This window comes from Hyla sarda, chromosome 4, assembly GCF_029499605.1.
Source record: "Hyla sarda isolate aHylSar1 chromosome 4, aHylSar1.hap1, whole genome shotgun sequence".
NCBI classification, from domain to species: Eukaryota; Metazoa; Chordata; class Amphibia; order Anura; family Hylidae; genus Hyla; species Hyla sarda.
In genome coordinates this window covers 260,315,311-261,468,743 of record NC_079192.1, presented here as the reverse complement: position 1 = coordinate 261,468,743, position 1,153,433 = coordinate 260,315,311, and the positions used below count along the sequence as shown (strand labels likewise).

Genomic DNA, 1,153,433 nt, shown 5'->3' with positions numbered 1-1,153,433 from the left:
GGTGACGTCTTCTCTATAGTCTTTCCTTATCTAATTCAGATGGAACATACCACCGGGTCCAGCTAAATGTTCTCTCTGCAGAATGTGACGCCCAGATGTCTCCTCACTATGTCAGCGCATTCTGATCCTCTATATGAAAATAATAATTATTATTATAAACCTGCCAAACACTGTATCCTCTAAATATAATAAACTAGTATACACTAGGGCTGCACGATATATCGCAAAAACAATCGAATCGCAATTTTTGCCATATATCGATATGGCCCCCGAGAAATTTGCGATTATCTGCTCGGGCAGATCCCGTGTGCGGCTGCAGTGCGGGCCGGCCAGGGCAGATAAAAACAAATTTAAATATTAAAAGTCTGTGTTTCCCAACCGGGGTGCCTCCAGCTGTTATGAAACTACAACTCCCAGCATGCCCGGACAGCCAAAAGCTGTCCGGGCATGCTGGGAGTTGTATTTTCACAACAGCTGGAGGCACCCTGATAGAGAAACACTGATCTAAGTAAAGGGCGCAGGGATAAAAAATTATTAAAACATTATGCTCACCTCTTCCCGGTCCCTGCATCTGTACACCTCCGTGCGGTCCCGGTGTCTCTATACAAGCTGTAGGACCTTTACCTTCAGCCAATCACTGGCCGCAGCGGTGTCACATGTCAAGCCAGTGATTGGCTAAAAGGTAAAAGTCCTCAAAGGTCTGCAAACACACACAAACCTAGGGGAATATGTGACAAGGGGTGGAGGGGGCAGAATGTGACAAGAGGGGGAATATGTGACAAGGGGGGGGGATATGTAACAAGGGGGGGGGATATGTAACAAGGGGGGGGGATATGTAACAAGGGGGGGCAGAATGTGACAAGGGGGGGGAATATGTAACAAGGGGGGGAATATGTAATAAGGGGGGGAGGAATATGTAACAAGGGGGGGCAGGGGGAATATGTGACAAGGGGGAGGGGGAATATGTGACAAGGGGGAGGGGGAATATGTGAAAAGGGGGGGAGGGGGAATATGTGACAAGGAGGGGAGGGGGAATATGTAACAAGGGGGAGCAGAATGTGACAAGAGGGGGAATATGACAAGAGGGGGAGGGGCAGAATGTGACAAGAGGGGGGGAGATGTGAGATGTAAAATGGGCGGTGGGCATAAAATGGGTGAATAGTTGTAAAATTGAGGAGATTGGACATGAAATAAGGGGATTTCACTATTTATTTATTACATTGCATCACATATCGAAATCACAATATTTAGGCCCAAAATCGCAATCGCACATTTTTCTCATATCGTGCAGCCCTAGTATACACCACACTCTATGAATATAAACCTCACACACCGTGCCCCCAGCAGTAGCACCCCCATCATCCACCAGCTGATGCTATTACCACAGAACAGGGGGGTAGGGGGAATGGGCGGGCGGGGGGTGCCCTGGCAACACCCCCCAGCAGTAGCACCCCATCATCCACCAACACCCCCCCATTCCCCCTTATGGTAATAGAATCAGCTTCTGGATTATGGGGGTGCTACTGCTGGGGGAGGGTGCTGGTGGATGATGGGGGTGTTACTGCTGGGGGGTGCTACTGCTGGGGGGGGGGGTGTTGGTTGATGATAGGAGTGCTACTGCTGGGGGAGGGGGCGGGTGCTGGTGCATGATGGTGGTGCTACTAATGGGGGGGGGGGTGCTGGTGGATGATGGGGTCTAGCCTCATCATCCACCAGCAACACCTCCCCCCAGAAATAGCACCCCCATCATCCACCATGACCAGCAACACCTCCCCCCAGAAATAGCACCCCCATCATCCACCAGCACCCCCCCCCCTGCTGGATGATGGTGGCGCTACTGCTGGGGGGTGCTGGTGTATGATGGGGTGCAGCCTCATCATCCACCAGCAACACCTCCCCCCCAGAAATAGCACCCCCATCATAAACCAGCACCCCCCACCCAGCTGGATGATGGTGATGCTACTGCTGGGGGGTGCTGGTGGATGATGGGGTGCAGCCTCCTCATCCACCAGCAACACCTCCCCCCCCCAGCAGTAGCACCACCATCATCCAGAAGGGGGGGTGCTGGTGGATGATGGGGGTGCTACTGCTGGGGGGGGTGCTGGTGTATGATGGGGTGCATCCTCATTATCCACCAGCAACACCTCCCCCCCCAGAAATAGCACCCCCATCATAAACCAGCACCCCCCACCCAGCTGGATGATGGAGATGCTACTGCTGGGGGGTCCTGGTGGATGATGGGGTGCAACCTCATCATCCACCAGCAATAGCACCCCCATCATCCACCAGCACCCCCCGTTCTGGATGATGGTGGTGCTACTGCTGGGGGGGGTGCTGGTGTATGATGGGGTGCAGCCTCATCATCCACCAGCAACACCTCCCCCCCCAGAAATAGCACCCCCATCATCCACCAGCAACCCCCCCCCCCCTGCTGGATGATGGTGGTGCTACTGCTACTGCTGGGGGGTGCTGGTGGATGATGGGGGTGCTATTTCTGGGAGGGGGGAGGTGTTACTTGTGGATGAGGAGGCTGCACCCCATCATCCACCAGCACACCCCAGCAGTAGCACCACCATCATCCAGCAGGGGGGTGCTGGTGGATGATGGGGTGCAGCCTCCTCATTTACCAGCAACACCTCCCCCCAGAAATAGCACCCCCATCATCCCCCAGCACCCCCCAGCAGTAGCACCCCCATCATCCACCAGCACCCCCCCCTGCTGGATGATGGTGGTGCTACTGCTGGGGGGTGCTGGTGGATGATGGGGTGCAGCCTCCTCATCCACCAGCAACACCTCCCCCCCCCTAGAAATAGCACCCCCATTATCCACCAGCACCCCCACCCAGCTGGATGATGGGGTGCAGACTCATAATCCACTAGCAACAACCCCCCCTCCCCAGAACTCCCACAGCACCCCTTTTTTCTCTGTACCTGGCTGGCTCGGCTGCTCCAACTGTCCCCGGGCTCAATAGTGTGGGCCTGATCAGTGCGGACGGCGCGTGATGTTAGCGCCGTCCATCTAGCTCCGCCCGCTGACGTCCCGTCACAAGCCGGGACGTGTGCCGGAGCTGCGGTGGGGGGGGGGGTGTCTCAGCGCTGAGGACCGGGGGGGGGGGGTGGTGGTTTGGGGTGCTGTCAGCGCTGCGGACCGGGTGAGGGGGTGGGTGCTAGCTGTCAGCGCCAACTGAGGACCAGGGGGGGAGGGTTGGGGGGTGCTGTCAGCGCTAACTGAGGACGGGGGGGGGCTGTCAGCAGGACCGGGGGGGGGGGGTGCTGGCAGAGTGGTGTCACCCCATCAGCCTGGTGTCACCCGGTCCTCATCCCCCGCACCCCGGTCACAACGCCACTGAAAAGGGGTTATTTACCTGCTTACATGTGCTTGCAACATGAATTATGTGGGCGAGACATTTAGGTCCCTGAAAAAAAGAGTGCAGAAACATCTGGGAGATCCATTCAAGAGATACCCCTGTGGGGATACATTTTGCCAGTTTCATGATTGTAACCCAGTGAATCTGAGGGTACATGTGATTGAAGTGGTGCCTCCCCCGAAACGGGGGGTAATTGGGATAGGATTTTGCTTCAGAGACAAGTTGAGTGGACATTTAAACCTGATACGGTTAGACCTAAGGGGTTGAATGACTTCATATCATATGCCTGCTTCATATAATATACTGAAGTCTCCATGTGGTAAATTTTTCACTTTTTTATAAATTTTTCTCTAACAAGATAGCAACAAAACAGTAGTATTATCAGATTGGTAAATCTAGCTAGAGACCACTATCTGAATAGTAGCATTCCTGCTTTTAATTGTATACCTACGTGAGGGTCTGGATTCTAGAGAAATATACATTTTAGATCAGCATACATAATATCCAGGATTACTAAATCACACTCCTACTAATAGTCTTCATGTTGGTACACTTAGCTATGGGGCATCTCTTTAACAGCTGTACCTTGTTATTATATTTACTAATCAAGATAAGGGTTTGCATCTTCCCCGGTTGTCAGAACGAGGCGTGATATGCTTTCTGATGTGTATATCTATTACCCACCCACATACACCTGGCTCAGGTATCCCGATCCCATGCTAAGCGCTAAGATGGGGTCGGAGGTGAACAGGTGTGTCATGTGGGGAGGGGTTAGTCCTTTAAAAAGAGCACAGGCTCTGAGTTTAGTGTACGGCCGCCACCAGAGATGCACGGGTGCATAGTGGTACTACAGATACAGGAGTAAGATGCCACAACAAATTGTCCCTGATGACTGATGGCAAAGGAACGTGTAGGATCTCCAGAGTATTCTAAAGATGCGTTACTATTTTTATTTTATTCAGTATGACTAAGAATATGGTTTACAACGCACTGTGATAAGGCTGTACTGAATGAATTGAGGATTATCAGTACAAAATGTGATTATGCAATAAGGGAGCTTGCAATGGAAAAAAAGGAAAACAAAAACAAATGAAACATCATATATATATTCCTCGCCTCTGTTCAGATATGTACAGACGTGGCTTTGTTACATCGATGACACGTTTGTTGTCTGGACGGGGACTGAGGCACAATTGAACGATTTTTTTTGAGGGCTTGAATAACATTTAGCCAGAATTGAGATTTACTATGGTGAGTTCAACTGAGTCCCTACAGTTTTTAGATACAACAGTTTGGTTGCGTAATAATAAGTTAACAACAGATCTTTTTGTGAAAGAGACGGATACGAATAATTTGTTGTCCTTTGATAGTTTCCATCCCAGATCAATGATTAGCTCCCTACCTTGGAGCCAAATGCTGATGGGGAAATGAATTGTTTCACCCTCAGAAGATTTTGAAGGTAGATTGGATAAAATGTGTCATAAATTTTGGCAGAGGGGTTACCCACATAGATTGTTGCAACAAGCTAATAAAACTAGGGACAAGTTGTTACACACTAGACAGAGAGAGAAAATGGACAGAATCCCCTAAGTTTCCACTTACACCACTCTTATAGATAAGATCGCTAATATCATCAGACAAAATTGGAGCATCATACAACTTACAACTGATTTGACATGCCCCCTGGTTATGGCTTAACGGAGGGGACGTAATTTCAAGGATATGTTGGTTAAATCCGACATAGGGAGTTTAAAACACAATAAGGATGAAAATGACATGTGGCTGAGCTCCAGGAAAGGGAATTTTCCATGCCTTGGGTGCAGCCACTGTAATAGTATAATGAAGGATAATTCGTTTTTTCATCCTCAACCGGGCCAGAAGTTTATTATTGAGGGAAGATATACCTGTGGGTCGTCATTTGTCATTTATTTGTAACAATGCCCTTGTGGGCTATATTATGTAGGGGAAACTACAAATGAATGTCAAATCTGTTTAAATGGTCACAAATCTTCTATTCGGAAAGGGAAGGTGGATCTTCCCATTCCAAGACATTTTAGAGATGAGCCATAATATTAGTCAGTTACGGTTTTTAGTGATTGATCATGTCCTCCCGCTTAGATGTGGAGATGATAGGAATTAAAATGGATACATTTATTTTCTTTTAATTTGTTTCCTGTTAAATTTATTTATCTTTTTTCATTTTTTATTTTTTTATTTATCATAATTTTTTTTATCATTCATTACATTTTTTTATTTACTATCTATTTTTATTTATTATTTTTTGATTTTTGTAGTAGGAATATGTATATGTCAATTTCATGTAAAACAACAAAAAGAAGTGAGGTGTTGATTAATTTTTTTTTTTATCTTATAGGCACTGTTCGCATTATACATATGCTATAACCAGATGGAGAAGAAAACACATGGGGGATTCCACAGTCTAGAACATCAACATATATTTGTTTATACTTACTATACTTTACTGTTATTGTGTATATTTTACATTTTATACCCCTCCCATAGGAGCTCCGTTCCGAACTTTGGTGAAATACATTACATGGACCTACTGCTATATGGTCATATGATCTGGCAGTTGGATGCATGTACTGACTACAGGACGGTTGCGCTTGTTGCGCTATGAGTGAGCGCGAACGCATGTGAGTATAGTGATATGGGAGGGGACGGAACTGCCGGTGAGTTGCGATCACGTGAATGATTCTTGCGCAGCCGCAGTCTCAATGTTTACAAATGGAAGATGGAGCGTGGATCGATTACAGAAACGAGATCCCTCGTGAGTTACAAGACATCAGAAAGTTATATCAGTATTGTGGAGTCTCCCTCATGCGATACTCCATATGGTTTTTATTATATGTACTATATTGTACATTTTATGGTGTTTTACTGTCTGACAGTTCTTAGATCACATGACTACTTGTAAACCTATGAAATTCAGGAGGTTGTCTGGATAAATAAGGACACATTATTGGCACTTGTGTTTCCACCAATCAAGTGTATATGTCACCTATATAAGAGTAGTTTATTGATGTTTTTTTTATCATGCTTGAAAAAGGCTTGTTGTCCGAAACATCGCATTTGTGTATGCTCTAATGCAATAAAAAGTCTGCAACTTAATCAGACCTGGTGAATGGTGCTGTTTCCTGGAAGGGGAGTATGGATTGAACCCGGTATTTGTCATGTGGGGGGATTACTTTCACCTCACTGGTGATCATCCTATGCTGGTTCCTATACATTGGACTGCCAAAGAAATACGTTTCGGTCCGGGACAGTGACACTATACTGGTCACGGATCAGGACTTTGGAGTGTGCAATACTGTAAGCACTAGATAAATGCTCTCACCACTGTGAATTCACTCCGTAATTGTGTTTATCATGAACTGACAATTACATTAACGCAGGACTTGCACATGGGCTTGGGTGACCAGTGAATAGTAGGTACACTTGCATTGTTTCTTGTGTGAGGTTATGGCAATGGTGGCAGTTCATAAAACTGAGTTTGCTGTTGTGTGGAATTGATATTTTTTTTAAAGAGCCTCTATTAATAATGAAGTTTTAATATTTATTGCAAAAAGGTTCCCTGGTGTTACATAGTTACATAGTTACATAGTTAGTACGGTCGAAAAAAGACATATGTCCATCAAGTTCAACCAGGGAATTAAGGGGTAGGGGTGTGGCGCGATATTGGGAAGGGATGAGATTTTATATTTCTTCATAAGCATTAATGTTATTTTGTTCCAGGAATGTATCTAATCCTGTTTTAAAGCTGTAAATTGTTCCAGCTGTGACCAGTTCCTGAGGTAGACCGTTCCATAAATCCACAGTCCTCACGGTAAAGAAGGCGTGTCGCCCCTTGAGACTAAACTTTTTCTTCTCCAGACGGAGGGAGTGCCCCCTCGTCCTTTGGGGGGGTTTAACCTGGAAAAGTTTTTCTCCATATTTTTTGTATGGGCCATTAATATACTTATATACGTTTATCTTATCCCCCCTTAAACGTCTCTTCTCAAGACTAAACAATTGTAACTCCTTTAATCGCTCCTCATAGCTAAGATGTTCCATGCCCCATATTAATTTAGTTGCGTGTCTCTGCACCCTTTCCAACTCTGCAGTGTCCCTTTTATGGACAGGTGCCCAAAACTGAACAGCATATTCCAGGTGAGGCCGTACCAATGATTTATAAAGGGGGAGTATTATGTCCCTGTCCCTTGAGTCCATGCCTCTTTTGATACATGACAATATCCTGCCGGCTTTGGAAGCAGCAGCCTGACATTGCATGCTATTCTGTAGTCTGTGATCTACAAGTACACCCAGATCCTTCTCTACCAGTGACTCTGACAGTTTAATCCCCCCTAAGACATATGATGCATGCAGGTTATTAGTACCCAGATGCATAACTTTACATTTATCCACATTGAACCTCATTTGCCAAGTGGATGCCCAGACACTTAGTCTATCCAAGTCATCTTGTAACTTATGCACATCCTCTATAGACTGTACTGTGCTACAAAGCTTGGTGTCATCTGCAAAGATAGAAACAGAGCTGTTAATACCATCCTCTATATCATTGATAAATAAATTAAACAACAGCGGTCCCAGTACTGAACCTTGGGGTACACCACTAATAACCGGGGACCAATCAGAGTACGAATCATTGACCACCACTCTCTGGGTACGATCCATGAGCCAGTGTTCAATCCAGTTACAAACTAAAATTTCCAAACCCAAAGACCTTAACTTACCTGTCAGACGTCTATGAGGGACAGTATCAAACGCTTTAGCAAAATCCAGAAACACTATATCCACAGCCATTCCTCTGTCAAGGCTTCTACTCACCTCTTCATAAAAGCAAATTAGATTGGTTTGACAACTTCTATCCTTAGTAAACCCATGCTGGCTATCACTTATAATACAATTATCCCCTATGTATTCCTGTATGTAATCCCTTATAAGTCCTTCAAACAATTTACCCACAATGCACGTTAAACTTACCGGTCTATAGTTTCCTGGGGAAGACCTAGAGCCCTTTTTGAAGATTGGCACCACATTCGCCTTGCGCCAGTCCCTTGGCACAATACCAGACACCAGAGAATCTCTAAATATCATGAACAGGGGTACAGATATTACTGAACTTACCTCTCTAAGAACTCTTGGGTGTAGTCCATCCGGTCCTGGGGATTTGCTTACATTTATAACACTTAACTTACCTTGTACCATCTCTACATTAAGCCAGTTCAGTACATTACATGATGTGTTACCAGCACTGACCTGGCCAATGTCAGTCCTTCTTCCATAGTGTATACAGAACTAAAGAACCCATTCAGTAGCTCCGCCTTCTCTTGATCGCCTGTGACAACCTCCCCATTATCATTATTAAGGGGTCCTACATGCTCTGTCCTAGGTTTTTTTGCATTTATATATCTAAAAAAATATTTAGGATTAGTTTTGCTTTCTTTGGCCACCTGTCTCTCATTTTGAATTTTTGCTGTTTTTATTACATTTTTACAGATTTTATTAAGCTCCTTGTACTGTTTAAATGTTATAGCTGACCCATCAGATTTGTATTTTTTGAAGGCTATTTTTTTGTTGTTTATTGCTCTTTTAACATCATGTGTCAGCCATGTAGGATTTAGTTTTAATCGTTTATATTTGTTCCCCTTTGGTATATATTTAGCTGTATAGTTATTTAGAGTTGATTTAAAGATGTCCCATTTACCTTCTATATCAGTATTTGACAACACCTCCCCCCAGTCTATGTCCTGTAGTGCAGCCCTCAGCCCAGGGAAATTTGCCTTTTTAAAGTTATATGTTTTTGCCTTCCCCGCCTGTCTTTGTTTTCTACATTTTAAGTCAAAAGTAACTATATTGTGGTCGCTATTACCAAGGTTTTCCCGCACAGTTACATTACCAACCAGCTCTGCGTTGTTGGAAATGATCAGATCCAACAAGGCATCACTTCTTGTTGGGTCCTCCACAAACTGGCCCATAAAATTATCCTGCAATAAATTTAGGAATTGTCGCCCCTTTGTAGTTTTAGCCAACCCCGGACCCCAATCTATATCTGGATAGTTAAAATCTCCCATTATTACCACTGTACCTGCCCGGGCGGCCCTCTCTATTTGTTTATGAAGCCGAACTTCTATCTCTTCAGTGATATTAGGGGGTCTGTAGATTACACCAAATACTATTTTTTCAGTATTTCCCTCCTTTTGTAATTCTACCCACAATGATTCCACATCCTCAGAATCATCAAACACTATGGCATCGTTCACACTGACTTTCATACCACTTCTTACATACAGACAGACTCCACCACCTTTTCTGTTCATTCTATCCTTGCGAAACAATGTAAACCCCTGCAGATTGACAGCCCAGTCACATCTAAATATGAGTATGTTTGAAATTTTATTGACCCACAGCATAAAGATAGTGGCCCTCATTTACTAAGCAGGTTTTGTCGTTTTTTGTTGGGTGCACACTGTTTATGACATGTCTTTAGGGCTGCCCCATTGTGCATCAGCATGCAACATAATGCACAGGAAAAATCCACGAAACTCACTGTGTCCTTAAGGGGTTAAATAATTATCACATTGTGTGTTTGGTTGCCATGGCTCCCATAGAGACATCCTCAGTGTTATTGTGGCTGGACCCTTGGTGGAGTTCCACCTTAGGTTCAAGCTCTGAACGTGTGAGGGGCAGCATTTGGACACATGGTGCGAAGAATGAGGAACACCAAGTGGGAAGCAATAGACAAGGTCACACAAGCAGATGGCACAGCCTATGAGCAAGAAAGGTACTCATCAAGACCTAGGGAGACCACAGAACGCCTGTTTTAAGTGAGGAGGCATTATGGGGGACATTTATTAATGTTGGCTTTACAATGCATTTTTTTCTGACAGAATTTGTTGAGCCTATTTTGGCTGTTGTGTGTCAAATTTACTATAAAGGTGCACAGCCTTAATAAATATTGCAGCTTTTGGTTTTAACCTTCTGATTTTGTTGCCTCAACATAGAATGAATTTGTGGCTTGTTTAAGGACAATGGGGGAGATTTATCAAAATCTGTCTAAGGCTAAGTTTCCACTTGTTTTTTTTCTGGCAGTTTTTGGAAAACTGCCACTGCAGTTATTGAGCCAAAGCCAGAAGTGTATTCAAAAGGAATGGGAAATATAATGGAAGGACTCACACTTCTCCTCCCTTATGGATCCACTTCTGACTTTGGCTCAAAAACTGCAGTGGCAGTTTTCCAAAAACTGCCAGAAGAAAAACCCAAGTGGAAACTTAGCCCAAAGGAAAAGTTGCTAAGTTGCCCATAGAGTGCTTCTTTCATTTTTGAGGTATCTGAAAAATGAAAGAAGCAATCTGATTGGTTGCTATGGGCAACTCACCAACTTTTCCTCTGGACAGGTTTTGATAAATCTCCCCAATGCTCCTTTTTATGCACCCTTTTGCCAAAAGGCGCAAATAATAAATAGCGTCCACCGCTTCGGAAAGTGCACACAGCTAGATTTCACAGTCAGTTTTAAAAAAAGGGCATATATCAAAAAGGTGCAACAAAAAGGCACATTAACACACCCAAGGATGTGCCTTTTTGCTGCCATAAAAGCGGCATAAACACAATAGTAAATGTCCTCCATAAGTCTACATGATGGGGGAGATTTATCAAAACCTTTGCAGAGGAAAAGTTGACCAGTTGCCCATAGCAACAAATCAGATTGTTTCTTTCATTTTTTTGAAAAGACCTATTCAAAATGAAAGAAGCAATCTGATTGGTTGCTATGGGTAACTATGGGGTTGAGCACCTCCAGCCATTTGAGACCACGTTTTTTGTTGTTGTTTATAAATTTATATTTGGAGGTGTGTAAACTCCATATGTTAATGCGCCTTGAACACTTTCCAGGCAGCATTAGGGTTGCAATATAACCTACACTCTTCCTCTGAAATGTTAAACCAATAGAAATGGCAACAAAAACCACCTATGGTACTACTCCTACAATTGTCACCATGAATTAAACACCAATAATACAAAATTCATGAAAAAATAGTATAAACGTTATTAGATAAATAATTACAAACTAAAGGACAGACAAACCCACCCCTAAAAAACATATACCCCAGAAAAGCACTAGTGACCTGGTCCTGATTATCAAGATGGTAAATGTAAGGAACAGTGCATAAGTTGTATTATTGGTTCACTCTGATTATCAGTACGGTAGTGTGTACCTCAATACAAAATCACCGCTAATGCAAAAATCCCTATGTGTCACGTATGGGCGGAAACTGTCATGGTCACATGACGGTGGATACCCTGTGACGCGGCGGGTTCCGGATTCCGCTTCCGGACGCGATCCGTGCGCCGGCAATGGAGGCATATATAAGGAGCAGAGGGGTGAGATGACAGCACCTCCTGACGAAGTGGGGAGACCCACAAAACGACGTCCGTTGAGGGTGCACTGTGTCCCTGGATAGCCTGTGGGAACATGCCTATTACAGGTAGTGTTTTATGGATAATTATCATTTTTGCATTAGCGGTGATTTTGTATTGAGGTACACACTACCGTACTGATAATCAGAGTGAACCAATAATACAACTTATGCACTGTTCCTTATATTTACCATCTTGATAATCAGTACCAGGTCACTAGTGCTTTTCTGGGGTATATGTTTTTTAGGGGTGGGTTTGTCTGTCCTTTAGTTTGTAATTATTTATCTAATAAAGTTTATACAATTTTTTCATGAATTTTGTATTATTGGTGTTTAATTCATGGTGACAATTGTAGGAGTAGTAGCATTAGGGTTGCACCTGTGAGGCCATGCACCTATATCAGCCAACTTGGGTGGGGCTTGTAGCCTCTCTCCCCCTTTCCATTGTATGTGTGCTCAGTCACGCTGGAGGGCAACTGGGAGCGGGTTGGCTCTGGTGTGTCCTTAATATAAGGATACACTGGCGAATGTCTCAATTTTAACATCAGTGTTGAGGGATTAGCCAATGTCATTGTATACATCTACCACAGTAGTGCACCTAAATTTCTGTATTGTATTATTCTAATTGTTACACATCCACACCGTCTATCTGGTGTAGGATTCTATTGTGGCACTTGTAGTCCACTGCAGGCATCCTCCATTGTATGCATTTTTATGCTGGGGATCGCCCTTAGCAACGGACTTCAAGGGCAGGATCTGCTCCCCCAGTATATATGCACAACTGCATTTGGGGTTGAGCACCTCCAGCCATTTGAGACCACGTTTTTTGTTGTTGTTTATAAATTTATATTTGGAGGTGTGTAAACTCCATATGTTAATGCGCCTTGAACACTTTCCAGGCAGCATTAGGGTTGCACCTGTGAGGCCATGCACCTATATCAGCCAACTTGGGTGGGGCTTGTAGCCTCTCTCCCCCTTCCATTGTATGTGTGCTCAGTCACGCTGGAGGGCAACTGGGAGCGGGTTGCATGTCGACCTAGTGCTGCTGTAATTGCCCACTGGCCCCTGGTTTTTGCTTATTATGCACAGGTAGGTTAGCGTTAGGTCCCGTGCCATCTGAGAAACCTTGGCGTTGGTGTGCGGGCTCTGGTGTGTCCTTAATATAAGGATACACTGGTGAATGTCTCAATTTTAACATCATTGTTGAGGGATTAGCCAATGTCATTGTATACATCTACCACAGTAGTGCACCTAAATTTCTGTATTGTATTATGCTATGGGTAACTAGTCAACTTTTCCTCTGCACAGGTTTTGATCAATCTCCCCCTATAGGTCTAGAGTTTTTGCCTGCAAGCAAGAGGCTAAGTTTCCCTTTTTTTCTGGCAGTTTTGGAAAACTGCCATTGCTGTTTTTGAGCCAAAGTCAGAAGTGGATCCACAAGGGAAGAGAAGTGCAAGCCCTTCCTTTATATGTCCTATTCCTTATGAATACATTTCTGGCTTTGGCTCAAATACTGCAGTGGCAGTATTCCAAAAACTGCCAGAAAAAAAAAAACAAGTGGAAACTTAGCCAGAGAAAGAGCTTTGACAGACTGTCATCCGCCTTTGTATGACTAGAACTGTGTAAAACAACAACAATGATCAAGTTATTTAACATCTACTTGCCATGTTACACACACAACAAATTAATTGTTTAAAAACCAATTATCACATTTTAATGGTTTATCATACTTTAATTCAATACTAAAACCCATTTTGTGATGTCATTTCAGTTTTTTCACATTTTATTATGTCGTGGCCTTGTGCTAAAATAAAAAAAAAAGTTTCCATTCATCTTCCTCTGTACTCATTACTAGGCACCAGGTTTGTGAGTCCCAAGATGGCGCCCAGCGCCCGCAAAGTTGCAGCAGCCACTTCTCAAGTCTTCCAAGAGCTAGCGGCCCTGCTGCAGAAGATATTGATCCGGACCGAAGAAGCCTGTCTGAAAGTCCTGCTGCCGGAAGAAGATGATGGAGAGTGGACAGTGTCTCCGGAGTCATCCAGAGGAGCGTCGCCGGTGAGACTGTCTCCACACCGAACCTCGGGGTCCTGGGTCGAGATACCAACCGAGGAGTCAGATGTGAGTACTCTTGCGGTAGCCATGTTTTCTACCCCTTCCAGCCAGGCCAGCCCAGAGTCCACCCCCCCAGGCCCAGAAATCCGCAGCACGCCCCAGATCACCCCCACTTCAAGAATGAGTGTTCGGTGATGAGCCACAAGTAGTCTATTAATTTGTATGAGTACCTGTCAAAGTTACCTGAGTACTGTCATAGCTACTTAAGATGGCTGTCCCTGCTCCCAAGTACACCCCAAGTCGAGGAGCAGCAGTCTCCAGTACAGATGTGCCCAGGCCTACTCTTGGCGTTGAGGAGGTTTGTCAATCAACGGGCACCAACTTAAGTGCCTCGGCCTACTCCTGTTGAGGAGGAGGTTTGGCCGGCCCACCATGCACCAACACTTTGTCCCCCAGTGGCACAAGCTGCTGCGGTACAGATGGTAGTCAAGGTGAGCCCTACCATCACTTATTCCAAGCTGTCTCAGGTATCTGGAGGGGGCACAGTTCAGTGGTCCCCCTACATGTCCCAGCCTAGGAAGCACGGTGACAGGCGAGGCTGGGATAGCAAATTTCAAGTATAAAGCTCACATGTGTAATTATGTTTCTTTTATGTTTCTCTTGTCGTGAGACGGACAATTGTTTTGTAGAAATACCACTGTTGTTTTACAGGTTCAATGCAAAGTTTAAGAAATGCACCTGGTGGACTAACCAAGAACTATTTGTAACCATTCTGCGTAAGTTTATGTGCCCAGTTTAAAGCCATGATCTTTTACTACAAACTGTAGAGCGGCACTATTATTCTTGCAAAGAGTAATGTTTTGTTTTCTGTTTCATCACAAGTATATGCAATACTCAGTATTTTTGTGAAGTTAATTTATTGGTGTCCTAAGGGAGACCTAGGCCTAACCACGCAGCCACGCTTCAATCAACAAGTGCCCCTTCAGGTGAACGTCAAAGCCTGGTAAGCAACCACAGGGGTGAAGTCAAGTCCATCAAGTCTGCTAATGTCAGCGTGGGTCTGCATAATTCAGTCCAAGTCCACTACAAGTCCCAGAAAGCCCGCATGAGCCCACTACAAGTCCCAGAGAGCCTGGACATGTCCTTGGGCCTAACTGAGCTGAAAAAGATGTCGATTTTATCAGTGCTCTTGTAGCTATCTTACTCCCGGCCAAATCCACATACAGAATCTATATACCGAAGTATATAGAAGTAAATCAAACGGAGCCATTGTCAGTTTCAAATGCTTCTGTGTTCTGTGTGCTCGTAACACTGAGCTTTATTTCAAATCCTTCAAGCTTATATCACCTTTGTCATTAACATGAATTCCCACCCACACTAGTGGGACGTTCTAGCATATAGGGAGTGAGCAAATAGCATGGGGGAGTAGCATTGTCCTCATGGCCGGCAGCTTCCTCTACACGATGGTGGGGGCGAGATAGGAGAGAGCAGATGGGGAGGGGTTGCTCCTAAATGAACATTTTACATGAAAAAACATAGATACATCTATTACAAGCCCCTCTAAAATGATAATTTTACCTTTCCCTAATTTCCATCATCCTAACTCATCTGCCCCAATGTATTTTCTTGAACGCTTCACTGTACTTGTCCATGGACCCCCTTAGCCTCAGACTTTACACATATGGAGTCAGATGCTGTCACTATAGGTCACTGGTGTTATAGATGGCATTTAAGCTCTGTAATGGGGCATAGGCTTCATCTGTAATCTCAAAGTCCACATTTTTCATCGCTGGGGTGGCATTCTCGACGGTCGTCTCACACTTCTTTAGGCAAGGCAAAACACAACACACAAGAAAGCAAGATTATTAGAATTATACATATGGTTATTTTACTGGTCCTGTATAGGCTGAGATATAGATATGCAACAGGTCTCCCCAAACATTTCACATACCCCCCTTTTTTCTCTTATACCATCCATCATATCTGATGCCGTACCATTTTGGAATGTTATAGCGGATATGGCTCTTAATTGTTCGGCTTGACCTTTAAGAGCATTCACAAAGAAATGTATTAATCTCTGTTGGTTATGATAGATATAATTAATTTTGCTCATGGAAATCTGGGATATTATTGACTCAACTCCGGCTTTTTACTTGACCTATAGCTCTAAACTCATCTGGGGCCCCCCTTGGGACTCCTATAACATCAATATATACACAAAGGGATCAAAACTCCCAGCAGGGGCTGCACATTTACTTCTAAAGTGTGGTTTGGATTCCTTTTCTTTATAACATTATCACTCACTGAAATACTATTTCACCTCGCTATTTGTACATGTTCACCTACTGATTCTCCTTATACATTGTTGCTACCTAACAATCCATTGTGATAATATTTCCCTTTGGAACAACCATGGTTATGTACGGACATAGATTTAACAGTTAGCTGAAAATATATCTTAGATACATCTATACGGGACCATCATATGTAAGCATCTCTTTCCCACTTATTTCCTGACACACCCTCATAGGGTTTAAGGAAATAGGTGACAAATACAGAATCTGAACTAGGCACAACTTTACAAAAGGTTCTTTATTGCATTCTTTACTGTATCTATGGTTAAGGATCAGTACAATCAGACAAGCACATACTGATATTGGCCCACCCCAGGCAGTTAGATGAAGTCTACTCATATTCTCTGAAACAGGTAAGATATTTATGTAGCGTGTTGGTCAGGTTCCATTATTGTTTTACCTAGGTCATATGTCAGATGTAAATGATGACGTCTGTACAAACCTTCTTTCTGCATTGTTGAATCCTAAGGCCACCCAATGTATGGACATTACTACACACATAGCTCCCCTCTGCTTAGTGTATGGGGTCATATATGTTACCATGGGATACAGGACTACTGGCACATACATTTTCTTACCAACTCTCCAGATGCCGTCTTTGCCCTGTACCACCTCTTCCATTGGTCTCTCTCAGCATGCATAGCTGGTTCCTGCAAGAGACCTAACCAGAAAATTCCACATTGCCCATCCACCTGTACACTTTGTACCATAACTGCAGCCTTGGCAGCCTCCTTCACCATTTAGTCCCCTTGGCTTCTGGGGCTGTTTCCTTCATGTGGCTCTGATCTTTACAATGTCCACTTTCTCTGGCCACTCTCGGACTTTTGAATTACAAACTACAGATTAGTTCGCTCAAGGATTCAAGAACACTTTTACTTCAATAGGCCCATACTTGTGGGCGGTGATTAAAGTGTACCCGTACTCATTGTGCCATACCTTTAGATATTTTACACATCTCTGTGAATACCTTCAACTCTACTTCTCTGAACCACCATCTCAGATCGAGTGGTTTATTGTAGTAGAACTTCCTTCTGCATGTGGTCACCATATATCCTGTCTTATGTATTACATCTTTACATTACTTGGAACAAACTTACATTTATAACTAAGCATCAAGCATGGATTCTCTGATATCCTATCATGGCTCTTTAATTTTTTACCTTATAAGTTTAAGACAATCAGCATCTTCGTGTTACACTAAATATCATTATAGTTATCCACTCAAAATTGATGTTATTCAAATAAATGCAATGTAGAATGTATAGGTATATCACATTGTGTATGCAGATACTATAAACACATTCAAATTTAAACAGTAGAAATATAGTTACCTCAATTTAATGTGACTATGTTTCAGTAGACCAGGGCTATTCTGTCAATCTTCCTATAAGCCCCGCCTTTCTCCTCCCACTCCTCTATGTCACTGGTCACCACCCCTTTAAGTCTGGCTTTTTGTCCTCCCTTCGGTTTAGTCATTCCTCAACAACTTTTGAGTGTCCAGTGTCTCACTGGATTTCTGCGCTACTTTACAACAAGAGACATACAAGACACATGTAACATTACAGAAATACAACACACAGGGCCCACATTCTCACCAAAAACTAAATGTAAAAGAATAAAAATATGCAGAGCTCTTGCAAAAATTGGGGGAAAAAATCACCTTCAATGCGCATTATTTATAATCAATAAACCATTAGCTGATTTTAAATGCTTAAGGTAATATTCATTAATTAAATAGTGATCACTTTTTAATTTATTTTATTTTATTCTCCTTGGCCACACTTCTCTCGTTACTCCTGTAATATAATCAAACCATTAATCGCATTTCCTTGTAAATTTATTTTCCTTTTTTTTATCCATCTTGCACTCCTGCGAAAACAAACTTATTAAGAAATTAATAAAATATCATCAAATAGGTTCATTATGACATAAACATGTACATACACAGCTTCACCAGAAACCATTCACTAGTCATACTAGTCATACTCCATGTATTCCTAATCCATTTAATCTTCATTTTATATACTTCATTATACTAGATGTGCTAAAATGGCTGCAGGGAGTAGAGGTGGGAACTAATTGTGTGATCTAAAATGGTTGTTGAGGGAGGAACTTCACTTCTGGGGGTGGTAACATGGCTGCTCCCAACCATACGGAGTAAGCACTTGGCAGAGACTAGCAGCCTCACGGCTATCTCCAGAAAGAGAGTGAGAGAGTGAGAGAGAGAGAGAGAGAGAGAGAGAGAGAGGCAGAGCATGGGATGAATAAGGGTAAAATCTTAATATTATGTGGGGTTGTGATTTTAGGGTGTCACTCCATAAGGGATTCTTAGCTTCCATAATGATAGCATTATGCAGATAGTTTTATTTTCACACTCTCTTCCCCCCTTCACATTCCTTTGTTTCCCTCACTCTAATACAAACACTCTCTTCATTGAATAAATGATAATTCTCACTATCCTATCACTAGTTTGTAAAAAAAAATGTATGTCTGTACATTGGTGTTAATTTCATTACCTAAATATTTTCATCATACTTTCAGCCAACAACTTCTGCCTATCTATATCCATTCAGATCATTACAATATAACTAAGTTAAATCACAATTGTTCTCAAGAATCACACTTTTGTATATAACGTATATTACACTGCTATATATATATATATATATATATATATATATATATATATAAACCTTCTTATCCTATCAACCATCAAATATATTTCAAACTTCAACTGCCTTAATATCTATAATTCACCCATTCCATTCTGAACTCACCACATGTTTTCCATCAAAACTTCACTTTTTTTCTTTACTCTAGGAAAAATCTCAGAATTTCCCTTCCGCCACTTCCTGTCAGTAACTATCAGTGAGGTCAGGTTACATCTGCAAACTCCATAGCCCCCTCTGTCTCATCCAGAGCCCACAAAGCTCCCCTTCCCTGGTGGGCCTCCAGCTGTTGCCAACTAAAACTCTCTCAAAACCCTCCTGTACTTTTAGGAGATATCTTTAAAACACTAATACATTAGATCTTGTATTAGAAGGGAAGTTCCCCCCCCCCCCCTCTTCGTCTGACTTAGCTAATTTAACAATAATCCATGGAGACATTAAAACAAAACTTAACACATATACCACATATTTAATGAGTTATAATGGGACAAGGGTCCCGAGGATATGTTATTTTTGGGGAGTCCCTGGAAATATGTTATTTTAAGACACACTGTCCTAGATGACAGTCTACCCCAAAATTCAATTCCCCCAAGGGACATAGGCCCGTTTAATCGGTGTCCTGCGCCAAAACTCCACTGATACCCTCTCTTCGGATCATCAGCTCCCCCCAAACAACTCAATCCTCCAAGGCGACCAAGGAAAGAGTCCCTAGAATCTGTAATTTTTGGGAAGTCCCTGGAAATCCCCCAAGAGACATCATACCCCAAACAATGCAATTCCCCCAGGCAACTCGGTCAACTCCTCCCCAACAGGATCCTGCTTATTCACTCACTCACATTTCATACACACTCGGGCAGTAGATAGCTACTTTTATGACAGGTACATGGGTAATTGGCTCTGGTCGAGATTACCTGTCTCTGCTTCCTCACAAATCAGTCAATTTAAGGCATCAAGATAAACCAAAGGAGGGGCAGGGCAGGGGCATTGTGGCTAGGTACAAGAAGGTGTCCTTAACGTGTTTCCGGAGATGATCCACTGCCTTCCTCTGTGCCCTCTCCTTTGGTTCAAAATTATTCCCCAATCAGCGTGACTGGATTATGATCGGAAAAGACCACGCCCCACGTTGGGCGCCACCTGATGTCGAATTTATCAGTGATCTTGTAGCTATCTTACTCCCAGCCAAATCCGTATACAGAATCTATATACCGAAGAATATAGAAGTAAATCAAACGGAGCCATTGTCAGTTTCAAATGCTTCTGTGTTCTGTGTGCTTGTAACACTGAGCTTTATTTCAAATGCTTCAAGCTTATATCACCTTTGTCATGAACATAAGTTCCCACCCTCACTAGTGGGATGTTCTAGCATATAGGGAGTAAGCAAATAGCATGGGGGAGTAGTATTGTCCTTGTGGCCGACAGCTTCCTCTACACGATGGTGGGGGCGAGATAGGAGAGCGCAGATGGGGAGGGGTTGCTCCTAAATGAACATTTTACATGAAAAAACATAGATACATCTATTACAACATGACTTACTGTCTGATTACCAAACTGCAACATAACCCAAACTGACTCTATGTTTGCCTCACTAACTTGTTTTAGGTTAGATTTTATGCTATCTTTCACATATAGGACCACTCCTCCTCCTTTCTTGCCTTCTCTGTCTCTTCTGTTTAAAGAATATCCTTGTATGGATATGTCCCAGTCATTACTTTCATTAGACCATATCTCAGTAAATCTACAATCTCAGATGCCATTTTTGACCCAAGTTCATTGATTTTATTACCTAAACTGCGGGCATTTGTAGACAGGACTCTGAGCTTGTCAGAAATAATTGATAATGTGACATGTAAGGACAGAGAAAAACTGCAACATTATACTTACTATATAAATAGTGTACCTTATTATCTTATTACCTCTGCTAAAATAAACACTGAATGAACAGAAAAAAAGCAAAAAGTCACTAAAGGATTAGTTATGGTTTGAACGCTGCAATATTCCTGTGACAATAAAGATAGTAGTGGCATGTACATATAAATACATCCATAAAATATAACATAGTTTCACAGAAGAAAGCATGCAGAAATGTTAAGTAGTAGTACTAATAGACTATGCAATACTAAATATACATACATGAAGTGGTTGCAATGAAGAACCTTTAAGGTACATTCACACGAGTGGATCCCCAGCGCATATTACGCTGCGGATCCGCCACTGAAGGACCACTGTATGCGGCCTTTACAGGTGCCTGCTCGGAGTGGCAATCCGCCACTACAAGCAGACACACTGTGATGTACGAGTTGCCGTGCGCATGAGCAGTACTCGCACATTGCGGCAGCTCTCGGCCTACCTCATAGAGCAAGGGGAGCGGCCACAATGTATGCGAGTACACCATGCATTGCTGCAGTGTGTCTGCTTGTAGCGGTGTATTTCCGCTCCGAGCAGGCACCTGTAAAGTCAACATACAGAGGTCATTCAGCGATGGATCCCCAGTGTAATACGCGCTGGGTATCCACTCTTGTGAACGTACCCTAAGACCATATAGTCATGGCTTGGAAATTTTTCAAGAAAATGAAGCATTTTTCACAGAAAAGGATTGCAGTAACACATGTTTATTCCCTTTGTGTGTATTGTAACTAAACCAAAAAAAGGGAGGAAAAAAGCAAATTGGACATAATGTCACACCAAACTCCAAAAATGCTCTGGACAAAATTATTGGCACCTTTTCAAAATTGTGGAAAAATAAGATTGTTTCAAGCATGTGAAGCTCCTTTAAACTTACCTGGGGCAAGTTACAGGTGTGGTCACTATAAAAATCACACCTAAGAGCAGATAAAATTAAGAGAAGTTTCCTTACTCTTTGCATTGTGTGTCTGTTAGTGTTGAGTGGCATAGGCCATATTCGAATTCGCGATATTTCGTGAATATATGGACGACTATTCGTCATATATTCGCTAAATTTGCATATTCATAATATTCGCTTTTATTTTCGCACATGCGAAAATTAGCATATGCAAATTTTCGCATTTGCGGAAATTCGCATGCCAGTCTCATACAGTAGTATTAGAGCCTTCTTTATACCACACAAGCTGGAAGCAGAGAGGGGTGATCACTGTGATGTGTACTGTGGAAAAAAAAAAAAAAAAAAAGACGAATATTTGTAATTGCAAATATATAGTGCTATATTCGCATTGCGAATATTCGCGAGCAACACTAGTGTCTGTGTGTGCCACACTAAGCATGGACATCAGAAAGAGGAGAAAAGAACTCTCTGAGGACTTGAGAACCAACATTGTGGAAAAATATCAACAATCTCAAGGTTACAAGTCCATCTCCAAGAATCTAGATCTGCCTTTGTCCACAGTGCGCAACATTATTAAGAAATTTGCAACCCATGGCACTGTAGCTAATCTCCCAGGGTGTGGACGAAAGAGAAAAATTGCTGTGTCAATGCAGGATATTCCATATGGTGGATAAGCAGCCACAAACAAGTTCTGTAGATATTCAAGCTGTCCTGCAGGCTCAGGGAGCATCAGTGTCAGAGCAAACTATTCATCGACATTTAAATTAAATGAAACGCTATGGCAGTTGACCCAGGAGGACCCCCCTGCTGAAACAGAAACATAAAAAAGCAAGACTACATTTTGTCAAAAGGAACTTGAGTAAGCCAAAATCCTTCTGGGAAAACGTCTTGTGTACAGATGAGACCAAGATAGAGCTTTTTGGTAAAGCATATCATTCTACTGTTTACCAAAAACAGAATGAGGACTACAAAGAAAAGAACACAGTACTTACAGTGAAATATGGTGGAGGTTCAATTATGTTTTGGGGTTGTTTTGCTGCCCCTCGCACTGGGTGCCTTGAATGTGTACAAGGCATCATGAAATCTGAGGATTTTGGGTCGCACTGTACAGCCCAGTGTCAGAAATCTGGGTTTGCGTCCGAGATCTTGGGTTTTCCAGAAGGACAATGACCCCAAACGTACATCAAAAAGCACCCAGAAATGGATGGCAACAAAGAGCTGGAGAGTTCTGAAGTGGCCAGCAATGAGTCCAGATCTAAATCCCATTGAACACCTGTGGAGAGATTTTTAAATTGCTGTTGGGAAAAGGTGCCCTTCCAATAAGGGAGACCTGGAGCAGTTTGCAAAGGAAGAGATGTCCAACATTCCGGCTGAGAGGTGTAAGATGCTTATTGATGGTTATGGGAAGCGACTGATTTCAGTTATTTTTTCCAAAGGGTGTACAACCAAATATTAAGCTAAGGGTGCCAATAATTTTGTCCAGCCCATTTTTGGAGTTTGGTGTGACATTATGTCCAATTAGCTTTTTTTCCTCCCTTTTTTGTTTAGTTCCAATACACACAAAGGGAATAAACATGTGTACAGCAAAATATGTGTTACTGCAATCCTTTTCTGTGAGAAATACTTCATTTTCTAGAAAAAATTCAGGGGTGCCAACATTTACGCCATTTCTGTAAGTATTCCTCTTTGGCTCACAATTCAATACCCTTTTCAAGCATTGATAAGACCACCTGCTGTTGATTTTCTGGCACTACCAGGAGTAAATTAAAGTATTACCCTGCGTTATATAACAGGACTGGGCGCAAGCATACAGGAATGCCTGCATCCTTAAGTGATTAAGCTTTGATGGATATTCAGACTAACCCAAAACATGGACCTCTTTATTCCTATTCTGTGGTCCCTAGAATTTAATTTCAAGACCATCTGGTGAAAAGTAGGACAAAAAAACAGAGAGTGAATAAATAGGGAAGGTGCCTGGTCATATGGACCATCAGCATGTCTCATCTGCATCCCTGGGTCAGCCCACTGCTCTTATAGAGCATTCATCTTCCCTAGGATTGATTCCCCCTCCAGATCCAATAACAGACTGTACTGTAATTCTCTTCCTCCAGATCCCCCATTGGCTTGGCATCCAAAGATGACCAATTAACCTGTAGGAGGCATGTAAAAGCTTCATAGTTGTCATGGAGACATAAGTAGTGTCCCAGGCTAGCTGTAAGTTGAATATATAAGGTGTTTTAAAGGGGTTATTCAACAAAAGGTGACTTTAGTAATTAATTGTAATACATTAATATACATGCCTACCAAGGATATGTGCTGGTGTTGGTGGTAAATGGCTGTGTCCTGAGTTCCCTATTATGCTGCTGGCTTGTTTTTGGGAACTGACTACTTTTTGTGGCCTCCTGTAGACAACAATCCCCAGGATCCTTTGTTTCAAGGTGGGAAGTGACTTATTTCCCTTCCACACATTGGTCGCCCTATCCATTGCAGCACAGCAAAACCTGACACACAAGCTGTGGATCTGTGTGATGATGAATCTACGCACATGTGCGCTGGTCATGTCATCAGGAGGCTGGCTTCACACACAACAGACAAAGCAGCCAAGCCCCCTTTTAGCACCTAACTTGTGATGTACTGTCTCGGGCTGCACAGCATGCTGGGAAAGGTCCAAGACAACACTCATTTTGTAAACTGAAGAAAAATGAACTTCCAGGGAAAAGGAAAACAAGGAAATTAAATGCTGGCCCCCAAACACAGGTAAGTGAAGTATGTTAGTAACTAGACTAACTTTGCTGCCCCTATGTTACATTCAAAGACTCAAAAAAACTGGAATACCCCTTTAACTATGTTTCAGAGCTAAGTTAAGACATTTTCTGTTTATGATAAATTATCTATAGGTACATTTGAATTCCCACCCAGTGAAAATGTCAGTGACAGAGATTTGAATACATGTGGTCTTTACGACCCTCAAGGAGGGTATAGCATTCTTTGTTTTCTGATATTAAGAATGGTTGGTATATTTCTATGCAATGCCAAATGACTACTGCAATGTATTTTTTTATGTTGCCATGGACACAAAGTACTGAGTGTCCATCATTCTCAGAGAAAAGCTACAGTTCACAGTGTTTTGTTCGGAAAATGATTCAAAGAATGAACACTAAATAAAGAATGAACACAAAAGTAATGCCACTCACATTACATGTTAGATACGTAGTGATCATTTTATGTTTCTATATGTACAGTGTGGCAAAAAAGTATTTAGTCAGCCACCAATTGTGCAAGTTTTCCCAATTCAAAAGATGAAAGGTATACCTCAACTATGAAAGACATAATGAGAAAAAAAATTACATTGTCTGATTTTTAAAGAATTTATTTGCAAATTATGGTGGAAAATACGTATTTGGTCACCTAAAAACAACTTCTTCTTTAAGAGTCTCCTTTGTCCTCCACTTGTTACCTGTATTAATGTCACCTGTTTGAACTTGTTATCAGTATAAAAGACACCTGTCCACAGCCTCAAACAGTCAAATTCCAAACTCCACTTTGGCAAAGACCAAAGAGCTGTCGAAGGACCCCAGAAACAAAATTGTAGACTGGCACCAGGCTGGAAAGACTGAATCTGCAATAGGCAAGCAGCTTGATGTGAATAAATCAACTGTGGGAGCAATTATTAGAAAAGAACACTGATAATCACCCTGAATCTGGGTCTCCACGCAAAATCTCACCCCGTGGTGTAAAATGATCACAAGAACGGTGATTAAAAATCCCAGAACCACATAGAGGGACCTAGTGAATGACCTGCAGAGAACTGGGCCCAAAGTAACAAAGGCTACTACCAGTAACACACTAGGCTGCCAGGGACTCAAATCATTCAGTGCCAGACGTGTCCCCCTGCTTAAGCCGGTACATGTCTGGGCCTGTCTGAAGTTTGCTAGAGAGCATTTGGATGATTCAGAAGAGGATTGGGAGAATGTCATATGGTCAGATGAAACCAAAGTAAAACTTTTTGGTAAAAACTGAATTCGTTGTGTTTGGAGGAGAAAGAATGCTGAGTTGCATTCAAAGAACACCATACCTACTGTGAAGCATTGGGGTGGAAACATCATGCTTTGGGGCGGTTTTTCAGCAAAGGGACCAGGACGACTGATCTGTGTAAAGGAAAGAATGAATGGGGAAAGAACACCATGTATCGTGAGATTTTGAGTGAAAACCTCCTTCCATCAGCAAGGGCATTGAAGATGAAACGTGGCTGGGTCTTTCAGCATGACAATGATCCCAAACACACTGCCCGGGCAATGAAGGAGTGGCTTCGTAAGAAGCATTTCAAGGTCCTGGAGTGGCCTAGCCAGTCTCCAGATCTCAACCCTATAGAAAACCTTTGGAGGGAGTTGAAAGTCCATGTTGCCCAGCGACAGCCCCAAAACATCACTGCTCTAGAGGAGATCTGCATGGAGGAATGGGCGGAAATACCAGCAACAGTGTGTGAAAACCTTGTGAAGACTTACAGAAAACGTTTGACCTCTGTCATTGCCAACAAAGGGTATATAACAACGTATTGAGATTAATTTTTGTTATTGACCAAATACTTATTTTCCATCATAATTTGCAAATAAATTCTTTAAGAATCAGACAACGTCATTTTACAGATTTTTTTTTCTCTTTATGTCTCTCTTAGTTGAGGTATACCTATGATGAAAATTATAGGCCTCTCTCATCTTTTTAAGTGGGAGAATTTGCACAATTGGTGGCTGACTAAATACTTTTTACCCCAGTGTATTTGAATCAAGCTTGACTTGTTCTCGCCTTGTTGACATAGTAAAGAAATCTTTGTACAGGGAAACAAATAGCAAGAGCAACTTAGATAGGAATAATGAAATTTTTAGGATCTAAGAAATCATGGGCATATGTTTCGTACCTCCAATAATATATGTTAAAGGGGTACTCCGCCCCTGGCATCTTATCCCCTATCCAAAGGGTAGGGGATAAGATGTCAGATTGCCAGGGTCCTGCGGCACCCCGCTATCATTACTGTGCAGAGCGAGATCGCTCTGCACGTAATGACGGGCAATACAGGGGCCGGAGCATCGTTACATCACGGCTCCGCCCCTCGTGACGTCACGGCCCGCCCCCGTCAATACAAGTCTATGGGAGGGGGCGTGGCGGTTGTCACGCCATGATGTCATGAGGGGCGGAGCCATGATGTCACGCTGCTCCGGCCCCTGCATCGCCCGTCATTACGCACAGAGCAAACTCGCTCTGTACAGTAATGACAGCGGGGTGGCACAGCGGGGATCCCCGGGGTCCCCAGCAGCGGGACCACGGCGATCTAACATCTTATCCCCTATCCTTTGGATAGGGGATAAGATGCCAGGGGCGGAGTACCCTATCCCCTATCCTTTGGATAGGGGATAAGATGCCAGGGGCGGAGTACCCCTTTAAAGAAAACAAAACTATAAAACAGCTTTTAGAACATGATAGGCCAAGATATGCCTCACCAGTTTACCGACCCTAGATATTACTCTTTTTAATTAAAATCAACACTTTCAGCACCAAGCCTTGATAAAATCCTGCATATGAGCTTTGGTTTCAGATTGTGATGTGCACGTGGTGAGACTAAGACCAAGCCTGGTAAACTCCTTAAAGGAGTACTCTGCCCCTAAACATCTGATCCCCTATCTAAGTGACTGAACTCCCACGATCTCCAGCCTAGCACCCCAGTAATCGGCATTACAAGTTACCACAGCCGTCAGGCCCTCTCACATAGACATTTATAGAGGGGGGGGGGGTGACGACCCCGTCCTTCCCAAGTCTAGCACAGCACAAAGTCTAGCACAGCCGGCACAACAAAGGGTTCCATGCTACAGATTGCGGGAGGGTCCCAGCGGCCGGACTTCCCGTGAACAGATATCTTATCCCCTAAGGATAGGAGATAAAATGTCTAGGAGTGGATTCCCACCCACAACGCTGTCTGCATATCACACAGGGAGAGAGTGAGGAACTAGACCAGAAGGACATTGCAGTTTGAGTGCACTTTAGACTTCGGCTATGACTCTATCACACTTCAATGTTGCATAAAATAGTGTTTTTTTTTTTTTAGTTTTTTTTTTCTTTCCAGGATTAAAGCAATATATAGCAAAAGGGCGGGTATTTTTGATATCCGTTACTGAAGGCCTCTGTGACACTGCCGGCACATCAGTAATGAAATTCCAGATGACAGATGAACATTGAATACAGTTTGAATGGTTTGCTGTGGATTCCACCATATGCACTGCAAAGAGTATAAGCAGATGTGAAAATCTGCAGAAACAGTTTACATGCTAAGGTTTTAATGTAACATTTGGACAAGATTCATTAAAATCTCATCCACTTCATCACATTCCAGCTTCTTAACAGCTTCCTAAGGTACCGGAGAGACAAAGAGACACCATTTATAAATGAAGGAGGTAAATACAACAAAAACTTTAGAAAAGATTAGATTAGTTTATTAATTGAAAACTTAAAAGATACCTTGATATCTGGAACAGTTGGATATGATTTCAAGGGAGTGACTCATTGTTATTACTTATTTGAGGTCTATAGCTGCTGTCCACATTCAGTAACACAAAGTAGTCTCATAATAAGTTTGCGTTGGTTCTTATATTGCACTGTAAAATATATTCACTTTCTGGTGTTGTTTGTAATCTTATTTTCATAAAATTAGAATTAGTAAAAACATGTATCTGTTTTGCTGTTTTTTTTAATTTTTTATCTATAAATACAGTTAGAAAATTAGCAGCATAACTACTTGTGAGCCTAATAGTGCCTGCCCCCTTAGTTCCCCACACAATAATAGTGTACCACCCAGAGATAGTGGTTTCTTTGTGTCCCATAATAGTACTGTCCCTATTTGTGGCTCACAAATGAATATTGTTCTCACACAGTAATGGTTACCTGCTCAACCCCCTTTAGTAATAATGCCACCACCCAAACAGTAAAAGTATACCCCCCCCCCCCCCATGTTGGTACCAACTTAGTGCCTTCTACAGTATCTAGGCCCCTATTCAGTAAAAATGCTCCCTTGGACACGGTGGCAACAACTGAAGTTCCCTTCAAGTTGGGAGAAATCATGCTATGTCAAGGTACCAGGTAGTCTACTTGTAGAAGGTGCTTCATCTATGTGCATCTTTTAGGTTATACACCCCTATGTCTGGGCCATGTGCAGATGTGGTTTTAAGTGGCCATACTCAGAGACCAATTATGAAAATGTTACTTCAAACAATGATCTAAAATTATTTGCCCCTTTTTGATTTTTTTTTTAAACAAGACAAAGACAACTTAAAGGAAAACTGTCAGATATTTTCTCCCGCACTATCCACAGGGACTGATGGATAGTGCGGGAGACGCTGATTAAAACGAGCCTTACCTTGCCCGGTCGTTCACCCGCAATTGTAGTTTTATTCTATGTGGAAATCTTGCTGTAACTGGCACAGGCGGGGCTTCTGCAGGTTAACTGGCACTGACGTCAGCGCCACTTGTGAATATTCATCCCTCCAGCTCTCCCACTCTTCGCCGCTCCTAACTGGAGGGAGCACTAAGATAACACATCCTAGATCTGAATAAATGTAGTAATCGTATGAAATGCTTTAGTCTTTATATAATTGATAGTGTTGCTCGCGAATATCGCATATTCGCAAATTCGCAAATATTTGCGAATATAGCACTATATATTCGCAATTACAAATATTTGTTTTATTTTATTTATTTTTTTCACAGTACACATCACAGTGATCATCCCTCTCTGCTTCGAGCTTGTGTGGTGTAAAGAAGGCTCTAATACTACTGTGTGAGACTGTCGTGCGAATTTTCGCATATGCGAATATGCAAATTTTAGTATATGCTAATGTTAGCATATGCAAATTTTCACATAAGTGAATTTTCGCACATGCGAAAATAAAACGCAAATAGTACGAATATACGAATTTTGCAAATATATGACGAATATTCGTCCATATATTCGCGAAATATCGCAAATTCGAATATGGCCTATGCCGCTCAACACTAATAGTTGAATGTGCTGACAACAAAATCACACAAAAATTATCAATGGAAATCAAATCTATCAACCCATGGAGGTGGAAAACCACACTATAGGCTGATCCAACTTTGATGTAATGTCCTTAAAACAAGTCAAAATGAGGCTCAGTAGTGTGTGTGGCCTCCACGTGCCTGTATGACCTCCCTACAAGGCCTGGACATGCTCCTGATGAGGTGGCGGATGGTCTCGTGAGGGATGTCCTCCCAGACCAGGACTAAAACATCTGCCAACTCCTGGACAGTCTGTGGTGCAACGTGGCATTGGTGTATGGAGCAAGACATGATGTCCTAGGGGATTCAGGTCTGGGGAATGGGCAGACCAGTCCATTGCATCAATGTCTTCCTCTTGCAGGAGATGCTGACACACTCCAGCCACATGAGGTCTAGCATTATCTTGCATTAGGAGGAACCCAGGACCAACCGCACAAGCATATGCTCTCAAAAGGGCTCTGAGGATCTCATCTCTGTACCTAATGGCAGTCAGGCTACCTGCAGCCCCCAAAGAAATGCCACCTCACATCTTTACTGACCCACCGCCAAACCGGTCATGTTGGAGGATGTTGCAGGCAGCAGAACATTCTCCACAACATCTCCAGACTCTTTCACGTCTGTCACATGTGCTCAGTGTGAATCAGTGGCGAATTTGTCAATCTTGGTGTTCTCTGTCAAATATCAAATGTCCTGCACAGTGTTGGGCTGTAAGCACAACCCCCCACTTGTGGATGTCGGGCCCTCATACCACCCTCATGAAATCTGTTTTAGACCGTTTGAGTGGACACATGCGCGTTTGTGGCCTGCTGGAGGTGATTTTGCAGGGCTCTGGAAGTGCTCTTCCTTGCACAAACACGGAGGTAGCGGTCCACCTTCTGAGTTGTTGCCCTTCTACGGCCTCCTCCACATCTCAGGATGTACTGCCTGTCTCCTGCTAGCGCCTCCATGCTCTTGACACTATGCTGACAAACACAGCAAGCCTTCTTGCTACAGCTCGCATTGATGTGCCATCCTGGATGAGCTGCACTACCTGAGCCACTTGTGTGGGTTGTAGACTCTGTCTCATGCTACCACTAGAGTGAAAGCACTGCCAGCATTCAAAAGTGACCAAAACATCAGCCAGGAAGCATAGGAACTGAGAAGTGGTCTGTGGTCACCACATGCAGAACCACTCCTTTATTGGGGGTGTCTTGCTAATTGCCTATAATTTCCACCTGTTGTCTGTTCCATTTGCACAACAGCATGTGAAATTGATTGTCAATCAGTGTTGCTTCCTGAGTGAACAGTGTCATTTCACAGAAGTGTGATTGATTTGGAGTTACATTGTGTTGTTTAAGTGTTCCCTTTATTTTTTTGAGCAGTGTATTAGTATGAATTTTCTCATTAGTTAACAATTTACCTATGATAAACAACACTTTAGCTTCCTTTTTAAGGAAATATTTAATACGTTTCACCTGCATTAACCTGTCAGTACAGACAGGCAATTCAGGTGACATTGATGACAACCATACTTTCCTGAGCCGGTACCGTGATTCTCCCACAATCTTCTGACATATCTAATGTTCCGGGGCTGACTTGGAGCATGGGCAAAGCTTAGTGATGTCACCACTGCCGTTTGCTAGCTGGGCCCCGCTGCTAGCAAACAGCAGCGGGGCACCTTTTACCAAGCTATGACATAGCTGTGCAATTAGACAGATGTCTGAGTAAATGCAGGCAAGAGTGTTCTACAACTTCTATCTCTCCCTTTCTGCTTGACACTTTTCTATTTCTTATGCATACATCTATCCCTGAAGAGGAACCCATGCAACTTGGCATCATCTTGACCCCAGAAGAAGGCAAGAGTAGGGGCAAGCGGCCTGTAAGTTTTACTGCATACGTTTCTGTACAAGCATTTGCGTACAAGTGGTCATAAGGGCGACAACATGGGTGCACAGGTATTTCCTGCATCCTCTAAGAATATTAAACTTGATCATCTTTCTCCGGAGAGTGTTAGTGTGCCTGCTGTGACCCTTGATCTGGTCTCTCCCATTACCCTGAAGAAGGAAGGGGTTTCAAATTTTGTGAGTAAACTGGGACCTTTGCCCTCTTGAGATATTGAAGAACCGGCAGCACCACCTAAAAGGCTATGGGTGGTTTTATGTAATGAATTTATCCATCCTGGGCAGTGTCTCAGGTAGCCATGGCAACAGCCCTGGGAGACATGAGGTTGATCATCATGCTCTGACATGGCCACTCAACAGTAAGTTTTGCTAGCTGGGTCAATCAGTGAAGGGATATTTTAATCCCTGCAGTGTGTTCTCTAGTGTTGAGCACGACTATACGAATAGCACATTTTTTTCAGGAATATCGGTGCTTCACAATTTGGCAAATATTTAGAATATCGCAAATTATATTTGTTATTGTTATGTTTTCTCGTTTCTTTCACAGTACACATCACAATGATGTGTACTGTGTAAATAAAAAGTGATCATCCCTCCCTGCTTACAGCTTGTGGGCCAAAGAAGGAGAATATGCAAATGGGATTTTTATACAAAAAATATTAATCCAAATATTTGCAAAATATCCTGAATTTGAATATGGCCTATGCCACTCATCACTAGTGTTCTTCTGTATCACTATTGTTTGTACTCATTACCTTTGCTACTTTGTCTGCATTCTAACCTGTTGGCCTGCTTCCTGACTGCTGCTTATTCCTTGTTGTCCCACTGGTCGGACCTTCTGCCTTTATGTTGACCATGCTTTTGTCTTGCTGTTTTTTTTACTCACTGTGTAGGTTTGACCCATTGCTTGTTTTCTGATATTGCCTTTGTCTTTGTACCTCTGCTTCATCCTGGTTTTGATTCTAGTCTTGACTTTGCTCTAGCTTTCTGTTTATCAGTTTGCTGTATACCTGTTTTGTGTTCCCTGGTCTGTTTCTTGGTTAACCTCTTGTGTCCCGACCTGTTCCCTGATTTTTACTTTGTTGGGCCCTGCACCTTAGTAGCATAATGGCTAACTACAATCATTGTGTTTGTATGGTCCTAACTCTATCTGTGTAGTTCGCTGGCTGCTTACTGTCCCACACCTGCTATTTCTAAAATGGCTACATCTATAGACATTTTAAGTGGTTTTGACATCACCTATTTACTGCCTGCTGATTGGCTGGGAGAGCTAAGAATGCATATACTACCCTGAGGGGTGGCTGCAACAAACCACCTAATGTTCAAGTTTGTGCACAACAACTTTTAACAAGATTTGGAATGAAGCCAGGCTCAACTTGCTCATTAATATTAACGCCATTTTTCATTTTTTGCCATTAATCCCTGAGTCCATATGTCAGCTGCAAGTCTATAGTAAAATAAAAAAAAAAATGCATTAAATAAAATGGGGGAGATTTATCAAGACCTGTGCTGAGGAAAAGTTGACCAGTTGCCCATAGCAACCTATTAGATGCTATGGGCCTTTTCAAAATTGATCTGATTGGTTGTTATGGGCAACTGGTCAACTTTTTCTCTGCACAGGTTTTGATGAATCTTCCCCAATGTTTTTATGTTTGTTGTGGTAAATAGGGATGAGTGAATCGAATCTGACATTCGTTATGAATTTCAGAAAACATTTAATTTGCAACGAATGCGAATATCACCGTGATCGATTCATTAAACTCCATTTAGTGCGGTCCAGGATCCAGGGCATCTAAAATGGCGGATCCAAATGTGAGGACATGGGGCATGGAATCCTGGTAAGGCGGGAACAAGGGAAGGTGGATGACGCTGAATCCCATGCAGCATGCAGCCTATCAGCAACCAGCCACCCCTGTGATGTCACAGCCCTATATAACCAGCAGCCATCTTGCGGCCAGTCACTTCAGCCTTTTATTGCAGAGAGATAGAGAGGGACAGACAGCAGTGTGTCTTGCACAGAAAAGCATTTTTATAGCAGTGATTGATCTCCCAGTCACTACAGCAATCTATTACAGAGAGGGACAGAGAGCAATGTGTTGCACAGTGTGTTGCACAGAACAGCAGCGATTCACCTCAAGCCCAAATCCTGCCTAGAAGCACTGATAGGGAAGGGAGGGAGATTAAGACAGAAAGTGCAATTTTGGGTGTAGTACACAGCGACCTTGTGCTGCAGCACTGGCGTGTACTGCTGGTGTTGTAGACAAATACTGTTTTAAGCGTAATGGAGCGCATTGTCCTCCCCTCGTAAGTGCATACCACATACGTACATCTAAGGGGTGTACTATTTTGTTCCTGTTAAAGTCTTAAGGACCTTGATACTGTGAAAGGCAGGGCAAAAGTACACATCTGCTTGTGTTGTACACAAATTCTGTTTTAAGCATAGTGGAGCATATTGTACTCCATATATATATATATATATATATATATATATATATATATGTGCCAGGACGTGCACAGAGGAGTGGCATAGGCAGAGGTCGTAGCAGACTAGGGGGTAGTGGCAGCAGGATTCGTAGTGAGAGACCTGAGCTCCCAGTATCAGCTAGAGGATGTGTCTCGACCAGCAACCCTTCTGCAGTCATCGATTGGTTAACACGGTCATCCACTTCATCACAAGTGACATCTGATACCCCCAGTCAAAAGTCGATGGGATCCTCAGACACAACCCTCAGTTGTCATGGCCCGGGAGTAGTCCCTGTCCTCCCATTGCCTCTGTCCTATGCTGTTCCCTTCCCCACAGAAGAATCTTATGCTGTGGGTTCAGCTCCACTATTTAGTGAGGACCCTATACTAGAGGAAAGTCAGCAGCTACTGCCCAGCCAAGAAGTGGAGGAAACATCCACCGCGTCCTCCGCTAGGTGGGTGAAGTAGTGATGAGGAGAGTGGCATGGGAGGTGGTGTTGCGAGCGTTCAGGCTCCTGAAGCAGACACTGTTGAGGAACCTGAGGAGGACATCAGTGACGTGCAGACACAACTCGATGGTGATGAAGCCGATCGTACTTGGGAGCCTGGTGCAGAAGGTTCTTCATCATCATCAGGAGAAGAGGGTTTGCAGTTTGCCCGTGAGGCAGCAGCTGAGCCAGCAAGGTGGTAGCATGGTTGGTAGTCAGCATGGTGGCAGAAGTGGAAAGTCTGGAGCCAAACGTGCCCGGGGTAGACCACCTGCTTCGCGGCAGCCTACCTTTCGGGAGGTAGTGAAACAGAGGTTCCTGGAGTCGGCGGCAGTAGCAGTCAATCAGTGTAGACTGTTGGTCGGAAAATCAGCTACTCAGCAGTGTGGAAGTTTTTCCTCAAATATCCGGAGGAGGTTAACATGGCCACATGCAAGATGTGTCGGTAGAAGGTAAAGCGGGGCCAGGGTCCCAATGTTGGCACCACGACCCTGTGTCAACATATGCAGCATCACCGTAAAGCGGCCTGGGAGAACCGTGGCTCCGATGTGGTGGTCCAGCCTGCTGCATCACCCAGTGGTATGCCGCTCCCTGTTTCAGCCAGCCAAGGCTCCCCAACCTCAGCCGAAGGGAGCTGTGTGTCATAACCATCTTCTGACGCTCCAGTTGCTCCTGCTCCCCCTACTTCGAGTCAGTCATTCGGCCAGCAATCTATTGGCAAAGCCATGTCCAAGAGACTACAGTATGTGACCACTCATCCAACAGCGCAGAAGCTGAATGTGCTCTTGTTAAAGTTGCTGGTGCTGCAGTCCCTCCCTTTTCAAGTGGTTCGCTTTCAGAGAACTGATGGCTTGTGTCAAGCTGAGGTGGAGAGTGCCAAGCCGTCATTTCTTTGTGAAGAAGGTAGTACCAGCCCTGTACAATTTTGTGGAACAGAAGGTGGGCCAGTCCTTGAGCCTATCAGTGTGTACCAAAGTGCACGGTAGGTCAGGGACAATATATGCCCTTTACGGTCCACTGGTTGAATGTGGTTCCTGCTCAGCCACAACAACAAATTGGACAGCTTCCACCTGCACGCTCACAGGCCGTTGGTCCTGTGACAGTGTGCGACTACATCTCCACCGTGTCCTCAGCCTCCACTGCACGGACAAGTCTCATTGCCCTTCCAGCATACCATGTGTGCAGGGCACGGAAATGTCATGCTGTTCTTCACAGGGTTTGCCTTGGCAAATGGAGTCACACAGGGGAGTAACTGATAAAAGTCATTCATGAAGAAATCGAATCATGGCTTACTTCACAAAAGCTGGAAATGGGAACCATGGTGACCGACAACGGGAAGAACATCTAGTCTGCACTGCGGCAAGGAAGCCTGAGCCATGTGCCCTGCATGGCACACGTGTTCAATCCGGTTGTCAAGCGGGTTCTGAAGTGTCCCCTCCCCCATCTGCAAGACATTCTAACAATGGGAAGGAAACTTTTCATGCACCTCAGCCACTCACACACCGCAAAGCACACCCTCCTTGAGCTGCAGCGTCAGAACGGCATCCCCCAACATAGTCTGATTTGCAACGTTTTCACACATTGGAATTCCACCCTCCATATGTTGGACAGACTATAGAAACAGAGAAAAACCATCACTGATTTCTTGATGATCCAAACAGAAAGGGGGACTCCCCTGTGTAACTTCATTGTCAACCGGTGGCAGCTCACACGTGACACCTGCCGTTTGCTCAGGCCCTTTGAGGAAGCCACCTCCACGCTGGGTCATTCAACCACTATTTGGTCTCCTCATGCTGCCGCCAACTCCAGGCTGTCATTCAGCCACTATATGTTCTCCTCATGCTGCCACCACCACGCTGTGTCATTCAGCACTATATGGTCTCCTCATGCTGCCGCCACCTCCACAATGTGTCATTCAGCCACTATATGTTCTCCTCATGCTGCCGCAAACTCCAGGCTGTGTCATTCAGCCACTAAATGTTCTCCTCATGCTGTCGCCAAGTCCAGGCTGTGTCATTTAGCCACTACATGGTCTCCTCATGCTGCCCCCACCTCCATGCTGTGTAATTTAGCCTCTATGTGGTCTCATCATGCTTCTGCCACCTCCAGGCTGTGTCTTTCAGCCACTATATGTTTTCCCCAAGCTGCCGTTAACTTCAGGCTGTGTTATTAAGCCACTATGTCATCTCCTCATACTGCCGCCAACTCCAGGGTGTGTCATTCAGCCACTATATGGTCTCCACATGCAGCGGCCAACTCCATGCTGTGTCATGCAGCCACTTTATGTTTTCCTGATACTGCCGCCACCACCACGCTGTGTCATTCAGCCACTATATGGTCTCCTCATGATGCCGCCACCTCTCCGCTGTGTCATTCAGCCTTTACATGTTCTCCTCATGCTTCCGCCACCTTGAGGCTTTGTCATTTAGCCAATATATGTTTTCCTTATGCTGCCGCAAACTCCAGGCTGTGTCAATCAGCCACTATTTGCTGCAGCCAACTCTAGGCCATGTCATTCAGCCACTAGGTGGTCTCTTCATGCTGCCGCCAACTCCAGGCTGTGTCATTCAGCCCCTATACGGTCTCCTCATACTGATGCCACCTTCAGGCTCTGTCATTGTGCGGCTCTGCGACATTGATTCTAATAGTGACACATCTGATCTGCATGTCATACTGAATAACAGTATTATTTTACTAACCCAGCACACACCCTATGCGTGTTACAGCAAGGCAAAAAATAACTAAAGCCATTTTTTTTACAAAACCTTTAACAAAAAAATTTTATTTGAGGCATTTATTTGAGGTATGCTTCCTTTTCATGAATCAGCACTTGGAGGGAAGTTTCATTACAATTCTTATGTCCCTTTATAATGTGCACACCTGGTATGATTTTTTTCCCCATAAAGGTTACATAATAAAAATGTTTCAAGAGTGTTCACATATGTTCTCCAGCATGCTCCTGTATAAGCACTGACCTCAGAGTGTCTATACAGGGTGCTGGTGAGCTGCAGCAACTTCATACACTTTACCACTGGATGCTGTAGTTTGATGACTAGTACAATGGTAGCATGGTTATTAGCAGTAAACTGCATGTGATTCCTGCACAGTGTGTGTACAATCATTAAAGGGGTACTCTGGTGAAAAAAAAATCAACTGGTGCCAGAAAGTTAAACACATTTGTATATTACTTCTTTTTAAAAATCCTAATCCTTCCAGTACTTATCAGCTACTGTATGCTCCACAGGAAGTTCTTTTCTTTTTAAATTTAATTTCTGTCTGAACACAGTGCTCTCTGCTGACACCTCTGTCAATGTCAGGAACTGTCCAGAGCAGGACAGGTTTCCTATGGGGATTTTCTTCTACTGGACTGTTCCTGACAAGGACAGAGGTGTCAACAGAGAGCACTGTGGTCAAAAAGAAAAGAACTATACAACTTCCTCTGGAGTACACAGCGGCTGATATGTACTGGAAGGATTAAGATTTTTAAATGGAAGCAATTTACACATCTCTTTAGCTTTCTGTCACCAGTTGACTTGAAAAAAAAAAAAGCTTTCCACCATAGTATCCCTAGACACAGATTTATAAGAAGGAGAAGGGAAAATGTTTGATATCCTTTGACTCTTTTTTTACTCAAAATCTTTTTTGATTACTTTTATGAGACTAAATAGAATCAAAGAAGGGAAGATTATTAGGAGAGGAGTTTGCAAGTTTTTTTTTAAACAAGACAAAGATAAAATAACCAAACCAGAACAGACGGGTAGAAACGAATAGGTAGGTATGATGTGCAATCTTCTAAGTGAGTACAATAGGGGAAAAGGTAGAGAGAGAGACCAGACATCGTAGAGACAATTGTGAGACCAGATGTGTGACATATGCAATTTCTTTAAGGTTCTCCAGAAACAAAATAATAGTTAAAATACTAAACATAGAACAAAATGAGTAACAAATAGTAATGTAAAAGAAGCAAGTAATTCTCCAGTAAAGATAGCAGTCAACTATGGTAATCAAGGTTGTTGGTTAGTAGTAATGAAATAGGACAAGGGGAAAAAAAAACAAGTTGGAATAATAAGGAGATATTCTCATGTGATTCAGATATTATCCATGTCAACGTGTGCAATACTTGTTAATGTTGCAGAAAATAAGCTTTCATAGCTGGACTTGCATGCTACTTAGTCTGTAGGGGCTTCTTGGTTTTCACCTTTTAACTCCTGTACAGGGATCTGCTGGGGCCCCCAATAGTACCTGACAGGTGAAATGAGCTGGAAAGATAAGCAACCAAGACTAGGTCAAAACAAAGATTCAGCAAATAATAAGTCAGCGCCAATCAAATTCCGGTATTAGAGTCATGTAAAATTGTTTCAAATCACAAGTGTATCGCTAGGCAGAGGAGCAGGCAATACAGAGTCAAACAATCTCCTGGAGCTCTGATTGGTCCACTGACTCTGATTGGTCTGTCAACTGGAGCTCAAGACTGGAGACTGGCCGGGGGCCACCTTAAGAGGCCAGAATGTCAGGGAGAGACAGGTGACAAGAGAGCATGAAAAAGTTAAATGTTACATCTAAACTCCAAGTCACTTGCATTATACTTTTCTTAATTTGTGGAAGAACTGAAAATCTGCAACAAAGCATTCATGTGTGAATCTGGTCTGAATATATATATATATATATATATATATATATATATATATATATATTTACTATAGATCTAGTAGTTCTCGTTAGAATGGCTTTATGATAAATAGCTATTTCATAGCTCGAATGCTTCCACATCTTACATTGTTGCATAGGATAATTTGTAGCTATTTACCTAAATAACACTGGGACACTAAAATTGCACTTGGAGATCACAATACTGATTTTATTTGCACATATTCTCCATAAAATCCTTTCAATTGTCAGTGCATTTTCTGTGTTCAGAAGCTTAATTGGTTTGGTTATGAACTAAACATAAGCGCTTATTTTCTCTGAGTGTAAGACAGGTGGTTAATCTTTGTTTTTGCTTTTCCGCTGTATTGTCTCGTTGTACACTTAGACTTTATTTTGCTTCTGACTCATCCCCAGCATTGTCTAACACCTGGCAGTTTGCTATTCCAGCTTTTAAAATCAGCTATTTATTACAGGTAATTATTTTTATATTTATTGATATTGCATTTTTTGTTTCAGTTATTTTCTTCTATTTTTCTACACCTGTGTTTTAACAATATTATCCCTGCTGGGTTTACAGATGTACCATTCTTTAACATGACTGGCTAAACATGCTAACTCTTTATGATAAAGAAATATGTAGTGCCTCACGGTCGGGCTTTTTTTTCTGACTGTAAAAGTTTCTAAACTGTGGTTTCACTCACGAGCCAACAAAAGCCAAATGGATCTGTTGCGATTCAGCTATTGTCAGTGATTACATCTATTGCCAGCAATAAATTACTTATCGTCCCTGGCAATTCATGGCTAAACGTGCAAAAACATCTAGCCTGAAAGCGTCATCAATTGCCAGGGATTAGAAACATCTCTTATCCAAGGAAAGATGAGTATGCTTCATGGCCATAGAAATCACTGTGGTAATCACCTTGAGAAATCTTTAAATAAATAATTGAAAGAATTAATTAGGCAGTAGCAATTTGACATAACCATGGTGGGGAAAGCCACAGTTTTTGGGCCTTCCCATCCTAACAATACCAACCTGATGCCACCCAATACATGCCCATCAACAGATAGTTGGCAGTGGGTATCAGGGTAATAATGGGGGCATAGTGTTATCATACATTTTTTAGTTGCCTCACCTTAGTTATGAATGCTTTCAAGCAGCCATTATTAAAGTAACAGTAATAAAGTAAAGAATAAACACTTTGGTAAACAATGCATACTGTACTTACCTGTCCTGTTCAATGCTGCCTACTCTCAGGGTGAAAATAAGCCAGCAAGGTTTATTGGCTTATTTATATGATGCAATAAATAACATGGTAAATAAACATGCAAAAGCTTAAAGCCTGTCATGTATTGCCGTGGACTGCAGTTCATTTATTGCAAGCAATCTATGTCATAACCAACAATAGATGACTCACAGTCACCAACAATATTGCCAGGAGTGTGAGCACCCATCTGTTCTGGGATTGGAAAAGAGAAGTTTTCAATCCCAGAAAAGATTGGTACTTGCACTCCCTGGCAATATTTGACTTGACAGGCTGACTGACAGGCTTTTTTTTTAACCCCTTAATGACCCAGGATGTACCGGTACGTCCTGAGTCCTCTCCCTTTCTATAACGCGGGGCCACGGTGAGGCCCCGCGTCTTAGCAGGTCGGGCCCGGCCTCTAACAACTTAGAAGCCAGGATTTGTGGCTAATAGCGCAAAGTTGATCGCCGCGTCTAAAGTGAAAGTAAACTACCCCCGGCTAGCTCAGTGGGCTGTTCGGGACCGCCGCAGCTCGAACAGCTGGAGGACACATGGAGGGTCCCCTACCTTCCTCCTGCTTGTCCAATCGCTGAATGACTGCTCTGTGCCTGAAATCCAGGCATGAGCAGTCAAGTGGCAGAATCATTGATCAATGTTATCCTATGGGATAACGATCAATGTAAAAGATCAGTGTGTGCAGTGTCATAGCCCCCTATGGGAGCTATAACATTGCAAACAAAAGTGAAAAAAATGTATATAGATCATTTAACCCCTTCCCTTATAAAGTAAGAATTCCCCCCACCCCTTTTCCCATAAAAAAACTGTGTAAATAAAAATAAACATATGTGGTATCACTGCGTGAATTTTTTTTTATAAAAAGCGAGCAAAAAGTCCAATCAATACAAAAATAGTACTACTAAAAACTTCAGATTACGGTGCAACAAAGAACCCTCATACGCAGAAAAATAAAAAAGTTATAGGGGTCAGAAGATGAGAATTTTAAACGTTTACATTTTCCTGCATGTAGTTATGATTTTTTACAGAAGTACGACAATATCAAACCTATATAAGTAGGGTATCAGTTTAATCGTATGGACCTACCAAATAAAGAAAATATGTCATTTTTACCAAAAAATTTAATGCTTAGAAATGGAAGCCCCCAAAAGTTACAAAATACTGTTTTTTCTTAAATTTTGTCGCAAAATGATTTTTTTTCCCGTTTTGCCATAGATTTTGGTGTAAAATGATTGATGTCTTTCCAAAGAAGAATTGGTGGCACAAAAAATAAGCCATCAAATGGATTTTTAGGTGCAAAATTGAAAGAGTTTTGATTTTTCCTCCTTACCTTTAAAAAATCATAAGTGCAAAAACGGAAAAACCCTGGGTCCGTAAGGGGTTAAACTTTCTGCTGCTGTCATCTACTGGTAAAAACTCAAACTGCAGGTTCTTTAACATAATGTTATGTAGTAAATGCCAGGGACTGGCTGGCACATTTAAGCCTAGGTGGAGCAAGTACGCAGAACTGGACCATGTAGAGGCCCAATGTAAGGTGATTCGCAGAACTAAAGGTCCTGTCAGTTATAGCTCCAACTTATACAAAAATTGATCTATGGATAAAGGGTTATTTTACACAATAAACACTTATGATCACTAAGTGTTCGCAGAATCCTCTTTTTCCCATCCACTTATTGTAAAATGTTAAGTACACAATAGTTCTATCCAGATGTGTGCCAGTTGTTATATTAAAATATTCAGTCATATGGCTTAACATTTAGAAAAAATCCTATTGATTTGAACAAGAAGCTCCACAACAATACTTGTACCAAAGAATAAAGAACTCATACAATGCTTCACATAAAAAACAAGAGTTATTATAAATTTATTGAAAACATGATTACCATTTCAATTGATATTGTGCATGAATAGATTTTACAACCAAATACTGAAAGTGCATAAAAAGGGAAAAGAGTGCCGATCGCTATAATACTGCTAGTATTTAATACAGTGATACAGTATGGCCATGAGTAAGTGACTTGAGTAACCTATTACCTTTTATATCAATGCCAAAGTATAAACTGAGATTAGTTCTGCCACCCCACCGTGGAGTCCCAGGTTCATATGGCAAATGTTAATAGTATTTGAATAGGCAGGTACTATCCTCCGTGACCCATGCCAACCAGGATATTATTCTTACCCATGATAAAAGCTCAGCTCAGGCACCTCCCCGACCTTGACACATGTTTTGTAACCTTTTTTAAGAGGTTACGAAACGTGTAAATTGTAAAACACTTTTTTTCACACACACATTTGCCCTTGTAATTTATGTCCTGACGTGTCCCTGTAATTTGCTGTATGTAGATGAGTCCACAATTGATTTCAGGACTTATTTAATCAACACCGATACACCATCTGCAAACAACGGATGGATTTAACGGTGTCCAAACACTTTAATGAGGCTCGTCACATAGAAAGGGACCTTAGATTTAACTTGTTATCCCTTATATCATGCCCTAAAGGAGGGGGTGACAGGGTCAGTAGATGGAAGAGATAGAAACTGAAAAATCCATCAACTACGATCCTTGTGTCCTAACAGGTTGAACACCAATTTTTTTCGGTTACACCTGGCATTTATGATATTGCTGGCCTTTTGCTCTGGTTATTTTGTTGATACAGTTTTATGTCACTGATATAATTTATGTCAACAACATTTATTCATTTATCCATGCTTTATTATCATTTATTAATTTATAAAAAAAAATGTATATCAACTGGCTCCAGAAAGTTAAACAGATTTGTACATTACTTCTATTAAAAAGTATTAATCCTTCCAGTAGTTATCAGTGTCACGATGCCGGCTGGCAGAAGGTGGATCCTCTGTGCCAGAGAGGGATTGGCGTGGACCGTGCTAGTGGACCGGTTCTAAGTCACTACTGGTGTTCACCAGAGCCCGCCGCAAAGCGGGATGGTCTTGCTGCGGCGGTAGTGACCAGGTCGTATCCACTAGCAACGGCTCAACCTCTCTGACTGCTGAAGATAGGCGCGGTACAAGGGAGTAGACAGAAGCAAGGTCGGACGTAGCAGAAGGTCGGGGCAGGCAGCAAGGATCGTAGTCAGGGGCAACGGCAGGAGGTCTGGAACACAGGCTAGGAACACACAAGGAAACGCTTTCACTGGCACAATGGCAACAAGATCCGGCGAGGGAGTGCAGGGGAAGTGAGGTATATATATGGAGTGCACAGGTGAACACACTAATTAGAACCACTGCGCCAATCAGCGGCGCAGTGGCCCTTTAAATCGCAGAGACCCGGCGCGCGCGCGCCCTAGGGAGCGGGGCCGCGCGCGCCGGGACAGGACCGACGGAGAGCGAGTCAGGTACGGGAGCCGGGGTGCGCATCGCGAGCGGGCGCCAGCCGCATCGCGAATCGCATCCCGGCTGGAGGCGGTATCGCAGCGCACCCGGTCAGTGGATCTGACCGGGGCGCTGCAGCAGCAAGAGTGTAGCGAGCGCTCCGGGGAGGAGCGGGGACCCGGAGCGCTCGGCGTAACAGTACCCCCCCCTTGGGTCTCCCCCTCTTCTTTGAGCCTGAGAACCTGAGGACCAGACTTTTATCTATGATATTGTCCTCAGGTTCCCAGGATCTCTCTTCAGGACCACAGCCCTCCCAGTCAACCAGAAAAAAGGTTTTCCCTCTGACCTTTTTGGAGGCCAGTATCTCCTTTACAGGAAAGATGTCCGAAGAACCGGAGACAGGAGTGGGAGAAATAAGTTTAGGAGAGAAACGGTTGAGGATGAGTGGTTTAAGAAGAGAGACATGAAAGGCATTAGGAATACGAAGAGAAGGAGGAAGAAGAAGTTTGTAAGAGACAGGATTAATCTGGCACAAAACTTTGAAAGGACCAAGATAGCGTGGTCCCAATTTGTAGCTGGGAACACGGAAGCGGACATATTTAGCGGAGAGCCATACCTTGTCTCCGGGAGAAAAAATGGGGGGAGCTCTTCTTTTCTTATCAGCAAACTTCTTCATGCGTGATGAAGCCTGTAAGAGAGAATTTTGGGTCTCTTTCCATATGGTGGAAAGATCACGAGTCACTTCATCCACAGCGGGCAAACCAGAGGGCAAGGGAGTAGGGAGGGGGGGAAGAGGGTGACGGCCGTACACCACGAAAAATGGGGATTTGGAAGAAGATTCAGAGACTCTGAAGTTATACGAGAATTTGGCCCATGGTAGAAGATCTGCCCAGTCATCCTGGCGGGAGGAAACAAAATGCCGTAAATAATTACCCAGGACCTGGTTAATTCTTTCTACTTGCCCATTGGATTGAGGATGATAAGCAGAAGAAAAGTTTAATTCAATCTTGAGTTGTTTACAGAGAGCCCTCCAGAATTTTGACACGAATTGGACGCCTCTATCCGAGACGATCTGCGTGGGCAACCCGTGAAGACGAAAAATGTGTACAAAAAATTGTTTTGCCAACTGAGGCGCTGAAGGAAGACCAGGAAGAGGAATAAAATGTGCCATCTTGGAAAATCGATCAACGACCACCCAAACAACAGTGTTGCCACGGGATGGGGGTAAGTCTGTAATAAAGTCCATACCAATCAGAGACCAAGGCTGTTCGGGGACAGGCAGAGGGTGAAGGAGACCAGCAGGCTTCAGGCGAGGAGTCTTGTCCCGGGCACAGACAGTGCAGGCCCGCACAAAATCAACAACATCCGTCTCCAGAGTCGGCCACCAATAGAAACGAGAGATGAGTTGCACGGATTTCTTGATGCCCGCATGGCCTGCGAGATGGGAGGAGTGACCCCATTTGAGGATTCCGAGGCGTTGGCGTGGAGAGACGAAGGTCTTCCCTGGAGGAGTTTGCCTGATGGAGGCTGGAGAAGTGGAGATCAGGCAGTCAGGAGGAATGATGTGTTGCGGAGAGAGCTCTACTTCCGAGGCATCCGAGGAACGAGAGAGAGCATCGGCCCTGATGTTCTTATCGGCAGGCCGAAAGTGAATTTCAAAATTAAACCGGGCAAAGAACAGAGACCACCTGGCCTGGCGAGGATTCAGCCGTTGGGCAGACTGGAGATAGGAGAGATTCTTGTGATCGGTGTAAATAATAACTGGAAATTTTGATCCCTCCAGCAGATGCCTCCATTCCTCAAGTGCTAATTTAATGGCCAGTAGCTCTCGATCCCCGATGGAGTAGTTCCTCTCCGCCGGAGAGAAGGTCCTAGAAAAAAACCCACAGGTAACAGCATGCCCGGAAGAATTTTTTTGTAGAAGAACCGCTCCAGCTCCTACTGAGGAGGCATCAACCTCCAATAGGAAGGGTTTAGATGGGTCAGGTCTGGAGAGCACGGGAGCAGAAGAAAAGGCAGACTTAAGCCGTTTAAAGGCGTCTTCCGCTTGAGGAGGCCATGACTTAGGATTGGCATTCTTTTTGGTTAAAGCCACGATAGGAGCCACAATGGTGGAAAAATGTGGAATAAATTGTCTGTAATAATTGGCGAACCCCAAAAAACGTTGGATAGCACGGAGTCCGGAGGGGCGTGGCCAATCTAAGACGGCAGAGAGTTTGTCTGGATCCATTTGTAGTCCCTGGCCAGAGACCAAGTATCCTAGGAAAGGAAGAGATTGACATTCAAACAGACATTTCTCCATTTTGGCATAAAGTTGGTTGTCACGAAGTCTCTGAAGAACCATGCGGACATGCTGGCGGTGTTCTTCTAGGTTGGCAGAAAAAATCAGAATATCGTCCAGATACACAACAACACAGGAATATAAGAGATCACGAAAAATTTCATTAACAAAGTCTTGGAAGACGGCAGGGGCGTTGCACAGGCCAAAGGGCATGACCAAATACTCAAAGTGTCCATCTCTAGTGTTAAATGCCGTTTTCCATTCATCCCCCTCCCTGATGCGGATGAGATTATAAGCACCTCTTAAGTCCAGTTTGGTAAAGATGTGGGCACCTTGGAGGCGATCAAAGAGTTCAGAGATAAGAGGTAGAGGGTAGCGGTTCTTTACCGTGATTTTATTAAGACCGCGGTAGTCAATGCAAGGACGTAGGGAGCCATCTTTTTTGGACATAAAGAAAAATCCAGCTCCGGCAGGAGAGGAGGATTTGCGGATAAAGCCCTTTTTTAAATTTTCCTGGATGTACTCAGACATAGCAAGAGTCTCTGGGGCGGACAGAGGATAAATTCTGCCCCGGGGTGGAGTAGTGCCCGGGAGGAGGTCAATAGGACAGTCATAAGGCCTGTGAGGAGGTAGAGTCTCAGCTTGTTTTTTGCAAAACACATCAGCAAAGTCCATATAGGCCTTAGGAAGACCGGTTACAGGGGGAACCACAGGGTCACGGCAGGGAGTACTGGGAACCGATTTAAGGCAGTCCTTGAAACAAGAGGTACCCCAGCTCTTGATCTCCCCTGTGGACCAATCCAGGGTTGGGGAATGGTGTTGAAGCCAGGGTAGTCCAAGGAGAATTTCGGAAGTGCAATTGGGGAGGACCAAAAACTCAATTTTTTCGTGATGAGGTCCGATGCACATTAGGAGGGGCTCCGTGCGGAAACGTATGGTACAGTCCAATCTTTCATTATTAACACAATTGATGTAGAGGGGTCTGGCGAGACTGGTCACCGGGATGTTGAACCTGTTGATGAGAGAGGCCAAAATAAAATTTCCTGCAGATCCGGAATCCAAGAAGGCCATGGTAGAGAAGGAAAAGGTGGAGGCAGAAATCCGCACAGGCACAGTAAGACGTGGAGAAGCAGAGTTGACATCAAGGACTGTCTCACCTTTGTGCGGAGTCAGCGTACGTCTTTCCAGGCGGGGAGGACGGATAGGACAATCCTTCAGGAAGTGTTCGGTACCGGCACAGTACAGGCAGAGATTCTCCATGCGGCGTCGTATCCTCTCTTGAGGTGTCAGACGAGACCGGTCAACCTGCATAGCCTCCACGGCGGGAGGCACAGGAACGGATTGCAGGGGACCAGAGGAGAGAGGAGCCGGGGAGAAAAAACGCCTCGTGCGAACAAAGTCCATATCCTGGCGGAGCTCCTGACGCCTTTCGGAAAAACGCATGTCAATGCGAGTGGCTAGATGAATGAGTTCATGTAGGTTAGCAGGGATTTCTCGTGCGGCCAGAACATCTTTAATGTTGCTGGATAGGCCTTTTTTAAAGGTCGCGCAGAGGGCCTCATTATTCCAGGATAGTTCTGAAGCAAGAGTACGGAATTGTACGGCGTACTCGCCAACGGAAGAATTACCCTGGACCAGGTTCAGCAGGGCAGTCTCAGCAGAAGAGGCTCGGGCAGGTTCCTCAAAGACACTTCGAATTTCCGAGAAGAAGGAGTGTACAGAGGCAGTGACGGGGTCATTGCGGTCCCAGAGCGGTGTGGCCCATGACAGGGCTTTTCCAGACAGAAGGCTGACTACGAAAGCCACCTTAGACCTTTCAGTAGGAAACTGGTCCGACATCATCTCCAAGTGCAGGGAACATTGTGAAAGAAAGCCACGGCAAAATTTAGAGTCCCCATCAAATTTATCCGGCAAGGATAGTCGTAGGCCTGAAGCGGCCACTCGCTGCGGAGGAGGTGCAGGAGCTGGCGGAGGAGATGATTGCTGAAGCTGAGGTAGTAGCTGCTGTAGCATCACGGTCAGTTGAGACAGCTGGTGGCCTTGTTGCGCTATCTGTTGTGACTGCTGGGCGACCACCGTGGTGAGGTCGGCGACAACTGGCAGAGGAACTTCAGCGGGATCCATGGCCGGATCTATTGTCACGATGCCGGCTGGCAGAAGGTGGATCCTCTGTGCCAGAGAGGGATTGGCGTGGACCGTGCTAGTGGACCGGTTCTAAGTCACTACTGGTGTTCACCAGAGCCCGCCGCAAAGCGGGATGGTCTTGCTGCGGCGGTAGTGACCAGGTCGTATCCACTAGCAACGGCTCAACCTCTCTGACTGCTGAAGATAGGCGCGGTACAAGGGAGTAGACAGAAGCAAGGTCGGACGTAGCAGAAGGTCGGGGCAGGCAGCAAGGATCGTAGTCAGGGGCAACGACAGGAGGTGTGGAACACAGGCTAGGAACACACAAGGAAACGCTTTCACTGGCACAATGGCAACAAGATCCGGCGAGGGAGTGCAGGGGAAGTGAGGTATATATATGGAGTGCACAGGTGAACACACTAATTAGAACCACTGCGCCAATCAGCGGCGCAGTGGCCCTTTAAATCGCAGAGACCCGGCGCGCGCGCGCCCTAGGGAGCGGGGCCGCGCGCGCCGGGACAGGACCGATGGAGAGCGAGTCAGGTACGGGAGCCGGGGTGCGCATCGCGAGCGGGCGCCAGCCGCATCGCGAATCGCATCCCGGCTGGAGGCGGTATCGCAGCGCACCCGGTCAGTGGATCTGACCGGGGCGCTGCAGCAGCGAGAGTGTAGCGAGCGCTCCGGGGAGGAGCGGGGACCCGGAGCGCTCGGCGTAACAATCAGCTGCTGAAGTTGAGTTGTTCTTTTCTGTCTGACAACAGTGCTCTCTGCCAGTTGATATAAAAAAAAAGATTTTTCCTGGAAGACCCCTTTAACCTCTTCAGGACGCAGGGTGTATGCATACGCCCTGCATCCCGATTCCTTATGGACGTAGGGCGTATGGATATGCCCGTGGGAATTCCGGTCCCTGCCGCTCACCAGGCGGGGACCGGACCGCGATGCCTGCTGATATCATTCAGCAGGCATCCCGGCATATCACCCAGGGGGGTCCTGAGACCCCCCCCCCCATGTCGGCGATCGCAGCAAATCGCAGATCAATTCAGATCTGCGATTTGTCGCAATTCGGGGCTGATCGGGTCTCTGGTGACCCGAAAGCCCGGAAAATAGGGATGATCGGAGCTGTCAGTGTCAGCCCCGATCATCCTAAGGGATGGGAGCAAGGTTGCAGTGGTGCCACCCTCTCCTATCCCCTGCCATTAGTCAACAATGAGTACTGACCAATGACAGTTGAAGACTGGGGGTTACCATGGAAACCCCCCACTCTGCCCACCCCTGGATATCGGGCAGAACGGGGGGGGAGAAGATGGCGGCCGGTACCTGTGGAGAAGATGCGGTGGGGAATGGCGATCATGGGTGGCATCAGCGGAGATCAGCGGCGCAGGTAGGGAGGCGACGGCGCGGAACATCAAGGTAGGTGGCAGTAAAGCGATCTTTACTGCTGCCTTCCTAGTGGTTGCCAAACTGCAACTCCCAGCATGCCCAGACAGCCAAAGGGTGTCTGGGCATGCTGGGTGTTGTAGTTTTGCAACATCTGGAGGGTCACAGTTTGGAGACCACTGTTACATTGGTGCCCAAATGGTAGCCCTCCAGATGTTGCAAAACTACAACTCTCAGCATGCCTAGACTGCCAAGGCAAGCTGGGAGTTGTAGCTCTGTAACACCTGTCCCTTCAGATTTTCCAATTTTCATGAATATTTTGAAAATTGCTGCTAAACTTTGAAGCCCTCTAATGTTTTCAAAAAGTAAAAATAGGTCAATTTTTATGATGCCATCATAAAGTAGACATATTGTATTTGTGAATCGATATAAAATGTATTTGGAATATCCAATTTCCTTACAAGCAGAGAGCTTCAGAGAAATTTTGGGATTTTTCACCCAGAAAGGATGCAAATAACAATGACAATTTACCACTAAAATAAAGTAGAATATGTCACGAAAAAACAATCTCAGAATCAGAATAATCTGTAAAAGCATCTTAGAGTTATTAATGCATAAAGTGACAGTGGTAAGAATTGCAAAAAATGGCTCTGTCCTTAAAGGGGTATTCCAGGAAAAAAACTTTTGTTTATATATATATCAACTGGCTCCAGAAAGTTAAACAGATTTGTAAATTACTTATATTAATAAATCTTAATCCTTTCAGTACTTATGAGCTGCTGAAGCTAAGGTTGTTCTTTTCTGTCTAAGTGCTCTCTGATGACACATGTCTCGGGAACCGCCCAGTTTAGAAGAGGTTTGCTATGGGAATTTGCATCTAAACTGGGCGGTCAGGCAGAGATCGCAGCAGACTAGGGGCGAGTGGCAACAGGAGTCGCAGCGAGAGGCCTGAGCTCCCGGTATCAGCTAGCGGTCGTGTCTCGACCAGCAACCCATCTACCATCATGGATTGGTTAACACGGTCATCCACTTCATCACAAGTGACATCTGAACCCCCCCAGTCAACAGTCGATGGGTTCCTCAAACACAACCTTCAATTGGCATGGCCCGGGAGCAGTCCCTGTCCTCCCATTGCCTCTGTCCTATGCTATTCCCTCCCCCACAGAAATGTCTTATGCTGTGGGTTCAGCTCCACTATTTAGTGAGGACAATCTACTAGAGGGCAGTCACCAGCTACTGCTCAGCCAAGAAGTGGAGGAAACATCCGCCACTTCCTCTGCTAGGCAGGCAAGTAGTGATGAGGAGAGTGGCGTGGGAGGTGGTGTTGCAAGCGTTCAGACTCCTGAAGCAGACACTGTTGAGGAACCTGAGGAGGACATCAGTGACTTGCAGACACAACTCGATGATGATGAAGCAGATCATACTTAGGAGCTGGGTGCAGAAGGGGCTTTATCATCATCAAGATGGTTGCAGGTTGCCCGTGAGGCAGCAGCTGAGCCAGCAAGGTGGTAGCATGGTTGGCAGTCAGCATGACGGCAGTAGTGGAAAGTCTGGAGCCAAATGTGCCTGGGGTAGACCACCTGCTTCGTGACAGCCTACCTTCCCAGGAGATAGTGGAACAGGGGTTTCTGGAGGCGGCGGCAGTAGCAGTCAATCAGTGCGGACTGTTGGTGGGAAAATCAGCTACTTATCGGTGTGGCAGTTTTTCATCAAGCATCCAGAGGAGGTTAACATGACAATAACATGTGTCGGCAGAAGGTAAATGTTGGTACCACGGCCCTGCATCATTATATGCAACGTCACCATATAGCGGCCTGGGAGAACTGTGGCTCCGATGTGGTTATCCAGCCTGTTGCATCACCCAGTGGCACGCTGCTCCCTGTTTCAGCCAGCCAAGGCTCCACCACCTCAGCCGAAGGGAGCTGTGTGTTATACCCATCTTCTGTCACTCCAGATGCTCCTGCTCCTCCTACTTCGAGTCAGTCATTCCGCCAGCAAAAGCATTGGAGAAACCATGTCCAAGAGACAAAAGTATGCACCCACTCATGAGCTCCTGTCCAAGTTGCTGGTGCTGCAGTCCATCCCTTTTCAATTGGTGGACTCTGCACCTTTCAGAGAACTGATTGCTTGTGCCGAGCCGAGGTGGAGTTTCCCAAGCCGTCATTTCTTTGTGAAGAAGGCAGTACCAGCCATGCACAATTTTGTGGAACAGAAGGTGGGCCAGTCCTTGAGCTTGTTGGTGTGTACCAAAGTGCCCTGCAGCGCCGACGTATGGAGCTGTAACTATGGTCACTGACAATACATGTCCGTTACTGCCCACTGGGTGAATGTGGTTCCTGCACAGCCTCAACAGCAACTTGGAAAGGTCATGCCACTTCCGCCTCCCCACTTTCAGGCCGTTGGTCCTGTGACAGTGTGCGACTCCCCCTCCTCATCCTACACAGGGTCCTCAGCCTCCACTGCACAGACCAGTCTCAGTGCCCCTCCAGCATACCATGTGTGCAGGGCACGGCGGTGTCCTTCATATGGTTTGTCTTGGCGAATGGAGTCACATGGGAGGAACTGCTAAAAGTAATTCATTAAGAAATCGAATCATGGCTTACTCCATGAAAACTGGAAATGGGAACCATGGTGACTGACGGGAAGAACATGCGACAATATTGAACACGTGTGCCGGTATGGCACACGTGTTCAATATGGTTGTCAAGCGGTTTCTGAAGTGTTCCCCCCATCTGCAAGACATCCTAACAATGGGAAGGAAACTTTGCATGCACTTCAGCCACTCGTACACTGCAAAGCACACCCTCCTTGAGTTGCAGCATCAGAACGGTATCCCCCAACATAGTCAGATTTGCGAATTTGGAATTCCACCCTCTTTATGTTGGACCAACTATACGAACAGAGAAAAGCCATCACTGATTTCCTGATGATCCAAGAGGATAGGGGGACTCTCCTGTGTAACTTTAATGTAAACCAGTGGAAGTTCATATGTGACACCTGCCGTTTGCTCAGGCCCTTTGAGGAAGCCACCTTATTAGTCAGTTGCCAGGATTGCGGGATAAATAACGTCATTCCACTGCTTCATTTACTACAACACATGTTGGAAACGATGGCTGATCAGGGCACTGGAGATTTGGCGCCTACATCTCACAGCCACATGAGCCCTGTGGAGGCTGAACTGGCGGAGGAGGGGGAGGGGCACAGTGGAGCACAGTTTAGGTTTTCAGAGATGGGCAGTCTTTCTAGTCATCTGACAGGAGAAGAGGAGCAGGAACATCTAGAGGAGCTAGAGGGTTATGAGAAAGGTGAGACAGAGAACCCAGACACACCGTGGCAGCATGCAGTGGAGATGGAGGCAGTCCCTCCGAGTCACTTCCACAAATTGCACGATGCATGCTCACTTGCTTGCGTAGTGACTGCCGAATTGTCACCTTTCGGCAGTGGGATGACTTCTGGGTCTCCACCTTATTGGACCCTCGCTACCAGCACAAAATGGGGGCCTTTTTTCTACCCAATGACAGGGTGGACAAACTGACCTACTACAGAGACATCCTACGTAGTCAGTTGGCTGATGCCTATCTGCGCCATCGTCTATTCTTTCGCAGGTCTGACTCGGGGGGCCTTCTGTGCTCACATTCCACTGTCATGGCTGCTGAGGAGCGTTGGGGTGGCAAGAGCAGTACCAGCACCATCAGCAGCAGCCTGAGTCTACAGTTGCTGATGAGTATCTTTCTTCACCTGCATAGTGAAGCAACTCATCAGCAGCAGGTAGACCTGGAGCAGGACCTGAAACAGCAGGTGGTGGCATACCTTGACATGACCATGCCAACACATCTTGAAGATCCGCTGGACTTCTGGTCAGCCAAACTTGATTTGTGGCCGCAACTAGCAGAGTTTGCCCTGGCAAAGCTGTCCTGCCCGACCAGTAGTGTGCCATCAGAGCGGGTATTTAGTGTGGCGGGGACCATTGTAACCCCAAGGAGAACTTGTCTGTAGACACTGACCTTTGTGAAGATGAATCAGGCATGGATCAGCCAGAAATGCCTGATGCATCAGAGTAGATTGACCATGGTGCCACACCAAAACTTCACAAATAGGGATAGTGGGAAACATATTTCAGGTGCTGCTCCCCATTTACAAACATTCCTCCGCATCAGACCACAAGTAAGTATTGAGGATATGCATAAGCTAAAACGTAACTTTTCTTTGGATAAAATATTTGTACCCATTTTTTTTTTTTTTTTATCAAACAAAAGGAAAGGTGTGCAAAAAAACACCATGTGCCACCTACACCACCAAGTATTGATGTGATGCAAAGACCTCTAAAAGGTGGAAAGGAAAAACGTATGGTCCATTGTAACTGGTGGGGGTAAAAACTTTTTCTGACATAATTGGAGTCCCAGGTAAACCTTTAAGTATAAATGCTTTTCAGACAAGAACGTCGATAGACAACTGCATTCCTGTGAGTTCTAGAAGCTAGGATTCTAAAGTGAACAATTTTATTGTGATAATGTACTGTAACACTCTCCTGGCATTTATTTTTAAACATTAAGCATTTAATACCCTATAGGTGTTCTCTAGGTGGAGAACCCATATCCTTGGCTGGCTTCCTTTCTCATCTGACAGGTCTTCCATTAGATCTTCCAGCTCTGATCAGAGAGTTTGGTCACAATCAAAATCAAAATTTCATGTATTTATGTATTGACTTACTGATATGCCACAAGTATAGCCAAGAACACTAGTTTCCAAGCAGATGATATCCTCTTAGCTCTGATATCTATTAAAGGCCCTGGGCCCTCTAAAATGTGTGTGTCTCGCCTTTTGGGCACCCTCCTAGACTTTTGACAAGGTTACTTTAACAAACTTAGCTATCTTGTGTTGTGTTGTCACAGATCAATGTTAGCTGCTTTTAGTGACTGAGACTGAAACTTTCAGAAGCATAAACTGCAATTGCAGTTTATTTAAACCTAGGCTGTAGCCATAGCTCTCATACAGCACACATCGGAGAGAGGCACTGTAGAGGCAGGATTCCACTGTTTTTGTGCCCCCTCTGTATGTTAAAGTGGTATTCCAGGATTTTTTAATTTATTTGACTGTGCTACAGGGGCTGTAAAGTTAGTGTAGTTCATAATATAGTGTCTGTACCTGTGTGTGATGGTTATCTCACAATTCTTATATGATTTTAATCCCAATATTTATTTTTACCAGCATACAAAATGACTGTGGTCTCAGATTTTTCCCAGGTTGCAATGTGGCCAAGACCTGATTCACTAGTTAGCTGATGACAGGGAGCCTGTCTGCTTTAATGGGTGGTGCGATTGCTTGGTGGGAGAGAGATCAATCTGCAACTAATGCAACAGCTGTAAGCACCCTGATTGAAAACCACAGGTCTTTTTAATGGATGCAGCTCATTTATGTTTCAATGGGTGGGGTGGCTGATGTGTGGGAGGGAGGAAAATTGAATTATGGGATTTGTAGGCAAAGAAAAGAAAACTCAAACAGGAAATACCAGTTCATAAAAAGCTAGCCACAATGTAATGGTAATCTCACAACATAGCCATTTAGCCCAAGACAAGTGCAGATCCTTCCTAAGCATGCCCATTACTGTCTGGCAGGTAAGTACTAAAATCATCTTATGGTGGATAACCCCTTTAATACCTGCCATTCCTCCTCCCCTTTCCCACTCTGTTGCAGAAGAGACATCTTATAGCTGTTTGGACCATCATTCTAGCTAAGAGGAATGAGCAATTTAACTGTTCTAAAAAGATCAGTGTGCATAATCTTTTCTCCATGCCCCATTTACATATATAGGAGAAATAATTCTACAGGGGTTGACAAAAAGTTCATATTACCCCCTTTAGCAAACACCCTAATGAAGAAAGACCTCCAACCAGACCTCCTAAACACACAAAACACCTATCAAATAAAGATACTGACACCAGTTACAGCCCAGTACAGTTGCAGGAGAAGTGGCAAGTATGGAATACTTTAACCCTTTTACTCAACAGACTGTTTTGACCTTAATGACCAAGGCAAATTTTCTAAATCTGATATACTTGCACTTATTTGGTAATAACTTTGGAACCCTTTCACTTACGAAAGCGATTCTTAGATTGTTTTTTGTGACATATTTGTTGTGACAATTTGCATTTTTCTAGATTTTACATTTTCTGCTCGTACGATAAATAGCCATGCCACACCAAATTAATGATTAATTAATCTACAATATGTCTACTTTATGTTCCCATCATTTGGTAAGCATTCTTTTACTTTTTTAGAACGTTATAAGGTTTATAAGTTTAGCAGCAATTTTCCAGATTTTAAGAAAATTGCTAAATCTGATTTTTCAGGGACCAGTTTCGTTCTTAAGTGGAATTGAGGGGCCTGTATGTTAGATACACCCATAAATCACCCCATTTTATAAACTGCACCTCTTAATGTAGTCAGAATGACATTAAGAAGTTTATTAGCCCTCCTCCGATCGGGCCCCCCTCACCACTGATCACTTCACACAGTGAAGCGACGGAGGGAAGGGGGAGGGTGGAAACCCCCACACTATCACTGCTATTGGTCCATCTGTACTGAAGGACCAATAGTAGCTATCGCCGGTTGGTCCCGGGCCAGCTTCAGGGGGTGCTCAGCTGTGCAGCTCAGCTGAGCATACTAAACTGTCACAGTACCCAGCAGCACTGTGACAGTTTAAAGTTATCAGGTACATGTATTAGTGGTCATGCGGGAAGTTATCCCTAATCACAACGTACATGTACCTGATTTTGCGTAAAGGAGTTAATGTTATTCATTCACTTATTTCAAAATACATTCAATTGCTTCTATGTGTATTCTAAAATTAGTATACATTTCAAACATATAGAATCAGTAAATAAATATATTTAACTACCGTATAAATAGTGATCTGTGGTCATGTTGCAGCATAGAACAGTTGCAGATTCAATTTTGCACCTCCTTTTGCTTATGAAACCCCTAACAAATATCTGGGGCAGCCAATTGCCTTCACAAGTCCCATTGTAAGACAAATAACTAGTAAATAGGGTCCACTTGTCCATCTAATCTGTAAAGGCCTTTGAGTTTGCTAGAGAGCATTTCTGAACAAAGAGCAGAATGAAGATAAATGAGCTCACCAAACAGGTCAGGGATAAAATTGTGAAGAAGTACAAAGCATAGTTTGGTTATACATTATAATATACAGTTTTTTTTTTTTCAGTTTTGAACCTCTTATGGAGCACCATAAAACCCATCATTAAAAAATCGGAAGAATATGGCACAACTGCAAACCCTACAAGACAAGGCTGTCCTCCCAAACTGACAAGCTGGGAAAGAAGAAAAATAATCAAGCAACCAAGAAGCCCCAACTCTGGAGGTGCTGAAACCATCAGATAGCGGAAACTGTCCATAAGCCAATTTTTTGTCATGTACTCCACATATCTGGTCTTAATGGATGAGCAAAAAGAAAGCTGCTTTGAAAGGGAGCCACAATTAATCACTTTTGAAGTTTGCCAAAAGCTGTTTGGGAGACACAGCATAAATCTGGGAGAAGGTGCTTTGGTCAAATTGTCATCTGAGACCAAAATTGGGTCTTTCGCCTCAGCGCAAAACACTATGTGTGACATAAACCTAATACTGCCAATCCCCCTGAGCACACCATCCCCACAGTGGGGGAATGCTTCTTTTTAGCAGGAACGAGGAAACTGTCCAGAATTGATAGAAAAATGGATGAAGACAAATCCTTGAAAAACTGATGGTCTCCAGCCAATCTCACTGAGCTTCAGCTTTTTTGCCAAGAACAATGGACAAACATTTCCACCTCTACATGTGCAAATCTGATAGAAACACATCCCAAATGATTTGCAGCTGCAATTGCAGAAAAAAAGTGGTTCTACCCAATACTGACTTTGGGGTGCTGGAATGCATCCAACAAATGACATCTTTTTGTTTTTACTATTGTTTGTATCACAATAAATAGTATTGTTCATTTTCATTGACAAGAACACACAATTTTCTCTGTAGTACACAGCAGCTGATAAGTAATGGAAGGTTTAAAGGAGATATGTCATCCAAAAAAAACGTATCCCCTAGCTGCAGGATTGTTTTAAATCACAGGTGGTCCGAGCGCTGGACCCCCCCCCCCCCCCCCGCAATATCCTCCATGAAGCATTGGCACTCCCTAGGAGCAGTGCGTCACATCCCCAGCCCAAAGTGGGGGCTGCCACATCTCCTCCATATATCTCAATGGAAGAGGCATTTGGCTATCTTCGGCTCTCCCATTAAGATACATGGAGGGGACGTGGTGGACCTCGCTCCGGACGGGGTCATATAAAAAAAAATATATATATATATCAAAAAAAAAAAAAAAACAAGAAGCGCTCCATAGTGCATTAAAAGGGTAATATAGCTAAGCCGATGTTATCGGAAGCGCTTACCCAGTTGGTTGTGCTAGGTCACTCAGGCACAACACTGATGAAAGGTATTTCACAATGCAGTCAGTCCGACGGTGTAGCAAATGCAGCAAAACCTCCAAACTCCACAGGGACTTTAATCGGCGCAGAATGGATGAGGAACAATATAGATAACTAGGCGATTTAATAGGAACAACGCGTTTTGATGCCAGAACAGGCGTCTTTTTCAAGTTCACAAAATATAATGGTCACATAGACATATTTATACAAACTTAAGACACAAAACAATTAACTTACAACACACGATTCCTCCAGACACATAGGGCCGGAAGTGGTCATCAGGGTCACGGCGTGTCAGAGGAATTACAAGAAGAGCGGACCGGAATACATCAAAACAGTAAATATAAAAGTGTATGCATTAAAAATCAAACATACAATACATAAAAAACCATATAGCAGACAATAAAACCTAGATGTATTTGTTATGTTACATTTTCAATCGTCTCATTTAAACCATCAGCTCTCTCATTAACCCCTTAAGGACCCAAGCTTTTTCCGTTTTTTCATTTTCAATTTTTCCTCCTTGACTTTAAAAAATCATAACTCTTTAAGATTTTCACTAAAAATTCTATATGATGGCTTATTTTTTGCGTCACTAATTCTACTTTGTAATGACATTAGTCATTTTACCCAAAAATCTATGGTGAAACGGGGAAAAAATCAATGTGCAACAAAATTTATGAAAAAACACTATTTTGTAAGTTTTGGAGGCTTCTGTTTTTACGCAGTACATTTTTTGGCAAAAATGACACCTTATCTTTATTCTGTAGGTCCATACAATTAAAATGATACCCTACTTGTATAGGTTTGATTTTGTATCACTTCAGAAAAAAATCATGAATACATGCAGGAAAATGTATACGTTTAAAATGGTCATCTTCTGACCCCTATAACTTTTTTTTTCTGTGTTCAGAGAGCTATGAGGGCTCATTTTTTGCGCCGTGATCTGAAGTTTTTAGCGGTACCATTTTTGTTCTGATCAGACTTTTTGATCAAAAATGCGCTATTTTGGACTTTGGAATTTTTTTGTGCGTACGCCATTGAACGTGCGGTTTAAAAAGCAGTATATTTTTACAATTCGGACATTTCTGCACACGGCGATACCACATATGTTTATTTTTATTTACACTGTGTTTTTTTTATTCTTGGAAATGCCGGGTGATTCAAACTTTTATTAGGGGAAGGGATAATTGAAAGGGTTAATGATTTTTTTTACACTTTTCTTATGCAATATTATAGCCCCCATAACATTGCATTAAGTTATCTTTAACACTGATTGATGCATCTCCATAGGAATGGATCAATCAGTGTTCGGCGATCCCGAACAGCTCCCTGAGCTAGCCGGGCACTTTTACTTTCTCTTTTAGTGGCACGGCTCAGCTTTGAGCACACAGCTAAAGGGTTAATAGCGCGCGGCATCGCGATCAGTGCCGAGCGCTATTAGCGGCGGCTCCCGGCCTCACTATGATGCCGGGCCTGCCGCGATATGATGCAGGGTCACTGTGTGACCCCGCGTTATATGGCAGGACCGGGACCCAGGACATACCCATACGCCCTGGGTCCTTAAGAGGTTAAGATACATGGAGGGGACGTGGTGGCCCTCGCTCAGGATGGGGGTCATAACGCACCACTCCCCGGGAGAGCAGGGGCTCCGTACAAGAGTTCACGGGGGGCCCTAGCACAGGGACCCCCCACGATCTAAAACTTATTGTAACGCTTCCCCTCTGGAGCGCTCGCGGCGTTACTCTCCTGCTTGCAGCGCCCCGGTCAGCGAGTCTGACCGGGAGCGCTGCTCTGTGCCCGAGGGTTGCATCCTGTGTCACTCACCGGCCCTGTCCTTCTGCTCAGTCCCGGCACGCGCGGCCCCGCTCTCAAGGGCACGCTCGCCGGGTCTCTCAGATTTAAAGGGCCAGTGCACCATTAATTGGTGCCTGGCCCAGTTAGTTCCAAGCACTCCCCACATCATAAAAACCCACTTCCCCTTCCTGTCCCTGACGGATCTTGTTGCCTTGGGCCCTGAGAAAGCGTTTCTGTGTGTTCCATTGCCTGTGTATCCAGACCCTTGCCGTTGCCCCTGACTACGAACAGTTGCTGCCTGCCCAGACCTTCTGCTACGTTCGACCTTGCTCTTGCCTTGTCCTTGTGTACCGAGCCTGTCTCAGCTGTCAGTGAGGTTGAGTCACTATCGGGTGGAACGACCTGGGGGTTACCTGCTGCTGCAAGTCCATCCCGCTTTGCGGCGGGCTCAGGTGAAAACCAGTAACCCCTTAGATTTCATTCCCCTGGTACAGCCCACGTCATCACCTCACTGACACAGAGGATCCACCACCTGTGTCCTCCTACCTTACCAGCCCGGATCCTGACACTCATCCCTTTTTCTGTGGATTCAACCAAATCAAAAACAATCAATAATTACTCAAAACCATGGGCACAAAGCTCAGGGTCACAAAAACCCGGATTATGAATGCCCCACTCTCTAAAACATAGCTCATATTTATCCTTTACTAATCTAAATTATAGTAGTGATAGATACAGTAGAATTACACGTTAAAATCACAAACACTGTGTGGTCTAGTCCATATAAACAATATGACGCCAGGTACTCTACCTAGTTATACACAAGATCCTTCAATTCAGTGGCCTGCAGTTCCATCAACCAGTAACCATACAGAGCTGCTAGATTAAAACCACTGTATTTATGCCCCTCTACAAGTTTTGTTGCTACTGCAACGTCCTCAGGAGGGTCATGGACACACATTTACTGTGCCAGACAGCTGCCTTATTTATAGACTCCTCCTGCGACTGGGTATACTTTTTTATTTATTTATTTTTTTTTGTATGAGAATTTTTCTTTAAGATTTTTAAATAGAAGTACTTAAAAAATCTGGTAAACTTTCTGGAACCAGTTGATGTGAAATTTTTTTTTTCCCCTTTAAGTTTGTAACTGTAGGGAAGTGGGCAAAAAGTCCCACTTAATTTATATATATATAGTCCCGAGATAAACTCTTCTGTTAACTTGGTAGTTCTTTTTTTCCTGGAGTCCCATTCAGGAGAGTTGTTAAATATGTGGACATGCCCTAAGGTTGTATTCACACAATACATTTTTTCTGTGGTTTTGATGCATTTTCCCACAATATTGCTATGATTCTGACAAAATCAAAAATGGCATATTTTATCAAGCTAAAATATCACCAATGCTAAAACAAGACTTTCTTACCATTAAAGCTTAGAAAAAGAGAAAGTTAGAGACTAGCAAAAATATTTTCATCAATCAGACCCATTTTACCAGGAGTGTTCTCACTGTTTCTATTCAGACAAGCACGTATCCTTGTGACACTCAGTTACTTACCACTGTGCTACTCTCAATTTCTTCAGTCAATATAAAGATTCTGTGATAGCTATAGAAGTCTTTCAGTTGTTTATCTTCAGATCAGATAATGCAAAAATGGTTTCTAAAAAAGATTGCAGTGGTGTCATTTCTATCTGTCATATGTAAAAGAACAACCACTCTTATTGATCCACTGCATGCAAGTAACTTTCTTTCTTCCACTGATGACATTTACTATTATCTCTTTGTAAGTATGACAATCCAAAGGGCACCGAAAACTACTTGAATATTGATTAAACAAACTGGTCATTAAAATTTCCATTGACATTCTCTAAACGCTCAAGTACATTCTTTCGCCTCACAATAACAAAGTATCCATGCAGAGCTTTTAAGATTTGTGCTTAATAATCTACATGCCCTCAAAGTGTCCTTCCACTTAAACCAGGAACAATTTGTACAGTATGATTGCTGTGCATATAATATATACCTGCGTTTTCAAAGGATTTACATGAAGTGATTAATAATTTCTCCTGAGTTATGTATTCTATGATTCTCAACAAGTATTAGGTTAAAAACAGACACAGCGTTTTTGTAAAATGCACCCCACCCTTCCAAATGCCCTACTCACTATAAGGCACATTTTATGGAATAAAAAAGCTGTGGCCAGATCTTAAGTAAAAGTCAGGAGGGAAAAATGAAATACCATACTTACATGACATTTTTTTATCTTAGTTGCTTTTTTTTAACCTTTTGTGGAGTTTTTAGGCTCTGTGGCAGATGGCTATATGTTGATGGTACTGCCATGTTTCACTTTTTCAGGAAACCTTGGCATTTATGTAAAACATATAAAGGATTGGTAGCTAACCATTAGCATAACTTGGATGCTTAAATGATCAACAGGCCCCAACATAACACTTGTTGTGAGAAGCAACAGCTTATAGAAAGGGTTACAATGAACGTAATAGTCCCTGTTGTGTCACGTGTTTCTGACCCAAAGTCCCTTTGTGTCCCCGTACATATCTTTCCAAATGAAGCTGTTCCGTTACACAATGCCCAGGGAGAAGATGATGCTCAAGACCGGTTGTTCGGATAGCAAAGTTAAATTTAAATGGACACTGTCAGATACAAAATCTTTTTATGTGTTGAATATCTTGGCAAAACATTAACCTTTCTAATACACTTCATAAGAATTTTTTTTTCTTTTTTTTATAGAAATCATGGCTTATAAAATCATGGCTAGGTCCAAGCTGAAGCACAGGCATGGACAAACTCCAGTAAGTGAGGGTGGGCTAGCACTCCTCTGTGTTCTCTCCTGATAGGACTCTCTCCTGTCTGATAGTACTCCTCTGTGCTCTCTCCTGTCTGATAGCACTCCTCTGTACTCTCTCCTGTCTGATAATACTCCTCTGTGTTCTCTCCTGTCTGATAGCACTCCTCTGTGCTCTCTCCTGTCTGATAGTAGTCCTCTGTGCTTTCCTGTCTGATAGTACTCCTCGGTGTTCTCTCTCCTGTCTGATAGGACTCCTCTGTACTCTCTCCTGTCTGATAGCACTCCTCTGTGCTTTCTCCTGTCTGATAGTACTCCTCTGTGTTCTCTCCTGTCTGATAGCACTCCTCTGTGCTCTCTCCTGTCTGATAGCACTCCTCTGTGCTTTCTCCTGTCTGATAGCACACCTCTGTGCTCTCTCCTGTCTGATATTAGTCCTCTGTGCTCTCCTGTCTGATAGCACTCCTCTGTGTTCTCTCCTGACTGATAGTACTCCTCTGTGCTCTCTCCTGTCTGATAGTACTCTTCTGTGCTCTCTCCTGTCTGATAGGACTCCTCTGTGCTCTCTTCTGTCTGATAGTACCCCTCTGTGCTCTCTCCTGTCTGATAGTAATCCTCTGTGCTCTATCCTGTCCAATAGTACTCCTCTGTGCTCTCTCCTGTCTGATAGCACTCCTTTGTGCTCTCTCCTGTCTGATAGCACTCCTCTGTGCTCTCTCCTGTCTGACAGGACTCCTCTGTGCTCTCTCCTGTCTGATAGTACTCCTCTGTGCTCTTTCCTGTCTAATAGTACTCCTCTGTGCTCTCTCCTGTCTGATAGTACTCCTCTGTGCTCTCTCCTGTCTGATATGACTGCTCTGTGCTCTATCCTGTCTGATAGTACTCCTCTGTGCTCTGTTCTGTGTGATAGTACTCCTTTGTGCTCTCTCCTGTCTGATAGTACTCCTCTGTCTTCCCTCCTGCCTGATGGAACTCCTCTGTGCTCTCTCCTGTCTGATAGTACTCCTCTGTGCTCTCTCCTGTCTAGTACTCCTCTGTGTTCTCTCCTGTCTGATAGTACTCCTCTATGCTCTCTCCTGTCTAGTACTCCTCTGTCTTCCCTCCTGTCTGATTGAACTCCTCTGTATTTTTCCTGTCTGATAGCACTCCTCTGTGTTTTCTCTTATCTGATAGCACTCCTCTGTGTTCTCTACTGTCTGATAGTATTCCTCTGTGCTCTTTCCTGTCCAATCAGACAAAGCACAGAAGAATGCTTGCCCACCCTCACTTACTGGACTTTGCCCATGCCTGTTTGGACAAAGCAATTATTTTATAAGCCATGATTTCCATAAAAAGGAAATAAAATGCTCCTCATGTGGCATTCCAGGAGTAGCAGGGCAACACATGCTTTTCTGGATCTGGTCAGGACCGGTAATTCGAGAAAATCCGGAACCATCACTTCCCATTCTAGGGAAGGTAGAGTTGGGAGAGGGAGATACATCCCCTGCATCTATTAGCTAGAGGCTGGTACATGTGACTAAACTCTGCTCTGCAACTTGTGCAAGGCAGTCCATCAAGTCAGTACTTCAGTTTCCTGCTCCTTCAGAATCCAAAATTATTCTTGCAAAGCTTGAAATTATGTCCTAAATGAATGCCCTTCTGTATATTGAAATTTGTGCCAATCAAATGTTGTTCACAGGGAATGGCATTACGTAAAACTTAGAAATTTTCCTTTCAGGTTCATTATTCCTTTCACTTTGTATAAATTTTCCACTTTAGCAGCAGTAATTCAGCCCATACATTACGTTTCCTACCCCATGCTTGACAGAAAGCATCAATCACCACCCCAGAATCCTTTCATTTGCTTTACATCTCATATATATTGTCTCTGTTAATCCAAATAAGGCATCTCTTTCTCAAATTGCAGACTCTGATATATTTATCTTCTTGTGCGGTTCTGCATGTGTGACCTGTATTTCTTTTATATCCTGGTTATATTCAGTTTGCCTTTCTTTCTCAAGACAATGATGAAGATTTTTGCATGAAATCTTCAATTTATTAGTAATCTGATACATAGAATAGCTGGAACAAAACAATGGGCTTCTGTGTTTTCTGAGAAAGCTGTTTCTTTTTAGCTAAATTTTAACCCAAAATGGAAATACCAGCAGATTCCATGCGTTTTATTCTCATTATTAGACTGGGTTTACTCATACTATTTTGGTCAGTAGTAGAGATGTGAAGATCAGCTCACCCAATCAAGGTCCCGTCCACAGCGCGGCAGGTGTGCGGCAACACCAACAGGTATGAAAAGGAGAGAAAGGCCAGTGTGGAAAGTGCAGAAAATCCCTTTATTGCATAAAATCCAAAACACAGGACAAGGTAACCATAATGACACGTTTCAGGCGTGTACCGCCCTTAGTCATATACTAGAAAACTGGAAGTAACATCCTATATATAGGGCAAGTAATCCGGAAGAGGTACAACACCTGTAACGGATCACTTAACCCCTTACAAACAACATACAAGTGAATGCAAAAACAAAATATATGTAAATAAGCAAAATATATAAAAAAACACAAGTAAAAATAAGATGTACTAAAAACAAAGCATATATGCACCACAACATAGCGTACATCACATGTATAAGAAAAATAAAAATACAAAAAAATATATAATTCATATATAATTCATAAATTCATAAATACATGAAAAGAATGACAGGAACCTGCATGTAATGTTGAATTAACAGCAGTGTTTTTCTGTAAGTAGTGGTAACTATCCTATTGCTGTCAACATCGCCTCTCAAGGTTAGATCTAAAAAGAAGGTGGTGGTAATAATGCTGAACCGTGAAACACAAATTGTCGGAATTAGAATTCAAAAAGGTAGAGAACAATTCAACCTGCTGTTTTCCTGCAGACCAGACTGGTCATTCAGTATACGGTCATTCAGTATGCGTTTGCTGCTCCAAAATTCAGTTGGGAAACAGTGTAATCTCCTATACTACTGGGATTACCTATGCCACAAAACAATATATAAATTGTAATACGACATATATTATATATCTTATCTCATGTATAGATTGTAGGTTACAATATGTAGGTTGCACTGTTACACCACTTAAAGTCACATTGCAGAAACATCTTTCTTTTTTCTTTTTCTTCTTCTTCCTCTAGGGGGGTATAGGGGGTGGGCTGATGGGTGGGAGGAGGGTATTAAAATTTGTATAACATATTGTATTATTCTTTTTTTTATATTTGGTGGTAATAAAAAAAAAGTAAAAGAAAGAAACATCTTTCTGATGTCCCCCACTTTAATTCTCGTCATATCCCTGCAGTCTCAGCACACTGTGCCCTAAAACACTCTGGTGATACTTCTTCGTTATGTATTCAAGGTTAGTGTTGCTCGCAAATATTCGCAATGCAAATTTTATTCGTGAATATTTGCAAATGTTCACGAATATAGCACTATATATTGGCAATTACGAATATTTTTTTTTTTTTGTTGTTTTTTTTTCACAGTACACATCACAGTGATCATCCCTCTCTGCTTCCAGCTTGTGTGGTGTAAAGAAGGCTCTAATACTACTGTGTGAGACTGGCGTTCCAATGTTCGCATATGCGAAAATTTGCATATGCTAGTTTTCGCATATGCAAATTTCCGCATATGCGAAAATAAAACGCAAATATTACGAATATGCTAATTTTGCGAATATATGACGAATATTTGTCCATATATTCATGAAATATCGCGAATTCGAATATGGCCAATGCCGTTCAACACTATTCAAGATGTCGAACGGGTTTCTTTTCCTTCTAGAGGTGGAGACCATAGACAAAAGTTATTGTCCCGTGAAGTTTTTTGGATTATAACCTTGGCCACCCGCACTCCGGGAGGCTTAAAGGACAACTGCAGCGCAATATACACTTATACCCTATCTACAAGATAGGGGATAAGTGTTTGATCGTGGGGGGTCCGACCGCTGGGACCCCCCACGATCTCCTGTACGGGGCCGCGGCTGTGCCGTGGCTCTCCCGTGCAGGGGGCGTGCCTGCCGCAGCATGATGTTGCGGCCGGCACGGCTCCACCATGCTTCTCTATGGGGGAGGCAGTATTCGTGCCTCCCGGCTCCCCCATAGAACTGTATGGGGGCGGGGAGGAGACGGGGCATCACCGTCGACCTCTAGGTCGACGCTACACGTCTTAGCACTCACTATGAGCGCTAATGGCGGCGCCCCATTAGGAGATCTCGGGGGGTCCCAGCGGTCGGACCCCCTGCGATCAAACACTTATCCCCTATCTTCTAGATAGAGGATAAGTGTATATTGTGCTGCAGTTGTCCTTTAAATAGGAGACAAGATGTATTGTTGCATTACTGATATTTATTGTTAATATTATTTTTCTAATTGTGTAATATTTATTTTTATATATTTATGTGTTAAATTCATCTTGTTCTCCTATTTATTACCCACTATTTCCGATTTAGGTTACCATCAAGTTCCAATTCGTACACCTATATTGCACTGCTTGCGATTCATGAATTGATAATCACACGTACATATGTATATTTCTTTATATGAATTATATATTTTTTTGTATTTATATTTTTCTTATACATGTGATGTACGCTATGTTGGGGTGCATATATGCTTTGTTTTAGTACATCTTATTTTTACTTGTATTTGTTTATATATTTTGTTTATTTACATATATTTTGTTTTTGCATTCACTTGTATGTTGTATGTAAGGGGTTAAGTGATCAGTGACAGGTGTTGTACCTCTTCCGGATTACTTGCCCTATATATAGGATGTTACTTCCAGTTTTCTAGTATATGACTAAGGGCAGTACACGCCTGAAACGTGTCATTATGGTTACCTTGTCCTGTGTTTTGGATTTTCTGCAATAAAGGGATTTTCTGCACTTTCCACGCTGGCCTTTCTCTCCTTTACATATTTTGGGCAGTATTTTGGTATTTTAAAACCAGGAGTGGAACTAACACAAAGAAAAATATAATGGAAATATTTGCATGTTTTCTGTGTTTGGAACTTAAAATTCTGACCAAAATACTATGCATGCACCCAGTCTTAAAGTGGTACTCTGATATCAGGTTAACAAAAAACGCAGCAGAAGCATATAACATTGTTTACTTGCTATCCCTGCCTTCTTAGTCCTGTAAATTCTAGTTATACTACTGGGTAAGCAGTTGTTCAGTACCACAGTTCCCAGAATGCATTGATTTCCTTAAATTCTTTATCGCTGTCCTCCCACACTGCCTTTGTCCTTCAATTGCACCCCTGTCAGTTACCCACTGGCTGTTGCGGATCATCTAATTTCACAGCAGACTATCACACAGTGAGGTTGCAGCACCTGCTGCACACATTCCCTGTCTGCTTCTGTGCTGCCTTGTTCAGCACAAGACAGCAGACTGGTTCACTGCAGCTTGGTAGTAATGGGCATGCGTCAGTAAGCAGAGGTCTGAGGCAGTGATGCAGGACTTTTCCTGCTCTTTATTTTAAATACAAAATATACAGCCATAATCCATCGGCACAAAAGCAAAACCTGCTCGGCCAGCACTAAACTCTTTTGTTTGCCCTGACTATACAAGTACAGGAACAATACGTTTGAAAAAGGGTCCTTGGTTGAGTGCTTTTCCCATTCAAGAAATATTTATTAAAACAATAAATACATTTAGTAAAAGTGGCCTACTAGCAGCCATCTGTCATTCACACTACAGAATTTCCACTGCATGAATTTAACATCGTTATGTATGAGTAAATTCCACTGTGGAAATTGCGAATTCTAGACCAACTGAAATAATGAACTTGTTCCTCATTGACAGCAATGCAGTCCATGCAGCCCTAGCGCTGATATCGGCGTCGGACTGTACAGACAGAATATCTGCTCAAAATTTCTTCAGGAAGATATTCTAAAGTGTGAATGCCCCTTAAGTATGTTACCTTACACACACACAATTGTCAAAGGAGGAGAGGCTAGCAGACTTCAGGATCATTTTCTTACTCAGCATTTCTCTGCATATTAACTTTTCTTAGCTTTTTATGCCCTAAAGCCCAGTAAGAAACTGTGATTAAGCACCTGTGCAAATTTTTGGTTAGACCGAAACCTAGAGTGCCCCAGGAAGCATAATTAAAGACCCTCACTACCAATCTGCCTTTAATTAAAAAAAACTGTGCCCAAAGATAGGACTTGCCTAAAGTTCCCAGCAGCTATGGTCTGCTAAAGATTTAACTCTTTACTGAATTTACTTTACTTGTATCTTACTCAGAGGTGCTCTCTCTCTCTCTCCTGTGCAGAGGAAGAGTGGTACAGTTGCATATAGTAACCAATCAGATTGCTTCTTTTTTATTTTTAAAGAGGCCTGTGAAAAAGTGAAGGAAGCAATCTAAATGGTTGCTGAGAGCAACTGCATCACTCTTTCTCTACACAGGTTTTGATAACTCTCCCCCATAGTCTTCTTAAAATACAGTTTTCTGAAACCAGAATATCCCTTTAGGGTAGTGTCACACGTGCGCATTCACAGTGCATTTGATGCTACGGATGCACTACTAAGTGCCCCTAGAGTGTACCTCTTGCTGTGCCTGTGTGTCCTGCTATATCTGCTTGTAGCAGCAATCCACCGATATGAGTAAACACACAAGGATCTCTGAGTCACGCTCGCATGCACAGTGTACCCGTAGACATTGCAGTGTACTCAGTGACAATGATGCTTTTGACTCGCAGATCCCTGTGTGTCTGCTCATAGCAGCGAACAAAGCAGGACGAACGGGCACAGAAAGAGGCACACTATAGGTACGGTCAGTAGTGCACTCGCAGCGTCAAATACGCTGCGAATGCGGTATGTGTGACCATACCCTAAACTTTAGAATATAATTATTTTTTTGTGGCTGTATTATAGACAGCCAGACTTTCACATTTCATCAGATCCAGACTTAGGCTAAAAACAGACACAGCATTTTTGTAAAATGATGCCCAAAATTGCCATACTCCGCACATAGCATTATTTGAGCCAAAAATGCTGCAGTCAGATGTTAGCTAGGAGTCAATAGGGAAATATGAAAAGTCATACACACAAGGTTTGCAGATTTATCAGAGGTGTGACACCTTTGGCAGATACAGAATACCAGAACATACCACAGTTGTCATTCCAATATTGTAATTTCTGTCACGATGCCGGCTGGCAGGTAGTGGATCCTCTGTGTCAGAGAGGGATTGGCGAGGACCGCGCTAGTGGACCGGTTCTAAGTCACTACTGGTTTTCACCAGAGCCCGCCGCAAAGCGGGATGGTCTTGCTGCGGCGGTAGTGACCAGGTCGTATCCACTAGCAACGGCTCACCTCTCTGACTGCTGATGACAGGCGCGGTACAAGGGAGTAGACAGAAGCAAGGTCGGACGTAGCAGAAGGTCGGGGGCAGGCGGCAAGGTTCGTAGTCAGGGTGGATAGCAGAAGTACTGGTACACAGGCTTTAGACACACAAAACGCTTTCACTAGGCACAAGGGCAACAAGATCCGGCAAGGGAGTGCAAGGGAGGAGACCAGATATAGCCAGGGAGCAGGTGGGAGCCAATTAAGCTAATTGGGCCAGGCACCAATCATTGGTGCACTGGCCCTTTAAGTCTCAGGGAGCTGGCGCGCGCGCGCCCTAGAGAGCGGAGCCGCGAGCGCCAGCACATGACAGCAGGGGACGGGAACGGGTAAGTGACCTGGGATGCGATTCGCGAGCGGGCGCGTCCCGCTGTGCGAATCGCATCCCCAACGGCCATGACAGAGCAGCGCTCCCGGTCAGCGGGACTGACCGGGGAGCTGCAGGGAGAAAGACGCCGTGAGCGCTCCGGGGAGGAGCGGGGGCCCGGAGCGCTAGGCGTAACAGTACCCCCCCCCTTAGGTCTCCCCTTCTCTTTGTCCGGTAACTGCCTCCCCTGGGATGAGGACACCGGGAAAGGATGGAGGGATTCCTCAACGGCAGGCAGAACAGCAGGAGTAGGAATGGGGAGAGAGAGCAGAGGGCGAGACCTGGCACGGGGCAGTGTGACACCAGGACGAGGGCCATGAGGGGACACAGAGGCTTGCCTGATGGGACTGGGAGGGGGGGAGAGGCATTTCCTGTGGCAGGCAGAGTCCTTAATGACCTTAGGGGGACCGGATACAGGAGGAACCACAGGGTCACGGCAGGGAGTACTGGGAACCGGTTTAAGGCAGTCCTTGGAACAAGAGGGACCCCAACTCTTGATCTCCCCAGTGGACCAGTCCAGGGTTGGGGAATGGTGTTGAAGCCAGGGTAATCCAAGGAGAATTTCGGAAGTGCAATTGGGAAGGACCAAAAATACAATTTTCTCGTGATGAGGTCCGATGCACATTAGGAGGGGCTCCGTGCGGTAACGCACGGTGCAATCCAACCTGGCTCCGTTGACCGCGGAAATATGGAGTGGCTTGACAAGACGGGTCACCGGAATGCGGAACTTATTCACCAAGGACTCCCGAACAAAATTCCCAGAGGCACCAGAGTCCAGGCAGGCCACGGCTGAGAGGGAAGAGCTGGCTGAAGTAGAAATCCGGACAGGCACCGTGAGACGTGGAGAAGCCGACTTAGCATCAAGAGACGCCACACCCACGAGAGCTGGGTGCGAGCGTGCGTTTCCCAGACGTGGAGGACGGACAGGGCAATCCACCAAAAAGTGTTCGGTACTGGCACAGTACAGACAAAGATTCTCTTCCTTACGGCGATTCCTCTCTTCCAGGGTCAGGCGAGACCGATCCACTTGCATGGCTTCCTCGGCGGGAGGCCTAGGCGCAGATTGCAATGGAGACTGTGGGAGAGGTGTCCAGAGATCGAAGTCTTTTTCCTGGCGGAGCTCTTGATGCCTCTCAGAAAAACGCATGTCAATGCGAGTGGCTAGATGAATGAGTTCATGCAGGTTAGCAAGAGTTTCTCGTGCGGCCAGAACATCTTTAATGTTGCTGGATAGGCCTTTTTTAAAGGTCGCGCAGAGGGCCTCATTATTCCAGGATAGTTCAGAAGCAAGGGTACGGAATTGTATGGCGTACTCGCCAACGGAAGAATTACCCTGGACGAGGTTCAGCAGGGCAGTCTCAGCAGAAGAGGCTCGGGCAGGTTCCTCAAAGACACTTCGAATTTCCGAGAAGAAGGAGTGTACAGAGGCGGTGACGGGGTCATTGCGGTCCCAGAGCGGTGTGGCCCATGACAGGGCTTTTCCAGAGAGAAGGCTGACTACGAAAGCCACCTTAGACCTTTCAGTGGGAAACTGGTCCGACATCATCTCCAAGTGCAGGGAACATTGCGAAAGAAAGCCACGGCAAAACTTAGAGTCCCCATTAAATTTGTCCGGCAAGGACAGGCGGAGGCTAGGAGTGGCCACTCGCTGCGGAGGAGGTGCAGGAGCTGGCGGAGGAGATGATTGCTGATGAAGTTGCGACTGAAGTTGGTGCACAATGGTGGACACTTCCGACAGCTGGTGGGTTAGATGGGCGATCTGTCGGGCTTGCTGGGCGACCACCGTGGTGATATCAGAGGCAACTGGCAGGGGAACCTCAGCGGGATCCATGGCCGGATCTACTGTCACGATGCCGGCTGGCAGGTAGTGGATCCTTTGTGTCAGAGAGGGATTGGCGAGGACCGCGCTAGTGGACCGGTTCTAAGTCACTACTGGTTTTCACCAGAGCCCGCCGCAAAGCGGGATGGTCTTGCTGCGGCGGTAGTGACCAGGTCGTATCCACTAGCAACGGCTCACCTCTCTGACTGCTGATGACAGGCGCGGTACAAGGGAGTAGACAGAAGCAAGGTCGGACGTAGCAGAAGGTCGGGGGCAGGCGGCAAGGTTCGTAGTCAGGGTGGATAGCAGAAGTACTGGTACACAGGCTTTAGACACACAAAACGCTTTCACTAGGCACAAGGGCAACAAGATCCTGCAAGGGAGTGCAAGGGAGGAGACCAGATATAGCCAGGGAGCAGGTGGGAGCCAATTAAGCTAATTGGGCCAGGCACCAATCATTGGTGCACTGGCCCTTCAAGTCTCAGGGAGCTGGCGCGCGCGCGCCCTAGAGAGCGGAGCCGCGCGCGCCAGCACATGACAGCAGGGGACGGGAACGGGTAAGTGACCTGGGATGCGATTCGCGAGCGGGCGCGTCCCGCTGTGCGAATCGCATCCCCAACGGCCATGACAGAGCAGCGCTCCCGGTCAGCGGGACTGACCGGGGAGTTGCAGGGAGAAAGACGCCGTGAGCGCTCCGGGGAGGAGCGGGGGCCCGGAGCGCTAGGCGTAACAATTTCTTTGCTATCTCCATTGGTTATCTATAAAATGGTGAACTTCTCTCAAAACTGTCCAGTTAGCCTAACAACATTAACTGAAAAGTTTTTATTTTCTGGGAGAAAACCATGTTATAATAGAGTGTTGTTATTTTCAATCTTTGGTAGGAAAATGAAAAAACTAACTGTAGCAAAATAATTTTTACAATATTAATCTGAAAATAATTGAGAACCCGTAAAAACAATGGTTTACTATAAATAAGTTGAATTATTGTACTGTTGTTTTCCCTCTGTTTGATCTATTTTTTCCTTGCATTGACGTTTCGTAAATCTGCAAATGGACCTGAGACTGTTTTAACCTTGTTCTATTAGAAATTGGCAATACAATCTCCGAAAAAAGGGAAACCTGAGCTTTTAAATGTATAATTTAATGGTAATCACAAAGTACACAAAGTACAGTCTGTATACAAATAACATGAGAAATGCTGATTTCTTTTTTTCACTTCACTACAAATACATTTAGTTTTTCTTCAATTATTTTCTAGGGTACTCCCATAGAGGCAGACCATGTCATACTTAAAGCTCCTCTGCAAAGAAGAGGCCTATTGCTGGGTTATTTAAGTTCCCTGTGCTATCAGTTATCAAAAACCTAAATAGATTACTAGACAGAGGTGTGACAAAATGGCTTTGTATGGGTTATGGAAAGGGTATGCATGGGGTAAAAAAGGCCTGACTCTTTTTTCTGGGGTGGGAAACCTGGCACAATAATTAAAGGTCCACTTTGATCTTTGCTATGGGCCCCTTTTCTTCTGTGTGTGAGATTGTTTGGGGGCCAAACTGCCCAGCCCTTTAAAGCCAAAAAGTATTGCATTGTATTAACCCAAATAACAACCATGGATGTCTATGCTTGTCCAATGGCCGTTAACGGGGTTTGACCTGGGCTCCCGACTCGGGCCCGCGTCATACCGGCTGGCCGCCAGCTGATTCCTGTAGCTGGGGGCCGGCGTTAATAGCTGACATGCAGCGATCGACGTGGCCGGCTATTAACCCTTTAGATTGCCGCTGTCAAAGTTGACAGCAGATTCTAAAGGTGCCTGTATCCAGTCCCTGATGTTCCAGTGGGGTGGATCGCCCCCCCCCCCCCGCCGTGCTGATCCACTACTGAGGTAGCCTGAGGGCTTACCTCTCCTGCTGTTGCGGCTCCAGTGCTCAGAATGATAGAGCCTGGCAGGTCCAGGCTTTATCAATCGAGCGCAGAGCACACAGATCAATGGGATTGTATGTAATCCCATTGATCTGTATGAGGAATCAAATGATTCCTCCAAAAAGTCCCCTAAGGGGACTAAAAGTGAAAAAAAAAGTTTAAAAAAGTTTAAAAACACACACATAACCCCTTCCTTATTAAAAGTTTAAATCACCCCCTTTTCCCAAATTCCATATAAAAATATATAAACATAATAAAAATAAACATATATGATATTGCCGCATGCGTAAATGTCTGAACAAATTCCAAAGCCAAAATAGCGTATTTTTGGTTACTTTTCACACCATATAAAAAGGAATAAAAAGCGATCAAAAAGTCTGATCAAAACAAAAATGGTACCGATTAAAACTTCAGATCACAGCACAAAAAATTAGCCCTCATACCACCCCGTATGCGGAAAAATTAAAAAATTATAAGGGTCAGAATAGGACAATTTTAAATGTATTAATTTTCGTGCATGTAGTTATGATTTTTTTCCAAAAGTACGACAAAATCAAACCTATATAGATAGGGTATCATTTTAATCATATGGACCTACAAATAAAGATAAACTGTCATTTTTACAGAAAAATGTACGGTGTAGAAACTGAAGCCCCCAAAATTTACAAAATGGTGTTTTTTCTTCAATTTTGTCACACAATGATTTTTATTTCCATTTTGCCGTAGATTTTGGGGTAAAATGACTGATGTTATTACAAAGTAGAATTGTGGTGCAAAAAATAAGCCCTGATAAGGATTTTTAAGTGCAAAATTTAAAGGGTTATGATTTTTAAAAGGTAAGGAGGAAAAAACGAAAGTGCAATAACAGAAAAACGCTTCATCCTTAAGGGGTTAATTATCTATTATTGACTTTGTGTAAAATATACTTTTCTGGCATTGAATAACTGTACTGTAGATAATGTTACACATTCCATTCCATTAGCAAATGTAAATCCAACTTCATTGCCTCATTTCTGTGCATTCATTAAAATCTAACACATGTAATAATAAATACAGATAGTGACACTAAAATGGGTAAGTCTCCCTTGTGCCTCTAAAACAATCATCGAGAATGGCACTGTCACAGAGTATTCCTTCCTTCATAAGACAATTAAGAAACAGAGCCAGCCCTACAACTGATCGAGTTTATTTATAATCACAATGACTTTCATTTTTGGGAAAGACATAGGCACAGTGTATGGGAAGTGCAATGGGGGACAACATGTCACCACAATATGTCAATGTTTTCATGTATTCATGGCCAAACTGGAGGTTTGTTTTTTGCTTTTTAACTTATATAATTAAACCTCCAGCATATTTCAATTACACTCATTATTTTCTAATAATCTAGACTTGACATGAACTGGACAAAGAGCTGTTTAACATATTTTTTTTGCAAGCACCATTAATCCAAGACATAAATAAGTTTATTACCTACAGTTATGTTCTACGATGCTTAGGGATTTGTTTAGACAATAACAATATATCTGATAAGAAGTACATTCTCATCACAAAAATTCCATGCATTGGTGAACAGTCACTTGGATTTTAAACAGTAGGGTGTCACTACTGGTCACCCCCTTCTCCCACACAAACACACACACAACCTGAATATCTTGAGGAAAATTGCAGCAGATTTTAACCCATATTTAACAAAGAAAACAGACTGAAAGAAACATTCCCAGAATTATCTCTCCTATGAAACACACAACCACCTAACTTAAAAGAGTACTCCAGTGTAGTAAAACTTATCTGAATGCTGTATTTCCAGTACATGAGGGGGGGGTGGCGTATTGACCGATTTGTGCGGGTATTGTCACAACCACTTCCTGGGGACTGCCGGTGTGCCGTGCAGGTGATAGCCAGTGTAGTTCACATGCTCAACACACTACAGGATTACAAAATCTTCCAATATGATGTATAAGATATGATGTAGAAGGTGTCCTAAAGGAATCTACATTTGCATATCAAAAATAAACCACAATCCTGAAGGAATATACACAAACAGTAAAAAAAAAAAATAGATTCAACAATGAATAAATATTTCTGTGGACCAGGATGTAGTGTGACAAATTTTAAAGTGTTAAAGGAGTTGTCAAGTGAAAGAAACAACCTGTGTATAATGTAAAACAGAGTAATAAAGCAACCTACGGATATAATCAAATTAAAAAAGCATGAACAGCTCACCCCTTCCAATATGATTTTCCCGTGCACGGACCCAGCTGGACTTACCTCTGGTCCTCAGCAGACACAATAGAAAGGAATAGCCCAGTGTAGTAATCGTCTTTAGATGTCTTTGCTTTTATTCAGGAACCATATTTCCAACAGGTAACATTCACATGAAGATAAAACCACTAACGCGTTTCACATGAAATGCGTTTAATCACAGGGTATCTGCGTGAAACACGTTAGAGATTTTATCTTCATGAGATTGTTACCTGTTGGAAATATGGTTCCTGAATAAAAGCAAAGGCATCTAAAGACGATTACCACACTGAACTATTTCTTTTTACTTCTACTTATATAATGTTATTATCCATAGTGCACAGATATCTATATCAGCTGTACTCTTTCCCTTGTCAGCTGAAATGTCAAAGGCTCTAAAATCAGGCTCTAAAAGCAATCTGCTCTGCCCCTCCTTTTCCCTCCTCTTTTGTCAGCATGGGATAAGAACACTGGTGTGAAGGGGAGAGCTGATAATACTGCTCATTAGATTCAAGACTCATTAGTAAAGGCAAAAAAAGATAAAGGTAAAAAAAAAATCTACTGTGACTGATAATGGCTCCCTGCTACCTTTTCTCATGAGTCATTAATCTATTGAACAAAAAAACAGTCTACCTCCTGTGCTGATGGGGGGGGGGGGGGAACCAGGGCCGGGGCTCAAATGTCACATTGCTGATCAGCTAATCACTGGCCTAGGTGGGACATTGCAGCAGCCAGCGATTCGCTGAACTGCATTGTGATGTCTTCGGCCCCAGAAAAAGGAAGAGGAGTGCACCTGAGCAGATACCGGAGCTACTGGGGGAATTTTTTTTTCAAACAGGCAGCCTGGGCATAAAATAAAAAAAGATATATTTTTTCATCGGAGTACCCCTTTAAGTTATATATTTTAAAAAAGCTTTCAAGAAGATGAGAAGGTACATTAAGTGAGTGCTATGAAAGTTGGTACAGAAATATGACTGATAGATGAGTAATTTTCTTGTAGAAAATCTCCTAGAAAATTAAAGCCATTTACAAAGACAAAATATGCATGTAAACAGTAAGAATTCATGTGGGGAAAATTAAGTTTATTTTTATGCAAACTTCACAGAACTTATCCAAGTAAGAATACTTATTTTTCTAGTTCATTTGTCTGTGTAAACTATTCTGCTTTAGAAGTGTTTGCAATTATTGTGTGCTGCTTTGGGAATTTTATTATCATTTTTTAATGAGTACATTTTAGTGTATGAACATAGGGTAACTTGGACTTTAACAATGTGCAGCATACATTTCACAGGCTTGTCAAAACTCAGTCCATTTGTACCAGTGTATATGTTTGATAACTTTGTTTGCTCTCTATTTGGCATGCAGTAAATGACCCTGTTATTTTTAGATTGTTATGACTGTGTATATACTGTCAGCTCTCCCCGATGTAGACTTTCCACAATGAATATAATTAAAAGCTGATTTAATCCAGGTAGTCACATTCTATATTGTGTTTTTAAAGTTATTTGGGGATAAATCTTGTCTTAAATGGAATTGTTACCCAGGAACATGGTAAAGCTTATTTATTAATGATATGCTTATGCGATCAAGGGAACTATATAAATAAATAATAATAATATTAATAGAAAATGTCATAGCAACTAACTGAAATTCACTCTTTTTTCCCAATACTTGAACATAAGAAATGGCAATAAACTAGCAGGCTGTACAACAAGAAGACAAATCCATGGTGAATTATCTGCACTAAATTCTTTATTTTCATCATAGTATGTACTTCAACATAACTGACCACTATCTGTTGATCTGCCAAAATCTATGTTAGTTGCTCTGTTTCCAAATGTAGAGATTATTCTCATCTGGACATGGGAAATGGGACCCTCACCTACAGAACATTTATGGCATATTCTGTGGATATGCAATATTCATTCAGATAGGGATATCCCTTTAATTAGATATATGCAGAAAATTTATTTCCTACCTGAAATTTTCTTTTCCTGAAGTCCGTAGGCGGCACGAATGGGTTAAGTTTAATTGCTAACCCGTAAGAAGAGCTTACAACTAGCAATAGAATTAGAGACAAGTTAATCAAATTAAAGACACCTGTATAGCATGCATAAAGGTACCAAGGAAACACCAAACACATGTATCGTATGCAGCAATGTATTTTAATGGGGGGTATAATTGTGCCGCCTACGGACTTCAGGAAAAGAAAATTTCAGGTAGGAAATAAATTTTCTGCTTCCTGTACGTCCTTAAGGCGGCACGAATGGGACATGCAAGCAGTGCAAAAAGTAATTTGAAAAGGGAGGGATTACTCTTGGTTTAAAGCCCCTTGAATCACGCTAGAGCCAAAGGCTGATCCAACGGCCGATGCAACATTAAGCCTATAGTGCTTCACAAAGGTGTTAGGAGACTTCCATGTTGCTGCTTTGCAGATTTGATCCAATGGCATGTGGTATTTCTCTGCCCAGGAAGTAGCTGTGGATTTGGTTGAGTGTGCCCTCAGGAGAAGTGGAGACTCTTTTCCATCCAACACGTAACATTGTTTGATAGTATCACGAATCCATCTGGCCAAAGAAGATTTACTAGCCTTTTTCCCTCTGTTTGGGCCTTGAAATTGCAGGAACAAAGCCTCAGACTGCCTGAAGGATGCTGTTCTATTCAGGTAAGTGACAATAGCTCTTTTGACATCCAGAAGAGGAAGATTGTTATTGGACTCATCCTTGAAGACAGGTAAGATAATTTCCTGGTTGATATTAGATGTAGAAGGCACTTTGGGAAGGAACCCTGGCATGGTTCTGAGGACAACTGAATCAGGCAGTATTCTGAGATAGGGTTCCCTAGACGATAAGGCTTGAAGCTCAGATAACCTTCTGGCTGATGTGATAGCGACTAAGAAAAGGCATTTGAAAGAAAGCCACTTCCAAGCAGAATCTTCCAGTGGCTCAAATGGGTGTTCACATAATTTTCTGAGAACCAAAAGCAAATCCCATGCGGGAATAGGGTTATGAAAAGATGGGCGGAGCTTGTTAACAGCCTTGAGGAATCTTGAAATTAGAGTATTTCTGGAGAACAAACCATTCAAGTTGGAGTTAATAGCTGTAAACTGGACCTTCAAGGTGTTAGGCTTGAGGCCTTTTTCAAAGCCATCGTGTAGAAACTGGAGAATAGATGTAATAACATCCAGAACACAGTTGTTCTTGAGGCACCAGGCATTATATAATGACCAAACTCTGTTGTATATTTTCAAAGTAGCTGGTTTTCTAGACGCCATCAGAGTAGAGATTACCCTCTGAGAGAACCCTTGATCCGTCAGACGTCGGCGTTCATGAACCAAGCCGTAAGTTGAAGCCTCTGAAGATCTGGGTGATACATTCCCAACTGGAGGAGTAGATCTTTTTGAATTGGTAGCCTCCAAAACATTTCCTTCGAAAGAGATAATGCGAGCGGAAACCAAGCCCTTTTGGGCCAAAAGGGCAGGATCACAACTGCCTTCACTCTCTCGTCACGGATTTTCTGCAGGACTCGAGGAATTAGCGGAATCGGGGGAAAGATGTAAACAAAAATCCCTGTCCACCTGATCGTTAGACCATCCACTGCTACTGGACCTCCTATTCTCGAGAGAGAGAAAAATTTCAGGAGCTTCTTGTTCAGATGATTGGCCATCGCATCCAAAGTTGGAAGGCCCCACTTCAAGGTCAACATTTTGAAGATAGTTGGATTCAGTTCCCACTCGCCTGGACTCACATGGTTCCGACTCAACCAATCTGCTCTGGTATTCTCTGAACCTCTGATGTGGACTGCTGAGATTGAAAGAAGGTTTGATTCTGCCCAGGCCATTATCCGAGCACATTCTTTTTGCATAGAATGACATCTTGTCCCCCCCTGCTTGTTCAGATAGAACACATAGGGGAGATTGTCTGATTGAATCTGGACAGCTTTCTGAAAAATCCAGGGTTTGAAGTGGAAGAGGGCTCTCCGGACAGCAGTCAATTCCTTCAGGTTGGACGACATCTTCAGTTCCATTTGGGACCAAGGCTTCTGGACCCACCGGTCCCCGACATGGGCACCCCAAGCTAAACCTGAGGCATCCGTCGTGAGGACCACCGGAATCTGATTCCGAAGAGATCTGCCCTGAGAGAATCGATTTGGATGCAGCCACCACCTCAGATCTTTCTTCAAGGAAACGGGAATTTTGATGAGGTGATCCAGAGAATGCAAGGACCGGTTCCACCTGCTGAGAATGTGATCTTGTAGCATTCTGAAATGGGCTCGAGCCCAAGGCACAGCTTCTAGGGAGGAGGTTAGCATCCCTAATATCTTCATTGCTTCCCTCACTGAACAAGAGTCTGATGCAAGAAGATTTCTGACCCCCAACTGGAGATTGACCGCTCTCTGGTGAGATAGGAAGAGCTTCATCTGGAGTGTGTCTATGGAGAACCCTAGGTAAGATATTATAGTGGAGGGGGTTAGGCAGGATTTCTTGATGTTTACTAAAAACCCGTGGGCTTTGAGAAACTGAAGAGTAGTGTTCAAATGAAGAAACAACAAGTCTTGACTTGGGGCCCTTATTAGCCAATCGTCCAAGTAGGGTGTGACTGAGATTCCTTGGAGACGAAGGGCTGCAGTGAGAACTACTACAATCTTGGTAAATACTCGGGGAGCCGATGTGATGCCGAAAGGTAGACATGTGAATTGGTAATGCAGAATCTTGTGATGAACTAGAATGGCCACTCATAAATACTTTCTGTGAGACTGAAGGATTGGGACGTGAAGATAAGTGTCTTGAAGGTCTATGGTAGCTAAGTAGTCTCCTACTTCTAGATTCATCACTGCTGAGCAAATAGATTCCATCCTGAATTTGTGTTTGAGGAAAAAACTGTTCAGAAAGGATAAGTCCACCACCAGTCTCCAGTCCCCCGAGGACTTGGCAACTGCGAAAATGGGAGAGTACAGTCCCTTGAATCTCTCTTGATGTGGAACTTCTTCTAGTGCATGTTTCTGGATGAACTGCTCCACAAGAACTTTTACCACAGGTGTGGATTTGTTGAGAATACATTTTTCTGGCGGGAAGGATTTTAACTCCAGAGAGTAACCTCTTTTGATGACATCTGAGACCCACAGATCTGATGAGGTCTTTTGCCATATCTGTGAAAAAAACCTTAACCTGCCCCCTACTGGAATGGGACTGCTGGCGTCAGGAATCTTTATTCTTGGCAAAGGGTTTTTTATTAGTGGTGGCTGATTCTGACTTTTTCTTGGAATCAAATCTCCGGCCTTGACGAAAGGAATAATTTCCTCTAGATGATCCTCCGGATCTGCCATAAAATGCTCTGGAAGATTTCTTCTTCTCAACTTGAAAGGCAATATCTTTCTCCTCATTATAGGATTTTAGAATTTCCTTAAGATTCAGCCCAAAAAGAGAGGAGGGCTGGAAGGGAAAGCTTACAAAGCAGAATTTTGAGGATATATCTCCCTTCCACTGCTTTATCCATAAAGCCCTTCTGGTGGCGTTAGAGAGAGCCAAGGATCTAGAGGAAAACTTCATAACGTCAATCGGAACATCACATAAAAACTCTGCCGCCAGCTTCATCATTTCTACACCCTTGAGAAGACGGTCTCTAGGGACGACGTCATCAATATCTTGGGACAGCTGACTGAGCCAAATTCTAAGCGCTCTGGCAACTGGAACGGAAGAGCCTGCAATTTTAGAAGTGAAGGCTGCCGCTAAGTAATTCTTCTTAGCTAAGCTGTCTGCTTTTCTATCAAGTGGATCAGAAAGCTTAGTAGACTCTTCAGAAGGGAATAGAGATTTCTTTGCCATTCTAGCAGCAGCTAAATCCAGCTTAGGTGGCTCCTCCCACCTAAAGTTGGTGTTTTTTAGGTTTATGCCCCACATCTTTTTCGGACTCAACCGTGTCTTTAACTGCTACTAAGCGTTTTGGATATTTCTCTTTAGGCAGGAGATAAAGGTCATTATCCATATCCTCAAATATAACCTCCGAATCCGAGGAATCAGATCCAGATATAGAAGAAGTATGTGAAGAAACTGGAGAGGTGCGGTTTTTTTCACTTTTTTTCTTTTTAGGAACAAGAGACTCCTTTAACTCTTTAAATGTGCTGGACATTTCCCCTTTAAACCATTCTAGGAATTCACTGGGTTGCAGACTAGAAGGGACTTGACAGGCATTACAAGTATCATTTTCCCAGACTTCCGGGAGTGGCTGCTGACACTGCACACAGATATTGTGGCGAGACTTCCTTCTGGCTTTAGGCATCTGCAAAATAAAGAAGCAGCGGTGTAAGACCAGCAAACCGCCTTAACAGTAGAGGATATGCCCCAGGACATAAACTACCTTAACACCGGCCGGGATCAGCTGCCTAGGCTGAGCGCAGCCCAAGCACACCCGGCCGGCGTTTAAATAACAGCATACTGCCGAACTTCCGGTCCGTACCGTAAATGAGCTCCGGCGCATGCGCACTCACCCCAGCATCCGAAGCCGGCGCCATCTTGGAGTCCCTCGCTCTATTGCGGACACAGGGGTGCAGGCCGGAAGTGGGGCAAGAACAGGTGTCAGGCTAGAACAGGACCCGGCAATCTTGAATGGGGATGCCGCCGCCGTCACAGCACATGATTTTTCTGCCGCATCTTCGGTCCGTGCGGCGGAAGGAACGGCTGAGGGACGAGAATAGGACCCAGTATACGGCCGACCTTACAGAGATCTCAGGGACCCAGAAGCCCTAGGTATGAGACTCACTTGTCTCTTCATGTGTTCCTCCGTGAGAGAAAAAAGAATACATGTGTTTGGTGTTTCCTTGGTACCTTTATGCATGCTATACAGGTGTCTTTAATTTGATTAACTTGTCTCTAATTCTATTGCTAGCTGTAAGCTCTTCTTCCGGGTTAGCAATTAAACTTAACCCATTCGTGTCGCCTTAAGAACGTACAGGAAATATATATATATATATATATATATATATATATACATATATATATATCTATATATATATATATAGATATATATATATAGATATCCATGTATATATAGATATATATATATCTATATATATATATATATATATATATATATATATATATATATACGGGGTCAGTACTTTCCTCAGGGAGAGGACACCTCTTCAGGTGTAACGGAGATTCAAGTCAGGCCATATAGCACTCCGCAGGCTCCTGGGTAAAAAAAACATGCAAATTAGCTCACCACACCACCTACACAGGTGGTGTGTCCAGCAAAACAGCTCAGGCTCCGATTAAGAAGTCTCAGAACTGATTGGGAGTTATGCCAAGCCAGAACTCTCTCCAGAAGGAAAGAGAACCCATCTGCAGAAAGCTGTTTCGGGGTGTTTGCCCCTCGTCAGTACAGAGCAGGGTGATCTGGCTTGGCTGGGGTGAGAGGCCTCTCACGCCACCCAAGCCAGATCACCCTGCTCTGTACTGACGAGGGGCAAACACCCCGAAACAGCTGTCTGCAGATGGGTTCTCTTTCCTTCTGGAGAGAGTTCTGGCTTGGCATAACTCCCAATCAGTTCTGAGACTTCTTAATCGGAGCCTGAGCTGTTTTGCTGGACACACCACCTGTGTAGGTGGTGTGGTGAGCTAATTTGCATATATATATATATATATATATATATATATATAAATATATATTATTTTTACAAGGGGTAAAAGGAGAAAAAGCCCCACAAAATTTGTAACCCAATTTCTCTTGAGTAAGGAAATACATCAAAAGTGGATGAAAAGTGCTCTTTGAATGCACTACATGGCTCAGAAGGGAAGGAGCGAAAATGGGATTTTGGAGAGTGATACTATTTTGGAAACTACACCTCTCTAAGCACGTAAAAAGGGGTACAGTGAGCCTTAACACCCCACAGGTGTTTGACAATTTTTATTTAAAGTCAGATGTGTAAATGAAATTTTTTTACATTTACAATAGGTAATAGGAGAAAATGTCCCCCCAAAATTTGTAACCCCATTTCTTTTGAGTGTGGAATTACCCCATGTAGGGACATCAAGTGCTCTGCAGGCGAACTACAATGCCACACATAATAAGACCACACATAGAATACTGTGTACAGTACTGGGCACCAGTGTACAAGAAAGATATAGTGGAGCTGTAGAGGGCTCAAAGACGGGCAACCAGAGTAATACAGGGAATGGGAGGACTACAGTACCCAGGAAGATTATCAGAATTAGGGTTATTTAGTTTAGAAAAAAGAAGGCTTAGGGGAGACCTAATAACTATGTATAAATATATCAGGGGACCTTACAGAGATCTCTCCCATGATCTATTTATACCCAGGATTGTATCCATAACAAGGGGTCATCATCTACATTTAGAAGAAAGAAGTTTTCTACACCAGCACAGACCGGGGTTCTTTACTGTAAGAGCAGTGAGACTGTAGAACTCTCTGCCTGAGGAGGTGGTCATGGGGAACTCTGTAAAAGAGTTCAAAAGGGGTCTGGATGCATTTTGGAGAGTAATAACATTACAGGTTATGGATACTAGATATATAGGGACAGAATGTTGATCCAGGGAATTATTCTGACTGCCATATTTGGAGTCGGGAAGGAATTTTTACCTCTAGTATGAGGATTTTTTGCCTTCCTCTGGTTCAACTCAGTAGGGACTTATTAGGGATATAGGTTGAACTTGATGGACTCTGGTCTTTTTTCAACCTTATGAACTATGAACTATGAATATCAACAAATATCAGAAAGTGCCTAAAACCTAACTTTTATTAAATGTCATGAACCAATTGGTAAACATATGTGCAACAAATAGCAAGGGACCAAATGACTAGTTACCTGGGACAGCGCTATTACCTCACTCTGCAGGTGGCCAGCTATAGCACCTCCCTCCAGCAATAGGGGTCCAGTCTCCTGAAGCGGTGCTACTTTCACATCAGTCCTCTCTTCTGAGATGGAGCATTATACATCAACTACACTCTTATCCTGAGTCTCTTATGTACCTCAATGGGAAGACATCTCAACTCCCTTCTCAGGTCTGGCAGTATACAAAATAATATGAGCACCACAGGGGGGCATCTCCTGTCTCCAGACCCTTTGTTCCAGTCATAAGATGTCCCAGTTGTAGGTCCTTAGTAAAAGTTGCCACCCCCTTGCTTAGATTGCCAATGCTTATACAGAATTAATCAACCTTCTCTTCTTGTGTCAGGTGGTCATCAGGAGTGATTGGTGTCCCCTTTGATCCAAACAAATTGCCCTATCTTGTCTTGTTTCTTATCTCATGTGCAGATAGGCTAACCAGCCATGATAACCGATCATCTATTATAGTTACTGTATGGGGGGATTTTGGTCTGTGTGCAGTGGTTTTTATTAAGTATCAGTATGGTAGTATTATCCAGTCACTTTGTGGTAATGGTAGTGGCAGTCTTATTGCTGAGCCACACAGTGCTAACTACAACCATAGTTCACGAAAGACATAAGTGTAGGAAGAGGAACCCTTGTTCATCTTTCCTCTCTTCTGACAACACAATACTCCTTTTTAATGTTGGAAACTTCACAGCACCTTCACAGCGTGGACGACTGCCTGGGCAACATCTTCCAAACACTGTACGATGTTGTGATCACTGCACATGTGGCCCGGATGTGCCTCAAATAATGAGGCTTGTAAGTGTAGCAGGCCTTAACTTGAACAGGTTACAGATTAGGATTGGCCTAAAGTTAACTTAACCTAGGGGATAAAACTCTGGCAATAGTCAGACCAAGATTGCCTTGTTTTGGTCCAGTCCTCTCTAGGAGAGAGGGTTGGACTAGGGGCCTTTACCACAGCTGTTCTAGAAGGCATCATTCATCTGCAACACAGCAGTATACAAAAATGTAATCTTTACACTACTGGAATATCTCAGTGGATGGTTTTAAGACAATTTAATGTACACAACAGTTTTACAAGTTAACTCACAGTATCTCACACACAGATTTATGCAGGTAACAGACTGTTTCTCTCAGTCACATGGCAACTTCTAATATATGGTAGCTTAAACACAACAATTGTTACACTATGTTTTATTAACCAGGTTCCTTTATGTCCTGAAAGCACCCAGTATTCTTTAAGTATCACACATGCCGCATTCACATCACATACTTTCCTTATTGATCTTTTTAGAGCTGTAATTAACATTATCAGAGAATACTGATTATATTGTGATGCTTGTCCTGAAAAATTAACCCTCTTTAATTTCCTATTGATGAAAATGGAAACGTGTCCATGTTTATAATTACTAGAATGAATGAAACAAATATTTTTTACATTTTGTTATGTAGTGGCCTTGTGCTAAAACAAAAATATCCGTCATCATTCTGCACTCAATACCTCATAATGTTTCAACATCATTAAACAGCGGAAACAAAATGTTAGAAAACTCTGCTAATTTGTTAAAAAGAAATGTGCTAAAATATTGCATTGACATAATTAGTCAGGCCTTTACTCAGCTAAAGCATCTCTGAAACCTCCAAACTTCTTGGGTGAGATGCTGAAAGGTTTGCACATCTTGATTTGGGAAGTTTCTGTCATTCTTTCCTGCAAATCCCCTCAAGCTCTGTCAGGTTGGATGAGGAGTATCCGTGAGCAGCCATTTTCTTGTCTCTCCAGAGACGGCTGTGGCTGGGCCAGTCAAGGACATTCCTAGAGTTGTCCCTAAGCCGCTCCAATGTTGTTTTGGCTGTCGGCTTGGGGTCACTGTATTGTTGGAAGGTGAACCTTTGGCTCAGCATGAGGTCCAGAGCATTATAGGTCAGGTTTTCATTAAGAATATATCTGTACTTTGCTCCATTCAGCTTCCCTTCAACTCTGACCGGTCTCCCACTGCTGAAAAACACCCACACAGAACGATGCTGCCACCACCAAGCTTCACTGTAGGGATCTTATTGGGTAGGTAATAAATGGTTGATTTTCCATAGACATGATGCTTAAGTTGGTTTCATCAGACTTTTGAATGTTGTTGTTTTTGTCAAAGAATTTTGTTTATCACAGTCGGAAAGTCCTTATGGTGCTTTTTTGCAAACTATAGATGGACTTTCATGTGTCTTTTAATGAGGAATAGCTTCATTATTTCCATAAAGGTCAAATTAGTGGAGTTCTGCAGTGATGGTTGATCTTCTGGAAGTTTTTCCCATCTGCACACAGAATCTTTGGCGCAAAACCAGAGTGACAATGGGTTCTTGGTCACCTCTCTTACCAAGGCCCTTCTCCCTCGATTAGTCCTGCTTGTTCCAAACTTCTTCCAGCTGAATATTTTTTGTACCCTTTGGGTACATTGACATGTGCAGGATCTGCTGCATATTGTGTGCTGCTTATTTTGATACCCATTGAAGTTAATGGGTACCAAAATCTGCTGCACAAGATATGGAGCCAAAATATGTACATGTGAATGTACTCCAAAGATGATCAAAAGAAATAAAAGGTCCTCAGAGCTTATAAAGATATTATGAGAGGATGATGTAGGGGTTCTTGTGTATGTCTTGCGCTTTCCTGTTTTAGTGAACACAATTTTAGCCATATTAATTGCACATAGAATCACCAAAATTAATTCCTAATGCTGTCTACATTTCCCTAGAACATTCAGAAGAGGATGTGAAGTCTACTGATTGCCTGGTGATCTAATTGCCTGGCTAGATTTAAGCAGCCAGCAGCTGAGACTATTAAGTTGGTTTAAGTCAGTTCACACTCTATGCAATTTTGATACTTTTTTATTCACAGGGCATTTTTTAGAAAAAATATTGCCATTAGGTGAAGTGATTTGACATATATTGACAACTGAGGTATTTTATGAAAACCTGTAGCCTTCGGGCTATGTTCACATGTTGCGTCTTTTACAGCTTTTTTTTAACTTTTTTTCATCATGCTTTGACTATTTTTTTCTGTGATTCTCCAAACAATTGAAGTGACATAGCACCTTTTTCATGCAATTTAGGAAGAAAAGGAATCAAAAACGTAAACAATAAATGTTTGAACACAGCCTCAGGGGAGGTGTATAACTACTATATACTCTGATCCCATAGAGATACCTGCAGAAGTACTATACACATAGAGCTGAGTGTGGAGGGGATGGGTCTGTGAGCCACTTGGAAGTGTCTGGGAGGTGATGATGTCATACTGTAGTTCACAGGAAGTCATCTGACCCAGGAATAACTACTTCCTCTGACACTTTAAAGGTGAACTATGGCAAAAATGAACTTCTATCATATACACAGGATTGGAGATAAGTAGCTGATCTCGGGGGGTCCGGCCATTGGGGCCCATGCCATCTCTAGGACATATCTATGGGAGCACCGAAAAGATCTGAGTACAGCATTCAGGCATCATCAGCGCTCCCATATAAATGAATGGAGTTCATGCCGTCTACCATCATAATTTTTTAAAATATTTTCTTCGTTTGTCCAATAATATGCTGCTATATGACTCATGGCCTATTTTCATGTAATATATTGTTCTACGCTACATCAGAACTGCATCTCCCGAATTCCATGATGTTATTATGTTGAATCTGCACTGAACAGAACCCATTAGAATGACATGTAGGAATACTGCATTCTGTTGTATATGCTCTGTCAAAAACTAAATCCTTTATGGATGTGTTTTTCTATCATTAGGTCAGTGGATGACAGATTTGACAACTTGCACAGAAAGACTTCAGTTCTTAGCTATCTACATTTTTTTTTCTTAAGGCATATCTATCATTATAAAACCTATTGCAGTCCCTCCTTAGGCAGCTGTGGATGTACAGAAGATTTAGAGCAGCCATAAAGAATTTATGTAACCTGCATTATTTTCAACCTTTTTCTTCATTTTCAGGATTTTTTGTAAATTCTTATTTTTGTCTTGTTAAATGACCAAGTGGCTGAACATTACCTATGCTGTGCCTAAGGCCTGTTAGAAAGCTTCCTTGTGGTCATGTGCATGAGGACAGGCACCTCACCTGGATGTCCTCAGCCTGAATGGCATGTCTGGCCTTAAATCCCCAAGTACAGCTTCACTGAGGCAGGTATATGACCTCAATACTAGAGATGAGCGAATCAAAGCTGATGAACCCGAATTTGTTACAAATTTCATGAAATATTCGATTTGCAATGAATGCAAATATCGCGCAAAACACTTCTTTAAACTCCATTTACTGCGTGCCAGGCCCCAGGGCATCTGAAATGGCGGACCCACATGTCAGTACATGGGGCAAGGAACGCTGGGAAGGTGGGAAAGCAAGGCGGGAAGGGAAGTAGGTGGGATGACCCTGAATCACATGCAGGATGCAGCCTATCAGCAGCTAATCACCCTTGTGATGTCACAGCCCTATATATTCGGCATCCATTTTGCTGCTCATCATATCATTCATTACACTGCATAGAGATAGGACGGACATCTCTGTTTGTGTGTTACACAGAAAAGCTCATTCCAGCAGCGTTTCACATCCCAGTCACATCAGCGTTCTGGTGTACAGAGAGCAATACTTTTTTCACTGAAAATGATATTTACTGCAGCCATTAAAGGGGTATTCCAGGAAAAAACTTTTTTTTTTATATATATCAACTGGCTCGAGAAAGTTAAACAGATTTGTAAATTAGTTCTATTAAAAAAATCTTAATCCTTTCAGTACTTATGAGCTTCTGAAGTTAAGGTTGTTCTTTTCTGTCTAAGTGCTCTCTGATGACACGTGTCTCGGGAACCGCCCAGTTTAGAAGAGGTTTGCTATGGGGATTTGTTTCTGAGACACGTGTCATCAGGGAGCACTTAGACAGAAAAAAACAACCTTAACTTCAGAAGCTCATAAGTACTGAAAGGATTAAGATTTTTTGATAGAGGTAATTTACAAATCTGTTTAATTTTCTTCATACATTTCAACAAGCGGCCTCAACTTCATAAACCTTAGCAGAGGAGGCAGGAATAATTTTTCAGCGCAATTCTGTGTCTTTGTTCCACAACAAATCATCTGCTGGTTATACTAGTCTGTAGACGGTATAATACCCAGCAGTCCATTCCTAATAGTCTGTGACAGATTGCAATTTTTTGTTTAGTACACAGCTTTTTTGTGCTGCAGCACTGTTGTGTACTGCTGGTGTTGTGCAAAAATAAAATTAAAGTATACTGTACCGCATTTTTTTTTTTACCACATACGTACATCTAAGTAGTGTACTACTTTGTAGCTGTTAATCTGTCAAGGGCCTAGATACTGTGAAAGGACAGTCAAAATTACACACCTGCTCCTGTTCTGGACAAATACTGTTTTAAGCGTAGTGATGCGTATTGTACTCCCCTCATACAGTATATCAGGCAGAGAAGTGCCAGGACGTGCACAGAGTAGTGGCAGAGGCGTAAATTCATCAGGCAGAGGTTGCAGCAGACTAGGGGCGAGTGGTAGTAGAAATCGCAGTGAGAGGCCTGAGCTCCCGGTCTTGACCAGCAACCCATCTGCCGTCATCGATTGGTTAAAACAGTCATCTACTTCATCACAAGTGACATCTGATACCCCCATTCAACAGTCAGTGGTTTCTTCAGACATATCCATCAGTTGGCATTGCCCAGGAGCAGTCTCTATCCTTCCATTGCCTCTGTCCTATGCTGTTCCCTCCCCTAAAAAGAATCTTATGCAGTGGATTCAGCTCCAATAATCAGTGAGGACGATCTAATTGAGGACAGTCAGCAGCTTCTGCCCAGCCAAGAAGTGAAGGAGACATCTGACGCTTCCCTCGCTAGGCGGGCAAGTAGTGATGAGGAGAGTGTCGTGGGAGGCGGTGTTGCCAGGGTTCAGACACTGTTGAGGAACCTGAGGAGGACATCAGTGACATGCAGACACTTGTTGATGATGATGATGATGATGATGAAGCCGATCGCAATTGGGAGCTGGGTGCCGAAGGGGCTTCATTATGATCAAGAGAAGAGAGATGTAGGTTGCCTGTGAGACAGCAGCTGAGCCATTAAGGAAGCAGCATGGTTGGCAGTCAGCATGGTGGCCGAAGTGGAAATTCTTGAGCCAAACGTGCCCAAGGGAGACCACCTGCTTCACGGCAGCCTACCTTCCCGGGAGGTAGTGGAACAGGGGTTCCTGAAGACAGCAGCAGTAGCAGTCAATTAGTGCGGACTGTTGGTGGGAAAATAAGCTACTCGGCGGTGTGGCAATTTTTCATCCAGCATCCGGAGGAGGTTCACATAGCCACATGCAAGATATGTCTGCAGAAGGTGAAGCGTGAACAGGGTCCCAATGTTGGCATCACGGGCCAGTGTCAACAGATGCTTTGCCACCATAAAGCAGCCTGGGAGAACCATTGCTTTGATGTAGTGGTCCAGCCTACTGCATCACCCAGTGGTACACCGCTCCCTCTTTCAACCAGCCAAGGCTCCACCACCTCAGCCAAAGGGAGCTGTGTGTCATACCCTCCTTCTGTCGCTCCAGATGCTCCTGCTCCTCCTACTTTTAGTAAGCCATTTCGCCAACAATCCATCGGTGAAGCCATGTCCAAGATACAACAGTATGAGCCTACTCATCCAATGGCAAAGAAGCTGAATGTGCTCCTGTTAAAGTTGCTGGTGCTGCAGTCCCTTCCCTTTTCAAGTGGTGGACTCTGCAAATTTCAGAGAATTGATGGCTTGTGCAGAGCCGAGGTGGAGAGTGCCAAGCCGTCATTTCTTTGCAAAGAAGGCAGTACCAGCCCTGCACAATTTTGTGAAAGAGAAGGTGGGCCAGTCCGTGAGCCTGTCGGTGTGTACCAAAAGTGAATGGCAGCGCCGACGTGTGGAGCTGTAACTATGGTAAAGGACAATACATGTCCTTTACGGCTCACTGGCTGAATGTTTTTCCTGCACAGCCACAACACCAACTTGGACAGGTCACGCCGCTTCTTCCTCCACGCTCTCAGGCCTCTGGTCCTGTGACAGTGTGAGACTCCACCTCCTCATCCTCCACCGTGTCCTCAGCCTCCACTGCCCAGACAAGTCTCAGTGGCCCTTCAGCATACCATGTGTGCAGGGCACGGCGGTCTCACGCTGTTCTTCTCATGGTTTGCCTTGGCAAACAGAGTCACACAGGGGAGGAACTGCTAAAAGTAATTCATAAAGAAATTGGAGCATGGCTTACTCCATGAAAACTGGAAATGGGAACCATGGTGACTGACAACGGGAAAAATATCATGCATGCACTGCGACTGGGAAGGCTGAGCCATTGCACACGTGTTCAATCTGGTTGTGAAGCAGTTCCTGAAGCGTTCCCCTCAAATGTAAGACATCCTAACAACGGGAAGGAAACTTTGCATGCACTTCAGACCATCGTACACCGCAAAGCACATCCTCCAGCCAATAGTACACCACAAAGCACGTACACTGCAGTGTCAGAACGGTATCCCTAACATAGTCTGATTTTTGACATTGCCACACATTGGAATTCCCCCCTCCATATGTTATACCGACTGTAGGAACAGAGAAAAGCCATCACCGATTTCTTGATGATCCAAGTGGATAGGGGTACTCCCCTGTGTAACTTCAATGTGATCCAGTGGCAGCTCATACGTGACTAGTGTTGAGCGGCATAGGCCATATTCGAATTCGCGAATATTCGCGAATATATGGACGCATATTCGTAATATTCCCGTTTTATTTTCGCAAATGCGAAAATTAGCGCATGCGAAAATTAACATATGCGAAAATTTGCATAAGCGAAGATTCGCATATGCGAAAATTTGCATATGCAAATTTTCACATGCACGAAAATTCGCACACCAGTCTCACACAGTAGTATTAGAGCCTTCTTTACACCACACAAGCTGGAAGCAAAGAGGGATGATCACTGTGATGTGTACTGTGAAAAAAAAAAAAACGATATTCGCAAATAAAATTCGCATTGCGAATATTCGCGAGCAACACTATGTAACGTGACACCTGCCGTTTGCTCAGGCCATTTGAGGAAGCCACATTATTAGTCAGTTGCCAGGATTACTGGATGAACAACATTATTCCACTGCTTCATTTCTTACAACACGTGTTGGAAACAATGGCTGGTCAGGGCACTGGAGACGTGGCACCTGCATCTCACAGCCACATGAGCCTTGTGGGGGCTGAACAGAGGAGGAGGAGGAGGGGGGAGGGGCACAGTGGAGCACAGTTTAGGTTTCACCAAATGGGCAGTTTTTCTAGTAATCTGACATGAGAGGAGGAGCAAGAGCAGCCAGAGGAGCTAGAGGGTTATGAGGAAGGCGAGACTGAGGACCCAGACACACCGTGGCAGTATGCAGTGGAGATGGAGGCAGCGAGTCCCTCTGAGTCACTTGCACAAATGGCATGATTCAAGCTCACTTGCTTGCGTAGTCACAGCCGAATTGTCACCATTTGGCAGCGGGATTAATTCTGGATCTCCACCTTATTAGACCCTCGCTACCGTCACAAAATAGGTGCCTTCGCAGATCTGAATCGGGGGGCCCCCTATGCTCACCTTCCACTGACATGGCTGCAGGGGAGGGGTGGGATGGCAGGAGCAGTACCAGCTCTATCAGCAGCAGCCTCAGTCTACAGTTGCTGATGAGTAGATTTCTTCACCCACATAGTGAAGCAACTCATCAGCAGCAGGTAGACCTGGAGCAGGACCTGAACCAGCAGGTGGTGGCATACCTTGACATGCCCATGCCAACACACCTTGAAGATCCACTGGACTTCTGGGCAGCCAAACTTGATTTGTGGCCGCAACTAGCAGAGTTTGCCCTGGAAAAGCTGTCCTGCTCGGCCAATAGTGTGCCATCAGAGCGGGTGTTTAGTTCGGTGGGGGCCATAATAACCCCAAGTAGAACTCGCCTGTCCAGGAAAAATGTGGAGAGACTGATCTTTGTGAAGATGAATCAGGCATGGATCAGCCAGGATTTCCAACCAATGCCTTATTCATCAGAGTGGATTGACCATGGTGCCACACCAACACTTCCCAAATATGAACAGTGCCAAACAGATTTAATGCGCTAGTCCCCAGTTACAAACATTCCTCCGCATCCGACCATTTTTCATCCACCTTCGTCACCGGGTACTGGTATTGCCACCCACCACACCACTTTGTCACAGGGTCACTTTCAGGACTCCTGATGCTGCTGCTGCCACCTCCACCACCAGCCACTATATGGTCTCTTGTCATGCTTCAGTCACCTCCAGTCTATGCCATGCAGCCACTTCATGTTCTCTTTATGCTGCCACAAACTCCAGGCTGTGCCATTCAGCCACTTTGTGGTCTCCTCATGCTTCAGCCAACTCCAGGCTGTGCCATTCAGACACTATATGGTCTCCCCATGCTGCCACAAACTCCAGGCCATCATTCAGCCACTACATGGTCTCCTTATACTGATGCCACCTCAGGCTGTGTCATTGTCCTGCCATATGACATGTGACTCCTTGTTATATTTGGTCTTTGAACCCACACGCAGTTTCCCGGGACACTAAAACTTGGGAGTTAAAATTTAAATTTCAAAATCCTCAATTTCAATTTCAAAATCTTAAATTTCGATTTAAAAATCATAAATTTCAATGGTTGCTTCAGCCAACTCCAGGCTGTGCCATTCAGACACTAGATGGTCTCCTCGTGCTTCAGCCACATCCAAGCTGTGTCATTAAGCCACTATATGGTCTCCTCATGCTGCCAACACCTCCACGCTGTGTCATTCAGCCACTATATGGTCTCCTCATGCTTCAGCCAAATCCAGGCTGTGTCATTCAGCCACTATACGGTCTCCTAATGCTTCAGCCACCTCCAGGCTGTGTCATTCAGCCAATACATGGTTTACTGATGCTGCTAGGCCTAAAAACTTTTTATGGTAGCACTAGCTACCATAAATCTTCAATTTAATTTTCAAAATTCATCTTTTAATCTTAGGGATTATGAAGCCCTAGTGTCTACTCATGCTGCTGCCAGCTCCAGGCTGTGTCATTCAGCCACTATACGGCCTCCTTATGCTTCAGCCACATCCAAGCTGTGTGATTAAGCCTTATATGGTCTCCTCATGTGGCCAACACCTCCAGGCTGTGTCATTCAGCCACTATATGGTTTAATGATGCTGCTGTTCCAAAAAATTTTTTATGGTAGCACTAGCTACCATAAATCTTCAATTTAAATTTCAAAATTCATCTTTTATTCTTCGGGATTGTGAAGCCCTAGTGTCTACTCCTGCTGCTGCCAGCTCCAGGCTGTCATTCAGCCACTATATGGTCTCCTCATGCTTCAGCCACATCCAAGTTGTCTCATTCAGCCACTATATGGTCTCCTCATGCTGCCAACACCTCCACACTGTGTCATTCAGCCACTATATGGTCTCCTCATACTGATGCCACCTCCAGGCTCTGTCATTGTGCTGCTCTGCGGCAGTGATTCTAAAAGCGATGACTGTAATCTGCATGACATACTGAATAACAGTATTGTTTCACTACCCCAGCACACCCCACATGCATGTTAGAAGAAAGCAAAGTGTTCTATAACCCTATTGAGGCTCTCTATAGGCAAGAAATAGCCGTTTTTAATATAGATTCGCCACAAATAAATTCGGATTGAAACACATTTTTGGGATATTTTCAAGAGGTGAGAGTCCATTTAAAATTAAACATTTCCCAACAGCTTTTTGCTAGTGTAGAAATCACAGAAATTGTTGTCATTTTTTTTTTCACTAGCTTTTTTTGAGGGGTGGGGATGTGTTATTTAATGGGGTATTCCAGGAAAAAAAAAATTTTTACATCAACTGGCTCCAGAAAGTTAAAGAGATTTGTAAATGACTTTGTAAAAAATTTTAATCCTTCCAATAATTATCAACTGCTGAAGTTGAGTTGTTCTTTTTTGTCTGACAACAGTGCTCTCTGCTGACATCTCTGCTTGTCTCGGGAACTGCACAGAGTAGAAGAGGTTTGCTTCTACTCTGGACAGTTCCCATGACAGGTGTCATCAGAGAGCACTTAGACAGAAAAGAGCAACTCAACCTCAGCAGCTAATAAGTACTGACAGGATTAAGATTTTTTAATAAAAGTAATTTACAAATCTGTTTAACTTTCTGGAGCCAGTATATATATATATATATATATATATATATATATATATATATATATATATATATATAAGTTTTTTCCTGGATAACCCCTTTAACGCCTTAAGGACCAAGCCCATTATGACCTTAATGACCAGAGCATTTTTTGCACATCTGACCACTGTCACTTTAACCCCTTAACCCCTTCAGGACCAAGCCCATTTTGGCCTTAAGGACCAGAGCGTTTTTTGCAATTCTGACCACTGTCACTTTAAACATTAATAACTCTGGAATGCTTTTAGTTATCATTCTGATTCCGAGATTGTTTTTTCGTGACATATTCTACTTTAACATGGTGGTAAATTTTTGTGGTAACTTGCATCCTTTCCTTGTGAAAAATCCTAAAATTTGATGAAAAATTTGAAAATTTTGCATTTTTCTAACTTTGAAGCTCTCTGCTTGTAAGGAAAATATATATTACAAATAAAAATTTTTTTTATTCACATATACAATATGTCTACTTTATGTCTGCATCATAAAAGTGACGAGTTTTTACTTTTGGAAGACACCAGAGGGCTTCAAAGTTCAGCAGCAATTTTCCAATTTTTCACAAAATTTTCAAACTCACTATTTTTCAGGGACCAGTTCAGGTTTGAAGTGGATTTGAAGGGTCTTCTTATTAGAAATACCCCACAAAATACCCCATTATAAAAACTGCACCCCCCAAAGTATTCAAAATGACATTCAGTCATCATTTTAACCCTTTAGGTGTTTCACAGGAATAGAAGCAAAGTGAAGGAGAAAATTCACAATCTTCATTTTTTACACTCGCATGTTCTTGTAGACCCAATTTTAAAATTTTTACAAGGGGTAAAAGGAGAAAATGTATACTTATATTTGTAGCCCAATTTCTCTCGAGTAAGCACATACCTCATATGTCTATGTAAAGTGTTCGGCGGGCGCAGTAGAGGGCTCAGAAGGGAAAGAGCGATAAGGGGATTTTGGAGAGTATGTTTTTCTGAAATGGTTTTTGGGGGCATGTTGCATTTAGGAAGCCCTTATGGTGCCAGAACAGCAAATAACCCTCACATGGCATACCATTTTGGAAACTAGACCCCTTGAGGTACGTAACAAGGAATAAAGTGAGCCTTAATACCCCACAGGTGTTTCACGACTTTTGCATATGTAAAAAAAAATTATTTTTTTTCACTAAAATGTGTGTTTCCCCCCAAATTTCACATTTTTCCAAGGGTTAATAGCAGGAAATACCCCCCAATATTTGTAACCCCTTCTCTTCTGAGTATGGAGGTACCCCATAAGTTGACCTGAAGTGCACTATGGGCGAACTACAATGCTCAGAAGAGAAGGAGTCATATTTGGCTTTTTGAGAGCAAATTTTGCTCGGGGGGCATGTCGCATTTAGGAAGCCCCTATGGTGCCAGAACAGCAAAAAATACCCACATGGCATACCATTTTGGAAACTAGACCCCTTGAGGAATGTAATAAGGAATAAAGTGAGCCTTATTACCCCACAGGTGTTTCATGACTTTTGCATATGTAAAAAAAAAAAAAAAAAAAAATTTCCACTAAAATGTGTGTTTCCCCCCTAATTTCACCTTTTTGCAAGGGTTAATAGCAGAAAATACCCCCCAAAATTTGTAACCCCATCTCTTCTGAGTATGGAGGTACCCCATAAGTTGACCTGAAGTGCACTATGGGCGAACTACAATGCTCAGAAGAGAAGGAGTCATATTTGGCTTTTTGAGAGCAAATTTTGCTCGGGGAGCATGTCGCATTTAGGAAGCCCCTATGGTGCCAGAACAGCAAAAAAAAAAACACATGGCATACCATTTTGGAAACGAGACCCCTTGAGGAACGTAACAAGGGGTACAGTGAGCATTTGCCCCCCACTGGTGTCTGACAGATCTTTGGAACAGTGGGCTGTACAAGTTTTCATTTTCATGGACCACTGTTCCAAAGATCCGTCAGACACCTGTGGGGGGTAAATTCTCACTGCACCCCTCATTACATTCCGTGAAGGGTTTCGTTTCCGAAATGGGGTCACATGTGGGGTTTTGTTTTTTTTGCGTTTGTCAAAACCGCTGTAACAATCAGCCACCCCTGTGCAAATCATCTCAAATGTACATGGTGCGCTCTCCCTTCTGGGCCTTGTTGTGCGCCCCCAGAGCACTTTGCGCCCACATATGGGGTATCTCTGTAGTCGGGAGAAATTGCGTTACAAATTTTGGGGGGCTTTTTTCCCTTTTACCTCTTGTGAAAATGTAAAGTATAGGGCAACATCAGCATGTTAGTGTAAAAAATAAAAAAAATTTACACTAACATTCTGGTGTAGACCCCAACATTTCCTTTTCATGAAGGGTTAAAGAAGAAAAAGCCCCCCAAACCTTGTAACGCAATTTCTCCCGAGTACGGCGATACCCCATATGTCGCCCTAAACTGTTGCCCTGAAATACGACAGGGCTCCAAAATGAGAGCGCCATGTGCATTTGAGGCCTAAATTAGGGATTTGCATAGGGGTGGACATAGGGGTATTCTACGCCAGTGATTCCCAAACAGGGTGCCTCCAGCTGTTGCAAAACTCCCAGCATGCCTGGACAGTCAACGGCTGTCCGACAATACTGGGAGTTGTTGTTTTTCAACAGCTGGAGGCTCTGCTTTGGAAACAGTGGTGTACCGGACGTTCTTATTGGGGGAGGGGGTCTGTGTAAGGGTATGTGTATATGTAGTGTTTTTAACTTTTTATTTTATTTTGTGTTAGTGTAGTGTTTTTAGGGTACAGTCACATGGGCGGGGGATTACAGCGAGTTTCCCAGCGCAAAATTTGCTGCATCTCAAGATGCGAGAAACCCACTGTAAAAGCCTCGCCCATGTGAATGTACCCTGTACATTCACGGGGGTGGCGGGGCGGGGGGGGGGGGGGGGCTTGCATCAGCTGTTGCAAAACCACAACTCCCAGCATGCATGGTCTGTTAGTGCATGCTGGGAGTCATAGTTTTGCAACAGCTGGAGGCACACAGGTTAGGGAACACTGAGTTAGAAACAGACAATGTTTCCCAACCAGTGTGTCTCCAGTTGTTGCAAAACTACAACTCCCAGCATGCCCAGACAGCTGAAGGGCATGCTGGGAGTTGTAGTTCGGCAACATCTGAAGGGCCAGATGTTGCTGAACTAAAACTCCCAGCATGCCTGGACAGTCAGTGCATACTGGGAGTTGTAGTTTTGCAACAGCTGGAAGAGCACAGATTGGAGACCATTATACAATGGTCTCCAAACTGGGGCCCTCCAGATGTTGCAAAACTACAACTCCCAGCATGCATGGTCTTTTAGTGCATGCTGGGAGTTATAGTTTTGCAACAGCTGGAGGCACACAGGTTAGGAAACACTGAGTTAGAAACAATGTTTCCCAACCAGTGTGTCTCCAGCTGTTGCAAAACTACAACTCCCAGCATGCCCAGACAGCTGAAGGGCATGCTGGGAGTTGTAGTTCGGCAACATCTGAAGGGCCAGATGTTGCTTAACTAAAACTCCCAGCATGCCTGGACAGTCAGTGCATGCTGGGAGTTGTAGTTTTGCAACAGCTGGAAGAGCACAGATTGGAGACCATTATACAATGGTCTCCAAACTGGGGCCCTCCAGATGTTGCAAAACTACAACTCCCAGCATGCCCAGACAGCCAAAGGCTGTCTAGGCATGCTGGGAGTTGTAGTTTTCAGACTCCTAGAAGCAGCAGTGAAGATCTTCACTGCTGCCTCTGAGGACTACATACTTACCTGCTGGTCCCGTCGCTGCTCGTCCTCGTGGCCGGTCCTGTCGCTGATCCTCGGTCCTGCCGCTGCTCCAGGTAAGTCCGCCGGTCCCCACGTGTTCCCCCCCTATGCTGCAGGTCCCCGCGAGCCCCCGCAGCCTTCGTCCCCCGTTCTGCCCGACTTCCAGGGACGGGCAGTGCGGGGGATCTGAACTTTCACCCCAGATCACTGTGATTGGTCCACAGGGACCAATCACAGTGATCGCTGACCAGGACCATCAATTGATGGTCCTGGGGGTGAAGCAGAAGTTGTCCCCTGCTGGAAACAGCGGGACTTCTGCCAGTTAACCCGTGCGATGCTGCGCATCGCCGGGTTAACTGCATGTCATTTATAAACGCCGGGATGCGCGAACGCACTGCACAACCCGGCGTTTATATATGACATTCTGCGGGAAGGGGTTAAGGACTCAGGGTTTTTCCGTTTTTGCACTTTCGTTTTTTCCTCCTTACCTTTAAAAAATCATAACCCTTTCAATTTTCCACCTAAAAATCCATATTATGGCTTATTTTTTGCGTCGCCAATTCTACTTTGCAGTGACATTAGTCATTTTATCCAAAAATGCACGGAGAAACGGAAAAAAAAATCATTGTGCGACAAAATCGAAAAAAAAACGCCATTTTGTAACTTTTGGGGGCTTCCGTTTCTACGCAGTGCATATTTCGGTAAAAATTACACCTTATCATTATTCTGTAGGTCAATACGGTTAAAATGATACCCTACTTATATAGGTTTGATTTTGTCGCACTTCTGGAAAAAATCATAACTACATGCAGGAAAATTTATACTTTTAAAAATGTCATCTTCTGACCCCTATAACTTTTTTATTTTTCCACGTACGGGGCGGTATGAGGACTCATTTTTTGCGCCGTGATCTGAAGTTTTTATTGGTATGATTTTTGTTTTGATCTGACTTTTTGATCACTTTTTATTCATTTTTTAATGTTATAAAAAGTTACCAAAATACACTTTTTTGGACTTTGGAATTTTTTTGCGCGTACGCCAATGACCGTATGGCTTAATTAATGATATATTTTTATAGTTCGGACATTTACGCACGCGGCGATACCACATATGTTTATTTTTATTTTTTTTACACTGTTTTATTTTTCTTATGGGAAAAGGGGGGTGATTCAAACTTTTATTAGGGAAGGGGTTAAATGACCTTTATTAACACTTTTCTTTTACTTTTTTTTTGCAGTGTTATAGGTCCCATAGGGACCTATAACACTGCACACACTGATCTTTCATCCTGATCACAGGCGTGTATTAACACGCCTGTGATCAGCATTATCGACGCTTGACTGCTCCTGCCTGGATCTCAGGCACGGAGCAGTCATTCGTCGATCGGACACCGAGGAGGCAGGTAAGGACCCTCCCGGTGTCCGATCAGCTGTTCGGGACGCCGCGATTTCACCGCGGCGGTCCCGAACAGCCCGACTGAGCAGCCGGAATACTTTCAGTTTCACTTTAGAAGCGGCGGTCAGCTTTGACCGCCGCTTCTAAAGGGTTAATACACCACATCGCCGCGATCGGCGATGTGTGGTATTAGCCGCGGGTCCCGGCCGTTGATTAGCGCCGGGACCCACGCGATATGATGCGGGATCGCGGCGCGATCCCGCTTCATATCGCGGGAGCCGGCGCAGGACGTAAATATACGTCCTGCGTCGTTAAGGGGTTAAGAATTAAAGGGGTACTCTGGTGGGAAACTTTTTTTTTTAAATGAACTGGTGCCAGAAAGTTAAACAGATTTGTAAATTACTTCTATAAAAAAATCTTAATCCTTTCAGTACTTTTTAGCAGCTGTTTGCTACAGAGGAAATTCTTTTTTATTTTATTTCTTTTTGTGTTGTCCACAGTGCTCTCTGCTGACACCTGATGCCAATATCAGGAACTGTCCAGAGCAGGAGAAAATCCCCTTAGCAAACCTATGCTGCTCTGGACAGTTCCTGACACGGACAAATGTGTCAGCAGAGAGAACTGTGGACCAGACAAAAAAGAAATTCTAAAAGTAAAGAATTTCCTCTGTAGCATACAGCTGCTAAAAAGAACTAAAAGGAATACGATTTTTTATAGAAGTAATTTAAAAATCTGTTTAACTTTCTGGCACCAGTTCATTTAAAAAAAAAATTTCCACCGGTGAAAAATTCCCAAATTTAATGAAAAATTTGAAAATGCTGCATTTTTTTAAATTTGAAGCTCTCTGCTTGTAAGGAAAATAGACATGCCAAATCAATTATATATTGATTCACATATACAATGGGGGAGATTTATCAAAAATTTTGAAGAGGAAAAGTTGCCCAGTTGCCCATCGCAACCAATCAGATTGCTTCTTTCATTTTGCAGAGGCCTTGTTAAAAATAAAAGAAGAGAGCTAATTGGTTGCTATGGGCAACTGGGCAACTTTTCCTCTGGACAGGTTTTGATAAATCTCCCCCAATATGTTTACTTTATCTTGGCATCATAAAGTTGACATGTTTTTACTTTTTGAAGACATCAGAAAAAGGGTAAAAGGAGAAAAATGCCCTAAAAATTTGTAGCCTACTTTCTCTCGAGTAAGAAAATACCTCACATGTGGAAGTGCTCTGTGGGTGCACTAGAGGGCTCAGAAGGGAAGGTGCGACAATGGGATTCTGGAGAGTGAATTTTGCTTAAATAGTTTTTTGGGGAGCAAGCCCCCATGGTGCCAGAACAGCAAAAAGAGAAAAAAAAACACCTGGCACACAAGGAAACTAACAAGGGATACAGTGAGCCTTAACACCCCACAGGTGTTTGCCGAATTCAAAGTGAAAATAAAAAATTAGTTTTTTTTTTTTACTAAAATGCTGGTGTTACCACAAATTTTTCATTTTCACAAAGAGTATTAGGAGAAAAAGCCACCCAAAATTTGTAATACCATTTCTTCTGAGTATGGAAATACCCCATATGTGGCTGTAAAGTGCTCTGTGGGCGCACTACAGGGCTCAGAAGAGAACAAGCGCCATTGGGCTTTGAGAGAGAGAGAATTTGGTTGGAATCGAAGTTGAGGGCCATGTGTGTTTTCGGAAACTATACCTGTCACAGAATGTAATAAGGGGTGCAGTGAGCATTTACAGCCCACTGGCGTTTGACAGATTTTTGGAAGAGTGGGCTGTGCAAATTAAAAAATAAATTTTTCATTTTCATGCACCACTGTTTAAAAAATCTATCAAACACATGTGGGGTGTAAATGCTCACTGTGCCCCTTATTACATTCCGTGAGGGGTATAGTTTCCGAAATGGGGTCACACTTGGGGGGTCCACTGTTCTGGCAGCACGGGGGCTTTGTAAATGCACATGGCCCTCACCTTCCATTCCAACCAAATTCTCTCTCCAAAAGTCTAATGACGCTTCTTTCTCCACCCTGTAGTGCAACCGCAAAGCACTTTACATCCACATATGGGGTATTTCCATAATAAGAACAAATGGTTGTACACGGAAAAAATGTAGAGCTTACACTTAAATAGGTGAATTAATATCCAATTTTTACTTTCACATAATTAAAATATAACAGCTCTTCAGACAGGATCTACCAATATAAGCAAATGGAGCTTAGGGTTTAATAATGTTGTATCACTAAGCACTATATATATGCAATGTCAATATATCCCAAAGGATTATAATGTCTAACACAGCACAACTATTTATGCTGTATTTATCTGTTGGTGCCCCTGATATTTCAGAACACACTCCTGCAAAATACAGTCAGGTACCTCATCCTGCCACAGTCCTACATATCATTAAGGTGCATGTATACATAAGGTGCTGAGATTATCCTCACCCATTGTCTCTAGGACCACACTGCTCCACTACTCCAACAGCTGCTGTTTCGTCGCCTTCCTCAGGGAACTACAATGTATCGGTCATTCTATACCGTACTGTTCTGGCCACAATTTCCGGACGCTATGGTTACTTCCGTGCACTCGCCTGTGACATGACTCGGCGCACACTCGCGGGTTGCTGGAGAATCTCACGATCCCACGGCGCTTTTGACTACATATCCCGTACTCATATATTGTTGTCCTATCCCAACCCCGTATCCCGTCCTCCTATCCCGTCCTCCTATCCCGTCCTCCTATCCCAACCTCTTTTCCCAACCTCCTATGCCAACCTCCTATCCTGTCCTCCTATCCCAACCTCCAATCCCATCCTCCTATCCTGACCTCCTATCCCGACCTCCTATCCCAACCTCCTATCCCGTCCTCCTATCCTGACCTCCTATCTCGACCTCCTATCCCGACCATCCCATCCTCCTATCTCGATCTCCTATCCCGACCTCCCATCTCGTCCTCATATCCCAACCTGTAATATGTGTACCAGGTATTGAACAGCCAGGTATCTCCAGCCGTACGGAAGTTATGTGAGAACATACTTTTCCCATTGATTTGCATGGGACGTTAAACAAAAACCCCGACCCTCACAAATGGGGGTAGTTAAGGGTTAAATTAACTATCCTATATTTTAAGTGGACATATAAGTAACATGAGACCAAGTATTATGGAAATATCTCCAGCCGTTTGGAAGTTATGCAGTAACATATATTTCCCATAGATTTGTATGGGACTTTAAACAAAAACCCCACCCCTGGCAAATGGGGGTGGGTAAGGGTTAAATCATCTATCCTATGTTTGTTGTTGACATATAAGTAACATATGTGCCAAGTTTCATGTTAATATCTTTAGCCGTTTGGAAGTTTTTGTGGAACATACATACATTCATACATACACACACACACACACGTTGAGTTTTATATATATATAGATGTGATATTGGGAGATGTGGTAGAGAGGACTGGTAACCATTTTTTGATTGGGAAGCTCCTATTCCATGCAAAATTATTCATTTTAAGAGTGCGGATATCTGAAAAGATACCTGCTATGGAAGAATGGGAAAGTTTAATTAGGAGAGTCAATATGTATGAGAAATATCTGTCCATGATGAGTTTGAATGGCATGAAAAAAAATATAAAATGGTCTGGAAGAAGTGGAATGACATAGAAAAATGTGCCGGTAGAGGGATTATTCAATTATATGAAATTGTGGGTTTTCCCTTTTTTATTTTTATTTTTTTGTGAGGGGGGGGGGAGGGGGGGGTCTTTAAACATTAAAGGATTACATTTTGTAAGTTTGATGTGACTGATTGTTGGTATGGAGATTTTGGCGCATATTTTCATATTATATTGTATGGTCCTTCTTTTCTTTTTTAAAGCAAATAAATAAATAAAAAATATAGCAAAGTGTCTTATAATTGCATAATGCATGAAGAAACATTTAGGGGAAAAAAGTTTTTCCAAGCGCTCAGAGAAGTGATAAATGATCTTACACAATATATTATGGATAGAACTTACTCCACAGTGGGGGGAAATGTAATTAAATGTATCCCCTCTCCTAGTAGGCACATCAAGCAGATACAGGACCAATGGCAGTCACAGGTTTCCACCCAGGTTACTGACCGATTGTGAGCAGACCAATAAGTCGGCAGGTAGTAGATTCTAAAAGTTTATTTAACACATGCGACGCGTTTCTGAGGTATTTTTATGGCTTGCGCCACCTCCTTCATCAGGCATATAATATACATAGTACAAACAGTTTAAATACCTTCACTCCAGGTCTTCGCATGTAGCGTCTTCCGGGCGGTCCCGCTTGACATGTGACGGACTTCCAAGGAACGTCATTTCCTATGGGTGGTGGAACGCAACCAGAAGCAAAACATTATAGAAGACCTAAAGATCGGGTAAAAATAAAAATAAAATTTACACTTTTAAAATATCATGCTACCATCATCAAAAATAAGAAGCTGTATACAAACATACAAATATACCAAAGTACATAAAAATCTTATTTAGAAAAATAAAATAACATAATAATATGAATACAAAAATATATTAAAATATGTATTATTTATAAAAAATATATAATATATTAGTAAACCTGTTCTAGACTCTCATTGAGACCACGGGGAAAAAGAGTGTTAAGACGGAAAATCCAATACATCTCCTTATTGCAGTGTTTTATAATCTCGAGGTTTAATTTTCTCTACGGGGGAAACTTTCATGACTCCAGCATTTTTATTGTGATGGGTAAGGAAATGTCTCGATACGCTATGTACAGCATATCCATTTTTAATGTTGGACCTATGTTTATTGATTCTAACTCTAAGACTATTAATAGTCCTCCCTATATATCTTAGGCCACAGGGGCACTCTATCATATATATATAATAAAATCACTACTACAATTTAAGAATTGTTTAATGAAATATGGTTCAGATTCCCCTTCAATAATTATTTCTGTCCTCTTATTACAAATATGTGTACAACATTGGCACCTATTTATACCACACTTAAATATTCCCCTGGTCTCCTGCAAAATTCCTTCTTTATATAATGTTAATTTAAATTGTTGTTTACGGGGTACAGATGGAGCAAGGATGTTTTTTAAGGTTTTGCTTCTCCTAAAAATACAATTAGATTTTTTTGGGGATATGTTCATCAAGTATAGGGTCACTGGTAATCAAATGCCAATTTTTTTGAAATATTTTCTTTATCTCCGCATGTGAGTTATTATATCTAGTAATAAATGCTATATTGTAGTTGGAATTAAGGTCACTTGATGTTGGTTCTTCATCCCTTTTTTTATTTTTACTGGATAGACATTCTACTTGAGAAAGTGTTTTTATTTTCTGCTCTGCCCCCTCGATCAGAGGTGGTGGATAACCCTTTGACTTAAAACGATGGCTAAAATCTACTTCAGCTGAGCAATTACGTCTGATTCTTTTCATTTGCCCGTAGGGTATGTTGTTCTTCCAACTTTTTTTATGACAGCTGCTGTAATCTAGGTAGCTGTTTGCATCCACCTCCTTAAAATGGGTGGTGGTATGCAAGCAGCCATCCCTCACCTCAATCTCCAAATCCAAAAACGTAGCTTTAGAGGCACTAATGTTGGACGTAAAAATTAGGCCCCAATCATTTGTATTGAGCTTTCCTATAAAATCAATTAAGGACTCTTCACTGCCATTCCATATCATGATGATGTCGTCAATAAACCTTCTATAGAACACAATTCGTCTGTCACAGATGCACGCCTCAAATGCCCCCACAGACAGGTTTGCGTAGCATGGGGCAAATTTTGTCCCCATTGCTGTGCCACAAACCTGCACGTAGTGGTCACCATTATATGCAAAATAATTGTGAATTAATGTATACTGAATGGCATCTAGTATAAACTTTTTCTGCTTTATAGGCATAAGGGGGTCCTCCTGTAAAAAGAGACCAACTGCCTCAACTTCCTTTTTGTGAGGTATATTTGTATACAGGGCGGCTACATCTAGGGTGACCAAGATGTAGCCCTCCTCCCATTTAACATCCCTAAGGAGGGACAGCAAGTGTCCCGTATCTTTTAGGTAAGCTGGAAGGCTAGTGGCGAACCTCTGTAATTGATGGTCTATATATTCTGATAATCCACTGGTGACAGAATTCATACTTGCCACTATTGGTCTACCCGGGGGTTTCTTTTTATCTTTGTGTTATCTTTAGAGGTTGCATCATCTTTGTGTACTTTTGGTAGAAAATAAAAATATAGGGGTTATACATAAAGTTCCGTTCACGTTTTAAGATGCATCTATCTGCTAGGTCTTGATCTAATAAGATTTTTAAATCTTTATTATATGTATCTGTAGGATTTTGTCCAGTTTGTGATAATATTTTTCATTTGACAGAATTTTGATGGCCTCTTCATGGTATTCTGCCTGATTCAAAATAACAATCTCCCCCCCCCCCCCTTATCGGCTGGCTTAATCACTATATCTTTATTCTTCATAAGTGTTTGGAGTGCTATTTGTTGTTCTTTATTGAGATTTCTTGGAAATTTGATTCTTTCTCTCTTTTTGAACATATCTCTAAAATTTTCTAGGACCTTATTATAGAAGGTTTCCAAAAAAGGACCCTTGCTGTTCAAAGGGTAAAAAGTGGAACAAGGTTTTAAAGTGGTGGAAATAGGTTCTTCCAATAAACCATCGATTAAGCTCTCAATATCCCTATCGGGATGTTCGTCACTATTTGGCATAGTTGGAGTTCTATTAGATGTTTCATTCAATGTTTTCATAGTAGAGTGACGTTTCAGTTGGGGCCACTAGTCGGACTAAAGGATAAGCCTTTTTCCAATAGTTTTATTTCTCCAATTGATAAATTATGTTGGGATAAATTAAATATCCCTATTTTTTGGAGATCTATGTTTCCAGATGGACTCACAATAATGCTACCTTTCTCTTCTTTTTCTGTGTTCCTTTTTCGGTTTCTCCTTCCCCCTCTATGTCCTCTTCTCCCTCTTCCATGTTTCTTTTCCTGGATGGTGTCTTTAGGCTAAAAAACAAAGTTATCTTTAGAGGTTGCATCATTACCACATTGCTTTTGGTCTCCACAATGGAGGCAGGTTGAATCGCCTCCTTGCAGTGATTCCTCGGTGACAAATTGTATTCTAAGGCTGCCTGGGTCTCCCAAGTCAGGGGCCCCATAGCACCCCCCGGCGTGGTCGGTACCGTGGCCATGCTGCTCATCCCTAAAAAAGGAAAACCCTCAGCAGCCCTATCACAATGTATTTCAGCTTGTACTATTTCTATATTTTTACCCTGAACCTCAGGGTTAATAGCTTCATCTGGGGGAGGAATGTAGGTATCTAGTTTCTCTATATGTATATCTTTGGAGATAAATTGGAAGAACAACATACCCTACGGGCAAATGAAAAGAATCAGACGTAATTGCTCAGCTGAAGTAGATTTTAGCCAACAGCTGTGTACATTGCGCCATTAAGTCAAAGGGTTATCCACCACCTCTGATCAAGGGGGCAGAGCAGAAAATAAAAACACTTTCTCAAGTAGAATGTCTATCCAGTAAAAATAAAAAAGGGATGAAGAACCAACATCAAGTGACCTTAATTCCAACTACAATATAGCATTTATTACTAAATATAATAACTCACATGCGGAGATAAAGAAAATATTGCAAAAAAATTGGCATTTGATTACCAGTGACCCTATACTTGGTGAACATATCCCCAAAAAATCTAATTGTATTTTTAGGAGAAGCAAAACCTTAAAAAACATCCTTGCTCCATCTGTACCCCGTAAACAACAATTTAAATTAACATTATATAAAGAAGGAATTTTGCAGGAGACCAGGGGAATATTTAAGTGTGGTATAAATAGGTGCCAATGTTGTACACATATTTGTAATAAGAGGACAGAAATAATTATTGAAGGGGAATCTGAACCATATTTCATTAAACAATTCTTAAATTGTAGTAGTGATTTTATTATATATATGATAGAGTGCCCCTGTGGCCTAAGATATATAGGGAGGACTATTAATAGTCTTATAGTTAGAATCAATAAACATAGGTCCAACATAAAAAATGGATATGCTTTACATAGCGTATCAAGACATTTCCTTACCCATCACAATAAAAATGCTGGAGTCATGAAAGTTTCCCCCGTAGAGAAAATCAAACCTCGAGATTATAAAACACTCTGCAATAAGGAGATGTATTGGATTTTCCGTCTTAACACTCTTTTTCCCCATGGTCTCAATGAGAGTCTAGAACAGGTTTACTAATATATTATATATTTTTTTATAAATAATACATATTTTAATATATTTTTCTATTCATATTATTATGTTATTTTATTTTTCTAAATAAGATTTTTATGTACTTTGGTATATTTGTATGTTTGTATACAGCTTCTTATTTTTGATGATGGTAGCATGATATTTTAAAAGTGTAAATTTTATTTTTATTTTTACCCGATCTTTAGGTCTTCTATAATGTTTTGCTTCCGGTTGCGTTCCACCACCCATAGGAAATGACGTTCCTTGGAATGCATAGCCGAGTCATGTGACCGGACGCCGACCTGAAGTCCGTCACATGTCAAGCGGGACCGCCCGGAAGACGCTACATGCGAAGACCTGGAGTGAAGGTATTTAAACTGTTTGTACTATGTATATTATATGCCTGATGAAGGAGGTGACGCAAGCCATAAAAATACCTCAGAAACGCGTCGCATGTGTTAAATAAACTTTTAGAATCTACTACCTGCCGACTTATTGGTCTGCTCACCTCGGTCCGGAATCGGTCAGTAACCTGGGTGGAAACCTGTGACTGCCATTGGTCCTGTATCTGCTTGATGTGCCTACTAGGAGGGGGGATACGTTTAATTACATTTTCCCCCACTGTGGAGTAAGTTCCTATCCATAATATATTGTGTAAGATCATTTATCACTTCTCTGAGCGCTTGGAAAAACTTTTTTCCCCTAAATTTTTCTTCATGCATAATCTCTACGGATCTACCTGAGGTATATCTGGATATCCCTGCGATCTCCTATATGGATACCGTTTCGGTGGAGGAGTGATATATTATTATACAACGTGAACGTGGCTCTGGAGGTGTTAGTGGTGGTCTTTTAATACAGGGATCACCACCTACACCAGGTGAGTCACATTCTATTCCCCAATTCTGATTACAATATTCAATTTGGTTTTTTGAAAGGAGCGCTCCCTGGTTGTTTTTGTTTATTTTTTCATTTTTATAATTGCATAAGGAACACTATACTGAAAGTTTAGTTTGGTGACAGGTATTCTTTAAACGTATGCTGGTGCTCCATGATAAAATTAGGTTTGCAGTAAAGTTTTAGCAAAAACACAAGAACAACCTCTAATGCAATCATTTAGAATAATTTTGACCTAGGTATTCATCCCACTATTTTATATTCCTATCAGTGTTTTGAAACAAATATTTTGTTAATATCCTTAAATTTTCATTTAATTACATTTTTGCTTCTAAGAGTTTTACTGTTCACGCATCTGCAATGAGTTGACAAAGTGTTCCACTTCCTGCAACTTTCAAATGTTCTATATAAATGTTCTGATTACAATCTAAATTAATGTTACAAAGCAGTCTATAAAAGGTCTATGTGATCGTGAAATTATTTCTGAAATTGCCTTTTATCCTTCAGTGAATTGGTTTGCATTTACTTAGTTTATCTATTCATCGAACATTTCACATCTAACGCTAGAATAACTCACCAGAAAATTGGACAAACATCATTATTCAGAAGAAATGGAAACATATAGAAAAAAATGCAAATCTGTATTTTTGACACATTCTGAAAAACAAAATAGCACAAGAATTCTAAATGTTACATTCTGAACTAATCTGATACAATGCTTTGTTTGCAAAGAGGCAAAGGAATGGTGAAGGCTTCTATGTTGTTGGCAGCGAGACTGGAATGGAGTGACAGACACAGAGCAAACACAGCAGAAAAGGTGCAAAAGATTTATTTGACCAAGATGCAATGCATTTCGCTGTGCATGCGCAGCTTCCTCAGGCATGAGTGTGTAAATAAAAAATTTTTTTTATAATATGGCCTCTTTGCAAACAATCTAGGAGAGAAAGGAGGAGTGCTCCATTGCGTAAAACAATTGCGGACGCAGGGTAAGAAGTAAGAGCTAGTAGCTGCTTACTCAGTTGGTTGTGTAATTCATACACAACAATGAAATAGGTGGATAAATCAAGGTAGGTAGGTGCCTGAGGAAGCTGTGCATGCGCAGCGAAACGCGTTGTATCTTGGTCAAATATATCTTTTTCACCATTCCTGCTGAGTCTGCTCTGGGTCCGCCAGCGCCATTCCAATCTCGCTGCCAACAACATAAAAGCCTCCACCGTTCCTTTGCCACATCATACAAGCTTGTGGGCTGTAGACGGATCCCTATCGTGAATATCGCAAATTTGCGAATATATTCGATATATATTCGAAATTACGAATATTCACTTTTTTTTGCATATTTGCATATTCCTTCTTTTAACTTGTGGGCCAATTAGAATGATGCAAATACACTTGTCAGAGGTTATGAACAACATCCCTAGCAACCAATAGTAAAGTTGCCCACCCCCTCACTGTTTTCTTCCTCGAACACGCGAATATGCGAATATAAAGAATATGAAAAATTTGCGAATGTAGGACGAATATTTATCTATATATTTGCGAAATATCTCAAAATCAAATCTGGCCAATGCCGCTCATCACTACATATTACTAACTGGGGTTATGTTTTTTAACCAATGTTGTTTTTTGCCCTGGACATGCCTTTCATGTTTAGTTGTTAAAACATTGCCAATGGTTCTACAGCATCTGAAATTGATTTTAACTCCTTATAAATCTTGTTCCTGTTGTACAATGTACCAATTCTTTTGCAGTACTCCATTGATAATGTGATTTATCGGGGTGTTTGGCAAACGAGAATACAACCTTGCTTTCTTTATTAGTCTGACTATCCATTATCTTGCTGTTTTTTCTGTTTCTAGACAGTAGGGTAGACCTATCAATCTGGTTAATCTGGTTAGCCTTCTCAAAAGCCTGATCAATAATTTTACTGGGGTACTCTCTTTCAGCTAATCTATCCATCAGGTTCTTAGCCTGCTCCAGGAAAATATTAAGATCGTTGTTGATCCTTTTAAGGAGAATAAATTGGCCATACTGTGCACTACGTTTGACAAAAGAGGGGTGTGAACTGTCAAAACGTAACAGAGAATTTTTGGCCATGGGTTTCCTGAATCCAGATGTCATCAGTCTCCCATTCTCTACATGGATTTTAACATCCAGGAATTCCAATGACTGATCACCAAAATGATAGGTGAAGGTCATGTAGACTGTGTTGTTGGAAGGTGGGGAGGTGTTTACCTACTTCCTGAGTTATGGAAATATATGATTTCCAAAGCTTCATTATCATCACAACTCTTATTAACCTCTATGGAAGTTATGTTCAGCTACTGTCGGCTGCTACCACTTTCAGATGCTGCAAGAAGGCCAGATGGGGCTAAAGAGCCCTCATTTGCTAGATAGATTTGAGTCCCAGATATGAGCCCCTATACTTATCAGATAATTATGGCTTATGCCAGAATCTCAAAGTGTAAATTAATACTAAACCACTATAGATTGCAAAGAATAGTATGTGAATATTATCATAAACCAAAAAAATTAAGTATTTAAAAAATCCAACTTTGTGTATGTTGATCTATGCGGCACTAATACAAAGATATTTATAACATTTTATTGATTAGAAAAGGTTAGGCTGAGGATTAATTATTCATGCGGAAGAATTTAATACTAATCTCTGGTGCCACAGGCCAGAGCTGGACACCCTCCAAACAGCGAGTAAGAACAGTCAGTTAGTGAACTGGAATGGAGATAGAATCCACAGTGAAAAGTTGCTTCATAATAAAGGGTTTATCCAGGACTAGAAAGACAGAGCTGACTTCTTCAAAAAACAGGCCTGTATGGAAGCACGCCTGTCCTTAGGCTGTGTGTGGTATAGCATGTCAGTTTCTCAGTTCCATTAAAGTGAATGAAGTCAAGTTGTAATACCACACACAACCTGAGAACAATGATACCCAATAGATATCTCCAATGAATATAAAGTTTACTGAATGTCAAAAATACATACAAAACAACAAGAAGACATGGTTTCCCCATAAAAAACACTAACCCCCCCCAAAAATGTAAGTATCCCTAAATAAACAATCATTGTAATGGAAGTTTCAAAGCAGCATGTCTCACGTCTCACAACAGGATAAGATATCATAAAGACCTCATTATTTATCAAAATCAGATCTTATATACATCCTATTTATTTAGCGTAAGTATGAAATGTGCATGAAATCATGAGCTGTCTGGAGAAGACATATTTCTAAACACCATACCGGGACCGCCACTGTACCCTCGATGCATGTATTGTGGCTATACTACGCTAAGCCCCAGCTTTATATTTAAAAAATAAGGTTCATCATCATAGTCTCTAAATCAGATGCAGATAAGAGATATCTGAAAGACAAAAAATAGGACACAAAAAATTTTGCCCAACACTGCAACTTTTCTCTTTCTTAGATGACTTAAAGGACATTTGTACTGCATGAATGTTACATATTCCTGTGTCCAGGCTGCAAAAATAAACAAACTAAACTTTAGCTCATCTTCCTACACTCCCCCGTTGCTCTGGTATCGGCCTCACGGTCCTCCGCTGCAATCCTCTTGCTGCTTCCTGGAAAATCACAGAGCCGTCAGCATATCACCAGCCGCAGCAATGTCCCACCACAGCCAGTGATAGGCTGGGTGCACTGTCATGTAAGGAGCCAGCCAGAGCTCCTTACATTTACATGACAGTGTGCTCAGCCTATCACCTGCCGAGGTGGGACATTGCTGCGGCTGGTGATACGCTGACGGCTCTGTGACGTTCCCGTCCCCAGGAAGAAGCAAGAGGATCGCAGCAGAGGACCGCGAGGCCGATACTGGACCAACAGGGGAACCTAGCAAGGTGATTTAAAGTTTATTTTATTTTTGCAGCCAGGGCACAGGAATATGTAAAATTCATGCAGTACAGATGTGCTTTAAACGGCAATGATCATGACATCTAAAGGGTTATTGGCAAGCATCAGCATACCGGTTCCTTCCAGACTAAGAAAAGGGAGCAACATCAGTGGTCTCTTTATAGATAATAAACCTGCCTCAACGCACATGTATTTAACTTTATGCTAAATACCAGGGTATGTTTATGGTGCATAAACTCTAGGGGAATAAAATACAAAGAATAAAAATTAAACCAAACGCAAGAAAAGTTAATACACATAACATTTCAAATAACTGAACAACAGAGGCAGAGAAGAAGGAAACATGTATATGACTGAGATGGCACACAGATACAGTATGATTTCTACCACTCTTCATAAAATAAAAGTTTGCCTGCTCTATAAGTGAAACTTAGTCATCAATTATTATTGCAAAGATCAGTAAGACTCCAAAAGCAAAGGGAAGCAAATGACTCGACAGAAAAGCTTTTTATATGTAATGAAATTAAATAGGAGCTTCAAAATGATTTATCAAAAAAATCAGATAGATTTTACATTTGATCCTCCAGATGCTTGTAATAGGGTTGTAAAAAGGATATGTGTATTTGATCTTCAAGATGCTTATATTGGAGTGCTGACAAGGCAGATCTACATTTCATGGTATCATGTTTGCAGTGATTTGTATAGCAGGAAAATATTCGGCCATCATCATCTATCACCCAATTAAAAGGGTTTATCCGGCAAAATACATTTTATCCCCTATCCAAAGGATAGATGTCTGATCGCGGGGGCACGCCGCAGGGACCCCCCGTGATCTCTGTGCAGCACCTACATTCTATGCCGGGCTGTGTCTCTAGTCTAGGAAAGCTCTTTGTTTCTGGGACTGGGGACGTGATGTAATGCCTTGCCCCCTTGTGACGTCACGGCACGCCCCTCCATTTATGTCTATGGGAGGGGGCGTGACGGCTGTCACGCCCCCTCCCACAGACATAAATGGAGAGGGCATGGCATCGCAAGGGGACGTGACATTACTTCATGTGCCCAGTCCCAGAAACAAAGCTTTCCGAGACTGGAGATGCCGCCCCGCATAGAATTATATGTGCAGTATATATTTTTTTCTATAGATCAAATATGGAGACTGTAGATAAACCAGTTCACAGCACATTATCAGACACAGATTTTTCAGTAAGCTATTATTTCAGAGCAATATTTTAGTAATCCTTATTTAAGCATACTTCTAAGCAAAAATATTACCTTACAATGCTTGTGAATTTGATAACTGTATATAGGTTTTTTTCTTAGAAATTTTGCAGATTTTTCTTCAGCCATCTTCTGATCCTAGTTAACCCTTATACCTTATCTGAAATCGACAGCCAGAAAACCATCATTCCCATGGCCAACTGCAGAAATCCAAATCTGACAACACTGCAACTGTCCCGCAATTCAGTTGACCTGTCAAATTAGAGATGACATCTATACAGTGCAACACAACAACACATATACAGTGTATGCATTGCAAAAACAAAGAAACTTCAGAGCACTCTCTCTCTATTAATCTCCGAGTCTATTTCAATGAAATTCCATTGTTATCACTTCTGTTCAGAAAGCTACCCAGGGGGTTGTGCCCACATGTCATACACTGAAGTTACACCTTATAAACTTTTCACTACCCTAGTATGTTGTACTGGTGTGCATAGAGAATTTTCCAAGATAAGTTTGTTTCTGTTTCCAAGTTACCTGTGTCTGGATCTAATTATTGAAACCTACCATCACAGGGAAACCAGCACCCATATTCTTACACCATAATGTGTCCCAGGGTCAAGGATTTCATTAACCACAGAAGTGCAGACCACAGAAGAATATCTAGGATTCATCCAGACTCTCATAGATCCTGCCATACGATATACTTTTTCTAGGTGTACTAGTACCCTCCGGTGTCCCTGCACAACTACTACTACTCCTGGTTTGCAGAAAAATTGGCCCATCCAGACAGGAAATATTCTAGTAGCTACTATACATTAGATGGAAGTACTGACATGCTCGGAACACCCCATTCTCCCTCATTCAAAAGGTTCAGAATAAGGATCAGATTAACATATGGGGACTTTTGAAGTAATTTATTGCTTATTTATGTTTGTGGTCCAAAATATGTATAGTAAGTCATTTAATTTAAAGCAATATATTTATACCAATCGTACTGTTGAGGGAACAGAATCAGAATAACAGAGGTAATGATCAGTGTAAGGGTACGTTCACACTGAGTAATGTGAACGGTATCTCCACGAGCGGAGATTCCATTAGGCGGCCATGGACAGCAATTGACAGCAATGCAGGGCTCACAGACTTGTTTGAAGGATGAACGTTTGTTCCGTGCACAGATCCCTCAGTGTGAATGGGTCCTGTAGAAGATCTATTCACACTGCTGTTAATGTTCACTGCACATAATTCCGTGGGAATTACACAGTGTGAACATACCCTAAATAATCCCATTATTCATATCAATACCTGTGTTGTGACTTGATGCAACATGTCTATATTTGTTGTTAGGATCAGCAAAAACACTATGCATAGTATTGCTGGCATCATTCTATTACTGCCAGCATATTTTATTTCTCTCTTGAATATCTGATTAGAAATATTTATGGTATTCTGCATGCAAATATTTGGCAGAGTTAGTGGCACAATATTGTTATTACACACATCCCAGCTAATTTGCCATTGAATTGTAATAGATGCCAATTTATTTCAATTGTCTAATAATTGAAGACAGTGTAAATGTAGACCAGGCATTCTAAAAATTCACCAAATACATCACAATGGTTCAAGCTGTTTTATAAATTTGACACATCTTTACACATTGTTGTCTAACTTTACATCACCTATTATTTGGTTTACATTATGCCAAATTTGTTAGGCCAAATTTTGGTACCATTATTATATAATATCATTTATAACATACAATGTTGCACTTCCAGTCATCTCACATTCCCTTGTAAAGCAGGGTGCAAAAAGTATCTAAAAAATAATGTGGTGCAAAGCAAATATGTCAGTTTTAGGCTCCAATTGGACAATTCTGGCACATTAACAACAATAAATTTGCCTTAAAGGGGTTGTGCGCTGCCCTGAGTTTCAGAGCTCCGCTCACAGCGTCCGGAAGTTCATTACTCCGAACGCTGTGTGCGGGCTTCCATGTTCGCGGCTGCTGGGCATGACGTCACGCCCGGCCCCTCGTGACGTCTCGCCCGCCCCCTCGTGAACTTACGGACGCTGTGAGCAGAGCTCCGAAAGTCAGGGCAGCGCACAACCCCTTTAAAGTTTCTTTTACATGATTTTGATTCAGAGAGTGTTTACACAACAAAATATACAGGTACTATATTGCAGCCTAATGTATTCAGGGGAGGGGATGCCACACAGCCACTGGTGGGCAGTGCACTGACCCTAAGCAGACCCCCTCTTGTTATTGGTGCTTGTCTGTGATTACAGTGATGGCAAGGATGTCACTCACTGATTATTTTTACATGTTGTGGTTTTGCCATGTTTTATGCAATATTGAGACACCAATGAGACAATTTTGCTATAACTTTAGCATAACCACATATTTTGCCTTTTTATATCATTATATAAATCACATTAAAACTTTGGCGTTTTTGCCACAATTTTGCAACTAGAAGTACTGCCACAGGATCTTTAGTAACATCATAGTCACATGAACAGGATATACTGTACATTGCATATGACTTATATTGCTGTTCACTGGGTTTCTGGTATCCGGTTTTGTTTTGTTTTTGTGTGAAATTTTTTACTTAAGCTCCTACAAATGGTGAAAAAAATTGCTTAAAATGTTATTGGTGGAGTACCAATGTTACAACTTATCATCCTTACTCCCATTAGGAAGCAGGAAGATTCAGAAACCAGTAAAGATAAGATAACAGGAGAATTATTACCTAGAAACTCTATGTTTGGCTTACCCTGAAAAGAAAAAGGAAACACAAGGTTAGCCATTTTAAGAACTCAGGTGGCAACACCAAGTTTACACTCAAAGGTGAGATAACCTGCAACAATGCATGATGCAGCTACATATTACAGTGCCCATAGGACAAATTATACAATGGGCCCGCCAAAGCAACTCTCAGAAAATTATTAAACATTTATTTTGGGGATTTGAGGGCCATCCCCTGTCAAGACACTAAGACATAAGGAATAGATCATGTCCATGTGGATTGGTGCAAAGGATTTTTACACTTTCAGGATCTGGATGTTGTGGAACATATAATATGTATTTTAAAAGTAATTGTTGTATTTTATCATACTGTCCTTTTGTGAAATATTGAACCAGCAAGAACTACAAGGTATTATGTTTAAAGAAGTACTCTAGTGCAGACTATTCCAACTCCATTGTGCCTGGGCTGAAAAAAAACCCAGAAACAACCTTTTACATCCCCGGAGCGGTGCTACAGCTGATTGGTCCTCCGGTCTCGTCTTCTGCGGTCTTCCTGTGCACGGATCGTCATACGGCCCTCAGCCTATCACGGGCAACAGTGATGTCCCGCCTCGGCTGGGGATACGCTGAGCACCGCGTGGCGATCCGTGCACAAGAATAAGGCAGAAGAACGGACCGGAGGACTGATCAGCTGTAGCGGTGCTCAATGGAAATGCAAGAAGGTGAGTGAACGTTTTTTTCATTTTTTTTTTCAGCCCGGGCACAACGAAGGAAGAATGTCAGCACTAAAGTACTCCTTTAAGTTGGCCATAGATCTTTTATAAAAAAATGGCATACTGCCGTTATTTAATCCAGCTCAGTAGGTACTTAGGGGAAATGCAAGTGGGAACAAAGACAGGATAGGCCATTAATAGCTGTTTGGTGGGGTTCTGACACACGGCATGACCATCAATCAGCTGGTCAGTACAGCAACAGCACCAGAAATAATCAATGTAAGAACGATGGAGGCCTCAGCTCTGTATACTGTTTGTAGTGATGGGGCTGGTGCAGAGCAGCTTCCACTGAAGTGAATGGAAGTTAAGCTGCAGTAGCTCAGCACCTCTGCTACGGACAATGTACTGAACCAAGGCTTACTATTATTTAGTCTGTGGATTGAATTATTACTAATATCCATGTAAAGCTTCTGTTTACTTTATTACCAGAAGATCTTTATTATACAAGAGATTGTCACATGGTAATGTTGGGTTTTCTTAAGAGTAAATCACAGATTCATTCTTATGTGACCTCAGTTCTTCAGGGTAGCCTAGCATATTGTTTGAAATAGAAATGCAAATTTATCAATCCTTTCCTTGTAAATGTACCATGAATTATATTATGTATTGTGCTGCTGAACAATGCCAAGCATGAACATGAATAAGTCACATGTAGCCACACATTGTGGAGTTCATTATTGCATTGAAGAAGACTCTTTCTTGAACCCTCTCATCAGATAGTAGTCTCACCATTAACACCTCTATTCCTGGGTGCTCATAATGACCCCCATGTTTTACTGGTTAAGATCTCATTGATTATGACATTTCAATCAACACCATCTAAGAGTACACGCTGAGCGCATCTTACACCATGGGATGGTACAAATAAATTATTATCTTTTCTTGCGTCTCCATGGCAGGACTGAGTCCCATGAGAGATAATATTTTCAATAAAAGTACTATCATTATTTGGGACTTGCTTACAGAGGCGTTTCAGGAACCAAGAAAACTTAAGTAAGACTAGGTTTATACCCCGATTTTTTCCCCATTCAATGATTAGTTAACTATTGACTTAAATTACAAAAAAAAAAGGTCATAACAAACATTTTTTTTCACACAATGGGGGTTATTCACTAAAGTGATCTTTAGTGATCTTTTTTCTCGGGTTTTGCTTCCAAATTATGTCGCACATTTGTGTGTGGGTGTGGTCCCAGAAAAAGGAACATGGTTCTGACAGTTTTGAAAAATCCCAACATATTTACTAATGTTCCCACATAAAATGTGGATTTGAGCTCTGGAAAACCTGACAGCTCTGAGCAGTTGTAAAACAGGAAAATGTAGGGAAACATTAGGACATACTGTAGTATATAGTAGACTCAATACATGAAGATACTGAATTCAAGAATGTATCCTGCTAGACATGTGCAATTCGGTTCGGCACGAATGTCTAATTTACCGAATTTTACCGTTTTCGGGCATTCGGACCGATTCGAATGCACGAAAACATATTTTGAACATTCCCGAATTGCCACGATAATACGAATAGCAAAATAATGAATGCATTCGTTATTTACCGATTGCATGCAGTAAATAATGAATGCATTGGTTATCCGTAAACGAACGTAAAGAATTCATTCTAATAACATGAATAATAAAAAGGATACAGATAAGCTTAGATTTTTTCGGATACATTCGGTATTCGGGTACATTCGGTAAATCTTTTTATTTTTTTCTGGACTTTAGCGATCCTAAATAATTATTGAGATACCTTTTTTATTAAAATTTCGTAGGGAACCATAAAAAAAAATAATAAAAAAGATACAGTAGTGATGGAAAAAATTGTATCTAACGAAATGTATCTTTTTTATTATGAAATGTTTATTAATTTTTAAACAGGGATCAATTTATGTGAGCGGGTAAAGCACTAAAAATGTAGCTGACAATAATAAAAATTTATTGTGTGCATGCTTTTCACTTTTTCTTTTACATTTTTTAGGTAGTACTACTACTTTCTAGCATGGAACACACTCTTCCATGATGGGAGTAGTAGTTACCTGTACTAATTGAAAGATCTCCGGGGTCCCTTGCGATCCTCTTGTATAGATGCGGCGGCAGCTCTTCTATGGTCTCCTGCACTCACGTATATATACACATATTCATATTTCCCGCAGAGCTGTGATTGGCCAGATGGTTCCAGCCAATCACAGCTCTCTGTGAGAAATAGGAATATGTGTATATATACGGCTGTGCAGGGGAACATAGGAGAGCAGCCGCCGCATCCATACATTATTCAGGAGCATCACCACGGGTGTCAGGAGTGATACCCGCAGTGATCTTTCCTTTACTACAAGTACTAATACTCCCAACATGGAGTACACTCTGCTCCATGCTGAGAGCTGTAGTCCCTGCATTAATAGACAGATCGCAGCGGGTGTCAGAAGCTACACTTGCTGTGATCTGTCTATTCATGCAGGTACTACAGCTCCCAGCATGGAGCAGAGTGTGCAGAGTGTGCTCCATGTTGGGAGTATTAGTACCTGCAGTAAGGGACAGATCCCAGCGGATGTCACTCCTCCTGACACCCGCTGCGATCCTCCTGATGTGAATGTCGGGATCAGCTGTTCTCAAGGCTACAGAGCCGGGAGAACAGCTGACGCTGAGCCGTAGGTATACATCGTATATCTACTGCCCAGCAAGAACTTACAGTGAGCCTGCAATGTGTAATACAGTATACACATTGCTGGCTCACTTAACCCCTTGCTGAGCTGTGCGCTATGCGCAAGCCCAGCAAGGAAATAGTTAACTTACACTGCTGGACAGTGTAGGTTAACCCTTTGGGCGGTATACACTATATACAACTATCTATAGATAGCTGTATATAGTGTATACAGAAGACGAAGTCCGCTTACTTCCCTCGAGTACCGGGCAGGTCTGTGTAGCTCCGCCTCCTAGTGATGACATCATTAGGGGGCGGGGCTACAGAAGGGAACACGGCTAGTTAATCTGAAGCTCTGTTCACATTGTCCGTTTTGTATAATGTGAACAGACCCTTCTGGCAGTGTCTACCCAGACAGGTAAGACTCCAGCTGTTGCTAAACTACAACTCCCAGTATGCCCAGACAGCCATTGGCTGTCTGGGCATGCTGGGAGTTTTAGTTTTGCACCAATTGGTGACTCCCTATTTGGGTAGACATTGCATCATGGGTGCTCTCCCCAGGGGACAGCGCCAAAAATGTCATAACCAATTTTTTGTGCTTTTTTTCTTCTCGTTTCAGATCCGTGTATGCAGAGGATTACTGCGGATTCGATGGATTACGGCAGATTATGTTTTTTTTCTTTTCATAAAATGGTTAAAGAGGGCTGTGGGGGAGTATTTTTTTAAAATAAAATCATTTTTACAATGTGTTGTGTTTTTTTTAAATTTAATTTTCAGGCTTAGTAGTGGAAGCTGGTCTTATTGACTGAATCCATTACTAAGTCAGGGCTTAGTGCTAGCCCCAAAAACAGCTAGCGCTAACCCCCAATTATTACCCCGGTACCCACCGCCACAGGGGTGTCGGGAAGAGCAGGTACCAACAGGCCCGGGGCGTCAAAAATGGCGCTCCTGGGCCTAGGCGGTAACAGGCTGGCGTTATTTAGGCTGGGGAGGGCCAGTAACAATGGTCCTCGCCCACCCTGGTAACGTCAGTCTGTTGAGAATGAAAATACGGGGAACCCTATGCATTTTTTATTTATTTATTTAAATAAAAAAAATAAAAATGTATAGGGTTCCCCGTCATCACTAGGAGGCGGAGCTACACGGACCTGCCCATAACTCGAGGGAAGTAAGCGGACTTCGTCTTCTGTATACACTATATACAGCTATCTATAGATAGCTGTATATAGTGTATACCACCCAAAGGGTTAACCTACACTGTCCAGCAGTGTAAGTTAACTCTTTCCTTGCTGGGCTTGCGCATAGCGCACAGCTCAGCAAGGGGTTAGGTGAGCCAGCAATGTGTATACTGTATTACACATTGCAGGCTCACTGTAAGTTCTTGCTGGGCAGTAGATATACGATGTATACCTACGGCTCAGCGTCAGCTGTTCTCCCGGCTCTGTAGCCTTGAGAACAGCTGATCCCGACATTGACATCAGAAGGATTGCAGCGGGTGTCAGGAGGAGTGACATCCGCTGGGATCTGTCGCTTACTGCAGGTACTAATACTCCCAACATGGAGCACACTCTGCACACTCTGCTCCATGCTGGGAGCTGTAGTACCTGCATTAATAGACAGATCACAGCGAGTGTAACTTCTGACACCCGCTGCGATCTGTCTATTAATGCAGGTACTACAGCTCCCAGCATGGAGCAGAGTGTACTCCATGTTGGGAGTAGTAGTACTTGTAGTAAAGGAAACATCACTGCGGTTATCACTCCTGACACCTGCGGTGATGCTCCTGTATAATGTATGGATGCGACAGCCGCTCTCCTATGGTCCCCTGCACAGCCGTGTATATACACATATTAGTATTTCTCACAGAGAGCTGTGATTGGCTGGAACCATCTGGCCAATCACAGCTCTGCGGGAAATATGAATATGTGTATATATACGTGAGTGCAGGAGACCATAGAAGAGCTGCCGCCACATCTATACAAGAGGATCGCAAGGGACAACGGAGATCTGTCAATTAGTACAGGTAACTACTACTCCCATCATGGAAGAGTGTGTTCCATGCTGGGAGTAGTAGCACTACCTGAAAATGTTATAAAAAAAAGTGAAAAACACGCACACAATACATTTTTATTATTGTCAGCTACATTTTTAGCGCTTTACCTGCTCACAGAAATTGATCCCTGTTTAAGAATTAATAAACATTTCATAATAAAATATATACATTTCGTTAGATACATTTTTTTCCATCACTACTGTATCTTTTTTATTATTATTTTTTATGGTACCCTATGAAATTTTAATAAAAAAGGTATCTCCATAATTTTTTACGATCGCTAAAGTCCAAAAAAGAATAAAAAGATTTACCGAATGTACCCGAATACCGAATGTATCGAAAATCAAACCGAACACACGAATACTGAATGTATCCGAAAAATCTAAACCGAAAATATTACTGAAATGAAAACATTTTCTAAAACAAAAAAAAAGAAACTAAACAAAAAATTTTCTAGTGCACAAGTCTATATTCTGCCCTTACCACTCTTAGACTGTGACTCAACGTTCCGTGAAAAAACCCGAGTACAGGGCTGTCAAAACTGCATGGCGCTTAGAGGCGACTGCTTGCCGTTTTGCACATGTGTTGTTCCTCCGGTCTTGAAGCCAGAGAAATGGCTCATGCACAAAACTGCCATCAGTAGCCTCTGACTGCCCCATGCAGTTCTGACAGCCCTGTCCTCCGTTTTTTCCATGGTTAGAATGTTGAACGTATATGTTATTTTTGTTAATATTATTATCATAAATAGTATATATATATATATATATATATATATATATATATATATATATATGTGTGTGTGTGTGTGTGTATAGTTGTGTTACATAAGCATAATACTGTTTTGGCACATGAAGGTATACACTGATGAACCATACCATTAAAACAACTTTGGCCACTATGCCATACCACAAAAACAGTTTGAAACTGTTTTGAGAAACATGACAAAAAACAAATAAGATAATGATTTGTCCTCCAAATCCTCCATATCTTAATTCGATCGAGTACCTGTGGGATGTGCTTGAAGAACAAGTCCAATTATTAGAAGAACAACTGAATAACTTATGAACTTAAAGGCTCTGCTTCTAACATCTTGTTGTCAGACACCACAGGACACCTTCAGAAGTCTTATGAAGTCCATGCTTCTGCCCAATATTAGGAATGTGGTTTCAGTGATTTGGCTTAACAGTGTACATTAGATATACAGTGGGGCAAAAAAGTATTTAGTCAGCGACCAATTGTGTAAGTTCTCCCACTTAAAAAGATGAGAGAGGCCTGTCATTTTCATCATAGGTATAGCTCAACTATAAGAGACATAATGAGAAAAAAAATGATAAAATCACATTGTCTGATTTTTAAAGAATTTATTTGTAAATCATGGTGGAAAATAAGTATTTGGTCACCTACAAACAAGCAAGATTTCTGGCTCTCACAGACCTGTAACTTCTTCTTTAAGAGTCTCCTCAATAGGCAATTAAGATTCAATCTGCAATAGGCAATTGGTGTGAATAAATCAACTGTGGGAACAATTATAAAATGGAACACATACAAGACCACTGATAATCTCCCTCGATCTGGGGCTACATGCAAGATCTCAGCCTGTGGTGTCAAAATGATCACAAGAACGGTTAGCATAAATCCCAGAACTACACTGGGGGACCTAGTGAATTACCTGCAGAGAGCTGGGACCAAAGTAACAAAGGCTACCATCAGTAACACACTCAAATCATGCAGTGCCGGACGTGTCCCCCTGCTTAAGCCAGTACATGTCTGGGCCCCTCTGAAGCTTGCTAGAGAGCAATTGGATTATCCAGAAAAGTATTGGGAGAAGAAGGAAAGAATAAATGGGGCCATGTATCATGAGATTTTGAGTGAAAACCTCCTTCCATCAGCAAGGGCATTGAAGATGAAACGTCTTTCATCTTGAGTCTTTCCCCATGACAATGATCCCAAACACACCACCCAGGCAATGAAGGAGTGGCTTCGTAAGAAGCATTTCAAGGTCCTGGAGTGGCCTAGCCAGTCTCCAGATCTCAACCCCATAGAAAACCTTTGGAGGGAGTTGAAAGTCTGTGTTGCCCAGCGACAGCACCAAAACATCACTGCTCTAGAGAAGATCTGCATGGAGGAATGGGCCAAAATACCATCAACAGTGTGTGAAAACTTTGTGAAGACTTACAGAAAATGTTTGACCTCTGTCATTGGCAACAAAGGGTATATAACAACGTATTGAGATGAACTTTTGTTATTGACCAAATACTTATTTTCCACCATAATTTGCAAATAAATTCTTTAAAAATCAATGTGATTTAATGGATTTTTTTTCTCATTATGTCTCTCATAGTTGAGGTATACCTATGATGAAAATTACAGGCATCTCATCTTTTTAAGTGGGAAAACTTGCACAATTGGTGGCTGACTAAATACTTTTTTGCCCCACTACAGTATATAATATATCAACCAGTAATGTTAAGGCTGACTTGGAAATGTTGGGTCTTTTGTCTTCTCTCTATGACAGTCATTGTTTTACTTCATGATTGCAAGTTGGGCTAGGTTCAGATTGAGGAATCTCGGATCGGAAATATTCCTGCCGGAAATTCCAAGGATGAATCAGTCGGCGCTAAGATCAAATGGACATCGATGTCCCTATAGAGGGCAATGCATTCCATGCAGATTCCGTCTTAAGAATGAGATCATTCTACCAGCAGCGGAACTTCAGTGGCGGAAGCTCCGCTGCTGAAATTCCATAGTGTGCACTGTGCAGCTGAATCCCATTAACAGCAATATGATTCTGCTGCACCAGAATTTCTGAGCATAATTTCTAAGCAGATTTAGCCCTTTTACGTGCTACATATGAATTCTGTGGGCTCTGAGCCAATCACATTTCTCCTCCAACTACACCCACTCTTACTTCTCATGCCTGCTTTCCAATAAATGATTCTATAAAAAAAATGATTAACTGCATTAAACTGTTGCAGATCATGTGCTCTATTAAATTCAAGATGTGGCATTGCCCTACATTTTCTCCCTGGCAATGTCACTTAGTAACTACAGTTCCTGGTAGTTATAGATGCTGGGGTGTAAAATGAGAAGGAACCTTTTGGTGGAATGGCAGGTCTCTTTATTAATGCATCTAAAAACTCCCAATTTCCTACTGGCGGCATACTGAATACATTGTAATGAAATGTAACTTTCAGTAAAGTTATTTGATAATAGCAGTAAAACAGACTGAGAAGTTAAAACATTCCATTCGTGGAGAATCTAAATTTAGGATTATAACAATTTGACTCAATGTAGTTCACATCCACAAATGCTTTTCTGATATTGCTGCAGTATTTGTTTCACGTCTGCAAGTGGTTTCAGAAGCTGTTTTCTCACCAATTTGAACCATTGTAGGATAAAAGATTGAAAGACAGCAAACATCCTCTGCTTAGTACATTTCTATGTCCTCTTTTAATGGCTTTTCCTGTCTGAGTCAATGTAATTGGAATTGGAGTCATTACTCATTGGGAAGATAGTGATTTTTTCAGAACATTGTCAGAATTGTACACAAGTTTCCTACACTGTTTAGCTGCCAGAAGAGCAGTATGAAGCAGGTTTCCACAAAAATGTCAGCTATGTCGCTGAGATTTTTATACAATTTAGGCATGTTTTACATGATATTTTTATGATTTGTTTCCTGTATATTGTTAATTATTATTATGTTGCATATTGTAAAAATATCTCAACTGATCTTTTAAGGAAAAGAAAACATGTTTTTATATTTCATATTTATTACAAAAACTATATTCTGTAATTCAATGCATACAGTCTTAAAGGGGTACTCGGCCCCTAGACATCTTATCCCCTATCCCCAGCGGCGGGACCCCCGCCATCTCCCTGCTGCACCCAGCATTCGTTTAGAGCATCGGGACCCCCGCGATCTTGGCTGACATTCGGTGCACGGAGCAAACTTTGCTCCATGCTGGATTACAGGAGATGCGGGGCAGAGGCTTGTGATGTCACAGCCATGACCCCCTCAATGCAAGTCTATGGGAGGGGCATGACAGGTGTCATGCCCCCTCCCATTAACTTGCATTGAGGGGGCGTGGTCGTGATGTCACAAGCCTCTGCCCTGCATCGCCAGTCATCCGTCATGGAGCAAAGTTTGCTCCGCGCACTGAATGTCTGGGGTGCCGCAGCCAAGATCGCGGGGGTCCCGATGCTCTAAACGAATGCTGGGTGCAGCAGGGAGATTGCGGGGGTCCTGCCGCTGGGGATAGGGGATAATATGTCTAGGGGCCGAGTACCCCTTTAAGACTGTATGCATTGAATTACAAAATATAGTTTTTTTTTGTTTTTTGCTCTTTATGTGTGGCATGTGTGGCATCGCCAGTCATCCGTCATGGAGCAAAGTTTGCTCCGTGCACCGAATGTCTGGGGTGCCACAGCCAAGATCACAGGGGTCCCCAGCAGCGGAACTCCCACGATCAGACATCTTATCCCCTATCCATAGGATAGGGGATAAGATGTCAAGGGGTGGAGTACCCCTTTAAGCATATAATGATATATTTCAACATTGTTAGCTAGAGTTTTCACTCCACTGACATCATATGGCATACAACCGATACAATTTTTGTCTTATATAATGACTCATACTTTTACATCTCATGCTTTGATGTATACCAGCTGCTATGGCTGGATTCACATCTGCATTGGAGTCTCTGTTTGGGCCTGCATAAAAGTTTCTGTTGAAAGAAAGGGACAAACAAAACTCTGCATGTAGAATTTTTTTTTTGTTCTGTTAAAATCCAACAAAATGACAGACACCCGCCAGAAATCTGATTAAATTTAATAGGGTCTGTCATGATTCGTGGTGTCAATCATGCAGTGGACTGGCTGGCTCCGCTTACTGCTCATAAATGGATTTTGCAATTGGAGCCTATGATGCAGATGTGACCCTAGATTTAATAATAGCAGCTACAAAATAAATATAAAAATAAGAGGGCACTTTATGTGCAGGATTCTGATATAGGTGTTTATTAAACGAAGAATTTACACCCACCCGGTTGTGTCATGCTTAACCCCTTAAAGCGTATCCATCAGATCCAACAAAAACATTTTTTTTAAAATATATCACTCAGTACCTAATCCTGACCATTATAGATGAGCAAATCAAAGTTGACGAACCCGCATTCGTTATGAATTTCATGAAAAATTTGATTTGCAACGAATGCGAATATCGCCGTGATTTGATCGTGCAAATCGCTTCATTAAACTCCATTTTACAGTGTTCCAGGCTATTGGAGACCTAAGATGGCAGATCCACATGTGAGTACATGGGGCAGGGGATTATGGGAGGGCGGGAAACAGCAGCGGGAATGAAGGTAGGTGGGCTGACCCTGAATCACATGTGAGATGCAGCCTATCAGTGTTCACTGACCCCTGTGATGTCACAGCCCCTATATAATCGGCGGCCATCTTGCCTCTCTTCATTTCATCTATGCACTCAGATGGAGAGGACGGGACTGCGTGTGTGTAAATAGCTCATACCACAGCGTTACACTGCAACTGCTAGTCATATCAGCATTAGGGAAAGACAGGAGTGCAGAGTGCTTTGCTGTTAACACTGAGAAGGAACATTGATAGCTAAACCTCCTATTCATGTTATTGAGCATTGCAGCAGAGAGGGGCAGATAGCTGTCAGCTGCCTCATACAGATCTCCAAGCTGCCTGAACTTTCTGAAGCATCTTATCTCCTCATTTTACAGCCCAATTGAGTTTATTTTTTTTGCTCCACAAATCTTCTGCTGCTCAGAATTGTGTGACAGAGTGCAATTTAGGGTTTAATCCCTGGATTTTTTTTGTGGTGCTGCACTGTTGGGTCCTCCTGCTGTTCAGAAATACGTGATTGTTCAGTGGACTGTACTGCATTTGTACTATTTTGTACCTGTTAATCTGTCAAGGGGCTATATACTGTGCAAGGCCAAACAATACTATTCACCGGCTGTTATTTTTTTAAAATAGTTTTTTCTGCGTATAGTTACGCATATTACTGCCCTCATCAGTGCATACCGCATAGGTACATCCAAGTATTGTACCATTTAGTACCTGTTAAGCTGTCAAGGTGCTCCATACCGTCAAAGTCCAAACAATAGTATCCACCGGCTGGTGTTTTATAAAAATACAGATTTTTTTCTGCTAATAGTTAGGCATATTACTGCCCTCATCAGTGCATATCACATAGGTACATCCAAGTATTGTACCATTTAGTACCTGTTAAGCTGTCAAGGTGCTCCATACCGTCGAGGTCCAAACAATAGTATTCACCGGCTGGTGTATTACAAAAATACAGAGTTTTTTCTGCGTATAGTTATGCATATTACTGCCCTCATCAGTGCATACCGCATAGGTACATCCAAGTATTGTACCATTTAGTACCTGTTAAGCTGTCAAGGTGCTCCATACCGTCAAAGTCCAAACAATAGTATCCACCGGCTGGTGTTTTATAAAAATACAGATTTTTTTCTGCTAATAGTTAGGCATATTACTGCCCTCATCAGTGCATACCACATAGGTACATCCAAGTATTGTACCATTTAGTATCTGTTAAGCTGTCAAGGTGCTCCATACCGTCGAGGTCCAAACAATAGTATTCACCGGCTGGTGTATTACAAAAATACAGAGTTTTTTCTGCGTATAGTTACGCATATTACTGCCCTCATCAGTACATACAGCATAGGTGCATCCAAGTATTGTACCATTTAGTACCTGTTAAGCTGTCAAGGTGCTCCATACCGTCAAAGTCCAAACAATAGTATCCACCGGCTGGTGTTTTACAAAAATACCGATTTTTTTCTGCTAATAGTTAGGCATATTACTGCCCTCATCAGTGCATATCACATAGGTGCATCCAAGTATTGTACCATTTAGTACCTGTTAAGCTGTCAAGGTGCTCCATACCGTCAAAGTCCAAACAATAGTATCCACCGGCTGGTGTTTTACAAAAATACCGATTTTTTTCTGCTAATAGTTAGGCATATTACTGCCCTCATCAGTGCATACCACATAGGTACATCCAAGTATTGTACCATTTAGTACCTGTTAAGCTGTCAAGGTGCTCCAAACCGTCAAAGTCCAAACAATAGTATTCACCGGCTGGTGTTTTACAAAAATGCAGAGTTTTTTCTGCGTATAGTTACACATATTACTGCCCTCATCAGTGCATACCGCATAGGTACATCCAAGTATTGTATCATTTACTACCTGTTAATATTTCAAGGTGCTCCAAACCATCAAAGTCCAAGCAATAGTATTCACCGGCTGGTGTTTTTTCTGCGTATAGTTACTAGTGTTGCTCGCGAATATTTGCAATGCGAATTTTATTCACGAATATCGCATATTCACGAATTCGCAAATATTCGCGAATATAGCACTATATATTCGTAATTACGAATATTCGTTTTTTTTTTTTTCACAGTACACATCACAGTGATCATCCCTCTCTGCTTCCAGCTTGTGTGGTGTAAAGAAGACTCTAACACTACTGTGTGAGACTGGTGTGCGCATTTACGCATTTACGTGGGTTCAGCTCCACTATTTACTGAGGACGATCTAAGAGAGGACAGTCAGCAGCTACTGGACAGCATAGAAGGGGTGGAGACATGCGCCGCTTGATCCACTAGGCGGCCAAGAAGTGATGCGGAGAGTGACGTGGATGGCGGTGTTGCAAGGGTTCAGAGTCCTGAAACAGACACTGTTGGGGAACCTGAGGAGGACATCAGTGACGTGCACACACCTGTGGATGATGATGAAGCCGATCGCAATTGGGAGCCGGGTGCAGAAGGGGCTTCATCATCATCAGGAGAAGAGAGTTGCAGGTTGCCCTTGAGGCAGCAAGGCGGTAGCATGGTTGGCATTCAGCGTGGTAGCAGTAGTGGAAATTCAGAAGCCAAACGTGCCCGGGTTAGACCACCTGCTTCGCGGCAGCCTATCTTTCCAGGAGGTAGTGGAACAGGGGTTCCTGGAGACGGCACCAGTAGCAGTCAATTAGTGCGGACTGCGGGTGGGAAAATCAGCTACTCGGCGGTGTGGAAGTTTTTCATAAGGCATCCGGAGGAAGTTCACGTAGCCACATGCGAGATCTGTTGGCAGAAGGTGAAGCGTGGCCAGGGTCCCAATGTCGGCACCACGGCCCTGTGTCAACACATGCTTCGCCACCATAAAGCGGCCTGGGAGAACCGTGGCTCCGATGTAGTGGTCCAGCCTGCTGCATCACCCAGTGGCCATCCGCTTCCTCCTTCATCCAGCCAAGGCTCCACCACCTCAGCCGAAGGGAGCTGTGTGTCAAACCCTCCTTCTGTCGCTCCTGCTTCTCCCGCTTTTAGTCAGCCATTCCGCCAACAATCCATCGGCGAAGTCATGTCCAAGAGACAACAGTATGCGCCCACTCATCCAACGGCACAGAAGTTGAATGTGCTCCTGTCCTAGTTGCTGGTGTCGCAGTCCCTCCCTTTTCAAGTGGTGGACTCTGCACCATTAAGAGAATTGATGGCTTGTGCCGAGCCGAGGTGGAGAGTACCAAGCCGTAATTTCTTTGCGAAGAAGGCAGTACCAGCCCTGCATAAGTTTGTACAAGAGAAGGTGGGCCAGTCCTTGAGCCTGTCGGTGTGTTCAAAAGTGCACCGCAGTGCCGATGTGTGGAGCTGTAACTACGGGCAGAGACAATACTTGTCTATTACGGCCCACTGGGCAAATGTGGTTCCTGCACATCCACAACAGCAACTTGGACAGGTCACACCGCTTCCTCCTCCACGCTCTCGCTCCCAGGCAGTTGGTCCTGTTACAGTGTGCGACGCCGCCTCCTCATCCTCCACCATGTCCTCGGCCTCCACTGCACGTCCAAATCTCGGTGGCCCTTCATCGTACCATGTGTGTAGGGCACGGCGGTGTCCAGCTGTTCTTCACATGGTTTGCCTTGGCAAACGGAGTTACATAGGGGAGGAACTGCTAAAGTTCATTCGTAAAGAAATCCGAGTATGGCTTACTCCACGAAATCTGGAAATGGGAACCATGGTGACCGACAACGGGAAGAACATCGTGTCCGTGCTGCGACAAGTAAATATGAAACATGCAACCTGCATGGCACACGTGTTGAATCTGGTTGTCAAGCACTTCCTCAAGTCTTCACCCCATTTGCAAAACATCCTGAAAATGGCAAGGAAACTGTGCATGCACTTCAGCCACTTGTACACCCCCAAGCACACCTTGAGCTGCAGCGTCAGAACGGTATCCCACAACATAGTCTTATTTGTGACATTGCCACACTTTGGAATTCCACCCTCCACATGTTGGACAGACTATACGAACAAAGAAAAGCCATCACCCATTTCTTGATGATCCAAGCAGATAGGCGTACTCCCCTGTGTAACTTCAATGTGAACCAGTGGCAGCTCATAAGTGACACCTGTCGTTTGCTGAGGCCCTTTGAAGAAGCCACATTATTTGTGAGTCGACTGGATTACGTCATGAACAACGTAATTCCACTCCTACATTTCCTACAGCAAATGATTGAAACCATGGCTGGTCATGGCAATGGAGACGTTGCGCCTACATCTTAAGGCTACATGAGCCCTGTGGGGGCTGAACTGGAGGAGGAGGATGATGAGGGGCAGAGCGGAGAACAGTTTAGGTTGGATGAGATGGCCGGTGTTTCTAGTCATCGGACAGGAGAGGAGGAGCAGCCAGAGGAGCTGGAGGGTTATGAGGAAGTTGAGACAGAGGACCCAGACACACCGTGGCAGTATGCAGTGGAGATGGAGGCAGGTAGTCCCTGCGAGTCACTGGCGCAAATGGCACGATGCATGCTCAGTTGCTTGCGTAGTGACCCAAAAATTGTAAAAATTCGTCAGCGGGATGACTTCTGGATCTCCACCTTATTAGACCCTCGCTACTGTCCCAAAATGGGGGCCTTTTTTACACCCACTGAGAGGGAGGACAAACTGACCTACTACAGAGAGATTCTACGTAGTCAGTTGGCTACATGGTCCATTCACTCTCAGGTTTGACTCGGGGGGCCCTCTGCGCTCACCTTCCACTGCCATGGCTGCTGGGGAGGGGAGGGGTGGCAGGAGCAGTACCAGCTCAATCAGCAGCAACCTAAGTCTACAGTCGCTGATGAGTAGCTTTCTTCACCCGCATAGTGAAGCAACTCATCAGCAACAGGTAGACATGGAGCAGGACCTGAACCAGCAGGTGGTGGCATACCTTGACATGGCCATGCCAACAACCATTGAAGATCCGCTGGACTTCTGGGCAGTCAAACTTGATTTTTGGCCACAACTAGCAGAGTTTGCCCTGGAAAAGCTGTCCTGCCCGGACAGTAGTGTGCCATCAGAGCTGGTGTTTAGTACAGCCGGGGCCATACTCACCCCAAGGCAAACTCATCTGCCAACTAAAAATGTGGAGAGACTGACGTTTGTCAAGAGGAATCAGGGATGGATCAGCCAGGATTTCCAGCCACCAATGCCAGATGCCTCAGAGTAGATTGACCATGCTGCTACACCAACATTTCCCAATTATGGTTGGTTATGAAACCCTCTTGGATTATCAATTAGGGTTATGAAACCCTCTTTGGTACTGCAATTGCCTGCTCCTGGCTCATCCTGTGTCTTTCAGGAACTACTTGCCTCACTGATGTTTCTGGCCTTGGGCCTTTAATTTTTGGGTGTTTAGCAGTAGCTAAATATATGCTTAATGCAAATGTCAACATTGATCTTTAAATGTAAGGGGTTATGAAACCCTCTTGGGTACTGCGAATGACTGCTCCTCACTCATTCTGTGTCTTTCAGGAAGTACTTGCCTCCCTGATGCCTCAGGGCTTGGGCCTTCAATTTTTGGATGTTTAGCAGTAGCTAAATACATGCTTAATGCAAATTTCAACATTAATCTTTAAATGTAAGGGGTTGGTTATGAAACCCTCTTGGGTACTGCGAATAACTGCTCCTGACTCATTCTGTGTCTTTCAGGAAATAATTGCCTCCCTGATGCCTCAGCCTTGGGCCTTCAATTTTTGGAGGTTTAGCAGTAGCTAATACATGCTTAATGCAAATCTCAACAATGATCTTTAAATTCTCGGCGCTCTGCTAGGGTCTTCTCCTACCCCGCCGGGGCCGATCCGAGGACCTCACTAAACCATCCAATCGGTAGTAGAGACATGCGGTGTGTACAAAGGGCAGGGACTTAATGAACCCGAGCTTATGACCCACGCTTAGTTGTGATTCTTCATTCCTGGCAAATAATTGCAATCCCTGATCCCTATCGTGAACGGGGTTCAGTGGGTTACCTGCAACTGTCGGTGAAAGATAGACACACGCTGGTCCGTTCAGTGTAGTGTGCGTGCAGCCCCGGACATCTGATGGCATAACACACCTGTTATTGCTTGATCTCGCGAGTGATCGTGCAATGTAAGGGGTTATTAAAGCCTCTTGGATACTGCTGATGCCTACTCCTGACTGCTCCTGTGTCTTTCAGGAACTACTTGATTTCATGATGCTTCTGGGCTTGGGCCTTTAATTTTAGGATTTTTGAAATACATACATACATGCTTAATCTAAATTTCAACATTTATGGTGCAATGTATGGGGTTATTAAACACTCTTGAGTAGTGGTTTTTTTTTTTCAAATTTTCTGATAATTATCACAGTAATAAACTTGAATTTTCCACAATGATAACCATTACACCATTGAACGATTGTTGCGTGTGATTTTTTAAGTAACATTTTCAAAAAAAATATGCAGAGGGATGAACTCTGCTTCTTTATTTCATAAAAAAATCATTTTATAGAAGAATGTCTTTTGGTGGTCCACCGTCCTGCATTATAGAGTCTTCTGGACTCTTGGATATGCGCTTGTTCTTAAACAAAGGTACAAAAACCAAAAATGGCCGGTCAGGGCGATGGAGACGTTGCGCCTACATCTTACGGACACATGAGCCATGTGGGTGCTTGTGAGATTAGGTCCTTTGTACCCACACGGCAGGGTCTGGGACACAAATTTTGATTTAAATTTCAAATAAAAAAATCACACATTTCAATGGTCTCCTCATGCTGCAGCCAATTCCAGGCTGCGACATTCTGGTAATAAATAGAGAGCACTTGCTGTCCTAAATTTTCATTAAAATTTTTCATAAAAAATGTATGTATTTTTTATTAGGGATTGTGAAGCTTTAGTGCGTACTCATGCATCAGCCAACTCCAGCCTGTGTCATTCAGGAAATATATGGTTTATTGATGGCACTGATGGGCCTGGGTCTGGGAATTTCACATTTTCTCATAGGTAGCACCCGCTATCCAAAGTCTTTAAAAAAATTGTTGTGTTTTTTTGGGGGGGGATTATGAAGCCCTGGTGCATACTCATGCATCAGCCAACTCCAGGCTGTGCCATTCAGGCAATATATGGTTTATTGATGGCGCTGCTGGGCCTGGGTCTGGGAATTTCAAATTTTCTCATGGGTAGCACCCGCTATTCAAAATCTTTTTCAAAAATGTCTAAAATTGTGGTGTTTATTGGGGGGGGATTGTGTAGGCCTGGTGTGTACTCGTGCATCAGCCGACTCCAGGCTGTGTCATTTAGGCACTATATGGGTTACTGATGCCGCTGTGGGGCCTGGGTCTGGGAATTTCACATTTTCTCATAGGTAACACCCGCTATACAAAATCTTTTTCAAAAATTTCTAAAATTGTGGTGTTTTTTTTGTGGGGGGGGGGGGGGGGATTGTGAATCCCTGGTGTGTACTAGTGCATCAGCCAACTCCAGGCTGTGTCATTAAGGCAATATATGGGTTACTGATGCCGCCGTTGGGCCTGGGTCTGGGAATTTAAAATGTTCTCATAGGTAGCACCCGCTTTCCAAAATCTTCAGTTTAAATTTCTTAATTCATCTTTTAATCTTAGGGATTGTGAAGGCCTAGTGCCTACTCATGCTGCTGGCAACTCCGGGCTGTGCCATTCAGCCACTATATGGTCTCCTCATGCTGCCAACACCTCCATGCTATGTCATACAGCCACTATATGGTGTCCTCATGCTTCAGCCACATCCAAGCTGTGTCATTCAGCCACTATATGGTGTCCTCATGCTGCCAACACCTCCACACTGTGCCATTCAGCCACTATATGGTGTCCTCATGCTGCCAACACCTCCACGCTGTGCCATTCAGCCACTATATTGTCTCCTCATGCTGCCAACACCTCCACGCTGTGTCATTCAGCCACTATATGGTGTCCTCATGCTTCAGCCTCATCCAAGCTGTGTCATTCAGCCACTATATGGTGTCCTCATGCTGCCAACACCTCCACTCTGTGTCATTCAGCCACTATATGGTGTCCTCATGCTTCAACCTCATCCAAGCTGTGTCATTCAGCCACTATATGGAGTCCTCATGCTGCCAACACCTCCTCAGCCACTATATGATGTCCTCATGCTGCCAACACCTCCACGCTGTGTCATTCCGCCACTATATGGTGTCCTCATACTTCAGCCTCATCCAAGCTGTGTCATGCTGCCAACACCTCCACGCTGTGCCATTCAGCCACTATATGGTCTCCTCATGGTGCAAACACCTCCACGCTGTGTCATTCAGTCACTATATGGTCTCCTGACACTGATGCCACCACCAGGCTCTGTCATTGTGCTGCTGCGTGGCAGTGATTCTAAAAGCGATGCCGGTAATCTGCATGTTATTCTGAATAACAGTATTATTTCACTAACCCAGCACACTCCATATGCGTTTTAGAACACAGCAAAGTGTTCTATACCACTATAGAGGCTGTATGTAGGCTAGAAATAGCCTTTTTTAATATAGATTCGCCGCAAAAAAATTCGGATCGAAACAAACTTTATCAGAAAATTCGGTGAATCGGCCGAATCAAATTTTTGAAAAGTTCGCTCATCTTTACTGACCATCTACATCAAATTTTTATGTGTCTAGCACCTTTATTTATTTTTTTATTACACTTTTAATTTAGCTCACTAGTCTGAATTCCTCTCAAAGGTAGGGGCGTGGCCTCACTGCAGGTCCGTGGACCGTACCGGTGGACCGGTTCTAAGTTGCTACTGGTATTCACCAGAGCCCGCCGCAAAGCGGGATGGTCTTGCTGCAGCGGTAGCAACCAGGTCGTATCCACCGGTAATGGCTCAACCTCTCTGACTGCTGAGACAGGCGCGGTACAAAAGGACAAGGCAAGAGCAAGGTCGGACGTAGCAGAAGGTCAGGGCAGGCAGCAAGGGTCGTAGTCAGGGGCAACAGCAAAAGGTCTGGAACACAGGCTTGGGACATACACTTAACGCTTTCTCTGGCACAAGGCAACAAGATCCGGCAAAGCAGTGAAGGGGAAGTGAGATTATATGAGCAGGGAGCAGGTGGAGGCTAATTAGACTGATTGGGCCAGGCACCAATCATTGGTGCACTGGCCCTTTAAATCTTAGAGAGCTGGCGAGCGCGCGCCCTAGAGAGCGGAGCCGCGCGCGCCAGAACGTGACAGCCGGGGACCAGGACAGGTAAGTGGCTTGGGATGCAATTCGCGAGCGGGCGCGTCCCGCTATGCGAATCGCATCCCCGTCGTGATTGTCAGTGCAGAGCTCCCGGTCAGCGGGTCTGACCGGGGCGCTGCAGAGAGGAGAACGCCGCGAGCGCTCTGGGGAGGAGCAGGGACCCGGAGCGCTCGGCGTAACAGTTTCATTACAAAGTACAATTGGTCACGCAAAAAACAAAAAATCATGATGCCAAAAAAGCAAAAAAAAAACACATGGCATACTATTTTGGAAACTTCACCCCTCAAGGAACGTAACAAGCCTCACAGGTGTTTAATAAATGTTCATTAAAGTGGGATGTGAAAAGAAATTTTTTTATTTTTTACACTAAAATGCTGGGGTTACCCCATTTTTTTATTTTCACAAGTGGTAACAGGAAAAAATGCCATCGTAAATTTGTAAATACATTTCTTTGGAGTAAGGACATACCTCATATCTGGACATAAACAGCTCTGCAGGTGCACACCACGTCTCAGAAGAGCAGAAGCCCGGTCAGGGGCCTTGAGCATTTACATAGCTGCCTATGGAGCCAGAACAGCGGGACCCCCCTCAAGGAGCGTTACATGGGGTACACTAAGTTACAAAAGTCAGGTACAGTGGGGCTTAAAATGATAAAACAGGTTATGTTCCTAAAATGATTACTCAGAGCATAGCCAAAACTAAAAAATATGCCCACCCCAAACCCTATGCTCTGAATCATCATTCTGGGAATGGGATGTATGTGGCCGTCCCTAACCTGTTGCCTCAAATGCACACCCCGCTCAGGTGGAGAGAGAGCGCTTCGCATTTGAGGCAACATAAAAAAGACCTCGATGCTAGTGACTCAGTGACCGTGACCCATTTTTGGAAAAAATACCCCCAGAGGTCTTAACAGTTTTTTTTGTTGTTTTTTTTTTGGGGGGGGGGGGGAAATTTAGTGGTTTATGGGGTTAAAACTTGGAATGTACTCTGGATTTGGTACATTGGGGTCAAATGATGGGAAATTAAAATGAAAAGGGAATATTTAGTACACCATGGAAGTGTGATACTCCCTGAAGCAATACTTAATGCAGAGGCAGTGTCGCATTGAGTGGTGGTGTCTTTCTGTATCCCCCTCTTGTGACACACTCTGTATTTTTTCTTGGATCATCCCTTCTTTCCAGTGTGGAGGACTTCACCTTAAAAGTGCTGGCTTGGGACTATCCTGGCACCTATAAATCCAGTTCCTTGGGAAGTCCAGCCTGCTCTTTCCCGGTCGCCAAAGATCAGGGCCTTTAGGACTTCTTCTTGGAACTGGAGGTATGTCCATGTGTTGCCAGTGTACTGGGACAGTACAAAAGAGTTGTACATGGCAACCTGTACCATGTAGACTGCAACTTTTTTGTACCATACCCGTGTTTTGCGCATGGCATTATATGGCTTGAGGATTTGATCAGAGAGATCAACCACCCCATATAACGATTGTAGTCCAGAATACAATCAGGCTTGAGGACCGTTGTTGTGGTACCCTGCACAGGGACAGGTGAGCTTCCATTACCATGAATTGTGGTCAGCATAAGGACATTCCTCTTATCCTTATACCTGACCAGCATCAGGTTTTCATGGGTAAGGGCATGGGACTCACCCTTGGACCTATGTGGCTTAACAAAATTTGGAGGGAGGCCTCTCTGGTTCTTCTGAACGGTCCCACAAGCGGACGTGGATCTGGCGGCAAGGGATGTGAACAGAGAGATGCTGATATAAAAGTTATCCACATAAAGGTGGTAACCCTTATCCAGCAATGGGTGCACAAGATCCCAAACAATTTTCCCACTCATCATCAGTGCTAGATGATGAGGAGGATGAGGAAGAACACACAAAAGTAGGATCTTCCTCGTCCTCACAGGCAGATTTTATCTACGTGGCGGGGGGGAGTAGGTGTGTGTGTGGGCAGGCCCGTCGCTACCGGACCGGCAAACCAAGCAATTGCTTGGGGCCCCGAGCTGGCTGGGGACCCCGAGCAGTGCCGGTGCACATCCATTAGCGACGGGTCACTTCGGGGAGCCCGCACATTTCAATTAAATTACCTATGTAGGGCGTGGGCCCCTTAAGAAACAAAGCGCAGGGCCGGGACCGGACAGGTCAGGGGCTCATGGGAGTAGAGACGTCACGTGCCCCACGTAGGCACGCACGTCCATTCCGATCACCTGACCTGTCCTTGCTTACATCCCTACGCGAACCTCCAGCATCCTCCTCATGCAGTGACAGGAGCAGCAGAAGACTCACGCCGCTGCAACGATCCACGGCAGGGTAAGTAAACTGGCCCGGGGGGAGGGGGGGGATTGTATGGTGGTTAGGGGACTACATTGGTGATGAGAGGTGTGTGTGTGTGTGTGTGGGGGGTGTTATGGGGGTGATGAGAGGTGCAGGGGGGGTGTTATGAAGGTGATAAGAGGTGCAGGGGGGTGTTATGGGGGGTGATAAGAGGTGCAGTAGGGGTGTTATGGGGTAATAAGAGGTGCAGTAGCGGTATTATGGGGGTAATAAGAGGTGCAGGGGGGTGTTATGGGGGTAATAAGAGGTGCAGTGGGGGTGTTATGGGGGTGATAAGAGGTGCAGGGGGGGTGTTATGGGGGTGATAAGAGGTGCAGTAGGGGTGTTATGGGGGTGATAAGAGGTGCAGGGGGGTGCTATGGGGATGATAAGAGGTGCAGTAGGGGTGTTATGGGAGTGATAAGAGGTGCAGGGGGGTGTTATGGGGGTGATAAGAGGTGCAGGGGTGATGGGGTGATAAGAGGTGCAGGGGTGTTGGGGGTGATAAGAGGTGCAGGGGTGTTGGGGGTGATAAGAGGTGCAGGGGGGGTGTTATGGGGGTGATAAGAGGTGCAGGGGGGTGTTATGGGGGTGATAAGAGGTGCAGGGGTGTTATGGGGGGTGTTATGGGGGTGAAGAGAGTTGCAGGGGGGAGTGTTATGGGGGTCATGAGAGGTGCAGGGGTGTTATGGGGGTCATGAGAGGTGCAGGGGGTGTTATGGGGTGATAAGAGATGCAGGGAGCGGTGTTATGGCGGTGATGAGAGGTGCCCCCCCTGCACCTCTCCTCATCCCCCCCCCCATAACCCCCCCTGGTTATAGTAGTATTTTATTCAGGGTACAGTGTATGGCAGTATTATATTCAGGGTACAGTGTGGGGCAGTATTTTATTTAGGGTACAGTGTGGGGCAGTATTTTATTTAGTGGGTACAGTGAATAGCAGTATTATATTCAGGGTACAGTGTATGGCAGTATTATATTCAGGGTACAGTGTGGGGCAGTATTATATTTAGTGGGTACAGTGTATAGCAGTATCATATTCAGGGTACAGTGTATGGCAGTATTATATTCAGGGTACAGTGTATGGCAGTATTATATTCAGGGTACAGTGTGTGGCAGTATTATATTCAGGGTACAGTGTGGGGCAGGATTATATTTAGTGGGTACAGTGTGTAGCAGTATTATATTCACAGTACAGTGTATAGCAGTTTTATATTCAGGGTACAGTGTGTGGCAGTTTTATATTCAGGGTACAGTGTGTGGCAGTATTATATTCAGGGTACAGTGTGGGGCAGTATTATATTCAGGGTACAGTGTGTGGCAGTATTATATTCAGGGTACAGTGTGGGGCAGTATTATATTCAGGGTACAGTGTGGGGCAGTATTATATTCAGGGTACAGTGTGTGGCAGTATTATATTTAGTTGGTACAGTGTGTGGCAGTATTATATTCAGGGTACAGTGTGTGGCAGTATTAATTTTAGTTGGTACAGTGTGTGGCAGTATTATATTCAGGGTACAGTGTATAGCAGTATTATGTTCAGGGTACAGTGTGTGGCAGGATTATATTTAGTGGGTACAGTGTATGGCAGTATTGTATTCAGGGGTACAGTGTGTGGCAGTATTATATTCAGGGTACAGTGTATAGCAGTATTATGTTCAGGGTACATTGTGTGGCAGGATTATATTTAGTGGGTACAGTGTTTAGCAGTATTATATTCAGGGTACAGTGTGGGGCAGGATTATATTTAGGGTTCACTTTCTGGCAAGGTTATAATGATTACTGTCTTCATGCAGAGGATGAGGATCTGCTGACAGTGAGGAGCCAATGATGTCTGGATGTCAGACTCTGCAGAGCAGATGGAGCTGGAAGAAGACCTGGTCTCTGGACCCGATGAAGAAGAAAAGATAACAGAGAAGATGTCACTCAAGTCAGAAGACATCACTCAGGTCACTGACATCATTGTGTGTTCTCCTGACTGTCCCATCAGAGCTGTAGTCACTTGTAAGTTCTGCAGTGATGATGGGTAAAACTGTGTCCAATCTGTGTCTCTCCAGCTGTTACAAAACTTCAACTCCCATTGCCAGAGGCTCTCCAGACATGATGGGAGTTTTAGCTTTCCAACAGCTGGTTAATGTGGGGGGAACACTGCCTGCCTACTAAGGGGGAACACTGCATGCCTAATGTGGGGAGAACTATGTTTCACCTAATGTGGGGGGAACTCTGCTGCACCTAATGTGCATCGTATCGACGTTCGCTCACATTGCGCTCCCAGAATTTAAGGGCCGGCGTTACTATGTCCTGACGCTGGCCCTAGAGCGTGCATGAACATCAAAGGGGGGGGGGGCTCCATGTCCTTTTTGCTTGGGGCCCCCAAATTCCTTCAAATGGCCCTGTGTGTGTGGGGGGGGGGGGAAGTGTGTAGTGTTTGTGTGTTTGGTATGAACTTTATATAGAGGTGTGTAATTAGAAATCACACACCGTTGTAAAAAAAATTGCTGCGGCCCAAAAAAAAGGGGGGGGGGGCAAATGCAGCGCCCGGAACTCCTCATAGAGCCCTGGTCTTCCTGAAAAAACTGCAGCGGACCCTTAAGGACTTATTAGGGGGTTGGGGAACATTTTTTTTTTTACCTTTTTTTTTTCTTAACCTCCTACCTGTCCCTGCATACAAACTCACCCTGCACTACAGACACTTCTTCAGCCCTGAGGGGCACAGATCTTCACAGAGGGGGATCTCTGGCTCTTTCTCTCTGGCTCTGCCCACTGACTGAATTCGGTGGGCAAGCAGAACTGAAAAAAGGGGACAATAACCCCTGCGCTTCTGGCTGCTATTGGTCAGTTGATCGTCCGACCAATAGCAGCACTCCTGGGGAGTTGACGGGATCGCCACCTCCCCCTAGCTACAGGAGGTGATTGGCGGTGTATACTACACCGCCGATCACATCTAACTTCGGGTCATCAGGTTACACATGACCCGTATGACCGGAATCACCGCAAATCACCAGTGTGAATTCTCAGGACCCCCCTGGGCATTGTCACTAGATGCCTGCTGTATGATTTCAGCAGGCATCCCAGTCCGGTCTCCACCCGGTGTGCGCCGGGGACCGAAATTCCCACCCCTGGGTCATTAAGTACCAGGGCATCGGGGCATACCTGTACACCCTGGGTCCCTAAGTGGTTAAGGCGCAAAACCCTATATTGTCTTTATAGTCTTCAGAAGTTTTAGGAGTGTAAGAAGATAGTCATAGCATCATTACTCACCTCCGCTGGCCGTATACCGTATAGTATACATAGGTGCATAGTGCACCCATATATACTGGGAAATCTTGTCAATATACTGATGAGATTCCCTGCTCATAATGAGACTGAGCTGATGCTGAGCAAGAGATATACATTGTATATCATTTGCCCAGCATAAATTCACAGTAAAAGCATGGTTCACTGCAACCCTGTGCTGGGCAGAGCACTATGCGCTGGCCCAGCAAGAAAAGCGTTTACCAGCACTTGAGAGCGGGTTAACCCTTTGGGGGCTATACAATATATCCAGCCATCTATAGATACTGGGAGTTGTAGTTTTGTTACAACTGGAGGCTTCCTGTTTGGGAAGACATTTTATTATGCAAAAAATGTACTTACCCACTTCTCGTTTCAGATCCATGTATGCAGAGGAGTACATCGTATTCTGTGGACTACATCAATAACCAGCTTTTTATTATGCTATTGCGAAGGGAAAAAAGATAAAAGTGAAAAAAATGTAGGAGAAAATCCTAAAAAAATGAAATCTCATTCCCTCTTTCTTTATCTTTCTCTGTCTCTCTCTTCTCTCTCTCTCTCTCTCTCTCTCTCTCTCTCCCCCCTCTCTCTCTCTCTCTATCTGTCCATCCACATGTATCTATTCATATCTATCTATCTGTCCATATCTATCTATCAATTTTTTTCTTCGGTCCCCGCCCAGGGAGATTAGCTACAGTGCCATGGGTTGTGAACTGCTTAATAATGTTGCGCACTGTAAACAAAGGCAAATCTAGATCTCTAGAGATGGACTTGTAACCTTAAGATTGTTGATATTTTTCAACAATTTTGGTTCTCAAGTCCTCAGACAGTTCTCTTCTCCTCTTTATGTTGTCCATGCTTAGTGTGGCACATACAGACACAATGCAAAGACTAAGTGAACTTCTCTCCTTTTTATCTGCTTTCAGGTGTGATTTTTATATTGCCCACACCTGTTACTTGCCCCAGGGGAGTTTAAAGGAGCATCACATGCTTGAAACAATCTTATTTTCCCACAATTTTGAAAGGGTGCCAATAATTTTGTCCAGCCAATTTTTGGAGTTTGGTTTGACATTATGTCCAATTAGCTTTTTTCCCTCCCTTTTTTGGTTTAGTTCCAATACACACAAAGTGAATAAACATGTGTATAGCAAAACATGTGTTACTGCAATCCTTTTCTGTGAGAAATACTTCATTTTCTAGAAAAATTTCAGGGGTGCCTACATTTACAGCCATGTATCCGTTTATCTATCTATCTATCTATCTATTTATCTCTCTCTCCAGTTAAATTATATATGGGTATGTACATGTATTGGTATGTACTCTGAGAAGCAGGACACTCTGTAAACAGTATCTTTATTAAACAATTCTGGTTCAAGAAAGTTTAAGAAAAAAATGGTGCAGAGCATTTAGGAATTCATGTCATGCTTTTTACAAACACAAAGAAGATGTAATTTGTGTCAAGAAAAGTGGAGAGGGACCTTTATACATATGGCCTCATGCTGTGCACATTCTTTTTAGTGCAATTACATCAACTTCCATTATTCCGCTGATACGTCTGCAATATATTTATACAACATTTTGCAGTCTTTCAAAATATACTGTACAAAGGTGCTAGAAATGTACAGCAAATGTAACAGGGAATTCATGTTCATTTTAAAGGGGTGCTTTCATCTCATAAAATCATGTTATATGGATATTAATTCAAACTTTCACCTATCCTGAAAATAAAGGGGCTGCAGCCCATCTTCATTTAAGTGAATGGGGCTGGCTGGGGTACCTCTTCGAGACCAAAAACAGTAACATAATACATTTTTGAAAAAAATGTTCACTTCTTCATATCTGTATTTAAACCATTTTGTTGTATCATTCCTGTTGTGTCAATGTATGAAAAAATTGGTACTCCTGTGGAAAACTTTTTTTTTTAAATCAACTGATGCCAGTAAGTTAAACAGATTTGTAAATTACTTCTATTAAAAAATCTTAATCTTTCCAGTACTTTTTAGGGTCTGTATATTACAGAGGAAATTGTTTTCTTTTTGGAACACAGAGCTCTCTGCTGACATCATGAGCACAGTGCTCTCTGCTGGCATCTCGGTCCATTTTAGGAACTGTCCAGAGCAGCATATGTTTGCTATGGGGATTTTCTCCTACTCTGGACAGTTATTAAAATGGACAGAGATGTCAGCAGAGAGCCCTGTGCTCGTGATTCAGCAGAGAGCTCTGTGTTCCAAAAAGAAAACCATTTCCTCTGCAGTATTCAGTAGCTAATAAGTACTGGAAGGGTTAAGATTTTTTAATAGAAGTAATTTACAAATCTGTTTAACTTTCTGGCACCAGTTGTTTAAAAAAAATAATAATAATAAAGTTTTCCGTGGGAGTACCCCTTTAACCCCTTAAGGACCAAGCCCATTTTGACCTTAAAGGGGTGCTCCGGTGCTTAGACATCTTATCCCCTATCCAAAGGATAGGGGATAAGATGCCTGACCGCGGGAGTCCCACCGCTGGGGACCCCTGCGATCTTGATTTACTAAAACTTTCTAATTTTGGGGGAGTGTAGAACTTAGATGGACTGTCATTATATGTGTCAATAACATGCTGTTTAATAGATCTGTCACATAAGTTTTTTTAGTGAAAGGATTGCACAATGAAAAAAGAATAACATAAAAAAAAAGTATATATTGTAGTGGCACTGTCACGAACCGGCAGGACTGGTAGTGGATCCTCTGGACCAGAGAGGTGATGGCGCGGGCTGTACTGGAGGACCGGTTCTAAGCAGTTACTGGTCTTCACCAGAGCCCGCCGCAAAGCGGGATGGATTTGCTGCAGCGGTAATTACCAGGTCGTGTCCCCCAGTAACAACTCAACCTCTCTGGCTGCTGATATGGCGTGGTACACAGGGAGAAGGCAAGAGCGTAGTCGGACGTAGCAGAGGTCAGGGCAGGCGGCAAGGGTTCACAGGCGAGGAGACGGTAGCAACGGGTCCGGCAACTGGCAAGGCAAACAGCACAGTAGGGAATGCTTTCTCAGAGGCACAAGGCACAAAGATCCGGCAAGGCAGGAAGGCAGCTTATGTAAAAAGGACACAGTGGGAGGTGAGGAACCAGCGCATCAATTACTGGTGTGCTGGCCCTTTAAATTTACTGAAGCTGGTGCACACGCGCCCTAGAGAGCGGGGCCGCGCGCGCCGGGATGCAGGAGTGCCGGGAGCCGCGCGCCGAGGAACGGGTGAGTCATGCAGGGACGCGGCGCGTGAGCGGGACCCAGCCGCCACGCCAGCCACGTACCTGGAGCTGTGGAACCCGCACTCCCGGTCAGTGCATCTGACCGAGAGACGCCGGGATCCCGGGACTGAGGGCTGAGGCAGCGGGCGCTCCAGTCCGGAGGTAGTGACCGCAGCGCTCGCTGTGACAGGCACTTTGTTCTTTACTTTCTTTTTTTTAGTACCACAAAAAACTTTTCACATTTTTACATGATATACATCCAAAACTAACAGTTACATAAAAATTGATATTTTCTACAGAAAAAAGATACAAATATAATATGAAAAACTGATATACAAAAAAAGTAATAGCTTTTATACCTACACATACTAAAACAACATATGCCTGGTTATAAATTGGTGAAATTTGCTCAGTCTAGAACTGATTAACAACTTAGTTACTGAATTCAGAGGGCAGATGAGAAGGAGGGAAAAGGAATGATATGATATAGCAGTCAATCAGTTTCAGCCAGTGTCTAGGACTCACATCGTGAGAATGATTGAAGGGAGATGGGGATGTCTGTTATTTGGTAGGCCCACACAGCCCAAAGTAAGGACCAAAATAAGTTAGAACATTTTGGTCTACACTTCATTTAATACACATTTATAGTTGGGTTTTTGGGGAGGAGAAATGGGAATAAATTTATTTTGTTAAAAGAAGTAAGATAATACAAAAACTATGTAAATATGGGTAATGTAGGAATGGCATTATTCAAAGGAAGAAATATAAGCAAATTTCCCAAAAGTTGCAAAATTGTGTAGTTTTTTTCTATTTTTTATATATATATATATATATATATATATATATATATATATATATATATATATATTATTTTTTTTTTATTTTTTTTTGCAATACATTTTAGGGTAAAATTAAAGGTGTTATTACAAAGCACAATTGGTTCCGCAAAAAAACAAGCCCTTATATGGCTTTATGAACAGAAAATAAGAGTTATGTCTCTTAAAAGGCAAGGAGGAAAAAACGAAATGCAAAAATAAAAACTGTCTGTGTCCTAAAGGTCTAAATAGACTGTGTCCTTAACATGTTAAACTGAAAAACATATAAGAATATACTTTATGAATGTTTGAGATATTGTTTCTGTATGCAACAATAAAATATAATATAAAATGGAGAAATAAATATTTCTAAAAAATGAATCATTTTTAATAAGTCACTTGAAGTATAATATTTTATATGCTTATGTCTCCAACTTGATTATTTGATTAGTGTTTGCCATTTAATTTTACATTTTTGGTATGCAATAAGCACATTTCCAATTCAGTAACTACTTGTAATATCGTGACCTTTGTAATGTTCTTTGATTTGATTGTGGAATGATTGCACTTTTAAGGCTGAATTTTTGATAACAGCAATCAGAAAAAGAGAAGGAATGCTGAAGAGTGTTGAGAGTTACATTTTTTACATAATATTTTTCATTCATTAGAGTTATAAATGTGATAAAGAGAATCATTAACATAAAACTTATCTTATCTGGTTATATAAGACATGCAGTAGTTAGGGTGTATTTACACTAACAGGTTATTATGTGACAAAAAGCTATATGATTACTGTACCATGAGCCTCTATCCTATAGAGAACGTCTATCCTATACAGACATTCACTAGAATGCTGCATTTGTGACTTGGCTGTTGAAGTTAATCTATATAAGCCAGACGCATGTAAGATCACCAACTATTATCAAAACAGGATGAGAAAGCTCTACATAGAGACAGGCAAGCAAATGACAAGAGACAGTGGGGAATAGAGACGCCATTGAATATCGCAGATTAGAACACCAAGCTATTAGTCAAACTGGATCATGGCATAAAAGGGGGGCTCTGCCCATATACATCTTATCCCCTATCCAGAGCCACCACGCCCCCTCCCATAGACATGAATTCTAGGGGGTATGACGTCACAACCACAGCCCTCCGAAATGGGCGTTTTGACCATAGATGATAAGAACGCCGATTTGTCGGCTACAGTTCACAAATAAAAATGAGTTTGCTTATGAGTTTGTTATGAGAAAACTTAAATTGTCACTGGCCAGCACAAAGCTCTGTTAAAGTTACAGGTTATATTAAGAGAGGTATAGAACATAGTTTTGCCTCTGTATAAATCATTAGTCAGACCACACATGGAGTATTGTGTCCAGTTTTGACATGGCAGAACTGGAGAGGGTGCAGAGGAGGGCAACAAAGGTTATTAATGGTATGGGAGGATTACAGTACCAAGAAAGGTTATCAAGTTTGGTGTTATTTAGTCTGGAGAAAAGAAGTCTCAGGGGTGACTTGATCACAATGTACAAATATGTGAATGGACAGTACAGAGATCTTTCTGGGGATCTTTCTAGAGATCTTTCTAATATGAATGAACTGATTTCAATGGAACCCGGTTGGCATTTCCTGGTGTACTCAGAGAAATATATAGAGAAATATATTTGGAAACATAGAAAGAATTTGGCTGAAGATAATTTATATGACATTATTTTACATCAGAATGTATACTGATGGTGTTGCAACTTTTCTTAGATATCTATAAACAAATGTGCTTTCTCTGTGCTAATACATAGTTGTTTAAAGGACCAGAAATCATATAGAAGGAGATTTATCATTCTTTTCAAATGTATGGCTTTTATATGACAATTATTTTAACTTACTTTTGCTTATGTGCGACCTATTTATCAAATAGTCACATGACCTTGATAAATAAATAGCGCATAAACAAAAACCGGGAAACCCGCTAACAAAAGCATTTTTTAAAGCAGAAAAGTTTTACCTTATGTTAATGGCCGAAGTTCTTTATCAACCCTTTATTACCAGTAACGTTGCTAGAGAGTGACGGGGAGGGTAGGGCGTAACGCACCAGGTGACACTCTGACTGGCCGGCCTGGCACTAAATAGCTGCACTACAACTATCCCGCAACAACCCATCCATCCACTCTCCTCAGAAATTAAAAAATATTAAAAACAAGCTATGCCACACCATGAATATCCGTATGCTTTTTTGTTTAATTTTGAGGCCCCATTTTGTGACGTAGGTGGGCAGAGGCTTGCGTTGCTATGCTGAGGCCGGAGTTTACATCAGGAAGCAAGACAGGAAGACAGTGCAGCACCAGCAGGCACATAAATAATAGTGAAGCCCCCGCCCACCCCAAAAAAAAACAGCCAGGGGTGTTACCTACCCCGAGATGCTTGCTGGGGGTAACAGGGGTCTTCTCAGCAAGTAGGGGGGTCGGTGTGACTTATGTAAGCCAACAGTTTTGTGGTTTTTGGATCCGGTTCATGAGTAGGTTCCACTTTCATTAGGAATAGTAATGTAGGGGAGAGGATGGGCCGGCATAATGCACAGTAATGGAGGGGACAGTGGCAGATCAAGGGGGGGGGAAGGGCAATTGCCCCCCTCCCTGAGATTGCTGCTCCCACCTCCGTACTCTAGCATAGTGGAGTGGGAGCTGTCAGCTTCCGCTCCACCATTAACCCATCTTTCTCACGCTGCTTGCTCTTTGCAGAATTTGAGCTGCTGGGACGCGATCCACAGCAGAGTGCCGCGATGACATCACAATCATTGCACCAGCGCAGGGATATCAAGTCACCGCAGCTTGCACAGTGCCCAAACAGTAAGCTGTTTGCTGCGCTAGCTAATTTTTGTTTTTGTAAGATCCAGCAGTAGAGTGTGAGTGAGTAAGTGTTTGCGTGAATGCATGTGTCTGTATGTGTGTGTGTGTGAGTGTGTGTGTGTGTGTGTGTGTGTGTACATTAACAGAAAAAGAATTGCATTAAACACCCATGCACAGTGCAAGTAAGACAGCTGTAGAAAACACCATGGGGCACTGAATGGCACACAGTGCCTTATAAAAACTTAGTGGCACATAAAAGGGGAGATTTATTGTGAGGGAAATATGGCAGGGGGCATTACAAGTGGGAGGCACATGACAGGGGGGCATTATATTTGAGGGGCACATGACAGACTCATGTGCCTCTCTCATATAATGCCCCATGTGCTGTGCCCTTCACATATATTGCTCCCGTCATGTGACTCCTTGTTATGTGCCCCTCAATATAATGCCCCATGTATGCCAGCATGTAGGTGTCCTAAAATTTAAAAGATGTGTAGTGCGTATTTTCAACCTTAAAATTAGTTATATAATGAATTTAAATGTAGTTGCTTTGTTTCATGATGCAGAACAAGAACAGTTGTTAAAAGTGGGTGTTGATTTCCTTTTCTGCGGATGCACTTTCTGTAAGCCAGGTTTGACCTGGAATACATATGTGAATTTTAAACGGAGATGCTACTTTTTTTCTTCATAAATAGCGACTATCGCATTTGATAAATACATGACTACTGAAAAGGAAAAAAAAATTACCTACGTGAGCAGATTTCAGAAATGTGCGTTGGAATAAGCAAAAATCTAAAAGTTGCAGCTTGTATAGAAAAGTCGCACATGCGTAAATACATGCAACTTTTCTAAAAAAGCAAAAAAAATAAAAATAAATCTACTATGGAGCTTGATAAATCTCCTTCATAATTATCTCAGGGCTATCAATCCAAGTAAATGACTTTTGCTTTTCTACCTTCTCCAGTGCATGGTTTGGGTTTTGCAGTGTTTGATGAAAAGTTTTGTCACATTGAATGTTTGTACTAGAGAAATAATGACAGTCATTAATCTCAGGATGATTAGTTTGTCCTCAGGATTTTTACTGTAGACATGAAATGGCATTGAAAGTACCTATGCCTTTCACAGGGATTCTAAAAGTGGTTTCATTTATTTATTCATGGTTTCCTGTTGATAAACACAATGACATTCAGTCTTTGAGCACTTTACAGAAGCAGACACTTAACATTACCAACAAACCATTACCAACATTATCCCGTGTTCAAAGTAAATTAACACATAAAAACGATATGAAAAATCTGAAAATCTAAAAGACAAACCAGTATTCTGCACCTCTATCTCCTGAAATCAATAAAAGAGGATGTGGTAATTCCATTTCTGAAGAGGTACAGAAGGGAAATATTTTACAATTTTAAACTTTACTTATTTAGAACTAAGAACTCTTATATGAAGGGTCTTATATAAAAGGTTATAAAGATGGAACATTTTACATATCTAAAAGTAAACAGCTTAAGTAAAATTTTTAGGGTGCATTAAGTTAAATATTTTTGCAGATACATTAATTTAGCAAATTTGCCTCCTTCTCCTGATATTCCTGTTTCCCATGTTCACTAGTGTTGAGCGACATAGGCCATATTCGAATTCGCGAATATTCGCGAATATATGGACGAATATTCGTCATATATTCGCGAATATTCGCATATTCGTTATATTCTCGTTTTGCGAAATGCGAAAATTAGCATATGTGAATATTAGCAAATACAAAATAAGCATACGCGCAAATTCGCATATGCGAAAATTAGCATATGCGAATTTCTCTCATATGCGAATTTCTCTCATATGCGAATTTCTCTCATATGCGAATTTCCGCCCGACAGTCTCACACAGTAGTATTAGAGCCTTCTTTACACCACACGAGCTGGAAGCAGAGAGGGATGATCACTGTGATGTGTACTGTGAAGAAAAAAATAAAAGAAAAAAAAAAAAAAAACGAATATTCGTAATTACGAATATATAGCGCTATATTCGCGAAATTCGCGAATTCGCGAATATGCGATATTCGCGAATAATATTCGAATTGCGAATATTCGCGAGCAACACTAATGTTCACAGCTCATTGCCTAGGTTACAGACCACCATTTCACTCTAGAAGCATTGGTGGGGCTGATATGTATGAGCAAGTTCAATCATGCCAGCTTTTCAAGTAGCTTTCTTTTAACATCAATATTTCATTTCAACAATGGAGTTTAAAAAAATGGACTGGCAATTTATGCCAAGCCAGACATCTTTCAAGAAGGACCGCACAGAGCAGGGTGTGCTGGCTCTGGATTGACACACCAGCCCGACCACCACTTCTAGATAAACATCTAGGTAAACATCCTATGTATAGGCCAATCCAGATGTTCTGGCTTCAGATCATATATTCGGTCAGGATATAAGCATCCGGGTCACTGCCATTCTGTTCTGTGGTGAAGTGTAGTTATAAGCCCCATGGAATCACAAGGATAATTCATTTCTAAGGTTGATAATGTGTGGAGCAGATTAGGAGTTTTTACCAGTAACCAAAATTGATGTATCTACAACATTAAAGGGGTACTCCGCCCCTAGACATCTTATCCCCTATCCAAAGGATAGGGGATAAGATGTCAGATCGCGGTGGTCCTGCCACTGGGGACCCCCGGGATCTACCATGTAGCCCCCACCTTTAGCAGCTTCCAGAACCGCTGGAGGTCCTCAGGCTGAGTCCATCTTGACCACGAGGACGGAGCATAATGATGTCACGGCTCCGACCTGTGTGATGTCACGCTCCTCCCCCTCAATGCAAGTGTATTGGGGGGGGCGTGACATGCTCCGTCCCCATGATTGCCAGTAATCAGACCCGGAGCGAACAAGCTCCGGGGACTGATTCTAATGGGGTGCGGCGTGGAAGATCACGGGGGTCCCCAGCGGCGGGACCCCCGCAATCAGGCATCTTATCCCCTATCCATTGGATAGGGGATAAGATGTCTTAGCGCCAGAGTACCCCTTTAAGTGCCTTTTTTTCATTACTTTCTTTATTTTGTGGTGAAGCACTATGTGGAAAGCCTTGTGGGGGTGTAGGGTAGTTGGGGTGTTGCTGTTCAATATAATAAAGGGCGCTGTTAACCCTTGTCACTCGTGATGCCAGGGTGAGGGTTAAAACTCTGTAGTGATGCTGGGCCTATCGCCACCCTTCCCAAGAGCGATAGGTGAGTGTAAGATAAATGGATTGTCCACAGCAGTGCTGAACGTAAAACTTGCAGGAACTTTACTGAAGATTTTCATATCAGCTGTCACTCACCGTTACAATGGATTGTGGGTGATCACCTGACTAGAACCACCAAAGGTCCTTTAGCAAAACCATAGAGTTCTGTAACCCGGTCACATGACCCGCAGGTCCTGTGACGCAAACAAGGTAGGAATATTAAATATACATCTTTACATTTTTATTTACATAAATTCTAGCTAACTGAGGGGCGACGAGGGGTTAACTAAGGAAGAGGACCCCCACTGTTCCTAGGGACTCTGACTTTGGGGACCTCACCACAAGGTAACGTATGTAATTCGGTACCGGGACACCACAATAGCTTTATGTTTAGGTTTATCAGTCACGGTTTTGGTAACACCATTTCAAAAAGAATGCAGACAAAAAGTAGCTTAAAAGGTATGTAATGCTCATACATCATATTATATACTTTCTTAGGGTAGGGTCACACGTAACACATCCGCATCAAGTTTTCCGACTGTGGTAAATCCACAAGCTGAACCCATTGATTTTAAGTAGCAACATAATCTGCAAGCGGAATTTCAGCTGTGGGAGACCTGATGCGGATGTGCTATATGTAACACTACCCCTAGGCTGTACTTGAGAGGCAGATCAATTTTTCTGTTTGTCCAACTGCAAGATATAAAGAAAAAAGAGCACAAAACTATTTTGTATGGTTTTTCGATAATTTTGAACACTCTTTACCTCTATAGACCTGCTCCTTTACTCATTTAAAAAATATAGTTTTACATATAAACTTGGAAGTGCCACCAGAACTGGCTGTTCACTAGAAATACATAATTTATCGCATTTACATATTTTCTGTACAATGGTTTTAGAATTGCTTGTTAATCTTAACTACTTAATTAGTCATGTTTTTTTTTCCTATTTTGTAGAGTAATGCTTGTTCTTCAGGCCAAAAAAAGCTTACTCATGTGTGATGAAGGTCTGTGCTCTTGTTAAACCTCCCTCTATCTTGGCAAGGACTGCACAATAAGAATCATAGCGCACACCTACTCCATCTGTACATTAAACACACATACTGTCTTTCTGTGATATAATTAACAGAAAATAAATATTCTTTTCTAAACTAAATATTTGTTACATTTAGAAATTAAAATTTTTTAGTTTATGTAAGATCAGATAACATTAACAATTAAGATCCTTGGTTCTCAACTTGTTATACTCTCCTGGGACATACCATGTCTCTAGATATACTCAAACTTACCTCATACTGTGTTTTTTTAACTCTTTCAGGACAAAACTATAAAGATTTTTTCCCTTTTTCTGTTTTATTACATCAGCACATTCCTCGAGCCATGACTTTTTATTTTTTATTATCCTTGAATTTAAAAAGCAAAAACCTTTTATTTATTTATTTTTTCACTAAACAGATTTTGGAGAACTTGTTTTTGTGTGACAGTAATTTTTTTTATATTTATACTTATTTTTAAATAAGTAATGAATTGGATTTTATTTATTTTTAGGGTGAATAAGAAATGTAACCATTGTTTTCAGTTTTTTTCTTTACAGAATTCAGATGAGATTCTCATTGTAAAACATGAGTTAATGTAGTTTTTTTTTGTTACTTTTAAACCTTTTTTTTTTGGTTAAATAAAATGTATCCAAACATTTTTTAAAGGGGTTATACAGGAATAGAAAAACAGCTCATTTCTTTCAAAGACCACTCCCCGTCTTTCTCCAATGTAACACTCTGGATGTGGATCCGCTGGACCTGTGTGGTAGATGACTCAGACCGGACCAGGGAGCAGAGTCTAAGGTGCCACTGGTTTTCACCAGAGCCTGCCGTAAAGCGGGATGGACTTGCTGCAGCAGGTGGCACCCCGGTCACTATCCCTGGCACGGCTCAACCACACAGGCCGCTGAGGAGATGCGAGGCACAGGAGGGATAAGGCAGCTCATAGTCAGGATAGCAGAAGGTCAAGGCAGGTGGCACAGTAGCCTAGTCAGGAAGTAGCAGGAGGTCAGTAGGCATGCGGAAGAGGAGCAAGGTCAAGTCACAGAGCCAAGGATCAAATACACGGCAAGGCAACTCTCAAGAATGCTTTCTCTCAGGCACAAGGCAATAAAGATCTGGCAGGGAAATGAGGAGGGTCGAGGAATTTATCAATGAGCCACAGGTGAATTACACTAATGAGTGCACTGGACCTTAAAATTTTAAAGCTCAGGCACGTGCGCCCTAGGGAACGGGGACACGCGCAGGAGCAGAGAGGCAGAGGCGGGACAGGAGAAGCAACAGGTGAGTGACTGACTGGGGCTCACATGTGGGTGTGTCCCATGATGTGAGTCCCAGCCCCGCTGGCAGAAGCAGGTAACAGGATCATGCGCTCACGGCCAGCGTGTGCGGCCGGAGCGCATAACGTAACATCCAGGTTAGGTGTGGTTCTGCAACTCAGTTCCATTGAAGTGAAGGAGGCAAGTTGTAATACTACACTCAACCTGGAGACAGACATGAACCAGTTTTTTAAAGAAATTATCTGTTTTTCTATTCCTGGATAACCCTTTAATTTGTTGGGGACAGAGGGCGTATGGATACGCCCTTGCGTCTTACCACTTAAGGACAGAGGGCTTACCTGTACGCCCTCCACATTTCCAATCACAGCCGCTCGCCAGGCGGTGATCAGACCGGGATGACTGCTGGTGAGCCCATCGCCAGGAAAATAACAGTGATCGGAGCTGTCACAGACAGCTCCGACGATGCTAAAGGATGCCATTGGTCCATCAGGCTGACGACAAATGGCAGTTGGGGGCGGGAGGGTGAAAGTTCACTTCCCCCGCTCTGCCCACCGATCGAAGGTAGGGCAGAGCGGGGGAGAAACAAGGGGGGGACCGGACTTACTGGAGCGGCAGCGGCGGTGGGAGAGACCATCGGGCGGCGGCAGCAGAGACATCAGGAGTGTGGCCAGAAAGTGCAGCGGAGGAGGCTGCAGTGAAGATCGCTGGTAAGTGATCTTCATTGTGGCCTTCTAAAAGTTGCAGAACTAGAACTCCCAGCATGCCCAGACAGCCAAGAAGTTAAAGGGGTTATCCAGGAATAGAATAACAGCTAACCAGAGTTGCTGGGAGTTGTAATTTTGCAACATCTGGAGGGCTACAGTCTGGAGACCACTGTATAGTGGTCTCCAAACTGTGGTCCTCCAGATGTTGCACAACTACAACTTTCAGCATGCACTGACTATCTGGGCCTGCTGGGAGTTGTAGTTTTGCAACATCTAAAGTGGCACAGTTTGGAGACCACTATATAGTGGTCTCTAAACTGTAGCCCCTCAGATGTTGCAAAACTACAATTGCCAGCATGCCCAGACAGGCAGGGATACTGGGAAGTGTAGTTCTGCAATATCTGGCCCTTCATATGTTGCAGAACTACAACTTGCAGCATGCCTGGACAGTCTGGGCATGCTTGGAGTTGTAGTTTTGCAACGTCTGGAGGGCTACAGTTTGGAGACCACTACTTAGCGGTCCCCAAACTGTTCTTCCCCAGTTGTTTCATAACTACAACTCCTAGCATGCCCAGACTGTCCAGGCATGCTGGGAGTTGTAGTTCTGCAATTTCTAAAGGGCCAGATATTGCAGAACTACATCGCCCAGCATCCCTAACTGTCTGGCCTTGCTGGGAATTGTAGTTTTGCAACAGCTGTAGGCACGCTGGTTGGGAAACACTGAGCTAGAGTCTATTTCCTAACTCAGTGATTCCAACCCATGTGCCTCAAGCTTTTGCAAAACTACAACTCCCAGAATGTACTGACAGACCGTAAATGCTGGGAGTTGTAGTTTTGCAACAGCTAGAGGCACATGGGTTTGAATCACTGAGCTAGAGTCTGTTTCCTAATTCAGTGGTTCCCCACCAGTGTGCCTACAGCTGTTGCAAAACTAATACTCCCTGCTTGTATGGTCTGTCAATGCATTCTGGGAGTTGCAGTTTTGCAACAGCTGAAGGTTTGAGGCGCCCCCCCCCCCCCCATGTGAATGTACAGGGTACATTCACATGGGCAGGTTTACAGTGGGTTTCCTTCTTCAAGTTTGAGCTGCGGCATTGACTGTCCTGGCAGGCTTAGAGTTTTGCAACAGCTGGAGGCACCCTGTTTGGGAAACATTGCCATAGGGTTTTGGTGGAGACAAGCCCCATCCTTGTATCCGTGTCCGCCCCTATTGTAAAGTCCTAATTTAGGCCTTTGCCTAAACTTCAGAGCGCTGTCATATTTCAAGGCCATAGTCCACATATGGGGTATTTCCGTACTCAGGAGAAATTGTGTTACAAATTTTGGTGGAATTTTTCATCTTTTACCCCTTATGAAAAGGAAAAGTTAGGGGCTACACCAGCATGTTAGTGTAAAAAATAAAAAAATTTACACTAACATGCTGGTGTCAATAAATACCCCATATGTGGACGCAAAGTGCTCTGCGGACGCACAACAAGGCTCAGGAGTGAGAGAGCGCCATGTACATTTGAGGTCTAAATTGGTGATTTGCACAGGGGTGGCTACTGGTTACAGCGGTTCTGACATAAACACAAAAGAAAAAATACCCACATGTGACACCATTTTGGAAACTACAGCCCTCACAGAATGTAACAAGGGGTATAGTGATCCTTAACACCCCACAGGTGTTTGACGAATTTTCGTTAAAATTGGATGTGAAAGTTAATTTTTTTCCCCTGAAATGCTGGTGTCACCCCAAACTTTTCATTTTCACAAGGGGTAATAGGAAAAAAGCCTCCCAAAATTTGTAACCCCATTTCTTCTGAGTATGGAAATACCTCATATGTGGATGTAAAGTGCTCTGCTGGTGAATTACAAGGCTCACTGGGCTTTTGGAGAGAGAATTAGGCTGGAATTGAAGGCCATGTGCGTTTACAAAGCCCCCATGCTGCCAGAACAGTGGACCCCCCCACATGTGACCCAATTTTGGAAACTACACCCCTCATGTAATGTAATAAGGGGTGCAGTGAGCATTTACACCCCACTGGTGTCTGACAGATTTTTGGAACAGTGGTCCGTGAAAATTAAAAATAAAATGTATGATTTGCACAGCCCACTGTTCCAAAGATCTGTCGCCCCCGACTTCCATTCCAACCAAATTCTCTCTTCAAAAGCCCAATGGTGCTCTTTCTCTTCTGAGCATTGTAGTGTGCCTACAGAGAATTTTACATCTACATATGGGGTATTTCCATACTCATGAGAAATGGGGTTACACATTTTTGAGGCTTTTTCTCCTATTACCCCTTTCTTTTTTTTTTTTACGTCCCGTTTTAACGAAAGTACGTCAATCACCTGTGGGGTGTTAAGGCTAACTTTACCCCTTGTTACCTTCCTTGAGGGGTTTAGTTTCCAAAATGGTATGCCATGTGTTTTTTTCACTGTTCTGACAATATGGGGGCTTCCTAAATGCGACATGCCCCCCAAAAACCATATCAGCAAAATTCGCTCTCCAAAATCCCATTGTCGCTCCTTCCCTTCCGAGCTCTCTAGTGCTCCCACAGAGCATTCTACATCGACCTATGAGGTATTTCCTTACTGGAGAGAAAATGAATTACAAGTTTTGGGGGGCCTTTTTACCTTTTACCCCTTGTAAAACAAATGAAAACTATGGGGCTACAATAACATGTTAGTATAAAAAATTTAGATTTTGATTTTTCTCCTCCATTTTGCTGCTATTCCTGTGAAACACCTAAAGGGTTAAAAACTTTTTGAATGCCATTTTGAATACTTTCAGGGGTGCAGTTTTCATAATGGGGTCCATCATAGGGGATTTGCAACATAAACTTAAAGGGGTACTCCGGGCCGCTGGGGACCCCCATGATCTTCCATGCCGCACCCTGTTTGAATCAGCCCCCGGAGCGTGCTCGCTCCGGGTCTGATTACTGGCGATCACGGGGATGGAGCATAGTGACGTCACGGCTCCACCCCCGTGTGATGTCATGCTCTGCCCCCTCAATGCAAGCCTATGGAGGGGGCATGACAGCTGTCATTAAAAATGGTTTTATTAATAATTAATATTAGTTTTTAAGATACACATTAATTAAACAATGCATTATCGGTAATACCACAATACTCATAACCATGAGGATAAAGCTAAATCATTTATTAAGGTCACACAATGTTTTGCATTAAAAAAAAAAAGTTTGCTGCTTTGTTCCCTCCTTTCCCTCCTCCCAAATAATTTTAAAAATAAATGATACAGGATAGGTACAGCTATGCTAGGCACCGCTGGTATGGAAAAAAAAACTGCTCAAAAAAATAAAGGGAACACTCAAACAACATAATGTAACTCCAAGTCAATCACACTTCTGTGAAATCACACTGTCCACTCAGGAAGCAACACTGATTGACAATCAATTTCACATGCTGTTGTGCAAATCGAACAGACAACAGGTGGAAATTATAGGCAATTATCAAGACACCCCCAATAAAGGAGTGGTTCTACAGGTGGTGATCACAGACCACTTCTCAGTTCCTATGCTTCCTGGCTGATGTTTTGGTCACTTTTGAATGCTGGTGGTGCTTTCACTCCAGTGGTAGCATGAGATGGAGTCTACAACCCACACAAGCTCATGTAGTGCAGCTCATCCTTTATGGCACATCAATGCGAGCTGTTGCAAGAAGGTTTGCTGTGTCTGTCAGCGTAGTGTCCAGAGCATGGAGGCACTACCAGGAGACAGGCCAGTACAGCAGGAGACGTGGAGGAGGCCGTAAGAGGGCAACAACCCAGCACCGCTACCTCCGCCTTTGTGCCAAGAGGAGCACTGCCAGAGCCCTGCAAAATGACCTCCAGCAGGCCACAAATGTGCCTGTAATGTGTCAGTAATGGTGTGACATTTCTTTGGGGGGCCGCACAGCCCTCCATGTGCTTGCCAGAGGTAGCCTGACTGCCATTAGGTACCGAGATGAGATCCTCAGACCCCTTGTGAGACCATATGCTGGTGCGGTTGGTCCTTGGTTCCTCCTAATACAAGACAATGCTAGACCTCATGTGGCAGGAGTGTGTCAGCAGTTCCTGCAAGAAGAAGGCATTGGTGCTATGGACTGGCCCGCCCGTTCCCCAGACCTGAATCCGATTGAGCACATCTGGGACATCATTTCTTGCTCCATCCACCAACGCCACATTGCACCACAGACTGTCCAGGAGTTGGCAGATGCTTTAGTCCAGGTCTGGGAGGACATCCCTCAAGAAACCATCCGCCACCTCATCAGAAGCATGCCCAGGCATTGTAGGGAGGTCATACGGGCATGTGGAGGCCACACACACTACTGCCTCATTTTGACTTGTTTTACGGACATTACATCAAAGTTGGATCAGCCTATAGTGTGGTTTTCCACTTTGATTTTGAGTGTGACTCCATATCCAGACCTTAATGGGTTGATAAATTTGATTTCCATTGATAATTTTTGTGTGATTTTGTTGTCAACACATTCAATTATGTAAAGATGAAAGCATTTCATACGATTAGTTCATTCATTCAGATCTAGGATGTGTTCTCTTAGTGTTCCCTTTATATTTTTGAGCAGCGTACCATGGCCCCCTCTTGCGCCGTGCTATGACCGGACCTCATGCGCGATTCCTGACTCTACTTGCAGTAGTGCCATCCATAGTAAACATGTCCATAAAGAAGAGATGCACTCACCACGTCTCGTAGATTTGTTTATTGCAGTGCAAAAGACAAGACCATTGCAGTTAGGGATGGGAGTTAGTGCAGGACGCTAAGGATGTCTAAAGGTGTGAAAGCTGTTTCACCCGCGCATGTGGGCTTCGTCAGACCACACCTGCCAATGACACCAGTATCGGTAAATACCCGAAGGTGTAGATGTCACTGGTTAGGTGTTCACAGGTAATCACGTGATCTAAAAATATATTGAAGCTAAAACCAATACACAGGCAATATATATAAATGAACAAATTGTTAAACACGTATTCATAAGAAAATTATTAGGTCTATCTTGTCATTAAGTCCTAGATTCCCTTATGCTGCAGTTTTCAGAACCCATAAAGCTTCTATATGTAGGAGGGTCTATTTCCTATGATCCCTCTCTTATGGGAATTCTCTCTATGCCATGAAACCTCGGTGCACATGGATTATTATTATGGAGACCCCTTACCAGACTTCAGTGAGTATAAATGCTCACAAAAACAAATAGGCAGCACATGAAATCTTTCACCTTAATATCTGTGCCTCCTAGTTTGTAGTGTTTTCCAGTACATAGTTGCGGGCACCACTTGCAATTTCCGCATCTGTGGTTGCCTTTTGGTGCTGCATTCTGCAGCCAATCCTTTTTCTTCCTATTGGAGTATTTACTTTTGTAAGGGAATCACCTAGGTTGGACACTCTTTTAAAGGCTATGATGGTTTTGTTAGTATTGTACTTAGCTAGGATGGGATCTTTTTGTATTAAGTACGAATTCTTATAGATGACTTGTCATATAGTATTCGCTAGTGAGCTATATTTAAATGTGAAACAAAATCTGGTATTGCTATTAATTTCTGTCTTTTTGTTCTTTTTTCTTTCACTCTGCATACTTAGTAATTCACTTCTATCCTGATTTCTTGCATTTACTAAGGCTATATCTAGGGTGTTACGTGGATAGCCCCTGATCAATAGGTGTCTCGTGAGATTACTGGCTTGCTCCTCGAAAGATTTCCTCAGTGGTATTTCTTACCTAAAGTGCGCAAAACATTAGAGACCCCACCCGGACGACCTATTGTTTCCGGAGTGGAGTCTCTAAAGGAGACTCTGTCCCATTACATAGATTGGCTGCTGCACCCACTCCTCCAAAATATATCAGCACTAGTGAAAGACACAAATGAGTTCTTGAACAAATTCAATAATATAACATGGAACTAGCCATAAAATATATCCGAGAACTACTTACCACTACAGAAAGAAGTGAGGAATATATTAATTTTATAATTGAGGCCCTGACTCTGACCCTCTCCAGTAATGTCTTCGAGTTTAATGAGATGTGGTACAGCCAGAAAAGCGGGGTGGCCATGGGCACCCCCGTGGCATGCACCTGAGACAATTTCTACGTACGTAATCTCTGAACTAAATCCATTTATTTCTAGAATAGTTAATTATGTTCATTTTGTTGATGATGTCCTAATTGTCTGGGCAGGATCAGAGTCAGAATTCAGAACCTTCGTAGAACACCTTAATGCAAGAAATAATATGAATCTTAAATTTACCCTTAAAACAAGTGACAAGGAATTAGAGTTCCTGGACATTATGGTTAAAATTGAAGATGGAGAGATACATACTACAGGATATAGAAAAACTAAAGTTGGTAATTCTATTTTACATGAGGCAAGTTACCATCCTCAACACACCAAAATGGCTGTCCCTTATGGGCAATATCTCAGATTGTGCAGGATAAATAGTACCTTAGCATCCTCCGATGAGCAAGCCAGTGATCTCACAAGATGCCTATTGATCAGGGGCTATCCACGTAACACCCTAGATATAGCCTTAGTAAATGCAAGAAATCAGGATAGAAGTGAATTACTAAGTAGACAGAGTGAAAGAAATAAGCAATACCAGATTTTGTTTCACATTTAAATATAGTTCACTAGCGAATACAATATAACAATAGAACTGGTACTTAATACAAAAGATCCCATCCTAGCTAAGTACAATACTGACAAACCCATCATAGCCTTTAAAAGAGTGTCCAACCTAGGTGATTCCCTTACAAAAAGTAAATACTCCAATAGGAAGAAAAAGGATTGGCTGCAGGATGCAGCAACAAAAGGCAACCACAGATGTGAAAATTGCAAGTGGTGCCTGCAATTATGTGCTGGAACACACTACAAACTAGGAGGCACAGATATTAAGGTGAAAGATTTCATGTGCTGTAAAACTAATTTTGTAGTTTATGCACTTACCTGCGACTGTGGAGGTTTTTACATAGGTAGCACTACAAGCCCTATGCATATTCATTTTTGTGAGCATTTATACTCACTCAAATTTAGTAAAGGGTCTACACGAGTGATGCAGCACATGAAAGACGAATATAATACTAATCCATGTGCACTGAGGTTTCATGGCAGAGAGAGAATTCCCATAAGAGAGGGATCAGATAGGAAAAAGACCCTCCTACATAGTGTTGAGCGGCATAGGCCATATTCGAATTCGCGAATATTCGCGAATATATGGACGAATATTCGTCATATATTCGCGAATATTCGCATATTCGTTATATTCCCGTTTTATTTTCGCATATGCGAACATTCGCGTATGCGAAAATTAACATATGTGAAAATTAGCATACGCAAAATTAACATACACGAACATTCGCATATGCGAAAATTAGCATATGCAACTTTTCGCATATGCGAATATTTGCACGCCAGTCTCACACAGTAGTATTACAGCCTTCTTTACACCACACAAGCTGGAAGCAGAGAGGGATGATCACTGTGATGTGTACTGTGAAGAAAAAAAAACAAAAAAAAAACGAATATTCGTAATTACGAATATATAGCGCTATATTCGCGAAATTCGCGAATTCGCGAATATGCGGTATTCGCGAATAATATTCGAATTGCGAATATTCGCGAGCAACACTACTCCTACATATTGAAGCTTTATATAGAAGCTTTACATAGATAGACATAGGAATTTTCTCATGAATACGTATTTAACAACTTGTTCATTTATATATATTGCCTGTGTATTGGTTTTAACTTTAATATATTTTTAGATCATGTGATTACCTGTAAACTCCTGACCAGTGACGTCTACACCTTCGGGTATTTACCGGTACTGGCGTAACTGGTCTGACGAAGCCCGCATGCGCGGATAAAACAGCTGTCACATCTTTAGATGTCTGCAGCGTCCTGCACTAACTCCCATCACTGGCTGCAACTGTCTTGTGTTTTGCACTGCAATAAACTAAGATTCTCTACAAGATGTGGTGAGTGCATCTCTTCTTTGTGGACATAAAAATAAATGAATTGAAGTAGCAAAAAAAAACAAAAAACTAAATTTTCATCATAGGTATACCTCAACTATGAGAGACATAATGAGAAAAAAAAATACATAAAATCACATTGTCTGATTTTTAAACAATTTATTTGCAAATTATGGTGGAAAATAAGTATTTGGTCATCTACAAACAAGCAAGATTTCTGGCTCTCTCAGACCTGTAACTTCTTCTTAAAGAGTCTCCTCTGTCCTACACATGTTACCTTTATTAATGGCACCTGTTTGAACGTGTTATCAGTATAAAAGACACCTGTCCACAACCTCAAACAGTCACATTCTAAACTCCACTATGGCCAAGACCAAAGATCTGTCGACGGACACCAGAGACAAAATTGTAGACCTGCACCAGGCTGGGAAGACTGAATCTGCAGTAGGCAAGCAGCTTGGTGTGAAGACATCAACTGTGGGAGCAAATATTAGAAAATGGAAGACATACAAGAACACTGATAATCTCCCTCGATCTGGGGCTCAACACAAGATCTTACCCTGTGGTGTCAATATAATCACAAGAACGGTGAGCAAAAATCCCAGAGCCACACGGGGGGGGGGGGGGGGGGGACCTAGGGAATGACCTGCAGAGAGCTGGGACCAAAGTAACTAAGGCTACCATCAGTAACACACTACACCGCCAGGGAGTGAAATCATGCAGTGCCAGAAGTGTCCCCCTGCTTAAGCCAGTACATGTTCGGGCCCCTCTGAAGTTTGCTTTTGGATAGCATTTGGATGATCCAGAAGAGTATTGAAAGAATGTCATATGGTAAGATGAAACCAAAGCAGAACTTTTTGTTAAAAACTCAACTCTTCGTGCTACGAGGAGAAAGAATGCTGAGTTGCATCTAAAGAACACCATACCTACTGTGAAGCATGGTGCTTTGGGGCTGTTTTTTCTGCTAAGGGACCAGGCTGACTGATCCGTGTAAAGGAAAGAATGAATGGGGCCATGTATCGTCCATCAGCAAGAGCACTGAAGATGAAATGTGGCTGGGTCTTTCAACATGACAATGATACCCAAACACACTGCCCGGGCAACAAAGGAGTGGCTTCATAAGAAGAATTTCAAGGTCCTAGCCAGTCTCCAGATCTCAACCCCATAGAAAACCTTTGCATGGAGTTAAAAGTCCGTGTTGCCCAGCGACATCCCCATAACATCATTGCTCCAGAGGAGATCTGCATGGAGGAATGGGCCAAAATACCAGCAATAGTGTGTGAAAACCTTGTGAAGACTTTCAGAAAACGTTTGACCTCTGTCATTGCCAACAAAGGGTATATAACAAAGTATTGAGATGAACTTTTGTTATTGACCAAATGCTCATTTTCCACCATAATTTGCAAATAAATTCTTTGAAAATCAGGTGATTTTATGGATTTTTTTTCTCCACATGTCTCCCATAGCTGAGGTATAACTATGATGAAAATTACAAGCCTCTCTTATCTTTTTAAGTGGGAGAACTTGCATAATTGGTGGCTGAATAAATACTTTTTTGCCCCACTGTAACTATACATAACTTCAGCATAACTGATATTAGCAAGCTAGATTTACTGCACAAAAACTAACCCTTTCATAGCTACACTAAATATAAAATCAGAAGAAAGTTATGGCTCATTGCAGGAATGAAAAAAATTACTTGGTCCTCAAAGAGGACCTCTGGTCACTCACATATGTCCGGAATCCTAGATGTTGACACAACTGATGCCATAACTGATCACACTGATCCATTGTTTCTGAATGCTGGACAGGGGAATGCAGCAAGTTGGGTTACCCCGTCCAGTGCCGTCTGGCATGTACAACCATCTGGGTCAAAAGTGAGATGCTGGATGATTGTAAACGGACCCAATTGAATGGGATCAGTTCTAGCATCAGTTTCCCTTCAATGCACGCCGAAAGAAACTATGCCTGATGCCTGATATATGTGCACCCGGATGAAAACTATGCCTGATGCCTGATATATGTGAACCCGGAAGAAAACTATGCCTGATGCCTGATATATGTGAACCCGGATGAAAACTATGCCTGATGCCTGATATATGTGAACCCGGAAGAAAACTATGCCTGATGCCTGATATATATGTGAACCCGGAAGAAAACGATGCCTGATATATGTGAATCCAGCCTTAGTAACCTGTAGACAGCTGTGTGTGTGAAACATAAAAAATGGTCTTCAAAAACATTACAATTACTAAAGTGATAATATTTACAACACCTGCAGAAAGAACATAAAAGTAAATATGTTCTTTATCTAAACTTTTGTTAAATACACAACCATGGTCAATAAAAATAATAAGAAAAATATTTGTCACAATTTGTGACAGTGTGATCCAGTCATGCTTTTACAATACATGCCATATTTTTCCTTATATGACAGAACCCCTGAGATGAGCAAAACATTAAAAAGCTGAGAGCATTATGGCTTTATAAGAGAGAAAGGAAAGTAAAGCACGTAAGCTATTCTGTTCTAGTATATTTGTATTCCCTGGCATGCGTATAATCTCAAAGTACCAAGAACACTATGCTTCAGGAAATTTTTATTAAGGTTCATCCTTTTAGTCATTTTTCAAAGCGAGCCAAGGGACTGAAGATGTACTGCTGCTTGAGAAATAGTAGCACTTTTCATTATCACTATTCCGGAGTAAATTGTGAGCACCAGGAGACTGCATTGTTCATCAGACTTTTAGAATTTTAGTTGCTTTTTAAACTCCAAGAAGCATGTTATACCTTTGATTTACTGAGCTCAAAAACTAGAACAAAGACATTACATACACAAGTCATTGCGGAGTGACTCTTTAAAACTTGTCTCAGAAGTTGACATTATGACTTGTTGAAGAAAGAATTAGTAATACCATATACCATAAGTATGGTGTACTTTCATTTCTATCTACATATAGAAAACTCAACGTGTGTGTGTGTGCATGTGTGTATGTATGTATGTATGTATGTATGTGTGTATGTATGTATGTGTGTATGTTCCAGCATCACTTCCAAACCGCTAAAGATATTAACATGAAACTTGGCACACATGTTACTTAGGATTGGTTATTTAACCCTTACCCACCCCCATTTGCCAGGGGCGGGGTTTTTATTTAAAGCCCCGTACAAGTCTATGGGAAATATGTGTTACTGCATAACTTCCAAACGTCTGGAGATATTTCGATAATACTTGGTCACATGTTACTTATATGTCCACTAAAAATATATAATAGTTAAATTAACCACTAACCTGCCCCCATATGTGAAGGATGGGTTTTTTGTTTCAAGTCCCATGCAAGTATATAGGACCTTACTCCGCAAGCTCCGCTCTGCTTCTCCTGGTGAATGCGTCAGTACGGCTGGGCGAGTCTATGTGAGATGGGACATGGCATGTAGGGAGATGCCATGTCCCTTCCCACAAAGACATGCCCACCTTTTCAGTCACACCACTTTTATTTTCAGCTTACAATATCTTTACCACAATGCAGCCCCACCTGAGGATGGGATATGAGGATTAGAAATGAGGATTAGCTATGGGGAAGGGATAGGAGGATGGCATATGAGGACGGGATATGAGGTCAGGATATGAGGACGGGATATGCGGACAGGATATGAGGTCAGGATATGAGGTCGGGATATGAGGACAGGATATGGGGATGGGATATAAGGACGGGATATGGGGTCGAGATATGAGGACAGGATATGAGGTCAGAATATTAATTGGGGATTTGGAGTCGGGATATGAGGAGGGGATATAGGTTCTGGATTAAGTGATGGGATATGAGGACAAAAGCTTCCTCCTTTGTTACTTTTCCTCCCCCACAAGGATAAGGTAGGAAATTCAGATAGATTCACAAAACCTAAAACCTTCTGAAACCTTTTGACACAGGCTTGACTGAGCAACAAAAGTAAAAAAAAAAATGCCCTGATCTTCGCCTTAAAGGGGTACTCCGGCGCTTAGACATCTTATCCCCTATCCAAAGGATAGGGGATAAGATGCCTGATCGCAGGGGTCCCGCTGCTGGGGACCCCCGTGATCTTGCACGCAGCACCCCCGTTAAAATCAGTCCCCGGAGCATGTTCGCTCCGGGTCTGATGACCGGCGACCATGGGGTCGGCGGCGTGTGACATCACGCCTCCGCCCCCGTGTGACATCACGCTCTGCCCCTCAATGCAAGCGTGGCAGTGGGAGCGTGGGAGCGTGATGTCACACAGGGGCGGAGGCGTGACGTCACACGCCGCCGTCCCCGTGGTCGCTGGTAATCAGACCTGGAGCGAACATGCTTCGGGAATGATTTTAACTGGGGATAGGGGATAAGATGTCTAAGCGTCGGAGTACCCCTTTAAGAAGGATTTTTTTTCCCAACAGTTTGGAGAATAGTCATGTTTTGCTGGTGGTAGCACTGTTGGAGAAGTGGCATGCAACCAAAGATCAATACTAGAAGATCAGTCAGAATGTGAAAAGCATGCAGAAAACCAGTAGTCAAGAGAGAGCCAGAAAGTGGAACTAGGAGCATCACAAGAGGCACAAACCTATTTAGATATTAAGATCGTTGTGCCTGTAGTTAAAGGGGTACTCCACTGGAAAACATTTTCTTTTAAATCAACTGGTGCCAGAAAGTTAAACAGATTTGTAAATTATTTCTATTAAAAAAATCCCAATCCTTCCAGTACTTTTCAGCTGCTGTATACTACAAAGGAAGTTCTTTTCTTTTTTAATTTCCTTTCTGTCTGACCACCGAGCTCTCTTCCGACATCTCTGTCCATGTCAGGAACTGTCCAGAGTAGGAGCAAATCGCCATAGCAAACCTCTCTTGCTCTCAACAGTTCCTGACATGGACAGAGGTGTCAGCAGAGAGCACTTGTGGTCAGGCAGAAAGGAAATTCAAAAACAAAAAAAAAGTTCCTGTGTATTATACAGCAGCTGAAAAGTACTGGAAGGATTGGGATTTTTTAATAGAAATCATTTAGAAATCTGTTTAACTTTCTGGCACCAGTTGATTTAAAAGGAAGTGTTTTCCAGTGGAGTCCCCCTTTAAAGGGGTTTCTGTGCAAATAATAATAATAAAAACAACAAACTATAAAAATAGAGTCTTATGAACTCTTAATTTGTCAATTTGTGTCTGCTAGTCATCACTTGCTTTTGCAGCTATAATACTATCTGCCTATTTTCATGTATTGATTGATCTTACACTCTTCTCAGCAATTCTTAAGAAACTTGTGAATTTAGCATCACTATGGATTTCTTTAAGTATAGTCATCATCACAAGATCATCTCTAAGACAAGTGGCTGCAAAATTCTGAACACATAGGGCTAGCTAGAACATGCAGGTGAAGGATAACAGGCTAAAATTGGTACTACGGTGGAAAACTTTTTTTTTTTCTTTTCAAATCAACTGGCTCCAGAAAGTTAAACAGATTCGAAAATTACTTAAACACTATTAACCCTTCCAGTACTTATTGGCTGCTGTATGCTACAGAGGAAGCTGAGTAGTTCTATTCAGTCTGACCACAGTGCTCTCTGCTGACACCTTGCTGATATTTGCTATGGGGATTCGCTCCTGCTCTTAACAGTTCCTGACACGGACAGAGGGTTCAGTAGAGAGCAATATGGTTAAACTGAAAATAACTTCACAACGTCCTCTGGAACTTAAAGCAGCCAATAAGTACTGGAAGGATTAAGATTTTTTAATAGAAATAATATACAAATCTGTTTAACTTTCTGGAGTCAGTTGATATGAAAAAAATGTTTTCTACCAGAGTACCCTTTTAAGCATATATGTAAGTAGTTGCAAAGAATGGTCCAATTTCATTAGAATTCAAACTTCATTTTTTTTTTCTTTTGGTGTTAAGCAATTCACGGCTCCATTTGATATAAAGAAGTAGCCTTATCTGCTGGTCACCCAGGGCCAGACTGGGGATAAAAACCAGCCCTGGAAATCATTGCACACCAGCCCCACAACACATTGTGCCAGACATAGGCCACCGTGTGCGCAGGTGTATTACTTTACATGGATATATATATATATACATATATATATATATATATATATATATATGTCACAGTATAGTTCAGTATAGTATAGTATAGTTCCCCACATTAGGTGCAGTGCAGTTCCCCCACATTAGGTGCAGTACAGTTCCCCCACATAAGGTGCAGTACAGTTCCCCCACATTAGGTGCAGTATATTTCCCCCACATTAGGTGCAGTATATTTCCCCCACATTAGGTGCAGTATAGTTCCCCACATTAGGTGCAGTATATAGTCCCCCACATTAGGTGCAGTATATAGTCCCCCACATTAGGTGCAGAATATAGTCCCCCATATTAGGTGCATTATATAGTCCCCCACATTAGGTGCAGTATAGTTCCCCATATTAGGTGCAGAATAGTTCCCCACATTAGGTGCAGTATAGTTCTCCACATTAGGTGCAGTATATAGTCCCCCACATTAGGTGCAGTATATAGTCCCCCACATTAGGTGCAGTATAGTTCCCCGCATTAGGTGCAGTATAGTTCTCCACATTAGGTGCAGTATATTGTCCCCCACATTACGTGCAGTATATAGTCCCCCACATTAGGTGCAGTATATAGTCCCCCACATTAGGTGCAGTATATAGTCCCCCACATTAGGTGGAGTATATAGTCCCCCACATTAGGTGCAGAATATAGTCCCCCACATTAGGTGCAGTATATAGTCCCCCACATTAGGCGCAGTATAGATTCCCCACATTAGGCACAGTATAGCTCCCCACATTGGGTGCAGTACAAGTCCCCACATTAGGTGCAGTATAGTTCCCTACATTAGGTGCAGTATAGTTCCCCCACATTAGGTGCAGTATAGTTCTTCACATTAGGTGCAGTATAGATCCGCCCACATTAAGCGCAGTATAGATCCCCCACATTAGGCGCAGTATAGATCCTCCCCACATTGGGTGCAGTATAGTCCCCCCATTAGGTGCAGTATAGTTCCCCACATTAGGTGCAGTATATAGTCCCCCACATTAGGTGCAGTATATAGTCCCCCACATTAGGTGCAGTATAATTCCCCCCATTAGGTGCAGTACGTGGCCCTACATTAGGTGCAGTACGGTGCAGTACGGGGAACTATACTGCCCCTAATGTGGGGGAACTATACTGCACCTATTGTGGGGGAACTGTACTGCACAGTCTTGTGCAGGGGGGCAGGGTCTTGTGCAGGAGGCATGGGGTCTTGTACAAAGGGGGGCATGGGGTCTTGTGCAAAGGGGGCATGGAGTGTTGTACAAAAGGGGCATGGGGTCTTGTGAAGGGGTCATGAGGTGTTGTGCAGGGGGGCATGGGGTCTTGTGTAGGGTGGGCATGGGGTCTTGTGCAAAGGGGGCATGGGATCTTGTGAAGGGGTCATAGGGTCTTGTGCAGGGGGAATGAGATGTTGTGCAGGGGGAATGGGGTCTTGTGCAGGGTGGGGCATGGGGTCTTGTGCAGGGTGGGGCATGGGGTCTTGTACAGGGGGGCATGAGATGTTGTTCTGGGGGCATGGGTTGTTGTGCAAAGGGGACATGTGGTGTTGTGCAGGGGATTTTTTTTTTTTTTTTATGCGGCCCACATAAATTTAAACCTTGTTTTTTTGGCCCATGTTAGCCTTTGAGTTTGACATGCTTGCTTTACACCCACATATGAGGTACTTTCGTACTTAGGAGAAATTGCGTTACAAATTTTGGGGGTCGTTTTTCCTTTTACCTCTTGTGAAAATGAAAGTATGGGACAACACCAGCATGTTAATGTAAACATTTAATTTTTTTACTATAACATACTGGTGTAGACCCCAACTTTTTCGTTACATAAGGGGTAAAAGGAGAAAAAGTCCCCCATAATTTGTAAATCAATTTCTCCTGAGTACGGAAATAACCCATATGTCTGCGCATGCGCATTTGAGGCCTAAATTAGGGATTTGCACAGAGGCGGAACTGGATGCAAGCTTTACAATTGCCTCCGCCGCCACAAATACCCTACTGCAGTGTTTCCCAAATAGGATACCTCCAGCTGTTGCAAAACTCTCAGCATGCCTGGACAGTTATTGGCTGTCTGGCAATTATGGGAGTTACATAGTTACATAGTTAGTACGGTCGAAAAAAGACATATGTCCATCAAGTTCAACCAGGGAATTAAGGGGTAGGGGTGTGGCGCGATATTGGGGAAGGGATGAGATTTTATATTTCTTCATAAGCATTAATCTTATTTTGTTCCAGGAATGTATCTAATCCTGTTTTAAAGCTGTTAATTGTTCCTGCTGTGACCAGTTCCTGAGGTAGACCGTTCCATAAATTCACAGTCCTCACGGTAAAGAAGGCGTGTCGCCCCTTGAGACTAAACTTTTTTTTCTCCAGACGGAGGGAGTGCCCCCTCGTCCTTTGGGGGGGTTTAACCTGGAACAGTTTTTCTCCATATTTTTTGTATGGGCCATTAATATACTTATATACGTTTATCATATCCCCCCTTAAACGTCTCTTCTCAAGACTAAACAATTGTAACTCCTTTAATCGCTCCTCATAGCTAAGATGTTCCAAGCCCCATATTAGTTTAGTCGCGCGTCTCTGCACCCTTTCCAACTCCGCAGTGTCCCTTTTATGGACAGGTGACCAAAACTGAACAGCATATTCCAGGTGAGGCCGTACCAATGCTTTATAAAGGGGGAGTATTATGTCCCTGTCCCTTGAGTCCATGCCTCTTTTGATACATGACAATATCCTGCCGGCTTTGGAAGCAGCAGCCTGACATTGCATGCTATTCTGTAGTCTTTGATCTACAAGTACACCCAGATCCTTCTCTACCAGTGACTCTGCCAGTTTAATCCCCCCTAAGACATACGATGCATGCAGGTTATTAGTACCCAGATGCATAACTTTACATTTATCCACATTGAACCTCATTTGCCAAGTGGATGCCCAGACACTTAGTCTATCCAAGTCATCTTGTAACTTATGCACATCCTCTATAGACTGTACCGTGCTACAAAGCTTGGTGTCATCTGCAAAGATAGAAACAGAGCTGTTAATACCATCCTCTATATCATTGATAAATAAATTAAACAACAGCGGTCCCAGTACTGAACCTTGGGGTACACCACTAATAACCGGGGACCAATCAGAGTACGAATCATTGACCACCACTCTCTGGGTACGATCCATGAGCCAGTGTTCAATCCAGTTACAAACTAAAATTTCCAAACCCAAAGACCTTAACTTACCTGTCAGACGTCTATGAGGGACAGTATCAAATGCTTTAGCAAAAGTCTATGAGGGACAGTATCAAATGCTTTAGTTGTTGTTTTGCAACAGCTGGAGGCTCCTTTTTGAAAACACAGCTGTACGTGACTTTTTTAATTTTTACAGGGGGGGGGGAGGGACTGTGTAGGGATATGTGTATATGTAGTGTTTTACTCTTTATCTTGTGTAGTGTAGTGTTTTTAGGATACAGTCACACTGGCGAGGGTTCATAGCGAGTTTCCCACTGGGAGTTTGAGCTGTGGTGGAAAATTTGCCACAGCTCAAACTTGCAGCAGAAAAACGTGTACATTCACATGGGGCGGGGGGGGGGGGGTTAGCGGGTGCACAATCCTCTCCAGCTGTTGCAAAATCACAACTCTCAGCATGGACTGACAGACCGTGCATGCTGGGAGTTGTAGTTTTGCCACACCTGGAGGCACACTGGTGAGGAAACACCGACTTAGATAACAGACAGATTCCCCACCAGTGTGCTTCCAGCTGTTACAAAACTACAACTTCCAGCATGCACAGTCTGGCAGTATATGCTGGTAGTTGTAGTTTTGCAACAGCTGGAGGCACACTGGTGGGGAAACACTGAGTTAGGTTCTGTTACATAACTTTGTGTTTCCTCACCAGTGTGCCTCCAACTGTGGCAAAACTATAACTCCCAGCATGCATTGACAGACTGTGCATGCTGGGAGTTGAAGTTATGCAACAGATGGAGGCACACAACTACAACTCCCAGCATGCTGAGACAGCAGTTTGCTGTTTGTGCATGCTGGGAGTTGTAGTTATGCAACATCTGGAGGGCCACAGTTTAAAGACCACTGCACAGTTATCTCCAAACTGTGGCCCTTCAGATGTTGCAAAACTACAAATCCCTAGAGTGGAGACAGAAGGAGAAAATATCTCCGAGGTAAGTAACTGAAGCGGACAGGCAAATAAATAAAATGAAGTGCACTTTATTACATTAAAAATAACGGACTACGCACAAGTTGCGCTCCATCTGTCTCTCCCCCTCCTATTTTTTCTTTTACATATGCAAAACTACAAATCCCAGCATACACAGACAGAAAATGGCTGTGTGGGCATGCTGGGAGTTGTAGTTTTGCAAGATCTGAAGGGCCACAGTTTAGAGACCACTGCACAGTGATCTCCAAACTGTGGCCCTCCAGATGTTGCAAAACTACAAATCCCAGCAGGGCCACACAGCCCACACAGCATGCTGGGTTTTGTACTTTTGCAAGATCTGAAGAGCCACAGCTTATAGATTCTATACTGTGGTCCAGCAGACCTCCAGGCCACTTACCCAGAAAAACGTGTACATTCACATGGGGCGGGGGGGGGGGGGGTTAGCGGGTGCACAATCCTCTCCAGCTGTTGCAAAATCACAACTCTCAGCATGGACTGACAGACCGTGCATGCTGGGAGTTGTAGTTTTGCCACACCTGGAGGCACACTGGTGAGGAAACACCGACTTAGATAACAGACAGATTCCCCACCAGTGTGCTTCCAGCTGTTACAAAACTACAACTTCCAGCATGCACAGTCTGGCAGTATATGCTGGTAGTTGTAGTTTTGCAACAGCTGGAGGCACACTGGTGGGGAAACACTGAGTTAGGTTCTGTTACATAACTTTGTGTTTCCTCACCAGTGTGCCTCCAACTGTGGCAAAACTATAACTCCCAGCATGCATTGACAGACTGTGCATGCTGGGAGTTGAAGTTATGCAACAGATGGAGGCACACAACTACAACTCCCAGCATGCTGAGACAGCAGTTTGCTGTTTGTGCATGCTGGGAGTTGTAGTTATGCAACATCTGGAGGGCCACAGTTTAAAGACCACTGCACAGTTATCTCCAAACTGTGGCCCTTCAGATGTTGCAAAACTACAAATCCCTAGAGTGGAGACAGAAGGAGAAAATATCTCCGAGGTAAGTAACTGAAGCGGACAGGCAAATAAATAAAATGAAGTGCACTTTATTACATTAAAAATAACGGACTACGCACAAGTTGCGCTCCATCTGTCTCTCCCCCTCCTATTTTTTCTTTTACATATGCAAAACTACAAATCCCAGCATACACAGACAGAAAATGGCTGTGTGGGCATGCTGGGAGTTGTAGTTTTGCAAGATCTGAAGGGCCACAGTTTAGAGACCACTGCACAGTGATCTCCAAACTGTGGCCCTCCAGATGTTGCAAAACTACAAATCCCAGCAGGGCCACACAGCCCACACAGCATGCTGGGTTTTGTACTTTTGCAAGATCTGAAGAGCCACAGCTTATAGATTCTATACTGTGGTCCAGCAGACCTCCAGGCCACTTACCCAGATCGCTGTCGCCATGACATCAGGATCATCGCCGTCGGATGAAGTCATCGCAACCCCCACCGCTGGGACCTGGATCGGTGAGCTCCACCTTTCCCTCGCTCTGCCCGGACACCCATGGGTGTGCAGAGCGGGGGAACTGAACTTTAACCCCCCCCGTCTCCTTCTGTGATTGGTCAGTCGCTTCTGACTGATCAATCACAGGGATGGGAGGGGTGGCACCCCTGCCACCTCACTCCTATCCTTTCAGGGGGACGGAGCTGTGTTGGACAGCCCAGAACCCCCTTATTTTTCAGGTCACCGGAGACCCGTATGTGATGGATATTGGGGGGTGGGGGATATACGATGTGCCGGGATGCCTGCTGAATGATATCAGCAGACATCCCTGTCCGGTCCCCGACTGGCTAGCGGTGGGGACCGAAATTCCCATGGACATACCTGTACATCCTTCGTCCTTAAGGACTCAGGATGCAGGGTGTATGCATACGCCCTGCGTCCTGAAGAGGTTAAAAAAAAATAAGTTATCTCTTGCACAAACTTTAAACTCCTGCTGGCCTGGCAGAAGTCCAAAATCAGTAAATGCAGTTTGTAGAGCTTAAGGGGGGGGGGGGGGGAGAGCTCAAGGGGGGGAGGGGTTATGTCCAGCCTTAGCCAATCATAGCTTATCTCACACTGAACTGCTCTGGGATATGTTTAGCAGAGTGAGGGAGGAAGTTCTGCCCTGTATGTCTTCAGATGATGTCACACATGCTGGGGAATGCCACTTCCCAGTCTGTGAATCTGACTGAGCAGAAAATACAGAGCAATATGAAGGTAGAAAACTAAAAAATTATAAAAATAAAGGTAGTGGGTAGTTTATCATGATGAGGGCAGTGAACTGGGAGGATTACAACATTTAACAGGATCATGAGAGGTACTCTTTAATTATTAGGTGACATAGAATTTGTTTGATACATATAGAATTTGTTTGATGTTTGTGTGTAAAAGGCATACTTATGTTTGTAGATAACATGCATGATGCATGGACCAATCCCAGGTATGCTTATCACATATATACAAGTAATTCTGTTTGTAGTAATTTCCTATATGTTATTCTTTATTGATAAGGATATAATATTGGCCAAAGTTATCAACTAACCTTAATTTTTTTCGACAGTCTGTAAAATTCTGTTTGTAAAAAAAATTTCATGTGTCTGTGATGTTGTTTTGAAGTTGGTTGTTCTTGTACAGATAGTTTTGTAATAATTATTATTTAGAATTCTCTAACTCAGTGTTTTTCAAACAGTGTGTCTCCAGCTGTTGCAAAACTACAACTCCCAATATGCCCGGACAGCCAAAGACTGTCCGGGCATTCTGGAAATTGTAGTTTTGCAAGAGCCGAAGACATACTGTATGGAAAACACTGCTATTAATTTGGTCATATCAGTACCTGAGCTATAGACATAAATCACTTATATTCTTTATGATTTATTACAGTTTTCTAATGTGTCCAAATGTTGGTTGTGCTTGATTTTTGTAAAAAAAAAAAAAAAATGACAAACTACCACTGACTACAGAAAACAAACCCCAAGTGAGGAGAAATGCCACAAAAAGGCATTATAGGTAGAAGGTTTCACATTTCCATATTGACCCCCAGCTAAGTTTGGTTGCAGCAGATTTCTTAAAACAAAACAAATGAGAATAAAACATCTGAAACTACTTTATAATCTATTAATTTATCATATTTTGTGTTATAGCTGTTTGAATGCTGTCTCCTATTTTGCTTAATTCTATAAACAATTTTTTCATTATGCATATTTTTGTTTCTGGTATAGTTGTTCATACAGCCTGAGTAGTATATATTTTAGGGCATCTTTCACATTGCTGTTGACCTCTGCTATATGGAGCTCTGTCAGCAATTCCATCAAAATGCTGCGTGCACTATTTTTTTTCTCCGGTAAACAACCAGAAAAAAAAAAAGAGTTGAACAAACCCAGAACGAGACAAAATAATGCTATATTTGTTCAATTTCCAAATATTGAACAATACAACTAAAGATACGCAAACTTTTTAAAAAATTGATTTTCCGAAAAAAAAAAATTTCGGGTCAAATTTATTTGCGGCACATCTATTTTAAAAATGGCTATTTCTGGCCTACAGAGAGCCTCAATAGGGGGTAAAGAACATTTTGCATTGTTCTAACACGCATATGGAGTGTGCTGGGGCAGTGAAATAATACTGTTATTCAGTATGACATGCAGATTACAGGCAGCGCTATTAGAATCACTGCTGCAGAGCGGCACAATGACAGAGCCTGGAGGTGGCATCAGTGTGAGGAGACCATATAGTGGCTGGATTACACAGAGTGGAGGTATTGGCAGGGTGAGGAGACCATATAGTGGCTGAATGGCATAGCCTGGAGGTGTTGGCAGCATGAGGAGACCATATAGTGGCTGAATGACACAGCCTAGAACTGACGGCAGCATGAGTAGACACTAGGGCTTCACAATCCCTAAGATTAATAGATGAATTTTGAAAATTTAATTGAATATTAATGGTTAGCTAGTGCTACCATAAAAATGATTAGGCCCAGGCCCAGCAGCATCAGTAAACCATATATTGGCTGAATGTCACAGCCTAGAGGTGGCTGAAGCATGAGGATACCATGTAGTGGATGAATGGCACAGCCTGGAGGAGGCTGAAGCATGAGAAGTCCATATAGTGGCAGAATGGCACAGCCTGAGGTGGCTGAAGCATGAGGAGACCATATAGTGACTGAATGACACAGCCTGGAGGTGGCTGAAGCATGAAGAGACCATATAGTGCAGCCTGGCGTTTGTGGCAGCATGAGGAGACCTTATAGTGTCTGAATGGCACAGCCTGGAATTGGCTGAAGCATGAGGAGACCATATAGTGTCTGAATGGCACAGCCTGGAGTTGACTGAAGCATGAGGAGACCATTGAAATTTAAGATTTTGAAATTGAAATTTAGATTTTTAAATTGAGGATTTTGAAATGGAAATTTTAACTCCCAAGTTTTAGTGTCCCGGACCCCGGTGTGTGGGTACAAAGGACCAAATTTAACAAGGAGTAACATGTCACATGGCAGCACAATGGCAAAGCCTGGAGGTGGCATCAGTATGAGGAGACAACATAGTGGCTGAATGACTGCCTGGAATTTGTGGCAGCATGGGGAGACCATGTAGTGTCGGAATGGCACAGCCTGGAGTTGGCTGAAGCATGAGAAGCGACATATAGTGTCTGAATGGCACAGCCTGGAGTTGGCTGAAGCATGGGGATATCATATAGTGGATGATTGACACAGCCTGGAATTGGCAGAAGCATTAGGAGACCATTGAAATTTAAGATTTTGAAAATGAAATTTAAGATTTTGAAATAGAATTTTTAGCTAACGCTCCCAAGTTTTACTGTCCCGGGCCCCGGCGTGTAGGTACAAAGGACCAAATCTAACAAGGAGTTACATGGCGGCACAATGACAGAGCCTGGAGGTGGTAGCATTAGCATGAGGAGACCATAGAACAGCATAATGACAGAGCCTTGAGGTGGCCGCAGCAGCATGAGGGCCATGCCAATTGAGGGTTGAGTCTTAAGAACCCACCGACTGTTTACTAAGGGTGTCGGATGTCACTTGGGATGAAGTGGATGACCGAGTGACCCGATTTATCATGGCTGCTGGGTTGCTGGTCGAGACATGACTGCTAGCTGACACTGGAAGCTCAGACCTCTCGCTGCGACTCCGGCTGCCACACACCCCCACTCTGCTGCGACCTCTGCCTGCGCCTGATGAATTTAGGCCTCTGCCACTCCACTGTGCACTTCCTGGCACTCCTCTGCCTGACATACTTATTGCGTACATGAGGGGGGTACAATACGCTTCACTACGCTTAAAACAGTATTGTCACGATGCCGGCTGGCAGGTAGTGGATCCTCTGTGCCAGAGAGGGATTGGCGTGGACCGTGCTAGAGGATCGGTTCTAAGTCACTACTGGTTTTCACCAGAGCCCGCCGCAAAGCGGGATGGTCTTGCTGCGGCGGTAGTGACCAGGTCGTATCCCCTAGCAACGGCTCAACCTCTCTGGCTGCTGAAGATAGGCGCGGTACAAGGGAGTAGACAGAAGCAAGGTCGGACGTAGCAGAAGGTCGGGGCAGGCAGCAAGGATCGTAGTCAGGGGCAACGGCAGGAGGTCTGGAACACAGGCTAGGAACACACAAGGAAACGCTTTCACTGGCACTAAGGCAACAAGATCCGGCGAGGGAGTGAAGGGGAAGTGAGGTGATATAGGGAAGTGCACAGGTGTAAACACTAATTGGAACCACTGCGCCAATCAGCGGCGCAGTGGCCCTTTAAATCGCAAAGACCCGGCGCGCGCGCGCCCTAGGGAGCGGGGCCGCGCGCGCCGGGACAGGACTGACGGAGAGCGAGTCAGGTACGGGAGCCGGGGTGCGCATCGCGAGCGGGCGCTACCCGCATCGCGAATCGCATCCCGGCCAGAGGCGGTATCGCAGCGCCCCGGGTCCGTGGAACCGACCGGAGCGCTGCAGTGAGAGGAGTGTAGCGAGCGCTCCGGGGAGGAGCGGGGACCCGGAGCGCTCGGCGTAACAGTACCCCCCCCCTTGGGTCTCCCCCTCTTCTTGGAGCCTGAGAACCTGAGGACCAGACTTTTGTCCAGGATATTGTCCTCAGGTTCCCAGGACCTCTCTTCTGGACCACAACCCTCCCAATCCACTAAAAAGAAGGTTTTCCCTCTGACCTTTTTTGATGCTAAAATTTCTTTAACGGAGAAGATGTCCGAGGAGCCGGAAACAGGAGTGGGAGGAACAGATTTGGGAGAGAAACGGTTAATGATAAGTGGTTTAAGAAGAGAAACATGAAAGGCATTAGGAATACGAAGAGAAGGAGGAAGAAGAAGTTTGTAAGAGACAGGATTAATCTGGCGCAAAACCTTAAAAGGACCAAGATAGCGTGGTCCCAACTTATAGCTAGGGACACGGAAGCGGACATATTTGGCGGAGAGCCATACCTTGTCTCCAGGGGAAAAAATGGGAGGAGCTCTTCTTTTCTTATCCGCGAATCTCTTCATGCGTGAAGAAGCCTGTAAGAGAGAATTTTGGGTCTCTCTCCATATGATGGAGAGATCACGAGAAATTTCATCCACAGCGGGCAGACCAGAGGGCAAGGGGGTAGGGAGGGGGGGAAGAGGGTGACGGCCGTACACCACGAAAAACGGGGATTTGGAGGAAGATTCAGAGATTCTGAAATTATACGAGAATTCGGCCCAAGGTAGAAGATCTGCCCAGTCATCCTGGCGGGAGGAAACAAAATGTCGTAAATAGTCACCCAAGATCTGGTTAATTCTTTCTACTTGTCCATTGGATTGAGGATGGTATGCAGAAGAAAAATTTAATTTAATCTTGAGTTGTTTACAGAGAGCCCTCCAGAATTTAGACACAAATTGGACGCCTCTATCCGAGACGATCTGCGTAGGCAACCCGTGAAGACGAAAAATGTGTACAAAAAATTGTTTAGCCAACTGAGGCGCTGAAGGAAGACCAGGAAGAGGGATGAAATGCGCCATTTTGGAGAATCGATCAACGACCACCCAAATAACAGTGTTGCCATGGGATGGGGGTAAGTCAGTAATAAAATCCATACCAATCAGAGACCAAGGTTGTTCGGGGACAGGCAGAGGAAGAAGAAAACCAGCGGGCTTCTGGCGAGGAGTCTTATCCCGGGCACAGATAGTGCAGGCTCGCACAAAGTCCACCACATCAGTCTCTAGAGTCGGCCACCAATAGAAGCGAGAGATGAGTTGCACAGATTTCTTGATGCCCGCATGACCTGCGAGATGGGAGGAGTGACCCCATTTGAGGATTCCGAGACGTTGGCGTGGAGAAACAAAGGTCTTTCCTGGAGGAGTTTGCCTGATGGAGGCTAGAGAAGTGGAAATCAGGCAGTCAGGAGGAATGATGTGTTGCGGAGAGAGTTCAATTTCAGAAGCATCCGAGGAACGAGAGAGAGCATCGGCCCTAATGTTCTTATCAGCAGGCCGAAAGTGAATTTCAAAATTAAATCGGGCAAAGAACAGAGACCACCTGGCCTGACGAGGATTCAGCCGTTGGGCAGACTGGAGGTAGGAGAGGTTCTTGTGATCGGTGTAAATAATAACTGGGAATCTTGATCCCTCCAGCAGATGTCTCCATTCCTCAAGTGCTAATTTAATGGCTAGAAGCTCTTGATCCCCGATGGAGTAGTTCCTCTCCGCCGGAGAGAAGGTCCTAGAAAAAAAACCACAAGTAACAGCATGCCCGGAAGAGTTTTTTTGTAGAAGGACAGCTCCAGCTCCCACTGAGGAGGCATCAACCTCCAATAGGAAGGGTTTAGATGGGTCAGGTCTGGAGAGCACGGGAGCCGAAGAGAAGGCAGACTTGAGTCGTTTAAAGGCGTCTTCCGCTTGAGGAGGCCAAGACTTGGGATCGGCATTTTTTTTGGTTAAAGCCACAATAGGAGCCACAATGGTAGAAAAATGTGGAATAAATTGCCTGTAATAATTGGCGAACCCCAAAAAACGTTGGATGGCACGGAGTCCGGAGGGGCGTGGCCAATCTAAGACGGCAGAAAGTTTATCTGGGTCCATTTGTAGTCCCTGGCCAGAGACCAAGTATCCTAGAAAAGGAAGAGATTGGCATTCAAACAGACATTTCTCAATTTTAGCATAGAGTTGATTGTCACGAAGTCTCTGAAGAACCATACGGACATGCTGGCGGTGTTCTTCTAGATTGGCCGAAAAAATTAGGATATCATCAAGATATACAACAACACAGGAGTATAACAGATCACGAAAAATTTCATTAACAAAGTCTTGGAAGACAGCAGGGGCGTTGCACAGGCCAAAGGGCATGACCAGATACTCAAAGTGTCCATCTCTGGTGTTAAATGCTGTTTTCCACTCATCCCCCTCTCTGATGCGGATGAGGTTATAGGCGCCTCTTAAGTCCAATTTAGTAAAGATGTGGGCACCTTGGAGGCGATCAAAGAGTTCAGAGATGAGGGGTAAGGGGTAGCGGTTCTTAACCGTGATTTTATTAAGTCCGCGGTAGTCAATGCAAGGACGTAGAGAGCCATCTTTTTTGGACACAAAGAAAAATCCGGCTCCGGCAGGAGAGGAGGATTTACGGATAAAGCCCTTTTTTAGATTCTCCTGGACGTATTCAGACATGGCAAGAGTCTCTGGGGCAGAGAGAGGATAAATTCTGCCCCGGGGTGGAGTAGTGCCCGGGAGGAGGTCGATAGGACAATCATAAGGCCTGTGAGGAGGTAGAGTCTCCGCTTGTTTTTTGCAGAAAACATCCGCGAAGTCCATATAGGCCTTAGGGAGACCGGTTACTGGAGGAAGCACAGAGTCACGGCAAGGGTTACTGGGAACCGGTTTTAGACAGTCCTTGGAACAAGAGGGCCCCCAACTCTTGATCTCCCCAGTGGACCAATCCAGGGTTGGGGAATGAAGTTGAAGCCAGGGAAGTCCAAGGAGAATTTCCGAGGAGCAATTGGGGAGGACCAAAAGTTCAATCCTCTCTTGATGAGATCCGATGCTCATTAGAAGGGGCTCCGTGCGGAAACGTATGGAACAGTCCAACCTTTCATTGTTTATACAATTGATGTAAAGGGGTCTGGTGAGACTGGTCACTGGGATGTTGAACCTGTTGACGAGAGAGGCCAAAATAAAGTTTCCTGCAGATCCAGAGTCCAATAAGGCCACAGAAGAGAAGGAGAAGGCAGAGGCAGACATCCGCACAGGCACAGTAAGACGTGGAGAAGCAGAGTAGACATCGAGGATTGTTTCACCTTTGTGCGGAGTCAGCGTACGTTTTTCCAGGCGGGGAGGGCGGATAGGACAATCCCTCAGGAAGTGTTCGGTACTAGCACAGTACAGGCAGAGGTTCTCCATGCGGCGTCGTGTCCTCTCTTGAGATGTCAGGCGAGACCGGTCGACCTGCATAGCCTCCACGGCGGGAGGCACAGGAACAGATTGCAGGGAACCAGAGGAGAGAGGAGCCGAGGAGAAGAAACACCTCGTGCGAACAGAGTCCATATCTTGGCGGAGCTCCTGACGCCTTTCGGAAAAACGCATGTCAATGCGAGTGGCTAGGTGAATAAGTTCATGAAGATTAGCAGGCATTTCTCGTGCGGCCAGAACATCTTTAATGTTGCTGGATAGGCCTTTTTTAAAGGTCGCGCAGAGGGCCTCATTGTTCCAGGATAATTCAGAAGCAAGTGTACGGAATTGTACGGCATACTCGCCAACGGAAGAATTACCCTGGACCAGGTTCAACAGGGCAGTCTCAGCAGAAGAGGCTCGGGCAGGTTCCTCAAAGACACTTCGAATTTCCGAGAAGAAGGAGTGTACAGAGGCAGTGACGGGGTCATTGCGGTCCCAGAGCGGCGTGGCCCAGGCTAGGGCTTTTCCAGACAGCAGGCTGACTACGAAAGCCACCTTAGACCTTTCAGTGGGGAACTGGTCCGACATCATCTCCAAGTGTAATGAACATTGGGAAAGGAAGCCACGGCAAAACTTAGAGTCCCCATCAAATTTATCCGGCAAGGATAGTCGTAGTCCAGAAGCGGCCACTCGCTGCGGAGGAGGTACAGGAGCTGGCGGAGGAGATGATTGCTGGAGCTGTGGTAGAAACTGTTGTAGCATAACAGTCAGTTGAGACAGCTGTTGGCCTTGTTGCGCTATCTGTTGTGACTGCTGGGCGACCACCGTGGTGAGGTCAGCGACAACTGGCAGAGGAACTTCAGCGGGATCCATGGCCGGATCTACTGTCACGATGCCGGCTGGCAGGTAGTGGATCCTCTGTGCCAGAGAGGGATTGGCGTGGACCGTGCTAGAGGATCGGTTCTAAGTCACTACTGGTTTTCACCAGAGCCCGCCGCAAAGCGGGATGGTCTTGCTGCGGCGGTAGTGACCAGGTCGTATCCCCTAGCAACGGCTCAACCTCTCTGGCTGCTGAAGATAGGCGCGGTACAAGGGAGTAGACAGAAGCAAGGTCGGACGTAGCAGAAGGTCGGGGCAGGCAGCAAGGATCGTAGTCAGGGGCAACGGCAGGAGGTCTGGAACACAGGCTAGGAACACACAAGGAAACGCTTTCACTGGCACTAAGGCAACAAGATCCGGCGAGGGAGTGAAGGGGAAGTGAGGTGATATAGGGAAGTGCACAGGTGTAAACACTAATTGGAACCACTGCGCCAATCAGCGGCGCAGTGGCCCTTTAAATCGCAAAGACCCGGCGCGCGCGCGCCCTAGGGAGCGGGGCCGCGCGCGCCGGGACAGGACTGACGGAGAGCGAGTCAGGTACGGGAGCCGGGGTGCGCATCGCGAGCGGGCGCTACCCGCATCGCGAATCGCATCCCGGCCAGAGGCGGTATCGCAGCGCCCCGGGTCCGTGGAACCGACCGGAGCGCTGCAGTGAGAGGAGTGTAGCGAGCGCTCCGGGGAGGAGCGGGGACCCGGAGCGCTCGGCGTAACAAGTATTTTTCTAGAACAGCAGAAGGTGTGTATTATTGGCTGTCCTTTCACAGTATATAGGCCCTTGACAGATTACCAGGTACAATATAGTACACTACTTAGATGTAGGTATGTGGTATGCACTTATGAGGGCAGAAAAATGTGCTACAGTACACTTAAAAAAGTATCTGAGGACAACACCAGCCGGTGAGTACTTTTGCCTTGACTTTCACACTATGAAGGCCCTTGAGAGATTCACAGGTACAAAATTGTACACTACTTAGATGTACGTATGTGGTATGCAATTATGAGGGCAGAAAAATGCGCTACAGTATGCTTAAAAACATGTATTTTTGTAAAACACCAGCCGGTGATTACTTTTCCTTGGCCTTTCACAGTATCTAGGTGAGAGTTTAACATGTACAAAATAGTACACTACTTAGATGTAGGTATGTGGTATGCACTTATGAGGGCAGAAAAATGTGCTACAGTACGTTTAAAAATACTAATTTTTACCTGTGTCCCAGATTCCAAAATTCCTTTATAATCAGAAAATGTCAGACTACCACCTGACATTCAAAATAATAAAATGATAGATACGTTCTCTGAAGAAAAGGATCCTTCATTAGATGACAATATGAGTATTGTGTGTTTCAGTGACATCGCTCATCGGAGAAAAAGGAAAACATGAAGAACCACAACAAAGAATGAACGCCTTAAAGCCTACTGGAACTGAGGAACTTCAAAATGGTAAATCTACCACCTGGAATAGTAGGTTATTTCCAACAGCCGGTGCTCAGTATCCACAGTTCCCTGTTTCTGCTAGTCCTTGGCAATATTCCTTTTATTACTGATATAAAAATGGCAATAATGCTGGGAGAGTAACTCAAGGAAACCCAAATGTTTCCTACAATACACAGTCAACTAATCCTTATAATTAGTGATGTCACGAACATAAAATTTTCCGTTCGCGAACGGCAAACGCGAATTTCCACAAATATTCGCGAACGTGCGAACCGGGCGCACTGCCATAGACTTCAATAGGCAGGTGAATTTTAAAACCCACAGGGACTCTTTCTGGCCACAATAGTGATGGAAAAGTTGTTTCAAGGGGACTAACACCTGGACTGTGGCGTGCCGGAGGGGGATCCATGGCAAAACTCCCATGGAAAATTACATAGTTGATGCAGAGTCTGGTTTTAATCCATAAAGGGCATAAATCACCTAAAATTCCTAAATTGTTTGGAATAACGTGCTTTAAAACATCAGGTATTATGTTGTATCAATCAGGTAGTGTAGGTCTCCAGGGAAACCCCCAGCTCCTCCAGCTGCTGGGACGGTGTGGCTCTCATGCTGAGGAAATGTCCTGGCTGCAGGACTTGCTGGAGCCTGAGTGGTGCTGACAGTTGATCCTGCTGCTGCTCCCTTAACCCCCTCTCTGCTGGCCTGTGCTGAGACTTCAGATCAACATCTTCGCAGCGGAGGAGAGTGTCTCCCCTGGTTACGTGGTCAGCCTGGATATCTATAAGGCTTTTGATTCCGTTGAGTGGCACTATATTTGGTGCCTGATGCGTGTCCTCCGCTTCGGATCTGTTTTTGGAAATGCCCCTTGCCACCTTTTGCATCACCCGGACCGTGTTTCACTTCATCTGAGGCAAAATGGAGTTAAACAGACTGTTATGCACAAGGAGCCCAGCAAGGGTGGGAAGGGGGTCCCCGATATCCCCACTCTGCTGCGGACTTCTTTTGCAGGTGTCAGCGTGCAGAGGACTTTGGTCGGAAACGCACACGTGTGAAGGAAACTGACTGCTATTATATTACAGTCAATTTTTTTTTTTTAATGCAAGCTATTGTGACACCAGATAGGAGTGGTGTGTTAAGTAGTTCTATTCTTATCAGTTTAATCCCTGTTATGTGCCTTTTTTGGGTTTTTGAAGCCACAGTGCAGCACCAGAGGCCAGAAAAATTAGGCATGTACACATGTGTGAAAAATTTGGTATTGTTGCAGCCGCTGCTGTAGCAGCGGCCAGAAAAATTTCTGTTTGTTTCTCAGGCAGAAAGTGCCCTAAAACATTGTGGCTTGAACCCTAGTTGGTGGCGGATAAGTCACGCAAGTTATCCGGCATTCAGAGGTAAAGTACAGCAGTGTGTGGACCATTTTTAGCCCAAGGCAGCTCATCTGATCAGGCCTTGTTTAGTTAAATGTATCGCCCACTGTCAGTCCCTTCGGGATCCATCCCTCATTCATCTTAATAAATGTGAGGTAATCTAGACTTTTTTGACCTAGGCGGCTTCTCTTTTCAGTGACAATACCTCCTGCTGTACTGAAGGTCGTTTCTGACAGGACACTTGAAGCGGGACAGGCCAGAAGTTTCAAGTTTCAACTCCCAAGTGTGAAGTGAACTGACTGATTTTATTTCACAGCCAAAAAAGTTTTTTATTTTCAAATTTACACTACTGTTACTCCAAATATCACTTGCACTAGTGTGACACAGAGCCCTGCAGGCCCAAAAAACTCCCAAGTGTTTTGTAAACTGACTGATTTTATTTCACAGCCAAAAACGTTTTTTTTTTTCAAATTTACACTACTGTTATACCAAATATGACTTGCACTAGTGTGACACAGAGCCCTGCAGGCCCAAAAACTCCCAAATGTTTTGTAAACTAACTGATTTTATTTCACAGCCAAAAAAGTTTTTTTTTGTTTTCAAATTTACACAACTGTTACACCAAATATGACTTGCACTAGTGTGACACAGAGCACTGCAGGCCCAAAAACTCCCAAGTGTGAAGTGAACTGACTGATTTTATTTCACAGCCAAAAAAGGTATTTTTTTTAATTTACACTACTGTTACAGCAAATATTATTTGCACTAGTGTGACAATGAGCCCTGCAGGCCCAAAATCTCACAAGTGTTTTGTAAACTGACTGATTTTATTTCACAGCCAATAAAGTTTTTTTTTCAAATTTACACTACTATTACATCAAATATGACTTGCACTAGTGTGACACAGAGCCCTGCAGGCCCAAAAACTCCCAAATGTGAAGTGAACTGACTGATTTAATTTCACAGCCAAAAAAGTTTTTTTGTTTTTTTTTTCAAATTTACACTACTGTGACACAGAGCCCTGCAGGCCCAAAAACTCGCAAGTGTGAAGTGAACTGACTGAATTTATTTCACAGCCAAAAAGTTTTTCTTTTGTCAAATTTACACTACTGTTACACCAAATATGATTTGCACTAGTGTGACAATGAGCCCTGCAGGCCCAAAAACTCCCAAGTGTAAAGTGAATTGACTGATTTTATTTCACAGCCCAAAAGTTTTTCTTTTGTCAAATTGACACTACTGTTACACCAAATATGACTTGCACTAGTGTGACAATGAGCCCTGCAGGCCCAAAAAACTCCCAATTGTTTTGTAAACTGATTGATTTTATTTCACAGCCAAAAACATATTTTTTTCAAATTTTCACTACTGTTACCCCAAATATGACTTGCACTAGTGTGACAATGAGCCCTGCAGGCCCAAAAACTCCCAAGTGTTTTGTAAAGTGACTGACTGATCTGGCTGTAGCAGCGGCCAGAAAAATTTATGTTTGTTTCCAAGGCAGAAAGTGCCCTAAAACATTGCGGCTTGAACCTTAGTTAGTGGCGGATAAGTCACACAAGTCATCCGGCATTCAGAGGTAAAGTACAGCAGTGTGTCGACCATTTTTAGCCCAAGGCAGCTCATCTGATCAGGCCTTGTTTAGTCAAATGTATCGCCCACTGTCAGTCCCTTCGGGATCCATCCCTCATTCATCTTAATAAATGTGAGGTAATCTAGACTTTTTTGACCTATGCGACTTCTCTATTCAGTGACAATACCTCCTGCTGCACTGAAGGTCCTTTCTGACAGGATACTTGAAGCGGGACAGGCCAGAAGTTCTAGCGCAAATTGGGATAGCTCAGGCCACAGGTCAAGCCGGCACACCCAGTAGTCAAGGGGTTCATCGCTCCTCAGAGTGTCGCTATCTGCGGTTAAGTCCATGGAAGTCTGCTAACTGTTGGTCAAGTCGTTCTCTGAGGGTGGACCCCGATGGGCTGTGGCGATGCATAGGACTTAAAAAGCTCTGCATGTCCTCCATCAACAGCATGTCTGTAAAGCATCCTGTCCTTGCCGGCGTGTTCGTGGGAGGAGGAGGATTACTTTTACCTCTTCCCCTGTTAGATTCCCGTTGTGCTGTGACATGACCCTTATACGCTGTGTAAAGCATACTTTTTCATTTATTTTGGACCTGCTGTATCCTTTCCGCCTTGCAGTAATGTGGTAACATGTCAGGCACTTTATGTTTATACCGGGGGTCTAGTAGCATGGACACCCAGTACAGGTCGTTCTCCTTCAGCCTTTTTATACGAGGGTCGCTCAACAGGCACGACAGCATGAAAGACCCCATTTGCACAAGGACGGATGCCGAGCTACTCATGTCCCGTTTCTCGTCCTCAGTGATGTCATGGAGGGTATAATCTTCTTCCCCCCAGCCACGTACAACACCACGGGAACCAGATAGGTGACAACGAGCACCCTGGGATGCCTGTTGTGGTTGGTCTTCCTCCTCCTCCTCAAAGCCACATTCCTCCTCTGACTCCTCTTCCTCACAATCCTCTTCCAGCGTTGCCGCAGGTCCAGCAAGCGATGCTGATAAGGCTGTTTCTGGTGGTGGTGGTGGTGACCACAACTCTTCCTCTTTAAGGCTCATCTACTGCCTGATCAAGCACTCTTCGCAGGGCATGCTCCAGGAAGAAAACAAATGGTATGATGTCGCTGATGGTACCTTCGGTGCGACTGACTAGGTTTGTCACCTCCTCAAAAAGATGCATGAGCATCCAGTAATGTGGCAAAAAAAAAATCCCAGCTCCGCAGAGGATGTCCTAGCACCCCGGTCATACAAATATTTGTTAACGGCTTTTTCTTGTTGGAGGAGGCGGTCGAACATTAGGAGTGTTGAATTCCAACATGTCGGGCTGTCGCAAATCAAGCGCCTCACTGGCATGTTGTTTTGCCGCTGGATATCTGAAAAGTGCGCCATGGCCGTGTAGGAACATCTGAAATGGCCACACACCTTCCTGGACTGCTTCAGGACATCCTGTAAGTCTGGGTACTTATGCACAAAGCGTTGTACGATCAGATTACACACATGTGACATGCACGGCACATGTGTCAACTTGCCCAAATACAATGCCGCCAACAAATTTGTTCCGTTGTTAGAAACCCCTTTGCCGATCTCCAGTTGGTGCGGAGTCAGCCACTGATCCACCTGTGCGTTCAGGGCGGACAGGAGTGCTGGTGCGGTGTGACTCTCTGCTTTCAGGCAAGTCAACCCTAAGATGCCGTGACACTGCCGTATCTGGGATGTGGAATAGCACCTGGGGAGCTGGGGGGGGGTGCCGGTGATGTGGAGCAAGACGCAGCAGTGGACGAGGACTCGGCCGAGGATGTAAAGGAAGAGGATGGAGTAGGAGGAGTAGAGGAGGTGGCAGCAGGACTGCCTGCAAGTCATGGCGGTGTCACCAACTCCACTGCATAGCCACGCATTCCATGCTTGGAAGCCGTCACCAGGTTTACCCAATGCGCAGTGTAGGTGATATACCTGCCCAGACCATGCTTTGCAGACCAGGTATCAGTGGTCAGATGGACCCTTGCCCCAACACTGTGTGCCAGACATGCCATTACTTCCTTTTGCACAATCGAGTACAGGTTGGGGATTGCCTTTTGTGCAAAGAAATTTCGGCCGGGTACCTTCCACTGCGGTGTCCCAATAGCTACAAATTTTTGGAACGCCTCAGACTACACCAGCTTGTATGGTAAAAGTTGGCGGGCTAAGAGTTCAGACAAGCCAGCTGTCAGACGCCGGGCTAGGAGGTGACTTTGTGACATTGGCTTCTTACGCTCAAACATGTCCTTGACAGACACCTGACTGTGGGCAGATGAGCAGGAACTGCTCAAGGCGAGAGACGGAGAGGCGGATGGTTGAGAGGGGGCGAGGAGGACAGTGGTGGTTAACGTGGCTGAAGATGATGGACCAGGAGGAGGATGGCGGCTTTGAGTTTGTGTGCTGCTTGTACTCATGTGTTGATCCTCTAGGCGTTTGTGATGTGAGATCATATGCCTTTTCAAAGCAGTTGTACTTAGGTAGGTGTTGGACTTCCCACGACTCAGTTTCTTTTGGCACAGGTTGCAAATGACATCGCTGTTGTCAGAGGCAGACACACAAAAAAAAATACCACATTGCTAAGCTCTGCAATGACGGCATTCTGGTGGTGGCAACAGCATACACTGATTGGCGTGCTGTCTGGCTGCCAATGCATGCTGTCTGACTGTGCCACTAGCTCCTTGCGACAACCTCCCCCTGCTTCCAACTCGTCTCCTCCTCTCTGTCTCCCCATCTGAACGTTCCCCCTGTTCTTCTTCTCTTCTAGCGGGCACCCACGTGGCATCCACAGACGCATCGTCATCATCAACCGCTTCACTTGTATCTGACAACTCAAGAAAGGAAGAAGCAGCGGGTACAACATCATCATCATCACACCGTGCGTCCATGTGTGTAATGCTGCCTGACTGAGACATATCCATGTTATCTACATCCTCTGGCAACAATGTTTGCGCATCACTCATTTCTTCAAACTGATGTGTAAAAAACTGCTCTGACGGATCAAGTAAAGCTGCTGTGGTGCTAGTGTTGGTGGTGGCGGCAGGCGGGCGAGTGGTAACTTGAGAGGTGCCCGAAGCTAAGCTAGAGGAGAAGGATGGTGCGTCAAGGTTCTGAGCGGAAGCTGTAGAAGATTGGGTGTCCTGTGTCAGCCAGTCAACTATGTCCTCAGAACTTTGCGAGTTAAGGGTACGTGGCCTCTGAACACTGGCCATTATTCTAGGGCCAAAGGGAATCACAGCATCACGACCACGACGGCACCTGCGGGGTGGCCTGCTTCGGCCTGTCATTTTTTTTTCAATTAGTGGTACTATGCGTGCAAGCTACTGAGACAACAGATATGAATGGCACTGTGAACTGGCAGAAGTTGGCAGAGTAGACGCTGTAGGCCTGACAGACACGCTTGCAGACAACTAACTGCTATTCAATCTATTACAGTTAAAATTGTATTTTTTTTTGTTAAATTTACACTACTGTTACACCAAATATGACATGCACTAGTGTGACACAGAGCCCTGCAGGCCCCAAAAATCCCATGTGTTTTGTAAACTGACTGATTTTATTTCACAGCCCAAAAAGTTTTTTTTTTTTTCAAGTTTACACTACTGTTACACCAAATATGACTTGCACTAGTGTGACATAGAGCCTTGCAGGCCCAAAAAACTCCCAAGTGTTTTGTAAACTGCAAAAAGAAATATAATAAGAGATAATTATATAACCAGTCCTCAAGAAGTAGTGAAAATAAGTAGTGAAAAAAGGGGAAAGAATAAAAAAGGGAAAAATTAGTGGTTTCGAATAAAAAATGTACAGTGATATGTGAAATAAAAATAAAAATAAAAATAAAGACAACAGTAAAAAAAAAAAAAATGAAAAAGAGAAAGGGGAGAAGAAAATGATAAATAAATAAATGAGGAAAAAAAAAATAATGAATAAGCCTGCAGAAAATGATAATACTTAAACAATCATATGCATTTATTAAAAATAAAACTGATTGATGCCTGGGCAGGGCCCTTGCTCAGGCATGCAATAAAAATATTCCAATAAAATAATAAAAATGCCAACTATCTCAAATTACAAAAATAGTCCTTTGTAGCCGAAAAAATGATGTGAATAGCAACAATATTAAATGAAAAATCCGGTGATCGGAGAGACTGTGTGCTCCAATGATACTCCTATATAAAATACAGTCACCTTGAGCTGTGATAAATGTTTCAATGTTTCATTGTAATTGCTCGCTGTTATCTACTTGTGTCCCACAACAAATGTTTGTAGAAATAACAATATTGATAGCAAGATACAGTTGCTTATGTGAGATCAGGCACAGTACCTTATGCTTATGTTCACCGTGATGATCGGCGGCTGTATATCTCCAAAGTTGCAGTCTCCGGGGACTGTGGGAGCCCAGTGCCCGCACGGACCGGATCGATCACTGCCCTGGTATGGGTAAAGAGGTACTTATCGTGCCGTGGTTGGGACGATGTGATGATCCCGATTACGATAATGTAAGCCGCTGGGTAATAGATCGTAGCCAGGTGGGAGTATCGTGCTTCGCACAGCTTAGTGGCTGGTCTATGGAGAAAACGGCAGCCGCTGCCCGGCGTCCTCGTGGCGTGTGAATGGCGCGTTAATTCACAGTGGTCCACTAGTCCGGGTCCTACAGCGCTGTCCAGGTAGTATCGGCTGATGCAGGTGTCAAGCCAAATTTGAGATAGGGATGGCAAATGGATGTAAGACAAGGCTAAACGCGTTTCACGACTTAATGTCGCATTCCTCAGTAGCCTGATTAGGTTAAGCTAATCAGGCTACTGAGGAATGCGACATTAAGTCGTGAAACGCGTTTAGCCTTGTCTTACATCCATTTGCCATCCCTATCTCAAATTTGGCTTGACACCTGCATCAGCCGATACTACCTGGACAGCGCTGTAGGACCCGGACTAGTGGACCACTGTGAATTAACGCGCCATTCACACGCCACGAGGACGCCGGGCAGCGGCTGCCGTTTTCTCCATAGACCAGCCACTAAGCTGTGCGAAGCACGATACTCCCACCTGGCTACGATCTATTACCCAGCGGCTTACATTATCGTAATCGGGATCATCACATCGTCCCAACCACGGCACGATAAGTACCTCTTTACCCATACCAGGGCAGGGATCGATCCGGTCCGTGCGGGCACTGGGCTCCCACAGTCCCCGGAGACTGCAACTTTGGAGATATACAGCCGCCGATCATCACGGTGAACATAAGCATAAGGTACTGTGCCTGATCTCACATAAGCAACTGTATCTTGCTATCAATATTGTTATTTCTACAAACATTTGTTGTGGGACACAAGTAGATAACAGCGAGCAATTACAATGAAACATTGAAACATTTATCACAGCTCAAGGTGACTGTATTTTATATAGGAGTATCATTGGAGCACACAGTCTCTCCGATCACCGGATTTTTCATTTAATATTGTTGCTATTCACATCATTTTTTCGGCTACAAAGGACTATTTTTGTAATTTGAGATAGTTGGCATTTTTATTATTTTATTGGAATATTTTTATTGCATGCCTGAGCAAGGGCCCTGCCCAGGCATCAATCAGTTTTATTTTTAATAAATGCATATGATTGTTTAAGTATTATCATTTTCTGCAGGCTTATTCATTATTTTTTTTTTCCTCATTTATTTATTTATCATTTTCTTCTCCCCTTTCTCTTTTTCATTTTTTTTTTTTTTTTTTTTTTACTGTTGTCCTTATTTTTATTTTTATTTTTATTTCACATATCACTGTACATTTTTTATTCGAAACCACTAATTTTTCCCTTTTTTATTCTTTCCCCTTTTTTCACTACTTATTTTCACTACTTCTTGAGGACTGGTTATATAATTATCTCTTATTATATTTCTTTTTGTTGATTACTGGGTCTTTTGGGGTTTTTAGACCTACCAGTTAACCTCGGAGTAGATGGTAGATTGAGCTGCACTGCCTCTTTGTCTTCTATTGCTGTTTTGTAAACTGACTGATTTTATTTCACAGCCCAAATTTCTTTTCTTTTTTTTTTTTTAATTTACACTACTGTTACACCAAATATGACTTGCACTAATGTGACACAGAGCCCTGCAGGCCCAAAAACTCCCAAGTGTGAAGTGAACTGACTGATTTTATTTCACAGCCAAAAAAGTTTTTTATTTTCAAATTTACACTACTGTTACACCAAATATGACTTGAACTAGTGTGACACAGAGCCCTGCAGGCCCAAAAAACTACCAAGTGTGAAGTGAACTGACTGATTTTATTTCACAGCCAAAAAAGTATTTTTTTTTTCAAATTTACTTTACTGTTACACCATATATGACTTGCACTTGTGTGACACAGAGCCCTGCAGGACCAATAACTCCCAAGTGTGAAGCGAACTGACTGATTTTATTTCACAGCCAAAAAAGTTTTTTATTTTCAAATTTACACTACTGTTGCACCAAATATGACTTGAACTAGTGTGACACAGAGCCCTGCAGGCCCCAAAACTCCCATGTGTTTTGTAAACTGACTGATTTTATTTCACAGCCAAAAAAGTTTTTGTTTTTTTTCAAGTTTACACTACTGTTACACCAAATATGACTTGCACTAGTGTGACATAGAGCCTTGCAGGCCCAAAAACTCCCAAGTGTTTTGTAAACTGACTGATTTTATTTCACAGCCCAAATTTCTTTTCTTTTTTTTTTTTAATTTACACTACTGTTACACCAAATATGACTTGCACTAATGTGACACAGAGCCCTGCAGGCCCAAAAACTCCCAAGTGTGAAGTGAACTGACTGATTTTATTTCACAGCCAAAAAAGTTTTTTTTTTTTTTTTCAAATTGAAACTACTCTTACCCCAAATATGACTTGCACTACTGTGACACAGAGCCCTGCAGGCCCAAAAACTCCCAAGTGTGAAGTGAACTGACTGATTTTATTTCACAGCCAAAAAAGTTTTTTATTTTCAAATTTACACTACTGTTACACCAAATATGACTTGAACTAGTGTGACACAGAGCCTTACAGGCCCAAAAAACTCCCAAGTGTTTTGTAAACTGACTGATTTTATTTCACAGCCAAAAAAGTTTTTTATTTTCAAATTTACACTACTGTTACACCAAATATGACTTGAACTAGTGTGACACAGAGCCTTACAGGCCCAAAAAACTCCCAAGTGTTTTGTAAACTGACTGATTTTATTTCACAGCCCAAATTTCTTTTCTTTTTTTTTTTTAATTTACACTACTGTTACACCAAATATGACTTGCACTAATGTGACACAGAGCCCTGCAGGCCCAAAAACTCCCAAGTGTGAAGTGAACTGACTGATTTTATTTCACAGCCAAAAAAGTTTTTTATTTTCAAATTTACACTACTGTTACACCAAATATGACTTGAACTAGTGTGACACAGAGCCTTACAGCCCCAAAAAACTCCCAAGTGTTTTGTAAACTGACTGATTTTATTTCACAGCCAAAAAAGTTTTTTATTTTCAAATTTACACTACTGTTACACCAAATATGACTTGAACTAGTGTGACACAGAGCCTTACAGGCCCAAAAAACTCCCAAGTGTTTTGTAAACTGACTGATTTTATTTCACAGCCAAAAAAGTTTTTTATTTTCAAATTTACACTACTGTTACACCAAATATGACTTGAACTAGTGTGACACAGAGCCTTACAGGCCCAAAAAACTCCCAAGTGTTTTGTAAACTGACTGATTTTATTTCACAGCCAAAAAAGTTTTTTATTTTCAAATTTACACTACTGTTACACCAAATATGACTTGAACTAGTGTGACACAGAGCCTTACAGGCCCAAAAAAATCCCAAGTGTTTTGTAAACTGACTGATTTTATTTCACAGCCAAAAAAGTTTTTTATTTTCAAATTTACACTACTGTTACACCAAATATGACTTGAACTAGTGTGACACAGAGCCTTACAGGCCCAAAAACTCCCAAGTGTTTTGTAAACTGACTGATTTTATTTCACAGCCCAAATTTCTTTTCTTTTTTTTTTTTTAATTTACACTACTGTTACACCAAATATGACTTGCACTAATGTGACACAGAGCCCTGCAGGCCCAAAAACTCCCAAGTGTGAAGTGAACTTACTGATTTTATTTCACAGCCAAAAAAGTTTTTTATTTTCAAATTTACACTACTGTTACACCAAATATGACTTGAACTAGTGTGACACAGAGCCTTACAGGCCCAAAAAACTCCCAAGTGTTTTGTAAACTGACTGATTTTATTTCACAGCCAAAAAAGTTTTTTATTTTCAAATTTACACTACTGTTACACCAAATATGACTTGAACTAGTGTGACACAGAGCCTTACAGGCCCAAAAAACTCCCAAGTGTTTTGTAAACTGACTGATTTTATTTCACAGCCAAAAAAGTTTTTTATTTTCAAATTTACACTGCTGTTACACCAAATATGACTTGAACTAGTGTGACACAGAGCCCTGCAGGCCCAAAAAACTCCCAAGTGTGAAGTGAACTGACTGATTTTATTTCACAGCCAAAAAAGTATTTTTTTTTCAAATTTACTTTACTGTTACACCATATATGACTTGCACTAGTGTGACACAGAGCCCTGCAGGACCAAAAACTCCCAAGTGTGAAGCGAACTGACTGATTTTATTTCACAGCCAAAAAAGTTTTTTATTTTCAAATTTACACTACTGTTGCACCAAATATGACTTGAACTAGTGTGACACAGAGCCCTGCAGGCCCCAAAACTCCCACGTGTTTTGTAAACTGACTGATTTTATTTCACAGCCAAAAAAGTTTTTGTTTTTTTTCAAGTTTACACTACTGTTACACCAAATATGACTTGCACTAGTGTGACATAGAGCCTTGCAGGCCCAAAAACTCCCAAGTGTTTTGTAAACTGACTGATTTTATTTCACAGCCCAAATTTCTTTTCTTTTTTTTTTTTTAATTTACACTACTGTTACACCAAATATGACTTGCACTAATGTGACACAGAGCCCTGCAGGCCCAAAAACTCCCAAGTGTGAAGTGAACTGACTGATTTTATTTCACAGCCAAAAAAGTTTTTTTATTTTCAAATTTACACTACTGTTACACCAAATATGACTTGAACTAGTGTGACACAGAGCCTTACAGGCCAAAAAAACTCCCAAGTGTTTTGTAAACTGACTGATTTTATTTCACAGCCAAAAAAGCTTTTTATTTTCAAATTTACACTACTGTTACACCAAATATGACTTGAACTAGTGTGACACAAAGCCCTGCAGGCCCAAAAACTCCCAAGTGTGAAGTGAACTGACTGATTTTATTTCACAGCCAAAAAAGTATTTTTTTTTAAATTTACACTACTGTTACACCATATATGACTTGCACTAGTGTGACACAGAGCCCTGCAGGACCAAAAACTCCCAAGTGTGAAGCGAACTGACTGATTTTATTTCACAGCCAAAAAAGTTTTTTATTTTCAAATTTACACTACTGTTACACCAAATATGACTTGAACTAGTGTGACACAGAGCCCTGCAGGCCCAAAAACTCCCAAGTGTGAACTGAACTGACTGAATTTATTTCACAGACAAAAAAGTTTTGTTTTTTTAAATTTACACTACTGTTACATCAAATATGACTTGCACTAGTGTGACATAGAGCCCTTTAGGCCCAAAAACTCCCAAGTGTTTTGTAAACTGACTGATTTTATTTCACAGCCCAAAATTTTTTTTTCAAATTTACACTTCTGTTACACCAAATATGACTTGCACTAGTGTGACACAGAGCCCTGCAGGACCAAAAACTCCCAAGTGTGAAGTGAACTGACTGATTTTATTTCACAGCCAAAAATTTTTTTTTTTTTCAAATTTACACGACTGTTACACCAAATATGACTTGCACTAGTGTGACACAGAGCCCTGCAGGCCCAAAAAGTCCCAAGTGTGAAGTAAACTGACCGATTTTATTTCACAGCCAAAAAAGTTTTTTTTTTTCAAATTTAGACGACTGTTGCACCTAATATGACTTGCACTAGTGTGACAATGAGCCCTGCAGGCCCAAAAACTCCCAAGTGTTTTGTAAACTGACTGATTTTATTTCACAGCCAAAAAAGTATTTTTTTTTCAAATTTACACTACTGTTACACCAAATATGACTTGCACTAGTGTGACAATGAGCCATGCATGCCCAAAAACTCCCAAGTGTGAAGTGAACTGACTGATTTTATTTCACAGCCCAAAAAGTTTTTTTTTTCAAATTTACACGACTGTTACCCCAAATATGACTTGCACTAGTGTGACACAGAGCCCTGCAGGCCAAAAAACTCCCAAGTGTGAAGTGAATTGACTGATTTTATTTCACAGCCAAAAATGTTTTTTATTTTCAAATTTACACTACTGTTACACCAAATATGACTTGCACTAGTGTGACAATGAGCCCTGCAGGCCCAACAATTCCCAAGTGTTTTGTAAACTGACTGATTTTATTTCACAGCCCAAAAAGTTTTTTTTTTCCAAATTTACACTACTGTTACCCCAAATATGACTTGCACTAGGGTGACAATGAGCCATGCAGGCCCAAAAACTCCCAAGTGTTTTGTAAACTGACTGATTTTATTTCACAGCCAAAAAACATTTTTTTTTCAAATTTACACTACTGTTACACCAAATATGACTTGCACTAGTTTGACACAGAGCCCTGCAGGCCCAAAGATTCCCAAGTGTGAAGTGAACTGACTGATTTTATTTCACAGGCAAAAAAGTTTTTTTTGTGTCAAATTTACACTACTGTTACACCAAATATGACTTGCACTAGTGTGACACAGAGCCCTGCAGGCCCCAAAACTCCCAAGTGTTTTGTAAACCGACTGATTTTATTTCACAGCCAAAAAAGTTTTGTTTTTTTTTTCAAATTGAAACTACTCTTACCCCAAATATGACTTGCACTAGTGTGACACAGAGCCCTGCAGGCCCAAAAACTCCCAAGTGTGAAGTGAACTGACTGATTTTATTTCACATCCCCAAAATTTTTTTTTTTTTAATTTACACTACTGTTACACCAAATATGACTTGCACTAGTGTGACACAGAGCCCTGGAGGCCCCAAAACTCCCAAGTGTTTTGTAAACTGACTGATTTTATTTCACGGCCAAAAATGTTTTTTTTTTTTCATTTTTTTTTTTTTCTAATTTACACTACTGCTACACCATACATGAGTAGCACTGGTGTAACACTGTACCCTTGCAGGCCCTGAAACACACTTGTGTGATGGAAACTGACTGTTATTATTTCACAGTCAAAAAAGTGTTTTTGGTGAAAAAAATGCAGACTGATGTTTAAGCCCTAAAAAGGGCTTTTTTGGGTGCTGTCCTTGCAGCAGAGATCAGATGAGTCCTTCAGGACTTTTGTGAACACTGAATACTGTAGTTGCTTGAAAGAAAAAAAAATTCTACCAGAGTACCCCTTTTAACAAGTTGTTCCCAACCAGGGTGCCTCCAGCTGTTGCAAAGCACGTGTGTGAAAGAAACTGACTGCTATACTACTGCTATATTGCAAGCTATTGTGACAGCAGATATGAGTGGTGCCACTGGGCAAGTGGGCACAATATACCCTGTGAGCCTGCCAATCACGCTGCCAGGCAGGCAAATTCTATTAGAGTACACAGGGGGAAAACAAAAAAATGCAGACTGATGATTGAGCACTAAAAAGAGCTTTTTTGGGTGCTTTCCTTACAGCAGAGATTAGATTAGTGCTTCAGGAGTGTAGTGGACCCTGATTAAACCACTTAGCTATCGCTTTTCCTATTAAATCAGGAGCAGGTTCACTATCCCTCCACTCTCTGACCATGCAGCTTCAGAATGAAGCTAAAATGGAGTCCATGCAGGAGGTGGGAGGGTCTGGAAGGGAGGGTCTGCTGCTGATTGGCTGTAATGTGTCTGCTGACTGTGACACACAGGGTCAAAGTTTACTGCAATGATGACGAATAGGGGGCGGATCGAATATCGCATATGTTCGCACGGCGCGGCGATCGCAAGCAAGCTATGTTCGCAGGGAACCGTTCGCCGGCGAACAATTCGCGACATCTCTACTTATAATCAGTCATTTGCAGTGCCAAATTCCTATAATATAAACCAGCCTTACTCGGATTTCAACGGACAGATTCAAGCACAGATGCATTCAGTTTCTGGCCCTTTTGGTGCCAATTTGCATACAATTTTACAGATCCATTCTCTTTTTCAAATCAGAATCCAGTGCCAAATCAATACTCTTATAGTTCTACTGGAAATACAGGCTGGCCATGGAGTTTTTGGCAATACTGAAGAAAACACTATGAAAATGAAACACGATGAAAAGATGAAACAAGACAAAGATCTCTGGATCTGAATTTTAATTGCAAAAACTTTGCAGTTGACTACTTGCAGTAGTACTATTTATGCCAATGACATTTGTAGACTTTTCACATTTCTTAACTGTGCTAACGTTTTTGTATGTTTTTGCATTATATTATCTAAAGTTAAGATTTCTCGCCAGTATTTCATTTTTATAAGCAAAATACTTATTTTAATGTATTTTTCCATTTTTTATACACGAGTTTTCCTCAGGGCACTTGCTTAAAGTGTTTAAAACTTGTAACGGGACACGGCAGGTGGTGGGTCCTCTGGGCCTGTGTGAATGATGACGTAAGCTGTGTCAGGGAATTGAGCCTAAGGTGCCGCTGGTTTTCACCAGAGCCTGCCGCAAAGAGGGATGGTCTTGCTGCGGCAGGTGGCACCCAGGTCGCTACCCCTGGCATGATTCGTCCACACAGTTAGCTGGGAGGTGGCGTGGCAAAGAAGGAGACTAGCAGGACTTGGCAAGAAGGCAGTAGGTCAGGGCAGACAACACAGGTGCAGGGTAGGTATGGTAGCAAGGAAAAGGTACACGGTAACAGAGACACAGAACTTTCACTATGGCACTAGGCAACCAAAGATCCGGCTGGGAAACAAGGGAGGAACTGATATTTGAGGACAGGGGACAGGTGTAGACACTTGATTAATAGAGCACAGCCCTTTACGTGAAAGAGCTCTGGCACGTGCCCCCTAGGAGACGGGGGCATGCGTGTCGGGGCTGCGAGGACACGGAGAGGCGGAAGATGAGGGAGGTGAGTGACGGGCTGGGATTCACATGCGGGCACGTCCCCCGATGGCGAATCCCAGCCCCACCGGCAGCGGGGACATTAGCAGAGAGCGCTCACGGCCAGCATGTCTGGCTGGAGCACAGGTGTTACATAACTATTTTTTATATTTGTTTGTTAGGAGCCACAATATATGATTGTGTTGTTTTGCAATTGTTATTTATATTTGAAATATTTTGTGATTTAAATAATTGTTATGTGATTGCTGTCTTGTTTTAGAAAACTGAATTGACACTTTTCAGCTCTTAAGTGAAAAATGAAGTCAGCACCCTTATCAACTGTTGAGCAGCGATTAAACTAGTAGTTTAAGAAAATATTAGTTTAAGAAAACATGCCATTTGAAAACGTTTGGGGGGTTTGGTGTGATATGTATTTTTGAACAACACCATCAGTACACAACAGTGCTGCATCATACAGTCGCTCTGTAATAAACCCAAAATTGCATTCTGCTGGGTATGTATTATACCGTCTACAGACTAGTATAACCAGAAGACCATTTGTTGTGGATCAAAGAGGGCAGAAAAATGCGCTACAGTACGCTTAAAAAATGTATTTTTAGTAAAACACCAGCCTGTGATTACTTTTGCCTGGGCTTTCACAGTATCTAGGCCCTTGACAGATTAACAGGTACAAAATAGTACACTACTTAGATGTACATATGTGGTATGCACTTATGAGGGCAGAAAAATGCACTACTGTACGCTTCAAAAATTATTTGAGTAAAACACCAGCCGGTGAATACTTTTGGCAATCCTTTCACAGTATGTAGGCCCTTGACAGATTAACAGGTACAAAATAGTATACCACTTAGACGTAGGTATGTGGTATGCACTTTTGAGTGAAGAAAAATGCGATACAGTATGCTAAAAAAAAAAAAAAAAAAAATTGCCCACAACACCAGCAGTACACAACAGTGCTGCAGACACAGTCACTGTGTACTAAACCCAAAATTGAAAAAAGACTCTCCCTCAAAAACTGTTAGGAATGGACTGCTGGGTATGGAATATACCGTCTACAGATTAGTATAACCAGCAGACCAGTTGTTGTGGAACAAAGACACAGATTTGCCCTAAAAAACTATTTCTCCCTCCTCTGAAAACCTTCCTGCAGCTGAGGCAACACACAGCTCTCTGCCCCTCTCTGTAATACAATGCTGTTCACAGTGACTGAGGGGTTAATTGCTGCAGTAACACACAGCTCTTTGCCCCTCTCTGTAATACAATGCTGCTCACTGTGACTGAGGGGTTAGTTGCTGCAGTAAGAATTAATTTCTGTGCAAAAATGCTGTGCTCTGTGTCCAACAGAAGGCTGATGTGACTAAGAGGTGAAATGCTGCTGCAACAAGCTTTTCTGTGTAACACACACACAGCGCTGTCCGTCCTATCTCTATGCAGTGTAATTAATGAAATAACGAGCAGCAAAATGGCTGCCGAATATATAGGGCTGTGACATCCCAGGGGTGACTGGCTGCTGATAGGCTGCATCCTAATGTGATTCAGGGTCATCCCCCCTACCTGCCTTCTCGCCTTGCCTTCCCACCTTCCCAGCGTTCCTTGCCCCATGTACTGACATGTGAATCCTCCATTTTAGATGCCCTGGAGTCTTTACCACAGTAAATGGAGTTTAATGTAGCGATTCGTGCAATAGAATTGTGGCGATATTCGCATTTGTTGCAAATAGAATTTTTCCTGAAACTCGTAACGTATTCAGGTTTGTCAGCTTTGATTCACTCATCTCTAAATACAACTGTAGTGCATATCACTGTGTTATCTTAATAATAAAATTGTAACTGTAACTGCATCACTTGAAGAAGAGTAAAGAAATCGGCAACTCACCATCTCAGCTGATATGATCTTCTTTATTGAAGCATACTCACGTTACAATATAACAGAGGAAGAGGGTAGTGGGGGGACAGTGATGAGCGACCGAGCTCCTGTTTCGCACGCTATACGTGCTTCCTCCGGCCATATCTATTCCTGTCTGTGTCTAGTATATATACACAGGTAAGTGCAAAATTCATCCAATCACGTAGGATTTCTACTTTGTTCCCGTGCTCTTCTCTTATATGGGCTTGAAGACGTGATGCGCCTGGTCTTCCTGTACGTATCGCATATATATGCTCCCAGATACGTATCAGGGAGCATATATATGCGAGACGCACAGGAAGACCAGGCACATCACGTCTTCAAGCCCATATAAGAGAAGCGCACGGGAATAACATAGAAGTCCTGAGGGTTTTAGGTCTAGACCGAATAGAACAAAACAAATTTGAGCGCACTGACCAAAAACTTTTGCGTGCGGAAACCTTGTGGATATTAAAGACGCACACAACAGGCATCATAGGGTTAAACGATAGGACAGCACTATCAGCTTGTTTCTAGTTTTAAAACACACCTTTTTGCTCTCACGTCAGCTGGACACATGACTGGAGTCCGGAGACGTGATTGGATGAATTTTGCACTTACCTGTGTATATATACTAGACACAGACAGGAATAGATATGGCCGGAGGAAGCACATATAGTGTGCGAAACAGGAGCTCGGTCGCTCATCACTGTCCCCCCACTACCCTCTTCCTCTGTTATATTGTAACGTGAGTATGCTTCAATAAAGAAGATCATATCAGCTGAGATGGTGAGTTGCCGATTTCTTGACTCTTCTTCAAGTGCTATATGAACATTCTTTTGTATCAGAGCACCACCAGCAGCATATACCCAACACGCAAGTTTCCTTTCTAAACGTAGTGCCGTGCTAACTCTCATATGAACTGTAACTGCATGACACTGAGCACTTTTTCTACTTTCTGTTGACTGTGGTATTGAAAACAGGAAGCATGTGTTTACCGAGAACAAAAGGCTGTAGAAACTGATCACGGAGAGCATGGCAAGGCATTAAGTTCTCAAAGAATGCTAAAAGAAGTCAAGTGTCAGGCACTGTTATTGTCAAAGTCAACATAAATAACATAACTAGTAAATACAAACTGGTACCTATTGGTCAGGCAGATAGTGATGTTATTAAGCAAGTGCCATATTGCATCCTGTGCGGCCGTTTCTGCTTTCATAATGAAAAGAGTGGCAGCCACAGCCAGCTCGGAGGTATATTATTTCTCAGTAATCATAAACCAATTCCCAGATCTACTTTGCATTGGTAGACTTTGGGATTGTTTGGATAATCTTGAAAATTTTGGATAAATAACAAAAATTTTTTGCTTTGCAAGTATATTAAATATCATTTTGCCCTTTTTGAATTTTGAATTTTTTGCCCTTAATAATGTATTGTACACGATATTATCCCCACTTAGCTCGCTGTTTGTGTCTAATGACCCATACAAATTGGAATTTCATTTGCAAAGTAGATTTAACAGACTAGCAAGAAAATTGTTATTCATTTGTTGTGTAGATTGCGTAAGTGGATGGAATCGGCGGAATGTAATGAGGACAAATGATGTGACTGCCCCATTCAAACTGCAGTGTTGTTCCATTTATTAATTTCTAATCACATCTTATCCTGTAACTTTTACATATCGCTTGGACACTTCTTCTGGATCCCACAATCAAATATTTAAAAAAATAGGATTAAAGAGGTTTTCCGGGCATAAGAAATATTTTAAACTGTAGTGGGGACACTTTGAAGGCATCCTCACTTGCCCTGAACACCTCCCCCCCCCCTCAATGTATATAACTGCTGTCTATGCTAAGTACCGCAATTATTATGTGTAGTAGACACTTTTCCAGCCACATCAAACAAAGGGGTATGACTTTGACAATAGGGGACATGGCTTTTAACCCCTTAAGGACTCAGGGTTTTTTCGTTTTTGCACTTTCGTTTTTTCCTCCTTACCTCATCATAATCATAAACCTTTCAATTTTCCACCTAAAAATCCATATTATGGCTTATTTTTTGCGTCACCAATTCTACTTTGCAGTGACATTAGTCATTTTACCCAAAAATGCACGGCGAAACGGAAAAAAAAATCATTGTGCGACAAAATTGAAAAAAAAACGCCATTTTGTAACTTTTGGGGGCTTCCATTTCTACGCAGTGCATATTTCGGTAAAAATTATACCTTATCATTATTCTGTAGGTTCATATGGTTAAAATGATACCTTACTTATATAGGTTTGATTTTGTCGCACTTCTGGAAAAAATCATAACTACATGCAGGAAAATTTATACGTTTAAAAATGTCATCTTCTGACCCTTATAACTTTTTTTATTTTTCCAAGTACGGGGCGGTATGAGGGCTAATATTTTTGCGCCGTGATCTGAAGTTTTTACCGGTATGATTTTTGTTTTGATCTGACTTTTTGATCACTTTTTATTCATTTTTTAATGGTATAAAAAGTGACCAAAATACGCTTTTTTGGACTTTGGAATTTTTTTACGCGTACGCCATTGACCGTTCGGCTTAATTAATGATATATTTTTATATTTTGGACATTTACGCACGCGGCGATACCACATATGTTTATTTTTTATTTTTTTTACACTGTTTTATTTTTTTCATGGGAAAAGGGGGGTGATTCAAACTTTTATTAGGGAAGGGGTTAAATGACCTTAATTAACACTTTTTTTTTACTTTTTTTTTGCAGTGTTATAGGTCCCATAGGGACCTATAACACTGCACACACTGATCTCTTACACAGATCATAGGCGTGTATTAACACGCCTGTGATCAGTGTTATCGGCGCTTGACTGCTCCTGCCTGGATCTCAGGCACGGAGCAGTCATTCGCCGATCAGACACAGGGGAGGCAGGTAAGGGCCCTCCCGGTGTCCGGTAAGCTGTTCGGGACGCCGCGATTTCACCGCGGCGGTCCCGAACAGCCCGACTGAGCAGCCGGGTCACTTTCAGTTTCACTTTAGAAGCGGCGGTCAGCTTTGACCACCGCTTCTAAAGGGTTAATACCGCACATCGCCGCGATCGGCGATGTGTGGTATTAGCCACGGGTCCCTGCCGTTGATTAGCGCTGGGACCGACACGATATGATGCGGGATCGCTGCGCGATCCTGCTTCATATCGCGGGAGCCGGCGCAGGACGTAAATATACGTCCTGCGTCGTTAAGGGGTTAATGCAACACAATGAATTCTGGAGCAGTTTAAGCCAACAAAAACAGTAGTAGGTCTAAATTTTGACTAAGTTTGAAGATGCACATAATTTATCAAAAATTCTGAAACACTTTGATAAATCAGTTTACACTGTCTTAGGATAAAGTAAATCTGCCGCAATGTTCCTATTTGGGATTACAGTTGACGCTGGCATTGTACTTTACAAAACCTTTTCAACATGCTTTTTAAAAAGAATACAACTACACTGTAGATTTCAATAGGTTTACTCATTTATAGTGGTAAAATGTAATGACTTAAAGGGGTACTCTGCCCCTAGACATCTTATCCCCTATCCAAAGGATAGGGGATAAGATGTCGGATTGCTGGGGTCCCACTGCTGGGGACCCCCTGGATCTACCACGCAGCACCCACCTGTAGCGGCTTCCGGAACTGCTGGAGGTCCTTAGGCTGAGACTGTGATGTCACGACTCCGCCCCTGTGTGACATCACATGGCCCATCAATGTAAATCTATGGGAGGGGGCGTGACAGCTGTATAGGGCTATTGCACACACTGATTTCCTACACTGATCACTGCCAGGCAATAGCCTGGCATTGATCAGTGTTATCGCCGCTCGTCTGCTCCTGCCTGGATCTCAGGCACGGAGCAGTCATTCGTCCTGCAAGCTGTTCAGGACGCCACGGTTCCAACAGCACCACTGAGCTAACCGGCAATGTTTACTTTCACTTTAGATGCGGAGATCAACTTTGATCACCGCGTCTGAAGGGGTAATACCGGGCATCACCGTGATCGGTGATGTCCGGTTTTAGCCGCGGGTCCTGGCCAATGATGGCCACTGGGACCGACGCAATATGATGCGGGGTCAGCGTGTGACCCCCGCGTTATATCGTGGGAGCCCGCACAGTATGTATGCATACATCCTGTTGCGGGAAGGGATTAAAGTAGTACTCCAGTGGAAAACTTTTTTTGTTTTTTTTAAATCAACTGGTGCCAGAAAGTTAAATAGATTTGTAAATTACAACTACAAATGAAAAGTAGCTCGGCACCACTGTATAATGTCCACTGGATGGAAGACCCGTGAGGTTCTGGTAAATCGCTTTACAACTGCTGGAGGTACTGGGTGGTGCTAACACGCTAAACGAGACAGCATCTCATATATCCACAAGAGAAAAAAAAAGCAGAGCACTCACCAGCGTCCTCTCTTGCAAGCAGCTTTTATTCCGGTATGTAGATTACATCAACCGAATACAAATCAGGGAGACAAAGACAGGGGAGTGCATCTGTGAGACGCGGGGGTATCCTCTCGGTGACGGGCCGATGCGCTTCTCCAGACTCACACTAAGAACAGCATACCCACTAGACAGCTTATCAGACTCAAAAAAATGAATAATGATATTCATAAATACAAGGAACAGGCTGACGAGCTTGAACAGAGATTATTAAACGAGGTTATCTCGTTATATTATATAAGATATAATATTAAAGATATTATATAAGATATTAAAAGCAGCGAGATCCAAAGTAGATCAAATTCCTAGAAACACTCTCCTTTCGACACGAAAACGAACTGAGAAAGAAAACATGAGATTCACCTTCACTTTCAAAAATACTTCCATGAATGAAACAATAAAAAGATCGATTCGTAAGAACTGGTACATGTTGCAACAGGATGCTGACCTGTCACAACTCACACAACATCTCCCAATATTAACACACCGAAAAAATTTAACTATACAAGACTACTATAACAAGAAGTGGAAACAAAAGACACACAAACAAAACTGGCTGACAGATAGCCGCCCCATAGACATATTTGTGTGGGTCCTGCAAACAATGTAAATTTAATGGTAAATATAAAACTTTTCAATTAGGGGGATATCAGATTGAAGTCAAACAGATGATAACATGTAAGACTACTAATGTAGTGTACTGCTTAATCTGCACCTGTGGATTCTTTTATGTTGGAAAGACCATCCGTCCCCTGTACCATAGGATTAGGGAGCATCTTAGGTCCGTGGTCACTGGTACGGGGGCCCCACGGCTGATCTCCCACATGAAAGATTATCATAATAATAACCCACAAGCTTTACGCTTTGCAGGAAGAGAGCATGTAACCACCTCAGCCAAAGGGTTAAATAAGCACCAGCAACTCCTAAAAAATGAGGCGAAATGGATAATCCGGACCGATGCCATCGGGCCTCTTGGTTTAAATGAAAAACAGGAGTATAGTGCATTGATTTAAGTCTATACTTAATATATATTATTCTCACATGGTAAGATGTTGCTTTTAAATCACTTTTGTATGTTTATATTATTTTATTGCACACCCGGTTAGCCTGTCCAATAACGCTGCACTTGCCTGCAGTGTCAGAGCTACCTGGTTCACATAAAGCACACCTTTTCCTGTGACCTCATCATCCTTGGTCTGGAAAAGCGCATCGGCGCGCAACGGCCCGTCACCGAGAGGATACCCCCGCGTCTCAGGGATGCACTCCCCTGTCTTTGTCTCCCTGATTTGTATTCGGTTGATGTAATCTACATACCGGAATAAAAGCTGCTTGCAAGAGAGGACACTGGTGAGTGCTCTGATTTCTTGTTCTCTTGTGGATGTCTGAGATTTGTAAATTACTTCTGTTAAAAATCTTAATCCTTGCAGTACTTATTAGCGTCTGTATACTACAGAGGACATTCTTTTCTTTTTGGATTTATTTTTTGTCAAGACCACAGTGCTCTCTGCTGACACATCTGTCCATTTAAGGAACTGTCCAGAACAGCATATGTTTGCTATGGGTATTTTCTCCCGCTCTGGACAGTTCCTGACATGGACAGAGGTGTCAGCAGAGAGCACTGTGATTGTGACATAAAAGAAATCCAAAAAGAAAATAATTTCCTCTGTAGTATACAGACTCTAATAAGTATTAAGATTTTTTTTCTGGAATTAATTTATAGATCTGTTTAACTTTCTGGTATCAGTTGATAAAAAAAATTAAAAATAAAAAAAAGTTTTTCACCAGAGTACCCTTTAAAAGTGGTTTAATGGTTTAATCCAACATGTGGAGTACAATTTCAGCAGAATGGGTAATGACATTGATAAGAGTGTTTTTATTTTGGAGAAGCAAGCTGAATGAAACCTTTAGATACTCATTGCCTCTTCTACTAAATGACTATACTTCTTTTCATTTTTTGGCTATAAGAAACTTCCACTTTCTCGTCTTGCCCGGGTGTAAGTGTAAAACCCTACATAGGATTGAAAGCTGAGCCATTCATTACCTCTTCTTAGTTTCAGATTACATTATATAACATAATTATTCTTTTTATTAAGTCCTTAAGGGGTTAAAGAGAAGGAAAAGCTTTATATTACTCACTGTTTACTAATATAGAGCTTCCTCTTAAAGGGGTACTCCGCCCCTAGACATCTTATCCGCAATCCAAAGGATAGGGGATAAGATGTCAGATCGCCGGGGTCCCGCTGCTGGGGACCCCGGGGATCGCTGCTGAAGCACTCCGCTATCATTACTGCGTAGAGCGAGATCGCTCTGCACGTAATGACGGGCAATACAGGGGCCGGAGCATCGTTACGTCACGGCTCCACCCTTCGTGATGTCGCGGCCCGCTCCCTTCAATACTCGCTCTGTGCAGTAATGATGGCAGGGTACCGCAGCGGCGATCCCCGGGGTCCCCAGCAGCGGGACCGCGGCGATCTAACATCTTATCCCCTATCCTTTGGATAGGGGATAAGATGCCAGGGGCGGAGTACCCCTTTAAGGGTGAAGCACTGGTTAAGAAAATGATCAGGGGAGCAAAGGGGGTTTACAGTATTTGCATTATACATATTATTACATATATGTCAACATAAACAGGGTTTTATGCTCTTCAATACAAAAAAAGGGAAATGCAACTAGTGAATGTTATTGATTTACTCTATAAAATATTTAAAAAAAAGAATGGACTAACACTTGCCTAATGCAAAATAAACATAATGCAAATACAAAGCAATAAACAAAGGAACTAATAATACAAAATTATACAGTCAGTTTGTTTTGAAATGTCACAAAAATGTGAACAAATGTGATAAATAATTGGAATTAATCTAGCAAGAATCCCAATACTTTCATTTTGACCTCAGTAATGTCTGTTGCTATTAAAATAATGACCGAGACTGCAGAATGACATCTATATGAATAGCAGGAACATAAGCAATTCCTAAATGTTAATTTATTTCCCATCATTATTTGTAGTAGCTTTATTTTTAATTTTCAGTTCTACTGAATTCAGAATTAATGAATACATTGTGATATTTCCTTTCAACTTTCCTAATAGCCTATCTGCTGAAGATTTGAATTCTTCCATTTTTCGATATAGACAAGATTTCAACCCTCTCTGCCCTACACATATTATCACAGTGAACTCAACGATCAGGGGATTGATACAGCTATTTAGGTTTATAGGCAGAAAATCCACTTATAAGTCAACAACAATACGGAAATTGAGAAAAATTATTGAAACAGACAGTGATGGATTAAAGAATGGATAAGGTGTTTTACAGAGATAGAGGAATAATCAATAGGTCATTCACAAGATATAGCCACTTCATGTAAAATACAGTATACTTCTATTTGATAGTTTGAATAAGCAAGCTGTCATGTCTCACGGTACATTTTATTATGGGGTTTTCTAACAGGAACATTTTACCAATATACAGTAACAGTTCCATCTAAGTTTTCTTCCACAAAACATATGTTGTTTATGGGAGAAATATATAGGTTGCTAATTATGGCATAAATTGATATATATATATATATATATATATATATATATATATATATATATATATATGTATATATATATATATATATATATATATATATATATACACACACACACACACATATATATATATACAGTATATGTATATGTAAAACTCAATGGCCCTCATTTACTAAGAGTGCAGTGAAGGTTTCTTTGCGGGTTTAATTCCCTACAATTTTTTCCCCATGGTATTTACTAAGGTTTCCCTACATTTTTCACTTTCCCTACACTTTGCTTTTTTTACACATGCTCTGATCTGTCTGGTTTTCCTCAGCTCAAATCCACCACATTTTATGTGGAAACCTTAGTAAATATGTTGATTTTTTAAGAAAATGTCGGGAACACACCGCTTTTCGGAGACCACACCTGCTTTCTCCCAGCTGCAACGCCCCTTTTTGGGGGTTTTCTTAGCAAAATGGAGAGTTAGTCTGGGTTTTTTTTCAATTCTGGTGCAAATTCTGGCGCAAAATCTGGCTCAGACAGAATTTCTGGTGCAATGCGACAGAATCTGGTGCACAACCCGACAAAACATGTCAGGTTTGCAATAGTAAATGAGGGCCAATATGTGTATGTGTGTATGTTCCAGCATCATGTCCAAATGGCTAACAATTAACATGAAACTTGGCACACATGTTACTTATATATCAAATACAAACATAGGATAGGTGATTTAACCCTTACTCATGCCCATTTGCCAGGACAGGGTTTTTTGTTTAAGTTCCCCTACAAGTCTGTGGGAAATATATTTTACTGCATAACTTCCAAACGGCTGGAGATATTTCTATAATACTTGGTCACATGTTACTTATATGTCCACATAAAATATAGGATAGTTAATTTAACCCTTAACTACGCCCCATTTGTGAGGGTCAGGGTGTTTGTTTAAAGTCCCATGCAAATTAATAGGAAATGTATGTTCCCACATAACTTCAGTACGGCTGGAGATATTTCAATAATACCTGGTTCACATATTACTTTTATGTCAAATAAAAAGATATGATAGTTAAATTAACCCTTACATACACCCTTATAAAAAAAATATGGGTTTTTGTTTCAAGTCCCATGCAAGTATATGGGACCTCCAGTACCTTACACCACAAGCTTCACTCTGTATCTCCTGGTGAATGTGCAATCCAGCTTGCAAGCCACACCCCATCTCACAAAGACACACCCACTGTTTAATCCCTACCCCTTTTATCATCTACCCTTTGTGTGCATCGGTCTGGCTTGCAAATCACGCTCAGTCCCACAAAGCCACATCCCCTTCTATTTTCAGATTACAATATCTTCATCACAAATCAGTCCCACCTGAGGACAGGATATGAGGATGGGACATAAGGACGGGATATGAGGACAGGATATAAGGACGGGATATGAGGTCGGGATGAAGAACGGAAGTGAGGACGGGATGTGAGGACGGCATGTGAAGACAGGATGTGATGACGGGATTATGAGGTCGAGATATGAGGACGGGATAGGAAGTCAGGATATGTGGTCGAGATATGAGGATGGGATAGGAGGTCAGGATATGAGGTCAGGATATGAGGACGGAATATGAGGATGGGATGGGAAGTCGGGATAGGAGGTCAAGATATAAGGTCGGGATATGAGGACAGGATATGAGGTTGAGATAGGAGGACAGGATAGGAGGTCGGAATATGAGGATGGGATATGAGGTCGAGATAGAAGGTCAAGATATGAGGATGGTATAGAAGGACAGGATATGAGATCCATATATGAGGACGGGATAGGAGGTCAGGATAGGAGGTCGAGATATGATGACGGGATATTGGATATGAGGTTGGGATATGAGGTTGAGATACAAGGACGGGATATGGGGTTGGGATATGACAACAATTTATGAGGATGGGTTATGAAGTCAAAAGCTTCCTCCTTTGTTGATTTTCCTCCCCAACAAGGATTAGGAAGGAAAAACCGGGCAACGCCGGGTACTCAGCTAGTATGTACATAATATATATATATATATATATATATATATATATATATATATATATATATCACAAATATATATATATACTAGTATTTTATTGTCTTCCCTTATGAAAAAGAAAAGTTTGACTCTGAAAACTATGGAGTGAACTATAGACAATAAAAACTACCTGATTAACAGTAAATATATTGTCTCTCAAATACATGGCAAATCTTGCCATGGGACTTACCATTGCCATGGGATATGCCCTTACCCACCGACCTATGACTCAACATAGGGAATGAATAGAGCTCTGGCGTGCATGTGTGCAGACACTTTATTCATTAGGAGGATGCTTGATGCCTGTTCTCAGGATCTTTGGGGGTCCATGCAATTGGACCCCTAACAATCTGGATAGGGGACAACTTTTTATGTTTGAATGAATCCCTTAATTCCCTAAAGGATGTAGTGCATACATGTACGCTCTGCTTCCGCTCCACTTCTATGTCAGGAGCTGAGCGTGTGTCATAGCGGGATGGTCCTAGTGGGTATTAGCCGCTGGGATCAATAGCTTATGCCGGGCATCACCAGTCAGTTAACTCTTTAGATGCTGCAATCAAAGTTGACTACGGCATCTAAAATGTAAAGAAACTAATCTCGGCTGCCCAGTCGTGCTGATCAGGACCGCTGTGGTCCGATTCCTGTGTTCCAATCAGCTGAGAGGATGGCGGGAGGGCCCTTACCTGCCTCCTTGCCGTTTGATTGATGATCCAATGCTCCAATAAGCCATGGCAGGCTGGAGAGATGGAGCGCCAATAAAACTGATCAATGCTGTACTGTGGAACAGCATTGAACAGTGTTTGCAATCTAAAGATTGCATGTTATAGTAAAAAAAAAAGGGAAAAAAATTGGTAGAAAAAAATGGTAGTAAATGGTTAATAAATGTGAATGAAGCCCTTCCATAATAAAAGTTTGAATCAACCTCCTTTTCTCTTTAAAAAAAAAGTGATGTAAATCAGAAGAGAATGATTTCAAATATTCTAATTTTCATACAAAACGAAAATGCAAAAATAAAATTGGCCTGGTCCTTAAGGGGTTAAGCATAAGTATAGAAAGAAGGGAGGCACTCAATATTCAGTTGATTCGTTCTGTGGAGTAATTTCTTTATTTTCGATGCACACAAAAATAGGATAGCGGGAACACTTAACAAATGGAAACAGGTGCGGTTACAGCCATTTCATGCTCCTCCGGGTGCTTCTTCTGCACAGTGTCCATTCACCCGAGTTTGCTGTTTTCTTTATTCCCTAAGTGTAGACATGGCTAATAGGGCAAGTCACTAGACATCCCTTTTAAATAAAATAAAGAATAAAAAAACATTGTCATCTCTAGTGCTGAGATAGATCCCTTTTTATTAGTATGCAATTGATGCTTAAAAGCCCAGAAGGTGTTTCTCAGATTGGCAAGAGCCCAGGTTATTCCAATCAACGTCCTCTTTATTAAGTGGCTGTCAAATGTGGTGAACAGGTCAGTGGGCAATAATAAAGAGGACATTGGCTCGACTCACCTTGGCTCTTGCCATACTGGGGAATGCCGCCTGAGCTTTGGAGCCTCATTTATATACTAACAAAAAGCTTATTTGTCGGCACTTTAAAGGACTATGAAGATAAAAAGGTGTGCCTTGAATCCTGATAACTATCCCTATCTAACCATGAGCTTATTAACAAACATGTTTTTCTGCTGACAGGTCTAACAATCCATAATCTCCGAAACCCTTAAATGTTTAAAAGAGTACTCCACTGGAAAACATTTTTTTTTTTAACCAACTGGTGCCAGAAATGTAAACAGATTTGTAAATTTCCAGCAGAGTTCCCCTTTAAGCATTTTCTGTAATGTAGGGTATAGGGATGTGCAGCCCTAATCTCCACCCGCACTCCTGTCCCTACCTACTAGGAGTATCCACCTTATGCAATGGCCCCTCATGGGGCAGTGGGCCCTTTCTAATTAAGTGCACAAGAAAGGGAAGAATAACCAGCTAGCTAAAACCTAATGGGCACATCAGTAACAGAATTATAACTGAAACCATATTCTGTAGCCAAAGGCAAGAGGTGTCAGATAAAGGCAAAACAATACCAGTGAGAACCAGGGTGTAACGTCAGGACCAGAACCGAAATGCAGGCATATCAGCCAGGGGTCAGAACACTGCAGATCCAATCGGCAGTACAAACATATGTAAAGCATGGAAGTAACAATTATAGGTAAATGTGGTCCGCAGCCCTCCGTTTAAATGTGGCAACACTGGTGTTGTGAATGAATTACCCTGCGTCCTTGTTTCCTGATTGTCTAAATAACTAACAGCCATGGATTCAGAGCGATACCATGAGAGGGAGACCAGGACCCTGGACTATGGCCTGATAAGTACAATACATTTGCTCATACCTTTTGCTGACTTCAGCTTTGGTTTTGATGAGATCTTAAATGTACAGGGTGGGCCATTTATATGGATACACCTTAATAAAATGGTAATGGTTGGTGATATTAACTTCCTGTTTGTGGCACATTAGTATATGTGAGGGGGGGAACTTTTCAAGATGGGTGGTGACCATGGTGGCCATTTTGAAGTCGGACATTTTGAATCCAACTTTTGTTTTTTCAATAGGAAGAGGGTCATGTGACATATCAAACTTATTGTGAATTTCACAAGAAAAACAATGATGTGCTTGGTTTAAACGTAACTTTATTCTTTCATGAGTTATTTCCAAGTTTCTCTTTGTTTACAGTTATTGACATGTCTTCAAGGTTAACACATGAGGAGCGGATAGAAATTGCGTTGATGTCTGGTGAACGCAGTAACTGGGTCATTGCAGCAGATTTCAATGCAAGATACCCTACGAGACCACCCATCTCGCATGCTACAGTTAGCAAACTGCTTGCTAAGTTTTGTGAAACTGGTTCAGTGTTGGATTTGCCAAAATGTGGATGCATGAAACCTGTCACTAATGAAGAAACATCAGTGGCTGTCCTAGCTTCATTCAGCAAGAACCCACAGCGTAGCACTCGCCGCATGTCACTGGAGAGTGGCATTAGTCGAACATCCCTTCTGCGAATATTAGCTACTCACAAATGGCACCCTTACAAACTCCAGCTACTGCAGCATCTCAACGAGGATGACCCAGATCGGCGCACTGAATTTGCAGAGTGGGCAAAACAAAAATTGGAACAGGACCCTCAGTTTACGCAGAAGATATCAGCAAAGAGCACTGTGGTCATGATGTCAGCAGAGAGCTCTGTGTTCCAAAAAGAAAAGAATTTCTTCTGTAGTATTCAGCAGCTAATAAGTACTGGAGGGAGTAATATTTTTTTATAGAAGTAATTTACAACTTTCTGGCACCAGTTGATTAAAAAAAAAAAAAAGTTTTCCACCGGAGTACCCCTTTAAAGTGGTTTAATGGTTTAATCCAACACGTGGAGTACCATTTCAACAGAGTGGGTAATGACATTGATAAGAGTGTTTTTATTTAAGAGAAGCAAGCTGAATGAAACCTTTAGATACTCATTGCCTCTTCTACTAAATGACTATACTTCTTTTCATTTTTGGCTATAAGAAACTTCAACTTTCTCATCTTGCCCGGGTGTAGGTGTAAAACCCTACATAGGATTGAAAGCTGAGCCATTCATTACCTCTTCTTAGTTTCACATTACATTATATAACATAATTATTCTTTTTGTAATTTATTATTATATCTACTTAATTTTTTCAGAATAAAAAAATTATTTGGTTTAATTTGATAAATGAAATGATGGGATAAAAAATAAAAGACACAATGTGCTTATGCATAGCATGTTCTGTATGCCTTGGTTATGGATTCATCTGCAATAATTCAGAAGAAAATAGCTATATGAATGTAGAAAGCTGCAGAAAGTAACTTCAGTACAACACAAACTGCTGAGTAATTAGTTGCTAGGCAACTGCAGAATAGGTAAAAGTTTGTACACCCTGTCTAGCTTGGATAACTGAGTGTAGTATTAAAAGAAGAAAAATATAAGATGACGCTCATAAATAGAAGATCAACATACAGTACATTTGGAACAGCCATCTAGAAGTGGTGTCTAATTTCTTAATGGACACCATCTCTTTTGCCTCCAAGGGGCTACATGGGGCAATACCCCATAGCTTGCAATGAATGGACTTACATGCCCCAGGTACCATTTCAATCAACTTTACTGCACATTTGTCATGGACAGTTCTTGGCAATCCCAACATTTTTATTAAGGTTTCCACAGAAAATGTGATGGATTTGAGCTGGGAAATACCTGACAGATCAAAACAGTTGTAAAAAAAAGGAAAACGTAGGGTTAAGTGCAAAATGTAGGGAAACATTAGTAAATAACATGGAAAAATACCTGTCGTAATTAAAACCACAAAGAAAACTACACTCTATTCGTAGTAAATAAACCAAAATATTTACATTTAAAATGCAAGTTCCTGGTACAATTAAAGTGCAAAAATTCGCAACCTGATTCCCCTGCTAAGTAACAAGTGTACATCCTGCATGCCAGGTGCGATTAACTTGCAATAACACTGTGCTAAAACACAATCTAATTCCCACAGGAATAGTATTACCATATTGCCTCCATACTACCTTGCAAATGGACACTGATAGGTGATGGACTGTTAAATATTCCAGATTATGAGGTATTTATAGATACAACTATAAACATAGAGAATCTTCGGAAAAGTAGCACAAACATTGAATGCAAATTGGAATGTGCTACCAGTATATGTTTTATTTCATCATAGGAATTTCATAATAGGTTTTCTCTGCTTGATTGTGTGTTTTTTGCACCTCCAGAAGATTTTGCTTTTAGAATTTCTGGACTGTCAGGTGGATGATGACTGAATTATTCCTGCAACAAGATCATAAACCAGCCTTTTTAATATACAAGCTAATGTAATTTATTGTGGTGAATATGTGGTTGGTTTTAATGGCAAGCCATTCACGTTGCATTTATTTTAACATATAATGCATTTCTTCCTATCATAAAATCCCCCCACCGCCCCCACACACACATTAATAGAGATCCCTTATTCATTCTCATAGAATGTATTTCACATGTATACTTTCTAGTTTACTTTGAACTTTAAATGATGCATTGGAGCCAGGAAGAAAATCTGTGGGTTACCAAGAGGGCAGTAGGGATGTAGCTCTTGAGTGGTGTTAAACCAGTGTCCCTTTCTGGGTGTCACACAGCTTTTTTTAGTTAAAGTTGTTCCCAACTCCAGGACAATACAGACACTTTCATGTAGCTTGGAAAAGTACAACATGAAGTAGTACAATTTAGGATTTAGGAGAATGATTTAATCACAGTTTTTTTTACTCAGTACTGCTTTCTGGATCATTTTGGAGTAATACATCTTTAGTGCCTTTGCACATTAGATGAGGATCTTACAGGAGATGACCTTTGTGGTGTAAGGTAAACAAAGTATTTGTTTCTCACTGTATAGCTGAACGGGGATTAAGTCACTTAAAACTTCTAGTTAAAAGATGCACAATCAAGTCCGCCCTGTGCTCCCTAATCCTGAACTGACCAAAGGCCAATGGAAAGTTGAGGCCAACTGGACCAGCCAAAGGCCAATAAAAGCTTCAGTGAAACACAGTAAAGCCCTTGCTCAGCTCTATTCTTGCTAATCTCTCTTAAAGGGGTACTCCAGTGGAAAACAATTATTTTCATCCAGTATTTATCAGCTGCTGTATACTACAGAGGAAGTTCTTTTCTTTTTTTATTTCTTTTTCAGTCTGACCACAGTGCTCTCTGTCTGACCACAATGCTCTCTGCTGACACCTCTGTCCGTGTCAGGAACTGTCCAGAGATGGAGCAAATCCCCATAGCAAACCTCTCCGGCTCTGCACAGTTCCTAAAATGGACAGAGGTGTCAGTAGAGAGCACAGTGGTCAGACATTGAGACAATATTATATAGATAATCTGATCAAAAGTTTGAATAAATAATGATTACATTTTTTTATTCTGGAACAAAAAGTTAGACTTTAGCCAAATTTATTTGTAAGACTTATGCTTACTTAGAAGTAAAGATTTTGCAGCACTTCTCCATTTCTCCATTTCTCCTGTTGCCTTGGAAAAAGTTTTAGCATTACAGCAGTTTTGTATGACAAATTAGGTATGGTGTTGACAAGGTAATTTACTTTTCCCAGTAGGCGTAATAAATAATTCTGTAAGTGGCTATTCTGTTGTTGCTGTCATTTCGTGCATGTGCTTTTTTTCCACGCATTGTTCTTAGTACTTCTGATTATTCCTATCAAGATGAGTGGATACAAAAGAAGGATTAAAATTCTTTAACCACTTAGAAAAAAGAAGTGTACATTCCTAATTAAAGTGTATCTGCCAACTAACTGCTTTTTTTTTTTTTCTAAGTCAATTTTTATTAACAAAATACAATGAGGTACAATTAAATCAAAAAGTAAGGCACTAAGGTTCGGGGGAAAGGGGGTCAATTATGTACCCATATGTGGACAAAAAGTGTCATAATAGAGGCATTCTGTACTGAAGAAATATAATAGTCATATTATGAAACTATGCAACAGGTAACAATAGCCAGAAGACTATCTGGTATCAACAGATATAAAGGGGTACAAGGACGTACTGAAAGGTAAGGGAGAGAGGAAAAAGAAATATAGAAATAGAGGGACAAGGGTGTAGGAAAAAGGAGGAAAAAGAGCAGAATCGGTGGAGATCAAACCTCCTGGACACCCAGGTGCAGCCAGACATTGACAAAGGGCAGATATTAAATATTCTGTTAGGGGGCCAAAGAGAATGTAAAAGGGATGGACCAAATGGGAAGAAGATACGTGAGGAGCAGGCTCATGGTGAGGAATGAATAGTCTCATATTCCTTGAAGGACACAAAGGAACTCCATGGGAGCCAAGTACCTGTATATTTTGCCAAACGGGGTGAGGAGTCTGCCATTAGTTCCTCCATTCTATGTATATGTATAACTTCTTAAAACCAGGACGAAAGAGAAGGAGGTGTGGAAGACTTTCATAATCTGGGGATTACAGTCCTGGCTGCAAGGAGTAGAAAGGAAATCAAGCGAAAAATGTTGCTTGGTAGGTTCAAGGGAAGAATGGAGAGAAGTATAATCTCGGGCGTGGATGGAAGATGGATGGAGGTAATATGGGCAATAGTGTCCAAGATCTTGGACCAAAAATCATCCAGTGAGGGAGAGGTCAGCCAAATATATAGCATTGTACCTTTGGAAGCATTACAGTGCCTGCAGGTATCAGACGGGTAAAAGGAGGCTAGAAGAGCAGGGACTCTATACCAACGTGTCAGGATTAATCTCATGCACTTTACAGGAGATGGAGGACCTATGGCAAGTAGAGAAAGCTCTGACAATGGTTTCAGGTATGTTGAAGTAAAAAAAGAGTTAAGTGTAACCCCACGATTTCTGGTAAAAGTAAGGAAGGATCGGTGAGATCCAGTTGTAAGAAAGGTCTGGTTATCACACAGGGGTGTCAAGGGACCGTCTTGTGGGAAAACATGTCGAGTCGAACATGACATGTAAAAACAATGTGCCTGGAGAACAGAGTGTAGGACCAGAGGAAGTGCCAACCTTGGCATCACAGAAGCAGCTGTGCGGTGGTGCCAAAGTAAAGCTGTAGGGTCACACCCCACTATATGTCCTTCCAGACCAACCCACTGTTTGCCGGCACAATGGTGGAAGCAGTTTACTGCAGCTAAATAGTTAAGACTTCTAGTCCAGGAGGGCTAGGCAGCCATCTAGCTTCCATCTGAAAAGATATGTCTCACTAGTCTGGAGTGTTTGTGAGACCAGACAAAGCCAGACTGGAGCACCGAGAGTTCCCTGAAAAAGGCTTGGGGGAAATGTAGAGGTACACAGGAAAAAAGGTAGAGGAGGCGCAGCAAGACATTCATTTTCAAGATGTTAACCCTGCCCAACCACGAAAAATCTCTATGCTTACACCAGGCCAGATCTGCCCTCAAAGTGTGTAGGAGGGGGGGGGTAAGTTTAATTTGTATGTGTCAGAGAGATTTGCAGGTACTTGAACACCCAAATATTTAAATGACTGTGTTTGCCATTTAAATGGATAGGAGAAATGAAGAGAGCTGAGTAACGACACAGGAATAATAAAATTGAGGGCCTCACATTTGGTCGGGTTTAGCTTGTAATTGCTATAGGCGGAGAATTGGTAAATGGTGGACATGAGAGAGGGGAGGGAGATGAGAGGCGGGGAAAGATACAGTAGTAGGTCATCCATGAACGCCGAATATTTGTAATGGCACGGAGTCACGGACAAACCCTTAATATCGTGGTTCGAACGGATTGCCACCAGAAGATGTTCCATACATAAAACATAGAGCAGTGGAGATAAGGGGCATACCCTGCCTCGTGCCATTACAAATGTTGAATGAAGTCGATAGCTGACCATTCACTCCAATTTGTGCTTGAGGTTGGGAATACAGGGCCATAATATGGGAGAGCCTTTTTTGACCAAGACCAATTTGGGATAGTGTGGCCAAAAGAAAGTCCCAGTTCACCCGGTCAAAGGCCTTTTCTGCGTCTAGGGACAAAAGAAGCAATGGGGCATTGTGTTTCCGAGCATAGTGTATTGCAGAGAAAGTGCGGACCATATTGTCCCTAGCTTCACGTCCGATCACAAAGCCCATCTGATCCAGGTGAACTAGAAATGGCATGTGTGCAGCCAGTCTGTTGGTGATTAATTTGGCAAACAATTTGGCGTCAGAATTTATTAGGGAGATAGGGCGGGAGCTGGGGCAAAACATGGAGTCTTTGCCTTCTTTAGGGAGGACAGTTATATAAGCTCTCAGGAAAGACTGTGATGGGGGAGAGGAGGTAGAAATGTCATTAAACACGTCAAGTAGAGGAGAGGACAACTCCGATTTGTAAAAGGCGGCTGTGTAGTCATCAGGGCCTGGGCTCTTGCCAGGAGGCATGGAGGAGATGGCCAGTTCCAGATCCTCATCTGTAAATGGTCTCTCCAATTCTTGAGTCGTAGATGTCGATAATTGAGGTAGTGCTGTAGTAGAGATGTATTGGGACAGTGAGGGTGTAATAGGGTCAAGGGCGTTTAAATTAGTCGGTTTAGGAAGGTTATGCAAGTCAGAATAATATTGTCAAAAAGCAACCAGGACATCAGATGTAAGAGAGCATGGGGGTTTGATGGAGGGAATAAATAGGGAAGATCTCTTTTCTTTGAGAGCTCTTGCAAGAAGTCTAAGTGCAAGGAGTTCACTATGAACCCATACTATTTCGCGAACACACTATCCTGTTGTGATTGTTTATGTTTGTCTCCAGGTCAGATAGGCGGAGGTGGAGAGAATTCAGCTTGGCTGTCCTTTCCCTCTTCAATCTCGTACCATGCTTTATCTGAATACCTCTAAGTACACATTTCAACACTTCCCATTTAATAAGGGGAATAGAGGTGTCAGAGGCATGGTCCAGTTTATAAAGTGCAATAGAGTCTTTAAGGTCTTTGAGGCAAAGAGGATCATGAAGGAGGGAGTCATTTAATCTCCATGTGGAATGTGGCTTGGAGAGGGAGAGAGTGAAGGGACAGCAAGCAGAAGACGGGAGCATGGTCTGACAGAGTTCTAGTACCTATGCTTGTATGAGTTATAGAGGGCAATAGATGATGTTGACACAAAATGTAGTCTATTCTACTGTAGACTTGTCTGGGAAAAGAATAAAATGTGTAATCCCTATCTTGTGGGCAAAGGGACCTCCAGACATCGCTAAGTTGTAGGAAGTGAAGTTTCAATTCATTTCATTTCAATCTGAATTTATTTGAGGCAAAACTATATTAAAACTATATTAAAAACTGCTATTTCTGGCATACCGAGAGCCTCAATAGGGGTATAGAACACTTTGCTGTGTTCTAACATGCATATGGAGTGTGCTGGGGTAGTGAAATAATACTGTTATTCAGAATAACATGCAGATTACCGGCATCACTTTTAGAATCACTACTGCAGAGCGGCACAATGACAGAGCCTGGAGGTGGCATCAGTGGAGGTGTTTACAGCATGAGAAGACCATATAGTGGCTGAATGACACAGCGTGGAGGTGTTGGCAGCATGAGGAAACCATATAGTGGCTGAAAGACACAGCTTGGATGAGGCTGATGCAAGAGGAGACCATGTAGCGGCTGAATGACACAGTGTGGAAGTGTTGGCCGCATGAGGAGATCATATAGTGGCTGAATGACACAGCATGGAGGTGTTGGCAGCATGAGGAGACCACATAGTGGCTAAATGACACAGCTTGGATGAGGCTGAAGCATGAGGAGACCATATAGTGGCTGAATGACACAGCCTGGAAGCAGCATGAGTAGACACTAGGCCTTCACAATCCCTAAGATTAAAAGATGAATTCAGAAATTTAAACCGAATATTTTGGATAGCTAGTGCTACCTACCATAACAACATTTTCATTCCCAGACCAAGGCCCAGCAGCAGTATCAGTAAACCATATATTGCCTGAATGACACAGCCTGGAGTTGGCTGAAGTATGAAGAGACCCCAGGGCTTCACAATCCCCAAGAAAAAAAACAAGAATTTTTGAAATTTAAAATGAAGATTTTGGATAGCTGGTGCTACCTACCATAACAAAACTGTAATTCCCAGACCCAGGCCTAGCAGCGGTATCAGTAAACCATGTATTGCCTGAATGACACAGCCTGGAGTTGGCTGAAGCATGAGGAGACCCCAGGGCTTCACAATCCCCAAGAAAAAACACAAGAATTTTTGACATTTTAAAAGAAGATTTTGGATAGCTAGTACCACCTACCATAACATAAATGTTTATTCCCAGACCCAGGCCCAGCAGCAGTATCAGTAAACCATACATTGCCTGAATGACACAGCCTGGAGATGGCTGGAGCATGAGGAGACCCCAGGGCTTCACAATCCCCCCAAAAAACTAACAATTTTTTAAATTTAAAATGAAGATTTTGGACAGCGAGTGCTACCATAACAAAATTTTCAGTCCCAGACCCAGGCCCAACAGCAGTATCAGTAAACCATATATTGCCTGAATGACACAGCCTGGAGTTGGCTGAAGCATGAGGAAACCATTGAAATGTATGATTTTTGAAATTTAAATTTAAAATTTTGAAATTTAAATTAATGATTTTGAAATTGAACTTTTAACTCCCAAGTTTTAGTGTCCCGGACCCGGTACAAAGGGCCAAATCTAACAAGCCCCCACAGGGCTCATGTGGCCATGAGATGTAAGCACAATGTCTCCATTGCCCTGACCAGCCATTGTTTCCAACACTTTTCACCAAGGCAAACCATGTGAAGAACAGTGTGACAACGCCATGCCCTGTACACATGGTATGCTGAAGGGCCACTGAGACTTGTCGGGGCAGTGGAGGATGAGGAGGTGGAGTCGAACACTGTCACAGGACCAACGGGCTGACAGAGTGGAGCAGGAAGCAGCATGAGTACACAAGAGGGGTTCACAACCCCTAAAAGTATAAGGTGAATGTTGAAATCTCTATTGAAGATGCATGTTAGGTAGTGCTACCATCCAAAGATTTAAGGCCCAAGCCCAGAAGCATCAGTAAGCCAAGTAGTTCCTGAAAGACACAGTCAGGAAAAGGCATTAGCAGAACACAAGAGGATTTAATAACCCCTAAGATTGAAAGATCAATGATGAAATCTCATGTAAGAATGTATGTAAGCTAGTGCAAAACATCCATAAATTTAAGGCCCCAGCCCTGAAGCATCAGTAAGCCAAGTAGTTCCTGAAAGGCACAGGAGCAGTCAGGAGCAGGCATCAGAAGTACCTAAGAGGGTTTCATAACCCCTTACATTGAAAGATCAATGTTGAAATTTCTATTAAGCATGTATTTAGCTTGTGCTAAGCATCCAAAAATTTAAGGCCCAAGCACAGAAGTATCAATAAGCCAAGTAGTTCCTGAAACACACAGTCAGGAGCAGGCATCAGCAGTACCCAAGAGGCTTTCATAACCCCTTACATTGCACGATCAATTTTGAAATTTCAATTAAGTATGTATGTAGCTAGTGCAAACATCCAAAAATTAAAGGCCCAAGGCCAGAAGTATCAGTGAGGCAAGCAGTTCCTGAAAGACACAGGATCAGTCAGGAGCAGGCATTCGCAGTACCCAAGAGGGTTTCATAACCCCTTACATTTAAAGATCAATGTTGAAATTTGCATTAAGCATGTATTTAGCTACTGCTAAACATCCAAAAATTAAAGGCCAGAAGCATCAGTGAGGCAATTGGTTCCTGAAAGACACAGGATCAGTCAGGAGCAGGCATTCGCAGTACCCAAGAGGGTTTCAGAATCCTAAATGATAACCCAAGAGGATTACATAACCATAATTGTGAAGTGTTGATGTAGAAGCATGGTCAATCTACTCTGAGGCATCTGACATTGGTTGGTGGAAATCCTGGCTGATCCAGACCTGATTCATGTTCACAAAGGTCAGTCTCTCCACATTTTTCGTGGACAGACGATTTCGCCTTGGTATACCACCACCTGCTGGTTCAGGTCCTGCTCCACGTCTACCTGCTGCTGATGAGTTGCTTCACTATGCGGGTGAAGAAAGCTACTCATCAGCAACTGTAGACTTAGGCTGTTGATAATGGAGCTGGTACTGCTCCTGCCACCCCTCCCCTCCCCAGCAGCCATGGCAGTGGAAGGTGAGCGCAGAGGGCCCCCCGAGTCAGACCTGCGAGTGGATGGACCATGTCGTCGATAGGCATCGGCCAGCTGACTACGTATCTCTCTGTAATAGGTCAGTTTGTCCTCCCTCTCAGTGGGTGTAAAAAAGGCCCCCATTCTGTGATGGTAGCGAGGGTCCAATCAGGTGGAGAGCCAGAAGTCATCCCGCTGATGAATTATGACAATTTGGGGGTCACTACGCAAGCAACTGAGCATGCATCGTGCCATTTGCACCAGTGACTTGGAGGGACTCCCTCCCTTCATCTCCACTGCATACTGTCACGGTGTGTCTGGGTCCTCTGTCTCGCCTTCCTCATAATGACCCTCTAGCTCCTCTAGCGGATCAAGCTCCTCCTCTCCTGTCTGATGACTAGAAACACCACCCATCTCATCAAACCTAAACTGTGCTCCACTCTGCCCCTCATCCTCCTCCTCCAGTTCAGCCCCCACAGGGCTCATGTAGCCGTGAAATGTAGGCGCAATGTCTCCATTACCGTGACCAGCCATCGTTTCAATCATTTGTTGCAGGCATTGTAGGCGATTTACAAATAATGTGCGATTTACAAATAATGGGCCTCAGCAAACGGCAAGTGTCACGTATGAGCTGCCACTGCTTCACATTGAAGTTACACAGGGGAGTACCCCGATCTGCTTGGATCATCAAGAAATTGGTGATGGCTTTTCTTTGTTCGTATAGTCTGTCCGACATATGGAGGGTAGAATTCCTCCGTGTGGTAACTGTTCTGACGCTGCCGTTCAAAAAGGGTGTGCTTTGCAGTGTACGAGTGGCTGAAGTGCATGCACAGTTTCCTTGCCCTTGTTTGGATGTCTTGCAAATGGTGCTTGACAACCAGATTCAACATGTGTGCCATGCAGGGCGCATGTTTCACACTTCCTTGTTGCAGCGTGGACATGATGTTCTTCCCGTTGTCAGTCACCATGGTTCCCATTTCTAGTTTTCGTGGAGTAAGCCATACTCTGATTTCTTGATGAATGAATTTTAGCAGTTCCTCCCCTGTGTGACTACGTTTGCCATGGCAAACCATGTGAAGAACAGCTTGACACCGCCGTGCCCTACAAACTTGGTACGATGAAGGGCCACTGAGATTTGTACGTGCGGTGGAGGCCGAGGACACGGTGGGAGATGAGGAGGCGGAGTCGCACACTGTCACAGGACCAACTGCCTGAGAGTGAGAGCATGGAAGAGGAAGCGGTGTGACCTGTCCAAGTTGCTGATGTGGCTGTGCAGGAACAACATTTACCCAGTGGGCCGTAAAAGAAATGTATTGTCCCTGCTCGTAGTTAAAGCTCCACACGTCGGCGCTGCCGTGCACTTTTGAACACGTCGACAGGCTCAAGGACTGGCACACCTTTTCTTGTACAAAATTATGCAGGGCAAGTACTGCCTTCTTTGCAAAGAAATGACGGTTTGGGACACTCCACCTCGGCTCGGCACAAGCCATCAATTCTCTGATAGGTGCAGTGTCCACCACTTGAAATGGGAGGGACTGCAGCACCAGCAACTTGGAAAGGAGGACATTCAGCTTAAGCGCCATTGGATGAGTGGGCGCATACTGTTTTCTCTTGGACATGGCTTCGCCTATGGATTGTTGGCGGAATGGCTGACTACAAGTAGGAGGAGCAGAAGCATCTGGAGCGTCAGAAGGAGGGTATGACACACAGCTCCCTTTGCCTGAGGTGGTGCACCCTTGGCTGGCTGAAAGAGGGAGTGGCGTGCCACTGGGTGATGCGGCAGGCTGGACCACCACATTTGAGCCACGGTTGTCCCAGGCCGCTTTATGGTGGCGCATCAAATGTTGACGGAGGGCCATGGTGCCAACATTGCTACCCTGTCCACGCTTCACCTTCTGCTGACATATCTTGCATGTGGCTGTGTTAACTTCCTCCAGACGCTTGATGAAAAACTGCCAGACCGCCGAGTATCTGATTTTACCACCAACAGTGTGCAATACTTGACTGCTACTGCCGCTGTCTCCAGGACGCTATGTTCCACTACCTCCCGGGATGGTAGGCTGCCACGAAGCAGGTGGCCTACCCCGGGCACGTTTGGCTCCAGAATTTCCACTTCTGCCACTATGCTGACTGCCAACCATGCTACCACCTTGCTGGCTCATCTGCTGCCTCACGGGCAACCTGCAACCCTCTTCTGCTGATGATGATGAAGGCCCCTCTGCACCTGGCTCCCAAGTGCGATCGGCTTCATCATTATCGAGTTCTGTCTGCAGGTCACTGTTGTCCTCCTCAGGTTCCTCAACAGTGTATGATTCAGGACCCTGAATGCTGGAAACACCCCCTCCCACATCACCCTCCTCATCAATAATTGCCCGCCTAGCGTAGGAAGCTGCAGATTTCTCCTCCACTTCTTGGCTGGGCAGTAGCTGCTGACTGTCGTCTAATACATCTTCCTCACTGAATAGTTGAGCTGAACCCACTGCGTAAGATAATTCTTTAGGTATGGGAACAGCATAGGACAGAGGCAATGGAAGGACAGGGACTGCTCCCAGGCCATGCCAACTGAGGGTTGTGTCTGAGGAACCCACCGACTGTTGACTGGAGGTATCAGATGTTACTTGTGATGAAGTGGATGACCGTGTCAACCAATCGTCGACGACAGATGGTTTGTCGGTAGAGACATGACCGGTAGCTGATGCCAGGAGCTCAGGCCTCTCGCTGCGACTCCTGCTGCCACTCGCCCCTAGTCTGCTGCGACCTCTGCCTGATAAATTTAGGCCTCTGCCACTCCTCTGAGCATTTCCTGGCACTTCTCTGCCTGACATACTTAGTGCATATACAAGGGGAGTAAAATAAGCTTCACTACACGCCATTCACTGTATGTGGGCTTGTTGCAGATTAACAGGTTCAAAAAAGTACACTACTTAGATGTAGATATGTGGTATGTACATATGACAGAAAAAAAGGCTCTATAGTACATTTGGAAAACATATTTTCGTAAAACACCAACCGGTGATTACTTTTGCCTGGACTTTCCCAGTATCTAGACTTGTTACAGATTTAAATATACAAAATAGTAGACTGCTTTGATGTAGGTATGTGGTATGCACTTATGAGGGCAGCGAAATGCGCTACAATGAGCCTAAAAACTCTGTAAGTTTTGTAAAACACCAGCCGGTGATTACTTTTGGCTATCCTTTCACAGTATGTAGGTCCTTGACAGATGAACAGGTACTAAATGGTACACTACTTAGATGTACGTATGCGGTAAGCACTAATGAGGGCAGAAACATGCGTTACAATACGCCTAAAAACTCTGTATTTTTTTAAAACACCAGCCGGTGAATAATTTTGCTTGGACTTTCTCAGTATGTAGGCCCTTGACAGATTAACATGTACTAAATGGTACACTACTTAGATGTACGTATGTGGTATACACTGATGAGGGCAGAAAAATGTGCTACAATGAGCCTAAAAACTCTGTCTTTTTGTAAAATACCAGCCGGTGAGTAATTTTGCTTGGACTTTCACAGTATGTAGGCCCTTGACAGATTAACAGGAACAAAATGGTATATTACTTAGATATAGGTATGTGGTAGCCACTGATGAGGGCAGAAAAATGAGCTAGAGTACGCCTAAAAACTCTGTATTTTTGTAAAACACTGGGCGGTGAGTACTGTTGCTTGGACTTTTACAGTATGTAGGCCTTTCACAGATTAACAGGTACAAAATGGTACACTAATTATATGTACGTATGTGGTATGCACTGATGAGGGCAGAAAAATGTGCAACAATACGCCCAAAAAGTCAGTATTTTTTTAAAACACCAGCCGGTGCATACTATTGTTTGGCCTTTGACAGTATGTAGGCCCTTGACAGATTAACATGTACAAAATGGTACACTACTTAGATGTACGTATGTGGTATGCACTGATGAGGGCAGAAAAATTTGCAACAATACGCAAAAAAAGTCAGTATTTTTTTTTTTAAACACCAGCTGGTGAGTAATTTAGCTTGGACTTTCTCAGTACGTAGGTCCTTGACAGATTGACAGGTACTAAATGGTACACTACTTAGATGTACGCATGCGGTATACACTGATGAGGGCAGAAAAATGCGCTACAATAAGCCTAAGAACTCTGTCTTTTTGTAAAACACCAGCCGGTGAGTAATTTAGCTTGAACTTTCACAGTATGTAGGCCCTTGACAGATTAACAGGTAAAAAAAATAGTACCCTACTTAGATGTAGGTATGTGGTATGCACTTATGAGGGCAGAAAAATGCGCTACAGTACGCCTGAAAACTCTGTATTTTTGTAAAACACCAGTCGGTGAGTACTCTTGCTTAGACTTTCACAGTATGTAGGCCTTTCACAGATTAACAGGTACAAAATGGTACACTACTTAGATGTAGGTATGTGGTATGCACTTATGAGGGCAAAAATATGCGCTACAATACGCCCAAAAACTCGATATTTTTGTAAAACACCGGCCGATGATTACTTTTGCCAGGACTTTCCCAGTTTCTAGACTTGTTACAGATTTACAGATACAAAATAGTAGACTGCTTTGATGTAGGTATGTGGTATGCACATATGAGGGCAGACAAATGCACTACAGTCCGCTGAAAAAACATATTTTTGCACAGCAGAAGGACACAACAGTGCAGCACCACAAAAAACAAAAAAACGGGGATTAAACCCTAAATTGCACTCTTTCACAGAGTGTTAAGAATGGTTTGAACTGGTTTTTATACCATCTACAGACTAGTATATGCAGCAGATGATTTCTTGTGGAAAAAATACACTGAATTGCGCTGAAAAATCTTTCCTGCCTCCTGTGATAAGGTTCATGAAGTTAAGGCAGCTTGTTGATATGTATGAGGCAACAAAAAGCTATCTGCCTCTCTGATAAAATGCTGAATGAAGTGATTGGGAGTTTAATGGCTGGCATCAAAATCCCTCTCAGTGACAACAAGCACTGCACTTCTCTCTGTCCACAATGCTGATGTAACTAGCAGTTGGCAGTGGAACGCTGTGGTACAATCAATTCAGGGTCTCTGAACGCAATCCATCCTATCTCTGCAGTGTATATGGCATGAAATGAGCAGCCGCAAGATGGCTGCCAATTATGTAAGGCTGTGACATCACAGGGGTCAATGAATGCTGATAGGCTGCATCCCGCATGTGATTCCGGGTCATCCCGCCTCCCTCCCTTCCCGCCTTGCCTTCCCGCCTTCCCAGCATCCCCTGCCCCATGTAATGACAAATATAATAACTAAGCCTAACCTTAAGTGTGGATAGGGGGGGGGGGGGGGGGGGGGGGAGATATGGAAACCACCTGTGTGAAATTGTGGAAACCTAAGTACAACCTAAGTACTTAGGTTTCCACAATTTTCACACAGGTGGTTTCCATATCTCCCCCCCCCCCCCTATCCACACTTAGGGTTAGGCTTAGTTATTAGATTTGGTTAGGTAGTTCAGTTATCGCTAGGGTACTCACCTGTTACCTTATCCCCCATCCCCACCTTCTGTGGACCATTCACTTTATTGTGTATATTGTATGTGTAATTTCATTTATATATCTTGCTATTTTTTGTACTGTAAAAGAAATCTGAATTTTATTTATACCAGTAAAAGTTATATTTTAATATATCTATCAGTACTTGTGTGGATAAATTCTTGGATCGATATCAGTACTACCTCTTAACAGATACTGAAGTATCCATCACACCAGACATATTTTTACTTTCCTCGTCTCCGAACTCCAGGCCAGTCCCTTCTTCAGAGGACATAACTTCCCCAGAAGAAAAGGACTCGGCACCGCCTGTCACCTTCAGAACCTCGGCGGTGCCCCTTGTCACCTTTAGAACCTCAGCATCCCCTTCCGAAGAAAAGGAAGAGATGTGCTTGAGGGGTTGGAAACAATTGGAAAAGCCAATCAGAGGGTAGTCAGTTTTGCCTTCCTTTGGCACCTGGACCAGGGTGGGAGAAGATCTCAAATCTCACCTTTTTCTACTTGTACCCTGCTTTCGTGTCTCCTTCTGCCATCCCGCATCATCCTCCTCCACGCTATCTGAGGAGATGGCACCTTTCTCTTTCTGGATCCTCCTGACCTCCTCATCCAAATCATCATTCCTTGGGGTCTCAGCAGCAAGGTTGGCCTCTTGGACAGGATGAGAGGTTGGTCCCGTAACCCGGGCTTTTCCCATCACCCTATCCCTTTGATTTTTATCAAGACGTCTTAGTTGGGCTGGTGTCTTTTTCTTGCTGTTCCTCATTGACCATTCAGTTCCCTCACCTCTGCTAGTCCCCTCCCCAGCAGATCCCGACTTGTGATCTTCATCCACTGGGATAAACACCACATTAGCAAAGGAACGAGGACAATGACTGAATGGGTGACCTAAGTCACCACACAGGTGACACCTAATCACTGCACAAGATGCGGCAAGATGGCCTACACCCCCACACAAGGCACATTTCTGTACCGTACAGTTTGCGCTGAAGTGTGTGGCGTCACCACACCTGTGACAGAGCTTCGGTTGACAACGGTAGAAAATCTGGATACGATCCCTACCGAGAAAGGCAGTGGATGGAATATGAGTAACTGTATTTTCTGAACCCTTAAGTTTTACCAAAAAATGTCCAGGCTCCTGACCAGATGCCAAACTCATCCCTGTTCTTCTGGGGAACCCCCATCACCTCACCATACCATCCTAACCAGGTGATGAAGTCTACACAAGAGAGTGATTCATTATGGTTCAAAGCGGTTACTCTCTTGATTTTGTTTTGACGAGACAATGCCGGCACAGCAAAGTCTCGCTAGCCGTGTTTATTCTTTACCAATTCATAGTTTGACCAGAAAAGCTCAAGCCCCTCCGGCCAAACAAAACTGATATCGAATTCAGGAGAACCATAGGGATGTATCAAGGCATAGATATCAACCGCCTTGAAGTCCATCCTCAGCAAGAGCTTAACCACTATGTCCTTGAAGGACACATATCTTTGCCCTGCCACTGAAGAAGAACCGCATTCCTATGGTTACTACCTTGCCTGGCTGTTGGGAGGGACCACACAGTATCTCCCCCTCTTTCCTCTCAGAATGCAGAGAGACCGGAAGGACAGATCAACTGCTCTACCCTCTACATTCATCGACCTTTCTCCCTTTTTCAGAGCTTACAGGAGATGTTGTTGCAATACACCATCCCTAGAGTCAGGAGATGAGAAAAGTATCCTACTTCCCCCAGCAGTGACATTTGCATAACTCCTAGGGTTTGTCACCACTGGGGGAGCAACCGGACCATACCCTACACCTACACCACCATTTTTAACAATATCCTTATACCCAGTCACATCACCACCACCACCAATACCATCATCTCTAAGCACATCACCACCCCCAATGACAACATCCCCATCACCCCCAATGACAACATCAGCACCAACCCCAATAACATGGGTAGAGATGAGCAAAGTTACAGTGATTCGATTCGTTATGAACCTCGCGGCTCTGTTTTTGCTGACTTTAGCCTGCATAAATTAGTTCAGCTTTCAGGTGCCCCGGTGGGCTGGAAAAGGTGTATACAATCCTAGAAGACTCTCTCCTAGGACTGTATCCACCTTTTCCAGCCCACTGGAAAACATGAAAGCTGAACTAATTTATGCAGGCTTAAGTCAGACACTGCCGAGCCGAGAAGTTCATGACAAATCAAATTACTGTAACTTTGCTCATCTCTAAACATGGTCCCCAACAAAATATTTTCTAGTCCCATCACCACCACCCCAAACAAGAGTAACACCACCACCTCCCCCAAAAACACTTTCCCTGGTAACATCAACTTCCATCCTCTCCCCAGTCATACATTCCACACCCCTATTTACCTTCTCACTCACACTGACTGGACCAGCAACAGATAAACCGGCAGCAGATGATGATGAAATTGTTAGTCCGTTTTGTCTCGACATCACAGGGCACTAGGGCTGGGACAACCTCCGCTGGCCCTTTACCACTTAAGGACCAAGGGCGTACAGGTACGCCTTTGCTCCCTGGTACTTAAGAACCATGGATGTACCTGTACGCCCATGGGAATTTCGGTCTATGGTGACCCGGCGACTCGGAAAATAAGAGGCATAAGGGTTGTACAAGACACCCACGATCCCCCTGAAGGGATAGGAGTGAGGTGGCTGGGGTGCCACCCCTCCTATCCCTGCTATTGGTCGTCTAGAAGCAACAACCAATAGCAGATCGGGGCTAGGGGGGGATTAACTTTCGGTTTCCCCGTTCTGCCCCCCCCCCCCCCCCACAATAGGCTGGGCAGAACGGGGAAACCGACAGAGGACCGGCGCCGAAGATCCACTTACACATCCGGCAACAGCGGGCGATGATCGGCGGGCTGCGATGTCATGCGGCTGGATCCTACGGAAGCCTGTGAATTGCCTAGCAACATCTGGAGAGCTACAGTCTGAGACCACTATACAGTGGTCTCTAAACTGTAGCCCTCCAGATGTTGCAAAAATAAAACTCCCAGCATGCCCAGACAGCTGTTTGCTGTGTAAGCATGATGGAATTTGTAGTTTTGCAACAGCTGGAGGGCTACAGTATCGAGATCACTGTGCAGTGGTCTCTAACTGTGGCCCTCTAGATCTTCCAAAACTACAACTCCTAGCATGCCCACACAGCAGTTTGCTGTCTGGGCATGCTGGGATTTGTAGTTTTGCAACATCTGGAGGGCCACAGTTTGGAGATCACTGTGCAGTGGTCTCTAAACTGTAGCCCTCCAGATGTTGCAAAACTGCAAATCCCAGCATGCTGAAACAACAAACAGCTATCTCAGCATGCTGGGAGTTGTAGTTGCGTACCTCCAGCTGTTGCATAACTACATCTCCCAGCATGCCCTTCGGCGATCAGTACATGCTGGGAGTTGTAGTTTTGCAACAGCTGGAGGCACACTGGTTGGAAAATACTGAGTTAGGTAACAGAACCTAACTGAAGGTTTTCCAACCAGTGTGCCTCCAGTTGTTGCAAAAGTACAACTCCACGCATGCACGGTCTGTCAGTACATGCTGGGAGTTGTAGTTTTGAAACAGCTGGAGGTTTGCACCCCCCCCCCCCACCATGTCAATGTACAGGGTACATTCATAGGGGCGGGTTTACAGTAAATTTCCTGCTTCAAGTATGAGTTGCGGCAAATTTTTCGCCGCAGCGCAAACTCCTAGTGGGAAACTTACTGTAAACCTCCGCCCGTGCAAATGTAGACTAAAATCACTACACTACACTAACACATAATAAAACACTACATATACACCCCATTACACTGTTCCCCCCCCCCCCCCAAAAAAATGAAAAACATATTGTACGGCAGTGTTTGCAAAACAGAGACTCCGGCTGTTGCAAAACAACAACTCCAAGCATTTCCGGACAGCCACTGACTGTCCAGGCATGCTGGGAGTTTAGCAACAGCTTGAGGCACCCTGTTTGGGAATCACTGGCGTAGAATACCCCCATGTACACCCCTATGCAATCCCTAATTTAGTCCTCAAATGCGCATGGCGCTCTCTCATTTCAAAGCCCTGTCGTATTTCAAGGAAACAGTTTAGTGCCACATATGGGGTATTTCCATACGCTGGAGAAATTGCACTACTAATTTTGGGGGGCTTTTTCTCCTTTTAACCCTTATGAAACGGAAAAGTTTGGGTCTACAGACTGTTAGTGTAAAAAAAAAAAATATTTACACTAACATGCTGGTGCCCCATACTTTTTATATTCACAAGAGGTGAAAGGAAAAAAACGACCCCAAAAATTTGTAACACAATTTCTCCTGAGTACGGAAATACTCCATATGTGGGCGTAAAATGCTCTGCGGGCGCACAACAAGGCTCAGGAGTGAGAGTGCACTATGTGCATTTGAAGCCTAAATTGGTGATTTGCACAGGGGTTGCTGATTGACAGCGGTTCTGACATAAACACAAAAAAATAAATACCCACATGTGACCCCATTTTGGAAACGACAACCCTCACGGAACGTAACAAGGGGTATAGTGAGCCTTAAAACTCCACCGGTGTTTGACAAATTTTTGTTAAAGTTGGATGGGAAAATGAAAAAAAAAAAGAATTTTCTTTTGCTGGTGTTACCCTAAAGGGAAAATAGAAAAAAAGCCCTCCAAAATTTCTAAGCCAATTTCTTCTGAGTAAGAACATATTTCCCATGTGGATGTAAAGTGCTCTGCGGGCGAACTACAATGCTCAGAAGAGAAGGAGTGCCATTGGGCTTTTGAAGAGAAAATGTGTCTGGAATTGAAGACCACGTGTGTTTACAAAGCTCCCATAGTGCCATAACAATGGACCCCCCCACATGTGACCCCATTTTGGAAACTACACCCCTCATGTAATGTATTAAGGGGTACAGTGGGCATTTATGCCCCACAGGTGTTTGACAGATTTTTGGAACAGTGGTCTGTGAAAATGTAAAATGTAATTTAATTTGCTCAGCCCACTGTTCCAAAGATCTGTCAAAGGCCAGTGGGGTGTAAATACTCACTGCACCCCTTATTAAATTCTGTGAGGGGTGTAATTTCCAAAATGAGGTCACATGTGGGGGGGGTCCACTGTTCAGGCACCACAGGGGCTTTGTAAACGCACATGGCCCCCGACTTCCATTCCAAACAAATTCTCTTTCCAAAAGCACAATAGGGCTCCTCCTCTTCTGAGCATTGTAGTTCGCCAACAGGGCACTTGATGTCCACACATGGGGTATTTCCATACTAAGAAGAAATGGGGTTACATATTTTGGGGATAATTTTCTCCTATTACCCCTTGTAAAAATGTAAAATTTGGGGGAAAAACAGCATTTTTGCGAAAAAAAAATTTTCTTTCATTTACACATCCAATTTTAACAAAAAGTTGTAAAATACCTGTGAGGTATTAAGGCTCACTGTACCCCTTGTTACATTCCTTGAGGGGTGTAGTTTCCAAAATAGTATGCCATGTGTTTTTTTTTTTTGCTGTTCTGGCACCATAGGGGCTTCCTAAATGCGACATTCCCCACAAAAACCATTTCAGTAAAATTTGCTTTCCAAAAGCCAAATGTGACTCCTTCTCTTTTGAGCATTGTAGTTCGCCCGCAGAGCATTTTACGTCCTAAGCATTTTACGTTTTGATTTCCATACTCAGAAGAGATGGGGTTGCAAATTTTGGGGGGCATTTTCTCCCATTATCCTTTATAAAAATGGTAAATGTGGGAATTTTTTTTCACATCCGACTTTAACGAAAAATTGTCAAACACCTGTGGGGTGTTAAGGCTCACTGGACCCCTTGTTACGTGCCTCGTGGGGTGTAGTTTCCAAAGTGGTATGCCATGTGGGGGGTTTTCTGCTGTTCTGGAACCATAGGGGCTTCTTAAATGTGACATGCCCCCCAAAAACCATTTCAGAAAAAGACTCTCCAAAATCCCATTGTCGCTCCTTCCTTTCTGAGCCCTCTACTGCACCCGACGAACACTTGACATACACATATGAGGTATTTCTTTACTCGAGAGAAATTGGGTTACAAATTTTGAGAGGATTTTTCTCCTTTTACGCCTTGTAAAAATTAAAAAACTGGGTCTACAAGAATATGCGAGTGTAAAAATGAAGATTTTGAATTTTCTCCTTCACTTTGCTGCTATTCCTGTGAAATACCTAAAGGGTTAACACACTTACTGAATGTTATTTTGAATACTTTGAGGGGTGAAGTTCTTATAATGGGGTCATTTGTTGGGTATTTCTAATAAGAAACCACTTCAAATCCACTTCAAACCTGAACTGGTCCATGAAAAATTCATATTTAGAAAATTTTGTGAAAAATTGGAAAATTGCTGCTGAACTTTGAAGCCCTCTGATGTCTTCCAAAAGTAAAAACATGTCAACTTTATGATGCAAACATAAAGTAGACATATTGTATTTGTGAATTAAAATATAATTTATTTGGAATGTCTATTTTCCTTACAAACAGAGAGCTTCAAAGTTAGAAAAATGCAACATTTTCTATTTTTTCATCAAATTTTGAAATTTTTCACCAAGAAATGATGCAAGTATCAACAAAATTTTACCACTAACATAAAGTAGAATATGTCACAAAAAAATTATCTTGGAATCAGAATGAAAGGTAAAAGCATCCCAGAGTTATTAATGCTTAAAGTGAAAGTGGTCAGATGTGCAAAAAAACGCTCTGGTCCTACAGTGAAAATTGGCCTGGTCCTTAAGGGTTTAAGGGACCAGGCAGTATGCTTACCCAGTCTAGAGGAGGCCCCAGCCCTGTTCTTATTAGTGCCCGCATCCTCATTAGCATTATGTCCAGTCTGTCAAGGTGCCAGTGACGGCGCCAATGCAAAAGATGCCGGCGGCAATGCAAAACAAGATTTTCTCTTCATTTATGGGAGCGTTCGTAACAACGTCCATAGCCACCACGACTACCTCCGGCACTGAGTTACCCCCCCCCCCCACAGGGGAGTGAACTACAGCTCCAGAGTCTCCCACTCTGACCACCGCTGGGCCGCCCTCACTGTCCGGTCTTTCGACCGATGCCTTCTCTTCTCCATCCCTACTACTGCATACAGGCTCTGCGCCCTTTTAGTACCTGTGCTCTCACCGCACCTTTGCACCACGTCCACCACAGAACACGGTCTGGGCTGGCTAACGGGGCTCACAAAATTAGCTGACCCTACGGCCAACTCAGGATTTACAGGGAGGGAGTGTAGATGTAGCTCACCACTTCTTGCTGCTTTGACTTGGTCTTTTTCTTACCCCCAGGAGCCTCGTCTGGAAGTTCATCTTCGAATACCAGGTTCTGAGGGCACACTGGAGATTCCAGCATTTTGATCTGGGCTATTAGCGCCCCTCCCTGGCTGCTGCTGTTGCTGTCCTCCAATGAGTTGGCCGGTGACACTGCTGGCTGCTGTGCAGGGGGCCCACTGTACGGGGCCTGCTGGTCTTGCTGCAGGTTACCAGGTGGATCTGGCTGTTGGTCTCCATCCATCTAATCCGCATCATTCACCTGGCTCTTTGTGGTCAGCCATTTCCCTGAAGCGGTCATTGTTTTCCATTTTCTCTTTAAATGGCCCACTTATCTCCCTTAACACTGCTTTCCTAACCTCCAAGGCATCGATTTCAGCCATAAGTCTTTTTATTTGTGCCTGAATTTCTGGCTTCCTTTTCTTTGGAGTAACATCAACCCTGGTACGGGCACACCTTAGTCCATCCTGAAGCCTGCTGGAAGCTTTGCTGGCATCTTCATGTTCACGGAGGTGACTTATTATCTGGGTGCCATAGGTGGAAATTCACTCCCAGGTCCTCTGCACTCCCCAGCCTTCCTTGCTGAGGTCGTCTTCACCTCCATGAGTACTCTGCCTTCCTCCAGATGAACTTGGCTTTCTGCTGGCAGCACCCAGCTTTCCTGAGTTGGGATCTTCATTTCCAGAAACCTTTCGGCTTCTTTCCTCTGTGGGGGGAGTTGGAGCCCCATTGCTGCGACTTCGAGTGGAACGCCTCACCCCCACATCCTCCAATGTACAGGCCCCTTACTGGCCTCTCCTGCTCCCCTGTGGCCTACCCTGGGGAGCAGAAGCTTGGACCTCGCCTCCCTCACTCATCCCTGGAAACCCACTCCCTACCTGGGGAGGAGGAAGCAGGCTCCAGGTGGAACAGATGGAAATCCCCTGGAGCTCAGGAGGCACAGCAGACACAGCACAGCTGAAGCAAAACCCACACCCACAACTAATTGGTCTACACTCCAGAGCTGTAGGCACTAATCTGCTGGTGAGGGCACTGTGTACATACATCACATTACTTGTTGGGAGTTGATGTCAGTGAGCACTTAGTGGTGAGATTAGGAGACGGCATTGAATGACGCAAATGAAAAAAAAAAATACCAAAGTCTAGAATTGCTGCTTTTTGGTCACATCATATACCATAAAAACATTAATAAAAAGTGATCAAAAATTCCAATCTAAACAAAATTTGGTATCGTTGTAATCATATGTGTTACGCCGAGCGCTCCGGGTCCCCGCTCCTCCCCGGAGCGCTCGCTAAACTCTCCAGATCCACTGACCCGGGGCGCTGCGATACCGCCTCCAGCCGGGATGCGATTCGCGATGCGGGTAGCGCCCGCTCGCGATGCGCACCCCGGCTCCCGTACCTGACTCGCTCTCCGTCAGTCCTGTCCCGGCGCGCGCGGCCCCGCTCCCTAGGGCGCGCGCGCGCCGGGTCTTTGCGATTTAAAGGGCCACTGCGCCGCTGATTGGCGCAGTGGTTCCAATTAGTGTTATCACCTGTGCACTTCCCTATATCACCTCACTTCCCCTGCACTTCCTTGCCGGATCTTGTTGCCATCGTGCCAGTGAAAGCGTTTCCTTGTGTGTTCCTAGCCTGTGTTCCAGACCTCCTGCCGTTGCCCCTGACTACGATCCTTGCTGCCTGCCCCGACCTTCTGCTACGTCCGACCTTGCTTCTGTCTACTCCCTTGTACCGCGCCTATCTTCAGCAGCCAGAGAGGTTGAGCCGTTGCTAGTGGATACGACCTGGTCACTACCGCCGCAGCAAGACCATCCCGCTTTGCGGCGGGCTCTGGTGAAAACCAGTAGTGACTTAGAACCGATCCACTAGCACGGTCCACGCCAATCCCTCTCTGGCACAGAGGATCCACTACCTGCCAGCCGGCATCGTGACAGTAGATCCGGCCATGGATCCCGCTGAAGTTCCTCTGCCAGTTGTCGTTGACCTCACCACGGTGGTCGCCCAGCAGTCACAACAGATAGCGCAACAAGGCCAACAGCTGTCTCAACTGACCGTTATGCTACAGCAGTTACTACCACAGCTTCAGCAATCATCTCCTCCGCCAGCTCCTGCACCTCCTCCGCAGCGAGTGGCCGCTTCTGGTCTACGACTATCCTTGCCGGATAAATTTGATGGGGACTCTAAGTTTTGCCGTGGCTTTCTTTCCCAATGTTCCCTGCACTTGGAGATGATGTCGGACCAGTTTCCCACTGAAAGGTCTAAGGTGGCTTTCGTAGTCAGCCTTCTGTCTGGAAAAGCCCTGTCTTGGGCCACACCGCTCTGGGACCGCAATGACCCCGTCACTGCCTCTGTACACTCCTTCTTCTCGGAAATTCGAAGTGTCTTTGAGGAACCTGCCCGAGCCTCTTCTGCTGAGACTGCCCTGTTGAACCTGGTCCAGGGTAATTCTTCCGTTGGCGAGTATGCCGTACAATTCCGTACTCTTGCTTCAGAATTATCCTGGAATAATGAGGCCCTCTGCGCGACCTTTAAAAAAGGCCTATCCAGCAACATTAAAGATGTTCTGGCCGCACGAGAAATCCTTGCTAATCTACATGAACTCATTCACCTAGCCACTCGCATTGACATGCGTTTTTCCGAAAGGCGTCAGGAGCTCCGCCAGGATATGGACTCTGTTCGCACGAGGCGTTTCTTCTCCCCGGCTCCTCTCTCCTCTGGTCCCCTGCAATCTGTTCCTGTGCCTCCCGCCGTGGAGGCTATGCAGGTCGACCGGTCTCGCCTGACACCTCAAGAGAGGACACGACGCCGCATGGAGAATCTCTGCCTGTACTGTGCTAGTACCGAACACTTCCTGAAGGATTGTCCTATCCGTCCTCCCCGCCTGGAAAGACGTACGCTGACTCCGCACAAAGGTGAGACAGTCCTTGATGTCTACTCTGCTTCTCCACGTCTTACTGTGCCTGTGCGGATGTCTGCCTCTGCCTTCTCCTTCTCTGCTGTGGCCTTCTTGGACTCCGGATCTGCAGGAAATTTTATTTTGGCCTCTCTCGTCAACAGGTTCAACATCCCGGTGACCAGTCTCGCCAGACCCCTCTACATCAATTGTGTAAACAATGAAAGATTGGACTGTACCATACGTTTCCGCACGGAGCCCCTTCTAATGTGCATCGGACCTCATCACGAGAGGATTGAACTTTTGGTCCTCCCCAATTGCACTTCTGAAATTCTCCTTGGACTTCCCTGGCTTCAACTTCATTCCCCAACCCTGGATTGGTCCACTGGGGAGATCAAGAGTTGGGGGCCCTCTTGTTCCAAGGACTGCCTAAAACCGGTTCCCAGTAACCCTTGCCGTGACTCTGTGATTCCTCCTGTAACCGGTCTCCCTAAGGCCTATATGGACTTTGCGGATGTTTTTTGCAAAAAACAAGCTGAGACTCTACCTCCTCACAGGCCTTATGATTGTCCTATCGACCTCCTCCCGGGCACTACTCCACCCCGGGGCAGAATTTATCCTCTGTCCGCCCCAGAGACTCTTGCCATGTCTGAATACGTCCAGGAAAATTTAAAAAAGGGCTTTATCCGTAAATCCTCCTCTCCTGCCGGAGCCGGATTTTTCTTTGTGTCCCAAAAAGATGGCTCTCTACGTCCTTGCATTGACTACCGCGGTCTTAATAAAATCACGGTTAAGAACCGCTACCCCCTACCCCTCATCTCTGAACTCTTTGATCGCCTCCAAGGTGCCCACATCTTTACCAAACTGGACTTAAGAGGTGCTTATAATCTCATCCGCATCAGAGAGGGGGATGAATGGAAAACGGCATTTAACACCAGAGATGGACACTTTGAGTATCTGGTCATGCCCTTTGGCCTGTGCAACGCCCCTGCCGTCTTCCAAGACTTTGTTAATGAAATTTTTCGTGATCTCTTATACTCCTGTGTTGTTGTATATCTGGACGATATCCTGATTTTTTCTGCCAATCTAGAAGAACACCGCCAGCATGTCCGTATGGTTCTTCAGAGACTTCGTGACAATCAACTCTATGCCAAAATAGAGAAATGTCTGTTTGAATGCCAATCTCTTCCTTTCCTAGGATACTTGGTCTCTGGCCAGGGACTACAAATGGATCCAGACAAACTCTCTGCCGTCTTAGATTGGCCACGCCCCTCCGGACTCCGTGCTATCCAACGTTTTTTGGGGTTCGCCAATTATTACAGGCAATTTATTCCACATTTTTCTACCGTTGTGGCTCCTATTGTGGCTTTAACCAAAAAAAATGCCGATCCCAAGTCTTGGCCTCCTCAAGCGGAAGACGCCTTTAAACGGCTCAAGTCTGCCTTTTCTTCGGCTCCCGTGCTCTCCAGACCTGACCCATCTAAACCCTTCCTATTGGAGGTTGATGCCTCCTCTGTGGGAGCTGGAGCTGTCCTTCTACAAAAAAATTCTTCCGGCATGCTGTTACTTGTGGTTTTTTTTCTAGGACCTTCTCTCCGGCGGAGAGGAACTACTCCATCGGGGATCGAGAGCTTCTAGCCATTAAATTAGCACTTGAGGAATGGAGGCATCTGCTGGAGGGATCAAGATTTCCAGTTATTATTTACACCGATCACAAGAACCTCTCCTACCTCCAGTCTGCCCAACGGCTGAATCCTCGCCAGGCCAGGTGGTCTCTGTTCTTTGCCCGATTTAATTTTGAAATTCACTTTCAGCCTGCCGATAAGAACATTAGGGCCGATGCTCTCTCTCGTTCCTCGGATGCTTCTGAAGTTGAACTCTCTCCGCAACACATCATTCCTCCTGACTGCCTGATTTCCACTTCTCCAGCCTCCATCAGGCAAACTCCTCCAGGAAAGACCTTTGTTTCTCCACGCCAACGCCTCGGAATCCTCAAATGGGGTCACTCCTCCCATCTCGCAGGTCATGCGGGCATCAAGAAATCTGTGCAACTCATCTCTCGCTTCTATTGGTGGCCGACTCTGGAGACGGATGTTGTGGACTTTGTGCGAGCCTGCACTATCTGTGCCCGGGATAAGACTCCTCGTTAGAAGCCCGCTGGTTTTCTTCATCCTCTGCCTGTCCCCGAACAGCCTTGGTCTCTGATTGGTATGGATTTTATTACTGACTTACCCCCTTCCCGTGGCAACACTGTTATTTGGGTGGTCGTTGATCGATTCTCCAAAATGGCACATTTCATCCCTCTTCCTGGTCTTCCTTCAGCGCCTCAGTTGGCTAAACAATTTTTTGTACACATTTTTCGTCTTCACGGGTTGCCCACGCAGATCGTCTCGGATAGAGGCGTCCAATTCGTGTCTAAATTCTGGAGGGCTCTCTGTAAACAACTCAAGATTAAATTAAATTTTTCTTCTGCATATCATCCTCAAACCAATGGACAAGTAGAAAGAATTAACCAGGTCTTGGGTGATTATTTACGACATTTTGTTTCCTCCCGCCAGGATGACTGGGCAGATCTTCTACCATGGGCGGAATTCTCGTATAACTTCAGAGTCTCTGAATCTTCCTCCAAATCCCCATTTTTCGTGGTGTACGGCCGTCACCCTCTTCCCCCCCTCCCTACCCCCTTGCCCTCTGGTCTGCCCGCTGTGGATGAAATTTCTCGTGATCTTTCCACCATATGGAAAGAGACCCAAAATTCTCTCTTACAGGCTTCATCACGCATGAAGAAGTTCGCGGATAAGAAAAGAAGAGCTCCCCCCATTTTTTCCCCTGGAGACAAGGTATGGCTCTCCGCTAAATATGTCCGCTTCCGTGTCCCTAGCTATAAGTTGGGACCACGCTATCTTGGTCCTTTCAAAATTTTGTGCCAGATTAATCCTGTCTCTTACAAACTTCTTCTTCCTCCTTCTCTTCGTATTCCTAATGCCTTTCACGTTTCTCTTCTTAAACCACTTATCATTAACCGTTTCTCTCCCAAATCTGTTCCTCCCACTCCTGTTTCCGGCTCCTCGGACATCTTCTCCGTCAAAGAGATTCTGGCATCCAAAAAGGTCAGAGGGAAAACCTTTTTTTTAGTGGATTGGGAGGGTTGTGGTCCAGAAGAGAGATCCTGGGAACCTGAGGACAATATCCTAGACAAAAGTCTGCTCCTCAGGTTCTCAGGCTCTAAGAAGAGGGGGAGACCCAAGGGGGGGGTACTGTTACGCCGAGCGCTCCGGGTCCCCGCTCCTCCCCGGAGCGCTCGCTACACTCTCCTCACTGCAGCGCTCCGGTCAGATCCACTGACCCGGGGCGCTGCGATACCGCCTCCAGCCGGGATGCGATTCGCGATGCGGGTAGCGCCCGCTCGCGATGCGCACCCCGGCTCCCGTACCTGACTCGCTCTCCGTCAGACCTGTCCCGGCGCGCGCGGCCCCGCTCCCTAGGGCGCGCGCGCGCCGGGTCTTTGCGATTTAAAGGGCCACTGCGCCGCTGATTGGCGCAGTGGTTCCAATTAGTGTTATCACCTGTGCACTTCCCTATATCACCTCACTTCCCCTGCACTTCCTTGCCGGATCTTGTTGCCATCGTGCCAGTGAAAGCGTTTCCTTGTGTGTTCCTAGCCTGTGTTCCAGACCTCCTGCCGTTGCCCCTGACTACGATCCTTGCTGCCTGCCCTGACCTTCTGCTACGTCCGACCTTGCTTCTGTCTACTCCCTTGTACCGCGCCTATCTTCAGCAGCCAGAGAGGTTGAGCCGTTGCTAGTGGATACGACCTGGTCACTACCGCCGCAGCAAGACCATCCCGCTTTGCGGCGGGCTCTGGTGAAAACCAGTAGTGACTTAGAACCGATCCACTAGCACGGTCCACGCCAATCCCTCTCTGGCACAGAGGATCCACTACCTGCCAGCCGGCATCGTGACAATATGTACCTAAGAATGAAGATAATGTGTAATTTTGACCGTAAAATATATTGCGTAGAAACGAACCTACACCCCCAAAAATTTTGCAAAATTGCATTATTTTGCTATATTTTCTTTATGAATAGAAATATTTATATATTGTATATGGGCAGGTCATCTATATGGGTGCGGGTGCATGGGGGGGGCCATGAGTTGTCAGTCCTCCCCTGCTAGGCGGCAAAAAGTCTCAGTGAAAGGGGAACAAGTTTCAGTGGAAGGGGAGTGGGGGACTATTTTGGGGAGATTGTTTGGGGGGCCCCATCATACTGAAGTGCTCCGTCTTCCAGGCAGCCTTAATCTGGCCCTGGGCAAAACATATATTAGAATAATTATATGCTATGGGTGCATATAGCATCCTACGTGTGGTCACATTGCTGTCAACAACTGAAACAGAATGCTGCTATTTTTTTAGTATGCAGCAAATATTTGTATATACATATGTATTCATGCATTTTCACTGCATTCAGTCTATGACAAGCAGTGGAATTTGCTGGGAAGGCTAAATAGAATTCCTGTAAAATCTTTTCTGTAGTAGAAAGTAGTGTTTCAGACAAATTTTATATTATTATTGTGGACTATAGTACATGATGTCATACTTATTTTGTCATTTAATTGTACCATGTTTTTTTAACTGGCAATGACCAAGGACGTGTATACACATCCTCGTGCCACTAAAGGGGCATGGCGCAGGCTCCCGACTCGAGCCTGCATCATACCGGCCATCCCCCAGCTGATTCTTGTAGCGGAGGGCTGGCATTAATAGCCGACATGCGGTGATCGCCTAGGCTGGCTATTAACCCTTTAGGTACCTTTAACTGCTCCCTGATGGTCCGGTGGGGTGGATCATCCCCCGCAGCACGATCGGGGGTGGGGGGACGATCCACTTCTGAGGTAGCCGGAGGGCTTACCTCTCCTCCTGTATCAGCTGCTGCTCTGTAAATGCTAAAGCCTGGTAGGGCCAGGCTTTATCAATCGAGTGCAGAGCACACAGATCAATGTGGTTCTATGGGACCACATTGATCTGTATGAGGAATCAAATGATTCCTTCTAAAAGTCCCCTAAGGAGACTAAAAGTGTAAAATAATTTTTTTTTTTAAAGTTTAAAAACACAAACATTAACCCCTTCCTTATTAAAGTTTAAATCACCCCCTTTTCCAAAATTCCATATAAAAATATATAAACATAATAAAAATAAACATATGTAATATGTAAATAACATATGTATAAGTATAAAAATATATGGTTAATTAAACCGCACGGTCAATGGCGTAAACATAAAAAACTTTGTATAACCTAAAAATTTTTATAAAAAGTGATCAAAAAGCCAGATCAAAACAATCATGGTACCGATAAAAACTTCAGATCATGGCGCAAAAAATTGGCCCTCACACCACTCCATATACCTAAAAATCGAAAAGTTATAGGGGTCAGAAGAGGACAATTTTAAACATACTAATTTTGATACATGTAGTTATAATAATTTTTTAAGTAGTAAAATAAAGAAAATCTATATAAATTGGGTATCATTGTAACCGTATAGACCTACAGAATAAATATATCGTGTCATTTTTACTGAAAAGTGCACTGCGTAGAACCGGAAGCCCCCAAAAGTTACAAAATGGCGTTTTTTTTTGTGGTGAAATGATTGATGCCATTACAAAGTAAAATTAGTGGCACAAAAAATAAGCCCTCATATGAGTCTGTAGGTGCAAAATTGAAAGCATTATGAAATTTAGAAGGTGATGAGGAAATAATTAAAGGGGAAAAACCCTTGGTCCTTAAGGGGTTAAAGACATTTTTATTTTTTTTACATTTTATGAAGATGTTGTAGCATTCAACTAGATTCCTATACAGCGGGGTAAAACATTTATCCAAGGAGAGAAAAAGGACTTAATTCTATACTGTATCAAGTATATCTTTCTGAGATTACTCCATCACAAATCAGACAGCTACAAAGACTGTGCTGCAAGAGAATGATAGATGAAAGGCTCCTATTAGGGCTCACCTGCCTGTTATTAATGACTACACTTCTACGTTTTACAGCTTCATTTCTATATTGTAGGTTTGACTTTACTAGAAGTTTTGAGACTAATGTCCAGTATCATGTACAGTATAAGTTGTCATTTAGCTTGTTTATTTATTTATTTATTTTTTTAGCACAAGGCTTTTATGTTCACTTACATAGAACATATAGTAAACATTTTATTCCCTACCTTTACATTTAAAAAAAATGACAGGTCTAGACAATGATGGGGACTTTTATACATGAACAGAGCCACAACTGCTAATGCTGTGTGTGGGATTGCAGCTTGACACTATTCAATAAAAGTGAGCAGCCGCACAGCCCGGGAGCAGGTGTGGCAAGGTGGAAAAAAGAGCAGCTGTTTGGATTTTCTATACAAATCCCACAAACATATTTTTTTTTATAAAAAAATATCTGCTAGGCAAAAAACTAAAAATGTAAATAGGAGTAGTGACTGCAGCTGTATGGAAGAGAGGTCAAGGATACACTGCATAGTTCTGTCAAGTGGCTTTCATTGTCCTTGAAATAATATTGGAGAGAAAAAAAGTGAATAATATGATAGGGGGAGGATTTGGGGCCGATTTGTTTGTATTACTCATCTGTACTGTATACAGTATTCATAGCTTGGTATAGGGGGGTTCTGTTTCTCTGCATGCCTCTGATTTTGCAGGTCTGTAGGTTACTTCTCACATATTTTATACGAATATCTGAAAAGACCTGTGAAAAATGAAAGAAGCGATCTGATTGGTTGCTATGGGCAACTCAGCAACTTTTCCTCTGCACAGGTTTTGATAGATCTCCCCCATAATTTTTATTTTACATTAATAAATAAAAACACAATAAAACCACAAAAGGTATAGAAAAAAAAGCTGGGTGGGAGGAAGGGTACCCCAGGGCAAAACTACAACTCCAAGCATGCCCAGACTGCCCAGGCATGCTGGGAGTTTCCGTACTACAACTCCCCGCATGCCTGGGCAGTCTGGGCATGCTTGGAGTTGTAGTTTTGCAACATCTGGAGGGTTACAGTTTGGACACCACTACACTGTTCTCCTCCAGTTGTTGCATAACTACAACTCCCAACATACCATTCGGCTGTTGGGCATGCTGGGCGCTGTAGTTTTGCAACAACTGGTTGGGAAGCATTGTCTAATTCCTAACTCAGTGTTTCCCAGTCCGTGTGCCTCCAGCTGTTGCAAAACTATAACCCCCAGCATGCACGGACAACCAAAGGGCATGCTGGAAGTTGTAGTAGTATGCCTCCAGCTATTTCATAACTTCGAGTTTCAGCATGCCCTTCAGCGGCCACTGCATGCTGAGAGTTGTAGTTTTTCAACAGCTTAAGGCACATTGGTTACGAAACATAGAGTTTGTTACCTAACTCAGTGTTTTGCAACCATTGTGCCTCCAGCTGTTGCAAACTATAACTCCCAGCATGCCCTTTGGCTGTCCGTACATGCTGGGAGTTGTACTTTTGCAACAGCTGGAGGCACACAGGTTGGAAAACACTGAGATAAGTAACAAACTCTCAGTGTTTTGCAACCAGCGTGCCTCCAACTGTTACATAACTACAACCCTCAGCATGCACGGACAACCAAAGGGCATGCTGGAAGTTGTAGTAGTATGCCTCCAGCTGTTTCATAACTTCAAGTTCCAGCATGCCCTTCAGCGGCCACTGCATGCTGAGAGTTGCAGTTTTTCAACAGCTTAAGGCACATTGGTTACGAAACATAGAGTTTGTTACCTAACTCAGTGTTTTGCAACCATTGTGCCTCCAGCTGTTGCAAACTATAACTCCCAGCATGCCTTTGGCTGTCCATACATGCTGGGAGTTGTACTTTTGCAACAGCTGGAGGCACACTGGTTGCGAAACTTTGAGTTAAGTAACAAACTCTCAGTGTTTTGCAACCAGTGTGCCTCCAGCTATTGCATAACTACAACCCAAAGCATGCACGGACAACCAAAGGGGTGGAATTTTCTCCTATTTCCCCTTGTAAAAATATAAAATTCTGAGAAACAGCAGCATTGTAGTGAAAAATAATAATTTATTTACACATCCAACTTTACCGAAAATTCATCAAACACCTGTGGGGTGTTGAGGCTCACTGTACCCCTTGTTATGTTCCTTGAGGGGTGTAGTTTCCAAAATAGAGTTTTTTTTTGGCTGTTCTGGAACCATAGGGCCTTCCTAAATGTGACAGGCGCCCCAAAAACCATTTTAGAAAAACTCACTCTTCAACATCCCATTGTCGCTCCTTCCCTTCTGAGCCCACTTGTGCACCCACAGACCACTTAATATCAACATATTAGGTATTTACTTATTCCTGAGAAATATGGTTACAAATTTTGGGATGATTTCTCTGCTTTTACCCCTTGCAAAAATAAAAAAAATGGCTCTACAAGAACATGCAAGTGTGAAAAATGGAGATTGTAAATTTTCTCCTTCACTTTGCTGCTATTCCTGTGAAACACCTAAAGGGTTAACACACTTACTGAATGTCATTTTGAATACTTTGAGGGGTGCAGTTTCTATAATGGGGTCATTTATGGGGTATTTCTAATATGAAGGCCCTTCAAATCCACTTCAAAACTGAACTGGTCCCTGAAAAATTCCAATTTAGAAAATTTTGGGAAAAAGTGGATGTCTTCCAAAAGTAAAAACATGTCAACTTTATGATGCAAGCATAATGTAGACAAATTATATATGTGAATCAATATATAATTTATTTGGGATGTCCATTTTCTTTATAAGCAGAGAGTTTCAGAGTAAAAAAAAATTATAATAATTACATTTTTCATCAAATTTGGGAATTTTTTGACCAACAAATGATTCAAGTATTGACAAAAAATTTACCACTAACATAAAGTAGAATATGTAATGAAAAAACAGAATCAGAATGAAGAATAAAAGCATCCTAGAGTTATTAATGCTTAAAGTGACAGTGGTCAGATGTGCAAAAAATTTTCGGGTCCTTAAAGGGATACTCTGGTGCTTAAACATCTTATCCCCTATCCAAAGGATAGGGGATAAGATGCCTGATCGCGGGAGTCCCACAGCTGGGGACCCCCGGGATCATGCACGCGGCACCCCCTTTGTAATCAGTGCCCGGAGCGTGTGACCTCAGGGCGGGCGGCATGTGACATCACGCCTCCGCCCCTGTGTGACATCACGCTCCGCCTCTCAATGCAAGCCTACGGGAGGGGGCGTGATAGATATCACGTCCCCTCCCGTCGGCTTGCATTGAGGGGCGCAGCGTGACGTCACACGGGGGCGAAGGCGTGACGTCACACGCCGCCGGCCCTGCGGTCACCGGTAATCAGTTCCGGAGCGGACACGCTCCGGGCACTGATTACAAAGGGGGTGCCGCGTGCATGATCCCGGGGGTCCCCAGCTGCGGGACTCCCGCGATCAGGCATCTTATCCCCTATCCTTTGGAGAAGTAAATTTCCTAATGCCCCCACACAACTGCCTACACTATGGTTAGAAAGGTGTACTGCTTCACAAGCAGTATTGCACTGCTTTAAACAAGAGACTCTTCGCAAAAGCATGTAAAGAATTTATATTGTGACAACTAATAACTTTGTGTCATTGTGAACACTGCAGGAACCTCATTTACCATCTACCATAAAGGCAGGGAAATTTTACTACTGGTGCACCCCCCTTTATTACTTGTGTAACCAAGCAATTAAAAATGTATCCCCCATCTCCAGAATGGGCCTGACTCTTGCTGCTGCAATGGTGTCCTGCCTCAGCCATTGATTGGCCGAACAAGCCATCACCATCGAGAAGAGTTTGTTTCAGAAGGTGGGCGCCGGATGGTTCACTGGGAAACATAGGTCCTTTCCTGTGGAAATGGGATACGTTTTTAATAGCTGCATAACCTCTTCATATGGCATGAAACAACAATCTAATCCTCATTGTTTTGTTAATGATTCCCCAGTCCATTTACAAAGGGAAACAAAATGATTGTTGTAGTTTTGCTGTTGACTTGTATCCAAAACTAACTCAAATATTATGTTAATAATATTTAAGAAATCTAATTTTCTGGTACCAAAATTCCAGCTATATTTCATGGCCAAGTATGATGATATGAATAGCTTGCTATTTTTTCATAATTATAATCAGTTACCAGTTAGAAGATTAAACCTCAAAGACATCAAGCACAGTTCGAAAACCCCATCTCTATATGTGCTCAGCTGTGATATTTGATGTTTTTATCCAAATTAGTCTATGCTGGAGCTTATCATTTTGTGAAACAAACAGTGCGTATGAACAGATGACATTAAAACATTCTAAAATGAATTCATGTGTTTTACCTGTTTTTGTATCATTCACTATAACCTGTTATTGTAGTGCGCTTTCGATGATGCCAATTTCCTGCCGTTCTCCTAGAATCTTCTACTTGGCACTTTCCGCTATACGCTGCCTGTGCTGAGTGAAATAGCAAATTACTATGGCAGGATTCTACTTCTGTGATTAATCTTTCTAAGCCTTGGCCACAGACCAGTTTACTGCAATATTTCTCATCCTCTGCTTTGGGGTTATTGCAATTATGTGATAAGCAGACATCTTGACTCGTAGAGAAAGAAGTCAGTGATAAGAAAATAAACACAATTCAAGAATTCCTATGTGGAAATGAAGGAATGAAAGGAAATGTTCTTACTAGAAAATATTAGTTCACAAATTGTATGAATAATGATGAAAAAAGTGATGGAAAAAAGCTGCAAGGAAATCTTACAAGCTTAAAAGGTCTTATGGGAGTAGGGTCAACTTCAATAGTGACCCATCCTCCTGAGGGGCTCATGTTAACCTGAATTGAGCTATTATAGTCTGCAGCAGTTCTTTTAAGTGATACCTATAAAAATAAAGCTGGAACTGGTGCAGTGTTTTGATGTAGAGCTGCACATAACACTAAAGTTAAGGCCTCTATAACTACATATGTGTGAATTTCAGACCTGAGGGTATTGGACTTTGTTGGGGAATAGGGGTGTATATCACTTGATGGTGACATGGTACCTACGAGCTTCTTCAAGTAAGCGAAGCATTGGCAATTTTAATTCACTTGGAGACTCTGCTCTGCAACTTTATGTTGTCTTCCACGTTGTGGATGAGTTCCAAAATGTTTTCTCTTTTCAGCAATACCATTCATAAAAAAAATCATGGGATATCTAGGAGGGAAGAAGGTTCATGAGCTTACAGTGGGGTCCTATTACAGTACCATGCTAAGATTCATTGGACTCTTCAGAATGACTCATTCTTTCACAAATGTATGTAAAGAGCAGTGCCTCTTTAAATGTCCTGTTTGTTTTCTTTGTTAGGTAGCTGTGGTTATACCCTGACCTATAGTGGTTCTGCCTCACCCACCTATCAGATACCTGCTGTGACCACGTCTCTTTCGAAGGCAATTTAAAGGGGTATTCCAGGAAAAAACTTTTTTTTTTTATATATCAACTGGCTCCAGAAAGTTAAACAGATATGTAAATTACTTCTATTAAAAAATCTTAATCCTTTCAATAATTATCAGCTGCTGAAGTTGAATTGTTTTTCTGTCTGGCAACAGTGCACTCTGCTGACATCTCTGCTTGTCTCGGGAACTGCACAGAGTAGAAGAGGTTTGCTATGGGGATTTGCTTCTGGGATTTGCTTCTAAACTGGGTGGTTCCCGAGACATGTGTCATCAGAGAGCACTTAGACAGAAAAAAACAACTCAACTTCAGAAGCTCATAAGTACTGAAAGGATGAAGATTTTTTAATAGACGTAATTTACAAATCTGTTTAACTTTCTAGAGCCAGTTGATATTTAAAATTTTTTTTTCCTGGATAACCCCTTTAAGCCTTCACTGGCTAAGCACCTTTGCCAGTGAAAGAAGAGTTTTTCTGTAGCTAGCATTCTGTATGGTATTGCTCTGTTTTCCTGGATTAAACACTTGCTTTCTGATTCGGCATCTCTATGGGTCTCTCGGTTCTGAATCCGGCTAGCTGACATTGAATTATCTGTTGGTTTGTTGGTAATATAAAATGCAAGGTGAAATATTCTGCACTGTACAATTATATATAGTGGTAGAAGTTTTAGTGATGGATATAGCTTTACTTCAATACAGTAAACTGTTAAAAGAAATCTAAAAATTCAGTTTTGCTTTTTTCATAATGCTTGCTACTGTTTCATGTTGGAAAGCAGTACTTCCATGAAAAAGAGTAATTGAAGGGAATTTAAATAGTGATGTTGGAAATTTTATATAAAAAAAATTGTTCTTTTGAGCTCACAAAAGTGTCAAGCAAATGAACAAATGGTTTTGATCTTCATTGAATTATGACTACAATTACGCCCACAAATGAAAGCATATATTTCGCTATATAGGGACAGATTTATTAATAATGGCATCTCATATGATAGTCTACAAAGAAAAGTTCATTGGAAGGAAATTCATTAATTTATTTAAAGGCACATTTTGTCTTAACTTATCGCTAAATTTAATATATTTAGATGAAAGGAGAAGAAATTTAGCAAAGTCCAGACTATGGCACTACAAGACTATACAATCCTTAACTCCTTAAGGACAAACCATTTTACACCTTAGGACCAGAGCGTTTTTTGCACATCTGACCACTGTCACTTTAAACATTAATAACTCTGGAATGCTTTTAGTTATCAATCTGATTCCGAGACTGTTTTTTCGTGACATATTCTACTTTAACATAGTGGTAAAATTTTGTGGTAACTTGCATCCTTTCTTGGTGAAAAATCCCAAAATTTGATGAAAAATTTGAAAATTTTGCATTTTTCTAACTTTGAAGCTTTCTGCTTGTAAGGAAAATGGATATTCAAAATATTATTTTTTTTAATTCACATTTCTAATATGTCTACTTTATGTTTGCATCATAAAATTGACGTGTTTTTACTTTTGGAAGACACCAGAGGGCTTCAAAGTTCAGCAGCACTTTTCCAATTTTTCACAAAATTTTGAACCTCGCTTTTTTTCAGAGACCAGTTCAGGTTTGAAGTGGATTTGAAGGGTCTTCATATTAGAAATACCCCACAAATGACCCCATTATAAAAACTACACCCCCAAAGTATTCATAATGACAATCAGTAAGTGTTTTAACCCTTTAGGTGTTTCATAGGAATAGCAGCAAAGTGAAGGAGAAAATTCACAATCTTTATTTTTTTACACTCGCATGTTCTTGTAAACCCGATTTTTGAATTTTTACAAGGGGTAAAAGGAGAAAATGTATAATTATATTTGTAGCCCAATTTCTCTCGAGTAAGCAAATACCTCATATGTCTATGTAAAGTGTTCGGCGGGCGCAGTAGAGGGCTCAGAAGCGAAGGAGCGACAAGGGGATTTTGGAGAATACGTTTTTCAGAAATGGTTTTTGGGGGCATGTTGCATTTAGGAAGCCCCTATGGTGCCAGAACAGCAAAAATAACCCACATGGCATACCATTTTGGAAACTAGACCCCTTGGGGAACGTAACAAGGAATAAAGTGAGCCTTAATACCCCACAGATGTTTCACGACTTTTGCATATGTAAAAAACATATTATTTTTTTCACTAAAATGTGTGTTTCCCCCCAAATTTCACATTTTTGCAAGGGTTAATAGCAGAAAATACCCCCCAAAATTTGTAACCCCATCTCTTCTGAGTATGGAGGCACCCCATAAGTTGGCATGAAGTGCATTACGGGCGAACTACAATGCTCAGAAGAGAAGGAGTGATATTTGACTTTTTGAGAGCAAATTTTGCTCGGGGGGCATGTCGCATTTAGGAAGCCCCTATGGTGCCAGAACAGCAAAAGAAAAACACATGGCATACCATTTTGGAAACTAGACCCCTTGAGGAACGTAACAAGGAATAAGATGAGCCTTAATACCCCACTCGGGTTTCACGACTTTTGCATATGTAAAAAAAAAATATTTTTTTTTCCACTAAAATGTGTGTTTCCCCCCAAATTTCACATTTTTGCAAGGGTTAATAGCAGAAAATGCCCCCCAAAATTTGTAACCCCATCTCTTCTGAGTATGGAGGTACTCCATAAGTGGACCTGAAGTGCACTATGGGCGAACTACAATGCTCAGAAGAGGAGGAGCACCATTGAGCTTTTGGAAAGAGAATTCGTTTGGAATGGTAGTCAGGGGCCATGTGCATTTACAAAGCCTCCCGTGGTGCCAGAACAGTGGACCCCCCCCACATGTGACCCCATTTTGGAAACTACACCCCTCACAGAATTTAATAAGTGGTGCAGTGAGCATTTACACCCCACTGGCGTTTGACAGATCTTTGGAACAGTGGGCTGTGCAAATGGAAAATTACATTTTTCATTTTCACGGATCACTGTTCCAAAAATCTGTCCGACACCTGTGGGGCATAAATGCTCACTGCGCCCCTTATTACATTACATGAGGGGTGTAGTTTCCAAAATGGGGTCACATATGGGGGGGGTCCATTGTTCTGGTACCATGGGGGCTTTGTAAACACAAGTGGCCTTCAATTCCGAACAAATTTTCTCTTCAAAATCCCAATGGCGCTCCTTCTCTTCTGAGCATTGTAGTGTACCCATAGAGCACTTTACATCCACATATGGGGTATGCTCTTACTCAGAAGAAATTGGGTTACAAATTTTGGGGGGCTTTTTTCCTATTTTCCCTTGTGAAAATGAAAAATTTAGGGTGACACCAGCATTTTAGTGAAAAATTTATTTTTTCTTCATTTTCCCATCCAACTTAATGAAAATTTGTCAAACAACTGTGGGGTGTTCAGGCTCACTATACCCCTTGTTACGTTCCGTGAGGGGTGTCGTTTCCAAAATGGGGTCACATGTGGGTATTTATTGTTTTGTGTTTATGTCAGAACCACTGTAAAATCAGCCACCCCTGTGCAAATCACCAATTTAGGCCTCAAATGTACATGGTGTGCTCTCACTCCTGAGCCTTGTTGTGCGCCCGCAGAGCATTTTACGCCCACATATGGGGTATCTCCGTACTCAGGAGAAATTGCGTTACAAATTTTGGGGGTCTTTTTTTTCCTTTTACCTCCCGTGAAAATAAAAAGTAAAGGACAACACCAGCATGTTAGTGTAAAAAAAAATTTTTTTACACTAACAGGCTGATGTAGACCCCAACTTTTCTTTTTCATGAGGGGTAAAAGGAAAAAAAGCCCCCAAAATTAGTAATGCAATTTCTCCCGAGTACGGAGATACTCCATATGTGGCACTAAACTGTTTCCTTGAAATACGACAGGGCTCCGAAGTGAGAGAGCACCATGCGCATTTGAGGACTAAATTAGGGATTGCACAGGGGTGGACATAGGGGTATTCTACGCCAGTGATTCCCAAACAGGGTGCCTCCAGCTGTTGCTAAACTCCCAGCATGCCTGGACAGTCAGTGGCTGTCCGGAAATGCTGGGAGTTGTTGTTTTGCAACAGCTGGAGGCTCTGTTTTGGAAACACTGCCGTACAATCCGTTTTTTATTTTTTATTAGGGGGACAGTGTAAGGGGGTGTATATGTAGTGTTTTACTCTTTATTATTTGTAAGTGTAGTGTAGTGTTTTTAGGGTACATTCACACTGGCGGGTTTACAGTGAATTTACCGCTAGGAGTTTGCGCTGCGGTGAAAAATTTGCCACAGCCCAAACTTGAAGCAGAAAACTTACTGTAAACCCACCAGTGTGAATGTACCCTGTACGTTCACATGGGGGGGCAAACCTCTGACAGACCGTGCATGCTGGGAGTTGTACTTTTGCAACAGCTGGAGGCACACTGGTTGGAAAACCTTCAGTTAGGTTCTGTTACCTAACTCAGTATTTTCCAACCAGTGTGCCTCCAGCTGTTGCAAAACTTCAACTTCCAGCATGTACTGATTGCCGAAAGGCATGCTGGGAGATGTAGTTATGCAACAGCTGGAGGGATCGAAACTACAACTCCCAGCATGCAGAGACAGCTGTTTGCTGTTTAGGCTTGCTGGAAGTTGCAGTTTTGCAACATCTGGAGAGCTATAGTTTAGAGACCACTGCACAGTGGTCTCCAAACTGTGGACCTCCAGATGTTGCAAAACTAAAACTCCCAGCATGCCCAGACAGCAAACTGCTGTCTGGGCATGCTGGGAGTTGTAGTTTTGCAAGATCTGGAGGTGCACAGTATAGAGATCAATTTGCAGTGGTCTCAAACTGTAGACCTCCAGCTGTTGCAAAACTGCAACTCCCAGCAAGCCTAAACAGCTCTCTGGGCATGCTGGGAGTTGTAGTTTTGCAACATCTGGAGGGTTACAGTTTAGAGACCACTATAGTGGTCTCAGACTGTAGCCCTCCAGATGTTGCTAAGTAACTCACCGACTTCCGTTGGATCCAGGGAGCTGCGTCGCGGTCCTCTTCTTCCGCCGATCGTCGCCCGCTGCCGCCGCTGATCGTCGCCCGCTGCCGTCGCCGATGGGTAAGTGGATCTTCGGCGCTGGTCCCTGTCGGTTTCCCCGTCCTGCCCCGCCTATTGTGGGAGGGCAGGACGGGGAAACCGAAAGTAAACCCCTCCGCCCCCGATCTGCTATTGGTGGTCGCGTCTAGACCACCAATAGCAGAGATAGGAGGGGTGGCAACCCTGCCACCTCACTCCTATCGCTACAGGGGGATCGTGGGTGTCTAGGACACCCGCGATCCCCCTTCTATTCCGGGTCACCATAGACCCGTATGACCCGGAATCGGCGCAAATCGCAAGTGTGAATTCACTTGCGATTTGCGCCGATCGCCGACATGGGGGGGTCTAATGTCCCCCCTGGGCATTTGCGCGGGGTGCCTGCTGATAGATACCAGCAGTCACCCCGGCGCGGTCCCCGCCCGGCGCGCGGCGGGGACCGAAATTCCCACGGGCGTACAGATACGCCCTTGGTCCTTAAGTACCAGGGACCAAAGGCGCACCTGTACGCCCTTGGTCCTTAAGGGGTTAAAGGGGTACTCCGGTGGAAACCTTTTTTTTTCTTTTTTAAATAAACTGGTGCCAGAAAGTTTAATAGATTTGAAAATTACTTCTATTAAAAATCTTTACCCTTCCAGTACTTTTAGCAGCTGTATGGTACAAAGGAAATTCTTTTCTTTTTTAATTTATTTTTTGCCTTGTCCATAGCGCTCTTTGCTGACCCCCCTGTCCGTGTCAGGAACTGTCCAGAGCAGCATAGGTTTGATATTGGGATTGTATCCCCTTTAAATAGGCTTCTCACTTAGCTAGCTGAAAACCAATGTGGTGCTCTAATGTTCCAGAACTACATAAAAGCAACAATGTAAGTACAGAAAGAGTAACAAAGCACTCACCATGGTTTGATATTATGTCGTCTTCATTGATTTATTGCAATATACTTTTTACATAAAACAGTACAATATCGGCTAAGATGCTGGAAGGGCAGGTGGATACGTGCAGGGGGAAGACAACAGGCTGTTTTGCGCTAGTTTGTGCTTCTTCAGGCCTCAATATATATCCAGAGATGTATAGTGTAGGATTGCCAGCTCCTCACTGCACATAAAACTCAGATATATATCCTGTGCATGTCTATGTGTGGAAACCTAGTGATTCTTATGTAAAGAACTCTCTTTAGCATATTGTGATAAGGTGATTAAATCCTTTTTTATAGGAAATTGGAGTTCTTAACCAAATCAAGGGTGGACATATTTGTAAGTGTATAGGACCTCCTGACTCTTGCTGTACAGATGACGTTGGGAGAAAGAAGAATCAGGTATATTTAACTTCAATGCCTGATTCCTTCATTCTCCAGATAATCTCTGCAAGGACCCTCTTCCCACTGAAAACACATGCACAATTGATTAAAGGGGTACTCCGGTGAAAACCTTTTTTCTTTTAAATCAACTGGTGGCAGAAAGTTAAACATATTTGTAAATTACTTCTATTAAAAAATCTTAATCCTTCCAGTACTTATTAGCTGCTGAATGCTACAGAGGAAATTCCTTTCTTTTTGGAACACTGATGACATCACAAGCACAGTGCTCTCTGCTGACATCTATGTCCATTTTAGCAACCATGCATACCAGATGTATGCTAAGGGCAGCATGGTGGCTCAGTGGTTAGCACAGGTGCCTTGCAGTGCTGGGGACTTGGGTTTAAATCCCACTAAGGACAACAATAAATAAAGTGTTATTATTATGATAATAACGTCAGCAAAGAGCACTGTGCTCGTGATGTCATCAGAGAACATTCCAAAAAGAAAAGAATTTCCTCTGTAGTATTCAGCAGCTAATAAGTACAGGAAGGATTAAGATTTTTTAATAGAATTAATTTACAAATATGTTTAACTTTCTGCCACCAGTTGATTTAAAAGAAAAAAGGTTTTCACCGGAGTACCCCTTTAAGCTTGGAGCAGAGATGGAAGGAATAGCATTTGGCTGAACAAGTGTCTGGCCAACAGCTACTGAAAGTATATGGGCATGGCATAACATATTATCCTTAAAACTAAAATGGCATAGTTGGTAGAAAACTGTTTGGAAATTCATTTTATCTGAATTGAATTGAATAGTACACTGGTTTAGGAACTCTCAATGGGAACGTAGTAGTTCAGTTGAGTACTGGTCCTTTTACAGACAAATGATGTGGAACAGCAATAGATAGAGAAGTGGTAGTACCCGTTGCTGTAGATAGGTAGCCAAATGCATTAAAGGAGTACTCCTCTGGAAAACTTTATTTTTTAAATCAACTGGTGCCAGAAAGTTAAATAGATTTGTAAATTATGAAGAAAGCAGGTAGATGCCAGCGATTAAGAAACTTCACCTTTATTGGAACCACGTAAAATCATCGACATGGAGAGACTTCAATAAGACAATCATTTAAAATTCCAGGAATCAGCGCCAAGCATGACACGTTTCAGGTCATGTGACCTTTCATCAGATGCATGGTGGGAAGCAGAAGGGTGGGGGAATAAATCCCAGCCTCCTAATGGAACAGGTGAGTAAGATTTCTATCTTACGAACCAGGGATTAACCCTGTCCATTCCAAAAATAGAGGCACCCATCTGCTAACTTTTTTTTTTAAATCAACTGGTGCCAGAAAGTTAAACAGATTTGTAAATTACTTCTATTAAAATATCTTAATCCATCCAGTACTTATTAGCTGCTGAATACTACAAAGAAAATCCTTTTCTTTTTGGAACACAGTGCTCTCTGCTGAAACACGAGCCCATTGCTCTCTGCTGACATCTCTGTCCATATTAGGAACTGACCAGAGCAGCAAATGTTTGCTATGGGGATTTTCTCCTACTCTGGACAGTTCTTAAAATGGTGCAAGAACAGCAACAAAAAACTACACATGGCACACTATTTGGGAAACTTTACCCCTCAAGGAACGTAATAAGGTGTGCAGTTAGCCTTTAAACCCCACAGGTGTTTGACGAATTTTCACAAAATTTGGACATGAAAATTAATAATTTATGCTGGTGTTACCCCAAATTTCTATTTTCACAAGGAATAATTGGAGAAAAAGCCCCCCCCCCCCCCAACAGTATGGAGTACAGAAATACCCCATATGTGGATGTAAAGTGCTCTGCTGGGGCCCTACAGGGTTCAGATGACAAGGAGAGCCATCGGGCTTTTGGAGAGAGAATTTGATTGAAATAGAAGTCAGTGGCAATGTGCGTTTACAAAGCCCCCATGCTGCCAGAACAGAGGACCCCCCACATGTGACCCCATTTCTGAAAGTACACCCCACATGGAATGTAATAAAGGGTGCAGTGAACATTTACACCCCACTGGCATTTGACAGATCTTTGGAACAGTGGGCTGTGCAAATGAAACAATTCATTTTTCCTTTTCACTGACCACTGTCCAAAAATCTGTCAGACACCAGTGGGGTGTAAATGCTCACTGTACCCCTTATTACATTCCATGAGGGGTGTAGTTTCCAAAATGGGGTCATAAGTGGGGGGTGCACACTGTTCTGGCAGCATGGGGGCTTTGTAAACACACATGGCCTTCAATTCCAGACAAATTCTCTCTCCAAATGACCAATGGCGCTCCTTCTCTTCTGAGCATTCTCTTCAGAGCACTTTACATCCACATATTGGGTATTTTCTTACTCAATAGAAATGGGGTTACAACTTTATTTATTTCCTATTACCCCTTGTGAAAATCAAAAATTTTGGGTAGCACCAGCATTTTAGTGAACAAATATTATTTTCACGTCTAACTTCAACAAAAATTTCTTAAACACCTGTGGGGTGTTAAGGCTCACTATACCCCTTGTTACGTTCCATGAGGGGTATAATTTTCAAAATGGGGTCATCAGCCACTCTGTGCAAATCACCAATTTAGGCCTCAAATGTACTTGGCGCGCCCTCACTCCTGAGTCCTGTTGTGCACCCGCAGAGCATTTTGCATCCGCATATGGGGTATTTCCGTACTCAGGAGAAATTTTGTTACAAATTTTGAGGGTCTTTTTTTTCCCTTTTACTTCTTGTGAAAATGAAAAGTATGGGGCAACACCAGCATGCATAGGAGGGACCTAGATGCAAGCATAGCGTTTGCCTCTGCTACCCTACGGCAGTGTTTCAGAAACAGGGTGTTGCTGAGTTGCTGAGGCTCAGTTCTTAAAACACTGCCATACAAGACATTTTTTATATTTATGTTTGTGGGGGGGGGGGGGTTATTGTGTAAGGATGTGTATATGTAATGTTTTACCCTTCATTTTGTATAGTGGGGTGTAGTGTTTTTAGGGTACATTCACATTGTGGGGTTCACAGCGAATTTCCCACTGGGAGTTTGAGCTGGGAGTTTGGGGGAGGGGGTATAAACCTCCAGCTGTTGCAAAACTACAACTTTCAGCATTCACTGACAGAACGTGCATGCTGAGAGTTGTACTTTTGCAACAGCTGGAGGCACACTGGTTGGAAAACAGTGAGTTAGGTTCAGTTAGGTTTTCCTACCAGTCTGCCTCCAACTGTTGCAAAACTACAACTTCCAGCATGTACTGATAGCAGAAGGGCATGCTAGGAGTTGTAGTTATGCAACAGCTGGAGGCACGCAACTGCAACTGCCAGCATGCTCAGACAGCCATTTGCTGTCTGTGCATGCTGGGAGTTGTAGTTATGCAAGATTTGGAGGACCACGGATTAGAAACACTACACAGTGATCTCCAAACTGCGACCCTCCAGATGTTGCATAACTACAAATCCCAGCATGTCCAGACAGCAAGCAGCTGTGTGGGCATGCTGGGAGTTGTATTTTTGCGAGATCTGGAGGGCTAGAGTTTAGAGACCACTGCATAGTGGTCTCTAAACTGTGGCCTTCCAGATGTTGCTGGGCAACCACTCACCAAGGATCCTGCTGGATCAACAGCAGGATCGCTGCCCATTGCACCTGCTTGAGGATCACCGCCGATCGCCGCCCGGATCGGTAAGCAACCGCCGCCGCCGCTCATGTCACAGTTCCCCCGCTCTGCCCGGACTACCGGGGGTGAGCAGAGTGGGGGAACTGAACTTTAACCCCCCCCCCTGCCCTCAATCTGCAATTGGTCGGTCATTTCTGACCGACTAACCGCAGGGATAGGAGCCACCTCACTCCTATCCCTTCAGGGTGATCAGTGCTGTCTCGGACAGCTCCAATCACGCAAATTTTCCGGTACACCCGGGCCCCGTATGACCCAAAATCGCCAGTCTGTAAGTCTCCTGACCTCCCAGGGATTTGCACGGGGTGCCTGCTGAATGAACCAGGTGGTACAGGTATGCCCTGGGTCCTTAAGTCCCAGGATGCCAGGACGTACCTGTATGCCCTGTGTCCTGGACGGGTTAAGGATGCTAAGAACAAAAAATATCTAAATAATTTTTTGGGTCTATAGGTTTTTCTCTTTTTTTAAGTTACTTACAGTACTGCACTTTCAAAAATGACTACTGGCTGAATTGGCACATTCTGTTATAATTCATATTGGCAACAAGCGGATTAAATTTTGTAAGAAAACTTCAAATTATCTGAAAATTTCTAATAAAAACACATTCCAAAATGACCCCATTACTTAATGTGTACCTGTCACAAACTTGATGGAAAAATACCCTCATATGTTACTCACCATTTGTTCCTGATGCTAGCCCGGTTTTTTCCGTGAGTTTCACTTGCTTCTAGGACTCCAAATGTCCTATTTTAGCATACTCATGCTCTCTTCTATCCAGTATGAAGGAAGGGGTGTTCCCTAGGCTTACCCTCACATATTAAGGGCAAACTTTGCAAACTAATCAGTCAATGATGCTCAGAGCTGCACTATGCACTCTCACTCTCTGCAGCCTATTAGACAGGGCAGAAGCATTCACAGAGGACCGTGAGTCCTGCCCGTAGTTCCCAGACCTCGTCCCAGCGTATGCTTCTGCTTGGGCAAAGATGATGCGACTGCTGGATAGGATTGCATTCTGGCTGATATGGGGACCCCTAGTGGTCTTTTTAATATGCAACATTTTCTACATAAAGGAGTGAAAGGTTATTATTGTCCAAGTTGTGTAACATAAACTTTCTGCATCTGACAGTGCCCATTTAAACCCAGTGCCCTTTTTGCATCTGACAGTGCCCATTTAAACCCAGTGCCCTTTTTGCATCTGACAGTGCTCATTTAAACCCAGTTCCCTTTTTGCATCTGACAGTGCCCATTTAAACCCAGTGCCCTTTTTGCATCTGACAGTGCCCATTTAAACCCAGTGCCCTTTTTGCATCTGACAGTGCTCATTTAAACCCAGTTCCCTTTTTGCATCTGACAGTGCCCATTTAAACCCAGTGCCCTTTTTGCATCTGACAGTGCTCATTTAAACCCAGTTCCCTTTTTGCATCTGACAGTGCCCATTTAAACTGTACTTTCCATTAAAAAAAGAAGAAAATCACTGCAGGCTTACTGATGGCGGGCAGTGTAAATATAATGTGAATAGCAGAAGATGGAGGAAGGACAGATCTATGAAAGAGAAAAAAGGTCAATGCAATTGAAGGTGTTAATAATTTTCCCTGAATAAAACATACCTTTTTGAAAAGGATTCATAAAAACCTGAAGAAATACATGGTAAACAATGGTACCTAGGATTTAAATGATGTGTGACCTTCATAAGCAGCAGTGATAGAACTATATTATTACATTTTCTTTTGTAGTATCATGTTTTATATATAAAAAGAATACACATTCTTTTTATTGGTGGACACTCACTCCCATAGTAAGGCTCACTCTTAGAGTATGATGTTCAGAACAGTGGGACACACATTGTGAAAGATTTATCAACTGACATGTGCCTGCTAAATTGTGTTATGTGTTTTTATTTTGTGCATTGACTTGTGCTAAAGTTGTCATCTTATTGTGTGCTTTTTTTCATGTTGTCTGCACTGACTTCACATCATTTTACTTGCTGTGCGCTTGTAGGGGCATAGTTTGCAGATGTGCTGGTTAGTGCGCTGAAAGCTTGTGTAAATTATAATTTGCACAAATATGTGTAACATGTGTGTAGCTTGCGCTACATGAGGAATTTTTAACAGCAACTGTTGGAACACACTGTGCTCATGATAAATCCCCATAATTATGTATAGTACAGGGTGGGCCATTTATATGGATACACCTTAATAAAATGGGAATGGTTGGTAATATTAACTTCCTGTGAGGAGGGAAACTTTTCAAGATTGGTGGTGACCATGGCGGCCATTTTGAAGTTGCCCATTTTTAATCCAACTTTTGTTTTTTCAATTGGAAGAGGGTCATGTGACACATCAAACTTATTGGGAATTTCACAAGAAAAACAATGATGTGCTTGGTTTTAATGTAACTTTATTCTTTCATGAGTTATTTACAAGTTTCTGACCACTTATAAAATGTGTTCCATGTGCTGCCCATTGTGTTGGATTGTCAATGCAACCCTCTTCTCCCACTCTTCACACACTGATAGCAACACCGCAGGAGAAATGCTAGCACAGGCTTCCAGTATCCATAGTTTCAGGTACTGCACATCTCGTATCTTCACAGCATAGACAATTGCCTTCAGATGACCCCAAAGATAAAAGTCTAAGGGGGTTAGATCGGGAGACCTTGGGGGCCATTCAACTGGCCCACGACGACCAATCCACTTTCCAGAAAACTGTTCATCTAGGAATGCTCGGACCTGACACCCATAATGTGGTGTGCACCATCTTGCTGGAAAAACTCAGGGAACGTGCCAGCTTCAGTACATAAAGAGGGAAACACACCATCATGTAGCAATTTCGCATATCCAGTGGCCTTGAGGTTTCCATTGATGAAGAATGGCCCCACTATCCTTGTACCCCATATACCACACTATACCATCAATTTTTGTGTTCCAACAGTCTTGGAGGGATCTATCCAATGTGGGTTAGTACAACGAAACAGCCTTCAACCACTCAGGGATTTTAGATGGCGCAACAGGTGAGTAGCAGCAATGGCCACAAGGAAAATCAGGCAGGGCGAGATAAAGTATAAAAGTTTATTCCGAACAGTTGTTCGGAATAAACTTTTATACTTTATCTCGCCCTGCCTGATTATTCTTGTGGCCATTGCTGCTACTCACCTGTTGCGCCATCTAAAATCCCTGAGTGGTTGGAGGCTGTTTCGTTGTAGTTTCACACCATACTTCTGGTGTTGGGATTGGCTGCATGGTGGAAATTACTTACATGCCTACATCAATGTTGTGCCTGACTGCTAGCACAACCTACGGGGTGAGCATTTTTCAATCTACTGCTCGAGATTTTCTCACCCGTATTTATTGCACTATGGAGCGCTCTGTGGTTTCTTGTTCAATGTGGGTTAGTGTCAGACCAATAGCGGGGGTTTTGTTTGTTAACTTCACCATTCACATAAAAGTTTGCCTCATCACTGAATAAAATCTTCTGCCTAAACTGAGGGTCCTGTTCCAATTTTTGTTTTGCCCATTCTGCAGCACATGAAACTATGGATAGGGGAAGTCTGTGCTAGCATTTCTCCTGTGGTGTTGCTATCAGTGTATGAAGAGTGGGAGAAGAGGGTTGCATTGACAATCCAACACAATGGGCAGCACAATGAACACATTTTATAAGTGGTCAGAAACTTGTAAATAATTCATGAAAGAATGAAGTTATGTTAAAACCAAACACATCAATGTTTTTCTTGTGAAATTCCCAGTAAGTCTGATGTGCCACATGACCCTCTTCCTATTGAAAAAAACAAAAGTTGGATTCAAAATGGCCGACTTCAAAATGGCCACCATGGTTACCACCCATCTTGAAAAGTTTCCCCCCTCACATATACTAATGTGCCACAAACAGAAAGTTAATATCACCAACCATTCCCATTTTATTAATGTGTATCCATATAAATGGCCCACCCTGTAGTTTAAAGGGGTACTCCACTGGAAAACATTTTTTTTTTAATCAACTGGTGCCAGAAAGTTAAACTGATTTGTAAATTACTTCTATTTAAAAATCTTTATCCTTCCAGTACTTATTAGCTGCTGAATACTACAGAGGAAATTATTTTCTCTTTGGAACACAGTGCTCTCTGCTGACATCACGAGCACAGTGCTCTCTGCTGACATCTCTGTCCATTTTAGGAACTGTTCTGAGCAGCATATGTATGCTATGGGAATTTTCTCCTACTTTGGATAGTTCTTAAAATGGACAGATATGTCAGAAGAGAGCACTGTGCTCGTGATGTCAGCAGAGAGCTCTGTGTTCCAAAAAGAAAATAATTTCCTCTGTAGTATTGAACAGCTCATAAGTACTGGAAGGATTAAGATTTTTTAATAGAAGTAATTTACAAATCTGTTTAACTTTCTGGCACCAGTTGATTTAAAGAAAAAAAAAAGTTTTCCACCGCAGTACCCCTTTAATTAAAATTCACAAATATCATACTAAGGAATCTCTGGCACTATAATTCTTTATGCAACAGAATTTTAGTGGCGGAAGCTCCGCTGCTAAAATTCTGAAGTGTATGTGCAGCAGAATCCCATTGACAGCAATGGGATTCTGCTGCACTGAAATTTCAGAGCATAGGCCCACATTTATCATTGTCTTTAGACAGTTTTTTGTGTCTAAAAAAGGGGCAAAAAAGGCGCAAGCAGGGTTTTTTGCGCCTTTTTTTGACGCTTTTTGTTTACACATTTCTGCTGATTTTGAGTTGCAATCCACTGATTTTGGCAATAGACATGATATGGAAGGGATTTATCACTGCCCCTTTTTGTAAAAATGAGCAAAGAAAGGCGCAAAGCCACTGAAAAGTCTCTAAAACTACACCAGCCCAGACATGTGTAGACAGAAATTTCAGAAAATGTGACCTGCACAAAATTTATCAAAGCTCTTTTGCCTTTTAATACATTTGGTTCTCCTACACATTACCAGCATACAAAAAAAAGGTGCAAAAAAATGTTTCATTTGCACTGCAATGATAAATGTGGGCCATAATCTATAAGTGAAATTATGCTCTTAAATTCCTCACTCTGAAGCTAGCCAAAGTATTCTAACAGACTCTGTCTGATATTGCAGGTAATATATGTATGAACTAAAACCAGATACCGGTTCCCAATCAGTTTTTATTGTCAAAGGCTTCATCCTGTGTTATTTGTCTCCACTTTTATAATAAAGGTAGTCCTGACTGTGGTGACCATGAGATGGCAAGATGTGTGTGTAATAATAAAAACTTGCACTCGGTAACACCAACGTTAGCAATGCCACTGGATTAAAATAATCTTTCTAGTGGATCGTTCCTGGTGACCACAAGGATCTGTTGATACTGAGCATCATCTTAGGCTGGGTTCACACATGTCTGGCGTCCGACACAGGTGAACTCAGCCTAGATCTGAACACAACTGATGCCACCATTGATGACAAGTTGTCATCAGTTGTATAGCATCCGGCATCCATTTTTTTCTGCATGTGTCCAACCAGCCGACGTCAAAATTAAGAGGCTGGATGATTGTGAACTATCCCATTCAAATGAATGGGTTCAGTTCTAGCATCAGTTTCCCTCCGGTGAACGCAAGAGGGAAACTATGTCTGATGCCTGATATATGTAGACCCAGCCTAAGAGAACCTGGTCTCCCCTCTGATAAAGAAAAGTTGCTCTGCATTATAAACTACAGTCAATGTATTGGTTGGAGGCAAAGGGATGTCAAAATGTATTGGATCAAGCATTACAGGCAAAACTGGTAAAAAGAGGATCCTGTGCCTAGTATAAAATGTCATCCACCTGATACAGGTGACAAACACAATACTTTAGTGTTACATATAAAAATCAAATGGGCAAAATTCTTTCTTTTCAGATCATAGAGAACATTATGGAACTCTTTTACTTCAATCTCATGACACCAGTCACATCCAAGCAAGCAGAAGATTTTTACTGACGTGTAAAATGTCATTTTGAACACTATGGGCCTGCTGCTAGCTGCTGAAAGAATAGCAACATCTACAAGGCCTTTTAAAGGTTTTCTTTTTCTCATAAGGCAAAGTTGTTAGCAATTTTGGTAAAATCAGTTGTGTTCCATATAGATATATGTAAAAGAGTACAAATGTGCTCTTTTTTAGGGAAAAGCCCAACAAATGATTCAAAAGTTCAATAGCAACTATTTTATGTCATGCACATATTGAATAAATAAAACATAACTGTTACATATTATATGAATAAGGGCTGTGGGAAAAAAGTGGTTTAACCCTTTTTGTGTTTTAATTTTTCTTCTTCTCACCAAGACAACATAACTCTTTTATTTTTCAATCCACAAAGCTATATGAGGGCTTGTTTTTGCGTAATTCTACTTTGTAATAACACCTTCCATTTTACCCTAAAATGTACAGTCGCAACCCAAAAAATCTTATTTGTGGTAGAAAATTGAAAAGAAAACAACAGCAACTTTTGGGGGTTTCTCTTTGTTTTTTTGGGCCAATACAAATAAAATAATACCCATGGTTACATGCTTTTATATTGTTGTACTGCTTTTAAAAAAGTCAAATTTTTGTTACATAAAAATCAGTTTGAATTCTTACCCCTATAACTTTCTAATTTTTCAGCTTGTGCAGCTGTATGATGGTTCATTGTTTGTTACATAATCTGTAGTTTTTATTGGTACCACTCTTTTCCATAAGGGCTATTTATAGCAATCTATTGATTGTAATTAGGCCTCATTTACATATCAGAATTTCCAAGTAAAATACCATTGTTTCCGTGAGATTCTGCTGCACCATGCTCCTATGCAATTGGTAAAGGGAATATTACTTCCTGAAATGTGTCTTGCCTTTTATATGTACTCTTTTATTGATTTATAATCGTGTATTAATAAAGAACACTGATACTTTTACTGTTGGTCTCCTGATCCATTGCGGTAGCACCACTTGCAGTGTAACACAACTTTTCCTGATATATGGTTTACTGCACCATGCACACGGCAACATTTCTACAGCATAAATTCTGATTCTGGCCTGCGCAGTAGAGACATGTCAGTTCTTGACACATCCTACCGGTACCCAATGTCTGCAGAATGTCCTTCATATATTTTTTGGGGGGAAATTGCACAAAAGATTTGCCATGTACACTGGCACACGGACAGAAAATATTTCTGGATAAATAGAAAAGACTCTGAAACCATTGGTGAAGCAAACACCTAGCTTCCTCCAGGACACCACAAATCTCCTAAATAAACTAACTGAGCTAGGCACACTCCCAGAGAACACTCTCCTTGCTACCATGGATATTGAGGCCCTATACACTTACATTACACATAGGGATGGCCTAGCAGAATGCCAGGAATACTTAACACAAAATAACATGGACACTAAACCAACAGCACAGTTCAATTTATTCTCACCCATAATTATTTCACATTTTGACAGGACCTCTACCTGTAGAAGATGGGGACAGTTTTGAGCAGTCAAATGGCTCCACAGTATGCAAACCTCTTCATGGCTAAATTGAATCCATCCACCTGACAAACAAAACCTCTAAGGTACTTTGGCTATATAGATGATATTCTAACCATCTGGACTGCCAGAAAAGAAGAACTTTCACTTTCCATGAGAATTTCAATGTATTTCACCCCAGCATCAACCTCACCATCAGCTACTCCATCACAGAAATTAACTTCCTGGACACAACTACCATCATTATGAACTACTCCATCCACAAATCCCTGTATCACAAACCTACTGACAGACCAACCTACCTCAAAAACAATTGCTTCCACCCGGAACACATGAAGAACTCCATCATATACAGCCAGGCTATAATGTACAGCAGCATCTGTTCTAATATGACAGACCATGGCATACACTTCCAGAAGCTAAGAAAAGACTTCATAAGCTAGGGCTACAGTTCCAGGATCATTGACAACCAGATCCAAAAAGCCACCAACATTCCGAGAAAAGAAATGCTGAGGTACAAGGAATATCACACAGGAAACCGTGTACCACTGATGGAGATACCTACCACCCCCATGTTCAGGTATTGTGCAAAATATCAAAGGATCTGCCAAATGAAAGAAATATTCACACAGCCCCTTATATTGGCCTTCAGACAGCCTCAAAACCTAAAGCAAATCATAGTATGGAATGCCCTAAACAAAAATGCAGAAAATGGCACCTCATCCTGCCTCCAAAAAAGGTGTAAAACATCCACACACATCCACAATGCAGAGATTGTGCCCATTCCAAACTCTGACTCCCATCTGAGCATCATTGGCATCTTCTCCTGCAAATCATCTAATGTGGTCTATCTCATCATGAGTGCAAAATGCCCAACTACTCTCTATGTGAGGGAAACAGGACCACCGCTACACAAAAGGTTTCATTCACACAGATATAACAATAAAAGGACAGAGACACAGGTGGGAGATCATTTCTGCCAGATTGGACTGAGCATCAGGGATATCAGACTCACTGTATTAATGGGACAGTTTCCAACTGTCCAATGAAATTTATGTCACATTACCACTTGGTGGACCAGCAAAGTGTGACCACCTCTGACACCTCCAGGGGCTGGCTGCAGTATACATCCCGTTATACCACCACTCACGGATCAAAGAACTGGGTTGATCTTATCGGCTTCTTATTTGTAAAAATGTATTTAGTAAATGTGCTCAAAAGAGATGCAATGTACAATATATATAGCACCTCTGACTGATCGAAGAACTGTCCTACACTGGGTTGATCATATATGTTTCTCATGTCTAACCATGCCAGTTCAAATTGTATTTAAGAGATATGTTATTTACATTTATTTTGTAACATGTCTGATAAAGCGATCTTGAAAGCTTGCAACACATATGATCTCATTTGACAAATAAAGGTACCTCTGCTACTCCACTTATCTCCTATATTTCTAAGGCTAGTACGGTACAAACGTTTTTCCACTCTGAGAACAGAATACAAGCAACAGCCAAGACTCCCATTCTTCCCGGACTCACTTCTCTCTTGGTGGACATAACTTTAAAGACTTTTTGGTGCTTTAAATAATGCTAATACAATCCATTTCCCTGTTTTCACATATTGCCTTTATTTTTTGCATACAGAGGCCTGCCAATTTAACCCAGTAATATGCAGAGACCTCAGACATAGCGTCCTCGCCCATAGAGCTTATAATTAATTGTGCTGCACTTCACACATAAAAAGATAAAGAAACTTATTAAGGTCACAGCTCTAGAATTCAGTCTGAGGCCTCTAAAAGATTCCTTGGTATTATTGCTATACTGTCAGATAACCTTTGTGCCAACACTTCCTAAAGGCCCCTTAAGACTTACTGAAAATAATCACATTTGACTCAAGGGGTTTGAGATTTCTCCTCATTATACTGTTGAAAATGTGGAAAAAGTCACTGTTTCCTTATTTTATTTTACAATATGCCCTTTATTCGACTTGGAACTAGGCATTTATCCTTCTAATGTGGAAGTCTTTACTTCTGTGCCCAACAGTAATTATTTTCTGAATAGAGCGGACAAGTAATATTTCTAAGTTGGCATAAAATGCTTCAATATTTGTAATAGCTGCATGCAGTTTCTATTAATATGCAACAAAACTGCATTGGTGTAAGTAACACAGTGCTATAATCTTAGATAATCTTAGATTAATACTGAATGAGATAAAATGTGACACCTTTACACTTAAAGTGAATGTCTATCCTTTTAAATATGATAAATATAATGTCCTTCTAATTATGAACCTATATATTCAAATATGTCTGTGCTTAAACATTTCTTAATATATTTAGAGGTATGAGCTCTATGTTCAAACACAAAGCACCAAACATGTCTGCGACTGTAAGTGTCTGCTGCTGATTGTAGCAATGATTCACATTCCATAAAGCGTGCGCAGCTCCTGCACTTGCTTCATAGACAGTAAACATTCAAGGGCGTACACTTACTCCCTGGTGCATTAAGTAACAGGCAGCCAAGGCATACATATATACCCTGTGTTGTTTAGGGGTTAAAGGAACAAATAATAAACAAGCTACCGGTATTCTCAGCAAGCTCAGTCCCCTGCAACTGCTGTTTCACTACTCCTGTTCCTCCACTGGTGACAGCTTATTCCTGCTTCCCATGATGTGCCAACCTAAAGTAATCACCCCAGTTCAGTTACCCACCTATCAGTGTTTGGCTTAGTGGGGCAGTGTCAAGTGTTTTTATACTGTGTCTTTCCTTCTCTGTCTCGGGCTTGCTTAGCTGAGAATTAAAGGGGAGCTCTGGGAAAGTTAAGACAAAAATAAAATAAAAATGTCCCAAAGCCACTTCAATACCCGTTCTGTGTCCCCTGTAGTTATACATGTGATTTTGCCAGCTCCTGTTGCCGCTGTTTTCTCCTAAATATTCCTTTCCCTGCATGTAAGTGACAGCTTAAAGAGGAAAACTGCTCTATATAGGTAATGAATGATATTTAGACAAATAAATAGGTCAGTGAGAGGGAAAGGATGGGCTATGGGTTTAGTTTCCCAAAGTACCCCTTTAACAAATTGCCTGTTCCCATTTGTTTGATGTCAGTCAGCCATCTCTGGCTATTTAAATCAGCTTATCCCACAACCTTTTTGCCCTTGTGTTGTGTTTAGACTACCAAGTGCATACGTCTATTCCTGAGCTCCTTTGTATGATCTAACTTTGTCACACTACCTCCTGGATCTTGGGTCCTGGCATTAGTACCCTGACATTGCCGATCTCCATACTCCTGACACCAGCTTGTTTGACTACCTGCCTTTAGTTCCTTACTCTGGCTTGTTTACTGGTTTACGTTATGAGATCACAATCCTGCATTGTTATTATTATTTTTTTAATAAATTATGTTCATACTTTATATTTCTGTCTTGTTTCTGGTGCCTTACAGGTAGATCCTGTAGAGTTGGCACATCACTGGAACCAGAAAGAAGCTGTGACAAGTGGAGAACCAGGAGTATTACTGTAGCACCTGTGGGGGACCAGGGAAGGAGAGTATAGCCTGTTTAATATTTTTAGACCCCCCCCCCCCCTCCCATGAAGAATTGTATTTTATCCTCAAACAACTTAACCAGAAAGAACAGAAACCGGTCTTACAGATGATCCCTTTTATCAAGAAAGCACACAAATTCACTTCTAAGAAACAGTTATAAAAATCTAGAGTATACATATTACATTCTAATAAATGAACCTTGACATCTGGAGGAGCTGCTCTTAGGTAAGCATCTTCATTCTGTTATCTGTTCCTAAATTTGCCCCTTACAATGTCCATGATTATGTTTCATCATACGGTAAATGTAGGCTCATTATGGGATGGCCATTATGGCATGGCATTTTATGTGGCCCTTATGGCCTGACTATCCTGTCTCACGGACACCTCTGCTTCTGAAAATTCTCATGTATGCAAAGGAATCTTATGTATGCAAAATTCTTATGTATGCAACTTCTTCTATGAAAGCTTAGAATTAGAAGGACCAGTGAAGGGTGAGGGGAACGGATGAATATGTTGGCAGAGCATTGTATCTCTACTAGATACTGCACCTGCACAGTTAATCTAGGGGAAAAGTTTTGTAACCTCAGCAAGATCTAGAACAAATCTCATCCAAACAAGTTTGCTAAATACATTTCTATATGACAAGTGACAATTCAAAAAATCTATGTCAAGTTAGGCTTTAAAGCTACACTTTGCATATTTCTTATGATCATCAAATATTACAATTTTACTAAATAAAATAAAATGGTATAGGCAAGCATTACTAATACCTTTAGCTGCAACAAAAGTGCCAGCAGCTTGTTTTTAATATGGTTATCTGTGAATAATACATTATGAATAGAGATGAGCAAACTTTTTAAAAGTTTGGTTGTGTTGTTTCGCTGAACTTTAGCAAAAAGTCATGGCTCTAACCAAACTAGTTCTTTCTGAAACTGTACTTCACCAAGAGCACAAAATTGAGTATATAATGCTGCAGCCATTAAAGGGGTTCTTCACCATAAGGTGATTTTAGTATGTACCTGGCAGACAGTGACTGACATCGTTAGGAAAGATCTGCACTTGTCTTGGGGCTAAATGACTATGTTGTGAGATTACCATAATACTGTGGCTAGCTTTTTGTGAACTGGTATTCCCTTTTAAATATTTTTTTTTTTTTTACTACAAATCCCATAATTCCATTTTCCTCCCTACCACACATCAGCCACCCCATCCATTGAAACATAAATGAGCTGCATCCATTCAAAAGACCTGTGGTTTTCAATCAGGGAGGCTACAACTGTTGCATTAGTTGCAGATCTCGCTACCACCAAGCGATCGCTCCACCCATTGAAGTAGACAGACTCCCTGTCATCAGCTGACTAGTTAGTCAGGTCTTGGCCGCATTGCAATGTGGGAAAAATCTGAGACAGCAGTCATTTTGTATGCTGTTAAAAATAAATATTGGGGTGAAAATCACAGAAGAATTGTTAGAAAACCGTCACACAAAGGTACAGACACTATATTATGAACTACACTAACTTTACAGCCCCTTGTACATTCATACTGTGAAAGTCCAGGCAAAAGTAATCACTGGCTGGTGTTTTACTCCAATACATTTTTTTTAAAGCATACTGTAGCATATTTTTTTCTGCCCTCATAAGTGCATACCACATACCTACATCTAAGAAGTGTACAAATTTGTACCTGTTAATCGGTCAAGGGCCTACATACTGTGAAAGTCCGGGCAAAAGTAATCACTGCCTGGTGTTTTACTCCAAAACGTGTTTTTTTTTGTTTTTTTAAAGCATACTGTAGCTAATTTTTCTGCCCTCATAAGTGCATACCACATACGTACATCTAAGTAGTGTGCAATTTTGTACCTGTTAATCTGTCAAGGGCCTACATACTGTGAAAGTCCAGGCAAAAGTAATCACCATCTGTTGTTTTACTCCAGTACATTTTTTATAAAGCGTACTGTAGCACATTTTTCTGCCTTCATAAGTTCATACAACACACTTACATCTAAGTAGTGTACAATTTTGTACCTGTTAATCTGTCAAGGGCCTACATACTGTGAAAATCAATGCAAAAGTAATGACCAGCTGGTGTTTTACTCCAATACTTTTTTTAAAGCGTACTGTAGCGCATTTTTCTGCCCTCATAAGTGCATACCACATAACTACATCTATGTAGTGTACTATTTTGTACATGTTAATCTGTCAAGGGCAAACATACTGTGAAAGTCCAGGCAAAAGTACTCACCTGCTGCTGTTCTAGACAAATACTGCTTTAAGCATAGTGAAGCTAATTGTACTCCCCTTATATATGCACTAAGTATGTCAGGCATAGAAGTTCCAGGACATGCTCAGAGGAGTGGCAGAGGCCTAAGTTCATCCGGAGCAGGCAGAGGTCGTAGCAGTTTAGGAGCGAGTGGCAGCAGGGGTCGCAGCGAGAGGCCTGAGCTCCCCGTCTCGGCCAGCAACTCATCTGCCATCATCGATTGGTTAACACTGTCATAAACTTCATCACAAGTGACATCTGATACCCCCAGTCAACAGTTGGTGGGTTCCTCAGACACAACCCTCAGTTGGCATTGCCCGGGAGCAGTCCCTGTCCTCCCATTGCCTCTGTCCTATGCTGTTCCTTCCCCTAAAGAGGTATCTTATGCTGTGGGTTCAGCTCCACTATTCAGTGAGGACGAACTAAGAGAGGACAGTCAGCAACTACTGCCCAGCCAAGAAGGGGAGGAGACACCTGCCGCTTCCTCCACTAGGCGGGCATGTAGTGATGAGGAGAGCGACGTGGGAGGCGGTGTTGCCAGCGTTCAGGGTCCTGAAGCAGACACTGTTGAGGAACCTGAGGAGGATATCAGTGACGTGCAGACACTTGATGACGATGAAGCTGATCGCAATTGCTACCCGGGTGCAGAAGGGGTTTCATCATCATCAGGAGAAGAGGGTTGCAGGTTGCCCGTGAGGCTGAGCCATGCACCCTGCATGGCACACGTATTCAATCTGGTTGTCAAGCGGTTCCTGAAGTGATCCCCCCATTTGCAAGACATCCTAACAATGGGAAGGAAACTTTGCATGCACTTCAGCCACTCGTACACTGCAAAGCACACCCTCCTTGACCTGCAGCATCAGAATGGTATCCCCCAACATAGTCTGATTTGTGACGTTGCCACACATTGAAATTCCACCCTCCATATGTTGGACCAACTAAAATAACAGAGAAAAGCCATCACTGATTTCTTGATGATCCAAGCGGATAGGGGTACTCCCCTGTATAACTCCAATGTCAACCAGTGGCAGCTCATATGTGACACCTGCCGTTTGCTCATGTCCTTTGAGAAAGCAACATTATTAGTAAATTTCCAGGATAATGGGATGAATGACATCAATCCACGCTTAATTTCCTACAACACGTGTTGGAAACGATGGCTCGAATGGGCAATGGAGACTTGGTACTTACATCTCAGGGCCACATGAGCCCTGTGGGGGCTGAACTGGAGGAGGAGGAGGAGTGGAAGGGGCACAGTGGAGCAATGTTTAGGTTGCGCCAAATGGGCAGTTTTACTAGTCATCTGACAGAAATGAGGAGCAGGAGCAGCCAGAGAAGCAAGATTGTTATGAGGAAGGTGAGACAGAGGACCCAAACACACCGTGGCAGTATGCAGTGGACATGGAGATAGGGAGTCCCTCCGAGTCACTTGCACAAATGGCACGATGCATGCACACGTGCTTGCATAGTGACCACCGAACTGTCACCATTCGGCAGCGGGATGACTTCTGGCTCTCCATCTTTTTAGACCCTCGCTACCGACACAAAATGGGGGCCTTTTTTACTGAGAGGGAGGACAAACTGACCTACTACAGAGACATCCTGTGTAGTCAGTTGGCCGATGCCTATCCGTGCCATCGTCCATCCTCTCGCAGGTCTGACCTTCCACTGCCATGGCTGCTGGGGAGGGTTGGGATGGCAGGAGCCGTACCAGCTCCATCAACAGCAGCCTGAGTCTACAGTCGCTGATGAGTACCTTTCTTCACCCGCATAGTGAAGCATCTCATCAGCAGTAGGTAGACCTGAAGCAGGACCTGAATGAGCAGGTGGTGGCATACCTTGACATGACCATGCCAACACACCTTGAAGATCCGCTGGACTTCTGGGCAGCCAAACTTTACTTGTGGCCATAACTAGCAGAGTTTGCCCTGGAAAAGCTGTCCTGCCCGTCCAGTACTGTGCCATCAGAGCGGGTGTTTAGTGCATCGGGGGCCATAGTCTCCCCATGGAGAACTCGTCTGTCCACAAAAACGATTTCAGCAGGCATCCCGGTCTGGTCCCCGCCCTGCGAGCAGCGGGGACCGGAACACCCACAGGCATACAGGTACGCCCTGGGTCCTTAAGTTCCAGGGAGTCATGGCGTACCTGTATGCCCTGGGTCTTTAAGTGGTTAAACTTGGGAATCTAATGTAAATCTTAAATTTAAAGAAATCGATGTAATCTTTTCAAGACTGAGGCCCTATGGTCGTCAACGTCATATTAGCTGTGGAATAATCACAAGAATCTAATGAAACAGCTTGGAGTGATAACAATGAACCATAACTGATTAAATGAAACATTCACACTTTCATTGTCGGGGGGGCGCTGAGAGGCAAGGGCTGGAACAGGTGGTATCTCGCCTGGCAGAGGACCGCCAGCCTGATGCTCACCAGTATGGGTACTCAGAAAACTAAAATAAATTCAAATTAAATTAAATAAGAATTACATAAACAATCTCTTTCTTCTCTTCGACGCTCTGCAGCAGTGATTCTAATAGCAATGCCTGCAATCTGCATGTCATACCGAATAGCACTATTATTTCACCAACACGTCACACTCTCTATGTGTGTTAGGACAAGGGAAAGTGCTCTACACCCCTATTGAGGCTCTCTGTAGGCCAGAAATATGCGTTTTTCATAGCAGTTCGCAGCAAAAATACTGGACCAGATCCAAATTTTTTCAAAAAATTTGGCGAATCGGCCGAATTTAATTTTTCAAGAGTTCGCTCATCTCTACACAAGTAGATTTTTTAATGCTTTTGAAAAATTAATGTCCAAAAATTGTCCCATTTTGGAGGCAGATGCCGGCTGTTGTTTATATACAAACAGATGAATCGGAAAAAAACAATGGCTTTTTCCAAGTGGTCCAAAAAATATGATAAAAACAAGCTGTTTACAAAATTTGGAACATAATTTTCATTTTGAGGCGTGGCAATAGAATTGGCTTCCTAGAAAGTACAGAAAAGTAACCCAAAACCCTCTTTGCATTGCTTTTTATAAAATAGTGTCAAATAAAAATAAAAAAAAACTGGCACACTTAAATTCTAATTACAACAGATTTTGCAGATGCAGAACATTCTCTGCTGTACTGCTTTACTACAATTTTTTATCTATGTGTGGTCCTACTCCTATTTGTGTTGTTCACTGCTTAGTGTCCCTCACAGAGATCTTCACCTAACACAAGTTATCTCTAAAATGGCTGCTGAAGGTATGTGCATAAGCTTTTGTAGTGACTTTGAGGGGAATTTATCCTTGTATATAGAGCTGTTTTTGGTGTATTTTTTTACACAAAAATTTGCACAAGAGGTTTTTTGCGCATTTTTTCCCCCCGCAAAATCTGATAGAATTTTTCATGGCCATGTCTACAGTTAAGTTTACCATAGAGCACTTTCTGCTGTAGAATCGAATTTATTAACTGCAAGGTTTTTTACGCAAAAAAAGATGCGCAAAGCCACTTTCTTGCGCAAATATACACCACCTCGGAGGACACATACCAAAGTGTCTATTTTGGGACAGTAAGGACTGCTACTCCTTTCATGGACAGACTCTGCCCATGATGGGAGTTATAGTCCAGGTGCTGAGGTGCAGATTGCACCGGGTCATTATCCAGAGACCCGCTGCTATCCACATTTATTAACTGTAAAAGCCAGCGGCACATGCGGCTTCATCGTGCTGCCGCCGGCTCCTGTATACACTGTCATAATTCATAATCTCCAACGACGGGAGACAGGAGCTCTGATTGGTCAATAACTGTTCACCAATCAGAGCTCCTGTGTTACAGCGGCGGCGATTATGACAGTGTATATATAGAAGCCGGCGGGCAGTGCAGTGTAGACGCATGTACCGCTGTCTTGTATAGTTAATAAATGCGGATTGCAGCGGATCTCCGGAGAATGATCTGCTGCGATTTTCCCCTCTGCCCTTGGACTACTACTCCTATCATGGGATAGAGTCTGTCCCATTATGGGAGTAGTTGTAGTACCATAGGGCTGCTGAGGGATGGCACTTGCACATCCCTGGCTGTGGAACTTAATAGGACTACTACTCCCATTATGGACAGAATCTGCCCATGATGGGAGTTGTAGTCCAGGGGCTGAGGTGCAGATCGCACCGGGTCATTCTGCAGTTACCCACTGCAATCCGCATTTAAGTTAACAAGCAGGCGGTACATGCGGCTACATCACGCTGCCGCCGGCTTCTATATACACTGTGCTAATTCATAATCCCTGCCGCCAGGAGAAGGGAGCTCTGATTGGTCAATAGCTGTTCACCAATCAGAGCTCCTGTGTTCCGCTGGCGAGGATTATGAATTATGACAGTGTATATAGAAGCCATCGGGCAGCGCAGTGTAGACGCATGTACCATCGGTTTGTATAGTTAATAAATGCGGAAAGCAGTGGATCTCCAGAGAATGATCCGCTACGATCCACATTTAAGTTAACAAGCCGGCAGTACATGCGGCTACACTGCGCTGCCCGCTGGCTTCTATATGCACTGTAATAATTCATAATCCCCGCCGCCAGAACACAGGAGCTCTGATTGGTGAATGGCTATTGACCAATCAGAGCTCCGGTCTCCCGGTGGCGGGGATTATGAATTATGACAGTGTGCACAGGAGCCGGCGGCAGCGCAATGTAGCCACATGTACCACCGGCTTATTAACTTAAATGCGGATCGCAGTGGGTCTCTGCAGAATGACCCGGTGCGATCTGCACCTCAGCCCCTGGACTACAACTCCCATCATGGGCAGAGTCTGTCCATGATAGGAGTAGTAGTCCTAAAAGTACCACAGCTGGGGGATATGCAAGTGCCATCCCTCAGCAGCGCTGAGGTACTACAACTACTCCCATCATGAGACAGACTCTGTCCCATGATAGTAGTAGTCACAGGGTAGAGGGGCAGATCTCTGTTCACATTATGCATTTTGCATAATGGGAACAGAACAGTGTGTTCCCAAACAGGGAGACTCCAGCTGTTGCTTAACTACAGCCCTCCATGATGGGAGTTGTAGTTTAGCAACAATTGGAGGCTCTCTGTTTAGGAACATGCTGCATTATGTGTGCTCTTCCCAGGGGAGAGCGCAAAAAATGTACTGACCCATATTTCTCATTTTTCTTTTCTTCTCATTTCAGATACGTGCATGTGGAGCACTACGTCAGATTCAGTGGACTGCGACGATGACCAGCGTTTTTTTTATTTCAATAAAATGGTTAACGAGGGCTGTGGAGGAGTGTGTTTTTTTTAAATAACATTTTTTTTTGCTACGTGTCATGTATTTTATAATTGAATTTTCAGGGTTAGTACTGGAAGCTGTCTTATAGACGGTATTCATTACTAAGCCGGGGCTTAGCGTTAGCCCAAAAATCAGCTAGCGCTAACCTCCAATTGTTGCCCCGGTAAGAGCCAGAGCCAACAGGCCCAGAGCTTCAAAAATTGCGCTCCTGGGCCTAGGCGGTAACAGGCTGGCATTATTTAGGCTGGGGAGGGCGAGTAACAATGGTTCTCGCTCACCCTGGTAATGTCAGGCTGTTGCTTCTTGGATGGTATCTGGTTGATACTGAAAATAGGGAGAACCCTATGCGTTTTTTTTTAAATAAATAAATTTTTAAAAAAGTGTGTGGTTCCCTCATTTTTTCAGTATCAGCCAGATACCAACCAAGCAGCAGCAGCCTTATGTTACCAGAGTGGGCAAGGACCATTGTTTCTGGCCCTCCCCAGCCTAAATAACGCCAGCCTGTTATCGCCTAGGCCCAGGAGCGTCATTTTTGATGCTTTGGGCCTGATGGTACCGGCTCTTCCCGGAAGCCCTGTGGCGGTGGGTACCGGGGTAATAATTGGGGGTTAGTGCTATCTGCTTTGGGGCTAACGCTAAGCCCCAGCTAGTAATGGACTCCGTCAATCAGAACGGCTTCCATTACTAAGCCTGAAAATGTAATCATAAAAAAACACTCCCCCACATCCCCCGTTAACCCTTCTATTGACATTTAAAAAAAAAGATGTTCATCGTCGCAGTCCACCATATCTGACATAGTCCTCCGCATTCACGTATCTAAATTTTGAAGAAAAAAAAACAACAAACAGTTTAGTAATTTTTTTTGTTTCCACACACCAGCAAATACGCAAGAAAAAAGCACAAGAAAAATTGACAAAATGCAGGAAAAAGCTGGGACAGTTTTTCTGGTGTTTTTGCTGATGGACAAAAAACCTCAATGGAATCCTGGCCGCAAAGCAATAGAACAAAATCCCTACATCCACTTTTCCTGTGAGGTAGAGAAGGAGCGTATGGTAGAGCAGGGGGGGGGGGCGTTTCTATATTTGCACTAGATTTATCAAAGGAGTGCACAGCCTTAGTAAATTCTGAGCAAGAGTGTAAATTAGACAAGCAGTGTAAAGGGGTAGATCTGTGTTTACAATAGACACCTAATGATAAATATCCCCCTTTAACATTACTTCTATACTGCCTCCTAATTGACTGGGAGGGCTGTTTAAAAGGCATTGTGGTAATTAATGAAGTCATGCAGTCCTTCTTGCTTCACATTTGTGCCATGTACTTGAAGTTATTTTACCAGTTCCTGCTGAACAGAACTGCCCAAAGTTCGAGTTCTAGCCAAACCAAACTTTTAGCAAAGGTCTAACCGAACTGAGGTTTTATTTGTTCAGTTCCCCCATTTCTAATTACATTGGTCAAAAAAGTATTTAGTCACCCACCAATTGTGCAAGATGAGAGAGGCCTGTAATTTTCATTATAGGTATAGCTCAACTATGAGAGACATAATAAGACAAAAAAAAATCCATAAACTCATATTGTCTGATTTTTAAAGAATGTATTTGCAAATTATGGTGGAAAATAAGTATTTGGTCACCTATAAGCAAGCAAGATTTCTGGCTCTCACAGACCTGTAACTTCTTCTTTATGAGTCTCCTCTGTCCTCCACTCATTACCTGTATTAATGGCACCTGTTTGAACTTGTTATCATTATTAAATACACCTGTCCACAGGTTGCCTGATGAACCTGCGCATGCGCAGCGAAACGCGTTGCATCTAATAAATCCATTGATTTTACTTGACTGTCTGATGGTTCCTCTCTGCGCCAGACAAACTCCTGACTCCCTGGTCATTCGCCTTTGATTCTACACCTGTCCACAGGTGGAAGGACATTAGAAACAAAATTGTAGACCTGCACCAGGCTGGGAAAGCTGAATCTGCAATCAGCAAGCAGCTTTGTGTGAAGAAATCAACTGTGGGAGCAATTAATGGAAAATTTAAGACATACAAGACCACTGATAATCTCCTTCGATTTTGGGCTCCACGCAAGATCTCCCCCCATGGTATCAAAATGATCACAAGAACAGTGAGCAAAAATCCCAGAACCACACGGGGGGAGTGAATGACCTGCAGAGAGCTGGGACCAAAGTAACAAAGGCTACCATCAGTAACACACTACACCACCAGGGACTCAAATCATGCACTGCCAGATGTGTCCCCCTGCTTAAGCCAGTACATTTCCGGGCCTGTCTGAAGATTGCTAGAGAGCATTTGGATGGTCCAGAAGAGTATTTGGAGAATGTCATATGATCAGATGAAACCAAAGTAGAACCTTTTGGTAAAAACTCAACTCGTCGTGTTTGAAGGAGAAAGAATGCTGAGTTGCATCCAAATAACACCATACCTACTGTGAAGCATGTGGGTGGAAATATCATGCTTTGGGGCTGTTTTTCCAGCAAAAGGACCAGGACAACTGATCCGTGTAAAGGAAAGAATGAATGGGGACATGTATAATGAGATTTTGAGTGAAAACATCTTTCCATCAGCAAGGGCATTGAAGATGGAACGTGGCTGGGTCTTTCAGCATAACAATGATCCCAAACGCGTGCAACAAAGGAATGGCTTTGTAAGAAGCATTTCAAAGTCCGGGAGTGGCCTAGCCAGTCTCCAGATCTCAACCCCATGGAAAACCTTTGGAAGGAGTTGAAAGTCCATGTTGCCCAGTGACAGCCGCAAAAATCACTGCTGTAGAGGAGATCCACATGGAGGAATGGGCCAAAATACCAGCAACAGTGTTTGCAAACCTTGAGAAGACTTACAGAAAACATTTGACCTCTGTCATTGCCAACAATGGGTGTATAACATAGTATTGAGATGAACTTTTGTTATTGACCAAATACTTATTTTCCACCATAATTTGCCAATAAATTCTTTAAAAATCAGACAATGTGATTTTATGGATTTTTTTCTCAATATGTCTCTCATAGTTGAGGTATACCTATGATGAAAATTACAGGCCTCTCTCATGTTTTTAAGTGGGAGAACTTGCACAATTAGTGGCTGACTAAATACTTTTTTGCCCCACTGTATAAAAATTTGCTCTATATCACATCCCAAAATTCTCATTGCCCAAATTCTTTTGAGAGGTTATCACCTACTTAGCTTTGTGTGAGGCTACATTTACACTATGAAATTTCTAAAAGGAATTCTGCTTGGAAATTTTGCTGCATTGATCTAACATTAGTGTGAATGGATTTTCCGTTCACACTGACGAATTTCCACGGTGGACTCCGGAAGACGTGACCCACCGAAAGCATTAACATGTCCATTCTTTTGGTGGAAGTCTTTGTGGTCTGCATTGCCATCAATAGTGATGGGCAGGTCTGTGCGGTCCTAGTACTGATGGATTTTAGCGGCAGCAGTTACACTAAGAATATACATAATGTGAAAGTAGCCTTAGTGTTGCAAAAGGCTCAGAATACTGCTCAGGAAGGGAGTAAATACTGTATTTAGTTTCAGGGTCTAGTACAAATCACATATACCATGGGCTTTAATACAATAATCATTCAAGATTATACAGCTTGGAGTTGTAAAATATACAAAAAAAATTATTTTATGGTCAAAATACTTGCCTATTAATTCAGCACACAATGTACAGATTCCATTTACCTTACTCCCTCCATAACCCATCAAACAAATCAAAATACAAAGGAAAAGTTAAGAAAAAAATAAATAAATGTGTGTGATTGCTGCTGTATACTGCTGAGTAGCGGCATAAGGAATACACACCAGACAGAATGTTGGTATAATATCTTCTTCTCAGCATACTGGCTAAGGAGCTGCCCCAAGGAGTTCTGTTTATTACACGGAAGCACATTGGTTTTTTCATTTGACAAAAAGGGGAGGTTAGTTATCATGTCAAAATCATCATGTTGGATTTTGATTGGTTATTTGAGTATTGCGCATGTATATATTAGCATATTAAACATTCATTTATTTCTTGGCCGTAGTTCACCATCCCCCTATTCTACCAGAAAATTCCAGATATCTCTGCCCTTCTACAGTCTATATCTCTTCAAATATTTTGTCTTCCAACTTTTAGCCTTTTATCTTGCTTCTTCTGGCCTCCTTCCAAGGTCTTCATCTTCTAGGTCGGGAAGTTAGTAAGCTGAAATGTCTCATAAGGAAAATAATGTTTTTCTGCAGCATATTAGCATATATCTATTTATAATATAAATATATATATATATATATATATATATATATATATATATATATATATATATCCAAGGTAGTAATCCGCAGCACTCCAAGAGTAGGTGCAAAAAATAAAGTGTTTTATTCCATACTAATACAGAGCAACGTTTCAGCTGCCATGCAGCCTTTCTCAAGCATCATAGTAGTAACAAACAGGAAGTATATAAAGGTGTACAAGTGATTAAAACATTATGAGCATGCAATCAAATCATTAAGGCATACATAAATGTAAGTGTACAACATCATAAGATACAAGGTAATAATACCATTGTAATTTAAGAGAGGCAGTGAATAGTGTATTAAAAATAAAAATGCAGGTCAAAGGCTGCAAAGTATTATAAAAATCGCCAAAGTACATTAACAATCGTAATTAATAAACATGTGCAAAGTTTGAAATAACAATCATGTAGGCGGAGTATGTCGGCTGCACGCACCCCTATATCCATATAAGGAAAACGCCATGATGGCTAATTCATATCTCGGGACGTGTGGCGTGTAGGTAGATGGAAACACCCGGTCACATGACCTGTTACATCACCACACGTCACGTCCGGTGTTAGAGTAAACAATTCTGGTTGTCATGCAGGGAGTCGGGCAGGTCGATGGTTCCGAGAGCGAGGTCAATCATGTGATAATCACATGACTCAGTCTCGCTTCTTCCGCATCTTCCCGTCCTAGATTCCCTTCTCTGCGCAGTCGCGCTGATCAGGGGAATATCTCTGTTAATAGGTGCAGCAAACGTTGTGTGGCCATCACCCTTAGCAAGACCTGGTAATAAGTAGAGGGAGTAAAATATAGAAAAGATGTAGTAAAGATAGAGAAATGATAGATGAAGGTAGATGGAGTAGATAGATTGAAATGAAAAAAAATAAAAAAAATAAAAATAAAAATGTATATAAAAAAAAATAATTAAAAATAAATATACATAAAAAGCAAATAAAATAATAAAAAAATAAAAAATATTTTTTTTATTATTTTATTTGCTTTTTTTTGTCTATTTATTTTTAATTATTAATTTTTTTATTTTTTATACATTTTTTTTTTCATTTCAATCTATCTACTCCATCTACCTTCATCTATCATTTCTCTATCTTTGCTACATCTTTTCTATATTTTACTCCCTCTACTTATTACCAGGTGTTGCTAAGGGTGACGGCCACACAACGTTTGCTGCACCTATTAACAGAGATATTCCCCTGATCAGCGCGACTGTGCAGAGAAGGGAATCTAGGACGGGAAGATGCGGACGAAGCGAGACTGAGTCATGTGATTATCACATGATCGACCTCGCTCTCGGAACCATCGACCTGCCCGACTCCCTGCATGACAACCAGAATTGTTTACTCTAACACCGGACGTGACGTGTGGTGATGTAACAGGTCATGTGACCGGGTGTTTCCATCTACCTACACGCCACACGTCCCGAGATATGAATTAGCCATAATGGCGTTTTCCTTATATGGATATAGGGGTGAGTGCAGCCGACATACTCCGCCTACCTGATTGTTATTTTAAACTTTGCACATGTTTATTAATTACGATTGTTAATGTACTTTGGCGATTTTTATAATACTTTGCAGACTTTGACCTGCATTTTTATTTTTAATACACTATTCGCTGCTTCTCTTAAATTACAATGGTATTATTACCTTGTATCTTATGATGTTGTACACTTATATTTATGTATGCCTTAATGATTTGATTGCATGCTCATAATGTTTTAATCACTTGTACACCTTTATATACTTCCTGTTTGTCACTACTATGATGCTTGAGAAAGGCTGCATGGCAGCTGAAACGTTGCTCTGTATTAGTATGGAATAAAGCACTTTATTTTTTGCACCTACTCTTGGAGTGCTGCGGATTACTACCTTGGATGTGTGACTGCCTTGACCGGGCATTACCGCCGCTGGCACCGCTCTTATTTATCTACCTTTTTGGATGTGCTGCTCTGTTGGTATTTTGGGAATATATATATATATATATATATATATATATATATATATATATATAGACCAGTAATCAAAATCATAATGGTTATCCTTGTCATAAATTGTGCTAATTTATTGTAAAAATGTCTGGCTCCATAATGCTTAGGGACAATTACCTGCAAAACTATGAGCGCAGTGTATGCTTATTTTGCACATTGACTTGCGTCAAAGTTATCATCTAATTTTGTCATATTTTTGTGTTGTCTGGATTTGTTTTTTTGCTGTACACTTCCATGGTTAATAAATGCAATGGTTTGGTGCAAACAATAGTTTTTACACTTCAGTGACCAGCTGGTTTGGGAATGTAAATTAAATGTAGAAACAGTCCTCGAGGTATATAAATCCTATAAATGCACAAGAAATGACCAGTTGAACATATAAAGAATATTTATTTATAGATATAATAGCAATTAAAAACTTGTTCTGAAAGGGCCCATGCCAGAAACACACATAATAAAATATAACCAGAGATGAGCGAATTGAATCTGACGAACCCGAATTCGTTACGAATTTTAGGAACAATTCTATTCTGATCGAATACGAACTTCGCCGCAATTCGATCGCACAAATCGCTTTATTAAACTCCATTTTCCTGCGTTCTAGGCTGTTTTAGACCTATGATGGCGGCTCTACATGTCAGTACATGGGGCAAGGCACCATGGAGGGCGGGAAGCTGGCGCGGGAATCATGGTAGGCGGGCTGACCCTGAATCACATGTCAGATGCAGCCTATCAGTGTTCACTGACCCCTGTGATGTCACAGCCCTATATAATCGGCGGCCATCTTCCCTCTGGTCATTTCTTCTATGCACGAGATAGGGAAAGGAAGTGACTGCACGTCTGTGTGCTGATCGCATACAATGGCGTTCTACAGCATCCGACCGCTACGAGTAGCGGTGAAATAAGCATTAGGGGAAGACACAGGGCACAGTGTTTCTGCTGTTCTGACCGAGAATGATTCTAGCAAAACCTCGTATTCTTGTTACTCAATATAGCAGGCAGAGAGGTGCTGCATAGCAGTCAGCTGCGTCATAGATCTCACAGCTGTTTTACCTGTATGGAGCATCTAATCTCCTCTTTTTTCAGCCCAATTGAGTTTTTTCTGTTGCTCCACAAATCTGATTCTCACAATTGTGTGACAGAGTTCAATTTAGGGTTTAATCCCTGTAAAAGAATTCTGTGGTGCTGCCCAGTTGGGTCCTGCTGCTGTTCAGAAATAAGTCATATTAGTGTGGACTTTAGTGCCTTTTTACCATTTTTCACCTGTTAATCTGTCTCTCTTATACACCTGTTAATCTACACGTTATACACCTGCCGGTGTATGAAAGAAAAAAAAAAGTTTTTCCTGCGTAGAAATACGCTTAACAGTGCCCTTATCATTGCAAAGGGCCTACATACAAGCAAGTAGCGTGCCATATACTACCTTTTCTTCTGTCTCTGTGCTAAATTCTGTGTTATACCACACATTATACACCTGTTGGTGTATGAAAGAAAAAAAAAGTTTTTTTCTGCATATAAATACGCTTAACAGTGCCCTCATCATTGCAAAGGGTGTACATACAACCAAATAGTGTACTTTATACTACCTTTTTTTCTGTCTCTGTGCTAAATTCTGTGCTATACCACACAGTATACACCTGCTGAAAAAAAAAAATTTGCAAAGGGCATACATACAACAAAGTAGTGTACTATTTACTACCTGTTTTTTTGTCTCTGTGCTAAATTCAGTCCTATTCCACACAGTATACACCTGCTGGTGTATGAAACAAAAACAAAAAAGTTTTTTCTGCGCATAAATACGCTTAACGGTGCACTCATCATTGCAAAGGGCATACATACAACCAAGTAGTGTACTATTTAGTACCTGTATTTCTGTCTCTGTGCTAAATTCAGTGCCATTCCACACATTAGTATACACCGGCTGGTGTATACAACAAAAAAAAGAGTTTTTTCTGCGTATAAATACGCTTAACAGTGCGCTCATCATTGCAAAGGGCATACATCGAACCAAGTAGTGTACTATTTACTACCTGTTATTCTGTCTCTGAGCTAAATTCAGTGCTATTCCACATATTAGTATACACCTGCTGGTGTATTAAACAAAAAAAAGCGTTTTTTCTGCGTAGAAATATGCATACCAGTGCGCTCATCATTGCAAAGGGCATACATACAACAAAGGAGTGTACTATTTAGTTACTCTGTCTAGGGCCTACATACTGTGAAAGGACAGCCGTAAGTAATCGCCTGCTGCTGTTCTAGACAAATACCGTTTAAAGAGTAGTGTGGTGTATTGTAATACCCTCATAAACGCACTAAGTATGTCAGGCAGGGAAGTGCCAGGACGTGCACAGAGAAGGGGCAGAGGCCTACATACGTCAGGCAGAGTTGGCAGCAGACTTGGGGCGAGTGGCAGCAGGAGTCGCAGGAATAGGCCTGAGCTCACGTTAACACCCAGCGGTCGTGTCGTCGACCCATCTCTCCTCGTCAATTGGTTTGCACACTCATCCCCATCATCACAAGCGACATCTGACGACCCCAGTCAAAAGTCGGTGGGTTCCTCAGACACAACCCTCAGTTGGCATTGGAGCAGTCCCTGTAATTCCAGTGCCTTTGTCCTATGCTGTTCCCTCTCCCAAAGAAGTATCTCATGCTTTGGGTTCAGCTCCACTTTTTAGCGAGGACGAAGTAATAGAGGACAGTCAGCATCTAATGGGCAGCCAAGAATGTGAGGAGACATGCGTCCCTTGCTCCGCAAGGCGGCCAAGTAGTGATGCGGAGAGTGACGTGGGAGGCGGTGTTTCAATTGCTCAGGGTCCTGAGGCAGACACTGTTGTGGAACACGAGGAGGACATCAGTGACGTGCACACATCTTTTGATGATGATGAAGCCGATCGCAATTGGGAGCCGGGTGCAGAAGCCGGGGCTTCATCATCATCAGGAGAAGAGATTTGCTCTTTGTCTATGAGGCAGCAAGACAGTAGCACGGTTGGCAATCAGCGTGGTGGTGGCAGTAGTGGAAATTCAGGAGCCAAATGTGCCAGGGGGAGACCACCTGCTTCGCGGCAAGCTACCATTCAGGGAGGTAGTGGAACAGGGGTTCCTGGAGACGGCGCCAATAGCAGTGAAATAGTGCGAACTACGGGTGGGAAAATCAGCTACTCTGCGGTGTGGTTGTTCTTCATAAAAAATCTGGAGGACCTTAGCGTAGTCACATGCAAAATCTGTGGGCAGAAAGTGAAGCATGGCCAGGGTCCCAATCTCGGCACCACGGCCCTGCGTCAACACATGATTCGCCACCATAAAGCGGCCTGGGATAACCGTGGCTCCGAGGTAGTGGTCCAGACTGCCGCATCAACTAGTGGCCATCCGCTCCCTCCGTCATCCAGCCAAGGCTCCACCACCTCAGCCGAAGGGAGCATTGTGTCAAACCCTCCTTCTGGTGCTCCTGCTTCTTCCGCTTTTAGCCAGCCATTCCGCACACAATCGATAAGCGAAGCCATGTCCATTCATTAGGGAAGAAATCCGAGTATGGCTTACTCCACGAAATCTGGAAATGGGAACAATGGTGACTGACAATGGGAAGAACATTGTGGCCGCGCTGCGACAAGGAAGTGTGAACCATTCACCCTGCATGGCACAAGTGTTGAATCTGGTTGTCAAGAAGTTCATCAAGTCTTCACCCCATTTGCAAGACGTTCTGACAATGGCAAGGAAACTGTGCATGCACTTCAGCCACTCGTACACAGCCAAGCACTTTGCTTGAGCTGCAGCGTCAGAACAGTATCCCACAACATAGTCTCATTTGTGACGTTGCCACACGTTGGAATTCTACCCTCCATATGTTGGACAGACTATACGAACAAAGAAAAGCCATCACAGATTTTTTGATGATACAAGCAGATAGAAGTACTCCCCTGTGTAACTTCAATGTGAACGAGTGGCAGCTCATACGTGACACCTGCCGTTTGCTGAGGCCCTTTGAGGAAGCCACATTTTTTGTTAGTCGCTTGAATTACACCATGAACGACGTAATTCCACTCCTACATTTACTCCAAAAAATGATTGAAAACATGGCTGGTCACGGCAATGGAGATGTTGCGCCTACATCAGAAGGCTACATGAGTCCTGTGGGGGATGAACTGGAGGAGGATGATGAGGGGCATAGCGGAGCACAGTTTACGGTGGATGAGATGGCCGTTGTTTCTGGTCATTGGACAGGAGGGGAGGAGCAGGAGCAGCCAGAGGAGCTGGAGGGTTATTACGAGGGAGGCGAGACAGAGGACCCAGACACACCGTAGCAGTATGCAGTGGAGATGGAGGCAGGTAGTCCCAGTGAGTCACTGTCACAAATGGCACGATGCATGCTTAGTTGCTTGCGTAGTGACCCCGAATTGTCAAAATTCGTCAGCGCGATTACTTCTGGATCTCCACCTTATTAGACCCTCGCTACCGGCCCAGAATGGGGGCCTTTTTTACACCCACTGAGAGGGAGGACAAACTGACCTACTTCAGGGAGCTTCTACATAGTCGGTTGGCCAATGCCTATTGGCCCCATGGTCCATCCACTCGCTGGTCTGACTCGGGGGGCCCTCTGCGCTCACCTTCCACTGCCACGGCTGCTGGGGAGGGGAGGGGTGACAGGAGCAGTACCAGCTCAATCAGCAGCAGCCTGAGTCTACAGTCGCTGATGATTAGCTTCCTTCAGCCACATAGTGAAGCTACTCATCAGCAGCAGGTGGACAGGGAGCAGGACCTGAACCAGCAGGTGATGGCTTACCTAGACATGACCCTGCCAACAACCGTTGAAGATCCGCTGGACTTCTGGGCAGCCAAACTCGATTTATCGCTGCCACTAGCGGAGTTTGCCCTGGAAAAGCTGTCCTGCCCGGCCAGTAGTGTGCCATCAGAGCGGGTGTTTAGTGCGGCCGGGGCCATAGTCACCCCAAGGCGAACTCGTCTGTCGACTAAAAATGTGGAGAGACTGACGTTTGTCAAGATGAATCAGGGATGGATCAGCCAGGATTTCCAGCCACCAATGACAGATGGGTCTGAGTAGATTGACCATGCTCCTACAACAACATTTTCTCTATTGTGGTTGGTTAGGAAACCCTCTGGGGCAGACCTGGGCATTGTACGGCCCGCTTGACACATACGGCCCTTTGATTGGCTCTGACCGGCCCGCGCTGATTGGTGGACAACTATGCTGCCTTATCTGGGGGACATCTATGCTGCCTAATCTGAGGGACAAGTATGCTCCTAATCTGGGTGACATCTATGCTGCCTAATCTGGGGGACTACTACGGTCCTAATCTGGGGGACATCTATGCTGCCTAATCTGGGGGACAACTATGCTCCTATTATGGGGGAAACTGAAGCTTCTGGCTTTGTGCCTATAATTTTTTTAAGTTTAGCAGTAGCTAAATACATGCTTAATGCAAATATCAACATTCATCTTTAAATGTAAGGGGTTATGGAACCCTCTTGGGTACTGTGAATGACTGCTCCAGACTCATTCTGTGTCTTTCACAAACTACTTGCCTCCCTGGTGCCTCAGGCCTTGGGCCTATAATTTTTTTAAGTTTAGCAGTAGCTAAATACATGATTAATGCAAATGTAAACATTGATCTTTAAATGTAAGGGGTTATGAAAGCCTCTTGGGTACTGCAAATGCATGCTCCAGACTCATTCTGTGTCTTTCAGGAACTACTTGCTGTCACGATGCCGGCTGGCAGGTAGTGGATCCTCTGTGCCAGAGAGGGATTGGCGTGGACCGTGCTAGAGGATCGGTTCTAAGTCACTACTGGTTTTCACCAGAGCCCGCCGCAAAGCGGGGTGGTCTTGCTGCGGCGGTAGTGACCAGGTCGTATCCCCTAGCAACGGCTCAACCTCTCTGGCTGCTGAAGATAGGCGCGGTACAAGGGAGAAGACAGAAGCAAGGTCGGACGTAGCAGAAGGTCGGGGCAGGCAGCAAGGATCGTAGTCAGGGGCAACGGCAGGAGGTCTGGAACACAGGCTAGGAACACACAAGGAAACGCTTTCACTGGCACTAAGGCAACAAGATCCGGCGAGGGAGTGAAGGGGAAGTGAGGTGATATAGGGAAGTGCACAGGTGTAAACACTAATTGGAACCACTGCGCCAATCAGCGGCGCAGTGGCCCTTTAAATCGCAAAGACCCGGCGCGCGCGCGCCCTAGGGAGCGGGGCCGCGCGCGCCGGGACAGAACTGACGGAGAGCGAGTCAGGTACGGGAGCCGGGGTGCGCATCGCGAGCGGGCGCTACCCGCATCGCGAATCGCATCCCGGCCAGAGGCGGTATCGCAGCGCCCCGGGTCCGTGGAACCGACCGGAGCGCTGCAGTGAGGGGAGTGTAGCGAGCGCTCCGGGGAGGAGCGGGGACCCGGAGCGCTCGGCGTAACAGTACCCCCCCCCTTGGGTCTCCCCCTCTTCTTGGAGCCTGAGAACCTGAGGACCAGACTTTTGTCCAGGATATTGTCCTCAGGTTCCCAGGACCTCTCTTCTGGACCACAACCCTCCCAATCCACTAAAAAGAAGGTTTTCCCTCTGACCTTTTTAGAGGCTAAAATTTCTTTGACGGAGAAGATGTCCGAGGAGCCAGAGACAGGAGTGGGGGGAACAGATTTGGGAGAGAAACGGTTAATGATAAGTGGTTTAAGAAGAGAAACATGAAAGGCATTAGGAATACGAAGAGAAGGAGGAAGAAGAAGTTTGTAAGAGACAGGATTAATCTGGCGCAAAATCTTGAAAGGACCAAGATAGCGTGGTCCCAACTTATAGCTAGGGACACGGAAGCGGACATATTTGGCGGAGAGCCATACCTTGTCTCCAGGGGAAAAAATGGGAGGAGCTCTTCTCTTCTTATCCGCGAATCTCTTCATGCGTGAAGAAGCCTGTAAGAGAGAATTTTGGGTCTCTCTCCATATGATGGAGAGATCACGAGAAATTTCATCCACAGCGGGCAGACCAGAGGGCAAGGGGGTAGGGAGGGGGGGAAGAGGGTGACGGCCGTACACCACGAAAAACGGGGATTTGGAGGAAGATTCAGAGATTCTGAAATTATACGAGAATTCGGCCCAAGGTAGAAGATCTGCCCAGTCATCCTGGCGGGAGGAAACAAAATGTCGTAAATAGTCACCCAAGATCTGGTTAATTCTTTCTACTTGTCCATTGGATTGAGGATGGTATGCAGAAGAAAAATTTAATTTAATCTTGAGTTGTTTACAGAGAGCCCTCCAGAATTTAGACACAAATTGGACGCCTCTATCCGAGACGATCTGCGTAGGCAACCCGTGAAGACGAAAAATGTGTACAAAAAATTGTTTAGCCAACTGAGGCGCTGAAGGAAGACCAGGAAGAGGGATGAAATGTGCCATTTTGGAGAATCGATCAACGACCACCCAAATAACAGTGTTGCCATGGGATGGGGGTAAGTCAGTAATAAAATCCATACCAATCAGAGACCAAGGTTGTTCGGGAACAGGCAGAGGAAGAAGAAAACCAGCGGGCTTCTGGCGAGGAGTCTTATCCCGGGCACAGATAGTGCAGGCTCGCACAAAGTCCACCACATCAGTCTCTAGAGTCGGCCACCAATAGAAGCGAGAGATGAGTTGCACAGATTTCTTGATGCCCGCATGACCTGCGAGATGGGAGGAGTGACCCCATTTGAGGATTCCGAGGCGTTGGCGTGGAGAAACAAAGGTCTTTCCTGGAGGAGTTTGCCTGATGGAGGCTGGAGAAGTGGAAATCAGGCAGTCAGGAGGAATGATGTGTTGAGGAGAGAGTTCAATTTCAGAAGCATCTGAGGAACGAGAGAGAGCATCGGCCCTAATGTTCTTATCAGCAGGCCGAAAGTGAATTTCAAAATTAAATCGGGCAAAGAACAGAGACCACCTGGCCTGACGAGGATTCAGCCGTTGGGCAGACTCGAGGTATGAGAGGTTCTTGTGATCGGTGTAAATAATAACTGGAAATCTTGATCCCTCCAGCAGATGCCTCCATTCCTCAAGTGCTAATTTAATGGCTAGAAGCTCTCGATCCCCGATGGAGTAGTTCCTCTCCGCCGGAGAGAAGGTCCTAGAAAAAAACCCACAAGTAACAGCATGCCCGGAAGAGTTTTTTTGTAGAAGGACAGCTCCAGCTCCCACTGAGGAGGCATCAACCTCCAATAGGAAGGGTTTAGATGGGTCAGGTCTGGAGAGCACGGGAGCCGAAGAGAAGGCGGACTTGAGTCGTTTAAAGGCGTCTTCCGCTTGAGGAGGCCAAGACTTGGGATCGGCATTTTTTTTGGTTAAAGCCACAATAGGAGCCACAATGGTAGAAAAATGTGGAATAAATTGCCTGTAATAATTGGCGAACCCCAAAAAACGTTGGATGGCACGGAGTCCGGAGGGGCGTGGCCAATCTAAGACGGCAGAGAGTTTATCTGGATCCATTTGTAGTCCCTGGCCAGAGACCAAGTATCCTAGAAAAGGAAGAGATTGGCATTCAAACAGACATTTCTCAATTTTAGCATAGAGTTGATTATCACGAAGTCTCTGAAGAACCATACGGACATGCTGGCGGTGTTCTTCTAGATTGGCCGAAAAAATTAGGATATCATCAAGATATACAACAACACAGGAGTATAACAGATCACGAAAAATTTCATTAACAAAGTCTTGGAAGACAGCAGGGGCGTTGCACAGGCCAAAGGGCATGACCAGATACTCAAAGTGTCCATCTCTGGTGTTAAATGCTGTTTTCCACTCATCCCCCTCTCTGATGCGGATGAGGTTATAGGCGCCTCTTAAGTCCAATTTAGTAAAGATGTGGGCACCTTGGAGGCGATCAAAGAGTTCAGAGATGAGGGGTAAGGGGTAGCGGTTCTTAACCGTGATTTTATTAAGTCCGCGGTAGTCAATGCAAGGACGTAGAGAGCCATCTTTTTTGGACACAAAGAAAAATCCGGCTCCGGCAGGAGAGGAGGATTTACGGATAAAGCCCTTTTTTAGATTCTCCTGGACGTATTCAGACATGGCAAGAGTCTCTGGGGCAGAGAGAGGATAAATTCTGCCCCGGGGTGGAGTAGTGCCCGGGAGGAGGTCGATAGGACAATCATAAGGCCTGTGAGGAGGTAGAGTCTCCGCTTGTTTTTTGCAGAAAACATCCGCGAAGTCCATATAGGCCTTAGGGAGACCGGTTACTGGAGGAAGCACAGAGTTACGGCAAGGGTTACTGGGAACCGGTTTTAGACAGTCCTTGGAACAAGAGGGCCCCCAACTCTTGATCTCCCCAGTGGACCAATCCAGGGTTGGGGAATGAAGTTGAAGCCAGGGAAGTCCAAGGAGAATTTCCGAGGTGCAATTGGGGAGGACCAAAAGTTCAATCCTCTCGTGATGAGATCCGATGCTCATTAGAAGGGGCTCCGTGCGGAAACGTATGGAACAGTCCAATCTTTCATTGTTTATACAATTGATGTAAAGGGGTCTGGTGAGACTGGTCACTGGGATGTTGAACCTGTTGACGAGAGAGGCCAAAATAAAATTTCCTGCAGATCCAGAGTCCAAGAAGGCCACAGAAGAGAAGGAGAAGGCAGAGGCAGACATCCGCACAGGCACAGTAAGACGTGGAGAAGCAGAGTGGACATCAAGGATTGTCTCACCTTTGTGCGGAGTCAGGGTACGTCTTTCCAGGCGGGGAGGGCGGATAGGACAATCCCTCAGGAAGTGTTCGGTACTAGCACAGTACAGGCAGAGGTTCTCCATGCGGCGTCGTGTCCTCTCTTGAGATGTCAGGCGAGACCGGTCGACCTGCATAGCCTCCACGGCGGGAGGCACAGGAACAGATTGCAGGGAACCAGAGGAGAGAGGAGCCGAGGAGAAGAAACGCCTCGTGCGAACAGAGTCCATATCTTGGCGGAGCTCCTGACGCCTTTCGGAAAAACGCATGTCAATGCGAGTGGCTAGGTGAATAAGTTCATGAAGATTAGCAGGCATTTCTCGTGCGGCCAGAACATCTTTAATGTTGCTGGATAGGCCTTTTTTAAAGGTCGCGCAGAGGGCCTCATTGTTCCAGGATAATTCAGAAGCAAGAGTACGGAATTGTACGGCATACTCGCCAACGGAAGAATTACCCTGGACCAGGTTCAACAGGGCAGTCTCAGCAGAAGAGGCTCGGGCAGGTTCCTCAAAGACACTTCGAATTTCCGAGAAGAAGGAGTGTACAGAGGCAGTGACGGGGTCATTGCGGTCCCAGAGCGGTGTGGCCCAAGCCAGGGCTTTTCCAGACAGCAGGCTGACTACGAAAGCCACCTTAGACCTTTCAGTGGGGAACTGGTCCGACATCATCTCCAAGTGTAATGAACATTGGGAAAGGAAGCCACGGCAAAGCTTAGAGTCCCCATCAAATTTATCCGGCAAGGATAGTCGTAGTCCAGAAGCGGCCACTCGCTGCGGAGGAGGTACAGGAGCTGGCGGAGGAGATGGTTGCTGGAGCTGTGGTAGTAACTGTTGTAGCATAACAGTCAGTTGAGACAGCTGATGGCCTTGTTGCGCAATCTGTTGTGACTGCTGGGCGACCACCGTGGTGAGGTCAGCGACAACTGGCAGAGGAACTTCAGCGGGATCCATGGCCGGATCTACTGTCACGATGCCGGCTGGCAGGTAGTGGATCCTCTGTGCCAGAGAGGGATTGGCGTGGACCGTGCTAGAGGATCGGTTCTAAGTCACTACTGGTTTTCACCAGAGCCCGCCGCAAAGCGGGGTGGTCTTGCTGCGGCGGTAGTGACCAGGTCGTATCCCCTAGCAACGGCTCAACCTCTCTGGCTGCTGAAGATAGGCGCGGTACAAGGGAGAAGACAGAAGCAAGGTCGGACGTAGCAGAAGGTCGGGGCAGGCAGCAAGGATCGTAGTCAGGGGCAACGGCAGGAGGTCTGGAACACAGGCTAGGAACACACAAGGAAACGCTTTCACTGGCACTAAGGCAACAAGATCCGGCGAGGGAGTGAAGGGGAAGTGAGGTGATATAGGGAAGTGCACAGGTGTAAACACTAATTGGAACCACTGCGCCAATCAGCGGCGCAGTGGCCCTTTAAATCGCAAAGACCCGGCGCGCGCGCGCCCTAGGGAGCGGGGCCGCGCGCGCCGGGACAGAACTGACGGAGAGCGAGTCAGGTACGGGAGCCGGGGTGCGCATCGCGAGCGGGCGCTACCCGCATCGCGAATCGCATCCCGGCCAGAGGCGGTATCGCAGCGCCCCGGGTCCGTGGAACCGACCGGAGCGCTGCAGTGAGGGGAGTGTAGCGAGCGCTCCGGGGAGGAGCGGGGACCCGGAGCGCTCGGCGTAACACTTGCCTCCCTGGTGCCTCTGGTATGGGCCTTAAATTTTTGGATGTTTAGCAGTAGCTAAATACATGCTTAATGCAAATTTCAACAATGATCGTTAAATTCTCAGCGCTCTGCCAGGGCCTTCTCCTACCCCGCCTGGGCCGATCCGAGGACCTCACTAACCAACTCACTAACTAATCCAATCACTTATAGCGACGGGTGGTGTGTACAAAGGGCAGGGACATAATAAACGCCAGCTTATGACTCTCACTTACTGGTAATTCCTCGTTTTAAGATTAAATAATTGCAATCACAGATCCCTATCACGAACTGGTTTCAGCGTGCAACACGCACCTGTCCTTGAAAGATAGAGAGACGCTAATCCATTCAGTGGAGCGCTAGTGCGGCCCAGGACATCTGAGGCCATAACACACCTGTTATTGCTCGATCTCGCAATTGATCAGGCAAGGTAAGGGGTTATTAAAGCCTCTTGGGCACTGCTGAGGCCTACTCCTGACTGCTCCTGGTGCAATGTATGGGGTAATTAAACAATCTTGGGTAGTGTTATTGTTAAATTTACTGGTAATTTTATCAGTAATAAAATTGAATTTTGCAGAATGCTAACCGTTACACAACGGAACACTTTTGTTGCACCTATTTGACTGCTATTGGCGCCGTCTCCAGGAACCCCTGTTCCACTACCTCCCATAATGGTAGCTTGCCGCGAAGCAGGTGGTCTCCCCCTGGCACATTTGGGTCCTGAATTTCCACTTCTGGATCTCCACCTTATTAGACCCTCGCTACCGGCCCAGAATGGGGGCCTATTTTACACCCACTGAGAGGGAGGACAAACTGACCTACTACAGAAAGCTTCTACGTAGTCGGTTGGCTGATGCCTATCGCCCACATGGTCCATCCACTTGCAGGTCTGACTCGGGGGGCCCTCTGCGCTCACCTTTCACTGCCACCGCTGCTGGGGAGGGGTGGCAGGAGCAGTAACGGCTCAATCAGCAGCAGCCTGAGTCTACAGTCGCTGATGAGTAGCTTCCTTCAGCCGCATAGTGAAGCTACTCATCAGCAGCAGGTGGACATGGAGCAGGACCTGAACCAGCAGGTGGTGGCATACCTCGACATGACCGTGCCAACAACCGTTGAAGATCCGCTGGACTTCTGGACAGCCAAACTCGATTTATGGCCGCAACTAGTGGAGTTTGCCCTGGAAAAGCTGTCCTGCCTGGCCAGTAGTGTGCCATCAGAGCGGGTGTTTAGTGCGGCCAGTGCCATAGTCACCCCAAGGCGAACTCGTCTGTCCACTAAAAATGTGGAGAGACTGATGTTTGTCAAGATGAATCAGGGATGGATCAGCCAGGATTTCCAGCCACCAATGACAGATGGGTCTGAGTAGATTGACCATGCTCCTACAACAAAATTTTCTCCATTATGGTTGGTTATGAAACCCTTTGGGGCAGACCTGGGCATTGTACGGCCCGCTTGCCACATACTGGCTCTGACCGGCCCGTGCTGACTGGGGGACAACTATGCTGCCTAATCTGGGGGACAACTATGCTCCTAATCTGGGGGACAACTATGCTCCTAATCTGGGGGACATCTATGCTGCCTAATCTGTGGGACAAGTATGCTCCTAATCTGGGGGACATCTATGCTGCTTAATCTGGGGGACAACTATGCTCCTAATCTGGGGGACAACTATCCTCCTAATCTGGGGGACATCTATGCTGCCTAATCTGGGGGACAAGTATGCTCCTAATCTGGGGGACATCTATGCTGACTAATCTGGGGGACAACTATGCTCCTAATCTGGGGGACAACTATGCTCCTAATCTGGGGGACATCTATGCTGCCTAATCTGGGGGACATCTATGCTGCCTAATCTGGGGAACAACTATGCTGCCTAATCTGGGGGACATCTATGCTGCCTAATCTGGGGGACATCTCTGCTGCCTAATCTGGGGGACATCTATGCTGCCTAATCTGGGGGACATCTATGCTGCCTAATCTGGGGGACAATTATGCTCCTAATCTGGGGGACATCTATGCTGCCTAATCTGGGGGACATCTATGCTGCCTAATCTGGGGGACAACTATGCTCCTAATCTGGGGGACATTTATGCTGCCTAATCTGGGAGACATCTATGCTGCCTAATCTGGGGGACATCTATGCTGCCTAATCTGGGGGACAACTATGCTCCTAATCTGGGGGACATCTATGCTGCCTAATCTGGGGGACAATTATGCTCCTAATCTGGTGGACATTTATGCTACCTAATCTGGGGGACATCTATGCTGACTAATCTGGGGGACATCTATGCTGCCTAATCTGGGGGACAACTATGCTCCTAATCTGGGGGACATCTATGCTGTCTAATCTGGGGGACATCTATGCTGCCTAATCTGGGGGACATCTATGATGCCTAATCTGGGGGACATCTATGCTGCCTAATCTGGGGGACATCTATGCTGCCTAATCTGGGGGACAATTATGCTCCTAATCTGGGGGACATCTATGCTGCCTTGGTCTTTGAATTTCAATTTTTTTTTAATTTCATAAATTGTGTGGTTTATCATTTTTGAGAAGAATGTCTTTGGGTGGTCCACCGTCCTGCATTATAGAGTCTTCTGAACTGTTGTATATGCGCTTGTTTTTACACAAAGGTATTTCGTCAGACAATTTCAAAAAATGTTGCTGTTTTTTGGGGTGGATTGTGAAGCCCGGGTGTGTACGCATGCATCAGCCAACTCCAGGCTGTGTCTTTCAGGCAATCTATGGGTTACTGATGCAGCAGAGGTGGGGTCTGGGTCTAGGAATTTAAATTAAAAAAAAAAAAATTGTGTGGTTCATTATTTTTGAGAAGAAAGTCTTTGGGTGGTCCACCGTCCTGCCTTATGGAGTCTTCTGAAATGTTGGATATGCGCTTGTTCTTACACAAAGGTATACATATTTTTTTTTATTATTATACAATTTTGTTGATTATGGGGCGGATTGTGAAGCCCTGTGTGTACTGGTGCATCAGCCAACTTCAGGCTATGTCCTTCAGGCAATAAATGGGTTCCTGATGCCGCAGAGGTAGGGCCTGGGTCTGGGAATTTAAAATTTTGGGATAGCGGGTGCTACCTATGAGAAATCTTTGTCAAACATTTCTCATATTGTGTTGTTTTTTGGGGGGGATTGTGAAGCCAACTCCACGCTGTGCCATTCAGCCACTTTATGGTGTTCTCATGCTGCCAACACCTCCACGCTGTGCCATTCAGCCACTATATGGTGTCCTCATGCTGCCAACACCTCCACGCTGTGCCATTCAGCCACTATATGATGTCCTCATGCTGCCAACACCTCTACGCTGTGCCATTCAGCCACTATATGGTGTCCTCATGCTGCCAACACCTCCACGCTGTGCCATTCAGCCACTATATGGTGTCCTCATGCTGCCAACACCTCCATGCTGTGCCATTCACCCACTATATGGTGTCCTCATGCTGCCAACACCTCCACACTGTGCCATTCAGCCACTATATGGTGTCCTCATGCTGCAAACACCTCCACGCTGTGCCATTCACCCACTATATGGTGTCCTCATGCTGCCAACACCTCCACGCTGTGCCATTCAGCCACTATATGGTGTCCTCATGCTGCAAACACCTCCATGCTGTGTCATTCTGCCACTATATGGTGTCCTCATGCTGCCAACACATCCACGCTGTGCCATTCAGCCACTATATGGTTTTACTCATGCTGCCAACACCTCCACGCTGTGCCATTCAGCCACTATATGGTGTCCTCATGCTGCCAACACCTCCACGCTGTGCCATTCACCCACTATATGGTGTCTTCATGCTGCCAACACCTCCACGCTGTGCCATTCAGCCACTATATGGTGTCCTCATGCTGCAAACACCTCCACGCTGTGTCATTCTGCCACTATATGGTGTCCTCATGCTGCCAACACCTCCACACTGTGCCATTCAGCCACTATATGGTGTCCTCATGGTGCAAACACCTCCACGCTGTGCCATTCACCCACTATATGGTGTCCTCATGCTGCCAACACCTCCACGCTGTGCCATTCAGCCACTATATGGTGTCCTCATGCTGCAAACACCTCCATGCTGTGTCATTCTGCCACTATATGGTGTCCTCATGCTGCCAACACCTCCACGCTGTGCCATTCAGCCACTATATGGTTTTACTCATGCTGCCAACACCTCCACGCTGTGCCATTCAGCCACTATATGGTGTCCTCATGCTCCCAACACCTCCACGCTGTGCCATTCAGCCATTATATGGTGTCCTCACGCTGCCAACACCTCCACGCTGTGCCATTCAGCCACTATATGGTGTCCTCATGCTGCAAACACCTCCACACTGTGTCATTCTGCCACTATATGGTGTCCTCATGCTGCCAACACCTCCACGCTATGTCATTCAGTCACTATATGGTCTCCTGACACTGATGCCACCACCAGGCTCTGTCATTGTGCTGCTGTGCGGCAGTGATTCTAAGAGCGATGCCGGTAATTTGCATTCTATTCTGAATAACAATATTATTTCACTACCCCAGCACACTCCATATGTGTTTTAGGACACAGCAAAGTGTTCTATACCCCTATAGAGGCTGTATGTAGGCTAGAAATAGCCTTTTTTAATATTGATTCGCCGCAAACAAATTCGGATCAAAACTAACTTTTTCGGAAAATCGGCGGAATCAAATTTTTGAAAAGTTTGCTCATCTCTAAATATAACTGATTATAATAATAATGACATAATAATCAAAAATTAAAATTATACTGTCTCAGGGATCTTCAATGGGGTATGAAACTGAAAGCTTACTTTTCCTCAGGCAACTCACAGATCTGGACCAGTTAAAAAAAACATCTTAGATGGAAAATAGCTATCAACCATCAATGTCTGATCAGCAGTGTGCTAAAACCTGACACCTCCTGATGATCACCTGGTAGCCAAGTCCAAAGAAACAGCCAGAAGAAGCTGACTGCACTCATTGTGGGGACATTTATCAATGTTGGTGTGAGGTAGAATAGATTTTACTACATGTATTGTTTGCACAGTTGCTAAAAATTTGCTAAAAAGGTGCACAGGACTTGATAAATTTTGCTCAACTATAGAAACAAGCGAGGTGCAGAGCGAGATTGGTTTAAGCTTTGTGCTCTAGCATCTGAACTTTTGTACGTGTCCTATTAGGTGCTGTAGGTTTGCGCAAAAAAGTAGGCTTTGTGCAAAACATTTTTTTTAAAGTCTTCTTAATTTAATTTGCGCAAATAATAAATACAGCTTCACTGCATAAAGTGGGGTACGGTGCACCAAACAGTAGACAACTTTGAAAGATGTTCTACCGAAAATTGCGCAAAAAAGCTAATGATAAATGTCCCCCATTATGTAGTGGTGGCACCAGGTTACAACTCACCACTAAAGTGTTGTTACCCCACCAATCCCTGTAAATAGATCATCCATGTAAAATCCCCCAAAAAACCCGAGTTACCCCTTTCAACTTTAGTTCCATCCCTGGTCTTAGTACAATATTATACAGTAAAATGATGGGTATTTTTCTTTTTGATTGTAAATAAATTTAGCTTTATAAGTTTATGTACAATCTGAGCTATGTAAAATCATAAACATACTTTTGATTACAGAAAAATATGATAATATTACTATGCTTGATATTATGAGAAGTAATTTATAGGTGATGTCTCTGGCTGCAGTTTAGTGGAGCAACAGGATGCTGTGAGAATAAGAGCAGAACATATTTCCCAATGGCTATGTGCACAAGTGTGCAAATGACTGATCTGTGCTGGCATCATGATCAATGAACGTATAGATTTCTGCTTAGGGCTCCATTTTGACTAAAATTAACTTAATTTCATGTGAGCTTAGCATAATTATTCCTGCCATACAATCTAAATAACCAATTAGTTAAACTTGGCACAATGACTTATGAAATATTCTTAAAGGGACAATCTCTATAGAGAATGATCTATTGCCTAAATCATGCTTTCATGTCAAAAATATTATTTTTGTTACCATCTAAATTACAAAAATCCTGGAGTCGTGTAGTTTTCACACCTGCCACTGACAATCACTATAAAATGGCATTTCCTGTTCTGCAGAGATCACATTTCAGTAGTTGTTTCATTATCACCAAAGGCAGGATTAAAATGAAAGGTGACACCTTTTTATAACAAAGGATTAACCATTCATAATAGGTGAAGATCACAGCTGACCTCCTCTTCTTGGAATCAGGGCACTCGAGGCTTCATAGGACACTAGTCCTATGAAGAATCTTTTTTAGTAACTTACTTGCTGAGTACCCGGCGTTGCCCAGTTTTTCCTTCCTAATCCTTGTTTGGGAGGAAAGTCAACAAAGGAGGAAACTTTTGACTTCATATTTTGCCCTCATATATTGTTGTCATATCCCAACCACCTGTCTCGTCCTCATATCTCAACCTCATATCCTGTCCTCATATCCCGACCTCATATCCCGTCCTCATATCCCGTTATCATATCTCTACCTCATATCCTGACCTCCTATCCTGTCCTCATATCTCAACCTAATATCCCGTCCTCCTATCCCGTCCTCATATCCCGACTTCCTATCTCAACCTCATATCCCGTCCTCATATCCCGACCTCATATCCCATCCCCATATCCTAACCTCCTATCCCATCCTCCTATCTCGACCTCCTATCCTGTCCTCATATCCTGTCCTCATATCCCGTCCACATATCTCAACCTCCTATCCCGTCCTCATATCCTGACCTCCTATCCCGTCCTCCTTTTTCGACCTCATATCCCGACCTTATATCCCATCCTCATATCTCGACCTCCTGTCCTGACCTCCTAGTCCGTCCTCATATTCCATCCTCATATCTCAACCTCATATCCTATCCTCATATCCTGACCTCCTATTGACCTCATGTCTCGTCCTCCTATCCCGACCTCATATCCCGACCTCTTATCCCGTCCTCATATCCTGTCTTCACATCCCGTCCTCATATCCCGTCCTAACATCCCTTCTTCATATCCCAACTTCATATACCGTCCTCATATCCCGACCTCATATCTCAACCTCATATCACATCCTTATGTCCCATCCTCATATCCTGCCCTCAGGTGGGACTGATTTGTGATGAAGATATTGTAAGCTGAAACTAGAAGGGGACATGGCTTTGTGGGACTGGGCGTGATTTGCAAGCCAAACCGATGCACAAAAAGGGTAGATAATAAAAGGGATGGGGCTTAAAATGTGGGCATGTCTTTGAGAGATGAGGTGTGGCTTGCACGCCGGATTGACACCTTCACCAGGAGATGCATAGCGGAGCTTGTGGCGTAAGGTACTGGAAATCCCATATACTTGCATGGGACTTGAAACAAAAACCTTTTATATAAGGGTGTAGGTAAGGGTTAATTTAACTATCATATCTCTTTATCTGACATATCAGTAATATGTAACCAGGTATCATTGAAATATCTCCAGCCGTACGGAAGTTATGTGGGAACATACTTTTCCCATTGATTTGCATGGGACTTTAAACAAAAACCCCGACCCTCACAAATGGGGGTAGTTAATGGTTAAATTGACTATCCTATATTTTAAGTGGACATATAAGTAACATATATTTCTGATAGACTTGTATGGGACTTTAAACAAAAACCCCAACCCTGGCAAATGGGGGTAGGTAAGGGTTAAATCACCTTTCCTATGTTTGTTGTTGACATATAAGTAACGTGTGCCAAGTTTCATGTTAATATCTTTAGCCGTTTGGACATGATGCTGGAACATACACACATACATACATACATACATACACACATTGGGGGACATGTATCAAAGATTTTATTCCTGTTTTGTTTAAATTATTGCGCAAAATTTTGCGCTAGCTGTTTTCATGCGTCTTTTTTGCATACATTCTGGTGGAGCATTTCCTCATGTTGGAAGTTTTGCAACAGCTGGAGGCACCCTGTTTGGGGAAAACTGACGTACAATATTTTTGGTGGAGGAGGCAAGTGTAACGCTTGCATCCAGGTACACCCCTTTGAAAATCCCTAATTTAGGCCTCAAATGCGCATGGCGCTCTCTCACTTTACAGCCCTGTCATATATTTCAAGGCAACAGTTTAGGGCCACACATGGGGTACCTCCATACACTCTGTAACACAAATTCTCCTGAGTACGGAAATACCCCATATGTGGACATTAAATGCTCTGCGGGCGCACAACAAGGCTCAGGAGTTAGAGCACACTATGTACATTTGAGGCCTAAACTGGTGATTTGCACAGGAGTGGCTGCTGGTTACAGCGGTTCTGACATAAACGCTAAAAATTAATACCCTCATGTGATCCCATTTTGGAAACTAACCCCCCCCCCCCGGAACTTAACAAGGGGTACAGTGAGCCTTAACACCCCACAGGTGTCTGACAGATTTTTGGAACAGTGTTCTGTGAAAATGAAAAATGTAATTTTACATTTGCACAGCCCACTGTTACAAAGATCTGTCAAACGCCAGTGGGGTGTAAATGCTCACTATAGCCCTTGTTACGTTCCTTGAGGGGTGTAGTTTCCAAAATAGTGTGCCATGTGGGGTGTTTTTCGCTGTTCTGGCACCACGGAGGCTTCCTAAATTAGACATGCCCCCCCAAATAATTTCAGCTAAATTCGCTTTCCAAAAGCCCAAAGTCGTTCCTTCCCTTTTGAGTCCTCTAGTGCATCCGCAGAGCACTTTACATCCACATATGAGATATTTCCTTACTCGAGAGAAATGGGGTTTCACATTTTGGGGCACATTTTCCCCTATTACCCCTTGTGAAAATGAAAAAATTGTGGTAACATCAGCATCTTAGTAAAAAAAATGATAATAATTTCATTTTCATGTCCAACTTCAACACAAAGTCACCAAACACCTGTGAGGTGTTAAGGCTCACTGTACCCCTTGATACGTTCCTTTAGGGGTGTTGTTTCCCAAATGGTATACCATGTGGGGTGTTTTTCCCTCTTCTGGCTCCATAGGGGCTTCCTAAATGTGACTTGCCCCATTAAAACCATTTCATCAAAATTTGCTTTCCAAAAGACCATTGTGGCTCCTTCTCTTCTGAGCATTGCAGTGCGCCCACAAAGCACTTTACATCCACATATGAGGTATTTCCTTACTCGAGAGAAATTGCGTTACAAATTTTGTGGGGCTTTTTCTCCTTTTACCCCTTTTAAAAATAAAAAATATGGGTCTACAAGAACATGTTAGTGTAAAAAACTCAAGATTTTGAATTTTCACCTCCATTTTGCTGCAATTTTTTTTTATTTTTGTGAAACACCTAAATGGTTAACAAACTTTCTGAATGTCAGTTTGAATACATTGAGGGGTGCAGTTTTCATAATGGGGTCCATTATGGGTTATTTCTAACAAAAAGACCCTCAAATTCACTTCAAAACTGAGCTGGCCCCTAAAAAAATTCTGATTTTGAAATTTACTTGAAAAAATGCTACTGAACTTTGAAGCCCTCTGATGTCTTCAAAAAGTAAAAAGCATGTCAACTTTATGATGCAAACAGAAAGTAGACATATTGTATATGTGAATCAATATACTGTATAATTTATTTGGTATGTCTATTTTCCTTACAAAAAACAGGAGAGAAGGCGCTCCATAGGGTAATACCACCGGAGATGGGGGGAGGGGAGAGTAAAAGCTAATTTTAAACTGCTCACCCTGGGTGGTTGTGTAACCTCATACACAACAATGGAAATCGCTTGGATACAAAGGTCCGTCTGTGGCCCTCCTGGTGTGGATTCCACAACGTATAGGTACAAGAAAAGGCTTCAGTATAGGGTGCAGGAGTACATCAACGCTGAACGGACCCAGGACACAGCAGGTAAGAAGGTAAAATCCAAATTGGATTTTACCTTCTTACCTACTGTGTCCTGGGTCCGTTCAGCGCCGATGTACTCCTGCACCCTATACTGAAGCCTTTTCTTGTACCTATTTTCCTTACAAGCAGAGAGCTTCAAAGTTATAAAAATGCTAAATTTTGGAATTTTTCATAAAATTTTGATGGAAGTATCAATGGAAATTTACTACTAACATAAAGTAGAATATGTCACGAAAAAACAATCTTGGAATCAGAATGAAAATTCAAAGCATCCCAGAGTTATTAATGCATAAAATGACAGTGGTCAGATGTGCAAAAAATGCTCTGGTCCTTAGGGTCAAAATGGGCTCGGTCCCCAAGAGTGCATGAAACCGTTTGCCGCCCCTTCGTTCCGCCCCCGCCTCACCATTGCTCCCTATGTGTTTGTCCGCCTCGCTACATGTATCCAAGTATTGGAATAAATCTACATTCTGCTGTCGCAATTTTTGGTTGCCATGAGTGCTTTATCTTCATTCTCTGCTACATATTATGAATGTGCTGCATCTCTGAACTTTCTTTGATAAGAACACCACCCTTACCCACAACAACCACTGTCCGGACAGATACGTTTATTAGCTGTATTTTACTTACTATGTCTATGCTCTCACATACTCATTTCAATTAGTGGTGCCAGACTTCTACTGCTCTTGTGTGAAGATTTGTAAATGACTTCTATTCAAAAAATCTAAATCCTTCCAGTACTTATCAACTGCTGTATGCTCCACAGGAAGTTCTTTTTGAATTTCCTTTCTGTCTGAACAAAGTGCTCTCTGCTGACACCTCTGTACATTTTAGGAATTGTCCGAAGCAGGATAGGTTTGCTATGGGGATTTGCTCCTACTCTGGACAGTTCCTAAAATGGACAGAGGTGTCAGCAGAGAGGCCTGTAGTCAGACTTTAAAAAAAGTCCAGAAAAAAACAAAACTTCCTGTGGAGCATACAGCTGCTGATAAGTAATGGAAGGATTAAGATTTGTAAATAGAAGTAATTTACAAATCTGTTTAACTTGATTTTAAAAAATTTGGCTTCCACTGGAGTACCCCTTTAAGGACCAGGCCATTTTTTTTTTTGCAAATCTGACCTCTGTCACATTATACATTAGTAACTCTGAGATGCTATAACTTATGAGTTTGATTCTGAGATTGTTTTTTTTTTTTGTGATATATTCTACTTTAAGATAGCGGTAAATTTTCATCGATACTTACATAATTTCTTGGTGAAAAATTATAAAATGTAGCATTTTTCTTACTTTAATACTCTCTGCTTGTAGGGAAAATGGACATGCCAAATAAATAATATATTAATTCACATATAAAATATGTCAACTTTAAAGACATGTTTTTACTATTTGAAGTCATGAGAGGGCTTCAAAGTATAGCAGCAATTTTCCAAATTTTCATGTGAATTCAAAATCTGAATTTTTCAGGGACCAGTTCAGTTTGAGGTGGATTTGAGGGGCCTTTCTGTAAGAAATCCCCCATAAATGACCCATTATAGAAACTGCACCCATCAAAGTATTCAAAATGACATTCAGAAAGTTTGTTAAACCCTTCAGGTGTTACACAGGAATAGCAACAATGTGGAAGAGAAAACTCTAAATCTCCATTTTTTTACACTAACATATCCTTGTAGCCCCATTTTTTGCCTTTTTTACAAGGGTGAAAGGAGAAAAAGTCACAAAAATTTGTAACTCAATTTCTCTCGAGTGAGAAAATACCTTATATGTGGATGTAAAGTGATCTATGGGTGCACTAGAGGGCTCAGAAGGGAAGAAGTGACATTGGGCTTTTGGAGAGTGAATTTTGTTGAAATGGTGTTTAGGGGGCATGTCGCATTCAGGTAGCCCCTATGGTGCCAGAACAGCAAAAAAAAAAAAAAACACATGGTATACTATTTGGGAAACTACACCATTTAAGGAATGTAACAAGGGGTACAGTGAGCATTAACTTCCTACAGGTGTTTAGTTAAAGTGGAAAATGCTGGTGTTACCCAAAAGTTTTCATTTTCACAAGGAGTAATAGGAATAAAAGCATTTCAAAATGTGTAACACCATTTCTTCTGAGTATGGAAATACCTCATATGTGAACGTAAAGGGCCCTGCAGGCTCCCTACAATGCCTTTTAGAATGCAAATTTTGCTGAAATGGTTTTTGGGGGGCATGTTGCATTTATGAAGCCCCCATCATGCCAGAACAGCAAAAATAAATAAATAAAAAAACACATGCCACAGTATTTGGGCTGTGCATGTGAAAAATAAAAAATGTAATTTTCTCGGACCACTGTTCCAAAAATATGTCAGACACCTGTCGGTTGTAAATGCTCACTGCACCCCTTGTTACAATCACCAATATAGGCCTTAAATGTACATGGTGCACTCTCACTTCTGAGCGCTGTTGTGCACCCATAGAGCATTTTACATCCACATATGGGGTATTTTTGTACCCAAGAGAAATTGTGTTACAAATTTTAGGGGTCTTTTCTCCTTTTACCTCTTATAAAAATGAAAAATATGGGGCAACACCAGCATGTTAGTGTAATTATTATTTTTTTTTTTTTTGTTACACTAACGTGCTGGTGTTGCCCTCATTTTCTTTGGTGTTGCCCCATATTTTTCATTTTTATAAGGGATAAAAGGAGAAACACCCACCCCCCCCCCCCCCCAAAATGTTTTAACACAATTACTCCTGAGTATGCTAATACCCCATATGTGGCCCTAAACTGTTGCCTTGAAATACAACAGGGTTCTGGAGTGAGAAAGGTCCATGCGCATTTGCGGCCTAAATTAGTGATTTGCATAGGGGAGGACCTGAATGCAAGCATGGCGTTTGCCTCCTCAACCAAATCTACCCAACAGCAGTGTTTCCCAAACTGGGTGCCTCCAGCTGCTGCAAAACTGCTAGCATGCCTGGACAGTCAATGGCTGTCTGGCAATACTTGGAGTTGTTGCTTAGCAACAGCTGGATGCTCCGTTTAGGTAACAGAACCATACGATACGTTTTTAATTTTTGTGTGGGGGGGGGGGTAACTGTGTGAGGGTGTAGTGTATATGTAGTGTTTTACTTTTTATTTTGTGTAATTTAATACAGTGTAGTGTTTTTAGGGTACATTAATTGGCAGAGGTTTCCAGTGAGTTTCCCTCTGGGAGTTTGAGCTGTTGCGGAAAATTTCCCGCAGCTTCAACTGACAGCGGGAAACTCACAATAAACTCCCGCCTGTGTGAATGTGTCCTGTACTTTATTTGTTTATCTTTTTTTGGGGGGTGGGGGTTGATGTTGGGTGGAGGTGCAAACCTCCAGCTGTTGAGAACTACTCCCAGAGGAAGATGCAATGGCTATTTCTAAGTGTTACAAAAGTAGCAACATTTTTTGAGTCACAATGGATTTTTTCAAGTGTTCTAAAAATTTACCTTTTGTAATTAATTAATTAATTAATCACCAGGATTGGTGACACAAAATAGTAAAAAAAAAAAAAAAAAAATTGCTTTTAAATAAAAAGCAAAAAAAATATATTAATTTTTTAGGAATAATGGGTTCTGTATGTGTAGGCCCAGCTGATAGTAGCAATAGCAGCGGGAGTGTTAGTGGATTGGTGGTATTAATAGTAGCCTGCATACAGCAAGAGATGTGGACTGGTGGGAATTGTAATAGCCAACGTATTGCAAGAGACTGGCAGGGGTTATAGTAACCAGTGTACAGCAGGAGATGGAGGACTTGCAAGAGTTAGCCTTAGCCTGCATACAGCAGGGGATGGCAGACAGATGGGAGATGTAGTAGGCAGAAGACAGCAGAGGTGGTAGCAGTTCTGTTTAACCAGTGGCATCTGGCTCAGGAGGTTTAAATTCCTCACTGATCCATGCCTGATTCATTTTAACAAACATGAGTTTTTCACATTGCTGGCAGACAATCTTGTGACGACGCTGCATGCAGCATTGAACACTCTCTTTGATGTTACACTGGAGGGTGAATAAAGTATCCCTGTTTGTTGCCAGATGCCTAACGGTCTTAAAATGCACACAAAGATATTAGAAGATGCAATGGCCTTTTCCAAGCATTTCAAAAATTATCCCTTTTTATGAGTTGCAACAGAACTGGCGAGGGTGTCTTAAATTAGTGAAGAACCTGATGACAGTGAAGAAATAGCTTGAGTAAGTTTTAAAAGTAAAAAAAAAATAAGCATAATTCTCCTTTCGGGAGTTGCAACAGAACATTGAAAATTTAGAACCTGTATAAAGTAAAGAAGTGTTTATTTATTTATTTAATTTTACTAAAATGATCTATAATTCTACTTTTAAGGGAGTTGCAATAGCACCTTGAAAAAACAGTTGACAGTAAAGAAGTTGCTTTTGTACATTTTAAACATTTAAAGAATTTGACAAAATTCTAAAGTTTTTGGAGTAGCAACAGGTCTGTTCACAGGAAAAATCACTACTGATACTTCTAGCCGAGCCTTGTGATACTTCTCCAAGTGCTTACCTAGAGCCCTTATTCCTTGAACCATCAACTGTGTCTGGTTTCCTATAGTGGTATTGCCATCACCTGCTACTAAGCTTCTTAGAACAACAGTCCTGCTGACTACCAAACGGAAGTAAAAGTCGTAACAAGGTTACGACTTCATCATCCCCACCACTGCTCTCAGTATGAACTTCTGATGTCTGATTGTGGGCTTCCTATTAATGCTGTGTTCATCTTGCAGTAAATTTGTAGAATTGTATAGATTAGAATTTGTGTTTAGCTTTCTGCAGTACATGGGGATTTATCTGTGTCTAAAACCCTACCCCCTGTACTGTGTCCTATTGGTCTGGAAGCTGATTGACACATAAATCATTCTATAACCTGGGGTCATCATGTGATAGTTGCAAGGTATGCTGGGCTACCCTGATGTCATCTCACTGCTCCAGTATTTCCTAATTTCCTGGGGGCACCAAAACACCATTGCTCAGATTTATCAAACTGTGTGAGAGAAAAAATAGAGGGCTTTTCCCACAGCAGCCAATCACAGTTCAGGATTCACTTTATCAGAGCTCGTTAGTTGAGCTGTGATTGGCTTCTGTGGGAAAATCCCTCTGTTTTTTCTCTCACACAGTTTGATAAATCTTGGCCCATGTGTTCCTCATCCCTAGTTCAAGCCAAACCTGGAAATGTTGGAAAGTTCTTGAATCCCGGTTTGCAGGATCAGCTTGCTAGTAATAAACTAAAAACCTGAATGATACAATGAACCTGTATTTATGCAGTTCGGAAGCCACTATAGCTTTATTTAATCTTTCATTTAGTGCTTATACAACAAAAATGTGACCCAACGCATGCTGTTCATCTACCAATAAAGAGGTTAATTAAGAAATCTGCTTTAAAATTCTGGCACATCTGCTGTGCAATCTAGTTATGAACACAGAAAGAATATAATTTACTGTTCCTTTAGAAGACAAAGGTGCCATAAAACATGTGCTCAGTCTTCCCTGCATGCTCCATACATCTATCACACTGCTAATCTGCTTCACATGTAAGGACTTTACAGAAAACCAAATTAATTTAATCATTGCCTTCTGGGTTTTGATGTAAATTTAGCTTTCTGTTACATTAAGTATGTTTATTACCAGTGTACCTTCACCATGTGATGTTCTGTACAGCTGTGGCTGCTTCCCGTTCCCCAATTACTTTGAAATTCTGTATGACATTTTATGCAGAAAAATAAATCAATAAATAAAACATACAAGTAAGAACTTCTTTATGTGATGCATTTAAAAGCATTGTACACACAAACAGGAAAAAGAAGTACCTGATAAAAGCCTAATAATTGCTGCCTGTTTACACTGGCCCTTGTGATGTGTTTGTCCAGTTTTTAATGGTTTAAACAGTGGTAATGGGATATGAACATTACATGTTGATTTTGATATTCATAGCAGTGCTACTTATAACTCAGTTCTTTAAAAATAATTTTACATGTGGTCATATTAACACTATGTTTTGTATAGAGCAATACTAGGACACTTATTGAGGTACAAATGTGTTACTCCTTAGCTTGCCTTGAGGGTCATTATATCCTAACTAGAGATGAGTGGACCAAACCAATAGAACCCAAGTCCGATCAGAGCTGTGCTGAAAGTCACTATGCCCCAAAATGAGAATAATTTTTCACAGCCATTGCTTTTTCACTTTCCAAGCAAAAGAAAATGTTGCTACTCCCAAAAAGGGATAATTTTTGGAAAAAGCCATTGCTTCTTTCGATACCTCTGTCTTTATTCAACCTGTTAGTTACCACTGGGTAACATCCATTTACAAATAGATACCATACGTTAGCATAACTTTAAAATAAAATTTGCCTTAAAAACACCTTAACAGTACATAGATGTACTCCTTGGCTCCTTGGTGAACTAAAAGTGTTATAGGGGGCTTTTAGGACTTTTAGACCCTAATGGCGTTGCCCAAGCTAACCTCCTGTAATTCATCTAGAGACGTCCAGGATTACAGAAAGGTGTTTTATGAAAGCACGCAAAGTACAGCAATCGCACAATTCAGGGGCACATACCCCTTCCTAAGAGACCAATCTAAAGAAGCGGCTATGCTACTAAAATGCATAATTGCTGTATTGTGTAATGTCTGTACTGCAATACTGCTAAAACGTTGCACACTTTCGTGGACAATGTTTTAAGACATTCTGTCTAATCTGTGTCATATACTGTTTTGTGACCATGATTGATACATGGTTTGTGGTTCTGGTTTGGCAGTGCAGCTGGTCGCCTGTAGGGTCGTTATTTTCCAATGTGGACTCTCTGATTATATTTTGCTAGAATGCTGAAAGAGTACCTCTCTTTATCTTGTTTAATTTTCTAATCCTTCCAGTTCACTGCCCCCATCATGATAACCCCCCCCCCCCCCCCCCGCCTTTATTTTTTATATTTTTTTAGTTTTCTACCTTGATATTGCTCTGTATTTTCTGCTCAGTCAGTTTCACAGACTGGGAAGGGGCGTTCCCCAGCAGGCGTGACATCATCTGAAGCCATACAAGGAAGAACTTGCTCCCTCACTCTGCTGCATACAGCCCAGAGCAATTCAGTGTGTGAGATGAGCTATTATTGTCTAAGGTTGCACACACCCCCCTCAGCACTCCAGACTGCATTTCATAATTTTGGACTTCTGCTAGGCCAGCAGGAGTCCAAAGACTGTGCAAGAGATGGGTGGAAATGTGCTCTGGACAAGTAGGGAGACACCTAGCAGCAGCTATTTTTAAACACAAATAAAACATAGAAAACTTCATTTTTTTTTAAACAAAGTACATTAGAAAGATTTTTTTATTTACCATAAAAAAAAGAAATGTAATGAGATTGCCCATTTAATGAGATTGCCCATTTAATTGGGATTAGAGGAAAATAGTTGAATAAAAAACATATACTTATTTATTAACAGAAGAATCAGAATAGATAATGTTGGAGGATAAATATGATATAGTGATAATAAGGATGACATTTTAGTATTAGTAGGTGGTTAATCTGAATCCAGTCAGAAATTGTAAAAAAAAAAAAAAAATTAAAACTGGAGGGATTTCTTAAAATCTTGTTTAAAGCCCATCGTGTGTGTATGATGACATCTGAGAGTAACATAAGTAACTTGAGTCGCTATGGGTGGAAATAAGGGAAGGAAAAATAAAATATTGATAAAGGTTTGCTATAAGTTGCAAGTATAATGCAGAAAACCTAATAATAATATATGAGGCATTAAAGCAGAACAAAAGAAATGTTATTAAGGACTGCAATTATGCTGATATGCATTCGGAAGAAATCTGCACTTCCATTGAAGGAAATAGGTTTTCAGTATAATAATAGACAATTACCTTTCACAACTAGTGCAGAACCTAAAAAGAGGGGGCACTTCTAGACCAAATTGTAACTTACTGGATGAAATACTGTAGAGAAAAGAACAGATTGGGGTGGGGGTTTATTTAGGGTCACTTGCGCTAGTGGCAGATCACATATTTAGGAAATAAGGGTGTATATGGCAGGCATGGGAACCCACTGTAGTCCTTGAGGAATGTCTCAAAGTGTCACCAATGCAGTAAAGAGGCTCAAGACATGTTGTCCTACCGTCTTTTATTGCCTTATACAGAAGAATAAACGTTAGCATTTTTACCATGAACTCTATTTACTGAAACATTCTTCAGGCACCTTCCTATATGCATTTCCTAAAGACGTGGGGCAACTACACAACATTTCCTCTACTCTAGGTCTTGCAAAATCTTACCAATAATCTTTCACTACCACAAGTGACCATAAACAGATGGTAAGTGTGACTCTATGCATGTCACTTCTTCACCTTCTATTATATAGAACGATCTGCACATTAAAGGGGTACTCTGGTGGAAAACTTTTTTTTTTTAATCAACTGGTGCCAAAAAGTTAAACAGATTTGTAAATTACTTCTATTAAAAATTCTTAATCCTTCCAGTACTTATTAGCGGCTGTATACTACAGAGGAAGTTCTTTTTTTTTCTTCTTTTCTGTCACGACCACAGTGCTTTCTGCTGACACCTCTGTCCATAAAATGAACTGTCCAGAGCAGCATATGTTTGGTATGGGGATTTTCTCCTGCTCTGGACAGTTCCTGACATGGACAGAGGTGTCAGCAGAGAGCACTGTGTTCATGACAAAAAAGGAAAAAAAAAAGAATTTTCTTTGTAGTATACAGCCACTAATAAGTACTGGAAGGATTAAGATTTACACATTTACAAATCTGTTTAACTATCTGGCACCAGTTGATTTAAAAAAAAACAAAAAACTTTTAAGTGAGAAGGTGAAAGGTATGGTGGTCGATGGATGCTATATTTCACCAAGGCTCCCGGCTTTGGGGAAGTAAGAGCCGGTATTTTTCAGTGTCTGTACTGTGAGGCAGTCTGACACTAAGTTGTAGTGTGACTGGAAGGCCAATCTGGGATGTCTCTTACTGAGAATGACCAAGTGCAAGGTGGGGATCATTCCCCACAATCCTGGCTGGCTTTTGCTAGCCTTAGGCTAGGTTCAGACTACGGAATTTCATACAGAAATTCAGTCGTAAAATTTCCGTCCGAAATTCCGCTTGCTAAAATGTCTAGTGTAGTGAATGGGTTTCCGTTCACAAATTCACACTTCGGAATTTGTGAAGCGGAAAATCCGCTTAGAAATTTCCACCTGAAGAAAGGCGGTGCTCTATCTTCAGGCGGAAATCCGCGCGGAACACATTGCAGTCTATTGGAGACTGCAGTGTCCGCGCGGTCCTAGCGCCGACTGATTCAGCCGGCGCTGGCCGCACTCGGAATCTCCGCGTGGAAATTTTCTGCCTGGAGATTTCGTAGTCTGAACCTAGCCTTAAAGTGAGGCTGTTTCACCAGCTGCGGAGAATTGACAATTTTGCAGCTCACAGTGCATGTGGAAGCTGTGTCTGGAGTTCTTCCCTCTGGATGCTCTAAGAGTGGAAGCTGCTAAACAGCCTAGCAGGAGGCTAGGAAAAGTCTTGCTGAGTGCCACACGGCACGAACTTTGGTGTGAACAAACGCCACGGAAATACAGGTCCTTTTGTTCTGAGTTTGAAGATTGTTTTCTGTATGCTCAAGTGTGAATAAAACACTGGACTTTGCTTTAAGAACGCTGTCTCCTTACCTCAATATTGCAACCGCACCTATTTGCAAGAGTGAGTCATCACAGTATGTACATTTTTTTCTTTGCATATCTTTTTCTTGAGAGCTTCTAGGGAACTGTTTTACATTGTTTGACATCGAGAAAGCCCATAGAGCCCCTTTAACCCCTTCCCTCTTTGGCGATTTTTCATTTTTGCACTTTAGTTTTTTTCCTCATCATCTTGTAAAAATCATAACACTTTCAAATTTCCATCTAAAAATCTATATGAGGGCTTGTTCTTTGTGCAAACAATTTTACTTTGTAATATCATTAATAATTTCACTACAAAATCTACGGAGAAACCAGAAGAAAATTATTTGTGGGGCAAAATTGAAAAATTAAAAAAGCCATTTTGCAATTTTTAGCGGCTTCTGTTTCTTTGCAGTGCAGTTTTCAGTAAAAATTGCACCTTATATTTATTATGTAGGTCCATACAGTTACAAGGATACCCAATTTATATAGGTTTGATTTTATTTTACTACGAAAAAAAAAAAAATAACTACATGCACCAAAATTAATACATTGAAAAATGTCCTTTTTCTGACCTTGGCTCCTTTTTTTGCGCCGTGATCTGAAGCTATTATCGGTACCATTTTTGTTTTGATCGGACATTTTGATCACTTTTTACTAATTTTTTTTATGGTATAAAAAGGCGTAAAAAATATGATCTTTTTAGTAATTTTTTTTACGTGTACGCCATTGACCGTGGAGTTTAATTCATGATATATTTTCATAGTTCGGACATTTACGCACGCAGCGATACCACATATGTTTATTTTAATTTATATTTGCACATTTTTTTTTAATGGAAAAAGGGGGGTGATTCAAACTTTTATTAGGGAAGGGGTTAAATCACATTTATTAACACTTTATTTTCACTTTTATTTTTTGCAATGTTATAGCACCATAGGTATGGCATTGGCATAGCATGGCATTGATCAGTGCTATCGCCGCTCAACTGCTCCTGCCTGGATCTCAGGCACGGAGCAGTCATTCGGCAATTGAAAACAACGAGGAGGCCGGTAGGGATCCTCCTCGCATCCTGCAAGCTGTACAGGATGCCGCACTTTCACATTTACATATATTTTCTGTATTTAATCACCCCCCTAAGTATCCCTACCTTGTTGTAACATCATTTCTGTCTTTGTGCCATCATCCACTACTGCTAAGAAGATGAATATCATTAGCTACAAGGAAGAGTTGTGTCACAGTAAGCCTTTGAAATGTGTGTTGAAGAAGTGGCGTAGGTGGAACAGTGGAACAGCACTAGTGGGAATGGTGGTGGTAGGCATGGTGGGGATAGGCCCCAGGGCGTACAGGTAAGGACGCAGGGCGTACCTGCACGGCTGTGGGAATTCTGGTCCCTGCCGTGTGGCGGGCGGGGACCGGACCAGGATTCCAGCTGAAATAATTCAGGAGGCACCCCGTGCTCACTGTACCCTTTGTTACGTTCCTTGAGGGGTATTATTTCCCAAATAGTGTGCCATGTGGGGCTTTTTTTTTCATAGGGGCTTCCTAAAGATGACATGCCCCCCAAAAACAATTTCAGAAAAACTCACTCTCTAAAATCCCATTGTCGCTTCTTCCCTTCTGAGCCTTGTAGTGCTCACCCAGAGTACTTGACATACACATATGAGGTATTTCCTTACTCGAGAGAAATTAGGTTAAAAATTTTAGGGTGATTTCTCTTATTTTACCCCTTGTAAAAATTCAAAAACTTGGTCTACAAGAACATGCGAGTGTAAAAAATGAAGATTTTGAATTGTCTCCTTCACTTTGCTGCTATTCCCGTGAAATATCTAAAGGTTAACACACTTACTGAATGTCATTTAAATACTTTGAAAGTTGCAGTTTTTGGGGTATTTCTAATATGAAGGCCCTTCAAATCCACTTCAAAACTGAACTGGTCCCCGAAAAAGCCAGATTTTGAAAATGTTGAGAGAAATTGGAAAATTGCTGCTGAACTTTGAAGCCCTCTGATGTCTTTGAAAAGGCAAAAACATGTCAACTTTATGATGCAAACATAAAGTAGAGATATTTTATATGTGAATCAATATATCATTTATTTGGGTTAAAAAAAATGAAACATTTTTAAGTTTTTCATAAAATTTTGGAATTTTTTTTTACCAAGAAATGATGCAAGTATCAACAAAAATTTACCACTAACATAAAGTAGAATATGTCACAAAAAAACTCTCTGAATCAGAATGAAAAGTAAAAGCATCCCAGAGTTATTAATGCTTAAAGTGACGGTGCTCCGATGTGCAAAACATGCTCATGTCTTTAAGGTGAAAATGGTCTGGGTCCTTAAGGGCTTAAAAAAGGAAATAAGAAGGAAAAATGTATCATGAAATGGGTTATGGTTTGTAGCTAAAAAGATCAGGGTTAACTGTTTGTTTTGCTGTTGCTTTTTATGTTGCTTTGTTATTGTATATTTCAAAACAAATTAATCAATCATTTATTTGCAATCTGGAATTATTTGGTGGAATCAGAGGGGGTTGGGCAACTAGAACAAGAGATGAACCATGTTCCAAATATGTAAGGGATACCTTCCGTCTATTGTCTGCATACTAAAACACAGCACATATAAACAGTTAAATAAAGTTTTATAGGAAAAACTTAATTCCACAAACACTGCTTCCTCTTGTGAGATTAGTGTCTTTAATTATCACAAACTGAACTGTGAAATTAGGACAAATGAAATAGACAATTCTTTAGTTTTTTTCATAGCAGATTGGATGGCCAAAAGTGGGAGTTGGATTTATCTAAGTCACTTCTTTTAGAATCAAAATTTTGCTCTCAGTAAATTGTTGCTTAATAAAACTAAGCTTTATAGTTTAGTTGATAGAGATATAGAGAGAATAAGAAAGCTTGTAAGATTGTAAGAAAATACATTGTTAAAAAAGGAACAAGAGTGGCTTGAAAATATGGACGAAAACTTAATGTCTTACAGTAAGACATGTATTTTCTAAGATTGATTAGATATTGAGTGACAGGGAAGGGATGGTTTTGACTTTAGAAATTATATTTGGTGCTAGATCATATTACGGGATGTCTGTGGTGAAATTATTTGAAACTTAATGTGACTGTATTACCTAGATTTAGTTTTACTGATTCCAGACAGATACTGAAACATGTTCTTTCCTTGTTAATATCTTAAATTTTTTTTTACATATGTTTAAAATAAAAATTGTGAATTGAAACAACCAATATAGGGGCATATAATGAAGACTAAGACCAACCATTCAAAGATCAAGCTTTGGCCGTTTCCAAACCAAGGGTTATCCAAAAAAAAGATAATCTCCAGCTCCTACAAAAAGTAAAAATGCTAAACCAACACAAATCCCCAATCACAGTAAATAGAGATGAGCGAATCGAATCTGACGAAGTTGAATTAGTTTCGTAATTCATGAAAAATTTGATTCGGACTGAATCTGAACTTCGAATCGATTCTAAATAATTTTCTTCATTAGCGAAACCCCTGGGATTGACCTGTATAGTGTATAGATGCGAGCAGCTTTCTCCTGCGCTCGCATCTCTGCAATAGATAGGACGATCGCAGTGGGTGTCAGGAGTAACACCTGCTGTGCCTGTGACCTGTCCTTAACTGCAGGTACTACTGCTCCCAACATCAGGGCCAGATTAAGGCTGCCTGGAAGACGGAGCACTTCATTATGATGCCCCCCCCCCCCTGACAGTCCCCCTTCCCTTCCACTGAGACTTGTTGCGAACAGACTGAGATCAAAATTGGCCTGGGCATATTAGACTATGTCGTCTTTTTTTTATTTATTTTTTGGTGGGTGTCACAGGAGTCAGGCCCCCCTTAAAATAAAAAGGGGTGCATGGTCTAAAATCACTTAAGTTCAAGTCACACTATCCAGCTGTTGCAAAGCTACAACACCCTTTATGCCTGGAGAGCTTCAAGCATTATAGGAGTTGTAGATTTGTAACAGCTAGAGCCTCACATTGGGGTGCAGTTTCATCCATTATTACTGCAAAACTTAGAAGTGACGAGAGATCTAATGCGCCAGGAGAATACACAAACATAAAATGAATCACAGGAGAGGTCTTCTCTGTTGTCTTTCCTTTTCTTCTTCATATGGTCCAGACGCCATGTCTTTTTCCAGCTCCATCTTCCTCAGTAAAGTTCGACGCCTGGACATCATTGGTTCCTCACTTTGCCAGCCGTTCCTCATCCTCTGTATAAAGACAACAATCATTATAACCCTTCAAGAGACTGTGCTTTATAAATATAATACTGCCAAACCCTGTGTACCCTGTATATTATACTGCCAAACATCATGCCCTACTACCACACACTGACCCTAATTTACTATTGCAAACCCGACATGTTTTGTCGGGTTGTGCACCAGTTTCGGGCGCATTGCGCCTGAAATTCTGTCTGCGCAAGAATATGCACCTGAAATTCTGTCTGCGCCTGAATTTGCGCCTGAAATTGTGCCTGAATTGAAAAAACCCCAACTAGCTCTCCATTTTGCTAAGAAAACCTGAAAAAGGGGCGTGACCTTCGGGGGAAGGGGTGTGGTCACATAAAAGGGGCGTGTTCCCAACATTTTCACAAAATCCCAACATATTTACTAAAGTTTCCACAGAAAATGTGGTGGATTTCAGCTGAGGAAAACCCTACAGGTCAGAATATGTGTAAAAAAAAAAAAGAAGCAAAGTGTAGGGAAAGTGGAAACTGTAGGGAAAGCTTAGTAAATACCGTGGAAAATAAATTGTAGGGAATTAAAACCCGCAAAGAAACCTACACTCTACTCTTAGTAAATAAGGGCCACTGTGTCTTCCATCATCCCATTGAAAACAAGCAAAATGCTGCTGGCGGAAGTTCGTAGTGTGGACGAGCCCTAATTCCCCTCTGCCCCCCTAGACCCCTAAGTCCTCCTCCAGACTCCTGCTCCCAGAGACCCCTAAGGCTAGGTTTCCCCCTTTTTTTTACCTGCAAAAACACAAAAAATTGCTACTGCTTTTTCCTGTGTTATGGTAATTTTTTGGCATTTTTTTCTTGTGCTTTTGCCTTCTCTGGAAACTTAGTCTTAGTCCTTCCCTGGTCCTTAAGTCCCACCCTTCAACACTCCTGGTCCTTCTCCACTATTCCACTTTTCTGCACATTCCCTGCAGCACCAGCTCCTTAAGTTCAGCAGTCCAGCCGCAGCTGCAGCAAATGATGAGTGATGTCCCTGACGCCGCACAGAGGAGCCACAGGAGACGTCACTCGTCACAGCCCACAAGACCCGATGCATTACCTGAGCCTGCCGAGGGCGGCCAGGTAAGGAAATATGAAAAATAGAAAAAGCGGCCACTGTTTTAAAGTGTCCGCGGCCGGGTTATTGATCTTTAACAAGCAGCCGGCGCTGCGGCCACTTTAAAACAGTCCAGGAGCGCCAATGATGATCCAGCCCTGCACAACAAGGAGCACACCGATGCGATCATCCTGTATAATGTTTAGATGCGGGCGGGCGCTCTTCTCAGCTCCCACTGTAGTATGAGTATATGCCGTATATATACCTATTATTCATATTTCTCGCAGAGAGCTGTGAATGGCTGGAACCATCTGGCCAATCACAGCTCTGTGCAGGAAATATGAATAGGTGTATATATGCTGCAGTGCAGGGGACCATAGACCACATCTGTACATTATACAGGAGGATCGCAACGGGTGTCAGAAGTGACACGGGCAATCTGTCAATTAGTACAGATACTACTACTCCCATCATGGAACAGTGTATTCCATGCTGAGGGTAGTAGTACTACCCATAAAATGTAAAACAAAAAAAAAAAAAAAAAAAGTGAAAAACACACACACTACATTTTTATTATTGTTGGCTAAATTTTTAGTGCCCTGCATGCCCACATAAATTGATCCCTGTTTAAAAATGTATTAAAATTGCGTTATAATAAAGATACATTTCATTAAATACTATTTTTTCCATCACTACTGTATCTTTTAAAAAAAAATATTTAATAGTACCCTAAAAAATATTATTAAAAAAGGTATCTCCATCACTTTTTTGGATCGCTAAAGTTCATATTTTCTCTGTTATTGCCTCCTAAACGGACCATTCTAATAACGGATGCAAACTGATGCAAAGGGATGCCATTTAGTGGCATCCATTTGCATCAGTCTTTCATCCGTCAGTATCAGCCGTCGGCAGACTCCCGCAGCCGGGACTACTACTACTCTCATCATGGAACAGACTTCTTTCCATGATGGGAGTAGTAGTTTCCTGGCTGCGGGCGTCTGCCGGCGGCTGGGGAGGCTACATTAGTGTTTGTACTACTACCACCCCCACCATGGGACAGAGTCTGTTCCATGTTGGGCGTAGTAGTACAGGGGATAGGGATTGATCGCACCAGGTCTCACTTTTGATACCCAATGTGATCAGAAGTTATTAAACAGGGGAGCGGGCGGCATGCTCCACTCCCCTGCGATGTATTTTTACTTTCATTTTTAAATTCCCCGCCGGGAGCCCTGAATGGCCAGTACAGAGGAGTTTTTAAAATTACAGTGTGCCTAATTACTGTATAATCACATTCCCCCTGACTTAAGTATATTCATTTTATTCCCCTATGTGTATATGCATGATTCCCCCTCCTGCCTGCTGCTTAATCATCTTCTAGCACTGTCACAGCACACAGCAGGGACATGCCATTCCATTCCCTGCTGCTCATCTCCGTACTTGACAGAGATGAGCAGCCAGGAATGGAGGGACTTGTCTCCCCTGTGTGCTGTTATATTGCTCCATTCCCCGCCGCCGCTGGTACTTGACCTGTCCCCCCTGTGTGCTGCTATAACAGAGCACAGAGGAGACAGGTCCCTCCCTCCATACCGGCCATTCAGGGCTTCCGCAGGGAATATAAAAATGAAAGTTAAAATACACCTTACATCGCAGGGGAGCAGAGCATGCCACCCACTCTCCTGTTTAATAACTTCTGATCGCATGGTGTCTCAGAAGTGAGACCTGGTGTGATCAATCCCTCAGTCCATGTTGGGGGTAGTAGTACAAACACTAATGTAGCCTCCCCAGTCACTGGCAGACTCCCACAGCTGGGGAACTCCTACTCCCATCATTGAAACAAGTATGTTCCATGATGGGAGTAGTTGTAGTCCCTCAGCACTGCTGGAGTCTGCTGGAGTCTGCTGGAGTTTGCTGATGTCAACTCTTCTGAGCATAAACAGAAGGAATAATGGATATTATAAACCAGGTGCAAATGGATTACATTAAAGACTCATCTGTTTGCCATAGACTTCAATGTTAAATTTTAACGACCGTTATTCCACCGTTATTTTTGACGGAAGAAAAATTAGCGCATGTGCTGTTTTTTTCCCGTCACAAATAACATCCGTTATTCATGATGGCTATAACGGGTCATAATGGATAATCAAAAAATTCCCTAGACTTTAATTGGATTTTGCAACAGCGATTTAACACCTGTTTTTGAGGCTTTTCTAATGGAAGTTTATAACAGGTCTTTTAACGGAGCAACTTTATAGCGTGAAAGGGGCCTAACGGATGAAAAACTGATACAAATGGATGTCACTAAATGGCACCCCTTTGCATCAATTTGCATCCGTTATTAGAATGGTCCATTTAGGAGGCAATAACGGAGAAATATGAACTTTAGTGATCCAACACAGTAATTGAGATACCTTTTTTAATTACATTTTATAGGGTACCATTAAAAAGAAATATTAAAAAAGATACAGCAGTGATTGAAAAATTAGTATTTAATGAAATTGATCTTTATTATAACAAAATTTGTATTAATTTTTAACAGGGATCAATTTATGTGTGCGGGCAGGGCACTAAAAATGTAGCCGACAATTATAAAAATGTAGTGTGTGTATGTGTGTGTCACTTTTTTAAAAACATTTTTTAGGTAGTACTACTACTCCAACCATAGAACACACTGTTCCATGATGGGAGTAGTAGTACCTGTACTAATTGACAGATCGCCCGTGTCACTTTTGACACCCATTGCGATCCTCCTGTATAATGTTTAGATGCGGCCGGACTCTCTTCTATGGTCCCCTGCACTGCCGTATATATACACCTATTCATATTTCCCGCACAGAGAAATGTGATTGGCCAGATGGTTCCAGCCAATTACAACTGTGGGCGGAAATATGAATGAGGAAGGTGAATTTCTATTCACATCACTGGCCGGCCCGGAGGACAGTGCAAAGTTAATGTTAATTTTTAAACAGGGATCAATTTACGTGGGCGGACAAGGACCTAAAAATGTAGCCGACAATAATAAAAAATGTAGAAAGGGGGTATTTAAATGTAAAAATAATATATTTTTTATAATAATTTTTATTAGTAATGTTTTTTAATATAGTGTTTAATTAAGTGTGTGTGTGTATGTGTGTTTCACTTTTTTTCTCTATTTTTTAAATTTTTTAGGTAGTACTACTACTCCCAGCATGCAACAGACTGTTCCATGATGGGAGCTGTAGTACCTGTACTAATAGACTGATCACCGCAGTTATCATTACTGACACCGGATGCGATTGTCCTTTCTATTGCAGAGATGGAGCAGCTTTCTCCTGCACTCGCATGTCTGCACTATACTCTGCACTATATGTTCACATCACTTATTCATATTTCCCGCAGAGAGGTGGGATTGGCCAGATGGTTCCAGCCTCTCACAGCTCTCTGCAGGAAGTATGAATAATAGATATATATATATATGCAGAATATACTCATACTACAGTGGGAGCAGAGAAAAGCGGCCTGCCGACCGCATCTATACATTATACAGGACGATCCCATTTTGTGTCAGAAGTGACACTCGCTGTGATCTGTCTATTAATGCAGGTACTACAGCTCCATGTTGGGAGCAGTAGTACCTGAAGTTTAGGACAGATCACAGCAGGTATCACTCCTGACACCCGATGCGATCATCCAATCTAGATGCGAGAAAGCCGCCCGCATCGTGACATTATTTTTGAATCGGCCGAATCAAATTTTTCTAAAATTCGCTCATCTCTAGCAGTAAAGAAGACTTAGAAAAAAAACTCCAACCAGCAGTGTAACTTTATTACCACATGCAATAGTCCAGTTAGAAAGATGAAACAGGTTCTTTGGGATAGTTGACATATCCTCCTACAGAATCCCTTTCTTAAGAACATTATTCCACTTGCTTCCAGAGTCATTTATAGAATGGCTCCTACCCTTAAGAACTTTTTGACACTAAGCTAGCTTACATAGCATGAAACCTAGCGTCACTGGGAGGCTCTTTGGGTAGCTATACATGCCAGAAGATTCTCTGCCTATGCTGCTCAGAAATATGTCATAAAGTCTCTTCCTTTTCATCTAACAGCTCAGGAGAAACATTTGACATAAAACACTAGTAACTTGTGAAACATCCTATCTGATGTTTCATCCAATATTGTTGCTGCCTTAAGTATATAGGATGCACTATACAGCCTTTGTGCTGCAGAGCAAACAAGCTCAATTTTTTTTAAGTAGGTTTTTGGGTACATTCACACCTACAGGATCTGCTGTATATATTTTCTGCATCTGATATTGCCACCCATTGAAGTCAATGGGTATCAAATTCAGCTGCACAAAATATGCAACAAAAATATGCAGCAGATCCTGTACGTGTAAATATACCCTTATGCTACACAGATTCTCAAGGAATTGTACTATCACACATCTGGATAAGAAAAAAACATTTTCAGTTGTTCCCATTGAACATATTGCTTCCTCCATTTGTATTGGATTTGAAGCCTTGAAGAAAAGGGAGGCATATTGGATTTAAAGTTAACAATCCCTGACCCTCAAGGGTCTAAACTAATTTTAGAGACAATTATGACATTATGCAAATTGGGCACCATGATTCAGAAGCATGGCTTGTTTGTCAGTCATACATTGGATTACTAAACTATCAAATACTTCATGATAACCTAGATGTGCACATCAAACTCTCATATTGGTCAAAATACCCAATTTAGTTATATCAAACAGTGATTCACCTAGCTGGACTAAACAAAAAAAATGGTTGCCTTCATTCTGTACAATTCAATATTCTCACTTCTATACTTGCTTTGACCGTGTGCTGGGACTCGAAAACTTTATTTTGTTGAATGTTGCTATGTGTATAACATTTTTTCATATTTACTTCAATTGTGCCTATACTGTGTCCCCCTGTATATGTAATTGCATATGCTGATCAGTTCAAAGGGGTTATCCAGGAATAGAAAAACACAGCTAATTTCTTTCAAAAACAGCTCCATGTCTGTCTCCAGGTTGGGTGTGGTTTTACAACTTGGCTCCATTCACTTCAATGAAAGAGAGCTGCAGAACTACACCAAACCCGGAGACAGACGGGGAGTGGTTTTTAAAAGAAAGTAGCTCTTTTTTTCTATTCCTGGATAACCCCTTTAAGGTGTGGTACATGGTTTTTCATGGCACTTATGGGCAAGTGACTACCTCTGACCTCGTACCAATTCACATGAAGCTATCTACATCTACAGTCATGGCCATAAATGTTGGCACCCCTGAAATTTTTCTAGAAAATTAAGTATTTCTTACAAAAAAAGGATTGCACTAAGATATGTTTTGCTATACACATGTTTATTCACTGTGTGTGTATTGGAACTAAACCAAAAAAGGGAGGAAAAAAAGCAAAGTCATAATGTCATACCAAACTCCAGAAATGGGCTGGACAAAATTATTGGCACCCTTAACTTAATATTTGTTTGCACACCCTTTGGAAAAAATAACTGAAATTAGTCGCTTCCTATAACCATCAATAAGCTTCTTACGTGCCTTTTCCCAACAGAAATGTTATGATCTCTCCACAGGTGTTCAATGGGATTGTCTCATACCTGGATGCGGATGTCACAGAGCTGGTAGTGGATCCTCTACCTGTGTGGCTGATGACTCGGACCGTATCGGGGAGCGGAGTCTAAGGTGCCGCTGGTCTTCACCAGAGCCCGCCGCAAAGCAGGATGGATTTGCTGCGGCATGCGACACCCATGTCGCTACCCCGACACGGCTAGACCACACAGGTACTGGGCAAGGTGAGGTACAGGAGGATGAGACAAAGGCATAGTCAACATAGCAGAAGGTCAAGGCAGGCGGCAAAGGTTCGGAGTCAATAAACGTAGCAGGAGGGTCTGGAAACACGTGTAGGCAAAACAGGCTATGGGAACACTTTCTCTTAGGCAATGAGCAATGAAGATCCGGCAGGGGGTATGGGAGGTGCAAAAACTTTATTATGTGCTGTTCAGGTGCATTACTAATTATGGGCATACTGGCCCTTTAAATCTCAGAGCACCAGCGCACGCACCCTAGGAGACGGGGACACACGCGTTGGAGCTGAGACACAGTGGAGGAGGCAGCAGAGAAACGGGGTAAGTGACAGGCCGGGACTCGCATGCGGGCGGGTCCCGCAATGCGAATCCCGGCACCGCCTTGAACAGGGACAGTGCGCTCTCGGCCGACATGTACGGCCGGAGCTCAGGTTGTACCGTTACCCCCCCTTTTGGTTTCCCCCTCCTTTTGCGGTTAAGGAATTTCTTAGGCTGGGTTCACACTACGTTTTCTCCCATACGGGAGCGCATACGGCAGGGGGGAGCTAAAAGCTCGCGCTCCCGTATGTCACCGTATGCGCTCCCGTATGTCATTCATTTCAATGAGCCGACCGGAGTGAAACGTTCGGTCCGGTCGGCTCATTTTTACCACGGTTTTAGGTCCGATTGTAAAAGCGCATACGGCGCAAAAATGAGCCGACCGGACCGAACGTTTCACTCCGGTCGGCTCATTGAAATGAATGACATACGGGAGCGCATACGGTGACATACGGGAGCGCGAGCTTTTAGCTCCCCCCTGCCGTATGCGCTCCCGTATGGGAGAAAACGTAGTGTGAACCCAGCCTTAAGCAGGTCTTTGTCCAGAATATTGTCCTGCAGCTCCCAAGACCTCTGAGCCGGACAGAAACCTTTCCAATCAACCAGAAAAAAGCATTTTCCTCTGACGAACTTAGAGTCCGAGATTTCCTTTACAACATACTCATCTGAGGTACCAGAGATGGGAGCAGGAGAGATGTCCCTTGGAGAAAACCGATTGAAGATGGCTGGTTTCAGGAGAGAAACATGGAAGGAGTTTGAGATCCGGAGAGGAGGGAAGATGAAGGGAATAAGCCACAGGATTGAGCTGTTTCTTGACTTTATAGGGACCCAAATAACGAGGACCAAGTTTATAACTCGGTATCTTGAAACGGATATATTTAGTGGATAGCCAGACTTTGTCACTAGGAGAATATTCAGGAGGAGGATGTCTCTTCTTGTCTGCCTGAACTTTCATGCGAGAAGTGGCCTATAGAAGTGAAAGACGTGTCTTTTGCCAGATGGAAGAAAAATTCTGTACTTGTTCGTCAACGGCAGGAACTCTAGAGGAAGATGACAAAGGATGAGGAGGACGAGGGTGAAGTCCATAGACCACAAAGAAGGGAGAAGCACCTGAGGAATCAGAATCTTTGTGGTTGTAGGAAAATTCAGCCCATGGTAGCAGATCGATCCAAACCAACTTGATTTGTAGACGTAAACACAGGGCCCGCCAGAATTTAGAGACAAACTGAACCCCTCGGTCGGAGACAATATGGGAAGGAAGTCCATGCAAACGAAAGATATAATGGAGAAAAAGCTTGGCAAGTTGTGGTGCTGATGGGAGACCAGGTAGCGGCACAAAATGAGCCATTTTAGAAAAATGATCTACTACCACCCATATGACAGTATTACCTTGGGAAGAAGGAAGATCTGTAATGAAATCCATGGCAATGTCAGACCAAGGTAGATCAGGAACAGGCAAGGGTTGAAGCAGACCTGCTGGCTTGGAACCGGGCACAGACTGGGCAGGACTGAACAAAATCAACAACATCCTTTTTCAAAGTTGGCCACCAGTAATGTCTTGAGATGAGCTGTAGGGTCTTAGTAATACCAGGATGGCCAGCCAGAAGAGAAGAATGTCCCCATTTCAAGACTCGGAGTTCCATACATTTCATATGTAAGTTTTTCCAGTAGGCAGGTGTTGGAGACTTGCTGGTGCTGTAGAAATGAAACACTCCGGCAGGATAATATGCTGTGGAAGAGATTCACCGTCGTGCACATCTGAAGACCTGGAGAGAGCGTCAGCATGGACATTCTTTTCTGCAGGGCGGAAGTGGATGAAGAAGTGGAATCTGGAGAAGAATAAAGACCATCGGGTCTGTCGTGGGTTGAGACGATGGGCTGATTGAAGATAAAGCAGATTCTTGTGGTCTGAATAAATTGGGACAGGAAGTACCGAACCTTCCAAGAGGTGATGCCACTCTTCTAAGGTCAGTTTGATGGCTAGGAGCTCGCAATCTCCGATAGTATAGTTTCTCTCTGCAGGGGTGAAGATTTTAGAGAAAAAGCCACAGGTTAAAGTTCTCCCTTTAGCAAACTTTTGTGTTAAAACTGCCCCTGATCCTACTGAGGAAGCATCCACTTCCAAGAAGGATGGCTTGTTAGGATCTGAATAAAACAGAAGCAAAGGTGGACTTCAACTGTTTGAAAGCTTCTTCAGCTTCTGGTGTCCACACCCTGGGATTAGCCATCTTCTTGGTAAGGGAGATGATAGAAGCTACCAGAGTAGAGTAATGTGGTATAAATTGTCGATAGCCGTTGGCAAATCCAAGGAAGCGCTGGGTCGCTTTCAAACCAGAAGGTTGAGGGCAGTCTAGAACAGCAGACAACTTGTTGGGATCCATCTGGAGACCTTCAATTGTAACAATATAGCCCAGGAACGGAAGACTGTTTTTTTTCAAAAGTGCATTTCTCCAGTTTGGCATAGAGACGATTTTCCCGGAGACGCTGTAAGACTTGGCGGAGAAGAAAGTGATCAGATTGAGGATTGAACGAATAGAGGAGTATATCGTCCAAATAGACTACGACAAAGGTGTATAGAAGATCTCGAAAAATATCATTAACGAGCTCCTGAAAGATTACTGGAGCATTACAGAGTCCAAATAGCATGACAAGATACTCGAAATGTCCATCACGGGTATTAAAACGCAGTCTTCCATTCGTCCCCTTTGCGGATGCGATTCAAATTATATGCCCCATGCAGATCAAGTTTAGAGAAGATTTTGGCACCTCTCAGGCGATCAAATAATTCAGAGATTAGAGGTAGTGGATAGCGGTTCTTTAAAGTAATTTTATTTAACCCACGGTAGTCAATACAAGGTCGCAAAGAACCGTCTTTTTTCTTAATGAAGAAGAACCCTGCCCCGGCAGGAGAAGAGGACTTCCTGATAAACCCCTTCTGAAGGATTTCTTGGATGCAGTTTGCCATGGCCTGGGTTTCTGGAACAGACAAGGGTTAAATTCTGCCTCTGGGAGGAGTGGTGCCGGGCAGTAAATCTATAGGGCAATCGTAAGGACTATGTGGAGGCAATACTTCAGCTTGCTTTTCGCTGAAAACATCCGCAAAGTCCTGGAGGAAAGCAGGCAGACAGACAGATGTCCAGTAGTTGTTTTCAATTTAGTAACACGTACATGGTTACAGTGACTGTTACAATGTGGACCCCAGCGTAGGACTTCTCCAGTTTTCCAATCAGGCTGTGGGGCATGGAGCTGTAGCCAAGGTAGACCAAGCAGGAGAGGAGAAGTACAGTGTGGGAGTACATAGAAGGACAAGTTCTCCTTATGAGAGACTCCGACCTGCATTGTCAGGAGTTCTGTGCGGTATAGCACGGTACAGTCCAGTCTTTCTCCATTGACCATAGAGATGTACAGGGGTTTCAGAAGGCGGAACACAGCCAGAAGATACTTAGGCACAAGGGAGGCATCAATAAAGTTTCCCGCAGAGCCTAAGTCCAGGAAGGCGAGAATGGGGATGATCTCTTTGGAGGGAAGAAAGAGCTGGACTGTCAAATTTAAACGTGAAGAGGAGGAATTCACACCTAGGGAGGCCTCTTCTACAAACCCAAAGTGCGAGCGTTTCCCTGTGGCTGAGGGCGCAGAGGACAATCCTTAAGTAAGTGGTCTGCACTGGTGCATTAGAGACAAAGATTTTCGGTCCGTCGGCGAGTCCTTTCCTGCTGGGTGAAGTGAGACCGATCCACCTGCATGGCCTCCACTGCGGGAGGTAACGTAGAAAGCTTCGGTGGTTGCTGGAAGACTGGTGCCAGACGAGGAAAGCACCGAGGTTGGGCAGATTCTCTTTCTTGATGTTGTTCCTCAACTCTCTCAGAGAAACGGATATCAATCCGGGATGCCAAATGTATCAGTTCGTTCAAAGTAGACGGCAATTCCCGTGCTGCGAGGACATCCTTAATTTGGCTAGATAATCCTCTCTTGAAAGTTGTGCAGAGAGCTTCATTATTCCAGGACAATTCCGATGCCAGGGTTTGGAACTGGATGGCATACTCGCCAACAGTGGAGTTGCTCTGAGAAAGATTTAGCAGAGCTGTCTCAGCAGAGGAAGCACGAGCAGGTTCCTTGAAGTCAGAGCGAAATTCTGTCAGGAATGCCTGGAGATTAGTAGTGACGACATCACTGTGATCCAACAGTGGGGTTGCCCAGGCCAAAGCCCTTCCAGACAGGAGACTAATGACGAAGGCTACCTTTGCACATTCAGAGGAGAACTGGTCCGCCATGAGCTCAACATAGGCGTGCGCACAGGGTGTGCCGGCTGTTGCAGGACTTTTTTTTTTTTCTCAACACTAAACCCCACCCCCACCAGACATCACACGCCCGACATCACCAACGCCAACCAACCCCCCCCCTCCCCGCTGGGGGCCCGCACTGTACACTGCATGCTGACTGATTGACTGACTACATACAGTCAGCCAATTAGTCAGAATGCAGCAGCCACACATACCTCCGGGGCTGGCGGCCACTGCCTCTTTAAATCTGCAGTGGCCGGCGGGATGTCCCCCTCCCCATCGCCCGCAAAATAAAAAAAATATGAACTTTTCACACTGCTGCTGTCCAACTTCCGCTCTGAGCTGTATACAGTTCAGAGCAGGCCATGACCACTGCCCCGACACAGGCGACGATGACATCAATCATCGGCGCCTGCCCTATGGAGAAGATAGGACGCGACCTGGCTGTTGAAGATCGCTGCATGGGACATGGTGTGTATCTTCTTTTTTTTTTTTTTTTTGTACGCGGGGGGGGGGGGGGGGGATGTATGGGAACCACACACATCATGTTACACCAGTGTGCCTCCAGCTGTTGCAAAACGACACTCTCTGCATGCCCAAAGGCTGTCAGGGCATGATGGGAGTTGTAGTTTTGCAAAAGCTGGAGGCACACTGGTTGGGAAATACTGTCCTAGCCTATTCAGCATACACATCATGTTACACCAGCGTTTCCCAACCAGTGTGCCTCCAGCTGTTGCAAAACTACAAATCCCAGCATGCCCTGACAGCTTTTGGGCATGCTGGGAGTGTAGTTTTTCAACAGCTGGAGGCACACTGGTTGGGAAACACTGTGCTAGCATATTCAGAATACACATTATGTTAAACCAGTGTTTCCCAACCAGTGTGCCTCCAGCTGTTGCAAAATTACAAGACCTAGCATGCCCAAAGGCTGTCAGGGCATGCTGGGAGTTGTAGTTTTGCAACAGCTGGAGACGCACTGATTGGGAAACACTGTTCTAGCCAATTCAGTATTTCACAAACAAAGAGCAGTGTTTCCCAACCAGGGTGTCTCCAGCTGTATCAAAACTACAACTCCCAGCATGCCCGGACAGCGTTTGGCTGTCCGGGCATACTGGGAGTTGTAGTTTTGCAACAGCTGGAGACACCCTGGTTGAGAAACACTGTATTACCCATGCTACTTTTTGAGAGATTTATTCCACCACCTGCTGCCTACCTGAGTGTATTCCCACCTACGTATCTACCTGTCTTACTGTCTTCCTACCTAGCTACCTACCTACCTGGCAACCTAGGACACTAACTGGCTACCTACCTACCTACCTGGCAACCTAGCTAACTACCTACCTACATGTCTTCATACCTACCTGGCAATCTATCTACCTACCTGGCTATACCTACCTGTTTTTTATACCTGACTACCTACCTTGCTATCTTTCTACCAAACTACCTGCCAACCTAGCAACCTACCTATTTGGGTACCTGGCTATTGCTCTACCTAACTACCTGGCAACCTAACTGCATACCTACCTGGCTGTCTTCCTTCCTACCTAACTGGTTAGCTACCTACCACACTATCCAGGGAAATGTTTTGCATCGAAGCCCTGTGGTTTCAAGCTACCCCCCTGGGGAGCAATATGAGGGGGGATTTATAGAAAGAGGAGCAATATCAAGGGGTAATATAGAAAGGTGGAGCATTATGAGCAGCATAATATACAATGGGAACAAAATGAGAGCGGATAATATACAATGGGGGCAATATGAGAGGGATAATGAACATTGGGGGCAATATGAGGGGGATAATATACAATGGGGGCAAAATGAGGGGCATAATGTACAGTGAAGGGCAATGTGAGGGGCATAAAATACTATGGGGGCAATATGAGGGGCATAATACCCTATGGGGGCAATGTTTGGGCCTGCTAATCTATAGGGACAATGTTGGGGCCTAATACTATACAGCTGCACAGAGGGATCTAATACTATATGGGGCAGTGTAATACATATAGGGGGTTTGTATAGAGTTGAGGATTTTGCTGTAGCGAGGAGCCTAAAATGTTTGTCTGGCAGATTCGGTGAAGATGAGTTGTGATCGGGAGAAATCTTCACGATGACCCAGGACAGATGGAGAAGAGAGAGAAAAGTGAACGACACTGATCAGAGAAGACGTCCCTGTGAGTATGTAACTATAATGACTTATATGGTCTGCAGCCCCCGTGATTATGTAACTATAATGACTTATATGGTCTGCAGCCCCTGTGTACAGCTGGTATCTATTTCTGTATGGTCACTGTATGGCAGATATTGGTATTTGTATAGTGGTTTTTATTCAATAACAATATAGCAGTATTAGTCAGTAGTAATGGTAGTTATTATGGTGTGGCGGAATTATATGTCCCTTGTATTGTGGTGTTATTAGTGATACTGGCCTGCGTATAGTGGCTTTTATTTCCTTACAGTATTCACTACAAAATCAATACAGAGTGGTGATATTATTTTATGTTTCTAAGCCGCAGGGGAGGGGGGGGGGGGTCAGACTACAAGCTGCCAGCCCTGTATGTAGGCTACATATAATAGGCAGTCACAATCATACATAGTCCTGTGCTGTGAGCCTGGGCATGTGTGCTGTGGTCAGGGCATACTGGGAGTTGCAGTTACTACTGTAACTCCCAGCAATTAGTTTTGGGTCTGCGGCAAAACCAAAGGCTGCATCAGCCTGATACAGTCTATGGTTTTGCAGCTGACCCAAAACTACAACTCCCATTATGTTGCACTATACTCCTGAGTCCTGGGGAAGCAATGCATTAATTTTGGGAAAGCTGCAGAGCAGACCAAGATTGTATCAGGGCATGCTGGGAGTTGCAGTTACTATCTGTAATGCCCAGCATGCCCTGATACAGCTTATGGTTTTGCAGCTGACCTAAAACTACAACTCCCGTTCTGATTTTTATAAAGTAAATCCTTAACATGTTAATACAGTATATACTGTATGTGCATGGGCCCTTAAATGTAAGTCAAAAATGATATGCATGTTGAATGTTGCTATGGGTACATGTGTGAATTCTGGAGAAATCCTTATTGCAAATTCATGTTAAGGTATGTATTAGAGCTCACTTCAGTGTAGTGCAATGCCATACACCTCTCGTTCCTAGCCCAGTGAATTGAAGTAAGCAATTAAGCATCTCACCTGCCAGGGCTGCAGAGCACTGGTACGCTGTGTTAACAAGATGTAGTGCTACTGTGCATTGAGGCCCTGCATAAGGATCTGCTTGCATTTATTCTCTTTAGCTTGTCCGCCTACATTTATAGTTCTAGTATAGAACAAGCAATGAACTGTCCATTGTGCTGAAAGGAACACAAGTGGAAGCTTAAATGGGTACTCCAGTGGAAAACATTTTTTATTTTATTTTTTTTCAAATCAACTGGTGCCAGAAATGTAAACAGATATGTAAATTACTCCTATATAAACATCTTAACCCTTCCAGTTCTTATCAGCTGCTGTATGCTCAGCAGGAAGTTGTGTTTCTTTCTGGAGTTCTTTTCAGTCTGACCACAGTGCTCTCTGCTGACACCTCTGCCCATAACAGGAAATGACCAGAGCAGGATAGGTTTGCTATGGGGATTTGCTTGTACTCTGGAGAGTTCCTGACATGGACAGAGGTGTCAGCAGAGAGCACTGTGGTCAGACTGAAAAGAACAATACAACTTCATATGTAGTATACAGCAGCTGAAAAGTACTGGAAGGATTAAGATTTTAATATAGAAGGGATTTACAAATCTGATTAACTTTATGCCATCGGTTGATTTGAAAAAAAAAAAATTTCAACTGGAGTACCCCTTTTAAAGGGAACCTGTTAGCTGGTAAGAGCTGCAGACAATGTTGAATATCTGTTTGGGAGTAAAAGAAAACGGATAGTGGTTGTAACATTTATAAAATTGCCTTTTTATTTATTGGCCAAGTGTAAAGGAGGCAGAGTTAAGCTACTCAAATGTTACAGCCTGGCATGCCTCCTTCTTGCTCACTCTCACCTCCCAGCTCACACACAGTCAGGGGCGTACCTAGAGCATTTGGCACCCAGGGCAGACCCTTTATTTGGCACCCCCCCTTAATTACACTCCCTCCCTTAATTACACCCCCCCCTTAATTAAACCCCCTCCTTCCCCCCTTAATTACACCCCCTCCCTCCCTAATTACACTGACCGCTGTGATGGATCCTTATGCTCATTAAAAAGATCTGTGAAGGCGGCGTCAGCGTCGTGACGTCATGTTGCGTGCCGCCGCAACACTCCTCCCCTGCTGCTCTGACTTCACAGATGCAGGCGCCGGGCGGAAAAGTGTTGCGGTTACAGTGCAGCAGTGGATGGGGAGGGTGACTCAGTCATGTCACCCCCCTTGTGAGTGGCACCCGGGGCCAGCTGCCCCCCGACCCCCTCCCTTGGTACGCCACTGGGGTGATGTATACCTGGGGGTGCAGTTATGGGGTAATGTATACCTGGGGGTGCAGTTATGGGGTGATGTATACCTGAAGGTGCAGTTATGGGGTGATGTATACCTGGGGGGGCAGTTATGACGTGATGTATACCTGGGGGTGCAGTTATAGGGTGATGTATACCTGGGGGTGCAGTTATGGGGTGATGTATACCTGGGGGTGCAGTTATGGGGTGATGTATACTGGGGGTGTAGTCATGGGGTGATGTATACCTGGGGGTGAAGTTATGGGGTGATGTATATTGGGGGGGAGGTTCAGTTATTGGGTGATGTATACCGGGGTGCAGTTATGAAGTGGATGTATGGTGGGGGTGCATTTATGGGGTGATGTATACTGGGGGTGCAATTATGGGGTGATGTGTACTGGGGGTGCAGTTATGGGGTGATGTATACAGGAGGTGCAGTTATGGGGTGCCCTATGTCTCAGTATGGAGGTACCCAACCCCCTGGGCCATATATGGAGGTATCCCACCTCTGGGACCATATATGTGGGTACCCCACCTCTGGGTCCATGTATGGGGTGCCCTATGTCTCAGTATTGTGGTACCCCGTCTGGTTCATATATGGGGGTGCCATATGTCTCAGTATGGGGGCACCCCACCTCTGGGCCCATATGTGGGGGCACACTGATCTGCTCGAGGCTCCGGTGCGGCACTGGCAAGGATGCTGGGCTGGGCTCCTCTCTGTGTGCTTCTCACAGCAGCCTGACTCAATCCTGAGAACTCCATGTCCCAGCGTGCCCTGCGGTGGGCGGATACCAGGGGTGGGGAGATCGCAGTTGTGTTCTCTGGAGAAGGATTGCCTGCTCGTTACCATGGAGGCCGGAGTACCTGACAATGAGCGTGGCCTCTCATCCTTAGTCATAGGGATTCCCCTCCCCGATAGTGGTGTGAGGTGCAGAACTGTGCCCTATGCATTTCTCCCCTCAGATTATCGAAGATACAGCGAGGGGAGGCAGAGCACCCCTTGGTACGCCACTGCATACAGTGTATTTAACCCCTTAAGGACCAAGGACGTACCGGTACGTCCTTGGTCCTGCTCTTCTGATATAACGCGGGGTTACACAGTAACCCCGCGTCATATCATGGCGGGCCCGGCGTCATAGTGAAGCCGGGACCCGCCTCTAATAGCGCGCAGCGCCGATCGCGGCGCCGCGCGCTATTAACCCTTTAGCCGCGCGCTCAAAGCTGAGCCGCGCGGCTAAAAGTGAAAGTGAAAGTTCCCGGCTAGCTCAGTCGGGCTGTTCGGGATAGCCGCGGCTAATCGCGGCATCCCGAACAGCTGACAGGACAGCGGGAGGGCCCCTTCCTGCCTCCTCGCTGTCCGATCGCCGAATGACTGCTCAGTGCCTGAGATCCAGGCATGAGCAGTCATCCGGCAGAATCGTTGATCACTGGTTTCTTATGAGAAACCAGTGATCAACATAGAAGATCAGTGTGTGCAGTGTTATAGGTCCCTATGGGACCTATAACACTGCAAAAAAAAAGTGAAAGAAAAAGTGAATAAAGATCATTTAACTCCTCCCCTATTAAAAGTTTGAATCACCCCCCTTTTCCAATAAAAAAAAAAAACACAGTGTAAATAAAAATAAAAATAAACATATGTGGTATCACCGCGTGCGGAAATGTCCGAATTATAAAAATATATAATTAATTAAACCGCTCGGTCAATGGCGTGCGCGCAAAAAAATTCCTCAATAAGTCAAAATTGATCAATAAGTCCTATCAATGCAAAAATGGTACCGTTAAAAACTTGAGATCACGGCGCAAAAAATGAGCGCTCATACCGCCCCATACACGGAAAAATAAAAAAGTTATAGGGGTCAGAAGATGACAATTTTAAACGTATTAATTTTCCTGCATGTAGTTATGATTTTTTCCAGAAGTCCGACAAAATCAAACCTATATAAGTAGGGTATCATTTTAATCGTATGGACCTACAGAATACATATCAGGTGTCATTTTTACCGAAAAATGTACTACGTAGAAACGGAAGCCCCCAAAAGTTACAAAACAGCGTTTTTTTTTCAATTTTGTCGCACAATGATTTTTTTTCCCGCTTTACCATAGATTTTTGGGCAAAATGACTGACGTCATTACAAAGTAGAATTGGTGGCGCAAAAAATAAGCCATCATATGGATTTTTAGGTGTAAATTTGAAAGAGTTATGATTTTTTAAAGGCAAGGAGCAAAAAACGAAAATGCAAAAACGGAAAAACCTCCGGTCCTTAAGGGGTTAAAAGAAACCACAATTTGCACAATTTGTCTCAGAGTGCCATTTTCCCCACCACCCCCCTTAACAATCAGGCAGTTATCTAAGCCTATATTTAAAATATTTGCTGTACTTTGTATGTTGTTGTATTCTTAAATACAGGTGCAATTGTAACAATTTAGGGGGTTTATCAAAGCTGCAGCAAAAAACATGCACGATGTTATCTATATTCCTCTGCATCCAATTGGGTGGAGCTGGAGGCTGGAGACTACTGCATTGACAACTTTATCTGTAAATATACCTTAGCCTGCCAAAATAATTATATTAAAGAAGATCATTTGTAATAGAGGTTAACATAGAAATATTGAATGTTTCATCTTACAGGAATTGTTGGCCCATCTAGTCTGCCCAATATTCTGAATACTATCAATAGGCCCTGGCCCTATAGTAAGAATAGCCTTATACTTATCCCATTTCCTTTCTTTCTGACCACAGTGCTCTCTGCTGACACCTGTCCAGAGTAGGATAGGTTTGCAATGTGAATTTGCTCCTGCTCTGGACAGTTCCTGACATGGACAGAGGTGTCAGCAGAGAGCACTGTGGTCAGACAGAAAATAAATTCAAAAAGAAAATAACTTCCTGGATCATACAGCAGCTGATAAGTACTGTAAGGATTAAGATTTTTAAATAGAAGTAATTTACAAATCTGTTTAACTTTCTGGCATCAGTTGATTTAAAAAAAAAAAAATTGCCACCGGAATACCCCTTTAAGTCTTCTGAAATAATAACCCCTAAAAACCTTTCCCCAGAGTTCTGACCATTCCTCTAGTTTACCTAAATCCTTTTCCATTTGTGTATCCCTCCAGGAACAACAACGCTGTTGCAAATCTTTGTGTCATCAGCAAAAAGACCAATTTCTTACCATCAAGACCTTCTGCAATATCACTGATAAATATATTAAACAAAGTGGATCCCAGTACAGATACCTGAGGTTCTCCAATGATAAGAAGACCTTGCTCTGAATGTCCTCCATTGACTATAACCCTCTGTTGTCTTTTATTTAGCCACTGCCCAATCCATTTTCCTTAAGTTGGGTTATGCCTAAATCAAGGAAAATGTAAATATATATATATATATATATATATATATATATATATATATATATATATACAGTACAGACCAGAAGTTTGGACACACCTTCTCATTCAAAGAGTTTTCTTTATTTTCATGACTATGAAAATTGCAGACTCACACTGGAATCATCAAAACTATGAATTAACACATGTGGAATTATAGACATAACAAAAAAGTGTGAAACAACTGAACATATGTCATATTCTAGGTGGAAAGTGTCCCCAAGTGCAGTGACAAAAACCATCAAGAGCTACAAAGAAACTGTCTCACATGCGGACCGCCCCAGGAAAGGAAGACCAAGAGTCACCTCTGCTGCGGAGGATACCAGCCTCAGAAATTGCAGTTCTAGCAGCAGACACATCTCTAGAACAACTGTTAAGAGGAGACTGTGTGAATCAGGCCTTCATGGTAGAATATCTGCTAGGAAACCACTGCTAAGGACAGGTAATAAGCAGAAGAGACTTGTTTGGGCTAAAGAACACAAGGAATGGACATTTGACCAGTGGAAATCTGTGCTTTGGTCTGATGAGTCCAAATTTGAGATCTTTGGTTGCAACCACCGTGTCTTTGTGCGATGCAGAAAAGGTGAACGGATAGACTCTACATGCCTGGTTCCCACCGTGAAGCATGGAGGAGGAGGTGTGATGGTGTGGGGGTGCTTTGCTGGTGACACTGTGGGGGATTTATTAAAAATTGAAGGCATACTGAACCAGCATGGCTACCACAGCATCTTGCAGCGGCATGCTATTCCATCCGGTTTGCGTTTAGTTGGACCATCATTTATTTTTCAACAGGACAATGACCCCAAACACACCTCCAGGCTGTGTAAGGGCTATTTGACCAAGAAGGAGAGTGATGGGGTGCTGCGCCAGATAACCTGGCCTCCACAGTCACCAGACCTGAGCCCAATGAAGGCAAAAGTGCCAACAAGTGCTAAGCATCTCTGGGAACTCCTTCAAGACTGTTGGAAGACCATTTCAGGTGACTACTTCTTGAAGCTCATCAAGAGAATGCCAAGAGTATGCAAAGCAGTAATCAGAGCAAAAGGTGGCTACTTTGAAGAACCTAGAATATGACAAATTTTCAGTTGTTTCACTCATTTTTGTTATGTCTATAATTCCACATTGTCCATAATGTCTATAATGTTATGTCTATAATTATATAATGTGTTAATTCATAGTTTTGATGCCTTCAGTGTGAATCTACAATTTTCATGAAAATAAAGAAAACTCTTTGAATGAGAAGGTGTGTCCAAACTTTTGGTCTGTACTGTATAAATATGTCAATAACTGAAATCACTTGGTTCCTATAACCATCAATAAGCTTCTTACACCTCTCAGCTGGAATGTTGGACCACTGTTCCTTTGCAAACTGCTCCAGGTCTCTCTTATTGGAAGGGTGCCTTTTCCCAACAGCAATTTTAAGATCTCTCCATGGGTGTTCAGTGGGATTTAGATCTGGACTCATTGCTGGCCACTTCAGAACTCTCCAGTGCTTTGTTGCCATCCATTTCTAGTTGCTTTTTGACATATGTTTGGGGTCATTGGGGGAGACTTATCAAAACCTGTGCAAAGGAAAAGTTCAATTTTAACCTCATCGGTCCACAGAACTTGTTTCCAGAATGCATCAGGCTTGTCTATATGTTCACTTGCAAAGTTCAAATGCTGATTTTTGTGATGAGGACGTAGAAGAGGTTTTCTTCTGATGACTCTTCCATGAAGACCATATTTGTACAAGTATCTCTTTATAGTGGAATAGTGTACCACAACTCCAGTGTCTGCCAGATCTTTCTGGAGGGATTGTTCAGTCAAACGGGGGTTTTGAATAGTTTTTCTCACAATCCTGCAAGCTGTTCTGTCTGATATTTTTCTTGGTCTTCCAGATCTTGCTTTAACTTCCACTGTTCCTGATGACTGCCATTTCTCAATTACATTCCGAACAGAGGATATTGACACCTGAAAATGTTTTGCTATCTTCTCATAGCCTTCTCCAGCTTTGTGGGTATCAACTATTTTCAGTTTCAAATTTCTAGACAACTGCTTAGAAGAACCCATGGTGCTGATTGTTGGGGCAAGGTCAGATGAGTCTGGGCATTTCAAACCTTTGAGATTGACATCACCTGGTCTTCCCAGATGATAATTGAGAACAATCCATGACACTGGCAGGTCTCAGCTTTGCAAAGGGGGCAGTGCATGCTATAAATTAGGGTAGGGTGCCCAAACTTTTGTAGACACCATTTTTTTTTTCTGTTATTGTAATTGTTTTCTGTAATTGTTTTCTGTAATACTACAGTGGAAATTCTTTTCCGTTTGAAACACAGAACTGTCTGCTGACATCACGAGCACAGTGCTCTCTGCTGACATCTCTGTGCATTTTTAGGAACTGTCCAGGGTAAAAGGAAATCCCCATAGCAAACATATGCTGTTCTGGACAGTTCATAAAATGGACAGAGATGTCAACAGAGAGCACTGTGCACGTGATGTCAGCAGACAGTTCTGTGTTTCAAAAAGAAAAGAATTTCCGCTGTAGTATTCAGCAGCTAATAAGTACAGGAAGGATTAAGATTTTTTAATAGAAGTAATTTACAAATATGTTTAACTTTCTGGCACCAGTTGATTAAAAAAAAAAAGTTTTTCACCGGAGTACCCCTTTAACCCCTTAACGACGCAGGACGTATATTTACGTCCTGCAGCCGCTCCCGGGACCCGCGGCTAATACCACACATCGCCGATCGCGGTGATGTGCGGTATTAACCCTTTAGAAGCGGCGGTCAAAGCTGACCGCCGCTTCTAAAGCGAAAGTGAAAGTGACCCGGCTGCTCAGTCGGGCTGTTCGGGACTGCCGCGATGAAATAGCGGCGTCCCAAACAGCTGACAGGACACTGGGAGGGCCCTTACCTGCCTCCTCGGTGTCCGATCGGCGAATGACTGCTCCGTGCCTGAGATCCAGGCAGGAGCAGTCAAGCGCCGATAACACTGATCACAGGCGTGTTAATAATCAGTGTGTGCAGTGTTATAGGTCCCTATGGGACCTAAAAAAGTGTTAATAAAGGTCATTTAACCTCTTCCCTAATAAAAGTTTTAATCACCCCCCTTTTCCCATAAAAAAAATAAAACAGTGTAAAAAAAATTAATAAACATATGTGGTATCGCCGCGTGCGTAAATGTCCGAACTATAAAAATATATCATTAATTAAACCGCACGGTCATTGGCGTAAGCACAAAAAAATTCCAAAGTCCAAAAAAGCGTTTTTTGGTCACTTTTTATACCATTAAAAATGAATAAAAAGTGATCAAAAAGTCAGATCAAAACAAAATTCATACCGATAAAAACTTCAGATTGCGGCGCAAATATGAGCTTTCATACCGCCCTGTACGTGGAAAAATAAAAAAGTTATAGGGGTCAGAAGATGACATTTTTAAACGTATACATTTTCCTGCATGTAGTTATGATGCGACAAAATCAAACCTATATAAGTAGGGTATCATTTTAACCGTTTGGACCTACGGAATAATGATAAGGTGTCATTTTTACCGAAATATGCACTGCGTAGAAACGGAAGCCCCCCAAAATTACAAAATGGCATTTTTTCTTCGATTTTGTCACACAATGACTTTTTTTTCCGTTTCGCCGTGCTTTTTTGGGTAAAATGACTAATGTCACTGCAAAGTAGAATTGGCGATGCAAAAAATAAGCCATAGTATGGATTTTTAGGTGGAAAATTGAAAGGGTTATGATTGTTATGAAAGGTAAGGAGGAAAAAACGAAAGTGCAAAAACGGAAAAACCCTGAGTCCTTAAGGGGTTAAGTACCAGGATGTCAGGGTGTACCCATACGCCCGTGATCCTCAAGGGGTTAAGAGGTTGTCCAGAGGCAAAAAAGTTCCTTCCTGTTCTGCTCCCCAGTGCTTCAGCTCCTCCTGGTTGTCTTGAATATATTCTGTTGCCAGACGATAGGAGGCAGGTGCCAGTCATGTTCATGTGCGGCACCTTCATTTATGGTTTGAAATATAGTGTGTGGGCATTCAAGTAAATAGGGTTGCAATGCAAGGGCCTTAATGGCTATTGGTCTGGAGCATTAACAGAAAAAACTTTGAAGAGGCAGAAGCATCAATGAGAGTTCCTATGCAACCAATATACCATCAATTCTGTAATCAGGAAGCTCCTTTAAACATGCCAGTAAATAATAATGCAAAATCCCAGTACTTATTCCAGTACTTATACCCAGACAAGAGGGTTAAATATGCTTAAAAAACTTCCACTCAAGTGAATTTTTTTTAAATTAACCTCTTCAGGACATAGGGCGTATGGATACGCCCTGCATTCCGAGTCCTTAAGGACGCAGGGTGTATCCATACGCCCGTGGGAATTCCGGTCCCCGCCGCTAGCCGGTTGGGGACCGGAGCCGGATGCCTGCTGAAATCGTTCAGCAGGCATCCCGGCATATCGCACAGGGGGGTCATTATGCCACCCCATGTCGGCGATCGCCGCAGATCGCTGGACAGTTCAGTCCAGCGATCTGCGGCGATTCCGGGTCAATCGGGTCTCCAGTGACCCGGTGACCCAGAATTACCGGCCCCAAACAGCCAGAGCCTGCAGGGGTGAGGTGGCACTGGTGCCACCTCACGATCGCACTGATTCGTCGGCCGGATTACCGGCCGACCAATCAGGGCGCCTGCTGCGGGTTTCACTCCCGCTCCGCCCCTCTTCCGGAAGACGTGAGCGGGTGCGGGAAGACGACCCCGGGTGCTGGGGACCCCAGGAGCAGCGGCGGCGACGGCGACGACGAGGGACTGACCTCATGCGGCTGGATCGTTGGAGGTGAGTGACAGCCTCCTGCTGTTGCTTAGCAACAGCTCCCAGCATGCAAAAAGGGCATGCTGGGAGCTGTAGTTATGCAACAGCAGGAGGCAGACCACCACAACTCCCAGCATTCCCTTATGGGCATGCTGGGACTTATGGTTTTGCAACAGCTGGAGGCACATTTTTTCTATGGAAAAGTGCACCTTCAGCTGTTGTATAACTACAACTCCCAACTTGCACAAACAGCTAAAGTGCATGCTGGGAGTTGTAGTGGTGCATCTGCTGGTTGCATAACTACAACTCCCAGCATGCCCGTTGGCTGTCGGTGACTGCTGAGAGTTGTAGTTTTGCAACAGCTGAAGGCACACTGGTTGTGAAACTTAGAGTTTTTTTTTTTTTTACCTAACTCAGTGTTTCACGATCGGTGTGCCTCCAGCTGTTGCAAACTACAACTCTCAGCAGTCACCGTACACCATGCACCGTACATGCTGGAAGTTGTAGTTTTGCAACAGCTGGAGGCACACTGGTTGTGAAACACTGAGTTAGGGCACAAACTCAGTGATACACAACCAGTGTGCCTACAGCTGTTGCAAAACTAAAACTCTCAGCATGTACAGTCTGTCAGCGCATGCTGGGAGTTGTAGTTTTGCAACAGCTGGATGTCCCCCCCCCCCCAATGTGAACGTACAGGGTACACTCACATGGGTGGAGGATTACAGTAAGTATCTGGCTGCAAGTTTGAGCTGCCGCAAATTTTCTGCCGCAGCTCAAACTGCCAACTGTGAACCCGCCGCCCATGCGACTGTACCCTAAAAACACTACACTACCAAAAAATAAAATAAAAAGTAAAAAACACTACATATACACATACCCCTACACAGCCCCCCTCCACTCCTAAATAAAAATGAAAGCGTCTGGTACGCCACTGTTTCCAAAACGGAGCCTCCAGCTGTTGCAAAACAACATCTCCCAGTATTGTCGGACAGCCATTGACTGTCCAGGCATGCTGGGAGTTTTGCAACAGCTGGAGGCACCCTGTTTGGGAATCTCTGGAAGAATTCCCCTATGTCCACCCCTATGCAAGTCCCTAATTTAGGCCTCAAATGCGCATGGCGCTCTCACTTTGGAGCCCTGTCGTATTTCAAGGCAACAGTTAAGGGTCACATATGGGGTATCGCCATAGTCGGGAGAAATTGTGTTACAAATTTTGGGGGGTATTTTCTGCTTTTACCCTTTTTAAAAATGTAAAATTTTTGGGAAAACAAGCATTTTTTTTTTTTTTTTTTTACATATGCAAAAGTCGTGAAACACCTGTGGGGTATTAAGGTTCACTTAACCCCTTGTTACGTTCCTGGAGGGGTCGAGTTTCCAAAATGGTATGCCATGTGGTTTTTTTTTTGCTGTCCTGGCACCATAGGGGCTTCCTAAATGCGGCATGCCCCCAGAGCAAAATTTGCTTTCAAAAAGCCAAATGTGACTCCTTCTCTTCTGAGACCTGTAGTGCGCCAGCAGAGCACTTTTCACCCCCATATGGGGTGTTTTCTGAATCGGGAGAAATTGGGATTCAAATTTTTAGGGGTATTTTCTTGTATTTCCCTTTTTAACAATTAAAAATTTTTGGGAAAACAAGCATTTTAGGTAAAAATTATTTTTTTTTTTTTACATTTGCAAAAGTCGTGAAACACCTGTGGGGTATAAAGGCTCACTTTATCCCATGTTACATTCCCCGAGGGGTCTAGTTTCCAAAATGGTATGCCATGTGTTTTTTTTTTTTGCTGTTCTGGCACCATAAGGGCCCCCCAAAAACCATTTCAGAAAAACGTACTCTCCAAAATCCCCTTGTCGCTCCTTCCATTCTGAGCCCTCTACTGCGCCCGCCGAACACTTTACAAAGACATTTGAGGTATGTGCTTACTCGAGAGAAATTGGGCTACAAATACAAGTAAAAATTTTGTCCTTTTACCCCTTGTAAAAATTCAAAAATTGGGTCTACAAGAACATGCGAGTGTAAAAATGAAGATTGTGAATTTTCTCTTTCACTTTGCTGCTATTGGTGTGAAACACCTAAAGGATTAAAATGCTGACTGAATGTCATTTTGAATACTTTGGGGGGTGTAGTTTTTATAATGGGGTCATTTATGGGGTATTTCTAATATGAAGACCCTTCAAATCCACTTCAAACCTGAACTGGTCCCTGAAAAATACAGAGTTTTAAACTTTTGTGAAAAATCGGAAAATTGCTGCTGACCGTTGAAGCCCTCTGGTGTCTTCCAAAAGTAAAAACAAGTCAATTTTATGATGCAAACATAAAGTAGACATATTGTTTATGTGAACCAAAAATGTATTCGTAATATCCATTTTCCTTAAAAGCAGAAAGCTTCAAAGTTAGAAAAATGCAAAATTTTCAAATTTTTCATCAAATTTACGGATTTTTCACCAAGAAAGGATGCAAGTATCGACAAAAATTTACCACTATGTTAAAGTAGAATATGTCACGAAAAAACAATCTCGGAATCAGAATGATAACTAAAAGCATTCCAGAGTTATTAATGTTTAAAGTGACAGTGGTCAGATGTGCAAAAAAACGCTCCGGTCCTTAAGGCCAAAATGGGCTCCGTCCTGAAGGGGTTAAAGAGTACCTGTCACCAAACTATACTTTTAATATACTGTTCCTAATGTAATTATAAGACTATGCCATTCACTTGCTGTAAAAATTCTCAACCTTTATATGTTTTAATGTGATTGAAAAACGGCCGCTAGGTGTCTCTGTTCTGTTCCCTGCACAAATCAAACAGTCCGTTTGGTCTCCTCCCAACCTGGCTTGAGAACAAACTCAGGAAGTGCGTGCTGAGCATGGCGAGGCACAGCTCTCGCAGGCTTCAGCGACGCTGTACTTACTGGAGAACACCCACTTTCTCCTACCGGGAGCTCACACAATGTAAGCAAGGGGAAAGGTATGATACAGAGCTTTTCAAAGCTAAGGGCAGAAGGGGTGTTAGGAGTAGTTAGGGAATATAATCTGAGTTAGTTTAGAAAATATGGCTTGATGACAGGTACTCTTTAAATACTGTCAGGATCCGGACTGGTATGCAGAGAGGACACGGGTGGGGGATCCACTGTGTCAGTGAGGTGATTGTGTGGGCCGTACCAGGGGAACGGAATCCAAGGGGTTACTGGTTTTCACCAGAGCCCGCCGCAAAGTGGGATGGACTTGCAGCGGCAGGTAACCCACAGGTCGTTCCATCCGATAGCGACTCAACCTCACTGACAGCTGAGACAGGCACGGTACACAAGGGTAAGGCAAGAGCAAGGTTGGACGTAGCAGAAGGTCTGGGCAGGCAGCAATGGTTCGTAGTCAGGGGCAACGGCAAGGGTCTGGATACACAGGCAATGGAACACACAGAAACGCATTCTCAGGGCACAAGGCAACAAGATCCGGCAGGGACAGGAAGGGGAAGCGGGCTTAAATAGTGTAGGGAGTGTTAGGAACTAATTGGGCCAGGCACCAATTAATGGTGCACTGGCCCTTTAAATCTGAGAGACCCGGCGCGCGCGCCCTAGAGAGCGGGGCTGCGCACGCCGGGACTGAGCAGAAGGACAGGGCCGGTGAGTGACACGGGATGCGACCCGCGGACGGGCACGTCCCACCACGGGGATCGCATCCCCGCCGAGGGACACAGAGCAGTGCTCCCGGTCAGACTCGCTGACCAGGGCACTGCAAGCAGGGAAGTGACGCCGCGAGCACTCCAGAGGGGAAGCGGGACCCGGAGCGCACGGCGTTACAAATGCATTACATGAAATTGTCAGAATATAGAATACAAGGTACTGTCAGGATTGTAGGGCTTATGTTTGTATATAGGTAAATTGCATTTGACACTTTGACCTAGATGTTTTATTGATTTTATGTTTTCCTCTTTGGTTCCCTGGCAGTAGGATGTTATCAGGAAGCTGAAGAGATGTTGTGAGCTGCTGCATTGGCTTTGAAGATCTAAGCAATGTTGGAGCAGTGACTGATACAGCTTTTGCCAGTTTCTGTTATTTCTTGAGTACTATAAAGGACTATGAATATGTAACCTGAGGTCATCCTTTATGGCCCATGTGGGGCATGCCGGCCTGGATATATCAGATGTGGGTTTTGGAACAAGATATATACTCCACAGTAAGGCTTTGTGACCCCTGCCTCGGGATCGCGATGGTGTCTTGAATGGTCCCCCTGAAAAGTAGAAAGCCCCCTATGCAGTAATTGGTGGTATCTGATACTGAGTGTATCACATTTAGACCCACAAGTGTGTATATTGTGTGTATATGGTGTACTGGAAGACTCTTTATATGGTTGGCCCTTATTGTTTATATTTTTTGACATAAATTAATGTCCATGGCCTCCATTTTCTCAGTTCGGGTATGTTCACACGGCAAAATTTCCCTGTGGAATTCTGCAGAAGACTCTGCAGTCCCATTAACACAGCAGAATTTTTGCGGTTGGCATTCCACAAAAATATAAGACCAGTGTTATATTTTGCGAAATTCCACTGCGGAACCCCATTGAATTCAATAGGGCTTGAATTTGAGCAGAATTCTTTGTTTGGAGAACACAGAAATTCTGTCGCAATTTTGCCACAATTCTGGCAGAATTCCGCAATTCCATTCAGCAAGCTTTGCTGAACAGAATTTTTGCAGAAGTGTGGAAATTCTTCCGTGTGAATATACCCTCACACAACTTTGTATGTACATAACTTTAGCAGTAAAGACCAACACTAGTTCATTGACTTCAGGTAAACACTGCTCCAGCATGCATGTTTTTATTAGCCCGAATCGTTCTGGTCTCCCTGATAGCGATTATATGAAGTGGTGATTACATAGAAAGCGCACATTTAATGAGCATCCCTGCATGCTGACACATGTGCAGTGTGCTCAACATCTGAGACAGTACTTTGGGATCTATAATCATTCTGTAAGTCTTATATTATATATAAATATGTCTTATTGGGAATGGATTATAGTATGGGCGACATGGTGATTGTACACTTCATGCACTTTAATAAAAAAAGGAAATATGTACAGTGAAAGCATAACTTTAATTATGCTCCAGCAGAAAGATATGTTTAGATGTCCCTCAACTTTATAGCCCGAGACTATTGTAATCAGGATACAAATTAGTCTCAAGTCCATGCCAGCCTATGGGTCTTCAAGAAAATCTGTATTCTGATTGCTGTAGTCTCGGGTAAAGTCTAGGGCTACAAAGTTGAGGGAGATTAAAAGAGATATCCTGCTGCGTACTTGCAGTTATGCTTTTAAGGGGTACTCCCATGGAAAACTTTATTTTTTATTTTTTAAATCAACTGGTGCCAGAAAGTTAAACAGATTTGTAAATCACTTCTATTAAAAAATCTTAATTCTTCCAGCACTTTTTAGGGGCTGTATACTAAAGAGAAATCCAAAAAAGAAATGCATTTCATCTGATGTCATGACCACAGTGCTCTCTGCTGACCTCTGCTGTCCATTTTAAGAACTGTCCAGAGCAGCATATGTTTGCTATGGGGATGTTCTCCAGCTCTGGATAGTTCCTAAAATGGACAGCAGAGGTCAGCAGAGAGCACTGTGGTCATGATATCAGAGGAAATGCATTTCTTTTTTGGATTTCTCTTTAGTATACAGCCCCTAAAAAGTACTGGAAGGATTAAGATTTTTTTTAATAGAAGTGATTTACAAATCTGTTTAACTTTCTGGCACCAGTTGATTTACTGGTTTCCACGGGAGTACCCCTGTAATATATTATATCATTTATGATGTCCCCAATCAGGTATTGGATAGGACTGGTGGTGTCTGTACGATGTCTTTAATTGGTAGTGGGGATTTGTACATAGAATATATATATATATATATATATATATATATATATATATATATATTTATATATATATAAGTTGTGATGTGCTTAACAACCATACATACCTTGATTTAAACATTGCATAGTGTGCCTAGATGGGATAAAGAATGTCATTTTATGTTAACATTATCCCACCTGCTGAGTGCTGTATCAACATTTCTCTTGGTAGGAAGCAAAGAGGCCACAACCCTTGCACAAGTGCTGTGACACCCTCAACCGGTACCCTCCCTATTATAATGATGCTTGCCCATCCCCTACACTGAGTGGCCATTTTGAGGGAGATTTATTAAAACCTGTGTAGAGGAAGACTAGTGTAATTACCCATAGCAACCAATTAGAGTGCTCCTTTCATTTTAAAATAGGCCTCTGAAAAATTGAAAGAAGTCTGATTGGTTGCTATGGGCAACTGCACCCCTCTTTCTCTACACAGGTTTTGATAAATCTCCCCCATAGGGAGATTTATCAAATCCTGTGTAGAGAAAGAGGGGTGCAGTTGCCCACAGCATCCAATCAGATTTATTCTTTTCATTTTTCAGAGGCCTTTAAAAAAAAAAAAAAAAAAAAGCACTCTGGTTGCTATGGGCAACTGCACTTGTCAGTGAGTGAGGCCTAGGTACAGGTACTGTTCTGCAGGCATGGTATCACCTACTGGCATGTTTGTTTACTATTACACCATGTCACCCGCAAGTTGCTGTACAATTGAATGGTTGCCATAAACCATCCTCAGTGTTCAACTATTGGAAAAAGAAATTAAAACTGAAAGGCGACATTGTGTCACTATGTAGCCAAAGGCTGTCTGAGCATGCTGGGAGTTGTAGTTTTGTAACAGCTAGTGGCATCCTGGTTGGGAAACACTGGTCAACATTATCCTAGAGAAATCCAAAAGCTTCTTTAAGTTAACGGGGGTACTACGGTGGAAAACTTTTTTTTTTTTTTTTTTTTAATAAACTGATGCTAGAAAGTTAACCCCTTAAGGATGCAGGGTTTTTTGTTTTTTGCACTTTCGTTTTTTCCTCCTCACCTTTTAAAAATCATAACCCTTTCAATTTTGCACCTAAAAATCCATATTATGGCTTATTGTTTGCACCACCAATTCTACTTTGCAGTGACATCAGTCATTTTACCCAAAAATCTACAGCAAAATGAAAAAACAAATCCTTGTGCGACGAAATTGAAGAAAAACGCCACTTTGTAACTTTTGGGGGCTTCCGTTTCTACGCAGTACATTTTTTCAGTAAAAATTACACCTGATCTTTATTCTGTAGGTCCATATGATTAACATTATACCCTTCTTATATAGGTTTGATTTTTGTCGTACTTCTGGAAAAAATCATAACTACATGCACGGAAATTTATACGTTTAAAATTGTCATCTTCTGACCCCTATAACTTTTTTGTTTTTCTGGGTATGGGGCGGTATGAGGGATCATTTTTGTGCAGTGATCTGAAGTTTTTAGCGGTACAATTTTTGTAATGATCGGACTTTTTGATCGCTTTTTATTCATTTTTTCATGATATAAAAGGCGACCAAAAATACGCTACTTTGGACTTTGGAATTTTTTTGCGCGTACGCCATTGACCCTGCGGGTTAATTAATGATATATTTTTATAGTTCGGACATTTACGCATGCGGCGATACCACATATGGTTATATTTATTTTTATTTACATGGTGTTTTTTTTATGGGAAATGGGGGGTGATTTTAACTTTTGTTAAGGAATGAGTTAAATCACATTTGCTAACTTTTTTTTTACACTTTTTTTTTGCAGTGTTATAGCTCCCATAGGGGGCTATAACACTGCACACACTGATTGCCAGCACTGTTCACTGCAAAGCCATAGCTTTGCATTGATCAGTGTTATCGGCGGTCGATTGCTCAAGCCTGCATCTCAGGCTTGGAGCAATCAATCGCCGAAGGGACACGCCGGAGGAAGGTAAGAGGACCTCCGCCCACGTTCCAGCTGATCGGGGCACCGCATTTTCACTGCAGTGGTCCCAATCAGCCCCATTGAGAAGCCCGGAAGGTTTTACTTTTGTTTTAGACACGGCGTTCAACTTTGAACACCGCGTCTAAAGGGTTAATAGCGAGCGGCACCGTGATCAGATACATGCCAGGACCGACCCGATACCGCGTGACCCCACGTTATATCGCGGGAGCCAGCCAAGGACTCAGATTTGTAAATGACTTCTATTAAAAAATCTTTACCCGTCCAGTACTTTTTAGCATCTGTATGCTACAGAGAAAATTATTTTCTTTTGGAATTTCTTTTCTTTTTGAATTTCTTTTTTGTCTTGTCCACAGTGCTCTCTGCTGACACCTCTGTCTGTGTCAGGAACTGTCCAGAGAAGTATAGGTTTGCTATGGGGATTTTCTCCTGCTCTGGACAGTTCCTGATACAGGCATCAGGTGGCAGCTGAGAGCACTGTGGACAAGACAAAAAAAAAGACATTCAAAAAGAATAGAATTTCCTCTGTAGCATACAGCTGCTAATAAGTACTGGAAGGATTAAGATTTTTTTTTTTATAGAAGTCATTTACAAATCTGTTTAACTTTCTGGCACCAGTTGATTTAAAAAAAAAAAGTTTTCCCCCTGGAGGTTCCCTTTAAGTTAAAGGGGTTTGCCGTCATGACCGCTTTAGGAACAAAGCCCTGACACACGTAACATCAATACACAAACAAACACAAAACAATGAGCATCTGGCGACTTATTTCTGTCTTGTCACGTGACCGAGGCTCTCTGTAGTTATTAGCGGTTCAATAAGCGCCGTTCTATAAAACATTCATTCACGGATTCTACTGTATAGCCTTTGAAAGCCATTTAGCCACCAGCAGGATGTTATTTCTAGAAATGTTTATTGTGGCCTTAGCACTGTTTACATTAACTCTATAAAAGCTCATTAAATAATAATCCGCATCCATGTGCTCTTATAAGATAACAGGATGAGCAGGGTCAGCCAGACCTTCCCATTCACTGACATTTTAGGTAACAAAAGAAGGGTTTCAGTGAGGAGGAACATATGCAGCCATCTGTCTATCCCCAGCAGCACCATTGGCACTGGCAGAGTTAAATGCTTCTGTTCCTTTCCCCCAACAGCCCCTCCTCCACTCCCACATCAGCTTGTGTGTCAGCTGCAGCACCAGGGAGATAGAGTGCTGACTGCAATGTATCAGCTTTAAACACAGCTGCACTCCACTGCTTGGGGGCTTCTCTTTTGATTCTGCACAGAAAATGGGGCATCCCAAGATGACTTGTAGGGCAGTTCCTTTTTTGGAGAATCTGTATTGTGCTGAAGAGGCATTCTACGTATAGTGTGTGTGTATATATATATATATATATATATATATATATATATATATATATATATGTGTGTGTGTGTGTGTTTCCCAACCAGGGTGCCTCCAGCTGTTGCAAAACTACAACTCCCAGCATGTATTGTGTTGTGCTGAAGAGGCATTCTACATATAGTGTGTGTGTGTGTATATGTATATATATATATATATATATATATATATATATCAGTGTTTCCCAACCAGGGTGCCTCCAGCTGTTGCAAAACTACAACTCCCAGCATGCCCGGACAGCCTTCGGCTGTCCGGGCATGCTGGGATTTGTAGTTTTGCAACAGCTGTAGGCACCCTGGTTGGGAAGCACTGCTATATACTGTGTAGCTGTAAGCCAGCAGAGTTGATAAAATAAAAATAAATAAATAAATAAATCTATGAATAAGCCAGAAGCAATTCCACAGTGGGTCCCAGCAGCACATAACTACAATGTATGATGGTACCCTGGCAGCCTGCCCCATCCCCCAGCACTCCATGCTTTGTTGTGGTTGATAAATCACAAGCAGGCAGTCCCAGGAGGCAGGGGTGCTCTGGGACCCAGACAGGTCACAGCCAGATGTGCTGCCTTCCCTGCTGGATACACATGTTGCAGAGGAAGCCAGGGTCACTTTGCTGGTCCAGAGGACTCACACGGTGTCCTTGATTGTCATTCGCAGGGATCTCCTTCCTCCCTTGCCCCTGCCCATCTGGGGGATAGTAATACATGGGATGGGCGATGCAAGATGTATTTGTGCTGCTAGATTGGATATTCAGGGCAGCATCCTAAGCAGGGAGCCAATGGGCTACAAGAGCTGAGCTGTGTCCTGCCTTCCCACAGGAGGGATGCCGGGGAGGCTGCAGTGTGCTGCTGAAGATGCTTCACTCCTAGCAGCATAGTGTCAGCTCAGCTCAGTCTACTCTATTACCCCCAGCACAAACTTAGGGAGGGGGGGTTATTTATTGCTGATCCTCACTCTGTGCCTACAATGCTAAGGCTGCTTGTAATAAAGATCAGCTGTCACCAATAGGCAGATCCCCCTTTTCTCCCCATACCTATTGTGTGCCTGTTCCAGCAGTCTAGGAGCAGCAGGGAAGAGAGTGATTCCTTGTAGACAGTGTTCCTGACAAGGCAGAGCTGAAGGACACCCATCACCTGCAGGTAAGTCATCCTCTACTGCTTGTCATTTCTTCTGAATGAGTATGGCAATACTAGATAATGGAGCACATGCTAACAAGATTAATCAATATAGATTGGTCCAGTATATACATACTGAGATGTTGCAGGGAGACATGGCAGGGTCAGATCACATGAGTGCAATGCTTAGTCTGTGTCTCTTTCCATATTATTATGAGGTCTTCATGAAATATTCATTGCTGCAATGTCCAAGGAAGCAAATCACCTAAGCTGCTCTGGTTGGGCAGAGCCACACAATCCTCCAGCAACTTGGCTTCCTTCTCACTCTTCCTGGGAGTTTCTTTTTTATGCTTTTTTTGCTTCTTTTTCCCCCCCCCCCAGAACTTGCCATGCTTAGCTACAAAGCCCGGTGATTACTTAATTGCTGCTGATTGCAAGTGTCACCCATCTGACATCTGCTGCTCTTCAGCTCCATAAGCTGAGTTGGTAACACCCTGGGATAATACCATGGTGCTCATCAATGATTCTTTTTTTGTTGTTGTTGTTTTGTTTTCTTTTACGGAACCGGATCTGTTTAGTATGAAAAGTCAGATAGCCTGAAAAGGAAAACAAAATGATTAGTAAAGACCCTTGTCATGTATCACCTAGTCACAGTGTGAAGTCAGCACAACACAATACTTAGGGCATTGTTTCCCAACCAGGTTTCCCAGCATGCTGAGAGTTGTCGTTTTGCAACACCTGAAGGCACCTGGTTGGTAAACACTGAGTTGGGGCTAGTCCAGGACCAGCCTGGGACACTGTAGCCTCAGTACAAAGGAGCATATTAGAACTTGCATAGAACAGAGCTGTGCAATCTACTTATGGTAGAGCTGGAAGCAGAATGGAAATGGGGAAAGGAGGTCATCCTCATGGTTATATGTACTTTGCATTGAATATGTGTGTGTGGGGGGTGCTAAAAAGGTGGTGTTGGTGGGGGGGGGGTTGTCCATTGGTTGTGGATGGGTGGAGATAAAAGATAAAATCTGAATGGGGTCAATGACTAGGAAAATGAAGATTGGAACTTCATGCACTCCCTTTTATAAATGAAATGTCCTTCTAGGACAGGACATTGGTCATTCAGCGAACTGTAAATCAATCACTACTGATAGGAGCTGCCTTCCACCATTATTCATCAGACCCAGCTGGATGATTCCTGTCAGATGGGAAGTGCTAGTGCAAAATCTCTAGGTAAATGTATCTGGAAGGCTTTCCAAGTATAGTCTTAAATGAGCACACACAGTTGGCTGCGGTCTGCAGGCAGATGTTCGCACACTAATAAATCTTTTCTTTTTATTGTCACTGGGATGTCATGTCTTACTTTCTTATTTAAAAATTAATTTGCAAACAAATGAAGTGTCTTCATTTAAAAGATTACGCTTTAAGATCGCACAGCGGTGGGAAGAATGTAAGAGCATTTAGAGAAAGAAATACTGCTACTGTAAGAATGGACCAGTACTGTTTGACTATGCATTCTTATTTAGGTTTTCATGTAATACATTACAGTATCCACATAAGCACATTTCCACTTCTGCATACTGCATTCTGTCTTATGAACTAAAATATGATTTCCAGACATTCAAAAGTACTCTATGTTCTGTAAATCTTCTCTGGCTATAACCTTCTTCCTACAAGGACAAAAGATCTGGGATCCAATTGGCTTCCGTTCATTAGTGTCATGTATGTATACTGTACATTACAATTAGAAGCCATTTGTCATGTTGTAATGGGGACAGAGGAGACCCTGTCGCTGACTGTTTACAGCAATTATTGCCTTCTAGGTTTTTAATGTCTGAACAACAGATTCATATTAATATTTTCATACTCTATTGTAAAGTAGAAAGGAACATTTACATATAAAAACTCTATCTAGGGCAAATGTCATCTATGAAAAAAAACATCCTGGTTAGGGTAGAGAGATCAGTTTACATGGGACTACAGTATATATTATGCAGACCTGTACAAATATTAAATACTGACTGTGTAAACTATCACACAATAGTATTCAATGTTGTTGATATAACAAGACTCTAATAGGTTTCCTTATCTTTAAATTCTGTACAAAGACTATACGCATATGCTGTATACCCCAGAATACCATGGACTGCGAGGAGCTTCTTAAAACACTAGACAGTGCTGAATACCGAACTAAAATGGGAAATTTAATCTGTAGCATAATATTTATTACTTAGAAATGTAAAATATTTACTGAAATGAGAAGTAAATATATCATCATTTGTTTTGTTTATTTCTAGTTTTATTATACTATAAAAATTCCTAATTTACAAAACAGAATGAATAGCTGTGGACGAAGTTGAAGTGAAGCTGAGATATTATACCAGTCCATATATTCCGGTACTGAAGTCGAGCTCTATTGTGTCACTTAATACAGAACACATAGCGTTTTTAGCTATGTGTCCTTGTCATTGCTATGAGTATGAATTTTTAGTCCTTTGAAGATTATAGAACCCCATCAGAAAACTATATGATCCTTTATTAGTCAATGAGATGTATCAGGATTGGTTGGGATCCATTTGAAAACACATCTGACATACAGAAGTGTCCACATTTGCCTTATCTCTGGTTTGCTTGAAGATTCCAAATCAATCTGATCAAACCGATTTAACACAATATCAGGATATGCCATCCGAACACATTAAAATAATTTATATAACATTTATATAACAATCACTGGGTGTCTATACAGCATATACATCTATGACTGTGTCACTAAATCGTGTTGTTGTGAAAAGCTGGTAATCTGACACCATATTTCTCAGGATATGTTAAATGATAAGCTAAATTTAATAATAAATTAAGAAAGCACACATCTGTTCCGAATCCATAACAGTAGTGTGAACATGGATTATAAAATATATTTACTGTTTGCAACATATTTGTATTCTAGAGGTAACAATCCTTGCCTATAGTTTCTGAGTTTATGTTCGTATTGATGTACAAATCCACCACATGCTTATTAAATGTGGAAATGTTATGGATTTTTAAAATGGATTTTACTCTTCCACGTGGGGTACAAGCCTTAGTTAAATCTTCATGTAGCATATGCTTATCTTTCTGTGGAATCATTGTGGATTCACCACGGTTTCGTAGGTTTAGTAGCATGTTGACCAGATCTTAGACCAGAGCATGCACAATACACAAATATGTTGGATTATCATACTGTATGCGTATAGCTATTAGGGTAGATCCACATGCAGTGTAATATTGTGCCACAGGTTTTGCAGCATATTTGCAGCAGAATCTGTGTATTTTTTATGTAAAGTTCCTGCAGGGTGTGCTGTGGATTTACTGTGGATTTGACTCCAGTACTTCAAATGGGTGAAATCCACAGTGAAAATCTTTAACAGAAATAGATTTGCTACATATTGCAAAATGTGAACCTCAGAAATTGTCTGTATCATTCAGATACAATATCAAATCCTTTCTGCTTGACAGCTACTGTACACAAATATGTAGGTAAAATCGGCAGCATTTCCCCTACATGGGTGCTTACCCTCATTTTTAAATAAGGAGGTTCACCCTTATTTTCACATAAGAAGATTATCATCATTATTCAGTGTATACTTTCACTATTCTATTTTGTTCCTTTTATACATTTAGACTATGTATAGTTATAGTGGTTTCAGTGCTTGGAATGCATTGTTTATAACCATCAAAGATGAGTCCCTGAGTTTTGATGCCTTGATAAAAGATGACATTTATTCTGACAACGTATTCAATGTTATTTTGCTAGTATTCCACTATATTTAAGACGTATATGAAAAAATACCATAGTGCAGCCCTGAACACAATCATAAATTTTAAATTACGTGGTTTATTAATTCAGTACCTGATCAGAGTGGCCATTGCCCCTGCTCCCATCCACATGTAAGTACTTGATAGGTAGTGGCGCTTAATATCAAGTAGCCATAAGCACTGCGAATCCCAGCACCATTACATTCTATGGCTATCAATTAATCATAACCATGCTAGTCCCAGCACCATTACATTCTATGGCTGTCAAGTAATCATAACGATGCGAGTCCCAGCACCATTGCATTCTACCTACAGCTATCAGGTAGTCAGAACCATTTAATTCTACAGCTTTGGGTCTTGCACTGTGGATACCTAGGAGACTTACTCCCAACTAACATCTGGTCGTAGCATACAAAAATTCCTAAAAAACAGCTGCATGGCATTTTTTGGGACAAAGATGCCGTGGCCAGGTGTTCGCTGAGGGTCAGCAGAGAAATGTGCCAGACCAACATGGCATTTATTTTTCACACTTTAGTGCCTTTATTCAGCTCATTGCCATGCTCTGGATATGGTACTTTTTAAAGAAATCAGTTTTTCTCCCATAGATTTCTATAGGTAGAAAAAATGCCATAAAATGCATGTATGTTGGTGCTTTTACTTGCATCTTTTCCTCCAATTCTTCAAGAGAAATAACTGAGTCATGTGATGTTCATAGCCTTAAAGTGGTTATCCTTTAAAGTGTACCTGTCATGTAAAAATAACTATTAATATGTCCAAGGGAAGTGGTCAGGGTGTGAACGCTCTTAGCTAGCACTTACCTTTGCTCATTCCGAAGATTAGAGGAGGTCTAAACATCCAGACTCTGGCCAATCAAAACTTTTAACATGTCCCTAGGAGTTGTCAGAAGTATTTTAAATGACAGTGCCTTTTTAAAAAGTGAAGGCCTATCCCTAGGATCGACCATTCATTTTGGAATGGTGAGGTCAGACTCCCAGCTCCCTTGCTGATCAGCTGTTTTATGGGGCTGTAAAGCTCATGGGACTACTACAGCTTGTATATGCACTCATTGTACTTTTTTAAGCGATAGTGCAAAGTAAAAACATGAATGCGGCAGCAGTGCTCAAAAGTGACCCACAGTCCCTTCAACAGCTGATCAGCAGAGATACTTCTAGTCAGATCCTTGCTGATCTAATACTAATGGCCTGTTTAGAAAATAAAAGGCATGCCAGGAGTGCATACTAATAATTCAAATTAAATTTATATTTATATTGATCTAAAAAATTAACAAGGAAAAAAAAAACTCCTCACAAACCAATAGTTAGCACTATCATTATGTATTAATATATGCGGGTATTGTTCTGCATTTATAATTGCCTGACTATCATCAGAATGTTAGTGTCACTATAGATATTGTGGTTTTTACTATGAAGTGCATCGGTGTTGCGATACTTTGTCTATGATAATAATTTGGTTCATTACCACCAGATTGGTTGAGCCCAATTTCACTGTCTCTATCTGAGGTTCATTGATTGACTGTTTGATATGCTTTCTATCTACATTATTGGTCTAAAGGTTCCCTGATGAACACATGTGTGATTGGATGGGGGAAACGCGTTGGAATATAATATTGGAACATGATATCTGGGTGTTTGACCATACCATGAGTGTGACCTTCACAGTAATTAGTAATTTTAACATGACTTCATGTGGTTCATAAGATGTTTAATATTGTGTTATTTATTTGTGCACAGTTTAACGAGAGCACAAAGTTCTAATTTCTGCCTTGCTCTACATTGTTTTATCCCTCACTTTATATTAGGCGAGGGAACGTCATCGTGGTGGAGACCACCCTGTTAAGGAAGTGGGTCTGTCAAAAGGCAGGGGTTGGAGAGGGTAGTTTAGAGCTAGAGAGCACTGTTCCCCTTTTTTCTTTCTAATAGGCCATCAGTATCTGAAATTACGCTCTTAAGGGGACTCTACCATTAACATCCATCTAACTATACCTCCTGACTCTCTTCCATCCCCCCCCCCTGAACACCAACCTGTTGCTATATTTTGCTATCTTAGACCTCATCTTGGACCTCTGCCTTGGTGCTTTTGTGATATGTACTCAGATTAGGGGTGTGGTCATGTGCAAAAAAAAATTTTTTAGGTGTTTGTTTTTTTTAGCTCACTTAGTGTGAGCTCTAGTTTAAATACTACAAATTATTAAAAGTTAAGTTTTAGCCCTTTATTGTTAAGACCAGAGGTCTAGTTTTGTCAGTGATTCCCAGTATCCACGGTAGTTCATGGAACATGGCAGCATACACGATAGTTTATTCTATCCATACAGACCACTTAGTAATAGGCAAGCATAAAGGTAGACCATGGCTAATAGGCAGGTGGAATGTGCTGTTTACTAACAGCATGGGCTATTTTCCAGGATAAAGGGGGGGGGGGATTTATCAAAACCTGTGAAGAGGAAGAGTGGTTAAGTTGCCCATAGCAACCAGTCAGATCGCTTCTTTCATTTTTAAAAAGGAAAAAGAAAAGAAGCAATCTGATTGCTTGCTATAGGCAACTGTACCGTTGTGCAGGTTTTGATAAATCTCCCTCAAAGACTCTTATGCTGAGCACAGTCTGAGCCAGTCTAAGATAGAGGAACATGGCAGCAAGGTTAACTAATGCAACACATCCAATAGTAATTATAAACACTTTTCACTCTAATTATGGAGGTTCTTAGTTTCCACACATAGCATTATTATGGATGAATTGGAAGCAATCTATGAATGTACCTGTCAGCTGTAGAAACAATATTCATATTACACTTAATAAACCAGGCTCATGGACAGATATATGCAGACAAAGAAATCTCCACAATAGAAAACTCATTTTAGAAATGATTTCAGTATTAATTATCTAACTGTATAGAATCTATTAAGATACATGATTTATATTTTGGATTACAAAAAAAAAAGCTAAATACTATATTTCTTTTTGTTTTGTACTTCCTTAAAGGGGTACTCCACCACTAAACATCTTATCCCCTATCTAAAGAATAGGGGATAAGACGTCTGATCACGGGGATCCTGCCGCTGGGAACCCCCAGGATCTTGGCTGCAGCACCCCTCTGTCATTACTGCACAGAGCAAACTTGCTCCGTGCGTAATGACGGGCAATACAAGGGCCGGAGCATCGTGATGTCACAACTCCGCCCCCTTGTGAGGTCACGGTCCGCCCCCTCAAAACAAGTCTATGGGAGGCCATCACGTCCCCTACATTAGACTTGCATTAAGGGGGCGGACCGTGACATCACGGGGGTGGAGCTGTGACGTCACGATGCTCCGGCCCCTGTACCTCCCATCATTACGCACGGAGCGAGTTTGCTCTGTGCAGTAATGACATAGGGGTGCTGCAGCCAAGATCCCTGGGGTCCTCAGTGGCAGGAGATATGGGATAAGATGTATAGGGGTGGAGTACCCCTTTAAATAGTTGAACAAAAGTTCTTTGCTTCCATACGGTCTTCTCCATGCTAAGCATTAATACTTCTACTTTCAGTCTACAACGTTCATGTTTTACAGATTATATTACTAATCACTTGGCTATAGGTCTCCAAGGCACCTGCTTGTTTTAAATGTGACTCTGTATCTAAGAGAAGCTATTCCTAAATATACACATGAGGATTTGTTCTACGGTTGCCGGTTTGTTTGCCACCAACAACTTCAAGAGATAGAACTTGTTAAAAGAAATGTAATCGTCAAAGTAAATCAACAAAGCTGTATTGTAATGTAAATAGTGTTGTGAGCCAAGAGCAGGAAGTCATATTGGCTGTGCAGTCTCTTGTCACTTGCAAGTTACATCATTATAATGCAAGATTCGGCTGAATCCATAACACAAACAAAATATGAGCAGAACAAACACTCATGTTATTTCGATAAACCCCAGTATTTGAGTTCAGAAACAAGAACACTTGTAGTAACACAGATGGATGTTTGCTATTTTAAAGTGAGAGGGAGAAAAATGATGCAGAGATCCATGTGCTTACAACTTTATCTGTAGTCATAGTTCTTCCACTCGAATTAGCATATAAAAGGCACGCCAGTTCCTATACTTTGAGATTTTCACAGCTTGCATAGTAAAAATTGTAGAAAATGTAATGGCTGATCAGAACTAGAAATTACAGAGATTGACAGATATAAAAAAAAGAAATAACAAGTGATCAAAAAGTTGTAGGTAGCCCGAAATGGTACCAATAAAAACTATAGCACATCATGAAAAAAATAAGCCAAAACATAGTTCTGTTGAACAGTAAAAAAGTTTTGAAAAAATGGGGACTTAAAAACATTATTAGAAATATAATATATATTGTGCAACCATGGTACAGCATGACAAATTGTGTATACATTTAGTTGCACCTTAATTGCAATAATCTGTATAGTAAATTGAGGTGTATTCTGGCTTTCAAAAGTTATTGCTGTATTGCCAAGGCTGATGAAAAAAAGATAACAAAATGATGCCTACCCCTGGCCCTGTGCATTTCCTGCTGCTGCTCCTTCGGGTCCCTAGATACATAGTTACATAGTTCATAAGGTTGAAAAAAGAGGAGTCTTTGAAGCTCTCGTTGCTCCTTTCTTTTACCTGCTTACAAGATGAGAGCTCTGAGTAAGACCTGCCCACTCGGTATCCCATCACAGTATATACACAATGAATGGGGCTGAAAGCAGGTGGCCGCATTCATTGTGTAGTGGCCGTGCTGGTTACAGCAGCTCAGCTCCCATTGAAGTGAATGAAATCTGCGCCGTAACCAGGCACCATCACTACAGAGTGAATAGAGCTTACTGCCTCTGGCTCATTTATTGTGTATATGCTGGAGAGACTGAACTGCCAATCAACAGGGGGAGACCCAGATTTCGGCACCCTGACAATCAGACATTAAAAACCTATCCAAAGTTAAAGGGGTACTCCGCCCCTAGACATCTTGTCCCCGGGGTCCCGCTGCTGGGGACCCCCGCAATACAGCAAGAAGCACCCACCTATAACTGCTTCCAGAAGCGCTGGAGGTTCTCTGGCTAATTCCTCCCGACCACGGGGACGGAAGATCGTGACATCACAACTCCGCCCCTGTATGACATCACGCCCCGCCCCCTTATTGCAAGACTATGGGAGGGGCCATCACGCGATCATACACTTATCCCCTATCCTGTGGATAGGGGATACGTTTAATAATGCTGCACTTGTCCTTTAAGCGTGGAAACCTTTGATTTTTTTAAAAATATTATTTTGGATCTTAACACAAGTCTGCAACATAACAAAATGTGAAAAAAAGCTGAAGGGTCTGAAAATGTTATGAATGCACTATATACTGTATATCTATTTCCTATTTCTATATATAGTATAGTATATAGTATAGTATATTTCAGTATATAGTGCATTCATAACATTTTCAGACCCTTCAGCTTTTTTTCACATTTTGTTATGTTGCAGACTTGTGTTAAGATCCAAAATAATATTTTAGCCCAAACTGCTTTGAAAATTTCTTCAAACCATTACTCATCTTTGCAGAATCTACCAGACAGACATCTTAGAGTTGCATTTCTAGTTCCATCCTATTTGTGTTCTCACTCATTAGAATGGTTATACAAGTTATACAACTATAGCAAATGTTTACAAGAATGATGAGGAACGGGAACATTGGCTTGTTGGTCAGGTTGATAGATATTATTCCAGTTAGCTGTATGATAAAGCATGCATGATAAATGAAAGGCATAAGTATATACAAAGAGAAATATCTCAATGACATGATGTAGCCATGATGAATTCATATTGGACTTACATGGCACTCCACTGAGTAAATAAAATAAAAAAACAAGCACAGAATCCCAAATACTTTAAATAGGCTTTTTTGTTTGATTTTAAAAAGTGGTTTTCTCACAGCAATGTTCTATTACACATGGAATTATTGTTTATAAGAAATAGATCAGTTGGAGTCCAACAGTTTATACTCAATCCAATCTGAAAAACATTACACTTTTAGTCCCGTTCACAATGGGTGAGTTTTTTCCCCATCAAAGTAAATAGGAATCTTTAGATTGACAGTTTCTGCAACATACACATTGTCAGAAAAATCATGTCAGCTTATTTTTGGCATTTTGTACTTTTATTTTTATCAACGCTTTCTTAATAATATTTCTATTTTAGCTTATAAATTATATTCAAGATTATGTTTAGAGGTTATCATTTTAGGATAACTCCTTCTATATCCCCTATAAGGGCTCAGAACAATGAGCCACTGCACACAGAGTCTTGCTCTGGAGGACTCAGCATGATAATGTAATGACTGCAGATTTATTTCTTAGCATTGCGTGGCCACACACAGCCTGATTTCAGCTGGTTCCCTTTAATTTATTTTTTTTTTTTTTTGAGATGTTGGCTGGACGCAGACACTGACTGAACAAATATATAACTGTTAACACAGTAAAATTGGAACTTTTTTATGGCTGTAAACAAAATGTAACACAACAACATTTATTTCTTATTTTCTTTTTTGACTCTGAAGAACATCTGAAAGGTTTTCCTGCTCCCAATAGTATAAACGTATCTACTTGTTGTAAAGTGCAACTAAAAGGCTGGGTTCACTCTGGGTAAAATTTGGCACATATATACATATTTATTTATTTATTTATTTTACAAGCTGATTTACCACAAAAAAAAACTGTAATCTCTAAACATATGTTTGCATTTTTGGAGGAAATCAGGGTGTAAAATACAATGTGCGGAAAATTTTATGTTATCCTTATGTTTTTCTTGTCTGATTGCTGCATTTTTTAACCTCTTAAGGACCCAGGACGTATGTGTACGTCCTGGGTCCCGGTCCTGCGATATAACGCGGGGTCACACGGTGACCCCGCATCATATCGCGGCGGGCCCGGCGTCATAGTGAAGCCGGGACCCGCCTCTAATAGCGCGTGGTACTGATCGCTGTGCCACGCGCTATTAACCCTTTAGCCGCGCGCTCAAAGCTGAGCCGCGCCGCTAAAAACGAAAGTGAAAGTTACCGGTTAGCTCAGGGAGCTGTTCGGGATCGCCACGGTATAATCGCGGCATCCCGAACAGCTGTAGCACAGGAGGAGGTCTTCTTACCTTCTCCTGTGCTGTCCGATCGCCGAATGAATGCTTCAAGCCTGAGATCCAGGCTTGAGCATTCAATCGCCAAAAACACTGATTGATCCATTCCTATGGAGATGGATCAATCAGTGTAAAAGATCAGTTAATGCAATATTATAGCCCCCTATAGGAGCTATAATATTGCATAAGAAAAGTGTAAAAAAATTATTAACCCTTTGAATTATCCCTTCCCCTAATAAAAGTTTGAATCACCCGGCATTTCCAAGAATAAAAAAAACACAGTGTAAATAATAATAAAAATAAACATCTGTGGTATCTCCGCGTGCGGAAATGACTTAATTATAAAAATATACCACTTTTTAAACCGCTCGTTCAATGGCGTACGCGCAAACAAATTCAAAAGCCCAAAATAGTGCATTTTTGATCACTTTTTATACCACAAAAAAGTGAATAAAAAGTGTTCAAAAAGTCTGATCAGAACAAAAATGGTACTGCTAAAAACTTCAGATGACAGCGCAAACAATTAGCCCTCATAGCGCCCTGAACACAGAAAATTAAAAAAGTTATAGGGGTCAGAAGATGACCATTTTAAACGTATAAATTTTCCTGCATGTATTCATGTATTTTTTTCTGAAGTGATACAACATCAAACCTATACACGTAGGGTATCATTTTAACCGCATGGACCTACAGAATAAAGATAAGGTATCATATTTGCCGAAAAATGTACTACGTAGAAACTGAAGCCCCCAAAACTTAGAAAATAGTGTTTTTTCATCAATTTTGTCGCACATTGATTTTTTTCCCGTTTCACCGTAGATTTTTGGGTAAAATGACTAATGTCATTACAAAGTAGAATTAGTGACGCAAAAAATAAGCCATCATATAGAATTTTAGGTGAAAATTTTTAAGAGTTATGATTTTTTAAAGTTAAGGAGGGAAAATTGAAAATGAAAAAACGGAAAAAGCCCGGGTCCTTAAGGGGTTAATATACGTATTTTACCTGAATTACAGGCTAGCTCCCAATCTTACACAACATAGTTCCAGTGTGCCAATATACAGGTAAACTCAACTGCTTCTGCTGCCCCGCTATACCCGGAAGGCAGCAGCACCTACGAACGCACTCCCCCCAACAGACTGAAATAATTTGCATATTCATAAAAGGGTGGGGCAAACAGTGAATATTGAGGAGGCACAAGGAGCTCGTTGAGGATTAGCCTGCCATAACTCGCGAACTAAACATATTTATGTAAGTGACAACTTTTTTCAAGTTGATCCCCCGCATCATAACCCAGTATATTGGGTTTAGTGAACAGCATTTCAGTTTCTCTTCAAGTATATGTTTGTGTCCAGTTCAGGCTCTCCTTGAGGTATATGCCCCATTACCAGCTAAAAGGTATCATTGTGCCGAGCCTTTGGCATCAAACTTAATTTTACATTATTGTGAAAGGTTTGTATGAGGCACTAGTATGTGTATTAAGGTCACCTTAACCTGTTACGGTACGTCCTGAGTCATTTCCCTTTCTATAATGCGGGGCCATGACGTGGCCCCGCGTCATAGCGGGTTGGGCCTGGCCTTTAACGATGGCTGGGACCCGTGGCTAATAGCTATTAACCCTTTAGACGCGGCGTTCAAAGTTTAACGCCGCGTCTAAAGTGAAAGTGAAACCATGCCAGTTAACTCAGGTTGCTGTTTGGGATCGCCGCTGCAAAATCGCGGCATCCCGAACCGCTGTAGGACACGAGGAGGGTCTCCTACCTTGCCTCCTGGTGTCTGATCGCCAAATGACTGCTCAGTGACTGAGATCCAGGCATGAGCAGTCAACCAGCAGAATCATCGATCCCTGGTTTCCTATGAGAAACCAGTGATCAATGATAAAGATCAGTGTGTGCAGTGTTATAGGTCCCTATGGGAGCTATAACACTGCAAAAAAAAAAAAAAAGGTAAACAAAAAAGTGAATAAAAGTTTGAATCACCCCCCTTTTCCCATTTAAAAAAAAAAAACTGTGTAAATAAAAATAAACATATGTGGTATCGCCACGTGCGGAAATGTCCGAATTATAAAAATATATTGTTAATTAAATCGTGCGGTCAATGGCGTACGCGCAAAAAAATTCCAAAGTCCAAAATAGTGTATTTTTTGGTCACTTCTTTTTATGAAAAAATGAATAAAAAGTGATCAACAAGTTCTATCAATACAAAAAGGGTACCGCTAAAAACTTCAGATCACGGCCCAAAAATTAGCCCCAATACCACCCCATACGCTGTATAATAAAAAAAAGTTATAGGGGTCAGAAGATGACAATTTTAAACGTGTACATTTTCCTGCATGTAGTTATGATTTTTTTCAGAAGTACGACAAAATCAAACCTATATAAGTAGGGTATAATTTTAATTGTATGGACCTACAGAATAAAGGAAATGTGTCATTTTTACCGAAAAATTTACTGCGTAGAAACAGAAGCCCCCAAAAATTACAAAATGGCGTTTCTTTTTCAATTTTGTCTCACAATGATTTTTTTTTCCGTTTCGCCGTAGATTTTTGGGTAAAATGACTGATGTCATTACAAAGTAGAATTGGTGGCGCAAAAAATAAGCCATCATATGGATTTTTTTGGTGCAAAATTGAAATGGTTATGATTTTTTAAAGACAAGGAGGAAAAAACGAAAGTGCAAAAACGGAAACCCCCCTGGTCCTTAAGGGGTTAAGCTATTTAATGATATTTAAATCTCATTTTTGGGGGGCTGGCCCCAGGATATCTTTAATTTCCTCTGTAGAAGACAGCCAATCATTATCTAATGTGCAGAGATACAGGTACAACACTGACATAACACTAATTATATACTGGGGCTATTTGATTGTACTGGATCCATATAACAAACTTTAGTTTCATACTGCAGTATTTGGATCAGTTTTTGAATTAGTATCTGCAAGCCAAAGCCAGTAGTGGATCTAAAACACATAAAGGTACAAATCTTTCCATTTGTTTTTGGCTTACAAATACTAGTGTTGAGCACAAATATTCGGAATGCAAATTTTTATCGTGAATATAGGTACTTCACAGTTTCACAAATATTTAGAATATAGTGCTATATATTCTTAATGACGAATATTTTATGTTTTTATTTTTTCACATGCAAATTTTCACATGGAAAAAAAATGAATGAGCATAGCAAATATGCAAATTTCGTGAACAGAGGACGAATAATCGTCAATATGTTTGCTAAATATTGCCATTTCGAATATGGCCCCTGCTGCTCATCACTAACAAATACTACTAAATGAATCCAGCCTTCACACTACAAAGATTCTATAGCAGAACTGCCAAAGCAGAATTGGAGTTGAACATATTTCACTGGAATCTTAAAGAAAAGTTAATTTTTTAACGGGACGGTGTTTCAAGGAGTAGCATAGTGAAAATGTTCTTCATCCTATTGTGCCCGGGCTGCAAAAAACTAAACAAAATAAACATTATCTCACCTTCCTCCTTTCCCCCGTTGCACCGCTATAACTCTTAGGTCTGGTAGTCCTCATGTTTCCGTGTGCATGGATCATCACAATGCAGTCAGCGCATCGCCGGCCGCAGCATTGTCCTGCCGAGGCAGAACATCGCTGCGGCCGGCGATACGCTGACTGCAGTGTGACGATCCATGCATATGAAAGAAGGAAGAAGACTGGAGTCAGCCCAGGTACAATAGGATGAAACAAATCTTCACTATACTAATTTAAGTCTGCAGCAAACTCCCTTGGACATAAGCACCTATTTCGGAGCAATGTAAACCACTAAGGAAGTCTTTAATGAATTTTCACATTTTTATTATTACAATGTTTGTTAGGTGATTTGAAGACAACAGCTACTTCTCTAATAAGGTTTGGACAGACTGGCATGAGTCCAGGTTCTTCCAGTTAGGTGATGTAGTATTACATAATATATAAATGGACCTGCTCTGCTCTTACTTAATGGCTTTCTGCTGTAGCTCATAGAGGTCCTGAGAGAGACACTTCCTACTGTGACATCCATGTTGCATGTACAGACATTTTGACATAAATCGGGCTAGTACCTTTTTCCTATCTTTATTGTGTCCAGTCATATTTTCTCATAAATAACCTAAAGACTTCTGCCAAATAAAATATATTTTCTTGATGCGTATTTTGCCTTAGTTTAAGTACAATTCCATGCATGAAATCCAAGCAACTCAGTAATCCTAATTGGAGCGGTCTGTGATTCTGGAGCTTCAGGCTGTGAGAGCACACGTTCCAAAACCAGACCGTGCATTTGGTTTCTGTGTATAAAAATAAAAGGTGTTATGCTGTGAATATGCAAGCACTCAAACTCCTGTTTTACAAATCATTGCTTAAAAATATAGTACTACTGGATTAATATAAATGGATGTCTACATGGAAGTTGGAAAGGATGTAGAGTGGAACCAATGCCAGGTGGTGGAATAAATGGTCCTTTAATGCAGTTTAATCAATACTCTATTCAACATTTGCTAATGGAGGTGAAACTTGTCATATCAAAATAAATTGGTATTGAGGTTTAGAATTCTGGGTAATTTGGCTTTGTGTCATTTTCTATTGTCACATTTTTGAAGTCATTGTGTTTGATAGGAATTTCCATTGTGGTCACAGATTGTATTGTTTATGTTTGAGGCTAGAGGCACATTTTTTAAAACGCGAATAATAAATATATGCAGTATGTTGCGCATATTATTCATATTTTATTCAGAAACCATTTATTTCAGCTGTTGGATTTAGTAGACAAATATGAACAGAGCAATCCAAACAGTAGAAGAAGTATATGTTCTAATACTGCACTGAATTCAAAATTGGTGCAAATCTGGAACATTCTGACATGTAAAGTGTAATAGGATTAAGTCACCTTTGTGACTTTTTTTTTGAGTAGGATGAACTTTTCAGCTGGCAAGGGCTTATGCTCATGCTGGGCTTAGAATACCTCACCCCTGGTTTGTCTCCCGTATCCAGAAGAGCTAAGTGGTTAGTTAACAAGTGGATGGGTAATTGTCCAAAAAGTCATGGAAGATGTTTGGAAGGGACAGTAAAAATACGGCCCTTGTGCCTGAGGTAGCAAAACCTGGCAACAAAATGGAGAACAATTTTGATCTTCACAATGTAGCCCACTCTTTTTTATGAATACCACTATCTAGAAGTAAATACTGTTTGAAGAGTCATATTGTTGTTAAAACATTTGTCATGACCTTATTAAGGACAATCTGCAGCATATTTGATTAAATGTGTCTAGTGCCACCCTGTAATAATAAGGTGATCATTACGTGCAGTAGTAAGTGCTATAAATATCATGCAGAGGTCAAGTCATTACCACATTATTTTGTTTTAATTTAAATATACGCCAATCAGCAATAACATTAAAATCATTGACTGGTAAAGTTGACACAATGGCATCTGTCAAGGAGTGAGATAAGTCCATTGTAAAGTTGGTGTGTGGGAAACAAGTATACAGATCTAAGCTACTTTGACAAGGGTGACAATTTGTTTAGGGGGGTACTCCGCCCCTAAACATATTATCCCCTATGCAAAGTATAGGGGATAAAATGTCTTACTGCGGGGGTCCGGTCGCTGGGACCCTCGTGATCTCCGGAGCAGCACCCCAGTTATCCAGTGCACCGAGCGAATTTCGCTCCATGCCGGATGACAGCTGTAATGCACCCTCCATTCCTGTCTATGGGAGAAGGCATAACGGCTACATACTAGCCATCACACTTTCTCCCATTGACATTAATGGAGGGGGGAAAGCGTGACATCACAAACACGGAAGCTCCAAGCTTCCATGTTTAGAACGCCATGGTGCCGGCCCTGAGATCAGGCATCTAAATCTCTACCCTTTGGATAGGGGATAATATGTCTAAGCGCTACATACTCCTTTAAGAATAGAGTGCCGCTTTTTAATAATAAAGGATACATCCAGATACATCCATAGTCCATTGATAGACAATGATAGACATTATAGTGCCCCCAAATAATAGTACTAATTAGATAATGCCAAATTGTGCCCCAAACATTAGTTGTGCCCTAGACATTTACAATGTCCACAAATAGTAAAAGTGCCCCCTCTATACCCCACACAGCAATAGTGGCAACACATACAATAACAGTAATCCTCTCAGTGCAAACAAACAGTAATACTCCCCCCCTATTAGGTTCCACACAGTCATAATGCCCACTCCTGGTGATAGTGATCTTTTCAGACCACAAATAGTAATAATGCCACCTTTCTGCTCAAACACAGAAATAAGGCCCAAAGTGGTGCCCCTAAAAAGCAAAGTAGTAAATGCAGTTACCGGTATTAAAGCCCCTTATAGTCCATGACACACTAAAAATGCCCATCTTTTTGCCCCTAGAAAGTAATAATTCTCTGTTTGTGCTCCCTAGAATAATAAAGGTGGGCCTTTGATCAATTAAGGGCAAAAAGAGGGTTGTTCTTAGAGTTGGAAGTATTATTATTATTACTATTTTTATTAATAAGAACCAAGCCACACAAGTTTTATCCATTGCCACTTGACATTCTTAACACATATCCCTAATCTTTAAAAGTGTCCCTATCATTTAGAAAAAAAAATGCTTAGATATCACAGAGACAAGTCAAAAGTTTTGATTGCTCTGAATTCGGGTTCATTCCAGACCACAACACTTCAGGGCCTTCACAATGCTTCTTTTCTGGCAGTTTTCTATGTTGGGAATCACAGACAGATTTATGTATAATGCATCTCCTTGCCCTAAACACTATCTAAGAGTGTCAGCAGTTTGGAAAGTGAATTGCATCTGTCAGATTCCCATCTGTCAGATATCTACTCATTTTCTACTTCCCTTGAATCGTATTTTTTCCCAGCCTGTTAGTGTAAAGTCATTGAGTTCTTCATGAAGTTTAGAGATGTTTTTGGAATTCTGAGTGAGTAGTCACAGTGTCCTTGGGAATTTTAGGCAGGCCTGCTTTTAGAGATAATGGCTGTCTGTAGCTTTAGCAATCTTTCACAGTATATCACATTAAGTCTTATTTTAATCTCTTCCAGAATTTCCTTTGATGGTGGCATACTGTTCTAGTAAGAACTTGTGAAGACCACTTCATTCTCACAGTAAGTTGCATGGCTGGCTCCTTTTAAACTTATTTATTTTTTTATCTATGACATTTGTTTGGTTGTCCGGCTTCGTTGAGAAATTTAGCAGGTGTACCTTTTCCCACAGCCGATGTGGATGTTTATTAATTTTGTCCATTAGATTTTCACAGAAATAATGTAGTAACTATGTAATGTACTAACTGAAGCTGCCTTGAACTAATATTTGGTAGACATGTTTTGTGGGAATAGGAATCATTTCAACGTGAAGAACACAATGCTACAGTATATCCCATGATTCTCCACTGTAGCGATTACTCATTTCACTATGTTCATCTGTCTTATCAGTTTTGCACAGACTTACTAAATCTTGGTATTGCCATTCTCTTGACTAAAAAAATGTGCCCGGCTATATAATGCTTAGTTAGGATAAGAGTTTAAAGACTAGTGAAATTGTTTTCTCTATAAATATCTGTATTACAAACTTTATGAATAGATGCTTTAACATAGTTATCAACAGCCATACAAGACTAGAGTTCTATACGTAAGACACGGTGTCTATACAAAGCCATAGAAGAAGGTTTACCTATTATTTATAACAGTTATGCCTATCAATTTATTGCAGGCAATTTCTTAGCACTATGTCAGGTCTCATGACTCATTACTTTACATGCTACTATTATGATATTAGCTTTTCATAAATTAGACCTTACGTAGAATAATGTGGTTTCACGTAGACCAATTATAGTATTCACCTGCTGGATCAAAACTAATAGGAAAAAGTGAGGTGCCGTAAAACATAACCTTCAATGATAATATATATAATGATAAGTGTATGGGATCAAAATAAACTGTCACTACATCATATATAATATTGGTAAAATTGTATGCATACTGCCATCTTAGAAGGTATCAGAATGACAATGATGATCAATACGCGTGTAAGCATAAGGTATTGGATCATTCATATAATCCCATAAACTTATAATTTTTTGGTGATTTTTTTAGGAATTATCATTAAAGGTTACATTTTACGACACCTCATTTTTTCATAATTCTTTCTATAAATTAGTTGGCTGCAAACAGATAGAGGCCACCAAATGGATAGCTTTACACTAGCACACAGACTGCAGAGAAGGATATTTTCATGTTAATTGTTCAATTTGCACACAGAATAGGTTCAATTATTCATTATTTGCTTCTTCATTTATATATTGATTTTATATTCTCTTAGATAATGTATTAACCTCTTAATGTCATACAGTATGTGTATATGTGTATATATATATATATATATATATATATATATATATATATTGCACAGCCAACCTGCTGCTCTGTTCTGTCAAGAAACTTAGGCCCCCATTCTCAAAATTTCATGGGGTACCATCAGTCAGATGCCCAGATAGTTATCACCTATTCTGCAGTAAGTTGTAAGGGACAGCTCCTTTAACCCCTTAAGGACTCAGGGTTTTTCCGTTTTTGCACTTTCGTTTTTTCCTCCTTACCTTTTAAAAATCATAACCCTTTCAATTTTCCACCTAAAAATCCATATTATGGCTTATTTTTTGCGTCGCCAATTCTACTTTGCAGTGACATTAGTCATTTTACCCAAAAATGCACAGCGAAACGGAAAAAAAAATCATTGTGCGACAAAATCGAAAAAAAAACGCCATTTTGTAACTTTTGGGGGCTTTCGTTTCTACGCAGTGCATATTTCGGTAAAAATTACACCTTATCATTATTCTGTAGGTCCATATGGTTAAAATGATACCCTACTTATATAGGTTTGATTTTGTCGCACTTCTGGAAAAAATCATAACTACATGCAGGAAAATTTATATGTTTAAAAATGTCATCTTCTGACCCCTATAACTTTTTTATTTTTCCACGTATGGGGTGGTATGAGGACTCATTTTTTGCGCCGTGATCTGAAGTTTTTATCGGTATGATTTTTGTTTTGATCGGACTTTTTGATCACTTTTTATTCATTTTTTAATGATATAAAAAGTGACCAAAATACGCTTTTTTGGACTTTGGAATTTTTTTGCGCGTACGCTATTGACCGTACGGCTTAATTAATGATATATTTTTATAGTTCGGACATTTACGCACGCGGCGATACCACATATGTTTATTTTTTATTTTTTTTACACTGTTTTATTTTTTTTATGGGAAAAGGGGGGTGATTCAAACTTTTATTAGGGAAGGGGTTAAATGACCTTTATTAACACTTTTTTTTTACATTTTTTTTGCAGTGTTATAGGTCCCATAGGGACCTATAACACTGCACACACTGATCTCTAATGCTGATCACTGGCGTGCATTAACACGCCTGTGATCAGCATTATCGGCGCTTGACTGCTCCTGCCTGGATCTCAGGCACGGAGCAGTCATTCGTCGATCGGACACCGGGGAGGCAGGTAAGAGCCCTCCCGGTGTCCGATCAGCTGTTCGGGACGCCGCGATTTCACCGCGGCGGTCCCGAACAGCCCGACTGAGCAGCCGGGTCACTTTCACTTTAGAAGCGGCGGTCAGCTTTGACCGCCGCTTCTAAAGGGTTAATACCGCACATCGCCGCGATCGGCGATGTGTGGTATTAGCCGCGGGTCCCGGCCGTTGATTAGCGCCGGGACCGACGCGATATGATGCGGGATCGCGGCGCGATCCCGCTTCATATCGCGGGAGCCAGCGCAGGACGTAAATATACGTCCTGCGTCGTTAAGGGGTTAAGGCCCCCATACACAATAGTGAAACATCAGCCTATGTTTTTAAAGGTCTTCTGACTCCTACCCGACAGATGATGTCGATATTTCCATGTCAGGAACTGTCCAGAGCAGGAGCAAATCTCCATAGCAAACCTATCCTGCTCTGGACAGCTCCTGACATGGACAGAGGTGTCAACAGAGAGCACAGTGGTCAGACTGAAAAGAAATTAAAAAAGAAAAGAACTTCCTCTGGAACATACAGAAGCTGATAAGTACTGGAAGTAATTTACATATCTGTTTAACTTTCTGTCACCAGTTGATTTAAAAAAAATTCCCCCGAAGTACCCCTTTAAGGGGTTAAATGTCTTAAAAGGGTACTCCAGTATATCAACTGGCTCCAGAAAGGTATACAGATTTATAAATTACTTATATTAAAAAATCTTAATCCTCCTGTACTTATCAGCTGCTGTATGCTCCAGAGGAAGTTGTGTAGTTCTTTTCTGCCTGACCACAGTGCTCTCTGCTGACATCTCTATCTGCGTCTGGAACTGTCCAAAGTAGATGTAAATCCCCATAGCAAACCTCTCCTGCTCAGGGCAGTTCCTGACATGGACAGAAGTGTCAGCAGAGAGCACTGTGGTAGGTTATAGGTAGTGGAAGGGCGGATGTTTTAAGTGTTAATTTGTGATATTTCGCAAATATATAGACGAATATTCGTCCTATATTTGCGGATTTCGCATATTCATTATATTCGCATATTCGTGTATTCCAGGAAGAAAACAGTGAGGGAGCAACTTTACTATTGGTTGCTAGGGATGTTGTTGATAACCTCTGACAAGTGTATTTGCATCATTCTAATTGGCCCACAAGTTAAAAGAAGGAATATGCAAATATGGGCATATGCAAAAAAAAGGTGAAAATTCGTAATTTCGAACATATAGCGAATATATTAGCAAATTCGCAAATTTGCGATATTCACAATAAAAATTTGAAATGCAAATATTCGCGCCCAACACTAAATGTCATTCCAATTAAAGGGGTACTCCGGTGGTACCAGAAAGTTAAACAGATTTTTAAATTACTTCTATTAAAAAATCTTAATCCTTCCAGTACATATTAGCTGCTGAATACTACAGAGGAAATTATTTTCTTTTTGGAACTCACTGCTCTCTGCTGACATCACGAGCACAGTGCTCTCTGCTGACATCTTTAAAGTTGGGTTATACTTTGTAAAATTGGAAATATTGAATGAAAGAAGGAACATGTTGATAGAAGATACCAAGTATATTATAAGCAGAAAAAATGTTTAAAAAATATCCTATAGTCTGGGATACTTAATGAAACACATGAGCACACTCTTCTCAACTGGTATATTTTATTCTGAATGATATAATAAAAATTTAAAAAAAATAGTTTATTCATAAAAATTCTAATTGCAAAGCTCCATAGAACATCACACAATGGTGTATGTATTTAAAGCTGAATTGATTTTAGTTTGCATGAAACCATTTCTATATGAACATTGAATTGGCTTTCACTATAGAAATTGATGAACACAATAGGTAATAGTAAGCTTTATTTAGACTACAAATCAAAATGTTCTGTTAAGTAAAACCTGAATCAGCTACATCCAAAATTGGACATAATGAAGCCTTTTTGCTTAATGCAAATCATAACCCCTTCCCACAAATGGACGTATATGTATGTCCACTGAGAGCTCCCGCTGTATTACGCGCCCTCAACAGATTGCTATCAGCAACCAGGACCCACGGCTAATGCCGGACATCGCCGATCGGGCTGATGTCCGGCATTAACCCTTTAGACACCACAATCAAAGTTGATCAAGGTGTCTAATAGCGGTTAATCCTGTTCCCGGCTAGCTCAGTGTGCTGATCGGGACTGCTGCGGCAAAACTGCAGCATCCCGATCAGCTGAGAGGACGGGGGGAGGTGTCTTACCTTCTTCCCGGCCGTCTGATCGGTGCTCCAGGCTTTCATACAGTTTTGTAAGGCTGAAGCAATGGAGTACTGATAACACTGATCAATGCTCTCCTGTGGAGAAGCATTGATAAGTGTATGCAATCTAAAGATTGCATGTTATAGTCCCCTATGGGGACAAAAAAAAGTGTAAAAAAATAAAGTGTGGTGTTGCCACATGCATAAATGTCTAAACTATTAAAATATAATGTTTATTAAACCGCACGGTCAAAGGCGCAAGCGTAAAAAAATTCCAAAATCCATGGTATTACAAAGTAACATTGGTGGCACAAAAAACAAGCCCTCATATGGGTCTGTAAGTCTGGGTCTGTAAGTCTGTATTGTCACGATGCCGGCTGGCAGGTAGTGGACCCACTGTGCCAGAGAGGGATTGGCGTGGACCGTGCTAGTGGACCGGTTCTAAGCCACTACTGGTTTTCACCAGAGCCCGCCGCAAAGCGGGATGGTCTTGCTGCGGCGGTAGTGACCAGGTCGTATCCACTAGCAACGGCTCACCTCTCTGGCTGCTGAAGATAGGCGCGGTACAAGGGAGTAGGCAGAAGCAAGGTCGGACGTAGCAGAAGGTCGGGGCAGGCAGCAAGGTTCGTAGTCAGGGGAGATAGCAGTAGTTCTGGTACACAGGGTATAAACACACAAAGAACGCTTTCACTGGCACTAAGGCAACAAGATCCGGCAAGGGAGTGCAAGGGAGGAGACTAGATATAAGCAGGGAACAGGTGGGAACCAATTAAGCTAATTGGGCCAGGCACCAATCATTGGTGCACTGGCCCTTTAAGTCTCAGGGAGCTGGCGCGCGCGCGCCCTAGAGAGCGGAGCCGCGCGCGCCAGCACATGACCGCAGGAGACGGGAACGGGTAAGTGACCTGGGATGCGACTCGCAAGCGGGCGCGTCCCGCTGTGCGAATCGCATCCCCAACGGCCATGGCAGAGCAGCGCTCCCGGTCAGCGCTGACCGGGGAGCTGCAGGGAGAAGGACGCCGTGAGCGCTCCGGGGAGGAGCGGGGACCCGGAGCGCTAGACGTAACAGTACCCCCCCCTTTAGGTCTCCCCTTCTCTTTATCGGGTAACTGCCTCCCCTGGGATGAGGACACCGGGAAAGGATGGAGGGATTCCTCAACGGCAGGCAGAACCGCAGGAGTAGGAATGGGGAGAGAGGGCAGAGGGCGGGACCTGGCACGGGGCAGTGTGACACCAGGACGAGGGCCATGAGGGGACACAGAAGCTTGCCTGATGGAACTGGGAGGGGGGGAGGGGCATTTCCTGTGGCAGGCAGAGTCCTTAATGACCTTAGGGGGACCAGATACAGGAGGAACCACAGAGATACGGCAAGGGTTACTGGGAACCGGTTTTAGACAGTTCTTGGAACAAGAGGACCCCCAACTCTTGATCTCCCCAGTGGACCAATCCAGGGTTGGGGAATGAAGTTGAAGCCAGGGAAGTCCAAGGAGAATTTCCGAGGTGCAATTGGGGAGGACCAAAAGTTCAATCCTCTCGTGGTGAGATCCGATGCTCATAAGAAGGGGCTCCGTGCGGAAACGTATGGTACAGTCCACCCTGGCTCCGTTGACCGCGGAAATGTGGAGTGGCTTGACAAGACGGGTCACCGGAATCCGGAATTTATTCACAAAGGAGTCCCGAATAAAATTCCCAGAAGCTCCAGAGTCCAGGCAGGCCACGGCTGAGAGGGGAGAGCTGGCTGAAGTGGAAATCCGAACAGGTACCGTGAGACGTGGAGAAGCCGACTTGGCATCAAGAGACGCCACACCCACGAGAGCTGAGTGCGAGCGTGCGTTTCCCAGACGTGGAGGACGGATTGGGCAATCCACCAGAAAATGTTCAGTACTGGCACAGTACAAACAAAGATTCTCTTCCTTACGGCGATTCCTCTCTTCCAGGGTCAGGCGAGACCGATCCACTTGCATGGCCTCCTCGGCGGGAGGCCTAGGCGCAGATTGCAGTGGAGACTGTGGGAGAGGTGTCCAGAGATCTAAGTCCTTTTCCTGGCGGAGCTCTTGATGCCTCTCAGAAAAACGCATGTCAATGCGAGTGGCTAGATGAATGAGTTCATGCAGGTTAGCAGGAGTCTCTCGTGCGGCCAGAACATCCTTAATGTTGCTGGATAGGCCTTTTTTAAAGGTCGCGCAGAGAGCCTCATTATTCCAGGATAGTTCAGAAGCAAGAGTACGGAATTGTATGGCGTACTCGCCAACGGAGGAATTACCCTGGACCAGGTTCAGCAGGGCAGTCTCAGCAGAAGAGGCTCGGGCAGGTTCCTCAAAGACGCTTCGAATTTCCGAGAAGAAGGAGTGTACAGAGGCAGTGACGGGGTCATCGCGGTCCCAGAGCGGTGTGGCCCATGACAGGGCCTTTCCAGACAGAAGGCTGACCACGAAAGCCACCCTAGACCTTTCAGTAGGAAACTGATCCGACATCATCTCCAAGTGCAAGGAACATTGCGAAAGAAAGCCACGGCAAAACTTAGAGTCCCCATTAAATTTGTCCGGCAAGGACAGGCGGAGGCTAGGAGCGGCCACTCGCTGCGGAAGGGGTGCAGGAGGTGGCGGAGGAGATGATTGCTGCTGCAGTTGCGACTGAAGTTGGTGCACAATGGTGGACATTTCCGACAGTCGGTGGGTTAGATGGGCGACCTGTCGGGATAGCTGGGCGACCACCGTGGTGAGATCAGAGATGGAATGCTGGGGAACCTCAGCGGGATCCATGGCCGGATCTACTGTCACGATGCCGGCTGGCAGGTAGTGGACCCACTGTGCCAGAGAGGGATTGGCGTGGACCGTGCTAGTGGACCGGTTCTAAGCCACTACTGGTTTTCACCAGAGCCCGCCGCAAAGCGGGATGGTCTTGCTGCGGCGGTAGTGACCAGGTCGTATCCACTAGCAACGGCTCACCTCTCTGGCTGCTGAAGATAGGCGCGGTACAAGGGAGTAGGCAGAAGCAAGGTCGGACGTAGCAGAAGGTCGGGGCAGGCAGCAAGGTTCGTAGTCAGGGGAGATAGCAGTAGTTCTGGTACACAGGGTATAAACACACAAAGAACGCTTTCACTGGCACTAAGGCAACAAGATCCGGCAAGGGAGTGCAAGGGAGGAGACTAGATATAAGCAGGGAACAGGTGGGAACCAATTAAGCTAATTGGGCCAGGCACCAATCATTGGTGCACTGGCCCTTTAAGTCTCAGGGAGCTGGCGCGCGCGCGCCCTAGAGAGCGGAGCCGCGCGCGCCAGCACATGACCGCAGGAGACGGGAACGGGTAAGTGACCTGGGATGCGACTCGCAAGCGGGCGCGTCCCGCTGTGCGAATCGCATCCCCAACGGCCATGGCAGAGCAGCGCTCCCGGTCAGCGCTGACCGGGGAGCTGCAGGGAGAAGGACGCCGTGAGCGCTCCGGGGAGGAGCGGGGACCCGGAGCGCTAGACGTAACATGTATGGGTCTGTAAGTGGAAAACTGAAAGTGTTATGATTTTTAGAAGTTGAGGAGAAAAAAACTAAAGTGCAAAAATGAAAAATGGCCCGAGAGGGAAGGGGATAACTTTAGGTTGAAGGCTTGTTCTCTTTCCATAGTTTCATGTAATTTCCCAAAAGGCTCAGCCTATTGTTGAGTGAGTTGGAGATACTGATAAAAAGCCTATGCAATTTCAAAATTAAAGAGAATCTGCCAAGAAGTGGAAATTTTCATTTGTTATAATCAACCATGTGGATACAGCCTGCAAAACAATGTAGCAGTTCATGTTTTCAGATCAGAGTTAGTTATAGTATTAGTGGGGTTCAGTGAGTTTGAATAGTCAGAAATCTGTTGTCTTTTTTTGTGTCACTAGTATGTCCGTACATGATTTTATTTGACTCCTTTAAAATACTATACTTGTGTACTTTGATTCTGCCTGTGTAAGCAGTCCTTGGTGGCTTTGATAGGTTAAAAGGTCTGAAGCAAGGGACTTTTGTTAAAAACAGAAGGAATTGTCAGCAGAATCAAAGAGTTATAGCTTTTTCCCTTGTTGTAATCTAAAAATCATGGTAGAAACTATAGAGCTCAAATATTCTCAAGTGCATACTATATAAGACCCATTATTGAGTACTGGTCCGACTAATTTGTAAACAACAATAAAATGCCAACATATTAATGCCAATATATTATGGGATACATTGGGGGGGGGGGGCTGCATCATGCTGGGGATGGACACACCCCCTTCCAGCAGAATGCCGGGGCCCCCTACAGGAGATCAAGGGGATTAGTTATTTTACACTACAGATGTCCTTTAACTATTTGGTGCCATTGTTAAAATATTATGCTACTTATGTTTTCCTTTTCTCACTATGCACTCACTATGGGGGACATTTATCAAAGCATTTAGTAGGTTTTTCTTGCTTAAAATTGTCGCAAAAAAGTCTCACGCGCGACTACGCTCTTTTTTCTGCGGCTTTTTGCTTGTTCAGTGTCCTAAGCAAAAAAAAAAAATCTTGCTTACCAAAGCAAAAAGGGATTTTTGACTTGCAGTGTTCACAGATTTATCACGTGCGAAAGTCGCAAAAAAGTCGCATCGCATGAAAAAACCTACTAAATTTACTCCAGCTCAGACATGGAGCAGAAAAAGCCACTACCAAAGCAAAAAAAGAAAAAGTGCTTAAGTGAATGGAATTTATCAACAGGCTGAATGAAAGCAGTTGATAAATAAGTCACACATAAGCAAAAAAAAATTGTAACAAAAAAATTACTAAAAAAAGGAATACATAAGCAAACATTGATAAATGTCCCCCTATCTGCATACCATATCTACACTTATTGGCCAAGTTTTATCAATCTGAGTGAGAGAAAGGCACATCCCCCTCCCCCCCCCCCCCCCCTCCTCAGCACTCCAGGTTGCATTTCCTAATTTTGGATTCCTGCTAGGCCAGCAGGAGTCCAAAGCTTGTGCAAGAGACAGGGGGGGGGGGGTGCTTTAGACAAATAGGGAGAGACGTAGTGGTAGCTTTTTTAAAGACAAATGAAACATACAAAACCTCATTTTTTAGAAATATTTTTTATTTACCATAAGGAGTGCTATAGAAAAATTAGTTTTAATGATAGTGCCCATTTAAGTAAATGTTTTTGGGGGAAAAAGTTGATGCAGTTCATTCAGTACATATATGGTATATTGTTTTAATAGTACTGGGTGACTCTGGAAGGGTATTACTTCAAAGTGCTTGCTCTTTTTCACAATGAATGTCGGAAATGACATCTTGTTAAGGTACCAAGAAATATGAAATGAAGTTTTCCCCATAAGGTTAAATAAAAAATAGACTGACTTTCTCTGTCCTTCCATCACTTATTAACTATTCTTCATTTGCTTCCTCTGAAAGCTTTATATTTAGCAAGGCTGCTGAAGAAAATATCAATCTTATCATTCTACAAATTACTTTTTCCATTTCTAGTACATGGCAAACTTGGTGAGCGCTTTGTAGTGAATATAGTCATTAAATGGCTATTTTGCTATGGAATATCATTATAGTGAAAATATCCATGCTTAATCTATTAATAATAATTTTATAATAATATGAAGTGTTCATATTGAAGTCATCTTGTATAGACTGCCATTATATTGTAGAAGTATATTACTGCCCTATATTTTTCTTGCCCAGCAGACATAATTGCTTCTTAAAGGATCCTAGTAATAAGTTGATCCTTAGGTGGTTCAAGCACTGAAACTACCACTGTCAGCTCTTAGTGTCTGGAGCCTAAATATAATTTTTTTTTTTAGAGAAGGGTTACACGTAGCATATATGCTGCATGTTATATTAAACACCCAGAGATTTTGCTAGCAGCATCAAATATGCATGCATAAAATATGCAGCGTATACGCTACGTATGACCCTACCCTAACAGGGTTCCCATTCAAATTAATAGGCTACTATATAACACATAGTCATGGAAAGTGTAATGGTGTATTCACACATACAGTATCCTGCACTTAATTGATGTTCAGGATTTCAGTGTTTAGTAAATAGTTGAATACAGCATCAAATCTGTAGCTTCAAATAATGCACATCAAATATGTGCAGTATACTGTACATGTGAATAGGTTCTATGCAGTGGTGCACCCTGCTCTGGTTAATGAAAGGGTGATATGGATGGGGTTTGTGATCAGAGGACAACTCCTTTACAGCATTACTATTTCAAAAGATGTTCAAAACCTGCCTGGTTTGGTTACATAAATCCTTCAGTGTGGTGACAAAGTGATTTGAGTGCCTTCACTGGCTGAGAGTCAATGGTACACAGATATTTCTCATTCTCTCTATTTCAGGGCCTGGGACCAGAGCTCAGCTGTTTCTGTAGTACACACACAGTTGCTGCCTCTCCTTACTTTTCTGGCCAATCACAGCACAGCACATATGCCCCTCTACTATGCCATAACGTAATGCTGGTGAAAAAGCAGTGGACTTAGTTAGAATTGTGCTATAAGGTGATTTACATAGTACACTAACACAGATGGCATGTTGAGGGGAAAATGGTTGCTGATGTACTGGCTTTGCAAAGTACTATGGGGCGGATTTATCATTGCTTTTAGAGCATTTTTTTTGTCTATGTTTTGGCGCAGTTCAGGTGCAAGCAGCATATTTAGCAACTTTTATGTGCCTTTTGATGTAGACAGTTTCACTCTTTTTGCCTACCCCTAGAACTTTTTGACCATGCAGTGGTCATGTATTTATCATTTGCGACTTTTGTCAAAAGTCGCTATTTTGTGCGCAAAGGTACTTTTTTAGGCGCAAAGCTACACCACCTACCAGTAGGCATGAGAATCACTTCTACCTTCCACAATTCAACCTTTAACCTCTTGTGGACGGCAGCGTCTCACTCCCCTTCTATGACACGCACTCAGGAGCTGAGCGCAGGTCATAGCTGGGTGGTCCTGGTGGTTATCTGCCACTAGACCCATCTCTAATGCCAGACATCACCGATCACAGTGATGTCCAGATTTAACCCCTTAGACACCGCAATGAAATTTGATTGTAGCGTCTAAAATACAAGTAAAAATGTCCCGGCAGCTCTGTGAAAGTAAATAAAAACATCTAACCTGCCAAATTCAGGACCCAGGAAAGTGTTTACTTCCCTCCCTCACAAGCGTCTAGAAAAAGTGTATGTGGTAGAGCTTTTCCCACCACAGCAGAGCTGCGCAAAATTCATCATCCTGCTGCACCTTCTTGATAAATAAGATGCACGCTAGTGAAACCCACCACCCAAATAAACGTGGGAAAATAGCTCTACCATAGACATTCTTTGATAAATCTGGGCCTATGTGAACCAAAAGAAAAAAAAAAAAAAAACAGCAGCATATCAAGGAGGGGTTTACATTAAACATTGAACTGTCACTGAGAAACCAAAGAAAAGGGTAAGATTACAGTGCAGGGTGTGAACATAGAACAGTAGGTACACTGGTATTTACACAAGAGACAGCTTCCCTGAGCCTAATGAGTGATGAGATTAGAGGAAAGCTTTGATTTACCTTTCAGGGACAGTGTAGATCATCTTTAGCAGGCAGACTGGCTCAACTTCCAGGTATAAAGTCCAGACTTTCTCAGGCTCTCATTACCTCTTTACTGATCAAAGCACATGCAACCCCCGCCCAAATAACATTTGAAGAAAATGAAATTTTACGAAACATAGAATGGGTCCACACTATATTATTAGTATTGTGTACTGTCTGTTTGAAATAAACCCCATGATAACTGCTGTGTGTATATTAAGCTGCAGAGATTGTTCTTACTTGATGTTGATACTATCCAGTAATAGTTTTCTACCTGTAGGGGCAGATTTATTATAACGAATGTGTAACATTTTAAAGGGATTGCCCGTGCAGGGGATATTTTTAAAATGAGGCTGGACTGCATTTAAAATAACAAAGTGGTTTACTTACCATACCAGGTATTTGTTTGCAACATCAAAGTATACTAGTAGAATAGTGTACTCTCACTATATCTAGCACCCAGCTCTGTATTTCCCTTTGTCCCTCCATAGGTATCTTCTTATTTAGAAAACCTCATGATTGCAGAATTAATGTTACGCCGAGCGCTCCGGGTCCCCGCTCCTCCCCGGAGCGCTCGCTTCTCTCTCTCTGCTGCAGCGCTCCGGTCACGTCCTCTGACCCGGGGCGCTGCGATCCCGCTGCCAGCCGGGATGCGATTCGCGATGCGGGTAGCGCCCGCTCGCGATGCGCACCCCGGCTCCCCTACCTGACTCGCTCCCCGTCTGTTCTGTCCCGGCGCGCGCGGCCCCGCTCCCTAGGGCGCGCGCGCGCCGGGTCTCTGCGATTTAAAGGGCCACTGCGCCGCTGATTGGCGCAGTGGTTCCAATTAGGGTAATCACCTGTGCACTTCCCTATATTACCTCACTTCCCTTGCACTCCCTTGCCGGATCTTGTTGCCTTAGTGCCTAGTGAAAGCGTTCCCTAGTCTGTTCCTAGTCCGTGTTCCTGACCTCCTGCCGTTGCCCCTGACTACGATCCTTGCCGCCTGCCCCCGACCTTCTGCTACGTCCGACCTTGCTTCTGCCTACTCCATTGTACCGCGCCTATCTTCAGCATCTTCAGCAGCCAGAGAGGTAAGCCGTTGCTAGTGGATACGACCTGGTCACTACCGCCGCAGCAAGACCATCCCGCTTTGCGGCGGGCTCTGGTGAAAACCTGTAGTGGCTTAGAACCGGTCCACTAGCGCGGTCCTCGCCATCCCTCTCTGGCACAGGGGATCCACTACCTGCCAGCCGGCATCGTGACAGTAGATCCGGCCATGGATCCCGCTGAGGTTCCCCTGCCAGTTGTCTCTGATATCGCCCGACAGGTCGCCCTTCTAACCCACCAGCTGTCGGAAGTGTCCACCATTGTGCGCCAACTTCAGTCGCAACTTCTCCAGCAATCTTCTCCTCCGCCAGCTCCTGCACCTCCTCCGCAGCGAGTGGCCACTCCTAGCCTCCGCCTGTCCTTGCCGGACAAATTTAATGGGGACTCTAAGTATTGCCGTGGCTTTCTTTCGCAATGTTCCCAGCACTTGGAGATGATGTCGGACCAGTTTCCTACTGAAAGGTCTAAGGTGGCTTTCGTGTTCTGCCTTCTGTCTGGAAAAGCCCTGTCATGGGCCGCACCGCTCTGGGACCGCAATGACCCCGTCACTGCCTCTGTACACTCCTTCTTCTCGGAAATTCGAAGTGTCTTTGAGGAACCTGCCCGAGCTTCTTCAGCCGAGATTGCCCTGCTGAACCTGGCCCAGGGTGTTTCTTCCGTTGGCGAGTACGCCATTCAGTTCCGTGCTCTTGCTTACAAGTTGTCCTGGAATAGTGAGATTCTCTGCGCGACCTTTAAAAAAGGCCTATCCAGCAACATTAAAGATGTTCTGGCCGCACGATAGACTCCTGCTGACCTACATGAACTCATTCATCTAGCCACTCGCATTGACATGCGTTCTTCCGGATGGCGTCTGGAGCTCCGCCTGGATATGGACTTTGTTCGCACGAAGCGTTTTTTCTCTCCGGCTCCTCTCTCCTCTGGTCCTCTGCAATCTGTTCCTGTGCTTCCCGCCGCGGAGGCTATGCAAGTTGACCGGTCTTGCTTGACACCTCAAGAGAGGACACGACGCCGCATGGAGAATCTTTGCCTGTACTATGCCGGTACCGAACACTTCCTGAAGGATTGTCCTATCCGTCCTCCCCGCCTGGAAAGACGTACGCTGACTCCGCACAAAGGTGACACAGTTCTTGATGTCAACTCTGCTTCTCCACGCCTTACTGTGCCTGTGCGGATATCTGCCTCTACCTTCTCCTTCTCTACTATGCTCTTCTTGGATTCCGGATCTGCAGGAAAATTTTTTTTGGCCTCTCTCATCAACAGGTTCTACGTTCCTGTGACCAGTCTCGCCAGACCCCTCTACATCTATTGTTGTTACAATAAAAGATTGGACTGTCTCGTACGTTTCCACACAGAACCCCTCCTAATTTGCATCGGACCTCATCACGGAAAAATTGAGTTTTTTTTCCTCAGGTTCTTTGGCCCCAAGAAGAGGGGGAGACCCAAGGGGGGGGGTACTGTTACGCCGAGCGCTCCGGGTCCCCGCTCCTCCCCGGAGCGCTCGCTTCTCTCTCTCTGCTGCAGCGCTCCGGTCACGTCCTCTGACCCGGGGCGCTGCGATCCCGCTGCCAGCCGGGATGCGATTCGCGATGCGGGTAGCGCCCGCTCGCGATGCGCACCCCGGCTCCCCTACCTGACTCGCTCCCCGTCTGTTCTGTCCCGGCGCGCGCGGCCCCGCTCCCTAGGGCGCGCGCGCGCCGGGTCTCTGCGATTTAAAGGGCCACTGCGCCGCTGATTGGCGCAGTGGTTCCAATTAGGGTAATCACCTGTGCACTTCCCTATATTACCTCACTTCCCTTGCACTCCCTTGCCGGATCTTGTTGCCTTAGTGCCTAGTGAAAGCGTTCCCTAGTCTGTTCCTAGTCCGTGTTCCTGACCTCCTGCCGTTGCCCCTGACTACGATCCTTGCCGCCTGCCCCCGACCTTCTGCTACGTCCGACCTTGCTTCTGCCTACTCCATTGTACCGCGCCTATCTTCAGCATCTTCAGCAGCCAGAGAGGTAAGCCGTTGCTAGTGGATACGACCTGGTCACTACCGCCGCAGCAAGACCATCCCGCTTTGCGGCGGGCTCTGGTGAAAACCTGTAGTGGCTTAGAACCGGTCCACTAGCGCGGTCCTCGCCATCCCTCTCTGGCACAGGGGATCCACTACCTGCCAGCCGGCATCGTGACAATTAACATAAAATAGCCACAATTTACAATGTTCAATGTAATCCTTCATATTAGCAGATACCCTGACCCCAGGGTCATTCACACCACATTACAACATCTCTGCATGAAGACATTTTGTGACAATCACTTTGCAAGTTGAAACACAAAACCACATGACATAAATCAGACAATTACTTATCCTCTCACATCAGGCGGCAGTGCGATGCATTTAGATGTTTTTATCTGTAGCTCTATGCATGGCATGCTTTGATCATTTTGATTCCAGCTGTCGTTTATAACATTATGTCATTATAAAATATATACAAAGTTCCAGCTCACCCCCTTACTGGTGCAGACTCCACCATGTAGTATAAGCAAGCAAAGGAAAATGTCCAGCGCCAACTCCTTGCCAAACATTGCCCTTTATTAATTGAAACTTCGGTACACAGTCAGTTTGGACACAGGTGACGTGTTTTGGCCCTCACCACCTTATGTCATTATATTTTTATTCTCTGTCACTAGAAATCTTCTTAAACATAACTATTATTCAGACATTGGTCTCATGTACATTCGTATAAACTGATCCTGTACAAAGGCACACAAGGCCTCCGTGGTTCAGCATTCCTGTGCCATATGGATTCTGTGTTCCTCTGTACTGTACCATAATATGATAATATTATCTGCCAGAAGCAATGCATTTAGGGTAAAATGTCTCTGGAGTACAGCATCTGATGGGTTACTGCACAGTTTAATCTCTGAATGATTCATATGGAATCTTCCCAAAAAGACCATGCATGCCTCTTTATGAGAATTATTATTGTTGTTTACAGTAAGGCCCCAAAGACTTCCGTGAGTGCCATATTATATCTCTTTATGACTTTGAAGTCATAATATGGTCATGTTCATGAACATATTTACTACAATGTAAGTTTACTGTATATAACTGCTAAATATTAAATTTGTATTTAGCATTTCTCAAAACTACTGATATAGGCACCACCACACCATTGTCTTCTAAAAAAAACCTTTCAATTAGTATGTTATACTTCCTCTGGTTCCATATTTGCATGAGATTTCTGACAAACAAAGCCATTCTCGTATATGATAAACTTTTACTACATCATAAATTTGGGACAGCACCCACAAAGTACAGTATACTTTTCACCTTATCTTTTAAAGGGTACTCAAGTGGAAAACTTTTTTTTAAATCAAATGGTGGCAGAAAGTTAAACAGATTTGTAAATTACTTCTGTTAAAAAATCCAGTACCTATAAGCTGCTGAATACTACAGAGGAAATTATTTTCTTTTTGGAACACAGAGCTCTCTGCTGAATCACGAGCACAGTGCTCTCTGCTGACATCTCTGTCCATTTTAGGAACTGTCCAGAGTAGGAGAAAATCCCCATAGCAAACATATACTTCTCTGGACAGTTCCTGAAATGGATAGAGATGTCAGCAGAGAGCACTGTGTTCCAAAAAGAAAATAATTTCCTCTGTAGTATTCAGCAGCTAATATGTACTGAAAGGATTAAGATTTTTTAATAGAAGTAATGTCACGATGCCGGCTGGCAGGTAGTGGACCCTCTGTGCCAGAGAGGGATTGGCGTGGACCGTGCTAGTGGACCGGTTCTAAGCCACTACTGGTTTTCACCAGAGCCCGCCGCAAAGCGGGATGGTCTTGCTGCGGCGGTAGTGACCAGGTCGTATCCACTAGCAACGGCTCACCTCTCTGGCTGCTGAAGATAGGCGCGGTACAAGGGAGTAGGCAGAAGCAAGGTCGGACGTAGCAGAAGGTCGGGGCAGGCAGCAAGGATCGTAGTCAGGGGCAACGGCAGAAGGTCTGGAAACACTGGCAAGGAACACACAAGGAACGCTTTCACTGGCACTAAGGCAACAAGATCCGGCAAGGGAGTGCAAGGGAAGTGAGGTAATATAGGGAAGTGCACAGGTGAAAACCCTAATTGGAACCACTGCGCCAATCAGCGGCGCAGTGGCCCTTTAAATCGCAGAGACCCGGCGCGCGCGCGCCCTAGGGAGCGGGGCCGCGCGCGCCGGGACAGAACAGACGGGGAGCGAGTCAGGTAGGGGAGCCGGGGTGCGCATCGCGAGCGGGCGCTACCCGCATCGCGAATCGCATCCCGGCTGGCAGCAGGATCGCAGCGCCCCGGGTCAGAGGACGTGACCGGAGCGCTGCAGCGGAGGGAGTGAAGCGAGCGCTCCGGGGAGGAGCGGGGACCCGGAGCGCTCGGCGTAACAAGTAATTTACAAATCTGTTCAACTTTCTGGCACCAGTTGATTTAAAGGAAAAAAGTTTTCAACCGGAGTGCACCTTTAATGTACACTCAATAACAGTAAATTGAACCACATACAATTTTCAATCTTTATATCAATATCAAAAAAAGGGAACTGCTTTTCCCATTATTTTGGGAGATGCCTCTCTAAAGAAACAAGATCAGTATTGATCGGGCAGGAACAATTTGCACTTCAGCAACAATTTCCCCTCAAGTGTGTTTTGATGCACTCCAGCATCACGCAGAGGAGAGGAGATAAACCAGTGACACAGACAAATAGTACAAGCTGCTTGTGTTCTGGGCAAAGTGACAGTGTGATAGAGAACAGGACTGCAAGTAGGCTGTATAAGTACAAAACATTGATCTAAGAGTCATTCATCATGACGCATGGTTTACTAGGCTTGCTCGGGGTACTGTAATTGATACTGTAGGCTACTCTGAAATGTAAAATATATCTTACATGTAGTACATATTAAAGACATGGAGAAAATACCCCCAACACGCAACCAGGAACGACTAGTAAATTTGAGGCGATACTGATGACATTTTAAGGATGAAATAAACTGTTCTGCCTTTTAGCCTCAGTCAGTAGAAGAGTTATTAGACCAAAACATAAAAAAAATCAGACTTTTCTTCATTAAGTGCATCTAGCAAACAATACATGCTCATTACACAGAATAAAACAAAGCAGATTTATTTATCATTTGGACACACAAAGAAATGTTGTCTTCCCATTGCCCACAGAATGGATTATGCATGCATTAGGACTCATCTGCCTTGACCACAGTAATTGATTTTACATTCAATGTCTTACACCTTAGAAAACAGGGCAGTAAATCCTCCGATATTTCAAAGTGTTTGCTTTTAATCACAAAAAAAAGAATTAGGAATCGCTCTCGCTCAAACTGTCCTCCAAATGGAATTGGTCTTTTGACTGAAGATTACAGTTAATAGATTAACTGCAGGTTTCACCCGTGATGTGCGTCTAAAGGAAAACAAGACCGAAATATTAATCGAATCACTTTAGAATGTAAAAGTTGAACGTTTTGGAACGTTTTAATAAAAGCATTATGATGTATTAAAGGTGTACTCCGGAGTATAAAATAGTTTTCAATTCAACTGGCACCAGAAAGTTAAACAGATTTGTAACTGGTTTCTATAAAAATATATTAAACCTTCTAGTACTTTTCAGCTGCTGTATGCTCCACAGGAAGTTGTGTTGTTCTTTCCAGTCTGACCACAGTGCTCTCTGCTGACGCCTCTGTCTGTGTCAGGAGCTGTCCATAGCAGGAGCAAATCCATGGCAAACATTTCTTGCACTGGACAGTTCCTGACACAGACAGAGGTGGCAGTAGAGAGCATTGTGGTCAGAATGGAAAGAACTACACAACTTAAAATGTTTAAATAGAAGTCATTTACAAATCTGTATAACTTTCTGGCACCAGTTGATTTTTTTTTCCTCCGAAGTTCCCTTTTTGGCTTTATAGGTAATGGATGTGGCTTTGTGGTAGAACTGTTGGGGTCCTACTTTCTATTAAGATCAAAGGCAACATTTGTGCATAGAGCTAGTGTTTTAGTTTGATTCCACACTCCAAAAATATACTTATAATTAAAGGAGTTATCAAGTATCAAAAAGCGTATCCCCTATCTGCAGGATAGAGGATAAGTGTCAGATCACAATGGGTCCGACCGCTGGGACACCCCGCAATCTTCCACCCGACATGCCATCTCTCTGCATGAATGGAGCGTGTGGACCACAGCGTGAAGCTGTGGCCAACATGCTGCCAACATGCATCTCCGTGGGAGAGCCGGAGATGCACGGATTTTGTATTTCTGGCATTCCATAGATATGCATAGGGAGGGGGCATGCTGTGGTCGCCCTACTGCGATTGCAGGGGGGGGGATACCAGATCAGGTCAGATCCCCATGATCTGGTACTAATCTCCCATCCACAAAAAAAAATACTTTAAATTGTCCCATATAGGTACTGGAGATTGAAAAATTAGATTGTGTACCCTGATGGGGATTGATGTAATACTGTATCATAGTAATATTAAAAATATGTGTATGCTGTAAAAACAATAGATAAACATTTATATCAACTAATAAAGTTAATATGCTAGTTGTGCATAAGTTATAAGTACACATTTTATAAACAACGTGTGTACCTTCTGCATAACAAAATCCCACAGTTTTCAAGATCTATGCCTATAGTCATTGAACTGGAACTCTTATTATTCTGGCGGCAAAAAAATTCTATCCTGTTTATCTCATAATCACTGGGGTGCTTGGCTTGTTACACAACTTATATAACTGTAATTGTTAAAGGTAATGTACCTATGTGATCATCACATGACCAGGACAGATATTCTTGTGTAAAAAAAAATAAGAAATAAAAAATGGTAACCATTCTGGGACTACAAGCAATGATATGTAAAATCACAAAATGTTTAGTTGTTTAGTTTGGTTTGATATCTTGATTTGCTTTAAGGCGTAAAACCCTTTTAGATATACTCAAAATTGTTTATTAAATGTGCCTACATAAACCCAATTGGTAGAAGTGACATTTATATAGGAGCCCCATCAATAAAATAAACTTTGAGAACCTGTGATGCCTTCAGAAATCCTTCAAATGATATGAAATAATTCTAACAGTGGTTTATAATAGAAAAAAAAAAAAAGTAAAATACAGTATAAGGTTGTGAAATATGTAGCCAAACAGGAAATTAATCTCTCAAAAATCTGCTCTGGATCTTTAAGATTTGACAGTGATAGGTTGATGTCAATCCATCAGTTTTCTTCTAAATTTCATTGCCCATGGAAATCTTCCAATAATCTTATATCATTTTAGTGTACAAGATTTAAGGTGGCTAATCTTGCTATAAAACAATACGTTCATTCAAGTTCTCTAGTATACTACATTGTCTCTTCAAATATTTGTTGTACTTCATAGACTTGCATTGAGGGGGCAGGGCGTGACATCATGAGGGGGCAGGGCAATGACATCACGAGCTCCCATCACTGGCTCCAGCATTCGGAACAGTTTGTTCCAAACGCTGAGCAGCGGAGTACTCCATTAAGTGGTATGAACATGATGAAAGAATTGATGGCTATGGCTGCCCATTTTACTTATAGGTTCCCATGGTAATTTGCAGTTATAAAAATGGCATTTAAAGAAAGAGAAGCAACTCTTTCCACAAGACATTTATATAAATCTTATGAGCCATTACAAAGAGCCTATCGAAGCAAACTGGTGACCTCATCATGAATATCAATCATCGTTACTATCAATATCACAATCACTTTGTAATGTCATGGTGTTATGCAGGGTTTTTACCTCTCTGTCAGGGGTTTTGTTATTTTTGACAGCAAGAATAATATAGTCTGCTTTCAACAGTACCTCGATGGAAACCTGACATGCCCCAGTATAAGTTAATGCAATCCATCAGGAATCTTTGGAACCAACTCAAAAATTGATCTGAAATAACTGTCATGCTACTGTTATGAATGGAAACAATGACAGTCATGTGTACTACGAGGGTTAAACACACAAAACAGAAGATACAAACATAAACCTTGATGTAAATAATAGCAATTATACAGAGGATTTCAGCTCTGGCCCTGTCTATCAAGAATTCTTGCCTATCATGACAATGCCTTTTAAACCTTCTTCCGTGTACTCTCTGTGTGAATGTCGGAGACAATATTGGGATGTTTTTCAGCAATTACTTACATCATTTTGGATGTAGGAGATGTCATCAGATTAATAGCTCATCAGTTAAGTGAGCTTCAGTTCTGCTTCATTTAGGTTCCTAATTATTGCCACACATTTGTCAGGCAGTAAAAAATATAATTGAACTAATCCATAGAGTCATTAATAACAAAATAAACTGAATCAGTAGCAAGCCATCTATTCCTTTTTACTTTTCATAAATAAAGACAGTCAATGTCATCGTCTTTACATTAATAGGGCAACCCATACATAATTTTAATGATAAATGTCACCGCTTCAGAATGCTGGTCTCCTCTGTCAGCAGAGTAGAACCTGACAAACTACAAATTGAGTGTGTAAGAAAATGCTTGCCACAGAGATTTCTGTTGTGCTAGAAATGTCTGTCTTATCCTGTTAAGAAATAAAACTGATGTTCAAGCCAGAGAATTCGAACAGCACATTTTAAAAAGAAGTTCTGCAGATAAATCTCTGCTTTATGTAAGAAAATTGTGAATATTGCATTTCCCTAATCCCTTTAACCCTTCCACATTATGCCAGAAACCAGAACACTTATCTACCCTGTACCATGCATAGAAGAAGAAGAAAGGAACAATATAGCAAAAAATTATATGAAAACTTCATTTGTTGCTGGACAGTACAATATGGACAGAAGAGCCTAGTTTTTGCTTAAAGGGGTACACGGGTGGAAAACATTTTATTTTTAAATCAACTAGTGCCAGAATGTTAAACAGATGTGTTAATTACTTCTATTAAAAATCTTAACCCTTCCAGTACTTATCAGTTGCTGTATATTACAGAGGAAGTTGAGTAATTTTTTTCTTTCTGACCACAGTGCTCTCTGCTGACACCTCTGTCCATGTCAGGAACTGCCCAGAGCAGGAGAGGTTTGCTATGGGGATTTGCTTCTACTCTGGATATTCCTGACATGGACAGAGGTGTCAGCAGAGAGCACTGTGGTCAGACAGAAAGCAACTTAACTTCCTCTGTAGTATACAGCAGCTGATAAGATTAAGATTTTTTAATAGAAGTAATTTATAAATTTGGACACAAAAAACTAAATGTGTGCAGATCACAACCAAAGTATCCGAGGTTAAACGCGGCCAAAAGATCGATCCCCACCGATCCAAATTTACAAAAATATACTCAAAAAATTGACCACTCCTCAAGGGTACTGCCCTAGTGGGCACACAATGAAGAAAAAATTGGAAACAGTTCGTTTGAACAAAATGTAGGTAAATTTATTAAAATAAAATTGAAATGAGAACACATAAGCATAAAACAAGTGTTAGAGCAATACTGGCAATGAATTGTAGTTAGTCTGCCATAGGGCCCTAATGGCAATATAGTAAAGATGTATGTGGCACTGCCAAATTTAAGATAATTTGCAATATTAGTTGTTAAGAAATGCAGATAATCCGGAAAGCAGCTGTTACTCCGGCATTTACTTGTTATGCACAATGGTAGTCTCTGCACTATTTAAATGAGACTGTCCAAAGTCTCTGCATAGATGTAGGTTGGTTCTCACCGTGTCTCAGGCCGCTGGTCCCATACTGCGAGGGGCCGATGGTATCAGGTCTTGCGGTCATTGCAGGGTTACCGGTAGATGTTTCATATGCTGATCCTCACGAGCCTGTTAGTTGCGGAGCTCTGGCATGAGACTCCTCTGTGCGGGGTCCGTGTTGTTAGTGTGCCCGTACCAGCGTGACAGGACCCTTGCTTGGATCTTTAAGGCAGGATACTTGTGGTACATGCAGCAGGCTGCAGGTGCACCTGGTGAGTAAGACTGTTGGTTTAGAAGACCAGGTGCAGTAATTGGCCTACTTCTTTTCTTTTATAACGGCTTCAGGATAGTTGGCAGTGTGTTCCTGTATTGCTCTATTCAGATTGAGTTTAGCGCCTAGACGTGTTTCAGGGGGCTAAAAATGACCCCTTCCTCAGTAGGCAAGTAATCACCATTTATTCAGGTATAATCAATCCAAAATCACCTTGTGCAGAACAAAAGGGAAAAAGGAATGTTTAAAATCTACATTACAGTTCATGATCCATTAGTTCCGACACGTTTCTCCCCTCAATGACTGGGTTTATCAAGGAGTATTTGTAGGAATAGTCCATTAGATAAGGATTGGTGTCAGGAGTATTAGCTAGCTCACAGCTGTGCGGACCTACAGTCGACTGGGGGCGCATACCAGGCGCTGCTATCGATATCCCATAAAACCTGTAGGAGTGAGGCAGACTGATGCTCATTGTGAGCTAGCTAATACTCCTGACACCAATCCTTATCTAATGGACTATTCCTACAAATGTTGCTTGATAAACCCCGTCATTGAGGGGAGAAACACGTCAGAACTAATAGATCATGAACTGCAATGTAGATTTTAAACATTCCTTTTTCACTTTTGTTCTGCACATGAGGTGATTTTGGATTGATTATACCTGAATAAATGGTGAGCTTAACCCTGTGTTGCCAAGAATTATACAGAGTTGTCTGCACATTAGGGCGTTGTGTTGTTAATAACTGTATCACGCTACCTATGTATTGGCAACTGAGGAATTGAAGTGTGATATTCCCTCTGTCCATGTAGCCTGGGGGACGGTGGTATACCATGTTTTCACCACATACATTACTATTGTTGATATTAACTTTATCTGCTGTTTGATAAAGCAGGTATTATTGATTGGTGGTCCATTACCTCAAAATTATTATTTGATTTATTTGGGTGAACACGAGTGCATATCTCAATTTGTTTAAATTTTAATGCATATCAATGAATATTAGTTTTAAATATAATTTATTTACAAGGGTCTTAACAGGGCTGTGACAAAATATTCTAAGTGACTCCTCGGTCTATTTATACAAAGTGCTGTACTCTTCTAAGTTATTGGCAGACATACCTTCTGTCAAATTCTTAGCTCTTACTCTTTTCCAGTTCTCTTACCAAAAAAGCCATTGGTATAATAGTTTATTACATAATATTGCTGTTTGTGATATTTTACTCACAGAAGGTGTTTCAGCCACCGAGTTGCAGCTGATGGAAACTCTTAATTCTGAAGACCTGTCTATGAGGGTGAATAGCCCAATATGTGTGTGTGTGTGTGTGTGTGTGTGTGTGAGAGTACTATAGTGACCAGAGCTTCTTTCTATCTGCTGTATAAATAATAATTGTATTATTACTTATAATAATGGCAATAGAATCAAGAACAGTGTTCCTAAAACTATCCATAATGGTATACGTACTTCTACAGCAAGAGAGCTGTAGCTAAGCACTTGTAAGGAGGGCAGTTGATACTGAACACTAAGTCACTGTTGCATATGGCTGTGTTAAAGGAAATCTGTCATCAGTGTCACCTGTACTAACCTGTTAATACAGACAGGTGGTGCAGGTGACCCTGATGCCAAAGATGCCTACCTGGTCCCATACTGTGCTGTGGTTCTTTGGCTATCCTCTTTGGTATCTTCAGCTCCAGACCGACTTGGAGCATGGGCGGAGCTTAGTGACATCACCACTGCTGTTCTTTGCTGGGTGTTGCTGCTAGCAAATAGCAGCAGTGACATCACTAAGCTCCGCCAATGCTTCAAGTCAGGTCCGGAGCTGAAGATACCAAAGAAGATTGCCAAAAAAAAACACAACATGGACCAGGTAAGAATCATTGTCATCAATGTCACCTGCACTACCTGTCCGTACTGACAGGTTAGTGCAGGTGACACTGGTGACAGATTTCCTTTAAAGCTCTGTTTTGTGTCGATGCCTCTGTATGCCTCCCATTACATATGAAGACAAATAGAGGATTGTTTTTGTTAAATTCTGTTCTGTTCGACTCCAGATATATAGAGGTGTTCTCCTCTACAAGCAAATCTTCTAGGTAAAGATGTATTCACACCATGTTTTGAGGATTCCATAGCCTGACCCAGCAGGATAATTAACAAAATGGCCATTGCCCTATCTTGCCGGACCCCCCTGCACCCCATTCATTTAAATGAGCCAGATGGAGTCAGATAGTTACTCCAGTCGGCTCATTTTTGAACCGTATTAGTTTTGTTGCCGGAATAAAAAACACGGCAGACCACAGTTTTCTGTCTGACGAAAAAACTTGATACAGTCCAAAAATCAGCTGACCGGAGTCACTATCTTACTCCATCTGGCCCATTCAAATAAATGGAGTGCGGCGTGGGTCCGGCAGGGATACAGCAGCAGCTGTTTTCTTTTAATTATCTTGTTGCATCATATTCTTAAGATTCAATTCAAGATGCAATACTTTATACAATATATATTTGCTTTTAACCTGGGATATTTAAAACAAGATGTTATACCACTTTTGCTTTAAACTAAATTTTTGGGTTTAACCAATTGTAAAAAGTAACTGGTCTAACTTTCTCCTATACTTTGTGCTTAAAAATCTCCATGCAAAATTCAACATAAAACACTAAACAATCTGCTTTTATATTTATAAATATGATTGTGTACAAGGAAAAAGTTCAATAGAATCATGCAGTGAGACAATTGCTGTGTTTCCAAATGTATCCATTGCCTGCGGCACATTATCTAGATGGAGATGCACTAATAATCCTTATGCATCTCATGAGTGGCTCCACCTGGAACAGCCATAAGATGAGTCACAGCAGCGGCAGCAGAAATAATTAATCTTCTCATTACTTTGGATCTTGTTGTTCGGAGTTCAGTGTACATTGTGCTACAAAGATGTTACTTAAGCCATCATTGCAAAAATCACAATATTATCATTTTAGGTACCTGTGTGGCCTCTAAACAATGATATTCCAGTATCATTACCAGAAGCATTGTGTCTTTTTATGGTAACAATATCATCCTAAATGTAACATTTCTGCAATTATTGTTTATACACAGATCAGCCATATCATAAAAACATGTAACTTAAGCCTAATAACTGTGTGGGTCCCCCAAGACATCTGAAAGTGCTGTGTAGTATCTGCAGATTTGCAGCCACGGTTGCTTATTATTTTGTAGATTTATGATTGATTTCACCACTTTCTGTGTATAAGGATGAGATCCAGGTTAAAATCTACAGCAAAATCTGCATATAACGCATTTGTTATTTTGCTGCATATTTGTGATAGCTCTGCATATTCAGTCCAAGCGCCTGAGACAGCACAAGCTTTATAGACTTGCCAGTGCTGGTTTCATTCTCCAACAGGGCAGTCTGGTGTCCCAGGTAAGCAATGCGTGCACACACATACACACAAACAGCTGCCAGCATCATGTAAAGGCAACAGTCATTTATAAAACTAGGTCATCATTCTTCATGGCGCAGCTATGATACTCATAGGCCTATTATAGACATGTTTTTTGTGGACATTTGTACATTTTAATGATATCCAGCATTACATTTGACAGCAATGTGTGCCATAGTAGCTCTTCTATGGAATTGAACCAGACAAGCTAGTCTTTACTCTCCAAACACAGGCACCACATAATCTCCTTCTACCTCCCCCCTACCATCATTGGGTTTTAGCATCAGGCTTTTTCTGGGCCTATACTGGCATTAGCATCTCCTTCTTCTTCAAACTAGCAGCCAGGGGAACTACCATCTTTTCTTTTCTTCCCAGTGACTCTGACAAGGGTTGTGCATCACAACCTGCCAAAAGTTTTCACCAAAAACATAGTGGGGCAGATAACTGTAAACTGTCCAATCTGATGAGTGTAACCAAGAATATACTGTCTAAAAATGTGCCAGATCCATTACAGTGGCTTGAGTAGTTTAAAAATATGGTGCATTTTTACACTGTCTAGTCTGTTTATAAAATCTATTAACTAGCTTGCTTTACGCAAATTGTGGGGCAAAATTGTGCCTTACATTCAAGTCCCATCTCCATTCAGCGAAGCTACACTTCTTTCCTAGTAAGATATGTCCCTTGTTTAATAAGCCATAGTGTAAAAAGCATCTGAAATAAATTCAAGTGTGGAGCAAATCATGTAAGCCAGTTTTTTGTGCACATTGCACCAGATTATTGACACACTCAGTATATTTATTGTATTTATCTCCCCCTTTATATAAAACCTATTGCATTAGAGCATATACACTTTTACATAACATATTTACATTCATTTGTACTAGGAGAAACAGTTCTCTTAGGAACATATCAGCAGTATTTTAATGGTAAAAGAGAAAAAAGTGGAAATGTTTTCCCTTAAAGAGAGTGCCATAAAGATGTGTGGAGACTCTTCGTGCCCTTGGTAGCATCTACTCTATGACCTTTTCTGGTCAGTGCTCTTCTACGCTTTTGTTTTACAGTGCATTTATTTCTATGTCTACCATTTTAGAATGAAGCACCCAGATTGTCTCAATCCATTTTTGTCTGCCTCGGCCGCTGAACCGCTATATTAATCCATGTATAATAGCCCATACGTGTTAGTGCTATCCTCCCCTCTCATACTTTTACATAACATGCTTGTCCTAGGAGAAACAGTTCTCCTAGGAACATAACAGTCTTTTGATGGTGAAGTGGAAAAAAGTGTGAATGTTTCCCCTCGAGGAGAGTGCCATAAAGATGTGTCGAAACTTGGGCGGGAGTGCTGGACATTGTGGAACGACTCACCTCAGTGGCTCTCCGGCACACACCGGAGACTCTGCTACTCTCAATACTTCCCCCAACGATTCCTAAACACACATCCCAACTGATCTCATATCTACTGCTGGCAGCCAGGACGGTGGTGCCAAGGCTCTGGAAGTCCCAAACCTCACCGACTATCTCAGCCTGGTGGAAGGAAATATCCCATTTGCATAGAATGGAAGAACTTATTGCAGATACTAATAAGCAACTGACTAAATATTATCTAATCTGGTCACTTTGGGTGATGTTTACCTCCTCTTCCGACTACGATTCCCTCTACTTTGCAACTTAACCACACGCCGGGGAGCTACTGTCCTGGGTGCCTCAGACGCCACTTAACTGACTCACAAACCCCACGACTGACTTCCACACCTGATATCACATGCCACAATCGCCCTGGATGTCGCGACTGTCCCTAAACGGTTGATCCCACGTGGTAAGTTACCAAACTCCAAATACATAGGTCCTGTATTTGTCCTCCAATTCCTCCAGCGGCTGTACACCAGCTACAGACCCATGACCCTCCCCCCCCCCCTTCTCCTTTTCTCCTTCCTAATCCTTCACCTCTCTTCTATCATATCTCACCTGTTTATTTTTTTATTTGCCTTTCTCTGACTCACTGGCACGACTGCTCACCAATGCTATTGAGGGACTATCAAGCATCGGTTAGGACTCTTGGTCTAGCGCTTATTGTCCAATTATGTACCTGTCTTTCTCCCATAGGTTACATGCCCTCCAGGACTCATTTGTTCTTAGTACATATTCTCCAATGTTATGACTATTGTATATATTTTTTTTCTCCTATTTTGTAACGGCTCCCTTGCTCTGCCAGTGATGATATGTTGCTTTTTAACACACTCCTTACTGTTTGTTCCTTTTGAAAAACTCAATAAATCTTTATTTGGAAAAAAAAGATGTGTGGAAACTTAAAGGGGTTATCCAGGGAAAAACTTTTTTTATACATATCAACTGGCTCCAGAAAGTTAAACAGATTTTTAAATTACTTCTATTAAAAAATCTTAATCCTTTCAGTACTTATGAGCTTCTGAAGTTGAGTTGTTCTTTTCTGTCTAAGTGCTCTCTGATGACACGTGTCTCGGGAACCACACAGTTTAGAAGCAAATCCCCATAGCAAACCTCTTCTAAACTGGGCGGTTCCTGAGACAAATCTGTTTAACTTTCTATAGCCAGTTGATATATATATATAAAAAAAGTTTTTTTTTTTCCTGGATAACCCCATTAAAGGCCGTTCATGCTCCACTGGGAATTCTGGGAAAATGGATATGGAAAGCAGTTCCCTGATGCCATGTTTTGTGGGCAGCTTTCCTCTCAAGTCAATATTTGACGTCTTTAAAAAATATGATGCACAGATTATTCCATTACAAACTGCAAAACATTTTTTTTAATTGATGGCTTCAGAGAGAAAAACAAAGTCACAGGGAAATTTTAAAATTGGAGATAATTTGTATTCAAATGTGTATGATGGCTACTATTAATATTCAAATGTTTTATTGACTGTTATTGTACCGGTCTGGAGATTTCTATATTCTTATCGATGGGTCTGAAAGAAAGTTGTCAAATTTTTTTTTTCTAGATAATATTCCAATCAATCCTTTTATGTTTTGTAGCTCAGTCAGTCAATGGAGATAGAAGATTAACATAATAGAATGGGCCAATCAATCATTGCTCTTTTTCTAATGTAGAAAAAACAACAATTCAAAAACCCAGAGAGATTTTATTTAAAAAAATTAAGTCAGAAATCAGCTTGATGCCGCATTTATAAATAGAAAGGAGATAAATAGAATTGTTACTGCCATGAAATGCTGCCTTCTGATTTGGTTGATTTTTATTTTTTACCGTGAAGGCTTAGTAGAATAAATATCATGCTTTTTTTTTTTTTTTTTACTTTAACAGGAAACCGCTTCTATGAAAGATTTTCTTCCATGTTATTGTTCTCTTAGGCATCCAAAACTATCTTTCAGCACAGATCAGCCTCAGTCATGATGGTATGTCATCATTATTCAACTATGCAGTCATGAAATCATAATTCAAGTCCTTGAAACATTTTTATGTGACCTTATACATGGATAAACGTGTTAAATATTGGCATTGGCTATATTTCTTATTTGTCATTTAAAAAAATATATAATTTAGAAATATAGTAATTTAAAATAATCAGTTTATTGTTTCTTTTAATTTTTATTTTTTTACATTTTCAATCATGGTAGATAACAAATTATAGTAATTACAGTAATAATAATGATAATACTTCCAAATAAAAATGTTCTCTGGGGCAGTTTTGCTTTTAATGACTATAATAAAGAGAAGATATCATTCATGGCTTTGATCATAAGTATCCTGAGTATCTAGGAAAAAGTAAAAATTATAGTAGTAGCATGTCTTGAAAACTCTCCCATAGAAGTCAATAAGGCAGCTCCAGTCAATTGTTTCTTATGCTTATATGACTGTTATAAAGCATATCTCTTAACGATTTTTTCATTATCATCATATATCACTTATCCATGGGATAGGAGATAAGTGTCGGTTAGCTGGGGACACCCCTGCTGGAATTTCAGCTGTTCACAAGACAGAGTCGTATGGTACCCCATTCCCTTTACCACATGACTGCAGTGAGTGTCTACATGGATTACTGATAGTATACAAACTGCCGCTCCATTAAAAGTCTAGGGGGTTGGTGAAGATGGCCAAGATAAGGTGATAAGTGTTCATTTTGGGAAACCTCCTTCAAAGGGAATCTGTCTACCAGGCTTTATTTGATAGCTGTTAGGTATAAAAACAAAGGGGGAGATTTATCAAAACCTGTCCAGAGGAAAAGCTGCTGAGTTGGCCATAGCAACCAATCAGAATGCTTCTTTCATTTTTGAATAGGCCTCTGAAAAGTGAAAGAAGCGATCTGATTGGTTGCTACAGGCAACTCAGCAACTTTTCCTCTTGAAAGGTTTTGATAAATATCCCCCATACTGAACATTTACAGGAACTAATCATGTTTTTATTTCTGGAGTTGATCATGTTTTTAGCTTTTAAGTGTCAAGGAGGTTGAACTGCTCAAATGCCACAGCCTGGGAGATTCCTTAAAAAAAAACTGCTAGAAGGGGTTAAATATAACTGTTTAAGGTTTTTTTTTTTTCTCATAAAACTGTAAAAAAGCCATAAGCATAATGCTATTGCATACCATAGAAGATTACAATAATAATTTTACAATTAAATCTATATTTTTCTACCTTCAGCTTGTCCCTAGTGGTCCCTTGTATGCATGCTGTAAATCTGTTTTGTGTGGGTGGGCATCCAGCTCTAGGTCATGTAACCACATTCATTCTCAAAAGACTACTGCCCCCAGACTATCTCTGTTCAGTGTTCATGCTCCCAAGAGTAATGTCAAGTGAGCAATGCACAACAGAGGCAGAAGAAAATTGTACCTTGGATTTCATAATAAATATTAGCTCAAAATAAAGTCCTCACTTAATGTATGATTCCTTAAACCTAACCGAACTTCTTCACCTTGGGCTGTGTAATTCCTTCACCATCCAGTGTTATTAGTATCTATTTGTACCTTTTCAGGACTAGGGGGTCACAGAGCACACATGAAGTGCATGCCATGATTTACATTTGCTTTACAATGTATTCTATGAAAGTTCATTCAGAATTACAGGCTACTGTCAGAGGTCAGTGAGCATGGACTCTTAATCCATGAAGAACCAGATCACTGAAGTCTATTCTTAGTGTCTTGTAATTCTGACCTCGCTCCTTATACGTGACACTGAGCAGCACGTGTAAATCATGATAGAGACTTAGTGTGTGCCCAACCCCCTCCACCTTCTGCCAAGGTCAAATCAAGTGAGATTGACAAGCAGCTCCTTCCCCCTTTTTAGCTGCTGTTAGATATCTCTCATGATCCTGGAAAATCTCATACTCCCTCAACCATGCATGTTCAGTGTTTTCTATAAAACTGTGCAGGCATGAAAATAACATGTTTCCTAGAAGATAGTCTGGTCACAATTGGAAATCATTGGTCACCATTTAGACATACATGACCGCAGAGAATACATTTATTCATGGTTGTGTCCATAAGCAAATAAGCACAATAAAGGGCATTCACATCAACGAAAGTAAAAAAAAAAATAATATCTATCTATCTATTTATTTATTTATCTATAACAAGTAAAAGCATCCCACAGCACTCCAATTCAAGATGAAAGAAATAAAGCAAAACATTGCTTGCCACATATGAGGAAATAAACTTCATAGTTTTTTCACCTTGAATTGGAGTGCTGTGGGATGCTTTTACTTGGTATTGACTACTACTGCCAGTGACCTGGGCTGCGATTGGACACGTTTGCACCCTCATCACCTCAGACGCTGCTTGGTTGTGCTGCTCTGCTTGCATTTATTTATCTATCTATCTATCTAAAAAATCCAAATAGAAGCAGCACATCAAGCAATAGTAAATGTAGATAGATTCGGGGTGCTCGCATAGTTGGAGCCTGGGTCCACCGGTTCCTTAATCCAATTACAAAAAATAGGATGCAGCACACCACAAGTTGCAATCAGGAGTGTTGGTTATTCCATAACGTGCAGAGGACAACGTTTCACCAGCCTCACGCTGGCTTTCTCAAGTGAGAAAGCCAGCGTGAGGCTGGTGAAACGTTGTCCTCTGCACGTTATGGAATAAACCAACACTCCTGATTGCAACTTGTGGTGTGCTGCATCCTATTTTTTGTATCTATCTATCTATCTATCTAAAAGCAGGATAATACAGCAGCACACTGCTAGCACAAATATATAGATGAAATATGAAATGCTATATTGCTATAATGAACAATGAAAAATTGAGGTGCTTCGCTTACCATTTGGCCAAATAGTGCGTACCAGCCAAGCAGCGTGCACCTGTATGCCGAGTCCATGCAATAGTTGCGTATCAGTTTGTGATGGCCAACTTATCCTTTTTTGTATCTATCTATCGTCAATAGGCTGTAAATTTAGAATGTGATCATGTTTGTGAGAATATCCTTTTTGTAATATAGAAAATAAGCTAGCCCTTGCATGAAATAATATATATCTAGTCATGTTAAAGTCATGGCTCATAGAACTTTTGTTATTCTTCAACCAACATTTTGGATCCATTTATGTAATAGTACACTATTGTGCATGGTAAATCAGTTACAATAGGCCACTTATATATGCTATTTTAAAATTGGCAAGATTGGCAATCTTTCTCTTGGGCAAACAGTATACATAAAAACAGAAAATCACTGACCTACACCAAGTTTTAAAACCATATTTTCTCATTAGAAATTTGCCACCTTTTAAACATTTAAAAAAAAAATTCTAATACATGACAGATGCAATGTGAGCACAGTTTAAGTTTGAGACAAAATTGCCTTACCAAATTTTAAGGGTTTTCTCCATTTCCCATATTTTTCAATGTGCAGTGTGATAGGAGTTTCACTGTATAATAACATGGTTTTATGAGATCAGCATAGAGTTTGAGTAGACACTGGATTTATAGAAAAACATTATTTTATGCTGACTGTTGTGTTGTGATGTGATAAAGCCTCTTTATTTGGCTATATTTATCAGAAAGTACAGATGGTAGTAAAAGAGTTAACAGTAGTCCATAGTATAAAGAGATGGATAGAATTCAGCATCTGTTACTTGTTTCCCAAACTGTTTATGCCAAAAAACCCTTGCCAAGCCTGATTTGCAGATCTCCGACTAATGAACTGGAACAAGCTTAACAAGCGTCTAACATTTGGTGAAAAAAAAATTATATATATATATATATATATATATATATATATATATATATATATATATATATATATAACAAACTAATATGAAAAACTGTAAAGGTTTGCTATTTGTGAAAATTATTTTGCTTTTTGAAAATAAAGAAAAGGCTAGGTGAACCATTTTACTCTTTATTGCCAAATGTATTGCTTTTATTAAGAACTGCACCTATTTCTTTATCTTCTTTGCTAGGGTTTACTAGAAAATAATAACATAAAAACTACAATAAATGTTGAATGTTAAAGCAGCAAATAATGAACCATGTTAGTTTTACCATAAAGTGCACTGCATAAAAACCTAACCCCCCCAAAAGTTGCTAGTTGGGTGGGGGACGACCTGTCAACAGTGTAATACTGTTATAACCCATTAACAATGATAATAGAAAAACCCAGTTAACAACTAATTAATGGATTTCCAGGAGGAATAACAGAGAAATTGTACAACACAGAGTTTTAAAGATGCTACAGAATTATTATTTTCTGTCCAATTCATTGCACTTGAAGTTGGTTCAGGATTACACCAACCCAAGACTTTCCTTTTTTTCGCTTTTAGCCAGTAAGGTGTGGACAACTGACCTGACAATCTCCTTACACATTTCCTAGTACAGTGGAGAATTCATGATTTTTTCAAAGATGGTTGTTACGCCGAGCGCTCCGGGTCCCCGCTCCTCCCCGGAGCGCTCGCTTCACTCTCCCCGCTGCAGCGCTCCGGTCACATCCTCTGACCCGGGGCGCTGCGATTCCGCTGCCAGCCGGGATGCGATTCGCGATGCGGGTAGCGCCCGCTCGCGATGCGCACCCCGGCTCCCGTACCTGACTCGCTCCCCGTCTGTCCTGTCCCGGCGCGCGCGGCCCCGCTCCCTAGGGCGCGCGCGCGCCGGGTCTCTGCGATTTAAAGGGCCACTGCGCCGCTGATTGGCGCAGTGGTTCCAATTAGTGTGTTCACCTGTGCACTTCCCTATATCACCTCACTTCCCCTGCACTCCCTTGCCGGATCTTGTTGCCATTGTGCCAGTGAAAGCGTTCCTTGTGTGTTCCTAGCCTGTGTTCCAGACCTTCTGCCGTTGCCCCTGACTACGATCCTTGCTGCCTGCCCCGACCTTCTGCTACGTCCGACCTTGCTTCTGCCTACTCCCTTGTACCGCGCCTATCTTCAGCAGCCAGAGAGGTGAGCCGTTGCTAGTGGATACGACCTGGTCACTACCGCCGCAGCAAGACCATCCCGCTTTGCGGCGGGCTCTGGTGAAAACCAGTAGTGGCTTAGAACCGGTCCACTAGCACGGTCCACGCCAATCCCTCTCTGGCACAGAGGATCCACTACCTGCCAGCCGGCATCGTGACAGTAGATCCGGCCATGGATCCCGCTGAAGTTCCTCTGCCAGTTGTCGCTGACCTCACCACGGTGGTCGCCCAGCAGTCACAACAGATAGCGCAACAAGGCCAACAGCTGTCTCAACTGACCGTTATGCTTCAACAGTTACTACCACAGCTTCAGCAGTCATCTCCTCCGCCAGCTCCTGCACCTCCTCCGCAGCGAGTGGCCGCTCCTGGGCTACGCCTATCCTTGCCGGATAAATTTGATGGGGACTCTAAGTTTTGCCGTGGCTTTCTTTCCCAATGTTCCCTGCATCTGGAGATGATGTCGGACCTGTTTCCCACTGAAAGGTCTAAGGTGGCTTTCGTAGTCAGCCTTCTGTCCGGAAAAGCCCTGTCATGGGCCACACCGCTCTGGGACCGCAATGACCCCGTCACTGCCTCTGTACACTCCTTCTTCTCGGAAATCCGAAGTGTCTTTGAGGAACCTGCCCGAGCCTCTTCTGCTGAGACTGCCCTGTTGAACCTGGTCCAGGGTAATTCTTCCGTTGGCGAGTATGCCGTACAATTCCGTACTCTTGCTTCAGAATTGTCCTGGAATAATGAGGCCCTCTGCGCGACCTTCAAAAAAGGCCTATCCAGCAACATTAAAGATGTTCTGGCCGCACGAGAAATTCCTGCTAATCTACATGAACTTATTCACCTAGCCACTCGCATTGACATGCGTTTTTCCGAAAGGCGTCAGGAACTCCGCCAAGATATGGACTCTGTTCGCACGAGGCGTTTCTTCTCCTCGGCTCCTCTCTCCTCTGGTCCCCTGCAATCTGTTCCTGTGCCTCCCGCCGTGGAGGCTATGCAGGTCGACCGGTCTCGCCTGACACCTCAAGAGAGGACACGACGCCGTATGGAGAACCTCTGCCTGTACTGTGCTAGTACCGAACACTTCCTGAGGGATTGTCCTATCCGTCCTCCCCGCCTGGAAAGACGTACGCTGACTCCGCACAAAGGTGAGACAGTCCTTGATGTCTACTCTGCTTCTCCACGTCTTACTGTGCCTGTGCGGATGTCTGCCTCTGCCTTCTCCTTCTCTACGGTGGCCTTCTTGGACTCTGGATCTGCAGGAAATTTTATTTTGGCCTCTCTCGTCAACAGGTTCAACATCCCAGTGACCAGTCTCGCCAGACCCCTCTACATCAATTGTGTAAATAATGAAAGATTGGACTGTACCATACGTTTCCGCACGGAGCCCCTTCTTATGAGCATCGGATCTCATCACGAGAGGATTGAACTTTTGGTCCTTCCCAATTGCACCTCGGAAATTCTCCTTGGACTTCCCTGGCTTCAACTTCATTCCCCAACCCTGGATTGGTCCACTGGGGAGATCAAGAGTTGGGGGTCCTCTTGTTCCAAGAACTGTCTAAAACCGGTTCCCAGTAACCCTTGCCGTAACTCTGTGGTTCCTCCAGTAACCGGTCTCCCTAAGGCCTATATGGACTTCGCGGATGTTTTCTGCAAAAAACAAGCTGAGACTCTACCTCCTCACAGGCCTTATGATTGTCCTATCGACCTCCTCCCGGGTACTACTCCACCCCGGGGCAGAATTTATCCTCTCTCTGCCCCAGAGACTCTTGCCATGTCTGAATACGTCCAGGAGAATCTAAAAAAGGGCTTTATCCGTAAATCCTCCTCTCCTGCCGGAGCCGGATTTTTCTTTGTGTCCAAAAAAGATGGCTCCCTACGTCCCTGCATTGACTACCGCGGTCTTAATAAAATCACGGTTAAGAACCGCTATCCCTTACCCCTCATCTCTGAACTCTTTGATCGCCTCCAAGGTGCCCACATCTTTACTAAATTGGACTTAAGAGGCGCCTATAACCTCATCCGCATCAGAGAGGGGGATGAGTGGAAAACGGCATTTAACACCAGAGATGGACACTTTGAGTATCTGGTCATGCCCTTTGGCCTGTGCAACGCCCCTGCCGTCTTCCAAGACTTTGTCAATGAAATTTTTCGTGATCTGTTATACTCCTGTGTTGTTGTATATCTGGACGATATCCTAATTTTTTCTGCCAATCTAGAAGAACACCGCCAGCATGTCCGTATGGTTCTTCAGAGACTTCGTGACAATCAACTCTATGCCAAAATTGAGAAATGTCTGTTTGAATGCCAATCTCTTCCTTTTCTAGGATATTTGGTCTCTGGCCAGGGACTACGGATGGATCCAGACAAACTCTCTGCCGTCTTAGATTGGCCACGCCCCTCCGGACTCCGTGCTATCCAACGCTTTTTGGGGTTCGCCAATTATTACAGGCAATTTATTCCACATTTTTCTACCATTGTGGCTCCTATCGTGGCTTTAACCAAAAAAAATGCTGATCCCAAGTCCTGGCCTCCTCAAGCAGAAGACGCCTTTAAACGACTCAAGTCTGCCTTTTCTTCGGCTCCCGTCCTCTCCAGACCTGACCCTTCCAAACCCTTCCTATTGGAGGTTGATGCCTCCTCAGTGGGAGCTGGAGCTGTTCTTCTACAAAAAAATTCTTCCGGGCATGCTGTCACTTGTGGTTTTTTCTCTAGGACCTTCTCTCCAGCGGAGAGGAACTACTCCATCGGGGATCGAGAGCTTCTAGCCATTAAATTAGCACTTGAGGAATGGAGGCATCTGCTGGAGGGATCAAGTTTTCCTGTTATTATCTACACCGACCACAAGAACCTCTCCTACCTCCAGTCTGCCCAACGGCTGAATCCTCGCCAGGCCCGGTGGTCTCTGTTCTTTGCCCGATTTAATTTTGAGATTCACTTTCGTCCTGCCGATAAGAACATTAGGGCCGATGCCCTCTCTCGTTCCTCGGATGCCTCAGAAGTTGAACTCTCTCCGCAACACATCATTCCACCTGACTGCCTGATCTCCACTTCTCCTGCCTCCATCAGGCAGACTCCTCCAGGAAAGACCTTTGTTTCTCCACGCCAACGCCTCGGAATCCTCAAATGGGGTCACTCCTCCCATCTCGCAGGTCATGCGGGCATCAAGAAATCTGTGCAACTCATCTCCCGCTTCTATTGGTGGCCGACTCTGGAGACGGATGTTGTGGACTTTGTGCGAGCCTGCACTATCTGTGCCCGGGATAAGACTCCTCGCCAGAAGCCCGCTGGTTTTCTTCATCCTCTGCCTGTCCCCGAACAGCCTTGGTCTCTGATTGGTATGGATTTTATTACTGATTTACCCCCTTCCCGTGGCAACACTGTTATTTGGGTGGTCGTTGATCGATTCTCCAAAATGGCACATTTCATCCCTCTTCCTGGTCTTCCTTCTGCGCCTCAGTTGGCTAAACAATTTTTTGTACACATTTTTCGTCTTCACGGGTTGCCTACGCAGATTGTCTCGGATAGAGGCGTCCAATTCGTGTCTAAATTCTGGAGGGCTCTCTGTAAACAACTCAAGATTAAATTAAATTTTTCTTCTGCATATCATCCCCAGTCCAATGGACAAGTAGAAAGAATTAACCAGATCTTGGGTGATTATTTGCGACATTTTGTTTCCTCCCGCCAGGATGACTGGGCAGATCTCCTCCCATGGGCCGAATTCTCGTATAACTTCAGGGTCTCTGAATCTTCCTCCAAATCCCCATTTTTCGTGGTGTACGGCCGTCACCCTCTTCCCCCCCTCCCTACCCCCTTGCCCTCTGGTCTGCCCGCTGTGGATGAAATTTCTCGTGACCTTTCCATTATATGGAGAGAGACCCAAAATTCTCTCTTACAGGCTTCTTCACGCATGAAGAGGTTCGCGGATAAGAAAAGAAGAGCTCCTCCCGTTTTTTCCCCTGGAGACAAGGTATGGCTCTCCGCTAAATATGTCCGCTTCCGTGTCCCTAGCTACAAGTTGGGACCACGCTATCTTGGTCCTTTCAAAATTTTGTGTCAAATCAATCCTGTCTCTTATAAACTTCTTCTTCCTCCTTCTCTTCGTATCCCTAATGCCTTTCACGTCTCTCTTCTCAAACCACTCATCCTCAACCGTTTTTCTCCCAAATCTGTTCCTCCCACTCCTGTTTCCGGCTCCTCGGACATCTTCGCTGTCAAAGAAATCTTAGCTTCCAAAAAGGTCAGAGGGAAAACTTTTTTTTTAGTGGACTGGGAGGGTTGTGGTCCTGAAGAGAGATCCTGGGAACCTGAGGACAACATCCTAGACAAAAGTCTGCTCCTCAGGTTCTCAGGCTCTAAGAAGAGGGGGAGACCCAAGGGGGGGGGTACTGTTACGCCGAGCGCTCCGGGTCCCCGCTCCTCCCCGGAGCGCTCGCTTCACTCTCCCCGCTGCAGCGCTCCGGTCACATCCTCTGACCCGGGGCGCTGCGATTCCGCTGCCAGCCGGGATGCGATTCGCGATGCGGGTAGCGCCCGCTCGCGATGCGCACCCCGGCTCCCGTACCTGACTCGCTCCCCGTCTGTCCTGTCCCGGCGCGCGCGGCCCCGCTCCCTAGGGCGCGCGCGCGCCGGGTCTCTGCGATTTAAAGGGCCACTGCGCCGCTGATTGGCGCAGTGGTTCCAATTAGTGTGTTCACCTGTGCACTTCCCTATATCACCTCACTTCCCCTGCACTCCCTTGCCGGATCTTGTTGCCATTGTGCCAGTGAAAGCGTTCCTTGTGTGTTCCTAGCCTGTGTTCCAGACCTTCTGCCGTTGCCCCTGACTACGATCCTTGCTGCCTGCCCCGACCTTCTGCTACGTCCGACCTTGCTTCTGCCTACTCCCTTGTACCGCGCCTATCTTCAGCAGCCAGAGAGGTGAGCCGTTGCTAGTGGATACGACCTGGTCACTACCGCCGCAGCAAGACCATCCCGCTTTGCGGCGGGCTCTGGTGAAAACCAGTAGTGGCTTAGAACCGGTCCACTAGCACGGTCCACGCCAATCCCTCTCTGGCACAGAGGATCCACTACCTGCCAGCCGGCATCGTGACAATGGTTATTTGTCCAAGATCAAAAGCAGCAAATCACCTCTACTCAACACACTTGAATACCTACTTTAGTATTTTTATGATATTTCTGATATAAAATACCGCATTTACCTCATCTAAGACATGAGACCTGTGTTATCTAAATGATTCTTCTTTTTTCATAGATCATTTTCTAAAATTGCTTCAAGGTCATGCTAGTGCTTTTACAAATCGAGATCTAAGGCCATGTAGCTATAGCTATATATATATATATATATATATATATATATATATATATATATATATATAGATATATATATATATATATATCTTATATGAAGTCAATGACTTTAGCTGACTCTTGCAAGAGTTATCTCAGTACCATTTGAAATACTGGCATTTCAAAACCTTAAAAATGAAGCCTTTACAACCTCTTTCAAACTCATAAATTGCATCTATTCTCATCTTTTCCAAAACGTCTACTGATCGCAGTGTAGTGTTCTTGTAGCAAACCTCTGGTGGCTGCTTTCCAAAAAATGTAGGTTCAGTGGATTTCAAGGTGTAGATTGAACAGAGCTGGCTGCCATCCAACCTTGCTGCTCTCAAACAACAGAACTGAATATAAAATGTGGCTGATGCTTTACCCTACATACTCAGTATGCTCTATATATTGGATACCCTTTTCCATAAAATATGTAGAATGAATAATGAAGACAGAATTTGCAGTTTATGCATGAAAATCCATTAAAGGGTCACTCCGCTCCCCAGCGTCGGGAATTCAATGTTCAGTACGCTGGGTGCGAGCTTCCGTGTTCACGCCTGCCCTCTTGTGATGTCACACCCCACCCCATAGACTTTCCTTGAGGGGGCGGGGTATGATGCCATGGGGCAGGGCATGACATCACGAGGGGACAGCGTGAACATGGAAGACCGCACCAAGCATTCAGAACATTGAGGTCCGGAAGCAGGGGAGCGGAGTAACCCTTTAACATGAGTTTAAGTAGTCCTGGAAAGGAGAAGAAATAAAAATTCTTAAGCATTTATGTTAAAATGATTGGTTGGACAGATCACTGCCAAACAAGGTCCATCCCATTATTACTGAAGGAACCATAAATTGTGTATTGGACCCTAAAATTACTGTGTTAAAGAAAAACATAGTTTAGGTTTTAGATTAGTCTAGTGAATGTTGTGACTTGAACCCAGTATAAACGCTGTTATAAATGATGAACAATACATACATCCATCAGAACCTACTCATCTGTCTAAAAGCAGTTTTAGGCTGTGTCAACATAAAAGACGAGCGGACATTCAGTCGGCAGAAAATATTGGCGCTAGGGCCACTTGTAAATGCGCCTTCTTCATAAACTCCACTGATTCCACCTAAAGAATTCTGTGGGTGAAGGTCAGAATCAGGATTTGTGTCCGCCATGGATTTTTTTCTGCCAGATTCCACTCTGAAATTCTGTCAGTGAAATATGGCCTTAGGCTGGTTTCACACATCGTAAAATTACAGAAAAAATATGGCCATAAAATAGCAATAAAAAATGTCTGTGTTTTTAATGTAATGATGTGCACTATGAAAGTACTGTATATGGAAAAGCTAAAATAAAAACTCCATGATTCCACATTGGATGCCACAATTATTGGCAAAATGCATCAGAGTGTATGGTTTGGCATCCTGGGGGAACTTTTTTATGGTCCAAGAGGGCCATAAGGACCCATTTTTTAGATATACAGTGGATTGCAAAAATTTTAGCAACTACCTTGTATAACTATACCCTGAAAAGTAACCATTTACATGAAATTAAGTTTGTTGCAGTTTTACTAACTGGTTCATGTATAATACAGTTGTATACTTTTACCTCCCTACTCTCTATGGATAATGCCTTCATAATATAAGCACTGCAATGAATAATGGATAAACTCGCTAAGTGTTTCATTAGATAATCTGAATGGTATTCCAAAGCATAAAGTTGCATTAAAATAGCTACATTTTATTTTTAATTGTATTGGAATGTTTGTTGGATATATGTATGGTTTGAATTTACATCATCTATTAAAAGTCTGTTGTTGTTTTTCTTACTATAATGATTATACTTATCTGTATCATATCATTGAACAACAGTTATAATAAATGCATTTTTACATTTTAGCATATATATGTTTTATTATGTAATAGATACAAGCAGAGAGACAGAAAATAACAGAAAAAACCTAGTTGAATATTTGGAAGATAAGTGGCTCAGAAATAACATACAAAGTCGATAGTGAAAGAACACTCTTTTCTTGCTAATGTTTATGCCCTTGTGTTTGACCTTGTAAATATTGTATTTTTTTGCAACAACTCGATTAAGTTAGAAGAGCTCCATGAACTCTAAAAATATTAGATATACATTATCAGGATTTTGCAGACTGCATTACATTGGCATGGCTCATTCTTATCTGGTGGAAAGATGTAACTATGTTATCTTTCTATTTTCTTTTTTCTCTCTTTAGTTCACAGTTTCTTTTTGAAGGTTTTCTTTGTAAAACAACTAAGTATGTACAGAGAAGGAAGATGAACTCTAGAAAGGAATATAATAGAATGTTGAACCAGGCTGCTGAAAAATAATTGTATATCAGATAAAGGATTGTAGAAATATAATATCTGTGATGAAATAAAGGTTAACTGTTCTCTGCATTCAAGCTACATAGCATCAAGCGTTATGAAGTATTTTTCAGGCTAATACACATTATAACTAGAGTTTGTTAAATACAATTTTTTCTTTTAACTGGTATTATATTTCTACAATCCGTTAACTGGGTATGGCTCGGGCTCCCGACTCGAGTCCGCGTCATACCGGCCGGGATTCAGTTGATTCTTGTAGCTGAGGGCCGGCGTCAATAGCCGACATGCGGCCATGGCCGGCTATTAACCCTTTAGATCGCTGCTGTCAAAGCTAACAGCAGCGTCTAAAGGTACCTTCAACTTCTCCCGGAGGGCCAGTGGGGTGGATCGCCCCCCCCCGCGCAGTGCGATCATGGGGGCAATCCACATCTGAGGTAGCCGGAGGGCTTACCTCTCCTCCTGTGTTGCCTGCTACGCTGTGAATGATAAAGCCTTGTAGGGCCAGGCTTTATCAATCGAGTGCAGAGCCACATTGATCTGTGTGAGGAATCAAGGGTACTAAACTGTAAAAAAAAAAACTTAAAAAAACTTTAAAAGCACACATATTAACCCCATCCTTAGTAAAAGTTTAAATCACCCCCCTTTTCCCAAATTCCTTATGAAAAATATATAAACATAATGAAAATAAACATATGTGGTATCACAGCGTGTGTAAATGTCCTAACTATGGAAATATAAGGTTAATTAAACCACACGCTCAATGGTGTACACGTAAAAAAAATTCCAAATTCCAAAATTGTGTATTTTTAGTCACTTTGTATACCCCAAAGGAAATGTATAAAAAGTGATCAAAAAGTACCGTATATACTCGAGTATAAGCCGAGTTTTTCAGCACGATTTTTCGTGCTGAAAACACCCCCCTCGGCTTATACTCGAGTGAACTCCCCCACCCGCAGTGGTCTTCAACCTGCGGACCTCCAGAGGTTTCAAAACTACAACTCCCAGCAAGCCCGGGCAGCCATCGGCTGTCTGGGCTTGCTGGGAGTTGTAGTTTTGAAACCTCCGGAGGTCCGCAGGTTGAAGACCACTGCGGCCTTCGACATCATCCAGCCCCCTCTCACCCCCTTTAGTTCTGTACAGTACTCACCTCCGCTCGGCGCTGGTCCGGTCCTGCAGGGCTGTCCGGAGAGGAGGTGGTCCGGTGGGATAGTGGTTCCGGGCTGCTATCTTCACCGGGGAGGCCTCTTCTAAGCGCTTCGGGCCCGGCCTCAGAATAGTCACGTTGCCTTGACAACGACGCAGAGGTGCGTTCATTGCCAACGTACTTCTGCGTCATTGTCAAGGCAACGCCTCTATTCTGGGCCGGAAGCGCGGAGAAGAGGCGCCCCCAGTGAAGATAGCAGCCCGGAACCACTATCCCACCGGACCACCTCCTCTCCGGACAGCCCTGCAGTACCGGACCAGCGCCGAGCGGAGGTGAGTACTCAGAACTAAAGGGGGTGAGAGGGGGCTGGATGATGTCGAAGGCCGCAGTGGTCTTCAACCTGTGGACCTCCGGAGGTTTCAAAACTACAACTCCCAGCAAGCCCGGACAGCCGATGGCTGCCCGGGCTTGCTGGGAGCTGTAGTTTTGAAACCTCTGGAGATCCGCAGGTTGAAGACCACTGAGGGCGAATGATGAGAAGAGGATGATGAAGGGGGGGGGGGTGTGGGATGATGACAAGAGGATGATGAAGGGGGGGGTGTGTGGGATGATGAAGGGGGGTGTGTGGGATGATGAAGGGGGGTGTGTGGGATGATGAAGGGGGGTGTGTGGGATGATTACAAGGGGATGATGAAGGGGGCATGTGTGGGATGATGACAAGGGGATGATGAAGGGGGGATGTGTGGGATGATAACAAGGGGATGATGATGAGGATGTTAATGACGGGTCTGGATGATGACAGGGGGGGATGATGTATTTCCCACCCTAGGCTTATACTCGAGTCAATAACTTTTCCTGGGATTTTGGGTTGAAATTAGGGGTCTCGGCTTATACTCGGGTCGGCTTATACTCGAGTATATACGGTAAGATTAAAACAATCATGATTACAGATAAAAACTTCTGATCATGGCGCACAAAATTAGCCCTCATACCACCCTGTATACAGAAAAATGAAAAAGTTATAGGGGTCAGAAGTGGACAATTTTAATCATACACAATTTGGAGCATGTAGTTATAATTTTTTTTAAAGTAGTAAAATAAAGAAAGCCTACATAAATTGGGTACCATTGTAACCGTATGGACTTACAGAATAAACATATGGTGTCATTTTTACCGAAAAGTGCACTGCGTAGAATCGGAAGCCCCAAAAGTTACATAATGGATTTTATTTTTTTCAATTTTACCAAAAATATATTTTTTCAGTTTTTGCCGTAAATTTTGTGGGGAAATCATTAATGTTCATTACAAAGTACAATTGGTGGTGCAAAAAAAAAGCCCTCATATGAGTCTGTAGGTGCAAAATTGAAAGCATTATGATTTTTTGAAGGTGATGAGGAAGAAATTAAAGTGCAAAAAAAGAAAAATCCATGGTCCTTAAGAGGTCAAAGGGGGAACTGCTTTCCACATACTCTACGGGGGCATTTTGACAAAATAGATGTTGTCTTACCTTTTAGGGACCTTCCTTCTTATATTAGCTCTAGCTTTTAAATCCATTAAGCACTTGCCCCACATCATTTAAATATGATGTAATATGTAATATGGCAATCCATTAGCAGATATCAATGGTAGAACACATATAACCAGTCCGGTTCAGGAAATACCACATAAGAATGGACAGGCTAGGGAGTGGGGGGAAAAACCATACAAACAAACAGGAAGAATCTTAGAAGAAAAGAGAAGAGAAAGAGGAGAAGAATAAGTGGGAGAGAGATGAAGGGAAAACCTGGGGGGTGGGGGTCAAATACAGGGAGAGGGAAAGGAGAGGAAGAGGGGAGAAAAGGGCAGGCTGAAGGTAAGGGAGGAGAGGAAAGACACAGGATCACAGTTCGAGAAGGAGAAAGAATAAAAGGGGAAGAGTAGCTTACCTCATTGGATGACTGCAACTCCAAGCATCTCCAAAACCGTGAGTCAAGACAAGTAAAAGAGGTGTTGTGGGAAAATATAGGGAATGGACCAGAGGGATAGGAGAAATGCTACTGGATAGTTGTGGAGAGGCAAGGATCTAGAAAGTCAAGTGAGTCTATCAAAGCTAACCAAGGGGACCAGATAGCTGTATATTTATGAATCCTATGATGTAGTCAGCAAGTAGTTCCTCCATTCTATGGAGGTGGGCCACCTCCTGAAGCCAGGATGAAAGGGTAGATGGAGAGGATGATTTTCAGAGGTGGGGTATAACCGTTCTCGCTGCCAAGAGGAGGAAGCGGAGAAGAGACTTGACTCTCCTGGGGACTGAAGGTGGGAATATGGACAGAAGTAAGGGGACTGGTTTGAGGGGCAAGAGCATCCCTGTCATGTGGTATATGTTGTCTAGTAGATTGGACCAGAAAGAGGAGAGAGCAGGACATGTGACCCAGTTATGTTGGATTGTTCCACAAGGTTGACCGCAACGCCAACAGGTGTCAGGTAGGGATAGGTAAAAGAGCATAAGGAGAGCTGATACCCTGTACCACCTAGTCAACAGCCTTACAGGAGATAGAAGTCTTGTGGCATGCTTCTACTGCTGACATCCATTCCTCATCAGTGAACATGCAACCAATGGCCTTTTTCCAGCTAAGTCTAAAAGGAAGTGGGGATTCTTGGAGGGAGTTTAAGAAGAGATTGTAGATAGTACTAATTGGGCGTTACACCGCTGAGGAGGAGGAGCACAGTCTTTCAAAAGGAGCCAATGAGCGAGGGAGTTGTAGTGATTTCTTGGAGGCCACATAAAAGTGTTTCAGCTGAGTTTATTGAAAGGAGGAGATAAGGGACAGGACCCATTCTCTGGTCAAATTGCTAAGTGATTTCAGGGTGGAGCCCTCTAGGAAGTCTCCAATTACAGTACCCGATTCTCAGGTTCTACCTAGAAAGGAAGGGGTCTTCAGAGCTGGTGGAAAATCCAGGTTACCAAATTGTGGGGTCATCGGGCAATTTGAAAGTACTATGTGTGAGTGTTTAAGGCAGGAGGTACGTGAGGAAGCGATAGAGGCCATAAAAGGGCGGAGAGAAGAGACTACTGATTTAGGTAGCGCTCTTCGTGGAAGCCAGAGCAGAGCTCTCGGGTCCAAGTGGGTACCCAGGGATTTCAGGGTAATCCATTGCTTTAACCATCTGTTATGGAAGCTATCCAGGACTCGGGTAAGGACAGCAGAGATATAGTACGACGGGCTAGTCCCCCATCTCTCTATCTGAGGAACAAAATGTCTCTAGCAATCCATGGGTGTTTATTGGCCCAGACAAAACCAGACATGAGTTTCGCAAGGCATAGAAAGAAGGGATGAGGGATTTGAGTCGGGACACCAGAAAATAGATATAGGAGTCGGGGGAGTATGTTCATCTTTACCATATGGATTCTACCCAGCCACAAAAAGTTCTTGCGATCCCACTTGGTTAAGTCTTAGCCAAGAGACTGGAGAATGGGGGGGGGGGTGAATTCAGTTTGAAGGTGTCAGAAAGATTCGAGGGGACCTGACTTCCCAAATATTTCAGTGAGTGCGGGATTCAGACAAAAGGGAAGGAGCACCTAAGGAGTTGGACCGTCTGTTGTGGGAGGGAAATGTTAAGAGCTTCACATTTAGCCTTATTTAGTTTATAATTGCTAAAAGAGGAGTAGCGAGCAAGAGATGCCATTAGGGAAGGGAGGGAGGTCTGGGGAGAGGAGACAAATAGAAGGAGGTCATCAGTGAAAGAAGAACATTTGCAATGGCACAAGGAGGTGTCCAGACCTTTAATATCTGGATTCTGGCGGGTGTCATTCATTAGATGTTCCATACATAGTACAAAAAGTAGAGGGGAAAGTGGGCAACCCTGCCTCGTGCCATTACCAATGACAAATGGAGGGGACAGCAGACCATTTACACGGCCATTATTCTGGCCTTCATCAGAGATCCCACATCAATTTGCGACAGAGTTGCGCCCAGGAAACCCCAGTCCACCCGATCTAAAGCCTTCTCGGCATCCAAAGAGAGCAAGAAGAGTGGGATTTTGGTGCGGTGAGCATGATGTATCACAGATAATGCCCTTAAGGTATTATCTCGAGCTTCGCGGTTACGAATGAAGCCCACTTGATCTGGGTGGATCAGAGTCTCCAGGGGGCCAGACAGCCGATTGGCAATAAGTTTAGCATAAAGCTTTGCATCCGTATTGATCAAGGAGATCGGACGATAGCTGGGATGGAGAGACGGATCCTTCCCTCCTTTAGGGATGACAGTGTCGAAGGCCCAAAGAAAGGACTGAGGTAATGGGGTTGAGGCATCAATTACATTGAAAGCTGACAAAAGGGGACCCGAGAGTTCAGAGTGCAGGGTTTTATAGAACTTTGCAGTATAGCTATCTGAGCCTGGGCTTTTACCGGCTTGTAATGACTTGATGGCCAGCTCTAGTTCCTCTGTGGTGAAAGGAGCCTCAAGGGCCTTCACTGTCTCTGTTGGGAGGGGGGGGGTAGAGCTGTGGACATGATATAATCTATTAGGGAAGGAGGAGGGAGCACCACAATCGGGTTGAGAGTAGGGTTTAGGTAGGTAAAGGGAAGAATCATAAGATCTAAAGGCTTCGGCAATTTCATGTGTTAAGTGCGTTAGGGAGCCAGAGGGAGTGCAGATGGAGGGGATAAACAGCGATGATTTATTCGCCCTCAGGGCCCTAGCCAGAAGTAGCCCCACTTTATTTCCCCATTCATAGAACTTCCGGCCCGTGACTTGTCTATAGTAGCTATATTGTTTATTCATATGGGCCAGCAGGTTGTGAAAAACTTGTATGAGTTCCCTCAATACCGGCTCAGATCTATTTTGTTTATTAAGGGATTCAAGTGTATGGAGTCGAGTGTGAAAGGTTCTATATTGAGCAGCTGCCTCTCTTTTCAAGCGCACCCCATGTCGCATCAGGACTCCACTTAGGACACACTTCAGAGCTTCCCATTGAATTGTAGGAGATGTATCATCATTACTATGGTCTAGAGCAAAGTTAGACAGTGAGTCTTTGAGTTCCTGGAGGCAAAGAGCAACCAGTAACAGGGACTTGTTGAGTCTCCAAGTCGCATGGGGCTTCGTAAAGGAGGGCAGTGAGAAGGAGAATGTCACTGGGGCATGATCAGAAAGTGACATTTCATCGATCTCTGATGAAGAGACATTCGGAAGTAGGTGTTGAGGGCAGAATATGTAGACTATTCTTGTATATGTCTGTCGGGGGTGGAAAAAAAATGTCACGAGTGTCAGGATGAAAAGCCCGCCATACATCAAGGCATGGAGTCCATGGTAGGACAGGTATGAGTGACCTGATGAGGTGTCAAGTAAGGGGAAGAGGGACAGGTTTAGGTCCCCACAAAAAATAATGGGTCCTGTGGCAAAAGAGGCGGGGAGGTCCAGTGCCTTGAGGAGAAATGATATTTGGTTATGAATAGGGGATTACAATGTCGCGATGGTCAGTTGCTAGTTCGCAGTTGGCGTAAACATATTGGGCAGGGGGATCAATCTGTTAATCAGTAATCGTGATAGGGAGTGATTTATGGAACCCTAGGGAGACTCCTTTCGTTCTGGCGTCAGGATTGGTGCTATGTAACCAATGTGGGTAGTATCGGTTTGAAATGGTAGGGGAGTAACCAGTTTTAAAATGCGTCTCCTGGAAGGTATTGAAACCCTTAACATTAAGGGTGGACAATTTTATAACAGCCATTGGGAGTGGAAGGAGATGGAAACAACTTACCACGACTCATAGTGCTCGGAGTCAGGGGCGGATCCAGAGTCGAGTCTCGGGAGGGGCACTATTAGAGTATTTTGTGTTGGCGGACAGAAAACAAGGTGTTGCTTACGGAACTTACAATATTATTAAATGTATCATACAGTCCTAACCTTGTTTAAGACTCTTAGGCCATGTTCACATGTCAGAATAATTATCAAATATACCAATTGCCACAGAATGGGAAAGTGCTAAAGAAGTTTTTACCATTTAAAACTACAGCTCCCAGTATGACCTAAGCAGTGGTGATGGGATGCTGGGAGTTGTTGTTTCACCCATCATTACTGCAGAACTTCTTCAGTGACTCCAGCTCTGATGGGACACACACAGGAGGATACAGAATGATATGAGTGACTACAGGTGACGTCTTCTCTATAGTCTTTCCTTATCTAATTCAGATGTACATACCACCGGGTCCAGCTAAATCTTCTCTCTGCAGAACTTGATGCCCAGATAGCTCCTCACTATGTCAGCGGATTCTGATCCTCTATATGAAAACAATAATTATTATAATACTGCCAGACACTGTATTCTTCGAATATAATACTGGCACATACCTTCTGAATATAATTCTGACACACTGTACCCCCTGAATAAACAACACACTGTACCCTCTGAATATAATACCGCCACACACCGTACCCTCTGAATATAATACTATCACACACTGCGCCATCTAAATATAATACTACCACACACTGTGCCCTCTGAATATAACACTACCAAACACTGTGCCCTCTAAATTTAATACTAGCAAACACTGCACTCTCTGAATATAATACTACCACACACTGCACTCTCTGAATATAATACTACCACACACTGTGCCATCTAAATATAATACTACCACACTGTGCCCTCTAAATGTAATACTACCAAACACTGCACTCTCTGAATATAATACTACCACACACTGCACTCTCTGAATATAATACTACCACACACTATGCCCTCTAAATTTAATACTACCACACACTGCACTCTCTGAATATAATACTACCACACACTGCACTCTCTGAATATAATACTACCACACACTGTACCCTCTGTATATAATACTACCACACACTGCACTCTCTGAATATAATACTACCACACACTGTACCCTCTAAATTTAATACTACCACACACTGCACTCTCTGAATATAACTTGCTGTGCAGTGCACCCTCTGAATAAAATACCCAAATGTATTGTGGCCCATAAAAAAACGTACCACCCCAGAAATTCCTCATAATCTACAATATACTTCTGAAATGCAGAACACTCTGTACCTTCACATATAGTAATAATGCCCCATCTTGTGCCCCTACATATAATAATTATGATCCGTCCTGTTCGCCCCACATAATAATGCCCTGTGCCCTTCACATATAATTCCCCGTTCTTTGCCCCTAACATATAATGCCCCCATCATGCGTCCTTCACATATAATGCCCCCTGTGCTGTGCCCCTCACATATAATGCCCCCCGTGCTGTGCCCCTCACATATAATGTCCCCTGTGCTGTTCCTCTCACATATAATGCCCCCTGTGCTGTGCCCCTCACATATAATGCCCCCCATGCTGTGCCCCTCACATATAATGCTCCTGTCATATGCCCCACACATATAATGCCCCCTGTGCTGTGCCCTTCACATATAATGCCCCTGTTCTTTGCCCCTCACATATAATGCCCCCGTTCTTTGCCCCTCACATATAATGCCCTCATCATGCGCCCCTCACATATAATGCCCCGTGCTGTGCCCTTCACATATAATGCCCCCATTCTTTGCCCCTCACATATAATGCCCCCATCATGTGCCCCTCACATATAATTCCCCCTGTCCTTTCCAGTCAGGGGGCATTATATGAGAGGGGCACAGCACAGGGGGCATTATATGTTTGGGGCACATGACAGGAGCATTATATGTGAGGGGCACAGGACAGGGGGCATTATATGTGAGGGGTGCATGATGGCGCATTATATATGAGGGGCACAGGATGGGGGCATTATATATGAGGGGCACATTATTTGTGAGGGGCACAGCACAGGGGGCATTATATGTGTGGGGCACAGCACAGGGGGCATTATATGTGATGGGCACAGAATAAGTAGCATTATATGTGTGGGGCACAGCATGGGCATTATATGTGAGGGGAACAGCACAGGGGAAATTATGTGTGGGGCACAGCACAGGGGGCATTATATGTGTGGGGCACAGCACAGGGGGCATTATATGTGTGGGGCACAGCACAGGGGGCATTATATGTGTGGGGCACAGCACAGGGGGAATTATGTGTGGGGCACAGCACAGGGGGCATTATATGATATAATACCCCCTGTGCTGTGCCCCTCACATATAATGCCCCCTGTGCCCCTCACATATAATGCCCCCTGTGCTGTGCCCCTCACATATAATGCCCCCTGTGCCATGCCCACACATATAAATTATATGTGTGGGGGGCACAGCACAGGGGGTATTATATGTGTGGGGCACAGCACAGGGGGTATTATGTGTGTGGGGCACAGCACAGGGGGCATTATATCATATAATGCCCCCTGTGCTGTGCCCCACACATATAATACCCCCTGTGCTGTGCCCCACACATATAATGCCCCCTGTGCCCCTCACATATAATGCCCCCTGTGCTGTGCCCCTCACATATAATGCCCCCTGTGCCCCTCACATATAATGCCCCCTGTGCTGTGCCCCTCACATATAATGCCCCCTGTGCCGTGGAGGGGCACAGCACAGGGGGTATTATATGTGTGGGGCACAGCACAGGGGGCATTATATGTGAGGGGCACAGCACAGGGGGCATTATATGTGAGGGGCACAGGGGGCATTATATGTGAGGGGGCACAGCACAGGGGGCATTATATGTGAGGGGCACAGCACAGGGGGCCCCCCTGTCATGTGCTCTTCACATATAGTGCCCCCAGTGTTTGCCAGGCAGCCCCTCACATTAAAAATTCCCTTCTCTCTCTCTCCCCCCCCTGTACAATATAGTGCCCTTAACAGTGGCAGATATTCTGTCCCCGAAATCCCCTGGGCCCTGAGCATACTCTAAGTACTTAAAGTATGCTGGCCGCGGGGACGTGATTTCCGGGCGCCGGCGCGATGATGTGACGTCATCGCGACGACCTGCAGTGGATCGCGTCCCCGCAGCTCACACACTGTGTACTCACAGCGTGTGACTGCCAAGGTTAGTGAATGGTGGAGCGGAAGCTTACAGCTTCGGCTCCACCATTCTAGGGGACGGGGGGCAGCAATCTCGGGGGGGAGGGGGGCAATTGCCCCGTTGCCCCCCCCCCCCTGGATCCGCCACTGCTCGGAGTGCAGTCAGACCAGGAGGCAGTGGAAGAACAAGTCCAGGCAAACTGTGAAGGTAAAAAAGAGGCATGATAGGAGGGAGAGGGAGATAGAGAGAAGACATAAGTAGTGTTGCTCGCGAATATTCGCAATGCGAATTTTATTCGCGAATATCGCATATTCGCGAATTCCCGAATATTGGCGAATATAGCACTATATACTCGTAATTACGAATATTCGTTTCTTGGTTTTTTTCACAGTACACATTACAGTGATCATCCCTCTCTGCTTCCAGCTTGTGTGGTGTAAAGGCTCTAATAATACTGGCGTGCGAATTTACGCATATGCGAAAATTTGCATATGCTAATTTCCGCATATGCGAATTTTCGCCTATGCTAATTTTGTCTATGCTAATTTTCGCATACGCAAATTTTCGCATATGCGAAAATGAAATGCGAATATTGCGAATATGCGAATTTAGCGAATATTTGACGAATATTCATCCATATATTCGCGAAATATCACGAATTCGAATATGGCCTATGCCGCTCAACACTAGACATAAGAATGGAAGGATAGCAACTGTAAGGGGACAGCTACAAGGGCACTAAGAGAAAGGGCCATAAGGGTCATAATCAAAACCGGAACCATTCCAGATACCATCCTAATGGGGTAACGTGAAAGGCATACCAGAAGGGCGCCAGGAGGGCCATAGCCATAGGAGGCATAAAAGGGTCAGTAAAGAGAGAGGGGTGTAGGGCCTAACAAACAAGAACACATGCCAGAATGACAAGTTCAAATTCAGTCGGTCAGCTTAGTAGGGCAATCAATTTGAAGGGGCAAACAGGCCACAAGTGGCCAACTAACATTATATGGGCGAGACAGAAATGAACCACAGAAAAAAACAAATCAGCATATATAAGGTCTTGAGAAAGCTACAAAATGGCAGAACATAACAGGTACATAAGAGGTTAGCTACATCAGAAAAACACATAAGTAATAAACATGATAGGGAGAAATTGCATTTCACATGCTGGATTCATAAGAGTCTCAGGTTTTGCATTTCTGACTGGTAGACTCAGCAGGTTGAGTCAGGTGGGTTGCTGGAGTGGGGCGAACTGTGGGCCGTGAGGAGCCAGTCCAGTATGAATGGGATGGCGGAGGAGGCACTGGGGGAAGGTACATCTGTTCCCAGTCAGGGAGGGGTACAGGCGGAAGTTTAAAAGTCTCCAGAAAGGGTTGCAAATCTCCATGGTGTCAAATGGTGGCAACAGTCGAGCCATGCCTGGCGGTAAGATAAAAAGGAAAGCCCCAATGATAAATACTTTTGGCATTCTGGAGCCTGAGGAGTAATGGTTTCAAAGTTCCACTAAGCTGAAGGGTCCTCTGGGAGAGATCAGGATAGAGGTGGATAGCAGTCCCATTGTAAGTAAGGTGTTGGAGTGTGTGGGCTTTCCGCATAATATCATCTTTGATCTGGCAGTGTTGCACCCTGCAAATTACATCACAGGGTTTTTTAGGATCAGGGTTTTCGGCTTTGAGGGCCCTGTGTGCTCTGTCTAATTCCAAGGGTGTGTCCGCAGGTCTTTGCAGCACTTCATTAAAGATCTTCTGTAATGTACCAGGAATATCCTGTGGTAGGACTATTTCAGGGAGGCCTTTGACCCTGATATTATTTTGCCTGTTGCAATTGTCTAAGTCAGCTATGTGCGACATAGTAGAGGCTTGCCAGGAGTTTAGTATACAGGTGGAAGAACGTAGCTCTTCTACTTGAGTAATAATAGAAGAATGAAACTGCTCCAGGTCATTCTCCTTCTGTTTCAGTTGGTTGACGTTTGAACATACTGGGTGAAGGTCATTTTTCCAAGCCGTTTGCAAGTCAATGGCCAGGGTGAGTAGATCCATTTTTGTGGGGAGGAGAGCCAAAAGTGCCTGGAGTTCTGAGTGGTTTCGTAGAGTGTGCACTGCATCACGGCTGATGGCAGTTGAGGTCCAGCTGTTGGAAGTGGGGGATTTAAGGCAGTCTCTATGGGGGAAGGTGTTGGAGAGAAACGGTTTTGTGACCATCTATGGCATTCAGAGCGCCATGCATGAGTATAGTCTGATGAACAGCTGTCAAATCCCCCATCCCTGATGGGGGCTGTTTCAATGGTGTTTTGAAGAGTTTTTTCTTTGCAGGTGGGCTAGCACCCCAGTATTCAGGTGGGCTAGTATCATCAGAGGATTCTCCGCTAGAGGCCATGTTAATAGCAGGGCTTGTGGTGGGTTCATGTTGAGAGTATAGAATGGGAGACAATTATTGAGCAGGAGGAGGTGCTGTAAAAGAAGGCTGTAGTTTATCCTAGAGGGAGTCAGGTTGTGTAGCATTATTATGAGACCGTGATCTCTGCTGTAGTTAAGAATTCATCTCATACATGAGGGAATGGGGTTGAGGTATAAACTGCCGAGGTGCATCATGAGAAGTGGTCTGAGGTGGGAGACGCTGTAGCCCTGCAAGGGACACAGGTGAGCTATAGTCATCTTTAGATTCTCTTCTGGCCATCTGGGAAGGGTCAGAGGGCCCTTTCTTTTCCAGTGGCATTTGGGTGCTGGTCCCTGTTTGGTGGGATCCAGTTACAAAGTCCCCGTGGTGAGGCTGGGAATGAGACTGTGCAGAGGTCTGAGGGTGTTCCATAACACCCACACTGTTAGGTGCTGAGGGAAGAGGAGGACTGGGCCCCAATTCTAGTAGGGGGCAAGGGTTCTGAGTCCTACCTGATGGAGGGGACCCACCCCTTTCCGTCCCTGTGTCGGGTTGTGGTGCGGCCACGCTATCACTGGCTTGTGTGCGCAGCTGTGTGCTGGGGGCCGCCGCCATTACAGCGTGCACTTCCTGTGTGGCGCTGTGAGGCGGGGAGTCTTGAGGAGAGGAGGCCTGCTACAGCTTCACTTCTGCCGCAATGGCAATGGTAGGAATCGATTCCTGAGTGGATGGGGCTGTTTAAGCTTTCTTTTTGCCCCTGTGTCTGACGCCCATAACTATGTAAAGAGCCCTTTAGTGAATGACCACCATAAAAAGGTATATGGGTGGTCATTAAATGGTTAAAAATCAATGTCTACTATACATAGAAGGTAAAAGTGTAAAAACTCTGTACAATGTTTTAGTCACTTCACTATTAGAAATATAATCTAAAGGACAGGATATTGAGAAGAATATTTGGTATGTGGCGAGTAAATCAGGGAATATGTCCTACTGTTTGTTGAGTGCTACTTCTAGAGCTACGATAATGTACATACACTTTCCATTTCTAAAATGTACTTGATACGTTTCTGAGTACTTTTTACAGGCAAATGTTCCTAATGTACTCTACTTTGAGGTAAGAGATGTTAGAAAAAATCTATGTGGCAACAACTTAATAGTGCATTTACCAAAGTGATTCGAGATATTATACTTTATGAAAGTGGTAAATTTTTGGTTAACACATTAAGCGCATTTTTTTTTTATTTAAAAAATGTGTGAAAATTGCAAAATGAAGCATGCTTTTAAAAAAGTTTATTCACCGCTTGTACAAAAGATAGTCATGCCATATTAATTAGTTGTTCACATTTGAAATTGATCTACTTTAAAGGGGTACTCCGGTGAAAACCTTTTTTCTTTTAAATCAACTGGTGGCAGAAAGTTAAACATATTTGTAAATTACTTCTATTAAAAAATCTTAATCCTTCCTGTACTTATTAGCTGCTGAATACTACAGAGGAAATTCTTTTCTTTTTGGAATGCTCTCTGATGACATCACGAGCACAGTTCTCTCTGCTGACGTTATTATAATAATAATAATGCTTTATTTATTGTTGTCCTTAGTGGGATTTGAACCCAAGTCCCCTGCACTGTAAGGCAGCAGTGCTAACCACTGAACCACCATGCTGCCCTTAGCATACATCTGCTATGCATGGTTGCGGAAATGGACAGAGATGTCAGCAGAGAGCACTGTGCTCATGATGTCATCAGTGTTCCAAAAAGAAAGGAATTTCCTCTGTAGCATTCAGCAGCTAATAAGTACTGGAAGAATTAAGATTTTTTAATAGAAGTAATTTACAAATATGTTTAACTTTCTGACACCAGTTGATTTAAAAGAAAAAAGGTTTTCACCGGACTACCCCTTTAAGTTAATATCATATATTAAACATTCTTTTATTTGTTTTTGAAAGTTTATAAATTTAGCAGCAAGTTAGCTTTTAGGGACTGGTTCAGTTCTGAAGTGAATTTGAGGGGCATGTATGTGAGAAACCCCCTTCAATCACCCAATTTAAAATCTGCACCTCTCAAAGTATTCAAAAATGCTATTTAATGTTTATGTCCCTAATTTGGGGGGAATTTTGGGGGAATAAATGTCGCCCTTGAACTTCCTAACTTAAAGGGGTGCTCTGCGGGAAAACTTTTTTATTTTTTTAATCATTTGGTGCCAGAAAGTTAACCAGAGTTGTAAATTTTTTTATTTCTATTTTAAAAAATCTTAATCCTTTCAGTACTTATCAGCTGCTATATGGTCCACAAGAAGTTCTTTTCTTTTTGAATTTCCTTTCTGTTTGACCACAGTGGTCTCTGCTGACGCCTCTGTCCATTTTAGGAATTGTCCAGAGTAGGAGCAAACACCATAGCAAACCTCTCCTCCTCTGGACAGTTCCTAAGATGGACAGAGGTGTCAACAGAGAGAACTGTGGTCAGACAGAAAGGAAATTCAAAAAGAAAAGAACTTCCTGTGGACCATATAGCAGCTGATAAGTACTGGAAGGATTCATATTTTTAAATAGAAGTAATTTACAAATCTGTTTAACTTTCTGTCACCAGTTGATTTCAAATAAGATGTTTTCCAGTGTAGTACCCCTTTAAACACAGGTCTCAGACATAGAGGAGCAACTATTTTTTTTTTTTTTATGGCCTCTTTTTATTGAGGTTGTTTGTAGGCATCATATCAAGATACAGAATTCTTTAGGTGGCAAAATATTTTTGCTGGATTACAAAAATATTACAAAAAAATTACAAAAAAAAACAATAATTTTTTTTGCATCACCATTTTCTGAGAGCTGTTCACTAACATAATTGTATGATTTGTTTTTAGCGTGATTATTTCAGGGTAAAGAGCTTTTATGATCCCTTTTTATTTAATTTATTAATTTTAACAGGTAGGGGATTAACAAAAAGTGGTACTTTGGGCAATTTATCTGTTTATTTATTTAGCGTTGTAACGGTACACGGCAGGTGGTGGATCCTCTGGGCCTGTGTAGATAATGACGTGAGCTGTGCCAGGGAGAGGAGTCTAAGGTGCTGCTGGTTTTCGTCAGAGTCTGCCGCAAAACGGGATGGTCTTGCTGCGGCAGGCGGCATCCAAATTTCTACCCCTGGCACGACTCATCCACACAGGTAGCTGGGAGATGGCGTGGCACAGAAGGAGACTGGTAGGACGTGGCAAAATGGTAGTAGGTCAGGGCAGGTAACACAGGAGCAAGAGAGGTAAGGTAGCAAGGAACAGGTACACGGTAGTAAGGTAGCAAGGAACAGGTACACGTAAGAGGGACACAGGACTTTCACTATGGCACAAGGAAACCAAAGATCCGCAGGGAAACAAGGCAGGAGCTGATATTTAAGGACAGTGGACGGACAGTGGACAGGTGTAGACACCTGATTTATAGAGCACTGGCCCTTTAAGTGAAAGAGCTCCGGGAGCTCCGGTGCGTGCGCGCCCTAGGTGGTGGGGGCACTCGAGGACACAGATAGGCGGAAGGCTACGAGGACACAGAGAGGCGGAAGATGAGGGAGGTGAGTGACAGGCTGCGATTTACATGCAGGTGCATCCAGCGATGCAAATCCCAGCCCCGCCGCCAGCGGGGACATAAGCGTGTTCACTGTTTGTGTTAAATAATGTTATAGTTTTATAGGCTGGGTCATTACAGATGCAGCCTTACCAAATATGATTATATATTTTTTCTGAAATGTTTTCTATAAAGGAGGGAGAAATACATATATTTTTTTTAACTTTATTGCACTGCTAGGGGATCTGTTTCTGTTATCGGATATCTCAAAATGATGTCAGTGGTAGTGCCCCCTGTTGTTCCTTTTCCTGCTGATTTCTGCATCGCACATTGATACCTGTGTAAAAATCTGTACATCATATACTTTCTTTATGCACTTCCATAATTCTTTATATGTAAAAGAGAAAAAAGTACTATGCAGAAATAGTAGAGACATATATTTCTTGCTTAAAGAGAAATAATGGTAGTGGATTTATATGCAGTAATACTGTATGTTATATCTCATTCTATATACAGGCTTATACAAGTACATATACAACGTATGTAATGTGTGAGTAGTAAATAAGTAAGATACATTAGTGGGGCAATGGAGAAATTAGATCTTGTAGCACTATCCATCAGTGAGATGTCTGGAGCTGTGTGTGAAGGATTACTTTCTATACAGGTAAATGGTGGAAGACAGGAGAAGTAAGCTCTAGTAACTAGGAAGCTACTAAGGCCAGACTGCAATGCACTACTGCAGAGATTCAAAAATGGGCTAAAATGGGGGGAAATGACACTAAAGGTTTAGAAAAAGTGCTGTGTATTACTCTTGACTTTTTTTTTTTTTTGTATTATATTCCTTGGGATAATAATACGTTAACTATTATGGTATGTTAATTCTAGCAGTGGGTTGTAAATTAAAATATCCTTTCCTTTTGTTCCAACCCACATTCTTATATTTTATCTTTCCTGATTATTTAATTGCATGACTTTATAGGACAGCTGGCTGATAATGTGGAAATACTCTTCATGTCCTGATCACAAGGTTCAGCACAGAGGCCATATGTTCTGATCACAGGGCTGTGCCAACAGACACCATGATTACATCCATTTCCACTTAACATCTTGGATATTATTTAAATTGATTGTACAGTAAATTATGGAGCTGATCATGGCATCCATTGATTTAAAGTGACAATAATTCCTGTGTATCTTTACCATTGAGGCTCTTATCAATTAAGTAAATATGAAGCTTGATTCAGAAGGGTGCATTGAACTTGTATTTGAGTATCTTATTATGGGTGTTACATCTGAATCTCCTGCTGTTCTACTAAACTTATACCACCAATGATCCAATATATTGATCTGGATATGATCTAAGAATAGATATTTTTCCCTTCTCCCCTTTCTACTTAGAATATAATATCACTCAATGATTCTGGTGTCACGAGGATCTCAAGTATTATTACTGTTACGCCGAGCGCTCCGGGTCCCCGCTCCTCCCCGGAGCGCTCGCTACACTCTCTCCGCTGCAGCGCTCCGGTCAGATCCACTGACCCGGGGCGCTGCGATTCTGCTGCCAGCCGGGATGCGATTCGCGATGCGGGTAGCGCCCGCTCGCGATGCGCACCCCGGCTCCCGTACCTGACTCGCTCTCCCTCGGTCCTGTCCCGGCGCGCGCGGCCCCGCTCCCTAGGGCGCGCGCGCGCCGGGTCTTTGCGATTTAAAGGGCCACTGCGCCGCTGATTGGCGCAGTGATTCCAATTAGTGTCTTCACCTGTGCACTTCCCTATATCACCTCACTTCCCCTGCACTTCCCTGCCGGATCTTGTTGCCATTGTGCCAGTGAAAGCGTTCCTTGTATGTTCCTAGCCTGTGTTCCAGACCTCCTGCCGTTGCCCCTGACTACGATCCTTGCTGCCTGCCCCGACCTTCTGCTACGTCCGACCTTGCTTCTGTCTACTCCCTTGTACCGCGCCTATCTTCAGCAGCCAGAGAGGTTGAGCCGTTGCTAGTGGATACGACCTGGTCACTACCGCCGCAGCAAGACCATCCCGCTTTGCGGCGGGCTCTGGTGAAAACCAGTAGTGACTTAGAACCGATCCACTAGCACGGTCCACGCCAATCCCTCTCTGGCACAGAGGATCCACTACCTGCCAGCCGGCATCGTGACAGTAGATCCGGCCATGGATCCCGCTGAAGTTCCTCTGCCAGTTGTCGCCGACCTCACCACGGTGGTCGCCCAGCAGTCACAACAGATAGCGCAACAAGGCCAACAGCTGTCTCAACTGACCGTGATGCTACAGCAGCTACTACCACAGCTTCAGCAATCATCTCCTCCGCCAGCTCCTGCACCTCCTCCGCAGCGAGTGGCCGCTCCTGGGCTACGCCTATCCTTGCCGGATAAATTTGATGGGGACTCTAAGTTTTGCCGTGGCTTTCTTTCCCAATGTTCCCTGCATCTGGAGATGATGTCGGACCTGTTTCCCACTGAAAGGTCTAAGGTGGCTTTCGTAGTCAGCCTTCTGTCCGGAAAAGCCCTGTCATGGGCCACACCGCTCTGGGACCGCAATGACCCCGTCACTGCCTCTATACACTCCTTCTTCTCGGAAGTCCGAAGTGTTTTTGAGGAACCTGCCCGAGCCTCTTCTGCTGAGACTGCCCTGTTGAACCTGGTCCAGGGTAATTCTTCCGTTGGCGAGTATGCCGTACAATTCCGTACTCTTGCTTCAGAATTGTCCTGGAATAATGAGGCCCTCTGCGCGACCTTTAAAAAAGGCCTATCCAGCAACATTAAAGATGTTCTGGCCGCACGAGAAATTCCTGCTAATCTACATGAACTTATTCACCTAGCCACTCGCATTGACATGCGTTTTTCCGAAAGGCGTCAGGAGCTCCGCCAAGATATGGACTCTGTTCGCACGAGGCGTTTCTTCTCCTCGGCTCCTCTCTCCTCTGGTCCCCTGCAATCTGTTCCTGTGCCTCCCGCCGTGGAGGCTATGCAGGTCGACCGGTCTCGCCTGACACCTCAAGAGAGGACACGACGCCGCATGGAGAACCTCTGCCTGTACTGTGCTAGTACCGAACACTTCCTGAGGGATTGTCCTATCCGTCCTCCCCGCCTGGAAAGACGTCCGCTGACTCCGCACAAAGGAGAGACAGTCCTTGATGTCTACTCTGCTTCTCCACGTCTTACTGTGCCTGTGCGGATGTCTGCCTCTGCCTTCTCCTTCTCTACCGTGGCCTTCTTGGACTCTGGATCTGCAGGAAATTTTATTTTGGCCTCTCTCGTCAACAGGTTCAACATCCCAGTGACCAGTCTCGCCAGACCCCTTTACATCAATTGTGTAAACAATGAAAGATTGGACTGTACCATACGCTTCCGCACGGAGCCCCTTCTAATGAGCATCGGATCTCATCACGAGAGGATTGAACTTTTGGTCCTCCCCAATTGCACCTCGGAAATTCTCCTTGGACTTCCCTGGCTTCAACTTCATTCCCCAACCCTGGATTGGTCCACTGGGGAGATCAAGAGTTGGGGGCCCTCTTGTTCCAAGGACTGTCTAAGACCGGTTCCCAGTAACCCTTGCCGTGACTCTGTGGTTCCCTCAGTAACCGGTCTCCCTAAGGCCTATATGGACTTCGCGGATGTTTTCTGCAAAAAACAAGCTGGGACTCTACCTCCTCACAGGCCTTATGATTGCCCTATCGACCTCCTCCCGGGTACTACTCCACCCCGGGGCAGAATTTATCCTCTCTCTGCCCCAGAGACTCTTGCCATGTCTGAGTATGTCCAGGAAAATTTAAAAAAGGGCTTTATCCGTAAATCCTCCTCTCCTGCCGGAGCTGGATTTTTCTTTGTGTCCAAAAAAGATGGCTCCCTACGTCCTTGCATTGACTACCGCGGTCTTAATAAAATCACGGTTAAGAACCGCTACCCCCTACCCCTCATCTCTGAACTCTTTGATCGCCTCCAAGGTGCCCACATCTTTACTAAATTGGACTTAAGAGGCGCCTATAACCTCATCCGCATCAGAGAGGGGGATGAGTGGAAAACGGCGTTTAACACCAGAGATGGACACTTTGAGTATCTGGTCATGCCCTTTGGCCTGTGCAACGCCCCTGCTGTCTTCCAAGACTTTGTCAATGAAATTTTTCGTGATCTGTTATACTCCTGTGTTGTTGTATATCTGGACGATATCCTAATTTTTTCTGCCAATCTAGAAGAACACCGCCAGCATGTCCGTATGGTTCTTCAGAGACTTCGTGACAATCAACTCTATGCCAAAATTGAGAAATGTCTGTTTGAATGCCAATCTCTTCCTTTTCTAGGATATTTGGTCTCTGGCCAGGGACTACAAATGGATCCAGACAAACTCTCTGCCGTCTTAGATTGGCCACGCCCCTCCGGACTTCGTGCTATCCAACGCTTTTTGGGGTTCGCCAATTATAACAGGCAATTTATTCCACATTTTTCTACCGTTGTGGCTCCTATCGTGGCTTTAACCAAAAAAAATGCCGATCCCAAGTCGTGGCCTCCTCAAGCGGAAGACGCCTTTAAACGACTCAAGTCTGCCTTTTCTTCGGCTCCCGTGCTCTCCAGACCTGACCCTTCCAAACCCTTCCTATTGGAGGTTGATGCCTCCTCAGTGGGAGCTGGAGCTGTTCTTTTACAAAAAAATTCTTCCGGGCATGCTGTCACTTGTGGTTTTTTTTCTAGGACCTTCTCTCCGGCGGAGAGGAACTACTCCATCGGGGATCGAGAGCTTCTAGCCATTAAATTAGCACTTGAGGAATGGAGGCATCTGCTGGAGGGATCAAGATTTCCAGTTATTATTTACACCGACCACAAGAACCTCTCCTACCTCCAGTCTGCCCAACGGCTGAATCCTCGCCAGGCCCGGTGGTCTCTGTTCTTTGCCCGATTTAATTTTGAGATTCACTTTCGTCCTGCCGATAAGAACATTAGGGCCGATGCTCTCTCTCGTTCCTCGGATGCCTCAGAAGTTGAACTCTCTCCGCAACACATCATTCCACCTGACTGCCTGATCTCCACTTCTCCAGCCTCCATCAGGCAAACTCCTCCAGGAAAGACCTTTGTTTCTCCACGCCAACGCCTCGGAATCCTCAAATGGGGTCACTCCTCCCATCTCGCTGGTCATGGGGGCATCAAGAAATCTGTGCAACTCATCTCCCGCTTCTATTGGTGGCCGACTCTGGAGACGGATGTTGTGGACTTTGTGCGAGCCTGCACTATCTGTGCCCGGGATAAGACTCCTCGCCAGAAGCCCGCTGGTTTTCTTCATCCCCTGCCTGTCCCCGAACAGCCTTGGTCTCTGATTGGTATGGATTTTATTACTGATTTACCCCCTTCCCGTGGCAACACTGTTATTTGGGTGGTCGTTGATCGATTCTCCAAAATGGCACATTTCATCCCTCTTCCTGGTCTTCCTTCAGCGCCTCAGTTGGCTAAACAATTTTTTGTACACATTTTTCGTCTTCACGGGTTGCCTACGCAGATCGTCTCGGATAGAGGCGTCCAATTCGTGTCTAAATTCTGGAGGGCTCTCTGTAAACAACTCAAGATTAAATTAAATTTTTCGTCTGCATATCATCCCCAGTCCAATGGACAAGTAGAAAGAATTAACCAAGTCTTGGGTGATTATTTGCGACATTTTGTTTCCTCCCGCCAGGATGACTGGGCAGATCTCCTTCCATGGGCCGAATTCTCGTATAACTTCAGAGTCTCTGAATCTTCCTCCAAATCCCCATTTTTCGTGGTGTACGGCCGTCACCCTCTTCCCCCCCTCCCTATCCCCTTGCCCTCTGGTCTGCCCGCTGTGGATGAAATTTCTCGTGACCTTTCCATTATATGGAGAGAGACCCAAAATTCTCTCTTACAGGCTTCTTCACGCATGAAGAGGTTCGCGGATAAGAAAAGAAGAGCTCCTCCCGTTTTTTCCCCTGGAGACAAGGTATGGCTCTCCGCTAAATATGTCCGCTTCCGTGTCCCTAGCTACAAGTTGGGACCACGCTATCTTGGTCCTTTCAAAATTTTGTGTCAAATTAATCCTGTCTCTTACAAACTTCTTCTTCCTCCTTCTCTTCGTATCCCTAATGCCTTTCACGTCTCTCTTCTTAAACCACTCATCCTCAACCGTTTTTCTCCCAAATCTGTTCCTCCCACTCCTGTTTCCGGCTCCTCGGACATCTTCTCTGTCAAAGAGATCTTAGCCTCTAAAAAGGTCAGAGGGAAAACTTTTTTTTTAGTGGACTGGGAGGGTTGTGGTCCTGAAGAGAGATCCTGGGAACCTGAGGACAACATCCTAGATAAAAGTCTGCTCCTCAGGTTCTCAGGCCTTAAAAAGAGGGGGAGACCCAAGGGGGGGGGTACTGTTACGCCGAGCGCTCCGGGTCCCCGCTCCTCCCCGGAGCGCTCGCTACACTCTCTCCGCTGCAGCGCTCCGGTCAGATCCACTGACCCGGGGCGCTGCGATTCTGCTGCCAGCCGGGATGCGATTCGCGATGCGGGTAGCGCCCGCTCGCGATGCGCACCCCGGCTCCCGTACCTGACTCGCTCTCCCTCGGTCCTGTCCCGGCGCGCGCGGCCCCGCTCCCTAGGGCGCGCGCGCGCCGGGTCTTTGCGATTTAAAGGGCCACTGCGCCGCTGATTGGCGCAGTGATTCCAATTAGTGTCTTCACCTGTGCACTTCCCTATATCACCTCACTTCCCCTGCACTTCCCTGCCGGATCTTGTTGCCATTGTGCCAGTGAAAGCGTTCCTTGTATGTTCCTAGCCTGTGTTCCAGACCTCCTGCCGTTGCCCCTGACTACGATCCTTGCTGCCTGCCCCGACCTTCTGCTACGTCCGACCTTGCTTCTGTCTACTCCCTTGTACCGCGCCTATCTTCAGCAGCCAGAGAGGTTGAGCCGTTGCTAGTGGATACGACCTGGTCACTACCGCCGCAGCAAGACCATCCCGCTTTGCGGCGGGCTCTGGTGAAAACCAGTAGTGACTTAGAACCGATCCACTAGCACGGTCCACGCCAATCCCTCTCTGGCACAGAGGATCCACTACCTGCCAGCCGGCATCGTGACAATTACACATACCACTTAAAGGAAATCTGTCATCAGTGTCACCTACACTTACCTCCTGCTTCTCTGCTGGGTCCCACTGCTAGCAAACAGCAGCGGTGATGTCACGAAGCTCCGCCCATGCTCCAAGTCGGCCCCAGGACAGAAGATATTGAAGAAGATAGCGTGAGAACCAGAGCACTGAACGTGACAAGGTAAGTATCATTGTCATCAGTGTCACCTGCACTACCTGTCTGTACCGACAGGTTAGTGCAGGTGACACTGATGACAGATGTCCTTTGAAGATGCATACTGTCCCATCAGTAGTCCATTTAGTCAGTTATTCTTCCCACCTATTTCATAAAGAAGATCATATTTCATACAGATATTGATATTTAGGTATGTTCCCCACTTGTGAAAGCATTACATGACCTTAAAATGTTAAATGTGATGATCCCCTAGCAAAATTTAACACAGAATCTTAACACAAAATGTTGTGGGAAGTGTTTTTTCTTCTTCATTGCAGCTGAAAAGGCAACTGTGTTAAGAGGGTGTTAAATCTCTAGAGATGAGATATCCAAACTTCAAGTATTTGCTATTTCAGGCATTTTTCTTTGATTCTAAATTGCAATGCTAAATTAGAAAATTTGGAAAGCCTTTATGCGATTTTACAAGCAAATGCACATGAAGTGTGCTATTGTAAGCTGTTTTATGCAGGATTTCACTTTATGAAATGCTGCACTGAGAATTTGTGATATTTAGAGTAAATTAGAAATTCTTTGGGCTGTTGCAGTCATCTGATTCTGAGTCATCATATGCTCTTTATCATGGTGTTTACTGCCTGTAAGGAACCAATAAATGTTAATAGCATGGTAAGCTGTCACATTGTGAAGAATAAGGACATACTAGCCCTTTAAAAAAGGGTTTGTTTATTTATTTATATTTTTTTTTTTGGGGGGGGGCATATCAAGCACACTTACGATCACTAGTCCTATAGAGCCATTTGTTTCATTTCCACACAGCTGCATATATGTCTTTCATTACTGCAACTTGGTCATGTGATCATCAGTCTTACCCACAGAAATCACAGTGCAAAAGATAGTGGTCAGTCCTGGGTCAGCTGACTTCCTGTGAACTGCAGGATGACATCATCATCTACCAGATCCCTTCTAGCAGCTTACAGACTCCTCCCTTCCCTACTTAGCTCTATCTGTATGCTGCTGCAGCAGCAATTGCTATGAGATCTGGATGTATAGTTTTTATACACTTACCCTGAGGCTTTGTTCACATATTGCATTTTTGCAATTGTTTTCGGTTTTAACAGTGAGTTTCCTTTAATAAAAATGGCATTATAAACAGCAATTAGGAAAATTAAGGTAAAATCATGTTATTTTAGCAATTTTGGAAAATTGCTGCAAAAACACTGCCCAAACCTAGTGGGACCGTGTCAAGCATGCTGTAAAAATGCAGCATGCGAGCGCAGCCTAAAGACTTCAAATCTCCATAGAACAACACAATTGTCATTCTTGGTCAGATTATTTTTCTCTTGTAGCAATATATCTATAAACCCCTATTTAAATAAGAAAATGTATATATAAAAAAACACTCTTTGAATGAGAATTTGTAAAACTGCATTTAGTGTGAACTGACATCAGCCCTTTAGGCATCTGCTTGCTAAAGTATAGCCAGGTGATTAGGTTGGTCTCATTAGGTGAATTGAAGTCATTAGGATCCACCCTTCTCTCCAGCCAGATGATTCATGGGAAATGTAGGCAGCATGAGAAAATCATTTCTTCTCTGAAACAGAAACCAGTAAGATTTATAAATCATGCCTGTAAGCTAAAACAGGTAAGCACAAGGCATACACAAGAACCCCTACATTATTCTCTAATAATAGCCTATGTAACACTATATAAGCAAAAACAATCCAGGAGTGCTTCTTTAATTATGTCAGCAGCAAAAAAAATTTGTTTTCTAATGTATTTCAGCAATCTAGAGGTATTTTGCTATCTCAGAATGGCTGCTATGAAGAAGAACGTATTTTCTCTATTACCCGCAGAATAATATCTTATACGTCTTGTTTAACTAGTGGTAGCGATAAACATACTGTAACAGTACAAAATTTTGAAATAGCAATCATAATGCTGTAGAGTGTCACATAATGTCATAACTTGTGATGTTACTATGGCTGAAAAAAACACAGGTTACAGATAAATATTAAGAAATATATCAAAGATAAAGACTAATGCAAGTGAGTGTTGGAAACATAGACAATAGATAATATAGACAGGCATAAATATCTACTTGTTGATGCTAGGTAATGTAGTTTACTGTATTTTTACCCTCAGTGTCATACAGAGGGAGAAAACAACTGCATACATTATCAAACTCCTTTAAGAAAGTACAGTATGTAGCTTAAAGGGTTATTCCAGGCCAAAACTTTTTTTTTATATATCAACTGGCTCCGGAAAGTTAAACAGATTTGTAAATTACTTTTATTAAAAAATCTTAATTCTTCCAATAGTTATTAGCTTCTGAAGTTAAGTTGTTGTTTTCTGTCTAACTGCTCTCTGATGACTCACATCCCGGGAGCTGTGCAGTTCCTATGGGGATATTCTCCCATCATGCACAGCTCCCAGGACGTGACATCATCATTGAGCAGTTAGACAGAAAACTTCAGAAGCTAATAACTATTGGAAGGATTAAGATTTTTTAATAGAAGTAATTTACAAATCTGTTTAACTTTCCCGAGCCAGTTGATATATATAAAAAAAGGTTTTGCCTGGAATACCCCTTTAAAGGAGATATCTCATCAAGATAACAGTATTCCATAAATGTCATAGAGGTAGTATACTCCAAGTGATCCTCCTCTTTAAAGGGGTACTCTGCCCCTAGATATTCGCCCCTTTGGATAAGGGAATATCTGATCGCGAGGGTCCTGCAGCTGGGGACGCCCGGGATCTTGGCTGCGGCAAACCCGCTGTCATCACTGCACAGAGAAAACTTGCTCTGCGCGTAATGACGGGCAATACAGGGGCACAAGCATCGTGACATCACAGCTCCGCCCCTCGTGACGTCACGGCCCACCTCCTCAATATAAGTCTATGGGAGGGGGCGTGGCAGCCATCACGTCCCCTCCCATAGACTTGTCTACTGTCAAGAGTAGGCGCAAATTCCCATAGCAAGCCTATCCTGCTCTGGGCAGTTCCTAAAATGGACAGAGGTGTCAGCAGAGAGCATTGTGGTCAGACAGAAAGGAAATTCAAAAAGAAAAGAATTTCCTGTAGAGCATACAGCAGCTGATAAGTACTGGAAGGATTAAGATTTTTAAATAGAAGTGATTTACAAATCTGATTAACTTTCTGGCATGAATTGATTTTTAAAAATAAATTCCATCAGAGTACCCCTTTTAATGATTACACTTTATTTCTTGGTTGTAAGGGCCATTGATTCTTCTCTAAATTATCCCTCATTGACTCTCAGTATGATAGGAGTGAGGAGGAGGAAGAGCAGGAGTTAAAGGTATTTGACTGGAAAGAAGAACACAACACAGCTATTAAGGCCTTGTACATTGGTAAATAATCGGGCAAATGAACATTCCTAAGAAAGCTTGTTCCCGGATAATCGACCCATGTGAAAGGGACAGGCATTCAGCCAAACATGAATATTTTAAATAGCCGCACAAACGATTCAGCAAACAGGCATCAATCAGGGAGATAAGCGCCCATTTGCTGCCTTCTGTTGACCCGTCTAAAAGAGCCCTTACCTTCCACCACAAGACAACCTCAACTCTACAACCATGAAAAAAAATGGGCATTAACAGAAATCTAAGCCGAGGGAACACTAAAGACCCAAAATAAGTTAGATACAGCATTTCTAGCTGCATTACATCAATATATCTAAAGCTACATAGTAATTTGTAATGGTTGTTTTTGCCATGGTTACTCTTAGCTAGTTTTATCATCTGCAAGCTCCTTGACACATGGTTCTTAAAGGAGTACTCCAGCGCTACTTTTCTTTATTCTATTGTGCCCGGGCTGCAAAACAAAAAACAAACCTTATCTTATCTTCTGCCCTTCCCCCATTGCGATGCTCTGAGTCTTCGGTCCTCCAGTCCCGGTCTTCTTCCTGCTTCCGTGTGCACGGATTGTCACACTGCGGTCAGTGTATTTCTAGCCACAGCAATATCCTGCCTTGGCCAGTGATAAGATAAACACAGTGTCGTGTAAGGAGCCTGGGCCCCGCCTTCTCCCTGCTGCCTGGGCTCCTTACATGACACTGCGCTCAGTCTAGCACCGGCCGAGGCAGGACATCGCTGCGGACGACGATATGCTGACCGCAGTTTGATGATCTGTGCAGTTAGAAGACTGGGACCGGAGGACCAAAGACAGATAGCAACACAACAGGGGAATTAAAGAATACCTGTCAACAAACTAAGCTTTTAATATATTCTTCCATATGAAATTATAATACACTTTGCTATTTACCTGCTGTAAAAATTCTCAACCTTTATATGTTTTAATGTGATTGAAAAAACAGCCACTCTGTTCTGTTCCCTGCCGCAAGTCAAACAGTTTGGTCTCCTCCCGGCCTAGCAGGAGACCAAACTCAGGGAGTACGTGTGGGGCATCTAGAGGCACAGCTCTGGCAGGCTTCAGTGATGTCGCACCTGCTGGGGAACACCCACTTTCTCCTGCTTGGAGCTCACACAATGTGAGCAAGGGGAAAGGTATGATACAGAGCTTGTTAAAGCTTTGAAAAAAATTTAAGGGCAGGAGGGGTATTTGGAGTAGTAAGGTAATATAGAAAATATGGTTTGATGACGGTACTCTTTAAGGTTGGTTTGTTTTTTGCAGTCTGGGCACAATAGGATAAAGAAAAGCAGTGCTGGAGTACTCCTTTAAGTGTTAAATGTGCATTTAGCATAACATCCACCTCAAGGATATACAGTAATTTTCCTTTAGATCATTTAAAAATGTTAAGGAAAATACAAGAAAAGGACACAGACTCTTTAAAGGAAGCTTCATTATTAGCTGAAACAAATCTGAATTGTCTGAATCCCTAATGTTATGTGTCCAGATAGATTAGCTAGTGTCTAAAAATATTTTCTACTGCCGTTCTTTAAGAGGTCAAAAAAAGAACTCATACAAGCAGTGAATCTCATTTGGCCCTTGAGGTTTGAATGAAACTCAGGCAGTCGAGCAGACGCCTCTCCTTATCAATTATATATTGAACCAGCCAGGATCAGGCCAGGAGTATGGAGCCTGAAATCAGCTTATTTATAACTACAATAATTCTTACTTGCCAAAGATTTGTCGTCCTCTGCATCGCATCTGTGTCCATTCCTTTCCCTTGATAATAATCTATTTCTTTGTAAGAATCCTATTTCTTCGTTGTTCAACACATCATGTAGGTAACTTCAAATATACATTTTGCACCAGTAGTTGTTACAATATGCATATCATTTAAACTGTATCTATCAGTGCTAAAATCTGCTCACAGCCGGTTCCTTGTTCCAGCCAGGAATCAAAGTAATTATGGCACATTCTACAGGCATTTCAGTGTTCTTTCTCATGAAAAGTTGCTCAGTGGGAAAAACAACCATTCAATCCAGTAACCCTCTGAGCACAACAAACAAGCTTAAGGCACCAATTTTCTGAAAGTCCCAGGGTGCACATTTATGCTTTTTACAATATTCAAATGGGATAGAAACTTCGGCAACCTTTTCACTATTCAGATTTCATTAATCCTCGTATGAATAATCTGCAGTGGATAATGAAACATGTCATGCAATGTTTAAATAGCCACAACTTTCAGGGAAATAACATGTGCTGGTACTGTACAATTGGGAATAGCATAGTCATTTTTTTATGGACGTAAAGCAAATATAGCTGTTTTTTCCCACTTTAAACCTGCATTGTAAGTATAGTACACCATGCTGTACAGTATTTGGATCATGAAATTGGGTAGATACACAGTTTAATAATAAATATTTGTGCAGTGTCTTTCACAAAACAAAATCTGTATGAATTATAGTAACTACTAAAATCTGGTAACGGTAAAGGAGGTAGGTAAGAAAAGAAGGAGGAAAGGAAGGGAGAGGGTAAGAGAGAATGCAGAAGGAAGGAAGAGGGGAGCAGAGAATGCAGAAAGAGGGAAGGAAGAGGGGAGGAGAGAATGCAGGAAGAAGGAAGGAAGAGTGAATGCAGGAAGAAGGAAGGAATGAAGAGGGAAGGATTGAATGCAGGAAGAAGGGAGGAAGGAAGGGGGAAGGATTAAATGCAGGAAGAAGGAAGGAAGAGGGGAGGAGAGAATCCAGGAAGAAGGAAGGAAGAGTGAATGCAGGAAGAAGGGAGGAAGGAAGGGGGAAGGATTGAATGCAGGAAGAAGGAAGGAAGGAAGAGGGGAGGAGAGAATGCAGGAAGAAGGAAGGAAGAGGGAATGCAGGAAAAAGGAAGGAAGAGGGGAGGAGAGAATGCATAAAGAGGGAAGGAGGAGGAAAGGAAAGAATGCACAAAGAGGGAAGGAGTGAATGCAGGAAGAAGGAATAGAGAATTCAGAAATAAGGAAGGAAAAGGGAATGCATTAAGAAGGAAGGAAGAAGGAAGGAAGGAAGGAGAGAATGCAGGAAGAAGGAAGGAATGAAGAAAGAAAGAGGGGAGGAGGGAATGCAGGAAGAAGGAAGGAAAGAATTCATTAAAAATACCCTGTCACCTCTAAACTCCCATTAAACTACAGTAATCAGTAAATAATTTAAAAGACACATTCCATATCTGTCAGTTTTATACATTTATGTGCTTGAATTCACCTGCTGTAAGACTGCACATAAAACTACGCAAAGCAATAGAATGTAGATGACTGTTTAGGCTCCTGAGTTTGTAGGCTTATAGCAAGGAAATGCAAGTAAGTAGAAAGATAAAAATTACAGTTTTGGAATCAGCTTCTTGTCAACTGCTTACATATTACTGTAGTGTGGGGGTTTTGAAGGTGACCGAGCACCTTAAAGGAAAACTGTCACTGATCAATATGCTGCCTACTATGCCCGGATCCGCCCTGCTGTTCACCCGTTATCTTCATTATTCTTGATATGCAGATGATCTTCTAACTGGCACGGGCGGTGTTACAAGGCTTCATCTGGCACTGTGACGTAAGCACCGCTCATCCGCAGGGCCGTCGGCTTATGAATATTCATCCCATCCCTCCGCCTCTCCCTCTCCTCCCCACTCTGTACAGAACTCCACTGCACATATGCTGCTTCCTGTGTACACCCAGAAGCGGCCTCAGCGCAGTGGAGTCCTGTACAGAGTGGGATGAATATTCCTAAGCACTCACAGTGCCAGATGGAGCCTTGTAACCCCGCATGTGCCAGTTAGAAGATCATTTGCATATCAAGAATAATGAAGATAACGGGCGAACGGCAGGACGGATCCGGGCATGGTAGGCAACATATTGATCAGTGTCCCCCGCACTACCAGCCAGTACCTGTGGTTAGTAAGGGGGGAGTTTAGTGACAGTTTTCCTTTAAAGACTACTTGTCACCAAATCATATCATGGCCAAAAGCTGTAATGCATGCTGACTTCTACATGATTCACTTTGTCTTGTTTAGACAACATTCCCATTTTCTCCAAGCTTTCTGAAAATCCTTAGGCAAACCACATATATTGCTTCCTCAAATTAATTTTACGCTTACTCTTGAATAATCTCAACAATATGGAAATTAATGCAGTTTATGTCTCTCTATATGACCTTAGCTTTTCCTTTTTAAAGGGGTACTCCAGTAAAAAAAGCTATTTTTTTTAAAGGGTACCTCTCCTCAAAAAAACTTTTGACATATTGTAGATTAATGTATGCAGAATAACTTCACAATTGCATGTTATTAAAAAATATGCTTCTTTCTATATAATTTTCCACTTTGAAGAAATGACCACTAGGGGTCTCCCTACCAGTCCTGGCAGCAAGCATTTCAGACTCATGCTGGAGTGCATGCAGACTCATGCTGCCAGTCTGCTTTGTTCACAAAGGAGAACACTCAGAGCTGCCAGCCTGCTTTGTTCACAGCCTGTTTGGCTGTGAACAAAGCAGGCTGGCAGCTCTGAGTGTTTAGGACTCCAGCGTGAGTCAGAAATGCTTGCTGACAGGACTGATCGGGAAAAATACAATAGAAAGAAGCATATTTTTCATTAACATGCTTTTGGAAAGTTATTCAACATTCATTCATCTAAAATATATCAAAAGTTTATTTGATGAGAGGTACTCTTTAATCAACTGGTGCCAGAAAGTTAAACAGATGTGCAAATTTCTTCTTTATAAAAATCTTAATCCGTCCAGTACTTATCAGCTGCTGAATGCTCCACAGGAATTTCTTTTCTTTTTAAATTTCTTTTTTGTCTGACCAGAGGGCTCTCTTCTGACACCTATCCTGCTCTGGACAGTTCCTGATACAGATAGAGGTGTCAGCAGAGAGGAGACTAAAATAACTTTACAACTTCCTCTGTAGTATACAGCAGCTAATAAGTACTGGAAGGATTAAGATTTTTAAATAGAAGTAATTTACAAATCTGTTTTAACTTTCTGGCACCAGTTGATAAAAACATTTTTTTCCACCAAAGTACCCCTTTAAAGCTATCACTCTTTTTGAATTACCTATGTTTCCACATAAAATAATGATTTAACATATGGATGTTAAATTGAAAATGAGTTTGTTTATCTTTCTACTAAAAATATTAATTTGTATATGCAAATATATATTAACACAGTAATATCCAAAATAATGAATCAGCTCCTATATTAACAAAGTAAATCTACATAGTTGATTTTCTTGCATGTAATATAAAGTTGTATAATTAAATAAAATAATCATGGAAAAGTAATTTTGACCATTTTCTTGTCCATATTGTGGGTATAAAAGTAAAGGGTATTTTGTACAATATCACAAGTAAATCTTTTATGACATGGGAAATGAAAGAACTGCTAGGATAGATTAAAAAAATATTGCAGATGAAACCCAGTGCCAGACATTGACAGCAAAAAGGATAATGTAGACTTTATCCTCTACAATTCCCTGAATAAATATAAAATTGTAAGATAAAATCCACGAATACATGTATTCATATACCGTACTACCTTCTTGGTACTGGTTTGTGTAAGAAATAACGGGGCTTAGGATTCCAAGGACATAATGATGATATATCGTGACCTATTCAGGGCATTGGATTACTCATATGACTTCAATTACAAACTCAAACCATTTATTTGTTTGGTCTTCCAATTCAAACCGAACATGACATTCATTTTATTAGATCCTTGTACTCTCATCATTGACTAAATCTTTATGTTCTCGTTGATCTATTATTTAGCTAAAAACATTTGAAACTTCCTCCTGGCACGTTCAGTTCTGTATTACAATATTTTGGTTCCTTTTTACTGTATGTATAAAGCTTGCCTCCTATCTTCTATAAACTATATATAGAAATACTTCATTTATGTTGTTATTTTTCCCATGAATTTTACATGATCCTATAAACACTGTAAATTAAAACGTCATAATTTTTCAACAAGGTTTAGACAACTATGCTTCACACCTTTCTATTAGATTAGATTTTTAAGCATTCTGCAAACAGGCAAATTACAAAGCCATATTTTCCCTGTAGAAGACAATAGTGGCTGAAATAAGAAAGTGAATTAAAATATTTTAACCCTTACAGTTTAGTAGGATATCTGTGTAACACTAATGGAGACAGCTTACAATGCCTCACTCACCTTAACCCCTTAAGGACTCAGCCCATTTTGGCCTTAAGGACTCAGACAATTTAATTTTTACGTTTTCATTTTTTCCTCCTCGCCTTCTAAAAATCATAACTCTTTTATATTTTCATCCACAGACTAGTATGAGGGCTTGTTTTTTGCGCGACCAGTTGTCCTTTGTAATGACATCACTCATTATATCATAAAATGTATGGCGCAACCAAAAAACACTATTTTTGTGGGGAAATTAAAATGAAAAACGCAATTTTGCTAATTTTGGAAGGTTTTGTTTTCACGCCGTACAATTTATGGTAAAAATGACATGTGTTCTTTATTCTGAGGGTAAATACGATTAAAATGATACCCATTATTATATATTTTTATATTATTGTTGCGCTTAAAAAAAATCACAAACTTTTTAACCAAATTAGTACGTTTATAATCCCTTTATTTTGATGACCTATAACTTTTTTATTTTTCCGTATAAGCGGCGGTATGGGGGCTCATTTTTTGCGCCATGATCTGTACTTTTTTTTGATACCACATTTGTATATAAAAAACTTTTAATACATTTTTTATAATTTTTTTTTTAATAAAATGAATTAAAAAAGTAGGAATTTTGGACTTTTTTAATTTTTTTTCGTTCACGCCGTTCACCGTACGGGATCATTAACATTTTATTTTAATTGTTCGGACATTTACGCACGCGGCGATACCAAATATGTCTATAAAAAATGTTTTTTACGCTTTTTGGGGGTAAAATAGGAAAAAACGGACGTTTTACTTTTTTATTGGGGGAGGGGATTTTTCACTTTTTTTTTACTTTTACTTTTACATTTTTTTAAATTTTTTTTTACACTTGAATAGTCCCCATAGGGGACTATTCATAGCAATACCATGATTGCTAATACTGATCTGTTCTATGTATAGGACATAGAACAGATCAGTATTATCGGTCATCTCCTGCTCTGGTCTGCTCGATCACAGACCAGAGCAGGAGACGCCGAGAGCCGCACGGAGGAAGGTGAGGGGACCTCCGTGCGGCGTTATGAATGATCGGATCCCCGCAGCAGCGCTGCGGGCGATCCGATCGTTCATTTTAATCGCGAACTGCCGCAGATGCCGGGATCTGTATTGATCCCGGCACCTGAGGGGTTAATGGCGGACGCCCGCGAGATCGCGGGCGTCGGCCATTGCCGGCGGGTCCCTGGCTGCGATCAGCAGCCGGGATCAGCCGCGCATGACACGGGCATCGCTCCGATGCCCGCGGTTATGCTTAGGACGTAAATGTACGTCCTGGTGCGTTAAGTACCACCTCACCAGGACGTACATTTACGTCCTGCGTCCTTAAGGGGTTAAAGGGGTATTCCAGGAAAAAACTTTTTTATTATATCAACTGGCTCCAGAAATGTAAACAGATTTGTAAATGAATTCTATTAAAAAGTCTTAATCCTTCCAATAATTATCAGCTGCTGAAGTTGTTCTTTTCTGTCTGGCAACATCGCTCTCTGCTGACATTTCTGCTTGTCTCGGGAATTGCACAGAATAGAAGAGGTTTGCTATGGGGATTTGCTTCTACTCCGGACAGTTCCCGAGACAGGTGTCATCAGAGAGCACTTAGACAGAAAAGAACAACTCAACTTCAGCAGCTCATAAGTAATGAAAGGATTAAGATTTTTTTATAGAAGTAATTCACAAATCTGTTTAACTTTCTGGAGCCAGTTGATATATAAAAATATTATTTTTCCTGGATAACCCCTTTAAGGAGTTATAGTAACCAGCTCTTTTGGAAACAACTCCATATGGATTTACTTTTTGTCAGAACTTACTAGAAGTATACAAGAGAAGAAAATACGCTGAGCCGTCCCAATAGTATTGCATTCCAAAAGACTGCACACTGTATACATTAATGATAATCACAGAAAATACACATTTTAACACCATTAGGCTAGGTTTCCACACATGTTTTTTTCTGGCGTTTTTGGTAAACTGCCACTGCAGTTTTTGAACCAAAGCCAGAGGTATATTCAAAAATTAAACTGGCAGTTTAAAAAAAAAAGTCGGAAAAAACCTGTGTGGAAACCTAGCCTTAAAGGGGTTTCCTGAAGACTTTATAGGTGGGATTTGTTGCTTAACACTTCCACCGATCAGCTGTTTGCCTGCCCCCTCTTCATCACCAATTTTATACTGATTGCCTATCCCAAGAGTTGCCCATCAATTGTAAAGTCCTGGACAATCCCTTCTTAGAAAAAGAGAAATAAAAGAAAATGAACATTAAACCATTGCGAGTTATTTATTAAGGTCTAATTGATGCTAAGATGGTCTAAACAGTTTCACAATTTAAGGCATGTTATTTTATGATGTGTGATGAGTTCACAAAAGTACAGACATAAAATAAATGTAAAAATAGGTATTAAAAACCTCTGTAATTCAAACGTTACACAGGTATTGATATAAAAGTATTGATAATAGTTATTAAGGAAACTTACATCCTAAATTAATTATACAGAAAACCCTGTTCTTTAGGTTATGGGCTTTCCTCTTTGTCATTTCAGTAAGCATGTTTGTGTTGTGTATTCTTGACCTCCCTTGCAGCCTTCTGAGATGTATCATGGGTTGGCTAATATTTGAGTATGTCCCTAGACATAACTATGAGCTTAAACTCAGAATTTCTGGATTTTTCTCTATGATCTAGATTAAGTTCAGGGGCTCCTGGGGGTGTAAGAAATCTATTTTTCATCTATACTGTTTAGTCTATGTTGCTTTTAGGCATAAGCCTTTGTCTTAAGTTACTTTTTTCTTTCAGGATTTGTGCATCAAATAAGGGACATTTTTTTTATGGAAGTTTTAAAATGTAATTTCATATGAATGTTGCACATAAGTTACTTGTACTGGAAGAAAAAAGTAATCTGAGTATTATTGTACAGTAAAAATGTTCAGAATATTAGCGTAAGACAAATAAAGAAAGCTGAAGTGAGAGAGCACCGGAGACCTCATTTTCTCCTTGTATTCATATGATAATAAAATAATTTCTAATCCTCACTGAACAATGTGATCTGTCCTAGACCATCATCCAGATTCCGCATTAAGACAATGAATTTCACTTAACTAAATGTTACCTAAATGCTGTAGCTATTAATCATTCATTTCTTCTGTACAGTCAATTGTGTCACTAGTAGCTGTAGCTATTATTTGCAGAAATATTCAAAGCTAGCCTGCATATGTCAATGTCTTCAGTCTCTTTGTGCTGTAAATTGCATTTCTGATTTGTTTAGCATCTCACTTTGACTGTCAATGGAACAATGAGACGTGTTTGTGCTGAGATACATTTCTTTTTAGGTATGTTTCTGTCATAGGGAAACAATAGAAGTATTATTCTTGAATGGGTAGTGGAATTAGTTATCAAGACTACCTTTGTTTTGTTTGTTTAGGTTAAGGACTCATTGTAGATCTGTACTAAATGGATCCAAACTGTGTCTAGCTGCCTCTGATTAGGAAACATAAGAAAAAAGTTGAGGCATGCTTTATCATATGCTGCCTTTCTATAAGAGAATATGATGTCTCCTAGAGACATGTTACAGTTGCACATAGTGAATCTGTAAGTCTCGTAATATAGCTCCATAAGGATTCTGTGTGCCACTATAAAAGTGCCACATGTGCAGGTTTGTCATGATTAAGGCTGTCAAGGTGCCAGAAACACGTCAGTGTCCTGGCTGCTAAGCGATTCCATGATCAAGGCATACTTGCTTTGAAGCTAAAAGCCAATGTTGACTTCAGAATAAACTATTCAGTTAGGCAGGCATTGTATATGGGATAAATATCAGAGCTACATGCCTTTAAAATTCATATTAGTCAGGTGTTTCTGTCCAGTTCCAATAAGAACAATGTTAGAGCCTCTTGGTCATGATTCATTTTGAGACAGATCTTACACAACTCTAAACTAAAGACATGTCCTAAAAAGCGTAAAAAAAAAGTAAGCAACTATTTTAACGAATTCAGGTTTCTAGCATGGTTAAATATGTAATCCACCTCTTAAGATGCCAAGTTGTGCTAAACTATATTTCAACCGTACTCATCACAAAGAAAGACATATAACCGGGAATTGCACCTAAAAGTTCTTTTCTATCTCAATTTTTTATTCATTACAAAAAATGCAGTGAGAATTTAGAACATATTCACCCAGTGCATAAAAACTGTTCAGAGATCTTCCCATACAGTGTCTTCAGAACTATCTATCCGGAGCTTGCTGTCTGTAGGACGGAATGTTCTTGGCCGCATGGACGCTGATTTTGAGGGGGTGAAGACAAGCTTGCTGGCGTGCGAGCCGCTGAAGGATGTTTCAGGAGTCTCCTCTCTTTCTCAACTCTAGTTGAGAAAGGGAGGAGACTCCTGAAACGTCCTTCAGCGGCTCGCACGCCAGCGAGCTTGTCTTCACCCCCTTAGAATCAGCGTCCATGCGGCCAGGAACATTCCGTCCTACAGACAGCAAGCTCCGGATGGATAGTTCTGAAGACACCGTATGGGAAGATCTCTGAACAGTTTTTATGCACTGGGAGAATATGTTCTAAATTCTCACTGCATTTTTTGTAATGAATGAAAATTGAGATAAAAAAGAACTTTTAGGTGCAATTCCCGGTTATATGTCTTTCTTTGTGATGAGTACGGTTGAATATTCTCAGGTGATGGAGCCCTGAGACAGACATTGGGAAGCCACCCTACATGTGCACACCTAAGGTCTGAATACGTGTTTGAATTGATACTAAACTATATTTCTACATACTATATATAATTGGATTTTCTTTTATATTCAGTCTATATTTAGTGATATTCATTTTCAAAATAGACACGATTTATTTTGAAATGACATATTATTATTTGTATTACTTTTCATTTTATTGCAGTTAAAAAAAAACCTTAACTAGAAAATAGGTCTCCAATTATGCTGCTTCTGCCCTGACACCAGGCGATGATGATGAAGTTAGTTTCGGTGAGAGGGAGAATTTTCAGGGGAGTTAATTAAAATCTAATTCTAAATCATATATATCAGAGTATATGGCTCGTATGCCCACAAAGTGTAAGTCTAGGGACTTGTTTTGGTTCATCAAATGTAACACACTCACATATATTGTTAATAACAATCTTTAAATGCATTTTTTGCATTGAAAGTATTGCCCTGTCGTTGTTTCCTGAAGCATTCTAATAAAATTCAGTGGTAGGTGTTATCAGGAAGATTTTAACTATGTTTTTCCTAAGCCCAATTGGTTTCTAAAGTATGATATCAGCATATTATATGCAAAAGCTAATAAATAAAATACAATACAGTTTAAACCCTTGTTAACTGCCCTGTAGTAAAGATTTTAAATGGGGAGATCATCATTTCCAGACTCCTGGGACATCTGTAATCTCCTTTCTAACATATTATCAATTTCTTCTAAGCAGGGACAGCTCCGGGGCTGTATTCACTGTGGGTCCACTTATGCCTCATGGATTTTAATCTTTCTAGTATACTATACTGTAATGATGGCACCAGTGATGTTTTAATTGCATTTGTTTAGTTTTTTTGCATTTTTATGTTATTTCTAATAAAAAAAAAACACCAAATAACCCCCCCTCCGAAGCAGCTGAATAGAATAGGTGGGGGTTGGCACTTGTGGTCGGTGGTGCATGTGAAAAAAATCAATGCATATTAAATTAATAGTCCCAGTACTCACCAATACTTTAAGGACCAAGCCCATTTTGACCTTAAAGGGATACTCCGCTATTAGACATCTTATCCCCTATCCCCCCCATGATCCCCCCCCCATGATCCCCCCCTGCAGCAGCTGGGTACCTCAGAAGCCCGGAGCTATGTTTGATGGGTAAGACGTCAGGAGGGGGCAGTGCCGTGACATCACGATGCCCCTTCCCCTGATGCTGCCACCTCCAAGCTCTCTAATTCTCAGACCTCACTCTGCGACTCCGGCTGCCACACGCCCCTACTCTGCTGCGACCTCTGAGTGTGCCTGATGAATTTAGGCCTCTGCCACTCCACTGTGCATGTCCTGGCACTGCTCTGCCTGACCTACTTTTTACATAAATCAGGGGAGTACAATATGCTTCACTATGCTTAAAACAGTATTTGCCTAGAACAGCAGCAGGTGTGTACTATTAGCTGTCCTTTCACAGTATATAGGCCCTTGACAGATTAAGAGGTACAAAATAGTACACTACGTAGATGTAGGTATGTGGTATCAGGCATGCACTTATGAGAACAGAAAAATGAGGTACCGTATGCTTAAAAAAAACTTATTTTAGTAAAACACCAGCCGGTGATTACTTTTCCCTGGACTTTCACAGTATGTAGGCCCACAACAGATTAGCAGGTAACAAATAGTACACTATTTAGAAATGTAGGTATGTGGTATGCACTTATGAGGGCAGAAAAATTCGCTACAGTATGCTTATAAACTCCGTATTTTGTAAAACACCAGCCGGTGAGTATTTTTGCCTGGACTTTCACAGTATCTAGGCCCTTGACAGATTAACAGGTACAAAATAGTACATCACTTAGATGTAGGTATGTGGTATGCACTTATGAGAGCAGAAAAGTGCGCCAAAGTACGCTTAATAAACGTATTGGAGTAAAACACCAGCCGGTGATTACTTTTGGCTGTCCTTTCACAATATTTAGGCCCTTGGCAGATTAACAGGTACAAAATAGTACACCACTTAGATGTAGGTATGTGGTATGCACTTATGAGGGCAGAAAAATGAGGTATAGTATGGTTAAAAAAAAATTATTTTAGTAAAACACCAGCCGCTGATTACTTTTGCCTGGACTTTCACATTATCTAGGCCCTTGACAGATTAACAGGTACAAAATAGTACACTACTTAGATGTACGTATGTGGTATGCACTTATGAGGGCAGAAACATTTGCTACAGTGCATTTTAAAAAACTGTATTGGAGTAAAACACCAGCCGGTAATTACTTTTGCCTGGAGTTTCCCAGTATGTAGGCCCTGCACAGATTAACAGGTACACAATTGTACACTACTAAGATGTAGGTATGTTGTATGCACTTATGAGGGCAGAAAAATTAGCTACAGTACGCTTAAAAAAAAAACTAATTTTGCACAACACCAGCAGTACACAACAGTGCCACAGCACAAAAAAGCTGTGCACTAAACACAAAATTTCACTATGTCAAAGACTATTAGGAATGGACTGCTGGGTATTATACCATCTACAGACTAGTATAACCAGTTGAATTTTTTTTTGGTGGAACAAAGACACAGAATTGCGTTGAAAAGTTATTCCAGCCTCCTCTGCTAAAGTTTATGATATTGAGGCAGCTTGTTGAAATGTATGAGACAACACACATCCATCTGCCCCTCTCTGTAATACAATGCTGAAGAAAGTGACTGGGAGGTTAATGGCTGTAGTAAAAATCCTTTTCAGTGAAAAAAACCACTGCTCTCTCTCCACCAGAACGCTGATGTGACTGGGATGTGAAACGCTGCTGGAATAAGCTTTTCTGTGTAACACACACACAGCTATGTCCGTCCTATCTCTATGCAGTGTAATGAATGATATGACGAGCCACAAAATGGCTGCTGAATATATAGGGCTGTGACATCACAGGGGTGACTGGCTGCTGATAGGCTGCATCCTGCATGTGATTCATCCTGCCTTCCCGCCTTGCCCCATGTACTGACATGTGGATCCGCCATTTTAGATGCCCTGGAGCCTGGACCGCCGTAAATGGAGTTTAATGAAGCGATTCGTGCAAAAGAATCGTGTCGATATTCGCATTAGTTGCAAATTGAATACTTCATGAAATTCGCAATGAATTCGGTTTCGTCAGCTTTGATTCGCTCATCTCTAGTAAATTGTATAGTATGTAGCAATTTCTGTGCTGTTTCTTGCTCTAGCGGCACATTAGAGGAGGAGGGAGAACATAATGTGCTGTAAATGAGAACAGCACTTAAAATCACCTTAAGTGTTTTTTTCTTGTCATAGACTACTTATGGTAGGTACTTTCTAATAATGGTAAATGCTTATCTTGCATACATAATGAAAGTGGAAAGTGTATGTCTGCATCAGCATTGGGGAAAAGAACCATAATATTATTTATACATATATGTAATATCTCTTCTTGTCAACACATATTCACTTAAAGTAGATATAAACATATTAATGCAGGTGGGCAGAATGCTATCCCCTTATAGTAAAGAATACATCACCCTTATTGTAAAAAAATATACCGTATTTATCGGCGTATAACACGCACTTTTTAGGCTAAAATTTTTAGCCTAAAGTATGTGTGCGTGTTATACGCCGATACACCCCCAGGAAAGGCAGGTGGAGAGAGGCCGTCGCTGCCCGCTTCTCTCCCCCTGCCTTTCCATGGGTCTAGAGCGCTGCTGTCGGCCCTTTTCACCCCCTGGTTATCAGGGCCGCTGCCCGTTCTGTCCCCCTGACTATCGGTGCCGGCGCCGATAGCCAGGGAGATAGAAGCGGCGCCGACAGCCAGGGGGAGAGAAGGGGCAGCGGCACCCATTGCCGGCGCCGCTGCCCCGTTGCCTCCCCCATCTCCGGTGGCATAATTACCTGAGTCGGGTCCGCGCTGCTCCAGGCCTCCGTCGTGCGTCCCCGGCATCGTTGCTACGCGCTGAACGGCGCGGTGCATGACGTCAGAGCGCCGCGCCGTGCATAGCAACGACGCTGGGGACGCACGACGGAGGCCTGGAGCAGCGCGGACCCGACTCAGGTAATTATGCCACCGGGGATGGGGGGAGGCAACGGGGCAGCGGCGCCGGCAATGGGTGCCGCTGCCCCTTCTCTCCCCCTGGCTGTCGGCGCCGCTTCTCTCTCCCTGGCTATCGGCACCGGCACCGATAGTCAGGGGGACAGAACGGGCAGCGGCGCCGATAACCAGGGGGGTGAAAAGGGCTGACAGCAGCGCTCTAGACCCCAGGAAAGGCAGGGGGAGAGAAGCGGGCAGCGACGGCCTCTCTCCCCCTGCCTTTCCTGGGGGTATATCGGGGTATACACGCGCACACACGCACCCTCATTTTACCATGGATATTTGGGTAAAAAACTTTTTTTACCCAAATATCCTTGGTAAAATGAGGGTGCGTGTTATAGGCCGGTGCGTGGTATACCCCGATAAATACGGTAAATATATCCCAATACATTTCATTCTTTGTGCTTGTTAGCTTGTTAAATGGCTTTTTATTGTTTAAAACATTTACATGTAGATTTCTGATGAGGAGAATAAATAAAAAAATATAGGTCAGTGGGGTTATTTTGCTACTTCTGTTGTCTTTCTCTTGTATTGCCATCAAAAATGGGTAATTTGGTGATTTTTGACCACTGCTTCATATTGGTGGTCACAGTGTGGATGTCATTTATGAAGTCTTGCTGCTGCCATGATTCAACTGTTGCTTGTAACAGTCAAATAGTACCTTACATGGAGGCATTATGCAGTGACAATAGAAAGTAGAGAGGGATCCCAGTAAAAATGACATATATAGGGAAAATTTATCAATACTTTTCCTGAGGAAATGTTGAATAGTTGCCCATGTGAACCAATAAGATCTCTTCTTTTATTTCTCAGAGGCATTTTTAAAAATGAAAGAAGCAATCTGGTTGCTATGGGCAACTACTCCATGGGAGAGATTTTTGATAAATCTCTCCCATAGAGTACTTATTTACTTATTTTAGCTTAAGTATTTATATATAAGCTTGTAATATATATGACATTTTCTGTAATTTTCATTCTAGCCACTAACCCTAAAATTACTCAGTGTACAGTATTTTGCAGCATAGATGAGACAGGATCAGGCCATTTACAATTGTTTATGGTAATTGTCCTACCCCACCTTTGCACAATGACCTCTGCACAGGTCACAAAGCATGCCTAGAAAAGTCTTGCATAGAAGTGAATAGGGTCTTTTATAGTACACACCCCCTCCAGCCGCCACACCCCCTCCATTCACGTCTATGGGAGGAGGTGTGAAGGCTATGTACTGTAGTTTAAAGCCTTCTCCGCCTGTGAGAATGGTTTAAACCCCTGTAATGGAACCAGGGCATACAGGTACACCCTCAGTCCTTAAGTACCAGGACGCAAGGACGTACCTGTACGCCCCTGGCCCTGGACGGGTTAAATAACCTATTCATGTACTTCAGGAAAACAGGTGTAAAAACCAATGTGGCCAACATTATACCTACCCAGCAAGACAGTTCGTTATAGCAAATATGTCTAGTTGTGCGGTTATTAAATGCTGTTCTATTTCTTATTTTATTGTGTGTTCACTGTCTGGATCAATAGAAATTATTGAATATTGATTCAGGTATTATGCATGTCTTTTATTCTTACACAACACATTTTAGTTATTGATTCATGAATAAACATTGGATTTCTTTCTTGCATTTCATCTTGCTTTTAAAGTTAAATACACATAGTCCATGCTCCTTAAGCAACAAATCTGGAAAAGCATCTAAATCTGGCCTTTGTGTGACAGCTTGTTAGTATTTTTGCCATGTATTGTAGCTGTAAAAATAGCGTCCATCTGCACTGGTCCTCTTCCACAGCATTGATCATGTTTTTGTTATTTCACAGAAATTGAAGGTCACAGTCATAGTTTAGGTTTCAGCTTGTTGTTTAGCATCAAATAAATGTCGGAACCATTTTGGTTTGAGTTACAAAAAGAGGTCAAACACTGTACACCTGAAAGGATATGTCATGGTAAAACAAAAGAAAAGTGTACTGATCACTTAGTCAACAAGCTAAAATAACTTTTCTTTTCCCGGAGTGGTCATGACATTTTAAATCAAGTACCTTCATTTGAATGTAAACAGATATATTTAAAAATAATTACGAATTCAGTAAATATCAATGTTTCAAAACTTTCTTGTCTATGTTTTTGTTCTGGCAACAGGCTCATAGGGTTACAATTAAGACATTGCAGTATTTTACTAAAGGATCAGGGAAACCTATCATCTTTTTAAGTTGTGGGAAGCAGAAAGTAACTGAAATGTAAGGTTTCATACTGTATATGTTAACCTAATCTGGGAAATATGATGCTTTGCCTGTTGGTTCGTTTAGTAGTTTAACTGTCTACCAGCAAAAAATTTGTTTTTTTTCTGATATTACATAGACTTTAGAACCTAGTGTTTTCTATTATACAAGAAGACTTTTTTCATTCCAAAGAGGTCTACCAGATATTTTTTGACCACTAACATATCAGTAGCTGTTGAAATTCCAAATATTCTAATGATGGGTACTAGGACTATATATTTCCTTCTATGAACTGGTTGCAATGCACCATATCATAGAAATCTACTTTCTAAACATAGAACTGTAGACTGCCAGTTAAAAATAAAATGTGTGTGCATTTTCACTACTGTTTCAAATTGTCTGATATATCCTATAACACCTGCCATATCATATTCCATGTTTCCAATACAAGACATGTCAAATGCAGTGCAAGACCTGTCAAGTCTTAAAATGATAAGCTTCACTATTTTCCCCCTCCAGTTGTGGGATAAGCTTCAGTATAAAAATAGGGAAGTTTAATTAGGAGCTTAGCCTACGGCTCGCACCGGCCGTCTCTTAGCTTCTTGTTTCTCTATAATGACATTTAACCCCAGTTGGTTAGTATGTGAACCACTTTAACTTATTGCAGAGGTCATGTCAAGTCTCAAAATTCAGTTTTATATAAAGGCTCCATTTTTATTTTAGTTAAATAAGCTAACAGAGAGTATCAAGCCTTTATAGATACATTTCTATTCCTTTTTTGGCTTTTGGTATTTTTTTTTAGCCATTTACAGCTCAAAATGAGGCTCAATAATAGTGTTTGAACATAGCCTTATTGTGATATAATCTACCCCCCTTCCACTTCCCCTTCCCCATTGATCAATAAGTTTTGGCATAACTCTAGAGATTATTTACTTAATTAGTGGGAATTATACCACTCATGTGAGTTGTTCATTTGGCCGGGTCATGTGATGCGGCCCTTCCGGCAGGCCGGGTAGGTATCGGAGTGGTGTTCATGCTCCTAAACTGGTATAAATGTTGTATCACTGTTTCTAGTCTAACTTGCTAAAAATATACATTTTGGGTACTTTACTATCATAGTTTCTTATTTCTTCCCTCTTAGTTGTAACCAATGGTAGAGATGAGAAGGATTCAGTGAAGACATGTGATGGTACTGTAGAGCCTGTGTACTACAAGCTCCATAAAGCCTTGTGTGTGTCTCTCCCCTTTATGGTCATTCCTTAGCTGTTTGTATTGTCAACTTCTGTGTTGAGGGGGTTGTTTTAAAAACTTTCATTTGTCAAAAAAAAACATAAACTGTTTTTTTTTTTTTTTAAATATATTCCTGAATAACCCTTTTCAAATTTCTATTAATAATCTGCCTGGGTTGTCTTCATTCTGTAGCTATAGGTATTGCTTTCTGCTGACTAACTATAGTACTCAGAAAGGGGAATTGGCAGGGACAGGCAGTACATAAATAAATTAAAAAAAATAATATATATATATATATATTTATATATATATATATATAGTACATATATTATGATTGCAGAAAGGCTTGAGAAAGGAAGGGGCATAGTAAGGTTACTGAAGGGACAGGAGGAATGAGCAAAACAAATCTAATCTGTTGGTGGAGCAGAATGCTTGCTAGGTGAGCCATGATGCCACTATTATTGGGGTAGGAGATACGAATGAATAGTTACACATACAAAGGCTTAATATAATTTGATTTTGTAGGCTGACTGAATCAGAACAATCTTGGTTTTGTGGGGGTTAGATAGCAGATAATACTGGATCTGTGTAACAATATTAGTACTGACAAAAGGATAGTGTGTGCCGATCACTTAGGACATTTGTTTGGAATGCTATTTGTGGCTGTTCTTGCTTCTTATGTAATTTATACTGAGGGCAGGCTATATGATGAGGTTTCACAGGGTAGTTTGTGGATCAATGTGCAGCTATTGGCTCCAAGTTTATGTGTGTCTGCCAACTAAAGCATCAATAGATTTCTGTGCAAAAAGCCTTATAGTACAAATGGGGAATCAATGTAAGAACATTGCTAAACCTGTGTGTGTGTGTGTATATATATATATATATATATATATATATATATATATATATATACATAAATTTTTTTTAAACAGTTGCAATTGTTAAAATAGTAAGTTTTCTAGAAGAAATATGTTCTGTACCCCCCTTTGGTTTATAGGACTACCCTTTTAGGAAGCTCTATCAATAGTGAATATTTACTGGTTTTTAAATATCATCAGGGCCATGCAGCCACCTTGGGCATTGGGCAGAGTCCTGATGTGTGTATATGTGTGTGTGTGGGGGGGGGGGGGGGGGGTTTGCACAATATACACACTTAAAGTTAAAATCTCAAATTAGTTAAAACATCTGATATTTAGGCTACAGGTAGCATGTGCCCCCGCACTCTATGCTTCTTATTCTCCCATACAGTTGCCCTGAACTTTATTAGGCCCATTCTCACTCTCCCTATAGTGGCCATATTTGCACTTGGCATTCACAGAAATGGTGCCATAGCACCCTGGAAAAGGAAATGTAGTATTTCATTAAAGTGAATGAAGCTAAGTCGTAATACCATACAAAACCTAAGTATTTAGTCCAATCCTTAATAATAATAATAATAATAATAATAATAATAATAAAAATACAGTAGGTTATATGTGTGCAGAGTGATCTAATGTTTTCAAACATATAAAATGTTCTTAGTGTTAGAATCCGCTCTGAACCCAAACTCACAGCTATGTAAAATGAATCATACATCTTAGGGGTAAAGTCTTTTTCGGTGTCTATGTAGGAGGCATGATGTATTCAAGTTATTTTTCTTTTTTAAGTCCCTATTAACCCCTTAAGGACTCAGCCCATTTTGGCCTTAAGGACTCAGACAATTTAATTTTTACGTTTTCATTTTTTCCTCCTCGCCTTCTAAAAATCATAATTCTTTTATATTTTCATCCACAGACTAGTATGAGGGCGACCAGTTGTCCTTTGTAATGACATAACTCATTATATCATAAAATGTATGGCGCAACAAAAAAACACTATTTTTGTGGGGAAATTAAAACGAAAAACGCAATTTTGCTAATTTTGGAAGGTTTTGTTTTCACGCCGTACAATTTATGGTAAAAATGACATGTGTTCTTTATTCTGAGGGTCAATACGATTAAAATGATACCCATTATTATATACTTTTATATTATTGTTGCGCTTAAAAAAAAACACAAACTTTTTAACCAAATTAGTACGTTTATAATCCCTTTATTTTGATGACCTCTAACTTTTTTATTTTTCCGTATAAGTGGCGGTATGGGGGCTCATTTTTTGCGCCATGATCTGTACTTTTTTTTGATACCAGATTTGCATATAAAAAACTTTTAATACATTTTTTATAATTTTTTTTTAATAAAATGTATTAAAAAAGTAGGAATTTGGGATGTTTTTTTTTCGTTCACGCCGTTCACCGTACGGGATCATTAACATTTTATTTTAATAGTTCGGACATTTACGCACGCGGCGATACCAAATATGTCTATAAAAAATGTTTTTTTACGCTTTTTGGGGGTAAAATAGGAAAAAACAGACGTTTTACTTTTTTATTGGGGGAGGGGATTTTTCACTTTTTTTTACTTTTACTTTTACATTTTTTAACATTTTTTTTACACTTGAATATTCCCCATAGGGGACTATTCATAGCAATACCATGATTGCTAATACTGATCTGTTCTATGTATAGGACATAGAACAGATCAGTATTATCGGTCATCTCCTGCTCTGGTCTGCTCGATCACAGACCAGAGCAGGAGACGCCGGGAGCCAGACGGAGGAAGGAGAGGGGACCTCCGTCCGGCGTTCTGAATGATCGGATCCCTGCAGCAGCGCTGCGGGCGATCCGATCGTTCATTTAAATCACGAACTGCCGCAGATGCCGGGATCTGTATTGATCCCGGCACCTGAGGGGTTAATGGCGGACGCCCGCGAGATCGCGGGCGTCGGCCATTGCCGGCGGGTCCCTGGCTGCGATCAGCAGACGGGAATAGCCGCGCATGACACGGGCATCGCTCCGATGCCCGCAGTTATGCTTAGGACGTAAATGTACGTCCTGGTGTGTTAAGTACCACCTCACCAGGACGTACATTTACGTCCTGCGTCCTTAAGGGGTTAAAGCCAAAAAGCTTCTAAAAATGGAAATGGTTTTGGTTCCTTTCTAATCAGGTTTGCATTATGAAATATCAAACTGTAAATGAAAGCTATTTTTATTGAACAACAGTATAAATAATGCATTGCCATTCAATGAGAATAAGCCCAAGGCATTTGTCTTACATTAGCTACTTGAAACATGTACAGTATGAGGAGGGGGTGTGCTGCATTTTGTTATTGTGTTCCTCCATCTGTAATAACAGGACATATGGCGTAGCACTGTAAAAACTGCACTGCACATTTATTCTAAGGAGAAAAAAAATCTAAATGCTGAAAAATCAAGCTTTAAAGCTCAGTGCTGATCCAACACTATGAGTTAAAGGCACTGAAGTCACAAGAATTTATCTGTGTGGCATATTTGTATAGCCTGAATTGATCAGCAGTATATACATTCCTCACTGTATTAGATGACTTTATATTGTTTCGGAATGTATTGGCTGTTGCCAAAGCTTCATGCATGCACTTTGTAGCATGACTGTTGGGTTGACAGCTAAAGGCCAAAGGAATTGCTTGCAAGTCATCTCACTCCTGTGGAGTACAGCTGCTACTTCATAAAATGCAAGTCACGCTACAAAAAGTCTCCATGTAGTTCCAGCCATGTGTTTGTCTATGCCAGCCTGTGGTTGTAGCTGCAATACTATAACTAGAGGAAATGCTTTATTGTGCTACTTCATAAAAGCCATTCATTGGTGAAAAGCCTATAAAATAAAACTACTGTGTGCTGTCTAAATTATACAACAGTATGTGATATTAGATTGCATCAGAGGAGCATTATCAGTCCATAGGCTTCATGGGGGTTAACTCCTTCCTGCTATATTACGTATGCATACGTCCCAGCATCCGACTGTACAGCAGATCAGCGGCGGGACCCGGCTGTCAATCACAGCCGTAATCCTGCAGCAGCTGCCAGAGCCGCGATCGCGCCAGTCCCGGCAGCATCAACTCCATAGATGCGGTGATCAATCCTGATCACGCATCTGTGGTGTTGACAGGGGCAGCTCCCCCTGTTCACCAACAGCGGCGCCGCGATAAGATCACGTGTCACCATTGGTTGCTATGGCAGCAGGAGGTCAGATCATGACCTCCTGTCTTCCTGCTACAGAAGCCTTTGAGATCCAGCCACAGGCTGGATTGCACAGGCTGTACTGTGTGCAGCTCATCAGGTTATACTGTGCTGCAGTACAAATGTATTGCAGCATAGTATAACCTGTACAAAGTGTAAAAAATTAAATAAAAAGTTCTTCAATAAAAGTATGAAGTATACAAAAATTTATAAATAAAATGCCCCTTTCCAAATAAAAGCCCTGTATTATCACCATAAAAGATCAAAAACACAAATGATATACATAATAGGCATTGCCATGTCCATAATGACGTGTATTATAAAACTATAATGTAAATTATCCTGCACGGTGAATGGCGTAAAAAAACGAAAAGCACGAAATTTGCCAATTTTGGTACAAATAGCGGAATAAAAAAAGATCAAAAGGTAGCACGTATCGCGAAAAATTATACCAATAAAAAGTGCAACTCATCCCGCGTCGGACAAAAAAAAAAAAGTTACAGCTGTTGGAAAATGAATGGCAGAAAAATAATTTTGCTCAGAAAAGAAAAAAAAACCATAGAAAGCTATATAAAATGGGTATCGCCATAATCGTACTGACCCACAGAATAAATATAACATCACTTTTACCACACAGTGTACACTTTATTTTTCACAATATTTTTGAGTTTTTCACAAAAAATGCTGCATGTGTCAACAAAAATGCACCAGTTGTATAAAGTACAACATGTCACAAAAAACTATCTCAGAATCGCTCTGCTCAGAAAAAGCGTTCTAAAGTTATTACCATTTAAAGAGACACATGTTAAATAAAAAAAAAAGAGCCAGGTCATTAATGTAAAAAAATGGGTCTGTCCTTAAAGGGGTACTCCCGTGGATTTTTTTTTATTTTTAAGCAACTGTTGCCAGAAAGTTAAACAGATTTGTAAATTGCTTCTATTAAAAAAATCTTAATCCTTCCAGTACTTTTTAGGGGCTGTATACTACAGAGGAAATGTTTTTCTTTTTGGATTTCTCTTATGTCACAACCACAGTGCTCTCTGCTGACCTCTGCTGTCCATTTTAGGAACTGTCCAGAGCAGCATATGTTTGCTATGGGAATTTTCTTCTGCTTTGGACAGTTCCTAAAATGGACAGCAGAGGTCAGCAGAGAGCACCGTGGTTGTGACATTAGAGAAATCCAAAAAGAAAAAAATTTCCTCTGTAGTATATAGCCTCTAAAAGGTACTGGAAGGATTAAGATTTTTTTTTATAGTAGTAATTTACAAATCTGTTTAACTTTCTGGCACCAGTTGATCTTATAAAAAAAAAAAAGTTTTCCACGGGAGTACCCCTTTAAGGGGTTAAAATGTCTCCAATATTCATTATACTCATATAGCACTCTATATATGTCCCCAAAATATGTCCCCTATTAAGACCATTGAACTATCCTGTAGCTCTGTCTCTGATTACATATAGAGACATAAGGAGGTTTCTTACCTTCAGAAACATATATAATAAATCTCATTAGTTGCATGTCCCAACATATGCTAATACAGAGGTATTATCTGCAAGAAACAAGTAAGATGCTGTACAGAGGCACCAAATGGTAAAGGAATTATGGGGGAGATTTATCAAAACCTGTGCAGAGGAAGAGTGGTGCAGTTGCCCATAGCAACCAATCAGATTGCTTCTTTCATTTTCCACAGGCCTCTTTAGAGTTTAACCATAATCAGTAACATAAATAAACAAATAAACAAATAAGGTGATACATTGACTTTTAACCCCTTAAGGACATGCGCCATAAATGTATGGTGCTGCATAGCATCACTTAGCACACAGCGCCGTACATTTACGAAGCGGCTGTGACACGAGTGCAGGAGCTGCGCACGTTTCATTTCTAGCGGGTCCAGGGCATCTGCAGCAGTGTGGCACTGCTGTGGCTAATCTGATTGCTCGCGGCACTGCTGCGGAGATCAGATCAGCCAAGGTTGCGGACGGAGGTTTCCTCACCCGCCTCCGTCTGTCTCCCAGGGTCTTTTGCACTGATCTGCCTTTCAGCAGACCAGAGCAGAAGATCGCCGAGAATACTGATCAGTGCTATGCCCTATGCATAGCACTGAACAGTATTAGCAATCTAATGATTGCTATAAATAGTTCCCTATGGGGACTAAAAAAGTGTAAAATAAATGTAAAAAAAAGTTTAAAAATAGAGTTTAAAAAATTGTGAAAATGCCCCTCCCCAATAATGTTTTAAATTACCCCTATTCCCCATATTAGATTGCTATAAATAGTTCCCTATGGGGACTAAAAAAGTGTAAAATAAATGTAAAAAAAAGTTTAAAAATAGAGTTTAAAAAATTGTGAAAATGCCCCTCCCCAATAATATTTTAAATTACCCCTATTCCCCATATTAATACAAAAAAGCGTAAAAAAGATAAATAATAAGCATATTTGGTATTGTTGCGTGCGTAAGTGTCCGAACTATAAAAATATATGATCCCCTTTGGTGAATGGCGTAAATGTAAAAAACTTTTAAAAAGTCAAACATTTCTGCTTTTTTCTCACATCAAACTGCAAAAAAATTTATAAAAAGCGATCAAAAAGTCACATATATGCAAATGTGGTACCAAAACAAACTACAAATCATGGCCCAAAAAACACACATGCCTAAATACGGAAAAATAGGAAAGTTAGAGGTGGTCAAAATAGGGCAATTTGCAACATACTGATTTTATCAAAAATGTTTGAGATTTTTTTAAAACAGTATAATAATAGAAATGTGTGTAACCATGGGTATCATTTTAATCATATTGACCCAAAGAATAAAGAAAACATGTAATTTTTACCGTAAAGTGTACAGCGCAAAACGAAAACCACCCAAGTTTGCAAAAATATGATTTTCGTTTAAATTTCCTTACACAAAAAATAGTTTTTTGGGTTTACCATACATTTTAGGGTAAAATGAGTGATGCCATTACAAAGTACAACTGGTCACGCCAACAACAAGCCCTCATATGGGTCTGGGAATGGAAATATAAAAGAGTTATACATTTTAGAAGGCGAGGAGGAAAAATGCAAAAATAAAATTGGCTGTGTCCTTAAAGAGGTACTCCGGCGCTAAGACATCTTATCCCCTATCCAAAGGATAGGGGATAAGATGCCTGATAGCGGGGGTCCCGCCGCTGGGGACCCCCATGATCTTGCATGCAGCACCCAGTTAGAATCAGTCCCTGGAGCGTGTTCGCTCCGAGTCCGATTACTGGGGATCACTGGGACGGAGCATTGTGACGTCAAGGCTTCACCCCCCCCCCGTGTGACATCACACTCCGCCCCCTCAATGCAAGCCTATGGGAGGGGGCCCCTGGGAGGGGGCCCCTCCCGTGACGTCACACGGATGCGGAGCCGTGACATCTCAATGCTCCATCCCCGTGATTGCCATTAATCAGACCCGGAGCGAACACGCTCCAGGGACTGATTCTAACTGGGTACTGCGTGCAAGATCACGGGGGTCCCCAGCAGTGGGACCCCCACGATCAGGCATCTTATCCCCTATCCTTTGGATAGGGGATAAGATGTCTAAGCACCGGAGTACCCCTTTAAGGTGAAAATGGGCTTAAGGGGTTGAGTCCTTAAGGGGTTAAAAGAACCTTTAGATAAATTTGGCTGTAGTTTAACCCCATAATAACCCCCAAATATCCCTTTGTGTTCTACTTGAAATGACAATAATCATTGTATTATGTTTTTGCCATCAAGTTAAATGATGTATTTCAGCTCCCCACTAACCTCATTGACAATGCAGTGCCACCTATTTTTACCGCAAATCTACAGAAAATGTAGTTCATTAATATTTATGGAAGTGATAATTTGCATGATAGCAATTTTCCCAATCTGTACATTTTTTCACACCTGCAATAACAACTTTTATACCGTTCGATAATACATAGATAGATTTGATGAAAGGGAGGCTAATGAAATGCATTATTTGTGTACACATTTTCCACTTAATGATTAAAATAGTAATATTCTATTTGAAAGAGTTATCATATGTACAACTATATTTATATTTCTATGTCAAGGATTTTATGCTTTAGTTCTAAAATGAATATTTATATGGAAAAGTAGACGAGACAATGAAAAGGACTGTGCAGCGTTTGCAACTTTTGCATTATTTTCAAAATATATAAAATGAAATATAAATGAAGCGTTCATTTTATTTTATTATACGAGAATAGCTGATGTTCTGCCAGGGTACATGTCCTACACTGCAACTTTCCATCTTAGCATTTTCCTATCCATTACCTTAATGCATTCTAAGCTAGAAGATGCAAAATGTCACCATACGGTGAAAGGCTTAAACTAGTTAATTCCAAAATTCCATTTAAGCTCGTCTATCAAAGAAAGCTCCATTCTTTACGTCTGTCCTCATCATGGCATCTTTCTTTTCCTGGTGTAACAACTACCACCGCTTCAAGCCGACATACATCAAGCATACATAGAAAGTCACCGTCTACGATTGTATGCCATATAGATTTTTACCACATGCTGTACTGTGTATATACCAGTTATAACTTTTTTTTTATTCAGTAATACAAAATAATTCTTAGAAATCCCAATCCTTTGTAAACCAATTGCTTTGAATTATAATTCATATTACAACTGTAATGTGGGCCAAGGATCAGTGGGGGTCCTAGTAGTGGGACCCCCACTGATCAGCTAGTTATTCTGTGTTATGTGAATAGGGGTTTATTTTAGATTTTGGAATAATTATACTAATAAAGCTTACTATAACAAAGAATATAAAGTGATCACAAATGATTGACAAACACTGACAAGAAAAATAGAGTAATATATAATAGAGAAGCTACACAAGTACTTGTTTGAGGAGCTTTTCAGAGGAGGAGTGTTCCAGTGTTTCCCAAGTTAAGGATTCTCTTCACTTAGAGTAGTGGTCTCCCCTGTAAATAAATAATTAAATATACTGATGTAATTTAAGGGGAAAATGGATAAGATGGCTGGCCGGGTGTGGGGCTTGAGATAGAGGAATTGTCAGAAAACGATTTTGACAGTTTCAAAGGAAGGGGGGGGGGGTATGGCAAAAGGGGGGAAGGGGTTATTATATTTTTTCTCTATCTCCTAATACTTTAATGAGGGTATTAGTTTGGAATGTAAGGGGGCTGGGGGATAGGGTGGGGTGAACGGCGGTCTATAAAGTAATAGATAAACATCTACCAGGTATTATTTGTCTTCTAGCGACACACTTAATAAAGGATAAAATGCAGATTTTGCAGAGAAGGTGGATTGCAAAGCATTTTCACTCAACACATACTTGTTATTCTAGAGGGGTAAGTGTGTTAATACACAAAGGGTTGAGGGTAGAAGTGTTAAATTCAAAAGTAGATAAAGAAGGAAGATACATATTTCTGGTATTGAATTGAGAGGGAAGAAGGCTGCTGTTCACTTTCGTCTATGTGCCACCCACCTTCTCATCCGGAGTATTTAAGGAACTATGTCGGTTTGCCAATGATAAAGGAGGTATCCCAATTATGGTGATGGGTGATAATGCAGTAATGGATGGAGGAAAAGATAGATTAAGGATAGGGAGACAAAATCTGAGTGGTGGGATAACGGGATTAAAGAGAATGGTGGAGGAATTGGGATTGGTGGATTACTGGAGAGAGAGGAACCCGGAATTAAGAACATACACGTGTTATAATAAATCTAAGGAAACATTATCCTGCATAGACATGATAATTGGGGATGGGGAGATTATGCCATGGGTAATGGGCATAAAATATGAGTCCCGGAGTATATCCGATCACACACCGGTAATGCTCCAAATGGTAAGCAGAAAAATACGCCAGATAAATATGAGAATAGACCCATTTTGGATAGAAGTATGGGGAGAAAATAGTGAGGTACGGGATAAAATAAAAGAATATTTTGAGATCAATGGAACAGCTTCAGAGGGGATGTCTGGGATGCTTTTAAGATGGTAATGCGAGGCATCTGCAAAGAGAAAATTGTAAGGATGAAGAAAAAATCTAAGATAGAGGAAGAAGAGATGAGAAGGGAAGTAGAAGAGGCAGAACAGCTGTCACGATTCGGCTGGCTGGAGGTGGATCTTCTGTGCCAGAGAGGGATTGGCGTGGACCGTGCTGGTGGACCGGTTCTAAGTTGCTACTGGTATTCACCAGAGCCCGCCGCAAAGCGGGATGGTCTTGCAGCGGCGGTAGCAACCAGGTCTTATCCACCAGCAACGGCTCAACCTCTCTGACTGCTGAAGATAGGCGCGGTACAAGGGAGTAGACAAGAGCGAGGTCGGACGTAGCAGAAGGTCGGGGCAGGCGGCAAGGTTCGTAGTCAAGATGGATAGCAGGAGTTCAGGTAACACAGGCTTTGGACAACACTAAACGCTTTCACTGGCACAAGGCAACAAGATCCGGCAAGGGAGTGCAGGGGAAGTGATGTGATATAGCCAGGGAGCAGGTGGAAGCCAATTAAGCTAATTGGGCCAGGCACCAATCATTGGTGCACTGGCCCTTTAAGTCTCAGAGAGCTGGCGCGCGCGCGCCCTAGAGAGCGGAGCCGCGCGCGCCAGCACATGACAGCAGGGGACCGGGACGGGTAAGTGACTTGGGATGCGATTCGCGAGCGGGCGCGTCCCGCTGTGCGAATCGCATCCCCGACGGCCATGTCAGTGCAGCGCTCCCGGTCAGCGGGACTGACCGGGGCGCTGCAGGGAGAGAGACGCCGTGAGCGCTCCGGGGAGGAGCGGGGACCCGGAGCGCTCGGCGTAACAGTACCCCCCCCCTTAGGTCTCCCCCTTTCTTTGTCCGGTAACTGCTTCCCATGGGATGAGGACACACATCAAGAGGGGTTCTGTGCGGTAACGCACGGTGCAATCCAATCTGACTCCATTGACCGCTGAAATGTAGAGCGGCTTGACGAGACGGGTCACCGGGATGCAGAATTTATTCACCAAAGACTCCAAAATGAAATTCCCAGAGGCACCAGAGTCCAAGCAGGCCACGGCTGAGAGGGAGGAGTTGGCTGAAGGAGAAATCCGCACAGGCACAGTGAGACGTGGAGAAGCAGACTTTGAACCAAGAGACGCCACACCCACGTGAGCTGGGTGCGTGCGTTTCCCAGACGTGGAGGACGAATAGGGCAATCCACCAAGAAATGCTCGGTACTGGCACAGTACAGACAAAGATTTTCTTCCCTACAACGATTCCTCTCTTCCTGGGTCAGGCGAGACCGATCCACTTGCATGGCCTCCTCGGCGGGAGGCCCAGGCATAGACTGCAAAGGATGCTGTGGGAGAGGTGCCCAGAGATCTAAGTCTTTTTCCTGGCGGAGCTCCTGATGTCTCTCAGAAAAACGCATGTCAATGCGGGTGGCCAAATGGATAAGTTCTTGCAGGTTGGCAGGAATCTCTCGTGCGGCCAGCACATCCTTGATGCTACTGGATAGGCCTTTTTTAAAGGTCGCGCAGAGAGCCTCGTTATTCCATGATAATTCGGAAGCAAGAGTACGAAATTGGATGGCGTACTCGCCCACTGAAGAATTACCCTGGACCAGGTTCAGCAGGGCAGTCTCGGCAGAAGAAGCTCGGGCTGGTTCCTCGAAGACACTACGGACTTCAGCGAAGAAGGACTGGACTGTGGCTGTGGCAGGATCATTGCGGTCCCAGAGCGGTGTGGCCCAAGACAAGGCCTTTCCAGAAAGAAGGCTCACTACGAACGCCACCTTAGACCGTTCTGTAGGAAACAAGTCCGACAACATCTCCATATGCAGGGAACATTGAGACAGAAATCCACGGCAGAGTCTAGAGTCCCCATCAAATTTGTCCGGCAGGGACAAGCGGAGGCTAGGAGCGGCCACTCGCTGCGGAGGAGGTGCAGGAGCTGGCGGAGGAGATGGTTGCTGCTGTAGCAGAGGCAGAAGTTGCTGTAACGTGGCGGTCAACTGCGACAGCTGCTGTCCTTGTTGGGCAATTTGCTGCGATTGCTGAGCGACCACCGTGGTAAGGTCAGCGAGACTTGGCAGCGGCACCTCAGCGGGATCCATGGCCGGATCTACTGTCACGATTCGGCTGGCTGGAGGTGGATCTTCTGTGCCAGAGAGGGATTGGCGTGGACCGTGCTGGTGGACCGGTTCTAAGTTGCTACTGGTATTCACCAGAGCCCGCCGCAAAGCGGGATGGTCTTGCAGCGGCGGTAGCAACCAGGTCGTATCCACCAGCAACGGCTCAACCTCTCTGACTGCTGAAGATAGGCGCGGTACAAGGGAGTAGACAAGAGCGAGGTCGGACGTAGCAGAATGTCGGGGCAGGCGGCAAGGTTCGTAGTCAAGATGGATAGCAGGAGTTCAGGTAACACAGGCTTTGGACAACACTAAACGCTTTCACTGGCACAAGGCAACAAGATCCGGCAAGGGAGTGCAGGGGAAGTGATGTGATATAGCCAGGGAGCAGGTGGAAGCCAATTAAGCTAATTGGGCCAGGCACCAATCATTGGTGCACTGGCCCTTTAAGTCTCAGAGAGCTGGCGCGCGCGCGCCCTAGAGAGCGGAGCCGCGCGCGCCAGCACATGACAGCAGGGGACCGGGACGGGTAAGTGACTTGGGATGCGATTCGCGAGCGGGCGCGTCCCGCTGTGCGAATCGCATCCCCGACGGCCATGTCAGTGCAGCGCTCCCGGTCAGCGGGACTGACCGGGGCGCTGCAGGGAGAGAGACGCCGTGAGCGCTCCGGGGAGGAGCGGGGACCCGGAGCGCTCGGCGTAACAACAGCATTTTGTAGAAACATGACTAGAAAAGGACAGAAGAGAATGGTAAGAGGCAATAGGGAGGTATAAAGAGCTATTAACTGCAAAAGCAAAACAAACTATGTTTCAGTCAGAGCAGAAGATATATTTAAAAGGGGGAAAGCCAGGAAGATGGTTGGCTAAGCTTATAAAAGAAGAAAAAGAAAAAAACATTAATAGCAGCCGTCAAAGATAAAGGGGTACGGATTGTAAGAGAACAGGAAGAAATTATAAAAGTCTTTCTAGAATTCTATAAAGAGCAATTAACCTCACAAATAAAAGTAGAACAAGAAGATATACAAAAATATGTTGATGAATGTGAACTACCAAAATTAACAAAGGAAGCTGTTAAGATGCTGGAGGGTGAGATCTTAAAAAGTGAGGTGTGGAAAGTGGAAAATGAAGCACCCAGATCAAAAGGGGGAGGGGGAGGAGTTAATATTAGTTTTTAGTTTTCTTTTCCCGTATATATATATATATATATATATATATATGGTTTTGACACAAGATGTATGGACATGCCGAATGGCACCCTACGGGGGAATGCAGCTTGCTGCGCTCCCCTGTCTGCCATCCAGAAACAATGGATACCAGATGCCATACAACTGATGACATCTTGCCATCATTTGTGGCATCAGTTACATTGAGATCTAAGCTGAGTTCACCTATGCTGGATGCCAGCCATAAATGAACCCAGTCTTAAACTGATTTGTTAATTACTTCTGTTAAAAAGTCTTAATCCTTCCAGTACTTATCAGTTCCTGACATGGACAGAGGTGTCAGGAGAGAGCACTGTGGTCAGACTACAAGAACTACTCATCTTCCTCTGTAGTATACAGCAGCTGATAAGTACTGGAAGAATTAAGATTTTTAAATAGAAGTAATTTCCAAATCTGTAAAATTTTCTGGCACCAGTTGATTTGAAAAAAAAAAATAAAAAAATATATAGTTTCCAACCAGAGTACCCCTTTTAAATGAATGTTCCATTGACTAAAAATTCACTTTTCAGTTGCCTTGCAGCTCCAACCAAAGATAACACCTGCCTGGAATTTACATGTTCCCCCATGTTTGAGTGGGTTTCCTTTTGGTTTGCTCCCACACCCTAAACATACCAAGAAATGTACTGGTGTCCTATAAAACATACCCTAACATGTCTGATAGGAAAATTAGAAATGTGAACAAGGGTTGATGTGTATATTAATAATCTATGTTCAGCTTTCAAAATATGCCAGCACTATATTACAGGTTTTCCCTTTAAATCTTATATCCAGCTTCTATTTTTGAACCTTCTGTAAAATATGTGGTGGCAAGTCACGTCTTACTAAGTATAAGAATGTTTGTCATGTGCCCTAATTGCTTAATTAAAATGAGGCATCAAAGAGCCAGCGCTTTGGCATGGCATTAAGAACACAGTAAAAGAGCCTGATCTGACACATTTTCACTAGAGTATAACTCTAGATTAAGGATAAACAAATTGAATCTGACAAATCCGAATTCGTTACGAATTTCAGGAAATATTCGATTTGCAACAAAATGCGAATAACACCTCGATTCGAATCGCTAAATTTAACTCCATTTAGTGCGGTCCAGGCTCCAGGGCATCTAAAATGGTGGATCCTCATGTAAGGACATGGGGCAAGGAATTCTGGGAAGGCGGCAACAAGGGTAGGCGAGATGACCGTGAATCGCATGCAGCATGCAGCCTATCAACAGCCAGCCACCCCTGTGATGTCACAGCCCTATATAATCGGCTGCCATCTTGTGGCAAGTCACCTCATCATTCTATTACAGAGAGAGAGGGACAAACAGCAGTGTGTGTTATACAGAAAAACATTTTTACAGCAACGATTCACCTCCCAGTCACATCAGTGTTCTATTGCAGAGAGAGAGGGACAGAGAGCAGTGTGTGTTGCACAGAAAATCATTTTTACAGCAGTGATTCCCCTCCCAGTCACATCAGCGTTCTATTGCAGAGAGGGACAGAGAGCAGTGTGTTGCACAGAAAAGCTTTTTTTACAGCAGTGATTCACTTCAAGCCCAAATCCAGCCTAGAAGCACTGATTTTGTGTGTATTACACAGCGACTTTGTGCTGCAGCAATGGTGTGTACAACAGCTGAAAAGCTAACAGTAGCTTTTAAAACAGTATTTGTCTACAACACCAGCCGGTGTGTACTTTTGCCAGTAGCCTTTGCGTGGTGTACACAAATACTGTTTTAAGCGATCTGGAGCGCATCTCCTCATAAGTGCATACCACATACATACCTCTATGTGGTGTACCATTTTGTTCCTTTTAAAGTCTTAAGGGCCTAGATACTCTGAAAGGCTAGCCTAAAGTACACACCTGCTGGTGTTGTAGACAAATACTGTTTTAAGCGTACTGGAGCGCATTGTCCTCCCCTCAAAAGTGCATACCACATACATACATCTAAGTGGTTTACCATTTTGTTCCTGTTGAAATCTTAAGGGCCTAGATACTGTGAAAGGCCAGGCAAAAATGCACACATGCTGGTGTTGTAGACAAATACTGTGGAAGTGCACAGAAGAGTGGCAGAGGCCTAAATTCATCAGACAGAGGTCACAGCAGACTAGGGGCAAGTGACAGCAGGATTCGCAGCATGAGACCTGAGCTCCAGGTATCAGCTAGCGGTCGTGTCTTGACCAGCAACCCACATGCCATTGGTTAACACGGTCACCCACTTCACCACAAGTGAGATCTGACACCCCCAGTCAACAGTCGGCGGGTTCTTCAGACACAACCCTCAGTTGGCATGGCCCGGGAGCAGTCCCTGTCCTCCCCGTGCCTCTGTTCAATGCTGAGGTAGTGATGAGGAGAGTTGTGTGGGAGGTGGTGTTGCGAGCGTTCAGGCTCCTGAAGCAGACACTGTTGAGGAACCTGAGGAGGACATCACTGACATGCAGACACAACTTGATGATGATGAAGTCGATCTCACTTGGGAGCTCGGTGCAAAAGGGGCTTCATCATCATCAGGAGAAGAGGGTTGTACGTTGCCCGTGAGGCAGCAGCTTAGCCAGCAAGGTGGTAGCATGCTTGGCAGTCAGCATGGTGGCAGAAGTATGGAGCCAGACGTGCCTGGGGTAGACCACCTGCTTCGCAGCAGCCTACCTTCCCAGGAGGTAGTGGAATATGGCCTGTTGGTGGAAAAATCAGCTACTCGGCGGTCGGGCAGTTTTTCATCAAGCATCCAGAGGATGTTAACCTAGCCACTAGACCTGGAGCAGGACCTGAACAAGCAGGTGGTGGCATACCTTGACATGACCATGCCAACACACCTTGAAGATCTGCTGGACTTCTGGGCAGCCAAACTTGATTTGTGGCCGCAACTAGCAGAGTTTGCCATGAAAAAGCTGTCCTGCCCGGTCAGTAGTGTGCTATCAGAGCGGGTGTTTAGTGTGGCGGGGGCCATAGTAACCCCAAGGAGAACTCGTCTGTGCACAAAAATTGTGCAGAGACTGACCTTTGTGAAGATGAATCAGGCATGGATCAGCCAGGATTTCAACCCACCGATGCCTGATGCATCGGAGTAGATTGCCCATGGTGCCACACAAACACTTCACAAATATGGATAGTGCTAAACATATTTAAGGTGCTGCTCCCCAGTTACAGACATTCCTCCGCATCAGACCAAAAGTAAGTATTGAGGATATGCATTACGTAAAACTTAACTTTTAATATTATTCTTAGGATAAAATATATGTACCCAAAAATTTTTGGAAATCAAACAAAATGAAAGGTGTGTATAAAACACCATGTGCCACCTACACCACCAAGTATTGATTTGATGCAAAGATCTCTAAAAGGTGGAAGGGAACAACGTATGGTCCATTGTAACCATTGGGGTAAAAACTTCCTCTGTAAGGCCCTACTTTCGCATTATTAATTCCTTTCTTGGCAAGTGTTACTTGCCCTAAAAAGGGCTGACCACACAGGAACCTCTCCCTATCTCCCCCTACAAACACTGCCATTTCCCAGGGTTTTTAGGTGGAAATAGAGAGAGTTTTCGGTGTGGGGCCGCCCTTTTTAGGGTGAGTAACACTTGCCAAGAGGGGAATTAATAGGGCGAGAGTAGGGCCTTACAGGGGAAGTTTTTACCCCCACCTGCTACAATGGACAATACGTTGTTCCCTTCCACCTTTTTGAGGAAAGTGTTTCTCGTCTTAAAAAGGGCGGCCCCACACAGGAACCAATCCCTATTTCCACCTATAATCCCTGGGAAATGGCAGTGTTTGTAGGGAGAAATTGGGAGAGGTTCCTGTGTGGGGCCACCCTTTTAGAGTGAGTAACACTTGCCAAGAAGGGAATTAATGATGCGAGAGTAGGGCCTTACAGTGGAAATTTTTACCCCCACCGCTTACAATGGACCATACGGTGTCCCCTTCCCCCTTTTAGAAGTCTTTGCATCACATCAATACTTGGTGGTGTGGGTGGCACATGATGTTTTTTGCACACCTTTCCTTTTGTTTGCATAAAAAAAAAATGTTTGGGTCTATATATTTTATCCTAAGCATATTATTAAAAGTTAAGTTTTACGTAATGCATATGCTCAAGACTCAATTGTGCACACTAACACTTTTACCTTTACTTTTCTGCCTACTTGCCTCAGCTACTATTCTGATCCTGCCACCTGTCTGATGACACACATCTGATGGCAAATTCTCCTTTTGTCACCCACCTTCGTCACCGGGTACTGGTATTGCCACCCACCCCACCAATCGGTTACCGGGTCACTTTCAGGACTCCTGATGCTGCTGCTGCCATCTCCAGGCTGTCTCATTCTGCCACCATATGTTCTCCTCATGCTGCTGCCCCCTCCAGGCTGTTTCATTCAGCCACTATATGGTCTCATGCTTCTGCCACCTCCAGGCTGTGTCATTCAGCCACTATATGTTCTCCTCATGCTGCCGACAATACTAGGCTGTGTCATTAAGCCACTATATGGTCTCCTCATGCTGCCGCCAACTCCAGACTGTGTCATTCAGCCACTATATGGTCTCCTCATGCTTCCGCCATCTCCAGGCTGTGTCATTCTGCCATGATATGTTCTCCTGCTGCTGACAACTCCAGGCTGTGTCATTCAGCCACTATATGCTGCAACCAACTAAATGCTGTGTCATTCAGGCGCTATATGGTCTTTTCATGCTTCTCTACGCTGTGTCATTCAGCCACTATATGGTCTCCTCATGCTGCTGCCACCTCCACGCTGTGTCATTCAGCCACTATATGGTCTCCTCATGCAGCCACCAGCTCCACGTTGTGTCATTATGCCATTTTATGGTCTTCTCATGCTTCCACCACCTCCAGACTGTGTCATTCAGTCACTATATGGTCTCCTCATGCTGCCACCACCTCCAGGCTGTGTCATTCAGCCACTATATGTTCTCCTCATGCTGCCACCACCTCCACGCTGTGTCATTCAGCCACTTAACGAATATTCAATATGCCTATGTGAAAATTAATACAAATATTTGCATATGCGAAAATTCGCACTCCAGTCTCACACAGTAGTATTAGAGCCTTCTATACACCACACAAGCTGGAAGCAGAGAGGGATGATCACTGTGATGTGTACTGTGAAAAAAAAAACAAAAAAAACGTATATTCGTAATTGCAAATACATAGTACTATATTCGCGAATATTCACGAATTCGCGAATATGCGATATTCGCGAATAAAATTCGCATTGCGAATATTCGCGAGCAACACTAAAAGTACTATATGCATCACTGCTTATTACCTACAGAAGCAAGGAGTTAGGCTTTTGCCATGTAGCATGTGACAGAAACAGAATACCACACTGTGCTATAGATCAGCCCTGGACAGGATCAGATTTTTCTTATTTAGGTGGAGAGGTCCTTAAAATTAATCTAAATAAACATTTCCACTAAAGTGTGTACTTGTCTAAACTATAAGACGGACAACCTAACAAAAGCAGTAGTTAAATCCTGTTGTCATTCTGGGATTACTTCTAGGAGAGGGTTACTGTTTGAAAAGTTATATTGGAAGCAACATTGCAGTTACCAATCCTTTGTCATTCTATTCTTAATTTATTAGGTTTACTTAAACACTTTTTCTTTTTACTAAGTAAATAGTCTAGCAAAAGAATCTGGTAAGTTCAGGTTGCTATCAGAGGCAGAAATATTAGCATAGTAATTGTGACAGCCTTCACAGCTTCTGCCATGACATTTACAGAGGATTTAAAGCATGGTGTATACATTGATCTACATGCTTAAGTGCTTATAACATTTGCTTTTGCAGATCATGTACAAATAGCTCTTTGTAAACCAAATATTGTGTTGAGAGTTAGTGAAAATGCATTAGTTACTTGAATTTAGCCCTGTGGTTTTATTGTGACCCAAGTGACCCTAACTTTGTAAGATAAATAAAATGAAGCTGACCTGGTTATCGGCTGATCGAAGACAGTTCGGCTTCTTTAACCACAGGGATTATCTGATATTATAGAGGAAAGCTGTATGTGGGCCTCGTTTTAGGGAAATGTTTTATTACTTGGTGCCCACATTAATGGAGGGATGACTATGTAATGCAATGCATCATCTGCTCTCTTTAGAGTCTCTCTTCTCTGCCTCATACCAACATATATCTTAAAAATGCATATAGAAATAGGTTGGCACAAAACACAGGTTAATTTGGCTACTGACATATCATAAATGTTATCCATAAAAGTCAACTTATTAAAATGTGAGTACAGTCAGGAAGATGGCATTTAATTAATTCCAGGTAGCGATCCATAAATCCCAGAACTCGGTTGCTCATATGTCCATATGTCTTCAGTCAGTGACACAGAAGGAGGGGCAACCGAAGACAGAGAACTAAAATGTATAAATAATTTTCCTAGAGCTGCATTTCTTCATGAAGAAAATCTAATATTTTTTTTAGTCTTTAATCAACCCAGCATATACAACTATCCAGCACCTACCTTGGTTTATAAGCCAAATATGGACTTCACTATTAGGCTGTGAATTCCTATGTAGTTGCCATATTTAGTGTTACTTTAGTTTCTACTAATATTGTGTGCACTTGTGTGGAAAGATGTCTGACAAAGAGGTGAACATTTCTACGTGGGCATTATTCTCTTTGACAACCTCAGCAGCTGTTTTCACAATCCATTGTTCCACTCCATGTATGTTCCGGAAGAGCAAGAAATACAACACAATGAAGGCCTTGACTTTAGCCACAGGCAGTATATAGGTTGAAGTAAATCTGTTGGCTGTATTTGCTGCTTAGAGCTTTAGACACGGTTGGATAACTGTTAGGGTATAAAATCAAACTGTACCTTTCCTGAAGGTGATGGTGGTTTCCAAATGTATAAAATCAGCAGGTTCAGCAGCACAGGGGCTTGTGGATGGGGCCCTAACTGACAAGATACCTGGTTGGCCACCCAGATTGTCAGTCAGAGGGTGAACTGAGTTTCTCAACTTTATTGACATGTGGAGAAAGTTATGTAGAGGTCTTTCAGGTGCCAAACCTGCTGCCCGAGATTATTACTGACAAAACCATGAAGTGTGGGCTGGCACTGCACCACAATGCACCCAGTGACATACTGGCTGACATAGCATACAGATTCTGTATCTCACTGTGGGTGAACTGCTAAGCGTTGTGGAAACCTGCTTGTCTAAGCACTCTTCTCTTCATCATGCCACATTTCCAGTAGTGTAATGTTTCATCACATGGAGCATGGGACAAGTTTAGAAAAGCAGGCAGTCCCAAAAAAGAGTTTGAATATGCTAGGTGGTATGAATTTATTTAGGGTTCTAAAGTATCAATTGATTCAGCGGTCCAGGGTATCAATTTATTTAGAGATCTGAGCTATGAATTTATTTAAGGGTCTATGGTAGGAATTTAGTGAAGCAGCTGGGGCATTCATTTATTTAGGGCTTTGGGGTACAAATTCAATAAGTTGTGTGTGATATGAATTTATTTAGGAGTCTGGGTACAAATTTATTTAGGGGGCCAGGCTATGAATTTATTTATGGTTCTGGGGTATGAATTTATTCAGGGGACTACAGTATGAATTTATCTATGGGTCTTAGATTTGAATTTATTTAGGGCTCATGAGCAAAGATTTTTACAGAGGGCAACATGATTGTCTTCAAAGTTAGGACCCCCACACTGCCCCATATAGTAGTAAGATTACCCACACTCTCCTCATGTAGTAGTTAGAACACCCACACGGCCCCCCTGTAGTAGTTAGAACACCCACACCCATACTCTATTTAGTAGTTAGTATCCCCACACTGCCCAATAAAGTGATAAGGATTTCCATACGGCCCCCATGTAGTAGGTAGGTTAACACACACTGCCCCCATTTAGTATGTAGAGGATGCAGGTTCACAAGTTTCAGATGACTGCTCCCACTTCCTCTGCCCAGTGCTCACTACAACTTCGCCGTCCACTGTGCCTGTGCTTGCTCAGCCCCTCTACCAAACATTGGCTGCATCCTCTGCATATGCACTCACTTGGCAGAAAGGGTGGAGGAAGCACATGGTGCAGGCATCAGCCTGTCACTTTTTGTGGCCTCTGAGCTCTGGACAGACTTCACAGAACAACAAAAATTAAGGGACAAGCCAGATGGGGCCCATGGGCTGCGTGTTTGATACATCTGGGCTAAGATATTAATTTATTTAGGGATCTAGGGTTTTAATTAATTGAGGGGTCTGGTATACAAATTTAATTAGGATTGTTTCATATGAATGTATCTAGAAGTCTGCAATATTTATTTATTTAGGGGTTGTGTGTATTCATCTTATTTAAGGGTTTTGGGTATGAATTTATTCAGGGGTGTGGGTTATGGACTCATTCAGGGATTAGTGCTTCGGGGTCTGGATTTGTTTAGGGGTCCAGGTTTAAATGTATTTAAGGCTCTGGGGTATGAATTTATTGAGGGATCTGGATTATTAATTTATAACATATGATTTGAGTTGATGTCTAGTAAGGAAAAGTGCCAGGCTGTAGCACTTGGGTTGGTCAGTTCCACCTCCTTGAAACTTAGCTATGAAATAAGAATGCAATTTTATAAATTTGGCAACTTCCATCAGCTGCAGGAAAGGTACAGTTTGATTTCACTCTCTATCAGCTATCCAACAGTGCTTGTGGCTATTAGCATAACCTAGAGCTGACAGATTCCCTTCAAGTTTGGTGAGCTTAAAGGGGTACTCCGGTCCTAATACATCTTATCCCCTATCCAAAGGATAGGGGTTAAGATGTCTGATCGTGGAGGTCCCGCCGCTGGGGACCCCTGCAATCTGTCATTCAGCACCCACCTTTGTGAGCTCTGAATGACAGATTGCGGGGGTCCCCAGCTGCGGGACCCCTGCGATCAGACATCTTATCCCCTATCCTTTGGATAGGGATAAGATGTATTAGGGCTGGAGTACCCCTTTAAGTCTAGGTTTGCCAACAGATTTTCCTTTTATGCCCTTAGTCTATGGAAACCAGGTGCTGCATTCTTATTGATAAAAATTTTGTATATATCTTGAACCTGCCAAAAATCATTTAGCTTTGGGTAAAACATGACAAATGCTTACAAATAGGAAATAAAAAGAGTTTTTAAATGTAACACTGTTATTTTGCAACTAGAATGCTAAATATCTGTAGATAGCCAAGCCTTATTAAGAAAGATGAATAACATTTTAATAGCATCTTCTTTTTATAGATTTTTTGTGATGGCACAATGGTTATTTTTATTTTATGCCATTTTACTTTTAACAATGTACAGTAGTTACCTCTAAAATTGCTTACAAATAGAGTAAAAAGTCTTGAGATTTGGTATGTGCTATGGTGCAGTGAAGCACATGGGCAGATGCCGTAACATATTTATAAAAGGCAAGCTGCTCACAATGATGATCTATAGATAATGAGCCATGACAAGTCTGGAGTTGATGAAGCATAAGCTCATAGCAATAGAACACAAGGAAGTCCAAATTTGTCCTAAAAATATCTTTATATGCTAAGCACAGCAGCAAACAAATTCTTGCTGAAGCATTTCACCAATGGAAAAAAGAAAATGATTAGTTGTAAACAAATTTAATATACTGTAATGCAGATTTTTGGATAACTTGAGATAAAACTTATTTTAAAAAGTTTATTATAGTAACCTCAAAACCAGTTGCGTAGCGGGGGCTCCCCCATCTAGGTAGGACCCCCCCCCCATCCTCCCTGGATAAAGGACCTGTGATAATGATGTAACCATTAAGTGACAAGGCGGAGCTCAGCCATTCAGGATGGTTGTTGAAGGACATAATGACTTGTGTGTGCAGAAATCTGCACCTCTGTGTCACCAAAGCAGTAAGGAGATTACATGAGGAGGGGTTTGTTACACTGTGTCACCAAAGCAGCAAGGAGATTACATGGGGAGGAGGTTTGTTACAGTGTGTCGCCAAAGCAGTAAGGAGATTACATGGGGAGGAGGTTTGTTAGTAAGGAGAGTATGTGTGACCCCACCCTTAGTATAGATAAGTGCATTCCTCTTGTATTATCTCTGTTAATACTATCAGGATGAATAGTTTTCTATAACAATAGTATTTTATATATCTAGGAGATATATATATATATATATATATATATATATATATATAGCCATGACGCCCCCTGCCATAGACTTGCATTGAGGGGGCATGGCATTACAACATGAGGGTGTGGCTGTGACATCACAACCCCCGCTGCCCACTCCAAGCTTTGGAACAAAATGTTCCGAACACTGGGGCAGCGGAGTACCCTTTAACTCCTTCTTGGCTGACTTGGCAGAAGGCTTACATTGTATTCCCAGCTCAGGAGCCTTCTGCTTCTAAATCCCTTTTAGAGCAGGGACTACTGTCGGGGCTCCTATATAGCGAACAGCGGTGAAGAGTTTAGTAGCATATTTGCTTAAAATTAAAGTCTGTGGGGGAGATTTATCAAAACCTGGGTAGCGGAACATTGGAGCAGTGGCCCATAGCTACCAATCAGATTGCTTCTTTTACTTTTCAGAGGCCTATTTAAAAATGAAAAATACAATCTGGTTGCTATGGGCAACTGCACCACTCTTCTTCTGCACAGGTTTTGATAAATCTCCCCTATATATTGCACACTACAGTAGAAAGAAGATGGCACTCCAATGATGTGGTGTCGAAAAAGCGTGAAGTTTTATCAGCCCACTAATACACAAGGTGATACAACGTTTTGACCTGACAATAAGATCTTTCTCAAGCATCCCCTTGTATATTTATGGGCCAATAAAACTTCATGCTTTTTGGACACCACATCGTTGGAGTGCCGTCTTCCATCTTCTTTCTACTTGTTACATAGCCTTGGTCAAGCTTGAAGACTGGCACCCATGGACTTGAAAGTCCCTAACACTGTACGCTATTCCATACTTTTTTTCTATATATTGTACACTACAGTGATATTAAAAAAAATAAATAAATGTAAGTATTACTTACAGATGCTCTTCATATGTCCACAGAAAAAGCCTCTGGGTACTGCATATCAGTATGGGCGGAGCAATTTGGTATGGGTGACGTATATTGGTGTAGATGTGGCATACCTTGCGGGGAGGAACTTAGGGGTCTTCCCAGTAGGTCTTGCAGGTGGGCCCCCAAAATTATTGTTTCCCCACTGCTCAAAACCTAGAATAATTGGATAAAGGGGTTCTCTGGTATGGAAACCTATTTTCAAATACCTTTTTAAGTATTAAATAGTATAAATTGGTCTATCATTTAGGACCTGCATCTATTAGCTAGAGCACAAAGTGGTTACAGAGAGTATTTCTTGCTTTGGGCAACCCACCATGTATTTAATGTAATGTAATTTACCCTTTGGTGGCACTAAAGGAAAATTAAACCTTACTGCAAGGTTGCCAAAATATTACACAGATCACTTGGGGTCCCAAAATGTGATCTCATGCAATCAGTTACTTCATTAAGGGAACCCTTTTTATAGAAAAAAAAATTTTTAAGTAGTTTGTCATGTATAGGGAAGAGTCACAGTAGGAAATCTCTTTCCTTCTTTCCTACATTAAAATGTAAATATATTTTAGATTTATTTTCCTTTGAAACCCTTCCCACCTATACATTAACAGTTTGTCTCTGTAAGTGGGTTGTTCCCATGAGCTGCTGTAGTACAAGTAGTAAAGTGGTTTAAAGGAGAAGTATCATGCGAAAAAATATATCCCCTATCCAAAGGATAGGGGGATAAGTTTTAGAACGTGAGAGGTCCGACCTCTAGGACCCCTGAGATCTCCTGCATTGGACTCCATCTCTCACTGGAAATGGAGCGCGTTGACCTCCACAAAAAGCGGGGAGCCGGAGATAGCCAAACACTGCTTCTGCATAAAGATTCATGGCGGGAGTGCGTCAGCCGCCCCATTCCTGTGGATAGCCGGGTCCAGTGCAGGGAGGGGGGGGCGGTCTCAGTAGTCAGACCCCCGACAATTGAAAACGTATGCCCCATCCTATGGATAGGGGATAAGTTTTTCTGCATGATAGTTTTCCTTTAAGTGCCCACTTTGTAAGCCCATTGATGTCCCTAAACTTGCTTTGTTGACACAAAAATAAAATGATTAATTATTATTAATAATAGTAATAATAATACTCTAGATATTAAACTACTCTCATGCATTTCTGATTGTGTAATTTGTATCCACTAATATTGTGCATGATGCATTTTATCTCCAGACCAGGAACTTCTTACCTCTGTTTAATTATCTTACTGTAGCCAGTCTGATCGACAGAATTTCATTTTCTTCAAATATCCTTTTGTGAATGTCACTTTAATATCGATAAGAACGGCTGATGTTAAAGCTTATATCCGTCTAATTCACAAAATTTAATAAAGAGAAAAATAAAGTATAAAATGAACAGCTTTCTGCATTCGGCATTAGATGACCAAGACTTCTGTGATATTAAAGAGAACCTGGCAGATACTCATGAGATCTGATTTTAGATTGTAGGCTCCAGCTAGAAGATGATATGCACACTTCCTAGGATAAATGTATTCTAAATATTATCTATAACCACAAATTATGCCTTTAACATCATTACTTTATATATGTAGTATTTCTGCTTCTGTTTGCTATTTAAGATTTTAGCAACATTTTTATGGCATATATTTATATATACCATATTTCGTGACAGCAGGACTATGTAGACTGACAGAAGGGGGTAATTGCTTATTATTGCTTCACTGACCGATCCGATAATCCCAGATGAAGGAGTTTTGTAAACTGGATAACTACAGAGATCTATATCATAAATACTAACATAACACCTCATCAACATGCTGTAGGACACAAAATTAAAATCAAATTTATTACAAAATTCATACATTTGCTTTCAGTTTTTAGTAACTTTCAGGTTTTAGTAATGTTCTGAAATAAAAATCCTTAATGATAATATTAGGAAATGGCAAACTACTGTAGTGTCTCCTGTATGGGGTATCAACATATTAGACATTTATTATGCTAAGTACAGTGATCCCTCAACATACGATGGTAATTCGTTCCAAATGAACCATCTTTACTTGAATCCATTGTATGTTGAGGGATCTGTTCAATAATAATATGGAAAGTTATACTCACGTGTCCCTGAGGCTCCGGACTGTCACCGCTGCCCTGGATCGTCGCTCTCTATCGCCGCCATCACATCCCCGGGGTGTCCCCACCCCTCCGGACAGTCACCGCTGCCCTGGATCGTCGCTCTCCATCGCCGTCATCACTTCGCTGTGCACGCTGCTCCTATTGGATGATGGGACGGCGTGTGCGGTGACATGATGACGAAGAAGGAGAGCGACGGCAATGCAACGGAGCCCAAAGAGGATGGACCGGAATGTCGGGGACAGGTGAGTGACACTCACTGGAGCACACAGGGCACATTAAACGGCTATCCGGCAGCAGCTGAAGCAGTCTGCACTGCCGGATAGCCGCTTATGCTATGGTCCCGACATACAGAAGCATCGTATGTTGATGCTGCCTTCAACATACGATGGCCTCTGAGAGGCCATCGTATGTTGAAATTATTGTATGTCGGGACCATCGTAGGTCGGGGGATCACTGTATATGGAAACCTTAAAGTGTCCCTGTAATTTAAAAGTCTTTTGAAATGTCAAAACTTTTCATTGGTTGCACACTTCTTTCCACTTTTTCTAATCCTTTGGATAGGGTATAAGATGTATTAGGGCCGGAGTACCCCTTTAAATAGCTTCCCCTAGCACTCCATATGAATCAATCCCCATACTCCCTTTACTTCCTGCCATCAGCGTCTTCTATATCTTTGCTATAGCAGATCTTTCTAGAGGCCACAAAAAATGTTGCAACACACAGTATAACATATCAAATACACGTACTGAAGAAACAGGTACCCGCACTCACCACTTAGTTGCTGTAGCTAGATTCATTCGGCTTGCAGGGACGATCCGGTGTCAAACCTGTAGGAGGGCAGCTAAGTGGTGAGTGCAAGTACCTGTTTCTTCAGTACATGTATTTGGCATATGACTTTGGGCTTTCTGGTTCCCAGCACCCCCGGACTCACAGGCACTAGGACTCTGGTCTCCCACAGCTACAAATCGCACAGATCAGCAGCCTCTCAAGCTGTGACCTGTTATAGTGGGCTAGGTCTCTGACCACAATAGTGCCATCTTCAGTTTTATAGTAGTTGCACAGTATAATATATATTTCATACAGAATGAGAAAATTACTACTAACAGAGCTACCAACAAAATGACAGTCAAAGTAATTTTTTAGTTTAAAACCATAATAATTATATTAAGGGGCAGAATGTACTCTAAACTTTCTTTTATACCACTTTACAATAATAGTTTAGGACTAAGACCGATGTTCACTAATTCAATGCAGCTCAGATACTGATGTATCCATATATCCATAAATGCATACATTTTCCTAAAAACATATATCTAAAAAAAATTGTTTACAAGTGATAACAGGCAATTCTTAATATTACTTCAAAGAGACTGGGATAAAAGTTTTTATGCAGAAAAAATATCTTGTGCCTTATTAAGAACAAGAAAACAGCAGAGAGGTTAAGTGGCAAGCAGGTTCCTTAACACATGGCTACATTCTGTTTACTTGTACTTTTTTTTTTTAATCCGTTTAGATTTGTGTTAGATAGAAGGGAGTATGTAAGTCATCAGTAAGTTGTTGTGTAACTAATGCTCTGTAAAGCTGTCTGCAAATAGCTTTGTCTGTTTCTGTATCACAAGATGGTAAGATTAGGTTCATTCACACTTTAGAACCAATTTGTTCTGTACACTTTAATGGGAGGTCTGTTTTTGATCGCCTCCAAAATGTGCTGCCTGTGATTTTGTTCATTACTCTATCAGGCACCTATTTGATGTTTTCTTTCTGCGGTGTAATTTAAGACTAAACTATTCTCCAAACAGGCCAAGGACGGAATGAGATTCGATTATCATTTTTGTAACATTCTGTATTAGACTTTAATCACAGTCACCAGCCAAGTTAACAAGTAGTCTGTGACAGTAAGCATGTCGTTTTTTTTTCAAGGTAAGGTCCTCTTGTCCTTGAGCCCTTTCTAAATGTATTCCTCATAAAAGCTGCCTATCATATTAAATTATCTCAACGTGGAAGTTTAAAATTCATTAGAGAGTTGTGTGTAATTTTTATAATGTTGACATTTATGAAGTCTATGGACAAGGGACCAAGTGGATATATTACAAGATTGTATGACAGGAAAGATGTCTCAGACTAATTTTAATGATGGGAATAATAAGAATGGTACTGAGTAATACAGAGTGGAGTACGCTAATAACATTTGCATATTGTTTTCTTTTCAGGTCTCATAAAAGAGGAGAGCTATTCTTCTAATTCAGTATCTGAAACACCTCTAAGTTCTTGAAGTGAGTATAATCATTGTTTCTGTAATATTAAATATATAAATATTATTTTATAAATATATAATGTATAGATTAGCCATTACAATTCCACTGACTAACAGGCGGATGAAGTGATTAACATTTTTATCTTGTGATAATGACACCTGTTAGGGGGTGAGGTATCACCTCATGATCAGACACAAGTGTCAATTGGGCGGTGCTGGGAAACAGGATGCATGCCTTCCCCTTCCCCTAACCCTTCCTGCCTTGATTGATTGTTGTTCAGGACTTGGCTCAAAGCACCAAGCTCTGCACATCGATCTTTTTAAGGCAGATTGGAGTGGGGAAGGAAGGAGGCATGCACCCAGCAGCTTAAAGGAGTAGCACAGTGAAAAATAACGTATCCCCTATCCAAATGATAGTGAATAAGTTATAGATCGTGGGGGGTCCAACTGCTGGACCTCCCTGCGATCTTCTGAACGAGGCTATGCAGTCTGCCGGAAGCAGCCATTCTGATCCCTGCAAGCCGCGTCCGACATTCCCCCTCCATGTATCTCTATGGGATACATGGAGGGAGCGTGTTGGCCGCCACTCCATGCAGGAGTCGGCATGTCCCCTTCCAGGAGATTTGCCGGGCCCCCATTCAGGAGATTCCATTCGGACCCCTCCACGATCTATAACTAATCCCCTAACCTTTGGATTGAGGATAAATTATCTTTGACTACAGAACCCTTTTAAAAGAGCATTCCAGTTTAACAAAACTCATCCCCTATCCGCAGGACCCCCTCTCCTCCCACAATCTCTCACTCTATACCCCGGCTCTCTGCATGAATGCAGTGTGTTCACCATGGTAGAAACCTGTGGCCAACATGGCCCCTTTATGCATACCTATAGGGAGTCGGAGACACCTGAATGCTGTATCTCCGGCTCTCCCATAGAGATACAAGGGAGGGGCATGTTGGCCACAGTTTTGTGTGTTGGTCGACACACACCTCTATTCACAAGGAGAGCAGGTCCCTAGGCGAGAGATCCCGTAGGGTCATGCGGATAGGGGATAAGTTTTGTTATACTAGATGACCTCTGTTACGCCGAGCGCTCCGGGTCCCCGCTCCTCCCCGGAGCGCTCGCAACATCCTCGCTACGGCAGCGCCCCGGTCGGATCCACTGACCGGGTGCGCTGCGATACCGCCTCCAGCCGGGATGCGATTCGCGATGCGGGTGGCGCCCGCTCGCGATGCGCACCCCGGCTCCCGTACCTGACTCGCTCTCTGTCGGTCCTGTCCCGGCGCGCGCGGCCCCGCTCCCTGGGTCTCTGCGATTTAAAGGGCCACTGCGCCACTGATTGGCGCAGTGGTTCTAATTAGTGTGTTCACCTGTGCACTCCCTATGTATACCTCACTTCCCCTGCACTCCCTCGCCGGATCTTGTTGCCATCGTGCCAGTGAAAGCGTTTCCTTGTGTGTTCCTAGCCTGTGTTCCAGACCTCCTGCCGTTGCCCCTGACTACGATCCTTGCTGCCTGCCCCGACCTTCTGCTACATCCGACCTTGCTCTTGTCTACTCCCTTGTACCGCGCCTATCTTCAGCAGTCAGAGAGGTTGAGCCGTTGCTAGTGGATACGACCTGGTTACTACCGCCGCTGCAAGACCATCCCGCTTTGCGGCAGGCTCTGGTGAAAACCAGTAGTAACTTAGAACCGGTCCACTAGCACGGTCCACGCCAATCCCTCTCTGGCACAGAGGATCCACCTCTTGCCAGCCGAATCGTGACAGTAGATCCGGCCATGGATCCCGCTGAAGTTCCTTTGCCAGTTGTCGCCGACCTCACCACGGTGGTCGCCCAGCAGTCACAACAGATAGCGCAACAAGGCCATCAGCTGTCTCAACTGACCGTGATGCTACAGCAGCTTCTACCACAGCTACAGCAATCATCTCCTCCGCCAGCTCCTGCACCTCCTCCGCAGCGAGTGGCCGCCTCCGGCCTACGACTATCCCTGCCGGATAAATTTGATGGGGACTCTAAGTTTTGCCGTGGCTTTCTTTCACAATGTTCCCTGCACTTGGAGATGATGTCGGACCAGTTTCCTACTGAAAGGTCTAAGGTGGCTTTCGTAGTCAGCCTTCTGTCTGGGAAAGCTCTGTCATGGGCCACACCGCTCTGGGACCGCAATGACCCCGTCACTGCCTCTGTACACTCCTTCTTCTCGGAAATTCGAAGTGTCTTTGAGGAACCTGCCCGAGCCTCTTCTGCTGAGACTGCCCTACTGAACCTGGTCCACCGTAATTCTTCCGTTGGCGAGTACGCCATACAATTCCGTACTCTTGCTTCCGAACTATCCTGGAATAATGAGGCCCTCTGCGCGACCTTTTAAAAAGTCCTATCCAGCAACATTAAAGATGTTCTGGCCGCACGAGAAATTCCTGCTAACCTACATGAACTCATTCATCTAGCCACTCGCATTGACATGCGTTTTTCCGAAAGGCGTCAGGAGCTCCGCCAGGATATGGACTTTGTTCGCACGAGGCGTTTTTTCTCCCCGGCTCCTCTCTCCTCTGGTCCTTCAATCCGTTCCTGTGCCTCCCGCCGTGGAGGCTATGCAAGTTGACCGGTCTCGCCTGACACCTCAAGAGAGGACACGACGCCGCATGGAGAATCTCTGCCTGTACTGTGCCGGTACCGAACACTTCCTGAAGGATTGTCCTATCCGTCCTCCCCGCCTGGAAAGACGTACGCTGACTCCGCACAAAGGTGAGACAGTCCTTGATGTCAACTCTGCTTCTCCACGTCTTACTGTGCCTGTGCGGATATCTGCCTCTACCTTCTCCTTCTCTACTATGGCCTTCTTGGATTCCGGATCTGCAGGAAATTTTATTTTGGCCTCTCTCATCAACAGGTTCAACATCCCGGTGACCAGTCTCGCCAGACCCCTCTACATCAATTGTGTTAACAATGAAAGATTGGACTGTACCATACGTTTCCGCACGGAGCCCCTCCTAATGTGCATCGGTCCTCATCACGAAAAAATTGAGTTTTTGGTCCTCCCCAATTGCACTTCCGAAATTCTCCTTGGACTACCATGGCTTCAACGCCATTCCCCAACCCTTGATTGGTCCACAGGGGAGATCAAGAGCTGGGGTACCTCTTGTTTCAAGGACTGCCTTAAACCAGTTCCCAGTACTCCCTGCCGTGACCCTGTGGTTCCCCCTGTAACCGGTCTCCCTAAGGCCTATATGGACTATGCTGACGTATTTTGCAAAAAACAAGCTGAGACTTTACCTCCTCACAGGCCTTATGACTGTCCTATTGACCTCCTCCCGGGCACTACTCCTCCCCAGGCAGAATTTATCCTCTGTCCGCCCCAGAGACTCTTGCTATGTCCGAATACATCCAGGAAAATTTAAAAAAGGGGTTTATCCGCAAATCCTCCTCTCCTGCCGGAGCTGGATTTTTCTTTGTGTCCAAAAAAGATGGCTCCCTACGTCCTTGCATTGACTACCGCGGACTTAATAAAATCACGGTAAAGAACCGCTACCCCCTTCCTCTTATCTCTGAACTCTTTGATCGCCTTCAAGGTGCCCACATCTTTACCAAACTGGACTTAAGAGGTGCTTATAATCTCATCCGCATCAGGGAGGGGGACGAATGGAAAACTGCATTTAACACTAGAGATGGACACTTTGAGTATCTGGTCATGCCCTTTGGCCTGTGCAACGCCCCTGCCGTCTTCCAAGACTTTGTTAATGAAATTTTTCGTGATCTCTTATATTCCTGTGTTGTTGTGTATCTGGACGATATTCTGATTTTTTCTGCCAACTTAGAAGAACACCGCCAGCATGTCCGCATGGTTCTTCAGAGACTTCGAGACAATCAACTTTATGCCAAAATGGAGAAATGTCTGTTTGAATGTCAATCTCTTCCTTTCCTAGGATACTTGGTCTCTGGCCAGGGACTACAAATGGACCCAGATAAACTCTCTGCCGTCTTAGAGTGGCCACGCCCCTCCGGACTCCGTGCTATCCAACGTTTTTTGTGGTTCGCCAATTATTACAGGCAATTTATTCCACATTTTTCCACCATTGTGGCTCCTATCGTGGCTTTAACCAAGAAGAATGCCAATCCTAAGTCATGGCCTCCTCAAGCGGAAGACGCTTTTAAACGGCTCAAGTCTGCCTTTTCTTCTGCCCCCGTGCTCTCCAGACCTGACCCATCTAAACCCTTCCTATTGGAGGTTGATGCCTCCTCAGTGGGAGCTGGAGCGGTCCTTCTACAAAAAAATTCTTCCGGGCATGCTGTTACTTGTGGTTTTTTTTCTAGGACCTTCTCTCCGGCGGAGAGGAACTACTCCATCGGGGATCGAGAGTTACTGGCCATTAAATTAGCACTTGAGGAATGGAGGCATCTGTTGGAGGGATCAAAATTTCCAGTTATTATTTACACCGATCACAAGAATCTCTCCTATCTCCAGTCTGCCCAACGGCTGAATCCTCGCCAGGCCAGGTGGTCTCTGTTCTTTGCCCGGTTTAATTTTGAAATTCATTTTCGCCCTGCCGACAAGAACATTAGGGCCGATGCTCTCTCTCGTTCCTCGGATGCCTCGGAAGTAGAGCTCTCTCCGCAACACATCATTCCTCCTGACTGCCTGATCTCCACTTCTCCAGCCTCCATCAGGCAAACTCCTCCAGGGAAGACCTTCGTCTCTCCACGCCAACGCCTCGGAATCCTCAAATGGGGTCACTCCTCCCACCTCGCAGGCCATGCGGGCATCAAAAAATCCTTGCAACTCATCTCTCGTTTTTATTGGTGGCCGACTATGGAGACGGATGTTGTTGATTTTGTGCGGGCCTGCACTGTCTGTGCCCGAGATAAGACTCCTCGCCAGAAGCCTGCTGGTCTCCTTCATCCTCTGCCTGTCCCCGAACAGCCTTGGTCTCTGATTGGTATGGACTTTATTACAGACTTACCCCCATCCCGTGGCAACACTGTTGTTTGGGTGGTCGTTGATCGATTTTCCAAGATGGCACATTTTATTCCTCTTCCTGGTCTTCCTTCAGCACCTCAGTTGGCAAAACAATTTTTTGTACACATTTTTCGTCTTCACGGTTTACCTACGCAGATCGTCTCGGATAGAGGCGTCCAATTCGTGTCAAAATTCTGGAGGGCTCTCTGTAAACAACTCAAGATTAAATTAAACTTTTCTTCTGCTTATCATCCTCAATCCAATGGGCAAGTAGAAAGAATTAACCAAGTCCTGGGTGACTATTTACGGCATTTTGTTTCCTCCCGCCAGGATGACTGGGCGGATCTTCTACCATGGGCCGAATTCTCGTACAACTTCAGAGTCTCTGAATCTTCTTCCAAATCCCCATTTTTCGTGGTGTACGGCCGTCACCCTCTTCCCCCCCTCCCTACTCCCTTGCCCTCTGGCTTGCCCGCTGTGGATGAAATAACTCGTGATCTTTCCACCATATGGAAAGAGACCCAAAATTCTCTCTTACAGGCATCTTCACGCATGAAAAAGTTTGCCGATAAGAAAAGAAGAGCTCCCCCCATCTTCTCTCCCGGAGACAAGGTATGGCTCTCCGCTAAATATGTCCGCTTCCGTGTCCCCAGCTACAAATTGGGACCACGCTATCTTGGTCCTTTCAAAATCTTGTGCCAAATTAATCCTGTCTCTTACAAACTTCTTCTTCCTCCTTCTCTTCGTATTCCTAATGCCTTTCATGTCTCTCTTCTTAAACCACTCATCATCAACCGTTTCTCTCCCAAACTTGTTTCTCCCACTCCTGTTTCCGGTTCTTCTGACATCTTTTCTGTAAAGGAGATACTGGCCTCCAAAAAGGTCAGAGGAAAAACTTTTTTTTTGGTTGACTGGGAGGGCTGTGGTCGTGAAGAGAGATCCTGGGAACCTGAGGACAATATCCTAGATAAAAGTCTGGTCCTCAGGTTCTCAGGTTCCAAGAAGAGGGGGAGACCCAAGGGGGGGGGTACTGTTACGCCGAGCGCTCCGGGTCCCCGCTCCTCCCCGGAGCGCTCGCAACATCCTCGCTACGGCAGCGCCCCGGTCGGATCCACTGACCGGGTGCGCTGCGATACCGCCTCCAGCCGGGATGCGATTCGCGATGCGGGTGGCGCCCGCTCGCGATGCGCACCCCGGCTCCCGTACCTGACTCGCTCTCCGTCGGTCCTGTCCCGGCGCGCGCGGCCCCGCTCCCTAGGGCGCGCGCGCGCCGGGTCTCTGCGATTTAAAGGGCCACTGCGCCACTGATTGGCGCAGTGGTTCTAATTAGTGTGTTCACCTGTGCACTCCCTATGTATACCTCACTTCCCCTGCACTCCCTCGCCGGATCTTGTTGCCATCGTGCCAGTGAAAGCGTTTCCTTGTGTGTTCCTAGCCTGTGTTCCAGACCTCCTGCCGTTGCCCCTGACTACGATCCTTGCTGCCTGCCCCGACCTTCTGCTACGTCCGACCTTGCTCTTGTCTACTCCCTTGTACCGCGCCTATCTTCAGCAGTCAGAGAGGTTGAGCCGTTGCTAGTGGATACGACCTGGTTACTACCGCCGCTGCAAGACCATCCCGCTTTGCGGCGGGCTCTGGTGAAAACCAGTAGTAACTTAGAACCGGTCCACTAGCACGGTCCACGCCAATCCCTCTCTGGCACAGAGGATCCACCTCTTGCCAGCCGAATCGTGACAACCTCTTTAATGTGTTGGAAACAGGAAAAAATAGGCAAGAGTAAAGATGTGAGTAACTTTGACAAGGGACACATTGTGATGACTAGGTTACAAAATCTCCAGAAATGGCAGGTTTAAGGTTTTGACATGGTATTAGGCACCAAAACACTTATTATAGACTTTGGGCAGAAAGCTAGCCTTTGTGGTCTGATCAGATCGAATAACTATTGTAGCATAAATGGATGGTGAACAAGTTTATGCTCAATGATAAAAAAAAAAAAAAAAAAAGGTCTCAGAACACAAAATGTGACACAGCTGGTTGAGTGTGTGAATTTATAGTTGCTGATCGGTCACATTACCCTTGTCCTTTGCCATATAATGTATAGCAATAATCCACCACCTGAGGAGCTATATGCACTCCTTTAGAATAAGCCCGCCACTAATTGGTAAGTACGGTATCTAAATATGTATCATTTCTATTTACTACATCAAATAAAAGTGTACAAATTTAGGGTCTACAAAATCCTAGTCAAGAAACATAGCAATGAATGAAACTCATTAATAACTCTCCACTCAGAGATTTAGACATAGTTAACTAGTTCTAAAGGGAAGTAGTATTTTAGTGGCTTGATACAGGCTATTTCGAGTACATGATTAATCATATGGATACAATAAATATGGTATAAACATGGAAAATAGACACCTTTTGTCTGGGTTATATGAATAATACCCTATAAGAATGTAAACTAGATGCAGCAATTATAATTAATAATTTACCAGTGCCTAAATACAATAATGTGATGGATTGTACCCCAGATAAGAAGGAGATCCCCTAGGATCTATATTGTCTGACCTATTATGTTATAGTATATATTATAAACTAGGAATACATAGAATTCTTTATAGTGCATATTGGAACTATTTAGAATGTATGCTATGTCTATAACTACGGTATACACCTTCTTAGGAGCTGAAAATAAGGAGAAGTGTGACCTAGATAAGAGTCACTTAAATGTATAAATCTGAATATAATATGATATATATATATATATATATATATATATATATATATATATATAGTTCCATAGGATGGTTAAAAAAAGACACATATCCATCATATTCATAACTATCAGGTTCTATTATATCACCAGAATATTGTGAGAATCTATTATATTATCCATAATACTGGTACACCATGAATACTGGGTCCCCCCATCATCTACACCAGGACCAGATCTACCTGTGCTCTTTTCGCAACCTACCACGCCCCCTCCCATAGGCTTGCATTGAGGGGCGGAGCGTGAGGTCACACGGGGCGGAGGCGTGACGTTACACGCCGTCGACCCTGTGGTCGCCGGTAATCAGACCCGGAGCGAACACGCTCCGGGGACTGATTACAAACGGGGTGCCGCGTTCAAGATCATGGGGGTTCCCAGCGGCGGGACTCCCGTGATCAGGCTTCTTATCCCCTATCCTTCAGATAGGGGATAAGATGTCTAAGCCCCGGAGTACCCCTTTAAAAGATCTGCCAGATACTAGAGGATACCTTCATACCTCTTGTGGATTGTATGCTTCAAAGCTGTTTTAGGGCTCAAGGAAGACCTATACAATATTAAGTAGGTCTTTTTCATGGTATGTCCACATTTATAGACACATATACATGTGTGTGGTTTTGTTATTTGTAGGTTGGTAAATCATGTTGAGAAACTTACACAAGACAATCTGGGAATGTGTCTATTTTCCACCTATCTAAGACTTATAGTTTTAAAGCGCAACTGGCACCAACTTGGAACCCCCCCAGACTACTACAATAACAGCACTGGTGACCACAAATGGAATGCAGCCATACCTTTGGCAACAGCCATGCCTATCCCATCTACTATTGTGCTGGGAACTCTATGTGATACTTACAAAGGTCCTCAGCGCATATGCCCCTGCCGTTAGGCATGAATACACGGAGATACATGGCGTGAATTTGCACACTGCAAGTGCTCAATCCCACCCCAAGTGCTCACTCCCACTGTCTTTTTCCGCCATGCCCACGCACAGTGCTAGAGGCAGGGAGCGCTTGAGCTCTCTGCCTCTAGTTCTTGCTGAAGTGCTTAGCGCTTGTCTCCCCGGCAGAAGAAAGAAGAGGAGAATGGGCACACAGCAGTCCCAGTGCTATAGTAGATGGGATAGGAGTGGCAGCGGTGGGACTTTGCAGACACTGGCCACGCCTATCCAAATGTTGCTGACTACCAATATAAATAGATTTTCGGGGAGACAAATTGCAAAGAAGCGCAGCCAAATGTATGTCTGCATTCCATTTGTTGTCACCAGTGCTGTTATTGTAGTAGTCTGGGGGGTTCCAAGTTGGTGACAGTTGCGATTTAATAAGTATGGACCACTATGTTTGTATATGTGTGGTCACCCAGTGATTGTTATGTAAATGAAGCATTTTGAGTGCTCTGCACATGTGTGCCATTGTGTTCAATGGGCTTCATGACAAAATGGAATCCTTAACTATCCTATAGTAAAGGTAAGGATGGACACATTTGTATCTGCATCCATACATCCATGCATCTGCATCCATGTGTGGTGTGTCACTTCTCAACTTTTTGCAAATTTACTACTACTTATGTGACAAAAAGTAAAATAACGTACCGTAAAAGTTAAAAACCAGCACTACAAACACCAAAATCTTGTTTTAATGTATGTTTTATATGTTCATAAATTTTTAACATTACAGGAAACCCCCTTGCTTAGATAAGCAGGACAGATAAAGAAGCACTATCCATTCCAAACATCAAATATATTATTCTAAAAAGGAGCTCAGTAAAAGCTGGACGTGTTTTGATCTTTGACAAAAGTCGATATTTTAAGTACAGCTTTTTTACAGAACACTAAAGATTCCACTAGCTCTTCTGTTCTGTTAATGGACAGTAGTCATTATGTATAATGATAATATTAAATTACATTTGTTTGCGTGAAAGCATAACTAATACGGAAATGTGTTACTTTATCACATTAATATTTAGCATAAAGCATATTTTTATAGAAATCTTTTTCATAAAGCTAAAAACCTAGGGAATATTATTATTGCCAGGATTAGCATGAGCGATTGGATTAACTCAGAAGTTTGCTCTAGGTAATTTCAAGGTTTTGTAATTCTACTTTAAGAGCATCTCTTGCTTTAATCATTTGCATGGTAGGAAAAAAAAAAATCTAATATTTGAGATCAAGGACCAGAAAGTACATCAAAGGCTTTACAAATCATTACTTGTAAGTCTTGAGTAGAAACTGTCTATCTTATACTGCATGGATAACATTCATTGGCTTTCTTTTTTCTTTTTTTTTTTTTTAAGACTTATATTTGCAAATTTTTCTTCTGCTGGAATTTTTTTTAACTCCTTGGGGACGAAGGGCGTATGCATACGCCCTCGCGTCCCGTCACTTAAGGACGGAGGGCATATCCATACGCCCTCTGCATTTCCGATCACTGCTACTTGCCGGGTGGTGATCGGACCGGGATGACTGCTGATATCTATCAGCAATGCCCCCTCCATATCGGCGATCGCAGCAAATCGCAGGTCAATTCAGACCTGCGATTTGCCGCGATCCGGGCAAATCGGGTCACTGGTGACCCAATCTCCCGGAAAATAAGACTGATTGGAGCTGTCAGAGCCAGCTCTGACCAGCCTAAAGGATAGGAGCGAGGTGGCAGTGTTGCCACCCCCTCCTATCCCCTGCCATTGGTCGGTCAGGCTGACCACCAATGGCAGGAGGGGGGCAGGGGGGGGTTAGAGTTCATTTCCCCCGCTCTGGCCACCGATCGGAAGTCGTTACAGAGCGGGGGAACACGGGCGGAGAGGAGGGGGGGGGCATGGCTCGGCTTACCCGGACCTTCGGAGGCAGCGGAGGCGGCATCAGGAACCAGCGGCGCGAGCAGGAGGAGTGGGGGACGGAAAGTGCGGCTGAGAAGGCTGCAGTGAAGATCACGATAAGTGATCTTCACTGTGGCCTTCTAAAAGCTGCAAAACTACAACTCCCAGCATGCCCACACAGCCAAAGGCTGTGTGGGCATGCTGGGAGTTGTAGTTTTGCAACATCTGGAGAGTCACAGTTTGGAGACCATGGTGTAGTGGTCTCTAAACTGTGGTCCTCCAGATGTTGCAAAACTACAACTTTCAGCATGCACTGACTGTCTGGGCATGCTGGGAGTTGTAGTTTTGCAACATCTGAAGTGGCACAGTTTGGAGACCACTATATGGTGGTCTCCAAACTGTAGCCCTCCACATGTTGCAAAACTACAACTCCCAGTATTCCCAGACAGTCAGGGATGCTGGGTGTGTAGTTCTACAATATCTGGCCCTTCAGATGTTGCAAAACTACAACTCCCAGCATGCCTGGACAGTCTGGGCATGCTTGGAGTTGTAGTTTTGCAACATCTAGAGGGCTACAGTTTGGAGGCCACTGTTCTTCCCCAGTTGTTGCATAACTACAACTCCTAGCATGCCCAGACTGTCCAGGCATGCTGGGAGTTGTAGTTTTGCAACAGCTGTAGGCACACTGGTTGGGAAACACTGAGCTAGAGTCTGTTTCCTAACTCAGTGGTTCCCCACCAGTGTGCCTACAGCTGTTGTAAAACTACAACTCCCAGCATGTACCGTCCGTTAGTGCCTTCTGGGAGTTGTCATTTTACCACAGCTGAAGGTTTGGGGCGCCCCAACCCCCCCCCCCCATGTGAATGTACAGGGTACATTCACACGGGCGGGTTTACAGTGGGTTTCCTTCGAGGAAACTTACTGTGAACCCCTGACTGTGTGGTGTTTCCTAAACGGCGCCTCCAGCTGTTCCAAAACCACAACTCCCAGCCATAGACTGTCCTGGCAGGCTGGGAGTCTTGCAACAGCTGGAGGCACCCTGTTTGGGAAACACTGCTGTAGGGTTTTGGAGGAGACAAGCCCCATCCTTGTAACCGGGTCCACCCCTATTGCAAATTCCTTATTCAGGGCTCAAATGCGCATGGAGCTTTCTCACTTCAGAGCCCTGTCATATTTCAAGGCAACAGTTTAGGGCCACATATGGGGTATCTCCGTACTCAGGAGAAATTGCATTACAAATTTTGGGGGGATTTTTCTCCCATTACCCTTTGTATAAATGGTAAATTTTAGGGGGAAAAAAACCTGCACTTTAGTGAACATTTTTTTTTTTCATTTACACATCCGAATTTAACGAAAAGTCGTCAAACACCTGTGGGGTGTTAAGGCTCACCGGACCCCTTGTTACTGGCTTTGAGGGGTGTAGTTTCCAAAATAGTATGCCATGTGTTTATTTATTTTTTTTTTTTTGCTGTTCTGGCACCATAGGGGCTTCCTAAATGTGACATGCCCCCAAAAACCATTTCAGCAAAATTCACTCTCCAAAATCCCATTGTCGCTCCTTCCTTTCTGAGCCCTCTACTGCGCCCGCCGAACACTTGACATACACATATGAGGTATTTCCATACTCGAGAGAAATTGGGTTACAAATTTTGGAGGGCTTTTTCTCTCATTACCCCTTGTAAAATTTCAAAAACTGGGTCTACAAGAACATGCGAGTGTAAAAAATTTAGATTTTGAATTTTCTCCTTCACTTTGCTGCTATTCCTGTGAAACACCTAAAGGGTTAACAAACTTACTGAATGTCATTTTGAATACTTTAAGGGGTGCAGTTTTTATAATGGGGTAATTTATGGGGTATTTCTAATATGAAGGCCCTTCAAATCCACTTCAAAATTGAACTGGCCCCTGAAAAATTCCGATTTTGATAATTTTGTGAAAAATTTGAAAATTGCTTCTGAACTTTTAAGCCCTCTGATATTTTCCAAAATTAAAAACATGTCAACTTTATGATCCAAACATAAAGTAGACATATTGTATATGTGAATCAAAATATTATTTATTTAGAATGTTTATTTTCCTTACAAGCAGAGAGCTTCAAAGGTAGAAAAATGCAAAATTTTAAATTTTTTCATCAAATTTTGGAATTTTTCACCAAGAAATGATGCAAGTATCGACAAAAATTTACCACTAACATAAAGTAGAATATGTCACGAAAAAACAAACTCGGAATCATAATGAAAAGTAAAAGCATCCCAAAGTTATTAATGCTTAAAGTGACAGTGGTCACAATTGCAAAACATGCTCCCGTCCTTAGGGTTATAATGGGCTCCGTCCCCAAGGAGTTAAATATGCAAAATAACAATATAAAAATAGCATTAACAATAAAAAAAATAGACAAACATTTTATATTATGACTGTTTTAGTCACAACCCAGGGTATAGATAGTAAATTATGTGATAGTGGGTCATGGACCCCTTGTGATGGTCCTTGCGTGACATCAACAAACCATTCCACATTGACCAACAGAATTAAAGGGGTATTCCAGGAAAAAACTTTTATATATATATATATATATATCCACTGGCTCCAGAAAGTTAAACAGATTTGTAAATGACTTCTATTAAAAAATCTTAATCCTTCCAATAATTATCAGCTGCGGAAGTTGAGTTGTTCCTTTCTGTCTGGCAACAGTGCTTGTCTCTGCTTGTCTCGGGACCTGCACAGTGTAGAAGAGGTTTACTATGTGGATTTGCTTCTACTCTGGGCGGTTCCCGAGACATGTGTCATCAGAGAGCAAAAAGAACAACTCAACTTCGGCAGATCATAAGTACTAAAAGAATTAAGATTTTTTAATAGAAGTAATTTACAAATCTGTTTAACTCTCTGGAGCCAGTTGATATAATTTTTTTTTCCTCGATAACCCCTTTAAATTTAGAGGAAAATTTAGGTATGGCTCAGATAGCCTGTCTTCTAAGTCTTTTCCTCAATTTTTTTAATTTATATCTCTTGTAATTAAAGGATATGCATACACCTGTACAACTGTAATGTTTATTTCACGTGGATTTAATCATATTTTAATCTTAATCTGGTATTCCTGTTATGGGATATTACATGTTTGTTGTTAAAATACCAATTGAACAGTTAATACAAATAATAAAAACATCCATTTAAATACACATATAAATAATAATTAAAATGAAACCTGATGACGAAAGCATTTTTGAATCCAATATATCAGGTTAAGCTGTGTTCTAGTGCCAGAAAAAGGTGTCTTATTTCAAAGCTATGTAAGAATTGTTAAACAACTCACATGATCCTTAAAATAAATCTAAAATCTATTCAGATAGTTGTAACATACACATTGTTAGACATCTACTGGCCCACCATTCTCTGGAATAGCCAATATCAAAAATGTGCTTCAATGGATGATTGATGAGGTCTGGCTTCATTTGTCTATCTATATCGCTGTTCTGCCAGATGACTCAGTAAACAAAATGAATATTAGCATAAAGAGCCAAATGAAGCCAACTAAGCCCATGTAAAGTATAGTTATTTTGAACATGCACCTTACTGAGCCCAGGACACCAGCACAATTATTCAAAATATGGTATTTTCTTAAACAGAATAAAAACAATTATAAGATATGTGGGGGGGGGGGGGGGTTCAATATCTGCCTTGTTACAGATAGCAGCTGTCACCTTGTTATTGGTCAGTGTATTTTATAGCCTACATCATTCTTGCTGCTTATTTTTCTTTCCTTTCTTTTAGTACATTTTTTGTAGTCATCATAATTCTCTCACAATGAAACTGTTTTAACCAGTACTGAGGCTGCTGTAATCACAGGACAGCTAATACCCAGATACACAAATAGCTGAAGGAAGGGTTGAGTTCAGTAAGACAATGCAGTGGAGAGCATAGAGGGATTACCAAAGCCATATTGTGGAGGATGTCTGGCCTCTATTACCGCTGTCACTCTAGATCCAATCATGGAGAAAAAAAACAGACATGCAATAGAACCATCCAATGGCTCCATATAACACAAGAGGTGAACCCAGATTAACAGGAACAAACCAGGGAACAGGATGGGGCCTATAGTTTGCTCCTAGTTCTATGCCCCATTTAGTTTATTTTTGTCTCTATCTATTTAATGTAACACATATGAGATCTCTTAGAAGCAATGGTGAGGAGGTTTATAGATTCACATCTCCCACATCCTATCTAACACCTGGATCTTTCTTTTTTATACTACTTTGATTTACATTTGTAAAAAAAAAAAAAAATTAAGATCTTGGCACAGTTACATTGCAACCTCATCTCTGGACTGGCATGAATGCACTAGCCTGTGTCAGTACATTGTACAGTCTACAGGTCATTTAGAGGACTAAAGAAAGTATTAATAATGGTACCATTGTAAAAATTGTGTTTTATTTATATAGTGCACACAGGTTTTGCAGTGCTGTACTCTCAATTTGGTGCCCTGTTTCCATGGGGGTTTACAATATAAATTCACCTATTAGTATGTTTTTGGAGTGTGGAAGGAAACTGGAGGAAACCCACACAAACTTGTTGCATAGATTTTTGAACCTAGGACCCCAGCATTGCAAAAGCAACAGTGCTAACCACTGAGCCACCATGCTGCATGGAAGTGTATGGCATAAACAGCCAAAACATGCTAAAGACAAAAATGCTGTCTACAAAAATAATAGCAAATTGGATTGTAGAAATCTCTATCATTAGCTATTGATCTTTTCTATATTTTAACCATGTGTTTTATTCCACAAAGAGGTTTCATAATCCTGCTTAAGTCGATAATGTTTAGCTCCATCTTTTCTTCCTCATAGCACTCTTTTACCCATGGTTCTTCACAACATCCTTTAGTGTATCCCTATGTTACATTACAAAGATACAAATTAATTTGATACTTTTAGTCTCTACTTCAAGCTCTCATCTGTCCATTAACTTAAAATTGGTTTGCTCAATCCATCCACCTGCAATATAATTATTTGCTATCATATTCTACTCTATAATGCCTGCCATTAATCCTTGGTAAAGCTCATAATGACATTTAAATTGTCATTGATAAGTACACTCTCAACCCCATCTGCAATGCTCTACTCATTGTTATGCAACACCTCCTCCTTTTGTGGATACTTGAGGAGTCTGTAGGGATGCACAGCAGCTCAGTTAATCAGATACCCCACCAATCATTTAATCTTTACGTATTGCCTCAGTACTGTCATTGAGAAGAAGTATCATTCTTCTGATATCCTGTGGATCAGGGATTGGACTTGGTGCAAATGAATCTAAGTAAAAGAAATATTAATGGACCTTTCATTAAAACCTAAAGCATTTTTGGCAAGATAGGATGTAGATCTTCTTTCATGGTCCTTTTACAAGATAGTTTGGTAGTATAGCAGTTTTGGCTTATAAAATGGAGCATATTTGCCATGCAAATGCATCACAATTCTGGCATAACTTGCACCACATGAATTATGAGTTTATGTACTTTTTAGACAGTTGCATTCTATACTCCATAAGAGTGCTATGGAATGGTTTTGGTAAAAGGGGGGCATAGCTTATACTGTGACACCATGTGCCAAATTGCACTAGAATTCTGGTGCAGTTTAAGTCTATATTCACATCTGGGCTAGAGGCTCTGTTCTGGTTTTCATCAAAGAATCTGACCAAACACTATCTAAGAATTAGAAAGTTTATTCACATCTAGACCACCGTTCCTCTGGAGAAATTAAACCAAAACATTGCCCCTCATTCAAGAGTTTAGATTTTTTGTTTTGTTGTCTTTTGCTTTTTATCCTGTCATTTTTAAGGACATTTTTACATTCTTACTATTTAGTTGGTTACTAGGGAAATGTTGGTACCATTTTCTTGTAAAGTGATTAATACATTTAAAGTAAGTAAATAATTCCTAAATAAATAAATATATATATATATATATATATATATATATATATATATATATAAGTATTAGCCTAAACAATAACATACATTTTAGAGAACCATTCCCAAATGGCAGGAAACGGCAGGACAAAGTGGTTGGTGTAATACAATCTGACAAGCTTTAACTGAGTTAGTTTTGTTTCTGTACAAAAAAAAAATCCACTTTAATGTGAAAAGTTTTGTAAATTTGTGAAGTTAACCCCTTAACGACAATGGACGAAAATGTATGCAGTGGTATGTATGGTGCAGTGGTACTTAACGTACCATGGCGTACATTTACGCTACGCTATGACCGCGAGCACCGTATCGGTGCTCACATCATGGCGCGGCAGGTCCCGGCTGCTAACCATCAGCCAGGGACCCGCCAGTAATGGCGGACATCCGCGATCGCACGGTTGTCCGCCATTAACCTCTCAGATGCTGTGATCAATACAGATCTTGGCAGTGTGGTACTTTAAATGGATGATCGGATCGCCCGAGGGGTCCCCTCACCTGGGGTCTTCTGCTCTGGTCTGAAATCGAGCAGACCAGAGCAGAAGATCGCCAATAAAACTGATCAGGAATATGCCCTATGCATAGCACTGAACAGTATTAGCAATCAAATGATTGCTATAAATAGTCTCCTATGGGGATTACTAAAGTGTAAAAAAAAAAAATTTTACCCCTCCCCCCCCCCCCCAAAAAAAGCCTAAAAAAAAATTATAAACTTGTTTGGTATCACCTTGTGCGTAAAAGTCTGAACTATCAAAATATATTGTTAATTATCCCATACGGTGAATGGCGTAAATGTAAAAAATAAAAAAGGCCAAAATTGCTGCTTTTTTGCAAAAATTTTTCCAAAATAAATTAATAAAAAAAAGTATAAAAAGTTAAATATAAGCAAAAGTGGTACTGGTAAAAACTACAGATCAGGATGCAATAAAATGCAAAAATAAAATTAGCTTGTGAACGGAAAATCCGCTTAAAAATTTACACCTGAAGAATGGCATTGCTCATTATTCAAGCGGAAATCCTCGTGGAACACATTGCAGTCTGTTGGAGCTTGCAGTGTCCGTGCGGTCCTAGCGCCGACTGATTCAGTCGGGGCTGGCCACACTTGCAATCTCCGGGCAGAAATTTTCTGCCCGGAGATTCTGCAGTGTAAACCTAGCCTAATAGGTTCATTGTATCAGGAATTTGTATTTTTTTTTATTATTTTTTTTGTTCTTTGAGCAGTGATTATGTGAATATCCCAGGGATATGCAACTATACAAATAAACAGTATATATATATATATATATATATATATATATATATATATATATGCAACATGGGCAGATGTATCAAAAGTATCTATAATAAAAACTATTTTTGTTGCCCATAGCAACCAATCATGTGTCATGTTGCTAGAAAGATTTAGTGATTGCAGGAGTGTAGTTTTTATTATGCTTATTTGATTCTTTTTATATTCATTGTTCTATAAAAGATACATCGAAGCAGCAATGTCTCTTGGATAAGGTATACTCATTGACACAGGAAACACTGACTTAAAGGGGTACACCCATGGAAAACTTTTTTTTTTTTAATCAACTGGTGCCAGAAAGTTAAACAGATTTGTAAATCCCTTCTATTAAAAAACTTAATCCTTACAGTAATTTTTAGGGGCTCTATACTAAAGAGAAATAAAAAAAAAATGCATTTCCTCTGATGTCATGACCACAGTTCTTTCTGCCGACCTCTGCTGTCCATTTTAGGAACTGTCCAGAGCAGCATATGTTTGCTATGGGGATTTTCTTCTGCTCTGGACAGTTCCCGAAATGGACAGCAGAGGTCAGCAGAGTCATGACAACAGAGGAAATGCATTTCTTTTTTTGGATTTCTCTTTAGTATACAGCCCCTAAAAAGTATTGGAAGGATTAATATTTTTTTATAGAAGTGATTTACAAATCTGTTTAACTTTCTGGCACGAGTTGATTTAAAAAAAAAAAAAAAAGTTTTTCATGGGAGTACCCCTTTAACTATTACCTTACAAATAGTTTATTGTTTGTCCTGAATGATTTATAAGAAAAAACATGGTAACATTTTTTACATGCTTAAAAGTTAGTGTTTAAGCTGGCCTCATGACTCCGCTAGTTCATGAACCAAATTCAATTGTTTCTCTTCTAAAGAGAGATATGAAATCAATGCCTCTATGGCTTTCTCTTTTTCCAGACACTGTAAACCTTTGTTTTATGGGTATATTGGACAGTAAATCTCCATTACTCCTTTGCCACAGTTCCTCATGAAACCAAGAAGTGTAAGCTTTCAAGTGAAATAAATGAGGTTGCACTAAAATAGGGCACCGCATGGATTTTGCTACTTGCACACTGCATTCAGATGTTCTATTTCTGAACACCTTATTTGTAGCTTGAGGTAAAAAAAAAAAAAAACAACATTTAGGGACTTTGTTGTCACACAGACGAGTGATTCCCCACAGTTTTAGAATGTCAGATAAGGGGAGGCACTATTTTTGGGAAGAACCTTACAATTCATGCTCTGTTGGCTAAACAGTCCACTTCATTTACATTATGTTTGTTTCATCTGTGCAACTAAGAGATTCTATGTGTTTATTAAAAATCTATTTTATTATTACAAGAACATGTTTTCCATTATTAGCAAATAAAGGTTATTCATTGCATAACAAAAATTCAGCAATTTTGTAAACCAGCTCTCCATGGCATTCCACATATCTGGACAAAAATAGGTCATACAGGTGTGATCTTCATACATCTGTTCAGCTCATAACTATGAAAATCTCTGTTTAATGTACTATATCTCTACAGGGCTGTACTTTGTAGATGGAGGTCCTACCTATGGGACTCCAAACTATGAGAATGACGGGCCCAGTTCTGTCATGTAAAGTGGCTATGTCACTTGTCACTATGTCTAGTTGGACTTTTTTTAATTGATGGCCTATCATCTGTGTTACCATCATTATCAAGTGAACACGACAGCACTGCAGTTGCTTGTACCATCATCACAAAAAGTTTGATGCATACAAGGATTATCATCTTTAAACAAAAAGGCTTTGGCACTCACAGGAGCACTGTGGCATCTTCAAATAGCTGGGCAAAGAGGTGCTGGACCCGTGCCAAACTGATAAATAAGTCATCAATATTTAAAAAGTTGGATAACCCCTTTAAAGAGGTATTCTGGTACAATAATCCTCTGTTCTAAAGCCTTTAAGTCCACCATTCTCCCTGCTTCTCCCTGCTTCAGATCAGATGTCTCAGCAGGACCTGTCTGCTTAGTCAATCACTGAATGAGATTAGACACTACTGAGTCTGTGCAGTCAGTTCTTTCTCTGGCATCTAGCTTCAGAAGCAAGGCAAGTAAGTGAGAAACAAGGGACCAGAGCACTGGAACATGAGCTGCAGGGGGCTGAGGTAGATTAGTATGACTTTTTTGTACTCCAGTCCCAACAACATTTGCAAAAAATGTTATACCAAAATTCCCCTTTAAGAAAAATGGCTTGACCAAGTCAACCAAAACACAGGGTATCCAGCACTGCACTAAGGCCCCTGTATTCTAAGTGTGCTTTAAAATAAGTGTGTTTAAAATTACTGATCCATGCACTTGCTTCTACTGTAAAGTTTCATAAATAAATGCATTGTTTAGAGTTTTAGGTTTTCCCACATACAAGATTTTCTCAGTAGGGAACATATTGCTTTGAAATTGCTTGCCTGAGCTTTTGTGTAATTTATGACCTTTTTTTTAAGGTAAACTCTTGATACACAATTGGCTTCATTACTATTTCACATTGAGACACTTTCCTTGGTTTTACTTTCAAACTGAAACATTAAAGGGGTACTCCTGTGGAAAACAATTTATTTTAAATCAACTGGTGCCAGGAAGTTAAACAGATTTGTAAATTACTTCTATTAAAAAAAACATAATCTTTCCAGTGCTTGTCAGCTGCTGTTTACTACAGAGAAAGTTATTTTCTTTTTGAATTTCTTTTCTGTCTGTCCACAATGCTCTTTGCTGACACCTCTGTCCATGTCAGGAACTGTCCAGAGCAGGAGAGGTTTGCTATGGGGATTTGCTCCTGCTCTGGAAAGCACTGTGGACAGACAGAAAATAAATTCAAAAAGAAAAGAACGTCCTCTGTAGTATACAGCAGCTGATAAACACTGGAATGATTAAGATTTTTAAATAGAAGTAATTTACAAATCTGTTTAACTTTCTGAAGCCAGTTGACTGAAAAGACCTAAAAAAATGTCAAAGTTGCAGCCACATTCAGTAACCCAAAGTAACTAACAGCCTGTTTAAATATGCATTGCCCTGGCAAATTTTCTTTTTCATTAATAAAGAATTCTCCCTTTTTGGCACATGCAACATAATTAGCGATGGTGTCTCCAAATAGTGAAGAACTTGCATATATTGAAGAAATAGCTTTTGTAAATATTGAAAAGGGTGTTGCAAAGGGTTTTGTGGCTGACAAATGAAGAAGACCCAATGGCTTTTTAAAGAAGTCCAAAAATTCTCCCTTTTGGGAGTTGCAACAGGTGTCCGAAAATGTGAGAAAAAAAAGCTTTAGAATGAAAAGCTGAGAAAACGATCCCTTGTTTTGGAGTCAGGGGCTAATCAGTATTTTCCTTTTATGGAAGTTGGTGTCCCGGAATGGTAAAGAAGAGATATGATTTGTATAAAAAGCCAAGAAAAGTAGTAAGACTGGTAGTAATGGTGGTAGCCAGCAGAAAGCAGGCAGTAGTGGACTAGTTCTTGTAGTAGCAAGTGGACAGCAGCGAGTGGTGGACTAATGATTCTTCTAGCCAGGTCTGGTGATGTCTTTCCTTGTGCTTACATTGTTCCTCACAGCAGTATATCGTAAAGAGATAGGTACACCACCACCCAAGTACTTCTTCCATTTGTTCCTCACCCATGTGTTCCTCCCCCCTTCCTCATCCATGTGTTCCTCACCCCTTCAGCTAATAATAGTGCCAATGCTAGGCTTGTGTGACAAGCCTGGCAAAGTTCAAAAGTTCTGCAAACTGATTTTACCCTAAAGTTCTCAGCGAGACCGGGTTCACTGGGCTTGGCTCGCTCATCTCTAGTTGAGACTAGCATTGTACAGAGGAAATGTTAAAATCCCCATGGCCCCTGTTTAATAGTAGTTGCTGAAGATCCCATTGATTAGAGCTAAAACATTAGGGCATATTTTATATATTCTAAATTTAAATATTCTTAACTATGCCTTATATTCATGTAAACACTTTTAAATAAAGGCTTTTAAAATGTTTTAAATGATGGATGTACATTACCTGGATGGGATCCTTTTTTAAATTGTTCTTTATTTATTATAATTTAGCTAGGGCACAGGAATGTAAGTCCTACTGAAAAGCAGCGCTGATGCAGGTGAATACATTATGTATATAGCACTATAATGTTAATGCTAACTCAGCGTTCTTTCTTTGAAATGTTAAATGCCTTAAATAGATGAATAAAGAAACTGCATACGTTTCTGAGCGCTTTGCACTCCTTACTCTAGAGAATACAACCTCCCCAAGTATTCACATGTGTGACTGTACAAAAATGTACAGTATAAGGTTAGATATTCCCCCAAAAAACTTATTGTATATTGATAGGTATGCTTCAAATAGTGTATAAAAAATAAATGTGGTAAAATTTGTGAGCAATGGCTTATTCTGTCATTCATTAGAAATAAACTGAAGCAATACCTAAAAAATGTATACATATATAAGTCAAACATTGTTATACCAACACATACAGCTTATGTCTATTTGGTTAAGAACGCCAACTGAAAACAACCTGCTATCAGAATTCTCAAAGTGCTGCGGAATTTGTTGGTGCTATATATTCACATTTTTTTTATTATAATTATTATTATTCACATGACAGTCTTTGGGTGTCAACTTGTTTACTCATCATATAGCTCACTTGACAGGGTATCACCAAATATAGTTTTTAGTTGCGTTTAGAAATAAGTATTTTGTAATGTGCAAGCCCTCGCGGGCAGGGCCCTCTCTCCCTCTATATCAGTCTGTCATTTCCAATTTCATTTTTATTGGACTTGCATTTGTGTTATATGTACTCTTACCCCTTATTATTTGTAAAGTTCCCCAAATTTAAGGGTGCAATGTTTGACTTACACATGTATTTTCTTTCCTAGGCATTGCTTTAGTCTATTATTACTGAATAAAACATTTTACATTGTTGGCAAATGTTTCCATATTTAGTTATTATACACATTATAAATGTAATATCGATTAATTCAAATCATTTTGTGCTTACATATATAACGTACATGTTTAATCCACTATAGATGAGTACCATATTGACTCTTCTGCTTTTCTGTGAGCTGCACTCATATAGTTCAGAACATAACTGAAAAGACCTTTGCTGTTACCCCAAGGATTTCCTGCCAGCCATGTTTTATATGACAAGCAGAAAATGAAATAAAGCTATAAAATATGTTTTCACCTAATGACTTGGGCATTCAACTGTGATATAGCTTACACCCCTCTGATATACTAGTGCATTGTGACGGAATGGCCCTCAGCTTTAGCACTAGGAAACATAGAAAGCCTCTGACAGCTCATATTCAGTCACTGCAAAATGCCCTTTACAAGGAAGTAAAAATAAAATCTAGGGATATTTTGTGTAATATCAGAGATGCCAAACCCCATCAGAGCTGAAATCCTTCCCAGGAGAAGGCATTCATACTATTTAGGGTTACATGAAGGACTTTTTTTTTAGTGAGTAGTGGGTCTGCATAGAACTAGTAAAATCCAGCGTTTGTCAGTAAGAAGGGGTCAGATTTGATTTTCTACAATACTGTAGGAAATCCAAAAATTGCTCACTATCAAAGGAAAACAATTTCTATAAGTCTAGACTACATCTTCTCAGTAAGTATAGAGCATCTTCATGGCTTAGGAAAATGGACTTGTATTGATCTAATAGCCACTAAAGACAATGGCCTTACAATTTAATGCCCAATAAAGTCTTTAATATAATATCTAGGAAAAAAATGCCATACAAGTATAGATGTGCATTACTGAGTATTTTGATTGACCTTTTCTTTCTTTTTTATAATGTGTGTAAATGACTGGTAGAAATACTGGTAAAAAATACATTCAATGCAATTATGTGAAGTATATTTCTCAATATTCATCCGCAATGTTAAAATATATACATCAACAACAGAATCAATTGTGTAAACTACTCAGTTTATTAAACATATATCAAAATACAGGTCATACATTTAAAATATAGGATGAAATATTAAAACAAAGGCACTGACATGACAATACAGAAAAGTGGAGATGGTATGGGAGGCACATCAACATGGAGTGCAGGGAAGCAAGTGATCATGGAAATAAACCAACAGTTAGATCACTCAAAGGAATCTCAGGTTTAACACAATGGTGTAACTACTGACATAGAGTGATAGAGGGAACGTACAACAAAAGAAGCTGAAACAAAACATGAAAACAGCTGAGACCAATGAGACATCCTGCCATGTGTGCTGCCAACCTACTAGCTCCAACCCCAATGTGTGTTTCCTGCTGTGCTTCATCAGGGGTCGTATCTTACGAAGGGCAACGCGAAACATACGTTGAGGTTGGAGCTAGTAGGTTGGCAGCACACATGGCAGGATGTCTCATTGTCTCAGCTGATTTCTTTTTAGGTTCAGATTCCTATATATGATCATTCTTTTTGTGTACTTTCCCTCTATCACTCTATGTCAGTAGTTATACCATTGCATTAAACCTGTGATTCCTTTGAGTGATCTAACTGTTGGTTTATTTCCATGATCACTTGCTTCCCTGCACTCCATGTTGATGTGCCTCCCATACCATCTCCACTTTTCTGTATTGTCATGTCAGTGCCTTTGTTTTAATATTTCATCCTATATTTTAAATGTCTGTCCTGTATTTTGATATATGTTTAATAAACTGAGTAGTTTACACAATTGGTTCTGCTGTTGGTGTATATCTTTGGAGTGAACCAATTGTGGCATCTCCTTGATAGCCGGCTATATGTTGGAGGTATAATGTTGAAATATCTAGTATACACTACCAGCAAAAAGATCCCCCATTGGCACAGATCTAAATAAATGGTAACTTACAAATTTCTGTAATTAGTATAGAAAGCATTGGTCACTTTTTTCTGGAGAGTGCCAATATGGTGGTGTTAATAAGATGGTTTATGTTTTATAGTTTTTTTTTTCATATATGTGACAATTTTATGGGATGGGATATTTAACTGTCATGGATTTGGGGGCTCATTAAATTATAGACTGCAAGAGAAATTCTAGAAGACTGTAAAAAGCTTGTTTATATTGGGATTAAAAGGGTTATCCATGAATATAAAAAAATAACGAATTTCTTCCAAAAAGCGCATCACCCTGTCCTCAGGTTGTGTTTGCTATTACAACTTGGCTCCATTCACCTCAATGGAACTGAACTTCAATTCCCAATACAACCTAAGAACAAGTGTGGTGCTGTTTTTGGAAGAAATCAACTGTGTTTTTCTTAGCCTGCATAACCCCTTTAACCTTTTGATTCTTATGCAAGATTGACCGGTTTAAAAAATAAACTAAAAAGATTTCATTGATGTCAGTGGTAGACAGAGAACTCTATGGAAAAAGAAGTGACACGTCACTTCTTTCCACATAGTTCTGCTCTGAAGTTTCTATTGAAATCAATGAGAGCTTCACAACAAGATACCGCTCTGACAACAGCTTGGAGAGAACTGTGGTTCAACGCTGCACAAGGTTAAAGGAGAAAGGCGGAGCATAACTTTTAAGTCCCCCTGTGCCCGGGTTGCAAAAACAAAAAACAAAGAAACTTTAACTCACGTTCCTACAGTTCCCCTTTGCACCAATATCAGTGTCCTGTTCCTCCGGTGCTGCTCAGCTCCCTGCTTCCTAGGTCTGGAACATCCCACACCGGTCAGCGTATTGCCTGCCGCAGCGATGTCCTGCCTCGGCTGGTGATAGGCTGAGTGCACTGTCATGTAAGGAGCCCAGACAGAAGGGAGAAGGCGGGGCCCGAGCTCCTTACATGACAGTGCGCTCTGGCTAAGGTGGGACATCGCTGCTGCCGGCGATACGCTAACCGCAGTGTAACGTTTCAGAGTCTAAGAAGCAGGGAGCCGAGCAGCGCCAGAGGAACCAGATGCCGATATAGGTGCAATGGGGGAACATAAGAAGGTTAAAGAGTTAAAGTTTTTTTTGTACTTTTTGCAGCCTGGGCACAGGGGGACTTAAAAGTTTGCTCCGCATTTCTCCTTTAAGGTTTTTGCCTGCGAGTGCATGCCCAGTGAACAAATTGGAGTTTTGGTGGAATATCACAGGATCATAGGATTAGTATTTAAATAATCTAAATACGTGAGATGAGGTACTTCGGTGCCTCAAAATAATCTTTCTGAATGGCCCAAAATGGCAAATCAGACTAAAATTCTATGTATTCAGAAATACAGCTACAGTAAAAAGCTATATAAATGTATCAAACAACCAAACAACTAAAATTTGCATATTTTATCTGACTTCAAAATAAATGTCAATCACTTTGATACTTTAACTAATCCAAATGAAGTGACAAGGATAAGACAAAAAAAAATCCAGTGGAGCCAAAAGCTAGTGTATTTGTCAGTTTCCAGTAATGACTATACAGATTGTAAAAATACTTTTCCTGTTTGTTATAAACAAAGTCTTGACATAACAGAATAAATTTAAAAGTTAATACAACCTGGCTTTAGAAAATCAGCATGAATTTAAATATTAACTAGAGGGTAGATTGTGAAGAGCAGAAGCTTTTGGCAGATTCATGCATTTTTAGTCAAATATATTTATGAAATTCATAACTTCTTTATTAAATGTATGATTTTTGTGCTGTTACTAAAGTTTAAATTGTAACATTCTTGAAAATAAAAATGGTGCGAACCTGCGATTTAATAAATTACACAAGAGAAAGACAATTCTGTAAGACTAATTTGTCCCATACAAATACAGTCTATAAGATTTTTATGGCCTTATTTGTCACATTACAAATAAATCAACTTTTTAAAGTTACCAGTTTCGAAACTTCATTGACCGGGACCAATTAGTTTGTTATGTTAAGATCGACAATAAAATTAAGGCTGGGTTCACACAGTATCAGTCAGTGTTTGGTCAGTATTTTCAGCAAGAATCAGGAGTGGGTTGAAAACTCAGAAAAGGGTGGAAATTGGTTGCTGTGGACAACTGCACCATTTTTGCTCAGCACAGGTTTTGATAAATCTCCCCAAAATACTAACAATTGCATATTGTCATCTTTTATCCTATAGGATAAAATATTTTAGAAGCCCAATACTTTACTTGTCTATTTTCCAAATAATATTTGCCAATACAAGAGATTCTAGAACCTATTTGCAGCTACCAAGCATTTTTGTTGCTGCTATTCTATATGATATATGAGTATGATATTATGAACTGTACAATCTAAATATACAATCTATACAATTCACACAGTCTCTATATATACATATAGTTTAATAGAAAATCAAAAAGATCATGCAACTTTCTGAAATAGTCCTCATTACAAATTTCCTACCATTTAGCTGGTACTTAGGAAAGAGCAAGGGGGGGGGGGTCTTTTACTAAAATGCTTGTGATTTATTTAATTTTTTAGTTCTTTTTTTAGCATTTTTTTTGCGTCACTCCGCCAAATGTATACATGGTTGTTGTATACCTCACCTTTATAAACACTCCCTCCTGTGTAATTAAGCTATGGGCCTGACGAAGCGCTGATAGCACGATATGGACCGTCGCCCAACCCACTCCCCCACCTCACCTGTTCCTGTCCGCTCCACCGCATGGGATTCTATGCATTGCAGATTGTGATACAATAAAGAAGCCTGTTTCCCACACCAAGACCGTGGGAGTGCTCCATTCTTTTACATATCTACATTGGATATATCTTCTACTTTATATGTGAGCATTGGAAAGGTCTAGCAGCCAGAGGATTCCAGCTACATAGTGATTTGTGTAGTAATAGTGCCGGGTACATCTATAAGAGGATAGAAAACACAAAAGATAGTTTGTAGGAAATAATTATATAGTCTGTTTAAAATAGTGCTCACACAGAAAACTACAGAGGCTTGAGAGGAAAAAGTAAGCAAAATTTTAATAAAGCTGTATGGAAAAAATGTAATGTTCATTCTAGATAAAAAACTAGAATGAACAATGCTTTTTAAAGGTGTCCGTAAGTTTTAATTTTATTATAAACATATGTTACAGTCAGTAAATATTAAAAGGATCAGTAATTAATGATGTTAATAAACATATGTCATAAAAATGACATTGATTTTCCCTTCTACCAGCCTACATTGTTCTTTTGGCGTTTCCAAGAATAAGAATAGATAACAAATGTTTTTTTGCATGATACATTGCCTCATTTAATGGCCCTCATATGTGGAACTAATGACAACATGCATTGCAAGCAAAATAGTTTTTCCCATCTGTAATTGTAATGATACATCACAGCCCATATATTTACTGTATGTGCTATCTGTTATCTCAGAGTAAATATATGAAACAGGTGTATTTAATTCAGCATTGACCTTTATCTCATTACTCATTCTGATGAGTGCAGATAAAATGTATGTGTATAATGCGTTACTCTGCTTCTTGGGAATTCATGTTATTTCTGTACATTTTACCTTCCTAGATCAAGGTCAGTGAAAACAGTTATCTGACTATTCTAATATGAGCATCTTCTATATTAAACGTATATATTTAATGTATGCGTATGTAATGTGAATTTTGAAGGGCAGTAATGGTAAATCAAATATTTTATTGAAGTTTAAAAATGCAACTTTTGACTCCATCAGTGGGTAGCATATCATATATACCCACGACTAGGACCAAGGTTAAGTATAAACATATACATGGCCATTTGCATAAACTAAATCCCAAGAGAAAGACTTCATGGGCACACTATGGCTTCCATGACTAAAAGAAACTGTGATCATAAATAATCCAGCTACAGAGGAATGCATGGAGCAAAAGGTTAAAATTGGGTGTACCTATTAGGTTGGAATTAGAGATGAGCGAACTTACAGTAAATTCGATTCGTATGTAAAATGTAAAATCGTATGTAAAATCCACAATTGCAGCCTTTTTGCAACCCCACAACAGGTTATTGCAGAATTTGGTTAAAAAATTACTATAAACTGGCAGCGTATCTTTACAATAAAGTGACATGCTGACGTTTCAAACCCACACCAGATCAATTTTCATGTGAATTTTTGTAATTTTTTTTTGCCAGGTTTTTCACATCCCATCTAATTTTCTGCTACTGTTAAAGCGGTGTATTTGTACCATATGCTCCTTGTATGGAGATAAAATACCATTATAGTTGCTTTATTTTTCTGAAGGCTGGTTTCAGATGAATGTAATACAGATGTATTCACGATGTACATAGACATACTGTATATATGCTGCTTTTTTGTTCAGCCCATTAGATCTTAATATGGATGGTCTGAACAATGTGTCTGATGATCCTGAGTTTGGACCATTAGACCAGCAGTTGAGCAGCCATAATATAGAAGCAAAAAAAGTGTCAGTATTTCAGGTGTCTAAAATTAGCTTGAGACTGGTCTTTCTTTGGGTTGAGTGGTTTAATAAGCTGTAACTCCAATGTTGGTCTGGCAGCAGGATACCTGTTTAAATCTCCCAGCAATGTTGTTGGCGCGAAGGTTAACAAGTATCCTACATCCAAACCAACATTGGAATTACGCTTTAAAGGGGTTTTCCGACTGCAAGCACTTACTGAGAAAAAGTGTCAGATCGCAGAGGATCGGACCACTGGTACCTCCATGATCTTACAAACGGAAACTCGACTCTGCAGAAATGAAGCAGTAGGTCGAACATGTGCACAGCTACTTATTATCTACGGAAACTGACATGGATAGCAGAGAATAGCTATTTCTCAGCTCCAGCAGCTTATAGAGAATGAATGGAATGGAGGTGTGCATGTTTGACCCACTGTTCCCTATCAACAGGAGAGTCTGGTCCCTATTCACGAGATTGCCGGGGCTTCAACCACTGGGTTAAAATACTTATCTTGAACCTGTGGATAGGGGACAAGTGTTCCCACTAGAGTAACCCTTTAAGCATTAAAGCCAGTCCCCTAGAGATGAACAATATGCTTAACCTGTACTATTTCTTGATATAATGGAAAATTGTATTTTGATAGAAACTTAAATTAACCATAATAAGGAATAAATTACAATGACTCTATGACATGTCAACATATAACATTGGTAGCAGTCCTTAACCCCCTAACGAATATATACGTAAATGTACGTCATGGTGACGTGGTACTTAACGCACCATGACTTACGTTTACGCCCCGCCATGATTGCAAGCACCAGAGTGGTGCTCGCAACATGCGCAGCAGGTCCCGGCTGCTATCAGAACAGATGTCCGCCATTAACCCCTCAAATGCCGTGATCAATACAGATCACGGCATCTGCGGCAGTGCGATACTTTGAATGGATGATCGGATCGCCTGCAGCGCTACTGCGGGTATCCGATCATCCAGCATGGCGGCCAGAGGTCCCCTCACCTGGCTCCGGCTGTCTCCCAGGGTCTTCTGCTCTGGTCTGAGATCGAGCAGACCAGAGCAGAAGATCAACGATAATACTGATCAGTGCTATGTCCTATACATAGCACTGAACAGTATTAGCAATCAACTAATTGCCACGAATAGTCCCCTATGGGGATATTAAAAAGTGTAAAAAGAAAAGTAAAAAAAATGTAAAATAAAAAAGTAAAAAAATTTGAAAAATCCCCTCCTTCAATAAAAAGTAAAACGTTTTTCCCATTTTACCCCCCAAAAAGCGTAAAAAAAAATTATTAATACACAAATTTGTTATTGCCGCATGCGTAAAAGTTTGAACTATTAAAATACATTGTTAACTACCCCATACAGTGAACAGCGTAAATGTAAAATAATAAAAAAAAAGTCCAAAATTGCTTCTTTTTTGTCACATTTTATAAAAAAAAATTTTTTATAAAAAATTTATAAAAAGTAAAACGTAAGCAAAAGTGGTACTGATAAAAACAAAAGATCATGGCACAACAAATGAGCCCTCATATTACCCCATATTCGGAAAAATTTGAAAGTTATATGTGGTCAAAATAGGGCAATTTCAAACATACTAATTTTGTTAAAATGGTTTGAGATTTTTTTAAGCGGTGCCATTATAGAAAATAATGTAATCATGGGTATCATTTTAATCGTATTGACCCACAGAATAAAGAAAACATGTCATTTTTACCGTAAAATGTACAGCGTGAAAACAAAACCTTCCAAAATTTGCTAAATTGCGGTTTTCTTTTCAATTTTCCCACATAAATAATATTTGTTTGGTTGCGCTGTACATTTTATGGTAAAATAAGTGATGTAATTACAAAGCACAATTGGTGACCCAAAAAACAAGCCCTCATATGGGTCTGTGGATGGAAATATAAGAGAGTTATGATTTTTAGAAGGCGAGGAGGAAAAAACTAAAATGGAAAAATAAAATTGGTCCAGTCCTTGAGGGGTTAAGCTAGAACCTCAAAGTACTCTAAGTCCACAATGCTAAGCAATGTCCCCTTATAGCTTTACTGCTTATCTGAAATTTAATTAATTCCAATTCCAATGGCACCTCACGTGAATCTTCTCCTCAACTTGTCTGACGTGACATTACCATAACCTGTAGTTAGCTGGTACACCAAGGGCTGGATAGCTTTTTTCAGATCTGCAGGTAAATAGTTAATGCCCCAATAATCTTCTTTCATCATTATATAGTGTATGGAAATACATGACAGCATTAATCAGCTGAGAATTCCCTTTTTTCATGTGAGAAAATATAATTACTGTACATTAAAATTAAGACATGCTGACATATAATGAATTTAGCCATAACCAAGCAAAATCATTTGTAATCATATTGAATTACTGTTCATTAATACTACAAAATATGAATATAATTATCATTAAAATAGAATTATTGGCCTGTAGTATCAGTGAAACATTATATCAAATTTTTCAATTAGAAGAGTATTTAACGTTCATATTATTATAATTGGGAAAATGCAATCAAATAAATATCCTGGATGTATATGTGCAGCTGTGACTGCTTTATTGATATGTACACATGTTCTTCATGCCTTTTTAAAAACAATAAAAAAAACAATTGAAAGTAAATAAATATTCTGGAATTGCTACTCACAGTGTTGTTTGTGCTTTATTCTGTCTAGTGTGGTTTGTTGTTGTTATGGTGCAGTTGGAGGTTTTTAGCTATGTGGGGCCTTTTTCTCCCTTGTCTGTCATCTTTGCCCATTCTGCTTTAAACTCAAAATCAAGCATCTATTAGAGGCTTTTGGGTTACTTTAACCCCTTAAGGACGCAGGACGTAAATGTACGTCCTGGTGCGGTGGTACTTAACGCACCAGGATGAACATTTACGTCCTGTGCATAACCGCGGGCATCGGAGCGATGCCCGTGTCATGCGCGGCTGATCCCGGCTGCTGATCGCAGCCAGGGACCCGCCGGCAATGGCCGACGCCCGCGATCTCGCGGGCGTCCACCATTAACCCCTCAGGTGCCGGGATCAATACAGATCCCGGCATCTGTGGCAGTGCGCGATTTGAATGAATGATCGGATCGAATGATCGCGCTGCTGCGGGGATCCGATCATTCAGAACGCCGCACGGAGGTCTCCTCACCTTCCTGCTTCCGGCTCCCGGTGTCTTCTGCTCTGGTCTGTGATCGAGCAGACCAGAACAGAAGATAGCCGATAACACTGATCTGTTCTATGTCCTATACATAGAACAGATCAGTATTAGCAATCATGGTATTGCTATGAATAGTCCCCTATGGGGACTATTCAAGTGTAAAAAAAATGTAAAAAAATGTAAAAGTAAAAAAAAAGTGAAATATCCCCTCCCCCAATAAAAAAGTTAAACGTCCGTTTTTTCCTATTTTACCCCCAAAAAGCGTAAAAAAATAATTTTATAGACATATTTGGTATCGCCGCGTGCCTAAATGTCCGAACTATTAAAATAAAATGTTAATGATCCCATACGGTGAACGGCGTGAACGAAAAAATTAAAAAAAAAGTCCAAAATTGCTACTTTTTTAATACATTGTATTAAATTTTTTTTTATAAAAAATGTATTAAAAGTTTTTTATATGCAAATGTGGTATCAAAAAAAGTACAGATCATGGCGCAAAAAATGAGCCCTCATACCGCCACTTATACGGAAAAATAAAAAAGTAAGAGGTCATCAAAATAAAGGGATTATAAACGTACTAATTTGGTTAAAAAGTTTGTAATTTTTTTTAAGCGCAACAATCATAGAAAAGTATGTAATGATGGATATCATTTTAATCGTATTGACCCTCAGAATAAAGAACACACGTCATTTTTACCATAAATTGTACGGCGTGAAAACAAAACCTTCCAAAATTAGCAAAATTGCATTTTTCTTTTTCATTTCCCCACAAAAATAGTGTTTTTTGGTTGCGCCATACATTTTATGATATAATGAGTTATGTCATTACAAAGGACAACTGGTCTCGCAAAAAACAAGCCCTCATACTAGTCTGTGGATGAAAATATAAAAGAGTTATGATTTTTAGAAGGTGAGGAGGAAAAAATGAAAATGTAAAAATTAAATTGTCTGAGTCCTGAAGGCCAAAATGGGCTGAGTCCTTAAGGGGTTAAAGGGTTACTCCTGTGGAAAACAAATGGAAAAAAAAATGTTTTCCAATCAACTCGTGCCAGAAAGTTTAACAGATTTGTAAATTACTTCTTTATAAAAATCTTTATCCTTCCAGTACTTATTGGCAAATGTATGCTCCGGAGGAAGTTGTGTAGTTCTTTTCTGTCTAACCACAGTGTGCCCTGCTGACACTTCTGTCCGTATCAGGAACTGTCCAGAGTAGGAGCAAATCTCCATAGTAAACCTCTCCTGCTCTGGACAGTTTCTGTCACGGACAGAGGTGTCAGCAGAGAGCACTGTGTTCAGACAGAAAAGAACTATACAACTTCCTCTGCTGCACTGTGGCATAGTGGTCCATAAGCCACCCCTGTTTGGTCTTGGCTATGTGCTTAGGTCACTGTCTTGTTGAATGGTTAACATTCTTCTCATTCTGAGGACCGGAGCACTCTGGATCAGAATTTATTAAAGCGTACCCGTCAGATCCAAAAAAAAAAAAAAATTTTTTTTATATATCTCTCAGTACCTAATCCTGACCATGTACATTTTTATGAGTCTAGCACCTTTATTTATTTTTTCATTACACTTTTAATTTAGCTCACTAGTCTGAATTCCTCTCAAAGGTAGGGGGCGTGGCCTCACTGTGCAGGTCTCCGCCCCTTCCCTCAGTATGCTGTCTGCTCACATCTCCCCTAGCATTAGCAAAACTACAACTCCCAGATTTTCCTCACTGACAGTAGCGGGACACAAGCTGACAGTGGGAGGATTTTCCCTCCAGCTGTGAGCCCTGCGCTCACAGCTGTCAATCAAGGAAGTGTGTCCATGACATAGGTGATGATGCATGGACACAACAGGACTAGTATATGTCCAAGCAGGCAGGGGGGGGCACTTGTTTGGCTTTTTCGGTATGAAATACTGAAAACTTTCTAATGAAAGCAATTGCAAAACCTATTGGTTTTACATGCTTTACAGCATATCAAAAGTTTTTGTATCTGACAGTGCCCATTTAAGAACATATTTGTACTTTGCTCCATTCAGCTTTCACCCAACCCTGCCCAGTCTTCCTGTCCAGTCTCTGAATGCCCCCCCCCTTTCCCCAGCATAATGCTACCACCACCATGCTGCACTGTAGCGATGGTATTGGGCAAATGATGAGTATAATTAATTAAAATTTTGTTTACTTTATATGACATATTGTCCCTGGCTGCATGAAATGAGGTTAACCTCTTAAGGATGCATGGTATACCTGTACGCCCTGCGCCCGGTCCCGGTATATAATGCGGGGTCCCGCCGTGATCCCGTATCATACTGGGTTGGTCCCAGTGGCTAATGATAGCCGGTACCCTGGGCTTATAGCATGCGGCACCGATCGTTGTGCCATGCGCTATTAACCCTTTAGACGCCGCGATCAAAATTGATCGTCGCATCTAAAATGAAAGTAAAAGCTTCCGGCAGCTCAGTCGGGCTGATCGCGGAAATTGCGATAAAATTGCAATGTCCCGATCAGCTAGCACGCAAGCGGAGGTCCCCTCACCTGTCTCTGTCGCATACAATCGGCGATTGATTGCTCCAAGCCTGAGATTCAGGCTTGAGCAATTGACCGCCTATAACACTGATCAATGCAAAGCTATGGCTTTACAGTGAACAGTGTAAAAGATCAGTGTGTGCAGTGTTATAGCCCCCTATGGGAGCCATAACACTGCAAAGAACAAAGTGAAAAAATAAAGGTAATTTAACCCCTTCCTAATAAAAGTTTGAATCACCCCCTTTTCCCATAAAAAAAAAAAACTGTGTAAAAAAAATCTAAATAAACATATGTGGTATCGCCGCGTGTGGAAATTTCCGAATTATAAAAATATATCGTTATCAAAACTGCACGATTGATGGTGTACGCACAAAAAAATTCAAAAGTCCAATAATGAAAACATTTATAAAAAGAGATCAAAAATTCAGATCAATACAAAAATGGTACTGATAAAAACTTCAGATCACGGCGCAAAAAAATGAGCCCTCATACCGGCCCGTACGCGGTTAAATAAAAAAGTTATAGAGGTCAGAAGATGTGAATTTTTTATGTATAAATTTTCCTGCATGTATTTATGATTTTTTTCAGAAGTACGACAAAATCAAACCTATATAAGTAGGGTGTCATTTTAATCATAAGGACCTACAGAATAAAGATAAGGTGTAATTTTTACCAAAAAATGCACTGCTTAGAAACGAAAGCCCCCAAAAATTACAAAATGAATTTTTTTCTTGAATTTTGTCGCACAATTTTGTCGCATATGTCATCATATGGAATTTTATGTGCAAAATTGAAAGCATTATGATTTTTAGAAGGTGATGAGCAAAAAAATAAAAATGCAAAAACGGAAAACGGAGTCCTTAAGGGGTTAAAGGGCTGAGACCACAGTAAAATATAAAAAGACTTGCACTACAGTGTGGTTTTCAGGATGAAGTGGTGCACAGAGAAGCATATAATAGAAGCATATTGCACAGTATTATAACTTCATGGACCCAAAGGCTGAAATTCTGAAATACCCCTGTATCCTGCACATATTTGATGCAGAGGATTTAAAGCTGCAGATTTGATGTTGTGTTCAGTCATTTTGTTTACATTGACCTCTGCAGCATAAAATCTGCAGCTTCAAGTCCTGCGCATCAAATACGCACACGATATGTGTGAATACACCCTTAAAAGACTTTTCTGTTAGATAATGCATTTAAACTAGTAGGACATAGTACAGCCACCACAAACTGTTGGATTAACATGCAGAACATATAGTACATGTGTCAGCCTCTAATTCAACAACAAATCATGTTTGGCAGAGATAAATGCTACCCTTCAACGTATTTGCATGAAGAGTCTAAAATGAATTGCAGATACAAAGTCCCATGGCAGAGAATAGATTAATGGTATCTATTATTTACATGCATTCATAAAATAAAGTTAATATACTTCCTTACAGATAAAAAGAGCATGTATTGTAATTTAATGCTACATTATGTCCATATTAATGAAAGCTATCTTTCCACACATTACTTTGAACACATTTTCAGCCTTATTATTACCTTTTTTTTTTTTGTGTATGAAGTATTGAACCAACGTATGGTTAAAAAATCCAATAACAATATTGTAGAAAGAAGGAAATAAATATTTAGATATGCATATGTCGGTAGTGTTCTTTCCTGCGGGTGAACTAGCTATGTTACATAGCGGCAGTGTTAGCAGGGACTGTTATGCTTTGTACCTGGAAAAATAAAAGGTTGTCCTGCCCTATAAAAGCAGTGACTCTCTACAGAAGTGGAAATTGAAGGTCTAGGTCCACGATTAAAAATGTGTTCCAAGACCATTTAATCATAATGTTTAAAATATAATATCATATAGTTCTATGTTTCGGAGAAGCTGAGAGCCTTCCCAGATGACAGTCCCCATGGATGTTTTGGCACAGTTACATTATACCGTATTTTTCGCCCTATAGGACGCACCGGCATATAAGACGCACCCAATTTTAAAGGTGCAAAATCTAGAAAAAAAAAGATTCTGAACCCAACAGTGATCTTCAACCTGCGGACCTCCAGATGTTGCAAAACTTCAACTCCCAGCATGCCCGGACAGCCGTTGGCTGTCCGGGCATGCTGGGAGTTTTAGTTTTGCAACATCTGGAGGTCTGCAGGTTGAAGACCACTGGTATAGGAGTCACGTGTCCCCGCCGCTCCGGACCCGTCACCACTAGTCACCGCTGCCCTGGATGTTGGTCCATCGCTGTCGCCGCGTCCCCGTGGTGTCCCCGACGCTCCGGACGTCTTCTTCCCTGGGATCCACGCTCTCCGTCGCCATCATAACGTCGCTACGCACGCCGCTCCTATTGGATGACGGGACGGCGTGCACGACGGCGTGATGAGGTCGAAGGAGCAGACACCGAGGAGGCAGGTAAGGTCCCTCCCGGTGTCCTGTTAGCTGTTCGGTACGCCGCGATTTCACTGCGGCGGTCCCGAACAGCCCGACTGAGCAACCGGGTTAGTGTCACTTTCGCTTCAGACGCGGCGGTCAGCTTTGATCGCCACTTCTGATGGGTTAATATAGGGCATCACCACGTTCGGTGCTGTCCTGTATTAGTCGTGGGTCCAGGCCATTGATGGCCGCAGGGGCTGCCGCGATAGGTGTGTATTTGCCGTATAAGACGCACCAACTTTTCCCCCCCCAGTAACCTTTACCCCTCCCCCCCCCCCCGGTAAATACATTGGTTTCCTGACAACAGAAGTAAATGGGCCATTTGCAATCCAACAGCTAAATAGACAAGAGAGGAATGATCATCACAAAGTTCTTCCCTCTTAGCTTTATTTGAGTATCGATTTCTTTGGTTGATCTTCAAGTAATCTGTAAATCAATGGAATTTTTTCTTATAAACATATAGTTACATGAAGTTTATTACATGAAATTTAGTAGACTAGAACTGTTTCATTCTTTTTACAATGTTTATGGGCTATTTTACCTATAGGACCCTGCGCACACACTGGAAAGTAAATTATATAAATAAAAGAAAGAAGGAACCTTTGAAATACTCATACCTGAACTACTACGACTACTACTACTTTTTAAATCAACTAGTGCAAGAAAGTTAAACAGATTTGTAAATTATGCTAGGGACGTTAGGGACCCACTCTGGATAGGTGGCCTTGACGTGGCGAGTGAGCTTGTACTTTTTGATCAAAAATGTATACTAACAACGTGTTAGTTTTTGATATTATGCTGAGAAGCAATCAGATCATTATACAAGATTGTAGATGTGCACCATGTCTGTTTCTTCTACCTGAATTCACAGATTTGTAAATTAGTTTGATTTAAAAATCTTAATCCTTCCAGTACTTAGCAGCTGATATAAGCTCCACAGGAAGTTCTTTTCCTTTTGAATTTCTTTTCTGTCTGACTACAGTTCTCTCTGCTGACACCTCAGTCCATTTTAGGAACTGTCCACAGCAGGATAGGTTTGCTATGAGGATTTGCTTGTACTCTGGACATGTCCTAAAATGGACAGAGGTGCCAGCAAAGAGCACTGTGTTCAGAAAGAAAGGAAATTCAAAAAGAAAAGAACTTCCTGTGGAGCATGCAGCAGCTGATGAGTACTGGAAGGAAAAAAAAAGTTTCCCAGTGGAGTACCCCTTTACATACTTATAAAAGATGAGCTACACTGAAAACATTTAAGCCATTCTCAACTCATTTGGGATATTTGTTAGTCTGTAAGAATAAACTGAGAAACTGTCTATTAAAAAAGAACATTTAATAAACCTTTGGTTCGCCTTTGTAATCCATTGTGTGTTTTCTGTATTTTATGACTTTGGTTTTGAGAATTCAGTTGATAATTTGATTGACCTGTCATATTATTAATAACAGTGGAAAACAGAAAATGAATCACTTAAATTATCTCAGATAATTTAAAGAACATAGTCAATTTGCATTGTAATAACCTACCATGTTCGTTCTTGTAGGCCAAATTTAATAAATATGTGTTCTCTGGATAGTAGATAAATACATTACTTGCAAATAAATGTGAGTTAAAATGATTTTGGTTTATATATGCTGCACATCCCTTGGAATATTTATGTCTTGTCCCACAGGTACAATATTGCAAACAGGAAATCAAGCTGAAAAGCATTTATGCACAGAACAGCGCCATAGTAGAAATAGTTCTTGCTTAGAATGAACCAATCATCTATGTATAAAATCATCATAAAGTGCAGTGTATGTAATAAATACAATAAATATTATTATTTCTAAATAATTAATAATAACAATACCATATATACTCGAGTATAAGCCGAGTTTTTCAGCACGATTTTTCATGCTCGAGTGAACTCTCCGCCTGTCAATCCCTTACAGTGGTCTTCAACCTGCGGACCTCCAGATGTTTCAAAACTACAACTCCCAGCATGCCCGGAAAGCCATCGGCTGTCCGTGCATGCTGGGAATTGTAGTTTTGAAACATCTGGAGGTCCGCAGGTTGAAGACCACTGCGGCATTTGTCATCATTCAGCCCCCCCCCCCCTTTAGTTTTCTACTCACCCCCCCTCGGTGGGAAGGAAGGGTGAGCTGGTCCGGGCCATCTATGCTGCAGAGACCGTCCGGTGGGGAGGGTTAGTCGTTCTGGGCTGTCCATTTTCACCGGGAGGCCCTCTTCTCCGCTCCAGGCCGGCCCCGGACTAGTGACATTGCCTTGACGATGACGCACAGGGACGTCCGTGCGCAGCAGATGTCCCTGTGCATGAACTTCCCTGTGCGTCGTCATCAAGGAAACGTCAATAGTCCGGGGCTGGCCCGGAGCAGAGAAGAGGGCATCCCGGTGAAAATGGACAGCCCAGAACGACTAACCCTCCCCACCGGACGGTCTCTGCAGCATAGATGGCCCGGACCAGCTCACCCTTCCTTCCCATCGAGGGGGGGTGAGTAGAAAACAAAAAGGGGGTACTGGATGATGAGGAAGGCTGCAGTGGTCTTCAACCTGCGGACCTCCAGATGTTTCAAAACTACAACTCCCAGCATGTCCGGACAGCCGATGGCCGTCCGGGCATGCTGGGAGTTGTAGTTTTGCAACATCTGGAGGTCCGCAGGTTGAAGACCACTGACATTGAAGGGATTGACAGGCGGGGATGATGAAGGGGGGGATCATGACGAGGGGGATGATGACAGGGTGATAATGACGGAGGTGTTAATGACGGGGGTCTGGATGATGACAGGGGGGGGATGATGTATTTCCCACCCTAGGCTTATAGTCGAGTCAATAACTTTTACTGGGTTTTTGGGGTGAAATTAGGGGCCTCGGCTTATATTCGGGTCGGGTTAGGGCATTTAAAAAAGTATATTACGTGTCACACAAGCGCTAAGGTTTAAGAAAAATAATAGGGAATATTTTTTATGACATCTCTAACTGGCTCTTACATTACCTGGATTTCCAGCATGTTTCAGCATGTTCCTTTTCTCTTATTTCTCTTACAAGACACTGGTTCAGTCATGCCTAGGAAGATTCCCAGTTAGATCAGCTACTCTAATAAGCACTAAATCAGATTTAGTTTTTCCTAAAAATAATGCTGCCTTTTGCAGTTTTTCGAAGTTTTCCTATAATAAGTAAGATTTCCAGATGACTATAAGTCCATTTTAATTTTGTTTACAATTTTCCACTTGTCCAAAAAAATATTTCCCTACTTACGAATCACAGAATTAGTGAAAGTGATAAAAGGAACTTACATAGATTTTAAGTGACTTATAGATTTTTCAGCCTTAATATGTTGTAAGGCTGGCGACTCAATAGGAGGGTGCTAAAAAACCACCTTGTAGCTCATCAATTACTTCACTTCTTGCTTACAAACCTGGTGTTTAAGATATAGTTGCCATGGTAAACCATCTGGGCTTGAATGAAAAGAATTTAAGTGGTGGTTGTAGAGTGACTCACAGCATGTGTTGTAAATCTTATGCTAAGTTAATTCTTAGATCTGTCTTGTTTCTTGCTTGAACATTCAGGTTAATCGATATTACTTACATCTAATGCACCTGACAACAAAATTAAAGTCATGATATTGACAGTTAAACAGATGCAGCAGAATATTTACTTTAATGTTTTTTCTATGTATTTTTTTTTCCTTTAAACGGGCATTTTGGCCATAGACATCTTATCCCCTAAGATAAGATGTCTGATCGCGGGGGACCCCGCCTCTGGGACCCCCAGCGATCTCTGTGCAGCACCCGCATTCTATGCCAGGCTGCTGCTCCAGTCGGGGTAATCTCTGCATGCCACATGCGGATTTAAGATACCCACAAGGTGCCGAAAAAATCTGCAAGGTTTCAACCCCAGCATATCAATTTATATTGCAGATATGATACAGGTATTTTGCGGATTTTTCTAATTGACTTCAATAGGAAAGTCAAAATTGGCAATGAATCGGGAGACATACAGGTTCTATATTTAAATGTCGCGGCTACACATCAAAATCTGCAACTGAGGATTTCCATGTACTTTGCCTTTTTTTTTTTTTTTACCTTACACGTGACCATATCCTGAATATAATGGAGAAATGTTTACATTAGAAGGACTAAAACTTTTAAACACGGGCCAGGGAAGGTTTATATAATGTTGTTTTTCTTTTATTATATAATCAATGATTTCTGCTGCCCGTCTTTTGTAGATTCTTGTGGCATTGCTGTGGACATTGTCTACAATTCTTGTTTGTCTGATCGTTAACAGAATGCACACAGTCTTTGCCACTGTAAATTGTAGCTTGTAATAATGATTTAGATGTTCTTCACTTAACCCCTTAAGGACCGGGGGTTTTTCCGTATTTGCATTTTCGTTTTTTGCTCCTTGCCTTTAAAAAATCATAACTCTTTCAATTTTGCACCTAAAAATCCATATGATGGCTTATTTTTTGCGCCACCAATTCTAATTTGTAATGACGTCAGTCATTTTGCCCAAAAATCTACGGTGAAACGGAAAAAAAAATCATTGTGCGACAAAATTGAAAAAAAAACGCAGTTTTGTAACTTTTGGGGGCTTCCGTTTCTACGTAGTACATTTTTCGGTAAAATGACACGTTATCATTATTCTGTAGGTCCATACGATTAAAATGATATCCTACTTATATAGATTTGATTTTTTCAGACTTCTGGAAAAAATCATAACTACATGCAGGAAAATTAATACGTTTAAAATTGTCATCTTCTGACCCCTATAACTTTTTTATTTTTCCGTGTATGGGGCGGTATGAGGGCTCATTTTTTGCGCCGTGATCTGAAGTTTTTAACGGTACTATTTTTGCATTGATAGGACTTATTGATCGCTTTTTATTCATTTTTAAATGATATAAAAAGTGACCAAAAATGCACTATTTTGGACTTTGGAATTTTTTTGCGCGCACGCCATTGACCGAGCGGTTTAATTAATGATATATTTTTATAATTCGGACATTTCCGCACGCGGTGATACCATATATGTTCATTTTTCTTTTTATTCACACTGTGTTTTTTTTATTGGAAAAGGGGGGTGATTCAAACTTTTAATAGGGGAGGAGTTAAATGATCTTTATTGACTTTTTTTTTTCACTTTTTTTTTCAGTGTTATAGGTCCCATAGGGACCTATAACACTGCACACACTGATCTTCTATGCTGATCACTGGTTTCTCATAAGAAACCAGTGATCAACGATTCTGCCGCATGACTGCTCATGCCTGGATCTCAGGCACTGAGCAGTCATTTGGCGATCGGACAGCGAGGAGGCAGGTAGGGGCCCTCCCGCTGTCCTGTCAGCTGTTCGGGATCTTGCTATTAGCCGCGGCTATCCCGAACAGCCCGACTGAGCTAGCCGGCCACTTTCGGTTTCACTTTTAGCCGCGCGGCTCAGCTCTGAGCGCGCGGCTAAAGGGTTAATAGCGCGCGGTGCCACGATCGGCACTGCGCGCTATTAGAGGCGGGTCCCGGCTTCACTATGACGCCGGGCCCGCCGTGATATGAGGCGGGGTTACTGTGTAACCCCGCGTTATATCAGGAGAGCAGGTCCAAGGGCGTACCTGTACGCCCTTGGTCTTTAAGGGGTTAAAGGGGTACTTCGGAAGAAAAGAAAATATTTTGTTTGTTAAAGGGGTACTACGGAGGATATTCTTTTCTTTTTGGAACACAGAGCTCTCTGCTGACATCACGGACACTGTGCTCTCTGCTGACATTTCTGTCCATTTTAAGAACTGTCAAGAGTAGGAGAATGCCTATAGCAAATATATGCGGCTTTGGACAGTTCCTAAAATGGACAGAGATGTCAGCATCGAGCACTCTGCTCGTGATGTCAACAGAGAGCACTGTGTTCCAAAAAGAAAGAAAAAAAATCCTCTGTAGTATTCAGCAGCTAATAAGTACTGGAAGGATTAAGATTTTTTTAATAGAAGTAATTTACAAACCTGTTTAACTTTCTGACATCAGTTGGTTAGAAAAAAAAATACTTTAATTACTTCCATCTAAAAATCTTAATTCTTCCAGTACTTATCAGCTGCTCTATGCTCCTGAGGAAGTTATGTAATTCTTTCTAGTCTTACTACAGTGCTCTTTGCTGGCACCTCTGTCCATGTCAGGAACTGTCCCCAGAAGGAGATTGAGATTTGATTCTGCTCAGGATTTACAAATCTGTAAGGGCAGGATCACACGGGCACATATGCATCATATTTTATGCTACAGATGCGCCAATGGTAGTCCCAGATGAACTGCAGAGTGAGCTCCTGGCTGCGGCAGGGTAGTTTTGGGTGTTTGCCCCCTGCGGATGTGCCCCGTGTGACCTTGCCATTAAACTTTCTGGCACCTGTTGATTTTTTTTTTTCCTCCGGTTTACCCCTTTAAGTTTACCTTCATAAAATGAGAACAATTTCACTGCAAGAAACAAAGGTTTGATATACAGGATATACAGATACAGTCATAGCCTAGTAATGAGGAACATAGCTATAAGAGAATCTAAAAAATGAAAAAGGATTTTGTAACCATAAAGTTATTCCTGGAAAAAGTGATAAATAGTAAAAACCCGCGTAACGTACATGACAGAATTTTGGTTTTATTATTATGTTATGCTTACCATATTAAATAGAGCAATCCTGCTGCAGCTTTGCATTATGGTAAGATTGGAATATTTATTTATAATGACAGCTACTTATGTGATACTGTTTCCGCTTTAAGGAAATGTCATGTTTCTTCCCAAAAGCCTTCTGAACTTTGTGGGCACACAGGATGAAGCAGCATGTGAAGATTGTCTCCATTGTCACTCTTGCGGGTGCATTACAAAACATCTGACACTTCTGCTAGTTGGTCTGTCAAACTGTCAGAAGAAAAAAATGAGACAACAAAGCAATATCAAAATAGGCACAGAAGATACATAGGTTTGATGTATGTTTCAATTTCATTTTTAACATATTTTGTCAAATGTGTTAAGAGAACAGATCTTTTGAATTAAAACAAATTCAAAGTAGCTCTTCTCCAGAAGGAAAATAGTATTCTTCATTTTGGAGGTGATTCTGGTTTGGTTAATAATCCCTAATTATCTTTCAAGGCACTTTGGGCAGTTGAGCATTAAAGGGGTACTCTGGTGGGGGGAAAAAATCAACTGGTGCTAGAAAGTTAAACAGATTTGTAAATTACTTCTATTTGAAAATCTTAATCCTTCCAGTACTTATCAGCTGCTGTATGATCCACAGGAAACTCTTTTCTTTTGGAATTTCTTTTCTGTCTGGCCTCAGTGCTCTCTGCTGACACCTCTGTCCATGTCAGGAACTGTCCACAGCAGGAGAGGTTTGCTATTTGAATTTCTTTCTGCTCTGGACAGTTCCTGACATAGACAGAGGTGTCAGCAGAGAGCATTGTGGTCAGACCTAAAAGAACTACACAACTTCCTCTGTAGGATACAGCAGCTGATAAGTACTGGAAGGATTAAGATTTTTAATAGAAGTAAGTTACAAATCTGTTTAACTTTCTGGCACCAGTTGATTAAAAAAATATATATATTTTCCACCGGAGTACCCCTTTAACTAAGGACTCCTTACAGCAGTGGGCTCCAAAGTGTGGCCCTTGCAAAACTATAACTCTCAGCATGCTAGGAGTTGTAGTTTTATCTGAAGTCACAATATTCCGGCCCCATGATCGTCAGTCATCATAACCGGAGCGAACATGCTGATGGTAATGGGGTGCTGAGTGAAAGATTATGGGGGTCCCCAGCGGCAGGACTCCCGCGATCAGGCATCTTATCCCCTCTCCTTTGGATAGGGGATAAGATGTCTTAGCGCCTGAGTACCCCTTTAAGTTTAGTTGCTTTACGCTAAACTCAGCTTTTCTTCCATCGCATTTGTTTTTTGACCTCATTCGTTATTCAAAACTATTCATTATTTAAAACTATGTATTATTCTAAACTGTTTGTTATTATGGAGGGAAATAATCGTTTTGCCCAACATGGCATTCATAACTGCTTTCTTTGGGAAAGGACAATGGGGGAGATTTATCAAAGCCTGTGCAGAGGAAGTAAAGCAGTTGCCCATAGCAACCAATCAGAACATCTTTGTAATTTTGAAAAAGGCCTCTAAAAATAAAAGAAGTGATCTGATCAGTTGATATGGGCAACTGCACCACTTCCTCTGCACAGGCAAAAATGATGGTACAAATATATGACTGTGCCTACCATTTTACTCTAGTGGATTACAGAATAGGACCCATATATGTTGTCTAATATATTTTAAACTATATTTCAAACTCTCACAGTGATGAACTTTAAAGGGGTACTCCGGCGCTAAGACCTCTTATCCCCTATCCAAAGGATAGGGGATAAGATGCCTGATCTAGGGGGTCCCACCGCTGGGGACCCCCGTGATCTTTCACGCAGCACCCCATTACCATCAGCCCCCGGAGCATGTTTGCTCTGGGTCTGATGACTGCCGATCACGGGGCCGGAGTATTGTGGCATCATGGCTCCGCCTCCGTGTGACATCACGCTCCGCCCCCTCAATGCAAGCCTATGGGAGGGGGCATGATAGCTGTAATGTCACACGGGGCAGAGCCGTGACATCACAAACATGCTTCGGGGGCTGATGGTAACGGGGTGCTGCGTGAAACATCACAGGGGTCCCCAGCGGCGGGACCCCCGCAATCAGGCACCGGAGTACGCCTTTAAAAACTAGAGTTTGAAAAATAATAGCCTGTTAATGACGAATATTGATATCTTGAGATATTCTAATAAGAGTATGTGATAGCACATGTCTAGAATTTGCCTTCAATTGCTAATTGATGTCTGATGACAGGGACCACCAATGCTTACTCCATTTTTCTTGCAAAGTCCTTTGAAAAGTGACTGAGAGATCCTTGTAGTACATGCATAATGACCACACAGCTTCGGCGCTGTATAGGAAAGAAATGAGAAACGATTTTGCGTCCCCTCCATTCTGGCTTTCAGGCCTCAGTTTCTAACTATGTCCCGTCACTGTATATGACTGAAGAATACCTTTAGATAGCAATGTTTGTGACAAGAAAAAGAATTCTAGTCAAAATATTGGTTCCAGTCAGTTGACCTTTCCTGTACAAGAATCTTAACATTTGTTTCCATTAGCCACATACACAACACGGGATAAAGAATTTAGGACCACTGTTATACTCCAACGGTATCAAGTATATTATGACCTCTATCATACCTTTTATGTGTGTTTAGATCTAAAGCATATATTGCCTTTCTTAATGTAATACCTGGTGTGTACAGTAGTAAATGACAAGATCTGGTGGTGGTGCCAGGAATATAGTGGATAAACTAGTGTGAAATTGTGTCGCAATTAGAAATGGTGTCATGTCTCAAAGAAGCAATTTGTGAAACAAGATGCATATACTTTTGTCTCACACTATAGAAGCTTGTTCTCTTCTGTCTCCTGTTTCACATAGATAATGGATGCTGTAGACCATATGTTTGTTGCTGACAGGAGTGAAAAGGAGATCAATTCAATAATGCATGAGTGGGTTACTATTTTTAATAGCAGAACAGGTGTACTTCAGACACCCTATATAGTGATCAATGTACACAGCTATTATGAAAGTACTGTACTATGATGCTATGGAAAAAAAAAAACAGGAAACGTTTATAATACAGTTACATAGTACCTCAGTACTGCCTTTTTTGGGATGTATTATAGGTTGTAAAAAGCTAAAATATGTCTCAACTGAAAAAAAGCCATCTAAGATAAGTTAGAGCCCAAAACATTATAAAGTATGTCCAAAAATGGTTGTATTTTACACCTCAGAAAACATCCCCAAAAAGGTCTAAAAAACTGTTTACATTTTTTTTTTTTGCATGAAAAATGGCCCAAACCTTTGTGTATACAGCCTTACTTTGAGGACTTGAGATATCTGTCTAGAAAATCTCGGCTGCCAAGCTTTTAGAGGCTACTGTGGACCCAGAAGGACAAAAAGGGATTTTCACTTTTGCCTTTTCTTTTTTTTTATTTGCAAACTATTAAAAAACTATTAGCCCAATAAATCTACAAAATGTGCATGTCTGTGTGTGTATATATATATATATATATATATATATATATATATATATGTATATATATATATATATATATATATATATATACAGGGTGGGTCATTTATATGGATACACCTTAATAAAATGGGAATGGTTGGTGATATTAACTTCCTGTTTGTGGCACATTTGTATATGTGAGGGGGGAAACTTTTCAAGATGGGTGGTGACCATGGCGGCCATTTTGAAGTCGGGCATTTTTAATCCAACTTTTGTTTTTTCAATAGGAAGAGGGTCATGTGACACATAAAACTTATTGGGAATTTCACAAGAAAAACAATTATATGCTTGGTTTTAACATAACTTTATTCTTTCATGAGTTATTTACAAGTTTCTGACCACTTATAAAATGTGTTCAATGTGCTGCCCATTGTGTTGGATTGTCAATGCAACCCTCTCCTCCCACTCTTCACACACTGATAGCAACACCACAGGAGAAATGCTAGCACAGGCTTCCAGTATCCGTAGTTTCAGGTGCTGCAGAATGGGCAAAACAATAATTGGAACAGGACCCTCAGTTTACGCAGAAGATTTTGTTCAGTGATGAGGCAAACTTTTATGTGAATGGTGAAGTTAACAAACAAAACCACTGCTATTGGTCTGACACTAACCCACATTGGATAGATCCCCCCAAGACTGTTGGAACACAAAAATTGATGGTATGGTGTGGTATATGGGGTACAAAAATAGTGGGGCCATTCTTCATCAATGGAAACCTCAAGGCCACTGGATATGCGAAATTGCTACATGATGATGTGTTTCCCTCTTTATTCACTGAAGCTGGCATGTTCCCTGAGTTTTTCCAGCAAGATGGTGCACCACCACATTATGGGTGTCAGGTCCGAGCATTCCTAGATGAACAGTTTCCTGGAAAGTGGATTGGTCGTCGAGGGCCAGTTGAATGGCACCCAAGGTCTCCCGATCTGACCCCCTTAGAATTTTATCTTTGGGGTCATCTGAAGGCAATTGTCTATGCTGTGAAGATAGGAGATGTGCAGCACCTGAAACTACGTATACTGGAAGCCTGTGCTATCAGTGTGTGAAGAGTGGGAGAAGAAGGTTGCATTGACAATCCAACACAATGGGCAGCACATTGAACACATTTTATAAGTGGTCAGAAACTTGTAAATAACTCATGAAAGAATAAACGTTAAAACCAAGCATATCATTGTTTTTCTTGTGAAATTCCCAATAAGTTTTATGTGTCACATGACCCTCTTCCTATTGAAAAAACAAAAGTTGGATTCAAAATGGCTGACTTCAAAATGGCCACCATGGCCACCACCCTTCTTGAAAGATTTCCCCCTCACATATACTAATGTGCCACAAACAGGAAGTTATCTTCAACCATTCCCATTTTATTAAGGTGTATCCATATAAATGGCCACCCTGTATATATATATATATATATATATATATATATATATATATATATATAATCATGTCGAACAAATAGCATTATAGCTATTGAACAAATGCTATTAACAAATGCTGACAATGGATAAAATGTGTCTGATTGTAAATGCCCCCAAAAAACAAAGCAACAAAGCAAGTTAAATGAATATAATTATATTAAGGTCAATTTCCCCCAACTTTAAGTTGGTATTTAGCATTGGTAATTATAAAACAAAATTAGTAGAACGTATAATGAGATTTGCACCGCTTTTTTATTTTGGAGTTACTCTTTGTTTTCGTTTACAAATAGTGATGCAAAAACACTGACCATAATACTGCCGTGTGAAAGTGGCCTTATTAATTTTAAAAATTATCTGTTTTAGTTATTCATTTTGAATCTTTAAAAGCATTTATATTTTTGTTTTATCACTTCAGAGAAACTGATTTAGAATATTTTTGTTTTACTATCCATCTATTTCTTTTAAGCAGTTGTAATACTGATGATGGATTATTCCTGAGGTCACACTTCAGAAATGGAGGCATAATAAGTAAATTATCAAGTTCCAGTCAGAGCTTTTCACTGGGAGACTTTAATTAGTATAGTTGTACTGTATGTTTCTTTTTTATTATTTTCTAACAATCCTAAATAAACCTCCCCTTGTTTATAGCTATAATGTTTATTTCACATCACTGTTGTAAAGGAGCAGCTGTGGATAATTACTAATGTTATGTGTCGAGCGCTGATTATTATGTTGTGGGTGGCTCTAATGATAATACAAAATGTCTGGACCTCTTGTGCTTTAATACTTATGGGGTGTCTTCAACTAATCAAGTATTAATGCTGGCACTGGAAATCACTAGACATCATATGAGGTTTTTTAAGGTCTATTTAACAAATAATATATGACAGGGTATTGATTTCAACAACCCCTAGTTCATACTATCGACGAAGACTATACAATACATCTCTTAGTTTTAGTTCTGTAGTGTGATGAAGTCCAATGTTCTGCTTTCCACATCTGTTGTTAAAATGTTTTAGTTTATTTAAACATCCATTGGTAGAGGATAATACTATTTATATAACCAAGAAAATCATCATTAATTCTCATTCCCACCACTGCAAACACCACTAGTCCTTTCCTTTGCACTGTCCTTGATTCTATGCAATTAGCAATTATGGCATCTATTAAGGAAACCACTGGAGCCATCTCTTAAAGTAGGGGTTGTTGAGGGCTGCATTCATTGCATAGAGTCACTAAACAATGCAAAAAGAAAGAACCGCCCAAATGACACTTGTAATTGCAGCGCAAAAGTATTAAGGGCAGCGTCACACAGGGTGCAGCCGCAGCTTATTTTGCGTCTGTATTTTGGCAGTCAAAGAGGGAATGTGTGTTCGCTTGTAGTAGAGGATTTCTACCCGGCCGCAGCTGGGAGCTCGCTCTGCAGTTCCTGTGTGACTGCCGCCGGCGTATCCGCAGTAAGAAATACGCTGTGGTTGTGCCCCTTGTGACCCTGTCCTAAAGCTGGTTTTGTTCCATCATGCAAATTGCAAATAACATGACCATCCACTGAAGGATGCTCAAACTGCTTTACCCCTTTTTTGTCTATGGCTGCTACAGAGAGACTCCTTTTAAGGTAATCTTTGAATTTTAAAGCATACCACATTGCAAGTGTAGCTAAAGTAATGTAGCTTTCAAGATCTTTTATCAGGGAGATCATGGATTGATACAATTCTACGTACATCGACCGATCTGTAATTTCCAGTACTTAAAGGTCAATATTATTGCTTTGGGGGCTACGTACATGGTCAGCCAAGTGCATTCTTCTAAGCGTAAGGTCTGACAAACCAAGTCCACTTGACTTCTTGGTTGAGATAATAGCTTGTAAGGTGGACTGGGGATTCTGAAGCACCACATATATCTAGAAAAGCAATCTGCAAATGGATGAAAAGAAGAATGTAGGCAGAATTATTGGAACTTTAACATGACATAAGAACTTTGGGGAGTATGTAAGATATATGATGTTTCCTTGCTCATTCAGTGGAGTGTGGGGATGTCATAGTAAGTTGAAAGTGACTTAAAGTGGTACTCTGCCCCTAGATCTCGACTGTGGCAACTCAGACCTCCGGTGCATGGAGCAAACTTCATGCCGGATGACTGGTGATGCGGGGCAGAGGCGTGTGCCATCACGACCATGCCCCTTGAATGCAAGTCCCAGAGACTTGCATTGAGGGGGCGTGGTCGTGACGTCACGAGCAGGGCGTGACCATGACGTCACGGGCCTCTGGTGCTGCACCCGAAAGGTCTAAACGAACGTTGGGTGCAGCAGGGAGATCGTGGGGGTCCCCAGTGGCGGAACCCCTACAATTAGACATCTTATCCCCTGTGCTTTGGATAGGGGATAAGATGTCTAGGGGCAGAGTACCCCCTTTAAATTTGTGTTATTGGGGTGTAGTTGCATAGAAATTTGTCATTTATGAGTTGAATGTCTGGGATTATAAATTGCAAATAAAAAGCCGACCAGTTTCTTAAAGCAACCCATCAGATTGCTTCTTTTTCTTTTCAGAGACCTTTTTAAAAATTAAAGAAGCAACCTGATTGGTTTTTATGGGCAACTGGTCAACTTTTCCTCTGCACAAGTTTTGATGACTCCCCCCAATAGTGCATACTATATATATATATATATATATATATATATATATATATATATATATATATATATAATATACACACGGTGTGTGTATGTGTGCAATTTTAAATGACCAGCTTAAACAAGCCTTTTTTTTTTCTAACAGGTATATCAACATAGACGCCAACAACATTAAATAAGTCCAGAATTGGGTGAGTTCCTCTTTTTTTAGACCATTCTTCCAATTTGTCACCATTATTTTGACTGTACTAATTTATTTATGAAATTTGCTAAGAGCAAAAATTATTTCTATTCTACTTATTGTCTTTTTAGGTGTGAATGAATATACTTGCAATGCAGTCACTTTACACTATTACATTTCACTGCAACATCTTTGGAGTTTATTTATCTCTCTAATCCTCTTTAATAATTCAAACAGCTTGTCTTTGCAGCCAGTACATATATAATGATACAAATATTAATGAAAAGCATAGCTGCGAGTTGTGTTTACTTAGAAATGTGTATTACCTTACTAAACATAAAAAGAAAATATGACAACATATTGTTATGTAAAATAGCAGGAGTATTGCCCCAGAAGTCATAGCATATCACTAACATATTCCATCAAAACAAGATCATTGAGGATCTAACCTATGTGCCTCCTATCAATCATGAGAAAAAAGGGGCAGAAGCCCATTGGCAGTTTTTAATTTTTTTTTTTACTTTATAACATATGGTGAGCTCAGTATAACAGAGCCACATTTAAATGGAAAGTATCAACTCATTTTCTTTTCACATTCCATGAAAAATATGAGTGTAATTTTATTTGGTGCTTATTTTTGTCCATTTTTTTGTTGTAATCTGTCCAAAAAACACCTGAAAAATACAGTGTGAACATAGCCAAATCTAAACCAGCTACTGATACGCACTGTTTTTCTTATGTAATTTTTTTTCTGAATGTTGATTTGTTTTCCTTCTATCTGTACATGGTTACAGGAGCAGCCATCTTGCCTGAGCCTCCTTTAACAGCATTTAGAAATATGCTTTACAGCAACCACATATGGAACAATAGTGTGGAGCTGACGTCATGACTTCTGTGGGAGAGAGATCTGGGTATTCTCTGAGACCTCTACAGAGTTTATTGTGCAGGGAGGTTGGAAAGGATGGTCTGTGACCATCACCTGTTGTAAATCGTTGATCCTGTGTTATCTGTACAAAGGTGTTTGCTTAGAAGGGAATCGCTAAAAAACAGGAAGTGTTGGCTTATTATTAGGCTTAGTGGTCAGACGGAAAACTACAATCTCATTAAAAGAATCAGTAGTAAACACAATAATTTATTCAAACAATAGGTGATTTTCTAATGACACATTTCCTTGAAATGAGCTGAACTTTTTTTTTCCGTATTTCTTGGTACAGTGCTTTGAAGAAAGTGGTATCATGCAGGAAACACCAGTAGAGGGTTCATAGGTTTACAGTGCATATCAGAATTGATGTTGATCCCAGCATTCAGACCCTATTTGTCAGAAAGAGATAGCATAGCCTAACAATATGTTATCGTCTCTTATGATGGAAAATTCCCTATCATCCTCCTGAAATGAAGGATTTATTGTGAACTGTAATATGCCACTTAAAATGCCTCCTGTTAGGAAAGTTAATATTACTTGGATTTGCTATAATTGAAAGATTTGTTCTAGAAAAGCATAGGTTAGAAAAGGTACAGTGGGCCTCATGTACTGTCGGAGTTCTATGTAAATTTAGGTGGAAAGTATGGGGAAATGCATTTTAATGTATGTAGTAATTTTTTTCCCTGTAATGTCCCTGTTTTTTAACCCTGTTCACCATTGTCAGCTAATTTTCCAAAAAGTGGACATAGTTTTTAATTTTTTCACAACCTGAGTGATTTATGAATATGTTCACCCTGGTTTTGGAATTTTTTCAGGCTGTGAGCTTCACTTTTAACAAAGAGGTTAAATAAATGAAAACTGACAAAGTTTTTACAACATTCATTCATAAGTATGAGAAAAAAGGAATGAAAATTTACTATGAAAAGAGGGGGGAAAAAACAGGTAAACGGGTAATACATGACGCCCAATAAGTAGATTGGCTCTACAATATGTAGAAATAGGCAAGAGTACAGTAACTATATATATAAACCATTTTGTAAAGCCTAATCTTATTTCTTCCTGGACCATTTAATACTTCTGTGAGAATAGGGCCCCATTAACACACTGTAAAATAAAATAGAAAATACCATAGAATAGGTATAAAAATTAGACGTTTGCTATAAATGTAATAGTGTGTTCTATTAAAGTTAATGTAAACTATGAAGGTGACTGTCAGCCCACACATAGGCCGGCATTTATCATTGTAGGTGTAAGTGAAGCATTTTTCTACACTTTTTTTGTGTGCTGGTAATGTGCAGGAGAACCAAATTTATTAAATGGTCTCAGGGCATTTGATACATTTTGTGCAGGTCACATTTTCTCAAATTTCACTCTTTATATACACCAAAAACTAAGCTAAGTCTGGGCTGATGTAGTTTTGCAACTTTTTGATGGTTGTTATGACTTTTTGCGACTCTCCTAAAAGTTGCAGTTGATAAATTCATTACCACTTCAGAATCCTAGCATTAACAGCTGGTCTGTACAAACTTAAAAAAAAAATAAATGTAACCAAAAAGTTGCAAAAAATTGCCTGAGGTGCAGCGCTGCGAAAAATGTGCGACAATTGTACAAACAAAACAGCTTTAAAGACTATGATAAATGTCCCCAATTGTCCATAATTCCATTGCTTCCATAGATTTTAATATAACACATTTACATATTTTACAGCTGATAATGTTGTTTTGATTGTAAAGTGTGTGAACATAGATTTAATAGGATTTGCCTGACTCTTACAATGAAGGGAACAGGTGGCCATTTCAGTGCACTGAACATTAAATGTTTTTGCCATAAGAATAAGGCTGGGTTCACACTACGTTTTCTCCCTTACGGGAGCGCATACGGCAGGGGGAAGCTAAAACCTCGTGCTCCCGTATGCCTTCGTATGCGCTCCCGTATGTCATTGATTTCAATGAGCCGGCCGGAGTGAAACGTTCGGTCCGGTCGGCTCATTTTTGCGCTGTATGCGCTTTTACAACCGGACCTAAAACTGTGGTCAACCACGGTTTGAGGTCCGGTTGTAAAAGCGCATATGGCGCAAAAATGAGCCGACCGGACCGAAAGTTTCACTCCGGCCGGCTCATTGAAATGAATAACATACGGGAGCGCATACGAAGGCATACGGGAGCGCGAGGTTTTAGCTCCCCCCTGCCATATGCGCTCCCGTATGGAAGAAAACATAGTGTGAACCCACCCTAAGACAGGACATTTTTTTTGAAGCCTTCAGTTCAGTGGATAGGAAGAAAGTATGACTGAGAACTAAACAAAGAAACCCTACCTCCAAAACTTCCCTTAGTGTCAGTGAAATACAAAAGTTTGTCTATATCATATACAAAAAAAGAAAGAAAAGAATACAAACATATACTTAGGCCTCAATAATAAAAAGGGGTTTTTCAAAGCTCTTTTCCTAACAGCTTAAAGGGGTACTCCACTGGAAAAAAAAAAAATTTTAAATCAACTGGTGCCAGAAAGTTAAACAGATTTGTAAATTACTTCTATTAAAAAAATATTAATCCTTCCAGTACTTATCATCTGCTGTATGATCCACAGGAAGTTCTTTTCTTTTTGAATTTCCTTTCTGTCTGACCACAGTGCTCTCTGCTGACACCTCTGTCTATCTCAGGAACTTTCCAGAGCAGGAGAGGTTTTTATGGGGATTTGCTGTTACTCTGGACAGTTCCTAAAATGGACAGAGGTGTCAGGAGAGAGAACTGTGGTCAGGCAAAAAGGAAATTCAAAAAGAAAAGAACTTCCTGTGGAGTATACAACAGCTTATAAGTACTGGAAGGATTAAGATTTTTTAATAGACGTAATATACAAATCTGTCTAACTTTCTGGCACTAGTTGATTTTTTTTTTTTTCCAGTGGAGTACCCCTTTAACTTCTTAAGGACTCAGGGCATACCTGTACACCCTGAGCCCGCTCCCGGTGTTAAAAATGGGGTCACGGCGTGACCCCGCATCACACCGGGTCGGTCCCGGCTGCTAATTATATCCGGGACCCTGGGCTAACAACGTGCTGCACCGATCGTTGTACCGCGCGCTGTTAACCCTTCAGACGTGGCGATCAAAGTTGACAGCCGCGTCTGAAAGTGAAACTAAACGTTTCCCGGCAGCTCAGTCGGGTGGTATCGCCACGTGCGGAAATGTCAGAACTATAAAAATATATCATTAATTAAACCGCAGGGTCAATGGCGTACGTTTAAAAAAATTCCAAAGTCCAAAATAATGTATTTTTGGTCACTTTTTATATTATAAAAAAAGAATAAAAAGCGATCAAAAAGTCCAATCAATACAAAAAGGGTACCGATAAAAACTTCAGAACATGGCGCAAAAAATGAGCCCTCATACCGACCCGTACGCGGAAATATGAAAAATTTATAGGGGTCAGAAATGACAATTTTAAACGTATACATTTTCCTGCATGTAGTTACGATTTTTTTCAGAAGTGCGACAAAATCAAACCTATATAAGTAGGGTATCATTTTAACCGTATGGACCTACAGAATAAAGATAAGGTGTCATTTTTACAAAAAAAAGCTCTGCGTAGAAACGGAAGCCCCCAAAAGTTACAAAATGAAATTTTTTCTTCAGTTTTGTCGCACAATAATTTTTTTTCCGTTTCGCCGTGGATTTTTTGGTAAAATGTCACTAATGTCACTGCAAAGTAGAATTGATGGTGCAAAAATAAGCCATCATATGGATTTTTAGGTGCAAAATTTAAAGCATTATGATTTTTAGAAGGTGATGAGTAAAAAATTAAAATGCAAAAACGGGAAAATTATGAGTCCTTAAGGGGTTAAAGAGGACCTGTGGTCATCAAAACAACCCCCCCCCCCCCAAAAAAAAAAAAAAACGCAGACCTTTTATAGTTTCTTGATACATCCTACCAATTCCTAAGATATTTGGGTTTACAGTTTATCAAGTCAGGGAATTAGTCAGATGGGTGTCAACTTAATTTCAATTATGGGAGTGATTATCAGTTGATGATCTGGATTATACAATCAGGGGGTGTGCATTAGGCAAACACACCCCGCAATGTAAAACATTTCCACCCTTTGACTGTTTAACCCCACCCGTCTTATGAAACTAACACCTATAATTAAAATTAAGTTCACACCCATCTGACTGATTTTCTGAACTTTCAGACAAATTATAAACCCTCATATCTCAGGAATGGAAGGATGTATCCAGGAATTGTAAACCGCTGTTTGATCAGGGCAACCTAAGCTATTCAATGATAGTGCAATCTCATTTTTGGGGGGTTAGTCACAAGCCCTTTTTAAAGGTCAAATGAACATCATAGAAACAATTTCCCACTAAAGGTTCCCTTCTGTGAGCCATAGCTGAATTGTACAGTAGCTTACAAATTGTACATCTTCCATTGGATAATACAGAATTCTATATATTACATGATTGGTAATTTCTTTAGATGGCCAACGTGTAAGATATTGTATGGCTTGCTTAAGTTTTCAATGGGAATAACAGCTTATTGTACAAGGTTTAAGTAACCAGCCCCATAGCGATCATCTTAATGCCATGCTGGCTCTACTTTTTGCTGTATTCCTTAATACTCTACATGGAATCTGTAAATATTATGTTATTATTGGTAACAGAAGTAAATTAAGTTATTATATGTATCTTTGACCTGCTATGTTTGCTTCAACACTGCAAAAGATTTCTAAAAACTTGCCTATAAATTGGATTGCTGTGTCATATTTATTTTCTGTTGTTGTGTTTCAACACATAACAGTTACTAGATTTCAGACACAGCATATGAATTGATGAGTAAGAACTGTATCAAACACTTTAGTAAATCTATAACATTGGTATATTTCATGGTGTTCTCTTGCCTGACCAGTAACATGGCAGTGTCCCAGCTGGAACTAAACAACTTTACTGCAATAAGGGAATTTAAGCCAGGATTTAGAAATGCATGCCCACTCTTATGCTGCAGGAGGTGATGCCAAGTGTGCAGTTCTCCAGTTTTAGTTTAATCTCCATACCTTTTGCAAAGCTATTTTTACAGCTGGCAGTGATATTGATGTAAAAGCTGTGTTGCTGTTCTGAAAGTAACGTTTCCAAACTGAGACTTTGTACTAAGAATATATTTAATATTTGAAAAATGACTAACTTAACCAAACCCAAATTGAAAAATAGGACAATAACATCTGTCATGGTTAAAGCAGATAAAGACACTCTCAATATTATCCAGCAATGACGTTACAGGAGGGGATAGCTGAGCATAACCAAGGGGCAGGGGGCTAGTGGTACTGCAAGTGCTAACAAACCTCAATATTGTAGTTAGGGTACTTAGATACAGAACCGGGCAGTAAACTAAATCTTCTTCTGTGGGTATCATAAATTCCCTTGTATATACCCAGAGTACATGATATTTTAATTACTCTTCCTTTTGTTATATGTGATGTGATTGTAGACTTCTCAAGAACATGATCTATATATATAGGACTAGCCCCAAGCATGTTTCCCCATATATCTGAATGTAAGCACACTTACAGCATATGATGCTCCACTGAAGATTGTAAATGGGAACACCATTCCAGGTCATTCTAACCAAACTTGTTCATAAAAAGGTTAAAAATGTCTTCTTAGGCCTCGGGGGCAAACTGTTCCCAGAATATCTGTAATGTATATTCAATAACTCACTTATTCATTTCTAACCTACATTTTGTTTAATTCCAATATTAGCTTTTTATTCTACCTTTCATGTGACCTAGTTTCAAACTAAAGGAAATACTGTATGAAATGGTTTAACAGATTTATACTTTTGTCACTGTATCCTCTAAATTGTATCATTTACAGTTAGGATTGTTCCTACTATTGTGTTTGAATAACATCCTTTTTCGATTATTTCTATTGCGAATGTGAAAAATTTTGACAGCGTTGTTTTTGCACAACACAGCGTGATAATCTCCGTCCTCCTATATTTTTCATAACGTTCTTCTCTTTGATACATTATGGATGTCTTTGATTTTTCATTCATTTAGTTAATAACGTAACATAGGCTTTTCATGCACCATGAGTTAATCAGCATCCATTGGCACTTTGTCCCTCAGGCGGATTATCTCAGCAGAAGTAGTTTACTGTATCCTTTAGTTAATTAGAAGTCATGGAAAGACAAGAGAGTGGCCATGTTTAATAGAAAACATTTCATTACAGAAGTATTGAACATGCAGGCTATTGACATTTTTATAAACTAAAAAGATGAAGACTTTATGGTCAAGATACAATTTTATGCGGTCCACATTATCTGGCACATTTAAAGAAACACAAAATAAAATACATAGGGCCTATAAAAGGAGCTGATAACTTAATGCACACACGTTTATATTAACATTTATGGAAATGACATAGAGAGTAAAAATATTCCTTTATTTCACTGACAAATTTACTATAAACAAATTTAAAATATAATAATAAAACAGGGTTATGTACAAATAGGAAAACAGGGCTATTTTATTTAAAAAACAGCACTACATCTGTCCCCAGGTTGTGTGTGGTATTGCAGCTCAGTTCCACGGAAGTGAATGAAGCCAAGCTGTAATACCATACACAACCTGGGGACAGATGTGGCACTGTTTTTGAAGGAAATTAGCTCTGCTTTTCTCTTCCTGGAAAACTCCTTTAATAGCGTGTAATCTTTTTTTCTTTTTTCATCCTCGTTCAGCAAACCATGCCTTAGCAAAATATCTCACAATGCAATTTCTAATGCATCAAAGAATGAGTGCTGATAGGCGAGACAGCTGTCTACAGGGAGAGCAAAGAGCCAAAGCACTGGACTTTCATTATTTCTCCCACCTCTAAAAGACAACATATTTGAGAAGAAAGGCAATAAAAAGCAAGATGGGAAAAAATCTGTCTTCCTGCAGTCACCTCCTTGCATTTTGACGCTCCTACGTCTTGTGTAATATACAGCTCTTTCTGTCATTCACTTAATTCCCAAGTGTGATCCTTGGCTGGAACACCCTAAACAGAGCAGCTTCTTTTTCTTTACCTGACTGCATATCTACACAGGAAAATCCAGACAATCTCTCTGATGAGATACTTAAGGAATCTTCTTTGTGTGCATTAGATAACACAGACTTCAGTTTGTCAGGAACAGAAAAGAAGCAGATCCTGTATTAGGATCTGTAGGTTTGCTATCAGATAGAGATATACTGAAGGTCTAAGTGATATGTGGAGCGAGGTTGGCTTCACAGCTGACAGAATGTTGCACTGTTATAGGCCGTGTCCCACAATGGAATTTCCGTGCGGAATTCCGCAGAAGAATTCCACCCGAACATTCAGCTGCAACAGAATTCCATTGATTTCAATAAGATTCTGCTGCACTGTTCACATGGCAGAAATTTCGATCTTGGCATCCGCAGAAATAATAGACATGTCTATTCTTTCTGCAGAGTCTGCATGGAAATGCATTGCCGTCTGTGAGTGCATTTCTGAGCAGTCCTATTGGCAGCATGTTCTTCCGGTGCTCCGCTGTCAGTGGAATGTCTGCACAGAGATTTTCCGTGCAGACATTCCCCATGTGAAATATGTAAGCAAACAATTTATAGTTTTTTTTTTTTACGGAGTTTAAGTTTTTTCTTAATTTAGTAAACTGTTCAAAATGCTAATTTCTCTAAGAATTTCTAATTCTTAGAGAAATTAGCATTTTGAACAGTTTACTAAATTAAGAAAAAACATACCGTAAACTCCTTAAAAAAAAACTATAAATTATTTGCTTCCATATTTTATATCCTGGTCTTATTGATTAAAGCTAGTATTTTTTTCCTATAAGCCGAACAAGTAGTGGTTATTATAATATCATTGAATGATTCCAACCCCCCTCTAAATATATTTTCTCACACATGCATACAACTATTTAAATAATTGTAAGTATAAATACATGCATACACAAATAATTGTTACACTTAGGAAATCATTATCTGAAAACCTAGCTAGGCCGCCTAGGGTAACCAAATATTCTACCTACTGTTACGTAAATTACAAAATTAATCTAATGAGCCTGTGGTGTTCATTCAAAGTAAAAGAAGGAAAATGGTTTCTTGGAAATATAATTAAACTATCTGCAGATCTGGCGCTCGTGGTTTGAGCTGGCCTTGTAGTTGATACATTGTTAATGATATAGCATTTGTGGGGTCACTTAGGGATTAGGCCTCTATAAAGACACAGATTACTTAACATGCTTTTGAAAGATGTTGAAATTGTTACCTAAGACCTTCTTTGATGTCCATCTGGAGATCAGAAGAATTTTATAATGGAGGAAATACACTTAAAATGTACCTATTGTTTTAAACAATTAAAGGAAATGCATAAAACTGCATGGTTTGTTAGAGTAACCCAAGCATAGTGACATTGCTGTTACTGAGCCCCTGGGAATTCCCTCCATGATAAACAGCAATTTCATATTCTCTCCATTTTAGGAAGTGGGATAAGACCTTGGCTGTTTGCCAGTAGTACACACATTGGGCTTCCATATCCTTACTTCTCTAGCTAAGCACAACATAGTACATACTCATCTCTGCATTGCCATTAGATAGTGCTTAACCCTTTAACAACACAGGACGTATATTTACATCCTGCACCGGCTCCCGCGTCATATCGGGTCGGTCCCGGTGGCTATCAACGGCCGGGACCTGCGGCTAATACCGGACATCACCGATCTCCGGTGACGCGGTGATCAAAGTTGATTGCCGTCTCTAAAGTGAAACTAAAAGTTTCCCTGCAGCTCAGTCGGGCTGATCGGGACCACCGTTGTGAAACCGCAGTGTCCTTATCAGCTGGAACGCTTCAGGAGGGTCCCTTACATGCCTCCTGTCCATGTCCAATCTGCGATTAATTGCTCCAAGCCTGAGATCCAGGCTTGAGCAATTGACCACTGATAACACTGATCAATGCAATGCAAAGTTAATAAATGTGATTTAACCCCTTCCTTAATTAAAGTTTGAATTACCCCCCTTTTCCCATTTAAAAAAAAAAAAAACTATGTAAATAAAAATAAATTTATAGATATATGTTTTATGTCCAAACTATAAAAATATATCATTAATTAAATCACACGGTCAATGGCGTACACGCCAAAAAAATTCAAAAGTCCAAAATAGTGTATTTTTGGTCACGTTTTATACCCTAAGAAAATGAGTAAAAAGCAATCAAAAAGTCCAATCAGAATGGTACCAATAAAAGAACTTCAGATCACGGCACAAAAAATTAGCCCTCATACATCCCTGTATGCAGAAAAATAAAAAAGTTATAGGGGTCAAAAGATTACATTTTTAAATGTATTAATTTTTGTGCATGTAGTTATAATTTTTTTCCTATATAAGTATGATATCATTTTAATTGTATGGATCTACAAAATAAAGATCAGGTGTCATTTTTACCAAAAAATACACTGCGTAGAAACGGAAGCCCCCAAAATTAACAAAATGGCGTGTTTTTTATTTTTTTATTTTGTTGCACAATTATTATTTTTTTGATTCGCCATAGATATTTGGGTAAAATGACTTATGTGATTACAAACAAAAAAAGCCCTCATATGGGTCTGTAGGTGCACAGTTGAGCCGCATGTACCGCCGGCTTGTTAAAGGGGTTCTCCGGTGCTTACACATCTTTTCCCCTATCCAAAGGATAGGGGATAAGATGCCTGATCGCGGGAGTCCCGCCGCTGGGGACCCCCGGGATCATGCATGCGGCATCCTGTTTGTAATCAGTCCCCGGAGCGTGTTTGCTCTGGGTCTGATTACAGGCGACCACCGAGCTGGCGTGTGACGTCACACCTCCGCCCCCATGTGACATCACGCTCCGCCCCTCAATGCAAGCCTACGGGAGGGGGCTTGACAGCTATCACACTTCCTCCCGTAGGCTTGCATTGAGGGGCGGATGCGTGATGTCACACGGGGGCAGAGGCGTGATATCACACGCCGCCAGCCCGGTGGTCGCCTGTAATCAGACTCGGAGCGAACACGCCTTTGGATAGGGGAAAAGATGTCTAAGCATCGGAGAACACCTTTAAGTTAGTAAATGCGGATTGCAGTGGTTCTCAGGAGAATGACCTGCTGCGATCTGCTCCTCAGCCCCTGGACTATAACTCCCATCATGGAAAGAGTATGTCCATGATGGGAGTAGTAGTCCTAAAAGTAAACAAAAGTCCCGCAGCTGGGGGATGTGCAATGCCAACCCTCAGTGCTGCGTTACTACAATTACTCCCATCATGGGACAGACTCTGTCCCATGATGGGAGTAGTTGTAATTTAGCAGTGTTGAGGGATGGCTCCTGCATCCCCTGGTTGTCTTGGTAGGACACTTTCCTACGTGTCCTTTTTGATGGTGTATATTTGCATAAAAAACATTGTTTTTGCACAAAAAAAAGTCTAAACAAGAAGAACGCACATGATAAATTTGTATCCACTACATGTATATCCACTACAAAATGCATTCCACAATACACAAAACAATACTTGTTTTTTGCTCTAACAGAAAGGATGCACAAAAAAGATGAAAAATTTCTCAATGCGCAAACAGTTGCACAACATATAGAAAAGAAAAAGCTTCCAACCCTAATGATAAATTCTCCCCTTAGAGTAGTAGATACCCTGTAGATTCAAGTAGATACCCTGGTAGTTACACAGAGCTTTATGGGTGGTGACATATAAGAGGGATGTTTTCACTTATCTTTTAGGATCAGTGTAGATCATTTTCATTGAGGAAACAGTCTCAGTGTGTAGGTACACAGCACAAGTTCTCTCACGCTTTCTATTTTTCTCCTTTACTTAGAACATGCTTAGCCCCATTCCTCTACCTGTGTTTTGTGTTGCTGCACCTGTTATTAGAGACAAGTGTTCCCTAACAACAGGCAATAGAAAGCAGATTGCATGGAAGGAAACATCTAGTGGTCAAGACTTTAGGGCTGTTTTTCTGGGGTAAGCAGTCATTTTTGTTGAAATGCTTCATTTACAAAAATGACTGCTTACCCCAGAAAAACAGCCCTAAAGTCTTGACCGCTAGATGTTTCCTTCCCTGCAATCTGCTTTCTATTGCCTGTTGTTAGGGAACATTTGTCTCTAATAATATAAAATGATTAAATTAATATTAAATATGACATTGGCTATAACATGAAGGGCAATTGTACTAAAAAATAACTAAAGTTTGGTGTGCAACTAGGACTGCTGTGATGTAAATAGATGTGTGCCCAGTAATGACTCCTTAAAAACGCATAAAGAAAGAAAGAAATTGAGGGGAATTATATTTGCAGACTTCAAAGTTGAATTTACATTGGTTATTGCTAGTGGTGAAATTGCAGGTTACCGTGACTGTTGTATGACCTCAGGTTACAAGAACACAACACGATGACAAGATGCACATAGGGAAACACTGAAGTTGCATGATGATTGCAGTTTACAATGATTTTACCATGAACTTTGCACAACCAAAAGACACTCTGAAGCCCTGACCTTAGACCTCATGCACAGTGTGGATTTAGCAAATATTTCCCTGCCTTTTTTGTTTGCCAAAATCCGTAGTGCATGAAGAAATAAGTTGACATGTTTCCACTATACTGTATTTGCCTTTAAGGTTAATAGTTTTGGTTTAAAACAAAAACTGAAGCAACATGGTCCCCAAATCTGTGTTTTTAGAGTGAGGAATAACACTTAAGCATTCAGTATATAGAAAGGTTACATGGGATTTATGCAACATTATGCCATTTTACATTTTGTCCTCTTCAGTATAATAAATATGTTTATCTTAACCACCATATGAATACTTTCAGTCATCTAGGCATCATTGTGGAATCACTATTGTAATTTACATTGTTTTCACTAAATATACAATTAAATATTTAATCATAGCAAAGCCTATATGTGTTTATAAACTATATTGAGATAGTTAGGCTGTGTTTACACATTGGCCCTCATTTATCATTGGAAACCCGACAGTTTTTGTCGTTTTCTTTTTTTTGCCGCAAGATGTCTGCAACAAGGCGCAGACATCGTGCGACAAACTGCGACAAGCCTTTCCTACGAACCCGAGGGGATTTTTCAAGACAAAAAAGGGGCATTTCCCGACCAAAACCAAGGTTCCAACTGATTTATTAAGAAACCCGACCAGACTTTTAGGGTTTCGGTGTCCTTTGTGTACACTGAAACCCTTAAAGTCTGGTTGGTTTCTTAATAAATCAGTTGGAAACCTTGGCTTTGTTAGGGAAACGCCCCTTTTTAGGCTTCTAAACTCCCCGATACATGCTCTTATGTCAATAGTCATTATGCATTGTTTTCTAAACTAAAAAAAAATATTAGTTATTAGGAAATATGCTAATAACGCGAGAATTAGAAAGCTGAGACAAAAAAAACCTGCCTGCGACAAAAAAAAAACCTGATTGCGACAAAACGTGCGACACAATAATAAATTGATAGGGAAAAAGATGGTCGGGTTGAAACCAAAAAAACAAACCCAACCCTACATTTTTGATAAATCAGGGCCATTGTGGTTGCATCATATTTTTGCAATGTTTTTTTGAGCAATCACAGTGGTTTTGCAAAACCACAATGCATCACGTGTACACAGGCTTAGTCTGTTAATACCAAAATAATGTACATGTGATAAAACCCCAATGTCATGTTGGTCGCAGCATTCAGCAGCCACAATTGGAGATTACACAGTAAACGCCACACACACACAAAAAAAAAAACTAAAATATCTAATGATAGATTTGCCAATAAGTGGTCAACAAAACTACAGTACTGTAGTCCAAAAGCAAATTTCATGGCCCAGTTGTCAATTAATTTAGTCTGTTATAAAAGTAGTTATGCTTTTAATGCCCCAGTTTGCTCTGAACCGTTGGATACGTGCACTGGGCCATCAGGAAACACTGAAAGTGGAACTACTTTTTTGAAGACTAGACAAATTGATGGCCTAGCCATCTGATTCACTTTCGAACTGTGGTACTATAGGTTAGCTATCCTTTAATCACCTTGCATCCCCAAAAACTAGATTAGAAATCAATCAAAACTTCCATCTACCTCAAAAAGCTACCAATAAAAACCTAATGTTCATCTCACAAAAAAAAATTAGCCTTTGCAACATAAGATAAATAAAAAAGTTAGACAGGCCAGAATGTGGTGATACACAGAAATGTAGTTAAAGTTTTTACATTTTTTAAAGTAGTACAAATAACCCCCAGCCCCTACTCCTAGAAGTTGCAGAACTGTGTTTGCTTTTTTTTCCCATTTCCGTTCTACAAATATACATTTTTTTTTTCACATTAAATTATATTGTAAACGTAAGCGTTACTGGGCCTATAAAAATGAGCCCTCATGTTTTTAAAATTAGTTTATATTCACTTTTTCATTCTCCATATATTCTATAAAGGAGATTATAAAAAAGTTTACAAATGTGGCTTTAGGAAAATAATTTGGCCAAGAATGAATGACTTAGTATCAGGAGTGCTTTTCTCTTGAGTACATTCAGATGGAACACTATCAATTTAAATATTTCATGGCAGAATAGGAAGAGCTGTAGGTATTACCTTCATTTTGCAAAACTTCTAAAGTGAAAGTGAAAGTATCCCGGCTAGTCAGTCGGCTGTTCGGGACCGCCGCGGTGAAATCGCGGTGTTCCCAACAGCTTACAGGACGCCGGGAGGGCCCTTACCTGCCTCCTCGGTGTCCGATCGACGAATGACTGCTCTTAAAATTTACAGAGATGTCAGCAGAGAGCACTCTGGTCATGACATCAGAGAAATCTAAAAAGAAAAGCATTTCCTCTGTAGTATACAGCCCCTAAAAAGTAGTGGAAGGATTAATATTTTTAAATAGAAGTAATTTACAAATCTGTTTAACTTTCTGGTACCAGTTGATTTTAAAAAAAAGAAAAGTTTTCCACGGAGTACCCCTTTAACCCCTTAAGGACGCAGGACGTAAATGTACGTCCTGGTACTGTGGTACTTAATGCACCAGGACGTACATTTACGTCCTGTGAATAACCGCGGGCATCGGAGCGATGCCCGTGTCATGCGCGGCTGATCCCGGCTGCTGATTGCAGCCAGGGACCCGCCGGCAATGGCCGACGCCCGCGATCTCACGGGCGTCCGCCATTAACCCCTCAGGTGCCGGGATCAATACAGATCCCGGCATCTGCGGCAGTACGCGATTTCAATGAATGATCGGATCGCCCGCAGCGCTGCTGCGGGGATCCGATCATTCAGAATGCCGCACGGAGGTCCCCTCACCTTCCTCCTTCTGGCTCCCGGCGTCTCCTGCTCTGGTCTGAGATCGAGCAGACCAGAGCAGAAGATGACCGATAACACTGATCTGTTCTATGTCCTATACATAGAACAGATCAGTATTAGCAATCATGGTATTGCTATGAATAGTCCCCTATGGGGACTATTCAAGTGTAAAAAAAAAAAAAAAAAAAATGTAAAAGTAAAAAAAAAGTGAAAAATCCTCTCCCCCAATCAAAAAGTAAAACGTCAGTTTATTCCTATTTTACCCACAAAAAGTGTAAAAAATTAATTTAATAGACATATTTGGTATCGCCCCGTGCCTAAATGTCCGAACTATTAAAATGAAATGTTAATGATCCCGTACGGTGAACGGCGTGAACGTAAAAAAAAAAAAAAAAGTCCAAAATTGCTACTTTTTTAATACATTTATTTAAAAAAAATTATAAAAAATGTATTAAAAGTTTTTTATATGCAAATGTGGTATAAAAAAAAAGTACAGATCATGGCGCAAAAAATGAGCCCTCATACCGCCGCTTATACGGAAAAATAAAAAAGTTAGAGGTCATCAAAATAAAGGGATTATAAACGTACTAATTTGGTTAAAAAGTTTGTGATTTTTTTTAAGCGCAACAATAATAGAAAAGTATTTAATAATGGGTATCATTTTAATCGTATTGAACCTCAGAATAAAGAACACATCATTTTTACTGTAAATTGTATGGCGTGAAAACGAAACCTTCCAAAATTAGCAAAATTGCGTTTTGCTTTTTAATTTCCCCACAAAAATAGTGTTTTTTGGTTGAGCCATACATTTTATGATATAATGTTATGTCATAACAAAGGACAACTGGTCGCGCAAAAAAAAGTCCTCATACTAGTCTGTGGATGAAAATATAAAAGAGTTATGATTTTTAGAAGGCGAGGAGGAAAAAATGAAGACGTAAAAATTAAATTGGCTGAGTCCTTAAGGCCAAAATGGGCTGAGTCCTTAAGGGGTTAAGAGGTGAAAAAATACTTTCCTCTCTTTTAGCTTACAATATATTTCTTTATTTTCTATTTAACTTATATGGTGCAAAGAGGAATATATACAACACTATTATTATTTTTGTTTTGAATGGAATGTCTTCAACATATCTAATTGTTGTTCTCTGACGCTTGACACACTCAACTCCTCTGATTTTTTACCTTCTGTTGGTGTTTCTTTTGGTTAGCAATCCTTACATGATCAATTATATGATTCATATATATTCTTTCTTTAGTCTGATAAAATTTCAATTGAAGATATCTACTGGGGATATAAACAGTGCATCTAAATCAGGTGCCATGTCTAAAAAAAATGTCAATGATATAACTGACTATTTTTGCGGCCATGCCAACTGGTTTCTCTATAGAGTGTACAGGTGACTTGGTGAGAACAGTCTTTCTTGGCCTTTAATATGGACATTTGGGGATAAAACAGGCACAATTGCCTAATGCAACAAGAATTTGACTTTCTACCAAGCATCTAGGAAAAAGAAACCTAGTATTTGGTGACTAAAGGTTGCAGAATTTTTCATAGTGCTGTAGTGTTCAACTTTTTTATTTTAGTTCCAAGAAAGTATAAATGGATTTTGATGTATGTTGTAAGGTGATGTGTTACTTCAATAACTTTTTTCAGAATAAATGAACCAAAACATCAGTTTTTGCCTTATCAGATGGTGAGCAGTCAATGATCTTTTCTCACGCAGAATTCTTATCTTGTAGAAGTCATCTTATACATTCCCAATTTCATTCAATTGTGTGCAGATAAAGTAAGTGACAGCAGGTTGTAATCTTCTCTATCTCCCTAGCCAGCAGTCAGCCTTCACTCTAATGCAAGGGCTGCTAATGTGTCTGTCACTGGATGTGGCGAGTTGCTTTGCATTACAAGTAATAAAGGAACTATATCATGTTAATATTTTCTTTTTCTTTGTATGCCTTACCAGCTAGAGGCAGTGGCATTAAAGTGGCAACGATGACAGGGAACCCAACCAATATACTCCTCAGGGATAAGTATCTCAACAAGTTCTTTGCTTCATTGTACATGCGCTACTAATGCAGCATGCTTGTATGGAAATGCATTGTTTGCATTAATTTTCTGCTTGATCTCATCCCAAGGCTGGGCATACCAGTACAATGGATAGGAGCTTAAGGTCATGAAGACGCATGATACATTTTGCCATGGTATAAAGAGCTGTTTTACCTATAAATATTAATGTAATTCTTCATGGATGGACATACACTACGCCTGATAAAATAGAGCTAGTGGTTCATGGTACATAAATTCCATTTCGAGAAACTCAAAAGGGGGTGCAAGCTCTGTTGTACATGATAAAGCTTTGCCATTACCTAAATTGCTCAATGTAGCATAATCGATGATAATGATGCAGGTTTCTTATATAGTTTTGCTTGTCTTACCGCTCAGGATACAATTGCATGAAGCATGTTGATTTTAAAGCAGGAATCTTAACACAAACTCAATTTCAATGAATGTGGTAAACTGAGGCTTGGTCAATGAATTTCCAGTACTTCTAAAATATAATGTAATTTGCAAATACAGTACGTCATTTGGCTACACAGTTTCCAAAATTCAGCCATTGTAAGACGTTTATCACATTCTGAAGTTGCCATTGAAATATAAACTAGTGATGTGCAAAAATTAAACTAGCAAATCACTTGAAAAATGGTGAAACTGTAGCATCTCAAACTCCGGAAACAGGAATAGAGGAATTCAATGCATGTGTTCCGTTACAATAATGACACTTTTACCATTTACTTTGCTGAAGCTGGATAGTTTAGTTTTGCTTTGCAAATCTGCCAAAATGAATGATAAAGTAAGAAATAATAAAAGAAAAAAAGAAGTGCTGAAATGTATTCTTTACTGTACATAACTGTTGTGTATTGTGTCATAAGAAGATGTGTGTTCTATTTCCTAAATATCAAACTATCATATGCGGAAACAGACTCATCTAATAGCTGATGAGCAAACAACTTCTGTCAGAACTGAAATTAACATTATACACAGTATGCCTGTAGCAATAATCATACAAGCCAGTAATCTGTTTCCTTAGAAGATTTATTGTTATTTATTTAGTTAATATATATATATATATATATATATATATATATATATATATATATCTCCTTGAATTTGTTAAATTGGAAAGAGATCTCTTGTCATTCTTAAAGGGCTTTTCCCAAGAATAATACAAGTTATCCACTATCTATAGGATAGGGGATAAATATCTGACTGCTGGGACCCCCTTGGTCCCCACAATGGAAAATAAAGTCTCCCCTAAGAACGGGCAGCTGTTGCACCTGTCCACTGCCAATCCGTTCATTCTCTATGGAAGCTGCCAAAAATATCTAAACTCTGTGCTTGGCTATCTTTGGCAGTGCCCATAGAGACTATGTTTCCATTTCTGAAGATAGCAGGGGGGGCCAGCAGTCAGGTCCTCTGCAATCAGATAGTTAGGGTAGAAAATTAACACAGTACAACACTGCACTTGAAACTCTACCCTTAAACTGTAACAATTGTGATTGTAGGTCAAATCACTTTCTCCACATGGTGATATGTCTCCAAAAATGCACTTTTAATGATAAAATGCATCAAAATGCATGTAATGTTAACTGACACCAACCTGAGTCTCAGCAGTTCAGGCGGCAGGCTGATGGAGTCTATCCAGGAGCCAATCTCAATTGGGAAATTTAAGTAATAAGACTTCACCCTTTTATTCTGCAAAGCCAGAGCATTCATGGGAAATGTAGGTAGCATAAGAAAAAGAATTTCAATGTGGAAATCACTATGGTTGAAAGTCCATGCCTACCACATCAGCAAACACAAGTGAGCACAAGGCATACACACAAACCACTACATTACTCTAATAATGACCTATTCTGCACTATATAAGCAAAAATAAAAATAAATAAATAAACACTTTCTGGAGTACTTCTGCAAATGACTAAACTAACATATGTCATATTGCATCAAGAGACCTACATTTAAAGGTTATGCAGGGTTTCTCTTCTGTATAAATGCATTTCCAGAGACTGCAAGGTTAACCTATTTTTCATGTAAATGCCTTAAAGTAGAATATAAATGTCAAAATAATAGGTAGTACATAACTGATGTGGATACTAATAAAAAAAAAGTAAAATGTTTTTTTTAGATATTTATTTAGATCATCTTGACAGGTGTAATATTCTTCCAAAATTCAACATAATTGACATTTTGTTTTAGCTAAATGGCTTAGGAATTCCATGAAGCAATTGTCACAGAGAGCATTGTTGAGCAAACACAGTGGATGTGAGATAAAAGGAAGAGTACCTAGATTCACATGTACATAGAGGAAAAATTTAGGTAAACATACTATTCACCCTCACCAACGCAATTGTCTCCAATATCAACGTTGCAGGATCCAACTGTAATATGTAGGATCAAATGCTACTTTTACATAGTATTTTCAGTGTAGGTATGTAAAGAATGGGCTGCCAGGTGTTGGACTGGGGGATTTGTCAGATATTGATGGCTTATCCCAAGATTGAGCCATCAATAACAAAAATATATAAAATTATTATTATAATGTACCCCATCTATGAGTCAATATACTGTGCCCCCTCTATATATCAATTCGATAACATAATATGACCCAATATATATAAATGAAAACATTTATTCAGCCATTTTCTTTTAAATAATATGTTGCTGGGGCTGATCTAACTACAGTCTTGGTCCCAGCTATTCTGGAACCAAGATAGGATGCAGACAGCATGATTACGGAATCACGCTACCTATGTCCTGCCATAATCCTGCTCCTCCTCGGTTCACTAATGCAGCTGTTATTTTAAACAACCATTTCCACAAACTGGGCAGAAGCAGCTGAACCCCACCTCTGGGTACATATTATGCATCTGGTGCATTTTTTGTGTCCACCCAGCCCCATAATACTTTTCTGGATATTTATCAATGTTGCCTAGTGAAACGTAAAAATATGTTTAAAACACATTGGGGGAGATTTATCAAAACCTGTGGAGAGGCAAAGTTGCCCAGTTGGCCATAGCAACCAATCAGATCGCTTCTTTCATTTTGATAGGCCTTGTTAAGAATGTAAGAAGCAAGCTGATTGGTTGCTATGGGCAACTGGTCAAAGTAAATCTTCCCCATAATACATTTAAAGTATTGGGTGTATGCTTTATTTTGGTGAAATTGGTGCTGGCTTGTTTTGGCTTATTTTGCATAGTAAATCTTACTTTTTATATGTGCTAAATGAGACACATTTGCAAATAAAACCAAAGCTTCTAGCTGCAGTACAAACAATAAAAATAAATTGTTTAAGCCATGGGACTCTTGATAGTCCACTTAAAAAGTATGAAAAAGCCTTGCACTTATGCTAATGTTGTTTTTGAGCTTGAATTTATTTTAACAGGCACAGTCTAATACAATAGTACTAAATGAGGGGTGTGGGGCATAAGCTTTTAAACTGTCTGTAAAGAGCCGTGGGGGTGTAGCTTCAGTAATTGAAGTGTCAGAGAATTGTTCTGGAAAATGGCCTTTCACCTCTTAAGAAGTGTAACTAAATGACACATAAAAAGTGTAAACACATTATTATCCTGTTCTTTAAGAGGCTGAAGTGCTTTGTTCAAGATGATTGCTGAAAATTGTGAACAATGTAGGTCAGTGAAGAGCATACTGACATAGCATGTACAACACTGTCATCCTTACAGACACCAGTGCCAAGAACATTTTGTCTTGTCTAAGGCAATAAAACAACAGTTTTACCTCAATGTTATATTAATGGTATTTGCTAACTCATAATAGCTAACACATATCACTTGGGGTGAAGTGGACAAACAAGCTAAAGTGAATAATAAAGTGTAACTCCTGTTTTTTCAAACTACGGTATTTTTCATGACAGCAAAAATAAAAGAAAGTTCTTATTTCCTAACTTTTTTCTTATCTTTTTTTTTTTCAACATCTACCACAAGTAATTTCAAAATGATGTTACTCGAAACCATCAGAGAAAGCTTTTCTAAGGGCCCACCCTCTATCTATACATTATATAGATGTGGTTAGCTCAAATTAAAATTGGACCAAAGAGGTAATGTTTCTCCTTAAGAAGAATACCATATAGGACATTCATGCTCTACTAGGAAATCTACGAAAAAAGCCATATGCAAAGCAGATATTTCACGCCTCCTTTACAGGTAGCCTAAGCCATCAACCCATTAAACAATGTGAGCATACTTATGAGCTGCATCACAGATTACCTAGGTTCCTCTCCTGTACACTGAGTGGCAGGACATACACTATATGCCTTGAAGCTCAGTTAACATTCGCTTAGCCAGGTGAAGAGTGCCTGACCTAGTGAATGCAGTCAGTGTAAGCAAGCAATGCATGTAACATCGCCACTTACTTAAATGTGAAGGCATGCATTGTATCCTGTATTGCTCACTGAACAGGTGCAGGGGATCTTGTCTTTGACAGGAGTCCCTACTCTTGCACATACTTTCAGTTTGCCCTATGCTATTGGCATTCCAGGGAATGGTGTTTGGGGCAACAATCCACATTTACCTTGACAGTGCCTCTGACAGGAGTGCCTGCTCTTGTATGTGATTATTTTAACAAGTCTTTAAATATTATAAAATTCCAAAAGTGCCTTTGGACATACACCAATATCAATGATCAACGGCTTCATCCTAACATCATTTTGTCCAACATCACATTATCTTCTCCTATGGAGTATCGGCAACATTGTATACCAATTTAGAGCTACACCACTCCAAATAAAATATCAATATTGTATTACTTCTCTTCCATAAAAACAGTTTACGTGAGGTGTATTAGACAGAGAGCAGCAGGATTACACTCCTAAGTATGGTAACCTATCATGCATAGCTGGTCCACATTAATGCTGATATACTTAGAACTTCCCGAGTAATGCTGGTATACTAGGATTTCTCACCCATTGTAGTGTAACTCCAGTCCCCCTCTGAGACACCAACAGCTGCCATTTTGCTCCTTCCTCAAGGGGTTTAACTTAAAGGGGTACTCCGCCCCTAGACATCTTATCCCCTATCCAAAGCATAGGGGATAAGATGTCAGATCGCCAGGGTCCCGCTTTTGGGGACCCCCGGGATCTCCGCTATCATTACTGCACAGAGCGAGTTCGGGCAATCCAGGGGCCGGAGCATCATGACATCACGGCTCCGCCCCTCGTGATGTCACGGCCCGCCCCCCCCGCCATAGACTAGCATTAAGGGGCAGGCCGTTATGTCACAAAGGGCGGAGCCATGACGTCAGGCTGCTCCATCCCCTGTATCACCCGTCATTACGCACAGAGCGAACTTGCTCTGTGCAGCAATAATAGCGCGGTGCCACAGCGGCGATCCCGGGCGTCCCCAGCAGTGGGACCCCTGCGATCTGGCATCTTATCCCCTATCCTTTAGATATTTGCATAAGATGTCTAGGGGCGGAGTACCCCTTTAACTCATTCTCTGCCCCTATTTATATGCCATACACTCTCTCTCATATCTGGAAAGCTATGACCATTTCCTGTTACTCCGGTCATGTGACAATGGCGCACTCGCTGTGTTCTGCCCGAGAATCGCGCTGTCCTCGCTCCGCGTCATCATGCTAATGCACATGAATGGACAATGTCTTAATGAGGTATTCCAGGATTTTTTTTTATTTGACTATGCTACAGAGGCTGTAAACTTAATGTAGTTCATAATATAGTGACTGATGTATTGCATTGAATGGATCACAGATGTGTTTCAATGGGTGGGGTGGCTGATGTGTGGGCAGGGGGGAAAGTGACTTCATACTTACAAGCATGGAACTATGGGATGTGTAGTTTAAAGAACGAAATTCAACAGGAAATACCCAGTTCTGGCAGGTACGTACTAAAATCACCTTATGGTGGATAACCTCTTTAAGTCTTAAAATATTTAGATTCAGATGAATCTAAATGTGTTGGGAAATCCTGAGAGAAATTGGTAATATCAAACCGATTTATTTATCTTTTCTTGGGAACTACATAGATCATACTTTTTTATGCAGCCCTTATCATATATACAGTACATTACATATTAAATGTGTTTCTATGATTATTTACTAATATCTACATCTTCTTCACAGAACAGAAACTAAGAATAATGCAGCATTTGTTCTGACTTTATAGTGTAACTTCATTCGAGCGTGTATAAACTCTATTCTTTATCTGTTACTATTTATTACAGACAGTAAAATCCTTTGAGATGTAACCTCTCATTAGCATCAGTGTTCTAGAGGTAGCATACACAAACTGCGGCCATCAATCACACCCAGACAGCCCAGTGGAAAAAGATGAATTTGGATCCTAATGCAAGAAGACATTGCTCTGACATTGGTTGAAAAAGCCATTTTGTTACAGAGATTAAAAAACAATAGTAAAACTTCAGCAACATTGTATATACAGGCTTACTATATTGTTATGTTACTTAATTTGAATTAACTTGTAATCCTATCAAGTACCTATTTACATGGAATAGACCAGCATTGCATCATAAGGTATTAAACACTCTTAAAGGGGTACTCCGCTGGAAACATCCCCTATCCAAAGGATAGGGGATAAGATGTTAGATCAAGATGTTGGACCACCGCAATCTCTGCAGCGGTACCCCTGTCATTCGCGGCACTGAGCGAATTCCACTCCGCGCCTGATGACTGATGCAAGCCACCACGCCCCCTCCATTCACGTCTATGCGAGGAGGCGTGATGGCTTTGTACTAGCATGGTGTGACGTCACGAATGTGGAAGCTGCAAGCCTCCGTGTTCTGGACGGTGCCGGTGCCAGACCGGAGATCGAGGGGGGTCCCAAGCGGCAGGACCCTCGCGATCTAACATCTTAACGCCTATCCTTAGGGTAGGGGATAAGATATTTCCAATGGAGTACCTCTTTAAAGGCTTGTTTATGTCTTATTAAGGATATAGGCCACATAGAACATTTTGGGGCAATCTGTGGTTCCATGTCCTACCAGTGGAGCATGTATTAAAGTGTCTCTAGCTATGCATTGTCATGCTCTGCTGTCCGCATGGAAAGGAATGATACAGCCGCTATAATTTGTGCTTCTCCTTTAGTTGTACAGTAACTTCTTGTGTGTGGCCCTGTTGGTTGTGTTTCCTACTAGGCCGAAGAGTATGTAAATACTGAAAATATTTCCCAAGGAGATGTCCTTAAATGAAGCTGTGCATGGAGTAAGCATATGTAGACCCTTTCGGACCTTCGTAGTGAATGTTAAGCAGCAGACCCATGTACAGCTGTCATGAGACAAGTGGGTGGGCTCGAGCCAGAGACCAAGCAGGTGCCAAAAGACAAGTCGGTGGGCCAGAGGCAGTGACCAAGCAGCTGCTATGGAACAAGCCAGCCTGGCTTCCCTGAAGCTTACTTAGGGGTCTATCTATCCAAGTCAAGTTGAATGAGCGGACTTGTGGGATTGTGACAACAACATACCATGTGAGTGGTTGGAAGACCAGAACATGTAAAAGTGGGTTATCCTTCGACCTGCATAATTAATGAAAGCTGAGTGTTGCACTGTGATCTGAAAGCAGATACAGCTCAAGTTACCGTGCTTCAAGTTTTAGGGCCCATGCACACTACTGAATTTCTGCCCAGAGAAATTCTCAGCAGAGATTCTGTGTGCAGCAGGCACTGCTAAGATAAATTGGCATGACGACCATGTAGACATGCGCTATCCCCCAACAATACAGTTCTAGGATCAGTCCATTCTGGAAATTCCACAGTGTGCACAGTGCAGCAAGATCCCATTAAAGAGAAGGGCTGATGTATCAGAATCTCTGCAAGGATTTCTCCAGTATAGTATATTTTACAGTTTATTTTGTGAAAAAAAATAGCCATTATTTTACCCAATTCTCTGTTGTAATGATTGTTTTGTTTGCAAATTCATATATGTCATCATTACAAGAGCAATGTAGAGAACATGCTGTAACACCAAGCAGAAAGCCATGTGGTATAAACTAACAAAGATGTAAACACTGACAGTATTTCTTTTTCTTTTACTAAGGATTTCTTGTAGCTGGGTGTGGTTGTCCACAATTTTCATCTATACTATTTGGAAATATTGGTTAACAAAGGGGAGGTCTTCTGTAAAGGATTCTCATCCCTTGGTCAGAGTGGAGTATGGTTACAAATTGCTTTAAAAGACAGCCAATTGATTTGAATCGGCACTGTGTAATGCCCAATTTGCCCTGTGGTGGCACTATAGGGAAAATGATCTTTTATAGCTGGTTTCTTTGTGTTAAGCTTATTGTCAAATTTCCTTTCTAAAAATGTTCCAACTGGAGAAGCCCCTTAAACAATTATTCTATCAGATCAATTCCCCTTCTAAATACAGATTTTCTGGTGATCAGTTGTTTAAAATCTAGTCAATAACAGTTTATAAAGCTGTAGGCTCTGCCGAGGAAATGCAGTATTATATAGGGCCCATTCAGCCAAATCACAACCATATAATACATGGTCATGCAGCTATGCCTCTATATTGTACCGTTCTATTTCTTTCTTACTCAAGACAAATAAAATAACAGAGATTATAAATAAAAACCAATATAAAATATTGGACCCAAAATGTGACAAGTAGGATTTGGTATCAAGCCTCTTGTTTCATCTCTGTGCGTGAAAAGGCACTTTGTGTTTTTTCTTTTATGTTTTGTTATTAGGGAAAAAATGTACAGTAAATCCCTAATCTACTTCTATTATGGGAACTGAGTAGAATAGGGAGGCTGCAGGGAATCTGGCTCCCCTGTCGTCTCATCAGCAGGCACTGTTTCATAAAGCTTATTCTGTATTTTGACTTACAAAGTTATATTTGATCTTACTGTATTTTCCTTTTTACCATATGCATTTTACACACTGCCCTACACAATAAAAAAAATACATGATCCCCATCATCAGTTTTGGCTTGTTTGCCCCTAGAAACAGCTGTATCTTGAAGTCCTTCTGCCTTTAATATCCTCCCTTGAGGTTCTAGTATTTACCAGACTTTGATGTTCCTTGAACAAGGGCATTTGGGATGTTCCTTCTCTCCTTAATGAATGTGAATTTATGCTCTTATTTCCCACTGTATTGATTGTAAAATAATCTTGCAGCTTCCATGAAATGACAGGTCCGCTTTTATTTTTAGCCACTGTTATGAAAAGTATTCTATATACAATAATAAATATTTCAACACCAGTTCTTCTGCATTAGTCAGGATGTTATTCACATTCAACAGACAAGCTTCCTAGTGCAGTAGTTAAACTCTGCATTCTGTCATTGTCCTTAGGGAAGAAATACTTGAATTTAAAAAGCTACTTTTTTTTTTTTTTTGGAAAATTCACAAATTCCTTTTTTTCTCTTGGCTGTTGGAATATTTTAACTTCCACATATTTTAGCACATTCACATGCCAATCCAATTTATAATATTTGCACACAATTTATGAGGATAGATAATGGTAAATATTTCCTGTGCTGTACAGGTACACATCTTTATTTCATTACATGTTTAAGATGATTGCTATATTTCTATAAATTATGACAATGCAATACTAAAAATATATCCATTTTTCCCTATTACTATGTATGGATGGTAGTCATTCTGCCATGCTGCTAAATAGAATGCTGCCTGAGGTTACAATCCTGGAGACATGGTACAGCCGTTCTATTTTATAGCAGGGTAACGCCAGCCTCCAGCAGTGGATTTAGCCAGTTCTAACCTCCTGCTAGAGCTGTGCTAACAATTTATTACATAACATGGATATCATTGTACAATTGCGGCAGAAATTCATTTAAAGAGACTTTTTTTTAATATACAAAAATAGATAATTTAACTTTATGCTAAATGTGTATAACAGTGTTTTTAGGGACTTCAATCTTTAGGATAGATCAGCGATCATGGCACCAGGCTAAATGTCCTCTTCCTTATTAAGGTCTTGTTTACACCACAATTTGTGCTTCGGAGGCACGGATACATTGGGAAAATGTCAAAATGACAAGCCAACATGCCTGTGCTTAGACTGGCAGGGACCCCATTTATTTTAATGGCCTGTGCGCAGATGACAGGTGACAACATTCGGGTCATTTGCCAAAATGAATGGAGCTATTGAAAGCTGAGCCTGTCTGAGCACATTGGCATGTCATTTTAAAAGTTTACCTAGGCATCCTTGCCTCAGAGGCAGAAATCATGGTGTGAACCTAGCCTAATCTGGCACTGCTCCTTTAACTCCACTCAATTAGGATTGAGCTGTATTGAGTAGCAGCAAACAAAAGTACAGATCTGTACTTGATCAATAACACAGGGGAGCAGCCCTTACTAGAGTGTCACAGCCCCATCAGTCATCTGATGAGTCTGGGTGCAGGGTGACAGTCCCTCACCATCAGGAACTTACCTGCCCTCTCTACAACATCACTTCAGGTCCCGGCACCTCTAGGAGCATCTTGAACCAGACTTGATGACCAGCTTTGCCTAATGCAGAGCCATTTGTCACTATAAGCCAGACCTGGCTGGTCAACCTGAACACCAGAGTGCTGGACCCATAAGCTGCAGTACCATTACTTACACCTCCTCACAGCAGGACAAACAGGCGTCTGCTTGTCACAGATTGCGGTCTTGCTCACCAGAAAATTATCCAGCTGGCACTGCTTAGACTCTGCACTCCAGAATGGACTCAGCCCTTGGACAAGGTGATGTACTTCTCAGCTACATTGCAATAGCCCAAACACAAGAGGGAAGAAGGAACAATGCAGCGCTCATGTGGTTTAATTCGTTTAATTTACAACAGGTATGACACCAACGACAAAGCACCTTCTTCACCTCTGAATTAAGAATGTACCTGTTGCCCTCACTTACATTATTGTAAATCTACACTTTTTGATCATGACCACTTCCTCACTTTACCTCTTACCTGCTGCTTTAGACCTGACCCTGACTCTACTGGTTTGATCACTGCATGTATAACTTCGTCTCTGGTTTTAATCAAGTTCTCCCATTTCTGACCAATTTCGGGTTATCTCTTCTGCTAGCTGATTCTTTCCTTGGTGTGTCTGTGGGTTATTGACCTAGCTAGTCTAGAGGTATGTTCATACGGCAGAATTTCCGTGCAGAATTCTGCATGAATCTTCCGCATTGACATTCTGCAGCAGCAGAGCCCCATTGATTTCAATGGGATTCTACTGCTCTTTTCTCATGGCAGAAATTCTGTGGCAGCAACATCTGCCAGGGAAATCCTGATTCTGGCATCTGCAAAAACATTAAACATGTTCAATATTTTTGCAGATTCCACACGTGAATGCATTGCCGTCTATGAGATGGCGTTTTTTCATGCGGTCCTAGTGCTGGCATGTTCTGAGGAATTTGGTAGTTGCAAGAGGATTGGTGGTAGTGTCTCGAAATAGTAAAAAGCTTGTAAACAGTGAATAAAATAGCTTTTGTAAATATTGAAAAGTTTAAAAAAAAAAAATTTTTCTTTTTGGGAGTTGCAACATGTTTTGTGGAGGGAATTAAAGAAAATGCAATGGCTTTTTCTAAGCATTCAAAAAATTCTTCAATTTGGATGCTGTAACAGGATCGGTGTTCCAAAAATTTGAATTAGGAATAGGTTTTTTATAAAAAGCCAAAAAATTTATAAAATGATCCCTTATTTTGGGGTCGGGGGTTGTCCAAAAATTCTCCCTTTTTGGGGATTGCAACATAAGTGTTTTTCCAAAATAGTAAATCACGGGTTGGGTATGAGTAGGCTCTTAGTAGCAGGAGCCAAGGTAGTGGACTGGTGGTTGTTGTTGCCAATGGAAAGTAGGCAGTGGTGGATTCCTAAAGTTCCTAAACTTGTGCCATGGCTATGAGACTGGTTTTCTGCATATGGTAAGATAAGAAAGAATTTCCACATGGCAGGAATCTGTAAAGAGATAGGTTAAAAGGGTACTCAGGTGGAAAACTTTTTTTTTTAAATGAACTGGTGCCAGGAAGTTAAACAGATTTGTAAATTACTTTATTAAAAAATCTTAATCCTTTTAGTACTTTTTAGCAGCTGTATGCTACAGAGGAAATTCTTTACTTGCTGAATTTCTTGTTTGTGTTGTCCACAGTGCTCTCTGCTGACACCTCTGTCCGTGTCAGGAACTGTCCAGAGGTTTGCTATGGGGATTTTCTCTGCTCTGGACAGTTCCTGATACGGGCATCAGGTGTCAGTAGAGAGCACTGTTGACAACACAAAAAAGAAATTTAAAAAATAAAGATTTTCCTTTGTAGCATACAGCTGCTAAAAAGTTCTGGAAGGATAAAGATTTTTTAATAGAAATAATTTACAAATCTGTTTAACTTTCTGGCGCCAGTTCATTTAAAAAAAAAAAAAAAAAAGTTTTCCCCGGAGTACTCCTTTAAATACGACCTATCTTTGCATTGGGAAAGGCAACGTGTTAATACTTCACATTACATCTTACTATTTTGTTTATTTTCAGAACTAGTGAGAATGTTAAATCTTAATTAAATGCTACTAGTAAAGTATGCGTGATGCTTGTTTTAATAAGAATGTCTGCTGAGAGGGTTTAACTTCATTGCAGACATTGCTTAAGGGGTTGTCTAACCTTTTGCCAGATGCCACAGTGCTAGTGTTTGTAGAGCTACAGAGAACATTACTAGAATTATCATAGGAGATGAGCACAGTATACTGTACTTTATTATTAGTAATCTTGCAGAAGAACAGAAACTTGGTGTCAAAAACATTGCTGGATGGGGCTATTGGCTGTAGGAAGTAAAACAAATTTTAGTTTAAGGGTTACTGAATGTATTACATACAAATCTAAGTAGAGAATAAAGATGGGTAGAGGAAGGTCAGCTGTTTTCACATAAAGTTGTAATAGTGAGAACGGGATTGTAGTAGATATGATTAGATGATTTATTTACTTTTTGGTGGATGCATTCGCCTTTGCTTGGATGGTGTAACTTGTGATACTCTACTGTAAATATAAAAAAGAACTATACAGTTACCTGGGTCATCAAGTAAATAAATCCGGATTTATCATCATAAATATGTATTGAATAGCTGCTCCTCCCCTGCATGATCAGCCTCATGAGACAACAGAAGTAGAGAAGGGAATCCTGCCACATAGCAGCAAGTCAGCTACCAGCCTCGGGATGCCTCATGGGGGATAAAAAAAAAAGATGGGAAGAGTGGTTGGGTGGTCCTATGTTCTTGTGTTCTGCTCCCCCTCCATGAGCCCTGTTCACCCCTAATATGTGCCCTGCCAACCAATATGCCCTATACACCCCCTGTGTATGCCTTTCCATCATATGCGCCCTATTGGCTCACTATAGGTGCCCTGCCCACCATATGTACACCTGCTTTACCCCCCATTTGTGCCCTTTGTGGCTCTATGGTGCAGTCTGTGGCACTATTACATTCAGAGTGCACAGTTAGTGTTGCTATTACATTCAAGATGCATAGTGTATTGTGTTATTACATTTAGGGAGCACAGTGAGTGGTGATATTACATTTAGAGTGCACAGTATAGAGAGCTGTTGCATTCAGTGGCCACAGTGTGTTGTGTTATTACATTCAGTGGCCACAGTTTGTTGTGTTCTTCCATTTATTGGCCACAGTTTGTTGTGTTATTACATTCAGGGGGCACAGTGTGTAGCACTGTTACATTCAGGGGCAATGTTTGTGAGATGATTACATTCAGGAGGCATAGTGTGTGGCATTATAATATGTGTTAGGATTTTTTTTTCCAATGTAGTGGGTAAATATGAGAAAGCTGTGCAGAGACAAGTTTTGGTCTGAAGAAGTTATTATGGTAGTTTGGGACATATGGAGAAAAATAGGAAAACAAATTGTTAGTTTAAAGGGGTTATCCAGGAATTTTTCTTTATATATATATATCAACTGGCTCCAAAAAGTTAAACAGATTTGTAAATTACTTCTATTAAAAAATCTTAATCCTTTCAGTACTTATGAGCTTCTGAAGTTAAGGTTGTTCTTTTCTGTCTAAGTGCTCTCTGATTACACGTGTCTCGGGAACCGCCCATTTTAGAAGAGGTTTGCTATGGGGATTTGCTTCTAAACTGGGCGGTTCCCGAGACACGTGTCATCAGAGAGCACTTAGACAGAAAAGAACAACCTTAACTTCAGAAGCTCATAAGTACTGAAAGGATTAAGATTTTTTTTTTAATAGAAGTAATTTACAAATCTGTTTAACTTTCTGGAGCCAGTTGATATATAAAAACAATTTTTTCCCCTGGATAACCCCTTTAAGGCTTCACAAACGCTGTCAGGCCAGGATTGTAATACAGATACAAAAATGGGCATGACAAAGTAAAGAAAAATTTGCCCCAAAGCGAAAGCACATTGCGCACCACAATTTTTATTTGTTTTTGGGATAGGGGACAATATTGTACTGTGCCAGGGCTGCTTTTTAGTTCCAGTCAGGCCCTGTAGGCAACATTTTAGTATGCAGTACTTCAATTCTGCTAAATTTCAGCTTAACGTGCCGCCAAAACATACATTACCACCCACCTCAATATTTTGGGATTAAATACTGATAAGGCTCAGAGAGAAAGTGACAAAGATGATGAAAAATCATTTCTGACTGCTGGAAATGATAAACATTCATATCAAATACCTCATAGTGAGATGTTCTTAGGCTTCTTCACATGAAAACCTTTCATCAATATTCATAATGCTTTTAACTTTTGGATTATGTAGGTTCTGCTAAGAGAGGGAAAGGGACATTCCAAGATTTATTTTTTCTTCAGCATTTGAGCCCATAATACAGTGTAATACACTTTTATTATCTCAGTTTGCCGCTTTGTCCTATTTACATGCACGATATCCACACCCGGAAGGGCTGTCATATCGTATGTCAATGGTCTGAAACTGTGGCCCTCCAGATGTTGCAAAACCTTAACTCCCAGCATGCCGGGATAGCTGCAGCCAATGACTGTCCGGGCATGCTGGGAGTTGAAGTTTTGCAACATCTGGAGGACCACAGTTTGAGACCACTTGAGTATGTTATAAATCGCATAGTCTCTAGGGGGCGTGGCTATGTTGCAGTGGGTGGGAGAGTATGATTACATCATTCCTTTCTACTCACCCACTGCACACATGACTTATGACATATTGGCCCTGATTTACTATTGTAAACCCGACATGTTTTGTTGGGTTGTGCGCCAGATTCTGTCTGCACCAAAATTTGCGACAGAATTGAAGACAACCGACTAACTCTCAATTTTACAGGAAAAAATGAAAAGAGAGTGTGATCATTGGGAAAAGTGGGCATGGTCACCGGAAAAGGGCGTGTCCCTTACATTTTCACCAAAACTCAACGTATTTACTTAGGTTTCCACAGAAAATGTGGTGGATTTGAGCTGAGAAAAACCCTACAGATCAGAGCATGTGTAAAAAAAGCAGAATGTAGGGGAAAGTACAAAATGTAGGGAAAGCTTAGTAAATATCATGGAAAAAAATTGGTGGGAATTAAAACCCACAAAGAAAACGACAGTTCACTCTTAGTAAATCAGGGCCAATGTCTCCGGCTGCATGGAATGCTGGGAAAGGTCAGTGACAACAGTATAATTTAAAGCACTTTTGGGTAACAGAAGTATATTACACAGTATTATAACTTAGCATCATGGGCTCAAAGGCTAAAGAAGAGTTCTGTCTATAGAGTCATCTACAATACTAACATATACATTAACCTAAATGATTTTGTACGATCAAGTTTAGCATTTTATGAAAATTGCAATTATTGGTTTAAAATTTCATCCTCTTTACTCAAAACTATAATGCTAATGTAAACTATATTCAGGAAAGTAATTTTTTTTATTAAATATTTATTTCATTAAATAAATATTTTGGTACCTTACCTTGCATATGAGAAGTTTTGTATTTAGTTTCCATAAAACATCATAAATAAATAAATAACTGAATGAATAAAAAAAATCTCACGGTGCTCAAATCCACAGTATAATTTTGGCATTTTATCATGAATTTCCCACGAGCAGCCTTTCAATTGACTTCTTTTACGTATCTAATTAATTTGCCGACAACTAGCACGCCTGTATAAATGTCAGGATTTTAGTACAATGTGAATAGTCATTAAGGATAAAATATTAGTAGTTCAAATGGCAGCCACCTGCACACTGCTATTTTAAAGCACTATCCTATTAACATTGCATTATTCTTTTGCTTAATGGCATCGGGCACTTGTTTATTTTATGCATTATGAAGATGACTTCTTTGTAATGTCCTGAGAATACAACATGGAAAATTAGAGGTAGATAAATGTTGGGACTAATATATTTTTTATATCTATGAAATGTGAGGCAACCAGAACAATGATCATAACAATGGTTTATATAAGTAGCTAAATATTTTAGCCTGTTTGTAAGATTGTCTCCCATTTTTTTTAAACAGATTTAATGTGCACAGCTCTATGCTACAGTCCATAAACCGTGGAGCCTCATTCTAATGTGCGGCTATGGGTCTCTGAGAAGGGATTCACCCTGCACTACCTTGGCTCATGGTGGCCACTTCCCTTATTACCTTTCATGGATCCTAACTTCAACAATGTGTGTGTCTTTTACCATCTTATTGCAATGCAGCGAGCAGCCCCAGGTCTAACAAGGCAATTGGACTTTCTGTCCAAATCCTGACAGGAGAGGATATAATTTCTTTAAATGTGTTTGCTTAAAAACATTTGTTCAGACTAGAAAAAAAAAAGAAAAAACCTTTACTTATCCATAAAGTCACCTTGGCTCCAGCGCCACCACGACTTTATTGTCCCCTGTCAAAGCGCTGAGATGATATCATGTATATTGTTCGTGTGATACTGTAGCCAATCATTGGCCTCAGTGGTCATATCCCCTATATGCAGGGGCCAGGAATTAGCTGCAGCACCAAGTGAACAATGTACATGACATTATTGAGGTACTTCTGTAAGGGGAAGAAATAGAAATGGAGTACCAGCACTCGCTTTTTTCGTTCACTTTTACCAATATGAAATATACATGAACCGTGTTTCATCTGGTAAAGCCTTTGTCAGCTGATTCAGTTCATAAAGGCTTTACCAGTTAAAATGGGTTTTAAATTTTGTTTTGGAAGAATAAAAGTGAACAAATTCTGAAGAAAAAAAAGTGAATGCAGGAACTTCATTTCTATTTGTTGCCATTGGCTTCATGTCCACGAGCACCGCAACTTATACCGAATGCCATCCCAATGACACCATTATAATAATAATAATTCTTTATTTATATAGCACACACAGATTCTGCAGCACTGAAAACTCAAATTGCTCTCTGTCGCTTGGGGCTCACAATCTAAACCTATCAGTATGTTTTTGAAGTGTAGGAGGAAACCGGAGAACCCGAAGACAACACATGCAAACATGGAGAGAACATACAAACTCTTTGAAGATGTTGTCCATTGTGGGATTTGAACTCAGGATGGCAACAGTGCTAACCCCCAAGCCACCATGCTGGCAGATAACACCAGAGCTGCATATTTAGAAGTGAACAGTTTTTTTTTTCTTTAGTTAAAAGTTATCAGAAACATCAATCAATAGCTGCAAAATGCTTGCCAGGTTGCAAATAGTAACTCTACAGACCCTTTTGCATCATGTTTTGGAGCTTCCATATTCAAAATGCCAAAAGGGGTGGCTGTAGTACAGGCTTACGTATAGTTAATAGGCCCATAGACTTAAATGGGATAAACATAGTTTAATTGTGATTAAGTTATGTCTGATTTCGAGATATATGCACTTTCAGTGCAGGACATGTTTGACTATATTTTTGAGTCCCATACAGTAAGGGCATTCAGTTTGGAATTGGACTATACAAAGCCACAACTAGATTATGTTTGGGCCATTATGTCTATGGGCGGCATGTTGGTATTCCTTTATAAGGTTTTGCCAATGTATAACAAAAGCCCTGCAATGCATAGGAAGACATTGCTTAAAGGGGTACTCCGGTGCTTAGACATCTTATCCCTGATCGCGGGGGTCCCGCCACTGGGGACCCCCGTGATCTTGCACACCGCACCCTGTCACGCCCCCTCCCATAGGCTTGCATTGAGGTCACAATGCTCCGGCCCCATGATCGACAGTAATCAGACCCGGAGCGAACACGCTCCGGGGACTGATTTTAAATGGGGTGTGGAATGCAAGATCACGATCAGGCATCTTATCCCCTATCCTTTGGATAGTGGATAAGATGTATAAGCGCCGGATTACCCCTTTAATGCCTTATCATTCCACTCACTCTGGAAGTCTCTACAGTAGGAAATGTTTTAGAGTCGAGTCCCAGGACAGATGTCCTCTCAGCCTACTGCTCACACTCCAGGAGTTTCTCCGCAGCTCTTCACACAAACACATTGGCCCTGAGTTACTATTGTAAACCTGACATGTTTTGTCGGGGCGAGTGCCAGATTCTGGCACATCGTGCCAGAAATTCTGTCTGCGCCAGATTTTGCACCAGAGTTGAAAAAACCTGACTAACTCTCCAATTTACTAAGAAAACCTGAAAAGAGGGGCATGGCCATTGGGGAAGTGGGCATGGTCGTCAAAAAGGGGGCATGTCCCCAACATTTTTACAAAAATCCAACATATGTACATATGTAAGTTTTCCACAGAAAATGTGGTGGATTTTAGCTGAGGAAAACTTAAAGATCAGAGAATGTGTAAAGAAAGCAAAATGTAGGGAAAAGTGCAAAATGTAGGGAAATCTTAGTAAATTCCATGGAAAAAAATTGTAGGGCATTAAAACACACAAAGAAAACTACACTCTTAGTAAATCAGGGCCATCGTTTGTCCATTGAATCCGGAACAGGAGTTTTCCTTGACCACTGCTTCATCTCCAAAGGACAGACCTAGGCCTACTGCTGCAACTGTTCCCATTGCAGGTCAGTCCAAATGCATATTGTCACGTATGGGCAGGGAACGAGTGCAGCCTACTTGCCCATACCCCTTAAACAGCGGATCGACAACCATGGTGATGGTCCCTTCCTAAATAAGTGATGGAAGTTACTGTCAACAAAATAAACTAATAAACAGACACAGGTCAGGATACATTCAGGAAGCACACAAACTAACAGAAATAATACTAAACAAAAACACACAATTAATCCAAGTCCACTAGCCGAGATTATACCAGGAGTTGTCAAGAGGTGCCAAGTCGACAACACAAGAGAAGAGTCAGGAAGCCAGAAAGTCACAAATACCAGGAAAATGGAATACAGGGTAAATATGCTAGCTACTGGAGGAATCATCTTTCACAGGCAAGGTATGTGAGCACACTGCAGGCTTATATAGGCAGCCAGACAGGTGCTCTCATCAAGGTCAGCTGATCAGACAAACAATTAGGCGTAGCCCAGTAACAAAAACAAAAGAAAAAGAAACATCAGAACCAATTAACCCTACGGGTTCTGACACATGCAATGCCATAGGCATCAATTGTAGGATTCTTTTTACACCCCCCCCCCCCCCCTTATTACTCTCCTCATGCTCTTACCATGGCATGGCCACACTAAAGCAGTCAATGTTGTGATGCTGCTACATATCAGCACTGGGGTTCACTTTCTAACCTAAAGCTAGGAAATCATGTTTCTAGACCTGCAGTGACAACATATATATAAGGTGCCAACTCCATTTACCATAATCTCTGAACAGAGAACATTCGGTGAGAAAACAGGCAAACACAAGGGGAAAAAACTGAAGGAAGCACTGTAAGGGCAGTTAGACTTAACTCCTTCTTACATGTTGGCTGTTTTTTCAATAACAAGCATGCCACAACAGTGACAGGTTACAGTCTGGAAGCCATAGGTTGGAGATTCGTTCTTTTGGACAATCTTCATCATATTTCTTACAGTTTTTTTTCTTCCAGATATTTGAGGGTTATTTCTTTGAAAACTATATTGAAGAGTAAATGACTAGCATAACATTAGAAGTACTGTTTTACTTGATTGAGAAGTGCTCTTTTACTTGATTGAGGTTGAACTGTAATACAACACTCAACTATTGGACTAGAAGGGTGGCTTTTTCCAGAAAAAATACACCCTGATTTATTATTTGAATTGAAATTACATGATTACTTGTAGAACAAAGAAGTGTCAAGAAGATTTGTTAGTGGTGAGAAGACCATATCAGGAGCTCAGCTTACTGTCCATTTAGTTAATTCAGTAAAGACAAAAAAAAGGGTGGTTTACTAGCCTCAAGTAACTGAATTTATATTTCAGTTTGGACTAAATCTATACTATTATTTTTGTACAGTTGTTTGCAAGGAAATGTATCATAATTCTTTCAATACTTCTCAAAAGATTCAAATGTATTAAAATGTTATTGAGCATTTCAAACAGTTTCAGATACATTTTACTTAAGCAGTTAAGATAAGCTAAGAAAAGATCAGGTTTACCATAAATAAAATTTGAACTATGGACTATGAGATTTGTTGTGAACTTTATTGGCCATTAACATGCTCTTAGCAATGAATTAGTTTCCTATCATGTGGAAGCATCATCTGATAATGGCTTGTTAATGAATATTTGATAATGGCTTGTCATCATTTTGCATTAGATCTCGTGGGCATTCCTTCACTAACCTTTGACATTCCCTGCCTCTTGAAGCGTTGTTTGCCCAGGGAAATTGTTACGCCGAGCGCTCCGGGTCCCCGCTCCTCCCCGGAGCGCTCGCTACACTTCCCTCACTGCAGCGCCCCGGTCGGTTCCACGGACCCGGGGCGCTGCGTTACCACCTCCGGCCGGGATGCGATTCGCGATGCGGGTAGCGCCCGCTCGCGATGCGCACCCCGGCTCCCGTACCTTACTCGCTCCCCGTCAGTTCTGTCCCGGCGCGCGCGGCCCCGCTCCCTAGGGCGCGCGCGCGCCGGGTCTTTGCGATTTAAAGGGCCACTGCACCGCTGATTGGTGCAGTGGTTCCAATTAGTGTTTACACCTGTGCACTTCCCTATATCACCTCACTTCCCCTTCACTCCCTCGCCGGATCTTGTTGCCCTAGTGCCAGTGAAAGCGTTCCTTGTGTGTTCCTTGCCTGTGATTCCAGACCTTCTGCCGTTGCCCCTGACTACGATCCTTGCTGCCTGCCCCGACCTTCTGCTACGTCCGACCTTGCTTCTGTCTACTCCCTTGTACCGCGCCTATCTTCAGCAGCCAGAGAGGTTGAGCCGTTGCTAGGGGATACGACCTGGTCACTACCGCCGCAGCAAGACCATCCCGCTTTGCGGCGGGCTCTGGTGAAAACCAGTAGTGACTTAGAACCGATCCTCTAGCACGGTCCACGCCAATCCCTCTCTGGCACAGAGGATCCACTACCTGCCAGCCGGCATCGTGACAGTAGATCCGGCCATGGATCCCGCTGAAGTTCCTCTGCCAGTTGTCGCTGACCTCACCACGGTGGTCGCCCAGCAGTCACAACAGATTGCGCAACAAGGCCAACAGCTGTCTCAACTGACTGTTATGCTACAACAGTTACTACCACAGCTCCAGCAATCATCTCCTCCGCCAGCTCCTGTACCTCCTCCGCAGCGAGTGGCCGCTTCTGGAATACGACTATCCTTGCCGGATAAATTTGATGGGGACTCTAAGTTTTGCCGTGGCTTTCTTTCCCAATGTTCATTACACTTGGAGATGATGTCGGACCAGTTCCCCACTGAAAGGTCTAAGGTGGCTTTCGTAGTCAGCCTGCTGTCTGGAAAAGCCCTGGCTTGGGCCACACCGCTCTGGGACCGCAATGACCCCGTCACTGCCTCTGTACACTCCTTCTTCTCGGAAATTCGAAGTGTCTTTGAGGAACCTGCCCGAGCCTCTTCTGCTGAGACTGCCCTGTTGAACCTGGTCCAGGGTAATTCTTCCGTTGGCGAGTATGCCGTACAGTTCCGTACCCTTGCTTCAGAATTATCCTGGAATAATGAGGCACTCTGCGCGACCTTTAAAAAAGGCCTATCCAGCAACATTAAAGATGTTCTGGCCGCACGAGAAATCCCTGCTAACCTACATGAACTCATCCATCTTGCCACTCGCATTGACATGCGTTTTTCCGAACGGCGTCAGGAGCTCCGCCAGGATATGGACTCTGTTCGCACGAGGCGTTTCTTCTCCCCGGCTCCTCTCTCCTCTGGTCCCCTGCAATCTGTTCCTGTGCCTCCCGCCGTGGAGGCTATGCAGGTCGACCGGTCTCGCCTGACACCCCAAGAGAGGACACGACGCCGCATGGAGAATCTCTGCCTGTACTGTGCTAGTACCGAACACTTCCTGAAGGATTGTCCTATCCGTCCTCCCCGCCTGGAAAGACGTCCGCTGACTCCGCACAAAGGTGAGACAGTCCTTGATGTCTACTCTGCTTCTCCACGTCTTACTGTGCCTGTGCGGATGTCTGCCTCTGCCTTCTCCTTCTCTGCTGTGGCCTTCTTGGACTCTGGATCTGCAGGAAATTTCATCTTAGCCTCTCTCGTCAACAGGTTCAACATCCCGGTGACCAGTCTCGCCAGACCCCTCTACATCAATTGTGTAAACAATGAAAGATTGGACTGTACTATACGTTTCCGCACGGAGCCCCTTCTAATGTGCATCGGATCTCATCACGAGAGGATTGAACTGTTGGTCCTCCCCAATTGCACTTCTGAAATCCTTCTTGGACTTCCCTGGCTTCAACTCCATTCCCCAATCCTGGATTGGTCCACTGGGGAGATCAAGAGTTGGGGGCCCTCTTGTTCCAAGGACTGCTTAAAACCGGTTCCCAGTAAACCTTGCCGTGTCCCTGTGCTTCCTCATGTAACCGGTCTCCCTAAGGCCTATATGGACTTTGCGGACGTTTTTTGCAAAAAACAAGCTGAGACTCTACCTCCTCACAGGCCTTATGATTGTCCCATTGACCTCCTCCCGGGCACTACTCCACCCCGGGGCAGAATCTATCCTCTGTCCGTCCCAGAGACTCTTGCCATGTCTGAATACGTCCAAGAAAATTTAAAAAAGGGCTTTATCCGTAAATCCTCCTCTCCTGCCGGAGCCGGATTTTTCTTTGTGTCCAAAAAAGATGGCTCTCTACGTCCTTGCATTGACTACCGCGGTCTTAATAAAATCACGGTTAAGAACCGCTACCCCCTACCCCTCATCTCTGAACTCTTTGATCGTCTCCAAGGTGCCCATATTTTTACCAAACTGGACTTAAGAGGTCAACCGTTTTTCTCCTAAATCTGTTCCTCCCACTCCTGTTTCCGGCTCCTCGGACATCTTCTCTGTCAAAGAGATTTTGGCCTCTAAAAAGGTCAGGGGAAGAACTTTTTTTTTAGTGGATTGGGAGGGTTGTGGTCCAGAAGAGAGGTCCTGGGAACCTGAGGACAATATCCTGGACAAAAGTCTGATCCTCAGGTTCTCAGGCCCCAAGAAGAGGGGGAGACCCAAGGGGGGGGGTACTGTTACGCCGAGCGCTCCGGGTCCCCGCTCCTCCCCGGAGCGCTCGCTACACTTCCCTCACTGCAGCGCCCCGGTCGGTTCCACGGACCCGGGGCGCTGCGTTACCACCTCCGGCCGGGATGCGATTCGCGATGCGGGTAGCGCCCGCTCGCGATGCGCACCCCGGCTCCCGTACCTTACTCGCTCCCCGTCAGTTCTGTCCCGGCGCGCGCGGCCCCGCTCCCTAGGGCGCGCGCGCGCCGGGTCTTTGCGATTTAAAGGGCCACTGCACCGCTGATTGGTGCAGTGGTTCCAATTAGTGTTTACACCTGTGCACTTCCCTATATCACCTCACTTCCCCTTCACTCCCTCGCCGGATCTTGTTGCCCTAGTGCCAGTGAAAGCGTTCCTTGTGTGTTCCTTGCCTGTGATTCCAGACCTTCTGCCGTTGCCCCTGACTACGATCCTTGCTGCCTGCCCCGACCTTCTGCTACGTCCGACCTTGCTTCTGTCTACTCCCTTGTACCGCGCCTATCTTCAGCAGCCAGAGAGGTTGAGCCGTTGCTAGGGGATACGACCTGGTCACTACCGCCGCAGCAAGACCATCCCGCTTTGCGGCGGGCTCTGGTGAAAACCAGTAGTGACTTAGAACCGATCCTCTAGCACGGTCCACGCCAATCCCTCTCTGGCACAGAGGATCCACTACCTGCCAGCCGGCATCGTGACAGAAATAAATGGCATACAGATGACAATGACATTCACCAGAGGTTAAAAAATATATAGTCTTGGTTAAAGATGAAAAGAAAATCTGATTTTCACTTAAAAACCTTACCTAGTCAGTCGTCAACCTAGGCAAATGATCTTAATTAAACTAAGCACTAAAAGGGGAAGGGCTGTTCTTCAGTGACAGTTTTGAAACACATCCATTAACCAGTGTTCTATACACAACAGATGTCATGTGGGGACATCATTAAAACTACATACAAGTGTAGTAGCGATCATTTTGTCCCTTGACACAATATCACAATTGTGATGACTCACTCTTGCAGACAGGTGCGGTTGCAGTATAGAGGCACGGAAACAGGACTTTTCAAATCAAAGTTCTGTGTTTTATTCACACTTTGCAAACAGCAAACAGTCTTAAATGCAGATCAAAGAACAAGTAACAAAAGTCTGCCTGTGTTCCTTAGGTGTTTGTTCACACCTGAGTCCATGCCATGCGGCATAAAACCAGTCTTTTCCAAACCTGCAGGCACTCTGCTCACCAGCTTTCACACTCCACAAGGAAGATTTCAAAACTCAGCTCTCTGGCAGTATGAGCTGCTACATGCATATCCCCCTCAGCTGGTGTAGCAGCCTACCTTTAAGGCCTACAAAAGACGGCTTGGTTTGTGGGGAATGGCCCCCACCCAACACTTGACCATTCCCAGTAAGAGCCATCCCGGATTGGCTTTCCAACCATACTACAGCAACAGTGTCAGTCTGCATCGCAGCACAGACACTGGACAATTATTGGCTCTTACAGGAGCCTTGGTGACACATACCGACCATCAACCACAATGCCCTTCACCTTCTATATATAGCAATATAGCAAACTGGTTTTCCTTAGGTCTGGAAGTAACCCTAGCTAGCTGTCTTAACACTATGATTTTATCACCATGCCCCTTCTTTCAGGGGGCATCATTGCAATAAAATTGCCACTATTTAAAGGGTACCTGAGTTTTCAAAGAACTTTTGATATATCCAAGGCATAGTACTAGCGACCGCACATTAGAACTAGTGGTGAGAAGTGTGCAGCTGAAAACTGCTTCTCCCCGCTCTATGTCCCAAATTTGCCCCATAAAGTTAAATTAGAGGCCATCTCACCTGACACAGAGAATGCGCTTCTTCCAGCTCATTCTAGTGATTGGTTGTGAAAATGCACACTACAGACATTAAAGGCTTGGAGGCTGATAGTAGCTTTTAGAAATTTCGAGGGGTTTCTGAGCCTCCCAGCCTCTATTCTTTTGGCGAAATCTGCCAGGAAATGCTCAATAATCAGAGGTTGTTTGGTTGCAAATTCTACACAAAATAAGGACTAATTCAGGGTGGCAGAGATCCACTAAGAAGATTCAGTAAGGAAATTCCTTGGTGTGCACATACCCTTAGAGGGATTATTCAGCTTAGAAAAATGTATCTCCTATCCAAAGGATAAGGGATCAGTGTCCGATTATGGGGTATCCGACCACCGTCTCTTGTCCTGGGATGCGCCCTCCATTCTTCTCTAAAGGAGAATTGAAGTGCTGTATTTGGGAATCCCTGGCTCTCCCATAGAGATGCATGGAGGTGGTGTCTTTACCACCACTTAGACACAGCTCCATGCAGGAGAAGAGCCTGGGGGCTGGAAAGGAGATTGTGGGGAGCTGGACCACTCCATTAAATGTTGCCCTTAGATAGGATAGCATGAATCTAGAGACAGATTCCATTTAAAAGATTAATTCAACCCTGCTACACTTCTAAATACAGGATGTTTATGCAAATGAAATGCATGTTTTGGCCTTTTCCAACCATCATTGAGCAAACATTTGTCGTAAAAAGCATAGCTTAGCAGCCTGCATTTTGCTATAAATCAATTTTTTCTATTTCTATACAGTTATTCAGAGCTATGTGTATAAATCCTGTATAACAGGGTATAAAGGCAGTACATCTCCTAGGTCAGACATATATAGAGCTAATCTCCTATAGAGACAGCTCCTCCCATGGAGTTCAATGAAGCATGTGCTCATTGATTTAGTCTAATTCTGACTTCTGTGTATTGTCATATAGGCTTTCTTAAGTGTCATATGTACAGAGATATTCTCCTCTAGAAGCAATCCTTCTAGGGCAAAATAGCTCTGAACATGTGGAACATAGGTTTGCTATGGGGATTTGTTTGTACTCTGGACAGTTCCTGACTGTGGTCAGACTGAAAAGAATCCCAGAAAGAAATACAACTTCCTGTGGGGCATATAGTAGCTGTTACATAGTGGAAGGATTAAGATTTTTTAAATAGAATTAATTTACAAAAGTGTTTGACTTTCTGGCACCAATTGATTTGAAAAAAAAATTGTTTTCCAACGGAGTACCCCTTTAAACTTGATTCCTATCATTTAAGGATATCCGGACACAACACATGGATAGTTAACAACCTCAAGATAACCATTACTATGTTTTTATCTCTTAAAATTTCCCATAGAAAATTGTGCTTTATAGAGTATCCCAAGTACTCAGTCCAAAATTTGTCTTGTATATAGTGCCTCCCCAAAATGCTCCATATATAATTACTGTATATCCCATATAAAATTATACTCTCCATAGCACCCTGCATAAAATAATTGCCCCCAAAATGGACCAATGCACCTCAATTAAACATTGTTACACTATTCTACTGTTTAGATGTTTATAAATCTGCATTACATTTTATTTTTTTATTTTTTTTTGGAGGGGGGGGGGGATGTAAAAATAGCAGAAAATCTGTTTTTTGATTGTTTGGCTCTATTTAGCATGCTGTCCCCAGATTAGCAAGGTAGCCTCCCTCCATTAGGCAGGTAGTCCCAAACATTAGTCAGGTAGCCCCTCCCCCCATTAAACAGGTAGTCCCTAGATTAGACCCCCATAGGCAGGTAGTCCTTAGATTAGTGCCCTTCAATAGACGATTAGTCTCCATATTAACCCCCTACATAGTCCTCAAAAATAATAACATTCAAAAATAATTCATACTTATCTCCTCCCCCAGTGAACATCAGCCAGAACCCCTTCTTCCAGCTTTGCTCTGGTGCAGGTGGTGATGATGAGTAATGTCACCACCTGCACATGGGCAGGGGTCAGGTCTGTGGCTTACACCAAAGTGGACAAGTTTCCAGAATTCCCTATCTTGCAAGTGGATTTTAAATTGAGTGGTTTGGACAACAGCCCACATTATAATCTGCAAGGTCAGATAGATTGGGGAGACATGGCCATTTGGTGCCTTAGCCGCAGGCCCCTCAGCAGTGGTCTACTCTGTCTATATGGTAGGTACACCACGGATGAGGAACTTGGCACCCCCCAGGTAAGTGGCACCGATGGCAGGCTGTCACCCTACTCCCCCACCCCCAATAAGCATGACATTGAATTCAGTTTTTTTTTTTTTTTACTTTTCTTAAGGCTCAAAAAGGCCTTATTGTAAAGGGCTAAAAAAAACAAGTCAGAAAAATAAAAACTAAGAGGAACGTATTTACTTTACAAGTGAAACGGACAGCATTTTTATCCAAGAACTTGAATTATTTTGGAATATGACAGAGTTTTGAATTAAAAAAAAAAAAAAAACACATTCCAAAGAAGTAAATTACATCTCTAACCACAATTGTGATGAAATCATTCTCTTTATGAGAAATAATTTTTAATCATTCGATTTTTTTTACACCACAACAATTCACTAATCACTTTTCTTGACAGATTACTCAAGGGTAATTTGGATGCTACACTGCAGCAACATAAAATATGTAAAGTGAAGCACATTCCTGGAAAGAAGAAATTAACCGATTTAATTAGAACAAAGCCTTCCACAACCATCTAAAGGTACATTGACCTTGAAGTATTTGACAATATAATATGGAGATGAAGCTCAATTGTACAGGATGAAGGTGTCACTGAGTTTCTATGACATGACATATCAGTAGAGTCATTGACCTATAACCGCACTGCACTTCCTCTGTCATACATCTTGAAAGGTTTTTTGTTCTATTCATTCATAGTGTGCCTTGTGATGATTTCCCTGATCCTTTCTTTTTAATGGAAATCACCAACTCATATAGAATTAAGATTGCTGGCATACAAACTTTACTTTATTTAGCAATGCAGATGGTACAATCTGAGGGAAACTGATCAAAACTGGACCTTGGTTCATGAAATATTTTAGTCATTACTCATTACCATAAAATTGAAGAATGTTCAATGTTCTACAATAGTGGTTCCCAACCTGGGGTTCTTAGTAGTTCTCCAGGGGGTATTTGAAAAAAAAATGAGCAATGGCGGTCGCAGCCACTAGTTGCTGCTTCTAAAGTGTTGGTAGGCAGACGTCACTGCACTGAGGAGTATAGCAAGAGGGCAGCAGAGGAGAAGCATAGGCATCAGGCTGCTCTAGGCAATAACTACCATTAGTTTTGGTGCTCCATTGCTCCTGCAATTGGTCCCGAGACCAAAGGAGCAGTGGAGCGCCAAAGCGGGACAGTATGGTGGCCTACAACTATATATCGGGGCATTTTGGGGGTCTAAAACTATATATATGGGGGCAGTACGGGGGCCTACAGCTATATGTGGGGCACACAGGGGGCCTAACTTCTTTATGGGGACACAAAGTGGGAACTTTAACTGTGTGGGGTAATGCACATGGAAAGTTTGCAAAGAGGTGTAGTACACTAGTATCGCTCCATCAGCTATAGTACGGGAGGGGCAGCAATCTCTATAAGACGCACAGACATTCGCTCCATAAGACTCACAGACATTTCCTTCCCAATTTTGGGGGAGAAAAAGTGTGTCTTATGGAGTGAAAAATACGGTAATAATTTTACTTAATCAAATATGTTTTGTTATCTGTTTGTATTTTGTTGTCCTTTATACAATGCCATTGACAGTTTAACTTGAGATGTTGTTTTGAGCTGTGAACGGTTGCTGCAAAGACACTTGGGCATAAGAAAAGAAGACAGACCTATTGATGTACAGTGTGTGGGAGAATGTTGTGAGCATGATTTGTGTTAAGTTGCGTATTCATTATGCATGAAGAGGAAAGATCAGCTGAGATTTCTCTGCAACCTATTATTGATGGTGACATCATGGGTTACCTTTCTTCTGTATAATAGAGGTGTTACCTTATGTTGTAATCCTGCTTTTTGGTGATATAACTCATGACCATGCCTTCAGTGATTTAAGCTGCAATGGAATCTCTAAAAAGCTAAATTATCAGAGTTCCTCCGAGAGTTTAACAAAAAAATAAACTTACTGCAGTAAACATCATCAGTCAACAGTAACAACCTTCAGTGCCGATGCCTCAGAGGAGTTTATTTTCCTGCATCGATGACAGGTTATACTTCCGTGTGACAACTATAATCAATGTATAAATGAGGAAAAGAAACATGTGGACTATGCCTTACAAAAAGTTTACATCTACCAGAATATGAACAGTCTTTATTGTGTAAAAAATTGCAGACTAGTACAAGAATGAAAAACATTTTAAAATGTGCACAAAAGGTCTCGGTAACAGGTAAGGTTGTGTGACCCCACAGTTTGTACGAACAATTTATAGCCTTATAAGAAAATAATATAATCCTAAATAGAAAAGAGTATATATTGGTATCCACATGTGCTTTACCCAATAATACACGTGTATCAGCAAAACTAAAGTGGTGGATAATAATAAAACCTATCCCCTATCCTCCAGATAGGGGATACCTTTTAGATTGTGGGGGTCCGACCACTGGGACCCCCACGATCTCCCATACGGCACCCCACTCTCCACTTGAATGGAGGTGTGTCGATCACGCCACCAAGCTGTGGCCTACACGCACCCTCTATGTATCACTATGGGAGAGCATTCAGGTTTCTCCAGCTCTGCCATAGAGATACATGGAGGGGGCATGTCAGCCACAGCTTGGTGCCAGGGTCGACACACTTTATTCAGGCAGAGAGTCATGGCATTAGGCGGGAGATTGAGGGATGTCCCAGCGGTCGGACCCCCATGATCTAAAACTTATCCCCTAAACTGCAGATAGGGGAAACTTTTTTGGATACTGTACTCCTATTTTAAATTCTTAGTCAAAAAATATTTTCTGAATTGCAGTACTGTCATCATTCAGTATTTATATAGTTAATATTTGAGCAATGAAATGTTAAAGGGGTACTCTGGTGGAAAACTTTTTTTCTTTAATCAACTGGTGCCAGAAAGTTAAACAGATTTGTAAGTTACTTCTATTAAAAAATCTTAATCCTTTCAGTACTTATTAGCTGCCGAATACTACAGAAGAAATTATTTTGTTTTTGGAACACAGAGCTCTCTGCTGAAATCATGACCACAGTGCTCTCTGCTGACATATCTGTCCATTTTAAGAACTGTCTAGAGTAGGAGAAAATCCCCATAGAAAACATGCTCTGGTCAGTTCTTAAAATGGACAGAGATGTCAGCAGAGAGCACTGTGGTCATGATGTCCGCTGAGAGCACTGTGTTCCAAAAAGAAAATAATTTCCTCCTGTAGTATTCAGCAGCTAATAAGTACTGGAAGGATTAAGATTTTTTTTCAATAGAAGTAATTTACAAATCTGTTTAACTTTCTGGCACCAGTTGATTAAAAAAAATACGTTTTCCACCGGAGTTCCCCGTTAATTTGGGAAAAATGATATAACTGAGTGACTGCATGGAGCTGTGATCTACATGGTGACTATAGGCTTGCCTATTTCTGCACAATCCTGTTAGCTTTGAAATATGAGATTGAATAGCTAAATAAACAGAAATGCAGCATTGTGCTGTTAAGCGTGCTTGACTGAGCAGCTTAGCTGACATTTGGCATGTTTGTTTCCTCCAGCCACATACTGTTGCTGGCTAAAATGTGTTCATTTCGTTGGGTGATGCAATGAATATATTTATACAAACTTAAGGTGTTTTTTTGGTGCTCAGAAAGCTGCAGAATAGAACAAGATATGTTGTCAAATATAAATAATTTAATTATTAAATAGCAGTTTGCTAAAATAATTAAAAATTAAAATATATAACAAATTGTAAACTTTTTTTTCTCTTCTACTATAGTTCCGAGCTCTGCTGCGTTTCTCTAGCTGCTTGTAACAATTTTATTCCTCTTCTGCTTTCTTTATGATAGGGACAATGCCAGAGCTATAGAACTATTAGAACAGTGTTATATGACTAGCTTGTTTCTAACAATTTTTGGCTGCCACCTCTTACATTGGGGAGCTGTAATGAACCATGTGCATGAGGCCTTAGGCTGGCAATACATGTCAGATAGCTATTAGCACAATGCTTGTATGCACGCCAGATATATCTCCCAATTCACACATACAAATGCATGATTGGTTTGGGCAAATGTGCATGTGTTTTCATTGGCGAAAGGGGAGTATAAGCTGCTGTCAGAAACCGCTAGCGACAGCTTATCTTCCCGTGAACAAAATTGACAGGACCTCCATCCAGATAGCTTTATGGGGCTTTACCAGTATGCTTATTTTGATAATCTTTCTGAGTTCTGTAGTCCTCACATTACCTTTAATATTCTGGTTGACGTCTTTTAACCCTCTCCAGCTTCAATATAGCTTTCTTGTACACTGGTTCCCAGTACTGTACACAGAATTCCATGTGAGGTCTGGCTAATGATTTCTACAGTGGTTGAATGATTTCCTTGTTGTTGGCATCTATGCCCTTTTTGATGCATGCCATGATCTTATTTGCTTTGGCAAAAGCTGCTTGACACTGTTTTTTACAGGTAAATTTACTTTCAATTAAATTAACTAAGTCCTTTTTCATGTCAGTCATCCCCAGTGTTTTCCCATTTCTTTACTTCAGTTTGATTAAAGGGGTACTCCAAAGGATAGGGGATAAGATGTCACATTGCAGGGTTTTGCAATAGGGGCACTGGGGATCCCCATGATCTCTGCTGCAGCACCCCTGTCATTCGGTGCACGGAGGGTACTCCGCTCTGTGCCCGATTACTAGAGATGCCAGCTGCCACGTCCCCTCCATTCACATCTATGGTAGGAGGCGTGATGGCTAGTACATAGACATGAATGGAGGGGGCATGGTGTGACGTCACGGACACGGAAGCTGCAAACTTCCGTATTCTGGATGCCGCCGCTGCCGGCCCGGAGATTACGAGGGTCCCCAGTGGTGGGATCCCTGCAATCTAACATCTTATCCTTTATCCTGTGGATAGGGGATGAGATGTTTTTCAGCGGAGTACCCCTTTAAGAACTCCAATTTGTCATGAAACCTGTTCCACACAGTACAAACACCCAAAAGACTACATTTATCTAGCAATTGATGAGTGTTTACACAGGGAATAAATAAAATATGTCTAAAAGGAAAATGGTCTTAGTTGCCCAAAATCAGCACTCATCCTTTATTTCTTGAATGGGAACTGTCAGATCCAAAAACTCTTTAATTATTCAATAAAGAAAATGGCTCCTGAAAATCCCACTACTAGGGGTCCCCACACCTACTGGGACACTTACCAGTCCTGCAGTAGCATCAGGCTTGTCCATGAGTCATGGACAAGAGATTATTTATGGACAAGGCTGCATGAGCAGGTGCACCAGTCACCACAAGGGAGGAACATGCCCCCTTCCTCTGAAAGGATTTCTAATACTGTGAGCCAATGAAAAGAGGGATTTTATATTGAATATAGGTGATAAAAGCATAAAAACTAAATGTACATTGTCAGAATTAGGTAATGAGTAACATATTATTATAATTTTTTGTGGGATCTGACAGGTACGCTTTAAACTTCTCTGGTAATTTAGAAAGCTATTTTGTGATTGATTACTATGGGAAACTAAGAGTGTTTTTACTTTACTTTAGATTTAGATTTACTGTGGAGCAGTTGTCCATAGCTACCAATCAAATTGATTATTTTATTTTTTAAAAGGCCTCAGTAAAATAAAACAAGCAATCTGGTTGGTTGTGGTTAACTGGTCAACTTTTTCCTCTGCACATGTTTTGATAAATCTCACTCTTTGGCCCAGATTTATCAAACTGCATAAGAGAAATAAACAGAGAGATTTTCCCATAGCAACCAATAAGAGCTAAGCTTTCATTTTACCAAAGCAGATTAAGAAATAAAAGCTGAGCTGTGATGTAGACTGCTTTGGAAAGTTTTTAATTTAGACAATTATTGATAAATATGGGCCTTAGTGTCACCAAATTGTGTTGTTGTGAAAAGCTGGTGATCTCACTCCACAGCCTATCAGAATATAGGGGAGATAATCAAAAATGATTGATTAGAACAACACCTTTGTTGCCCATGGCAACCAATCATAACTTTCATTTTTATCAAAGCAGTTTAAAAAAGTTATGCTAAGCTGCAATTGGTTGCTATGGGCAACAAAGTCATCTTTCCTTTAGACACTTCTAGTTTATCTTGCGTTTAGAGAGAAGTTAATAAAGTACACACTTGTTTCCATGGAGCTCATTCTCCATCATAAAACATTTTTGTTTAACTTTTATTGGGGTTCCGAAAATGACAACACAGCAGAAGGATTTACCTAAAATATCACTGAATCAAATTAAGACAAATTGCTATGTAAAACTTACAGTACAATGTAGTTGACAGTTCATTCTTAATATAGCTAAATTATTATAAATGATACATCAGGAACTGCATAAACTGCAATATTAATTCATAAAATGTCATCATCTGACATCCTATGTGTAATATAAATAAGTCTAAATTTGCATAAACAAAATCTCTTAAGGCCATGTGTGATTATGCATGTTTATTCACATCATTGTTCTAGATGGTAAAATATTATTAATATTATGGTCATGTTGCAGTTCTGTGAAGGTACGGAAGGTATGAAAGCATTGTCACTACAAAGGCAATGCCACAAGCTGGCTCTAGGACTAGAATGGCGTTTACCATTGATGTTGACATTCATTTATAATTAAAATAATAGTACCCTGCACTGAATATTTCATAAACTGCCAAGAGATCTCTTAGTAACAGGATGTTATTTAAAATATGCTGCAGTAAAAAAAAAAAAAATTCCATATATTACTACAGGTATTTTGGCTATAAAGGTCCCCAAAAAAAGACCTGTATTTTTTAAACCTGGATTAAACTGTAATATTTATCTTAAAATGAATCTGTCAGCTCTATATCATGCTTAGAACTACAGATATGGGCAGATAGCTAATGGGAATATAAAATTAATAATAGCCTGTTTCTTAGCTGATGCCTGCTGCAAACTTCAAAAATCATGTTTTACTTCTAAGCTCATAAGTCGTAGAAGCTGCACTAAACCTAAATATGCACGCTTGCTACCTCCCCTAACCTGACATGTCTTACATGATTGATTTACAGTGCTTACCTTAAAGTAAAAGAGAATTTTATAACTTTGCAAACAGCCATCAGTTAAGGGACAGATATAATTTGTTTTATTGCCCAAACGCTATCCGCCCAAGTCTGCAGTTCTGAGCATGATATAGCCCTAACAGATTCCATTTAGCTATTGCTAAAGGATGTAATAACATTGCAGTAAGAACTGTAGGAGCAAAACAACTTAAAGTCCATAGCCTGTCAGTGGTATAAGAGTGTAATACATTCATGTTGCAGCTCACCATGCTCATCTTCTCATCATGCGCTTCGTAGCCTTGGCCTTGGTACTTTTGTGAATTTCTATAGTCATTAGCCGAATTGCTGTTAAAAGATAATACCAGAACAGCAGGAGGAATTCCAAATTTTATGTATTCCCTTTCACGCACTCTATACTTTGTCTCTCATTACCAGATTACAGACTTAATAGCAGTTTCTAACCTGCAAAGGCCCCTTACACATCACTTTCATGAAATCTACTCTCATTTACATCTTTATTGTCAACAAAAGGAGGATAGGAATGAAACAAATTTTGGAAGATGTTTATAATTTTTAGACTTTTTTTATGACTCATGCTAAATTTACACATTGCATAAAAAAATTCAAAAAAAACAACAACACTGCAGTAACATAGATGTAAAATGCAGCATTTATTTCTATTTCATAAAGTGTTGCATTAAAGTCTATAAAAAAAAGCAGCCATCAATGCACACTGTCACGATTCGGCTTACAGGTTGTGGATCCTCTGTGTCAGCGAGGGATTGGCGTGGACCGTGCTGGTGGACCGGTTCTAAGAGGCTACTGGTGTTCACCAGAGCCCGCCGCAAAGCGGGATGGTCTTGCTGCGGCAGTAGCAACCAGGTCGTATCCACTAGCAACGGCTCAACCTCGCTGACTGCTGAGAAGGCGTGGGACAGAAGGACTAGGCAGAGGCAAGGTCAGACGTAGCAGAAGGTCGGGGCAGGCGGCAAGGTTCGTAGTCAAGATGGATAGCAGGAGTTCAGGTAACACAGGCTTTGGACAACACTAAACGCTTTCACTGGCACAAGGCAACAAGATCCGGCAAGGGAGTGCAGGGGAAGTGATGTGATATAGCCAGGGAGCAGGTGGAAGCCAATTAAGCTAATTGGGCCAGGCACCAATCATTGGTGCACTGGCCCTTTAAGTCTCAGAGAGCTGGCGCGCGCGCGCCCTAGAGAGCGGAGCCGCACGCGCCAGCACATGACAGCAGGGGACCGGGACGGGTAAGTGACTTGGGATGCGATTCGCGAGCGGGCGCGTCTCGCTGTGCGAATCGCATCCCCGACGGCCATGTCAGTGCAGCGCTTCCGGTCAGCGGGACTGACCGGGGCGCTGCAGGGAGAGAGACGCCGTGAGCGCTCCGGGGAGGAGCAGGGACCCGGAGCGCTCGGCGTAACAGTACCCCCCCCTTAGGTCTCCCCCTTTTTTTGTCCGACAACTGCTTTACCTGGGACGAGGACACCGGGAGTGAATGGAGGGTCTCCTCAAAGGCAGGCAGTACAGCAGGAGTGGGAATGGGGAGGGAGGGCAGAGGGTGAAGCTTGGCACGGGGCAGTGTGTCACCAGGACGGGGGCCATGAGGAGGCACTGAGGCTTGCCTGACGGGACTGGGAGGGGGGAGAGGCATTTCTTATGGCAAGCAGAGTCCCAGTTCTTGATCTCCCCGGTGGTCCAGTCAAGGGTGGGAGAATGAAGCCGGAGCCATGGCAGACCAAGGAGGACCTCAGAGGTACAGTTGGGAAGGACGAAGAATTCAATCATTTCGTGATGGGGTCCAATACACATTAAGAGGGGTTTTGTGCGGTAACGCACGATGCAATCCAATCTGACTCCGTTGACCGCGGAAATGTAGAGCGGCTTGACGAGACGGGTCACCGGGATGCAGAATTTATTCACCAAAGACTCCAAAATAAAAGTCCAAGCAGGCCACGGCTGAGAGGGAGGAGTTGGCAGAAGGAGAGATCCGCACGGGCACCGTGAGACGTGGAGAAGCAGATTTTGAACCAAGAGACGCCACACCCACGTGAGCTGGGTGCGTGCGTGCGTTTCCTAGTCACGGAGGACGAATAGGGCAATCCACCAAGAAATGCTCGGTACTGGCACAGTACAGACAAAGATTTTCTTCCCTGCGGCGATTCCTCTCTTCCTGGGTCAGGCGAGACCGATCCACTTGCATGGCCTCCTCGGCGGGAGGCCCAGGCGTAGATTGCAAAGGATACTGTGGGAGAGGTGCCCAGAGATCTAAGTCTTTTTCCTGGCGGAGCTCCTGATGTCTCTCAGAAAAACGCATGTCAATACGTGTGGCCAAATGGATAAGTTCTTGCAGGTTGGCAGGAATCTCTTGTGCGGCCAGCACATCCTTGATGCTACTGGATAGGCCTTTTTTAAAGGTCGCGCAGAGAGCCTCGTTATTCCATGATAATTCGGAAGCAAGAGTACGAAATTGGATGGCGTACTCGCCCACTGAAGAATTACCCTGGACCAGGTTCAGCAGGGCAGTCTCGGCAGAAGAAGCTCGGGCTGGTTCCTCGAAGACACTACGGACTTCAGCGAAGAAGGACTGGACTGTGGCTGTGGCAGGATCATTGCGGTCCCAGAGCGGTGTGGCCCAAGACAAGGCCTTTCCTGAAAGAAGGCTCACTACGAACGCCACCTTAGACCGTTCTGTAGGAAACAAGTCCGACAACATCTCCATATGCAGGGAACATTGAGACAAAAATCCACGGCAGAGTCTAGAGTCCCCATCAAATTTGTCTGGCAGGGACAAGCGGAGGCTAGGAGCGGCCACTCGCTGGCGGAGGAGGGGCCAGGAGCTGGCGGAGGAGATGGTTGCTGCTGTAGCAGAGGCAGAAGTTGCTGTAACATGGCGGTCAACTGCGACAGCTGCTGTCCTTGTTGGGCAATCTGCTGCGATTGCTGAGCGACCACCGTGGGAAGGTCAGCGAGACTTGGCAGCGGCACCTCAGCGGGATCCATGGCCGGATCTACTGTCACGATTCGGGACTGACCGGGGCGCTGCAGGGAGAGAGACGCCGTGAGCGCTCCGGGGAGGAGCAGGGACCCGGAGCGCTCGGCGTAACACACACATTGTGTAATTTGGATATTGGAATTAGTGTTGTTTTTTGTGTGCACTGACGGCTGCTTTTCCATAGATATATTATTCGATTTTAAAAACCTGTCGCTTTTTGTATCTATTTTACTGCCAAGTTTTTTAAGTTCATGTTTCACTATGTTAACCTAGCCATACAGAGATGGTTATGGAAAAAAGAGTTATAACATGCTGCACGTAGGGCCTAATTTTTTATCCGAACCAAGAGTTAAACTGTTTCCACTACTAGCTTTGGTAAAAACTAGTGACTAAAATGAGGACCAAAATAAGGGTGAATCTAGCCTAAAAAAAAAAAAAGCCTTTGAACAAACATGACAATGCTGCATTGAGAACCTTTGCTCATTTGGGCCCTATAGATATTTTGAGCAGTCACGGGAAGATAAGACCACATTAGCAGTTCTGCTATGTTTTTGGATCGAGTTGTAGAAATAGACATACTAGCAATGTGGAAGGGATCTGGCTCTGGAAACAATACTATGTACTTTAATCCCTTTTGAAATGTTGCATTTTATTTCTGGAATAGAATTTAATGTCATACTAAGTTGATGACTCAAATACATGAATAGTGCCCTAGCCATTAGCAGTGGGTGTCAACTGTAATATACGGTCGACAATCTGCAATGGCTGGTAGTGGAGCACACTACCAGGCAGACAAAAAAGGATTTTAATATAGTAAAAAAAAAATGTAAAGGGAGGAAGGGGGTTAGGGAGAGATGGGCAATAGGCAGGGACAGAAAGAAAGAAAAAATGGATGGTGGGAGCTACACTTTAAGGATGCAGACAATTTTATTTTTACGTTTTCGATTTTTCATCCTCACTTTCAAAAAATCATAACTCTTTTATATTTTCATCCACAGACTAGTATGAGGGCTTGTTTTTTGTGTGACCAGTTGTCCGTTGTAATGCCATCACTCACTTTACCATAAAATGTATGGCACATCCCAAAAAATACTATATGTGTGGGGAAATTAAAAAGAAAACCGCAATTTTGCTAATTTTGGAAGGTTTCGTTTTCACGCCGTACAATTTACGGTAACATTTACATGTGTTTTTTATTCCTTGGGTCAATACGATCAAAATGATTCCCATGATAACCTACTTTTCTATTACTGTTGCGCTTAAAAAAATCACAAACTTTTTAACCAAATTAGTACGTTTAAAATCCCCTTATTTTGAAGACCCATAACTTTTTCATTTTTCTGTATAAGTGGCGGTATGAGGGCTCATTTTTTGCGCTGTGATCTGTACTTTTTATTGATACCATATTTGCTTATATAAAACTTTTAATACATTTTTTATAAATTTTTTGGGAATAAAATGTTATCAAAAAAGCAGCTATTTTGGATTTTTTTTACTTTATTTTTTACTTTTTTTACTTTTATTTTTACACTTTAATAGTCCCCATAGGGGACTATTTATAGCAATCATTCGATTGCTAATCCTGTTCAGTGCTATGAATAGGACAGTGCACTAATCAGGGTTATCGGTCATCTTCTGCTCTGGTCTGTGGGAAGGCAGATCAGAGCAGAAGACTCCCGGAAGGCAGTGGAGGCAGGTGAGGGGACCTTCATCTGCCATGCTGGATGATCGGATCGCCGCGGCAGCGCTGCTGGCGATGCAATCATCCATTTAAGTGACCGCGATGCTGCAGATTCTATGATCTGTATTGATCACGGCATCTGAGGGGTTAATTGTGGACATCCGCGGGATCGAGGGTTTCTGCCATTACCGGCAGGTCCCTGGCTGCGATCAACACCCGGGACCTGCTGCGCATGATCCGGGCATCGCTCCGATGCCCGCGGTTATGCTTAGGACGTAAATGTACGTCCTGGAGCGTTTAGTACCACGTCACCAGGACGTAAATTTACGTCCTTTGTCGTTAAGGGGTTAAATGCTGTGGTAAGTGGCAACTGCAGCTTCTAAGGGTGCCATCACATGTGTTGTGTAAAACTGCTCAGTTTCCCTTTGATGCAATAGAGAAGCTGCAGGGGAAAATTGACCCCATACATTTCAATGAGACAGCTAGGATTAATGAAGGACGTCGATAGCTGGACATGCTGGACGTGGGAATGCATCTTGCATTTTCCCCCATTTGGCCTGCAGAAGTAACTAAGCACCAGGTCAGGCTGCAACTGATGCACTTTACCATTACTTGTGGCATCAGTTGTAGCCCTCACACAGGTACACAGACAGAAAAGAGGTTGAAAGGGTTTTCTAGGAATAGGCAAGGGGTCTTCTTTTGTAAAGATTTGTGTAACGGCAGTGGGGAAGTGGATCCACTGAACCTGTGTGGATGATTGCGTGGGCCGTACCAAGGAGCGGAGTGTAAGGTGCCGCTGGTTTTCACCAGAGTCCACCGCAAAGCGGGAAGGACTTGGAGCAGCAGGCGGCACCCAGGTCGCTACCCCTGATACGACTCCACACAGGCTGCCGAGGTGTAACATGAAAAATAATGTCTGATATTCTCGGATGAGGTGTAACATGGTAAAGGAAGGGTGAGGCAAACTCAAAGTTGGGGACAGGCGGCACTGGAGCGTGATCAGGAACAAAGCTGAAGGAACTGGTACATGGAATAGCAGAACACACAAGAGATACGTTCTCTCTAAGGCAGCAAGGCACAAAGATCCAGCAAGAGGAAACAGGAAGTGCTGACACTTATAGTGTCAGCGAGCAGCAGTAAGCAATTAAGGGCATACTGGCCCTTTAAATCGCAGAGAGCCAGCACATGCCCTAGAGGGCGGGTACACACACGCCGGCTACCTGGAACAATGGAGGAAGCAAGAGGTGAGTAACAGCCTGGCGATCGCATGCGGGCGCGTTCCACGATGCAAACCACGGCACCGCCGGCAGAGGAGAATGTGGCAGAAGAGTGCTCGTTGCCAGTGTGTCTGGCCGGAGCGCTAGTTGTAACAATTTGTAAAGCCTAACATTCATATGAATGAAAGCTATGTCTCCCCATCTCTGCATACATGTGACCTTTGGCATGGCCAAACTTTGTGTTCTCAAGGTAGAGTAGAGGGATAAGATGATGCCAGATAGCTCTGGGGGTTTCTTATTTCTCCCAGAAAAAAAAGGCAGTCCATTAAAATTAAATATATCTTATCCTTTCCTCACCTGACATCATCTGACAGTGGAGAGTAGGGAATCCCCTATATACATTGGAGACTTGGCCAAATTATGACAAAAGTGTTTGGAGACCCTTACCAGAAAGTGTGCTAATCTTCCAAGTAAACGGAGCTGAGCTGTAATGCCAGATTTCATGGACAAGAGTGGCACTGTTTCCTGAAGAAATAATATCTGACACTTATATAACCCCGGGACAATCCTTTAAACGTGAAGGTTAAGTATAAATTTAAAATATATTTCATTGTCAATGATTCAATCTATACAGTTCATACCCATACTTATAGCTTATTATCGAATCCTACATAATAAGCAACAGTGTATTATATAACATCAAAGGCATTACCTACCGTTTAATGCATGTGATACAGAAGAAGAACACACATAAAAGATATTTTGCTTTGATGCATCTTGCACCTTTTAATGCCTCCATTTCACTGACAGTCTTTTCATACACAGACATCAAAACTTTTGCGCAATATTAACAAATGCGGTCCTAATCAGTTAACCCCCATAGTGATGCATGGAGGATGAGGAAGCTTTCTTTGAGGTATTAAAGTAGAGGGTTGTTGTGTGATTTTCACAAAAGGTTTCCTGCTAACAGGTGTCGTGAATTCTCAGTAAATGTGAATACCGTAGAAATATAACTAATAATCACATAACTATACTTTTATGGCAGTCTCTGTCAAATAAATAATGCTAAGGTACATTTGCTGCACTTGTTAAATTTCCATAAAGACTTGACTTACTACAATGGTTCCAGGCCATTTATCTGTCTTAGTAATGTCCAACGAGAAAACATTATTGTGTGTTCATCGAGCAACAAGAGGATTTGTGCTAGCTGAAACAAGGCTATTTTACAGTGCTCTTATGTCCAAAAACATCATGAAAACCATGATCCATACCGAATGGTTTGCGTTTCATTGATCGCTGTCTGCAGGGATTATACCGATACTGACTGTGAAACAAGTTTTGGGGTAAAATGATCTCCATGGCTAGTCTTGCATGAGATAACTCCCCAGTGTGAAGGACAAATGGCTGGAGCTGCACTGCTGATTTGTTCTTTAGACACGTCTTTGCAAGGCAGCGGGTTCTGTTACTTTTGTGTTGCTAAGCGCACATGCCGCTTTGACCATAGAAATAAAACATTGCTCACTGACCGATCTTCACAAAAGAAGAAAAAAGGGAAAAGTTTTATCTTTTATTTTATTTAACTTATCCTTACTGACCCATTTAAGCACCATAACAGACAGAAAGCACCGACATTTATCATTTAACAGTCTCCTGTCCGCTGTGAGATAAAATATTGTAGATTTACCTGAACGCTAATATGAAACCACATTTGGCTCATCACCCTATTATTGCTACTGATGCAAAATACACAAGCAGCCATGCTACAGGTATATCAGGCCATATGGTCTTCCCTTCTCAGGACTGCTTCTGTTAAAAAGATACAAAAAACAAAGCTAATTTCTTCCAAAAACAGCACCACCTCTGTCAGGTTGTGTGTGATATTGCAGCTCAGTTCCATTGAAGTGAATAGAGCCAATTTGTAGTACTACACACAACCTGAGGATAAGGTCTGGTTTTCTATCCATGGATATCCCTTTTAACCGAGTAGAGAGACGACTTAGCCCAGACTGTTTGTTTTTCTTTTCCTGTGGTGGCTACTGGTATGAAGCATACAGTGAATTGTTCACATGAAAATGATAGATATTGCATTGGAACACCATTATAAGCCAATACGCTCCATTGGAAACACTTGATGTCCGCCATTGGATGGATCTTGCAATCGGTAGCCTGGATTCAACACTTCAGATCTTAAACACAGCCTTATTCTTGAACACCCAGTATCTTTATGCACTAAACAGAGCCTATTGATATGCTTAATATCACTGCAGTGTTGTACCAGGCTTCCTAACAGATTACTGTAGATTAACTGAGATTCCACTACCAAGATACCCTGTGATCAGATAATCAGATTTTTTTTTTCATTCAATATTGTAGAATTTTGGAATTATTTTATAGAATGTACAAATGGTAAAGTAACTTATTTTTGTCAAATGCCATTATCCAAAGGATAGGGGATAAGATGTTAAGTCACGGGGGTCTCACCACTGGGGACCCCCGCAATCTCCGGGCCGGCAGCAGCGGCATCTGAAACACGGAAGCTTGCAGCTCCTGCATTCGTGACGTCATGCCACACCCCCTCCATTCATGTCTATGGGAGGGGGCATGATGGCTAGTACTCAAATAGAGGTGAATGATGGGGGGCATGGCCACCAGCATCACCAGTCATCAGGTACGGAGCGGAGTTCGCTCCGTGTACTGATTTACTGGGGTGCTGCAGCGGAGATAGCGATAGTCCCCAGCGCCGGGACCCCCGTGATCTAACATCTTGGACAGTGGATAAAATGTTTGCAGCGGAGTACCCTTTTAAGGTTATAATAGTAAATTTCCCCTAGGAATATAGATGTAGCCTTTAATAATGCATAAGGGTCAATGGACATATAAATTAATTTCTAGCTATTCCTTTGGGATTTTAGAGGAAGTCTCCTGGACTTTCCCATTACTATGTGTTGCTATTTGTAGTATAATGATAAATTCTTGAATCCCAAAAGGAAACAAAAACAGATCTTGTATGTTAAAGGACCTCAAGTCAACAGGTTATGGGTTTTATTACAGCTTAACTCATTCCTGAAATGAATGGGTATGTTGCAGTACCGCAATCAACCTCTACAACAGTGTGGTGCAGTTTTTGTAAATTATCAGTTTGATTTACATGATAAATGCATTTTGTAGCGTTTTTAAACACCCATCATATGTATCGAAACACATTAAAAGGACAATTGTTGGTCATATAGTTCAGAGGCCATAAATAAGCCTCTTCAAGTAGTGTTATTTCATGAACACAATTCACCCAGTAGATGTTGAAGAGTAATGAAAGGAAAAATCTCCTGGAGGAATGATATCATCAATACCAGGCTCCTAATAATACTTGGCGTTGTGGTGTTAATGTCTAATCCAAGAAAAATGGATGAGTAACTACTAATCATTGAGTGCACAATATTGATCTGGGACATATACCATCATTTTCAGTCCAGATGGATTACCTAAGGGAATGCAGGATATAAGCCATTGATGAATCAGGTGTCGCCATTCCTGGTATCGTTTATCTGGTCTGGAGTATACATAACATAAACTATGCTTACAATGCGCACAAAGACTGATATATAACACACGTGTGTGTATTCTAGCTATGGATCTCATGAGCTATGGTGACCTTGAAGAATAACTTTAGATTTGTCTATTTTGATGTGTAGATATATATATATATATATATATATATATATTTATTTATTTATTTATGTTTGTGTGCTAACAGTTGGTTCCTTATAAAAGGCGCATGGCTTTTATGACACTATAGCAGGGCTAATGTTTATAAGCTCTTGAAACTTCGCTCTGAAAGCTGCCTTTGAAGACATGATCTTAAACGCTATATGAGTATTGATTTTTGTCCTTTGGAGTCTCATAATCACTGTGATATGATAGATGAGAAATATTAGTAAGAAGATAAGCCTAGCACGAATTTTAAACTGTGATACCTGGCATTGAAAGAAATAGTGTTTGTGAAAATAGCACAATACCACTTTGTGACTTCTGGAAACGGCCATTATGGAGTGCTTAGATATAATCATGCAAATTATTGAAAGTGAATTTTACCACATATTGATCATATTGATTCTAACAGCGATCCCATCAAAATGCTCTTGACCCTTTATGTGAACCTAGAAAATTATGTTTGTTTAATTTAATACTTGACCGGTTTCAGAAATAGGAATGAATTGTGTTTTGCAGACAGCATTATAAGATGTAAAGGTTCACAAGCATATTAATTCAATTGTTACATGCTATCTTTAAATAAGCAGTAGAACATCGTTAATGGCTTTGTTCATGCGTAAGCCATGGGGCAGTGATGCAGTGTGTGGGTGAGAAAGGTGTAACGTGTACATTTGTAAATGTGTAAATTGCTGTGGTTTTGCGGCAGGTATAGGGGAAGCACATAAAACCATATAAGAAAAGATATATCAACCTGTTTTAGGGAATGTTCACATGTACTTTACTTGCTCTGGGTCTGTTGAAGCGCAATCTCGCGCAAAAAATTTGTTACCTGTCAAGCACACACACTGGCGTCCGCACCTTGCTGGGTGGATATACCATTTGTAACCTGCACTTTTTGATACAAAAAAGCGAAGATAAGGATACCGGTGAGGGCCATTTCTCATTCTTCAATGTATAGACCTTCATAATAAAGTCAGGCTGATAAGTTTGAGTAAGTTTTAGTTATTGGGTTGGAAATTTTACCTTTTGCACAGAATGGGAATTCCCATTAACATTATAGTTTTTGTCAAGTACCTTGTGCAGTTTTATGTAATGCAACAATATCAACTGAGTACAATTTATTTCAGATTTCAGCAGTTTAAAATAAAATGTACAGTATATTGTTATCTGGTTCTCTATCCAAGCAAATGGTTAATAATGCTTTACAGCACCTTAGCTGATCATCGAACTTTAAGCCCATTTCAGTTATTATACAGAACACAGTGCTGTTACCTTGATTAGATAAAACTGACCTATATCTTCTGTGTTTAAAGGGGAACTCCGGTGGAAACAAGTAGAAAACAAATGTTTTCAAATCAACTGGTGCCTGAAAGTTAAACAGATTTGTAAATTACTTCTATTAAAAAATCTTAATCCTTCCAGTACTTATTAGCTGCTGTATAAAACAGAGAAATTTGTTTCCACCCCCATGCCTTACAGTAGGTATGGTGTTTCTTTGGATGCAACTCAGCATTCTTTCTCCTCTAAACATGACAAGTTGAGTTTTTACCAAAAAGTTCTACTTTGGTTTAATCTGACCATATAACATTCTCCCAATCCTCTTGTGGATCATCCAAATGCTCTCTAGCAAACTTCAGATGGGCCCAGATATGTACAGTAACCCCCCGACATGCGATGGCCCCGACATATGATCAAATCGGCATACGATGGCCTCTCAGAGGCCATCGCATGTCGATGTCAGCATCGACATACGATGCTTTTATATGTCGGGGCCATCCATTAAGTGCTATCCGACAACGCAAAATGCTTTAGCTGCTGTTGGATAGCAGTTTAAGCATCCCGTACACGTTCACTTACCTATCCCGGCTGCTCCGGGTCCACTTCGCGATCATCTGGCGTTTTCTGCATCTTCTCCAGGGTCCGGGCCTCGCTTTCCGGCGTCGTTATTACGTCGCTGCACAGGCGGTCCCGGCGCCGCAACATAATAACGTCACCAGAAAGCGAGGCCTGGACACGGGAGAAGATGCAGAAAAAGCCGGAGGATCCCGAAGAAGGCGCCGGAGCAGCGGGACAGCATCGGGAGCCCCTGGGACAGAATCAGGAGCGGTGAGGACGCGGTAAAGAGCGGCGGGGACAGGTGAGTATAACTTCCTATACTTTACATTGCACGAATCCCTCAACATACGATGGATTCGACAAACGATGGGTCATTTGGAACGAATTACCATCGTATGTTGAGGGACCACTGTACTGGCTTAAGCAGGGGGACACGTCTGGCACTGCATGGTTTGAGTCCCTGGCGGCGTAGTGTGTTACTGATGGTAGCCTTTGTTACTTTGGTCCCAGTTCTGAGCTGGTCATTCACTAGGTCCCCCTGTGTGGTTCTGGGATTTTTGCTCACGTTCTTGTGATCATTTAGACACCACGGAGTGAGATCTTGCGTGGAGACCCAGATCAAGGGAGATTATCAGTGGTCTTGTAGGTCTTCAATTTTCTAATAATTGCTCCCACAGTTGATTTCTCCACACCAAGCTGCTTGCCTATTGCAGATTCAGTCTTCCCAGCCTGGTGCAGGTCTACAATTTTGTTTCTGGTGTCCTTCAACAGCTCTTTGGTCTTGGCCATAGTGGAGTTTGGACTGTCACTGTTTAAGGTTGTGGACAGGTGTCTTTTAAACTGATAAGTTCAAACAGGTGCCATTAATACAGGTAACAAGTGGAGGACAGAGGAGACTCTTAAAGAAGTTACAGGTCTGTGAGAGCCAGAAATCTTGCTTGTTTGTATATGACCAAATTCTTATTTTCCACCCTAATTTGCAAATAAATTATTTAAAAATCAGACAATGTGATTGTATGGATTTTTGTTTCTCATTATGTCTCTCATAGTTGAGGTATACCTATGATGAAAATTACAGGCCTCTCATCTTTTAATTGGGTGAACTTGCACAATTGGTGGCTGACTAATTACTTTTTTGCCCCACTGTATGTATGTGTATATATATATATATATATATATATATATATATATATATATATATAAAGGGAAAGAAAGAAGAAGTACCGTGATGCAGGATTCTAGATCCGTCTGGTTGCTCAGCTTCAGGGGCAGACCGACCCCCAACGTAATATCCTCAAAGAAGTAGAAGCGGCACTCCAAAGTCACATCAAATAGTGGTTTATTCACTCATCTGTGAAAGCGACGTTTCGGCTTATCAATAAAGCCTTTCTCAAGCATGCTTGAGAAAGGCTTTATTGATAAGCCGAAACGTCGCTTTCACAGATGAGTGAATAAACCACTATTTGATGTGACTTTGGAGTGCCGCTTCTACTTCTTTGAGGATGTGTATATATATATATATATATATATATATATATATATATATTTGTGCTCGGGGCTACAAATAGCGAGCCTACCTACTTAATACTAACTCAACTATGGCTAGGCAGTCTGAACTGTGCCATATACTGCCGCGTAAGGGTACACCTTGTAAAATAAGAGGGCATACCTTGGAAGAAGTAAAAGAAAAGAAGGGGGGGCAGGGTGGGACAACGCGAGAGCCGCGGCGCACTGAACACAGGGAGCCGCGGCTTTTAAGCGCAAGTACCGCCCCTCCCACAAACACAGGTTAAGTGACTCAGTCAATTAACCTTCGCACTTGTGCTCGGGGCTACAAATAGCAAGCCTACCTACTTAATACTAACTCAACTATGGCTAGGCAGTCTGAACTGTGCCATATACTGCCGCGTAAGGGTACACCTTGTAAAATAAGAGGGCAAAACTCACACCAAACAGGCAACTCAGAAATCAGAACAAGCTTTATTAGTAATTACAACACAAGCGATTCAAAAGCACACTGCATCTCCAATTTCGGGTTTGGAACATAACGTATGTACGCACTGGACTTCCAGCGACCTAACTTCCTGATAACATGAGCAGGAACACCATGACGAGAGGCAGACGCGGCTGCCCCTATGCGTAGAGAATGACCGGATATGACCGAAGCATCATGGCCTAAGGACTTAACTAAAACACGTAAATAACGAACAAAAACTGAGGAAGTAAGAGCAATGTTATTAAACAACAACAAAGGACATTCTGGACTGTCATGAACACGAAGAGCAAGTAACGAGTTAAAGACCAAGACCGGACACCATTTGTGAGAGGTTTTAAAATATTTGACGTGCACCTTCTGACCGGGAAGCGATGTCTTAGTGTCGTTCAGAACGAGAGTGAAATGATCCGTGGCTCGCTGCAATTGCCCCAACTTGAGAAATGGAGCGGTACTAGTTCTACTCGTGAACTCGCCCGGCCTCAGAAAGCCATAGAAACCTAAGAAGAGGGCTGCTTTTAGCGTTAAACTATTACCTAGACCAAACGGGGAGTGATCCAGGGCATCTGCCAGCTCCCTAAACAGCGACCCCGAGATGGGCTGCCGGCCTGGCGGCTTTGGTACTCTACTTTTGGCAACCCCCTTAAGGGCAGCCTTAACTGCATGCATGGTAAACAATGATGCCGAATCCGGGAACTTCAAAGTAACAAAGTGTTGTATGCCTGCTAAATAAATCTTTATGGTGTTATATGCTAGCCGTAAGGAGGAGTGGCAAAACCCTATAAAGGCTAAAATAAAAGATACTGAAAGGACATCGTTATGCGGGTGAGACTGACAGAACTTAGTAAATAGATTAAAGGCCGTACGGTAAACTTTCTGAGTGTTACGGGAAAGTGAACTATTAATCAAGTCCTGACCTACAGACAAATAGGCATTTAATTCAAAATCAAATCGTGGAACGCTGGAACCATGCATCCTGATGGATCGGCCTCTGGCATTACCTGGAAGAAAAGTGCAAAATTGAGCCTAGACAGTGCATCAGCAGCCGTGTTCCTAACACCATCTATATGAGCACTAGAAAAGTGAAAATTATGTAACAAAGATAACCATACCAGTTTACGCATCAAAGACATGACCTGTGGGGACGAGGATCTACCTTTAAGCAGAATATACACCGTAGCTTCATTATCAGAAACAAACAGTACTGACTTCCTGAACCATAGGTGACCCCACACACTGGCAGCTGCAACTATAGGGTACAACTCAAACAATGCTGAGGACCTACTAAAACCCGGAGACTGAAATACCTCAATTGGCCAAGCACTGGCCAACCAATGATTCTCCCAAATGGCTGCAAAACCCACTGAGGAGGAAGCATCGGAAAAAACTAAAGGAGAAGCATTATCGATACCAGGGGTGAAAAAGGATACCCCATTCCAGTTAGTCAAAAACGTATGCCACATAGCAAAATCGGCAATCGCTTGTTTATCAAATATGACTACGTCGCTTTGGCCAGGCACAGAATTCATAGCGTCTAACAACCTGGAAACAAAACTCCTACCCTGTGGAATTACACGCATGGCAAAGTTCAGCATGCCGAGAATGGATTGCAGCTGTACCTTGTTCACCCGGGGTGAATTGACAAGATCATGCATGGCCTGTCTAATACGTGAGAGCTTGTCGAGCGGTAATCGGGCTTCCATGACCTGTGTGTCTAGAACAATACCTAAGAAAGTCAGTGACTTGCAAGGGCCCTCAACTTTTTTGTCTGACACCGGAACCGCCAGTTGCTGGAATACTGATAACGAGGTTGTCAAGTCCCTGGGGCACACGTTACCTGGCTCAATAAACAAAAAATCGTCCAAGTAGTGGATGACATGGGAACAGTCAAACCTGTTTTCCAGGAGCCAGTGTAGGGATTGCGCAAATTTATCAAATAACCAAGGACTACTCCTGGAACCAAAAGTTAATTTAACAGCAAAATAATACTTGTCGCGCCATTTAATACCGTGCCACTTCCATAGCTGAGGCATAATGGGCAGGAGCTTAAAGGCATCGGAAATATCGATCTTGGACAGCCACGTGTTACCGCCCATGCTCAGGATGACCGCTATTGCCTCATCTATGGAAGCATATTTCAGGGAGAACTCTTCAGCGGGAATAAGAGAGTTTAAACTATGTGTGTGTGCAGAGTAAGGGGCGGACAAATCATAAATTAAACGAAGTTTATTACTGAATTTCCCAGCCACCAACCCCAATGGACTAACTCTCCAAACGTCAAAGGGGGGCTCATCAAACGGACCAATAACAAAACCCTTGTCTATTTCAGCTTGTATCAGGGTATCTATAGCCCTAGGGTCCCTTAGAGCAGAACGTAAATTGTCACACTCATACGTAGCAGAGGGTAAAGTAATGAAACCTGTGTGGAAACCTGACCGGAATCCATTAATTAAAAACTGAACAAAACACCTATCTGGATGATCAGCAAGAAAATGATCTAAACACAACACGTCTATCACTGCTAGTCATGCTTTCGACTTCTGTGGACAACTGGCCTTAGGATGGGCCCTGAAACAGAATGCACAGACATGTAAAAGTCTACACTGGTTATAATTGCAAGACCCAAAATTGAAATTATTGCAAATTTGAGATTTACCAAGATACTTGATGGGCCTACCTAACTTGTCAATCAAGCCCGAGTGTTTCTGATTCCTAGGCTGAAATGTGGGTGAAGACGTGCCGGGATTTACCTCGGATGGGGAATTAACAGTATTGCACCATTCTGTGGTATGGGCGATGGACTGACACCGAGAGCAAACGGGGGCTTTAAGACCTGCAAAATGATTGCAGAAAATCTCGGTGTCAACCAACGCCCAATTAACTGTATAGTTGTACTGCACTAGAGCTGCCCCCGCCTTAGCTGAAAATGACTTATGATAATCATAAAACGTGAACCCACCATATTTATGAGCTAACTCTGTGACTTTGTACAGATACATGTCAAGCTCTTCACGTCTTTCTGGCTTGACTGAGCATAAAACGTCACGATAAATGGCGAACGCCATACTGAATTCAGCTAATGTAAGCTTGCGACTTAACCTTACATCTTTTGCTTTCAGAATGACCGACACCTCACCGCAAGCAATAGTCTTGTTCTCAGAAACATCATGAGACACAATAAGCAAGGAAGCGAGATTAACATCCTTACCATCAAGAATGTCCTTCTTCAGATTAGTCGGGATAAAATGAGCTGGCGCGACATTTGGCACGAGCATATTAAGTCCAACCGGTAATACTGAAGCCTGCAGGGTAGCAGAAACCTGAGGGGGAACGGAAGTGTGTGGAATCGCCGAAGTCAAACCCACCACTGGGGCCGGAGCGGGAGCCTCCGAACTCTTACACTCCAAGGTATCAACTCTAGAGCACGGCGAGTTAATTAACGTATGCAACTGCAAGATGGACGTATTGAGTGTCTGCATGGACACTTCTTCACTGCTAGGGCCTGCTTGATCGCAGGGTCCCGAGTGCTCAGAGACCAATAAGCGATAAAGTTCCGCCTTGCGGGCAGTAGCCGGGAACGGGATGCCTTTGCGGACGAGTTCAGCCGTCAGTTTAGGAATGGTCCAGTTACGAAGAGATGGGACGCTACCCAGATCCGATGTTCTAGCGACATTGTCCAGAACAGAAGCTGCATCTTCAATGTCTGATGCGTGAGACATTTCTGAAAATTAGACATACAACAATCAAATCCTGACCCAAGGAACAACCAAAAAACGAAATACACCTGTCAGAGCAAGACTAACCCGGAAATCAAAACCACTGCCACCACAGAATCAGACTAGAAAGTGAAGAGTACCGAGTGGTGACTAGACACATGCTAACAGCGTGACACGTAAAGTTACTCGTGACTAACAAACCCCTTGGCCCAAAGACGTGATGAGCAGGGGATAAAGAGTACACCCAAGGACGTGATGGGTAACGAACTAAGACATGAATACCTGGACTTCCTGAAGCCTAAAACAGACCGCACCTAGACAACTGGGTTATGACGGTCAATCTCGACACGAACAGGCGCTGGAACAACGTAGAAGCTGAAGCAAGGCGAGACCACCAGGATGAACACTGCGAGCCAAAGGAGAACCGTATGAAGAGAATGTTTACTATAACTAACCCAAAAAAATGGGCTGCACATACCTGTACCGAGGGTGGTAAGCCAACACGAAGTTCACGACAGCAGACGTTTAAGCCACAAGAGCGTGCGTGGACAACTGCTGAATAAACACACAGGCATATATCTTAACAACACACAGGCTAAGGCAGATCCACACGAGGACCCAAAGACGAGTTGAGTCGGTGGAAAGGCTGGAATAACGTAGAAGCTAAAGCGAGGCGAGACCACCAGAATGAACACTGCGAGTTAAAGGAGAACCGTATGAAGAGAATGTTTACTGTAACTAACCCGAAATTGGACTGCACATACCTGTACTGAGGGTGATAAGCCAACACGAAGTTTTTTTTTTAAATTCACACCTATATACAAATATGCAAAATTCCAAATATACTCTTTTATCTCTTTTACCTAAAAACGACCGGGCCAAGGACAGCGAAGTAGCGTAAAGATGAACTTTGAGCCTAGACAGCCACACAGCATTACTGAGCTAGTAAGACGATAGTCTAATGAAGGAGGTAGAAAGTGAAAACAAGAACAAGGGCAAAGGTAAACCCACCACATAACTGAACAGGTACAGGTGTGGATCAATACCTACAAGGCGCTTGGTGAGTCTATGACGAAGGATTTAGCTAGTAACATGACAAAAACACTTAACCAGGTAAAAGAGTAACCATAGGAGCACAGGAACAACAGAACAGCAGCGCACATTGAAGACCATGCTACAAGCCAGGCAAACTAATTTAGGAACAACCGCCTTATTCGCTACCACAACAAGTTAGAGTAAAACGGTACCAAACAACGAGCAAAGTAAATAACTACAACTAGCAATAAATATCATGAAGCAATAAATACCATGAAGACAGAGGCGAAACAGCGGAAGGCAAATTGACCATGTGAGAACAGAATTATAGTACCAGACAATAGCGGAGCATATAATGGTAGTGTATCAGCAGCGTATGCAACAGACTCATGAGTTAAAACATGACTAATACGGACCAATGTATTCGGCCGAAGTGTAGATACGAGAAGCAACAGTGTAAAATACATGGAGTATGAAACAGATTAGGTATATGAGAAGAACAAACGCGGGACATCTGTGACACATTAACGAAGCGTGACCAGTAGACAAAGTGTACTGACACTAAGACTAACACCTGGAACTACAAGACTATAATACCTACAGTATGCAAACAAGCACCCAACATGCAGAGCTGAGCCTCAGGAGGTGTGTAACGAACTGGCTGCCGGCTGAGACTGGTGACCGAATAAGAAAGCCGGCATGCGTAAGGCAGCGGAACGGGACGGGAGAATACCGCGGAGCTCCGAAGGACATATGCTCTGAAAGGTAACTCCCGCTGTCACCTCCCCCAGCCAGCACCAAACATTTGAAAAGAAACCCCCCGACATGCGCCGGAAGCGAACAACGTTGCTCAGCAGCCCGCTACGGCTGCTGAACAACAACATCAACATGCGAAAGGCAGGGCACGGGGGACTCATACAAGACACGAGCCCCCAGACTCCTGCAGTCACTCCCCGGACCTGAACTAACCTGAAATGACGTGCACAGCAGAGCACAGGAACAAACACGAGGCTGGAGAGACTCCCCACGGCGTCTGACGTCACGGACTCCAAACAACGCGAGAGCCGCGGCGCACTGAACACAGGGAGCCGCGGCTTTTAAGCGCAAGTACCGCCCCTCCCACAAACACAGGTTAAGTGACTCAGTCAATTAACCTTCGCACATATAGCAATAGTATTCACCAATACTGTAGCTATGATGTTATATAGCAGCCATTGTAACATTCTGTCACAGTGCAAATGTTGTTTAAGAAGTGTAATACAGTAAATTATACACGGTAAATTATTGAATGAAACCTTCAAATATAAAACTAGCAGGATAACATATAAAACAGTGAACTGTAAAGGCTTTTCACTAAATGTGGTTCCAATCACATTTCCTTGTTTTTTCTCATGTGAAAAACATATCGGACCTTTTTCATGTAAAGATGTTGATAAGTTGCCACAAATATGACGTGTTACCTCAAAAGAATAAGACTAGGTTATCTTGTCACACACATAAAAAACAAAAATCATTTTACCCAAAGCTGAAGTACAGGAGCATAAAGTGGAGAAGGAAGTCCAGAAATCTAAGCTCTTTAAATGATAACCCTCAAGATATGTGTTGTGTTCCTTTTACAAATTCATGCTAAGTGTCTTTTCTTTTTTGCGGCGCTCAGGGGCTATTGATGCTAGTTTAAACTCCTTATCTCTAAGGGAGCAGCAGACAAACAGTGGGAAGAAAAACACCCTGTAGTTGCTATCTTTACAATTGGACAGGCATGTTATCATTGCATGTTGAAATTAAAGCAATGGGCAGACCATGTAGCAAATGTCAGATCTGTGTAGAATTTTCATATAAAAATCACTTGGAAATGTATGATTCTTATATATAAAAAAAAATACAAATAAATAAAAAAAAATCTAATTGCTGTTGTCTCATGCACACAAACAAACAGATCATTCATCAAAAGAAAAGATGAAGAAAAACAAGAGGCACTCACAGTACTGTTGAAATATTGCAGGATTCTTTACTTCAGGTGCATAAGTTCACCTAGATGCAGGACGCCGGAGCGCACTCAGGTAAGCATGGTGATAGCTATTTCACGCTACACCATGCGCTTCTCCAGACCACGTCTCTCCAAGTACAGGGACCCTTGTACCTGGAGAAACGTGGTCTGGGGAAGTGGTATACCTGACTTCTGTACTTGGAGAAGTGTGGTCTGGAGAAGCAGTATACCTGACCCCTGTACCTGGAGAAGTGTGGTCTGGAGAAGCAGTATACCTGACTCCTGTACCTGGAGGAGCGTGGTCTGGGGAAGCAGCATACCTGACCCCTGTACCTGGAGAAGTGTGGTCTGGAGAAGCAGTATATCTGACCCCTGTACCTGGAGAAGTGTGGTCTGGAGAAGCAGTATACCTGACCCCTGTACCTGGAGAAGTGTTGTCTGGGGAAGCAATATATCTTACCCCTGTACCTGGAGAAGTGTGGTCTGGAGAAGCAGCATACCTGACCCCTATACCTGGAGAAGTGTGGTCTGGAGAAGCAGTATACCTGACCCCTGTACCTGGAGAAGTGTGGTCTGGGGAAGCAGTATACCTGGCCCCTGTACATGGAGAAGTGTGGTCTGGAGAAGCAGCATACCTGACCCCTGTACCTGGAGAAGTGTGGTCTGGAGAAGCAGTATACCTGACCCTTGTACCTGGAGAAGTGTGGTCTGGGGAAGCAGTATACCTGACCCCTGTACCTGGAGAAGTGTGGTCTGGAGAAGCAGCATACCTGACCCCTGTACCTGGAGAAGTGTGGTCTGGAGAAGCAGTATACCTGACCCCTGTACCTGGAGAAGTGTGGTCTGGAGAAGCAGCATACCTGACCCCTGTACCTGGAGAAGTGTGGTCTGGAGAAGCAGCATACCTGACCCCTGTACCTGGAGAAGTGTGGTCTGGGGAAGCAGTATACCTGACCCCTGTACCTGGAGAAGTGTGGTCTGGAGAAGCAGTATACCTGAACCCTGCCTCCCATTTTTCTTCATCTTTCCTTTTGATGAATATTGTATTTGCTGTGCAAGGAGTGAGCATCAGGTCAAATTTTAAGTGCAGGGCTGTGTATGAACTGCGTTTGCTGTTTACTCTCATAGAGAGGTATTGAAAATTGCCAGGAAGGTTGCCTATTTCTATTACGGACTGAAACAAATAGAACTGCAGGTGCAAGGATAGCTTACTGTACAACCGCAAAATGGATTGGTGGACACTAAAAAAGGGCTTCAAATAGAAAATCAGTTGACCTTCTATTACTGTTCATCCAAGAACAGATTTTATAGCAGCAGTGCCTTACATTTTACTTGGTTATTTTTAAGAGCACCTGACAACCATGGATACCTAAAGTGTTCCATAAACTTAACAGATTGTTTAAAAACTTGTTTAAATAAAATAATGCACAGTTTTAGAATGCCATATGTGTGCACCGCTGGAGCTGGAGTTCTAAGGGGAATGCCACTGTGGCAGATATGAGCATGTTGCCCATCTGGAAACTCGTATTTGAGATCTGGAAAAGTAAAATACAAAAATCGAGATGATCACTTATAGAGAATGATCTGGGTTCACTTGTAGACCACAGAAAACAGAACAGCGTGCAATGTCAAGGAGCTGCGGCTAAGGTCAGAAGAATTTTATCATGTATGAAAAAAGAGGCATGGACTCTAGGGTCAGGGAATTAATACTACTGCTTTATAAAGCATTGGTACGGCCTTACCTGGAATATGTTGTTCAGTTTTGGGTACCGGTTCATAAAAAATATGTTCTGGAGCTGGAAAAGGTACAGAGACGCATGGAACAAGGGGCATTGAACATGTTAGCTATGAGGAAAGCTTAATAAGTTGAAAAACTATGGGGAAAACTCCTTAAAAAGAAAAGGAGGCATTCTCCATCTGGCGAAAAAAAAGGTTCAGGTATCAGAGGCAACAAACCTTCTTTACCATGAGAATTGTGAACATGTGGAACAGTCTGCCTGAGGAATTGGTTACAGCAATAGCAACTGAGGACTAGTGTTAAGCGCGAATATTTGAATAGAGAATTTTTATCGCAAATATCGGCACTTCGCGATTTAACGAATATTTCGAATATAGCGAAATATATTCGTTAAGATGAATATTCTTTTTTTTTTTTCTTATACAGTACACATCACAATGATGTGTACTGTGTAAATAAAAAGTGATCATCTCTCCCTGCTTCCAGCTTGTGGTTCAAAGAAGGCGAATATGCGAAAATTTGCAAATATCGGCACTTCCAGAGGACACTGATCCCTCCATTCTTTTAGCTTGTGGGCCAATGAGAAGGATGTAAATACGGTTGTCAGAAGTAATCAAAATCCCTAGCAACCATTAGGAAAGTAGTTGGTTGAAAGATATAATCGCGGATGCGCATTTTGCGAATTTCATTACGAATTTCGCATGGAAAAAAAGTGAACGAATATACGAAATGTCGTGAATTTGAATATGGCCTATGTCGCTCATCAGTATTGAGGACTTCAGAAAAGACTTAGACAAATTATTAGAACAAAATAACAATAACACATTCTTGTCTATGGTTACCCGCATTCCCTATCCTTCATTCACATCTTCTCCTTCCCTTTGTAAAACTAGATGTCTTTTTTCAACCAAACTAATTCATTTTCCACTCTATAAAAGTTACTCTCAGTAGCAATCATATTAGGAACTTTCAGAAATCCATCTGTCTTTCTTAATCAAAATGAATATTCATTGGCTTTAACCTCTGTCCATACCCCTGGCATGTCCTCTCATACAATGCTAAGAAACATTGATAATGATTGCCCTCGCGAAGCAAGTCCACATACTGTACCTCATACACACCTCCAGAGATGTCAGACCCAGAAAGTCTATTATTTGAACCTAATTAAAATGTAATCAAAAATTGGCAGAGTGGGACACTAACAAAGTATAGCATGGTATTTAACAGATTGCCCCTTAGAGATTATGCCATAAGATAGCATTCATTACAGCTCAAAATAGTGACAGATGGTGACAGTATCAACTCTAAAGGAAAGGTCTCTTAGTGCAGCTTTCCTTCCTGTGTATTAAAATATATGTGACCTCTTCTTAGCAGAGGATGCCTTTGACGTATATGTCATAGAGAAACATTGATCTTGTTTATGTGCATGTTAGTAATTCAGAGAATGGTAAGTTATTGGCCTACTTAATGATGGGTAAGCAGCAGCAATGGGCTTTTCAACATATAGGTAAGACATAGGGGGATATGTTTCTTAACCTCCATATGAAAAATGAATACATAATGTACTTATTCTGCAGAGTCTTCTCGTATCTCAATACATCTGTGCAGCCTTAGTACTTTGGAATAATTGTGTCCATACAGGATAAACTTGTAATGAGCACCTTAACCCCTTAAGTACCAAGCCCATTTTCACCTTAAGGACCAAGACAATTTTTGTTTTTACACTTTGTTTTTTTCCTTCTCTTCTTCTAAAAATCATACCATTTTCAATTTTGCACCAAGAGACCCACAGATGGGCTTGTTTTTTGCATCACCAATTGTACTTTGCAATGACATCAATCATTTAAAAGAAAATCTACAGCAAAACCCCAAAAAATATATTTGTGGGGTGCAATTGAAAAAGAAAAAACACCATTTTGTAAGTTTTGGGGGCTTCCGTTTCTACACAGCGCAATTTTCAGTAAAAATTACACCTGATACGGTTTCATGGATATCTAATGTATGTAGTTTTTTTTTTTTTTTTACTTCACTACTTTCAAAAAATCTTAACTACATGCACCAAAATTTGTATGTTTAAAATTGTCATATTCTGACCCCTATAACTTTTTTATTTTTCCCCATATGGGGCTATATGAGGGCTAATTTTTTGTGCCGTGGACTGTAGTTTTTATTTTTATCATTTTTGTTTTGATGGGACTTTTTAGTTGCTTTTAATTAGTTTTTTTGGTATATGAAGTGAACAAAAATGCACAATTTTGGACTTTGGTATTTTTTTTTTTACGTGTACGCCATTGATCGTGTGGTTTAGCTAACCTTATAGTTTAATAGTTCGGACATTTACACATGCTGTGGTACCACATGTGATTATTTTAATTTTTTAGTACATTATTTTATTTAAAAAATGGGAACAGGGGGTGATTTAAACTTTTAATAGGGAAGGGGTTAATTCACTTTTATTAACTAATTTTACATTTTATTTTTTTAGCCCTCATAGGGGTTTATAACATGCAATCTTCTGTTATACTAATAAACTGATCAATGCTATGCCATAGCATAGCAAGGATCAGTGTCCTCGGGCTAGGAGCAGCAGATGACAGATTGGACGGTGCGGAGGCATGTGAGGACCATCTCATTGTTCACTCAATGGGACCCACCAAACTTAACCTGTTCTCCGCCCACAATAAAAATGGGACCGCCCATTACCTGTACACCCTTGGTCCTGGTGGGGTTACAGGGGTACTCCATTGGAAAAAAAAATATGTTTGCTATGGGGATTTCTCCTGCTCTGGACAGTTCCTAAAATGGACAGCAGAGGTCAGCAGAGAGCACTGTGGTCATGACATCAGAGAAATCTAAAAAGTAAAGCATTTCCTCTGTAGTATATAGCTCCTAAAAAAGTACTGGAGGGATTAAGATTTTTTTAATAGAAGTTATTTATAAATCTGTTTAACTTTCTAGCACCAGTTGATTTAAAAAAAAAAAAAAGTTTTCCAGGGGAGTACCCCTTTAAATCTATCAGGGTGACAATCGAGTTTGCCCTTGTAGATAAATGGAAAGAACAGGGTCACAGTTCTATCAAGTTCCTCCTGCACTGCACATCTATATCTTTTTTTTTATTATTTATCATGTTGCTTTGCTGCAAATAACACAGGGATTGGTTTATATATTTTATATGGTTACATTTTAGTTCACTTATGGTTCCTGTGTGTATGTTCATGTAATACATATAGTAATTGATGAACAATACTGCTACAGCTGCTCAAATAGAACAGTGTTTACCATAATAGACTGTTGTCCTTCTGTCATATTTTCTCCTCCCCAGTATAAAAGTTATTAACAATTAGCAATACATTTGGACAATTCTATTATACAGTGTCAATAGCAAAGAAAACAGTGACTTAAGCAGTATTGTTAAGTTTATTTTAATGTGTTAATTTTTCAGGCTGCAATTTAATTTAAATGTCTTTTTTTTGTGCAGGAAACACTGCACAAGCTGAACAAACAGACAGAAGCATAACCTCTACTCCGATCCCTATTAAAGGTAAAATTCAATTTTGCTACTATATTGGAAGCACTGGCTACTATGTTAACTTGACCTTTGATTCCTACTATCATAATATCTAATATATGTAATTAAAGAGCAGCTCCTTCTCATTGGCAATGATACTCTGTGTCCAGGATGCCGTCTAATGTGTGCACTTTTTATAGAATTTCTAATAGATTGTAATCCTATTATAAAGTCATTTGATCTGATGTATCTGGTGCCTGCTCTTGTTGTATTATTTCAGTATATTCATATTACTCTCCATAATTTTATTTCAAGCCAAATGTTTTAGAACTAATTGACCAAGAATAATTTGTATTTCTCATTCTGTCTGGGCCATTATTCCAACAAAACCTTAGTGTATCTTCTATCAAAATTGTTTATTTTATACTTAGGAAAATGGCTTACCCAAGTAAGCCAATATAAATATTTCTGGATGACATTTAACATTGCACACCACTGCAGCGCTGCTTGCTTTTCCTCATATTGCTTCATGTTACAACCCAGAATAATATTGAAATCTTAATAGTTGCTCATGACAGATGGTATTTGTAAGCTTGCCAGCTGTGCTTGCAGCATTCTATATTTTAATTACATACAGGTAGGTCATAAACACATATTTTCCTGAATTTTTTTTTTCAGCAATGCAAAATAAATGACTCATGGTAACAGTCATAATTGGTCAAAGATAATATTGTGAGAGCATTAAAACTTTTAGAAAAATAAAATCTGATTATTAAAGCAGATCTACAGTCATTTAGATAATACATCATGCCATAAAGATTTGTGCGTTTTTGTTTTAGTAAATATTATTATTACCTCCTCACAAAGTATAGGAAAGGTAATTTTCCTTTTTAAAATATAAAAATACAACTTAAAAAAAATAGTTGTATGGGAAAAAAAGAGTATGAAAGAAGTTGGGAAGACAGTGAGGTACATTTCACGTTTTAGTAGTGTCCTTTTGCATTCAAAGTATTCGAAGTAACATTAACTTTAAAGGGGTACTAATTATTTTATTTTTTTATCAACTGGTTCCAGAAAGTTAAACAGATTTGTAAATTACTTCTATTAAAAAAATCTTAATCCTTCCAGTACTTATTAGCTGCTGAATACTACAGAGGAAATGGTTTTCTTTTTGGAACACAGAGCTCTCTGCTGACATCATGACCACAGTGCTCTATGCTGACATCTCTGTCCATTTTAGGAATTGTCTAGAGCAGCATATGTTTTCTATGGGGATTTTCTCCTACTCTGGACACTGTGGTCATGATGTCAGCAGAGAGCTATGTGTTCCAAAAAGAATATAATTTCCTCTGTAATATTCAGCAGCTAATGAGTACTGGAAGGATTAAGGTTTTTTAATATAAGTTATTTACAAATCTCTTTAACTTTCTGGCACCAGTTGATTAAAAAAAAGTTTTCTACTGGAGTACCCCAATAACACTGTAATGTTTTTTATTTCCCGGTGTGAGATCTTAGTAATAGTAACAGATTATTGATTGATTAATGAAGTCCTTAAAAGACTGTGGCAGAAGGACTTATGTTGAGTTCCCAGCGGGGTTTGCATATGAAAAGATGAGAAGTCTCTGCCAATTTAAGTAGCCATTATCTTGGTTGTTTGCTATATTTTACATAAAAATACAATGAAACCTTCTTGAGAAGAAAACTCAAAATTGCATTATAAAGTGGTCTTGTACAGGTTTATTTTTTCAAAGATCTGTCAAGTTGCACTAGACTGGCTTAAAAGACTTATAATGGAGTACAACTGGACAGAGTTTGCAGTGAGCTATGGAGTAAATTGCATAGCTTTGTGCTTCTCCCTTATTCTAATGATTGTTAGGGGTCTCACTGCCGAGACCAAGACTTATCGAAACTTTGGGATGTCTTTTTGACATGGTAGAAGTTTTTTTCTTTTTTGATGTCAGGGACACTTTCAGCTGTTGACATAACCTGAAGGAATTAACTATGTCATTGCTCCAAAGAAGCCACCAAAGCTCCTGACTAAATAGGCTGATACTGGAGCCTACTAGGCTGATGCTGGGGCACACATATGTTATCTAATTTTAGCTTTCCAACATAAATAGTTTATCTTCATTTAAATGTGTGTTTATATAAACGAGTGCTTTCTCAAGATGACCTGTGGCCTCCTTCAAAAACACCAGCATTTATTATTCACGTAAAGTCACTTAAAGTAAAGTTTCTTCTGTTCACTAACTATTAGTGCTGAGGGTCTAGACTGTCAACTGGGTAGTCACCACTGTTTATTCTTAAAGGGGTACTCCGCCCCTAGACATCTTATCCCCTATCCAAAGGAGGCTCGTGACATCACAGACATACCCCACTCATGATGTCATGGCCATGCCCCCTCAAATCAAGTCTATGGGAGTGGGCGTGATGGCCATCACGCCCCCTCCCATAGACTTGCATTGAGGGTGTGTGGCCGTGACATAACGAGCGGGGTGTGGCCGTGATGTCACGAGCCTCCGGCGCTGTACCCAACACTCTAAACAAATGCCGGGTGCAGCAGGGAGATCAGACATCAGCGATCAGACACCTTATCCCATATCCTTTAGATAGGGGATAAGATGTCTAGGGGTGGAGTACCCCTTTAAAGAGGAGAGTTTTCAGGTTCACAACCAATTTAACAACGGTTACCACCCCATTGACAGTCAAAAGAATGCAGGAATGTTCATAAACTTTCCAGGAAGTGTCACCACCACAGGTTGTGAACCTGGTCACTCTTTAACATATTGGACATTTAAACTAATGATCCCAATAGCTATTGCACTGGAAGTGATGGGAAAACAAGAGCCGCTGTTCCTTGTAGAGGATAATGACTGATGAAGAGGCAAGTGGGAGGACACTTATGACAGGAGTGATTGTATGTTAATTGCTCCTACTGCACAGTTTTTCTCTGGTTGCCGCAGTCTTTGGTTTAACAAGATAATTGGCTCTTTCTGTGCTTTTTTTTTATTGTTATATAGGGTCCAGAAGAACAGTAAAAAATGAAAGCTATTTCTCATTAGGCTGCAAGCAGCATTATCAGCTGCAGCTAGTGGTGCAGCAATGGTAATTATGGGCTGGATGGAGCCTTTTTTCTTTAGCGGTGAAAAGTCCAGGGGCAGTCCAGAAGTATCTGTAAATTGCCAGCACTAGTGGCTGCACCTGAACTTACTTCCGCAAAGCTGCAGCCTGCAATTATCCTTAACTTAGAGCTAGCCTTAGCTGTTAGTTCCTCGTATGAAAGCAGCCTTACCCGAAATTTTTAAATTCATCTAGTAGGGCTGTGAAAATTGACTGTAGGCAATTACAATGCTTTCTAATTTTTAACACAATAATTTACATAGCCTGGAGGCAACATTGTTATTCGTGAAATTGTAATGTGCTGAAACAGGGATCATTTACTAATGTATGTCACCAAATATTAGTTACATTTAAATCAGTAAAAATATAAACTACGTGGGGCAAACAGTAAATCTGTAAATTGTAGCCCTAGCAATAGTTTCATAAAGCTCTTCATTAGGAAATAATTCTGCATTGACATTTGATACAGTCCATGTGCTGATTCATGAATAAAGCGTCTTATGTGGAACACACACTGCAGCTAATTCACTCTACCTTACCAGGCAACCATGCATGAATAATTAATACAATGATGTGTAGAAATGAGTCCATTCAACCACTAAGCTACAGCACAGCTGCAGTGCCAGAGCTGTTAGTAGATGTGTCCTGTTTTACTACAGATTTTTTTTCTTTCATACATAATTGCATAATAATTTACCTCTCTACCAGCTATACAGATGAAGTGCTTTTATAGTATAATAGTATTACATTCTATGCTGCAGAACAGCAATAAGGATGAAGGGTTTCTTGGACATTATCTTCCCTAAAGATACCCATACACATGTGATAGCTGTGGATCTCTTACAGTCCCTCAATACACATGAATGTTTTGCTTCACTAATGCTAATGTGTTCTGAATTAGGAGAGGAGGGGTAAGTTGCTGCAAAACAGCTTTGGTGGCAGTTTATCTATCCAAGAACTAAAGGATTAGGCAGCAGAAATCCAACATGTCCACTCCATATATCCCCCAACGGCATCTTTCAGAGAATAGTTGGGAGGCCTCATACACATTAGACAGTTGACCATTCCTGACTTCCTTCAATGTGTATAATCTGTAGAGATAAAAAAGAAAGGACCGATGGACGGCACCTCACGTATTACCCTAAGGCAATGAGTGGTGAGTGGGGGGCAACCCTGCAGAGCTTATAGATGGCTGCTCACCTTGTGATGGTAATAAATGTGCATGTAACCCACGATGAAATCGGGGTACTGATGGTACGAGCCACTGCTGAGCCAAAGGGTTGCAGGAGAAGACAGTGTTGTCCTGGAATTCAGTAATAGGAGCAAGGCAGGAAAAATAACCTTGAAGTCGGTGCTGCTGACTCCTGTGAGAAGGATGAGGCAAATGGCAAAGGTAGTGAAAATGTCCTCAGAAGGACATTTTATTAAAAAACTGACAGGATTACGCATTTCGGGAGGATCCCTCCCTTCCATTTAGCTAGTATGCTTTAATCCTTCTGAAAAAGACAAAAAAAACATGTTAATTCTTTTACTGATAAAACAGTGGTTGCTCTGTTTATATAGATGGCTAGAATAATTTTTTGTATCTTCATCTTTGCACATTTGTAGCCATAACAGCAATAACTTTATATACACGTATATATACACCTGTCTCGGTAAACGCCCGGGAAATGCCCAGTTTAGAAGCAAATCCCCAGAGCAAACCTCTTCTAAGCTGGACTTTTCCCGAGACACGTGTCATCAGAGAGCACTTAGACAGAAAAGAACAACCTTAACTTCAGAAGCTCATAAGTACTGAAAGGATTAAGATTTTTTAATAGAAGTAATTTACAAATCTGTTTAACTTTCTGGAGCCAGTTGATATATATATATATATATATATATATATATATATATATATATATAAAAAAGTTTTTTCCTGTAATACCCCTTTAAGCATTGTTGCTCATTTACACTTGTCTTCCCTTTGACATCCTGCAGGACCTTGCAAGGCAGAACCTTAAGGGCCTCTTCTTGGTCTCCCAAGGAAATCTAGGTGATCTAATACACTACCCACTTTGGCCTACAGCTTACTAATGCCCAGGCCTTATCAGTATATAGGCTAATTACATGATGACCAGACACCAAACACTATTTAAAACACACACTACTTGCCCAGAGCTAAAGTCTTCACACAATACAGACCCAATATCACTACAACAACAACAACAACATATTCTCACAATAAAATACACACAAATCCTTAAAGGGAACCAATCAGCAGATTTTAACATATATAACGCTCGACATTGTGTTATTTATGCTAAAATCTTTATCCTCACCATCCCTGGGGGACGTTTGTGCCCCCAGGGATGGGGAAGATATTAAGTTATGAAGTCTGCCCCGGCTGCCCGGCAAGTTGACCCTGGGCGGGGACTTACACTTACTAGCTCCCGTCGTTGCGGCTGTGGTCCTGCCCCCTCGCCATGATTGACGCCTCGCGTCACTGCTCTGTTCCATCTGCTTAGGGAGCAGAGCAATGACGCGAGCCGTCAGTCAAGCCGTCGGGGCGGGGCCACGGTGACAAGCACAACATAAGCTGGTAAGTGTAAGTTCCCACCCAGGGGACCACTTGCCGGGCAGCCGTGGGAGACTTGATACCTTAATCCCTGAGGGCACAAATGTCTTGATTTGATCCGATTTGATCTGAATAAATTCTTGGCCAATTTTTATTAGTAATGTATTTTAATAATGTGTTTAATAAAGTGTGTGTGTTTCAATTTTTTTTTCTCTATTTTTAATTTTTTTAGGTAGTAGTACTACTCCCAGCATGGAACAGACTGTTCCATAATGGGAGTAGTAGTATCTGTGCTAATAGACAGATCTCCCTGGGTGTCACTCCTGACACCCGCTGCAATCGTCCTGTATAATGTATAGATGCGGCCGGCTTTCTCGCATCTAGATAGGACGATTGCATCGGGTGTCAGGAGTGACATCTGCTGTGATCTGTCCTAAACTGCAGGCACTACTGCTCCCAACCTGGAGCACACTCTGCTCCATGCTGGGAGCTTTAGTACCTGCATTAATTTACAGATCACAGCGGGTGTCATTTCTGACACCTGATGCGATCGTCCTGTATAATGTATAGATGCGAACGGCCAGCTGCTCTTCTCTGGTCCCACTGTAGTATGAGTATATATACCTATTATTCATATTTCCCGCAGAGATCTGTGAGTGGCTGGAACCATCTGGCCAATCACACCTCTCTGCGGGAAACATGAATAAGTGATGTGAATTTTATTTACAACACTGGCTGGCCGGAGTATAGTGCAGTGATGCTAGTGTAGGAGAAAACCGATCCATCTCTGCAAAGGACAATCGCATTGGGTGTCAGGAGTGACACCTGCTTTAATCTGTCTATTAGTACAGGAACTACAGCTCCCATCATGGAAAAGTCTGTTCCATGCTGGGTTTAGTAGTTCTACCTAAAAATGTAAAAAAAAAAAAAAATAGGGAAAAAAGTGAAAAACACACACACAATATTGAAATAAAAAAAATGTATTTTAAAAAATATATTATTTTTACATTTAAATGGCCCATTTCTACATTTCTATTATTGTCGGCTACATTTTTAGGTCCCTGCCCACCCACATAAATTGATCCCTGTTTAAAAATTAACATTAGCATTTTTTTTTTTTTTGTCTTTCAATTTTCGGGAGTGGGCAGGGACCAGAAAATTCAGCGCTCAATATTAAAAATGGGGCTAAAAAAATTAAGGTAAAAATAAAAAAAATTGTGATTTAGAATGAAAACTAGAAAAAAAATTATGAAATGCACTCCCCATTCATTTTTAATATTGAGCGCTGAATTTTCAAAATTTTTCTATTTTATATGTAGTACCAATACTCCCAGCATGGAACAGACTGTGATGGGAGCTGTAGTACTTGTTCTTGTACTAATAGACAGATGATAGCAGGTGTCTCTCCTGACACCCGATGCAATTGTCCTTTCTATTGCAGAGATGGAGTGTCTTTCTCCTGCGCTCACATCACTGCACTATACTCCAGCCGGCCAGTGATGTGAATAGAATTCACATCACTTATTCATATTTCCCGCAGAGAGCTGGGATTGGCCAGATGGTTCCAGCCACTCACAGCTCTCTGCAGGAAATATGAATAATAGGTATATATACGGCACATACTCATACTACCGTGGGACCAGAGAAGAGCAGCCAGCCACCCGCATCTATACATTATACAGGACGATCGCATTGGGTGTCAGAAGTGACACCCGCTGTGATCTTTCCTTACCTGCATGTACTACAGCTCCCAGCATGGAGCAGAGTGTGCTTCATGTTGGGAGCAGTAGTACCTGCAATTGAGGACAAATCACAGGCACAGCAGGTGTTACTCCTGACACCCGCTGCAATGGTCCTATCTATTGCAGAGACGCAAGCGCAAGAGAAAGCTGCTCTCATCTATACATGATACAGGACGATCGCAGGGGTGTTGCTAATGAAGGAATTCGTTATTTTGAATCGAGTCAAAGTTCAGATTCGGTCTAAATCCAATTTTTAATTAAATTCTGAACGAATTCGACTTCGTCCGATTCGATTTGCTCATCTCTAATAGGGAGTATAACGATTTTAGCATATTATAATGCGTATTCGAGCATTATATATGGGGAAATATTCTGATTGGTTCCCTTTAAGTCTGTCTCACACAGTACCACTTGCTATCCTCAAAGCAATTGTGTTGGATCATTCTGTAACCAATTCACCATCAACGTGTCCCTCTATAACTGCAGCACTCTTTATAGACTGCTCGAAAATGCTTTCTTTGTAAGGCTTCCTCTCTGAAGTTTCTCCATGCCTCTGGCTCAGTTCTTTTTCAGTTATCAGCTTAAGGGACTTCTATCTGCCTTGTGGCTTGACCATACACTTACACATTTCCTGGTAATAGCAACTCTTATAAGCTCTCTAGCTACTACAATCCTCTTACAGCAATAAACACATGTACATAGTAAACAGTCACAATAATAAAGGATGGTAAGTTTTCACCTTCCTTGTATAGTAGAAACTACAGTGTCACATCTGGGGTAGGGAACAGTGCATCCCTAACACTAGTTCAAACAACTATCCCTATTTACTGAGACAATCTGCCCTAAACAGCGGTACCCAACTGAGGGTACCTACGCTGGACAAAGTGCAGGGACGTCAAGAATAGTCAGTCTGTCCTAGTCAGCAATAGTTGGGCAAAAAGGTACCAAATTAAAAGATTAACCAGGTACAGATTAGAGATCAGAAACCAAGAGGGTAGCAAAGTACAGCATCATCATATAAAGGGTAGTGATCTAACAGGCAGCGGTCAGGTTGCACAGATCAGGTTACTAGATTGTTAGATATATAACACAAGTGTAGGTAATTAACCACTAATATGGGCAGGGACTGTGAACACTGAAATATTATAAATAGACATTCTCATTGACCAGGTCGGCTCGTCACTCACTGACAAACGGCCCTGCCATGTACAGGGCTGTTATTGGGATGACAAGTGATGCTGTGACCAGACCGAAGGAGGAACTTAGTGGGCCCTGGAACCTGGAGCAGGAATGTATGTTACATAGACATAATGTAAGAATACAACAGCATCCACGTGTAGTTTTTCCTGGTGTAAGATGAATTACATGGAACAGTTAAAGGGGTACTCCGGTGGAAACCATCTATTTTTTTTAAATCAACTGGTGCCATAAACTTAAACAGATTTGTAAATGACTTCTATTAAAAAATCTTTATCCTTCCAGTACTTTTTTTAGCAGCTGTATGCTATAGAGGAAATTCTTTGCCTTTTGAATTTCTTTTTTGTATTGTCCACACCTGATGCCCTAATAAGTACTGGAAGGATAAAGATTTTTTATAGATTATAGAAGTAATTTACAAATCTAAAGGTAAAGAAGTATGGAAACACAATCGACACTCACCCGTCTTCTCCAACAAGGTAAATCCTTTAATGCAAAATACTCACATAGACAATAGACAAAGGGGGAGAGGGATCAAAATGCAGGGGGGGGGGTATCCCCCCCCCTGCATTTTGATCCCTCTCCCCCATTGTCCATTGTCTATGTGAGTATTTTGCATTAAAAGATTTACCTTGTTGAAGAAGACCAGTGAGTGCCGATTGTGTTTCCATACTTCTTTACCTTTGGATTGCTGCACTTGTTCACACCAGTCAGAGCACCACTTCACCTCCATAGACTGTTCTCCTGGACCTTACACCCCGATCCGCCTAGCCTAGAGAGTCAGCTGTAGCAGTGTCGGGCATTCCTTTTTTTTTCTTTGTAATTTACAAATCTGTTTAACTTTCTGGCACCAGTTAATAAAAAATGTAATTAAAAAAATTTCCATTGGAGTACCACTTTAATGCGGAATAATGAACAGTAGTAGCCCCTTAATCTTCCAGTAGGGCCAGCATCTGCCTGAACTTCCCAGGAGTTGACACTGATTCTAGATTCAATTAATCTAGTAGCAATTGTGAATTCCAAATGAGAATTTTAGTTACATAAACAGCTATCTAAATCAGCTTGTGTGTTCATGATTTCCACGCATATATAATTGCATATATAATTCTATGCCATTTCCTAAGTATATCTGTAGGTAAAACAGAATGTCACTTCTTTTACCCATTAAAATTTTACCTACCCTGGTCTATGAGTCTACCTGCTAACCGATCACCTTATATAAAGGACTATTTCCTCCATCCATATAGTTTCTTTATATGGAAAATTATGACTTTCCATACAGAAGCAGGTGGGAAGATTTTCTCAAATTACTACATTTTTAGTCCCTTGATAAAATATATTTCAGGGAACAAGAGACTGGACAAAAAACTAGCTTTTCAGGTTTGTCTGAAGATTTATTTTATCTTAAATATTCAAATAAATATTCTTGTTCACTGAGTGTATATTATATTGTGCGTACTCACACACAACCTGTTTTCACATATTATATTCAGACAATTATATTAGAAAAAGAGGGATAATCACTATAATTTTTTTAATAAATAATTTCTGCTTCTAATTCTTTGCAGAATCATTTTACCCTTAGCTGCACAGTAGACAGGTGTAAATTGAATGCCAAATGGCCAGTCACATCAATTCTTCTCCGGTTTCCATAATAATCTATTTCTGTGACATTGTGACATTGTGTATTCCAGTTTGCCTATTAAAACCTGTCTCTAGATGCCTACTTGGCTACAATTCAGTTTAATAATAGAAGCTGTTTCATAGTCTTCATAGTCCATCTAGTTGTGCCGCTGTTTTTTCCATAAATGATGTATACAGCGTGTAGCACCTTATGTTATTAGAATATTAAGTCTCATTGCCTTCTTGAAAATAAATGATTCAGCGCAGGTTCAAATGTGTTCAGTCTCTACAAAATGACCATTAGACACAGAAATTGAAATTCAGTGGGGTTAAATTAGATTTGCCACGTGTGAAAGTGAAGTTCCTTTGGTAGTTGGGATCAACTCTAAAGCTGGAAAAAGAAAAGTAGAGCAAGATGCAAGCTGCAATTTTTCATAGTTATTGCTGGTGACACTTCTAAAGTACTGGAATGCAGGCTTGGGAAAGCTTATAAATTAGACAAATGAAAGAGTTTCTCGACTGGTTCAAAAGAACCAACAAATATATGGAACAAATAAACCATAATATTGCATGGATAGCTGACAAATAGCTTCATCCATTCACCTAATATGCTTTATTCCTTTGGAAAAAGACAGAAAAGCATGTCTTTGGGATGGGTTATCTACCGTTTAGTTTGTCTGTATTAAAAAAAAAAGATAACAATAACATGGTGCTAAACATAGTAATAAAATAATAACACTGAGTAAGCAGACTTTCATAATGGTAAATATAAATACTATCATAATGGATTTAAGAATTATATAAATATTAGCATATAGAACCTATACCTATGCTGAGTTTAATTGTTGAGCTTCCCTACACATCTCCTTTTTGTAATGGACACAGAAACCAAAGGATACAGTATTAACAGTATTATGTTTTGTGTGTGTTATAACTATTGAGTGTGCTGACTGTCTGTGACCATGGCCAGCATACTGTAAGTCTCTTGTAAGATAAATTATTAAACATTAACTAAAGAACATCAGAGGTCTATTCCCTATTTGTGACATTATGTTTCCATGTTTATTTATATTGGTAGTGTTCATTCGCCCGTCACAAAATAATGGAATGATTTTATAACGGAAGTATTTTTATAGTGTTAAAGCAGCCTTAGAGGGATGCAAAGTTATTTAGACAAAGGTATTTAGACAAAGCACTTAGAAAATGACTTTAATCCTTTATTAATGTAAAAGATTAGTTACCCCTAAAGTGCTGCTCCAATCTCTATTGTCACAAAAAAGAAAAGTCATTTTTTGCATAGATCCTAATATTTTATTTATCTATTAAGTAGGTAAAGTATTATTTTGCACCTAGAATAATAATGACAATGTTGGCTAAATTGTTGGGTTTGCCGAATTAATTTGTATTTATATTGTGTAGGTTTCTAAACCATTCATAAGCAATAAGGGTTGTGCCATGAACAGTATTGTTAACATTTTAATCCATCCTCAAATTTTTAACACTTTTTGTATTTACATTTATTAAAAAAAAATACAGATTGTGTAGGGCCAGCTGCCTCTGAAGCTACATTGCCTACTCTTTAGTTGCGTTATAGTTGCACTGATTGGATAACACAGGGTGCCCCCTCCCTCAGTCTTACTACTTAGATGAGCAATCAGAATTGAACCCATTTTCTAAGGTGTTAAATAGATAGGGCATTAGGGATTAAATATGTTAAAAATTGAAAATAAATACATTTTCGAAATACAGTAATAAAATCGTAAAACTATATAATACATTTAATAAGCTATGAACAGTGAGTGAAAAAGTTAAATGTAAAGCGCCTCTTTGGTTACTGTATATCACAACTTAAAACCCCTTTGATTCCCACATAGACTCACACACTTATAATCTTGATATAAACAGGTTTAAAAAATTGCCAGCTCTGAAGTCCTAACTAGCCTATTACTCCTACAACAGGAGCACAACAGAGGGCTTTTGTTGATTTGTTTGGCTGCATTATGCTGACCCTAGGCATGGTACTTTATCTTCCTGAACACAGACACTAAGTAAAATTGTAGGTTCTTTGGGGCATACATTTATCTTGTCTGTCTTTTTTTTTTTTTTTTTTTCATTTATATGAACCATGGTCGGGTCACAGAAAGAGTGTCACGAAGAAAAGAAAAAACATGATTATCTTGTACAAAAAAGGTCAAGAAGTCTATAGCCTGTGGATCATATCTCTATAAACATGTTGACACAAATGTAATGCAGGCCCCATTCACATCACATTTGGGGGTTGCATTGCTAATAGTAAACTATGCTTTTGAGTCCTGCAAACAAAACAAATAAGTTCAGGAAACATACAAAACATAGCCATCAATACACAAAATTTGTCTACCGGTGTACTGCGGGTACACCACAGCATACATTGGAATCCCTTTTTGAAGGGATTCCAGTGTGTATTGACAACTTATAAAGGGTTATACCCAAGAATATTGTTGCAAAAAAGAAGCTATGCTCACTTTTCTTGCTCCCCTGTCACCACACTAGGTAGGTCCATAGATGCATTGATACAGCTTTTTGAAGCTATTAAAATAGTTTTGTTTGGGAATTATTGCATTGAGCTTCTTGCTGGGCAGCTAATTCAGTGTTACAATAAAAGTATTTATTGGCATAAATATAATAAATTTTTTTTTTTTTTTAAAGCAAATCAATAAATTGTTCTGACCATTGGGATACATTTCTACCAGCTGAAATCAAAATTATTTAGAATATAAGAAGATAGGAACATTTTGTGTTTTAATAAGGATATTTTCCACTGAGCGATTTGGTAAATTGTGCTTATACAATAGGTATTTAGTCAAGAGCTAGTTATAGGGTAAAGCTGGTGTGTAGCAATGCATTGGTAGAAATTTAGTGCAATAATAAGAAAGTAACCAAGATGCACAACTGCTATAATGGGATAGCATTGTGTAGTATGATGCAGTGTAAATAATGAAGAAGCCACAGCATACATAGCATTCATACAAGGGCTGTAGTATGATATCAGAGATCTGATAATGATGTCCTATTCTATGTACATTCATTAGAAGTAAAAGGTTATATATAAATCTGTCCACAAAGAAAGGAGAATAAAAAAAAAAAAAAAAGAAAACTAATTCACATATTGAGTGGCTTGCTGTATCTTGAAACTAATAGGTCACTTAAAGGGGTACTCCGGCACTAAGACATCTTATCCCCTATCCAAAGGATAGGGGATAAGATGCCTGATCGCAGGGGTCCCGCCGCTGGGGACCCCGTGATCTTGCACGCAGCACCCCGTTAGAATCAAGCAAGATCATGGGGGTCCCCAGCGGCGGGACCCCCGCGATCAGGCATCTTATCCCCTATCCTTTGGATAGGGGATAAGATGTCTAAGTGCCGGAGTACCCCTTTAAGCTTTGTGTGGGCCAAAGTGCCACTATATTGAGAAAGATAAAAAAAAAAAAATGAGAGTCCTTAGTAGTTAATACCATGTAATAAACAAAAAAAAAATAATAATGATAAAGCTATTGTACTTAGGGCTCTTAGGTTACTACATAGGTCTCTGTGCCATCTGAGTTATTTGGTAGAAGTAAGCAAGTACTCTATAGTTAACAAAAAACATTGAAAGTTTCACTGGAAGTCAAGTATTTAAGCAGGGACAATGCAATTGCTATAATGCTATATATACCAAAAGAGTTTCCATGTTTTCCCTGTGTTAGACTATATATGTGTATATATATATATGTATATATATATATATATATATATATATATATATATATATATATACCAAAATAATCAGTCAGGTGCCTAAACATCGTTTTTTTTTTTTGATGGATGTGTGCTAGGCTTTGTGTTTTGGGAACAGGTAATTTTGGCAGAAACTTCCCAAAAAATCTGCTTCATGCAATACAGCGCTCACCAGTAGGAATAGTAATCACATAATGCAATTGTGGTAATAAGAATCAGTATTTTATTTTCTGCCATGAGGGAATACGCATTTCTAGAGGGCAACTCTTCACTTCTTCACGTCCTCTTTGTCAGGCTTTGTCTTTTGTGTGGTTAACAGTTTTTATTGACAGAATAAAACTACGTATAGCTTCAAAATCACACAGTGGACCTGAAAATGATGAACATGATCTCGCAATACTCCACTATATATATATATATATATATATATATATATATATATATATATGTATATATATATGCTATAAATGTCTGTATGTGGTTACCCAGTGGTAATAATGTGAGTTGCAGCCTGTTGGGGTTTTTGCTAGCAAGTCACAATATTGTATAACAAACATCCCATGAGAAATTGGAATCTTTAACCCGCTGCTCTGGACCCCCCGTGATCTCCGTTGCGGCACCCCTGTCATTTGGTGCAAGGAGCGAACTCCGCTTCATGCCTGATGACTGGCGATGCCAGCTGCCATGCCCCCTCCATTCACGTCTATGGAAGGAGGTGTTACGGCTATGTACTAGCCGTCATGCCACCTCCCATAGACATGAATGAAGGGGATGTGGCATGATGTCACGAACGCAAAAGCTGAAAGCTTTCATGTTTCGAATGCCAAGATTATGGGGATCCCCAGCGGTGGGACCATCGCAATCTAACATCTTATCCCCTATCCTTTGGAGAGCGGATACAATGTTTTTAGCGAAGTACCCCTTTAAGTTAAGAAAAACGTCAGAGTGGACACATTTGTATCTCCAATCCAGGCTATTGTAGCTGGGTGTCAACTGTAAAGTGCAGTCAGCACTTGCAGTGTCAGAAACAAGATTACGGTAGGTCCTGAGCCAGTTCAACCTGACATTGTATTGCACATGACTTAAAATATCTGGAGGGGTTTACAGAAGATCCACAATCCTAATACGTCTGCTTTAGTAAATACTTATCCCCCCAAAAGTAACAATTTTGTAGCTTATTATTGTAGAACTCTAAGTCGTGCTCTCTTTGTCTTATTCTGGATATGCACGAATGAATTAACACCTTAGTGTTGCCTTCCTCTTTGACAGAGACACATACTTCTGCACAATCTGTCTTTCAGTGCTAACAGTTGCATTCCTTTGGCTAGAATATGTGACTACTGAATATTCGTCCTCCGCACTGTGCCATGAAAGATGTTAGAGCTATTAGTAATGGAAAGCTGTATAAGTAATAAATATATAAACTTAAACAGAGTACATCAGCCAATTCCATATTTCCAGCTTCATTATCATTTTGGCATAATATAAATACAACTCTTACATACATTATATCCTTAAAAGAAATATGGAAACCCCTGCACTATTTTTACACAACAGGCATCTTACAATACATTTTCTCTCCTCTGTCTAAAAAATTAGTAGTACAGCAATAGTCAGTTACCAAAATAATATTCACTTTTGAATATTTTATCATTTTGCATTTAATATTTATGAGCCTTTTAATAATATATTACACTTTAGATCTACTTTTTCTCCCAAAGTTTAGAAGCAGAACAGTAATGTGTTATATTACATGTTATTATCACAGGTGTTTTACACTGCCCGGTAGAAATAAGCTGCTACAAATAATACTTTCTTTATTATAGTACTTGCTATATTTTTATTGGCAAATAAAATAGCATCAGGCAGAAGTTTATGTTCAAGTCTGTTGGGCACTAAAAAAGTTGTAACTTTGTCATCAATACCTTCTCCATGAATGTTCTTCACTTTTAAAGGGGTACACTGCCCCTATACATCTTATTCTCTATCCAAAGGGGACCCCAGCGATCTCGGCTGCGGCACTCCAGACATCCGGTGCATGGAGCGAACTTCGCTCCATGCTGGATAACTGACAATGTGGGGTGGAGGCTCGCGATGTCACGGTCATGCCCCGTTCGTGACATCATGACCACGCCCCCTCAATGCAAGTCTATGGGAGGGGGCGTGACATCACTAACCTCCAGTGCTGCAGCCGACGCTCTAAACGAGCGGCGGGGCCCCCGCGATCAGACATCTTATCCCCCTATTCTTTGGAGAGGGGATAAGATGTCTTTAAAGGGGTATTCCAGGATTTTTTTTATTTGACTATGCTACAGGGGCTGTAAAGTTAGTGTAGTTCATAATATAGTGTCTGTACCTGTGTGTGATGGTTTTCTCACAATTCTTCTGCAATTTTCGCCACAATTTTTATTTTTAACAGCATACAAAATGACTGTTGCCTCAGATTTTTCCCAGCTTGCAATGTGGCCGAGACATGACTCACTAGTCAGCTGATGACAAGGAGCCTGACTGCTTCAATGGGTGGAGCGATCGCTTGGTGGTAGAGGGATCAATCTGCAACTAATGCAACAGTTGTAGGCACCCTGATTGAAAACCACAGGTCTTTTGAATGGATGCAGCTCATTTTGTTTCAATGGGTGGGGTGGCTGATGTGTGGGAGGGAGGAAAATTGAAGGCCAGTTCACAAAACGCTAGCCACAGTGTTATGGTAATCTCACAACATAGCCATTTAGCCCCAAGACAAGCGCAGATCCTTCCTAAGCATGTCCATTGCTGTCTACAAGGTATGTACTAAAATCACTTTATGGTGGATAACCCCTCAACGACACAGCCCATTTTGAGCTTAAGGACACAGCCAATTTTATTTTTGCGTTTTCGTTTTTTCCTCATGTGACAAAAAAGCTGAAATTTTAAACTTTTAATTTTTTTTAAGTTTACGCCGTTCGCCATAGGGAATCATTAAGATTATATTTTTATAGATCGGACATTTACACATGCAATGATACCAAGTATGTTTATCATTCATCGTTTTTACATGCTTTTGTGTATTAATATGGGGAAAAGAGGTGATTTAAAACTTTATTGGGGGATTGGATTTTTCAAAAAAAAATTTTTTTTTTTTTTTACTTTTCTTTACATTTAATTTACACTTTTTCAGTCCCCATGGGGGACTATTTATAGTAATCATTAGATTGCTAATACTGGTTAGTGCTATGCATAGGGCAAAGCACTGATCAGTATTATCGGCGATCTTCTGCTCTGGTCTGCTGGAAGGCATATCAGTGCAGAAGACCCCAGTAGGCGGACGGAGGCAGGTGAGGGGACCTCCGTCCACCATCTTTGCTGATCTGATCCCCGCGGCAGTGCCACGGGCAATCAGATCAGCCATTTTAAGTGCCGAACTGCCACAGATGCCATGATCTGGATTGATCACGGCATCTGAGGGGTTAATGGCAGATATCAGTGCGATCGCAGCTGCCGGGACCTGCCGCAAATGAATCGCACGCAGCTCCTGTGCTCGCATCACAGCCTCGCCATAAATGTACGGCACTGTGCACAAAGTGATGCTATGCAGTGCCATACATTTATGGTGCATGTCCTTTGCCGTTGTCTTTTTTAAAAAATTTTATAAAGTTACAAAATGTTGCATAACTTGACTTTAGCCATGGGCATATATAGAAGCTAATGTTTCCATGAACCATTTTAAGCAATCACTATACACATTAGACTATGGATTTAGATTGTAATATATTGTGCATTGTAGCCCTATTATGAGATCAACAGAGTAAATGCATGAAATATTAAATTCCTCCCTTTGTTCTTCACATGACTGAACTCTAATAAGTGTAGCCATACTTTCCTTACAGAAGGTAAAAGCAACTGCAGTATACACGCACAGCCAGAAAATATGCAGTACAGCTAATGGCAGTTTACAAAGGTCATCGTTCCTATTATACTTATATCTTGGATAATTATCAGGCTTGTGAATCAATATAGCCTTATATTGAACTTGTCAGGGGCTTTGTTCATGTGACGGAGGGAGAAAAGCTGAGCTGTGTGATACATAGCTTTATGTCATTGGATGCAGGATTTATGAGTAAGAGGCAGAGTAAACACTGACATTGTAGAGAGGGTAAAAATTAGAGTTGTAAGTAGTCTGTGTTTTCTCTTTAAGTGCTGTTTTTGCTGTGTTTATTGCAAAAACATTTGATTTTACACTGATAGAGTTACTGTGGGGTTACTCAAGATGGTGGCAGGGAATTTCTAGCCTCATGTACCCTGCTGCTGTATATGATAGCAGGGACTAGCATGAGAAGGAGCAGATTGGCGTATATAAGAACATGTGACTGTTGTGGGAGAAATGCCCTCTGTATGTGAGCCGGGTGCCTGTCGATAGATTGTAATTTTGGTGTGTGACAAGACAGTGCCATGTTGGTTGGGGGAGACTGTGAGAAGCTTCTGGAGACTACTGCCATGCACCTAAGAAGACTGCTGTTTAGACCATGGATTGCCAGGAAGAACTGAAATGATTCTTACTTGGTCTCAGATTACAGGTTCTTGGGTTGCAACCATGTAAGTGATGGCGCCTGCCTCACTGCAGAGATGTATGGAGCCAAGTAGTGTTCTGTGGGTAGAGGAGTGTGCCTGCCCCGGACAGTAAGTGGTAGCAGGGAGAAGAAAACAAGTGAACTCTGAGTAGCTGTATAACAAAGCCAGTGTTTGCATATAGAGTCTAGTTTGCAAAGGTTAAGGGATTGTGTGTATTGTGAGCCCCTGAAGCAGGGAGCTTGAGTCACAGACATTTATCAAACCTTGTGCAAAGGAACAGTTGGGGGATTTCCCACAGCAACCAATCAAATTTAGGCCTTTATTTTTTGTAGGCCTTTAAAAAAAAAAATATATATATATATATATATATATATATATATATATAGCTGGAATCTGATTGGTTGCTGTAGCCAACTATTTCACTGTTCCTTTGCGCACGATTTGATAAATCTGCCTCTTTAAGTTAAGTCCAAGCCCCACCTTAACTGTGTTTGTGCCTCTTCGTGAGAACCACTATGCTTTCTGTACGTGAATATATGTGGGTGTAACTGTCATGCATTAGTAGATTCTGCAAGGCAATTCATTGTGGAATTTATATAATCTATACGTGCTACCTGAACAACATGGTTCCATATACACCAAAACATATGGAAAAGATACTGCTGTAAACTCCATCCTTCACGCAGACTCGTGTCATCCTCCCCATGTGGTTTACAATATACCCATGGGGGAGATGACACGAGCCAGAAGGAACTGTACTAAAGTGGAACACTTCGAACATGAGGCACATAACATTCAAAATCGTTTACTACAGAGAGGGTATCCAAGGTGGAACATGGACAGAGCGTATAACTCAGCCCTAAATAAAAATAGAAAAAATATGATTTTTTCCAGTGGCAAAAAATCTCCCAAATCCGAATATACAATGGATCAAAAAGTAATTTTTTCTACATCCTATAGTATGCAATATAAATCTATTTGTTAAATTATTAGCAAATACATGCCCATCATACTTGCGGATCCGACGGTTGCACCTGCTTTAGTGGGAGGTTACAGTTGTGTGGCTCGTAGAGCACCCACTCTGGGTCAAAGATTGTCCCCCAGTCTATTTTCTGAAAAACCACAGTCCAACCCAATATGGTTGGAATACAAAGGCACTTACAAGTGCGGCCACAGAAAATGCAGATGCTGTGAAGTTATTTCGTCTTCATCCACCTTTATGTCCTGCACCAATCAAGACTCTTTTCAAATAAAACAATATATTAATTGTAATACGAAATATGTTGTTTATTTATTCACTTGTGAGTCTTGTATGGTGCAGTACATAGGGTGCACTACGAACACACTGAAAACACGAATCAGAAAACATCTTTCGGACATTCCGCATTTTAATAGTAGGAATGTCTCTATGATTTCAAAACACATCACAGAATTCCATGCTGGAAACTGGTTGAATATGAAATTACAAGGAATTGAAAGAGTGTTCTGTCCAAAAAGAGGAGGAGACCATAGAAAAAAACTAATGGATAGGGAAATACATTGGATTCTAAAATTAGACACAAGGGTCCCCAATGGTCTTAATAAAAGGTTGGATGTAATTTTACATTATTAATATAGTACAGTATCAATATTTACGGTCTGAATCTAATCTTACATACCATATATTCTTAGTGATATTGTAATGTTTTTTTCTAAAAATTTGCGGTTACACTTGTTGTTGTTGTTTTTGTTTTGCGTTTTTTCATATATAACCGCTCTTGCTCATTTCAATTTATGAGAGAATAATTCTATATATTGCATTAATTGTTGCTATATCCAGTCAAATTTTCTGCAATTCCTTCTATATGTCCAAGTGCACGGTGGTATATTTATTTATTTATTCTTATTATAAATAATATATATTTTGCTATACCGCTGTTCACATGGACATTGAAAAACGCACTCATTTTTATATTCATTTTTTATACTTCCGTGAGCTATTACATGTATTGCTAAGTTTTTCATGCGTACTTACTATCTTGCTCACAAGTATACTAACAATACTTCTATTTATTGTGTACTTTTTCATATTTTTTAAATAATATAATAAATGTTTTTCCTTTAACTATTTGTTTATACTATGACATGAACATGTACACTCTTTTATATTTCTGCGTCAATTGCTCCGATCGTGAATGAGAGTTTGCCGGTGATTATATGTTCCTGAGCACCTGCCTTCACTCTCGGAACCATATATAAGGGTTCTTAGAACTTCTAATTATTGTACGACTAAGGCCAGCACCTGGCCAAAACGCGTCACTTCCTCCCTGTTACCTGTTGCCTCGTTGATGTGAATAAAGCCGTATCTTCCTGAGCTGAGCTGGAGTCCTTCTCTTTCTTCGCTACCTGAACAACATAACAACTATTTTCTGCTTAAAAGTTTTATTTATTTATTGGATGTATCAAAAAGCACTGACAAAAGACATGGACATGACCTCTAACCCATAAAAAAACACATACCTGAGAAAAATGGGATAGGAAAAATCAATACGAACAAAGTAATAGATGACTATTAAGGACCACACTCCAATTTCAGTAGTATATAATATTGTGGGATTTGCATTCAAACGATGATGTGTGTCCATTTTTGGCTGAATTATATCTGCCTGTAATGTGTTCACAACCAAGGCCCTTATATACTATCACAATCCTGTAGGAGTGACCCACATCAATGACACCCCATCTGCACATCTGCATATGATTTTTACTCAGAAATCCTTCAGCAGATTATCTTAAATGGGTATTCCAGTCCAAAACTTTTTTATATATATCAACTGGCTCCAGAAAGTTAAACAGATTTGTAAATTACTTCTATTAAACAATCTTAATCCTTCCAATAGTTATTAGCTTCTGAAGTTGAGTTGTTGTTTTCTGTCTAACTGCTCTCTGATGACTCACGTCCCGGGAGCTGTGCAGTTCCTATGGTGATATTTTCCCATCATGCACAGCTCCCGGGACGTGACATCATCATTGAGCAGTTAGACAGAAAACTTCAGAAGCTAATAACTATTGGAAGGATTAAGATTTTTTAATAGAAGTAATTTACAAATCTGTTTAACTTTCCGGAGCCAGTTGATATATATATAAAAAGGTTTTGCCTGGAATACCCCTTTAACTGTCTATAATATGCTAGTTTCAGGGAAGCATGAACCATTATGGTGGGAAAAATGTTTTAGGTCTTAGAGACGTTTTGTTTTCCAAGGACACATTTATTTTATTATAGCTAGCTGAAGATAAATAAAAATGTAGTCCACCCCTATTCCCTTATACAGTTAAAGTTAAGACACATATATCTAGTTCTTTGATATTACTCCCAAAAAAAGAGAAAGTAAATGCCTTCTTCTTATACTGGCCATACATTACATATTTCAGATAACTGTTTTCCGAATGATAGATGTGAAGATTGTCATTTTAGATGACAACTCTGTAAGTTAAAATGACACATTTTCACCTGATAGCAGCCTTTGTACTTCATTTGATGGATGCCTATCTGTCATTTGGCATAAATGGCTTTCCATAAAGCACCAAACCTTGGTGAGAACATCCCACATGGCAGATACACTTTTTCGCAGATATCTTTGGTTCCTGTCTATCGTACTTGCTTGTGTAATTACTGATCAAATAAAAGCAGTGGTTATTTATAAATATGCCATATACATTAAATATAAATGCATCATTACCTTTAATTTCACATAGTGCATCTTAAGATTCAAAGTAAGGAGACAGAGTCTCCAATAAAAGCCTATGCATCTTGCCTGGCATTTATTCAGTTTCAGATGATGCCTAATTACAATACTATTTGCAGAGTGAATTTCAGAGATAAAGCATTTGATATAAAAGAGACAAACAAAACCTTTAAAGAAATGCCCTCAATCTATTTGTCCTTTCAGACTCAGGAAATTCAGTGTCATTAAGTCAGTCGACTTAACCTCTGGTGTATAGCCTGTGCTATTCTTTCGTAGTTTCACCAAGATATTGTTATCAATAAATCAGTGTACCTGCTGGAAACAATGTGACAAGAAGATGAAAACATTAAAAGAATCATGAAATTCTCCGCTCTAACTTGTAGCACTTTGGTAATAAAAGTCAAAGGGTTTCTGGGCATGCCATTTCAAAATTCTCAGCATAAAAATTGTACCTGACACTCTATAAGCAAATTTGTATGATAATTACTGGGAATAAGAATGGTCTTTTTAAGCACATGCCTCGGGTTTGCAATACATCAAAGTGCAAGTTTATCCATGGTAGCATTCTGATCTGCCCTAGAAAGGTGGAATACATTATTGGTGATGCAAGGAGAAAATATGTTTCTTGGGCTGTTGATAATTTAGCTGGACGTGTTAATAAAGGAGAGACAAATGTGGGAGGAACATAAGTAAGAAAACAAATGCAACTGTAATGATGCTAAAGTATAGTAACCCATATCCAAAAATAAGCCGATAAAATGATATTAATTGCTATAGGCCATTTTTGCTGATTTGCATATAAAGCATTGCTCTAACTAATGAAAGAGCGGGCACACACAGTACTATAGGAGATTTTTCCCTTCCAGTAGGTCATAGAGCATCCTTATGTAATGTGTGTGTGTATATATATATATATATATCAAAACATTAATTATTCTAAAGCTATCCAACTTAGTCCCATGCATGTACTAAATGTTTGCACCCCTGACAATTTCCATGATTTCATTTATAAATAATTGACTGTTTGGATCAGCAGGTATGTACATGAACATTTGGACCAGTCAGCTTTATTTTGGAAGAAGGTGCTGTGAACTGATTAAACAAATTTGGTGTTATTTGGTCATAACAAGGGGCGTTATGCACTGTGTCAAAAGAACACAGTGTTCCAAGAAAAACACTTGCTACCCACAGTAACATTTGGTGGAGGTTCCATCATGCTGTGGGGCTGTTTGGCCAGTGCCAGGACTGGGAGTCTTGTTAAAGTTGAGGGTCACATGGATTTCACTCAATATCAACAGATACTTAAGGATAATGTAGAGGAATCAGTCACAAAGTTGAAATTATGCTGAGTGGTGGATATTTCACCAAGACTACTGTGAAATACTAGGGATAATGATTTCTAGCCCTTTTGTTTGTTTTGGTTGCTGGGATGATGCTTCTGTGCTCCTGGGTGTGGTTAAGCTTCCTGAGCCAATTAGAGTCCTCCTGGTTGCAGCTCAGGCACATATAAGGAGGCTCTTTTCAGTCATTATCTGCTTGTGATAGTTCTTAGTAACTCACCTAGCTGTCTCTGTGCTCATTCTGTTTATTCTGGTTTTGTGACTTTTGGCTTGGCTTTTGACTTCTCTTTGATACTCTGTTACTATATTTCGTGCTCTCCAGGTTTAGACTCGGCCCTCTGACTACGTATTTTTGTGTGTGCGTGTTTAGGGTTATTTTTTGTTAGTCGTGTGCCTCCAGCCTTTCCCGACCTTTTGTCAGTTTTGTAGTTTATTGTTTTGACTTTTTGACTGTCCCTCACTTATTTAGAAAGGGAATGTCATGTCTGGTCAGGGAAGGAGTGCACACTATTCTGGCCCACTCCCTGTCCCTGCCTACTTGCGTACCTGCCCTAGACGACAGGTCCGTAATCAAGGTGACTGTCCCTTCCTAAATAAGTGAGAGACAGTTAAAAAGTCAAAACAATAAACTACAAAACTGACAAAAGGTCGGGAAAGGTTGGAGGTACACGACTAACAGAAAACAAACCTAAACACGCACACACAAAAAAGTGTAGTCAGAGGGCCGAGTCTAAATCTGGAGAGCACGAATTATAGTAACAGAGTATCAAAGGGAAGTCAAAAGCCAAGCCAAAAGTCACAAAACCAGAATGAGTAGAGAGACAGCTAGCTGAGTTACTAAGAACTATCACAAGCAGAGAATGACTGAAAAGGGCCTCCTTATATATGCCTGAGCTGCAACCAGGAGGACTCTAATTGGCTCAGCAAGCTTAACCACACCCAGGAGCACCGTGGCATCTTCCCAGCAACCAAAACAAACAGGGCTAGAAATCATTAACCCTATTGGTTCAGGAGGAACCAGTCATCACAACTACAACCCAAAGCACTGCTCAAACTCTCTACTCTGGCATTTATAGAAAGGCACAAGTCCAATGTTCTGGAATGGCCCAGTCCCCAGACCTGAATATCATTGAAAATCTGTGGTGTGATGTGAGGCGAGCTGTCCATGCATGCTTGGCAACCATCAAACCTAACTGAACTGGAGATGTTTTACAAGGTGGAGTAGTCCAATATCCAAAATTCAGACCCTCATTACAGGCTATAGGAAGTGTCTAGAGGCAATTATTTCTGCTTAAGGCGGCTCAACTTCATACTTATGCGCTATGTCTGTTGGGGTGCCCAAATTTATGCACCTGTCAACTTTTGTTGTGATGCAGATTGTACATTTTATGTTCAACCAATAAATCCAATTTCACTACTAAAATATTACTGTGTCTTTCAGAGATTTGAGAGCTCAAAATTGAATTGCTGATCCAAACACCTAATGATTTATAAATGAAAACCATGGAAATTGTCAGGGGGGGGGGGTGGCTAAACATTTGCATATGACTGTAGATAGTGAGAAGCTGTTTTTGAGGGAAGTAATAAAGGATGGAAGGAAGTGCAGTAAAACAGCAGCATATCATTGGAACAACTGGGCCTAAACAGATATTAATGCCCAAAACATTCTTCACTATTTGTAGAGCAGGAGGCGATATGGCAGGGAAGGGAAACAGAGCTCATGTGATGAGTAATTATGTAACTGAACGCTGAGAAGGAGCAATTAGAGCTCCTTGAAATCCAAGAGATGAGGGATGCCGGTGAGCTCTGGTGCTTAACATCATCTTTTTTGTTTTTTTTGTTTTTTGGATTACCAAATTTATAAAGCAGTTCCATAATCCTCCTTACTAATAGATTGATGGATGAATGTCAGATGAGTTGCTATGCTTTATGGAAAATATTTACTCTATGCAATTGCACATCCAATGAATATTATGTGTACAACAGTATGAGCTGTCTTTTGGGTTCAGGTATTTTAATGTACACATAAAAGAAAGCTCTGATGATTCAATGTTGCACACTAACTATGGCTTAGCTTGAACTGTTGTAAACACATGGAAATTTTTGTAATTGTTGAGTAAGAGCTTTACAGTATAAAAGATGGTCAGCCATAGTCTGGGTCACTGGATCACTGATTATGATGAACACAAGCAAAGATAAGTGCTATTTATGTGACAGGCAATTGGCAAAGGCAGAAACATATAGTGGACCTGTCAGTAGGAAAACTGGGGTATAAAGAAGCAATAGCTAGATAAGGCTTTTCATTAAGATTCTAGGCCTTCCTTTTTTATTCCCATAGTCCTATCCACCACTTAGATATAAGCTTTTTTGTTAACATGTAAATAAGACTCAAAAGCCCAAGAGCTCATGCAAGTCCAGCCCCGGTCTTTTTATTCACCACCTGTACCAGCTTGCATCCACCTACCCCTTTTAATTGACTAGATATAGAGGACATAGACTGGACTTACCTAAGCTCTTGCTGTGCTGAGGAACACCCCCTGGGCTTTTGTGCCTAATTTACATATTAACAAAAAGAGAAAACACTATAGAGATAAATAAATAAAAAAAAATTCCAGAATCATGATGACTATCCTTATCTAGCCATGTGCTTATTTACTACTACTGACAGGTCCACTGTAACACCACTTTGCAGATTTTTAATTATTGTATGAAAAATACAATATTAAAAGCAATTTAACTTGTAGTAAGACAGACTAAGGATCAGTGACAAGATGTTTTTTTGTAATGTAAATGTGTATTGTTTTGTAATGTAAATGTTTATGTTACAGTATTGTAGTTAATAACTAAACTTTTTGTGCCAAAACATTTTCTGCTAAATATATTAATAAGTATGCACACTAAACCTGCCCAGATATGACTTAGGCATTAATCACACCAGGGTCATGACTCCCCTCTATAATAAAGCAATGACATATATGATAGATCTGTTTTCAGAAAGATCCTGATGGATCTTATTACCTTATAATAGAGTCTGAAGGCTTTACTTTAAGGTTCTAGTATTCTTGCCATCATAAATACTGCGATTCCTTGCAGAAAAAAAAAATGCCATAAACAGAGCTTGATGAAGTGCAAATAAATAAGTTAATACAAATAAGAGAATAAGTACAGAGATCATAAACATCTAGTATAATTTCACATGGGTCTACTCTACACTATAGTCAGTCATACAGTGCAAACCATTGGCTTCCCTGGCAACGGCTGGCGTTTCCTGGTTGGCAGTGTTTTTATTTCTGCTTGAGAATGCAAACATTGTTCAAGAAAGGATTTGAGGAAAGAAAAAATAGTTCAGACATTACCTCCAAATTCCCAGATCTCCATCCAATCGAGCATCTGTGGAATGTACTGGAAAAAGCAGATCAGATCCATGGAGGCCACACCTCACAACTTACACAATTTAAAGGATTTACTGCGAACATGTTTATGACATATACAACAAAATTTCGCAGACCCTAGATCAAGATGAAGGAACTATTAGATTGTAATCCATTTTGTTTTTTGAGTTTTATATTACAGCAAACATAACAAAGGACACCGGGGGGGATTTATCAAAACCTGTCTAGAGGAAAAGTTGCTGAGTTGACCATAGCAACCAATCAGATTGCTTCTTTCATTTTCCAGAGGCCTTTTCAACAATGAAAGAAGCAATCTGATTGGTTGCTATGGGCAACTCAGCAACTTTTCCTCTGGCCAGGTTTTGATAAATCTCCTCCATTGTTATTTTAAAGTGTCTAAATCCATGCACCCGGAACCTATTTGCTAATGTTATATTGCTTATTTGGTTAACAATGCCACAGCAAGAAAGATATTAATAGTAAAGAAAGAATTGGACATTTATAAGCAGAAATAGAATGTACTGGATGTCTAGCGGGAATGAAATTGTGTAAGATATCGATCTATGTATAATTGCCAGAAAGCAGACAGAAGGGAAATTTCCTTTGTGGATACAAATAGGAATACATTGCATAAGGCTGTTTCCCTTTCTTCAGTTTGTGCATACAAGAATATGCAAGGATGTTGCTAACGCCAGACTCTTATCTTTTTACGTGTATATCTTCTAATACCTTTGACACTTACACATGTAAACTTTTGTAAAGAATCCTTCAGCTTTAGCTGCCATCATAAGAATCCTAAAATATTTATATTTGTTTGGTAGAAGCATATTAATTGGCTATGAAAGGCTTCCTATCTCACCCAACTGTCTTTTAGGTGCTGGTTATGCATCTTTAGGAGACACATATATTATTTTGTAACACTACCAACAAAATAGAACCAGATCATGTAAAATAAAATTCGCTTTTATTGACACATATGCAAAAAATACATACAATAATAAAAATAAGATTAAATGAGGCACTACAATAGCAGTCACAGAAGATGGGGGCAAGCAAGTGATGTGGACCTACATGGAGTACAGGGAATAACTGGTGTACCATAGAAAATACAAATGTAAACATAGAAGAGGTCACTAAATATCATTACAAAATGTCAATATAAGTATAAGTGACAAGCAGTATAACAGTGACACATCAAAGAATGTCCTAAAAGGAAAAAGTGCAATAAACAGAGAGTAACCAAGGGAGAAATGAATAAGACACCATAAAGTCCTCCTGCCATGCAGCCACACACCTACCTCCTCCTACCCCAACGTACGTATTGCCTGTGCTTCGTCAGGGGGCCTGACGCCCCCTGACGAAGCACAGGCGAAACGTACGTTGGGGTAAGAGAAGGTAGGTGTGTGGCTGCATGGCAGGAGGACTTTATGTTGTCTTATTCATTTCTCCCTTGGTTACTCTCTGTTTATTGCACTTTTTTCTTTTAGGACATTCTTTGATGTGTCACTGCTATACTGCTTGTCACTTATACTTATATTGACATTTTGTAATGATATTTAGTGACCTCTTCTATGTTTACATTTGTATTTTCTATTGTACACCAGTTATTCCCTGTACTCCATGTAGGTCCACATCACTTGCTTGCCCCCATCTTCTGTGACTGCTATTGTAGTGCCTCATTTTATCTTCTTTCTATTTTTATCATTGTATCTATTTTTTGCATATGTGTCAATAAAAGCGAATTATATTTTACATGATCTGGTTCTGTTTTGTTGGTAGTGTTATGTTATAGTGGACCAGCCGTGTTTTTTTTTACCTTGTTGCTGTGTACGTATGAATTATATATTATTTTGTGTAAATTATTATGGTTCTTTTTGCAGTATTTGAGCCGACTTAAATGGAAAAAATATTGGCCTCAGTGCCGACCTACTAACCTATAGAGGTGTATTTGTTATTCATGTTGTAAAATAAGCATTTTTGCTGTCATTTTTTCTGGCAGAAGAATCCAGACTAGAATTACTGACATCCTCAGGAGTCATTCTTGCAAGTTTAATGAGTTCATACCTGTCATGCATCATATATGTACATATTTTGCCATAGTTCATTATTATATTGTTTTAAGCTACTGAGCACTGATGTGTGCAAATATAAGTTTATGGTTGCCTTGTTGCTTATTTGTAAGGTGGTTTGAATGGTGCAGCAGCAGGGACAAGAAGCAGGGCTCAAGTTCTGCAGGACCAGCCCTTAAAGGGGCACTCCTCCCCCAGAGATCTTATCCCCTATCCAAAGGATAGGGGATAAGATGTCGGATCATGCGGGTCCTTCTGCTGGGGACCCCCACGATCTTGGCTGTGGCACCCCAGACATCCGGTGCACGGAGCGAACATCGCTCCGTGCCGGATGACTGGTGATGCAGTGCAGAGGCTTGTGACATCACAGTAATTCCCCCTCAATGCAAGTCTATGGGAGGGTGCCTGACCGCCATCACGCCCCCACTCTCATAAACTTGCATTGAAGTGACGTCACGAGCCTCTGGGGCTCCACCCAATGCTCTAAACGAATGCCAGGTGCAGCAGGGAGAATTGGGGGTCCCCAGTGGCAGATATCTACTACCCCTTTAAGTGGAAATCTTGGGTGAGTTCCCACACTTTTTTTCCCAGGACTTGACCCCTGACAAGAAGTTAACACCACTGAACGCCAGGCTGTGGGTTTGTGCAGTGTATGGTTGGACTGAAAAGCCCTGTTAGGCTAGGTTTCCACACAGGTTTTTTTCTGGCATTTTTTGAATACTGCCACAGCAGTTTTTGAGCCAAAGCTAAAAGTATATTCAAAAGGAATGGTAACTATAACGGAAGGCATATACCTTCCTACTGGATCCATTTCTGACTTTGGCTCCGAAGCTGCAGTGGCAGTTTTCCACAAAAAACAAAACAACAACAAAAACTAAGAAAAAACCTTTGTGGAATCCTAGCCTAAGAGACAGTATGGACATGGGAGTTACTGAGTTCATACCACTACATGAAGATGGAGATTTAGGCTAGCAAAAACAGGTGGGCATCTTGCCAGGTTGTTGTTATGCTGCTGAAATGATCCTGACTAGAGAAGTGAGTGCTACTGGGTCTGAATGTGAAAGGGATGCCTTGTGAACCAGAGACAGGAGCTATTTGCTGCCAAGTGCCACTATTGAGGAAACCACATAGGGGGGAAGGAAGGTTGAGACTGCCAGAGTACAGTCAGAAGGGGGAGCTGTGGGGAGGTGGCTAGGTATCAAACCATGTGGGATTGCAGTACTGACACTGTGGCCCTGACTTACTGTTGTGTTCCCGACTGGTTTTTATAAGGTTGTGGAACCGCAACTGTAGAGCACGGGCAATAGTTATGTCCGAGCCAAAATATGCACTTAAATAAATAAAATTGGCTTCCACAGCACAATCACTAGGAAACCCCAAAAGGGGAATGGCTTCATGATTTTACACCAACCCGACCTATTTACTAATAAACTCAGCCAATATTGTGTGCAAATATGGCTGGAAATTCTCACAAAGAAAGAGATGGTCAGAATTTTTTCTTTTTTATAGACCTGTGTGTGAGAGAAACTTGTTAGAAAACCTGTTGTCTAAGATAAAGCCAAACAACAACCCCCAGCTATGCCTGAACTGTGTTTTAGAACTAGAAACTGTGCCTCAATACTTAGAACAGCAAAGTGATAATCCGCCATATATATTTCTGCAACTGCCAAGCATGCTGCCTCCTTGAGAGGAAAAGTTGTGTAATTTAGGATCTTGTAAACCGCTATTTACATGATGCAAGACTCATAATTGGTTCAAGATAATAAATACAGTCTTTATATGAAGTGACAACTTTTTAATGTAAAGGGCATGTGTACATCCTGCAATATGGCATGCGAAAGTGATTGCCCCTGGCATGCAGGGGGATAATGGCTGGTTTTGGCATTACCTCTAATTCCGCCACTGCTGGCAGGTGTATACTGTTTAACTCAGCTCTCATCTGCTGTGTATAGAGTGCACTCAGCTCAGCTACTCCATACTCGCATTCCTTAAATCTTGCATAATAAATGTTTAGAAGGGGTTAAACCTCTATATTAATGACCTTTCTATATTAAACATCTATGTAGTAAGAAATCTAATGGAATTGAGAACAAAATAAAACACTACATGAATTTTATATGCAATTTCATGGTAATGTACTATTACAATTAAAAAATTACTGCACCAGCAGTCAAATAAAAATAATACTAAAGATTTTACCACTGTTGATATCTTTTTATTTTATTTTGTATTATTGCAAAGATTAGTAGACTTAATTTGTGAACTGTAAACATGATAATGAGACAAGCTGTAAGATTTATTTACTCTGTGGGCAAAACACTCCCTGGTGCTAGGACAATTGTTACAGCATGAGATGAATCTATTACTGAATTTGAGTGGATAGTTTTTCTTCTTGAGAAGAGTACCAATGGGTATGTGGAGACTTATAGGCCATTCATGCTTCACTGGGAAAAAAGGATATACAAAGTAGCTCTCTAAAATAAGGAAAGAGCTAGCTCTCTGGTTCCACTTATTGGAGGTAGCATCCCTATGTTTGGCTCCTAAAGAAGCCTAAGAACATACCTGGGGATTTAAGAGCCAAGACAGATTCTGGTTTGGGAGTTAAGGCAGAGATTTTTCAAAACTTATCAGGAGGAAAAGTGGGTAGTTGCCCATAGCAACCAATCAGAATGCATAAAGTAGCAATCTGATTGGTTTTCCTTTAAACAAGTTTTAATAAATCCCTCCCTAAATCCCCAGTCTTGTTGTACATATTTTAAAAGACCCAATAGGTGGCACCAGAGAGCAAGCTCTTTTTTGATTGGGTAAGGTTTATGTTGTATATGAATTGGATAGAGCATATTATTTGCCACTGTTTGTTTGTCTAGCCTATTTGATATCTGATCATGACTTGTCTCGGATTGCCTACACAATGATATAGCTACACAGTTAAACTGTTAATTTATTGCATAGGGCTTATAGTGGTTAATTCCAGTATCCCAAGTATATACCGATCAGTCTTAATTATGGCCACAAGGTGCAGACCACAATATTGTCATACTTTTTGACAAGGACTCAAGCTTGTATTTTAAATGGGCAAGGTCAAATCCAAAAATAGTTTTTTATGGTATTACTGATGAAAATTAAAGTCCTTTCCTAATATCTTGTTTAAAATGTTTGGAATGTTTTATAAGAAAACGGCTCCTGAAAATTCCACCACTAGGGGTCCCCATACCTACTGGGACACTAACCAGTCCTGCAGCAGCATCAGGCTTGTCCATGAGTTATGGACAAGAGATGAATCATGGACTTTGTATATGTTACTTGAATGATGAATCATACTGTGCCTTGAAGTTCTGTGCTAATAAACTTCTCTCACAGAAATACAGCCATACAGATAAGAAAGCCAGATTTATAATTGCAGGGTTTATTAGGATACATAATACTGAAATATAATAAACATATTTTTGAAGCTATGGTATTATTAACCCTCTTGATATTTGCCCCAGGCCAATTTTGCTACAACTTCATAACTATCACAAAATGTGTCAAGAATAGTCAGGGTAACAGAGATGACTACGATGGTTAAGGAATTAATAAGCAAGAATGCTAGAATGTTAAGTAAGCCCAATTGGATGTGCTCTTGAATGAAATGATAAATTAGGATGGGTTTTTCTTTAGTTCTAGGGGCATTTGAGGTTTCTAGAATGTCTTATCCTATGCCATCATTTTACTGTAAAATGAAAACCAAAGGAGCAGATTTGTTTTTTCCCCAAAGTTTGCTTTTCATGAATAATGTTACAAGGTTATTGTTTGTGTATGTTAAAACATCCCCATTATTTACCAAACCATTTCAAACAGATACTTTGCCTCTTTCAGAAACATGTTGTGATATACATCTGGGTTGAGTTTTAGCTAGCAGCAGCTTGAGATATAGAATTAGCATACTGTTTCTCGGGGAATGCCCTTGAATGGGCTTTAGTAGCTGTCTTGTACTAGACGTGAGCAGCATTGGTAAGGACATGGAGAGACAATGTGTTTCAAGCACTGTGCATAAATCCTAGGTGAATGTTTCTACTTTTAAAGCTCAGAGAAGCTCTACAGAAATGTCAGTATCATTGTTCAGTGATTAATGAATATCAAGTAGTGGACTGGGGTTTGCGCCTTGGGATCAGACTAGTTCACTTTACTACATATTTACAAAGCTCTCCCCTTAGTAACAAGTAAGGGCATGCTCCTACACTCGAAGTGGCTACAGATTTTAGTATTCTTGATAAAGAGATGATGTTATAGGTTTATTAAATTGAGAATGACATTAGAATATGGAAAAGTACAGCCTGTCACATGTCACATCACATAGAGTTCTGCTTGACTTGCTTCATTGAAATGATCATATAAATTGTTATCATGCAGATTGATCCACAGAGTCATATAGCATCCTAGTTAGCTGCAGGTATTGCACTTATATAGGTTATATATAAAATTGTAATATGTTGTCATGACTTGTAGCGAAGTATAGAGCGAAACAAAAGCTAATCAGATTGTTGAAATTCTCAGTAAATACACTTTTTTACATATAAATTTCTGGCATTCTTATGTGCATGCATGAATACTTACAGTTATTCTCTTCTACTCTCTATTAAAGCCTGAAATTGTGTTTGGTTGTCTGTAATGTATTTGCTTTCGTACATCTATTTATGGTAATCTAGTCAGTCATAGAAAGCCAGAAAATGACAGCATGTTAATGATGGTGCAGTCACTGAATGAAAATACAGAATATATGTAAGTGTAGGTGCTTAAAAACTGCTGTCAGGTCAGGTATAAGGAAATTGAGAAAAGATCAATTCTTTGGAGAAAGTATTAAATTGTGTGTATAACTATGGTATATACAATATTTTGCATTAGAGGCATAAATAGAAGGAATGCAAAAACAACATAAGGGTCCTTTTTCCAATTACCATGTAACAATAATTGTGTCTTCTTTTGGGGCACAGCAGCCTTTGTACCCCTTTAGGTGCTAGGTCCGTGTGACTCTTTCTTCAGTATGTTCTACAGATGTTTGATTGGATTGATATCAGGGAAATTTGGAAGACAAGTCAACATAAAAAACTATTTTTGCAGTTAGCCTGCTGAAAAAGGCCATTGATATTAGGGGTTACTGTGGCTGTAAAATCTGCAAAATGCTAGGTAGGGGGTATATGTAAAGCTGTGAAGCAATGTGTGACTTCTATCTCTCATAGCCAGCTGTAGGTTTTTCAGAAGATTTTGGAATTGGTCCAGAAAGGCTAGCCTTCATATCCCACAGGCAGGGGTAGAGACATAGAAGTGCAGTATCTCCTCTTCTGTGTGTTCAGTGTATGGGAGACACCATATACATTAGGATCCACCCACCAGCTATGGAAGAACTGAAAATTATACATAAGACCAGCAGAACATAAATCTGCTAAAAATACCATATTTAAGTTATATAATGGCCAGTAATAGTGCTGCTCTTCATGTACACACAGGGCAGCTTATCCTGTAAAGTCACCTGAAAAGACATGAACTCTTTAAAAATGCCCTAAGTAAAGACACATGTGCTGGACAATTTATATCATGATTAACCCTGCCTCTAAATAATAATACTAAATTAAGTGGCTTAATATACAGGACTGGATAACACCACCATACAGACTGAGAAAAACACCCTCATACCGTCCACTCAATACTGCTACCATACTCAAAATAAAGCATAACACTGTATCATAACTAATTGGCTCCCTGTCATTTTCCCAGCGCATCCTTACTCTCTATGTATTAACTTATTTTAAGCATTGTAAGTCTCCTTTCACATTACAGTGTATTCACCCATTATTGTACATCCGTTATCTGTATTAATGTATGATTAAAACGGATGAAATGACGGGTGCTAACGGCTGAATAATGTCCGTCAAAATAACGGCATATTCATCCGTTAAGACCAGTTATAACATTCGTCATGTACCGTTATTTTATGGCCGTTTTAACACCTCTGCCTACTGACTCCCTCACTTGGGACAACTGCTACTCCCATCATGTTACATACTTGTTTCCATGATGAGAGTAGTAGTTCCATGGCTGCGTGAGTCTGCCAGTGGCTGGGGAGGCTACATTAGTGTTTGTACTACTACCCCCATCAAGGAACAGACTCTGGTCCATGATGGGGGTTGTAGTACAGGGGATTGATCGCACTGGGTCTCACTTCTGTGACCAGAAGTTATTAAACAGGGGAGCGAGTGGCATGCTCTGCTCCCCTGCGATTTATAGTGTATTTTTCCTTTCACGTTTAAATTCCCCACCGGGAGCTCTGAATGGCTGGCACCAATTTGCCATTCAGGGCTCCCGGCGGGGTTTTTAAACTACCACTTTGACTCCCAAATGTATGCCCCCATGCATATTTATAACAATTCATTGTCCCCAGTGTATTTATAATAATTCTTTGGCCCCAGTGTGCTTATCCTTACTCCCCCCCCCCAGTGTCCTTATTTCCCCTTCTGCTGCCTGCTCTTCATGTTCTCTGAGCAGGGCTGCTGCAGGACATGTTGGGAACTGGTGGCGGTGAATAAATGAATAGAGCCAACATGCCCGCATGTAGGCTTCATTGATTCACCACCGCCACCACCACCCGACATGTCCCCGCTGCAACCCTGCTATTTTATTTTATTCAGGCCTGTATTCTTCTTACAGTATGAAGCAGAGTAAATCCCTGCATGGGACTATTTTCTTAACTCTTGCTTACTCCCACTGGATTTCTGACCATTACCCCTTGTTCCCGCAAATCTGTAGTCCACTCCTGCCCGCTTCTGCAACATGTGTGTCCAATACTTTTCTCTTCCACAAACATTTTGTCATAGCTTTTAGAGATATTACCCTTCCATGCTATTTAATTATTTTTGTGCTATTTCATTACCCCTTGTGCCATTTTCTCATCCCCTTGTGCCATTTCATTACCCCCTTGTCCCATTTCATCAGCCCCCACTTCCTCCCACTCCCGCCCCTGCAGAATTCTTTAAGCAGCACAATAAGTGAACAAAATAGGTGACAAATTTTACTTATTACCCTTTATGTCCTTGCTATACCATTTAGAGGGAGAAACAAAGGCGCTCCATAGCATAAGAACACCAAGGTAGTGGGACGGATATGGGTAGAGTCTACCACAGGTGGTTATGTAGCCTCATACACAACAATGGAATGAGCATATCTGGAATGAACATATGTGTGGTCCTGTCTGCAGCCTTACTGCTGCCGAATGATCGAGGAAACAACTTGGACTTAAGAAGAATTTGCAGGATCAAATCAGCACAGAAGGAATCCATTGGAAGAAGCCGCACAAGTGCAGGGAAACGCATTGCACGTCTCCCTATAAATCCCCTTTTATCATCTCTTGATGTGGTTGATCCCTTAAGCACCGATTTGATCCCGCAATTCCTTCTTGAAGTCCAAGTTGTTTACTCGGTCTTTCTATACTATTGGCAAGAAGAGGTTCGCTAAGAGGACAATGGATGTTTCTTTAAAACCCTGCAGTGTAAAATGATTATAGAGCAATTGGTGACTTGGCTGCCGACACTCTAATAGAAAATTTGATCCTGCCCATTGATATCAATGAGCTTTGGGCTCCCAATGCCCTCTCAATAGTTTTCTGGCTGGTCTTTTTTGGACAATTCCATGGTAGATACTAATCACTGCATTGCAGGATTAACCAGGAAGACCTTCCATGTTGGAGAACCTTAACCAGTTGCTCTTTGATAAACATATTCAGATGCTTCTGCTTGCCTATTTTCCAGGCTTCCAGCATTTCAGTTGATCTTCATACAGTACAGACCAAAAGTTTGGATACACCTTCTCATTCAGAGTTTTCTTTATTTTCATGACTATGAAAATTGTAGATTCACATTGAAGGCATTAAAACTATGAATCAACACATGTGGAATTATATACATAACAAAAAAAGTGTGAAACAACTGAAAATATGTCATATTCTAGGTTCTTCAAAGTAGCCCCCTTTTGCTTTGATTACTGCTTTGCACACTCTTGGCATTCTCTTGTTGACCTTCAAGAGGTAGTCACCTGAAATGGTTTTCACTTCCCTGCTGGTGTGGAGGAGGAGGTGTGATGGTGTGGGGGTGCTTTGCTGGTGACACTGTTGGGGATTTATTCAAAATTGAAGGCATACTGAACCAGCATGGCTACCACAGCATCTTGCAGCGGCATGCTATTCCATCCGGTTTGCGTTTAGTTGGACCATCATTTATTTTTCAACAGGAAAATTACCACAAACACACCTCCAGGCTGTGTAAGGGCTATTTGACCAAGAAGAAGAGTGATGGGGTGCTGCGCCAGATGACCTGGCCTCCACAGTCACCGGACCTGAACCCAATCGAGATGGTTTGGGGTGAGCTGGACCGCAGAGTGAAGGCAAAAAGGGCCAACAAATGCTAAGCATCTTTGGGAACTCTTTCAAGACTGTTGGAAGACCATTCCAGGTGACTACCTCTTGAAGCTCATCAAGAGAATGCCAAGAGTGTGCAAAGCAGTAATCAAAGCAAAAGGTGGCTAGAACCTAGAATATGACACATTTTCACACTTTTTATTATGTATATAATTCCACATGTGTTAATTCATAGTTTTGATGCCCTCAGTGTGAATCTACAATTTTCATAGTCATGAAAATAAAGAAAACTCTGAATGAGAAGGTGTGTCCAAATGTACCCAGGCAGTGTCCAAATGTACCCAGGCAGGGTCCAAATGTAATGAGAAAATCAAGGTAAAGCTGGGTTCACATTACGGTTTTACCAATATGGGACCGTATGTGGCTGGGGGGAGCTAAAACCGGACATTCCCGTATCCCAGCCGTATGTGATCCGTATGTAATGTATTTCAATGAGCCGACTGGACTGAAACGCTGACTCCGGTCGGCTCATTTTTTCCCCGTATGCGGTTTTCCCACCGGACCTAAAACCGTGGTATGCCAGGGACCCTCCCTTTGGGCCTTGGCAGCCATAGTACAGGATTAGTGTTTGTGGACTGCACTCCTCCACTTGTTTTCATATATATTTTTAAGAGATTTTAAATGTTTGTGCATTTCTTTTTGTGTCCAATAAAACACATTTTTCTTATTCACAATACAATTTTTTGGTGTGCATCATTGATATATAGTTGTCAGCTTTTCTTTCTTTCTGTCATACATGTTCAAAATTATTGACAACTTGTTGCACCCAGTTTGAATGATTTATGCATGCTGTGCCCATCATTTCTCTTTTCTGTCATAAAAAATTTTATAGACAAAATATATTTTTGGGTACAACTTTAATGCGTCATATACTGTTTAGATGGTGTAGCTATTTAAACGTCTTCAAGTCATATTTTAGAAGCACTTTACTGAGCAATTACTACATACCCAGCAAAGCGTTCAGATACTGTGTTCCCAAAATGTATTTTCAATGCAGGGAGATGGGAAAGTGAGTCAATTTCTGTCCTGATGTAAGATATAGATGAATGTAAGGAAAGGCACTTATCTTGACACTATCCGGGACCTCACTGTCATCTCCCTGGGAACATTGAAAGCAATCACAACATGCAATTTAAAGAGAAGATTTACTAGTGGAGCAAAGTGTCCACTACAGATAAACATGCAATATTCCAAACAGTGTTTGGAAAGGTTAGGAGCTCTTTTATCTAATGGATGCATAAAAAATACAGATGCAACATTATCACGGTAAACATTTTGGATGTTCTTTGGCAGGTAAGCTACCTATGTTGTGTTATTTTTTCATATGCATACATTTAGGATAATAAGATATGATTGCACAAAGATCTGTATATATGGTATAAAACTGTGTTGTTATCAAGGCTATAATAAAACTTTACTTTTTTATGTAATTTTGTTGGAAAATTGCTCGACATGCAAATTGATATATGGGATCTTTTATTCACAAATACCTATTGCATCCATTTGTCTCTAAAATTATGTTATGTTGAAATATTCCCCCAGGCTTTTCTTTTTTAATACAATTAAAGGGAACATGTCACTAGTTTCATGCTGCCTGAAGCATAGGCAGCATGAAATACAGACAGACTGTTGTCACAATGATCAATCATCCATTTTAAATAGCTGTGCCATTACAGAATATCTGTACTTGTAGCTTCAGCCAGGAACAGGACTCCAAGTCTACCAGCCCTGAATAACAGATTTCTACCTATTTGAATATTGGCAATAGATTATGTGGAAGGATAGGGGTGTCCACCCACCCTAGTCAGTCAGTAATCTCCCAACAATAAATATGCAAAAGGATGGGGGGAGAGTACAGAAAACTTACATTGTATTATTAATGTACTTATTAAAAGAACCTCTAAATTGGGAGGTATATGGAGAGGCTGTGGGGCTAACCTCTGACGCCACATGAAAAACCCTTCACCATCTGTCCGCTCCAGCGTCCATGTACCTGTAGTGACAGGGAGCCGTGCAATATCATCGGCTGCCAAGGCACATGAGGACAGAGTGGCGTCGTCTGATGTAATATCCTGTTCACGGCAGGATGGGAAGGATTAGGAGCGCAACACGATCCCAGCAGACAAGGAGATGCCGGGAGGTGTGGCGTAGCTCTGTCACACAGACGGGGCTGTCTGCTGCCCAGGGTTAACTCTAGCACTGCCGTAATGGCTAAAGTGTGATAGTATTGTGGTATTATAGGCTAGTTGTGAACCACACTCCCAGATGTACATTAGGCTAAACTGTGACAAATGGTCATAGTGTTGAACGCTGTCATTCTATGAATGCAACCCACGTATTGAAGTTGGTCTTTTAACAGATGGTGAAGGTTTTTTTCATGTGGCGTCAGAGGTTAGCTCCACAGCGGACTGCCTCTCCATATATGTTACGCCGAGCGCTCCGGGTCCCCGCTCCTCCCCGGAGCGCTCGCTACACTCTCGCTACTGCAGCGCTCCGGTCAGATCCACTGACCCGGTGCGCTGCGATACCGCCTCCAGCCGGGATGCGATTCGCGATGCGGGTGGCGCCCGCTCGCGATGCGCACCCCGGCTCCCGTACCTGACTCGCTCTCCGTCGGTCCTGTCCCGGCGCGCGCGGCCCCGCTCCCTAGGGCGCGCGCGCGCCGGGTCTCTGCGATTTAAAGGGCCACTGCGCCGCTGATTGGCGCAAGTGGTTCTAATTAGTGTGTTCACCTGTGAACTCCCTATGTATACCTCACTTCCCCTGCACTCCCTCGCCGGATCTTGTTGCCATTGTGCCAGTGAAAGCGTTTCCTTGTGTGTTCCTAGCCTGTGTTCCAGACCTCCTGCCGTTGCCCCTGACTACGATCCTTGCTGCCTGCCCCGACCTTCTGCTACGTCCGACCTTGCTTCTGTCTACTCCCTTGTACCGCGCCTATCTTCAGCAGTCAGAGAGGTTGAGCCGTTGCTAGTGGATACGACCTGGTCACTACCGCCGCAGCAAGACCATCCCGCTTTGCGGCGGGCTCTGGTGAAAACCAGTAGTGACTTAGAACCGGTCCACTAGCACGGTCCACGCCAATCCCTCTCTGGCACAGAGGATCCACCTCCTGCCAGCCGGCATCGTGACAGTAGATCCGGCCATGGATTCCGCTGAAGTCCCTCTGCCAGTTGTCGCCGACCTCACCACGGTGGTCGCCCAGCAGTCACAACAGATAGCGCAACAAGGCCACCAGCTGTCTCAACTGACCGTGATGCTACAGCAGCTACTACCACAGCTTCAGCAATCATCTCCTCCGCCAGCTCCTGCACCTCCTCCGCAGCGAGTGGCCGCTTCAGGCCTACGACTATCCTTGCCGGATAAATTTGATGGGGACTCTAAATTTTGCCGTGGCTTTCTTTCTCAATGTTCCCTGCACTTGGAGATGATGTCGGACCAGTTTCCTACTGAAAGGTCTAAGGTGGCTTTCGTAGTCAGCCTTCTGTCTGGAAAAGCTCTGTCATGGGCCACACCGCTCTGGGACCGCAATGACCCCGTCACTGCCTCTGTACACTCCTTCTTCTCGGAAATTCGAAGTGTCTTTGAGGAACCTGCCCGAGCCTCTTCTGCTGAGACTGCCCTGTTGAACCTGGTCCAGGGTAATTCTTCCGTTGGCGAGTACGCCGTACAATTCCGTACTCTTGCTTCTGAACTATCCTGGAATAATGAGGCCCTCTGCGCGACCTTTAAAAAAGGCCTATCCAGCAACATTAAAGATGTTCTGGCCGCACGAGAAATCCCTGCTAACCTACATGAACTCATTCATCTAGCCACTCGCATTGACATGCGTTTTTCCGAGAGGCGTCAGGAGCTCCGCCAGGATATGGACTTTGTTCGCACGAGGCATTTTTTCTCCCCGGCTCCTCTCTCCTCTGGTCCCCTGCAATCCGTTCCTGTGCCTCCCGCCGTGGAGGCTATGCAGGTCGACCGGTCTCGCCTGACACCTCAAGAGAGGACACGACGCCGCATGGAGAATCTCTGCCTGTACTGTGCCGGTACCGAACACTTCCTGAAGGATTGTCCTATCCGTCCTCCCCGCCTGGAAAGACGCACGCAGACTCCGCACAAAAGTGAGACAGTCCTTGATGTCAACTCTGCTTCTCCACGCCTTACTGTGCCTGTGCGGATATCTGCCTCTACCTTCTCCTTCTCTACTATGGACTTCTTGGATTCCGGATCTGCAGGAAATTTTATTTTGGCCTCTCTCATCAACAGGTTCAACATCCCGGTGACCAGTCTCGCCAGACCCCTCTACATCAATTGTGTTAACAATGAAAGATTGGACTGTACCATACATTTCCGCACGGAGCCCCTCCTAATGTGCATCGGACCTCATCACGAGAAAATTGAGTTTTTGGTCCTCCCCAATTGCACTTCCGAAATTCTCCTCGGACTACCCTGGCTTCAACACCATTCCCCAACCCTGGATTGGTCCACTGGGGAGATCAAGAGTTGGGGTTCCTCTTGTTTCAAGGACTGCCTTAAACCGGTTCCCAGTTCTCCTTGCCATGACCCTGTGGTTCCCCCTGTAACCGGTCTCCCTAAGGCCTATATGGACTTTGCAGATGTTTTTTGCAAAAAACAAGCTGAGACTCTACCTCCTCACAGGCCTTATGACTGTCCTATTGACTTCCTCCCGGGCACTACTCCACCCCGGGGCAGAATTTATCCTCTCTCTGCCCCAGAGACTCTTGCTATGTCTGAGTACATCCAGGAAAATTTAAAAAAGGGCTTTATCCGCAAATCCTCCTCTCCTGCCGGAGCCGGATTTTTCTTTGTGTCCAAAAAAGATGGCTCCCTACGTCCTTGCATTGACTACCGCGGTCTTAATAAAATCACGGTAAAGAACCGCTACCCCCTACCTCTCATCTCTGAACTCTTTGATCACCTCCAAGGTGCCCACATCTTTACCAAACTGGACTTAAGAGGTGCTTATAATCTCATCCGCATCAGAGAGGGGGATGAATGGAAAACGGCATTTAACACTAGAGATGGACACTTTGAGTATCTGGTCATGCCCTTTGGCCTGTGCAACGCCCCTGCCGTCTTCCAAGACTTTGTTAATGAAATTTTTCGTGATCTCTTATATTCCTGTGTTGTTGTGTATCTGGACGATATCCTGATTTTTTCTGCCAACCTAGAAGAACACCGCCAGCATGTCCGCATGGTTCTTCAGAGACTTCGTGACAATCAACTTTATGCCAAAATGGAGAAATGTCTGTTTGAATGTCAATCTCTTCCTTTCCTAGGATACTTGGTCTCTGGCCAGGGACTACAAATGGATCCAGACAAACTCTCTGCCGTCTTAGATTGGCCACGCCCCTCCGGACTCCGTGCTATCCAACGTTTTTTGGGGTTCGCCAATTATTACAGACAATTTATTCCACATTTTTCTACCATTATGGCTCCTATCGTGGCTTTAACCAAAAAGAATGCCAATCCTAAGTCATGGCCTCCTCAAGCGGAAGACGCCTTTAAACAGCTCAAGTCTGCCTTTTCTTCGGCTCCCGTGCTCTCCAGACCTGACCCATCTAAACCCTTCCTATTGGAGGTTGATGCCTCCTCAGTAGGAGCTGGAGCGGTCCTTCTACAAAAAAATTCTTCCGGGCATGCTGTTACTTGTGGGTTTTTTTCTAGGACCTTCTCTCCGGCGGAGAGGAACTACTCCATCGGGGATCGAGAGCTACTAGCCATTAAATTAGCACTTGAGGAATGGAGGCATCTGCTGGAGGGATCAAGATTTCCAGTTATTATTTACACCGATCACAAGAACCTCTCCTATCTCCAGTCTGCCCAACGGCTCAATCCTCGCCAGGCCAGGTGGTCTCTGTTCTTTGCCCGATTTAATTTTGAAATTCACTTTCGGCCTACCGATAAGAACATTAGGGCCGATGCTCTCTCTCGTTCCTCGGATGCCTCGGAAGTAGAGCTCTCTCCGCAACACATCATTCCTCCTGACTGCCTGATCTCCACTTCTCCAGCCTCCATCAGGCAAACTCCTCCAGGGAAGACCTTCGTCTCTCCACGCCAACACCTCGGAATCCTCAAATGGGGTCACTCCTCCCATCTCGCAGGTCATGCGGGCATCAAGAAATCCGTGCAACTCATCTCTCGTTTCTATTGGTGGCTGACTCTGGAGACGGATGTTGTGGATTTTGTGCGAGCCTGCACTGTCTGTGCCCGGGATAAGACTCCTCGCCAGAAGCCCGCTGGTCTTCTTCATCCTCTGCCTGTCCCCGAACAGCCTTGGTCTCTGATTGGTATGGACTTTATTACAGACTTACCCCCATCCCGTGGCAACACTGTTGTTTGGGTGGTCGTTGATCGATTCTCCAAGATGGCACATTTCATCCCTCTTCCTGGTCTCCCTTCAGCGCCTCAGTTGGCAAAACAATTTTTTGTACACATTTTTCGTCTTCACGGGTTGCCCACGCAGATCGTCTCGGACAGAGGCGTCCAATTCGTGTCAAAATTCTGGAGGGCTCTCTGTAAACAACTCAAGATTAAATTAAACTTTTCTTCTGCCTATCATCCTCAATCCAATGGGCAAGTAGAAAGAATTAACCAGGTCCTGGGTGATTATTTACGGCATTTTGTTTCCTCCCGCCAGGATGACTGGGCAGATCTTCTACCATGGGCCGAATTCTCGTATAACTTCAGAGTCTCTGAATCTTCCTCCAAATCCCCATTTTTCGTGGTGTACGGCCGTCACCCTCTTCCCCCCCCTCCCTACTCCCTTGCCCTCTGGTTTGCCCGCTGTGGATGAAATATCTCGTGATCTTTCCACCATATGGAAAGAGACCCAAAATTCTCTCTTACAGGCTTCATCACGCATGAAGAAGTTTGCTGATAAGAAAAGAAGAGCTCCCCCCATTTTTTCTCCTGGAGACAAGGCATGGCTCTCCGCTAAATATGTCCGCTTCCGTGTCCCTAGCTACAAATTGGGACCACGCTATCTTGGTCCTTTCAAAATTTTGTGCCAGATTAATCCTGTCTCTTACAAACTTCTTCTTCCTCCTTCTCTTCGTATTCCTAATGCCTTTCACGTTTCTCTTCTTAAACCACTCATCATCAACCGTTTCTCTCCCAAACTTGTTTCTCCCACTCCTGTTTCCGGCTCCTCGGACATCTTCTCCGTAAAGGAGATACTGGCCTCCAAGAAGGTCAGAGGGAAAACTTTTTTTTTGGTCGATTGGGAGGGTTGTGGTCCTGAAGAGAGATCCTGGGAACCTGAGGACAATATCCTAGACAAAAGTCTGCTCCTCAGGTTCTCAGGCTCTAAGAAGAGGGGGAGACCCAAGGGGGGGGGTACTGTTACGCCGAGCGCTCCGGGTCCCCGCTCCTCCCCGGAGCGCTCGCTACACTCTCGCTACTGCAGCGCTCCGGTCAGATCCACTGACCCGGTGCGCTGCGATACCGCCTCCAGCCGGGATGCGATTCGCGATGCGGGTGGCGCCCACTCGCGATGCGCACCCCGGCTCCCGTACCTGACTCGCTCTCCGTCGGTCCTGTCCCGGCGCGCGCGTCGCCGCTCCCTAGGGCGCGCGCGCGCCGGGTTTCTGCGATTTTTCTAAGCTAAATAACCCAATTTCTGATAATATTTCTGGGTACTGTAGTCCATCCATTCCCCGTATTACCCTTGTTGCCCGTCTTTGAACCCTCTCCAGCTCCACTATATATTTCTTGTACACTGGTGCCCACTATTGTACACAGTATTCCATGTGTGGTCTGACTAGTGATTTGTACAGTGGTAGAATTATTTTCTTGTCGTGGGCATCAATGCCCCTATTGATGTACCCCATGATTTTATTTGCCTTGGCAGCAGCTGCCCGACTCTGGTCACTAAATTTACTGTTAACTAAGACTTCTAAGTCCTTTTCCACATCAGTCATCCCAAGTGTGCTCCCATTAAGTACATAATCCCAGCCCAGACTTTTTTTCCGCGTGTGCACAACCTTACATTTATCAGTAATGGTACAAATAGAATATGAGCAATCGGCACTGGGGTCCTGCTAGTTAAGTTTATGCATAATTATCAGGTGCCTGTACTGTACACTGGGCAGTGCAAAGCGACAATAGACAGAGGTGCGATGATGTGGATGTAAAGGAAAATGACAGCGCAGCACTCACCCTTGATAGTGATTTATTCAGATCAAACATTGCACATGAAAGTGACGATCCGCAGTACAGTGGGGTCCGGGGGGAGAACAGGAAAGAGGACTGAGGAGAGTCCTTTCAGCAAAGTATTGTGGCAAAATAAACGCTTGGTCACGCCTTACAGACCGGTGTGTACGGCTTGCATTTATCAGTGTTGAACCTCATCTGCCACTTCCCAGCCCAAACCTCCAACCTATCCAGGTCCATTTGTAACAGTGCACTGTCCTCTATAGTGTTTACCGCTTTACAGAGATTAGTATCATCTGCAAAGATTGCTACTTTACTATTCAACCCCTCTACAAGGTCATTAATGAATATATTATTATATTATGCTGATCAGGTTAGTTTGACAAGACTGATCCCTCTTAAAGTCATGCTGATATGGGGTCATGCATTTATTTTTATCAAAATACTCCAAAATAGCATCTCTTAGAAAACCCTCAAATAATTTACATACAACGGAGGTTAAACTAACAGGCCTTTAATTCCCAGGGTCCCCTTTTGACCCCTTTTTAAATATTGGCACCACACTTGCCATGCTCCAGTCCTGTGGAACCTTCCCTGTCACTATAGAGTCCCTGAATATTAAAAATAGGGGTCTGTCTATTACATTACTTAATTCCTTTAGAACACAGAAGTGAATGCCGTCTGGACCTGGTGATTTTTCCATTTAGATTTTTTGTATGCGGGTTAGACAGGTGACCTGCACTGGGAAGATTTCCTTATCTCGCTGTATTTCAACTGGCATTTCATTTTCCTCGGTGAATACAGTGGAGAAGAATTTGTTTAATATATTTGCTTTTTCCTGATCCCCGTTTATAATTTCATCTTTATCATTTTTTAAAGGGCCAACACTTTCACTTTTGACCTTTTTGCTATTTATATATTCAAAGAACATTTTGGGGTTGGTTTTACTCTCTTTGGCAATGAGCCTTTCTGTCTCTATTTTTGCGGTTTTATTTGTTTTTTACATATTCTACATTTTTCTCTATAGCTTTTTAATGCTTCTTTCCTTTCGCCCTGTTTTAGTAGTTTAATCATTTATTGCCCCTTAACATTTTTATTCATACATATTGGTTTTCTTTTATTCCTGACCCTTTTATTCCCATAAGGTACATACATCTTACAGTGAAAATTTAAGATATTTTTAAAAGTCTCCCATTTAGTGTCAGTATTCTTGTTTTTGAGGACATTATTCCATTTTATATTGTTAAGGGCTTCTCTGAGTTGCCTTCCTAAAGTTCATTGTTTTTGTGGCCCTTCGCAAGATTCCCTTATTGAAGAACAAGTTATAATGTATTATATTATGATCACTATTTCCTAGGTGTCCTTCTACTTGCACATTAGTTACCGTCTGGTCTGTTGGTTAGTATTAGGTCTAGCAAGGTGCCCCCTCTGGTTGGGCCCTGCACCATTTGGGACAGATAATTGTCTTTAGCTATAGTCAGAAACCTGTTTCTTTTATGAGATTCACAGGTCTCAGTCTCCCAGTTTATATCAGGATAGTTAAAGTGCCCTATTATTATCACCTTGTTCTGATTTGCTGCCTTGTTTATTTGCCTCATTAATTGATCTTCTGCTTCAGCATGCTTAAGAGAGACTTCATTGAGAAGGTTGAAACGTTGCTTCACTGTTGGGTGACTAAAGTTATTTTTGTACATTGGATTGCTGGAGTGCTGCCCTATTTTTCTTGGAATACTTGTTTGGGACATTTTGGTCAAGTCGATCATAGGACTGAGCACCTGCCTGGATCCAGGGCTTTGAATCCCACACGGTGCCACTCGTCACTTGGAATATTTATATATATATATATATATATATATATATATATATATATATATATATGTGTGTGTGTATACAGTAGCACTGATTACAAAAATGTATAGAAAATGTGTAGATCTCCCAAATAAATGCAACAATTCTGACCAAAAAGAGAACCTTAAAAATTGTCTTTATTAATAGCAGGTAAATGTAAAAGTACTAGAAAAAATGGATATAGAAAAAAGCAGCAACCAGATTACACAATAAATATAGTGCACATATGACTCGATATCCCTACTATGTTGTAGCGCATGTGGGACATACAAAAAATTGCACAGATGAGGGCTCATCAGCATGTACACAACAGAGTGTCACCCATGCACGATAACTCCTCATCAGGTCTAAAGTACATATATAGCATACTAATCATCAAATACGCTTATTGTAAGTAGACAAAATACCGCATCTGGTTCAGAGTAACATATAAAGTGCACGCTGTCAAAAGGTACCGTACACACAGTGCGGCTCAGCTGCGCCATCAGATATTGACCATGCACAGCCAAACTCTACTGAAGACTGCAGGAGCGACACCCATGCGCACACCAACCACATGAACAGCTCATGCACATTCAATGTATACCTCCGATTCAGAGTGCCACCAACTAGCAAATCCTTCTATATATCTCAACAGACACTCGGCATCTGTGTAACATTTAAATAATGAGACATTCACTGAACAGTATCCGATCATCAGTAGTGGGCCCACATCTGTTCCGATTGATTAGCAACGTTACAAGTCTCTACGTAGCAGTTCACATTATGTTGCAGAGCATCTCACACTTGTACAGGTAAGTCGCTAGAGGTAATGATCTTGAAGTGTCTCTAAGTGTAGACACTATGAATCACAAAAGCATGTCCACATGCATAGCGCTCAGAGGATGCAGTAGCAGACTCCGCACACACAGCTTCAGTATATGATAACACACTCCTTCATCTTATTTTGCAATCACCAAGGGCAACCATTTTCACCAGTAATTTGTAAAGCAGCATTCTTATTCAATAGCCAAATGGCTACACTTAGCATGATAGATCTTAAAGTCTTAGCATACGCGCAGTAGTAGTGCAGTAACCCTAGGCAACAGCGCTGTTACACTGGTTGCATATATATCGTTTTGCTTGTATAGGGGGCACTTGATAGCAGTATTTTTACAGCATATGTTATATTCTTATTTCACACTAGATGATCCAGATGCTGATAGCCAAACATACATTAAGGATATGTATACAGAAATGTTCCACTGTCCTAGATATTTCAAACGTGCATCTCATGTGTGAATAATGCCTTCAGTTAGTATTTAATGCTGCATATGAACAAGTCCACATCTATTATCAGTGTTAGTGTGCATAGAGTACTTAGCTGAGTTTCTCTGAGGCTGTGGTCGGGTATTGCTAGATCCAGGTTGTATCGGCCCTTTCTGTAACTTGAATACGGGATAGCATTCACAGACGAAACCACAATACTGGCATCTTCTAGGGTGTATAGTCCGTGGCATCCAAATTTACAGGGTCCTTACAGGGACCGGAGGTATGCATTGAATGTGCATGAGGTGTTCATGTGGTTGGTGTGCACATGGGTGTCGCTCCTGCAGTCATCAGTAGAGTTTGGCTGTGCATGGTCAATATCTGATGACGCAGCTGAGCCGCACTGTGTGTACGGTACCTTTTGACAGCGTGCACTTTATATGTTATTCTGAACCAGATGCGGTATATTGTCTACTTACAATAAGCGTATTTGATGATTAGTATGCTATATATGTACTTTAGACCTGATGAGGAGTTATCGTGCATGGGTGACACTATGTTGTGTACATGCTGATGAGCCCTCATCTGTGCAATTTTCAGTGTGTCCCACATGCACTACAGCATAGTAGGGATATCGAGTCATATGTGCACTATATTTTTTGTGTAATCTGGTTGCGGCTTTTTTCTATATACATTTTTTCTAGTACTTTTACATTTACCTGTTAGTAATATATATATATATATATATATATATATATATATATATATATATATATATGTATACACACCATTTTTATGAGGCATGAAACCATTGATTCTTCCTGTTCTGGAGAGATCACCTCACTTCAGTAGACATTTGGATATCACAGCAGGTCTAAGTTTTGTTAAAGAGTAACACTTTTATTATAAAGCTGGAGGCAGATAACATAGGATCCACCACTGATATAAGATAATGGACTCAGTTAAACTCCCTCACTACCCCACAAGGCCCTTTTGCACAAGTCACAGAGCATGCCCACAGCAGTCTCCAAGAGAAATGCATCAATCATTTCCTACCTGAGATGTCATGCATCCGAATACCTTCTGTAAATGAAATGACCGAAATTGCATGTCACTCACAAGAGCAGATCAGAGGGATATCCCATAGTCATGTAAAGAATACATGTATAGAATACATTTAATTAGATTATAAAATCAGATTATGAACAAAACATTTCAGTATATATTTTCATTGATATAGGCAAATAAAGTAATACATTTCCTTTATACACCAAATGTTGCTATTTTATGAATTTAGCATTTCAAATGTGCTATTTACTGCAGTGAGGCAATGGGGAATTATGTGTAAGTACTGTATAATTGATAGACGTACAGCTACGAAAATGATTTACCACAATGGAAATCTACATCGCGTTTCTGAAGAAAAGAGAACTATATGTCAGCTTCTGAAACACTAAACTTCCTAAAGTTCATTTGTTATTTAAATTGTATTTATTATTATTGCAGAGTGTCCGCGACACATTCTTTGTACACATAATAGTTTTAATCACAGGACACAGAGTTCATAATGATTCCCATACAATTCATGCATTTGCTGTTTTGCAACACAATGTCAGTGGTAAGATTTTAAGAAAGAGAAAAAAAAGGCAAAGATAATTGCACACTTATGTGACGGTGTAATTGCTTTGAGATGGAATTTTCAGTCACATCTCAATACAGGCTAATGTAATCCACCACAGGTAGTAATTACTGAAAGTAATTGTAATGCAGAATGAGAGGTAAACGTTAATGAAATAGATTTCTAAGGATATAACATCAAAGGTGCTAGAATGGAAAGCATTTTGTCAACCATGGCTTGTTTCTTTGGCAGAACCCAATCACAATCATTTAAAGGGTAGAGTGGAAAGACAGGAGGAAATTGCTTGGAAAGAGTGGGAATTGCAGTCAATTTTACGTGAGTGTATTGATATAATTTTAAGCCTGAAACATTTGATCCCATAGAGGATATATACACTAACAAATAGACCTATTTCAGGTTCATACATGTAATGATCTTCTGTTTGTAAGAATCTCCTACATTTACCCTTGATCTGTGTGTGCACGACTCTCCGTCATGATCTCCTTAACTACTCTAGTAATAGTTTAGCTCATTATCACTCCACTCTAGAATGTAATGAATGTTACATTCTGTTTAACCTACAAAATCTGAAGGTGTGAAATAACAGGAAAAGATTTACAGAATGCTACACCATAGGTCAGTCGAGACTGTGCATTATGTGTCTCATGCATATATCTTCTGCTTTACGTGTAAGACCTTTAAAGCCTGGCCTTAGTTTTTGTTACATCTATAAAAGTGTTTAAAAGTGAAAATAAAGCACAAATCCATAACGAAAAGCATGGTGAAAGTGGAAAAAAAATGCTGCTTATTTGCGTTGAATGTAAAAATGTAATTAATACTTAAAGGGGTATTCCAGGAAAAAACTTTTTTTTATATATCAACTGGCTCCAGAAAGTTAAACAGATTTGTAAATTAAAGAAAAAAAAGGGGATAAGTGCAGCTCACAATTAATACACTAGTCCGAGGTTAGCTTGGGTGAGCACCTATACCCTAGGTGCAGAAGAAAAGTTTTTTGTAGAAAAATATTTACCCAAAACCTGTTGGGTAGTGTATGAAATTTCTTTGGGGATTAATGGAACAGACCGTGCTTCAACTAACAGTTGTATTTATTAAAATATCACAATAATAAAATAGTAGTAATAAACAACAGATCCCCTCACAGGGCCCTATGGGGGGGATCTAACAATATACTAAGAATTAATTAATTAATGTTGCTGAAACGTCTTTCAATGAAAATGAATGGTAATAAATATAGAACAGTGTTGCAGTAATATCCTCTAATAGAGGAGATGTAGCAGAGTTGCGGTATCCTCTGGACACATAATATTAGTAGTCCCAGCAGAGTAAATGAAAAATGAATGGCAGTCTATGGGCTTTGTGCGCTGATAGTTGTCTGCGCTGGCAAGCGCTGACTATAGATAAGTGTTGCCGGTGGTGATGGCAGCTGGTCCGGATAGCACTGGACCTGTTGTACAAGCCGCCTGTCTGTATGCACAGGGATAAACAACGTTCTCGATGTAAAGGTTAAGCATTCACCGGTAATTTGATGGAGATCAGTCCACGTTTGTGCCGGGTCAGGTAGAAGACTGTAAGCCGGTTCACCGACACGCTGCAGCGCCTCTGCCTAGTGGATTCAGCGTGTGACGTCACAAGGTACTCTGCTGGAGCGAAGGCCTCACTGAAATAGCAATATAGCAGGAGCCGTGGATATTATCAGCCGGATATGGATCGTCTGGTAGGTATAGCGCAATAAAACTGCAACTTTCGAAGCATAAATATAGAAACCGCACATGTAGATGGCATTAGTCACCTAGACGCGTTTCAGGGTACTTGAATATCGACCCTTTCTCCAGTAGGGATATTATTATTATTATTATTATTTAAAGAGGTATTCCAGGAAAAAACGTTTTTTATATATATCAACTGGCTCCATAAAGTTAAACAGATTTGTAAATTACTTCTATTAAAAAATCTTAATCCTTTCAGTACTTATGAGCTTCTGAAGTTAAGGTTGTTCTTTTCTGTCTAAATCCTCTCTGATGACACCTGTCTTGGGAAACGCCCAGTTTAGAAGAGGTTTGCTATGGGGACTTGCTTCTAAACTGGGCAGTTCCCGAGACTGGTGCCAGAAAGTTAAACAGATTTGTTAATTACTTCTATTAAAATAAATCTTTATCCTTCCAGTATTTATTAGCTGCTAAATACTACAGAAAAAGTTATTTTCTTTTTGGATTTTTTTTCTGTCCACAGTGCTCTCTGCTGAAGCCTCTGTCCTTATCAGGAACTGTCCAGAACAGGAGCAAATCCCCATAGAAAACCTATGCCGCTCTGGACAGTTCCTGATACAGACAGAGGTGTCAGCAGAGAGCACTGTAGACAGAAAAAGAGAATACTGCCACTGCAGTTTTTAAGCCAAAGTCAGAAGTGGATGCATGAGGAAAAATAAATCCTTCTTTTAGATTTCCATTCACTTTAAAGCCACTTATAGTTTTGGCTCAAAAACTGCAGTGGCAGTTTAAAAAAAAAAAACACCAGAAAAGCACCTGTGTGGAAACATAGCCTTAGGCTTTAGAGTCAGAGTCATGAATGTCAGAGTCAGGCTTCAGAGTCATATGTCAGAGGAAAGTATCAGACTCAGGGGTCAGAGTCAGCTGCCAGAGTCAGACATCAGAGTCAGATATCATAGTCAGATATCATAGTCAAATATCCCAGTCAGGTATCAGAGTCAGATATCATAGTCAGATGTCAGGTTCAGCTATCAAAGTCATATGTCAGAGTAAAGTATCAGACTCAGGGGTCAGAGACAGGTATCAGAGACAGATGTCAGAGTCAAGTGTCAGAGCCAGGGATCATGTATTAAAATAAATTGCAAATTTACTTTGAAATGATGTTTGACCCTAACATCTGGTTATTTTCTTATATGGACAGGCATTAACACTTAAATACGCCATTTGTGCTCACTTTTCCTACTACACACTGTTACATAATTTCAGAAACTATATTAGCCATATCTGCTAATAACTTTATACCAACTAGATACAGCAGAAGTGTACTGAATTTTAAACTCTCAGAGCCATTATTTTGAACTTATTACTTTGCCCAGCACTGTGAATAAAAAAAAGTTTGCTCAAAATATATTTAATGCATCTAGCCTTAAATGATATTTACGCAACATAAAACGACTTTGTACATGACTCATCTGCTTACCCCGCAAAGCTTAAATTGAACATCAGGCTAAAAAGCTAAGTGTTACTGAAGCATGTTAGCCGTTATGGACATTTGGGGTCATATTAACATCCCATTACACATGATAATACCTCATAAAACCTGACATAAATGTGTTCATTTGTTGCTTGAATAGACAAAAAATTTGAATTATTTACGTAAATAATGTGACTGGTGATCTTCCGAGTACCAAGCCTAAAATTAGCTCCACTTAAAGTTTAAGAGGCGGAATATTTAATGTTGCTAACTCATACACTGAATGGTCTTCAAACGTGCTGGCGAAAGTTAGAACAGGAACATATATATTTACAGTAGACGGTCGGCCATTGCAATCCATATCTAATATTGCATGTCTTATGTAAAATTACAATGGTACATTATAGTTATCTATTTTTCTATCCTTTGGGGACACAAACTTTCTTGATGTTCTTGGTCTCTGTACTTGTGTTCATGAACCTTTCAGGGCATTTCTTGGTGGTGTGAAAAAAGGTGGAAGAAAACTGGCAAATAACCCTCTTTCTGCCACTGTGATCGTTCTTACAGGGCACTTTGAGGTCCAGGGCTATACTTTCCATGATTTCATTCTATGAGCAGAGAGCCAGTTTGGGGTCAAAAAAGTGTAAAAATAAAGCAAAAGTCCCCATGTGTAATTACCCAAAGTTTTAAAACATAAAACATGGTTCAGTATAAGTTGACAAATTTATACTGAACTATTGATTAAAGGTAAAATGTAAACTTTACCATAATGTTGTGACTGTCCATACAATTTTACAATTGTACTTTTTTCAGTTTCACTTTTTTTCTGGTTTTGTAATAGATTATATGGTAAAATGAAGGGGCCCCATTTGGCATAAAATAAAAATGTTGTGGGTCTTCAAATTTGAGTAGGAAAAATGTGAGAGAAAAATCAGGGGTGGGGCATTTGCAGTGATGGTTCAGAAAGGGGTTGACCCCTTAATGTTTCAACCAACCACATGAAGGCATGTTTTTTGCAGGACCAATTTTACTTTGTATTGAATTTGTTTTAACTTTGCTATAAAATGTCCTGTAAAACAAGAACAGAGGATGTGTGCCCAAACACATTTTTAGGTAACTGCAGCTCCCATTGAAGTGAATGAGAGCCAAGTTGCAATTACCCGACACCCCTACAATACAATAAAGAGCACAAGGCTTTCTGCCCTATTCACTGTATAGTGGAGTGGTAGGGGTGTTGGCAACCACAGGTCAGCAGTTGATTGTCTGTCCAATGGATAGGCCATCAGTCCCAGAAAACCCCTACATGTATAATGATTAAGCCATGTAAAATGCTTATTCAATGAGTGTCAATCTGCGAGGTCAGAGCTTGTTTACAGGCACCGGTCGGCTTTTCCCTTGCAGAGTGTTTACACTTGGGTGATTTACACTTGATTGTTTGTTGCAGAGTGTTTACACTTGATTTGGGGGAACTTGGCTTGGGAAACTGAAAGAAACAAACAAACTGCAATTCAGTACATTTTGAACAATTGTTTGCACACCATTCACCATGTGGTAACAATGTTATTTTTATTTTTTTTGTGTCAATTTGATTACTAAAATACCTAATTAAATTACTCTATAAATAATTTATTATGGTTAAAAAAATGTGAACCTTTTGGTAATATTTCTGTACATATTTCTGAAATATATTTTTTTATTCAGTGCAAGATATGGTCTTGCAAAGGAATTTGTGTTTTTCTTTCCTCTTCTAAGCATCTCTGGATTTAGACTTTGAAGTTGCAGGGGCAGCAAAATGTTAGAAGGGGAATGTTATGTTGGTTTGATGGTTGAGTCGCTTGTTTCTATACCCCTTGGGTCTTCCAATCCATGCTTTGCCTTCACCACCAAAGATTTAAAAAAATAGACAGTTTTGATTATGTTTTTCTAGGGAAGTAATTCCCTCAATTTCTTCTTGAAGGATTTCAGCCTAGGATATTAATTGTATATCTCTTGTCAATAATAAAGCTTTTTAAATATACTATATTATTCATGGATTTTCTTTGAATCTTCTCGCTAAAGAAATCATGGCCATCAGTCCTAGAAAACCCTTACTCATTTGATGACTGAGCCACATAAAAGGCTTATTTTATGAGTACCAATTCTCTTTGTAGAGAAAAAATGGTGCAATTGCCCAAAGCAGCCCTGTCAGACCAATCTGATCAGCTTCTATAAGGAGGTCAGTTATAGATTGGACCGGAGTGAAATAGTATATGTTATTTATCTGGACTTTTCTTAGGCATTTGATACTGTGCCACACAAAAGGTTAGTACATAAAATGAGGAATGCTTGGACTGGGGGAGGACATATGTAAATGGGAAGCTTCCTGCCAATATATAGAGTCCTGGGCTGAGGGGGAGGGGCAGAATGCTAAACAAGTAAAAACAAAAAAAGAGAGGGATAGAAAACACTATGTGAATTCAAATTGAGAAAAAACAGACATGGTCTCACATCCATAACATGCAGAATGATCTAAGGCTTTTCAGCAACATTCATTAACCTCCCTGGCGGTATGATTCTGTCTGGAAATGTGTACCAAAAGCGGTACAATTTTATTAAACTGAATTTCACATCTCCCTCCGCCCATTTCACATCTCCCCCGTCACATTCCCCTCTCCCTTGTCACATCCCCCGTCACATTCTCCCCCCTCCTTGTCACATTCTCCCCCCTCCTTGTCACATTCTTCCCCCCTTGTCACATTCCCCCCCTTGTCACATTCTCCCCCTTCATGTTACATTCCCCTCCCCCTGTCACCCCCCCCTTGTCACATCCCCCCTTCATGTCACATTCCCCTCCCCCCTGTCACATCCCCCCTTCATGTCACATTCCCCTCCCCCCCTGTCACATCCCCCCTGTCACATTCCCCCCCTGTCACATTCCCCCCCCAGTCACATTCCCCCCCCAGTCACATTCCCCCCCTTGTCACATTCCCCCCTTGTAACATTCCCCCCTTGTCACATTCCCCACTTGTCACATTCCCCCTCTGTCACATTCCCCCCTTGTCACATCCCCCCCCCCCCTGTCACATTCCCCCCTTGTCACATTCTCCCCCCCCCCACCCTCTTGTCACCTTGTTCTGCAGCAGCATACACTAGGTTTGCCGGGCAGATTTCAAACCTAGTGTATTTGCTGCAGAACAAGCCCTTTCCCCTTCAGCCAATCACAGGCTTTACACCACTGCGGCCTGTGATTGGCTGAAAAGTGAAAGGTCCTAGAAGATGAATAGTGAAGAGAGGACACCCCGGACCGCACGGAGGGGAACGGCATCTGCAGGGACCGGGACTAGGTGAGCAAAAGGTTTTTTTATTTTACTACTTCTTCCTTTTACACTTAGCTCAGTGTTTTTCTACCAGGGGGCCTCCAGCTGTTGTGAAACTACTACTCCCAGCATGCCCGGACAGCCTTTGGCTGTTCGGGCATGCTGAGAGTTGTAGTTTTGCAACAGCTGGAGGCCCCCTGGTAGGGAAACACTGACTTTTAGTATTTTTCTTCACCTGCTCTGGCCGGCCCCCACAACGGGAGCCGACCAGAGCAGATAATCGCATGTTTTCCCGGGGGGCCGCATCGCTATATCGCATTGCTTTTGCGATATATCATGCAGCCCGGCCGGGAACTCTGCAATTCTACCCCGAGCGTGACTCGGGGTTACCGATCCTGGCAGGGAAAATTAACCCCGAGTCACGCTCGGGATTACCGCTCAGGAGGTTAAACTAACAGGTCATTAGTGTACTTTATTATCATGAAGTGCAAGCCTGCTAGCCACGTCACGGCCTCCTGTAAGTAGCGGGTCCCTAACATCCCTAGCATCAAATGGCGCTGCACTGACCGACGACCAACACCAGTGGGGAACCACAGGGGGAGCAGCCCACTGGCAGAGCAGCCCCAGTGCCATCTGAACCAGACCCTGGGACGCGCCTCCCTTGCGCCACGGCAGCAATTGATGCCACACTCCTTCACCTGTGCCACACTCCAGCACCAGTGTGAACAGGTGTAAAAGCTCACTTACCATGTTCTCCCAGTTAATGACTGGAAGGCTGCCACAAAGAATGGGGCCCTGATCAGCTTCCTGACAATATAGATAGGCATTATTTATTTATTTATATGGGAGGCATGGCCCAGGGTCTGGTTTGGGCAGCATTGGGGCTGCTTTGCCAGTGGGCTGTTTCTCTATTTGAATTCACATCAATTGAACTTACTCTGGTTGGGTGACAAGTGGGGTACCACAGGGATCAGTACTGGGTCCACTTATTTTTTTAATATATTTATTAATGACCTTGTAGAAGAGATCTGGGATGGGAGGGATCTGGGATGAGAGAGATCTGGAATAGCTAGATGCTTGGGCACAGACATGACAAATGATGGATAATGTGGATAAATGTAAGGTTATAGACTTGGGCCATAAAAAAGAGTGTACAATTATGTGCTAAATATAAGACATTAGGTAAAACTCCTACCAAAAAGGACTTGGGAGTACTGGTGGACAGTAAGCTCAACTTAAGTTACCAGTGCCAGGCAGTGGCTGCCAAGGCTAACAAAGCATGGGATGTATCAAAACTTGTGACAGGAACATAGTTTTGCCTCCGTATAAATCATTAGTCAGACCACATATGGACTATTGTGTACAGTTTTGGGTGCCTGTGTATAGGAGGGACATGGCTGAACTGGAGAGGTGCAGAGGAGGATGCCAAAGATAATTTATGGTATGGGAGGATAACAGGACCAAGACAGGTTATTAAGATTAAGGGTTATTTAGTTTGTAGAAAATAAGTCTTAGGGGCGATTTGATGGCAAGAACAAATATTAGAATTGAAAATGCAGTGCAGAGATATTTCTTGTAATATTTTTATACCTAGGCTGGTAACCATGACAAGGGGGCATTCTCTACGTCTAAAGGAAAGAAAGTTTCACCATCATCATAGACAGAGATTCTTTACTGTAAGAGCAGTGAGACTATGGAACTCTCTGACACATGTTGTTGTTGTGATGTCTGACTTAATAAATAAGTTTAAGGGGGGGCCTGGATGTTTTTCTAGAAAACTATAATATTAAAAGTTATGGATACTATATTTATGTGGATAGAACATTGATCAAAGGATTTATTCTAATTGCCATATTGGAGTCGGGAAGGAATTTTTACTCTCATGACGCAGTTGGCATCAGCCTTATGGGGGGGGGGGTCTTTCCTCTGGATCAACACAGAAGGGCTTTAGGTTGAACTTGATGGACACTTGTCTTTTTTTCAACCTTATAAACTATGAATCTTTGTAACTGCTCCACTGTTCATTTATAAAAGTTTTCTGGAGATCATGCTGTTGTAAAAGGCTTGTAATATTATCAGACATCTCAGAATATATTGAGTTTAGAGAGGAGTTGCTGTAAGAAAAGACACAATTGTACATTAGCATATTAAAAGAAACAGAAAACACCATTAACCTTCACTATACACTAAATATACCTCTTTATATAAATATTTTATTGTTATTAGTGCTTATGTGACTTGTTTACTTATGTTGAATTATATATTATAGTGCATGTAATAATATTTTAGCGTATAGCAGCACCAGTTACAGACCTTCCTTACAAGAGGAGAATACAACTAATTACTATAGGCATTACACTTCACACTGTTATTTGGATGCTGGAGAAATAAAGCACACTTCACAATCTGCCTGAGAAATGCAACATAGATGATTATGCAGATATATAATAAACACTTATGAGCAAAGTGAGCCTTTATTTTAGATAAAATCCATAATTATTAATAAACTGAATGTTAATTAGAAAATTGAAACACTAAGCACAGTTACAATTTATACTTTAATTAGCTTACCGAGGTTTCAGCAAGTCCATTAGAATACTCTTCATTTGCATAAAGAGTCCTAAATGCAACTTGTGGACAGTTCACTTTAATAATAGGCTTCAATTATGGCAAAAATGTGGTCGTCACAAAATAATTTCAAATCATTTTAATGAGATAAAACTAAGAACATTTGTTGAGTTTTAATCATTGTAAAAGTGAAAATTAACATTTTCCAATAGGAAATAATCTTTTCTTCATTTTAGATGTGGTACATACTTCAATAGTTTCCTATTATATGTGCCACAAATGCTGAATTTTCTGTTGTCAACATAGGATCCCAGGTGTGATTTCATGTAGATTTGGATGGAAAAGTTTACAGTAAAATTTTGAATGTGTATTGTCTTTAGAGCTTTTTTTTTTTTTTTGCTTCTATTCGACGCTTGAAATGTCACCTGCACGTCTAAGCACTTTTTTTGTGTGACTTTTGTCTGTAAGCAAATACCTGCAAAAGACCTTTCAAAAGTCAATAACAGTTTTTACTTTGCAGTGGTAATGAATTTATCAAGTGCGAATGTTGCACAATAAAGTTGCAAACCCCTCCAAAACTCGGCAAATCTACACCAGCCCAGACCTGGCTTACAAAACTGCCTTTGGAAAGAACTTACAAAAAGTTGCACATTTTTGGTGCAACTGCGGCTTTTTGTGTAGATGAGAAGAGGAATAATCCAAAATGGTGTTCTAAAGTGATTTATTGTTTTTTATCCTTATGTGTGCCAAATTTATCAAACCCCCTGTGATAGTAAGATAAATATGTTGCATGTAAGCAAAACCAAAGAAAAAAAAGATGACTTTGAAACATACTTTCAAAACACAACAATGATAACTCTCCCCTTAAGTGATTAAACAATTTAAAATGTAAACAAATTTACACACTAGGCTGTGGCAGTATCAATGTCAAAATAATAATAATAATAAAAATAACAATAATAATAATAAAAATGTCAAAATAAGCAAAATTTCTTTTTTTTTCTTTTTTAATTTTTTTTACTTTTAACAAACTAAACAGAATACCTACCATGGATAATACCATTTCATGAGTGTTCTCTCTCATGATCACAGAGCAATCTGAGAGTCCTTTTAGACTGGCCAACGCTTACACTATATGAGCACCGATCTCAGAGATCAGCGATTGTTTAAGGGGCCAATCACTTGGCTTGACTACCGTGTGGGTAGGGCCGCACAAACAATCACTGAGGCATCTGTGCAGCCCTTTGCTTCCATCATTCATTCTTATTATTACTTTCATCATTTATCAGCCACATATCTCCTTCTACATGGTAAGATGTGTGGCCAACATTTAAAAAGCTTGTAATTTGCTTAAATTATGTGATCAGCTCACAAGCAATAATTTTTATTTTCACCGGCTGATCCCTGGGCCTATAACACAGGACAATAACAGGCAAAAATCACCCCATGCCATAGGGCTGTTAGGTTACCATTGTTAATATAGTCCTGTTCAACACTGTCTAGGAAGATCAATTGGTTGTAATATCTGTGTGGGGAATAATCACTTTCAATGTGTGCCACCTGAGCATTAAAGGGGTTCTCCGGTGCTTAAACATCTTATCCACTATCCAAAGGATAGAGGATAAAATGCCTGATCGCGGGAGTCCCGCGGCTGGGGACCCCCGGGATCATGCACACGGCACCCCGTTTGTAATCAGTGCCCGGAGCGTGTTCGCTCCGGGACTAATTACCGGCGACCGCAGGGCCGGCGGCGTGTGACGTCACGCCTCCCCCCCCCCCCGTGTGACGTCACGCTCCGCCCCTCAATGCAAGCCGACAGGAGGGGGCGTGATAGCTATCACGCCCCCTCCTGTCGGCTTGCATTGAGGGGCGGAGCGTGACGTCACACGGGGCGGAAGCGTGACGTCCCATGCCGCCCGCCCTGCGGTCGACTATAATCAGACCCAGAGGGAAACACGCTCCGGGCACTGATTATAAACGGGGTGCAGCGTGCATGATCCCGGGGGTCCCGAGCTGCGGGACTCCCGCGATCAGGCATCTTATCCCCTATCCTTTGGATAGGGGATAAGATGTTTAAGCACCGGAGTACCCCTTTAAAAAACAGCCAAATATTCGCCAACCAGCTTATAATAACAGGAAGATACTGTATGTTATTCCTGCAGTAAAATTTCCCCAAATCTTTCGTCAATTTAACCACTCAAATACTAATCCGTGCAAGTCAGGTTTTTGGTTATGAAGGAAACCGAACATGTCATACTGTCAAGATGTCATACTATATATTCTTTTACATCAAACACAACCAGTAGTGTATAGAAGCTGGCCCTTCTATTTCTATGAAAGTGTTAATGAATGGGTGTTAATGGTTTTATGTAATAGTATCCAGATTTACAATTTTTGGAGAGAATTGCATTTCTACATGGTCTTCCCATAACAATTTCTGACTATTAGAAGCTATATGACATATTGCCAAAGTTAAGGGCATTTTTATATAGTACATTAAGTTGAATTGAATGCATTATTACGGTGGCAGAAAAACTTGGGCAACAAAGGTAGAGCATATACAATTTAGTTTTACATTTACCACAGATATACAGTATTGTCAGCCAAAACAACATTGCTCCCCTTACATTATTTTTCTTGGAAGTAATAACATATACAGTAATATACTTCAGGTTAAGAGGACATATGTTCATTGATCACAACCTTTTCTTAAATGCAGTGCCGGGTAGATCTATATTGATTTTTGGAAAGACTAATACAACACATTGGTCTGTCACTTGCCATTGCAAACCTAATTTCAGGAACCGAGGAAAAGAATGTGTTCTAGTTTTTAAAAATAAATGTCAATCATGCCTTTGTACAAGGCCATGAAGAGCTATGGTCCTAACTGACAATGATCCTTCTTTTCATAGACACCTATTAAAGGGGTACTCTGGTGTAGAACAAGTGGAAAACAAATGGTTTCAAATAAACTGGTGCCAGAAAGTTAAACAGATTTGTAAATTACTTCTATTAAAAAATCTTAATCCTTCCAGTACTTATCAGCTGCTGTATGTTTCCTTTCTGTCTGACCATAGTGCTCTAAGCTGACACCTCTGTCCAAGTCAAGAACTGTCCATAGTAGAAGCAAATCCCCATAGTGAACCTCTCATGCTCTGGACAGAGGTGTCAACAGAGAGCACTGTGGTCACACTGGAAAGAACTGCACAACTTTCTCTGGAGGATGCAACAGCTGATAAGTTCTGTAAGGATTAAGAGTTTTAATTATAAGTCATTTACAAATCTATTTTACTTTCTGGCACCAGTTGATATGATTTTCTTTTTCCACTGTATGATACATAATTGGGAATCACTATATGACATATTATATTTAAGGTTCACACAGTACAAAAGTGATATAGATGAAAGTGTAGAGGAAATTATAAATGCAATCAATGTGCTATACATATATAGTAACTTACTATTATTTTTATTATTATTTTAATAATAATTATTATCACTAGTAGAAGTAGAAGTAGTAGTACAAATCTTTACACTTAACAAACAATAAGTGATTGAGTAATGATGGCCAACTGGACAGAGAAAAATGTATGTTTAATTAATAATATTCTTAGCAAAACTTGCTGATATGAGGACCTGAAGATGTATTGAGGAGTTTGTTTTCCTCTGCTGATGGTTTGGAGATTAGTTTGACACAAAGTTCATTTCTTTTAAAATGACTATAATTAAGTTGAACTGTTCATGGAAGATAATTTCACATTAATTACTACAAGGATTGACAAGCATTTGAAATCAAGCATGTTATACATTTTTGCATATAAATTATAGTATTATGTAAAGGAGTTGTTTCCTTAAATTGGAGCTGTAACTTGCTTTCTGTGTGAGTGTTCCTTGGAGACTGCAGTAATAATGTAGGTAAATCACAACATAAAAAAAAGACATTTTTACAAAAAAAAATCTCAAATAGTTATTATAGACTAATAGCAACGCCAAAAGCTGATATTAAGCTTATGAGCCATGCCAAAGATTTTCATATTTTCAACTCATTAGAAACTTCTACTAGTTGTACTCCCTCCCAAAAGGTAGTAGGGCTTCCTATAAGCATAGACATTGTTGAGTAATGTATATTGCTGAAACCATTCTCATAAGTAGAACAGTACATGACAATGTTTAAAATGTAAATGTTCCTCCAATGATGTACCTACTGTCAAATTTGTTGCCGGACACTATTCAGGTAAGGCTCCTTTCCCACTACCATTTTCGTTCTCCCGCCATCATAACGGGACTTATAACGGACTTTAGAGGAATCCCATACAAGTGAATTGGATCCTCTTAGCTGGTTATAACTCCAGTTTTGCTCCGTTACAATAACGGACCTTAATGGCAGCCAAAGTTGAAAAAAAAAAGAGCCATTATTGTTCATTTGTAACAGAGCAACAGTCATAGTGTGAAAGGAGCCTAAGACTGATGACAGTACCCCACTATGAATAGGATACACTTGTACCCAATGTTTATAAATAAAGTGTATGACACCTGCACTTGAGGGTTGCTGAACATTTTACTTTTATTATTATTATAACACTTAAAGGGGTACTCCACCCCTAGACTTCTTATATCCCCTTTGTCCATATCCTAAGATGTCTGATCGAGGGACTCCTCCCGCTGGCGACCCCCGCGATCTCCCTGCTGCACCCGGCATTCATCTAGAGCATTGGGTACAGCTCCGGAGGCTCTTGACGTCACGGCCGTGCTCCGTTCTTGACATCATGGCCACGCCCCCCTCAATGGAAATGTTATGAGCGGGGCGTGACCATGATGTCGTGACCGTGACGTTTCGCATTTCCGCCCAGCATCGACAGTCATCCGTGCACCAGATGTCTGGGGTGCCACAGCCGAGATCATGGGGGTCCTAAGCGGTGGGATCCCCACAATCAGACATCTTATCCCCTATCCTTTGGATAGGGAATAAGATGTCTAGGGGTGGATTACCCCTTTAAAGTGCCTCTTCAAAGGGGTACTCTGCCCCTAGACATCTTATCCCCTACAAAGGAGGGGGCGTGGTAAGACGTCACAACCACAGCCAGCCGAACCCGGTGTTCTGGACATAAATCAACCTTGTATATCACAGCAGTACAAAGTGCACATGCCATTGCTTACCAACAGGGATCTGTAACTACAAATGAGGCCACACGCTACAAATAGTTTACAAATTACTAGTAATGCTAAAAGTGTATATATATATATAAGTGTATATATACTCTATATAACACCATTATAGGAGATGCATGTAAACGCTTGGTGTACTTACCGTCAAATATAATGTCTGACACTATTATCAGATAAGAATGCAAATATTTTGAAATTCAGCTTGATTAAATATGTAAAAATATCTGGTTTGTGATAGATATGCTTATAATCAAATAAGTCACACTTTACATGGATCAAAGGATATAGATAATTATGTGGAAAGGCAAGGCAACATGAACGATTTGCAAATCATAAAATATCTTCTATGTACAGTTTATAAGAGCCAATTACTTAAATCGGTATTAATCCGGTATTTTGCTTATATATTCTCATGCTGTTTCTTGTTACAAATTATCTAAAGTATAGGTTTTATGTAGATGTTAAGTGTGCAATTTCCATATAAGCATGTTTGGCAAACCCTTTTTATGATACAGTAAAACCACTCCAACCTTTCCTCTCCACCTCGTTGAGAAAACCACCCCCTTATCCAGACCAGAGCCTGCATTATTAATGCACAACAAGCATTTTCTTTGACCACCCCCATTGATGACCAGTTTTCAATGCAAAGTTAGATGTTCTTCTTAAAGATGTTTTACTTTATATATGATTATATCCAATGTATTGTTTTATACTCCAGATATACTACAGCTATAAATATAAGATAATTATATTTCATATTTTTTTTTTATGTTAGTGTTTTTTTTATAGCTTGGGCCAAATGATTGCCTGGCTTAATGAAATTTAGTGTACTTCGAAGAAATATGTAAGTTACCATCTGGAAATAATGGCAGATTTGCTTTACTTGTTGAAAAGCAGCTGATGGCAATTTAGCACACTGGGTATTGAGCTGGCCTGAATGTTGTTACAATATAGACATATAACTGCTTTAAAAATGAGAAAACAAGCCATTTAATTCTGTAGTACCCAATAACTCGAGGTCATGTAGCACATGTTCAGCAGAAGTAATTTGATTGTTTTGTTTCTTTCTTGAGAACCACAAATCTCCTTTACAGCCAGTAACAGAGGGATTATACTTTTGTCCATGCAGTTCAGCTGGTCAATTAAAAATGCATAGAAATTTTTTTTTAAGCTTCTCTGTTAAAAAGGCTTAAAGGGGTACTCTGGTGGAATTTGCTCCACAGGAAGTTGTATAATTCTTTTCTGCCTGACCACAGTGCTCTCTGCTGACACCACTGTTTGTGTCAGGAACTGTCCAGGTTTGCTATGTGGATTTGCTTCTGCTCTGGACAGTTCCTGACATGGACAGAGGTGTCAGCAGATAGCACTGTGGTCAGACAGAAAAGAGCTATACAATTTCCTGTGGAGCATACAGCAGCTGATAAGTACTGGAGGGATTTTGATTTTTTAATAGAAGCAATTTACAAATCTGTTTAACTTTTTGGCACCAGTTTATTTAAAAAAAAATGTTTGCCACCAGAGTACCCCTTTAAGAAGTAAATGGGTTATTCAACATTAACCCATACAGGACCAAGGGCGTACCTGTACGCCCGTGGGAATTTCGGTCCCCGCCACGTGTCGGGCGGGGACCGGACTGGGGTGACTGCTGATATCGATGAGCAGGCACCCCATGCAAATATCCAGGGGGGTCATCAGACCCCCCCCATGTCGGCGATCGGCGCAAATCGCAAATGAATTCACACTTGCGATTTGCGCCGATTCCGGGTCATACGGGTCTATGGTGACCCGGAATTTAAGGGGGATCGCGGTTGTCTAAGACACCCACGATCCCCCTGTAACAATAGGAGTGAGGTGTGGGCAATATAAAAATCACACCTGAAAAGCAGATAAAATATCAACAATGTCAAGGTTACAAGTCCATCTCCAGAGATCTAGATTTGCCCTTGTCCACAGTGTACAACATTATCAAGAAGTTTCCAACCCATGCCACTGTAGCTAATCTCCCTGAGCGTGGATGGAAGAGAAACATTTATGAAAGGTGTCAACGCAGGATCGTCCAGATGGTGGTGTAGGGATTTCACCCTGGGGATAGCTCTGGGATCGTCCTTGACACCACCACAGGACACGTTTCTTCACAATATATCTAGATGCGACCACCAATAGCAGATCGGTGGCGGGGGGGGGGGGGGGGGGTTACTTTTGTTTTCCTCTTTCTGCCCACCCACAATAGGCGGGGCAGAATGGGGAACCGAAGGGGACCGAACGCCGAAGATCCACTTAACCGCCGATGGAAGCTGCGGGACGGGATCGGCGCGGGCGGTGATGTCCTGCGGCAGAAGAAGACGGCTCCCTGGATCCAACGGAAGCCGGTAAGTTGCCTAGCAACATCTAGAGGGCTACAGTCTGAGACTGTAGCGCTCCAGATGTTGCAAAACTACAACTCCCAGCATGCCCAGTCAGCTGCTGGGCATTCTGGGATTTGCAGTTTTGCAACAGCTGGAGGTCTACAGTTTAGAGACCACTGCACAGTGATCTCTATGCTGTAGCACTCTAGATCTTGCAAAACTACAACTCCTAGCATGCCCACACAGCAGTTTGCTGTCTGTGCATCCTGGGATTTGTAGTTTTGTAACATCTGGAGGTCCACAGTTTGGATATCACAGTGCAGTGGTCTCTATCTGTAGCCCTCCAGATGTTGCAAAACTGAAAATCCCAGCATGCCCAAACAGCTGTCTCAGCATGCTGGGAGTTGTAGTTGGGTACCTCCAGCTGTTGCATAACTACATCTCCCAGCATTCCCTTCGGTGATTAGTACATGCTGGGAGTTGTAGTTTTGCAATAGCTGGAGGCACACTGGTTGGAAAATACTGAGTTAGGTAACAGAACCTAACTGAAGGTTTTCCAACCAGTGTGCCTCCAGCTGTTGCAAAACTACAACTCCCAGCAAGCAGGGTCTGTCAGTACATGCTGGGAGTTGTAGTTTTGAAACAGCTGGAGGTTTGCCCCCCATGTGAACGTACAGGGTACATTCACACGGACAGGTTTACAGTAAGTTTCCTGCATTATGTATGAGCTGCGGCGCAAATTTCTAGCGGGAAGCTCACTGTAAACTTGCACCCGTGTGAATGTACCCTAAAAACACTACACTACACTAACACATAATAAAGGGTAAAACACTACATAAACACCCCCTTACACTGTCCCCCCCAATAAAAATGAAAAACTTATTGTACAGCCGTGTTTCCAAAACGGAGGATCCAGCTGTTGCAAAACAACAACTCCCAGCATTTTCGGACAACCACTGACTGTCCAGGCATGCTGGGAGTTTAGCAACAGCTGGAGACACCCTGTTTGGGAATCACTGGCGTAGAATACCTCTATGTCCACCCCTATGCAATCCCTAATTTAGTCCATAAATGCGCATGGCGCTTTCTCAATTCAGAGCCCTGTCGTATTTCAAGGAAACAGTTTAGTGCCACATATGGGGTATCTCTGTACTCGGGAGAAATTGCGTTACAAATTTTGGGGGGCTTTTTCTCCTTTTGCCCCTTATGAAAAGGAAAAGTTGGGGGCTACACCAGCCTGTTAATGTAAAAAAATAAAAATGTTTACACTAACACGCTGGTGTTGTCCTTTACTTTTTATTTTCACAAGTGTTAAAAGGAAAAAAAGAACCCCAAAATTTGTAACGCAATTTCTCCTGAGTACGGAAATACCCCATATGTAAGCGTAAAATGCTCTGCGGACGCACAACAAGGCTCAGGAGTGAGAGCGCACCATGTACATTTGAAGCCTAAATTGGTGATTTGCACAGGGGTGGCTGATTTTACAGCGGTTCTGCCATAAGCGCAAAAAAAGAAATACCCACACGTGACCCCATTTTGGAAACTAAACCCCTCACGGAAAGTAACAAGGGGTATAGTGAGCCTGAACACTCCATAGGTGTTTGACGAATTTTCATTAAAGTTGGATGGAAAAATGGAAAAAAAAAATCACTAAAATACTGGTTTTACCCAAAATTTTTCATTTTCACAAGGAAAAATAGGAAAAAAGCCCCCTAAAATTTGAAACCCCATTTCTTCTGAGTAAGAACATACCCCATATGTAGATGTAAAGTGCTCTGCTGGCACACTATAATGCTCAGAAGAGAAGGAGCACCATTGGGTTTTTGAAGATAAAATTTGTCCGGAATTGAAGGCTACGTGTGTTTACAAAGCCCCCATAGTGCCAGAACAGTGGACCCCCCACATATGACCCCATTTTGGAAACTACATCCCTCACGTAATGTAATAAGGGGTACAGTGAGCATTTATGCCCCACAGGTGTCTGACAGATTTTTGGAACAGGGGTCCGTGAAAATGAAAAATTTAATTTTTCATTTGCACAGCCCACTGTTCCAAAGATCTGTCAAACACCAGTGGGGTGTAAATACTCACTGCACCCCTTACTAAATTCTGTGAGGGGCGTAGTTTCCAAAATGGGGTCGCGTGGGGGGTCCACTGTTCTGGCACCACGGGGGTGCTTTGTAAACACACATGGCCCCTGACCTCTACTCCAACCAAATTCTGTCTTCAAAAGCTCAATGGTGCTCCTTCTCTTCTGAGCATTGTATTGCGCCAGCAGAGCACTTGACATCCACACATTGGGTATTTCCATACTCAGAAGAAATGGGGTTACAAATTTCGGGGGTCATTTTCTCCTATTACCCCTTTAAAAAATGTAAAATGTGGGGGGAAACCAGCATTTTAGTGAAATTTTTTTTTTCATTTACACATGCGAGTTTAGCAAAAAGTCATCAAACACCTGTGACATGTTAAGGCTCACTGTACCCTTTGTTGTGTTCCTTGAGGGGTGTAGTTTCTAAAATAGTATGCCATGTGTTTTTTTTTTTTTTTTTTGCTGTTCTGGCACCATAGGGGCTTCCTAAATGCGACATGCCCTCCAAAAACCATTTAAGCTAAATTCGCTTTTCAAAAGCCAAATGTGACTCCTTCTCTTCTGAGCATTGTAGTGCGCCAGCAGAGCACTTGACGTCCACACTTGGGGTATTTCCATACTCAGAAAAGATGGGGTTACAAATTTTGGGGGGCATTTTGTCCTATTGTCCCTTGTAAAAATTTAACATTTTGGGGAAAACTAGCATTTTAGTGGAAAAAAATAATAAATCATTTACGCATCCAACTTTAACAAAAAGTCGTGAAACACCTGTGGGGTGCTAAGGCTCACTGGACCCCTTGTGCCTTGAGGGGTGTAGTTTCCAAAATAGTATGCCATGTGTTTTTTTTTTTTTTTTTGCTGTTCTGGCACCATAGGGGCTTCCTAAATGCGACATGTCCCACAAAAACCATTTCAGAAAAACTCACTCTCCAAAATCCCATTGTCGCTCCTTCCCTTCTGAGCCCTCTAATGCACCCGCCGAACACTTGACATCACATATGATGTATTTCCTTACTCGAGAGAAATTGGGTTACATATTTTAGGAAGATTTCTCTCCTTTTACCCCTTCAAAAACTGGGTCTACAAGAACATGCCAGTGTAAAAAATGAAGATTTTGAATTTCCTCCTTCAATTTGCTGCTATTCCTGTGAAACACCTAAAGCGTTAACAAACCTTTTGAATGTAATTTTGAATACTTTGAGGGGTGCAGTTTTTATAATGGGGTCATTTGTGAGGCATTTCTAATATTAGTGCCCTTCAAATCCACTTCAAAACAGAACTGGTTCCTGAAAAATTTTGATTTTGAACATTTTGTGAAAAATTGGAAAATTGCTTCTGATCTTTGAAGCCCTCTGATGTCTTCCAAAAGTAAAAACATGTCAACGTTATGATGCAATCATAAAGTAGACATGTTGTATATGTGAATCAATATATAATTTATTTGGAATATTCATTTTCCTTATAAGCAGAGAGCTTCAAAGTAAAAAAAATTGCTAAATTTTCAATTTTTTCATCAAATTTTGGAATTTTTCACCAAGAAACGATGTATCGACAAAATTTTACCACTAACATGAAGTAGAATATGTCATGAAAAAACATTCTCGGAATCAGAATGAAAAGTAAAAGCATCCCAGAGTTATTAATGCTTAAAATGACAGTGGTCAGATGTGCAAAAAATGGCCGGGTCCTACAGTGAAAATTGGCTGGGTCCTTAAGGGGTTAAGCAAAACTTTACATCCTGCTGGGGCTGGAAAAAAAAAAAATAATAATTTACTAGCCTCTGTATCCTTGCTGTTCCCCCGCAGTTCCCATTTGACTCTACCCGGTCCCTTGACCTTCTGTTACTGAGCTACTGAGGCAAGCAGTCATTGCAGGACCTGCCAGCTCGACCAATCACTAGCCGCAGCAGTATCCGGCCTCTGCCAGTGATTGGCTTAGCTGGCATTTCCTGCAAATAGCATGCATCTTGGAAGCAGGAAGAAGACAGGTGATCAGGGGAATGGACAGAGTGGAACTGGAGGTGTGGGGGAGCAGTGGGGGGGCCAGGCTAGATAAGTATAGGGTTTTTTTTCCTCCCCAGCTCAAGCAGAGCATACATTTTTGTAAAACATGGGGTAGCCCCTTTAATCTTATTTAAATGTTTTTTCTAAGCATGTGCCAGATAATGAGATAAATAATTTGCTACAGTAAACAGCTGGTAGCTGTCTCTTTGGCAGAATGCAGTTTTTGACAACTGGATATCATATCACAAAATAATGTGCATGATGAAAAAAAGTCCACACTTTTTTTGAGGGAAATTGTAATGGGTTTGAAAACTAATCTCTGCCGATGATTCACACATCTTGACATTCCATATTCAACAATTTCAGACTCCAGATTGCTTAAGCTGTTAAAGACATGTCAAAAACACCTTCAGATTTCACTTTCATATTAATAATACCATTTGCATAATACCCAATAGCGTTTTTTGGTAGCACATCAATGTCAGGATTCTTCAGTCAGAAACCTGTAGCTGAAGTACAAGTTTTGTCCCTTTATACACATAGCATGCCACTCTTTCTAGTTATAAAAAGAAAAAAGCTCTTTTAACCCCATAAGGATGGACCCATTTTTTACTTTAACCCCTCAACGACCAAGGACATAAATGTACATCCTGGTGCTGCAGTACCTAGCGCACTAGGACGTATATTTACGTCCTGTACATGACAGTGAGCATCGGAGCAATGCTCGGATCATGAACAGCTGGTCTCGGCTGCTGAACCCAGCCAGGGACCCGCCGGTAATGGCCGACATCCGTGATCGCGCGGATGTCGGCCATTAACCCTTCAGATGCCGTGATCAATACAGATAATGGTATCTGTGGGAGTGCTGTTAGAAATATGGATGATTGAATCACCCGCAGCGCTGCCGCGGCAATCCGTTCATCCAGAATGGTGCACGGAGGTCCTCTCACCTGCCTCCGCCGCCTTCCACGGGCCTTCTGTTCTGGTCTGAGATCGAGCAGACCAGAGCAGAAGATGACTGATAACACTGATCAGTGCTATGCCCTATGCATAGCACTGAACAGTATTAGCAATCAAAAGATTGCTATAAATAGTCCCCTATGGGGACTATTAAAGTGTAAAAATCATAGTTAAAAAACTATTAGAAAAATCCCCATCCCCAATAAAAATTTAAAATGTCCTTTTTTTTGTAAAAAAGTGTTAAAAAAAAATACACATATTTGGTATCACCGCGTGCGTAAATTTTCAAACTATTAAAATATTATGTTATTGATCCCATACGGTGAACGTGAAAAAAAGTGCTAAATTGCTTCATTTTTGTCACATTTTATAAAAAAAATGTATAAAAAAATTATAAAAGTTTTACATACACAAATGTGGTATCAATAAAAAGTACAGATCATGGCGCAAAAAATCAGCCCTCAGACTGCAGCCTATACGTAAAAATGAAAAAGTTATAGGTTGTCAAAATAGAAGGATTTTAAACATATTAATTTGATTAGAAAGTTTGCGATTTTTTAAAGTGCAACAATAATAGAGAAGTATGTAATCATGGATATCATTTTAATCATATTGACCCACAGAATAAAGAAAATATGCCATTTGTACCGTAAATTGTATGGCGTGAAAACAAAACCTTCCAAAATTAGCAAAATTTCTGTTTTCTTTTTAATTTCCCCACACAAATAGTATTTTTTTGGTTGTGCCATACATTTTGTGGTAAAATGAGTCATGGCATTACACAGGGAAACTGTTCACGCAAAAAACAAGCCCTCAAACTAGTCTGTGGATGAAAATATAAAAGAGTTATGATTTTTAGAAGACAAGGAGGAAAAAACGAAAATGCAAAAATAAAATTGGGCTGGTCCTTAAAGCGTACCCGTCAGATCACTCAAAAAAACAAAACTGTTATATGTTTCTCAGTATCTCATCCTGATCATGTTCATGTACTTTTTTATGTGCCTATGACCTACATTTCTCTCAGAATTAGCTTTATTTCTGAAATTCCTTAATTTTGTCCACCAGAAGCAGGTGTGTGTGTGTGTGGGGGGGGGGGGGGGTACTTACTGTGTTAACCACTCCCCCTCCTCCCCCCCCCCCCTCACTCCTCAGTCCAGTGCTTCCCAACCAGGGTGCCTCCAGCTGTTGCAAAACTGCAGCTCCCAGCATGCCCACACATCATTTGGCTGTACAGGCATGCTGGGAGTTTTAGTTTTGCAACAGCTTGAGGCATTTGATTGTAGTCCCCCTTTATTACACACACACACACACACACACACATTGGCTTCATATATTTTTACACGTACACATTAGATAGACACACTGATATACACACATACACATATATTTTTTCTGCAATGCAATGTGTTTCTGCCTCTCTCAAACAGCAGACATCAGTGAGAGCCCGGCAGCAGTCTTCCTGCCCCTCCCTGTCCCCTTCTCTTCACATGAGTCTGCAGTGTGTACAGCCCCTCCCCCCTCCAATACGTCCAGGACAAAGCAGGACTGAATGCATTCCAGAAGGCAGGGGAGGCAGTTCTTTGACTTGATTTTTCAGTATGAAATACTGAAAATATTCTAATGAAAGCAATTGCAAAACCTATTGCCATTTTGTAAATTTTGGGGGCTTCCATTTCTACGCAGTATATTTTTCGTTAAAAATGACAACTTATCTTTATTCTGTAGGTCCATAAAATTAAAATGATACCCTACTTATATAGGTTTGATTTTGTCGTACTTCTGTAAAAAATTCCTAACTATTTACACGTTTAAAAATGGCATCTTCTGACCCCTATAACTTTTTTATTTTAATGCTTATGGGACGGTATGAGGGCTAAATTTTTGCACCGCGCTCTGATGTATTTAGGGGTACCGTTTTTGTATTGATCGGACTTTTTGATCGCTTTTTATAAATTTTTTCGTGATGTAAAAAGTGACCAAAAATACGTTATTTTGGAATTTGGAACTTGTTTGTGCATACGCCATTGACCGTGTGGTTTAATTAATGATATATTTGTATAGTTCGGACATTTACGCATGCGGCGATACCACATCTGATAAGGGGGGTGATTTGGACTTTTATTAGGGAAAGGGACATGGCGTTCAACTTTGAACGCCGCGTCTAAAGGGTTAATAGCACGTGGCACCACGATCGCTGCCGCGCACTACTAGCCCCGGGTCCCGGCATGAGTTACATGCCGGGACCGACCCGATATGACACGGGGTCACCGCGTGACCCCGCATTATATCGCGGGAGCCGGCCAAGGACGTAAATATACGTCCTTGGTCATTAAGGGGTTAATGACCAGGCACTTTTTTTTAGAATTTGACATGTCTCTTTAAATGGTAATAACGTTAGAACGATTTTTCTTTATATCAGTCTTTATATAAGTGGTGCACATTTGTTGACACATGAAGCATTTTTTGTGAAAAACTCTGGTGTTTTTTTTATTTCATTTATGGGCGATATATATACATTTATATAGCTTTTATGTTCTTTTTCCTTTTTCTGATCAAAATTGAAATTTTTCCTTTTTTTGTGTTATCATGTTCCGACAGCCGTAACTTTTTTATTTTTCGTCCGACGCCATTGAGTGAGGGTTTACTTTTTTGCAGGACAAGCTGTACTTTTTATTGGAATCATTTTTGCGATACTTGCTACATTTTGATCCTTTTTATTCCGCTATTTGTGTTAAAATTGGCAAATTTTGTGTTTATGTTGTTTATTTACGGCATTAACCATGCAGGATAATTTACATTATGGCTTTATAGTGCACGTCATTATGGACGTGGCAATTCCTTATATGTATATGATTTGTGTATTTTTTTTTTATGGTAATACAGGGCTTTTATTGGGTAAGGGCCTTTTTTATTTATTTATTTTTTTTACTTCAAACTTTTATTAGACAAACGTTTCTTCATTTTTTCTTTCACTTTTTACAGGTTATACTATGCTGCAATACATTTGTACTACAGCACAGTATGACTTGATCAGCTGCACATAATACAGCCTGTGCGATCCAGCCTGTGGCTGGATCTCACAGGCCTCTGTAGCAGGCAGACAGGAGGTCATCATCTGACCTCCTGCTGCCATAGCAACCAACCGCGACCCCCAATCGTGTTGTGGCGCCACCGTTGTTGAACAGGGGGAGCTTCCTCTGTCACCGGCAATCAGTGCTGCGGTCAGATTGACTACAGCACTAAAGGGGTTAACTGTCAGGATCAGAGCGCAGCTCCACTCCCGACAGCTGCGGCAGGTGCCCGGCTATATGCGATCGTCAGCCCCAGCCGCTGATCACCGCCTGCACGCTCGAGGCACCGTGATCAGGAATGGACGTATATATACGTCCATTTGAATTAAGTCACTGGAAAAATTGACATTTGCGCCAAGGGGTTAAAGAGAACATTTCATCTTTATTTTATAATAGTTTTCAGTGTGTGTTCAGAACATCTATTTCAGAGATGGCATATTACAATTAATTATATGCCCTATTTGCTTTCTCTGACAAAATAAAGTGATTGCAGGGCCAGATAAAGGACCAGACAAAGCATCAAAAAAGTAAAAAAAAGTTGGTGGAGAGCCCTTCCATATTAGCAGTAACATACACCTAACATTAATAACATTAAGCACTTAATATGGGAATATTCACCATGGTGTCATAAAAGGTGTAAAGAGAGGGCTCTGGACTGCCGCTAACAGCCCGTATAGAGTGATTGCTGTTACCGGCTATTAACGGTTTAACTGCCATCATTTAAACTAACAGCAGCATTAAAACAGCATTTGGTGCCTGTCATTGGTGGGATCGTCTCCTTGCAATCTCTTGTCATGACAGCTTAAAGGAGTTCTCCGCCCCTAGACATCTTATCCCCTATCCAAAGGATAGGGGATAAGATGTCTGATTGCGGGGGTCCCGCCGCTGGGGATCCCCACGTTCTCAGTAGCGGCACCCCGCCGCCATGACAGCCACCACGCCACCTCCCATAGACTTGTATTGAGGGGGCAGGACGTGACGGCACATATCGCCCCATCATCACGCACAGAGATTTTCCTCTGTGTTGTGATGACGGCGGGGTGCCGCTACTGAGAATGCTAAGGGTCCCCAGCGGCGGGACCAACGCAATCAGACATCTTATCCCCTATCCTTTGGATAGGGGATAAGATGTTTAGAGGCGGAGAACCCCTTTAAGCTGTCATAACAAGAGATTGCAATCAGACATCTTATCCCCTGTCCTTTGTCTGGGGTGGAGTACCCCTTTAAGGCATGTACTAGGCCTTAGCAGCTTTCATAACCTCTCTATTGCTAAAGCCTGTCTATGGTAGTCTGTAGCCATAGAGTGCCAATATAATGGATCAATGTAATACATACATACATAGTATAACATTGATCTGTATCAGCAATCAAATGGTTGCTCAAGCACGTCCCCTACAAGAGGTTAAAAAAAAGTGTGAAAATACAAAGTAAAAATTGAAAAAATATATATTCAAAAAAATCTCCCCCATAATACAAATCCAAATAACTATTTTTCCCCCATTTTCACATAAAAAGGTAATACAAAAAGAAACATATTTATTTTGCTACCTGCATGCAGAATTTTCCAAACTATATATCATTGATCCTGCACAGTGAATGGCATAAAAGGAAAAAATTCCAAATTTCTTATTTGTGTTTTTTTTGGTCACACCCCATCCCAGAAAATATTTAATTAAAAGTGATCAAAAAGTCTTATCTACTCCAAATTGGTACATGGCACAAAAACAGCCATACACAAAAAAAGTTAAAGGAATCAGAACAGGGCAACATATTCATTACAAAAATAAAAAAAATACAAAACTCACTGCGTCCCAGACTGGTGCAGGGCAACAGCAACTACAAAGCACAATAAAGGAAAATATTTTCCAGAGCAGAATGTGCAGTCTTCAGGAGTTTATTGAATAAAAACCTACATCAGGACAAAGAAAGTCATGTGACACATTTCAGGTGTCATCATACACCCTTAGTCATACATAGCAGTACATAGAAAAGGTTTCATTATTTAGGGAAACCACATGACCACTTCAGTTGAACCCTGAGTAGTCATGATTACATGATCAGCTCAGGTGAGCACTAAGAATGGAATGTGTTAACAATTTAACATACCTATATAAAGAAAACATGTCATACAAGAAATATATGTGCATATCTTGTATAGAAAGGAAAGCACTCCCCACACCTCTTTTTCTTTACTGTTCTTTATTTGGATATTCACATTAAAGGGGTACTCCACTGGGGAAAAATTTTTTTTTTTTTAAATCAACTGGTGCCAGAAAGTTAAGCATATTTGTAAATTACTTCTTTAAAAAAATCTCAATCATTCGAGTACTTATCAGCTGCTGTATGATCCACAGGAAGTTCTTTTCTTTTTAAATTTCTTTTCTGTCTGACCACAATGCTCTCTGCTGACACCTCTGTCCATTTTAGGAACTGTCCAGAGTAGGATTAAATCCCCATAGAAAACCTATCATGCTCTGGCCAGTTCCTGACATGGACATAGGTGTCAGCAGAGAGCACTGTGGTCAGGCAGAAAGGAAATTAAAAAAGAAAAGAACTTCCTGTGGACCATACAGCAGCTGATAAGTACTGTAAGGATTAAGATTTTTAATAGGAGTAATTTACAAATCTGTTTAACTTTCTGGCACCAGATGATTGACAAAAAAATGTTTTCCGGAGGAGTACCCCTTTAAACAAGGTTTAAAAGCGGGCAGCGGCATGATGCATTCCTGCATGCGGACGCCGGGACTCTCCTAGCCGGAGGGTGTGACAGCTGCTTCATATATGTATATATATATATATATATATATATATATATATATATGTATATATATATATATATATATATATATATAATATATAAATATATATATATATATATATATATATATACACTGTGTTTCACCGAAAATAAGACCGGGTCTTATATTAATTTTAGTCACAAAAAACACACTAGGGCTTATTTTCAGGGTAGGGCTTATTTATTTACAGTATGTACCGTGAACAACATGGGGGGCTGTAGCAGTGTGGAGGATGGGGGGGCTGTAGCAGTGTGGAGGATGCCGCACCCCCCCATCTTCCACACTGCTACAGCCCCCCATCCTCCCACAGCCCCCCATCCTCCACACTCCTGCAGCCCCCATCCTCCACACTCCTACAGCCCTCCATCCTCCACACTCCTACAGCCCCCCATCCTCCCCTTCCCCCATCGTCCTCCACACTCCTACAGTGCCCCCCACCCCTCTACCATAATAAACTACGGTACACATTTCATCCCCAGCGTCCGCAACTTGTACTGTACGGAAGCTGCAGCTCTCAGCAGCGGCGGGATCTCCTTCTGTTGCTTAGCAGCCAGGGGCAGCCCCGACTCAAATGCGGTAAATTGCCGCGGGACCAGCCAGGGGGAGGGGGGGGGTATTTGGGAAGTCTGCGGGCATTACTGGCAGCCGGGGTCCGGATCTGGACCGCAGTCTGCCAGTTGATTACCCCTGGTCTAGGTCTTATTTTTGGGGTAGGGCTTATATTGCAGCCCACCCTTAATCCTGCTAGGGCTTACTTTCGGGGTAGGGTTTATTTTTGGGGAAACATGTATATATATGTATAAAACCAGCTAGAATAATAAAAAATATATATTTACAACATTAAGCATTTTATTATGCATGAATATGCTTATCCTCTAGCTCTATAAAGAAAAAGAATGACCTGTATACTGTACCAATGAATATGACAAGATATCCCACCAATGCTTATGTATATGAGACAGCCCAATTTTTTTTCTTGATGTCTACAATATTTTAACATGGCTAATCCACTGGATACTGGGAGATCCCCCTTTCACTATGGCAATAAACATAAAGGCCTAAAATGGATTGTACAAATAGAACATTTATGGGACATCAGAACTATAACCTTTAATATTTTAAAACTATAAATAAATAAAATCACAACATAACATCCCTAACCAGTGTTTTTTTTATGAAAGCTTACCTATAAAAGGCTTACCTATAAAATAAACCAGTGTTTCCCAACCTGCTGTTACAAAACTACAACTCCCAGCAGGCCTTTGTCTGTCCGGGCCTGCTGGGAGTTGTAGTTTTGCAACAGCTGGAAGCACACTGGTGTGAAAACACTGCATTACCCCTTAAGGACCAATGGTGTACCTGTACACCCTGGTCCCGCTTCCGCAGATTTTAGCGCACTCACAAGCTGAACATTCTTCATACCCCATGGGTCATGGTTGCTAAAGCAGCATGGAGACACGGTTAATTCCGGACATCGCCGATCGGGCCGATGCCTAGCATTAACCCTTTAGACGCCACAATCAAAGTTGATTGTGGCATCTAAATGCGGGATTCAATGTTGCTGGTTAGCTCAGGGAGCTGATCTGGATATCCCGATCAGTGAGTAGACAGTAGGAGGGCCCTTACATTCCTTATGGTCGTCCGATCGGTGTTCTGATGCTCCAGCCAGCCTTTCAAGATTGCATGTTATAGCCCCCTATGCAGACTAAAAAAATAAGTAAAACTTAAAAGTAAAAAATTTAAATTAAAATTAAATATGCCCCTCCCCGAATAAAAGTTTGAATCACCCTCCTTTTCCCATTTATTTAATAAAATAATGTAAATAAAAATAAACACAGATATATGTGGTATCTCCACGTGTGTAAATGTTTGAACTATTAAAATATAATGTTTATTAAATTGCATGGTTGATGGCGTACACGTAACAGAATGACAAAGTCCAAATTGTGCATTTTTGGTCATTTCATATACCATGAAAAAATTTATAAAAAGTGATCAAAATGTCACATAAAGAAAAAAACTGTACCAATAAAACTACAGACCATGGTGCAAAAAAAAATTAACCCCATATAGCCCTCTATGCAGAGAAGGTATAAGTTATAGTATTTTAAGCACAAATTTTGGTGCATGTAGTTATAATTTTTTTTAAGTAGTAAAATAAAATTAAAGCTGTATAAATAGAGTATTCTTTTAATTATATGGACCTACAGAATAAAGATAGGGTGTCATTTTTACCAAAAGGTGCACTGCGTAGAAACTGAAGCTCCCAAAATTTACCAGATAGCATTTTTTTTTTCATTTCACTCCATAAATAATTTGCTGTAGATTTTGTTATGAAATGATTGATATCATTACAAAGTACAATTTATGTTGCAAAAATATAAGCCCTTATATGGGTCTGTTGGTAGAAAATTTAAAGCATTAGGATTTTTAGAAGGGTAGGAGGAAAGAACGAAAGTGCAAAAATGAAAAGCGGCCTGGTCCTCACGGGATAAAACAAATGAGACACATTTCGAAATTGTTTTTAACATTTGTTTTCATTTTCAGCATCATACATTTGTTAGGGTATATGTGGTTCTGATCCCTAAAAACCAGACATCTTGTTTGTCTGTGTGCTTCCCAAATTAGTCATCCACCCTCCCGATAGAGAGTTATGTCATGGCCCGAAAGATCAACACACAACAAAGCAATGTGGTGTGGAGGTCTCTGTTTGAACACCCCGCTCAGCTTTTATTTATAATCCACAACACACAGACTCCATCCAATGGGACAATCACATGAAGTATTTCCATTTACAATACAGCAGTGTTGGCAGTTTTGACAATACCATTTAGGGCCAGGCAATATATATATATATATATATATATATATATATAATTCCCTCTATCTCTTGGTCAGCAGAGGAATTCAGAACAACATTAAGGACAGACAATGTATGTGTAGCTATTCTAATACTTTGGGAGGGATAGAGACACACAGGACACATAGGCAAAATCATGGCTTATAAATAGCTATAGTAAAATTATATATTAGCTTATACTTAAATGCATACTATATTTTATATTACCATATCACATTACAATGTATTAAACTGCAAAGTAAGCTACCATCATTTCTTTTTACACAATTGAGTAATTGAGACCGCAGCCGGCACTGCGCGAAAAATCAGCTACACCTGATAACACAATAGTAAGTCCGTCAACATTTACACTTAAGCCTTCAGTAAGAACGGTGCTCTGTGATCCCAGAAACAGAGTATCCAACATAAATATGTGTAGAATGAATGATCTACGGCAGTCATATACTGAAAATCATACATACTTTTATTGAAGGATCAGCATGGACAATAGGGAGGTAGGCAGAGTGACAGGAGTGACTCCAGTTACTCTGCCTACCTCCCTGTTGTCCATGCTGATCCTTCAATAAAAGTGCGTTTGATTTTCAGTATTCGAGTGCCATGGATCATTCATTCTACACATATTTATTTCCATTTACACGCTGTAGTTGAAGATCACATATGCATTGTCCATGTAAGTAGACCAAAACTTTTGACAATATGTCCCATATTTTGAAATGTTCAATTGAAAGTATATTTGTGGCGCAGCAAAATAATAATACATTTTAACAACACTCATAGGGTGCTTATTCGAGTTTCCACATTATGCTAGCAAGTAAAGTGAGACAAATAAGATTCATGGTTAGCAAAGGACATGGGCATTTTATTCACTTGACATTTTAAGATCTACTTTTAGCAGCCAAAAAGCTAAATTTGACATTAAACTACAGTTCCTAGCTGAGGCGGCTCTGAACTAAAAATGGAGATTTGTGAATGCTGTGTTCATAAAAATCTCATTAAAAAAACAGTCTATAAAATGCGTAATTCGCCTCATCAAATAGGGAACGCTTTTCAACCTACTTGCCCTGGCTCGGAATACTTTACTTGTTTCGGCTCTGTAGCTAATATGATTACATTGCAGAAGGTGAAGTACTGAGAACACAAATATGCTAGTCACAATTGTTTTACTTCAACCTAGACTGGTACATTAGCCACAGCTTTAATAGCACCTTATCTATTAGAGCTCACCAAAATATACAGAGTTGTTATGTAAAATAATGAGTTTTCTGAAGATGCGAAGAGCTCATTATTTGTAGTATGCGTGTCAGAATCTAGGCTTTCCAGCTGGAAGATGATTTGTTTCTGCAACAAAGTAAAGGAGACTGACAGAGTTAAAAGGATACAATTTCAAAAATGAGAAGTATTTGTAACCTTGGCACAGATCTTAGAACTCTCATTTTTCAGACCAAGGTGTTTACTTAAAGGGGTTATCCAACATAAGATGATGTTAGTATTTACCTGCCAGCCAGAAATGGACATGCTTAGGAAGGACCCGTGCTTGTTTTGGGGCTAAATGGCTGTGTTGTGAGTCCACCTTAATGCTGATGATTTCTTTTTGTGAAATGGCTATTTCCTATTAGAGTTCCTTTCCTCCTGCTACAAGTCCCAGGATTCCTTGTTTATAAGTGTGAGGTCACTTTTCTCCCTCCCACACATCAGCCACCCCCCATTGCAGCACAGCTAAGCTGCCTTGCATGCTGTGCTGTGCTTGAAACTATAAATCCCTGCAGCCCTGTGGAGAATGATCTTCTCCCACCTAGTGGTTGCTCAACCCATTGAAGCACAGACAGGCTCCCTTTCAACAACTGACTAGTAATATAATGTCTCAGGCCACATTGCAACCTGGTAAAAGCTGAGATAACACTCATTTTGTATGCTGCTAAAAATGAACATCAGGGCAAATATCACATAACAATTGTGAGACCAGCCATCAAACACAGGTAGAAACATTAAGAACTAAACTAACTTTACAGCCCCTGTAGCACAGTCACATAAAAAAAAAATCTGAAATTCCCCTTTAACTATTGTTTATATCATGATGACTATATATGTAACAATAAGGTAATACTGTAACATATATTTATTACAGTAGATGTAGCAAAGAATTAAAAACATAAAGCAGGTGATTCTGTTATGGTATACCCTTGTAATCACATTCTAACCTAAAGGGGTACTCTGGTAGAAAACTTTTTTTTTATCAACTGGTGCCAGAAAGTTTAACAGATTTGTAAATTACTTCTATTAAAAAATCTTTACTCTTCCAGTACTTTTTAGCAGCTGTATGCTACAGAGGAAATTATTTTCTTTTTGAATTTCTTTTTTGTCTTGTCCACAGTGCTCTCTGCTGACACCTGATGCCCATATCAGGAATTGTCCCGAGCAGCATAGGTTTGCTATGGGGATTATCTCCTACTCTGGACAGTTCCTGATACAGTTATCAGGTGTCAGCAGAAAAAATCAAAAAGAAAATAAATTCCTTTGTAGCACACAGCTGCTTCAAAGTACTGGAAGGGTAAATGCTTTTTAATAGAAGTAATTTACAAATCTGTTAACATTTCTGGCACCAGTTGATTTAAAAAAAAAAGTTTTCCACCAGAGTAACCCTTTAACCCCTTAACAACGCAGGACGTAAATGTATGTCCTGGTGATGTGGTACTTAACGCACCAGGATGTACATTTACGTCCTGAGCATAACCGCGGGCCGGCATCATGCGCGGCAGGTCCCGGCTGTGGATCACAGCCAGGGACCCGCTGGTAATGGCAGACACCCGCGATCCTGTGAATTTCCGCCATTAACCCCTCAGATGCCGTGATCAATACAGATCACGGCATCTGCAGCATCGCGATCACTTAACAGGATGATCGGATCGCCCGCAGCGCAGCCGCGGCGATCCGATCATCCTGCACGGCAGACAGAGGTCCCCTCACCTGCCTCCGCTGTCTTCTGGGAGTCTTCTGCTCTGATCTGCCTTACCGCAGACCAGAGCAGAAGATGACCGATAACCCTGATCAGTGCTATGTCCTATACATAGCACTGAACAGGATAAGCAATCGAATGGTTGCTATAAATAGTCCCCTATGGGGACTATAAGAGTGTAAAAATAAAAGTAAAAAAAGTAAAAAGATTAAGTAAAAAAAATGTGAAAAACCCTCTCCCCCAATAAAAACGTAAATTGTCCCATTTTCCCTATTTTACCCCCAAAAAGTGTAAAAAAAAATATTGCCGCGTGCGTAAATATCCGTACTATTAGAATAAAATGTAAATTATTCCATACAGTGAACGACGTGAACGTAAAAAAAAAAAGTAAAAAATTGCTGCTTTTTTATAACATTTTATTCCCAAAAAAATTCATAAAAAATGTAATAAAAGTTTTGTAAAAGCAAATATGGTATTAATAAAAAGTACAGATCACGGTGCAAAAAATGAGCCCTCATATCACCGCTTATACAGAAAAATGAAAAAGTTATAGGTCTTCAAAATAGGGGGATTTTAAACGTACTAATTTGGTTAAAAAGTTTGCGATTAGTTTTTAAGCGCAACAGTAATAGAAAAGTGTATAATCATGGGTATCCTTTTAATTGTATTGACCCAGAGAATAAAAAAACACATGTCATTTTTACCATAAATTGTACGGCGTGAAAACAAAACCTTCCAAAATTTGCTAAATTGCGGTTTTCTTTTTAATTTCCCCACACAAATAGTATTTTTTTGGTTGCGCCATACATTTTATGGTAAAGTGAGTTATGGCATTACAACGGACAACTGGTCGCGCAAAAAACAACCTCTCACACTAGTCTGTGGATGAAAATATAAAAGAGCTATGATTTTTTGAAGGGGAGGAGAAAAAAACGAAAGCGTAAAAATAAAATTGTCTGAGTCCTTAAGGTCCAAATGGGCTGAGTCCTTAAGGGGTTAAATTGCAGCCATAACTGAGTAGAATATAAATGTTTTTTTCCTTTTATATATACATATCCCTTCTCCTTCTCACAAGCCTGTGTCTGGTTGTAAATGAACTGGCTGGAAAAAAATCCTTCCCCCACTTTTCTGTTCCGTAAAGGATTTGTACAGCATTTGTATAGAAAATGATGGCCATTGACAAATACTCTCAATATGTTTGTTTTTTTTATCTTTAGGTTTAATGTTTCTTAAATCCTAGTGTACACAATCACAAAAGCAGTATGATTAAAATTCCATGATTCTTTTTTCTTCAACTTAGAATGCAGTGGTCCTTCTTGGCAATGGTTGAACCATTGTAGTAAAATGGATATAACCAGGTGCCAACTAGTAGAATTTCAACTAAGAGAGATTGGTCACAGTTGAAAGGAATTGAAGATGGCTTTGATTTATAAAAAAAATGATAGTTGACAATGCTTTTAGAGGGGCATATGCCATTTTCGTCTATTGTGACCTGATGAAGAGAGGATGTGCCCCTCAAAATGTGTTGTAAACCATTGTTTAATTGTTTAATAAGTTTAAACTTGACTTCTTGACAACTGAAATGGTCCAAACCAGCTACTCTGTTAACGTTGACTTCTTGACAGTATATTTTACAGGTTGTATATCACAGAAAGGATAAAAATTGGAATTTATTTAAGAGCCAAAACTTGTAGTACCCTTCCTGATGGTCATTGAATGCAGTTTGTGTCTTATTAACAGATTGACAGGACAGACAGTACCTTATGCCCTACATTGCATTATTAGGCTACCTTGCTGCTAAACAGGAAAACATTTAAAAGTTCTGTTGTATTATACAAGATCATTTTTGCAGTTTCCAGTTGTATAGTATCTGCAATGGTTATGCTTACTTCAGATTTCAATCTGCTGTCCTTGGTGCTGAAGCTGAATCCAGCTTACATAATGTTTCAACAAATACAGCTTTTGGAAAAATTATTAACCTAATAAAGTACAATAAAGTCAGATGAAATAATCTTATTTTGATAAATAAAATTATTTCATCTGACTTTTTTGTACTTATGAGAATGTACACTTCATTAGAATGGGAAATTGGTACATTCCACAGTTATTTTTATCTTCATTTTCTGTTTGTTTTTTGCATTGTAACAGATTTTTTTTCTTTTTAAACAATAGCTCTTGTAGTGAGAAGTATATTTTAAAGCCCATTCAATGAGGCTATCTAATATTGTCAGAATCCTCAGCTTAACCTTAGTTTGGAAAATTAGGTATTAGAAGGTTCAACTGAGAGAAATAGCACACAAATCCTTGACCATCTGAGCACTGAATAAAGTTCTTATGTGATGAGTCATTTTCCACTAGTAAAGCAATGCAAGCATTTTAGAAAATACTGTAACGTATTGATATACAATTTATGAAGATATTCTGGCTAGTATAGAGGATATAGTCATATATAGATACATAAATAGATTAGATAAAGAGATAGATAGAGATATGGATTGAGATAGAAAGATAGATAGATAGGCAGATGTAACAAAGAACATAACAATACGTGTTTATATAGATAATAGCCAAAGTTGTCACTAGCCAGGAGAGAGTTGACTTTTAAAGTTCAGGTTTGCAACCTATATCCTTAGTAATGATTTTAGGTTAGACTTTGGTAGATCTAAAAGTATTTAAAGTGTGGCTTTTGGAACTAAAATAAAATATGAAGGAACATCTACTGAAGGAATATTTTTTAATAAAGACGACTGGCTAAACCAACTCTATGAAGCCCAGGCGCAGCATATTGCAGCGAGTGTACTACTTAAGGTCAAGAAAACAAATTATCTTCCTGTAAAAAAAGATAGATATTTAGAATGCCTGTAGAAAAATTCAAAGTTGTTCAAAGTAGTTTTTAAATATTTCTCAAAAATTTCCATATTTTAGCATTTCTACATTTGATTTAAAAACTTGGATGGTGTCACGTGATCACTTTCTTTAGTAAGGCGCCACAACCTTTATCAGTTGTTAATGCTAAGAGAACTTAATACTGCTCAATAGTAGGGTAAAGGATTTATTGGCACAGCAATAACTCCACGAGTAAAACTCATATAACTCTCAGTCATGTAGCATCTGTTCCACTCTGCATTTTTTTGCACTGCATGAATTTAACAAAAGACTGGCTGTGAATTTCACAAAATTGCTATACAGTTATTCAAATGGTGTGCTGAAACTGAGTATACATTCCATATGGAAATTGACAGTTTTATCACAAGCCATATTGCATTGTTGTAATTTTAGTGGAAATCCGTAACAAGGACCCCATCTATCATGTTCTATGCCCCCACCCCCCACCCCCTCTTAGCAATGCTTTGGTACCATGGCCCATTCTGCCATCAGATATAACCAGTGCATCTAAAGTTCATTTTGTTTTTAGCAGAATACTGTACAGTGGATTAGACAATGAATGCAGAAAATACCAAAAATTTAGCATTGTCTGAAGAAGCACTTAAAGGGATTTTGCGAGAGTTGTAACATTTCTTGCTACCTTTCACAAGCAAAATAAATTAAAGAGGTTTCCCAAACAAAAGATTTTTTATCTCTATTACAGTGAATTATTTTTGTGCTATGAGTGATCAAATAATTAAGTTCCCAAGTGGGAATGTAAACAGGTATTCCAGGGAGTAACTTTTATGTTTTTACTTTGCTCAGTTGGTAGAAAGATAATAAAAAAGCTACACTTACCTACCTTTACTGTTCTGCTGAAGCCCAGGTTGTGCTGTGCAGCGTGTCCAAGGTTTGGAAGATAGGAACATAGGACTACCATTGGTGGCTCATATGGGACACTATTATGTTCACAAATTGGCAAAGCAGGACATTTCTGACGCTGATCCTGCATTTTATTGGCCAAACACTAAACAAAATTTTAATATAGAATACGTTTTATAAAACATTTTACTGCAGATAATGGACAGTACAATTTCAGTTAGTTATTTAATTTTAGCATCAGTTGATCTTAAAGGGGTTGTCTAGTAAATAATAACTTATCCTCGTCCACAGGGAGAAAGAGCCCATGTTGTAGAGGACACATGCTGCATTAACTTCTATGAGAGTTCTGAAAATACCAGAGAACAGCACTCTAGGAGTAAGTTATTTTTCACTGGACAACCCCTTGAATATCTATCAAAAACATGTTAAACTGATGGGTAGTATAGCATGGCATGCATAACTAGTCTTCCTGCAAAACAGACACCAAGATGGAATCCTGAAAGACCTTATTATAAGTCAAGGGGGAAGGGTGGGGGGGGGGGGTCATCCTTCAGGCACCATTTGTGTCCACCGTGTGACAGATCCAGCACTGCTCTTATAGTAGGAACCCTAATAGCAGTGTTAGTCAAGCCTTTCTTAATGGGTATATGTTTCATTCCACTTTGGGCAAATTTTTAACTCTAGGGCTCTCAGGAGAGATAGGAGTTGAACCTGGTGGCAGGTTATAAATTAAACAAACTACAGAATACACATAGGATCACATTTAAAACCCTAATAAGAAATAATAGCATGACATTCCCTGAACAACACAAGGGTCTTCTCGTGTAACAGGACACATTTAGACCGGAATTACCTCAGTTTAAGTGATACAGAATATATTTCCTCAAAATACGATACCAGAATTATGTCAGATAAAATCCCACTTGCCTGAATAATTCGTTCAACATTAAAATCTCAAGAACTGTATTTAAAATGTTAATCTCCAGACATATTTCTGACAATTAACAACATTGTGAGTTAAAGTAATCTGTGCTTCTCAGCTTCTCCTGTTTGGTACATCAGAGCATGAACCATCTTGCATGTCCTAATTAATTTTACTAATCCCCTGGTTGCAAGTGAGTATATTAGGATGTATAAAGATCACATATTATTCAGAGAAAGCATTTAATTCCAAAGATATGACCCAAATAGATGGTAGTGAGCACATTAATTTACATACCATGCTGCTTTATTGTATCATTAATGCAATGTATTAACCTGTTATTTAAGTGAGCATACATTTCAGTGAAGATGTTAGATCTGTCTGATATCATTGCTAATTCATGTCCCCGTGCTCACCTTCAGCTTTCCATGATGAAGCCCCCAGCAATTCATTTTTACATACAATAACTGTGCGTACAATGCAATGCTCAGTCCAATGTCTACCATTTTTCATTAAATAACATACACATAACAGTTAAAACCCCAGGATTTCAAAATACAGATGTCCCTCAAGTTACAATATTAATTGGTTCCAGGACGACCATTGTATGTTGAGGCCATAACGCTATGAAAACCTGGTAATTGGTTCTGAAGCCTCCAAAATGTCATCCAAAAAGAGGAAAAAATAAGGATTAAAGAAAAATAAGTAGATAACTAATACAGATAAAACAATTCCTTACATATACAAGTAAGAAAGAGCTGCTGGGTCCTGTTCAGTACACACAGTGTCCCACAAAAATGTAAAATGGAGATGTCCCCACCTGGAGCAGCTATCCCTGCCACAGGTAAAGAGTAGTACAGCACATGTAATACCTCCCTATACTGTAGGGAGGCGCTACCAGACAGTTAATCAGTGCATGCACTTCAGTAATACAGGGGTTTTACCAGTATAATGCTCTGATTGGTCGGATCTTCCAGCCATTGACACGTTTCACAGGTCTGGAATGTCTGTAGCATTGTATGTTGAGTTTGGTTTCAAGTTACAATTGTCCAAAAATGACCATTGTATGTTGAAACTATTGAATGTTAAGGCCATTGTACGCTGAGGGATCACTGTAATTGTTTTTGCTAGCAATATGAGTCTCTCATTTCTACAGAAAAAGGCAAATAGGGAATTTCAGACATCCCAAACTTATCTAATGCAGAGAGGCTATAAAATCTTTATATGTTGCTGAAGGTGGCCTGAAAATGAAAATAAAAACAATACACGTACTTACCATGCTTTTCCCTAGCATGGTAAGAGTCCATGTCTACTTTATCCATTCTCTGTCAGTCAAATGAGGGTAGGTGGATGTTAGTGGGCCAGTATGCAGTAAAAAAGAGGACATAACAGCTGGACTTGGTCCCTGCAGACTTTGCTGTGGTGGGGAGCAACCCCTGGGATTTTGACTCTAATTTGCATAATAAAATCTTATATTTCAGCATTGGTAAGGTATGCCTGAAATACTGATGAGAAGCCCTAACTAGCCATTTGCACACTTACACCCATGTTTTTCTGCTACAGGTCTACTTCAAATACCCCAAAATAAGATATACACTACCACCTATGTAAATCAGTGTGTATTCTGCTGATGAATGCTAGGAAAGCCATAGGAGTTTTTGAACTTCTGGTGTAAAAATGTTATACATCTATTCCATATATATATATATATATATATATATATATATATATATACTAGCTCCAACCTCATATCCTGTCCTCATATTTTCTCCTCATATCTCGACCTCATGTCCCATCGTCATATCCCGACATCATATCCCGTCCCTATATCCCGTCCTTGTATCCCGTCCCTACATCCCCTCCCTATATCCCAACTCCATATCCCGTCCTCATGTCCCATCCTCATGTCCCATCCTTATGTACCGACCTCATGTTCTGACCTCATGTCCCGACCTCATGTCCCATCCTCATGTCCCGTCCTCATGTCCCGTCCTCATATCCCGCCATCATATCCCATCACCATATCTAATCCTCATTTCTAATCCTCATATCCCGTTCTCAGGTGGGGCTGAGTTGTGGTAAAGATATTGGCCCTCATTTACTTCGAAAATCGGGTTGTAAGTCTATCTTGCTTTCTTACCCGACTGCTTTTTTCCCCTGGTATTTATTATTATGTCGCATCCTGTTTGTCGCACGTGGGTTTTGTTGGTTTTGGTTTCCAACTCCTCTGAGTTGTCGGGAAAAAATCCACAACAATTCAACATATTCGGGTTGGAAACCTTTATAAATACGTGGGAAAGCTCAGAAATGTCGGGTTACGCCCCTTTTTCGGGTTTGGGAGAATCCACATCGGGTTCATCGAGAAAAAATGTTGCATCGTGTAGCAGTCTGGCACACGATGTCTGCGACTTGTCGCAAACAAAGATGCGCCAAAAAAACCGACAAAACAAGTCGGGTTTAGAATAGTAAATGAGGGCCATTGTAAGCTGAAAATAAAATGGATGTGGCTTAAACGGTTGGCGTGTCTTTGCAAGATGGGTCATTGCATGCGGGGAGGGTGTGGCTTGCCAGCTGGACTGGCGCATTCATCAGGAGATGCAGAGTGGAGCTTGTGGAGTAAGGTACCAGAAGTCCTATATACTTGCATGGGACTTGAAACGAAAACCCCATCCTTCACATATGGTAGAAGCAAGGCAGGAAAAAAAACCTTAAGATTGTCGCTGCTGACTCTTGTGTGAAGGATGAGGTAAAGCCAGTAGTATTGAAAAGTCCTCAGCAGGACAATTTATTAGATTTGAAAGAAAATAAAAAAGCGGACAAGATTACCCGTTTCGGGAGGATTCCTCCCTTCCTCAGAACAGTGAGGGTGTGAGCAACTTTACTATTGGTTGTTAGGGGTGTTGTTGATAACCTCTGACAAGTGTATTTGCATCATTCTAATTGGCCCACAAGTGAAAAGAAGGAATATGCGAATATTCACATATGCGAATATGCGGAAAAAAGTGAATATTCGTAATTTCTAATATATAGCGAATGTATTTGCAATATTCACGAATTTGCGAATTTGCAATAGTCGCGATAAAAATTCAAAAAGCAAATATTCGCGCCCAACACTAATCTCGACCTCATATCCCGAACTATCATGTCGTCATATCCCGACCTCCTATCTCGACCTCATAACTCGTCCTCCTATCTCGACCTCCTATCTCGACCTCATATCCCGTCCTCCTATCTCAACCTCATATCCTGTCTTAATATCCTGCCCTCATATACCGACCTCATATCCCGATCTCCTATCCCATCCTCATATCCTGCCTCATATCCCGTCCTCATATCCCAACCTCCTATCTTGACCTCATATTCTGTCCTCATATCCAGTCCTCATATCCTGTGATCATATCCCGCCCTCATATACCGACCTCCTATCCCGTCCTCATATTCCGTCCTTATATCACCTCCATATATCACGTCCTCGTATCCCGTCCTCCTATCTCGACCTCATATCCCGTCCTCATATCCAGTTCTCACATTCAGTCCTCACATCCCGTCTTCATATCCCGACCTCATATACCTTCCTCAAATCCTGTCCTCATATCCCGACCCCATGTCCCATCCTCATATGCTGTCCTCAGGTGGGACTGATTTCTGATGAAGATATTATAAGCTGAATATAGAAGGGGATGTGGCTTTGTAGGACTGGGAGTGATTTGCAAGCCAGACCGATGCACAAAAAGGGTAGATAATAAAAGGGGTGGGGCTTAAAACGTGGTCATGTCTTTGTGAGATGGGGTGTGGCTTGCAAGCCTGATTGACACAATCACCAGGAGATGCAGAGCGGAACTTGTGGAGTAAGGTACTAGAAGTTCCATATACTTGCATGGGACTTGAAACAAAAATCTATGTATATTTATTTGACATATAAGTAATATGTGTACCAGGTATTATTGAAATATCTCCAGCCGTACGGAAGCCATGTGGGAACATACATTTCCCATTGATTTGCATGGGACTGTAAATAAAAACCCAACCCTGGCAAATGGGGTAGTTAAGGGTTAAATTAACTATCCTCTATTTTAAGTGGACATATAAGTAACATATGACCAAGTATAATCGAAATATCTCCAGGCGTTTGGAAGTTATGCAGTAACATAAATTTCCCATAGACTTGTATGGGACTTTAAACAAAATCCTCACCCCTAGCAAATAGGGGTGAGTAAGGGTTAAATCACCTATCCTATGTTTGTTGTGGACATATAAGTAACATGTGTGCCAAGTTTCATGTTAATATCTTTAGCCGTTTGGACGTGATGCTGGAACATATACACACACACACACACATAAACACATTGGGGGAGATTTATCAAAACCTGTGCCCAGGAAGATTGGTGCAGTTGCCCCTAGCAACCAATCAGCTTGCTTCTTTCATTTTTGAAGAGGCCTGTGAAAAATGAAAGAAGTGATCTGATTGGTTGCTATGGGCAACTGGAGAACTTTTCCTCTGGACAGGTTTTGATAAATCTCCCCCATTGGGTTTTATATATATATATAGATATATAGATATATATTTTTTGTATACATTCTATACATCTATATTCTGTCTAAACCTACCTAGACTATAAACCAATTTACCATGCTACTGTAATGAGACAATGATACTATAACCTTTTCCTATGCCTAATGGCAGCATTAAAGGGGTACTCCACTGCCCTGCGTTCGGAACTAAATGTTCTGAACACCGTTTTCGCACTGCGGGGGTCGGCCACGCCCCTCGTGATGTCATGGCCATGCCCCTCAATGAATATGATATAAGAAAGGCGAACGGGGGATTATGACATATATATATATATTTTTTTTTTCTTTTTTTTTATTATTATTTTTTTTATATATGCATAAATATTTTTTTCCAAGCAGTATATATGGACATTTTAATTATGTTTTCCTTCACATACTTTATATAGACCTGTATAGCTTCATGGTGGAACCCATACAAAATATTTCATTTCATTATACCCAATGTCAGAATTGCTGTTTGACTGTAGCTCTTAAAGATGTCCATAAAAATACAATAGATTAATAATTTCTTACAATCCATTTGCCTTCCTTATCAAATGATCCTTACATGGTTGTTTGGATTAAAATGTCTTCATCTTTTTTTTCTTCCATTGATGGGTTCATTAAGTTTCTACAGGATGATACTTGCAAAACACAATTAAAAAGAATGAAGAAAAAAAAATGATCGTTTTTGTTTAAAGAGAATCTTTTCCATATTAATTGGTTCGCCTGCATTTTTCGTGCCTTGAAAAGGCTGACTCTAATGTGACAAGATAATTTAACATCAGTCCTGGAAGCACACACCTGTTAGCAGTCTGAGGAGATAGTTTTCTAGAATTCTCATTTATTATACATCTTATTGATCAATACATAAAATGTCTTGATTGATAAAAGAGCAAAACAATCATAGCATTTTATTGATCATTGTTAGCTTTATAAATAAAGTACATAAAAGAAAAGCATGGGTAAGGAGGATTTAGCAATATATGTGTGTGAGGTTAAACTATTGTTTAATGATAACCTGGAATTTCTACCATAGTATTAGGGTACATAGATGTCATAGAAGGTAATCCCCAGCTCGTGAACTCCCTCTAATGTCTGGAGTACAGTGCTGTTACTAAAGAGAAATGTAGTGCCAGCTAGTGTAGTCCTAGCGATTACATCTTATGGAAGATGGAGGCTGCAATTGGCCCTACATTTCCCATACAGTGACCTCTATAGGAAAAAATGACAGCCGTTCAGAAGATTGCCTTACCATATTAGTGACACTGAACCTGTGGATAGCTTCAAGGGTTTCAAGCTATGAAGGATACAACTAGACATGCAGGTGTGCTTTTCTTAACTCATCTCTAAACTTCACATATCCTGTAATGTGCAGTGCGAGATTATCAGCTTTTCAACACAAAATGATTTGGTGACACTCTGTTAGGATATGTATATGTTGTGTTTGTCTATGTGGATTGATATTAGAAATGAAGAATTTTAAGTGTTATAATAACATGTGATACTGTGTTGGTTTGATTTAATAAGAAATTGGAGTTGGTGGACACATCTGTATGACTATCTTGCCTAATCCTGGAAAGCTTTTCCTGAAAGTTTCGATTTAACCCCTTAAGGACGCAGTTTTTTTTTCAGTTTTTGCATTTTCATTTTTTCTTCCTTACCTTTTAAAAATCCTAACCCTTTAAATTTTCCACCCAAAAAAACATATTATGGCTTATTTTTTGCAGTAACATTAGTCATTTTACCCAAAAATCCACGGCAAAACGGGAAAATAAATCATTGTGCGACAAAATCGAAGAAAAAACGCCATTTTGTAACTTTTGGGGGCTTCCGTTTCTACGCAGTGCATATTTCGGTAAAAATGACACCTTATCATTATTCTGTAGGTCGATACAATTAAAATGGTACCCTACTTATATAGGTTTAATTTTGTAGTAATTCTGGAAAAATCATAACTTCTTGCAGGAAAATGTATACGTTTAAAAATGTCCTCTTCTGACCCCTATAACTTTTTTATTTTTCCACGTGCAGGGCGTTATGAGGGCTAATTTTTTTGCGCCGTGATCTGAAATAATTTTTTGGGTTTTGATCGGACTTTTTGATCACTTTTTATTCATTTTTAAATGGTATAAAAAGTGACCAAAAATAAGCTTTTTTGGACTTTGGAATTTTTTCACGTGTACGCCATTGACCGTGTGGTTTAATTAACGATTTATTTTTATAGTTTGGACATTTACGCACACGGCGATACCTCAAATGTTTATTTTTATTTACACTGTTTTATTTTTTTAATGGGAATGCAATGTTATAGCTCCCATAGGGACCTACAACATTACATACACTGTTCTTTTACACAGATCACTGGCATGTATTAACATGCCTGTGATCAGTGTTATCGGTGCTTGACTGCTCCTGCCTGGATCTCAGGCACGGAGCAGTCATTCGCCGATCGGACACCGAGGAGGCAGGTAGGGCCCTCCCGATGTCCTGTAAGCTGTTCGGGTTGCCGCGATTTCACCGCGGCAGTCCAGAACAGTGCAACTGAGCAGCCGGGATAGTTTCACTTTTGCTTCAGACGCGGTGGTCAGCTTTGATCGCCGCGTCTGAAGGGTTAATATAGGGCATCACCGCGATCAGGGATGTCCTGTATTAGCCGCGGGTCCCGACCGTTGATGGCCGCCGGGACCGACCCGATATGACGTGGGGTCACCGCGTGACCCTGCGGCATATCACGGGAGCTGGCGCAGGACGTGAATATACGTCCTCCGTCGTTAAGGAGTTAATAGTCTTATCGAAGGGGATGCCATAGTTGGGCTCCATGTGATCCGCTTGTATCTCATCAATGTCAATGCCTATTTTTAAGCATAGTCACATAATATTTATATTTAGCCACATAATAATATATTTATTTACTCCCAGTGCATGTACTATAATGTGATCCTCACATTGAATAAAGTATTAGTGTTGTCACCCTTTCCCTGCTGCACTTAAACCTAAGCTTTAACAGTGTGTAATACATTTGTTATATAGTTTTATAATTGTTATGTTAATTCAGATACTTGTTGGCCAAAAATCTGTCAGACCCTTATTTATAAACTGTAATAGCATCAGTATTCTCTGATACTCAAAAGGTGTGTTGCATACAAAATCTAGAAAATGATTCCTACTAATGCTAATTCCCAAATTATGAATCTGTGTATACAGTGCATCTGTTCATTTCTCCTCTTCCTTACATTTTTTTTGTTTTTCTTTTGAAGCCGACTTTGAGGATTTCCGCTTTGATATTGCAAGTCATAGACATTCCACAGTCTACAGCTGTTGTTTGTGTCTTTGTTTTTAACAGTGCAGCAGTGTCATATATTCATTTCCTAATTAAATTTGGGAGATTTTTGTGTTCACTTTCATTCTTGAGATTAATCTTGCAATATGCAAATGTTGTACAAGGCTTTTTTTTTTTACTTGATATGGAAATAGTTACAGTAAAAATGAAACTTTTATTCAACAAAAAAGTTTCTAAAGGTCAAGTTAAAATTTATGTTAAGGATTCCATAACTTAACTGTCACCACGTTCACATGAAGAATATCTATACAGTAAAATGCAATGGCTTGGGAATTTTTTTTGTAAAAGTAGAAGTGGTTGACTTATCAGTATACTAAGGCTGGGTTAAGATGGCAAATGTCAGGTAACATAGGGATCATGCATGTTGGATGTCAACATCGCCAAATATTTGTTCCTGCAAGAGATAAGCCACTGACAGTGGAGTTTTATTCCCATCTACCTTTGAAATGAACATGAGTCGAGTTAAAGAAAACCTGTCATTGCCCCAATTATTTGCTGTTCAGGCAGCGAGAAAGTGGTGACAGGTTCCCTTTTTATTTTTTTACACTAACAGGCTGGTGTAGACCCCAACTGTTCCTTTTCATAAGGGGTAAAAGGAGAAAATGCCCCCCAAAACGAGTATGGAAATACCCCATATGTGGCACTAAACTATTTCCTTGAAATACGACAGGGCTCCGAAGTGAGAGAGCGCCATGCACATTTGAGGACTAAATTAGGAATGGCATAGGGGTGGACATAGGGGTATTCTACACCAGTGATTCCCAAACAGGGTGCCTCCAGCTGTTGCTAATCTCCCAGTATGCCTAGACAGTTGATGTTTTGCAACAGCTGGAGGCTCCGTTTTGGAAACACTGCTGTACGATACGTTTTTTTTTTTATTGGGGGGGACAGTGTAAGGGAGTATATATGTAGTGTTTTACCCTTTATTATGTGTTAGTGTAGTGTTTTTAGGGTACAATCACACGGGCGGGTTTACGGTGAGTTTCCCGCTGGGAGTTTGCGCTGCGGCAGAAAATTTTTCGCAGCTCAAACTTGAAGCAGGAAACTTACTGTAAACCCGCCCATGTGAATGTACCCTGTAAATTCACATGGGGGGGGGGGGAACCTCCAGCTGTTGCAAAACTACAACTCCCAGCACGTACTGACAGACCGTGGTACGCAACTGGAGGTACGGAACTACAACAAAGCATGGAGAGACAGTGAGGGAGTTGTAGTTTTGCAAGATTTAGAGGGCCACTGTTTAGAAACCACTGCACAGTACTCTCCAAACTGTAGCCATCCAGCTGTTGTAAAACTACAAATCCCAGCATGCCCAAACTGCAAACAGCTGTCTGAGTATGCTGGGAGTTGTAGTTTTGCAACATCTGGAGGGCTACAGTTTAGAGAACACTGTATAGATCGCCGGTCTGAATTGGTCTCAGGACCCCCCAGGGGTTTGTACGGGGTGCCTGCTGATAGATATCAGCAGTCATACCAGTCCGGTCCCTGCCCGGCACACAGTGGGGAGCGAAATTCCCACGGGTTTACAGATATGCCCTAGGTCCTTAAAGGGGTACTCCGGCGCTAAGACATCTTATCCCCTATCCAAAGGATAGGGGATAAGATGCCTGATCGCGGGGGTCCCGCCGCTGGGGACCCCCGTAATCTTGCACGCAACACCCCGTTATAATCAGTCCCCGGAGCATGTTCACTCCGGGTCTGATTACTAGCGATCAAGGGGGGCGGAGCATTGTGATGTCACGGCTCCACCACCGTGTGATTTCATGCTCCGCCCCCCTCAATGCAAGCCTATGGGAGAGGGTGTGACAGGAAGTTAATATCACCAACCATTCCTATTTTATTAATGTATCCATATAAATGGCCCACCCTGTATAATAATTTAGTCAATTAATAAATGTGTATCCAATAGAAGGCTGTGATGATGAATGTAAGGTAACAAGGAAATGAGGGCTTTATTGGGGCACCGTCTACAAAGGATTGATAAAACTATTATTATGGCATGTCATTTAGTTATGTGGCAGACAAGACATTTGTTGCTAGTCCTTAAAGAAACGGTATATTGCGTGCATTTTGCCCATAAAGAAATAGAAATAGATGGACACATTCTATAAAACCTTAAAGTGAATGTATTAAGTTGTTCTGGTCGGTAATTTTAGTGCATAGATTTCCCCACTCATAGTCTACCCTAGTAAAGTCAGGTAGCATGTCAATGTTTTATTTGGTGACAAAAGCTCAGATGGGCGAAAACTTAATTTTAATAATGGGGGTGAATATCAGCTAATGGGTGGGTTTATATAGTCAGTGGATATGTATTAGGCATACATGCCCCTCAGTGTACAACATTGACACCCCTGACAGTGTAATCCCACCCATCTCCTGATATTCACTCCTGATATTAAAATTAAGTTTGTGCTAATCTGACAGATTCCCTGAATTGTCAGACAAATTATGAGCCCTCCTATCTCGGGAATGGAAGGGCATATGAAGAAACTGTTCAGGACACCTTAAGATATTCAATGAGAGTAAAATCTAAATTAGTTTTGGTTGGCCACAGGTTTACTTTAAGAAAAAAAAAGGCCATAAATTTACAGTTTGCAAAGCAGTCTGTGAACACCGTCTAATAAATATGACTGAAGACAATATCTAGAAATCAAAATAAATCTGTAAAAATATAGAAAAAATGTTATGCTTGAGAGTTACAAGATGTACTATAGATTTCAGAGACATTTTGAGTGGCAAACATCCACTTGTTAACCTTTAGCAATAATTTTTATTCTTAACATTTTACTGGACCTGAACAACCCATGTCTGACATAGTTTCTTGTAACCTGATGTTCTCTTTAGTCTACCTTTCTTTTTGCTTCCTCCAGGCAAATTTATATTATATAGTGCACTTTGACCTTATCGGAGACCTTTCAATAACACTGTATCCCTCTAGCAAATCATCACACAATGCTTCCATACCACAGTCATATACGCCTTTCTCTGAGGATCTGCAGATTATAATTAGATTCTCTCACTTTTCATTTTTTTCTATTTTCGTCCTTAGGCAGAATATTTCATAAAAGAACCAAGTTTGTTTAAAAACTCCATACAACCTTGTTTTTCTACCATGTCTATTTTCTTATCTTGTTCAAAGAGAAATTATGGCTTGTAGAAACTTTAGATGTATGATGAGGAATTACGTTATATAAGATTATTGTTGAAATAGTTCCCTTTAATAGTAGAAATAATGTAATTTCAATATTGTGCAGGGTCACATCAGCAATAGAGAAGAAGGATAAGAATAAGTAGAATTAGGACATCAACTCCATGGCCTACACTTGATATGTTTGTATTGCAATTGCTTTATGGGATTAGAATCAAAATAAGTCAGTATTTTTCCTAGAGACCATTGTGTACATGGTTTGCAGTGTGCTCCATTTGTGTGCATTGCAGCTTAGTTCCTATTACAGTGGGTCAAAAAAAGTACCGTATTTTTCGGGGTATACTATGCACCGGCCTATAACATGCACCCTTATTTTTCCAAGGAAATTTGGGTTAAAAAGTTTTTTTCCTCAAATATCCTTGTTAAAATGAGGGTGCGTGTGTGTGGGTATACCTCAATAAACTGTTTCTGGCCTTGTGGGTGCTTTAAATCATACCGCCGCTGTCACCGCAGCCCGATTCCCTCCCCGTCCCTGGTTTTATAGTTACATGTCCTGGGGACCACGCTCTTCATGCTCCGGTGGCGTCCTGAGCTGTCACTGTGCACCGCGCACTGACAAGTGACGTCGCATTGAGGACGTGACTCGTCGTTACGCAGCAGACAGTGACAGCGCAGGACGCCGCCGGAGCGTGAAGGAGCGCTGTCCCCAGGACATCTAACTATAAAACCGCGGACGGGGAGGGAATCAAGAAGCAGCGGGACTCTGGTACCACAGAAGTCGCTGCAGTTCAATGATTTAAAGTGCCGTTTTAAATCATTGAACTGCAGCGGCTTCTGCAGGTCCAGAAACAGTTTATCGGCATATAACACGCAGATTTATTATGTAAAAAAATTAAGGTCGAACTAGGGTCTTTCATATTGAGACCCAATATCATTGGCAACTTTTCTCTCTTCAATAATGGAAACTTAAAGGGGAACTCCGGTGGAAGAAAAAAAAATGTTTTTAAATCAACTGGTGCCAGAAAGTTAAACAGATTTGTAAATTACTTCCATCTAAAAATCTTAACCCTTCCAGCACTTATCAGCTGCTGTATACCATAGATATACTACAGAGACATTTGTGAAGTTCTTTCCAGTCTGACCACAGTGCTCTCTGCTGACAACTCTCAACGTGTCAGGAACTGTCCAGAGCAGGAAAGGTTTTCTAATGGGATATGCTTCTACTCTGGACAGTTCCTGACACGGACAGAGGTGTCAGCAGAGAGCACTGTGGTCAGACTGAAAATAACTACACAATTTTCTCTGTAGTATACAGCAGTTGAAAATTACTGGATGGCTTCAGATTTTGAAATGGAAGTAATTTACAAATTTGTTTAACTTTCAGGCACCAGTTGATACAAAAACAATTGTTTTCCACTTGTTTCCACCGGAGTTCCCCTTTAAAGTAGTGGCCTACAAATTACTTTTTTTTTTTTTTTTAAGAAAGAACCTGAGTGCTGCAGTAATAATAATAATAATAATAATAATAATAATAATAAAAAAAAAGAGTATACTCACCAGCTCCTATCCCTGCCAATGCTGTTCTGATAACCCCCAGTCTCTGAGCTAACCACTTTTTTCTGCTTCCATTAACAAGCTTACCCTGCAGGGAATGCCCTCTTAGTTTTTTGATGGCCACAGCAGTGACCTGCTTCTCCCATGGATTGGCTTAGCGGGTATTTCTTGCAGAGTTAGCAATTCATTGGAAGCAGGAAGAAGCTGAGAGCCCTGCGAACTGGAAACCATCATAACTGCAGCGGTGGGGGATCAGAGCAGGTGAGTATGCTTTATTTTATCCACCTTTAAAAAAAATATACCATCAGTGATTTACTTGCTATACTAGATGCCCATGTAGAACACACAGAGAATTGTTGAAAGAGATCATGGAAGGTGACAACAAGTTCTTATAGTATTTGCCGACACACAATACTCAATATATTCAACATATTGAAATTCTGCATAACAAAAAAAACCCTATTAGGGAGCCTATATGTAATAAAAAAAATTCACAATGGAAAACAAACTTAGTTTTCACGCATGGAAGAAACTAACATGGATTCCTTACATAAAAGGAATGATGTGTGTTTTCTTACAGTTATAAATAACTTTTTATTATCTGTCAGTGATCCCCTTGCTATTACTTATTATATCGATTTGTGGACTACAATGTCACCTGTGAAATGGGAAAATGTTGGTAAATATTATATGAAGCATGCAGAAATGAATGCACAAGTGGAGTAATATTTATTTAGTGAGCAGGTGTACTGCATATGCAGCTTTTGATGGTTTCAGTAGCTTGGAGATAGACTTCCTCTTGAATCTTTGGAAATAATATTTTTCTTCTTATCTTTCATCAGCAACCATTCCTCTGGGCCAAAATGAAGTCCCAGCCGATGACAGCACCCCAAACAACAGTTGTCGCACCTGCATTAAGGGAGAATGCTACAGAAGCCATGGCTCCAGGCGATGGGAAAGATAACCACTTTTCAAAGCTCAAAGAGAAGTTCATGAATGAGCTGAATAAAATTCCCTGTAAGTTAATGGGAATGGCTGCACTTTTTATTACTAATAATAACATTATACCATACCATTAGACCAGTAATTCACTTTTTATTATAATATATTCCAAATGAGCTTTCAGCATAGTTACAGTTTTTGTTCAACTTTCTGGTTTCTAATAATGTCATATGAGCATAATGCATTTGATTCTGAATGATCTGCTTTTTTCATTATCATATAAATTCTGTCTCCTTATAATAATCTGATATCTAAGGTTTTAGTATTTTTGTACATTTATAGAAGGCACCAAGGCACTATATAATGTTTCAAGGATTGTGGTGCAGTCTTGTTACCTGCGTCATGTATCCAAGTTACTTTCCATGAATTACCAGTGATTCTGCACCTAAGTGGGTTTATTCAAGAAAAACAAAGCAACACTGAAATACAGCAGAACACCAGAGATAATGTAAACAAACAAATCTTTATTGCACAAAAAACTTTCTGTAAACACTACAAATATTGCACTTTTAAGGGAAAACATAAAAACTATTAAAATTGGCTCACTAGGAGCCTAATCACAACCTTAGGGAGGGGCCATGAACCCCCTCTCCTAGAAACTGACACCCATCCTCTAAGATATTAAACAGTTAACCTACTTCATATAAAAATACACATTGTATGATAAAAAATGTAAGGGCACATATAGGGAAACAATAATAATGAGATACTGATAAATAATTGCACAGATGTCCCAACAGCATGAAAACTACAAGTCCTAATCCCTAATGTATTATCACAATCCCATCAATGAATACTTGCAATAATGAACAATGTATAGGAAGCAAGCGTCCCAGACTGGATGGAGAAGCCAGAATGATGGTGGTAAAACGCGAGGACGGAGCCACGAGACAACCACCCTGAAGAAGCAGTCTCAGTAGCGACGGAATGCGTTGGGTTCCTTGTGGCCCCATCCTTGTGTTTTACCACCATCATTCTGGCTTCTCCATCCAGTCTGGGACGCTTGCTTCCTATACATTGTTCATGATTGCAAGTATTCATTGATGGGATTGTGGCAATACATTGGGGATTAGGACTCATTATTATTGTTTCCCTGTACGGTCTTATTCCTATCTTGACCTTACATTTTTAATGATACAATGTATATTTTTGTATGGAGTAGGTTAACTGTTTCTGGGTGTCAGTTTCTAGGAGAGGGGGTTCATGGCCCCTCCCTTGGGTTGTGCTTAGGCTCCTAGTGACCCAATTGTAATCGTTTTGATTTTTCCCTCACAAGTGCAATATTTGTAGTGTTTACAGAAAGTTTTTTGTACAATAAAGATTTGTTTATTTACATTATCTCACGTGTGCTGCTGCATTTCAGTGTTGCTTTTTTTTTCTTTCTGTTTCTTTACCACTGAGTAGCACCCGTGTATTCTGATATTTGTATGGATTGAGCCCCACTTTTCTCTTTTTCTTCAGTGGTTTATCACTTTAGTCATTATTTATTTTTTCCTTATATGACAGGAAAACTAGTATCTTGACCTTGGCTTCCCACTGCTAACACAGCAGCTACAATGAGGGACATTTATCAATGTTTGCTTATGTATTCTTTTTTTTAGTAATTTTTTCCTTACTTTTTTTTTGCTTATGTGCGACGTATTTATCAACTGGTTTCAGCCTGTTGATAATTTTCTTTCACGTAAGCAATTTTTCCTTTTTTACTTTGGTAGTAGCTTTTTCTGCTCCATGTCTGAGCTGGAGTAAATGTAGTCAATTTTTAACGCTGTTGCGACTTTTTTTTGCGCAGTTGCGACTGTCGCAGTTAATAAATACCTGACTACCCGTAGTCCATTTTAAAATTATTACTACATAGTTAATTTTTGGAAAACTTGCTTTTCTCGCTTTCCAGTCAAAATGTTGCACGAAAAATCGTGTAGTCGCAGTTGCGACAATTTTGCGACAATTATAGTAAAGAAAACCTGACTAAACCCGTTGATAAATGTCCATAAATGTCTCTATGACAGATATGCCATAAAATAATGACATTACAAAGGTTTGTAGGTAGCATAAGTACCTGAGACCTAGTGGATGAATGGGCCAAAAGCCTTTCAGCAATGTAATGCTCTTTGTTTACAGCTTTTAAAATGAAATAAAATATACTGCAGCAAAATAGGTCTTTAAAAAACTGCTGTATTTCACACTATTTTTTTCTCCTCACATTTTCAAGGGTCGCTTGTGCTGCTTTAAAAATATGAAAATATATGAGATTTAATTTTCGGGCCACTTTTGTTCTTTTTCAGGCCAAAATTACGAATTTGGCGTCTAAAATTAATTTTTTATGCCATATTTTTTTTTCTTTTGGGTGCCAAATTGTAAATTCCCCAAAATTTTGGCGGTAGCATCTCTCATAATATTCCATGATTACTAGTGCCCATACAAGCGATAACTGTATGAATAAAGAATGTCCAGGGATTAAATGCGTATGCTGGTGCAGTGACCATGAAAATATTTTTTTTTTACATTTGCCAATAATTAATATTTATATTTCAATAACTGAATAAACAACACCTTTTTACAAATAAAAGTAAAGAAAAAAACAAAAAATACAACTATTTCTGTGATTTCTACACCAGCAAGAGGTGGTGTGGAATTTTTTAGATAAAATGGACTCTTACCCCTTTGAAAATATCATGTAAAATAATACATTTACATAACCACACCCACTTTTGCAAAGCTGGTGTGACTAGTGTAAACCTTGGATCATTCTCATATAAAACACTTTGAATATCTGATGGAAACTTATTAGCAAAATTTTTTGATTTGAAGTGTTTTGAATATGACCGCCACAGTGTAGAAAAGAATACTTCATTTTTTTATGTATGCAGTTGCTTTTCCACAGAGTTTAATAAAATTACAACAGTTTTTTAGACCTGTTTGACTGAAGTATTTTTGCTTTCATTTTACATTGTGTGAACATAGCCTTACAGATTATGCATCAAGGGCAGAGACTTTTAGTTACAGATATAGTACTGTATGACAAAATAAGAAATTATTTGAAGAGAGTGCCCACAGCCTAGTATAATTCACTCTGGAGGCCCTACCTAAAGCTTCTTGGAAACATATCAATTTCCTCTTTTGGCCTTATGCATACAGGCAGTATGACTAACTTTAAAAAAATTGCTTCCCCACCATTGATTGCCATAGCACAAGGACCAGTTCAGTTGCCCTATATTGTACATGTAATATTAAAATTAACATTAACTAATGGTAAAAAAATAAATAAACCAATACTACAACCACACAGTGAAAATATATGTGACCCCAGTCAAGGACGCTAAACGAATTCAGATGCCTGACTGGACCTTACATTATTTCAGAACTTAATTAGACTCTATAACTAGTTCACCCTGGACTAGACCAAAAATGTATTCAGAACCAGGACCAGACCCCCTTAATTAATCAGACCCCAGATTCCTAAATTTTTATTTAACTCAGACCAGACTCCTAAATTCCTCAGACCAAGAGCATCTTAATTCATGCAGACCAGACAAAACCTATAATTAATTTAGATCCCAGCTTACACCCCTAAATTAAATCATATTCTAGACCAGAGTCCCCAAATACATTGACCACAGTGAAAAAAAAATTACACCTCAGACCAGACTGCAGCATATATTAACCCATTCTTGCTTGAGAAACCTTGTCACATTCAGCACCAACACGTTAAGAGATGATGCATGAAAATTTAGGGTATTGAGTGCCCAAATACACAATATGGCTTGAGGAGAGCTATCTAAGAATAATGGGCTCTATGCCTGGTCAATTCAACCCTGCACATATCCCAGGAAACAAATGTAATTCTTATTATAGTTTGATGTTTATTTCAGGGTAAGAGATCACTCCACCCATGTTAACTCAATTATTATGACCCTTATTATAGTAATCCAAAGCAAATATATGACTCACATCCCTAAGGATTATTGATCAGTAAATTTGTGATTAGGTAAATTGTGTACTAGGCTGTCCTCATCAAGTTCGATTATTTTTTCATATTTTGGGGACGTTTCTCATCATTTTATGTCATCTTCATGTAAATCATTCTTTGAACTGATGGAATATGAAGTGAGAAAATATTGCCACATATGTCTTTCAAGAATGATCATGTAGGACTCTAAATTAGGATGAATAATGCACTGTGACCAATAATGACAGATAAATTAGAATATGAATTGATTTTCATCCCTGAGATGGATCTTGGCAATCTGGCAGATGCCGTGTTTGCAGAATTTGATAGCAAACAGATTTTCTGTGTCACATAAAATTCCCCTTTGCCAGAAAAGAGATATTATGATCACTATAGATAGCATGTCATTAACCGGGATGTGGGTAGTGTCCAGCAAGGACAAAACATCATTGGCATTTTATTATTAGGAAGTGTAGACATTGATGCTATGCTGATTTTATAAAGAACAAACACTTATTCTGTTTAGAATCACTCTCATTGTATCTTGGTATTTATTTCTCACCGGCCTACTTTAGATCATTAAAGTTAACAAACTGTCATCGTCTACTGTCTAGCATTTCATTAGCTCCCCTAACAATTAATTAAGCAAACATAAACCCTGTTGTGTTCAACAAAAGCAAAATTAATTGCCAAACTGATGTAGTAGAATTATACAATGACACTATAGTGAAGCTCAGGAGTGAAGATACATATGTGCAACCTGTGCAGGTTCTTATATGAGGACGAAAATGAATCAAAACCGGTACCTAGTCCCAAGAGAGATTAGCTAAACTTATCCTGACATAACTTCATGAGGGCTGGAAACAGTGCTTTATTAAAGGGAAGCAAGCAGTAGATTTTACCATATACAATGCTTTATCCTCACTATCCCCGGGGGATGTTTTTGCCCCCAGGGATGGTAAGGGTATGTAGTCTCCTGGTGGATAGCTGTACTTACCAGGTCCCTTCACTTCAGCCATAGCCATGCCCCTTCGGTGTGATTGACAGCCCACATCATTACTCTGCTGCCTAATCATATGGAGCAGAGTGGTGACGCAGGCCATTAATCACGCTGAGGGGGAGTCAATACGGCTGGATCGACGGGATCTATTAAATATAACATCCCCCTATATAGTAATAAAGGATACTCTATATACTTATATAGTAGTAAGACTACTTTTGGGCTGTGTCTCTATATAGTAGTTTGGCCTCCTCTGTACCCCAATATACTATTATGCCCCTCTCTGTCCCTGCATATAGTAGTTAGGACCCTATGTGTACACATAACATACAGTCATGGCCGTAAATGTTTCAAGAAAATTAAGTATTTCTCACAGAAAAGGATTGCAGTATGTAACATGTTTTGCTATACACATGTTTATTTCCTATGTGTGTATTGGAGCTAAACCAAAAAAGGGAGAGAAAAAAGCTAATTGGACATAATGTAACACCAAACTCCAAAAATGGGCTGGACAAAATTATTGGCACCCTTAATAACTTAATATTTGGTTGCACACCCTTTGGAAAAAATAACTGAAATCAGTCGCTTCCTATAACCATCAATAAGCTTCTTACACCTCTCAGCCGGAATGTTGGACCACTCTTCCTTTGCAAACTGCTCCAGGTCTCTCTTCTTGGAAGGGCGCCTTTGCCCACCAGCAATTTCTAAGATCTCCTCCAGGTGTTCAATGGCATTTAGATCTGGACTCATTGCTGGCCACTTCAGAAATCTCTAGCGCTTTGTTGCCATCCATTTCTGGGTGCTTTTTGATGAATGTTTGGGGTCACTGTCCTGGGTTTGGACACAAACCCAGCTTTCTGACACTGGGCTGTACATTGTGACGTAAATTCCGTTGGTAATCCTCAGATTTCATGATGCCTTGCACACATTCAAGGCACCAAGTGCCAGAGGCATCAAAACAACCCCAAAACATAATTGAACCTCCACCATATTTCACTGTAGGTACAGTGTTCTTTTCTTTGTAGGCCTCATTCTGTTATTGGTAAACAGTAAAATGATGTGCTTAACCAAAAAGCTCTATCTTGGTCTCATTTGTCCACAAGATGTTTTCCCAGAAGGATTTTGGCTTACTCAAATTTTTGGCAAAATGTAGTCTTGTTTTTTTATGTCTCTGTGTCAGCAGTGGGGTCCTCCTGGGTCTCTTGCCATGGTGTTTTATTTCATTTAAATGTTGACGGATAGTTCGCGCTGACACTGATGCTCGCTGAGCCTGTAGGACAGCTTGAATATCTTTGGAACTTGTTTGGGGCTGCATATCTACCATCTGGACTATCCTGCGTTGACACCTTTCATCAATTTTTCTCTTCCGTCCATGCCCAGGGAGATTAGCTACAGTGCCATGGATTGCAAACTTCTTGATAATGTTGCGCACTGGACAAAGGCAAAACTAGATCTCTGGAGATGGACTTGTAACCTTGAGATTGTTGATATTTTTCCACAATTTTGGTTCTCAAGTTGTCAGACAGTTCTCTTCTCCTCTTTCTGTTGTCCATGCTTAGTGTGGCACACTCAGACACACCATGCAAAAACTAAGTGAACTTCTCTCCTTTTTATCTGCTTTCAGGTGTGATTTTTATATCGCCCACACCTGTTACTTGCCCCAGGTGACTTTTAAGGAACATCACATGCTTGAAACAATCTAATTTTTCCACAATTTTGAAAGGGTGCCAAAAATGGGCCAGCCCATTTTTGGAGTTTGGTGTGACATTATGTACAATTAGTTTTTTTTCCTCCCTTTTTTTGGTTTTGTTCCAATACACACAAAGGGAATAAACATGTGTATAGCAAAACATGTGTTACTGCAATCCTTTTCTGTGAGAAATACTTCATTTTCTTTAAAAATTTCAGGGGTGCCAACATTCACGGCCATGGCTGTAGTTAGGCTTCCACATTATGCCCCTATAAAGAAATATGGCTCTTAACTGCTCCTATAAAGTTCCATAAAAAAACAAAAAACAATCACCTCCCTCATAATTCCCCCACAGTTTCCAGTGCTCTGCTTCCCCTGCAGCTCCTCCTCTCTCTGTTCTCCCTGTGTAGGCAAAATCTTCCAATAATGTTTTGCCTGCAACAGAGGTTTTTGGTTACCTACTAAACTGTGTATCTATCCTACGGACCCACATGCAGTTAAGAGCATCACTCACCCGGGAAGCCCTTCATCTGTGGACCTCTGCCAGAAACTGCAAAAAATCAATTCATACTCATCAAAGTTAACAACAGTGTGAAGCCTGAAATTACGTCACTCTAATGACGTCACTTTTGGTACTTGACCTTTGTCCAGGTGCCACGTATCCCTGTTGGAAGAATTTTATGCATATATGCATTGTTTTTAACTGGGACATAGAATCCCAAAGCTATACATGCAGTGTGGCTGAACTCCTGCATGACCTCACTCGCGTACTATTCTCATACTTTTACTCTATTCCTTTAATATGAATAGAGATTGGCCCCCTTGTCTGCTTGGAGCCAGCTTCTGCTATGTCTTCTTCCCTGGTATTTGTATCTGTGGTCTGCAATGTAATATGCACATTTAGTGCACTGATTTCTTGCTAGAGGCACCTGAGAGGTTAAATATTTTTCATAAAGAATTAATTTGTTGCTCATTTTAATGAAATCACAGAAGCTGACATGTCCAAATTGCATACTAAATCTTCTAATGTATTGTACCTGTTATGAAATAACTATGTACTTCTTCAAATTACACACTTTCTTTGACAGCTCCGAATTGGTAGTCATGCTTCATCTGTCATTTCTAATTCCACTTTTAAAATCAAGTTCTTTAATAATGATAAAAGTAACCGCATTAACTCCATCTGCAAAATCCAAATGCAAAGGACCCCCTTCACAGAAAAGAATCTGTATGTTTTTATTGAACATGCCTACAAATTCCAAAATGCAAATGTTCTGCACAACCTGATCTGTCTTCTCTGGGAAAGAGTCACCCAAACAAAATATTCAGACATTTATACGACTTATATATTTTTGTATTTATACATATCTTTCCAGTAATGTATAATTTTTTTTTTTTTTAAATACACATGCTTTTATATATATATATATATATATATATATATATATATATACATATATATATATATATATTGTTTATAGTAGCACAGTAGTATAACCTACATTTTTAATAGAAGGATCCCTGGTGGTCTAGGCCAGTGAAGGGGCTAATGTAATGACCCTTTATGGTCTAAGGCATTAAATCGATGATGTCAGATTCAATGTAGATCTTAAAGGGGTACTCTGCCCCTAGACATCTTATCCCCTATCCAAACGATAGGGGATAAGATGTCTGAGCATGGGTGTCCCGCTGCTGGGACCCCCGCAATCTCCCTGCTGCACCTGGTATTCGTTTAGAGCCTCAGGTGCAGCACTGGAGGCTCATGATGTCACTGTCACGCCTCGCTCGTGATGTCATGACCACACCCCCTCAATGCAAGTCTATGGGAGGTGGCGTGACTTCCGTGGCATGGCATGGCCGTGACGTCAGTAGCCTCTGCCCCACATTGCCAGTCATCCAGCACAGAGTTCCATGCAAAGGATGTCTGGGGCGCTGCAGCCAAGATCGCAAGGGTCCTTTGGGGCAGGACCCCCGCTATCAGACATCTTATCCCCTATCCTTTGGATAGGGGAAAAGATGTCTAGGGGTGGAGTACCCCTTTAAGCAGTAAAGGGGACTATGTTAGTAGTTATTCAAGACCAGTTTTCTGCATAATGTTTACAGTTTGGTATTATTTAAAGTACTAACATTTACTGAACTATTGGACTTAGGCCTCTCTCTTAGTCCTTTTCTCCCTTTTCTCTATTTTTTTACGATACACCTACAGCCTGGACTGTTTGCAACCTGCTGCCAGATTTTCCCTCTGAAATTTAAAGGTCCTAGCCTAGACCAGTAGCGGAGATAATTCAAGCATCCCTGGTGGCTTCAGTTAGGTGTTACTGTGGTCAAGTGGTTACTCTCTCCAGGCTACGGTATTGCTATGGCTTTAATGTCTGATTTTTTTTTACATGCAGTGATCATAGAGATGTGTGCAGGGAGGGAAAATATAAGGCTACGCAGTTCTCTCTACGTTTAGGCAGAGGGGGTTGATCAGCCTTAGTGTGATGAGAAATGCCAACCCCTAGAGTAATTTCAACTGCTGCAACCCCTATAGCTACCAATTTATTTAGTAAGAAAGTTTATCAAAATTTAAGTCTGGGTCTAAACATAGACTTTTTGTGTAATACAACCTGAATGTTACCCTTGCATCTGACCTGAGTGAGACTTGCATATGGTAGTTGGTGTCCCACTCACATGGGCCCTGTGGCGTGGGTTACCACTACATTATATATATATATATATATATATATATATATATATATATATATATATCTATATATATATATATATATATATATCTATATATATATAATTCAATGGCCCTTATTTACTAAGAGTGGAGTGTAGGTTTCTTTGTGGGTTTTAATTCCCTACAATTTATTTTCCACGGTATTTACTAAGGTTTCCCTACATTTTCCACTTTCCTTACATTCTGCTTTTTTTACACCTGCTCTGGTCTGTCAGGTTTTCCTCACCCGAAATCCACCACATTTTATGTGGGAACCTTTATGTTGGGTTTTTGTGGAAATATCGTTAACATGCCCCTTTTTGGAGGGCACGCCCCCTTTTCCCAGCAGCCACGTCCCTTTTCTGGTTTTCTTAGCAAAATGGAGTTAGTCAGGGTTTTTTCAATTCTGGTGCAAATTCTGGCGCAACAATCTGGCGCAGACAGAATTTCTGGCGCACAACCCGACAAAACATGTCGGGTTTGCAATAGTAAAGGAAGGCCAATGTGTGTGTGTGTATATATGTATGTATGTATGTATGTCTGTGTGTATGTTCCAGCATGTGTATGTTACTGCATAACTACCAAACGGCTGTAGATATTTCGATAATACTTGGTCACATGTTACTTATATGTCCACTTAAAATATAGGATAGTTAATTTAACCCTTAACTACTCCCATTTGTGAGGGTCGGGGTTTTTGTTTAAAGTCCCATGCAAATCAATGGGAAATTTATGTTAGTCAGATTCTCTGTAACTCTCTGATGATATGTGCCATGTCACAGTTATACAACATACAAGGTACCATAAATATACAGCAGTGAAATGATACAAAATGTCTTATTATGGTTATTGTGTAAAAAAAAATATGTAAAAAAGTCAGTTGATATCATTGCATTAGTAACAATGTGTACTATTAAACTGGCATGTGTGTGTGTATGTATGTGTGCGTATGTATGTATGTTCCAGCATCACGTTGGTGATGGTTAACCCTTACTCACCCCCATTTGCCATTTTCCAGGGTTGGGGTTTTGTTTAAAGTCCCACACAAGTCTATGGGAAATATATGTTACTGCATAACTTCCAAATGGCTGGAGATATTTCGATAATACTTGGTCACATGTTACTTATATGTCCACTTAAAATATAGGATAGTTAATTTAACCCTTAACTACCCCCATTTGTGAGGGTCGGGGTTTTTGTAGTCCCATGCAAATCAATGGGAAATTTATGTTCCCACATAGCTTCCGTACGGTTGGAGATTTTTCAATAATACCTGGTACACATATTACTTATATGTCAAATAAAAATATATGATAGTTAAATTAACTCTTACCTACACCCTTATGTAAAAGATGGGTTTTTGTTTCAAGTCCCATGCAAGTATATGGGACTTCCAGTACCTTACTCCACAAGCTCTGCCTCTCCTGATGAATGTGTCAGTTCAGCTTGCAAGCCACACCCCATCTCACAAAGACATGCCCACTGTTTAAGCCCCACCCCTTTTATTATCTACCCTTTTTGTGCATCGATCTGGCTTGCAAACCACGCCCAGTCCCACAAAGCCGTGTCCCCTTCTATTTTCAGCTTACAATATATTCATCACAAATCAGTCCCACCTGGGGATGGGACATAAGGATGGGACATGAGGACGGGACATGAGGATGGCATATGAGGACGGGACATGAGGTCGGGACATGAGGTCGGGACAGGAGGACGGGTATGAGGTCGAGATATGAGGACAGGATATGAGGTTGGGATATGGGGTCTGGATATGGGGACGCGAAATTGGGACAGGCTATGAGGACAGCATATGAGAACGGGATATGTGGTTGGGCTATGAGGACGGGATATGAGGTCGGGATATGAGGACATGATATTAGGACGGGATATGGGGATGGGATATGAGGTCGGGATAGGAGGGCGGGATATGAGGTCGGGATAGGAGGTCGAGATAGGAGGTCGAGATAGGAGGTCGGGATAGGAGGACGGGATAGGGGGACGGGATATGAGGATGGGGTATAAGGTCGAGATGGGAGGTCGGGATATGAGGACGGGATATGAGGTTGAGATATGAGGACAGGATATGAGTGTCACGATTCGGCTTCCAGGTAGTGGATCCTCTGTGTCAGCGAGGGATTGGCGTGGACCGTGCTAGTGGACCGGTTCTAAGAGGCTACTGGTTTTCACCAGAGCCCGCCGCAAAGCGGGATGGTCTTGCTGCGGCAGTAGCAACCAGGTCGTATCCACTAGCAACGGCTCTACCTCGCTGACTGCTGAGAAGGCGTGGGACAGAAGGACTAGGCAGAGGCAAGGTCAGACGTAGCAGAAGGTCGGGGGCAGGCGGCAAGGTTCGTAGTCAGGATGGGTAGCAGAAGTTCAGGTACACAGGCTTTGGACACACTAAACGCTTTCACTGGCACAAGGCAACAAGATCCGGCAAGGGAGTGCAAGGGAGGAGACTAGATAAAGGCAGGGAGCAGGTGGGAGCCAATTAAGCTAATTGGGCCAGGCACCAATCATTGGTGCACTGGCCCTTTAAGTCTCAGAGAGCTGGCGCGCGCGCGCCCTAGAGAGCGGAGCCGCGCGCGCCAGCACATGACAGCAGGGGACCGGGACGGGTAAGTGACCTGGGATGCGATTCGCGAGCGGGCGCGTCCCGCTGTGCGAATCGCATCCCCAACGGCCAAAACAGTGCAGCGCTCCCGGTCAGCGGGACTGACCGGGGCGCTGCAGGGAGAAAGACGCCGTGAGCGCTCCGGGGAGGAGCGGGGACCCGGAGCGCTAGGCGTAACAGTACCCCCCCCCTTAGGTCTCCCCTTCTCTTTGTCCGGAGACTGCCTCCCCTGGGATGAGGACACCGGGAAAGAATGGAGGGTTTCCTCAACGGCAGGCAGTACAGCAGGAGTGGGAATGGGGAGGGAGGGCAGAGGGCGAGGCCTGGCACGGGGCAGTGTGACACCAGGACGGGGGCCATGGGGAGGCACAGAGGCTTGCCTGATGGGACTGGGAGGGGGGGAGAGGCACTTCCTGTGGCAGGCAGAGTCCCAGTTCCTGATCTCCCCGGTGGTCCAATCAATGGTGGGGGAATGAAGCCGGAGCCAAGGCAGACCGAGGAGGACCTCAGAGGTACAGTTGGGGAGAATGAAGAACTCAATCCTTTCGTGGTGGGGTCCGATAGACATCAGGAGGGGTTCTGTGCGGTAACGCACGGTGCAGTCCAATCTGGCTCCGTTGACCGCGGAAATGTAGAGCGGTTTGACGAGACGGGTCACCGGGATGCTGAATCTATTAACAAAGGACTCTAACATGAAATTCCCGGAGGCACCAGAGTCCAAGCAGGCCAAGGCTGAGAGGGAGGAGTTGGCTGTAGGAGAAATCCGCACGGGCACCGTGAGACGTGGAGAAGAAGATTTAGAACCAAGAGACGCCACACCCACGTGAGCTGGGTGCGTGCGTGCGTTTCCCAGGCGTGGAGGACGGATAGGGCAATCCACCAAGAAATGCTCGGTACTGGCACAGTACAGACAGAGATTTTCTTCTCTACGGCGATTCCTCTCTTCCTGGGTCAGGCGAGACCGATCCACTTGCATGGCCTCCTCGGCGGGAGGCCCAGGCATAGACTGCAAAGGATGCTGTGGGAGAGGTGCCCAGAGATCTAAGTCTTTTTCCTGGCGGAGCTCTTGGTGTCGCTCAGAAAAACGCATGTCAATGCGGGTAGCCAAATGGATGAGTTCTTGGAGGTTGGCAGGAATCTCTCGTGCGGCCAGCACATCCTTGATGCGACTGGATAGGCCTTTTTTAAAGGTCGCGCAGAGAGCCTCATTATTCCAGGATAGTTCAGATGCAAAAGTACGGAATTGTATGGCGTACTCGCCAACGGAAGAATTACCCTGGACCAGGTTCAGCAGGGCAGTCTCAGCAGAAGAGGCTCGGGCAGGTTCCTCAAAGACACTTCGGACTTCAGCAAAGAAGGACTGGACTGTGGCTGTGGCAGGATCATTGCGGTCCCAGAGCGGTGTGGCCCAAGACAAGGCCTTTCCTGAAAGAAGGCTTACTACGAACGCCACCTTAGACCGTTCTGTAGGAAACAAGTCTGACAACATTTCCATATGCAGGGAACACTGAGACAAAAATCCACGGCAGAGTCTGGAGTCCCCATCAAATTTGTCCGGCAGGGACAAGCGGAGGTTAGGAGCGGCCACTCGCTGCGGAGGAGGTGCAGGAGCTGGCGGAGGAGATGGTTGCTGCTGTAGCAGAGGCAGAATTTGCTGTAACATGGCGGTCAACTGCGACAGCTGCTGTCCTTGTTGGGCAATCTGCTGCGATTGCTGAGCGACCACCGTGGGAAGATCAGCGAGACTTGGCAGCGGCACCTCAGCGGGATCCATGGCCGGATCTACTGTCACGATTCGGCTTCCAGGTAGTGGATCCTCTGTGTCAGCGAGGGATTGGCGTGGACCGTGCTAGTGGACCGGTTCTAAGAGGCTACTGGTTTTCACCAGAGCCCGCCGCAAAGCGGGATGGTCTTGCTGCGGCAGTAGCAACCAGGTCGTATCCACTAGCAACGGCTCTACCTCGCTGACTGCTGAGAAGGCGTGGGACAGAAGGACTAGGCAGAGGCAAGGTCAGACGTAGCAGAAGGTCGGGGGCAGGCGGCAAGGTTCGTAGTCAGGATGGGTAGCAGAAGTTCAGGTACACAGGCTTTGGACACACTAAACGCTTTCACTGGCACAAGGCAACAAGATCCGGCAAGGGAGTGCAAGGGAGGAGACTAGATAAAGGCAGGGAGCAGGTGGGAGCCAATTAAGCTAATTGGGCCAGGCACCAATCATTGGTGCACTGGCCCTTTAAGTCTCAGAGAGCTGGCGCGCGCGCGCCCTAGAGAGCGGAGCCGCGCGCGCCAGCACATGACAGCAGGGGACCGGGACGGGTAAGTGACCTGGGATGCGATTCGCGAGCGGGCGCGTCCCGCTGTGCGAATCGCATCCCCAACGGCCAAAACAGTGCAGCGCTCCCGGTCAGCGGGACTGACCGGGGCGCTGCAGGGAGAAAGACGCCGTGAGCGCTCCGGGGAGGAGCGGGGACCCGGAGCGCTAGGCGTAACAATGAGGTTGATATATGAGGTCAGGATATGAGGACGGGATATGGGGTTGAGATATAAGGTCAGGATATGAGGTTGAGAAATTAGGTCGGGATGTGAGGTTGAGATATGAGGACGGGATATGGGGTTGGGATATGAAGTCAAAAGCTTCCTCCTTTGTTGATTTTCCTCCCCAACAAGGATTAGGAAGGAAAAACCGCGCAACGCCGGGTACTCAGCTAGTATGTTATATGGACTGGAATAAAGTGTTCTTACATACTGTCAATTCCTTCTTATCTCTGTATATGCTTTGAGCACCGATTTTTTTATTTTTATTTATTTTATTAAGTGCTGTGATAATCATTCAGGTTGTGTACCCCTAACATCACTTTCCACCTCTCTTCTCTAAGAACAAGGCAGAAAAATTTCTGCGGTGCTAATTAAGGGAGCACCGTGACTAACATTCTCTCGTGAATCCTTATAAAACCTTTTCAGCTGACAACCTTTTGTGTGACAACAATGTTAAATGTTGTTTGCGTTCAGAAGAAGAAATAACTCCATTTATTCTTTACTAACAATTAATAGAAATTCCAGCTGTCTTTTTAAAAATATTTTGTTAAAACCCCAATTGTTAAAAATGACAGAAAGCAATGAATTATGTTAAGTGAAAGTAAAAGCCACAAGTTAATTGCATTTGCTTTACACAACAAAAGTTCACAACCTCATTATGTTTATATATATTGGTAGAAATACTGAACATTGTATTGTAAAAAAAATCTCTATTTTCTGTAACTACAGGAATTTGTATTTACATATTTAAGCATATTCATCACATAACCTACTCCACAGCTTACTTGTGTGGCAGACTTGAATAAGAGACAGGAACGGAGGTACGAACGAGTTATGGAAAGGAGGGAGAAAGAGAGGAGAGGGAGAAAGAGAGGAGGGTAAGAAGGAAGGAAGGGAAGAAGGAAGGGAGGAAGGACATTTTTGCAAAGTCAGGGGCCGGAGGGTCACGTGGCCCCTCATCCAATCACTGGCAGTGGCAGCAATGATGTTCTGTCTCGGTGTTACGCCGAGCGCTCCGGGTCCCTGCTCCTCCCCGGAGCGCTCGCGGCATTCTCCTCTCTGCAGCGCCCCGGTCAGACCCGCTGACCGGGAGCGCTGCACTGACATTCACGATGGGGATGCGATTCGCATAGCGGGACGCGCCCGCTCGCGAATCGCATCCCAAGCCACTTACCCGTCCCGGTCCCCGGCTGTCATGTTCTGGCGCGCGCGGCTCCGCTCTCTAGGGCGCGTGCGCGCTAGCTCTCTAAGATTTAAAGGGCCAGTGCACCAGCTATTGGTGCCTGGCCCAATCAGTCTAATTAGCTTCCACCTGCTCCCTGTCCTTGTAACCTCACTTCCCCTTCCCTTCCTGGCCGGATCTTGTTGCCTTGTGCCAGAGAAAGCGTTTAGTGTTGTCCAAAGCCTGTGTTTCCAGACCTTCTGCTATTGCTATTGACTACGAACCTTGCCGCCTGCCCCGACCTTCTGCTACGTCTGACCTTGCCTCTGCCTAGTCCTTCTGTCCCACGCCTTCTCAGCAGTCAGCGAGGTTGAGCCATTGCCGGTGGATACGACCTGGTTGCTACCGCCGCAGCAAGACCATCCCACTTTGCGGCGGGCTCTGGTGAAAACCAGTAGCAACCTAGAACCTGTCCACAAACACGGTCCATGCCAATCCCTCGCTGACACAGAGGATCCACATCCAGCTAGCCGAATCCTAACACTAGGCCAGTGAATGGCAGTGTGACACGCTGGGCAATGATGTCACTCCAGGGTACAGGCATCACAATTTATTATTGGAGCATAGCCGGGGATCGAAGCAGGTCACTGGAGCCACCATTGGAGCATAGGAGTTAAGTAAAGGTTTTTTTTTTTTTAAATGCTAGTAACTAAATGCCTAACTTCTGGAAAAAAAAAAAAAAACTCCTGCTGGATAATCCCTTCAATTGGTCATTACAAATAGATCATTAGATTGCACAATGTCCTATAATATTTGCCTTTCCTGAGGTGGATGGTACCTCTAACATTCATACTGCACAATATCAAATATAAATTTACAGTATGTGAGCCATTAGGCATAAAATCCTGTTGAATTCAATGTATATGCATGTTACATATAACCAATGTAGCCTACATAGCACTACAACCCTATAAAGCAATCTACAGTAGCACCTACAGCCAGTCGTAGATACTGCCCCTGTCTTAGAATTCAAGACATTTGGGATTCTTTCTGCTTGACTTGTCTTCTCCCGTGTGGATCTCTGATTGCAGAGACTGGTATAGTAAGAGATAGGCACAATTAATGGGCTGATGCTTGGCTGCTTATATTTACTGTTAGAGGAGTAGAGAGGAGTGCAGAACCAGAGAGAAGGCTGGAACTGACTGGAACATGTGTATAGTCGCTATGGGAGCCAAAATTCTAGTGCTTTTTATTTATGAACTATACACACCATAACTCTAATCCTTCGAATCCCCTATTAAATCCACCTGGGGATTACCACAAAGCATAACTTCCAGAAATGTCAATTTTTGGGGTTTGTTCAAACTGTATACTGGAGTATATATTTGCACTTCAGGTTCACGCTGTAGAGAAATCCAATAAAAATGAATGGTTGGGAGTTATATTATGCGACAGTGTTAATAATATTGCTTAGCAATTCACCTTTGTTGATACATTCTTAGACTGACTTCATTTAAGACATTCTTTATAAAGGTTTCCTATTATAAAAACAACGCATACTTCTATGATACACATACATAAAAAATAGTTGCTCTGATGAACTTGTACATTATTAATAAATTGACTAAGACTAAATGCAGCGCTCCTTTGAAAAGTCTGGAATCCTCTGGAAATATATAGGAGGGCAGTTTTGTCCTCTCTCCCTCTTCTACACACCATGGTGTTTTGCTATCACACTGGGATAATAATTGACAGTGCAATAACTTACTGGAAAGTAGCCGTGATTTAAATGAATGACTACAGAAAATGTCTTTTATTATTCAAATTATGCAAATGTTCATTTTGGAATAGCTGTAAGGAAGGCCGTTCAGGAGGGGCGCTGTACCCATCTTTGGAAGTTGTTCATTTTCCCAGCAAAGACAATAATTATCATTTCAAGCGGCAATATTCTATGGCTCCTTGCAGTCATAATTTCCACTATATTTGAGAAAAGCTATTTTCCTGTTTCAGACTCCTTTTCTGTCTCCTTGCATTATTTGCATGAATAAGTGGCATTCTATTTTCCTTTTTCCTTTTTTTTGTTCACAAAATCATAGAAAAGTGTCTTGAATTCATCCAGAAAGGAATGATAGACAGGGAAAATGATCAGCTGGCTGATGACAGGCATTGTTATTATTGTTTCTCTTACCAGATTTTTTTTATTTTGTCTTTTGTCATTATTCTAGCATATAATCATGCAGGCAGAAAGAAGCAGTAGTTTGGTGAGCAGTGATGGGACACATTATATTTTATGTGTCAGAACATCCTTGTAAAGATCCTTTATTCTTATGCAACAGCTTCAAAGTGGTTTAAAAATCCTTGAATGTCAATATGCCTGTGATTGTCTTCACGTTTCATTACGCAGCAATGGTGTTATTAGTCATGTGGTTGTAGGGCACTGAATTGTAACAACGCAACCTAAGATAATGTTTTTATAACCTTCAAATCGGCATGGCATCAACATGAAGTATTTCTCACAGAAAAGGATTGCAGTAACACATGTTTTGCTATACACATGTTTATTTTCTTTGTGTGTATTGGAACTAAAGAAAAATAGGAAGAGAAAAAAAACAAATTGGACATAATGTAACGCCAAACTTCAAAAATGGGCTGGACAAAATTATTGGCACCCTTAACTTAATATTTGGTTGCACACCCTTTGGAAAAAATAACTGAAATCAGTCACTTCCTATAACCATCAATAATCTTCTTACACCTCTCAGCCGTAATGTTGGACCACTCTTCCTTTGCAAACTGCTCCAGGTCTCTCCTATTGGAAGGGCGCCTTTTCCCAACAGCAATTTTAAGATCTATTCACAGATGTTCAATGGTGTTGTGGTTCGTGGCTTTGGGGTCGAATTGGATCTGGCTTCAACGGTTTTACGACCAGTTAAAATCTGCAGACCATGCATCTGGGACACAAAATGTTCGAGATACAAAATGGCTGAGACCATGCGGACTAGTGAATACAATATATATTCACACAGACCGCAGATATTTAACTAGCTGTATCACCGGAGACCAAATGCATTCATAAAGACCCCACAGACCAACCTATTTAGGAATTTTGGAAGAGTTATATCCTAATATCCAATGCACAAATCAACACTACACATCCAAACACTGGCAGAAATAAAGATGTTTAATACACAGTTGAAAACTAAACACACTAACTAAGAGAGAGAAAAGAGAAAAGATATTGCTAATAACTAGAAGTTTAACTCTGCAGTGTAAGGAACACATATACTACATTTATAATAGAAATCCTATAATTGGCTATATGGGTGGATTTTCCTTAAAAGATACAACTATACTAAAAGAAAAATATAAAAGAATGTAACTGAGAATACTTAGCTTCAGGGAACCTTTTACAGCAAATATGATGAACGAAGGCCAGGCATGGGGTAAGGCTACAGTCCTTTGTTTCAGGATTCAGGCCCCACAGGCAGTTGAATGGCCAGGTGTGAAGGTATGCAGCCCAGCAAGACAAAAGGGAATGCTTGGGCCTGTTCAATGGGTTTTATTATGTTGTCTCCGCCCCTTACTTGGACTTTGGAATTTTTTTACGTGTACGCCATTGACCGTGCGGTTTAAGTAACGATATATTTTTATAGTTCGGACTTCAGACTATTTTTACGCACGCGGCAAAGTTTTATTTTTTTATGGGAAAAGGGGGGTGATTCAAACGTTTATTAGGGAAGGGGTTAAATGATCTTTATTAACACTTTTTACTTATTTTTTGCAGTGTTATAGCTCCCATAGGGACCTATAACACTGCACACACTGATCTTTTACACAGATCACTGGCGTCTATTAACACGCCTGTAATCAGTTTTATCGGCGCTTGACTGCTCCTGCCTGGATCTCCGGCATGGAGCAGTCATTCGCCGATTGGACACCGAGGAGGCAGGTAGGGTCCCTCCCGGTGTCCTGTAAGCTGTTCGGGACGCCGCGATTTTACCGCGGTGGTCCCGAACATCCCGACTTAGCAGCCGGGATACTTTCACTTTCGCTTCAGACGCGGTGGTCAGCTTTGATCACCGCTTCTGAAGGGTTAATCCGCGTTCGGTGATGTCCTGTATTAGCCGCGGGTCCCGTAAATATACGTCCTTCGTCGTTAAGGGGTTAAAGGAGCATCACATGCTTGAAACAATCTTATTTTTCCACAATTTTTAAAGGGTGCCAATAATTTTGTCCAGACCATTTTTGGAGATTGATGTGACATTATGTCCAATTTGCTTTTTTTCCTCCGTTTTTTGGTTTAGTTCCAATACACACAAAGGGAATAAACATGTGTATAGCAAACCATGTGTTACTGCAATCCTTTTCTGTGAGAAATACTTCATTTTCTTGAAAAATTTCAGGGGTGCCAACATTTATGACCATGACTGTATACTAGGGCCTTGTTACAACATGGAAATTATTTAGTGTAGTCTTTAACACAAACCTGTACTAGGCTGCTATATTTTATCTGCAACTTATTTGCTCATAAAAGTCCGACCGCACCATTTTATTGCTCTGAAATCTCTGAATTACAATTTAGTCTTAATTTTCTTCCATCGCTAACTACAAGCTTTATGTTGCCTGTAACCATGGTAACCAGTGCCGTGAAATGAGGGAATTGTTCTAATAAGTGTTTCCGTTATAGAAAACTCCACATTGTGTGTTGTTTTGTTGTTAATAAACCATCTTTTTGTTCTCAGATTCATCTGTAATATACAGTAACACACAAATCCCCTTGAGTCACAATACTGTGCTTCAGCCACTATAATGTTATTACTGTGGCTGAAGCAATCTTAACCTCTTAAGGACGCAGGGCATACCTGTACACACTTCGCCTGGTCCCGGTATATAACGCGAGGTCACGCCGGGGGCTGATATCATGCGGCAGCGTTGTGCCAGGCACTATTAACCCTTTAGACCCAGCTTTCAAAGTTGATCGTGTCTAAAATGAAACTGAAAGCTTCACAGCAGCTCAGTCGGGCTGATCGGGTCCATCGCTGTGAAATCATGATGTCCCGATCAGCTAGGACGCGAGCGGAGGTCCCCTTACCTGCCTCCGTTACGTCCTATCGGCGATTGTTTGCTCCAACCTGAAATCCAAGCTTGAGCAATCGACCGCCGACAATACTGATCTTTGCCTTGTCAATGCATGGCAATGATCTGTGTAGCAGATCAGTGTGTGCAGTGTAATAGCCACTAGTGGGGGCTATAACACTGCAAAAATAAGTGTGAAAAAAAGTTAATAAAAATCATTTATTCACTTCACATATTCACCTATTAAAAGTAAGAATCACCCCCCTTTTCCCATAAAAAAAAACTGTGTAAATAAAATAAAAAAAATTAACACATGTGGTATCGCCGCGTGTGGAAATGTTTGAACTATAAAAATATATAGTTAATTTAACCGCACGGTCAATGGCATAAGCACAAAAAAATTTCAAGGTCACTTTTTATATCATAAAAAAATGAATAAAAAGAAATCAAAAAGTCCTATCAATATAAAAAATTGTACTGATAAAAACTTCAGATCACAGAACAAAAAATGAGCCCTCATACTGGTCCATACGCAGAAAAATAAAAAAGTTATAGGGGTCAGAAGATGACAATTTTAAACGTATACATTTTCCTGCATGTAGTTATGATTTTTTTTTAGAAGTACGACAAAATCAAACCTATATAAGTAGGGTATCATTTTAACTGTATGGACCTACAGAATAAAGATAAGATGTCATTTTTCCCCCATTTGCAGTGGATATTTTGGTAAAATTACTAATGTCACTGCAAAGTAGAATTGGTGGCGCAAAAAATAAGCCATAATATGGAATTTTAGGTGCAACATTAAAAGCGTTATGATTTTTAGAAGGTGATGAGGAACAAATTAAAATGCAAAAACGGAAAAACCCTGTGACCTTAACGGGTTAAGGAATTATACTCGAAATGATCCCCAAAACTTTGATTTAAACTGCATCTGTTTTTCTACCTTGCATAAATCCATAGCATAAATGGTATATCTTACTATAGATATGTTACCCTCCCCACCCAAAAAATCAGATCAGTAGTAAGACAACAGGCACTGCTCTTATTCCGCCAGCCAGTAATATACTCTATGTCACACTGGTCCTACTGATAGGGATCCACTTGTGGGTGCAAACTATGCAGTAACCAGTAAGATTTCACATTCAACAGTAAAGAAAGAAAGTCACACTCACCTGAGTTTCTAGAAATCCCAGTGAAATTTGTATTCAAAGAAATGCAGCTACACAGGAACAACAGATACCATAGCAGGTAATGAGAGCAGCTGCTGTCACTCTCCGCTATGGGATCTGTTGTTCCTGTGTTGCTGCATTTCTTTGAATACAAATTTCACTGGGATTTCTAGAAACTCAGGTGAGTGTGACTTTCTTTCCTTACTGTTCATTGACAGATCAGATTACACACTGCATATAAAGTCTATGGAGGGGGAAAGCCACTACCAAAGCAAAAAAAGAAAAATTGCTTACATGAAAGAAATTTATCAACAGGCTGAAAGCAGTTAATAAATAAGTCACATATAAGCAAAAAAATAGTAAGAAAAAAATAACAAAAAAAAGGAATACATAAGCAAACATTGATAAATGTCCCCCTAAGAGACTGGAAAGAGAATACCCAAGCTAAGTATTTGATCACCCCAGGGCTTGATTCACAGGTTAGACTTGTCAGTACTGCTCTGTAATGTCCCCCAAACTGCTGCTTCTGAAAGTGTGTAAAGAGACACAGAAAAGCAGGATCTGCTCTTCTGTGTGTGTGCAGTTTCTATGAAAAGTCATTGCTATTAGTCTACACCCTCTAGCATTGGAACAACTGCAAATTATATGTAGCATACAGTACAAAAATCTGGTGAAAAATTCAAAATTGCTCTCTGATGACACGTGTCTCAGGAGCTCTCCAGAGTAGAAGCAAATTCCCATAGCAAACCTATTCTGCTCTGCGCAGTTCCTGAGACAAGCAGAGATGTCAGCAGAGAGCACTATTTCCAGACAGATAACTCATCTTCAGTAGCTGATAATTATTGGAAGGATTAAGATATTTTAATTGAAGTAATTTAGAAATATAATTATTGGAAGGATTAAGATATTTTAATTGAAGTAATTTAGAAATATAATTATTGGAAGGATTAAGATTTTTAAATTGAAGTAATTTAGAAGTCTGTTTAACTTTCTGGAGCCAGTTGATCTAAAAAAAAGTTTTTTTTTACTGGAATACCCCTTTAAAGCTCATTTATACAACTTTCTTACAGCTGCGTACACAGCCACAATCCCCTATTAAGAGATGTTTTTGTAGCTCCACTGCAGATGTATGCGTTATTGAATTCTTATGACATTTTATCAGATGCAGCATGACACGTGTCTAACCTTTCCATTGGTCATGCTTAAACATAGGCCAAGATGTGTGGACTAGCTTTGAAAAAACAATATTTTGCAATACAGTGGTCCCTCAACATACGATGGTAATTCGTTCCAAACGCGCCATCGTTTGTCGAATCCATTGTATGTTGAGGGATTCGTGCAATGTAAAGTATAGGAAGCTGTACTCACCTGTCCCCGCCGCTCCCGATGGTGAACGGTCCTCCGCTGTCTTCTCCGTTCCTCTGCTGTCTTCTCCGGTCCTCTGCTGTCTTCCGCAAGGCCTTACTGGGCCTGCGTAGCGACGTCATTACGCCGCTGCGTACGCCATTCCTATTGGATGATGTGCGCAGCAGCGTATTGATGTCATCGGAGAGGGCCGAGAAGACACCGGAAGACTAGCGCTGAACCCGGAGGGCACCCCGGAGCATCGTGGAGGGGTAAGTAATACTTACCGCACCACACGGGGAACATTAAGTTGCTATCCGGCAGCAGCTTAAGCATTTTGCGCTGCCGAATAGCACTTAATGCGATGGCCCCGACATAAAAAAGCACCGTATGTCGATGCTGACATCGACATGCGATGGCCTCTGAGAGGCCATCGTATGTCGATTTGATCATATGTCGGGGCCATCGTAGGTCATGGGGTCACTGTACTCTGTTGGGAGTTCTTTATGCTATATCTGTCTCAGTAACATGAGTTACAGCTATTAAAGGTTTTGCTCATATATCTTGGTAACATAATGAATTTGGATTGTAATAAATTAAAATCCTTCATGAAATTTGCAGAAAGAAAAAAAAGGAGAATTTTTTTTAGGTGAGGAAATCTTAATACTTTAAAAATACAGCATGTGAATGCGATTTGTTGATACTGGTATTGTATTACTCTGGGGTTGTTTGACCCTGTGTGAAACCCTTAACCTGCACTACAAGATGACTTTGAATGGGCCTAAACTGCTTTGCTGTGATAATATTCCTCTCTTTTTCAGTGCCACCATGGGCCATAATCGCAATAGCCATTGTTGCGGTCTTGTTGATACTCACTTGCTGCTTCTGTGTGTGCAAGAAATGCTTGTTCAAAAAAAAGAATAAGAAGAAGGGCAAAGAAAAAGGTGGAAAGAATGCTATTAATATGAAAGATGTAAAAGATTTGGGCAATACCATGAAAGACCAGGTAATGAAATCCTTGTTTATGGTGCTGGTGTAAACCACCATCTGTATTTATTTATGCAGAAAAATATTTACTATTGTCTATATGGAATTAGTTTTATACGAAAAGCTTTAAATACAGGATTTTTATGGTCTATAAAGGCCTTATGATCTAGAAACTGGCAGCGGTACAAGATTGAAGACTGACCTATTAAAAGGTCACATTGATAGAATTTCTGATTTAAGATTTAAGATACATAGATGTCAAAATGTTTGTCTTTTGGAGCAGGTAGAGATAAAGGGAGGTGGTGATAAATACAGTGTTACAGTATATTGTGTCACCAAACTGCAACTCCGGCAAACTGTACTTGGGTCTTATAGAATAATGAAACATAGCTATAAATATTTTCACAACTACCATAAAATATTATATTTGGCAGCAAATAAATATCCCATTCAATAGGAAAACGATTAGTATTTTTCATACACCGTAACTTCCTATTCATTCTTACTTCTATAGTCATTTTTTATACAGTCTATAGCAGGAAGTTTGACTGCACGCTGTATACACAAAGTGAATGGAATTATAATATAATATATTGACCATGTTGGACATTAAATGTATGTTAGGTCTAAATGAGGCCAAGCAAATTACATATTGATTTCCTATTGATGGGATTTTGTAAACACTACTCCACAGGAAATCATTTATTAGAAGTAGTAAAATATATTTTCTTCAACTTTACTTTCACACATATGGGTAGAGGATAGATAGATAGATAGATAGATAGATAGGGGAGAATACCACTGGAATTCATTATTTATATTTAAATTATTTATAATTTGACATCTGTAAGAAAAAAAACCCTCTGTAGGTCTCTATATAAAATAAGTAGTATAGAATCATAGCAGGCAGCACATTAGTATAACAGGAATCTATAAAAAAAAGAACAAGTGCCTTCATAGTCAGAACAATGCAATATAAAATGTAGACCCACTATTGAATCCTGTTGATCAACACGAATCTACTCCTAAAGAAAATGACTGAGGAAACGTTTTTTGTTGCAATGTACTTTACTAATCTTATGTGCAAAGTAGGTGCGAAATAACAGTAAGGCTGGGTACACACTTGTCTGGCAATCCAGAGACATTTTGAATGGGATAAGACATACTAAAAGCTGGATCTGTTGCCTCCAGTGTGGTTGCACAAAGTAAAAAAAATGGTGCCTAATCCAGTGCTGCCTAATCCAGTGCTGCCTAATCCAGTGCTGCCTGATCCAGTGCTGCCACCAGCCATTCTGGTCCCCAGACATATGTAAACCCAGCCTAAAATGTACATAAATACATAAAAAATTGCTTTTATGATGTATGATATATATATATATATATATATATATATATATATATATATATATACCATCTACAAAACAAATGCATTTTTGTACCTTGTTGTATTGTTTGTACATTTTTTATGTCTTGCTTTGCTTTCTTACTGTTGGAGAACTGCCATATGAAATTTTCCCTAAAATATTTACACTTTTTTAGGATAAACTTACATGTAACAGATCTGCTGAACACATTTCTGTACCTGTATGTCAGTGAGAAAATACACCACGAGACTTTGTTCAGACACAGTTGTTTTGCTCGTTATAGTGGCCATAAAATGAGCTATAAACAGCAGTTTTTCTTACTGTTGAGTTCTATTGAATGCACGCATTAATGTTACAGGTTGTTTACGAACCAGAGTAATTAACATTTTTGTTTAGTGTTTTGTTTTGCTTAATAAAATAAACAATATATAATATATTGTTTTGTTTTTCACACAAATGTAACTAAAAAAAAAACTAACTAAAAATTTTAGCCGTATTTGGTAATTTATTTCAAAGTTGAAAATATGGCCAAAAAAACTGTGTATGAATACAGCATAAATCTTCAGCACTATAAGAAGAATAAACACATGTTCACATGTGACAGATTTGTTGCAGAATCTTCTGCAATTGAAAATCCATTCCACATACTGTACTGGAATAGGTCACACCACATTCATATGCTGCATAAACAATCCAGTTTACACGTGTGGAATAGATTTTTATTGCAGAGATTTCTGCGACAAATCTGCCATTTTCAAGCCAGTTTCAAACAAGCATAATACAGCGACAATCTTACCTTCATATCACCGCCACTAGTCCCAGTCATACAGTGCGTCTGGTGACTCATAGTGACAGCATTATTGATTTTGATGGGGTTATCCTGCACTATGCTCACAGTGGAATTTCTGTGTCATATGTTTCTGGCATGGAAATTCCTATTCCGGCATCGTTAGAAAAGATAAACTTGTTTATTCTTTCTGTGGATTTCGCTTGGAAATGCATTACCGTCTATGAGACTACGCATTTCCGAGTGGTCCAAGCGCCTTATTATTCCGTTTTTTCCAGGTGGACATTCCACACATTTTACTAATGTGCGAACTCGCCCTAATACTTCTGTCAGTTTATCCTATTATCTTACCTGGCCTGTGATTTATACATTATACATGTTGCTGAATTTCATTTGGAGTCTGAAATTCCATAGGAAATTATAGTACCATGCATGTGGATCAGGTTTCTTGAACTTACTCAAAGCTTAAAGGGGTACTCCGCTGCTCAGCGTTTGGAACAAAATGTTCCGAACGCTTAGAGTAGGCACTGGGAGCTTGTGACATCATAGCCCCGCCCCCTCAGTACATCATTTATTTAAGTAGGCATAAATTGTAGGGGAAATTTGCACCTGCTCTGAGCTGGTGTAGACTTCTAATACTGTCGCCTAATAAGTTTAGTGATATCCAATACTGGCGGGGCTCAGTTTTTTTTTTTTTTATATATATCAACTGGCTCCAGAAAGTTAAACAGATTTGTAAATTATTTCTATTAAAAAACTCTTAATCCTTCCAATAATTATCAGCTGCTGAAGTTGAGTTGTTCTTTTCTGTCTGGCAACTGTGCTCTCTGCTGACATCTCTGCTTGTCTCGGGAACTGCACAGAGTAGAAGAGGTTTGCTATGGGGATTTGCTTCTACTCTGGACAGTTCCCGAGACAGGTGTCCTCAGAGAGCATTTAGACAGAAAAGAACAACTCAACTTTGGCAGCTCATAAGTACTGAAAGGATTAAGATTTTTTTAATAGAAGTAATTTACAAATCTCTTTCACTTTCTGGAGCCTTTTGATATATAAAACTTTTTTTTTTTCCCTGGATAACCCCTTTAAGTTCCCCCTATGCGTTTCCCTTAGAAAGAAACTGATTTTAAGTCTCAGAAATGTCTACAACAAATCTGCTGATGTGAATTTACCCTGAAAGTGGTTATTCAGGATTGGAAAAAAAGGAGCAGATTTATTTTAAAAACAGCACCACGCTGTCCATTGAAGTCAATGGAGCCAAGTTGTAATACCACACTCCACCTGAGGACAGGGGTGGTGATGTTTCTAGAACAAAATAGCTCTGTATTTCTATTCCTGGATAAACCCTTTAATAAATAGCAAAGAGTGTGTTGTGATAGCCATCGAAAGATTGCAGTAACCTATCTGTGAAAGAATACACAGTAAAGGGTTTATACACTCTGCTGATGGAGAAAAGCCAAAGGGAATGTTATTTCCCTGTAGCAACTCTGCCCTATTCCTGTTTGTAATACATTCTGGAATCTCTAAGAATGCAGTTACCTAATATACCCAAGGTGAATGTTCTATTTAATGGTCATAAAGAGAACACAGAGAAATAAAGTACCATACTGAAAACAAGCAAGTACAAACAAGTCGACTAAGGACGAGAAATGACTTGTGTTTTTGCTTTGTAGATCTTTAATTAACTTATGTTTTCATGTTTATGATTATGTTAATTAAAATATGTTTTTTCTTGTCTTTAATGTTTCTGTACTTTACTAGAATAAATCTGTTAATGACATTTTCACACAATGCTGAAATAGTCATCATTTTTAATCTAGCTTTACAAAGGCATAACAGTATTCATTGGATGTTTCTCTTCATAGAAAATTGCCGCAACCGCAGCAGAGTAACCAACTTTATTTATTCCAGCAGAAATCTAATAATTTCTTTCTTCTTAATTCTTTATCAACATGATCGATTCCTACAATATTCTTTTAACAATAAACATAAGGTTTAATTCTTAAATGTGTTGTTGTCAATTGTTATCAATAAGACATTAATGCACTAAAATTAATGTTGGAGTGTAATTCATTGTTTGGACAACAACAGGGGCGATAACAAAAATCAAACACTGCCTTATTCCTAAACAGTGTAAACTAGTCTAAGAAGGTGCCAGATTACTAAAAGTGACTGGTACATTTTGAAACTCCGTTTATTAAATTCTCCCATAGAGTACCCAGGGTATAAAGATCATTCATACAATTCCCTTCAGGGCATAGAGCCCCTCCGGGACTAGAACCTTTACTATGGTAACCCCTTAAAATATCACTTTTATTATTTTCATTTAAAGTCCCCGATAATGTGTAAATAATACAAACTTGTATTTAAAAACACAACCTAGGTATTGGTTTTAGGTCCTCCTTGGACCTCTATTAGGTTGTAGATATTCGCATAGGATCTTCTATGGATAGGGTCCTCTAATTCTCCTCTTATTCCAACCCTGGTTGTTAGTTAAAATAAAGTCTTTAGTATCCCCCCAATGTTTCGCCGGTAGAAACCGGGTGCAGAACACTTTTTGAAACTCTGGCATATGTTTACACTGTCTAGTCTACATTTGTAAAAACAGGAGAGAAGGCACTCCATAGGATAACACCACCGGAGATAGGGGGGAGGGGAGAGTAATATCTAATTTTAACTGCTCACCCTGGGTGGTTGCGTAGCAGCATACACAACAATGGAAAACTCTCAAATACAATGGTCCGTCTGCAGCCCTCCTGGTGTGGATTCCCCAACGTATGCAAACAAGAGAAGGCTTCAATGATGAGTATAGGAGTACATCGGCGCGGAACGGACCCAGGCACAGCAGGTAAGAAGATAAAATCCAATTTATTCAATGCAACGCGTTTCCCTGCGCAAGCGCAGATTCATCAGGCATGACGAATCTGCGCTTGCGCAGGGAAACGCGCTGCATTGAATAAATTGAATTTTATCTTCTTACCTGCTGTGTCCTGGGTCCGTTCAGCGCCGATGTACTCCTGTACTCTTCATTGAAGCCTTCTCTAGTCTACATTTGCACTGTCTATGAGTTGGCTTACTTTTAAACTATAAATGAGCACCACATTTTTGGCACATTTAAGCTATGCCCTCTTTCCAAAGAGGGCACACATGCTTTCTGGGAAGCCATACATCCCCAGTTTGCTGCAAATGTGCCTAAAACACTTTCAAAATGTGGTGCAAGTTATGTATGACAGTTACTTGGCACAAAATGGGCCAGGTTTTTGGTAAATTTTTTATTATCTCCTCTAATGTTTTTCTTCATACTTGTTATTTATATGGCCAATGAATCTTTAAAGGTTAGATTGAGATGTAAAGGAAAATAGAAAATGCTGAGAATAAAAAAAAATGTTTCTTTTATCTGTATAGTGTTTGTTTTAGTGACGAGGACATGGATTTCTGTAAGCTCTTTTGGGAAGAAATGCTGCTTAGAACTTACCCTGGAATCACACAGACAGTTTTGTGGAAGTTCTTATAACCGAAAGCAGTGCAAAAAAAAGTGCATTCAAAAACTGCATGTGTAATTCCAGCCTTTTATTGACAATGGGGTTCATTTACGACTGGATAGCATAACATCAATAAACTCTGGCCTACTCTATATCATTTTCTTTATCATTTGGCTCCCACTGTTTATGGCTTTTCCTAACACCTTGGTGAATTCCTTTGAGAGATAGCTGGTATCACCGAAACATGAAATTAACAAAACAAATGTGACTAGTTAAATGATACACTGTCCTTAAAAATATTTATGCCCAAAGTCGAATTCGTACATTTATAAGTAAATCAGAAGTTAGAGCTGTAGCTGTTTGTAAATATATATTTTACTTACCAAGGCTGAACTCTCACTGCTTTTAACCAGATGTTTAGCTGTGCCGATGTACATGACAAAAATGTTAATAGACTTAAATTGTCTGACAAAAGGGTATCTATTTGGCTTTATAAGTCAATGTATTGCAAAAAAATAAAAGGTAGAATAGCATAGTATCCCATTAAACAAGTAGTGTATGCTATTTTACTAAATAGGATCAATAAAAAAAAAAATGTCTGTTAACTTAATATCATGTAAGCCTTAGTGTGACAGATGATAAAGTATGGTATCCGGCATAGACATTAATTTCATAGATACCTCAGGAGACTCCAATGATGTCACTGTCCATTTAACTAAAAGAAAAAAATGTAGAGCAAAGCTTCTCATAGAGTGGTATCTTTCCACACTTTGTGGGTTAAATAAGTTTATAGGTAACTGCTTACCTTGTGTTGCTGCGTACCAGACACAGCAATTAATATAAGCGTGTACATGAAAGGTAGTGCTGCCTTCCGGGAATTGGTCTACAGGTGCTTCCCTGGTAGATGTAAGCATATGAAGATCCAAAGATGAAAATAGAAAGACCCGGCTTTGTACGACTCAAACCAGTCATAATTCAGTCAGCAAGATACTATGTGCCAAAAACAAATGTGTTTCAAGGCATCCAGTTCTTCATCAGGGTACGTTCACATGATAGTTACATCGTCAGGAATTCCAGGGCTTCCCTTTTAAGAGCAAGTAATGTATCCCACTGTAAGTCTATACAGTGCGATATCCTGTAGTGTTCCATCATAGGTAAAGGTTGGGAGTCCTCCTGAAACAAAAGCCTAAAATGCAGTGTGAACCCATATTTGCCATTTTCCTGTTTGATTGTAGCTGACAATTATTCTGACAGCAGGGAGTGCAGACATTTTGGGTGTCACTTTTGTCAGAACGGGTATGGCTGCACTTAATGTTATTAGTTTTGACAATTTAGCCACCACAAAATATGCCAACATATAAGATAAATAAATATAAAAGTATTAAAATGTGTTCTTTTAATACTTGGAGTTTGCCCAGTACAGACAAATGGAACTCTGGCCATGGTTACCTTCATTTTCTTCAGTGTAAATGAACCTCAATGTGTTACTAACAATGTGCTTTGTTATTGTATTATTCTTGTTTTTCATTTTAATTTCTTACCTTTTTTACTTTTATGTTTTATCTGTATTATGTTATTCAGTTTTGTGTAATATACTATCTCTGTTACTGTGTGGAAAAATGACCTATTTATTTCAAGAGGGAAATGCTTTGAAGGCATGTGAAATATTTATGAGGGTATGAAGTAGATGTATTAGCACATTATGAACTCTCTTTCGTGTGACAGTATGATTAGTAAATCATCCTATTTCCAGGCACATTGGATTGCTAATACCACAGTGTAAGGGGAATTGAGCTGTCATGTATATGGGCAATGGTCATTTCATAATAGTTCTACAATTATATTGTTATAATCAGACCAAAACCATTTCTCAAAGGGGTTCACTAATGTTTTTTTCTTTAAAGTTATTTATTTTTTTACTGCATAGTAGGTCATGGTTGTGATCGAAGCTATCTTCCCAGCATTTATATCTATTATAGTTTGATAGTGGTGTTATGGTAAAGATTTGACTTTAAAAGAGTATTCTGGCTTTAGACATTTTATCCCCTATCCAAAGCAATGGGATAAGATGTCTGATCGCGGGGAGCCAACCGCTGGGACACCCGCGATCTCCCTGCAGCACCCACATTCTGTGCGGAGCTGCCTCTCCAGGCTCGGAAACCGGAAGATTTGGGGACTGGAGACGTGACATAACGCCACGCCCCCTCGTGATATCACATCATGCCCCCTCCCTTCATGTCTATTGGAGGGGGCATAACGGCAGTTACGCCCCCTCCCATAGAGATGATTCTTGATATATATAGATATATAGATATGCCTATCTCAGGGAGAGGCACCGCTTCCGGTTTAAAACGGAGATTAAAAAAGGCCATTAGCACTCCGTGGGCTTTCTGGGTAAGAAGTATACAAAGTTTCTCATCACACCACCATATAAGGTAATGTGGCCTCTCATCAGCTCTGGCTCTTGTTACAAAGTCTCAGAAGCTGATTGGGATTTGTGCGAAGTCAGAGTTCTTCCCAGAAGGGAAAAGGACCTATCTGCAGACAGCCGTTTTGGGGTGCTTGCCCCTCCTCAGTACAGAGCAGGGTGTTCTGGCTTGGCTGAGGATGAGAGACCTGTAGCGACTCATCCTCAGCCAAGCCAGAACATCCTGCTCTGTACTGACGAGGGGCAAGCACCCCGAAACAGCTGTCTGCAGATGGGTCTTCTTCCCTTCTGGGGAGAACTCTGGCTTGGCACAAATCCCAATCAGCTTCTGAGACTTTTTAACCAGAGCCAGAGCTGATCAGAGGGCACGCTACCTTATATGGTGGTGTGATGAGAAACTTTGCATACTTCTTACATATATATTTATTTTTGGGACATTTAGAAATAATGATTTGCTTTTGCTCTGGACAGTTCTTTACACAGACAGAGGTGTCAGCAGAGAGCACTGTGGTAAGACAAAAAAGAACTACACAACTTCCACTAGTGCATACATCAGCTAATAAGTACTGGAAGGATTAAGATTTTTAAATAGAAGTAATTTACAATTCTGTTTAACTTTCTGGAGCCAGTAGATTTCAAATAAAATTTTTTCCAGGGAGTACCCCATTAAGGAGATAGGGATGCATGGAAAAGATGTTGTAGAAATTATAATAATGCCAGCATAGTGATATCAGTGTTGATGTAGGAAATAGATATAAATGCTGCTGGAATAACATTGCATTTTAGGTATCATATTCCTCATACATAATTTATGCATAAACATAAATGACTTTAAAGAATAGGAAGTGTTTTCAGAACACCAGGGCTGACCTACATTTCCGTGTTCTCAGTAAACAAGATGAACTGTGAATAAAATGCGCAAGTAATGGTCATTTTTCCAAGGTTCTTACTAATGGTTATGTGTGGCTGTCTTAATTTGATTTCTTCCTTCTGTGTCCTCCCTCTCTGTGTTGTATCTCATGACTGTTCTGGATTGTCACTTGCGGTAGGTTTTTTTTTTCTACTTGGTTAAACCATAGATAGTGGAAACATTTTATGATTAGTTGTCTTGACAGCTGGAGCTTCTCAATTGAGATTAATCCACTGCTTAACACTGCTTAATACATCAAGAGGCTGAACTAAATTGATTTCATTCAAACAGAAATAGAGTTATCCCCCACAAACACAAGCCGAATTGTATTAGAAGGCTCAAATTGTGTAATTGCTGCAAATAATCAACGTTTATTAAACAAAAATAGCAGATCAGTTGCATGCTTCATGTTACATTTCCTAATAATAGCATTTCATTGAAGTGAAATATGAGTCCCAAATTTGATTCACTTAAGAGTTGTGAACTGTTCAGAAATGTATCTTTGCACTATAACAATCGTTGCCCATGTTCCCCAATACCTGGCTGTATTTGGTAAAGAGAGCTGGATAACTGAGTGAGACAGAGTAGAAATCTAGGGTCTTGCTTTCCTCTTTTGGAATCAACACTACTATTGTCCATGGGAAGGTTCCTTCAAGTAAGTGATGATGAGCTGTAATACCAGACATTGCACATGGAAGAAAGTGACACTGTTTATGTAAATAGTAGATTATTTTTCTCTCCCTTAAAGAGGTTATCCAGCTTAGAAAAATGTATCCTGTATCCAAAAAATAGGAGATAAGTGTTATATCGTTGGGAGTCCGATCATTGGGATCCTTCGTAATCTCCTGCCCAGTACCCCAGCTCTCCTCCTGCATGGAGCAGAGGTAGGCACGCGCGCCCCATTCATCTCTATGTCGAAGTGCTGTATTCGGGTGTTTCCGGCTCTCCCATAGAGATGCATGAAGGGGGCATGTTGACAACCACTCCGTGCGATGGTTGACAAAGATCTGTGCAGGAGGAGAGCCGGGGCGCCGGGCAGGAGATGGTGAGGGGTCACAGCAATCAGTATGACTCCAGCTGTTGCAAAACAACAACTCCCAGCATGCTAGGAGTTGTATTTTTGCAACAGCTGGAGGCACACTGGATGGGAAACAGATGATCAGAAAATAGCAGTGCACTTGTCTACAATTTATACGCCTGGTATTGCAGTTACAATGCTGGACAAAAGCAGACCGTTTTTTTCTAATCTCACACAACTTCTTTACGCTTTACACATCTGCATAATGTGCTTCTAAATCACCAAGAGCAGTTTTTTAAAAATTGAATTGAATTTTCTATTTTTTTGTAAACAGCGCACAAAACCTGCAGTTAATGATAAAATGTAAAATCCCGTCCAAATCTGTTTGGTAGGTCTGTGAAAAGTCATCTGAGGCTTAGGTTTAAGGAACATAAAATAACTGCGGCCAAATAGCTTGTGAGTGATTGACAGCTTTGTCCCAACTCGCTGCTGATTTGCCCATAGACTTAACTACAGTTCTAAAAAAAAAAAAAAAAAAGCATTTAGCATACTGGTGTTGATCATATAATGTTCTGCCAGATATATTCCTTAGTTAACATTTATCACTGAGCCTTTGTTGTTGTTGTTTCATATGCTGATGGCTTCTTGGCAGGTATCTTGTATTTTGCAGCCAAATCATTTAGTGAATTACTGTGAAAATATATGGAAATGTACTATACAAATCAATCTATGGTGCTGAATTAATATACTGTTTCATACAAATGGTTGCCTTATTTATATTTAGCAGACCTGTTGCCAGATATATTACATTAACTAAATCGACACATTCTATGAAGAAAAATTCCCTGCCTGATCCTGATAAAGTGCCACAGAGCAACGTGTGGCACCAAGCATTTCAGTACTTAAAGCTTAATACTAACATATTGTTGGTAACCACAATATTCTATGCTCCAGTATAAGACTGGATACAAAACCATCCCTGGGCATCACACAAACCAGTCCAGAATTCTATTGTACCAAGTTTGTGATAGAGTAGGTGACCCCCTCACTAAAAATTGAAAATATTTGTCAAGTCTTCATAAACATACTTATTTTACTCCATTGTTGTACATTCAGTCCTTATGTAATTGATACACATCACCATGTGCGTCACTTTAGCATACCAATGTGATATATATTCAAACTGATTTGAAAACATCTTTACAGATGTAAACGGAGACTAAAGGATGAAATAAACAAATATTGAAAATATTGATTTAAAAAACTAAACCATTTCTTATAGGTTTTATTGAATTTCAAGGGAATGTCCAGTGTTAAAGTGTCTGCAAGAGGTATTGTCTGGCATTGCAGTTCATCCACTGAAATGGGAATAACCTTTTTATATTGGATAGTGGGATTAATTGGATGGAAACACAAATCTTTTGTCTAGTCCCAAACAATCTTTTTAAAATAACCTCTTTAAAAGCGATATTAGGAGAAGTGCAAATATCTATCTACATGATCAATAATAAAAACTATTATGTTTTTGTTTACCATAGAGTTAACTTATGGAACACTAATGCCCACAAACACATACGATCAAGATGACTTACAATAGAGAATTATAATTTTTAAATGTTGTTATAAAGCAGCAAGAGCACATAAGCTTTCTATTACTACTTAAAATGTTATAGCCTAAATCTCCTGTTAATTAAATTGCAAAGCTGCAACTTAATCACTAACAATTCTGAAATTATTTATTGAAATATAAACAATGTAAAATGAATTTGGTTCAGCCCAGCTTTACATTGAAGTATGAAATGAAATAATGAATCTAAAAAACCTTTATTTCATGAGCCTCCATTCAATGATAGCATGTTTTATTCTGACTGAAAATTTTACTGTGAATGGCACTTTTGACCTGTTTGAAAAGTTTAGTTTTTTATGTTTATTTATAAAATTTTTTTTAATGAAACTAAAGAACGAAGCAGCCATAATTCTGGAATGAGCTTTGATATAGTGCATGCAAACTTGACTTGAGTTTATAGTTATGCAACTTTTTAATAGACCTTGGTAATACTGTTATCAGCATGTGTGCTAAAATATAAAAAATATATATAATATGACATAGTATAGTGGAAATGTGCGCATAATATGCCTGCCTGCATTCTAAAACTAATATTCTTAATTTTTTACTGCCTGCTAAGTGAATGCACCAATTAGCCATAACATTAAAATTGGTGAAGGTAAATAGGTAAAGTGGACAACCTGGATAATGTCATAACAATGACAACTGTCAAGGAATGGAATACTTTAAGTTGTGCATCAAGTAAACAGCCAGATCCTCAAGTTACTTCTTGGGGGCAGAAAAAAAGAGTAAACATTAACATCTGAGGAACTTTGAGAAGGGCTAAAATGTTATGGCATTGCCAAAATAACAGGTCTTGTTGGCTGATGCAATGGTCATTAACAACTATACGTGGCCCAAGGAAGGACAAACAGTAAACCAGTGAGGCTGGGTTCACATAAGTGTGGCATCCCGCAGAGTATTCCCCCGGCGTGCACCGTAGGGAAACTGATGCTAGAACTGATGCTAGAACTGCGTTTTACTGTCCAGCATCTAGAAACAATGAACCCCGGATACCAAACAACTTATGACAACTGATGCCCCTTGTCATCAGTTATGGCATCAATTGCATTGAGATCCAGACTGAGTTCACCTGTGCTGGATGCTGGACATATGTGAACCCAGTCTGACAGGGTCATGGGTGACCAAGGCTCACTGATGCACTTGGGTAGCAAGAGCTAGCCCGCCTGGGGGAACTAAGAATCCTATATATATAGAGGAACAACAGACAATAATAAAGAGAGGATAGGGGAAAATGCCTAAGTATGGTATTCATGGCTGCCAATAGCATTAAAAGTTTGTTGCAAAGTTTTGTGAAGGATACTAGTTAATTTGTCATTAGCCAATATCCATCTTAACTTGAATTTCACCAATTGTAAGGGAATGGAATGAGTTTTAATGTTATGGCTGATGATTGTATATTTACAGTATACCAGTATGACTAAAACCAAAAAAGTCTTGGCTTTTTACAGTATATTACTGCACAGCTTTGTAGGCAGAATGTCGGAATCATAACATAACCTCATGAATTTAATAAATTTGCTTTACAGGCATTAAAGGATGATGACGATGATGATGCTGAGACTGGATTAACCGATGGGGAAGATAAAGAACAACCTAAAGAAGAAGAGAAGCTAGGAAAACTTCAATACTCATTGGATTATGATTTCCAAAATAATCAGGTGGGTTAATGTTCCTGTTTACTGTACTTTTATCCTGTTTCATATGTATATTTTAAGTTATATATTTATCTAAAAGGCTTTTCAGTTCAGGAAAAACAAAACTACTTTATCCTTGATCTATTTAAAAAATCAGAAATAGTTGATTCCATATTATTCCCTGTGAATAATGTGAAGTACTAATTGATGAAGTGTCCAATGACCCCCAAATACTTCTTCCAAAAAGGGAACATAGAGGCTCTCCATAAAAGGGTATCCAGATGACAGATATTTATGCCACATCCATAGGATAGTTTCATAAATTACAAGTATGTGGGAATTTACTACTGAGAAATCTCCCTTTTGGAAAAACAAGTCATAACCCATCATTGTTCAAAAAAAATTGACTCCCAGGATCTTTATGAGGTTCAATTGAATAAAGAATACCTGAGTTTAGAAGTATTTAAGTTGGGTCTTGTTGAGGTACACCCTTCTTTATCAATGGGGCAGTCAAAGTTTTTACCCAACACTATAGTCTTAGTAGTGACAAGATGAGAATGTAGGAACTGTATAAGCTCGTTGATGAGCCAGAGTAGTGCCCTCCCCAAGAACAATCTACAATTAGCAATCTGACACAGACCGGCTGTTACGCCGAGCGCTCCGGGTCCCCGCTCCTCCCCGGAGCGCTCGCTACACTCCTCTCACTGCAGCGCTCCGGTCGGTTCCACGGACCCGGGGCGCTGCGATACCGCCTCTGGCCGGGATGCGATTCGCGATGCGGGTAGCGCCCGCTCGCGATGCGCACCCCGGCTCCCGTACCTGACTCGCTCTCCGTCAGTTCTGTCCCGGCGCGCGCGGCCCCGCTCCCTAGGGCGCGCGCGCGCCGGGTCTTTGCGATTTAAAGGGCCACTGCGCCGCTGATTGGCGCAGTGGTTCCAATTAGTCTTTACACCTGTGCACTTCCCTATATCACCTCACTTCCCCTTCACTCCCTCGCCGGATCTTGTTGCCTTAGTGCCAGTGAAAGCGTTTCCTTGTGTGTTCCTAGCCTGTGTTCCAGACCTCCTGCCGTTGCCCCTGACTACGATCCTTGCTGCCTGCCCCGACCTTCTGCTACGTCCGACCTTGCTTCTGTCTACTCCCTTGTACCGCGCCTATCTTCAGCAGCCAGAGAGGTTGAGCCGTTGCTAGGGGATACGACCTGGTCACTACCGCCGCAGCAAGACCATCCCGCTTTGCGGCGGGCTCTGGTGAAAACCAGTAGTGACTTAGAACCGATCCTCTAGCACGGTCCACGCCAATCCCTCTCTGGCATAGAGGATCCACTACCTGCCAGCCGGCATCGTGACAGTAGATCCGGCCATGGATCCCGCTGAAGTTCCTCTGCCAGTTGTCGCTGACCTCACCACGGTGGTCGCCCAGCAGTCACAACAGATAGCGCAACAAGGCCAACAGCTGTCTCAACTGACTGTTATGCTACAACAGTTACTACCACAGCTCCAGCAATCATCTCCTCCGCCAGCTCCTGCACCGCCTCCGCAGCGAGTGGCCGCTTCTGGACTACGACTATCCTTGCCGGATAAATTTGATGGGGACTCTAAGTTTTGCCGTGGCTTCCTTTCCCAATGTTCATTACACTTGGAGATGATGTCGGACCAGTTCCCCACTGAAAGGTCTAAGGTGGCTTTCGTAGTCAGCCTGCTGTCTGGAAAAGCCCTGGCTTGGGCCACACCACTCTGGGACCGCAATGACCCCGTCACTGCCTCTGTACACTCCTTCTTCTCGGAAATTCGAAGTGTCTTTGAGGAACCTGCCCGAGCCTCTTCTGCTGAGACTGCCCTGTTGAACCTGGTCCAGGGTAATTCTTCCGTTGGCGAGTATGCCGTACAATTCCGTACTCTTGCTTCTGAATTATCCTGGAACAATGAGGCCCTCTGCGCGACCTTTAAAAAAGGCCTATCCAGCAACATTAAAGATGTTCTGGCCGCACGAGAAATGCCTGCTAATCTTCATGAACTTATTCACCTAGCCACTCGCATTGACATGCGTTTTTCCGAAAGGCGTCAGGAGCTCCGCCAAGATATGGACTCTGTTCGCACGAGGCGTTTCTTCTCCTCGGCTCCTCTCTCCTCTGGTTCCCTGCAATCTGTTCCTGTGCCTCCCGCCGTGGAGGCTATGCAGGTCGACCGGTCTCGCCTGACATCTCAAGAGAGGACACGACGCCGCATGGAGAACCTCTGCCTGTACTGTGCTAGTACCGAACACTTCCTGAGGGATTGTCCTATCCGCCCTCCCCGCCTGGAAAGACGTACGCTGACTCCGCACAAAGGTGAGACAATCCTTGATGTCTACTCTGCTTCTCCACGTCTTACTGTGCCTGTGCGGATGTCTGCCTCTGCCTTCTCCTTCTCTTCTGTGGCCTTCTTGGACTCTGGATCTGCAGGAAATTTTATTTTGGCCTCTCTCGTCAACAGGTTCAACATCCCAGTGACCAGTCTCACCAGACCCCTTTACATCAATTGTATAAACAATGAAAGATTGGACTGTTCCATACGTTTCCGCACGGAGCCCCTTCTAATGAGCATCGGATCTCATCACGAGAGGATTGAACTTTTGGTCCTCCCCAATTGCACCTCGGAAATTCTCCTTGGACTTCCCTGGCTTCAACTTCATTCCCCAACCCTGGATTGGTCCACTGGGGAGATCAAGAGTTGGGGGCCCTCTTGTTCCAAGGACTGTCTAAAACCGGTTCCCAGTAACCCTTGCCGTGACTCTGTGCTTTCTCCAGTAACCGGTCTCCCTAAGGCCTATATGGACTTCGCGGATGTTTTCTGCAAAAAACAAGCGGAGACTCTACCTCCTCACAGGCCTTATGATTGTCCTATCGACCTCCTCCCGGGCACTACTCCACCCCGGGGCAGAATTTATCCTCTCTCTGCCCCAGAGACTCTTGCCATGTCTGAATACGTCCAGGAGAATCTAAAAAAGGGCTTTATCCGTAAATCCTCCTCTCCTGCCGGAGCCGGATTTTTCTTTGTGTCCAAAAAAGATGGCTCTCTACGTCCTTGCATTGACTACCGCGGACTTAATAAAATCACGGTTAAGAACCGCTACCCCTTACCCCTCATCTCTGAACTCTTTGATCGCCTCCAAGGTGCCCACATCTTTACTAAATTGGACTTAAGAGGCGCCTATAACCTCATCCGCATCAGAGAGGGGGATGAGTGGAAAACAGCATTTAACACCAGAGATGGACACTTTGAGTATCTGGTCATGCCCTTTGGCCTGTGCAACGCCCCTGCTGTCTTCCAAGACTTTGTTAATGAAATTTTTCGTGATCTGTTATACTCCTGTGTTGTTGTATATCTTGATGATATCCTAATTTTTTCGGCCAATCTAGAAGAACACCGCCAGCATGTCCGTATGGTTCTTCAGAGACTTCGTGACAATCAACTCTATGCTAAAATTGAGAAATGTCTGTTTGAATGCCAATCTCTTCCTTTTCTAGGATACTTGGTCTCTGGCCAGGGACTACAAATGGACCCAGATAAACTCTCTGCCGTCTTAGATTGGCCACGCCCCTCCGGACTCCGTGCCATCCAACGTTTTTTGGGGTTCGCCAATTATTACAGGCAATTTATTCCACATTTTTCTACCATTGTGGCTCCTATTGTGGCTTTAACCAAAAAAAATGCCGATCCCAAGTCTTGGCCTCCTCAAGCGGAAGACGCCTTTAAACGACTCAAGTCTGCCTTCTCTTCGGCTCCCGTGCTCTCCAGACCTGACCCATCTAAACCCTTCCTATTGGAGGTTGATGCCTCCTCAGTGGGAGCTGGAGCTGTCCTTCTGCAAAAAAACTCTTCCGGGCATGCTGTTACTTGTGGTTTTTTTTCTAGGACCTTCTCTCCGGCGGAGAGGAACTACTCCATCGGGGATCGTGAGCTTCTAGCCATTAAATTAGCACTTGAGGAATGGAGGCATCTGCTGGAGGGATCAAGATTCCCAGTTATTATTTACACCGATCACAAGAACCTCTCCTACCTCCAGTCTGCCCAACGGCTGAATCCTCGTCAGGCCAGGTGGTCTCTGTTCTTTGCCCGATTTAATTTTGAAATTCACTTTCGGCCTGCTGATAAGAACATTAGGGCCGATGCTCTCTCTCGTTCCTCAGATGCTTCTGAAATTGAACTCTCACCTCAACACATCATTCCTCCTGACTGCCTGATTTCCACTTCTCTAGCCTCCATCAGGCAAACTCCTCCAGGAAAGACCTTTGTTTCTCCACGCCAACGCCTCGGAATCCTCAAATGGGGTCACTCCTCCCATCTCGCAGGTCATGCGGGCATCAAGAAATCTGTGCAACTCATCTCTCGCTTCTATTGGTGGCCGACTCTAGAGACTGATGTGGTGGACTTTGTGCGAGCCTGCACTATCTGTGCCCGGGATAAGACTCCTCGCCAGAAGCCCGCTGGTTTTCTTCTTCCTCTGCCTGTCCCCGAACAACCTTGGTCTCTGATTGGTATGGATTTTATTACTGACTTACCCCCATCCCATGGCAACACTGTTATTTGGGTGGTCGTTGATCGATTCTCCAAAATGGCACATTTCATCCCTCTTCCTGGTCTTCCTTCAGCGCCTCAGTTGGCTAAACAATTTTTTGTACACATTTTTCGTCTTCACGGGTTGCCTACGCAGATCGTCTCGGATAGAGGCGTCCAATTTGTGTCTAAATTCTGGAGGGCTCTCTGTAAACAACTCAAGATTAAATTAAATTTTTCTTCTGCATACCATCCTCAATCCAATGGACAAGTAGAAAGAATTAACCAGATCTTGGGTGACTATTTACGACATTTTGTTTCCTCCCGCCAGGATGACTGGGCAGATCTTCTACCTTGGGCCGAATTCTCGTATAATTTCAGAATCTCTGAATCTTCCTCCAAATCCCCGTTTTTCGTGGTGTACGGCCGTCACCCTCTTCCCCCCCTCCCTACCCCCTTGCCCTCTGGTCTGCCCGCTGTGGATGAAATTTCTCGTGATCTTTCCATCATATGGAGAGAGACCCAAAATTCTCTCTTACAGGCTTCTTCACGCATGAAGAGATTCGCGGATAAGAAAAGAAGAGCTCCTCCCATTTTTTCCCCTGGAGACAAGGTATGGCTCTCCGCCAAATATGTCCGCTTCCGTGTCCCTAGCTATAAGTTGGGACCACGCTATCTTGGTCCTTTCAAGATTTTGCGCCAGATTAATCCTGTCTCTTACAAACTTCTTCTTCCTCCTTCTCTTCGTATTCCTAATGCCTTTCATGTTTCTCTTCTTAAACCACTTATCATTAACCGTTTCTCTCCCAAATCTGTTCCCCCCACTCCTGTCTCCGGCTCCTCGGACATCTTCTCCGTCAAAGAAATTTTAGCATCTAAAAAGGTCAGAGGGAAAACCTTCTTTTTAGTGGATTGGGAGGGTTGTGGTCCAGAAGAGAGGTCCTGGGAACCTGAGGACAATATCCTGGACAAAAGTCTGGTCCTCAGGTTCTCAGGCTCCAAGAAGAGGGGGAGACCCAAGGGGGGGGGTACTGTTACGCCGAGCGCTCCGGGTCCCCGCTCCTCCCCGGAGCGCTCGCTACACTCCTCTCACTGCAGCGCTCCGGTCGGTTCCACGGACCCGGGGCGCTGCGATACCGCCTCTGGCCGGGATGCGATTCGCGATGCGGGTAGCGCCCGCTCGCGATGCGCACCCCGGCTCCCGTACCTGACTCGCTCTCCGTCAGTTCTGTCCCGGCGCGCGCGGCCCCGCTCCCTAGGGCGCGCGCGCGCCGGGTCTTTGCGATTTAAAGGGCCACTGCGCCGCTGATTGGCGCAGTGGTTCCAATTAGTCTTTACACCTGTGCACTTCCCTATATCACCTCACTTCCCCTTCACTCCCTCGCCGGATCTTGTTGCCTTAGTGCCAGTGAAAGCGTTTCCTTGTGTGTTCCTAGCCTGTGTTCCAGACCTCCTGCCGTTGCCCCTGACTACGATCCTTGCTGCCTGCCCCGACCTTCTGCTACGTCCGACCTTGCTTCTGTCTACTCCCTTGTACCGCGCCTATCTTCAGCAGCCAGAGAGGTTGAGCCGTTGCTAGGGGATACGACCTGGTCACTACCGCCGCAGCAAGACCATCCCGCTTTGCGGCGGGCTCTGGTGAAAACCAGTAGTGACTTAGAACCGATCCTCTAGCACGGTCCACGCCAATCCCTCTCTGGCATAGAGGATCCACTACCTGCCAGCCGGCATCGTGACACCGGCTTCCAGACCAAATCAACTCTTAAAGTGTTCCAATAATAAAGATAATGACCCTTCAGTTCCTGTGCTGCCCCCTAGACCAATGGAAAAGGCTGTGAGACTACTACACAGTTCTACAGCATGTGAACATTACAGCCCTGAGTCAATATAAGGAAAGGACAGTGTATATACTGCTCTGTATAAGCCTCTTCATGGAAGGCAGGAACTTGGATGAGTTAGTTCAAGGGCAGTCCCTTGCTATCCTCTATCTCTCAGTGAAAGAAACTTTGATCCAAAAGTGGGGAAGTTAAGGTCATTGCCCTAGTGGGGGTGACAAAGGTCTGGGACAACAATGTGGTGCACAAGTAGGACAGAAGTAATGGGTAGGGCAAGGAGCATGGCTGGGGCAGGGATAAGGACAAGGGCAGGGCAAAGACATCCTTACACTCCTTATTTATATGGACAGTGGTGATCGGTGCTGAGGCAGGCTTTGCACTTCTTTTCCCATTTGAATAAGTCTCTATAGAGGTGAACCACTTGGTCATAAAGGTTGCAGGAAGGTTACAGTCCCTGTTTTTTTTGTCCTGACATGTGACTAATCCTGTCATGCCATGACCCATCTTGCTGAATTTCTGGCATATCTGTATCATACTAATCCTCCAATTAGACTATAATCGACCTTTAGGTAAGTATTGATCCACAAATTTCATCCATACAAAAGACCAAAGAATAGGTAAAACATAACTTTTACTGACATCAATAAAAAAATTACAAAAATACAATAAAAATTTGACAGTGATATACAAACATGTGAGCGGCCCACAAAGGGGGGGATGGGGAAAAGATGACAGGTGAATATGTAACTTTACATAGCCTGCCTGGCTGGATCTAATCTATTACTAACACTAAGTGTGGGTAGGGAAGGGTAAAGGAAAACCACCTATAATGTGAATGTGGAGATCAATGTACATAGACTGCTCTTGCTCCTTTTCCAACTCGTTTCACCCCATTAATAAGTTGGGGTTCATAAGGGATAGAGGAGAGTGTAGTACAGAGAATATACAAGATAGATATACAAAAGATTATTTAACATAAATTGGGGCCAACAACAAGACAATAACAAAAAGATAATGTCCTTCATTAGATAATTGATATTATAAGATGGATGGATACACACGATCCATCTTCTATCCGTTTTGCCATGTAGCATCACCCCAGGACATCTATCTGGATATTTATTATATAGTCCTGGCCCGATCATCAGTGGATACCAGGTCCTCTTGGTGAGTCCGGTACTCATCGTGATTATTATCTACTCTTTTTCACTCACTAGTCATTCGGATATCAGGGTCCACATTATGGTCTTCTGTTGGTCACAGATCTTTCAGATGCATAACATATTTCTTATGGCATTTTCTTAATAGTGCACACTATACCTACAAACAGAAGCCGTGATTGCCAGCACTGCGAGGTGCCTCTATCACATCAGGCCATTTTCCTTAATTCATCACCACATAACCACATAAACGTGTTTATGTGTGTAATATGTGTACCACGGCTGTTTTTATGTGCATATATGGTTACCAATAATTCTGTGACTTCTAACATTTACTAACTCTGTTTGTATTATAAATGTTTGGTACCCTTTTGTCTTAATTCAAGTGACTGTGAGATCCTTTTCCTGACTACCTCTGACGCACTTTCTACTAGACACTCTTTTACTGTCTTATAATATCAATTATCTAATGACGGACATTATCTTTTTGTTTGTTATTGTCTTGTTGTTGGCCCCAATTTATGTTAAATAATCTTTTCTACCTCTATCTTGTATATTCTCTGTACTACACTCTCCTCTACCCCTGATGAACCCCAACTCATTAGTGGGGTGAAACGCGTTGGAAAAGGAGCAAGAGCAGTCTATGTACTTTGATCTCCACATTCACATTATAGGTGGTTTTCCTATACCCTTCCCTATCCACACTTAGTGTTAGTAATAGATTAGATCCAGCCAGGCAGGCTATGTAGAGTTAGGTATTCACCTGTCATCCTTTCCCCCATCCCCCCACCTTTGTGGATCGCTCACATGTTTGTATATCAATGTCAAATTTTTCTTGTATTTTTTGTAATCTTTTATTGATGTCAGTAAAAGTTATGTTTTACCTATTCTTTTGTCTTTTGTGTGGATGAAATTTATGGATCAATACTTACCTAAATGTCGATTATAGCCTAATTGAAGGATTAGTTTTGTATTTATACTTGATTACACGTCCCCTAGGGCTGAATTATCTTGTCATTTTGAGGGAGTGACTTTATTTTCCTTCTTTGTAAAATATCTGTATCATGTAAGGATAAAAGATCAGTCTTGGGTAGAATGCCCAAGTAGAATGTCTAAAGTAGGTGCTACACACTATTTTTATCTAATGCATGGTTGTTCAAGCTCACAGTGACAGACCACAAGCCATTACAAATTATGTTTCTATAAATAATATTGTTGGTGTGGTGTTTCTTACCATGGTGCAGAGATATTTCAGTTATGTAGCAATAAATCTTCATGGGATGTGCAGTTTCCACATTGATACCATCATTTACCCTTTATCTCAGGGTAAAACGTACAGATGTTGACTGAAACAAACTCCCTACAGTTCCTGTTACAAAGGCTTAGATACTTTAAAAATGTTTGGATCTTGGCATTGGGAAAGCCCTGGTCCAGGGCAAACTAGAACAACGCAGTAGTTTATAGATTGATTATAGATTGAACTTGATGGGCTCTTGTCTTTTTTAAACCTTATGAACTTGATAACTAAAGACGGCACTCTCCTGTCAAGGTACTTTAGTTTGGAGATGATGGCCTTTTTTCTCTAGGGCTTTAGTAAAGGAGAGTCTTTGCTGGTCCATTTGGCCTGCTTCTTCAGTGCCAATCTGATCTTCCTAGGTAAGGAAATCTCCATAATTATTTGTGGAGTTATGACAATTCATCTATGAAGCACTAATTTGCTGTTAATAGCTGTTATAAAGTAATTTACAGTATTTCCATCATATAAAAGGTTCTTGTTTCTAAGTGTTCTTCTTTTAGTTACAGGTAATCTTTGCTGCTGGGGTGGGGTCTAAAAAGAATCAGTGTCCTTTCCCTCTGGCAAGCTAATAATAGAGTACCTTCTTACTTCCTGTGCAAGAGTCTTTTTAGCTATATGCCCATGCTACTAAAGTGCCTCTGTTCCTTCCTTAAAGTGTACCTGTCGTCAACAAAAACTTTTTATATAATGTAGATAATACCATTATATGTATATCTGTAATATACATTGGTTAAAAAATATGTATATTTTTGTCCCTGCAGCTATTGCCTGTGTGTCTCTATGTGGAGTCCAAATACAGTAAGTGTGGGTGGACAAGCAGGGCTCTGTGCAGTGAGGCTTTGTGACACGCTATGGGCTCAAATGTGAGGATGATTGACAAGCCAGGAGCCTTCCAAGAGCCCTGCTTGTCTTCCCTCACTTCCTGTATTTGGGCTCCTCACAGAGACACACAGGCAATAGCTGCAGAGACAGCATTTTTTCACCCAAAAACATACACATTTTTTAACCAATGTATATTACAAAAATACATATATTGCTATTATCTACACTATATAAAAAGTTTTTGTTGACGACAGGTACACTTTAACAAGCAGAGTAAAAAGCCATGGATATTAGCTGCTCTGCAGAGAAGAGATCGCTAGAACTGACTATGGCGAGTATGACTGAGCATGTATGTCCACCAGCACCCAAGTGATTAAGTAGATAGGCACTTTGCCAAACACTTGAGCATCAAATGAAACCATTGTACAGTATGTACAGTAGATTAATGTCATAATACTCTGTTGTAACCTTTTTAAACATAATGTAAACAACAACATAATTTTATTATCAAAATATAAATTATTTAATGTTGGGACAACATTTGTTTGTTTCAGTATACACCTATGACAGTATTAGAAAGAGATGAAGAAATATCCTATAATTTTAAATTAATGTGAGCACATTTTAAATAAAGCGAATCCAGGGGCCCGCAGATGAAAGAGACCTTATCTTAATGTTCTCTCTCAATGCAGGAGCACAATTCTTATGTTCCTTTCCATTGTGACTGACCACTCAATACTCAGAGAATATCATTAAATCAATGGGGGACTTTATAAACCTCAAACGGCTAAATCCTGTCAAAGAATAATAAGTGGTCTGCAGATGAAAACAAACATGAACTTTTATTGAAAGAAAATAGTTGTTCAAGCTCTTGTTGCAGCAAAGTCAAATGAAAAGTCATTGCGCTCCCCTACCGTTTAAAGTGTGGGCAGAACTACTTTTTTTGCCAATCACAATGGTTCTGGATCGGAACCAATGTTTATATGGTCTGCTCATTAAGCATTTATTAGAGGCCGTATTGTTGCTATTGCCTCGGGTCTCCGCAAAGCACGTGATGGGCCACAGTCTATGCTAGAACACAGATTGGACAAATTGTCCTTGGCGCACCAGAGGCACCCTGATGTCTATTTATATAAAGCTATGCAGGATACCAGGGTGCACCTGGACTCCATCGTTTCAGTCCGTGTGGAAAAAGCTGTCCTCTGGACCAAAGCAACTTCCGTTTCGCTAACAAACCTGACCAACTTTTGGCTAACATGCTCCTTCAACGTCAGTCTTTGAATGTTATTCATGGGATCCAGCTGCGCCCTGGTTTGATTACATCTCATTCACATCATATTTACTTGGCCTTTCACAATTATTATGCTAGACTTTATAGTGAGTCCCGCCGACCACCTAATCATGGGGATAGACTTTGTGAATACTTGAAAACTGTCCCTATGTCTACGCTAACCTGGGAAGTTAGAGCAGTCTTAAATGTCCCTCTTACTGAGGAGGAGGTGGGGGAGAGGATTACTGTCCAGCTGACCCCCCACATTACCAAATTGTATAACTCTCTATTTACATTCGAATCTCTTCCTCATGAGTACTTGGATGCCCTTATAATGGTCATACCCAAACCTGATTAAGATTCTCTCCAGGTACACAACTACAGACCGATTTCGTTAATTAATGTGGACATTACTCACCTTGATTCTGGCCCAGTGTCTTAATGGCTTCCTAGCCCAACTGGTCCACCAGGACCAGGTGGGTTTTGTGCCATGCAGACAAGCCCCTGATAATGTCCGGAAGGCACTCAATCTAGTGGCCAATTCGAATGCCTCCTTGATTCCGCTTACTTTGTTGGCATTGGACATCAAGAAGACATTTTAATGCTTTTCTTGGCAGTATCTTTTTGCGGTCCTGGAGAGGATGGGCTTCTCCGGTCTGTTTGTGAGCATTCTTCGATTGCTCTATTCCTGTCTAAAGGCTTTTCTTAAGATGCCTACTGACACCCCTCGTCCAATCTCTATATCTCGGGGCACTCGTCAGGGGTGTCCCCTATCCCCGACACTTTTAGCCCTGGTGATGGAGCCCCTGGCGACTGTTCTCTGGTCTTGTCCTGATGTTAAAGGAATACAGGCGGGCTCTCATTCCTACAAACTTAATTTATTTGCAGATGAACTATTACTTACCTTAACACAACCCCATTCTATCTCTTCCAAATCTGTTTAAGATTCTGTCAGATTTTGCGGAGTTGTCTGGCCTTCACGTTAATAGCTCTAAGGTGGAGGTCTTGTATTGTGGAGTACCCTCTGCTACTTAGAAGCTAATTGATTTGAACTTTGGGTTTCAGAGGCCCTCTTCCGGTCTTCCATATTTAGGGGTGTATATTACTAACACACTTCCCTCCATGTATGCTGCTAATTATCCCTGTTTGTTTAAGTCCTTGAGAGAGGACCTCAGGAAAAGACATCTTCCCTATATCTCCTGGATTGGGAAGGTCAACGCTGTTAAGATGGTGATATTACCACGCCTGTTATACTTGTTTCACACCCTCCCAGTCCCGGTGATTGGGGCTGATTTGAAGGCCTTTCAGGTGGAGTTGTTCCAGTTTATTTGGAGGGGCAAATGTCCTTGTATTCCCCATACAGTTATGTATTTTCATAAGCATTTGGGTGGCCTATCAATCCCAAACCTTATGAAATATTATGCAACCAGAATATCACAACTGAATATTTAATGCTTCTCAAGGGGGCCCTTTATGGATTTGTTTGGAATCAGATTTAGTCCGACCATACAGCACTTATGTGGTCTGTTTCTCCAGTAGCTCATCTTCTCCCTTCTTCTGCTCTTGTGGTCCTTCATGTTCTCTTTCTCTTATGACGGGTACGCTTTTGCTTTTCTTTACAATCCCTCCCCTCCCCTCTTACTCCTCTGCCCCACAGTCCTGCTTTTACTCCGGGACTACTCCCTTCTGATCTGATTTCTCCTGGTGGACGGAGAGACGTCTTGTCTTTCTGGCTGATTTTTTTGTTCGGAAACGCTTGATGTCTTTGGGAGATTTTCGGAATACATTCCGTCCTCCATGCTCTGAGCTCGATTCTTAGCTCCAGGTACACTGCCCACCACTTCCACTGTTTTAGTGAATGTTGCCCATTATTCTCCCCTCCGTACAGGCTGGTTGTGACATCTATAAGTGGTCTTCAATGCCCCTCCTAAGGACCAGAAATTGCTGTTCATGCTCAAATGGGAAGAGGATTTTCACTTTACTATGTCCTTACAGCATTAACAGGCTTGCTGTAAGGCTGTGAGTAAAGGGAGTTGGCAGATGTCTCTTATGGGGACTTCCCTGAAGATATTGCATAGGGCTTACTATGTCCCCGCTAGGTTACATATTATGTTTCCTCCCTCATCTCCTAATTGTTTCTGGGGGTGTCCCACAGTGGGTGATATGTCCCACACTTGGTGGAGTTGCTCGGTGGTCCATGCATTTTGGAAGAGGGTGGTGGATCTTATATGTGATATTACTGGATTTCCCTGTCCCTTCACACCTTCCTTTTGTCTGTTAAGTGATAAGCCATCTCGTATGTCTTTTCTTCTTTTTCGTCTGTCCAACTTTATGTTACTAGCTGCAAGGGACCATATAGACTTCCGATGGAAACAACCTGACTTATTGTGGGATCTTTTTATTGCACGCATTAATGTTATTGTACTTTTTGAAAAGCTTTCGGTTATCCGTGAGAATGGGGTGGAGGGATTTCAGAAGGTCTGGGAGCCCTGCTTATCCTCATCATATTGTCCTGATCTTAGGCACACTATGGGGGAGATTTATCAAAATCTGAGCACAGGTAAAGTTGCCCATAGCAACCAATCAGCTTGCTTCTTTAATTTTTCACAGGCCTTGTTAAGAATGGAAGAAATAATATGATTGGTTGCTATGGACAACTGGGCAACTTTGAACCTGCACAGGTTTTGATGAATCTCTCCCTATGTCTTTGTATTAGTATTTTAACCAGGGGGACTTTTTTCATTATTTTCTACTAATCGAGGCTTGTATGTTTTGTTTATTTTGTTCTTGTATTTTACATCTTTATCTTTCTGCCTGGGTTGCATCCCAGATACTGTCATATTACTATGTTTTACTACTGCAACTTTAAATGAACTTGCTTGGTTTATTGCCAAATAGTGTTGAGCACGATATTCGTAATGCATGTTTTTATGGCGAATATCGGCACCTCGCGATTTCGCGAATATTTAGAATGTAGTGCTATATATTTGTAATGACGAATATTCATGTTTTTTTTTTGTTTTTTTCACATGCAAACTTTTATGCATATTTTTTATGCAAATTTTTGCATGAAAAAAAAGTAAACAAGCATATCGAATATGTGAATTTTGTGAACTATAAATATATTCACGAAATATTGCAAATTTGAATATTGCCCCTGCCGCTCATCACTATAAGTGTGTGCAGAACAAATGTCCTGTATTTTAGGAAGCCATTGTAAATGCACAGGCTTGTGCTAGTATGAAAACAGTGACCTTGGGCTTTAAAGATTGTGGCTATGATGCAGTGATATTGTGGTACGCCTTGGGGGGTGTATAGTAGTGGGGATGTTGTTTCAGTATATGAGGGGTTAATATTAACCCGATAGTTTGTGACGCCAGGCTGAGGGCTAGTATGCTGAGGTAATTCTCCGGCCTATCGCCGCCCTTCCCAGTAACGATAGGTGCATGAAATGAATGAAGGTCCACAAGGAAGTTGAACTTGAACTTGAATAACTTTACTTAAGTGCTTGCGGTAAATCCAATGCACAGTGACAGTCTTATATAAACAGTCTCTATATTGCTCAGTGACTGACAGTTGTTGCGGACCTTGAGTATTATTACAAGTCTCTGAATTTAGGATAATTATTGCAGATCCGTCCGGATTTAGGGGAAAGATAAGGTCCAGTGATCTTGCAGAGTGCTTGGGATTGATACACTCACGATTCTGAATAGATTCAGCCATTGCCACAAGGCTCAGGCCAAACTCACTGCGATAATAGCTGCGCAGATCCTTCTCGTTTGCCAGCCCAGGAACAAGAGAGATCCTTACTGCTTGGCTGTGCAGGAACAAGAGAGAGAACAATGGCAGGGTGGGGGTGAATCTGATTGGTCCGAATACCTGTCATTCACTGTTACACGGTATGATGGGATTGCATACGTCATGAGGACCTCCAAAGGTCCCAAAGCAGAAATACCATAGAGTTCACCTAGTCATGTGACCCGCAGGTCCTGGTACGCTACGCGCAGTTAATTAACCATTTATTTACATGTATATCACTATATTTACATAAACCTTGAGTAATCTACTGATTTACTATATAAAATAGAGGTGACAAGGGCAGACTATATAACGTGGACCCCTACGTCCTAGGGACTCTGGCTATGGGGACCCACAGACATATAGGTACCGTATAGGATGCGGTACCGGGACACCACAAACCCCCTTACTTAAGATAAGTCGACCTCGACGTCTGTCCCCTAAGACAGAGGGACTAGGACTAGAACCGGATGCTATAGAACAGGATGATCTACACATTTGCTGTACATCCTAAGTAAACACTGAACGAATCTACATTCTCTGATACTCTTGCTAGTATCTGGACTAGACAATAAAAATCGATCTAGACATTAGTGCTATTTATACATAAGTGCGAAGGTTAATTGACTGAGTCACTTAACCTGTGTTTGTGGGAGGGGCGGTACTTGCGCTTAAAAGCCGCGGCTCCCTGTGTTCAGTGCGCCGCGGCTCTCGCGTTGTTTGGAGTCCGTGACGTCAGACGCCGTGGGAAGTCTCTCCAGCCTCGTGTTCGTTCCTGTGCTCTGCTGTGCACGTCATTTAAGGTTAGTTCAGTACGCTAGGTAGGGGGCGACGGCGGAGCAGGTCCGGGGGGTGACTGCAGGAGTCTGGGGGCTCGTGTCTTGTATGAGCCCTGCGGTTGTCCCCCGTGCCCTGCCTTTCGCATGTTGGTGTTGTTGTTCAGCTGCCGTAGCGGGCTGCTGAGCAACGTTGTGTGCTTCCGGCTGCCCGGCTCTGCATGTCGGGGGTTTCTTTTCAGATGTTTGGTGCTGGCTGGGGGAAGTGACAGCGGGAGTTACCTTTCGGAGCATATGTCTTTCAGAGCTCCGCGGTGTTCTCCCGTCCCGTTCCGCTGCCTTACGCATGCCGGCTTTCTTATTCGGTCACCAGTCTCAGCCGGCAGCCAGTTCGTTACACACCTCCTGCGGCTCAGCTCTGCATGCTGGGTGCTTGTTTGCATACTGTAGGTATTATAGTCTTGTAGTTCCAGGTGTTAGTCTTAGTGTCAGTACACGTTGTCTACTGGTCACGCTTCGTTAATGTGTCACAGATGTCCCTGCATAATTCTGTTCTCACATGGTCAATTTGCCTTCCGCTGTTTCGCCTCTGTCTTCATGGTATTTATTGCTTCATGGTATTTATTGCTAGTCGTAGTTATTTACTTTGCTCGTTGTTTGGTACCGTTTTACTCTAACTTGTTGTGGTAGTGAATAAGGCGGTTGTTCCTAAATTAGTTTGCCTGGCTGGTAGCATGGTCTTCAATGTGCGCTGCTGTTTTGTTGTTCCTGTGCTCCTATGGTTACTCTTTTACCTGGTTAAGTGTTTTTGTCATGTTACTAGCTAAATTCTTCGTCATAGCCTCACTAAGCGCTTTGTAGGTGTTGATCCACACCTGTACCTATTCAGTTATGTGGTGGGTTTACCTTTGCCATTATTCTTGTTTTTACATTTTAGTTTTTCTCCTCGCCCTTACGTAGTATTGTGCCTTACAATCGTTTCTCATTTTCGGTCAAGCGGTGTATTTACGTTGGTTTTTCCTATTTTCAGTTTATTCGCAAGATATCTACCTCCTGCATTAGACTATCGCCTTACTAGCTCAGTAACGCTGTGTAGCTGTCTAGGCTCGAAGTTCATCTTTTCGCTACTTCGCTGTCAGCAGTTGTCCACGCACGCTCTTGTGGCTTAAACGTCTGCTGTCGTGAACTTCGTGTTGGCTTACCACCCTCGGTACAGGTATGTGCAGTTCATTTTTGGGTTAGTTATAGTAAACATTCTCTTCATACGGTTCTCCTTTGGCTCGCAGTGTTCATCCTGGTGGTCTCGCCTCGCTTCAGCTTCTACGTTGTTCCAGCGCCTGTTCGTGTCGAGATTGACCGTCATAACCCAGTTGTCAAGGTGCGGTCTGTTTTAGGCTTCAGGAAGCCCAGGTATTCATGTCTTAGTTCGTTACCCATCACGTCCTTGGGTGTACTCTTTATCCCCTGCTCATCACGTCTTTGGGCCAAGGGGTTCGTTAGTCACAAGTAACTTTACGTGTCACGCTGTTAGCATGTGTTTAGTCACCACTCGGTACTCTTCACTTTCTAGTCTGATTCTGTGGTGGCAGTGGTTTTGGTTTCCGGGTTAGTCTTGCTCTGACAGGTGTATTTCGTTTTTGGTTTGTTCCTTGGGTCAGGATTTGATTGTTGTATATCTAATTTTCAGAAATGTCTCACGCATCAGACATTGAAGATGCAGCTTCTGTTCTGGACAATGTCGCTAGAACATCGGATCTGGGTAGCGTCCCATCTCTTCGTAACTGGACCATTCCTAAACTGACGGCTGAACTCGTCCGCAAAGGCATCCCGTTCCCTGCTACTGCCCGCAAGGCGGAACTTTATCGCTTATTGGTTTCTGAGCACTCGGGACCCTGTGATCATGCAGGCCCTAGCAGTAAAGAAGTGTCCATGCAGACACTCAATACGTCCATCTTGCAGTTGCATACGTTAATTATCTCGCTGTGCTCTAGAGTTGATACCTTGGAGTGTAAGAGTTCGGAGGCTCCCGCCCCGGCCCCAGTGGTGGGTTCGACTTCGGCCGTTCCACACACTTCCGTTCCCCCTCAGGTTTCTGCTACCCCGCAGGCTTCAGTATTACCGGTTGGACTTAATATGCTCGTGCCAAATGTCGCGCCAGCTCATTTTATCCCGACTAATCTGAAGAAGGACATTCTTGATGGTAAGGATGTTAATCTCGCTTCCTTGCTTATTGCATCTCATGATGTTTCCGAGAACAAGACTATTGCTTGTGGTGAGGTGTCGGTTATTCTGAAAGCAAAAGATGTAAGGTTAAGTCGCAAGCTTACACTAGCTGAATTCAGTATGGCGTTCGCCATTTATCGTGATGTTTTATGCTCAGTCAAGCCAGAAAGACGTGAAGAGCTTGACATGTATCTGTACAAAGTCACAGAGTTAGCTCATAAATATGGTGGGTTCACGTTTTATGATTATCATAAATCATTTTCAGCTAAGGCGGCGGCAGCTATAGTGCAGTACAACTATACAGTTAATTGGGCGTTGGTTGACACCGAGATTTTCTGCAATCATTTTGCAGGTCTTAAAGCCCCCGTTTGCTCTCGGTGTCAGTCCATCGCCCATACCACTGAATGGTGCAATACTGTTAATTCCCCATCCGAGGTAAATCCCGGCACGTCTTCACCCACATTTCAGCCTAGGAATCAGAAACACCCGGGCTTGATTGACAAGTTAGGTAGGCCCATCAAGTATCTTGGTAAATCTCAAATTTGCAATAATTTCAATTTTGGGTCTTGCAATTATAACCAGTGTAGACTTTTACATGTCTGTGCATTCTGTTTCAGGGCCCATCCTAAGGCCAGTTGTCCACGGAAGTCGAAAGCATGACTAGCAGTGATAGACGTGTTGTGTTTAGAACATTTTCTTGCTGATCATCCAGATAGGTGTTTTGTTCAGTTTTTGATTAATGGATTCCGGTCAGGTTTCCACACAGGTTTCATTTCTTTACCCTCTGCTACGTATGAGTGTGACAATTTACGTTCTGCTCTAAGGGACCCTAGGGCTGTAGATACCCTGATACAAGCTGAAATAGACAAGGGTTTTGTTATTGGTCCGTTTGATGAGCCCCCCTTTGACGTTTGGAGAGTAAGCCCATTGGGGTTGGTGGCTGGGAAATTCAGTAATAAACTTCGTTTAATTTATGATTTGTCCGCCCCTTACTCTGCACACACACCTAGTTTAAACTCTCTTATTACCGCTGAAGAGTTCTCCCTGAAATATGCTTCCATAGATGAGGCAATAGCGGTCATCCTGAGCATGGGCGGTAACACGTGGCTGTCCAAGATCGATATTTCCGATGCCTTTAAGCTCCTGCCCATTATGCCTCAGCTATGGATTGAGGTATTTCAGTCTCCGGGTTTTAGCAGGTCCTCAGCATTGTTTGAGTTGTACCCTATAGTTGCAGCTGCCAGTGTGTGGGGTCACCTATGGTTTAGGAAGTCAGTACTGTTTGTTTCTGATAATGAAGCTACGGTGTATATTCTACTTAAAGGTAGATCCTCGTCCCCACAGGTCATGTCTTTGATGCGTAAACTGGTATGGTTATCATTGTTACATAATTTTCACTTTTCTAGTGCTCATATAGATGGTGTTAGGAACACGGCTGCTGATGCACTGTCTAGGCTCAATTTTGCACTTTTCTTCCAGGTAATGCCGGAGGCCGATCCATCAGGATGCATGGTTCCAGCGTTCTACGATTTGATTTTGAACTAAATGCCTATTTGTCTGTAGGTCAGGACTTGATTAATAATTCACTTTCCCGTAACACTCAGAAAGTTTACCGTACGGCCTTTAATCTGTTTACTAAGTTCTGTCAGTCTCCCCCGCATAACGATGTCCTTTCAGTATCTTTTATTTTAGCCTTTATAGGGTTTTGCCACTCCTCCTTACGGCTAGCATATAACACCATAAAGATTTATTTATCAGGCATACAACACTTTGTTACTTTGAAGTTCCCGTATCGGGCATCATTGTTTACTTCGCATGCAGTTAAGGCTGCCCTTAAGGGTGTTGCCAAAAGTAGAGTACCAAAGCCTCCAGGCCGGCAGCCCATCTCGGGGTCGCTGTTTAGGGAGCTGGCAGATGCCCTGGATCACTCCCCGTTTGGTCTAAGTAATAGTTTAACGCTATAAGCAGCCCTCTTCTTAGGTTTCTATGGCTTTCTGAGGCCGGGCGAGTTCACGAGTAGAACTAGTACCGCTCCATTTCTCAAGTTGGGGCAACTGCAGCGAGCCACGGATCATTTCACTCTCGTTCTGAACGACACTAAGACATCACTTCCCGGTCAGAAGGTGCACGTCAAATATTTTAAAACCTCTCACAAATGGTGTCCGGTCTTGGTCTTTAACTCGTTACTTGCTCTTCGTGTTCATGACAGTCTAGAATGCCCTTTGTTGTTGTTTAATAACATTGCTCTTACTTCCTCAGTTTTTGTTCGTTATTTACGTGTTTTAGTTAAATCCTTAGGCCATGATGCTTCGGTCATATCCGGTCATTCTCTACGCATAGGGGCAGCCGCGTCTGCCTCTCGTCATGGTGTTCCTGCTCATGTTATCAGGAAGTTAGGTCGCTGGAAGTCCAGTGCGTACATACGTTATGTTCCAAACCCGAAATTGGAGATGCAGTGTGCTTTTGAATCGCTTGTGTTGTAATTACTAATAAAGCTTGTTTTGATTTCTGAGTTGCCTGTTTGGTTTGAGTTTTGCCCTCTTATTTTACAAGGTGTACCCTTACGCGGCAGTATATGGCACAGTTCAGACTGCCTAGCCATAGTTGAGTTAGTATTAAGTAGGTAGGCTCGCTATTTGTAGCCCCGAGCACAAGTGCGAAGGTTAATTGACTGAGTCACTTAACCTGTGTTTGTGGGAGGGGCGGTACTTGCGCTTAAAAGCCGCGGCTCCCTGTGTTCAGTGCGCCGCGGCTCTCGCGTTGTCCCACCCTGCCCTCCCTTCTTTTCTTTTACTTCTTCCAAGGTATGCCCTCTTATTTTACAAGGTGTACCCTTACGCGGCAGTATATGGCACAGTTCAGACTGCCTAGCCATAGTTGAGTTAGTATTAAGTAGGTAGGCTCGCTATTTGTAGCCCCGAGCACAAATGCTATCTAGACATTCACAAAGCTATCTATCCTTTAGTTTCCAGCTTCTAAGACATTTTATTAAACCTATTATACACTTTAAAGCTTACTAGACAATTAGGCAGCCATCTGACATATAGTTTCTAGCTCCTATGACATTTTTAATTAGCTCTCTACACATTCTTGGAGGCTAAACTGAACAATAATATACCTCTCTATACATGAGACTATCTATACATTAGTTCAGCTCTATATACATTTAGTTTCAAGCTGACTTAGACACTTTTATTATCTCACACATTTTATTTCTTTGCCAACAATAAGTTACCTGTAAGTGCACAAGGTTATACTGGCTAGCCGGAAACTATGTCACAGTAAGGGTGGCTGCTAGGGTCTATCGGCTACTCGTTACTTATCCCTAGAGCACTTTCAAAAACAACCTAGCTAGGTTATTCTTAGAATTACGTGTTTAATTCTATATTAGCAAGAGCACCTACTGGCCAGGCAGAGCATCTCACACACGCAATGAAGGAAAAGAAGAAGTGTACCTAACAGTGGCAGGAATTGGGTATCAATGTGCTACAATTCCTAAGTGTTTTCTTAAGTGAGATACTTGTTTTGATGTATGTACTAGAAAAACTTGAAGTAGTACATTTAAGTGAGTAATCTAGGGTTTTATGTGTACAAGTACTATTTTAAGGGGAATCTTCCCTACAATTTTTTCTTTTTTGAGACAGGTGCTAGCGATGGGCGACAGCAACAATACTACTCTCGGAGGAGCCGAGGTGTCCCCTGTTGAGTTACCTACTAAACACCTTTAGCATTTTATACATTTATCTGTACAAGAATCAGTTATGTTTTTAGTGTTGAGTGTGCACGTGCAGTACATCGATATTTTCTGTGTACAACTCTACCTTACTTTTTATGTACATAGACATTAGACTATTGTCTCTATGTACAAACCTTACCTATTTTTTTATGTACAAGGACATGAGAACACCTTCCTGTGTACAGAACCAGATACATATTTACTATACATTTATCAACACTCCAACATGTTTTAGGTGCATTCACCCGATAAGTGCAACATTTAGCATAAGAGTTCTTATGAAGCTGCTGGTATATACATAAAGCAGACGTGTAAGGATCAACAGTCCACCTACACTAGGAGTCCAAAGAAAATATAAAAATTGGTGTGTAAGGATCAGCAGTCCCCCTACCCTAGGAGTTCATAGGAAGGGAAAGGTAAACACGGCCTTACCACAAATCAACCGGGTACAGTCCTTAACCCCTTAAGGACTCAGGGTTTTTCCGTTTTTGCACTTTAGTTTTTTCCTCCTTATCTTTTAAAAATCATAACCCTTTCAATTTTCCACCTAAAAATCCATGGCTTATTTTTTGCGTTGCCAATTCTACTTTGCAGTAACATTAGTCATTTTACCCAAAAATGCATGGCGAAACGGAAAAAAAAATCATTGTGCGACAAAATCGAAAAAAAAAAACCAATTTTGTAACTTTTGGGGGCTTCCGTTTCTACGCAGTGCATATTTCAGTAAAAATTACACCTTATAATTATTCTGTAGGACCATACGGTTAAAATGATACCCTACTTATTTAGGTTTGATTTTGTCGCACTTCTGGAAAAAATCATAACTACATGCAGGAAAATTTATACGTTTAAAAATGTCATCTTCTGACCCCTATAACTTTTTTATTTTTCCATGAACAGGGCGGTATGTGGACTCATTTTTGCGCCGTGATTTAAAGTTTTTATCGGTATGATTTTTGTTTTGATCGGACTTTTTGATCACTTTTTATTCATTTTTTTTAATGGTATAAAAAGTGACCAAAATACGCAATTTTTTGGCGCGTATGCCATTGACCGTGCGGTTTAATTAATGATATATTTTTATAGTTCTGACATTTACGCACGCGGCGATACCACATATGTTTATTTATTTATTTTTTTTACACTGTTTTATTTTTTTTATGGGAAAAGGGGGGTAATTCAAACTTTTATTAGGGAAGGGGTTAAATGACCTTTATTAACACTTTTTTTTACATTTTTTTTGCAGTGTTATAGGCACCATAGGGACCTATAACACTGCACACACTGATCTCCTATGCTGATCACTGGCGTGTATTAACAGCAGCCGACTGAGCAGCCGGGTCACTTTCAGTTTCACTTTAGAAGCGTCGGTCAGCTTTGACCGCCGCTTCTAAAGGGTTAATACTGCACATCGCCGCGATCGGCGATGTGTGCTATTAGCCGCGGGTCCCGGCCGTTGATGAGCGCCGGGACCGACGCAATATGATGCAGGATCGCGGCGCGATCCCGCTTCATATCGCGGGAGCCGGCGCAGGACGTAAATATACGTCCTGCGTCGTTAAGGGGTTAATGAATCTCCTACAGGCTAGGAGTCTCTTGACTTAATAGTCAGGCACAAGCTTAGTGGTTACGTTGCTGAATTTGAACTGGAACAAAACTTAGCACAGTCCTGCTAGGCACAATTCTTGAACTTGGTTGCTGTAAGACAAAATGGTTAGACAGAAAAACAATATGACATTACTTTAGAGTCTCTTTAGAAGATGTTCTTCTTTACTCTTGTAGTGCCTCTCTTGGTTCCCCTATATCTGCCAATGTTAGGGGCAGGATTAGAATTGACATAGCTTTGCCACACCACATTGGTGAGGATGGAGTGGTGAAAGGCAGCTTGAGAAGGGGTTATAGGCTTACTAGCCGGGATCAAAGTGGGGCAAAAGGGCTTGATTACCATCTCCAAACCAGGATGGACCCATGACTCTTTCGTTGGTACCCTTGAAGCAGGCAAACTCTCCATGTCAGAAGAATACCTTGGTACATACGTTGGTACCTGTGCAGGAGGCAAACTCTCATTGCTCCAAGAGGGCCTAGGTACGGTCTTTGGTGCCCGCAGTTTAGGCTTACTTGCTTGAACTTGAGAAGGACTTGACTCTCGACGATCTGTAGAAAATGAAGAACTTAACTCTTTACTGTACATAGAAGATGATGAACTTGACTGTTGAAGCTCCTCCTCCTTAGGTGCGCTGGTGGAGGCTTTAGGAGCAGACCTTGTCGGCCTCAAGTTGAAGGGATCGGACTCCCAATCCGTTGATGGGAAATATTTGAAAGGAAGCTGTGTTGGGTCTGTTGGTCTAGTGACCGCTGCAGCCCATTCTCAACGAAGGCTCTGGACGGGGGTGTACTCCACAATTTCACCCACCTACAAGGTGTAGAACTTCTTATGGAGATATGGCCTTTGCACTGCTCGCCGGTTTACAAGGATGGTCTGCCCAGTGTGGCAGTCAAGGAGTGTCCCATAACCTCTGACCTTGTCGAACTTGGCCACAGTTGCTCTTCTTCTTTCTAATGGCTCCTCCCCTTCTCGGGGGTGATCCCATTTACGGATGTACAATGCCTCCATTGCTTTGGTGTTTTCTTGATACCGGACTTTTTCTTCATAAGGCAAATGCACGTACTCGATCAGCTCCGGCTCATCTCCGAACACCCATAGCGGCAACTTTGGTGAGTACGGTCGTGCACTTGGCAAGCTTGATCGAGGAATGACCTCAGGGCTGGAGGAGGAAGAATAGGCCGCCTCTGGTGGGGTACTCACAGCAGACTCCTCCAACGGGATCTCGTCCCACGAGCCCCAGGTTCTGTGGTGAGGGGACAATCTCACAGGTGATGCATCTCCAGGTGTCCCTGCGCTTTCCGCTGGAGGTGTTTCTGGCCAATCGTCGTCATCATCAGGCAGTGGGGGAAGATTGCAGGCCCCCTCTTCGTCTAATGACAACCGCTGCAGACGGTCAGCAAGCTCTTGAAAAAGTTGGGCTGCGACTGCCACAACTTTCCGTGTTTCCGGCGCCATTTTGCCAACTTCACCACGTGGAACGCTGCTCTCCTCCATGTCTGTAATCTCCAGCTCTCCGTGCAGACTGAAGAGATCGCTGTGCGTGGCGTCTTTTATTGTGGGCTACTTCAAAATGGCGCTGGGCAGGAAGGACACTGTCGGTGCAGCCCCGACTTACGATCCCTCCAGAAATGACTCCTGTATCTCTGAGTTCCCTTTGGGCTGCGACACAGCAACTTGGTGACCATGCCCAGGGGCGGGGAGTAGCGCGGGCTTTCTTTGCGCACTTTTCTCCCAGCAGTTCGGCTCTGCCCATGCCGACCGGACCAGAGGATCTCAGCATGAACTCATTGCACAATTTACACATTTTAGTTGTAACAGAATTTTACCCTCCCCCCTTACTTTTCTCTTGGCCCCCTTGTGTGGTGCACCACAAGCACCGTTCCTGTATATGGCAACATGGTTTACAGCACATGAATAAAGTTCTTTTTCTGGGGGGGAGTACACTTTCACTAATGGCGACTGTAGTAGGCACACACCTGTATCCTGTTTGTGACGCCAAAAAGGCTTTGTGGTACGCCTTGGGGGGTGTATAGTAGTGGAATGTTGTTTCGGTATATGAGGGGTTAATATTAACCTGATAGTTCGTGACGCCAGGCTGAGGGCTAGTATGCTGAGGTAATTCTCCGGCCTATCGCCGCCCTTCCCAGTAACGATAGGTGCATGAACTTGAACTTGAATAACTTTACTTAAGTGCTTGCGGTAAATCCAATGCACAGTGACAGTCTTATATAAACAGACCTTCAGTATTATTACAAGTCTCTGAATTTAGGATAATTATTGCAGATCCGTCCGGATTTAGAGGATAGATAAGGTCCCGTGATCTTGCAGAGTGCTTGGGATTGATACACTCACGATTCTGAATAGATTCAGCCGTTGCCGCAAGGCTCAGGCCTAACTCACTGCGATAATAGCTGCGCAGATCCTTCTCGTTTGCCAGCCCAGGAACAAGAGAGATCCTTACTGCTTGGCTGTGCAGGAACAAGAGAGAGAACAATGTCCGCCGCTCCCTTATATGGGCAGGGTGAATCTGATTGGTCCGAATACCTGTCATTCACTGTTACACGGTATGATGGGATTGCATACGTCATAAGGACCTCCAAAGGTCCCAAACAGAAATACCATAGAGTTCACCTAGTCATGTGACCCGCAGGTCCTGGTACGCTACGCACAGGTAATTAACCATTTATTTACATGTATATTACTATATTTACATAAACCTTGAGTAAACTACTGATTTGCTATATGGAATAGAGGTGACAAGGGCAGAATATATAACGTGGACCCCTACGTCCTAGGGACTCTGGCCATGGGGACCCACAAACATATAGGTACTGTATAGTATGCGGTATCGGGACACCACAGTAATAAATATAAGGATGTACCTGAAAAAGTATGATTGAGGCCACTTTCAGTTCAAGAAGATAGTGTATTCGACCTCTGCAGTAATAATAGAGTTGAGTCCTACACACCAGACAACTAACAGTAGAGTTGTTGAAGAAATTTATAAAACTTCCATATATAAGGGTCTGACATATTGAACCACTTATAAATACAAAAGTAAATGCTGCAATAAATCTGCTACATATGAATCTAACCTAACTTGGTGTAATTACGAGACTAATAGACTGATATGTCACTATTTGCCTAATGGCCACACCTATTGTTTCACTTTTGTCTGGAGTACAATTCCTCCTGATTTACTTGATAAACTTGTCATGTTTTATTATACGGAAAAAAAAAAGAACATGCAAAGGTTCAAAATGCATTGCGATTTTTATGTGTTTGAAACCTGATATTTTTAAAGCATTTTTGAAAATTAATCAATAAAGATTTGAAGCAATCCTAAATACACAGGCAGAGTGCTTTGGATTTTCTTCAAATTGTGATAGTTGTTAGCCACTAGATATTGCCCCCGGTGTTCTTTTTTATTCTGTCTCAGAACGTCCACTTCATTTGTCAGGGATGGTGGTCCAACACGGTCAATAACTCACTCAAGCCACCAATCCTCCTGCAAATAGCCGACAAATGAAGTTCTGCTAAGAATCAAATTACAGGAAGCAGCTTCTTCTCCCTAGCACTGAACATGTTAGGTGGATGTCTTGAGAGGAAGTCAAAAGAAAACCAGGAGTATCATCTATTTAACCACAATATTAAGATCTATGAGCATTTTCTTTATCATATCCATAAAAAAAAAATTGTCTTGTTTAAAGTAATCTAACAGAGTGAATGTATTTTTAAGAGATATGTGTTGACTGTTACTACTTTTATTATCATTTGTCACTGTTAGTATTAATATAGTGCCAAATCTTCTATATATACTATATTGTATACCTATTGTTTTGCTTCAGTGGACACAATACAATATTAGGCATTTTTTCCAGGTAGGTTAAAAAAAAATAGAATTAGAACTCTGATTGGTTAGCATGGCTAACCAGAGTCAATTTCTGGTTAGACAGTTTTGATATCATGACCCCTATCAAAGTGCTTTTCAGAACCCAAGTTTTCCTGCAACATGGAGTCATTCCATAATTCATGTTGCTGTAAGTCTAATTGTCATTCACCTAGCAAGGTTCATTTCACTTGGCTTCAAAGGGAGGCATGACCATAGAACTCTGTAGGAGCATGATAGCTTATTTTCAGCAAACATTGCAGAAGAGGAAGGGAATTATTTTTCCACTCCACTGGGTAAAAATCATAGACTTATTTTTCTCTTTCATGTAAAGTTATAGGTGTTGTTTAGATTTATCCCTTGCATAAGAATATTATTACACTGAAATAAAACAATGTCTTTCTTTGAAATATCTTCTTTTATGTTATCACTTTTTAGTATTTCAGAAAGATTTGAACTTTTTATTTTTTATATATATTTATATATATATATATATTTATATATATATTTCTTCTGCATATTATTGACAGTTTAGTGAAGAATTAATGATAGTTGTAGTACTGGGAATTATAATCAATATTTTGCCTTGTTTCATTAATGAATAGAGTGTTAATTATTAAAAAAAAAAAAAAAGTTTGAAAGAAGATTTTCACTAGGAAAGGTTCTCTTTACATGTATTTATGCATATTTACGAATGGCTTTCCAAAGTGTTGATCATAGAGTAGTGATATAGATATCTGTATTTGCCTGTGCACATTTTATTCAGCAATACTGAGGTAACTTATACGATACCCCTGTAGGCATAACTCCCAACACCCGACATCGACTTTTTGTACAATATTAACTTACTATGTAGGTATGCATTATACTAAACTTATACACCATACTTATTTTGAGGGAATGTCCCATGATAACAACCCTTCCACAAAAGATAGCCCCCTTGATGATGAGCCATGGGTCTAAGTATTGAAACCTAACACGGGCATCACACTTCTCTGGCAGTGACTCCCCCTTATGGAGAAATGCTACTCTACATTTCCTGGTTGTAGTAAGTTTTCCAGAACAGATACTGCTGATTTGAGTGGTTCAACACTGTCTAAGAGACAATTTTCCAAATGGGATATATTTGTTTATAATATCCATTTTCCTTTAAATTACTATTTCTGTTCTGTAATTTAAAAGGTTATCCAACATATGGTGACGTTACTAATTACCTGTCAACCAGTATTGGACATGCTTACCAAAGATCTGTGCTTGTGTTGGTGGTGAATGATCATGTCTAGAGATGAGCGAACTTACAGTAAATTCGATTCATCACGAACTTCTCAGCTCGGTTGCTGACTTTTCCAGCATTAATTAGTTCAGCTTTCCGGTGCTCCGGTGGGCTGGAAAAGGTGGATACAGTCCTAGGAAAGAGTCTCCTAGGACTGTATCCACCTTTTCCAGCCCACCGGAGCACCGGAAAGCTGAACTAATTTATGCAGGAAAAGTCATCAACTGCCGAGCTGAGAAGTTCGTGACGAATCGAATTTACTGTAAGTTCGCTCATCTCTAATCATGTCATATGTCCCCCATCACACTGTGGGCTTGTCTGTGTTAATTGGCTATTTTCTGTTTCTGTGCCCTCCCTCCAACTACAAACCACAAGATACATTGTTTCTTGGTGGGAGGTAACTTATCCCCCCCCCCCCCCCTACACATCAGCCACCGCACCCATTCCATATGCTGTGCTTTAATCTACAATTCCCTGCTGCCCTGTCGAGAATAATCTCTCTCCCACCCAGCTGTTTCTCCATACATTAAAGCACAGACACGCTCCCTCTCAACACCGGACTAGTAATGCATTGTCTTGGGCCACACTGCAACTTTGAAAAGCAAGGGACAACACTTATTTTATTGCTGCTAAATACTAACATCCAAGGCAAAGATCATATAAGAATTGCAAAATCAGCCACCAAACACAGATACAAACACCATATTATGAACTGCACTAACTTTAACACCCCTGTAGCAAAGTCTACAAAAATCCTGGAATACCCTTTTAAAGTTTATGGAAACGTGTTTATTCCTATTGAAAACCTAAATATGACCTGTATTGAAAAAAATGCTCATTTTGGTTATTCAAGTGCTGCTTAGTCACTGCTATGTGTAAAAATGAGCCCTTTTTATATTTTACCAGAAGTCAATTTTATCGTTGTTATCTCGAGCATTTTTTACAACTGACTATACATACAATTCTATACATACAATTCTGGAGTTTATATGGATTTTTAAAGAATGAGCAGAGCTAGCTAGAGATTAGAAATGCAAGAAATCATATGTAATCTTGTCTTGGTATTTAAACCCTGTAGGGAGGGATGGAATATGCTTTGTATTGTTACATTTTTAGCATTAAATGTCATCTCTCTTTTGCTCTATTTTTAGCTGATGGTGGGGATAATTCAAGCTGCTGAGCTACCTGCTTTAGATATGGGAGGTACATCAGATCCTTATGTGAAGCTTTTTTTGCTGCCAGATAAGAAGAAGAAATTTGAAACGAAGGTCCACAGAAAAACCCTTAACCCTGTTTTCAATGAGCAATTCACTTTTAAGGTATTTTTTTCACTATTCCTTAACTATTGTATAGTATTTTTAAACATCTGTGGTTGTACTTAGTTGTTGTTTGTTTTGTTTTATATTTTATGCACAAATTATATATGTTGATAAACATATGAGTTATTATAAATAACATGGTTAGCATGCTCCAGACATTAAACAGCTTACATTAACGTGGTCTGAAATGGCAGGGGGTGCTCAACCCCAAGTGCAGTTGTGCACCTACGCTGGGGTGGAGGTCCTGCACTTGTGGTCCGTTGCTATGGGTGATCCCCAGCATAATATGCATACATTGGGGGATGCCTGCAGACAGTCACAAGTACCACAATGACATCCTACACCAGATAAATGTGTGGATGCAGAACACTCACAATTTAAACAAACAACTACATTGACGTGGTCTGAAATGGTAGGAGGTGCTCAACCCCAAGTGCAGTTGTGCACCTACGCTGGGGTAGAGGTTCTGCATTTGTGGACCACAATATAGATTCACTACTGTGGTAGATGTAAACAATGACATTAGCTAACCCTCAAAACTGATGTAAGATTGAGACATTAGCCAGTATATCCTTATATGAAGGACATACCTGAGCCCGCACACCAACGCCAAGGTTTCTCAAGTGGTACGGGACCTAACACTAAACCTACCTGTGCCGGATAAGCAAAACCAGGAACCAAATTACAGCAGCATTAGTTCAAATTTGTAGACTGCTCCCTGGTTACCTCCAGTGTGACTAAGCACACAAACAATGGGAGGGGGGAGACAGGCTACAAGCCCCACCCTGGTTGGCTAATATATTGCCGGCCTCACATGTGAAACCTTAATGCTACCCAATATGATAAAAGGATGAATTAGTATAAACTTTAGACATTAAACAGCTTACATTGGCGTGGTCTGAAATGGCAGGATGTGCTCAACCCCAAGTGCAGTTGTGCACCTATGCTGGGGTGGAGGTCCTGCACTTGTGGTCCGTTGCTATGGGCGATCCCCAGCAGAATATGCATAGAATGGAGGATGCCTGCAGACGGTCACAAGTACCACAATGACATGTTCACCTGTGAGGCCGGCAATATATTAGCCAACCAGGTTGGGGCTTGTAGCCCTTCTCCCCCATCCCATTGTATGTGTGCTTAGTCACACTGGAGGTAACCAGGGAGCAGTCTACAAGTCGGACCTAATGCTGCTGTAATTTGTTTCCTGGTTTTGCTTATCCAGCACAGGTAGGTTAGTGTTAGGTCCTGTACCACTTGAGAAACCTTGGCATTGGTGTGCAGGCTCAAGTATGTCCTTCATTTAAGGATATACTGGCTAATTTCTCAATTTTACATCAGTTTTGAGGGTTAGCTAATGTCATTGTTTGCATCTACCACAGTAGTGAACCTATATTGTGGTCCACAAATGCAGGACCTCCACCCCAGCATAGGTGCACAACTGCACTTGGGGTTGAGCACCTCCTGCCATTTTAGACCACGTCAATGTAGTTGTTTGTTTAACATGGTCCAGGACTAGATTAAACCAAAAAAAATGGTCATAACAGATTTTATGAGATGAGAAACTGATAATAAGGAAAGGCAGCGCCCTAAGGGTATGTTTACATGGCCAAATGTCCTTGCGAAATTCTGCTGGATTATTCCGCACAGAGACTCTGCTGCAGTAGATTTTGATTTCAAAATTGATTCCAATTTTTGTTGCACGTAGAATTTCTGAGAAATTCTGATTCTGATGTCTGCAAAAATAGTAGACTTGACTATTCTTTTTGCAGATTTCGCTTAGAAATGCATTGCCATCTATAAGGGTTGTGCATTTCTAAACAGTTTTAGCATCCACCAAATTATTCAAATATCCGCCCGTGTTTTTGGACATTTTCAGCCGTGTGAACCAGACCTAATAAATAATTGTCTTTATTTATTCACCCACATGACTAATGAAGCATTTCAGCTTCTCTAAAAAGTAACTGAACCATTTCACTTATGTTGCGGATTTACACATTTAAGTAAATAATTTAAGCATTTAAATCAGGCATATTAATTCATTCACTCTAGTTACCACAGTGTTTTGCATGGTTTTTATAATTAGTTTTCTTAGCTTTTTTCTACACTGTGGTCAGCTGTTACTGTATATCAAAGTTTATAGCCAATTGTACAAAAAACAATATTTAAAGCTTTTTGGTTTGTGTCATTTTTTGGAGGTTAGTAACATTTTTGCCTAACTAAAATAAAGGTCCATGTGCTCTAAGTTTGGCATTTTCTTCTACTTCTACTTTAATATTAAAAACTGCCAGAAAAAATGCTTGAAACATTAAAATCTTATACAATCAAAAAAGACACCGAAACATTTAAAACACTTGAAACGTATGGTGTTTTTACAAGGAGGAAAGAGGAAAAACAAGGGACATTTACTATATGGGGCATTTTGGTGCTCCGCACAATAATAAAGCTCTGTCCAATTTCGGACACACGCCGAGTGTATCCAGTGGCTCCATGGCTGCCATTGAACCCGACACACAAACATACACCTATTAAGGGGGGTGTATATTTCTGTGACTAAAGCTCTAAATTTGAAAGTGAGAAGGGTGAGCCCCCAGCATGCCCCCTCCATGCGAGGCTGAGCCCTCTTCCAGCCTTTTTCAAGCCCTCTGTCACAAGCAGGGTCAATTCTCTGAAGTTGCACATTTTTGCACAGAAATGGAGATTTGTAAGCAAACATTGTCATTTCTCCACAAAAATTTGCGACTTTGGAGGATCTGCGCCAGCTGCACAGCTTGATAAATATTTTCCAAAGTGTAGGAGCCCTAATTTATTTTAACAAAGGACATAAGAACATTTGGGCTTCACATGGCTAATTACCCCCACTGAATTCAGTGAAAAGCATTACGTGTTTAACCCCTGATGCCTAACATGTATTTAATCTGCACTTGCCAGTTTTCTCAGAATTAGTGAGCATGAATAATTTTATTGTGAATATAAGCACTTCGCGATTTTGAGAATAGTTAGAATTTAGTGCTATACATTCGTAATTACGAATATTCATTTTATTTTTTTTTTCCACATGCAAATTTTTATGCAAATTTTTCACGCGAATAGGGGTCTATCACATGGGTTTATCACATGGGTCTGTTTTTTTTTTCACATTCTAATTTTTATGCAAATTTTCCATGCAAATTTTCGCATGGAAAAAAAAGTGAATGAACATAGCAAATATGCGAATTTCCCGAAAATAGGAAAAATAATCATCAATATATTCACGAAATATTGAAAATTCGAATATGGTCCCTGCTGCTCATCACTACTCAATGACATACATGTACTTCAGATTGCAGGAGCAGAAGTGCGCCTGACAGTCAGCTTGCTGCTATAATGGCAGAAATCAGATATAACTATGATTTGGGGCATTTAACCTTTTAGATGTGTTGTCAGTAAGACCAACAACATCAAAGTGGTTTGAAAAAGAGAGGAATATACAAAAACATTATATCGCATTGTAAAGTCTCCTAAGGAAATCATGTTCACAGTAAATATATAAATAAATGAAGCAAAGGTTTTCTGTGAAAAGTAGCTTTATTTTGTAAAAGTGTTAAAATAAAGATACCGTATATACTCGAGTATAAGCCGACCCGAGTATAAGCCGAGACCCCTAATTTCAACCCAAAATCCCAGGAAAAGTTATTGACTCGAGTATAAGCCTAGGGTGGGAAATACCTCATCCCCCCCCTGTCATCATCCAGACCCGTCATTAACATCCTCATCATCATCCCCTTGTCATCATCCCACACATCCCCCCTTCATCATCCCCTTATCATCCCACACATCCCCCTTCATCATCCCCTTATCATCCCACACATCCCCCCTTCATCATCCCCTTATCATCCCACACATCCCCCCTTCATCATCCCCTTATCATCCCACACATCCCCCCTTCATCATCCCCTTATCATCCCACACATCCCCCCTTCATCATCCCCTTATCATCCCACACATCCCCCCTTCATCATCCCCTTATCATCCCACACATCCCCCCTTCATCATCCCCTTATCATCCCACACATCCCCCCTTCATCATCCCCTTATCATCCCGCACATCCCCCCTTCATCATCCCTTATCATCCCACACATCCCCCCCTTCATCATCCCCACACCCCCCCCTTCATCATCCTCTTCTCATCATTCGCCCTCAGTGGTCTTCAACCTGCGGACCTCCAGAGGTTTCAAAACTACAACTCCCAGCAAGCCCGGGCAGCCATCGGCTGTCCGGGCTTGCTGGGAGTTGTAGTTTTGAAACCTCCGGAGGTCCGCAGGTTGAAGACCACTGCGACCTTCAACATCATCCAGCCCCCTCTCACCCCCTTTAGTTCTGAGTACTCACCTCCGCTCGGCGCTGGTCCGGTCCTGCAGGGCTGTCCGGAGAGGAGGTGGTCCGGTGGGGAGGTGGTCCGGGCTGCTATCTTCACCGGGGGCGCCTCTTCTCCGCGCTTCCGGCCCGGAATAGAGCCGTTGCCTTGGCAATGACGCAGAATTACGTTGGCAATGAACGCACCTCTGCGTCGTTGTCACGGCAACGTGACTATTCTGAGGCCGGGCCCGAAGCGCTTAGAAGAGGCCTCCCAGGTGAAGATAGCAGCCCGGAACCAGTATCCCACCGGACCACCTCCTCACCGGACAGCCCTGCAGGACCGGACCAGCGCCGAGCGGAGGTGAGTACTCAGAACTAAAGGGGGTGAGAGGGGGCTGGATGATGTTGAAGGCCGCAGTGGTCTTCAACCTGCGGACCTCCGGAGGTTTCAAAACTACAACTCCCAGCAAGCCCGGACAGCCGATGGCTGCCCGGGCTTGCTGGGAGTTGTAGTTTTGAAACCTCTGGAGGTCCGCAGGTTGAAGACCACTGCGGGTGGGGGAGTTCACTCGAGTATAAGCCGAGGGGGGTGTTTTCAGCACGAAAAATCATGCTGAAAAACTCGGCCTATACTCGAGTATATACGGTACATGTATGGCATTACTGCAATTCTAGTGACCCAAACAATAAAGCGTATGTGATACTAAAACAGCATTGTAAACATCATAAAATAAGATTAAAAAAAATTTGAAACACAAAAGTGGAATGGTAACAATGAAAACCAACACTTGTATCACAAAAGACAAACCTACCGTATTTATCGGCGTATAACACGCCCCATTTAAATAGGGAAATTTAAGTTTAAAAAAATACATATAAGATAAATGACACTCTAAATGCCATATCATCCCTCTAACTTTGATTATGCCTGAACTTCAGTTTGGTCCCCCCCTTCCAGTGCCACATCATCCCTCCCCTTTCATCAGCACCTGTGCCACATTTACACCCATCCCCCCTTACCCTCTCATCATTCCCCCACTGTCTTATCATTCCCCCACCCCTGTCTCATCATGCCCCCCTCTCATCATGCACCCTTCTCATAATGCCCCCTTCTCATCATGCCCCCTCTCATCATGCCTCCCTCTCATCATGCTCCCCTCTCATCATCCCCCCCTTCTCATCATGCCCCCCTCTCAGCATCCCCTTTCCCCCTCTGTTTTTGATATATATATATATTTTCCCATCTTCCTTACCTAGCCGCGCTCGGCAGGCCAGGTCCGGTTTCGGGTCTTGCGGGCTGTGGTCAGTGAAGCAGGATGAGTGACGTCCTCTGCGGCTGCAGCCACTGCTTGTTTAACTTCAGCAGCCCAACCGCAGCCACCTTAGAATAGTCACAGCGGCAGCAGCATTGAATGAGTGACGTCCCTGATTCTGTGCAGCGGAGCTAGCAGAAGACGTCACTCATCCTGCTTCCCTGACCGCAGCCCGCAAGACCCAACACTGGACCTGGCCTGCCGAGCGCAGCTAGGTAAGGAAGATGGGAAAAAAACATTACAATAAAAAGCAGGGGGGAAAGGGAGGAAAAAAACAAAGCGGGAGCCGTGTGCTGGTCACTGATTTAAAGTGGCCGCGGCCAGGTTGCTAATCCTTAACAAGCAGCCGCTGCTGCGGCCACTTTAATCAGTGACAAAAAGATTTATCGGCGTATAACACTCAGGCAGACTTTTTGCCTTGAATTTAAGTTTTCAAATTGCGTGTTATACGCCGATAAATACGGTATATAGGACTACAATAAAGAAGTAATAGGGCTTGGAATGTGGTGGTGACACAAATTGTGTTTATTGTGTATACAGTACGTATTTGGTATTGCCTAAATCGACCCATTCTTTAGAAATGGGGCAACATGGTATTTATGCCACATGGTAAACAGCACAAAATTTAATATGCAAAAAACACTAACGAAAATGCAGTGTTAACCATTAAAAAAAGTTTATCAATAAGCTGTTGTAGATACACCACAAAAAGGTGCCACTGATAACTATATCTCACTTTACACAAAAAATTACATGTGGGACAAAAACATACAATATAAAAAAACTTTGGAGGGTTTTATTTTTATTCCATTCATTGTGCAGTAATTGTGACATGTTATATTTACTCTATGGGTTAGTATGATGACTACAAAACCCTATTTATATAGGTTTTGTAGTCTTTTACTACTATCAAAAAATGTAAGCTGAAAAGAAAATGAATTCTTCACCTCAACACATTCATACCCATGTAAAAAAAAAAATTATGTTTTGGTCTATGAAGCTGTGATAGTCTTTTTGATCACTTGGTATTTATGTTTTTTTTTCTGGGATGTTATACGACCAAAAATCGTCAAGTCTGCTGTTTGGTATTTTAATTTACGTGGCACAGGTAGGAAGGGGTTAATCTCAATATACCCTCTTATATGCAAACGGCTGTCAAATAAAATTCTTGACTGATTGCAATACTGACTATATATTGAGGTGCTCAAAATATTATAGCCTTTTACATATATAGCACCGATTTAGATGGATGAATGGATAGGAGATAGATAGTTCTGAGAAAAAGAGAGATTCCTGGGTCATTGTAGCACTGAGGGGAGGGAGTATAGACCAGATTTGAGTTTAGGCTTCAAAGATTTCAAGACCTTTTCTGATTTTATAAATGGCTGGTGGATGGGGAAGGAATCATCTAGCAAATCCTCTCTGACCCTTTGTGCCTTCTCATGTGTCAGGTTATTCAATCATCCTCCAGCTAACTGTATACTAAACCTTGTTAAACATGCTGAGCCTTGTGCCGTTAGGCATGTACTGTCACTCTTAGTCTGAACATTTAGAGAAGACTTTTGACTTTAAGAAAACAAATAAGATTCCTGCCATTCCTTCTAATAGTAGCTTTTTGTCGTAATACCATGAAAGGTGGGGTGGTTCATTGGGGGGCATGACCCCCATTACAAGGAAGGTGGATAATAATTTATTTATAATACCTGTTAGCACAGAACATTGCCTCAGTTTACCATCTAGCTTATTGTAACATTGTAGTGCTGAAATATGCATGTCTTGGAGTACTGCAGCCTCCCATTGTCAACAATTGTACTGAGGATTTACATTCATAATACGACCCGTAGCCTGAATAATTCATAACTCATTTCCCTTATGTTGTGTTATGTTTAAATTTGGACTTACAAACTATACCAAATAGTAGACATAGTCAAAATTGTTAGGTTTGTAGTAAAAAGTCACTTTTCACTTCTCATTTTTCAATCTGTTATGTCATCTCCTAAATATCTTTTTAACGTTTATCCCATTTGTTTTTCTCGAGGCCGTTTTCATTCCAACAGCATGCTCAGTCTTACAGTGACAGCTCTAGTTCACAAACAGAGACAATAAAAGATCCAGGCTCAATAATCACTCAGTAAGATAGATATCCCTACAGGCTTTAGCCTTTACTGTGTGCTAAAGTCTTCTTGACCCCTCAAGTAAATTCCTACCACAATAATTCTTTTATCCTCTGTTTTATCACACTACCAAACTCTCCAAATCTTCTGAAATGGGAAACATTTTGTAGATAACTTGTTTTTTTTCTTGCACAAATGGAAAAGTGTATCCTGCAATAGTTTTTTATCCAGATAAAGAAAACACATGGTAATACACAATATTACACTATATGCTACCTACAAATTATACATTTTCATCACATGGACTTTATAGGTCTTTTTGAGGTGGAGCATTACCATGCAGAACCACAATTTTGTTCTCCAGAAATGATGGCTTTATAAAGTCGTTTTCACAGAATTAACATTAATCACCTACCCAAAGAAGTGGTCAAGTATACACGCTGTCTATGTGAGGGTGGAGGGAGCCGAGTACAGCACAGTAACAAAGACAGTGGCAGTTTGCATACTTAACCATCTCTCCATTCAAACTCCACCTCACCACAGCCATACAGTAAAGAGGAATAGGGGGAACAAGGATCCTTCTTCCCATTCGTTGGTGGGGCCCCTAGTGATCAGACACTCAGTAAAGCTATATATATGTTTTATTTAAAGCATTAACCTCACTTTGCTCTGGGGGCTGGATACATTTAAACTCTCTGATAAGTCTCATAGCCATAAATCACCCCTAGACTCATGTGATCAAACAGATTTTTGGAACTCCAATAGACTTGCATGGGACCACCAGCATCAAAATTCAAGGAAGCGTAAACGATCCTGCCACTAAAGTAAGACTAATGTTTAAACCTATGCTTTTGCACCCTTTACATAATCAGCTATCTCTTAGTATACTCAAATATGCACATTTTCTAAACTCTCATGACCATCACCTAGGTACTTGCCTCAGAATTTTACATATCTGTTGAATTTTCAGATCGTCTGTCTATGTTTAGACTATTATTTGGCTTAAACTATTCCAGAATCTTGCACCAGAAGTCTAACACATTTTTTTTGCCATCAGGTGTTGCATCATAAGCCACGCCTCTTTACCAAAGCCACAGTATTACATTCTATTTGTCTATTAGGATATGGACACCGGTAAAAAGGTTCTTACACTTAGGATCCTCTCTACTAGCCATAATGGAGAACTGCCTCAAAAAAGTGGCTCTCACTTTAGCAGAATGGATGCAACCATGTACTACACAGTTGTCTATAATTTCAGTGGGCACAGTGTGATATCATGTTTTCTTTGCCAGGGCAGTGGACAAGCAATATATTTACTACTTGTTACAATGATCCTTTGGTAATAAATTGATTACAATGTATCCCCACTCGGACAAGCTGTAATAGATGTGTAAATCTAGACAAAGTACTAGACAAGTACTAGACACCTTATCCCCCATCCATGGGATAGGGGATAAGTGTCTGTTTATGGGGGAGGGGGGGAGATATGATGTCTAGTAACTAGAGTTCAGTTCATATGGCAAAATACACGCTATTCAACGGGATTGCTTTATCCAAAGTTTTTATCTTTTTCTTCTCATGTATAACGTGTAATTAATCATTGACATGCAGATATACAATGGATATTCACCAAGTGATGAGTAGCGAACAGTTAATCGATTCGGCATTATCAGGACTCTTCTGCCTCAGCCAAGGTCTCACCTCCTTCAGCCCGAATCAGATGCATCTCCTCAGGGTAGAAAAATCTGCAGCTCAGCGTACCTGAGCGCCGTCCGTAAGGTGAAGTTTCAGGAGTATTACCTCCCTTTCTCAAGCCTATCTTGTGCACACCAACCACCACATGTAAATACCTATGGCTTCTCGCGAGAACTCAATTCTACAATATAAAACAATAAAATCATCAGTATGTTAAAATACAAGATACAAAGAAATAGAACAGAGCACTGTAGATATACATTAAATGAACAACTTTCATTAATTCCTTTCGGGGATAATGTTTCCAACCGCTGAATCCTCAAAACTTTTTTGTTCTTATAATTTATGTTTAATATCCTCCTGTCCTTTAATCTCCACCTCTTCTAACACCATCCACCTTAGATCGCACACCTGCTGTTCTATTTCAAAAAAGTGCCTTGCGACACTCGTTTTACCATATTTTTCTTTTTCTATTTCATTGTCATCTCCCTTAGCAACCTCCATCTTCTTTTCATAATTTCTAATCACGCTTTTATGTTACTTGATTCTCACCCTAATCGCTCTTGATGTTTGTCCCACATAAGACATCCCGCATGGGCATTTCAACAAATAAATTACCCCTTTTGTTTCACATGTAAAAGAAATCCAAAAATAGGAATTTTAGAGCCTTTAGTGGAATGGGTGACAATTATTCCATTAACACTATGACAGGTCCTACAAGGAAATGTACCTCTATTTTTAGCCCTCAAAAATGTCTGTCTAGAACTTTTTTCTTTTGAATGTCCGATCTTATTAAAAAAATTAGCAACAGATCTCCCCTTTCTATAAGTAAAATGTGGTTGATCTTTAAACAAACTTCCATATTTTTCATCAAATTTCAATAGTTTACAATATTTATTTATCACCTTTCTGACTAATTTTGAGTGTCCATCATATGTAGAGAGAAACATAAATTTATCATTTTCTCTATCACTTATTCTTTTTATTAGTTTTTTCCTAAGTTGTTCTCTAGGTATTTCATACACCTGTCTTGCTGTTTCTTTTAGTTCATCTTCAATATACCCTCTTTGTATTAATTTATTTATCATCATGTTCTTATTTTTTTGATATTCTTCATCTGAACTACATATTTGTTTTGCCCTAATTAGTTGTCCCTTCGGTATACCCCTGAAGACCTGTGGAGCATGGGCACTTTCTTTATGTAATAAATTATTCCTATCACGGTCTTTTACATATAGGGTAGTCTCCAACTTATTATTCATATTCTCTACATCAACGTCAAGAAAATGTATGTGGATGGAGCTCGACTCACATGACTTCGCGAGAAGCCATATTTATTTATATGTGGTGGTGGGTGTGCACAAGATAGGCTTGAGAAAGGGAGGTAATACTCCTGAAACGTCACCTTATGGACGGCGCTCAGGTACAACAAGCTGCTGATTTTTCTACCCTGAGGTGATGCATCTGATTCAGGCTGAAGGAGGTGAGACCTCGGCTGAGGCAGAAGAGTCCTGATAATGGCGAATCGATGAACTGTTTACTACTTATCACTGGGTAAATATCCATTGTATATGTGCATGTGGATGATTCATTACATGTTATACATGTGAAGAAAAAGATAAAAACTTTGGATAAAGCAATCCCGTTGAATAGCGTGTTATTTGCCATATAAACTGTATATAATGCTTGGACTAAGGAGCGCCTTGATTAAACACATGTGGGAGCCACCCAGGTGCTATACCTGTGATCCAATTTTTTTACTATTGGATAGTTAGTGCTGGAGTTCCCCTTTAATTTCTCTGTAGCACCATCAAAGGAAAAATTTAAAGGGTTATAAAAGTTATATTTTTGTTCTCAATGGCTCCAAATACACTAAAACAATAAAACAATTCATACTCACCTAACCATTCTGGCGCTGATCCATGTACAAACTCTTAACAGCAGTGCAATATTTTTTGAGAAGCAGACAACACATGACTGCTGAAGACAATCAGTAACCTCAGCTGTCACATGCCATACTTCTGGCATCACCACTCAGTGATGGGTGCCATGATGTCCCTGAGTATGGCACATGACCACTGAGGCCATTGATTTCCTAAAGCATCATGGGTCTTCCACTTCTCAAAAAACATTGGGCCGCCAACTGGAGCTTGTACGGGTGATCAACACTAGATCGAACAGGTGAGTATGGATTGTTTTATTGTTTTAGTGTGTTCGGGGCAATTTAAAGAAAAAATATTTGTATGACTTCTTTAAGCATTACAGAGTGCTTATTAAAATCAAAGGTTGTGTGTACAGCACAAAAGGTCATACCCTTCAGAACTAGAAATCCTTCCACTATGGTCATAGAAAACATACACTGTAGCATCCCAGTAGAGTAAGTAAATGGAAAAGAAAGGTTGCAATCTTTCATCAGGCTTATGTTGCTGTGGCCCAATAGATGTTATATGGAGATAGACAATGGGGCACTGTGCAAATCTCCAAACTCAAAAAGGGAAATGATGCCTATAACAGTAATACAGGTCCTCCAGTAGCCAGTGTACCCAAAGATGATATAACTTATACATATGTGCCCCTTCCCTTGCAACTTAAAAATGTTACTGCTTTATGGTCTATTCATACATACAGTATTCTGTGCAGATTTGACACGCAGATTTGATGCACATGATTTTCTGCTGCAGATTTCAATGTAAACTGAACACAGCTTGAAATACTGTGCATCAATTCTGTGCAGAATACTGTACGTGTGAAAAGACTCTAAAAGGGTATTCTGGTGGAAAACTTTTTTATTTATTTATGAATAGATACCAGAAAGTTAAACAGATTTGTAAATTACTTCTATTTAAAAATCTTAATCCTTTCAATCCTTAGCAGCTGTATGCTACAGAGGAAATTCTTTTATTTTTGAATTTCTTATTTGTCTTGTCCACAGTCCTCTCTGCTGACACCTCTGTATGTGTCAGGAAGGGTCCAGAGTAGCATAGGTTTGCTAAGGGTATTTTCTCCTGTTCTGGACAGTTCCTGATACGGGCATCAGGTGTCAGCAGAGAGCACTGTGGATAAGACAAAAAATTTATTCAAAAAGAAAAGAATTTCCTCTGTAGCATATAGCTGCTAATAAGTACTGGAAGGGTAAAGATTTTTTAATAGAAGTCATTTGCAAATCTATTTAACTTTCTGGCACCAGTTGATTTAAAAAAAATGTTTTCAACCAGAGCACCCCCTTAATTATAACTTAAATTCAATTAATGACTGTCAGTAAGATGGATAGAAAAACACGCTAGGCTATGTTACCGATGCATAAAATGGGTTAATCCATGCAGTTAAGGAGAACCATAAACATAATTGCACATTTAATTTCACTGGTTTCATTAAACACTATGTTTCCTTTACATATCAATAAGACTTGATTTCTAGAGTTCAATGTTCTTTTATTCTGGTTCTGCTGTGCAAGGAAAATAACAGATGTGTCTCTGGCTTGCAGTCTCCAAAAGGATTACACCATTTCTAATAAACATGTCACTGTTGAATCACAAAAGATGTTAGAATATAATTACATGTTATTGCAGATCTTACGAATTTTCATCCTCATATATATCCAAGATACAGAACACAAAGGATGTTTAAATATTGTATTTTCTTCTGTTTAACATAGAACATACAAAATAGGAAGTTTGGTTAGGGTTAGACTGTGAGAAATAGGATAAAGGAATCAGATTAAAAACCAACAAACAAATGCATCCATTTTTTTAATCCAGGTTCTTGGTCCTTAGTAAATAAATACATGTTTTACTTTGCTTCTTTACAACACAAATGGAATGAAGGATAGGAATTAAATGGAAAGAAACTATTGAATATAACACAAAAGAAAAAAATAAAGAAAAAAAATATACATCTTCACTTAAATTAAATAGTACAGTGTGTAGAATTGATTAAAAGTAGAGATATATGTCACGATGCCGGCTGGCAGGTGGTGGATCCTCTGTGCCAGAGAGGGATTGGCGTGGACCGTGCTAGAGGATCGGTTCTAAGTCACTACTGGTTTTCACCAGAGCCCGCCGCAAAGCGGGATGGTCTTGCTGCGGCGGTAGTGACCAGGTCGTATCCCCTAGCAACGGCTCAACCTCTCTGGCTGCTGAAGAAAGGCGCGGTACAAGGGAGTAGACAGAAGCAAGGTCGGACGTAGCAGAAGGTCGGGGCAGGCAGCAAGGATCGTAGTCAGGGGCAACGGCAGAAGGTCTGGAATCACAGGCAAGGAACACACAAGGAACGCTTTCACTGGCACTAGGGCAACAAGATCCGGCGAGGGAGTGAAGGGGAAGTGAGGTGATATAGGGAAGTGCACAGGTGTAAACACTAATTGGAACCACTGCACCAATCAGCGGTGCAGTGGCCCTTTAAATCGCAAAGACCCGGCGCGCGCGCGCCCTAGGGAGCGGGGCCGCGCGCGCCGGGACAGAACTGACGGGGAGCGAGTCAGGTACGGGAGCCGGGGTGCGCATCGCGAGCGGGCGCTACCCGCATCGCGAATCGCATCCCGGCCGGAGGTGGTAACGCAGCGCCCCGGGTCCGTGGAACCGACCGGGGCGCTGCAGTGAGGGAAGTGTAGCGAGCGCTCCGGGGAGGAGCGGGGACCCGGAGCGCTCGGCGTAACAGTACCCCCCCCCTTGGGTCTCCCCCTCTTCTTGGGGCCTGAGAACCTGAGGATCAGACTTTTGTCCAGGATATTGTCCTCAGGTTCCCAGGACCTCTCTTCTGGACCACAACCCTCCCAATCCACTAAAAAAAAAGTTTTTCCTCTGACCTTTTTTGAGGCTAAGATCTCTTTGACAGAGAAGATGTCCGAGGAGCCGGAAACAGGAGTGGGAGGAACAGATTTAGGAGAAAAACGGTTGAGGATGAGAGGTTTAAGAAGAGAGACGTGAAAGGCATTAGGGATACGAAGAGAAGGAGGAAGAAGAAGTTTGTAAGAGACAGGATTAATTTGACACAAAACTTTAAAAGGACCAAGATAGCGTGGTCCCAACTTATAGCTCGGGACACGGAAACGGACATATTTAGCGGAGAGCCATACCTTGTCTCCAGGGGAAAAAATGGGAGGAGCTCTTCTTTTCTTATCTGCGAATCTTTTCATGCGAGAAGAAGCCTGTAAGAGAGAATTTTGGGTCTCTTTCCATATGGTGGAAAGATCACGAGAAATTTCATCCACAGCGGGCAGACCAGAGGGCAAGGGGGTAGGGAGGGGGGGAAGAGGGTGACGGCCGTACACCACGAAAAACGGAGATTTGGAGGAAGATTCAGAGATTCTGAAATTATACGAGAATTCGGCCCAAGGTAGAAGATCTGCCCAGTCATCCTGGCGGGAGGAAACAAAATGTCGTAAATAGTCACCCAAGATCTGGTTAATTCTCTCTACTTGTCCATTGGATTGAGGATGGTATGCAGAAGAAAAATTTAATTTAATCTTGAGTTGTTTACAGAGAGCCCTCCAGAATTTAGACACAAATTGGACGCCTCTATCCGAGACGATCTGTGTAGGCAACCCGTGAAGACGAAAAATGTGTACAAAAAATTGTTTAGCCAACTGAGGCGCTGAAGGAAGACCAGGAAGAGGGATGAAATGTGCCATTTTGGAGAATCGATCAACGACCACCCAAATAACAGTGTTGCCATGGGATGGGGGTAAGTCAGTAATAAAATCCATACCAATCAGAGACCAAGGTTGTTCGGGGACAGGTAGAGGATGAAGAAAACCAGCGGGCTTCTGGCGAGGAGTCTTATCCCGGGCACAGATAGTGCAGGCTCGCACAAAGTCCACCACATCAGTCTCTAGAGTCGGCCACCAATAGAAGCGAGAGATGAGTTGCACAGATTTCTTAATGCCCGCATGACCTGCGAGATGGGAGGAGTGACCCCATTTGAGGATCCCAAGGCGTTGGCGTGGAGAAACAAAGGTCTTTCCTGGAGGAGTTTGCCTGATGGAGGCTGGAGAAGTGGAAATCAGGCAGTCAGGAGGAATGATGTGCTGAGGAGAGAGTTCAATTTCAGAGGCATCTGAGGAACGAGAGAGAGCATCGGCCCTAATGTTCTTATCAGCAGGCCGAAAGTGAATTTCAAAATTAAATCGGGCAAAGAACAGAGACCACCTGGCCTGACGAGGATTCAGCCGTTGGGCAGACTGGAGGTAGGAGAGGTTCTTGTGATCGGTGTAAATAATAACTGGAAATCTTGATCCCTCCAGCAGATGCCTCCATTCCTCAAGTGCTAATTTAATGGCTAGAAGCTCTCGATCCCCGATGGAGTAGTTCCTCTCCGCCGGAGAGAAGGTCCTGGAAAAAAAACCACAAGTAACAGCATGCCCGGAAGAGTTTTTTTGTAGAAGGACAGCTCCAGCTCCCACTGAGGAGGCATCAACCTCCAATAGGAAGGGTTTAGATGGGTCAGGTCTGGAGAGCACGGGAGCCGAAGAAAAGGCAGACTTGAGTCGTTTAAAGGCGTCTTCCGCTTGAGGAGGCCAAGACTTGGGATCGGCATTTTTTTTTGTTAAAGCCACAATAGGAGCCACAATGGTAGAAAAATGTGGAATAAATTGCCTGTAATAATTGGCGAACCCCAAAAAACGTTGGATGGCACGGAGTCCGGAGGGGCGTGGCCAATCTAAGACGGCAGAGAGTTTATCTGGGTCCATTTGTAGTCCCTGGCCAGAGACCAAGTATCCTAGAAAAGGAAGAGATTGGCATTCAAACAGACATTTCTCTATTTTGGCATAGAGTTGATTATCACGAAGTCTCTGAAGAACCATACGGACATGCTGGCGGTGTTCTTCAAGATTGGCAGAAAAAATCAGGATATCGTCCAGATATACAACAACACAGGAGTATAGGAGATCACGAAAAATTTCATTAACAAAGTCTTGGAAGACGGCAGGGGCGTTGCATAGACCAAAGGGCATGACCAGATACTCAAAGTGTCCATCTCTGGTGTTAAATGCCGTTTTCCATTCATCCCCCTCTCTGATGCGGATGAGATTATAAGCACCTCTTAAGTCCAGTTTGGTAAAAATATGGGCACCTTGGAGACGATCAAAGAGTTCAGAGATGAGGGGTAGGGGGTAGCGGTTCTTAACCGTGATTTTATTGAGACCGCGGTAGTCAATGCAAGGACGTAGAGAGCCATCTTTTTTGGACACAAAGAAAAATCCGGCTCCGGCAGGAGAGGAGGATTTACGGATAAAGCCCTTTTTTAAATTTTCTTGGACGTATTCAGACATGGCAAGAGTCTCTGGGACGGACAGAGGATAGATTCTGCCCCGGGGTGGAGTAGTGCCCGGGAGGAGGTCAATGGGACAATCATAAGGCCTGTGAGGAGGTAGAGTCTCAGCTTGTTTTTTGCAAAAAACGTCCGCAAAGTCCATATAGGCCTTAGGGAGACCGGTTACATGAGGAAGCACAGGGACACGGCAAGGTTTACTGGGAACCGGTTTTAAGCAGTCCTTGGAACAAGAGGGCCCCCAACTCTTGATCTCCCCAGTGGACCAATCCAGGATTGGGGAATGGAGTTGAAGCCAGGGAAGTCCAAGAAGGATTTCAGAAGTGCAATTGGGGAGGACCAACAGTTCAATCCTCTCATGATGAGATCCGATGCACATTAGAAGGGGCTCCGTGCGGAAACGTATAGTACAGTCCAATCTTTCATTGTTTACACAATTGATGTAGAGGGGTCTGGCGAGACTGGTCACCGGGATGTTGAACCTGTTGACGAGAGAGGCCAAGATAAAATTTCCTGCAGATCCAGAGTCCAAGAAGGCCACAGCAGAGAAGGAGAAGGCAGAGGCAGACATCCGCACAGGCACAGTAAGACGTGGAGAAGCAGAGTAGACATCAAGGACTGTCTCACCTTTGTGCGGAGTCAGCGGACGTCTTTCCAGGCGGGGAGGACGGATAGGACAATCCCTCAGGAAGTGTTCGGTACTAGCACAGTACAGGCAGAGATTCTCCATGCGGCGTCGTGTCCTCTCTTGGGGTGTCAGGCGAGACCGGTCGACCTGCATAGCCTCCACGGCGGGAGGCACAGGAACAGGTTGCAGGGGACCAGAGGAGAGAGGAGCCGGGGAGAAGAAACGCCTCGTGCGAACAGAGTCCATATCCTGGCGGAGCTCCTGACGCCGTTCGGAAAAACGCATGTCAATGCGAGTGGCAAGATGGATGAGTTCATGTAGGTTAGCAGGGATTTCTCGTGCGGCCAGAACATCTTTAATGTTGCTGGATAGGCCTTTTTTAAAGGTCGCGCAGAGTGCCTCATTATTCCAGGATAATTCTGAAGCAAGGGTACGGAACTGTACGGCATACTCGCCAACGGAAGAATTACCCTGGACCAGGTTCAACAGGGCAGTCTCAGCAGAAGAGGCTCGGGCAGGTTCCTCAAAAACACTTCGAATTTCCGAGAAGAAGGAGTGTACAGAGGCAGTGACGGGGTCATTGCGGTCCCAGAGCGGTGTGGCCCAAGCCAGGGCTTTTCCAGACAGCAGGCTGACTACGAAAGCCACTTTAGACCTTTCGGTGGGGAACTGGTCCGACATCATCTCCAAGTGTAATGAACATTGGGAAAGAAAGCCACGGCAAAACTTAGAGTCCCCATCAAATTTATCCGGCAAGGATAGTCGTATTCCAGAAGCGGCCACTCGCTGCGGAGGAGGTACAGGAGCTGGCGGAGGAGATGATTGCTGGAGCTGTGGTAGTAACTGTTGTAGCATAACAGTCAGTTGAGACAGCTGTTGGCCTTGTTGCGCAATCTGTTGTGACTGCTGGGCGACCACCGTGGTGAGGTCAGCGACAACTGGCAGAGGAACTTCAGCGGGATCCATGGCCGGATCTACTGTCACGATGCCGGCTGGCAGGTGGTGGATCCTCTGTGCCAGAGAGGGATTGGCGTGGACCGTGCTAGAGGATCGGTTCTAAGTCACTACTGGTTTTCACCAGAGCCCGCCGCAAAGCGGGATGGTCTTGCTGCGGCGGTAGTGACCAGGTCGTATCCCCTAGCAACGGCTCAACCTCTCTGGCTGCTGAAGAAAGGCGCGGTACAAGGGAGTAGACAGAAGCAAGGTCGGACGTAGCAGAAGGTCGGGGCAGGCAGCAAGGATCGTAGTCAGGGGCAACGGCAGAAGGTCTGGAATCACAGGCAAGGAACACACAAGGAACGCTTTCACTGGCACTAGGGCAACAAGATCCGGCGAGGGAGTGAAGGGGAAGTGAGGTGATATAGGGAAGTGCACAGGTGTAAACACTAATTGGAACCACTGCACCAATCAGCGGTGCAGTGGCCCTTTAAATCGCAAAGACCCGGCGCGCGCGCGCCCTAGGGAGCGGGGCCGCGCGCGCCGGGACAGAACTGACGGGGAGCGAGTCAGGTACGGGAGCCGGGGTGCGCATCGCGAGCGGGCGCTACCCGCATCGCGAATCGCATCCCGGCCGGAGGTGGTAACGCAGCGCCCCGGGTCCGTGGAACCGACCGGGGCGCTGCAGTGAGGGAAGTGTAGCGAGCGCTCCGGGGAGGAGCGGGGACCCGGAGCGCTCGGCGTAACAATATATTTGTAACATGTAATTGAAACCAAACATAATGACAAGGATTCTAATGTGAACTCTATGATACAATATCTATAATAGCATAGAATATCTACTGCAGTAGCTTGGAAACAGCAGACGTTAACTTTTTGGCAGATACTTGTTTAACTATAATACAGTAGAATCTCCTAATTCTCCCAATTCTACTGACACTCACGGGGAATAAAAAAGTGTCCACTATTGAGAGATGTCCCCTATTGAGAAAAAGGGCTAAAAATTATTCCTAAATGACAGAATACTGTACTGTACTCACTCCTGAGTGTAATTACCTATAAAAAGCAATATTACACTCGAATCTCCCATTGTTGTTAAATCACCCCTTATTCCTCCCCCGTATCATTTCACCCCCCTTTATACCCTCTGCCACCTTATTCCCCATGTCTTGTGCCAAATTATCTCCCCATTACCCCATATCATTTCCCCTTGATCCCCCTCCCTGTGCAATTTTATTCCCCCTTCATTAGCCTCTGTTTAAATTCATCACCCCCTCCCCTCTTTATGAAGTGGCACAGGGGGTTAAAGAGGGAATAAAATGGCACAGAGGGTGGTAAAGAGGGGGTGATGGAATCGCACAGAGGGTAATAAAGGGGGAATTAAATGGCACAGAAAGGGATCAAGAGAAAATGATGTGGCACAAGGGGTAATAAAGGGGGGTGATTTGGCACAGGGGAATAAAGTGGCATGGGGGATCAGGAAGGGAGGGGGTGAATGATGTGACCGGTGGACGTACAGAAGCCGGAGACGACTGTTTAAACATTTGTCTTCTGCTTCTGTGCTGGGGCTTCTGCAGGGGGTGTGGCAGGGGTCTGGGCCCCATACTGGGGTATTGGCTGTACCCCCTGACGGCGGCCCTGTGTACAAAGTAGGGCCGGTGCATAAGCCTGGTTGTCCACTAATGGGAGTGTTTTTTTCCCTATTGTCCCCTATTGGGAGTGTTTCGTCCCCTAATGGGAGTGTTTTATCCACTATTGGGAGTGTTTTGTCCCCTAATGGGAGTGTTTTGTCTACTATTGGAAGTGTTTTGTCCCCTTTCGGGTGTGTCCACGTCCTCTATTGGGAATGTTCCCTATTCGAAGGGTGCAAATACATTAAGTCTTATGGTACTCAGCCAGGAAATTAAAAACTGTCCGCTATTAGGTGGTGACCCCTACTGGGAAGTGTCCACTAAGGAAGATTTCAATGTATTCATAAAGATTGAGTTTGTGCAGTCTGTCATCTGCCTGGATGTTGTTTTTTGTAGTAAGCTTTGGAGCTTAGAACCCTGTCTAATCTTCATGTGGCTATTTGGTTTGTATGGTGACATTTCTAGGTTATAGACCCCAGTACTCTTTGATCTGAAATTATTGTAGAAGGCTATCACTGAGTCAAGCTGTGCTGCAAACAGCCACCTAGTAGAATGGACAAATATTGGTTCTGGTGTGGGCTTCAAAAAAACTGGAGATCTCATGTACAGGAAAATGTGACTTACAAGGATGTTTTAATGAGTTAGCAAGTATTTAGAACAATATGTGGATATTGAAAAGGAGGTGAGATGTTGTCTAGGTGCCACAGTCTTCAGGGATAACAGGCATTCAGTTGTCAAGGCTGAAAGTAAAGATAGTGGGGGAGATTTATCAAAACCTGTGCAGAGGAAAACTTGCCCAGTTGCCCATAGCAACCAATCAGTTCGCTTCTTTCATTTTTATGAAGGCCTGTGAAAAATGAAAGAAGCAATCTGATTGGTTGCTATGGGCAACTGGGCAAGTTTTCCTCTGCACAGGTTTTGCTAAATCTCCCCCAGTGAAGTTGCTCTTGTGGTGGAACCAGCGATTTAGTATGATATTCCATATAGTGGGCATAGCACTTGTACCCATACCTTCACTATTCTGAACATTTACAACAATTTGTGGGAACTGCCTAATTCCCATGATATAGATTCATGTCAAGTAGCAGAAAGGATTTTTTAATAAATTGGTCACAAAAACAATAGGGCATGTTCTTAAACTAGTTGGAGTGGAAGGTCAGTTTGAAACAAACTTTCAGCAGATGATGTTGGTAAATCTACTGTAAGTGAATTAACCATGTCTGGGATGAACATATATCTATCCATATTTTTTTTTTCTGACATAAGTTTTCAATGTTTCTATAACTCATAACACAGTTCACATATAGAACACAAGTATATTTTTGTCTAAATAAAATGACACATAAAGAATTTACATAGATAGATGATACTCAGTCTTGTCTTCAGTTATACACCAGATTAGAGAATAGCGAAGTTACAGTGATACGATTCGTCACGAACCTCATGGCTCAGAAGTTGCTGACTTTAGACTGTATAAATTAGTTCAGCTTTCAGGTGCTCCGGTGGGCTGGAAAAGATGGATACAGTCCCAGGAGACTCTCTCCCAGGACTGTATCCACCTTTTCCAGCCCACCAGAGCACCTGAAAGCTGAACTAATTTATAAAGGCTAAAGTTAGCAACTACCGAGCCGAGAGGTTCTTGACAAATCAAATCACTGAAACTTCCCTCATCTCTACACCAGATTATAAACTATTTACAAGATGCAAATTAAAAAAAACAGCGATGAACACTTTTGTTGGTGGATCCATCTCTATAGAATACACATCAATGCTTAAATCCAGAGTTTGTATTAATTGGTATTTGTGCTATGAAAGCAATGTAATATGCTTCACCGATTGGAACTATAAAGAAAAAGGGGCTATTGATCATAAGGTCTCATGCACACAGCAGAGCCTGTCCAGTGGTACACATGTCTCTGTATGGCATAGTATATTTCTCTTGAAGCATTCCTTTTAGGAGATAATGTCTGTAATATGTTATCTTATGGAACATAGCTATATATCTTTTGTCCATTGTCTTTTACATGGATTAGAAAGAAAAAATATTGTTTTTTTTGTTAAATGGTTTGTTTAAGTGAAGTTAAAGGGAGTAAGCAAAGAAAAAAACTGTATACGATGTGTCTAAAATGCCATGACACTTAATTACCCTCATTAGGTGCAAAAAAAACTATAAATGACATAGCACAGTAACAAGTCACAAAAATTGCTCAATTTCTTGATTCTCAAAGTCAAAACCAGAAAAAAATTGTGCAAACTATTCCAGAAAGTGAAGGCTGTGTCCCTGTGAGTCTTAAGATTTTAATAAACTAATGAAGTCTTTCGAAACTAAAGCACAAGTTACATCTGATTATTATCATTCCATTGAATGATGTTAATGAAACAAAAGAATTAAATATAAATATACACTTTATTTTTAGGGGTCAGATACACTGCTCAAAAAAACAAGTCAATCACACATCTGTGAAATCACATTGTCCACTCAGGAAGCAACACTGATTGACAATCAATTTCACATGCTGTTGTGCAAATGGAACAGACAACAGGTGGAAATTATAGGCAATTATCAAGACACCCGATAAAGAAGTGATTCCACAGGTGGTGACCACAGACCACTTCTCATTTCCTATGCTTCTTGGCTGACATTTTGGTCACTTTTGAATGCTGGCAGTGCTTTCATTCTAGTGGTAGCATGAGACGAAATCTACATCCTAAGTGGCTTAGGTAGTGCAAGAAGGTTTGCTGTGTCTGTGAGTGTAGTGTCCAGAGCATGGAGGCGCTACCAGGAGACAGGCCAGTACATCAGGAGACGTGGAGTAGGCCGTAGGAGGGCAACAACCAGGCAGCAGGACCGCTACCTCCCCTTTGTGCAAGGAGGAGCAGGAGGAGCACTGTCAGAGCCCTGCAAAATTACCTCCAGCAGGCCACAAATGTGCAGGTGTCCACTCAAACAGTCAGAAACAGACTCTATGAGGGAGGTATGAGGGCCCGACGTCCACAGGTGGGGGTTGTGCTAACAGCCCAACACCATGCAGGATGTTTGGCATTTTCCAGAGAACACCAAGATTGGCAAATTCGCCACTGGTGCCCTGTGCTCTTTACAGATAAAAGCAGGTTCACACTGAGCACATGTGACAGACGTGACAGAGTCTGGAGACACCGTGTAGAACGTTCTGCTGCCTGCAACATCCTACAGCATAAGTGGTTTGGCGGTTGGTCAGTAATTGTGTGGAGTGGCATTTATTTGGGGGGCTGCACAGCCCTCTAAGTGCTTGCCAGAGGTAGTCTGACTGCCATTAGGTACCGAGATGAGATCCTCAGACCCCTTGTGAGACCATATGCTGGTGCAGTTGGCTCTGGATTCCTCCTAATGCAAGACAATGCTAGACTTCATATGGCTGGAGTGTGTCAGCACTTCCTGCAAGAGGAAGGCATTGATGCCATGGACTGGCCCGCCCGTTCCCCAGACCTGAATCCAATTGAGCACATCTAGGACATCATGTCTCGCTCCATCCATGAATGCCACATTGCACCACAAACTGCCCAGGAATTGGCAGATGCTTTAGTCCAGGTCTGGGAGGTCATCCCTCAGGAGGAGACCATCTACCACCTCATCAGGAGAATGCCCAACCATTGTAGGGCAGTCATACGGGCACGTGGAGGCCACACACACTACTGAGCCTCATTTTGACTTGTTTTAAGGACATTACATCAAAGTTGGATCAGCCTGTAGTGTGGTTTTTCATTTTGATTTTGAGTGTGACTCCATATCCAGACCTCCATGAGTTGATACATTTTTTTTATTGATAATTTTTGTGGGATTTTGTTGTCAGCACATTCAACTATGTAAAGACAAAAGTATTTCATATGATTAGTTCATTAATTCAGATTTAGGATGTGTTATCTTAGTGTTTCCTTTATTTTTTTGAGCAGTGTAATTTGTTTTTGCAGTTCATTAAAAATGTGCCCCAATAGAAAGTAAGGCTGATCAGAGCCATAACCTGCGAAACACTTGCACTTGTTATTTCCATGACTTGACTCTCTGTTCTCGCCTTCCTTTTCTTGTCTCTTTCCCATCTGTCAAGTCAGTAATTATCCCATGAAAGTCATTCTTCCAGCAGTCCCAGTATATAAGCCTTGTGCCGAGTGCAAAGAGCTGCAGTGGCACATATTTACTGAGTTTCTGAAATAAATATAATAAGTTGAGTAATAATTTTCTGAGATAATTTTTGGCTAGCCTTCAGCGTTCTTTATCTCTGCTGTTATAATGAAAAAGCCTGCAGTAGAATTACTAGTTGGCTGCTGTGTTTAAACAAAAATGCTAAATTGTACTGGATGCCTTAAGGGCAATGCACATCAGATGCAGCAATATTGACATTCACTGTCTACATAACTGCACTCCAGACTAAGTCCAAAAAGGATTGCAGCTTAAAAGGGCAGTGAACTCTCTTCTATACTCTTCTCTGCCTTATCATTAAAGAAAATCTGTTCGCTGTATTTCCTGATTTGAGCTGCAGACACCATTGGATAGCTGTTAGGGTATAAAAGCAAACTGTATTTTTCCTGGAAATTAGGGTGTTTGCCAAACTGATAAAATTCCTTTTTATGTATTTGCCAAGTGCCAATGAGGTGGAGCTAAGCTTTTTAAGTGTCACAGCCTGGCACGTCTCCCTGTTTGATTAATGTAGAAGGCTCACATCATTCAAGTAGGTGCTGGGAGATGAGGGTAAGGGGAGAGGTGTTCTAGACTGTGACACAACCTTCTTGGCACTTGCCTAAGACATAAAAACAATTTTATGTGGTTTAGCAACCACCCTCAGTTCCAGGAAAGGTGCAGTTTTCTTTTATATCCAATGGTGTCTGCAGTTCTTAGCATCTTAGCAAATACAGCAACAGATTCCCTTTAATGGCATCAATAAAAAAGTGCACATTCTTCAAAATGTAATGATTCCCAAAGCTACAAATAATATCCAGACATTTTCTGTGTTATCTGCAGAGTCTTTAATAATATAGGAAGGTTAAGTGTCAACCACGGACTGTTACCTACTTTAACTCTTTGACTTTTACAAGTGTTCATGAAATATTTGACAAAATCCGATATGTCATACTCTCCTTCAAGGCACGTCCTTGACACAAAAAAAAGTTAAAGACTGGAAGGCACGCTTCTAGATTTGAAGAGAAAAGGTAACCGTTCTCTAGTAAGATCCTTGTATATGTAGTGTATGGGAGCTTAATGTGTATAATGATTCAGATATATTACTTGTATATAGAATATAAACCTCAAACACATATAGGGGTTCAAATATTACCCCAAGTGTAATAATAATAGTTATACTGGATACCAAGCCCTAGTATAGAATAAATTAAACTAATATGTACCACCAATATATACTGCTACCATGAACTCACACTTATCACCATACTACTAGCAAAAATTGAGTCATTTACTCAAAATACAAGAAACCATAATGTTTGTTTATACATTTAAAAACACATGGAAAAATTGTACAAGAGTGGGGGAAAAAACAAAAAGTGTCACACTGGACCCTGGTAATACACCTCACAAGATTACAGCATGTCAAAACATATATAAACTGCATATATCCTGTGCATATAAATCATGCTACATATAGATCAAATAAAGGTATCCATCAAGCTGTGCCAGTACCTACGTAAAAACATAGAGCAGCGGGTCCCAGAGAGCAGCGTGACACCACCCCAACGCGGCGTTTAGGAATCAGCCTAAGGGGTAACATCCACCAGACTGGGCATAGTATTTATACATCTGTACACCAATGAGTGCCTACTGATAATTACCTAAAACATCCCACCTGCAGGCGCCCGGCTTGTATCGGCGTATGTGAGACAGGCTCCTGCGGGTTTTGCTCACTTCCGGCGATGCATCACAGAGAGCTGGCCAGCTGACTGGACCAGCATCAGCTGACCAAGCCAGGCAACCCGCCCCCCTAAGGTGACGGCAGCCCGCACATGCGTACTAGCCAAAAAATGGGTCTTTGTCTGCATAGCACTGTAAAGTGCTGCGTGCATATATACCTTTTTTCCCAGGGCCGGCCCTCTTCATATAAAGTGCATACAATAAAGTTTGTAATTATTTAAAAATACATACAGTAAAGTTTGTTATTATTTAAAAGTGCATACAGTATCATAGCAGCATAACAGATAATTACTAAAAATACAAAAATGATTACATGATACGAATTTCATTGTGTGGCTAGACATAGGACATACAAATTATCCATAATGAAAATATTAAAATAAATTACCACCACTAGGGGTCGCCTGTCTTTTAGCCAGACAGACTAGTCTAGTCTAGATTTTACAGCATACTGGATACCGGCCGTAAAGCATACCGGTATCCAGTATAGGAGATTTCTATTGTGTATGCAAAACTAAAGATAAAGGATGTGTGGACATGCTGGGAGCTGTAGTTTTAAAACAGCTGGAGGCAACACTGCTCTAACACAGTTCTTTACAAACACTGCAGCTTCAGTTGTTACTAAACTACAACTCCCAGCATGCTGAAATAGTCAAAGCCTTCTCGGACTCCTGAATGACAAAGAAGTTGATCAGACATTCAGGAGTCTGTGAAAGATGAATGACACACACAGTGACAGCTATGCTGATTAGCATCCAGCTTTACTAGGAGAAGATAAAACAGATAGAACATGTATTCATAAAAATGCTGTACTTTTATCTAAAAAATCCTTGCACTAATTTTATAAAGATCTATTCTTATATTTATACATTTTATCCTGTAATGAATTCACCATAATGTCTTCTGATTACTGCAGGCAAGCTCCAAGTATCTTTCTCTGTGTAACATGACACAGCATAAAACCAGAGAGGAAAGGGTTACAGAGTAGAGAGTACTGATTGGCTGACTGCACAGGCTTGCTCCTGTGAGGGAGACAGACTGACACGCCCCCTCCAGCCTGCACAATGAAAAAGTAACTCACCAGCAGATAAATGCTTATATCTCTGGATATATAGGTCTGAGACACATAAAAATTATATGCACATAATCAGGATTGGGTCCTGAGTAACATATCACTTTTTTTTTTGCACTATGACAGGTACGCTTTAATAATATATAATATATAAGTAATGCAGAAAGAGCAGAAACATTGTGTCATATAGTAATAATTAATTAATTAACTAATTGATGTTGCAAAAGTGAAAAAGAAAATCCTAATGATTTATACAAGTGCAGTTATATACTATTGGTGGTGGTATAAAAAATATATAATATAAAGTGGCAAGTGCAAAATATATATATTCAGACATATATATGTTTATTGCACACATGATATATGCATACACATATATGACCACAATATAACAAGTGCATAACAAGTGTGGGGACATGACATAATACTAAGTAAAGTGTTAGTGCGAAGTGAATGTAAATGAAACACATAATTGAAAATCATATGGTGATGGAAAACAATATATATATATATATATATATATATATATATGTATATGTATATATATATATATATATATATATATATATATATATATATATATATGAAAATAAATATAAAATATGAAACAATGTACCTATAACGACCACCTATGAATTTTGGTGGAGTGCATTACATATGCGCATACCACTATACACTAAAATACTTTGAAAATAATAAAAATGAGGGGGAAAGGAAGGGAGGGGAAAGGGGAAGGGGGTGGGGGAAGGTTAATTGATTCAAGATGGAAGATGGCAGAAGGTCGCTGAAGGTCTTAGTAGATGACATCCATGACACCGGATATTCAACAGAGATGTGGACTATACGTAACACTCATTGGAGTAACTATGAAAAAAAAATATAAAAGACAAATTAAAATCAAGGGAATGTTAAAACAATAAAAGCAACCTACTAGAGGACTAAACGGTCAAAGAAACGGGGCAAAAGGCAATTTGTTATTTAAACCTCAAGGGCAGTGAGTGTCTAAAGTCCAGATCCACTGACAATATTTTACCTATATTGCCCCCACATAGGCCAAGTTCAACACTATCGATACCTCTAACTTTCAAGAGATATGGGTCACTACTATGATGCTTACGAAAATGACGTGGTACAGATTTAAGATTATCTATATCTTCAGAGGATGCAGCCATCCTTATATCCTGGACATGCTCTCTTACTCGTACCTTCAGAGCTCTTGTAGTAAGTCCCACATACATTTTTGGACAAGGTCAGGTTGCATAATAGATTACAGCTTTGGTTTCACAGTTAATAGCTTTCCGGATGGTGAAGGTTCTAGTACCTGAGGAGTTAGAGAATGTGTCAGTTTATACAATGTTTGGTCATGCAAAGCAATGCCCACATGGTGTACATCCTTTTTTGGGGCCTTTTGACCCCAAAATACCAGGGGTGCACAGTGTTTTGTACTCACTCTTCACGAGTAGATCTTTAAGATTTCCTGACCTCCTGACCAGAAAGTTATTAACTGTGAAACCAAAGCCGTAATCTATCATGCAACCTGCCCTTGGCCAAAAATCCACGTTGGACACTACAAGAGCTCTGAAGGAACGAGTAAGAGAGCATGTCCTGGATATAAGGATGGCTAAATCCTCTGAGGATATAGGTAATCTTAAATCTGTACCATGTCATTTTTGTAAGCATCACATTAGTAACCCATCTCTCTTGAAAGTTAGAGGCATCGATAGTGTTGAACTTGGCCTATGTGGGGGCAATATAGGTAAAATATTGTCCCAGAGGGAGAGCCAGTGGATCTGGACTTTGGACATTCACTGCCCTTCTTTGACCGTTTAGACCGTTTTGTTTTTGTTATTTTAACATTCCCTTGATTTTAATTTGTCTTTTATATTTTTTTTATAGTTACGCCAATGAGTGTTACGTATAGTCCACATCTTCTCTGTTGAATATCCGGTGCCATGAATGTCATCTACTGAGACCTTCAGCGACTTTCTGCCATCTTCCATTGCGTCGAATAACCTCCGCCCCCTTCCCAACCCCTTCCCCCCCCTGCGACCCCCGCGATCATACATCTTATCCCCTATCCTTTTGATAGGGGATAAGATGTATTAGGACCGGAGTACTCCTTTAAAGCTGATGTTACAATTAGATGTTGTGGATCTGTTGGTGGTATAGTGGAATCCTGTAGTGGAAAAAAGGTAATAGGTGCTATGCACCATACTGTAGATGGTATGTTCTATTTGATATTGTATATCCGTTGGTGGTACAATGGTAACCTATGCAGGAAACCTGTAAGGGAAAACGGTACATGCTGTGCACTGCTTACCGATCCTGATGTTCGGTCTTGCGGCACTCTCACACTTCTCCGACTATGGTTCCAGCCGTATAGTGGTATCGCCTGTAATGGTTAGTGATCCACTGTCACCGGCAAGCCTAGAGAGAAGAGATCGCTGTGTGAGCGAATCGAGTGACGAAACTGAATGTGTTACGAATTTCAGGAAAAATTCCATTCACAACTAATGCGAATATCACTGTGATTCGATTACGCAAATCATTTTATTAAACTCCATTTAGTGTGGTTCAGCCTCCAGGGCATCTAAAATGGCAGATCCACATGTGAGGACATGGGGCAAGGAACGCTGGGAAGGCGGGAAGAAGGGTAGACAGGATGACCCTGTTTCACACGCAGCATGCAGCATGCAGCATGCGGCCAGTCACATCAGTGTTCTATTACAGAGAGAGGGGGACAGAAAGCAGTGTGTGTTGCACAGAAAGCATTTTTACAGCAGCAATTCACCTCCCAGTCACATCAGTGTCCTATTGCAGAGAGAGAGGGACAGAGAGCAGTATGTGTTGCAAAGAAAAGCATTTTTACAGCAGCGATTCACCTCAAGCCCAAATCCAGCCTAGAACAACTGATAGGGAAGGGAGTGAGATTGAGAGAGAAGGGCAATGGTGTAGTACACAGTGACTGTGTGCTGCAGCACTGGAGTGTACAACAATTGAAAAGCTAATAGTAGCCAGCCAGTTAGGGAGAGCAGAGCACTAAAAGCATATTGTCCTCTATTAAGTGTAACCTGTTCGTACATCTAAGTGGTGAACCATTTTGTTCCTGTTAAAGTCATAATGGCCTAGATACTGTGAAAAGCCAGGCAAAAGTACACACCTGCTGGTGTTGTAGACAAATACAGTTTTAAGCATACTGGAGCGCATTGTCCTCCCCTCATAAGTGCATACCACATTCGTACATCTACGTTTTGTACCATTTTCTTCCTGGTAAAGTGTTGAGGGCCTAGATATTGTGAAAGGCCAGCCAAAAGTGCACACCTGCTGATGTTGTAGACAAATACTGCTTTAAGTGTACTGGAGTGCATTGTCCTCCCCTCATAAGTGCATACCACATACGTACATCTAAGTGGTGTACCATTTTGTTCCTGTTAAAGTCTTAAGGGCTGAGATACTGTGAAAGGCCAGCCTAAAGTACACACCTGCTGGTGTTGTAGATAAATACTGTTTGTCCTATTTTCTCCTATTGTAGAGCTACCTTATTTATTTTGTCTATTTACGCTTCTAGATTTAATGAAATTATTTTTTGCAATCTACTGCTTCACTTCCACCAAATGCTGATATTTCCATGCACTTTGAAAAGTGATTCTAAGATTCTAAATCTAACAGCCATTCATTTTTCAAATATTTACATGTTCAGAAATATGAATGCCTTTCAAAGTAATGCATGTATGAAATATTCTTCATTGCGTGCAATCTCCAGTATTAAAGCCAAAGCCAAAAAATCCAAAAAGGCCAAAAAAACATTGTATCCAACTGATGTAGAATTTTGCTCCTGCACCAAATCCCCTGTCCGGTGCCCTCCAGCGTGTCCAACCATCTGGTGTCAAAATTGAGATGCTGGATCATTGTGAACTGTCCCATTGAAATGAATGGGATCAGTTCTAGCATCAGTTTCCCTCCGGTGCACGCCATTTGAATCCAGCCAAAGACAATCCTGTGGCATGGTTGAAAATACAGTTTGTATCACACAAGTAACAAACAAGTAACACTATTGATAAATGACCCTTACTATCTCTCAAGCAAGTCATGGACACTGTTCACACCATGCTTTGTATACACAAGGTGGCAGGGGATTTACTAAGACCAGCGTTTTACACAATGGTATTTAGCAAAATCTTGCTGCTATTGTAGCTGTGGCATGTAGGAATTTATGCTAGCTCTAAACTAGTGTAGATTTCCGCTTTAGTTCATGCAAATTACTCGTGTGAACTATAATAAACCTTCTAGGCTATGGAGGCTCTGCCCTCTTGAAGTTCTGTCATGGCTTCAACCCCTAAAAAAGTTGCATATTTTTGCACTAATGCGAAATTTGCAGCATTTTAACACAAAAATTCCCTCAAATATATAAGTATGGGGTAATGCTCCTGGCACCTATACAAAGTGTAGTTCAGTGTTTTTTTTAAAACTATAATAGACTGCACATATGCCAATTAAGGAAGCTTTTGGCATGCATCTATTTTTTCCAATCTTCTGGAAATAGAGATTTTTCATGATGTCGACAGAGCCTTAGGCTTTTAGCAGGAGAATTTGCACAGTGATGATTCCGTAAGCCTTTTTCATAATATCAGAAATGTAGCAGAATTTCTACTATGACAAGCTAAAAATAACCAGTGATATGCATTACTTTTTCTTCAAAGATTAATGTTTCTCCAATAAAAGACTTCCACCATTTTATAGTTAATAACCATAATGAATCAGATTGCATAGAATAGTTTATAAACTTTGGTGACTATGGTGTTTTTAATGAAATCTTGGCGTTTCTGTTATTTTTTTATTTTATTTTTTTAATAAAGAGTAAAAAAAAGAGGTGGACATAGGGACAGGAAAAACTGCCAAAGGAGAAAAAATGCTATTTCCACACAAAGGAAAAAAAAAGAAAAAGCAAAAACGCAGAAAAGACACTATGTGAATCCGGTCTTACACTTTCTAGATTGTCAAGTGGCAGATAAAAGCAATTTCCCCGCAGTATATTATAGACTGTATGTCTGTCACGATTCGGCTGGCTGGAGGTGGATCCTCTGTGCCAGAGAGGGATTGGCGTGGACCGTGTTGGTGGACCGGTTCTAAGTTGCTACTGGTATTCACCAGAGCCCACCGCAAAGCGGCATGGTCTTGCAGCGGCGGTAGCAACCAGGTCGTATCCATCAGCAACGGCTCAACCTCTCTGACTGCTGAAGATAGGCGCGGTACAAGGGAGTAGACAAGAGCAAGGTTGGACGTAGCAGAAGGTCAGGGCAGGCAGCAAGGATCGTAGTCAGGGGCAACGGCAGGAGGTCTGGAACACAGGCTAGGAACACACAAGGAAACGCTTTCACTGGCACAATGGCAACAAGATCCGGCGAGGGAGTGCAGGGGAAGTGAGGTATAAGTAGGGAGTGCACAGGTGAACACACTGATTAAGCCTGCTGCGCCAATCAGTGGCGCAGTGGCCCTTTAAATTGCAGAGACCCGGCGCGCGCGCGCCCTAAGGAGCGGGGCCGCGCGCGCCGGGACAAGACAGACGGGAAACGAGTCAGGTATGGGAGCCGGGATGCGCATCGCGAGCGGGCGCCTCCCGCATCGCGAATCGCATCCCGGCTGAGAGAGATATTGCAGCGCACCCGGTCAGCAGGTCTGACCGGGGCGCTGCAATTGCGAGGATGCTGCGAGCGCTCCGGGGAGGAGCGGGGACCCGGAGCGCTCGGCGTAACAATGTCATTTTGTTGTATCAATTCAGATTCAGAAATACCTGCAGCCATAAAGCATGGACGATCCGTTGAAGTTATTTATTTAAAGATACGACACATCAGGTTGTCCCCATATTGTCTGGACTGATTACCACTTATGAAACACATTGAAAGGTCAAGATCATCGACTATACGGACGTGCTCTAAATTAACAGGGGTTTCCAGCCAATTATTTTCAAAATATGTATTGAAAACAAAGATGTTTTTCCACAAATATTTTAGGATTTAGTGCTCATTATTTAAAAGACATCCGTTTTGACACTGACATTTAGCTTTTTCCACACAAAAAGAATGACCAGCAATCCACTGACTGTTCAAAAGGTCAACTAATGTCTGCCTATTCTAGCAGACAATTTGTAATTCACTACTTGGCTGCATATAGCACAGGAATATTTAGCTGAGAGTTGAAATTTAGTATCAGATTATCTAATTAACAAATAATGGTTACATGTCAGTCAGACTTCAGGATTCCACTGCTTTGTGGCCTGGAAAGGACCTGAAGTCTTTTTTGGTTACAGATAAAGTGAAATTATCTAGTATATTTACTCTTTCTAGACAGTTCACAAACAGATGAGTGAACCAAACCCATAGAACCCCAGTTTTGTCAGAACTAATAGTTCAGTTAAAACTTTGGGGCTGTTAAGTTCTGCAGAACCTGTTTAAATAACATCAGTCACACAGCAAAAAGAAAAAGAAGGAATAATGACATGTCCTCATAGAATACCATAATCCCATTATAAGAATACTATAATTTTAAACAAATTCTCCCAGCCAATCGGGAGGTAGTAAAGGGGTGATGTGGAAGCCACTAGAAAATCCGATATACATAACTTCAGCAGCAGAGATAGAGGTGTTAGGTGAAGATCTCTGTGAGGGACACACGAGTAATAAAGCATTATATTTGAAAATATAGATAATTTTTGGAGCACATGAAAAAAGTCATTGCTTCTTTCGATACCTCTGTATGCATATAAACACCAGCAGACATCTGTTTTTCAAAAAGGGAAAAGCATAAAAGTACATCTAGTGCATCGTGTTTTTATTCAACCTGTTAGTTACCACCAGGTACCATCCGTTTACCCATCGCTACACATGTTTCCATAATGTTGAAAATATCTTTGCTTTAAAAACAGCTTAGAAGTACCTAGATATACTCCTAGATTATCTACCAGTGTTTACAGGGCCTTCGTGGCCAAAGCCAGTGTTACATACAAGCTTTTTGCTATTGGTAAAGTATAGGATCGGAAAGAACTTTTAAGAACCAGAACTTTTTGCCTTAGTTCGACCAGCAGACCCAAACTTTTAAAAATGTTGCTCATCTTCATTCACAAGTAATAGTTTGGTCATTAGTAAGTCAATTTTTTTTTTTATCCAAAAGACAGGAAAAGGTTATATTTTGTTTCCAAAATACGTAAATGTGAAGTATCCTTTCAGTGTTGTATATTACAAGTGTTCATTCAGACAAATACTCAGGTTTTCAGTCTGCAAGAGATACATGGAGGACAGCCAAAAAACAACAAAGCAGCATAAATACAAATAATAGAAGATTATTATTAGATTCTCCGTTTAGAGATGAGTCATCCCAAATGAGTCATTCCATTAGCTGCAATGATATCATAACATATGGTGCAATCAACATTAACAGCATTTCCTAATTTATATGCACATTTCAGGACATAAACCGATGTAAGCTAAACATGAACACCATTTAACTACAAAACTCAATCTCAAATAAAGCAACACCACCCGTGAAGGCTTTTAAATAGAAGTTCCTGCCTCATACAATCCAGTGTACACAAAGTGGAAGTTATCATTTAGTTTACCAATGCAGAATGGCAAGAGATTTGTGCAAACTCGGTTTTGTGCAAAAGTTTTGAGGCCAAGTGAGAGTTTGAGCAACATGAAGTTTGTGTAAAACATTTGCAATATTTTTCCGCTCTTCACTGACAAAGGAAATTGTAGATTAGGCCAAGACCTCAAGGGTTCCAGCATTTTCAATAGCAAGCAAGAAATACTGCACCGCCAAATCTTCAAATGCAGAAAATGCTAAGTAGTGCTTTATTGTTCACTAAACTGTTCGAATGTTTTGACAGTACCAGCTCTATGTAGCTGTTTCTGCTTTTGAAGATACGGTGGCGCTACAGTATTTCTTGCTTGCTATGTATATACGAAATTCCCTGTCTTCAATAGAATAAATATTTAATAAACAACTGTGTGACTAATGAAATTCAGAACGATAAAGCAGGCTTAGAAAAGTGACCTAAATATCTAATAATGGGATAGAAAAGTGTCACATAAGTTCAAACGGACGAATTTATCAGCTAAGCACGCCAATGTTTTGGTGTCAAAAAGTTGCACCTTTTTGTCCAAGCCCTATTTCGCACAAAAATTTGCATCTTTTTTGCAGCTTTAGGGTACGTTAACATGGTGGATTTATTTGCGGGTTTCCCGCTGCGTATCTAAAAGGGGCGGGCTCTTTTCTGCTGCGAAAAATCCGCCGCAAGCCCCGTTGAAGTCAATAGAATCTGCTGCAGACAGCCACAAAGAGACTGCCCCCTTTCAAATACGCAGCGGGAAACTTGCAAATAAATCCACCCATGTGAACGTACCCTTATACTGTGCTTGCCAAGTGGGTGGAGCTTAGCAAAGAGTAAGAGGCACTTAGCGAAAGGGAATGTAGCCTCCCATTGTTACATGGATTCACTAAAACTTTAGTTGAAATCTACTTGAAGACAAGTATATGAAACTTTAGTTTCATATACTTGTCTTAAAGGGGTACTCTATTGCCCCAGCGCAGGCCGAACGCTGGGGCAATAGAGTACTCCTTTAAGACAAGTATATGAAATTCCATTCTCAGTAAAATTTCCACATTCATGTTACTTAAACCTTGGTCTGCAAGAAACAGAGACAAGCTCTGAAACAGCACAAGGCTCTGAGTCACAAGGGCAATCCAGGGTATCTTCTCTATACCCTGCTTAATAAATAGATCTTTTCTTGTACACAAACAGGCACTCTTTGTCCTCCATCCAGCCTCTGTATACATGCCATTTGCATGAGGCCATAAACCTATCTTCCTATCTATGGAATGAAACATTCCCACCTGCCTTTTAATCTCTATAAATTACACTGGGTAACATGGAAAAGAAAAATAATAAAAATTATGTGTCCAATGTATACAAATCTGCTTGAAATGGTATCTTGGCTTTTATGAGAATATCTTACCAGTATTCTAGAAAACATTCATATCCTAATAAAAACAGCAAATATTTAGTATTGCTATAGAATAGTAATCTCCAGCACAATTGGGAAGAGATTTGAATCCCATTAGAACTGGATGTGAAGAACTTGGAACTAAATATAACAGACACATATACAGTATAGCTGCACGACCAATTTTCTGTCATAAAAGTGCATTTTTAAAACCATTATGCAAGCCGTACCTCAGTAAGGTGCCCTAGCAATATTTCTTATGGCCAGATAACCTCAAGGATTACAAAAAATCCAAGTAATTTGGCTAAATAAATTGTATTATTTTCCTCAGCATTGTTGTCAGTGCTGAAGCTTTGATCATGTTTGCTTTAAACATTTTTGCATACAAATAAGCTTCACCGAAGTCACCTCTATCGCTGACTTTGACACTGCAAAAGCAATGTAATTATGTATGGTAATTGATTAAAGCTGCAAATGTATGAAATAAACAATGTGTTTTTTCCAAGTTAAAAACAAGGTAAAATGCCAAGGTTCTCTGCAGTCCAGAATCAGGTCATTCCCAAAACTCAATATATATTGTGCATTCATCAGGGACATCATTTTTTTTTTATTATAAAATTTGGATTGCATTTTGAAAGGTAGCCAAACCAGCTTATCTAGTGTGTGCAAAGGCTTTTATCTAAAAAAATATAGTTTAAAGTGGGCTTAGAAGATGTAAATGTAAGCCTGGATATAGCTGAAATAATAAAATGTTATCATATTAGACAGAGCTAGACACTTCATGTGGATACCCAACTGTGGATGAAGCCTGTCCTGCCAAGAACCTCATTAGACAATCTCTCTCTATGGTCCTGTTGGTTGCACCTCCAGTAATCTACTACTGGGGAAATGACAGAGAAGATCATTTTCCTGCAGCAATACATAACTTAATAAATGAATAGGTGTCTATGTAATTTCTAGTCCCTCAAACCTTACCATGTCAATGTATCATGGAAAACAGGAAATAAATTAAACTAACACCTTACTTATCACATTTAGTTTAAAGGGGTACTCTGGTGGAAAACTTTTCAACTGGTGCCAGAAAGTTAAACAGATTTGTAAATTACTTCTATTAAAAAATCTTAATCCTTCCAGTACTTTAGCGGCTGTATACTACAGAGGAAATTCTTTTCTTTTTGGATTTCTTTTCTGTCACGACCACAGTGCTCTCTGCTGACACCACTGTCCATGTCAGGAACTGTCTAGAGCAGGAGAAAATCCCCACAGCAAACATATGCTGCTCTGGACAGTTCCTAAAATGGACAGAGGAGTCAGCAGAGAGCACTGTGGTAATGACAGAAAAGAAATCCGAAAATAATTTCCTCTGTAGTATACAGCTGCTAATAAGTACTGGAAGGATTAAGAATTTTTAATAGAAGTAATTTACAAGTCTATTTAACTTTCTGACACCAGTTGATTTTAGGGGAAAAAAAAGTTTTCCATCGGAGTACCCCTTTAACCCCTTAAGGACGCAGGGCGTAAATGTACGTCCTGGTGAGGTGGTACTTAACGCACCAGGACGTACATTTACGTCCTGTGCATAACCGCGGGCATCGGAGCGATGCCCTTGTCATGCGCGGCTGATCCCGGCTGCTGATCGCAGCCAGGGACCCGCCGGCAATGGCCGACGCCCGCGATCTCGCGGGCGTCCGCCATTAACCCCTCAGGTGCCGGGATCAATACAGATCCCGGCATCTGCGGCAGTGCGCGATTTGAATGAATGATCGGATCGCCCGTAGCGCTGCTGCGGGGATCTGGTCATTCATAACGCCGCACGGAGGTCCCCTCTCCTTCCTCCGTTCGGCTCCCGGCGTCTCCTGCTCTGGTCTGTGATCGAGCAGACCAGAGCAGAAGATCACCGAAAACACTGATCTGTTCTATGTCCTATATATAGAACAGATCAGTATTAGCAAATTGAATAGTCCCTATAGGGACTATTCAAGTGTAAAAAAAAAATGTAAAAGTAAAAGTTAAAAAAAAGTGAAAAATCCCCTCCCCCAATAAAAAAGTTAAACGTCCGTTTTTTCCTATTTTACCCCCAAAAAGCGTAAACATTTTTTTATAGACATATTTGGTATTGCCGCGTGCGTAAATGTCCGAACTATTAAAATAAAATGCTAATGATCCCGTACGGTGAACGGCGTGAACGAAAAAAAAAAAAATTCCTACTTTTTTAATACATTTTATTAAAAAAAAAAATTATAAAAAATTAATTACAAGTTTTTTAATATGCAAATGTGGTATCAAAAAAAAGTACAGATCATGCCGCAAAAAATGAGCCCCCATACCACCGCTTATACGGAAAAATAAAAAAGTTAGAGGTCATCAAAATAAAGGGATTATAAACGTACTAATTTGGTTAAAAAGTTTGTGATTTTTTTTAAGCGCAACAATAATATAAAAGTATGTAATAATGGGTATCATTTTAATCGTATTGACCCTCAGAATAAAGAACACATGTCATTTTTACCATACATTGTACGGCGTGAAAACAAAACCTTCCAAAATTAGCAAAATTGCGTTTTTCGTTTTAATTTCCCCACAAAAATAGTGTTTTTTGGTTGCGCCATACATTTTATAATATAATGAGTTATGTCATTACAAAGGAAAACTGGTTGCGCAAAAAACAAGCCCTCTTTTTAGAAGGCGAGGAGGAAAAAATGAAAACGTAAAAATTAAATTGTCTGAGTCCTTAAGGCCAAAATGGGCTGAGTCCTTAAGGGGTTAACCACTTGGTATGCCCTGCATCCCCAGTCCTTAAGGACCCAGGCATACAGGTACGCCGGTGTGAATTTTGGTCCCTGCCTCTCGCTGGGCGGGGACCAGACCGGTCATTCACCTGAAATCATTCAGCAGGCATCCCATGACAACGCCTCGGGGGGCCAGATTAGACCAGTGATTCACGAGTCTCCGTGGACCCAGAAAATAAGGGGGAATGGGGCTGTCCAAGACACCCCCAACCCCCCTGAAGGGATAGGATTAAGGTGGCAGGGGTGCCACCTCTCCTTTCTCTGCTATTGGTCGATCAGAAGCAACTGACCAATAGCAGATCTGGGGCGAGGGGTTAAAGTTCATTTGCCCCGCCCTGCCCACCCGTGGTAGTCCGGGGGCGGAGCGGGGGAACTGTCCTGCAAAAGGTGCCTGCGGAGGTCCCTTACCATCGGTGGCAGGAGGTCCCTGGTGCAGTGGTGGTAGGTCTCGTGGTGCGGCAGCAGCGGCGATGTTGCCTAGCAACTTCTGGAGGGCCAGTTTTCCAACCAGTGTGCCTCCAGCTATTGCAAAACTACAACTCCCAGCATGCACATTCTGTCAGTGCAGGGGTGTAGTTTCCAAAACGGGGTCACATGTGGGGGGGGGACCACTGTTCTGGCACCATTGGGGCTTTGTAAATGCACATGGCCCCCGACTTCCATTCCAAACAAATTCTCTCTCCAAAAGCTCAATGGCGCATCTTCTCTTCTGAGCATTGTAGTTCACCCGCAGGGCACTTTACATCCACATATGGAGTATTTCCATACTCAGAACAAATGGGGTTACAAATTTTGGGTGGCTTTTTCTCCTATTACCCCTATTTCATTTACACATCCGACTTTAATGAAAAGTCGTCAAACACCTAAGGGGGTGTAAAGGGTCACTGTATCCCTTGTTACGTTCCTTGAGGGGTGTAGTTTCCAAAATAGTGTGCCATGAGTTTTTTTGATGCTGTTCTGGCACCATAGGGGCTTCCTAAATGCAATATGCCCCCCAAAAATCATTACAGCAAAATTCACTCTCCAAAATCCCATTGTCGCTCCTTCCCTTCTGAGCCCTCTAGTGCACCTACAGAGCACTTTACGTTAACACATGAGGTATTTCCTTACTCAAGAGAAATTGGGTTACACATTTTGGTATGATTTCTCTCCTTTTATCCCTTGTAAAAATTAGAAAAATGGCTCTACAAGAACATGCGAGTGTAAAAAATGAAGATTTTGAATTTTCTCCTTTACTTTGCTGCTATTCCTGTGAAACACCTAAAGGGTTCATAAACGTTTTGAATGTAATTTTGAATACTTTGAGGGGTAGAGTTTCAATAATGGGGTCATTTATGGGGTATTTCTAATATGAAGGCCACTCAAATCCACTTCAAACTGAACTGGTCCCAGAAAAATTCAGATTTTGAAATTTACGTGAAAAATTGGAAAAAGTCCTCTAATGTCTTCAAAAAGTAAAAGCATATCAACCTTATGATGCCAACATAAAGTAGACATATTGCATATGTGAATCAATATATAATTTATTTGGGGCATCCATTTTCCTTATAAGCAGAGAGTTTCGAAGTAAAAAAAAAATTCAACATTTTCAAATTTTTCATCAAATTTTTGAATTTTTCACCAAGAAATGATGCATGTATTGGTGAAAATTTACCACTAACATAAAGTAGAATATGTCATGGAAAAAAAAAATTGGAATCAGAATGAAAAGTGAAAGCATCCCAGAGTTATTAATGCATTAAGTGACAGTGGTCAGAATTGAAAAAAAAAGGGCTGAGTCCTTAAGGTGAAAATGGGCTGCGTCCCTAAGGGGTTAAGCTCTGATAAGGTGTTTATCTTATCTATATCATCTATAGATCAAAATTAGTTAAGGCAATGCGTGTAATTGAACTTTTCATATACATTTCTGATAATCAAGCAAAGAAAGTATCGTTTTAATGGTATTACATTCTCTTGTATCAAAGCTAGGAGAATAAGCTTTGATACAAAAGCTAGAATAGTCTGTTTCAATGACGTATACCAAAATCTATTGGTAGATTCATATACGCATTTATTCTGAAGAGAAATTCAGTAGTTACAAGGTCACCATCTACTCCATGTGATAGCCTATGTGATTTCTAAAATTTTTGAAGACCACCTAATTTACCAAAAATTTCTTCTTACAACAGAAGAGAAGACCTTTAGTCTTGGTCACTATATGTCTCACTACCCTTCACTACCCTTCACAATCTGCCATCCACTTGTCTGTTGCTAGGGCCTAAAAAAAGTATTTCAAGGCTTCCCGCTCATCTCTGAACCCCTGTTCTGGGCAGCTGTTCCTTGTGTAAATACTACTGTATGTCCATAGTAATGCCTCCTGAGTATTATTTCTCCCTTGCTTTAGTCTGCAGGCTTGTCATCACCATCAGCAACAGTTCAGTGCTTAGTGTAACCCCTACTTTTATGTGCTGCTGCTTTTTATTTCCTTTCTGCTCACATACCATCTAAACCACTGTACTGTGTAAATCATACCCAGCACATTGCCCATCTGTTCAGTTCAGTGCACTTTAATAAACACTATGTCCTGGCATAACAGGGGGAGTAGGTGCTGTTCTGTAATTAGCAAAAAAAAAAAAGGGTTTGCTCACCTCTCCCATGAATGTGAATATGGTACTCTGTAACCATTAGCTGGCAGAATCCAAAAGCAAAAAAAAGGGAAATCACAGCACTGGCAGTTAAAAAAAATCACCTTTATTCCATCTTCTTTTAAAATCATGATACAAAATCAAAGCGTGGTGCAGCAAACATAGGGCAAGACCATGGTGAGTTGTTCCTCCTACGGATCTGACATGTTACTGATCTACCAGGCCTTAGTCATAGCCCTAATTTATTACTAAGGCCCAGTAGGGCAGAAACATGTCAGATCAGTAGGAGGAACAACTCACCATGGTCTTCCCCCTTGGTTGCTGCACCGCACAATGATTTTGTATCATGTTTTTAAAAGAAGATGGAATAAAGGTGATTTTTTTAAACTGCCAGTGCTGTGATTTCTCCTTTCTACTTCTGTTCTGTGATTAGCCAGACAAGTAAGAGAAATAATGGCTGCTAAACAGTCTAGCTCTGGTACCATTCCCTAAAATGGAGAGAATGCAATATAGCTATATACCATGGAGGGGGTGCTCTGGTGATTGATAACAGCAATGAGAGCACTAAAATTACCTAGCTACCACTCTGAAGGGTTCAACTGACAAAACCAAGTTTTTAAAAACCTTCTGAATGCAGATATGCATTAAAGAGATTGTTAAATCTGAACACCCCCTTATTCGAATGATAGGCTGATTACGGGTGATCCAGGGTTCATTATACATATTTATTTACAATATATTTCCAATGTTTCTGCTTTCTTACAGGTGCCCTATGCAGAGTTAGGTGGGAAGACATTAGTGTTGACTGTCTATGATTTTGATCGATTCTCTAAGCATGACGTTATCGGAGAGGTGAAGGTGCCCATGAACACTGTTGACTTTGGTCATGTAACAGAAGAGTGGCGAGATCTTATTAGTGCTGAAAAAGAAGAGGTAAGACAACTTCAATTATTTTGATGTGAGTAAGCAAATGTTCACACAGAGCAGATTATAGATTCTAAAAATCTGTGTTTTTTTAACATTGTTTTGACATGATTTTAGAAAAATGTTTTTTGGTGTTAATATTCTACATTTCTGTAAATGAGAAAAAAAAATAATTAAGGCTGGGTTCAGACAATATAACATTTTCAGCGCTTATTGTTTTTTACATTGACTCGTAAAAAAAAATATGCACCAACATTTATATAGTGTGAACCCAGCCTAAGAATAAACATGTCAGTTCTTGATGCAAATTTCAAATTCACTTGAAAAAATCTGCATAAAAAGTGTAAACTTTGCAGTAGATTTCCCATGAAGATCAGTAGAACATGGACTTCATGCGGTTTTCAAGAATATTTCAATACAGAATCTGCAGCAGAATCAACATTAAATTCCTCAGCGTGGAGAAAGCCTAACACACACTTAAAATTTAAAGGGGTTAGCCACCTTTTTTTTTTTTTTACAGAAATGTGCCCGGGCTGTGTTAGAACATGAATAAGCCAATACCTGCCTCCCTCGCAGCCTCATTATCATGCTGCATGGTCTCTGGTGAACTTTGCTTCCCAGAGCTGCAGACAACATGTCACATTGCTGCTCAGTCAGTCACTGACTACAGCGGTGTCTCACCTCGCTGCAATGTGATGGGCCATCAGCAGCTCTGGAAAAGTTCACCAGAAACCAGGTGCCAACGGAGGTAAGTATAGGCTTTTTATGTTGTCACACAGCCTGGGCACATGTAAAAAACATCTTTGTTGTAAACCCTCAGGCAGCATTTCAATAATTCTGCAATAGAAGAAACATTGTACACCACTTCTTATTACCGTACTTCTTGTGATCTCATGTGTCATCTGTTCTAAGGCTATTGATAGTATTTGTATTTTCTTCATTCATTATTGTTTGCTAATGAGAAATTAATTGACATAGAAACACCACAGTTAAATCAAAAATCTAAAAGCTTTTTTGGCTTACGGATTTTCCTTTAATTTTTTTCACCCAGTAATGTTTTTTTCCAACTCCAATATCTTTTTGTTTGCTTTTGCTATATTGGTTAAACAAAAAGACATCCTTTAGTGTAAATTAATCATAAGGTGATATTTCTGCTGTTTGAGAAACTAAGACTTCACACTGTGTTATTTTATTTATGGACTTGCTTCATCAAACTGCCCAGATATTCAACTGTTTGACAAATCAGACTCTTAGAATAATGTTTTATATTATATTTTTCTCCTGTAAAGTATGTCAACCTAGTTCCATCATTTCCCTCTTGTTTTAATTGGCTTTATAGTTTCTGATCAATACTCAAAGAAAAGGGATGGAAAAAGAAATAACTATTTACCCTTAACAACCTTATGATTCATTTACAAGACAACCAAAGCCCTGGTAAATGTAACAGTTAAAAAAAAAATATATATATATATATATATATATATATATATATATATATATATATACCGGTATATATATATATATATATATATATATTAATAATAATAATAATCAGCATAACAAAAACTAAAACAATAATAGCTACTTTATATAGGAAATAATGGATTGCTTTCTTTTCTGTTTTGACTTCTAATGTCAGTCATTCACATTTAATAATGTTGGCTGAAGCTGCTGATTTTGGCGGGACTGGCTAACCATATAGGGGGACAATAGGTAAAGAGGAGAGACTGCACCGATCCAATCAGCGTGTGCAAGTAATCATCCGGGAATGCCAACCCGGAAAGGCATGCAAAAGTCCAAAGTGGATACAGCACCAAATAGCTGAGGACTCAAGCTAGTAGATGGAATGAGACTTTATTTGCTATCCATGTGCAACGTTTCGGCAACAAACTGCCTTTTTTAAGCTTGAAAAAGGCAGTTTATTGCCGAAACGTTGCACATGGATAGCAAATAAAGTCTCATTCCATCTACTAGCTTGAGTCCTCAGCTATTTGGTGCTGTATCCACTTTGGACTTTTGCATATAGGGGGACATTTAGCAAGGGATTTAGAGCTCTTTTTTTGGCTTACAAAAGTCGCACAAAAAGTCACATAAGCACCTAAGCAAATTTGTGTGTGATTTTTTGCTGTAAGCAAAAAGCTGCAAATGAGCTTACGAAAGTGAATTTCATTTTTCACTTTGCAGTGGTCAGGATTTTATCAAGTGTGAAAGTCGCACAAAAAGTCACAGCCCTTCCAAAACAGTGTAAATGTAAGCCAGCCTGGACCTGGCTTACAAAACGGCTTTGGAGAGCAAATTTTATATTTCCCGCTGGCAGCTGTGATCACAGCTCCGACGGGAAATATGATATTACAACCCTATAATGGAGCCCATGGCTGGCATCACTCAGCAGCCAACTAAGCTTCGTCTCATTTTCTCCCCGCTACCCTTACAAAGACGGGGACACTGCTTTACATACCCACGCTGCACATCTCCCATTTGTCTTTTACCTGTTGCAAGACTACAACTCCCAGCATGCCCATACATGCATGCTGGGAGTTGAAGTCTTGTAGCAGGCATGAGATGTGCGGCATGAGATGTGCAGTGTGGGCGGGTGGGAGACAAGCGGGAGGATGTAAATCAGTGTACCCATCATTAGAAGCAAGGGTAGTGGGAAGAAAATATGATGGAGCCCGAGTGGCTGCAGAGTGATGACAGCCTGGGCTCCTTTTAAAATACCACAGCGCTGCAGAGTTTTTCTATCCCCTACTGTAAATTCACAATTCCAGCTGGGTCCCGTGATTGGCCGGGACCAAGCAGCCAATCACGGGACCCGGTGGGAGCTTTGATAATACAATAAGGGATTAAAAAACTATGCAGCGGTGGGGGATGACACCTATCATAGCTCTCCCCCTTTCTCCCCGGCTTTTCTTCCCCAATCCTCTTCGGCTTTTCACCCCCTTTCTCCCCAGCTTTTCACCCCCCTTTCTCCCCGGCTTTTCTCCCCCTTTCTCCTCGGCTTTTCACCCCCTTTCTCCCCAGCTTTTCTCCCCCTTCCTCCCCAGCTTTTCTCCCCCTTTCTCTCCTTTCTCCCCTTTCTCCCCCTTTCTCCCTGGCTTTTCTCCCCCCCTTCCTCCCCGGCTTTTCTCCCCCTTTCTCCCCCTTCCTCCCCGGCTTTTCTCCCCCTTTATTCCTGGCTTTTTTCACCCTTTCTCCCCGGCTTTTCTTCCCCTTTCTCCCTGGTTTTCACCCCCTTTCTCCCCGGTGGAGGATCTTCTGGGACTGTGGTGCCTGTAAAGCATTGAAAGCATGCCGAGTTATGATCCCTGCCGGCCCCTCTTCTGTGCGGCGTAAAGGGATATCATTCCCTGCAGCCACAGTGGGTGAAAGTGGCTGTATTGCAGAAGAGAATCAGGGATCGTCACTTGGCATGCTTTCATCGCTTTACAGGCACCGCAGGCCCCCAAGACCTGCAGCCTGAACCTGAGCCTACCAGAGTGCGGCCACGTGAGGTGAAATAAAAATTTTAAAAAACCCGGGGGGGGGAAAGGGGGGGGGGGGCAACATAGCACGGTGATAAGGAGCCCGGGCTGGCATAACTCTGCAGCCTCACAGGACTCCTGCAGCCGGGCCGGGAGATGTTCAGGAGCCGTCCCTGCCATCCTTCAGCGCTGCGGTACTGAGGGATGGCAGGGATGGCTCCTGCACATCTCCGGGCGAGTCCCGGGTGGATGCAATGTTATGTCATCCCGGGCTCCCTTTGCTACGGCGCCGTGGATTTCACAGTAATTTCAAATTTCCCACTGGGTTCCGTGTCACGGGACCTGGCAGGAAATATGAAATTACAGTGATTTTCTTATCACCCCGCCCGCATTACATGACTACAACTCCCAGCATGCCCTTACTGTAAGGACAAGCTGGGAATTGTAGTCCTGCAGCAGGGGCAAGTGACAGGCTTGTCACTCGCCCACACCATACAACTACAACTCCCAGCATGTCCTTACAGTAAGGGCATGCTGGGAGCTGTAGTTGTGCGGTGTGGGCGAGTGACAAGCTTGTCACCTGCCCCCGCTGCAGGACTACAACTCCCAGCATGTCCTTACAGTAAGAACATGCTGGGAGTTGTAGTTGTGCAGGGCAGGCAAGTGACAAGCTTGCTACCTGCCCCTGCTGCAGGACTACAACTCCAAGCATGCCCTTACAGTAAGGACATGCTGGGAGTAGTAGTTATGTGGGGCAGGCAAGTGACAAGCTTGTTACCCGTTCCTGCCGCACAACTACAGCTCTCAGCATGCCCTTACTGTTAGGGCATGCTGAGAGTTGTAGTCCTGATGCGGGGGGCAGGTGACAAGCCAGTCACTCGCCCCCACACTTCCCGTACCGCACATCAACAACTTCCAGCATGTCCTTATTGTAAGGGCATGCTGAAAGTTGTATTCGTGCGGCGTGGGAGATGTTCGGGCGGGTGAACCTAATTTTTGTGTTTTTTTTCTTCTCATTTCAGATCTGTGTATCCTGTGGACTCCTTTGGATTTGGTGGACTATGTCGGTGACCAGCTTTTTTTCTTGGTTTTCTTCCCAGCACCCCTGTGGTGGTGGGTACCGGGGTAATAACTGGTGATTAGCGCTAGCTGTTTTTGTAGCTCACACTAAGCCCAGCTTAGTAATGGACTTCATCTATAAGACGGCTTCCACTACTAAGCCTGTCAAATAAATAAATAAAAACACGTAAAAAAATGTATTCCAAAAAAACACTCCCCTACAAGCCCTCGTTAACCTTTTAATTAACATAAAAAAAGTGGTCACTGTACTCCTCTGAATCTAAAGTAGTCCACAGGAATGACAGATCTGAAATGAGAAGTAAAAAAAATAAAAAAAGAGTAAGTACATTTAGGGGGAAAAAAGTGGTACCATTTTTTTCATAAATACACACATATATATATATATATATATATATATATATATATCACATTTTTTTCAAAGCTGCTTCAAATTGGTGTTCTGAAGTCATTTATTGTTTTTTGCTTATGTGTGCTAAAAAAATGGTATTCAAAAGTGATTTATTGGTTTTTGCTTATGTGAGCCAAATTCATCACCCCCCCCCCCGTGATAGTATGATAAATGTGCCATACATAAGCAAAACTAAAGCAAAAAAAAACAAAATAAAAACAATGCCTACAGAACTTGCTTACCAAAGCAACGATGATAAATGTCCCCTATAATGTGTACAATGGTCCTTAACTTGAACATAACCCACTGGCTATCTAATGTATGGGGGATTGGGAATGTTGGATTTTGACATGCATGATCATTTTGTTTTAAAAGGGATGTAAGACTTGTTACCCTCTTCCCATTTAGAACACATGCATGTCTTATCAGGCTGACTATGCATGTATTTGGAAGTGGTTGGGAGAGAAAGCTGTTGGTCAAATTAACATTCAACTGAACCATGACAGGGGGAATGGTGATGTCTGACTCAATAATCAAATTCAAAGGGGGACCTGGATGTTTTTCTAGAAAACAATAATATTACAGGTTATGGACACGAGATTAATGGGGATAGAACATTGATCCAGGGATTTATTTTGATTGACATTTTGGGGTCGGGAAGGGAGGAATTGGCATCAGCCATATGTTTTTTTTTGCCTTCCCCTAGATCAACACAGTAGGGTTTTAGGTTGAACTAGATAGACTCTTGTCTTTTTTTCCAACCTTACAAGCTATGTAACTATGTAAAAGCTGTCTAGCGTGTACAGTCAACGTTCATTCTAGCTTCGAACCTTTTTTGATAAAATAGTTTAAAATTGTTACCATTTACGCTAATATATATGTTTTATGCCATTCATTTTCTACTGATATACATTTAAATGTAATGCCTTCGTATATGAAGCCTTATTTTCTATTATGTGCACTTACACCATTAGGCTTTTACTGTGTTGTATATTATGTTTGACTATTCACGGTAAAGGTCATTTTTTATTCACTCACATTCACTCCATTATCTTTAAGATCGCTTTTCCTGCTCATTTTCCTGCACTGCCAGCTGAGCTAAAGAAAGTCGGCATATGTGAATGCTATGTCCAGTCTATAAAATTGACAAATGGCTGAGAAAAGTATAGATTATTTAACTTTTCATCTATGAAGAGGTCATTTCACCAAGAAAACTCCAGTCCATATGTTCTATTACAGCATATGATCACCATAGAGGGGGGTCCCGCTTGACGCCTCCATGCTCCAGACTGCAAAGCTGTGCCAAATAGGAGAGACACTGTTTAGGAGCATCTCTTGCTCTAGTGGGCCCAGCACTTCCCCACATTACATAGACTACCATGTATAGAAAAACTTGAAGTGAAAGGAGTTAAAGGGGTTCTCCACTGGAAAACATTATTATTATTTTTTTAAATCAAGTTGTGATTGTGACAGAAAGTTAAACAGATTTGTAAATTTCTTCTATTTAAAAATCTTAATCCTCCCAGTACTTATCAGCTGCTGTATACTACAGAGGAAGTTCTTTTCTTTTTGAATTTCCTTTTTGCCTGACCACAGTGCTCTCTGCTGACACCCTGTCCATTTTAGGAACTTTCCAGAGTAGAAGCAAATCCTCATAGCAAATTTCTCTTGCTCTGGACAGTTCCTGACATGGACAGAGGTGTCAGCAGAGAGCGCTGTGGTCAGAGAGAAATTAAATTCAAAAAGAAAAGAACTTCCTCTGTAGTATACAGCAGCTGATAAGTATTGGAAGGATTGGGATTTTTTAATAGAAATAATTTACAAATATGTTTCAATTTCTGGCACCAGCTGATGTAAAAGAATTTTTTTTCTAGCGGAGTACCCCTTTAAGCCTTCATATGACACAAAACCTGAGAACAAGTGTGGTGCTCTTTTTGGAAGAAATTTGCTATGTTTTTCTATTCCTGGATAACCACTTAAGGGGTTAAAAGAAAACATAAGATATTGCACACCTTTCTTTAGCCATAAAATTTGTCAATTATAAAAGTAATTTAAGTATTTTTTAAAGGTGCCATTCCTTTCTTCAAGGATTCATGTGTAGCCTTGAAGAATTACAGCAATCTTAAAGGGGTTCTCCGCTGCTCAGCGTTTGGAACAAACTGTTCTGAATGCTGGAGCCAGGAGCTTGTGACATAATAGCCCTGCCCCCTCATTATGTCACGCCCCACCCCCTCAATGCAAGTCTATGGGAGGGGGTGTGATGGCTGTCACGCCCCCTCCCTTAGACTTGCATTGAGGGGATGGGGCGTGATGTCATGAAGGTGTGGGGCTATGACGTCACAAGCTCCTGGCTCCAGCCTTCGGAACAGTTCGTTCAAAATGCTGAGCAGCGGAGCACCCCTTTAACTTCTTTTTATACATTCCCTCTTTTCATTGGCATATGTGCTGCTGAAAAATGATTATTGCTGGTTATTTTTAGGGCCACACAAAAGAAGCGATGAGCTGATGAGCTAGCATGTTTGCTAATTCATCGAATCATCTCTGAGCCTTTCACATGGGACTATAATCGGCCCTATCAACCAAATAAGTGCTCCAAAGGGCCTTTACGCAACTTTTATCAGTATTTTACTGCTTTGTACTCCATTGTATTCCTTTCTACAATATGTTTTCGTACATGGTAGCAACTGTAATTATTGTATCTACATGACACCCCAGGAAATATGCTGTCTCAAATGAAACATTGATGGCATATCCAGACATCTTTGATTGAAACAGCAGGACATAGTATTGGAAAAATCTTAAAGGATGTGACATCTGAATGTGCTACATTCTGTACTACAATACAATTTTTTCTCATCTTCAGTGTGGGTTTGGAGGAAAACCATAGCAATTTACACTCTGGTCTTCAATATCAAAGCTCAAACAACCTCTTTAACCCTTTAAAGACCAGGCAAATATTTCTTTTTTTTGCACTTTTTCTTTCTTGCCTTTTAATAAGCATAATGCTTGTATTTTTATTTACACACTCATAAAAGGGCTTGTTTTTTACAGAACCGGGGCTACTTTGTAGTAACATATTAACATATATATATATATATATATATATATATATATATAAATATATATATATATATATATATATATATATATATATATATATATATACACAGTTGAAACCAGAAGTTTACATACACTGTATAAAAATACACATATGCCTGTTTTTCTCACTATCTGACATGAAATCAGAATAAACCTTACCCATTTTAGGTCAATTAGGAGTACCAAAATTATTTCTGTTTGCCAAATGTCAGAATATTTAGAGAGATAATTTTTTAAGGCATTTTATTACTTTCTGTAAAGTCAAAAATGTACATACACTAGGATTACTATGCCTTTAAACAATTTGGGACAGCCCATATGATGGTGTCATGTCTTTGGAAGCTTCTGTATATTGACAACATCTGAGTTCATTAGAGACATGCCTGTGGATGTATTTTGATGCACACCAGAAATGGAAAGTCTAAGAAATCAGCCAAGATATCAGGAAAAAGAATTGTGAACTTGCACAAGTCTGGATCATCCTTGTGTGCAATTTCCAGATACCTGCAGGTTCCTCGTTCATCTGTACAAACAATTATATGGAAGTACAAACCAGATGGGAATGTCCAGCCATCAATTCGTTCAGAAAGGAGCTGTATTCTGTGTCTCGGAGGTGAACGTGCTTTGGTCCGACATGTGCATATCAACCCAACAAAAGCAAAAGACCTTGGGAAGATGCTGGCGGAAGCTGGTGAGATTGTGTCATTATCCACAGTGAAACGAGTCCTTATCAACATGGGCTGAAAGGCCACTCTGCCAAGAAGAAGCCATTACTCCAAAAGAAACATAGAAAAGCACACAGGAACAAAGATCTACATTTTTGGAGACATGTCCAGTGGTCTGACGAAACTAAAATTGAACTGCTTTGCCATAATGACCATCGTTACATTTGGGGGGAAAAGGGAGAAGCTTGGAAGCCTAAGAACATCATCCCAACTGTGAAACATGGGGAAGCAGCATTATGTTGTGGCTTTGTTTTGCTGCAGGAGGGACTGGTGCACTTCACAAAATAGATGGTATGATGAGAAAAGAAGATAATGTGGCAATACTGAATCAACAACTCAAGAAATCAGCCAGGAAGTGAAAGCTTGGGCGGACACAGTCATAGCCGGAAATGTCGACACCCCTGAAATTTTTCAAGAAAACTAAGTATTTCTCACAGAAAAGGATTGCAGTAACACATGTTTTGCTGTACAAATGTTTATTCCTTTTGTTTGTATTGGAAATAAACCAAAAAAAGGTAGGAAAAAAGCAAATAGGACATAATGTCACACCAAACTCAAAAAATGGGCTAGAAAAAATTATTGGCACCCTTTCAAAATTGTGGAAAAATAAGATTGTTTCAAACATGTGATGCTCCTTTAAACTCACATGGGGCAAGTAACAGGTATGGACAATATAAAAATCCCACCTGAAAGCATATAAAAATGAGAAAAGTTCACTTATTCTTTGCATTGTGTTTTTGTGTGTGTCACACTAAGCATGGACAACAGAAAGAGAAGAGAACTGTCTGAGGACATGAGGACCAAAAATGTGGGAAAATATCAACAATTTCAAGGTTACAAGGCCATCTCCAGAGATCTAGGATTCCCTTTTTCCACAGTGCGCAACATTATCAAGAAGTTTGCAACCCATGGCACTATAGCTAATCTCCCTAGGTGTGGACGGAAGAGAAAAATTGATGAAAGCTGTCAACACAGGATAGTCCAGATGGTGGATAAGCAGCCCCAAACAAGTTCCAAAAATATTCAAGCTGTCCTGCAGGCTCAGTGAACATTAGTGTCAGCGCGAACTATCCGTAGACATTTAAATGAAATGAAACAATATTGCAGGAGACCCAGGAGGACTCCACTGCTGACACAGACATAAAAAAGCAAGACTACATGGCAAAATGAACTTGAGTAAGCCAAAATCCTGAATTTTTTTAAGAAAATGAAGTATTTCTCACAGAAAAGGGATGCAGTTTTGGTATACACATGTTTGTTCCCTCTGTGTGTATTGGAATTAAACCAAAAAAAGGGAAGAAAAAAAAAACAAATCGGACTTAATGTCACACCAAACTCCAAAAATGGTCTGGACAAAATTATTGGCACCCTTAACGTAATATTTGGTTGCACACCTTTTGGAAAAAATAACTGAAATAAGTTGCTTTCTATAACCATCAATAAGCTTCTTACACCCCTCAGCCAGAATGTTGGACCACTCTTCCTTGGCAAACTGCTCCAGGTCTCTCTTATTGTAAGGGCGCCTTTTCCCAACAGCAATTTTAAGATCTCTCCTTAGGTGTTCAATGGGATTTAGATCTGGACTCATTGCTGGCCACTTCACAACTCTCCAGCGCTTTGTTGTCATCCATTTCTGGGTGCTATTTGATGTATGTTTGGGGTCATTGTCCTGCCTGAAAACCCAAGATCTCGGACACAAACCCAGCTTTCTGACACTGTGCTGTACAGTGCCACCCAAAATCCGTTTGTAATCCTCAGATTTCATGATGCCTTGCACACATTCAAGGCACCCAGTGCAGGAGGCAGCAAAACAACCCCAAAACATAATTGAACCTCCACCATATTTCACTGTAGGTACTGTGTTCTTTTCTTTGTAGGCCTCATTCTGTTTTCGGTAAACAGTAGAATGATGTGCTTTACCAAAAAGCTTTATCTTGGTCTCATCTGTCCACAAGACGTTTTCCCAGAAGGATTTTAGTTTACTCAAGTTCATTTTGGCAAAATGTAGTCTTGTTTTTTTTGTCTCTGTGTCAGCAGTGGGGTCCTCCTGGGTCTCCTGCCATAGCGTTTCATTTCATTTAAATGTCGACGGATAGTTCACGCTGACACTGATGCTCCCTGAGCCTGCAGGACAGCTTGAATATCTTTGGAACTCATTTGAGGCTGTTTATCCACCATCTGGACTATCCTGCGTTGACACCTTTCATCAATTTTTCTCTTCCTTCCACGCCCTGGGAGATTAACTACAGTGCCTTGGGTTGCAAACTTCTTGGTAACGTTGCCCACTGTGGACAAAGGCAAATCTAGATCTCTGGAGATGGACTTGTAACCTTGAAATTGTTATATTTTTTTCACAATTTTTGTTCTCAAGTCCTCAAACAGTTATCTTCTCCTCCTCCTGTTGTCCATGCTTAATGTGGCATACACAGACACACAATGCAAAAAATACATTAACTTACATCCTTTTTATCTGCTTTCAGGTGTGATTTTTATATTGCCCACACCTGTTACTTGCCCCAGGGGAGTTTAAAGGAGCATCACATGCTTGAAACAATCTTATTTTTCCACAATTTTGAAAGGTTGCCAATAATTTTGTCCAGCCCATTTTGGGAATTTGGTGCAACATTATGTCCAATTTGCTTTTTCTCCTCCCTTTTTTAGTTTAGTTCCAATACACACAAAGGGAATAAACATGTGTATAGCAAAACATGTGTTACTGCAATCCTTTTCTGTGAGAAATACTTAGTTTTCTTGAAAAATTTCAGGGGTGCCTGCTAATTGCTAATTTGAGGGCTTCCTTTTAACGCTTTTCCCCTTGTGGTCAAGCTGAGATCTTATCTTGATTCAAGTCAGTAAGATTACAATATCCAATTTGTATAGTTTCTGTCATGTTTTATTACTTTAATCCCCATAGGGGATCATACAGATCAGTGCAATACCTATGTACTGCATTGATCCATGAAATATGCAGTCTATTAGTAGAGCTTGACCCAGGAAGGCTTTATCAATAATGAAGATAAGATCAGAATCCAAGAAGGATTAGATTAGCCATCTGGCTGCTGGAACAATGACTCTCCAGGCCACTGCACCACCAACGATAACGCTAACATGTATTTAAATGTCTTTGTCAACTTTAAAGGGCATTTAAGGTAGTAATAGCTGCATTAATGGTGGCCCCCAGTGACGGCCCTAAGCTATCTTTAATGGCACCATGATATATGTATGCACATAAACAGACCCGTAGATGAGATACCTTGTGTAAGCACTTAAAGGGGAAATGCGAAATCAACAGATCCGTTAGTATAGATGAAAAATAAAGATTTTACAAAATATATTTATTTATTTACAGACACAACCATTAACTTCTATATAAAAAATGTCATAGTGAGAACCACAGGCCCACAGGCATAATGTATTATGTGGCCTAAATCAAATAACAAGCAAGGATTTTTTTCATCCCATTTTACATTTTTTAAGCTTGATCTTCAGCGGTGTCATAGGAATTTAATTTAGTCAAGTGCTACAATAACTGGAGTTTGCCTTTAAACCTATTGAACTTAGTTTTCTTGACTACTTGAGTTACAATTGTTTTTGTTAAAAACTGAGGCCTTGCTTGCAAAAATACTTTACTAGACTACATTTCTAAGAGGCACATTTTGTTAACCTAGAAGTGCATCTCTGTTAGATCTATCTCCTCCTAATAGAAGAAAAGCAAAGCAAAGCAAAGTTCTAGCCATTATATATATATATATATATATATATATATATATATATATATATATATATATGAAATGCTCCATTTTAAAGTATGCTTTGAAGAGATGGTGCACTGGAGCTAGCTACATGATCAAGAGTCTCCTGAGACAAAGGGCAGAAAAAGTAAGTACTGTGACAGAGACACAATCAATAAAGACATCAAACATTACAGCATGCAATAAAAATGCACAGTGGAAAATGCCATCAGAGGCAATGATGGGTTAGGCAAAATGTAAAAACCTTGAACATTTCAAAAATTCTGACACCTGAAAAATACCATCCTTTATGTAACAGACATGAAATAAAGATATGAACATTCTGAGTGTAATATAAAAGCCATTACAGTCAGGTATTTAAGTATTGGCTAAACTCCGGTGGAAAAAATGTTTTTAAATCAACTGGTGCCAGAAAGTTAAACAGATTAGTAAATTACTTCTATTAAAAATTCTATATCCTTCCAGTGTTTATCAGCTGCTGTTTGCTCCACAGGAAGTTCTTTTCTTTTTGAATTTCCTTTCTGTCTGACCACAGTGCTCTCTGCTGACACCTCTGTCCATGTCAGGAACTGTCCAGCGCAGGATAGGTTTGCTATGGGGATTCTCTCCTGTTCTGGACAGTTCCTGAAATAGACAGAGGTGTCAGCAGAGAGGTCTGTGGTCGGACAGAAAATAAATTCAAAAAGAAAATAACTTCCTGTGAAGCATACAGCAGCTGATAAGTACTGAAAGGATTAAGATTTTTTAATAGAAGTCATTTACAAATCTTTTTTACTTTCTGGCACCAGTTGACTTAAAAAAAAGTTGTCTTCCACTGAAGTATCCCTTTAAGGATGCAGCAAATTTTGGCCATAAAAGAGTATTCCGGTGGAAAACTTTTTTTTTTAAATCAACTGATGCCAGAAAGTTAAACAGATTTGTAAATTACTTCTATAAAAAAAATCTTAATCCTTCCAGTACTTATTAGCGGCTGTATACTACAGCAGGAGAAAATCCTCATAGCAAACATATGTTGCTCTGGAGAGGTCCTAAAATGGACAGAAGTGTCAGCAGAGAGCACTGTGGTCCTTACAGAAAAGAAATACAAAATAAAATAATTTCCTCTGTAGTATTTTTATTTTCAGACGGATACCAACCAGGCAGCAACAGCCTGATGTTACCAGGGTGGGCTAGGACCATTGTTTCTGGCCCTCCCCAGCCCAAATAATGCCAGGCTGTTACCACCTAGTCCTAGGAGCGCCATTTTTGATGCTCCGGGCCTGTTGGTACTGGCTCTTAATAATTGGGGTTAGCGCTAGCTGTTTTTGGGGCTAATGCTAAGCCCTGGCTTAGTAATGGATTCCGTCAATAAGATGGCTTCCACTACTAAGCCTGAAAATGCAATTTTAAAAAAACACGACACATTGTAAAAATTATTTTATTTTAAAAAACACTCCCCCACAGCTCTCGTTATCCATTTTATTAAAAGGAAAAAAAATCCAGTTCATCCGCAGTAGTCCTCTGAATCCGCCGTAATCCTCGGCATACACGGATCTGAAACGAGAAGAAAAAAGAAACACAAAAAATGGGTTATAACATTTTTGGCACTCTCCGCTGGGGAGAGCGCCTATAATGCAATATCTTCCCAAAAAAAGAGCCTCCAATTGTTGCAAAACTACAACTCCCAGCATGCCCAGACAGCCTTTGACTGTCTGGGCATGCTGGGAGTTGTAGTTTAGCAATAGCTGGAGTCTCCCTGTCTGGGAAGACACTGGCAGAAGGGTCTGTTCTCATTATACAAAACGTACAATGTGAACAGAGCCTCACACCCTTACCAGCCTGGCTCCCGTCTGTAGCTCTGCCCCCTAATGACATCATCACTAGGGGGCAGAGCTACACGGACCTGGCAGGGACAGAGAGCGAGGGAGGTAAGCGGGCCTCGTCTTCTGTATACACTATATGCAGCTATCTATAGATAGCTGTATGTTCTGTATACCGCCCAAAGGGGCTATAGGAGCAGGGAGTCCTGTCAGTCTGGTGATGGGATTCCTGTTTCCTGTATAGTATACATGGGTACACTATGCCCCCCTGTATACTATACTGCCGGGGTAGGTGTGTAGTGCTGCTATACACCACTCCTTACCTCCTTACACTCCATGGACTGGGCGCTCAGCATCCGACCCACTGAGTGGTACCTGAAGATTTCCACACACCAGGAAAAAACACCAGAAAAACTGCCAAATTGCAGGAAAAAGCTGTGGGAATTTTTCTGGCATTTTTGCTCACTTTTTTTTGGGTGTAAAAAAAAAAAAGTGGAAACCTAGCCTTAGGGAGGTGAGAAACATAAAATTTTCCCTAATAAGATAAATTACAAAGTTTCATGTAGCCGCATGTACAAATGTTTTATGCAAAAACAAACAAAGAGGATAGGTATACTTCCTTTTATTTCTAATGAACAGATGAATGTATGTCCTTTCTCTCTCTCTCTCTCTCTATATATATAAATATATATAAAAATTGAAATAGAAAATTAAAAAGAACATTTCCGCCCGGAGATTCCGAGGGTGGCCAGTGCCGATTGAATCAGTTGGCGCTGGGACTGCACGGACACTGCAGTCTCCAATAGACTGCAATGTGTTCCACGAGTATTTCCGCTGAAGAATGAGCAAGCAGATTTTTCGTTTACAAATTCCGCTTCACAAATTCCAAAGTGGGAATTTGTGAACGGAAACCCATTCACGTCAGTAAGCGGAATTTCTTCCTGCAATTTCAAAGCGGAATTGTAGGCAGAAATTCCGTAGTGTGAACCTAGCTTTATAATTCTGAGAGATATCTAGCTACAAGTAAGAAAACAAATTCCAATTCCCAGATCCCTGGTGCTAAAAAGGACAACCCTACATTAAAGTCTATTGGAAGAACACTTCTAGAATTCCATAGACATGGGCTAAGAGCTTTATTTAGATAAAAATGTTCATCCCGGTATAGAGATAACAGCATGAAAATAAGCTGTCATAAATGTATTCCCAAATTTCAGATGAACCCCAAGTTTATGCTAGTTTTAGAGCAGATTTAATGGAAGTAATAAACTTGTTAATGTGGATGTTTCACATTTTAATAACTTATTAATGTAATAGATATAAAATAAGTCAGAATGCACATTCTCTATAGTTTAAGCAGTCGCTCAGGAGATTGTCCGTCTATTATACCACGTTCATAAATTACAGCATGCTTTGAACCTTTATCTTATGCTCCTTGATGGTAGGTTTAGAAAATAATAAAGAAATTCTTCTGAGCTCTACTTCAGTGTTCACCGCAAGGTTTGTATTTCAAAGCTTGGAAACTTACAGTGGGAAACAATGTTATTGAGGCATGAAAGACAGTATTTTATATTCATATTTCTGGCAGCAACCTCTACAGGCACTAACACAAAAATAACCAAATAAATTGTGCGTCCTGTTGTTAACCCAGTGCCTTTGCAAATTATAGTATGTAAAATATATATATCTGTCAATAAAATTCTAAGTACTTTATGTGAACTTTAAACACAGAATAGCACATCTTTTTCACTGTGATGTAAAATCAGACTCCAAGTTAATGTAAAGAGTGATCCTTTAACTTGCAATGGCCTTAAAGGGTTATTCCAGGCAAAAACATTGTATCCCCTATCCAAAGGATAGGGGATAAGATGTTTGATCGCAGGGGGCCCGCTGCTGAGACCCCCCTGCAACCCCCTGCAGCAACCGCATTCTATGTGGGTACTGAATTTCCAGTAGACATGAATGGAGGGGGCGTGGCGTGACATCACGTCCCCAGTCCCGGAAACCCGGAGGTTTCCGAAACTGGAGATTCAGCACCCGCATTTTAAGGGAGATTGTGGGGGGTCTCAGCAGTGGGCCCCCTGCGATCAGACATCTTATCCCCTATCCTTTGGATAGGGGATAAAATGTTTTTGCCCCGAATACCCCTTTAAGTTACAATATCCATACTCAACATACAATGCTATAGGCATTACAAAACGTGTCAATGGCTGGAAGAATTGACTAATCAGAATGGGAATGTCACTGGTAAAACACTTGTATTACTAAAGTGAATTAACTGAAGGGCTTTCTGGTTGCGCCTCCCTACAGTACAAGTAGTACTGTTCTGTACTACTCTTCACCTATAGTTCAAGGGGCATCCGGTGAAAAAAAAAAATTCAAATCCCCTGGTGCCAGAAAGTTCAACAGATTTGTAAATTACTTCTATTTAAAAATCTTAACCCTTACAGTAATTGTCAGCTGCTGTATGCTCCACAGGAAGTTGTGTAGTTTTTTCCTGTCTGACCACAGTGCTCTCGGCTGACACCACTGTCCATGTCAGAAACTGTCCAGAGTAGAAGTAAATCTCCATAGTAAACCTCTCCTGCTCTGCACAGTTATTACTGATAGGTGTATTACTGGATCGTCTGCATATATTGATGTTATGTCCCCTCTCCCCCCCCCCCCCCATACCCCAAGCCAAATATACCTTGGTCTTGCCTAGTTGTGGCTACTTGATATGCTAAGAATAGGAGAATATTAAATGGAAGAGAGTATTTTTTTTTTCCTAACCCTAGCAGCTACAGAGAAAGTTTAAGCTTTTTCCCATAAACAAAATTCTTGCATTCAGGTTTTTGCAAAATAACTAGTGTTGAGTGGCATAGGCCATATTCGAATTCGCGAATATTCGCGAATATATGGACGAATATTCGTCATATTCGCGAATATTCGCATATTCGTAATATTCCCGTTTTATTTTCGCATATGCTAATATTCGCGTGTGCGAAAATAAACATATGCGAAAATTTGCATATAAAAAATTAACATAAGCGAAATTCGCATATGCGCAAATTAGCATATGCAAATGTTCGCATATGCGAAAATTCGCACACCAGTCTCACACAGTAGTATTAGAGCCTTCTTACACCACATAAGCTGGAAGCAGAGAGGGATGATCACTGTGATGTGTACTGTGAAAAAAAAAAAAAACGAATATTCGTAATTACGAATATATAGCGCTATATTCGCGAATATTCGCAATTCGAATTTTATTCGCGAATATCGCATATTCGCGAATAAAATTCGAATTGCGAATATTCGCGAACAACACTAAAAATAACCACTCCATTAAACACTTGTACTCTATCTAGATACAGAATATAGTGTCCCAAAGTCCCCCTCTCCATTTCTGAGTAAAAATGTACTCTTGTTGTTGTGAAAGTGGGGGTAACCTTATTGCCCTTAAATACTGTACCATCTGGGACTTGTTGCCCCCATAGTCCGACCTATAATGTTAGGTAGAACTCCAGACTGATTTTATCTCTTTGATTAATTATTTCACGTCTCTATAATGATTGCTGCAGTCACCGTTTGGCCTCTTTTGCTTGAAAGTTGTTGGCATTGTTTGCTAAAAGCGAAGCCTTAATGGTATGTCTAGACATCAGAAGGACTTTAAGACCAAAATGAATCACATAACGTTCTTAGATTTTTACTTTAAAAGGATTATGCCGGAACTTGCATTTTCTGTACCTCTTTTAAGTTGGTTTCCTTTTGTAAAAGAAATGCAGCAGTCTTAAGCTCAGTCCAAGCTATATGTAGGATTTGAGGTAGATTATGCCACTCCTTACTGGTGCTGTATATCTCCTCTTCTGACCAAATATACAATTGCCAATAATAAACACAGAGATGTGAAATCCTGTCACCTGTTCACATGGAGTTGCTTTGAAACATGTAAACCCCTACAGCTAATCAACATTTAAATATGATTATGAATATAGCAGATCACTAATTACTAAGTTCACACAGGCAAAAAACACACAGGAGCCTTTATCATTAAAATACTGCCAGAATTTTTTTTTTTTTAAATCATATTTTATGGCACAAGGAGGGTTATGTGACTTTTTGACCATCACCGTTACATCCAACGAGTGGGTGGAGCTTGCTGAAGAGGAGTATGTCATCCCACAAAGGGGGCGTGACCACCGTTGTTCACCAAATTCTACATGCTTTATGCTTGCTAGTTCAGAGCTGGGGAAGATTTCATGGAGAACACACAGGCAGCTTGACACACCACTACATAAATCCTGCAATCCTGTGTGCTGGCAGGACATTTTTGTAGACTGGTATCAAAGATACCTGTCTTGATAAATGCCCCCATAATTTCTGACATATTTTCATTAACCCCTTAACGACCATGGACGTAAATGTACGTCCTGGTTTGGCGGGACTTCGCGCACCAGGACGTACATTTATGTCCTGTGTATGACCGCGAGCATTGGAAGGGTGCTCGCATCATACACGGCAGGTTCTGACTGCTAGCGATCGCGCGGTTTTCTGCCATTAACCCCTCAGATGCTGTGATCAATACAGATCACGACATCTGCGGCAGTGCAGTACTTTGTATGGATGATCGAATCACCCGCAGCGCTGCCGTGGCGATCTGATCATCCAGCATGGCGGCCTGAGGTCCCCTCACCTGGCTCCACCCATCTCCCAGCATCTCCTGCTCTGGTCTGAGATCGAGCAGACCAGAGCAGAAGATGACCGATAAAACTGAGCAGTGCTGTGTCCCATACATAGCACTGAACAGTATTAGCAATCAAACGATTGCTATAGATAGTCCCCTATGGGGACTATTAAAGTGTAAAAGTGAAAGTAAAAAAAGTTTGAAAAAAAAGTAAAAAACATGTGAAAAATCCCCTCCCCCAATAAAAATGTTAAATGTCTTTTTTTCCCATTGTACCCCCATAAAGTGTAAAAAAAAATGTTAATACACATATTTGGTATTGCCGCGTGCGTAAATGTCCAAACTATTAAAATATAATGTTAAACAGCGTGAACATAAAAATAAAGAAAAACGCAAAATTGCTACTTTTTGTCACATTTTATTCAATAAAAAAAATAATAAAAAATGAATAAAAGTTTTATAAACATAAATGTGGTATCAATAAAAAAGTACTGATTATGGCGCAAAAAATGAGCCCTTATAGCGCTGCTTATAAGGAAAAATGAAAAAGTTATAGGTCGTCAAAATAGAAGGATTTTAAACACACTAATTTGGTTAAAAAGTTTGCGATTTTTTTTAAGTGCAACAATAATAGAAAAGTATATAATCATTTTCATCGTATTGACCCACAGAATTAAGAACATATGTCCTTTTTACCGTAAATTGTACGGCGTGAAAACAAAACCTTCCAAAATTAGCAAAATTGTGGTTTTCTTTTAAATTTGCCCACACAAATATAATTTTTTGGGTCGCGCCATACATTTTATGGTAAAATGAGTGATGTCATTATGCAGGACAACTGATCACGCAAAAGACAAGCCCTCATACTAGTCTGTGGATTAAAATATAAAAGAGTTACTATTTTTTGAAGACGAGGAGGAAAAAACGAAAATGCAAAAATATAATTAGCCTGGTCCTTAAGGTCAAAATGGGCTTGGTCCTTAAGGGGTTAAGAAAGTGCGGATTTAGAAAAAAAATGTTTGTTTATTTCCCCCATGATAGGTCACTTTTCAGTCCAGTTTCACAGTTCCCGAAGCAGTTAAAGGGAGTAGAGATGAGCGAACTTACAGTAAATTCGATTTGTCACGAACTTCTCGGCTCGGTAGTTGATGACTTATCCTGCATAAATTAGTTCAGCTTTCAGGTGCTCTGGTGGGCTGGAAAAGGTGGATACAATCCTAGGAGACTCTTTCCTAGGATTGTATCCACCTTTTCCAGCCCACCGGAGCACCTGAAAGCTGAACTCATTTATGCAGGATAAGCAATCAACTGCCGAGCCGAGAAGTTCGTGACGAATCGAATTTACTGTAAGTTCGCTCATTTCTAAAAGGGAGCTTTAAAAAAAAAAAAAAAAAAAAACATGAAAGCCACATGACAAACCACATCCAGCATCAAAATCCACACAGCAGATTTTGAGGTTTGGAGAGATATTTAAAGTCTCCACTAATTATAAAGAAATAAGCTAATTTTTAGACAAGTTTTAAACAAGAGTATTATGGTATTTTTGCTCTGTGGGAGAGCCGAGTGTCCCAACTTAACTGCAGGTTTAGTGACCCGAACTAAAAGCTTCTTAGGGATATACAATGGGAACATAAAAAAGTGTCAGTAATATGATTATAGGAAAAATTGCCTTTCTATTCTATTTCATGTAATGTCATTACATTTTATATACATGAATTCGGGGGCATCTGCTACAAACATCAGTTTCGTGGATTTGCTTTACAGCATGCACTTGGACATGCCGTATATACTTGAGAATAAGCCGACCCGAATATAAGCCGAGGCCCCTAATTTCACCTCAAAAACCCAGGAAAAGTTATTGACTCGACTATAAGCCTAGGGTGGGAAATATATCATCCCCCATGTCATCATCCCCCCGTCATCATCCAGACCCCCATCATTAACACCCCCTTCATCATCCCCACCCTTCATCATCACCGCCTGTCATCATCCCCGGTGGGGAGGGTTAGTCGTTCCGGGCTGTCCATCTTCACAGTGAGGCCTCTTCTCCGCTCCGGGCCGGCCCCGGCCTAGTGACATTGCCTTGACGATGACGCACAGGGACGTTCATGTGCAGGGACTGACGTCCCTGTGCGTCGTCGTCAAGGCAACGTCACTAGTTCGGGGCCGGGCCCTGAGCGGAGAAGAGGGCCTTCCGGTGAAGATGGACAGCCCGGTACAACTAACCCTCCCTACCGGACGGTCCCTGCAGCATAGATGGCCCGGACCAGCTCACCCTTCCTTCCCACCGAGGGGAGGTGAGTAGAAAATTAAAGGAGGGGTCTGGATGATGACGAAAGCCATAGTGGTCTGCAACCTGCGGACCTCCAGATGTTTCAAAACTACAACTCCGAGCATTGGCTGTCCGGGCATGCAGGGAGTTTTAGTTTTGCAACATCTGGAGGTCCGCAGGTTGAAGACTACTGAAAGGGATTGACAGGCGGAGAGTTCATTAGAGTATAAGCCGAGGGGGCTGAAAAACTCGGCTTATACTTGAGTATATACGGTAAGAATGCTCAATTCAAAAGTGCTCATTGCTCATGCTTACATGTCACATGTGCCAGGAAGGGGGTTGCTCCCCCGAAACGCGTCATCTGTGTACTTCATTGTCCTCTTATGCTCTAATAAACCACTCTGGTGTTTTACCAATACCTCTGGTTGGCTTCTACATTACTTTGGAACTAGCAGCGCCTCTGTAAGGGTCATATTTTCCTTCTCCGCCTCCACATGTGCCAGGAGGGGAAGGAAGTGAGCTCCAACCCACATCTATTGTTAGTGGTGTGATTTTGCGCTAGTTGACTTAAAGGGGTATTCTGCCCTTGGACATCTTATCCCCTGTTGGATAGGGGACAAGATACTTGGGACAGAGTACCCCTATAAATAATAGGTCATTTTCTGCTCAGTGAATTTAATTGGAAACACTCAATAAAATATAATGTTACAACCTTATATTGATGCTGGAGACAAATATGCCTCTCCTCTCCTAGTTTAAATGTTATACTGCTGCTTGAAAACAATCTAAAAAATGTGATATTAAAATCAACAGCTGTCAGCACCACTGCAAGACAAGAAAGCACATGTATTTCTCAATTGATTTATTGAAAGGAGCGGTATTATAATTCTGCCAACATGGTAGAACTGATCATCACGCATGTGATTTCCATATAATAGAGTCTGCTGCCAGTAGAAGATGGATTAAAAAAAACTGAAATATGTGATATAAGATATCAAAACTTCCTAACATTCACACGACGGAGTCACAAAGGCACATTCTCATGTTGAGTTTCCATCTAAATGGCATTGCAACTCTACTCAAGCTGGCTTACTTTCCATGCAAGCAATCACATTGCGAATTCCTATTTCCCATTATAATAGAACAAAGATTACCTCTCCACACCATACAATGGCCACATTATTTCACCGTAATTATAGAAGAGCGGCGCAGTTTAATGTCCAGCAATGTCTCGTAATCTATAAAAGAAAACCGCTTCAGCATATATTATGTTTCCACTCAATGTTTAATTCATTCGTGGAAAAGCTTTTTGACAAGCTATAGTTAATAAGTTTTCCATGCTGTCAAAAGTAATAATATTAAGATTCTGTTCTGAGTTAAATTAATTTTGTTTTGTGCAATGGCCCACATAAACGTGAGTGACATTTAGAAATATGATCCGGCAGAAGCTAAGACGAAGCCAAGTTGCAAAACGGAATGAGATGCAATCATTAAAGCATTGCGGCCAGCTGTAGGCATTAGTGGGAAAGTGCACCAAAATGTCATTCCTGAGAGATTTGCCTTTTTTGGTTTCCTTTCAAAGAAAAATTCTTCCTACCTTTTTTCTTGTTTCCCCTTCCTTTTTTAGTTCTAACATTTCTCTTGAACTAGTACACGTGATATTTGACATCATGACCCCTATTTTGAAATAAAAGAACATTTTCCGGTGTCTACGTTCTGATTTAAAGTGCTTCCAACCTCAGCCTTTTATAGGTGTGTGAAGAACATATGATTGCATGGGCATTTCAGCTGGTAATGACATTGAAGTAGCATTTTCATAAAACCCAAATTATAGTGTTTATTTGTCAAGCACCATCATTTTTTTTTCTTTCTCCAACACAGTTCTCGTATATAGTTCAAAAATACACCGAATTGCTAAAGTCATTGGGAAGAATTGTGTAGCTTGTCACTTGTAGTTTTCATGTTGTTTCCAGCAATAAAAGGCTGAATCGTTGCTAAAAGCAGATGACAGTAGGATATAGCAAACAGATGATGATTTTTCAGGTAGAGGCACTACATTTTCTAACTTCAGCTAAATACTCCCACTCATCTTAAAAGGTTTGTTTGTTAAAAATGCATCACGCATATTAGTCTAATCCTAAAGTTATTAATGTTATAGTATCCCACTGTTCTAAAATAATGATACTGCTGGGGCTGGTGAAAAAAAGGAAAATAAAGATACTTACCTATCCCCCAGTCCCTTGCAGCTCCTGCTATACATGTTCTATTCCACTTTCGCTCATCTCTTTTGCCTGCTCTAAATAAAATAAATCAGAGCAGGACCTGCCTCCTCTGCCAAGCACTGAGGAGAGACTGTTGTGGCCAGTGATTTCCTGAGTGGGCAGGTCCTACTCGAAGAGTAGGCAGAAAGAAGCGAGCATTGGGAGAGTAGAAGAAGCCAGATGGAAGCTGCCAGGGACCAGGGTAAGTAAATATGTAGAATTGTTTCCTTATTTCACTAGCCTCAGCAAGATAATAATTATTTTAGAACACTGGAATACTCCTTTAATAATTATAATAAAACACCTGAATCCAAGTTGTTATAAATTCTTAATCCTTCCAATAATTATCAGCTGCTGAAGTTGAGTTGTTCTTTTCTGTCTGGCAACAGTGCTCTCTGCTGACATCTCTGCTTGTCTCAGGAACTGCACAGAATACAAGTGGTTTGCTATGGGGATTTGCTTCTACTCTGGACAGTTCCCCAGACAGGTGTCATAAGAGAGCACTTAGACAGAAAAGAACAACTCAACTTTAGCAGCTGATAAGTACTGAAAGGATTAAGATTTTTTAATAGAAGTAATTTACTAATCTGTTTCACTTTCTGGAGCCAGTTGATATATAAAAAAAAATTCCTGGATAACCCCTTTAATAGGAAAAAATATAAAAAAAAACTTTTATGGTTTGTTTTACATGAGTGTATTCATAAATGCCAGTAAACGTCTGTAAATCCTCAGAATGTAGATTTTACTGATGACTAATTCTGATGAGCTGTCTTCTAGGCAGAAATTTGAATTACATTAAACAGCCACTTTTAAAATAGAAGCAATACCAATAAAATTCTACTGACATACTAATGCTATATGTGTCAAATACACAACATACACAAATAGGTCAGTATTTTAATCACTCTTCATAGAACTAAATGGGCATTAATCATCTGTAAAACGTATCAAAATTGCAATGTCCCCTTTAAGTCAGACTGAGCATTTATAAATCATTCTGCCTTACCATACAGGAAACTGTGCAGCCATACAGTCACAGCTGCACAGTCTTCTTTATCCCCTCACTGCATTTATCATTATATACAGTTGTCAATGACAACAAGAATCTGTATCTAAAGGCGCAATAGCCCTTAGAGGGGAGTAATCTATGGAACCCCAGGCATGAAATTGACTTTAAATTCTTGCACTTTCCTAAACCACATACTTGGTGTAATTAACCCTTGTCTATCTGAAATGATCATGGATGTTAATAATAATCTCCCTTCTCTGCCCTAAACAATATGACATTATGGGGATTAACCCTTTCTCTGATATAAACCATCAGAGACATAGATATTAACTTCTTCTCCTAACTTAGACCTAAGGGATGTTACTATAAACTACCATTGCTATAGAGATGAGCTAATTTTAGAAAAATTTGATTCGCCGATTTGCGGATCTGAATTTATTCACGGCGAATCTGTATTAAAAATGGCAATTTCCAACAGAGAACCTCAATAGGGGTGTAGAACACTTTGCCTTGCTGAAACACCTATAGGGCGTGTGCTGGGTTAGTGAAATAATACTGTTATTCGGTATGACATGCAGATTAGAGGCGTCGCTATTTGAATCACTGTCGCAGAGTGGCACAATGACAGATCCTGTAGGTGGCACTAATATGAGAAGACCATATAGTGGCTGAATGACACAGCGTTGACGTGGCGGTAGCATGAGGAGACCATATGGTGCCTGAATGACACAGTGTGGAGGTGGCAGCAGCATGAGCAGACCATATAGTGGCTGAATGACAGCATGGAGGTGGAGACAGCATGAGGAGACCATAAAGTGGCTGAATTACGCAGCCTGGAGTTGGCGGCAGCATGAAGAGACCATTTAGTGGCTGAATAACACAGCGTGGAGGTGGCGGCAGCATGAGGAGGCCATATAGTGGCCGAACGACCCAGCCTGGAGGTGGCAACAGCCTTACGAGACCATAGGGCCTCACAATTTAAATAATTAAAGATATTTTTAACATTTAAATTGAAGATTTCAAATCGATGAACCTAAAAAGTTTTATTTAATGTGCCAGCAGCATGAGGAGAGCACATGGTGGTACAGTGACATAGCCTGGATGTGGCGGAAGAATGAGGAGAGACCATATAGTGGCTGAATGACACAGCCTGTACTTGGCGGCGGCATGAGGAGACCATATAGTGGCTGAATGACACAGCCTGGAGTTGGCGGCAACATGAGGAGACCATATAGTGGCAGAAAGTCACAGCCTGGAGTTGGCAGCAGCATGAAGAGACCATATAGTGGCTGAATGACACAGCGTGGAGGTGGCGGAAGCATGAGGAGACCATATGGTGGCAGTATGAGACAGCCTGGAGGTGGCAGCATCAGGAGTCCTGAAAGTGACCCGGTGGCAATACCAGTACCCCGTGACAAAGGTGGGTGAAAAAAGGAAAACTTGACATCAGATGTGTGGCATCAGGCAGGTGGCAGGATCAGAATTGTAGCTGAGGCAGGTAGGCATAAGAAAACAGTCTCTTTTGTAAAAGTGTTAGTGTGCACAAAACTTAACTTTTAATAATATTCTTAGGATAAAATATATGTACCGAGTGTTTCCACACAGGATACTCTCCCTATTTCCACCTAAAAACCCTATGAAATGGCAGTGTTTGTAGGTGGAAATTGTGAGAGGTTCCTGTGGGGTGCCGCCCTTTTTAGAGCAAGTAACACTTACCAAGAAGGGATTTAATAATGCGAGAGTAGGGCCTAACAGGGGAAGTTTTTACCCCCATCGGTTGCAATGAACCATACGTTGTTCCCTTCCACCTTTTAGAGGTCTTAGCATCATATCAATACTTGGTGGTGTAGGTGGCACATGATGTTTTTTGCACACCCTTCCTTTTATTTGATTTCCCAATTTTGGGTACATATATTTTATCCTAAGAAAAGTTAAGTTTTAGCTAATGCATATCCTCAATACTTACTTGTGGTCTGATGCAGGGGAATGTTTGTAACTGGGGAGCAGCACCTTAAATATGTTTTGCACTATCCATATTTATGAAGTGTTGGTGTGGAACCATGGTCAATCTACTCTGATGCATCAGGCATTGGTGGGTGGAAATCCTGCCTGATACATGCCTGATTCATATTCACAAGGGTCAGTCTCTCCACATTTTTCGTGGACAGACGAGTTCTCCTTGGAGTTATTATGGCCCTCCGCCGCACTAAACTCCCGCTCTGATGGCACACTGCCGGCCGGGCAGGACAGTTTTCCCAGGCCAAACTCTGCTAGTTGCGGCCACAAATCAAGTTTGGCTGCCCAGAAGACCAGCGGATCTTCAAGGTGCATTGGCATGGTCATGACAAGGTATGCCACCACCTGCTGGTTTAGGTCCTGCTCCAGGTCTACCTGCTGCTGATGAGTTGCTTCACTATGCGGGTGAAAAAAGCTACTCATCAGTGACTGTAGACTCAGGCTGCTGCTGATGGAGCTTGTACTGCTCCTGCCATCCCAACCCTCCCAGCAGTCATGGCAGTGGAAGGTGAGCGCAGAGGGCCCCCTGAGTCAGGCCTGCGAGAGGATGGACGATGGTGCAGACTGCACTGGCAAACTGACTACGTAGTTTGTCCTCCCTCTCAGCGGGTTTAAAAAAGTCCCTGTTTTGTGCCAGTAGCGAGGGTCCAATAAGGTAGAGAGCCAGACATCATCCCGTTGCCGAATGGTGACAAATCGGTGGTCACTACTCAAACAAGTGAGCATGCATCGTGCCATTTGTGCAAGTGACTCGGAGGGACTCCCTGCCTCCATCTCCACTGTATACTGCCACGGTGTGTCTGGGTTCTCTGTCTCACCTTCCTCATAATCCTCTAGCTCTTCTGGCTGCTCCTGCTCCTCCTCTCCTGTCAGATGACTAGAAAAACTGCACATCTCACGAAACCTAAACTGTGCTTCACTGTGCCCTTCCCCCTCATCTTCCTCCTCCAGTTCAGCCCCCACAGGGCTCATGTGGCTGTGAGATGTAGGCACCACTACACCAGTGCCCTGACCAGCCATCATTTCCGACAAGTGTTGTAGTAAATGAATCTGTGGAATGACATTTTTCATCCTGTAATCCTGGCAAATAACTAATAAGGGGGCTTCTTCAAAGGGCCTGAGCAAACGGTAGGCATCACGTATGAGCTTCCACTGGTTGACATTGAAGTTACACAGGGGAATACCCCTATCCGCTTGGATCATCAAGAAATCGGTGATGGCTTTTCTCTGTTTGTATAGTCGGTCCAACATATGGAGGGTGGAATTACAACATGTGGAAACGTCGAAAATCAAACTATGTTGGGGGATACTGTTCTGACACTGCAGCTCAAGGAGGGTGTGCTTTGCGGTGGCTGAAGTGCATGAAAAGTTTCCTTCCCATTGTTAGGATGTCTTGCAAATGGGGGGAACACTTCCGGAACCACTTGACAACCAGATTGAACAAGTGTGCCATACAGGGCGCATGCCACAGTCTTCCTTGTCGCAGTGCAGACAAGATGTTCTTCCCTTTGTTGGTCACCATAGTTCCCATTGCCATTTTTGTGGAGTAAGCCATGATTCGATTTCTTGATGAATGACTTTTAGCAGTTCCTCTCCTGTGTGACTCCATTCGCCAAGGCAAACCATGTGAAGAACAGCTTGACACCGCCATGCCCTGCACATATGGTATGCTGGAGGGCCACTGAGACTTGTCCGTGCAGTGGAGGCTGAGGACATGGTGGAGGATGAGGAGGCAGAGTTTCTGAAAGGTGCAGAGTCCACCACTTGAAAAGGGAGGGACTGCAGCACCAGCAACTTGAACAGGAGCACATTCAGCTTCTGTGCCATTGAATGAGTGGGCGCATACTGTTGGCTCTTGGACATGGCTTCGCCAATGGATTGCTGGCGGAATGACTGACTCGAAGAAGGAGGAGCAGGAGCATCTGGAGCGAAGAAGATGGGTATGACACACAGCTCCCAGCTGAGGTGGTGGAGCCTTGGCTGGCTGAAACCCGGAGCGGTGTGCCACTGGGTGATGCAGCAGGCTGGACCACCACATTGGAGCCACGGTTCTCCTAGGCCGCTTTATGGTGACGCTGCATATGTTGGCGCAAGGATCCTGGCCATGCTTCACCTTCTGCCGACACATCTTGCATGTGGCCTGGTTAACATCCTCCGGATGCTTGATGAAAAACTGCCAGACCTTTGAGTAGCTGATTTTCCCATCAAGAACTCCACACTGATTGATTGCTAATGCCGCCGACTCCAGGTACTCCTGTTCCACTACCTCCGGGAAAGTAGGCTGCCATGAAGCAGGTTGTCTACCCTGGGCACGTTTGGCTCCAGAATTTCCACTTCTGCCACCATGCTGCCTGCCAAACATGCTACCGCCTTGCTGGCTCAGCTGCTGCCTCACAGGCAACCTGCAACCCTCTTCTCCTGATGATGATGAAGCCCTTTCTGCACCAGGCTCCCAAGTGTGATCGGCTTCATCATCATCGAGTTGTGTCTGCACGTAACTGATGTCCTCCTTTGGTTCCTAAACAGTGTCTTCTTCAGGAGCCTGAACGCTCGCAACACCACCTCCCATGCCTTCCTAGCAGAGGAAGCGGCGGATGTCTCCTTCACTTCTTGGCTGGGCAGTAGCTGCTGACTGTCCTCTAGTAGATTGTCCTCACGAAATAGTGGAGCTGAACCGACAGCATATGATACTCCTGTGGGGAAGCAAACAGGACAGAGGTAATGGGAGGACAGGGACTGTTCCCGGGCCATGCCAACTGAGGGTTGTGTCTGAGGAACCCACCCTCTGTTGACTGGGGGTGTCAGATGTCACTTGTGATGAAGTGGATGACCGTGTTACCCAATCGATGACGGCAGATGGGTTGCCGGACGAGACACGACCGCTAGCTCATACCGGCAGCTCAGGCCTCTCGCTGTGACTCCTGCTGCCACTTGCCCCTAGTCTGCTGCAACCTCTGCCTGATGAATTTAGGGGTCTGCCACCCCACTGTGCACGTTCTGGCACTTCTCTCCCTGACATACTTATATGAGGGGAGTACAATACGCTCCACTACGCTTAAAACAGTATTTCTCTACAACACCAGCAGGTGTGTACTTTTGGCTTTCCTTTCACAGTATCTAGACCCTTAAGACTTTAACAGGAACAAAATGGTACACCACTTAGATGTAAGCATGTTGTATGCACTTATGAGGGGAGGACAAGGTGCTCCAGTACGCTTAAAACTGTATTTGTCTACAATACCAGCAGGTTTGTACTTTTGCCTGGCCTTTCACAGCATCTAGGCCCTTAAGACTTTAACAAGAACAAGATGGTACACCACTTAGATGTACGCACAGGTTACACTTACTTGAGGACAATACACTTTTAGTGCTCTGCTCACCCTAACTACTACTATTAGCTTTTCAGTTGTTGTACACACCAGTGCTGCAGCACACAGTCACTGTGTACTACACCCAAAATTGAACTTTCTCTCTCAATCTCACCCCCTTCTCTATCAGTGCTTTTAGGCAGGATTTGGGCTTGAGGTTAACCACTGCTGTAAAAAAAGCTTTTCTGTGCAACACACTGCTCTCTGTCCCTCTATCTCTGCAATAGAATGCTGAAGTGACTGGGAGGTGAATCGCCACTTTAAAAATGCTTTTCTGTGCAACACACACTGCTGTCTGTCCCTCATGCTGAAGTGACTGGCCACAAGATGGCTGCCTATTATATAGGGCTGTGACATCACAGGGCAGGGGTTGCTGGCTGCTGATAAGGCTGCATGTGATTCAGGGTCATCCCACTGACCCATATTCCCGCCTTCCCAGGATTCCTTTCCCAATGTCCCCACATGTGGATCCACCATTTTAGATGCCCTGGAGCCTGGACCACACTAAATGGAGTTTAATGAAGCGATTTGCGCGATCGAATCGCGGTGGTATTCGCATTCGTTGCAAATCAAATTTTTCCTGAAATTCGTAACAAATTCGGATTCGTCAGATTCGATTCACTCATCCCTACTAATTATAGCAAATTATCTGGCGCTAAACAGCAGAATTTATACACGCATAACTATTCCCTCAGGAGCCTGTTGTCAAGATTGTGGGGGCCCCAGCTGTTGGACCCTGGCAGTCATACACTTGTCCTCCTAGTCTGTGGATAGAGGATTAGTCTTTATGGTGGGACAGCCCCTTTAACTGCAGTTTGCTTTGAATCAAAACTGTGGTAAAAAATCACTATGTATTTAAATGTGGTTTTGGATTGACACTGCTGCAACATTACCTACTGGTGTAAGAGTAAAGGGATGTGCCGATGAAAAAACATTTCCCAAACAATTTTATCTATTTCTTGATATCTGCACTATCTCTGCTAGACAATATGCATAAACACTACAGGATGTGATTTTTTTTCCCTTTAGCAGGTCTTAAATGAGATTCTCATTGAGTTAATCAAGCAGCTAATCTGAATGTACTTAATCATGCAAATTATCTCCCTGCTCTCAAAATGTCACGATAGAAACTTTACAGGAATTAATGGTATTCATTTAGGAAAGCAAAAGAAAAGTTTGTTTTAGCCTTTTTGCACACACAACGTCGTGCCTAGTCAACCAAAGATTTCATGTTATATCAATGTCTGCCCTAATAAGCAGATCAGAGCAAACATGGGCACATTCTAAACAAAGGAGACATTTAATGGGGGAGATTTATCAAAACCTGTTCAGAGGAAAAGTTGCTGAGTTGTTCACAGCAACCAATCAGTGTAACGTTGCTGGATGTGGATCCACTGACCTGAGTGGCTGATGACACGGGCTGTATCAGGAAGCGAAGTCTAAGGTGCCGCTGGTCTTTAGCAGAGCCTGCCGCAAGGCAGGATGAATTTGCTGCAGCAGGCGGCACCCAGGTCGCTACCCCCCCGATATGACTGTACCACACAGGTAGCTGGGCAAGGGACTTAGCAGCAGGTCAAGGCAGGCAGCAAAGGTGCGTAGTCAAATAACTTAGCGGAAGGGTCAGAACACGGGCAAGGCAAACAGACAGTATGGAACACTTAATTTCAGGCAAATGGCACTGAAGATCCGGGAGGGAAGTGTGGGAGGTGCAGGGACTTATAATGTGGTGTTGGGTGCAAACACTAATTATGGGCGCACTGGCCCTTTAAATTTCAGAGCTCTGGTGCAAAGCTGAAACATAAAGGCAGCAGAGCATGGTGAGTGACGGGCTGGGATTCGCATGCGGGCGGGTCCCGCGATGCAAATCCCAGCCCTGCCGGCAGACGAGGACAAGGGGATGGAGCTTGAGGCCGGAGTGCACAGTGTAACAAGGCGGACAGTACACTCACGGCCAGGGGAAGTGGCCGGAGCGCAAGGTGTGACAATCAGCTTGCTTTTTTCATTTTTGAAAAGGCCTTTTAAAAATGAAAGAAGTAATCTGATTGGTTGCTATGGGCAACTCAGCAACTTTTCTACGGGACAAGTTTTGATAATCCAGTAAGTAAAGATTAAATAAATACACCTTAAGGGTCTGGTCACTGCTGCACAGTGGGAAATATGCTGTGTATTCTCCTATGGGCAGACACACAGGGCTACCCTCAGCAGCCCTGTGTGTGTAGTGAGGTTTGGAGGCAGACCCGCATGTCATTGTCATGTCGGTGCACTGGCCCCGCCTCCTGTGCATTTGAATATTATTTTTATAAAGATTTTAAAAAGGGGTGGACACAAGAACAGGAAAAACTGGCAAAAAAACAATTATCACATAGAGGTAAATATGCCAGGAAAAACTGCAAAAAAGAAGGAAAAGTGCAGTAGTCTTTTTCAGAGTTTTTATTTTTTGGCCAAAGAAAGTTGACAAAAGAAAAACAAGTAGAAACCTAGCCGAAGGGTGCATTCACACCATGTTATGGCGATACAGCAGCTGGAACCAGCCACTGCCGTATTCCCAACTAGTGTTGAGCGGCATAGGCCATATTCGAATTCGCGAATATTAGCGAATATATGGACGAATATTCGTCATATATTCGCGAATATTCGTGTTTTAATTTCGCATATTCAAATATTTGCGTATGCAAAAACTAACATATGCAAAAATTTGCATATACGGAAACCTGCACAAGCAAAAATTTGCATATGCGAAAATTTGCGCACCAGTCTCACACAGTAGTATTAGAGCCTTCTTTACACCACACAAGCTGGAAGCAGAGAGGGATGATCACTGTTATGTGTACTGTGAAAAAAAAAACAAAAAAAAAATAAAACGAATATTCGTAATTACGAATATATAGTGCTATATTCGCGAATATTCGCGAATTCGCGAATATGCGATATTTGCAAATAAAATTCGTATTGCGAATATTCGCGAGCAACACTATTCCCAATGGACCCACACCACATTCCATTCATTTGAATCGGCTGAATGGAGTCAAATAGTGACTCCAGTCGGCTCAATTTTGGACCGTATTCGATTTTGTTACCATGGTCTGCAACGGTTTTTCAGTCCGGCAATAATACTGATATGGTTCAAAAATGAGATGACAGTTAAAAAATTAGCCCCTTTACTCAGTATTAAGTTAAAAGACAACTGCAGCAGAAAACGCTTATCCCTTATCCACGTGATAGGAGATAACTGTTTGATCGCGGCGGGTCCGGCCGCTGGGACCCTCCACAATCTCCTCAACCGGAGCACTCAGTTTGAGCACTAATGTGCGTAGCGTAGACCTGAGAGGTCAACGGTTTGGCCCCCTCCCTGGCCCCATACAGTTCCATGGGAGAGGCGGGGAGGCACGAACGCTGCCTCTCCCATAGAGTTACATGGAGGAGGCATGTCGGCTGCCACGTCATGCTGCGGCCGGCACACCTCCTGCACCGGATAGTGGCGGTAGAGCGATGGCCACGTGCAGGAGATCGCAGAGGGTCCCCGAGATCAAAAACTTATCCCCTATCCTGTAGATAGGGGATAAGTGTTTTCTGTTGCAGATGTCCTTCAAAGCACCTTTGTCAGAGATCACAGCCTTCAGTCTTCTTGGGTATGAGGCCATAAGGTTTCCACACCTGGATTTGGAGACTTTTTTGCCATTCTTCTCTGGAGAGAAGCTCTTTCAGGTCTGATGGGGACAATCAGTAGACAGCCATTTTCAGGTCTCTCTAGAGATGTTTAAATGGGTTCAAGTCAGGGCACTGGTTGGGCCACTCAAGAACGTTCACAGAGGTGTTCCTTAGCCCCTTCTGTGTTGTACAGTATGCTTGGGGTCATTGGAGGAGATTTATTACAATCTGTGCAGAGGAAAAGGTGCCCATAGCAATTAATCAGATTGCTTCTTTAATTCTTAAAATGGCCTCATACTTGAAAGAAGCAACCTGATCCATTTCTATAGGCAACTGGTCAACCTTTTCTCTTTTCAGGTTTTGATAAACCTTCTAAATGCAATGTATGCACAAAGTGAGCAATATTTAAGGACAATACCATATTTTTTCCCTCAATAAATGTATCTACTCTATACTATGCTGCATGTTGTTAGTATACTTTTCTGTGCAGTAGGATTGCTTTAAGAGGTCATTTATTTTATATCATCCAAGAAACTTGTGTGGGATTCACTGGGGAAAATTTGATGTCCATAGTCTGATGTACTAGGGTCAAAGGCATACATATAATAAAGTCAGGCTAGGTGGCTGCTATGGGCTCTGTGGAGCAATAAAACTCAGGTTGTTCTATCTTGGTGGGGAGCAGGGATGTACAACTAAGTACCTAATCCCTGTATTGTTATCAAAAAAAGGATTGGGAAATGGTCTAAGGCTAATTTAAATGGCAAGGTAATGAAAATAAACACCATTATGGACATTTATCAACGGGTTTAGTCAGGTTTTTTTTACTACAATTGTCGCAACTGCGACTACGCGATTTTTCGTGCAACATTTTGACTGGAAAGCGAGAAAAGCAAGTTTTCCAAAAATTAACTACGTAGTAATAATTTTAAAATGGACTACGGGTAGTCAGGTATTTATTAACTGCGACAGTCGCAACAGAGTTAAAAATTGACTAAATTTACTCCAGCTCAAACATGGAGCAGAAAAAGCTACTACCAAAGTAAAAAAGGAAAAATTGCTTACGTGAAAGAAAATTATCAACAGGCTGAAACCAGTTGATAAATAAGTCAAGAAAAGTAAAAAGAAAAAAGTCAAATAAAAGTAAAGAAAAAATTACTAAAAAAAAAGAATACATAAGCAAACATTGATAAATGTCCCTCCATGTTCCTCTCCCTTGGTTGGCACACCTAAGGGGCCCAGTTTAACTTTTGGGCTTTCGCTGTTCTATGTTCGCTATTGACTGAAATCAAAAAAAAAAAAAAAATACATACTTAGTCATACTAAATCAACTGTGCCAATTTACTTGGATGTTAAGGACTATATATTGCATAAAGCATTTGTGCCAAGCAAAATAAAGGGGTTATCCACCATAAGGTAACTTTAGTACTTTCCTGCCAGACACCAAGGATCTGTGCTTGTCTTGGGGCTAAATGACTGTGTTGTAAGTCCACTATAAAGCTGCTGCTTTCTTTTTGTGAGATGAATATTTCCTGTTGGAGTTCCCTCTCTATAACTACAAGACCCAGGATTTCTTGTTTTTAAGTGTGAGTTCACTTTTCTCCCTCCCACACATCAGTCACCCCACCCTTTGCAACACACCTGAGGCTATGCATGCTGTTCATGAAACTGCAGTTCCCTACAAGTCCTGTGGGCCATAATCTCCTTCCAACCCAGCAGTTGCTCCACCCCTGATATTGAATGAATTATAATATTATTAATAATAATAACAATAATAGCTTTATTATTATTTTTTTATTATTATTATTATTATTATTATTATTATTATTATTATTTTTATATCAGGATACTTATCAGTATAATATTCAACATAAGTTTTATTTAATCTTAACTTTTTTTTTTTTAAAGATCACCCTTTAACCCCTTAAGGACCAAGCCCATTTTCACCATAAGCACCAGAGCGTTTTTTGCAAATCTGACCACTGTCACTTTAAGCATGAATAACTCTGGAATGCTTTTACTTTTTATTCTGATTCCTTCCAAGATTGTTTTTTCGTGACATATTCTACTTAATGTTAGTGGTAAATTTTCGTCGATACTTGCATAATTCCAAAATGTGATGAAAAATTGAAAATTAAGCTTTTTTTCTTTTTTTACTTTGAAACTCTCTGCTTATAAGGAAAATGAACATCCCAAATAAATTGGGAAACTACACCCCTCAAGGAACGTAACAAGGGGTACAGTGAGCCTTAACACCCCACAGGTGTTTGACGACTTTTCTGATTTTACATGAGGTAATAGGAGAAAATGCCCCCAAAAATTGTAACCCCATTATTTCTGAGTATTGAAATACCCAATGTGTGTACATAAAGTGCTCTGCAGGCTGATTACAATGTTCAGAAAAGAAGGAGCGCCATTGAGCTTTTTGAAAGCAAATTTTGCTGAAATGGTTTTTGGGGGGCATGTCACATTTAGAAAGCCCCTATGATGCCAGAACAGCAAAAAAATCCCAACATTGCACACTATTTTGGACACAACACCCCTTAAGGCACATAACAAAGGGTACAATGAGCCTTTGCACCCCACAGGTGTTTGACAAATTTCCGCTAGAGTGGGAGGTGAAAATAAAAATTCTATTTTTTTTTTCACTAAAATGCTGGTTTTACCCCAAATATTTCATTTTCACAAGGGGTAATAGGAGAAAAAGCCTCCCAAAATTTGTAACCCCATTTCTTCTGAGTATGGAAATACCCCATATGTGGATGTAAAGTGCTCTGCGGGCGAACTACAATGCTCAGAAGAGAAAGTAGCGCCATTGAGCTTTTGGAGAGAGAGAATTTGGTTGGAATTGAAGTCGGGGGCCATGTGCGTTTACAAAGCCCCCGTGGTGCCAGAACAGTGGACCCTATCCTCCACATGTGACCCCCGTTTTGGAAACTACACCCCTCACAGAATTTAATAAGGGGTGCAGTGAGCCTTTACACCCCACTGGTGTTGGACAGATCTTTGGAACAGTGGGCTGTGCAAATGACAAATTACATTTTTCGTTTTCACAGACCACTTTTCCAAAAATCTGTCAGACATCTGTTGGGTGTAAATGCTCACTGCACCAGTTATTACATTCCGTGAGGGTGTAGTTTCCAAAATGAGGTCACATGGGGGAGGGGTCCACTGTTCTGGAACCATTGGGGCTTTGTAAACACACATGGCCTTCAATTTCGGACACAATCACTTTCCAAAAGCCAAATGGCGCTCTTACTCTTCTGAGCATTGTAGTTCGCCCGCAGAGCACTTTACATCCACGTATGGGGTATTTCCATACTCAGAAGAAATGGGGCTACAAATTTTGGGGGGCTCTTTTCCTATTTTCCCTTCTGAAAACTTAAAATGTAGGGTAACACCAGCATTTTAGTGAAAAACCTTTTTTTATTTTTCATTTTCTCATCAAACTTTAAGGAAAATGTGTCAAACACTTGTGGGGTGTTAAGGCTCACTATACCTCTTGTTACGTTCCATGAGGGGTTTAGTTTCCAAAATGGGGTCACATGTGGGTATTTATTGTATTGTGTTTATATCAGAACCACTGTAAAATCAGCCACCCTTGTGCAAATCACCAATTTAGACCTCAAATGTGCATGGTGCGCTCTCACTCCTGAGCCTTGTTGTGCGCCCACAGAGCACTTTTCATCTACATATGGGGTATTTCCGTACTCAGGAGAAATTGTGTTACAAATTATATATGTTTTTTCTTCCTTTTACCACTTGTGAAAATTAAAAGTATGGGGCAACACCAGCATGTTAGTGTAAAAAAATTAATTTTTTACACTAACATGCTTATATAGACCTCAACTTTACGGAAATACCCCATTTGGGGACACTAAACTGTTGCCTTGAAATACGACAGGGCTACAAAGCGAGAGAGCGCCATGCGCATTTGAGACCTAAATTGAAGATTTGCATCCGCCACCAAGATACCCTACGGCAGTGTTTCCCAAACAGGGTGTCTCCAGCTGTTGCAAAACTCCCAGTATGCCTTGACAATCAATGGCTGTCCAGCAATACTGGGAGTTGCTGTTTTTCAACAGCATGAGGCTCCGTTTTTTTTATTGTGGGGGGGGGGACTGTGTAAGGGTATATGTATATATAGTGTTTTACTTTTTATTTTGTGTAGGTATAGTGTAGTGTTTTTAGGGTACATTCACATGGGTGAGGGTTTACAGTGAGTTTCTCGCTGGGAGTTTGAGCTACTGCGGAAAATTTGCCCCATCTCAAATTTGCAGCAGATTGCTCGCTGTAAACCCCCGTCCATGTGAGTGTACCCTGTACATTCACATGGGGGGGGCAAACCTTCAGCTGTTGCAAAACTACAACTCCCAGCATGCACTGACAGACAATACATGATGGCAGTTGTAGTTATGCAACAGCTGGCGGCACATTGGTTGCAAAACACTGAGTTTTTTTTTTTCTTAACTCAGTGTTTTACAACCAATGTGCCTCCAGCTGTTGCAAAACTAGAACTCCCAGCATGTACGGTCTCTCAGTGCATGCTGGGAGTTATATTTTTGCAGCAGCAGGAGGCACACTGGTTGCGAAAAACTGAGTTAGAACACAAACTCTGTTTCACAATCAGTGTGCCTTTACACTGCATTGACAGCTGAAGGGCATACTGAGAGTTGTAGTTTTGCAACAGCTGTAGGCAAACTGCTACAACTCCCAGCATGCCCCTCGGCTGACCGTGCATGCTGGGAGTTTTAGTTATGCTATAGCTGGAGGCACACTTTTTCATAGAAAAAATGTGCCTCCAGCCGTTGCATAACTACAACCCCCAGCATGCCTTTGGCTGTGCATGCTGAGGGTTGTTGCTAAGCAACAGCCGGAGGTGAACAGGCCTAACCTCCTGCTGTATCCTGCTGCCTGAACAGCCGGGACCGCCGCTGCTGCTGCCACCGCTCCTGCTTCTCCTGTCCGCCACCACTGCTCCTGAGGGGACCCCCGACAGGCTAGGCAAAGGTAGGAGACCCCCACCGGCCCTGATCACTGCCCGAATCACCGCCCTGCAGGGTAGTGATTGGTCGGTCAATCCGACTTGGGTAAGGGTCAGTGGGGCTGTCTCAGACAGCCCCATTCACCCTTTATTTCCGGGTCACCGGAGACCCGATTGACCCGGAATCGCCGCTAATCGCCAGTCTGAATTGAGACATGGGGGGTCTCAGGACCCCCCAGGGGTTTGCATGGAGTGCTTGCTGAATGATTTCAGCAGGCATCCCTGTCCCCACGAATTCCAACTGGCGTACAGGTACGCCCTTGGTCCTTAAGTACCAGGACATGAGGGCATACCTGTACACCCTTGGTCTTTAAGTGGTTAAGATAAGAATTTATGATGATGTAAAGATTGCTGCCAGTTCTGCAAAAAATAATAATAATAATAATCACAATTTTAAGTCTTGGTTCCGAGGGAAAATTATACATTTATGTAGGGTTAAGTTCACACTGGGCATTTTGGTATAATTTTAGATTTTTTTTTCCTACCAAAACTTTAAATGGATTTCAAAAGACAGAAGTCTGTAAAAGAAATTCTTCTACATCTGCTCTTTTTTTTTTTTTTTATTCAACAGAAGGGATGATTAATCCAGCTGCACGTAATCCAGATTAAGTTAAAATCTTTAATAGAACTTCATATTACATGGTTACATGGTATACATGGTTATGACAACACAAAAAAAAAAAAAAATGGTGCTCAATTGAGTTAAAACCCCACACGTCAAAGCATTTCAAACTTTACAGTTCTTAATCATGGCTATGGCTTGTCTGAACTGCACAAACAATGATTCGTATATACCTTAATCTTGCCTGTGAACACATTCACAAGAATGCCCTCTTCGCACACCATAGGCAATCAAGAACCAGAAAAGAACATACTGAACCACACTTTTTTACTTCTTAACCCCATAAGTGCCAATCAAAGAAAACCATGGTAAGGAAAAAAATCTTAATAACCAAACTACATGTCAATATATATGTGCCAAATCATTTCTATAATTCATACCTTTGGGGAAACGTGTGTCGAGGCAATGTATTCAAAGAGCCTCTCACATAAACATCAACCTGGACCAATCACCACCTCTTCTAGGGGGGTGTACCCGATCAATACCTGTGACTTCCTGTGTAGTCTTGTCTCCTCCATGTGCTTCCTTGATATGACTAGTTAAACCAGAGGTAGATCGCGACAATAATAACGCATCATCTGAACTGTGCATATGTTCATAGATTGGCCTTTTCAGTTTTCTTGTAGTACAACCGACATACTGAACAATGCATGTTTTACAGGTTACCAGATACACAATGTGAGTAGAGTCACAATTAATGAAAAAATAAATAGGAAACACTTTTCCATTGGACGTTGAAGTGAATGTGTTGGTTTTCATCATGTGTCAACATTTAAAGCAATCCTTGGTACGTAGCCAATTTGAGTTGCTATCTTTAAGTCAAAAGTCACTAGCTGAAAGCCAATTACACAGTGAGCGACCTCTCTATGCTACAATGTGAGCACAATCTTGCAAAATGTTACTCAGTGTCTCATTTTCATATAGCACAGGTAAATGTTTAAAAACTACAGATTTTTTATGAACAAACTCTGTGCTATATTTGTTTCTTAGTTGTCATTTTTTATTCACTGCTTGCCTGGGATAAAAAGATTCATCAAAGATTTCACTGACCTTTCCTATATGATTCTAGCCCTATATGGTACCGAACACTTGTGGTCACACAATTTCAGTTCCATGTTAAAGGGGTATTCCAGGCAAAACCTTTTTTATATATATCAACTGGCTCTGGAAAGTTAAACAGATTTGTAAATTACTTCTATTAAAAAATCTTAATCCTTCCAATAGTTATTAGCTTCTGAAGTTTTCTGTCTAACTGCTCAATGATGATGTCACGTCCCGGTAGCTGTGCATGATGGGAGAATATCCCCATAGGAACTGCACAGCTCCCGGGACGTGGGTCATCAGAGAGCAGTTAGACAGAAAACAACAACTCAACTTCAGAAGCTAATAACTATTGGAAGGATTAAGATTTTTTAATAGAAGTGATTTACAAATCTGTTTAACTTTCCGGAGCCAGTTGATATATAAAAAAAAAAAGTTTTGGCCTGGAATACCCCTTTAATGTTCTCTATTATATAAATAGATTTTACCTGGTTTATATAGAAGCTCATACTGTATTTCCATGTGTCTCTGATTTTTTATGTAGCCACATGGGTGCATAGAGCTTAAAGGGGTACTCCACTGGAAAACATGTTTTCAAAAATCAACTGGTGCCAGAAAGTTAAACAGATTTGTAAATTACTTCTATTAAAAAATCTTAATTCTTCCAGTACTTATCAGCTGCTGTATGATCTAAAGGAAGTACTTTTCTTTTTGCATTTCCTTTCTGTCTGACTACAGTGCTCTCTGCTGACACCTCTGTCCATATCAGGAACTGTCCAGAGCAGGATAGGTTTGCTATGGGGATTTGTTTCTACTCTGGACAGTTCCTGACATAGACAGAGGTGTCATCAGTGAGCACGGTGGACAGACAGAAAATAAATTCAAAAGGAAAAGAACTTCCTCTATATTTTATAGCAGCTGATAAGTATTAGAAGGATAAAGATGTTTTAATAGAAGTAATTTACAAATCTGTTTAACTCTATGGCACCAGTTGATTTAAATAAAAAAAAATTCCACCAGAGTACCCCTTTAACCTTCTGGCACCAGTTGATTTAGAAAATGTATTTTTCCAGTGGATTAATAGAGGCATATTATTTACCCTATCACATTTATTTTCCTAAAATCACAATACACTAGCTAAATACTTGCATAATACTATAACCTGGCTTCACAATTAATCCATATTTAGACAAATAAGATTTTTCATTTTCAATTATGACATTATAAGTGAGTGGGATGAGTTTGGTGCCATTAAGATCTGTTGTCTGACAACCCCAAGTTTTTTAAATTGGGCATGGTTTTTATTGCCATACGGGCAGGTCTGAGTATTTCAAAAACTGCGATTCAACTGGGATTTTAATTAACAAACATATCTAGGGTTTACAGAGATTGGTCTGAAAAAGAAATATAAAAAAAATCCAGCGTAAGTTGCATGGACAAAAATGCCATGTTGATGTCAGAGCAAACTGGTTCAAGATGGCTGAAAGGCAACAGAACTCAAATAACCACATATGACAAGCAAGGTATGCAGAATACCATCTCTGAATGCAAAATACATTGAACCTTAAAGCAGATGGGCTACAGCAGCAGAAGACCGCATAGGGTGAGAATCATCTAAGAATCTTAGTTTTTAGTGTCATCTAAGAACAGGAAACAGGTTATAATTCACACAGGCTCACCAAAACTGGACACTAAAAGACTAGACTGATAATCTCGATCCCAGCTGTAACATTGAGCTGGCAAGCTCAGAATATAGCATAAACAACATGAAAGCATGCATCCATCCTGCCTTGTATCAACAGTTTAAACTGGTGATGGTGTAATGTGTGGGGGACATTTTCTTGATTTACTTTTGGCCACTTAGTACCAATTAAGCATGGTTTAAATGTGACAGCCAACCTGAATATTGTTGCTGACCATGTCCATCCCTTTATGAACACAGTGTATCTATCTTCTGATGGCTAGTTCCAGCAGAATAATGCACCATGTCACAAATGCGCTCACTAGCCTCCATAGTCACCAGATCTCAATGCAATAGAGCTCCTTTGGGTGGAATAGGAGATTGGTATCATAGATGAGCAGCCAACAAATCTACAGCAATTGTATGATGCCATCGTGTTCATATGGACCAAAATCTCTGAGGAATGTTTCCAGCATATTGTAAAGAGTCTGCCATAAAGAATGAAGGCCAAAGAGGGTCTAAACCGCTACTAGCAAAGTATACCTATCAAAGTGGCTAGTGAGTATACAGTACATCTTCTATGCCTTGTGGCCAACAAAAGAACAATTATTAGCCAAATAGATGAAAGTGCCTCTTTGCTCTGAAAATGCAATCCTTTTGCCACACATATTTAAATTAAGAGTGATGGGTAAAAAAGCTCAGAGAGTAAAACTTGCTTGCTGTCAAATAGTGTTCTAAAGAAGAAGGTTAATGCTGTTTCTGCAAGTCACGCAGTAGACACCACTAACTGTACCTTGCACATATCATGTAATGATCAAAGCAATTATTTCTAATAAATTATGTATTTGGGGGAAAAAAATCTCACAACTGTATCCATGTAATCCCTATGTAAGATAATTAGGCCACTGGAGACCCCTTCTGCACATCATAACATTTTATTGTCTGGAGGGGATTCTAACTTTTCATATGAAAGCTAAATGAATACTTTATCCTGCAAAAAATGTGAAGAAGTCCATTTTGATTCTTGAAAACATGTCTTAGGCCACAACCAGGAGTGGATCCTAAACAGAAAAGTGCAAACTTACATGTGTAAGCTGTAAAACAATGCATAGCTTATAGGCAGTACAAATAATGAAGGGAATTTACATTTAAATACCCTTTTGCATCTAAGCTTCGGAATGCCCCTGCAACAGAAACAATTTGATAAATGACCTTTTAAGGAATTTAATTATCTAATATTTTTAAAATTCAAATGGCCTCCCTAGCTAAAGCATGTGGTAGTGAAATGGTTTACATACTAAAATGAGAAAAAGAAAAAGATGAATGCCTAAAGCTCAGACTAAGGCATACATGATTTAATATATGTATTGTGTGCAGAAGACATGGTTTTCATTTGAAGTGGATGTGCCAACTTCCAATTAGTGTACCTGTCAAAAATGCTGTTATTGCCCATCTGCTAGAGAGAATTGGAGGCCTGCTGGATTAAAATATAAGCAAGAAAGCTAAATGCTGTTGCCACAAATATGCTTTGATAGCAGCTATTATATGTGGGCATATAAATCATCAGTATTATATTTATAGATATTTCCATTATTACTATAAAAATGTGTTGGTTATGTAAAGAAGCATAATAACAATATTTACTGTTAGTCATATTATTGTTGCTGGGTGCTGTGCTGATGGGTTTCAATGGCATCTAAGGGCCTTATGAAGGTCCCTAGATGTGTCATGTAGATGACTGCATTCAGCTGCAGTGAAGGCATGGCTGAATAGATTGGCTGTAGGCTGTAAAATTATGGTATATGTAAAAGTCCACTTATGGGACTAGTAAAAAGTTGAAAATGTATTAAGATAAATAAAAAAAAATTCATTCAACCCATTCAAATTAATTAATCAAGGTTTTTTTTTTTTAAAGTGCTTCTATTCTGTTAAAGTAAAAATGTGTTATATACCTCATTTAGTATCTGTTATCAAACTGTCCTACAGAATAAAATGATAATGCTATATCTGTACAACACAAATAGAGAAACATAGCCGCACATCCACCATTTGTATTTTGATCTACTTGCTTCTCAGGATAATTTAAAAAACAAACAGGTTGTTAGTATACATTTTGATCAAAAGGTACAAGCCCACTCGTCACGTCAAGACCACCTATTCAGAGTGGGTCCCTAACCTAACAGTGGCGTAACACTGAGCGGCGACCACTGCCTCCGAGACACCATGCCAACAGGGGGAACGACCCAGTGGCCAGGCAGCCCCACTGCTGCCCGACCGAGCCCCTGGGCCGTACCACCCAACAGACAAAGCATCACAGAAACAATGGCCCCCACAGAGAACCACACCAGTGTGAAGTGGAGTGCTGGCTATGTTTCTCTATTTGTGTTGTAAATTTGTAGTCTCTCCCTTCTTTCATGGCCAGCACTTCAAACCAACCATTCGGCGCAGGTGTTTTTAATTAGCAGGAGACTGCATAAGGGTTCCCTCCTAACATTCTCCCAGCCCTCTGGTAGGGAGCACATGGTAAGTGTTCACACTGGTGTGTTTCTCTGTGGCTGCAGATGTTTAAGTGATACTTTGTGTGTGGGGTGGTGCAGCCCAAAGCCAGGTGCTTGGTCCGGCAGCAGTGAGGCTGCCTTACCACTTAGTTGTTCCCCCTATGGGCATGGTGACTCGGAGGCAGTGGTCACCGCCCGGTGCTACGCCAGTGTTGGGTTAAGGACCCACTCTGACTAGGTGGTCTTGGCATGGCAACTGGGCTTGTAATTTTTGATCAAAATGTATACTAACAACCTGTTAGTTTTTTAAATTATGCTGAAAAGCAAATAGATCAAAATACAAATGGTGGATGTGCGGCTGTGTTTCCCTATTTGTGTTGTACATAATGCTTTTCTCCTTTATAGTAAATGGAGTAAATTTTTAATGCAAAAAAATAAATAAATAAAAATAAATATCACATTTTGTCAATTATGTCCCAAAAAGAGTAAATAAAAATGAATCAATAGCATATAAGAACACCAAAAAATGCCATTAAGAAGTAAAATTTTTCCCACAAATATAAAGACTATGTCAATGAAAAAATGTTTTTATTTGTGACGGGAGAAAAAACGTTACAAGCACAAATTTTTCTCCCGTCACAAATAACATCCTTTATTCATAACGGGCTATAACGGGTGATAACGGATAATCAAAAAATCCCATAGACTTGAATGGGATTTTGTAACAGGCGTTAAACGCCGTTTTTAAGGGTTTTGTTAACGGGACATTGTTACGGGTCTTTAAAACGGAGCAACATATAGTGTGAAAGGAGCCTTAGAATACAATAATGGAAAAAGTTAAAATTAAATAATCATGTAGACGACAAGGACCAAATTGACTTGGTCACTAATGGGTTAATAATAATGATACAATCCTGTAATATTTCATAAGGATATTTTCTGCATCTTGTGTCTATGTGCTGTGTGGCCTTGTGCACAAAGTCATATCACACCTCTTTACAACCTCTGAATGTACAGCAGGAGCTCACACTTGAATTGCTGACACTGTATGGAATACTTCATAAATTAAAATCTCTAGATAACTGAAACACCAGTTTTGCTGACTCTGCTTATATCAAAACTATTTATAGTCTTTTAATGGTTTTTATGTCCTTTGTGTAAAGCTTTTCTATCCTGATTTGACATGCTTGCAATCTTTAGGGATTTTGTTTGGAATAACATTTTGGTATCTTTTTGGTGATAGTAATAAGAATAACAATAATAATCTATATATAGTGCTACATATCCCGAGCACTAAGCAATTCAAACTGTACATGTACAAATCAGAAATTTTTTTAGTGAGAAACTAATAAACAATTAAAGCAAAAGTAGTGAGGACCTGCTCACAAGAGCTAGGGTATTGTATATAAAGGTTGATGAGTCTCTAAGGGCAGGACTGGCAGCACAATGAGGAGAGACCTGGAAAGGCAGTGATGGGAGAGAAGCAGCTGGCTCAGCAGCTTTCAGAAAGTGTTGTGCGCTGTGCCAGTAGGGTTGTGCTACTATTGTATCCCGTGGCCACTAGATTTTATTTACAACTACAAGTGCATACTGTATGAGTACATAGAGTGTGAGGACACTGTTATATGAAGGCGTTAGGCTCTGTGGGATTATGTAGACTGGTTTGAAGAACCTAAAAGGAAAGAGAGGTGAGTAAGGAATGTAGAGTTGAGCACATTTTTAGAAAATTCGATTGGGGCGATTCGCTGAATTTCCCCCCAAAATTTGGTTTGGTCCTAATTTATTCGCAGCGAATCACTATTAAAATGGCTATTTCTGGGCTACAGAGAGCCTCAATAGGGGTATTGAACACTTTGCCTTGTCGTAACATGCATAGGGAGTGTGCTGTGTTAGTGAAATAATACTGTAATTCAGTTTGACATGCAGAGCAGAGGCGCCACTATTAGAATCACTGCTGCAGAGCATCTGGATGTGGCAGCAGGGTTGGGAGACATATGGCGTCACAATTGAAGAGATTAAAGACATTTTTTTATTTAATTTTTATTTAATTTAATTTTCATTTATTTACATTTTTATTAATCCTTTTTTGAGGACCCATTCTGGTGAGCATTGAGCTGGCGGTCCGCCGTGAGGTGAGCTACCGCCTGTCCCAGCCCCTGCCGCTTGGTACACCCCCATGCTCTGAGTGTCCATTTGAAAAGGGAGGGACTGCAGTATCAGGAACTTGGACAGGAGCACATTCCGCTTCTGTGCCTTTGGAAAAGTGGGCGTACACTGCTGTAAGTTGCTGCAGTGAAAAAGCTTGTACTTGTATGTTAAAATTGAGCTGGCGGTCCTCCGCAAGGCGAGCTACCTCCTGTTCCAGCCCCTGACCCCCCCCCCCCCCCTCCCCACTGCGAAACTGCGATTGTTTCATTTAATCAGTTATGGTTCATTGCTATTTCTCCAACCTTTTTCATTGGATTCTTATGGTAATTTCACAGGTAATGTATGACGACGACCATAGGGCCTCAAAATTGAAAACATTGAAGAGATTTTTTTTTATTTTAATTTAAAATTTTGATTAGATTCACAAGTTTAATGTCCCAGGTGCCTGAAGCATTTACTTTAAACTAATACTGTATGACCACAAAACCCAATATAACAAGTTGTCACATAGCGGCACAATGACAGAGCCTAGAGGTGACAAAAGCCCAACGAGACCATAGGGCCTCACAACTGAAAAGATTTTTACATTTATTTTACACTTTTTTAGTCCCCATAGGGGACTACTTATAGCTATCATTAGATTGTTAATACTGTTCAGAGCTATGCATAGGGCATAGCACTGATCAGTATTATCGGCTATCTTCTGCTCTGGTCTGATGGAAGGCAGATCAGTGCAGAAGACCCCGGGAGACAGACGGAGGCAGGTGAGGGGACCACCGTCCACCATCTTGGCTGATCTGATCCCCGCATCAGTGCCACGGGCGATCAGATCAGCCATTATAAGTGCCACAGATGCTGTGATCTGTATTGATCATGGCACCTGAGGGGTTAATGGAAGACATCAGCGCAATCGCTGATATCTGACATTACCGGCAGGTCCGCGGCTGACAGACGCTGGGACCCGCCAGGAATGAAGAGAGTGCAGCTCCTGCGCTCGTGTCACAGCTGCGACATGAATGTACGGCCCTATGCTCTAAGTGACGCTATGCAGCACCGTCCATTTATGGTGCATGTCCTTAAGGGGTTAATGTGCCAACAGCATGAGGAGACCATATGGTGGCACAATGAGAGAGCTTGGAGGTGGCAGCATCAGCATGAGGAGACCATATGGCGGCACAATGAGAGAGCCTGGAGTTGGCAGCATCAGTATGAGGAGACCATATGGCGGCACAATGACAGACCCTGGAGGTGGCAGCAGCAGCATGAGAAAGACCATATGGAGGCACAATGAGAGAACCGGGAGGTGGCAGCATCAGTATGAGGAGACAATATGGCGGCACACTGACAGAGCCTGGAGGTGGCAGCAGCAGCATGAGGGCCATGCCAACTGAGGGTTGAGTCTGAGTAACCCACCGACTGTTGACTGTTCACTTGGGATGAAGTGGATGACTGAGTGAACCAATCAATCACGTCTGCTGGGTTTCTTGTCGAGACACGACTGCTAGCTGACATCGGGAGCTCAGACCTCTCGCTGCCCCATGCCCCTACTCTGCTGCGACTTTTGCCTGCGCCTGATGAATTTATGACTATGCCACTCCTATGCACATGTCCTGGCACTTCTCTGCTTGACTTATACACCAGCTGAGTACATATATATTACAGCTATGAGAGGAGGACAATATGCTCCACTATGCTTAGAACTGTATTTGGCTACAAAAGCAGGTGTGTAGTTTTGGCTGGCCTTTCAGAGTAACTAGGCACTTATGACTTTAACAGGAACAAAATCATACTCCACGTAGGTGTACATACAGTAAACACATATGAAAGGAGGACTATGCGCTCCAATACACTTAAAACTGTTTTAGACTACAGAAGCAAGTGTGGAGCTTTGGCTGGCCTTTCACAGTAACCAGGCCCAAATTATTTTAACAGGGAAAATACAAAGGACACCACGTACGTGTACGTACAGTTTACATTTTTGAGAGGAGTATTATACGCTCCTCTACAAACTGTATAAGGCTACAAAAGCAAGTGTGTAGCTTTGGCTGGTCTTTTACAGTAGCTAGGCCCAAATTATTTTAACAGGAAAAATATAAAGGACACGACATAAGTGTACGTACAGTTTACACTTATGAGAGGTGGACAATACGCTCCACTTAAAACTGTATTAGGCTACAAAAACAAATGTGTAGCTTTGGCTGGCCTTTCACAGTAAGTAGGCCCAAATTAGTTTGACAGGGGGAAAAAAACGTACACCACCTATGTATGCACAGGTTACACTTATAAGCTTTAAAATTGCTGTACACCACACTGCAGCAGTACGGAGTCGCTGTATAGTACACCCAATAGTGTACTTTCTCTCTCTCTCCCTTCCCTGTCAGTGCTTTTCTGCAGTGATTTGGGCTTGTGGTGAATCGCTGCTGTGAAGCTGTTTTTCTGTGCAACACACACACTGCTCTATCTCTGTCTGCAATAAAACACTCTCTCTGAAATACAACAATGGAAAGACTGGCCGCAAGATAGCTGCCGATTATATAGGGCTGTGACATCACAGGGCTGGCTGGCTGCTGATACATGTGATTCAGGGTCATCCCGCCTACCTGCCTTCCTAGAGTTCCTTGCCCAATGTCCTCACCTGTGGATCTGCCATTTTAGATGCCCTGGAGCCTGGACTGCACTAAATGGAGTTTAATGAAGCGATTTGTTTCATCGAATTCGATGATATTCGGATTCGTTGCAAAGCTAATTTTTCCTGAAATTCGTAACGAATTTGTATTCGTCAGATTCGATTCGCTCATCCCTAAGTGGGCCTAACTAAAAAGATATGTGGTTGTTTGGAATTATTGGTGAGAGATGGAGCAACATAAGAAAAGTCTTGAAGACAGGGGTGGGAGGTTTAGATTATTGAGGAAGTTAGTGACCCATTGCAAAATGTAGAGCATCAGCATGGTAGTGGACTTTGGCTAGGGACTTTGGCTAGGGAGAAGATATCGGGTGGCATATCGGGTGGCACAGCCCTGTTAGAGCATTTTGGGTGGAAGTCATAAAATGTATTTGTATTGTAAAGTAAAAAGTTAACCAGTGCAGTGGCAGCAGTTTAGCGGTTGAATATACACTTGTTTATATGTGCCTATTCATAAATACTTAACATTTTATAACAGTCCTTACAGACATACTGTTAAAATATCAGAAAATTCTGACTCTAATCTCAAGGGGCTGTTTACAAGAAACTGAAGCACATACCATCATTGGAAGTTTAGCATGCGCAACAAAGCCAAGGATATACACGGAAAAAAAAACCTCTCTGAACAAGCTATTAACACATTATGATATTTTAGTTTGGCCCATATTTCAATAAATTCCATTAGGTATTCCCATGACCATATGAAATATTGCTTTGCTGCTGCATAGCTCATAAGAGGTTATAAATGGCTATAATTGGTAGATCGGCTAAATACTACAGTAATTCTCAAGAAATCTAATTTTTGTTTTCACTTTTTGTAATAATCAGATGACATATAAACAAAGATGTGGAATAAAAAACATTACCTGAAGTGGAAGTAATGTAACTGGATGAATGTAATGATGTCAAAATTTCCTAATGACTGTACGCTATAGAATTATTTCCTAGCTATGCTACATATTAGTGCTATAAATCTGCATAAATACAAACAGATTTGGCTGATTTATTGCATGAACTGTTTTTACAGCAAGAGAAACTTGGTGACATCTGCTTCTCCCTCCGCTATGTACCCACGGCTGGCAAACTAACGGTTGTTATTCTGGAAGCGAAGAACCTAAAAAAGATGGATGTTGGTGGTTTATCAGGTAAGTGACAAACAGATACAAATAAATAAATGTGCATGCCTTTATTTCTATAAGTGAACTGAATATTAATATCATTAATTATAATTAAGCTTCCAACAAAACTATTAGGGCAAGAATATTATGAGAAGAGTAACTTTAAAAAATGGGTATTATTTTTCAGAATCGCTCTATTTTAGTCACCAGAGCATTTCGAAAATAGCATTGAGGTTTCTCCGGTTGCTCAGCTAGTGCATCAGCAGAACACAGGCTATTATTTATTGCATTCACCAAACCAATGGAAAGTGAAATAAGGAAATACATCCTCAAGGTTCACTGACAGTAATGTTGACCTGGTTTCATATACTTGCCTTCAAACCCTGTCCACATCTCATTGTCTCTTTTGTATCGAACCATAATTAGATCTATGGCTGCAGTTATTGCTTGTTGCAAGTCACACTTGGTTGGATTCATATATCAAGTGTTCGTAGATCTGCATAGAGTAGCTGTAGAACTTCAAAGGGAGCATAAAAACAATAGTGCAACACTGCATTTTAAACATATGTAAGGAGTAATTCCCATTATGGTTGGATCAAACAAAGACTATAAGACATGAACAAGATATTATGCCTGTATGAGTAAACCTTTGGGTTCAATTTCCTTATTTCATTTCCACTCCTTTGGTGAGTGATACATTTCATGTATTTTGGATAACACGGAAGGTAGTATTGAAAAACATTATATATTCGACTATGAAAGGACTGATTGATAATGTTTAGTGGTACAGTAGGTTATCCATTTATACTTGTGCATTTTTTATGACATCCTATACTCTGTCAGTAAATGCAAGACTTAGGTCTGTTTTCACTGTAATGCATGTCTATGTTGTTAAAATCTTCCTATTCTTGTTGATATAGTTGATATTTATTCTTTGACTTTTTGAGGGCATGCATGAAAGGGGCACTTTGCCTTCGGATAGGGGATATAATGTCTGATCACGGGGGTCCCGCCACTGGGAACCCACGCAATCTCCGGGCCGATAGCAGCATCACCCGGATCATGGAAGCTTGGAGCTTCCGTGTTCGTGATGTCACACCACGCCCCCTCCATTCATGTCTATAGGAGGGGGCATGACGGTTACTCACCGTCACGCCTCCTCCCATAGACATGAATGGAAGTGGCGTGGTGGCTGTAGTAGCCAGTCATCCGGCATGGAGTGGAGTTCGCTCCGTGCACAGATGACTAGGGTGCTGCACTGGAGATCTAGGGGGACCCCAGCAACAGGACCTCCGCGATCAGACATCTTATTCCCTATCCTTTGCATAGGGGATAATATGTTTTTCTGTGGAGTATGTGTAGCAAAATATAACCAAATCATAATGATATACATCTTTTCACTTAAATTATAAATGATAGAAGTGCCAATTGGATTCATCCCCATGCTAACCTAAGCTACAGAACTTATGTCATATGACCCTTCTTGGCTTTCTGGCTCAAAGTAGTCGACTTCATGCTATCCTATAGTCTTCCGGAATAACTAAATTCTGTGAGAAAACTCATGTTACTGAAAACTCAAACTTTACTGAAACTTTCATCCACAAACAATCATGGGGAAAATAAGTGTTCCTTGTTATTTCAGTGGTTTAGCCCTGTAGACATTCTGTTGACCTCTGGCAATGTCCTCCAAACATATCACATGGGAAAATTTGAAAAGATTGTGCTGGAAAACATAAAATAATGATTAAACTGTAAGAATAGCATACAAATGGAACCTGGCAACAGAAACATATTGATTTGTACTGTCACAGCAGATGAGTATATATTCCCAAGACCAATAGTGGCACGAGGAAGGTTGCTGTTTAGAAACTGGATTTTAATGCAACCAGCATCAGCAAGCTAGAGAAAGGGTTTATTTAGGTTGAGAGGTGTTTACAACAACCTACTGTATGAGCCAAAATGGCCTTTTTTATTATCTACTGTATACGATCCAATGGTCTCCAACAGAGATTCATATAATAATCAGTTGTTCATTGTTATAGATCTATACATACATTTAACAACAAAATGTCTCCTAGTTTGTGTGTGTATGTGCTGTAATGCAGAAAACCTCCTTTTGGTGAAGTCACTTTTTTAAGCTTTTTTTTTTTTTTAAATCAACTGGCTCCAGAAAGTTAAACAGATTTGCAAATTACTTCTATAAAAAAATATTAATCCTTCCAATAATTATCAGCTGCTGAAATTGAGTTGATCTTTTCTGTCTAGCAGCAGTGCTCTCTGCTGACATCTCTGCTTGTCTCAGGTACTGCACAGAGCAGAATAGGTTTGCTATGGGGATTTGCTTCTACTCTGGACAGTTCCTGAGACACGTGTCATCAGAGAGCACTTAGTCAGAAAAGAACAACTCAACTTCAACAGCTCATAAGTACTGAAAGGATTAAGAAATTTTTATAGAAGTAATTTACAAATCTGTAAAAAACTGGGGATGTGCAGCTCACAATTAACTAGCCGAGGTAAGAGGGCTGTACACCTACACCTGGTGTTGTGATAAGGGAAACAAAACTAAAAAAGTAGCCAACCCCTCTAGGCAAGCATCAGTTGCCTGATACAGTGATGTAATGGTAAAAATGATGACTGGATCGTGCTTCAATTATAATATGAAAGTGCAAATTTATTACACAATAAAATACATATAAAATATAATCAATAACTCCTCGAAACACAAGGGCCCCTGTGCCAAGGAAAAATTACAATATAAAACTTATAAAACTTATACACACACCAATAGCTAGCATTGAGAATTTTTTGAGAATTTTTTAACAATGCAATAATACTTTAAATCCGGCCTCCGATATTTCAAATGGGTTAAATGTCCCTTAAAGGTATGGATTCCAATTATACGTAAGGTAAAGTCCCATATAGGATATAGATTCCAAATTTTAAACGTAGAATGGGTAAATTATAGTTACCAGTCTGCAATACATCCCGATAGAAAGTCACCTTGAGTTGAAATGTGGAGTCCGCACGATTAGGTGGTACCAGACGCTGGCATGCGTCCTCACGGCGGTCTGCCTGCCACAGACCAGCTGTAATAATAACCGCTTGCTGATGTTTCGCTGCAGATGGTAACCACACGACGAAGCAGGTGCGGACTTCTAGGTAACTCGATGGTGGGTGACGTCACAGGCGCTTGGGCAATGCTGCCTGGAAGATGATTCCGGGAATGGTGTACTGCTTAGCAGAACTGGATCGGAGTTCGCCTTTGAACAGTCAGGTAGCGGTGATGTATAATAATCTTATACCTAGACGCGTTTCTGGGCTCACATGTGCTTTATACACGGCCCTTTCCTCAGTAGGTTTGCATCATGCAAACCTACTGAGGAAAGGGCCGTGTATAAAGCACATGTGAGCCCAGAAACGCGTCTAGGTATAAGATTATTATACATCACCGCTACCTGACTGTTCAAAGGCGAACTCCGATCCAGTTCTGCTAAGCAGTACACCATTCCCGGAATTCTCAATGCTAGCTATTGGTGTGTGTATAAGTTTTATAAGTTTTATATTGTAATTTTTCCTCGGCACAGGGGCCCTTGTGTTTCGAGGAGTTATTGATTATATTTTATATGTATTTTATTGTGTAATAAATTTGCACTTTCATATTATAATTGAAGCACGATCCAGTCATCATTTTTACCATTACATCACTGTATCAGGCAACTGATGCTAGCCTAGAGGGGTTGGCTACTTTTTTAGTTTAATTTACAAATCTGTTTAACTTTCTGGAGCCAGTTGATATATAAAAAAGTTTTTTAATAGAAATCTTATTTATAACATGCAGAGCAAATATTTCCATTACTAGTCATAGAACCTTACAGAGAAGGAAATAAGTTCTATCCATAATAAGATGTCTTCTTTCCTTACAGTAATTCTAATTCAAATAATTGACTAGAAGTTTGTGTTTATTCCAATATATGACTGTTTTTCATTTCTAAAATAATGAAAATAGGGTATGTGAATAGTATCTGGAAGGAGTATGACTCTGCATTGTTCTTATCTACGGATAGATCATGATTAGTTTTCTATTTTCTAGTAGACCGGGTACACGGCATGGGGCTTGGTATAGAGAGATGTATTTCCCAGGGGATAAGGAAGAATGTTATATAAGATAATGAGTATAGAAGTACATATGAGATTTCAAGACTTGTATTATGGTAGGTAAATATAGAGCATTCATGTGGCCTTATGGATATATACCATTTAATATAGAACACTGAAAGCAGTCAGAATCTGAGTTTTACCATGTAATGTATTTAACATAGATATAGTATCTCATATAAGTGAGTATACCCCTCACATTTTTGTAATTATTTTCTTATATCTTCCATGTGACAACACTGAAGAAATGACAGACTGCTGTAATGTAAAGTAGTGAGTGCACAGCCTGTATAACAGTGTTTAATGTTGTGTCCCCTCAAAATAGCTCGACACACAGCCATTAATATCTAAACCTTGACAATAAAAGTGAGTACACACCTACGTGGAAATGTCCAAATTGGGCCCAGAGTGTCAACATTTTGTGTGGCCACTATTATTTTCCAGCACCGCCTTAAAGGGGTACTCCGGTGCTTACACATCTTATCCCCTATCCAAAGGATAGGGGATAAGATGCCTGATCGCGGGACCCCGATCATGCACGCGGCACCCCGTTTGTAATCACTCCCCGGAGCGTGTTCGCTCCGGGTCTGATTACGCTCGACCGCAGGGCCGGCAGCGTGTGACGTCATGCCTCCGCCCCCGTGGGACGTCACGCTCCGCCCCTCAATGCAAGCCTCCGGGGACTGATTACAAACGGGGTGCCGCGTGCATGATCGCGGGCGTCCCCAGCTGCGGGACTCCCGCGATCAGGCATCTTATCCCCTATCCTTTGGATAGGGGATAAGATGTGTAAGCACTGGAGTACCCCTTTAAGCTTCTTTGCCATTGAGTTCAGTAGAGCTTCACAGGTTGTCGCTGGAGTCCTCTTCTACTCCATGATGACATTATGGAGCTGATGGATGCCAGAGACCTTGCACTCCTCCACCTTCTATTTGAGGACATCCCACAGATGCTTAGTAGGGTTTAGGTCTGAAGACATGCTTGGCGAGTACCTTTACCCACAGCTTCTTAAGCATGGCAGTGCTCATCTTTGAGATATATTTGGGGTCATTATCATGTTGGAATTCTGCCCTGCATCCCAGTCTCCAAAGGGAGAAACCATGCTCTGCTTCAGTATGTCAAAGTGCATGTTGGTATTCATGGTTGCCTCTCATGCAGCTCCAGACTATGACACTCCCACCACCATGCTTGACTGTAGGCAAGTCACAATTGTCTTAGTACCCCTCACCTGGTTGCAGCCACACATGTTTGACACTATCTAAACCAAATAAGTTTATCTTGGTCTCATCGGATCACAGAACAAAGGTTCCATGTCCTGCAGTCTTTCTTGTTCTTCATCTTTAGAAGAGGCTTTTCTGAGCAATGGCCATCAACTTCTTTAGTGGCGAGGCCTGTTCTGAGCGGAACCTGTCTTGTGAAATCACTGTATGATCTTGCCCACCGTGCTGCTGCTGAGTTTCAGGGTTTTGGCAATCTTCTTATAGCCTAGGCCATCTTTTGGTAGAACAACAATTCTTTTTTTTTTTTTTTTATCCACATTCTTTGCCATGAGGTGCCATGTTAAACTTCCAGTAATCAGTACAAGAGAGTTTGAGAGTGATAACACCAAATTTAAGACACCTGTTCCCCATTCACAACTAAGACCTTGTACTGCTAATGAATCACATGACACCGGAGAGGGAAAATGACTAATTTGGTCCAATTTGGACATTTCCACTTGAGGGTGTACATAGGGGTGGCAGAAACATTAAACACTGTTATACAGGCTGTGCACTGACTATTTTACATTGTAGTAGAGTGTCATTTCTTCAGTGTTTTCATATGAGAAAATATAATAAAAATATTTGCAAACATGTGAGGGGTAGACTCATATATTTTGCATAATACATGTCAATTTTACAGTTTTCCAAACATATCATGTTATTACAACCTCCTCAGGTCCATATCGTATTTTATGCAGCCAAAAGACAGAGTCATCTACTGCAACAATAATGATATATATATATATATATATATATATATATATATATATACATTCTGGAATATAATTGCGTGCACTTCATTTCAATCTGTTTGCAAACTACTTCTGGAATAACAATTGCCGAAATTTGGTTCCTCATCTGCTGGTAAAATAATTTGTGCTTCAGGGAGTCCTTTTAAATGCTTAATATTAGCATGCAAATAAGCAAACATATCTTTTAGCTTTATTGCTCTTTGTTAAGGAATGCATCCATGATAACAAGTTATACTATTTATACACTCTATAAACCTTTAGGAAATCAGGCATGGTTAGCATTCATGAAGCAACTGTGACTCCAAATAATGTTGTTATTTTTGAATATTAAAATATTATTATATTTTTTGGAATTTTAATTCTGATAAAAGGGAAAATGTGTGGGATTTTATGTGTATTATTGTGACACATAGAGCTGTTAGCTACATTTTAAAGGGGTACTCCATTAGCCAGCATTCTGGCTGTGTGTGCACGCTGCAGGGGTCGGCCACACCCCCTTGTAATGTCATGCCACGCTCCATCAATGCAAGTCTATGGAAGGGGGTGTGGTGGCTGTTGCGCCCCCTCCCATAGACTTGTATTGGGGGACGTGGTATGATGTCATGAGGGGGTGTGGTCAACCCCCGCAGCGTGCGCACAGCATTTGGAACTAAATGTTCCGAACTCAGCCGAAAGGAAAGTGCATGAAGGCTCTGATATTACTCTGCAAATTGTACATGAAGGCAATTACCAGTACAAGATGCATGCTGCTCTCAGAATTTACTCGAAAGGGTATAATGGATTCAGCAAATCCAAAGTATAAAATGAAATATTATCCAAGTTTCTAATATACTTTGTGGTTCCTTTCCTCCCAGTTTTCAGGATATCTGCTTGCTTTCATTGTACAGGATCCTTCATTGATTACTCCCAGAGGGTGAGATTCTGTGCTGGTCATTTGATCATGCAGGTGAATGGCTTGTTAAAGCTTCCGTACTATTATCAGAGCTCTTTGTTATGAACCATACACCTGCATGATCCTTACATAACAGGGATACTTTTTTTTATCTTTTAGACATAAACAATAAAGGATCCCAGACCACTGCAGCAGATATAGTAAAAGCTATAAGGCATTGAACCAGAGAATACACTAGAACATTGCGAAACATTTTATTGCAAAATGAATAAAGACAGTATTCTTTGATCAAACTTAAAAACCCAAGGATGAACTGCATTTACACCTAATCTCTAAAATGGCCATACATTTCATTTACCGTATGTCTACTGATGGCTCTTACTTCCTGCTCTTGCAAGCAAGCAGGGGCTGGGAGGTAAGGGTAAGCATAAAGACATCGTAGGCTTTGACACATAAGCAGCACAGCGCCACCTCTTTGACACAAAGCTAGAAAATAAAAGGGTGATTTTATAACTTTGGCAACCACCATCAGACTCCAGGGAAGGTACAGATTACTTTTGTACCCTAACAGCCATCCAACAGTGTCTGCAGCTCTTAGCAGTAAATACAGCTGACAGAATGCCTATGAACATTTGAATCAAGGTTCCCCACAGACTACAACTGACAAGAACAGAAGGAGATTTACCAAGCATCTAATTTTTTATTAGAATTTTGCTACCAGCTTAGTATTTTAAAACTCTTGGACAGCCCCTTTAATTAAAAATAAAGATTCTAAAAATTAATGGGGGTCTCCTCATCAGGATAACCTGTATAAGGCTTATTGTCGGTGGAGCCTTCATAGAAGTAAGAGTTTGTCTAAAGCAGCCACCCCTTTAATGTTGTTTTCTAAATATTTAACTGTTTACAATTATACATCCTGGTATTACAGGGGTTGTTAAAAATTTTTTAAAATTTAAACAAAGGTTAAACACCTTTCTTCCCCGGTGCCGATGCTCTTATGACTTTTTTATTTTCCTTAAAGGGTAGCTCCCACCATCCATTTTTTTTTCTGTCCCTGCCTATTGCCCATCTATCCCTAACCCCCTTCCTGCCTTTACATTTTTTTTTTACTATATTAAAATGGCTTTTTGTCTGCCTGGTAGTGTGCTCACTACCAGGCAGACTTCCCCAGCAGGCGTGACGTCACTGATGCCTGCTGGGGCCGACACTTCCGCCCTTAGTTCACTATACAGGGTGCCTCCAGCTGTTTCACCACTACAACTCTCAGCTGGCTCTGCTGGCTGTCAGGGCATTCTGGGAGTTGTAGTGGTGAAACAGCTGGAGGCACCCTGTGGTGAAAACAATAACTTTGTTAGCAGAGCAGTGCTATTCCGCTCCTGCTCCCCCCACCCCCCTCCCCCCACCCCCCCAGCCTCTAGTGCTGAGCAGCAGCGGTGGTGCTCCCCCGAACCCCGCTTCCTCCACCCCATTCCTCTAGTGCAGAGAGCAGATTTTCCCATCCGAAGGATCAGCACAGCAATGAGTGCGCGCGCTGCCTCCGGACAGGGTAACGGGGTTGGGCAGGGCAACGCGCAAGGCCAGTGGAGCTGGGCAATGCGCGCAGCCCCAGCTATCAGCGTGTTCGCTCTCGCCTGTTTGATTGACAGGCGGGAGCGAGCACCGCAGTGACTGAATTTCGACTCATTGCCAGGCTTAAATGAGTCAAAATTCTGTAGTGACATCACTGCCGAATGCATTCGGCCACTAGGAGGGCAACCCCTAGTGGCCAAATTTAAAAGTGATTTTAAACTGGTTTAAAATCACTTTTTTTAATTAAAGTATATTAGAGATATGTTGTAGTACTTAAGTACTACAACATATTAATTTTTTTTATTTCATGACAGTGCCCATTTAAGCAATTATATTCCAAACATTAACTTGTCTTAGAAGTGATGCTATCATGTACACCATATGACCTCTGAGGCTAGTGACTGGCTGCACAAGTCATTTGGATGTAAGAAACAAAGGCCATTGTTGCATCTCACTTGAGCGTTGGGTAAATTCACAAGTATTTTTTTATATTATTTCCTGCAGTTTTTTTTTTTTTTTTTAGTTTTTCAGTTCAAGGACAACCTTGTCAATATAAAAAAATATATACAAATTTTAATAAAGAGGCTTGAACCTCAGGGTAGATTTTTAAAGTAGTTTACCAGCAGTTTCTAATCACTGGATTTGACAGGTTTCTTGTAAAAAATTTTATTTGGTTTGTTGGCCATTCCACAGAGACTAGTCCTCCAGACATGTTAAGGTTTGAAGGCTGATGTATAATTTAAAAATTTTGAATAATATACATTTCATTGCTCTGGGCCCAAATCTATATGAAGCTACTGTAGTTAATATTGAATATTTTGCCTTGGTATTTTATTTAAACTCTGCAAATGGATGTGTGTAGTGTTGTCTAAGTACTCCTGTGTAGATCGAGTCTCGCATGTAATAAGATAAGTCTGCAGTTTTCATAAAAGAAACACTACAAGTTCAGCTAATTCTGTCTTAGAGATTTATATTGCAGAATCTAAGAGGTCTCTTGGTGTGATTCCAGCATCCTGGTGAGAGAAGCATAATGAAACGGTTTGGCCTGTATCGCCTAAATTATCTGAGCTTGTAGAAAATGTTGCAGCAGATTATATTAGCTTTTGAAGAGAAAACACTACTTTCCAATGAAGGCCAGTATGCTTACTCTTTGCACAGAAGTTTGCTTGCTCTTGGGCATTAATGTAAAGTTTTTTATGTTTACCATCATTTGTTTGCTTCAATATTTGCAGCTCTGGCATCTCTCCAGATGCCAATAGTTTAGGTAAAGAAATAATATTCTGACCCCACCATACAGTTACCCGAGCTTTCCTGAGTCCTAGCAGAGAGTTCCCTGGAGGCCATTTCTACTCTGGCATCTCTCCATTTTTGAATTATCACTTGCAAGAGACATTTTGTCTGAGGGAACAGATTGCTGGTTCAGTGTAAGATCTAAAGCTGTCGTACATTGCCATGAAATCTTTAAATGTAAAGCGCCCCTGGGAAATATACATTTTTGTTCCATAGCAGGCTGTGCTGACATGAGTAATGGAAATATGACATGCTTTACGCAAATCAATGCTTTTGTGCAAGCTAATATTTACCTCCAGTATAGTACTTAGTCACTAGACAAAGTAAATAGGGAGGCAGGGATATTGCAGAGCAGATGGGTACCATTCTGTCACAGGGCATCTGAGGTCTGATGGGCTTGACCTGTGATCTTGAGTTCACACATGGTTTACCATTCTCTGAAGTCCAGGTGACATTTAGATTTTGATTTATTTTGCTTGTTTCCTAATTATCCTATGTGAATGAGCACATGAAATATTTTTTTTAGATTACCTGGAATTAATTCGCTATAACTTAAATCTAGTCCTTGCTGCTTTACTTAAAATTTGTGAGCTGCCAATATTACATGTGCAGTCATTTATATTCCAATAGAATATTCATGATCGTGCCACATACAACAATGTTGTCAAGTAAAGGACAGCAAGAAATAAAAATCTACCAAATACGAAGAGGTGTATAACAGTGGCAATATATATATATATATATATATATATATATATATATATATATATATATATATATATATACATACAGTCATGGCCGTAAATGTTGGCACCCCTGAAATTTTTCTAGAAAATTAAGTATACTCACAGAAAAGGATTGCAGTAACACATGTTCTGCTATACACATATTTTTTCACTTTGTGTGTATTGGAATTAAACCAAAAAAGGGAGGGGAAAAAAGCAAATTGGACATAATGTCACACCAAACTCCAAAAATGGGCTGGACGAGATTATTGGCACCCTTTCAAAATTGTGGAAAAATAAGATTGTTTTAAGCATGTGATGCTCCTTTAAACTCACCTGGGGCAAGTAGCAGGTGTGGGCAATATAAAAATCACATCTGAAAGCAGATAAAAAGGAGAGAAGTTCACTTAGTCTTTGCATTGTGTGTCTGTATGTGCCACACTAAGCATGGACAACAGAAAGAGGGGAAGAGAACTGTCTGAGGACTTGAGAACCAAAATTGTGGGGAAATTAGTGTTGAGCGGTATTCGAATTTGCGATATTTCGCGAATATATGGACGAATATTCGTTATATATTCGCTAAATTCGCATATTCGTAATATTCGCATTTATTTTCGCATATGCGAAAATTCGCGTATGCAAAAATTAGCATATACAAACATTTGCATAACCAAAAATTCGCATATGCTAATTTTCGCATATGCGAAAATTCGCACGCCAGTCTCACACAGTAGTATTAGAGCCTTCTTACACCACACAAGCTGGAAGCAGAGAGGGGTGATCACTGTGATGTGTACTGTGAAAAAAACAAAAAACAAAAACAAATATTCGTAATTGCGAATATATAGTGCTATATTCGCGAATATTCGCAAATTCGCGAATATGCGATATTCGCAAATAAAATTTCAATTGCGAATATTCGCGAGCAACACTAGGGGAAATATAAAAAAGTTAAAGGTTACAAGCTATCCGTCAACATTTAAATTAAATGAAATGCTTTGGCAGGAGACCCAGGAGGACCCCACTGCTGACACAGAGACATAAAAAAACAAGACTACATTTTGCCAAAATGAACTTGAGTAAGCCAAAATCCTTCTGGGAAAACGCCTTGTGGACAGATAAGACCAAGACAGAGCTTTTTGGTAAAGCACATCATTCTACTGTTTACCAAAAACGGAATTAGGCCTACAAAGAACACAGTACCTACAGTGAAATATGGTGGAGGTTCAATAAAGTTTTCTGGTTGTTTTGCTGCCTCTGGCACTGGGTGCCTTGAATGTGTGCAAGGCATCATCAAATCTGAGGATTACCAACGGATTTGCGTCGGTTTGTGTCCGAGATCTTGAGTCTTCCAGCAGGACAATGACCCCAAACTTGGATGGCAACAAAGCGCTGGAGAGTTCTGAAGTGGCCAGCAATGAGTCCAGATCTAAATCCCATTGAACACCTGTGGAGAGATCTTAAAAATGATGTTGGGAATAAGAGAGAATAAGAGAATGAGAGTAAGAGAATAAGAATAAGAGAATATGAGAGCAGTTTGCAAAGGAAGAGTGGTCCAACATCCCGGCTGAGAGGTTTAAGAAGCCTATTGATGGTTATAGGAAGCAACTGATTTCAGTTATTTTTTTCTAAAGGGTGTGCAACCAAATATTAAGTTAAGGGTGGCAATAATTTTGTCCAGCCCATTTTTGGAATTAGGTGTGACATTATGTCCAACTTGCTTTTTTTCCTTCCTTTTTTGGTTTAGTTCCAATACACACAAAGGGAATAAACGTGTGTTACTGCAATCCTTTTCTGTGAGACTGAGATGGCCATGACTGTATATATATCTATATATATATATATATATATATATATATATATATATGGTATGGGGTGTTATGCAAAGGGAAGATGGAATTACCCTAGGGGCAGATTTCACTGACCCCTTGTATTCGTGACGCCAGGGCATGGTTTATCCTCAATACCACCCGAAGATATACCGCTGAATCCTGGGCTAGGCACGGCGGGCAATACTGACTCCGATGCCAAGTTACGGACAACAGTAGCTTGCGACTGATGACTGACAAGACTGTGACTGTGGCTTACTTGCAGGTTTGTAGCTTGTGGCCCCCTATTACTCTGGACACACACTTAGGCACAACTTGACTGAACCTCAGCAGGAAGCAAGAGAGAGAGAGAGCAGAGGCTCCACTTAGGGGATTTATGGGGGAGGCTCTGGGGGGATCCCATTGGTCACTGTTGACCTGGTCACTGATACTTCCTGGGTAACAGTCACATGACAACTCACATGGTAAGCAGTCTTAAAGTGACAATGCTTTCTTCACACATTACACAGTATAATACATAATAAACATATTTACACGGGGGAAAGATGCAAGGGGGGCTTAGGGGACACTGAAGGGAGGCTGTCTGACAGGGCAGCAAAGGTACCGGGTAACACCTTCTGTACTGGGCCACCAAAACTCCCCCTCTTAAACACAGCCATGCTTGGTGCCAGTCCTCGAGGGTGGATGACTGGAAGTGGCCACTGGGGCCTAGACTGATAGTTCCTGGGGCATTATTGCTGAATGTCCTTCACAGGTCTGTATAGTTAACAACAACAAGGGACGAGTCCATGTAGCACTTTGGTGAAAATGTCCATACATGCTCCTTCGGGAAATAAACTGGTAAACACACGGGATTCATTATACTCTAGACACTGAAAAACATTATTTGCCGATTGGGCTGCCAGAGGCTATCTACCCAATGCCTTAGCTGCTGGGGACGCTCAGTACTAAACACTTCTCCCCAGAACTCCATACGTACTTTATACAACATATCCTTGTTACCTCTATAAACAGCATTTCTGTCTCTCTACGTGCTTTACTTAAGTTGCAGGGGAACCCTCTGGCCAGGAGAACACCCTGTACATGGGGACAAAATGTTAGATACATAAACACTTTGACAATATGGACTGGGAATATACATTTTAGATATAGTCCTAACTAAGCATTTTGACTAGATTATATACTACATTATGTAGACTGACTAAATTAATTGGACTATGTGTAATACTGTCAATTTTATGCAGGTATTATTTTTATTCCCTATATCTAGCGGGTAACTGTCATGGTGGTGAGGCAATGGCTACGCTTCTCCCGACCGGGTCAGGATACCTCCTATATAAATCGCCATATATAAAAGACACTGTACACTTGAACATTTTTGTACAAACATTATATTCATTTTATATACAGCATACCATAAACATTATAGTACACTGGTTAGGCCAAATCTCCTCGACCTAAGGAGTAGGCCTGGGCACATTCACAGCCGACTGTGGTAGATACTTTGGTGCCATGACAGTCACTTTGGGCATGTAGATCTCTTCCTTCTGGATGGTACTTTTGGCTTTAGGGGGCAGCACGCCAAAGGGATCTGCATCCCAGTCGTCGGATGGGAGCAATGATGGGGAAGATTGTCTCTCTGTAGTGCCCGATAATTGACCAAGATAGTCCCTCCATGACAATAGCCCATGAGAGTGCCAAACCCCCGCACTTTGTCAAATTTTATGACCGTGGCTCTGCGACGTTCCAGGGGTGGCTCTCCCTCTCGGGGATGTTCTAGCTTAATGTGCAGGGCCTCCAATGATTTTGTATCCTGGTGCTGCACTTCTCGCACCTCATATGGTAGCAGCTTCGGCCCATATCTTTCCATTCTCTGTGCCCTCAGCCCCTCTACAATCTCGGCCACCTGAGCTTCTCTTCTGGCCCTCTCGGTCTGGGCCGGTGGGACTGAGGGATGGGACTTCCCTGGCAGGGGAAGAAGGTTCTCCCTCATATATTATATTATTCCAGGCTCATCGCTAAACAACCACTATGGTAAAGGTGGGGACCGGGGACGTGCTGCAGACTTCTGGACCTGTGGGGTTTGCTCTGAGCTAGGGGTAGAAGGGGGCGGAGAGAAGGCAGCCTCAGTCGGGGTACTCACTTCTGACTCCTTGGTGTGGATTTCGGGCTAGGACCCCCAGGTCCGGTGGTGAGTGGACAGCCTCACCGGCGATGATCCGTGGGAAGATGCCTGCATGCCCTTTGCCGGGGTTGCTTGCCAGTCTCCATCGTCCCTCTTTAACCCTTGCAGGTACAGGCAATACTTGCTTCTGATCTGATCTGATCTTGCACATGGTTGACACAGTACTTAAACGTTTCACAATAGCGGACAACAGTCTTTTCTTCACCTCCCCCAATATTTCACAAGCGCCTCGGATAAAACACCTTACACCGACAAAGTCCTGTACACTTTCTGGTGCTAATTTTATTCGCTTCGGCATGTGATTTTCACTGACAATACTGGACACAGTTCAGACTGTGGGGGAGGATTTGTCGGATAAGGCGCACACCCGCATCCTGTTCATGATGCCAAAAGTTGGGGTATGGGGTGTGATGCAAAGGGCAAATGGAATTACCCTAGGGGCAGATGGCATTAACCCCTTGTATGCATGACGGCAGGGCGTGGTTTATCCTCAACACCACCCGAAGGTATACTGCTGGATTCTGGGCTAGGCACGGGGGGGGGCAATAATGACTCCGATGCCAAGTTACATACAACGGTAGCTTTACTAAGGTTAGACAGGTGGAAAAGTCTATACAGTTCAGCCATGCCCTCGGAGGATTATCAGTGACTCAGAGATCTTAAGGGCTTGCTGGGACATGTAGTAGATGGGGTCAATTTAATGCAAGCCACATTGACTTGACAAATTACTGTGACTGACGATTTGTGACTGATGACTGACAAGACTGGGACTGTGACTGTGGCTTACTTGCAGGTTTGTAGCTTGTAGCTGCAGACTGGACTTGAGGCCTCCTATCACTCTGGACACATACTTAGGCACAACTTGACTGGACCTCTGCAGGAAGCAAGGGAGAGAGCAGAGGCTCCACCCAGGGCTTTTATGGCGGAGGCTCTGGGGGTTCCCATTGGTCACCCTTAAGTCACCTGGTCACTGATACCTCCTGGGTAACAATCACATGACAACTCACATGGTAAACAGTCTTAAAGTGACAACGCTTTCTTCACACATTACACAGTATAATACATAATAAACATATTTACATAGGGGACAGATGCAAGGGGGGGGGGTCCAGGGGACACTGAAGGGAGGCTGCCTGACAGGGCAGCAAGAAGACAGGGTAACACCTTCCATACTGGGCCACTATATATATATATATATATATATATATATATAGAAAGGAGAAGACTGTAGCACTCCAATAAGATGAAAAGTGAATGTGGCTTTATTCCAATTCAAACATCAAGGCAACGTTTCAGCTGCACGCAGGCAGCCTTTGTCAAGCGGCTTGACAAAGGCTGCCTGCGTGCAGCTGAAACGTTGCCTTGATGTTTGAATTGGAATAAAGCCACATTCACTTTTCATCTTATTGGAGTGCTACAGTCTTCTCCTTTCTACATCGTGAAGTGTCTCCCGTGACCTGGGATTCCGGCCGTGTGCACCCACCTTCGACCTATATCTTACAGAGTGCTGCTCCTTACCCCTTGTTTTTTTTTATATATATATATATATATATATATATATATATATATATACATATAAGATTCTGACTCTACACAGACTCTGAAGACCATATAAGTGATTATGGTGCACTTACCTTTAGTGGCTCACAGGGGGCATCTTCTCAGAGTGGATCACAAGTAACATCTTCTCTGATTAAAGACATTAACTTTTCTTCTTCTTCTACATCTGGCCCAGTCCATTATGAAGAAACTTCTGAACAAACATTTTTGACTCCCTCCAGCATCCTCTTCACTTTTATACCAACTCCCAATTTCTATTGCCTCATATGGTAATAGTACCCACTTGGTGCCCTCATATAGTAGTTAGGCCCACTCTTTACCCATATGGTAGTTAGGCCCCACACTATGCCTCTATACAGTAGTTAGGCCCCACATACAGTAATTAGCCTCCTATGTAGTAGTTATCCCCTCATATATTAGCCCACCCCATATATTAGTTAGACCTTCTCTGTGTCCCATATAGTGTTAGGCCCCCCTCTGTACCCTCATATTGTGGCCCTCTCCATTCCCCAAAATAGTATGAAGCCCCAACAGGAAAAGGAAGATCACATTCAACTGTCACACTGCTCCTCCACAGCTGCTCTGAGACTTTCTTAATAAATTTGTAAATGTTAAGCCTCAAGGCAATGTATTCTTATTTGAAACAACATTTCCTGATTTACTGTGATGAATACATACATAAAATGTATGTGTGGGCAAATTTTAAGTAGAAGATATATCATTTTTTTAGATACATGTTTGTGGCATGTAATGGACATAGATGACACATCAATGAACCCTGATTGTTATCAATGTCAGGTAAGCATGGTGGTTTTTAATTTCAGGAAAAAGTTAATCATATGTGTGTGGGCTCCTTCTAATTGAAGCATTGTTAGTTACAGAATATAACACTACTCTTCATAGGTTTCCTATATATGTAATAAAAGTTGGAATCGCATTAAAGTTTGGACATTAACATAAAATTATAATAGAAATGTACTGTTACCATATACATTGTGCATTATGCAATAATATCATGTACCATGACAATGAAGAAAAATTGATAAGCTAATTCCTTGTTTTCATTATGTTATTTTTAAACAATTACAAATTCAATTGTCAAATTACTTTTGTTAAACATAGGCGTAAACCCACTTTATTATAATTCAGGTTTCATAAAATACATTTTAGCCAGACTATAACATAAAAAAAAAAAAAAAGTTAATTAGAGTTTTTAATCCTGGCATAGCTAAAATGAAGGATTACAGAGGGTAATGATATGCAAATTACCAGGTAGCTGATAAGACTTTGTAAAAGACCTATACAAATTGTCAGCCAAATCTAAACCACATAGTGTGATGTTAATTATGAGCAAAACACAGATAGTAGACGGCAATCACCCATTGGTACTTATTAGCTGCCTTACAATAAAAGCTCCAAGGTCAGTATGGCAATATATGAAAGTTTTATGATAATCATTGAAATGAAAAGTTTTACTGAATTTACAAAACCAGGATGATTGTTTTTATGCACCCTCTCAGCATTTGTATTGCATTTTAAACAGAAAAGTAAAATGCCTTTTACATGGGGGGATTATCAGTAAAATAGAATGATTTCTGCGCCCTGATCACTGGGATCGGATGGCACATAAATTGGTTTGCCGGCTGCACATCTGACGTGTAATTGGGATGTGCAGCTGACAGTGATGTAAGTGCATTTCATTAAAATTGTTTAGTGTAATACAGAGCTAATGTTGATCCATGGGCATATATAAATTTACAAATGATTTTTTTTAAAGAATGCAGCATGTGCTACATCACTCCTATAGATAGGTTTGAGTTAAAGGGGTTAAAGACTACTTCCGCAATTTAATAATATATGTTCCAATGACAATATGACACTTACACTCACTCAAAATACAGTTCTGGCTCATTCTGCAAAATGAGGAACCTCCGTCCCTTGTTCCTCTGTCCTTTCGATCCCACCATACCATGGTGCCATATGGAAGAATATGTAGATTGTAAGCCCTTGCGAGCAGGGCCCTCTCCACCTCTTTGTCAGTCGGCAAGTTGACCTGTGTAACATTCATCTGTGTAATGTACTGATACCATTATCATATGTAAAGTGCCCCGGAATCAAGGGTGCTATATAAGTAAATATAATATTGGCCTGAGATAAATATGCATTGTTTTTTTAAGATCTGGTCATCTGAGGTAAATTGCCAGCTAAAACAACAAATTCAGAGAGCTTAAGATTTGAACTCGTGTATTGAACATTTCAACTGTAAACCAAGGAATAGAAACCAATGACTCAGAAAATAGAGAGAGGACAAATAATTTAAGGTTCTTTGCAAGGAACAGAATATATAGATCTTGCAGATTCTGTAAAGTGGCGACACAGTTTGAAATGTTCTGTTGCAATGAAAGAAAGTAATTTCGCTAAGCACAGTACAGACAATAGGTCATTATCTTAAAGCCGACTCAGACGGGCCAGCAAAAACTGACTGCAGAAGTAATCATAGCACAAATAGCTCATTCCATGCAGCGTAATGACAATATATGCATGAATGTGACATAACCGCTATTGCTGCAGGAAGGTAAAATACATGAGACAGAAATAGATGCAGTAAAGGGATAGTGCTTTTAGAACATTTTGTCTTGTTTCAAAAGAAATAGAAAAAAACTTTTGCAACAAAGTTAACATGGATAAGTTATTCTTTTTGACTCTTGAAAGGTTTCCTGGCTTTATCTCATGGAGGCTTCATTTGTTGCAATACTTAGTTTTACATCTGTCACAGATATATTGATAAATCTGCGCCATTGTTTGTATATATATATATATATATATATATATATATATATATATATATGTTGTTCTACCTCTTTTTTGCTATTTCATTGAGACCTGTCTCCTAGCAAGTTTGTATTAGTAATTTTGTTCTACAAATTCTGCATTGTATCCTTCTTCATCTGTTCCCAATAGGCAAGGGTAATGGTGGCACTCAATAAATTCAATGAACTCCTACAGGGGCACATTTCGGAATTCTAAGGAAAGAGACTTAATAACTGTTATTTTATGAGACATGCTAGTATATACTGAAAAGACTGCAGAGAGGGAGCTGAATTTTGTATTATTACCAATAACATAGATGGAAAGTCCAGCAGACCAACACCACCCACACATTGATGTATGGAGGTTTTGCAACACACCAAAAAGCAAATAGTAGGCAATATTTAACTCTTCCTTCCATGGTGCTCAATGCCAGAAAACAAAAAACAGCTATATTAAAAAATAGAAGGATAAAACTTGACACACAAAAATATTTTTATTACGATTCTGCTCAAAAGATACAGACAGCAAACATAAACAATGGTGGTTTCCTGGCTCACTGATGTTTTGTCACGACCAGAAAACCGGCTATCCCCCATGTTTACTGTCTGCATCCTATGACCAGAATTACAATAAAATAATATTTGTCCTGTTGGTTAGTGCCACGCTTTATCCTTCTTTGCTCTACTTTGATTTATGACAGGCACCTTGCAGAATACATGTTGACTTTATTCTGAGGGTCAGTATGCTTGTAACAGTACTAAATATATATAGGTTTATTGCTTAATTGCTTTTGCACAATACAACATTTTTTTAAGAAAATATGTATATTGTGTCACCACATTCAAGGAACCATGACCTGTTTGTCAATTCTGCCTTTTTTGTTGTTTTTTGTTGTTTACAGGTTGAAAAACTAAATAATGTTATATTATGTATATATATTTACAATTATGTATATATATTTAGAAAAAAACGCAAGAAGAAAGGGAAGAAGTGATTCACATATTCATAATTTTTTTTTCTTTTTTTAGTCCCACAAGGGGCTTGACCATTTGATCTTCTGGGGTGACTATTGACCACTACATCTGAGGGGTTAAACTGCCAGCATTCTGGTATGTGAGGCAAGAGCTTGGTCATGTATTTCAGCTGTGCTCCTGCTGCTGGTCTTACGGGGACCTTAGCAGTACTGGAGATAAGTATGATATATATATCCATCAAATAGCGCACAGTAGCTCTTGCTCATGATGGATATATATGTCATAAAGTATTAAGAGGTTAATACTGAAAGGTAATTTTAAGAATGACAGGGAGAGGAAAGTCTGGGACTTGAAACTGGTAGCAACATTCCAGTCATTGACACAAGGACTAACTCTAATACTTGGACTTATGAGCCATAACATAGACACATTTCACACCTCTGGACCAGACTTATTCCCTATGTTTACACACCGAGATTACCGCTTGTTATCCTTTTCACTTTTTTATAATGCCTTTATGTAACATGTACAATGCTTTTTGTGTGACATATTGCTAATTTGTTAACATCCCATGTTCACCGAATGCTTGCAAATAACTTTGACACAAAAGTAGTTTACATCACATCTGGTTACATTCACATGTAAATCGGCACTACATTAGTAGTATCAGAAGAACTATATGGAGACCTCTATGGTGGTGTATAGATGATAAAAGTCTTGGATTTTATGAGCTCATGCTGAGGACTTTATTCTTTTGCATCCATGTGGACTATACATTTGAGCCAACACTTTATCAGGGATCCCAGCACCAATGCATGATCACGAGAACAAGCAGATGTGTTTGAGGGCAGCACATTGTATTTTGTTAGAGCCCCTATATAAATTGTAGAAGCAATCTGATTGATTGCTATGGCAACTAATCATCTTTTCCTCTTCACAGTTTTTGATATTTCTCCCCGATAGTCACTACTAGACTATGTTCAGTCCATTGACATCATTAGATCAGGTGTGGTTATGCTGCAGAACACACCAATGCACTGCTCTTCCGGTTTGATGATGTAAACGAAATGTAGGCTTTTTTTCATATGTGAACATAGCTTATCACAGTTTAATACTATTGTTGATGTACACCAGTGTTAATAGAAATGCCATCATTTTGGGTAGGTATCTTGGACAAGCGGCATGCAGCTTTTTTTTAAAGGGGTTATCCCCTATCTCCAGAACAGGCCCCAACTCTCTCTGTTGAACACTCTGGCTCCCACCTTCCAAGACATACTCGTCTCAGCAGTGATGGCCCGCTCAGCCAATCACTGGCTGCAATGGTGTCCCGCTTCGGTGATTGGTTGAGCGGGTCGTCACTGCTTAAATGAGTATGTCTCAGCAAGTGGGGCCGGAGGGTTAGCCGGGGAGAGTTAAGCCCTGTCATGTGGATAGGGGTAGCATTTTAAATAGGTGGATAACCCCTTTAGGGTGAGGTCACACGTGCCATAATTTGCTGCATATTTGCTGCTGTGTATTTTCCTACCCGTTAAAGGCAATGGGTAGGAAAATGCGCAGCGAAAATACGCAGCCAAATACGGCATGTGTGACCCTACCCTTAATGTCTATAGACCTCTGGCATTTTGACTTACATTCAGACATTTTGTTTAACAAAAGATTCTGAAGCTCGAAAATTGTGTCTTTTTCTTGGCCTAGAATAAAATCTTGGTATTGTAAGCAAAGCACATTTTTCTTGTTGCGGCGCAATTATCATAATGACAGAATCACTTTTAGTTGATGAATGTGTCAGGTGGCATTCCACTTCACAGCTTGACTAGAGAACTGTTAACACTCACATTCATAATGTACGCAGTGGGTGGCACCTTCACATAATACATCTAGTTTATTTGGAATACTGTGGACTCTCTGTTCTGCATTGCCAAAAACAAGGTTCTTTTAGTCTCAATTTATTTTTTATTTGTCATAAAAATTCCCTACAATGTGTTTATTTCCAATCAGGAGTTAAGAACAGTCCCAGTAAATGATGAGACTATTAATAGTTTGTGACAATTAGTAGTGGCACGCTTTAGATGAACCCAAGCATGGCATGCACTGCTGCTGTATTTAACAACTACTTATGGTTTGATTATATTAGAATTGCTCTGGTGGTTTTGCCAGTACTCAGAACACTTAGCATGGTTGTGTTCTGCCTATTAATGAGCTTGTGTCACTTCGCCCCTATTTCATATAGCAAAGTCTTTCTGAAGTATTATTGCATTTCAATGCTTATAGCACATTTTCTGCTAATAAGTGTCAATGAAGTAGGATTTATTTTAATAATCAGCAGCTGTTTAGTATGGGAGTTTCTTTAAGCAATAGGATACTGTATAAATGAAAGGATGCTTTGTTGTTGTTTTTTTTTTTTTTTTTGTTTCGTTTTGTTTTTTAAATAAGTGAGCGTGACCCGCACCTTCATGCAAAATGATGTACATTTTTGTCATGCAGTGCGATCTGAGGGAGCTGTGATCACTTCATAGTGAGTAGCGGCTACAGGATTCCATATACTGCTCACTTTGTATAAATTGGAGATAAGGGGGCACCTTCATTCTGCAATTGTGGGGTCTCAGCACCAAGACCCCACTGATACAAATTTCTTACATGTCATTTTAACATTTAAACATTTTAAAATTAAAGGAACTCTTTAGCTCTTGTACAAATGCATTATTTGCAATTTAATATATTATCCGTCATACAACACTGTATTTCAAATGACCAGAAAATGTATCTCACATTCTGTAAGCACCAGAAGAGGCTGAAATTAGATTTGATTTCCATCCTATTTTATAATGTGACAGTTCTCCTCAAATGAAGATAATTGAAAATCGTTAATTCAGTGAAATGCCTGCACATAGAGCGTCCTCCCAGTCCTTCTGGGAAACCATAAAAGAGCTTAATGGATGTGGAGACACACATCTTATGTCTGTGTCTTGGTAAGAAATGTGCTATTTAGAGTCTTCAATAAATAAAAAATATAATATGTTTTTTTACATAGCATGATTTAAGCTAGTGCAGTACTACAAGTGTAATTCTAAAAAAAAATATATGAGTTTGTTATTTAAAAATATAATTTTGGGGATTTTTATTCTTTCTGAAGCCCTTTCCTCCCAGGTCAACAGTGTTACAAAGGAATTCGTTTAACTTTTAAAAAAAAACATATTTATGATCAACTGACCACCACTCACAGAACGTTGGTCAGTTGATCATAAATATGCACAGAACGGTGGTTGCCATGCCCCCTCCATGCATCTCTATGGGAGTGCTAGATATACAGGAGTGCTGTTCTCTGCAGCTCTCCTACAGAGATACATGGAGGGGGTGTGTTGTTCACCACTATGTGCGGTGATCGACTCCGCTCCATGCACAGAGCAGTGGTCGCATTGTGCATGAAGAGAGCCAGGTTGTGGCTAACCCCCCCCCATCAGACTCCCTGTGTATAAGGGGTGAAGAAGTTAAGTACTGGACTTCCTCTTTAAGTCAAACAATGCCAGAGTGAACTAAGCCAACTTTGGCTGTCAATGTGCCTTTAGACTGAAATCTACAGGGTGGGCTATTTATATGGATACACCTTAATAAAATGGGAATGGTTGGTGATATTAACTTCCTGTTTGTGGCACATTGGTATATGTGAGGGGGGAAACTTTTAAAGATGGGTGGTGACCATGGTGGCCATTTTGAAGTCGGCCATTTTGAATCCAACTTTTGTTTTTTCAATAGGAAGAGGGTCATGTGACACATCAAACTTATTGGGAATTTCACAAGAAAAACAATGATGTGCTTGGTTTTAACGTAATTTACTTACGTATTCTTTCATTAGTTATTTACAAGTTTCTGATCACTTATAAAATGTGTTCAACAAGAATTCAGTATAAGAAAGTGCCCATAGTGTATTAAGGATGCCAGACCATACCTACCATGGTCTGGCATCCTTAATACACTCTGGGCACTTTCTTATACTGAATTCTTGTTTATACTTACCCAGTTCTGCTTAGCAGTTTACTGTCCTGTGGTCCTCTCTGTGTATGCTCAGGCACTGTTAGTGATAACTATATGTTATCCTTCTTTTGCTGCTATTTCCAGTTCATCCATTGATCCATAACTATCTATCTATAGTATTCCAGTGTCTTATAGTGATGTCTGTGTTTTCATTATGTTCTATGTATGTTTTTTAACTTGATACCTAATAAAGTATAATCATGTTTTATTATTTCTTCTTGGTTCTTGTGCACTAATTTATAAAAATTTTCGGTGGTATAATTTTAAGAGTGCACACTCACTTACTAGCAGTAGTAAGGTGTTTAGTTTTGGTAAGGTGTATCCATATAAATGGCCAACCCTGTATATCAGATATGAGCTTGAAGTCGATATTTGGCATTAGGTAAAAAGTCACAAATTTTTGCACAAAATTAGGCATGTGTAAAAATGTGCAACTGTTGTGCTTATTAGAGCCTTGTTTACTTCCTGCCATAGTGTTTATTAAAGGGGTTAGCCACCATAAGGTGATTTTAGTACGTACCTGGCAGGCAGTAATGGACATGTTCATGAAGGATCTGCACTTGTCTTAGGGCTAAATGACTATGTTGTGAGATTACCATTACATTGTGGCTAGCTTTTTGTGAACTGGTTTTACCTGTTTGAGTTTTCTTTTTTGCCTACAAATCCCATAATTCCATTTTTCTCCCTCCCACACATCAGCCACCCCACCTATTGAAACATAAATGAGCTGCATCCATTCAAAACACCTGTGGTTTTCAATCAGGGTGCCTACAGCTGTTACATTAGTTGCAGATTGATCTCTCTCCCACCAAGCGATCTCTCCACCCATTGAAGTAGACAGACTCCCTGTCATCAGCTGACTAGTGAGTCAGGTCTCGGCCGCATTGCAACCTGGGAAAAATCGGAGACAGCAGTCATTTTGTATGCTGGTATAAATAAATATTGGGGTGAAAATCACAGAAGAATTGTGAGAAAACTGTCACACACAGGTACAGACACTATATTATGAACTACACTAACTTTACAGCCCCTGTAGCATAGACAAATAAAAAAAAGATCCTGGAATACCCCTTTAAGTGCAGAGTGATTGGACTAATGCTGGTGCTAAAATGTATTCATGTAAAATACTATAACACAGCAAAATTGGAAATGTAAAATTCGCTTCATCGGGCGATATGCAGCTCTTCAATGAAAATAAGCATCAATTCTATATATTTTAGAGTATACTGACCTAATTTACTATTTATAAAAATCAATTAAATGTTTATGAGCGAACAACATTCCTTGCTTTATTAAAAATAATCTAATAATTATCCCTCTATATATTTGGCTATATAGCTAAACTAATTATTATTGATAGCCTGGGGAATGAACTCTAATTTCTCTTCACATGGTTTGTATGATGCCCATTAGCATTTTAATTGTGACCTATTTCTATCCAGTTATGTAGTCTATTGCTTTATTTTTTTCTATATAAAATGTCTGAACACAATTTATGAACTTTCCTCATAGTACATAGTACAATTTGAGTGTCTCATCTGAAAATAAATTTTTACTGTATTAAAGTTGGGAAGTGGAAAATTTATCCACAAACCCTGGTGTTTAAAGCTTCCAGAAATAACAGAAAAACAGGAAAAATTGGTAGTGCCTAAAACTTAAAGGAGTACTCCAGTGAAAAACAAGTTTTCTCATGGCTCCAGAAAGTTAAACAGATTTGTAAATTACTTTTATTTAAAAAAAAATCGTAATCCTTGCAGTACTTATCAGCTGCTGTATACCACAGAAGAAGTTGAGTAGTTCTTTTCTGTCTGACCACAGTGCTCTCTGCTGACACCTCTGTGCATGTCAGGAACTGTCCATGTCACTGTACTATCATGTACTATCATGGACAGAGGTGTCAGCAGAGGGCACTGTGGGCAGACTGAAAAGAACAACTCAACTTCCTCTGAAGTATACGGCAGCTGATAAGTAGTGGAAGGATTAAGATTTTTTTTTTTTATATAGATGTAATTTACAAATCTGTTTAACTTTCTGGCACCAGCTTGATTTAAAAAAAAAAAATGTTTTCCACCGGAGTACCCCTTTAATAAGGTACTAAGTAAAATACAACAATCTTTACCTGTGTATACTAGATTCTTTTATTAGGGATTAATTCCAGAGTCACCTAGTTCTAAAGTCCAACAAAACATTTCCCTTGAAATGGTTATTTTGGTCAGTATTTTAAGCCAAAACCAGGAGGGGAACTGGCACAGAGAAATTTTGGAAAGATTTGCAACTTTTTCTGTGTTTTGGACCCATTCCTGGTTTTACCTAAAAATACTGTCCAAAATACTGTGTACTCCACTGGCAAACATTTTTTTTTTTTTTAATCAACTGATGTCAGAAAGTTAAACAGATTTGTAAATTACTTCTATTAAAAAATCTTAATTCTGCTAGTACTTATAAGCTTCAGTACGCTCCACAGGAAGGTCTTTTCTTTTTGAATTCCCTTTCTGTCTGACCACAGTGCCCTCTACTGACACCTCTGTCCATTTTTGGAACTGTCCAGAGTAGCAGCAAATCCCCATAACAAACCTATCCTGCTCTGGACAGTTCAGAGGTGTCAGCAGAGAGCACTCTGGTCAGACAGAAAGGACATTCAAAAAGAAAAGAGCTTCCTTAGGAGCATACAGCAGCTGAGTACTGGAAGGATTAAGATTTTTTAATAAAAGTAATTTTCAAATCTATTTAAATTTCTGTCATCAGTTGATCATTTTTTTTTCCAGTGGAGTACCCCTTTAAGGCAAAAGCAGTTTCCAGCAAGTCCTGACATGGTTATATCCAAGGTGTTCTGTTAGTACCTGAATATAAACACTAAGCTAAATGCTACACAGAAATTGCAATGTTTACTTAAAAAAAAATAAGTTTAACATTTTTACTTCATAGCCAAGACATAAATCAGTGCTGTGGCACAAAACAATTGTGTTTGATTAATAATTGAACATTTTGGTTTTGTACAACACATCTAAAAAATATAAAAATAAAAGATAATTATTTAAGACTTTTAGCCTAGTGTGTATTTCAGAATGTACATGACAAGATAATTCCATATGTCTTTCTTTTACTTGGAATGGAAAAACATATGTCCTTAATTAAAAATGTTAGCCTTTCATTTGTTTGCGGTATGATTTACAAAGCCACAATGTTCAGCTATTAAATAAACATTGTTTTGTGTCATATCAGTGATTTTTGTGTTTGCTACACACTTGGGGATGAATAAAACAAAGAAGAAGGCTCTATTTTACAATTATGGCGGTTCTGCAATTTTTAAAGCCTTTTGGTCCTCATCTGAAGACAATGAAGGTCAATCATATCTGCTTAACCTTAAAAGGGTACTCTCCCCCTTAACATCTTATCCGCTATCCAAAGGATAGGGGATATCATGTCTGATCACGGCTGCTGGGACCCCTCGCAATCTCCAGGCCGGCACCACAGCATTCTGAACACAGAAGCTTGGAGCTTCCGCATTTGTGACATCACGCCACGCCCCTCTATTCATGTCTATGGGAAGGGGCATGACAGCTGTGGAGTAGAAGTACACAGCTGTCATGCCCCCTCCCTTAGACATGAATGGAGGGTGCCCGTGGTCACCTGTCATCCGGTGCAGAGCGAAGTTTGCTCCATGCATGGGATGACTGGGGTGTTGCAACGGAGATTGCGAGGGTCCCAGCAGCCGGTCCCACCGCAATGAGACATCTTATCCCCTATCCTTTGGATAGTGCTAAGATGTGTAGGGGTGGTGTACCCCTTTAACCCTCATATAGAATCCGAACAGCTTCACACCTAAGAAACATATTCTAGCAACCAGTGGTGTACGTGGAAGAAAGGGGACCCACAGCAAATACTTACTGTTAAAATGGAGCAAATACTAACCTGTATAATGTGGGTATTCAATAATGGCCTCTTATTTTTCCCACACAGACAGAGAAGCCTGGTGCTTATTTCCAGTCCTTTTCACGACCCATTGGTCAATACTCCCTTCCATAAATTTGCTGACAATGCAGTTCCCCGGAGAGAGTCCTGCACAGTTTCTTACAAATAAAAAAAAGTAATGGGTCCAACCAGGAATGGGCCTTCACTCTCAAATGGCCCCATAGCAGTTGCATGGTCTCCCACTTGCCCTTGCTAGTAACCATTCTTATAACTGTAACCCAATTGTAAATTTCTCTTTTTTGGAAATTTAAAGATTCAAATGAAATTAGCTCACAGGGAGAGGGATCAGTTTTAAGTGCCTCGAAACATGTAAAATCTGAAGAGGATATAGAAAAGCATGATACTCAAACCTACTTTAACATACTCTATGCACTCCCACAAAACTCTGATACTTATCTTCACTTCCTATTATATTCATAAATATAAGCTTCTGAATCGTTGTTAACAAATATATGTTATGTTATCTTTCTCCACTCAAACTTTCTCCATGCCTGGGGAATGTCATGATACTTCTTATTGGTGGTATCTACCAAACTTGAGGTTCTGCCTTTTGTTTTATTGTCTCTATGTTCATTATGCAATAAAAAATTATTAAGGTAAAAAGCTTGGTAACAATCCTCTTATAACTGGCTGGGATCACAACAATTGGATTTGCACAAATTAAACAATGATGTAAAATAAAAGTCATATACAGTGAGACTTCTTTTGAGACAAACACCCAAAATTGTGCAACAAGATTTTCTAGGGGGTGGTCTTCTCGAAGAAGTGCAACTGAAACTTGGGCACAAAAAATATGGTATAACCGGTTGCCGTCTAAGGACTAGCCGGCTCGTCCTGAGATAGCAACTGTTGTATGGCGCGGGCTACCGCCTCGAACCCACCCAATACCGGCCAGACCCCAGCTGATTCCTGTAGCTTGGGCCAGCGTAAATAGCCGACATGCGGTGATTGCCATGGCCGGCTATTAACCCTTTAAATCGCCACTGTCAAAGTTGACAGCGGCATCTAAAGGGACATTAAACCATCCCTGGTGGTCCAGTGAGGTGGATCACCCCACCACAGCTCGATTGTGGGGGCCAATCCACTGCTGAGGTAGCCGGAGAGGTTACCTCTCCTCCTGTGATGGCTGCCGCTCTGAAAATGATAAAGCCTGTCAGGACCAGGCTTTATCAATCGAGCGCACAGCACACAGATCAATATGGTTCTATGAAACCACATTGATCTGTATGTAGAAGGGGTGGTCTTCTCCAAGAGGTGGTATTTTGGAGAGTTTTTACTGTATTACCAATGTCTCTCAAGAGAGAACTTCAAAATTAATCATTTATAAATTAATGAAATATATTAAAAATCTTAATCCCCCCAAAAAACTTGAGATTTTATCTATTTCAAATCAAAACTATGCTTTTTTAAATAACCAAGCGACTTATAGTAGTCTTGATGGACAATATTAGTTGCCTTTGCCTCTTTATCTTTCACAAATAATTCATCATTCTATTCCAGTTTGGTTATTCAAGTTATTGCTTTTCCTCTCTATCTGCCTATATCCCTGTTCTTAAGTAAGCCATAATAAGAGTTTTGCTGTGTGTAACGTATGGCAATTTTTTATATAATATAGACAAAAGCAGAAGCTCACTGTGTATGTAATAAAAAGAAGGCAGACACCCTAAGGAAAAACAGGTTCTTTTTATTGCAAACAATGGGCTATGTTTTGTGATTTCTTTTCTGTATTTCTTTTAGGAATGCTGTTATCCTTTTATTCTAAAAAGAAATGTTTTGGAGTTAATTTTTATGACTAAGCATGTTTAAAAAAAAAAAAAAAGCCAAACTTTTTTATACATCATAACTGTTGAGCTATTCCCCAAATAATCTTGCTTTGATCCACTTTGAGATAAATTTAATGGTATTATGCTTGTGAGCAAATAGTACATAGATTAATAAGATCCTGGCTCCCCATGGAAAACAACTAGGACGGAAATGTTATATTTAATTATGAGAAGGAAAGCTGCATCCAATCATGTAGAATAAAAGAACAAGAGGCAATATACAATGCATTAGGAAAGTTTTCACACCCTTATTCTTTTTTTTTTTTACATTTTGTTATGTTGCGGACATGTACTAAAATAAAAAAATCATAATAATTAAAAAAAAAACGGATTTTTTTTTATCACACACCAATCTACAGGAATCTACTGCCTGTGTAGAATGTATGAAGAGGTGTACGCCTCTTGATTCAGGTGCATGTGAGGCAGGCTGAGAAATCTCCTCCTGCACTGAGCTGGTGGAGATTTCTGGTACAAGTTTGTGCATGGAGCAGGCACGCCCCCTTTGAGGGTAGCTACACATTTCCTGATCAAAAGCCACTCCCACTCGGTGAATCGCAACATTTTTTAGCACAGCTGGATCTTGCGCAAAAATATGTGTTTTTTGACAAAAGCTAAATCACACTTGATAAATACCTCAGAATGTTAGAAATTTTTGCTAGTTTATTGAAAAGGAAAAAGTTAAATATTGCATTAGTATTCAGACCCCTTAGGATATGTTCAAACAGTGTATTTTCAGGTATGTTTTATAGTAAAGAAAATGTGTCAATAAAAAGTGTTATTTGTAAGTCTACAAGTGGCTGTCTGTGCACACAGTATATAAAAAATAAGTGACTAGTCACTGTCACTTACAGATGACTTCTCTGATTGGAGTCATTTCCTTTCCCTTTTCTATTTTATTTGGCACCATAGAGCACAAACACTGTGCAACCCTTATCCTTTTATGGCCAGTGCTCAACTATTCCATTATATGTGTCTTAACACCTTAAGGACACATCCCATTTTGGCCATTTTCATCTGTGTGCTTTTGTTTTTTCCTCCTCACTTTTTAACCCCTTAAATGGAGGGCGTACCTATACACCCTCAGCCCGTTCCCTGTCTATAACGCAGGGCCCCGCCGTGGCCCCGCATCATAGCGGGTAGGGCCCGCTATGGTACCCGTGGCTAATAGCACGTGGCATTGATCGCCGCTTCTAAAGTAAAAGTAAAGCACTGCCGGTTAGCTCAGGGAGCTGTTTGGGATCGCCACAATGAAAAAGCTGTAAAGACAGCAGAAGGGTCCCTACCTTCCTCCATGCTGTCCGATCACCGAATGACTGCTCAGTGCCTGAGATCCAGGCATGAGCAGTCAAGCGGCAGAATCATTGATCAATGGTTTCCTATGAGAAACCGTTGATCAATGTAAAAGATCAGTGTGTGCAGTGTTATAGCCCCTTATGGGAGCTATAACATTGCAAAAAAAAAAAAAGTGAACAAAGATCATTTAACCCCTTCCCTAATAAAAGTTTGAATCACCCCCCTTTTCCCATTTAAAGCAAAACTGTGTAAATAAAAATAAAATTAAACATATGTGGTATCGCCGCGTTCGTAAATGTCCGAATTATAAAAATATATAATGAATTAAACCGCATGGTCAATGAATGAAAAGATGAATGAAAAGATTAATAAAAAGGGAGGAAAAAGTCGGATCAATACATAAATGGTACTGCTAAAAACTTCAGATCACGGCGCAAAAAAATAGCCCTCAAACCACCCCATACGCAGAAAAATAAAAAAGTTATAGGGGTCAGAAAATGACAATTTTCAGCATGTACATTTTCCTGCATGTAGTTATGACAAAATGAAACCTATGTATGTAGGGTATCATTTTAATAGTATGGACCTAAAGAATAAAGATAAGGTGTCTTTTTTACCGAAAAATGTACTGCGTAGAAACGGAAGCCCCCAAATTTTGTTGCACAATGATTTTATTTTTCCATTTTGCCATTGATTTTTGGGTAAAATGACTGATGTCATTACAAAGTAGAATTCGTGGCGCAAAAAATAAGCCATCATATGGATTTTTAGCTGCAAAATTGAAAGGGTTATGATTTTTAAAAGGTAAGGAGAAAAAAACGAAAGTGCAAAAACTGGAAAACCCTCCATCCCCAAGGGGTTTCCTTCTAAAATTCATATCGCTTTCAATGTTGCACCTACAGATCCATATAAGGGCTTGTTTTTTGCATCACCAATTTTGCTTTGTAATGACATCAATCATTTAATAACAAAATCTACTGCAAAACCCAAAAATATATACTTGCGTGGTGAAATTGAAAAAAAACGCCATTATGTAACTTTTGGGGGCTTCCGTTTCTATACCAAAAATGACACCTTATCTTTGTTTTGTAGGTCCATACGGTTATAAGGTTACAGGTTACAGGATACCCAATTTATGAAGGTTTTATTACTTTAAAAAAATCTTAACTACATACACCAAAATTAGTATGTTTAAAATTGTGATCTTCTGATCACCTATAACGTTATATGAGGGGCAAATAGGGCTATATGAGGGCTCATTTCTTGCGCTGTGGTCTGTTGTTTTTATCAGCACCATTTTTGTTTTGATGGGACTTTTTGATTACTTTTAATTAATATTTTTATGGTATATAAAGTGACCAAAAATGCACAATTTTAGACTTTAGTTTTTTTTTTTTTTACATGTATGCCATCGACCGTGCGGTTTAGCTAACCTTAAATTTTAATAGTTTGGACATTTACACACGCAGCGGTACTACATATCTTTATTTTTATTTTTTATTACATTATTCATTTTTTTATTATTTATTAAAAAATTGGGGTGATTTCAACTTTTAAAAAGGAAGGAATTAATTTACTTTTATTAACTTTTTTTTTAGCCCCAATAGGGGGCTACAGCATGCAATCTTCTGTGTTGATCAGTGTTACCGGCGCTCTGCTGCGCAGGCTTGGAGCAGCAGATCGCCGAACAGATGACAGAGAGGCAGGTGAGGACCCTCTCGTCCCCCGGTAAGCTGATTGTGTTGCGATGTTTCACTTTCATACAAGTACGCCCTCGGTCCTAAAGGGGTTATCCACCATAAGGTGATTTTAGTATGTACCTGGCAGACAGTAATGGACATGCTTAGGAAGGATCTGCGCTTGCCTTGGGGCTAAATTGCTATGTTGTGAGATTACCATAAAACTGTGGCTAGCTTTTTGTGAATTGGTATTTCCTGTTTGAGTTTTCTTCTTTTGTCTACAAATCACATAATTCCATTTTCCTTCCTCTCACACATCAGCCACCACACCCATTGAAACATAAATGAGCTGCATCCATTCAAAAGACCTGTGGTTTTCAATCAGGGTGCCTACAGCTGTTGAATTAGTTGAGAATTGATCTCTCCCACCAAGCGATCTCTCCACCCATTGAAGCAGACAGACTCCCTGTCATCAGCTGACTAGTGAGGTCAGGTCTCAGACGCAGAGCAACCTGGGAAAAAACCTGAGACAGCAGTCATTTTGTATGCTGTTAAAAATAAATATTGGGGTGAAAATCATATAAGAATTGTGAGAAAACCATCACATACAGGTTCAGACTCTATATTATGAACTATATTAACTTTACAGCCCCTGTAGCATAGTCAAATAAAAAAAAATCTAAGTATTGGGACATCAGGGTGTACCTGTATGCCCCGTGTCCTTGACAGGTTAAGAGCCATTAAAGTTTTGCTTTTCCATCTACAGACCCATAAGAGGGCTTGTTTTTTGCATGACAAATTATACTTTGTAATGACTCCTTTTATTTTACCATAAAATTTACACTAAAACAAAAAAAAAATTTTTTAATTGTGTAGGGAAATGTAAAACATAACTAACTTATTAATATTTTTTTCGATTATTGTATTACTTTAAAAAAAAAAGTCAAACTCTTTTTTTTTTTTTAACAAAATCAGCATGCATAAAGTTGTCTTATTCTGACCCCGAAAACTTTTTTATTTTATTTTACTCTATAGAGGACTTAGAGGGCTAAGTTTTTGCACTGTGATCTGTGTAGTTTTTATCTGTATCATTTTTGTTTTCATGGGACTTTTTGATCACTTGTTATTTATTCTTTCTGATATATGATGTGACCAAAAACCTGCATTTTTGGCTTTTAGTATTTATAATTATAAACATTATATTTTATTAGTTCAGGAAATTCTGCATACGGCAATACCAAATATGTTTAAATTTTATGCTTTAAACTTTTAAGTCTCCATAGGGAAATATAACATGCATTCATTGTATTTCAATAACTGTATAATATTATGCTTATTACATAGCATTATTCAGTGTCAGCGGTGCTCCACTGATACCGCCTAGCTCAGCATTGGAACATTGATCCAGTGGCTAGGGGAAAATAACAGGACCCTTCACCGCCATTTTAGCTCATTGGAACTCCATGATCACGTTGCAGGGGTCCAATGAGCACCCTGAGCTAACTGGCATCTATCATTTATACCTTTAGATGCCGTGATCGGCATTGACTGTGGCATTTAAAGGGTTAAGAATGCTTCTTGTCATAAGCAGTGAGTGCCATCACTTACTACCTAGGAAACAAGCACATCTCCTATGCTGACTTAATTCCAGGACGTACTAGCTTAAAAATATTACAAATAAAAGTAATACAAAAAAACTTTAATTAATAAATAAACACAAAGACTAGTTAAAAAAAACTGTTATTTAAATATATAGTGAAATCTCATTGATACAATGACCCAAAATTACATCAAAAGTAGTAATCTAGGGTGAGGCAGTCTTCTCAAGAAGATGGCCAGAATGCATAATATATGGTGGACTTAAAATCCATCACACTCACACAAAATCTGGTCTGGGTGGGGAGGAAAGTCTACTCAAAGACGTTTTGCTTTATTATATACAGCCATAACTGTAACAACCCATACAATAATTTGTGAATATTGGTGCAGGGCTTTATGTTAATTAAAGGGGTACTCCGGTTGAAAACTTTTGTTTTTTAAATCAACTGGTGCCAGAAAGTTAAACAAATTTGTAAATTACTTCTATTAAAAAATATTAATCCTTCCAGTACTTATTAGCTGCTGAATACTATAGAGGAAATTCTTTTCTTTTTGGAACACAGAGCTCCCTACTGAATAACGAGCAGAGTGCTCTCTGCTGACATCTCTGTCCATTTTAAGAACTGTTCAGTGTAGGAGAAAATCTCCATAGCAAACGTATGCTGCTCTGAACAGTTCATAAAATGGACAGAGATGTCAGCAGAGAGCACTGTGGCCGTGATGTCAGCAGAGAGCACTGTGTTCCAAAAAGAAAAGAATTTCCTCTGTAGTATTCAGCAGCTAATAAGTACTGGAAGGATTAAAATTAAAAAAAAATTCCACTGGAGTATCCCTTTAACCCCTTAAGAACCCAGCCATTTTACACCTTAGGAACCAGCCATTTTTTGAACATCTGACCACTGTCACTTTAAACATTAATAACTCTGGAATGCTTTTAGTTATCATTCTGATTCCGAGATTGTTTTTTCGTGACATATTCTACTTTAACATAGTGGTAAAATTTTGTGGTAACTTGCATCCTTTCTTGGTGAAAAATCCCCAAATTTGATGAAAAATTTGAAAATTTTGAATTTTTCTAACTTTGAAGCTCTCTGCTCTTTATGTTTGAATCATAAAATTGACATGTTTTTACTTTTGGAAGATACCAGAAGGCTTCAAAGTTCAGCAGCAATTTTCCAATTTTTCGCAAAAGTTTCAAACTCACTATTTTTCAGGGACCAGTTCAGGTTTAAAGTGGATTTGAAGGGTCTTCATATTAGAAATACCCCACAAATGACCCCATTATAAAAACTGCACCCCCCAAAGTATTCAAAATGACATTCAGTCAGCATTTTAACCCTTTAGGTGTTTTACAGGAATAGCAGCAAAGTGAAGGAGAAAATTCTTAATCTTCATTTCTTACACTCGCATGTTCTTGTAAACCCAATTTTTGAATTTTACAAGGGGTAAAAGTAGAAAATGTATACTTATATTTGTAGCCCAATTTCTATCGAGTAAGGACATACCTCATATGTCTATGTAAATTGTTCGGAGGGCGCAGTAGAGGGCTCAGAAGCAACGGAGCGACAAGGGGATTTTGGAGAGTACGTTTTTCTGAAATGGTTTTTGTGGGGCATGTTGCATTTAGGAAGCCCCTATGGTGCCAGAACAACAAAAAAAAAAACACATGGCATACCATTTTGGAAACTAGACCCCTTGAGGAACGTAACAAGGAATAAAGTGAGCCTTAATATCCCACAGGGGTTTCACGACTTTTGCATACGTAAAAAAAAAATGTCACTAAAATGTGTGTTTCCCCCCAAATTTCAAATTTTTGCAAGGATTAAAAGCAGAAAATACCCCCCCAAAATTTGTAACTCCATCTCTTCTGAGTATGGAGGTACCCCATACGTTGAACTGAAGTGCACTACGGGGGAACTACAATGCTCAGAAGAGAAGGAGTCATATTTGGCTTTTTGAGAGCAAATTTTGCTCGGGGGGTATGTTGCATTTAAGAAGCCCCTATGGTGCCAGGAAAGCAAAAAAAAAAACACATGGCATACCATTTTGGAAACTAGACCCCTTGAGGAACATAACAAGGAATAAAGTGAGCCTAAATACCCCACAGGGGTTTCACGACTTTTGCATATGTAAAAAAAAAAAAAAAAACATTTTTGCAAGGGTTAATAGCAGAAAAGACCCCCCCCCCCCCCCCAAATTTGTAACCCCATCTCTTCTGAGTATGGAAGTACCCCATAAGTGGACCTGAAGTGTACTGCAGGGGCGCTTCAATGCTCAGAAGAGAAGGAGTCACAGGAGTGAAATGGGGGGGGGGGACATGTCGCATTTAGGAAGCCCCTATGGTGCCAGGACAGCAAAAAAAAAAAACATGGCATACCATTTTGGAAACTAGACCCCTTGAGGAACGTAACAAGGGGTAAAGTAAGACTTAATACCCCACAGGGGTTTCACAACTTTTGCATATGTAAAAAAAAAAATTCACTAAAATGTGAGTTTTCCCCAAAATTTCCCATTTTTACAAGGGTTAATAATAGAAAAGACCCTTCACAATATGTAAATACATTTCTTTGGAGTAAGGACATACCATATTTTTTGATGATAATGGCTCGGCGGATGCACAGCAGGTCTTGCTGGAGTGGGAGGGCAGTCAGGGGCCTTGAGCTTCATATGGAGCCAGGATATGGGACACCCCCTCAAGCAGCATTAATGGGGGAGCACTGAGCCCTAAAATAGGGGAACACTATGGGGGACAACGGGCCATAACTGGGGTATACAGGTGGGGTACAGAGGCCCGTAATATGGGGTACAGTGGGCCAGAAAATTATAATAAAAAAGGATATATTCCCAGAATGAAGACCCAGAGCATAGCCAAAACTAAAAAAAATATGCCCACCCCAAGCCCTATGCTCTGAATTATCATTCTGGGAATGTGATGTGTGTGGCCGTCCCTAACCTGTTGCCTCAAATGCGCACCCGCTCAGGTGGAGAGAGAGCGCTGTGCATTTGAGGAAACATAAAAAAGTCCCCGATGATAGTAACTCAGTGACCTATGACCCATTTTTGAAAAAAAAACACCCCCAGAGGTCTTATCAGGTTTTTTTTTATTTTATTTTTTAGGTTTTTGGGGCAATTTAGAGATTTATGGGGTTAAAAATTTGGAATGTACTCTGGACTTGGTACATTGGTCAAATTATGTAAAATTAACATAAAAAGGGAAAATTTAGGGCTCCATGGAAGTGTGATACTCCCTGAAGCAGTTTATGCAGAGGCCCGGATTATCTGGGCAAGTGTCACATTGATATGTGGTGTCCTTCCGAATCCCCTTCCTGAAACACACTCTGCATTTTTTCTGGGTTCGTCCCTTCTTTCCAGTGGGGGGGATCACACCTGGAAAGTTTTGGCCTGGGACGATCCTGGCGCCTATAACTCCAGACCCTTGGGAAGTCCGGCCTGATCTTTCCCGGTCAGCAAAGATCAGGAACCTTAGGACTTCTTGGTACTGGAGGAATGTCCCTGTGTTGCCAATGTACTGGGATAGTACAAAAGCGTTGTACATGGCAACCTGTACCATGTAGACCGCAACTTTTTTGTACCATGCCCGTGTTTTCCGCATGGCGTTATATGGCTTGAGGACTTGATCTGAGAGATCAACTCCCCCCATATACCGATTGTAGTCCAGAATACAATCGGGTTTGAGGACCGGTCCCACGGTACCTCGCACAGGGACAGGGATCCTGCCGTTCTCATGAATAGTGGTGAGTATAAGGACATCCCTCTTATCCTTATACCTGACCAACAACAGGTTATCATGGGTCAGGGCACGGGACTCACCCTTGGGGATAGGCATCTGGACCAAATTTAGAGGGAGGCCTCTCTGGGTCCTCCGCACGGTCCTACAAGCGGACATGGATCTGGCGGAAAGGGATTTGAACAGAGGGATGCTGGTATAAAAGTTATTCACGTACTTGTGGAAACCCTTATCCAGCAATGGGTGCATAAAGTCCCAAATTATTTTCCCGCTAGCACCCAGTGTGGGGGGACATTCTGGGGGTTCAATACGGGAATCTCGTCCCTCATATACTCTAAACTTGCCCGGAGGTACTCTCGCAAAGTTTGTAGAGTTTCACGCCATGCCGTGCCCGCTTCGAGGGAATATACTGGCGGAAGATGAGTCTCCCCTTAAAACTGATGAGAGACTCATCTATAGAGTGGTCCCTGAGCGGTACGTGGGCCTCCAAAAATTTGGCCCCAAAGTGATCGATGACCGGCCTCACTTTGTAAAGCCGGTCATGGGCGGGATCACCTTGGGGCGGACATGCCGCATTATCTGCATAATGCAGACATTTCCGAATCGCCTCGAACCACTTCCGTGTCATCACCACACTGTAAAGCGGGTCTGATAGAGGACGTCCCCGCTCCAGTACTGACGAGCACTTGGTTTTTTGACCAGGCCCATATGCAGTGAGGTCCCAAAATATCCCCATTTCCGCTGCATCAATGGCTTACCATTCATTGGACCTGGCCAAAAACGAATTGGGGTGGTGGGCAATGAACTGCTGGGCATACAAGTTCGTTTGCTCCACCATGTGATTGACCAGGCTGTCACTGAAAAAAACTTTAAAAAGTCTAGATCAGTGAATCCAGCATGGTCAATCCAGATTCCTGAGTCGCCAACAAACTCATGAATCCGTGGCTGATAACCTTCTGGGGGGCTCCAGACAGGGTTATCGGAAGGGGACTCCGGTGCACTTGTCTGGGGGGCCGGACTCCTATGACGAGCGGCATTGCCACTCGTACTAGTGTCAGCCACTGGGTCACTCTCATGGGCGGTGCGTGGCCTCGCCTGGTGGTGTCTCCGCCGCCTTACAGGGGACTCATCATCACTGCTAGATGATGAGGAGGATGAGGAAGAACACAAAAAAGTAGGATCTTCCTCGTCCTCACTGGAAGATTCGGAGTCGGAGGCTAAAAAAGCGTAAGCCTCCGCTGCCAAAAATGGCCAGAGGGCCATCACCTTTTTTCTATGGTGGCGGGGGTGGGGCGGTGGCGGGGGGAGGGTGTGTGTGCGGGGGGGGGGGGTCAGGGAAGTGTGTAGTGTGTGGTGCTTGGTGTAAACTTACAGGAAAAAAAAAAAAGCTGTGGCCCGAAAAAAAAATGGGTGGCACTTGCAGCACCCTGAACCCCTAATAGGGCCCGGGGTCACACGGATCAGGTGACCGCGGACCTTTGGGGACCTATTAGGGGGTCAGGGAGGGGTTGTTTACTTTTTTTTTTTTTTTTTTTTTACTGTTTTTTCACTTTTACTTTCGTTTTGATTCCCTACCTGTCCCTGGAAAAAGCTCACCCTGATCTAATGGGGTCCTCTTCTTCCTGAGGGTCTCCGATGCTCTGAGGGGGGATCCCGAATCTTATCTTCCCGCTCTGCCCGCTGACTGAACTCAGTAAGCGCGCAGAGCGGGGAGAAGGAGCCGTTAACCCCTCCTCTGCCGCACTGCTATTGGCCGGACGATCGGGGCCAATAGCAGCGTTGCTGGGGAGGTGACAGTATTGTCACCTCTCCCCAGCAACGGCAGGTGATTGGCAGCGTATCGTACACTGCCGATCACCATTTATTACCGGGTCATTGGGTCACAATTGACCCGAATGACCAGAATCGGCGCAGATCGCTGGCGTGAATTCGCTTGCGATCTGCGCCGATCGCCGACATCAGGGGGTCCCGGGACCCCCTTGGCATTTGCGCGGCATGCCTGCTGAACAATTTCAGCAGGCATGCCGTTCCGATCTCCACCTGGCGAGCGGCGGAGACCGGAATGACTCAGGACGTATGCAGACGTCTTGGGTCCTGAACAGGTTAAAGAACTAAAACAACTTTATTTTAATATTTTTAGATTTATCTATGTTTGTAAAGGGTTAAAATTTATCTTTAAAAAAAATTTGGTGGAAGGCTGCAGATTCTACAGTAACAAAATGAATGCTTCATTTGTATGACTTGAATAATATATGTAAAACCTCCTTCCTTATTAGAACCCTTTGTTCAGAGAAATGGTTTGCATTCAGTTAGAAAAAAAGAAATCACCAAAGACTTTATTTCCTCCAAAGTCATCAAGACAATAGTTTTCTACTGGGGATTTAAGGCACTGTTGAAAATGATAAGACTTGAGGCAGATTCTGGTAAATTTCAATTTAGTTCCATTGTATTGTCTAAATAATGTGCAAGGTGTAAATGAACAGCATTTTGTACTGTGGCGAAAGTGATTAGATTGTGGTTCATTTGTATTATGTTTTCTATTATATAGCTGCAAGTTTTTATCATTTCATGCAATGTTACCATATTGTGAGGCTCTCTCAAGACAGCAATGTAAATATGTGTTCATTATTTGTTATTATGCTACATAAGCTGTGATATTGCATGTTTATCTACTCAGTGCACATTGTTTCAGAAATGATTGTGTTATGATACTTTAGAACAACAGTTGCCAGAAATATGGTGTTGCAATGACAAAGCAGGAAATTGTTTTTTTTTAGTTGTGATTATTGGACAGAATTTTAATTTATTACATTTTTGCTATCAGCTTCCTTTATTGTATGTCATAATTTCAAGAGAATTTCTAGCAGTCTAAATAATGATATGAGAATTTACTGAATCAGAAAATGAAGGAGCAAGGGCTCTTAAAACTTACTTCTTAAATAAAAACCATGTTATAAATGTAAATTACAAGTTTACTTTTAAACAAGTTGGGTCCACTAGCTATACATCACTTTATAACATACCTTCTTTACCTACTTTACCTCTATATAGTCTTTTTGACTATGGGATGTATTTACTACTTCTTTACATCATCCTGTAGCTACCTAGTGATTCCTGACTACAAAAAGTCTCCTCTGTAGTCTTTCAGTAGATCTAAACTTGTGGCTCTCAAAAACACACACACTGGCTCAGATTTTCAAAAACAGTGAAAATACTAAGGTTAATACTAATAGACCAGAAAAAGACCATTTGTTCTTTTTTTCAGCAGTTTTTCTTGCTTGTTTGTATTTTCTTTTCTTGCTTTTGGTCTTTTTTGGTCTTTGTTTCAACTGATTTTGGACCATTCTTTTGAGGTCCAAAATACTGTGTGTATACATAATCCTAAACAGTGTGAACTTAGCTTAGACAATCTTAATATGTGCAAAACTTAACTCAGTGGGTCTAATTACTGATAATTAATACATTTAATTTACACCAACTTATACCCCCTCCCCGTCTGCCCTATTATGGAAAAAAGATAGTGGAGTGATGTCAGTGTTGTGTAAGTTAACATTGCCGGCATAACTGGTGATATTGGAAAATCTAGAAAATAACAAAGACACTAGACCAGTGAAATATGTAATACAAGTATCAGTAATAAATACATACACAAGGAAACATAGAAGTACTACAAATCCCAGTACTCTCACCCAGACTATAATGCGCATGCACACAAGTGTGAGTGCCTCCTCTATGCCGAACCAGCAGAGACTAGCATTGAGGAAAAGCTTGCATGATTTCAGCACTCCTGACACTTTCCCACACAACATGTAGCAGACAAATGTTCTTCTGCAATACAGGAAAGACTGGTGCCAGGACATGGTACCCTAGGCAGATAAGACAAATCAAATGGTGCTCAAACACCCCTCTATATGCTTGACTGTTGCCCTTTAGGTTACATGGTTGATTAGTAGAATCAGATAACATAGTGAGATAGCAAGTCCTTAACACTGCCATTAGACAAACAGTATTTCAGTAGCTGGGATTGATATTAATGCCACCAGTTTTTACATAAAAATTAGACATACTTTACTATTTAATATGAAAAAAAACTTAAATTCTCCTACCACTTATTTATGAAGGCAGTTTACTCCTATTATTGTCTACATTGAAGGAAATATTAAAGGAGTAGTGTACGGGAAGATGTTATTATTCCATTGTGCCCGAGCTGGAAAAAAGTTAAAAAACTAATCTTAACTCACCTTCCTCCATTCCCCATTGCGCCAATATTCTTCTTCGGTCCTCTGATTCCGGTCTCCTTCCTGCTTCCGTGTGCAGGGATCGTCACACCGGCCAGTGATAGGCTGAGTGCAGTGTCATGTAACAGGCCCGAGTAGCAGGGAAAAGATAGGGTGCAGGCTCCTTACTAGGGTTGAGCGGCATAGGCCACATTCGAGTTTGCGATATTTTGCGAATATATGGACGAATATTCGTCATATATTCGCTAAATTCGTATAAATTCGAATATTTGTAATATTCGCATTTTATTTTCGCACATGCGAAAATTTGCATATGTGAAAATTCGTATGCCAGTCTCACACAGTAGTATAAGAGCCTTCTTTACACCACACAAGCTGGAAGCAGAGAGGGATGATCACTGTGATGTGTACTGGAAAAAAAAAAACGAATATTCGTAATTACGAATATATAGTGCGATATTCGCGAATAAAATTTGCATTGCGAATATTCGCGAGCAACACTACTCCTTACATGACACTGCGTTCAACCTATCCCCGGCTGAGCCGAGGACATCGCTGTGGCCGGTGATACGCTGATCACAGAGTGGCGATCCATGCATTTTATTATTATTATATATTATATTATCAAATAAGGTTACTTCTGGATGTAAAAGAGTTGTCTAGTTAAGCTAGAGTAGAGAATGGTGCCTCCGCACCAAAGGATCTGGCACATTGGCATAGTAAATAGAAAGTTCATTGAATTAAAGGGGTATTCCCATCTAATGAAACTGATTTGTGGGGTTGGACTTCTACTGATCCCAAATACAGGAACAAAATTGTTCCCAGAATATATGGTACACACCGCAGCCAGGGCTCCACTCTTTCATTATGGGGCTGCCGAATGTTGCTCTTGTGTGCTTTCCTATCCCAAGTATGTACAGTCGCAACTCTACCACTTCTTTGATACACCAATAAGGTACCCACAATAAATGTCTCAAATTATGGGTGGATAAAAACTACCAAGATATATATATACACCTACAAAATTATACCACTCAATAAACAATGCAGAGAAATAACAAGTAGTATAAAATATATAAATCTTTATTTCAATGTCCAATAAAAATTGTGATAGAACAAATATATGTGCAGGTTAAAACCACAAAACACAGAGACACAAGAATAAACATGGTGCTGGATTGAGCCTGCAGGAGATAAAAGATATAAGAGATAAAAGATATAAAAGAGTGAAAAAACATTTCCCATGTGTAGTGATATAACTCTCAGATAACAGGAGAGCACTAAATAAAGTGCTTAGTGTCTATACAGACATGAAATTCATGTCTCAGCAACAGGTGGCCACAGAATACAATGCATATGTATATTGAGGTCCATACACCACCTACCAGGACCCACTCCAGCACCTCATCAATCCTCCAACGCGTTTCACTGGAATGGCTTTATCCTTTATCACTCTTTTATATGTAGATTTTTACTCTCCCATATCTATATATTTTCCTTATTTCAATTACTTTGTCAGTGGTCATATTGGTGAGGCATACAGGTTATCTCCTGCAGGCTCACCCCAGTGCCATGTTTATTCTTCTCTCTCTGTGTTTTGTGGTTTTAACCTGCACATGCAGTGGGGATCAAAAGTTTGGGCACCCCAGGTAAAAATGTGTATCAATGTGCATAAAGAAGCCAAGGAAAGATCGAAAAATCTCCGAAAGGCATCAAATTATAGATTAGAAATTCTTATAATATGTCGACAAAAGTTAGATTTTATTTCCATAATTTACACTTTCAAAATAACAGAAAACAAAAAAATGGCGTCTGCAAAAGTTTGGGCATCCTGCAGAGTTGATATCTTGTACTGCTCCCTTTGGCAAGTATCACAGCTTGTAAACACTTTTTAGCCAGCCAAGAGTTTTTCAATTCTTGTTTGAGATATCTTTGCCCATTCTTCCTTACAAAAGTCTTCCAGTTCTTTGAGATTTCTGGTCTGTCTGTCACGCACTGCTCTTTTAAGGTCTATCCATAGATTTTCAATTATGTTGAGGTCAGGAGATTGTGAAGGCCATGGCAAAAACTTCAGTTTACGCCTCTTGATGTAATCCCCCGTGGATTTCGAGGTGTGTTTAGGATCATTATCCATTTGTAGAAGCCATCCTCTCGTTAACTTCAGCTTTTTCACAGATGGCATCAAGTTAGCATCCAAAATTTGGTGAAATTTTATTGAATCCATTTTTCCTTCTACTCGTGAGATGTTGATCCCTGTGCCACTGGCTGCAATACAACCCCAAAGCATGATTGATCCACCCCCATGCTTAACAGTTGGACAGAGGTTCTTTTCGTTAAATTCTGTTCCCCTTCTTTTCCAAACGTACCTTTGCTCATTCCGGCCAAAAAGTTAAATTTTAACCTCCTCGGTCCACAGAACTTGTTTCCAAAATGCATCAGGCTTGTCTATATGTTAATTTGCAAAGTTCAAACACTGATTTTTGTGGTGAGGACGTAGAAGAGGTTTTCTTCTGATGACTCTGCCATGAAGACCATATTTGTACAAGTATCTCTTTATAGTGTCACAACTCCAGTGTCTGCCAGATCTTTCTGGAGGGATTGTGCAGTCAAACGTTGGTTTTGAATTGTTTTTCTCACAATCCTGCGAGCTGTTCTGTCTGATATTTTTCTTGGTCTTCCAAATCTTGCTTTAACTTCCACTGTTCCTGATGACTGCCATTTCTTAATTACATTCCGAACAGAGGATATTGACATCTGAAAACGTTTTGCTATCTTCTTATAGCCTTCTCCAGCTTTGTGAGCGTCAACTATTTTCAGTTTCAGATTTCTAGACAACTACTTATAAGAACCCAAGGTGCTGATTGTTGGGGCAAGGTCGGATGAGTCTGGTCATTTAAAATCTTTGAGATTGACATCACCTGGTCTTCCCAGATGAACAATCCATGACACTGGCAGGTCTCAGCTTTGCAAAGGGGGCAGTAAATGCTATAAATTCTGCAGGTGGTCCAAACTTTTGCAGACGCCATTTTTTTTGTTTTCTTTTATTTTGAAAGTGTAAATGATGGAAATAAAATCTAACTTTTGTTGACATATTATAAAAATGTCTAATTTGTAATTTGATGCCATTTGGAGATTTTTCCATCTTTCCTTGGCTTCTTTATGCAAATTAATAAAATTTTTTACCTGGGGTGCCCAAACTTTTGATCCCCACTGTATATTTGGTCTATCATTATTTTTATTGGACATTGAAATAAAGAGTCATATATTTTATACTGCTTGTTATTTCTCTGCATTGTTTATTGGGTGGTATAATTATGTTGGGGTATATCTACCACTTCTTTATGTCAGCCTTCTCTGTTTTTCATTTGTGTGCCAGTTCAATGTATAATGCCAAAATGAACAAAAGAAAATTGAGTCTTTTATAATGTATGTGTTTGTGAGCTAAGGCTTCATATATTGAATACTGAGGCTGGATTCCCACAGTCAGGTCCCAGTGCATTTGTTGTAGGCAGGATTTTAGTTTTAGTCTTTCTCTTTGTGCATCTACCTTTAAAATTCAAAGTCAGTTTTGACAAAAAAAAAAAAAAATGACAACCACATCTGAATTTGCATCTGAGGATGTATGCATATGATATTGAGAAATATACACAAGAATGTAATACACAATAATGTTTTAACCCCTTAAGGACGCAGAACGTAAATGTACGTCCTGGTGCGGTGGTACTTAACGCACCAGGACGTACATTTACGTCCTGTGCATAACCGCGGGCATCGGAGCGATGCCCGTGTCATGCGCGGCTGATCCCGGATACTGATCACAGCCAGGGACCCGCCGACAATGGCCAACGCCCGCAATTTCACGGGTGTCCGCCATTAACCCCTCAGATGCCGGGATCAATACAGATCCCAGCATCTGCGGCAGTACGCGATTTCAATGAATGATCGGATCGCCCGCAGCGCTGCTGCGGGGATCCGATTATTCAGAACACAGCACGGAGGTCCCCTCACCTTCCTCCTTCCGGCTCCCGGCGTCTTCTGCTCTGGTCTGAGATCGAGCAGACCAGAGCAGAAGAAGACCGATAACACTGATCTGTTCTATGTCCTATACATAGAACAGATCAGTATTAGCAATCATGGTATTGCTATGAATATTCCCCTATGGGGACTATTCAAGTGTAAAAAAAAATGTTAAAAAAAAGTAAAAGTAAAAGTAAAAAAAAAGTGAAAAATCCCCTCCCCCAATAAAAAAGTAAAACGTCAGTTTTTTCCTATTTTACCCCCAAAAAGCGTAAAAAATTACTTTAATAGACATATTTGGTATCGCCGCGTGGTAAATGTCCGAAATATTAAAATAAAATGTTAATGATCCCGTATGGTGAACGGCGTGAACGCAAAAAAAAAAGTCCAAAATTGCTACTTTTTTAATACATTTTATAAAAAAAATTATAAAAAATGTATTAAAAATTTTTTATATGCAAATGTGGTATAAAAAAAAAGTACAGATCATGGCGCAAAAAATTAGCCCTCATACCGCCGCTTATACGGAAAAATAAAAAAGTTATAGGTCCTCAAAATATAGGGATTATAAACGTACTAATTTGGTTAAAACGTTTGTGATTTTTTTTAAGCACAACAATAATATAAAATTATGTAATAATGGGTATCATTTTAATTGTATTGACCCTCAGAATAAAGAACACTTGTCATTTTTACCGTAAATTGTACGACATAAAAACGAAACCTTCCAAAATTAGCAAAATTGCGTTTTTCTTTTTAATTTCCCCACAAAAATAGTGTTTTTTGGTTGCGCCATACATTTTATGATATAATGAGTGATTTCATTACAAAGGACAACTGGTCATGCAAAAAACAAGCCCTCATACTAGTCTGGCGATGAAAATATAAAAGAGTTATGATTTTTAGAAGGTGAGGAGGAAAAACGAAAACGTAAAAATTTAATTGTCTGAGTCCTTAAGGCCAAAATGGGCTGAGTCCTTAAGGGGTTAATTTCACTTTCGTGATTGTTCTTGAATGTTGGTTTTGGTTCAGAAGGTCATCTCCTACAACAAGTATCCTACTGGTTGAAGCTTTGCTCAGACTTAAAGATCAATGGTGGAGATTCATCAAAACCTGTGCAGAGGAAAAGTGGAGCAGTTGCCTAAAGCAACCAGATAGTTTTTTTTTTCAACAGTCTGATTGGTTGCTATGGGCAACAGCTCCTTTGTTCCTCTGTACAGGTTTTGATAAATCACTCCCAATGTTTTTAGATCTCTGTAAATAGACTACAAATATGAAAGGATACTTACAGTCTTTGAATCAGATGTAAGCTGCATTCTGGATAAACTTGTTCATGTGCTTTTTCCTCATACAGTTATATATGAGTTTTTATGTCTAAATAAGATAATTTCTTCAGTACGTATAAACTTCAGAAGATGTACAATGAACCTAACATTTTCTACATCATAAAATAATTAAATGAATTATGATACTATAAAAAATTTCTGGTAACGCACTTAAAACAATGAGCTGGGATGTAGCTGGGAAGTTACCCACTTGTCCATTTCTTTTTAAAAAAAAAAAGTTGTAACAGCTTATAGGATAATGCTCTACTGTGATTTTTGATTACACTTAACCTCTTAAGGACTATGGACGTGTATACACGTCCAATGGCCGTTAACGGGATATGACGCGGGCTCCCGACTCGAGCCCATGTCATACCGGCCGGTTGCGGTGGCTCCGGTGCTCAGAATGATAAAATCTGGCAGGGCCAAGCTTTATCAATTGAGCTCAGAACACACTAATCAATGTGGTTTTATACAACCACATTGATCTGTATGAGGGATCAAATGATTCCTCCTAAAAGTCCCCTAAGGGGACTAAAAGTGTAAAAAAAAAAAAATTTAAAAACACACACATTAACCTTCCTTATTAAAAGTTTAAATCACCCCCCTTTTCCCAAATTCCATATAAAAAAGATATAAACATAATTAAAATAAACATATGTGGTATTGCCACGTGCGTAAATGTCTGAACTATAAAAAATATATTGTTAATTAAACTGTTTATGACGTATGCGCAAAAAAATTCCAAAGTCCAAAATAGCGTATTTTTGCTCACTATTTATACTATAAAAAAAGGAATAAAAAGCGATCAAAAAGTCCGATCAAAACAAAAATGGTACTGATGAAAACTTCAGATCACGGCGCAAAATCATACCACCCCATAAGCGGAAAAATTAAAAAGTTATAGGGGTCAGAAGAGGACAATTTTAAATGTATTAATTTTCGTGCATGTAGTTATGATTTTTTCCAAAAGTACGACAAAATAAAAAATATATAAGTAGGGTATCATTTTAATCTTATGGTCCTACAGAATAAAAATAAAGTATAATTTTACCAAAAAATGTACTGCGTAGAAACAAAAGCTCCCAAAATTTACAAAATTGTGTTTTTTCTTCAATTTTGTTGCACAATGATTTTTTTACCTGTTTCGCCGTAGATTTTTGGGTAAAATGACTGATGCCATTACAAAGTAGAATTGGTGAAGCAAAAAATAAGCCCTCATATAGATTTTTAGGTGCAAAATTGAAAGGGTTATGATTCTTAAAAGGTAAGGAAAAAACGAAAGTGCAAAAACTTTGTCCTTAAATGGGCACTGTCATAATTTTTTTTTGTATGTTGTAGTACATATGTACTACAACATATCTCTAATAAATTTTCATTATTTTTTTTTTTTTTTATTAAAATGCTTTAATTAACGTTTGAAAACCAGCTGCTAGGGGTGTCCCTCCTCGTGGCCAGCTGCAGGCTCACGCCTGAATTTGGACTGATTCCGGACGGGCATCAGTCCTAATTCATTCAGCCTGCGCTCGCTCCCTGCCTGTCAATCAGACAGGCAGGGAGCGAGCGCATTGGCTCCCTGGCTGGCTGGCCATTCCTCCTGCACATGACGCCGCCGCTGCTGCTGCCCCTGCACGCTGGACTGTCTGGCAGTATGTATGGATCTGTTTTAGGGGATAGCGGGGGTTGGGGGAGAGCAGGGATCGGGGGTTGGGGGAGAGCGGGGATCGGGGGTTGGGGGAGAGTGGGGTTTGGCATTTTAACACGGGGGGATCGGTGAACAGACGGAGGGAACGGGGTAGCGCCGCGCCCATGGCCCTAGTTGTTTTCTGCACAGGGTGCCTCCAGCTGTTTCAACACTACAACTCCCAGCTTTCTCTGACAGCCAATAGATGTCAGGGCAAGCTGGGAGTTGTAGTGGTGAAACTGCTGAAGGCACCCTATATAGATGAACTAAGGGCGGAAGTCCCTCAGTGACGTGGTGCCTGCTGGGGAAGTCTGCCTAGTAATGAGCACACTACCAGGCAGACAAAAATTCATTTTTAACATAGTAAAAATTTTTAAGCAGGGAGGGGGTTAGGGATAGATGGGTAATAGGCAGGGATAGAAAAGAAAGGATGGTGGGAGCTACCCTTTAAGGGGTTAAATCATAGTCTGCAAACTCTCACAAGCTGGTCCCTCACTCCTTTTGTTTGGAATCTGTTGGCGCTGTATACATACATATTATTATTATTAGTTACTATAGTTTCTCCAACTTCAATAATTCACTATAGGGAACTTGCAATTCTAAACATGTTAATCCACTCTACAATATTCGCTGAATCTACAATCTTATGATGTCTGTCAAGTGGTTACCAGTCTTAACCTTATTGACAGTTTAAGTTTTATTATTAAATAATAGATGTTAAAGGGGTACTCCAGTGGAAAAACATTTTTTTTAATCAACTGGTGCCAGAAAGTTAAACAGATTTGTCAATTACTTCTATTAAAAAATATTAATCATTTTAGTACTTATCAGCTGCTGTATGCTCCAGAGGAAGTTATTTTCTTTCTGGAATTCTTTTCAGTCTGACCACAGTGCTCTCTGCTGACACCTCTGTCCATGTCAGGAACTGGACAGTTCCTGACGTGGACAGAGGTGTCAGCAGAGAGCACTGCATACAGAAAGTACTCAGGTTTTCCTTGGTTGCAGTGCATCGAGACATGACATCACTAGTCAGGTGTGAAAAAGGAGCCTATCCTGCTTTAATGGATGGAGCGACCGTTGGGTGGGAGAGAGATCATTTTGCAACAGCTGTAGGCACTCTGGTTAGAAAATACTGGTCTTTTGAATGGAATGCAACTCATTTGTGTTTCAGTGGGTGGGGTGGCTGATGTGTGGGAGGGAGAAAAGGGACCTCCCACTTATAAACAAGGAACTTTGGGATGTGTTGTTTGAGAACGAAATCAAACAGGAAATACTCAGTTCACATAAAGATAGCCAAAGCATTAGGGTAATCTCACAACATATTCATTTAGCCCCCAGACAAGCAGAGATCCTTCCTAAGCATGTCCATTACTGTCTGGCAGGTACACACTAAAATCACCTTATGGTGGATAACTTCTTTAACAAAGGACCTATGTAGTTTTTAATACACATGTGTTAAAAATATCACTAACATATGTATCTTGACCATAAATAAGTGTAGTCTATCCATGGACTAACTGAATAGAATTTAACTTAGTGCCAGTCATGTGACCCCCATGTTCCATCTAACACTATGTATTTCATTAGCAACATAGTTATTCAACTTAATAAAGGTGATAATACTGCACTGTTAAATAGTATCTAGTGATAATAGACTGATATCTGCAGCTTGATCCACAGCTTTAAAATTAACAACCATAGAATGAATTCAGCAGGATTGTTGAAGCAGCATCTTTCTACTTGAAGACAGAAAGTATATGTAATGTCATGAGGCTTCTATAATTCATCCATGTAGCGGTAGTATATATTGTTCTAAGAGATAAGCAAGACACTCTTAAGTAAATTATAACCTATATTGGCAGCAAGTGTAATGAGGCAAGAAGAGGTATGACGTGGAAGGTACAAGGCTGGTTAGTTATTAGGCTAATTGGTATATTCAGCACCATCTGTTAATGGTACAATCCCATGTCTGTAAATGTTGAGCATTACACTAATCCAGCCAAAAGGAAAGAAGTATGAATTACTGTAGACCTTCTGGAGTTTCAAGATGCTTATTAAGAGATTTTTACAATGTTAAGAAAACAACATGACTTACTATGTTAAGAATAATATTAGTTAAAGTTGTAATTCCAGGAATAGGCTTCTAATAAAATTCCCTAATACAATGTAAACTTATAAAATCATTGCTACTATTTCTTCCCTTTCTCTTTAATAGGCACTGTCAGATTCAAAAACTTTTTATATGTTGTACATCTCGGCAAAAATGTATTTCCTTTTTATAGAAATCATGGAGGGAGCAAAGAGGGAGACTATCAGACAGGAGGGAGCACAGAGGAGTGCTATCAGACAGGAGAGAACACAGGAGAGTACTATCAGACAGGAGAGAGCACAGAGGAGTACTATCAGACAGAAGAGAGCACAGAGGAGTCCTATCAGACAGGAGAGAGAACAGAGGGGTGCTACCAGACAGGAAAGAGCACAGAGGAGTCATTTCAGACAGGAGATAGCACAGAGGGGTACTATCAGACAGGAGAGAACACAGAGGAGTACTAGCAGACAGGAGAGAGCACAGAGGAGTCCTATCAGACAGGAGAGAGCACAGAGGGGTGCTATCAGACAGGAGAGAACACAGAGGAGTCCTTTCAGACAGGAGATAGCACAGAGGGGTAATATCAGACAGGAGAGAACACAGAGGCGTACTATTAGAAAGGAGAGAACACAGAGAAGTGCTATTAGACAGGAGATAGCACAGGGGTTTCCTATCAGACAGGAGGGAGCACAGCTGAGTACTATCAGACAAGAGAGAGCACAGAGGAGTCCTATCAGACAAGAGAGAACACAGAGGAGTACTATCAGAAAGGAGAGAACACAGAGGAGTGCTATCAGGCAGGAGATAGCACAGGGGAGTCCTATCAGACAGGAGAGAGCACAGAGGAGTACTATCAGACAGGAGAGAGCACAGAGGAGTCCTATCAAACAGGAGAGGGCACAGAGGAGTCCTATCAGACAGGAGAGAGCACAGAGGAGAGCTATCAGACAGGAGAGTGCACAGAGGAGAGCTATCAGACAGGAGAGAGCACAGAAGAGTGCTATCAGACAGGAGAGAACACAGGGGAGTCCTATCAGACAGGAGGAAGCACAGAGGAGTACTATCAGAAAGGAGAGAACACAGAGGAGTGCTATCAGGCAGGAGATAGCACAGGGGAGTACTATCAGACAGGAGAGAGCACAGAGGAGAGCTATCAGACAGGCGAGAGCACAGAGGAATGCTACCAGACATGAGACAGCACAGAGGAGAACCATCAGACAGGAGAGAGCACAGAGGAATACTATCAGACAGCAGAGAGCACAGATGAGTGCTATCAGACAGGAAAGAGCACAGAGGAGTCCTATCAGACAGGAGAGGGCACAGAGGAGTCTTATCAGACAGGAGAAAGCACAGAGGAGAGCTATCAGACAGGAGAGTGCACAGAGGAGTACTATCAGACAGGAGAGAGCACAGAGGAGAGCTATCAGACAAGAGAGAGCACAGAAGAGTGCTATCAGACTGGAGGGTGCACAGAGGAGTACTATTAGGCAGGAGGGAGCACAGAGGAGTGCTATAAGACAGGAGAGAACACAGGTGAGTCCTTTCAGACAGGAGAGAGCACAGAGGAGTACTATGAGACAGGAGAGAGCACAGAGGAGAGCTATCAGACAGGAGAGAGCACAGAGGAATGCTATCAGACAGGAGAGAGCACAGCAGAGTACAGAGTACTGTCAGACAGGAAAGAGCACAGAGGAGTCCTATCAGATAGGAGAGAGGACAGAGGAGTCCTATCAGACAGGAGAGACCCCAGATACAATATGAATTAGGCAGGTGGCTGTCAAGTTATGGCTGTTGTAAATAAGTTCTTTATAAAGAATTGTGTAATCTCTAGTAAACTTCCTTCCAGCTATCATTTTAAAGCATTTTCCTATGGTATTAATCTTAAAAGAGTTTTCTGATCTTTTACCATTGTGTTCAAATCTTTAACTGCAGTTAAGATTTGTTACTTACTAATATACCATCTGTAGCTAAAACATCTCTTTAGGCATGTCTTACATGCGGTCATATGACCAAGCTCCTGGTATTTATCTTCTGTGATGTTTTATACTCTGAACAAGTGGTTATCTCCATGATCTTCCCATCAAAAAAGTACCTGAAACAATCATCACATGCCTTTTACTTCCACTGCTCTTTCCCTTCCTCTATTTCTACTGGGGGATCATGTCTCCCATGCTGGGCAACAGTGTCATTATCAGATCTGTAATTACAGTAATAACTTACACTATGTAATAAAGAGACATGTTTAAAGCTGTTAGGAATCATTGGAACCATAGTCCTTTATACTGATAATCCTGTCCATAGCAACCCCTGGAAAATTAAAACACTGGTAAACAGGACTGGAAAACATAATTCAAATGGGAAATGGCATCTAGCCAGCATTCACATACTTATAGGCATTTGATTCGTGCTTAACCCTTCAAACCTGTATTAAATTATTGCAAGGGGGAAGACATGCCTTTGTAAAAGCCCAACCTATAAGAGAGTAAAAAGGATGCTTACGAGTGGATTTATTAGATCCTGATACTAATGTCTGGCAAACTTCCACAGCGGCCTGTGCTCCTTTATTAATATTTATTGAAACAGGCAGCAGCAAGGTTATATTCCCTAATAATAACTCAATGAAGTAAAATCGAATGCTTATTAAGCATTAAGGCGTGCCTAAGTGAACTTCACCATATTAATTGAATATGTATTACAAGCATAGGGCTCATTTCCAAACTGACCAATGAAAATTCAGAAAACATGCCGCAATTTTTCTTTATTGTTACAGACATCTATGCTAAACATTCAAATCTGAAAATACTTCTTATGACACTTTGCAAAGGTTTTCATTGCATTTTATGTGGCTGTGACAGATGTATGATTTTGCAGATGAAAATGTAATCAGAAGGAAAGGATTGCTTTATTCTGTCTCCTGCTTCCTTAACTATGGAATATGGGACTTCTATGATTGAAGTGCTCAGTACTAAAACGATTTCATCAAATCAGAAGCTCTTTTGCTATTCACCCTTTAAGTCTACCATATCTGATAACTTTTTCAGTGTCTATTTGCTATTTTCCTTTTACTAGTCAAAAAAGGGCAAAATGAAATGTAAAATAAACTTGATTCAGTCTGGAAAATTATAATCACTTTTCATGCTCAGAACTTTCAGAGTATTGTCCTATGCTCTGTATTGCAAATCAAGCATGTCATGTTCATCCTAATGAAATCCTTGCTGTTTTTTTTAGAGAAAGATGAGTCATTTAATGAGGTATACACTGATCAGGCATAACACTAAAAGTTTCCTTAAGACAGCTGAGGCGAATAACTTTGATTTCCTTGTGACAAAGGCACCTGTCAAGGATGGGGGAAAGTGAACGGTCGTTTCTTTGAGTTGATGTGTTGGAACATTAAAGCATCAGTATCCTTTGAGTAAAGTTTTGACATGTCATCAAGGCATGTCAAAAATTTTGATTGCACTAGGTCTTACTTCTGGGACCTGCTGCGACTGCAAGTTATATCTGGGTGAAGTGGGTATCAGTGTGCTCTTCACTCCCCAGCTGTTGCTCAAACCTGACCCTTTACTGCATAAGGGTCAGATGGAGCAACCAGCCCGCACACTTTCTGCTCCCGCACACTTCACAGAGTTGCGCCCCCTCCCATAGACATGAAGGGAGGGGGCATGACATGACGTCACGAGGGGGGCAAGGTGTTACATCACGTCTATAGTCCCGGAAACATTCAGTTTCCGAGCCTGGAGACGTAGCTCCCCACATAATGCGGGTGCTACAGGAAGATCTTGCTTGTGTAGTGACCGCCGAATTGTCACCATTCGGCAATGGGATGACTTCTGGCTCTCCACCTTATTGGACCACTGCTACCGCCTCAAAATGGGGGCCTTTTTTACACCCACTGAGAGGGAGGACAAACTGACCTACTACAGAGACATCCTACGTAGTCAGTTGGCCGATGCCTATCTGCGCCATCGTCCAATCTCTCCCATGTCTGACTCGGGGGGCCCTCTGCGCTCACCTTCCACTGCCATGGCTGCTGGAGAGGGGTGGGTTGGCAGGAGCAGTACCAGCTCCATCAGCAGCAGCCTGAGTCTACAGTCCCTGATAAATACCTTTCTTCACCTGCATAGTGAAGCAACTCATCAGCAGCACATAGACCTGGTGCATACCTTGTCATGGCCATGCCAACATACCTTAAAGATCCGCTGGACTTTTAGGCAGCCAATCTTGATTTGTGGCCGCAACTAGCAGAGTTTGCCCTGGAAAAGCTGTCCAGTAGTGTGCCATCAGAGCGGGGGCCATAGTAACCCCAAGGAGAACTCGTCTGTCCATGAAAAATGTTGAGAGACTAACCTTTATGAAGATGAATCAGGCATGGATCAGCCAGGATTTCCACCCACCAATGCCTGATGCATCAGAGTAGATTGACCATGGTGCCACACCAACACTTCACAAATATGGATAGTGAAAAAATATTAAGGGCGCTGCTCCCAAGTTACAGACATTTCTCCACATGAGACCACAAGTAAGTTTTGATGATATGCATGAGCTAAAATTTTACTTTTCTTAGTAGAAAATATATGTACCCAAATTTTTTTTTTAAATCAAACAAAAGGAAAGGTGTGCAAAAAACACCATGTGCCACCTACACCACCAAGTATTGATGTGATGCAAAGACCTCTAAAAGGTGTGTCACTCAGCCACTATATGCTGCCGCATACGCCAAGCTGTGTCATTCAGCTTCTATGTGTTCTCCTCATGCTGCCGCCAACTCCAGGCTGTGTCATTCAGTCAATAAATGTTCTCCTCATGCTTCTGCCACATCCACGCTGTGTCATTCAGCCACTGTATGGTCTACTGATACTGATGCCACCTCCAGGCTTTGTCATTGTGCCGCTCTGCGACAGTGATTCTGATAGCGATGCCTCTGATCTGCATGTCATACTGAATAACAGTATTATTTCACTAACCCAGCACACACCCTATGCGTGTTACAGCAATGCAAAGTGTATTACACCCCTATCGAGGCTCTCTATAGGTCAGAAATTGCTGTTTTTAATAGTGATTCACCGCAAATAAATTCTGACCAAAACAAGTTTTTGTGGAAAATTCGGCAAATCGGCCAAATCAATTTTTTCAAAAAATTTGCTCATCTCTAGTGATTTCATTTATATCTTCCATCTAAGATTCTTTAAAAAAAAATGGCAAACACATTGTGCAGCATGTAAAAGATCTGGCACTGCTATTTTTTCTGCTCCTATGATGATAGAAATCCCTAATTCAGATGAAAACAGGACCTAAATGCTGCCCCTTACCAATGCACAGTGTAGTGTAAATATCGCCACCAGTCAGTCCACAGTCCAATGTATATGCTGCACCCAGTAAGTTAACTGTCTAGTGTAGTAAACACTGCCCTGTTAATCCACAATCCATTATCTATTGTGAATGCTGCCAATAGTCAGTGCATAGTCTGGTTAAAATTCTTCCCCTGGTTTGTCCTCAGTCTAAGGGTGCGTTCACACGCTAGTAACTAGCAGCAGGTTTCCCGCTGCAGCAAATGTGAATGGGTCCACAGACAGTCTGCAAATCTGACACTATTGCGGACTGTCTGTGGACCCAGTTAAATCAATGGTAGCATAACTCGCAGCAGGATTCCTGCAGCGGGAAACCCGCTGCTAGTTACTAGCGTGTGAGCGCACTCTAAAGCAAAGATCTCTAAAGAAAGTGGGTGGAAGGAACACAAAGAGACAGTGGGAGAAAATTACTGTGGGGGACAAGACAAAGATAACACTTGACATGGGGGATATAGTAGCAAGACTGGGGCTCTAGGTAAGTGGGGGAAGACAGTGTGTAGCAGTGTATCTGTAAAGGAGCTGGCAGGCAAGTACTATTAAGAACTTTTGGTTTTAAATCAGATATAATTTTTATTAACATTTTCAATTGTTTACAGCAAAGTGCAAATTTAGAAGCATATGATGACAGAAGCATAGTATCTCAGTATATAAAAAAATGAAGCAATAAAAAATGCATACCACATTACCCACTCACCTCATACTTACTTGTAAGTGATTGAGGCCCCGGGGGCATGCCTTTGGTGCCCTCCCTTTTAACCCATCTCTCTACACAATATTAGGTAGGTGATTCTAATGTTATAGCCAATTGGTTTTGAACATTCACCAGAAAGCAATTAGGCTGGGTTCACACTATGGTTTGTATTTACGGTTCCCGTATAAGGCTGGGAGGAGGGGGGCGGGGTTAATCGCGGCGCCCGCACTTAGCCGTATTCAGGAACCGTATTTAATGCATGTCTATGAGCCGACCGGAGTGAACCGCAGCCTCCGGTCGGCTGCTTTTTCGGCCGTGTGCGGTTTCCCGACCACAGGCAAAAACGTTGTTGACCGCGTTTTTTCCTATGGTCGGGAAACCGCATACGGCCGAAACGCAGCCGACCGGAGGCTGCAGTTCACTCCGGTCGGCTCATAGACATGCATTAAATACGGTTCCCGGATATGGCTGAGTGCGGGCGCCGCAATTAAGCACCGCCCCCCCTCCTCCCAGCCGTATACGGGAACCGTAAATACAAACCGTAGTGTGAACCCAGCCTTATATGTTTTAGTGTCATATGCCTTAGCAACAGTGCCTCCCTGACAATACTGCAGTTTTCAGTAATAATGTTAAATGTGTGATTAAATAACATATGTAACCCCTACAGGTTAAGAAGTCAGTTTGGAAATGGAGTGGGATGATATGGATATCAAAGCTGACAGGGCAGCCAAAGACCTTCTGTAAAACCTTTGTAGATAGATCTCTTGTTACATTCTGCCAGTACACTCTATTGTACAGGGTGGTCCATTTATATGGATACACCTTAATGAAATGGGAATGGTTGGTGATATTAACTTCCTGTGTGTGGCACATTAGTATATGTGAGGGGGGAAACTTTTCAAGATGGGTGGTGATGACCATGGTGGCCATTTTGAATCCAACTTTAGTTTTTCCAATAGGAAGAGGGTCATGTGACACATCAAACTTATTGGGAATTTCACAAGAAAAACAATGGTGTGCTTGGTTTTAACGTAACTTTATTCTTTCATGAGTTATTTACAAGTTTCTCACCACTTATAAGATGTGTTCAATGTGCTGCCCATTGTGTTGGATTGCTAGCACAGGCTTCTGCGAGTATTTCCGCCTGAAGAATGAGCAACGCCATTCTTCATGCGGAAATTTTCGAGAGGATTTTCCGTTCACAATACAGTACATTTTAGTAAGCAGAATTTTTGCCTGCAATTTCAAGGCGGAATTGCAGGCAGAAATTCCATAGTGTGAACCTAGCCTTATTGTACACCTACTACTGGTCAGTAGGTATTAAAGAGTGTCATATGAGGTTCATTTTACACTAGATTTTAGTTAAGAACAGCATTTCAAGTATCCTTTGTCTTTTCACATAAAAGAGGAATTTAATAATGTTAATAGGATGACCATATTCATATTGTAATGCCACCTGTTTGGACTCTGGATCATAACATTGGGATGAAGGATTTATTGAAAATATCTGAATAAAGTACCAAAACTGCAAGCATTCAACAAACGTCATGTTATTCTTAGCTAGTCATCTTTTTACTTGCTTTATTCCCATATATATCTTATGGTTTTGAAGCTCAGAAATACAGAGTCATACTTGAACTGCGGGCTCTCATGCTAAGCTTATAAAAGACTTAACCTCTGGCCAGTAGACCTGAACTCATTTCCCTTGAGGGAAGACATCAATAATGCCTCCCATATATTTATATAACTATGGCCTTTAAGGTTAGTACAAGGTGACTTTGTTGTACGGGGAACAAAACGGAAATAATTTGATCTCAAAGGAATTGTGTTATTCTGAAGCTGTAATAATTGTTCTTTTTATTAATAAATACAGACATCATTTTACTCTAATTTCTGTAATAACAGTGGGTCTCTCTGTAACATTTTGTTGAAGGCAGATTTGTACAAGAATTAGTTGTTTAACAGTCGATTTTCCCTTGCCTACGTGATTGATTTCTGTAGAGGTAAAAGTGTAGCATAAAAATAGCACATAAGGAATAATTTAGGCATGTTCAATGCCACCTATTGACAAACACTCTGATATTTTACATGGAAAAAAGAGGTACATGTTTAACACTTTTAAAAAGAATTCCATAATAGTAAAGCATGGGGCTAGGTTAATGACCTGTGCATCCGAGGCATGAATACATCAGGAAGCTGTCAAATTGACAGAACATAGTCACTACCTCACTACGCCCGGGCCATTGAAAGGAATGGGGCCAGGGCCTGTCTGAGCAAGGATACACCAACATGTCATTTTGGCAGTTTTCCAGTGTGTCTGTTACTCGGAATGTGAACCTATCCTAAAAAGCTGATAGTTTCCATACCACAATGTAGTATTATAGATAAAAACAGTGTAGATCATCTCAGCTTTCTCCTCTGCAAGAACATATTGCACAAATGGCTGCCGAGAAGCAGCACACAGAGAAATGGCATCCATAAGAGAAATTGTAACAGTAGAAAAATTATCTAGCACTAAAGCTGAATAAGCCAAAAGGTGTTAGTACATTTTCGAACTTTTATTGTTTTTTTTATGGATGTTGTTTCAAGAGTTTAAATAAACCACTTAAAAAGCAAGAACAGAGGATCCCTCTGCGTGTGCTTTACAATGTACTATTATGCTGCAGAGAATGTGAACTGTAACACATAGCCAAGCCAAGTTGGCTTGCAACCCCCCCTCATCATCATCACTTGCAACCCCCCCTCATCATCATCACTTGCAACCCCCCCTCATCATCATCACTTGCATCCCCCCTCATCATCGTCATCATCACTTGCACCCCTCTCATAATCATCACCTCATCATCATCATTTGCACGATCCCCTATCATCACTTGCGAGAACCTCCCACCCTCATCATCAAGACCTTGCACGACCCCCCCTTATCATCACTTGTACAAACCCCCCCACCTCATCATCATAATCATTTGCATCCCCCCTTCCCCCGTCACCTTCCCTCCTCTGCTCTGCTGATGCCAGGATGAATAAAAAAAAAATAACTTTTACTCACCTATTTCCTATGCAGGGATCTTCTGGGCAGCTGCGTTTTTCTCCGGCTACAGTGCAGGCGCCGATGAGTGACGTCATTGGCGCCTGCACTGCGTGGGGACAGAGTTCACAGGTCTCCTCTCAGCTTAAAGCGGCTCTCGCTTGCCTGACGATCCGGGACAAGTGTACCAGATCCCTATTAGTGGAGTGAGTTCCTCTCCGCCGGGAGCCAGCCTCGCGTTCCACTCAAAAGCACCCCGCGTGCCATGAGTGGCACACGTGCCAGGGGTTGCCGACCTCTACTCTAAATCAATTTAGGCAGTCTGTCAGGGCATGCTGGGAGTTGTAGTTTTGTAAAAATTTCAGAGCCACAGGTTTGAACACTGCTTTAACTAATAGGATTATAGGTAAAATGAAATTGCTTCATCTCAGTATATGACATCTTTACCACAATCCAAGCTTGGGTCAGCACATACATACCAGAAAAAAAATCGTTAATTAAAATTGTGGTTAAAAAGTCAAAAACATCCTGGCTACTTCATGAGACATACATACTAAAATAAAGAAAGGAAAAAGCACCTCTTGCACACTTATGCGTTTTGAATCAAAGATCCTTACTCTTAGATATAGCTACATTGCAGAATGTTTGATTTAAAACATACTTTTGTATGTCCCATGAAGCTACCAGGATGTTTTTGTAACCAGTATTTAAATAAAGGCTGGGTTGTTTTATGCTTATGTGCCAGCCCAAACCTATTTTGATGGAATCTACTGGATGACTGCTGTGCATCGCATGTTTGAGGGGAGCTGATATACAATATACCAAGTCACCAACCCATGAATACAAAGTTCTGTATAACTGGTCCCAAAGTTATTGTCCTTTGACCCTAATTAGCGCACCATCCCTTTAAATTATATACAGTCAAGATAGTGTATTCTTTTTTCCTGCATGTCTTTTGAATTCACAAGACAAAATACCCTGGACAATTTGCTTTTCAGTCACTGCGATTCAGATATAAGCACAGCGGATAGGATAGAAATGGTGATAGAAAATATTTCAAAACACCCAATAAATGTATGAGTGGTTACATCCCCAGCATTTTAAGCAGAGCTTCCCAGCTATTATATTTATCCCTAAATGAATCTGTTAAGCTAAAAAGAAATGGCAATGTGCTGTTTATATAATGCTCCTTCTATTTTTATTCCCATGATAAGCAGGACAATTGCTCAGCTTCAGATAATTGGCTGATATCTTGCTCTAATTCTACGTGAAATAGAAGCTTTCAAATTAGTACCTTCACATAATTATGGACCTATTCAGCAACCATGGTTAGAATGTTAACTTGAATTTACATTTTGCTAATGTTAGAATTGCTGCTGCATTTATCCGGAAAAACATTGCTTGTTCGTGCTGTCAGCGCTCAGGCGGGAAGACAACACAAATCCTCAATTTAGAGTTTTAAAAGTAAAGTATAAAACATAAAATAACTTTGCAGAGGCTTGGGATGACCCAGGAGATCACAAAAGCATTTTACTCATTATTAGTTCTCTAGACATCAATCACGATTACATACTGTATTGAGTGTATGAGTGTATTTTCCATTGGTATTACATTCATTTTTTGCAGACCGTAGTATTGAGCTAATCTATTTTGAGCTGTTCAGATGGGCATATAAAAAAGGTGTCCATTTTGAAACTGCAGCATATGCTACTTTCATGTTGTCATGATGTTGGAAAATGCCCATTGAAGTCTATGGAAAGAGATTCAAATTCAGATGCATGCATATGTGTTTTTTGTATTTGATATGTATAACATCAAAATGTCATTAGTATTTCATTTATATTGGTTCAATTATTCAAAGTGTACTAAAGTAGCTACTGCCAAGCATATGGCGATGGCGTGACATCTCGGGACACAGAACACTAGTACAGTGACCACTCGACCTACGATGGCCCCGACATACGATAATTTCAACATGCGATGGCCTCTCAGAGGCAATCGCATGTTGAAGACAGCATCAACATACGATGCTTTTTATGTCAGGGCCATCGCATAAACGGCTATCCGGCAGCGCTGACTGCTTCAGCTGCCGCCGGATAGCCGTTTACGGTGCCCCGTGAGCTCCGGTGATGTCTCTTACCTGTCCTCGGTGCTCCGGCGCGTCCTCTTCAGGATCCCCTGCATCGTCGACGCTCTCCATTGACGTCATCACGTCGCTGCGCACTCCATCCTGTCATCCAATAGGAGCAGCGTGCGTAGCGACGTGATGGCGGCGATGGAGCGCGTGGATGCCGGGGAAGCAGAGGCCTTGCCAGAGCGTCAGGGACACCTCGGGGACGCGGCGACAGCGATGGACGGCGACATCCCGGGCAGCGGTGACGAGCGGTGACGGTCCGAACCGGCGGGGAAAGGTGAGTACAACTTCCTCTAACAGTGGTCTTCAACCTGCGGACCTCCAGATGTTGCAAAACTGGGTGTTGTAGTTTAGCAACATCTGGAGGTCCACAGGTTGTAGACCACTGTCCTATACTTTACATTGCACGGATCCCTCAACATGCGATGGTTTTAACAAACGATGGTCCGTTTGGAACGAATTACCATCGTATGTTGAGGGACCACTGTACATTGCAGCCTTTACACAGTTTGCATAGTGCTTTGTATGTCACTTACACTATAGTTTCTGTGGTGCCTATTGTACCTGCATAGAGCACCACCAGAAAATCCTGCCAAACAGACAGAAGCCTCAGCTCTTTGTACTACACAGTAAGCCAGCGACACTTTATGCATCACTGGCTTACTGTCAATAGATGTGCTGATGCAGGCACTCTGTCTGGAAAAAATTGTCCATCAGGCCTGTAGCATACTACTCTGTCCCTGGTCCTTTTTACATAATGCCCTACATTGCTAGCATATGGCGTCGCAGAAAGCATTTAAAGAAGCTTCAAATCCTGTCAAAGAACGCAATTGTTCACTTTCTTGCACTTTTACTTTCTTGCCTAGAAGACAGCCCATCAGTATTTATTGTAAAGAAATACAGATGCAATGCTGATCAAATATTGATGCTCTTTCATCCGTAATACATCCGTATTTTATATCTATTTTAAAGAAGTTTACTAATAGGCTCATAAAACCGTAGCCTGTACTTTAGAGCAATAATGTGCTGACACCATCATATAAACTCACTTTTTTCAGAAGTCCTGTGGAGCACACCATGGCACAGTGTTCATCATGTGACTTAAAAAACATACATGATTAAAACTCATTTAATGTAGGTTTAATATAAGGAGTAGACATGTAGAATCCAAACAGATGTGAAACCATCTTTGCATTTATACATATGATGCTAGTAATGGAGGTGACATGGGAAGCTAGCTGGGAAGTAGTCCTCACAAAATGATATATGTAGGCATGAGAAAGTGCCAGATGATCCATATCTATAGTGTATTTGTGATAAGTAAAAAGCCTAATTGGCTGCATTTGTGGGAGTGGCGTGGGGTATATAAACTCCCCTCTCCCTCAGGTAGGGGCGTATGACTCGTGGGCGGTATTTCTCTTGCAGGATACCGTGTTAGGGCGTACATCTCGGAGGTGTCAGTTGTTATTTTCGTGTTTCGTGTTTCAGGTCGGTGAGTATCACTCCTGCCGCAGGCCCAGGCCCCTGTACCGGTTACCCGCCTGCTACCTGCTCGCTGCCGCTCTGGGGGAGCGCTGCTCCTGCGGGTCGCGCGGCCCGTCCTCTCCTGCCGGCTGTCAGCACTCGCTCGGCTGGCCGGGGGGGGGAACGGGTTGTCGGGCCCTGCACTGCGGCGTTCTCCGGTGTTTGCGCTTCCGGGTGTGGGTGGGGGACCTCCCTGGTTCAGCCGCGCCGCCGCCGCTCGGCGGCCCAGCCGCTCCGTCCGGGCCTGGTGCCCCGCTTCCACGCCATCTCCTGCCTCGTGCGCTGGCTGGGCGGGGCTTCTGGCCCGGGGGGGGCGGGGTTAGTGACGGCGTCATCCGGCGCTGCCATTGCTCAGCCGGAGGACGCTGCCGCTGACGGCCTCCCCACAAACGGCCCCGGCCAAAGGGGAGGGGTTTCCCAGGACCCGCAACACAGTCCCGCTCCCCTTCGCCGCTCGGCTGGGGGGGGGTCGATTCGGTTTCAGTTAGAGCCACGCACGGAGGCCACAGCTTCCCTCCAGGGCACGTAGGCCCTACTAATCACGCCGGATTTCTCCAGGGGACAGCGACTCTTTCCCACCACTGCTCCAGCCCCCCCCCCCCATTTCACATACAAGGTGGGCACATGGCAGGAGTCGCCAGGCCCAGCCGGTCCTGGTTGCCAGAGGGAGGGGGAGGGGGTGTCAAGGGAGCGGGGTTGGGAGCTGCTTGTCACCACTACGGCACGGAACTTGTTTGCTTGATGTCACTGTATACATATATGTAGCTTGACGGCCGGTGGCTCGTCAACGTTGGCAGTTACGGTCAGTCAGGGTGCTTCCTGCCTCATCACGTTTTGCTTGCTCCACAGGGTACCAGGTGGTCGGATTGTGTCCGTATTCCCGTATACATCTCATACAGCTTTCAGTTGAGGTACTTACAGAATCAATATTAGAGAGGAGAACCGTATGTTCTCCCCCCGTCTATCATTCCATACTCATCCCGTACATTTACGCAGTCACAAGCACTACTGCCACCGGTTAGGACGCTGCTACTGACACGTCTTCAGAGCCACGTGCGTCACCACACTCACGTCAATCGGCCCCAGCCTGACTCAATTTCAGTTGGGGCTTGACGACATGGTTATTTCTGACTCTTCTTCAGAACGACTCGACATCACTCATAGGCAGAGGATCACCTGCGTCTGACTCATCTTCAGTGGGGTCCTCTGCGTATGCTGTTCTGACTCTTCTTCAGCGCAACAGCATACATTTAGCCTCAGTTTCAGTATCACACTTTCCTCCATCACGCCTTTTCGGTCGGTCACATTCATGTGTAGTTAATCTTTTCCTTAAATATCCACAGCTGGAAGCCATTACCGTGCGGTCAGTACTCCCGGTGTTGGAAGCTTTTCAGGAAATTCAGCAGGTCAGTTCCCTCCTGTAGCCAGGAGAACGGAAGAAAAAAAAAAAAATTTGAAAAAAAAAAAAAAAACCTGTGTACAGAGAGTATATATACATATATATAGGGAGGGTATATATATATTTTTTTTTCACTAGTCATTTTTTATTGTTCTCTTTTCCTCTTATTCTTGCCAGCACCCTTCTATGGCCCGGACAGGTTGCCAGCAGCATGTCTCAGCCAGCGGATATCGAGGAGGCACTCTCGGTTCCTGAGACTCCTGCCAGGGCCTCGGACCGAGGCAGCTTGCCCTCATACAGGTCCTGGACCATCCCCAGGCTAATGGAAGAGTTGAGAAGGAGGGGTGTCCCCTTTCCGGCCTCAGCTAGGAAGGGCGAGTTATTCAACTTGCTGAATGCTGACCAAGCCCCCCGGGGTAGCCAGGCTGCGGCCCAGGATCAAGTTTCAAGCGCCTCCTTGCCTCAGCTTCACACTATGATGACTGAGGTGCTTACGACGGTGTCAGGTTTCAAGGCTAGGCTAGACCTAATGGAACTCTCCAGGAGCGACGAAGCAGTCCCGACCGCAGCGTCACCCACGGCTTCTACCTCTCAGGCCACGCCTTCAGGTATGCCACATCCTCCACCGATCATCACGCCCGCACATTTCATCCCGGCAGCCACAAAAAAGGACATCCTTGAGGGAAAAGAGGTCAACCTCGCCTCTCTGCTAATTGCCACCACGGACGTACATGATACCAAAACCGTTGCCTGCGGGGAGCTGGCGGTCACGTTCAAAAGCAAGGACGCTAGGCTCAGCAGGAAGTTGAGTGTCACTGAGTTTGTGCTGGCATTTGGACTATTCAGGGACGTACTCTGTTCAGTCAGCCCTGGCCGCAGGGAGGAGTTGGACCTGTATTTACACAGGGTTGTGCAGATGGCGTACAAATACGGGGGTACCACGTTCTACGAGTACCACAAGTCTTTTTCAGCAAAAGTAGCAGCCGCATACGCGCAGTTCGGCTACGTCACCAACTGGGGGTCCATAGACACGGAGCTATACTGCGAACATTTCGCGGGTCTGAAAGCCCCCTCCTGCACCGCATGCGGGGTGACCACGCATTCCTCCAGCTGGTGCCCGCAGGTCAGCAACCCAGGGGAACCCAGCACCAGTAGGAGCCTGAACGCATTCACCCCTCCAGCTCCAAGGAACGTGGCCGCCCTAGATAGGTTCGGTAGACCAGTGAGGTACCTGGGCAAGACCCAGATCTGCAATAACTTCAATCTTTCCTCCTGCGTGTACAGCAATTGCGGACTACTACATGTGTGTTTCATTTGTTTCAGGGCTCACCCCAGCTCTATCTGCTCCCAGAAGGGCCCTCAGGCATGACTAGGCGTGGTACAGGTCCAGGTCCTCGCCCAGGTCCTAGCTGGTCATCCTGAGCCCGACTGGGTGAGATGGCTGGTGGCGGGTTTTCTGCGATGGGTTCCACACAGGTTTGGTCGCTTTGCCGCAAAGCACGTATGAATGTGGTAACCTGTCATCAGCCCTTTCCGAGCCAGAGATCGTGTCCGGGCTAATCCAGCAGGAACTGGCAAAAGGTTTCATGATAGGTCCCTTTGATGTGCCCCCTTTTTCATGTTGGAGAGTCAGCCCTCTGGGGCTTGCCACAGGCAAATATTCCAATAAAAGAAGATTAATCTATGACCTCTCAGCGCCTTATTCCTCCATCATTCCCAGCATCAATGCTTTAATCCCCTCCGACGAGTTCTCCATGAAATATGCTACTATTGACCGAGCCATACAGATCATCCTACAGTTAGGGAGAAACACTTGGTTGTCCAAAGCGGACATAACGGACGCTTTCAAACTACTCCCGATCAGACAAGACCTCTGGCGATGGCACGGTGTCAGGTGGCTGGACAAGTATTATTTCGCAGTTAAGCTCACGTTCGGGGCAAAGAGCAGCCCCTGGCTCTTTGACCAACTAGCCACAGCACTGCATTGGGCACTCCAGAACGTGGCTGACTGCCAGCACGTCATACATTACCTGGATGACTTCTTACTACTCGAACATCCTAGTCTCACTCCTCTCAACCTCACTTCACTACTGTCTCTGTTCAAGGAAATCGGGGTCCCAGTGGCACCTAACAAGACGGAGGGCCCCGTCAGGCAACTGGTGTTCTTGGGCGTCATCCTAGACACTGTAAACATGCAGGCTAGGCTTCCCCAGGAGAAACTAGTCAGAACCCGGGAGATGATACACAACCTATCCAGGAGTCGCACAGTAACCAGGGTCGAACTCCAGAGCCTCCTGGGCATGATGGCTTTCGCTATGAGGATCATCCCGCAGGGGAGAGCCTTCATATCCAGACTTTTGGACCTTCTCCCTTCAGTATCGGGTCAGAGGCAGGTCATCCACATCAACAATGAGGCGATGGCTGACCTACTCATGTGGGATCCCTTCTTGGAGAGCTGGAACGGTGTCTCTTTCTTCGTTCCCCCTTTATCAGAAGGGTCCCCGACTATAGTGTCCGATGCCTCATCGGTTGGCTTCGCAGCCATTTTCGGGAACAAATGGTTAGCCGGCCCCTGGCCAGCTGAGATCCGCAACATTCCTGACTTCACAGTAACTTCAGCCCTGTTTGAAACATTTCCCATCGTAGCCGCCGCTGCTGTCTGGGGAAATTCCTGGGCTAACTCCACAGTTCGATTTCTGTGTGATAATTCCGCTACAGTCGACATTCTCAACAGAGGACGCTCTAGGTCCCCCCACATAATGCGTTTTGTCAGGAGGTTCATTCTATTGTCTCTCCAGCACAATTTCCATTTTTTGATCGAGCACATAGAAGGTAGGAAGAACTTGGCGGCTGATGCACTCTTTCGGGCTAAATTCGGTGTGTTTTTTCAGGTACAACCAGGCGCAGACCGGGTCGGAGTCCCGGTGCCTCCGTTCCAACAACTGCTGACGGACTAGCCAGATACGTCTCCATTGCCAACACTCTAATCAAGAAGTCTTTAGCTCCCAGCACGATCCGGGCTTATGATACCGCTTTGGCGGTTTTCTCCTCCTTCATGCAGGGCTTAGGGCTTTCCCCCACAATCACTTTACACTCTGCCCTAGCTTTTGTTGGTTTTTGCCATTCTTCTTTACACTTATCCCAGAACACCATCAAACTTCACTTAACAGGTCTTCAACACCACAGGTCACTCTCGCACCCTCACGCCTCTTCTCTACTCTCTGCTCATCCGATCAAAGCAGCACTCAAGGGCATTTCAGTCTTGTCACACCCCAAATCTCTTTCTCGCGCACCGGTCACGGGGGATCTTTTGCGGGCTATGTCTTCCTTACTGGACACGCACCCTTTTGGTTTTCACCTCAGCACGGTCATCAAAGCTGCCATACACCTTGCTTTTTACGGCTTCCTTAGACCGGGGGAGTTCACGCGCACTGGCTGCCGAGCACCCGGGCCAACCCTGAGCCAGCTATCATCCAACAGGCTAGGTTTCACTTTCACCCTTCCGTCCACCAAAACCTGCAGATGGGGAGCATCCATCAGATATTTCCCCACCTCACATCAGTGGTGCCCAGTCTCGTCTCTCACCGACCTCCTCTCAATGCTGTCCGGGCAAGCAGCGGACAGTCCGCTCCTCCCGGTGGCTGGGCATGCTCTGTCTTCCTCCCAGTTTATCAGATACGTCCGCTCCCTAGTCATCATGCTAGGTCATGATCCCGCTGTCATCTCAGGACACTCATTCAGGATCGGGGCGGCCTCTGCAGCCTCCAAACATGATGTCCCAGCTCACATCATTAAGAAGCTAGGCCGCTGGAACTCCAGCTGTTTTGACCGGTACATTCCGGATCCCTCTACCGAAATGGCTAATGTGTTTAAAGTTTTGGCGTTGTGATACAAATAAAATAGAGTTACACCCTACTCTTGACTCTTTGCCCTCTATAGGCGTGCCCTCGGTCGCGGTTATTGGGCACACCTCATCCGCTGTTTGTATTTCTTAATTCTGTACTAGGTCTACCGGGGTTCCAAGGCTCAGGACGGTAAGTACTCTCGTTCTCCTTTTTTCGTATACTTGCTCGTTCGGCCTTTCGAGCCATGACCACAAGTAAAAAGCCTAATTGGCTGCATTTGTGGGAGTGGCGTGGGGTATATAAACTCCCCTCTCCCTCAGGTAGGGGCGTATGACTCGTGGGCGTCACCCACCCAACCCTCCCTTTTTCTATCATAATCCATACATAGGGCATGCCCTCTATAGGCGTGCCCTCGGTCGCGGTTATTGGGCACACCTCATCCGCTGTTTGTATTTCTTAATTCTGTACTAGGTCTACCGGGGTTCCAAGGCTCAGGACGGTAAGTACTCTCGTTCTCCTTTTTTCGTATACTTGCTCGTTCAGCCTTTCGAGCCATGACCACAAGTAAAAAGCCTAATTGGCTGCATTTGTGGGAGTGGCGTGGGGTATATAAACTCCCCTCTCCCTCAGGTAGGGGCGTATGACTCGTGGGCGTCACCCACCCAACCCTCCCTTTTTCTATCATAATCCATACATAGGGCATGCCCTCTATAGGCGTGCCCTCGGTCGCGGTTATTGGGCACACCTCATCCGCTGTTTGTATTTCTTAATTCTGTACTAGGTCTACCGGGGTTCCAAGGCTCAGGACGGTAAGTACTCTCGTTCTCCTTTTTTCGTATACTTGCTCGTTCGGCCTTTCGAGCCATGACCACAAATGTAATATATGCAGATCATGCTACTTTATTTTTTATCTAGAGTTTTTTCTTAATACACCTGAATAATTTGTTACCTACGGTCTAAATGTACTTGTTGGCGAGAGTCCACGTTTCCTATAACAGAAAACCTAGGAAAGAAAACCTATTTACTTTGATTGTTACTTTTGTGTAGCAGTTGTTCTTACATTCATTGCTATATTTCTGCATTTTGTGATAATGGTTGTCAATGCCATTTTACAGATACATATACTGCACCATTGTTGTCACCATTATTGTTAGCTAGACCCATCCCTACTATACATCATTGAATCTAAAATAAATAGTGACTTGAAATAAAGTTCTAGTTTGGCATAATATTCCTGGCTTACCGCTATATTTTTCATAACCACAACATTTAAGAGTGTATCCGGGGCCAGTTCAAGGATTTTTGTCTACAGAAACAAAGGTGCATTTTGGTGCCAGCCCCCCCCCCCCCCCCCCCCCAAATCACTGAAATAGCATTGGTTGGAATTGCTACATTCTGCCTTAGGTCTGGTCCTGATCCTAATAAGAACAGCTCTGGACCGGAACCTACCATGGAGGGTTTAGGTTCCAGTGTGGAACTTACCTTATTAGTATCAGAGCCTAGCCTAGGGTAGAGTATAGGGACTCATTGGTCCCATGCCCACCCCCAGTTGTTGGGGTGGGGAGCATAGGACCATTTGTTCTGATATACTAGGCCTAATACTTACAAGTTTTTCTTTTTATTTTAACTGGCAAACTTTTTGGTATGGTTTGGTAGTGTTATTGATCATTTTTTGTGAATTGTTTGTCCTGTGGCATGGTAAACCAAATATTAATTTCAAGGTAATAATTAAAAGATAAGTTTTTGTCTTTGTAATATGATGCCATACAAAGGCACCATACACCAGTACATGGAGTGCCCACAGCTTTTGTCTCTAGGTCATAGAGAAGCATAGTTGCCGCATATGCCATCATAAAAGTCTATGAACACTCCTATGCCATGTGCATGATTCTAGTTCGGGATGAGCGAATCGAATCTGACAAAATCGTAATTTGTTACGAATTTCAGGAAAAATATGCTTTGCAACGAATCCGAATATGACCGCAATTTGATCTCACAAATCGCTTCATTAAACTCCATTTAGTGCGGTCCAGGCTCCAGGGCATCTTATATGGCGGCTCCACATGTCAGGACATGGGGCAAGGAACGCTGGGAAGGCGGGTACATAGACAAGCAGGATGACCTTGGATCACATGCAGCATGCAGCCTATCAGCAGCCAGCAACCCCTGTGATGTCACAGCCCTATATAATCGGCAGCCATCTTGCGGCCAGTCACTTCAGCATTCTATTGCAGAGAGAGAGAGGGAGAGAGCAGTGTGTGTTGCACATAAAAGCATTTTTACAGAAATTCACCTCAAGCCCAAATCCAGCCTAGAAGCACTGATAGGGAAGGAAGAAAGATTGAGAGAGAGAGTGCAACTTTCTGCAATTTTGTGCTCCGACCAAGTGGCTGGTACTGCAGTTCCTCCCTTTTCAAGTGAACACTAAGAGAATGGGGGGGGGGCGCTGAAAGGCAGGGGCTGGGACAGGTGGTAGCTGGCCTAGTGGCAGACCGCCGGCTCGATTATAGGATACAAGTATGAGCTTTTTCACTACAGAAAATTATATACTGCAGCAATTATACACTATTGGAGCTGGAATTACTGGCACCAAACTTGCCCTCCAATGGGTCCTCAATAGAGATGAGCGAATCAAATTGGATGAATCAAATTAGTAAAATAATTCACTCCTCTCTAGTCGTCGTCATATATTACCTCTGGAATTACAACAAGAATCCAATGAAACAGGTTAGAGCGATAAAAATGAACCATACTTCTACTGTTGAAAAAAAAAAAAAAATGAACCATAACTGATTAAATGAAACATTTGCAATTCCACACAAAGTAAGACAGTGGGGGGGGGGCAGGGGCGATGAGAGGCAGGGGCTGGAACAGGTAGTAGCTCATCTCGCAGCGGACCGCCAGCTCGATGCTTACCAGAGCTGGTCCTCAAAAAAGGATTTTAAAAATGACATAAAAATATCTCTTTAATCTCTTCAATTGAGACGCCATATGGTCTCCTGACCCTGCTGCCACATCCAGACGCTCTGCAGCAGTGATTCTAACAACAATGCCTGGAAAACTGCATGTCATACTGAATAACAGTATTATTTCACTAACACAGCACACTCCCTATGCGTGTTACGACAAGGCAAAGTGTTCTACACCCCTATTGAGGCTCTCTGTAGTCCAGAAATAGACGTTTTTAATAGAGATTTACCGCAAATAAATTTGGACCGAAACAAATTTTTGGGGAAATTCGCTTATCTCCAATTCTAGTCACATTAGTACAAATAGTGAACAAAGAGGAGATCAAGACATGGTATCAATGTGGTGGTACTAAAGGGGAAGGGTCTAGATAATGTAGAGTGGTTTGGGAGAAATAAGCAAATTAGGGGTATGTAGACAGGACCCACTAACAGCAGTACTCACGAAACCCCAATCTTACCAGGTCTTTTATGAATAGATTATATAGTGTAATATCTTATTTCAGACAATATTTTAAACTTAAAGCTTGAATAAAATAAACTAGGAAGATTTACATATCGCAAATATTTAAATGTTTAAGATTGAGATCTGTTGAAGTTATTGCTTTATTTTCTAATTTTGGATAGTGATTTGTCAGATTATGATAAAAGCATGTTATGTGGCTGCAGATCTAGTGAGCCTTCCATTTCTCTCTCTTGGCGTCCATTAAGACAGTAGGCCATCTGCTCCTCTGTGTATTTGTGCTTGCTTAGTCTCTGGAGTGCAACGTCTGCTGGGATGTTTTATGTCATGCACCTGAGAGACTCCCTCATGCTACATTGCTTATGAAGATGGGCAGCATTCTCCACAGGGCTATCAAGTGCTTCGTTATTTTTTTTTATTTTTTTTTGCGTGGTGTATTCTTTCAGGTGTCTGAACAATCAAACACAATTTAAAATCCATCTTTTTTTTCCAATCTTCCTTCTCTGATTGAAAGTGTCTTTGGCAGCATTTTGTATACAAAGCCTGTAAAGCTGTCAGCAGCAGTAGGAATAATTCCTTTATCAACACAAAAAGTATTATTGTATACTGCCTGAATCACAAAGTATGTCTCTTTTCTATTTCAACCTGAAATAACTTCATTTATGTCAAACAAACACTAAATAAATCTTTTCCATATTCGCACAATATATTTGTGAATTCTCAGCTATGGTGACACGTCCTAGTGAGTGTAAAATTTTGTTGGATTGCATAATGTTATAACATAAACAGTAGTGAGGTAGCAGCATAAACTGTGGAGGCTCAAAGTAATTATTCATGAATGAAAAAAAGCTGCTAATACAAATACATGGTGTCACGGATGGTAATATGGCCAAACCGGGAATACGGAAGTATGGGTGAGCAATAAATTAATATAGCCCAAACTCCAGTATGTTGCTGTCACCATTAAGGCTATCATATGTGTGCCTTAGATAACCTTTTAAAAACCAAAAACTAACAATATATCTAATCAATCTATATATAGAATTAATTTTACAGCAACAGAAGAATGCAGCAGCACACTGCCAGCTCAAGGATATAGGTGAAACATGAATATGCAGATAAAACATGGAGAGCTATACAACTATGGTGTAATAGATGCAAATGTGAAACTATGAAATAGTGAGGCACTTAGCTCACAAATTTGTCTCCGCCGACGGTCAAATAGCTTGGACCGTCCCACCGCTTATTCTCTGTCTGACTAATTCTTTGTCTGTATTACAGCGTGCACCTGCAGGCCAGGTCCATGTAATAGTTTGGTATCAACTAAAGTGCTGGCTGACTTATTCTTTGTCTGTATTAAACATATGGGGGAGTGGCTACCTCCATGTTGGCCTTGCACACCACCCACCTCTATCAGGTGTGTATATAAGGTGTCTTGGATGTTCCAGATCCTGCCATGCTTACTGAACTGTTCACACAGAGGCATATTCACAGTGTAGGGTCCGTCCCAATGAGGCCACCTTATTGTGGTGGGACGGTCCAAGCTATTTGACCGCCGACGGAGACAAATTTGCGAGTTAAGTGCCTCACTATTTCATAGTTTCCCATTTGCATCTATTACACCATAGCTGTATAGCTCTCCATGTTTTAACTGCATATTCATGTTTCACCTATATCCTTGTGCTGGCAGTGTGCTGCTGCATTCTTCTGTTGCTGTATATTTAGCCTAGTAGCGTGCACCTGCAGGCCAGGTCCATATAATAGTTTGGTATCGACTAAAGTGCTGGCTGACTTATTCTTTGTTAGAATTAATTTTAGTAATGTGAGCTAAACAAACTATCTCCTGGGCTAAGTATGATGTAGTGAGCAAGAAACAGAACTAGCTAGTTAAACAATATTTAATTTGTGTATATTTAATTACAGTACAACTGTACAAAACATATATACACAAGAGAACATATATGCAAGTACATGGAATCATAAAGAAAATAAAAAGGGAAAACAGGAAATATCAGTGAGACTTTCAGCTATGTAATTTGGCCGGTTTTCAGGTTAAAGAAGACAAAAGATCCCCATGCTTTACCATCACACAATTTTATATCTCTCAAAGCTGCGCACACTGTCTGTTAGCTGTGTTGGGAAGGGAGACCTGGGGAATGAGTTGGGGTGACGTCAGAACAGAGATCAGAAAATGGGCAACAGCATGCTTGCAGCGCCTGGCGCAATTGTTTCACTCAGCTCATCATATTCCTGGATATCAGTCGGTTAAAGATCAAAGATTACTAGTCTGAGACACGTACAATGCCACAACTCAATATTGCCTCGCAACATGTCAGGGCCATCTTATCTGATCTCCCTCAGGAGCTGGGATCCTGCTGATTCTATATATCTTTAAATCAACCCTCTCTGTAATATCTCTCAAGATATTTCATAAACTTAATACCAGATGCTTTCATGCATGCATACAAATGAAATTATTCTGACACCATTTCACCTTTTGGGCAGAGGTGCCGCCTGTGGCTTTGTCACCATTGTGTCTACTGGAGGTGTGAATTTATCCTGTGCTTTGAAGGGATATATCTAGGACATGAAATGCAAGGAGTCTAGGAAGAAGTATATCGAAGAAAGTCACATTTTCACCGCTTTTATAACCCAAAATACACACTACAATTAGGGATGAGCGAATCGAATCTGAGAAATCCGAATTCGTTATGAATTTCAGGAAAATTTTGCTTTGCAAAGAATCTGAATATCGCCGCAATTCGATCGCACAAATCGCTTTATTAAACTCCATTTAGTGCGGTCTAGGCTCCAGGGCATCTCAGATGGCGGCTCCACATGTGAGGACATGAGACAAGGAATGCTGGGAAGGTGGGAACACGGGTAGGCGGGATGACCCTGAATCACATGCAGCCAGTCACACCTGTGATGTCACAGCCCTGTATAATTAGCAGCCATCTTGCGGCCAGTCACTTCAGCGTTCTGTTGGAAAGAGAGAGAGGGGGACAGAGAGCAGTGTGCGTTGCACATAAAAGTATTTTTACAGCAGCGATTAACCTCAATCCCAAATCCAGCCTAGAAGCACTGATAGGGAAGGGAGAGAGATTGAGAGAGAGTGCAATTTTGGGTGTATTACAGCAGCGATTCACCTCAAGGCCAAATCCAGCCTAGAAGCACTGATAGGGAAGGGAGAGAGATTGAGAGAGAAAGTACAATTTTGGGTGCATTACAGCAGCGATTCACCTCAAGCCAAAAATCCAGCCTAAAAGCACTGATAGGTAAAGGAGAGAGATTGAGAGAGTGCATTTTTGGGTGTAGTACACAGCGACTGTGTGCTGCAGCACTGGTGTGTACAACAACTGAAAAGCCACTAGTAGCCAGCCAGTTAGGGTGAGCAGAACACTAAAAGCCATAATCACCTGCTATTAGTGCCTAATACAGGTTGCGTAGTGAAGCGTATTGTTCTCTATTAAGTGTAATCTGTGAGTACATAGGTGGTGTACCATTTTGTTCCTGTTAAAGTCTTAAGGGCCTAGTGACTGTGAAAGGCCAGCAAAAAGTACACACCTGCTCCTTTTGTAGACAAATACTGTTTTAAGTTTAGTGGAGCGTATTGTACTCCCCTCAGAAGTGCATACCACGTGTACATCTACGTGGTGTACCATTTTGTTCCTGTTATAGTCCTAAGGGCCTAGTTACTGTGAAAGGCCAGCCAAAAGTACACACCTGCTGCTGTTCTAGACAAATACTGTTTTGGGCGTAGTGGAGTGTATTGTACTCCCCTCATAAGTTCATACCATGTTCGTACATCTACGTGGTATACCCTTTTGTTCCAGTTTAAGTCCTAAGGACCTAGTTACTGTGAAAGGCCAGCCAAAAGTACACACCTACTGCTCATCTAGACAAATACTGTTTTAAGCGTAGTGGAGCGTATTGTACTCCCCTCATATACGCAAGTATGTAAGGCAGAGAAGCGCCATAACATGTACAGAGGAGTGGCAGAGGCCTAATTTCATCAGGCGCAGGCAGAGGTTGCAGCAGACTAGGGGCGAGTGGCAGCAGGAGTCGCAGCGAGAGGCCTGAGCTCCCAGTATCAGCTAGCGGTCGTGTCTTGACCAGCAACCCATCTGATTTCATTGACTGGTTAACTCGGTCATCCCCTTCATCACAAGTAACATCTGACACCCCCAGTCAACAGTCGGTGGGTTCCTCAGACACAACCATCAGTTGGCATGGCGAACTGGGCAAGTAGTGATGAGGAGAAAGGCGTGATAGGTGGTGTTGGGTGCATTCAGGCTCCTGAAGCACACACTTTTGAGGAACCTGAGGAGGACATCAGTGACGTGAAGACACAACTTGATGATGATGATGAAGCCGATAGCACTTGGGAGCCAGGTGCAGAAGGGGCTTCATCATCATGAGGAGAAGAGGGTGGCAGGTTGCTCGTGAGGCAGCAGTAGAGCCAGCAAGGTGGTAGCATGGTTGGGAGTCAGCATGGGGGCAGCAGTGGGAAGTCTGGAGCCAAACGTGCCCGGGGTAGAACACCTGCTTCGTGGCAGCCTACCTGCCTGGGAGGTAGTGGAACAGGTGTCCCTGGAGTCAGCGGCAGTAGAAATTCGTACACCAGTCTCACACAGTAGTATTAGAGCCTTCTTTACACCACACAAGCTGGAAGCGGGGTGATCACTGTGATCTATACTGTGCAAAAAAAAAAATGAATATTCATAATTACGAATATGCGATATTTGCAAATAAAATTTGTATTGCGAATATTCGCAGGCAACACTAATTATAAATATTGTTCTTAATTTGTGATGCAATTCAGAACCTTTTACCTTATGGATGCAGATAGAAAATTAAAAAAAATATATAATTTTGGTAACAATTATTAGCCTGTTGTATAATTGCAGCGATGAATTTATGGAATTTTGTGTGATTTGGTCAAACAGTTGACTGAATGACTCTTTAACGTGGTAGTATTTTGGTCAGTGGTTGTAAACAAAAACTAAAGGTGCCCATACACTTTAGTGAAAAGTTGCCTGAATCTGCTGACTTCAGCAGAACCAGACAGCTGTCTAAAGTGTATGAGGGCCTCCCGATTCTCCCCTAACAAATGATGTCAGAGGAGAGAAGGAACAGGCATGTTGGTTTTTAGCTGCACAACCTTTTGTTTTCAGAGAGAACCCCTATTCTCTCCATTCAGAACCCACAAATGTTTAGCTAAACATTCATGTGCATGGGTTCAGGTAAAGGTATATAGCCACCTTACAAGGATCATCAAGCAGCAATATTTTTTATAATTGGATAAGGTAGGTGGTAAGTAATAAAAAAATATATATACTTTCCACAGAGGTCTAGTCCCTTCTGAGCAGTGCTTCTGGTTTCAGGGACATGACATCATTGGCAGATTTTTTTATACCAACCTATATGTACCACTGTACAAGGTGCACAAACCACTGCAATTGTGAGCATGCAGCAGCTAAGTGCTGGAACAATTGGGATTTTTAGATTGAGGTAGTTTGCAGATCTCTTTTACTTTCTGGAACCAGTTGATTTAAAAAAAAAAAAATGTTTTCCACAGGAGTACCCCTTTAAAACTAGCCACTGCATCTCAGGCCCTTAAAGGGATACTTCGGCCCTAATACATCTTATCCCCTATCCAAAGGATAGGAGATAAGATATATGATCGTGGGAGTCCCCCCACAATCTGTCATTCCGCACCCATCTTTGTGAACTCTCCACAGCGCTGGAGGCTCCGAGTGTGAAGCATGATGACCACGGTGCCTGAGTATCAGAGCTCACAAAGGTGGGTGCGAAATTACAGATTGTTGGGACAGGACCCCTGCGATCATACAACGTATCCCCTATCCTTTGGATAGGGGATAAGATGTATTAGGGCCGGAGTATCCCTTTCAGAAAAAAAACCCAGCTATAAACGAGCACATATATTTAAGAGTACGAGAACATATCTCCATATAACTAAATATCTAGTTTGAACCTTGCTCCTTGAGCATCCTTCGTGGGTCTTATTGCTATGGATAAACATTATGAGAAATCATCGACCTTATTACACACAACTGCCTACACTAACTGTTTGCCTAGGAATGTTAAACACCATTTTATAGACCTCTTTATTCAGCATGCTTACTTCTAATTACATTTAAATCTTTCCAGATCCCTATGTGAAAATTCATCTCATGCAGAATGGAAAAAGACTGAAGAAAAAGAAGACAACTATTAAGAAGAATACTCTTAATCCCTACTACAATGAGTCATTTAGCTTTGAAGTACCATTTGAGCAAATTCAGGTAATCTCAAACATCACCTTGAAGCATCCAAACATGGTTCCTATCTGCTTCTACTTTTGAATGGATGTAATGAGGACTGTAATTACAGCGTCATCCGAGCTTTCAGACCATATTCACGTTCTATTACTGAGTCTTTTTACATCCTTTATAAAATATTATTATAAGAGCTAGATAGAAATGTAAAGAACAAGATTGTATTACATGGCGCCATCCTTTTCCTACTTTTCACTTACATTTCACTAATGAGATGGTATTTTATCTGCCGCTATGTCCAGAGATAGGTGGCCTAGCATATGGGAACCTGGGCACTGTCTCATTACATAAGTGCTGATGTCTTGAAGTGACATTATGGTTCAATGGCAATGGCTAATAGAAACATCTCTGGCTAAATAGTAAGAGGTTTGCAGACAAATGTTATACAGATAAGAGCAAATGAGATATTACTACTTTTTCCCATCATTTTTGACAGTTACCATACTTTACCTTATCCTGGACTGTCGCAGGGAAGAGATATGTAATGCAGATCCACAGGTGTTCCTTCCAGATATGAAGTCAAAATAACCTACTATTTAGCATAAATATCTATGGTGAAGCAGAAGTCAGAATTCGCTTGTTACTGTAAATAATAAAGCATTTTTAGATTTCCTGTGTTACTTCTTAGTTATATTTGAAGGTTTCCATTCTTTGAATAAAAGAGTATATGCACATAGAAAATAATACTTTGGTGAAAATTATTAGCCTGTTGCATACTTGCAGTAATGAATCTACGGTATTTTATAGAACCTTGTCCCTTTTCAGTTTATATAATATTAGATTTTATACTTGATATCATGTTTCTTTTATATAGAGATGAGTCATTTATTTATGATCGCTTTAGCTGATTCATCTGATTTGTGTGGCATTGAGGCTGCATTGGTGAATTGGTTGAATTTGTTTCATGTTTGCTTTTGAAGAATTTTACTGAACATAAAATAGTTCTCTCCAATTGTATTCTATAAAACAGGGCATCAGCACATCAGTAAAAGGAGACCTCAATCAAAAATGAACTTACCTCCTATCCACAGGATAGGGGATAAGCAGCTGATCGTGGGGTATCCGACCACTTGGACCCCCTGCAATCTCCTGGATGGGACCCGTGTGCTGCTGCCTAAACTAGCTCAATTTATTTCTATGGGAGCACCGAAAAAATCTCAGCACAGCACTCAGGCATCATCTGCGCTCCCATAGAAATGAATGGAGCTTGTGCTGTTTACCGGTAGATGACACACACTCCTCACTGAGAGAGCCAGTGTCCCGTCCTGGAGATCATGGCGGTTCCCAGCGATCGGATCCCCTGCGATCAGCTACTTATCCCCTATCCTGTGCATAGGGGATAAGTTAAAGCGATACATTGCTTCTAGACGTGTTATCCCCTATCGAAAGGATAGAGGATAACATGTCTGATGATGGGGTCCCCAGCGGCTGGAACTCTGCCGCAGCACCCCAGTCATCCGGTGCACGGAGTGAACTCTGTGCAGTGCTGGATGACTGGCAAACATATGTGCCACGCCCCCTTCATTCATGTCTTGGGAGGAGGCATGACGGCTGTACTAGTGGTCATGCCCTCTCCCATAGACATGAATGGAGGGAGCGTGGTGTGATGTCGCGATCATAAAAGCCCCAATCTATTTTACTCAAGTTTCATTTTACAGGATCACCATGTTATTACTTGTCAAAATATTAATTTTTTTTATCTCTTTTCTCTTTTTCAGAAAGTGCAAGTTGTTGTAACTGTTTTGGACTATGACAAGATTGGAAAGAATGATGCTATTGGGAAAGTGTTTGTAGGCTACAACAGTACCGGTGCAGAGCTCCGGCATTGGTCAGATATGCTGGCCAATCCACGACGACCCATTGCACAGTGGCATACTTTAACGCCTGAGGAAGAAGTAGATGCAATGCTTGGCGTGAAAAAATAAGGAGAATCCAATCTGCAGTTGCCCATATAGTGCTCTTTAGCCAGTATATGTAAATACCTCAGTAGTATGGGTCCTTTCATGTCTTTCCATGCATTCCTACTCCAGGTCATTCGTACCTATTCATTTGATTTGCACAAATTTTTATGTCTTTACTTCCCTTGAAAAGAAAAAAAAAACATATTGTGCGCCACACAACTGCCCTCTTACTCTTCTTTTTAAGCAATATGATGTGTAGATAGAGCATGAATCGATTTGTTATCACACTCTTGTACATAACAGTATGCCAACATTTATTTCTAGTCTGTGTATTTGTATGTTGTACGCATTTCTTATTCTGTGTATACTTCGATGTTTTTAATAAGATGTTCTATTTTAAACAATGTAAATTGACTAAATATAGAAGAGCTGATACTATATTACAGGTTAATTATCGTATCGTCCGCATTCCAGGAGAAATTCCAACTTATAAGGCACTAGTAGAGTTGCACTGACATCTTAAAGGACAACTTAAATCTGAGCACGACCAGATCCATGCAATTACTAAATAGGCGTACATTCCATATTTTCTGTGAGCAAATTAGTTCATACGTGTAGATTTTAGTCAGCGGCAACAACTACAATTGGAGGAGAAGTGTAAATGTCCACGACAGGTCTGGCCACTAGATGCCAAGCTATTACTTTGTATATATTTCTGTGTTTAAAAAAAAAAAAAAAAAAAGAAAAAAAAAGTCTAAGCTAAAATTGTGGCATTTTTCAACCTGAGCGATGAGGTAATAACAGGGAATACAGAGATTCTGTATATGTGTATGTATATATAATCTCCAGGACTACTCCTTATATCCCATGAGATTCGCTTGTGCAAACAGCGCCTTTTGCTTGTCAAAGTCCTGTAAATTTTAGCTTTAGATAGAATATACATCTCGTGGTTTATCTGTATGTTTTCACATGCCATATATCATATACTCTGTGTGTATATGTTGTACTCGCATATCCTGTTTCACGGATAGATCGTGAGGCATACTGACCATTGCTGGAAAGCATTCTGCTGAGTACACCGTCACCTACGTTTTCATAGTTAACAATCAGTATTGTGACCCAATATATATATATATAAAGACTAAACTGATTTAGCCATAATTCTGAATGCACTTCAAGTAAGCCAAAACAGCTAGTGACCTTTTTTATATATACTATTTGTATAATGAGTTTTAATTTGTCCTTTAAAAATGGTATAAAACAAAGAACAAGTGCTAGCAAACTGGAGCACCCTCTTGTGTATACTAGATGCTCATTTCAGGAGGAGTTTTTAAATGTTTTCAATGTTATTATGTAGTAAATGGCACTATTATGAAGCTATTAGTCATTCCATAAGAGTCTTAAACGACTGCTCTGTGTATCACTGTGACTGCCGTGTGTGCTTAGATGAAACTTAGTTCTCTCAGTGAATAGCAATCAATTAATTCTATAGTGATATTGTACTGATACTGCCATCTTTTTCTACTGCTGCAGGAGAGCATAGCACAAATAGGTTACTATGGACCAATTTGAAACTGGGAGCTATGCTGGTTCCTGGATACAGAATAGATCACACAGCAATGTATCGAGCACTGTGCAATATTATCCATAAATTATCTATATTTAAATATATATATATATATACATTAAAAAAATATATATCGATAAACATTGCAGTCCAAATCTAGTTATCTTTACAAATATCATTTGGTGAGAAGACGTTGTGAAACAATATATTGTATTTATCTTTATTTTCACTGCACAGATCAGGAATAGGAGATAGTTATTTTATTTAAGTATTTATTGTTTGCTTGCTTTTTTTTTTTTTTTTTTTTTTTTTTTAAGACACTGGATCATGAATACAAAACAGGGCATAATACTCAAATGAATTTGTGTGCAAGATGCATCCGTGATCTCCCTGCCGAGATACAATTAGCCATCTTATCTAGATGCGCAACCAATACTAATCAATGGGATCATTCTTAATGTTGTCCCTCTTATATTACTGATAAGGATTAAGGATAGAACATGTTATTAACTAGACGAGATTTTTACTATTAAACTATCAGAGAATACCCTGTTATCTTGGCTCTAGAGTGGCATTAATAATGTAGAATGGTTTTAGGCCTGAATGCATAATCTGAAATAGTAAGGTGTGTATATATATATATATATATATATATATATATATATATATAAATTCATCATACTATTTTAGTTTATTATTGCTGTTATTATATTCTAATTGTTTTTCTTTTTTTTTCCCCCAAACTCTGTCTATATGTCTAACGGATATGCTCAAAATGCAGGTTCGTACTGCCGAATATATAGATATTATAGATATTAATGCATTTTTACTCATCTTTTTACTCCCGCCTCTTAATATAAGATGGTTAGAAACTTCCTGAACCTGCTCTTTGATCAGAATGGAGTGAAAACCATAAACAGCCACATCTACCTTTTGGACAAAGCTGTGTAAAGTCTTAGAATCTGATGCTGTAGAAATCCTAGTTGCCTTTGTCTATACTTACTGCCTGCTTGAGTGTTTCTATGTGTGAGTTTCTCTCCTGTATCTCGTAGAAATGTTTGGGTGTTTTCTCTTGCCATATTGCTCGTGACCCGCGGGCTAACAAAGTTTGCTGTGTATACCTTCATTTTTGATGAAGTGGTTACAATTTAGTTTCACTTTGTGTAGTGATTCCCACAGTAAAGTTTTCAGATCGTTGTTAAAAACCTTGACATATTCAGCAAATATTCAATAAAAATATTTTATTTCCTGTTCACGTCTCTATTTTTGTTACATAAGACAATATACACGACTATTATACCACAAAAAAGAAGAATTACTTATGTTTGTTGTTGTCTGTGAGACATGGAAGTCATGAGCACAAATAATTACTACTATTATGCTAAAACATAACATTATAAAGGATTCTGAAATATTGAAATACGATTAATCAAAACTTGTGCAAAAGAAAAGTTTCCCAGTTGTACCTAGCAACCAATCAGATCACTTCTTTAATTTTTTATAAGGCCTCTGAAAAATAAAAGAAGCAATCTGACTGGTTGCTATGGCCAACTGGTCAACTTTTCCTCAGCATATAGATCAGCATGTGGAATCACGATTTCCTTCCAGACCAGGTGCTGGCAGTGCGTTGCTGCCGCAAACAAGGTAGATGCAGGAAAAAATTAGGTATGATTTTACCCACTTTGTACCCTCCATATGCTTTTAATGAAGAAAAAATAAAGTTCTTATGCTTTACATACATCGGTGTCCAAAAGTACTGAGGGATCCATGCTCCATAGTGAGCGAAGCCTTTTTCCTTTCCCCAGCAGAGGTCATGATGAATCTTCCCCACCCTGTATATTCAGTAGTTGAGAATTTTAAACAGTATAAGGTTTTTTCTGAAGTGATTCTGTTGAAAAAAAAATTGTATAAAGAAAAAGTATATTATAATAAAAAAACGATACGGTGGGGGTATAAAAAAAAACAGAGATGGCGCCTGATATCGGTGCTGTTATCTTTGATGGGGTAAAAAAAAAAATTTGAAATGCCGCTCACCTTGTAGAATTGTGCAGATTTTCAGGCACAACTCTGGGATTCGCTTTAAATGATGTGCGGCGAGGTTCCGGGAGCCGCTGTCCATCGGCACTGCTGGCAGGCGGTCCTGATACCGGGCAGGTGATGTGCGGCGAAATTCCGGGGCCGTCGGCTATTGGCACCGCTGGAGGGCAGTCCTGATGCTGGCAGGTGGATGGGAGCCGCTTACTGTGAGTGCTGCTGGCAGGCGGTTAGGATGCAGGCAAGTGTGGCAGGGTTCCGGGAGCTACTGCTTGTCAGCACCGATGGCAGGTGGTCTGAATATAGGCTGAAAGTAGGTTGAGGGACAGACCCAAAATCTGACTTTTGTGTGGCACTTCTCCAGGATGGAACAGATGATGTCGGCAAAGATGCTGTGTAAACTTTTTATTTTTCAAATTACAATAGTAACATGGGCAACAAAAGTGACACAGATTCGGGATATGCTGGACAACACGTTTCTAGAGGGGATTCCTCTCTTCATCAGGTCCATTTATTTAGTGTACAGTGTGGGTATTTATACAGTGTGGGAGCTTCAAACTTTTCAAATTTTGGCAGGTAGCTGAGGTCACTGAGCACTGGGCTATGACCTCAGTCCCCGTGAACTCAGCTAGAACTGCCAAGGGCTTCAGCAGGGTTTATTAGTAACATTGAGAAATGTTCTTCATTGAAACCAATAGACCTATTTAGGTCTATGGCAGAGCCAGCTAGCTTCATGTTGCAGGTGAGCAGCTTTGAGTCTGGCTGAGGCTTGGATGGGAGACCAGAAGAGCATGGTGTATGGAGTTGCAATTGAATATTTAACTCTGAGTGACGGCAATAGGTTAAGATTGAGGTAATTAACGTACTCTGTGGTTGCGTTAGAATGCTTGTGGTTACATTAGAACGTTCAGTTAATTGTGATTGACAGATGGGAAAGTTATTCATAAACTTGTGGCAACAATGGATTCAAGCAATACTGGCAGGTTTAGGCATGATAGAGTTGTAGTGATTGTATTTGGCCAGTAGGGGCCACTGTTGTACTGGTTAAATGGTGTGTTGGATGGATTTGTGTTACAATGAGAAGGAGGTGGGTTGTGTGTTCCTTGCCTTGTGTATTTTTTTCCTGTTATTGTTCTTGAGATGATTCTGGGAGGTGGGGGGGGTGGCTTGGTTGTTTCATAATGTTTAATTGGAAGGGTCATAGGCTTTATTGAGACAGCAGAGGTGGGTTGGATTTGTCTGTTTCATGGAATGTGTATTATTTCTTGAGGTGGTTATGAGAGGTGGGGATGGCTGGTTGGTTTGTTGGCAGTGGGAATTAGATTGCTATATTATGAGCTCTGCTGCGTCATTTAAACCGTGTGGTTGAAGTCTTCCTAGCCGGTAAATCCAGTACATTTCTTGTTTTTATAGGGCTGAGAATCTGTAATTTTTGTATGTTGGGATATGGTCGACTGGGCATATGGTGATGGGATTGCTTTTGTCCAGATGTTTTTCTGAGCAGTGTCTGGAGAGGCTGTGGAGGGTGAGTTTTCGTTTGATGTTAATTCTGTGTTGGTTGATGTTGGAGATGTAATTCCTGGGTTGTTCTATATTGTTGGTTGCAGATGCAGGTGATCAGGTAAATAACATAGCTTGATTTGCAGTTGAGGGAGAAATTGATGTTGAATGTGTTTGGTTTTTTATCTGTGGTATTGTTGTGGCAGGTTGCGTGGTGTCTTAGTCTGCTGGGGGCTAGTAGGATTTTTAGTGTTGGTGCTCTCCTTAAGGTTATGCCTGGTTTGTTTGGAAGGGCATTCCATAGGACTGGATCAGATTGGAGTATGTGCCAGTGTTTTTGAATGATAGAGCGGATTGCGTTGTGGGCACGTACTCCACTCTGATCCAGTCCTACAGAATGACCTTCCAAACAAACCAGGCATAACCTTCAGGAGACCACAAACACTAAAAAACCTACTATTCCCCAGCAGACTAAGATGCCACGCAACCTGCTACAACAATACCACGGATAAAAAAACAAAAGGGGCATACAGATGCAAAACAAAAAGATGTCTTTGCTGCAATACCATAAGCCACAAACAAAAAAACATTTTCCAACAAAACCACCAACGAAACATTCAACATCAATTTCTTCCTCAACTGCAAATCAAGCTATGTTATTCACCTGATCACCTCCATCTGCAACCAATACATTGGAAGACCAACCCAAGGATCACATCTCTAACTTAACCAACACCAGAAATAACATCAAATGAAAATTGCCCTCCACAGCCTCTCCAGACACTGCTCAGAAACATATCTGGACATAAGCAATCCCATCACCATATGCCCAATCAACGGCATCCCAACATACAAAAAGAACAGATTCTCAGCCCTAAAAAAAACAAGAAATGTACTGGATTTACTGCCTAAGAACACTTCAGCCGCACGGTTTAAATGATTCCACAGAGCTATAGCAATCGAATTCCCACTACCAACAAACCAACCAGCCATCCCCACCTCTCATAACCATCTCAAGAAATAATACACATTCCATGAAACAGACAAATCCAACCCACCCCTCCCGTCTGAAGCCTATGACCCTACCAATTAAACATTATGAAACCACCAAGCCACCCCCACCTCCCATAATCATCCCAAGAACAATAATAAGAAAAGGAAAATACAAAAGCCAAGTAACACACAACTCACCTCCCATATCCTTCTCTTTATAACCCAAATCCATCAAACACACCAATTAACCAGTAAAACAGCGGACCCTACTGGCCAAATACAACCACTACAACTCTATCACGCCTAAACCTGCCCGCACTGCTTGAATCCACTGTTACCACAACTTTATGAATAACTTCCCCCATCTGTCAATCACAATTAACTGAAACTTCTAATGTAACCACAAGCATTCTAATGCAACCACAGAGTACATTAATTACCTCTATCTTAACCAATTGACCTTTGCTGTCACTCAGAGATAAATGTTCAATCGCAACTCCATACACCATTCAAACACCGTGCTCTTCTGATCACCCATCCAAGCCTCAGCACGACTCAAAGCTGCTCAGCTTCAACATGAAGCCAGCTGGCTCTCCCATAGACCTAAATAGGTCTATTGGTTTCAATGGAGACAAATTCTCAATGTTATTGATAAAACCTGCTGAAGCCCTTAGCAGTTCTAGCTGAGGTCACGGGGACTAACATCATAGCCCAGCCCCCAGTGACCTCAGCTACCCACCAAAATTTGAAAAGTTTGAAGCCCCCACACTGTATAAATACCCGTACTTTACACTAAATAAATGGACCTGACGAAGAATGGAATCCACTCTAGAAATGCGTTGTCCAGAATATCCCGTATCTGTGTAACTTTTGTTGCCCATGTTACTATTGTAATTTGAAAAATAAAAAGTTTACACAGCATCTTTGCTGACATCATCTGTTGCATCCTGGAGAAGCCCCACACAAAAGTCAGATTTTGGGTATTTCCCTCTCCACGGACACCCGCAACCTACTTTCAGCCAAAAAAAAAAAAAAAAAAACTATGTTATAAAGAAGAAAACAATATTGCCAGATATGACGAGCACAGATAGGAAATTCGAATTTAAATATTGTAGTAAATATCAGTTTCACACAGGCTCTGAAGATCATATAATTAATTTCTTTACATCCAGTTATTCATAAGTCATCATGGGGCCATCAGGTTTCCTTTTCTTTTCCATTCAGCCCAAGCCACTATAATGACGTCTTCCATGAGTTTCGCCTAATAACAGTGTAGGAGCCTTGCTTATACAGCACTATTCTTACCTTTTTCTTATCTTTAAACTTTCCTTGCCATCCTCAAGCTCTGAACACCACACCCACTGGTCCCTGACACTTCCAATGTTGTAAGCACCATTCTTTTGCCAGGGTTGCCAGCCTTGTTGTCAGCGGTGCTGGTTAACAAACTACAGGCAAATGATGCTTGGCTTCATTGTCTCATACTCTCACAACCCAGCATCTGCAGAGGCCTGTGGTTGCTTCTACAAGACTTCAAAAGTGTTTGGAAAATATTTTAACCTCCTGTTTATTGACAATCTGCCTGACTTCAGTCTATTTCCCTGTGGATCTTGTACATCCTGACATCCTGGCTTTGCGCTTTTGGCCTTCCGATTTTTCTAATGCATGACCTCCAGATACTTACCTAACTAGTCAACTATATTTTCCCTTATTTGCCCCATTATGTTCTGTCACTTGGGCATAGGAAGGAACCATCTGTGTGGTTGGGGTTGTCCTTATCATGGCAGGTGCTCCAAGAGAAACAGTGGTTTATGGATAGATTAGGGCATAACCCCCCCCACTTTTATTACACTACCCATCCATACTGCCCAAAACAATCCCCCTCTTTAATGCCCCGCAAATTTTAATAGTGCCACCTTTAGGTCCCACACTGTAACAGTGTTCGTATTAGTGTTTCACACAGTAATAGTTCTTCTACATGACAATAGCACCCTATTTGTGCCAATACACATTACTAATGCTCTCCATTGTTCCCTCAGATGGTACTTTGGCCACGTTTTGTGCCTCACACAGTATTATGATTACTCCCTATAAATAGTACCCATTCTATAGAGATGAGCGAACTTACAGTAAATTCGATTCATCACAAACTTCTCGGCTCGGCAGTTGATGACTTTTCCTGCATAAATGAGTTCAGCTTTCAGGTGCTCCGGTGGGCTGGAAAAGGTGGATACAGTCCTAGGAGAGAGAGTCTCCTAGGACTGTATCCACCTTTTCCAGCCCACGGGAGCACCTGAAAGCTGAACTAATTTATGCTGGAAAAGGCATCAACTGCCGAGCCGAGAAGTTCGTGACTAATCGAATTTACTGTAAATTCGCTCATCTCTACCATTCTACATTAAAAATAAAAATGAAACATACTTTCCTCACACAGTAGACGTTTCACCCTGTGTCCTCCACACAGTAATAATCACCCATCTCTACTGTATACAGAATATAGACAACCATAATAGTGACCAAAGTGAATAAGCCTGGCAAATAAAACAGATGCACTTAAATATCCCAAATACATTTCCTAATAAAATTAAGTCTTAGTAAAACAAAGTACACAGCGGTCCCAGACCGATCTTTGACTTGTAACAATGACCTACAGCTCATCTAAGTTGTAAGGCAATCACTGTATATGTGCCAAAAATGTACTTGGAAGTATTAAGCATCGAGTTTGTTAGTTCCATGTCATGTTAAACCAAAAGGGCAAAAACAAAAGGTAGGGGACAATTTCCTTTCCAAATATTTAGATACTTTACATATCTCCTACTAGCGAACATAAATGTCATAGAGGGCAAGACCCTAGAAGGCCTAGATTAATGCTACAGAAGTGCTACAGGAATGGTTGATCTCCTGAAAGCCAGAGCTCAGTCAGAGTGACCATTGAGTTTTTAATCACCTCTGATACCAAGGCCCTTAGACCCCGATTATTTAGTATGATGGGGGTGGTCAATTCTAGAAAAAGTCCTGGTAGTTCTAAACTTCTTCCATTCAAGTCATGTAGCCCACTGTGCTCTTGAGAACTTTTAATGCAGCACAAATTTTTTTAATACTTTCCATGTATTTTAATAATACTTTCCATGTGTTTTAATACCTTTCAATTTCTGTGGCTCTACAAGCCTGTCTCTGAGCTCTACAGGCAGTTCTTTCCACCTCCTGCTCAATCAACTGAATTTAGCACAGGTGGCTCCAATCAAGGTGTAGAAACATCTCAAAGATTATCAAGAGAAATGTGAGACTCCACAACTAAATTTCAAGTTTCACAGCTGTCTGAATACTTATGCCTATGCGAAATGTTAGTTTTTTCTTATTAATCAATTTGAAAAAAAAATGTCTAAATTCTGTTTTTATGGGGTTTTACTGCAGAATAATGTTGAATAAGCAGTTTTTTTTTTTTTTTTAAGCACAAGGCCTCAACGTAAAATATGTAAACTAGTGAAATATTCTGAAAAATTTCTACATGCATTGCTTTTTTATAGCATTTTAAACAAAGAAAATGTGAGGAGTGTAAAAAATTATACTTTATTCATGTATTCATTCATTCATTCATTTTACAGGGAATGTGACGTATCCAAGGGAGCATCCATCAGTTTAATCTGCTGGATTGTATTTATCTCATTCTCAGCTAATTATTTGGCAAATTCAATCTTTTTATGTATGTGGTTCTTACAGTTTACAATGGCTAAAAGTGAGGGGGGCTGGAACAATGGTCCAATATCTGCAAGGTGCAAAGTAAAATTGCATACAGTGAATTCAGGTAGAAGAAACAGGCATGGTCACACATCTACATATTGCATTTTGATCTAATTGCTTATCAGCATAAATTCAAAAACTAACAGGTTGTTAGTATACATTTTGATCAAAAGTTACAAGCCCACTCTCCACGTCAAGGCCACCCAATTTGAGTGGGTCCCTAACGTCCCTAGCATAAAATGGCGTAGCACTGGGCGGCGACCACCAGTGCCCATAGGGGGAACGACCAACTGGCAGAGAGGCTCCAATGTCGCTCAAACCAGTCCATGGGTCGCACCTCCCCACAGATATGGCGCCACGGCAGCAACGGACGCCGCACAGCACCACACCAGTGTGAACAGGGTGTTAAAGCTCACTTACCATGTGCTCCCAGTCAGACTGGGAGGCTGCTAGGAAAGAAAAGGCCCTTGTGTAGCTAACTACTACTTATATAGGGTTGGGCTGAGGGGGTGGGGCAGAGTGCAGACACATGTTAAAACAAAAAAGAGGAGGGGATAGAAAACAAAATGTGAATTCAGGTAGAAGAAACAGGCATGGTCGCATACAGGTACTCCAAATGGTTCTCTAGCTCCTAGTAGTAGTTAAAGTTCACATGTTCTTTTAGAAAACTTTTTATATAATGTAGATAACATTATATGTATATTTGTAATTTACATTAGTTACATTTTTTTTATATTTTTGGGTGAAAAAATGCTGTCTTGTCCTTGCAGCTTTTGCCTGTGTGTCTGTGTGCAAAGACAAAATACAGGAAGTGTGCGCAGAACAAGCATACGAGCTCCTGAATGTCAATCAGCCTGCTGTATGAGCCGGACGCATGTCACAGAGCCTCACAGAGCCCTGCTTTTCCTACCCACACTTCCTGTATTTTGTCTCTACACGAGTGATTCCCAACCGGGGTGCCGCGGCACATTGGGGTGCAGTTTGGCACTGCCCGGGGTGCCGCCGGATTTTGCCATCAACATTTTTTTTTCCCTCCCCGGCACCAGAGGGGGGGGGGAGGGAAGTTTGTGTGTGCTTTGCTGTGCGTCCCCCAGTGTCCCCCTCCCCCCTGCAGGCCAGTGAGGGAGTGCCCTGCCAGAGAGGGGAAGAACGCAGAAGCTGCACCAGCCCAGTGTAGTGACCCATGCGCCAGTGGCCCCCTCCCCCTGCGGCACAGTGAATGAGTGCCCTGCCGGAGAGGGGAAGAACGGGGAAGAAAAATGGCTTGCTTAAGGTACTGTACCATGTCCACCCCCCCTGCCCACCCATGTCCATGATGTCCATCCCCCCTGCCCACCCATGTCCATCCCCTCATGCCCACCCATGTCCATGTTTTATCGAAATATGCACTGCGTAGAAACGGATTCTTCGATTTTGTCGCACAATGATTTTTTCTTCTGTTTCGTCGTGGATTTTTGGGTAAAATGACTAATGTCACTGCAAAGTAGAATTGGTGATACAAAAAATAAGCCATAATATGGATTTTTAGGTGGAAAATTGAAAGGGTTATGATTTTTAAAAGGTAAGGAGGAAAAAACGAAAATGCAAAAACGGAAAAACCCTGCGTCCTTAAGGGGTTAAGTGTAAAGTTCGCTTGAGTTTGCCTCAGGGATCACAGTTGCTTTAGGTACTATGGGACTTGTAGTCCCAGCTGACTGACTGGCTTCTTGCTTGCTAAGATTTACTATGAACAGGTCAGAACATGACTGTATAGCTTGTATAAGACTTAGGAGCTGACAAACACTGACCATGTTCTCCACCTAGGAATCCTATATCAGCACTTCACCAGGTTTCAAACAATGGAAAAAGTCTTGGGCTTAACCCCCTAGGGAGCAGCCCTTTACTTGAACACCCCCCCCCCCCCCCCTTAATTAAACTATATTTTGTTAGTACATGTTAAAAAGAAACCCAAACTGATAAGATGACTAAACCGGTTAAAAACACGGTCACTTGCTGAGTGAAATGATAATCAACAGACCATATGTATTGGGTATAGCTCTGTAAAGGTGCCTATAAAACATCATAAAAGTGCTGGTAATATTTTGGCACTTAGCTGAACTTTAACTTTTATCACTCAATTTAGACTGATAATTAATGGGGTATTCCATGAAAAAACTTTTTTATATATATCAACTGGCTCCAGAAAGTTAAACCGATTTGTAAATTACTTCTATTAATAAATCTTAATCCTTTCAGTACTTATGACTGTCACGATGCCGGCTGGCAGGTAGTGGATCCTCTGTGCCAGAGAGGGATTGGCGTGGACCGTGCTAGTGGACCGGTTCTAAGCCACTACTGGTTTTCACCAGAGCCCGCCGCAAAGCGGGATGGTCTTGCTGCGGCGGTAGTGACCAGGTCGTATCCACTAGCAACGGCTCACCTCTCTGGCTGCTGAAGATAGGCGCGGTACAAGGGAGTAGGCAAAAGCAAGGTCGGACGTAGCAGAAGGTCGGGGCAGGCAGCAAGGAACGTAGTCAGGGGCAACGGCAGAAGGTCTGGAAACACAGGCAAGGAACACACAAGGAACGCTTTCACTGGCACTAAGGCAACAAGATCCGGCAAGGGAGTGCAGGGGAAGTGAGGTGATATAGGGAAGTGCACAGGTGAACACACTGATTGAAACCACTGCGCCAATCAGCGGCGCAGTGGCCCTTTAAATCGCAGAGACCCGGCGCGCGCGCGCCCTAGGGAGCGGGGCCGCGCGCGCCGGGACAGAACAGACGGAGAGCGAGTCAGGTAGGGGAGCCGGGGTGAGCATCGCGAGCGGGCGCTACCCGCATCGCGAATCGCATCCCGGCTGGCAGCGGAATCGCAGCGCCCCGGGTCAGAGGACGTGACCGGAGCGCTGCCGCGGGGAGAGTGAAGCGAGCGCTCCGGGGAGGAGCGGGGACCCGGAGCGCTCGGCGTAACAATGAGCTTCTGAAGTTAAGGTTGTTCTTTTCTGTCTAAGTGCTCTCTGATGACACCTGTCTCGGGAAACGCCCAGTTTAGAAGAGGTTTGCTATGGGGATTTGCTTCTAAACTGGGCATTTCCCGAGACAGGTGTCCTCAGAGAGGACTTAGACAGAAAAGAACAACCTTAACTTCATAAGTACTGAAAGGATTAAGATTTTTTTAATAGAAGTAATTTACAAATCTGTTTAACTTTCTGGAGCCAGTTGAGATATAAAAAAATTTTTTTTCCTGGATAACCCCTTTAAGTAACCACCAGGTGTTGACTGTAGACTTATGGACTGGAGTTGCCCGAGGCTTTCTATCTCCTGTTATCTCTTCTTTTATATAGATAATTGAAAAAAGGAGTGGTTTATTTTTATTTGGAGAAAGGCTTATTCACATTTAAAAAATGCTTTATTACTTGTTTTTATTACATCTTACAGGTTGAGTTATAATAATCTATTGATTTTCTATTACTGGCCAGTGTTATGCATTGTCATAACAATGATCAGGGATATCAGTGATCTACTTGTATAGCCTGCCAAATGCAGACGATACAAGAAAAGCACATGATAAGTGAACTTTGTCACCTGGTCACACTGGTGCTGCACTGTGAGGCGTACATTGCTGCTGTGGTGCCATGTCTGTGGGGAGGCGCAGCCCAGGGTCTGGTCAGGTGGCACTGGGGCTGCTCTGCCAGTGGGTCATTGTTGGTGTTTTATGCTGGGGATGTTAGGAAACCTCTATTTACAGGTGTCCATGATGTGGCTAGCGGGCTTGCACTTCATGATCATTAAGTACACTAACAACCTGTTAGTTTAATAAATTTTGCTGAGATAGGATCACTGTGCATGTTGTAGATATGCGACCATGCCTGTTTTTTTTTTCTTTGTTTAAATTCACGTAGAAGAAGAACCTCTGTGAGCAGCACAGAGTATGTAGCAAGAGCTCTGGTTGCCATTTTGACTCATCGGACCCTTGCGATTGTGCTGCAAGTGGGCTGGTGAGTCTCACAAAGCTCACCTAAGGCTTTAGATGCTGTGATCAGTACTGATCACAGCATCTAAAGGGTTACTGCTGATGTCTGACATTAGTGACGTACATGTACTGTGTCCTCCAAGGACTAAATACTAACTTGAGGTAAATTGTGGCAAATAAAAAAGGCTAAACTATAATGATAAATGATAACAATTTTTTTAATAATAGCGCAAACCTTGTTAGTCAAAAAAAAGTGATGCAGGGATGGAAGGCCTGATAATGAATAATAGACATTTAATAAATCTGGCCTGTTATCAGCCTTTAATCCCTGTAGGTGGATGGTTGTTATAGGAAAATTGTGCATGTTGAATCTTGCATATTTTACCACAAAGATTTGCTGCTACAAGTTAAATTCAAATTAATTATTATCCTTTGAAATGTAAAGGTTATCTTTAACATCTCATAGGGTTCTGGACTGTGACCACATCCTTTTGCCTTTATGGGGATTCAGTAGAGATTGGAGGAGCAGATTAAAAATTGTGTAAACACAAAGAATTATATATTTTTATTATTTAAAAAATCCATTGATATTTCACATCTTTCTCTAAGGGTTAGAGACGACTGTATTGCTTTTTTTTTAACTCTAAATAGAAAAGAAGATTTTAATGAGGTTGATGTTGAAAATAGATTGTGGCCTAAGCACCACATTCAATATATGTAGCCTATTGCTGAAACCTACGCCCCATTACCTTCCTGTGCAGGAAACTGTAACCAAATTATTTAATTAGAAATGTGCAGTAAATTACAGTGCATGTTTAATGTGGTTAGTGCCTTAGAGGCTTTTGTCAAGTTTAAAGGAAATGACAGCCATATTGAGGATGATGCATGTGCTTTCTAGCACTACAAAGGGTGTTAGAATGGTTTATTACAGCTCTCAAGATTCACATAAATAAAGTTAGCATCAAATAAAATAAAATCATTTGTCTATGCAATAGTTGCAAGGAAATAAATATTTTGTCCTGTATATATATATATATATATATATATATATATATATATATATATTCTTCTTAACATAGAAATTGTAACACCAAGAAGGCAAAGTCGTGGAAATATTGAAATGGCAAGATCGATAGGCATGTTAACTCTATGAAGATGACAAAAAGGAAAACCGAATATACAAAACAACTCAATCTATTCAGTAGAAATCCTACGAACACACCTTGGCACAGTATCAATGAGGTTATTAATTCATTGAGAGATGTTCTGCCATGCTGAATGCACTTGAGCATGCAAATTATTAAGATATTTTGCTGGCAGTTATCTTTGCAATTGGCAACCAAAAACATCCAAAATGTGCTCAATGAGAGACAAGTTTGGAGACACTACAGGCCATGGTAGCGCATCTAGGCCATGCAGGCTGCTCACAGTAGCATAAACAACATGTGGCCTCGGACACATCAGAGAAATGGCCGTATTACTGGTTCCACCCACCACCAAATCAATGTAACGCTGAACTTTTCACCACTAAACTAAAAAAAAGATTAGTGAAGTAAAATAAAAAATAAAAAACACAACACAATTTTGCACATTTTGGAGGGGTTTCTTTACAGCATTCACGGTGTGTTCAAATTGACATGTTGTCTTCATCTTTCAGGTCAGTATAATTACAACGATACCCAATTTACATTGTTTAAAAAATGAAAACACAAAAAAAGGTAAGGGCTCGTTCGCCGTCGGACTTCGGAGTTTGGTCGGCAATCCGAGCAAGCACTATTTTTTCTCTGCTAAGTTCCTGTGATATTACCGAATCACCAACAAACGTCATGCAAGTGAACGGGGTCCATTGGGACCCGGCAGTAGCCTTTTGCACCTGACCCAATTCAGGGTCTGTTCAGCTCAGGGGAAAAAAAAAGGATGATTGATCCTTAATGGGTCGGATGCAAACGGCAATGTGAACCTAGCCTGAGAAAAAAATGACTATGCTTAAAATTGCTCTGTTCGAATGCCTATAACTTTTTATTTTTTCACCAATGCAGCTCCTTTAAGGACCATTTTTCATGTCATGATTTGTAGTTTTTATCGGTACCAATTTTTGATCAACTTTTAATTTCTTTTTATTCATTTTTTTCTGAGATGGTATATGACCCAAAAAAAAACGATTCTGCTGTTTTGGTTGTTTTATTTTTATTTTTTTCATTTATGGCATTCACTATGCAGGATCAATGATGTAATATTTTTCCTCTTGTTAACAAAGGGCACACATATATGCATACATGAAGCGTGCTTAAGAGCTGAGCATACTCGATGCCTGGTTAGTATCGGTTGCTATTAGCAACCGGGACTCACCGCTGATGCATTAACCCTTTAGATGCCATTGATTGCTTCATCTAAAAGTGTTAAAATATAGGTGCCATTGCATTGGGGGGGGCGCTGATCGGGACCTCTGCAGGGGTTCTAACCAGTTTAGGAGAGGGCCGGAGGTCACTTACCATCTTCCCTGCCATTGGATCCGTGTTCTGAATACACAGGCAGCGTGTGCATAAATGTCCCAAAAAATAATGGGGTAAATGTCATAAACATAAAAAATACCTAAGTCCAGAATTGTTGTTTTTTGGTCTCCTCATATACTAGAAAAAAAATGATCAAAAGTCCCATCCACAAAAAAAAATTAGAATATATATGTATATATATATATATATATATATATATATATATATATAAAATCATGGTGCAAAAAATTAGCCGTCAAACAGCTCAAAGACCGATCTGGCCCATTGCATCACCAATAAAGCTCTTAATTACCATTTAGATGCCATTGTCAGCTTTGGCAGCAGCATCTGAACGGTCAGTAATTGCCCACGGTGATCTCGACGTGCCAGCTATTAAAGGCAGCCCTCAGCTATTATTAACATTGAAATTGCAGTACAAAGAAAGACAAGCTGTAAGGTGATGGTGCAGAGCAAGAAAGCAAAAAAGCCAGAATGTAAGTCTATCCGCTACAGCGATGAGTCCCACTTTTGTCTCTGACGCAATGATAGATGAGATTAGTCTGGAGACCACATGGGAAATTCCATGAAGAGTCTTCACAAAGGAATGTCAAACCAGTCTTACTACTGAAATGATAGTGTGGGATGGTATAATGTTTGATAGCCAGCACCCTCTTGTCCTCATTTCAGGTAAACTACATTTACTAAGAATGGAGTGTAGGTTTCTTTGTGGGTTTTATTTCCCTACAATTTTTTCCCCACGGTATTTACTAAGGTTTCCGTACATTTTGCACTTTTCCCTACACTTTGCTTTTTTTTACATATGCTCTGATCTGTTGGGTTTTCCTCAGCTCTAATCCACCACATTTTCTGTGGAAACCTTAGTAAAAATGTAGGGTTTTTGTGAAAATGCCGGGGACACGCCCTTTTCACTGTGGTCACGCCCCTTTTGGAGTTTTCTCAGTAAAATGGAGAGTTAGTTGGGTTTTTTTCAATTCTGGTGCAAATTCTGGCGCAGATCCTGGTACAGACAGAATTTGTGCCACAATGCGCCAGAATCTGGCACACAACCCGACAAGCCATGTCGGGTTTGCAATCAGAACCAGCATTACATTGATTTGGTCATGGAACCAATGCCACCGGTGTCATTTTTCCAGGCCTCATGTTTCTTGTGCTACTGTGAGCAGCCTGCGTGGCCTAAACCTGGCATCATGGCCTGCAATGTCACTGAACTTGTTTCCCATTGAGCACATCCAGGATGTCATTGTTCCACAATTGCAAAGAGAGCTTCCAGCAGAAAATGTTAATGATTCACATTGCATTGAAGTGCATTTAGCGTGGCAGAACATTCCTCAGACAACCAATAATAACCTTATTGATAGTATGCCAAGGCGTGTAAGTGCCTGACCCTCAAGTTCAATACTGAATATGTGATGTTATGAATATAAAAAAATTTTCAGCATTCGCCTACCATTAACATGTAAATCGAACCTGTGTTTTCTCCAATTCCATGACTTCTTGGTGCTGCAATTTTGTGGTATACCGGCATAGAAATTTTTAGTCTCATAATCATAATTAATGCAGAAAGTGGGCATGTGACTCCATGAACCCGTCCAGGACACAGGGCATACAGGTACCCCCTGACGTCCTGGTACTTAAGGACCCAGGGCATACCTGTATGCCCTGGTCCCATTAACAGGGTTTAAACCGTTCTCACAAGTGGAGAACGGGTTAAACAGCGTGGGTCGCAGTTGCTACGGTCAGCCAGAACCCACAGCAAATGCCAGGCACCGCCGAACGGGCCGATGTCCGGCATTAATCCTTCATACGCCACGATCAAAGTTGATGGCGGCATCTAAAATTTTACTAAAATTATCCTGGCAGCTCAGGGGAGCTGATCGGGACTATCGCCACAAAATCACGATGTCCCGATCAGCTTACTGGACGACCAGTGGGTCCTCACCTGCCTCTTCATTGTAGAGCAGCAGAGCGCTGAGAACACTGATCAATGCTATGCTAGCATTGATCAGTGTAAGCAATCAAAAGATTGCATGTTATAGTCCCCTGTACGGGCTAAAAAAACATAAAATAACAATAAAGTGTTAAAATAAAAGTTAATAAAAGTGAATTAACCCCTTTCCTATTAAAAGTTTAAATCACCCCCTTTTCCCATTTTTTAAATAAAATAATGTAATAAAACTAATCATATGTGGTACCTATGCGTGCATAAATGTCCAAACTATTAAAATATAAGGTTTGCTAAACCGCACGGCCGACGGCGTACACGTAAAAAATACCACTTTTGGTCACTTCATATACCATAAAAAATCTATTAAAAAGCGATCAAAAAGTCCCATCAAAACAAAAATAGTACTGATAAAAACTACAGACCACAGTGCAAAAAATGAGCCATAATATAGCCCAGTTTGCAGAAAAAATAAAAGTTATAGGTGTCAGAAGATGACAATTATACAAATTTTGGTACATGTAGTTATAATTTTTTAGGCAGTAAAATAAAATAAAGCCTACATAAATTGGGTATCCTTGGACCTACAGAATAAAGATAACGTGTCATTTTCACCCAAAATTGCACTGTGTAGAAACAGAAGCCCCCAAAAGTTACAAAATGTCCTTTTTTTTTTTATTTCAATTTCATCCCACAAATATATATTTTTTGATTTTGTAGTAGATTTTGTTATTAAATTATTTATGTCCTTGCAAAGTACAATTGGTGGCACCAAAAACAAGCCCTTATATGGGTCTGTAGGTACAAAATTGAAAGCGGTATGATTTAAGGAAAGGAGGAAATAACGAAAGTGCAAAAACGAAAATTGGCTTGGTCTTTAAGGTCAAAATGGGCTTGTACTTAAGGGTTAATACAATCACCATTGTTCCTGGGAGGTTTATATAAAGGTTGACTTTGGATTTCTTTTGAGCAGTGTGAGTTTAAATGGGCACTCTTATTAACACAAATTTTTTCTATAGCACTTATGGTAAATAAAAAAATCTTTCTAATGTACTTTGTTTAACCCCTTAAGGATCAGGCCAATTTTCACTGTAGAAGCAGAGCGTTTTTTGCACATCTGACCACTTTCACTTTCAGCATTAATAACTCTGGGATGCTTTACCTTTCATTCTGATTATGAAATAGTTTTTTCGTGACATATTCTACTGAAATAAATTATATTTTGATTCACAAATACAACATGTCTACTTTATGTTTGCATCATGAAGTTGACATGTTTTTACTTTTGGAAGACATCAGAGGGCTTCAAAGTTCAGCATCAATTTTCCAATTTTTCACAAAATTTTCAAAATCTGAATTTTTCATGGACCAGTTCAGTTTTGAAGGTGATTTGAAGGGATTTCTTATTAGAAATACCCCACAAATGACCCAATTATAAAAACTGCACCCCACAAAGTATTCAAAATGAAATTCAGTAAGTGTGTTAACCCTTTAGGTGTTTTGCAGGAATAGCAGCAAAATGAAGGAGAAAATTCAAAATCTTCATTTTTTACACTGGCATGTTCTTGTAGACCCAGTTTTTGAGTTTTTACAAGGGGTAAAAGGAGAAAAATCCCATCAAAATGTGTAACCCAATTTCTCTCGAGTAAGGAAATACCTTATATGTGTATGTCAAGTGTACAGCGGGCGCAGTAGAGGGCTCAGAAGGGAAGGAGTGACAATTGGATTTTGGAGAGTGAGTTTTTCTGAAATGGTTTTTAGGGGGCATGTCACATTTAGGAAGCCCCTATGGTGCCAGAACAGCAGAAAAACCCACACATGGCATACCATTTTGGAAATTACACCCCTCAAGGCACGTAACTAGGAGACCAGTGAGCCTTAACACCCCACAGGTGTTTGACGACTTTTCGTTAAAGTCGGATGTTTAAATGAAAAAAAAAAACATTTTTTCACTAAAGTGCAGTTTTTTCCCCAAATTTACCATTTTTATAAAGGGTAATGGGGGAAAAATGCCCCCCCAAAATTTGTAACCCCATCTCTTCTGAGTATGGAAATACCCCATGTTAGGACATCAAATGCACTGCGGGGAACTACAATGCTCAGAAGAGATGGAGTTACATTTGGCTCTTGGAAAGCAAATTTTGCTGAAATGGTTTTTGGGGGGCATGTTGCATTTAGGAAGCCCCTATGGTGCCAGAACAGCAAAAAAAAAACAACATGGCATACTATTTTGGAAACTACACCCCTCAAGGAACGTAAAAAAGGGGTACAGTGAGCCTTATCACCCCACAGGTATTTCACGACTTTTTGTTAAAGTAGGATTTGTAAATTAAAAAAATATATATATTTTCACTAAAATGCTGGTTTTTCCCCAAATTTTACATTTTTACAAGGAGTAATAGGAGAAAATAACCCCCAAAATGTGTAACCCCATTTCTTCTGAGTATGGAAATACCCCATGTGTGGATGTCAAGTGCTCTGCTGGTGCACTACAATGCTCAGAAGAAGAGGAGTGCCATTGAGCTTATGGGAGAGAAAATTTGTTTGGAATGAAAGTGGGGGGCCATGTGCATTTACAAAGCCCCCCATGGTGCCAGAACAGTGACCCCCCCCCCCCCCCCCACATATGACCCCATTTTGGAAACTACATCCCTCACAGAATTTAATAAAGGGTGCAGTGAGCATTTACACCCCACTGGCGTTTAACAGATCTTTGGAACAGTACCCTCTTGTTATGTTCCATGAGGGGTGTAGTTTCCAAAATGGGGTCACATGTGGGTATAAATGTTTTTGCGTTTATGTGTGAGCCACTGTAAAATCAGCCACCCCTGTGCAAATCACCAATTTAGGCCTCAAATGTACATGGTGTGCTCTCACTCCTGAGCCACCTTGTGCGCCTGCAGAGCATTTTACACCCACATATGCAGTATTTCCGTACTGAGGAGAAATTGCGTTACAAATTTTGGGGGTCTTTTTTTCCTTTTACCTCTTGTGAAAATAAAAAGTATGGGACAACAACAGCATGTTAGTGTAAACTTTTTATTTTTTTAAACTAACAGGCTGGTGTAGACCCCAACTTTTCCTTTTCATAAGAGGTAAAAGGAGAAAAAGCCCCCCAAAATTTTTAGTGCAATTTCTCCCGAGTACGGAAAACTGTTTCCTTGAAATACGACAGGGCTCCGAAGTGAGAGAGCGCCATGCGCTTTTGAGTACTAAATCAGGGATTGCATAGGGGTGGATATAGGGGTATTCTACGCCAGTGATTCCCAAACAGGGTGCCTCCAGCTGTTGCTAAACTCGCAGAATGCCTGGACAGTCAGTGGTTTTCCGGAAATGCTGGGAGTTTGTTGTTTTGCAACAGCTGGAGGCTCCGTTTTGGAAACACTGCCGTATAATACGTTTTTCATTTTTATTGGGGGTGGGACAGTGTAAGGGGGTGTATATTTAGTGTTTTACCCTTTATTATGTGTTAGTGTAGTGTTTTTAGGGTACATTCACACGGGCGGAGGTTTACGGTGAGTTTCCCGCTAGGAATTTGTGCTGCGGTGAAAAATTTGAAGCAGGAGACTCACTGCAAACCTGCCCGTGTGAATGTACCCTGTACATTCACATGGTCGGGCAAACCTCCAGCTGTTTCAAAACTACAACTCTCAGCATGTACTGACAGACCGTACATGCTGTACTTTTGCAACAGCTGGAGGCACACTGGTTGGAAAACCTTCAGATAGGTTCTGTTACCTAACTCAGTATTTTCCAATCAGTGTGCCTCCAGCTGTTGCAAAACTACAACTCCCAGCATGTACTGATCACCAAAGGGCATGCTGGTAGATGTAGTTATGCAACAGCTGGAGGTACACAACTACAACTCCCAGCATGCCGAGACAGCTGTTTGGGCATGTTGGGATTTGCAGTTTTGCAACATCTGGTGGGCTACAGTTTAGAGACCACTGCACAGTGATATCAGAACTGTGGCCCTCTAGATGTTGCAAAACTACAAATCCCAGCATGCCCAGACAGCAAACTGCTGTGTGGGGATGCTGGAAGTTGTAGTTTTGCAAGATCTGGAGGGCCACAGTTTAGAGATCACTGCACAGTGATCTCCAAACTGCAGCCCTCCAGCTGTTGCAAAACCACAAATCCCAGCATGCCCACACAGCAAACAGCTGTCTGGGCATGCTGGGAGTTGTAGTTTTGCAACATCTGGAGGGCTACAGTTTAGAGACCACTGACCGGCTTCCGTAGGATCCAGGGAGCCAGCCGCACATCATCGCCGCCCGCCGATCACCATCGCCCGCAGCCTCCGGATGGGTAAGTGGATCTTCTGCCGCCTGTCCTCTGTCGGTTTGCCCGTTCTGCCCCGCCTATTGTGGGTGGGCAGAACGCGGAAACCGAAAGTTAACCCCCCCGCCCCGATCTGATATTGGTCGTCGCTTCTGGCGACCAATAGCAGGGATAGGAGGGGTGGCACCATAGACCCGTATTACCCAGAATCGGCGCAAATCACTGGTGTGAATTCACCAGCGATTTGCAGTGATCACCGACATGGGGGGGTCGGATTTGCACGGGGTGCCTGCTGATAGATATTAGCAGTCACCCCGGTCCCCACCCGGCGCTCGGCGGGGACAGAAGCTCCCACAGGCGTACAGGTACTCCCTTGGTCCTTAAGTACCAGAGAGCAAAGGCTTACCTGTGTGTGCTTGGTCCTCAAGTGGTTAAAACAAATAAAGTTTTCTATGTTTTGTGTTTAAAAAAGCTGCCAATTGTTGTCTCCCTACTTGTCCAGAGAAGATTTCTCCCATCTTTTGAACAGACTTTGAACTCCTGCTGGCCTGGCAGAAATACAAAATCAGGAAATTCAGCCTGGAGCACTGAGGGGAGTGTGTGCAGCCTTAGCCAATCAAAGCTCATCTCAACTGAACTGCTCTGGGATGAGTGTAACAGAGTAAAGGAGGAAGTTCTCCACTGTATGGTTTCAGATGATGTAACAGGCTGCTGGTTAGCGCCCCTTCCCAGTCCGTGAATCTGACTGAGACTGAGCATAAAAGGCAGAGCAATATCAAGGTAGAAAACTAAAAATTAATAAAAAATAAAGAGGGGTGGTTTATCATGATGGGGGCAGTGAACTGGGAGGATTATAAAATGTAAGAAGATCATGACAGGTACTCTTTAATGTCAGGTTTATTTTATTTTTTTGGTCATATATAATAAAGGGCATATGTTTTGCATAATGTGACTGTAAATCCTAGCTAACTTTTGCTATTTTCATGTGAGAAGACCCTTAGTCAAATAACACTCTGAATTAAAATCCAATTGAACGAAGCCAGAGCGACCATTTATACTACATTTGAATAGTACAGTTAAATGTCATTTAAAGACATAGGTAAACTGGAGCCAGAATTATATTGCCCCACCAGTCTTAGATCAGCCAAATGAATTATTCTCATGACACAATTCTGGAAGATTCTTTATGAAAAAGCTGTATTATGGCCAAGAGTCCTTATTATTACAGTAGAAGGATAGGATCAGTAGATGATAACTGTTGCAATACATTACTAATTCACTCCAATTTTCATGCAGATTTTATGTATAAATAAACAGTAAAATGATGCCAGAGCTTTTCCAGTTGAACCTTATTATTCCTTCTTGCCAATACTTTTTTCTTGGTGAGGCAGTCCAGCAGCTCACAGATAATGCCTAATATTCTGATTCTCTTGTACAGCATGTTCTACTTTTAATTTGTATGAAATGTTGCCAGCAGTCTCCTTGGTATCTGCAGTCAACGTCATTTTAATAATTATGTTAATCCTATTTGTCCTTTTTTTTCATGGCTTCTCTGTAGCTTTAACTGTTGTATAAATCAAAATTTTTTCCCCTGCAAGTCACTTGCTTAAATCCAAGTCTATATGACATACAGTGTAGGGGGTCTACTGCCTCTGAAGACAACATCAGCACAGGGTGCTTCACTCCCCAGCTCGGCGCTTAATTAGCCTCATTGCACGAGCCAGACCAATAATAAAGCCTTTCTCCTGCAATATTAAAATAGAAAGAAAAGGATGCGCTCCATGGTGTAATACCTTCGGCACAGTGGGAAACGCTAATGTGAACTGCGCTTACCACAGGTGGTGGTACTGCTGACCAGGTACAACAATGGGATAGCATATATGCCTGAGGAAGCGACTAGTCCATATCATGTCCCTTTGTTGGAAGAATCATTTCTGTTGTATGCTGTCTCCTGCAATGATATGGATTAGGCACCATGCAAAGAAGGGAAGCGCACTGTTGCATGCTTCTCCTGGCTTTATCTAGAGATCTATGGGAGTCTACACTTTGAGACCTTGACCGAGCAAAACTTTTGACATTGGTGCGTCTTATAAGGCGAATACACACCTATTGCGGCGGTCCCTGCAGCCATCAACGGCCGGGACCCGGCTGTTCAGTCGGGCTGTTCGGGACCGCCGTGGCGAAATCACGGCATCCCGAACAGCTTACAGGACACTGGGAGGGACCTTACCTGCCTCCTCGGTGTCTGCTCCGTGCCGGGATCCCCTGCATGGCCGGTGCTCTCCTTCGTCGTCATCACGTTGTTGCGCACGCCGTCCCGTCATCCAATAGCAGCGGCATGCGTAGCAGTATGCGTAGCGACGGAGAGCGAGGATGCCCGGCAGCAGAGACGTTTTGGAGCGACGGGGACACCCCGGGGAAGCGGGGACAGCGATTAAGGGCGACATCCAGGGCAGCGGTGACGAGCTTTGACGGGTCCGGAGCGGCGGGGACACGTGAGTACTACCTCCTATACCAGTGGTCTTCAACCAGCGGACCACTAGATGTTGCAAAACTACAACTCCTAGCATGTCCGGACAGCCAACGCCTGTCCGGGCATGCTGGGAGTTGTAGTTTTGCAACATCTGGAGGTCCGCAGGTTGAAGATCACTGTCCTATGCTTTACATTGCATTTGGTTCAGAGTCTTTATTTTCTAGATTTTTATCCTATAAAATTAGGTGCGTCTTATATGAAGAAAAATACGGTAATAGTTATCAATTTCTGGTTGATGTGCTACTGTAAGTGAGGTAGGTGGTATATGCTCAGGTATTAGTGAGTAATGAGTAAGACCAGGACTTTGATGGACTCTAGGACATCGCTATTTCCACAAAAATAAACACATTTTGTACCAGGCACATATTTTGCACAATCCGCAAGTTGCACATGGCACATATATTGCTCAAGGCGCATACTGTAGTTGCACATGGCACATATATTGCACAAGGGAGAGCTAATTACCTTTATTAGATTATCTTCCAGACTTCGTGTCACCTGTGATGGTCTCTATAGCTTCCCTCCCTTGTGATGTTCCTTCCCATAAAAGGAAACACATATCCCTCAATAAAATGGGATTGATTTTTATACCTGAAGACTGGTGTTGCCTGGTTCTTTGGATATGGGGATGCAATATTCTCTGGTTTTGCCTAGGGTTATTGCCTGTGGTTTGCTGGGGATTGTCATCTGGAAGTAGAAGTCGCTCTTGGCAGAGGGTGAAACCGAGAGGTCCCTAGAAAGTCTGTCACAATAAGCCTAACCCTATTACAGATGGAATTCAAAAGAATGAAATTACAGAAAATAAGAAAAAAGGGAAAGTGCCTATGTGTCTTGGCTAAAACTATCCAAGATAACAAGGGGAGTACAATACCCTGAAGTCAATGCCACTTTTAGGCTTATTAATCCTGTTGGACAAATTAGCTTTGTAGTCCTTGGCATGGCCAGGACAATTATTTTAGGTATTTCGGTGCCCTAGGCAAAAAACAAACAGTGCCTCCCCTATCGCAGACCACCACCCCCCCCCCCCCTTCCACAAATGTACACCCTTCTATAAGTAAGGCAGGAAGGAATGATAGTCCAGGGATTTAGATTTCCCTCACTTTGACAGTTGTGTCATATCTGGTGATAATAAGCGTTGCCGGATGTGGGGGAAAAGTGATGCAGTGCCAAAACAGGTAATAAAAAAAAAAAAGATTTCTTTTAAATGCCCTCTTACCCTTCCTGGCAGCTGCCTACTCTGCCTACCCCTTGTCCTGACCCTGGTCCTTTGAGATCGTGTTTTTTCCCCACAAAATAATAGTCAGGTATTAATCCTAATGGCGTAGATTCAATGGGGGAGATTTATCAAAACCTGTGCAAAGGAAAAAGGAAGCAGTTGTCCATAGCAACCAATCAGATCACTTATTTTATTTTTCAAAATTAAAGAAGCACACTGTTTAGTTTCTATAGGCAAGTGCCCCGCTTTTCCTTTGCACAGGTCTTGATAAATCCCCACCAATGTCTCTGATAGCATCATGCGTCATAGGTATAGAACTAGCGTTTGTTTATACATTTATAGGTTCCCGTGCCATAAAGCTTGGCCTGTATAATAATATTAATGTAATCTTTAGCATGTGTGTGCATAAGTGCTTATTTGTGTTTCTCGGTATATCTACACATAACAGAAACTACGGGGGCTCAGTCTTAAGCATGTTAGATTTGTCTAAGTCCGGAATCAAAGTGTTATGCGTTCCTGAAATTATCCTTGAAATCCCACTCATTTCATGCAAGGCGGAATGCAAGCCCCTGTGCCATGCACACAAAATCACATATTAAGACACATTTATTCATGCGGCTTAGATATTTTCAAGCATGTTTACACGTCCCTAGAAGCGGCAGACAACTATGTGGCTGTGCCTTTGAAGTCCTTCTGTAGTCTAATCGGCAAATGCTGTGGATGCTGAAGCAGTACACAAGAAAACCCACCATCTCTATCATGCCTCAGTGCTCATTTAAAATCCATAAAAGATTACCTTTACAGAAGAAAACATAACGCACTTTATTCATCTCATTTAAAGGGGTACTCCGGTGGAAAACATTTTTTATTTTTTTTTAATCAACTGGTGCCAGAAAGTTAAGCAGATTTGTAAATTACTTCCATTAAAAAATCTTTATGCTTCCAGTACTTATTAGCAGCTGTATGCTACAGAGGAAATTATTTTCTTTTTGAATTTCTTTTTTGTCTTGTCCACAGTGCTCTCTGCTGACACCTGATGCCCATATCAGGAACTGTCCAGAGCAGGAGAAAATCCCCATTGCAAACCTATGCTACTCTGGACAGTTCCTGACATGGACAGAAGTGCCAGCAGAGAGCAATGTGGACAAGACAAAAAAGAAATTCCAAAAGCAAAGAATTTCCTCTGTAGCATACAGCTGCTAAAAAGTACTTGAAGGGTAAAGATTTTTTAATAGAAGTCATTTACAAATTTGTTTAACTTTCTGGCACCAGTTGATTTTAAAAAAAATATATGTTTTCCACCAGAGTACCCCTTTAACCCCAAATTGGCTGCTTAAATGATGCAATTCCCAGGCAGCATCAGTTAGGGAATGGAACATGAACGCATTTCTCAATTCCATTTCTTGCAGATTATGATCCTAGAACGCATCTAATTGCTGATCATTTATGCAAAATAAGAATGAGGCTATTATGGCGACTGATTACAGTTTCAATGTTCCCTATAGGTTTTTTCCTATTGCCTTGTCAAGTGAAAGAATGCAACATTCTCCCCTTTGAAGATTCAGATCTGAAAACAAGCAGCTGTTGGAGCTAATCTTCTTCACTTTGCTGGATGCTTTTAATAGATTATTCGCACTGACAGCAGTTGCCATCTTTGGTTAAAAAAAAAAAAAAAGTAAAAAAAAAATAAGCAGCCCTTAAGGGTACATTCACATGGGGCATATTCCATCTTGAGTTTTAATCCACAGAATATTACAGTAGCAAAAAAGTGGATGAGAGTTTAACAAATCTTCACAAGCTGCAAAAAAATAAAAGGAAAATAAAACTGCTCACAGTCCACACTTAAACTGACCCGCTGTGTGGATTTATTATCTCAATTTAAAATGACATGTCAATGTATGTTCTGGATGTCCTGCAGAGTTTACCAATTGACTTAAAAGCCAAAAATACACAAAAATGATGTGAATCAAGCAACCTACCGTATTTTTCGCCGTATAAGAAAAAGTCGGTGCGTCTTATACGGCGAATACACCCCTATCATGGCAGTCCCTGCACCCATCAACGGCCGGGACCCACGGCTAATACAGGACATCACCAATCGCGGTGATGCCCTGTATTAACCCTTCAGATGCGGCGATCAAAGCTGACCGCCGCCTCTGAAGGGAAAGTGACACTAACCCGGCTGTTCAGTCGGGCTGTTCGGGACCACCGCGATTTCACCGCGGCGGTCCCGAACAGCCAGACTGAATAGCCAGGTTAGTGCTTACAGGACACCGGAAGGGACATAACCTGCCTCCTCGGTGTCTTCTCCGTTCAGGGATCCCCTGTATGGCCGGCGCTCTCCTTCGCATACGTGCGTCGGCGTGCGTAACGACGTGATGGCGGCGACGGAGAGCGAGGATACCCGGCCGGCAGCAGAGACGTTCCGGAGCGACGGGGACACGGCGACAGCGATGGAGCGACATCCAGGGCAGCGGTGATGGGTCCGGAGCGGTGGGGACACGTGAGTATTACCTCCTATGCAGTGGTCTTCAATCTGTGGACCTCCAGATGTTGCAAAACTACAATTCCCAGCATGCCCGGACAGCCGTTGGCTGTCCGGGCATGCTGGGAGTTGTAGTTTTGCAACATCGGAGGTCCGCAGGTTGAAGACCACTATCGGGTTCAAAATCTTAATTTTTTTAGATTTTGCACCTATAAATTGGGTGCGTCTTATACGCCGGTGCGTCCTATAGGGCGAAAAATAAGGTAATCTACATCTATAAGCTTTTTCACATATTGGGGGAGATTTATCAAAACCTGTGTAAAGCAATATGGTGCAGTTGCCCAGAGAAACCAATCAGATTGCTACTTTTAGTTTAAAAAAAAAAGCCTCTGAAAAATAAAAGAAGGAATCTAATTGGCTGCTATGGGCAACTACACCACTCTTCTTCTACAAAGGTCTTGATAAATATCCCTTATTGAACTTTTGTGTTTTTTAAATATTCAACCACAAAATCAGCAGTAAAGTCATGTTTACATTGTATTTTGGCCATATTTTCAACCTTAATAATAAACAGCCATATATTATACAAAAATGTCTGAAAATATTTGACCAGTTTCCAGGCTAAAGCTTCTTCCATACTACCGTTATGACTCGGCAGTGTGGCGTCTATAGGGGGAGCCGGGGATAATAGGGAGAGAAAAAAATACTGCTTGCGCTGTCTTTTTCTCCTGCTATTCCTGTAAAAAAACAGGCACAAAACAAAAAGAGGCTTTAAAGGCCATTCTTGACATGGCGCAACGGCAGTGTGAAAGGGGCCTAATATCATTGATGGACTATTCTAAGGATAGGTCATTATTTGCTGATCAGCAGGGGTGGAAGGCAGTTGACAATCCACTGATTTTGGCAATACACATGATATGGAAGGGTTTTATGGACTGCACCTTTTTAAAGTACACCAGCCGAGACTTAACTTAGCTTTCTGGTGTATGTGAAGAGTAAAATTTCAGAAAATGTGACCTGCACAAAATTTATCAAATGCTCTGTGACCATTTAACCTGTTGGGGGTGGAAGACGTATGGATACGCCCTCGTGTCCCGATACTTAAGGACAGAGGGCGTACCTGTACACCCTCCACATTTCCGATCACTGCCGATCGCCGGGCGGTGATCGGACTTGGAAAACTGCTGAAATCATTCAGCAGGAATCCTGTGCCAATGCCCAGGGGGGTCCTGAGACCCACTCCATGTCGGCGATCACTGCAAATCACCGGTGAATTCACACCGGCGATATGCGGCTATTCCGGGTCATACGGGTCTACAGTGACCCGGAAAATAAGGGGGATGGGGTTGTCCAAGACACCCACGATCCCCCTGAAGGGATAGGAGTGAGGTGGCAGGGGTGCCATTCCTCCTATCCTTGCTATTGGTCATCTAGAAGCGACAACCAATAGCTGATCGGGGGCAGGGGGGTTTAACTTTTGGTTTTCCTGTTCTGCCCACCCACAATAGGCGGGGCAGAATGGGGGAACAGAAGGGGACTGTCGCAGAAGATCCACTTACCCATCGGCAGCGGCGGAGGCGACGATCAGCGGCAGGGATGACGGCAGAAGAGGACGGCGATGCGGCTCCCTGGATCCTATGGAAGCCGGTGAGTTGAATGGCAACATCTGGAGGGCTACAGTTTGAAACCACAATTGAGTGGTCTCTAAACTGTAGCCCTCCAGATGTTGTAAAACTACAACTCCCAGCATGCCCAGGCAGCTGTTTGCTGTGTGGGCATGCTGGGATTTGTAGTTTTGCAACAGCTGGAGGGCTACAGTTTGGAGATCACTGTGCAGGGGTCTCTAAACTGTGGCCCTCTAGATCTTGCAAAACTACAAGTCCCAGCATGCCCACACAGCAGTTTACTGTCTGGGCATGCTAGGATTTGTAGTTTTGCAACATTTGGAGGGCCGCAGTTTGGAGATCACTGTGCAGTGGTCTCTAAACTGTAGCCCTCCAGATGTTGCAAAACTGCAAATCCCAGCATGCCCAAACAGCAAACAGCTGTCTCGGCATGCTGGGAGTTGTAGTTGCGTACCTCCAGCTGTTGCATAACTATGTCTCCCAGCATGCCCTTTGGCGATCAGTACATGCTGGAAGTTGTAGTTTTGTAACAGCTGGAGGCACACTGGTTGTAAAATCCTGAGTTAGGTAACAGAACCCAACTGAAGGTTTTCCAACCAGTGTGCCTCCAGCTGTTGCAAAAGTACAACTCCCAGCAAGCACGGTCTGTCAGTGCATGCTGGGAGTTGTAGTTTTGAAACAGCTGGAGGTTTGCCGACCCCCCCCCCCCCATGTGAATGTACACAGGCGGGTTTACAGAGGGTTTACTGCTTCAAGTTTGAGCTGCGGCAAATTTTCCACCGCAGCGCAAACTCCTAGCGGGAAACTCACCGTAAACCGATGCCAGTGTGAATGTACCCTAAAAACACTACACTACACTAGACTAACACATAATAAAGGGTAGAACACTACATATACACCCCCTTACACTGTCCACCTCCACCCCCCCCCAAAAATGAAAACTTGTTGTACGGCAGTGTTTCCAAAATGGAGCCTCCGGCTGTTGCAAAACAACAACTCCCAGCATTTCCAGACAGCCACTGACTGTCCAGGCATGCTGGGTGTTTAGCAACAGCTGGAGGCACCCTGTTTTGGAATCACTGGCGTAGAATACCCCTATGTCAACCCCTATGCAATCCCTAATTTAGTCCTCAAATACGCATGGCGCTCTCTCACTTCGGAGCCCTGTCGTATTTCAAGGAAACAGTTTAGGGCCACATATGGGGTATTTCCATACTCGGGAGAAATTGCACTACAAATTTTGAGGGGCTTTTTCTACTTTTACCCCTTACGAAAAGGAAAAGTTGGGGTCTACACCAGCCTGTTATTGTATTGATATTGTATTGTAAAAAAATTTTTAAAAAATTACATTAACATGCTGCTCTTGCCCCATACTTTTTATTTTCACAAGAGGTAAAAGGAAAAAAAGACCCCCAAAATTTGTTACGCAATTTCTCCTGAGTACAGAAATACCCCATATGTGAGCGTAAAATGCTCTGCAGGCGCACAACAAGGCTCAGGAGTGAGAGCGCACTATGTACAGTTGAGGCCTAAATTGGTGATTTTCACAGGGGTGGCTGATTTTACATCAGTTCTGACATAAACGCAAAAAAATAAATAGCCACATGTGACCCCATTTTGGAAACTACACCCCTCACGGAATGTAACAAGGGATATAGTGCGCCTTAACACCCCACAGGTGTTTGACAAATATCCATTAAAGTTGGACGAGAAAATGAAGAAAAACATTTTTTTTCACTAAAATGCTGGTGTTACCCTAAATTTTTCATTTTCACAAGGGAAAATATGAAAAAAGCCCCCCAAAATTTGTAACCCCATTTCTTCTGATTAAGAACATACCCCATATGTGGATGTAAAGTGCTCTGTGGGTGCACTACAATACTCAAAAGAGAAGGAGCTCTTTTGGAGAGTACATTTTTCCGAAATTGAAGGCCACGTGTGTTCACAAAGCCCCCCATAGTGCCAGAACAATGGACTCCCCCCCCCCACATGTGACCCCATATTGGAAACTACACCCCTCACTGAATGTCATAAGGGGTACAGTGAGCATTTACGCCCTACAGGTGTAATTTTTCATTTGCTCAGCCCACTGTTCCAAAGATCTGTCAAACACCAGTGGGGTATAAATGCTCACTGCACCCCTTATTAAATTCTGTGAGGTGTGTAGTTTCCAAAATGGAGTCACATGTTGGGGGGGTCCACTGTTCTGGCACTATGGGGGGGCTTTGTAAACGCACATGGCCTCTGACTTCCATTCCAACAAATTCTGTCTCCAAAATCCCAATGGCGGTCCTTCTCTTCTGAGCATTGTAGTGCGCCAGCAGAGCACTTGATGTCCACACATGGGGTATTTCCATACTCAGAAGAAATGGGGTTAAAAATTTTGGGGGCATTTTCTCCTTTTACCCCTTGTAAAAATTTTAAATTTGGGAAAAAACAGCATCTAAGTGAAAAAAAAATATTTTTCATTTACACATTCGAATTTAACAAAAAGTTGTGAAACACCTGTGAGGTGTTAAGGCTCCCTGTACCCCTTGTTACATTCCTTGAGGGGTGTAGTTTCCAAAATAGTAGGCCTTGTTGTTTTTTTTTTGCTTTTCTGACACCACAGGGGCTTCCTAAATGTGACATGCCCCCCAAAAACCATTTCCGCTAAATTTGCTTTCCAAAAGCCAAATGTGACTCCTTCTCTTCTGGGCATTATAGTTCGCCCGCAGAGCATTTTACGTCCTAACATGGGGTGTTTCCATACTCATAAGAGATGGGGTTAAAAATTCTGGGGGGCACTTTCTCCCATTACCCTTTGTAAAAATGGTAAATTTGGGGGAAAAAACAGCACTTTAATGAAAAAAATTTTTTTTTTTCATTTACACATCCGAATTTAATGAAAAGTCGTCAAACACCTGTGGGGTGTTAAGGCTCACTGGACCCCTTGTTACGTGCCTTGGGGGGTGTAGTTTCCAAAATAGTATGCCATGTAACTTTTTTTTTTCTTTTTTGCTGTTCTGGCACCATAGGGGCTTCCTAAATGTGACATGTCTCTCAAAAACCATTTCAGAAAAACTCACTCTCCAAAATCCCATTGTTGCTCCTTTCCTTCTGAGCCCTCTACCGCGCTCGCCGAGCACTTCACATACACATATGAGGTATCTCCTTACTCGAGAGAAATTTGGTTACAAATTTTGGGGGGCTTTTTCTCATATTACCCCTTGTAAAAATTCAAAAACTTGGTCTACAAGAACATGCGAGTGTAAAAAATTTAGATTTTGAACTTTCTCCTTCACTTTGCTGCTATTCCTGTGAAACACCTAAAGGGTTAACAAACTTTCTGAATGTCATTTAGAATACTTTGAAGGGTGCAGTTTTTATAATGGGGTCATTTATGGGGTATTTCTAATATGAAGGTCCTTCAAATCCACTTCAAAACTGAACTGGTCCCTGAAAAATTCCATTTTTTTTTTGAAAAATTAGAAAATTGCTGCTGAACTTTGAAGCCCTCTGATGTCTTCCAAAAGTAAAAACATGTCAACATAAAGTAGCCATATTGTATATGTGAATCAATATATAATTTATTTGGAATGTCTACAGTATTTTCCTTACAAGCAGAGAGCTTCAAAGTTAGAAAATGCTAAATATAAAAAATTTTCATCACAATTTGGAATTTTTCACCAAGAAATGATGCAAGTATCCACAAAAATGGCAAATCACAATCATTCAGCAGGAATCCTGTGCCAATGCCCAGGGGGGTCCTGAGACCCCCTCCATGTCGGCGATCACTGCAAATCACCGGTGAATTCACACCGGCGATATGCGGCTATTCCGGGTCATACGGGTCTACAGTGACCCGGAAAATAAGGGGGATGGGGTTGTCCAAGACACCCACGATCCCCCTGAAGGGATAGGAGTGAGGTGGCAGGGGTGCTAATTCCTCCTATCCTTGCTATTGGTCATCTAGAAGCGACAACCAATAGCTGATCGGGGGCAGGGGGGTTTAACTTTTGGTTTTCCTGTTCTGCCCACCCACAATAGGCGGGGCAGAATGGGGGAACAGAAGGGGACTGTCGCAGAAGATCCACTTACCCATCGGCAGCGGCGGAGGCGACGATCAGCGGCAGGGATGACGGCAGAAGAGGACGGCGATGCGGCTCCCTGGATCCTATGGAAGCCGGTGAGTTGAATGGCAACATCTGGAGGGCTACAGTTTGAAACCACAATTGAGTGGTCTCTAAACTGTAGCCCTCCAGATGTTGTAAAACTACAACTCCCAGCATGCCCAGGCAGCTGTTTGCTGTGTGGGCATGCTGGGATTTGTAGTTTTGCAACAGCTGGAGGGCTACAGTTTGGAGATCACTGTGCAGGGGTCTCTAAACTGTGGCCCTCTAGATCTTGCAAAACTACAAGTCCCAGCATGCCCACACAGCAGTTTACTGTCTGGGCATGCTAGGATTTGTAGTTTTGCAACATTTGGAGGGCCGCAGTTTGGAGATCACTGTGCAGTGGTCTCTAAACTGTAGCCCTCCAGATGTTGCAAAACTGCAAATCCCAGCATGCCCAAACAGCAAACAGCTGTCTCGTCATGCTGGGAGTTGTAGTAGCGTACCTCCAGCTGTTGCATAACTATGTCTCCCAGCATGCCCTTTGGCGATCAGTACATGCTGGAAGTTGTAGTTTTGTAACAGCTGGAGGCACACTGGTTGTAAAATCCTGAGTTAGGTAACAGAACCCAACTGAAGGTTTTCCAACCAGTGTGCCTCCAGCTGTTGCAAAAGTACAACTCCCAGCAAGCACGGTCTGTCAGTGCATGCTGGGAGTTGTAGTTTTGAAACAGCTGGAGGTTTGCCGACCCCCCCCCCCATGTGAATGTACACAGGCGGGTTTACAGAGGGTTTACTGCTTCAAGTTTGAGCTGCGGCAAATTTTCCACCGCAGCGCAAACTCCTAGCGGGAAACTCACCGTAAACCGATGCCAGTGTGAATGTACCCTAAAAACACTACACTACACTAGACTAACACATAATAAAGGGTAGAACACTACATATACACCCCCTTACACTGTCCACCTCCACCCCCCCCCCCCCCCCCCAAAAATGAAAACTTGTTGTACGGCAGTGTTTCCAAAATGGAGCCTCCGGCTGTTGCAAGACAACAACTCCCAGCATTTCCAGACAGCCACTGACTGTCCAGGCATGCTGGGTGTTTAGCAACAGCTGGAGGCACCCTGTTTTGGAATCACTGGCGTAGAATACCCCTATGTCAACCCCTATGCAATCCCTAATTTAGTCCTCAAATACGCATGGCGCTCTCTCACTTCGGAGCCCTGTCGTATTTCAAGGAAACAGTTTAGGGCCACATATGGGGTATTTCCATACTCGGAAGAAATTGCACTACAAATTTTGAGGGGCTTTTTCTACTTTTACCCCTTACGAAAAGGAAAAGTTGGGGTCTACACCAGCCTGTTATTGTATTGATATTGTATTGTAAAAAAAATTTTTAAAAATTACATTAACATGCTGCTCTTGCCCCATACTTTTTATTTTCACAAGAGGTAAAAGGAAAAAAAGACCCCCAAAATTTGTTACGCAATTTCTCCTGAGTACAGAAATACCCCATATGTGAGCGTAAAATGCTCTGCAGGCGCACAACAAGGCTCAGGAGTGAGAGCGCACTATGTACAGTTGAGGCCTAAATTGGTGATTTTCACAGGGGTGGCTGATTTTACATCAGTTCTGACATAAACGCAAAAAAATAAATAGCCACATGTGACCCCATTTTGGAAACTACACCCCTCACGGAATGTAACAAGGGATATAGTGCGCCTTAACACCCCACAGGTGTTTGACAAATATCCATTAAAGTTGGACGAGAAAATGAAGAAAAACATTTTTTTTCACTAAAATGCTGGTGTTACCCTAAATTTTTCATTTTCACAAGGGAAAATATGAAAAAAGCCCCCCAAAATTTGTAACCCCATTTCTTCTGATTAAGAACATACCCCATATGTGGATGTAAAGTGCTCTGTGGGTGCACTACAATACTCAAAAGAGAAGGAGCTCTTTTGGAGAGTACATTTTTCCGAAATTGAAGGCCACGTGTGTTCACAAAGCCCCCCATAGTGCCAGAACAATGGACTCCCCCCCCCCCCCACATGTGACCCCATATTGGAAACTACACCCCTCACTGAATGTCATAAGGGGTACAGTGAGCATTTACGCCCTACAGGTGTAATTTTTCATTTGCTCAGCCCACTGTTCCAAAGATCTGTCAAACACCAGTGGGGTATAAATGCTCACTGCACCCCTTATTAAATTCTGTGAGGTGTGTAGTTTCCAAAATGGAGTCACATGTTGGGGGGGTCCACTGTTCTGGCACTATGGGGGGGCTTTGTAAACGCACATGGCCTCTGACTTCCATTCCAACAAATTCTGTCTCCAAAATCCCAATGGCGGTCCTTCTCTTCTGAGCATTGTAGTGCGCCAGCAGAGCACTTGATGTCCACACATGGGGTATTTCCATACTCAGAAGAAATGGGGTTACAAATTTTGGGGGCATTTTCTCCTTTTACCCCTTGTAAAAATTTTAAATTTGGGAAAAAACAGCATCTAAGTGAAAAAAAAATATTTTTCATTTACGCATTCGAATTTAACAAAAAGTTGTGAAACACCTGTGAGGTGTTAAGGCTCCCTGTACCCCTTGTTACATTCCTTGAGGGGTGTAGTTTCCAAAATAGTAGGCCTTGTTGTTTTTTTTTTGCTTTTCTGACACCACAGGGGCTTCCTAAATGTGACATGCCCCCCAAAAACCATTTCCGCTAAATTTGCTTTCCAAAAGCCAAATGTGACTCCTTCTCTTCTGGGCATTATAGTTCGCCCGCAGAGCATTTTACGTCCTAACATGGGGTGTTTCCATACTCATAAGAGATGGGGTTAAAAATTCTGGGGGGCACTTTCTCCCATTACCCTTTGTAAAAATGGTAAATTTGGGGGAAAAAACAGCACTTTAATGAAAAAATTTTTTTTTTTTTCATTTACACATCCGAATTTAATGAAAAGTCGTCAAACACCTGTGGGGTGTTAAGGCTCACTGGACCCCTTGTTACGTGCCTTGGGGGGTGTAGTTTCCAAAATAGTATGCCATGTAACTTTCTTTTTTGCTGTTCTGGCACCATAGGGGCTTCCTAAATGTGACATGTCTCTCAAAAACCATTTCAGAAAAACTCACTCTCCAAAATCCCATTGTTGCTCCTTTCCTTCTGAGCCCTCTACCGCGCTCGCCGAGCACTTCACATACACATATGAGGTATCTCCTTACTCGAGAGAAATTTGGTTACAAATTTTGGGGGGCTTTTTCTCATATTACCCCTTGTAAAAATTCAAAAACTTGGTCTACAAGAACATGCGAGTGTAAAAAATTTAGATTTTGAACTTTCTCCTTCACTTTGCTGCTATTCCTGTGAAACACCTAAAGGGTTAACAAACTTTCTGAATGTCATTTAGAATACTTTGAAGGGTGCAGTTTTTATAATGGGGTCATTTATGGGGTATTTCTAATATGAAGGTCCTTCAAATCCACTTCAAAACTGAACTGGTCCCTGAAAAATTCCATTTTTTTTTTTGAAAAATTAGAAAATTGATGCTGAACTTTGAAGCCCTCTGATGTCTTCCAAAAGTAAAAACATGTCAACATAAAGTAGCCATATTGTATATGTGAATCAATATATAATTTATTTGGAATGTCTATAGTATTTTCCTTACAAGCAGAGAGCTTCAAAGTTAGAAAATGCTAAATATAAAAAATTTTCATCACAATTTGGAATTTTTCACCAAGAAATGATGCAAGTATCCACAAAAATGTACCACTAAAATAAAGTAGAATATGTCACGAAAGAATTATCTTGGAATCAGAATGAAAAGTAAAAGCATCCCAGAGTTATTAATGCTTAAAGTGACAGTGGTCAGATGTGCAAAAAATGCTTTCGTCCTTAGGGTTATAATGGGCTCCGTCCCCAAGGGGTTAATAAATTTGTTGATCCTACACATTACGAGTACACAAAAAAAGGTGTAGAAAAATGCTTCACTTACATCTACAATGATAAATGCCCCCCCTATATGAACAGTCATGGCTCCCCTGAAATTTTTCTAGAAAATGAAGTATTTCTCACAGAAAAGGATTGCAGTAACACATGTTTTGCTATACACATGTTTATTCCCTTTGTGTGTATTGGAACTAAACAAAAAAAGGGAGAGAAAAAAAGCCAATTGGACATAATGTCACACCAAACTCCAAAAATGGGCTGGACCAAATTATTGGCACCCTTTCAAAATTGTGGAAAAATAAATTTGTTTCAAGCATGTGATCCTCCTTTAAACTCACTTAGGGCAAGTAACAGGTGTGGGCAATATCAAAATCACACCTGAAAGCAGATAAAAAGGAGAGAAGTTCACTTAGTCTTTGCATTGTGTGTCTGTGTGTGCCACATTAAACATGGACAGCAGAAAGAGGAGGACTTGAAAACCAAAATTGTGGAAAAATATCAACAATCTCAAGGTTACAAGTCCATCTCCAGAGATCTAGATTTGCCTTTGTCCACAGTGCACAACATTACCAAGAAGTTTGCAACCCATGGCACTGTAGATAATCTCCCTGGGAGTGGACGGAAGAGAAAAATTGATGAAAGGTATCAACGCAGGATAGTCTATATGGTGGATAAGCAGCCCCAAACAAGTTCCAAAGATATTCAAGCTGTCCTGCAGGCTCATGGAGCATCAGTGTCAGCACGAACTATCCATTGACATTTAAATGAAATGAAACGATATGGCAGGAGGACCCCACTGTTGATACAGCGACATAAGAAAGCAAGACTACATTTTGCCAAAATGAACTTGAGTAAGCCAAAATCCTTCTGGGAAAATGTCTTGTGGACAGATGAGACCAAGATAGAGCTTTTTTTGTAAAGCACATCATTCTACTGTTTACCAAAAATGGAATGAGGCCGACAAAGCAAAGAACACAGTACCTACAGTGAAATATGGTGGAGGTTCAATGATGTTTTGGGGTTGTTTTGCTTCCTCTGGCACTGGGTGCCTTGAATGTGTGCAAGGCATCATGAAATCTGAGGATTACAAACGGATTTTGGGTCACACTGTACAGCACAGTGTCAGAAAGCTGGGTTTGCATCTGAGTTCTTGGGTCTTCCAGCAGGACAATGACCCCAAACATACGTCAAAAAGCACCCAGAAATGGATGGCAACAAAGCGCTGGAGAGTTCTGAAGTGGCCAGCAATGAGTCCAGATCTAAATCCCATTGAACACCTGTGGAAAGATCTTAAAGGGGTACTCCGGCCCTAAGACATCTTATCTCCTATCCAAAGGATAGGGGATAAGATGTCTGACTGCAGAGGTCCCACCACTGGGGACCCCCGCAATCTTGCATTCAGTACCCACCTCGGGGAGCTGGACACCACGCTGCCAGCTCAGAATCTGCCGTGTGACGACCATGGGGCTGGAGTATCATGACATCACAACTACACCCCCGTGTGACATCACGCCCCGCCCCTGCTATGCAAGTCTATGGGAGGGGGCATGACGTCACACGGCAGATTATGAGCTGGCAGCGCAGCGTGCAGCTCCTCGAGGTGGGTGCTGAATGCAAGATTGTGGGGGTCCCCAGCGGTAGGACCACCACGGTAAGATATCTTATCCCCTATCCTTTGGATAGGGGATAAGACGTCTTAGGGCCGGAGTACCCCTTTAAAATTACTGTTGGGAAAAGGCACCTTTCAATAAGAGAGACCTGAAGCAGTTTGCAAAGGAGAGTGGTCCAACATTCCGGTGGTGTAAGAGAGGTGTAAGAAGCTTATTGATGGTTATAGGAAGCGACTGATTTCAGTTATTAAAACCAAATATTTGCAACCAAATATTAAGTTAAAGGTGCCAATAATTTTGTCCAGACCATTTTTGGAGTTTGGTGTGACATTATGTCCAATTTGCTTTTTTTCCTCCTTTTTTGGTTCAATTCCAATCAGGGCTGGTGCAAGGATTTTTGTCGCCCTAGGCGAAAGTAAATTTTGCCACCCCCTTGACCCGCCCACTGGCTCCGCCCTTTGACGCGCCCAACCTTACTACTGGGCTGACAAACTGTAGCAAACCCCCTCCTCATTTAATCTCATTACTACTGGGATGACACACTGTAACAAACCTCCTCCTCATGTAATCTTCTTACTACTGGGTTGGCACACTATAACAAACCCCCTTCTCATGTAATCTTCTAACTACTTGGGAGACACACTGTAACAAAGCTCCTCCTCATGTAATCTTCTTACTACTGGGGAGACACACTATAATAAACCCCCTCCTCATGTAATCTCCTTACTACTGGGGTGACCCACTATAACAAACCTCCTCCTCATGTCATCTCCTTACTACTAGGTTGACACACTATAACAAACTTCCTCCTCATATAATCTCCTTACTACTTGGGTGACACTGTAACAAACCCCCTCCTCATGTAATCTCTTTATTACTGGGGTTACACACTGTAACAAACCTCCTCATCATGTAATCTCCTTTCTACTGGGGTGACACACTGTAACAAACCTCCTCATCATGTAATCTCCTTTCTACTGGGGTGACACACTGTAACAAACCTCCTCATCATGTAATCTCCTTTCTACTGGGGTGACACACTGTAACAAACCCCCTCCTTATATAATCTCTTTACGACTGGGGTGACATACTGTAACAAACCTCCTCCTCATGTAATCTCCTTACTACTGGGTTTACACACTGTAACAAACCCCCTTCTCAGCAGACAATATCACACATAGAGGGATTAGATCAGTGTTTCCCAACCAGGGTGCCTCCAGCTGTTGCAAAACTACAACTCCCAGCATGCTCGGACAGCCGAAGGCTGTCTGGGCATGCTGGGAGTTATAGTTTTGCCATATCTGGAGGCACCCTGGTTGGGAAAAACTAATATAGAGGTATATACCAGCTGTATACAGATCTGTATACCATATAAGTGATTAAAATTATATTTAGGGACTCAAAATCTTTTCTGATCAGCGTCGTCCTCTTTCCTTTTCTTCTCCATCCGGCTCAGACCGCCATGATGTCTTCTTCCAGCCAAAACTTCCTTTCTTCAGCATATGTGGGACAAACATGTTAGACCCTGCATTTTTCCCCCTTCTCATTAACCCCCCACCCCCTCCTCCCCCTGTGCCATTTCATTAACCCCTCCATCCACCTCCCCTTGCAATTTCATTCTTTTCCCCAGCAGCTCCGGTGAGGACGAGTGGCGCGCGCTCTAGTAATGATGAGTGACGTCCCCCTGCGCAGCATCAGGGGCGTCACTCGTTATCCAGTGCTGACCCTGGTTTCTGGTTGGAAGTCACTGCAGGCAGCCAATTAGAATGGTTAGCGCGGCCTCGCTGAGAAGCTGGATCCGGTCGGGGGTTGCGGGGGAGGGGGGGGCGGCCCTGCTCCTCTATCAACATGCTGGGTGGGCAGGGGATATAATTAGATGGGGGTGGGTGCGGCTTTTTGCTTGCCGCGCTCCCTATACATGTGTTATCTCGGCGGCGCTGGGTGGTAGCAGCAACAGGCAGAGCGGCGCCCACCTCAAGAGGGCGCTATAGGCGGCCGCCTACTTTGTCTATAGGCAAAGCTAGCACTGGGCTCAAGTAAAAAAGAGGGCACTTCTCATAATTTAAAAAACGTCTGCCAGACATAATGGGCAGATGTGGCCCAGGGATACAGTGGACAGCCTCCTTGACATTCCTAGCCCCCATAAAAGTTGGTGTTTTTGTAAAATAAAGTCAAGAACAGTTTCTATGAAGGTCTGCCATGTGTATATACACTTTGGCTGGGCTGTCAGTCTTATTTACAGAAAACATGTGAGAGCTGCCCTATAATATACTGTATTATAGAGGAGATTTATACAAAACCTGTGCAGAGAAAGAGCGGTGCAGTCGCCCATAGCAAGCAGATTGTTTCTTTAATTTTGCAGAGGGCTTTTCCTCTGCAAAGGTTTTAATAAATCTCCCCCTATATGCCCCGGTCTGACCTCTATATGACAGAACGTGCACTGTACCCGGCCTCACCCAGCACCCATCCCCAATCACCCACCACCCATCCCCAATCACCCAGCACCCACCTTATGCAGGAATCTCCACACAGCTCTGGTTCTTACACTGAAGAGATGGACACCACACTAATATATGCTTACATGCTGCAATATACAAGAGTTTTAGATATACAAAGACGGCCAGGCATAGCACAGCATACAGGATGGAGGCAGGGAAGCTCCGCCTCCATTGCGCACAAGACTGAATTTGCATACTAGCAATGTGGGGCAATACTTAGAAAACGGCTGGTCCACATTTAGTAAGTATAACATTATCTTTCTCCTGTTCTCCTGCGCTGTAACCTAGTGTATTGGGTTTAGTGCGAGTAAACAGCCTGTCAGTTTCCCTTTAATTATATACCTTACCCCCCTTAATGATCTATATACTGTGCCAACATTCAAATTCATCTATTAATTCCCTATATACTGTGCTTCCATTAATGAACTATATACTGTGCCACTGTTATTTAACTATACTGTGCCACCATTAAGGATCTATACACAGTGCCAGAATACATAAAAATATAATGTTCCGAAATAAATTAAATATATTCTGTGCTTCCATAAATTCTCTATATACTGTGCTTACATTCCTCTATTAATTCCCTAATAATGTGCTTCATACAATAAATACAAGCACATAACATAAAGACACATACAGTACATAAGAAATATACACACATACATAGAGACACTTTGACACATACATACAACATGGAATATATACTAGAAGATATAGCCAACAGGCACATCATACATACAGGTACACACATACATTCACTCACAGATATATATATATATATATATATATACACACACACACACACACACATAGATTCACTTGCTCACATATATACACACATACATAGATTAACTTGCTCACATTATATATATATATATATATATATATGTGTGTGTGAATCTATGTATATGTGTGTGTGTATATATGTGAGCAAGTGAATCTATGTGTGTGTGTGTATATACAGTATATATATATATATACACACACATACATAGATTCACTTGCTCACATATATAAACACACATATACATAGATGCACTTGCTCACATATATAGGCACATACATAGATACACATCATACAGACACACTGACATACAATCACTTACATATATGCACAGTCACTTACACTAAGGCCCCAGCCATCCCTCTCTGCACAGGCACATACATAGAGATACACACACACACACATATATATAGATACACACACACTGACATACAATCACTCACATATATTTACAGTTACTTACAGTAACCAACCCCTCTGCATAGACTAAAGTTTCTGGCCTGGACATGCTGTGGCCGGGGCTTCTCTCTGCCTCCTCTGCTCCTGTCTCCTCCGTGTGGAGAGGAGCAGAGAAATAGCTGATAATGACAGGGTGAGTGGCGCCCCCTTCCTGCTGGGAGGGCACAGCACCCTCCATTAAACCACATACAAATCTCCCCAGCAACAGATCTTTTTTGCTGCGCCTGTCACCCTGAGTCTGTAGCTCCTTTTGTGAGGGCACTTTAGGGGCATGTGAGGAAAAGGGCAGGGGCTCCAGTCCCCTTTTACCCCTATGTGTGGACGTCCCTACGTCCCTGGATGAGACCATGAGAAGCGGGGGGGGGTGCTGGTGGAGGATGAGACAAGACCGTGAGAACCGTGGCTGCAGTGTTACAGTGTGTGGTAAGCTGTGTCACCGGCCGTCGGCAATGCCGTCCCCGTTAAAGTGGCGCTCTAGGCGGTCGCCTATTTTGGATATAGGACAAACCGGCCCTGGTTCCAATGCACACAAAGGGAATAAACATGTGTATAGCAAAACGTGTTACTACAATCCATTTCTGTGAGAAATACTACTATTTTCTTGAAAAAAATTCAGGGGTGCCAACATTTACGGCCATGGCTGTGTATTTGTAATATACATTGGTTAAAAAATGTGTATATTTTTAATTGACAAAATGGTGTCCCTGCAGTTATTGCATGTGTGTCTGTGAAGAGACCAAATACAGTAAGTGTGGCCAGGACAAGCAGGGCTCTGTGCAGGCTCCTGGCTTGTCAATCATCCTGCTGTATGGGCCGGGAACATGTCACAGAGCTTCAATGCACAGAGCTTCAATGTCCTCACTGCACAGAACCCTGCTTGTCCTCACTGCACAGAGCCCTGCTTGTCCTCAGTGTACAGAGCCCTGCTTGTCCTCACTGCACAGAGCCCTGCTTGTCCTCACTGCACAGAGCCCTGCTTGTCCTCAGTGCATAGAGCCCTGCTTGTCCTCAGTGTACAGAGCCCTGCTTGTCCTCAATGCACAGAACCCTGCTTGTCCTTACTGCACAGAACCCTGCTTGTCCTCACTGCACAGAGCCCTGCTTTTCCTCAGTGCCCAGAGCCCTGCTTGTCCTCACTGCACAGAGCCCTGCTTGTCCTCAGTGTACAGAGCCCTGCTTGTCCTCACTGCACAGAGCGCTGCTTGTCCTCAGTGCACAGAGCCCTGCTTGTCCTCACTGCACAGAGCCCTGCTTGTCCTCAGTGTACAGAGCCCTGCTTGTCCTCTCTGCACAGAGCCCTGCTTGTCCTCAGTGTACAGAGCCCTGTATGTCCTCAGTGTACAGAGCCCTGCTTGTCCTCACTGCACAGAGGGCTGCTTGTCCTCACTGCACAGAGCCCTGCTTGTCCTCACTGCACAGAGCCCTGCTTGTCCTCAGTGTACAGAGCCCTGCTTGTCCTCAGTGTACAAAGCCCTGCTTGTCCTCTCTGCACAGAGCCCTGCTTGTCCTCAGTGTACAGAGCCCTGCTTGTCCTCTCTGCACAGAGCCCTGCTTGTCCTCAGTGTACAGAGCCCTGCTTGTCCTCAGTGTGCAGAGCCCTGCTTGTCCTCAGTGTACAGAGCCCTGCTTGTCCTCAGTGTACAGAGCCCTGCTTGTCCTCAGTGTACACCCCCACTTCCTGTATTTGGTCTTCTCACAGAGACAATAGCTGCAGGGGCATAAATGTACAATTTTTTTAACCAATATATATTACAAATTTACATGTAATGGTATTTTGTTCATTGTATAAAAAGTTTTTTTCTAATGACAGGTACACTTTAAAATACACATAACAAAAGAGGAGTGCATTGAAAAATTTCACAAAATTCATCAAACATTGAAGTACAGTGTAATATATTGTACTCAGTTAAAATTGGCCTAAGAGACAAAGTGGAAAAGGTAGATCAAAAAAGCTGCAAATGATAAAATCATAAACCATGGTCTTCTTATGGTTCATTTATGGAGTGTTTGGCAAAACAAGCAGATTAAACTAGAACGGAGGCCAACTAAAACAAGTATCTCTCAAACTGAAGAATCTGGACATGTGTAATACATTGGTCCCTCAAGTTACAATATTAATTGATTCCAGGATGAACATTGTATGTTGAAACAATTGTATCTTAAAGGGGTTCACCGGTGCTTACACATCTTTTCCCCTATCCAAAGGATAAGATGCCTGATCGCGGGTGCCCCGCCGCTGGGGACCCCCAGGATCATGCACTCGGCACCCCGTTTGTAATCAGTCCCTGGAGCATGTTCGCTCAAGGACTGATTACAGGCGACCACCGGGCCGGCGGCGTGTGACGTCACGCCTCCGCCCCCGTGTGACATCACGCTCCACCCCTCAATGCAAGCCTACAGGAGGGGGCGTGATAGCTGTCATGCCCCCTCCCGTAGGCTTGCATTGAGGGGCGGAGCGTGACGTCACACGGGGGTGGAGGCGTGATGTCCTTTGGATAGGGGAAAAGATGTGTAAGCACCAGAGAACCCCTTTAATATAATTCTATGAAAAACTGGTAGCTGATTCTGAAGCTCAAAATTTTATCCAAAAATAGATTACTAATACATATAAATTAATTCCTTATTTATCAAGGTGAAAAGCTGCTAGAGGCTGTAAATCACTGTCTATGTAGAGGACAGGAGTTTCTTCAGGGTCCTGTACTATACACACAGTGGGGGTCGATTTATTAATTCCACGCAGAGGAAATTTTGACCAGTTGTCCTTAGCAACCAATCAGATATTTTTTTTATAAGGCCTATCAAATTTTCCTCAGCGTAGGTTTTGATAATTCCCCCCCAGTGTCCCAAAAAGAGTAAAATAGGGCCACACTCACATGGTGTCCAAAGGACAAACACATCCTGGTGCAGGAAAAGGGCAGTATTTGATATGTAGTAACCCAATGTACATGGAGTACACACACTTCAGTAATTGTGGGGTTTAACCCCTTAATGACCACAGACGTATATTTACGTCTGTGGCCAGCTCCTGTAATGTGAAGCACGCTTCATATTTGCTGGGTTGGCAACCAGGACCCACAGCTAATACCGGACATCGCCGATCGGGCGGATGTCCGATATTAACCCTTTAGATGCCACAATCAAAGTTGATTGCAGCGTCTAAAATGGGAGAATACAATGCCGTCTAGCTCAGTGAAGCTATTCGGGGCCGCCGCGGCATCCCAAATGGCTGAGAGGACAACGGGAGGAGCCTTACCATGCTTCACGCTGTCCGATCGGCATTTAACTGCTCCAAGCCTGAGATCCAGGCTTGAGCAATCAAGCGCAGATTACACTGATCAATGCTATGTTATTGCATGGCATTGAACAGTGTATGCAATCCAAAGATTGCAAGTAATAGTCCCCTATGGAGGCTAAAAAAAAAAAGTGTAAAAATTGTTTTAAAAAAAAAAAGGTAATAAATGTAATTCAAGCCCTTCCTAAATAAAAGTTTGACTCACCCCCTAAAAAAAAATTTAAATAAAAATAAACATATGTGGTATCGACGCTTGCGTAAATGTCCGAACAATATAACATAATGAATAAAACCATAATGTTAATCAAACCACATGGTCAATGGCGTACACGTAAAAAAAAATTCCAAAGTCCAAAATTGCTTATTCTTGGTCACTTTGTATACCCTAAAAAAATGTGTAAAAAGTCCGATCACAACAGTCGTGGTACCGATAAAAACTTCAGATCGCGGCGCAAAAAAAAGCCCTCTTAGCACCCCATATACAGAAAAACGAAAAAAAGTTATAGGGGTCAGAGGAGAACAATTTTAAACATCCAAATTTTGGTGCATGTAGTTAAATTTTTTTTTAAGTTGTAAAATAATAAAACCTATATAAATTGGGTATCATTGTAACCGTATGGACCTACAGAAAAAAAATATATGTTGTCATTTTTACCGAAAAGTGCACTGCGTAGAATCGAAAGCCCCTAAAAGTTTCAAAATAGTTTTTTTTTTTTCAATTTTGCCCCATAAATATTTATTTTCTGGTTTCGCCATAAATGTTTGGGTGAAATGATTGATGTCATTACAAGCTACAATTGGTGGCGCAAAAAACAAGCCCTCATATGTATCCGTAGGTGGAAAATTGAAAGCGTTATCATTTTTAAAAGGTGAGAAGGAAAAAACTAAAGTGCAAAAATGGAAAAACCCGTGGTCCTTAAGCGGTTAACCAGTGAAATGCCCACTCTGATTGGTCAGATCTTCCAGTCTGCAGCATTGTATGTTGAGTATGGTTTCACAATGGTCCAGAAAAGACTGTTGTATGCTGAAAATATTGTTACCTGAGGCCCTTGTAACTTGAGGGACAGTCTCTTCATGGCAATGGTGAATGTATAAGACTTTATTCACATTTGTGTTGGACGATCCTTTGCCATAGATACAGGGCAAAAAGTATTCAGTCAGCCACCAATTGTGCAAGTACTTCCACTTAAAAAGATGAGAGAGGCCTTTAATTTTTATCATAGGTATACCTTAACTATGAGAGACATAATGAGAAAAAAATCTATAAAATCACTTTGATTTTTTAAGAATTTATTAGCAAATTATGGTGGAAAATAAGTATTTGGTCAATAACAAAAGTTAATCTCAATACTTTGTTATATACCCTTTGTTGGCAATGACAGAAGTCAAACATTTTCTGTAAGTCTTCACAAGGTTTTCACACACTCTGTTGCTGGTATTTTGGCCCATTCCTCCATGAAGATCTCCTCTGGAGCAGTGATGTTTTGGGGATGTCGCTGGACAACACAGACTTTCAATTCCCTCCAAAGGTTTTCTATGGGGTTGAGATCTGGAGACTGGCTAGGCCACTCCAGGACCTTGAAATGCCTCTTACAAAGCTACTCCTTCGTGGCCTGGGTGGTGTGTTTGGGATCATTGTCATGCTGAAAGACCCAGCCACGTTTCATCTTCAATGCCCTTGCTGATGGAAGGAGGTTTTCACTCAAAATCACATAATACATGGCCACATTCATTCTTTCCTTTACACTTATCAGTCATCCTGGTTTCTTAGCAGAAAAACACCCCCAAAGCATGAGGCTTCCACCACCATGCTTCACAGTAGGTATAGTGTTCTTTGGATGCAACTCAACATTCTTTCTCAACACGACAAGTTGAGTTTTTACCAAATAGTTCTACTTTGGTTTTCTTTGACCATATGACATTCTCCCAATCCTCTTCTGGATCATACAAATGCTCTAGAGCAAACTTAAGACGGTCCCGGAAATTTACTGGCTTAAGCAGGGGGACACGTCTGCATGATTTGAGTCCCTGATGGTAGCCTTTGTTACTTTGTTCCCAGCTCTCTGCAGGTCATTCACTAGGTCCTCCCGTGTGGTTCTGGGATTTTTTTCTCACCATTCTTGTGAGCATTTTGACATCATGGGGTGAGATCTTGCATGGAGCCCCAGATCGAGGGAGATTATCAGTGGCCTTTTATGTCTTCCATTTTCTAATAATTGCTCCCAAAGTTGATTCAGACAGTGGGATTTTATGGATTTTACTTCTCATTATGTCTCACCTAGTTGAGGTATACCTATGATGAAAATTACAGGCCTCTCATCTTTTTAAGTGGGAGAACTTGCACAATTGGTGGCTGACTAAATACTTTTTTGCCCCACTGTATGTAACAAATTCTGGACAAAATAGTACGGTGTTATTTTGTCTGCAGAAATGCCAGACACAGAGCAGAATGGAAATGCACATGTGCAAGTGTGAAGGAACCCTTATTCTACATTACTGATCACTTCATGACTAGCCCCCTCCCCCCAATAGATTACAGCAGATTAAGGCTACTTGCACAGTACCGTTGTGACATGGCAGTGTGACATCCGTTAGGGAACCCGGGAGAATGGAGGAAGGAAAAATTCATCACGCAACATTTTTTTCCTTCCGCTACTCCCGTCAGAAAATAACGGCGTCTGACGAACCCCATAATTGTTAATGGGATCTGTTGTTGCCTGATTGACGTTTGCCGACGGGGCACAACTGCAGTGTGAAAGGGGCCTAAAGGAGGCCGGGTTGCAGGAACCTTTGTTATTATGAACACCGGGCACTTTTACCAAACAGGGATGGTTCTTAGTATACAGTCATTTTAATATTATCTTCAATTGGGCTTGTTCACACAAGCGGATTTCGCTTCAAACTCAAAGTGGGTTTCCCGCTGCAAGTTTGAAAGGGGCGTCCCTCCCCGGGCTCCACTGTGGAAAATCCGCCTTAGACCCGCTGCGAGTTTGAAATGACTCCATTTCATGTGAACGAACGTGATCTGCAAGTAACTGAATACTGATCTTTTTGCATTGTTCAAAAAATACATTTTTCATGAAAAAAAAAAAAGCTTTGAAGCAATAGATCTGTCTATAAATATAATCTAGATCAACCAGACAGTACAAGCTTTCTCTTCATTTCAGGCATACAGTGCTTTGATCAGTAGCTATAAATAGAGTAATTGACACAAATAATAATCTAATAAACCTCTTAGTTTGATCACTTGATGGTTCATGTAAAGGCCATCTTTAACAATCTCTATATAAGAATACGTTCTTGACTGAGACTCGGCATGCATCAGTGACTCATAATTAAACACGTACAGTAAACTGATATTCAGGATTTCAGGCCATAATATATCAGTTATAATGGGTGAGCTGTATCCTTGTATAGAGGAATTCAGATAAATTATTAGCTAGAAAACGAAAAGGTTCATTACTATTATCACAGATTACATCTAAAAGACAAGTGCTAATGTATAATGAACAGGAGCTTGAATTAGGCTGTATTCACACACTGCGTTTTTACCAAGATTTTGGATGCGTTTTTGCAGTTTTTAGTGGAATTGCTGTAAAATGGCACCTTTTACTGAGGTTTGTGCAATTGCGGTAAATTGCAGTTTTTTCAGCAATCTCACAAAATCACTGCAAAATCACAGGAGAACTGGGCTGTTAGAAGATAGCCTTAAAGTGGTACTCCAGTGGAAAACATTTTTTTTTTATCAACTGGTGGCAGAAAGTTAAACAGATTTGTAAATTACTTCTATTTAAAAATCTTAATCCTTCCATTACTTATCAGCTGCGTTATAATACAGAGAATGTTCTTTTCTTTTTGAATTTCTTTTCGGTCTGACCACAGTGCTCTCTGCTGACACCTCTGTCCATGTCAGGAACTGTCCAGAGTAGGATAGGTTTGCTATGGAGAATTGTTCCTGCTCTGGACAGTTCCTGACATTGACAGAGGTGTCCTCAGAGAGCACTGTGGACAGACAGAAAATAAATTTAAAAAAGCAAAGAACTTCCTCTGCATTATACAGCAACTGATAAGTACTGGAAGGATTATGATTTTAAAATAAAAGTAATTTACAAATCTATTTAACTTTCTGCCACCAGTTAATTAAAAATAATAATAATAATGATAATAATAATTCCACCGGAATACCCCTTAAACCTTGAAATGATATTGCAGAAGACAGGCAAAACATTATTGCTGATTATTACAGATACTGATGATGTCCTAGCACAAGTCTAATATTGTGTAGATCCCCTTTGTGCCACCAGAAAACTCTTACCATTGAAACATGTACTCCACAAAACGTCTGAAGATGTCCTGTGGTATAGGGGACCAAGACAATAGCAGATCATTTAAAGGAGAAATGCAGCATAAACATTTTTTGTATCCCTGTGCGCGGGCTGCAATAACAAATAAAACTTTAACTCACCTTCCTGCGCTCCTCCGTTGCTCCAGTATCGGGTTCTGTTCCTCCGCTGCTGCAGGTCTATGGGCTCGAAACGTCACGGAGCCGTAAGCGTATCGCCGTCCGCAGCGATGTTCCGCCTCGACTGGTGATAGGCTGAGTGAACTGAGCCCGGCCAGAGCTCCTTTACATGACAGTCCTATAAGTAGTTTTTCAAGCACATCCCATCAAATGGGAAATATGGGGAATCTGAAGACCAGGTCAACACTATGAACTCTTTTGTCAGGTTCCTCAAACCATAACAAACCATAGCAATATTTCCCTTCAAAAAGTCGCAAGTCTGCTCCAGGTCTGACCTGGAGTACAAAACTCCCGTACGTGTGCAAATTTAAAAAGTTGCCGCCACCGCTCATCTTCCCCCTCCCCACCACTCATCTCTCCCCCTGACACTCATCTCTCCCCCTGCCGCCACAGCTTACCTCTCCCTCTTGCCACCGCTCATCTCTCCTCCTGCCGCCGCTTAACTCTCCCCCCCGCCACCGCCCATCTCTCCCCACCGCCATAGGGGAATATGAGCGGAGGTAGGGGGGAAATGAGCAGCGGCGGGGGGAGATGAGAGGCGGTGGGGAGAGATGAGCAGCGGCAGGGGGGAGATGGGCGGTGGGGGAAGATGACCTGTGGCGGGGGGAGATGAGCGGCGATGGGGAGAGATAAACGGCGGCAGGGGGATATGAGCGGCAGGGGGAGATGAACCGCGGGGGAGATGAGCGGCGGTGTGGGGGAAGATGAGTGGTGGAGGGGGAGATGAGCGGCGGTGGGGGGGGAGATGAGCGGCGGCCAGGGGGAGATGGGCGGCAGCAGGGAGAGATGTATATATTATATTTGCATGTATGTATGTTTATATGTTCCAGCATCACTTCCTAACAGCTGGAGATATTTAGATAAAACATATGCTGCAGACATGTCAAATAAAAATATAAAACAAAAAGAGAAACAGAAATATAGCCGCACATCCACCATTTGTATTTTGATCTACTTGCTTCTCAGCATAATTTCAAAAACTAACAGGCTGTTAGTATACATTTTGATCAAAAAGTACAAGCCCACTTGCCACGTCAAGGCCATCTATTCAGAGTGGGTCCCTAACCTAACACTGGCATAGCGCCGGGTGGTGACCACTGCCTCCGCGACACCAAGCCCTCAGGGGGAATGACCCGGTGGCCAGGCAGTCCCACTGCTGCATGACCAAGCCTCTGGCTCTGGATCACACCACCCCACAGACAAAACATCACAGTAATACTGGCTGCCACAGAGAACAACACAGTGTGAACAGCTACCATGTGCTCCCTACCCGAGGGCTGGGAGAATACTAGGAAGAAACTAATATGCAGTCTCCTGCTAATTAAAAACACATGGGGAGCACATGGTAGGTGTTTACACTGGTGTGGTGCTCTGTGGGGCCGGAGCCGGGGGCTTGGTCGGGCAGCAGTGGGGCTGCCTGACCACTGGGTCATTCCCACTGTGGGCTTGGTGTCGCGGAGGCAGGGGTCGTCACCCGGCGCTTTGCCAGTGTTAGGTTAGGGACCCACTCTGACTGGGTGGCCTTGACGTGGCGAGTGGGCTTGTACTTTTTCATCAAAATGTATACTAACAACCTGTTATTTTTTTAAATTATGCTGAGAAGCAAGTAGATCAAAATACAAAGGGCGGATGTGTGGCTATGTTTCTCTATTTTTGTTGTACAAATAAAATATAGGCTAGTTAAACTAACCCAAACCTACCACCTTCCATGAGGGCGGTTTTTTTTGTCTAAAGTTCCATGCAACTTTGGGACTTTCAGTACCTTACTCCACAAGCTCCGCTCTGCATCTGAGGGTGAGTGTGTCGGTCCAGCTTGCAAGCCACGCGACTTACCTAAGGCCACATCCCTCCCACAAGCCACACCCCTTCTATTTTCTGACTTTTTGCTTTGGCTCTCGGCTTTTCAAGCTACAATCTTTTAATCAGAAATCAGCCACAACTGATATAAGATATGGTAAATGATGATAGGATATGAGAATGGCATATGAGGTCAAGATATAAAGATAGGATATGAGGTTGGGATAAGAGGACAGGATATAAAGTCAGTATATGAGGTTGAGATATGAAGACGGGTTTATGAGGTCGGGCGTTAAGGACAAGAGCATCCTCCTATGTTGCTTTTCCTCTCCCACAAGGATTAGGTAGGAAAACAGGGCTAGTAGCCATGTGAATTTGGTAATGCCGCAATTGTACTGAGCTGCAAAATAAAGTTAACATATCATTTTTACTGAGTACATAAAATAAAATAAAAAAAGTAAATTATTAGTATTTTTTTTTTTTTTTACACTCCAACAATTTTTAGGGTGAAGAGTTTTAAGTACATAAAAAAAAAAAAAGTTGTATGGCTCTTGAAAGATGAATGAAAAATAAAAGTGCTGAAGTTGGAAATGAAGTTGGAAAGAGTTAATAAATAAAAATTCATTCTTTATATATTTTATTTAAGAGTATCTTTCAATATTGTCTTATCTGCTGATTTTGTCCATTGGAAAATAACACATTAATCAACCACCCACTTGCATGACAGTGATCTATTACCAACTGATCACATACCTGCCCAAAAACACACAATGCAGCCAACGCAAGCTTCTTTATTGCATTGTTTTAGAATTTCTTGTAATTGCTGAACCCTGGAGTGTTCTTAATGTAAAGCATCTGAGAAGACAAGGTCTTCACTATACATGTGTCCAAAGAAAAAGTAACCAGCATAAATTTACATGAAACCACAGCCGGATTGTATTAAACACTACATTACAGTGTGCTTTGTGAGCAATAACTGGGACTTTACTCAGATTAAATGTTATTATGTAAAGAATCTCTCAAGAAGAACTGATTATCCTTCTTGAAATCTACCTAGTAGGACAATGCTTTATTACAAAGCACCCTGGAACAAGTATAATACAATATAGCTCACCTATGAAAAGAAGAAAACTGACTCTCTAGTTTCCACTACCCCATTAATGCATGGCTCAATTAAGGGTCGGATATTGACTAGAAGGGGAGCTACCTTTACACACTGTATGTTTAGAGAGGCAAACGGTCTTCTTTCCCCAGCAGAAATAGTTTGTTTATTTTTTTCACAGACCTCTCAAGAACCCATGCATATAACATCTCATACACCCAAGGGAGGTTTATCAAGCCGATTCTGCTCATGGTTGGCGTAGAAGGGGTAGAATAAACTGAGGCTATGTTCACGCATCTCAAAATCAATAGCAAAATTCATATGTAAAATAAGGACAAAATGTGTCTGTATTTTAAATCTAATAATGAGTACAATGATAGTCTTTAGAAAAGTGGCTGTCAGTGCACACACTGTTATATAAAAAAAAAAAAAAAAAAAAAAAAAAACATCTGTATTTCCTACACTGGAATTACAGATATTTTCTTTTCCATAGAATTTCACTGTACATGTAACCCCCTGTGATTATTGTTGTGTATCCTGCAATTACATGAAGGGTCCAGTAGATGGCAGACTAAACAAGCAAATGAACTGAGCAGTGACTGATGCTGGGGAAGGAGTTTTTGTACACATGTGCTGGTGGCCATCTTGGATTTACCATCAATATCAGCAGAGCCAGAAAATAGGAAGGACACAAAGGAAGCAGCTTCCCAGGATCTGGCCCCAATAGTGCTGCAGCAGCTGAAAGAAATCTGCTAAGAAGTTGTAGAGATCCAGAACTGGTAAAGAGATAGTAAAGCTGCACTGATCTGATTACAGCCTGTGTAAGGGTATGTCTGAAGTCCTTCTTCCCTGCCCCACATTAGGGCACCCTGAATTCACATATGGGCCCCATATTTTCAATGTGCTCCAACTGAAGATACCAATAGCCACTAGGGCAAAGATTATTGTGGGCCACCAGCATGCTTGTAGGTGAGACCTATATACACATTGCATTTGTCTGATTTTGTGCTATACTGTACCATACTGTAGTTATGTTCTGAATGGTTGTTTACCTTTTATGCAATACAAAATTATTTTCAAGTTAGCTTTGTGTCTGTCTTATTAATCATTCAGAGATGTTCATTCTTTCTGCGGACTCTGTACGGAATGCATAGCCATCTATTATGCTGGCACCCACAGTCTCTGGAATGTCCGCATGGGAGATCCTACATGGATGACTGATGTTTGGTCTTTTTGATTTACCCCTTTTTGACTTTTTGATTAAGTCTTGGTAAGTCGTGCTCTTTTGCTCAGAAAATAGGCTTTTATTCCTATTTGTAATGTGTATCTTTTTAGGATGGATCATTAAAAGTTATATTTTAAGAGACATTCAATTTCTTTATTTGTAAATTTTTTTTAGTTTGGTGATTTAAAGGGGGACTCTGGTACATAAGTTCTTATCCTCAATCCTGTAGATAGGGGATAAGTATCTGATCGCAGGAAGTCCGACCGCCCTCCCTGAGTCTCCTCATGCACAGAGCAACCTCCACTCCATGTACGGTTTACTGTTGATACGCTCATGTATCTTTGGCTTTCCCATAGGGATATATGGAGGGAGCCTGTCAGCCACAGCTTCATGTAATGGTCAACAGTAATATGTGCACCGAGCGGAGATGCATGAGTAGAGCCAGGGTGCCAGACAGGAGATTGCGGAGAGTCCCAGCAGTCCCCACCACCATCCAAAACAACCATAACCCCACACCACCCAATAACCCCCCCCCCCCCCCACAAGTGAACGAACAACAATCTTTTAATTCAATTGTAGTTTTTAAATAGAGATAAGGTTGACTTATACTTTCTTTTTGACCCAACCCCAGCAAAAACTACACCATACTAGTCACCACTATATAGCATCCATAGGAGGCATCTGTTTAACATATTCGTGCAATGGAAGTATTTAGTTGCTGTACAGTGGCATCTGTTCACATAATACAATATGGGCGTGCACATACTGCGTTACGACACATTTTGGAGCTGTCCATAGCAACCAATTAGAAGGCAGCTTTTATTATGAACAAACCCTATAACAAAATTAACCCCTTAAAGGGTAGCTCCCACCATCCAATTTTTTTTTTGCTAGCCCGTTCCCACCCCCTGCTACGGCACTAGCCTGTTCCCTCCTCCCCCCCCCCCCGCCCCGCATACCCCGTTCCCTCATTACACTTGCAGTTACTGCAGAGTCCGGCAGCGGGCGTGCAGGGACAGCGGCGGCAACGAGGCAGCGGCGGCGATGTGCGGGAGGAGTGGCCTCCCAGCCAGTGGCCAGGGAGCCAGTGCGCTCGCTCCCGCCTGTCTGGTTGACAGGCAGGGAGCGAGTGCAGCCTAAATGAAAAAGGACTGATTGCCACTCCAAAATCAGTCCTTTTCAGTGGCTGGTTTTTAAATGTAAATTAAACCTTTTTAATGAAAAAAAAAATAATAAAAGTATATTAGAGATATGTTGTAGTACATAAGTACTACAACATATCAAAAAATAAAGTTGGTGACAGTGCCCATTTAAGGACCCAGCCCAAATATACCTTAAGGACCCGACCATTTTTTGAACATCTGACCACTGTCACTTCAAGCATTAATCCCTACGTAGTGCATTTTTCGGTAAAAATGACACCTTATCTTTATTCTGTAGGTCCATACGATTAAAATGATACCCTACTTATATAGGTTTGATTTTGTCGTACTTCTGGAAAAAATCATAACTACATACAGGAAAATTAATATGTTTAAAATTGTCATCTTCTGACCCCTATAACTTTTTTATTTTTCCGTGTATGGGGCGGTATGAGGGCTCATTTTTTGCGCCGTGATCTGAAGTTTTAACGGTTCCATTTTTGCATTGATAGGACTTATTAATGATATAAAAAGTGACCAAAAATGCACTATTTTGGCCTTTGGAATTTTTTTGCGTGTACGCCATTGACCGAGCGGTTTAATTAATGATATATTTTTATAATTCGGACATTTCCGCATGCGGTGATACCATATATGTTTATTTTTATTTACACTGCATTTTTTTTTTATGGGAAAAAGGGGGTGATTCAAACTTTTAATAGGGGAGGGGTTAAATGATCTTTATTCACTTTTTTTTTCACTTTTTTTTTGCAGTGTTATAGCTCCCATAGGGACCTATAACACTGCACACACTGATCTTTATCATTGATCACTGGTTTCTCATAGGAAACCAGTGATCGATGATTCTGCCGCTTGACTGCTCATGCCTGGTTCTCAGGCACTGAGCAGTCATTCGGCGTTCGGACAGCGAGGAGGCAGGTAGGGGCCCTCCCGCTGTCCTGTACGTTGTTCGGGATGCCGCGATTTCACCGCGGCTATCCCGAACAGCCCACTGAGTTAACCGGCAGCTTTTACTTTCACTTTTAGCCGCACGGCTCAGCTCTGAGCGCGCGGCTAAAGGGTTAATAGCGCGCGGCGCCGCGATCGGCGCTGCGCGCTATTAGCGGCGGGTCCCGGCTTCACTATGATGCCGGGCCCGCCGTGATATGATGCGGGGTTACCGTGTAACCCCGCGTTATATCACGGGAGCAGGACAAAGGACGTACCTGTACGTCCTTGGTCCTTAAGGGGTTAATAACTCTGGGATGCTTTTACCTTTCATTCTGATTCCGAGATTGTTTTTTCGTGACATATTCTACTTTATGTTAGTGGTAAAATTTTGTCGATACTTGCATCATTTCTTGGTGAAAAATTCAAAAATTTGATGAAAAAATTTAAAATTTTGCATTTTTTATTTTTACTTTGAAGCTCTCTACTTATAAGGAAAATGGATATTCCAAATAAATTATACATTGATTCACATATACAATATGTCTACTTTATGTTTGCCTCATAAAGTTAACATGTTTTTATTTTTAGAAGACATCAGAGGTCTTCAAAGTTCAGCAGCAATTTTCCAATTTTTCACAAAATTTTCTAAATTGGAATTTTTCAGGGACCAGTTCATTTTTCAAGTGGATCTGAAGGGCCTTCATATTAGAAATACCCCACAAATGACCCCATTATAAAAACTGTACCCCTCAAAGTATTCAAAATGACATTCAGTAAGTGTGTTAACCCTTTAGGTCTTTCACAGGAATAGCAGCAAAGTGAAGGAGAAAATTCAAAATCTTCATTTTTTACACTCGCATGTTCTTGCAGACCCAGTTTTTGAATTTTTACAAGTGGTAATAGGAGAAAAAGCCCCCAAAATGTGTAACCCAATTTCTCTCGAGTAAGGAAATACCTCATATGTGTATGTCAAGTTTTCGGCGGGCGCAGTAGAGGGCACAGAAGGGAAGGAGCGACAATGGGATTTTGGAGAGGGAATTTTTCTGAAATGGTTTTTGGTGGCATGTCACATTTGGAAAGCCTATGGTGCCAGAACAGCAGAAAACACCACACGGCATACCATTTTGGAAACTACACCCCTCAAGGCACGTAACAATGGATCCAGTTAGCCTTAACACCCCACAGGTGTTTGACAACTTTTCGTAAAAATCGGATGTGTAAATGGAAAAAAAAAATTCACACTAAAGTGAAGTTTTTCCCCAAAATTTACCATTTTTACAAAGGGTAATGGGAGAAAATGCCCCCCTAAATTTGTAACCCCATCTCTTCTGAGTATGGAAATACCCCATGTTAGGACGTAAAATGCTTTGCGGGCGAACTACAATGCTCAGAAGAGAAGGAGTCACATTTGGCTTTTTGAAAGCAACTTTTGCTGAAATGGTTTTTTGGGGGCATGTCGCATTTAGGAAGCCCCTGTGGTACCAGAACAGCAAAAAATACCCACATGGCATACTATTTTGGAAACTACACCCCTCAAGGAACGTAACAAGTGGTCCGCTGAGCCTTAACACCCCACAGGTGTTTGACGACTTTTCGTTAAAGTTGGATGTGTAAATGAAAAAAAAAAATTTTTTTACTAAAATGCTGTTTTTCCCCTAAATTTTACATTTTTACAAGGAGTAATAAGAGAAAATGACCCCCAAAATTTGTAACCCCATTTCTTCTGAGTATGGAAATACCCCATGTTAGGACGTAAAATGCTCTGCTGGCGGACTACAATGCTCAGAAGAGGAGGAGCGCCATTGAGCTTTTGGAAAGAGAATTCATTTGGAATGGTAGTCAGGGGCCATGTGCGTTTACAAAGCCCCCCGTGGTGCCAGAACAGTGGACCCCCCCACATGTGACCCCATTTTGGAAACTACACCCCTCACAGAATTTAATAAGGGGTGCAGTGAGTATTTACACCCCACAGATCTTTGGAACAGTGGGCTGTGCAAATGAAAAATTTAATTTTTCATTTTTACGGACCACTGTTCCAAAAATCTGTCAGACACCTGTGGGGCATAAATTCTCAATGTACCCCTTATTACATTACGTGAGGGGCATAGTTTCCAAAATGGGGTCACATGTGTCGGGGGTCCATTGTTCTGGCACTATGGGGGCTTTGTAAACACATGTGGCCTTCAATTCCGGACAAATTTTCTCTACAAAATCCCAATGGCGCTCCTTCTCTTCTGAGCATTGTAGTTTGCCCGCAGAGCACTTTAAATTCACATATGGGGTATGTTCTTACTCAGAAGAGATGGGGTTACAAATTTGGGGGGGCTTTTTCCTATTTTCCCTTGTGAAAATGAAAAATGTAGGGTAACACCAGCATTTAAGTGAAAAAATATAATTTTTTTCATTTTTCCATCCAACTTTAATGAAAATTCGTCAAACACCTGTGGGGTGTTCAGGCTCACTATACCCCTTGTCATGTTCGGTGAGGGGTGTAGTTTCCAAAATGGGGTCACATGTGGGTATTTTTTATTTTTTTTTGAGTTTGTCAGAACCGCTGTAAAATCAGCCACCCCTGTGCAAATCACCAATTTAGACCTCAAATGTACATGGTGCGCTCTCACTCCCGAGCCTTGTTGTGTGCCCGCAGAGCATTTTACACTCACGTCTGGGGTATTTCCTTACTCAGGAGAAATTGCTCCGTTTTGGAAACCCTGCCGTACAAGACGTTTTTAATTTTTTATTGGGGGGGGGGGGGGACAGTGTAAGGGTGGGTATATGTAGTGTTTTACCCTTTATTATGTGTTAGTGTAGTGTCTTTAGGGTACATTCACACTGGTGTGTTACGGTGAATTTCCCGCTAGGAGTTTGCGCTGCGGCGAAAAATTTGCCGCAGCCCAAACTTGAAGCAGGAAATTTACTGTAAACCTGTCTGTGTGAATGCACCCTGTACATTCACATGGGGGGGCAAACCTCCAGCTGTTTCAAAACTACAACTCCCAGCATGTACTGACAGACCATGCATGCTGGGAGTTGTACTTTTGCAACAGCTGGAGGCACACTGGTTGGAAAACCTTCAGTTAGGTTCTGTTACCTAACTCAGTATTTTCCAACCAGTTTGCCTCCAGCTGTTGCAAAACTACAACTCCCAGCATGTACTAATCACCGAAGGGCATGCTGGGAGAGGTAGTTATGCAACAGCTGGAGGTACCCAACTACAACTCCCAGAATGCCGAGACAGCTGTTTGCTTTCTGGGCATGCTGGGAATTGCAGTTTTGCAACATCTGGAGAGCTACAGTTTTTAGACCACTGCACAGTGATCTCCAAACTGTGGACCTCCAGATGTTGCAAAACTACAACTCCGAGCATGCCCAGACAACAAACAGCTATGTGGGCATGCTAGGAGCTGTAGTTTTGCAAGATCTGGAGGGATATAGTTTAGAGACCACTGTATAGTGGTCTCAAACTGCAGCCCTCCAGCTGTTGCAAAACTACATATTCCAGCATGCCCAAACAGCTGTCTGGGCATGCTGGGAGTTGTAGTTTTGCAACATCTGGAGGGCTACAGTTAGAGACCACGGTCTCAGACTGTAGCCCTCCAGATCAACTTACCGGCTTCCGTAGGATCCCGGAAGCCGTCCTCTTCAGACGCAGGTCACGCCGCCCGCCGATCAACGTCGCCGCAGCCTCCGGACGGGTAAGTGGACGTCGGCGCCCGGTCCCCTTCGGTTCCCCGTTCTACCCCGCCTATTGTGGGTGGGCAGGACGGGGAAAACGAAAGTTAACCCCCCCGCCCCCGGTCTGCTATTGGTTGTCGCCTCTGACGATCAATAGCAGGGATAGGAGGGGTGGCAACCCTGCCACCTCACTCCTATGCCTACAGGGGGATCGTGGGTGTCTTAGATAACCGCAATTACCCTTCTATTCCGGGTCACTGGGTCACAATAGACCTGTATGACCCGGAATCGGCGCAAATCGCAAGTGTGAATTCACTTGCGATTTGCGCCGATCGCCGATGGGGGGGGGGGGTCTGATGACCCCCCTGGGCATTTGCGCGGGGTGCCTGCTGATTGATATCAGCAGTCACCCCGGCCCGGTCCCCGCCCAGCGTGCGGCGGGGACCGAAATTCCCACAGGCGTATGGATACGCCCTGGGTCCTTAAGTACCAGGACGTCAAGGCGAATCCATACGCCCTAGATCCTTAAGTGGTTAAAGCTGCACAGTGATTGGTTGCTATGGGCAACAAAGACATTTTTCTTTTAGACAGATTGACAAATCTGCTCCCATTGTATTAACTCAGAAACACAGACATGAGCACTAAATATAGCAACAGACTGCTAAAACATAAAATGGTACTACAGCAATGATCCGACTTTTTATAGCGAGCGTTCTTCCCAAGGGGAGAGCTGTCAGTATGTGAAATAGCACTTAGCTCAAAGCTAAAACAGTGGGTATGATTTAAGCAATGAGAGAAACAATTAATAAACAGCCATAATTAACATTTCTGTCACAGAGAGAAAATAATAGCTATTATGCCTGCTGAAGGAACAGATGAATCTTTTCTTCTGTTACCCAATATATTCAATAAATCTATTAAAACCTAAATTGTACAACATGTCAAAACAAGCAGAAAATTACATTGCTACATAAGATGGAAAGAATGTAGAGAAAGGCCCTCCATACAAGTCATTACTGATCAGCAAAGCCACTCGGAGAAATGTGCACAGGGTAAAGGGAAAAGATCAGTGAGGAGCATTGACATCTGACTAAAAACAATAGATACAAGCTAAATGGTTAAAAAAAAGAGCCTTTTACATGGGACAATTACAGACTGAACGGTGTTCCTAGGAACGCAGGCGTGTTTATTACCGATCATTGTCCAGTGTAACGCTTTTTTGTCAGCTGGCCACCTCTCTTATGCAGCTGTAAAAATGACCGTTTGTCAGCTGCACACACACCTCCATGTTTACTGCCAACAGTAATGGAAATGAATGGCCATATGGATGATCGTGATTAGGCTGGGTTCACACCACGTTTTTGCAATACAGTTCCCATATCAGGTTTTTGATTAAAAAAAACAGATTCCTCAAAACATGACTAATGTACAAATTATAATCCATATATGGTTAAAAACCATATACAGTTTGAAAAATGATGTCCGTTTGCATCCGTTTTTTAACCCCTTAAGGACCAAGGACGTACCGGTACGTCCTTGGTCCTGCTCTTCTGATATAACGTGGGGTTACACAGTAACCCCGCGTCATATCATGGCGGGCCCGGCGTCATAGTGAAGCCGGGACCCGCCTCTAATAGCGCGCAGCGCCGATCGCGGCGCCGCGCGCTATTAACCCTTTAGCCGCGCGGCTAAAAGTGAAAGTGAAAGTTCCCGGCTAGCTCAGTTTCTTATGAGAAACCAGTGATCAACATAGAAGATCAGTGTGTGCAGTGTTATAGCTCCCTATGGGACCTATAACACTGCAAAAAAAATGTGAAAAAAAAGTGAATAAAGATCATTTAACTCCTCCCCTATTAAAAGTTTGAATCACCCCCCTTTTCCAATAAAAAAAAAAAACACAGTGTAAATAAAAATAAAAATAAACATATGTGGTATCACCGCGTGCGGAAATGTCCGAATTATAAAAATATATCATTAATTAAACCGCTCGGTCAATGGCGTGCGCGCAAAAAAATTCCAAAGTCCAAAATAGTGCATTTTTGGTCACTTTTTATATCATTTAAAAATGAATTAAAAGTGATCAATAAGTCCTATCAATGCAAAAATGCTACCGTTAAAAACTTCAGATCACGGCGCAAAAAATGAGCGCTCATACCGCCCCATACATGGAAAAATAAAAAAGTTATAGGGGTCAGAAGATGACAATTTTAAACATATTAATTTTCCTGCATGTAGTTATGATTTTTCCAGAAGTCCGACAAAATCAAACCTATATAAGTAGGGTATCATTTTAATCGTATGGACCTACAGAATACAAATCAGGTGTCATTTTTACCGAAAAATGTACTACGTAGAAACGGAAGCCCCCAAAAGTTACAAAACAGCGTTTTTTTTTTCAATTTTGTCGCACAATGATTTTTTTTCCCGCTTCACCATAGATTTTTGGGCAAAATGACTGACGTCATTACAAAGTAGAATTGGTGGCGCAAAAAATAAGCCATCATATGGATTTTTAGGTGTAAATTTGAAAGAGTTATGATTTTTTAAAGGCAAGGAGCAAAAAACGAAAATGCAAAAACGGAAAAACCTCCGGTCCTTAAGGGGTTAAGAAATAAAAGTATACGTTTTTAACTTTTCACTCCATTATGAATAAAGTTTCACTTGTTTGATTGAAATTCCAAGACATTAAACTGTGCAAAGTCAAAAACCGTGTGGTGAAAAATGGATGGAACCATACGAACATACGGTTCTCATTGACTCCCATGTAAAAAAAAAAGCGTATACGTTTCAAAACCGTATAAGGTTTTGGGTACGGGAAAAAAACTGACAAAACTGTACAGGATGCAAAACGGACACAACCTGATGCATCGTTTGGCAGACGGTTTTCAATGGAGAGTCAATATTTTCAATACAGTTCCATACGGTTTTTCAAATTGAAAACATATACGGGAACTGTATTGCAAAAACGTGTTGTGAACCCAGCCTGACTCTGCCATTCTGCCAGTGAGATTTGAATGGGCCCACGTGTGGGGGGTTTCCTTATAAATACACTTTTCAGCTGCTGCGACCATGTTGTGGCCTAGAGAAAAAAATCTTTTTCCCTCATTTGGGTAACCCACATAGGTCAGAATGACTGGAATATTTGCCTGCAGATTTTAAGCTGCTGTATGCCCAATTTTTCATGAATTTGTGGTTGATTTGACCATGTTCTGTGTATAGGGGTGAGTTCCAAGGTGAATCTGCAACAAAATCTGCATGTTACATATACTGTTTTTGCTGCGTATTTGTGACAGATTTTATTCAAAAATTCTTGATGCTTGTGGAATCACCCTAATGGCTAAGACATGGGGTATATTAAGTCCAAATACCTAGGGTAGCAGTACTTATCAGCTGCTGTATGCTATAGAGGAAGCAAACCTCTCCTGAGCTGGAAAGTTCCTGTCAGAGGTGTCAGCAAAGAGCACTGGGGTCAGACAGAAAAGAAATTCAAAAAGAAAAGAACTTCCTCTTTATTATACAGCAGCCGATAAGTTCTGGAAGGAATAAGATTTTTAAATAGAAGTAATTTACCGATCTAACTAACAAATCTAATTAACTTTCTGGCACCAGTTGATTTAAAAAAAAAACATTTCCACTGGAATACCCCTTTAAATTTTGTGTTATTGCTTTTACACTCTCATATAGGACACTGGAAGTTCAACATTGCACATCATGACAAATAAGGATCTGTATTGTTTTTTCTTTAATCTATGCAATGTATACAGAGAAAAATAAAACATATTAATTTATATACCTAAAGACCAACAAAACTCTGTCCAATACCCCACCCCCTCCCCAACCACCCATAGCCTCCAGAGAGAGGAGAAGAAAAAACAACAAAACCCATCTCATCTCCACTCTCTTTCATGTTTAATTATAGCTTTGCCAGCATTTTGTGCTCTGAGATATTCATAACCTTTAACCTTATTTACTAAGTAATGCCATGTATAGAACAATGGGACCAGTTCTGACAGCCAGGATCTGTATTGTTGCTCTACATGAAGATGGCCTAGACCCTAAAACTGAGCTGCAGCATGGTGGGCAAGACCATACAGTGCTTTCCCCATGGTCAACCAAAGAAGTTGAGGGCACATCCTCAGCATCATATCCAGAGGTTTTCTTTGGGAAATATGACCCCTGCCTAGCTACAGAAGCTAAGGGTCATGGTGATGGATTTGTCCAACATTTCTCCAGACCTAAAACCTATGGAACATCTGCAAGGAATCCTCAAATGGAAAGTGGGCAAATGTAAGGTTTCCTACAACTACCAGCTCCATGATGTCATCATGGAGGAGTGGTGGGGGCTCCTGTGGCAACCTGTAAATCTCTACATGCCCAAGAGGCTTAAAGTGTACCTGTCATATGCCACGACAACAAAAAATGTATATGTTATTTAGTACCTAATCCTGATCATGTATTAATAATTTGTATCTGTCTAGCACCTTGCTCACTTGATTTGTCATTCTGTGCTTTGAAGGGGGTGTGTCCCTCACTCTGCATGACTCATCTCCCTCCCTGAGTGCTGGGTCTCTTCATCCAATCACTGCAGGCTGATCTGTAAACCCCTCTTCTCTGTTTTCATGCTGCAGTCTGATAGGACAGTAGTGAACACAGAGAAGTGCTTGTCCCACCCTCACTTACTGGACTTTGTCTATGTCTGTGCTTCAGATTGGACAAATATGATACTGCAGCCAAACAGGACAAGTCATGATTTCTATCAAAAGGAAAAAAAAAATGTCTTATGAAGTTTATTAGAAAGGTTAAAGAGTACCTGTCATAGAACCATATTTTCTAAACTAACTCAGATTATATTCCCTAACTATACCCCTTCTGCCCTTTAAAAAGCTCTGTATCATACCTTTCCCCTAACTCACATTATGTGAGCGCCCGGCAGGAGAAAGTGGGCATTCCCCAGCAGGTGCGACATCACTGAAGCCTGCGAGAGCTGCACTTCACCATGCCCTGGACCCACTTCCTGAGTTTGGTCTCCTGCCGAGCAGGGAAGAGACAAAACTAACTGTTTGACTTGTGGCAGGGAACAGAACAGAGCCACCTAGTGGCCGTTTTTACCACATTATAACATACAAAGGTTGAGAATTTTAACAGAAAGTAAATAGCAAAATGTCTTATCATTACATAAGGAACAATATTTTGAAAGTTTAGTTTGGTGACATGTACTCTTTAATGTTTTGCCAAGATGTACAACATATAAAACATTTTTAAATTTGACAGTGCCATTTAAGGCAGTGCTGGAAAATAATGGTGGCCACACAAAATATTGACACTTTGGGCCAAGTTTGGACATTTTCCCTTAGGGGTGTACTCATTTTTGTTGCCAAGGTATATACATGGTGGTGTGTGAAGTTATTTTGCCCTGTGCATGTGTGCATGATATGGTGCAGCCCGCCGCCAAAATGTAAATGCTAATTCAGTGTTTCAAAACCAGGGTGCCTCCAGCCTTTGCAAAAATACCAACTCCCCGCATGCCCGGACAGCCTTCGGCTGTCTGGGCTGGGAGTTGTAGTTTTACAACAGCTGGAGGCACCCTGGTTGGGAAACACTGGCCTAAACACTGGTAATAATAGGGGAACAGGAAAAAATTTAAAACCTATGCTCACCAGGTCCCTGTAGGTCTGCCGTAGCTCCTATTCTCCTCTGTGGGGTCCTGGTATCTTCTCTCTGCCCCCAACAAGTGCTGGTCTCAGGACCTTTCCCACTCAGCCAATCAGTGGATGCAGTAGTGTCACGTGTCAGTGATTGGCTGAGCAGGAAAGGTCCTGAAACCATCATTTGTTGGGGGGGCAGAGAGAATATACAGGGACTGCACGGAGGAGAGAGGGATCTGCGGTGGACCGGTGCTAGGTAAGCATCAGCTTTTTTTGTTTTCCCTGTGTTCAGGCACATTAATGGGGGAAAAATGTGACAAGGGTGGGGGAAAAATGTGATAGGAAGGAGAAGAAGCCTGGGGGGGGTGGGGGGTTTGTTTGTGGTGGTGGGGGTTTGGGATGAAGAGCCTAAAGCAAGACTTAGCGGTTAGGAGGGGAACAGAGGTGTCTGGAGGAGGGGGACAGAGGGGTCTAGAGGAGAGGGAAGAGGGGTCTGGAGAATGGGAGAAAAGAGGGGTCTGGAGGAGGGGGGAAAGAGGGGTCTGGAGGAGGCTGAAAAGAGGGGTCTGGAAGAGGGGGGAAAAGAGGGGTCTGAAGGAGGGCGGAAAAGAGGGGTCTGGAGGAAGGGGAAAAGAGGGGTCTGGAGGAGGGGCAAAAAGAGCGGTCTAGCGGAGGAGGACAGAGGAGTCTGGAGGAGGAAGACTAAGTGGTCTGAAGGAGGACAGTGCAAGGGTGGAATTTAGCCGAACTGAGAAGAAACAGTGTGTGGCAGCATTATTACAGGTACAGTGTGTGGCAGGGGGCACAGTTTCTGGTAGGGTTATTTTCAGGGGGCATGATGTCTGACAGAATTATAATTAGGTGGCACAGTTTCCAGCAAGATTAAATATTTTTGTCTTTATACAAAGCATGTGCTAACAAATTAAAGGGGTACTCCGGCGCTTAGACATCTTATCCCCTATCTAAAGGATAGGGGATAAGATGCCTGATCGCGGGGGTCCCGCCACTGGGGACTCCCGTGATCTTGCATGCCGCACCCGGTTTATAATCAGTCCCCGGATCGTGTTCGCTCCGGGTCTGATTACCGACGACCACAGGGCTGGCGGCATGTGACGTCACGCCTCCGCCCAGTGTGACGTCACCCTCTGCCCCTCAATGCAAGCCTATGGGAGGGGGCGTGATAGCTGTCACGCCACCTCCCATAGGCTTGCATTAAGGGGGCGGAGCATGACGTCACACGGGGGCGGAGGCGTGACATCACACGCCGCCTGCCCTGTGGTCGCCGGTAATCAGACCCGGAGCAAACATGCTCCAGGGGCTGATTATAAATGGGGTGCGGCATGCAAGACCTTTGGATAGGGGATAAGAGGTCTAAGCGCCGGAGTACCTCTTTAAGGAACCTCCGATGTCCGGGTGTCAGACTCTGCAAAATGCAAGATGTAGCTGGAAAAAGTCCTGGTGCCTGGACCAGATGAAGAAGAAAAGAAAAGGAAAGGGCGTGGCTGTGGTTAGGGGCAGGGTTGGACTGTAGGTTCTAGCCCCCGTTTTTTTGGGAGACCTAGTAACGCCCCTGCAAGGGGCCAATATATGGGACAATATATGGACCTACAACTATATATGGAGCTGAATAGGGGCCTATGATTACATATGGGGCAGTATGGGGACCTATAACTATATATTGGGCACTATATGGGCCTACAACTATATATGTGGCAGTATGGAGGCCTACAACTATATATGGGGGCAGCATATGTACGTACAACAATACATAGGGGCATTATACATAACCCTCTCCTATTTTTGCTATCCTAGCATCCTGTTTTTGTCTCGAGGAAATATGGTCAGCCTACATATTTATATAGTATATAATAAGATTTATGGGTGATTAAATGAAAATCTCAAAATAACATTCTGCTCAATGTCCCATCTTAAAATGAAAAGTTCATAGGAAACATTTTATGCCTTTTAGCACACTGTAATCCATATTTCCCCCATTGAGGAATTGTTTACAAGATTTCATTGTCTATACTAGAGCAATAATATTTTACTGCAGAACAGGTTTTCCAAATATGTTTTGACAAATCCTTAGTGTTGCGACATCTAAGCTTTCCAGTCGTTCTCTCATGGGCTGGTTAATCTAATCAGTCTGGGAACAGCAAATTCCCACTTCACAGATGGAAGTTTGCCAAACCCAGACTGTAAATGTTTTCAATTATTATAGTTGTTCTTTTTCACAAACCAGAACTAGTCAGGAAGTATTTCAGTCATTACCACTTTTATCAACAGGAAAGAAAACCGCTCTGTTTGCAAATCAAAAGTTGTACTTTATAAGTAGATAATTCTAAATACTAGCTCCAACTCTACTTATCTTTGAAAAAAAAATATAAAATTACAAATACCACTTAGGCTGCTATTGCCTATTGTGCATCAAGTGTAGTGGAGTGTGCAGCCAGAAATATTGTATATAAACTAAAAATGTCAGTTCCCATTTGTAAATGTAAATTTTCTCTCTATAACTGTGATGAGTGGGATGGCTGTTCATGTGATGCCACATCTCCTCTCTCATAGCATGAGTACTAGGCCCATTTAAAAATAATCTGAACAATTATGGAGAGTTTACCGAGAACTACAGGCTTGGATAGGGAGTAAGGTGTTACTCTATCCTAAAATCTTATAGCCTTACTTCTTGTATACTATTATAAAGCATTTGAAGATACAAATATTGCACTAAAGTGAAACACACAATGCATTTAACCCCTTAAGGACCACAGGTTTTTTCATTTTTGCACTTTTGTTTTTTCCCCTCACCTTCTAAAAATCATAATGCTTTCAATTTTCCACCTATACACCCATATGAGGGCCATTTTTTTGTGCCACCAATTTTATTATGACATCAATAAGTTTACCACAATGTCTACGGTGAAACCAGAAAAAAAATATTTTCAATATATTGAAATAAACTGGCATATTGTAACTTTTAGGGCCTTCCGTTTCTAAGCAGCACACTTTTTAGTAAAAAAATGACACCTTATCGTTATTCTGTAGGTCCATACGATTAAAATGATACACAACTTATATAGGTTTGATTTTGTTTTACTTCTGTTAAAAATTATAACTTTATGCATGAAAATTTCCTATTCTTATCCCTATAATTTTTTTATTTTTCCATATACGGGTCGGTGTTTTGTGCCCCATGATCTGAAGTTTTCATCGGTACCATTTTTGTTTTGATTGGACTTTTTGATCGTTTTTTTTTATAATTGTTTTTAGAGTATACAAAATGACCAAAAAATATGCAATTTTGGACTTTGGTATTTTTTTACGTATACGCCATTGACCGTGTGGTTTAAGTAATGTTACAGTTTTATAGCTCGGACATTAAGCACATGGCAATACCACATATGTTTATTTTTATTATGCTTTTATATTTTTTATACAGAATTTGGGAAAAGGGGGGTGTTTTAAAAGGAAGGGGTTAACGTGTGTTTTTTTTTAACATTTATGAAACTTTTTTTTTTACAATTTTAGTCCCCTTAAGGGACTTTTAGGTGGAATCATTAGATTTCTCATACAGATCAATGTGGTTCCATAGAACCACATTTATTTGTGTGCTCTGCACTCGATTGATAAAGCCTGGTCCTGCCAGGCTTTATCATTCTCAGAGCCACAGCAGCCAGGGAAGGAAAGGTAAGCCCTTCAGCTACCTCAACAATGGATCACCCCACTGGACCACCAGGGAGTGTTTACAGGTCCCTTTAGAAGCCGCTGTCAGCTTTGACAGCGGCGATCTAAAGGGTTAATAGCCAGTCGCAGCAATCGCCGCATGTCAGTTATTAACGCTGGCCCTCAGCTACAAGAATTAGTTGGGGGGCGGCCGGTATGGAGCTCACACCATACCCCATTAACGGCACAAGGACTTGAATACATGTCCTTGGTCATTAACCAGTTAAGATATGATTGGTGTGAGTATGAGTGTTATGTCTATTTAAAACTGCAGGTAAATGACTTTGAGTCTAAACACCTCCTCATCCTGCCCTCCCACTGTTCGAGACATCCAAGGCTCTGTCCTGGGGCCCCTACTCTACTCCATCTATACTTTTGGCCTAGGACAAATTATAAAATTGCACTTCAAGGCCCCTTGTCCCTCTATATATTAGTCTGTCATTTACTGTTTCACACTTTTTGTACTTGCATTTGTGCGACTATATATATTTTAACCCCTTACAGTGCGTAGAGTCCTGGAACCAAGAGCACTATAAAAATAAATAATATTGAGAGAGATTTTGGGTGTAGTACACAGTGTCTGTGTGCTGCAGCACTGGTGTGTACTGCTGGTGTTGTGCACAAATACTTTTTAACCCCTTAAGGACGCAGCCCTTTTTCTCCTTAAGGACTGAGCCCTTTTTCGCAATTCTGACCACCATCACTTTACGCATTAATAACTGCTTTTTTTTGTATAACTGTTTATCGAATATTCTGATTCTGAGATTGTTTTTTCGTGACATATTCTACTTTATTTTGGTGGTAAATTTTCGGTGTTACTTGCATCCTTTTCTGATGAAAAATCCCCAAATTTCATGAAAATTTTGAAAATTTAGCATTTTTCTAACTTTGAAGCGCTCTACTTGTAAGGGAAAAGGATATTCCAAATAAATAAAATTTTTCTTCACAAATACAATATGTCCACTTTATGAGGGCTTCAAAGTAGAGCAGGAATTTTCAAAAATTTCATGAAAATTGCAAAATCTGAAGGGACAGATGTTACAGAACTACAACTCCCAGCATGCCTGGGCAGTCTAAGCATGCTGAGAGTTGTAGTTTGGCAACATCTGGAGGGCTACCATTTGGGCACCACTGTAACAGTGGTCTCCAAACTGCGACCCTCCAGATGTTGCAAAACTACAACTCCCAGCATGCCCAGACAGCCTTTGTCTGTCTGGGCATGCTGGGAGTTGCAGTTCGGCCTTCCTAGTGGTTGCCACAGTAAAGATTGTTCCTGTTAAAGTCTCAAAGGCCTAGATCAGGGGTCCTCAAACTTTTTTAACAGGGGGCCAGTTCACTGTCCCTCAGACGTTGGAGGGCTGGACTATAGTATATAAAAAAAAAAAACTATGAACAAATTCCTTTGCACACTGCATATATCTTATTTTGAAGAGAAGAAACAAAACGGGAACAAATACAATATTTAAAATGAAAAACAAGTAATATATACAGTACAGACCAAAAGTTTGGACACACCTTCTTATTCAGAGTTTTCTTTATTTTCATGACTATGAAAATTGTAGATTCACACTGAAAGCATCAAAACTATGATTTACCGTATTTATCGGGGTATACCACGCACCGGCCTATAACACGCACCCTCATTTTACCAAGGATATTTGGGTAAAAAAAGTTTTTTACCCAAATATCCATGGTGAAATGAGGGTGCGTGTGTGCGCGTGTATACCCCGATATACCCCCAGGAAAGGCAGGGGGAGAGAGGCCGTCGCTGCCCGCTTCTCTCCCCCTGCCTTCCCTGGGGTCTAGAGCGCTGCTGCCGGCCCTTCTCTCCCCCTAGCTATCGGCGCCGCTGCCCGTTCTGTCCCCCTGACTATCGGTACCGGCGCCCCACTGCCGGCGCCGATAGCCAGGGGGAGAGAAGCGGCGCCGACAGCCAGGGGGAGAGAAGGGGCAGCGGCACCCATTGCCGGCGCCGCTGCCCCGTTGCCTCCCCCCATCCCCGGTGGCATAATTACCTGGGTCGGGTCCGCGCTGCTGCAGGCCTCCGGCGCGCGTCCCCTGCGTCTTTGCTATGCGCTGCACGGCGCGGCGCATGATGTCAGTGCGCCGTGCATAGCAACGACGCAGGGGACGCACGCCGGAGGTCTGCAGCAGCGCGGACCCGACCCAGGTAATTATGCCACCGGGGATGGGGGGAGGCAACGGGGCAGCGGCGCTGGCAATGGGTGCCGCTGCCCCTTCTCTCCCCCTGGCTGTCGGCGCCGGTTCTCTCCCCCTGGCTATCGGCACCGGCAGTGGGGCGCCGGTACCGATAGTCAGGGGGACAGAACGGGCAGCGGCGCCGATAGCTAGGGGGAGAGAAGGGCTGGCAGCAGCGCTCTAGACCCCAGGGAAGGCAGGGGGAGAGAAGCGGGCAGCGATGGCCTCTCTCCCCCTGCCTTTCCTGGGGGTGTATCGGCGTATAACACGCACATAGACTTTAGGCTAAAATTTTTAGCCTAAAAAGTGTGTGTTATACGCCGATAAATACGGTAACACATGTGGAATTATATACATAACAACAAAGTGTGAAAATATGTCATATTCTAGGTTCTAGCCACCTTTTGCTTTGATTACTGCTTTGCACACTCTTGGCATTCTCTTGATGAGCTTCAAGAGGTAGTCACCTGAAATGGTCTTCCAACAGTCTTGAAGGAGTTCCCAGAGATGCTTAGCACTTGTTGGCCCTTTTTGCCTTCACTCTGCGGTCCAGCTCACCCCAAACCATCTCGATTGGGTTCAGGTCCGGTGACTGTGGAGGCCAGGTCATCACCCCATCACTCTCCTTCTTGGTCAAATAGCCCTTACACAGCCTGGAGGTGTGTTTGGGGTAATTGTCCTGTTGAAAAATAAATGATGGTCCGACTAAACGCAAAGCAGATCGAATAGCATGCCGCTGCAAGATGCTGTGGTAGCCATGCTGGTTCAGTATGCCTTCAATTTTGAATAAATCCCCAACAGTGCCATCAGCAAAGCACCCCCACACCATCACACCTCCTCCTCCACACTAGCACACCTATGAAGTGAAAACCATTTCAGGTGACTACCTCTTGAATCTCAACAAGAGAATGCCAAGAATGTGCAAAGCAGTAATCAAAGCAAAAGGTGGCTACTTGGAAGAACCTAGGATATGACATATTTTCAGTTGTTTCACACTTTTTTGTTAAGTATATAATTCCACATTTGTTAATTCATAGTTTTAATGCCTTCAATGTGAATCTACAATTTTAAGTCATGAAAATAAAGAAAACTCTGAATGAGAAGGTGTGTCCAAACTTTTGGTCTGTACTGTATATACAGCCCTACAAAAACAATATACCAGCAATAACTTTGCACACACAGAGACATACAGACTGCATTGCCCATCAATGCAGTCTGATCAGTGTCCATCAATGCAGTCTGATTGGTGGAACTCCGCTTTTACCTCAGGCTCACACTGGTGCAGGTGCCCTTTAACAGAGAGGCCTACCCAAACTATATAGGGGGCTTCATATAATTTGGGTAGTCCCTCTGTTAATTGTTGCCCCCATAGTTGTGGTAGGCAAAACACTCTGTGCCCTTCACATATAGCAATAATGCCCCATCCTGTGCCCCTACATATAATAAAAATAATAATAATAATAATTATGACCTGTTCTGTGCTCCCCCATATAGGAATAAAGTCCACCCTGTTCCCCTCACATAATAATGCCCTTTGTCCTGTGCCCCTAACATATAATGCCCCCTGTCCTGCCCCCTCAAGGGGCATTATATTGAGGGGCACATGAGGGGGCAATACATGTGAGGGGCACAGAACAGGGGGCATTATATGTGAGAGGCACATGACAAGGGGCCCTCTTGTCATGTGTCCCTCACATATAATGCCCCCCCTGTCATGTGCCCCTCACTTATAATGCTCCCTGCAATGTTTCTCTCACAATAAATGTCCCCTTTTTATGTGCCCCTAAGTTTCATAAAGCCCCTTGTACTATACAGTGCCCCTGTGGTGTTTCGTACAGTTTCTCTCTCTCTGGCTGACGTTATACACAAATACTTTTTTAAGTGTACTGTAGCTCATTTTTCTCCCCTCATACCACATACGTACATCTAAATGGTCAACTAATTTGTTCCTGTTAAAGTCTCAAGGGCCTAAATACTGTGAAAGGCAAGGCAAAAGTACTTACCAGCTTGTGTTATACACAAATACTTTTTTAAGCGTAAAGTAGAACATTTTTCTGTCCTCATAAGTGCATAGCACATATGTACATCTAAGTGGTGTACAATTTTGTTCCTGTTAAAGTCTCAAGGGCCTAGATACTGTAAAAGGACAGCCAAAAGAACACACCTGCTGCTGTTCTAGACAAATACTGTTAAGCATATTGGAGCGCATTCTACTGCCCTCATAAGTGCATACCACATACGTACATCTAAGTGTTGTACCATTTTGTTCCTGATAAAGTCTTAAGGGCCTAGTTACTGTAAAAGGCCAGCCAAAAGTACACACCTGCTGCTGTTCTAGACAAACACTGTTTTAATCATTATGAAGCGTATTGTACTCCCTCATAAATGCACTAAGTATGTCAGGCAGAGAAGTGCCCGAACGTGGAGTGGCAGAGGCCTAAATTAATCAGGTGAAGGCAAAGGTCACAGCGGACAAGGGGCGAGTGGCAGCAGGAGTCACAGCGAGAGGCCTGATCTCCCGGTATCAGCTAGCGGTAGTGTCTCGACTAAGCAACCCATCTGCCGTCATCGACTGGTTAACATTGTCATCCACTTCATCACAAGTGGCATCTGATACCCCCAGTCAACAGTCGGTGGGTTCCTCAGACACAACCCTGAGTTGGCATGGCCCAGAAGCAGTCCCTGTCCTCCCATTGCCTCTGTCCTATGCTGTTCCCTCCCCTACAGAAGTATTTTATGCTGTGGGTTCAGCTCCACTATTCAGTGAGGACGATCTAATAGAGGACAGTCAGCAGCTACTCCCCAGCCAAGAAATAGAGGACAGTCAGCAGCTACTCCCCAGCCAAGAAGTGCAAGATGTGTCGGTAGAAGGTGAAGCGTGGCCAGGGTCCCAATGTTAGCACCACGGCCCTACGTCAACATATGCTGCGCCACCATGAAGTGGCCTGGGAGAACCGTGGCTCCGATGAGGTGGTCCAGCCTGCTGCATCACCCAATGGCACGCCGCTCCCTGTTTCAGCCAAGGCTCCATCACCTCAGCCGAAGGGAGCTGTGTGTCATTCCCTCCTTCTGTCGCTCCAGATGCTCCTGCTCCTCCTACTTCCAGTCAGTCAATCCACCAACAATCCATCTGCAAAGCCATGTCCAATGACAACAGTATGCACCCACTCATCCAACGGCGCAGGAGCTGAATGTGCTCCTGTCCAAGTAGCTGTTTCTGCAATCCCTTCCTTTTCAAGTGGTGGACTCTGCACCTTTCAGAGAATTGATGGCTTGTGCCGAGCCAAGGGGGGGATTACCAAGCCATCATTTCTTTGCGGAGAAGGCAGTACCAGCCCTGCACAATTTTGTGGAAGAGAAGGTGGGCCAGTCCTTGAGCTAAAAGGCACGGCAGTGCTGATGTCTGGAGCTGTAACTATGGTAAGGGACAATACATGTCCTTTATGGCCCACTGGTCACGCCACAACAGCAACTTGGACAGGTCACGCCGCTTCCTCCTACATGCTCTCAGGCCATTGGTCCTGTGACAGTGTGCGTCTCCACCTCCTCATCCTCCAACGTGTTCTCAGCCTCCGCTGCACGGACAAGTCTCAGTGCCCCTTCAGCATACCATGTGTGTAGGGCATGGTGGTGTCACACTGTTCTTCACAGATTAACACAGGGGAGGAACTGCTAAAAGTCATTCATAAAGAAATCGGAGCATGGTTTACTCCACGATAACTGGAAATGGGATCCATGGTAACCGACAACGGGAAGAACATCTTGTCTGTGCTGTGACAAGGACGGCTGAGCCATGAACCCTGCATGGCACACATGTTCCATCTGGTTGTCAAGCGGTTCCTGAAGTGTTCCCCCCATTTGCAAGACATCCTAACAATGGGAAGGAAACTTTGCATGCACTTCAGCCACTTGCACACCTCAAAGCACACCCTCCTTGAGCTGCAGCATCAGAACGGTATCCCCCAGCATAGTCTGATTTGCAACGTTGCCACACGTGGGAATTCCACTCTCCATATGTTGGACCGACTATACGGACAGAGAAAAGCCATTACTGATTTCTTGATGATCCAAGCGGATAGGGGGACTCCCCTGTGTAACTTCAATGTCAACCAGTGGCAGCTCATACGTGTAACCTGACATTTGCTCAGGCCCTTTGAGGAAGCCACATTATTAGTCAGTTGCCAGGATTATGGGATGAACGACGTCATTCCACTGCTTCATTTCCTACAACACGTGTTGGAAACAATGGCTGGTCAGGGCACTGGAGACTTGGCGCCTACATCTCACGGCCACATAAGCCCTGTGGGGGCTGACCTGGAGGAGGAGGGAGAGAGGCACAGTGGAGCACAGTTTAGGTTTCGCAAAATGGGTGGTTTTTCTAGTCATCTGACAGGAGAGGAGGAGCAGGAGCAGCCAGAGGAGCTAGAGGGTTATGAGGAAGGCAAGACAGAGGACCCAGACACACCGTGGCAGTATGCAGTGGAGATGGAGGCAGGGAGTCACTTGCACTTCCGAGTCACTTGCACAAATGGCACGATGTATGCTCAGTTGATTGCGTAGTGACCGCCAAATTGTCACCATTTGGCAGTGGGATGACTTCTGGCTCTCCACCTTATTGGACCCACGCTTCTGGCACAAAATGGTGCCTTTTTTACACCACTGAGAGGGAGGATCAACTGACCTAATACAGAGACATCCTACGTCTTCAGTTGGCCGATGCCTTTCGGCACCATCATCCATCCTCTCGCAGGTCTTACTCAGGAGGCCCTCTGCGCTCACCTTCCACTGCCATGGCTGTTTGGGGAGGGGTGGGGTGGCCGGAGCAGTACTAGCTCCATCAGCAGCAGCCTGATTCTACAGTCGCTGATGAGTACTTTTTTTCACCCGCATTGTGAAGCAACTCATCAGCAGCAGGTGGAGCTGGACCTGAACCAGCAGGTGGCATACCTTGACATGCCCATGCCAACACACCTTGAAGATCCGCTGGACTTCTGGGCAGTCAAACTTGATTTGTAGCCGCAACTAGCAGAGTTTGCCCTGGAAAAGCTGTCCTGCCCGGCCAGTAGTGTGCCATCAGAGCGGGTTTTTAGTGCAGCGGGGGCCATAGTAACCCCAGGGAGAACTCGCCTGTCCACAAAAAATGTTTGTAAAGATGAATCAGGCATGGAACGGCCACAATTTCCACCCACCAATGCCTGATGCATCAGAGTAGATTGACCATGGTGCCACACCAACACTTTACAAATATGGACAGTGCAAAACAGATTTAAGGCGCTGCTCCCCAGTTACAAACATTCCTCTGCATCAGAAATTTTTCAGACCACTGCACCACTCTGTCACCGGGTCACTTTCAGGACTCCTGATGCTGCTGATGCCACCTTAAGACTGTCTTATTCCGCCACCATATGTTCTCCTTATGCTGCCGCCACCTCAAGGCTGTGTCATTTAGCCACTGTATGTTCTCCTCATGCTGCCGCAGACTCCAGGCTGTGTAATTCAGCCACTATATGTTCTCCTCATGCTGCAACAAACTCCAGGATTTGTCCTCCAGCCACTATATGGTCTCCTCATGTTGCTGGGACATTACCTAGAACATTTTATGGTAACACTAGTTACCATAAATCTTCAATTTAAATTTGAAAATTCATCTTTTGATTTTAATGATTGTAAAGCCCTATGGTCTCCTCCTCATGCTGCCGCCAACTCCAGGCCGTGTCATTCAGCCACTATATGGTCCCCTCAGGCTTCTGCCAGCTCCAGGCTGCCCCATTCAGCCACTATATGGTCTCCTCATGCTGCTGGGACATTACCTAAACATTTTTATGGTAGCACTAGTTACCATAAATCTTCAATTTAAATTTGAATATTCATCGTTTTATCTTAGGGATTGTGAGGCCCTATGGTCTCCTCATGCTGCCGCCAACTTAAGGCTTTGTCATTCAGCCACTATATGGTCTCCTCAGGCTGCTGGGACATTACCTAAACATTTTTATGGTAGCAGTAGCTACCATAAATCTTCAATTTAAATTTGAAAATTAATCTTTTAATTTTAGGGATTGTAAAGCCCTATAGTCTCCTCCTCATTCTCGACAACTCCAGGCCGTGTCATTCAGCCACTATATGGTCTCCTCATGCTGCCACCAGCACCAGGCTGTGTAATTCAGCCACTATATGGTCTCCTCAGGCTGATGGGACATTACCTAAACATTTTTATGGTAGCACTAGCTACCATAAATCTTCAATTTGAATTAGAAAATTCATCTTTTTAGTCACTATATGGTCTCCTCATACTGATGCCACCTCCAGGCTCTATCATTGTGCGGCTCTGCAACAGTGATTCTAATAGCGATGCCTGTAATCTGCATGTCATACTGAATAACAGTATTATTTCACTAACCCAGAACACACCCTATGCATATTACAGTAAGGCAAAGTGTTCTACACCCCTATTGATGCTCTCTGTAAAAAAGAATTCAAAAATTCGATCATCTCTATTCATATTCATTGGATTTTAAAACAGAAGAGAGACTTAGAGCAGCCATAGAGCACACGTTGGTTTAAGGCAGAAACCTTGAACACTTCATGTTATGTAACTACATTGAGCCTGAAGGCTTGAATACAGATGTGAAGCAAATTAAAATTCTCAATTAGAAATGCAGAGGGGATGCTTTATTTTAATTAAACAGCATTCTTATCCAGATATTTGCAAGTTTATCTGCAGGTACTAGCTTCCCAGATGAAGGTGTGCAGCTACATGGCAAAGGTTAGCATTTAAACTTTACTTAGGGAAATGAAGATTATGAAATTTCAGTCTTGTATCGAGGGGCTTATATGTCAGGAAGCAGCCCTGAAGCTGTGACTAAGCTATACTGCTGATTTTAATTCACCAAATAATTCCATGCCTTATCTAATCATGCCTTATATGTTAACTCAGGCATGGAAGAAGGCTGACACGAAACGTGCATCGGGGCAAGCACACTCTCTTGTGGCTTCTCAGCACTGTTATTTTGGTGGTAAGGCAGTTGCATTTTAATTCCCCTTTTTTTTTTTTATTTTGGGAATTATTAATTATTTTTAATGTATTGTTGGGAATGCTGCATTATTCTTGCCATGTTTGCTCTTAACTGTATGTTTTGCAACACAGCAAATTACATGGATTTTTTCCAGACAGACTGTAAGTCTGTGAAGCCCTCTGAGTGACCTTTTCATCATTTGTTGTTATTTCATCTCTTTCTACCTGTTATGCTCTGTAATGTTTTATTAATCATTTTAAAAATGAAGTATATAAATATTTTATCCACTTAGGTGTGGTCTGCTGCAAATATTCTTGTAGGTTTCATATATCAGTGTATGGGTTGCGTACACTGTATATATAACACCAAGGGTGGTATTCATACTGGTGGCATATATGCCATCTACAAAGGCATTTTCTGCTTCCGCTGTTCAATAGTTTTTTTTGTTTTTTTTCAATATGAATCTGGGGATGGAAATATGGTTTTAGAAGGCAAGGAGGAAAAAATGAAAACGCAAAAATAAAATTGAGCTTGTTCCTTAAGGGGTTAATAACGTGGAGCTTTTAAGTGCTGTGAGCTTTGTGCACTGAGCACTTCCATGGCCCCACAGCTTAGCTCTGAGTGACAGCTTTACCTCTCTCATATTTTGACATAAGAGCTGTCAGGATTTGGATATCTACTTATCATCTGATATTGAAGGTCTATCCTAACAATAGGCCAATAATCTTAAGGCAGGTCTCTATAACTTCCATTCCTTTAAACACAAAACGGTGTCCATAGTGTTTGTCCATTATAAAAGCTGTGTAAACCATTGCTAGCATTTGTTATTGTTTCATTGCATTTCAAATAAAAATGAAGCAACTTTGCAAAATGCCTTAAATAAGAGTGTGTGGTCAGTGAGGAAGCTGTAATGTGTGGAGCAAGTCTACTGATTCATAAAGTCTATGAGACTTTCTATAAATCTATACACCACATGCTATGCTTTCCAAAGAGAGCTGAACAGAAACAAATTCTCACAGTATTCAGCTGACTGACTTGCCCCTTCATTTTATTAGTGAGGGGTTTCAGCACCAGAACTTCCACTCTTCAAAACTTCTGACATGTCACTGTTACATGCCCCTAGTTTGTAAAAGGAAGCATTCTAAGTAAACTTTTATAGTGCCGGGGCATATGGTATTTTCCCCCATTAGTCAGCCCTCCTTGTTAGTCATTTCCCTATATTAGTCTGGTGCCCCCCTCAGGTAGTTTTCTTCATTATCCTTGCATCTCTGTCAGTAGTTTTCCCCATTAACCAGGCCTCCCTGTCGGTAGTTTCGATTATATATTGTAATGTAACACCTACAATCCTCCTAGGAAAATAATCTTAAACAATTCATATACTAAGTGACAAAACAACTCACAGTATATGCACCTACAATTGTCACCCCAAAAAAATCACTACCATAAATTGCAAAAATAGATAAACTTTATTAATAGAAAAATATATAGAACAATATAATGACAACTGGACAGACAACCCCTAACCCATAAAAAACATATACCCCAAATTATGCATGGGATCCCAGGTACCATCAACCATAATAGTGGAGTATGCCAGATAACAAAAATACCTCCTCCATATAACACTATAAGATAATGTCAACCATAGACCCTATAAGATCAGAATAATACATCAATGCAGTACATTACCTGTGACAGGCATACTTCTAGTGACCATCAGGAGACCCTGTGCACCTCAACAAACGTTGTTTCATGGGTTTCCCCACTTCGTCAGGAGGTAGTTTCGATTAGCCTGGACACCCCCCCCCCCCCCCCCCCGTAGATAATTTCTCCTCATAATCCTGATGTCCTCCATAGGTTGTTCCCTAAATTAGCCTGGTGTCCCCCCCCCTCCCCACCCCTAAGCCTGGGTACTACCTTGTATGTAGTTTCCCCTATTAGCCAGGTCCCTTGGTTGGTAGTCTCTCCCAATAGCCTGGACATCCCCTTGGTAGTTTCCCTCCATTAGCTTGCCCCCCCCCCCCCTCCCCCGTACGTAGTTAGATTCCCTTAGCAAAATGAAAAACGTACTTATATTGGTCTCCGGTTGTAGCGCAGTGCATTTCTGCGGGAGCAGGGAGTGAAGATATGTTCCTGGCAACTTTTAACTGCAAGTGTATCCTTTGTATGCGCTTACAGTTGAAAAGGGCACGTGAGCAGCAGGCATTTAAAAATGTCTTCTTCCCTTCTGGGCTGGAGGGCACCCCTGGCAGCCCTTCCCACCCTGCATCAGGTCAATGCCCCAGCGGTGGTGCTAATGTTACTGTTTCCCTTACAAACTCTGCACTGAATGATAATAACTAACAGGACTCCCTATTCTATTGCCATTATGTGTGCAAAACAGCAACTCGCAATCACAGACATGTATCTGACCTGAATAGAATAGAACAACACCAGTTTTATCATTCCAGACGCCTGCCAAAGAAGTCATTATTGTTATGGAAAAGGTTTAAAACTTGGTCAAAAGGCTAAAGCTATTTCACATCACAAAATCTCTGCTTGGTCAATTTCATCTGTAACTTACTGGTATGCATCACTTTGCTCCACTCTAGATGATTCAGTCACTTTAGTCACTTTTCTGTAATGATTAAAAGATCAGAAGAGATGGCACTTATCACTGACGTCAGCAGATGCAGCAGACTTCCAGGGTTAGCATTTAGTTTGCTGGATATTGACCAAGAAGTTCAAGCAAGTCAAGCCAGGGTAAAGAGTAAGTTCTAATTTACTTTACTTGCCAATAACTTTGTATTTATGAATATTTCTGTTCACTAATGAAACTATATATGTCTCATACAACTACAATAACTACAATATAAGAAAACATTTTTATCTTATATGATTCCAAGAAAAAGTATATATATATAAATATATATATATATATATATATAGATAGATAGATAGATATATATATGTATATATATATATATATATATATATATATATATATATATACATAAGAAAAGAGAAAGATAGCCAGCACAACAGCCTAATACAAGGGTGCACACTGCCATGGCAAATACAGAGTATACAAAAAAAGAGGATTGCAGCAGCACACATTGGTCAAAAAATTGAGGCTCTTAGCGCACCTTTTGATCAAAACATGTCCCCCATCCACCACGGGGAGGTGGCCTCATTTAGGATGGGACCCTAGCACAAATTCTGAGCCTAACGCTCAACTATTCACTCACCTCTATTAGGCTGTTGTGCCGGCTATCTTTCTTTTTTCTTGTATGTACAATTCAGGGGGAAATGGCACCCTCTTGAGCTGTGCACCCCTCCCCCTTTTTCAAAGGTGGAGTTTTAAATGGATCCAGCATGTCACCCAGTCAGAGGCTATATGCCCAGCAGAGGTGAGTGGATAGTTGAGCGTTAGGCTCAGAATTTGTGCTAGGCTCCCATCCTAAATGAGGCAACCTCTCCGTGGTGGATGGGGGACACGTTTTGATCAAAAGGTGCGCTAAGAGCCTACATTTTTTGACCAATGTGTGCTGCTTCAATCCTCTTTTTTTTTTTTGTATACTCTGTATTTGCCATGGCAGTGTGCTCCCGTGTATTAGGCTGTTGTGCTGGCTATCTTTCTTTTTTCTTGTATGTAGAATTCAGGGGGAAATGGCACCCTCTTTAGCTGTGCACCCCTCCCCCTTTTTCACAGGTGGAGTTTTAAATGGATCCGGCATGTCACCCAGTCAGAGGCTATATGCCCAGCAGAGGTGAGTGGATAGTTGAGCGTTAGGCTCAGAATTTGTGCTAGGCTCCCATCCTAAATGAGGCCACCTCCCCGTGGTGGATGGGGGACACGTTTTGATCAAAAGGTGCACTAAGAGCCTAAATTTTTTGACCAATGTGTGCTGCTGCAATCCTTTTTTTTTGTATACTCTATATATATATATATATATATATATATATCTCAAAGAAAATTTGGGGCAGCACTTCCAAGAAGGAAGCGTGGGTTCCGGCAACCAAAGGCCCCGGTCCAGTACTGGACAATACAGCAGTAAAAAGCAGTTGCTGCCCTCCCAGGTGAATTCAAAGAGGTAGCTTTTATTCCATCAGCAAATAAAGTGCAACGTTTCGGCTGCCATTACCAAGCATGAAACATTGTGACCCACAGGAAGTATATATGTGAAAAAACATCAAGTGAATAATCAGCAATTATTAGTAAAACAATGTACATCAGTGAAAGAAATATAATAAATAGTGAAATGGTATACATACATGCAGCAAACGGCCCCTGGAAGCTATCCTAAGTCTATCAGGTAGAAGACAGGTACAGTCCCAAATATGCATATGCAACAAGAATACAGAGCACTCACCCAGACTTGCTTGTGGTAGTTTCTTTATTGTTCACATGAACATGTAGGGTACAGCGTGCAGGGGAGCAGATGGACAAGACGCGGGGGTAAGGTGCTGGCGACGGGTCGTTTTCAGGCCTGGAATCAGGTATACCTGGCCTGACGAAGCACTCCAGCGTGAAAACAGCACAGCACCAGCACCTTACCCCCACGTCTTGTCCATCTGCTCCCCTGCACGCTGTACCCCACATGTTCATGTGAACAATAAAGAAACTACCACACGCAAGTTTGGGTGAGTGCTCCGTATTCTTGTTGCATATAAAGATTAAAGGGGTACTCCGGTGGTTAAGATTTTTGGCTATATTGCATCTTGTTTTAATGTTCATGTTTTTTGCAATTGACATGTATTGTATGGTTGTGTAGCATGTGTCTTTTTTTCTTACCTGTTTGTGGGCTAGGAAGTTCTGTAGTTCTGTGTTGGATCTCTTTCTGTTGTCGACAGCATCGGCCATGTTAGGATTAGGCTATGGATAATGCGTCAGGGCTTTTTTTTTTCTCTGTTCTTTCAGAGCCCGGAGGACGCAGGTCTGCATAAGAGAAAGAAGACATGACCTCTCATCTCCCACTCCTGGAGGACACAGGTCTGCATGAGAAAAATAAGCCACGCCCCCTCTCGGAGGACGCAGGTCTGCATGAGAGAAAGAAGCCATGCCCCCTCATCTCCCCCTCCCGGAGGACGCAGGTCTGCATGAGAGAAAGAAGCCATGCCCCCTCATCTCCCCCTCCCGGAGGACGCAGGTCTGCATGAGAGAAAGAAGACAGAGTAGGGGGAGCGAGAGGACATATACAGCTCCTCATCTCCCCTCCCCCTTCTGAGGATGCAGTTCTGCACTGAAAGAAGACAGAGAAGATAAGAGTGTTATCTGAAGGGGAATATAACAAAGTGCACAGGCTGGCGATGTATAGACTGCAGGGGAATAAATCTCGGACTGGGGATGATTTCTATGTGTGAAGGGGGGGGGGGACTCCTGAATGATACATGCTGGGAGTTATAGTCCCTGTTATGTGTCTGTATGTTAGTGTTTACAAACCAGTGTGCCTCCAGCTGTTGTAAAACTACAACTCCAAGCATGCCCTGAAAACCTTTGGGCATGCTGGGAGTTGTAGTTTTGCAACAGCTGGAGGCACACTGGTTGTGAAACACTGTTATAGCCAATTCAGTATATTACAAACAAAGTGCATTGTTTCCCAACCAGGGTGTCTTCAGCTGTATCAAAACTACAACTCCCAGCATGCCATGACAGCTTTTGGCTGTCTGGGCATGCTGGTAGTAGTAGTTTTGCAATACCTGGAGGCACCCTGGTTGGGAAACACTGGTGTATGCCCTATAGAGGTGTGGTGAACTACAACCCCCAGGAGACTACAGAGGCAGCATGCTGGTGTTATACCACAGACTGAAGACTCCTGAATGACACATGCTGGGAGCTGTAGTCCCTTTTGTGTGTGTATGCCAGTGTATCCCAACCAGGGCTGATTATATTAGTGTTCTGTCCATAAGGGGCCGACCTGGGAAAATAGTAGGATGGGTAAAGGGCGGAACCCAAAAAAAAAGGAGCCACCCCAAACCAGCAAGGCATGTGGCATGCTGGGATTTGTAGTTTTCAGCACAGCAAGAAACAGGAAATAGAAGCAAAGATAGGAAAACAAGTTGGGGGATAAAAAGACAACAAAGAACGAAAATAGAGTAGGCTAAACAACAAGAATAGAAATGAAACAAAACAAATAGGGAAAGTGAAAAACGGAAAAACACGTTGACCACCGGAGTACCCCTTTAAGCATCATTCCAACACACCAAAGGGTAACGCTAATATAGGGGTGGGTAAACTACCACTTGATTGGCTTCACCTCATGCAACAGAATGCAAACATACCGTGCCTGATGATAAAAAATAGATAAGCCCCAAACAGTAGTACATATAGTACATATAGGGATCATCAGTATGCACATCCGCTCTAGCTGAAAAAATTCCCGCTTGAGTAAAAAATACTCAAAAGATGGTCGTTCCTTATTCTGTCTCTGAAAAACAAAGATAAAAATACAGATAAAAGGATCATATATACATACACTGTAATTGACATAAAATAAGAAACTTCTAGTATGGAGGTGACCATATCACACTCTAAAGACAGATGTGGGCAAAGAGTTAAGCTCATGGATCCATTTCAATTTACAGTGCAACAACATAGCCACACGATCACCTCCTCTTTTTGGCGGGGGGACGTGATCAATTAAAACAAATTTCAGGTCACCCTCCCTGCGTCCAGCCTCTACAAAGTGCTTGGAAACCAGAAGGTCCACGTGTCTCTTTTGTATCATGGACACAGGAGGATGTACACCACAAAATTAGACATGCAAGTATGGTAGTGTTTGATCTTATACCCTTTTTGGGTATGTGGATGTTGAAGAGTAGAACCCTTCAAGATCCGTGGACAATTAAAGGGGTTATCCACCATAAGGTGCTTTTAGTACGTACCTGGCAGACAGTAATGGACATGTTTAGGAAGGGTCTGCGCTTGTCTTGGGGCTAAATGGCTATGTTGTCAGATCACCATAACACTGTGACTAGCTTTTTGTGAACTGGTTTTTCCTGTTTGATTTTTCTTTCTTTAGCTACAAATCCCATAATTCCATTTTCCTCCCTCCCACACATCAGCCACCCCACACATTGAAACATAAATGAGCTGCATCCATTAAAAAGACCTGTGGTTTTCAATCAGGGTGCCTACAGCTGTTGCATTAGTTGCAGATTGATCTCTCTCCCACCAAGCGATCGCTCCACCCATTGAAGCAAACAGGCTCCCTATCATCAGCTGACTAGTGAGTCAGGTCTCGGCCGCATTGCAATCTGGGAAAAATCTGAGACAACAGTAATTTCGTATGCTGGTAAAAATAAATAATGGGATGAAAATCACATAAGAATTGTGAGAAAACCATCGCACACAGGTACAGTCACTATATTATGAACTACACTAACTTTACAGCCCCTCTAGTCAAATAAAAAAATATCCTGAAATACCCCTTTAATACAACTACAACATGGATATGAACCTTTGTTCTGACCCATGATGTATTTTTGTGTCTTGTGTGTTGAGGTGAAAACATCTGTTTTTGTGGGTCTCTTGTAAGAGATTAGAGGGCAGGTTTGAAACTCTGGGATCTTAGGAAATTTGTGTCTCAGTATGTTCCAATGTTTGTTGGTTGCTCTTGAAATCAAGGGGGATTTATCATTGTAAGTAGAAACAAAGGCAATGCGGTATGGATAATCCTGTTTTTGTGTTGTTTTCGCTGACTAAAGTAAAGGTCTCCTATCGAGTTGCAGTCAGTTGGTTTGGTAAAGAGGTTGGAGATGAAACAACCATTTTGAAAAGAAATAGATGTGCACAGGAACTGTGCGTTCTTTTTGGACCAAGTGAGGGTAAACTGAATATTGAAATTAATTGAATTGAGAAAGATATGGAAATCAGAGAGGGCTGCCTCTGTCCAGGACCATATGAGGAACATGGCTGAAGTGGTGGGACACATAGACACGCGTTTCCTCAAGTGTCGCCACATACATATTGGTGTACGTGGGTGCCACATTGGTCCCCATAGCGGTCCCGGACAGCTGCAGGTAAAATGAATCATTGAAGACAAAATAGTTATTGGTAAGAACAAGATGTAATATGGATAAAATAAAATCAATTTTTTTGTGGTGAAAAATCTGGACTAATTGCTTATCGTACTACTAGTGGTAATGTAGCACCATCTTGCATTACTACATACACTGATGTGGACATTGAACTAATTCTTCATGCAACTTCAGTTATTGACTTTCTACGTCAATACGAAAATGAGACTAAGCGTGAATTGTCTTTGTCATTACATTTAATTACGTTGGGAGAATATTGTGAATTCACCGGTTATTGAGACTTTTATGCAATTTATCAAAAGAGAGTTGGAGATTTTGAAACAAAGAGATGATTGTTTAACACACCCTAACATGACTAACACTCAATTATATTGAATTCTCTCATCCATGACTACCGACTTGTCATCAAACCCGCAGACAAGGGGGGCGGTGTGGTGGTCATGGATAGAGAGAAATACATTAATGAGGCTAACAGACAACTACAGGATAGATCCCCCTATTTATCCTTAAATAAGGATCCAAACAAAGACATTGAGATTAAAATCAGGAACACACTCAATGATGCCCTAGAACAAGGCCTCATTGACCAACAACTGCACGATTATTTGCTTGTTCTTCATCCAATTACCCCATCACTTTGACCCAAGATTCACAAGTTGCTCAATAACCCTCCTGGAAGACTGATTGACTCCAGGAGGGAATCTATTATGAGCCACTTGTCAATCTTTCTGGATAAACTTCTACACCTATACGCAATGCGTGCGAAATCCTATCTCAAAGAGAAAGTACAGTTCCTGGACACATCTATTTCTTTTCAAAATGGTTGTTTCATCTCCAACCTCTTTACCAAACCAACTGACTGCAACTCGATTTTAAACTTTAAGAGTAACCACCCTCGCTCTATGATACGTTCATTGCCTCTCAGCCAAATGATGAGAGCCCGACGTAACATTAGCGAAGATAATAACGTAGTACCTGCCTTGGATAAAATGCTGAATAATTTTGTTCAGTGTGGATATCCAAGGATATTGGTCCAAGAATGCAAGTCTAAAGTCCTCTGTATGGATAGAAGATCTTTACTTTAGTCAGTGAAAACAACACAAAAATAGAACTATCCGTCCTGCCTTGCCTTTGTTTCTACTTGCAATGATAAATCCACTTGATTTCAAGAGCAACCAACAAACATTGGAACATACTGAGACAAAACTTTCCTAAGATCCCAGAGTTTCAAACCTGCCATCCAATGTCTTACAATAGACCCACAAATTTGTGCAATCAAATTGGTGAAAATGTATGTTTCCACCTCAGCACACAAGACACAAAAATACATCACGGTTGAAAATAAGAGTTTGAATCCATACTGTAGTTTTATTAATTGTTTATGGATGTTGAAGGGTTCTACTTTTCAACATCCACATACCCAAAAAATGTATAAGATCAAACACTACCTTACTTGTACATCTACAGGAGAATTCAAAGTGTGATTCAACCGACATTTATACACGATAGAAAAAAGACGCCTGAACCTCCCGGTTTCCAAGCACTTTGTGGAGGCTGGACACAGGGAGAGTGACCTCAAACTTGTTTTAATTGATCATGACCCCCCCCCGCCATCATGTGGCTATGTTGTTGCACTGTGAATTGAAATGGATCCATGAGCTTAGCTCTTTGCACCCACATGGTCTAAATGTAGATTTCTCTATTCCAACATCTGTGTGTGATACGGTCACCTCCATACTAGAAGTTTCAAATTTTAAATCCATTACAGTGTATGTATATATGATTCTTTTATCTGTATTGAGATTTTAATCAGCGTGTTTTTATCTTTGATTTTCAGAGACCGAATAAAAAACGACCATCTTTTGAGTATTTTTTACTCAAGCGTGAATTTTTTCAGCTAGAGCAGATGTGCATACTGATGATCCATATATGTACTACTGTTTGGGGCTTATCTATTTTTTCTCATCAGGCACTGTATGTTTGCATTCCGTTGCATGAGGTGAAGCCAATCAAGTGGTTTTTACTCACCCCTATATTAGTGGTACCCTTTGGTGCATTGGAATGATGCTGAATCTGTGGTGTCAGGTCCTGAACACCATCAGAATCTTGCAGGGGTGCAAAGTCGCATCCTGAAGCATGATGGGTCATCCACAAACAAGGGTTAGCTTAGTTTTGTTTTTCAATTGCGCATGAATTTAGTGCCTTCTTGTACCTAGTCACCTAATATACATTATTTATGTTATTCTTTTACTCCTCCAGGCACTTGCTTTGGTGCTGTGAATATGTCCATATCCATGCCCTCTAACAATATGGCGACTATGTCACCTATTACTCTATTCCTGATATGCCCATACTTTTTCCCCACAATAATATGGCTGCTGCGCAGTGCAAAATGCTATGTGCATGCGCTATGATGCGCTATTTTCCACCGATCAACAGTGTGACGTACATTTGCTCTGAGCACTGTTGAGGTTGTATCGTGGATACACGCCAGTATGGCATTCATTACGGCACACACACTACTTTCGCTTATTTACAATATCTTCCGATCCCTAATCCCACCTCTGACTTGATTTTCATCACTCTGCACCTGCACGGTAATTATGTTTTATGTCTATATTACACTGTATACTTTAATTACACCTCTGATCTGCCAGTTGATGTGTTATAGTGTCAGATCCCTAGATATATATAGATATATATATACCATTTCACTATTTATTATATTTATTTCACTTATGTACATTGTTTTACTAATGATTGCTGATTATTCACTTGATGTTTGTTCACATATATACTTCCTGTGGGTCACAATGTTTCATGCTTAATAATAGCTGCATGGGCAGTCAAAAGGTCACACTTTATTTTCTTGATGGAATAAAAGCTACCTCTTTGAATTCACCTGTAAGTGCTGCAACTTCTTTTTACTGCTATATACATGAAAAAGAAGAGTTAACGAGCATTTATGTTTTGCTTCTCTGATCTTTTTAACTTTGCTATCTGCCTTATTCACACACACACACACACACACACATATATATTGTTACGCCGAGCGCTCCGGGTCCCCGCTCCTCCCCGGAGCGCTCGCTACACTTCCCTCACTGCAGCGCCCCGGTCGGTTCCACGGACCCGGGGCGCTGCGTTACCACCTCCGGCCGGGATGCGATTCGCGATGCGGGTAGCGCCCGCTCGCGATGCGCACCCCGGCTCCCGTACCTTACTCGCTCCCCGTCAGTTCTGTCCCGGCGCGCGCGGCCCCGCTCCCTAGGGCGCGCGCGCGCCGGGTCTTTGCGATTTAAAGGGCCACTGCACCGCTGATTGGTGCAGTGGTTCCAATTAGTGTTTACACCTGTGCACTTCCCTATATCACCTCACTTCCCCTTCACTCCCTCGCCGGATCTTGTTGCCCTAGTGCCAGTGAAAGCGTTCCTTGTGTGTTCCTTGCCTGTGATTCCAGACCTTCTGCCGTTGCCCCTGACTACGATCCTTGCTGCCTGCCCCGACCTTCTGCTACGTCCGACCTTGCTTCTGTCTACTCCCTTGTACCGCGCCTATCTTCAGCAGCCAGAGAGGTTGAGCCGTTGCTAGGGGATACGACCTGGTCACTACCGCCGCAGCAAGACCATCCCGCTTTGCGGCGGGCTCTGGTGAAAACCAGTAGTGACTTAGAACCGATCCTCTAGCACGGTCCACGCCAATCCCTCTCTGGCACAGAGGATCCACTACCTGCCAGCCGGCATCGTGACAGTAGATCCGGCCATGGATCCCGCTGAAGTTCCTCTGCCAGTTGTCGCTGACCTCACCACGGTGGTCGCCCAGCAGTCACAACAGATTGCGCAACAAGGCCAACAGCTGTCTCAACTGACTGTTATGCTACAACAGTTACTACCACAGCTCCAGCAATCATCTCCTCCGCCAGCTCCTGTACCTCCTCCGCAGCGAGTGGCCGCTTCTGGAATACGACTATCCTTGCCGGATAAATTTGATGGGGACTCTAAGTTTTGCCGTGGCTTTCTTTCCCAATGTTCATTACACTTGGAGATGATGTCGGACCAGTTCCCCACTGAAAGGTCTAAGGTGGCTTTCGTAGTCAGCCTGCTGTCTGGAAAAGCCCTGGCTTGGGCCACACCGCTCTGGGACCGCAATGACCCCGTCACTGCCTCTGTACACTCCTTCTTCTCGGAAATTCGAAGTGTCTTTGAGGAACCTGCCCGAGCCTCTTCTGCTGAGACTGCCCTGTTGAACCTGGTCCAGGGTAATTCTTCCGTTGGCGAGTATGCCGTACAGTTCCGTACCCTTGCTTCAGAATTATCCTGGAATAATGAGGCACTCTGCGCGACCTTTAAAAAAGGCCTATCCAGCAACATTAAAGATGTTCTGGCCGCACGAGAAATCCCTGCTAACCTACATGAACTCATCCATCTTGCCACTCGCATTGACATGCGTTTTTCCGAACGGCGTCAGGAGCTCCGCCAGGATATGGACTCTGTTCGCACGAGGCGTTTCTTCTCCCCGGCTCCTCTCTCCTCTGGTCCCCTGCAATCTGTTCCTGTGCCTCCCGCCGTGGAGGCTATGCAGGTCGACCGGTCTCGCCTGACACCCCAAGAGAGGACACGACGCCGCATGGAGAATCTCTGCCTGTACTGTGCTAGTACCGAACACTTCCTGAAGGATTGTCCTATCCGTCCTCCCCGCCTGGAAAGACGTCCGCTGACTCCGCACAAAGGTGAGACAGTCCTTGATGTCTACTCTGCTTCTCCACGTCTTACTGTGCCTGTGCGGATGTCTGCCTCTGCCTTCTCCTTCTCTGCTGTGGCCTTCTTGGACTCTGGATCTGCAGGAAATTTCATCTTAGCCTCTCTCGTCAACAGGTTCAACATCCCGGTGACCAGTCTCGCCAGACCCCTCTACATCAATTGTGTAAACAATGAAAGATTGGACTGTACTATACGTTTCCGCACGGAGCCCCTTCTAATGTGCATCGGATCTCATCACGAGAGGATTGAACTGTTGGTCCTCCCCAATTGCACTTCTGAAATCCTTCTTGGACTTCCCTGGCTTCAACTCCATTCCCCAATCCTGGATTGGTCCACTGGGGAGATCAAGAGTTGGGGGCCCTCTTGTTCCAAGGACTGCTTAAAACCGGTTCCCAGTAAACCTTGCCGTGTCCCTGTGCTTCCTCATGTAACCGGTCTCCCTAAGGCCTATATGGACTTTGCGGACGTTTTTTGCAAAAAACAAGCTGAGACTCTACCTCCTCACAGGCCTTATGATTGTCCCATTGACCTCCTCCCGGGCACTACTCCACCCCGGGGCAGAATCTATCCTCTGTCCGTCCCAGAGACTCTTGCCATGTCTGAATACGTCCAAGAAAATTTAAAAAAGGGCTTTATCCGTAAATCCTCCTCTCCTGCCGGAGCCGGATTTTTCTTTGTGTCCAAAAAAGATGGCTCTCTACGTCCTTGCATTGACTACCGCGGTCTTAATAAAATCACGGTTAAGAACCGCTACCCCCTACCCCTCATCTCTGAACTCTTTGATCGTCTCCAAGGTGCCCATATTTTTACCAAACTGGACTTAAGAGGTGCTTATAATCTCATCCGCATCAGAGAGGGGGATGAATGGAAAACGGCATTTAACACCAGAGATGGACACTTTGAGTATCTGGTCATGCCCTTTGGTCTATGCAACGCCCCTGCCGTCTTCCAAGACTTTGTTAATGAAATTTTTCGTGATCTACTATACTCCTGTGTTGTTGTATATCTGGACGATATCCTGATTTTTTCTGCCAATCTTGAAGAACACCGCCAGCATGTCCGTATGGTTCTTCAGAGACTTCGTGATAATCAACTCTATGCCAAAATAGAGAAATGTCTGTTTGAATGCCAATCTCTTCCTTTTCTAGGATACTTGGTCTCTGGCCAGGGACTACAAATGGACCCAGATAAACTCTCTGCCGTCTTAGATTGGCCACGCCCCTCCGGACTCCGTGCCATCCAACGTTTTTTGGGGTTCGCCAATTATTACAGGCAATTTATTCCACATTTTTCTACCATTGTGGCTCCTATTGTGGCTTTAACAAAAAAAAATGCCGATCCCAAGTCTTGGCCTCCTCAAGCGGAAGACGCCTTTAAACGACTCAAGTCTGCCTTTTCTTCGGCTCCCGTGCTCTCCAGACCTGACCCATCTAAACCCTTCCTATTGGAGGTTGATGCCTCCTCAGTGGGAGCTGGAGCTGTCCTTCTACAAAAAAACTCTTCCGGGCATGCTGTTACTTGTGGTTTTTTTTCCAGGACCTTCTCTCCGGCGGAGAGGAACTACTCCATCGGGGATCGAGAGCTTCTAGCCATTAAATTAGCACTTGAGGAATGGAGGCATCTGCTGGAGGGATCAAGATTTCCAGTTATTATTTACACCGATCACAAGAACCTCTCCTACCTCCAGTCTGCCCAACGGCTGAATCCTCGTCAGGCCAGGTGGTCTCTGTTCTTTGCCCGATTTAATTTTGAAATTCACTTTCGGCCTGCTGATAAAAACATTAGGGCCGATGCTCTCTCTCGTTCCTCAGATGCCTCTGAAATTGAACTCTCTCCTCAACACATCATTCCTCCTGACTGCCTGATTTCCACTTCTCCAGCCTCCATCAGGCAAACTCCTCCAGGAAAGACCTTTGTTTCTCCACGCCAACGCCTTGGGATCCTCAAATGGGGTCACTCCTCCCATCTCGCAGGTCATGCGGGCATCAAGAAATCTGTGCAACTCATCTCTCGCTTCTATTGGTGGCCGACTCTAGAGACTGATGTGGTGGACTTTGTGCGAGCCTGCACTATCTGTGCCCGGGATAAGACTCCTCGCCAGAAGCCCGCTGGTTTTCTTCATCCTCTACCTGTCCCCGAACAACCTTGGTCTCTGATTGGTATGGATTTTATTACTGACTTACCCCCATCCCATGGCAACACTGTTATTTGGGTGGTCGTTGATCGATTCTCCAAAATGGCACATTTCATCCCTCTTCCTGGTCTTCCTTCTGCGCCTCAGTTGGCTAAACAATTTTTTGTACACATTTTTCGTCTTCACGGGTTGCCTACACAGATCGTCTCGGATAGAGGCGTCCAATTTGTGTCTAAATTCTGGAGGGCTCTCTGTAAACAACTCAAGATTAAATTAAATTTTTCTTCTGCATACCATCCTCAATCCAATGGACAAGTAGAGAGAATTAACCAGATCTTGGGTGACTATTTACGACATTTTGTTTCCTCCCGCCAGGATGACTGGGCAGATCTTCTACCTTGGGCCGAATTCTCGTATAATTTCAGAATCTCTGAATCTTCCTCCAAATCTCCGTTTTTTGTGGTGTACGGCCGTCACCCTCTTCCCCCCCTCCCTACCCCCTTGCCCTCTGGTCTGCCCGCTGTGGATGAAATTTCTCGTGATCTTTCCACCATATGGAAAGAGACCCAAAATTCTCTCTTACAGGCTTCTTCTCGCATGAAGAGATTCGCAGATAAGAAAAGAAGAGCTCCTCCCATTTTTTCCCCTGGAGACAAGGTATGGCTCTCCGCTAAATATGTCCGTTTCCGTGTCCCGAGCTATAAGTTGGGACCACGCTATCTTGGTCCTTTTAAAGTTTTGTGTCAAATTAATCCTGTCTCTTACAAACTTCTTCTTCCTCCTTCTCTTCGTATCCCTAATGCCTTTCACGTCTCTCTTCTTAAACCTCTCGTCCTCAACCGTTTTTCTCCTAAATCTGTTCCTCCCACTCCTGTTTCCGGCTCCTCGGACATCTTCTCTGTCAAAGAGATTTTGGCCTCTAAAAAGGTCAGGGGAAGAACTTTTTTTTTAGTGGATTGGGAGGGTTGTGGTCCAGAAGAGAGGTCCTGGGAACCTGAGGACAATATCCTGGACAAAAGTCTGATCCTCAGGTTCTCAGGCCCCAAGAAGAGGGGGAGACCCAAGGGGGGGGGTACTGTTACGCCGAGCGCTCCGGGTCCCCGCTCCTCCCCGGAGCGCTCGCTACACTTCCCTCACTGCAGCGCCCCGGTCGGTTCCACGGACCCGGGGCGCTGCGTTACCACCTCCGGCCGGGATGCGATTCGCGATGCGGGTAGCGCCCGCTCGCGATGCGCACCCCGGCTCCCGTACCTTACTCGCTCCCCGTCAGTTCTGTCCCGGCGCGCGCGGCCCCGCTCCCTAGGGCGCGCGCGCGCCGGGTCTTTGCGATTTAAAGGGCCACTGCACCGCTGATTGGTGCAGTGGTTCCAATTAGTGTTTACACCTGTGCACTTCCCTATATCACCTCACTTCCCCTTCACTCCCTCGCCGGATCTTGTTGCCCTAGTGCCAGTGAAAGCGTTCCTTGTGTGTTCCTTGCCTGTGATTCCAGACCTTCTGCCGTTGCCCCTGACTACGATCCTTGCTGCCTGCCCCGACCTTCTGCTACGTCCGACCTTGCTTCTGTCTACTCCCTTGTACCGCGCCTATCTTCAGCAGCCAGAGAGGTTGAGCCGTTGCTAGGGGATACGACCTGGTCACTACCGCCGCAGCAAGACCATCCCGCTTTGCGGCGGGCTCTGGTGAAAACCAGTAGTGACTTAGAACCGATCCTCTAGCACGGTCCACGCCAATCCCTCTCTGGCACAGAGGATCCACTACCTGCCAGCCGGCATCGTGACATATATACACACACATGTATATATGTTCATATTTAAATATTTTCTAACATATTCTAGTACATACAGAATTAGAGATCAGCAAACCCAGATTTGACCCGAACTTTAGGATTTTTCCAGCTTGTTGCACACTCAAGCTTTTACCGGTTTGGTTCACACCAAAAACCTGAAAGCAGGTATTTTGGCGGATGGAAGAAGCAGGGCAGGCAAGGGGCGGGGAGATGACATAGGGAAAGGAGCCGTTAGTGGTTAGAAAGATAGAGACTGAGATACAAGAGAGAAGAAATATGGTCAGTTAGTGATTAGAAAGAGAGAGATCAAAATTAGAAAGAGAGACCGTGTGTGTGTGAACAGGATTCAATCCCCATACAAGAAGAATCCTATAGGGGCTCCTATACACCAAAACAGCATATAATGAGGGGACATCTTAATCACAGCCTCTGAAGGGCTCGTTTTTTGCTACCACAAATCCAAAGCCTGAATTCATATACCTGAATTCTATAGTGTTCCTGAACCAGCTCCAGTGAGGTACATTGATCTGTGCCATACATCCACAAAGCGTATTCAAGCGGCACCTATATACCTATAGGGCCATTAAACACAGTAGTGAATATATTAGATTTCAACAAACACCTTCAGTACGCATTGTGCTGTCATCCCTGCCACCCAATAAGCGTGTTTAAGTTACACATATCTAGCCTGTAGTGTTATGCAGTTCTGGTGCATTTAATATTGTTCCGCAAACACCTTCAGTAATCATCGTGCTGTCTCCTCTGCCACCCAAAAAGCGTGTTGAAGTTACACATATCTAGCCTGTAGTGTTATACGGTTCTGGTGCATTTAATATTGTTTCGCACCAACCTTCAGTATTCACTGTGCTGTCTCCTCTGCCACCCACAAAGTGTGTTGAAGAAACACATAGCTAGCCTGTAGTGTTATACGGTTCTGGTGCATTTAATATTGTTCCGCAATCACCTTCAGTACTCATTGTGCTGTCAAGGGTTCAAAGTGTTGAATCTTAGAATGGACAAGTAGGTTGGTGAAAAATCACCCAAAAAAGTATAAAAGTACCCAAAACAACATGTCTGGAAAACGAGTTGGTGAACAGGGTAGAGGACAGAAGACCCCCGCCATGTTGTCTGCCAGTAAGAATGTTTGTGGCAGTACTAGTACAGGTAGCGTTTACAGCAGCCAGGTGTCATGTGGTAGCCACGTCAGCCATCCCAAGTACTCACTTCCTGAGAGAGCTTATGTGGTTTCACGGGATGATGTGGCTTTACTGGAATATTTCTGTCATACTACTTCTGAGGAGGAAGACTCTGACAATATGACGGTGAGCCACAAGTCAGTGGATTCATTTGCATCTGCACTCACATGAGGAAGTGGTAAGGTCCATCCTAGATGCTGTGCTAATGAGGTGTGCCCAACCCAGGTTGTGCGTACCTAGTTGCCATTATTTTGCAAAGAAAGACATCCCCGATTTGCATAATCATGTGGCAGAGAGGATGGGCCACTACATGAACTTGTCTGGGGGCAAAACAGTGCATGCCACGGCTGATACGTGGAGTAGTAGCTATGGCCAGGGGCAATACATGTCTTTTATGGCCCCCCTGGGTCAACATCCTGCAGAACGAGGCTCCACTGTGACGAGGCCAGGAAATTGTAGTGACACCTCCACAGTTGTGCCTATCCTCCTCCACAGACATCTTGCACCTCCCGGGAAAGAGCATAGCTTATTCTCCTCCCCCACTCTCCTTTCATCTCTGCAAAATCTAGCACTGCAATGCTGTGTCACACCTGCTGAGCCTGGGGAAGATAAGAGCTCCTCTGCCTTGTGGCTTTTCTCGCCCAGGCTCAATATGAAACCTTTTGTTGCAGACAGAGCAGCAGCTCTTGGTTCCCAAGTCGTGAGCTGACATTCGGAAACGTTGTTGCTGATAACGGCACAAACATTGTCAAAGCACTGCGTCAAGGTGGCAAGACACGCTCTCCCTGTTTAGCCCACGTACTAAACCTTGTGGTCAAACGTTTCTTTGCAACTTGTCAAGGTGTTAAGCCAGTGGTGTCTACGTGCAGGAAAATTTGTGTTCGGTTTAGCTGTTTGTATGCTTTTAAATATGACTTGCTTCCCCTACAGCACCAACACTGCCTTATTTGCAACATTCCAACATGGTGGAACTCCACTTTACACATGTTGAAGAAGTTACACAATCAACTTGCCACGGCTTTCCAGCAACGAGCACCTGCTGACCAGGGATCCAGTCTCTACTCTCTGCAGAGTCAACGCTTCACTACCTCTGCCAGCACTACCCCAGCAAGAGGCAGGAGCAGCAGCAGCAGCAGTGGTGGCATCTTGAAGTTTGAGCACATGATGGCTAAGTTTCTGCATCCTGTATGCTCCCCTGACATGAGTGACGAAAGGAATGTAAACCCCCAACTGAACAACCAGGTTGAGGCCTACCTCAGTTGTGCACTTTCTCTGACAGACACCATGAGCCCAGACCCCATGGACTTCTGGATCACCAGATTAGACCACTGGCCAGAACTTGCCTAGTTTTCAATGTGTGTTCAGTCTTGCCCACCCTCTAGTGTCGCTTTGGAGAGAGTGTTTAGCGCAGCAGGTGGCGTGGTCACCCCAATGTGAACGAGATTGTCAGCCACCAGTGTGGAAAAACATACTTTTACTAAAATGAATCAGGTATTGATCAGTGAGGAATTTAAACCTCCTATGCAAGATGCCACTGATTAGGCAGTACAACCACCACTCCTGCTGGATGCTAGTGAGATCTGTCTATCATCTCATGCTGTACGCTAGTGACATCTGTCCGCCATCTCATACTGTACACTAGTGACATCAGTCTGCCATATCCTGCTGTACGCTATTAACATCTGTCTTCCATCTCATGCTGTATGCTATTAACATCAATCAGCCACCACCTGCTGCACGCTGGCTACTAATAGTAACACCAATCCAACATCACCCTACTTCCAGCCAGGCCTACACATACACAACCCATTATCCCCAGGAAAGGGATAATTTTTTCGGCTTTTCATACAAAAGCTATTTCTCCTTCAGTCTTCACTATTTTTGAACACCAATTTTGTTGCCACTCCCAAAAAAAGGGATAATTTTTGGAACGCCTGGAAAAATCCATACCGTCTTCTTCACTTGCTAAGCTAAGAACCTTATGCTACTCCCAAAAAAGGAATAATTTTTGGAAAGCTTGAAAAATCCATGCCGTCTTCTTCACTTGCTAGACAGAGTACCTGTTGCTACTCCCAGAAAACATATTTTGGCATGCTGGGAGCCACTGCATCTTGCCATGCTTCTGTGTGCATATAGGCAGTCAAAAGCTGGGACACAGATCAATGCACAGGATATCAGGAGACAGCAACAGCTTTGCTTGCCTGTAGACTTGCTGAGAGGTCTGTGGTGGTATACGGCGGCTGCCATGCCCTCCTCCCGATGTCGTGATGATCAACGGTAACAGATGTACAGAAAGAAAGGGGGACACAAGGTCACCCAGAAATGGACGTAAGCTGCAGCTTACGTCCATTTGTGGGAGACTTTGTGTCTCCTTTTCTTTCTGCACTAATTTGCTATAGGCACAGAGAACCTCAATATTTCTCAAGCAAGGGTTAAGCAGGCACAGCTTCCTTAAATAGGGAATGGTCTGTGTTACTTGGCTGGGGATAGATTTAAGTGTGCACACTGGTTCTATAAGAAAGAGTAAGAGGAACGCACATACTCTACAGGCAGAATCAGAAACAAAAGATACAGGAGCAGTTTAGGGAAGCATGTACAGGTAGCATGAACTGAAGATTATCTGGTGGCTATGCACACTAGCAGTAGCGGACCTTTAGCATTACAATTTTAAAGCGTTAAAAATTCTTAGAAAAAATGTAACAATAAATCCTTAAATTGTTATTTTTTGGAATTGCCAACAAAATATAGCAATGTGTATGCAATTGTGGCTAGTCTTTTAATGACAAAGTAGATGAACCCATATCTCATGTCATTCCACAATAAGATTCTTTGGTTAAAATAATACTAACCTTAGTCTCTCTCAAAAAATCTTTATGTATCATTAGGCAGTGTAAAATTGTAATAAGAACTAAATATTACAGAATTATATATTAACAAATATCATAGTTTTTGTTGTATTTTATACATATAAATTGTACATAGTAAAAACATAATCCATAACAATGTGGATTGTATTAACTATATTCTCCAATAGGTGGCAGAAGCACACTACAAATGAGCATAGAAAGCAAGTCTTTTTGTGTTATGATTCTGCTGAAGTCTTCACATGTCAGTAAAATATGTGCCCTAAGCAAAAAGTTAACAAAAACAGAAAGATAAAACCAGGACAGATGTTGTATGCTAAAGGGGATTGTATTCAAACAGCCAAGCAATTCATGCATGTCATATTGACCTTACAGTTTGTACAATCTGTATGGTATTTTACAATGTCTGGATCTTGTAATTTTTGACTACATGTTGACATTGTTGTGTATATATTTATACACAACAATGCTATATTCAGTTTCTACTCAAAGACATGTTTTCAGTGGCTCAATGTACCTACCGGACTCTACAAGGGCGATTGCCAGATGTCGCGTATTGCCGGAGTCTTGTCATATTGACCAGTTTCTGATATATAGACAGGAAGCTTCCTAACTAAACATCACTGCAAAACTGTGAATTAGATACATGCGGTTTTATTACTATTAGGAAATACTGGAGTTTTTACTTCCATAGTTTATCTCTCCTAACCCCCCTCCCCCATCCTTAAAATGTTTAGCATAACAACATGGAGATGTCAGATCTGGTAAGAAAAAAGAGACAGTTACTTTTTGCATAGATGTTGGATAACGTTTTATCACCCACAGACCATGACAATGAGTCTGTATTACTCATATTTGCCAAGGGGGAGCAGGTGAAGGCCACTAAGTGAAATATGAAGGAGGAAACCCCCTTTGATGGGAGAAACCTCTTTTAAAGAGTACCTGTCATCAAACCATATTTTCTAAACTAAGGTTGGGTTCACACTACGTTTTGTCCCATACGGGACCGCATACGGCAGGGGGAGCTGAAAACTTGCGCTCCCGTATGCCTTCGTATCCCGTATGTAATGCCGTATGTAATGCATTTCAATGAGTTGACCGGAGTGAAACGCTGACTCTGGTCGGCTCACTTTGGCCCCGTTTTCCACCGGACCTAAAATCGTAGTCGACCACAATTTTAGGTGCGTATGGGACAAAACGTAGTGTAAACCCAGCCTAACTCAGATTCTATTCCCTAACTACTCCTAACACCCCCCCCTGCACTTTAAAATAATGTTTGAGCTTTAAAAATCTCTGTATCATACCTTTCCCCTTGCTCACATTGTGTAAGCTCCCAGCAGGAGTAAGTGGGCATTCCCCAGCAGACCATGCCTCACCATGCCCTGCACACACTTCCTGAGTTTGGTCTCCTGCCAGGCCTGTTTGACTTGCATCAGAGAACAGAATTGTGCCACCTAGTGGCCATTTTTTCCATCACATCAAAAATATGAAAAGGTTGAGAATTTTAACAGCAAGTAAATAGCAAATTGTCTTATAATTACATATGGAACAATATATTAAATGTTTAGTTTAGTAAATTGTCTAATTCAGGTGAAGTTTTTCTTATTCATAATGGTACATTTAGTTCTTTGATTGCCTAATAAAGACAGTAGTATTAGTTCTCTCACAGTTCTCTCATCGGACACTGGCAGGTGAAGTGACAAAGCAAAAGAGGAAAAATCCAGTGTTCAGTCAGAAATCCTGTAGAACTTCTTCTTATGTTAAAGATTCATTAGAATATTGCAGCTGATGTCACAATAGACGAATACATGCTTGACGCATTTTGGGGGGTTATCCCTTTGAATGCCTAATAGGGAATTGCCTATGGGAAACTCTCATCTTAAACATTTTTGGCATATCCACATCATATGCCTTGGGTTGGGCTCACATAATACAGTATATTGATCAGTATTTGATGAGTATTTTTAGCCAAAACCAAGAGTCCAAAACCCAGACAAATATGCACATTTGACAACTATATTTTAGTTGTGTTGGTTCCACTCCTGGTTCTGACTAAAAAAAAACTTAATAAAATACTGACCAAAACACTATGTGTAAACCCAGCCTTAGAGGACACAGGGCATAAATATACGTCCTGACTGCATGAAACATGGTGCATCAGGATGCACAAGTACATCCTTAGTCTATACCAGACTATAAAGTAAGTAAGGAGCTGCCCTCCCTTCATAGACCATGGGTCCTGGCTGCTAATGGGCGAAAGAAGGCAGAAGGTACCAGGTCTTTGTTCTGAGACCCACTGTGATAGCGAGTTAGAGGCGGGTGAAGTGTGCGAATCACTTTCCGGCTTTAACTCAAACCTGACTCATTCTCATAAACTATAGTAAAATTAATTAGATAGATTTGACCAGGAAAACCAGGCCGGACACTCCACAAATAGTGAGTGCTGGCAGAATATGGAAATGTGTCATCTCTATAGACTCCAATGCATTTCCAAGTGGACATGTCAATCCTTTCAGCTCAGTGCAGCATAATCCCATTGAAAGCAATGGTATTCTGCTGCAAAGGAATTTCAAAGCAGAATTTTTATGCTGGATTCCACTCGGAATTTCCATAGCGTGAACATGGTCTAAAGGATATACTTATTTCTGCTTTATTTCTCCAACTGGAGTTTCTTGATTCCAAACTTGTATTCACAAAAATCCAAGTTCTAATATAAAAAAAAATTGTAGTCAGTCATTAACTACCATGAGAAAATGCTATTCAGAGACCGGATGTGGGGACACCAAGTAATAACAAATAATTCTAGAGGTTTGATCTAGGGTTCAGTCTCCATAGAGTCTCAAGAGCCCCAGTGATATATTCTAAATGAATGTACTGGTGCAAAGCCAATTCCTTAATGTTTCAAAATAGATGCGACCAATACAGAGAGGGACATACCGTATTCTCTGAAGAAGCTTAATGGGGTTGAGATCTGAGGATTGTTTTACATCAATTATCATTGATTATCATTAACAACATAACCTTTGATTTAACCTTTGATTTATGCTGCATTACCCTGCTGAGAGTATCCATAAAACCTAGGCTTTATATAAAACATACTGTATAGATATATAGATAGATAGATACAAGAGGATACATCTGCAACAATGTTAAATAGTCTGTACTGCACAGACTACATCACCACATCACACCATTACAAATATGAAATGTTACCAACATACACCCTTGGTGGTTACATAGACAAAGACAGACTTGCAGCAGTGTATGGGTGAACAAAGTGGCTAAAAGTTTATTGCACCAACAAGTACATGCAACGTTTCGGCCAAATGGCCTTTCTCAAGCATGCTTTCAGCCACTGTGTACACCCATACACCGCTGCAGTTTGCTGTGTCTTCGTTCTGGATGGAAATTGCCTTATCCGGTGGTGGCACGCTGGTTGGACACTTGCAGACGCACTGGGACTCTTGAGTGCTGACTCCTTACTTTGCATATATATATATCTATATATATATATATATATATATATATATATACATATATATTGCACACATGGATAAGTACATAGATATAATAGGTAGATAGGAAGTTTAAGAGTTATATCCATATACATATATTATATTGAGGCTTATGTTTTTTTTACAGTTTTAATGTTCTGTATCAAAGCAAAATGTACTGTTCATCTTTCATCTGCAAGTGAGTGTCCTGGATTTACAGTAATGAATCCTGGCAGCTATACAGCTTGTATGTGTGATTAGGATTAGGGCCATGCTGCTCCCACCACAATTATTCTGTAAAAAGGATCATCAAGACATGGAAAATAAATGGATGGTAAGATTTAACTGTTGCATTACAGGTTTGAAAACGATGGTGGATACAACTAGGAAATAACCACCATTGTGTTCCTTCACACCAGCAAACCACCAACTATCATCATGATTTAATAGGATGTATTCCACTGTATAGATAATAAAGGGTAGATCATTGATGGTCTGAATACTAGCACCCCAAATCTCACTATAACTTGGAAACCTGGTGCCCAGTCTCCCCCAAATACATGCCCATGGAGTTTAAAAGAAACGAGGATAAAATGACCATAAAAACAGGAGTTTTGTCCGGCGCAGAAAGGAACCGTCAGAAGGCAGGATAAAATCAAGGGATTTATTGAATGCAACGCGTTTCGCTGCGCACGCGCAGCGATACGCGTTGCTTTCAATAAATCCCTTGATTTTATCCTGCCTTCTGAAGGTTCCTTTCTGCGCCGGACAAAACTCCTGTTTTTATGGTCATTTTATCCTCGTTTCTACTCTACTAAGGAAGGCTGCAGTGGACCGACTTGTACACTTCACGCTAAAGGGATTACCTCCCTTTCCCCCACTCACAAGATCTGCTGATCCCGCACATGAGGCGCCTTCTTCCCTTTCTCTAGATGGAGTTTAAAAGGGAAGTTACATACACATGAGCAGATCTACTAGAACTATGGTGCAGTTTGCTAAAAAAAAAAAAAAAAATGTAAAACTGTTACTGTATTTTAGACACTTTTTTGACACTTGAGATGGACATGGTGCAGGATCCAATTGCGTTTCTTTGACATAAATGATCATATATTTTATTTTACAAATCATAATTTTTTTTTCTCATATCAATCACTTTGTCTCATCCTTCATTTTAGATCAGACTAGAGAAAACAAAATTCTGTGTCCCATCTCCTGATCATTATCCTTGGGTGATTTTTGCTGAGAAATAGTAATAAGGTCGATTTTACCCCTGTTTGCTTGGTGTATTTTTAACACAGTTTCTCAAAATTTACCAAAATGGAGCAGAGACTTGACAAAGTCTGCGCAATTATAGAAACCAGTGAGCTGCAGAGCTAGGTTTAAGCTTTGCGCTCTTGCACCTGACACATTTGTACATGTCCTTCTAGGTGGTGTAGGTTTGTGCAAAAAAAATTGACTTTGCACAAAAAATATATATATAAAAACACTTGCACAAATAATAAACACTGCAAAAAGTGGTGCACGGTGCACCAAACAGTAGACAACTTTGAAATTTGCACAAAAAATGCTATTGCACAAAATTTGCAGGGGTATTTAGAACATTAAAGTGAAAGGGGATACATCCTATTGAGTACCATTGGAAAGAAGAATAAACTATCCAACAAGAGCCTCTGGTTGATCTTTATATTTTAAACAAAGTGACCCTAACCAAAATCTTTAGGCATATATTTAGAAAGCTGCAATGGAGCTGAATCTATTTTTACCCTGCAATATTTATAGAAGAAAACTCTACAATACTGGACAAGAAATTCACAGGTGAGGAAATACCAAGAGCAATAAATCTTCTCCTGCACCTGATATTGATAGATTTATCAACACATAAAAAAAAAAAACACCAAGATTTTGGCTTGCTATTTGATGTGTTATTTTTAATTACATTTATCTTGGAAATGTGACAAACACACATTCATGTTATCTCACAAACAGGGCAAAGGTCGTAGTGACTGCAGAATATTCTACTCAGTTTAACTTATTATTACTGACTTGATTTGGCTTGATGTGCCTATCCAAAGGATAGGGGATAAGATGTCAGATCGCAGGGTTCCCACCGCTGGGGACCCCCGGGATCTCCGCTGCAGCACCCCGCTATCATTACTGCACAGAGCAAACTCGCTCTGTGCGTAATGACCACCGATACAGGGGCCGGAGCATCGTGACATCATGGCTCCGCCCCCTCGTGATATCACGGCCCGCCCCCTTAATGCAAGTCTATGGGAGGGGGCGTGATGGCCACCTCGCCCCCTCCCATAGGCTTGTATTGAGGGAGCGGGCATGTATCGACCTGTATCGGCGAGTTTGCTCTGTGCAGAAATGATAGCGGGGTGCTGCAGCGGAGATCCCGGGGGTCCCCAGGCGCAGAACCCCCGCGATCTGACATCTTATCCCCTATCCTTTGGATAGGGGATAATACGCTAGGGGCGGAGTACCCCTTTAAGGCCATAAGAGGCCATCTCCTTAAGGCATTAATAAACATTTTAGCTTTAAGGCTTAACACCTTTATGGCAAAGTATATCATTCCAGAGTGTTTTGGATTTATCCCCAATAAGCAATCCTCAGATCATACTAGGCAGTTAACAGATTTAATTTCAGTATTGCTGTCCGATGGGATTGGGCAGGCCATAGTCATATAATGTTTTTCATATTTTTGTCATTTGACCTACATATGGCATTTGATTGGTGAAATTGGGAACACTTCTTGTTTATACTACTAAATGGGGTCATGATCTTCACTTACTCCAAATATTGGTATGCTTTCTTCCAATCCAACTGCTTTAATGTGAATCTGTCATAAGTGTCACCCGAATTCCCCTATTGTTACAGGCTGGTAAAGTGGGTGACACTCACGACAACCATACTAACCTATTCCCATGGCCTAGTTTGCCCATTATCCTTCTCATTTGGGGGACAGGCTTTATCCAGGTTCAGAGCTTTAAGAGCATGCTGACGTCACCGCTACTGTTTTTTCAAGCCTGTGAGCACTAATGTTGCTCACGAACATTCGAATTTTAAACGTGAATATCACATATTCGCGAATTCGCGAATATTGCGAATATAGCACTATATATTCCCAATTACGAATATTCGCTATTTTTTTCTTTGTTCACAGTACACAGTGATGTCTAGTGGTACGCCCCCCGCACCTGAGAGCTTTGGCTCTCGCTCCCCGCACCTCCAGCTATTGACTTGCCGTCTGCTGCATGGACACTTGGAATAAAGCATCGTTTGGCAAATACTTCTCAGTGGGTGAGTGCAGCTTTTTTCAAGTCTTTTTCAAGTCTGTTTTACACATCACAGTGATCACTGTATCCCTCTCTGCTCTTCACATATGCGCATATTCGCGAATATTGAGCCCTTCCATTCTTTAGTGTTATAGGCAACTAATGGACTAGTGCAGTGGTCTCCGACCTGCGGACCTCCAGATTTTGCAAAACTACAACTCCAGCATGCCCGGACAGCCAACGGCTGTCCGGGCATGCTGGGAGTTGTAGTTTTGCAACATCTGGAGTTTTGCAGGTTGGAGACCACTGCACTAGCCCATTAGTTCCCAATACCATTAAAGAAGGGAGGGCTCAATATTCGCGAATATGCACATATATTTTCGCATATGCGCAAAAAAACGAATATAACGAATATGCGAATTTCGCGAATATATGACAAATATTCATCCATATATTCGCGAAATGTCGCGAATTCGAATATGGCCCATGCCGCTCATCACTAGTGAGCACCTACCTTCATCACAGTTATTTGTGAATGCTTGCATTCTGTGAACTAAGTAAACAAGATCTCACAGGGGCTGTCACTATTTTATAGTATTATACTGTATGCAGTAAAATGACAGTTGCCTTAGTGCCATGCTGCCTTAGGGAAATTCTGTATTCCTCCCAGCCAATGACTTAAATACAGGCTGGGACACAAAATTGCTTTATTCTTTTAAACATATTCATAACCATGTATAGAAGTTCAAATGCATGATCTAATGCTGACCATATCCACATTAGATCAATGCCAGCCAAATCCATCAATTTCAGCAGAACAAGCTGATTGTCTAATGTGTACGGGCCTTCTGACTATAAGAGGAATATCTCACAGCTTGATTTCAACATGCCGATTGTTTTGTTTTCAGGGATAACCAGTAATATCTACTTACTACTCCATTTTCCCCATTAAAAGCACATGCAAGCTGATGAGCCAATCATGAATTAAGAGAAGAGATAGCCAAACAATCATTCAGTAGACAGTATGTCGGCCAGTTTAAAGGAGATGTCCGGTGCTCACTTTTCTTATTTTATCCGTTCCGGGCTGAAAAATAAAAGAAAACAAATTTTCTCTTACCTGCCTAGGCTTCCCCGGTGCTTCGGTACAGGTGTTCGGTCCCCAGGCTGTATTCTTCTTACTTCCTGTTAGCCCGGCACGTCACACGGAGCTTCAACCTATCACCGGCCGCAGCGATTACCCGCCTTGGCCAGTGATAGGCTGAAGCTCTGTGTGACGTGCCAGGCTAACAGGAAGTAAGAAGAATACAGCCCGGGGACCGAACGCCTGTACCGGAGCACCGGGGGAGCGTAGGCAGGCAAGAGAAAGCTTATTTTCTTTTTTTTTTGCAGCCCGGAACGGATACAATAAGAAAAGTAAGCCCCGACATCTCCTTTAAGATTGGAATTATGATCATTATATATGGCTGGTATAGTTTCTCTATAGTTTCCCTCTGACGACTCTTCATATCAAATACTAAGAAATTATTGCCAGGTCTAGTTTGATGTTCCACTTTTACACAATGTTTCAGTCAGTAAAATATATCACTTTGATATAAAAGTTGTTTACTCTACAAGAGGCTACCCAAAGAAACTTCTGTTTAACAGGAATGATTGTACTATAATGCCACTGACTCACCTAATGTTAAGCTACATTTAATAACCATAGTGCCACACTTAATGCTATGTTGTCGTCCCAGATAATTGTCCTGTCATTGTCCTGTTATATTGTTACCGAGGTTCAAAAATGATATACCTAGGCATACACATGGAGGAGGATGCACAGGTGTAGAGTCAAAAAAGAAAATGCCCACCACCTCCTTAAAACAGTTCTGGAACCAAGTGATTTTCTTAAAGGGTTACGGTCATTTAAAAAAAATGTTGACGTTGCCCAGACATGTCAAAAGATTAGATTGTCTACCTGAGACCTGCTGCTAGTAATTATAAGTTAGTGCAATGTCCAAATATGTCAAATTCAATGGTCTATCGTCTGTATCCGTTTCAATTGAATTATTGAATTATCAATTGAGTTATTTAAAAAAATATTCTGGAATTGGAGAAATGGAAGGATCTCCAAAATGATAAGACCAATGTAGGGCTAATATTGTACAAATGTACTATAAACTACCATAGGTAGTCACTAAGGGCCCTTCTTTCCCATTCATTATCCAAGCTGGCTTTATTAATTATATTTTTGTGAAGAAGAAACAAAAAGGAATAAAGGGATCTCCTTTAAAAACTATACAAGCAAACTGATTGGTTGCTATGGGCAACTGGTGAACTTTTCCTCTGCACAGGTTTTGATAAATCTCCCCAATAATGATTGAGCAGTGGATTAGTAAAATTCATGGCTCAAAAACTTCCTGATGTTTCCAAGGTCTTAAAAATAGAAACTGCCGGTCTAATGTAGTTATAAAAGGTCACAGAATAAATGAATTGTTGCATCTCTATCTATTAAACTCCAGGATTTTTCCCAAGAGTCAAGTGGCCTGAAAGTTGAGAACATTAGGGATTTTATGCTTTACTTATATAATTATATTTGGGTCAAAGAAATGGTAGGAATAAACTACAAGATTTGTTCTAATAAATATTTTTAGAAAAAATATATATTGTTTGAAGGCTCCTTGAAAACTGATGTGGTATGCCTAGTTCAGGGCGTAAAGGGGGTGAATTACACAAGTCATGTATTGCCCCCTCTTGCCCTGTACTAAGCATAAAAGCAAAAAAGCTATTAGTTTTGCCGCCTAGGGTGTTTTCTTAAAGTGTGTGTTGTTTCAAAATATTTGTATACAGTGGGACAAAAAAGTATTTAGTCAGCGACCAATTGTGCAAGTTCTCCCACTTAAAAAGATGTGAGAGGTCTGTAATTTTCATCATACGTATACCTCAACTATGAGAGACATAATGAGAAAAAAAATTAATAAAATCACATTGTCTAATTTTTAAAGAATTTATTTGCAAATTATGGTGGAAAATAAGTATTTGGTCAATAACAAAAGCTCCTCTCAATACTTTGTTTATATACCCTTTGTTGGCAATGACAGAGGTCAAACATTTTCTGTAAGTCTTCACAAGGTTTTCACACACTGTTGCTGGTATTTTGGCCCATTCCTCCATGCAGATCTCCTCTAGAGCAGTCATGTTTGGGGGCTGTCGCTGGGCACACTGGATCCTTTACACAGATCAGTCCTCCTGGTCCCTTAGCAGAAAAACGGCCCGAAAGCATGTTGTTTCCACCCCCATACCTTACAGTAGGTATGGTGTTCTTTGGATGCAACTCAGCATTCTTTCTTCTCCAAACATGATGAGTTTTTACAAAAAAGTTCTACTTTGGTTTTATATGACTATATGACATTCTCCCAGTACTCTTCTGGATCATCCAAATGCTCTCTAGCAAACTTCAGATGGGCCCAGACATGTACTGGCTTAAGCAGGGCGACATGTCTGGCACTGCATGATTTGAGTCCCTGGTGGTGTAGTGTGTTACTGATGGTAGCCTTTGTTACTTTGGTCCCAGCTCTCTGCAGGTCATTCACTAGCCACCACCCGCCCCCCCCCCCCCCTCCCGCCCCTGTGTGGTTGTAGTATTTTTTCTCACATTCTTGTGATCATTTTGACACCACGGGGTGAGATCTTGTATGGAGCCCCAGATCGAGGGATATTGTCAGTGGTCTTGTATGTCTTCCATTTTCTAATAATTGCTCCCATAGTTGATTTCTTCACATCAAGCTGCTTGACTATTAAAGATTTAGTCTTCCCAGCCTGGTGCTGGTCTACAATTTTGTTTCTGGTGTCCTTCGACAACTCTTTGGTCTTGGCCATAGTGGAGTTTGGAGTGTGACTGTTTGAGGTTGTGGACAGGTTTCTTTTATACTGAAAAGGTCAAACAGGTGCCATTAATACAGGTAACGAGTGGAGGACAGAGGAGACTCTTAAAGAAGAAGTTACAGGTCTGTGAGAGCCAGAAATCTTGCTTGTTTGTAGGTGACCAAATGCTTATTTTCCACCATAATTTGCAAATAAATTCTTTAAAAATTAGACAATGTGATTTTATGGATTTTTTTCCCATTCTGTCTCTCATAGTTGAGGTATACCTATGATGAAAATTACAGGCCTCTCTCATCTTTTTAAGTGTGAGAACTTGCATAATTGGTGGCTGACTAAATACTTTTTTGCCCCACTGTAAATTTGTATGGTTTTGTTAATTATTCCTCCAGAATGGTGACACGGTCATTTTAGCCCATAAGAGCCCATTTAGCTATTTCTTATCCTCTCCATTTCATGGAGGGGGACCAGAGTTGGTCTGTTTGGACTTCCTTCCATTTACTTCTCTGGCCTATTATAGTACATACTCCTCTCTGCTTTTCTATGACACAGTGCACTGTACTGAACAGGCTTTCTCTGTGCTGAGATGATGGTTTACACAGCACAGTACTAGATGACATGTGGAGAGACAAGAGGTTACTAATCCACTGGGTTTGCAAGATGTAAGCAGAATGTAGGTACACTGGTATTTACACAAGGGGCAGCGGACATGAGCTTTATTGGTGGTAAAGACAAGATGAGGCCTTGATTTACCGTTGAGGAACAGTGTTAATCTTCTGAAACATGGAGACAAGCTAAGCCTGCAGGTATACAGCCCAGGTTTTCTCAGGCTCCCTCACTCTCTCCTGCACATAGCACATGCTTAACTCCACCCCCACTTCCTGTTATTTGTCCTAATCTCACTTTTACTAGAGAACAGTTTTTCCTGACAACAGGCAGTGTACAGCAGATTGCAGAAAAGTGAGACACCTAGTGGCTAAGACTTTAGAGCTGTTTTCTGGGCTAAGGAGTAGTTTTTGTTTAACAAACTGATATAGGTTATCACATAGGTTATCAAATAGAGAGAAGGTGTTTAAAATGACAGTACCCATTAAAAGTTTATAAAATAGAATAACTAAAGCAGTTCATCAGACTTTTAGGACAGTAGCTTTTATTTGTACAAGGCAGATATTTGTATATCACCCTTTTTATCTTTACCTGCAGCAAATGGTAACAGTCAAGTGTCAATAAAAAGTGCAAACAAGACAGGTCATGTTTCAGGCTGGATTTATATGCAGTGTTTGATCATGATTTATTGCAGTTTGTTTGTTGTTCTTGAAAATAATAAATAATAAATAATCAGATGTTACTTTAAAGGGGTACTCCCATGGAAAACTTTTTTTTTTAAATAAACTGGTGCCAGAAAGTTAAGCAGATTTGTAAATTACTTCTATTAAAAAATCTTAATCCTTCCAGTACTTTTTAGGGGCTATATACTACAGCGGAAATGCTTTACTTTTTAGATTTCTCTGATGTCCTGACCACAGTGCTCTCTGCTGACCTCTGCTGTCCATTTTAGGAACTGTTCAGAGTAGGAGAAAATCCCCATAGCAAACAGATGCTGCTCTGGACAGTTCCTAAAATGGACAGCAGAGGTCAGCAGAGAGCACTGTGGTAATGACATCAGAGAAATCTAAAAAGTAAAGCATTTCCTCTGTAGTATTTAGCCCCTAAAAAGTACAGGAAGGAATAAGATTTTTTTAATAGAAATAATTTACAAATCTGTTTAACTTTCTGGCACCAGTTGATTTAAAAAATAAAAATAAAGTTTTCCACGGGAGTACCCCTTTAACATTGATAGAAAGATACTGAAAAGTAGATATACACAACAGCATGGGTTTTTAGTCATTTGTGTTGTGTTTTTGTTTTAGTAAGTTGCATTTATTTTTTTAAATGCAGAACACTCTAGGTATTCAAATGCATGTCTTTTTACAAGCATTTTAATACACTTGAAAATGTGTTTGAAAGAGCCCTTAATGTCCTTCAGTTTAAGTGAAAATATCTTCCACGACATATCTTATGGGTTCAAACCCCCCCAAAAATAGCACAAATATAAAAGAAGTTACATTCATCTTCTTAGATTACTTGCCATTGCTGTCCAACCATTCCCTGCTGCTTACCACTATTTCCAGGTTCCTGTGATGCATCAACTAACAACAGCAAATCACTGCGAAGTATGCAGTTTCTTGGGGTTGATGCATCACAGGAACCATTTGTAGGGCATGGCTGGGACTGGCAACTGATATACAGAATCAGCAAAGGAATGGGGCAGGTGGATATAGCATTTTTTTAATGACATCCTGACTCCATTTTGATTTTTTTTCTGAGGCTTGACAACCCCTTTAAAGGAGAACTCCAGAAGAATGAAATGACCTTTATATAGCTGCACATGCTAGTTATATAACTTTGTTATGTACAAGTGTAATCTTTGCTGAGCACATACCCTGTTTCTCTCAGCTTTTTCTCCATGTAGAAAGTCCAGTAGTTCTTAGCACACAGGATGACTGTCGGGCACCACTCTGCTGGGTTATGCAGCCATTTTGGGTCCAACACGTTACTTTTTAATGTCCCTCTCCTCAGCTCAGAAAGCCATGTGCACTTTAGTGCGCAGTGTATGATTGTCCCTGACTGGCTGAGGGGCACAAAACTCCCTCATCTATCTTTACTGCTTCTCTAACCATGGGGCCTGCTCATCTCGACAGCTCACACAGAAAACAAGCACAGGGGCTGGTGATTTTTGTATTTTTTTTTTCCTTGCTTAGATGGATTTTCAAAGACTGTTTATGGTGGCTGTGGAAGTCCGATTCTAAAAAGCAATTCAGCTGGGATGCCTTGTGGAGTCATGGTGAGCATGGTGATATATATATATATATATATATATATATATATATATTATTTAAGTTTTTATTTTTACCACTTTGGCTGGATATCTCCTCTAACCTTAGCCCTCCTATCCATTGGAGATATAATAATTTTAGTAAAACATAACAGTAAAGTTCTTAACCCTTATATGTGTTGGCAGATAAGAACCATTTGGCCCATCTAGTCTGCCCAATAAACTGAATCTTATTAATAGTCCCTGGCCCTATCTTATATGAAGGATAGCCTTATGCTTATCTCATGCATGCTTAAACTCCTTCACTGTATTTGCAGCTACCTTGTGAACGATATTGGGGTTTAATGGTGGCCAAACACAAGATAGCAATTACTTAAATACCCCAAAACCAAAGTACTGGGCATAATGCCCCATCCTTCTTTCCCCTGACATCTGCTGTTGGGGAGAGTTTCAAGGTCCTAATACACATTAGATGGTCAGCCAGTCCTACAGACACTGGCAGGTTTGGCTGAAAAAAGGTTACTGTGGAATACTACAAACAACAATAAAAAAAAACTTAGAATTTCTGCAAGGAGACACTGACATATTACTGGTCTTATTATCTGGTGTATATAGTGAGTACAACCATAAATAAATATAAATTAAAGACTATCACTAGACAAAAAATGAGCTTTTCATTCTAAAATTATCAACCAAAACTGTTTCTACTCTTTGCACAGAATACAATGCACCCAAAATAACGTTTAAAAAGTCCCTGAAACTCCACAATACCAGGTGGATGAAAAGCTGAAGGGCAAAGAGACAAATTCTGCTGAGCTGAGTCATCAGTCTGGAGGCCCCTCTGCTACAAGGTGATACATTAAGCACGAGTTACTCAAAGGATCAAAGGATTAGGAAAAAGATTACAAATAGTTTTATTGGTATTACAAATTCCAAAAACAGAATAGTGTAAAATAAATTTAGTTAGAACAAAATATAAACAATTGTGCATTTCTGTATTTTCATGTAGTACATAATGCGATTATATGAGGTTATATTCACACCCGTGTTGGAGGCTCCTTCAGAGTATATGTAGCAACTTTTATTAGATTTGATTAGAAAAAAAAAGCACTGCATACAGTACTATTCTTCAACAAAGGAACCTCAAAACACCTCATGTTAGGTCTCTGTGTTCCAGTAGTATTGGTCATACAAAATATCAGGAACACAACCCATAAGGCAGACACACAAAGGCACAAAGACAACCTTACATGTATGCATTTTTAATATGGCTATTTATCAGCACATCAACGAAAAGATGGTGTGTGTTTGGCACCCATCCTGTCATGTCACAACTTGCCATCATGTTCTTACAATAGGGGTAAGTGTTTCTCCCGCAGACATATTTGAGATTTGCATTTGTTAGTGACTAGTTATCCTGTTGTTTACATATCATTAGTTATATGTCATATTTTTTTTCCATATTGTTATAGTTTTTTATGATGTACATCAATTTAATATTTTTTTGCCTAATTTTTCCGTTGGTTTTGACTTGCTTCTGCTCAGGGCCAGATGGTGTGCACAAATGCCCCTACATGATTTAGTGTTTACTCCAGAGCAGATATGCAAGCTTGTTGTTTGTGACTGTATCATATGCCATGATCATGAGCTGTATAAGCTTGAAACGCGTCAGCATTTCCTTTAGATTTTAATGACATGTTATTTTTTTATTTTATTTTAATATGAATTCATAAAGTCTTGCATATTTTTGGGGGAGCTGAAACCATCACTTTTGATATCATTCTAGTAAACCAATTATTTACATGATTAGATATAAGTTTACCTTCCTCTAAATCTCTGGCTTTGAGGCACCATTTCTTAGCAAAAGTCCATGTTACAGGTGAGGAAATATGGGATGGGCTCAAGAGCTGATTCTGCGCCATTCCCAGCAAGTGCCAGCTGCTATCTTTAGCTGACACCTCTTGATAATGACCGATATTGGAGGTGTAATTGATAGAGATTGTGGCATCTAACCAGCTATTAGATGTGTCATTCGTGCTTCAGGGGACTAATCTCAGACCAGTGAAAGTTGTTTTTCAAAGTCTGAGAGTACTTTAGGTGTTTATCCCATTGAGGACAGAGCCATTTTTCATTTTTGCACTTTAGTTTTTTCCTTCTCACCTTCTAAAAATCATAACGCTTTCAATTTCCCACCTACAGACCCATATTAGGGCTTTTTTTTGCGCCATCAATCCTATTTTTTAATACTGTCAATCATTTCTACAACCAAAATATTTGTGAGGCAAAAGTGAAAAAAGAAAATAAAAATGCCATTTTGTAACTTTTGGGTGCTTCCGATTCTACGCAGTGTACTTTTCAGTAAAAATGACACCTTAAATTTATTCTGTAGGTCTATACAATTAAAATGATATCCAACTTATAGGATTAATTTTGTTTTACTTGTTTTTAAAAAAGTTATTACTTTTCATACGAAAATTTGAATGTTTAAAATTGTCCTCTTCTGACCCCTATAACTTTTTTATTTTTCAAAAAGTGAAAAAAGTGAAAGGGTCTGAGGACTTTCTAAATATATTGTATAATGCTGATCCAGCTATATTTTTCTTTTCTTGTTTTATCCACCTTTACCACCACTCTAAATTTGAGCAATATTACCTGTAAATTTAGTTTGATGTCTGTTCTTATTGGACAAGATGTATTGTGCTAGGAATATATTCTGTAATTTAGGAAGTACCGCAGTTTTATTTTTCAGGTTAGATTGACCTATAAACTGATTTAGTAATAGTAAATAGTTAATATATTTTTGGGAGAAAAACTTGTCAAACAATATAAGACTGTTACAGATTAAAGTCAAATAGTTTCCACCAGGTGGAGGATGATGGGCCATAAAAACTCATATTAATATAAATGCAATGCTAACAATTGAAAAACATTAGGAGACAGGAAATCATGGAAATTGAAAGTTTGGACAAAAAAGCTGAAGGATAGGTTATCACTGATTGTGATACCAGGAACCCCTTTCTGTATTGTAAGGCATGACTTCCCACCTCTGCATCATATATATTGGATGTGAGGTCTGTCGAAAGCAGGACGAGTGGATCCCAGCCCCTTTAGTAACCGTTTGCTAACTATCACATTGGAATTGATAACTGGGGGTGGGTATTCTCCAGTGGCGAGTGAATATGGTGAAAAATTCTGGGACTCAAATTGAGCAAAACAGAAAAATGTATTAAAGGGCATGGATCTGCAAAAGATTAATGAATATACAAATAAATATACAAATTTCAAAATGCAGCCAGAGTGGAAGGGGCGCCCTCTTATTTTTAGGTGCTCCCATCTCTTCTCATCTCCCAAATGGTTTAATGTGAAATTTAAAAGCATAAGAACATAGGGGGGGGGGGGGGGGGGTTATCAAAAAAGTTGCTGAGTTGCCCATAGCAACCAATCAGATCGCTTCTTCCATTTTTTTCAGAGGCCGTTTCAAAAATTAAAGAGACAATCTGATTGGTTGGTATTGGCAATTTAGCAACTTTTGACAAAGGTTTTGACAAATGTCCCCCATAGTGTTGATCCCTTTAAAGAAGGTAGAAATGTAATCCGGTTTAAGGTAGATACAGGGTTCTTCCTTTGGAATATGATATCTGGATTTTAAAATGTGTTTGATCCACAGATATTATATCTTTTGTCTATATTCTATTTTGTTTTTGGGCTTTAGTGAAACTAAGAGGTTTTCTAATAAGCAAAATAAGCAAAACAAAAACCAAAAATGAGAACAGAGAAGAGTGGACACAGTTGTATCTATGATAATGTAATATTACCACTCTGCATACTAAAGACAATGCTTACCTTTGTCACCACTCCATCTGAACAATACTATTTGTAAATTTAGTTTTGTTGTCTGTTCTTATTGTACTAAGACTTACCATTTATTAGATTTACTATTATTGTCCTAGTAATGCCTTAAAGGGCTACTCCCGTGGAAAACTTTTTTTTTTTTAAATCAACCGGTGCCAGAAAGTTAAACAGATTTGTAAATCACTTCTATTTAAAAAAATCTTAATACTTCCAGTACTTTTTAGGGGCTGTATACTAAAGTGAAATCCTAAAAAGAAATGCATTTCCTCTGATGTCATGACCACAGTGCTCTCTGCTGACCTCTGCTGTCCATTTTAGGAACCGTCCAGAGCTGGAGAAAATCCCCATAGCAAACATATGCTGCTCTGGAAAGTTCCTAAAATGGACAGAGATGTCAGCAGAGAGCACTGTGGTCATGACTTTAGAGGAAATGCATTTCTTTTGTGGATTTCTCTTTAGTATACAGCCCCTAAAAAGTACTTGAAGGATTAACCCCTTAAGGACCAGGCCATTTTACACCTTAGGACCAGAGCGTTTTTTGAACATCTGACCACTGTCACTTTAAACATTAATAACTCTGGAATTCTTTTAGTTATCATTCTGATTCCGAGATTGTTTTTTCATGACATATTCTACTTTAACATGGTGGTACATTTTTGTGGTAACTTGCATCCTTTCTTGGTGAAAAATACCCAAATTTGATGAAAAAATTGAAAATTTTGCATTTTTCTAACTTTGAAGCTCTCTGCTTGTAAGGAAAATGGATATTCCAAAAACATTTTTTTTATTCACATATACAATGTCTACTTTGTGTTTGCATCATAAAATTGACAAGTTTTTACTTTTGGAAGACACCAGAGGGCTTCAAAGTTCAGCAGCAATTTTCCAATTTTTCACAAAATTTTCAAACTCACTATTTTTCAGGGACCAGTTCAGGTTTGAAGTGGATTTGAAGGGTCTTCATATTAGATATACCCCATAAAAGACCCCATTATAAAAACTGCACCCCCCAAAGTATTCAAAATGACATTTAGTCAGCGTTTTAACCCTTTAGGTGTTTCACAGAAATAGCAGCACAGTGAAGGAGAAAATTCACAATCTTAATTTTTTACACTTGCATGTTCTTGTAGACCCAATTTTTGAGTTTTACAAGGGGTAAAAGGAGAAAATTTGTATTTGTAGCCCAATTTCGAGTAAGCACATACCTCATATGTCTATGTAAAGTGTTCGGCGGGCGCAGTAGAGGGCTCATAAGCGAAGGAGCGACAAGGGGATTTTGGAGAGTATGTTTTTCTGAAATGGTTTTTGGGGGGCATGTTGCATTTAGGAAGCCCCTATGGTGCCAGAATAGAAAAAAAAAACACATGGCATACCATTTTGGAAACTAGACCCATTTAGGAATGTAACAAGGAATTAAGTGAGCCTTAATACCCCACAGGTGTTTCACGACTTTTGCATATGTAAAAAAAAAAAAAAATTTCACTAAAATGTATGTTTCACCCCAAATTTCACATTTTTGCAAGGGTTAATAGCAGAAAATACCTCCCAAAATTTGTAATCCCATCTCTTCTGAGTATGGAGGTACCCCATAAGTTGACCTGAAGTGCACTACGGGCGAATTACAATGCTCAGAAGAGAAGGAGTCATATTTGGCTTTTTGAGAGCAAATTTTGGTCGGGGGGCATGTCGCATTTAGGAAGCCCCTATGGTGCCAGAACAGCAAAAAAAAAAAAAAAAACACATGGCATACCATTTTGTAAACTAGACCCCTTGAGGAACGTAACAAGGAATAAAGTGAGCCTTAATACCCCACAGGGGTTTCACGACTTTTGCATATGTAAAAAAAAAAAAAATTTCACTAAAATGTGTGTTTCCCCCCAAATTTCACATTTTTTCAAGGGTTAATAGCAGAAAATACCCCCCAAAATTTATAACCCCATTTCTTCTGAGTATGGAGGTACCCCATAAGTTGACCTGAAGTGCACTACGGGCGAACTACAAATTTGCCGCAGCTCATACTTGAAGCAGAAAACTTACTGTAAGCCTGCCTGTGTGAATGTACCCTGTACGTTCACATGGGGGGGGGGGGGGGGGGGGCAAACCTCCAGCTGTTTCAAAACTACAACTCCCAGCATGTACTGACAGACCATGCAGGCTGGGAGTTGTACTTTTGCAACAGCTGGAGGCACACTGGTTGGAAAACCTTCAGTTAGGTTCTGTTATTTAACTCAATATTTTCCAACCAGTGTGCCTCCAGCTGTTGCAAAACTACAACTCCCAGCATGCACTGATCACCGAAGGGCATGCTGGGAGATGTAGTTATGCAACAGATGGAGGGATCGCAACTACAACTCCCAGCATGCTGGGATTTGCAGTTTTGCCACATCTGGACAGCTACAGTATAGAGACCACTGCAAACTGTAGCCCTCCAGCTGTTGCAAAACTACAACTCCCAGCATGCCCAAACAGCTGTCTGGGCATGCTGGGAGTTGTAGTTTTGCAACATCTGGAGTGCTACAGTTTGGAGACCACTATATAGTGGTCTCGGACTGCACCCCTCCAGATGTTGCTAGGCAACTTACTGGCTTCCGTCGGATCCAGGGAGCCTGCTGAAAGTCATCGCCGCCCGATGTAAGTGGACTCCGGCGCCGGTCCTCTGTCGGTTCCCCGTTCTGCCCCGCCTATTGTGGGTGGGCAGGACGGGGAAAACAAAAGTTAACCCCCCCCCGCCCCCGATCTGCTATTGGTGGTCGCGTCTAGACCACCAATAGCAGGGATAGGAGGGGTGGCACCCCTGCCACCTCACTCCTATGTCTTCAGGGGGATTGTGTGTGTCTTAGACACCCGCGATCCCCCTTATATTCCGGGTCACCATAGACCCGTAATGACCCGGAATCGTGCAAATCGCTAACTTGGGGGGGGTTTGATGAGCCCCCTGGGCATTTGCGCAGGGTGACTGCTGATCGATATAAGCAATCACCCCATTCCCCGCCTGGCGCGCGGCAGGGACCGAAATTCCCACGGACGTATGAGTACGTGCCTGGTCCTTAAGACCAAGGGTGCAGGGACGTACTCATACGTGCCTGGTCCTTAAGAGGTTAAGATTTTTTTTAATAGAAGTGATTTACAAATCTGTTTAACTTTGCAGCACCAGTGGATTTAAAAAAAAAAGTTTTCCACGGGAGAACCCCTTTAATTATATAAACTGTAATTTAGGCATCTTTATTTTCAGGGTATATTGCCCTGGGTGCATTGACTTATAGAATGTTTAAGTAATAGTGAATAGGTCCCAAGAACCACCCATAATTCCTTCCTGAGACTTATTTATTTTAAAAAGCATTACGGTATTTACTTTAATCTTGAACACAGGCTGTATATGTTTACAAAGAGAGAAAGAAAAGAAAATATCTTTAGGGTAAATGCATTACAATTATTTTTGAGCACCAGACAGTTTGCTCTAATAAAAATGTAAAGTAATGCACAAACAAGTATGTTTAGAATGTTTTCTGTAAAGGGATAGTTCATCCCTGGTGGGCATTAAGGTCACATAACCCTCTAACAAGAATCTTTCGAACAGAGCTCAATGCTGCACTTTTCAGCACTCTTCCTTTTTTGTAGATTTACCATTGTGATAGCCAGCAGACAGGAAGCTTTTTAGAATGGGCTGGTCTGACAGTGCCTGTTGCCATGTTTGAGCAGGCAGCGCACATGCAAGACACAACTTGGGCGTTGGCACATTCGGATTATATAAGACAATCTTTCTTGTACCAACATGAATCATTAGAAATGATGAGAAAACATTCAATAAATGATAACCACGTCCTAAAGTCCTACATGCCTGCAGATAATTCTTCTTCATGCTTAACCATGTATAGTATACCATTATGTTGTTGTGAAAAAATATTACAGCTAAATATACAGTTAAGATACTTAATTGCAATATATATACAATATGACTACTATCCATCCAGGATTTTATTATTATCTTTTAACTACTCCTGTAGTAAGTTTGTCTGCTACCATTCTGTATTTGCTACGTCATATACATAAAATGAATATGAATCTATGAAAACGTGCATTTTAGTTCTGAATTGTGTTTGTTGAATTTCCCAAATTAAAGTGCACTGTCCTGGTGACTCTCTGTAATAGTTAGATTACAATGGTACCGTATTCTATTGAAGAATGTAGTGCTCAGTGGAACGACTGGTTTATCCATTGAAACAGACTTCACGTAATCGGCCACTGCCTAAATAAAAACTATTGTCAAATAAATACTGATTCAGGTGATAAATGGGAGAGCTTCAAGTCAACACTAGTGCAAAATGCAATCCTATATAACAATAAAAATTAAACCTCACAAGAAAGCAAAGGAAATACTAATAAATTCTTAAAGTACATAAATGCAAAAGAAAAAAAAGAGCATGTAGGACCCCTAAATATTGATAATGAAGAGGTGGTCATTGAGGATCAAGAGAAGGTAGAGCTACTTTAGTTTTTTTAGTTCTGTATATACAAAATAATATGGAGGAGCTGATATAGGCAAGGGCAGTGCTAGTAACGTACTGTATGTAATGTACTGAACTGTCTCAATGTAGATATGGTCCAAGGTAAATTAAATAAAGTGAAAGCAAGCAAAGCTCCACGACCAGATAGATTACACCCAGGAGTTCTTAGATAGTTCATTTATTTCTGTTTGTAATATTTAGAGTTTATCTGGTGTCTGGTATTGTACCGAGGGACTGGCACAAGACAAATCTGATGCCAATCTTCAAAAAGGGCTCTAGGTCTTCCCCAGGTAACTATAGACCAGTAAGGTTAACGTCCATAGTGAGAAAACAATTTAAGGGGCTGATAGGGGACTACATACAGGAATATGTAGGGGGTAATAGCATTAAAACAGTATTATAAGTGATGGCCAGCAGAGTTTACTAAGGACAGAAGTTGTCATAACAACCCTATTTGTTTTTATATTGTATTAAGGCTTAGAATGTTTATAGTGATGGCCAATGATTCCTACTCTCAATAGTCTCTGGTTAAAAGTGAGGTACTTTGGTTTAGTGCTAGGTCTGCTTTTATTTAACTTATTGGATTTATCAAAATCTGTCCAGAGGAACAGTTGCCCATAGTAACCAGATTGCTTCTTTCATTCTTATCAAGGACTCTGCAAAATGAAAGAAGCGATCTGATTGGTTGCTATGGGCAACTCAGCAACTTTTCCTCTGGACAGGTTTTGATAAATCTCCCCCATAGAGAATAGCATTTACAGCACTGTTTTTATTTTTGCAGTTAATTCCAAGCTTTACAGTACAATCTACGGAAGATGTGCAAGCATCCAATTTTTGTCTATAGTTACCTATATCCTTCACATACATCCATGTTTTGATGAACATCCTTTTTTCAACTGTAGTGTATAATGTCATAAAGGTTAGAGACACAAAGTATACATTATTTTGTCCTTTATCAGCAAAGTACTTCTTAAGTAACTTGGATGGAGATTTAATATTAGAAAGGATAGTACAAATGTCGAAATTTTACTGTTTAGAAGGACAAATACTTAGGGAAGAGTCAGGGTATAGTCACATGATATGGTGATATATTGTGTTTTTGCTACAATTATTAAAATCACAACAAATACAGTATGAACACAAGGTGTGAATATGCCCTATACAAGCAATAGTGAGTTACTAAAAGGTGCAATAGACAAGAGATGCAACAAATAAAAAACATCAAATGCTACTATAAGTTTCTTCAAGATAACTGTAACACAGCTGCTCTATCCTTACAATGGCAATGTTTCAAAGATTATGGATTGTATTTTTGTTTGTAGTTTTTTGTATGCATTGGAGATTTGTTGAAAATTTTCCCAATTAACTTCAATAGAGGAGACAAAATCTGTAATGTGTGAACATACCCTTAAAGGAGATATATCATGTCCAAAAACTTGTGGATAGGGGAAGGTTTTAGATCGCGGTGGCACTCGCCGGGAATAGGGCATGGGGTTGACACACTTTGTTCCTGGGAAGGGTCAGGGCACCTTACAGGAGATTGCAGGGGGTCTCAGTGGTTGGACCACCGCGATCTAAAACTTATCCTCTATCTTGTGGAAAGGGGATTGGTTTTTGTACATGATACTTCTTCTGTAATGTCCTGTGTAATTTTTTTTATAAACAAAAACTATTTGTGTCATGATGTTTTATTTTTACACAATTTGGTAACACATCTATGACTCATGCCAAGTTAAAATTACACTGCTCTAAAACATAAAGGGAACACTAAGATAACACATCCTGGATCTGAATGAATGAACTAATCGTATCAAAATACTTTTGTCTTTACATAGTTGAATGTGCTGACAACAAAATCACACAAAAATTTTCAATGGAAATCAAATTTATCAACCCATGGAGGTCTGGATATGGAGTAACACTCAAAATCAAAGTGGAAAACCACACGACAAGTCTGATCCAACTTTGATGTAATGTCCTTAAAACAAGTCAAAATGAGGCTCAGTAGTGTGTGTGGCCTCCATGTGGCGGATGGCCTCCATGTGGCGGATGGCCTCCCATACCTGGATTAAAGCATCTCCTGGACAGTCTGTGGTGCAATGTGGCTTGGTGGATGGAGCGAGACATGATGTCCCAGATGTGCTCAATCGGATTCAGGTCTGGGGAACGGGCGGGCCAGTACATAGCATCAATGCCTTTCTCTTGCAGGAGCTGCTGACACACTCCAGCCACATGAGGTCTAGGATTGTGTTGCATTAGGAGGTACCCAGGGCCAACCACACCAGCATATGATCTCAAAAGGGGTCTGAGGATTTCATCTTGGTACCTAATGGCAGTCAGGCTACCACTGGCAAGCACATGGAGGGCTGTGTGGCATCAAAAAAATGCCATCCCCCACCATTACTGACCCACCGCCAAACCGTTCACGCTGGAGGATGTTGCAGGCAGCAGAACGTTCTCCACGGCATCTCCAGACTCGGTCACACCTGTCACATGTGCTCAGTGGGAACTTGCTCTCAACTGTGAAAAGCACAGGGTGCCAGTGGTGAATTTGCCAATCTTGGTGTTCTCTGGCAAATGCCAAACGTCCGGCACAGTGTTGGGCTGTAAGCACAACCCCCACCTGTGGACATCGGGCCCTCATACCACCCTCATGGAGTCTGTTTCTGACCGTTTGAGTGGACACATGCACATTTGTGGCCTGCTGGAGGTAATTTTGCAGGGCTCTGGCAGTGCTCCTCCTGCTTGTCCTTGCACAAAGGTGGAGGTAGCGGTCCTGCTGCTGGGTTGTTGCCATCTTATGGACTCCTGATGTACTGGCCTGTCTCCTGGTAGCGCCTCCATGCACTGGACACTATGCTGAGAGACACAGCAAACCTTCTTGCCACAGCTCGCATTGATGTGCTATCCTGGATGAGCTGCACTACCTAAGCCACTTGTGTGGGTTGTAGACTCTGTCTCATGCTACCACTAGAGTGAAAGCGCCGCCAGCATTCAAAAGTGACCAAAACATCAGCCAGGAAGCATAGGAAATGAGAAGTGGTCTGTGGTCACCCCCTGCAGAACCACTCCTTTATTGGGGGTGTCTTGCTAATTGCCTATAATTTCCGCCTATTGTGTGTTCCATTTGCACAACTGCATGTGAAATTGATTGTCAATCAGTGTTGCTTCCTGAGTGGACAGTGTGATTTCACAAAAGTGTGATCGAATTGGAGTTGCATTGTGGTGTTTAAGTGTTCCCTTTATTTTTTTGAGGAATGTATATTCATCTTGTCTTCATTTAGAAGTCACAAGGTGTTTTCAGTATTCAAAACAAAGCAAGTTAAGCAACAAGATTTTTTAATAAGTAGTTACATCAGGTCTATCACAATCATGATATTGCCCAACATTGTTATAGTGAAGTTGTATGTACTTGTATTTTCTATGTTTAGAATTTCTGCCCTTTTGGACTTTTGATCCAAGATACCGTTCCCCATAGCATGCCTTAAGTCCTATATTTTACCTTTCTGTTGTTTTTTCTGCTCCACAGCAGAAAATAGTTCTCTGGTAAAAATATGTAAGGCTGGTGTCACACAGGGAAGTTTTTTGGAACATTGTCACTGCAGTTTTTTAGCCAAAGCCAGAAGTAATGTGTATCATGTGGTTAAATGGGCACTGTCACCAACTTTATTTTTTGATATGTTGTAGTACTTATGTACTACAACATATCTCTAATATACTTTTATTATAATTTTTTTCATTAAAAAGGTTTAATTTACATTTAAAACCGGCTACTGAAAAAGGACTGATTTTGGAGTGGCAATCAGTCCTTTTTCAGTTAGGCTGCACTCGCTCCCTGCCTGTCAATCAGACAGGCGGGAGAGAGCGCATTGGCTCCCCGGCCACTGGCTGGGAGGCCACTACTCCCGCACAACGGCGCCGCCGCCTCGTTGCCGCCGCTGTCCCTGCACGCCCGCTGCTGGACTCTGCAGTAACTGCAAGTGTAATGAGGGAACGGGGTATGCGGGGCTGGGGGGGGAAGAGGGAACGGGCTAGTGCCGTAGCGGGGGGGGGGGGGGGGAAACGGGCTATCAAGAAAAATAGGATGGTGGGAGCTACCCTTTAAAGGAGAACTCCAGGATTGAAAAATTATTTAAAGGGGTACTCCGGTGAAAACCTTTTTTCTTTTAAATCAACTGGTGGCAGAAAGTTAAACATATTTGTAAATTACTTCTATTAAAAAAATCTTAATCCTTCCTGTACTTATTAGCTGCTGAATACTACAGAGGAAATTATTTTCTTTTTGGAATGCTCTCTCATGACATCACGACCACAGTTCTCTCTGCTGACGTTATTATAATAATAATAATGCTTTATTTATTGTTGTCCTTAGTGGGATATGAACCCAAGTCCCCAGCACTGCAAGGCAGCAGTGCTAACCACTGAGCCACCATGCTGCCCTTAGCATACATCTGCTATGCATGGTTGCTAAAATGGACAGAGATGTCAGCAGAGAGCAATGTGCTCGTGATCAGTGTTCCAAAAAGAAAGGAATTTCCTCTGTAGCATTCAGCAGCTAATAAGTACTGGAAGGATTAAGATTTTTTAATAGAAGTAATTTACAAATATGTTTAACTTTGTGCCACCAGTTGATTTAAAAGAAAAAAGGTTTTCACAGGTGTACCCCTTTAAATCTTGTTAGTAATTGAAAAGTTATATAACATCTCAATGTACTTACATTACTGATATGGAAGGTAAATATCCCTTTTTTGCTTTGTTCTGCCAGACCGGAAGTCACATAAAGTCTTATAGAATTATGACACTCGATCACAGCATTACGAGCGTCTGCGGCCATTTTGTGGTCAGCACGTGATGAATTTGAGACCAGACACCTGCCCTGCCACCACTGTGGCCATGCCCATGTAATCAATATTCCTCCTCCCCCTTCGGCTGTTATCCGCCCCTGGTGTCCGGAGACGATGATCTGCTATTGGCCCTTTGTTGCTGCCGCATGTAGCCAATCGGTCTGCGGGCTACACGCAAGCGCCGTGATCCCCCTGTCACAGCGCGATAGACTTTCGGCTGCTCGCGCATGCGCAGTGTGTCCAACTTGCGAGCGCAGCTAGTTGGACACAGAGTGAAACCAGCAAGTGCAGCCGATTGGTGCACGATCTTTGGGGGGAGGATGTGTGGGGAAGATGTGGGTGTGCTTATTCAGTGTGTGGCTGCAGGGGGAGGGTAATATTGTAATGAGGAGGCACGGGCTGGGAGGCAGAGCAAGCTGGTGAAAGCAGGAAGCTCACGCCAGGAAACATGGGAGAATGAGTGCCCAGAACCAGGAAGTAAGAGATTTTTAACAAGCCATAACAGGAGAACTGAACGGCGCTCACAAACGGGACTTAGTGCTATGGAAAGGTGAGCACATGCACAACAAAATGATACAAAGTTTTTATGTTTTTTTTTTTCAGATCCCCTATATGTCCTTTAACACTGTTACCTTTAAGCCTGTAAGTTCTATTCTTTAAAGCAGTGGTCACAAAACTGCAGTCTTGCAGATGTTGCAAAACTTCAATTCCAAGCATGACAAGACAGCCAAGCCTCTCATGATATATCAGCTGCTGTATACAAGGAAGTTGTGTAGTTCTTTCCAATCTAACACCATTCTCTGCGCTATACACCTTTTTCGGTGCTGTAAACTGTGTAGCAAGAGCAGACCTCTTTATATTCCTGCTCTGGACAGTTCCTGACACAGTCAGAAGCAGCAGCAGAGAGCACTGTTTTGGACCGGGAAGAAGATCAAATTATCTCCAGGGCATACAGCAGCTGATAAGTACTGAGAGGCTTAGAAATATGGTTTCTGTTTACATTTCTCATAATATTTAAGACATTTGTTTGCTGACCGTTATTCAGAACATTCTTGTTTGCATTCAGAGGATGAAACCTGTGTATAGATGGCCCTTGTCTCAGTTGAGAGCTGGGTACAGTTGTATCTAGTGTAGACAATTCTATGAAAGCTAAATTAATCAGCAGTTGCACAGATCTGTCTTATATTGTCCTATAATGTATCGGTCTGTTGTTTCCAAGCTATATAAAACTTACAAGGGCTCTTACAAGTGCATTAATGACAGCAGATAGCACTTACAATTTACCACTAATTTCTGCATCTGGGCTTATGACTATAAACAACAGCAAGTTCAGAGGCAGCTTGGCAATGTGAGCACTACCTAAGGCCAGAAATGCACATGCACTAGCACCCTACAGAACATTGCCTACTGGACACAACTTAGGCATTAGTTCAGGTTTCTGAACATTACCCAGAATGTTGTGTTTCATTGATAGCAAACAAATATCGTAAATTGGTAACAAAAAGTATCTTGGAATGTTGCAAGTTGCAATCAGAAAATATGTTTACTACAGATTTGGAAAATGATAGAAGGTAACGGAGTAAATACTGAATCACAATTAAAAAAATATCAAACATCAAAGAGATAGTGTAAATTTTTTATTGAGGTGTGACAGGTAATCATTGTACATGCACTATGTTGTGTACATTACTCTGTATACAAGAACTAAAAGGTTCATGACTGTGGAACGTAATAAAAAGTCATTGCAAATTTGATATAGAAATGTATACACATCATATCTGAATACAACTGCTTCACATCTTGTAGTACATATATTGGAAATGGTATATAAAACAATATGCAAGTACTACCAAAATCTATAGAAAAATGAAAAACAAATGCTATGCCTATTGCCTGTGTTTGAAGGGAAAGTACCTACAGTATATACCCTAGTAAGTTTTGTCAGAAAATCTACAGTCTCTCCATACCGAGAAAGAGACATCATAACTATATGCTTCAACTGAGAGCTGAGAATATTTCTTAAGGTGGTGTTCAGGGAACAGCCAGGTGGGCATACCGGTGCACTAGGGAACACCCCCGGTACACCAAATAGACTCATTTACATATTTGTATTTTTAGCTACATATCCGCAACAGCGCAATATACAGAGAAACCAAAAAGACTGTTTTGATCAGGCAATACCAGCAGTTTACTGCAGGTAACACTACTGTCTGTTTCCCTTTAAGACGACAAATATTGAAGGGAGCTCTGGATCTTGTTTCCAGGAGGAGAAAATCCCAGAGGTCTGGCCTCTATCAGAATGGAATACCCCTTTAAGTACAAAGCTTTAGCACTGTCTTTAGTGTAGGACAGCAGCAAAGTTTTTAATGAAGACCAGTTTGTATTCTTTGTAAACTTAAAGGAGACTCCTATATCTCTGCATTCAGACAAGCCCTTTATGGTATGCTACAAGACACACTATATAAGAAGCTCCGTACATATCTGGTCAGTGCAAAAACATCATTTGGAAGTGTCACTAGTATTAGAAGACAAGGTAAAAGCACTTAAAGTAAGAGGGAGATTTTTAGGGAGTCTTTTTTTATTGCAATGCGAAAAAGCATATTCAACCTCTTGGCTGTATGATTATGTTATGATCTGTTTTGTAACTGACCCAAATGGATCAAAGTAAAAAATAGAGCAACATGCTATGCAGTTATAGTTGTGAAACGGCAAAAGAAACTTAATAGAAGGAACGGAAGTCTGGGCAAAATTTTTACAACTGATAAAAGCCACACGTATGTTATAATAACAGATTCTGTTGGATTCAATCTCTAATCCATACGCCGGTAACTCCAATCAGGGAATCTGTCAGTTCTAGATTATGCTCAGAGCTCAAGTGTCAAGGACACTGTCCAAGCCCCTGGGTGCACGCCTCCTCTCTCCCCCACCCTTTCTTGCCTTGATTCATTGACATACAGGGATCCTTTTTCAGCACTGAGCCATGCATGGCAACCAGACAGGGCAGGGTGCGGTGGGTTGGGGGAGGGATGCAACATTGATCCCGTGGCTCAGCACAGCCTTTTAACACTTAAAAAGAGGACCTGTCACCAAACTAAACGTTTAATATATTGTTCCTTATGTAATTATAAGACACTTTGCTATTTACTTGCTGTTAAAATTCTCAGCCTTTATATGTTTTTAACGTGATTGAAAAAATGGCCACTAGGTGGCTCTATTCTGTTCCCTGATGCAAGTCAAACAGTTACGTCTCCTCCCGGCCTGCCAGGAGACCAAACTCAGGAAGTGCATGCAGAGCATGGCGAGGCAAAGCTCTCGCAGGCTTCCATGATGTTGCGCCTTCTGGGGAACGCCCACTTTCTCCTGCCGGGAGCAAGGGGAAAGGTATGATACAAAGCTTTTTAAAGCTTGGGAATTTTTTTAAGGGCAGGAGGGGTGTTAGGAGTAGCTAGGGAATATAATCTGAGCTAGTTTAGAAAATATGGTTTGATGACAGGTAATATTTAAGCACTAAACGTAATAACATAATAACACTTAAGCTGAGATACAGGAAAAAGAACAGTAAATACACGTTTGGACATTAAATTAACCAGTATATATATGGAATCAAACAGATTATGTGGTTAGAGTAGAAGCACATTGTCACCATATTTCCTGAACCACACTGTTGGCATTTGCTCTTAGAAATGACTAATTCTTTACCAGCTCCATGCTTCTAATAGACAAGAATTTAGTTCTTTCCAATATTCAATTACAAACTCTCCTACAGGAATCTAAATAACAGGTTTTATTTTTTCCCTACTTACACAGAAAACAGTGTTATCTCTTGCTTAAACTATTACTGAGGTACACGTAAACCAACTATTTATCTGTAACTTCATATTCCCTGCCGGGATACCTGATTGGTCGGCACTGACTGACCAATCCAGGCTTCAGGTGGGAAATATAAATTCACGGCACTGTATTCATATTCCCCATCGGAAGCCCTGATAGGTCAATTGATGCCAACCAATCAGGGGTCTCTGTGGGGAATATGAAGTTACAGAGTATAGATTTTCAATTCTTCACATAGTCGGCTGGCTGGGGAGCAGAGCATGGCGTCTGCTTCCCTGGTTTATAAGTTATGATCGCAGCGGGTCTCAGAAGTGAGACTTGGTGCGATCATCCCTCAGCCACTTTATTACTATTCCCAACATGGAACAGACTCTGTACCATGATAGGAATAGTAGTATAAGCGCTCCCGCAGTCAACACAGTTGCCTGCAGACTCCCGCAGCTGGGTGGTACTACTACTCACATCATGGAACAGACTCTGTTTTATGATGGGAGTAGTAGTAGTAGTACTGCAACGATGTGGAACAGTACAGAATGAAAAAAAAAAACACACAAAATCATAGAAGTACAAAAACTTTCCCAACCGGATACATCTTGCTTTGTACGGTTTTTGTATGTGAGGTCAATGCATACAGTTTTCTATATGGTTGTATATGGATTTAAAACACAAAATTGTATAAAGCAACTTTATATTAAAAACGTCATGTGAATACACCCTTAGATACTCACAGACTCCAGTACATCTGGACCAGCATAAGGAATGCAAAGTTTTATTATATTTCCTAAGCACCTATTTCTTGATAGATCAGATAGCTTTTTTTCTGTCGTATAGGTAGAAGGGGCCAAAGGTAAACATGCTTTTACTACCTGCAGCATTTTACAGTAGTAGCAGATCTCATTGCCTGTCCCACATAGAGAAAGCCAAGTCCTTTTCCATGTATGCAGAGACTTAATAGCCTTTACAGTCTTATAAAGTGCATAGTCATATAAACTTTGAAACAGACATGTGTATTTTATTTTCCTCTTTCTTTTTACCATAAAAGCAATATAGCTGTATAACTAGAGGTAATGGAGGAGAAAAAACAGGCAGCTCAGGACTGAGGATGTACAGGTGTACTGAATGTTCACCTTTGAACACCATTATACAGTTTACATATAGATTACTCTCCATAAAAAGGTTGAGTGACTTTGTAAATACATAAATAGCTTATCTTGTACTGGTCATCACACAATACAAGGGATTTCACTTCTGAAGCCTGCAGAATTATGCATACAGCTCTGGGCTGTGATTTATAACTAAACTTTTATGCATATTTAATGAGCATTAAGGTGTCCTGTCGCAGCCAGTGATTGACATTGACATCTACATTGACAGCTGCAGGACCAACCACTATTTATCATTTTTTTTCATTTTTACAGCAGCCTTGGCAACATCTCAAAAACATTTTTGTACCAGAATGCCACTTTAAAATAAACCTATGATCCCTTTCATGCTGCCTGAACCATGATTGAATTTTCACATCCTACTGATGATATTGCTATTATGTTCTCCAACGCAGTCCTATGCGATGACACTATTTTACAAAGCCATTTCCTGGTAAACCAAGATGCCGTATGTAGATGGACATACCTGCACACAGATGATAGATGTCTGGTTGACTAGACCATAAACATAAACTAAACCATCAACATCAACATCAAACTTTACATTGCACCAGATCTTACTCCTGAGACCCACTGTGATGAGTTATACCCGGTTGAAGTACATGGTAGCATGCTTCACTACCCGGCTGGCTATGAGATCCAACTGATCCACTCTATGCAGGGGAATAGGTAAAACAGTCATGAGTAAGTAGTCATACTCAATGACAACAACCATAAACAGAGGCAAATGGGGCTAAACTGCTGATTGTATATGTCAAATGCTTTACAAATTTATATATACGTTCGGTAGCTGCACCATTGAACTTTTGATTTTGTGTGAACAATTCAGAGTTCCAGCGGAGCTGCACCTGGCTTATGATTCATTCATCTGGATAAAACATTTCCCAGGAACATCAACCACATTCCACTAATCCTAGAGATAATAATACATTTATCCATTTGTCATTTCTCTAAATCTGTGCATTGTGCTACTACGACACAAAGACTACCCAGAACAACAAGCATTTTTAAGGTGTATATTCTGCTTATATTTTGACATAATTATTGTTGCAATGTTAAACATGGTTTACCAGAAAACAAGAAGTGAATTAAGAAACTTGTATATTCTCCTATAATAATGCATACAAAATAGGCTTTGAAATTAAAACATTTGTTACAAGATCCATTTAAAAACTACAGCCATGTTGTTTCGTATTTGCCTATTAGCCTTGTAGTGGGAAAAATACCCTAGACTTATTCACTTAGGTGCATTGACAAAAGCATGAAGTAAAAATCTAATATCTGTGTTTAGGTATGTTGTGCTGAGCTTTCTCATATACAACCACTAGCAAAAATGATGGACGATACTTCTTTGCTCATAGACTTCATTACATGTAGAGTGCCTGCACACAGAGCTGTATGAATAGTGTAAGGCCTGGGGAAGCATGGCAGTAAAAAAATAATATACAAATGTTCAAAAAGAACTACATCAAGTCTCCTATTGACCGAAAACAAGTTACCCTGTCAATATGGTAAATTAATTACCCCATGTAAACATCTACTGAATGTGTTTATATGGTGAATTGGAATGGACTATCCTCCTAGGCAAGTTATAACAGCTCATTATAGCTTTTTCATATATTTTGATATAGCAAGGTAAAATTAAGACCAAAAGGAACTGAACAGGTAGATGTAAACAACTCTTACTTCAATGTGAACTTCAACTACTGAATCTGTCTATATACACATACCCACAGTGTAGCAGTGGTTTGTAGTGGTGATGACACTATAGGTGGGACGTCTTCAACTGCTTCCCCTTCTAGGAGTGCTCCATTAACAGATTGTGAGGGGATTTGAAGAAATATTAGGAAAGAAACCTTATTGATTTTACATGTAAAGATTCGGACTCTCCAGACATGAGACATTCCTTTCCGGTGATTAGGCTTACAATGCTCTTCTTTCACTTGTTGTCCTCGGGGAATTTCTCTAGACACTATGGGAGTGGCAATTCAGTCTGGCCATTGTACTTTCCTTGGGCACTCTAGACTTACATGCATTTAAAAAGTCATACATATTTTGTGAGCAGTCTCCCCTCTCATAGGATGAACAGAACGTAAAAGATTATCTGTCCAAATAGGAAAAAAATTAACTGCACAGGATTGGTAAACGGCCAGCTGGTCATTTCTGCAAAATCTTTTTCATTTTAAATGACTATAAAGCAAAATCGGGTGCTATTTGTTACCTCCAAGAACAGTCTGTAATAATAATAAATATACAATTCTACTATTTATTAAATTTCAAAAAGCAATGGGTACACCCCTTCATCGAAGAGGCGGCCTTAATATCCCCTTAACCAATTTCCCCTATGCTACCCCCTCGCATCTCAAGAAAAATCAGTAGTGTTGTTTCCACAGCGAATTGCCAAACTGCCTTCTATCTTGTCAGCTGGCCAACCACTTTCAGAAGGGTCTTATTTTCCTGCTTTAGCTGTTTATTTTCATCTTCGATATCGTCCAAATCCTTAACAGGAAAATGAAAAAAGGCATTCAGTAAAATAACATTGTGTCAGAGAAATGGTATAAAAATAAAAGCAGTCTAGCAAATACATACTGCACATAATTTAAGAAGTGGAAATATTTAAGAGAGAGGAATAAATGGATAAAAGAAAAGCACTAAGAAATGAAATACAGAGGGATGGTACCTAAAAGTATACAAAGCACACAGCAGACTACAAGCATTACTAATATCCAAATATGTAATAAATTAGGAAATGCACTTAAAAGGCCATAACTCAAGCTGAATTGTATTTTTCAGACATTCTTAACACACATCCTCTAGGACGGTGTTCATGTAACAAAAGTAGGTGTCCCTTTATATGGCCCGACCCCGCACAGTAAACAAGGGCCAGTCTTCTAGATCGGTGCTTATTTACAGAGCCTTTACACAGCTTGAGCTTAGGGAGGGCCACACAAACAACCAAAGGATCAGTCTAGTGGCTCTTTGCTGCAATCAGCCGTCGGCCACATATCCCCTATAACACAGGTAGATGTGTGACTGCCACACCGGTCATTTTTTGATGGGTTAAAATGACCCGATTAGCCAATGATCGAGCATTTGCTAGTTTTTCAGTCGATGGTCTGTTTGGCCAATATTCACCTTATATAATAGGGCCCTAAGAAGACATGTCACAAAATGACATGCTATCAAACATTTATCAATATTATATGCAGTCATGCTTCCACAGAGGATACAGACATGTAAAATGGAACATTATGAATCCAGATGTTACACAGTGTGTAGGTCTATATGAGAAGGTATACTAAGGACTTTATAGCCACATATATAGATATTTATAGAAAATGTTCTATGAAACAACAAACAACAAGAATATATAGTAACCACTAAACTTACTCTGTTTAGTAAGTCAATTTCTTCCTTCATTTTCAAAATTAACTCTTCTTTGTCTTGCATTATCTTCACTAATCTTAGATTTTCTTGCCTCTCTCTTGCTAGCTCCTGTGAAGAACACATAGCAAATATATTACCGTATATACTCGAGTATAAGCAGACCCGAATATAAGCTGAGACCCCTAATTTCAACCCAAAATCCCAGGAAAAGTTATTGACTCGAGTATAAGCCTAGGGTGGGAAATACATCATCCCCCCCTGTCATCATCCAGACCCGTCATTAACATGCTCATCATCATCACCGCCTGTCATCATCCAGACCCTCATCATCATCACCTGTCATCATCCCCTTGTCATCATCCCACACATCCCCCTTCATCATCCCCTTGTCATCATCCCCACCCCCCTTCATCATCCCCTTGTAATCATCCCACCCCCCCTTCATCATCCCCTTGTCATCATCCCCACCCCCCTTCATCATCCCACACCCCCCCTTCATCATCCTCTTGTCATCATCCCACACCCCCCCTTCATCATCCTCTTCTCATCATCCGCCCTCAGTGGTCTTCAACCTGCGGACCTCCAGAGGTTTCAAAACTACAACTCCCAGCAAGGGAGTTGTAATTTTGAAACCTCCGGAGGTCCGCAGGTTGAAGACCACTGCGGCCTTCGACATCATCCAGCCCCCTCTCACCCCCCTTTAGTTCTGTACAGTACTCACCTCCGCTCGGCGCTGGTCCGGTGCTGCAGGGCTGTCCGGTGAGTAGGTCGTCCGGTGGGATAGTGGTTCCGGGCTGCTATCTTCACTGGGGGCGCCTCTTCTCCGCGCTTCCGGCCCGAAATAGAGGCGTTGCCTTGACAATGACGCAGAAGTACGTTGGCAATGAACGTACCTCTGCGTCGTTGTCAAGGCAACGTGACTATTCTGGGGCCGGGCCCGAAGCGCTTAGAAGAGGCCTCCCCGGTGAAGATAGCAGCCCGGAACCACTATCCCACCGGACCACCTCCTCTCCGGACAGTCCTGCAGCACCGGACCAGCGCCGAGCGGAGGTGAGTACTGTACAGAACTAAAGGGGGGTGAGAGGGGGCTGGATGATGTCGAAGGCCGCAGTGGTCTTCAACCTGCGGACCTCCGGAGGTTTCAAAACTACAACTCCCAGCAAGCCCGGACAGCCGATGGCTGCCCGGGCTTGCTGGGAGTTGTAGTTTTGAAACCTCTGGAGGTCCGCAGGTTGAAGACCACTGCGGGTCGAGAGTTCACTCGAGTATAAGCCGAGGGGGGTGTTTTCAGCACGAAAAATCGTGCTGAAAAACTCGGCTTATACTCGAGTATATACGGTACCTTTCTTTTAAGTTTGCATGTTCTAGTAAGTAGGCAGACGAGGAATCAATATCTTACCTTTTCAAGCTCCTCAATCTTTTTTTCTATAGAATTTCCCTGGCTAGGAGCTGCATCCTTACTGAAACGATTACACGTTGTCCTGTCACTTCGGGAATGGCGATTTAATACATCATCATCGGGGGCATTATTTGTACTGTGAACAAAACAGTAGTTCATTATATATGAAATATGTTTAATGCTAAATATAAAGCACTACAGGCACATTGTATGTTACATATATACTCATTTCCAACTAACTATTCCTTACTTTTCCTACATGGACTACATTGCTCTAGGTTTTACATTATAAATATATCTGTTGACATGGGGATAACATTTAATTATTTATCACATAATGAGTTAATGATCTACTATAACACTCTCCATGCGTGTGGCCTTCATACATGCAGTTAACTTGATCTCACATGGATTCTTTATTTTGCACTATTACTTTAGACCAGTGACAGCCAACTATTTTTATGTTTTCAAAGCTACAATAACAGCAAGTTGTCATTGAAGAGCCCCCTTGACTACACAATGAAATTAGGTTCTGTATGAAATGTTCCTGATGTCTATCCCTTATTACTTTCACCATAATTATAGTTAACACTATAAAAGATAAAAATGGCCAGCAAATGTGCCAGCCACAAGTTCCAAAACAAACGTGTCAGCTGCAGTGCCTACATAATCCAACGAATTTCCCTCCACAATAGTCTTTGAAACATATATAATTCCTGAGCCATATACTACAGCTTAAATACATTTTTTTTTAATTCAAAAATGTACAAGCTTCCGTGCTGACTAATTTTTAACATATCTTTATAGCAGACAGAGTTCTGATTCTTAAAGGGGTACTCCTATGGAAAACTTTTTTTTTTTTTTAATCAACTGGTGCCAGAAAGTTAAACAGATTTGTAAATCACTTCTTTTAAAAAATCTTAATCCTTCCAGTACTTTTTAGGGGCTGTATACTAAAGAGAAATCCAAAAAAGAAATGCATTTCCTGTGATGTCCTGACCACAGTGCTCTCTGCTGACCTCTGCTGTCCATTTTAGGAACTGTCCAGAGCAGAAGAAAATCCGCATAGCAAATATTTAATATTTAATTTCCTCTAATATTTAATTTTTATTTATTTAATTTCCTCTAATGTCATGACCACAGTGCTCTCTGCTGACCTCTGCTGTCCATTTTAGGAACTGTCCAGAACAGCATACTGTTCTGGACAGTTCTTAAAATGGACAGCAAAGGTCAGCAGAGAGCACTGTGGTCATGACATTAGAGGAAATGCATTTCTTTTTTGGATTTCTCTTTAGTATACAGCCCCTAAAAAGTACTGGAAGGATTAAGATTTTTTAATAGAAGGGATTTACAAATCTGTTTAACTTTCTGGCACCAGTTGATTAAAAAAAAAAAGTTTTCCACGGGAGTACCCCTTTAAATACAGAGTTTAAAATCCCAGACATGGACATGAATTTACACTACAGCATGCTGGCTATTGAAAATTGGCTCTAGTAGGCACAGTTTTATACACTCAATTTAAAGAGGTTAGAAAAACAGAGATGATTTCTTCTAAATAAAAAATAAAAAACAGTACCATACCTGTTCTCAGGGTATGTGAGATATTGCAGATAAGTTTCATTAAAATAAAAGGAGCCAAGTTGTAATACCACACACAACCTGAGTATAGGAGTGGCACTGTTTTTAGAAGAAAATAGCTCTGTTTTTCTATTCCTGGATAACCCTTTAAAGAGGGTTGTCCCAGTCTCATAGTTTTTTCTTTTCAGGCCACCTCTGTCATGTTTGTGGCTGCTAGAGGTGGTCAGAGAAACCAGAAGCACGTAAGGCGGGGAAGCAATTTGCACTTTAATAAAAATTGCACAAACCGCTTTTCCAGCTAACTCTAGCTACTTTTACCTTTTGGTGTCTGCAAGATCCAAAGGTCTCAAAAAGGGGCAAAGTGATAGTAAGGAGACCAATTAGGGAATGTTATAGGCCTGCATGAAGAAATGCATCTTTAGGGCACATTTGAATTTTTGGATTTTGGGTAGGATTCTAAGGGTGTGGAGTATCACATTACAGAGAACAGGTACAGCATGGGCAAAGTCTTGGAAAATGAGAGGTTTGGATTATGGAAGATGTTAGTTTTAGATCAATAGCAGAGCGTAAAGCATGTGTAGGATGGTAGACAGAGACGAGGGAGGAGATGTAGAGGTGCAGCATTGTGGAGAGCTTTGTGGGTGAGAGTGAGGATTTTGTACTGTTTTCTGCACTGAATTAGTAACCAGTGAAGTCACTGACACAGGGTGGAGGCATAGGTATAACGGGTGGAGAGGAAAATGAGTCTGGCTGCTCAGATGGACTGGAGAATGGACAGTTTAGAGAAAAGAAGATCTATTAGTAAAGAGTTTTAACCCCTTAAGGACCACAGGTTTTTTCCACTTTCCTCCTTACTTTTTAAAAATCATAACCCTTTCAATTTTGCACCTAAAAATCCATATGATGGCTTATTTTTTACCAAAAAATCTACAGCGAAACGGAAAAAAAAATGTGCGATGAAATTGAAGAAAAAACGCCATTTTGTAAATTTTGGGGGCTTCCATTTCTATGTAGTACATTTTTCGTCAAAAATGACACCTTATCTTTATTTTGTAGGTCCATGTGATTAAAATGATACCCTATTTATATTGGTTTGATTTTATCGTACTTCTATAAAAAATCATAACTACATGCAGGAAAATGTATACGTTTAAAATTGTCATCTTCTGACCCTTATAACTTTTACCGCGTATGGGGCGGAATGAGGGCTCATTTTTTGCGCCGTGATCTGAAGTTTTTAGCGGTCCCATTTTTGTATTGATCTGACTTTTTGATCACTTTATTTTGGACTTTGGAATTTTTTTGCGCTTACGCAATTGACCATTCGGTTTAATTAATGATATAGTTTTATAGTTTGGACATTTGCGCACGTGGCGATACCCCATATGGTTATATTTATTTTTATTTACATTTTTTTTATGGGAAAAGGGGGGTGATTTGGATTTTTATTAGGAAAAGAGTTAAATCACATTTATTAACTTTTTTTTTAAACATTTTTTTTTGCAGTGTTATAGCTCACGTAGGGGGCTAGAACACTGCACACACTCATCTTTTACACTGATCACTGCAATGCAATAGCTTTGCATTGATCAGTGTTATCGGCGTTCGATTGCTCATGCATCTCAGGCTTGGAGCAATCAATCGCCGATCGGACGTGTGCCGGAGGAAGGTAATAGGACCTCCGCTCACGTCCTAGCTGATTGGGACACCGCATTTTCACTGCGGTGGTCTCGATCAGCCCCACTGAGCAGCCGGGAAGCTTTTACTTTCGTTTTAGATGTGGCGTTCAACTTTGAACGCCGCATCTAAAGGGTTAATAGCGAGCGGCCCCGCTATCGCTGCCGCGCGCTATTGGCGCGTGTCATATTGGGTCGGTCCAGGTATGTAACTGAAGCCGGGGCTAATAGCGCACGACAGCGATAGCGGTGCCGTGCGCTATTAACCCTTTAGACGTGGCATCTAAAACGAAAGTAAAAGCTTCCCGGCTGCTCAGTGGGGCTGATCGGGACCACCGCAGTGAAAATGCGGTGTCCCGATCAGCTAGGACGCGAGCGGAGGTCCACTTACCTTCCTCCGGCGCGTCCGATCAGCGATTTATTGCTCCAAGCCTGAGATGCAGGCATGAGCAATCGACCGCCGATAACACTGATCAATGCACATGTAAATATACGTCATTGGTCGTTAAGATCAAGGTGTAAATGAATCAAAGCAACAGAGTTTTAGCTGTTTCCATAGTAAGAAACAAGTGGAGTTTAGAGATGTTTTCGGTGAAGAGGACAAGAACGTGAAAAGGATTGAATATAGCATTAACCCAATCATGATCAATCATCTGGTCTGTGGAGCACAAATGTTGTTCTGACGTTTTAAGACCCTGTCTCCCTTCAAAATTAGGCAGTATGCAGTAGTATATGTTGGCATAATTTTTGGCTGGTAGGCTAACATATTCCGGCAACCTGAAACACAATCTAAACGGGGCATATGTGGAGTATGCAATTGTGCCCAGTCTAGGTAATGATGTGTTAGCTAAACATAGCTCACAAAGTATAGCCCATGGTAGAAATATAGGTTAAAGGGGTACTCCGGTGGAAAATAATTGCTTTCAAATCCACCGATAAATATGTAAATTACTTCTATTTAAAAATGTTAATCCTTCCAGTACTTATCAACTGCTGTATGCTACAGAGAGAGTTTAGTTCTTTCCATACTGACCACAGTGCTCTCTGCTGACACCTCTGTCCATGTCAGGAACTGTCTAAAGTAGGAGCAAATCCCCATAGTAAACTTCTCCTGCTCTAGACAGTTCCTGACATGGACCAAGGTGTCAGCGGAGGTCACTTAGGTCAGACTGCAAAGAACTACACAACTTTCTCTCCAGTATACAGCAGCTGATAAGTACTGGAAGGATTAAGAATTTTAAATAGAAATCATTTACAAATCTCTAACTTTCTGGCACCAGTTTAGAGTACTTAAGTTTTGTTTGCTTAAATATGGAAAATCTATTTAACTTGTCCAACAGAGTTTTTTTTGTTTTTGTTTGTTTACTTGTGAAAAAATGCCTTAAAGGGGTACTCCGGTGCTTAGACATCTTATCCCCTATCCAAAGGATTACGGGCGATCACAGGGCGAGCGGCGTGTGACGTAACGCCTGCGCCCCCGTGTGACATCACGCTCCGCCCCTCAATGCAAGCCTATGGGAGGGGGCGTGACAGCTATCACGCCCCCTCCCATAAGCTTGCATTGAGGGGCGGATCGTGACATCACACGGGGGTGCAGACGTGACGTCACACGCCGCTCGCCCTGTGATCACCCGTAATCAGACCCGGAGCGAACACGCTGCGGGGACGGATTACAAACGGGGTGCCGCGTGCAAGACCACGGGGGTCCCCAGCGGCGGGACTCCTGCGGTCAGGCATCTTATCCACTATCCTTTGGATAAGGGATAAGATGTCTAAGCACCGGAGTACCCCTTTAACTATAGCACATTAATAATGGTTTTTGCTATGCACATATTGCAGAGGCAACTCTACTTAGAATGGATTTTCAGTCCCAGAAAATTCTGCAAGAAGCCTTCCATAAATTACTATAGCCTCTCGGAAAAAATTCTTGCTTCAAACTGTATTGGTCACGTTGTCTTTATGACTATTACCAACATAACAATAGCATTATATTAAAAAGGTTTTTACAATCTCCCAATTTAGTAGAATAATTAGGTTTTACATATAAATAATGGTTTTCTTTCAATAAGTATTTTAATATATAATTTTCTAAATTTAAATCAAAATCCCAATTAAATTATGTATTGTAATAAAACAAGATTATTCTTGGGCTGATATCTAAAACAACTGGATTAAATAATGTTTCAAACTTCCTGGCATTGATTCCCCTCGAGCCGGCATACCATATACGGCTCGCTTATCAGAGAATTAGATTTCACTATGTAAATATATGGGTTAATACAATTATTACAGAATGAACAACAAACACTGTGTGCTGCTTGAAGCAACTGTAACTTAAACAGAAATAATTACTGGAAGAGTTCTATTGTTAAAGTATCTATGCCAACTGGCAGAATAGATTGGCTTAATGTGACTCAGAGACAGGGTCTTCAAACATCAGTCAGAACAACATTTGTGTTCCACAAACCAGATGATTGATCATGATTGGGGCAATGCTATTTAACCACTGGCTTGTGCCGGGCAAAAACAAGACAGCTGTGCCAAGGAAAACAATTAGAAAGACATACTGGACAATGACCATTTATCATTGTAGAGATGCATATGGAACACTGCAGACTGTCTTATCCTATTATGCTTGTTATGTTTTATTTTTAGAAGTGCTATCAGGCCAAAGTTGTAAAACTACCTCGCTTGAAAGAAAAGAAAAAAAAAAAAAGAAACAGTTCCCACAAATGCAACTTAGCTCAGTATGCATAACTGTCACATAGCCAAAGAGGCTGTGATCTTAAAGCAGGGTATTCCTAATTTAAAGAAAGAAAAAAAGTTTACATTGTTTTCTATGTCTTCCACAGGATTCCAAAGGTCTTCAGGAAATTTCCTTAAAGGGGTACTCCAGTGAACTAAACCCATAGCCCATCCTTTCCCACTCATCAACCTATTTAATTGTCTAAGTATCATTCATTAGCTACATGACATCATCCAGCCATCCACTCTGTCTCTGTCCAAATCCCTCTCTGAAAGCAGCCACAGTCCATGTGGTTTCTACCTTGCATTAATGAGTCATGCTCTTGTGGTGTCCCAGTACCGCATTCTGTACAGTACTTATTTATGTATGGGTCCCTATAGCCAGAGTCCCTAGGACGTAGGGATCCCTGTCAGCCAGTCTACCCCTAGTCGCCTCTATTCTAGTTTATAATCTCTAATTTATTCGTAGGTTAATATAAATAGAATAACATGTGTAAATAAACGGTTAATTACTTGTTTCCAGTAGCGTTGCAGGACCTGCGGGTCATGTGACGAGGTGAACTCTATGGTATCAGGCTTAAGGACCTTTGGAGGCCCTGTGACGTAAGCAATCCCATTACACCATGTAATGGTGAATGGCAGATGTTCGGACCAATCAGATTCACCACGCCCCCTGCCCATATAAGGGAGCAGCGGCCATGTTTCTCTCTCTTACCTCGTGGGCTGTAAAGCAAGCAAGACCTGTACAGCAGTAATCGCAGTGAGTTAGGCCTGAGCCTTGCGGCAACGGCTGAACAATTATAACTATAGAGTGTATCAATTCCCACTCTGCAGCATCACCGGACCTAATAACTCCCAGAAAATCCAGAGAGATTTGCAGATCTCTTCCTAAATTCACAGCCTTTATGTCTAGCTCAAGGTCCGCAACTACTGCCAGTCACTAAGCAACCTAAGGACTGTTTGTATGAGACTGTTACTGTGCCGTGGTTATTGAAAGAACTTCAGTAAAAGTTATTCAAGTTCAAGTTTAAATCTCCTTGTGGACCTTCAGTTATTTTATGCACCTATCGTTACTGGGAAGGGCAGCGATAGGCCGGAACATTGATTCAGCATACGAGCCCTCAGCCTGGCGTCACGAACTCTAGGGTTAACATTAACCCCTTGTAAATCTATACCATACCACCACTACCATACACCCCCCAAGGGCTACCACACTCTCTTTAATGCTCAGAACTTGGAGGTGTGTGCAGCCTCAGCCAGACACTGAACTTCTCTCTCCTGCTCAGCGCAGGAGGGTGAGGGCTGGCAGAGCAGAGCTGCAATGATTGCTGGGAGATATAGGCAAAGTGAGAGAAGGATGGCAAGGAATATTAAGCAGACAGGGAAGACAACAGGAGCCGCAAAATTTGGCACATGTGAACCTACCCTTAAGAGGTATTGCAATTTTTTTGGACTTTTAGTAATGTGCCACTGATACAAAGTTATGTTTGTTGCAAATTTACTTGTGTTACCAGTCAGTGATGGACCTTCCTCTTTTTTTGTATTTTTATGCCTGGAGGTGGAGCATTTCTCTGCACAATGGATTACTGTAGTTTCAAACCTTTCCCAGCTTCCTGTGTGGCTGGAGACAATGTGTTGCATGTCAGCTGATCACAGGGGGCTTGGCCTATTCTAATCTCTCCTTACAGCCCATTTCTACATCCAGCCCTGCAATCACTGAATGTGCCCCCTACTGTCACGTGATCAAAGCACAGTCTGCAGACAGCGTAGAGCTAGAGATGGGCCACAAACATCATCAGGGAGCTGGCTTGTCAGGCCAAATGAGAAGAAGCCAGACTCCTTTGATCAGCTGACTTGCAAAGCCTTGTCTCAAGCCGCACAGGAAGCTAGGAAAGGCTTGAGTTTGCAGTAATTTATAGTGTAGTGGAATGCTGAACCTCCAGGAGCATGAAAATACAGTAAAATGGGATGATCCACACCTGATGGGTAACACAAGTAAATTTACAGCATACATAACTTGACATCGTAGGCATATTGCATAAAAGTACAAGAAAACTGGAATATCCATTTAAAGAAAGAATAAGGACCCAAGTCTCCCACCAGAAAGCAGTGAAGGTAACACATGTGCATTCTCACTCCATTCATTCTCTATGATGATCCACCAGAGATAGCTGAGTACAGTGATTAATGGAGGGATGGTGCATATGGGTGTCTGTAGGTCCATTTTAAAGGGGTATTCTACAGGAATAAAAAAAATTTAAATCATCTGGTGCCAGAAAGTTATACAGGTTTATAAATTACTTCCATTTAGAAATCTTAAGCATTCTAGTACTTATCTGCTGTATGCTCCAGAGGAAGTTGTGTAGTCTGACCACAGTGCTCTCTGCTGTCATCTCTGTCCATGTCCAGAGAATAAGCAAATGCCCATAGCAAACCTGTCCTGCCCTGGACAATTCCTGACATTGACAGAGGTAGCAGCAGTGAGCACTGTAATAAGACTAGAAAGAACTACACACCTTTCTCTTGAGCAGCAGCTGATAAGTATTAGAAGGCTTAAGATTAAGTCATTTATGAATCTGTATAACTTTCTTTCAGCAGTTGATTTAAAAACATTTCTCCCTCGGAGTACCCCTTTAATGGGAGACTTAGGTCCCCATTTTCTAGATCATGAGGGGATACCAGCAGTTGGACCCCCTGTAATCAGACACTTATCCTTTATTCTTTGGATAGAGGATAGGTTGTTATAGTGGACAACCCCTGCAGAAACTGGTTCACACAGTGTGTTGTTGTATTTCTAACGTGTTGTTGTTTTCATTAATAAGTAGAGAGAAAATAGAAATGGCGCGCACCTCGTGCAGATTACCAGATGGTAAATGGCAATAAGTTATGCTGAGAGCCTGAGTACGCATTTAACAAACAGTCACAGCCTTGTGGTCCCTCTGGCAATCCAAGAATGAAGACCGGTAAATAATGCCAAAAAAAAGGTAGAGGCAAGGAATACCTCCAAAATGGGACATCAATCGGGTGCAGACCTCTCGGAGTCAGTGTGGGTGGTACAGCAATTTATTCCAATAAAAACATGCAACGCAAAAGTTAAAAGGCGTTTCAAGCCTGGACTGAGCTCTTCGTCAGGCACATATACAATCCAAGTTACAGACAGTATTACAACAAAACTAGAATTGCTTCCGGGTGTCTGGGCCGTAAAGCCGAACCGGAACCAGTATAGATGTAGACCAAAAAAGAAAAAACATAATAATAAAAAAACAAGGTAAGACAACAAATAAAATGTAGTGAATAAAAACATCAATTGAATTGGTGTATAGAAAGAGCAAAAATATATGAACGTGTCTACGGAGTACTGTGGTTATGTTTGTCACGGGCGGAGCATGTGTGATAGATCTCTGAAACTGGGTGGCTACTGGGTGATGTGCAAGTCAGAAGCCAGGACCACGTATGTGTATTAGGAGACATGCGCAGTAAAAGTGATGCAGAGTAAGGGGGGAAAAAAAAATCGCTCATGCAGGTGTTGGTAGCTGTCACTGCAGAACGAGATGCCAACAGTAGGATACAGTAGGATGCAGCAAACCTGTAACAGTTGTGAGTATTGATGTTTATGAGATAATTTCTCTAATCTCATTAAGGCCGTGAGGAGATAACGTTTGCATTTTATACATCTAGAACATTTCCAATCTCTTTAGTTGTTTGAATCTATTGTTTGCCGTAGCAGGTACACAATCAATTGGTGTGATTGTAATAAACTTTTCACTGTCTGGATGCAACAAGGTGACATGTTTGGAGACTACATGGAGTAGGAATTTCGTTTTTATATTTTGTCTGTGCTGATTTAATCTGAGGTGAAAAGGGCGGGTGGTATGTCCTATGTATTGTAATGGGCAATCAGGACATTGGATCATGTAAATGACGTGATCTGTTTGGCAAGTAAGATGGAATTTTATGGCAAATTTCTCACCTGTCAATGAAGAAGTAAAATCAGATTGAAAATTGGAGATCTGGTGACAGCAAAGGCAACGAGCCTTTTTGCACTTATAACTCCCCTTTTTCAGCTGTATGCCTAGAAAATCAGCATGAGTTGTGTCCTTCTTCTGCTGTCTCCTAATTTGACTTGGGACCAAGATGGTTTTTAAAGGGGTTATCCACCATAAGGTGATTTTAGTATGTAACTGGCAGGCAGTAATGGACATGCTTAGGAAGGATTTGCACTTGTCTTGGGGCTAAATGGCTATGTTGTGAGAATACCATAACACTGTGGCTAGCTTTTTGTGAACTGGTATTTTCTGTGCGAGTTTTCTTTTTTTGACTACAAATCACATAATTCCATTTTTCCTCCCTCCCACACATCAGCCACCCCACCCATTCAAACATAAATGAGCTGCATCTGTTCAAAAGACCTGTGGTTTTCAAATCAGGGTGTCTACAGCTATTGCATTAGTTGCAGATTGATCTCTCTCCCACCAAGTGATCCCTCCACCCATTGAAGCAGACAGGCTCCCTGTCATCAGCTGACTAGTGAGTCAGGTCTCGGCTGCATTGCAACCTGGGAAAAATCTGAGACAACAGTCATTTTGTATGCTGATAAAAATAAATATTGGGGTGAAAATCACAGAAGAATTGTGAGAAAGCAGTCACACACAGGTACAGACACTATATTATGAACTACACTAACTTTACAGCCCCTGTAGCATAGTCAAATAAAAAAAATTCCTGGAATTCCCCTTTAAGGATGCCGACCGTCTGAATAAGTGTTTTAGTATGGTTGTAGGCATTACTAAACACATTTATAGGGTAATGTTTTTCCTTGAAGTGTTCTCGTAACATTTGGGACTGCTCTGTGAAGTTTACATGTTTGGTACAGTTTTTGAGTATCCTCTTGCATTGGCTATAGGGTATATTTAATAGCCGTGTGACCTATTAAAGTCAAGATAATGGTTAGCATCCACCTTTTTAAAAAAAGGTGGATGTGATGAATGACTGCTCATTGTGTAAAATGCAGATGTCCAAAAAATTTATGCTGTCTTTGCTGGATTCAATAGTACATTGTAGACCCCTAGAGTTCTCATGCAGATATTGGATGAACAAGAATGTCCTCCTCAGGCCCCTTCCAAACTAATAATAGGTCATCAATATAACGGTAGTATACCGTGATATTGTCCATAATCACTGGGTTTCCCCAAATATACTTGGACTCAAAAGCCCCCATAAAGATGTTCGCATAAACAGGTGCGACTTAAGAGCCCATCGCAGACCCAAGCTTCTGATGGTATATGGTACCATCGTATATGAAGTAATTATTATGCAGAATGTATGAGTGAATGAATGTAGTGAATGAAGTGCTTCCATAAGAAAACTGCAATGTTGTGGGGTAATGGATGGATCTTTATCCAGAGCTTCCTTAACACAACAAAGTCCTAGTTCATGTTGAATGTTGGAGTATAGAGATGACACATCACAGGTCACAAGGATGAAATTGGACTCCCATCGTAAGGGTAAAAGATCAATCAACTGTGAGGAATCCCTCAGAAAGCTGGTAAGACTGGTGGCATGAACTTGAAGGTAAAGATCTAAATAGTGTGCCAGGTTACTGAGGGTAGCATTAGGGGAGGAGATGATTGGTCTCCCCGGCGGGTGCTCAGTGGATTTATGAACCTTGGGCAGTTGGTAAAAATATGGCTTGTTATTATTGGTGTACATAATTAATTTATGATCATCTTTGGTCAGAATACCTGATTCAAAAGCCTTGGTGGTCACCTGAAATAGATCCTATTTTATCCTCTCAAAAGAGAGAATAAAACAAAATATAAAAAATAAATTGTAAAACATAAATAGAGAAAAAGAAACACAGCAGCTAATCCACAGGTTGTTAGTATACATTTTGATCAAAAAGTACAAGCCCATTCACCACATCAAGGCCACCTATTAAGAGTGAGTCCCTAACCCAACATTGGCGTAGCGCCGGGCAGCGGCCACCACAACCGCAACACCATGCCCACAGAGGGAGCGACCCAGTGACCAGGCAGCCCCACTTCTGCCCGACCAAGCCCCTGGCTCTGGGCCACACCACCCCACAGACAAAGTATCACAGTAACAATGACCACCGCAGTGCAACCACACCAATGTGAATACCTACCAAGTGTTCCCTGCCAGAGGGCTGGGAGAATGCTAGGAGGAAACCCTAGAATCTCTTTATGCCTGGTCTGAAGATCATATTGCATAGTACCATTGAATTTACACTTTAAATGATGTCAAGAAAACTATTAGGCATTTCACTTTGCTTGTAACTTAAGAAAACAAAAGTAGGCTGCCTGTCTGCTAATGAAAAACATATCTTGGCAGGCTACTCTGTATATAAATACTGTTCTACTGCAATAAATCTGAGGTTCCCAAACATATTAACACAACAGGAATTTAGGACACTTCATTTTACCATATTTAGGATTGTTCCTTTCTTTTTTGGTATTTTGCAAATATGTTAAATGTAGGAAGAAGCATGTGCCAAAATGTGCAGATAATAGAAAGAACTCTGGTAAAACAGTATTGAACAATAGGAAAAGAGTGAGGTGCCAACGTGGGCATAACATAATAATACTCTGGTTTTATTTATAAAGGCCATGCAAAGATGTGACTGGTCTCATAAAACAAATGCTAAAGACTCTTTCATGCCATTCTTATAATATAAGCTGTGTATATCACCTTTATGGCTACAATCCTTTTAGAACATATTTTTGTAGTTTTCCAAGCTTTGAATAATAAACATGTATTTTAAATACTGTTAAAGATAAATAATCTTGTGTGTACTGAATCAAATTCAAGCTTCAGTAATGTAGCAGTCTTATCAAAGGTGTTTACTGAACTTGTCAGGACACAACTGCTTGTTTCAATTTATCTCCTATGTTGGCTGTTTGTAACTCAATTTTGAAGGGACTGTGCCACCAGTAAAGGATAGCTATCATTCTTACAAACATCTTATATTTGATCGGAGGTCTGGGTGCAGAGATTTTCACCAATGGCTAAAATAAAGGGGCAGAAGCATTCAGCTGGGTGTTGTGCCTCTTCGTTTCTGATCGGCTTGGATTTCCTGCAGAGCTGAGCAGAAAAAAGGGGTACAGCACTCAGCAGAGCATTTCTCCCCTTTGCTATAGCGAGAGTTTGGGATCTCGGCACCCAGACCTACACTAATCAAGACTCCAAAATGTCGGAAGTTTTTAAAAATAATAGGTAACCTTTACTAACATCATTTGTATTGTATAGGACATAAAAAGTCATCATGCTCACTCACTCTCCACTTAGCCAGTTCTCTGCGTAGTGATCCTTTGTTCACTGCAGAGTAGGCAGTATATATAGCTTCTTTCTACTCTGTGTAGCCCAGCAGCATGAATTAGGCAAGAAATACTGCAAATTACTTTAAAACTGCTATTACTAACATTTCAGAGCCTTTGGTAGATGATGAGTGTGGTAACTCATTTAATGGTGGTTCTAGAAACAAGGAAAAGGAGTTTTGATGATAATATTCTAGAATGGATAATCAGAATGCTCTATATTGGATAATCAATGGATACAATGAATAATCAAAAGGTAATCTACAACTCATTCATAGCATGAATTGTAGCTTCTGCCTGGGACCAAACGCCATGTTATACCCTGTCCATGGTGCTGACACAGGTCTTCCCAATCTAGTCAATATTTAAAGGAGTATTCCGGATTTGGGGGGGGGGGGGATTTGACTGTGCTACAGGGGCGGTAAAGTTAGTGAAGTTCACAATATAGGGGGAGATTTATCAAAACCTGTCCAGAGCAAAAGTTGCTAAGCTGCCTATAGCAACCAATCAGATTTCTTCTTTAATTTTTGAAAAAGCCTCTGAAAAATGAAAGAAGCGATCTGATTGGTAGCTATTGGCAACTAAGCAACTTTCCACCTGGACAGGTTTTGATAAATCTCCCCCATAGTGTCTATACCTATTTTTGATATATCTTGCAATGTTATTTTTTAGCAGCATACAAAATGAGCATTGTCTCAGGCCTTTCCCAGGTTGCAGTGTGGCCTGACACAATGCATCACTAGTCAGGTGTTGAAAGAGAGCCTGTTTGTGCTTTAATGGGTGGATCGACCGCTGGGTGGGAGGAAGATCATTCTCTGCAGGGAATTGTAGTTTCAAGCACAGTACGCATGGAAATAAGCTTAGCTGTTCTGCAATTGGTGGGGTGGTTGATGTGTGGGGGGGATATAAGGCACCTCTCACCTAGGAACAAGGGCTCCTGGGGATTGTAGTAGGAGGAACGCCACATAAACAGGAAATAGCCAGTTTACACAAACAAGCCAACAGTGTAATGGGGACACAGGACACGGCCATTTACCACCAACACAAACACTGATTCTTGGTAAGCATGTCCTTGACTGGATTACAGGTAATTAGTAAATCATCGATTACTTCTCTGTGTTCTTTTAACAGCTTTTATTTGCCTTGTTCACGGTATGTGATTTTATCCAATAAACCTGAAGACTTGCTATTTCGCTGTACCTTGTATTACTTAGTTCTATGACTGGAGACTGGGCAATGCTGAGGAGATTGGTAAGCGGACCTTTACTTCTGGTTCTTCAATTAGTAAAGTCACCGTATGTTGAATAACCCCTTTAACACCTAGAGGACAGGTGACATACATTTACAACAATGTGCCCTAGTACTTTGGGCACAGGGACGTACATGTATGTTGCGGAGGGTTTACAGTCTAAGAAGCAAGCACCAAAGCTGCAATCATTTTATAGACTGAGGATCTTGGCTGCTGATAGCCCGCTGCTAATGGCAGATATCAGCAATCACGCTGATGTACGTCTTCAACCCTTTAGATGTTGTAAAAATTAAAAAGTCCCATCAAAGAAAATAGTACCAATAGAAACTACAGATCAAAGAGAAAAAAATTAGCCCTCAGACAGCCATGTATACAAAAAATAAAAAAGTTATAGGGGCCAAAATAGGGCAATTTTGAGCATACTTATTTTTACCGGGGTGTGGTTTCACAACACATCTTATTTAACAATAAATGGCCTGAAATTTCCACATAGAAATAGCTGGTCAGAAAGTGTTCCCGACTTATAAATCCCCATAGTAAATAGAGAGGAATCCTGCATGTCTGAAACAACATTTCCCACTTGTAAAAACCCAAAACTCTTTGTAAATGAGGACCGTTGTGTCAGTTCTTACATTAAAGGGGTACTCCGGTGAAAAACTTTTTTTTTTAAATCAACTGGTGCCAGAAAGTTAAACAGATTTGTAAATTAGAAAATCCAAGAAGGAGAGAGCACACCAGGTAGCAAACCAAATAGGTGGAACAAGCAAACATACGATACCACGAGGTAACTGCTAGGAGTGTCCGGACTTTACCTTTTCACAAGGTAAAGTATCGATATATGCAAAAACAAAGATAAGTATGCACTCAACGTCGGTAAGCTGCTACGGGCTCCGAGTCCGGGATCACCACGGCATAGACGTAGACGGCAAGGGGCGCTCAGAGGCTACACCGGCTGTTTCGGACGTAGGAACATCCTTCTTCCGGCCTCAGATTTGTAAATTACTTCTATTACTTCTATCTTAATCCTTCCTTTACTTATTAGCTGCTGAATACTACAGTGGAAATTCTTTTCCATTTGAAACACAGAGCTGTCTGCTGACATCATAAGCACAGTGCTCTCTGCCGACATATCTGTCCATTTTAGGAACTGTCCAGGGTAAAAGGAAATCCCCATAGCAAACATGTGCTGTTCTGGACAGTTCATAAAATGGACAGAGATGTCAGCGGAGAGCACTGTGCTCGTGATGTCAGCAGACAGTTCTGTGTTTCAAAAAGAAGAATTTCCACTGTAGTATTCAGCAGCTAATAAGTACAGAAAGGATTAAGATGTTTTAATAGAAGTAATTTACAAATCTGTTTAACTTTCTGGCACCAGTTGATTTAAAAAAAAAATAATAATTCACCGGAGTACCCCTTTAACCTCTTAAGGACCCAGGGCGTATGGATACGCCCTCACACCCTGGGCCTTAAGGACCCAGGGCGTATCCATACGCCCTGGCCTTTTCCGGTCTCTGCCGCGCGCCGGGCAGAGATCGGAACTGGATGCCTGCTGAAATCCTTCAGCAGGCATCCAGGGCAAACGCCGAGGGGGGCCATGATCGCCGCAAATCGCAAGGGAAATCGGGAAATCGCACTTGCGATCTGCGGCGATACCGGGCTGATCGGGTCTCTGGGACCCGACCGCCCGGTAATTTCGCATGATCCCGGCTGTCACAGACAGCCAGGACCATGCTGAAGACTAGGAGCAAGGTGGCAAACCTGCCACCTCCTCCTATACCCTGCGATCTGTCGGTTAGTTAACCGACCAATCGCAGGAGGGGGGGCGGTTACTTCCTCCCGTCCTGACCGGCCCCTGAAAGTCCGGAGAGGACGGGAGGAAGACCTGAGGACGCGGCGGGGGACGGGGGAGTGCTGGGGACCGGCCCCGGTACTTACCTCGTCCCTGAAGACCCGGATCCTGGCGGCGGCGGCGGCGACAGGTGAGTAGATCTTCAGCCGCGGTCGGGCCCTTTACAGCAATGCACGTCGCCGTAAAGCGACATGCATTGCTGTAATGGGACCCTGTAAACTACAACTCCCAGCATGCCCAGACAGCCCTTGGCGTCTGGGCATGCTGGGAGTTGCAGTTTTGCAACATCTGGAGGTCCACAGTTTGGAGACCACTGTGCCCTTCCAGATGTTGCAAAACTACACATCCTCAGCATGCCCTTACTGTCCAGGCATGCTAAGAGTTGTAGTTCTGTAACATCTGGCCCTTTAGATGTTGCAGAACTACAACTCCCAGCATGCCTGGACAGTTTTGGCATACTGGGAGTTGTAGTTTTGCAACATCTGGAAGGGCACAGATTGGGAACCACTGTATTAGTGGTCTGCAAACTGTAGTCCTCCAGATGTTGCAAAACTACAACTCCAAGCATGCTGGTTGTAGTTGTAGTTCGGCAACATCTGGCTCTAAAGATGTTGCCGAACTACTACTCCCAGCATGCCTGAGAATGTTTGGGAGTTGTGGTTTTGCAACAACTGGAGGCACACTGGTTGGGAAACATTGTCTGTTTCCTAACTCAGTGTTTCCCAAGCCGTGTGCCTCCAGCTGTTGCAAAACTATAACTACCAGCATGCACTGATAGACTGTGCATGCTGGGAGTTGTAGTTTTGCAACAGCTGGAGGTCCCCCCTTGTGAATGTACAGGGTACATTCACATGGGCAGGGGGCTTACAGTGAGTATCAGGCTGCAAGTTTGCGATGCAGCAAATTTTGCGCGGCAGCTCAAACTCGCTGTAACCCCCTGCCCATGTGACTGTACCCTAAAAACACTACACTACACTAACACAAAATAAAATAAAAAGTAAAAAACACAACATATACACATACCCCTACAACGCCCCCCTCCCCAATAAAAATGAAAAACGTCTGGTACGCCACTGTTTCCAAAATGGAGCCTCCAGCTGTTGCAAAACAACAACTCCCAGTATTGCTGGACAGCCGTTGACTGTCCAAGCATGCTGGGAGTTTTGCAACAGCTGGAGGCACCCTGTTTGGGAATCACTGGCGTAGAATACCCCTATGTCCACCCCTATGCAAATCCCTAATTTAGGCCTCAAATGCGCATGGCGCTCTCACTTTGGAGCCCTGTCGTATTTCAAGGCAACAGTTTAGGGCCACATATGGGGTATCGACGTACTCGGGAGAAAGTGCCTAACAAATTTTGGGGGGCTTTTTCTCCTTTCACCCCTTATGAAAATGTGAAGTTGGGGTCTACACCAGCATGTTAGTGTAAAAAAATTAATTTTTTACACTAACATGCTGGTGTTGCCCTATACTTTTCATTTTGACAAGAGGTAAAGGGGAAAAAAGCCCCCAAAATTTGTAATGCAATTTCTCCCGAGTACGGAGATACCCCATATGTAGGCGTAAAGTGCTCTGGGGGCGCACAACAAGGCCCAGAAGGGAGAGTGCACCATGTACATTTGAGGTGATTTGCACAGGGGTGGCTGATTGTTACAGCGGTTTTGACAAACGCAAAAAAAAAAAAAAACCCCACATGTGACCCCATTTTGGAAACTACATCCCTCACGGAATGTAATGAGGGGTGCAGTGAGAATTTACCCCCCACTAGTGTCTGACAGATCTTTGGAACAGTGGGCTGTGCAAATTAAAAATCTTGTACAGACCACTGTTCCAAAGATCTGACAGACACCAGTGGGGGTAAATGCTCACTGTACCCCTTGTTACGTTCCTCAAGGGGTCTAGTTTCCAAAATGGTATGCCATGTGGGTATTTTTTGCTGTCCTGGCACCATAGGGGCTTCCTAAATGCGACATGCCCCCGAGCAAAATTTGCTCTCAAAAAGCCAAATATGACTCCTTCTCTTCTGAGCATTGTAGTTCACCTGTAGTGCACTTTAGGTCAACTTATGGGGTACCTCCATACTCAGAAGAGATGGGGTTACAAATTTTGGGGGGTATTTTCTTCTATTAACCCTTGCAAAAATGTGAAATTTGGGGGGAAACACACATTTTAGTGAAATTTTATTTTATTTTTTTACATATGCAAAAGTCGTGAAACACATGTGGGGTATTAAGGCTCACTTACATCCTTGTTACGTTCCTCAAGGGGTCTTGTTTCCAAAATGGTATGGCATGTGTTTTTTTTTTGCTGTTCTGGCACCATAGGGGCTTCCTAAATGTGACATGCCCCCCAAAAACCATTTCAGAAAAACGTACTCTCCAAAATCCCCTGTCGCTCCTTCGGTTCTGAGCCCTCTACTGCGCCCACCGAACACTTTACATAGACATATGAGGTATGTGCTTACTCGAGAGAAATTGGGCTACAAATATAAGTATACATTTTCTCCTTTTACCCCTTGTAAAATTCAAAAATTGGGTCTACAAGAACATGCGAGTGTAAAAAATGAAGATTGTGAATTTTCTCCTTCACTTTCCTGCTATTCCTGTGAAACCCCTAAAGGGTTAAAAGGCTGACCGAATATCATTTTGTATACTTTGGGGGGTGCAGTTTTTATACTGGGGTCATTTGTGGAGTATTTCTAAGATGAAGACCCTTCAAAACCACTTCAAACCGGAACTGGTCCCTGAAAAATAGTGAGTTTGGAAATTTTGTGAAAAATTGGAAAATTGCTGCTGAACTTTGAAGCCCTCTGGTGTCTTCCAAAAGTAAAAACTTGTCAATTTTATGATGCAAACATAAAGTAGACATATTGTATATGTGAAAAAAAAATTAAAATATTTTTAATATCCATTTTCCTTACAAACAGAGAGCTTCAAAGTTAGAAATATGCAACATTTTCAAATTTTTCCTAAAATTTTCACATTTTTCACCAAGAAAGGATGCAAGTTACAAATTTTTTTTTACCACTATGTTAAAGTAGAATATGTCATGGAAAAACAGTCTCGGAATCAGAATGATAACTAAAAGCATTCCAGAGTTATTAATGTTTAAAGTGACAGTGGTCAGATGTTCAAAAAATGGCCGGGTCCTAAGGTGTAAAATGGCTGGGTCCTTAAGAGGTTAAGAGCACTGTGTAGAAATAAAACCCCTTCAGAAGTGGCAAAATTGCATTTTTTTTTTCATGTGGAAAAATGGTGTCATTACAAACTACAGTTGGCCACACAAAAAAAAAGCCCTAATATGGGTATGTGTAAGTAAAGGATGAAAAAAAAAAAACACCAGAGTTTTCAAGGCAAAAAAAAATTTTCTGAGCAAAAAAAATAAAAAAACGGACCGATTTTTCCCATAACAACCAGTCATAGCTCAGGTTTCATTTTACCAGAGCTTGTAAAGAAATTACACCAAGGCTGTGATTGGTTGCAAAACCAGTCAGTTTTTGTTTTTAGATTTATTTATTATATAAAAAAACATATAATGGACTATTATTTTACCACAGCTGCTAGCTACCTGATAAAATGTGGATTAAATAAAGTACGATATGCTGTTATAACAGATTTAAAAGAGAGCTTAATGAATGTCAAACTTTGTGCTAGTTATTTTTACCCTCTAGGAATACATCTCAGTTTGAAAAATTAAAACAGTTACCATTCAGCCCAATTTCACAGCAGCGATAAATTCTATTGCTATATAATACTAAGGCTAAAATGGAAAAATGTCAGTCTATTCGAACGTGTGTGCCTCCATAGGGTGCACCATGGCTGTTTTAACCATCTAAGACTGGGAATCAAGCATAGGGTGCTCAGTTCCAGTTTAGTGAGCCATTCACACTTCCTTCTAATGAAAGGTTAGACAGATACTGATCACGTAGGACAAGTTCAAGGACATTTCCTGTTAGCTCGGCTATAAAAGTGTACAAAAAAATATTGCAGTAGATGTCTGTATGAGCAGATCTCAGACTGATGACTACAGAATGTTTGCTTGGACTTAAAAGGTGAACTCCGGTAGAAAAATGTCTTTCAAATCATCTGGTGCCAGAAAGATATACAGACTTGTAAATTACTTCTTAAAATAAAATCTTAATCCTTCCAGTACTTATTAGCTGCTGTATGCTTCAGAGGAAGATGTATAGTTTTTTTCTGTCTGACCACAGTGCTCTCTGCTGACACCTCTGTCCATGTCAAGAACTGTCCAGAGCAGGATAAGTTTGCTATGTGAATTTGCTCTGGACAGTTCCTGACATGGACAGAAGTGTCAGCAGAGAGCACTGTGGTCAGACAAAAAAGAACAACTCAACTTCCTTTAGAGCATAAAGAAGCTGATAAATACAGGAAGGATTACATTATTATCTGTTTAACTTTCTGGAGCCAGTAAATATGAAAAAAAAAAAAAAAAAGGTTTTCCACCAGAGTCCCCCTTTAATAACTTGTAACAAAAATGCAATAGATGAACACCATCAGGGCACAGTGCAGTCTTCACATGTTAAAGAGAGACTACTATTGAGAACTAATGTCACATGAACACTAGGTCTTAATACATTACACAAGGGGTTGTCCAGTATTTATTTATTTTTTTTTGCAAAAATGGCACTCCCTTTGAAGTTAGTCCAGAAGAAAACAATGCTTAGTGAATATATCCTCCTTCTGGTGCTAGTTCAAATACAACTAGACAAATCCATTGTTTTGGCCCTGCCAAAAGGCTTTTCCTCTGTATCCATGGTTCAGTATGCATACTGGAAGAATGGTATGTGTCATATGCCACGATGGGTCAGCTAGTTAACTAGAAACAGAATGCCAACTTATCTCACAACAGTAGTATGGATAGTATGGTAACAATAAAAGTATTAATGCCACCTGGAACCACTTATTATTATACTGGGCATTACAGAATAGATCTACCTGCTGCTGTACATCAGGATTTATTTATTCTACTAATAATGCACTTTGTATTATAATTTTTTTTTTAATAACTCAAAATTAAGTTATAATAAACCATTTTACATATATTTCTTATTCTTACCTCTTATATCTGTTTGGCAAGTTTCTTTCCTAAACAAAAAAGAAAGAGACAGAAATTACTGGTAAAGAATAAATGCTCATCCTCAACAACTAAACGTTACATATTCTCCCCTGGTGGACTCCAATATCTGGAATCATGTATGTGTGTGTTCGAAAAAGAGCTGAAAAGCCATTTCCATCAAAATCTACAGATTTAAACACTGGCATAAAACAAGGAAAATCTGACCATCCCAAAACCAACTTATGAACACCAAATGTAACTCTAGTTTCTGTGACTTGCTGAATCATGTTTGCTTCAACCACCAAAGCTTTATGCAGAAAACCACACATATAGATCCAAAAGAAAAACATTCACAGTGTACATAAACTATTCCTATAAAGTACATGTAAACCCATCTAACATGGTAAACACAGTAAACCAAAGCAAACAGGATATTCACACATACTGGGGTTTATACAGAGCAGTATCATTTTGGTGACCTAAAATTAGGGCACTCAAAATCTAATTGTTAGGTGCCATATAATAAGCACAATTAAAATGTGTAAAAGGGGGGGGGGGGGGGGACAACAACATATACTTCTTATGGAAGGCTACAACAACCTCCACTGTAAAACATGCAGTGGGACATGTTGTCAACGTCAGGCTAAAAGCATTGGGCAAGTTCAGATTATGAACTGTCCATATAGATACAGTTACTATACATGTACAGGGGATCGCTGGAGTCTTCCAAATAAAAGCCAGTCTTTCTCTTCTCCTCTAAGTTCTCTCCCTCAGGGAACTACTAGCACCACTCTATATACATTTTATAGTAAAACGTGGGTGCTTGGACTTCCATGGGTCACACTGGTGATCACATAACTGGTGATGCAGCTGTATTTGAATGAAGCTAATGGGGATGTAGGACTAGTGATCGTGAGTGTGCATGATATGGGGGGGGGGGGGGATCCCAGAGTGCTTCTTTAAAGATATCAAAAAAGGTACAAGTGCTTAGGCTTCCATGGCAGCACCACACCTGACAGACATCAGAGCATTTTTCTCCAGGATTTGAGACTCTAATTTCATCATTAATTTAAAATAAAAAAGCTAAACATTTAATCTGCACTAAGGAACCCTTTTCCAATTTTTTACTTGCCAGATAAAAAAACTTTAACCTTGAAATATTCCACTAGAGCAGTCACAATAGGCTGACACTTCCTGTTTTCTGTAGGTCATGGGCCAGCTTTGCTGTGTAGACCAGGACAGTAAGTGCAGCATGGTATTCCATCCTGCCTTACAAAGACTGAACATACAGTACACATTAATAAAAGGGCTTAGGCTGGGTTCACATCACATTTCCTACATACAGCGACCGGATCCGGCTGGGAGTGGGGAAAACTGTGCGCTCCCATATCCCAGCCGGACCCACCCGGTTTTGCCATCTCACAGCCGGATCTGGTCCCCGTATGTAGGAAATGTGATGTGAACACAGCCTTATTCAGCATTCTAGGCCTGTGTGTACCATTTACCCACAATACTTTGGCCTCTGGAAGCTCCCCTTTTCTAGTTTGTTGGTTTATGGCATCTGGCCTTGAAAGTACCTCAATGTCAGTCTGATATCCTTATTGTCATTAATCTATGTGAAGAAATGCGAAAACTTGAGTTGTGCCTTTCCACATGAGCCTGTACTTTTACATTTCATGAGAATAAACTGCACTCGGACACCACATCCTGTCTGGATCACAGTTCTGAGGGTAATCTCTCTCATTTTGTTATTCAAATCCTTGCTCTAAGTAACATCTAGTGTTCTGGATCATATGACAGATCAACAGAGCACAGATGTACTAAGCCACTCACAACTAACGTGAAAGGAGCTTTATTATTTTTAGAAAACACGTGTTTATTTCTTAAAGTGTACTTATCATTTCAACAAACTTGTAACATGTCATAGTGGCATATCAGAAGTTTATATTGTATTTATATAAGTTGCCATGACCTTCATCAATCGCTGGAATACAGAGGCAGAATTGCGTGGCTGTACGAGCTGTGTCCCTTCATCTCCACTTTGCACAGCTAAAGAAAGCAGTATATAGAACTATAGGATGTCCCATAGTTTTTTTTTATTGTTATTCTGTATACCGCATATATATATATATATACACATATACACACACAATAAGAAAATGCCAGAATTGCAGTTTTTTTTGTTACCTCATATACCAGAAAAAAAATAGAATAAGATGGAATTAAACAGCCCTATCCACCTAAAAGTTACCATCAAAAGGATCATCACACAAAAACCAGTCCACATACAGCTTTGTAGAAAGTGTTTTAAAACTTAGTAAAATAGAAACAAAAACTATACAAATCTGATGTTGTCTGGTATCTAGCCCATAGACTAAAACTAATATGTCTTTTTTAAAAAAATTTTTTAACCATACAGTAAACTCAGTGCCCAACTTCCTTTTAATTCAGCCCCACTATGTTTTACATTAAATTCTATGGTAAAATTAAGGGTGCCACTGAAATGTACAACTGGTCCCACAAAAAACAAGCCCACATGTGACTCTCTGAGTTGAAAAAAAAAAGTTATGGCTCCTAGACAGTAAGGCAATGTTGAGAACAGGGTCCAAAAGCTCCCAGTGGAATAGCGCAGCAGTCGCACCGATGCCCAATGACTCCATTCATTGTCTATAGAAACTGATGGAGATAGATAAGTTACTGGATCATTTCTTGAGTTTACAGGTTGTCCCAGCAGTAGGAACCCCTCGCGCGATCATAAACCTACTGATCTTGTGGATTAGTAAGTGTTATGGAGTGTTAGAGGAGCTTTAATGTCCCTTTTGACAAGAAATGAAATAAATGAGAGAAATGTCTCCGATATGGCTTATTCCTTCTATATGATGATCATTCAGGAAGAATGCAATAATAAAGTTATGGTTAAATGTATATACAGACTGGTTGAAAAGCAGCCTCAGTTTACAATGTAATTCCACATGATGTATCTCTGCACAGCCAGGGTTGACATAATGGCTAATATGCTGATGGATGGCAGCTCCAGGAATGAAATGTATATATCTATTCACACATTTTAATAACATACTCAGGAAAGGGAGTGATGTGGACGGTGTGATTGGAAATGGTTTAGTTGCTCTACATTCTTGGCAATCATAGAGAAACACAAGGCACTGGGGAAGCAGGCGGCAAGTAAGACTACTGTTTACTAACTAGGGAACATGTACTAAATCAGATCTCCACATTCCTGACATACCATTCAGTCACAATTAAAAACACAACTCAGATTCCAAATACGACTAACAAAAGCAATTTTGTTAACATTTAAATGCCCAAAATGGATCACAAAGGGAGACTAAAAGCCAGAAAAAGCATTACCTTTCGATAAACAAATCCTTAGTTTCTGATTTGTGATTAGCTCATGACTGGCCCCAAGTCACATGCGATTATTTGGGTAAAGATTCACATGTGCCAACAGACCCCAAAGTCTACCAGGCTAGCAGGAATTAAAAGCAAATCAATTTTTACAAGGGGCCATCCAGGCTTTATTTATTTAATTTTTTTTATATGTGCTGGGTGGGATGAAAATGGAAAAAAAAAAAATATACTGACCTAGCCCTGGTCCCCCTGCTCCAGCAACATAAATTATTATTGTAAAAAGGATGGAATAACCCTTTAACTGTTTAACTGTATGACATTTTGTTTATTTCTGTAACAAGTTAAAGGAGTTGACCTGTTTATGAAAATATATCCCCTATCCACAGGATAGGGGATAAGTGTTTGATTGCGGGGTGTCTGACAGTTGGAAGCCCCTGCAATCTCCTACCCGGCCCCCTCCAGCTCTCCCTATGCACGAAGCTGTGTCAACCACCTCACAAAGTGGTGGTTGACACAACCCCTCCATGCTTCTCTATAGGAGAGCTGGAGATACACAAGAAAAGCTCTTCCGCTCTCCCTTAGAAATGCAATTTTTTTTGTGCTGTGATCTGTAGTTTTTATCTATATAATTTTTGTTTTGATTGGACTTTCTGGTCACTTTTTATTCATTTTTTTTCTATTCCAAAAAGTGACCAAAAAACAGCAATTCTGGAGTTTGCTATTTTTCTTGTTTACTTTCCCTGTGTGAAACACTGTTTAAAATGTATTAAACTTTTTTAAATTATTTATTGCGCATATTTTTAAGGCCCCATAGAAGACTATTACATGCAAACTTTCAATTACTAACACTGATTAATCCTATGCCATAGAATAGCACTAATCAGTGCTATTGGTGCTCTGCTTGTACAGCCTGGCTAAGGCACCTCCCTGCCTCGCAGAGATATTTAGAGATCCACCTATGAATATGGGTAGAAACTACTTCTGCACCAGTGGAGACTTTTTTTCTGGACTCTTGGAAAACAAATAAAACCATGAGAAAAAGTGGTCATACCTTTTATGAAACTAAGCAGTGAGGTCTTTCATGTAGCCAGCTGTATAAATCTAAGGCTGGGTCCACATCACGTTTTCTCCCATACGGGAGCGCATACGGCAGGGGGGAGCTAAAACCTCGTGCTCCCGTATGCCTTCGTATGCGCTCCCGTATGGAATTCATTTCAATGAGCCGGCCGGAGTGAAACGTTTGGTCCGGTTGGCTCATTTTTGCACTGTATGCGCTTTTTCGCCGGACCTAAAACTGTGGTCAACCACGGTTTTAGGTCCGGTTGTAAAAGCGCATACGGCGCAAAAATTAGCTGACCGGACCGAACATTTCACTCCGGCCGGCTCATTGAAATGAATTACATACGGGAGACGTATGGGAGAAAACGTGATGTGAACCAGCCTTAAGAGAGGGAGGGTTAGGGTCTTTCCAGAGGGCTGTTATATATGCCATAGCAGCATTCACCAGGTGACATGGGAGGGAATTTTAATACACCTTGAGGCATTGGTTTAAAGAAAAAAAAAAACATGCAGCTTTATTCTTTGATGCAAAAATTTTTTGTTGACAGAGCTTTATTTTATTTGCTGTTTATCTGTGCCACTTTGGGGGTATATGGCTTTTTGATTACTCATTTTCAATAGAATTTTATTAAGGTATTTCAACATGAAGAGAACAGTTTGGCACTTTTACTTTTTGATCCCTTCTATTCCATTTTTGAGATGTGAGATGAAAAAGAAACATTTATTTTGCTTAAAAAAAAACACGAAATTACTAACACCGTAGATTTACAGTAGGTAGTTATGGTTGCAGCAATAACAATTATGTCTACTTTTATTTGTGTCACTGGGAAACTTCTGTATGCTGCATCTTCCTGCCAAGGTCAGATAGAATGACAGAGGGAGTCTGACCTCTTAATGCCACTGTTACTAACGACTGCTGCATCTAAGAGGCAGCAACCAAGCTAGGCTGCCATGGTGATCACACAGACACAGTTTCTAAGCCTGTGCAATCACCATCATTTACATGTATCTTATACTGTATATACAGTGGAAGCCATACTCTTATTTGCACTTATAGGTTGTTCTTGGAGGGACCTTGAATTTTTGTATGTGCTTTCAGCAAAAAGGAAACTTATGTATAGTACGAATACATTATACTTATCTTTCGCTGAATTTCTGACTCACAGATGTTTGACTAACAGAGTAAACAAATACAAACCTGTAGATAATGTAGGCCTTCAGAAATAGCTCTAGTCTAGTTTATGGGCTGTGCCTAATAGTGCAGCTCAGCCCCATTCAAGCGAATGCTCTTTTAATGTTTGGTGGAGGTGCACTTTCAAAAATCAGTGCTCAAAAGTTTGCATACAACTTGCATAAAAAAATATGACTGATCATTCAAACAAACTGTCTTTATTTAAGGATAGTGATCATATAAGGCCAGTTATTATCACATAGTTGTTTGGCTCCTTTTTAAATTCTTATACCAGAAATCCCCAAAGTAGCCCTGGTCAAAAGTTTCTATACCCTTGAAAGTTTGGCCTTGTTACAGACACACAAGGTGACAAATACTGGTTTAAATGTCAATTACATGTTCATTTCCACACCTGTGGCTTTTTAAATTGCAATTCGTGTCTATGTATAAATAGTCAATGGCCCAGATTTATCAAACTGTGTGAGAGAAAAAGTTGACTGATTTTCCCACAGCAGCCAATCACAGCTCAGCTAAAAAGCTCTAATAAAGTGAAACCTGACCTGTGATTGGTTTCTCTCACACTGTTTGATAAATCTGGGTGAGTGAGTTTGTTAGCTGACACCTGGATGCATGGAGCAAGCTAGATACCAAGCAATGGGGAGCAGGAAAGTACTGTCAAAAGACCTGCGTAACAAGTTAATGGAACTTTATAAATACAGAAGATATCCAAAGGCTTGAAAATGCCAGTCAGTAGCAGTAAAAATATTATATGCTCCAATATCATCAGAAGGACTCTGATGTTGTGAATTATTATAGAGCAATAATCTTGAGCCAATTAAAAATATGACGGCAGGAAAGTTCACAAGTGATATGGGCATTAAAAGCCGCAAATTTGTTGGAGATACCAACTACTAATATTGCCTTATGGTATACCGCACTTACTTGTTACTGCTAATGAGGATTAGTGCGCAATGGAAGCAGAAGCTGGCTTACAGAGTTTCTTTGCCTCTATCCTGTGTGCCGCGCTATGCCCGACCATCTTATGCATACTCATTAGTCTTCACTCTCACATCCTAGTGATGTGAAAATGAAGAACAGGGGGCTTTATCTTGGAAATAGAGGGAGCAATTTAAGTAAGCTATACATCATTTTACCCCTGTTAATCTGCACTATAACCCAGTGTATTGGGTGCATTGCTCTGTTTTTGTCATTTTTATAAAAACTCAATATAAGAATATAAGATATATAAATAAAAAAGAAAATGCCAGTCAGTACTAATCAATCACTTATGAAGAAGTGTAAAATTCAGAGATGTCTTGATACGAAGTCAAGGTCAGGTAATATTTCAGCTAGAAGAATTGTTCCGGAAATAATGGAAAACCCCAAAAGGTAACTTCACCAAAAATGAGCTTCATGGTCAGATTGCCAGGAAAAAAGCCCAGTTCCAATATGACTGACAACTTTTTGAAATGCCTCAAAGCTTCTGCCACAATGCAATTTAGAGTGACAAAACAAAATAGAGAATTTTGGCACAACCATAAGCACTATGTTTGAAGAGGGGTCAACAATGCCTGTAGCTAAAAGACCACCATCCTCACTGTAAAGTATGATGGTGGATCACTGATTTTTTTAAAAAAAAAATTTTGTGGGGGGAGGGGCAGACAATTTGTATTCCTCTGCACAAAAGCTGAACATGGGGTGCTCTTGGACTTTCCAGCACGACTATGACCCAAAGCACAAGGCCAAGTTGATCCTACAGTGGCCATTGCAGAAAAAGCTGAAGGTTCTGTAGTGGGCATCACAGTCTCCTGAACTTAACATCATTTGAGCCACTATGAGGAGATTTCAAGTATGCAGTTCATGTAAGATGACCTGCAGGCATTTTGGTCAATAGGAATGGGCAGCTATATCACCAGCCTTATAGACAACTATTACAAAAGACTGCATGTTGTCATTGATGCTAAAGGGGGCAATATACAATATTAAGAACTGTGTGTGTGCAAGCTTTTGAATAGCGATAATTTTTTTTATTTGTTGTAATGTTTTATCTTTGTTTTATCTACAGCTGAATATGAATCCCATAAGAAATAAAAGAAATGTGTTTTGCCTCACTCATGTTTTTCTTTAAATTGTAAATATATTACCCATTCTCCAAGGGTATGCACACTTATGAGCACAACTGTATTCATAGCCAAGTATACTGAACTAAAACATAGACTAGTTTGTAGGACTGTACAAAACAGTGCTAAATAATTCTCACCGATTGCAAAAAGTCATTGGGGTCTATACTTAAGGATTCGTTCTGGAGGGTATTTTGCTGGGTAACTGCATCTGCTCTCTTCCTTTCTTTCTGTCCAGATTCATCATCCTCTTCATCTTCAGGGCTCTGCATAAAGAAAAAAAAAAGATGAATGAATTGGTCTATTCCATATGATTCTGTGCCCTTATATTAAGACAGATATATACTATAACCATTAATATATCATACTGAATCACAGAAACATTTATCTAGACATAAATGGGTGCACGAGTACCCAGCATTCTTACAAGATGAAAAAGATATAGAAAATACATAGTATATCTAAAATCTTTCTTAGAAAGTGGTATAATGACACAAATATAGATATCCTCTGTGTGAGAAATTGTTGAACTCAATAAACTAAAGTTCATCTTTTAGCAGGTCAACACTCCCAGCCACAAAGCCAAAGAAAGACTTCTGTAGCTCAAGATTCATAATGGTGCGTTTACACTACGGAATTCTCGTGGCTGAATTCCGCGAGCGGAGATGCCACCTGGCGGCCGCCGCTGAACATACATTGACGGCTATGGTCCGCTCGCAGATTCCACACAAAGAATGAACATGTTCTTTCTTTGAGCGGAACACTTTCAGCGGCGGAAATGTCTGCCGCTGAAATTCCGCAGATTGAACGGGTCTCACGGAAACCCCTTCACACTAATGTTAAAGTTCACACCGCGGAATTGCGCCCGCAGATTTCTGCCCGGAAATTCCGTGGCAATTCCGTAGCGTGAACGTACCCTATGGCTGAACGTCCTGCGCTGGGACAGTAAAAGTCCTGATCTCAATCTATTTGAGATTGTGTGTCACTACTGAACAATGGCAGTCCATAAAAACCATCCAAATAGCTGCAGCACAGTGGAGCATCTGCCTGGAGGAATGGGCCAAAATCATTTTTACATGAAATTCTGAGTCTGCGCTCATAGAACACAAAGGGAGGATATAATCTGTCCAGTGGAGTAGAAGAGAATAATTAGACATAAAATCGTGACATGGTGTCCCCAAGGGGCTACACAGCCAGCAGTTGCTCTGAAATATGCACTGACACACTGCAGTTTCTCAAGTCACTGACATGAGAGGTCACACAAGTTATAGGCATTATACTGAGAATCTAACCAAAAGTAAAAAAAAATCTCTTCAGCTTGCCAAAGCAAACTTTAAACAGATCTTCTCTTACTCAGTGTCAGTGATAACACTGTAACTAATAGCATGCCAAAAAAAATCCTCAGTTTTAAAAGAGAATATTTAATTTGTACATATATACATATTTATTTAATTCATTTATGTAGTACCAACATATTCCACAGCAGTGTACAGAAACGATCGTCAATCAATTGATGTCCACACTGGAACAATTTTCGCAAATCTACACCAGCCCAAAGCTGGCTTACAAAACGGGACGTGGACAGCATTTGAAAAAAGTTGTGCACCTTTTGGCGCAATGGGTGAAAACTAAAAGATTTTACCATCATTTTAAAATAGATGGTTTATGTATTAAACTGTTTTGTTAAATGGGTACTGTCGTTTCAACAAACTTTACATACATCAATGGTACAAGTGAATGTAAAAAAAAAAGCACTAGCTGAGGGACAACTAAAAAAAATGATGCAGCCAAAAATCTAAAAAATAAAATTATACAGGGACCAGAAATAGTGCTACTACTCATGTATGCACACAATGGCTTATCCTTAGGCTAGGTTCACATTGTCGTTTGCATCTGACTTGTTTAGGAACCTTTCGGATGTTTTTATTTTCTTGGCCGAACGGACCCTGAAACGGGTCATATGCAGATAGCTACTGCCAGGTCCCGACAGACCCCATGCAAGTGAATGATCCAGTAATTTTAGAATTAAGCAGAGAGAAAAAAAAAAAAAAGAGTGCTTTCACTATTTTTTTTTTCTCCGCTAAACTTGACGGAACTGCAGACGGAGCTCCACCTAACTGAGCCTGATGGCAGTGTGAACACGCCCTAAAAAGTTACCTGAAACAACATGTACACTTTAAGGGGTTAACAATAAAATGACCTCTAGTATTAAGAGCTTACTTAAGAAATACCACAGAATCACTGGAGAATGAAACACAATGGACATTGATCTGCTAATAGAACAATGCGGGAGAAATAGAAGAAATATTCCATGTTTATTGAATACATTTGCTGAACTCTTCCCCAATGATCCCCTCTGAAGACAAATGTAGGTTATTAAACATGTAACAGCAGCAGTACAATAAATGTGTATTATAATAAATGGCGTAGAACATTCATGCTGAACAGTAAAATGCAAAGCATCTGCTTGTATTATACGGTGGGTTTAAGGAAGTAAAAAAAAAACATTCCTTCATTTATTGGAGGAATGTTCCTTAGATCTGGTGGAGAAGCAGTCTCCTTATAAGGTTAAGCTTTGTACTCTTAGCTCACAATATTGTTCTTATCTGTATCAAGAGGAGATTGTTACATTGCATGGCCCTTTATTGATACTTTATAATTACCTAATATACCAATAATAAACTCACATAGGAATGTAAAATAAAAGGATAAAATAGGAACAGTATCCAATGTTACATTTAAACATACATTGTAAGTCACATAATATATCTAGATCAGTGGTCTCAAACTGTGGCCCTCCAGATGCATGCTGGCAGTTGAAGTTTTTCAACATCTGGAGGGACACAGTTTGAGACCACTGATCTAGAGGTATCTTTACACATACATACAAGTCATTACAGTCATTAAAGGGGTATTCTGGTGAAAAAAAATTTTTCCAAATCAACTGGCTCCAGAAAGTTAAACAGATTTGTAATTTACTTCTATTAAAAAATCTTAATCCTACAGTGCTCTCTGCTGACACTTCTGCTTGTCTCAGGAACTGTACAGAACAGGAGAGGTTTAATATGGGGATTTGCTCCTACTCTGGACAGGTTCTGAGACAGATAGAGGTGTCAGCAGAGAGCACTGATGTCAGACAGAAAAGAACCACTCAACTTGGTAGGATTAAGATTTTTGAATAGAAGTAATTTACAGATTTATAACAATAAAAGAATGCAGCATTCACTCCCCGCAACAACGGCATCAACATTCCCGGCTGGAGGGGATCGCGGGTCGGCATCTTCAGGAGCGCTCAGAGGCTACAACCGGTTTGTTTCACGCGCTGCTGCGCGCTTCGTCCGGCCTTTCCATCTACGTCATCGCGCTACCCACGTTATATCATGTGAACTAGGGGGTAGTCATGGTGATCGTAAACAGTGAGCTGATCAGCTCTGGTAACGCTCGTGTGCGATTTATATAAGAAAAATAGGTATGAATGAGTGCTAATCTTTAATTATGTCACTTATGACTATAAAATAGAGTGTAAGCTATCCTAAAGAGACTAAAAATAGTAACGTTAAAAACATAATAGTAGTACTACTGTGTAACAAGTATAGACTGAAAATGGGACTAGTTATGTTGTATAGATTAACAGGTTTATATATTTAATAAATATGGTGACAGATCTCATTTGTCATTGAACCCAAGGGGTCCCTGTGCATCACTTTTTAGGATCCATTTGGATTCTCTTTGTAGCAAGAGGGCGTGCCTATCGCCGCCATCTTGCGGGTTCTCAACGCGTTCCAGTCCGCCAAACTTCAGGACTTTCCAGTCATTCGCGTGAACCTATTATGTTTTTAACGTTACTATTCTTAGTCTCTTTAGGATAGCTTACACTCTATTTTATAGTCATAAGTGACATAATTAAAGATTAGCACTCATTCATACCTATTTTTCTTATATAAATCGCACACGAGCGTTACCAGAGCTGATCAGCTCACTGTTTATGATCACCATGACTACCCCCTAGGTCAAATGATATAACGTGCGTAGCGCAATGACGTAGATGGATAGGCCGGACGAAGCGTGCAGCAGCGCGTGAAACAAACCGGTTGTAGCCTCTGAGCGCTCCTGAAGATGCCGGCCCGCGATCCCCTCCAGCCGGGAACGTTGATGCCGTTGTTGCGGTGAGTGAATGCTGCATTATTTTATTGTTATATATTGATACTTTATCCAGTCGCATGCACCCCGCAGGTATTATGGAGTAACTGGACCCTGACAACTGCCGCAGACCCCTAATATTGGTACCACCATTATACAGAGTTGCTCTCCTTCTGTTCTTTTTTCTTTATTGTGTAATTTACAGATTTTTTTAACTTTCTGGAGCCAGTTGATATGAAAAAATGTTTTTTGAATCAGAATACCCCTTTAATAAGACTCACATATCACACTATACTCTGACTAGTGTTTATAGTTATTTACCTATTCAGAGGACATACATGATATTGATGGAGCTTTCTCAAAAGTGGTACACAGGTAAAGCGGCATAGTTGCCCGTGGCAACCAGTTGGCTCCTTATATTTTCTAGAGTAATCTGCTTATTTGCCAAAACAGAGCTACTGCAGGATTTTGTCCCAGGACTCTTCCAAAAGTGTTTGTACAGGATTTATGAACTGGAGATGGAAGTGATGTTATGCCTCCACCGAACACTGTCAGATCGAGAGGGCAACTTGTTTTGTAGCTAATGTTAACAGATGAGAAGTGAGAAATAATTTAGATTTGCTGAACATAATATTTACGCTGGTTTTAGTGTTGGGTGATGTGGACGTAGATGGTCTTTCATGAAAGCACAGATAATCTGGCAGTCTGGAAACTTTGTCCATTGCTACATTTGCCAGACTACTCAGGTCTCATCCCAAAACCTACAAACACCTTTTAGACTTGGTTTAAAGGGAAACTGATTAGTGTCACCCACACTAACTTGTTGGTACAAGAGTGTGTGTAGTGCAGGTAACACTGATGATAACAATACTAATCTACCCATGATCTTTGCCCTTGTTCATCTGTTATCTTCTTTAGTCTGGCGGCATACTTGGTGCATGGCAGGAGCATGCTACCATCACCACTGCTGCCATCACACCCCCTCCTATAGACATGAATGGAGGGGGTATGGCGTGATGTCATGCCTCCAGTCCTGGAAACACAGAGGTTTACGAGACTGGAGCAGAAGCCCGGCATAGGATGAGGCTGCTGCGCGGAGATCGCAGGGGTTCCCAGCGGTGGGCCCCCCGCGATCAGACATCTTATCCCCTATCCATTGGATAGGGGATAAGATGAATATGGCCGGAATACCCCTTTAAATGGTTCACTCTGTGACAATTGACAGGATGTTTTACCATTATTAGCTGAGTATCTTCTGATATAACACTTGGGTGAAAGGATCTCATGGACAGATTTTACAAGAGCTGCTCAAATTTACATAAACACATAAATGGATTATGAGAAGAGTCAAGTTTTAGCACATCTAGACAAACTTCTTGCTGATCCTACCCAAGAAGCTTATTCCAGTGAAGTCCACAGCACTTTACATATCGGTGCATGAACAGGTTGACAATAACCCAATGAATGTTTCTAAAGGCAGATACTGAGTCTTTTGAACTTACATAGCTATTTGCTATCTTCTTGTCAAAACATATTTTCTTATTTTCTCCAGGACATTTGCCTGACGAGTAGTAGGAAGCTGTAATACTTGTGTGCCATGTTATAGATGCAGTGGAGCAGCATCTTGGTAACGGTCACTGTTTATACGGATCTGCCTGGGCACATTACAACTTCCCATATTCCCCTCTAAAACTGCAGAGAGAGTGTCCCTACTTGAATCAGGGCCCAGGATGTGTCATCACAGGACATTTTATTCGCTACCATGTTCTGTCTACAGACAGCTTGTCATTTTCTGTTTGAATAAAATAAAGTTGTTTTTCTTAGCTGTATCTCTATATCTATTCATCTAGTCATCGATCTCAACCAGCAGGAGATAAAGAAAGGGCTGCAGTGATACAAATCTTTTCTTACACTGCTCCATACAGAAATGACTGGAGTGCATGCTGTGTCCAAGTGACTATTGCTAACAAACAACATAGATGATTCCATTTTAAACTGGGATTAAATTCTGAATTTACAATCTACATATTGAGGTTTTTTAATGGTATTACCTCATTTCCTGTTACAAATTCTGTCTTTTGGCTAAATTATCTACACAGGAAAGCGAACAAATAGTTAAGATAATGGACAATATGCAATGGATGGGATTCCTTGTACGATGCCTAATAAATTCTACACCAGATCATTTGTCTTGCTTACTTATAAATCCATTTCCCAGATGGTCATAATATCCGCAAAGTGCTCCCCTCCACCACACATGAAACATGTAGTCTTACATAAGTGTCCATTGATATTCCACAGTTAAAGCTCCGCAATTGTAAGCAGAGAGGATAGAAAGATAAATAGCTAGTCAGTCTAGATTTACCACTAGAATACTAAATATTTGTGACTTTCCAAATTGCAAAAAGTTGTCTAGTTTGAGGGAAAAAAAAAAAAGTATAAAGGGTTAGCATGCAAATCCTTCTTACGTTGCACAATAAAGTTACAGAACCTGCCTTATATATTAGATTCTGACTCAAGCCATAATGATGGTGTTTGTAAAAGAGAAGGCTGAGTGAGCAACTAAGGCTAAGGAGGAATGTTTTCACAAACACAAGCAGTTCACATTCTTCCTTACATGGAGACAAAATTCTCTTGAATGAAAGGAAACAAGAGCTGCACATTGGAAATTCACTGGAAGCAGCCAAGCAAACTTGTGATTCTATACCATACCTCCTAATCTGTAGAAGATAATACTCTATCCGATTCCTATGGTAAAACGTTCCAACAGTAATTTAATAACATCCGGGTTAATAATCGTTAGTACTAATAAAAACCTGTGCCAGCGCCTGGTTATGTTCTCTCCCTGGATTTATTGGGTGGTTTAATAAAGGGCTTATCCTTGTTCTCTCACACAAAACTAACTTACAAACTCTAATGCTTCTTTCACACTACAAAATTACTCTGTTTTAAAGATCCGTTGGAAGTTCCGTCTCAAAATCGGCTGTAAAACGGCAGTTACAAAATCCTATACGGCAGTTACAAAATCCCATTGTAGTCTATGGGATTTTTCTAATAGCCGTTTTAACCCGTTATCACCCGTTATTAATAACGGCCGTTATTTTGTGATGGGTGATAGTAACGGGAGAATTAGTGCATGCACTATTTCTCCCATTCATTCGCCTGTCACAAAATAACGGCCGTTATTAATAACGGGCGATAACAGGTTAAAATGGCTATTAGAAAAATCCCATAGACTTTAATGGGATTTTCTAAAGGCCGTATAGGCCGTATAGTAACTGCCGTTTTACAGCCGATTTTCAGACGGAACTTCCAACGGATCTTTAAAACAGAGTAATTTTGTAGTGTGAAAGGGGCCTAAGCAGGCAAAACTCTTGACTGACCAGAATTCGATCACCTTTATCAAAAGTGTTCTATAAACTTTGTCTAAGTTACTGCAGCAAATGACAAGGCCAATCTTAAAGGGGTACTCGGGAGGAATTTTTTATTTTTTTTTAAATCAACTGGGGCCAGAAAGTAAAATAGATTTGTAAATTACTTCTATTAAAAAAATTCTTCCAGTACTTATTAGCTGCTGAATACTACAGAGGAAATTCTTTTCTTTTTGGAACACAGAGCTCTCTGCTGACATCACGAGCACAGTGCTCTCTGCTGACATCTCATCCCATTTTAGGAACTGTCCAAAGCAGGATATGTTGGCTATGGGGATTTTCTCCTACTTTGGACAGTTCTTAAAATGAGAGCACTGTGCTCATGATGTCAGCAGAGAGCTCTGTGTTCCAAAAAGAAAATAATTTCCTCTGTAGTATTCAGTAGCTAATAAGTACTGGAAGGATTAAGATTTTTTAATAGACGTCATTTACAAATCTGTTTAACTTTCTGGCACCAGTTGATTTTAAAAAAAATAATAGTTTTCCACCGGAGTACCTCATTAAAGGAATTTTTGAGACATATAAAGAAAAAAAAATCTACAATGGTAATAAAGTAACAAAAAGACACCATACTGAAACATATGCTGTTAGGGCTGGAGGGCTGATAGTGAAGGACACCTCACTCACGCATCATAAAGTGATGTATACTGTCCTTAGCCTTATTGGTGTAGTGCACACGTGTGATAAGCCAGGGATGGCAGTCAAGAACTATACTCTTAGTATATTACAGGACAGCAGGGCTGTTCGGCTTCAGAGCGGCAGTTTCTGGACATTAAACCCCAGTAATGTAAAGGCATACTGATTTAGAGTTCCAAAACAAGCTGACAAGTGTAGATCTGAAGATTACTTCAAAATCAAGACTCAAGTGATCAGGAGACTGATTTTCTGGAAGTCCCTTAGATGACTTGCATGGGACTTTTGGCAAATAGATCTCCTGATCGCTTTAGTCTAGGACAAGTCTCGGGATATGAAACTTCCCAGAAATGTAAACAGATATCCTGCCACTGGAGCTATCGTCGGAGGTATGCTTTATATGTAAAAGTTATAAAAAAAAGGCTCCTGTAAGCTGTAAATTATTTTTGATGTAGAGGACATGATCTTATTTGGAGTCCTGTACAATACACATGTATCTATTCATCTAAAAAAAAAAAAATATTTATACTGTGCCAGAAAAAAAAATATGACGCCACCATCGGGTGTCCAAAGAAGTAGCTCATCCATCCTGGCAGAGATAAAGAGAAGTACAGTACTGCACTATGCTGCAGGTTGGCACTACTCTAGAGCCAATCAGTGCATGCACCTTAGTAATACAGGTGTTTTACCAGAAATGCCCACTCACATGTACCACAGACACAGAAAGCCTGTTGCATTGTATGTTGAGTATGGTTTCACTTTACAATAGTGCAGGAGAGACCATCGTATGCTAAAAATATTGTAACTTGGGGCCCTGGTAATTTTAGAGACCATTGTATTTACATGGTGTGGTACTAGACATTTCAGCTGCAAGACCAGCTGTGAGCCAACTTGTATATATCTTAAATATAACTTAGAAAAATCTAAACCTGAAAAATTGACACAAATGTTACTGTACACTTATTTTTTGATCTCTTACACAGTTGACATGCCTGGCCTCTATATGTGGCTTAAGAACGCTCATTACAGTGTATTCAGGCAATGCTGATGTGTGGCTGTGTGGTGAACCGGAAACATGGATTAGTCATGCTAGTGATGTGGGCTAGTTCGCAAAGTTATCTGGAAGATTTAGTTTCACGAGCCAGGCTTCCATCTCCTTTGTAGAAAATCATTAGATAACCAAGCCAAAGAAAGAAACGGGACTCGGAACTTAACTGGCTCACTGAGTGACACACAATTGCCTTTGTGTACAGAGTGATGCCAAATGTAAGCTGAAATAAACTTCCATTCATTATCATGGCAGCTCCTGAAAGAGGCACCTAAATTCTTTATTTACCACAGGCTGCTAAGCATATTTTCCTTCCTAAATTCTTTCGCAACAGTATTACAATTCTCATATTATATCTGCATTAAGGCCCTTTGATCTCAAAGTTCTAACATCTTCTGGCTGTTTTACACTTCACACGCGGAAAAGAACAGTGAGAGGAATTAGGTTTCATTATGCTGGGTGACATTTTCTCCTCTAAAGAGCAGATCACAGCAATTCCAGGCATTGCTGACTAAAGAAGTAGCTGAGCAAACATGCTCTGGCAATTAAATAGCTTTACCGATATAACACATTAATACATCTATTTGCTTCTATGGAAAGGAAAGGATAAAACCATGGATTACAAAGACAACATTCGGATGCCATTTAAAAAACATCACAAAATTTTTATCTGTAAACAAAAAACTGTTGTTTTGCACTATGGATGAAATGAAAGATGTGGGAAAGTAAAAGAGAATCTTCAAGCACAAACCAAAGAAAGATAAAACATCTCAATTCCAGTGACTTAAAATGTACCTGTCATTAGCATAAACTTTTTATAAAATGTAGAAAATAACATATGTATGGGGTGTCAGGTGATGGTAATGTGCAAATTAACCTTTTCGTGACGGCAGGGCTTAGTTAACCTAACCACCATCCGAGGTTGAGCCAACTTCTCCTGTGCCAGGCACGGGGCAATAAATACTGAGGCAGGATAGATGGTAACATCCTTTACAGCTCAGATTGGTACAAAGGGAGGTACAGGGTAAACCTTGGAAGCCCATCGCCTTTCTGGGACTTGTAGTAGCTTGAATTGTGCTGTAATTGATTGACTTGCTGTATGGCAACCCACACTGACTTTAGTGTTGCAGAATGACTGACTTGAATAACTCACTTGAGTCCCCAGTACAGAGTGCTTACCGCTAGGCTTTGACATTCACCTTAGCGCAGGGGACTTGCTTTAGAAGATGCGTGATTGCATCTTAGGTTAGGTTGAGGCCTCCTCAGAACACCTCACACTCTCTCTTCAGACTTTCTCCAGGATGCACCTCAGCTTACACTGAACTCTCCTCTACTTCTCTCTCTCTCTAACTCTGAACTCCTACCACTATATATGGCAAATTTGGGGGATTCCCATTGGGGCTGACAGGTTATTTGGTTTACCTCATGCACACTCCCCTATCAACAGGTTTAAACAGGCTTAAAGCAGAAGGTAAATAGAAAATGCTAGAACATAAACCATAGCATAACACTGCATTATATTGAATCCTGAGTAATGTGGGCCCAAGACGGACACTGAAGGCAACATCTGCCACACAGGGTGGGCAGAATACTATATTCTGTACTGGGTTACCACATGTATATTTGTAATATACATTGTTTACATTTTTTATTTTATTTTTGTACTTGCACCTAATGCCTGTCTCTTTGAGGAGACAAGCAGGGCTCTGTGCAGTGAGGACAAGCAGGGCTCTGTGCACTGAAGACAAGCAGGTCTCTATACACTGAGGACAAGTAGGGCCCTGTGCACTGAGGACAAGCAGGGTCCTGTGCACTGAGGACAAGTAGGGCCCTGTGCACTGAGGACAAACAGTGCTCTGCACAGTGAGGACAAGCAGGGCTCTGTGCACTGAGGACAAGCGGGGCTCTGTGCACTGAGGACAAGCGGGGCTCTGTGCACTGAGGACAAGCCGGGCTCTGTGCACTGATGACAAGTAGGCTCTGTGCACTGAGGACAAGTAGGGCTCTGTGCCCTGAGGACAAGCAGGGCTCTGTGCAGTGAGGACAAGCAGGGCTCTGTGCAGTGAGGACAAGAAGGGTTCTGTGCACTGAGGAAAAGCAGGGCTCTGTGCACTGAGAACAAGCAGGGCTCTGTGCACTGAGATCAAGCAGGGCTCTGTGCACTGAGATCAAGCAGGGCTCTGTGCACTGAGGACAAGAATGGCTCTGTACACTGAGGACAAGAAGGGCTCTGTATACTGAGGACAAGTAGGGCTCTGTGCACTGAGGACAAGCAGGGCTCTGTGCACTGAGGACAAGCAGGGCTCTGTGCACTGAGGACAAGCAGGGCTCTGTGCACTGAGGACAAGCAGGGCTCTGTGCACTGAGGACAAGCAGGGCTCTTTGCACTGAGGACAAGTAGGTCTCTGTGCACTGAGGACAAGCAAGGCTCTGTACACTGAGGACAAGCAGGGCTCTGTGCACTTAGGACAAGCAGGGCTCTGTATACTGAGGACAAGCAGGGCTCTGTGCAGTGAGGAAAAGCAGGGCTCTGTACACTGAGGACAAGCAGGGCTCTGTACACTGAGGACAAGTAGGGCTCTGTGCATTGAGGACAAGCAGGGCTCTGTACACTGAGGACAAGCATGGCTCTGTACACTGAGGACAAGCAGGGCTCTGTGCACTGAGGACAAGCAGAGCTCTGTGCAGTGAGGACAAGCAGAGCTCTGTGCAGTGAGGACAAGCAGGGCTCTGTGCACTGAGGACAAGCAGTCTGACAAGCCAGAAGCCTGCACAGAGCCCTGCATGTCCTGCCTTCCCTTCTGTATTGGGTCTCCTCACAGAGACACGCAGGCAATAGCTGCAGGGGCATATACATGATATCAAATGTTTTTGCTAAGGACAGCTACACTATAAGTATTGGTGCATGAAATCAACTTCCTAGCAATATTTTAAGATTACCTTTATACTAAAACATTATTTACTGCATTTCTGTCCAGAAGTAAGGGTGTATCACATGACTGGAAGTGACCTAATGTGAATGAACCCATGTTTGATTAAACACTTCATGGCTAAAGTTATTCCACGTTTTTTTTAATACCCAGGGTTAAATCCTACTCCTTATACAGTCAGGAATTCTAAGGGTAGGGTCACACGTAACGTGTCCCCCGCGCCCAAATCATATGGTGTGCCTCCAGCTGTTTTTCCCTGTGTCCTCCCCTGTCCAAGCAGCCACACAGAGATGTGTGAGTTGCCACGTGTATGTGAGGAAATGCCCTGCTCACTTAAAAAAAAAAAAAAAAAAAGATTTTTTGGGAAGATTATTTTATTACACACAATGGGCAGATTTCAGGGCATGCTGTAAGTTGGAGTAATAGCTTTGGGTCAGTAGCAGAGCCAAAGGTTACTAACTACAATTCCAAGCATGTCCTGACACAGGCCTATGGCTCTTCAACTGACCCAACCCAAACTACAAGCATGTTTCCCTATAACTTAAACTATATTGCTATATAGTGCAACATGCTAAGAGTTGTAGTTCTGGTTTGGTTCAGCTGCAGAGCCATGGGCTCTGTCAAAGCATGCTGGGAGTTCCAGTTAGTAAATAACTACAGCTCCCTGCATGCCCTGACATCCTATGTCTTTAGCCCAGATTGCTATGTACTATGTATATAGGGGAGAGAGGCCCAGACCCAGGCAGGGAGTGCAGGTCAGCCAGAGGCACTAGGCTGCAGTGATCCCTGGGCTCAGTGTCCGCATCCTGGGCCCCAGGATAGTGATCATCTTGTTCCCCAGGCTGTAGTGTCAGGCCCAAGACAGGAGGGGGAGACTCACCTGATTCACTGCAGCCATGTCCTGTCTGGCTCCTACCCCAACTGTCCCAAAGTCACAAGCCCCTATATTACCGGCCCGCATTTTCCTTTTTGGCAAAATGCCAAAAGCACAATTTTTGGCCGATAATTTTAGACTGCTGAAAAATTGATGCATTACCACTAAATAGTGTATTATTTCAGTTAAAGGAATTGTATGTAATCAGTAATTTAATAACTGCACTGCTTATACAACTTCCCTACCATTTCCTTGTTCTCCTCTTGTGCCTGCCAGGAGGCTTTTCTTTGTAGCACTGCCCACTGACCGCAGAGAGAAGGCCTACACAGCTGGATCCTCAGAGTCAGACAGGTCAAGAAAACAGAAAGGGATGAAATGGCGCTTACTCAAACACACATGTGCTTACAGCGCTTCTTGCCTTTACATGTGGCAATATATTTATTTGTTATTCAACTTCTTAGTATGGATTTGGCAATAGCTGCAAGTTGTGAATGGGATGAATTTGTTAAACTTTGATTTAAATGGTTACAATTTCAGAGAATAATAAAAAAATAAAAAGAAATTATGCACATGACATACAGGCACATCTACAGCAAATACCAAGAAAGTTCAGCAACACAGTAAATATAACATAATAAAATAAAAATGCACATATGTGCATATTCCAAGATAGAGACTTGTCATAAATGTCTTTCTTATAAGACACAGAGAACGAATCACATTAAAATACAATATAATTTCGTAGGTTCACTAAATAGGTATTAGTGTTATAATTTGTATGCAAGTGACCATTTTATAATAAAATTGATCTGTATGTATAAAGCATGTGAGTTTCCTATACATTACATACTAAAGAAAGTCCCAACAGTGAAACTGGATTTTCTATAATGACTTAATTGCTAACAACCTTTTAAATAGAAAGATAAAAGAGAAAACCACTAGTGCTGCAGAGTGAAACTGGGTCCCATTGTATGAGGAATGCACCGGTCTGGATGGGGGTTTCCAGCTTTAAGTTAAATAACTCTACCCCCTTACTATTCACGACTAGGTTTCTACAACTCATGCTTTACTTATTGTCACTTCTAGAATTGACATGTTAATCAGTACTTACCATAAGACAAGCTCTGCTCTCACAGGATAGGCTGGCATAGGTAAGTTTGCTGCACATAGGCCTAGTTTTCCACAATATGGGATCATATTTTATAATTTTAAATAAGTCCCAATGAACTTTGTGGCAAATCAATCATCAGACATTTGTGGACCCAACTCAGGAAGGAATGTTTTTTTAAATTTCACCATAAATTTTTAATTGGGTTGATATTTAGACAGTTTGCTGGTCATGTCATTGACGTGATATTTTTCCCTTAAGAAAAGCTTTAACCCTCTTTATTTTAGTGCAAGATGCATATTAACCTCCTAAAATGGACTTCATTATAGCCAAACCTATTTTTTATACAACAAAAACCTATTTTTTTTTTTATACAAGACTGTTGAAGTAATGATTGCTATCTCCTCCAGTCCTTTACGATTCAGCTCAATATCATATGTTAATGGAAAAATTTAATTGTTATTGTCAGCATCATCTCTTTATGTTCCATTACAAACAGCACCAGACAAAAATGACCGCATTACCTGCTAGGCCAATGCAGACTGGTGATTTATCAATAGATATCACTTCATCCAATACTTCACACAATACTATTTTCCATTTATTAGGTATCAGTGCCAATTCCCTATAGTTCTGTAACAATCATTTACTCTTTTCCACCCATTTGTTTTGTTGCATATTTCTATTTTCAAGACATGATGTTTTGTAGTGCTTTGAGCTTTTTATCCTTTCTATCCTGATGCTTTTGATACTTTCCTTGGTCTACCTGTATATTTTACTTTTATAACCTTCTCACTTTATTTATACTTGCACCATATGTTATCCACAGTTGACTGGGAACAACTTACATCTATTGTCACACTCTGGGTTGGATTTGTAAAAGGGAGCTTTATAATCTTTTCCGTTGCTACAAAGAACAACTCTCCTTTTCTTTCTATAAGCCAAGTTTCACAGCTCAGCATGGTCTGTAAGCACTTTTTATTTTTCTGCAAGTATTTGTTTTCGAATTGCAAAAGTACAAAATGAGTCCAGGTTTCTTCTTATGGAGAGTACTATAAAGTAGGTGCAGGGAGTCAAAATGCAATGTAGTTCTCCACCCCTTTTTTCTGGGATGGGAATACACTTTTAATGGGACTGCACCCAATCAAAGTATACATTTTTTTAGTATGATTAGGTTATTTACATGATACATTTAAAGATTATAAGCAATTTTTTTCTGGATGATAGATCTGTAACATTTACATTTAAAAAATTGTAACCCAAAATGTGTGTCCCTTTAAGTCAGTGCATTTAAGGGCAGCTAGGGAGGATGTTATTTGGACGACTTCAATTCAGAGTGAGTGGGTTGAGCATCAATGCCCTACTTGCTCCTAAGATAGCTAGCTACACCTTAACTCTAATCTTACTGACTATTATTATAAATATGAGCACTGCTTCCACTTTATGGTGCCTTCAACTTACTACTCCGGTAGCACCACTCAGAATTTTATACTCATGTTGGCTAAGATACTGGCTAGGTGACTGATTCATGCAGCTTATATTCCTGGGGCTGGTCCCCAGCACAAAACTAGCACCTTGTACTTATTATGTTATTCCTCCCATTCCAGTTAGATTCTAAGCTTTTATGGGGAGGGACTTCTCTCCTTTGTCTTGTTCCATAATGATAATTTTACTTACTACTTCTCTGAATCAAAGCAATACAAACTAGGTTGGTGCTACATAAAGATTATTATTATTATTATAATTATTATAACACAGAGTTTATAACACACAATATGACCAGCTTCACTACCTTTCAATATATACTGTTCTACTATAAATGACTTGTAATTTTTGACTATGGATTTTTTGTGCAATGCTGAAATCTATGCTTTCTGTCTATGTGCTGCAAAATAATATTGGATTAAATGACTTCATTAGTTTTGAAGCAGTCATCGTGATCTCTGGTCAGGTTTGTTTTTGCATATAGTGTAATGAATATATTAAACGAGTTATCCAGGAATAGAAAACCAGAGCTAATTTCTTTTTTTCTTTTTTAAACGCTCCCTGTCTGTCTCCAGGTTGGGTGTGGTTTTTCAGCTCAGTTTCATTAAAAAAATAAATTAGCTCTGTTTTTCTATTCCTGGTTATTGGATAACCCCTTTAACATCACCATCATGGTTCTGGATACAGAAGAAAATGTTATTCAGGTCCACTGATCAGATAAAGAAAGAGCAACATAAAGTTTGAGTATTTCTTAAAGGAAAGGGTACGTGTCATGTGCCTAGTTGCCTGCACATTGGCCCAGCACCTGATAGATGCTGAGAACAGTGATCTAATGTTATTCTCATATGCTCCATGAGATGTCACAAACACAGAAAAAACAACTTTGACTGGTGCTTGTGTCAAATACAAATCACCTACATCTAGTCATGGAGTTGCCTGTAACTGGTAATGGGGGAAGCAGAAGTGGCCACTCTAATCATGTTGGCTGGGTCTTCTTCTTTTTCAGGCTAGATGGATATTCTAAGTGCAGGGTTGCTACTCCAGGATTCTACCCCAGCAATATTGTCTTTCACCCAACTCTACTATAAAGTGTGAGAGCTAGCTATCCTTTTCTCTCCAGGTTTTTGGCAGAATCACTGAAAGTAAATATTACATACAAGACTTACGCTGTATAGTCTGTGTCTGAGGATGGAAGTCATGTAAGAAGGCTTCTATAGCGGTGAACTGCGTGTCCAAGCTCTGGTTAGTGAAGTAGCATTAAGCAGCCGAACAGCACAGAACTCTCTTCCTAATACTGGGGGAAAGAAAGCAGGAGTGCTTATCCAGCATCCCTTTTTACTGTATACACAGACTAGTTTGTAACCCAGAAGTCTTAAAAAGTTGAGACAAAAATACTAGAGCAGTTAGGCCAGGTTCACACTGCAGAATCATCAGACGGAATTTCTGCTGGAGATCCTGTGGCCGGCACTAGTACAGCGTGCATAGGACTTCATTTCTGTCCCCATAGACTGATATGCATTTCTGAACGGATCCGCCGAAAGATCCGCTAAAAAATGCATTGCCTTTTATGGGTCTTAGAGCCTCTGGCTGGATCTCCAGAGGAAATTCCGTTCATAGTGTGAACTTAGCCTTACAAAGGTGGACATTATTAGTTGCCTCTTTAAGAGGGGGGTAAAAAGAAGCATATTTTGCAAAAAAAATAAAATAAATAAATAACATTTGTATCAAGTTGAAAGCTCCATTTTAAAAATACTAAAGATTAAGGAGCTGTTAACTTTCATATTTTAGCATCTGTTATGACCTGTCATTACTGCTGGGCCTAACAAGTTGAACTAATGTTAAATCCTGGAGGATTTACACTAAAGGCTCCCATTTCTTAGTAAGAAGAGACAAAGTATGAAATAATTCCAAAGACAAGGCTGGCTGGCATCCACTGGCCATTTATTATTCCACCCTTGTAGCATGTGTGCACAGTATAAAAATGCAAACCAAGGAAATGGACAAGGAAAGACAAAGGACTTTACTTCATTGAAACACATGAAAAATCTTTAAATGTAGCATGTTAAAAACCTAATCATACAAAAAAAGCAAAATGTATACTTTGGCTGCAGTTCCACTAAAAAGCACAGTGCCCGTCAGATAATTCTGTGTGCAGAAAATCCATTGCAAAATGGAACAAGCAGAGAATGAAATTGTATCCATTTGGAGGAAAGAAGCCATGTTATCACTAAAGAAAAGATTTCCTCTTTCATTTATCTTTTAGTTCACTTGAATAAAAATCTACCTTTAAAGTATCGTAAATGTAAAGTGCAGATGTACCACTCTATATCTAGCAGGAGCTGGTCAAGGGTTTAAAGTGGTACTCCGGTGAAATCATCTTCTTTTAAATCATCTGGTAGCAGAAAGTTAAACATATTTGTAAATTACTTCTATTAAAAAATCTTAATCCTTCCAGTACTTATTAGCTGCTGAATGCTACGGAGGAAATTCCTTTCTTTTTGGAACACTGATGACATCACGAGCACAGTGCTCTCTGCTGACATCTCTGTCCATTTTAGCAACCATGCATAGCAGATGTATGCTAAGGGCAGCATGGTGGCTCAGTGGTTAGCACTGCTGCCTTGCAGTGCTGGGGACTTGGGTTCAAATCCCACTAAGGACAACAATAAATAAAGCGTTATTATTATTATAATAACGTCAGCAGAGAGAACTGTGCTCGTGATGTCATCAGAGCATTCCAAAAAGAAAAGAATTTCCTCTGTAGTATTCAGCAGCTAATAAGTACAGGAAGGATTAAGTTTTTTAATAGAAGTAATTTACAAATATGTTTAACTTTCTGCCACCAGTTGATTTAAAAGAAAAAAAGTTTTCATCGGAGTACCCCTTTAACTGTCAGACAGTCAGGAACCCTGGGAAGATACTGGTGGTTTGTAACTTTTTCGGTCTTCTCTTTTGCAATCTTCTGCTTAATTCTCATTGGCAATTTCTCTATTGGACCTGGTGATCACTTTATCGCTTCAAAGCATTGCAGGTCTGCAGGTTGTTAGTACATCCAGATGAGCTCTGTCAGTGACTAATGCCACAACAGGGGTCAATGTTTATGTATCAAAACAACCAAAACAAACCGTGAAACATATTTTAATACATTTAATTCTAAGTTGAAAATTTGAAAAATACATTAAAAAAAAACTACATAAAAAGGAAAAAAGATAAAAGTGGTACTTTAAATCTTCTGTGAGGAATTTATTCAGCCATCAAGTTAAAAAAAATACAGTAACGTTTCAATCCTTTAATGGGCTTGATAAATAACCCATTGAGGGACTAAAGCATTGCTGTATTGTTTCACATGGTAAGTGAATAAACTAGTAATAATAATAATTCACAAAACACAAAAATACTATCATCGAGTAACTCACAATGTCAAGGAGAAATAATGGTGCATTTTTTCAATAAATATATTGCAAACCCGACATATTTTATCGGGTTGTGCGCCATATTCTAACTCTCCACTTTGCTAAGAAAACCTGAAAAGGGGTGTGGCCACCGGGGCATGGTCACCTAAAAGGGGCGTGTTCCTGACATTTTCACAAAAAAACAACATATTTACTAAGGTTTCCACAGAATATGTGGTGGATTTCAGCTGAGGAAAACCCTACAGATCAGAACATGTGTAAAAAAAGCAAAATGTAGGAAAAGTGGAAAATGTTGGGAAATCTTAGTAAATACCGTGGAAAATAAATTGTAGGGAATTAATACCCACAAAGAAACCTACACTCCACTTTTAGTAAATAAGGGCCAATGAGAGTAAATCTCAAAATTCAACAAATCCCCCCCCCCCATACCTTTACAAAACCAAACAGAAATCAAAACGACTCCCCTTCAAGATGAAGAAATAGAACTGCCCCTAAGCAATTCCATCTACTAATCGGTGCGTTGAAAACAAATATTAAGTGCCAATCTTGTCGACAGAGGGAGATGATAGATATCGACTGTTCATGTGGAAAAGAATCTCTTAGCAAGTCTCACCTTATCTTATGGAGAAACCATTTAGTAGGAAGAGACAGACAGTCAGAACTCAAATCCCCAAATATATACAATAAGGGCCACTCTAGAGTCTGGGGTAAATGTACTCCTTATGGAAGCATAGTCCACATGCCACAAATACAGGGGAAATTTTAAAGACAATGAAAAACATCCACTTCCCGCAGAGAGAATTTAAGAATATAATGGTTACGAGAAGAAGAAAATGTGGCCATTAATTTAGGAGCGAAATACACCCTATGAAATATCATAAGGGTGACAGATTTGTAGCTATCATAAGGTAGTAGGGTATTTAGTTTAATTGTGGTTGTCAGCCGGTCTTTACTGAATAAGCAGGTAGCAGTTGGGATGTTAGCAAGGGTTTAAGTAATTTATAGAGGAAACAATTAAAATGGAGTGCGTTTAGCAACAACTGAAACTATGTTTAAGGAGTGATCGCTAATTTCAAGTGAAATAAATTGTAATACTGAATCTACATAATGTCTAAGTTAAATATAATAAAAGTGCTGGCTATCCAATGAAGGAAATTTGTGAGAGGCCTCAGCAAAAGAGAGGAGTAAAATCAATAAGACAAAAGTTTGCACACATAAGAGACAATTACTTCTGAGGACCTATAAAAAGGGGGTGGCGTAGCATTAAATTAAAGGGGTAATCCACCATAAGGTGATTTTAGTACGTACCTGGCAGGCAGTAATGGACATGCTTAGGAAGGATCTGCATTTGTCTTGGGGCTAAATGGCTATGCTGTGAGATTACCATAACACTGTGGCTAGCTTTTTGTGAACTTTTATTTCCTGTTTGACTTTTCTTTTTTGACTACAAATCCCACAATTCCATTTTCGGCCCTCCCACACATCAGCCACCCCACCCATTGAAAAAAGGACCTGTGGTTTTCAATCAGGGTGCCTACAGCTGTTGCATTAGTTGCAGATTGATCTCTCTCCCACCAAGCGATCGCTCCACTCATTGAAGCAGACAGGCTCCCTGTCATCAGCTGACTAGTGAGTCAGGTCTCGGCCGCATTGCAAGCTGGAAAAAATCTGAGACAACAGTCATTTTGTAAGCTGATAAAAATAAATATTGGAGTGAAAATCACAGAATTGTGAGAAAACCGTCACACACAGGTACAGACACTATATTATGAACTACACTAACTTTACAGCCCCTGTAGCATAGCCAAATAACGAAAAAATCCTGGAATACCCCTTTAAGGATTACCCCAAAGAGAAAGTAATACCAAAGTATTAGGATCAAGTTTACAAATTGTGCTGTAACATCCTGTTCACACTGGTGTGGTGCTGTGCGGCGTCCATTGATGCAGTGGCGCCGTGTCTGCGGGGAGGTGCGACCCATGGAATGGTTTGAGTGGCATTGGGGCCGCTCTGCCAGTGGGTCGTTCCCCCTGTGGGCACTGGTGTCGCGGCGGTGGTGGTCGCCACCCAGTGCTACGCCATTTTATGCTAGGGACGTTAGGGACCCATAGGTGGCCTTGACGTGGCGAGTGGGCTTTGTACTTTTTGATCAAAACGTATATACTAACAACCTGTTCGTTTTTGAAATTATGCTGAGAAGCAATTAGATCATTGTGCAAGATTGTAGATGTGCACCATGTCTGTTTTGTACCTGAATTCACATTGTGTTTTCTATCCCCTCTTTTTTTTTTTTTACATGTTGTCTGCACTCTTCCCCACTCCCTCAGCCCAACCCTATATAAGTAGTAGTTAGCTACACATGGGCCTTTTCTTTCCTGGCAGCCTCCCAGTTTGACTGGGAGAGCATGGTAAGTGTGCTGTAACATCCTGTTCACACTGGTGTGGTGCTGTGCGGCATCTGTTGCTGCCATGTATGCGGGGAGGTGCGACCCATGGACTGGTTTGAGTGGCATTGGGGCCGCTCTGCCAGTGGGTTGTTCCCCCTGTGCGCAACTGGTGTTGCGGCGGTGGTGGTCGCTGCCCAGTGCTATGCCATTTTATGCAAGGGACGTTAGGGACCCACTCTAAATAGGTGGCCTTGACGTGGCGAGTGGGTTTTGTACTTTTTGATCAAAACGTATATACTAACTAACCTGTTAGTTTTTGAAATTATGCTGAAAAGCAATTAGATCATTGTGCAAGATTGTAGATGTGCACCATGTCTGTTTTGTACCTGAATTCATATTACGAACTACACTAACTTTACAGCCCCTGTAGCATAGTCAAATAACAAAAAAATCCTGGAATACCCCTTTAAGGATTACCCCAAAGAGAAAGTAATACC

The 1,153,433-nt window shown here is 41.9% G+C and overlaps 2 protein-coding genes and 1 long non-coding RNA gene across 14 annotated transcripts in view; 1 reads left to right on the top strand and 2 right to left on the bottom strand.

Annotated features, from left to right (window-relative positions):
* Positions 1 to 358,792: 358,792 nt before the first annotated feature.
* Positions 358,793 to 967,783, top strand: SYT1 (synaptotagmin 1). 7 transcript variants are annotated; one of them, XM_056574051.1, is made up of 15 exons: positions 358,793 to 359,125; positions 377,049 to 377,111; positions 493,524 to 493,586; positions 545,061 to 545,106; positions 590,194 to 590,316; positions 622,201 to 622,263; positions 709,974 to 710,058; positions 724,043 to 724,217; positions 748,270 to 748,454; positions 761,578 to 761,709; positions 791,060 to 791,227; positions 833,289 to 833,456; positions 883,730 to 883,847; positions 962,896 to 963,029; positions 964,781 to 967,783. In XM_056574051.1, exons 7-15 carry the CDS (start codon positions 710,020 to 710,022, stop codon positions 964,985 to 964,987), a joined length of 1,326 nt encoding a protein of 441 aa, XP_056430026.1. In that variant the 5' UTR covers positions 358,793 to 359,125; positions 377,049 to 377,111; positions 493,524 to 493,586; positions 545,061 to 545,106; positions 590,194 to 590,316; positions 622,201 to 622,263; positions 709,974 to 710,019; the 3' UTR covers positions 964,988 to 967,783. The 7 variants fall into 7 exon arrangements, with proteins under 7 accessions (XP_056430026.1, XP_056430025.1, XP_056430028.1 ...); XM_056574050.1 differs by lacking the exon at positions 590,194 to 590,316; XM_056574053.1 differs by lacking the exon at positions 590,194 to 590,316 and having other exon boundaries at positions 358,796 to 359,125; positions 761,587 to 761,709.
* On the bottom strand, positions 395,694 to 402,083 carry LOC130369178 (uncharacterized). Its single transcript, XR_008892690.1, has 3 exons — positions 401,978 to 402,083; positions 400,096 to 400,340; positions 395,694 to 395,822 (listed from the first exon to the last, which is right to left on the bottom strand). It is a non-coding gene; the product is annotated as an uncharacterized LOC130369178 (long non-coding RNA).
* Positions 967,784 to 1,094,113: 126,330 nt separating the features above from the next.
* The window catches only part of PAWR (pro-apoptotic WT1 regulator), a 205,167-nt gene continuing 145,847 nt past the window's right edge, over positions 1,094,114 to 1,153,433 (bottom strand). For all 6 annotated transcript variants that reach the window (XM_056574049.1, XM_056574046.1, XM_056574044.1 and 3 more), the window contains exons 3-7: positions 1,131,628 to 1,131,753; positions 1,123,769 to 1,123,797; positions 1,102,262 to 1,102,397; positions 1,100,866 to 1,100,970; positions 1,094,114 to 1,099,974 (exon numbers count right to left, since the gene is read on the bottom strand). In XM_056574049.1, coding sequence (XP_056430024.1) covers positions 1,099,888 to 1,099,974; positions 1,100,866 to 1,100,970; positions 1,102,262 to 1,102,397; positions 1,123,769 to 1,123,797; positions 1,131,628 to 1,131,753 — 483 coding nt within the window. In that variant the 3' untranslated portion in view covers positions 1,094,114 to 1,099,887. The remainder of the gene's footprint in view (positions 1,099,975 to 1,100,865; positions 1,100,971 to 1,102,261; positions 1,102,398 to 1,123,768; positions 1,123,798 to 1,131,627; positions 1,131,754 to 1,153,433) is intronic.

Coding starts and splice junctions, on each gene's coding strand:
- SYT1 (XM_056574050.1), top strand. CDS start 710,020: ATGAGAGTTCTGAAAATACCAGAGAACAGCACTCTAGGA. Junction 724,218..748,269: donor TGAGCTGAATAAAATTCCCT/GTAAGTTAATGG, acceptor TCTCTTTTTCAG/TGCCACCATGGGCCATAATC. Junction 963,030..964,780: donor TACCATTTGAGCAAATTCAG/GTAATCTCAAAC, acceptor TCTCTTTTTCAG/AAAGTGCAAGTTGTTGTAAC.